Genomic DNA, 1,125,000 nt, shown 5'->3' on the forward strand with positions numbered 1-1,125,000 from the left:
AGACGCCTCGCCGCGCCTCGCTGTGTGAACCGGCCCTTATAGACAAAGTAAATGCCATTAAATTAGAGTTTACTTTTTATGGTGGCGCAATCAATCACATGTGCAGATGGTGAAGCCTGGAAGCAGGATTGGTGGTGCTTCAAGTAAGTCACAGAATAAATGACGCAAGCCTATCTCCATGTTATTTTTATTTCTCTAAGATACCAACTCACCCAGACAGCATCCAGTGATGAGAAATCACTTTTGAGTATTTCATTACCGTGATCGCACAAACCCGCTGAAAAGAATCATCAGGTGCTGTGGGTGACTACAAACCTTATACTTTTTGTATGCTCAGGAAATGATACAACAATCTGTATCACTGTACATGATGAGTTGTCCAATTCCACCAAGAATTCTGTGTCTGTCTATCTCAGATGACGATATGACAGCTGAAAATAGTTGGCATCATTTTGGTTCCGGAAGCCATCCCGTCTGTCTATATGGTGTCAGCAGAAGATAATGGATTAGAAAACAAGCACAATTTGTGGGGAGTGTAAAATGAAATGATTCTTTTTTATCTAAAAATGCTGCAGTAAAAAGCTTACTCAACCCATCAGTTAGCAGCAGAGTGCAACATGCTTCCCACTGAATATGTTTGTAGCACCCTCTACTTTAGGTAAGTACTAGAAGTAGGATTTTTGTGAGTGCAGGTAAATCTAATCAGGTCTAGCTGTAAGCCAGGCCTGTTTGTTTTGATCTGTGTGGGTTGGGAGTGGCTTAGTGTAGGCTGATGACTCACAGATAGTATCATCTTTCGATTACCTCCCTCTGGCTTCTAGAGGATTCTAGAAGGGAGAAGGGGAAGAGAGGTGGAGCTGTCTGAAGGTGTCTCAGGGAGCCCTTGCCAATCCCCAACTAGGATTGACAGGGGGGCAGGCCTCCTTGATATACCCAGGGTCAGCCCAGCTGGGGGGGGGGAGTTATCGGGTGGAAGAAGCTGGAGATGGAGCACTAGGTTGTCGGGGCCTTGGAGGCACTACCCAGTCTGGGGGGGGATGACCTTGGGCCTGAGGGGTTCAAGTGCAAGTCGGACCCTTGCTGAGAAACAAAGAAGGATCTAGACAGGAGGCACAGAGTGGCTAGTGTTGCCCGGCAAGTGTCCAGGAGGAATCCAGGAGTCCAAGAGGAATCAACCGGAGTGCAGCCAGGAGGGCTGGTGAGTGACAGGTACAGTTCGGAGAGCTAGAGCAGACTGGGAGTGTGCAGTCTAGGATGGATGTAGAGCCAGCAGGAGAGACTGTGATGTAATCGGAAGTGAAGTCGAGCAGCTGCAGTCAGGAGAGCTGGCAGGGCTTAAAAAGGACTGACTGAGAGCAATAGTCCACTATAGGACAGCTAGAATTAAAGGACTTTTCTTTCACTATTTGTTGCTAAAGGGGTCCACAGTCCCTGCCTGCAAATTGCAGTTGCTAAGGCCTGATAGAGACCATGTGCTAAGCTGTGCCTGGAACCAATTTGTTACTAAAGGGGCCCACGGTCCCTGCCTGCAAATGGCAGTTGCTAAGGCCTGGTAGAGACCATGTGCTAAGCTGTGCCTGGAACCAAGTATTGTACAGGAGAGAGAGGATCAATCTAGAAAATAAGCATTGGGCTGGAGGAGACTGGAACTCTAGAAGTGTAAATAGAGGTTCCAACTGATTATTAATTCCATTATTGATTCTGGGCATCCCATAATTTTCCTTATCCTATCCAAGTTCAAAATCCCTCAATAAAATACAAAACAAACAAAAGGACTGTTCATCGTCTCAAGAGTGACTAGGAAGTGAATGCCAAGAGCAGGGTAGTAGGTTGACCACAATATCCAGAAGCCTACCGCTACATGTTCAATTAACAAATGAATCACTAATACCTCTCTATACACCACAAGATATGGTGGTGGAAGCACCTCAGTTTTGGACCTCTGGCTACCAGTCACTTAAGCCTGCAGCATCCGGTGTTTCCAGTCAGACAGACATTCTCTGATACAGTTAGGCAGCACACAGATTAATGCCAACCAACCAACCAACCAACCAACGGGTTGAATAAAAAAAAAAGACTCGATTCTCCCATCCACATACTTAAGATGGATGAGGCAAACCTGCCCATTGAGCTATTGTATTCTGACAGTGGGGAAACCTTCAGCTATAGCCAGCAGTGCTAATCGAGCAGAAATTTTTCAACAGGGCTGTTGTACAGGAGTTGATTAGTAAATCGACTTCTGTACAACCACCCTGCCCATACATGAATTTTTTTTAATTCAGTCAGCAGAATCCCCCCTGCTTGAAATATTGTATTCTATAGTGGGCAGAATTTCCTGCTACCGGAGTACAGTGATCAGCATTGCAGGCTATAGGGCGGTTGTATAGAAGTCAATCAGTAGATTGACTTTTGTACAACCTCCCTGCCCATACATGGATCCAAATTCGAAACTGCTGAATTTCAATCCATGTAAAAAGAAGAATAGCAAAGGCACAAAGGAAGCAGATAAATGGGCACGTGTCTGCCACTAGGGATGGGAGAACGGTTCCGCCTGAGCATGCGTTTGGGCCAAACATGGGCTGTTCGCCTGTTCGACGAACACCCAAATTAAATTTATGTAATTTTACCATTGAGTTTGAAAGGGCCTATTGCAATCCAAGCACCTCTAGGTCAAAACCAGGACTTTATGTCTGGTTGTCTTCAGGTTGACGACATTTTTTTTAGATTGTTCTATCACATTTTCACATGTATGGCCAGTTTTAGACATAGACAGAGCAGATACCTCCCAATATTGATAGTTGTATACCCTTAGATGAGCTGCACAAGTGCTGGAAAAGTGCTGAGAAACAATAGAGGTTGGACAATCAGTCCCCATTCCAAGACAGGATTTGACAATTTTCCAACACAGCCATTCTCAAACAGGACTCTGTGAAACTCTAGGGTTCCTCCAGAGGTTTAAGGTAGTCCTTGAGCAAGGAGCAATTTCTGCCTCTTAGATAAGTTATCACTGACACCAATGATCTTTTCAGTTACCTGTGTGGAGGGCATTCTGCCCAGTGACCACTAATGTAAGGAGCATTCTTCCCACTCACCACTAGTGTAATGGGGCCCTTCTCTAGTTCACTGACCACCAATATTACTAGCTTTATTGTCATTGACCACCAGTATAATGGGGCCTTTCTTTAGTCCACTGACCACCAATGTAAGTGTGGCCTTCCTCCACAGACCCCCAATCTAAGGTAATCCTACCATACTGACCACCAATGTCATTGAGCAGTTTACTGACCATTGTAAGGGGGGACTACACAGACCACCAGTGTAAATGGGCACTTTTCCACTGACCAGTGATGTGCAGGAACACTATTGTTTACATCAGCTTTTTTCAACCAGGGTGCTCAGGTACCCTGGGGTGCTTTCAGGTTTCCTCAGAGGTGCCTTTTCAAATTGCCTAAAAGATGCTTCAAAAATGTATACAAGTTCAGTTACACAAAGGCAAAGGTTTTCATTGTACAATATTACATCCTTCCAGCTACAGCACCCTTATGTAAAACTATTTGTTTAGTTTTTTTTACATTTTAGAAAGGGGTGCCTCAAGATGGTGCCTATTTTCAAAGGGTGCCCTGACTGAAAAAAGGTTGAGAAACATCAGTTTACACATCTTTTCTAGATATTCCTATAATTTCTTCAATTTCATTATTATTAACCCCTTAACGCTAGCGCGTCCCGGCCCTTTAAGAGGTTTCTGATGCTGGGAGGCAGGGCAGGGTTCTGATCATGTGACCGACGTGATTGACTATCACAATGTTCACATAATTGTAAAGCTCCCAATCGCAAGTAGAGATAGGGGGACTTTCTGTTAGTCACCGGTAACTGTGTCGGTAGTGCGCAGGGCATGCGCTCTCGGCACAGCTCTGTTTACATTCTGTTAAGCATATTTGCAGCCGCTCGGCATGAAGGCTCACCCACCGAGAGGCCACATATATGTGTACCGCTGGTGTAAATGGGGTTAATGAAAACAATTTTGTTATATAGAGCAGGCCTGGGTGTTAAATATACTGTACACCACATTTTATTTATTCTTATATCTACAGTTACTGTTCATGAGATGTTCATGGTGGTAGGTTTAAAAGGCAAGGATTCCTTGACATCTAAAAGATATATTTTGTGGGTTCCTCCATGTTGAAATGGTTTAGAAAGCAGTGGCGGCTACTGCTCAATATTTTGGGGGGGGGGGGGGCGGCAAACACTCGCACTTGGGGGGGGATTGCCCCCTCACTCGCACATACCACCACCACCACCAATACCCTCCCTTCCCCCGTGAACAGGTCTGCCTCAGTAGGTACTCACACCGGCTCCCCACTCTGCGCACCGGCTCCTGCTCGTCCACTCCGTCTTTTCCCTCCCGGCCTGCCCTCCAGTTACAAGCATTGCTTCTCATCCCGGTGGGTCCTGAGACCTGATGGGCCGGGGGTCTTAAGACTCCCTGGCCCATCGGGTCTCAGGACCCACTTCCTGATTGGCCAAGGGGAATCAGGAAGACAATAGCGAATATTAATTCACATAACTGGGTGGGCTCAAGGCGCAATGCTCTGGTCCCCTAGCCCGCCATTTTTTAAGCCAATTAGAGCCTCAGGTTCGGATTATGTGCTTAAAAAAAAACCCTACTGAAATCTATGCGTCCGGCACCCTGCATGTAGATTAGGGGTCGGGCGCATGGATTAGGGGGGAGGCTCCCCTGCGCCCCATATGGATGGGCCGCCACTGTTAGAAAGGCTGATCTAACATCTGCGTGTCTCAATTCAGATACGCAACTAATCATAAACAATTGAATGCATAGGATTAAAACAGAACTTTACCCAAAAGGATAATTTACGCGTTTCTGCCTCCTCAACACAGCCCCCCCCTCTTTAACTTTTGGGCACTTTTTTTCTTCTTTTGGGAGCAAGTACCTAGTTTTAATAAGGTACCCACTCCAACTTTTCCTCATGCACATGCAGTGGGAAATTGGCTGTGAAGCCGCGATAAGCATAGCTCCCAACTGTCCCTGATTTGAAGGGACTGTCCCTGATTTGGAGCAATGTCCCTCTGTCCCTCATTCCTCCTCATTTGTCCCTCATTTTGGTCTGATCTATATAGATATATATAAAATGCACTTTTTATCTATCAAAAAGTGTTTTCAGAGCTAATCCTCTCATCCAATTTCTAAATGGCTGCATTTGTAAATTCTAAAAGCCAGTATAAAGGAATAGTAATGGTAAAAAAAGCACTTGAACAATTCTCCTTTAAGGGGACGTGGCAGGGGGTGTATCCTCTGCTGCATACTTTTGCTGATAGGTGTCCCTCATTCCCATCTCAAAAAGTTGGGAGGTATGGATAAGTCCCACACTAGACATCCCGATAAGACAGTCGGGACCCAAAGACTGACAAAGAACCGGCCCAGATGAAGACAACGCTGGATTCCTGGACAGGTACAGTAAGTGTCCCTGTATTAAAAGTCAGCAGCTACAGTATTTGTAGCTGCTGACTGTTAATTTTCTTATCTCAAACAGACGTTCGACCCCCACCACAGCCAGCCCATTGAGAAAGTGCAGCACAATTCACACATGTGCAGTAGGAAACTGGCTGTGAAGTCGCAAGGCTTCACTGCCGGTTTCCCTTACCCGAGATGGCAGCACCAACACCCGAGACCCAATTCAAGAGACCCAATTCAAGAATTGGCTTGGATAAGTACAGTGCGGGATCCCTGGACAGATAAGTAACCTAATAATAAAAGTCAGAAGTTACAGTATTTGTAGCTACTGACTTTTAATTTTTTGGTGGTGGGGGGCTGGAGCTATGCTTTAAAGCGGGGTTCCACTCTAAAGTGGAACTTCCGCTCATCGGAACCCCCCGCCCCTCCGTTGTCACATTTGGCACCTTTCAGGGGGGAGGGGGGTGCAGATACCTGTCTAAGACAGGCATTTGCACCCACTTCCAGGCATAGACTCCCACGGGAGTCTATGCTGTTTCCTGTCCCGCCTAGTTGTCTGCTGGGACACACACGGGTCCCAGAGACAGCGCGGACAATTCCTAGTGCGCTGCGCAACTCGCGTATGCGCAGTAGGGAACCGGGAAGTGAAGCCGCAACGCTTCACTTCCTGATTCCCTCACCTAGAATGGCGGCGGCAGCAGCCGAGACCCGAGCGATCGATCGGCCTCGGCTGCCGACATCGCTGGACCCTGGGACAGGTGAGTGTCCATTTACTAAAAGTCAGCAGCTGTAGTATTTATAGCTGCTGGCTTTTAATATTTTTTTGTAGGTGGAATCCCTCTTTAAGTACATGAATAATTATTAAAAATTTCTACATTCAGTTACATAATGTAACTTTTGTAGCAGCAGATAACAAATAATCTGCTGTAACTGGTTTCTTTGTAGCTATTTGAACACTAGAAATAGAGAGCCCTGGTAAAATAACTGGGACACACTCAGAACATTTCATTTTAGAAGGTAAAAATATATAGAAATCTGACCAAAATCCCTGAAGTGTCACTTTCCCACTACGGTGACCAGAGAGCAAAGGAGATGAAAGCGATGGACGGAGCAAAAGTTCAATTTCAGAATGTACCTAGAATCTAGGAAGAATATGGATGGGAGGAAGAAGGAAATTACATAAGATAGACTATCTGATATAATAGGATGTAAGTTTTGAAAAGTTGTAAAAACTGACCCATTTATTATACTTGGCATGCTATCGGCTCTTGTGGCTAACATTGGAAGAAAATCCTAATTGAACTGACCATTCTCAATATCCACTCTTAATTAAAATCATCAAATGTAACAAATGAATATTAATTGAAATTAGTATTCTGATAGCTTTCCACATCATCATAATGTCTGTCTATCCTCGAGTCACACATAGGAAACTTGCATTCAGACTGACTTAGAGGTCATTGATATAACACAAAGTTGTTATAGCTGTCAATTTGTAGGTCTTATATTTATCTCTAAATCCAAGGCTAAGAAACCAAAACCATTGTGTTCTCTGGTTCCAGCATTACCCTCTATTTGAGCATCAGATGGAGGCTACATACCACAGAATCATGTGAGAAGAGGTTCCAGCCCCATTCAAAGAATGTGTGGAAAGTTTTCTGAATATAGCCACAGAGAAGTACACTATATTGCCAAAAGTATTGGGACACCTGCCTTTACACACACATGAACTTTAATGGCATACCAGTCTTAGGCCATAGGGTTCAATATTTAGTTGGCCCCCCTTTGCATCTATAACCACTTCAAATCTTCTGATCAAGATGTTCACAAGGTTTAGGATGTGTCTATGGGAATGTTTGACCATTTTTCCAGAAGTGCATTTGTGAGGTCAGGCACTGATGTTGGACGAGATGGCCTGGCTCGCAGTCTCTGCTTTAACCTCCCTGGCGGTATGATTATTTCAGATTTTTGATGCTTAAAGCAGTACAATTATTTGTCATTTTTTATTGAAGGCCTGTAATTCTTAGGAATAACTCACTTAAATCTGTCCAAATCAGAGTCTAGTAGACATCCCGGGTATGATAAAATTTGAAAAACAAAAAATTAATTAAAATATAATAAATAACTATAAATACTTATATCAAATAATAATATAATAATAATAATAAAATAATTCAATAATGTAATCAAATCAAAAACACGGAAATTTGCTCAGATGCAGAATTTTCACTGTCATTACTTTTCAGTATTTGATGACGGATCTCCCCACAAATCACTATTGCTCAATTCTGCGAGTGATTCTAATTTATTATCGCTGTTTTCTAGCTGGTTTAAAACCACTTTTGATGTAAAGGGACAGTTTTGGTTGCTATGGACAATCTCCAGTTTCCAAGCAGAAAGAACAGTTTTTATAATATAAAACTACACACAGGGCACTGGACAGACCATTAGGGACAAAAAAGATGTGAAATCATTTCATACAGCCATGTAATCTGTAATATTACATTATACTGTATGTAATGTGTGCGTTTTACTTTTTGAATTTGGCGCCGTTCTCTGTCCCCGTGCGTCGCAACGCTCGCAGGGAACGGAGCTCGGCTCCGTGATAGATCAAGTGGAGGACGAGCCACTCACACAGCGGGAGGACATCGCTGGATCCAGGGGATAAGGTAAGCACACTCTTCCTGGATCCTGCAATGCAATCCCGAGTCTGGCTTGAGGTTACTGCTTTTGGTTCTGAAATACCACCCCGAGCCAGGCTTGGGAATACCGCCAGGGAGATTAATTCTTCCCAAAAGTGTTCTATCAGGATGAGGTTGGGACTCTGTGCCAGACAGTCAAGTTCCTCCACCCCAAACGCGCGCATTCATGTCTTTATGGACCTTGCTTTGTGCACTGGAGCGTAGTCATGTTGGAACAGGAAGGGGCCATCCCCAAACTGTTCCCACAAAGTTGGGACCATGAAATTGTCCAAAATGTCTTGGTATGACGCCTTAAGTGTTCCTTTCATTGGAACTAAGCACCAAACCCAACCCCTGATAAACAGCCCCACATCATAATCCCCCCTCCACCAAATTATTTGGACCAGTGCACAAAGCAAGGTCCATAAAAGACATGGATGAGCGAGTTTAGAGTGGAGGAACTTGATTGGCCTGACCTCAACCTAATAGAACACCTCTGGGATGAATTAGAGCGGAGACTGCAAACCAGGCCTACTCGTCTATATCAGTGTCTGACCTCACAAATGTGCTTCTGGAAGAATGGTCAAACATTCCCATAGACACACTCTTAAACCTTGTGGACAGCCTTCCCAAAAGAGTTGAAGCTGTTATAGCTGCAAAGAGTGGACCAACTCTATATTGAACCCTACGGACTAAGCCCTTGTACACACGGTCGGAAATTCCGATGGAAAATGTCTGATCGTGTTGTCAGATAATCCGACCGTGTGTGGGCTCCATCTGACTTTTTCCATCGGAATGTTCGACCAACAAAGTTTGAGAGCTGGATATAAAATTTTCCGACAAGATGATCGGATTTTCCGACACCTTTGTCCAACCGTGTGTATGCAACACCAGTTTTGGACAAGATCCGTCGGAAAAAATCAGACGGATTTTGTGGTTGGAATTTCCGACCGTGTGTACAAGGGCTAAGACACAAGGGCTAAGACTGGGATTAAAGGTGATGTGCGTGTAAAGACAGGCATCCCAATATTTTTGGCAATATAGTGTATATGAAAGACCACACTGGATAGTACAGTCCATAACATATTTATTCCACATAAAGAAAAGCCTGCCTAAGTGAAGAATTCTTCTCCCAAGTGAAAGAATATTTTCCTAAGGGGACATAGACAGTAAAGCCCCATACACACTCATATTTTCAGATTTTCTGATGAGTTTTTCCTTCAGATTTACCAAAACCATATTATGTGAGGTCAAACCAGGAGTTTCAATGTGTATGCAATCAGGCAGGCCCTTGCACTACATGGTTTTGGTAAATTGGAAGAAAAAAAACAGCAGAAAATCTGATAGTATGTATGGGGCTTTACAAAGAAACGTATGGGTGATTTAACCCTTGCTACTTTTTAAAAAACAAAGAAAAAAGTTTGGGCTATATATATATCTATATATATAAATTTGTTCCGGTCAGAGGCTGAGATAAAGTTGAAGCCATTGATTAAGCATAGCAGTCAGGCAATTAGCAATTTCAATAGAAGTTGTCAGCAAGGACAACCTATGTTGTTCTTTGAATAGCAGTGTATAACAATGTCAAAAAAGCCATTCTTCTTCACACTCCTTTTTGCCACTTCTTTCATAGTCACACTGAGAGACTATTTTAGGTTTCATGGTAAATACGGCTAAATAAAATAGCAAGACACACTGCTCAATTACTCTGAAAAAGCAGCGACAAGCCAAGACATGACACATAATTGTTGAAGGAGGAAGAATGGCCACTAGACTTTATAGAAAGTCATTATTCACACAAAACATGGATGCATGAAGTGCCTAGAGTGCTTACATTAGTGCAAATATTAGTAATTTTTCTATTTTAAGAGTGTGAAGTGTTTTTATCAAACGCCCTCGAAAGTATTATAAAAGTGCCGCTATTACAGAAGATGAATATGTGTTCGGCAATTACCGTCCTTACTGAGCATATCGTTTTATACGTTGGCAGGAAGTAAAAATTTATATTAATGAAAAGTAACGTGCAGCTGATATCTTATAGCTAGCCTGTACTGACATTAAAGGTAGTAAACCAACAGCAGTAGTTTAAGTGGACCTAACATCAGATACACTATATTACTAAAAGTATTGTGACGCCTGTCCTTACATGCACATAAAGTTTAATGGCATCCCAGTCTTAGTCCGTAGGGTTCAATATTGAGTTGGCTCACCCTTTGCAGATGTAAAAGCTTCAACTCCTCTGGGAAGGCTGTCCACAAGGTTTAGGAGTGTGTCTATGGGAATGGTTGACCATTGTTAGGTCATGTACTGATATGAATGAATGAATGAATAATTTGTATAGCGCACAATACGAACTGAATCGCCTCAAGGCGCTGTGCGGAGCTTTGTTGTCCAGCTTCTAGAAGAGGAAGGTCTTGAGTTTTTTCCTGAAGACCTGGAGGTTTTCTTCCAAACGGATGTTGGTTGGTAGAGTGTTACATAGCCGTGGTCCTTGGACAGCGAATCTCCGTTCCCCCTTTGATTTTTACTGAGATTTGGGAACAAGGAGGAGGTTTTGGTTAGAGGAAATGGAGGAGAAGGTCTGGCTCGCAGTCTCCGCTCTAATTCACCCAAAGGTGTTCTGGTCAGAAATGAAAAAGTGCAGAGCTGAAACTAAGTGAAAGGAATATAAACCCAATCTAAATAGTGAGGAACTATCCAATCAATAACTAATAAAAAAAAAAAATCCTCATAATGTGACACGTGACAAAAAATATATAAATAATGTACAAAGGAACCCATGTACACACATGAGGAATATTAATGCTGAATAAAAGTCATGAGTAATAACATGCAAAAAAAAGGTAATAAACTAATCTCAAGATGATAGTGTGGTTATATAAAGAAATCCACTATTCACTATTTAAAGAAACAGACCCATATATATACAAGTGTATGCAAAGTCCAATTGTGATAGCAAAAAGGAAAAAATCCTGAAAAAATCTATGATTCCAAAGGTACTTGAGGTGCAAAATAAACAGTCTCTGAAGAAGCTGCATTGTGGACACCCGGGAGAACTTTTACTTTCCAAGATGGGGGGGGGGGGGAGGGAGGAAAAGGTACCCTTACCAGAAAAGATGAACCCAACTCACCATACAGCGGAGGGTCATGCAGGCATGAAACTGGAGCTGTGAAGTCAGGCTTCCATACAGTACACTCTTCCACAGATGAGGACGCCAATCCTTCGCTGGGTGAATGGAACTCTCCACAGTCAAGTAACTCATCGGAAATGTAGTCTCCAGATAGGGGATATTAAATCCCAAACATGTGAGGAAAAAAGTACCTCCACATAGTATAAGTCAGTTTGAGGGAGTTTATTTCATAAAAACGAACAGATATCCAAAGTACTCTGAATATCAATAAAAGCAGTTCAATTGAACAATGATAACAAAATAGCGCAGTATGAGATGGCTGGGGCCGGCGTGTAAACTCTACGTGTTTCGTCTTATGAGACTTCAACTGGGGTGCACAGTCAGGACCCTATTCAGGCCAGTCAAGTTCCTCCACCCCAAACTCACTCATCCATGTTTTTTTTAACCTTGCTATATTTTTTACAGGGGAGGGGTTCAGTCCTACCAGAGGAAAATATTGTAATTAGGCGGTACACTGTGCGCATTGATGCCTGATTGCACAAAGAGTGAGAGAGTTCTAAATTTCGAGCCTACTAATTGGGTACACAGTAGGATAGGGCACAGTCCTTGTACCCAAAATATCCTTTAATTACTATGCCATAAACAATAGGGATCAGGAGCGCAATTGTCAGGAGTACATAATGCATAGGTGAGTAGACAGATATACAGATCTCCCCCCCCCTCAACCACAGATCCCCCTCTACAGTACACTTTCCCCAGCACAGATATCCCCACCCAGTGCAGATTTTAACCCAGTACAAATCTCCTCCAGCAGAGATCATTTTGGTTTAACCAAGGATATGAGGTCTCATTTACTTGCACCACCTCCCCATAATGTAGAAACATTGAAGGGAAAGGTAGAAAATGTGAGTTTAACCACTTCAGCCCCAGAAGAGTTTCCCCCTTCCTGACCAGGCCATTTTTTGCGATACGGCACTGCGTCGCTTTAACTGACAATTGCGTGGTTGTGCGACGTTGTAACCAAACAAAATTGATGTCCTTTTTTTCCCGACAAATAGAGCTTTATTTTGGTGGTATTTGTTCACCTCTGCACTCTTTAGCACTATAAACAAAAAATTTGTGGCATTTTTGAAAAAAAACACAATATTTTGTACTTTTTGCTATAATAAATACCCCAAATAATAAAAAAAATGATGATAGGCTCAGCAATGGCATGCAATGCCAAGCTGCTGCTAACAAAGCAAACAGAATATTGGCATGCATTAAAAAGGGGATTAAATACAGAGATAAAACGATAATTCTCCCACTCTACAAGACTCTGGTCCGGCCGCACCTGGAGTATGCTGTCCAGTTCTGGGCACCAGTCCTCAGGAAGGATGTACTGGAAATGGAGCGAGTACAAAGAAGGGCAACAAGGGTAATAAAGGGACTGGAGGATATTAGTGATGAAGAAAGTTTGCGAGCATTGAACTTATTCTCTCTGGAGAAGAGACACTTGAGAGGGGATATGATTTAAATTTGCAAATACCGTACTGGTGACCTCACAATAGGGATACAACTTTTTCGCAGAAGGGAGTTTAATAAGACACATGGCCTCTCATTAAAATTAGAAGAAAATAGGTTTAACCTTAAACTACGTAGAGGGTTCTTTACTGTAAGAGCGGCAAGGATGTGGTATTCCCTTCCACAGGTGGTGGTTTCAGTGGGGGGCATTGATAGTTTCAAAAAACTATTAGATAAGCTTCTGAATGACCACAACATACAGGGACATTACATAGTTACATAGTTAGTAAGGTTGAATAAAGACACCAGTCCAACCTGAGTGAGTGTCTACAATTGTCCCTATCCATTGTACACTCACATTGGTCCCTACCCTCAAGGAGCCCACATCATTACCCTCATACTGCACATACAGGAAGATTTATCATAATAAGGGCAAAAACACAACCATGAAGGTATTGTCCATTAATGGAATTATTTAGGTATTTGTTTAGCTAGCTACAACATTTGTTCTGTATGGTCTATTTAACCCTTCTGCTGCCAGAGCTGTTTTTGCACTTCTTTTTTTTGCACATACGTTAAAAAATAGTTTTTGACCTGAAAATTACACAAAACCCCCAAACATTATATATTTTCTGAAAGCAGAAACCCTAGAGAATAAAATTGTGGTAGCTACAATTTTTTATGTCTCACATTATTACTGTAAAGGTCTAAATTTCTGTAAAAAACACAGTAAAGTGAATTTTAGGGCAAACAAATGTTATAAACAACCCTGATTTTTGGTAAAATATAAAAGATGAGGTTGCGCCAAGTGCATAGATATCCAACATGTCCAACCTTAAATTTGCATGCGCCCATGAAATGGGGACATACTTCAGTACACTATATTTTCTATATGTGATGCTTCAAAGGTCCCCTATAGGTATCGGTTTAGTATTACGGAGGAGATCTTATGTGTAGAATTATTGCTCTCCCTCTGGCGTGCACAGCGAAATGCAACGTGTATTGTAACCAATTTTTTTTCACTCGTAGGCGCCCCCGTGTATGCGTTTACGTTCTTATGTGTGTATGTGTGGGGGTGGGGGGGGCCTCAACATTTTTTTGGAAGGGATTTTATGTGCTTGGGTGTATGTGATGATTTTTAGGTGACAGGTTCTCTTTACTGAGAAATCCGGGGTCTAAAAGACCCCGCACATCTCCCCTGTGCTCTCTCCTGTGCTCCATGGAATGTTTTGCAGTACAGATCACATTGCAAAACATCCTTTCCCAGCTAAGCGAGCCAGGGACACCAAGAGCTTGACCCGGAAGTGACGTCAAAGACGTCTCTTTCCGGGTCACGTGAAGAAGGGGAGGAGAGCGGACATGGGGAAAGCATGGGGGGTGCGGGGGTGGGGGGCTGGTACCAGGAGTGTGCGCTAATGGAGCCGTCCTGATGCTTACACCTGACCGGCAGGAGTTTGCCTGTCAATTTCACACACAATACCGGTGGTTGCAGTCACTGAATTGTGTGTAATACCCCCCACTGTCAGGTCCTTACGGCATACAATACCAATTATAAAAGTGATGAACAACAACAATTATAATGCAAACACATTTGGCATAAAACATCATCTGACCAATGACCTTTCTGCTGAGAACTGCGACACCTATTGTGGCTGCTGATAGACTAAATGTTTTTGTAGATTGTAAAAATCCTGGGTAAAAAACGAGTTAGGTCTCTGTCATCCAGCTATGTATAATGGACAACATAGCATATACAATGGTCAGAAGTATAACATACAGCATAGCGTATACAGTGCATGGTGCATAAATAACATTTACAACATATTCAATGCAGCGTTGGGGTCAGGAGTATAATGCACAATATACTGTTGCATATAGAAAAACATAGAGAATGCAGTGCAGGGGAGAGGAGTACAAAGTAAAACATAGTTAAAGCTGATGTCAAGGTTTACTATCACTTTAAATAGTTTATTTGGGCCAAGTTGGCCCAAATTAACTATTTCCTTCACTAACATGTGCCCTTACTAGGAGTACTGCACATACAGTGCCTTGAAAAATTATTCATACCCCTTGAAATTTTCCAGATTTTGTCATGTTACAACCAAAAACATAAATGTATTTTATTGGGATTTTATGTGATAAACCAACACAAAGAGGCACATAATTGTGAATTGGAAGGAAAAATATAAATGGTTTTCCACATTTTTTACAAATTCTGTGAAAAGTGTGGTGTGCATTTGTATTCAGCCCCCCTGAGTTAAAATATTGTAGAACCACGTTTTACTGCAATTACAGCTGCAAGTATTTTTGGGGGACGTCTCTCTACCAGTTTTGCACACCTAGAGAGTGACATTTTGTTGCCCATTCTCCTTTGCAAAATAGCTCAAGCTCTGTCAGATTGGATGGAGAACAGCTGTGAACAGCAATTTGCAAGTCTTGCCACATATTCTCAATTGGATTTAGGTCTGAACACTGACTGTGAAATTCTAATTCCGCGTACACACAATCAGAATTCCGGCGAAAAAAAGACAGATGAGAGCTTTTCATCGGAAAATGCGACCATGTGTATGCTCCATCGGAATTTCGCTGTCCAAATTTCCGCCAGCCAAAAATTGATAGCATGTTCTCAATTTTCCCAATGGAAAAACGTTCTATCGGTAATTCTGATCGTGTGTATGCAATTCCAACACGCCAAAAATCACGCATGCTCAGATTCAACTACGAGACAGAAGCTATTGGCTACTGGCTATTGAACTTTCTTTTTCTAGTCACATCGTACGTGTTGTACCTCACCGTGTTATAAACAATTGGAATTTGATGTGACCGTGTGTAGGCAACACAGCTTGAGCCAAATTCCATCGGAATTCCGTCGGGAAAACCATCAGAGCTTTTTCCGACGAGATTTCCGATCGTGTGTACGCGGCATTACACATTAATATGCTTTGATCCTAAACCATTCAATTGAAGCTCTGGCTGTATGTATAGGGTTGTTGTCCTGTTGGAAGATGAACCTCTATCCCAGTCTCATATCTTTTGCAGACTCCAACAGGTTTTCTTCTAAGATTGCCCTGTATTTGGCTCCATCCATCTTCCCATCTACTCTGACCAGCTTCCCTGTCCCTGCTGAAGAAAAGCATCTCCACAACATTATGCTGCCACCACCATGTTTTACGGTGGGGATGGTGTGTTCAAGGTGATACGCAGTGTTAGTTTTCTGCCATGCATAGCATTTTGCTTCCAGGCCAAAAGTTCAATTTTAATCTCATCTGACCAGAGCACCTTTTTTCCACATGGCTTCTCGCAAACTGCAAACAGGACTTCTTATGGCTTTCTTTCAACAATGGCTTTCGTCTCGCCACTCTTCCATAAAGGCCAGATTTGTGGAGTGCAGGACTAATAGTTGTCCTGTGGACAGATTCTCCCGCCTGAGCTGTGGATCTCTGCAGCTCCTCTAGAGTTACCATGGGCCTCTTGGCTGCTTCTCTGATTAATGCTCTCCATTTAGGTGGACGGCCATGTCTTGGTAGGTTTGCAGTTGTTCCATATTCTTTCCATTTTTGGATGATGGATTAAACAGTGCTTCGTGAGATGTTCAAAGCTTGGGATATTTTTTTATAACCTAATCCTGCTTTAAACTTCTCCACAACTTTATTCCTGACCTGTCTGGTGTAAGGTTATCTAACAAATCTCTGAGGACTTCACAGGACAGCTGTATTTATTACTGAGATTAAATTACACACAGGAGGACACTATTTACAAATTAGGTGACTTCTGAAGTCAATTGGTTCCACTAGATTTTAGTTAGGGGTATCAGAGTAAAGGGGGCTAAATACAAATACAAGGCACACTTTTGAGATATTTATTTGTAAAACATGTTGAAAACCATTTATCATTTTCCTTCCACTTCACAATTATGTACTACTTTGTGTTGGTCCATCACATAAAATCCCAATAAAATACATTTACATTTTTGGTTGTAACATTACAAAATTTGGAAAATTTCAAGGGGTATGAATACTTTTTCAAGGCACTGTACAGTATACAGCACTGTGTTATGGATGTGAGACCAGACCTTCCTGTCTCACACTCAAAACAAAATAGCATCGTGCTGAGAGGCGCTCAACCATTCATAGGCAGCTTGGTATTGTGTCAATGAATACAAATCTGCCTCTGATTGGCGTCGGATAGGTGAGCTGATGATGCCGCAATGACAATTAGAGGAATCTTTTCATTAATTGATAGAATACAAAGCTGCCTTTGAATGACTGAGTGCTACTTGCCTGATGCTAGCGAAGGAAATAGTTCGCCCAAATTAACTATTTAAATTTACAGTAAACCTGGACATAAGCTTAAAGTGCTGCTGACTTTTAATCAGACACTCACCTGTCCCACGGTCCAGCGATGCAGGTGCAGGAAGCCTCGCTCCTCTCCCCCCTCCTCTCCATGGTGCCGGCATTCAAACTGTGGGAGCCCGGCTGTGGCTTCCTGCACTGCACACTGCACGCTGTGAATAGCCTGGCAATCTTCTAGGGCCTGTGACGTGTCCCAGAAGATTGCAGGGAGGGAGGGGGGAGAGGTGAACTTCCTTTCAGCGCTGCAGAGCCAGAGGAGGAAGTGAGGGCTTGGTGCCCTTAAAAACAGGGTACCCTCTCCCCCCCAAAAAAATGACATGCCAAATGTGGCAAGTCAGGAATCACCATCACTTAAAGCGGAAGTTCCATTTTTGGGTGGAACTCCACTTTAATGCAGTACAGAGATTAAGAGTATAACATACAACAGTTCATGGGTCAGTAGTAAAACAAACAACATACAGTAGTATAATGTACTACATAAAGCATAGAATAATGTTCAACAGTGTATATAGTGCACCGAAGTAAAATGTACAACATAGCATCTATACAGTGCATGGCTCAGAAGTTCAACCTAGTGAATGAAAGGTCAGTGGTAAAATATATAACACTGCATTTGCAGTGGAAGGTTTAGAAGTATGATGTGCAACATAGTGAATGCAGTGTAGGGCCAAGGAGTATAACACACAACATAGCGTATATAGTGCAGGGGTCAGAAGCATAATGTACAACATAATAGATGCGGTGTAGGGGCCAGGAGTATACCATACAACATATCCTATATAGTGCAAGGGTCAGAAGCATAATGTACAACATAGTGGATGCAGTGTAGGGGCCATGAGTATAACATACAACATAGTGTATACAGTGCAGGAGTCAGAAGCATAATGTACAATATAGTGGATGCAGTTTATGGGCCAGGAGTATAACACACAACATTGTCTATATAGTGCATGGGTCAGAAGCATAATGCACAACATAGTGGATGCAGTGTAGGGACCCACACACGGTCGAATTGTCCGACGGATTCGCTCTGTCAGACCTTTGCTGTCAAAGTCTGGTCGCGTGTACACAGCATAAGAAAGCAGCGTGGATAGTGTGGGTGCTCAGTTTAGGTGAGCTCTCTCCTTCACATCAGCTCTTTTGTGGCTCCAACTTCTCCAGGACCCTGCTTCTCCCCCCTTCCCACTGCTATACCCAAGTTAAGACTAAGCCACTGGTGGCATGGGCCATGCACACAGCCTGGGACACAACCTTTGACGACTGACTGTGTGTCCTGGTAAATCAGTTAATAAGTATGCCGTTTAGGTCTTCTTTAATGCTACATTCACACTGGAGAGTAGCGTATTTAGGTATTTTTAAAAGCAGGGTGTTTTTGGAACAATGTGCCATTCAGAAGATTAATCGGGGCAGGATCAGACATTTTTTCGCCTCATAGTCTTTATTATAGGAGTGCCTGGAAATCATCTAACACGTGTTTTTATGCATTTATCAGGTGCTCCCTTTGAAGTCTATGTGGCCATAAAACCCAAATCTGCCTGAAGGGAATCTCTTGTACTTTTTTGAGCAACAGTAAGGTGCCTGAGCAATCCGGTTCAGACATCATTTAAAACAATGGGAGCTTCAAGCTGCAAAACCCTCAGGTGTGAATGGGTCCTAAATCAAAAACATAGCTCCCTAAACTCAAACATGAAACTCTCCATTCAGTACTCACTTTACCCTATGCCAGTTTCTTTTCAAATGTTTTTATTGAGATTTTTAGCAGAGTTAGTTACAACAAGGGTTACAAAACAAAAAAAATAAATAATATTTAGTAATAAAAGTAACATAACACAGTATAATGTAGTGACAGGGTTTTCTCAGCATAATATAGCATAGAAACAAATAATCCACAATAAAGAATAAAGTAGTATTCCTAAGTATCTAATATTCATAGTCATAAAGGGACTCGAACAAGAGTAAGTCTCTTAAAATTTGTATAATAAAGTCTGTAATATAATTATTGTAAGATTTATAAGTAGCGATATGGATAATGGCCACTTCTGGACCCCAAGACACCCCTCACAGGGATCTATCTGTGTCTTGGAGTACCTAGGCCAACATCCTAAAGGAAATTCAAACACAGTAGTTATCTTTTATGAAGGAAAATAAAGATCTATTCTTACTCCGCAGCACAATTCAGATAAACAAATATGTGATATATTTGTCACTTTGCTATGAAATTATTTTTAAAGCCATCCAAAAAAAAAAATATTAAAACGCACAGGAGTTCTTTCTTCTATATGATTAAAGAATCAGCATTATCTAAATTGTGGAAGTATAATTTTTGTACCATGTACTCCAAGGTTCCCATAGTTGTTGTTCCTTAATATATAGGGATTTGTCATTAGGAAATAACAATTCATAGGAGTGGTGGAGTTGGGTTAATTCTATAACTTCTGTCATAGTAGGAAGAGAGTCAGTTTTCCATTTTCTAGTTATGGATAGTCTCGCAGCTAAAAGTATATGTGTTACTACTTTACGATATTGTTTGGGAATCGTATGTAAATTCATATTCAGAATGGCTAGTTCTGGTGAAAGTTGAAGGACAATACCTGTTACGGAAGTGAGTAAATGGGAGATTGCCTGCCAGTAGTTATGTAAGCTTGGGCAGTCCCACATAATATGAAATAGGGTCCCCAATTGGGTACAATTTCTCCAGCAATTAGGTGACGAGTTCCCCTTGAATTTTGCTAGGATATGTGGAGTCAGGTATTGTCTTTGAACAATTTTTTGTGCCAGTTCCCATAGTGTAATACATGCAGTGGCCCTATATATGCTTCGTAGGGAAGCCATCCATTGTTTAATTGAAAAGTCTTGCCCCAAATCTTGTTCCCATTTAAGGAAGGAAGGTAGTTTGCTGGGTATGTTTTTTTCCCCTAGAATTGGGTATATTGTAGCTACTCCTTTCTGTGAGGTGGCATGGTTATTGAGGAAAGACCATATTTTAACCGGGATTGAAGCTCTGAGTTGTGGATTGTGTAGCAGACACTTTTCTATTTGAATATATGTAGATCGCTCAGAATTCGGAAGCTGTAATTCATTACTTAACTGAGAAAAAGACTTTAATGAGCCCTGTTGGAAGAAGGAACCAAGTTTGATATCCCCACCCAAATTCCAGTCGTGTATTTGTACGCCAGGAATTAATGTTGGTATAATTGTTAGAGGAGGGTTTAACACCGTGATTGGAGTTTTATCCCATTTGTATGTGATGATTCTCTGCCAAGAGTGTAGCGTCGCTTTCACCGTTGGTGGGTATTGAGCTGTAATTGTGGACTTAATTTTCCTACTAAGTAACCAGAATTGCATATTAGGCTGTCGTGTGATGTCTTTCTCAATTTGTCCCCATAAAGTTTTAGGAGTAGGCAAGAACCATTCTTGCAATTGGGTCAAAAGAGTTGCGTCATAATAATCCTGTAGATCAGGTACGGTCGCACCACCTATATTTCTATGTTTAATTAGTATATGGTATGCGCAACGGGATTTTTTGCCATTCCATAGATATTTTCCCAAACTGCTTTGTAAGGATTTAAAGTAGTATTTAGGGATACAGTGGTGTGAAAAAGTGTTTGCCCCCTTCCTCATTTCCTGTTCCTTTGCATGTGTGTCACACTTAAGTGTTTCGGAACATCAAACCAATTTAAACAATAGTCAAGGACAACACAAGTAAACACAAAATGCAATTTGTAAATGAAGGTGTTTATTATTAAAGGTGAAAAAAAATCCAAACCATCATGGCCCTGTGTGAAAAAGTGATTGCCCCCTAAACCTAATAACTGGTTGGGCCACCCTTAGCAGCAACAACTGCAACCAAGCGTTTGCGATAACGTGCAATGAGGCTTTTACAGCGTCCTGGAGGAATTTTGGCCCACTCATCTTTGCAGAATTGTCCTAATTCAGTTACATTAGAGGGTTTTCGAGCATGAACGGCCTTTTAAGGTCATACCACAACATCTCAATAGGATTCAGGTCAGGACTTTGGCTAGGCCACTCCAAAGTCTTCATTTTGTTTTTCTTCAGCCATTCGGTGGTGGACTTGCTGGTGTGTTTAGGATCATTGTCCTGCTGCAGAACCCAAGTTCGTTTCAGCTTGAGTACACGAACAGATGGTCGGACATTCTCCTTCAGGATCTCTTGGTAGACAGCAGAATTCATAGTTCCTTTTATCACGGCAAGTCTTCCAGGTCCTGAAGCAGCAAAACAGCCCCAGACCATCACACTACCACCACCATATTTTACTGTTGGTATAATGTTCTTTTTATGAAATGCAGTGTTCCTTCTACGCCAGATATACTTGGACACACACCTTCCAAAGAGTTCCACTTTTGTCTCATCGGTCCACAGAATGTTGTCCCAAAAGTCTTGGGGATCATCAAGATGTGTTGTGGAGAAATTGAGACGAGCTTTGATGTTCTTTTTGCTCAGCAGTGGTTTTCTCCTTGGAACTCTGCCATGCAGGCCATTTTTGCCCAGTCTTTTCCTGATGGTGGAGGCATGAACGCTGACCTTAACTGAGGCAAGTGAGGTCTGCAGTTCCTTGGACGTTGTTGTGGGGTCTTTTGTGACCTCTTGGATGAGTCGTCGCTGCGCTCTTGGGGTAATTTTGGGCGGCCGGCCACTCCTGGGAAGGTTCACCACTGTTCCATGTCTTCGCCATTTGTGGATAATGGCTCTCACTGTGGTTCGCTGGATTCCCAAAGCTTTGGAAATTGCTTTATAACCCTTTCCAGACTGATAGATCTCAATTACTTTCTTTCTCAATTGTTCCTGAATTTCTTTGGGTCTCGGCATGATGTGTAGCTTTTAAGGATCTTCTGGTGGACCTTACTGTGTCAAGCAGCTCCTATTTAAGTTATGCCTTGATTGTGAACAGGTGTGGCAATAATCAGGCCTGGGTGTGGCTAGAGAAATTGAACTCAGGTGTGGACAACCACAGTTATAGTATGTTTTAACAATGGGGGCAATCACTTTTTCACACAGGGCCATGATGGTTTGGATTTTTTTTCACCTTTAATAATAAACACCTTCATTTACAAATTGCATTTTGTGTTTACTTGTGTTGTCCTTGACTATTGTTTAAATTGGTTTGATGTTCCAAAACACTTAAGTGTGACAAACATGCAAAGGAACAGGAAATGAGGAAGGGGGCAAACACTTTTTCACACCACTGTACATATTGGAAGGGACCTGAGTTGATATAATAATTTTGGTAAGGTCATCATTTTGAAAGCTGCCAGGCGACCAGCCCATGTAAATTCGAATTTACTAAGTGTTGTCAGATCTGTTTCAAAATGTTTCTTAAATGGTAAAAAGTTTGTTTTAAATAACTGTTTTGTTTTGTTAGTGAGAGTGATTCCTAAGTAAGAAATCCCCTCGTCTTTCCAGTGGTAGGGGTATTTATTAGACAATAACTGCCTGGTTGTGTTATCTAATCCTAGGTCTAAAATATTGGACTTAGTTTCATTGATTTTATAATATGATGCTGCTCCAAATGTCGTTAGTATATTTTGGAGATTCGGGAGAGATGAAATAGGATCAGACACTATAAGCACTATGTCATCTGCGAACAGACTTATTTTATTATCTATTTGCCCAATTTTTATACCAGATAGTTTTGTGTCAGATCGTATACGTTCTGCTAGAGGTTCGATGGCTAAATTAAATATTAAAGGAGATAAGGGGCAACCTTGTCGTGTTCCATTCGAGATGCCAAAGGGCCTAGACATCATATCATTTGTGTATACTCTCGCTGAGGGGCCCTTATACAGTGCAAAAATTGCCGATAAAATATTTCCACGAAAGCCAAATTTTAAAAGCACTGACTGTAAATAGCCCCAATGGACCCTATCAAACGCCTTCTCTGCATCCAAAGAAAGGAGCAGAGAAGGCGTTTGATGTCTCTCAGTGAAGTGTATAATATCAATCACACGTCTTGTTGCATCTGAAGATTGTCGACCTTTAGTAAAGCCAGATTGATCTTTGTGAATGAGGTCTGGTATGTAGTTCATCAGTCGATTCGCTATTGCTTTGGCGTATATTTTGATGTCAGTGTTCAATAATGAAATCGGTCTGAAATTTTGGGGAGCATTGGGATCTTTGCCTGGTTTCGGCAGTGTTATGATCAAGGCCTGAAGCATCTCAGCCGGAAATTCTGATTTGGATGCCGCTTCGTTAAAAAGTGAGCATAAGTGGGGAGCCAGTATATCTCGAAGTAATTTATAGTATTCTCCTATCATTCCATCTGGGCCCGGAGATTTATTGTTGGGCAGGGAGTCTATAGTTCTAGCAATTTCTTCCACTGAAAATGGGACGTTAAGATCAGAGATTTGATCAGTAGTTAATGATGGGAGACTAATAGTATCTAAGAAATCACTTTGTTAGGACCTGGGCTTGAACCTGGGACCTCTGGTGTGTCTGGCGGTGGCTCTGCTTGCTGAGCCACCTGGAATGCTGGACAGCTCCTTGGACAGCTCCTTGGACAGCTCCTTGGACAATTCCTTTAGTGATCATGTCTTGAATCTTGTTTGCCTTGAACCTTGAACCCTTTGCTCCTCCCATGAACTTCCTATATAAGCCATGTCTCTGCACTTCCTCCTTGCCAGAATATTGTGCCTTTACCAGCCAATATCTTGCTTCTATCTCTCCTGCTGCCGACCGTATCCTTGCTACCTTTCGTTACCGACATTTGGCTTGCTCCTGGACTACGCTTCTGCTGAATCCCAACCTGCAACTATTGGTTACCGACTTTTGGCTTGTTTCTCAACTACGCTCCTGCTTGATCTCTACCTGCTATATCTGCTACCAGACCCCCGGCTTGCTCACCTCCTGGTGGGGCTATCCTGAGGACCGCGACCTGGCACTAACACGCAGCCAAGCCCATCTCCACCTTTGGGAGCTCTGGTGAATACCGGTTAGTGCTTAGACCCCGCACCTCAGGTGAACCCCTGCCATCAGCCAGGGTGACCTGTGTGAATATCTGCTCTGCTGCTATAGCTATTGGTCTCTGAGCCTGACTCCAGATCGTGACAGAATATTCTGGCCAAAAACATGGAGGCCGTTGTAGCAGCTGCCGTGGCTCCTCTCAGGGTTCAAATCGCTGAGTTACAGGCATTTGGTGTTGACTACCAGGAAAAATTTTCTGAGTTACAAATTGAAATGAAAGGTCTACAAGAGGAAATCCTTGATCTACACAAACAATTGCGGGATTTTCATGCCCGAGATACTGCTGCCATAGAAATTAATGCACGAATGCCCCTACCACTCAAGTTTAGCGGAGACCGCCGCCATTATAGAGGATTCCTTAATCAATGTCGTATATACTTTCAGATGCAACCTGCTGCATTCACTTTTGACAGGAAAAAGGTGCTGTTTATTATCAACCTCCTGACTGAGGAAGCCTTAGCCTGGGCCTCCCCTCATGTGGAGAAAGATGATGTCATCCTGGATAATTTTGATTCTTTTGTGACTGCGATGAACCAAGTTTTCGATGATCCTAACCGCTGTGCTACTGCTGAGGCAAAATTGCACAATTTACGTCAGGGAAGACGCTCTGTTGCAGAGTACACAACTGAATTCCGACGTTGGATCTCAGATACCAATTGGAATCCAGCAGCACAGAAGAGTCAGTTCCGTCAAGGACTCTCGGAACAAGTAAAAGATGAGCTTGCCAGAGTAGAAAGTCCTGATGACCTTGAAGCTTTTATTAAATTATGTATTCGAATTGATCAGAGACTTACTGAAAGGAGAAAGGAGAGACTGGGAATCCTAGGCAGTAATGGTGGCATGCGTTTTTCTACTACTCAGTATCCTCCTAAGGTTCCAAGAGTTTTTCCTGATTCTGACACTCCTGAACCTATGCAGGTGGATGCTATTAAAAGATCTATTACTACTCAGGAGAAAGAAAGACGACGTTCAGAAAACGTATGTCTTTATTGTGGAGACTCTGGACATTACGCAGTTAATTGTCCCAATAAAATTAAAAGAACAATTGCAGCAATGGATGTTACAGTATCTGAACAAATAAACTCAATTTCTCAGTCCATCTCTCCTTTGATTCAGGAAGCAAATAAAGTTAATTCTTTATCAACTCATTTTGTCATCCCTATAAAGCTTATTGTTGAAAGCAATGAAATACCTTGCTCTGCTATGCTGGACTCAGGGGCTGGGGGAAACTTCATCGACATCGAATTTGCCCAAAGTAATAACATTCAAATAAGAAATAAACTTGCCCCAATTGATATGGAAACTGTGGATGGCTCACCTTTGACTTCAGGCCCTGTTACCCACGAGACAATCCCACTTACACTCCTAATTGAAACTGACCATCAGGAGACTATCAGCTTTGAGCTGATTACATCACCCAAGTTCCCTATTATCCTGGGCATTCCTTGGTTCTCTATCCATAATCCCTCCATCAACTGGGAGACACGTTCTTTAAGCTTTACATCTGACCATTGCAAGAAACATTGCAAAGAATCTTATCAAATAAGCCCTCCACCAACCCAAGATTTACAAGCAGTTTTGGCAACTATCCAGTCATATGACAAGCTACCTCCACAATATCTTGAGTTTCAGGACGTTTGTGATAAAAAGAACGCAGATCAGCTGCCTCCTCATCGCTCTTATGATTGTCCCATTGAATTGCTTCCAGGGGCAGAAATACCATTTGGTCGCCTTTATTCTTTATCAGAACCTGAACTGAGAGTGCTCAGGGAGTGGATTAATGAGAATCTTGAGAAGGGTTTTATCAGACACTCAACCTCTCCTGCTGGCGCAGCCTTATTCTTCGTGACGAAAAAGGACTCCACCCTGCGTCCGTGTATCGACTACAGAGATTTAAATAAGATCACAATTAAGAATCGCTATCCACTCCCACTGATTCCAGAAATGCTTGAGAGACTCCGCTCTGCCAAGCTCTTTACCAAATTAGATTTACGGGGGGCATACAACCTTGTCCGCATTCGTTCCAGTGATGAATGGAAAACTGCTTTCAGAACCAGATATGGACATTTTGAGTCTTTGGTCATGCCCTTTGGGCTTTGCAATGCTCCTGCAACTTTTCAACATTTTATTAATGATGTCTTTCGAGATTTGCTTGATCAGTTTGTAATAGCATATTTGGATGACATTCTCATTTTCTCTGATACCTTGGAAGAACACCGCAAGCATGTCTGTATTGTTTTCGAGAGATTAAGGCGAAATCAACTTTACATAAAATTAGAGAAATGCGAGTTTGAACAAACTCAGATTCAGTTCTTGGGATACATAATCTCTTCTGAAGGGGTAAGCATGGATCCCGATAAGATCAAAGCTGTGGTGGATTGGCCCGCCCCTAAGAATGTTAAAGAGATACAGCGATTTGTTGGTTTTGCCAACTTTTACAGAAGATTTATAAGGAATTTCTCTAGGGTAATTGCTCCAATCACACAGTTGACAAAGAAAGGGGTACCCTTTTTGTGGTCTCCTGAGGCACAGGCTGCCTTTAGTAAACTGAAAACTCTCTTCACTTCTGCACCAATCCTGGTACATCCAGATCCAGAACTACCTTTCATCGTAGAAGTTGATGCTTCTAATTCTGCTGTAGGAGCTATCCTTTCTCTGCGAATGGGAGAAAAAATGCAGCTTCATCCTTGTGCTTATTTCTCTCGACTGATGTCTTCAGCCGAGATGAATTATGACATTGGAAACAAGGAGCTGCTGGCAATTAAGGAAGCATTTTCTGAGTGGAGGCATCTGCTGGAAGGAGCTAAGCACCCTGTAACCGTTCTCACCGATCATAAAAATTTAGAATTTATTAGGTCTGCTAAAAGGTTGTCATCTAGACAAGCACGTTGGACCCTTTTCTTTTCCAGGTTTAATTTTGTTATTTCATACCGCCCTGGGTCAAGGAATGGTAAGGCTGATGCCCTATCACGGATGTTGTCTGGGCCTCTCCAGGAAAGCACCTCTGAATGTACAATCCTGCCTCAAAAGAACTTTCTAGGGGCCATGAGTTCAAAGACATTTCTTAATCTTCTCAAGGAGGGGTATGAGAATGACCCACTTCTTAATAATCCTCCTAAGGACATTAACCTCAAGTACAACAATGGTTTTTGGACTCAAGCGCATTGCCTCTATGTACCTGAATCAGTTTGGGTAGAAGCCCTCAGGTTGGTACATGACTCTAAGCTTGCTGGTCATTTTGGGGTTTCTAAAACAGAAGAACTCTTATCACGTTCCTTTTGGTGGCCTGGGTACAAGAAAGATGTTAAGAGTTATGTGGCTTCATGTCTAACCTGTGCTCGCAATAAGACACCTCGATCTTCTCCTCTGGGGTTACTTCTACCACTACCTGTTCCATCAAGACCATGGGGGTCAATTTCTATGGACTTTGTGGTTGACCTTCCTCTTTCAAAAGGGATGACCACCATTCTGGTAGTCGTTGACCGTCTCACTAAGATGGCTCATTTTATTCCAGTTAAAGGGGTACCCTCCGCCGAACATACTGCTGAGGTAATGGTTAGAGAAGTTTTTAAACTTCATGGAATTCCTGATGATGTGGTGTCTGACAGAGGGGTACAGTTTACCTCAAAATTTTGGAGAAGTTTTTGCTCAGCTTTGGGTGTAACAGTTAATCTGTCCTCGGCTTTTCATCCGCAGTCTAATGGTCAGACCGAGAGGACCAATCAAACTCTGGAGCAATACCTTCGATGCTTCGTGAGTTATCTTCAGGATGACTGGGTGGACTACCTTCCTACGGCAGAGTTTGCTTATAATAACTCTAAACATAGTTCCACATCCCAAAGCCCATTTTTCTTAAACACGGGGTATCATCCAGTTTTTATTCCTGATCTCCCCATCTCAACTTCAATTCCTGCTGTTACCAACAGACTAACTTCATTACATGAGATCCAGGAGAAATTGACTGATACATTGAAGGAGGCGCAGGAATATTACAAGAGGGCTGCTGACAGACATCGTAGGTCAATTCCCACTTTTCAAGTAGGTGAGAAAGTTTGGTTATCTACCAAAAATTTAAAAGTTCAAGTTCCATGTGCTAAGTTGGGTCAAAAGTTTATGGGACCTTTTGAGATTTCTGCTCAAATCAACCCGGTCACTTTTCGCCTAAAACTTCCTGACAATATGAAGATTCACCCTGTGTTTCATATATCACTACTCAAACCATTTCATGAAAATACTTTTTCTGGAAGAATTCATCCTCCTCCCCCACCTGTCGAGGTACAGGGTGAAGAAGAATTTGTGGTGGGAAAAATTCTTGACTCCAGGATCTCTAGGAACAAATTGCAATATTTGGTTCAATGGGAAGGATATGGGCCAGAAGAAAATTCTTGGGAGCCTGAGGAGAATGTTCATGCCCCTAGATTAACAAGGGAATTCCACCAGGGGTTTCCTCAGAAACCTGGCCCTAAGACGTCCAGGGGACGTCCTGGGAGGAGGGGAGTACTGTTAGGACCTGGGCTTGAACCTGGGACCTCTGGTGTGTCTGGCGGTGGCTCTGCTTGCTGAGCCACCTGGAATGCTGGACAGCTCCTTGGACAGCTCCTTGGACAGCTCCTTGGACAGCTCCTTGGACAATTCCTTTAGTGATCATGTCTTGAATCTTGTTTGCCTTGAACCTTGAACCCTTTGCTCCTCCCATGAACTTCCTATATAAGCCATGTCTCTGCACTTCCTCCTTGCCAGAATATTGTGCCTTTACCAGCCAATATCTTGCTTCTATCTCTCCTGCTGCCGACCGTATCCTTGCTACCTTTCGTTACCGACATTTGGCTTGCTCCTGGACTACGCTTCTGCTGAATCCCAACCTGCAACTATTGGTTACCGACTTTTGGCTTGTTTCTCAACTACGCTCCTGCTTGATCTCTACCTGCTATATCTGCTACCAGACCCCCGGCTTGCTCACCTCCTGGTGGGGCTATCCTGAGGACCGCGACCTGGCACTAACACGCAGCCAAGCCCATCTCCACCTTTGGGAGCTCTGGTGAATACCGGTTAGTGCTTAGACCCCGCACCTCAGGTGAACCCCTGCCATCAGCCAGGGTGACCTGTGTGAATATCTGCTCTGCTGCTATAGCTATTGGTCTCTGAGCCTGACTCCAGATCGTGACACACTTATTATCTTTGGGGTAGGTGTGGGAGTTTGAGAATCATCGTTAAGATTGTAAAGGGAGCTATAATAACAGCTAAATGCATTCGCTATGTCTTGGGGGTCTTGCAATTTTTCTCTAGTAATAGGGTGGTATAGATATGGAATCTTTGATTTGGAATATCTGCCTTTGATCCGAAGTGCCATGTTTTTTCCTGCTTTGTTGCTAGTATGGTAATATTTAGCTTTAAGTTTTCTAGTATGTTTTTCAAATGTATCCAATAAAGTCGTTCTGAGTTCCTGTCGTAATATTTGTAGTTTAGTTTTCAGTTGTTGTGATGGGTGAGATTGGTTTTGGGAATCTAATGTTTTAATGTCAGCAGTAAGTTTCTCAATGAGTTTCGTTTTATTTTTCCTGAATTGAGCATTCAGTTGCATTAGGATTCCCCTACTAAATGCTTTATGAGCACCCCATAGGGTGGCGGAGTCTGACACTGATCCCACATTATATTTAAAGAATTCAGTTATTTGGTTTTGTATAGCTGTAGCATAGGTAGGCATTTTGATAAGATATGCATTTGTTCTCCATAGAAAATGGGTCGTTTGAGAGTGTTTAGGTAGAATAGTCATACTAATTGGGGCATGATCAGTCCAAGTGATGGGTGCAATGTCAGACTCCCTCACCCGCTGCAATAACCACTTATCCGTAAAAATATAATCGATACGAGTATAGGTATTATGTACCAGGGAATGATATGTGTATTCACGATCTCCAGGATGATGGCATCTCCATACATCATAGAGATCGCTTTTATTCAAAAAAGTTTTAAGTGCACAGTTGGTTCTGGTTTTGGGATTAGAAGTGTCTAGTTCTTGTTCATGTATTGTGTTGAAGTCTCCACAAATTATTAAGGCACCTTTTCGGCATTTACCTATTTTTCTCATCAGGCCATTCAGAAAATGGGATTGCCTTTTATTAGGCGCATACACATTTACCAATGTAGTAAGTGTATTATCAATGGTACATATTAATATGAGGTATCGTCCATTGGTATCTACAATAGATTCATGCAATTGAAAATTAACTGAATGATGTATGGCAATAAGTACTCCTCTTTTTTTCTGTTGGCCTGATGCTGTAAATATGTGAGGAAAGTTCTTATGGGTGCAAGTGGGAGTAGCGCCTGTTTTGAAATGGGTTTCTTGTATACACAATATTTGACATCGCTGGGTGTTAGCCATTTGCCACATCGACGCTCTTTTTGCTGGATGGTTAAGACCATTAGTATTTAAAGATATTAACTTTATACTCATAAAAGGATATTATTAAGATGGAAAAAGTAAGTACATACTACCCTGATAATAGCTTTAAATTCTACTTCCATGTGAACAATCTGTAGTCTGAAATGACTATGAATGTCCAAAAATTTAGTGACTGAAAAGTTTTGATTCAAATTTTGTAGGTTCACAACATACCTGTCCCTTTGAATGCTATGAGTTGTGTATAGGATACTGTGAAGAAAAAAGTAAAAGCACAAACAAAAATATAACCAAACATTAAACTTAACTTGCAGTGGTAAACATTTCAATGTATACTGCAACATTAGAATGGGGAATTAGTTCAAAGGTCAGCTGTTCCAAAGATTTAGTATCGCACGGCACGGCGGGCAAGCTGATAGATCGGTTTCCTATAGATAGGATTGTATTTTGACCGGATCTAGTCAATGAAAGCTAATGCCATTGTGGCGTAAGTTTCTCCAGATTCTTCTTAGCTCCGATAGGTGGAGTTGGTTCGGGGATAATACCCCATGCGTGAAGTAACTTAATGCCTTGTTCCACAGAAGTGATTGTATGGTAGGTGTCGTTCTTCTGTATCAGTAGTTTAGATGGTTGTTTCCAACGGTATTCAATTTTATGATTACGCAGAGCTTTTGTAATCGTGGAAAGTTGTCTTCTCATATCTAGAGTATGTTTAGACAAGTCAGCATAAATCTGGATTGTATTATATGGTTGTGGAAGTTGTCCTAGATGTCGCACTTTATATAGGATTTGTTCTTTAACATGGTAGAAGTGTACTCTAAGTAGTACATCACGTGGTATCTGTGGAGGGAGAAATGACAGTTTCGGAATCCGATGGATACGATCAATTGTGAGCTCTAAGGCTGGTATAGCTGGCAGCAAGTTGGAGAATAAGTCAGTGGCATATTTTTTAAGATCAGACTGCTGTATATTTTCAGGGATACCCCTGATTTTGAGATTGTTCTTCCTTGAGCGGTCTTCTAAATCTGCGATTTTAAATTTAAGCCACTCTTTTTCAGCTTTATTTTCTTCATGAGCATCTATTAAATCATTAATAGTATTGGTCATGTCTCCCATAGAGTTCTCAATAGTGTGTACTCTTTCACCTAAGGAGTTCACTGCTTTGGAGAATTGATTTGCGAGTTGTAAAATATCCGTATGAAGCGAAGCATGTAAAGTTAATAGCATTTCTTTTAATTGGGTGTCCAGAATAGGCTGGTTATTAGTGGGGAATGCGGCTATAGGTGAAGCTATAGGAGTTATGACTGTGTTATCTTGACTAATATGAGGTATTTTATAGCTTACCTCCTGGCTTGTGAAATCCAGTTTGATACGAGTTTTAGCCGGGCTGCGACATGTAGGACTGAGGTAATCTTCCTCATGAGGAGATTCCAGATATGTTTTCTGAGGTGATTCCTCTAGAGCAGCATCAGGCCTGTCAGTGTATTGCGCTCTCCCTGAGGAGGCTGTTGCTGGTACAGCAGCTGTGAGAGGATCTGTGCCATCTTTTTTTCTCCCTCCCGCTGACTGAGAGGAGAATGTCGTTAGTTTTTTCATTTTCCGTTCGTCTTTCCGCTTTTTTGACATCACCTTCGGATTCAGGAACTCTTCCGTTGTCTGTTCGTATCTTTTTTACCGATATTCGCTGTGAATTGTCGCTAATATGCCCATTCGTGACACAGAGCTCTCTCACAGAGCTTCCATTCAGCTCATGCGCTGGCCACGCCCCCCCCCCCCCCCCCCCCCTATGCCAGTTTCTATAACGTCCTAAGACAAACTGTTTCCACACCAGAATTAGAGTGCTGAATACTCTTACTCTGCCGGTCTCCAAACTTTCTAAACAAGGGACCAATGTACTGTCCTTCAGACTTTGAAGGGCTGGACTGTGGCCAGTGTGAGTAGAAAATGCCCCGACATCAGTGGGAGTAAACAGAGCCCCATCATTGGTATCAGTGGAAAGAGTAGTGTCCCATTGTTGGTATTGATGGGAAGAACAGTGACCCATAATTGGTATCTGTGGTAAGAATAGATCCCCATTGTTGGTATTGATGGGAGGAATAATTCTCTATAGTTGGTATCAGTGGGACGAATAGTTCCCCATTGTTGGTATTGATGGGAAGAATAGTGCCCCATTGTTGGTATTGATGGGAAGAATAGTGCCCCATAGTTGGTAACATTGGTAAGAATAGTGCCCCATTGTTGGTATCAGTGGTAATAATAGTGCCCCATTGTTGGTATTGATGGGAGGAATAGTGCTCCATTGTTGGTATCAGTGGAAGGAATAGTGCCCCATCATTGGTATTAGTGGAAGGAATAGTGGCCCATTTTTGGTATTGATGGGAGGAATAGTGACCCATTGTTAGTATCAGGGGAAGAAATAGTGCCCAATCATTGGCATCAATGGGAGAAACAGTACCCTGTCATTGGTGTCAGTGGAAGAAATAGTGTCCCATTGTTGGTGTAAGTGGAAGTAATAATGACCCACCATTGGTGTCAGTGGGAGAAATAGTGCCCTGTTGTTTGTGTCAGTGGGTGGAATAGTGCAACATTGTTGGTATCAGCTGCAAGAATTATGCCCCACTGTTGGTGTCAGTGGTAGAAATAGTGCCTTGTATCTGTGGGAAGAATAGTGTCCCAAGAGCCGAATAAAGGCAAGCAACCACGGGCTGCAGTTTGGAAACCACTGCTTTATGCTACTAGGTTTTTGTCTGTTTCCACTGCCAGTTTGCTATGTTCCATGGGGGGAATAAATTTGCTTTTGAAAGAAAACGTCACAGTTTTTTTGCATCATTGAGATGTGTTTATTCTCCAATTTGACCTTTGTGTTCTACATAACTCTACAATAAAGTGCTTACATTTTACTTTATGATTTGGTTATTTTATTTTTCCTGCCTGTGGTTAAAGAGTTTAAAGTTTTTTTTCTAAGTGTTGTTAAGTCATACAGCATATTTGTTACACTGGTTATAAAAAATACATTAGTTATGAAGCCTGAAAGTTATTGATTTACACTGCCTGAATTTAATAGTTCCAAAACCCCCATTAGAACCATTTAACAATCATTCCAAACTTCAAAGTCAAAAGTGTTTCTTTTCAAAGGAGACCTGGGTTTGTATTATATTAACCGATACAATATACCCATCGGTTAAATCCACATTCCTCCGACCTTCTAATTATGAAAACCATAAAGCTTGTAAAATGTTTGATTGCTTTTTCTATGTTTGCTAATGGAACTCCACATCCACCCGTCTGCACGAGATCAACTATTTTCACATCCCATGTGATACATTAAGAGAAATTAATACCATACCTGCGTTTTAAGTGCTCTCCATTTAATCCCCAGTGGTGATATACAATAAAACATGACGCGTACATTACACTTGCATGAAGATAGGCCACAATTACAAAAAAAATAAAAAATAAAACATCTGAATAAATAGTTAAAATGTCATGAGACCTACAAGGCTAAAATCAATGTATTATTAAAGTATACTATCATTGTTATACAGTCATCAAAATAATACATATAAATCACCTCTTCAAGGTCAATGGAAAACAAAAACATATATTATAGTCTGTAACAGTAGGTATAATAGCATACTGTTTGTGTAAAATTACAGTTTATAAAAATTTACACAAACCTAGGGTGGTATGTTGGGTTCTACATGTTTTTTTTTCCTTGTATTGTTAACATGACATATGTCAATGCTAATTTCAACCCTTGGACTGCAATTTGAACCCCTGGAGCCTTCAGAATCCTAAATCAAATCTTTGATTCACTCGCAAGTCTCTCCTTTCTTTTTCTTTGGTCCCCAGTTCTCATGCAGAGCTTCTCTTGTGCTGCTTTCATTCTGTAGAAAACATTTTAGTTGCTATCAATTATTCTCCCTGCTTTTTATGTTGTCCAAAATAACAAAAATAACTTTGGTTAAAGTTTTTCTAAAGCCAACACTTTTTTCTTGTTTTGGGGAGAGTTGGGGAAAAGGGACCTATCTCATTTATATTGCTATGTGTATCCCCACTGGGGAGATTCACTATCTTCTTTTGTCCTGATTACCATTCTCAATGGGACTGAAAGTAAAAATAAATAAAAAATATATTCTGGGGACTCATTGAAACAGAAACAAAGTGGAAATTTTCCAATAAATAAAAATCATCCAGCGCATGACAGTGCTGAGTCCGGTATTATGTAGAAATAGTCATATCTCCCATACCATGTAAGCAAAAAGACAGACCGTAGAAACTATTTAATAAACTTTACATAAAATTGCACACTTACCAGACAGGACTTCATAAAAGCGTTGTATGAAAACAGCGATAGCCGTGAGTGACGTCACGTGATCTCCGTCCATACGTTACGTCCCTAGAGGCGGGACTTCATCAGATTTATTATTTTAATTAGTTTTATTTCATCATTATACATTTTGTTAGTATAGCGCTGCACTGTCCGATTGAGATATTTTGCTTTTGGGATTTTATTATTGACCCTTGGTGTTCAGCAGCTCTAATTTTAATTTTAGTTTTAATTGTTCACAAAAAAGGTTTTATGTCGCTGCGCTGATTTTTTTAAAGTTTGGCCCCCTGTATCACCTGAAACACTTGGCTGATCCTGACAGTTTCTACCCTCCCCTCTCTGATCTATCGGGCTCCAGAGCTCTGTCAGCGTATGTTTATCCGTCATACGCAGCCTGCTCTATGTCTCCCGTGTCTTGCTCCACCCTCCTCTCCTCCCTCCCCTCTTTTCCTGACAGCTCCCTGATCCTCAACTCCTGCTCTAAAAAAAACTATTTTTATTTTCTATAGTTCCCTCTGAGCTGGCTGCTCAGCTGTCGGCTAATTGCCAGCTCCAATCCCTCCACAGGTACTCAGCTGTTGATGACATCCTGCTCGTCTGTCCTGCCTACTTAAGCCCTCCAGTCCAGAGGATCTCGGCCTTCGCCTACTGTCAGAAACCATGAAATCAGACCGAGACAGAAGTACAGTTAAATCACACTTGTTTAATAATAAAAGTAAATAGAACAAACATAGCCAACATCACAGAGATGCTCTCCTACATTCCTGTTAAAAGACTTGCTTGACTGACATCCCTTCTGGCTCCAGATCCTGGTTGCTGTTTTACTACACTCATCTCCGGCTCCCTGACGTTTGGCTTGTCTGACTATCCATTCCGGTTCCTGAACTCTGGCTATGTTTTGACTACGTTTATATTTACTTTTATTATTAAATAAGTGTGATTTAACTGTACTTCTGTCTTGGTCTGATTTCATGGTTTCTGACAGCTCCTCAGTGCATGTTATTTCTAAAACTATGCGGTATAATAGCTTATTTTAGAGTACCGTTTGGCGCGCATGTGACTGCCTGCCGGTCTCCTCCCCTCCTCTCCTCGGCTGATATCAGCGGGGGTTTCCCAGCACCTCCCTATGCAGCTATCTGATCAGGACAGGAGACCAAAGGGAAGTCAGCTGAGTGTCAAACGGCACTCTGAAGTAAGCTATTATACAGCATATTTTTAGAAATGACAATGACTGTGTTATATAACAGGGGGAACTATATAAAAAAATAATTTCCTCCTTAACAAACACTTTAATCAAAAAATTATGTTGTAGGTATTGTTATCCATGACAACTGTAGTAAAAATGAAAGTTCAGAACCCCTTTGGACCAGTTAGATGGAATACGATATGTGTTTTGCCTGGGTGCCTGTACCTTCCTTACACTGTCTGTTTCTTTTAATTTTCCCTCTCTTCTTTATTTATTAACTTCTTTTATTTCTTTTCTCCCCTCAAAAGATATGATCACATGATCCCTGATAACTCCATATCTGGTCAAGATACAGGACATTTCACCTAGTAGAAGTGCCTAACCCGTTGGGTGGGGGGTTTCTTCCCATTCCTGGGACCTATCTTTTGACCCAAGTTCCATAAAAGTTTAATAAGCCTTTAAGTTGCAAATTTAGTTGAGGGTCATACTACCCGTTATGGGTATACATCATTTTCTTGGTTCTAATCTATTATTGGTTTGGATGTTGGACACTCTTGAGACTTTGTCTCATATGGTAAAACCAATTTTTTTACTCTCACCAGAAACACTGAAAAGAAAAAAGGTTGGTCATGTCACCTTCTGCCTTCCGACACAGTCTGATCCCATAAAGGGTGCCTAGAGGTGGTGGGTGATTCCCTTAATGTAACACTAGCATTGTTACTGCATCTGATGTTTAATTGCAATTGAGACTCTTGGATTACCATTGTTTATATACACAAACCTATGTAATATGTAACAATGTACAACAGAGTGTACCAAATGTATTTTTTTTTTCTGTTTGTCTCTTTATGAAAACTTAATAAAATATTATTGCAAGAAAAAAATAAAAATAAATTAAAGTTCAGGTGCCAGCCACCCCCAGAGCGTATCCAGAAACTCTGTAAGAAATTGCGAAGGAGAAAAGGAGGGAGGCACCCCTAAGTGTACTATTATAAAACACAATTTAATACACAAGGTATTGCACTTACAAGAGTGAAGAAATCATAGGCATATCTGTAATAAAACGTCCTCCTCAAGGGGTGCCTGCTCTCCGGTATCTCCTGATGTCCAGATGGTGTCAGAAGGCTGAGCAAATGCTGAACCAGAAACAGGAAGTGCATGGGGATCCAGGCTTCCTGGCGTGGACTGCATGGAGTGATGTGGCGGGCCTCAATGGAAGGAAGGAGGACTGAAAACTAGGCTATGGGCTAGGAGCACACAGCTCCTTCTACTGGCCAATATCATAAACCCCTATTTTATTCACAATAGAATCTAGAAAACATATCAAATGCTTAAACTGAGAAAATGTACCATTTTAAGAAAAAAAAATTAGGCAACTTTAAAATTGATGGCAGTAACACATCTCAAAAAAGTTGGGACATGGCAACAGAAAGCTGGTAAAGTTGGTGGTACTAACAAGGAAGGGCATCTTAACCCTTGTACACACGGTCGGAGAATCCGTCGGAATGTGTCCTATCGGACCGTGTCGTCGGATAATCCGACTGTGTGTGGTATGCATCGGACTGATTCCGTCGGACCCAATTTTCTAACATGTTGGAAATATTTCCTGACCAACTGGGCCGATCGGACATACTCCGATCATGTGTAGAGAATTTTGATCGGACCAAGTGCCATGCATGCTCACATCAAATTCCTACATCAAAGCTATTGGCTACTAGCCTGAATGTAGTCCCATCGTAACGAAATAACGTCATCACGTTCTGAAAGATCGGATTTTTCGCCAACTTTGTCCGACCGTGTGTATGCAACAGTTTCGGACAAGATCCGACGGACAAAATCCGACGGGCAAAATACGACGGATTTGGTTGTGGAAATCTCCGACCGTGTGTACAGGGGCTAAGAGTCAGAATGTCTCAGAAGTAAAGATGAGCAGAGTCTGTGAAAAACTACATCTAAAAATAGTCAATTTTAGATTAATGTTCCTCAATGTAAAATTGCAAAGACATTAAATATATCATCATCCACAGTACAACAATATCATCAAAGGATTCTGAGAATCTGGAGAAATCTCTGTGTGCAAGGGACAAGGCTGAAACACAATATTGGATGTCCCTGATCCTTGGGTCCTCAGATGGCACTACATTAAAAACAGGCATGATTCTGTGATGGACATCACTGCATGGACACAGGAATACTTCAAAAAATCACTGTCTGTGAACAGAGTTTGCTGTGCCTTCCAAAAACGCAAGTTAAGGCTGACTTCACACATGCTGTGGCCGCGGTTCACAGCAGAGAGTTCGGTGCCTCCCTGTTCACTGATCCAGGTGCGAATCAGGGCCAAATTTCTGCCTGAATTGGCAACTAAATCGTAGCCAAAGATGCACAGGACCCTTTCCAAATGTGGACCGCAGCCTCCCCGGAGCTGTGTGAACCGGTTCCATTGATAGCCGGTAGGGATGAGCCGAACACCCCCCTGTTCAGTTCGCACCAGAACCTGCGAACAGACCTAAACTTCGTGTGAACTTTAGAACCCTATTAAAGTCTATGGGACTCGAACGTTCACAATCTAAAGTGCTCATTTTAAAGGGTAATATGCAAGTTACTGTCCTAAAAAGTGTTTGGGGACCTGGGTCCTGCCCCAGGGGACATGGATCAATGCAAAAAAAAGTTTTAAAAACGGACGTTTTTTCAGGAGCAGTGATTTTAATAATGATTAAAGTGAAACAATAAAAGTGTAATATTCCTTTAAATTTCGTAGCTGGGGGGTATCTATAGTATGCCTGTGAAGGGGCGCATGTTTCTGGTGCTTAGAACTGTCCCTGCACAAAGTGTCATTTGTGCAGGAAAAAAAATCTTTTAAAATCACTTGCGGCTCATTGATAAAAAAAAAAAAAAAAAAAAAAGGGTGGGGGTTCCCTTAAATTCAATTACCAGGCCCTTCAGGTCTGACATGGATATTAAGGGGAACCCCGTGTCAAATTTAAAAAAAAAATTGATGTGGGGGTCCCCCTAAATATCCATACCAGACCCTTTATCCGAGCACGCAACCTGGCAGGCCGCAGGAAAAGAGGGGGGACGAGAGCGCCCCCCCTCCCTCCTGAACCGTACCAGGCCACATACCCTCAACATTGGGAGGATGCTTTGGGGGTCTGTGACCCCTCAAAGCACCTTGTCCCCATGTTGATGAGGACAAGGGCCTCATCCTCACAACCCTGGCAGGTGGTTGTGAGGGTCTGCGGGCGGGGGGCTTATCAGAATCTGGAAGCCCCCTTTAACAAGGGGACCCCCAGATCCCGCCCCCCCGTTTGAAATGGTAAGGGGGTACTTTTGTACCCCTACCATTTCACAAAGAAAGTGTAAAAATGGTTAAATAAGACCAACACACTTTTGAAAAATTCCTTTATTAAAAATAAAAAAAATTAAAAAAAGATTCCAGCGGTGCAAATCCACTCTTGCTATCCAGCGACGAATCTCTGGTGTCCAGCGATGGATGATCATATCCAGCGACGGGGGATCTCTCAGTCCAGCGCTGTCCATACATCCTTCTTCTGTCTCCACTCCGGAGACACTGCAGAGAGCCCAGCGCTGACGTTTCTTATATTAGGAGGGCGGGGCCACCCGTCACCTGACCCCGCCCCCTCTGACGCTGGTGAAGGGAGCCAGGGGTTCCCCAGTGACGTATGGGTGACCCGCCCCCTCTGATGTAACGGAAACCCATCGCTGGAACCTGAATGAATGAATTGTCGGCTAATACAGAGAACACTCATTGAGTGTTCTCTGTATTATGGGGAGCCGACAATTTAGCCGCAAGTGATTTTAAAAGACTTTTTTTCCTGCACAAATGACACTTTGTGCAGGGACAGTTCTAAGCACCAGAAACATGCGCCCCTTCACAGGCATACTATAGATACCCCCCAGCTATCTACATGGATCAATGCAAAAAAAAGTTTTAAAAACGGACGTTTTTTCAGGAGCAGTGATTTTAATAATGATTAAAGTGAAACAATAAAAGTGTAATATTCCTTTATATTTCGTAGCTGGGGGGTATCTATAGTATGCCTGTGAAGGGGCGCATGTTTCTGGTGCTTAGAACTGTCCCTGCACAAAGTGTCATTTGTGCAGGAAAAAAAATCTTTTAAAATCACTTGCGGCTCATTGATAAAAAAAAAAAAAAAAAGGGTGGGGGTGCCCCTAAATTCCGATAAGACTCATTCCGACAGATTCTCCGACCGTGTGTACAAGGGCCTAGAAGGGCACAATGAAGTTTATTTGAAGCACTTTAAATGTTTTTATGCACTTTATGTATTTTATGCTCTTTATTTAGGAGTATAATGTTTTTGTATGTTTTAATTTCATTTGTTGAACATCACAGGTAAAATTGTACTATTAAAAAAGTAAACATTTATTAAGACATACAGGGGTTAAAAAAGACCCCATACAGGGGGAAGAACAGTATATATAATGGCAATTGAATAACTCTTCTTTATTTTATTTTTGACAGCTATTTTTATTTTGTATACCTTGACCTGGTTCCCGTGCTCATCCAGGAAACTGCCCCTCGGGGCCTTTGAGGTGCCTGGTTGGTCTGTGTCAGTGCTTTTCGTAAGTTTCATGTACCCACTCCTTGTTTGGTGACACATTGCTAATGGCAAACATTACATAGAAGTTCTATAGTTATGGGTTGCACTGTATATGGGATGTCTCACCTCTTTGGCACTCAATGGGTGGCTCATTTTTCCCAAATTTTGCAATCCCAACATGTTTATTTGGTTCTTTTGTATTAAAGATTGTTTATGCATATGTCTGTTTTTTATAGAGACAAAAACTCTGATTTAAACTCCTAAAGAAGCGGTTCTACCACAAAACTTGTAGAGGTTGAACTGGCAAGGGACGAATATCTAATCCCCTTCACGGATGGATACATGTATTTCTTTCCAGTTCCTTTCAGAGTTATTCAATTGCCATTATATGTACTGTTCTTCCCCCTGTAGGGGTCTTTTTAACACTGTTATGTCTTAATAAATGTATACTTGTTTAATATATCTTTTGTGAGTCCTTAACAAACCATAAAAGTCCAAAGTTGCTTCAAATTGCTTACCCATTGTTTCTTAAACTGATAGACTTCACTACTTTATATATATTTGATTAGTAGTGATAATTAATATTGTACCATTTCCTTGAATATAGTGCCCCCTCACTTTATTTTTAATTTTATTTCGTTTGAACATTTGCACAGCCTCCAAACAAGCAAAAATTAGAACTGAAATGGCAGCTGATCTCTAATTACCATGTGGGCAGGGATACTTTCCCTGCATGTGGGGATACCTTTTGCCATGCATATGCTCAACAGTGCCTGGGACTATGCAGGGTTCATGTAAAGGACTAAAGCAGTTCCCCAGCTTTAGATGAGCCGTGTCACCATTTGCAGTAATAGAAGTATAGAGTTTCTCCTAAAAGCGCTGTCCCATGTCACTACACACCTTGCGTAATATATGTTGCAATTTGGCGGGACACCACTGAGCCTGTGCCATCTCCACCAGTCCAGTGTACCTCTGCCACCTCACGCTCAGTGACAGAATGGGGTCCTGCCATGCACGTAGTGCAGACCTCATGCTCAGTGCAGACTCCTTCCTTCCTGTACCATGTGGCCAGGCTATGAGTCTCCATAACAGGGGTTCTGTCCCAGTTGCCCTAGGATACCGAGCCAGGACTAAGACCCCTCCCCCCGCTACTGGAGGACCCATCACTGACATCAGATACCATGCTTACGACCGGCTGCAATGTACCTTGCACTAGTTTATGGTTACCCATAGCAACTGCATTCCTCCTACAACTTCTCCTGACGAGTTAAACTTGTAGCAGCGGCTTTGCTTTATACACCATGTGTGTGTTACTAGCTCTAGTTCTTTCATACATGGGGAACCATCATGCACCCCTTTAAATGACTTCAGACCGGTCTTAGAATAGTTGATGCAACTTTTACTTAAACATCTTGGTGATATAGTTCAACATGAACATTAAAAATAGAACATCCCTAACTATCTCCATTAGGCTGTCCAGGTATACTGTACCTCAACAAGGCAGTAGTGGATGCTTGGTGATTTCCAGGAATTAGTAGCTCTCCGCTCACCCAGTGCCTTCCAACGCACTGCAAAGTGCAGAAATCCTCCTCTGGTCTCTCCAGCAATCACTGTATTTCTTCTAGAGATGGACTCTGATTCCAAAGTAGCTGGAGATTACATCTTTAGGCTTGTCCTGTCTGCCTCCTATGCAGGCAGCGGCTCTCTGTGCAGAGCCTTTACCCCTTTTTGTTTACAGCACAGGGTAGAGGGCAGAGCCCAGAAAAAAACGGGTTTAACCCCTGCCCAGCCTGGGCCGGCCAACTGCCTACCAAACATACACTAGGCATCCTGCCTATAACCATAACATTAATGCCCCGTACACACGGTTGGATTTTCCGACAGAAAAAGTTCAATGGGAGCTTGTTGTCAGAAATCCCGACCGTATGTAGGCTCCGTCTGACATTTTCCATCGTAATTTCCAACACTCAAAATTTTAGATCTGGATCTCAAATTTTTTGACAACAAAATCCGTTGTCGGAAATTCGGATCGTGTGTACACAATTCTGACACACAAAGTTCCACGCATGCTCGGAATCAAGCAGAAGAGCCGCACTGGCTATTGAACTTCAATTTTCTCGTTTCATTATACGTCATGGCGTTCTTGACTTTCGGAATTTCCGACAAAATTGTGTGACCGTGTGTAGAAAAAAATCCCATGGATTTTGTTGTCGGAATGTGCGATCGTGTGTACATGGCATAACTGATTGTTCTCTTCTCTCCATGCTTTCCAAGCTCTCGTTGGAGGATAAAAGTTATGGCATGTGCATATTTTTATTTACAAATTACTTTAAATGTCCTAAGTAGTTAGAGCTACATCGTCAAATTCCCTGAGGAAGAACACGAGTCACTTTCAGATGACAGTGAAGCTGTAAGTATCACTCGTTTCCTCATGAATATTCAGAAAAGTAAACTTCACTAACTAGTGGAGCTTGTAGTTGCAGAGGAATTAAAGCAGAAAGTAACATAGAATGTTAATGAGCATAAGTGAAAGATAACACACGAAGAGCATATAGGTGCGATAAAGTCATTGTGATGGCGTGATACTGGAGGTGTGACTTCAGCTTAAACTTGTTTCTGGAAAGTAAATAAGAACTAAAATTTAAACAGAGCTATGCAGCATTTAAAGTTAAGCATTAAAGGTGCATCCCAGTCAAAACGCAAATTCAAACTAAATCTAAAAGCATTTTTTTTCTTTATTTAGATAGAAAGTGTATGGGCTAGAACTAGTAATAAACCATCTAGCGGGAAGGGGCGGGAAGATGGGGGGGGGGGGGGTTGCTTGACATTTGCCAGCCCCAGACTAAAATTAAGTCCAGAGGGGCTGGATCTAGTAATATTTTGATCTTGCCATTTTTCAAAGCCAGTACAAAAATTGGAGAATACTGCAGATACACAAACAAAGTAAAAAATTGGATAAGAAGGAGCCTCACTAAATAAATAAATAAAACAAAACAGTGATAAACAATATTCAGTCCATAAAGCACAAATGAATGTGAATAATCTTGGTGATCTTAAAACAGCTTTCAACACCGCTACAGACTCGTGAACCTCAACCACATAAAGTGCGTGCTTACCGGAAGGCAAGCTATCATAAGCCTGCGGCTATCAACCCAGCCAGGGCCTTTATCCAGGAGGTATTGGGATGGCAGCTCAAAGACAGATACTTGATATGATAGGGCAGCAACACTCCCCAATCGACCAGGAAGACTCAATTACTCAGCAGTCATGGACATAGACCAGGCAGTTTACCAAAAAAAAGAAAGGAGCTCATCATAGTGTAAATCGTATCACAGGTTTATTAAAAATAGAAAAAAGTAAAACATCAAGGTAAAAATCTAGCCAGCTAGCGAACACCTGTCCACTCGGGATCAAAACGCGATGACGTCAGCACACCACTCCCACCACGCTTTTCGTCTCAATCTGACATCATCCTGGGACACGGGCAACGTACTGACTCATCACGTTTTGTAGTATACAGAGGAAAACCATGCCTCTATCTGAGTCTCAGGTTGTGAATCCTAAACCTTCATGTAGGAGACTGGCAAGATGGCTGTTACACCATGATCGCCAGTATGTAATGTTTTTAAGAGGAGGAGAACAATAAAAATAATAAAAAAATGTATCTGAACCTATGGTAATAAGGTAATAACCAAAAACAACTTCTCGCCACCTCAGAGAAATAGCAGGTAGCAAGTAGCCCTATCTTAACCTCCTTTAGTTCTCAGTTGATACCATATCTGAGTTTCTATTATTAAACTCACAAACGGTCAACGGGCATACCATCCGAGCTAATCAATACCTAGTAGTAAACACAAACGATCAAAAAAGTTAAATACCCACATATCTCGTTTAGTCCTGCCTACATATTATAGCCCACAAGGGCACTGGAGCAGGTAAACAACCCCCTCTATTGAGCATGTAATAAAAGGCTTTATTTCAAATTCTATAGAAGTACTTGTTGAAGTAAACCTTTGAGTTCTCCTATGTGTGCATCCACTCAAAGAGCACACACGACATCTATACTGGTAAAAACCTGTGAGGTTTTGAAAAAAGCCTCTTCTTATTGTTGGAGGGTTAAAGATGTTAAGGGCCACTCTATCACTAAGTGAAGGGGCCCTCTATAGATAACCTGAGGCCCACTAGGCAAAACACTACTTAACACCTGGTCATTATCCAAAATATGCCATTGTTTCTTTATCAGCTTTTTTACATTCATATGTTGCACAGAATAGGTGGTAATAAAAGGAACTATCGTAGAGGGCACTCTACCCCTGTGGAGGCTTTTCCCTCAGTAGGTCCTCCCTCTCCATAAATTTGACCTCCTCAAGGGTATTTTTCAAAGAGTCACTGAGATAACCTTTCTCTTCAAACTTCCTTGTTAGAATCACTGCCTACGCCAAAAATTCCTCAATATTTGTGGAAATACGTTTGAGCATAGACTGCATAGAGCAGGTAAGTAAAAGTAGCTCCTGAACTACTTTTGCCAACTTTGGGTGTGACTTCGGACGTCGGATCCAAAGTCGTACTGAAGTGCGGCTTTGAAATCGTGCAATTTCAGATGAAGTTGCATGATTTCAAAGTCATGCTTAATGTGAACCAAGTCTGGTCCCAGTTTTCTGGGTGTAGCTATGCAGATTTGGCCATCCCTGCTGATGATACCTGACAGCGGGATAATTTATGGATTTAAGGTGAATATTGCAGCAAAGCTGACTTTGTCGTATCTTTTCATGGACGTGTTGTGTTTTTTTGACTCACGTTCTGCTTTAAAATATAAAAGTTGCACAGCTCCTCATGCTGTCAGCTTTCCTACTATCTCTCATTGTAACTAAGCTCTATGTAGTGTATATCTTTTCCTGCATGTCAGGGGAAAGGTAGCACACCCAATTATGCTTTTATTCTCTCGTGGATCGTGTTTGTCTTTTCTGACACATTAGCAATATTTCGATCCGGTGTAACATTTGAGCTTTTAAACTGATTATTCTGAGAAAGGATAATAGACAGATTCCATACTGCAGACAACAACATCAAACGGGTCCCTGGTGTGTAATTCACTTTATATCATCCTTCAGCTTAATTTGCTTGACAGCATATAAACAGAACATTGGTTGATAGTTCAGCATAGTACGCTATGGTAAGAATCTCACTTTGATAAAATAGTGGTACTTTTTTTCTAAAGGTCACCCCCATCTTTTAATAACGTTTCTGAACTGTAAATATGCAGGGACTTTGAGTAATTTATGAACACACTTAACAACCTATTAGGAAAGAAAATGAATGCAGCAATCAGACCAAACCTTCATGCAGCCTTGTTACATTAGCTTAAAACATAATTTTTGTCATTAATTTGTTGAATTATACAGGAACTCCAGCGACACCATAATAGAAATGTGCATATTCAACATTACCTAAATTCTTCTGGAGAGATTACCCTGGAAATAAATTGCGAAAGCAATCTTCTCTATAAATGAGTGAAGTTCACAAATTGATTGATCTGGGGTGTCATTATCTCCGCAGTTGCAGTCTCCAACCTCCACAATGTATAGTCTGGGGAATATGTTGTTTTTAATCCATGTTTTGGTATTGATACAACAAGAAAAATATTTAAAACTGAACATCAGGCAGAGATAAAGGACACAAATTAATTCAGCTCCGTAACCATTAATATATCATGACATTTATTTTTTTAAATGTAAGCAGTATAAATACATGGACATGACCTGAAATGGACCCCTTGGTAGTTCCTGAGAGGAAGAAGCAACACAAAGAGCCAATCAGTCCCCATCTCAAAAGTGTCCCAAGGGCAATATAAGGGCAAGCAAAGGGCCGTATCTGGCCCCCTGGTCCACAGTTTGGGTACCACTGCTATAGAGTGTCATTTGTGTGACAGCTTAGAGTGTCATGTGGCTGCTGACATCACATCTAAGATGTTGCACCCCAGCAGTAGTCTCAGAGCTTTTGAATGCCTACACAAGGGAGGCTTTTACAGATAAATAACATGCACGAAATACATAAAATGCTCACATAATTTAACAAGAAGATGTTTGTTGAAGTGAATCATCTGGTGACAGGGTCTCTTTATAGAGGAACTTCAATAGGATATGACTACTTAGCAGCGGCGGCTGGTTCTCAAAATTTTTGGGGGTTGCAAACAAACTGAAAAATACCGAACCCCCCATCAATTGCAGCCTCACTGTGCCCATCAAATGCAGCCATTGTGCCCATAAAACGTAGCCACGTGTGCCCATCATATGCTGCCACTTTTGCCCATCATATGCAACCATTGTGCCCATAAAATGCAGCCACTTGTGCCCATCAAACGCAGCCATTGTGTCCATCAAACGCATCCATTGTGCCCATCAAACGCAGCCACTTGTGCCCATCAAACGCAGCCACCTGTGCCCATCAAATGCAGCCACTTGTGCGCACCAAATGCTGCCACTTGTGCCCATGATATGCAGCCGCTTGTGCCCATCATATGCAGCGACCTGTGCCCATCAAATGCAGCCACCTATGCCCATCAAACGCATCCATTGTGCCCATCAAATGCACCCATTTCTACCCATCAAATGCAGCCACTTGTGCCCATCACATGCAGCCACTTGTGCCCATCAAATGCAGCCACTTGTGCCCATCAAATATAGCCACCTGTGCCCATCAAATGCTGTCACCTGTGGTCATTAAACACAGCCACTTATGCCCATCATATGCAGCCACTTGCGATGGCGTAGTGCATTGTGGGCCATTCGTGCCACACAAATTTGGTTCTGAATTCACCGAGCAGACAAGCGGCCGATGTTCGAGTCGAACATGGGTTCGAATCGAACACCGAGCTCATCCCTAGCAGTCACCTGTGCCCACTGACCACTTCTGGATCATGGCTCTGGTACCCCCCCTCCATGATTTACAGTCCCGGCACCCTCCGCCCATGGATCGCGGCTCCAGCACCCCCTCACGGCTCTGACAGAGCCAAGGGGACTTACCGCAACACTGTCCTCTCAGAGTGGCAGCTCCAGTATGTGTCCCCTCACTCCTGCCTCTTGATTTGCAGGGAGGAATGTTAGTGTGAAAATAGCAAAATTTTATTTGCTAAGGTCCCATAATTGGGTGGGATCAGGGTGCACTCTCTGCGCCCGGAGCCCACCCTATTTTGAAGCCTATTAGAGCCTATGGCTCTAATCAGGTGCTTCAAAATGTCCCACCCCCTCCCACCCCCTCCCATCCCGCCATAGGAATCCATGCGTCCGGTGTCCTGAAAGGAGCCTGGCTCATGGATGGGGGGGTAGCGCCCGTCCGCCCACAGTGCATGGGCCGCCACTGTTTGGTTAGAAGTATGTAATATACAATACAGTATATATGATGCCAAGGTCAGGTGTTTGTAACAAACAGAGTGCAAGGGTCAGTAGTATGCAATTTAATGGTGACAGAATTATGTAATGCACTGTAATCTGAAGTATGTAATGTGAAGCCCAGTACACAGTGCACAGCAATCAATGTAACACACAGATTGCAGGAGTCAAAAGTATGTAACACACAGAGGGCAAGGGTCAGGAGTATGTAATGCACAGTGAAGAGTCAGAAGTATATAATGTATAGATTGCAGAGATCAGAAATATGAGGGCAGGGATCTGAAGTATGTAACATAGAGTCCAGTGTTCAGTGTGCAGTGATCAGGAGAACGTACAGTAACACACAGAGTGCAGGGTCAGAGGTATGTAACACTTAAGGTCCATACACACGATCTGACTTTCTGACAACAGTCCGACGGACCTGTTTTATCAGACAATCCGACCATGTGTATGCTTCATCAGACAATTGTTTTCTGTTTTTCAATGGAAAAATGTTCACTGTGCATGCTCCCAAACTTTCCGGCAACAAATGTCCGATGGAGGATAATCTGGTCGTGTGTACACTAGACATGTGCAGAGTAAATTATTTTGTTTCGGAATTTCGTCTTCGTCCAAAAAATACATTTATTTAGTTACTCCCAAAATTTGTTTTTATTTATTTTGTTTTTCGTTCAAAAATTTGTCGTTGAAGGCTTATGGTGTCTGTGGAATGTATAAAGAAGATTCGACGGAGCTAGTATATAGCATACTTCGTGTGAACTTTAGAACCCTATTAAAGTCTATTGGACTCCAATGTTCAAAAAATATTCGACAGAGAGAAAATATTTGACAGAGAGAAAAGATTCTAAAGTGCTAATTTTAAAGGCTAATATGCTAGTTACTGTCCTAAAAAGCACCATGTCCCCATGTTGATGGGGACAAGGGCCTCATCCCCACAACCCTGGCCGGTGGTTGTGGGGGTCTGCGGGCGGAGGGCTTATCAGAATCTGGAAGCCCCCTTTAACAATGGGACCCCCAGATCCCGCCCCCCCGTTTGAAATGGTAAGGGGGTACAAAAGTACCCCTACCATTTCACAAAGAAAGTGTAAAAAATAGTTAAATAAGACAAACACACTTTTGAAAAATTCCTTTATTAAAAAAAATAAAATAAAAAAAGATTCCAGCGGGGGTAATGCACTCGTGCTATCCAGCGACGGATGATCATCTCTCCAGCGATGGCTGATTTGATCCAGCGCAGCGAATCCATCCATCTTCTGTCTCCACGGAGGAGACACTGCGGGTTCCCGGTGGCATGACGTTTCTTATATGCAGAGGGCGGGGCCACCCGTCACCTGGCCCCGCCCCCTCTGACGCGATGGGGAAACCTGGGCTTCCCCAGTGACGTATGGGTGATCCCACCCCCCTCTGATGTAACGCAGGTTTCCGTTACATCAGAGGGGGCGGGGTCAACCGCTCGTCACTGGGGAAGCCCGGGTTTCCCCTTGCGTCAGAGGGGGCGGGGTCAGGTGGGCGGGGTCAAGCACCCTCCCAATGTTGAGGGTATGTGGCCTGGTACGGTTCAGGAGGGGGGACGCTCTCTCGTCCCCCCCTCTTTTCCTGTGGCCTGCCAGGTTGCGTGCTCGGATAAAGTGTCTGGTATGGATATTTAGGGGGAACCCCACATCAATTTTTTTTAAATTTGATGCAGGGTTCCCCTTAATATCCATACCAGACCTGAAGGGCCTGGTAATTGAATTTGGGGGAACCCCACGCTTTTTTATTTATTTATTTTTATCAATGACTTTCAATGATTGTTCTCTGTATTACATTCATATTCATATCTCTGTATTTCATTCATATTCATTATAGCCGCAAGTGATTTTAAAGGACTTTTTTTCCTGCAGAAATGACACTTTGTGCAGGGAGAGTTCTAAGCACCAGAAACATGCGCTCCTTCACAGGCATACTATAGACACCCCCCAGGTACGAAATTTAAAGGAATATTACACTTTTATTGTTTCACTTTAATCATTATTAAAATCACTGCTCCCGAAAAAACTGCAGTTTTTAAAACTTTTTTTGAATTGATACATGTCCCCTGGGGCAAAACCCAGGTCCCCAAATACTTTTTAGGACAGTAACTTGCATATTAGCCTTTAAAATTAGCACTTTAGAATCTTTTTTCTCTGTCAAATATTTTCTCTCTGTCAAATATTTTCTCTATATAATCTTGGACTAATAGAGGTAAGGTTAGGCACATTCGACCACAGGTTCTATAGACACAGATTGTTATTGTCAGAGTCACGTCGAATCTCCTATTCTATATCGAACTGTTGTAGCAACGAAAACAAAAATAAAGCATTTATTTATGTCGGATCTTTCGTTTTTCGGATTCTGCACTTTCATTATTGTTTGTCAAAACAGATAAGTCCGGCGGCCGTACCCCATACTCATTCACATAGGGTAGGGGGCCAGAATCTGGGGGCCCCCTTATTAAAGGGGGCTCCTGGATTCCGATAAGCCCCCCACCCGCAGACCCCGACAACCAACAGCCAGGGTTGTCGGGAAGAGGCCCTTGTCCTCATCAGCATGGGGACAATGTGCTTTGGGGTGTTGAGGGCATGTTGCCTGGTACGGTTCAGGAAGGGGGGCACTCGCACGTCCCCACCCCCTTTACTGACCGGCCAGGCTGCGTGTTCAGATAAGGGTCTGCTATGGACTTTGGGAGGACCCCCATGCCATTTTTTCGGCGTAGGGGTTCCCCTTTAAATCCATACGAGGCGACAGGGCTCATGGGGTGCCAATCTCGCCGATGGAGGCGGCGACATTGACTTCCTTCGCTAGTCCCGTCTATAGAATATTAAAAAAAAGTCACAGTTAGTTTGCTGAGTAACTAATTACTTTTCCAATGTAGTATCCGAGTTACTAACGCAATTACTTTTTGGGTAAAGTAATTTGTAACTTAACTAATTACTTTTTTAAAGTAAGATGACCAACACTGATGGGTGATAACTGTATATCATAAAGTTTATGAAGAGTCACTTGTTGTCACTGTGTATCTGCAGGAGACATTCATATAAAGTATAGATTGATGTATTTACTGCCACGCCGAGCAGAAGATAAATTACTGAACTGAGACTGAACCTCATTTAAATTAATTCTGGCCTACTTATCTATCGCTGAAGATTATGTATCATATAAAACTGGCATTTCAAACGTTTAGAGAAAAGTATGTTCCAGGAGCGGTGACGTTGCCTCTGTTTCCCTGATGAATAATGACAAGGGAAAAGTAGTAAATTATCTATAGAGACACAGCTCTGATCCTATTCCAGATAGATGGAGCATGCTGGTGATCGAAGGGGCCTGCAATTAAATCAGTACAAAAAAAACAGGGAGACAACAAGATAACAACAGTGTTCAACAGCCATAATGGGAGAGACTTATGGTCTTATTCAGTGAAGGGTTCTTGAAGTGTTACTAAACCCACAACAGTAAAATCAATTTGTATATGCAGTAAAGCATGCTTGATGTACTCACTGTGGAACTCAAGGGGTTAATCATCTGTATTATGTAAAAAGGCTGTTTGATCCTGTCTCCTCTGATTTTCCCCTTGTATCCCCTAATAGTACAGAGCCTTGAGGGGCATCTGCACATGTTCAGTTTGGTGTGTATTGCTAGAGAGTTTTTTTTTTTGGGATGGTGCATCTGATTGGTACAGGGCCAATGAGCACTGTCCAGACAGAGAGTCAGGGGTCATGCAGCCTCATAGGACAGTCAGAGGAGAATGGAAACTCCTCCTATAAGCTTTAAACAGTGCTCGGCCAGACACTGATGGAAGTCATAAGACTGATAAATACTGCTGATGACAAAAGGTATTTAGCAGTTTATATTTAATTAGAAAAATTGTGTTTCTGTGTTCTGTGTACTGTTGGAGAGTGAATATAGTGAATGCAGGGTCCTGGGCTTGGTAACACTTTAAAGGATGTCTAAAGAAACAAAACAAATTTAACATATTGTAGCTTACCAGTTCTTGGCTATACCAGATGCATTCATTTTTTTTCAAAACTTGCCTACCAAGGTACATTTATAAATGGCATGGTAAATAAGGGGTTAAAACACTGCCGCAGTTGTGAGCTTGGTACCTAATTTTCCAGCTGCTAAAGGGCTTTCCAATAAAAATGATCTGATTCAATCACTTTTATGGATCTTTGAAAGTTTCCCCCCCTTTCCCTTTGGTGGTTCTCTGGTCTCCTGTTCCTCCAGAGAGCACAGGACAATGGGAAACTGCTATGACAGTTACAGCAGGAGGTGATTAAGGAGCACCTCTTCCCTGAATTCCCTAGGATTTGAGGCTTGTTTACACGTGTTTTAAAACATGGCTTCCAACAGGCTTTGTTAAAACTCTCTGAAGGCTCGTCAAAGCCCCGTCACTAAAAAAATTGTTAGCTTACAGTCCTGTTTAAATCTTGCACTTACTTTGCTTTGCTTCAGCTTTCCTTCAAAGATTATACCCCATGTCACTTTATTTATTGGTGCTTCAAAGTGTCTTCAAAGCCTCCATAGAAGTCTATGGCAAAGCTCGCTTGAGGCACCTGCAGCTTTTGAGAGGCTTTTTTTCAGCTTTAGCTTTGCTTTGTTTTGGAGAAATTGCAGGTATGAGATATGAACACACTGGGCATCTGCCAAGCTTCAGTATAGCTTCCAAAAAAAGCACCATCAAAACATCATGGAAGCATCGTCGAAGCACCACCAAAACATCACAGAAGCATCAAAAACACATTTAAAAAAGCATGCTGAAGCTGTAGGCACTTAAATGTGTGTTAAAGTCAAAGCAAGTGTAAAAAAACCTTTAAAAAAAAAAAAGAAGGCATTCAGGAGGCAGCAGGATTGGAGACGATATAGGGAACAAGTCCATGACCCTTAGGAATCACTAGGTCTGTAGCCTAATTGAAGCCATCTTCACCCAGCAGTTGTGGGATGAACGTAAAACAACGTAGCAGACCTAAGGGGAAAAAATATATGAACCCAAGCTTGAACATTCCATGAGCAGATGATTGACTTTTTTGCACATGACCGATGCACCACTGCATGCAGATATCCTTTAATAAATCAGTTCAGGTGTTTCATGTATTGTAACAAATGTAACAAAACAAAAATGAAAGAAAAAAGAGATGCAACAGTAAAAATGTATGAATATGTCATACATTTTGCAGTTAACATATCCTAATCGTATACAATATTAGCATATATATATATATCACAGAGCAACAAAATGTACAAAAATAACAAAATGAAGAAGAGTAATTGTTCTGGAAATGTTCGGACTATTGTTACGACGTGTCAGTAATTCGGGAGATGATTAAGGAAGTTAATCTATTATTAAAAGCAATGATTTATCAGAGAACTTAGCAGTTTGTTATCGCTTTTGATATCCAATTTATTGAATGAAAGAAAAACAAAAGCCCAAGAAACAATAAAATCACAATCTGTAATTACTTTTTTTTTATTCACTTTTATCTAGAAAATGCAATTCTATGGAGCATTTTTCAAGTAACATTGCCTACAGCATGGACGCCTCATTTTACACAGTAATACGCTTCAATTTTACATCTGTGTTTATTGCGATTTTCAAAGATTCACACTAAAACTATTTTTTTTTAAAAGCTAGCAAAACAAACCGTCCCTTTATAACCATTAATCAGATAAGGTAGGTATATTATAGAAGGAAGAAATCTGGTTGATTGCTCTGAACAATTTCATTTTGCTGAATACATTTTGCTTTATTAAAGAATTCTTTAAGCAGAACTTAAAGTGGTAGTAAATCCAAAACCAAAAATTTATTATATTGCAGCTTACCAATCATTAGATGTGGTGGCTGTATCAGTTTGCTTTTTTAAGCTTTTTTCTGTCTGTTGTCACCTGGTGATCTGGCCAGTAACACACCTACTGTATTAGAGCGCCCCCATTCTGCATGAAGGAGCAGCATTGTTAATCTGGATGGGGGAGTGTTAGATGCACTAGTAGATTTAGAACCGCTAACAAATTGAAGCCAAACTCCAGCCAACACTTTATAAGCAGTTACAGTATATATTTTTTTTCTTTTAGAATAAATGTTTTGCACGCATAAATAAAAGCTTGTTGACAGGTGCAATCTACTTTATTCACTGCAGGTGACTGTCCTCCGCAGTGGCCCTGTAGCTGGAGAGGCAACCAAGAGGCACAGAGTTCCTCTATGGTTTCCTAGGTCACTAGGGAAGCAATCAGGTTGGCTACTGCCAACCCATGTGACTCTGGCAGCCATCTTGGGACAGGCATAGCCTATTTAAGGCCCTGGCTCCCATGTGTGGCTCAATTTTGCGAGTTGGTAGAGTATGGAGAGGTACCCTGTCTGTTATGCCGCGTACACACGATCAGACTATCCGGCAGCGGAGGTCCGCTGGACTTTCTGAAGGAGCGGACTTGCCCATACACGCCCACACACGACCAAACTTTTCTGGCGGACCTAGACTTTCCCACACACGGAGTAAAGTCAGTTCATTTTGAACGTGACTCCAGGTAGATGGGACTAGCAAAGGAAGTCAATATCGCCACCTTCATCAGCGAGGTTGACACCTTGCTTGCCCCGTCACCTGGTATGGATTTTAAGGGGAACCCCTACGCTGAAAAAACGTTGTGGGGGTCCATACCAGACCCTTATTCGGGCACGCAAGCCTGGCCATTCAGGAAAGGGGGTGGGGACAAGTGAGCGCCCACCCGAACCGTACCAGGCCGAGTGCCCTCAACATGGGGGGGTGGGTGCGGCCCCCCCACCCCAAAGCACCTTGTCCCCCTGTTGATGAGGACAAGGGCCTCTTCCCACCAACCCTGGCCGTTGGTTATCTGGGTCTGCTGGCGGGGGGCTTATCGGATTCTGGGAGCCCCCTTTAATAAGGGGGCCCCCAGATTCTGGCCCCCCACCCTATGTGAATGAGTATGTGGTACAATGTACCCCTACCCATTCACCTGGGGGAAAAAGTAAATAAAAAACTCACAACACAAGTTCTTCACTTCAGGGGGTCTTCACGCCAGGCTCCTCCGCTATCTTCTGCTCTTTTACCACTCTTTTACTAGCGGAGGAGCCCGGCTTTCTCCTTCGATGTCGCCGCCATTCGGGGGTCTTCTTCCGACTTCGGCGGTCTTGTCCCGCTCTTCGGTTCTTCTGCTGGGCCTCCGCTATCTTCTTCCAACTCTGGCGTTGGCCTGGTCTTGTCGCTGTCGTCGCCTTCTTCTTCTTCTTCCCTTCTTCTCTTCTTCCGATGTTGACACAACGCTCTCTCCGGCTGAAATGCTAAGGGCGCATTGCACGGCGACTGATTTCACATGGTGACCCCGCCCCTTATGATGTCACAGTCCAGGCGACGGGGCTAGCAAGGTGTCAATCTCGCCGATGGAGGTGGCGACATTGACTTCCTTCGCTAGTCCCATCTAGCTGGAGTCACGTTCAAAATGAATGGACTTTACTCCGTGTGTGGGCAAGTCCGTTCATTTGAAAAGTCCGGCGGACTAGCACACAGACGGGTGGATTGTCCGCCGGACTGCCGAGTCCGGCAGACAATTTTGAGTCAAGACATCTTTCTAAGTCAAGGCACCATACCATCCATAGTTAAATGGGAAAAAGATTTGGGCTTCAAAGTAGATGAGACCCAGATGATTAATTCTGTGCATAGTTATGTATCAGACACAAGATCAATAGAGGCTAATTATAAATGCCTGATGAGATGGCATTTAACACCAGATAAATTACATAGAATAGATCCCTCCAAACCTTTGCAATGTTGGAGAGATTGCAAATTACCCAGACCAATATTCAATTTTTGGTGGGAATGCCCGGAGATAAAACAATACTGGCGAAATATAATAGATTATATAGAAATAATAACAGGGGAAAGAATACCTCTAGGGGAGTGTCTGTTCCAAGGGGCAGAAGAAAAAAACAGTAAGCAATTTAAAAAAAGAATAAAAAATACGCTAGTTCCTGTTTTGCTCAACGCGGCAAAAGCCATAATACCTAAAAACTGGCTACAGGTAAAAAAAAACCCCATTAGAGAATGGATACAAAGAATGGAATACATCAATAATATGGAATATCTAAGTAAAATGGAGGAAAACAAAATGAAAAGATATTGGGTAATGTGGGAAAAGTGGAGATGGAGAATATTTAAAAAGACGAAACATTATATACAAGCATTAACATAATAAGAGGTAATGGATTCAGGGAGGGCCAACAGATACAGGGAGAAGAGGGACGGGGGGGGGGGGAGGGATAAAATAAACAAATAAAAATAGCCTAGTAAATAAGACAAGGTATCTCAAATATAAATGTAAAAGTACTTAATGAGATGTTATTTTTATCTCTTCCTTTTGTTTTATCTTTTTGATATGTAATAAAATTTGGATAATTAACGAAAGAATAAAAGAAAAGAAGGGAAAGAAAAAGAAAGATTGCCACGATGATGTTAAGTAGAATTAGAGGGATTCTGAGAGTCAAGCTGATTAGAATCCGTCAGTACAAAGTAACTTACTGAGATGGAAAAAAAAAGACATCTTTCTAAGTCCGTCTGACTTTTGGGAAGAAAAAGTCAGATGGAGCCCACACACAGGCGGATTGTCCGGCGGACCAGAGTTCGATAGTGTGTACGTGGCACTAGGGTCAGTAATGGCAGTAGGGAAAGGTTCCTGATGAGGAGGGAAAGTGTATGGTTGCAACTCCTTTGGATATCTTCCCATCTGGGCACGATACGGCCAGGCCATACTTTTCTCTCTTTATAGATGCTGTTTTTGGCCTATGCTGGACTCACTGGCTTCTAGGATTGCTATGTCACAGCTCTCCCAGGAGGCGGTTTACTGTGTGTCTGGTCATGCCCTGAGCTTTTGATGTAAGCACACAAATGCCACCGGCAAATAGGTTGCCCATACAGTACACTGGAAAGGGTGGTGTTTGTGTGCATGTGCAGAAAAGTCCACACACGCGTAGATGCACCACGGTTCTCATCCAGGCCCAAATAACTGGCATAAGCCGGTGTTGCATCTGTGCACATGCTGGACCTTGCAAGATGGTCGAAGATAGATGGAGAAGAGAACAAATGCAGCGGTGAAGTTCTTCTTTAAAGTATCACATTTAAAAGGTTGCTCAAGTTTAATTAGTATAATATTTTAAAAGAGGTTTAAACGAAATTACTAAAACTTCATATCAGCTTTAATATGTTAACGCCTTGTTCAGGCGCTTCCTGTTATGGGATGACAAACAATTCCCAATGGTACTCCTAAATTTTAACCATTTTACAAATGTACCTGGTGGAGACTCCAAGCAGCCATGCTGACACATATTTCATAAAAATGGTCCACTGTTGTCACTATTTTAACCACTTGCTTACTGGGCACTTAAACCCCCCTCCTGCCCAGGCCAATTTTCAGCTTTCAGAGCTGACGCACTTTGAATGACAATTACACAGTCATACAACACTGTACACTGTACTGAAAAAAAAAAACAAATAGCCCATTGCCGGCTGTGTTGACATCACGTGATCAGCTGTCATTGGCTGAAAGCTGATCACGTCGTAAGGGGTCGGGATCGATCCCTTACTCCGATTGGGATCCAGCGAGTCTCAGAGCACATTTGGCTATATTGTGGATCCCTAGAGGTTAAAGAGCCAGACAGGAGCAATGATGTACATCTGAAGCTGGAGTGAGCTCATGTAGACATGAAAGGATTGAAAGAGGTTGGAGGAGATCAGGATCACTGAAATGCAAAACAAAATAAAAAAAGTTTAAACAGTATTTATTGGTTTATAACAGTGCTTTGCTAAATAAATGTCATTGCATAACTACATGCTAAATAATACCATTGTAAAAATGTCTGCTGTTTAGAAAGACCCCACGAGATAAAACCCACCCAAACACTTCATACTCACTCAAGCATTTTCCTGGTGCTCCTTCTTCTGTGGCTGTCAGTACCAAATACTAGACATGTGCATTCATTTTCATCCTAATGCATTTTTGTCCGAATTTTGAGTATTTTCGTTATCGTTTTAATAAATGATAACGAACGTGCAGAATCTGAAAACCGGGGGGCGTGGCTAGCAGGTGGAGCGGATGGACGCTCACTGAAAGAGCTCCTCTCTGCCACGGGCCATCGGGGGCTAGACTGCCACTTACAAGCCTCGTTTTTCGGCACAGATAGTGTCTGAGCAGGTGGAGAATCCGAGCAAACTACCAGATTACTTCATGCTGCAGCATTGCGGCACAGCCCAAGATATATGCAGACATACAAGCGCTGACCAGCTACTTCAAATCTGAACTATCCACAGTGAATAAAAGACACATGTAGAGACAAAAATGTGGGAATTTGCAGCCACATTCAATGACCTAGTGGACGCTCACAATGATAGAGAAGATGACATTCTACAGATGAAACTTAAACTGGCAAATTTGGAGGACAGATCTAGGAGCAATAATGTTAAAATAAGGGGTATCCCAGAAACAATTAAAACTCCTGATCTGAAGGATTACTTCACTCAGCTTATCAAAACAGTCCTCCCAGACGCACCTCAGGAAGAACTCATAGTGGACCGTATACATCGGCTCCCAAAACCTAAGCATGTAGCAGCGCACCTTCCCAGGGACACTATCGCCAGAGTCCACTTTTATCACATTAAGGACCAAATCATGGCAGCAACCAGACGATGGGACTCGCTGCTCCTAGAACTACTGGACCTTTCGTTCTTCGCGGATCTGTCAGTATTCACTATGCAGCAGTGTAGGCAATTGGCCACTATTACTTAGCCTTTAAACAACCACCACATTATTTATCACTGGATTTATCCGGCGAGACTACTGATCACAAAGGATGACACCTATCATCTAATCTCTACCCTGAAGGAAGGCCTCCGCCTACTATGGGAATGAAAAATCATTATTCCTGAGATTGGAGATGAATCTGACCAAGGATGACCATTCCTGCACTACACCAAGCATGCCACCAAACCGAGCAAGTTTACTCTATATGAGTCATGTGTTTCTAAAAAAACACTGATGGCCCAGGAGTCTGATGTTCAGTCTAAGCCCTTGTACACACGGTCGGAGATTCCGACGGAATGTGTCCGATCGGACCGTTTTGTCGGATATTCCGACTGTGTGTGGTCTACTTCGGACTGTTTCCATCGGAGTATCCGACGGACCAAGTTTTCCAACTTGTTGGTAAAATTTTCCGACAAAATGCTCTGATCGGACATACTCCGATTATGTGTAGAGAATTCCGATCGGACAAAGTGCCACGCATGCTCAGATCAAATTCCAACACCAAAGCTATTGGCTACTAGCATGAACGTAGTCCCGTCATAACGAAATAACGTCATCACGTCGGATTTTCCGACAACTTTGTCCGATCGTGTGTATGCAACAGTTTCGGACAAAATCCGACGGACAAAATCCGACGGACAAAATCCGACGGATTTGGTTTTCGGAATCTCCGACCGTGTGTACAAGGGCTAATAGTTATACCTTTGTGTTTAACTCCTATTATCCCCATAAGGAGAGCGGTAATTGCTACCGCACAGATTCAATTAGAAATCACAAATTGGCAGATGGCCACCTAGTTGTGTTCTTTTTTTTGTGTTTCTTTTTCTTGTTCTTTTTTACAAGTTCTATCAGATTTAAAGAGCTAAAGGACCTCTGAGTGATCTTGTTGCGGTTGAATATTTCCGGTAAATTAGGGAACAATTTGCCTCTCTACATTTCACACCGCACGGTGATCAGCACACAACCAAAGAGCCAAAATGCCAATTAACATTGCATCCCTAAACGTTAAAGGCCTAACGGTTCTTATAAGAGACAAATGGCGTGGAAGGAAGCCAGAAACCTATGTAGTGACATAATTTGTTTTCAGGAGACCCATTTCTCCTCCCGCTAACCACCTATTTTTCAAAACCACCACTACCCTCACGCATTTCAAGCGAACTATACCTCTAAAAAGAGAGGAGTGGCCATAGCCATTAGGAACACCATACAATTTAAAAGCCTGGACATACATCTAGATGAATCAGGGAGATATATAATCTTGATATGTGAACTTAATGACGTTAAGTATACCCTGATCAATGTGTACTTAACCAATTCTATGCAATTGTCTTTTCTGAGAAGGGTGTGGAAGAAAGCTTCCATGATTAAACAGGGTCATGTCATAATTTGTGAAGATTTTAACATGATCCCAGATGGGGAAATGGACCTATCCAGCCAAGCCAAAAACCAGCGAAAGAGAGCAACTCTGGGTGTCCTTGTCCTTGTCGGGCTTATTTGATATATGGAGATGTCAGCATGCATCAGAAAAAGATTTTACATTCTACTCTAATGTACACCCTACCTACTCGTGCATTGACCTGTTTCTAGTTGATAAATTTCTCCTACAGCAGATAGCTAAGTCTGAAATTCACTGTATTACATGGTCTGACCATGCCTCAATTTCCATTGGGGTGGGGGATCATCACGCGGAGACCAGGGCCAACAGATGGAGAAACGAGATTTACATGATATCGCAACTGCACAATACACAACAACTTGAAAAAGCACTTAAGGAGTACTTTACCATCAATGCCCCCTCGGTGGATGATCCATTTGCAGTATGGAATACACATAAGGCCTATATTAGAGGCATACTCATACAAATGAGTGCCAAAATCAAGAAGCAAAAATTGGAAAAACTGAACAAACTATTAGTGTCAATACAAAATCTAGAAAGCAGGAATAAGCAGCTATCCATGCAATCTGTTAGGGAGTCTCTGTATACAGACAGACAGGAACTGCAAACCCACCTGATTGTCACATACGAGCACTAAAAGCTCAATCATACAGATATGGAAATAGAGCCGGTAAACTCTTAGCTACCCAAATTAAGGAAAAGATGCTCAAACAAAAACTTCCTTATATTATAAATCCCAAAACCAAATTGAAGGTGTCTAACCCTAAAGAAATTGCAGATATATTTAGTGAGTACTACGAGTCATTGTACAACTTAAAGACGAGAATACTCTACAGCCCAATGATGAGTTAATATCTGAATTTTTATACTCAGTGAATCTACCCAAAATATTCCATACTGACCTATCGCAACTGAATCAACCCTTCACGATAAGCGAAATAGAACAGAGCATTACATTTCTCTTACGTAACAAAGCCCCAGGCCCAGATGGGTATTCATCTGAGTACTATCAAATATTTAGCTCCATACTGATGCCATACCTGGCACGGGTTTTTGAAAAAGCTACATCCACAGCGAAATTTCCCCCAGAAATGCTCACTGCAACAATAATCACCCTCCCCAAACCAGGTAAAGATCCTAACGTGCCACAAAACTTTAGGCCGTTCGCCTTATTAAATGTTGACGTGAAGTTGCATGCAAAGTTAATATCAAATATATTAACAAACTTATTACCCAAATTAATAAACTATGACCAAGTGGGATTTGTGTTGGGCCGACAGACCACGGATGCCACCAGAAGAATGCTAAACCTTATGCACCTGATTGGGAGGAGAAAAGAGCCTTCTCTGCTTCTGTCTCTGGACGCAGAGAAGGCCTTTGGTAGAATCCATCTTGACAAAGTGCTGGTGAAATTTGGACTGTACGGCCCAATACGGAATGCTATACTAGCCCTTTATTCCTCGCCATCGGCACATGTTTATACAGAGGGCCTGTTTTCCAAACCTTTCCAAATCACAAATGGGACCAGGCAGGGCTGCCCCCTGTCACTTATAATATTTGCAATGCTAATGGAACCACTAGCATAAAAAATCAGGGCAGACCCAAACGTACAAGGAATCCAAACCCAGGGAACTCAACATAAAGTTTTGTTGTTTGAAGATGACGTTATATTGTCTCTGTCTAACCCAACTATCTCTCTGCCAGCAGTACATGAAGTGCTTAACTTGCTTAGCGTGATATCGTATTACAACGTTAACTCCACTAAATCTATCATATTAGGAATGTACATAGACAAAATCACAGTAGTATCTCTCCAAAAAGACCTTCCATATCCCTGGACCCAACAACACATCATATACCTAGGAATAAAACTAACCTTCCCCATAGCAAATCTGTACAATAGTAATTTTGCCCCTCTAACGAATATATTCCAACAAGAAATAACTAGACTTCAGAATCCGAAAACTGAAAGATCTGACATAAACAAATGCTTTATTTTTGTTTTCGTTGCGACAACAGTTCGATATAGATAGGAGATTTGACATGACACTGACAATAGCAATCTGTGTACATCAAACTTGTTGTCGAATGTGCCTAACCTTAGCTCATTCTTATTAACCTATTAGTCCAAGATTATTCTACATAGAGAGAAAAGGTTTCGACATAGAGAGAAAAGATTCGACATTATAGAGACAATAGCAAATGAGTCGAATGTGCCTAACCTAACTTTATTAGTCCCAGATTATTCGACATAGAGAGAAAAGATTAGACATGAAGATTTCATAGTTTCATAGGTTCATAGTTAGTAAGGTTGAATAAAGACACCAGTCCAAACTGAGTGAGTGTCTACAATTGTCCCTATCCCTGTACATTACACACTCACATTGGTCCCTACCCTCAAGGAGCCCACAATCCAAGATCCCCATTCATATACTAGGGCCAATTTTGGACAGAAGCCAATTAACCTACCTGCATGTCTTTGGTTTGTGGGAGGAAACCGGAGTACCCGGAGGAAACCCACGCAGCCACAGGGAGAACATGCAAACTCCAGGCAGGTAGTGTCGTGGTGGTGATTTGAACCAGCGACCCTTCTTACTGCTAGGTGAGAGTGCTAACCACTACACCACTGTGCCGCAATAAATTTGATGAAGCAGTCGCCGCGAGTGGACATTTATGGTCAAATGCTCCGCCCATAGGCTATAGAAGAATTCTAATGTTGGCTGACTAGTAATAATAATTAATAAATATAATTATTACTAGTGTCATACAACATTAGAATTCTACTATAGCTTGTAGGCGGAACATTCGACCAGAAATGTACGATTGTGGCGTTGTACAGTTTAGCTGCTCCGTCAAATCTTGTTCGAACATTCGACAGACACCATAAGCCTTCAACGTTCAACATTAATTATTTTGGATTTTCGGACGAATGCATTTTTTAACGAAACAAAATAAATAAAAACGAATTTCGGGAGTAACTAAATAAATTTAGTTTTCAGACAAAAACTAAATTCCGAAACAAAATATTTCAGTGTGCACATGTCTACCAAGTACTAGCTGCTTTTAAGTAGGGGTGAGCATGTAATCTCCTCCCAAACACTATGCCTGGAAACTTTCACATGATGAGGTAACCAAAAAGCAGCAAGACGTCCTCCCAATCTCAAAGCCTGGACATTGTCCCACGATGGTGGGGGTGATATCAATCAAGCACCATCTATTTTTTGGAGTAAGGAGCAGTTGGGGAGTGCTGGAGAGGTGACTATGAAGTGTTTGGGGCTTGGGCTTTACACTGATTACATTATTTTTACCTGAAAGAGCAAGGTGACACAGTCACTCTAAATCTGGCTATAGACCACAGAGGTGATACACAGGCACAAATTCACTCCCACCCTGTTCGAATAGATCTTCTGGCCAGATGCAGGCATAAATATGAAATCAAGTTGCCATAGCACTCATGTTTATACTTTTGAAAGACGAGTGGGGAGAAGATGTCCTCAATTATCTTTACTTTTGTTTAGAATGGAAGTAAAATTGTGTCACGCTTACTCCTTATGCAGGTGGTCAGGCACAACAGTATAGCTCCTGTGTTCACCTATAGTAGCCCCCTTTCCAATAAGGCAAGCAGGCCTAACGCTACTCGATTGGAGTCAATAAGGAAGGCAAAAGTAAAATGTTTTTTGATCATTTTTATGGAAGTAACAGGTTTTATAGACTCCTGATGGTCAAGCTGACCATTAGAAGGATCAAAATTCAACCGGTTTAGCAGGGACTGGACAAATATCGATACATACATGGCCATTTCTGCTCGAGAGAAGACGGTGTAATGATCGGGAATGTTGGAGAAAAATGATTCATGTATAGTCCAGCTTTACTTAATTTGTCAAAATGCATTGGAGCCAATAAGGTAGGCGAAATAAAAAAAAAAGGTTTAGGTGTGTGTCTATGGGAAAGTTTGACCATTATTCCAGAAGCACATTTGTGAGGTCAAGCACTGATGTTGGATGATAAGGCCTGGCTTGCAGTATCCATTCCAAAGGTGTTCTATTGGGTTGAGCAGTGGCAGCCCGTCTATAGGAGGTGCTGGTTGCTGCCACCCTAATCCATGTGCCCGGCCCCTAATCTACATGCAAGGCGCTGGACGCGTGGACTCTAATTTTTTTTTTATTAAGCACACGATTAGAGCACGAGGCTCTAATTGGCTTGAAAAAAGGGTGGGCCACCCTGCACCTCAAGCCCACCCACTTGTGTGACAATAGCTAATTAACATTCACTATTGTCTTCCTGATTCTAGCCTATCAGGAAGCAGGTACTGAGACCCGATTGGCCAGTGTGTCCCAATCGTGTCTCAGGACACACTTCCTGTTCAGCCCGGAGGAGAAGCAATGGCCTGGCTCTTCATTCTCCCTGTGTATGGTGTTGGTTTACAGCTCCCTCGCCCCCGGAAATATTTAGCACCAGCCACCACTGGGGTTAAGATCAGGACTCTGTGCAGGCCAGTCAAGTTCCTCCACCCTAAACTCGCTCATTCATGTCTTTATTGACCTTGCTTTGTGCACCAGTCCAAATCATTTGGTGGAAGAGGGATTAGGTGTGGGGGAACTTTTAAGGCGTCAGCATACCGAGACATTTTGGACAATTTCATGCTCCCAACTTTGTTGGAACAGTTTGAGGATGGCCCCTTCCTGTTCCAACATGATTGCGTACCAGTGCACAAAGCAAGGTCCATAAAGACATGGATGAGCGAGTTTGGGGTGGAGGAGCTTGACTGGCCAGCACAGAGTCCTGACCTTAACCAGATGAATTAGAGCGGGGGACTGCGATCCAGGCCTTTTTGTCCAACATCAGTGCCTGACCTCACAAATGCGCTTCTGGAAGAATGGTAAAACATTCCCATAGGCACACTCCTAAACCATGTGGACGGCCTTCCCAGAAGAGTTGAAGCTGTTAAAGCTGCAAAGGGTGGGCCAACTTAGTACTGAACCCTACGGACTAAGACTGGGATGCCATTAAAGTTCATGTGCATGTAAAGGCAGGTTTCCCGATACTTTTGACAATATACTGTATTTAGTATAGTTGAGAAAAACACAATATTTGATTTGCTGTTATGAAAAAAAACAACTAAGTTCAATCTTGAAAGACCAAGCTTCATATGTTTTTCACATTAAGTCTTGTTACTTTGTGTGCACTGTTCTCAGTGGCCAGGCTACCTTGCCGTTGCAAGAAATATAGTTATGTTATACAAGTTTATGTAACACAAGTTAATTAAGCCGCAGCAAGATGAAGTTTTGGGTTTCATGACAAACTCCGCTCTGACGGATCAGGTTGCCTTTGTAAAAGTCTAATCTTGGAAGCCAAATTCTTTCTTTCTTTTGTTGCTTGAGACCGAGTTTTTCCCTCACTGGGGACTTAGATCAAAGAGATTCTAACTTATGATCACTTTAAAGAGATCTCTGCTAAAATATTTAAAATAAAAATATTTATTACTAACTGATAAAACAGACACTCTGACTTAAATCAGAATACCGTTGAAAGGTAAATGGAGATTGTTTCTCTTTGAAAAAGCAGACGTCGGCTTCAGTTGTAAGACTAATGGAGAATTTGACCACAGAAGATTTCAAGGATTTTATTTAAAACAGATGACAATATTATGTTTCCCTTAATACATTTTACTCCTTTAATTGCAAAAATGTCAAGTTAGTTGCCCACCTCTTATGACAATTTTCACTTTGCTTGTGTATTTTACCCATTGCCCCTTTGTTTCCTTTATAGTGTCCCTATTGCTCATGTGCTGCCTGTTTAATGTCGTCACAATTGCTTGCTTGTTGTCCATGCACCATCACAGTTGACTATTATCCCTATTGTGCATGTGTTGCCCATCAGTACTGTGCTTCTTTTTTCCTCACATATTTTGTCATTGCTCATTTGTTGCCCTGGTCTCATCACAATTGTCCCATTTTTGCTGAAATGTTTTGATCTTTTGTTGCCTGTGTAATGTCCCCATTGCCCAGTTTCTGTCCACATATTGTCAGAATCAATTGTGTTGCTTAAGTATCATCACAATTTCTAATTTATTGCCCACGTGTGGCCATTAGGGATGAGCCAGATGTTCGAGTCAAATGTAAGTTCGACTTGAACATCAGGTGTTCACCCGTTCATCGAATACTGAACATGATGGGGCATTTGCAGCAAATTCTAGCGCTGCGGAGCACCCCATAATGCACTGCTAGATCACATGATGATTGGCCAAAGTATGCACCTGACCTGCATGCTTTGGCCAATAACAGCGTGCTCTGCTGTGAGAGCCATGATTCCCCAATCGTGGCTCAGGGGGCTAAGTCCACACCCCACACTATATAAGGCTGCTTACACGGGGGGCTGTATATAGTGTTATCATTGAGAAAACATTAGCTAGAGGCAGGTTAGTTATATATACTCCCTGCAGAGGTGGTTCTGGCCAGCTCAGTGGATTGCTTTAAGGAAGGCCTAGATTATTTCATAAGTGTACATAATATAACTGGGTACTAACATTTATAGGTAAAGTTGATCCGGGGAAAATCCGATTGCCTCTTGGGGGATCAGGAAGAATTTTTTTCCCCTGCTTTAGCAAATTGGATCATGCTCTGCTGGGGTTTTTTGCCTTCCTCTGGATCAACTGTGGGTATAGAATTGGGTATATGAGATTGTATGATATTATTATATTATATTATTTATTTATTTATTTTTTGTGGTTGAACAGGATGGACTTGTATCTTTTTTCAACTTGACTAACTATGTAACTATATATAGATATATATCTGTATATAGATAGATAGATAGATAAATCTACAGTGCAGGCAGTCTAATTAATATATATATACAGTGCAGTCAGTGAGCCTGTGCAAATTGTAGCCTCAGTTTCCGGTTCTTAGCTGACAGGAGCTGCACCCGGTGTGATCTTCTGCTGCTGTATCTGCTTCAAGGTTTAATGTGTTGTACATTCAGGGACTGTATTATGCATACCTTGGTTATAACCAGTGGTTATTTGAGTTATTGTTGCCTTTCTATCATCTCGAACCAGTTTGCCCATTGTCCTCTGACCTCTGACATCAACAAGGCATTTGCGTCCACACTCAGTGGATATTTTCTCTTTTTCGGACCATTCTCTGTAAACCCTAGAGATGTTTGTGCGTGAAAATCCCAGTAGATCAGCAGTTTTTGAAATACTTAGACCAGCCCATCTGGCACCAACACCCATGCCTCAGTTCGAAGTCACTTAAATCCCATTTCTTCCCCATTCTGATGCTCAGTTTGAACTTCAGTAACTTGTCTTCACCACCTCTAGATGCCTAAATGCATTGCGTTGCTGACATGTGATTGGCCGATTAGCAGTTTGCATTACCAAGCATTTGAACAGGTGTACCCAATAAAGTAGTCGGTGAGTGTACATGAACTAAGAAGGAGTCCACAGGACCACTTTCCCATAGCAGATTGTTTTTCTCAGTTGAGCAAATATTGGAATTAAGGCAAACAGCTAAATACATGTCTGCCTCCAGCCTGCTCAGTGTATAATAATTTTGCATCATCACATTTCTTGTTCATTGTCCCTATAACAAGCGAGCAGCAGAGAAAAAAAGCTCAGGCTAAACTAGAAAAAAGTGATCTCATCTTCCTGACAATGGAGTGGGTTAGAGGTGTGTGAATCGGAAGATTGGCTATAGAGAATTCATGTAAACCAGTTGATATATATTTATTTTAACTGTGTTTAGCCGTTTGAAGGATTTCTGCTTTGAAATTAAAAATAAATATATAAATAAATAAATTAAACAAAATGCATTTATTTGTTTTCCTTTGCATGCGTACATTTTAATGTTCTTGGTAATAAAACGAATTCTGGTTGAAACCGTTTTTACTGGCCAATCTGGCCAAGAACATTTGCAACTATTAACCTTTATGATGATGATGTTTATAAATCTCCCCAGACCCAAAACCTCGACTTCTGAGCCTTATTTTGGCACTGATCACTTATTAGGCAGAAAGCACATCCACAATACATCTATAAAATTAATCTTGTAATCTTTTTAATGTGGACAGATGTTCAGCGCAAAGAAAAAAAAATCCAATTTATCCCCCAGCCATTAACAGACTGAAAATATTAGCCTTCTGATCGCTTACATAGGATCTCTTTTTTTCACTTCTTGTTCGGTTGCAGTTTGCTCTTCCACTCGATACTTTAATTTCCTATTTGAAAGAGGTTAGGTGACCTATTGGCGTGAAAGCACTTGTGTGTGCCAGTTTTTACTCACTGACTCCGTCAGGTCCTGTTTACAGCTGGACAGGTTTCAGTACAGTAAGCAAAATGAAGTCATTGGAGAGTTTGCTTGTGGATAATGCTAACTTTCAAACATAGCTTGTAGGTCAAAGCTGATGTCCAGGCAGATATAAAAGAACACAAATGAATGCCGCTCTGTGTTCATTAAGACACCCGCTCTAAGTATCTGAATTTGACTTGGTATCAAGGTCTTGCACATACCTGGGACCTTTTGAAAACCAGAATTCCTGAGAATGGGTGAAGAGTTGGGGTGGAGCAGCGCTAATAGTCATGCACAGCGTGTACTGCGGCGAAAGGTGGGTGTGGCAAAAATTGCACTGACAGTAGGAGACTGCAGAAGTCAGAAGTAACATAGAAACACAGAAAAGTGACGGCAGAAAAAGATTGTCGAGTCTGCCCATTTTATTTTTTTATTTGTTTTTTGTTTTTTTTCATTAAAGTGCATCCTAGCATACAATCACTTTTTAAATTATATAATTATCATACTTGTGTAGCACTGACCCCTGAAGGAACTTACCATTACCTTCTTGACCTTGTATGCGTCTAGGGGTTTCCCGGGGTAGATGGCCCAAAGAACTGCAGAAACTGACAATGGATCCACTTTTAGTATATTTATTTAGCAACAAGTAGACAAAAAAGTCTCTCAATGAAGGGTAGAGGGTTAGGTAGGAAGTTCAGGTACTCCTGCAAAAGATAGGAAATCTCTCACTATGGAAATCCAGAGAATTGCCACTCACAACTGGATTCTCACAGCTACCGGATAGACCTCCTCTCACTAGACCTAGCAGCTGATAGAGTGCTTGAATAAAGCGAAGCCCCTGCCACAGACTTGCGTGTAGAACACTTGAACAAAGTCTCTGCCACAGACTTGATGTAGAACACTTGTGAATAAAGTCTCTGCCACAGACTTAGATGTAACTGAAGGATGTAGATAAATTTAGAGAGCTATCATACGGTACCAGTATCTCGCAGCCGGTCCGGCGATACTGTATGAGTGTAGATTCGCTTGGTGTCTTTCAACTGAGCCTGCAGGCTCTTTCTGAGAAGTCAGCCTTCAGTGCAGCCTTCTCCCAAAGAGTCCTCCCCTGGTTGCTTGTCCAGTTGCTGGGCCGCTCCACAAATGAGACGGCACTGGACCACCTTTGAACCCTCCTTCCAGTTACTTTGCCTCAGACTAGCCAGCCCCGAGGACTTGGAATTGGATTGGATCAGCACCCCAGGCCATGAGGGCCATGGGGGCTGGTCAGGAGGACCAGGACCAAAAAAACAGAAAGATCTTCTGGACCAGAACCCAGAAGCACGTGATTTCAGTACCTTAAGTACCCTCTCCCAGAATGCACAGCAAGATGACACTCCCACTGGGCTGTTTCCGAGAAAGAATGGCACTCGATGCGCCTAGCTAAACTGCATTCTCATACTTTCCAGTGGTTACAGCGCCACCTGTGGCCAAGCAGAACTCAGTGCAATCCAGCTAAACTGGTACTGAAACCATAATTTGGAATAATTAACCCTAAAACCCAACTGTGGTTTTAGGAACTTTAAATAGAAAAAAACACATAGCACGTGCTCTTCAGGAGCCGGCGTTACATACCCCCCCCCCACCCCCCCCCTCCCATTTAGACAATGTCCTCATCGTCTGGGAAAGAAAGGAAAAAAACTTCTGATCCTAGAAAAATTGAGTACCTGAACTTTAAGGGTGGAATGGGGAAGGGAAAGGAAAACAAAAAAACATTCAACAATATAAAATGTTTAACAATTTACACAGGCAGGTTGCATGTTATACAACCCAATTCTTGACTATCTATACCACCCACTCTCCGGCAGCTTGATAGGTGCTCTTGATGATTCCTGAAAATAAAACACACACAAACACAACAAAACACCCTCTGGTTCTATGTCTTTAGAAGGCAGGGTCTAACTCACAAACAGTAAGACTCTCTCTCCTAAATTTAAAAGATCTAACACTAGCGAGCAAGAATACTAAAATGTTTTGTGCAAACCCACACCACCTAGTTGCGAGAGTTATTAAGTGCCAGTCCTTCCCTGAGATAAGTACTGTGGTGCGTAGAAGATCTTGACGCGGAAATTCCTTTAGAACCCTAAGCTCTAAATAACTACCCCACAGACCTTGAATTCAAGAAAGAAGAGAGAAAAAACTCTTTTGAGGGGGAAAGAAAAAAAACAGTTCCAATAATTCTTTCTACCAGTAAAACCTTGGGTCTGGCAGATCAATGCTTTCCCCTGCGCATCTACTGTGGTTATGAAGTAGAACACATTGTCTCTTCCTGGCCGGCAGATTACAACTTTGTCCGCATAGATGTGCCTTCCATAACTCCAGTGTTGTAGGCAACCAGTAAACTTCTCGTACATGTCCAGAGCAAACACTTTTTTCCTGAAAGTCTTTGGAACCTTAAGGTAGTTCCAGACATCATCAGCATACCATTCTTCCCGATTTTTCTAAATCACATCCATAATTTCCTTGGGCACATACGGAAACTCTAGTCCATACTCCGTTGCCACCCGCTTGTCAAGCAGCCACTGGAACCTTGCGAGCCTGGGCAGAGCTCTAGCACTTCCATCCCCGGGAGGTACACAAGAGTTTGAGGACTTGCACACCAGGGCAAAAGAGGTTTTCCTTGGTACAGGCAAATTTACATGCTTAGGCAAAGTCAAGTCTAGGGTGGTTGGGGTTTCCGCCCATGGCGATACACTCCCCGAATTTAGGGTCAACCAGCCGGATATACTACAGGTTGCGGCAACATCATCCGTGTTGGCCCAAAGCATCTCCACGGACATTGTCTCAAAGATGTCATCATCTCCAGTATCAGAAAGAGAGTCTAGCTCCAAATCTCTGAACTCCTCCACTGGCAAATAATTTGTCACAGTCCCGCCCGACTTAATAGCCCCAGTTTTCTCACCGGTAGTGTTGGCAGACTTCTCCGGTATGATCTCCCTCCTCCGATCTGGTTCAGGCGAACTCAGTGATGGTCCTCGACTGCGGCCGCAGGAGGACTTGACATGGCCCACTTTCTCCAAAGCAGGCATGGTGGTTGTGGTGATGGTGGACAAAGCACTGTCCATGACATCCAGAGTATTTCCTCCAGCAGTAGCAGTAGTAGTAATAATAGTGGTGGCAGACATCGTAGCTGTGGTAGCCCTCATTAAAGGAGTATAGACAGCAGACTCCTCAGTGGCCATGCCCGTGGCCCAGACCATGCGGTAAGCCTTCGGCGGCACTATGGGCTGTTCAACTTTGAAAAGGTACTCTCCACATCCAAGACAGTGAACGAATGGTCGACTGCTTGTGTGATCTTCTGGACCGGAACCCAGAAGCAAGTGATGTCAGTACCTTAAGTACCCTCTCCCAGAATGCACAGCAAGATGACACTCCCACTGGGCTGGTTCTGAGAAAGAATGTCACTCAATGTGCCTAGCTAAACTGCATTCTCATACTCTTTAGTGGTGACAGCGCCACCTGTGGCCAAGCAGAACACAGTGCAATCCAGCTAAACTGGTACTGAGACCATAATTTGGTATAATTAACCCTAAAACCCAACCGTGGTTTTAGGAATTTTAAATAGAAAAAAAACACATAGCGCGTGCTCTTCAGGAGCCGGCGCTATACTTGTATCTTTTATGCCACTGTTTGTGGCCATTTCCATCCTTAATGTGGGCATTTGAAGCCCAATCTAGATTGCTTCCTGGAATACCTTGGGAGAGGTGCATGCTGGGTAACCAGTTTGCACCTCTTTATCTCACGCATGCGGTGGTGGCCGTAGAACCGAGCACAGTACTGCCCACAGACTCCTGGGAAAACACCCTTTCCCATTAGCAGGCGAGGGAGGAAGTCTCGAGGTGCTCCACGGACCAGGAAGTGGCAGATTACCAGGACTACATAGCAACAGGCCCTTTCTGGTATATATAAAAAACTGTTTTCCTCCAAATGATTTTTTTCTAGGTTAAAAGGAGTCTTTTAATGTGACATTTTTTTTTAGGGTGGAACTCCGCTTTAACCTTGTTGTCTGACTATAGATTTATGTTTATCCCAAGCGTGTTTGAAGCCATTTACTGTTGACTGTCTCACTAACTCTGTTGGTAGTTTATTCCAATCATCAACTACCCTTTCAGTAAAATAATACTTTCTAAGATTAGTTTTGAACTTTCCTCCAGTTACTTTGAGGTCATGTCCCCGTGGTCTTGATTTTGGTTTCATATTGAAAGAAATTGCCCTCTTGAATCTTATTCACCCCCCTGATGTATTTAAAGGATTCAGTCATGTCTCCCCTTTCCCTTCTTACCTCCAAAGTGTACATAAAAAAATCCTGAAGTTGTTCTCGATATGTTTTATCCCCCACACCTTTCACCATTTTTGTTACCCGTCTCTGGATTTGTTATGTCTTATCTATAGCTTTGTGTAAGTGAGGTCTCCAGAACTGGACACAGTATTCTAAATAAGGTCTCACTAAAGATCTAGATCAGCCTTTCTCAACCTTTTCAACATGGAGGAACCCTTGAAATAGTTCTCCGGTCTCAGGGAACCTCTGCTAAAAATTAGAAATCTACAACTCATGATACATTCGTGTGATGGTCAGTGGGAAAAATGGTCCTTATACTTGTGGTCATTGAAAAGCATTATCTCCTTACAGATAGCTAAAAAGATCAATGGTGTGAGTGGGAACTTAGCTGAGAGGCAGAAATTGCCAATGCTGAAGGAACCCCTAGCAACCTCTGGAGGAACCCTGGTTGAGAATCACTGATCTAGATAGAGGAATCAGAACCTCCTTCCTCCTGCTGGTGATCCCTCTAGTGATGCATCCTAGAATTATATTTACTTTTCCCATTGCCTGGTCACATGGTTTGCTCAGTTTGCAATCATCTGAAAGAATTACCCCCAAATCTTTTTTCTTCTGTAGTGCTGGCTAACACTGTACCCCCCAATGTTGTACTCTCAGGGGATTTTTTTTCCCCAGGTGATTTTTTTTACGTTTAGAAACATTGAACTGCAGTCTCCACTGCTTTGACCAATCTTCCAGCAATGCTCATGCTCATGTTCCATATTACAGACACCTCTGGGGATATCGACCCTATTACACAATTTTGTGTCATCAGCAAAAAGACATACCTTGCCCAACAAACAAAGTATGTAATGTACATAGTGCAGGGGTCAGGTGTGTTGTTTACAGAGTGTAGAGGTCAAGAGTAAGTAATACCAAGGGTCAAGTGTATGTAATGTACAACCAACATACATACACACTGCATACACATACATACACACACTTACACAATGCATACACATATAACATGCATACAACATACATACACACACTTACACAATGCATACACATATAACATGCATACAACATCCATACACACACTTACATGATGCATACACATAGAACATACATACACACTGCATAAACAAACACTTAGGCCGGGTTCACATATCTGCGGCCGCGGGTTCATGCCTGAAGTCTGGTGTGTGTCTGTTGAGTGGTTCAGCTGTGACTCAGGTCAAAATTTTAGCCTCAATTCACACCTGAACTAAACAATCCACACCTGAAGTAAACAGACAGATCCCCATTCTGACAGGGGAGTAGAGAGAGATTGTCTGTTCCTATTGATCAGCGATCTCTCTCTACTCCCAGTCAGTCCCCTCCCCCCACAGTTAGAAACAGCTCCCTAGGGAACACTTAACCCCTTGATCGCCCCCTAGTGTTAACCCCTTCCCTACTAGTGTCATTTACACAGTAATCAGTGGCTATTTATAGCTCTGATCTCTGTATAAATGTCAACGGTCCCAAAAAAGTGTCAAATGTGTCCGATCTTTCCACGCAATGTCACAATCCTGGTAAAAATCGCTGATCACCGCCATTACTAGTAAAAAAATAAAAAATAATAAAAATGCCATAAATCTATTTTTCTATTATATAGACGCTAAAAATTGTGTGGAAACCAATCAGTATACGCTTATTGCGATTTTTTTTTTTTACCAAAAATATGTAGACGAATACATATTGGCCTAAACTGATGAAGAAATTTGTTGTTTTACTTTTTTTTTTAGGGTATTTATTATAGCAAAAAGTAAAAAATATAGTTTTTTTTTCAATATTGACGACTTTTTTTGTTTATAGCGCAAAAAATAAAAAACGCAGAGGTGATCAAATACCACCAAAAGAAAGCTCTATTTGTGGGGAAAAAAGGACAAAATTTGTTTGGGTAAAACGTTGTAAGTCTGCGCAATTTTCATTTAAAGTGACGCAGTGCCGTATCGCAAAAAAAGGCCTGGTCATTAAAGGGGAAAATCCTTCCAGTCCTTTAGTGGTTAACTGCTTACTGACCAGCTGCCGCAGTTAAACTGCGGCATGTTGGCTCCCCTGCGCGAGCCATCGGAGCTGTAGGTCGGCCGCTTAAAGACCACTAAGGGGCCGGGCACCCGCGATCGCTCCACACAGAGACAGAACGGAGATCTGTCAATGTAAATAGATAGATCTCTGTCATGTCAGGGGTGAGGAGACAGATCAGTTGTTCCTAATGCTTGGGAACAACAATCAGTCTACTCCCCCAGGCAGTCCCATCCGACAAAGTGCTGTATTGCAAAAAATGGCCTGATCATTAAGGGGCCAGATCTTTTGGGGCTTAAGTGGTTAAAGTAGAACTAAAGTCAAAACACTGGCCATAATGAAAACGGTTGTCATTCATCTTTGAACATGACCAGCACTAGACCCTAAAGCTTTGAAATCCAAGAAAACTTTTAGAAAAAAAAAAAGAGCTTAGCTATGTCTTGAATAAATTCCAGTATTTGCTGATCTTTCTTTGAAAATGGTGGCTGACTAGCTGTTATCCTATCAGTGGCATAACTACAGTGCATCCAGAAAGTATTCACAGCAGTTAACTTTTTCCACATCTTGTTATGTTACATCCTTATTCCAAAATGGATTAAATTCATTATTTTCCTCCAAATTCTACAAACAATACCCCATAATGACAATATGAAAGAAGTTTGTTTGAAATCATCGCAAATTTATTAAAAATAAAAAATGAAGAAAATCACATAAGTATTCACATCCATTGCCAAGACACTCAAAATTGAGCTCAGGTGCATCCTATTTCCATTGATCATCCTTGAGATATTTCTACAACTTGATTGGAGTCCACCTGTGGTAAATTCAGTTGATTGCACATGATTTGAAAGGGCAGACTGTCCTGGCCTGTCTAGATAAGGTCCCACAGATAACAGTGCATGTCAGAGCACAAACCAAGCCATGACGTCCAAGGAATTTTCTGTAGACCTCTGAAACAGGATTGTATTGAGGCACAGATCTTGGGAACGGTACAGAAAATTTTCTGCAGCATTGAAGGTCCCAATGAGCACAGTGGCCTCCATCATCCATAAATGGAAGAAGTTTGGAACCAGCAGGACTCTTCCTAGAGTGGGTCGTCTGGCCAAACTGAGCGTTTGATGAAGAAGGGCCTTAGTCAGGGAGGTGACCAAGAACCTGATGGTCACTCTGACAGAGCTCCCGCTTTTCTCTGTGGAGAGAGGAAAACCTTCCATAAGAACAACCATCTCTGCAGCACTCCACCAATCAAGTCTGTATGGTGGAGTGGCAAGACAGAAGCCGCTCTTCAGTAAAAGGCACATGAAATCCCGCCTGAAGTTTGCCAAAAGGCACCTGAAGGATTCTTATACCATGAGAAACAAAATTCTCTGGTATGACGATTGAACTCTTTGGCCTGAAGGGCAAACATCATGTCTGGAGGAAACCAGGCACCGCTCATCACCTGGCCAATACCATCCCTACAGTAAAGCATGGTGGTGGTAGCATCATGCTGTGGGGATTTTTTTCAGCAGCAGGCACTGGAAGACTAGTCAGGATTGAGGGAAAGATGAATGCAGCAATGTACAGAGACATCCTTAAAGAAAACCTCCTCCAGAGCACTCTGGACCTCCGACTGGGACAAAGGTTCATCTTCCAATAGAGCAACAACCCTAAGCACACAGCCAAGGTAACAGGAGTGTCTACGGGACAACTCTGTGAATGTCCTTCAGTGGCCCAGTCAGAGCTCAGCTTAGAACCTGACTGAACATCTCTGGGGAGAGCTGAAAATGGCTGCGCACTGATACTCTCCATCCCACCTGATGGAACTTGAGAGGTGCTGCAAAGAAGAATGGGAGAAACTGCCCATGAAGAGGTGTGCCAAACTTGTAGCATCATACACAAAAAGATTTGAGGCTGTAATTGGTGCCAAAGGTGCTTCAACAAAGTATCGAGCAATAGTTGTGAATATTTATGTACATGGGATTTTTTTATTTTTTTTCATTTGTTTTTTTTTAATAAATTTCATGTTTTCCGATTTTCAATCTTTCATGTTGTCATTATGGGGTATTGTTTGTAGAATTTTGAGGAAAATAATGAATTTAATGAATTTAATTTAATTTATATAAGGCAGTAACACAGGGATGTGCAATTAGCGGACCTCCAGCTGTTGCAAAACTACAAGTCACATCATGCCTCTGCCTCTGGGTGTCATGCTTGTGGCTGTCAGGGTCTTGCTATGCCTCATGGGACTTGTAGTTCTGCAACAGCTGGAGGTCCGCTAATTGCATATCCCTGCAGTAACATAACAAAATGTGGAAAAGGTGAAGCGCTGTGAATGCCTTCCAGATGCACTGTAAAGCCTTGGACGTCCACACAGTGGGGCCTCATTAGGGAGACTGTTGCAGCAAATTAAACTGTGAAGTCTCCAGTCTGGAAGATCTGACGTCAGTATCAATGTATCAGTGGATACCTAATGCAGTCAAAAATCCAAGAGAGTCCAACAGATAGAAGCTGACAAGACAGCTGAGGTCTGTAGTTTTGGATAAAAGCTACAGTATAAAGAGGTTTGTATTAGGGCTGTAGAGTAATTGAGTGCTTGAGCTTGCTTATAAACTCTAGAAATGGCCTAAGTTTAATTACAACATTTGAACCCCCCCCCTGCGTCAATCAATAGGGTTTAGTACAAAGGTCTTGAACTTTAAACTTCAGGCAGATTTACAAAACTATATGAAAATGGAATCCAGGCAGATTCACTCATCCCTATTAACCATCATGCCAATTAGATCCCCAAAAAATTCTAAGCACTCTTGAGGGAAGATGCTGCAGCACAGTGCAGGATTGTCTTCTTAAGCCTCGTACACACGATCAGATTTTCCGACAGGAATTGTGTGACGACAGGCTGTTGGTGGAAAATATCACCGTTTGTACACTCCATAGGACAATTATCAGATTTTCCGCAGACAAATGTTGGATGGCAGGCTTTAAAATTTTCAGCGGACAAATGTCTGTTGTCAAATTTTCCGAGCGTGTGTACACAAGTCCGTCGGACAAAAGTCCAAAGTACAAACACGTATGCTCGTAAGCAAGGACGAGCCAGAAGCTGTTAACTTGTAAACTAGCGTTCGTAATGAAGAATTAACATTCGTGACGTGGCAAATTATGAAATCTCAAAATGCAGCGCACAATTCTCTTCTTCTTTAATGAGATAATAATGAAGATGCTTTGCTGGTGATACTGATGGAGTTATTGCAAACAAATTTTCAACATTTTTTTTTCTAGTGATATCAAGAATAATAATATTATGCTTGTTATTTATTTTTTATTTATTTTTGGGCAAGTTACCACAACACCATTATTCCGTAGTTTTTTAAGATTAAAGATACAACTATGTTGGTGTCCCTTGTCAATTTTACATTGTATTTTTTTAAATGTAATTGCCTACTCCCAAACACATAGCCAAATATTATTCTACACAATTTTTTATTGTGCATTAAAAAAAAGAAAACAAATAAAATTAGACACGCTATCTGCCAATAGAACTTAACCAAAAAGTGCATTCTATGCATCCAAATTAAATTAAAAATATATACAAATCAAATCATTATTCAACCAAAAAATAAAATAAAAGCCGCTGCAACGGCATATGACACAAGTGGTCACGATTAATAAAGCAACCAATTTTTGGTCCAAAAAGTCCTCCTCCTCCTGTTCCTGGACTGGACTTGGATCAATAACTCCAAGGCCAATAATAAATAACACGTTATCTCCTCTGATTCCGCAACATGTCTGGTTGATGAAAGGCTGTTCAGAAGCAAACTGAAAAGCGTGAAATGGAAAGCGTGAAATGAAAAGCACGAATCAACACTCACCAAACTTCTACTAATGCAAAATTAGCAGAAGGTGCCCAAAGGGTGGCGCTAAAGAGCTGAAAAACCACGTAGTGCGTCACTACATTCATGTTTGTTGGCCGACAATTCCTTGCCATTTGTATGCAAGACAAAATCTAGGCACACACCTTCGGACAAAAGTTTGAGGTTTTTGTTTGCGGAAAATGCGATCGTGTGTACGAGGCTTAAGTGAGATTTTGGCTACTCAGCATTACCCAGGGAGCGGCTGTCTGGACCCTGCGAGTTGGAAGAGGGATTCATGCATCCATGGGACACCACTGAAGGCTGTGAACAGAAGGTGAGGTAGAATTTGTTTCCCACATCCACGTACATTGCTGGACAAGCTTAGTGCCGGCTGGGGCACTGGTCCATGTGAGTGCACATCTGATTGATTTTAAATATTATTTTAAATAAATTTGCATTTACTTGCTACACTATAATGGTCCTTTGCATGTCTTTTTGAGCCATATCAGTACAAGAAGTTTTTACTTTCCTTGGGGAGAAATCATTGATGTGACCAGTGAAGGAATGGTTATCCTTTAATGAACCAAAGGTGATAACACAGACTAGGTCTGGTGAGTGGCCAATCTTTCCGATGGTGGTGAAGCACTTGGACTTTGTCCCTGGTTGACACTTTGGGTGGAGATAGAAGCATTATCAAGAAAATCTTAAGCACTGAAGAGACTTTTTAGATTTATGTACTATATGCACGTAGCACTTTTTCTTACAGGAAATATTTAAACACTTGTAATATTAATGGTACATTGGAGCCTATTGTGGTATATACTGTTTGTGTTATATAGTAAGCAGCAAGCTGTTTTTTCACACATTGTTCACACTGTTAAAATTATTTATTGTGGAAGTTTTTTTCACAGGTTTTTCATATAATTTTTAATATAACTATTGGGGTTGGAGCACTTTAGTTGTTTGTAGTCTGAGCAACATATGTTGTGTTTGGTGACACCAGTGCAGGAGTTAGGGTCCATTCACACAGGGGCGACCCGTCAGGCGACTTAGCCGCCTGACAAGTCGCGTCCCGCTCTATGCAATGGAACCGTTCTAATCGGAGCGACTCAAGTCGCTCCGACTTAGAGAAAGGTTCCTGTACGACTTTTGGGGCGACTTGCATTGACTTCTATACAGAAGTAATTTTACAAGCCGCCGCTAAAGTCGGATCCCGGTCGCCTGAGGCAGTCGAGTTGCAAGTCGTGCTGCCTCAGTGTGAACGGGCTCTTAGGGGTCTGGTCAACAGACACAAACTGCAGTGGTGCCACCACATACATATTTATATACATTTTTTTCTTCTTTTTTGGTTTTATCATCTGCAAAAGTGGTGGTTTAGCTGGTAGTGATATCTGTGAATTTTATGGAATTTTCCCCTTGGAAATAAGACACCATCATAGTAAATAAAGTTAGCGCAACCCCCATTACACACATATATTAATTAGATTGATTCACATAGTGATATTTCTATATTAGGTTGCAGCAAACAGACATATTTTATATTTTCTTGTCCCTAGTGCGCCGGTATTTTTTCTATTTTTTGTTGCATTACCCAGGGAGGGTGCCTTCCTCACCGAGGGCACCATGGGCAAAAACCAAGGGAAAGGTAAGTGTTTTGTTTTTAAAAGTGTTTTCCATTAGTTTAATCCAGAGTTTCAGCAAGGCACACAAATCAATCAGACCATGATATTTAGCTGCAAGGCCTGCTTTAGAATCTGTTACACATTTTGTCACAGTTAATACTGCCAGGTGCCACAGAGAGAGATCGCTGGGGGGTTCATCAAAATTTTGCTATGAGGTTTCATGATCCATAGTTACCACATAAGGTTGGACTTTCATAGCTTCTGAGTCACTGAGGTAGAACAAGTGTGCAGTTCCAGAAGTTCAGAGTCAAAGTAATGAAAACAACCCTCATGTTTTGTCCCAGTGCCACATACAGCAGGCGAGAGAAAATCTCCGATTGGGTCAGAGAAACAATACAAACCTGACAGAAATGATAAAATGTCCCCAATCGAATCTGTTAGGCTATAAATATATACAGTATGTTCCCTCTACTGCTTGGCAGCCCCCAATAAAGAAAACGAGAATGTTTTGTGTGAAAAGTTGCTGACATTAGTGACTAAAAGCACTCTCTGGAAAAAGAACAGATGTCTGCTAGTGTGGGCTCCAGGAGGCATAGATAATGTCTAGATTATGTCCTGGCTACCACGTACAACAGCCAGGCATGGCATAGATGAGGACTTGCATCATAGAAACAAAGAGAAAGCAAGGAAAGATGTACAGAGATTTAAGTAACAGTACTAGCAGTTGTTAGATCATAACTGTCTTATATGTCAGAGGATTTGTAATTCTGTCCACCAATTCTATAGTTGGTCATATGACATCACTGGTCTTCTTCCACCCACAATTGGCGAGTCTTGAATGCTGTAGTTATTGGGATCAAATAACGATATGGTCTTGTTTTCAAGCATTGCTTTCTCTCGTGCTGCTCTGGGCACCTGAATAAACCCCCTTCCTGGGATGGGTTCTTGATGCCATGAGCTCACAGTAAGTGGGTTAAATGAATAGGGTAGGAGGGTACAATGAATCTGCAGGAGAGAGCGTCACAGAGGAGGTCTGCCTCTGCAAGTTTATAGGTTGGCTTCCTCTGGCTCCCTGTACACAAACTTAGGGGATTCCATATCCAAAAAAGCTAGGCATAGCATTTGAGTGTAACCTTCAGCACTTATATTTAATTTAGATAATACAGTGGTCTCACATGTTTTCCCACAGCCTGATTGTGAGTGGGGTATAGGATAGGCAGAAGGGAGGAAAGGCACACAAGATCTGAGTTTGCAACAAAGTTTATTGCATTAAAGTTCCAACAACATAGTACAGAGTCTAGGTGGAAGCATTGAAATGGTAACAACACTCACAGTGAGCTATGCAGCCCTTCAGCACCTGGTTGGGAAGTCGGCTTGCAGACAGTGATGCAGCAAAGAGTTGTAGCGGACAGGTTTCACACTGATGAACTAGCAGCAAGTCCATATTCTGTCCCTCCTCCACTAGAACCTCTCCCTACGCTAGGCAAACTCTCCCTGACCAGTTCGTTCCTGTCCCTGTCCTACCACCACGCAAAAATGTGCCCCAGCTGTGCTTTCATAAATATCGCCCTCACTAAAAATGGCCAAGGGGTTATCTGAGCATTCTCTGATGACCCCTACAGAGGTCCAAGAAGAACATGAGTTCCTTCTGACCTCCACTCTCCCAGCATGGTGTGCTGTCAGCGCCACCTGCGGCCAAATTAAGCCTGACTACATGCTGTCTGGGTGATGAAAGAGCAGCAAAACCCTGGTCCATGATTTCTGCTCACTCTTATCTCTCCTGTGAGAACATGTGCATGTAGCAAAGCCAGATTGACTTATGCCGCATACACACGACCGGACTTTTCGAGGGACTAGGTCCGACGGTCTTTCCGACGGACTTTCGGCAGAGTTCCGACGGACCTTCTGAATGAACTGACTTGGCCACACACAATCACACCAAAGTCCAACATATTCGAACATGATGACGTACGATCGGACTAGAATAAGGAAGTTCATAGCCAGTAGCCAATAGCTGCCCTAGCGTCCGTTTTTGTCCGTCAGACTAGCATGCACACAAATGGATTTCTCGGTCCGGCGGAGTTCCGGTGGGAAAATGTAAAACATGTTCTATTTCTAAAGTCTGCCGGATTTTTGGCAAGCAAAGGTCCGATGGAGCCCACACACAATCAAATTGTCCTACAGACTCGTTCCGCCGGACCTTTGCTGTCAAAAAGTGTGTACGTGGCATTAGTATGCTGTTCTCTTTCCTGGCTTTCTCCTGTGTAGGGGATGACAGAGGATAGTTCTAAGCCCTTGTACACACGGTTGGAAATTCCGATGGTAAATGTCCGATCGAACCGCGTTGTCAGATAATCCGACCGTGTGTGGGCTCCATCAGACTTTTTCCGTCGGAATGTCCGACCAACAAAGTTTGAGAGCTTGATTTAAAATTTTCCGACAACATGATCCGATTGGACTTTGTCCATTCGTTTGTAGAGAATTCCGATCGGACAAAGTGCCACGCATGCTCAGATCAAATTACAAGACCAAAGCTATTGGCTACTAGCCTGAATGTAGTCCCGTTGTAACAAAAATTCATTTTTATAGTCTTAATGCAAAATGAAATATTGTTCTATGTGTTTCATTGCTTTTCCATAAGATATTCCAGCTGCCGTGCAGGCATATCAGTAGGACCTTGTATTCTTTGTGATTCTATGCAGGTTGCACAGCCCAGAGGTCATAGGCTTTCCCTCCTATTCAATTATTATTTTGTACAAAATTAGCATAAAGACAGAAACCTTCATGGCACAGAACAATGTGACTTCTTCCAGTCCTGTCCTCTATTCTGTCTTCTCATTTAAATGAGAGTGGCATTTAAAATAAGTAACCAGTGACTGATAAAAAAGCAAGTGACAGAGAAAGTAAGGCTGAGAATAGAACTGTGTAATTACACACCAGGTTCCTGGCAAAAGAATGAAAATAGTTCCTACATAGAACTTTCTTTAAGGAGATAAATATATTACTTTCTCAGACAGTAGTAGTAATGTTACCAAGTGAAAGTCTGCTCCTCCTTGTGTGTCATAGGAAACACCATGATACACAAGGTTCTGTCCAGTTGTTAACTGACCAAATGTCTACTGTTACAAATCCAAAATGCCCTTTAACACAGACACAATCACGGCAGGTGAATTTATTTGCCCCAGGACACAATCCACAGTTTAAAGGTTGACTTCTTCTGGCCCCTCCTTCACAGACTTATGCCGCGTACACACGATCAAACAATCCGGTGGAAAAGTCCGGCAAACTCAAGTCCGCCAAACAATCCCCCCGTGTGTAGCCTCCGGCATACTTTTTTGACCCGAAAGTACGGCGGACTTAGAATGCCGTGTTGCGCTCCAATCTTCCCGCCAGACTCGCATTTCGGCGGACAATCCGGCCGTGTGTATGCCAGTCCGCCGTACTTTTGAAATGAACTGACTTTTCCCGCCCGGAGAAAAGTCAGCTCATTTTGAGCGGGTCTCCAGGTAGGCGGGGCCCGCGAAGGAGACGTCGCTGGCCCCGCTGCCTGGTATGGACTTAAAGGGGAACCCCAACACCGAAAAAAATCGGCGTGGGGGTCCCCCCCAAGTCCACAACAGACCCTTGTCCGAGCATGCTACCCAGCCGGCCAGGAAAAGGGGGCGAGCGAGCGCCCCCCCCCCTCCTGAGCCGTACCAGGCCACGTGCCCTCAACATGGGGGGTGCCTTGGGAAAGGGGAGGGCTGCGCGGCCCCCCCCACCCCAAAGCACCTTGTCCCCATGTTGATAAGGACAACATACCAGGCGGCGGGGCCAGCGACGTCTCCTTCGCGGGCCCCGCCTACCTGGAGACGCGCTCGAAATGAGCGGACTTTCCTCTGCGCGTGTGGGCGAGTCTGTTCATTTCAAAAGTAGGGCGGATAGTACGGCGGACTTAGTACGCTGTATTAGTCCGCTCAAAAAGTGCCATGTGTGGGCAAGTAGCCCGTTCGGAAAGTCCGACAGACAGTCCGGCGGGAAGTCCGGCGGGAAGTCCGCCAGACTAAGTACGTCGGACATACCGCTACGTGTGTACGCGGCTTTAGGGATCAATTCACAGTTAAATAACGGCTATGGCTATGCGGTAAAATACTGCATGCAATGCAAAACAATTGTGCAAGTGTTACATTTACTAAGAATTTGTAGTTAACCATTTGCAGACCGCTTTCCACATATATACTGCAGCCAGTCGACTCGGCTGTGCAAACCAACGTACCTGTACGGCTGGGGTGCCAATGCTCATGGCCGACGGTGGCGATGACCACTGGCCACAAGCGATCGCAGGCACGAGAGGAGAGACAGATTGTGAGTTCCTAATAGCTAGGATCCACAATCTGTCATGCCATCTAGTCAGTTCCCTCCCCCTACAGTTTGATCGCCCCCTAGTGTTAACCCCTTCCAAAGTGGCAGATCTGTATCATGTCTAGAATCTTCTGCAGTAATAATTGCATTTATAAAGCCAAAAAAAAACAATTTTCCCTGCAAGCTGCCTTTATTTTGCTCAGCAACTGCTGGGGAGCCAGTGTGTATGATGAGGCCACAATGTAGTACACTGGGAACAAGATTAGAGAATTTTTGGAAACATTCTTGTGTCACTTTGACTTTGGATAGAAGTAACGGGTGCGTATAAATTGGTCTTTGGGTGTCGGTGGTGCCTTCCGACTGTAAGCTTATAGAGGTACTCTTGATGACAGAAAGAATTGGCCTTGCTGTAAAAAATTGCAATGATATGCAACTGTCAAACAGGTGCTGAAAAATTGGTCTTTGGGTGTTAATTGTTCCCATGAAACCTATACCAAAACATTCTTCCAGATGAAATGATTGAACACCCTCAAAGCTGGGCACCCTCGAAGTCCTGCAGAGATTCCACATCCCAAAAAGGCTTAATCAGTGACATCGGCATCAGGGACTTCACAGCTGGTAATCCAGGACTGATTCATTTTTATAAAAGTCAAACAGTCCACGAAGTCTGTGGACAGACACATTCTATGATCATTAATGAAACCTCCTGCAGCACTGAATGCCCATTCTGAAAGCACGCTGGATGCAGGGCAGCCCAAAAACTCAATAGCATACTGGGAAAGTTTTGGCCAGTGGTCTATTCTCATAACCCAGTAAGTCAGTGGATCATCAGCTTAAAAGCTCTCCATCTCTGTTTTGGCCCCGAGGTAATCGTCCACCATGTGATGCAGATGCTGCCGATGGGATGGGGAGGTTGACAGCCCTGGGCGGTGAGGACTAAAAAAATTCCAAAATGCCTAACTTAGGCAGACGCCTTCTCCAAGGCTCCTCTCTTAACCAACAGAAAACTCAAAACAACGTTTTCTACCACTCTGTAACCTACTGAAGTCAGGAAAAACATTCAATAAAATCCTCTTTAATGTGTTCTCAAGTGATTTTATCTTCTGCACTCTCTGTGGGGACAGGATGAGTTCTAACGGTGGTTAAGGATGGTTGCCAACCAGTAATCATCCTTCTCCTTTATGCTGTGTATTCTTGGATCCTTTCGCAGGCTTTGAAGCATGAGGTTGCTCATGCGCCTCAAATTTGCTGAGGTTTGAGAAGCAGACTCCTCGGGTCACTAAGGATGACAGCATCTGGAACTTCCTCCTCCCAGTCACGTACTACTCCCAAGGGTCCTGGAGTTGGAAAGCCATCCCTTACAGATTGAAGTATGTCTTCTTATTCTTCCAAAGCCTATGAAAGTGCCAGAATCCTCCTCCTCATCCTCCTCCCCTCTCTCCTCCTGTGTGTTCTGTGACATACATTAGGAATGATGGTGTCTGGATAAAGTGGGCCTTGAGAAGAAAGGAATTCTACTCTTCCTCATGTACACGTTGACTGCCCTCTGCTGCATGTATAGCAGCATTCCCAAAGTTGAGTTCCACTTGGTGGGTATGTCACAAATCAGGTGGTTTACAGGCAGGTGGAATTCCTGCTGAATTTCAGCCAACCAATCACTGGCTGGCGATGCAGGCCTGAAATGGCTACAGACTCTTCTGGCCTGTTTTAATACATCTTGCAACCCTGGCTACGTATTTAGAAAACGCTGCACCACCAAATCGAGGACATGTGCCAGGCATGGCACATGTGTCAACTTTCCCTGTCTAAGGATGGACAGAAGGTTTGAGCCATTATCTGACACCACCATTCCTGGCTCCAGCTGGCATGGTGTGAACCACCTCTGGGCCTGTCCCTGCAGAGCTGTGGTTCCTGTCCACTAAAAACACCAGCTGAAGCCCTGCATGGCACCTTTTAGCCTAACTCTGGGAATAGCCCTTTGAATGCTAGGAGAAAGGGGTACCTGATGTTCATAGGACAATTCTGCAGAGGAGGGCATGGAGGTGGCAGAGGAGGAGGAGGGAGTAGAGCTCACAGGTCTGGCATCATCGCCACCAGCTGTATGGAGACTTGGGGGCACAACAAGCTTCAGCACCGAGCCTAGTCCTGCATCCTTCCGAGTTGCAAGCAGCATTACCCAGTGTGCTGTGAATGAAATATATCATCCCTGCCCATGCTTGCTGGACCACGTGTCAGCAGTAAGGTGGATTTTACGGCTGACTGCCTTGCCCAACGATGCTAGAACTTTCCTTTCCAAGTGATGGTCGAGAGATGGAACGGACTTACATGAAAAGAAGTAGCGACTGGGAACCTGCCATTATGGTACAGCACATTGTGCGAATTCATGGAAGGGGGCAGAATCCACCAGGCTGAAAGGCAGAAGTTGGAGAGCCATCAGCTTTGACAAGCTTGCATTCAGACGCAGGGCATGTGGGTGGCAGGGACTGTATTTTTTCCCGCTGCAGCAGATGGGGCAGAGAAATTTGCTGGCTACAGTCTACATCTGGTGGTGTGCTGCTGGCAGATGTTCTGCTAGGACCTGGGACACCCTGTGTTATACCATAATTCCTGTCAATGGAGGCTGCTGAAAGATAATGACTCTGTATTGCAGGGGCAGACTGAAGTGGGTAAGGAGGAGGAGGAGGGACAGATTTGTGCCCCTTTTGTCTGGCTTTTAAGTGCTCTTGCCAATGGGCTGAGTGGTTGGATGTTAAATGCTATGTTAGGCATGTGGTACCCAAATGGTTGTTGTTTTTTGCCACGTTTGAGGTGCCTGAGACACAGTTTGCAGATAGCAGCAGTGCGATTTGCTGCAGATGTGCTGAAAAAGGCCCAGACAGCTGAGCTTTGGTGAGTGGGCCAGGAGATAATAGCTACAGAATGTGATGGAATAGGGTGCCGCCTGCTCTCTACTCTTTCTTGATGTCGGCCTCCTTGGGGTTGTGCTGCCTCACCTTCAGTTTCCTCCTCTGCTCTATCTGGCACCCAAGTTGCCTCAGTGACCTCATCATCACCATCTCCATCTCCTCCATCTTTATCATTACCACTGGAAACAACTTGGCAATACTCTGCGGCTTGGGGAACATGAATGTCAATTTGTCTACCAGTGTTACTCCCTCTCTCTAGGTTGATGTTCCTGTCACCCTCAACTTTAGAACCAACATTTGATTCCAGTAATGGCTGGGCATCATCAAGGAGCAAGTGGCTGACGCTGTGGTCAAATACTGTAGCTCAGTCGACTCCTCAGTGGCTGATGTTGAGACTATGGCAAGAAATAGATGTGGACAAGGAGGCAGGTTTATCCACTCTGGCAACAGCAGGGGACTGCACACTTGTCTTTGCTTGCATGACAGAGGAATGAGGAGGATGAGGAAAGTTTAGTAAGCCAATCAACCACCTCCTCTGCATGCTGTGGCTGGATAGCACAAGCAAACTCACTAAACAGAGCAAATGATGCCCTGCCTGAGGACTGACCACCACGTCCACCTTTGCCTTGTTGCTGGCCCCCTTGCAGTGCCAAGGGAATGTCTGCCTCTCCTTGTTGTCCTCCCAGACATTATTGGGAGGGAGGGGGTGGTGCTTATAAGCAAATGTAAAGAAGAAATTGAAATCTGTACATAGATGCACTTTAATTAATATAAAGATTTGTTTGGTGCACTTTAATTTTAGTACTAAAACAACACAGACATACTCCATGGATACACTGTAATATACTGCAATATAATGTGCCAAACGTACAGTCACGCACAGAACTATATGGCGTTAAACTGGCAGTAATACACAGAACTATATGGCATTAACTGGCAGTAACGCACGCAAGACAATATGGCGTTAAACTGGCAGTAACTCACACAAAACTATATGGCATTAAACTGGCAGTAATGCACACAGAACTATATGGCGTTAAATTTGCAGTAGTGTACACAGAAGTAAATGGCGTTAAACTGGCAGTAACACACGCAGAAAGATATGGCACTAGACTGACAGTAACGCACACAAAACGATATGGCGCTAAACTGGCAGTAACGCACGCAAAACTATACAGCGTTAAACTGGCAGTAATGCACGCAAAACTATATGGCGTAAAAATGTCAGTAACGCACACAGAAGTAAATGGCGTTAAACTGCCAGCAACGCACACAGAAGTAAATGGCATTAAACTGGCATCAACACAATCAAATAGACGGTCACTACACTGACGCTATCTGAACTTTCCCTACTCTAGCAATACATTAACCTCCCTGGCAGTATGATTAGTTCTGGTTTTAGGTGCTGAAAGCGGTACAATTATTTTGCATGGAAATTTGGCGTTTTATATTGTAGTCCTATAATTCTTAGGAATAACTCTTAAATCTGTTCAAACCAGAGTCTAGCAGACATCTCGGGTATGATAACGTTTATAATATAATAAATAATAATAGAAATTATTCAATAATGTAATCAAAAAACACTGAAATTTGCTAATTTGCAGAATTGTCGCTGTCATTAGATTTAGTGTTTGATGACGAATTTCCCCACAAATCGCTATCACTCAATTCTGCAAGTGATTATAATTTTTAGTTTTCTAGTTGGTCTAAAATCACTTTTGACATAAAGGGACAGTTTTTGGTTGATATGGACAATCTCCAAATTCCAGGCAGAAAAAACAGTATTTATAATATAAAAGTGCATGCAGGGCACTGGACAGACCACTAGGGACAGAGGGGGGTGTGTAATTTTTTTATACAGTACTGTAATCTTTAAGATTACAGTACTGTGTGTTTTGTGTTTTTACTTTTTTGAATTTGGCACCGATCTCCGCTCCTGTGCGCCGTAACGTCGCAGGGAACGGAGCTCTGCGGCACTCGGGCACTGTGTGAATCGAGCGGAGGACAGCTCGATCACACAGCGCGGAGGACATCGCTGGATCCAGGGGACAAGGTAAGTAACTTCTCCCTGTGTCCTCCCTGTATCCAGCGATGTGATCCAGAGTCTGGCTCGGGGTTACCGCTCGTGGTACTAAAATCCCAACCCGGGCCAGACTCGGGATTACCGCTAGGGAGGTTACAGTCAAGATTTATGATACGTCTCACTACACTGCACTGAACCTGTATGAGCTGTCCCTACTCCACACTAATATATGTATGAATGACACGTCTCACTACACTTCAGTGAAACTATCTGAGCTGTCCCCAATCTAGTTGCACACTATGCAAAGCTGAATGATGGTCCTCCTTACTACACTCACACTATCCCTAGATTGACACTAAACTAATATTCTACACTGGCAATTGAAGCAAAATAGCACAGTATAGCACACTAACTAACTGATAGCACTGAACAGAGCCTTGTTCTATCCCTCTCCATGCCAAAATTACACTGAAAATGGCTGTCATTGAAAGAATACTTTTTTACTGTGGGGTGGGAATGAGCCATGATTGGATAAAGTCATGATAACAGTGTCCAATCATAACTCTGACAGTACTCTGTGCCCTCATTGGCTGAAGCTTTAACTGCTTCAGCCAATCAGGGCTTGGAATGCACTGTTCAGCGCCGCAATGCATTGTGGTCGGTTCGGGGGGGGGGGGGGGGCGAACAAACTGTCGATCCACCCGTTTTTTTGGCTGTTGGCCGAACAACTGAACAACAAAAGTTCGGCCCGAACTTATGCTCAGGCTGAACCGTTCGCCCTTCCCTAGCAATCTACAGCAGGGATAAGCTCAGGCATGTTCAGATACAGGTCAGAACCCGCCTGAGCTATCCGACCAGGAAGCTGTCATTGCAGACAGACAATCTTAAGTAGTGAAGGTCAGTGCTGTGTCTTAGCCTAGGCCAACAAGGCCCAGGTATAGGGCGGCACTTTGCAGGGGGTGGAAAAAAAGCTGCCCCCCCACATTAAAACATTCCCCCACACAAAAACACCCCAACCCGTCCTCCCGAGTCCTGGCTCCCACGGCCTCCTCCCACTCAGATACAGCCTCCCATGTGCACACATGCGGCTTCGGCAGCCGCATCCGCCACCCACAGCCACTGAGGTGCCTGACCAGTGGCGGAGGGATCTGCAGCTTTGTGTGCTTGGAGCTGAGACTTGTCTTCAGACATTGCGAAATCCCACTCACTGCCCTATCATGCAGCGTAACATGCCACCCAAACTCAGGTAGGACACCATTGTAAAGGGAGAGTAGAGAGGAGTGTATGGCAGCCAAAGAGTGAGTGTCAGATGGTGGAAGGTTGTGCAGTCTCCTCATGCTGTGTTTGGGGGACTGGTGGCAGCCCGCTCTGCTGGGACTTGTAGTACCCTCTGTGAGGGGCTGAGTTATGGCAGCCTCCTATGCTGGGACTTGTAGTGCCTTAGACTGTGGAGGGACTGAGGAATCCACAGTCCCCATAGAGGGTACTACAAGTCCCAGCAGAGTGGGCTGCCATTTTTCAGTCCCCTGTAGTCTAGGGCACTACAAAACCCAGCAGAGCAGGCTGCGCTTACAAAACAGGAGAAAGAGTGGGGGGGGGGGGGTTCTGGGAGGGGAACGAGATATGTAAATCACCTGTCAATCACAGCAAGGAGGAAGAAGAACGGACAAAGTTTTCTGTTTGTCCATTTTATTTCACTAAAAAAAGATATGAGGATTGCTCAGAGTTGGATTAACTCTTTGTGGCAAGACTGGGCACAGCTGATCTGAAGTACCATACTCTATATTGTGCCAGACAAAAAAAATAAAAAATTCGGGTTTACATCCACTTTAAATAGGAAGTGGTGTGGCCTTGACAGGAAGGGTTGGTTGTATTTAAATTAGGGGGTGCATGAATTTAGTTAGGCCTAGGGCAGCACACAACTTAAATACAGGATAGCTCAGGCGGGTTTGGAATCGGGTCTGAACACATCTGAGCTCCTTCCCTGCTCTTCAGCAGTCACTTTACCTCTTCTTAGAACAGTGTGGATACCAGGAGACTGGCTGCATGAATAGAGCCCACTCAGATGCTAAGCTTTTCTTTTCATCACCCCAAGGACATTAAAAAATATCCAGTCAGGTTCAGTTAAAATAAAACTCCGCTCTCCCTTCTTTTTTTTTTTTTTCTTTTTTGCGTTTTTGAAAAGTAAAATAACAAACATGTCATACTTACCACTGCGAAGCTTGTTTTGCACAGAGTGGCCCTGAACCTGCTCTTCTGGGGTCCCCCGGTGGCTCTCACAGCTCCTTCCCACATCAGATAACCCCCTGGGAGAAGAACTCTCCCGGGGGGTTACCTTGTGGGTGCTCTCCCATATCCAACATTTGGTATCCATAGAGGCCCCGCCCCTGACGTCCGCGTCATTGCATTTGGCTGCAGCGGGAGCCAATGGCTGTGCTGCTATCAATCTATCCAATCGAGAGCAGAGAACCCCGGGCAGAGAGACAGTGGGTCAAGTTCCAGGGCTCAGGTAAGTAAAACGGGTGGGGGGCCGGTCACTGGCAGGTGTTTTTTCACCTTAATGCATAGGATGCGTAGGTTTACAACCCCTGTAAGGGACCTAATAACTTGTAACCCTCCATCCTGTATGGACGAGCCCCTACTGCTGATAAATCTATGTTCTCAGTAGCTTTCAGCTTGGGGAGTGGGCCTGTCAGGTAGTCTGTATAGGGCCACGTGATTTCTAACAGCAGCTGTGGTCAGGTTGAAAAAAGACATTCCATCTAGTTCAACCTACAGAAAAATAAATAGAAAATCTCCATATACAGAACCCTATAATTGCAGTTGATCCAGTCAAAAAACCTTATAACGCATGGTCCAATTTGCTCCAGCGGGAGAAAAGAATTCCACATCCTGCCATGAGCTGATAGTATAAACACAGAGCAAACGTTCCTCTTTGAATTGGGGCAGAGGGACTGCAGAGGAAACGCAGACATGACAAAAGTCATGATAATAGTACATAACAACTGACGCTTGGAAAAAATAAGGTAAGTGATACAATGCCTTTACCCAGCCTTATTAGGAATAAAGAAACAGAACACTCTATGCAAGAAAAGAACCAAATGGTCAATTTCTTCTGCCAGTTTTCCCATCCCGCTGGAAAGCCCAGCTTTATTAAATCCTCCATATTACAAAGCGATAAAACAATACAAGTTCTCTTGAACTGTAGTACAATAAAAGCTTTACAAGCCCAAGAAACAATTGTCCAATAAACCAAATGTTTGCAAATGCTGTAAAAATTGTATCATGTTATTGTTCCAGATAATAAAAATCTAAATTGCAGTGGAGTTATAATCAGCCATCAGTAAAAAAAAAAAAAAAAAGAAAGAAAAAAGCTGCTTGGATATCGCTGTGTATTCCACGGTCTTTGAGATTTATATTTATAAGCATTTGAGCATATGATTCTAGGGTTTCTTCTACATGCTGGGGAATATGAATGTTGCAGAAATCCTCGGGCTGTTCACAATATATTAGACATAAGCTTTGTCACCGGCTAACCAAGAATATTGTGTAAAGATAAAAAAAAAAAAAAAAAAATCAGACCAGAGCCTTACTTGTTTTGGGAGAAAGGGTAAGCTCTACGTGTATTAAAAAAGTTTCAGTGATTACGGCACCCCAAAAGCAAGCTTAGCTTTTACAAGATATAGATTCTATAACAGATTACAAAGTATAAGAAAACTAATAGAAAGTTTGTGATACACTTGAGCTGTCATCCAGACTGACAAAAATCAGTTTAAAGTTAAAGCTAAAATCCAAAAATAATTTAAAAAAATAATATAATATAATATAATATATATAAAAAATATATAATAATAATAGTAATAAAAACTTTAATGTATTAAAAAAATAAAAATAATAAAAAAATCTATACTCCCCTGACAAAAAAAAAACAGTAAAACTAAAAATAACAAAAGCAGTTCCCCCCTGTCTGTGTACACACAGACACTACATACACTGTATATATTTGTATATATTGGTAGCATTGGTAGGATACAATATATTACATTTTTGGTTATGGGTTTTATACCGCTTGACATTTAGGTGTAGATTTTTTTGCAAATTGGACGTAAGTATGTATGTGATATAAGTAGCTGATCGCACAGCTATTACAGTGATTTCCATTAGCTCCTAGGTCCTGTGCTAAGCGGCTGCCCTGCTGTATTCTGAACACAAGAGGTTGCTTGTTCATCACGGGCACCACTCAGGAAGCACTTTTCATTTTCTTAATCAATGCAAAACATTGTTTGATTGGACAAGGTGGAGAAGTAGGGCAAGCGTAGGCAGGTGCGGTTTACCCTCACCTCTGTGGAGCTGTGTTGCAGACCATTGTGCAGAGGAATTGGAGGATAAGAGGCACTTTGTTCCTCTGAATCATCCATAGGTGCCACCATGGAAGCAGTGGTCTGATTGGATGCTGCAGTACTGGTAGACCTCAATGGCCATCTTTGATGAGGGCAATCCTAATAAATTGCACTGTCTAGCTGCAGTTGGTGTGCACTAGCAAAGTGTATATAGTAGGGACAGGATCCGTGCTGGCTAGGGACATCACATCTAGTCCTAAGGAAAGTGGGATGGCATAGGAACACCTTTGCTGACTGCACCATCTCTGGACTTTAGAACTGTGATGATCTGCCAATTGCCGCTTACACCGCCAGTCCACCTAATAGCCCCCCCCCCCCCTCCCTAACCAGATGCTACTCCTGTAAAGTAAGCCCTATTGAGGTGGAACTTTGGGGTTTATTTACTAAACCCAAATAGACTGTGCACTTTGCAAAGTTGCAGTTGCTCCAGAGCTTTGTAAATGAGGTAAAGCTTTACTTTACAAAGATTATCCAATCACCTGCAAGGAAAATGAAAAAAAAAAAAAAAAACAGCATTTTGCTTGCACACGATTGGATGATGGAAGTTTGCAGAGTTTCTGAACCTGTGATGCCTGTGTCAATGAGACCGTTAAGAAAATACTTTGCCACTGTTCATTTTTTTTTCTTGCTTTCACTTTACCAAATAATAACTTTGCCCTTCTCTTTGGTCTCGGGTGTTTCTTTATTCCATCTTAGGTACCATCCAACTGGCCCCGCCCACACAATGACATATCCATACCTAATGTTCAGCCTTAACAAGTGGTGTTAAAAATGGAGAATTAAGTTGCACAATATTTGTAGATAAATATGGGAATTGAACTGTCCTGTCAATGCTCCCCTGTGTAGTGCAGTCTTTATCTCTTGTAGCTATGCCCCCCCGTGGAGGTTGCTGAATATTGTGGTACACCTGTCACCCTGCCCAGACCGGCATCCATCTCTCAGACACTCAGAAACAGAGAAAAGTCCATAAGCTTTGTTTTTTTGTGAGGTGATTTAACTTGGATGGGAAAGGAAATGTATGGGATTCCCAGAAAGATTGAGTATACCTTGCTTAGGACTACTATATGCACTCCTGTATATAGACTCCGGTATTCTCTCCAGCACGACTTTAAAGCATTTGTTAACCCCCCCCCCAAAAAAAAAACACAGATTCTGTTCCTTTAAAGCATGTTACACAGCACAGTGCTTGTGTTGTGTAATTTGGCACCTTGTAACACCTGAAATACCTGGCCGATCCTGCCTAGCTATGCCCTCCCCTCTGCAAACAGACCATGCCTGCTGAGCCCCTGACATTGTGGTCTGTTTATGTGTCTCTGTCATCCGCAGCCTGCTCTTCTGTTTCCGTGTCTCCTCTGTCCTCCTGTCCCCTTCCCCTCCCTGCATGTCAGCGCCCGCCCTTGAGGCTTCACAGCCTGGTTCCCTACTGCACATGAACGTGTCACACTACGTGTCCTCACTGGTCCCTGCTGACTTCTGGGACCTGTGTGTCTCCCAGAAGACAGCAGGGGGCACGGATGAGGGGCCAGGTATGGCGTCGATCACAGCGGAATCTGCGGCCACCTGTCACCGGAAGTGGGAGCAAATACCTGTATTAGACAGGCATCTTCTCACCCAACCCCCCTGAAAGGTGCCAAATGTGACACCGGAGGGGGGGGGGGGGGGCTGGAAAAGCGCAAGTTTCATTTTTGGGTGGAATTCCACTTTAACAATTTGACAGGAGCATCTTCTGATGAGAAGGGTTGAAGAAAATCCCCATGCAAGGTCACTACAATTAGCTAAAGAAGTAGAAAGCCAAACTGGGGTGATTGTTTCCGGTGACACAATACGGTGTATACTGCAGAGGAATGGCATAGATAGGTGTCGTTCACAAAGGAAGCCTTTCCTAAAGCCCATGCACAAAAAAGCCCACCTAGAATTTGCCAGGGCCCATGCTTAAAGAGAAGAAGACTACTAGGACTCTGGAGTGATTGGACCAAGATAAATGTTTTTGGAACTGATGGCTTCAAAACTGTATGGCATCACAAAGGTGAGGAGTACAAAGAAAAATGCATGGTGCCTACAGTGAAACATGGCGGTGGCAGTGTCCTAATGTGGGGCTGCATGAGTGCTGCTGGTGTCGGGGAGCTGCATTTCATTGATGGCATCATGAATTCACAGATGCACTGCTCTATATTGAAAGAGAAGATACTACCATCACTTCGTGCCCTTGGTCGCCATGCACGTTTCCAACATGACAATGATCCAAAACACACATCTAAGGCCACTGTTGCATTTCTGAAGAACAGGGTGAAAAGGATTCAGTGGCCAAATATGTCTCCTAACCTCAACACAATCAAACACGTATGGGGGATTCTGAAGAGACAAGTTGAGCATCACTCTCCACCCAGCATCCAGGCTCTAAAAGAGGTCGTTCTTGAAGAATGGAAAAAGATAGATGTTGCAATATTGTCACCAACTTGTTCATTACATTCATAGAAGACTTGTGCTGTCCTTACAAATCATGGAGGTCATAGAAAATACGATGTTGTAGTTTTTGTTGTGGGGGTGTATTCATTTTTTCATCAACAAATTTGAGTAAAACTGAAGATTTTGTAATCAATGTTATATTATTAACCTGACTTTCATGAGCTAAAAGGGGTGTTGCTGAGCAGTGTATATATATATATATATATATATATATATATATATATGACCTAGGAGCTAGTAGAGATCCCTCTAATAGCTGTACAATCGGCTACGTATGGAACATACATACTTACATTGGTCCATATTAACCACTTAAGGACCGCCTCACGCTGATATACGTCAGCAGAATGGCATGGCTGGGCACAAGCACGGACAGGTACGTTGCCCTTTAAGAGCCCAGCCGTGGGTCGTGCGCCACCGGTGGCGGACTCGCGACCCGGTCCTGAGATCCGTGACCGTGGCCGCGGGACCCGAGGACCCGATCGCCACCGGTGTCCCGCGATCGGGTCACAGAGCTGAAGAAGGGGGAGAGGTAAGTGTAAACAAATCTCTCCCCGTGCTTCCTAGTGAGCCCATCACTGATCGTCTGTTCCCTGTCATAGGGAACGACGATCAGTGATGTCACATGCCAAGCCACGCCCCCTACAGTAAAAAAGTACACATTAGGTCACACTTAACCCCTACACTGCCATCTAGTGTTAACCCCTTCACTGCCAGTGACATTTTTACAGTAATCAATGCATTTTTAGTCGCACTGATCGCTGTATTAATGCCAATGGTCTCAAAAATTTGTCAAAATTGTCTGTGTCCGCCATAATGTCGTAGTCACAATAAAAATCGCTGATCGCTGCCATTTGATTACATTATTGAATAAATTTTATTATTATTTATTATCATTATTTATTATATTATAAACTTTATCATACCCAGGATGTCTACTAGACTCTTGTTTGAACAGATTTAAGAGAGTTATTACTAAGAATTGCAGGCCTACAATATAAAATGCCAAATTTCCATGCAAAATAATTGTACTGCTTTCAGCACCTAAAATCAGAAATAATCATACCACCAGGGAGGTTAAGGAGGAATAGGATTAACATGTACACATGTATAAGGGGTCCATATAGTGAACTTGGTGTTGAGTTATTAATTTTACGGTCAACACAAAGGACAAGGGGGCACTCTTTACGTCTAGAGGAAAAGAGATTTCATTAAGAAATACGGAAAGGTTTCTTTACAGTAAGAGCTGTGAAAATGTGGAATAGTCTTCCTGCAGAGGTGGGTCTGGCCAGCTCAGTAGATTGCTTTAAGAAAGGCCTGTATTCTTTCATAAATGTGCATAATATAACTGGGTACTAGCATTTATAGGTAAAGTTGATCCAGGGAAAATCCGATTGCCTCTCGGGGATCAGGAAGGAATTTTTTCCCCTGCTGCAGCAAATTGGATTATGCTTTGCTTGGGTTTTTTAGTCTTCCTCTGGAGCAACTGTGAGCATAGAATTGGGTATATGGGATTGCATGATAATATATATATATATATATATATATATATTGTGAGGGGTTAGCTCGGCAGCGGGTGTGTGTGACCCCCTGGATGGGTTCACAACACAAAGTCAGGCACAGCAGACAGCGGTGTAGGTTCAAAAAACAAAAGATCCGGTTTATTTAGGCTACATGCAGTGATACATATAACAGCCAAACAAAATAAAACAAGAAAATAAATCCTGGTCAGCTTGACCTCTAACTACACACGTAGACTCCCTGTCTAACAACTGAGAACAGCCTTGTGCTGCCCCAGTCCCTGTCCCTGTCCCTGTTGTAGAGATTTGCCACACAGGCGTTAACTCACCGCACAGAACAGGTGTCACACTCCCCAGTCTATACAACACAAAAACTGGTTCCAGGATGGAGCATCTCCCTATGCATGCTGGGGTTTTTTGTAGAGGTCTTAATGAGCCCACCTACTTCAGCTGGGCTCATTAACTCTTCCCCTCTAATTGTAAAAGTCTGCATAAAGCCTGAATCTAGGACACACATATTTACCATCCTGGATACAACCAGGTGACTTTACCTGCCTGCTGCCACATACCCCCCCCTCTTGTTTCAACCTTGGGGTTGTAACACCAGCAGTCAGACACGCATGTATCCGAGACAAAGCATCCACATTCCCCATTTTAACACCAGGGCGATGCTTAACTGTAAAGTTAAATTCCTGTAGGGCTAGGAACCACCTATTTACCCTTCTATTGGTCTCCTTGTTCTGAGCCATCCACTTTAAAGGAGCGTGATCAGTCACCAGGTCAAAGTGCCTACCTAGCAGATAGTACCGAAGGGAATCTAGAGCCCACTTCACTGCTAAACATTCCTTCTCAATCGTGGAGTAATTTACCTCATGGGACTTCAACTTCCTGCTGAGGTAAATGACTGGGTGCTCTTCCCCGTTCCAGACCTGGGATTAGTGATGGACGAACTTCCGACGGGACGTTTCGCGAACGCGAAATGCGAACGGACCCAAACGTTCGCGAAACCGACCGTTCGCCGCGGGCCCCATTGACTTCAATGGGAGGCGAACTTTGCAAACCTTCATGTCGAATTTGCGGCCACGTGGTAATTATTAGGGGGTAAAACGTAGTCCCACCATCTGGACAATGACATAATACATGTATGAGGTGAATTTGGGATCGATAACTACAAGCATTTTTATTTTATTTGGGAAATTGTTCTAACAATTCAGGACTATGGAGCTAATGAAGGCAATGGAGGAGAGGGAAGGTCAGGGACCAGGGTAGGCAAAGAAGAGGGTGCAGGAGATGATCACCAGCAGCGTGACATACCGGAATGACACATGCACCGTAATACAGAGCACTGACAGCAGCACCGTGACATACAGAGCACTGACAGCAGCACCGTGACATACAGCGCTGACAGCAGCACCGTGACATACAGCGCTGACAGCAGCACCGTGACATACAGCGCTGACAGCAGCACCGTGACATACAGCGCTGACAGCAGCACCGTGACATACAGCGCTGACAGCAGCACCGTGACATACAGCGCTGACAGCAGCACCGTGACATACAGCGCTGACAGCAGCACCGTGACATACAGCGCTGACAGCAGCACCGTGACATACAGCGCTGACAGCAGCACCGTGACATACAGCGCTGACAGCAGCACCGTGACATACAGCGCTGACAGCAGCACCGTGACATACAGCGCTGACAGCAGCACCGTGACATACAGCACTGACAGCAGCACCGTAAGCAGCCCCAGGAGGAAGTCAGCACAGCACAGGGATGGTGTGATCCCCTCATAATAAGAACCCCCAGGAGGAAGTCAGCACAGCACAGGGATAGTGTGATCCCTTCATAATAAGAACCCCCAGGAGGAAGTCAGCACAGCACAGGGATATCATAAGCAGCCCCAGTAGAAATATGACACCGCTCAACCTCTTCAAAGAGGAGGGTAGGGGCATATAGTACGGTGTGCTTTTTTGGGTCAAGGAAGTGAGCCAAATGAATTAAGAAGGTCTGTGTGCTTGATTAAAAAAATAGTTTATAGACATATACATGGTCTACTGGTCACATGTGTTGAATTCCTCCGAGATCCATGCCTCATTCATTTTTAGAAATGTGAGGTAGTTAACACTGTGGTGAGCTAGGCGAGTACGCTTATCGGTCACAATCCCCCCTGCTGCGCTGAACGTCCTTTCGGACAGGACACTGGATGAGGGGCAAGCCAACAGTTCGATTGCAAATTGGGCAAGCTCTGGCCAGAGGTCAAGCCTGCCCACCCAGTAGTCTAGGGGTTCATCACTCCTCAGAGCGTCCACATCGGCCGTTAACCCAATGTAGTCGGACACCTGACGGTCTAGGCGTTCCCTGATGCTGGATCCGGATGACACCTGTCGATGGGTCGGCTGAAAGAATGACCTCATATCCGAAGTCACCAACACATCTTCAAACCGGCCTCTTCTTGCAGGCGCTGTTGGATTGGTACCCGCAAATCCTTCTCTGGGAGTGGGAATTGCTCCTCTGCCAGCGCACGCAAAAGCAGAATGCAGCATTTCTCGAAGCAAGGCCTGGAAGTGCTGCATTCTGACAGCCCTCTGCGACGGCGGTAACATTTCCGCCATTTTGTGTTTGTACCGGGGGTCTAAGTACGTTGCCACCCAGTACTGGTCCTTGACCCTCATGCTTTTTATACGGGGGTCCCTATTAAAACACTGGAGCATGAAGGCCCCCATTTGCACTAAAGTGGAAGCGGTGTGGTGGCCTGGCTCCTGCTCATCATCCAGGATAATGTCGTCCTCTTCATTCTCCTCTCCCCATCCTCGCACAACAGGGATCCCAGAAAGGTTTAAAGCATGCTCTTCTTGCTCCTGCTCATCCGCCCCGGCACCATCCTCCTCTGACTCCTCATCAGACTCCTGTTGTTGACTTGTCTCAGATAGAGTAGCCCCCCCTGGGAATTCATCCAGCATTGCGACTTCCTCATCTTCCCGCTCCTGCTCCTCCACAGCCTGATCAATGACACGACGCAATGCACGCTCCAGAAAGAAGGCATAAGGTACCATGTCACTGATGGCGCCATGGCTGCGACTGACCAGTTTGGTGATCTCCTCAAATGGCCGCAGAAGTCTGCATGTGTCGCGCATGAGCAGCCACTGGCGCGGTGAAAAAAAACCCAGCTCCCCAGAACCGTTTCTTTCGCAGAGTTCATACAGGTAGACGTTAACTGCACGTTTCTGCTGGAGCAGCCTATCAAGCATATAGAAGGTTGAGTTCCATCGCGTCGGGCAATCGCAAATAAGACGTCTGACCGGCAGATGGTGTCGCCGCTGAATGTCAGCAAGGCGAGCCATGGCCGTGTAAGATCTTCTGAAATGGGCCGAGATTTTCCTTGCCTGCCGCAAGATGTCCTGGACCCCAGGGTATTTGACAAGGAATCGCTGCACGACCAAGTTTAAGACGTGTGCCATGCACGGCACGTGCGTGATTTTGCCCTGTTTCAATGCGCTAAGCAGATTGGCACCGTTGTCACACACCACTTTACCAACTGTCAAATTGAGCGGTGTTAGCCACTCATCTGCCTGTGAACGCAAAGCTGAAAGGAGTGCCGGGCCAGTGTGGCTCTTTGCTTCCAGGCACAACAGACGCAGCACGGCATGGCAACGTCTCACCTGGCATGTGGAATAGGTTCTGGGGAGCTTGGGCGGTGCAGTGGAAGAGACGCTAGCAGCGGAAAAGGAGGAGGCAGCTGAGGAGGAGAGGGAGGAGGATGGAGTAGGAGGAGGAGAAGAAGAGTCAGGCCTGCATGCAATCCGTGGCGGTAAAACCAAATCTACACGGGTGCCACGGGTTACATGCTTGACGGCCGTCAGAAGGTTCACCCAGTGGGCAGTAAAACTGATATACCTTCCCTGCCCGTGTTTGCTAGACCACGTGTCTGTGGTCAGATGTATCTTGGCACCGACACTGTGTGCCAGAGATACATTCACTTGCCGCTGAACATGGCCATATAGCTCTGGGATGCCCTTCTCTGAGAAATACTTCCTTCCTGGGACCTTCCATTGTGGTGTTCCAATGGCCACAAATTTGCGAAAGGCCTCCGAGTCCACCAGTTTATATGGCAGTAGTTGGCGGGCTATGAGTTCTGACAAGCCAGCCGCCAACCGTTGGGCAAGAGGGTTATCCGGCATCATCATTTTTTTACGCTCAAACATTAGGCCCACGGAAGCCTGCCTTTTTGCAGAAAAATGTGAGCTTGGCGTGATGGAAGGTGGAGTGGAGGACAATTGTGAGGAGAGAGGAGAAGGAGAAGTAGAAGACGAGGCTGGACGGTGAGAGCCTGCAGTGTGGCTTTGTGTGTTCCGTTGCTCCCACTGGGCTCGGTGATGGCTGCTCATGTGCCTTCTTAAGGCGGTCGTCCCTAGGTGAGTGTTGGGCTTACCGCGACTAACGCGTTGACTGCAAAGATTGCAGATGGCAACGCTATTGTCAGCAGCGGACACGTTAAAAAAAGCCCACACTGCGGAGCCATGTGCCGGTGTCCTGGGAGCGCCAGATGTGACCGTACATGGTCGATGACTCGCTCCTGATACATTTGCAGTCTGCTTTGTCCCTGCTGTGCAATGTAAGTCATTGCTGCTTCTCCTCCCTATCTGCTGGTCCATATCTCCCTCTGAACTCCCCTCCTCTTCCTCTCTTGTGGGCACCCACGTGACATCACTAGACACGTCATCATCAACGTCACCTTCCCCACCGCTATAAGTAGAGATCTCGGAGTAGGCAGCAACACCGGGGACCAACCTCCTCCTTGGGCTGATCTGGGTACTGGCGTCAGACTGCTGAGTAGCGCTTGTTGCTACCTCCTCTTCCTGATCCAATACAAAGAGTGGCTGCGCATCAGAAATGTCCTCTTGATATGGATCGGAAAATAATTCCAGTGACTCAAGCGGAAGGTATGTGGTGGTGGTGGTGGTGGTCGTGTTGTTGGTGGTAGTGTCTTTGGGGGTGCACATAGCAGAGAGTGAAGAAGAGGGTGCAGATCGAGAGGATGAGGAGGGTGCAGAAGAGTAAGGCTGAGCGAGCCACTCAACCAAGTCTGGTGCATCCTTTAAAGTAATTGAACGCACCTTCTGCAACTTCCCACTTTGGCTCAAGCCTGTTGCTCCTGCCCTACCCCTACCACCCCTGCGGAAGGGCCTGCCTCTTCCTCTGCATGTCATTTTTTAAATGACCCTGTGACAAAACTCTTAGTCCCTATACCGCTGAAGGACTGCTGCAGTATAGGTGAGCGGTCAGCAGTGGTGCACGTCAACCCTATCTATTGTGGACCTATAGCGGTCCTTACAGAACAGCAGACTGTACCGCACTCAAGCCTATGTACCGTAGCACCCTATACCAAGTTACCAGTCCTTATAAGAACTTTTGTGGAACAAGCAGGTTGTGTGTTAGTGATTAGCAGACTGTACGTCAGTCCCTATACCGCTGAAGGACTGCTGCAGTATAGGTGAGCGGTCAGCAGTGGTGCACGTCAACCCTATCTATTGTGGACCGATAGCGGTCCTTACAGAACAGCAGACTGTACCGCACTCAAGCCTATGTACCGTAGCACCCTATACCAAGTTACCAGTCCTTATAAGAACTTTTGTGGACCAAGCAGGTTGTGTATTAGTGTTTAGCAGACTGTACGTCAGTCCCTATACCGCTGAAGGACTGCTGCAGTATAGGGCAGCGGTCAGCAGTGGTGCACGTCAACCCTATCTATTGTGGACCGATAGCGGTCCTTACAGAACAGCAGACTGTACCGCACTCAAGCCTATGTACCGTAGCACCCTATACCAAGTTACCAGTCCTTATAAGAACTTTTGTGGACCAAGCAGGTTGTGTATTAGTGTTTAGCAGACTGTACGTCAGTCCCTATACCGCTGAAGGACTGCTGCAGTATAGGGCAGCGGTCAGCAGTGGTGCACGTCAACCCTATCTATTGTGGACCGATAGCGGTCCTTACAGAACAGCAGACTGTACCGCACTCAAGCCTATGTACCGTAGCACCCTATACCAAGTTACCAGTCCTTATAAGAACTTTTGTGGACCAAGCAGGTTGTGTATTAGTGTTTAGCAGACTGTACGTCAGTCCCTATACCGCTGAAGGACTGCTGCAGTATAGGGCAGCGGTCAGCAGTGGTGCACGTCAACCCTATCTATTGTGGACCGATAGCGGTCCTTACAGAACAGCAGACTGTACCGCACTCAAGCCTATGTACCGTAGCACCCTATACCAAGTTACCAGTCCTTATAAGAACTTTTGTGGACCAAGCAGGTTGTGTATTAGTGTTTAGCAGACTGTACGTCAGTCCCTATACCGCTGAAGGACTGCTGCAGTATAGGGCAGCGGTCAGCAGTGGTGCACGTCAACCCTATCTATTGTGGACCGATAGCGGTCCTTACAGAACAGCAGACTGTACCGCACTCAAGCCTATGTACCGTAGCACCCTATACCAAGTTACCAGTCCTTATAAGAACTTTTGTGGAACAAGCAGGTTGTGTGTTAGTGATTAGCAGACTGTACGTCAGTCCCTATACCGCTGAAGGACTGCTGCAGTATAGGTGAGCGGTCAGCAGTGGTGCACGTCAACCCTATCTATTGTGGACCGATAGCGGTCCTTACAGAACAGCAGACTGTACCGCACTCAAGCCTATGTACCGTAGCACCCTATACCAAGTTACCAGTCCTTATAAGAACTTTTGTGGACCAAGCAGGTTGTGTATTAGTGTTTAGCAGACTGTACGTCAGTCCCTATACCGCTGAAGGACTGCTGCAGTATAGGGCAGCGGTCAGCAGTGGTGCACGTCAACCCTATCTATTGTGGACCGATAGCGGTCCTTACAGAACAGCAGACTGTACCGCACTCAAGCCTATGTACCGTAGCACCCTATACCAAGTTACCAGTCCTTATAAGAACTTTTGTGGACCAAGCAGGTTGTGTATTAGTGTTTAGCAGACTGTACGTCAGTCCCTATACCGCTGAAGGACTGCTGCAGTATAGGGCAGCGGTCAGCAGTGGTGCACGTCAACCCTATCTATTGTGGACCGATAGCGGTCCTTACAGAACAGCAGACTGTACCGCACTCAAGCCTATGTACCGTAGCACCCTATACCAAGTTACCAGTCCTTATAAGAACTTTTGTGGACCAAGCAGGTTGTGTATTAGTGTTTAGCAGACTGTACGTCAGTCCCTATACCGCTGAAGGACTGCTGCAGTATAGGGCAGCGGTCAGCAGTGGTGCACGTCAACCCTATCTATTGTGGACCGATAGCGGTCCTTACAGAACAGCAGACTGTATCGCACTCAAGCCTATGTACCGTAGCACCCTATACCAAGTTACCAGTCCTTATAAGAACTTTTGTGGACCAAGCAGGTTGTGTATTAGTGTTTAGCAGACTGTACGTCAGTCCCTATACCGCTGAAGGACTGCTGCAGTATAGGGCAGCGGTCAGCAGTGGTGCACGTCAACCCTATCTATTGTGGACCGATAGCGGTCCTTACAGAACAGCAGACTGTACCGCACTCAAGCCTATGTACCGTAGCACCCTATACCAAGTTACCAGTCCTTATAAGAACTTTTGTGGAACAAGCAGGTTGTGTGTTAGTGATTAGCAGACTGTACGTCAGTCCCTATACCGCTGAAGGACTGCTGCAGTATAGGTGAGCGGTCAGCAGTGGTGCACGTCAACCCTATCTATTGTGGACCGATAGCGGTCCTTACAGAACAGCAGACTGTACCGCACTCAAGCCTATGTACCGTAGCACCCTATACCAAGTTACCAGTCCTTATAAGAACTTTTGTGGACCAAGCAGGTTGTGTATTAGTGTTTAGCAGACTGTACGTCAGTCCCTATACCGCTGAAGGACTGCTGCAGTATAGGGCAGCGGTCAGCAGTGGTGCACGTCAACCCTATCTATTGTGGACCGATAGCGGTCCTTACAGAACAGCAGACTGTACCGCACTCAAGCCTATGTACCGTAGCACCCTATACCAAGTTACCAGTCCTTATAAGAACTTTTGTGGACCAAGCAGGTTGTGTATTAGTGTTTAGCAGACTGTACGTCAGTCCCTATACCGCTGAAGGACTGCTGCAGTATAGGGCAGCGGTCAGCAGTGGTGCACGTCAACCCTATCTATTGTGGACCGATAGCGGTCCTTACAGAACAGCAGACTGTACCGCACTCAAGCCTATGTACCGTAGCACCCTATACCAAGTTACCAGTCCTTATAAGAACTTTTGTGGACCAAGCAGGTTGTGTATTAGTGTTTAGCAGACTGTACGTCAGTCCCTATACCGCTGAAGGACTGCTGCAGTATAGGGCAGCGGTCAGCAGTGGTGCACGTCAACCCTATCTATTGTGGACCGATAGCGGTCCTTACAGAACAGCAGACTGTACCGCACTCAAGCCTATGTACCGTAGCACCCTATACCAAGTTACCAGTCCTTATAAGAACTTTTGTGGAACAAGCAGGTTGTGTGTTAGTGATTAGCAGACTGTACGTCAGTCCCTATACCGCTGAAGGACTGCTGCAGTATAGGTGAGCGGTCAGCAGTGGTGCACGTCAACCCTATCTATTGTGGACCGATAGCGGTCCTTACAGAACAGCAGACTGTACCGCACTCAAGCCTATGTACCGTAGCACCCTATACCAAGTTACCAGTCCTTATAAGAACTTTTGTGGAACAAGTGAGTTGTGAATGTTTAGCAGACTGCAGCAGAAGGGCAGCAGTCAAGTATAATATCCTTTCTATATTTGGAAGAAAGAATATTATACATGTACAAGCCTATTACTGTACCACTGATACCAGTCCTGAAAAGAACCTTTGTGGAACTAATAATAACAGCAAGTCTTTAAAATTACCCTCACTGCCTGACAACACTGCTTCCTTCCTGTCCCTATACAAATTGGCAAAAAAAGAGAACGATTAGTGGTTACTGGAACAGCTCTTTTGTGGACCTTGATAGTAACAGCTAATGATGATGATGATGATGATGATGATGAAAGACTAATCTGGCTGTCCCTGTAGCATACACCGTCCTTTCCCTTTCTCTAAACTAACAAAAGACACTCAGGCTGCTGCAAGAATCAGCAGCACAGCAAACCTATCAACACCTAACACCTATACCAGTCCTGAAAAGAACTTTTGTGTACCAAATAGCTAGTGGTTTATCTCTCCCTACTCCACACAGGAACCTGTCCCTATCTTAACAGAAGAAAGAATGTAAAATGGCCACCGGATCGGGTGTATTTATAGGTTAGGGGGAATGTACAAGTGTCCATGTGCTGTCATGTCTCAATTGGCTGTCCTGTATCACATGATAAACGTGTCACCAAAGGTTAAAGTTCTTGTATACATTAAACACGTAAGTCCGCCGCGGCGAACGACGGAAAAAGGCGTTCGAACGTGCGGACCGCGAATGTCGGAAATTCGCCGCGAAACGACCGCCGGGCGAACCGTTCGGCCATCACTACCTGGGATAACACTGCTCCTAACCCAACGTCTGATGCATCAGTTTGTACAACAAAGTCCTTAGAGAAGTCTGGTGAGTACAACACTGGCTGGCTACATAAGGCTGTTTTTAAGGACTGAAATGCTTCCTCAGCCTCTGGGGACCATTTAACCATAACCGACTCTTTCCCTTTTGTCAGGTTGGTGAGGGGCACAGCCTGAGAAGCAAAATGGGGAATGAATCGTCGATAATAGCCAGCGATTCCCAGAAAGGCTCGTACCTGTTTCTTGCTGTTGGGACGTGGCCAACTCTGTATGGCCTCGACTTTATTGACTTGGGGTTTTATCACCCCCCTCCCAATAGTGTACCCAAGATATTTGGCCTCCTCCTGTCCAATGGTACACTTCTTTGGATTGGCCGTAAACCCAGCTTCCCGGATAGAGTCTAGGACTGCTTGTACTTTTGGCAAATGTGAGACCCAGTCTGTGCTATGGATAATCACATCATCCAGGTAAGCTGCAGCATATTTCTGATGGGGCCTCAGAATCTTATCCATTTTCCGCTGGAATGTTGCCGGTGCATTCTGTAACCCAAACGGCATTCTCTTATATTGGAATGCCCCATCTGGGGTTACAAACGCAGTTTTCTCCTTGGCCGACTCGGCCAGGGGAATTTGCCAATACCCTTTGGTGAGATCAAGAGTTGTCATATATCGGGCTGTTCCCAGCCGGTCAATCAACTCATCTATACGCGGCATGGGGTAGGTGTCAAATTTTGTAACTTTATTTAATTGTCGAAAATCGTTACAAAACCGCCAGCTCCCATCAGGTTTGGGCACTAGTACGATAGGACTGGACCAGTCACTCTGGGACTCCTCTATCACACCCAATTCCAGCATCCTTTGAACCTCCCCACGTATTGCCTCCCGTTGGGCCTCTGGTATTCTATAAGGTTTTAGTTTTACCCTTTCTCCTGGCGGGGTGATAATGTCATGCTCTACGCCGGATGTTTGTCCCGGAAGCTCAGAGAAAATCTCTTTGTTACGAAGTACAAACTCTTTAACCTCCTGTTGTTGGGCTTTCGATAAGGTGTCTGCTATTCCAACCTCAGGAACTAAGCAATCAGGCTGTACTTGTGACAAAGTCTCTGCGACTAGGGATTCCCTATCCCTCCAGGCTTTCAGCAGATTGACGTGATAGATCTGCTCCGGCTTTCGCCTTCCTGGCTGTCTAACCCTGTAGTTCACCTCACTAATTTTTTCAATTACTTCATATGGACCTTGCCATTTGGCCAGAAATTTGCTTTCAACCGTAGGGACTAGCACCAAGACCCTATCCCCCGGGGAAAAAGTATGTGTCTTGGCCCCACGGTTGTACACTCTCTGCTGTGCTAACTGCGCTTGGGTTAAATGTTCCTTTACAATTGGCATTACCTGTGCAATTCTATCTTGCATCAGGGCAACATGCTCAATCACACTCCTGTGAGGAGAACTCTCATTTTCCCAAGTTTCCTTGGCGATATCCAGCAGCCCTCTTGGGTGTCTCCCATAGAGCAACTCGAAGGGTGAGAAACCCGTAGAGGATTGGGGTACCTCCCTAATGGCAAACATCAGATAGGGTATTAGACAATCCCAATTCTTTCCATCTCTATCCACCACCTTCTTTAACATTTGTTTTAGGGTTTTGTTGAATCTTTCAACCAACCCATCTGTTTGGGGGTGATACACAGATGTACGCAATTGCTTCACTTTGTACAACTTGCATAATTCTTTCATAACCCGGGACATAAAGGGGGTACCTTGGTCCGTAAGCAGTTCCTTACAAATACCCACGCGGCTAAAAACAAGAGATAGCTCTTTGGCTATGGTTTTGGCCGAGGTATTTCGAAGAGGAATTGCTTCCGGATAACGGGTAGCATAGTCCAATATAACCAAAATGTACTGATGCCCCCTAGCAGACTTCATTATCGGACCTACCAAATCCATTGCGATCCTTTCAAAGGGGACCTCAATGATAGGAAGAGGTACCAGCGGGTTACGGAAATGTGGCATAGGTGCCGACTTCTGACACACAGGGCAGGAGGAACAATAATTTTCTGTTTCCTTCATGACCCCAGGCCAATAGAATCTCTACAGTACCCTCTCTCTGTTTTTTTCGGTCCCCAGATGACCTCCCAGAATGTGCCCATGGGCCAATTCTAACACCAACTTCCTGTAAGGTTTGGGCACCACAAGTTGCTCAATGGTTTCTTCTGCCCTTTGAGCCACTCGATACAGCAGGTCCCTTTCCACAGTGAAATACGGGTAAGTGCAAGTCTTATCTGGGTTCACTAACTCGCCATCTATTTTCACCACATTTTCCCGTGCCTTTATTAGGGTGGGGTCTTTTAACTGTTCTGTGGCAAAATTTTCCCTGTGAACCTCAAGGTCCGAAAACTCCACAGACGGCATGTTTTCAGCTGAGGATGTTGGCTCCTCCCCAGTTTCTCGAGTTTCCCCCGCCAATACCGACAAGGGAAATTCAGGAGAGTCCTCACCACTCCCAGAGGAATTCTGGTCATCTTCCTGGTCTATAGGGGCACCAGTGGGGGGCTCAGGACAATCCCAGAGTTCCCAGAATTTTGGAAAATCCCTTCCCACAATAGCATCATGTGGTAAGTGAGACACTAACCCCACCTGATGAGAGAGGTTACCTTTGGGGGTCTCAAAAAACACTGAAGTTACAGGATACTCTCGGGTGTCCCCATGCACACAAATAACAGCCACCCTGTTCTTCCCAGAGACCTCTGTAGTAACTAATTCAGCTTTTATCAATGTTACCAGGCTACCTGAATCTAGCAACACATCAACATGCCTACCATTAATACACATTTTACATAAATGTCTCTCAGGTCCCCGAATGGCAGTGCATGCAACTGTCGCAAACAGCGACTGACGTCTCTCCCTTATAAAGTCACATTGCATAGGCTCATCCACAACTGGGCAATTGGCTGCAATATGTCCCTCTTGCCGGCAGCGGTAGCAAATAATCTTTTTCGCTGCCTCTTGCAGCATGGGCTTCCTGGGCTGCTCCCGCCAGACCTTAGGTAGAACTCCCACCCTCTCACTCTCTCCACCCTCACCCCTTGGAGTCATCTTAACTGTCACTGGGGATGATCTGGTCTTAGGGGGGAAAGTCCGTGAGTCCCTGGAAGAGGTGGTCAGGTTCTCTGTAGCCAAGTACCTCTCAACCAGATCCACAAGTTTATTTGCATTTTCTGGGTCTCCATGGCTTACCCATTTTTGGATGGCAGTAGGAAGAGCTCTCAGGAAACGATCCATAACCACACGTTCCACAATGTTTGGTGCAGTCAAAGTCTCTGGCTGCAGCCACTTCCTGCTCAGGTGAATGAGATCATACATTTGAGACCTGGGAGGTTTTCCAACCTGAAAAGTCCAGTTATGCACACGCTGAGCCCGGACGGCCAGGGTGACACCCAGCCGTGCCAATATTTCTGCTTTTAGCACCACATAGTCTTTTGCTTAGTCAGGCTCTAGGTCATAATAAGCTTTCTGCGATTCCCCAGTTAACAGAGGGGCCACCAGTCCAGCCCATTGCTCCTTAGGCCACTTTTCCCTTTCAGCAGTCCTTTCAAATGTGGTCAAAAACACCTCCGGATCATCCTCTCCAGTCATTTTTGTCAGTAAACGGCTCACACCAAACTCTGCTGGTGAGCCTTCTGCTGATTTTCCAAACTCTGCTGCAAAGTGGCATTTATCTGCTGCTGGGCTGCAAGGCTCTTTTGTAAACCTGCATTTGTTTGCTGCTGATTTGCATTTGCTTGTTGCTGGTTTGCATTTGCTAGAGCCAGCTGTCTCAGTATCTCCTCCATGCTGGCCTTAACAAAAAAAAAAGTGCCCGCATTCTCCACCAACTGTGAGGGGTTAGCTCGGCAGCGGGTGTGTGTGACCCCCTGGATGGGTTCACAACACAAAGTCAGGCACAGCAGACAGCGGTGTAGGTTCAAAAAACAAAAGATCCGGTTTATTTAGGCTACATGCAGTGATACATATAACAGCCAAACAAAATAAAACAAGAAAATAAATCCTGGTCAGCTTGACCTCTAACTACACACGTAGACTCCCTGTCTAACAACTGAGAACAGCCTTGTGCTGCCCCAGTCCCTGTCCCTGTCCCTGTTGTAGAGATTTGCCACACAGGCGTTAACTCACCGCACAGAACAGGTGTCACACTCCCCAGTCTATACAACACAAAAACTGGTTCCAGGATGGAGCATCTCCCTATGCATGCTGGGGTTTTTTGTAGAGGTCTTAATGAGCCCACCTACTTCAGCTGGGCTCATTAACTCTTCCCCTCTAATTGTAAAAGTCTGCATAAAGCCTGAATCTAGGACACACATATTTACCATCCTGGATACAACCAGGTGACTTTACCTGCCTGCTGCCACAATATATATATATATATATATATATATATATATATATTTATGGTTGAACTGGATAGACTTTTTCAACCTGACTAACTATGTAACTAACTACGTGTGCACCCCTTCTGCCTCTGCAGCTAAAGTGGGAGCAGCTGAGGGCAGTTAAGCTGTGGCTCAACTGTGGCGTTTTCCACCCCCACCCCCCCCCCCCCCTCCACCACCGCCACCACCACCTCACGTGTCAAAGAGCCCTACATCCGGATTTCATATATCCGTATAATAATTAAAAAATGACAGTGTAATTATTTGTCTGCAAAAATATATTGGCTGTTTTGAATATTTTTTCTAATCCCTTATTACAGCTCCACCAAGTGCAGAGAACACAATAAATAATACCAATGCTTGATTATATAAAACCATGACTGAAAGACACAGACTAATAAATCTGGCTATTTCCTAAGCACTGTGGATAGACTGTGCCAGCCAGTAAATAAAATGTACATAATGGTGTGTGCCCCGATTAACTTCACCACTCAATCATGTTTACTGATGACTTGATTGTTAGATGTTGCGACCTCCAATTTTATCTTCCCATTTCATCAATGACAGATCACAATGGAGTTAATACAACTTATTTATACGACTCACGTGACAAAACCCATATTTCTGCTGCCACTTTACCGGCCCGTTAAAGAAAGTCAATTAGTCCAGATATGTAAACATTATCACATCAGTTGGATAGCAGAACTGAAGAATGGTGCTCTTAAAGAATTTTTGGAGTCTTAGGTTAACAAATTCAATTTATTGTCCAGTCTGTCGCTTTTATTTAATTTTATGTTGAGAAACCGCATAGCCTGTGCTCTCTTTCAACTGACTGATGTCTATAAACGAGGATGAGATGGTGCCTCCTCAATAAAATTAAACTGACTCCAGAAACCATTTTAAATATTGAATTGTGGCTTAAGGTGCTAAAACTGCAAATGTCTTTTCATATTAAAAAGCAATGTCAATAGCTACGTTTATTTTACTGTGAGATGCAGCATCTAATAAATGTCTTCATATCAAATTCAAGAACTTAATTTAATTTGAACTCCAGGAAAAAAAGCTGAGCTAAATGCATATACATACTGTATATAATATGAGCTGTTCACCTGCAAAGGATTAATAGAGTATATCTATCAATTCAGTCGAGAGATTAGCAAAGTGTTCCCAGGTAGGGAAGGAGACCTGGACTTGACTGAGGTGCAGTATTTGCAGATATTATGGCTGCTTATTGTCATGGTTATGCAGTGATCTTCCTGTGTTTTTTTTTTTGTTTGCTTACCTCCCCTCATGTGTTCAGACTAAGAGGCCAGCCACTTCCACCTGGTGGTTTTTATAACCTCTCCTCTAAGCATGGCTCCACCCCAGGCCCTATCAGGGAGCCCTATATTAACCTGTGCACTGCAGGCCATCAGGGCTGATCAACCATTGTGTATTCCTTTGTGTGTTTAGCTTCCTGTTACCTGCCGTGTGCTCTTCTGTTGTTCCGTTACCGACTTTGGCGTGTCTTTGACTATCCCTGTTTGCCTGTGATCCTGACCTTTTGGCGTGTCTCCGACTATTCCTGTCTGTTTGTGGCCCCGACCTTGGCTTTGTCCCTCCCCATCCCTATCCTCCCGTTGCCTACTGTGGGTGTGAGCTGGGGGACCCTGGGGATCGCGACCTGGAGCCAGTTGCAGCCAAGTCCATCCTCACCACTCGAGGCTCTGGTGAACACCTGCTGGCTCTTAGACATCCGCGCCCCAGGGAATCTTACGCGCTAACCCCGGTGGGACCTGTCTCCCATCCGCAGCAGTCAGCCGTAGGGTTCACAACCTTGCGGTGCACTCCTGATCCCTACGGTGTGCATCTGTCACCTCGCCTCTAGGTGACCTGATATGATGTTTTCCTTGACCTTGCCTAATTCACGATTGCACACCATTAGTTCGCTGATCAAACTGTCAGGTCACCTAGAGGCGAGGTGACAGATGCACGCCGTAGGGTTCACAACCTTGCGGGGCACTCCTGATCCCTACGGTGTGCATCAAAAATATAGTCTTTTCTTAATTTATATAACTGAAACATTAATAGCCCAACCTCAGCACACAAACTAAGTTTGTTAAAGCCTAGGATCCTGGAAGGCAACTTATATTCCACGGACTGGCTGTATCACCATCCAAATAGACTTCCAGGCCCTCAGCCACAACTACACCAGTCTGAGGACTACCACTATTAAAACACCCACGATACAGCCAAATAATTCATTCAAACCATTACTGGCTCAATTTACCAGGGTAGGAATACCCATACCTGAGATGGGCGACACCCCTTCTTTTCCAAACTTTAAGCCATCACTGCCTTCAAAGACCCTGAGACCTCTGCCAGATGCTAGGACATCTGCCAAATAAACCAAACCATCCCGCAAAACAGAATAGCCCCAAAGCAATCCCCGTTCATATGCCATCCCAGACATAAGATTGACTAAACACTCTTACGGAAGGAAAAGACATCTGAAAGCAAACCAACAAATTTATTAAGGGAGAGAGGGTGGGAGGCGTTGCTTCCTCACTCTGTCCTGGCCCCAACTGACTCTAGGAATCAGAACCACCTCCTTACTCTTATACCAGCCACACCCTGCCCCACCATTGTATACACCAATCAGGAGGGGACATAGCTTGACCACCACAAGCTTTTAACCCCTACTTTAATTCATCTATACTGCTAACCCAAGAAGTTGAGGTAGCAGCAGAATAGGAGCGCATGTATAAATCAGTGAGAACTGACCACACGGAGTCACCAACGCATCTGTTCTTGACACAAAGTTGGCAACTTTGTTGTTGAACCTGGACGTAAACAGATCTACATCTGGGATCCCCCATCATTGGCATATAGTCAGGAAGATGTTAGGGTGAAGGGACCATTCCCCCGGGAACAACTGCTGGCAACTTAGGTAGCCTGCCTGTCAGTTCTCTACCCCTGGAATGAAGAGTGCCGAAATGCACAGCAAATGTTTTTCTGCCCAGGTTAGCATATGGTTTACCTCTAGCTGGGCTGCCTGACTTCTGGTGCCCCCTAGGTCATTGATATAAGCCACTGTTGTGACATTGTTGGATTGAATCCTGACAGGAGAATTCTGCAACCTGAATGTCCAGGCCTTAAGGGCTAGATGTGCTGCCCGAATCTCTAGACTGTTGATGGGCATGGTCTTTTTGGTTCTGGACCATTTCCCTTGGACAGACACTTCTTGCAGGACAGGAAGTAGGCTCTTCAACCGACTCCATTACAGGTAGCCTAAATGTGGAGCAGACCATTTCAGTAAGAAAATGTACCGGCAACTTCTCAGCATGTGAAGCTGAAGAAGATCCTTCCCCACTTGACTCCTCGAAGGAGGAATCATCAGCCTGTTGGCAGTCCCCTGAGGGGGATTCATCTTCCCCCTCCCACAGTTCCTCTGTTTGGAGATCCTGGGTGGTAGAAGGGGACCTAATGCATTTTCTTCCACTCTGTGAAGACATGATTAAAGCCAATAAACTTTCCTCTAAGCCACTCATAGCTGAGGAGAAAACCTGCTCAGTTATATAGCCAGGTGCTGAAGTGTCAGAAGCAATTGAAGCCCCCGATGACCCTGATTGCTCACTCTGACCAGCCTCATTAGTATGGGATGGTGTTGCAAAGTCAGGGTCAACCCCTTTGTGTCCTTGGTCTTTGCGGCATTTGAACCACCTCCTTGGGTCATGGTGCTGAGCACAACACAGAGGTATCACCAAAAAAATGCACCCACTGCTGAGCAATAGTCCAACAACTGCTGCTGCTACTGGGGAGGGGGGGGGGGGGAGATGAGGAAGCTGCCTAAGGAGGACCTATCCATGTGTGTGGACATTCCTGGAGAAGAAAACCCCCCTTTCTTCGGAGAAGCTTGCAGTCTGAGACACAGAGGTGAGACTGACAAGCATGGAACAGGTACGTGCTCTTGACAGCCCCGGGCGGTGTCTATTGGCATAGCAAACATATACTTTAAAGGAGAAAGCCCACAAGAATTAGAAAAATTCCTCAGGAATCTCCCTTACCTTATCCAGCTGCAGGGTTCTGTGGCAACAGACTCAATCTTCATCTCTCAAGGTGGGCTCCATTTAGAAAAGGAAAAAAAGGGGAAAAGGAAATCTGCGCTACAGTGTATTACCAAAAGAATATTGTTGATGCAGCAATTCTAGTACATACCAAAAGTAATATACGTGTAGAAAAAAGAAAGAAAGGAGAGAACTGCGCAATCCCTAATATTTCTATTAGGATATAAGCCACCCCAAAAAAATGTTTTATATGGCTTTAAAATCTAAAAACTACAAGTGACAAAAAAATATATATATAATGCCTACAACTTATAAAGTAAACATATACAGTGACCCTCATTCACCATAAACCCTAAAATTAAATAAGTAATGCTGGGTCTGTGATACCAAGCATTCAAAAAATAAAACATGTGAAATTGAATCCAATGTGACTATACATTGTGAAAAAATCAAATGACATAAATGTGACAATATTAGAAAGTCCTTGTGTGAGTCCAAATATAAACACCACGTGTTGAATGAAGAAAGTCCAATCCAAAGCCCTATGGATTGGCGTAAGACCAGACCAGGTGTACCTCCACCAAACAGATAGCCCTAGCCCCTTACCAGATGCCCCAGTAAGGAGCGCTTATCACAGATCAGGTCAGAAGATAGGTCAATCTTGAATGCAGGACTCATATGTATTTCATTGGAGAATCAAAAAGGTCCGCCATAGAAAGAGAAAATACTCCAAATAGTGTAAAATCGTTTAATAAAACCACAAAAGTAAAAGGAAATACACTTACAGACGTAAGGAAACACAGGGCATATCATCAAAATTGGGCAGGCGTCGGCCGATCGCGAGCTCAAACGATATCCCTTCCGGTACCAGTTCAATTGAGGCAAAAAAGCGTGTCACGCCACCCAACGCGTTTCGTGAAAGAGTCACGTCGTCTGGGGTATGGGTGACACGCCACATTGCCTCCATTATATAATGAATGACTAGCACAAGCCACCTCCTCCCTTGTACAGGTATAATTCACTTCCGGGGTAAAACCGGAAGTGTGGCATATGGATTGGGAACCAATACATCGAATAAACGCACTAAATGATATGGACCACATACACATAAAAAGGGGGAGAACGCTCACCAATGTGTGTCCTTGTAAATGAAAACACAGTAAGGCAATAACGCCAACGGCCATCGGGCCGCCTCCCTCCGTACTCACGGTGAGGAACCAAGCCTCACTATCACGTCCAATGGCGTGCGGGGTCAGAGGACCAGAGCGGCGGAAATGACGCATGTCATGCAGTCACTCGCCCCTTTCTGGTAAGCAGCCAGATAGCACCGCCCCCTACAACGGCATGACGACACGCCATGCGTGCCAGGCAGATGGACAGCGCGCGCTACCCCCAACCCGGAAGTGCGCGCGCTCCATCTGATACCAGGCCTCGCTTCCATTACAATTATGGAGCGGCAATGGATCAACACGGAAGTGGTTGCGCTCCATCTGAAACCAAACATCACCTGCATTACAGGGATAAGATGGCAAAAGACATCTATGCCTAATAGATCACAAACAGGGAAAATAAAATCAAAAACGGCACAGGATAAATGATAAAAACCGAAAAGAGGAGGGGGCTTGTCCACACAGTCATACTATACAAAAAATTACAATAACAAATAACAACTTAAAAATACACATCAAAACTCGATTCGGCTCACTAAATAATAGAGCCCCTCAAGTATATATAACTGTATTTTAATAACGAATGTAAAATAAAATAAAAGTATAAAAAATCATGAATAAAATAAAAAACGCCCATAGCTATAGAATAGGGAGGACGTCAACCGCTATGATGAGAATCCCAATCTCCATCATACTCCCTAAATACTCCAAAACCAGAGTTCTAGTGGAGGCTAACTCTATACTAAGAGAACCCCAATATTCATCACACTACCCAAATCTCCAGAACCCGAAGTCAATTTGGGGGCTGACACTTTTAGTTTGTGAAACACTCTTCTAAGGGTTATGAGAGAAAAGTAATTTAAACAAAAAACACAGTATTGCAAAAGGGGGGAAATGCATCAAAAATTACACAGAAAGGGTGGGATCCACAAAATGCCAATCGCAATAATTCCCAATTGGAAAATAATGAGTACCTTCTGATATATGCCATAAAAATGGACAGAAGCATCCCATTAGGCATTATTAATAAATGCATTGACATCTGTATCGGTGTTCATACCGAAAGGGGTATAGGTTTTAAGCCTATGGATCCAAGACATTTCCAACCGTGAAATCTCTCTGACCAAAGCGCCACCCCTCCAGTGGGGTTTGTACTTGTCGATCCCCATGTATAAAGTATTGGACGGATCTCTACCATGTTTTTCGTCATAGTGCCTGGAAAGGGGATGTTTATCAAAGCCTCGTTTAATGTTGGCAATATGTTCATTCAATCGAACCTTGAGGGCCCTCTTAGTTCTCCCCACATACTGAAGCCCACAGGGACATTGGATGAGGTAAACCACTGCCTCTGAGGAGCATGTAATGAACGGCTCTACTGTGTATCTCCTCTGGGTGCTAGTAGAGACAAATTCAAGGATCTTAGAACTTTTATTTATATTGCAGGAGCACACTTGGCAATTCCTACATCTATAGAACCCTTTAAGGTTCTGAAAAAAGCACCTATCTTTTTCAGGGGGGTTTTGCACACTAGGGGCAACCTTGCTGCCCAATGAGGAAGCTCCTTTAAAGATCACCCTAGGGACTTCCGGTAGAATAGTCCCTACAGTCTGGTCAGTGGTCAAAACATGCCAATGCCTGCGGATAAGCTGTTTGACCTTCTGATGTTGCATCGAAAAGGTGGTAACAAAAGGTAATGAAAACTGATTCCCATCATCATTTTTTTCTTTATCAACCAATAGGCTAGGCCTGTCCCTATTCCGTGCATTGGAACAGGCCTCAGACAACACTTCTACCGCATACCCCTTTTCCAAAAAACGCTGAGATAATATTTCAGCTTGCTCATCAAATTTAGTAATGTCGGTACAATTTCTCCTTAGGCGCAAATATTGCCCCAGAGGGACCGATCTTAGCCAGGAGTCTAAATGGCAGCTGCCCAAAGGAATATAAGAATTCCTATCAGTAGATTTAAAGAAAGTGGAGGTGATAAAGCTGTCACCATTAACCCTGAAGTTTAGGTCTAAAAAATTTACCCCTTCCTTACTGGCTTCATAACTAAATTTGATGCCTCTCGTGTTGTTATTTAACCCTTCCATAAAATCGTGAAGCTCCCGTTCATCGCCCTCCCAAAGGAGGAGGACGTCATCAATATATCGTGCCCACAGCACTATCTCCGATCGTCTGGGGGAATCGATGACGTCCTCCTCCCACTTGGCCATAAATAGATTGGCCAAGCTGGGGGCATATTTGGCTCCCATGGCAACCCCTTTGTCCTGACGATAAAACTGGTTATCGAACCAGAAATAATTGTGCTTAGCTGCAAAATCTAAGAGGGTCAGAATAAAATCAATCTCGATCTGAGTCAAACTGGAGTCTCGCTCCAAATAAAATCTAGCAGCTTCAAAACCCAGTTCATGGGGAATGAACTGGGTTTTGAAGCTGCTAGATTTTATTTGGAGCGAGACTCCAGTTTGACTCAGATCCAGATTGATTTTATTCTGACCCTCTTAGATTTTGCAGCTAAGCACAATTATTTCTGGTTCGATAACCAGTTTTATCGTCAGGACAAAGGGGTTGCCATGGGAGCCAAATATGCCCCCAGCTTGGCCAATCTATTTATGGCCAAGTGGGAGGAGGACGTCATCGATTCCCCCAGACGATCGGAGATAGTGCTGTGGGCACGATATATTGATGACGTCCTCCTCCTTTGGGAGGGCGATGAACGGGAGCTTCACGATTTTATGGAAGGGTTAAATAACAACACGAGAGGCATCAAATTTAGTTATGAAGCCAGTAAGGAAGGGGTAAATTTTTTAGACCTAAACATCAGGGTTAATGGTGACAGCTTTATCACCTCCACTTTCTTTAAATCTACTGATAGGAATTCTTATATTCCTTTGGGCAGCTGCCATTTAGACTCCTGGCTAAGATCGGTCCCTCTGGGGCAATATTTGCGCCTAAGGAGAAATTGTACCGACATTACTAAATTTGATGAGCAAGCTGAAATATTATCTCAGCGTTTTTTGGAAAAGGGGTATGCGGTAGAAGTGTTGTCTGAGGCCTGTTCCAATGCACGGAATAGAGACAGGCCTAGCCTATTGGTTGATAAAGAAAAAAATGATGATGGGAATCAGTTTTCATTACCTTTTGTTACCACCTTTTCGATGCAACATCAGAAGGTCAAACAGCTTATCCGCAGGCATTGGCATGTTTTGACCACTGACCAGACTCTAGGGACTATTCTACCGGAAGTCCCTAGGGTGATCTTTAAAGGAGCTTCCTCATTGGGCAGCAAGGTTGCCCCTAGTGTGCAAAACCCCCCTGAAAAAGATAGGTGCTTTTTTCAGAACCTTAAAGGGTTCTATAGATGAAGGAATTGCCAAGTGTGCTCCTGCAATATAAATAAAAGTTCTAAGATCCTTGAATTTGTCTCTACTAGCACCCAGAGGAGATACACAGTAGAGCCGTTCATTACATGATCCTCAGAGGCAGTGGTTTACCTCATCCAATGTCCCTGTGGGCTTCAGTATGTGGGGAGAACTAAGAGGGCCCTCAAGGTTCGATTGAATGAACATACTGCCAACATTAAACGAGGCTTTGATAAACATCCCCTTTCCAGGCACTATGACGAAAAACATGGTAGAGATCCGTCCAATACTTTATACATGGGGATCGACAAGTACAAACCCCACTGGAGGGGTGGCGCTTTGGTCAGAGAGATTTCACGGTTGGAAATGTCTTGGATCCATAGGCTTAAAACCTATACCCCTTTCGGTATGAACACCGATACAGATGTCAATGCATTTATTAATAATGCCTAATGGGATGCTTCTGTCCATTTTTATGGCATATATCAGAAGGTACTCATTATTTTCCAATTGGGCATTATTGCGATTGGCATTTTGTGGATCCCACCCTTTCTGTGTAATTTTTGATGCATTTCCCCCCTTTTGCAATACTGTGTTTTTTGTTTAAATTACTTTTCTCTCATAACCCTTAGAAGAGTGTTTCACAAACTAAAAGTGTCAGCCCCCAAATTGACTTCGGGTTCTGGAGATTTGGGTAGTGTGATGAATATTGGGGTTCTCTTAGTATAGAGTTAGCCTCCACTAGAACTCTGGTTTTGGAGTATTTAGGGAGTATGATGGAGATTGGGATTCTCATCATAGCGGTTGACGTCCTCCCTATTCTATAGCTATGGGCGTTTTTTATTTTATTCATGATTTTTTATACTTTTATTTTATTTTACATTCGTTATTAAAATACAGTTATATATACTTGAGGGGCTCTATTATTTAGTGAGCCGAATCGAGTTTTGATGTGTATTTTTAAGTTGTTATTTGTTATTGTAATTTTTTGTATAGTATGACTGTGTGGACAAGCCCCCTCCTCTTTTCGGTTTTTATCATTTATCCTGTGCCGTTTTTGATTTTATTTTCCCTGTTTGTGATCTATTAGGCATAGATGTCTTTTGCCATCTTATCCCTGTAATGCAGGTGATGTTTGGTTTCAGATGGAGCGCAACCACTTCCGTGTTGATCCATTGCCGCTCCATAATTGTAATGGAAGCGAGGCCTGGTATCAGATGGAGCGCGCGCACTTCCGGGTTGGGGGTAGCGCGCGCTGTCCATCTGCCTGGCACGCATGGCGTGTCGTCATGCCGTTGTAGGGGGCGGTGCTATCTGGCTGCTTACCAGAAAGGGGCGAGTGACTGCATGACATGCATCATTTCCGCCGCTCTGGTCCTCTGACCCCGCACGCCATTGGACGTGATAGTGAGGCTTGGTTCCTCACCGTGAGTACGGAGGGAGGCGGCCCGATGGCCGTTGGCGTTATTGCCTTACTGTGTTTTCATTTACAAGGACACACATTGGTGAGCGTTCTCCCCCTTTTTATGTGTATGTGGTCCATATCATTTAGTGCGTTTATTCGATGTATTGGTTCCCAATCCATATGCCACACTTCCGGTTTTACCCCGGAAGTGAATTATACCTGTACAAGGGAGGAGGTGGCTTGTGCTAGTCATTCATTATATAATGGAGGCAATGTGGCGTGTCACCCATACCCCAGACGACGTGACTCTTTCACGAAACGCGTTGGGTGGCGTGACACGCTTTTTTGCCTCAATTGAACTGGTACCAGAAGGGATATCGTTTGAGCTCGCGATCGGCCGACGCCTGCCCAATTTTGATGATATGCCCTGTGTTTCCTTACGTCTGTAAGTGTATTTCCTTTTACTTTTGTGGTTTTATTAAACGATTTTACACTATTTGGAGTATTTTCTCTTTCTATGGCGGACCTTTTTGATTCTCCAATGAAATACATATGAGTCCTGCTCCATAAAGTGCTTTCCCCTGGTTTGGATGGTTCAAGGCTGGCGTATCCCCTAATCTGGTTTACGGTAGAAAGTTCCATTGGGATCATTCAAGATTGACCTATCTTCTGACCTGATCTGTGATAAGCGCTCCTTACTGGGGCATCTGGTAAGGGGCTAGGGCTATCTGTTTGGTGGAGGTACACCTGGTCTGGTCTTACGCCAATCCATAGGGCTTTGGATTGGACTTTCTTCATTCAACACGTGGTGTTTATATTTGGACTCACACAAGGACTTTCTAATATTGTCACATTTATGTCATTTGATTTTTTCACAATGTATAGTCACATTGGATTCAATTTCACATGTTTTATTTTTTGAATGCTTGGTATCACAGACCCAGCATTACTTATTTAATTTTAGGGTTTATGGTGAATGAGGGTCACTGTATATGTTTACTTTATAAGTTGTAGGCATTATATATATATATTTTTTGTCACTTGTAGTTTTTAGATTTTAAAGCCATATAAAACATTTTTTTGGGGTGGCTTATATCCTAATAGAAATATTAGGGATTGCGCAGTTCTCTCCTTTCTTTCTTTTCTCCATTTAGAAAACCTTCAGGGACTGGGGCCCCCTTTTTTTATTGGGGAATCCACAGCCCTGGGCCTGTAAACAGCACCCCGTCAGGAATATGGCTGAAAAAACTAAATACTGGATCCTGGGGTCCAGCTCTCTAAAAAGAGAAGCGCTACAGGCAGAACCTAGTTTCTTCAGTCCAGCATTTCTGTCACAGCGTTCAGTCCAGCATTTCTTTTTTTTTTTTTCAAAAAATTTTTATTCAAATTTTATCAAACAGTTACAAACAATGGTTACATATTTTGAGATAAGACACTTTTGTAGTATAGAAATACAATTGGCTGTCAAAGTGATAGTGAAAATGACAAACTGTTGGAATACTTCGTTAAGAAATCGAAGAGAATGAAGCGAGACACAATATACTAAGGTCAGATAAACTAAAGTCAAATAAAGAAAAATGAAATAAAATAAAATAAAATAAAATAAAATAGATTCTATTGCAAAAGTACATAAGCCGAGAAAGAAACAGACGGTTATTCCCTCCTAATGTGAGGGTAGATATCACTGGGTCAGGTAGCATAGATAAATTTCAGAAGAAGTCAGTACCTTAAAATGCATCAGTATTTAAGGAATGAGCATGACATTAAGATTATAGTCTATACATCATTGAGTCTAATATGCATAAGATCATCTCCGGACACCCCTACTGGGATCTGACTGTGACCGGCGACGGAATCGGTTAGGAATTCCTATAAGAGTGATTAACAACACCCACCTGTCAATGACAGCATTATATGATTAAGTCAATAAATTATACAGGACAGTTGTCCTCTGGAAGGGAGGAAAGAGAATATAGGGGGAAGGGGGAAGGAGATTCGAAAGAACCAAGGAGTTACGGGAGAGGCGAAGTGTGGTGTACATGAGGGGGAATGTGAGTTAGAGTAGGTTGGGTTAGTCCTGCTAGCCCAGAAGATCTAAAGTGTTTCCAAACAGCCCAAGTTTGCCCATAAATGTTCGGGGTATCTTTGGCCTGATGGATGAGTTCTTCCATTTCCGAAATTTTGTCTACCCTTTTTGGCCAATCAGCTATGGTAGGGGGAATAGTAGATCTCCAAAGCACCGGGATGCATAAGTTAGCTGCATTAATGAGGTGGATGGTCAGGGATTTAGTGTATTTCCGGGTTATATTAGGGCCATAATGTATGTGGCAGCACGCAGGTAAAATCACCTGGTTGTATTCAGGATGGGAAATATGTGTGTCCTAGATTCAGGCTTTATGCAGACTTTTACAATTAGAGGGGAATAGTTAATGAGCCCAGCTGAAGTAAGTGGGCTCATTAAGACCTCTACAAAAAACCCCAGCATGCAAAGGGAGATGCTCCATCCTGGAACCAGTTTTGTGTGTATAGACTGGGGAGTCTGAGATCTGTTCTGTGCGGTGAGTTAACGCCTGTGTGGCAAACCCCTACAATAGAGACAGGGACTGGGGCAGCACAAGGCTGCACCCAGTTGTTAGACAGGGAGTCTACGTGTGTAGTTAGAGGTCAAGCTGACCAGGATTTATTTTCTTGTTTTATTTTGTTTGGCTGTTATATGTATCACTGCATGTAGCCTAAATAAACCGGACCTTTTGTTTTTTGCACCTACACCGCTTTCTGCTGTGCCTGACTTTGTGTTGTGAACCCATCCAGGGGGTCACACACACCCGCTACCGAGCGAACCCCCTCACAGTTGGTGGAGAATTTTGGCAGTTTTTTTTTTTTTTTTTGTTAAGGCCAGCATGGAGGAGATACTGAGACAGCTGGCTCTAGCAAATGCAAACCAGCAGCAAGCAAATGCAAATCAGCAGCAAACAAATGCAGCTTTACAAAAGAGCCTTGCAGCTCAACAACAAGCCCAGCAGCAGGCAAATGCAAATCAGCAGCAGACAAATGCAACTTTGCAGCAGAGTTTGGAAGCCCAGCAGCAGGCAAATGCAAATCAGCAGCAGACAAATGCAACTTTGCAGCAGAGTTTGGAAGCTCAGCAACAAGCCCAGCAGCGATCTGAAGCCCGCTTCATAGACCTGTTGCAGAAGCAAGAGCAGAATTTTCAACAGCAAATAGAGACATTGATACAGCAACGTCCGCAGACCAATGAAGCAAGTGGGTACAATAATACCGCAACCTTTGGTGTGAGCCGTTTACTGACAAAAATGACTGGAGAGGATGATCCGGAGGTGTTTTTGACCACATTTGAAAGGACTGCTGAAAGGGAAAAGTGGCCTAAGGAGCAATGGGCTGGACTGGTGCCCCCTCTGTTAACTGGGGAATCGCAGAAAGCTTATTATGACCTAGAGCCTGACCAAGCAAAAGACTATGTGGTGCTAAAAGCAGAAATATTGGCACGGCTGGGTGTCACCCTGGCAGTCCGGGCTCAGCGTGTGCATAACTGGACTTTTCAGGTTGGAAAACCTCCCAGGTCTCAAATGTATGATCTCATTCACCTGAGCAGGAAGTGGCTGCAGCCAGAGATTTTGACCGCACCAAACATTGTGGAACATGTGGTTATGGATCGTTTCCTGAGAGCTCTTCCTACTGCCATCCAAAAATGGGTAAGCCATGGAGACCCAGAAAATGCAGATAAACTTGTGGATCTGGTTGAGAGGTACTTGGCTACAGAGAACTTGACCACCTCTTCCAGGGACTCACGGACTTTCCCCCCTAAGACCAGATCATCCCCAGTGGCGGGTAAGATGACTCCAAGGGGTGAGGGTGGAGAGAGTGAGAGGGTGGGAGTTCTACCTAAGGTCTGGCGGGAGCAGCCCAGGAAGCCCATGCTGCAAGAGGCAGCGAAAAAAATTATTTGCTACCGCTGCCGGCAAGAGGGACATATTGCAGCCAATTGCCCAGTTGTGGATGAGCCTATGCAATGTGACTTTATAAGGGAGAGACGTCAGTCGCTGTTTGCGACAGTTGCATGCACTGCCATTCGGGGACCTGAGAAACATTTATGTAAAATGTGTATTAATGGTAGACATGTTGATGTGTTGCTAGATTCAGGTAGCCTGGTAACATTGATAAAAGCTGAATTAGTTACTACAGAGGTCTCTGGGAAGAACAGGGTGGCTGTTATTTGTGTGCATGGGGACACCCGAGAGTATCCTGTAACTTCAGTGTTTTTTGAGACCCCCAAAGGTAACCTCTCTCATCAGGTGGGGTTAGTGTCTCAGTTACCACATGATGCTATTGTGGGAAGGGATTTTCCAAAATTCTGGGAACTCTGGGATTGTCCTGAGGCCCCCATTGGTGCCCCTATAAACCAGGAAGATGACCAGAATTCCTCTGGGAGTGGTGAGGACTCTCCTGAATTTCCCTTGTCGGTATTGGCGGGGGAAACTCGAGAAACTGGGGAGGAGCCAACATCCTCAGATGAAAACATGCCGTCTGTGGAGTTTTCGGATCTTGAGGTTCACAGGGAAAATTTTGCCACAGAACAGTTAAAAGACCCCACCCTAATAAAGGCACGGGAAAATGTGGTGAAAATAGATGGTGAGTTAGTGAACCCAGATAAGACTTGCCCTTATCCTTACTTCACTATGGAAAGGGACCTGCTATATCGAGTGGCTCAAAGGGCAGAAGAAACCATTGAGCAACTTGTAGTGCCCAAACCTTACAGGAAGTTGGTGTTAGAATTGGCTCATGGACACATTCTGGGAGGTCATCTGGGGACAGAGAAAACCAGAGAGAGGGTATTGCAGAGATTCTATTGGCCTGGGGTCATGAAGGAAATAGAAAATTATTGTTCCTCCTGCCCTGTGTGTCAGAAGTCGGCACCTATGCCACATTTCCGTAACCCACTGGTACCTCTTCCTATCATTGAGGTCCCCTTTGAGAGGATCGCAATGGATTTGGTAGGACCGATAATGAAGTCTGCTAGGGGGCATCAGTACATTTTGGTTATATTGGACTATGCCACCCGTTATCCGGAAGCAATTCCTCTCCGAAATACCTCGGCCAAAACCATAGCCAAAGAGCTATCCCTTGTTTTTAGCCGCGTGGGTATTTGTAAGGAACTGCTTACGGACCAAGGTACACCCTTTATGTCCCGGGTTATGAAAGAATTATGCAAGTTGTACAAAGTGAAGCAATTGCGTACATCTGTGTATCACCCCCAAACAGATGGGTTGGTTGAAAGATTCAACAAAACCCTAAAACAAATGTTAAAGAAGGTGGTGGATAGAGATGGAAAGAATTGGGATTGTCTAATACCCTATCTGATGTTTGCCATTAGGGAGGTACCCCAATCCTCTACGGGTTTCTCACCCTTCGAGTTGCTCTATGGGAGACACCCAAGAGGGCTGCTGGATATCGCCAAGGAAACTTGGGAAAATGGGAGTTCTCCTCACAGGAGTGTGATTGAGCATGTCGCCCTGATGCAAGATAGAATTGCACAGGTAATGCCAATTGTAAAGGAACATTTAACCCAAGCGCAGTTAGCACAGCAGAGAGTGTACAACCGTAGGGCCAAGACACGCACTTTTTCCCCGGGGGATAGGGTCTTGGTGCTAGTCCCTACGGTTGAAAGCAAATTTCTGGCCAAATGGCAAGGTCCATATGAAGTAATTGAAAAAATTAGTGAGGTGAACTACAGGGTTAGACAGCCAGGAAGGCGAAAGCCGGAGCAGATCTATCACGTCAATCTGCTGAAAGCCTGGAGGGATAGGGAATCCCTAGTCGCAGAGACTTTGTCACAAGTACAGCCTGATTGCTTAGTTCCTGAGGTTGGAATAGCAGACACCTTATCGAAACCCCAACAACAGGAGGTTAAAGAGTTTGTACTTCGTAACAAAGAGATTTTCTCTGAGCTTCCGGGACAAACATCTGGCGTAGAGCATGACATTATCACCCCGCCAGGAGAAAGGGTAAAACTAAAACCTTATAGAATACCAGAGGCCCGACGGGAGGCAATACGTGGGGAGGTTCAAAGGATGCTGGAATTGGGTGTGATAGAGGAGTCTCAGAGTGACTGGTCCAGTCCTATTGTACTAGTGCCCAAACCTGATGGGAGCTGGCGGTTTTGTAACGATTTTAGACAATTACAGTGGTGTGAAAAAGTGTTTGCCCCCTTCCTCATTTCCTGTTCATTTGCATGTTTGTCACACTTAAGTGTTTCGGAACATCAAACCAATTTAAACAATAGTCAAGGACAACACAAGTAAACACAAAATGCAATTTGTAAATGAAGGTGTTTATTATTAAAGGTGAAAAAAAATCCAAACCATCATGGCCCTGTGTGAAAAAGTGATTGCCCCCCTTGTTAAAACATACTATAACTGTGGTTGTCCACACCTGAGTTCAATTTCTATAGCCACACCCAGGCCTGATTATTGCCACACCTGTTCACAATCAAGGCATCACTTAAATAGGAGCTGCTTGACACAGTAAGATCCTTTAAGAAGAAGATCCTTAAAAGCTACACATCATGCCGAGACCCAAAGAAATTCAGGAACAATTGAGAAAGAAAGTAATTGAGATCTATCAGTCTGGAAAGGGTTATAAAGCCATTTCCAAAGCTTTGGGAATCCAGCGAACCACAGTGAGAGCCATTATCCACAAATGGCGAAGACATGGAACAGTGGTGAACCTTCCCAGGAGTGGCCGGCCGCCCAAAATTACCCCAAGAGCGCAGCGACGACTCATCCAAGAGGTCACAAAAGACCCCACAACAACGTCCAAGGAACTGCAGGCCTCACTTGCCTCAGTTAAGGTCAGCGTTCATGCCTCCACCATCAGGAAAAGACTGGGCAAAAATGGCCTGCATGGCAGAGTTCCAAGGAGAAAACCACTGCTGAGCAAAAAGAACATCAAAGCTCGTCTCAATTTCTCCACAACACATCTTGATGATCCCCAAGACTTTTGGGACAACATTCTGTGGACCGATGAGACAAAAGTGGAACTCTTTGGAAGGTGTGTGTCCAAGTATATCTGGCGTAGAAGGAACACTGCATTTCATAAAAAGAACATTATACCAACAGTAAAATATGGTGGTGGTAGTGTGATGGTCTGGGGCTGTTTTGCTGCTTCAGGACCTGGAAGACTTGCCGTGATAAAAGGAACTATGAATTCTGCTGTCTACCAGGAGATCCTGAAGGAGAATGTCCGACCATCTGTTCGTGTACTCAAGCTGAAACGAACTTGGGTTCTGCAGCAGGACAATGATCCTAAACACACCAGCAAGTCCACCACCGAATGGCTGAAGAAAAACAAAATTAAGACTTTGGAGTGGCCTAGCCAAAGTCCTGACCTGAATCCTATTGAGATGTTGTGGTATGACCTTAAAAAGGCCGTTCATGCTCGAAAACCCTCTAATGTAACTGAATTAGGACAATTCTGCAAAGATGAGTGGGCCAAAATTCCTCCAGGACGCTGTAAAAGCCTCATTGCACATTATCGCAAACGCTTGGTTGCAGTTGTTGCTGCTAAGGGTGGCCCAACCAGTTATTAGGTTTAGGGGGCAATCACTTTTTCACACAGGGCCATGATGGTTTGGATTTTTTTTCACTTTTAATAATAAACACCTTCATTTACAAATTGCATTTTGTGTTTACTTGTGTTGTCCTTGACTATTGTTTAAATTGGTTTGATGTTCCGAAACACTTAAGTGTGACAAACATGCAAAGGAACAGGAAATGAGGAAGGGGGCAAACACTTTTTCACACCACTGTAAATAAAGTTACAAAATTTGACACCTACCCCATGCCACGTATAGATGAGTTGGTTGCCCGGCTGGGAACAGCCCGATATATGACAACTCTTGATCTCACCAAAGGGTATTGGCAAATTCCCCTGGCCGAGTCGGCCAAGGAGAAAACTGCGTTTGTAACCCCAGATGGGGCATTCCAATATAAGAGAATGCCGTTTGGGTTACAGAATGCACCGGCAACATTCCAGCGGAAAATGGATAAGATTCTGAGGCCCCATCATAAATATGCTGCAGCTTACCTGGATGATGTGATTATCCATAGCACAGACTGGGTCCCACATTTGCCAAAAGTACAAGCAGTCCTAGACTCTATCCGGGAAGCTGGGTTTACGGCCAATCCAAAGAAGTGTACCATTGGACAGGAGGAGGCCAAATATCTTGGGTACACTATTGGGAGGGGGGTGATAAAACCCCAAGTCAATAAAGTCGAGGCCATACAGAGTTGGCCACGTCCCAACAGCAAGAAACAGGTACGAGCCTTTCTGGGAATCGCTGGCTATTATCGACGATTCATTCCCCATTTTGCTTCTCAGGCTGTGCCCCTCACCAACCTGACAAAAGGGAAAGAGTCGGTTATGGTTAAATGGTCCCCAGAGGCTGAGGAAGCATTTCAGTCCTTAAAAACAGCCTTATGTAGCCAGCCAGTGTTGTACTCACCAGACTTCTCTAAGGACTTTGTTGTACAAACTGATGCATCAGACGTTGGGTTAGGAGCAGTGTTATCCCAGGTCTGGAACGGGGAAGAGCACCCAGTCATTTACCTCAGCAGGAAGTTGAAGTCCCATGAGGTAAATTACTCCACGATTGAGAAGGAATGTTTAGCAGTGAAGTGGGCTCTAGATTCCCTTCGGTACTATCTGCTAGGTAGGCACTTTGACCTGGTGACTGATCACGCTCCTTTAAAGTGGATGGCTCAAAACAAGGAGACCAATAGAAGGGTAAATAGGTGGTTCCTGGCCCTACAGGAATTTAACTTTACAGTTAAGCATCGCCCTGGTGTTAAAATGGGGAATGTGGATGCTTTGTCTCGGATACATGCGTGTCTGGCTGCTTGTGTTACAACCCCAAGGTTGAAACAAGAGGGGGGGGGTATGTGGCAGCACGCAGGTAAAATCACCTGGTTGTATTCAGGATGGGAAATATGTGTGTCCTAGATTCAGGCTTTATGCAGACTTTTACAATTAGAGGGGAAGAGTTAATGAGCCCAGCTGAAGTAAGTGGGCTCATTAAGACCTCTACAAAAAACCCCAGCATGCAAAGGGAGATGCTCCATCCTGGAACCAGTTTTGTGTGTATAGACTGGGGAGTCTGAGATCTGTTCTGTGCGGTGAGTTAACGCCTGTGTGGCAAACCCCTACAATAGAGACAGGGACTGGGGCAGCACAAGGCTGCACCCAGTTGTTAGACAGGGAGTCTACGTGTGTAGTTAGAGGTCAAGCTGACCAGGATTTATTTTCTTGTTTTATTTTGTTTGGCTGTTATATGTATCACTGCATGTAGCCTAAATAAACCGGACCTTTTGTTTTTTGCACCTACACGGCTGTCTGCTGTGCCTGACTTTGTGTTGTGAACCCATCCAGGGGGTCACACACACCCGCTACCGAGCGAACCAATCGGGCGGGGGTAAAATCAGGGGAATAGGTGGTAATTTGAGAGATCAATCTGTGTATTTCCTTCCAAAACACTTGCAGTAAGGGGCATTCCCACCATATATGCAGCAGAGTGCCCAACGCGTTATTACATCTCCAGCATGTCGGGGGAACCGCTGTGGCGAATTTGTGGATCTTGTCAGGGGTTCTATACCATTTAGCATAAATTTTGTATCTATTTTCCTGAGTTGAGACGTTTACAGACCCCTTGTGTATATTATGATAAATCAGTTCCCAATCCGCCGGTGAGATATCTAGGTGCAAATCCGATTCCCATTGTTGCACCATTTTGTCCGATTTAATCTCGTATGAGGAGAAAAGGAGCGAGTAGACCGTGGAGATAACATGTCTTTGAGGTTCAGTACTAGCACAAAGAGATTCAAAGGGTGTAAGATCTCTATGCCATTGAGCACCAGGCTTCGAATTTTGGAAGAAGTGTCTCAACTGCAAGTATTTGAAGAATAGGATGTTGTACTCTGGGAAGGTGGAGACCATACTTTGATGTGAAAGGAGTACGCCCTTATGGAAAAAGTTAGAAGCTCTAGGTTTAGGGCTAGATGTATTAATGTGTGGTGAACGAAGAGGAATATCCGGTAGAAATTCAGGGTTTTGAGTCAGTGGGGTTAGTGGACCATACGTAGGAGCCAGCTTCAGAGGTGAGCAAGCTTGGTGAAACCGCAGAAGGGAGGCTTGTATACAGGGGTGATTGGAAAGCTCGCGTGGAATGTGGGATTTATGTATCCATGGTAGATTGTCTAAAGGGAGGCAGGAGAAGGCTTGCTCCAGTCCAACCCAGTCTTTGTGGGATACGTGGGAGTGCCAATCTAGAATTCTATTTAAGTGACATGCTAGATAATATTTATGTAGATCTGGGACTCCTAGACCTCCAATGTTTTTGGGGAGCGTAAGTTTTTGCCAGCCAATTCTAGGGTGTACAGACTTCCAAATAAAAAGTCTACACAAGTTATTGTAGGAGCGAAAAAAGGAAGATGGCAAAGTAATAGGTATAGCTTGAAGCATGTAAAGAATCCTTGGTAAAATGTTCATTTTTAGAATGGCCATTCTTCCAAACCATGAGAAGGGACCAAGTTTCAATTTTTGTAGGTCAGCTTGAATAGAGAGAAGTAGTGGTTGAAAATTTTTAGCGTAAAGGGATTGCAAGTTAGCTGGGATTTGTATGCCCAGGTAAGTAATGGAATCCCTTTCCCATTCAAAGGGAAAATTGCGAGTACATTGAGCCACCAAGGAGGGTGGTAGAGAAATGTTGAGAGCTTTGGATTTATTGAAATTAATTTTTAAGTTAGAAAGGGATTGGAAATATTTAAAGTCACTTAATAAGTTGGGAATAGAGGTAATGGGGTCTGACAAGAAAAGCAGGATGTCATCAGCATAAGCTGCTATTTTGTACGTTTTGTGTTTAATTGGTATCCCTTTAATGTCCGGATTGTCTCTGAGTTTACGGAGTAAAGGTTCCATCGTGAGAATGAAGATTAGGGGTGAGAGGGGGCATCCCTGGCGTGTACCGTTGAGGATGGAGAAGGCGTTCGACAGGCGGCCATTGATTTTAATTTTAGCTGTGGGGGATGAGTAGAGTACCATTATCATCCGCAATAAATGTTGTGGGATTCCTAATGTTCTAAGGGATTCCTCCATGTAGTCCCAGGCCACCCTGTCAAACGCCTTCTCCGCGTCAAGGGATAGCATAAAGCCAGGAGTGGTCGTGGTGGTGAGCCAGTGGTGGATATTAATCGCTTTCGTGGTGTTGTCCCTCGCCTCTCTACCAGGGACAAAACCAACTTGATCCATATCGATTAGTTGAGGGATGTGGGGCAAAATACGATTGGCTAAAATTTTGGCGTAGATTTTGAGATCCACGTTAAGTAAGGAGATGGGGCGATAATTATTAACTAATAATGGGTCTTTGTTGGGTTTAGGTATGAGGGTGATATGAGCTTCTAAAAATTCTTTTGGTAAATCTTCGGTAATTGGGAGATGATTGAAGGTATTGGTCATATGAGAGAGTAAGTGTTCTTGAAAAGTTTTATAGTAGCCTAGAGGGAAACCATCGGGTCCTGGACTCTTTCCGGGCTTCATTTGTGTCATGGCATTTAGAGTTTCAGCGACAGAGATTGGGGCATTTAAAGCTTCAGATTCCTCACTAGTGAGGGGGGTGGGGGCATATTGTTGCAAGAATGTGCGAATAGTAGTCTCTCGATCTGTCAAAGAACTAGGTTGATGAGGGAGGGGGAGGTGGTATAGCTCAGAAAAATACTGGACAAATTTGTCCATAATATCTTCCGTCTTTGAAATTTTATCACCTCTATTAGTTCTGAGTTCGTGTATAGTGTGAGTTGCCTTTTTAGCCTGAAGGGCTCTAGCTAACAGCTTGCCTGATTTATTACTGTGTTCGTAGAAGAACTTCTGGGAGAGGGCAACATTTTTTTTCATTTTCTTGTGAAGTACCGTCAGAAGTTCTTCTCGTGTGTTGGTCAGTTCCGTTAAAACGTCCGCGGCCAGGGAAGCTTTGTGGTTTTTTTCCAGAGTGTGTATGCGTTTAGTTAGAGCTTCAATGTGAGCTTTTCTAAGTTTATTTCGTGAAGCGGACAAGGACATAAAGTCCCCCCTAATAACGCATTTATGAGCAGCCCATATTGTAGTTGGGGTAGAGTCTCCTCCGGAGTTCTCAAAGAAGTAATTTGACAGGTTGTTGGAGATTGATTGGACAATTTCGGGATCTGTTAGTAGTGAGTTATCTAGGCGCCAAATGCGAGTGTGTGCTTTGATATTTGGGAAATTCAGTGTCATGGATATTGGGTTGTGATCCGAAATGATTTTGGGTTCAATGGTTGCTTTAGTCAAAAAAGACAATTCATTTTGGGATAGAAAGAAATAGTCCAATCTGGAATATTTGTTGTGAGGAGGTGAAAAAAAGGTGAAATCTTTCACATTGGGATGTAGCGTTCGCCATGTATCATGGAGTAAAAGATCATGGAATTGCAGTTTTATTGCACGTAACGTTTTATAAGCTACTGTGGTGGTGCCAGAAGAGGAGTCAAGGGAGGGGTTGAGGGCAACATTGAGGTCTCCGCCTACAATGAGAGTACCGGATTTAAATAGGGAAAGGTGTTGGAAGGTGTCTCGAACGAAAGAAACTTGATGAGTATTTGGAGCATAGACATTAGCCAGGGTAATGGGTTCGTTGTGAAGCGAACCTTTTAGAAATAGAAACCTACCCTTTTCATCTTTCAAGACGTCATCAACCTTGAATGGACAGTGTCTGGAGATTAGAATAGAGACACCTTTGGATTTGGCATCTAGATTAGGAGCGTGAAAGGCTGTGGGAAAATGTTTGCTGAATAATTTGGGAATGTTATCTGCTCTAAAGTGAGTTTCCTGGACAAAAACAATCTGCGCTTTGGAGTGATGTATTGCTGAAAGGAATTTTGTACGCTTTTCAGGCGTATTGAGACCTTGTATGTTAATGGAATAGAGTGTGAGCTGTAGGTGGGGAGGGGCGTCTGGATGCAATGAGGAAGACGATGTGGGGTTTATGTTAGCCATCAGTTGGGTTGTGGGGGGGAGTAGTGTGGTAAGGCTGCTTTAAAAATATTTAAAAAAAAAAAAAAAAAAAGGGGGGGAAGGAAGGGGGAGGAAAGAAGGTACCAAACCGATGAGACACTAAGGTTAGGGGCAACCCCTGTCTCTAATAAATGAGGATCGGTATATGTACAATGTGGCAACCGCAGATCCTACCTAAAACCAGTAGGACCTACAGTAGACACACACTGAGTGGGGGTTAGCACCAGTTTAACCAGAGAGATGGACAGGAGGACAAAGTAAAGAGAAGATATGAAACCAAATAGGGATATACGACACTGCTATGCTACCTCACAGTAATATTAGAGAATTATGGAAGAAAACCTTGCAAAACAATAAGAGGGGGTACATAAATATTAGTCGAGAGTACCCAGTTGGCTATCTATATCATAAGAAACTTCAAGGTATCACGGCGTTTCAATGTGAAATCCTCTGGGATGAAACCTCCAGCGAAAAACCATTGAAACCCACCGACCAATATATGGGCTATGCTAATCCCGCTTAAGCGGGATGAGGAACAAGCCCCACTGAACAACAACTTGTGATAGAAAGATATCTCTGACGGATATCCCTAAGGTTATGTAATGTTTATACACTAGCAGAATTGATCAGTATAACATATTGAGTACAAAAACCGTCTGTAACCCCGGAAAGGTATATGTTGATTAAACCTATAACAGTTAAACCAGGATTGAAAACCAGGAGGACAAAATAGGAAGTAGTTATAGCCATTTCTAAATAGCTGAAAGCTAAACCTGCTGAATAAATTGAACATAAGTGTGAGGAAACAGATTTCAACACAGAACCGTCAAACATATATAACTTCCCGGAGGGTACATAATGCCTGAGAGTCCACAAGCATTATCTGTGTGATTGACAAGAACCGTAGATTACCCTATGTAAGTATAGGAAAGACACTAGTACTTGCAAATCGATGCAGTGGGAGCGACTTTGCACATCAGGTACAGAGCGTGAAGCAGTTAGGATGTGAACCCGGTGAACAAACGAGAGACTGGGCAGGCTCGATGCTCAGCTATGAAGGATGGAAGAAAACAGGACGCATTGGTGTTTACGTCATTTGATATGAGTCAGTCATCCCGGTGCGTGGAATTATGGGGATTGTAGTATCCGTCATATCATGAACATTGCCAAGCGTAATGATACAAACTTACATGGGTATAGTTAGACTGCAGAGGGATATAGTAATATCTTGGGTAATTGAACAGTTATCATACCTCCGTAGGGAAAGTCTTACCGATTGTAGAGGTGTATGGTTTAAACGCTAAATAGCCTGCATCAGGAGGTAGAATAAAACAGAAAACGTGCCAGAAGTGAGGTGAGCAACAGACGAAATAAACTGCAAGAATAGACCAAGTCCTGCGAGGAATAATTCATGCTAGCAGGGAAATGACGGGCATCTGTTATCGCGATCAACGATCCCTTCTAGCTCTCCGAGCATTTGGGGTGGAAGTCGGGCTATGGGCACGGTGAGATCCTCGAGGTGAGTTGCGAGTATCCGTGGCTGATGGAGATCTGCGCCGCTGAGAGGAGCTGGATTGCGCATCCATTGGTTCAATAGATGGAGAGTATTTTTGTACCGCCGAACGCCTGAAGTCTGCAAACCAATTCGGTACTTCCACCAAAGGGATGTTTAGGCTGTTGCAGAAGTGAGGTAAATCTTCGGGGACTCTCAGATTTGCAGAGCGGCCCTGTGCTGAGGCCGAAAGGCAAAATGGGAATTTCCATTTGTAGAGGATGTTATGTGCTCTAAGCACGTCCAGTAGAGGTCTCAGGTCCCTCCGATGTTGCAGCGTAATGCTGGAAAGGTCCTGATATATTTGAATAGAAGAACCCTCATGAGTAATTTGCGGAGTCTCCCTGGCATTTTTGAGGATATCTTCTTTCAGTTTGAAATCTTGTAGACAACAGATAATATCCCTTGGAGGATCTGTGGGTCTACCTTTAGGTTTTAATGCATGATGGATTCTATCCATAGCAATGGGGGTAAGTGGCGGTCTGTTCAGTAAATTATTAAAGATGCTGGTAACAGCCGTTACCGTGTGATCACCTTCGAACGTTTCGGGGAGACCCCGCACCCTTAAATTATGGCGTCTTCCCCTGTTGTCGAGGTCTTCCATATGGATATGAACCGATCGGAGTTGTAAAGTATGTGTATCCCCATGTCGTGTCGTTTTCCTAATTTGGGTTGCTTGTTTAGAGAGATCGTCTTCCACGATTAGTACCCTCTCAGTCAGGGAGCGAATATCCAGGCGGAGTTCCGAAATGGCTGCCGATAGTGTGTCCTTGATGTCCGCAGCGATGGCTTTCAGATCATTTATGTTAAGTTGCGGTTGCGAGGATATTCCGGAAGGTTGAGAGAAATCGGGATCTCCTCCTGGCGTAGAGAGGGGAGATCTTGGCGCGCTGCGGTGAGGAGACGGTTGCTCTCACCTGAGGCCTTGGTGAGACGTCGCCATGTTCCCCCTGTTCGCTTGGAACAAATCCGGAATAGTGTTCGTGGAAATGCGTGAATTCCCTCGGGGAGAACGGGAACGTGAGGTCGAAGAGTTTCTCGAGGCAGTCCCCATTAGATAAGGCGTGAAAAGAGACGGCAACCTCCGGTAAACAGATAGCTTTGTCGTGAGGTAGCGGGAGCGCAGGGATTAAGCGTCCATCTTCCAGTCAGACCAGGCCACGCCCCCCCAGTCCAGCATTTCTGTCACAGCGTTCTGTCCAGCATTTCTGTCACAGTGTGCAGTCCAGCATTTCTGTCACAGCGTTCAGTCCAGCATTTCTGTCACAGCGTTCAGTCCAGCATTTCTGTCACAGCATTCAGTCCAGCATTTCTGTCACAGCGTTCAGTCCAGCATTTTTGTCATAGCATTCTGTCCAGCATTTCTGTCATAGCGTTCTGTCCAGTATTTCTTTCATAGCGTTCTGTCCAGCATTTCTGTCATAGCGTTGCTGTCCAGCATTTCTGTCATAGCATTAGGTCCAGCATTTCTGTCATAGCGTTCTGTCCAGCTTTTCCAGTCTGGCCAACCTTTTTATGGCCCTGTGGGAGGAGGATGCCATCTATGTTGACCAGAGGCCCCAGCTTAAGCTGTGGGTTCGGTACATTGATGACATCCTCCTCCTGTGGGAGGGGCGACGTGAGGATTTGGATGCCTTTATGGAGTCATTAAATCTGAACCATAGAGGGATTAGGTTGAGTTTTGAAGCGAGTCAGGTTAGCATTAATTTCCTAGACCTAACTATTTATAAGTCTGGAGACCAATTTTTCACTTCTACTTATTTTAAAAGCACTGACAGAAACTCATATATTCCAATAGATAGCTGTCACCATCAAGTATGGCTGAACTCTATACCAAAAGGGTCAGTTTTTGAGAATCAAAAGAAATTGTACGGATTCGGATATTTTTGAGAAACAAGCTGGGATTTTATCAGAGCGGTTTAGTGATAAGGGCTATGAAAATAGGATGCTTGAAATGGCATTACAAGTCGCTAGGGCTACCGAAAGAAGCTCATTATTGAGAGAAAGGACAAAGACTGACTTAGATGACAAAACGGGTAAGGTCCCCTTCATTACTACGTTTTCCGTTCAACACCAGGCAATAAAAAAGATTATTAATAAGCATTGGCATATTTTAGCCAATGACTTGACTTTAAATGAAGTGCTACCCACCAGACCACGAGTGATATATAAGGGCGCCCCCTCTTTGAGGAATAAGGTGGCACCCAATGTCCTCAATCCCCCTAGTGTGAAACCCTGTTTCTTTGAGCAACTAATGGGATATTACCAATGTCGGAGATGTCGGGTTTGCTCTATGAGTGGTTGCACACATAGACGCACTCAGTCATTTATATCATCCAGTACATTACGGGTACATAAGATTAAACCATTTATCACATGTACCACCAAAAGGGTAGTTTATTTGTTGCAATGCCCATGTGGGCTACAGTACATTGGGAGGACTAAAAGGGCACTCAACGTGCGTTTAAATGAACATATCACTAACATCCTCAATGGCTTCCCAAAGCATTCGGTATCTAGGCATTATCTAGAGCATCATGATAAAAATCCAGCTAAGACCATTTTCTTGGGCATAGACAAATTTGATTTGCCTTGGAGAGGAGGTTCTGTGGTCAGGGGCATATCAAGATTGGAGATGGCCTGGATCCATAAAATTAAATGCTATACCCCGTTCGGGCTTAACGTAGATGTTGATATTAACGCATTTATAGACAACTCATAATTTTTTTTTGTTTTTTTTGGCAGTTATATATGTCTGCGGGGTCCATATTTGTAATGGTTGGGAGTTCAGATTATGTGAACTTGATTTGAGCTGATGGGAGGATGAAGGATCTTCCCTTCCCTAAAGTTACGTGGCCATTAGACAATTAGTCATTATAGTTGTCTTTGTCTTTTTGTTTTTTGGTATGAAATCAATGGCACCCGGTGGCTCCCATGCCGGGGTGTTAATGATATTGTTTTTGTGGCCGTTACGATATTTTAGTATTTTTTTAATTATCATATTTACTTTTATTTTTACGTTTTACCTTAGACAATGTGGGGCTTTTGGTGTTTCGTGGCCGCCATGTTGATGTGGTGCACTTCCGGGTCTGTGTGACCTTTGACGTGCAGCTGTGAAGTCGGCATGGTTTACTACCAGGTTGATATGATGCACTTCCCATTTTTTTTTGTCCCCCTTTTTTAACGGTTACCCCAGTTTTCGTTTGACATGGAGCCTGCGGTGACATGTGGCAGCCATGTTGGTGGGACTCAATTTTGAGTTTTGCCGCTTTTTGATTTTGAATCTTTCATATTGGATGAATTTTGCCTTCATCTAATATGGAACCTGCGGCGTCACGTGGCGGCCATGTTGGCGTGACGCACTTCCGGTTTTTATCACTTCCGGTTTTTATCACTTCCGGTTTCCGGGAGGTTGGTGTGACGCACTTCCGGTTTTTATCACTTCCGGTTTCCGGGAGGTTGACATGATGTACTTCCGGTTTTGCCACCCTCTTTTTAATAGTTGTCTTTGCCTATATCTAGCTGGGAGCCCGTGGTAGCATGTGGCAGCCTTGCTAGTAGGATTTACTTTTAAGTTTTGCTGTTTCTGTTTTTAAAGTTTATATAAAGTTTTTTTTTTTTTTTTGCCCTCACCCAATATGGAGCCTGTGGTGTCACGTGGCGGCCATGTTGGTGTGATGTACTTCCTGTTTTTCATCATTTCCGGTTTCCTCCCCTCGGCTCAGAACGAGGCTTGGTTCTAGTTTGTGTAGTTTTTATCACTTCCGGTTTCCGGGAGGTTGACAGGATGTACTTCCGGTTTTGCCGCCCTCTTTCTAATAGTTGCTTTTGCCTATATCTAGCTGGGAGCCCATGGTAGCATGTGGCAGCCATGCTAGTAGGATTTATGTTTAAGTTTTGCTGTTTCTGTTTTTAAAGTTTATAGAAAAAAAAAATTTGTATTAGTTAATTTTTGCCCTCACCCAATATGGAGCCTGTGGTGTCACGTAGCGGCCATGTTGGTGTGATGTACTTCCTGTTTTCCATCATTTACGGTTTCCTCCCCTCAGCTCAGAACGAGGCTTGGTTCTAGTTTGTGTATATAAAACGTGATGCGTCAGCGCGTTGTCCATGCCCCAGACGATGCCACATATGGCGAAACGTACGTAGGGTGGTCTTGATGTGCTTGACGCAAATCACGTGACATTTGGGCGTTCGCTTTGCCGGCCGGCTTTTCTTAACGCTGATTTGACCTTTATGTTTGTGAGTATGTTTTTTATTATGGAATAAAAGATTTTGGCTTACGGTTTTACGCTATGGGAGTCTTTGCTTGCCTTTTATGAATGGTCCAACCACGTGAAAACGAGGTGATGTCCCTGTGTTATGACCCCTAAGATTTCTGATATCAAATGCCTTTCTGATTCTGGGATTTGGTAAGCGCACATTTTTACCATTTATCAGCACGGTGTTGGTGAAGGAAATTCTCTCTCTTGCACCCGCATAGGATTTCTTGAGAAGAAACACTTATGATTATTGGACTGTTATGCCCACGATTACATCTTGATGAAGAACTGTTTTCTTATATATAATTTTTGAGCACTCTATTCATAATATTTCTGATTGTTCACAAAAATTCTGTGCACTTTACCACTGTATGCTCATGACTACATCTTTATGAGGAACTGTTGCTTATATATAATTTTTGAGCACTTTATATATATATTTTTTTGTACACTTGATTATTGTATGAGTTATAGAGTATATTTTTATTATTCACTTAGTTGGGTTTTTTGTATTATAATTTTTGACTAGTTATAGTGTATACACATTATTCTGTTATAGGTTTTAGATATATTTTTTTAGATTTTTGTAATTGTGAGCGCAGTTGAAATTCCTGACTTTTCGTCATAGCATTCTGCCCCTGGATTCCTGTCATAGCGTTCTGCCCCGGCATGTTTGTCATAGCGTTTCTGCCCCGGCATGTCTGTCATAGAATTTCTGCCTCTGGATTTCTGTCATAGCGTTCTGCCCCAGGACTTCTGTCATAGCGTTCTGCCCCAGGACTTCTGTCATAGCGTTTTCTGCCAGGGTTGCTGTCATAGTGTTCTGCCCCAGGATTTCTGTCACAGGGGTCCGCCCCAGCATGCTGCCCAGCATTTCTGTCATAGCGTTCTGCCCAAGCATTTCTGTCATAGTGTTCTGCCCCAGCATTTCTGTCATTGCGTGTATTTCTGTCATAGTGTTCTACCCCAGCTTTTTCTGGCTCGGTATTCAGTCTCAGTAATTCTGGCTCGGCGTTCAGTCTCAGTGTTCTGGCTCGGCATTCAGTCTTAGCATTTCGGTCATAGTGGTTCTGCCCCAGGATTTCTGTCTTTGCATTTCTGTCTCAGCGTTCAGTCTCAGCGTGTTTTCGGTCATTGCACTTCTGGCCAGGATTCTGCTGTTGCGTCGCTGTCTCAGCTTGTCTGTTATAGCGTTTCTGCCCCAGGATTTCTGGCATTGCATTTATGCCTCAGCGTTTCAGTCTTGGTTTTGCTGTCATTGCGTTTCTGCCCTTGGTTTTCTGTCACTACGTTTCTACATCAGCATTAAGTTTCAGCGTTTTCTGTCATGCCGTTTTTCTGTCATGGCATTTTTTGTTTTCCTGTCATAACGTTTTGTTTTCTGTCGTATCGTTTCTGTTGTAGCATTGATGTCTTTGTGTTGCTGCCCAGCATGTCTGTCATAGTATTTCAGCCTTGGTGTTCAGTCTCAGAGTTTCTCAGAGGGGCGTTGTTCACCCATCATGTCTGTGTCATGTTTGGACTTGGGTCAGGTAGCTAGGGCTCACACGTCAGGATCTGTCACATCTACAGATCCATACGGGCTGAGGTTTCGTTTGTTAATTGATTGTTGTCCACAATCTTCTCGCCCATATACCATATGTCATACAATGCATGCTCATTCACCACATTTATATGACTACCCACCACAGCCTGTGGGTACACTAGCCCTCAGTTTTCAGTTAATTACCTGTCTCTGCGCTGCAGGTTACTCGGGCTCACTTACCACTTACATGTGGGTGGAGGGGGGTCCGTCGTCAGGTTCATTTACGAGCAGTGGTCTTGACATTCCTGCTCATGTTTCATTCTTAGGTAGGCAGGGGGGCATTGTTGTTCTCATGTCATGTTTCGCCACTGGTTTCACCCTTGGGTCGGAAGCAGTCGTCAATTTTTTCTTCAGTTGATGTCCTGTTGCGATGAGGCCCTGGTTACCGCACAGGGATGTATAGTCTCTCTCAGGATGTGTGCTAAGCCACGTCCCCGTGACAGTCCTTGGGTGATAGGTTGGGCTAACGTCATTATGATTCTGGATTCCACTCTTGGCTCTGATCTTGGCTAGCATTTTGTTTGGAGTTCTACTTAGGGACGTCAGTCCAGTCATCTTTTTTCCAATCCCCAGCCTGTTCCAACTAGGGGGGCTTCAGTCACTTTGGGTATGTCTGTATCATGCCAGGGGACTATTTCCCCAGGATGGAGTCTGGCCCTCCTTCCTCAGTTCAGGATTCTGACTCAGCTGTTAGGTCTCAGGCTGAAGCATGACCCGATCGTATCCGGTGGTACCAGTGGCCATGGTTTCTCCACGTTTGATGATGTTATTGCCATGGTGCATGTGCCTTATTCGCTTACTCCATCACATCCTTCAGGTATCCAGCTCCTGCTAGTGGTCTTTTTGACACTCACCCACTCTCTTCTCCAGATCAAGTATTGGTAGGCCAGGGATTGGGGGGGGGGGGATGTCTCTGAACTATTTCAGGTGTTCGTTGAAGTATTATGATTTTCTCGGCCATCATTTGCAGGGGTTCCTCGGGCCAGGCCTTGTTCCTTTCCCCCCATGTATCCTCTCATTTCACAAGCAGTTCATTTTCGGGTCTGGGTGACTCGGGCATCAGGCTCAATCCAATCTTTCACGGGATGTTCAGGTTCGGGGTAGTTTCGCAGGTTCTATAGGGGGTTCCTTCTCATCATCAAGTCAGGAGTCAGTGTGTTCTCTTGTCACAGTAGATACTTTCCGGATACTTGCTGGATACTTACTGTTGCCATCCGGGTGCACGTCATTATCCATGATCGTTCATTACCTTCCCTTCTTCACCTAAATTTGGGTCTTTTTGCCCTCTTTTCGGGCATACTGACCAGCTAGGCCAAGGCACACCTCAGACCTAGGTTCTTAGGGGTATCGCATTTCCCACTTGAAGACTCTGACTACAAGTGGAAAGGCTGGCCGAAGGCCAGCCTGTATTTGTAGGAGGAGCCTGAGAGGGCTATTTAATCCTCCTCCTCAAGGCCAGTGTTGTCGGCATTTCTGGGTTCCCACCCACCCGTTCCCCCAGCTTTTCTTACATACTCATAGTATTTTTCTTATTCTTACATTCTCACTCAAACCTCACTGGGCCGCTTCAGTACACCAATTCTAAAGGAATGAGACTCACCCGCTTGGAATCCAGCTGATGACAAACACCTCTGAAAAACTGCCGTAAATTGATAACTAGATAATGCAGATCGATCCGCATGTACTAGGAAAGGCCCAGGGCCAATAGGCTGGGCTTGCAACCACTCCCGCACAGTACCAACAGGACAAGCAGCAGCTTGAGGAACCTCATCCAATTCGACATGTGCTCCGCATCCCAGATGATCAGTTTTGGACTTTCTGATTCACAAGTGAACCCTGTACCCCCGAACCAGCACATCTCCCAAAGCCCAACCGCCTGCCCCACTCTTGGAGGCACTTACCAACTCACCTATGCATAAAGCCCCAAAGAAGGCCAAAGCAAATGCTGTTTTAAAAAGCACCACTTTATAAGCAGAGGAGCAGAAAATAGGCAACTGTTCCAAAACCAGCCCTGACATCACAAAAGAGACAGCACGCCTGGTATCAGTGGCCCTTCTACAATTTATGTAACCCCTGATGGCCTTCTTAACCAAAAAGTGCTTGGCAACATCAGAAAACCTAGCCATCTGGAACAAAAATGCCAAGCCGGCCAACTTGCGGTTCATGGAGAACACTGACACCCCTTCTTCAAAGTTAAGTCCAATCAAGTAAAGCAAAATATATAGCCTGTCCTTGTCTTGGAAACAGCTCCCAACAAAACATACCAAATCATGCCAAGCAGGCCAAACTTTCTCGTATGCAGTCCACGTAGAATCACCTACTGAATTGCATATCAAACCAGCTACTGTGGAAGGGCAATGGTCCACAAATGCTTAGGGCAGGGGATTCCATGCCGCTCTGCTTCCGGTGCCAACTGACGAAACTCGTCCCCACTGGAATCAAGATCATCAAAATCGAGAGCATCAGCCACAGTGTTAGTAACCCCTGGTACGTGAACAGCATAGAAAAAAGGATTCAGTTGCAAACATTTCAACACCAAATGTCTAAGCAAGCGAATAACTGGCAGCAAAGAAGAATTAATACTCTTGATGGCCTGAACTACCCCCAAAGTGTCACAATTACATTTAACTCTCTTATTCTGAAAGTCCAAACCCCATAACTCCATTGCCAACACAATAGGGAACAGCTCCAATAACACAAAAAAATGTACACAATCGGACCCTCTCCATTAATCTGGCCAAACCCCAGCACTCCACCGACCCCGAAAGTATGCTGTAAAGCCAGCCGAGCCTGGCGCATCAGTGTACAATTCCAAATCAAAGCTAGACACTGGCGCATCCAACCACAATGACTGACCATTAAATGTTGCCAAAAAACTCTCCCACACCTTCAGATCATTACGATGATCTCTGGGCAACCTGATGTAATGATGAGAGGACTTGACACCGGCCGTGGCAGTCACTAATTGTCAACAAAACACCTGCCCCATGGGCATTATGGGGCATGCAAAGTTCAATTTACCAAGCAAAGACTGTAGAGCATGAAGCTGGATCTTTTTACAACCCAAAGCCAACCCAAAGCCAACCCAAAGGTCCCCTTCAAATCAGCTAGCTTATCGAGAGGCGGCATTCCATCGCCATCGTATCAATAACTATGCCCAGAAAACTAAATTCCATGCTAGGACCTTCCGTTTTGTCTGGGGTCAGGGGCACCCCAAAAAAAGACAGCATGTGTTGTATCGTAACCAGCAATGTCACACAAGTAAAATCCCCAAGAGAACCAATCACAAAAAATCATCCAGATAATGGAGAATAGAAGACAAACCGGAAACATCCCTAAAAACCCATTCCAATCGAGCTAAACTTCTCAAACAGTATGCAAGAAATTGCGCAACCCATGGGCAAACAACGATCCAAGAAATACTCACCTTGCCAGAAACAGCCCAGCAAATGAAAACTCATCGGGTGCATCGGTAACAGGAGAAAGGCAGCCTCAAATTCTGTCTTGGACATAAGTGAACCCCTCCCAAACCTGCGTACTCATGACACATATGACACTGCACAGAACGCTGGGTCAATGGCATCAAAAATAAAAAATAATTATTAAAAAAATAACAATAATACTAAATAGAAATAAAAAATAGAAAATACAGAGAGCACCTTTAAGAAAGTATCTTTAGAAAGCAGTGAATGTGACATTTAGTGCAGGTGAATCTTGTATTGCACGTAGTTTACATTACAGTGATTGATTCACCTGCAGTAAATGTTTTTTTTATTTTTTACTTTTTATTTATCTTGGGACAGAGGTCCACATGGATTGCAATTTAACAGTACAGTGGAAGGCAGCAGGTGAACAAATACAAAAACATAAACATTAACAAGAGCTGTATGACTTTGTCTTTCCTGGTGTAACAGTTTATCACGTATCATACTGATGTAGGCAGGGAGAATACATGTGGTATAATAGTGTTGTTGATTAGAGCTTCTTTTTCTGCAGTGAATGTTTGGTTAATATCATATTCATTATTTAACCGCTAGCCGACAAGCCACCGCAGTTATACTGCGGCAGGTTGGCACGGCTGCGCAAATTGCTGTAGCTTTAGGTTGTTTCTTTTAGACGTCACAGCAGGCAAGCATGCACATGCCCACCGCATGTCCCCTGAGCCGATGCGTGTTCCCTGGCGGGCACAATGACCTCCGGACACCCGTAATCGCTCGTAACAGAGTGAGAACCGGGGTCTGTCTGTGTAAACACACAAATCCCGGTTCTGTCAGGGGAGAGGAGAGAGATTGTATGTTCATACTAAATATGAACACCGACCTCTCTCCTCCCCTAGCCAGTCCCATCCCACCTACAGTTAGAACGCACCTAGGGAACACAGTTAACCCCTTGATCACCCCCTAGTGTTAACCCTTTCCCTGCCAGTGACATTTATAGTGCCTTGCAAAAGTATTCATCCCCCTTAGCATTTTTCATGTTTTGTTGCCTCACAACCTGGAATTAGCATGGATTGTTTGAGGATCATTTAATTTACAGAACATGCCCACAACTTAGAAGATGTTTTTTTTTAATTGCGAAGCAAACAAATGGGACAAAATAACAGAAAAAGTCAATGTGCATAACTATTCACCCCCCCCCCAAAGTCAATACTTTGTAGAGCCACCTTTTGTGGCTATCACAGCTCCAAGTCACTTTGGATAAGTCTCTATGAGCTTGCCACATCTTACCACTGGGATTTTTGCTCTTGCAAAACTGCTCTAGCTCCTTCAATTTGGATGGTTTGCGCTAGTGAACAGCAGTATTTAAGTCTGACCACAGATGTTCTATTAGCTTGAAGTCTGGGTTTTGACTAGGCCAGTGATGGCAAACCTTGACACCCCAGATGTTTTGGAACTACATTTCCCATGATGCTCAACTACACTGCAGAGTGCATGAGCATCATGGGAAATGTAATTCAAAAACATCTGGGGTGCCAAGGTTCGCCAACACTGGACTAGGCCATTCCAACACATTTACATGTTTCCCCTTAAACCACTCAGGCGTTGCTTTAGCAGTGTGTTTGGGGTCATCACTGGAAGGCGAATCTCCGTCCTAGCCTCGCATCACAAAATCACATACAGGTTTTGCTCAAGAATATCTCTGTATTTATCTCTGATTTTGCGAAAAGGCAAGTGGGAGACTCCCAAATAGTATGGAGGAATATGCTCTGGTCTGATGAGATTAAATTTGAACTTTTTGGCCATCAAAGAAAATGCTATGTCTGGCGCAAACCCAACATATCGCATCACCCAAAGAACACCATATCCACAGTGAAACATGGTGGTGTCAGCATCATGCTGTGGGGATGTTTTTCAGCAGTTGGGACTGGGAAACCAGTCAGAGTTGAGGGAATGATGGCTGGTGCTAAATACAGAGATATTCTTGAGCAAAACCTGTATGTGATTTTGTGATGCGAGGCTAGGACGGAGATTCGCCTTCCAGCGATGACCCCAAACACACTGCTAAAGCAACGCCTGAGTGGTTTAAGGGGAAACATGTAAATGTGTTGGAATGGCCTAGTCCAGTGTTGGCGAACCTTGGCACCCCAGATGTTTTTGAATTACATTTCCCATGATGCTCATGCACTCTGCAGTGTAGTTGTGCATCATGGGAAATGTAGTTCCAAAACATCTGGGGTGTCAAGGTTTGCCATCACTGGCCTAGTAAAAACCCAGACTTCAAGCTAATAGAACATCTGTGGTCAGACTTAAATACTGCTGTTCACTAGCGCAAACCATCCAAATTGAAGGAGCTAGAGCAGTTTTGCAAGAGCAAAAATCCCAGTGGTAAGATGTGGCAAGCTCATAGAGACTTATCCAAAGTGACTTGGAGCTGTGATAGCCACAAAAGGTGGCTCTACAAAGTATTGACTTTGGGGGGGGGGGGGGGGGGGGGTGAATAGTTATGCACATTGACTTTTTCTGTTATTTTGTCCTATTTGTTTGTGACAATACAGTTCCCTGTCCTAGTAATTGTCGCCCAGGGTTCTCAAATAGGCAGGTTGAGGGGCTCCAGGGGTATTTAATGTGGAGGAATCTGTTTTATCAGTTTCCTCTAAAGTTTGTAAAATCCAGTTGTGGACCTGGAGCCCGGAGATTCCATAGCGGTATGGGTGGGATGGAATTTCAAATCCTGGGACCGGCTTTTGGGAACAGCCAGGAGCTGGCTGGTTGATTGAGCAGGTGGGTCCTGGGCTTATAGCAGAGTCAGGATTAGGGTTCTGGGCTCCACCCAGAGAGACAGGAGGTCTCCAGGAGTCCAGCAGGTGTGCACTAGTGAAAGCCAGAGACCCAAGTCCGAGGATCAGAGCAGTGAGGGGCTGCTTTCTAGATAGACAATGTGTGTGTTGAAGCTGTGTGCATCTAAGGAGACAGATAAGTAGGGATGAGCTTCGTGTTCGAGTCGAGCATACGTTCGACTCGAACATTGGCTGTTTGTCCGTTCGGCGAAATCCGAACTCTTGGTCCATTCGCGTCAAAATTCGTGTGGCGCTCACGGCCCACAATGCACTGCGATGGCGCAGTGCATTGCTGGCTCATGATTGGCCAAGCATGCACTGTGACCCCGCATGCTTGGCCAGTCACAGCGCCAGCAGCGAGGAGAGCCTTTGAGGCGGCCTCGTGTAGTGTGTTGGCATCTGAAGCAGTGGGTGTTCTGTGTACCTTCAACACAGTTACACACCAATCGTTTTTGGCTGATTTCCTATCTTGCTCTTGTGTAGTGGTTATTGTCTGTGCCCTGACCGCAGTATACACCACTATATTCACCTCACCTATATAGCTAGTGATCTAGCTTTAATAATAGAGCTTGCAGTCAGTAGTGTTAGGAGATAGTGCGTGCTGTCTGCGTGCTCTGTACCCAGTACATACCGCTATAATCCACCTACATAGCTGTTCTCTATTTGAGCCCAATTTCCATCTGCAGGAGTTATTTGAAGTTGTGTGTGCTTCCAGCACAGCACAGTATACATCTGTATATACCCCTTTATCTCTGCTGTTTTCTGGTTATTGTCTGCGTGCCCTGACCGCAGTATACACCGTGATATTCACCTCACCTATATAGCTAGTGGTCCATCTTTAATAATAGAGCTTGCAGTTAGTAGTGTCAGGAGATAGTGCGTGCTGTCTGCGTGCTCTGTACCCAGTACATACCGCTATAATCCACCTACATAGCTGTTCTCTATTTGAGCCCAATTGCCATCTGCAGGAGTTATTTGAAGTTGTGTGTGCTTCCAGCACAGCACAGTATACATCTGTATATACCCCTTTATCTCTGCTGTTTTCTGGTTATTGTCTGCGTGCCCTGACCGCAGTATACACCGTGATATTCACCTCACCTATATAGCTAGTGGTCCATCTTTAATAATAGAGCTTGCAGTTAGTAGTGTCAGGAGATAGTGCGTGCTGTCTGCGTGCTCTGTACCCAGTACATACCGCTATAATCCACCTACATAGCTGTTCTCTATTTGAGCCCAATTGCCATCTGCAGGAGTTATTGGAAGTTGTGTGTGCCTCCAGCACAGCACAGTATACATCTGTATATACCCCTTTATCTCTGCTGTTCTATAAAAAAGGCATCTGCAGGAGTTTTTTGGTTCTGGGTGATGCCAGCAGCCCAATTTTTCTGCCCCTGTTTAACAGGGGCGTTTAATTAAAATTTTTGATGCAATGCTTTGCAGCAGGGCTAATTCCAGCAAAAAAACTAGAGTATATGGAAGAGGTTGCAGTGTGGTGGCACCAGCAGCAGTGCCTAAGGCCAAATTTTTCTGCCCCTGTTTAACAGGGACATGTAATTACAATTCTTGATATAATATTTCACAGGAGGGCCCGTTCCTGTGCCCACCCAGAGTAACGGTGAGGACTTATAGTGTTGTGGCACCAGCACCACAACCACCAAAGGTCAATTTTTCTACCACTGTTCAACAATGGCATGTAATTACAATTCTTGATATAATCGTTCACAGCAGGGCGCTCCAGCGCCCACCAAGAGTCACTTTGAGGGCTTACAATGTTGTGGCAAAACCAACACCTTGTTCCGCCATTTCTGCAGAGCATATAGGGCAGGCCCCTACTTTCAAACATCCAACTTACAAACATCAGACAGCAGCAAGTGAGATGAAAAAAGATGGACGACAAAACAAATTATACAGGGGTGATAACCCTTCCCTATGTTTTCCAAAAAGCTTAAAAATAGTTTTTTTGACTGGAGCTACACTTTAAAAATGTACCAGTTGAAAATTACAAACAGATTCAACTTAACACAACAAACCTGCACAGTCCCTGTCTTGTTTGCACCGCCTGTATACTGCTGTTCTGAGTATATAGGGCCTGGGGGCCACACGCATTTCCTTTTTTTAATATGGGTACAGGGTTCCCCTTAATATGCGTACAAGACCCAAATAGGCTGGTAATGGGCAGGGAGGGCTACCCATGCCATTTTTCTGAATGATTTTCAACCATATTGCAGGAACCAGATATAACATTAAAACCGCAAGCAGTTTTAAATGGTGTTATTTCCGTTTAATGTCATTTTGTGCAGGGACTGTTCTAAACACGGGAAACACGTGGCACTTCACAGGCATACTACAGACACCCCCCAGGCACCATATTTAAAGGAATATTTCACTTTTTTTTTCACTTTAATCGTCATTAAAATCAGTGCTCCCGCCAAAACGGACGTTTTTAAAACTTTTTTTTGCATTGACCCATGTCCCCTGAGGCAGGAGTCAGGTCCCCAAACCCTTTTTAGGACAGTATCTTGCATATTAGCCGTTAAAATTAGCACTTTCCATTTCGAACGTTCGAGTCCCATAGACTTCAATGGGGTTCTAACGTTCGTAACGAACGCGGGGTCCGGCTCATCCCTACAGATAAGAGCCTGAAGTGGAAGACCTGAGCAGCAAGGAAGCTGAAAAGAGGTACAGTAGTTGTACGGGAACCCTGTTATATGGCCAAGAGGGCTGAAGTGTAAAGTCTAAGTGGCAGTACTGCTGAAGAGAGCCAGGTGGCTTGGTATTTTTCATTTGTCATTGTTTTTGGGAGAAGAACCCCTGTGTGCGCATCCAAGTGCATGTATGAACTTTATTTTGTTGCTCTCAATAAAAGTGGGCTACCATTCCCTTAACTCAAAGTTCCTGTTCGCTGTGAACTTACTGAAAAGGCATCTACCACTGAGCTAGACATCCCCCATTGTCACAACAGGTAGACCTGCATAAGATTGGCATATCAGCTGTCCCTTTGATATGTTACAATTGAGTTGGCTTGGACAACTCAATCATTGTGAACTGAATTCTGGCCTGGTCAATATGTAAATATTGTATGTATACATATTCATTCTGTACAGCACGCCAATCAGCAAGGCTCCAGCTCCTGCACATTACTCCAATCAACATGGCGCATGCTTCTGTACAGTACTCCAATTAACATGGCTCATGTTTCTGTACAGTACTCCAATTAACACAGTGTATGCTTCTGCACAGAACTCCAATCAATAAGGCTTCTGTTTCTGCCGAGTATTCAAATTATCAAATCCCTTTCTTCTGCTCAGTACTCCAATCAACAAAGCTTATTCACAGTACTCAAACGCCAAACAACAAGGCTCATGCTCCCACACAGTACTCCAATCAACAAAGCTCATGCACCTGCACAGCACTCCAATTAACAATATGCATGCTCCTATAATGTACCCCAAGTAACAATACTCATGCTCGTTTATAGTACTCAAACTAACATGGCTAATTCTCCTGTACAGTACTTCAGTCAACACTTGTTCCCCTGTACAATACTCCAATCAACATGGCTCATGCTCCTGCACAGTACTCAAATGAAAAACAATCCTGCTCCTGTAGGGACCCGGGTTCACCAGTCAACAACACTTATACTCCTGGATTGTACTCCATTTAACAATATCCACGCTCCCTATAAAAAACAAGACTTCAACTGAGCTTTAACACCCTGTAAATAATGCAAATAATAATAAACAGCTGCACCACTTATAGTTAGTGCTTACTAAACTTGCCATCTGTACTGTACATTCTTTCAGTAAACACTTGGTACATGGTTTGCTAAGATATCTAAAGAAAATGCTGCTAAATATCAGAGACATCATGCCTAAAGAAAGGTGGCATTGGATGTTATAATAATAGCTTTTGATTGTCCTTGCCACCCAAAGTAAAGCTGGAAAAAGGAAGGAGCGTGGTGAACACCAGCTCTGGAACTCAGTGTTCCAACCCTGGGAGCAGCAAGAGTCAGAGCCAGGCCTGTTCTTAATTATCTCTCTCCTCAGCAGCAGGGCCATTAATCCAAGCCAAGCCGAGCATATTGTCAGATGCTTAGCTCTTGTGCGTTTCCAGTTGCAGCAGGGAAATCAAGGTCAGGAATTGCAGAATGGATGATGTTGCCTTTGAGTCATCATACCGGTAAATCCTCCTTCTCGCCTGTCTATGCTGGCCCTCGCCTCCATAGCCCAGGTGGTGGTCAGTGGCCACTAATGCTCAGTCACAGTGGTTCTCCTGATAGGGACATTTCTTCTACGCACCGTTAAGGTATAACATATGGCTCCCATGATGTCCAACAAGTCTTTCTGTGCTGTCATTGTTGACAAGGTCTCCAGCAAGAATCAAAGCTGCAAATCCCAATGCATGCTGGGCAGTGAGCAGAACAAATAAACATCCTCCAAACTTTCTAAAATTATGGATTAAAAAAAAAAAAGTAAACCAAAGAAAAAAAGTCTAGAAAAATGTGAAAAATATAAACTCTTAAAGCCAAAGTTTAGGTAAAAATGTTTACTTTATAAAGAGTTCCTCTCACTTTCAGGTATGGATACGGGAGAAAAAAGTTAAAATTAATAGGGAGTGTAACCCTTCCACACTGTAAACAAAATGTAAAAAAAAATATGTTTTGGCTATACATATACACGTTGAATCTGCTTATGATTTCTTTTATTTTCTATTTTTTTTATTGTTATTTCATTGTTCAACTTTAGCTTAATGTTTTAAAGTCTAAGTTTAGGTAACAATTTATTTTAAAAAAAACAGCACTAGTTGAAATCCAAAGTCCTCTGCGCCCCCACACTTTCATTCATCCACCCATACTCCATTAATAGATTGCTTTTCATTAACCACTTCAGCCCCGGTCCATTTTGCTGGTCAAAGACCAGACCACTTTTTGCGATTCGCTCTGCGTCGCTTTAAGTGACAATTGCGCGGTCATGCCACGTGGCTCCCAAACAAAATTGACGTCCTTTTTTTCCCACAAATAGAGCTTTCTTTTGGTGGTATTTGATCACCCCTGCGGTTTTTTTTTTTGCGCTATAAACAAACATAGAGCGACAATTTTGAAAAAAATGCATTATTTTTTACTTTTTGTTATAACAAATATCCCCCAAAAAATATATAAAAAAACATGTTTTTCCCTCAGTTTAGGCCGATACGTATTCTTCTACATATTTTTGGTAAAAAAAATCGCAATAAGCGATTATTGATTGGTTTGCGCAAAAGTTATAGTTTACAAAATAGGGGATAGTTTTATGGCATTTTTATAAATATTTTTTTTTTTACTAGTAATGGCGGCGATCAGTGATTTTTATTGTGACTGCGACATTATGGCGGACACATCGGACATTTTTGACAAATTTTTGGGACCATTGTCATTTATACAGCAATCACTGCTATATAAATGCAGTGATTCCTGTGTAAATGACACTGGCAGGTAAGGGGTTAACCAGTGGGTGGCAGTGTAGGGGTTAAGTGTTCCTAGGGTTGTGTTACTAACTGTTGGGGGCTGGGCTTTCATTTAGTGAACACTGATCTCTGCTCCAATCACATGGAGCATACAGTAGATCAGCGTCACTAGTTGCTAGGCAGAACGGGGAGATGCTGTTTACAATGACATCTCTCCGTCGTTCAGCCACCCCGTGAGACGATCATGGGTATGCCCGCAGCGATCGAGTCCGCGGGACCCGCGACCGGACTCACGGGGGTCCCGACCAGCACGCACAGTTCAGGTGGGAGAATCTGTCCACAGGACAACTATTAGTTGTGCATTCAACAAATCTGGTCTTTATGGAGGAGTATCAAGAAGAAAAATAATGTTGAAAGAAAACCATTTGCAGGGCACTGGGCAAGCTAGTCTTGGTCGGCCGCAATGGATGATACCATCGCTGTCAAATATCACTTTATACTTGATGCTGTGAGCCCTCTGGTGGGTGTTACCTGGGTGTGGTCCACACCCACCCCCATAGTGATGCCACTGTGTTAAAAGGAAGGCAAGAAGATGTATTCCATGTAATAGGGGCTTCAGAGGCCAGCTACTACATAGGGGGGGGGCTTACAAAGGCAAAGCAAGATCTTAATCAAAACACCAAATGCTGGTAACTATCACACCATGACAGCAGTGGTGGATAGGAACTATATATTCCAGGGCCACCCTATTCCATTAATGTGCACCACTCAGAATGCTCCCTCAACCAACAGGCAGGACCTCATCAGGCTTCTTATCAACAATCCACTATTACCTCTTAAGGTCAGGCAGCAGGAAGTAGGGGGAATCACAATGCTTACCCAAAAACGCCATCAGATCTAGCCGACTGCATCCCCACTGGAATCAGGCTCTGGTTGGGCGTGGAGAAAATGCTGTAGGTGCCGGCAATCATAGCGGGCAACCGGGGGGAAGGCGACTGGATGGATGCCTGCCCCCGGGGACCCCGGCACTGGCCCTCCTCCCCACATCACACCAGCTCAGCTGCAGGGAGGGGAAGCCAGGCTTCTGTATTAGAGGTGACTGCAGCAGTACGAGCAAAACACTGGGCTAATGCCAGAGGTGGCAGAATTCTGTCCTGTCATGTTCCAGCTCAAAAAAAGCCCTGCCTCTGGGACCCAGGACCATCGCTGCCCTTGGGATGAAGTCACCCCTCTGGCGGGTGTCACTCGGGTGCAGTCTGCACCTCTCCCACACCCCCATAGTAACACCACTGTTATTAGGCAACTCTGGGTCACAGAAGAGCAAAAGTAAGAGCATGTCCGTAACTCAGAGGAAGTATAGCCAAAAAAATCATTTGGACATATATCACTTTTAAGCTAAACAATCTTGAAGTCTGTAAACGTACTTTGTGAAGATCCCCACACATTTACTTCCTTGAATTCTGTGACTTATAGTCGCTATGCCCTGTAGGAGGCACTAGTGTGTCACACATTTCACAGAGCCTGCCTTCTGAGCTACAGAGGTGCAGAGAGGAGGAGTTTCAGGAGGCAGAGTCGTACAGGAATCGCTGCCAGCAGGCAGCAAGATACCATGGGATAGGTAATCCTTAGAAAATGAGGATAATCTGCAAAGCATGGACATTGTGGAAAAAGATGGCCAGCAGACAGGCAGAACTAACAACGTGGAATGGAGGTTTTTAAGTAAACTTATATTGGATTTTCATTGTTGTTTGTATTGTTATTACAATGCTGAAGTTATAAAGTGAAAGCGTGATCTCTTTTAGGTAAATATAATGTGCCTAATAAATGTAATTTGTGTCAGCTTTTGTTAATTTCTAGATTTCTGTAGTGGTCAAGAAAAGCCTGGAGGAAAGTAAAAAAAAAGAGAAAATGGACGGAGGGCTGGCATGACAGGGTTAAAAGGGTAACCCTGGGGAGCAGGTGGTGTTTAGAAAGTTTTGGGATTGGTGACAGGAGAGAAGGGAGGAGCGGAAGGTAACTGAGCAGAGCGCGAGGCCCGCCCCAGCTCAGTGTAGCAAACAGGAGCAAGCTTCCCACCCTCCCTAACTGAATTTGTAAGTAAAGGTTGGGGGTTACTGTTAATCATGTGATTTTATTCTACACGATATCGGACGTCGTGGCAGAGGAGGGGTGTTGGTCTTTGCAGGTGAAAGAAGAAACCCCAGATGTGGAAGAGTTCGGGGACCCATTGGTGGTATGGGTCCCGTTGGTGGTATTCCAGCTAATGGTTTTGAGTTGGAATTGGTTAATGGGGGGCACGGCGGTAAAGGTTTTTGTTGTCTCTGAGCTAGCATATCAGCTGGGGTCCTGTTTTCAGTTTATGGTACCGCAGTGTCAGAATGGAGTGTGGCAAGGGTTTTTTTTTTTTCCTGCAAAGACCAACGTGAGTATCTAACTGAGTGGGTGGTTTATAATAGGTATTTTTATACAGTTAATGTGAAATTTGTTGAGTGTTAATAAAAAAAATGGCTGCTTTGGCCGATATTTACTCCAGCTTGGTGTGGTCTCAGCTATTGGGCAAGAAGGTTGGGTAGTGGGAGGCTGGAGGGGCAGGTCGAAGCAAGGTAATAGGCAGGGTACATCTTTTATACAGTAGTCATGTAGATGTTTTGCAGTAGTTTGTGGCACTATAAACCGTAATTCCCACTGTACACTACTATACTATACCATATTATATTACATTCGAATTTGCTGTACTATATTATGCTACACTATACTTTTCTACAATATGCTGTACTATACTAAACTACAATAGATATTATTTAGGGCTATTAATATGAATAAAATACAATTTGTTACAAATCAGATGTGTTTCGCTTTAAGAAAGGCATAGCTGACAGTATGATTGAATAAAACAGTTAGTGCGAGTCTGTCAATGTATAAGGGAGGTCGCATTGTATTAAAGCTCACTCAAGTAGACTTAATAACTGCAATGAGAGGGTCCTCAGGGCACATGATGTACAGGCATCTGTTCACTTATGAAGGCTCATCATGAACTTTATATAGACGAGTTTAGAAAAAAAATTAAAAATCAAAACACCCTAAGGTAGCAGTGCGCACACCGCTCATTGCATACTAATCACTCTTTATTTCCAAAGCGCTGCACAATTTTGATAGTGTTTTCCTTTTATTTAAAAGAATCGTGTGCGCAATCCAATTGTCATGGGAATTCTCGGCATCACAGGTGATTTCATTAGAAATACATCCCACAAAATTACATTTTTGTTGCTATTCCTGTGTGAACCCCCAGGGCTAGGAGAGAGTCTGGATGCAATTTTCAATTTCGAAGAAATGCAGACGCTCTGGGCTACGGAGATGGGATTTTCCTTCTCTTGGAAAGGAAATTATTGAATAAAAATTTTACACACCTTAAATAGAATCCCACTCATTCTTAACATACTCTTTTTTGCCGTTCTGTAGTAGTTGCATACAGTGTATGCCAGCTGTCAGTGAATGATGTACTGAAGTCAGGAAAAAATCATGTTCAAAGCTGATCTCCAGGGATGAAAAAATATGCTTTCCCACTTAACCTCCTTGAATCTCTCTCTCTCTCTCTCTCTCTCTCTCTCTCTCTCTCTCTCTCTCTCATTTATATATATTAGTTATATTAGTTATATATAAGTTAATACACCTTTCACATTTTTGTAAATATTTTATTCTATCTTTTCATGTGACAACACTGAAGAAATGACACTTTGCTACAATGTAAAGTAGTGAGTGTACAGCTTGAATAACAGTGTAAATTTGATGTCCCCTCAAAATAACTCAACACACAGCCATTAATGTCTAAACCGCTGGCAACAAATGTGAATACACCCCTAAGTGAAAATGTCCAAATTGGGCCCAAAGTGTCAATATTTTGTGTGGTCCCCATTATTTTCCAGCACTGCCTTAAAGGGGTTGTAAAGCTTTGTTTTTTTATTTTCTAAATAGGTTCCTTTAAGCTAGTACATTGTTGATTCACTTACCTTTTCCTTCGATTTCCCTTCTAAATGTTTTTTTTCTTTGTCTGAATTTCTCACTTCCTGTTTCTCCTCAGTAAATTTCACACCATTATCCGAGCAGTGTTTAGTCAGCCAGAACAGCTTACTGAGGAGGAACAGGAAGTGAGAAATTCAGACAAAGAAAACAAAGAAATAAAACATTTAGAAGGGAAATCGAAGGAAAAGGTAAGTGAACCAACAATGCACTAGCTTAAAGGAACCTATTTAGAAAATAAAAAAATAACCTCTACAACCCCTTTAACCCTCTTGGACATGGAGTTCACCAGAACTTCACAGGTTGTCACTGGAGTCCTCTTCCACTCCTCCATGACGACATCACGAAGCTGGTGGATGTTAGAGACCTTGCACTCCTCCAACTTCAATTTGAGGATACCCCACAGATGCTCAATAAGGTTTAGGTCTAGAGGCATGCTTGGTCAGTCCATCATCTTTACCTTTAGCTTCTTTAGCAAGGCATTGGTCATCTTGGAGGTGTGTTTGGGGTTGTTATCATGTTGGAATACTGCCCTGCGGCCCAGTCTCCAAAGGGAGGGGATAATGCTCTGCTTCAGTATTTTGCAGTACATGTTGGTATTCATGGTTCCCCCAATGAACTGTAGCTCCCCAGTGCTGGCAGCGCTCATGCAACCCCAGACCATGACACTCCCATCACTATGCTTGACTGTAGGCAAGAAACACTTGTCTTTGTACTTCTCATATGATTGCCGCCACACATGCTTGACACCATCTGAACCAAATACGTTTATCTTGGTCTCATCAGATCACAGAACATGGTTCCAGTAATCCATGTCCTTAGTCTGCTTGTCTTCAGCAAACAGTTTTCAGGCTTTTTTGTGCATCATCTTTAGAAGAGGCTTCCTTCTGGGACAACAGCCACGCAGACCAATTTGGTGCAATGTACGGTGTATGGTCTGAGCACTGACCCCACCACTTCAACCTCTGCAGCAATGCTGGCAGCATTCATACATCTATTTTCAAAAGACAACCTCTGGATATGATGCTAAGCATGTGCACTCAACTTCTTTGATCGACCACGGCGAGGCCTGTTCTGAGTGGAATCTGTCCTGTTAAACTGCTGTATGGTCTTCACGAGGTACCATGTTGAACTTCCAGTGACCAGTATGAGAGAGTGAGAGCGATAACACCAAATTTAACACACTTGCTCCCCCCATTCACACCTGAGACCTTGTAACACTAATGAGTCACATGACACCGGGAGGACAAATAGCTAATTGGGCCAAATGGGACATTTTTACTTAGGGGTGTACTCACTTTTTTTGCCAGTGGTTTGGACATTAATGGCTGTATATATATATAGATAGATAGATAGATAGACATATAAAACCAAAAGTATTGGGAGGCCTGCTTTTACACGCACATGAACTTTAATGGCATCCCAGTCTTTTTCCGTAGGGTTCAATATTGAGTTGGCCCACACTTTGCTTCCAGCTTTTGGAGAGCTTTAGCATAGCTAGGACCTCAATGAGCTCCTGGTAAATAACAGCTGAGCTGCCTGAGAGGATAGCAGCCCTCCAGGCTGGGAACTTCTCCTGGACAAGAACAGGGCAGCTCCAAGCTTCAATCAATTTATGCTCACTCCCAGCCACCATTTGGGCACCCGCCCCCAGCGATTGGCTGAAATAACATAAATATTCAGCTGTTGATTTCCTTCATTCAGCCCACTACTTTCCAGTATTATCCAGAAGGCAGAGGGAAGTAGTCAAATCCACAGCCACTGAAATTCAGAGCAGACCAGAGCAATCACACACTGTTCCACTGATTAAAGAGCAGTCAAACGAACAGACTTTACCTAACAAACCTAGTAACCTATTTTGGAGGGTCCTACACAAACTTGGCTGAGAGCAGCAGGAGCAATTGGCTCCTGCTTCTGTCATTTAAATACTGTGAGGGGGGAACAGGGGGGTGGAGCCAAGATGTGCTGTGTGTGTCTATGGACGCACACAGCTTGGCTTGAAGGATAGCCCACACATGTGATTCCATAGGAAGCAGCTTGCTATGGGGCAGATACAGAAAAAGAGGAGCCGAGAGTGCATGTGGGGAACCCCAGAAGTAGGTAAGTATAACATGTTTGTTATTTTAAGAAAATAAACGAGCCTTTACTGCTTTAATGCTCCATAATGTGATACAATAAAGCACATGCATCAATGTAATGCATAGCCAGTGGTCCCTCAAGGTGTACAGTCACTGATGTGCAAAAACATTTGTATGGTAGAGCACTTAGCACACCTTAATTTTTCCATTTACTTGCTGTTCGACTGAACATGTTTGCCTTCCATAACAGCAATTGTAAAGCAAGTTCCAGAAATCCACACTGAGCTGTTTTTACTTGCCAGCCATTTGATAGAACATTGGTCGAGTGACCGGCATTAAGCAGCTCTGAATGCAGACGCATACGAAAGACAATGAAACACAAATATAAATACACTGAATATAGAACATCATATTATAACCCTTTCCTTGTGAAATGAGCACAAAGCAGAATGGGAAGCCTGGGGGTTAAGTGACTTTTGTCTTTACTTCCTTGCTCATTATAATGTCGCCATCAGCGTTATCCACAGCTCCAGAAATTAACTTGCTGGAATGCAAAATAGGGATATTTGCAGTAGATGGAGATTGTTAGTGTTAGTAGCCTTTAAAGCTGAACTCTGGGGGGAAAAAACAATTTTGGGCCATTTGCTGTGTAAAAATGAATTGTCCCATATTTGGCTGCTGCCAAAGCTACTTTCATTCTGCCCCCATAGTACTGTAAATGTTGAATGTCCAGTGCTAAGGCTTTTAGTTCAAATGGTAGTGCGTTGTACACAGTTTGCTTGCTGTCCTCTTCAGAAACAGTCTCTTTTGTTTTTTACTGAAGGCTTTCTTTGACTGCAGGAGAGGGAAATCATGGCTTTCATCTGCATCTACTTTTTAACAGAAACTCTTGCATTTAGTGAAAAGAATGTGTAGCCAGGTGCTGGGCTACAGGAATATGGAGAATTTCCTTTAATTCTTCTGTCCCTCTACTGAGATTCTAGAGTTATGCAATACCATCACCAGCAGGGGGAGAACGAAAGTGTCAGGGCTGGGCTTAGCCCTTTCTTCTCTGAGCTAGCCGCTCATCTGTCAGCTAATTGCCAGCTCCTATCTCTCCACAGTGACTCAGCTGTTGATGATACTCCTGTGTTCCTGTTAAAGACTTCCTTGGCTGATATTCCTTCTGACTCCAGATCCTGCTTGCTGTTCCACTATGCTGATTACTGGCTTCCTGACCCTCTCGCTGGTCTGACTATCCGTTCTGGTTACTGAACTTTGACTATGTTTTGACTATGTTTTTTCTATTTACTTTTATTATTAAACAGGTTTGATTTAACTGTACTTGGTCTGATTCATGGTTTCTGACAGCCAAGCAAGCCCAAATGCAGAGCGCTGAAAATCCTGGGAGTTGTAGCTTGAGATGGGAGCCATATAATGGGACAAATAGACTACTTACACTAAGTCCGCCGTATTTTGAATGGGTAGGGGTACATTGTACCCCATGTGAATGAGTATAGGGTACAATGTACCCCTACCCATTCACTTGTGAAAAAAATGTAAAAAAAAAAACACAACACACTAGGGTTAAAATAGTTTATTGCACAGCTCCGGGGCTCTTCTTCCGTCTTCGGGGTCTTCTCGCCGGACTCCTCCACTATCTTCTGCTAGCTCTTTTACTAGCAGAGGAGCCCGGCTTTCTTCTTCGCCGCCGCCCTCTTCTTCCGACTTCGGGGGTCTTGTCCCCCTCTTCGGTTCTTCTTGCCAGGCCTTCTGGTCTTCTGTCGCCGCTGCCGCTGTCGCCGTCTTCTGTTCTTCTCTTCTGGAGATGTTGCCTCGTCACTGTCTCCGGTCACTATGACAGGACACGCGGCGTGCAGCGACTTATATAGGGACATCACCGGATGATGTTCCTGCCCATTATGATGTCACAGTCCCAGAGGGTTCCTATAAGCCCCCCGCCCACAGACCCCGACAACCAACGGCCAGGGTTGTCGGGAAGAGGCCCTTGTCCTCATCAACATAGGGGCAAGGTGCTTTGGGGTGGGGGGGCCGCACGCCCCCCTTCCTCAAGGCACCCCCATGTTGAGGGCACGCGGCCTGGTACAGCTCAGGAGGGGGGCGCTCGCTCGTCCACCCCCCCTTTCCTGGCAGGCCGGGTAGCGTGTTTGGATAAGGGTCTGATATGGACCTAGGGGGGACCCCCACACCCTTTTTTCGGTGTAGGGATTCCCCTTTAACTCCATACCAGGTGACGGGGCCAGCGACACCTCCTTCGCTGGTCCCGGCTACCTGGAGACGCGCTCAAAATGAGTGGACTTTTCTCCGAGCGGGAAAAGTCTGTTCATTTCAAAAGTACGGCGGACTGGCACACACACGGCCGTACTGTCCGCCGAAATGCGAGTCCGGCGGACAGATTGGTGTGCAAAACTCCAATCTTAGTCCGCCGGACTTTTGGGTAAAAAAAAGTCCACCGGAGCCTACACACGGGCGGATTGTCCGGCGGACTTGAGTCGGCCGGACTTTTCCACCCGATTGTTTGATCGTGTGTACGCGGCATTACTCTCTCATACTGGTCACTGGAAGTTCAGTATTGCAAATAACTCTGAGTATCTGAAAAAAGAATTGTTGCTTTAAATGAAGATGGCCTAAGCTATAAGAAGATTGTCGAGCCTGAAACCAAGCTGTAGCATGGTGGCCAAGACCATACAGCGGTTTAATAGGATAGGTTCCACTCAGAATAGGCCTCGCCATGGTCGACCAAAGAAGTTGAGTGCATGTGCTCAGCATCATATCCAGAGGTTGTCTTTTGGAAATACAGTGGTGTGAAAAAGTGTTTGCCCCTTTCCTCATTTCCTGTTCCTTTGCATGTTTGTCACACTTAAGTGTTTCGGAACATCAAACCAATTTAAACAATAGTCAAGGACAACACAAGTAAACACAAAATGCAACTTGTAAATGAAGGTGTTTATTATTAAAGGTGAAAAAAAATCCAAACCATCATGGCCCTGTGTGAAAAAGTGATTGCCCCCTAAACCTAATAACTGGATGGGCCACCCTTAGCAGCAACAACTGCAACCAAGCATTTGCGATAACGTGCAATGAGGCTTTTACAGCGTCCTGGAGGAATTTTGACCCACTCATCTTTGCAGAATTGTCCTAATTCAGTTACATTAGAGGGTTTTCGAGCATGAACGGCCTTTTTAAGGTCATACCACAACATCTCAATAGGATTCAGGTCAGGACTTTGGCTAGGCCACTCCAAAGTCTTCATTTTGTTTTTCTTCAGCCATTCGGTGGTGGACTTGCTGGTGTGTTTAGGATCATTGTCCTGCTGCAGAACCCAAGTTCGTTTCAGCTTGAGTACACGAACAGATGGTCGGACATTCTCCTTCAGGATCTCTTGGTAGACAGCAGAATTCATAGTTCCTTTTATCACGGCAAGTCTTCCAGTTCCTGAAGCAGCAAAACAGCCCCAGACCATCACACTACCACCACCATATTTTACTGTTGGTATAATGTTCTTTTTATGAAATGCAGTGTTCCTTCTACGCCAGATATACTTGGACACACACCTTCCAAAGAGTTCCACTTTTGTCTCATCGGTCCACAGAATGTTGTCCCAAAAGTCTTGGGGATCATCAAGATGTGTTGTGGAGAAATTGAGACGAGCTTTGATGTTCTTTTTGCTCAGCAGTGGTTTTCTCCTTGGAACTCTGCCATGCAGGCCATTTTTGCCCAGTCTTTTCCTGATGGTGGAGGCATGAACGCTGACCTTAACTGAGGCAAGTGAGGCCTGCAGTTCCTTGGACGTTGTTGTGGGGTCTTTTGTGACCTCTTGGATGAGTCGTCGCTGCGCTTTTGGGGTAATTTTGGGCGGGCGGCCACTCCTGGGAAGGTTCACCACTGTTCCATGTCTTCGCCATTTGTGGATAATGGCTCTCACTGTGGTTCGCTGGATTCCCAAAGCTTTGGAAATGGCTTTATAACCCTTTCCAGACTGATAGATCTCAATTACTTTCTTTCTCAATTGTTCCTGAATTTCTTTGGGTCTCGGCATGATGTGTAGCTTTTAAGGATCTTCTGGTGGACCTTACTGTGTCAAGCAGCTCCTATTTAAGTGATGCCTTGATTGTGAACAGGTGTGGCAATAATCAGGCCTGGGTGTGGCTAGAGAAATTGAACTCAGGTGTGGACAACCACAGTTATAGTATGTTTTAACAAGGGGGGCAATCACTTTTTTCACACAGGGCCATGATGGTTTGGATTTTTTTTCACCTTTAATAATAAACACTTTAATTTACAAATTGCATTTTGTGTTTACTTGTGTTGTCCTTGACTATTGTTTAAATTGGTTTGATGTTCCGAAACACTTAAGTGTGACAAACATGCAAAGGAACAGGAAATGAGGAAGGGGGCAAACACTTTTTCACACCACTGTAGACTTATAAGTGCTGCCAGCATTGCCGCAGAGTTTGAAGGGGTGGAGGGTCAGCCTTTCAGTGTTTAGACCATATGCCACACACTGCATCAATTGGTCTGCATGGCTGTCATCCCAGAAGGAAGCTTCTTCTAAAGATGATGTACAAGAAAGCCCGCAAACAGTACTGCCAGCACTGGGGAGCTTCAGTTCATTGAGGGAACCATGAATGCTGACATGTGAAACTGAAGCAGAGCATGATCCCTTCCCTTCAGAGACTGGGCTGCAGGGCAGTATTCCAACCCCAAACACACCTCCAAGACGACCACTGCCTTGCTAAAGATGATGGACCGGCCAAGCATGTCTCTAGACCTAAACCCTATTGAGCATCTGTGGCACATCCACAAATGGAAGGTGAAGGAGTGCAAGGTCACTAACATCCACCAGCTCCGTGAGGTTATCATGGAGGAGTAGAAGAGGACTCCAGTGGCAACCTGTGAAGCTCTGGTCAACCCCAGGCACAAGCGGGTTAAGGCAGTGCTGGAAAATAATGGTGGCCACACAATATTGACACTTTGGGCCCATTTGGGCATTTTCACTTAGGGGGTGTACTCACTTTTGTTGCCAGTGGTTTAGACATTAATGGCTGTGTGTTGAGTTATTTTGAGGGACAGCAAAACACTGTTTAACACTGTTATACAAGCTGTACATTCACTACTTTACATTGTAGCAAAGTGTAATTTCTTCCGTGTTGTCACATAAAAAGATATAATGTGAGGGATGTACTTGCTTTTGTGAGATATTTTAATATTTTCTGCTGGCCCCAACGCCAGACACCAACAGTTAGCAGTGGACAGAGGCAGGGCAATAAGAAGGGGACTGTGAGTTATAGACCCTGTGGGGTTGATTTACTAAAATTGGAGAGTGCAAAATCTGGTGCAGCTCTGCATAGAAACCAGTCAGCTGTTTAGAAGCTGATTGGCTACCATGCACAGCTGCACTAGACTTTTCACTTTCCAGTTTTAGTAAATCAACCCTTGTGTTTAGGGTACCCCTTAAGTCAGGGCCTAGAAGGTATAGACTTTGCTGCCTGTGAACCAGGTTTTCCGTAACCTTTAGAAATTATGTTAATTTGTAAACTGTGTAATCTTTGTGATTTGCCTCTGTTTGCCATTGTTTGTTATTATTGTTGCTGTTATTTGTTCCCCTGGGTATGTTGCCCTATTAAACAATCTTTATTTTAGCCCTAGTTTGTCAGAGGGTGTGGTACTGCCTAAATGGTCGTTATTACTAGGAACAAGGGAACCCAAACATCGGCAGCTTCTTCAGGGGTAAGTGTTACACTGGAAAAAGTGTGCCCATTGGTGAAAACTGAGATGGGGCTTATTAGGAAGAGAGACATGGGTGAGGGACAGGCACAGTCCTGTGTTGGGGGTTTAAAATAGTGTAGTGGAGGGGGGGGGGAGTGGTGAGGGCAGGGTGGGTGGGCATGTGTTATAGTTGTGTGTGCCTGGGATAAAAGTGGTGAGGCCAGGGAAGGGTGGAAGGAAGAGTGCAGTGGAGAAGTAAAGAGAGTGGGGCATATGAGGGTTTGGTTAAGACATTATTGGTGAGGGTAGGGATGGTTGGGGGAAACAATAGTGAGGGCAGTGGAGAAGTGTTGAGAGCAAGGGAGGCATAAGAGATTAGTAGTGAGAGTAGGGATGGGTGGGTGAAGAGTGTTGAGAGCAGTGGAAAAGTGGTGAGGGATTAGTAGTGAGGGTAGGGGGAGAGGGCAGTGGAAAAGTGGAGAGGGTAGAGGTGAGTGGGCATGTGTTAGAGTTGTGTGATGGAAGAGTTTGGAAGAGAGATGCTGAGGCTAGGGATAGGTGGGGGGAAGAGTGGTGAGGGCAGTGGACAAAGTAGAGAGACCAGGGGTGGGTTAAGGTATGACTGGTGAGGGAAAAGATGGGTGGGGGGAAGTGTTGTAAGGGCATGAGATGAGTAGTGAGGGCAAGGGTGGGTAGGGGTAATAGGAGTGGTAAAGACACTAGAAGATTGAGGAAGACAGGGTGAGTGGACAGGGGAAAAATATGAAGGGCAAGGGGGTGTAAACAGCAAGGGAGGGCAAGGGAGAAAGTAGAAGGAAAATGTGTAGAGTGGGGCTTGTACAGCTAAGCATGCAGAATATCGCCAGTATATTGCTGGCAACCTTTAAGGAACATGTGAGTGAAACTTCATCCCACGCTCCCAACTTTTAATGTGCATGCGTTGGCAGATATAACATTTGTGAGGAATTCAAAATACAGAATAGTAATAAATAGGGCACAAGTAGGGGATGCACAGGACAAAGACTACTGAGAATGTAAATGTCAATTTATGAGAAAAAAAAAAGCTGCCATTTTGATAGATGGAACACGGGGAAAAGTCCGAGTGGATGGGGGGACTTATTCTTTTAAGATTGCCCTTTTGAGTACATTTTTATTTAAACATTTAAATGAATAAATTACATTTTAATATTTATTATCATCTAACCTTGTGATTACCCTTTATGAACATGAATTTTGATTTCTAAACTGAAACAAGGGGGTAGGAAAATTACTTTTTTACTTTGTGTATAGTATACTTGTCTTCATGACATGAAAGATGTGGCTTTACATCACCCTTAAAAATAGCCTAAAACCTTTACAAATATAACGCTCGAGCAAACCTTCCCTACCCATTGCCTAGATATTTTTTTTTTTAAATGAATGTGCTTCACTTTAATGTGAAATAGCCTAAAATCACACAGCTTTACAGAGAAGTAAAATAATCTAAAATAATTAAACGTTCATTGTTAGCAGAGCTGAAGATAAAGGTCAGGGAAGGAGGGAATATTAAAAAATCTGAATAACAAAGAAGCAAAGGTTTCAGCCTGTGTGGGTTTTACGTTCACTGATAATAGTTATCCTATTTGAATAGCCGGCTTTAATCTTTCAGATTTTTAATCACAAAGTATCGTTTTTCCATACCAAGCCGATACATCATGGCAGCAAATTATGTTGTCGATGTGCCTAGTGTGCGCAGTGGGTGTTTCGCAGAGCATGAACCTAAAACCATTTTCCTAATTGAACACCATGAATCCCTGAGATGCTGACAGAGCGGATATCATCTTTCATTTCCTCTCGCCCTCATCCCCAGATATTAAAGAGAAACCGAAGCTTATTTCACAACCCCTTTGACATCAGTCTTGTAATTGTCACAGGGTATTTTGTCAGATAAAGCCATGAAACTCTTTTATCCCATTCAGGCTCCGTCATCCGCACAGACCCCTGCAATCAGAAATATATGGACTAGCTTAGACTTTAAGGATTATAATTGCCTGTGGAGATCAAACTTTTAATATTTAGTTCAAACTTTCTGAAATTTGAAGGAAGTAAAGAAGAACTGTGGTTTGTTAAGGCTTTGCTTTCTCAATAAACAGAGATCAGCTTTAGGGACTGTGTGGATGGGCTTTGGGCTTGCATCAATGGGCCTATGTAGATGGGTTTTAAGCTTGCGTCAATGGGTAAAGGATGCTTGATTGCATCCTGCCTGCATTTGACATCAGTTTGAGATTTTTCTGAGATCAATCACAGTTCACTGACAGGTATATTTGACCTGCAATTCACCTAATTCTGATCTGAATTTTCTTGCATGGAGAGTGATGCAAGCTCTCTTGTTGGCACAGGTCCAAAAGCTAAACTCCAAGCTAACAGTCTGCCCAGACCATGCACACTGAATTTATATAAAAATGTAAAACTCAGTAAAATGCTTTCAAACAAGCCCTCATTTACCTCTGTAACTGTAGGCATCCTGGACAAGTTCATCTTCAAGTTTTATAACAAAGACCTTGAAATCGTTGCTTTTTTCCTAATACTTTTTATTGCCCCAGCTTCTTTTCGGCCTGATAGCTTTGTAATGTTTAACGAAATGAAACGAAAAAAAAAAAACTAGTAGTGTGTACCAGGCTTAAGAATATATTACTTCACAGTACATGGAGCTAGAAAGATCAGGGATGACTTGTTTAATGCTTGTCTACTGCTTGTTAAGAATATGTAAATACTTTAAAGTCCATAGTCTGGGCACAGGTGCACTTTAAAGAGTTCAGCTATTTGGACTTACTATGTACAGTATGTCCAAAGTGTGGACCGTTAAGCACAAGCTAAAGGATAATGGCTAGCTTGTAAGTGAGAGTGATGTGGCACCTGTACAGATGCCAATGACTTTCACAGTGTGGGTGGTGTGGTGTTTCCACCCCCCTCTTCCCAGGCTCTTCTGCTACACAACCACCGCAACTGCCAACTTAGGATGGAGAGCTTGGGGAGACCATGGCACCGTGGGGGGGTATGAAAATGTCACTTTTAGTTTCAGATCCTCCATTTCCTGGCAGGTACAGCCAGGGGAACATCTAAACACTTAGATGTTTATAAACCTCTTGTGATAGTAAAAAAAAAAAAAAACAATAAAATTATAATAAAGTGTATTAATTTTTTTTTTTTTGCTGTAACTTCTGTTGCCCTGCACACAACCGCAAATGTAAATGTAAATGCACAACCAGGGTGCGCATTTGTGTGTAAACATTGGTCACACCACACAAGTGAGGTGTCAGGGAAATGGCTGTGGAACTGGCAATATTACCAGCACTCATTATGGTTCTGTGTGCAACGGCGAACACAAAGTGAAAGGGCGCACATAGATATGCGATGATTCGAACCAGCATTCATGCATGTGCATTGGCGTGATGAACCCCAGGTTTGGGCCCACAGCCTGTTGGAGCAGAAAAGTTCCATCATCAACTCGGTGAACTCTTTTCTTTAAAGTCATAGCACAACTGTACGATGACCTGCAGCACGTCTATTAGGTGGAACTCAATCCAAATTCCAAAAGGTCAAATATATGAACCCAAAAATTTGGACATTAACAAGTCAATATTCAAACTGCTTATACCAGAATGATGCCTGCAGGTTTAGGTATAATCTTGGTGTCATCTATAAGAATAGAAGTGGGAATGGATGCTAGATCAGATGTCTCGGGAGCGGAAAATGGGAGGTGAAACTCGCGATTCAAGCCTCGTTATGGCAAATGAACTGGCGTAACATCACACCCACCCTTACACCGCATCATTCAGATTGCACTCCTAGCCTCATTTTCAGATAGCGGGATGCTGAATGGGTGGAATAGGACACATGGGGAATCACATATCAGGCCAAGCCAAGAATTGGACACCAACATGACATCACCTCCGCAAAAACGGCATCAACATGAGTGCGGGTCAAGCCTCGCTGACAATCAGCGGGTGAACCCGGACATCGTCACAAAGAGCGTCTATTAGGTGGAATGCAATCCAAATTCCAAAAGGTCAAATATATGAACCCAAAAATTTGGACATTAACAAGTCAATATTCAAACTCTAAATTGGGATCACATATACACGAAGTATATTAACCACTTGACCACTAGGCACTTAAACCCCCCTTCCTAACCAGACCAATTTTCAACTTTCGGTGCTCTCACACTTTGAATGACAATTACTCAGTCATCCAACACTGTACCGTTATGAAATGTTTGTCCCTTTTTTTTTACACAAATAGAGCTTTATTTTGGTGGTATTTAATCACCACTAGTTTTTTAAATTTTTTGTACTATAAATCAAAAATTTCTGAAAATTCTGTAAAAAAAAAAAAAAAAATTCTTTGTTTCTATTAAAATGGACGCCCTCCCAGAAAAACACGTCTTTCGGCTATGGCCCGGTCGGCAAGTGGTTAAACTATCATATAATACTTCCATAAAACATACCAATACCCATGTAAAAAATGCACCGTGTGTTATTATAACTCCTGTGGTAGACATACAACCAAGCAGTTTGAGTCCTCTATAAAAAAACGCAAGTACCATATTAAACGATTCTGTGCATGCTCCACTACCAATGTGGTTTATCTAATCACATATCCATGTTCTAAACAATATGTGGGCCGAACTATACGTTCATTTACTACCAGGGTCACGGAACACATTAGTAAAATAAAAAGTGGGAGTATCAAGCATACAGTCCCCAGACACTATCATGAATTTCATAACCGTGACCCCAAGGGGACACAATTTTTGATTATAGATCAGTTTGTTGCCCCCTGGAGAGGTGGGGCCAATACAAGAGGGGTTTCCAGACTCAAAACATTCTGGATATATGAGTTGCAATCCCACTTCCCACAAGGGATGAATGGGGAGTGGGATATCAACTCTTTTATAAATAAAGCATGACTTATTACCATATATAAAATTTTAATAGGTCTACATGAGACAAATGATCATCATTTTTTTACTTTTTAATATGTATTACCATTTTTAGTTTGAGATTTCAATTTTAGAACTAATTCTAAAAATGCCCCCTTTTCAAACACTATTTTATTATATTTTTCATTTCGAATTTAATAAATTGGGTGTGTTGGATGTACCGGTTATGTATGTATATGTTTTTACACATAATTTTTATTGGTATGTTTTATGGAAGTATTAGGCCACGTACACACGCGGGGACCAACTTTGTTCGTCAAACAGTTTGAGCGGACAGTCCGCTCAAAATTAGCATGGACGGACTTGGCCACACACGACGAACGAACAGTCCGCTGAAACTTGCGCGATGACGTGAACGGCACGTACGACGGGACTAGAAATACGACGTCCTATACACTGCAATGCAACCTTCGCCGTGTAAATCCTTTCTGAGCATGCGCGGAACTTAGTTTGACGAACAAGCCTACACACGGGCGGACTGTCCGCTCAAACCAAGTTTCAGCGGACAGTTTTACGGAATTTCCGAAAAACTTTGTTCGTCAGACTGTCCGCTGAAACTGTCCGCTGAAGCCCACACACGAGCGGACTGTCCGCCGAAACACTGTTCAGCGGACAAAGTTGAGCGAACAGTCCCCGCGTGTGTACGCGGCCTTACAGTATATTATAATTTAATATACTTCGTGTATATGTGACCCCAATTTAGAGTTTGAATATTGGCTGCTTGTTAATGTCCAAATTTTTGGGTTCATACATTTGACCTTTTGGAATTTCAGTTGCATTCCACCTAATAGACGCTCTTTGTGACGATGTCCGGGTTCACCCGCTGATTGTCAGCGAGGCTTGACCCGCACTCATGTTGATGCCGTTTTTGCGGAGGTGATGTCATGTTGGTGTCCAATTCTTGGCTTGGCCTGATATGTGATTCCCCATGTGTCCTATTCTACCCATTCAGCATCCCGCTATCTGAAAATGAGGCTAGGAGCGCAATCTGAATGATGCGGTGTAAGGGTGGGTGTGATGTTACGCCAGTTCATTTGCCATAACGAGGCTTGAATCGCGAGTTTCACCTCCCATTTTCCGCTCCCGAGACATCTGACCTAGCATCCATTCCCACTTCTATTCTTATAGATAGTGGGATCTACCAACATCCAAATTATTATTGGTTTTATGATTTAACATATAGGTATATTCAAATTTAATAGAGTATAATATATTTTACACGCCGGAAGTGCCCCTTCCTAAGTGGTGTTAACTTCCGGTTGACTCGTAATTCAGTATGGGGTCACATTTTCTATATAAGTGTGATGTTGTGAGGGTGTATCCATATCCCAGATGACGTCTATGAGGACGAAACGCATTGGGTGGACTACACCAACAACATTACGCTACTTTTAATAATCTTGACAAGCCTTTCCAAACCACACAAATGTGTTTTTAATTTATGTTTATGATTAAATAAATATCCCTTGACGTTATTACACTATGCTGTGTTCTTTTTTTATATGATTTTCAACGTATGAACACGTGGTTATTTGATGACCTCCCCTTTCCCTTCTAACCTCGCTATACATCTGAGACTCTATTGATGTCATATTGTATGAAGCATTGGTGACATTTTGGACCAGCTGTATCCTTGTGGATATTAATTACAAGCCTATCATGACTTGAGAGGTATAATCCTCTTCAGGTCTGTGAGTTCCGGTAAGCCTTATTGCTAAGGGTGATGGCGGTGCCAGCATTTTGAATTTTTTAGCACTTTTGGATATACTGGAACTTTTATTTTTGTATGGACTGTCTTCTTTTTGGAGCTTTATGTCCTAAATAGATATAGCCCACATAAGACCCATACTTTGGATATTATTACAACACATATTGTTTATAAGTATTGTCCACTTTGTTATCTGCAATTATTTCTTTATTGTTCACTTCACGTGATTTTTTGTTATGATCACTTTTTTAAGTGAATTCTTGATATATATTTCACTTATTCATATATAGGTTTAGCGCAACATCTTTTATATCTATTTAGTATTACTAACACATGTCAAGTTTTTAAATTGTGCTTAGACATTTAGATTTGTTTTACCTTTAGATGTAAAGGGGTTAGTTTTCAGAAATTTTTATTTTTTCTAAATACTTCCCAGGAGGGGAAATGTTACTATATCAGGTTTCCCAAGCCTGCTGATCTCTTCTGCAAGGGTACAAATAGGCTGACTGCAGCCCATAGTTTTATAGAGAGTTTAAAAAATATATACATAAGAGAAAGCCATGGAGTGGCCTTCAATAGGTGGTTCTGCCCTGATTGTTAGATTTTTTCCTAATGCAGTTGTGTCATTGAACTGAATAGAGAGTGCCTATGAAGAAACTATTTTCTTGTACTGCTTATGGAAATTTTTATTATTTTTATTGCTATAACAATTTTGTGATTCTTGATTTGCCCCAGTGGATATGGTGAAAACTGAAGACGACAGGATAGATCATCTATCTGTCTCCTCATAGGAAGCCTTAGGAAAGCAGTGGAGGCAGTATACTCTGAGGTCCTGGACTTGGGGCATCCTATTAGGTGTGCTGTGGTACTGGAGGAGGAATTGGTGGACATATTTGAGAGGAGTTGAGAGGAGTTCATGAAGCAGAGTGACTGGAGAAGACTGGAGAAGACTGAGGATAAGAAAGGGCTGTTCTCCCATTTCATCAGAAGTAGCAGTCTATGCTTCTTGTGGGATGACACAAGTGACTAGGGTGACTAACACTTACTTTCCTCCAGGAAAGGATAAAATTCAAAGTTGACCAAGTACTCTCTTCAGCAGGAGAGATATTTGAACCATCAAATCTTATCTCACGTTTGGATGGAAGTTCCCATTTGTCCCCAAGGAACACCTTGACCAGATTAATAGAAAATAGCAAGATATTTATTGACAAGCAGTATGGGAGAACCTTGGGGTCCCAGAGATGCTTCAGGGAGTTCAGTTGTTCGGGCCACATCCATCAAGACTAAAAATACTTTTAATGTGTCCGAACGCAGAGAATGCAATCCCCTGACCTGACCCTCGCTTCTACATTTAAATTATGCACCTATCTTTGTTTTTTATGATAGTTTTGTTTTGTTAATTTTGACCAAAGTAAAAAAATAATAATAATGGACTTTACTGGTACATTGAGTGACAAATTGAAATATCAAATATTTATTGATTCCTACAATAAAAGAAAAACACATTTTTGTATTGTGGTTCAATGTAATTATCTCAAATTGTACAATAAAGAGTTTGCATTACATAAACTTGTGTTGCCTTTTTATTGATCCACAAGGTCAACGAGTTTCTCATGTCTAGCTTCCTCAGGACCTTGTGAATCCAAAACAGCAAAACGTGTTAATGTTGCAAAACTTGCAGTGTTAATATTGTTAAATATTTCTTGCGGTTTTATTATGTGTTTTTCTGTTCAACTGTGAATAATAAATAGAGAACTAAAAATGTTTACACAGTGGGTGTAGGCATGGGATGCAGTTTATAAAACAAGGTAGGAAAGCATAGGTCTCTTTAACAGGTGGTTCTTCCTAAGTTGTTGTTGGGCCATATCCCTGTCAATTTTCTAGGTGAGCGGTATATAAGGACTTGTGGGTGGAGTCACAACTAGGAAAAAGGTTGAGGAGCAACACCACTTCCACACTGGATGCACACAGAAAAACAAGAGTACTAGGTGTAGTTGCTCCCCTTAGGGGGAGAATTTGTGACTGCTTCCCAGTGGAGATGAAAGATGATGATAGAATGAGCCCTTTCACTGGAAGAAGAATGTTGTGTCATGTCTTCCTAAAACTGTGTCAGCACTGGACTTCTCCCTATGGAGCTGCTTTATTAAACGAAAGAGAAAGAAGTTGTCTGTGAAGAAACAGCTTCCTTGTTCTGCTTTTGGAACTTTGTATTTTTTGTTATAATACAATTAAAGCATTACCTACCTATAATAGGAATTGGAGTCTCATTTGAACATGTGTTTCCTTGCCTAAGGAGTACTCTTGATAGAAGAACCCATACATGGAAGGAAGGGATTGAAAACCGGTGAAGATTCAGAGCTTTGGTAGTGGTGGGAATTAATCTAGTTTAGCCAGGCTGATAGCTATCTTGTTGTGATGTTGTGATGGTTTTCACACTCACTGGTTGCATACCAGGTGACATGGGTCTTCGGGTTCCTGTGTCGGGTACCTTGGGAGCACTATCAAAGACTAGGTCTGCAGTGAGATCTTGGGTTGAAGCTCCCTGTGTGATCTTTGAGGTTCAGTAAGACCTGTGTTTTTAAATATAGTTATATTAATTGGCAGAGATCTATTTTTATGATGTATTTGCATAATTTTCCACACAGAAATAACTCAAAGTCAAAATTCGTTACTTCCTCCTTGTCATACATATACATAGTTACATAGTTAGTCTGGTTGAAAAAAGACACAAGTCCATCCAGTTCAACCAATAAAAGGGTAAAAAAAATATGCAATCCCATATACACAATCTTATACCCACAGTTGATCCAGATGAAGGCAAAAAAAACACAGCAAAGCATGATCCAATTTGCTTCAGCATGGGAAAAACATCCTTCCTGATCCCTGGAGAGGCAATCAGATCTTTCCTGGATAAACTTTACCTATAAATGTTAGTATCCAGTTATATTAGGTATATTTAGGAAATAATCCAGGCCTTTTTTAAAACAATCTACTGAGCTGACAAAACCAGCTCTTGAGGGAATCTATTCCACATTTTCACAGCTCTTACTGTGAAGAAACCTTTCTGTATTTGGAGATTCAATTTATTTTCCTCTAGAAGTAAAGAGTGACCCCCTTGTCCTCTGTAATGACCTTAATGTTAATAAGTCACCACCAAGTTCACTATATGGACCACTTATGTATGTGTACATGTTGATCATATCCCCCCTTAACCTCCTCTTCTCAAGAAGAATAAATTCAGTTCCCCTAATCTTTCCTCATAGCTGAGCTCCCTGAGCTCCCTAATGCCTCTTATCAGTTTGGTTACCCTTCTCTGCACTTTTTCCAGTTCCCCGATATCCTTTTTGTGAATTGGTGCCCAAAACTGAACTGCATCTTTCAGAAGAGGTCTTACTAATGATTTATACATGGGTACAAATCATTAGTAATTTTCTGTTTTTTTCTTTTCTTTTTTAAAATTATTAAAATCTATTTATGTATTTTTACTTTACCTATTTTAACATGTTATTATTTAGCCATTGAACCATTTACGTTTTTCTTTAGATCTCTGCAATATTTAGAGATATCTGTAGTTTCCATGCAGGTCTTGTTTTGTGAAAGCCCCTAGTTTGTGTTGTAGGAAGACTTTGATGAAGTCAAACTCGACAGGTCCCCCTTTATCCTTTTTTCTATTGGAGGATTTTGCTGTTCTGATATCGAAAAAAAATTGCAGAGAAATGCATAATAGATTGTAATTCAAAGCTAAGAAAAGTGATTGATGAATCTTTTCAGAACTATGGAAAGGTGCCTTTGAATGGCTGAAGCGCCTATGAGTGTATTTGCATTAATGATGCAGGTTTTGAAAAAGCAATCAATGTAAGCACAAAAGAAATGCATGAAATAAATCATACAAAAGTATCAGGACTTCAACACTTATAAATAATTAATTCAGGATCTGAGATGGTTAGGAACCAGTGTGTAATCATTATTCACTGCTCTACATGCTTTAAATTAGCTGCAATTCGGAAATGTTTTTGAGATGCGGTGAATTGCTCAATGATTTTCAGGCTCACAATCAAGGCTCTTTTTTGGTACACGTAGGATATAGCAACGTGAGATGAGCTTAGCTAGTTGATGAAAAACCTAGTTGTCTCAGAAAAGAAACAATAATATTAATGATTATAATAATAATGATTATCGGAATGTATAAAGTGTTCCATGGTTACGAGCAAGAGCAAGAAGGGCGATTGATTTTAGTTTCTAGGATGGGATCTCCAATGCATTTCTAATATGTTCTGTGGCCTGGTGGCAAGTAGAGATGGGCAAACGGTTCAGCCCGAGCATAAGTTTGTGCCAAACTTTCGCTGTTCAAGCGTTCGGCGAACAGCCAAACAAACGGGTCGTTCGACAGTTTGTTCGCGCCCCCCCGAACCGACCACAATGTACTGCGGCGCTGAACAGTGCATTGCAAGCCCTAATTGGCTGCAGCAGTGAACGCTTCAGCCAATCAGGGCACAGAGCACTGTCAGAGTCATGATTGGACACTGTCATCATGACTTTATCCAATCATGGATCATTCCCGCCCCACTGTATAAAAGTTTTCTTTCAATGGCAGACATTTTCAGTGTGATTTTGGCATGGAGAGAGATAGAATAGGGCTTTGTTCAGTGCTATTAGGGTGCTATACTGTACTATTTTGCTTCAATTGCCAGTATAGAATATTAGTTTAGTGTTAGTCTAGGGATAGTGTGAGTGTAGTGAGGAGGACCATCATTTAGCTGTGCATAGTGTGCAGCTAGAGTAGGGACAGCTCAGATAGTTTCCTTGTATTGTAGTGAGACCATGTCATTCATACATACATTAGTGTAGAGTAGGGACAGCTCAGATAGTTACAGTGTAGTGTAGTGAGACTGTATCAGTAATCTTGACATTAGTGTATAGCTAGAGTAAAGACAGTTCATTGTATTGATGGTTGAACAAAAATATTACAGCGCACACATGCAAAACTAACATTTACCTCCAGCAAGGCTTTTTAACCACTTCAATACAGGGCACTTAAACACCTTTCTGCCCAGACCAATTTTGAGCTTTCAGCGCTGTCGCACTTTGAATGACAATTGCGCGGTCATGCTACACTGTACCCAAATGAAATTTTTATCATTTTTTTCCCACAAATAGAGCTTTCTTTTGGTGGTATTTGATCACCTCTACGGTTTTTATTTTTTGCGCTACAAATAAAAAATACCGAAAATTTTGAAAAAAAAAAATGTGTTTTTTTGTTTCAGTTTCAAAACTTTGTAAATAAGTACGTTTTCTCCTTCACTGATGGGCACTGATGGGGCTACACTGATGGACACTGATAAGGCGGCACTGATGGGCACCAATGTGGCACCAATGAAGTGGCACTGATAGGCGGCACGGATGGGCGACACGGACGGACACTGATAGGTGGCACAAATTGGCACTGATAGCTGGCACGGATGGGCGGCACGGATGGGTGGCACAGATGGGCATGGATAGGCGGCACAGATGGGCATGGATGGTCATGGATAGGCGGCACAGGTGGGCACTGATAGGCGGCACAGGTGGGCACTGATAGGCGGCACAGGTGGGCACTCATAGGCGGCACAGGTGGGCACTCATAGGCGGCATTGGTGTTATACTATAGTAATGGATGCCAATCAGTGCCAAACAATAATGCATGCCAATCAGTGATGCCCATTGTGGGCACTGATTGGCATCCATTATGGGCACTGATTGGCACCCATTGTGCTGACTGGCATCCCTGGTGGTCTAGGGAGGATTACCTTTTCCCTGGTGGTCTGGTGGCGTCCCTGGTGGTCCAGTGTGGGCATCCTCGGGGGGGCTGTGCTGATAATCGATCAGCACAGACCCCCCCTGTCAGAGGAGCAGCCGATCGGCTCTCCTCTACTCGCGTCTGACAGACGCGAGTGAGGGAAAGCCGATCACCGGCTCTTCCCATTTACACTGTGATCAGCCGTGATTGGACACGGCTGATCACGTGGTAAAGAGTCTCCGTCGGAGACTCTTTACCGAGATCGTAGTTGCCGGGTGTCAGACTGACACCCCGCAACAACGATCGCCGCGATGCGCACCCCCGGGGGCGCGCAGCGGCTCATAATCCTGATCACGTCATATGACGTCCGGTCAGGATTATGAAACCACTTTGCAGCCATCAATTGCCTATAGGGCGGGCGGCAAGTGGTTAAAAACACCTAGACATTTTCAAAAAACATTATCAAAAATATGGGGATTTGGTCACACCATATTGCTATATGGTGCTTAAGCCCACTTACTGCGACAAAGTACCCCATGATTAGTGGGTCCTACACTATCCATAGATTAGGAGATCCTGCTTCTCTGAACCATGGGAGCTATACTCCTCTATATATATATATTTTTTTGTATTGACGGTTGAACACCGTCTATTTGATTGTGTTACTGCCAGTTTTATCGCTATTTACTTCTGTGTGCGTTACTGCAAGTTTAACACCATATATGTCTGTGTGCGTTACTGCCAGTTTGACGCCATATAGTTCTGTGCGTTACTGCCAGTTTAACTCCATTTACTTCTGTGTGCGTTACTGCCAGTATAACACCATATAGTTACATATTTACATAGTTACATAGTTAGTCAGGTTGAAAAAAGACACAAGTCAATCCAGTGCAACCATAAAAAAAAATTATATTAGTATCATACAATCCCATATACCTAATTCTATACCCACAGTTGATCCAGAGGAAGGTGAAAAACCCCAGCAGAGTATGATCCAATTTGCTAAAGCAGGGGAAAAAAATCCTTCCTGATCCCCCGAGAGGCAATCGGATTTTCCCCAGATCAACTTTACCTATAAATGTTAGTACCCAGTAATATTATGTACTGTACACTTAGGAAATAATCCAGGCCTTTCTTAATGCAATCTACTGAGCTGGCCAGAACCACCTTTGCAGGGAGTCTATTCCACATTCTCACAGTTCTTACTGTGAAGAAACCTTTCCGTATTTGGAGATTACATTTTTTTTTCCTCTAGACGTTTTCCCTTGTCCTCTTTGGTGACTGTAAAGTGAATAACTCCACACCAAGTTCACTATATGGACCTCTTATATATTTGTACATGTGGATCATATCCCCCTTAATCTCCTCCTATCAAGAGTGAATACATTTAGTTCCTCTAATCTTTCCTCATAGCTGAGCCCCTCCATGCCTCTTATCAGTTTGGTTGCCCTTCTCTGTACTTTCTCCAGTTCCCCAATATTCTTTTTAAGAACTGGTGCCCAAAACTGAACTGCATATTCCAGTTGAGGTCTACCGTCTTACTAATGATTTGAACAGGGGCAAAATTATATCTCTCTCTCTGGAAGCCATACCTCTCCTAATACAAGAAAGCACTTTGCTCGCTTTTGAAATCGCAGCTTGGCATTGCATGCTATTATTGAGCTTATGAACTACCAAAACCCCAGATGCTTCTCCACTACGGATTTCCCCACTGTGTGCGTTACTGCCAGTTTAACGCCATATAGCTTTGTGTGCATTACTGACAGTTTTTTCATGATCAACAGTCAAGCTGATGGTAGCTGTTACAGATCAATACAGGTTTCTGTATACAGGGTATGTACAGTTAAGCAAATATGATGATCACAGTTTATAAGCCTTATTTGTTATGAAGGCAGCAAAGATTTGGATAAGCAGAGCCAACAATTATTTGTTCAATGTCAGCGATATTGAGCCACCTGGAAAGGGTTAATGGTGAGGGGGAGGGAAGGAAGGGTATGGGGACAGGGAGGAGGGGAAGGGGTAGAGAGAAAGTGGGGGGTGGGGGCAACCCAAATTAATATATTGTGGTTATCAGGCCACTCACGCCGTCCATGGTAACCACATGCCATCAATCTTTTGGGACATTTCCTGTTTAGGTAAGTCATTTTATATAGCGGTAAGGCACTATTAATGGAGTTCTCCCAAAAAGTCACTGTTGGAGGAGAGGCAGAGTTCCACTTAAGTAGAATGGCTTTCTTAGCATAATACATAAGATAAGAAATCAGGAGTTTTGTGTAGCGTGGCCTCTGATCATCCTCCTATATACCGAGCAGAGCCAGCTCTGGAGACAGTGCCAAGGACAACTGGAGGCACTCAGTAGTAGTTTCAAAAAATGTGCCACCTTGGAACAGCTCCAGAACATGTGGCAATACATGCCAATTTCCAGCTGGCATCTGCTACATAACAGATCCCTCTGGGGGTACAGTCTGGGCAATCTCTGTGGAGTGTAATACACCCCATTTAGGAACTTATTTTGTATCAGTTTATCCCTAGAGGAAATAACCAGTCCAAAACTATCCTCAAAACACTCATTCCAGTCCTCTCTCTAACGTATGTATATCCATTTTCCAAGCCTCCCAGAGCCTCTCCAGCTTGGGGGAATCCAAGCTAAGTAGCGACATATAGAGGGAAGAGAGGGATTTGGTCAAGGACTGCTGGGCTAAGAGCTCCTTTATGGGATCCATGGTCACAGCGATAGGCTCCAGAAATTGGGCCCCAGCGGCGTGACGCAGCTGACAATAATGGAAGTACATCCATCTAGGTAAATTAAACTTGGTCGAGAGGTCCTTGTATCCAAGTAATGTCCCAGCCAGCATAATGTCTCTGAGGGCCTTAACACCATGTTTCGCCCAAACTTGTGGGTCCAAGATGGACTGGAAGTGTGGGAGATTAGGATTACCCCAATAGCGGTTGAAAGGGTGACCAGGAATTCTGTCTATGAAACCTCTTGCTAGCGACCACCCATACTCTGAGAGTCATCCTGGTCGAATGCGGTAGGTCATCGTAGGCCTCAGGACCCTGGTACACCAGGTTCCTCAAATCGTTGGGAGAGCCCATTACGGCTGCCTCCAGGCACACAGCTGCATTGGCCCTTGAATAGACAAACCACCAGCAGACCAAGATCAATATGGCCACCCAATAGTATACCTGGAAACTAGGCAACGCCAACCCCCCACACAGCACAGGAAGACACAGGGTGAATCTTGCCAAACGTTGGGTGGAACCCCCCCCGATAGAAGCCCCAATCCATCTGTCCAGGTCCCGGAAGAAAGAACCTGGTATCCATACCAGGGAATTTTTAAATAAGTAATTGAACTTAGGGAGAAATACCATCTTTAAAAGGTTAATGTGCCCCAACAGGTTCAGCTTTAAAGTCCCCCAGGAAGTGCACCTAGCCCTCAGTTGCACCAGCATGGGATGTATATTGAGATCATAAAATGTATTTGGGTCACGCTGTATTTGGACACCTAGATATTTAAAGCTATCGACACACTATAAAGGAGTATGGGCCGTGGTAGCTTGCATCAAGGGGTCTAAGGAAAAGAGAACAGATGTGATCCAGTTAATTCGGACCCCCGAGAAGCGTCCAAATTCATCAAAGAGGACCAGGGAGGCCCGCAAGAAGGAATCCGCTTCATGCAAATATAGCAAGGTGTCATCCACGTACAGTGACACTTTATCTTCCATGGGGCCGAACGGCATTCCCTCCACCTGCTGGGAGGCCCTGAGCAAGATGGCCAGTGGTTCCAAGGCTAGAGCAAAAAGGAAAGGGGATAGGGGGCACCCCTGGCACGTGCCACGCTGGAGTGGAAAGCTCTCTGAGATCCTGCCATTGGTATGTATGCAAGCTGTGGGGGATTGGTAGAGTAATTTTAGCCAGTGCAAGAATTTCGTGCTAAAACCGTATCTGCCCAGTATCTCCCACAGGTAGCCCCACTCCACCGAATCAAGTGCCTTTTTGGCATCCAAAGAGGCAATGACTCTGGTTCCCCCATTATTGTGGGCAATGGACATGTTGAGAAAGAGCCATCTTAAATTAATATCAGTGCCCTTACCTGACATGAACCCCGTCTGGTCCACATGGTTGAGCTCAATCTGGACCTGTGATAAATGACTGGCAAGGATTTTGGACAATAACTTTGCATCAACATTAATTAATGAAATTGGACGATACAGTGCACAGTCCTTGGGGTCCTTACCCGGCTTGGGCAGAATCATTGCATCTGACATAGACTCTGGAAGGTAACCTACTTGGGAGAACTGGGCAAACAATTTTGTGAGCCTAGGGGCAAGGAGTTCCTGGAAGGTAGAATAAAATTCAACTGGGATTCCCTCCACCTCTGGAGTTTTACCAGGTTACAGTTGGGCCATGGCAGCCTGGACCTCCTTCAATGTTATCTCCTCATCCAACTGGTCACTAGTTTCCTGAGAAAGGGTAGGGAGGTCCACTCCATCAAGATAGTTCCCGAGGTCTGTTGCCTCGTAATCTACCCTAATGGAATATAAGGCACTATAGTATTGCATGAATCTATTATTAATTACATCAGGACTCGTAAGGGGGGCCCCTCTCATCCCGTATTCTCCCAATATGGCTACTTGAAAATTGCCCTCAGGACATATTTAAAGACCTGTTGGGCAGTTCTGAGCATTGATTTCTTAGTCATATTTATTCTATGTAGTTCCACAGCCCTGGAAGAATATCGCCATGACCCATAGTTGAGGGAAGTTGAAACAGTAACATAACTAGCCTCCTTTTCTCATAGTTCTCTCTCTAGTTCTGCCAGTGATCGCACAGACTGCTTCTGGCTGTTAGCAATGAGGGAGAAGTATTCCCCTCTCAGCCACCTTTTAAAAGCATGCCAAACCACCAGAGATTCAGTTGTATCTGCACATTCCAACCAATTGCAACATAATGCCTCTGGCATGTCCTCCTGAACTAGGGATGAGCCGAACACCCCCGGTTCGGTTCGCACCAAAACTTTCGAACGGACCCCAAATTCGAACGAACTTTAGAACCCCATTGAAGTCTATGGGACTCGAACGTTCGAAATTAAAAGTGCTAATTTTAACGGCTAATATGCAAGATACTGTCCTAAAAAGGGTTTGGGGACCTGGCTCCTGCCCCAGGGGACATGGGTCAATGCCTAAAATGTTTTTAAAAATGGCCGTTTTGGCGGGAGCACTGATTTTAATGACGATTAAAGTGAAAAAAAGTGAAATATTCCTTTAAATATGGTGCCTGGGGGGTGTCTGTAGTATGCCTGTGAAGTGCCACGTGTTTCCCGTGTTTAGAACAGTCCCTGCACAAAATGACATTAAACGGAAATAACACCATTTAAAACTGCTTGCGGTTTTAATGTTATATCTGGTTCCTGCAATATGGTTGAAAATCATTGAGAAAAATGGCATGGGTAGCCCTCCCTGCCCATTACCAGCCTATTTGGGTCTTGTACGCATATTAAGGGGAACCCTGTACCCATATTAAAAAAAGGAAATGTGTGTGGCCCCCAGGCCCTATATACTCAGAACAGCAGTATACAGGCGGTGCAAACAAGACAGGGACTGTGTAGGTTTGTTGTGTTAAGTTGAATCTGTTTGTAATTTTCAACTGGTACGTTTTTAAAGTGTAGCTCCAGTCAAAAAAACTATTTTTAAGCTTTTTGGAAAACATAGGGAAGGGTTATCACACCTGTATAATTTGTTTTGTCGTCCATCTTTTTTCATCTCACTTGCTGTTGTCTCCTTCCGTTTGCAAGTAGGAGATGTTTGTAAGTTGGATGTTTGAAAGTAGGGGCCTGCCCTATATGCTCTGCAGAACTGGCGGAACAAGGTGTTGGTTTTGCCACAACATTGTAAGCCCTGAAAGTGACTCTTGGTGGGCGCTGGAGCGCCCTGCTGTGAACGTTTATATCAAGAATTGTAATTACATGCCATTGTTGAACAGTGGTAGAAAAATTGGTGCTGGTGCCACAACACTATAAGTCCTCACAGTTACTCTGGGTGGACACAGGAACGGGCCCTCCTGTGAAATATTATATCAAGAATTGTAATTACTAGTCCCTGTTCAACAGGGGCAGAAAAATTGGGCCTTAGGCACTGGTGCTGGTGCCACCACACTGCAACCTCTCCCATATACTCTAGTTTTATTGCAGGAATTAGCCCTGCTGCAAAGCATTGCATCAAAAATTGTAAATTAAACGCCCCGACACGTGCTGATGACAATGCACCGTGTCCACGACCAGCACTGTTGTCTCTAGACACAGAGCCTGCTTGCCCTCTTTTATCGGCTCGCGCCTGTCTGCCTCTCCTTGCTGGCCTTCCAGACATGGTAATGGCCTGAAGGGAGTTGGGTAAAACAGCAGTGTAATGGAGTCACACAACACCCACTAAGCCCTGCAGATGGCTCTATTAGAGAACAGCAATAAACGGTAGATACAGGTGTATATTGTGCTGGAGTCACACAACACCCACTAACTCCTGCAGATGCCTTTATTATGGAACACCAGAGATAAAGGGGTATACTGTAATTGAGTCACACAACACCCACTAAGCCCTGCAGATGCCTCTATTAGAGAACAGCAATAAAGGGTAGATACAGGTGTATATTGTGCTGGAGGCACAAAAAACCCACTAACTCCTGCAGATGCCTTTTTTATAGAACACCAGAGATAAAGGGGTATATACAGATGTATACTGTGCTGTGCTGGAGGCACACACAACTTCCAATAACTCCTGCAGATGGCAAGTGGGCTCAAATAGAGAAGAGCTATGTAGGTGGATATAGCGGTGTGTACTGGGTACAGAGCACGCAGACAGCACGCACAAGCTCCTAACACTACTGACTGCAAGCTCTATTATAAAAGATAGATCACTAGCTATATAGGTGAGGTGAATATAGCGGTGTATACTGCGGTCAGGGCAAGCAGACAACAACCACTACAGAAGAGCAAGATCGAAAATCGGCCGATAACGATTGGTATGTACTGTGTTGAAGGTACACAGAACACCCACTAACTGCTTCAGACGCCAACACATTACACTAGGCCGCCGCGCTGGCGGCCTTATATAGTGTGGGGCGTGTACTACACAGCCTGAGCTATGATTGGCCACAGGCATCCTGCCTGTGGCCAATCATGGCTCTCCTCGCTGCTGGCGCTGTGATTGGCCAAGCATGCGGGGTCACAGTGAATGCTTGGTTAATCATGAGCCAGCAATGCACTGCGGTGACGCAGTGCATTGCTGGCTCATGATAGGACAAGCATGCACTGTTAAGGAGTTATTGGAAGTTGTGTGTGCCTCCAGCACAGCATGACGCAGTGCATTGTGGGCCGTGAGCGCCACACGAATTTGGCGCGAACGGCCTATAACGTTCGGAATTCGCCGAACGGGCGAACAGCCGATGTTCGAGTCGAACGTATGTTTGGCTCGAACACGAAGCTCATCCCTATCCTGAACGTTCGGATCTGCTAACCAGTGCCAAGACAGTCTTCATAGTTTCCGTCCAATGAGAGGCCCCAGTATGATAGTTATCAGGAGGGGAAAATGATCTTAAATGCCCCTGGAAAGGATCTGTACCCCCGATACCCGCTGCAGCAAGGCACTATTGATGAACACCAGGTCTATGCGGGAGAGGGTCCAAAATGTAGACAAATGGCAGATGTACACTCTCAGGGATTATAGTGGCGCCAGGCATCTATTAACTCAAAGGTAGTAGCCCACTGTAAGAGATCTGGTGACCTTCTGACCATCGGTCGGACATGGAGCCAAATTGAAGTCCCCCAGCAAGAGGAAATTCTGCGTGCCATATTGTATGGCATGTTGTATAATATCATACAGAAGGGAAATATCAGCAGGTGCCAGTAGGTACAGTCCCACCAAAACATATTCTGTGGTGGCGATATTGGCATGCATAATTATGTATCTTCCGCCCGGATCTATCCTGACATGTTGGAGTTGGAAAGGGAGGGATCTGTGGACCAGTATGCTTACCCCCCCCCAGAATAGCTAGAGTAGGTAGCATGATAGTAACTGCTCACCCAGGCCTCTTTAAGACCAAGGATTCGGGATCCCACAAGATCAGTCTCCTGGAAAACACAAATTTGTGGAGTATGTTTTTTAAGGTATGTGAATACAATGGAGCGCTTAACTGCCAAGTTCAGTTCTCGGATATTCCAGGAGAATACTGAAAAACTAGCCATAGAAGGTGAGCATACAGCATGAGCCTCCGACAGCAATACATGATCACAAGGAACTTAGCATCAATCCGGGCGGAAGACCACATTCCAGTGTAGGCAGAACCATAGTGGCGAAAGATTTCTGAGGCATATAAGTTGACAACCATACTAATAAGCATGGGAAAATAGTGTAACGAAGAACCGTGAAAACTAAAACTAAAGCCAAACAAAAAAAGATCAGCAACGGCTGACCACCCCACCTCCTCCCCACCCCGCATATCCCCCAAACTGGAATCATGCATATTTTCCCCCGACCCCCATCTCTTCAAGGTAACTAAATCCAGGAGGCGTGTGCCAATCAGTTGGGGACAGTCTGTCACCCCTCCTTGGCAGACTCACAGAGGGGTGACGATTGACCCGGTTGAAAAAGATCACACAGCAATATTCCCAGCAGGAGATGCTAGAGTTCTAGTAGTAGGAAAAAATAAAAACATAAAACCAGTCAAACGTGGTACATAAGTGAAGTTCACCTTGGCTAACCAGGGGCAAAAACATGAAAAGTCTGTTGCATAAAGGCCTGGAACATTTCAGGAAAACAGCCATGGTGAGGCATGTCACCGAGGCAAACATGGGGCCAGTCACTTACCGCAGCAGGAATATAACGTCAGCGTAACATAGCATATACCCCTGGAAAACAAATAGGAATATGGAGCCAACTGTGCCTCAGGGAACAGTGCCAATCCCCCAGGGCTAACATGGCACTCTGAGCTGGCAAGTAACTCAGCCTAAGGCTCCTAGAGTCACAACCAACAGGTGAATGGAATTCGCTGTCAGTTAATCAGGGAGAAGGTGAAACGTTCTCATCTCACAAATGGCAGTGACTCCAGCGATGAGACGGTGTCCCGAGGACTGGTGAAAAAATGGACCGCTTCTCCATCGATCATCCATAGTTTCAACGGAAAGAGGATGCTGTATTTGATACCTTTCGACCTCATGGCTGCCTTGACCGCAACAAGTGACCTGCGTTGCTTCTGCGTTTCAATGGTGTAAAACAGGAGTAGGTTGTTATTTTGATAGGAGATCTCCTTCACTGCTTGTGCAGCCCTCAGAAGCTTATCACGGTCTCTGAAGTTCAGAAGCCACAGGATCAGCGTACAAGGAAGGGAACCGGCCAGGCCCCACTGCGGTGGTACTCTGTGCGCCCTCTCCACAGCAAAGCATAGAGAGAGCTGGGCTGCAGGTAGCATGGAGTGCAGCAGATCTTCCACGAAGGTAGAAGGATTTGGCCCTCCACCCCCTCAGCCAGCCCCACACAGATTATTTTGCTGGCTCCTGTTCTTGGCATCCTCCGCACAGTATTCCCCGTTAGTGACATCTGGCAGGACATTATTGCCACCATGACCTCAGGTATACCAGTGAGAGAAGGAGAGGCATCCTCCACAGGTGTCGTCTGGGTGGCCAAGTTGGATCTCCTTCCCAGGCTTGACTTCCTGCCCTGCACAGTGTAGGGCTGTCTGGCTTGGGTATACACTTGGGAAATCAGAGTCTCTTACCTCCCTTCGATTTGCTAGACAATTTGGAAGGCATAGAGGGACAATCCACCTCGTTCATGGTTAAGTGGTCCAGGCAGGAGAATAGTTACGTATGATAAACTCGCAGGGCTCCGGAAGTATGTTTGCTCACGCCGCCATCTTGGACACTCCCCCATTACTGCCAGTTTAACGGCATATAGTTTTGTGCATTACTGCCAGTTTAACTCCATTTACTTCTGTGTGTGTTACTGCCAGTTTAACAGCATATAGTTCTGTTGGGGTTACTGCCAGTTTAACGCCATATAGTTTTGTGTGTGTTTCTACCAGTTTAACGCGATATAGTTCTGTGCGTCACTGTACATTTGCACATTATATTGCAGTATATTATAGTGTATGCGTGGAGTGTGTCTGTGTAGTGTGAGTTCTCAAATTAAAGTACACTAAACACCTCTTTACAGTGATTAAAGTGCATCTACGTACAGATTTCAAGTTCTTCTTTACATTTGCTTATAAGCACCGCCCCCTCCCTCCCAATAATGTCTGGGAGGACAACAAGGAGAGGCAGACATTCCCTTGGCACTGTAAGGGGGTCAGCAACAAATGTGATTACAGGCAAAGGTAGACGTGACGGTCAGTCCTCAGGCAGAGCATCATTTCCTCTGTTTAGTGAGTTTGTATTTGTTCTGGGTGGTAAAACCTTAGTTGGGAACAGATAGAATTAATATGATATTATTGTTTTCTTTATATTATATTTATGCTTTTGATGTCACGATGTCTGATTTTTTTTGGGGGTACTGCACAAGAGTGTTTAATCAATAAACTCCTGCAGTATTGTTTTGGTAATTAAACAAGAGTAACATTTCATTACTATTCTAATGTTCAGTTTAAAGAAGCTACTAGAGAAGAAATCATCCTTCTTTAGCATTTCCTTTTTTTTAGATAAATCCAAGCGAATGATATTGAAACACAAATTATTCCACTTGGCCTACTCATTTAAATTTTTCCTAAGATTTAAATGAACTCAAGCAGAACTGGAAATACAATTTTAATAAATGTTCTTTGGGTATACGAACAATACTAAGAGAACATTATGAACAGGAAATTGGAAAACTAGTTACTGAAATTCAAGTTTTTCCGTCACGATTTCTACTTTTTCAAACTCTTCTACATATAGAAAAAGGAAGATGAGATATGGCAACATCTGGAGCAATATAATAAGGACATTATCTGAAAAAAATAAAACTAAAAAAAATGTGAGATATCATCTGGCATTCCAGAGTGGGAGGCATATAGATAAATGAAACATACATATGTTATGAAATCTTTTAAATCTGCTGCAAATGTAAAACATGTCAAAATGTAAAGATGATGATAACTATTCCAATGCATCTTTCCTATTGTCTAAGATTTCCTGTCACTTGAATTTCTGGCAAGTATAACCAGGCGATAACTTGGTAATCTCATGACAACTATAGGTGGTGGTAATGATAACTATACCAAAATGAATAGTTATGGCAATTCTACTAATTTTCTGAGCACACACAACGAGAAAATAAAAAATATTTCACTTAATCTGGAGCATAAATTAGAGAAAACAATTGATGAGTATGTATTAAATGTTAGAAAATTAGGTGAACCTATAGGAATTACACATTCTAAAGACCAATCACATCTTATGGCTTCAGGGGTGAAAATTTGTATCAAGATGACAAAAGAGCAAAATAATTGTGAATCTTGCCAAACAGACAGTCAATATGGACCAATTTGCAATTAACAAGACATACATAGATACTGAAAATGCCTTTGGAATGAAAACTTTTCATCTTATCAACTATCTGCAATTAAAAATAGGTTACATGCAGGTCTTAATTTTTGCCTATTTAGAAATTTTGATAGATTTCAACTGGTCGAGGATATTTAATTAGTTGCTTGAAAATGTAATTTAAAAATGATTCACAAATAATCTGTAAATAATAGTGATTAACTACCCCTACAGGGGTTAATTTTACATTGGAACTAATTTACTCCATAGGACTAAAATTTGGTTGAATTGCGTGAGGAAGGAATTAACAAATGAGATAAGCAATGTGATAAAGAGGGTATAGGGACATCTTCTTTACCCAAGTGAAAAAAAAAAATGCACCTACACATACCAATGCAAATGCTATTAATTGTCAATCTCTTCTTAAAGATATGGAAACAACCCTTTGGCCATCCCTTGAATAATTTAAATTTTCAAAAATGGCAAGCCTTTACTTATTTGGAGAGTTCCTTGGTCTTCATGGAAGTGTTTGGTTAGTGGTGCCTCTTGCTTAGGTGTTGCAGCCTCTGGGGCCTTTCAAAAAGTTGTGTATATGTAATGACAGATCAAGTGACACTTAGATTGCACACAGGTGGACATCATTTCACTAATTATGTGACTTCTGAAGGTAATTGGTTGCACCAGAGATTTTTATGGGGTTCATAACAAAGGGGGTGAATCCATACACACATGCCAATTATCAGTTTTTGAATGAGAAACTTACTATAAAACTGTCCAATAAAGGAGGTAACATTCTAAATATGGATATGGAACAATATATAGTTACGCATCATAACATTTTTGACAAAAAAAATAAATTGGTATATAAGAATAGCAATGTCCAAATTAGAAGATTCAAACATGGCTATAATAAAACAATGTTTTTTTAATGACATATTAATATCAAAAAACAACCCAAGAGAGTTGTGTCTTTATCAAGGAAATGTTCAATCTCAGCAAAATAAGATTGGGTTGATCATTCAGTATACAGTGTCTTGCAAAAGTATTCACCCCCCTTGGCTTTTTTTTTTAACCAAGATGAGGTTTATTGAGCATATGCAAAAAAAAAATTACATAAGAGTATTCAAACCAAGAGCGGTGCAACAGGCACCAAACATCAGGAAAATAAGGATACATTCCATATCTGACACAGCACAACAAAAGTGCAAAATACACAGTACCATGTCTATCAGCAGTATACACATAGAGACAATAAATAAATCGCCCAGGTATGCCCAGTAAAAAAGGTAGCGGCCTCATCACATAGAATAATCCCAGAGGCCTAGTCCTCGCAGCTGTCAGTGCTTTCCAGCCACCTATCCCATATTTTATGGAATTTCAACGGGTACACTCTATTGGAATATATAATTTTTTTGAAAGGTAAGGTGCGGTTGATAGCCCCCTTCCACTGCTGGATCGTAGGAGGGTCAGGCCTAAGCCACACCTGTGCTATCTGCATCCTAGCAGTGAAAAGGGTCTCCTGTAAGAAGGTACGTAAGTATTTACTTTCCTCCTGAAGGGGGAGGAGACCAAGGACACACTGGTGTGGGCAGAGCGTGAGGGGAGAGCCCATATGATCATGTAGGAATTGTATAATCTGTGCCCAATACCTGTGAATGGGAGGACAGGTCCATATAAGGTGGAAGAACGTACTGTTTCTGTCGCCACATCTGGGGCATGTAGGATCAAAGTCAGGCTTGTATTTGGCAAGTCGGTTGGGAGTCAGATAGGAGCGATGTAATATATAAAGGTGGGTCAGTCTGTCAGATAATTTAGGGGATACCTCGGTCGACACTGCCAGCATCTCCTCCCAGTGATCGTCCTCCACCCGCCCAATGTCAGCCTCCCACCTAGCTTTAAGACTATACACATGAGTTGTAGCCCGGGGAGTGAGTAGGTATGTGTACAAGGTGGAAATAAGTTTTCGGGGATCCTCACCAAAAAGCAGTTTCGCCAGTGGGTTGTCCGCAAGACCAGGGGGTGCACTTCCAAACTTCGTCTGCAGGGCATGACGGACTTGCAGGTATCGAAAAAATACATGATTAGGGAGGCCAAATTCCTCCTTAAGTGCCTGGAACGTCTTGACGCCCTGGTTAGTAAAGAGTTGAGATAGATATATAATACCCCTGCAAATCCACACCTTATAATCTGGTACTCTCAGTAGCTCAGGCAGCTCAAGGTTATCCCAAATGGGCGTGTGTGCATGTAAGGAAGGAGCCTCAGATCTGGACAGCGCCAGCTGCCAAACCCGACTGTGGTGTGTGAGCATGCCACGTCTAGGACCCGAGCGATGGACACCTCTGTGTTTGCAAAAAACAATTTGGAAGGGGTGTGCGATCACGTCTGTTGCCGAGGTACACACCAGATATGAGTACCGCATTTTATCGTACGTGTTAAAATAATAGAAGTGGGAGAGCTGGGAGGCCAGGTAATACGTTTCCAAATCAGGAAGCGCAACACCCCCGAGACGGACTGGACATTTGAGGGTCTGCCAGGCCAGCTTGTGCCTGGAAGAGCCCCAAACAAACGAATTAAGGATTGATTCCATATCGCGGAACAGGTGGGATGGCACCTGAAGCGGGGCATGCCAAAACAGGTACAATAGTTTAGGGAGAAGAATCATTTTAACAAGACCCAGGCGGCCCATGACCCCAAGGGGGAGCCTGGACCTTACCTGGGTCTTTTGTTTTAACAGAGAGAAGATAGGTGCAAGGTTAAGGCTAACATAGTCCGCTGGGGAGCGAGAACAGTATATTCCTAGGTATTTAATCCTATCCGTGCACATAAGAGGTAGTAGGGCCTGCGCCTCCGTGGGGACGGAGACATCGATGGGGAGAATTTGGGATTTGGACCAATTTATGCGTAATCCAGAGAATACCCCAAAGCGTCGAATCACCTCCAACACCGCCGTCAGGGAGGGGCCAGCATCCTCCAGGTATAGCAACATATCGTCCGCGTAGAGACTTATAACCTCGGACACTTGACCTAGACGAAGGCCGCGAATGTCCGGGTGTGCTCTAAGGGCTATAGCCAGGGGCTCCACCGCCAACGCATACAGCATAGGCGATATGGGGCACCCCTGACGCGTGCCCCGCGATAGGGAGAAAGGGCTGGATATCCGGCCGTTAACCAGGATACGGGCAGTGGGGGCCTGATAGAGAAGCTGAACCCACCGTATAAATCTAGGGCCGAATCCAAACTTATGGAGGCATTCCCACAGGTAACCCCACTCCACCGAATCAAATGCTTTAGCAGCATCCAAACTGACCACCACCCTGGACCCGGCATTGTCATGGGGGGCCTGTAGGTTCATGAACAGTCTCCTAAGGTTGAAAGCCGTGTTCTTTCTGGGCATAAAACCTGTCTGGTCTGTATGTATGAGGTGAAGAATGACCTTATTGAGTCTAAGGGCAAGGATCTTAGCCAGGATTTTGATATCCAATTGCAGAAGTGATATGGGACGATAGGACTCGGGACAGAGGGGGTCTTTACCTGGTTTAGGGATTAACACTAACAAAGCTTCATTCATGGACCTGGGAAGCACACCGGTGTCAAATATGTGCATGTAGAGTAGGTGAAGTTTAGGGAGAAGGACCTCTTGGAACTGAGTATAGAACTCCCGTGGAAGACCGTCTGAGCCGGGGGCCTTGGACGGTGGTAGGCATGCAATGGCTTCTGCGATGCAGTCTTCAGTTATGGGGGCCTCCAGGAGCTCCACTTGGGAGTCCGTGAGGACCGGGAAATTCACAGTCTGGAGTAGAGCACGCAGTCCAACCAAGGAGTCAGCAGCCCCCGAGGTGTAGTGATCCGCGTAAAACCGCCTGAATTCATGGGCTACCTCCGTTGGATCCAACAGCGTGACTCCAGTCACAGACCTGAGTTGGACCGCTACCGGAGGACTATGGTCCAGGTGAGCCATGTAGGCAAGCAGCTTTCCAGCCCTCTCCCCATATTCATAACCCTTTTGCTTGCAATAAAAAACCTGCTTCTCTGCTCTATCAAGATGCAGGTGGTCAGTAAGTCTGGACTGCATTTTCACCCTAGCAAAGTTAGAGGGAGTGGGATGCGCTAAAAATTCCCTTTCCATCTCATCTAGCACCCTCTCAGCCTGCTGTATAGCGAGCTGCGAGGAGCGTTTGTATCGATTAATGTGAGTTGATAGCAGTACGCGTGCGTGCAATTTGAAAGCTTCCCACACCAGGCCAAACGGAGCAGTGCCCGCATTAGTCTGGAAAAAATAGTCCCATTCACGCCGGATCGCCTCCAAGACAGGGAGGATCGTCAACCAGAAAGGATTCAACCTCCACATCCGAGATATCAGGGCGGAGGGCAAGTTGAACTTGGCCCAGCAGGGCGAGTGATCAGACAAGACCCTGATCCCAATCCCCGCGTCCCGCAAACATGGGAGCAGAGTAGAGGAGACCAGGATCATATCAATCCGGGACATGGCATCGCGAGCCGGCATGAAACAGGAGTACGCGCGCAGAGTAGGGTGCCTAAACCTCCAGGTGTCTGTAAGGGCGAACTCAGCGAGGAACTTACCAAATCTGGTCTGGGAGGGGGGGGGGGGCATAGAGGGGCGGTGCAGTCTATCCATGGCGGGAGATACCACTGAGTTAAAATCACCCAACCACATAGTTGGAAGGGTGGGGTGTTGCAACATGAACTCAATCCCTGCCTGGAGGGCCTCAAATTGAAAGGGCGGGGGTATATAAAAGGCCAATAAAAGGAGTTCCATGCCACCCACAGTAACATGTAAGAATACAAAGCGTCCCCGCCTGTCCGTCTGTAATTTATGTAAGTGAAATTGGGCAGTTTTAGCTACCAGGACAGCAACCCCACTGGAATTGTTGGTATAAGGGGCATGATACATCCACCCAATCCACGGCTTCTTAAGGGACATCTGCAACTGACCCGTAATATGTGTCTCAACCAACACCATGATATCCGCGTGCATTTGCCTGAGCCCCCCTTGGCTTTTTACCTATTTTGTTACATTACAGCCTTTAGTTCTATGTTTTTTTTATTCTGAATTATATGTGATGGATCAGAACACAATAGTCTAAGTTGGTGAAGTAAAATTAGAAAAATATATACCTAAAATTATTTTTCAGAAATAAAAAATGGATAATTGGCATGTGTGTACAGTGGTGTGAAAAAGTGTTTGCCCCCTTCCTCATTTCCTGTTCCTTTGCATGTTTGTCACACTTAAGTGTTTCGGAACATCAAACCAATTTAAACAATAGTCGAGGACAACACAAGTAAACACAAAATGCAATTTGTAAATGAAGGTGTTTATTATTAAAGGTGAAAAAAAATCCAAACCATCATGGCCCTGTGTGAAAAAGTGATTGCCCCCCTTGTTAAAACATACTATAACTGTGGTTGTCCACACCTGAGTTCAATTTCTCTAGCCACACCCAGGCCTGATTATTGCCACGGGAATAGGGGGAAAACACTGCGCTATAGCCAAATGTAAACAAAAAACAGCAGCTGACACTAAAACAAACAAAGTTCAACAAACGAAAGACAAAAATGGTGTAGCGCTTCTGTGGTGGTAAATGTATTCAACATGTACTCAAAAAGGGTGGTCATATAGCAAAAATCATATAAATGAAATAAAGTTCATTTGAAATGGGTGTAGGCTTCCGTAGTATAGCTAGTATGTGGATGGTTAGACTCTCATCGATCCACTCCTTGGTCCTAGATTGAGACCTCAAGCCTTACTGACTCAACCGTCATACGACTGTGTGAGTCCAACAGAGTTGGTAAGAAGTATTTATCCACATTTCTTAAAGTTTACAGACAAGCTGATTTACATGGACATATTCGTTTAGTAAGATTCCTCTCTTACTTCGAAACGGTCTAACCATCCACGTACCAGCTATACTACGGAAGCCTACACCCATTTCAAATGAACTTTATTTCATTTATATGATTTTTGCTATATGACCACCCTTTTTGAGTACATGTTGAATACATTTACCACCACAGAAGCGCTACACCATTTTTGTCTTTCTGATTATTGCCACACCTGTTCACAATCAAGGCATCACTTAAATAGGAGCTGCTTGACACAGTAAGGTCCACCAGAAGATCCTTAAAAGCTACACATCATGCCGAGACCCAAAGAAATTCAGGAACAATTGAGAAAGAAAGTAATTGAGATCTATCAGTCTGGAAAGGGTTATAAAGCCATTTCCAAAGCTTTGGGAATCCAGCGAACCACAGTGAGAGCCATTATCCACAAATGGCGAAGACATGGGACAGTGGTGAACCTTCCCAGGAGTGGCCGGCCACCCAAAATGACCCCAAGAGCGCAGCGACGACTCATCCAAGAGGTCACAAAAGACCCCACAACAACGTCCAAGGAACTGCAGGCCTCACTTGCCTCAGTTAAGGTCAGCGTTCATGCCTCCACCATCAGGAAAAGACTGGGCAAAAATGGCCTGCATGGCAGAGTTCCAAGGAGAAAACCACTGCTGAGCAAAAAGAACATCAAAGCTCGTCTCAATTTCTCCACAACACATCTTGATGATCCCCAAGACTTTTGGGACAACATTCTGTGGACCGATGAGACAAAAGTGGAACTCTTTGGAAGGTGTGTGTCCAAGTATATCTGGCGTAGAAGGAACACTGCATTTCATAAAAAGAACATTATACCAACAGTAAAATATGGTGGTGGTAGTGTGATGGTCTGGGGCTGTTTTGCTGCTTCAGGACCTGGAAGACTTGCTGTGATAAAAGGAACTATGAATTCTGCTGTCTACCAAGAGATCCTGAAGGAGAATGTCCGACCATCTGTTCGTGTACTCAAGCTGAAACGAACTTGGGTTCTGCAGCAGGACAATGATCCTAAACACACCAGCAAGTCCACCACCGAATGGCTGAAGAAAAACAAAATGAAGACTTTGGAGTGGCCTAGCCAAAGTCCTGACCTGAATCCTATTGAGATGTTGTGGTATGACCTTAAAAAGGCCGTTCATGCTCGAAAACCCTCTAATGTAACTGAATTAGGACAATTCTGCAAAGATGAGTGGGCCAAAATTCCTCCAGGACGCTGTAAAAGCCTCATTGCACGTTATCGCAAACGCTTGGTTGCAGTTGTTGCTGCTAAGGGTGGCCCAACCAGTTATTAGGTTTAGGGGGCAATCACTTTTTCACACAGGGCCATGATGGTTTGGATTTTTTTTCACCTTTAATAATAAACACCTTCATTTACACATTGCATTTTGTGTTTACTTGTGTTGTCCTTGACTATTGTTTAAATTGGTTTGATGTTCCGAAACACTTAAGTGTGACAAACATGCAAAGGAACAGGAAATGAGGAAGGGGGCAAACACTTTTTCACACCACTGTATGCATTCACCCCCTTTGTTATGAAGCCCATAAAAAGCTCTGGTGTAACCAATTACCTTCAGAAGTCACATAATTAGTGAAATGATGTCCACCTGTGGGCAATCTAAGTGTCACTTGATCTGTCATTACATATACACAACTTTTTGAAAGGCCCCAGAGGCTGAAAGACCTAAGCAAGAGGCACCACTAACCAAACACTTCCATGAAGACCAAGGAACTCTCCAAACAAGTAAGGGACAATGTTGTTGAGTACAAGTCAGCCTTAGGTTATAAAAATATGTTCAAATATAAATATTTAAAAAACTAATAGCTCTTATAAAATACAAGAGTCTTTAGACTTGATGCATAGTCCAATCCAGTAATATCTGGTAAGTGAGCTTTCTTTGGGGGATTGTCATATAAGTGTCGCGGAGATGGTTAATCGTCTGGATCAATGAATTATAACTTACCTTTAATTCTTTTCTTCTGGAGCGGATCACCTTTAATCTCTTTTTTACATGTTTGCTTCCTATTTTATCAAAAGTGGACTGTACATCACGTCTAAAGACTTTCTTGGATTTTATCAGCCCTATTAGTGTTTAAAAAAATTATATTTGGACACATTTTTTTATATATTGTTTTCCTATTATAGTAGCAGCTTTTGTAGATATTGTATCTTTACCGTGAGCACTGAGGGAGAGATATCTACCATTGTTTGATAATTTCTCATTTGTTTTTCAGGTTATAAAACTAATATCCAAATATTTGATGATCCCTAGGAGCACCATCAAATCTATCATAACCAAATGGAAATAACATGGCACAACAGCAAACCTGCCAAGAGATGGCCGCACACACCAAAACTCATGGACTGGGGAAGGAGGACATTAATCGAGGAGCCAGCACAGAGACCTAAGGTAACCCTGGAGGAGCTGTAGAGTTCCACAGCAGAGACTGGAGTACCTGTACATAGGAGGACAATAAGCCGTATGCTCCATAGAGTTGGACTTTATGGCAGCGTGGCCAGAAGAAAGCCATTACTTTCAGCAAAAAACAAAACGGGAACGTTTTGAGTTTTTGCGAAAAGGCATGTGGGAGACTCTGAAAATGTATGGAGGAATATGCTCTGGTCTGATGAGACTAAAATTGAACTTTTTGGCCATCAAAGAAAATGCTATGTCTGGCGCAAACCCAACATATCGCATCACCCAAAGAACACCATATCCACAGTGAAACATGGTGGTGGCAGCATCATGTTGTGGGGATGTTTTTCAGCAGTCGGGACTGGGAAACTGGTCAGAGTTGAGGGAAACATGGATGGTGATAAATACAGGGATATTCTTGAGCACCACTCTGTACCACTCTGTGTGTGTTATGAAGCTAGGACGGAGGTTCACCTTCCAGCAGGACAATGACCCAAACACATTGCTAAAGCAACATTTGAGTAGTTTAAGGGGAAACATGTAAATGTGTTGGAATGACCTAGCAAAGCCCAGACCTCAATCCAAAAGAAAATGTGTGGTCAGACTTAAAGATTGCTCTTCACAAGCGCAAACCATCCAACTTTAAGGAGCTGGAGCAGTTTTGCAAGAATGGACAAAAATCCCAGCGTAAGATGTGGCAAGCTCATAGAGACTTATCCAAAGTGACAAAGCGCAAAAGGTCTCTCTACATAATATTGAATTTAGGGTGATGAATAGTTATGCACATTGACTTTTTCTGTTATTTTGTCCTATTTGTTGTTTGCTTCACAATAAAATAAAAAATCTTGAAAGTTGTGGACATGTTCTGTAAATTAAATGATGCAAATACTCAAAAAAATCCATGTTAATTCCGGGTTGTGAGGCAAAAAAACATGAAAAATGCCAAGGGGGGTGAATACTTTTACAAGACACTGTAATATACCAAGCTAACTTTATTAAAAAATTGTTTCAAAATACTGGTACAGTATATTCTAAAGAAGCACAAGATACTTTGTGAGGCCTTATCCTAGTATTACTTTTAAATAAGATGTGCTTTTTTACATGATTTGTTGGTCCTAAGGCTTTTCTGCGTAACTTTGAAGTTTACCACCTGTACCATTACCATAACCGATGGGCACCTTCAATTACCGGTGGCGTGCATATTGCAAGTACATAAATACACCCTTTAATTTTTACCCAATAGTCACATACATAGAAATAACCCCTTTGTGAAATGCCAAGGAAGCAGGGTGATCTATTTCTTAAATTGGGAAAACCAAAAGGAAATTAATTTATGATCATATCTATACCATATAAATATAGATATCAAACAAAGGGCTTCATGTTTGGGGCTTGAGATAAATCAACTATGACAAAAAAAATACTATAGGTAGAAGCAAAATGAATTTATCAACTAAGGACCACTTTTACATCCAGCTTAAAGGAGAAGTACAGCTGAAGGATATGCTGTGATTGGCCACAGGTAATCAGGTGACCAATCACAGAGATCAACACAATAATACACAATGAATGGCATGTATGGAAGCCATCCATTGTGCAAAATCATGTCATGTGATCTGCTGTGAGTGGTTACAGCGATCACATGGTACCAGCAGCAGGCTGGTACATTGATTTGTCATCTAGACACAGCGGGAGACAGATTGCGTCACAGCTCTGGCCATCATTTGAAAAATAGGCTGGGCGAGAAGTGGTTAATCACTTACTGCCCACAGTTAAGGCATTAGAGACAGGCCCTTACCCAACAGCCCATTAGACATGTTTTGTAAACAGCATTTAGGAGAAAGCTACATGTGCACCACCTTTTAAAAGGGCCCGATGACAGGTGGCTAACCTTCACAATTAGGCGCCAGGTACTTTGGACACCACCAGGGTACCCCTTTGCCAGTAAAGCAAGCACCCACCTGCTATTGGTGCGGTGTGCATAGTGCACCAAGAACGTTTTTATTGCTAAGAGTAGCTATTGCTATAAATTTTATTTCTTTTGTCATTCATGCATTCACAGCTGATGCTATTCCTACTGATACTGTGTGGACTAGTGTAATAGGGCTTAGTTTTATTGCAGCGCAAGTTAATGGTTGTAGGAGAGGCTAACATGCTTGTCAGTCAATCTACCACATTCTGTTGTCCTGTTTATTTGTTTTTTGCATTGCATTTGCTTACCCTTCAATAATACAATTTTCTGATTAATTCTCAAGTTGCTCTTGGTCTATGTTCTGTGTACTATCATAGAGCGGTAGAATATTAATGCTTAAGCTATACAGGTGTGAGTAACCTATATCCTGGTGTGTTTGTGAGGATCGAGCAGTTTAAAGAGTTGTGGCAAAAAAGAGGACCCATCATATCAAGTGGCTCCTTTGAGGGTAGTGCTACATATACAATATGTTATGGTCTCCCATTTAAACAACTTTGAAGTAATGCCTATATGTTATATTTTTGTATGAACTTGTATCTGAGTATTGGAGTGGTGGCTTGTATGTATTATACATTCCAAGCAAAGCAGAAGGATATGTCAGTATTATTTTGCAACACTACACTACAGTACACTACAGTACTTTTTCATTGCCAATTTGCTGCTTGTTCCATATCATCAGTTGTCTTGTTCATATTTTCTATTCTTTGCAGAGTGTCTGCATGTAGATTGATGGTGCTTTGACTTTTCTGCCAATGGGTCCTTTCTGTGTATCATCTCCCTACTGCCCTCCTGGGCTTGAATGGCAAATAGAGAGGACAATGCCAGTGATGCTTGATATGCTGTAGCGTCGGTAAAGCTATTTATGTCATCATGCACGCATTGTGTTTTTGACTGTTTTTGCCCACTCAATGTGATGTACTAATGGGTGGGTGGGAGATGGCAGTGGTTAAAAAGAAGGTAGGCGCTTCTGGGAGCTTCTCCTCCACCTTTGGTCCTGTATTCCCTCAACCAACCCATTTTCCATTCTGGATGCTCTGCATGTCTAAAACAATAGTAGAATATTCATTTTTTCCTCCATGCATATCCAAGAGGAATTTAATTTATGTATCTTTCTAACCAGAATAATGTAAGTTATTAACGCTACTGTGATATACTTTTGTACTGAAATTAATAAATATATGTTTGCCATAATGTTTTGTTTTATTATGTTAGCGTATTATTATTGTCATTATCTACCCTAGATAAGTGTATAGACCATTAAACACTACATTTAAACAGATGACATTTGTACTAGTCTTGAAGACGCAAATTTATTCCAAGAAATACATCAACTTATATCTGTGGAATGGCGTGAAAAAAATGCATTTATGGTTGTAAACTAGATGGCTGAATTGTAATATACTGTACATTGTGTATACTGGTATTGATTTTAATGTACATATTTGGCTAAGCTTTTATTGAACTAATAAAAACATTTCCGATTTTATACTGTAAAGTTTTGATATATTTAGTGCTGTAATATTATTATTATACAGTGTTTATATAGCTCCAACTGGTTACACAGCACTTTACAAAATAAAAGGAAGACAGTACAGTTACAATACAATAAAACACAAGAGGGTTAAGAGGGCCCTGCTCATAAGAGCTTACAATCTAATAAGGTAGGGCAAGTGGTAAAAAAAGGTTGTAACTGCGGGTGATGAGATGATGGAAGTGATAACAGATTAGTTGGAGACGTTATAGGCTTCCATGAAGAGATGAGTTTTCAGGGATCAGCTAAAGGCAGCCAAAGTAGGAGGTAGGCCGACAGATTGAGGTAAAGGGTTTGAGGGGAAAGGCTCTGGAGAAGTTCTGGAGATGAGCCTCGGAGGTGAAGACAAGGTAGCTAAAGAGCAGGAGGTCTTGAGAGGAGCGGAGAGGACGGTTTGGGAGATATTTGGAGACCAGATTGGAGATGTAGCAAGGGGCTGAGTTGTGAACGGTTTTGTATGTTGTTGTTAGTATTTTCAATGTAATTCACTGGGCGATGGGAAACTAGTATACAGATTGGCAGAGAGGGGTGGCAGACACTAAGCAGTTGGTAAGATGGATGAGTCTGGCAGCAGAATTCATGATAGACTGAAGAGGGGATAGCCTATGAAGAGGTAGGCCTATGAGAAGGGAGGTTCTGTAGTCAAGGTGAGCAATAACAAGGGAGTGAATGAATAGCTTGGTTACTGGCAGGGAAGGGGCTTACACTAGGGGGCGATCAAGGGGTTAAATGTGTGTCCTAGCGAGTGTTTCTAACTGTGGGGGGATGGGACTGCCTGGGTGAGGAGATCGATTACTCCTAAGCAGTAGGAACAATAGATCGCTCTCCTCACCCCTGATAGAACAGAGATCTGTCTATTTACATTGATCTCCATTCTTTCCTTCTCAGGAGCAATTGAGTGTATCCAACGGCCATTACGACCGCCGGTCACTCGCATCGGGCTCCTACGTTACACTCCTTAAAGCGCCCACCGTAAAGCTACGGCGATTCGCAGGAGTGCCATTCTGCCCCCGTCAATCGACGGCGGGAGGCCGGCAAGCGGTTAATGTTGAAAGATAGTTGCCGCAAAGTATGCTCTTATATAAACATTTTTTACTACATTATATAACTTGTTGTTCATCCTACTAAATTTGGCAAATCATTGAGACATACACATCTATGTTTACAGCTGATATCTATCAAGTTACATACTGAGACAATTAGGACCATGCACCTTCACCCATGCCATGTCTGCCGCTTGGCATCCCCCTTGGGGGTACCTGTGTTCGTCTTCTCCCCCTCAGCTCCCGTGCCATACTCTGGCTGCTATAAAAGTGGTCAGCCTTCGCGCCGCTAAGTGGTAATAAGTGACTAAAGTGGAACAAAATCCAAAATCAGATATAATGAAACACAGATGCTGTGAAAAAGAGCCTGAGTGATATAAAGTGCAAATGCTAACTAAAAAATGCAGCAGGACAAAATAGTGAGCACAAACTATCAAATAATGAATATAAAGGGGTGGGTCCTGCGCAAATCGTGCCACTCAAATAAAATACACAAATTCAAAATAATATAAATATGTGCATACATACAATGCCGTGAAAAAAAATATAATATAGTCCAAAAAACAGCACGCATAAAAATATATAAAAAATATATAAAAAAATGGAAAAAAGGTTTAATGATAGAACAATGAAGAAGTCACATGACGTAACGCGTAGGGATTGGCCAGAGGACGAACCGGAAGTAGAGTAAGGCGGGAGGAAGTTGTCATTATACCCTCTTCCTGATTGTGCTTGTTTTTGCAATTAAAATGTGAGAGTCTTTACTGCTTTTTAATAAATTTACCTGCCGTTTTTTAAACTACTACACTATGGAAGTCTCCTGTTTCTCTCTCTCCCCCTCCTCTCTCTTATTTTGAGCCATACACTGTGAAATAGAAGTGAAGATCCATTTCAGCTATTCTGGAAGCTGGGACTGGCCCTCTAGTGGCGGAATTGTATCATTGCATCCCTCCTTTGGATTGCTTGATGGCTATTATTTATTATTTATGAATGAAATAAGAGAATCCTGGAGTTTGTTTGATTTGCTTATTCACTTCGTTTAAAGGTGAGAGTTCTGGGAGCCTTGAGTAGCGGACATTTTATTATTGTTCTATCATTAAACCTTTTTTCCATTTTTTTATATATTTTTTATATATTTTTATGCGTGCTGTTTTTTGGACTATATTATATTTTTTTTCACGGCATTGTATGTATGCACATATTTATATTATTTTGAATTTGTGTATTTTATTTGAGTGGCACGATTTGCGCAGGACCCACCCCTTTATATTCATACTCTGGCTGCTGCCGTCCATTTGGGGGAAACCCTGGTTTCGTTCATTGGTAAGTATTGGGCCGTTTTGCTCTGGCCCATTCCGCCATTGTCCTTACATTTACCACTGTGACATATCTTTTTGTCTATTTAGATATACTAGATCCGCATCCACCCCTGATGAGCGAGCAATGATCTCGCGAAACGCACGTCGGGTTATCTGATGAGTGCATTGGTATATACTGCATCGTATAATGTTTGTATCAAATTGATTTATTCTTTTTACTTTGTGCAAATCCATTGGCTGAGCCAGCATGCTATATAATCCATGTATGTACAATTATTTTAATAAACATTTATACTACTATTACTCGTGTGTTCAGTGGCTAACTGTGACCACCTCATTTAAAGTCCCAGGGCGAGTCTTCTATTTTTGTATATGTATATAGGGATGGAGGTGTATCACTGGTGACTGCAGACCTTTCATTTTGTTTCTATTGAATCCGGGTGGAAGACACCCATTTAGCCCAAAAACTGGCCTGCTTTCACCACCAGCCACTGTTTCACAAATATATTCCATATACATGTTTTAGCCTTTTGATTTTGCCTCCAATAGTGGTGATGTTCGGTGGCCTTCGTTTCCTTTGCTGTCTCCTCCGGTGGTTGGCATATTTACGATCATGTTTAACGGATGGAAGTCTCAACGCCTGCATGAAGCTTAACCTCACCACGTATCAACCAGACTACAAAGCCATCAGCAAAACCATGCAGCACCAGAAGTCGCATTAACGGTAAGAAGTACCTTATTCATCATTGGTTAGCAACAGCATAACAAAGTAATTAAAAAGAATTCAGAGGTCATGTCATGTTTGGAAACTTTGCCGTATTTCTTTGTTCTGTGATTTATCTCTTAATAAAGAACACCTGATTGTTTAATTCAGAGACTTATTGTACTTTGAAAGTGTTGGTCTTACATAAAATACACACATTTACTTGTATTTAGTCTTAAACATATTGTATGGCTCTCAAGAAATTACATTTTAAAATATGTGGCGTTCATGGCTCTCAGCCAAAAAGGTTCCCTACCCCTGCTGTAGTGTGTATAGAATACACTATAAAGGAGGACCATTTATATACAGTATGCAAAGGGTAGGCTTGGTGGCAAGTGACTAGTGGCTAGATGGGACCTGGACAAGGAGATAATGGGGTTGATTTTACGAATGGAAAATAGTCTGTTTACTTTGTGAGGGAATTGATCTGTAGCTATATGAATGTCGCAAAATTCACTTTGCAAAGAGTACCCAATCGCATGCCAGGATTAAAAGATAAAAATAAAAACAGTATTTTTGCTTGCACATGATTGGATGATGGAAGTCAGCATTGCTTCCCCTCATTTTCTCCTCGTGCAACATGCCAATTTCCTTGCAAAGTGAACAGCCTATTTGCCTTTAGTAAATTTACCCCACTATTTGGAGGAGGTAACATCATATTTTTCTCCTTTATGACCCTTGTGAATATTCCATGAGGATTTAATTCATTAGGATTTGAATCAGTCATGAGGAAATTCCATGAGTCAATGGAATCAGTCATAAGAAATTTCCATATGAAATTAGTATGATGGCATACAGTGCCTTGAAAAAGTACTCATTGAAATTTTCCACATTTTGTCCTGTTACAACCAAAAAAGTAATTGTATTTTATTGGGATTTTGTGTGATAGACTAACACAAAGTGTCACATAATTGTGAAGTAGAAGGAAAATGATAAATGGTTTTCAATTTTTTTTTACAAATAAATATGTAAAAATTGTGGCGTGCATTTGTATTCAGCCCCCCGAGTCAATACTTTGCAGAACCACCTTTCACTGCAACTACAGCTGCAAGTCTTTTTGGATATGTCTGTACCAACTTTGCACATCTGGAGAGTGAAATGTTTGCCCATCTTTTTTTGCAAAATAGCTCAAGCTCTGTCAGATTAGATGGAGTGCGTCTGTGACCAGCTTCTTGGAAACTGAAAACTTCTATGGCTTTCTTTCAACAATGGCTTTCTTCTTGTCACTCTTCCATAAAGGCCAGATTTGTGGAGTGCAGGACTTAGCCCTTGTACACACGGTCGGACATTCCGACAACAAAATCCATTGGATTTTGTCCGACGGATTTTGTCTGAAACTTGTGTTGCATACACACAGTCAGACAAAGTTGTCAGAAAATCCGATCGTACGTAACGTAATGACGTTATTTCGTTACGACGGGACTACGTTCAGGCTAGTAGCCAATAGCTTTGGTCTAGGAATTTGGTCTGAGCATGCGTGGCACTTTGTCCGATCGGAATTCTCTACACATGATTGGACAAAGTCCAATCGGATCATGTTGTCGGAAAGTTTTATAGCCCAGCTCTAAAACTTTGTCCATCGGATATTCCGACGGAAACAGTCCGATGGAGCACACACACACAGTCGGATTATCCGACAACACGGTCCGATCGGACATTTTCCGTCGGAATGTCCGACCATGTGTACAAGGGCTAATAGTGCACAGATTCTCCCACCTGAGCTGTGGATCTCTGCAGCTCCTCCAGAGTTCCCATGGGCCTCTTGGCTGCTTCTCTGATTAATGCTCTCCTTGCCGGCCTGTCAGTTTAGGTGGACAGCCATGTCTTGGTAGGTTTTCAGTTGTGCCATACTCTTTCCATTTTCAGATGATGGATTGAACAGTGCTCCGTGAGATGTTCAAAGCTTGGGATATTTTTTTATAACCTTACCCAGCTTTAAACTTCTCCACAACTTTATCCCTGACCTGTCTGGTGTGTTCCTTGGCCTTCGTGATGCCGTTTGTTCACTAAGGTTTTCTAACAAACCTCTGAGTGCATCACAGAATAGCTGTATTCCTACTGAGATTAAATCACACACAGGGGGACTCTGTTTGCTAATTAGGTGACTTTTGAAGGCAATTGGTTCCACTATATTTTAGTTAGGGATATTAGAGTAAAGGGGGCTGAATACAAATGCACACCACACTTTTCACATATTTATTTGTAGATATTTTTGAAAACCAGTTATCCTTTTCCTTCCACTTGACAATTATGTGTTGGTCTATCACATAAAATCCCAATAAAATATATTTACATTTATGGTTATAACATGCCAACATGTGGAAAATATCAAGGGGTGTGAATACCTTTTCAAGGCAATGTATATTTGAATTCTGCAGTAACAGTTGTGAATATTTATGACTTTGCTATCTATGCTGATGTGAGACATGGGACACTACTACAACACTATGGACAATTTGTATACATGTGAGGCATACAGTAGGTTTATGTCTGTTTGGAGCAAAGAAGCTTTTCTCCCATATAGTGTCACTATTTTCCCAATTTATATGTATGGCTATGATAAAGTATAGGCCAGTGGATTACAAACAGATACAACTGTAATTTATTTACAACCAAACATTGCTGCAATTTGTGGTCATGTAGATTCTTCATACGTGTTTGATATCCTTGGAACAATCGGATGTCCGGTGGATTACAAATAAGTGAATATTTTATATAAATGATGGCCTGGATTGGTCTTCAGTGAATTTGTTATTACTACAAAAAGGTAATTATGACCAAGAAACTCCAGTTTGTATAAGATGTTGGTGCATATGCAATCAAATTCAATACAACAAACAATGGTGGTTATGTGGTTAAATTATGTAAATTGTGATTCTGGCATCAGTTTGGCTGGGCTGTATTGTGTTCTGCCTGGTCATAGGTGTATGTATTATCTCTGACAGGCATTGGAACGCAGTCTGGTTGTATGCATTGGGTACCAATCTCTCTCTCGGAGCCAATCAGTGGGTGCGTTGTCTCGCTGTGTATTCCGGGAGAGGGTACCTAAGGTGCTGAGGTCAGGTGGTTCTGGGTTCTGGTCCAGAAGTATGTTCTGACTCCAGGGTCCTGGTCCTCCTGACCAGCCCCCAGAGGCCCTCATGGCCTGGGGTGCGGATCCATCCGTTTCTGAGTCTCGGGTCTGGCTAGTCCGAGGCACGGTAACTGGAAGGAGTTGCCGTCTCAGGTTTGGAGAGACCCAGCAACTCAAAATGCAACCAGGGGAGGACTCTTCAGAAGAGGGCCACGCACGAGGCTGGCTGCTCGGTAAGAGCCTGGAAGCCGAGCTGAAAGGACATCAAGTGAATCCGCATTCTTACGGTATCGTCGGACTGGCTGCAAGATACTGGTACTGTAAGAAAGTTCCTAATTTTATCCTTCGGTTACATCTAAGTTTCTGTGCTAACTTAAAGTTCTACAATCAAGTCTGTGGCAGAGACTTTGTTAAGCTTAAATCACGTGTCGGCTGCTAAATCCACAAACAGGGATTTATCCGGTAGTTGAAATGTCCAGTTGCGAATGGCTATTCCCTGGATCATCTAGAGAGCGACATTTCAAGAGTCAGCAGTTTCCAAACAAGTACCTGAGCTTTACTACTGATACCCTCTATTCCCAACTGTAGAGACTGTGTTCTCTTCAACGTTTTATGCAAATACAAATTCCTCAAAAGGGATTCAAGTGTCGGTCTCTGCAGTTATTGGCCCATCAACCTCGGGAACCACTAGACATGAACGAGGTGCAGAAGGTAAACAGTAAGCCCAGCAAAACCAGCCGCTCCTTCGGGGGTAAGTGCTACATAAAATATTATTATTTTTAACTTGTAGACTCGAGCACCTTTAAAATCGCATCCTAACCAGTTATTTTCTCTTAAGCCCCATACACACTATCAGTTTTTCTGCTGAGTTTTTCCTTCAGGTTTACCAAAACCATGTAGTTCAAGGGCCTGCCTGATTGCATACTCATTGAAACTCCTAAGGTTTGACCTCATATTATATGGTTTTGGTAAATCTGAAGGAAAAACCCAGAAGAAAAACTGATAGTGTGTATGGGGCATTATTGTTGTTGTAGGATGTTGTGCAAATAACATTACAATTTCTAGCCATACAGTTCTTCCCTTTTCTTAATTCTACAAAAAATGCTTTTACTCCTTCAGCTGCACCTGTACAAAACCTGATTGTATTGCACCCCTGCTTGGCTGTACTGGCACACTTCAGGCTGCACTTTCTTAGCAAAAGTCCCACAGAATCCTTATGCTGCTGATCTGACTTCATTCCCAAAGACTAAAGCACTTCAGACTCACTCTTGCAGCAATGAGGTATTGTACTCACTCAGCCACAGGATCATCATCAGTTGCCTCCTTCTGATATCCACCAGACCCTTTCTCTGTGAGGGAAATGAAGACTCCTGACCCCTGGATTCCTGGGATGTTCCTTGTTCAGGTCCCCCAGCTAAGCCTAGCTGGGACCCTCGATGCCTTCTGCTGGTATGTTCCCTGGCTTATACCCAGGAGGGCACGGCCCCTTAACAGGGGTCTCTTCCTGGCTGGACCCTGGAATGCTGCCTGTGACAGACCCAACCAGTACAGAGGCTTTTTGAGGGGACTGCAGGCTAGCCTATTGTCTACTGTCTACAGGCCCTGGCATTTGAGGGAGCCACAAGCATTTAGGAAGATGTCCTGTTCTATATGCAAGAGGACATTATTACATTTAACAGTCAAGGAAGCCACCATGGTCTCTGCCAACTTGAAACTCAGTAAGCAGATGTAAGTGAAAAGAAAGCTGGTTAATGGGATTTGGACAGCCCTGGGTCATCTTGAATACTGTTGTTGAACAGTCTGAGATTCCTGAGTAGGTGTGAATTCTCATTCACCTATTGTTTCTGTCTGTCTGATCATCTCTTGCATAGGTGATTGATATTGTGACCACTGTGCCTTGTTATCGAACCATTGTGTGATGTTTATGCTTATGATAATGTGAAATGTACTTTGTATCCAGGTTGGGGGGGGGGGGGCGGCTTGGTGCCCGATAGTCTGGGTGGGGACTGAATCACCCAGGTGAATAGTTGTTTAATTAACTTAATGTTTATGGTATATGTTGGCCGTTGTTTAGCTGTGTTAATTATATTCCTGTTTACAGTTTGTATTGTTAGGGTAATATGATCAACCAGAGACTCCCTCACCTGGAGCAGCTTTTTTTGTTTAATGATCAGAAGGGGAATATCCTCCTGTTGAGTATAAAGTCATACCTTTGGAGTTTACTTCCACACCTTGTCTATGTACGATGTTTGGGGTAAAGGCTGGTATTATCTCTTGGTCTGCTCAGTTTGAAGGGCAGGAGGCACTGTTTGGTGGAAGCATAGGAGAACAGAAAAGCAGCGCTAATCTCAGTGTAGCAATTTTGAAAACAAATGTATTCTAAAAGTAATGCACTCACTTAAAGGTGGTTAAAAACAGGCACATCGTATAAGAACAACAGGTGAGTTCCAGGGGTCCAGAGCAGCATCCATGAAGCGGAATGTCATCGTATCCAGCAGCGCTAGTGGTTTCAGGTGTCCCGGGCTAGATGAAGAGGGTGCAGGAGGAAGCCATCCTACAGGAAGTCCCTGGTCTCTAGGGGAGGGAGGCTGATACATGCACACGTTCGGAGCATGCATGCTTCTTCGTCAGGCCGGGTACGATGACACTGTGCTTCATGGATGCTGCTCTGGACCCCTGGAACTCATCTGCTATTCTTATATGATGTGCCTTTTAACCACCTCTAAGTGAGTGTATTATATTTAGAATAAATTTGTTTTCAAAATTGCTACATTCAGATTGGCGCTGCTTTTCTGTTCTCCTATGCTTTCATCCCAGTCTCTTTTGCTCTTCAGCATGCTGCCTCTCCAGTGTAAGATCAAGACCCTCATCCCATTCCCTGTGGCCACCAGTCAGGACATATGCACTTTGTTTGGACTATTTTATTTTAATTATTATTATCTCCCTACTGCTTCTTTACCTGGAACCTGGACCAATAGTGTTCCTCATTGTACCTCCGAGTTCACCGTTCATTGCCCCTTTTTTCATGCACATTCACTACTTTTGAATATATTTCTCCTGTCATGGTTATGCAGTAATCTTTCTCTGTCAGCTTACCTTTCCTCATGTGTTCAGACTAAGAGGCCAGCCACTCTCACCTGGCTGTTTTTATAATCTCTCCTCTAACCATGGCTTCACCCCAGGACCTATCAGGGAACCCTATATTAACACGTGCACTGCAAGCCAGCAGTGCTGATCAACCATTGTGTATTCATTGAGTGTTTGGCTTCCTGTTTCCTGCTTGCCGCATGCTCTTTGTTTGTGTTCTCGACTATTGCTGTCTGTGACCCTGACCTTTTAGCGTGTCCCCGACTATCCCTATTTGCCTGTGACCCTGAACATTTGGCTTGTACTCTGTTGTTCCTGTCTACTAGTTGCCCTGTCCTCTGCCTTATCCCTTTACTATCCTTGTTGTTCCAGCCTGTTGCTTCCTTCTCCTGTAGTCTACCGTGAGCGTGAGCTGTGAGACCCTAGGGGCCGTGACCTGAAGTTAGACTGCAGCGCAGTCCATCCTCACCACTAGAGGCTCTGGTGAACACCTGCTGGCTCTTAGACTCCATGACCTGGGGAATCTATGCTCTAGCTCCCACTGGGATCTGTGTTAGTGATCCAATAGACCTGTGTCCTGAACCTCCCTGGGTACAATCCGCAGCACCCAGTCCTAGGGCCCACTATCTTAGCAGTGCATTTCCGACTCCTACAGAGTGCATCTGTCACCTGGTCTCAGGTGACCTGACATTTCCACTGCAATCTCCCCTGTCTTCTCAGGCTTAAACTATTTATGGGCTCTCCCCCAACTTATTGGCACACCTCCCCCCCAGGGATTGGTGGAAATCCCATAAATATTCAGACTGCAGCCTCTGCCCTCCCACCTACTATGTTCTGGAAACCGCCAGAGAGTTCCAGAATACGGGGGAAGTAGCAGAGCCTGTAAAACCTGAGCAGCAATAGCCAATCATCCCCTGTTCCACTGACTATAATGGAGGCAAACAAATTTACCTAACAAGCTTACCTAAACCCAGAAAGGTGCTACATGTACATGTACACCTAGGTAGTCAGCCGGACAGGGCAGATTTTTTATGTTTTTTAAATGGTTTTGAGTATAATAAAGATATCTTGGACAACTAGATAAACAGTTGCATAAGTGTTTCTTTTTGACAGCAATATGTATTTATTTGTACAAAACGTTCAGATATATGTCAGTCCCCATTATGAGAGGGTAGTTGGAAATTAATATGTGATATGCGGATTTAGTAAGTTACCCGGGAAGACTCTGGATCGCAGTGAATCATGTACTTTAGTACCATTTTTTTGGGTTTCTACATCTTGGGACTATTATGCATCTTAGAATCGCAGCCCTATACACTGTTATGAACAAGAACTTTCTGCAGTCGAGTACCAAGTTTTTTAGCGTGAATACACAGCTATCTACACTCGTCAATCACCCAACTAATATATCTGCTTTGCTATGCTGCCAACAGGTACAATATGCTACAAAGTCTCAAAGAAGGGACGCTATAGAAGGATACTAAAGTCTGTGAAGAGAAGCAATTGACACAGGAACCTGCCAACAATATGATGGAGATAAGATTACATGCAGCGTATTTACTCTGTGTTTGGTTCTCAATAAAAGCCAAGAAATTGAAAAAAGCAGGAAAAAAATCAGGCTACAACCACCATAGCATATCAGAGCAGAGTTTCTTCACCATCTCCTGTAATTTAATTTATTTTATTGCATAGTGAGAGTAAAGAAAAAACTTTGCAGCTGTAGTTGGAAACGTGAGATTTAATACTAAACTTCAAGCAGATATGAAATAAAATATGCAGTTTAAGTGAGGGGGTAAAAAACTAAAAGTATTTGTTTTGCAATAGAAGTGCCTGATTTTGTATTGATATCTGCCTCCTGCACTCCCCTGTGCAACTGTATTCAGGCTGAAAGAAGAAAGTTACTAAGAAACAGTCAGGGTTTTTCACAGTGCAAATATGCAGACAGAAGAGAGAAGAATGAACAGAGGAATAACCTTATGAGTGTGCCGCTATTCCTTTGTTTTTCAGTTTCAGACTGGGGCTGTATTCTGCTTCTTCCATGGAGATTGAAGACTATACTGTTTGGAAGGCCTAAAGATATCAGGCCTTTGTGCCATTCCTCACTGTGCCACTGCAGAAGGCTTCAGGCAGTGGCGGCTGGTGACGTTTTAGGACAGGGGGCGCCAGACATGCTTTCAGAAAAATAGTGGGCGTGGCTCTAAGGTGGTGTGGTTAGCATCTGAGATAAACGAGGGATGAAGGGAGAGGGAGAGAGAGATGGAGGGACAGAAGGCCCAGATCCTACACAACAATAGAAATATGTGTATTCTAGAAAGTTTAACAATCAGCAGATAAAGATATTCCAAACACCTGGTGTTAGCACTTCAATCATCCCTGCACCATGGTTGTTATGGTGTCAGGATGAATGAAGCGCATTATTTCTATTATTACATTGTAATATAAAAGGAAATCATTCAACTCACCATAATGCAGAACCAGTGGGATCCCTGAGTGTGTCACTAGCCATGTCGCCTTCCACCAGATGGCATCAGGTGTCCCCAGCGGAGTCCATCCTTACATCAGGTGCCCCCCGTGGAGTCCGTCCTTACATAAAGTGCCCCCAGCGGAGTCCGTCCTTACATCAGATGCCCCCAGCGGAGTCAATCAGTACATGCAGCCTGTGTCCCACAAAATGCAGCCTGTGTCCCATCAAATGCAGCCTGCCTGTGTCACATCAAACCCCCCTTCCTCCGTTCTCCGTGGGAGCACATCGGTACTTACCTTGCTGTGTGTTGTCCTCTCCTGCGGTGTCTCCTTCCACAGCGGCGATGGATGGGTCTGCTCCTCTCATACTTCCTGTTTTCTCTTTCCCAGATGCAATGGGGGAGGGAAAACAGGAAGTAACAGCAAACTTAGATGTCAACCAAACCGCTTAGCTGTAGTAATAGATACTACGAGCGCCGGCAGACGCTACTTGGCGCTTCAGAAAGTGCTGCAAAGCGGGATAAAAGCCTGCAAATGAAGTGCAGCTGTGGTGCTTCCCATAAGTGTCCAGTGTGCAAACACAGTGCACTTAAGGACCTTTTTTTTAAAGGGCCAGTTTAAAAAAAAAAGTATTTAATTATTTATTAATTTTTTGTGACTGCCTGGAGGGGGGCGGCGCCCATGCGCCCCCTATGGATGGGCCGCCACTGACTTCAGGACTTGGTGAGAATACTGCAGATGTATGGTCAATCGTGTGTTTTTGTGGCCTCCCAAAAAAGAATTGGGTGGGGGGGTGGAAGTAGTGTTTAGTAGTGGGGGGTCTCTTGTTCATGAACAGGAAAGAAGTCAAGAACTTTGGCAGCAGGTTTGGTTGGACATATACATTATGCAATTATCTACAAAACTGTATTAGAATATTAGAAACATATTTTTTTATATTAAATAAATGTTTAGCTAGCCAGTTGTGTTATACAATTAATGTTCACTTGGCCAAAATGCTTCAAATGATTATATATTCCCACATACAGACAGAATATTACTATAGTTCAAAGTAAAATTCATCAATTTTTTTTTTTTTGTTTTGACTTTACAGGAGAAGTTTTAGAACATCTGCCAGTTTATTTCTGCTTCCAGTGAGTTTCATTTTTCTAAAAAAAGACGTTCTAAAGTGTTTTACTTTACTGAAAAAAGATACCCATATACTAGAAATCTACTTTACTATGCCCAGATTACAATACTAGAATTTAGCAGTCTCCAAACCGTGGGGCAGATGTGGCCCTTTGCTTACTTTTATCTGGCCCTTGGGGCATAATTCAATATTAGGTACTGTTTCTCTTACTAACATCAACAATGAGGCACCATTCCTTCTACTGACACCAACAGTGGAGCATAATTCCTCCCAATCTCACTGTTCAATGGTGGGGCACTATTCCCTCCAATGGCACTGGCAATGGGGCGTCATTTTTCTCATTGACGCCAATGATAAGGCACTATTCCTTTCAAATTGCACCAATAATGGGGCACTGGTCCACTCGATACGTTGGGAATATTGTGATGCAAATATTTTATTCCTATTGACCACCAAGCTTGAGGCCACTGGGGCTTTCTGCTTACACAGGCCACAGCCGCCCCTCCTCTCAAAGTCTGAAGGACAATAAACTGGCCATTTGTTTAGAAAGTTTGGAGGCCCCTGCTATAATGCACCATACCTGTGGGGTGGTCCCACTAACAGCACTAAATTCTAAGGTTCGGATCATAGATATTCACCACAACATCCAACGTAAAGCTCGGTGTCATATTAGACTCGTGGGTTCTGATATTCAATGATGCTTTGATCTCCTCTAATGGTGCGTTGGCTGTGTATAGAGGGTTCTGTTATATTCAACTAAACAGAGGCCTGCTTATTTCACTCTATTCTACATGTGGGGGGGGAGTACAATGGGGGGGATCCATAGTGGAGAAGGATCTGGGGGTTTTGGTAGATCATAAGCTCAATAATAGTATTCAATGCCAAGCTGCGGTTTCCAAAGCGAGCAAAGTCCTTTCTTGTATAAGAGAGGTATGGAATCCAGAGAGAGAGATATCATTTTGCCCCTGTACAAATCATTAGTAAGACCTCATCTGGAATATCAGCTCAGTTTTGGGCACCAGTTTGAAAAAAAGGATATGGGGAACTGGAGAAAGTGCAGAGAAGGGGAACCACATTGGTAAGAGGCATGGAGGAGCTCAGCTATGAGGAAGGATTAGAGGAACTGAATTTATTCTCTCTTGAGAAGAGGAGATTAAGGGGGGATATGATCAACATATACACATATATAAGGGGTCCATATAGTGAATTTGGTGTTGAGTTATTCACATTCCGGTCAACACAGAGGACAGGGGGGCACTCTTTATGCCTAGAGGAAAAGAAATTTCATCTCCAAATACAGAAAGGTTTCTTCAAATTAATGTCTGTGAAATAGCGGGATAGACTCCCTCCAGGGTTCTTCTGGCCAGCTCAGTAGATTGCTTTAAGAAAGGCCTGGATTAATTCCTAAATGTACATAATATAATTGAGTACTGACATTTATAGGTAGAATTGATCAAAGGAAAATCAGATTTCCTCTCGGGGGATCAGGAAAGAATTTTCTCCCCTGCTGTAGCAAATTGGATCATGCTTTGCTGTGGTTTTTTGCCTTCCTCTGGATCAACTGTGGTTATAGGATTTGATATATGGGATTGTATGATTTTTTTTATTTATTTTTTTATGGTTGAACTGTATCTTTTTTCAACCTGACTAACTATGTAACTGTGTAATGGTGCCCAGGAGCAACTTCTTACCTTCTCTATTACACTGTGATCTTTCTGATGGGACCCTTTCCTGGCTATATCCAGAAAGTGTACAGGGCACATCTGAGATTTATATTTTTGTGGCAGGAAATTGTTAACAAAAAATAACATATGCCCCCACCCCAATATTCAGGGTAGAATGCTTCTTTAGGGGCACATACCAGTGAGTAATACCCATTTCCCAGTTCTGCAGTCACTAATGCTCCAGTCTTCTTTGCTCCCTGTATACTATCCTGGTGGCCACTAGTCCTGCTCTATATGAGATGTTAGGAAAAGGAGAGGAGGCACATTTAGAGCTCCATGTTACTCTCACCTCCTCCCCCGCCTGACAGACCTGTGTAGCACACAGCCGAGTGAAGTATTCTGGCTGTGCGCTACGAGTCAGATAGGCGGAGACTGTGTTGTACCGCCGTGTCATCAGGTGAGAAAGGGGAAGGGGATTCAAATGTGCTGAGAATTTGCGGTACAGAGGTGTGGTGGAGGGGGGGTACAGAGGTGAACGTGGATAGGGGGATACAGAGATGGTGGAGGAGGGGGTTACAGAAGTGAAAGTGGATAGGGGGTACAGAGGTGGACGGAAGGATACAGAGGTGAACATGGTTGGGGGGTACAGAAGTGAAAGTAGATGGGGGGATACAGAGGTGGACATGGGGGGGTACAGAGGTGGATGGAGATACAGAGGTGAATGTGGATGGGGGTACAGAGGTGGATTGAAGGATACAGAGGTGAAAGTGAATGGGGGGTACAGAGGTGGACAGGGGATAGAGAAGGGAGCTGTGGATAGAGGGGTACAGAGGTGAACATGGATGGGGAAACAGAGGTGAACTGCGGATGCGGGGTGGTACAGAGGTAGACAGGGGATAAAGAAGTGAGCTGTGGATGGAGGAGTACAGAGGTGAGCTGTGGATGGAGGGGTACAGAAGTGAGCTGTGGATGGAGGGGGTACAGAGGTGAGCTGTGGATGGCGGGGGTACAGAGGTGAGCTATGGATGGAGGGGGGTACAGAGGGAACTGTGGATGAGGGTGTAGAGGTAAGCAAAGTGGTGTGCAGAGGTGACCAATAGATAGTTACTTTGGGGGAGGGGGGGGAATATGCAAGTACTGCCCCATTGGAGTCCACACAACCTGTCAGAAAAGACCCATACAGATAACAGAGGGAGTCAGCAAACATAAGTGAGCTTTGGGTTTAGGCAAGTGCATGCCACAGAAACATACGCTTTCTTCATTTTTCATATCAGAGTTTTAGAACCACTTTAATGATTCATTAATGATTACAGCGTTGCATTAATTTGTGTCTTTTATGTCTGTTCGGAGTTCAGCCTTACCTTTACCATGCCCCTACATACTGTAAATAAATATATAGCTTTATGTTTACATTGCGTTATCTCTAGAACACCAGTCCACTTAGATACCGGACTGCTCAGTGCTTTGCAGATCTTCTACTTACACTTGGATTTTTACTAAGCTCATAATCTCAGCCTGGAAAAAAAAAAACACGAAAACAAGTGTTTGGATCTCAATACCGAAAGCAACCAATTTCAATTAGTGCCAAATCTGCAGAACTGCACCAAGGTTAAGTGAAAAATATGATTACATTTTCATTTGCTCTACAATACTGCAATATTGATGTTGGAGCTCAAAGAAGATTATGGTGTGGATTTTGCAGCAACACAGTAAACAAGCAACTAAGCTTATTAAAAGCAGAACAGAAAATTTGAGTTATTACGGGAAGCTGATTAGGAGAGTTGAGTCAGTTTTTGAAAATACTAACTAAAAAAAAACTTACAATGAACTTTGAGAATTTGTATGTGTGTATAGTAGGGGTACAAGGACTGTGTATATTATTTAAAGGAGTTCTGTGGTTACAACATACGTTTTCATTTTTTAAAGCATTGTGATACCAATACAAATAATGTTATTTTTGACAGTATGTGCTGCCTGTCTGCTGGCCATTTCTTTCCACAACATTCTGGATATCCTGCATGCTTAGTAATGTCTTCACCATTTCTAAGGACTACATATCCCATGGTACATTGCTCCATGCAAACAGTGATTCCTGTACTGACTCTGCCTCCTGAAACTCCTCCTCTTAGCGCCTTTTTAGTTCAGAAGGCAGGCTCTGTGAAATGGGTGACACAGCATTACTCACCAGGCATAATAAATAAGTGGACCCTGTATTCGCTATATCTGGTCTCCTACACTACACAGAACGTGGAAATTCAATTACTTTAGTGTCTGGTTAAAGCTTGTAGGAGGAATTTTGATTCTACTCTGTATTATGAGGCTGCAGGACCGCGGCTATCTGTCTAAACAGTGCTGATTGGCCCTGTGCTGATCGGCCCTGTGCTGATCACATACACCCTCCCAAGAAAAGAAAAACAGCCTTTTTAAACAAAGCATTATCCCCTTAGGTTCCACAGTAAGTATAACAAGCATGCTTTTACTGCATTTACAGAGTGATTTTACTGTTGTGGGTTTAGCATCACTTTAAAGGAGTTGTAAAGGCAGAAGGTTTTCGGCATTAAGATAAAAAAACCTTCTGTGTGTAGCAGCCTCCCCAACACCCCCCATCTCTCTCCAGCGATGTCCATGAGTGTCTTTGCCACCCAGGACTCTCCCCTGGATTGGCTGAGACACAGCAGTGGAGCCATTGGCTCCCGCAGCTGTCAATCAGAAGAGGGGGGGGGCATGTCTGAATGGGCACACAGAGCTGTGACTCAGCTCGGGTGCCCCCATAGAAAGCTGCTAGCTGTGGGGGCACTGAACAGGAGGGAGGGGCCAGGAGCAGTGTACAGGGACCTGAGAAGAGGAGGTTTGGGGTCACTCTGTGCAAAACCATCTGCACAGAGGCGGTACGTATAAAATGTTTGTTATTGTTATTTTTTTTTTTTTTTAAATGAGACTGTAACAAAATGCCCCACACTCCGCTTGAGTGCTTTCGTCATATACCATTTCCTCCTAGTCTGAATAGAAATATCAGATATTCCAACCGCTGCTAACAACAAACAAGGCAATACTCGTTTGGTTGCTGAACATGAACTGATTTATTTGAGATGACACACAAATATATACAGCAGGATGACAATACAAACTTTAAACAGAAACCTAATTTACATGAGCTAGTTTACTAATCATTTACCCAGACTAGGTGACTCAGAGATATGACCTTTCAGGGCAGCCTTGCCATCTCCTAACTCACAACTTACAAGACACATAAGTAGAAACACATCCCCCAATAGTTTGCTAGGACACAAAGGTGTGTTAATGAGCACAATAAACTATTGAGTGAAAGACCCGGTCTCATTAATCAGCATTCCTTTCACATACATATGTCCACTGAGTCCCTGTAGGGTGAGAAAGAGTTAACATGACTAAAACTTAAAAAATTGCTGACAGAGGAATATCTTTATTTTAAGTTCTTGTTTGCCACAAAGACCACAGGATAGATAAGGTATGGTAAGAACTGGTTTTGAAATTATGTTTTCAAACAAAGTCAAAACATAATTATTAAATAGTTGAAATTATGTCTGAGTATGTTTATATAGTATATAGGAATTATGCCTCATGTGATGAACTCTGTCCTTCCCTCCCTCCCTCCCTCCCCCTTTTCTTTGTGCAATATTCTTTGTCCATATCCTGTATAAAACGTCACTCACCTGCCATTTCATTTGAGCATTCATTGAAACAACCCAACTGTGTGTGTGTGTGTGTTGATTTGAGTGCCCTGAGAAGTTTCACTGATCGTCCAAACATCTAAGCAGAATTGATCCTTACAAACACTGGTGGCAGTGTGTGGAATACAGTGTTCACCTGAGGTAAGTAGAATGTGTCTGCTTTGTTGACACTGTTCTTCTTGCCTTGGCTCTGACAATACTGCATCCTTGTATAGTGCAAAATTGTAGGGAGGTTAATTGTAAGCTGCCATGCTTTTGGGAAGCACATGTGCTTTTGGGAAGCACATTAAAGTAATAGTCTTTGGGAAACTGATATGAAAATAGTAAAATAGAGGCTCTTAAGGAAGGATGATCAGGGGAATTCTACCAAACCTTTTTGCTTTTCCTTTCTATCGCTGTATAGAGTATAAGAATATTGTTTAGAGCTTTGTCACGTACCTGGTATGAGAGCCCAGAATGCAGGGAGCGGCTTCTCGTAAGCCTCTGGCTCGAGAACCCCTGAAGATGGGAACAGGAATTCAAGAGTTCAGAGGGCACAAGTGCCTGGCTGGTGTAAGGCAGATCCAGACCGGCAGCAGCAAGGGTTCCAAAGAGGTACTGGATGGAGGTCACCCGGCAGGCAGGTAGGAACGTGGACAACAGCAGGCACAGGAAGATGACTGGAACAGCTGGGGGCAGTCAGCAGATGGCAGCAGGCACTGGCTATCAGACCGGAACAGCAGGTGGCAGTAAGCAGGTGTCAGCAGGCACTGGCTATCGGACCGGAACAGCAGGTGGCAGTCAGCAGGTGTCAGCAGGCACTGGCTATCAGACCGGAACAACAGGTGGCAGTCAGCTGGTATCAGCAGGCAATCAGCAGAATCGGGTACAAGCCGGGTCGGTAACAGGCGGGCGACAGCGGTACACAGGGAGAGACGGAGACGTAGTCAGACAGGCAGGAGGTCGGTGGCAGGCAGCAAGCAAACGTAGTCAGGAACAGGCCGGGTAACAAGAATCAGAGGCAACAGATAGCAGATAGCAGAATCACCGGACACGCTGTAGACTGGACAGCAAGGAGGAACAGAGGCAGATTCCTTAAGTAGCCCTTTGGGCGCCAAAAACGGTCGTACGGCGAGTCTGCGTGCCCCCGCGGGTAACCACGCGCCCGTTCGTGACCCCGCACACACGCGTGCGCCCGTTCGTACCGTCGCGCACCCGCGTGCGCCCATTCGTACCAACGCGCACCCGCGTGTGTCCGTTCGCGCTAACGTGCACCCAAGGATACCGACAAGTTCTCAGCAAAGGAATCCTGCGGGCAGGTCCCCCATGTGCGATTGGATCACCAGGACGGCCATGACAAGCTTATATTATTGTTGTACATTGTAAAAGGGTCTTCTAAGGTAAGACAACAACCCTTGGTAAGTTTGTATAAGTTGTTTGTAACCAAATTAAGAATGGGTAAGGGAGGAAGTAAAGAATACCCCCCACCTAATCCTGGAGAGATATGTAAAGACTATGTGGCCAAAGTATGCAGAACGGATTATTTTTTGATAAATCCTTTCATATTCAATCTAGCTGGATGGACTGAAAATATGTACAGTAGCTCACCCTTCCCGAACACAGGTGCAAGTAAACAATTCCATATGGATATGGTCAGGGGACTCTGTTTGGTGGATAAGAAAGATTTCCCTTGGTACACAGGCGACCCTGAGTAGGACATGAAGTACATGAAGGAAGCATGGGAAAACTGGCTAATTGTAGCTGTTCACTTGTATGGCATGGAACCTGAGGATAGGAAGGGGAATGGTAGGAAGAGAATTAAATATATCAGGTTGTCACATACCTGGTGGAGATTGAGCTGTAGAGAGCGCTTCTCTTGCACCTCCTGTCCAGCACCCCTGGTAGAGATGACAGGGAATGAAGGAAACAGAGTGGCACAAGGGCCGATGTAGCAGATGGCTGCAGATCACCGGATAGGCACCAAGAGCAGGAACTCCGTGTTGCTGAATCAGCAGGTAGAAGCGTGGTCAGAACATAAGCCAGGGGGTCATCAAAAGCCGAGCAGAGCAGGAGCCGGGAACGCGAGGCAGAAGCAAAGACAGGATGCAGGCTGGGTTTGGTACACAGTCAGGCAGCAAGATACAGAAGCATGAAGCAGGAGCAGAGTCAATCACAAGCCAGGGTCACAGGAAGGCAGGCTGAAGTCCAAGTGAAGGTTCAGGTGCAAGCCGGGTCAAACACAGGAAAACTGGAACAGATCAAACACAGGGTAAAAAACAGGAAAAAGCTGAAAGGCTACTCAGCAATGTGTGTGCATCATTGCTCTGTTTAAATAGACAGACTGGCATCAGTACGTGCACGCGTGTGGTTGCTTGTGCCCGTGCGCACCTGCGCAAGCTCCAGTACATACTATTCATGGCACACACACTAGTGTGCCCGCGCCTGTGCGCCAATGCGCGTCTATCAACCGGACTTCACTTACAAAGGTAAAGTGAGAATAAAAAACCCTTTTCCTTGCCTTTTACTACAGAACAATCACACCTGTTAGAGGTTAAGGTAAAACGAGCCCCCATACAATCTAAGATTAACGTTTATGACCTCTCACCTACCAACCCGTTCCTCCCAATAATAGTTAGTGTACCTCTACTTCCTCTATGACCTGCTTACACACCCCTGTATCCTGTTTGCAAGGTTTCAGGGGATGATGAGGAAATAATCCAAATAGCCACCCTTGTTATAGGTAACCCCACACACCCGCCCGCAGAACTGCCACCACCACTCTTGCCTCAAGAACAGGTACTTTTACAAGCACATGCATATGGTGGCTCAGGCTCCAGAGACTCTGATGTACAAAGCCAGGCAGGCTCAGAAATAATTTTTAAAAAGAAAATGTTAGAAACCCTCATGCAAAGAGTAGAAAATATCTCAGATCAAGTCACTGAATTACAACAGAAACAGAGTGGCCCAGGGAGTAATCTAACCGCAAAGAGAAAGGGTGAGCTTAGACAGAGAGTGGCAAAGATTGCAGCAAAGCAAAAACTAACTAAAAGGAAACAGGGCCCTGCCAACATACCAAGAAGGAAGTGTTAACCGTCTCAGGTATAATTTGTTACTGCCCCCAATGAATACCTGATTGCTCCTACTATGATAACTCGCTGAGACAAGCTGCTTTACCTGACAGTCCTAACCTTGTGAAATGAATAATGAAATGGTTAATGCTTTTATGTATCTTAAAACTGCTATGGTAATGGCTCCTGGTCTGGGATTACCTGAATATTGTAAAGTGTTTCATTTGTTTGCAAGGGACAACTGTAAAACCATGGCTGGGTCCTTGCACAAGAGCATGGAGGAAAGCTGAGACCTGTAGCCTTTTTTTCTAGAGTAGTCCCAGTTCCTATACAAGGCATACCGAAGTGTCTAAGGGCTTTGGCCTCTTGTGCCATGGCTGTAGAAATGGCGACATCATTTACATTAGGCCACTCTAAGGAACTACACACCACACACCAGATTGTGTATCTGCTAAAAAAATCTTAATACCCAACACATGTCTGCACAACGACTAAGTGGGTATGAAGTCATCCTCAAGAGAAACCCCTCCCTGCAGATCAGGTACAGTGCTCCCACGGCATTCTTTTCCCACACCGTGGATTAAGAAATCCTTTGTAATAGAGCAGGGAGATCTGAATTTGATACAGGAAGAATATTGTAGAAACTTGATTATGAAAATGAATGGCAAAGTATTCTCTTCTTTTCCATTACCCTCACAGGAACCAACACATGAGTTCCAACCCGAAGATGTGGTTATAATTCACCAGCTGAACTGGACCAAGAAGCAAGATTACCCTTTTGGCCCGCCCACTTGTGTATTTGCAGTGACCAGAACCACTGTCCTCATGGAACAATCTGGAGGCTGGATCCACACCAAGAGGATAAAGAAAGTACCTCAAAGGACCCTGAAGCAAGACACAGATAAAGGAGCTCAAGCAGGTAATGGAAATCCTCGAAGATTGAGTGAAACAAGGGATGAAGACTCTGAAAAAGATGACCTCATTTCTCTTACCACAGACTTCTGGAAAAGCCTTGTGCCTACTCTGTATGCTGGCACTGCTGGTGTTTCTGCCCACATGGATCATCACTAATTGTATCTATCATCCTGAGGACTTTCAGCCCTAAAGGCCATATGCAGCCCCACTTCTAATGGAACAGTAACTAGACAAAAGATGGAATCCAACGTGGAGGGCCCAAAGGACTCATACCCCCTTACTGATAAAATGTTGTTACTTCAGTATAAGTATTCTTATGCTCAGAAGTCAGGTTATGACAAATGTTGGGTAGGTAGTAAATTGCACATGAGTACACTTCAAATTCCTCTCTTATTGTCCCTGTGAACATAACTCAGTTTCTGAATGTTACTGCTCCTGTAACTATAACCAATATATTGGCCATATATGCAAATAACACAATTTCCTTCCCGATAATTGGTAGAAGCCACTCTCCAGATTGTTGTTTTAACTTAGGAAATTCCTTAAATAAAGGTCAAAAGATATGTTGAAGCTCACAGTTTAATATTTTTTTTCACAGAGATTTGTCCTCCATGTTTCACTCCAATAACCTAGAACTTAAAAAAAAAATGTAATAGTGTCTTGAATGGGGGGGCTGGTAACAAAAACCCTGTGAGTTTAGTTTTGAACCAGTTGACCATGGCCACCGTTTTTGAAAGTTTTCAGTTTACTATAAGCCAACAATCATTTTCCCTAGGGGATAGTGTATATGTATGTTGCGGCAAGGAATGCTAACCATGGATACGGTTGGTACCCATGGGTGGTGTTATTTGGCCTCATTGATTCCAGTGACGGGAATCCTAGGGGATGAAAAAGGAAAGCACCAACATCTTTTGAAAGCTAACGCATACCCCAGGTACCCCCTTAAACACATACAGAAAAGAAAGTTGTTTTCTGATAAAGACCAAGCCTGGGCATGGTTTTCCTCATGGACCGGATGGGGAATAGAAATGATGAAAAAATTGAATAACTACTCCAAAATTATGTAAAAGAATTATGTAGACATCAAATTGTTAAGTATCGAACAAAGGGCTATTCGTAAAGAACTAGATATGCATGAAGTAGCTATCAAATCCATAAGTGCTGCTCTTACTGGACTCTGTGAAGTAAAGGAGGACTATGAGTGCTGCACGTGGATTCATAATACCAGTATTGAAGGTCCGGATTATTATGATATAATTGATAAACAGCAAAAGGAAGTGTCAAACCTCCAAGCTGAAGCCAGAGATATTGCCAAAGATGGGTGGAACCCCCTTTAAGGCACTAGGAAGTTTAGATGATTTTTTTGGTTCCATTTTCTCTTGGTTTGTGACAGGCAGGAATGTTAATTTCAATGTGCCTGTATTTAATCCTTGTTATATATATATATATATATATATATATATATATATATATATAATTGTTCAAGCTTATTCAATGTATCTGTAATTATACAACAAAATTACCCCACACAGAGAACGTTAAGTGATCATGGTGTAATCTCTTTGTGATCTAAGAGGGGATTGAAGGGTGAGAGACTTAACATGACTAAAACTTTAAAATAGTTGACAGAGCAATATCTTTATTTTAGGGTCTTGTTTCTCACGATGACCACATGATAGATAAGGTCTGGTAAGAACTGGTTTTGAAGTGATGTCTACAGAAAAAGTCAAAACGTCAGCATTAAATATTTAAATAAAAAATTTAAAATAAATGTCCTTACTTTTCCTTGTGCAATATTCTTTGTCCAGAACCCGTATAAAACTTTTTTCAACTGCCATTACATTTGAGCATTCATTGAAACAACCCAATTGTGTGTGTGCGTTGACTTGAATGCCTCCCGGGGGCCCCCGAGAAGTTTCAGTGATCGTCCAAACATCTAAGCAGAATTGATCTTTACAGTCTCAAGCTGGCAGAGACCATCATGGCCTCCTTAATAATGTCCTTTTGCATTACATAACATAATATCTTCCTAAATGCTTGTAACTCCCTCAAATGCCAGGGCCCATAGTTGGTAGGCAGGAGGCTAGTATTCAGTCCCCTCCAAAAGCCTCTGCCCCAGGTGAGTCTATCACAGAGATTTTACAATCACTTTAAGAAAGTATATGTATGGGGACCGTCAAAAAAGAAAGTTCACAAAACTTCAAAATCATTCAATTTAAAAAAGAAGTTTGTTTATTAAAAAAAAAATACTTACCTAAGTGGATGCAGCATTGGTCCGATGCTGCATCTGTCCCCCGCTGTCTCTAACACTGAGAACTGAGCGATGAAAGACCGCCGATCACTTGGTTCTCAGAGCACCGTGAGCACAGAGCTGGTGACTGCCAGTCACTGCTGTCTGCTCTTCCCCATCCCCATGCTTAATGGAGCTGTTAAGGGGGGAGGGAGCGGCTAGCTCCGGCTCTCAGCAGCTCGCTGAGAGGCTGAGCCAGGTGCTGGTCCGGGGTGGTGAGCGCATCCTGACTTTATTTTGAGATCTGGCCTCAGCCTGGACTATCTCTTTGATGTCAGCTGACAACAGGCTTCAGCCCACTGTCTGCTGAAACCAGGTCACAGGAGTAGAGAATGAACTGTACACCTGTGATACATAGGAGAAGTACAGCCAAATTAGCTTTGGTTGTACTGTACTTCTCCTTTAATAGGAGTTGACCAGAAATTATTGAAATACAATGTTGAAATTCATATATGATTTTACATTTTTAACGTAGCTACACATTAAGCATAAAATAGCTCCATGCCCTAAATTGCAAGGAGTAGCATAAGGAGTCTCTGAGGGATATTGACAGAACTCATACAAAAATGATATGTGTAAATATTAAATATTAAAAAATTGTGTTAAAGCGTAGCCAAAACTTTTATTTTTTGATAGCATAGATAGGAGGGGCAGTTGTCTCGGCATAACAGTTTCATTTGGGGGGGGGGGGGGGCAGTACATGACCATCACTCACTACTACCAAACGGCTAAATTTTGCCTAAAATGTTGCTGGGACAGGGCACTTGCGGAGTGGCAGTGGATGACCTTGTCCTGGCACTGCAATAAGCAGGCAAGCCATATTGAGTGAAAATTCAGAAAGTTTCATAGCTGACTTAGTTGAACCTTTAATTTTATTAAAAAATAAATAAAAAGAGCATTTTCTCGGCTTGAAATGCTATCCTTGCTTCCTTAGAAATACATCTGTATAAACCTGAGAAATATGATTTGCGAAGCCTTTCAAAGGACGCATTTGGGCTGACGTGGTTACTGCTGATGAATAGAGCTGCATCTGAGCCCCCATATTCTTCTATCTCTGCAGATACATTTCATGTACAGGAGATGGTAACTCACCGCTTACTTATTGGAATTAATGATGCGTTCTGGAAAAGGAAAAAAGTGCATGTTTGATCTCTGGGTTGTAATAAAGATAGATTGTAGCTCAAATTAAATCTGTGGCCATGTCTTGCATTTGTTTTACATATCTTAAATGGAAACTTCAGCTATCAAATACTTAACGTGATAAATTGCTCTATGCATTATCATAAATCAGTAAACAACACTGAGGAAGACAAATGATTGCACAGTCTGGCGTGTATCACTAAACCTGCATTAGGATTGGAAAATCATTTATTCGCTGTAAGAAATTTTAGTTTTGTAAACATTTCTTCCCATAAATATTGTTTTTGCTTCAAAGAAAAACTTTCAACACAGTATCGGATTATGAGTATGTAGAATTTCTTCTTCTTACAACTAGTGATGGACGAACTTCCGACGGGACGTTTCGCAAACACGGACCGCGAACGCGGCCGATGGTTCGCGAACCGGAACGTTCACGGCGGGCCCCATTGACTTCAATGGGAGGCAAACTTCGCAAACCTACAGGTAAAATTTGCAGCCACAAAATAATTAATAGCTGTGCAAACATAGTCCCACCACATGGCCAATGACATAACACATGTATGAGGTGAATCTGGGATCGACAACTACAAGCATTCTTTTTTTATATGGGAAATTGTTGTGACAATTCAGGACTGTGGAGCGCATGAAGGCAATGGAGGAGAGGGAAGGTCAGGGTAGGCAAAGAAGGGGGTGCAGGAGATGATCACCAGCAGCGTGACATACAGCAATGACACCTGCACCGTGATAGAGTCATCTGACACCAGCACCATGATAGAGAGCACTGACATCAGCAGCGTGACATACAGCAATGACACCTGCACCGTGATAGAGTTTTACAAGGCCACGCAGAGTTCCTTAGTGTCGCCTTGAGGAAGGGACCATGTGCTGGCCTGAAAAAAAATTATTTGACTAATATGATATTGCACTAATAAATGAGTGTATATGTTTGCAACAGGGCGCTGGTGATGTCCCATCATTTTACAGTCTAAATTAAAGGAGAAGTTTGGGTTTAAAAAAAAGCCAGCAAACGAATCGTTTACATGACTGCTAATTGCTCAGCTCTCAGTCAGCTCTAAGCAGAGAGTGGTGAATGTCAGTCACCGCTCTCTGCTCTGCCACTCCAGCACTAACTGGAATACAAGGCTGGAGAGGGGGCACAGCTGGCTCCGGTTCTCAACTGAACACTGAAAGTTGGCAGTGTTGGTCCATCCACCTGTCAATCAGGCAGCTGGATGGACCCCAACAATATGCTTAGGATCCTATCAGAGCCTGGAGTGATGTCTAAAGCCCACTGTCAGCTGATTCTGGTTCACAGTAGAGTAGAAGTAAGTGCAATAATGTGACCCACAAGAGACGCCCGACCAAAAAAACTTTGACCTTTGACACTACCTCTCTTTTAAGTGCCAGCAGCAGCACAAATGGAGACCTTTATTGTATCTGGTTGTACTTCATTCTAAGCTCATAGTTTGATATGAAAATTACTTAGTGCTACAATGACATTAAAACACCAATAGGAAGGCTTTCAAGGTGTTACAGGAGTAATTACATTTTACTGTTAGAAGGGTAAGGATGTGGAACTCCCTTCCACAATCTGTGATCTCAGCAAGAAGTATCAACAATTTAAAAAACTTTTTGCTAAGTATCTTAGCGTACTTAATAAACAGGGATATGGGGAGTTGTAGAGACATAAATGCATACACATAACTACACAGGTTGAACTGGATGGACTGGAGCCTATATTCAACCTTAAGAACTATGTAAAGCCTCATACACACGATAGGACTTTGTACAAACTTTCCCTTGGATTTTTGTACAAAGGACGTCGGCCCTGAACTTGTATTGCATACACACAGCAGGACTTTTTCAGCCAACTTTCACCAAATCATGTGGTTTTTCTGCTCTTTACCGCCACCTTTGGTCAACTTCTGTATTGTTGTCTGATCTTTTGCATTGGTTCTGAGCATGCCTATTTGTACTTTGCACAAAAGTCCTATGGTTTTCTGTACACACGATCAGACTTTGCTCCATCGGACTTTTGTTGCCAGAAAGTTTGTCCGTTCGCACAGCCAACAAAAGTCCGATGAAAACCAAAAAAGTTTGTCCGATGGAGCGTACACACGGTCGGATGTTGCTCCAAAACAGCTAATTTGCATGTATGTTATCAAAAAGTCTGATCGTGTGTATGGGCCTTAAGAAAAGTTGAGATTTGCTCAAAATTTCTACAGGCTACAGGGTTTTTCTTGACCTATTGGTTGTTTTTGCATAGCTGGGGTAAGTTAGTACTCTTACTCCCTGTAGAATTTTTGAATCAATTTTATCCAACAAAGAGATGAAAAGACACTCTCCCATGAAGGGTAGTCATAACAAGCTCTTCTTACACTGTTGCTTTTCCAATGTATTCTGCAAAGCTGAACCAAAGAATTGGATGTTTAAGACAGAAGACAGCTAGCATCTAGTACTGCTGTGCAGATACAATTTAACGCAACAGTCATTTGGTCAACACAATCAAAAAAGGTCAACAGCAGCACCCTCCTGATCCTAATTAATAATTTGGATCCATTAGCTAAAGTTTGTGAAATAAGAATGGTGATAAGTAAAGGTCAAAGAGCCTACCCACTAAGGAGCAGATGGATCCAGAGAGTGCTTCCAACTTTTTGTCAGCAAAGGATAGAGCATCTTCAATGGGGATGGTCAGAATCTTGTTAAAGGCAAGACATTGGTGAGTCAACTTAATTTCGTGGCAAGATCCCTCAGAATAGGATAGATGTTAGGATAGCATTTTAATACATTTTTACATAATTGCATTTTTTATTCATGTTTAGTGCTAAAATCCTAAATTATACATTGGTATTGCTTTCAAATCAGGTAACTATTAAATCTTGCTCATAAATGTTTGAGATTTACCACTTGCAGCCATCAAGATCTAAATGTGTTTGAAGAACGACACATAACCCTTTACTCTTTGTTAGCAAGGCTGAGAGTGTCTTATGTAAAGACCAGGGATGTCCAACCTTTTGACCTTCCTGGGCCACATTGGAAGAAAAGGAATTGTCTTGGGCCACACATAAAATACACTAACAATAAAGCCCAGTACACATGATCGTCCAGTTTTCCTTGATGTTTTACAGCAGGTTGAAACCAAGGATGGTAATAATTATATGAAAATTCTTCAACGACAAAGGCTTTTTTTGTTTTTTCTTGATCAGGTGCAGTGTTTCATATCTCATATTTTTCTCATATGAAAACTGTACGAAAATAGTACATATTATGCAAAAATCATTTGTTCTGTTCATGTATGGGAAACATTTTGGAGATTTTTTATTATAAAAGTAAAAGAGGGCAACACCTAGTGCGATATTTGACACTGTTTTTGATAAACGAACGCATCACTCTCTGGTTGGTTGGATGTTGTAGGAATTCTCAATTAATTCTCAAGGTGTTCATCAGATATTTTGGTTCTGATTTTGATCTTCATGTGCTACATCCTTGAAACGAGTTGCTCACAGATATAGGTGGTGCAGAAAACAGATGACATGAATAAGGCGTGATTGGGAAAAGTGGAATCTTTTTCTTTGGTAAAATAACATTTATATTGTAAAAGTCCAGTAAAGAGACACTTAATTTTTTATTTTTTTTGGTTGCATGTTTTCTCTAAGTGTAAAAGAAAAGCCAGGAGTAAGAAAAAAAAAGAGAATCAAGGTAGGGCTTGCATGACTGGGTGGACAGGAGACAGGAACAGGGATATTACAAAGTCCCTGAATGGTGGAGAGAGAGGAAGGGGAGGAGCGAACAGGGGAAAAGTTAGATACGTCCCTCCCCTGCCTCAGTGTTAGCTGGAGGAGAGATCTTCCCACCCACCCTCCCTTTGTATATAAGTGTTTAGGTGTACATTAACCTGTTTTGTTTTTCAGAGTTCTTCTATATTTGGATGTTGTGGCAGTTGGCGGGTGTTTGATCTTTGCAGATGAAGGAAGAAACCCCAGATAAGGTGAATACGGGACCCATCGGTGGTATGGGCCCATTTGGTGGTATTCCAGCTAACATTGGTTTAGCTGGAATTTGGTTAAAGGGTGCACTGCTGTCAGTGATTTGGTTGTCTCTGAACTAGCTTGTCAGCTGGAGGCCTATTTCAGTTAAAAGGTACCGCAGTGCATTGTTAGTATTGTTATGGTAATTCTGGGGGAGGTCCTGCAAAGACCAACGTCATGATTTGAGATTATTAGACAGATGTTGTTTATAGTTATTGTATAAAATTATTTGAGTTATTAATAAAGGGGCTACTACGGCCAATAATTACTCGATAAAAGGTGTGGTCTCCATTTAATGGGAAATGGGTAAGGTAATGGAGTGGGGGTTGGCTTGGTAGTCCAAGGGGTGTATGGATCATCTGGTCTACAATAGTCATGCATTTTTACAAAAAATTATCCAAATTTTTATCACGCTTTTGTGTTGGCCTTTATTCATAGCTGTCTTGGGCTGCATGTGGCCCGTGGGCCACAGGTTGGACACCCCTATAGCAGATGAACACAATTTTCCAGCAAACATGAAGATAGTACTGGACTCCTTAGAAGAGCCAGCATGCATTTCAATAACAATATTATTGATGTGCCCTGTAATTAATGCATATTTAGTTTATAATATTGTAAATGTTAAAAAACAAAATCCCTAAAAAAGTGATGTTTGATTTTCTGCTACAGATAATATATCATATGTGGAAAATACACACTTGCATTGTTTCATTCTTCCAGTTAGAGATTTTTCTTTGTCAGCAGCGACTCTGAGAATAAATTGTTCATAATAATTTAAACAACATTTCCTGACATCTGAATTTCAAGTAACAATGTACACCACTCCATGCAGTTCGGATAGCAATGCTTCCATTTTTCCAGAAACCCGAGTGCTCTTCAATGCACATACAAAGTAGAATGTAATATATTTTATTTAAGTTGTACCTGCTAAATAAATAAATGTATTGGTTGATTTGTTTTGACAAAAAGTTAACAAATAGAAAAAACATTTTTTTTTTGCATAATTGATAGGTGTCATAAATCATTTAGTGCATGCATTATTGATCATTATTGACTATCTATCAGTGACGACTCTGATGAGTTACGCAGCAGAAATCCCACGAATAATACTCTCTTGTACATCCTGCCAAAGGTAAAAGCAAAGTTTGGTGCTTGATGAATCATTAGATCATATTCTTTGGCACAATGGCTGCTACAACTTGTCTGAAATGGAAAGTTCACTTTAAAAGATTATCAATCCTATTCTGTGTTTTAATTATTGGGGTTGTTTGTAAATGAATACATTACCATAAAATAGAATTTGCACTGTGCTTTCTCTCAATATAGGATCATTGCCTAACCGCTTCAGCCCCAGAAGATTTTACCCCCTTCTTGACCAGAGCACTTTTTGCGATTCGGCACTGCGTCGCTTTAACTGACAATTGCGCCGCCATGCGACATTACACCAAAACAAAATTGACATCCTTTTTTTCCCACAATTCTTTTGGTGGTGTTTGATCACCTCTGCAGTTTTTATTTGTTGCGCTATAAACAAAAAAAGAGCAACAATTTTTTTAAAAAAAGCTATATTTTTTATAGGGCTTTTACTGATTAACATTTTCGCGCTCGATTAATTAATTATTTTTAATCGACTAATTTTGATTAATTATAACGCACATACAGATCCAACTACTTGCTGATCTCATTGCATTGCAACTCTGCATTAGTCAGTGGGAAATGTGGTATACACTATATACAATCACCCGACACTAGTTAGTTTCCACAATCCATGACTTAACTTCACCGTTCACACAAATACGTTTTAAATTCAAACTGTAGCACTGACATAAGTGATTTTTTTTTCCCACAGTAGCATGACAATCCCTCCACCTCCGGTCTAACTAATCACTCTCACCTTATGGCATGGACCCCTGTGCAAACAGGTGGTCATGCAAGCGGGTATTAAAAGGGTTAACACGAACCATAAACTTCTCTTACATCTCCTTAGATCTCAGCAAGGACGCCAGGTCCTGGGTAGAAAGAAATGATCTAAGTGCTCACCGCTTAAGTATAAGATTTAGTTTTTGTGTTCAAACACAAACTACTCACATAAAGATGATAAAAACACAGCATGTAAAGCCGACAATCGTGTTAGTTCCGTAGGGCAGCAGTGGGTAACGTCATGCGTAGCTCCTCCTCCATACACGTTGAGTTCAGAACTTCAACATCACTGGACTCCTCCCCCCCTCCCTTTGTTAGCAGACGGAGGCACTTGGGGAAGGGAGGGGGAGTCCAGTGACGTTGATGTCTGTGACGTTACCAGATCTCCAACGGAACTCCCAGGAAGACCTGGAAGCCCGGTGGAGAGGTGAGTACCGATCAAAAGAATTTTGATCGATCAAAAAATGTATTGATTAATCGAGGAATTAATCTTTAATTTCCACAGTACTCATTTTTTACTTTTTGCTATAATAAATATCCCCCAAAAATATATAAAAAGACTAATTGTTTCCTCAGTTTAGACCGAAATGTATTCTTCTGCATATTTTTGGTAAAAAAAAAAAAAGGTTTGTGCAAAAGTTGTAGCGTCTACAAAATAGGGGATAGATTTTTGGCATTTTTATTACATTTTTTTTGTAATGGCGGCAATCTGCGATTTTTATCTTGACTGCGGCATTATGGTGGACACATTGGACACTTTTGACACTATTTTGGGACCATTGTCATTTATACAGTGATCAGTGCTATAAAAATTCAATGATTACTGTGTAAATGACACTGGCAGGGAAAGGGTTAAACACTAGGGGGCGCTCAAGGGATTAAGTGTGTCCTAGGGAGTGATTCTAACTATGGGGGGGTGGGCTTCCACTGACATGACAGCGATCACTGCTACCGATGACAGGGATCGGTGATCTCTGTCATGTCACAAGGCAGAACAGGGAAATGCCTTGTTTACATCTCCTTGTTTGCACCCCCCCCCCCTTTCTGTGGCTCAGTGACAAGATCTCAGGACAGACATTGCGTCCGCGGAACTCGTGGCCACGGTCACGCTGTACGCAGCGCGCCCTCTAGCCCCACCAATTAAAGGTGACGTACGCCCATTTGCCCACTGCTGCCATTGTACCGACGTATATCGGCATGCAGCAGTCGGAAAGTGGTTAATTAAATAAATGAAATCACAAAATCTCTGTGTCCTTTATATACAGTGCTCAATACTATACGTGTAAATGTACATTACAGTCTTTCAATGCCAAACTTAAACTACACCGTGCTAAAAAAATGCAAGTCTGCCACTTCCTCTTTTCAACATCTGATGTGCTGTGCCCCCATTAAAGTGTTATTAAACCCACAACTTTAAAATCAGCCTGTATATGCAGAAAAGCATGCTTGTTGTACTCACTGTGGAACCTAATTGGGTTATTCATGCGCATTGGGTAAAAGGGCTGTTTGATCCTGACAGTACAGAGCCTTGAAGTCACTCTGCATATGCTCAGTTTGGTGTCTAGAGTATTTTTTTTTTTATCTTGGACGGGTGCATGTGATCAGTACAGGGACAATCAGCACTGTCCAGACAGAGGGTTAGGGGTCCTGCAGCCACATAGGACAATCAGGGCAGAATGAAAACTCCTCCTATAAGCTTTACCCAGCTTAAGGACGGCCCACGTACATATACTGCGGCAGGGTGGCCCTTAAGCACAAAATCACGTACATGTACATGATGTTTTGCAAAGGCTCTGGGCCATGCGCCGCCGGAGCCCTGCTCCTGCTGTGATTGGACACAGCGGGAGCCAATCAGTGTTCCGGCGAACCCAATGTCTGCTGAAAACCTTGTAAACAAGGCAGATCGCCATTCTGCTAGTAAAGAAGACAGAGATCTTGTGTTTCTACTAAGCAGAAACACTGATCTCTGTCTTCCTACAGTTAAACCATACCCCACACAATAAGAAAGCACTCCCAGTGAACACATTTATCCCTTGGATCGCCCCTAATGTTAACCCCTTCCCTGCCAGTGTCATTAGTACAGTGACCATGCATATTTTTTACCACTAAATACTGTATTGATGTCACTGGTCCCTAAAAAGTGTCAAAAGTGTCAGTTATGTGTCCGATTTGTCCGCCGCAATGTTGCTGTCCCACAAAATAATTGCTGATCACTGCTATTACTACAAAAAAAATAAAAAAAATAAAAAGTCTATATAGATCTAACCCATAGTGCGCAAACCAATCAATATACGCTTATTGGGATTATTTTTTACCAAAAACATGTAGTATAATACGCATTGGCCTAAATTGATGAAGGCATTTTTATTTTTTTACATTTTTTTTGATTGGATATGCTATAGCAGAAAGTAAAAAATATTGTTTTTTTTTTTTCAAAATTATCAGTCTTGTTTCTAGCGCAAAAAAAACAAAAAAAACAAAAAAAAATGCATAGGTGATCATATACTATCAAAAGAAAGCTCTATTTGTGGGGAAAAAAAGGACATCAATTTTATGTGGGTACAGCATCGCACGACCATGCAACCGTTAATTTTAGCAACGCAGTGCCGTATCGCAAAAAATTGACTTGTCAGGAAGTGGGTAAAACCTGCCGAAGCTGAAGTGGTTAACCAGACACTGATAGAAGTCACAAAACTGCTATATACTGCTGATGAGAAAAGGTATTTAGCAGTTTAAATGTAATAAAAATAATTGAATTTCCATGTTCTGTGTACTGTGGGAGACCAGATATAGCGAATGCCGGGTCCTGGGTTTAGTAACACTGTAACTGCTTCCCGACCACCCACTGCAGCTATACTGGGGAAAGGTGGCTGGATAGCGTGAATCCGCGTCATTGTACGTCAGTCCGTGCATGTGATCTAGCAGTGACTCAATGTCAGCTGGCGTCCCGCGTTCGCTGTATGCAGAGGCAGAACGGGGATCTGCCTTTGTAAACAAGGCGGATCCCCTTTCTGACAGAAGACATGTCAGAGATCTTCTGTTCCTAGTGATCGGGAACAGTGATCTCTGTCATGTCCCTAGTAGCCCATCCCCCCTACAGTCAGAACACACTGAGGGAACATAGTTATCCCCTTGATCGCCCCCTAGTGTTAACCCCTTCCTTTCCATTGTCATTTTTACATTGATCAGTGCATTTTTATCGCACTGGTCAATGTAATAATGTCACTGGTCCCCAAAAAGTGTAATGTGGGGTCATACCCTGTTTCCCCGAAAATAACACCTAGCTTGATTGTCGGTGATGGCTGCAATATAAGCCCTACCTCCCAAATAAGTCCTGCCCTGTTTCCCCGAAAATAAGCCCTACCTTGAAAAGAAGACTTACAAGGACTTTAACTAGGGCTTATTTGGGGGGGTAGGGCTTATATTGCAGCCATCAACGACAATCACGCTAGGTCTTATTTTCGGGTAAACAGGATATTTGTCCGCCACAATGTCACAGTCCCGCTAAAAATCTCAGCTCGCCACCATTACCAGTAAAAACAAAAACAAATAAATAAAAGTCCCTAAATCTATCCCATTGTTTGTAGCCGTGATAACTTTTGTGCAAAACCAATCAATATATGCCTATTGCATTTTTTTTCACCAAAAATATGTAGAAGAATATGCAGTATCTCACAAAAGTGAAGAAATTACACTTTGCTACAATGTAAAGTAGTTAGTGTACAGCTTGTATAACAGTGTAAATTTGCTGTCCCCTCAAAATAACTCAACACACAGCCATTAATGTCTAAACCGCTGGCAACAAAAGTCAGTACACCCCTAAGTGAAAATGTCAAAATTGAAACCAAAGTGTCAATATTTTGTGTGGCCACCATTATTTTCCAGCACTGCCTTAACCCTCTTGGCATGGAGTTCACCAGAACTTCACAGGTTGCCATTGGAGTCCTCTTCCACTCCTCCATGACAACATCACAGAGCTAATGGATGTTAGAGACCTTGCGCTCATCCACCTTCCGTTTGAGGATGTCCCATAGATGCTTAATAGGGTTTAGGTCTGTTAGGTCTGGAGACATGCTTGGCCAGTCCACCACTTTTATCTTCAGCTTCTTTAGCAAGGCAGTGATCATCTTTGAGGTGTGTTTGGGGTCATTATCATGTTGGAATACTGTCATTCGGCTCAGTCTCCAAAGGGAGGGAGATCATGCTCTGCTTCAGTATGTCACAGTACATGTTACCATTCATGGTTCCCTCAATGAACTGTAGCTCCCCAGTGCTGGCAGCACTCATGCAGCCCCAGACCATGACACTCCCACCACCATACTTGACTTTAGGCAAGACACACTTGTCTTTGTACTTCTCACCTGGTTGCCACCACACACACTTGACACCATCTGAAACAAATAAGTTTATTTTGATCTCATCAGACCACAGGACATGGTTCCAGTAATCCATGTCCTTAGTCTGCTTGTCTTCAGCAAACTGTTTGTGGGCTTTCTTGTGCATCATCTTTAGAAGAGGCTTCCTTCTGGGACAACAGCCATGCAGACCAATTTCCCCCATCCCTTCAACCTCTGCAGCAATGTTAGAAGCACTCATACATCTATTTCACAAAGACAACTTCTGGATATGATGCTGAGTGTGTACACTCAACTTCTATGGTCGACCATGGCGGGGCCTGTTCTGAGTGGAAACTGTCCTGTTAAACCGATGTTCCACTGTGCTGCAGCTCAGTTTCAGGGTCTTGGCAATCTTCTTATAGCCTAGGTCATCTTTATGTAGAGCAATAATTGTTTTTTCAGATCCTCAGAGAGATCTTTGCCAAGAGGTGCCATGTTGAACTTCCAGTGATCAGTATGAGAGAGTGAAAGCAATAACACCAAATTTAACACACCTGCTCCCCATTCACACCTGAGACCTTGTTATACTAACAAGTCACATGACACCGGGGAGGGAAAATGGCTAATTGGGCCCAATTTGGAGATTTTCACTTAGGGGTATAATCACTTTTATTGCCAGGTTTAGACATTAATGGCTGTATGTTGAGTTATTTTGCGGGGACAGCAAATTTACACTGTTATACAAGCTGTACACTCACTACTTTACATTGTAGTAAAGTGTCATTTCTTGTTCTTTATATATATATATATAGATACATATATATATATATATATATATATATATATATATATATATATATATATATAAAATGTTTGGAGGTTCTGGGTAATTTTCCAGCAAAAAATGATGATTTTTACATGTAGAAGAGGAATGCCAGAATTAGCCTGGTATGGAAACAGTTAACCTATGATGATATAGAGAGAGATAGTGCTGTCACAATTACGGTATATTGTATGGTTCTGTAAGGGAAGCACAGGCGCCTTTTCTAGCAGCATCTGTGTTAAAAGGATGCACATTATTTTTACACATTGTGGATAATCATAACACTGGAATACTGGATCGTAAATAAATATCATACGTTAATCACGTTGTTTTCACTTCAGTCATCCAATCACATATATATATATATATATATATATATATATATATATATATATATATATTCCTGTTGTTGGATTTTTTAAACCTTTTTTTAGCGCTCTGGTTCCAAAAGTGGTGGGAATCTAACATGCAGTAACAAGAGGTGGGACAAATTCTTCAATGGGTAAGCCTGTTCTCGGGAAAAATATCCTAAAAGGGGTTATCCCCTTGAATCGAGAGATATCCTCTTACTTCCTGCTCTGTTTCTGGGCTGTACATACACTCTAATAAAGACTCCATTTGGGGTCCCAAAACCACCCCTTGGGAGCACTTGTGTAATGAATTTGATTCTTAAAGTAGAAATATAGGCAAAGCTTATTTTCCCCATTTTTGATAAAGCAAAGGAAGCTTGTAACCCCTGTAATTTTTTAGCCATCTACGTCCCATTGGGGGAGATTTCCCTTCACTTCCTGTCCCATAGCCAAAACAGAAAGTGAGAGGAAATACCTCTAAAGTGGGAGAATTCTTGGTTTTCAGCATGATCATCAGCACTAGTGTCCCCATTGGATGATTTCCCCTTTATTATTGTTCTGGGGACAACCCGCAATTTGAGAATTTCTTTCACTTTCGTTGATAAAGATAAACATAGATACGGTGAATCTCCCTAAAGGGGCACAGACGGCAATACAAACCTGGCAAGGTTTTTAATACTTCTCTGCTCTATCCAAAACTTAAAACTTGCCTTTAATTAAACTTTAAATAACGTCTAATTTGAATGCTTAAATAAAACTATGGTTCAGTTGACTGCTGTACCCCACATCCAATTCCCAATAGCAGGATATAGCAATTAGTGGTGCATCCGCTGTGCTCATTTGGTCCATTTCTGGTATGAATTCAGCCCAAAATTTGGGCTGAAATCGGACCTTAAACTGTGAACCAGGACGCACCGGACCCCTGCTGTGAGACGGATGCGGTGATGGTGTGAACCCAGCCTTGGACACATGCCCCCCTTCTATGACACTGCAGTGAAAGGATAACCTCCACTGCAGAATTTTTAGTGGATAGCTTGGGCCAATGGTACTTTACCATTGGTCCAAGGCTCCAAGCTGTCCATTAAGCTCAGTGCTTCTCTCCACAGCCAAACAAGACACGAAAGAAATATCATTCGTTTACAACATAATCTGAGACAAATTAAAGTTCTCAAAAACTGTAGCAATGCAAAAATGGGAGGCAGACCTGGGTACCACTTGCTTGGAGGAACAAAGGCAATATACCTTTAAAGTGGTTGTATAGCCAAATTGGGGACTTTTACCTACAGGAAAGCCTATAATAAGGCTTACCTGTAGGTAAAAAAAATATCTGTACGGTTTAGGAGATATTCCCCTCGCAATGCGCCGCTGCCTGCAGTGGCGCATGCGCACAGGGGATTCCCGGCTGGAAGCCCGGCAGACGCCGGACCCTGCTGGAGAGAAATCTCCTGCGCACATGCGTGGGAGTAACGATATCGTGGCTCCGGTCACTCACATCGCTGGAGCCGCTATACCGGGAGGAAACGCAGAGGGAACATGTCAGCTCCCTTGGCGTGGATCGGGACAGATGTCGGGGCCTCGTTCTAAGGTAAGTATTTCATAATGAGCTAGTATGCGGTGCATACTAGCTCATTATGCCTTTTACTTTGCAGGTGAGGAAAAAAAATAAAAAATTCAGCGGGTTTACAACTGCTTTAAAGAAACATGTAAAGCATCTCATTTTGTCAAACATTGGGAATTACTAATTAAAATGGCCAATAGATGGCACAACACCCCATATAGAATAGACACCTACTTCCCAGGCGCGTCACCAAAATGCTGGAGAGAATGTGGTCACATAGGGAACCTACTACATATGTTCTGGCATTGTCCAAGGGTAACAAGCCTAAGGAAACAGGTTTTCCAAATGATCTCCTCTCTAACAGGAATAATTACAACCCCTGACTCGGCTCTAGCACTTCTACACTTAAACATAGACAAATTTCAGAACACCTTCAGACCAGTAATAACCCACATACTACTAGAAACACGCTTACTGATATCGCGTAACTAGAAAACCAACAAAGCCATAAATATATCTGACATCATTAGAGCGGTGCATAAAAACTACACGTTTGAACGTCTCATAGCTATTAACTTTATGAACTGTAGAAAATTTGACAACTGTTGGTCTATTTGGCCCAAATGATTTTGACAGATTGATAAACTGTTTCAATGTTATGACTTCCTCTGTTTATGAAGTTTTATGCAAATGAACAATGAAAATGTATAGATGTATATCGGATAATGTGTATATCAATGTACCCTTAATACTTTGTTAAATTTTGAAAATAAACATTATTTGAAAAAGAAAAAAAAAGCTCAGTGCTTCTGACAAGAAATCAGAGGCACTGCGAGCTCAACCTCTCAAACAGAGTGTGCCAGCTTGTAATTAAACTGGCTGCTCTGTATGTAGCATCTGACAAGGTGCACAAGAAGCCCCGTATCTCTGGAACCTTAACTGACAGGAGCCTAAAATTTTGACCAGTGGTAGGATTTCAGCTCCCTATCTCCAATTTGGGGTCTCTGTGACCCAGGTCACTGGGCTATGACCCTCAAAGATCATTTGTTTTCTTTTTTGTATTTATTTTTTTTTTTTTTTATGTTTATGGCTCCTCTGCCTCACCTGACTGCATGTCCCTGCTGCAGGATGACTTCTACTGGAGAGGTGGTGACATGCTAGGTACCTGGCTCACACTAGCCCCCCAAAATGGGTCTTTGAAAGGTGCTACAGCACCAGTGACCCTTATGCCATCCTTCCCAGCAACGAGCCTTTCCTTGTGCTGTCCCTAACCAGTAGGTTCCTCTCCCTGACCTGCCACTTTGTCAAAACTGCTCTATTTAAAGGCTCCCTCGCTAAGATGGCTGCCTTAACTCCCATGGGGCTTTGGCATCAAATCAGATACCAGCCTCCCCAGAGAAAACTAAATTCCACATACACACGACCAGACTTTGACAGCAAAGGTCAGACGGAACGAATCCTTTGGACAATTCGATCGTATGTGGGCTCCATCGGACCTTTGCCGCCAAAAATCTGCCGGACTTTAGAAATAGAACATGTTTAAATTTTTGGGCCGGAACTCCACCGGACCTAGTTCCTATTGAGAAATCCGTTCATGTGTGTGCTAGTCCAGCGGACAAATACGGACGCTAGGGCAGCTATTGGCTACAGGCTATGAACTTCCTTATTCTAGTCTGGTCATACGTCATCACGTTCGGATCCGTCAGACTTTGGTGTGATTGGGTGTGGCCAAGTCTGTTCATTTGGAAAGTCCGTCGGAACTCCGCCTAAAGTCAGTCGGGATGACCGTCGGACCTAGTTCGCCAAAAAGTCCGGTCGTGTGTATGCGGCATAACAGTATTTTATGGGACAATATTCCCTTAGACCCCCTATACCCTGTGGCATCAACACAGTGCCACCCAAAGGAAGGAAAAAATACATTCACCTGCCTACAACAGGCTTAACAAGTTTTAGTTGAAAAAGGAGCCAAGTAGAAAATTCACAGAGCACATGGAAATTTGTAGTTCTACTAATATTTTTCTCCCTACTTTCAGCTGTGTGATGTCAAGCATCAAGCCAACTCCATGGGGGAGATTTACTAAAACTGGCGTGCGTGCAAAATCTGGTGCAGCTCTGCATAGAAACCAATCAGCATCCAGGTTTTAATGTCAAAGCTTAATTGAACAAGCTGAAGTTAGAAGCCGATTGGTTATTATGCAGAGCTGCACCAGATTTTGAGTGCACCAGTTTTAGTAAATCTTCTCCCTTGTGTCTTTCATCGACATACCCCCTTAGTTATTCCCAGGACTATAGGTGTAGTGGCATAGTGCTAATGGTACTAGCATGGGTCATTGAGTCACCATTCATTATTATTATACAGTCTATGTGCCAAAGCGCTGTACACACCAACCTTTTGCAGGTCCGTCTTTAATATTGATTGGACCCGGGGCAAAATTTTTTCTTGGGTCTCCCCATGCACTATCGCTTTCCAACTGCTCTAAGACATACAATAAATAGCATCTAGACTTAAAATCAGTTTACTGTATCCAATCAGGCAGCGATTGTGATTGGTTACCAGAGGTTACAGAATATCATTAACGCTTCCTGACTAGTTGCTAAAGGTTACAGCACACATTAAGGCTCACTGATTAATTGCTAGAGGTTACATCACATGATTTCTGCTTGTTGATTGGTTGCTAGAGATTACTGTACAGTGATTGATGGTTATTTACATGTAAAACAAAGGGTCTACAGGTGAGTCATCTGTACATAACAATAGGGCAGAGCTGGGCAGCGTTAATAGCAGCACTTTACACTGAGATATCAGGACACAGCACGGGACTAAAACTTGAAGGGAGAAGGGAATTTAAATTGGGATAGTTGACAAGTATGAGGCAGCTGCTTTGGGCCCCACAGCAATGGTAGGGCCCAGGGAAGCTGCCCCTTTTGCCCTGCCTTAAAGATGGCCCTGACCATTTGGGTGTTGTCCAAACCTTTTGCAGCCAACAGTACTAATTGAGTCTTATCGGTGAGAAATATTATTTGGGATTTTATGACTTATGTGAGCCATCTTTTTGTTTATTAAAGTGGAACATTCTTAGTACTACCAAGGGTCCAATGTGCATCTGTTGCTTATACGAACATCACTTTTGCCCTGTGGGAGACTGTGATTTTTAGTTCCAGAACACCTCTCTATACATTCATATACCTTCATGCTCTACATTGTCTGGTATTATGTTCATGATTTTAATGTTCTGTTTTTGTAAACATTTCTTTTTACTCAGAATTTATACATCATCTACTTATACAGCCCTATGTTATGTAGACTGCATTTGGTCTAAAGCCTATGAATACCTTTAAAAATCATAACAGCCAGATGTTTAGAAGACCAACCGCTATTCTCTTCAAATGACTTTACCAAATACCATTGTTTTCAACATCTGTGTGTTATCATTAAGATACATCTCCACATCACACCTAATCAAAGGATTAAGACATTTTCTGCACCGTATAAGCTGCATCGAATGCTGCCTTCCCGCCAGCCCACCCTTGTCATATCATCATCTGATTAGAAGTTTCCCAATTGCTTGCAGATGTGTTGGGCCTGTCAAACCATAGATGCCTAATCCCGCACAGGGCCAGGTAGGCTGACCTTTAAATCTTTAAAGGATATGTGATGCAGGGGATTATATCACCAGATGGAGGTGAATTATGAGTGGCAGACATATGGAGAGATCTTGTTTTCCTGCTCTGTGTCAATAAATCACCCCGGGGAACATCCAGATAGTCAAATATGATATATATTTAAACTAACAACTACAAGGGAATGACAGTCAGTCCTGGCTACCTTAATGAGGAACACGTTCCAATAGCTCTGTGAGTTTATTTTCTGTAAAATTTGATTTCACACAGGGCTGCACAGTTGGGAAATGGAACAAGGTGGTATAATAGTACAATAATGACAGCCAGGGACAGACAGATACCAGACCTTGTGAATAATATATCACAGGGTGCAAGCAGAGAGGAATATATCTGCATTGGGTGTCTTATTTAACTAGATATCTGGATTACTTGGTTTTGCATCCATTCATCTATTAATAAGTGAAATAAATTCAATACATTTTGGATAAACTTTTTTTTACTTCTCTGACATACATTTTCCTGCAAAGTTTACCATTGGGTTGACAGCTTAAGTAGGGCCGCATCTTTTCTACCTTACTGTTAAGAGTGAAGAAATAAATAAAACTGCTGATCAAGATGTTATCTCTTATGCCATATACACACGACCGGACTTTCGGTCAGACTAGGTCCGAAGGTCTTCCCGACTTACTTTTCAACTGAGTTCCGACTGACTTTTCGAAATGAAAGGACTTGGCCACACACAATCACACCAAAGTCCAACGGATTCGACTGTGATGATGTACGACCGGACTAGAATAAGGAAGTTCATAGCCAGTAGCCAATAACTGCCCTAGTGTCGGTTTTCGTCCATCGGACTTGCATAAACACGAATGGATTTTTCGACCGGAAAGATTTGAAATATGTTCTAAATCTAAAGTCCGTCTGATTTTTTAGCAGCAAAGGTCCGATGAAGCCCACACACAGTCAAATTGTCCAACTGATTTTTTCCGTCGGACCTTTGCTGTTGAAAAGTCTGGCCGTGTGTACACGGCATTTCTGATACATGAACAGAGATCAGAGAGTGACATAATCAAAATTAGTTTTACTGTAGAATTTGTCAATGGTGACAGTTTACTGAAGATGATTCTCTTTAATCTGCTCACTGGGAATGTTAGGGGAAATTTACTAGGGAAAAAAAATCAAATTTCCTATTTACTTCATTGTTAGGGTCATTTTATTTATTTAATTGACCATTTTTTTATATTTGTGTTTTTTGTGTGTTTATATATGATTAGTTTATGTGTAATTTTTAAGTATATTTTTCCCCCCATTTTTTTTTCTGTGGAAAATATTATTGCTAACAATGGGCAGTGTTTTGGCACATAAATGCCCTGTACACACGATAGGATTTTCCGACAACAAAATCCATGTTCAATAGCCAGTGCTTCTCTTCTGCTTGATTCCGAGCATGCATGGCACTTTGCGGGTATGAATTGTGTACACACTATCGGAATTTCTGGCAACAGATTTTGTTGTCGGAAAATTTGAGAACCAGCTCTCAAATTTTGTGTGACAGAAATTCCAATGGAAAATGTCTGATGGAGCCTACACACGGTTGGAATTTCTTACAACAACCTCCTATCAAACATTTTCCATTGGAAACAGATGAAAGGATCTACCTTAAACTCAAGAGCCCTTAAAACTCCTTTTTCCCCCTGAAAAACAATAAAACCCACCCTTAATATCACTGTTCCGTTTAACTCCAAAATACAGGTGCATCTCATAAAATTTGAATATCATCAAAAAGGTAATTTATTTCAGTAATTCAATTCAAAAAGTGAAACTCATATATTTTATATAGATGCGTTACACACAGTGATATATTTCAAGCATTTCTTTTTAAAAATTGTGATGATTATGGCTTACAGCCAGTGGAAACTCTCAGAAAATTAGAATATTACATAAATATATTACATACATAAAAAAAAAGGATTTTTAATATAGAAATGTTGGCTTACTGAAAAGTATATCCATGTACAACAGGGGTCATCAGCCTTTTCCACTTAAGAGCTGGATTCAATTTATGTGATTGCACGGAGGGCCGCATTCACCTGCTAACAAATTAAGATAATAATCTGGACTAGTGATGGACGAACTTCCGACGGGACGTTTCGCGAACGCGAAACGCGAACGGACACAAACGTTCGCGAAAACGACCGTTCGCCGCGGGCTCCATTGACTTCAATGGGAGGCGAATTTCGCAAACCTTTAGGTCGAATTTGCGGCCACGGGGTAATTATTAGGGGGTAGCACGTAGTCCCACCACCTGGACAATAGCATAATACATGTATGAGGTGAATTTGGGATCGATAACTACAAGCATTTTTTTTTTATTTGGGAAATTGTTCTGACAATTCAGGACTATGGAGCTAATGAAGGCAATGGAGGAGAGGGAAGGTCAGGGACCAGGGTAGGCAAACAAGAGGGTGCAGGAGATACAGAGCACTGACAGCAGCACCGTAATACAGAGCACTGACATCAGCACCGTGACATACAGCGCTGACAGCAGCTCCGTGACATACAGCGCTGACAGCAGCTCCGTGACATACAGCGCTGACAGCAGCTCCGTGACATACAGCGCTGACAGCAGCTCCGTGACATACAGCGCTGACAGCAGCTCCGTGACATACAGCGCTGACAGCAGCACCGTGACATACAGCGCTGACAGCAGCTCCGTGACATACAGCGCTGACAGCAGCTCCGTGACATACAGCGCTGACAGCAGCTCCGTGACATACAGCACTGACAGCAGCTCCGTGACATACAGCGCTGACAGCAGCTCCGTGACATACAGCGCTGACAGCAGCACCGTGACATACAGCGCTGACAGCAGCTCCGTGACATACAGCGCTGACAGCAGCTCCGTGACATACAGCGCTGACAGCAGCTCCGTGACATACAGCGCTGACAGCAGCTCCGTGACATACAGCGCTGACAGCAGCTCCGTGACATACAGCGCTGACAGCAGCTCCGTGACATACAGCGCTGACAGCAGCTCCGTGACATACAGCGCTGACAGCAGCTCCGTGACATACAGCGCTGACAGCAGCTCCGTGACATACAGCGCTGACAGCAGCACCGTAAGCAGCCCCAGGAGGAAGTCAGCACAGCACAGGGATGGTGTGATCCCCTCATAATAAGAACCCCCAGGAGGAAGTCAGCACAGCACAGGGATGGTGGGAGCCCCTCATAATAAGAACACCCAGGAGGAAGTCAGCACAGCACAGGGATGGTGGGAACCCCTCATAATAAGCAGCCCCAGTAGAAATATGACACCGCTCAACCTCTTCAAAGAGGAGGGTAGGGGCATATAGTACGGTGTGCTTTTTTGGGTCAGGGAAGTGAGCCAAATGAATTAAGAAGGTCTGTGTGCTTGATTCCAAAAATTGTTTATAGACATATACATGGTCTACTGATCACATGTGTTGAATTCCTCCGAGATCCATGCCTCATTCATTTTTAGAAATGTGAGGTAGTTAACACTGTGGTGAGCTAGGCGAGTACGCTTATCGGTCACAATCCCCCCTGCTGCGCTGAACGTCCTTTCGGACAGGACACTGGATGAGGGGCAAGCCAACAGTTCGATTGCAAATTGGGCAAGCTCTGGCCAGAGGTCAAGCCTGCCCACCCAGTAGTCTAGGGGTTCATCACTCCTCAGAGCGTCCACATCGGCCGTTAACCCAATGTAGTCGGACACCTGACGGTCTAGGCGTTCCCTGATGCTGGATCCGGATGACACCTGTCGATGGGTCGGCTGAAAGAATGACCTCATATCCGAAGTCACCAACACATCTTCAAACCGGCCTCTTCTTGCAGGCGCTGTTGGATTGGTACCCGCAAATCCTTCTCTGGGAGTGGGAATTGCTCCTCTGCCAGCGCACGCAAAAGCAGAATGCAGCATTTCTCGAAGCAAGGCCTGGAAGTGCTGCATTCTGACAGCCCTCTGCGACGGCGGTAACATTTCCGCCATTTTGTGTTTGTACCGGGGGTCTAAGTACGTTGCCACCCAGTACTGGTCCTTGACCCTCATGCTTTTTATACGGGGGTCCCTATTAAAACACTGGAGCATGAAGGCCCCCATTTGCACTAAAGTGGAAGCGGTGTGGTGGCCTGGCTCCTGCTCATCATCCAGGATAATGTCGTCCTCTTCATTCTCCTCTCCCCATCCTCGCACAACAGGGATCCCAGAAAGGTTTAAAGCATGCTCTTCTTGCTCCTGCTCATCCGCCCCGGCACCATCCTCCTCTGACTCCTCATCAGACTCCTGTTGTTGACTTGTCTCAGATAGAGTAGCCCCCCCTGGGAATTCATCCAGCATTGCGACTTCCTCATCTTCCCGCTCCTGCTCCTCCACAGCCTGATCAATGACACGACGCAATGCACGCTCCAGAAAGAAGGCATAAGGTACCATGTCACTGATGGCGCCATGGTTGCGACTGACCAGTTTGGTGATCTCCTCAAATGGCCGCAGAAGTCTGCATGTGTCGCGCATGAGCAGCCACTGGCGCGGTGAAAAAAAACCCAGCTCCCCAGAACCGTTTCTTTCGCAGAGTTCATACAGGTAGACGTTAACTGCACGTTTCTGCTGGAGCAGCCTATCAAGCATATAGAAGGTTGAGTTCCATCGCGTCGGGCAATCGCAAATAAGACGTCTGACCGGCAGATGGTGTCGCCGCTGAATGTCAGCAAGGCGAGCCATGGCCGTGTAAGATCTTCTGAAATGGGCCGAGATTTTCCTTGCCTGCCGCAAGATGTCCTGGACCCCAGGGTATTTGACAAGGAATCGCTGCACGACCAAGTTTAAGACGTGTGCCATGCACGGCACGTGCGTGATTTTGCCCTGTTTCAATGCGCTAAGCAGATTGGCACCGTTGTCACACACCACTTTACCAACTGTCAAATTGAGCGGTGTTAGCCACTCATCTGCCTGTGAACGCAAAGCTGAAAGGAGTGCCGGGCCAGTGTGGCTCTTTGCTTCCAGGCACAACAGACGCAGCACGGCATGGCAACGTCTCACCTGGCATGTGGAATAGGTTCTGGGGAGCTTGGGCGGTGCAGTGGAAGAGACGCTAGCAGCGGAAAAGGAGGAGGCAGCTGAGGAGGAGAGGGAGGAGGATGGAGTAGGAGGAGGAGAAGAAGAGTCAGGCCTGCATGCAATCCGTGGCGGTAAAACCAAATCTACACGGGTGCCACGGGTTACATGCTTGACGGCCGTCAGAAGGTTCACCCAGTGGGCAGTAAAACTGATATACCTTCCCTGCCCGTGTTTGCTAGACCACGTGTCTGTGGTCAGATGTATCTTGGCACCGACACTGTGTGCCAGAGATACATTCACTTGCCGCTGAACATGGCCATATAGCTCTGGGATGCCCTTCTCTGAGAAATACTTCCTTCCTGGGACCTTCCATTGTGGTGTTCCAATGGCCACAAATTTGCGAAAGGCCTCCGAGTCCACCAGTTTATATGGCAGTAGTTGGCGGGCTATGAGTTCTGACAAGCCAGCCGCCAACCGTTGGGCAAGAGGGTTATCCGGCGTCATCATTTTTTTACGCTCAAACATTAGGCCCACGGAAGCCTGCCTTTTTGCAGAAAAATGTGAGCTTGGCGTGATGGAAGGTGGAGTGGAGGACAATTGTGAGGAGAGAGGAGAAGGAGAAGTAGAAGACGAGGCTGGACGGTGAGAGCCTGCAGTGTGGCTTTGTGTGTTCCGTTGCTCCCACTGGGCTCGGTGATGGCTGCTCATGTGCCTTCTTAAGGCGGTCGTCCCTAGGTGAGTATTGGGCTTACCGCGACTAACGCGTTGACTGCAAAGATTGCAGATGGCAACGCTATTGTCAGCAGCGGACACGTTAAAAAAAGCCCACACTGCGGAGCCATGTGCCGGTGTCCTGGGAGCGCCAGATGTGACCGTACATGGTCGATGACTCGCTCCTGATACATTTGCAGTCTGCTTTGTCCCTGCTGTGCAATGTAAGTCATTGCTGCTTCTCCTCCCTATCTGCTGGTCCATATCTCCCTCTGAACTCCCCTCCTCTTCCTCTCTTGTGGGCACCCACGTGACATCACTAGACACGTCATCATCAACGTCACCTTCCCCACCGCTATAAGTAGAGTAGGCAGCAACACCGGGGACCAACCTCCTCCTTGGGCTGATCTGGGTACTGGCGTCAGACTGCTGAGTAGCGCTTGTTGCTACCTCCTCTTCCTGATCCAATACCAAGAGTGGCTGCGCATCAGAAATGTCCTCTTGATATGGATCGGAAAATAATTCCAGTGACTCAAGCGGAAGGTATGTGGTGGTGGTGGTGGTGGTCGTGTTGTTGGTGGTAGTGTCTTTGGGGGTGCACATAGCAGAGAGTGAAGAAGAGGGTGCAGATCGAGAGGATGAGGAGGGTGCAGAAGAGTAAGGCTGAGCGAGCCACTCAACCAAGTCTGGTGCATCCTTTAAAGTAATTGAACGCACCTTCTGCAACTTCCCACTTTGGCTCAAGCCTGTTGCTCCTGCCCTACCCCTACCACCCCTGCGGAAGGGCCTGCCTCTTCCTCTGCATGTCATTTTTTAAATGACCCTGTGACAAAACTCTTAGTCCCTATACCGCTGAAGGACTGCTGCAGTATAGGTGAGCGGTCAGCAGTGGTGCACGTCAACCCTATCTATTGTGGACCTATAGCGGTCCTTACAGAACAGCAGACTGTACCGCACTCAAGCCTATGTACCGTAGCACCCTATACCAAGTTACCAGTCCTTATAAGAACTTTTGTGGAACAAGCAGGTTGTGTGTTAGTGATTAGCAGACTGTACGTCAGTCCCTATACCGCTGAAGGACTGCTGCAGTATAGGTGAGCGGTCAGCAGTGGTGCACGTCAACCCTATCTATTGTGGACCGATAGCGGTCCTTACAGAACAGCAGACTGTACCGCACTCAAGCCTATGTACCGTAGCACCCTATACCAAGTTACCAGTCCTTATAAGAACTTTTGTGGACCAAGCAGGTTGTGTATTAGTGTTTAGCAGACTGTACGTCAGTCCCTATACCGCTGAAGGACTGCTGCAGTATAGGGCAGCGGTCAGCAGTGGTGCACGTCAACCCTATCTATTGTGGACCGATAGCGGTCCTTACAGAACAGCAGACTGTACCGCACTCAAGCCTATGTACCGTAGCACCCTATACCAAGTTACCAGTCCTTATAAGAACTTTTGTGGAACAAGCAGGTTGTGTGTTAGTGTTTAGCAGACTGTACGTCAGTCCCTATACCGCTGAAGGACTGCTGCAGTATAGGTGAGCGGTCAGCAGTGGTGCACGTCAACCCTATCTATTGTGGACCGATAGCGGTCCTTACAGAACAGCAGACTGTACCGCACTCAAGCCTATGTACCGTAGCACCCTATACCAAGTTACCAGTCCTTATAAGAACTTTTGTGGACCAAGCAGGTTGTGTATTAGTGTTTAGCAGACTGTACGTCAGTCCCTATACCGCTGAAGGACTGCTGCAGTATAGGGCAGCGGTCAGCAGTGGTGCACGTCAACCCTATCTATTGTGGACCGATAGCGGTCCTTACAGAACAGCAGACTGTACCGCACTCAAGCCTATGTACCGTAGCACCCTATACCAAGTTACCAGTCCTTATAAGAACTTTTGTGGACCAAGCAGGTTGTGTATTAGTGTTTAGCAGACTGTACGTCAGTCCCTATACCGCTGAAGGACTGCTGCAGTATAGGGCAGCGGTCAGCAGTGGTGCACGTCAACCCTATCTATTGTGGACCGATAGCGGTCCTTACAGAACAGCAGACTGTACCGCACTCAAGCCTATGTACCGTAGCACCCTATACCAAGTTACCAGTCCTTATAAGAACTTTTGTGGAACAAGCAGGTTGTGTGTTAGTGATTAGCAGACTGTACGTCAGTCCCTATACCGCTGAAGGACTGCTGCAGTATAGGGCAGCGGTCAGCAGTGGTGCACGTCAACCCTATCTATTGTGGACCGATAGCGGTCCTTACAGAACAGCAGACTGTACCGCACTCAAGCCTATGTACCGTAGCACCCTATACCAAGTTACCAGTCCTTATAAGAACTTTTGTGGAACAAGCAGGTTGTGTGTTAGTGATTAGCAGACTGTACGTCAGTCCCTATACCGCTGAAGGACTGCTGCAGTATAGGTGAGCGGTCAGCAGTGGTGCACGTCAACCCTATCTATTGTGGACCGATAGCGGTCCTTACAGAACAGCAGACTGTACCGCACTCAAGCCTATGTACCGTAGCACCCTATACCAAGTTACCAGTCCTTATAAGAACTTTTGTGGACCAAGCAGGTTGTGTATTAGTGTTTAGCAGACTGTACGTCAGTCCCTATACCGCTGAAGGACTGCTGCAGTATAGGGCAGCGGTCAGCAGTGGTGCACGTCAACCCTATCTATTGTGGACCGATAGCGGTCCTTACAGAACAGCAGACTGTACCGCACTCAAGCCTATGTACCGTAGCACCCTATACCAAGTTACCAGTCCTTATAAGAACTTTTGTGGACCAAGCAGGTTGTGTATTAGTGTTTAGCAGACTGTACGTCAGTCCCTATACCGCTGAAGGACTGCTGCAGTATAGGGCAGCGGTCAGCAGTGGTGCACGTCAACCCTATCTATTGTGGACCGATAGCGGTCCTTACAGAACAGCAGACTGTACCGCACTCAAGCCTATGTACCGTAGCACCCTATACCAAGTTACCAGTCCTTATAAGAACTTTTGTGGAACAAGCAGGTTGTGTGTTAGTGATTAGCAGACTGTACGTCAGTCCCTATACCGCTGAAGGACTGCTGCAGTATAGGGCAGCGGTCAGCAGTGGTGCACGTCAACCCTATCTATTGTGGACCGATAGCGGTCCTTACAGAACAGCAGACTGTACCGCACTCAAGCCTATGTACCGTAGCACCCTATACCAAGTTACCAGTCCTTATAAGAACTTTTGTGGAACAAGCAGGTTGTGTGTTAGTGATTAGCAGACTGTACGTCAGTCCCTATACCGCTGAAGGACTGCTGCAGTATAGGTGAGCGGTCAGCAGTGGTGCACGTCAACCCTATCTATTGTGGACCGATAGCGGTCCTTACAGAACAGCAGACTGTACCGCACTCAAGCCTATGTACCGTAGCACCCTATACCAAGTTACCAGTCCTTATAAGAACTTTTGTGGACCAAGCAGGTTGTGTATTAGTGTTTAGCAGACTGTACGTCAGTCCCTATACCGCTGAAGGACTGCTGCAGTATAGGGCAGCGGTCAGCAGTGGTGCACGTCAACCCTATCTATTGTGGACCGATAGCGGTCCTTACAGAACAGCAGACTGTACCGCACTCAAGCCTATGTACCGTAGCACCCTATACCAAGTTACCAGTCCTTATAAGAACTTTTGTGGACCAAGCAGGTTGTGTATTAGTGTTTAGCAGACTGTACGTCAGTCCCTATACCGCTGAAGGACTGCTGCAGTATAGGGCAGCGGTCAGCAGTGGTGCACGTCAACCCTATCTATTGTGGACCGATAGCGGTCCTTACAGAACAGCAGACTGTACCGCACTCAAGCCTATGTACCGTAGCACCCTATACCAAGTTACCAGTCCTTATAAGAACTTTTGTGGAACAAGCAGGTTGTGTGTTAGTGATTAGCAGACTGTACGTCAGTCCCTATACCGCTGAAGGACTGCTGCAGTATAGGGCAGCGGTCAGCAGTGGTGCACGTCAACCCTATCTATTGTGGACCGATAGCGGTCCTTACAGAACAGCAGACTGTACCGCACTCAAGCCTATGTACCGTAGCACCCTATACCAAGTTACCAGTCCTTATAAGAACTTTTGTGGAACAAGCAGGTTGTGTGTTAGTGATTAGCAGACTGTACGTCAGTCCCTATACCGCTGAAGGACTGCTGCAGTATAGGTGAGCGGTCAGCAGTGGTGCACGTCAACCCTATCTATTGTGGACCGATAGCGGTCCTTACAGAACAGCAGACTGTACCGCACTCAAGCCTATGTACCGTAGCACCCTATACCAAGTTACCAGTCCTTATAAGAACTTTTGTGGAACAAGCAGGTTGTGTGTTAGTGATTAGCAGACTGTACGTCAGTCCCTATACCGCTGAAGGACTGCTGCAGTATAGGTGAGCGGTCAGCAGTGGTGCACGTCAACCCTATCTATTGTGGACCGATAGCGGTCCTTACAGAACAGCAGACTGTACCGCACTCAAGCCTATGTACCGTAGCACCCTATACCAAGTTACCAGTCCTTATAAGAACTTTTGTGGACCAAGCAGGTTGTGTATTAGTGTTTAGCAGACTGTACGTCAGTCCCTATACCGCTGAAGGACTGCTGCAGTATAGGGCAGCGGTCAGCAGTGGTGCACGTCAACCCTATCTATTGTGGACCGATAGCGGTCCTTACAGAACAGCAGACTGTACCGCACTCAAGCCTATGTACCGTAGCACCCTATACCAAGTTACCAGTCCTTATAAGAACTTTTGTGGACCAAGCAGGTTGTGTATTAGTGTTTAGCAGACTGTACGTCAGTCCCTATACCGCTGAAGGACTGCTGCAGTATAGGGCAGCGGTCAGCAGTGGTGCACGTCAACCCTATCTATTGTGGACCGATAGCGGTCCTTACAGAACAGCAGACTGTACCGCACTCAAGCCTATGTACCGTAGCACCCTATACCAAGTTACCAGTCCTTATAAGAACTTTTGTGGAACAAGCAGGTTGTGTGTTAGTGATTAGCAGACTGTACGTCAGTCCCTATACCGCTGAAGGACTGCTGCAGTATAGGGCAGCGGTCAGCAGTGGTGCACGTCAACCCTATCTATTGTGGACCGATAGCGGTCCTTACAGAACAGCAGACTGTACCGCACTCAAGCCTATGTACCGTAGCACCCTATACCAAGTTACCAGTCCTTATAAGAACTTTTGTGGAACAAGTGAGTTGTGAATGTTTAGCAGACTGCAGCAGAAGGGCAGCAGTCAAGTATAATATCCTTTCTATATTTGGAAGAAAGAATATTATACATGTACAAGCCTATTACTGTACCACTGATACCAGTCCTGAAAAGAACCTTTGTGGAACTAATAATAACAGCAAGTCTTTAAAATTACCCTCACTGCCTGACAACACTGCTTCCTTCCTGTCCCTATACAAATTGGCAAAAAAAGAGAACGATTAGTGGTTACTGGAACAGCTCTTTTGTGGACCTTGATAGTAACAGCTAATGATGATGATGATGATGATGATGATGAAAGACTAATCTGGCTGTCCCTGTAGCATACACCGTCCTTTCCCTTTCTCTAAACTAACAAAAGACACTCAGGCTGCTGCAAGAATCAGCAGCACAGCAAACCTATCAACACCTAACACCTATACCAGTCCTGAAAAGAACTTTTGTGTACCAAATAGCTAGTGGTTTATCTCTCCCTACTCCACACAGGAACCTGTCCCTATCTTAACAGAAGAAAGAATGTAAAATGGCCACCGGATCGGGTGTATTTATAGGTTAGGGGGAATGTACAAGTGTCCATGTGCTGTCATGTCTCAATTGGCTGTCCTGTATCACATGATAAACGTGTCACCAAAGGTTAAAGTTCTTGTATACATTAAACACGTAAGTCCGCCGCGGCGAACGACGGAAAAAGGCGTTCGAACGTGCGGACCGCGAATGTCGGAAATTCGCCGCGAAACGACCGCCGGGCGAACCGTTCGGCCATCACTAATCTGGACCCCTTTACATTACACAGCCCCCACACCTCTGGACCCCTTTACATTACACAGCCCCCTATACCTCTGGACTCCTTTACATTACACAGCCCCCTGCATTTTACACAGTCCCCTGCACATCACACTGCCCCCTCTACCCAGCCCCACCTTGCATATTACACAGCCTACCCTTGTTATGCTTTAAAATTGCGCACATTCGTGGAATAGCAACAAACTACGGTACTTAAAAATCTTCATAGGAAATGCTTTAAAAATTTCTACAGGTTACCAGTTTAGAGTTACAGAGGAGGTCTTGTGCTAGAATGATTGCTTTTGCTTTAACAATTGCAAATCTCATATGTGTGGTTTAAACACGGTTTACATTTTCGGTCGCGACTTATGTATGCGTTAGCTTCTGTGCTCGAGCTTGGAGGGATGGGGCGATTGAAATGTTTTTTCATTATTATTTATTTAATTGATTTTCTTTTTCTTCTTACACTGTCCCTTTAAAAAAAAAAATCTGATCACTTGTATTGCTGTCAGAACTCAAGTGACAGTAATAGGCAGTGACAGCTACTCTTTATGGAGGGATATGGGGTCTATAAGAAGCTTAAAAGCATTCAAAATGCCAAGTTTGGCTGTTTTGAATACTGTCATTTTTTTAAACATTTGAAGCCTTTACAATTTTTGTAAATCCGAAGAGATGTCATGACATCCCTTTCGGGTTACTAGTTCCGAGACCCGATCAAAGCTGATTCTGGCTTTGTTCGTGCCTCTAGCCAGGCAGTGGATGTGTTTTCTGGTCGCTCAGGCCTCCCGATGGGATGGGAGAGCTCGGGCGAGCCATGGAAGGTGGCGGGAGGGGGGATGTCCCCTCCCACTGCTTGGGATAACAGCCAAGCGGCTTCTTAGCCATATCAGTTATTATCCCAAGAAAGCCGACCAGGGTTAAAATGTTCGAGGGCCAATGGGCACGTGAACTCATCACATGCACTGACGGGCTGGACATTTAGCGGCGGCGGGCTGGGTACCAACACCAGCAGATGACATGACTCCTCAAATCATCACTGACTGTGGAAACTTCACACTGGACCTCATGCAACTTGGATTCTGTGCCTCTCCACCAGACTCTGGGACCTTGATTTCCAAATTAAGTGCAACATTTTGCACAGTCACTGTGTTTAATCAAGTTCAAAATCAGCGCAGAACTCTACCAGGAAATTCTAGAGCACTTCATGTTTCCCTCTGCTGACCAGATTTATGGAGATGTTGATTTCATTTTCCAGCAAGACTTGCCACCTGTCCACACTGCCAAAAGTACCAATACCTGGTTTAATGATCATGGTATCACTATGCTTGATTAGCCAGCAAACTCGCCTGAATCACCTAAATCCCATAGAGAATCTGTGGGGTATTGTCAAGAGGAAGATGAGAGACGCCAGACCCAGCAAGGCAGATGAGATGAGCTGATGGCAAAGCAAACTGGGCTTCCAAACCAATTCAGCAGTGCCGCAGGCTCATCAACTCCATAGCCACGCCGCATTGATGCAGTAATTCATGCAAAAGGAGCCCAAAGTATTGAGTACATACTATACTGTATATGGACATAGTTTTCAGTAAACAAACATTTCTGTATTAAAAATCCTATATATTTTTTTTTGGTCGGTCTTTTGTAATATTCAAATTTTCTGAGATCCTGAATTTTGGGTTTAACTAGCTGTAAGCCATAATCATCCAAATTAAAAAAAAAAAAGAAATGCTTGAAATATATCACTCTGTGTGTAACGCATATATATAAATTATATCTGTTTTACATTTTGAATTTAATTACTGAAATAAATGAACTTTTTAATGATATTCTCATTTTTTGAGATGCATCCGTATGTCACCAAAATAGCAATAGTTGGCCACATTGAGAGAAATTTCAATTTTGCTCATTCTTACTTATGACTTTTATCAGAGTTTATGCAAATGCTGTAGCGAATAGGCAAACTTGCATTTTTTATCCAATATTTCAATAGTTAAAGTATATCTAAAGTTAAAATTGTATAAAATTGTACATGGATAGCTGAACTCGTGTCAGGATTTTATTGTTGTCTCTGTCACCACTTGAGAGATATGACCTCTCTATTTGTCATGGCAATCCTTGTCAATTTGACTATTCAAGTTGAAATTCAACATTTTAGGGAAATCGTCCAATAAGGATACCTGTTCCAGTTACAACTATCTAAGATGGGATTTCTCGTTACTTTGTGAGACTCTCTCTCACTTCTTGTGACTTCAGAAAAGAAAGAGAAGAGAAACCTTCCTAACAAGTAGGGATGAGCCCAATGTTCGAGTCGAACGTGAGTTTGAATTGAACATTGGGTGTTGGCCTGTTCGACGAACAGCGAACATCATGCGGTAAATTCAAAAGCCATGGAACAATGTTAAAGTCTATGGGACCTGAAGGGACTGGTATGGATTTTGGGGGGACCCCCATGCATTTTCTTTACATTTTGGTGCGGGGTTCCCCTTATTATTCATACCAGACCCTAAGGGACTGGGGGGGGGGGGGCATGCCATTTTTTTCAATGATTTTTTATCAATATTTTGACGGGATCTGCCAATTTATTACAGCCGCAAGCAGTTTTAGATGACTTTTTTCCCCTTTACAAATGTCATTTTGCTGTGGTATTGTTCTAAACATGGGAAAAATGCATTACTCTACAGGCATACTAAGGAGACCCCCCGAGGCACGATATTTAAAGGGATATTTAATTTTTATTGTTTCACTTTAAGCATGATTAAAATCACTGCTCCTGATAAAATGGCCATTTTTAAAACTTTATTTTGCATTGATACATGTCCCTTGGGGTAGGACCCAGGTCCCCATACACTTTTTATGGCAATAACTTGCATATAAGCCTTTAAAATGAGCACTTTTAATTTTTCATGTTCGTGTCCCATAGACATAGCAGTGTTCAATTGTTCGTACACATTTTTTGCCTGTTCGTATGTTCTGGTGCGAACCGAACCAGAGGGTGTTCGGCTCATACTTACTAACAAGTCACAGAAAGGAAAAAATAAACCTGAGGTGAGATTTAAACATTGTCTACTCTATCCAAAAAGAAAGTTTGAGTTTTAGATATACTTTAAAGTATATCTAAACCCAAAAAACTAAAATGTAAGATATTGCAGCTGAAAAGTTCCTAGATGTGGTAACTGCATTAATTCAGGACGGAGGAAGGAAGCCCATATTCCACGATTAATCGAAGGCTCCCCTTTACTAGTTCACTTTTCACTGGACAATATTACGATCCTCCAGGTGAGTTTTACTGTCAGCTCTGCTGATTTGACAATAGCAGAGTTGCTGGGATTTACTCCTCATGCTGCTGATCTATAATAGAATGGGGTCTGGTTTCCTCTTTTCATTAAGCCTAGTGCAGGGTCAACTAGCAGATAGCTGATGAAGCAAAGAATGTAATGGAAGAAGAATTTTGCTTTATTCTGTATATATTGAATGTAAAATGTGAACAGAATTGCATAAATAGATTTTTTTTTTACTCATTCAGGGAAAAGTCATAGATTCTCTTGTAAGACTCAATGCTCCTCTGATCTGTAAGGGCCCTTATTAACTACCCATTGGTTCTTAAGTATAGGACAACATGTGACCTCATCCCAGCATGCAGATTTTGGACCAAAGTACCCAATCACCAAGCCATAAAACTCTCAATCAGGGCCGGTGCTCCCACTAGGCAAACTAGGCAGCCGCCTAGGGCGCACTGCTGCCTAGGGCGCCTGGCAACTGGTGTTCCTACTCTCTTCTCTCTGCAGCAAGCAACTAAGTCTCAGCATCAGCAGGCAGCCGCTGCTCCGTTCACACATGGGGGTTATTTACTAAAGGAAAATCCACTTTGCACTGCAGTGCACTTGGCAGTAAAGTCGCTGTAGATCCGAGGGGGACATGCAAGGAAAATAAAAAACAGCATTTTAGCTTGCACATGATTGGATGATAAAATCAGCAGAGCTTCCATTCATTTCAGATCTACCCCTTAGATTTAGAGCGACTGCACTTCCAAGTGCACTTCCAGTGTAATTTCAAGTGCACTTGCAGTGCAAAGTGGATTTGCCTTTCATAAATAACCCCCATAGTGTCAGAGGCACAGTGGTGGTGGAGGACTGTGTCTGTGTCCCGACTCCTGAATGAATGAAAGCAAGCAAACATTCATTGATGGGCACTGGTAGGCTGCATTAATGGGCGCTGGTGAAGTCTGCATCTGCACCAACCCTGCTCTCAATTGATGAGGTGGAGGAAAACGTTTTTCATAAAACTTCAGCACTGTCGGCCAGTTTTGCTTTTATCTTTTAGGTTACTTTTGTGTTAAAGCAAGGAAGGATAAACCCTTGTAGTATAATAATGTGCTTTACTAAACAAAAAATGCCATACTTTTCAATCTACTTACAATTGTAGGAAAATGCACACGCTACCTAACCTTCCTAGCAACTGAGCATTGACAATGGTCTGTTTGTGATTGGGATATACTAAAAAAAAGTTATTCAGTTTGGGTTATCGTTAATGATTTCCATAAAAAACAGGACTGCAGGCTCTGCTTAAGTGACTGCAGGAAACGGGTCTCCCTCGTAGTGTAGTTTCATCCCCAGCTGAAGTTCAATTTTTTCCTGGGTGTTCTTCTTCTTATGGAGTTTCTTCCTTCTACCCAGGTCTTCTTTCAGACCTCCCACCTTGTGTACAGCACATGGCAGTGTTTTATTCTTTCTTGACACCCACATTTTCCGGGCCAACATAATTCCCTGTTTAACCACTTCCCACCCGCCATATAGCAGAATGACAGCCGGAAAGTGTCTGTATTATCCTGACTGGGCATCATATGATGTCCAGGAGGATAAGCTGTTAGCACGCGCCCGTGGGGCCGCACAGCACGGCGATTGGTGCTGTGGTGTAATGCTCTGCCTCTGACACACTACATCTCCAATTTAGGTAAAGAGCCTATGATGAAGGCCCTTTACCATGTGATGAGCTGTGTCCAATCACAGCTCATCACATGGTGTTGTGGAAATTTTAGATGTATTTATTATATATATTGTCACAAGAGTCCTCCTTTGTTCATTCTCCCCCAGCCCGCACTAAAAGAGCTGACTGGGGCAGACTGACGCTGGTTGAGATCCGTTAGGTAGTGGATAATATCTTGGGCTTGGAAAAAAAGGTGTTTGCGGAGTGGGGGTATGTCCGCCAGCAAAAGGGCCCCTGTACATTGTACAGACGATCGTCTGGGGACATATGCTTGCTCTGCGGGCATTGGTTGTGTGCGGATGTGTGCACATTGTCTCTGCTGTGTCTGATCAGCACATGGAGATAGGCAGTGCACATCTGTAGATAGCTTTCCATTCACAAGAGATGTGGAATTATCCAAGTATACATTGTTCTCTGGAACAATGTATATATTAAGGATTTCTATCAACGGAATTATAGTCATCGTTCATTGGTTTTGTATGGTTTCCATCATTGAAAGCATTTAGTCAATCTGTGTCACAGACTATTTGAATGTATACATGAATGTGATTGGTACCTTCTATTGTATTGTATTGTATTGTCCTTATATGGGCATTCACATCCTGTTACTGCTGTGAGGTCACACCCTTTGTGGGAGGTGTTCAGCTGTTGGAGGCAAACCCTCCAGGGCGTGGCTTCCAGTGGGAAAAGTAAATAAAAAGCTGTGGTCAAGGGGAGCTCAGGCTCTTGCTTGCTGACGATGAAGCAGAAGGAAACACTGCTGTTGATGTCTCTTTAATGGGTAACCAGAGGGGCCTGGCTGAGGAGCAGCCAGGCTGAGATGAGGATGTAGGTTGCATTGGGGATGTCTGGTCATTGGGATGAATGTGTTGGAAGGTAACCTAAAGCATTATATCGTTAAGACGGAAATGGGTGCTTATTGGAAGCACAAAGTAGGTAGTGGGGCTGTGTGCATAGCATAGCAGCCAAATTTCTACGACAATGGTAACCAGGAAGTGTCATTTATTAGTATTTCCTCTACAATCGCTGACAAGGCGTGGGCAGAGGAGAGTGATCGACGGCTCTCCTGACGGGGGGGGGGGGGGTCTGCACTGATAATCAGCGCATTTATTATTAATGCAGACCCATCGAGGATGCCCACAAGAGCCCACTAGGGATGCCCACTAGAGCTCACCAGGAATGCCAATGAGTGCCCATTAGGGATACCAATCAGTGCCAATAAGTGCCTATTAGTGATGCCAATCTGTGCCCCTCAGTGATGCCTGTCAGTGCCTCCTAATCAGTGCTGCCTATCAGTGCCATCTATCAGTGTCCATTAGTGCTGCCTATCAGTGCCCATCAGTTTCGCATATAAGTGCCCACCAGTGCCACCTATCAATCCCAGCTATGAGTACCCATCAGTGCTGCTTATGAGTGCCAATCAGTGCCACCTATCAGTGCCCATCAATGCCAACTATAAGTGCCCACCAGTGCCACCTATCAATGTCACCTATGAGTGTCCATCACTGCTGCATATCAGTGCCCATCAGTGCTGCATATTAGTGCCGATCAGTGCTGTTTACCAGTGCCCCCTATCAGTGCTGCATTTAAGTGCCTCATCAGCAGTGCCCATCAGTGCCAATCACTAAAGGAGAAAACATACTTATTTACAAAGTTTTATAACAGAAATGAAGAAAAACTTTATTTTTATTTTTTTTAATTGTCCCTATTTTTTTATTTGTAGCACAAAATAAAAAAATCTCAGTGGTTTATACATACCACCAAAAGAAAGCTCTATTTGTGGGAAAAATGATAAAAATGCTGTTTGGGTACAGTGTTGCATGACCGCGCAATTGTCATTCAAGAAGCGACAGTGCTGAAATCTGAAAATTGACCTGGGGAGGAAGGGGGTGAGAGTTCATTGGATTGAAGTAGTTAACTAGCCTTTATGAACTAGTTAAAAAAGTTAATTAGCATTTGAATAGAGGAAGCCCAACTTCTGAATTCTAGATAGTAGCCAATATGTATTATTCCATTTATTTATTCCATTAAAAAAAGTCACTAAAATAGCCATGGCAACAACATGGAAACAAAGCTTACACAGGGTTAGGACTGTTGGTGATCCAACAGGAGAACAGAATAGGCAAAATGACTGAGTCCCATAAAATAAAGGAAGGGGAAGTTATGGCTACCCTTTCTCTCCCAAGAAACTCAGCACCACCAAGCTGTCACAAAGCATCGGTTCAAATAGCCCTAATCTTACTGGGACAACTCCAGAAAGGAAAGAAGATTTTGGGATAGAGTTATCAAATGTGAATGACGCCTTTCTAAGTAAGGTTAAACGGAGGGTGGAAAATCTCATGTGTCCTGTTTGTAAATTCTGAAAGGATTAACCGTCACTGTAGGGTATTCTAGGCTGCTGATAGAGTCAGTGATGCTTTCTGATAAGCTGCGATTTATAATCTTGCCATCTCATGTAATCGTGCATTTTCTGCTGCAGTATTTCTTTGGTAGGGTATGGCTGAATCTGTAGAAGAAAACAAAAAAGTCAGTTAATCAGCTGCTTCATTCAGCAGAATATTGTACATTTAATTTGGACAAATAACTGTCAATGAATAACATGGTAGTTTCCAATTTCTACAGAATGACAGTTGAAAAGGTAAGGACAACCAACTGATGGCAGTTACATTCAATCATTTTCTAAAAGTTCAACTCTAGGCAAAACTCTTTTTTTTATATATATAGTATTGGATAGAGTGGGGAAGGTTTAGAACTTTAACTGGGCTTTAATTGATGTCTGAGCACTCAGCGTTGAGATTTACCATTCAGCACACCAGGCCCTCTGGGTCTGTTATGAATATTAAGGGGAACCCCACAACATATTTTTTTAAATGGCGTAGGGGTCCCCCCAAAAGTCATACCAGGCCTTTCAGGTCATTGATTGATTTTTTTTAATGCTTAAAGGGAAAAAATAATATCCCCCCCCCCCCCAGTCCAATACCAGGCCCTTTGGGTCTGGTATGAATGTTAAGGGAACCCATTTTTTTTTAAAAATGGCGTAGTGGTCCCCCTAAAAACCCATAGCAGGCCTGGTATGGATATCAAGGGGAACCCTGCTCCAAAATAAAAAAATGGCGTAGGCGTCCCCCCAAAATCCATAGCAGATCCTTATCCAAGCATGCAACCAGGCAGGCCACAGAAAAAGGGGGGGTCCCCTCCTGGACCATACCAGGCCACATGCCCTCAACGTGGGGAGGGTGCTTTGGGGTCCCCCCCAAAGAACCTTGTCCCCATGTTGATGCGGACAAGGGCCTCATCCCCACAACCCTTGCCCTGTGGTTGTGGGGGTATGAGGGCGAAGAGCTTATTGGAATATGGAAGCCCCCTTTAACAAGGGGACCCCCAGATCCTGCCCCCCCTATGTGAATGGGTTTGGGGACACAACTATAGTCTTTATTTGAATGTAATTAGATATACTTAGATATAGCAGTGGAGAGTTGTACCATGTTAGGTAGGTTGCTTGAAGAAGAAGCCAGCATTCCTCAAAAGTTGAACTAGTCTTTCTAGTTAACAAATAAATAGTATCATTCTAAATCCAAACTTCTAGTGATAGACGTGAAAAATATCAGCTTAAAACTCAACACCAGCAAAGATTTTTGCAAGGAAGGGTTAGAGGTTCTGCCAGGTTTTAAATGCCGGCTTTATTGAGCCCTTCACACCATTGTTATTGAATTGTTCTGGCTTATAAATATGTATTTTGGATGTGTTTATATGGGAATATTTGAATGGGAGACTGACTAACCTTAATAAAAGGTAATTTTTATTTGAAGTAACCCTAAATATTCAGAGTTCTGGTGAATTTTCAAATGTTTGTCTGGTACTTGACATTTACAAAGCAATTTCTATACCTAGTGTAAGCTATGATTAATGGATTAGAGGAATCCTTGTTGATATATTTATATCTGCCTTAAGTGGTGACATGATGCCTGGCTGAAGACATGGATTTAGATAACTGCTATATCATATGCAACTAATTCCACTCGATTATGGATTGTCTATATGAGAGATACATTTTTTTTTGGATGATAACATATATTAAAATAATAGGTCATATGCATATATAATCTGGAGTGGAATTCTCAAGCATATCTGAACTATCCAATTGGAAATAATTGCCAATACATACACTATATTACCAAAAGTATTGGGACACCTGCCTTTACACGCACATTAACTGAACATGAAATGATCTAACAGTCTTAGTCCGTAGGGTTCAATATTGAGTTAGCCCACCCTTTGCAGCTATACCCGCTTTAACTATCTTGGGAAGGCTGTCCGCAAGGTTTAGGAATGTGTCTACGGGAATGTTTGACCATTCTTCCTAAAGCGCATTTGTGAGGTCAGGCACTGATGTGGACAAGAAGGCCTGGCTCGCAGTCTCCATTTTAATTCATCCCAAAGGTGTTCTATCCGGTTGAGGTCAGGGCTCAAGTTCCTTCACCCAAAACTCACTCGTCCATGTCTTTATGGACTTTGCTTTATCCAAATCATTTGGTGGACTATGGTGTGGGATTGTTTTTCAGGGGTTGGGCTTGGCCCCTTAGCTCCAATAAAGGGCACTCTTATGCCCCATACACACAGTCGGAAATTCAGATGGAAAAAGTCAGATCGGATTATGTTGTCAGAAAATCCGTTCGTGTGTGGACTCTATCTGACTTTTTCTGTTGGAATTTCCGACGGAAAAAGATTGAGAGCTGGATCTAAAATTTTCCGACAACAAAATACAATTTGACTTTTTCCGATCGTGTGTAAAGAATTCCAACGCACAAAGTGCCACACATGCTCAGAAAAAATTTGGAGATGAAAGCTATTGGCTACTGGCCTCTACGTAGTCCCTTCGTACTTTGTGCGACTGTGTGTATGCAAAATCCGTCGGAAAAAATCTTACGGATTTTGTTGTCAGAATGTCCGACCGTGTGTGTGGGGCATTAAAGCATCAGTATACCAAGACATTTCGGATAATTTCATGCTCCCAACTTTGTGGGGAACAGTTTGGGGATGGCCCCTTTCTGTTCCAACATGACTGTGCACCATCAGATAACCACTAAATATTCACATCTCACTAATAGGGATGTGCTGAACCCCCGGTTCGGTTCGCCCCAGAACCTGCGAACGGACCGAAAATTTGATCAAACTTTAGAACTCTGTTAAAGTCTATGGGACTCGAACGTTCAAAATCAAAAGTGCTAATTTTAAAGGCTAATATGCAAGTTATTGTCCTAAAAAGGGTTTGGGGACCCGGGTCCTGCCCCAGGGGACATGTATCAATGCAAAAAAAAGTTTTAAAAACTGATGTTTTTTTCGGGAGCACTGATTTTAATGATGCTTAAAGTGAACAAAAAAAAGTGAAATATTCCTTTAAATATTGTACCTTGGGGTGTCTATGTATGTATGCCTGTAAATTGGCGCGTGTTTCCCGTGCTTAGAACAGTCCCTGCACAAAATGACATTTTTAAAACAATAAAAGTAATTTAAAACTGCTTGCGGGTTTAATGTAATGTCTGGTCCCGACAATATGGATGAAAATCAGTGAGACAAACAGCATGGGTAGCCACCCCCCCCTCCCCCCCGTCCATTACCAGGCCTTTTGGGTCTTGTATGGATATTAAGGGGAACACCGCGCCCAAATTAAAAAAAGGAAAGGCGTGGGGCCCCCAGGCCCTATATACTCTGAACATCAGTATACAGGCAGTGCAAATAAGACAGGGACTGTGTAGGTTTGTTGTTAAGTAGAATCTGTTTGTAATTTTGAATTGGTAGATTTTTAAAGTGTAGCTCCAGTCCAAAAATCTATTTTTAAGCTTTTTGGAAAACATAGGGAAGGGTTATCACCCCTGTAACATTTTTTTGCTGTCTGTGCACCTCTTCTGAAGATTTTACCTCACTTTCTGTCCCAATGACAAATGTTTTTTGAAAATATGGGGGTTTTAGTGAAACGAGGATTGGTGATAAAGCATCAGTGGAGAGGAGACTAGGGATGGCCGAACGGTTCGCCCGGCGGTCGTTTTGCGGCGAATTTCGGCTGTTCACGGTCCGCCCGATCGGCGGACTATTGCCACTGTTCGCCCGGTGGACTTCCGTGTTTACTGTGTAAAAGAACTTTGACCTATGATGACACATCCATCATGTGGTACAGGACAGCCAATTGAGACATTACAGCACATGGACACTTGGACATTCCCCCTAACTTATAAATAGACCCGATCCGGCGGCCATTTTACATTCTTTCGTATGTCAGTATAGGGAGAGGTTGCTGTGTGGAGCAGGTAGAAACTGCAGTGACCCAAATCGCTAGCTATTAGGTCCACAAAAGTTCTTTTAAGGACTGGTATGGTATAAGGCAGTGATGGTGAACCTTGGCACCCCAGATGTTTTGGAACTACATTTCCCATGATGCTCATGCACTCTGCATTGTTATTTAGCATCATGGGAATTGTAGTTCCAAAACATCTGGGGTGCCAAGGTTCACCATCACTGGTATAGGTGTTAGGTGTAGTTCAGGATATAGGTTTGAGGCACTGCTATTCAAGTCATTGTTGCAGCAGCCTGTTTTTTGTCAGTGTAGAGAGAGGGACAGGACGCTGTGTGCAGCAGGGACAGTCAGTTTAATCATTAGCTGTTATTATTAGGTCCACAAAAGTCCTTTTCAGGACTGGTATGGTAAAGTAGTACAGGATATAGTTTTGAGTGCTATTCAAGTTATTGTTGCAGCAGCCTGTGTTTTGTCAGTTTAAATAGGGACAGACAGGAAGCTGTGTGTGGCAGTGAGGGACAGTCAGTTTAATCAGTAGCTGTTACTATTAGGTCCACAAAGGTTCTTTTCAGGAGTGGTATGGTAATAGGCTTGTACACGTATAATATTCTTTCTTCCAAATATAGAAATAATATTATACTTGACTGCTGCCCTTCTGCTGCAGTAGTCCATTATGAGTATAGGGACTGAGATACAGTCTGCTAATCACAACCTACTAGTTCCACAAAGGTCCTTATAAGGACTGGTAAGGTATAGCGTACTACAGTACATAGGGTTGAGTGAGGTACAGTCTGCTATTCCTTAAGGACTGGTATAGGTCCACAATATATAGGGTTGAGGTGCACTACTGCTGACTGCTGCCCTATTCTGCAGCAGTCCTTTATCAATATAGGGACTGAGGTACAGTCTGCTAATCACAACCTACTAGTTCCACAAAGGTCCTTATAAGGACTGGTAAGGTATAGTGTACTACAGTATATAGGGTTGAGTGAGGTACAGTCTGCTATTCCTGAAGGACTGGTATAGGTCCACAATATATAGGGTTGAGGTGCACTACTGCTGACTGCTGCCCTATTCTGCAGCAGTCCTTTATCAGTATAGGGACTGAGAGTTTTGTCACAGGGTCATTTAAAAAATGACAGGCAGAGGAAGAGGCAGGCCCTTCCGCAGGGGTGGTAGGGTAGGGCAGGAGCAACAGGCTTGAGCCAAAGTGGGATGTTGCAGAAGGTGCGTTCAATTACTTTAAAGGACGCACCAGACTTGGTTGAGTGGCTCACTCAGCCTTACTGTTCTGCACCCTCCTCATCCTCTCGATCTGCACCCTCTTCTTCACTCTCTGCTATGTGCACCCCCAAAGACACTACCACCAACAACACCACCACCACCATATACCTTGTGCTTGAGTCACAGGAATTATTTTCCGATCAATATCAAGACATTTCTGATGCGCAGCCACTCTTGGCATTGGATCAGGAAGAGGAGGTAGCAACAACCGCCACTCAGCAGTCTGACGACAGTACCCAGATCAGCCCAAGGAGGAGGTTGGTCCCCGGTGTTGCTGCCTACTCCGAGATCTCTACTTATATCGGTGGGGAAGGTGACGTCAATGATGACGTGTCTAGTGATGTCACGTGGGTGCCCACAAGAGAGGAAGAGGAGGGAAGTTCAGAGGGAGATATGGACCAGCAGATAGGGAGGAGAAGCAGGAATAACTTACATTGCACAGGAGGGACAAAGTAGACTGCTAATGTATCAGAAGCGAGTCATCGACCATGTACGGTCACATCTAGCGCTCCCAGGATGCCGGCACATGGCTACGCAGTGTGGGCTTTTTTTAACGTGTCCGCTGCTGACAATAGTGTTGCCATCTGCAATCTTTGCAGTCAACGTATTAGTCGCGGTAAGCCCAACACTCACCTAGGGACGACCTCCTTAAGAAGGCACATGAGCAGCCATCACCGAGCCCAGGGGGAGCAACGGAACACACAAAGCCACACTCCAGGCTCTCACCGTCCAGCCTCATCTTCTACTTCTCCTTCTCCTCTCTCCTCACAATTGTCCTCCACTCCACCTTCCATCACGCCAAGCTCACGTTTTTCTGCAAAAAGGCAGGCTTCCGTGGGCCTAATGTTCAAGCGTAAAAAAATGATGACGCAGGATAACCCTCTTGCCCAACGGTTGACGGCTGGCTTGTCAGAACTGATAGCCCGCCAACTACTGCCATATAAACTGGTGGACTCGGAGGCCTTTCGAAAATTTGTGGCCATTGGAACACCACAATGGAAGGTCCCAGGAAGGAAGTATTTCTCAGAGAAGGGCATCCCAGAGCTATATGGCCATGTTCAGCAGCAAGTGAATGTATCTCTGGCACGCAGTGTCGGTGCCAAGATACATCTGACCACAAACACGTGGTCTAGCAAACACGGGCAGGGAAGGTATATCACTTTTACTGCCCACTGGGTGAACTTTCTGACGGCCGTCAAGCATGTAACCCGTGGCACCCGTGTAGATTTGGTTTTACCGCCACGGATTGCATGCAGGCCTGGCTCTTCTTCTCCTCCTCCTACTCCATCCTCCTCCCTCTCCTCCTCGGCTGACTCCTCCTTTTCCGCTGCTAGCCTCTCTTCCACTGCGCCGCCCAAGCTCCCCAGAACCTATTCAACATGCCAGGTGAGACGTCGCCATGCCGTGCTGCGTCTGTTGTGCCTGGAAGCCAAGAGCCACACTGACCCGGCACTCCTTTCAGCTTTGTGTTCACAGGCAGATCAGTGGCTAACACCGCTCAATTTGACAGTTGGTAAAGTGGTGTGGGACAACGGTGCCAATCTGCTTAGCGCATTGAAACAGGGCGAAATTACGCACGTGCCATGCATGGCACACGTCTTAAACTTGGTCGTGCAGCGATTCGTTGTCAAATACCCTGGGGTCCAGGACATCTTGTGGCAGGCAAGGAAAATCTCAGCCCATTTCAGAATATCTGACACGGCCATGGCTCGCCTTGCTGACATTCAGCGGCGACACAATCTGCCGGTCAGACGTCTAATTTGCGATTGCCCGACGCGATGGAACTCAACCTTCTATATGTTTGATAGGCTGCTCCAGCAGAAACGTGCAGTTAACGTCTACCTGTATGAACTCTGCGGCACAACAGGTTCTGGGGAGCTGGGTTTTTTTTCACTGCGCCAGTGGCTGCTCATGCGCGACGCATGCAGACTTCTGCGGCCATTTGAGGAGATCACAAACCAGTCAGTCGCAGCCATGGCGCCATCAGTGACATGGTACCTTATGCCTTCTTTATGGAGCGTGCATTGCGTCGTGTCATTGATCAAGCTGTGGAGGAGCAGGAGCGGGAAGATGAGGAAGTCGCAATGCTGGATGAATTCCCAGGGGGGGCTACTCTATCTGAGACAAGTGAACAACAGGAGTCTGAAGAGGAATCAGAGGAGGATGGTGCCGGGGCGGATGAGGAGGAGCAAGAAGAGCATGCTTTAAACCTTTCTGGGATGCCTGTTGTTGTGCGTGGATGGGGAGAGGAGAATGAAGAGGACGACATTATCCTGGATGATGAGCAGGAGCCAGGCCACCACACCGCTTCCAGTTTAGTGCAAATGCGGGTCAAGGACCAGTACTGGGTGGCAACGTACTTAGACCCCCGGTACAAACACAAAATGGCGGAAATGTTACCGCCGTCACAGAGGGCTGTCAGAATGGAGCACTTCCAGGCCTTGCTTCGAGAAATGCTGCATTCTGCTTTTGCGTGCGCTGGCAGAGGAGCAATTCCCACTCCCAGAGAAGGAGTTGCGGGTACCAATCCAACAGCGCCTGCAAGAAGAGGCCGGTTTGAAGATGTGTTGGTGACTTCTGATATGAGGTCATTCTTTCAGCAGACCCATCGACAGGTGTCTTCCGGATGCAGCATCAGGGAACGCCTAGACCGTCAGGTGTCCGACTACATCGGGTTAACGGCCGATGTGGACGCTCTGAGGACGCTCTGAGGAGTGATGAACCCCTGGACTACTGGGTGGGCAGGCTTGACCTCTGGCCAGAGCTTGCCCAATTTGCAATCGAACTATTGGATTGCCCCTAGTCCAGTGTCCTGTCCGAAAGGACGTTCAGCGCAGCAGGGGGGATCGTGACTGATAAGCATACTCGCCTAGCTCACGACAGTGATAACTACCTCACATTTCTAAAAATGAATGAGGCATGGATCTCGGAGGAATTCAACACATGTGACCAGTAGACCATGTATATGTCTATAAACAATTTTTTTAATCGAGCACACAGACCTTCTTTCTTCATTTGGCTCACTTCCTTGTCCAAAAAAAGCACACCGTACTATATGCCCGTACCCTCCTGTTTGAAGAGGTTGAGCGGTGTCATATTTCTACTGGGGCTGCTTATTATGAAGGGCTCCCACCATCCCTGTGCTGTGCTGACTTCCTCCTGGGGCTGCTTATTATGAGGGGCTCCCACCATCCCTGTGCTGTGCTGACTTCCTCCTGGGGCTGTACCTCTGCTGTGCATATTATGAGAGGCTCCCACCATCCCTGTGCTATGCTCATTATGAGGGGCTCCCACCATCCCTGTGCTGTGCTGACTTCCTCCTGGGGCTGCTTATTATGAGGGGCTCCCACCATCCCTGTGCTGTGCTGACTTCCTCCTGGGGCTGTACCTCTGCTGTGCATATTATGAGAGGCTCCCACCATCCCTGTGCTATGCTCATTATGAGGGGCTCCCACCATCCCTGTGCTGTGCTGACTTCCTCCTGGGGCTGCTTATTATGAGGGGCTCCCACCATCCCTGTGCTATGCTCATTATGAGGGGCTCCCACCATCCCTGTGCTGTGCTGACTTCCTCCTGGGGCTGCTTATTATGAGGGGCTCCCACCATCCCTGTGCTATGCTGACATCCTCCTGGAGCTGCTTATTATGAGGGGCTCCCGCCATCCCTGTGCTGTGCTAACTTCCTCCTGGGGCTGTACCTCCGCTGTGCATATTATGAGGGGCTCCCAACATCCCTGTGCTATGCTCATTATGGGGGGCTCCCACCATCCCTGTGCTATGCTCATTATGAGGGGCTCCCACCATCCCTGTGCTGTGCTGACTTCCTCCTGGGGCTGCTTATTATGAGGGGCTCCCACCATCCCTGTTCTATGCTGACACCCTCCTGGGGGTGCTTATTATGAGGGGCTCCCACCATCCCTGTGCTGTTCTAACTTCCTCCTGGGGCTGTACCTCTGCTGTGCATATTATGAGGGGCTCCCACCATCCCTGTGCTATGCTCATTATGAGGGGCTCCCACCATCCCTGTGCTATGCTGACTTCCTCCTGGGGCTGCTTACGGTGCAGGTGTCAGTGCTGTATATCACGGTGCTGGTGTCAGTGCTTTATGTCACACTGCTAATGTCAGTGCTCTCTATCACGGTGCTGGTGTCAGATCACTCTATCACGGTGCAGGTGTCATTGCTGTATGTCACGCTGCTGATGTCAGTGCTCTCTATCACGGTGCTGGTGTCAGATGACTCTATCACGGTGCAGGTGTCAGTGCTTTATGTCACGCTGCTGATGTCAGTGCTCTCTATCACAGTGCTGGTGTCAGATCACTCTATCACGGTGCAGGTGTCATTGCTGTATGTCACGCTGCTGATGTCAGTGCTCTCTATCACGGTGCTGGTGTCAGATCACTCTATCACGGTGCAGGTGTCATTGCTGTATGTCACGCTGCTGGTGATCTTCTCCTGCACCCTCTTCTTTGCTTACCCTGACCTTCCCTCTCCTCCATTGCCTTCATGCACTCCACAGTCCTGAAGTGTCACAATTTCACATATAAAAAAAGAATGCTTGTAGTTGTCGATCCCAGATTCACCTCATACATGTGTTATGTCATTGGCCATGTGGTGGGACTATGTTTGCACAGCTAGTAATTATTTTGTGGCTGCAAATTTGACCTGTAGGTTTGCAAAGTTCACCTCCCATTGAAGTCAATGGGGCCCGCCGCGAACGCTACGGTTCGCGAACTATCGGCCGCGTTTGCGGTCCGCGTTCGCGAAACGTCCCGTCGGAAGTTCGTCCATCACTAGAGGAGACACATTTTTCCCATATCAACTTTTGCAGGAGAGAATTTCCCTTCCTAGGGGTAGATTTCATCTCACTTCCTGTTGTCTCCTTCCGTTTGCAAGTAGGAGACGTTTGTAAGTTGGATGTTTGAAAGTAGGGGCCTGCCTTATATGCTCTGCAGAAATTTGGGTCTAAGGTGTTGGTGTTGTGAAATATTATATCAAGAATTGTAATTACATGCACCTGTTGAACAGGGGCAGAAAAATTGGGCATTTGGTGGTGGTGTTGTCACAACACTGTAAGCCCTCACAGTTACTCTTGGTGGGCGCAGGAATGGGCCCTGCTGTGAAATATTAGATCAAGAATTGTAATTATTTGTCCTTGTTGAACAGGGGCAGAAAAATTGGGCCTTATGCACTGGTGCCACAACACTGCAAAACCTCACAGAAACTCTAGTTGGAGCGCAAGAATGAGCCCTGCTGCAAAGTATTGCATCAAAAATTGTAATTACACGCCCCTGTTAAACAGGGGCTGAAAAATTGGGCCTTAGGCACTGGTGCTGTTGCCACAACACTGCAACCACTCACAGATATTGTAGTTGAGCGCAGCAATGAACCCTCCTGCAAAATACTGCATCAAAAATTGTAATTACACGCCCCTGTTAAACAGGGGCTGAAAAATTGGGCCTTAGCCACTGGTGGCGACGCTGAGAACTAAAAATGTTCTTACAAGCTACAGTAGGTGATCACAATATTGTGTCAATCTTGGCGCTTTTACCAGCGAGATTGACACCCCGAGAGCCCCGTCACTGAAGCCAGTGCCGAGCCGGCTCGCATCGGCAAAAGAAAATGTGTTTTTTCCTTTCCCAATGAGTGACAAGCATTACTGACATTGAGGCCGGGTTCACACTGGTGCGGGGATCCGAAATGGATCCCCGTCAATACCAGGCACTGTGTTTGGTATGAATCATGAGGGGGAACTCCACACCAAATTTTAAATAAAAAAAGTCATGGGTTCCCCTCCAGGAGCATACCAGGCCCTTAAAGATTAAGTAAACCCTGATGGGTTTACTTCCTCTTTCATTCCCTGCAAAGGCAAAGCATAATGGACTACTATGCATCGCATAGTAGCCCATTATGTGTCACTTACCTGACACAGGAGCCAGCGAAGTCACCGCTGTCCCCTGTAGTTCGGTGCATCCATCTTCTCGGTGGGTCTCACTGCTCCGCCAGTGTCATTCGGCGAAGCCGTGATGACATCACTCCCGCGCATGCGCATGGGAGCCGCCACTCGCGGCATATTCCCGTTGACAGCGGCGCGCTCAGTGCGCCTGCACGCCGCTGTCTATGGCGCATGCGCCATAGACAGTGGTGCCTGTCTTTCGGCAAATATCTCCTAAACCTTCATTCTCTATGTTGTGTGGTATGTTACTTACTTTGGACTTTTTTTGTTCTATATGTCATACTGTACACTACCCATTCTAGATTGTTTTAGGGCTCAGTTAGACAGGTGGTTAGTTATAGCTCCTGGCAGATGTTTGTGCATCCACCTTGGAACTATATTCAGGCAGCCCATAGAAATGGATGCACAGGCAGCGGTTGCACAGAAAAATGTCAAAGAAGCGGGTGCATGGGTCCAAATGCGGACACTTTTTTCATGGCTGGTGGTATTTTCACCTAGTGGTAACGCACTTCCTGTCTTGGGGTGTCTCCACTCTGGAAGGAGGAGCAACAGGCACATCCTTGCATATGTTATACCGTTATATAAAATGTTATACTGTCAGTACAGTTTAACAAACAATATGACTGCTCTCAGAAGAGGCTCACCGTGGGCTAGTCCCCAATTGAACAGTCTTAACCACTACAATACAGGGCACTTTCACCCCCTTCCTTCCCAGCCCAATTTTCAGCTTTCAGCGCTCTAGCGCTTTCAGTGACAATTGCGCGGTCATGCTACACTGTACCCAAATGAAATTGTTATCATTTTGTTCGCACAAATAGAGCTTTATTTTGGTGGTATTTATTCACGACTCCGTTATTTTTTTTTTTGCGATATAAGCGCAAAAAAAGCGGAAATTTGGAAAAAAAACAATATTTTCTTTTTTCTATTTGAAAAGAAATCCAATAAAATCAAATTTTGTCATAAATTTAAGCCAAGATGTATTCTGCTACATGTTTTTGGTAAAAAAAATTCCGTTAAGTGTATAATAATTGGTTTGTGTGATCACGGACATATGTACGCAAATGATCATGTACATATGTGTGCAGGTGATCACGTACATATGTGTGCAGATAATCAGTGGGACATGTGATTTTAGTGGGACATATGTGGGGGACATGTTTTTATTATTAGGGACATGTGTTTTTATTATTTGGGGACATGTATGTTTTGGGGACATGTGTGTTTTGGGGACATATGTGGGGACTGTGTTTGTACTGTGTGGTGTGTTGTGTGTTTACACTACACTGATGATCAGTGAGTAAAAAGCTGTAAAAAGCAGCCCATACTCACTGATCATCAGCCGGCTGCAGCGTTCTGCTCTCCTCTCCTCAGCGGTGACTTCCGTGTGAGGAGAGGAGAGCCGATTGCCTAGCAACCGGCTGTTTGTTTACATCACATGACGGCCGTGATTGGACACGGCCGTCATGTGATCAGGAGGGCCAATCACAGAGCCCTCCTGCCGATCTGAGATGTGCCGTGTCCAGGTGACACAAGCACATCGGGATCGCGCCGCTGCGCGGGCACGCGCGCGCGCGATCCCGCTACTCCTGAATGACGTTCCTGAACGTCCTATCAGGAGTAGACGGCTCCCACCCGGCCGTATATATGCATTGGCCGGGTGGGAAGTGGTTAAAGAGGAAGTAAACCCTGATGGGTTTACTTCCTCTTTCATTCCCTGCAAAGGCAAAGCATAATAGACTACTATGCATCGCATAGTAGCCCATTATGTGTCACTTACCTGACACAGGAGCCAGCAAAGTCGCCGCTGTCCCCTGTAATCCGCCGCATCCATCTTGCTGGTGGCGTCTCGCAGCTCCGCCGCTGTCATTCGGCGAAGCCGCGATGACGTCACTCCCACGCATGCGCACGGGAGTCGACACGCGCGGCAGCTCCATTCTTGGAAATTCTGCGCTCAGTGCGCCTGCGCGCCCCTGTCTACGGCGCATGCGCCGTAGACAGCGGTGCCCGTTTTTGGCCAAATATCTCCTAAACCATATAGGTTTAGGAGATATTGCTTGGACCTACAGGTAAGCCTTAATCTAGGCTTACCTGTAGGTCAAAGTGGTTTGTAAGGGTTTACAACCACTTTAAGTCTGGTATGGATTTTAAGGGGAACCCCTTACGCCGAAAAAACGGCATGGGGTCCCCCCAAAATCCATACCAGAACCCTATCAGAGCTGGTCAGGAAAGGGGGTGGGGCGAGTGAGCGCCCCTCCTCTTGAACCTTACCTGGCCAAGTGCCCTCAACATGGGGGGGTGCTTTGGGGAAGGGGGCTCCCTGTGGCCCCCCACCTCAAAGCACCTTATCTCCATGTTAATGAGGACAAGGGTCTCTTCCCGACAACCCTGGCCGTTGGATGTCAGGGTCTGCGGGTGGGGGGGCATATCAAAATTCGAGTGCCCCCTTTAATAAGGGGGATCCCAGATCCCAGCCCCCACTGTACGTGAATGAGTATGGGGTACATTGTACCCCTACCCATTCACCTGGGGAAAAAAGTGTCAATAAAAAAACACAATAGACAGGTTTTCAGAGTCATTTATTAGGCAGCTTCGGGGGTCTTCTTCCGACTTTGGGGGTCTTCTTTTGACTCCTTTGTGCTCTCCAGTTTTTCTCCGCTCTCTCCGGGTTCTTCTCTGCGCTCTCCAGCCTCTTCTCGCGCTCTCTGGCCTCTTTTCCCACTCTCTGGTTCTTCTGCACATCACTAGGACACGGCCGTCATGTGATCAGGAGGGCCAATCACAGAGCCCTCCTGCCGATCTGAGATGTGCCGTGTCCAGGTGACACGAGCACATCGGGATCGCGCCGCTGCGCGGGCACGCGCGCGCGCGATCCCGCTACTCCTGAATGACGTTCCTGAACGTCCTATCAGGAGTAGATGGCTCCCACCCGGCCGTATATATGCATTGGCCGGGTGGGAAGTGGTTAAAGAGGAAGTAAACCCTGATGGGTTTACTTCCTCTTTCATTCCCTGCAAAGGCAAAGCATAATAGACTACTATGCATCGCATAGTAGCCCATTATGTGTCACTTACCTGACACAGGAGCCAGCAAAGTCGCCGCTGTCCCCTGTAATCCGCCGCATCCATCTTGCTGGTGGCGTCTCGCAGCTCCGCCGCTGTCATTCGGCGAAGCCGCGATGACGTCACTCCCACGCATGCGCACGGGAGTCGACACGCGCGGCAGCTCCATTCTTGGAAATTCTGCGCTCAGTGCGCCTGCGCGCCCCTGTCTACGGCGCATGCGCCGTAGACAGCGGTGCCCGTTTTTGGCCAAATATCTCCTAAACCATATAGGTTTAGGAGATATTGCTTGGACCTACAGGTAAGCCTTAATCTAGGCTTACCTGTAGGTCAAAGTGGTTTGTAAGGGTTTACAACCACTTTAAGTCTGGTATGGATTTTAAGGGGAACCCCTTACGCCGAAAAAACGGCATGGGGTCCCCCCAAAATCCATACCAGAACCCTATCAGAGCTGGTCAGGAAAGGGGGTGGGGCGAGTGAGCGCCCCTCCTCTTGAACCTTACCTGGCCAAGTGCCCTCAACATGGGGGGGTGCTTTGGGGAAGGGGGCTCCCTGTGGCCCCCCACCTCAAAGCACCTTATCTCCATGTTAATGAGGACAAGGGTCTCTTCCCGACAACCCTGGCCGTTGGATGTCAGGGTCTGCGGGTGGGGGGGCATATCAAAATTCGAGTGCCCCCTTTAATAAGGGGGATCCCAGATCCCAGCCCCCACTGTACGTGAATGAGTATGGGGTACATTGTACCCCTACCCATTCACCTGGGGAAAAAAGTGTCAATAAAAAAACACAATAGACAGGTTTTCAGAGTCATTTATTAGGCAGCTTCGGGGGTCTTCTTCCGACTTTGGGGGTCTTCTTTTGACTCCTTTGTGCTCTCCAGTTTTTCTCTGCTCTCTCCGGGTTCTTCTCTGCGCTCTCCAGCCTCTTCTCGCGCTCTCTGGCCTCTTTTCCCACTCTCTGGTTCTTCTGCCGGCTCCTCCGCTATCTTCTTCCAGCTCTTTTTCTAGGGGTTGGTCCCGCCCCTTATGAGGTCACAGTCCCACCATGCCCCAGGACTTGATGTCACACGCCCCCCATGCCTATATGAGTGGTCGTGCACCTCGCACAACCACAGCAGGAGAGAGTGTCAAATTCGGAAAAAGAGAAGAGGGAAGAAGGACGCAGAAAACAGGCCACCGCTAGCAAAAGAGCTGGAAGAAGATAGCAGAGGAGTCAGCAGAAGAACCAGAAAGCAGAAGACGAAGCCGGAAAGCGCGGAGAAGAACCGGAGAGTCGGAAGAAGGCCCCTGGAGCGCTCGATCGTCCCCATCCCTTTTCCTTACCGACTGAGCTGCATGCTTGGATAGGGGTCTGGTGTGGATTTTGGGGGGAACCCCACGCCGGTTTTTTGTTTGCCCCCGGAGAGGAACCCTTGCCGGCTCAATTAGAGAAGCAACATTGCTGATTCTTTCACGCTTTTGCTGCAATAGGAAAATATGACATTTTCCTATTGCAACCAGCGTAAGATGTACAGTGCCCTGTTGCCAAGAACCAACGCAATGAGATCGCACTGGAACAATCTCGTGGTCAGGTACTGTATCAGCATGATCATTGAGGAGGAAGAGGATCCCCACTAATATACCAGAATAAATAACTAGACTAAAAACTTTGCCAAGGTTATTAACTAGTTGCCGCTCTGCCCACTGTCAAATAACGGCAGGGCTGTGCGTCTCTCGTTCTGGGGCGATGTCATACATTTCTAGGACACAGCGCGACCCCCGATTTCTGTAAAAAGCAGCGTTCACAGCTCTTTAACCATGTGATCGGCTGTGTCCAATTACAGCCGGTCACATGTAAACATAGAGATGCTGGTAATCGGCGCTCCTCGCCTCCCACTGACAGAGTGTGTGGCGAGGAGAGCCGATCAGCGGCATCTCCTTACAGAAGATATCTACACATGTAATCAGGGCACTGATCATCAGTGCCCTGATTAAAATAGCAACACCAGTGCCACAAATCAGTGCCAGTGGTGAGTGTCCACCACTACCAGCAATCAGTGCCCACCACTGCCCACAAGTGCCACCAATCAGTGCCCAATAGTGATGCCAGTCCGTGCTGGCTATCAGTCCCACCCATCAGTGCTGCCTATCGCTGCTGTTCATCAATGCCCATCAGTGCCACCCACCAATGCCCATTTGTGCCCATCAGTACCGCCTATCCGTGCTGCCTATCAGTGCCCACCAGTGCTGTCTATCAGTGGCAATCAGTGCCACCTATTAGTGCCACCTAACAGTGCCCATCAGTGTCACCTATAAGTGCTCATCAGTGCCACCTATCAGTGCCCATAAGTGCGGCATATTAGTGCCTCCTCATCAGTGCCACCTAATCAGTGCCCATAAGTGCGGCATATTAATGCCTCCTCATCAGTGCCCATAAGTGCCACCTCATCAGTGCCCATAAGTGTCAATTCATCAATGCCCACTAGTTCAGCCTATCAGTGCCCATCAGTGCCGCTTCATCAGCACACATCAGTGAAGGAGAAAAATTACTTAATTACAATATCTACTGACAGAAACAAAGTTAAAAAAATATATATCCAAATCTTTTGGTCTTTTTTTTGTAAAAAAATGAAAAACCCAGCAGTTATTAAATAACACCAATAGAAAGCTCTATTTGTGTGAAGAAAATGATAAAAATGTAATCTGGGTGCAGTGTAGCATGACCGCGCAATTGTCATTCAAAGTGCGACACCACTGGGGGGCGTGGCTACCGCGCGCTAGTGAATGGACGCCTGAATAGTGTGCTCCGCTCCAGCGACGGTCCCTCATCAACAACGAAGCGACGGATCGTAAATCCGCATACATACCCGGTAACCGGAACATCTGTGGATCCCGGAGATATGTCTCGTAGGAGGAAAGAAGCGGCCAAGCCGAAGAAATTGGTCGATTTCTTCAGGCCGGCGGAGCGCGGCCTAAAGCAAGATGGCGCCGGCGGAGCTGATTCACCTCCACCTCCCTCATGCAGTTCCCGGTCGGATGATTCGAGCCCCGATATGAACAGAGCGCAGCACGGAAGGTCTCCGGAGGCATCCACCCCGAACTCCTGCAGCCCAGTAAAATCCAAGCCAAGGCTGGAAGAAGACTGCCGACAGGTGAGCACAGACCAGGACTCCCTGGAAGACACGAGAGAGTTAACAGACCCCTTTAACGCTTTCCCTACTGCTGACAAACCTGTCTCAGACACTATGCTAAAGGAGATGCTGCTCTCCCTCCGCACATCTATGCATGCTGACATGCTGAAGTGTGTCAGCTCCTTTAAAAAAGAAGTTGGAGAGATGAGTGGCAGGGTGGAACATATAGAGGCCAAAATGGGGGACTTTGCTACTTCCCATAACACTTTGATTGATGCGTTTCACGAGCAAGCGGATGAAATCGCATGGCTTAAAAGCAAAATCGCAGACCTTGAAGATAGGTCGAGAAGGAACAATATAAAGATAAGGGGAGTCCCCGAATCCGTCCTTCCTGCGCATTTACAGCAATATGCCAAGGAACTTCTGTGCGCATTCCTTCCCTCCACTGACGAAGCGGAGATGCAGGTGGACCGCATCCACAGATTACCCAAACCATCTCATTTGCCAGATAATATCCCTAGAGATGTGTTAATGAGAGTGCATTTCTTCCAAACCAAAGAGAAGCTCATGATGGCGTTCCGCAAACAGCAAGTTCCTCCTGAAAAATTTACTCACATTCAACTGTTTGCGGACCTTTCGCAGTATACAATGCAAAAACGGAAGTCGTTGGTGTCGGTGACCAAAGCTTTGAGAAACCACAACATCCCGTATAGATGGGGCTACCCGGTGAAACTGACGGTTACACACGAGGACAACACCACCGTGGTGACCAACATTGCAGAGGGCTTGGCCCTGTTAAGATCCCTGGCCATACTACCCGCGACAGCAGCAGATGAACCCTCATTGTCAAGAGTGGCACACTCCTCTGAAGGCTGGCACACAGTGTCGCATAAGAAGAAGAAAAACCCCAGGAAAAGTTAGCCTTAACGGGTTCCCTTCCTGCGCTGAGTAGTACGCGGATACATATGGGGGCCGGTAGCACTATGGAGCATTAGTGCGTTTCTTCCCCCCCTCGTTATAATGGACGGTATTTCCGCCCTCTGGTTCTTGAATCTTGATTTTTTAATAATGCTTTGTTTCCTTTTTTTTGGATATGACTTTCCCCCTATTTTTCTCCCCCTCCTTTGTGCATCTCCCATGGTCTGGTCGGCTTCTTCATCTGTCGAGAACAACGTACAGAAATTATGGACTCCCGCTACTGGTACCATATTCTCCGGGTCTCGTGAGTACCCTCCACTAACTGATAGATATGTCTTTTAATGTTGTTTCATTTAATGCAAACGGGCTAAACCATCCAGCAAAGCGCTCCACAGCATGGAAAGAGGCCCTCAAACTCAAGGCTGATGTCCTTCTTATACAGGAAACACACTTTGAAGCTGGTAATATACCAAAATTCCAACACAAAAACTTCCCAACTATCTTTATGTCCTGTGCACCGAAAAAACACAGGGGGGTCCTTATTGCTTTTAGGGACTCTGTCTCCTTTGTGCTAAAAGAGCTTCACACGGACCCTGCAGGTAGATATTTAATCGTACAAGGAGAGCTCAACAGCAAGCAGTATACCCTGGTCAATCTATATGCCCCTAACACCCACCAAATTCGGTTCCTGCAAAGATTGTATAGAAGAGTTGAGGATCTTCGGTGGGGGTCCCTGATTATTTGTGGAGATCATAATGTCACCCCTGACCCTACTTTGGACTCTACTACGGTTGCCAAAAGGTCTCCTCCTAAGCTTCAGTCTCTCTTACATGCCGCTGATGTATATGACGTGTGGAGATGTCAGCATGGCGACGAGCGGGACTACACATGTTTCTCACCCAGGCACAACTCGTATTCCCGCATTGACCTAATGCTTGTTGACAAACAGTTGCTGCAGTTAATCTCTAAATCCTCCATCCATGACATCACGTGGTCTGACCACGCCCCAGTATCTATGGTGGTGATGGAGGGTCACGCTCCTGGTCCAGCTTACATCTGGAGAGCCAATTCCCGTATATTTCAAATGCCAGAACATGCTACCAGCATCAGAGCGCATCTGAAGGACTATTTTGCTTGTAATACCGGTTCGGTGGATGACCCGATGGTTTTATGGTGTGCCCATAAGGCATATATTAGAGGTGTAATGATTAAGATTTGTGCAGGAGAGAAGAGGCGGAGGACACATAGGGTAGACCAACTGCTCACCACTATAAAAACTCTTGAATCCCTTAATAAATCTAAGACTGATCCAAATTTAGCTCAACAGTTATCTAGGGCTCGTTCTGATCTCAGACTTATGCTGATTGAACAAAATGAAAAATATGTGCGCTCATTGCGTATGTCCTTCTACTCCTCCGGGAATAGAGCGGGCAAATTCTTGGCACAGAGGCTTAGAGGAATGAGAACTAAATCTAGAATACCGTATTTATTAGGGCCTCAAGGCAAGGGGAAAATTGTTAACCCGCAGGAGATAGCAGAATCTTTTGCCGAATACTACGCAACACTTTATAATCTGAGCAAAGATCCCCACACCATTCAGCCCACTGACGACGCCATACAAGCATTCTTAGCTAAGATTAGGCTGCCGAAACTTACGAAGGACCAGCTAGATTCCCTTAACTCCCCGGTCACTAAGTCTGAGATCGAAAAGGTCATAAGCACTCTTCCGCTGGGAAAATCCCCTGGCCCAGATGGGCTATCTAATGACTATTATAAAGCCTTTGGTGAGCAGTTGTCCCCAACGCTGCAACAGGTATATGCAGCTGCAGTGTCCTCGGCCTCTTTCCCTAAAGAGATGCTTAAGGCATTTGTTGTAACGATTCCAAAGCCTGGGAAGGACCCTACTACCCCGGCGAATTTTAGGCCGATATCTCTACTTAATACCGATGTCAAGGTATACGCGAAGATATTAGCGCTAAGACTGCTCCCGATACTCCCTTCTATTATTAACCCCGATCAATCGGGCTTTACTGCAGGTAGACAGGCATCGGATGCCACGAGAAGGGTCATCAACATTGTCCAACATGCAAAGGCCTGTCGGACGCCTTCTCTGCTCCTATCTTTGGATGCGGAGAAGGCGTTCGACAGGATCCACTGGGGCTACATGAGACAGGTGCTGATGGAGTTTGGCTTCTCGGGCCCGATTCTGTCGGCCGTGTTGGCTTTGTACTCCTCGCCTTGCGCACAGGTTTATACATCCAACATGCTGTCCTCTGTTTTTGCAATAACAAACGGTACGAGACAGGGATGCCCCTTGTCCCCCTCCATTTTTAATCTTCTAATCGAGCCATTGGCGGAAAGGGTGAGATCTGACCCCTCCATCACTGGCTTTAAGGTGGGAGAAAAGGAGCATGTGTTGAATTTATTCGCAGATGACATTATCCTATTTTTAACTTCCCCGGACATCGCTCTTAGGCGAGCCACTCAGACCTTGGAGGAATTTGGGAACATCTCCTTCTATAAAGTTAATTCGACTAAATCCTTAATCTTAGGACTGGGAGTGCCCCCCCCCCTTAGAGGCCGTACTGAAAAAGGAGTTTCCCTATAGCTGGAGCCCAGAACACATTACCTATCTGGGCATCAAAGTTACTAAAGACTTGAAGCAACTGGCCCCTTCCAACTTTTCCCCCTTATTGTCAAAACTCAAAACTGACATTGTTCAACTGAACAAAACAGAATTGACTTGGACGGGAAGGTTAGCCACTTTTAAAATGATTATATTGCCGCAGATTCTGTACGTGTTCCGTACCCTCCCAATCCCTCTGGGAGAGGTTCATTTTGGACCCTTTAATGCGATACTCAGACAGTTCCTATGGAGAGGTAAGAAACCTAGATGTGCTAAATCACTACTGGTGAAACATAGGAGGGCGGGAGGTATGGGGCTAGTGGACATTCGAGACTACTACAGGGCCTCATTACTTACTCAAGTCAAACATTGGCTCAATCCCTCATGGGCGACCCCTTGGGTCGAGCTGGAAAGAGCCCTGTGCCCGACAGATGACTTGACAATCTTGCTCCTATCAGATTCTCTGAAGCCGTACTCTGTGCGCATATTTCCCCCCACCATCCAGGCCTCTTTGTTGGCCTGGAGGACTCTCACCAATGCAGCCTCAGAGGCGCAGGAGACCATGGAGCTCCCTGTACCCTTAAAAGTTCTCTCCTATATAGTCCCCGACCTTCCTACGGGTGCATGGCATGACAAGGGAATCAAATTTATCGCTGACTTATACACTGAGGCCAGGCCCATTCCCTTCGACATACTTCAGGAACGATATGGACTTTCATCCACGGATAGGTTTACCTACTACCGTATATTACATTGCTTGAGGGCAGCAAAGACGCATCATGTGCGTTTGCCTACAGCTGCTTGGAAGTTCTACAACTCCAAATTTCTAACTCGGGGTGGGATTTCCCTCTTTTATAACATCTACCAAAGCAAATTGGAATTTGCTAAGTCTCGCCCATACGAATTATGGGAAAGAGATATGAATACATCCTTCACACCCCAACAATGGAAAGCAGCTTTTCAAGCTGTATATGCTTCCTCCAAATCCGTCAATCATTGGGAACTATCACAAAAAATCGCCCTACGATGGTACCTCACCCCATACAAAATATCCAAATTTGTCTGTGGGGGGTCCCCGCTTTGCTGGAGAATGTGCGGAGACATTGGAAATCTGTACCACGTGTTCTGGAGTTGCAGGAGCCTGACTAGCTTCTGGAACTCCCTGTTCCGTATAGTGTCCGGTGTGTCGGGGATCCTAACTAGACCTAACCCCGCTCTTGCTATATTGAACATAGGAATAGACATCTTTCCTCCTGAGTCTAGAGTGGTGGTAACACACATCTTATTGGTGGCTCGTTCGTTGATAGCGAAACACTGGAAATCAAACTACGCCCCCAAAATATCTGAGGTTTTAGCTATCACCCAAATTCACTGTGTATATGAAACATTAATTGCTAGCAGACAAGGCAATAGAATGAAGGTGTTGAATAAATGGCGAATATGGAAAGATTGGTACAAGCCTACTTGATCTTAATGAGTGTTACATAAATGTAGATTGGAGATGACCGCCAGACCTTGGTCAGTGGACCTACTATTCCTATCCCTACCCTTCCCTTTCTTCCCTTTTCCTTTACCCCCGTTTCTTTCTTTTCCCCCACCTTCCTTGTTACTCTAAGCAGAATACCCATAAGTATTTATCTTCGTAGTGAGGATAGCTCCCACTAATTTGTAAGGTATGTCAGTTAGTTAAATATCTTATCTCAGCTCCCTTAGATGAAAATGAATCTAGGCTCTTATATTTACGGTTGTTATATGTATACTTTTTTTTTTTTTTTTTTTTTCTTTTTTCTTTTTTCATTTCGGAGAACTGGCATTTTCATGTATTCTGTCTTACGGGTTTTTCTCAACATGGCCTTTTCTTATTATAGATGTTTGTATATCTGTTTATTGGATATGTCATTTTCTACTTGTATATGCCATGCAAAATTTTCAATAAAAACGAATTGTTAAAAAAAAAAAAAAAGTGCGACACCACTGAAAGCTGAAAAATGGTCTGGGCAGGAAAGGGGTGTAAGTGCCCTGTAGGTTATTCTGAGGGGACAGCAACTTTACACTGTTATACAAGCTGTACACTCACTACTTTACATTGTAGAAAAGTGTAATTTCTTCAGTGTTGTCACATGAAAAGATATAATAAAATATTTACACAACTGTGAAGGGTGTACTCACTTTTGTGAGATACTGTATGTCAATGGACTGTATGTGAAAGGTACTTGCACAAGACCACATCAGTGTGTCAGAGGCACAGATCTGCGGCTTTTTGTCCTCCACAGATCTGCTCTGTTAACAGATTCTTATGGATCTTCTGGACTCTGATAAGTATTAAAGTGGTTGTAAACCCTTACAAACCACTTTGACCTACAGGTAAGCCTAGATTAAGGCTTACCTGTAGGTCCAAGCAATATCTCCTAAACCTATATGGTTTAGGAGATATTTGCCCGAAAACGGGCACCGCTGTCTACGGCGCATGCGCCGTAGACAGGGGCGCGCAGGCGCACTGAGCGCAGCATTTCCAAGAATGGAGCTGCCGCGCGTGTCGACTCCCGTGCGCATGCGTGGGAGTGACGTCATCGCGGCTTCGCCGAATGACAGCGGCGGAGCTGCGAGACGCCACCAGCAAGATGGATGCGGCGGACTACAGGGGACAGCGGCAACTTCGCTGGCTCCTGTGTCAGGTAAGTGAAACATAATGGGCTACTATGCGATGCATAGTAGTCCATTATGCTTTGCCTTTGCAGGGAATGAAAGAGGAAGTAAACCCATCAGGGTTTACTTCTTCTTTAAGACTGTTCAATTGGGGACTAGCCCACGGTGAGCCTCTTCTGAGAGCAGTCATATTGTTTGTTGAACTGTACTGACAGTATAACATTTTATATAACGGTATAACATATGCAAGGATGTGCCTGTTGCTCCTCCTTCCAGAGTGGAGACACCCCAAGACAGGAAGTGCGTTACCACTAGGTGAAAATACCACCAGCCATGAAAAAAGTGTCCGCATTTGGACCCATGCACCCGCTTCTTTGACATTTTTCTGTGCAACCGCTGCCTGTGCATCCATTTCTATGGGTTGCCTGAATATAGTTCCAAGGTGGATGCACAAACATCTGCCAGGAGCTATAACTAACCACCTGTCTAACTGAGCCCTAAAACAATCTAGAATGGGTAGTGTACAGTATGACATATAGAACAAAAAAAGTCCAAAGTAAGTAACATACCACACAACATAGAGAATAGAACAGCTCAGGAGAGGTAATATACAGCACAACATAGATAATAAAACAGATCATAGTAAGTAATGTACAGCACTACATAGAGAATAAAACAGTCCTGAGTAAGTAACTTACCGCACAATATAGTTAATAAAACAGTTCAGTGTAAATAACATACAGCATGACACAGATAATAAAGCAGTCCAGAATAGGTAAGCGTAAAGCACAACATAAATAATAAAACAGTAAATAACAAACAGTACAACATAGAGAATAAAACATTTCAGAGTAAGTAACTTACAGCACGACAGAGAGAAAAAAAAAACAGTCTAGAGTGAATACTGTACAGCACAACATATAGAAAGAAATAGTCCGAAATAAGTCGTGTACAGCACAGCATAGAGACTCAAACAATCCTGCGTAGAGAATTTACGGCACAACATAGAGAATTAAACAGTCCAGAGTAAGTAATGTACCATAGCTCCCAATTGTCCCTGATTTCAAGGAACTGTCCCTGATTTGGAACAATGTCCCTCTGTCCCTTGTTCCTCCTCAATTGTCCCTCATTTTGGTCTGATCTATATAGATGTATATAAAATGCACTTTTTATGTATCAAAAAGTGTTTCCCAGCACTAAACCTTTCATCTGATTTCTAAATTGCTGCATTTGTAAATTCCAAAAGCCAATATAAAGGAATAGTTATGGTAAAAAAAAAGCACTTGTGGGTTTAACCAAACCTTGTTTATTTGTACAATTCTCCTTTAAGGGGGTGTGGCCAGAGATGTGTCCTATGCCTGCATATTTTTGCTGATAGGTGTCCCTCATTCCCATCTCAAAAAGTTGGGAGATATGATGTACAGTGCGGTTTGTTATCATGTTAGCTTGTGGGTGGGTTAGCATCCCCTTCTGACCAGAGGTTATTTTCACTAATCTGGGCCCCACATCAGAAGGGAAATGTCATCCTTACTCTTCCTACTGGTTGACCACCATGTTCCAGCACAGAAATGAAGACAGTTCAATGCAGAACATGAGTCTACCTACCCAGGGCTGGCCCAAGACATTGTGCTGCCTGGGCCCAAGAAATAAAGCGGTAGTAAACCCGCAAATTATTATTTTTTTTTTAAACCTGCAAAGCAAAAGGCATAATGAGCTAGTATGCACCGCATACTAGCTCATTATGAAATACTTACCTTAGAACGAGGCCCCGACATCTGGCCCGATCCACGCCGAGGGAGCTGACATGCTCCCTCGGCGTCTCTTCCGGGTATCGCGGCTCCGGCGCTGTGAGTGGCCGGAGCCGCGATATCGTCACTCGGGAGATTTCATGCGCGCGGGAGATTTCAGTCCGGCCGGACGAGCGCTGCCAGATTTTCACGGCGAGAACCCCCTTGTGCGCATGCGCCGCTGCAGTCAGCGGCGCATACCGAGGGGAATATCTCCTAAACCGTACAGGTTTATGAGATATTTTTTTTACCTACAGGTAAGCCTTATTATAGGCTTTCCTGTAGGTAAAAGTAAAAAAATTGACCATACAACCACTTTAAATGCTGCCACCCCAAAAAAAAAAAAAAATCACACCCATCAAAAGGTCCCCACATGCATTATTTTATATCATAACAATTAAAACTAAAATTAAATGTCAGGATTAGGGATGAGCTTGGAGTTCGAGTCGAACTCATGCCGAACAGCAAACAATTTGGGGTGTTCGCGGCAAATTCGAAAATCCACGGAACACCCTGTACAAGTCCATGGGAGAAATCTAAAGTGCTAATTTTAAAGGCTTATATTCAAGTTATTGCCATAAAAAGTGTTTGGAGACCTGGGTCCTGCCCCAGGGGACATGTATCAATGCAAAAAAAGTTTTAAAAACGTCAGTTTTTTCGGGAGCAGTGATTTTAATAATGTTTAAAGTGAAACAATAAAAGTGTAATATTCCTTTAAATTTTGTACCTGGGGGGTGTGTATAGTATGCCTGTGAAGGGGCACATGTTTCCAATGCTTAGAACTGTCCCTGCACAAAGTGTCATTTCTGTGGGAAAAAAAGTCATTTAAAATCACTCTGTAATGAATTGTCGGCTCCCCATAATACAGATAAGAGGCATTAAAAGTCATTGATAAAAAAAAAAAAAAGCGTGGTGTTCCCCCAAATCCACTTACCAGGCCCTTCAGGTCTGGTTTGGATATTAAGGGGAACCCCGTGTCAATTTAAAAAAAAAAATTACATGGGGTTCCCCCCAAATATTCATTTTTCACTTTTTTTCCTGCAGAAATGACACTTTGTGCATGGACAGTTCTAAGCACGGGAAACATGCGCCCCTTCACAGGCATACTATAGACACCCCCCAGGTAATAAAGGAATATTACACTTTTATTGTTTCACTTTAAGCATTATTAAAATCACTGCTCCCGAAAAACTTTTTTTTGCATTGATACATGTCCCCTGGGGCAGGGCCCGTGTCCCCAAACACTTTTTAGGACAATAACTTGCATATTAGCCTTTAAAATTAGCACTTTTGATTTTGAACGTTCGAGTCCCATTGACTTTAATAGGGTTCTAAAGTTCACACGTAGTTTAGGTCTGTTCGCAGGTTCTGGTGCGAACCGAACTGGGGGGTGTTCGGCTCACCCTTGCTAGTTGCCACAAGTTGCGTATTGTCACTTGCCACAATGTAACCTGCTACAATTTGCTGATTGTCACTTGCCACATTGTCAATTGCCACACATTGAGAATTGCCCCTTGCCTGCTACAAGTTGCGGATTGTCATTTGGCACATCACCTGTCACACATTGCGGATTAACAAAAAGCAACAAAATCCTGCAAGCCTTAAATGCCTCCCACTGCCAATGTACCACTGTAAAGCTGCATACATTGAACACGTCTCATACATCCGTGTACAATGTAAAATAGAATGAATATACGCTGCACTAGAATGGTGCTACACATTGCGGATTGTCACTTGCCACAACGTCACCTGCCACACTTTGTGGATTGAAACTTGCCTGTTACAAGTTGTGGATTGTCACTTGCCATATCACCTGCCACACATTGCGGATTGTCACTTGCCACAACGTCATCTGCCACACGTTGCAGATTGTCACTTGCCACAACGTCATCTGACACGCGTTGCGGATTGTCACTTGCCATGATGTCACCTGCCACATGTTGTGGATTGTCGCTTGCCTGCTACAAGTTGCGGATTGTAACTTGCCATGTCACCTGCCCCACGTTGTGGATTGTCACTTGCCACAGCGTCAACTGCCACATGTTGTGGATTGTTACTTGTCACGTGTTGTGGATTGTCACTTGTCACGTCACCTGCCACAAGTTGTGGATTGTCACTTGTCACAACGTCACCTCCCAAACGTTGCAGATTGTCACTTGCCACGTCACCTGCCACATGTTGCAGATTGTCACTTGCCTGCTACAAGTTGTAGATTGTCACTTGCTGTGTCAGTTGCCTGCTACAAGTTGCGGATTGTAACTTGCCATGTCACCTGCCCCACGTTGTGGATTGTCACTTGCCACAGCGTCAACTGCCACATGTTGTGGATTGTTACTTGTCACGTGTTGTGGATTGTCACTTGTCACGTCACCTGCCACAAGTTGTGGATTGTCACTTGTCACAACGTCACCTCCCAAACGTTGCAGATTGTCACTTGCCACGTCACCTGCCACATGTTGCAGATTGTCACTTGCCTGCTACAAGTTGTAGATTGTCACTTGCTGTGTCAGTTGCCTGCTAAAGGTGCGGATTGTCATTTGCTGTGTCCCAGAGTGAAGGCAGCAGAGAGATGAAGTAATCATAGGGAGGGTGGAACTGCAGTGATGGGCGGTGAGAGACGATGTCATCTCTCTGCTCCCCCGCCCATGTATTGTGGGAGACCAGATATAGTGAATGCAGGCTCCTGGGTTTAGGTTTTAGTAACACTTTAAGAAAAATGATGAGCCACTTTAAATACATTTGCAAGGTGTTGCTACTCCATGGTTACAGCCTAGGTTCCTGGGACTAGCCTCATGCCGGGGCTGAGGATCACATAACAGGAATCTAGCCTCCCAGGCAACTCAAACCATATGGACCCCATCATAGGGACTCTTTGTCACTAGGCCACCACCGCTTACATCCTGAGCTGAATGCTCCACTTACCTTCTTCCTGCATCTTCATATTACTCTTAAACAGGAGTATTGTTTAACATAGTCCATACACATCACTTTGCAGAAGACACTGAACAGGCAACCCAGCACCTTTCCCAATGTTTTACTTAAAGTGATACTAAACCTAAAAACATTTTTTACCTGAATGCATCAGGTAAAAAAACATTTTTAGCTTACCTGTGCCCCCCCTTCCCTGTATAAAGAGTAAGAGGGGGAGAAGAGGTCAGCGCTGTGCAGGGCTCTACCTCTTAACACAGCCATTGGCTCTTGTTGCTGTCAATCAGAGGAAGTAGGGGGCAGGCATAAGTCCTGCTGTTTAAGTCTTTGGAGCGTGGCTCTGTAGACATACAGCTCGGGAGTGAGGGGACTACCTCTCCCCATAGCCAGCGGCTGGCTATGGTAAGTTTGCAGAAGAAAATGGGGGAGCCAAGTTGGCCACCGGGGACCCCAAAAGAGGAGGATCAGGGCCACTCTGTGCAATACCACTGCACAGAGCAGGTAAGTATTTATTTTAATTTAAAAATAAATTGAGTTTAGTAAGGCCCCTTTCACTCTGAGGCTCTTCTAAACTGCCAGTAAAACGCTGAGCGATTTTGAAGAGCTTGTTAGGCGCTTTTGAATCGCTTTTGAAGAGGTTTCTTATTAATTTTAATGGAGAGGGGTGTTTTTTTCACCGCCCCGCCAACCTACTGCCCCCGTGTGAAATCATTCATTGATTTTAATGTAAATAGGTTTTCGTGAGCTTTTCAGGTGCTTTTTTTAACGTGAAAGCGCCTGAAAAGCGCCTCAGTGTGAAAGGGGCCTAACACTACAATTTTTCTGACAGGGGAAAGCTAAGGTGCTATTGCCCCTTGTACTTATAAGACAATAAGGGACCCCTTTCACATTGGGGCAGTGAGTGCGTCGGAGCTAAAGGGCTGCTATTTCTAAAGTCGCTTTACAGTCAATTTTTCGGCGCTATTCAGCCGGAGCACTTTTACCCCCCCTGCTAGCGGCCGAGAAAGGCTTAAAACCACCCGCAAAGCACTGCTGCAGCAGCACTTTGCCGGCGGTATAGCCGTGCTGCCCATTGATTTCAATGGCCAGGAGTAGTGGAGGAGCGGTATACCGTTCCTTCACCGCTCCAAAGATGATGCTAGCAGGACTTTTTTTTAGTGTCTTGCCAGGGTACCGCTCCAGTGTGAAAGCCCTTGGGCTTTCACATTGGAGACACAGGAGAGACTCTTTCAGGGCGCTTTGCAGGCTCTATTTTTAGCAGTGTAGCACCTGCAAAGTGCCCCAGTGTGAAAGGGGTCTTGAAGTTAAGTGAATCTCCCCAGCAAGGACTCAAAAAAGTTTTGCCTTTCTAATCCTGTTTTGCATTTATCAGCCGTCACAGGTAACCAATTTGAAACTGTAGGTAGTGTCGGGTTTAAAAAAAAAAAAAAACGATAATAGGAAAATGCACAGAACACATCTGATCATCACTAGTCCTTTTGGGTAACTACCTAATCTTTCATTCTAAAGGCAACAATATTTTCACTCTCCATTTCCTGTATGTGCATTAATCCTAGCAATCGCCGGCTTGTGTATATAAGCACAAACCCTTTGTGTTTTGCCAATCCTGCTAAAAAAGAAAGCCATGTGTGCAATTTATGAACCCTCCCCTACTTATAAACTTAGTCAAACCTGGTGGGTAAAATAAAAGCAGATTTATGGAAGAAAGTTAAGTTTGTCTTTCCATTGAATTATTATGTTTGATACAGCTGAGTGTATCTGCTGTGTACATTAGTTGTATATCAGGCAGGTGGGTCTAGTAAATGAAAAAAAAAAAGTTCTCTGGGAACCAAAAGGTCCAATATTTTTATGTCAGGAGAAAAGAAACATATGAAATAAATCATGAAGAACATAATCAGGGAAGCTAATGGATCTCTTTATAGGATGTTAATGTGCATTGCAGGAAAAAACAAAGTCAATTTATATCCTGTTGTTATGTTTCTTGGTCTATATCATCTCATGCTAAAAGTCAAGAGACATCTGAGTCATCAGGTTCAATTTTTAGGTACATTAAGGCTCCTTCTTTCCTATAAATGTAACTTAAAGAGACAATGCCACTTTCCACAGAATAGGCAAGGTGAAAGAGTCAAGTGGTGCCAAGTCAACCAGGTAACTCAGGATTCAACTAATATTAAGGGGCACTCTCATAAGATGTGTACAAAATCTCTTCTGTGATGATCTGCATCATCCAAGGAAGCCGTCAAGCTACAGAGTAATCTCATGCCACGTATACACAACCTTTTTTTTTCTGTCAAAATATACTCTGCTGGTCGTTCCGACGGATTTCCGCTGAAATGGTCTTGCCTACACACGATCACACCAAAGTCCATTTGTTTAGAATGCGATGACGTATGATGGGACTAGAAAAAGGAAGTTCAATAGCCAGTAGCCAATAGCTGCCCTTCGTCCGTCAGAATAGCATACAGACGAGTGGTTTTCCCGATAGGAATTGATTCCGTCGGAAAGATTTAGGCTGGATTCACACCTATGCATTTCTGGTGCTTTTTGCATTTTGCAGATTTGCACTACAGAAAGTGTTCCATAGGAAACCATGTTAAATGGACTGCAGTGCAAATCTGCAAAATGCAAAAAGCACTAAAAATGCATAGGTGTGAATCCAGCCTAAAAACATGTTCTATTTCTAGGTCCGTCATAATTTTAGAAAAAAAAAAAAAAAAGTCTGATGAAGCCCACACACAATCGGAATATACAATGAAAAGATTCTGACCTTTTCTGCCCTAAAGTCCGGTCGTGTGTACGCAGCATGAGTCCATAAGTCTGGTGATAGGATATAACCAGTGCTTGAAGGAAGTGCTTTCCTCCTCTGCCCACCTCTTTCTTTGCCATGGGCTTGTGTGTTCAAAAGTGTAATTGATGCTTTGTGACAGGCAGGCAGGTTTAGTGACATGGGGGTGCAGTGGTGGTAGGGAGGTTGGATTGGCAGGGGTGCATGTGAAATGGGGATGCAATGGAGGTGGTGCTGGGTGACAGGGGGAGAGGTGCAGTGGCAGAGTGATTGGTTACAGGGAAATCCAGAAAGAGGGATGCTTAGTGATAGGGGATGCAGGGTAAAATCGGTGATAGGTGACATATGTGTAAAATGTAGTGGGTGATGATGGGCGTCAGGTGTGTGAGCAAGGTGAAACGCAGTGTGGCAGGCAACAAACCGAGTCCAAGTTAGATAATAAAAATATATTGTAGAAAGGTGCAACATAATACAGCTAGGCTACGTGGGTACACATGACCGTCCAGAGCCACTTATGAATTGTAACAGTGAACTAAAACAGCGGTCTGAAGATATAAAAGATGCCGATCTGCATCTGCAACGAGGTGCGAAATTTAGCTTGGCCAGTGGTGGCTTTTGGTAACATTTTTTGAGGGGGCAGTAAACAGTGCACCCACAGCCAGCCTACCCTCCCCGGTTTGGTCGGTCGGGTCATCCGGAGCACTTACCCCATCTATGGCGAGCAGCACTTCACCCAGGCGTCAGGGATCATGGGTGGCTTCCCCTTTCCTTGCTCTCCTCCGCAGGCATTACCATGGCTTCCGTCTCCTCCCTCCTCCTCGGCAGCCAATCGGATCGCTTCTCCTTTCGGCTAATTGGTACACGGGTCTCAAACCCGCTTCCCGATTGGCTGAAAGGAGAATCAGTATGAAAATAGTGAATATTAATTCGCTATCATTACAGAACTGGGTGATTTCGGTTCGCAGTGCTCTGCGCCCCAAGTCCACCCTATTTTGAAGCTCTTAAGAGCCTCTGGCTCTAATCACGTGCTTCAAAAAAACACCCCCCATTGGAATCCATTCACCTGGCGTCCTGCATGAGGGCCGGGCACATGGATCGGGGGGGCGGTGCCCATGCACCCCTAATGAAGGGGCCACCCCTGAGCCTGGTTAGTCCACACCCAAAGGGGATACTTCCCAAAGTAAGGTAGACGTAGTCCCTGCACTGTCTGTGAACTTTTTGCTCCCACTAAGCACTGTCCCTGCCAGTGGAGGAACCTGTCCCTACATTAGCCACTCACATAAGGTGCGCAAAACCTGGGAACTTGAGTCCTAAATAGACTCTGTCTGACCCAAGATGGCCACTGAAGTCACATGAGGCACCAGCATCCAATCAGACAGTTCCTCCCAATTACTTCCCTTTCTGCATTGCCACTTCAGTTAAGTGACACCTACAGTGGGGAGCACAGACTGCACCTGCCTACAGGGGGGTTAGGTTGTAGGGATGCTGGATGACAAAGGAGTACTGTTAGGGCAGCTGAGATACAGATTGGGAACATTACAGGGTTTGGGGGGGTGACAGGGGACTGCAGTTTCAAGGGTACTGGCTGGCAGAGGTGCTGGGTGAAAAGGGGGGTGCAGCTGCAGGGGTTCTAGGTAACAGGGGATTACAGTGGCTATACTGCTGAGTTTTTCACTTGCCTTAATGGCAAAGCCATACTTTTAAGCCAACAAGGGTGATCTCTTTGACTGAGAAGAGCACCTCGCAACATGCTATAGGCTCCTAGACTGCATCACCCACTGAACTAAGGTAAGTAGAAAGGGCTTTAGTCACCATTTATAAAGTAAATTTTCAAGAAGCAAGGCCCCTATTCGAAGGAGTGTTTCACCACGTCCCTTATCACCAGGGCTCGACTTACTATTGGGCTTGACTGGGCTCAAGCCCATGGGCCCCGCCCAATAGGGGGCCCCACGGGCCCGCCAAGATACATAGCCGAGTGTAAACGGCTCGGCTCTGCTCACAGTCACGCCCAGTCCCACCCAATGGTAAGTCCAGCCCTGCTGGATGGACATTACACAGGAACTGGGCATGACTGTGAGCCGAGCTGAGTACACTCGGCTTCTCTCGGCTCCGCTCGGGACTGCGAGAGGACCCAAAAGCTGCGAGATACACAGGACTCTGTATCTCGGCGGTGCCATTTTTAAACTTCAAGACTGCAATGACAAGGCTGCAAATGACACTTGGGCAAGGCTGCAAATGACAAGGCTACACTGACAAGGCTGCAAATGACACTGACAAGGCTGCAGATGGACACTGATAAGGCTGCATTGATGGACATTTAAATGAAAGTTTTTTCTTAAACTTCCCTCCTAAAAGTTATTTTCTTTAAAATTCCATCCTAAACTTGGGGTGTGTGTTATACGCTGATAAATATGATAATGTATAGAAGGTAGGGCCCGAAAGTGACTCAAGCCCAGGGGCTCCCACCACCCTAAGTCCTGCCCTGCTTATCACCCTATAAATATTGTATCTAGCATGGCATCTCTGCAAAGTCTTTGAAAGAAGAACCCATATCAGTCTGTGTCATATCTAACACATGGTTAATATCTTCTTCTTTTCTCATATATAGCCATGTTTGAGCCTCGCAACTGCCAATCATTCTCAATGGCACCCCAACACAACTTTCCAGCACATCGTGCTTGTGGCATGCTCCCAAAATATGAAGCATATGCTATTTTATGTCCATTGAGGTGCATCTTGTAAAACGCTAGTTTTACAAGACCGAGTGCTTCCAGCTCGTACTTGATTCCGAGCATGTGTCGACTTGTGTACACACGATCGGAAAGTCCGACAACAAACATGTGCTGGCAAAAAATTTGAGAACCTGCTAGTCAACATTTGTTTTCGGAAAGTCTGACAACAAATGTTCGATGGAGCATACACACGGTCGGACTTTCCGCCAACAAGCTCACATCCAACATTTGTTGTCGGAAAATTAAATCGTGTGTATGCGGCATTAGAAGATTTTTTTCTTGGGTAAGAACCTGTCAGGTTTTGTCAGCTGGGGGACCCATAGCAAGACTTCCCCATACTTCCTGTGTTGTCACAGGGAATGGAAGTGAGGTTATATCTCTCCTACAAGAACACAGTGACGTAAGTACTCTCTTTTTTTTTCGATGAAAGTGGGAAAACATTAGAACTTATGTTGGGTTTTTATTGATGCTTGGGTCCACATTGGAGGGATTTCTCTCCAGTTCCTATGTGGTCATCAAGAGAGAATGTAAGGGGACATCTCCATAATGGGGAAAAGATTAAAACCTGACAGAAGCTCTAATTCTTCCCCACTTCACCACCCACACTTTGTGAAAATTGTATAATTATTGCCGCGTACACACGAGCGGAATGTCCGACAGAAAAAGTCAGATGGAGCTTTTCATCAAATATTCCAATCCTGTGTATGCCTCATCGACTTTTTTTTTCCAAAATTCAGAGGGACCTAGAAATAGAACATGTTCTTCTTTTCCCCTCTCATCAACATGCCAATGGCATTTTTAACTAGTTCAGCATTTTAGACATACGTGAAATGTTATTCACAAGCTGATGGCTAGCCACTAGCCTGTGTCCGTTTTGTTTTGCCAACTCCAGGCTCCAAAGTGAAATTAATGTGGTGGCTAAGGATGAGCCGAACACCCCCCTGTTCGGTTCGCACCAGAACCTGCGAACAGATCTAAACTTCGTGTGAACTTTAGAACCCTATTAAAGTCTATGGGACTCAAACGTTCAAAATCTAAAGTGCTAATTTTAAAAGCTAATATGCAAGTTACTTTCCTAAAAAGTGTTTGGGGACCTGGGAGTGTTTTTAAAATACTTTTTTTCCTGCAGAAATGACACTTTGTGCAGGGACAGTTCTAAGCACGGGAAACATGCGCCCCTTCACAGGCATACTATAGACACTCCCCGGGTAGGAAATTTAAAGGAATATTACACTTTTATTGTTTCACTTTAATCATTATTAAAATCACTGCTCTGGAAAAAACATCAGTTTTTAAAACTTTTTTTTGCATTGATCCATGTCCCCTGGGGCAGGACCCAGGTCCCCAAATACTTTTTAGGACAATAACGTGCATATTAGCCTTTAAAATTAGCAATTTATATTTCTCCCATAGACTTGTACAGGGTGTTCCCGGCTTTTCGAATTTTCTGCGAAAAAAAACCAAATTGTTCACTGTTCGCCGAACAAGCGAACAGGCAACTTGAACTTGAAGCTCATCCCTAGTGGTGGCTATATAGCCGCTGATCACTTTCACAGAGCGGGAGGCACAGTGCCCCCTCCTCCGATGGTTCCCAGACTATCCTGCTATTAACGGAAGCCCGGGTACTGATGTGGGACAAGAAGGCCTTGCTCGCAGTCTCCGCTCTGATTCATTCTAAAGGTGTTTTATCGGGTTGAGGTCAAGACTCTGTGCAGGCCAGTCAAGTTCCTCCACCCCAAACTCGCTCATCCATGTCTTTATTGACCTTGTTTTGTGCACTGGTCCAAATCACTTGATGGAGGAGGGATTATGGTGTAGGGTTGTTTTTCATGGGTTTGTCTTGTCCCCTTAGTTCCAGTGACAGCATCAGCATAACAAGACATTTTGGACAATTTCATGCTCCCAACTTTGGACACCAAGGAGCATAAAATTCCACCATCCAGTGTCCCTCATATATATAATCACACACATGGGTTGGACTTGATGGACTTGTGTCTTTTTTCGATCTCACCTACTATGTAACTATGTATGTAACTTATAGAATGATTTTGATATGGGACATCCATCCTTACCCAGAAGTTGGGTAGAACCAAAGTTTCTGGTGGTGGCCACTTCCTGTGTGGCTCCTTGAAAGATAAATGTTTCAATTGTTCAACAACCGCAGTTGGCATTAGAAACAACATCTTGTTTTTAATTAGATCTGAGTTCTTCGTAGAAATAAATAGCTATAAAAATATGGCTTCTTACATTTACCAGAATTTACTTTCAGTTGCTACAAACGTGTTCAGACTTAATAAATATGCACTTATTATTCATATGTTTATTCTGCAAACTTCGCGAACGTTAATGATATTTCACTTACACTGTAAATCTTGTTTAGCCGTGATGTTTTCATAAACATTTCAAAAACTTTCAGACGGCGGACGTATCAATGGCTCAGTGCCGGTATCAAGCTCAATGTCTAAAACAGCTCGACAGGTGTCAACCTTAATGGAATCACCATGTCAAACTCACCCCTTTCCCACCTCCTTGGGAATTAAACAGACTACTGAGACAAACCACTAAGAGTGCATTACCATGAAAACCACATTACACAGTAAATGACTTCAATTGGGTTTGGTTGTTTAATCAAATCAAAAATGAAAAGTGAGATTGCCAAAGTTACTAGTTTGCCTTAACAGAGCTGAGAAGTCATTGGAAGTTAAATGTTATGCTATGAATTTTAATGATATTTATCTAGCGCAGGCAATCAGAGGGGAAATATACCTAGAACTTAAAAGAAATTATAATCTTATGAAGAGTAATTTTAATTAATCCTAGCAGATCTAGGAAATGAAAAAAAAAGAAAAAAAAAAAAAAAACAGTCTCTTAATTCAAGATTGTGTCTTTTTCAAGCAGGTAAGACTTTGTGTATCTAAAGTTACTGGAGAGTACAGTAAGTAAGGCCTGGAAAAAAAAGACGGAGGAATTAAAGGGCTAAATGACCAGCTTGTAGGGGGACAAGGAGAGCACAAGGGGTTACAGCTCAACTATAAGCAAACCACCAAAGACACAGTTCAAACACATGTATGGGAGCTGTTTTCAGGAAAGACTCATGCATGTGCACAGACGCATGGTTCCTGTTAGCCCTGTTTGTGGTCGTTTAGCGGGTGCGGGCACAGGTGAATGTGCATTGGCGCCAGGCAGGCTATTTAACAGATTCAGCCCCGGAACATTTTATCCCCTTCCTGACCAGAGCACTTTTTGCGATTCGGCACTGCGTCACTTTAACTGACAATTGCGCGGACGTGCGACACTGTACCCAACAAATAGATCTTTCTTTTGGTGGTATTTGATCACCTCTGCGGTTTTTATTTTTTGCGCTGTAAACAAAAAAAGTGTGACAATTTTGAAAAAAAACACAATATTTTTTACTTTTTGCTATAATAAATATCCCACAATAATATATAAAAATTATATTTTTTTCCTCAGCTTAGGCCAATATGTATTCTTCTACATATTTTTGGTAAAAAAAAAAAAAAAATCGCAATAAGCGTATATTGATTGGTTTGCGCAAAAGTTATAGCGTCTACACAATAGTGGATATTTTTATGGCATTTTTATTATTATTATTTTTTTTTACTAGTAATGGCGGCTATCTACGACATTATGGCGGACACACCGGACATTTTTGACACATTTTTGGGACCATTGGCATTTATACATCGATCAGTGCTATAAAAATGCACTGATTACTGTAAAAATGTCACTGGCATGGAAAGGGTTAACCCTAGGAGGCGATCAAGGGGTTAATTGTGTTCCCTAGTTTGTGTTCTAACTGAAGGGGGTAGGGGACTGTGTAAAGGGAGATGGCAGATCGCTGTTCATACTCTGTATGAACAGACGATCAGTCTCTTCTCCCATCAGAGAACCAGAAACTGTGTGTTTACACACACAGATGCTGGTTCTCTGTGTGTCAGCGGTGATTGCGGGAGCCCGGCGGTGATCATGACCGCCGGGCACTTTGAATCGGCTCCGGAGGCATGCACATCCCTAGTGGCCACAGGGCGAAACAACGTAACATAACGTTGTTTCGCCCAGCCGAGCCATTCTACCACAGTGAAACTGCGACGGCTGGTCGGCAAGTGGTTAAACTGCACTAGTGTCTGGTATCAGTCCCTTGTGGTCTATTACTTTTCTGAAGCATCTGTGCATCTGTTCCTGTACCGTTCATCCATTGCTGACCCAATCTGCTCCTGACTTTGCCTGAACACTGCCTGCACTGACCCCTGGCTCGCCCCTGAACTACTCTTTTGCCTTGTCCTTCTGCTTATCTGCCTTGTTGTTACTGACCCTGGCCTGACTTCTGACCTCTCCTCTGCCTCCCGTCTGTGTCTGATCTGCCTGCTAGTTTCCAACCTGGACTGGCCGACCTTGCCTTAGCTTTTCTTCCTGCAGGTGATCCAGCCATAGCTGTGCCTGTGATCAGTTCCTGCTCTTCTGCCTGCAAGCTTCCAGTCAGCTGCTCCTGCACATCCAGACACACACTCTCCAGTGGAAGTCTTATCAGGCACTCATGCCCCTCTGTTCTCCAGCGTTCCCTATTACTATACCATGACTTTGAGCCAGACCCGTAAGAGAGGCCTTCCTCTTCACTTCGGGTTCCATCACCAAGTACAGCTCTGTTGTGTATTTCTGTCCATCCAGTCCTGAGATTTACAAAACTCTGCTACACGGCAACCCAGGTGGATGGCACTCCTTACAGTTAAGGCCCATGCAAAGGCTGATATTTACACCGCATTGGGGTACCCAGGCAGTCCCACTAATGTCTATTGTGGCAAAGCAGCTGAATTGACACAGACATTGCTCCCAATTTGATATTCATGCAGGTGTGGGTGCATGGCCCCAATCGCAGACAGTGTGCATTCGGGGCCATACATCCACACCCACAGGAATTTCAGATTAGAAACAGTGTCATTGTCCGTACAGCTGCTGCGTCCCAATACTATAGATGTCAGTGGTACTGCCTGCACAGGTGTACGTAAGCAACATTTTCCTGTGATTCCTAGGCATGAGGTGGGCCCTTGACAACCTGGGCTCACAAGAAGTGGGCTGAATGATGCTGGGTGTCATTCAACCCAGATGAAATCCAGTGCTGATTTGGGGAGTGGGTGAGTTTGCAGGGGACAGCACCAGTGATAGGTAAATATAGTAGCAGGAGCTGCCTTTTTATACCTGAGTTTCCTTGAGGGCCGGTTTACACCAGGGGCTGCGTTCAAACACAGCCACTGGTGTTCGGTAGGATGACAACAGTGCTGATGCTCCGATCGCAGTACCTTCACACTTCCAAAAATTTTGAGCACCAGCCACCACTGCTCCAAAACATTTATCACCTCCCCAGCCACCTTCTGAATGTCTTCTTCCAGGGAGTGGCTGGGACATGATAAATATTTATACTGGACATTTGACTCACCCTGCCCTATATTCTAAAATGGAGAAATCAAACACCCAGCTACGAAAACCCTGACCAGAAAAAAAAACAATAGATTACTGTTCCACTGATCGCAGTGAAGCCTAAGCAGGGCGCTAAAAGTGGTACAACAAACAGCTACTTCTTCAGAAAGGAAGGAAAATTAAAAAACTCTACTGAAAGAAATATGTAGGCTGCCCCTTTGAACATGCTTGGCGGTCTCTGGCTTCCATACATTCTGAACACTGACCTGGAACAAACATGCTGAAAGTTGGGTTGGAGTGAGCCAAAAACTCCAGATCTGCACACTAGTTCCAGCTTGTTTAATTGGAAGGCAAAGAATCCAGAGGATCAACGTAACAGCTTAGTACCTATTATTTTTAGAAGGTCAGCAATGTTAGATTACATATGTCATCTGTGACGGGTTTGCTTTAATTGCTACACCTTTCATATAACTCACACCCTAATTTATCTATATATATTTTTTTTCATTCTTCATGGTGGTTTATTTTAATGTTTCAATGCCTTTCACTTGCAGATCTGTCTTTCATCTTGCCTTCTATGCCATGTCATTTCAGAGTAATACCTTCAGTATCATTTACTGGAGTGCAGATGGAAATTTCCCCTGGCTCTGGTGGTCTCCAAGATGCTCAGCAAATATAATGAAGGCTTGTTTCTGACTAGTAGGGATGAGCTTCGTGTTCGAGTCGAACGTACGTTCGACTCGAACATTGGCTGTTCGGGCGTTCGGCGAATTCCGAACGTTTTGGCCGTTTGCGTCAAAATTCGAGTGGCGCGCGCGCGGACCACAATGCACTGCGGTGGCACAGTGCATTGCTGCCTCATGATTGGCCAAGCATGCACTGTGACCCCGCATGCTTGGCCAATCGCAGCGCCAGCAGCGAGGAGAGCCATGATTGGTCACAGGCATCCTGCCTGTGGCCAATCATAGCTCAGGCTGTGTAGTGCACGCCCCACACTATATAAGGCCGCCTTTGAGGCGGCCTCGTGTAGTGTGTTAGCATCTGAAGCAGTGGGTGTTCTGTGTACCTTCAACACAGTTACACACCAATCGTTTTTGGCTGATTTCCTATCTTGCTGCTGTGTAGTGGTTGTTGTCTGTGCCCTGACTGCAGTATACACCACTATATTCACCTCACCTATATAGCTAGTGATCTAGCTTTAACCACTTAACAACTGCCCATTGCCGATTAACGGCTTCAGGGCGGTTGTTTAACTCTGAGAGGCCGTTAATTAACGGCCTCCCAGAATTCTGCTCTCGCGCGCCCCCTGGGGCGCGCACTCGAGAGCATCCGTGACCGCCGGGTCCACAGGACCCGGCGCATCACGGATCACGGTAAACGGCCACTCATAGCGGCCGTTTACCACGTGATCGCTCCGTCAAATGACGAAGTGATCACTTGTAAACAAACCGGCGTCATGTTATGACGCCGGTTCCTCCCTCCCCTCTCTGTACCGATCGGTACAGCGGAGGGGAAAGAGATCGGTGTCAGCAGCGATGTGGGCTGCATCTGCAGTGCCCACATCGCTGCTCACCGAATTTAACCCCTCAATTCCCTGCCAATACTCTGCAATACCAGTGCATACTCTGCAGTACCCTGCCATTACTCTGCAGTACCCCGCCATTACTCTGCAGTACCCTGCCATTACTCTGCAGTACCCGCCATTACTCTGCAGTACCCCGCCATTACTCTGCAGTACCCCGCCATTACTCTGCAGTACCCCGCCATTACTCTGCAGTGCAGTACCCTGCCATTACTCTGCAGTACCCGCCATTACTCTGCAGTACCCCGCCATTACTCTGCAGTGCAGTACCCTGCCATTACTCTGCAGTACCCTGCCATTACTCTGCAGTACCCCCCATTACTCTGCAGTAACCCCCATTACTCTGCAGTACCATGCCATTACTCTGGAGTACCCCCCATTACTCTGCAGTACCCTGCTATTACTCTGTAGTACCCCGCCAATACCCCGCCAATACTCTGCAATACCCTGCCATAAATTGCCATACCCAGCCATACTCGGAGATACCCAGCCATACTCGGTGATACCCTGAAATACCCAGCCATAGACGCCCCCCACCCCTCACCGCCCTCCGGTGCTTCTACCAACTCGCCAGTACGATCAAAGCCAGAATCTTTTTTTTATTTTTTATTTCAGGCTTCCCAGCCTAGAGGTGAGATGTGGGGTCATATTGACTCCCAGATTTCACTGTAAAGAGGACCTGTCACCCCATATTCCTATTACAAGGGATGTTTACATTCCTTGTAATAGGAATAAAAGTGATCAAAAATATATTTTTGGGGAAAAAAATGTCAAACTAAAATAAATAAAGTAAAATGAACAATAAAAAAAAAAAAAAAAAATTAAAGCGCCCATGTCCCCATGTGCTCACATGCAGAAGCGAACGCATGCGTAAGCCCCGCCCACATATGAAAACGGTGTTCAAACCACACATGTGAGGTATCGCCGAGAACGTTAGAGCGAGAGCAATAATTCTAGTCCTAGACCTCCTCTGCAACTCAAAACATGTAATCAGTAAAAAAAAAATTAAAGCGTCGCCTATGGGGATTTTTTAAGTAGCGACGTTTGGCGCCATTCCACGGGCATGTGCAATTTTGAAGAGTGACATGTTTGATATCTATTTACTCAGCATAACTTCATCTTTCACTTTATGCAAACATTGGGCTAACTTTACTGTTTTTTTTGTTTGTTTTTTAAGCACAAAACTGTTTTTTCCCCCAAAAAAACGCGTTTGAAAAATTGCTGTGCAAATACCGTGTGAGATAAAAATTTGCAACGACCACCATTGTATTCTCCAGGGTCTTTGCTAAAAAAAATATATATATAATGTTTTGGGGTTCTCTGTAATTTTCTAGCAAATAAATGATGATTTTTACATGTAGGAGAGAAATGTCAGAATTGGCCTGGGTGCTCCAGAACGCCTGATGGCGCTCCCTGCATGTTGGGCCTCTGTATGTGGCCACGCTGTGTAAAAGTCTCACACATGTGGTATCGCCGTACTCGGGAGTAATAGCAGAATGTGTTTTGGGGTGTAATTTGTGGTATGCATATGCTGTGTGTGTGAAATAACCTGATAATATGACAATTTTGTGGAAAAAAAAAAAAAAGGAAATAGGCCGTCAGTACTTCAGGTGTGATCAATTTTCAGATATTGGCACCATAGCTTGTGGACTCTATAACTTTCACAAAGACCAAATAATATCCACCAATTTGTACTTATTTTTACCAAAGATATGTAGTAGTATGAATTTTGGCCAAAATTTATGAAGAAAAAATGACTAATCTGCTAAATTTTATAACAGAAACAAATAAAAATTCATTTTTTCGCAGAATTTTCGGTCTTTTTTCTTTTATAGCACAAAAAATAAAAAACTGAGAGGTGATTAAATACCACCAAAAGAAAGCTCTATTTGTGTGAAAAAAAGGACAAACATTTCCTATAGGTCCAGTGTTGCATGACTGAGTAATTGTCATTCAAAATGTGAGGGCACCGAAAGCTGAAAATTGGTCTGGTTATTAAGGGTGTTTAAGTGCCTAGTGGTCAAGTGGTTAATAATAGAGCTTGCAGTCAGTAGTGTTAGGAGATAGTGCGTGCTGTCTGCGTGCTCTGTACCCAGTACATACCGCTATAATATAGGGCAGGCCCCTACTTTCAAACATCCAACTTACAAACATCTCCTACTTGCAAACGCAAGGAGACAGCAGCAAGTGAGATGAAAAAAGATGGACGACAAAACAAATTATACAGGGGTGATAACCCTTCCCTATGTTTTCCAAAAAGCTTTAAAATAGTTTTTTTGAATGGAGCTACACTTTAAAAATGTACCGGTTGAAAATTACAAACAGATTCAACTTAACACAACAAACCTACACAGTCCCTATCTTGTTTGCACCGCCTGTATACTGCTGTTCTGAGTATATAGGGCCTGGGGGCCACACGCATTTCCTTTTTTTAATATGGGTACGGGGTTCCCCTTAATATGCGTACAAGACCTAAAGGGGCTGGTAATGGGCAGGGAGGGCTACCCATGCCATTTTTCTCAATGATTTTCAACCATATTGCAGGAACCAGATATAACATTAAAACCGCAAGCAGTTTTAAATGGTGTTATTTCCGTTTAATGTCATTTGGTGCAGGGACTGTTCTAAACACGGGAAACACGTGGCACTTCACAGGCATACTACAGACACCCCCCAGGCACCATATTTAAAGGAATATTTCACTTTTTTTTTTCACTTTAATCGTCATTAAAATCAGTGCTCCCGCCAAAACGGACGTTTTTAAAACTTTTTTTTGCAGTGACCCATGTCCCCTGAGGCAGGAGGCAGGTCCCCAAACTCTTTTTAGGACACTACCTTCCATATTAGCCGTTAAAATTAGCACTTTCCATTTCGAACGTTCGAGTCCCATAGACTTCAATGGGGTTCTAACGTTCGTACCGAACGCGGGGGTCGTTCGCAAGTTCTGGTGTGAACCGAACCGGGGGGTGTTCGGCTCATCCCTACTGACTAGTAATGGCTTTGTACACACGGTCGGATATTCCGACGGAAAATGTCCGATCGGACCGTGTTGTCGGATAATCCAACAGTGTGTGGGCTCCATCGGACTGTTTCTGACGGAATATCCGACGGACCAAGTTTGAGAGCTTGGCTATAAAATTTTCCAACAACATGATCCGATCGGACTTTGCCCGATCGTTTGTAGAGAATTCCGATCGGATTAAGTGCCACACATGCTCAGATCAAATTCCTAGACCAAAGCTATTGGCTACTAGCCTGAACGTAGTCCCGTCGTAATGAAATAACGTCATCAAGTTCTGAACGATTGGATTTTCCGACAACTTTGTCCGACCGTGTGTATGCAACACAAGTTTTGGACAAAATCCGTCGGACAAAATCTGACGGATTTTGTTGTCGGAATGTTTGACCGTGTGTACAAGGGCTTAGGCCAGGCATGAGACAAAGAAGGCTGGGTGCGACATTTATAGAACAGAAAACCTTAACTTGAACCTGTATGGAAAATATGGAAGCTGCCACTGACTTGATTTTAAAGATGAACTCCAGAAATTCAGCCATTTTGTACAATGTGCTGGATTACTAGGGGTTAAGTCCAATGAGGCACATGCCACCTCCTGGCCTTATCTCTTAAATGTACAACTTTTATTTTCACTGAGTGCCAGGACCATAGTTATTGCTACACTTCCTGCTCTCCGATGCTGGACCCTCCAGTCTTAGCACATGCAGTCACCTTTCCTGCCCCTCCCCTCCTCCTGCCCAACCACAGAGCATTTTGTATTAAGTGAACTCATTCACAAAATATAAAGGCTACTGTGAATGAACAGCAGAGAGGAGGTTGAGTGGAGCTGCTGCTATATGAGACAGCAGCATCTCTACTATTGGGGCTCTGACGGTATAGCCATAGCATTAGATCTGGAGCTATGAAAAACTGTCAGATGTAAATTTAAAAAAAAAATTCATGAGGTGGCATGCACCTCGATGGACTTAACTCATAGCATGCCAGCACAATTTACAAATTGGCTGAATTCCCGGAGTTCAGCATTAAAGAAGCAGGCTCCAGGGCAGTAATTGCAGACCTGGCTTCACTCTCCCTAGCACAGCTGTTCTCATTCAGGGTTTCTCCAGATCTTGCTGGGGTTTTTTTTTTTTTTGGCAGTGAGCATCTCCTATTCAGCATCTGCCTAGTTTTGGGGCTAATGCCACTCGACAGAGCCAGCGATGCAGAACCGCTCTTCTCATCTCCAAGGTATGTAGTCAATGATACAAAGTTGTTGTTTTTTTAAGTTGTCTGCAAGGATGGAATTTTTCCTTCTGACCCCCAATGCAAGGCACATTTTTCTTCCTACTGACCAGTAAGGTGAATGAACATTTTTAATGCTGAAATCTAATGTAACAGGCCTTCTTACCACTGCATCCCAATTTAAGAGGACATTCTTTGCACTGATCACCAGTGTAACAGGGCATTCTTATTCCTACTGCCCCTAATGTAAAGCAGAATTCCTCCCACTGACCCCAATGTGACGAGGCATCCTTTCATCAAGTGGTGTTCAGATATTTCATGGTGCATTTTTCCCACTGACCACCAATGTAAATGGGCCCTTCTCCCTCTAGCCACTAATGTAAAGGGCTCACCTTCTACTCACCATAAATGTACAGGGACCCATTCCTATTGACCACCAATGTAAGTGGACCCTTCTCCCACTGGCCAATAATGTAAGGGCGCACTACACTCATCACAAATGTATGGGGGTTATCTCTCCACGGACCACCAATGCAAGAGGGCTCATGTGCTACTTACCAACAATGCACAGGATCTATCTATTACAGACCAACAATGTTAGCAGAGATCTCTCTCACTGACCACCAATGTAAGGGGGCACTATACTCACCACAAATATATGGGAATCATTTATCGATTGCCCACCAATGCAAAAGGTCACCTTTCTTGCTTACCACCAATAAAAAAGAGCACTGTTCCCACTGACCACCAACATACAGTAAGAGGCACCTCAACCAATATCGGGAGAGCATTTTTTCACTGAACACTGGCCAACATATTTACATACCGCATTTATCGGCGTATAACATGGGCCGGCGTATAACACGCACCCCAAGTTTAGGAGGGAATTTTAAGGAAAAAAACTTTTTAAAGAAAAAAACACACATTTAAATGCCCATCAATGCAGCCTTATCAGTGTCCACCTGCAGCCTTGCACAGCGTCCATCTGCAGCTTTCTCAGTGTCATTTGCAGCCTTGCCCAGGCTGCAATTAAACTGCAGTGATATGTCAGTGTCACTGCAGTTTGAAAATGGCGCCACCGAGATACACAGAGCCGGTCCTGTGTATCTCGGCTCTTCTTGGCTCTTCTCAGCTCCTCTCGTAGTCCCGTCCAGTCCCACCCTATGATGGACATAACATACATAGCCGAGTGTACTCAACTAGGCTTGGATAGTTGTATTATGTCCATCATAGGGCAGGACTGGGCGGGACTGTGAGCGGAACTAGCCAAGGATAGCCAAGTACGCTCGGCTATGTATAGATATTGGCGACACTCGCTCCTCCGCTCACAATCAGCGGGGGATCAACGTATAACATGCACCCACAATTTTGCCCTGATTTTAAGGGGAAAAAAGTGCATGTTATACGCCGATAAATACGGTAGTTATATAGTAGGTTAAGTCAAAAAAAGTCCCAAGTCCATCAAGGCCAACCTATGTGTGTGATTATATGTCAGTATTACCTTGTATATCCCTGTATGTTGCGATCGTTCAGGTGCTTATCTAATAGTTTCTTGAAACTATTGATGTCCCCCACTGAGACCACTGCCTGTGGAAGGGAATTTCACATCCTTCCGGCTCTTACAGTAAAGAACCCTCTATGTAGTTTAAGACAACAGTGAAAGCAAGGCGCATCAGACACAAAGCCTAAATACCAAAAAAAAAAAAAACAATAACATCCCTGAAAATTCAAACATGGAAAAAGAATGGGTGCCCTGAAAAACTGATCAAAAATAAATATCCAAAGTAAACCCCAAAAGATCCTAGAGTGGTCCAATTTCCATATAGTGCAATCAGCAATATCCCACTGACCTCCCTGTTACCATGACACCATGCTCCCACCAGTGGCTAATAACTTAGGGTCAATGGCCCCAAAAAGGCCACAGTGATATGTATGTTACGCAATAATTGTACCTGTACATACCCATACATGGGCTGGCCAATTAATGCTTCCTAAACAAAGCACCTATCAATTACTACCAATACAGCATAGTTACCACCTCCGCAACCCATAGTAGTGGTCCAACAAGATATCTAGGCTAGCATAATCAAAAAAATTACAAATGAAGGTTTTACAAATTACTCTTTGGGGAGCCATCTGTGTAAAGGCCCTTTTTTCAGGGGCAGGTGAAGGACAGTAAAATTAGGTGGTTGAGACTTTTTATTGCCCCTCCCCAACTGTCCAGCTGCAAGTTGTGGAGTGGTGAAAATATACCATCCCTCACTTCTGACATATATGTGAAAAAACGTGATCCCCAGATGATGCTTTTTCAAGCGAAATGTGTTGGGGCCGTATTCTGATCCGCTCTCTACCGCTGAATTGTTTTTTAAAGGGCTTGTTCTTATTTTGAGTAAGCAAGTGCAATTCTTATATAATTTTCTATTAAAACATTCCATATGGAATTACACTATGTGCCCCTCTTTTCTTCTTCCTTATCTTCCTGGTGGGGTTTATTCCTCCATACATCTATAATTTGCCGCATTCTATGCTTATGAGAGCAATCGTCTGGAGGTTTCATCTCTATAGAGAACTTGGACTCATAGGATCATCTTATAAAGCCTGCTAGACTCACCAGGTATATACCTGTGTGCAGGGGCGGATTGACCATGCATGGGGCCCCCGGGCAATAGGAGATTATGGGGCCCCCAGGCAATCAGAGATTATGGGACCACACAGTATACACAAACACACAGTATACAATTACATAGTATACACATACATGTACACACAGTATACACACACACAGTATACAATTAAATAGTATACACATACATGTACACACAGTATACACAGACATGTTTCTATTGGCTGAGAAGGTACTGGAGAGGTGGGGCAGGATTTTTAGACCAAAGGGATGTCGGTAAGAGACATTTCAGAGACAGATGTAAAAAAAAAAAAAAAAACACAGATTTTTACATAGTGTCCCTGGTTTTACTGAAGCTGGCAACCCTGATGGGGCCCCTTAGTGGACCGGGGCCCTCGGGCAGTGCCCGAGGGACCAAATGGTCAGTCCGCCTGTGTGGGTCCACGTCCTCTGGTAAGCAACTAGTGCTTTTGGTGGTGGATTCCTCTCGTCACTTATCCATTTGGACACTCACTGAAATATTTGTTTTCGATAATCACTCACCACTCTTGGATGTCACTATTTTGACTTTTTGTCACTATTATAGAAATTATTTCAGATTTTTTTTCATTCCTCTTTAGGGTTTAAATTCAGACTGTTTAATTAATATCATCATATGTAACTATATATGTATATTTAATTTGAATTATTAGGTCACTTTATATTTTGAAGTTGATTCTTCAGCGCTGCACTTTCTTTCACATATACCGTATATACTCGAGTATAGGCCGACCCGAGTATAAGCCGAGGCCCCCAATTTACCCCCAAAAAACTGGGAAACCTATTGACTCGTGTATAAGCCGAGGGTGAGATATGCCTGTCCATCCCTGTGTGTGTCCGTCCATCCCTCTGTGTCCGTCCATCCCTGTGTGTGTGTCCATCCATCCATCCCTGTGTGTGTGTCCATCCATCCATCCCTGTGTGTGTGTGCGTCCATCCATCCATCCATCCCTGTGTGTGTGTGTGTGTGTGTGTGTGTGTCCATCCATCCATCCATCCCTGTGTGTGTGTGTGTGTCCATCCATCCATCCATCCCTGTGTGTGTGTGTGTGTCCATCCATCCATCCCTGTGTGTGTGTGTGTGTGTGTGTGTGTGTGTGTGTGTGTGTGTGTGTGTGTCCGTGCAGCCTTGTGTGTCCAGCCTACCTGTCCCGAGCCTCCGTCCGGTCCCGTCCCGAGCCTCCGTGTCGTCCCGTCCCGAGCCTCCGTGTCGTCCCGTCCCGAGCCTCCGTGTCGTCCCGTCCCGAGCCTCCGTGTCGTCCCGTCCCGAGCCTCCGTGTCGTCCCATGCCAGGATCGCCGCTCTTCGTCGGCGCCCTGGCGGCCATTCCCCTGTTCAAAAGCCGCGCCTCCGCCTCCGCCTGTGATAGGCGGAACACTCAATTTCCCAGCAGTCAGTGTTCCGCCTATCACGGACATCGGCTCATCCGAGAATGAGCCGATGTCCGTGATAGGCGGAACACTGACTGCTGGGAAATTGAGTGTTCCGCCTATCACAGGCGGAGGCGGAGGCGGAGGCGCGGCTTTTGAAAGGTAGAATGGCCGCTGTCTGTCTGCTCGACACGCTGTTCGGGCAGTCAGACAGCGGTGACTCGAGTATAAGCCGAGGGGGGCACTTTCAGCCTCAAAAAAGAGGCTGAAAATCTCGGCTTATACTCGAGTATATACGGTATGTTTATTTATCTACACCTTCTGTGCTGGCTGCTAATTTTGGGATAGCGCGGCATATATATATATATATATATATATATATATATATATATATATATATATTGTTTCTCACTTCTGACAGGCTGTGCCACCACCAAAAGTGGCCCAAGCAAGTTCTGCACCGGTTGAGGTGTAGCGTTCCCATTACAAATGCCCCCTTTAGAAGAAATTGTACATTTAGGAAGTGGCAGTATTGTTTTCTGAATGCTTAACAGCAGCTACTTTCGAAAGGCTAATGGCCCGTACACACGACCCGAAAAATTGGAAGACAGATTGTCCGTTTTTTTGGGGGGGGTTTTTTGGATGCTAGTCTAGTATATCGAAAACGGAGAGGTTACTCAAGTCATGATAATTCTTGTATGACAGAATAAAAAACGGAAGTGATGTCATGTGTTGTAGTGAATTTCTATTGTATTTTCGGATGACAACTGTACCGATTAACCGCTTCAACCCCGGATGATTTTACCCCCTTCCTGACCAGAGCACTTTTGTGATTTGGCACTGCGTCAGTTTAAATGACATTTGCACAGTCGTGCAACATTACACCAAAGTAAAATTGACGTCCTTTTTTTCCACACAAATAGAGCTTTCTTTTGGTGGTATTTGATCACCTCTGTGGTTTTTATTTTTTGCTCTATAAACAAAAAAAGACTGACAATTTTGAAAAAAAAAAGCAATATTTTTTACTTTTTGCTATAATAAATATCCCCCAAAAATATCTAAAAAAAACAAATGTTTTCCTCAGTTTAGGCCAATATGTATTCTTCTACATATTTTTGGTAAAAAAATTCACAATAAGCGTATATTGATTGGTTTGCACAAAAGTTATAGCGTCTACAAAATAGGAGATAGATTTATGTCATTTTTATTAATTAATTTTTTGTATTATATACGATCTGCGTTTTTTTTTTTGGGACTATTGTCATTTATATAGCGATCAGTGCTATAAAAATTCACTGATTACTGTGTAAATGACACTGGCAGGGAAGGAATTAAACGCTAGGGGGCGATCAAGGGGTTAAGTGTGTCCTAGGGAGTGATTCTAACTGTGGGGGGGGGGGGCTACCACTGACATGACAGTGATCACTACTCCCAATGACAGGGAGCAGTAGATTCCTGTCCTGTCACTAGGCAGAACAGGGATATGCCTTGTTTACATAGGCATCTCCCCATTCTGCCACTACATGACACGATCGAGGCACACCTGCAGACATCAAGTCCGTGGGACCCCCGGGCACGGTCATGCTGCACACCCACTAAAGGGGACGTACAGGTATGCCCATTTGCCCACCGCTGCCATTGTGCCGATGTATATCGGCGTTCAGCAGTTGGCAAGTGGTTAAACTAAAAAAATCGTACAATCTGGTATCATACATGAACATTTTTTGTGTTTGTCCGATCGGATAATATCATCCAATATAATATCGGATGAATTGCGTGATTGGCTCTCGAAAGCTCTGTACTAACGATCCAATTATCGTACGATCGATTCGAAGGGAGAATTTTCAGAACGTGTGTAAGGGCCATTAGGTGTACATGAGTTGTAGTTAACTGACCTCCCATGTGGTGCTGCCTTCCAGATCCAACACCAATCGGCAGAGCCAGATGCATGGCTGTAAACAAGGCATTCTGACCACAACTGTAAGGGGAGAATTCTCCCTGATTGACCATGTATGTGGCAATATCCCAATGACTACCAATGGTCCTATCATAGTAGGGGTTTCCTGAAAGCAGAATGCAGAGGTTACTTCAGGATGAGAATAGGGCCAATCTAAGGACTACCACATATACCTTTTTTTTTTTAGGGGAGGGTTATGTTTTAAACTGAGTTCTCCAGTAATTCAGAGTTCTCCTTAAATTTTATTCAGCCATAAGCATAAGCTTATATAAATAACTCATCGGATCTCCTCTGCAAGGCTTTACATATTTTTCTCTCTCATATTGTTATTTTTACATACTTTGAATTACTGTAGCTGCCCGGTCTCCACACAGAGATATACATATATTGATTTGCTCTCCGCCTGTAATTTTGACTGCTGTGGGAATGTAGTTTGTAGGAAATGTGTGGGCAGAAATCATATATATTTTATTTACTTTATGCTTTGCTCAGTAAATTAAATATTGCTCTATATATTTTCTTTTTTTTAAGCCAACTGGACTCTCTGCAACTGCTGTATTTTAAGTATAAAGCTATATTTTTTGCTGCAGGTGGATTATATTACACAACACCAAGCAGAAGCGCACTTCATATCTGAAGATCTAAATTCGAGACATGTAGGCCCCTCAAAAATCTGTTCAAATCAGCGCTAAATGATACTTCTTTTTAATATCCTACTTCTTTTTAATGCTCCTGCTCTTAGGTCTAAAAAGTCAACTAGTGCAGTTAGCATATGTAGACATATTAACATATTGCTTTTTTATACTTTATATAAAAATAGTCTGTGCATATTAACATACAAAAAAATGTTCAGTTTTTCTGCCCTTTATTTAGCAGCATAGAAACATGAATTACTTTAAATATCGAGTGACCACATGAACCAAGAAAACAGACCGCCATGCAGGGGCGGACTGACAACTCATGGGGCCCCCGGGCAGTAGGGGATCATGGGGCCCCCTTTGTCCCCACTCAAACACAAGCCACACCCTCACAAAGCACCATGTATATATTGCACTGGTGCATCATATGCATTGGTGACAGAATTTCTCTACTGTATGTTCAAAATAAAGGTTTAAAGAGTTAGGAAAATAAAGAAAAATAAACTCACATTAACCATGTACATTTACTGCAGGGCTGCGTCTTCTGTGAGCAGAATCACATACAGGTACTTGATTCTGCACTTGCGGGTCTGCGCGCTGTTTGATTGGACACACCGAGAGCTAATCAGCGGGTCCGGCTAGCCCCGACGATTGTTTCCAACAAAGGCAGAACGGGGGTCTTCCGATGTAAACAAGTCCCCAGAGAGCCTCCCTCACTTACATCAGGGTCCCCAGAGAGCCCCCCATACATCAGGGTACCCAGGGATCGCCCCCCCATACATCAGGGTCCCCGGAGATCGCCCCCTCCATACATCAGGGTCCCCGGAGATCGCCCCCTCCATACATCACGGTCCCCGGAGATTGCCCCCTCCATACATCGGGGTCCCCAGAGATCGCCCCCTCCATACATCAGGGTCCCCAGAGATCGCCCCCTCCATACATCAGGGTCCCCAGAGATCGCCCCCTCCATACATCAGGGTCCCTGGAGATCGCTCCCCTTACATCAGGGTCCCCAGAGAGATCCCCCCTTACATCAGGGTCCCCAGAGAGATCCCCCCTTACATCAGGGTCCACAAAGAGCCCCCCTTATATCAGGGTCCACAGAGAGCCCCCCATAGATGTGGGTCCCTAGAGAGCTCCCCATACATCAGGGTCCCCAGAGGGCCCCCCCATACATCAGGGTTCCCAGAGAGCCCCCTCCATACGTCAGGGTTCCCAGAGAGCTCCCTCCATACATCAATGTCCCCAGAGAACCCCCCATACATCAGGGTCCCCAGAGAGCCCCTCCCCCATACATCAGGGTCCCCAGAGAGCCCCTCCCTCCATACAGCAGGGTCCCCAGAGAGCCCCCCTCCATACAGCAGGGTCGCCAGAGAGCCCCCCTCCATACAGCAGGGTCCCCAGAGAGCCCCCTCCATACAGCAGGGTCCCCAGAGAGCCCCCTCCATACATCAGGGTCCCCAGAGAGCCCCCTCCATACATCAGGGTCCCCAGAGAGCCCCCTCCATACATAAGGGTCCCCAGAGAGCCCCCTCCATACATAAGGGTCCCCAGAGAGCCCCCTCCATACTTCAGGGTCCCCAGAGAGCCCCCTCCATACTTCAGGGTCCCCAGAGAGCCCCCTCCATACTTCAGGGTCCTCAGAGAGCCCCCTCCATACTTCAGGGTCCCCAGAGAGCCTCCCCCTTACATCAGGGTCCCCAGAGAGCCCCCTCCATACAGCAGGGTCCCCAGAGAGCCCCCTCCTTACTTTAGGGTCCCCAGAGTGCCTCCCCCTTACATCAGGGTCCCCAGAGAGCCCCCTCCATACAGCAGGGTCCCCAGAGAGCCCCCTCCTTACTACAGGGTCCCCAGAGAGCCCCCTCCATACATCAGGGTCCCCAGAGAGCCTCCTCCATACATCAGGGTCCCCAGAGAGCCTCCTCCATACATCAGGGTCCCCAGAGAGCCCCCCATACATCAGGGTCCCCAGAGAGCCTCCTCCATACATCAGGGTTCCCAGAGAGCCTCCTCCATACATCAGGGTCCCCAGAGAGCCCCCTCCATAAATCAGGGTCCCCAGAGAGCCCCCTCCATACAGCAGGGTCCCCAGAGAGCCCCCCATACATCAGGGTCCCCAGAGAGCCCCCCCATACATCAGGGTCCCCAGAGAGCCCCCCATACATCAGGGTCCCCAGAGAGCCCCCCCATACATCAGGGTCCCCAGAGAGCCCCCTTCATCAGGGTCCCCAGAGAGCCCCCCTCCATCAGGGTCCCCAGAGAGCCCCCTCCATACTTCAGGGTCCCCAGAGAGCCCCCTCCATACATCAGGGTCCCCAGAGAGCCCCCCTCCATCAGGGTCCCCAGAGAGCCCTCCATACATCAGGGTCCCCAGAGAGCCCCCCCATACATCAGGGTCCCCAGAGAGCCTCCTCCATACATCAGGGTCCCCAGAGAGCCTCCTCCATACATCAGGGTCCCCAGAGAGCCCCCTCCATACATCAGGGTCCCCAGAGAGCCCCCTCCATACAGCAGGGTCCCCAGAGAGCCCCCCCCATACATCAGGGTCCCCAGAGAGCCCCCCCATACATCAGGGTCCCCAGAGAGCCCCCCATACAGCAGGGTCCCCAGAGAGCCCCCTCCATACAGCAGGATCCCCAGAGAGCCCCCCCATACATCAGGGTCCCCAGAGAGCCCCCCATACATCAGGATCCCCAGAGAGCCCCCCATACATCAGGGTCCCCAGAGAGCCCCCCTTCATCAGGGTCCCCAGAGAGCCCCCCTCCATCAGGGTCCCCAGAGAGCCCCCTCCATACTTCAGGGTCCCCAGAGAGCCCCCCTCCATCAGGGTCCCCAGAGAGCCCCCCTCCATCAGGGTCCCCAGAGAGCCCCCTCCATACTTCAGGGTCCCCAGAGAGCCCCCCTCCATCAGGGTCCCCAGAGAGCTCTCCATACATCAGGGTCCTCAGAGAGCCCCCCTCCATATTGCAGGGTCCCCAGAGAGCCCCCTCCATACTTCAGAGTCCCCAGAGAGCCCCCCTCCATCAGGGTCCCCAGAGAGCCCCCCATACATCAGGGTCCTCAGAGAGCCCCCTCCATATTTCAGGGTCCCCAGAGAGCCCCCTCCATATGTCAGGGTCCCCAGACTTAACCCCCCCCCCCCAGGTTCCCCTGTACCTGGCTGTGCACATCCAACCCCCAGCACGGGGAGGTGGGAGGGGCGATCGGCAGCTCTATGGTGCCTGTGGACCGCGGGATCTCCCTGGGGCTTGTAGTTCTCCTTCACAGTGTATAGAGTGGAGAGGGGAGGAGCCTCTGACCCGGGCAGCAGTCGGCAACAGTGTACAAGCCGAGCAACTCACTGAAGAGTGAAACTTATAGCTGCCCGGGTCAGAGGCCCCTCCCCTCTCCACTCTATACACTGTGAAGGAGAAATACAAGCCAAAGGGAGATGCCGCTGTAACGACATATTCGATCGCCGCCTCCCATCTCCGGGGCCCCTACTGAACTGAAAGCTAGAGGTGCAGGGGAGATGCTGTGTCTTGCCCCCCCCCCCCGCCCACAGCGGCAGAACGGCTCCACCGCAGCACTGCCAGCAGCATAGGAGCTTCTCACGGGTCCCCTACTGGCCGCGGGCCCTCGGACGGCGTCCAAATGCCCGAATGGTCAGTCCGCCCCTGCCGCCATGACATTGATGCAGATAGTGACAGGAGAAGAGCCTGTTTCAGCTGTGAGAGGTTAACTGAATGGCCGTTAGAATGACTGGAGACAGGTGGGTGTTGCCCACTAAAGACAGTATTCACCAATCAGTCTGTGCTCCCTCCTGTGGAGGCAGATTTCCTGCTGGTGCAGCGTGTGTGCCAGGGACATGCGGTCAGGGGAGGCAGGTGAGGCAGAGCCTCACCTGCCATGAACATAAAAAAATAATAATCAATCTTCAAGGGTCGTATGTCAGCGACCTGGGGTTACAGAGAGCCCAAATTTGGGGGGTAGGTATCTGAAGTCCTACCCCAGCCTATGGTTCCGGAGATACGGGACTCCTTGCGCAGCCTGTCAGAAGCTACATACAGAGCGGCCAGTTTAAATAAAAGCGTTCACACTCTGTTTGCAGCAGACTGAGAGGATGAGCTCACAGTGCCTCGCCTCACAGAAGCACTGAGCTCAATGGACAGCTTGGAGCCTTGGACCGATGGTAAAGTACCATTGGCCCAAGCTGTCCAGTAAAAATCCTGCGGGGAGACATGCCTCTCACTGCAGTGTCATAGAAGGGGGCATGTTTCTAAAAGACACATGCTCCCTTCCAGCCCAGTCCTATTATCTACAAGGAAAAAACATGTGTTTATGGGTATAAGGTTTACCCACAAGCCCATGTTTTATCTCACACAGTTAAGAGGGAGATTGAGAATCTGCTGCTGCTAAACAGGTACAAGCTAAATCATATATTGATGGGAAAAAAAGGAGAGAGAAACCACGCAATCCCTAATAATAAATATTAGGATGTGAGCACTTCACCCAAAATTAAGTGTGAACTTTAAAGTGCAAAATATTATACAAACAATCATATCATTGTAAATATCAAAACCTATTGTATGACATATACAGAACACATTTGATAATGCATATGCAACAGTGTCACTAATTACATGAACAGTGAATCTCAATAGTATTGTGCCCTAAAATAACACAGAAAAATATGTAAATGAATAAATCACATAAGTTAAGAAAATGTCCTCGTTGTGATAGTTCTCTGTGAAAAAACAGATTTTGAATATAAATGCACTGTAAACAGAAACACCACGTGTCCCAAATGGCTCCAAGTCTCTGAATCGTGTGCCAGCGTAGAACAAATTGAAGTGCACCACCACCAAACAAATAAGATTGGCTCCTTACCAGATGTCCTAGTAAGGTGCGCTTTTAAAAGGATCAGGTCAGAATATACGTGAACTTGAATCGTCAAACCCTGGCTCCACTTTAGGACACGACTCGAATATATTCCAGCAGGAAAGCGAATGGTCCACCATAAGAAGGAAAAAGCACTCCAAATAGTGTAAAACCATTTATTAAAATAAAAGTAAAAAAAGAAATGCACTTACAGAGTTATTGTAAAGAAAGGCATATCATGATGGGAAGCGTCGGCCGATCGCAAATCTCCAAAATCATATCCTTGTTCTGACTGCTACTTTAGTGAGGCAAAACGTAGCGTGTCACACCGCCCTACGCGTTTCGTGATAAATCACGTCGTCTTGGGGTACGGGTGACACGCCATAATGCCTCCATTTTATAGTAAACTGTAATCCATGTCACCTCCTCCACTGGGCAACCAAGCCTCGTTTCTGAGTGCATACCGGAAGTGACGTGCATACGTCATTTACGTTCAGCAATGACTGCATCTTAAAAACTTGAAAAAAAAGGAAAAAGCCCATATTAAATAATATAGCATCCAACCGAGTCTGTAAAACACTGATATTAGGCTACTAAAATGGACTATTCGGCCCCATGTTGAGAAACTAAACCAAACCTCGGAATCGACAGCCAATCAGAGGCGAGGTCAATCCGGTCGGAGCGACGGAAGTGACGCGCATCGGCGTGATCACCCATCCATCTGAGGTAAAGGCGCCGTGACCACGCCCCGTCCCCGCGCGCAACTAAGGGTCACGTTCCAGAGCCGAAAACACTACGTCACCTCCCACACAGGAAGTGTCTGCGCTCCACATAAGCCGAGCCTCGCTTCCAATGTGTGAATAAACCAACATTGGACATTCAAACTCCTCCCCTATGTGTACATAGAAAGCGATACACCACCTCCCATTCCTCCCTACAGCGGAAGGAAATATAGCCACGGGTAAAAAACTTTTACATCATATATCTATGAGTGCCAGGTAAAACCAATGGAGGAGGAGACCTGTCACAGCACTGTATACAAATGAACACAATTTCCAAATAAAAAACTATGGATATTACAATATAGATACAGAAGTCATCATAACTCTACAGTATCATATTAAATAATGGGATACAAATCAGATACATATCCCATAAACCATATAAAAATAAATCAAGCACTAAACAGATAAATAATAAAAAATAAAAATGAAAAATATATAGAACATTTTAAAAATTAAATTGCACAACAAGCTCCAACATAGATATTGCGCTGATGGGACTTATTAAAGTTCCAAAATTCTGAGTATACAAATTCACTTATTTGGAACTCTTAATGGTACTCAGTCTCTCTAAATATAATTATATATTCAAAAATTAAAAATTATATATAAACTCGAATAGACCAGAGCAAAGAGAGAACCAAAATCCATTAGAAACTAATGACCGCCCACTCGCTTCTACACTGAATTAAGCATTATTTATAAAAGCATTCACATCAGTATCTGTATTCATACCAAAGGGGGCGTACGTTTTCAACCTATGAATCCACGACATTTCTAAACGTGAGATTTCTCTCACTAATGCCCCACCTCTCCAATGCGGTTTATACTTATCTATCCCCATGTACAGCGTATTGGAGGAATCTGTATCGTGTACTTCATCGTAGTGTCTTGATAGGGGATGCTTGTCAAAGCCCCGTTTAATATTGCCGATATGCTCGTTCAACCTGACTTTTAGGGCCCTCTTAGTCCTCCCTACGTATTGGAGTCCGCAAGGACACTGTATAAGGTATACAACTGCTTCCGAAGAGCAGGTGATGAAAGGCTCAACTGTATATCTTTTTTGGGTACTTGTGGAAACAAAATCAACGATCTTGGAATTCTTATTCACATTACATGAACAAACCTGACAGTTTCTGCATCTGTAAAACCCTTTAAGATTTTGAAAGAAGCACCTATTCCTTTCAGGGGGGTTTTGCACACTTGGGGCAACCTTACTTCCCAACGTGGAAGCCCCCTTGAAAATGACCCTAGGAGTCTCAGGTAAAATAGTACCTAAAATCTGGTCGCTGGTCAAGACATGCCAGTGTTTACGGATCAGTTGTTTGACCTTCCGGTGCTGCATTGAGAAAGTGGTGACAAAAGGCAAAATCATCTGGTTCTCATTTCTGTTATCCCCCCTTTCCGTCAACAAACATGACCTATCTCTATTCCGTGCATTATTAAACGCCTCGGTTAGTAAATCTACTGCATATCCCTTTTCCCTGAACCGCTGGGACAATATCATAGCTTGTTCATCGAACATGGTAATGTCAGTACAGTTCCTCCTTAGGCGCAAATATTGCCCCAGAGGAACAGACTTCAGCCAAGAGTCTTGATGACAGCTCCCCAAGGGGATATAGGAATTTCTATCTGTGGATTTGAAAAATGTAGAGGTAATAAAGGTGTTATTGCTCACTTTAATGTTCAAATCCATATATTTCCATATATCCACGGAGCTCATGCTCCTCCCCATCCCATAGGAGGAGGACGTCGTCGATGTAGCGTGCCCAAAGCACTATCTCAGGTCTTCTAGGAGAGTCGACCACGTCCTCCTCCCATTTGGCCATAAACAAGTTGGCCAGGCTGGGGGCATATTTAGCCCCCATGGCCACCCCTTTATCTTGACGGAAAAATTGGTTATCGAACCAGAAATAATTGTGCCCTGCAGAAAATTCCAAGAGCTCTAAAATAAAATCTATCTGAATCTGAGTCAAATCTGAGCTGACGTCACATCATTATACACTATCATCCCCCATAATTTGGGGTTTGAAGCTGTTAGATTTTATTTAGAACGAGGCTCAGATTTGACTCAGATTCAGATAGATTTTATTTTAGAGCTCTTGGAATTTGCTGCAGGGCACAATTATTTCTGGTTCGATAACCAATTTTTCCGTCAAGATAAAGGGGTGGCCATGGGGGCTAAATATGCCCCCAGCCTGGCCAACTTGTTTATGGCCAAATGGGAGGAGGACGTGGTCGACTCTCCTAGAAGACCTGAGATAGTGCTTTGGGCACGCTACATCGACGACGTCCTCCTCCTATGGGATGGGGAGGAGCATGAGCTCCGTGGATATATGGATATGTTGAATAACAACAATAGAGGCATCAAATTCAGTTATGAAGCCAGTAGGGAGGGGGCAAGTTTTTTGGATTTGAACATTAAGGTGAGCAATAACACCTTTATTACCTCTACATTTTTCAAATCCACAGATAGAAATTCCTATATCCCCTTGGGGAGCTGTCATCAAGACTCTTGGCTGAAGTCTGTTCCTCTGGGGCAATATTTGCGCCTAAGGAGGAACTGTACTGACATTACCATGTTCGATGAACAAGCTATGATATTGTCCCAGCGGTTCAGGGAAAAGGGATATGCAGTAGATTTACTAACCGAGGCGTTTAATAATGCACGGAATAGAGATAGGTCATGTTTGTTGACGGAAAGGGGGGATAACAGAAATGAGAACCAGATGATTTTGCCTTTTGTCACCACTTTCTCAATGCAGCACCGGAAGGTCAAACAACTGATCCGTAAACACTGGCATGTCTTGACCAGCGACCAGATTTTAGGTACTATTTTACCTGAGACTCCTAGGGTCATTTTCAAGGGGGCTTCCACGTTGGGAAGTAAGGTTGCCCCAAGTGTGCAAACCCCCCCTGAAAGGAATAGGTGCTTCTTTCAAAATCTTAAAGGGTTTTACAGATGCAGAAACTGTCAGGTTTGTTCATGTAATGTGAATAAGAATTCCAAGATCGTTGATTTTGTTTCCACAAGTACCCAAAAAAGATATACGGTTGAGCCTTTCATCACCTGCTCTTCGGAAGCAGTTGTATACCTTATACAGTGTCCTTGTGGACTCCAATACGTAGGGAGGACTAAGAGGGCCCTAAAAGTCAGGTTGAACGAGCATATCGGCAATATTAAACGGGGCTTTGACAAGCATCCCCTATTAAGACACTACGATGAAGTACACGATAGAGATCCCTCCAATACGCTGTACATGGGGATAGATAAGTATAAACCGCATTGGAGAGGTGGGGCATTAGTGAGAGAAATCTCACGTTTAGAAATGTCGTGGATTCATAGGTTGAAAACGTACGCCCCCTTTGGTATGAATACAGATACTGATGTGAATGCTTTTATAAATAATGCTTAATTCAGTGTAGAAGCGAGTGGGCGGTCATTAGTTTCTAATGGATTTTGGTTCTCTCTTTGCTCTGGTCTATTCGAGTGTATATATAATTTTTAATTTTTGAATATATAATTATATTTAGAGAGACTGAGTACCATTAAGAGTTCCAAATAAGTGAATTTGTATACTCAGAATTTTGGAACTTTAATAAGTCCCATCAGCGCAACATCTATGTTGGAGCTTGTTGTGCAATTTAATTTTTAAAATGTTCTATATATTTTTCATTTTTATTTTTTATTATTTATCTGTTTAGTGCTTGATTTATTTTTATATGGTTTATGGCATATGTATCTGATTTGTATCCAATTATTTAATATGATACTGTAGAGTTATGATGACTTCTGTATCTATATTGTAATATCCATAGTTTTTTATTTGGAAATTGTGTTCATTTGTATACAGTGCTGTGACAGGTCTCCTCCTCCATTGGTTTTACCTGGCACTCATAGATATATGATGTAAAAGTTTTTTACCCGTGGCTATATTTCCTTCCGCTGTAGGGAGGAATGGGAGGTGGTGTATCGCTTTCTATGTACACATAGGGGAGGAGTTTGAATGTCCAATGTTGGTTTATTCACACATTGGAAGCGAGGCTCGGCTTATGTGGAGCGCAGACACTTCCTGTGTGGGAGGTGACATAGTGTTTTCGGCTCTGGAATGTGACCCTTAGTTGCGCGCGGGGACGGGGCGTGGTCACGGCGCCTTTACCTCAGATGGATGGGTGATCACGCCGATGCGCGTCACTTCCGTCGCTCCGACCGGATTGATCTCGCCTCTGATTGGCTGTCGATTCCGAGGTTTGGTTTAGTTTCTCAACATGGGGCCGAATAGTCCATTTTAGTAGCCTAATATCAGTGTTTTACAGACTCGGTTGGATGCTATATTATTTAATATGGGCTTTTTCCTTTTTTTTCAAGTTGCTGAACGTAAATGACGTATGCACGTCACTTCCGGTATGCACTCAGAAACGAGGCTTGGTTGCCCAGTGGAGGAGGTGACATGGATTACAGTTTACTATCAAATGGAGGCATTATGGCGTGTCACCCGTACCCCAAGATGACGTGATTTATCACGAAACGCGTAGGGCGGTGTGACACACTACGTTTTGCCTCACTAAAGTAGCAGTCAGAACAAGGATATGATTTTGGAGATTTGCGATCGGCCGACGCTTCCCATCATGATATGCCTTTCTTTACAATAACTCTGTAAGTGCATTTCTTTTTTTACTTTTATTTTAATAAATGGTTTTACACTATTTGGAGTGCTTTTTCCTTCTTATGGTGGACCATTCGCTTTCCTGCTGGAATATATTCGAGTCGTGTCCTAAAGTGGAGCCAGGGTTTGACGATTCAAGTTCACGTATATTCTGACCTGATCCTTTTAAAAGCGCACCTTACTAGGACATCTGGTAAGGAGCCAATCTTATTTGTTTGGTGGTGGTGCACTTCAATTTGTTCTACGCTGGCACACGATTCAGAGACTTGGAGCCATTTGGGACACGTGGTGTTTCTGTTTACAGTGCATTTATATTCAAAATCTGTTTTTTCACAGAGAACTATCACAACGAGGACATTTTCTTAACTTATGTGATTTATTCATTTACATATTTTTCTGTGTTATTTTAGGGCACAATACTATTGAGATTCACTGTTCATGTAATTAGTGACACTGTTGCATATGCATTATCAAATGTGTTCTGTATATGTCATACAATAGGTTTTGATATTTACAATGATATGATTGTTTGTATAATATTTTGCACTTTAAAATTCACACTTAATTTTGGGTGAAGTGCTCACATCCTAATATTTATTATTAGGGATTGCGCGGTTTCTCTCTCCTTTTTTTCCCATCCACATATGTATATAACTTTTTGGTATATATTTGAACTGCAGCATCACATATCTTTCTTTATTCTGTAGCGCAAATTTTCTTCTGTTTTTCTTGTTAAATCATATATTATTCTGCTATATGTTACAACATAATAATTTATTATTTATCTATTTACTGTGAAATTACTGGTTTGAAGTTATAACTTCAAACGTCAGTAATTTGTCCATTAATCACAGTTTTTGAAAATATAGTAAATTACCTTAAAAATAATATATAATAATTGTTTGTATATTACTTACTTATGCTAATTAACCTTGCCACCCAGGCCAATTCTGACACTTCTCTCCTACATGTAAAAATCATAATTTTTTTGCTAGAAAATTACTCAGAACCCCCAATCATTATATATATATTGTTTTAGCAGACACCCTATGGAATATAATGGTGGTCATTGCAACTTTTTATGTTCACGCAGCAATTTTTCAAATGCATTTTTTTTTAAAAGAAACTGTTAGGCCGCGTACACACGGGCGGACTGTTCGCCCAACTTAGTTTGTCAAACAATCCGACAAACAGTCCGCTCAAAATTTGCATGAGCGGACTTGACCACACACGATGAACGAACAGTCCGCTGAAACCGTGCGCGATGACGTGAACGGCACGTACGACGGGATGAAAAATTCGACGTCCAATACACTGCAATGCAACCTTCGCCGTGTAAATCCTTTCTGAGCATGCGCGAAACTTAGTTTGTCGAACAAGCCTACACACGAGCGGACTGTCCGCTCAAACCAAGTTTCAGCGGACTGTCTTACGGGAATTCCGAAAAACTTTGTTCGTCAGACTGTCCGCTGAAACTGTCCGCTGAAGCCCACACACGAGCGGACTGTCCGCTGAAGCCCACACACGAGCGGACTGTCCGCTGAAACACTGTTCAGCGGACAAAGTTGGGCGAACAGTTCGCCCGTGTGTACGCGGCCTTACATGAATAAAAAATAAATAAAACATTAAAGTTAACCTGATTTTTTGTATGCTATGAAAGACATTGTTTAGCCGAGTAAACGGATACCTAACATGTCACGCTTTATAATTGCGCTTGTGTAATGGCGCCAAACTTCAGTGCTTAAAAATCTCCATAGGCGACGCTGGATTTTTTTTTTACAGGTTACATGTTTAGAGTTACAGAGGAGGTCTAGTGCTAGAATTATTGCTCTCTCTCTAACATTTGCAGCATATGTAACCTGTGTGTATCTGGCTCTGATACTAGACAGTGCCTCACCAGCCACTGACCTCACCGCATCTCCCTGGTGTGTTCAGATAGGCAAGAAGTACAAGCCTGTCTGGCCCTATAGGCATGAGCTTTGACCAGACATTCCAACCTGCAGAAACTCATTTCAGGGAGGTGGCAAACTCATTTCAGGAAGGTGGCGCTTCACGCCCGCAAACGCCCCCACCCCCCCCCCCCCCCGCATTTTTTTCACAGTGCTTCTGGGGAAGGGGGCGGGGGGTGGGTGGTATGTGGATGATGTTAGTAGTTTTTTTTAAAGAATTGTTTGTTTCACAATTTAATTTGTTTTTAATTTTTTTTCACAATGCTTGTTTTTTTAAATATTATTTGGAGGGCTTTGATGAGATGTACAGTCAGGGGTCTGTTTAGACAGACAAAGGGACTGAGCGCACACATTCCCCAGTCCCTTTCTGAGCACTAAAGATGAATGAACAGGAGACAGAGGCTCCTGTTCATTCATAAACTGAGCAGTTTACTCTGCTCAGTAATCACAGGACACAAGAGAGATCTCAGTCACTGTGTCCAATTACTAGTTTACCTCGCAGCCGGCGGAAGAGGAGAGGGGTGAGCCGACTGCAGGGGATGAGGGAGGCCGCGGAGGAGAACGGGGGGGGGAAGGACATGGAGGGGGCCGGAGGAGAACAGGGGGAGAGGAGAAGGACATGGAGGGGGCCAGAGGAGAACAGGGGGAGAGGAGAAGGACATGGAGGGGGCCGGAGGAGAACAGGGGGAGAGGAGAAGGACCTGGAGGGGGCCGGAGGAGAACGAGGGTGGAGAAGGACATGGGGGGGGGCAGGGGAGGAGCACACAGAGAAGCTGGGGATGATCGGTGCGGCTGGAGGGACAGCTGTGATCACCGATCTCCCTGTGTAGCTTTTTAGCTGACAACAGCCGGAGGGAGAGAAGGAGAAGCGGCTGTCAGCTGAAAATCGATACAAAGGAGATCGGTGATCACAGCTGTTCCCCACCACACCGATCATTCCCGGGAGATCGGGAGGCGCTTGTGGGTGTGTAGGAGCCGCCACAGAAATTCGGGAGTCTCCCGCACCTCATGGTTGGCTTGAGATGTCTGGCTTTGATTAGACTGGCATCTAATGGAAAGAGACTAGATTTCTGGCAACTAGGCAAAAAGCCTCAGTCTAGGTTCACACCTATGCATTTTTAGTGTGTTTTGCAGTTTGCAGAAATGCACTACAGTCCATTTAACATGGTTTCCTTTGGTACAAGTTCACATCTATGCGTTTTTTAAAAATGTAAGGGACTTTTTTTCCCACTGCAGACTGCGCTGTGTGTGTAATAGACTTCAATGGACCCACACCAAACAGGTAAGTGTTACATTTTTGATGCGTTTTTACATGCATTTTGCATTTTCTCCATAACACCCTGTAGTTGATTTACTAAAACCAAATTCACTGTGCACTTGGAAGTGCAGTCACTGTAGATCTGAGGGGAAGATCTGAAATGAGGTGGAGTTCTGCTAAATTCTATAATCCAATCATGTGCAAGCAAAAATGTTGTTTATTATTTTCCTTGCATGTCCCCCTCAGATCCACTGTGAGTGCACTTGCAGTGTACAGTGAATTTGCCGTTACTGAATAAACCCCACTGTATATAGCTGTTTTTTAAGGAGGAGGTCGGGAAGCGAGCCGCCGTGTCCTTAAAGTGGTTGTAAACCCTTACAACCAACTTTGACCTACAGGTAAGCTTAGATTACGCAGGAGTGATGTCATCGCTGCTCCGGCGAATCTCAGCGCCGGAGCCGCTAGACCCGGAAGTCGCTCCGAGATCCATGGCAGCAGTGAAGAGGAAGACGGAGGACTGCTTCGGGGGCTTCGTTCTCAGGTAAGTTATTCATAATGAGCTAGTATGCTATGGATACTAGCTCATTATGCCTTTGCCTTACAGGGTGTGCTTTAAAAAAAACTGCCTTTACTTCCTCTTTAACAACCAATAAGTCATCAGCTGTCAGCGGGCTTCTCCAATAACAGCTGAATGTAAAAACAAGAATTGGCAGAAATAAAAAAATCGTCAAAAAAAACGGCTTGACCCCCCAATCCATAACAGGTCCTTTGAGTCTCGTATGGATTTTGAGGGGAACCCCACTCCAAATTTTTTTTTTTAAATAGCGTGGGGTCCCCCCAAAATTCATACCAGACCCTTATCTGAGCATGCAGCCTGGCAGGTCAGGAATAGGAGGGGACGAGTGAGCACCCCCCTCCTGAATCATACCAGACCATATGCCCTCAACATAGGAGGGGGTGCTTTGGGGCAGGGGGGGGGGCTATACCCAAAGCACCTTGTCCCCATGTTGATGGTGACAAGGGCCTCTTCCCCACAATCCTGGCTGATTGTGGGGAATATGCGGGTGGGTGGCTTATTCAGAATCTGGAGGCCCCCAAATCCTAGTCCCCCCAATGTGAATGAGTATGGAGTACAGTACATCAACAGGGGCATGCTGGGCCACTGATGTTACAGGGGGGTGGTGCCACCAGGTAACATCTCCAGGTGGTCCTGCCCCTTAGTTATTCTAGTTATTTAAGAGCTGTCAGATGGCGGAGCAGGCAGACAGCAGGAGACTTAACCTGAGCAGAGCTTTTTTTTCCCGGGTCCAACGGTTGCGGTGGGCATCATGATTGATGATGGCTCTACACTGGGGAACATTGTTTTGTTATTTTTTATTTTTTGATAAAAGACTTTTCAAAAACATATGTAGTGTCTTTACTCACTTTTTACAATTTTTTAGTGAATGGGTAGGGGTACTATGTACCCCATACTCATTCACATTGATGGGGTGGGATGTGGGATCTTCTTAAAGGGGGCTTCCAGATTCCGCATAAGCCCAACAAGGACAAGGTGCTTTGGGGGGAGGGAAGGTGGGGGGGCAGAACCAGCCCTTAACCCAGAGATCCTCAAACTAAGGCCCTCCAGCTGTTGTGAAACTACACATCCCATGAGGCATTGTAAAACTCTGACATTCACAGACATGACTAGGCATGATAGGAATTGTAGTTCCTGAACAACTGGAGGGCCATAGTTTGAAGACCCATGCCTTAACCACTTAAAGTGGTTGTAAACCCTTACAAACCACTTTGACCTACAGGTAAGCCTAGATTAAGGCTTACCTGTAGGTCCAATAAATATCTCCTAAACTTACACGGTTTAGGAGATATTTACTAAAAGACAGTCACCGCGCTATAGACAGCAGCGCACAGGCGCACTATCGCCATTAGCAGCATGCCTCTGCTAACGGCGATATGCCGTTAGTGGTGGCTCCCGTGCACATGCATGGAGAGTGACGTCATCGCTGCTCCGGCGCTGTGAGTGGACGGAGCAGCGATACCTCGAAGAAGATGGATGCTCCGGACTACAGGGGACAGCGGTGACATTGCTGGCTCCTGTGACACATAATGGGCTACTATGCGATGCATAGTAGCCCATTATGCTTTACCTTTGCAGGGAAACAAAGAGGAAGTAAACCCATCAGGGTTTACTTCCTCTTTAAGGACCAAGCCTCTTTTTGAGAGAGACAGGTTCGTTTGCTAGAAAATTACTTAGAACCCCCAAACATTACAATTTTTTTTTCTAACACCCTAGAGAATAAAATGGCGGTCGTTGCAATAATTTCTGTCACACCGTATTTGCGCAGCAGTCTTCCAAGCACACTTTTTTGGGAAAAAATTAACTTTTTTGAATAAAAAAATAAGACAACAGTAAAGTTAGCCCAATTTTTTTGTTTGTTTATATGGTGAAAGATAATGTTACACCGAGTAAATTGATACCCGACATATCACACTTCAAAATGCTCGTGGAATGGCGACAAACTTTTACCCTTAAAAATCTCCATAGGCGACATTTAAAAAATTGTACAGGTTGCATGTTTTGACTTAGGCTGGGTTCACACTGCTGCGGTTACGAGAACCGGATGTGATTCGCACCGCACTGCAGTGCAAATCACATCCGATCTCTGTGAGATGCGAGTTCAGCCATACAGATAGTATGGCTGAATTCACATCGCACCCGCTCCAAACTCGCACAGGACCCTTTTTTTGGTCCGCAGCAGAATCGGATCGCATGGGTGTTCACACCATGCGATCCGATTCCTGTCCGAGGTGGCAGATCGCACTGCGATATGCGAACTGATCTGGGGGTGTCATTAAGGTTTCACTGACACTCCCAGCAGTCCACATAGGGCAGTGTGAACTGCCGGCGGGAGGCATGCAATGCGGGAACCCGCCGCGGATTCGCGGCGTTCCCACATCGCTTCAGTGTGAACCCAGCCTTACAGAGGAGGTCTAGGGCTAGAATTATTGCTCTCACCCCACCAATCACGGCGACATCTCATCATGTGTGGTTTAAACACCGTTTTCATATGTGAGCGCTACTAACGTATGCGTTCGCTTCTGCACGTGAGCTTGTTGGAACAGGGCGCGTTGAAAACATTTTTTTTTCTTATTTATTTTAGCTTTTATTTTTACACAGTTAAAAAAAAAAAGCACTTTTATTCCTATTACAAGCAATGTAAACATCCCTTGTAATAGAAAAAAGCATGACAGGACCTCTTAAATATGAGATCTGGGGTTAAAAAGACCTCAGATCTCATATTTACACTAAGATGCAATTATAAAAAAAAATTGTCATTTAAAATTATTATTTTTTTTAAATGGCCTTTTAAGAGCTGTGTGCGGAAGTGACGTTTTGACGTCACTTCCGCCCTGCAGTGTCATGGAGACAGGTGGGGGCCATCTTGCCCTCAATTGTCTCCATGAACAGCAAGTAACAAGACGTGATCGCCTTCGCCGCTCCCGACAGCTCCGGTAAGCAGCGGAGGGCACTGGATCACGGCGGGCTACAGAGACCACTTTTCTCTTGTAGCGGACCACCCACTGAAAAAGAGCATACCGGGGTTAGTGCAGCTAGCTGCTGCCATATCCACGATATCTTCCTTCAAACGGTCAAAGTAAACCTGCGGTGGGCAGTCCATAAGTGGTTAATGCAGAGAATGCATTAAGGTAAAAAATCTCTAGCCTTTTCAACCACTTTTAGGCTCCTTTCACATGGGCTTTCTGATAAGGTCCGCCTGTCAGTTTTTCAGGGGGACTTGATCAGACCCTCCAGTCTCCCCTATGAATCGGTGGATGACACCTGCCGCTATCCAATTTGATCCTGTCCCCCAAATCCAGATGGATGGTGGTCTTATTTTCCATATGTCTGGTGGATCGGATCGCATATGATCGGATGTAAACCGTTTTCCCCATAAAGGAGAGGGGGACTGAGTCCCTCTCCAAACTTCACAGTGAGCGGAGGCTGACCTGTCATCTGCTTGCTTAGCGGGGATTCGCCGTCCAAGCAGAATCCATATAACAGAGGCACCTTGGTAAAAGGGGCTTTAGGCTGGGTTCACACTGATGTTGATTGGATGCGGATTTACATTGTTACATAGTTAGTAAGGTTGAATAAAGACACCAGTCCATCCAGTTCAACCTGAGTGAGTGTGGGTGCATGTCCACAACCCCTATACATTGTGTCCCATCAAGATGCCCATCTATTATTATTATTTATTTAAGGTACCCATATAGCACTGTCAATTGTTACACAGTGCTCCACACATACATCGGTCCCCACCCCAAGGAGCCCACAATCCAAGGTCCCCAACCCACACCCATGCACTAGGGCCAATTTATTTTGGACAGAAGCCAATTAAACAATTAACCTACCAGCATGTCTTTGGAGTGTGGGAGGAAACTGGAGTACCCACGCAGGCACATAGAGAGCATGCAAACTCCAGGCAGGTTGTGTCGTGGTTGGGATTCAAACCTGCTTTACTGCTAGGCGAGAGTGCTACCCACTACACCACTGTGCCCACATCCAATTTGCATGACAGGAGAGTGTGACCGGGTCTCAATGTATCTGGTTCACACATCTCCGGGGCGGCTGCAGAGCGCATTGTACAGGAGTCCTGTGCGCCTTTGGTTCCGTTTCAGGTCCCAATTTGGGCAGAAATTTGGGCCTGATTCGTTCCTGAAATGAAGAAAAGGGACGCACCGGACCCCTGCTGCATCCACACGCAATGTGAACCCAGCCTTAAGGAAGAAAAGGTTGCCTCCAGGTAAACCTGCTCTCAATTTGAGTATTGCTATACAGTATATGTCCCATAGTTGGGAGATGAGCTTTGAGTTAGGGACCACAGAGGTGCCTAGATGCAACATATATTTTTTAATTTATGCAACAAAAACATTACCATCACGTCAATAAGAATATTCACATTGTGCTGATCACTTTCACATGGCATGCCAAAGTTTCCCTTTAAATCAATTTGAAAAAAAATCTTCATTTGTGTAAAAATAAGAAATTCTGAGATACTCATCGACGTTTTAACTTTTTTTTTGTCACCTTGAAAAAAATATATATATTACAGCATATTTCATTTCATGTGAAATGTCTTCATTAAGTGTCCAAGAAAATGTAATTCGGCCTAAAGAAATGCAAAACTGGCTTTTCTGACTGGAATGCTTAAATTCACAAAGAAGATAATTGAGGATAAAATGAAAAGATGTGAAGGTTATAAGGGTGGCAGTCATTTGTTTTAGCTATTCGTGGTGAATACTTATAAAACAGATTATGTATTGTGAGACACTTACAACGAGGCAACTGTCCAGGCCTTGTGGCACATTATCTAAAGTCTGCCTAAGTAGTAATTAAAATAGATTTACCAAATTTAAGCCACTTTAGGAAAAAGAATGAATACAAAACAGATAATTATGCCACAAGTGAATTCGTAAAAAGCCTTTAAGGTGTAAAGGTTAAAATAAGCGTGATTAACGAAAGCATTAAAAAAATCCCATCAAGAAATAACAGTGTCGGGACCAACAAGGAAGACAGGAAATCTAGATGTGTTGGAATTGATTGTGTTTTGGCCAGGAAATGTTAATTTTTAAATGGAATATTTTCTTTCTTCAAAGGCAAGTTTATTTCAGGTTAATGTATGCATTGTGTTTATGTTCCATCACCAGTGTGTCTGTTAATACAGAAATCTGAAATTGGTATAATTAGGAGGTCTATAATGTTTCCAACGTGCCCATGGTGAAAGAGGGCAGCTGAGGGACCAAGAGGGAGTGTCCATCCTGGGGGGTGTCATAGAATGGTGTGTCACAATTATAGGTGGGCACCCAATCATAGGGGGGTAACCCAAGACAAAATTTCTCACAGCCAGAATAAGCTGTGATAGGTAGGGTTGAGCCAAACACCCCCGGTTCGGTTTGCACCAAAACATGCGAACAGGCAAAAAGTTTGAGCGAATATTATTAAAGTCTATGGTACCCGAACGTGAAAAATCAAAAGTGCTAATTTTAAAGGCTTATATGCAATATTTTATTGCCATAAAAATTGTATGGGGAACCGGCTACTGCCCCAGGGGACATGTATCAATGCAAAAAAAGTGTTTAAAAAGGACTATTTTTTTCAGGAGCAGGGATTTTAATAATGCTTAATGTGAAACAATAAAAATGAAATATTCCTTTAAATATTGTGTCTGGGGATCCCCTTAGTCTGCCTGTAAAGTGACGCATCTGTCTAATGTGTTGAACAGTGCCACAGCACAACGACATTTCTAAATGGAAAAAATGTAATTTAAACTTGCTTTTAAGGGGAACTGCACCTCAATTTTTTTTTTTAACCACTTCAATACAGGGCACTTTCACCCCCTTCCTTCCCAGCCTAATTTTCAGCTTTCAGCGCTCTAGCGCTTTCAGTGACAATTGCGCGGTCATGCTACACTGTACCCAAATGAAATTGTTATCATTTTGTTCGCACAAATAGAGCTTTATTTTGGCGTTATTTATTCACGACTCCGTTTTTTTTTTTTGCGATATAAGCGCAAAAAAAGCGGAAATTTGGGAAAAAAACAATATTTTCTTTTTTCTATTTGAAAAGAAATCCAATAAAATCAAATGTTGTCATAAATTTAAGCCAAAATGTATTCTGCTACATGTTTTTGGTAAAAAAAATTCCGTTAAGTGTATAATAATTGGTTTGTGTGATCACGGACATATGTACGCAAATGATCATGTACATATGTGTGCAGGTGATCACGTACATATGTGTGCAGATAATCATTGGGACATGTGATTTTAGTGGGACATATGTGGGGGACATGTTTTTATTATTAGGGACATGTGTTTTTATTATTTGGGGACATGTATGTTTTGGGGACATGTGTGTTTTGGGGACATATGTGGGGACTGTGTTTTCACTGTGTGGTGTGTTGTGTGTTTACACTACACTGATGATCAGTGAGTAAAAAGCTGTGAAAAGCAGCCCATACTCACTGATCATCAGCCGGCTGCAGCGTTCTGCTCTCCTCTTCTCAGCGGTGACTTCCGTGTGAGGAGAGGAGAGCCGATTGCCTAGCAACCGGCTGTTTGTTTACATCACATGACGGCCGTGATTGGACACGGCCGTCATGTGATCAGGAGGGCCAATCACAGAGCCCTCCTGCCGATCTGAGATGTGCCGTGTCCGGGTGACACGAGCACATCGGGATCGCGCCGCTGCGCGGGCGCGCGCGCGCGCGATCCCGCTGCTCCTGAATGACGTTCCTGAACGTCCTATCAGGAGCAGGCGGCTCCCACCCGGCCGTATATATACATTGGCCGGGTGGGAAGTGGTTAAAAACAGACCTTTGGGTCTGGCATAGATTTTAAGGGGGACTCCACGCAAAAATCCATACCAGACCCTTAGTCGAACAAGCAGCCTAGCAGGCCAGGAAAGAGGGGGGCGAGCAAGTGCCCCCCTCCTGAACCATACCAGGCCACTTGCCCTCAACATAGGGAGGGTGCTTTGGAGTCCCCACCAAAGCACCTTGTCCCCATGTTGATGGTGACAAGGGCCTCATCCATACAACCCTCTCCCGGTGGCTGTGGGGGTCTGCGGGTGGGGGGCTTATCGGAATCTGAATGCCCCCTTTAACAAGGCAGCCCCCAGATCCTTCCCCCCCCCCCACATTCACCAAAAAAAAAAAGAGTCAAAAAGTAAAAACCACAATTGACAGTTTTTGACAATTCCTTTATTATTATTATTTATTATTTTCATTTATTATTTTTCAGGTCCGCCCGACGGAACTGAAAAAAAGGAAAAAAAATGGAAAAACTCTGCCTCCATGGGAGGCCTCCTGGCGACTGCTGTCTTTTGGCTGTGACAGCTGTTATTTAGGCAATGCCGGGGCCACACACTTTTGGCAACATTCATAAATCTTCTGGAAACTGTCAGCAATGCATCTTTAGGCGCTATCAGGTGGGGAAACAGAAAGAAGTTCACAGGCACCATATAAGGGAGTACGGTGGATGATTGAGAACAGGCACGCCGAATGCTGGGACTGTGACATCATAAGGGGGCGGGTCACCATGTGACATCAACCGGTGACCCCGCCCCTTGTCCCTATATAAGTCGCCGCACACCGCGTCCCTGGCATTGCAGCCGGAGAGAGAGTCGAGTCAACATCTCCAGAAGAAGAAGAACGGAAGGCGATGGCGACGGCGACAGAAGACCGGGCCACCGCTAGTAAAAGAGCTAGAAGAAGAAGCGGTGGCCCGGCAAGAAGAACCGAAGAGGGGGACAAGACCCCCCGAAGTCGGAAGAAGAGGGCGGCGGCGAAGAAGAAAGCCAGGCTCCTCCGCTAGTAAAAGAGCTAGCAGAAGATAGCGGAGGAGTCCGGCGACAAGACCCCCAAAGACGGAAGAAGACCCCCGGAGCTGTGCAATAAACTATTTTAACCCTTGTGTGTTGTGTATTTTTTTTACATTTTTTCACAGGTGAATGGGTAGGGGTACATTGTACCCCATACTCATTCACATAGGGTGGGGGCCGCTATCCTGTGGGCCCCCTTATTAAAGGGGGCTCCCGGATTCCGATAAGCCCCCCACCCACAGACCCTGACAACCAACGGCCAGGGTTGTCGGGAAGAGGCCCTTGTCCTCATCAACATGGGGACAAGGTGCTTTGGGGTGGGGAGGCCGCGCGGCCCCCCCTTCCCCAAGGCACCCCCCATGTTGAGCGCACGCTCAGTGGGGGGGGGGCTCGCTCGTCCCCACCCCCTTTCCTGACCGGCCGGGCTGCATGCTCGGATAGGGGTCTGGTATGGATTTTGGGGGGACCCCACGCCGTTTTTTTCAGCGTAGGGGATTCCCCTTAAAATCCCTACCGGCCCTAAGGGCCTGGTATTCCTCCCAAGGGGGAACCCATGCCGTTTTTTTTTAATTTGGCGTGGAGTTCTCCCTTAGGATTCATACCAAACACAGTGCCTGGTATTGGCGGGAATCCAATTCGGATCCCCGCACCAGTGTGAACCCGGCCAGCGATGCTCGTCGCTTATCGGGAAAGGAAAAGGCATGGCACAGACATACCCAAGGTTACTAAATCCCCCCCTACTTGGAACAGGCTGGGGAATCGGAAAAGACGACTGGACTGACGTCCCTAAGTAGAACTCCAGGCAATATGTTAGACAAGAACAGAGCCAAGAGTGGAATCCAGAATCATGCAAGATGTCTGCCCAACCCACCACCCACGGACCGTCACGGGGATGTGGCTTAGCACACACCCTGAGAAAGACTATACATCCCTGGGCGGTAACCAGGGACTCAACACAACAGGACATCAACTGAAGAAAACATAGCCGACTGCTTCTGACCCAAGGGTGAGCCCAATGGCGAAAACTACATCAGCAGCAATCAACTAGCCCCCCAACAATGGCTGGGCTGAAGGAAGTGAGTGCAAGCATGGTTGATACCGGTATGGATGCCAAGATGGCCCAACCTGAAACACAAACTAGAGAAAAGACAGACAACCAGATAGGTGAACAACAATGCCCCCCCCCCCCCCCCCCTCTGCATACCTAAGAATGAAACATGAGCAGAAATGTCAATACCACTGTGCATGAATGAACCTGACGACGAACCCCCCAGCCCCCATGTGAGTGGTAAGTGAGCCTGAGTAACCTGCAGCACAGAGACAGGTAATTAACTGAAAAACTCAGGGCTAGTATACCCACAGGCCATGATGGGTAGTCGTATGAATGTGGTGAATGAACATGCATCGTATGACGTATGGTATACAGGCGAGAAGATTGAGGACAACAATAAATTAACAAACAAAAACCTCAGCCCGTATGGATCTGTAGACGTGACAGATCTTGACATGTGAGCCCTAGCTACCTGACCCAGGTACAAACATGACACAGACACGATGGGACATGACAAACGACGAAGACAAAGGACTACCAGAGTATGCCATCAAGGCTGAAAATACTATGACAGACATGCTGGGCAGCCACACAAAGACATCAATGCTATGACAGTAAACGCTACGACAGAGACACTGCTACGACAGAGACACCGCTACGACAGAGACACCACTACGACAGAAAAAGCTGAAACTGAATGCTGATGCAGAAATGTAGAGACAGAAATCCAGGGGCAGAACGCAATGACAGCAAAACCAAGACTGAAACACTGAGGCATAAATGCAACGCCAGAAATCCTGGGGCAGAAAACGCTACAACAGAAAAACTGAGACAGCAGAATCCTGGCCAGAAATGCAGTGACGAAAACCCGCTGAGACTGAGCGCTGAGACAGTAATGCAAAGACAGTAATCCTGGGGCAGAAACGTTATGACCAAAATGCTAAGACTGAATGCCACAAGAATTACTGAGACTGAACGCCGAGCCGAACACTATGATAGAAAAGCACGCAATGACAGAAATGCTGGGGCAGAACACTATGACAGAAATACAGGGGTAGAGACGTAAAGACAGAAAATGCTTGGCAGAAAGCTATGACAGAAATGCTGGGCAGCATGCTGGGGCAGACCCCTGTGATAGAAAAGCTGGGGCGGACCACTGCAACAGAAACCTGGTGTGAAACACTGACAGAAATCCTGGGACAGAACACTATAACCGTCACACTGGGGCAGAAAACGCCATGACCGAAATCCAGGGCCAAAAAATGCTATGACAGAAAACCAGGGGTAGAAACGCTATGACAGAAGTCCTGGGGCAGAAAAATGCTAAGACAGAAATCCTGGGGCAGAATGCTAAGACAGACATGCCGGGCAGAATGCTATGACAGGAATCCAGGGGCAGGACGCTATGACAGGAATCCAGGGGCAGGACGCTATGACAGGAATCCAGGGGCAGGATGCTATGACCGGAATCCAGTGGCAGGACGCTATGACGGGAATCCAGGGGCAGGACGCTATGACGGGAATCCAGGGGCAGGACGCTATGACGGGAATCCAGGGGTAGAACGACAGAAATGCTGGACAGAAACATTATGACAGAAATGCTGGACAGAAACGCTACAACAGAAATGCTGGACAGAAACGCTACGACAGAAATGCTGGACAGAAACGTTACAACAGAAATGCTGGACAGAACGCTATGACAGAAATGCTGGACAGAAACGCTATGACAGAAATGCTGGACAGAACGCTATGACAGAAATGCTGGACAGAAACGCTATGACAGAAATGCTGGACAGAACGTTATGACAGAAATGCTGGACAGAAATGCTACGACAGAAATGCAGGACAGCACGCTGTGACAGAAATGCTGGACAGAAAGCTACGACGGAAATGCTGGACAGAACGCTATGCCGGAAAAGCTGGACAGAACGCTATGCCAGAAAATGCTGGACAGAACGCTATGACAGAAATGCTGGACAGAACAATATGACAGAAATGCTGGACAGAACGCTATGACAGAAATGCTGGACAGAACGCTATGACAGAAATGCTGGACAGAAATGCTACGACAGAAATGCAGGACAGCACGCTGTGACAGAAATGCTGGACAGAAAGCTACGACGGAAATGCTGGACAGAAAGCTATGCAGGAAAAGCTGGACAGAACGCTATGCCGGAAAATGCTGGACAGAACGCTATGACAGAAATGCTGGACAGAACGATATGACAGAAATGCTGGACAGAACACTATGACAGAAATGCTGGACAGAACGCTATGACAGAAATGCTGGACAGAACGCTATGACAGAAATGCTGGACAGAACGCTATGACAGAAATGCTGGACAGAACGCTATGACAGAAATGCTGGACAGAAACGCTAAGCCGGAAATGCTGGACAGAACGCTATGCCAGAAAAAGCTGGACCGAACGCTATGACAGAAACTGGACCAACGATATGACGGTAACCCCTGGACAGAACGTGGTGACAGAAGAACGTAGAGACAGAAACCTGGGCCGAATGCCATGATAAAACCGCTGTGACTGAAATGGGTGCCCGGATGTGTGGGGATCCCCACCCCCGAGAGTACCGGGAGGTGAACAGGTGGGTGAGAGCCCCCTCCATGAAAACCGGGAAACGTGTGGGCATCCCCTCCATGGAGCATAGCGTGAGTTCCCGGGAGGTGAACTGGGTGGCAAGCGGAGGGTGTAGGGTGACGCTACGACTGAAACCTGGACAGAAACGCTATGATAGAACACGCTGTGACAGAAAATTCTGGACAGAAAATGTTATGACAGAAAATGCTGGACAGAAAAACGCTGTGACAGAACATGCTGGACAGAAAACGCTTATGACCGAAACCTGGACAGAAACGCAGGCTGCGATCGACACATTGACCAAAGAAGCAAATTCACAAGAGACTGCAGCACCCTGGCAGACCTGCCGTAGTCATGATTGCTGTGGGTGGTCTGACATCCTCTGTCACAGAAGCAGAGATGTCAGTGACCGCACACCCCCAGAGCACCGTCACCCCCCCCCCCCCCCGTGGAGCCAGAGGAGCTGTCAGGTGGCCAATCCCCCCCCCCCACACTGGGAGAAATGGCGGGCGCTCTGCACATGTGAGGGGAGAGGGGGAGCTGGCGGTGGCCGATCACCTACCCCTCCCCCCCACCAGGAGAATCGGCTGGTGCTCTGCACATGTGCAGAGCATGCGCTGATTCTCCTGGCGGGGGGGAGGGGGAGCCGGCGGTGGCCGATCACCTCCCCCTCCCCCCCGCCAGGAGAATCGGCGCGTGCTCTGCATAAGTGAGGGGAGAGGGGGAGCCGGCGGTGGCATATCACCTCCCCCTCCCCCGCCAGGAGAATCGGCGGGTGCTCTGCATATGTGAGGGGAGAGGGGGAGCCGGCGGTAGCTGATCACCTCCACCTCCCCCCTGCCAGGAGAATCGGCGGGTGCTCTGCATATGTGAGGGGAGAGGGGGAGCCGGCAGCGGCCAATCACCTCCCCCTCCCCCATCAGGAGAAACGGCGGGCGCTCCGCACCTACGAGGGGAGAAGGGGAGCCGGCGGTGGCCGACTACCTCCCCCTCCCCCCCACCAGGAGAATCGGCGGGTGGAGCAAAAAAGCACATGGGGAGAGAGAGGAGTCAGAGTCGGCCGACCTCCTTCCCCCCACAATGGGAGAAAAGCCACGTGGAGACGTACATGGGGAGAGGGCGGGTGAGGAGAGAAAGAGGAGCCATGACAAGAGAACGTGGGTGGACAGCGCAATGCACACGGGGGAGAGAGGAGCTGGGGGATGGATGGATTCTATCTTGTACACTTGCACCAACATTTCATGTTTTCCCCAATTTGCAGCGGAAACTGATGTTCACTTGTTGGTCCAGTGCACTGTGACCCTACCTCTCACTACGTTTGACTGCCCAGAGCATGTACTCCACGCAAGGTGGCGCTTCTCTACCTGTTTCTGGATAGCCATGTGCATGTGCTTGTTTCCGCTTGATATCGGACCATTCACCAAACATTTTAGACATACCTCGTGGATCCAACAGCAACACAAACAGAGAAATGCATTTTTAAGTAGAGTAGGGGAAGGCTAGACCCTCTGTCAGATTTTATTTTCTATTGATGTCTGTTTTGCATATAACCCTTAACTTTCTGTGTGGTAAAAAAAAGTAACTACAGAATGTCATAAAAGGCTGCTATACATGACTTGATTTTTTGGATGATTTATAGCCTGCTGGCACCACCTAGCTTGGCAAAAGTCAGTTGAACCAGGTGAACCAGGTGCTATCCCAAGTGCAAATCCTCGGCTGAGCAGTACCTGCATCCAATCAGATGGTCACAGAGGAAGGTTCGTCCATCTATGTGGTTTTAGCGGGGATGGAGAAAGCAGATTTCTTTATTTTAGCCCACCAGTAGAACAAAAAAAATTCTAAATTATTTTTTTTTTTTTGTATTTACTCAGTTGAGCTTGAAGAAGTCAATGCTCTATCTTTCCCCACGCAAATTAATTATATATGGCAGAAAATGCAAATGTATATTAACTTAGTACTATTATAACAAATCTTGCTTTATATTTTTCCTGACATTTATTATTATGTTTCTGTGTGTGGTTTTTTTCCTTTCCATATGGGTTCAATAATTTCCATTTGGAAGTGCAGCAAGTTTTCGATTATCCTTCCAAACCATCTAGCGTGGCGGCCAGTATCGGATGCGGTACAGACCTGCCAATGCCTCGCTTTTCCATATGTTGTGCCATGTACGTCCCCAGGCTCACTATAAATAACCAGCAGAAATCACAGGGACTTACGTGTCTGGACAATTTATGGAGGTACGCGTCATCCATCTGTTTTTTGAAAAACTCTTTGGATATTACAATGCACTCGGCTCCATCAGAAACCAGAGCCATGCCCAGGGTGTCTTCATAAATGGTGTACACCAGGCCCTAGAGGAAAACAATGATATTACAAGAAAATAATCAAATTTATGTTTATTCAGTCATTGTACCCATTAAAGAGTAGCTTCAGGCAACAAGTATAATCAATCTGTTAACCGCTGTGAAATATAGAGGAACAGCAGCATACATTTTTATTGTATTGGTGTTTTATCTGTAAGACAATGATGATTAATAATAAAGAAAGAGTCCCTTTGCCATCTATCTCTTCCATACTTTCTTACACGCTGTGTATATCCAAATTGAAGGACATTCATTTTCAAAAGCACGGTGCATAATAAATAACTGCCTTTTTTTCCTAATAAAATACTTGCTTTGTCCTTTTTTCAACCTCTGTTGCATTTCGATGCTGCTAATCCCCTACAGCCACTTGCAGTCTACAAGAACCTAATGGCGCGTACACACGACCAGACTTTGACGGACTAGGTCCGACGGTCTTCCCGTCAGACTTTCGGCAGAGGTCCGACGGACTTTCTGAATGAGCGGACTTGGCCACACACGACCGGACTAAGCCCTTGTACACGCGGTCGGAGATTCTGTCGGAATGTGTCCGATCGGAGCGTGTTGTCGGATATTCCGACTGTGTGTGGTATGCATCGGACTGTTTCCGTCGGAATATCCGTCGGACCAAATTTTCCAACTTATGCTCCGATCGGACATACTCCGATCATGTGTAGCCTACTCCAACGGACAAAGTGCCACACATGCTCAGATCAAATTCCTAGACCAAAGCTATTGGCTACTAGCCCAAATGTAGTCCTGTCGTAACAAAATAATGTCATCACGTTATGTACAATCGGATTTTCCAACAACTTTGTCTGACCGTGTGTATGCAACAGTTTCGGACAAAATCCGTCGGACAAAATCCAATGGATTTGGTTGTCAGAATGTCCGACCGTGTGTACAAGGGCAGCTCGAAAGTCCATTTGTTTTGAATGTGAGGACGTAAACAGGACTAAACAAGGAAGTTCAATAGCCAGTAGCCAATAGCTGCCCTTGCGTCGTATTTGGTCCATCGGACTAGCACACAGACGAACAGTTTTCCAGATTTTTAGTCCGTCGGACTTGAGTCCGTTGAATAGATTTGAAACATGTTTTGTTTCTAGGTCCATCTGACTTTTGGGGAAAAAAAGTCAGCTGGAGCCCACACACGATCGAATTGTTCAACAGATTCCAGTCCGCAGGACCAAGTCTGTCGGAAAGTCCGATCGTGTGTACACGGCATAAGTGTCCTTTGCAGGACGTTTCTCAGGGCTGTTTTTCAGGGGGACAATGGCTGCGTAATATGGGTTGAAAAAGCCACTTGTAGTCTCCAATTGAAAGCCTGTGTGATAGGGTGTCACCTTTGGGAGATAGAGACAAAGCGTTGTCACCAGGGCTTTTCTTTCTTAGAGAATAAGTGCAGGAACTCATTCCTTCCAAGTCACCCCTTGACTTGGCCTCAAGCACCGTTCCTTGGTTCCACCCCATACCCACCTCCTAGTACCATCCCTTTTAGAGAATGCAGAACCAAGTATCATTTTGTGGTGCTAAATATTTTGTACGGAATGTTTTAAAGATCGCAAAAAAAAATAATAATAAAACAGATCTAGCAGCAATGGGCACTTCAGTGACAATAGATCCACCCCAGCAACAGTGGACTCCCAACAGCCAGCATCAATAGACCCTCCAGAAGCCAGCAACAACAGACCCCTCCCTAAACAGTAGATCCCTCCCAGAAATAATTTACCCACAGCAACAATAGATTCCCCACCAGCAAGAATAGACCTGCCCAGCAACATTAGACCCCCCCCTTGCAAAAATAGATCATCTCCAGCAACAAAAGATTCCCCAGCAGCCAGCATCAATGGACCCTCCAGCAGCCAACAACAAAGGCCTCTTTCTGAACAGTAGAGCCCTCCCAGCAATGAAAGATCCCCCACCAACAACAGAAGACCTCTCCAGCAACAATAGACCAACTTCCTTCACAAAAATAGATCCCCTCTAGCAACAATAGATTCCCCAGTAGGGATGAGCTTCGTGTTCGAGTCGAACGTACGTTCGACTCGAACATTGGCTGTTCGTCCGTTCGTCGAAATCCGAACTCTTGGTCCGTTCGCGTCAAAATTTGTGTGGCGCGCACGGCCCACAATGCACTGCGATGGCGCAGTGCATTGCTGGCTCATGATTGGCCAAGCATGCACTGTGACCCCGCATGCTTGGCCAATCGCAGCGCCAGCAGCGAGGAGAGCCATGATTGGCCACAGGCATCCTGCCTGTGGCCAATCATAGCTCAGGCTGTGTAGTGCACGCCCCACACTATATAAGGCCGCCTTTGAGGCGGCCTCGTGTAGTGTGTTGGCATCTGAAGCAGTGGGTGTTCTGTGTACCTTCAACACAGTACACACCGATCGTGTTTGGCTGATTTCCTATCTTGCTGTTGTGTAGTGGTTATTGTCTGTGCCCTGACCGCAGTATACACCGTGATATTCACCTCACCTATATAGCTAGTGGTCCATCTTTAATAATAGAGCTTGCAGTCAGTAGTGTTAGGAGATAGTGCGTGCTGTCTGCGTGCTCTGTACCCAGTACATACCGCTATAATCCACCTACATAGCTGTTCTCTATTTAAGCCCAATTGCCATCTGCAGGAGTTATTGGAAGTTGTGTGTGCCTCCAGCACAGCACAGTATACATCTGTATATACCCCTTTATTTCTGCTGTTTTCTGGTTATTGTCTGCGTGCCCTGACCGCAGTATACACCGCGATATTCACCTCACCTATATAGCTAGTGGTCCATCTTTAATAATAGAGCTTGCAGTCAGTAGTGTTAGGAGATAGTGCGTGCTGTCTGCGTGCTCTGTACCCAGTACATACCGCTATATTCACCTACATAGCTGTTCTCTATTTGAGCCCAATTGCCATCTGCAGGAGTTATTGGAAGTTGTGTGTGCCTCCAGCACAGCACAGTATACATCTGTATATACCCCTTTATCTCTGCTGTTCTATAAAAAAGGCATCTGCAGGAGTTAGTGGGTGTTGTGTGCCTCCAGCACAATATAAACTACCCAACTACTGTTTTACCCAACTCCCTTCAGGCCATTACCATGTCTGGAAGGCCAGCAAGGAGAGGCAGACAGGCGCGAGCCGATAAAAGAGGGCAAGCAGGCTCTGTGTCTAGAGACAACAGTGCTGGTCGTGGACACGGTGCATTGTCATCAGCACGTGGCCATGGGACATGCTTGTCCTTCTTTTCTGCAGCTGGACATGTTGAACCGCAACATGCCAACGACTTGGTAGAGTGGATGACCAAGCCCTCTTCATCCTCCTCATCCTCTCTCACCCAGTCTCAGGGTAGTAGCAAAGCAGCTGCCAACGCATCGTCTTCCCTCCTCTCAATGTCATCATCAGTGACTCCTTCCCTAGACCCACCACGTCCTCCTGAGGAGTCTCCTGAACTCTTTGAGCACAGTGTTGGGTACAGGAGGATGCCCAGTGTTTGGTGGGCTCTGATGATGACACTCAGCTAGAGGAAGGCAGTAGCGTGAGCACAGAGAGAGGGGATGCTCAAGAAGGACAGCAATCTGGCAGTCATGTTCCACAAGCTGCAGCATACTGCCAGGTTTGCTACAGCGATGAAGAGGGAGGGGATGATGAGGGCACTGACTCCACGTGGGTGCCTGGAAGGAGGGAGGAGGAGGAGGAGGAGGCACATGTCCAACGAGGCAGGATGCCCTCCGGGGGCCAGCTTAGGGGCAGCACACCGACTGAATCACACCGCAGAGCTCCGCCTGCGCAGAGCGCTTCCTCTGCGCGTTATTCTAAAAGTTCTTTGGTGTGGGCCTTTTTTGAGACGAGTGCATCAGATCGCACCGCTGCTATTTGCAACATATGTCTCAAGCGTATCTCACGTGGCCAAAACATCAGCCGCTTGGGCACCACATGCTTGACCAGACATATGTTGACCTGCCATGCAGCTCGTTGGCAAGCGTACCTCAAAGACCCACACCAAAGAACAAAGCGGACCTCTCCTTGCTCCTCATCAGCTGGCATCTCCAACCCCACTAGACCTTCAGTCCTCTCTGAAACCTGCTCTGAGAGGAATGAAGGTGTAGAATTAGGTGTGTCACAGCCAAGTGCTTCCGGGAACTCTGCTAGTGGTACACCCACGTCCGATTATAGCAGGCAAATGTCCCTGCCCCAGCTGCTGGACCGGCGGAAGAAGTTTACTCCCAGCCATCCACATGCCCAGCGGTTGAATGCTAGCTTGGCTAAATTGCTAGCACTTCAACTGCTGCCTTTTCAGTTGGTAGACTCGGCCCCCTTCTGTGAGTTTGTACAATGTGCGGTTCCTCAGTGGCAGGTCCCCAAACGCCACTTTTTCTCACGGCGATTCCGGCTCTCTACCGGCATGTGGAAGGCAATGTCCTTGCCTTGCTGGACAGGGCGGTCAGCGGTAAGGTGCATATTACCGCTGACTCATGGTCCAGTAGGCATGGACAGGGACGTTACCTGTCTTTCACGGCCCATTGGGTCACTCTTCTGGCTGCTGGGAAGGATGCAGGACAAGGTGCAGTAGTGTTGGAGGTTGTTCCGCCACCACGCCTCCAAAATGCTACTATTGGTTGTGACACACCTCTCTCCTCCACCCCCTCCTCTTCTTCTTCCTCCATGGCCTCTTCCAGTGCTCTGTCCTCAGAACCAGCGGTGCTCCGTAGGCGTTCCAGGGGCTACGCAAGTACGCAGGCAAAACGATGCCATGCCGTGCTTGCGCTGGTTTGTTTGGGGGACAGGAGCCACAATGGGGCGGATGTTTTGTCAGCTCTGCAGGGGCAGGCCGAGAGGTGGTTGACGCCACACCAGCTTAAGCCAGGAATGGTGGTTTGCGACAATGGCACCAACCTCCTCTCCGCCCTCCGACAGGGACAACTGACCCATGTGCCCTGTGTAGCTCACGTCCTTAACCTGGTGGTGCAGCGGTTCTTGGGCAGGTACCCCGGCTTAAATGATGTCCTGAAGCAGGCCAGGAAAGTCTGTGTGCATTTCCGCCGATCATTTAATGCCTGTGCTCGGCTGGCTGAGCTCCAAAAGGAGTTGAACCTGCCCAAGAACCGCCTTATATGTGACATGCCCACCAGATGGAACTCAACATTGGCCATGCTGCAGTGGCTGCACACGCAGCAGAGGGCCATCAATGAGTACCTGTGCGACTACGGCACCAGGACAGGGTCAGGGGAGCTTGGTTTTTTCTCACCACGCCAGTGGGGCATGATCAGGGATGCATGCACTGTCCTGTCACCGTTTGAGGAGGCCACAAGGATGGTGAGCAGTGACAGTGCATGCATCAGTGACATGATTGTGTCAGCATGGAGGTGGAGGCTGGCACTCAGCATCAGCATCATCAGCAGCAGTCTTATAGGGATGATTTACAGTCCCAAGAAACACGTGGACTTGTACGTGGCTGGGAGGAGGTAGCTGTGGATCATGTTGTCCTTAGTGACCCAGAGGACTCCGGACCGAATGCCTCAGCTAACCTACGCTGCATGGCCTCCCTGATCCTGCAAAGCCTGCGGAAGGATCCTCGTATTCTTCGGATCAAAGAGAGGGACCATTACTGGCTGGCCACTCTCCTTGATCCACGGTACAAGGGTAAGGTTGCCGACCTTATCTTGCCATCGCAGAGGGAGCAGAGGATGAGACATCTCCGGGAGGCCTTGCAGAAAGCTCTGTGCAACGCGTTCCCAGAGACTGGGAGGTTACAAACTCCTGGTCCTGGACAACGTGTTGCTGAGGCATCGGTCAGAAGGAGCGATGGATAAGGTGGCCGTCTGACTGATGCTTTCAGACAATTTTTTAGTCCGCAGCCCCAAGGTATGATTGGTTCCAGCACCCATCGCCAGCGTCTACTTTACATGGTGCAGGAATACCTAGGGGCAAGGTCAGACTTGGACACCTTTCCCACCGAAAATCCTCTGGCTTACTGGGTCTTGAGAATGGATCACTGGCCAGAGCTTGCACAGTATGCAATTGAGCTACTGGCCTGTCCTGCATCCAGCGTTCTTTCGGAACGCACCTTCAGTGCTGCTGGTGGCTTTGTTACCGATCACAGGGTGCGCCTGTCCACCGAATCAGTTGATCGACTGACCTTCATCAAGATGAATCAGTCTTGGATCACCCACAGCTACCAAGCACCTGAAGCTGATGTAACCGAATATTTTTTTTTGAAATACCACATCCCTTCAAGACTGCCTATGCTGATGCTGAGTGACTGTCCTGTTATGTTGATTGTCTATCCTCTTCCTCCTCCGCTGATATGTTGGAAGAACATTTTTGGTTCTGGGTGATGCCAGCAGCCCAATTTTTCTGCCCCTGTTTAACAGGGTGTTTAATTACAATTTTTGATGCAATGCTTTGCAGCAGGGCTAATTCCTGCAATCAAACAAGAGTATATGGGAGAGGTTGCAGTGTGGTGGCACCAGCACCAGTGCCTAAGGCCCAATTTTTCTGCCCCTGTTTAACAGGGGCGTTTAATTACAATTTTTGATGCAATGCTTTGCAGCAGGGCTAATTCCAGCAAAAAAACTAGAGTATATGGAAGAGGTTGCAGTGTGGTGGCACCAGCAGCAGTGCCTAAGGCCAAATTTTTCTGCCCCTGTTTAACAGGGACATGTAATTACAATTCTTGATATAATATTTCACAGGAGGGCCCCTTCCTGTGCCCACCCAGAGTAACGGTGAGGACTTATAGTGTTGTGGCACCAGCACCACAACCACCAAAGGTCAATTTTTCTACCACTGTTCAACAATGGCATGTAATTACAATTCTTGATATAATCATTCACAGCAGGGTGCTCCAGCGCCCACCAAGAGTCACTTTGAGGGCTTACAATGTTGTGGCAAAACCAACATCTTGTTCCGCCATTTCTGCAGAGCATATAGGGCAGGCCCCTACTTTCAAACATCCAACTTACAAACATCTCCTACTTGCAAACGCAAGGAGACAGCAGCAAGTGAGATGAAAAAAGATGGACGACAAAACAAATTATACAGGGGTGATAACCCTTCCCTATGTTTTCCAAAAAGCTTAAAAATAGTTTTTTTGACTGGAGCTACACTTTAAAAATGTACCAGTTGAAAATTACAAACAGATTCAACTTAACACAACAAACCTACACAGTCCCTGTCTTGTTTGCACCGCCTGTATACTGCTGTTCTGAGTATATAGGGCCTGGGGGCCACACGCATTTCCTTTTTTTAATATGGGTACAGGGTTCCCCTTAATATGCGTACAAGACCCAAATAGGCTGGTAATGGGCACGGAGGGCTACCCATGCCATTTTTCTCAATGATTTTCAACCATATTGCAGGAACCAGATATAACATTAAAACCGCAAGCAGTTTTAAATGGTGTTATTTCCGTTTAATGTCATTTTGTGCAGGGACTGTTCTAAACACGGGAAACACGTGGCACTTCACAGGCATACTACAGACACTCCCCAGGCACCATATTTAAAGGAATATTTCACTTTTTTTTTCACTTTAATCGTCATTAAAATCAGTGCTCCCGCCAAAACGGCCATTTTTAAAACTTTTTTTTGCATTGACCCATGCCCCCTGAGGCAGGAGTCAGGTCCCCAAACCCTTTTTAGGACATATCTTGCATATTAGCCGTTAAAATTAGCACTTTCCATTTCGAACGTTCGAGTCCCATAGACTTCAATGGGGTTCTAACGTTCGTAACGAACGTGGGGTCCGTTCGAAAGTTCTGGTGCGAACCGAACCGGGGGGTGTTCGGCTCATCCCTATTCCCCAGCAGCCAGCATCAATAGACCCTCCAGCACACCCCAGCACCCCTTGTGATTACATACATTCAATCCTGGAGGTGCCGGAACTGTGTCCCCCCCGCATTCCTGCTGAAAAAAAGCCCTGGTTGTCATATAGGTTGATTTCTGTTATGGGTTTCCTGTAACAGAAATAGCCTAAACAAGGACGATCTTGGCAGGATCACCAGGGATTATTTAAATAAAAGCTGCATATTTAAAATATAGACTTGCTTTTGAAACTTCTGTACATAGGAACATTGAAGCAGAACTAAAGTCTGCAGTACTCACCTCTGCATCAGTGATGCAACAGCTGCAAGTTGCCACTGCCAACATCTTTGCCCGTTTTGTTTTCTGGTTCAGCATCCTTGACCATCTTGACTGGCCAACCAGGGATGCGCATGCGAGTTAATTTATCCCTGCATCAAGCTATACCGAAAATGTGCATTGTGCTGCTCATATGCAGCTCAAAGTACTTTGGAAACAAGTTTGGGGGAACAGGCAGGTAAGGTGGATTTATTGCAGAAGGGGCATAGCACATCTCTTCTGCAAGCTTTGAGCTTTCATGTTTGCAATTTTTTTTTTTTTGCTGAGCAAAGTTCCACTTTAAAGCTTACATGCGCTTTTAGTGAAACAAGGGAGACAAGCTGTACTTGGGGCAACTCATCCATAAATATCATAGACAAATAGAAAAAAGCTATCAGACTTTAATGGTACCAGAAAGAGACTGTCAGATATTATTATAAAAAAGTAAGTATTACAATATATTTTAAATATATAAAAAAAAAACATGAAAAGAGTACTCTCCTTGGATGATGCAAGTCATACAATCAGGCTACATTAGTAGATCTTTGCTATAGGCTCCAAGAGGTCAACGCGTTTCACATCTAACCACTTCCTCAGGACCTCATTATCTTGATAGCAAAGAATTTTGACCTATCCAAAAGGAAAGAGAGAACAATGATCACTATTCAATACATAGCAGGAAGTCATCATTTATGCAAACATACTGTCACCTCGAGAACAAACACAAGGATGGCGGTACATGGTTTGGTGCAAAGCGAGTGCCCATAAAGAGTGTGGATAAAATAACATCCAACAATAGCCCTATACAAAAAGAGCAAGGATAGACAAATGGACATTTTAAAAAATGTTTGCATAAATGATGACTTCCTGCTATGTATTGAATATTGATCATTGTGCTCTCTTTCCTTTTGGATAGGTCAAAATTCTTTGCTACCAAGACAATGAGGTCCTGGGGAAGTGGTTAGATGCGAAACGTGTTGACCTCTTGGAGCATTTACTGTATCAAAGATATACTAATGTAAACATATTGTATGGCTTGTATCATCTAAGGAGAGCACTCTTTTCATGTTTTTATTATGTGTTTTAACTATATTTTGTAAGGCCCCTTTCACAATGAAGCGGGTCCTTTCACTCCAGTGTGAAAGCTGGAGGGCTTTCACACTGGAGCAGTGTGCTAACAGGATGGTAAAAAAAGTCCTGCTACCAGCATCTTTGGAGTGGTGAAGGAGCAGCGCGGCTATACCGCCGGCAAAGCACTGCTGCAGCGGCGCTTTGCGGGCAGTTTTAACCCTTTTTCGGCTGCTAGCGGGGGTTAAAACCACCCCGCTAGCGGCCGAATACCGCCGCTAAAACGATGGTAAAGCGGCGCTAAAAATAGCACCGCTTTACTCCCCATGCCCATAACACCCCAGTGTGAAAGGGGCCGGGCCTAATAAATACTTACTTTTTTATAATAATATCTGACCGTCTCTTTATGCTACCAGTAAAGTCTGCTAGCCTTTTTCTGTTTGTCTTTGTGATTTTAGTGGTTTGTATTTGCATATTTTCTAGGAAGAAGTGTTTATATCAAATTTAATTTATATCTGCAGTTTAAAAAAATTGTGAGATTTATTCATAACCACTTGGCCTCCGGCCTTTTTTTGCTTTATGGCACTGCGTTACTTTAACTGACAATTGCACAGTCTTGCAATGCTGCTAATGTTGATAATCAGCACATTGATTTTCAGTGTAGCCCACATCAGATGTGCCCATCAGCTGTCAATCAGTGCCCAACAGCTGCCAGTCAGTGCCCCTCAAAGTCTCTCAGTGCCCACCACAGTACCAATCAGTGCCCACCACAGTGCTAATCAGTGCCCATCACAGTGCAATCAGTGCCCAGCAGTAACACATGTCAGTACCTCATTAGTGCTGCCCATCAGTGGCATTGATTAGTTTCCATCAGTGTCATCTGTCAGTGCCAATCAGTGCTGCCTGTAAATGCCACCTATCAGTGCCGCCAGTCAGTGCACATCAGTCAGTGCCCATCAGTGCCACCTATCAGTACCCATCAGTGTCATCTATCAGTGCCCATCAGTGCTGCATATCAGCGCTGCCTATTGGTGCCCATCAGTGCTGCATATCAATGCCACCTATCAGTGCCCATGAAGTCTACATATTAGTGCCTTATCAGTGTCCATTAGTGCCACCTTATCAGTGCCAACTCATCAGTGCCGCCTCATCAGTGCTGCCTCACCAGTGCCCGTCAGCGAAGGAGAAAACAAAATTTTATGACAGAAACAAAGAAAACCTTTTTTTTTCAAAAATTTCGGTCTTTTTTAGCTTGTTTAGCAAAAAATAAAAACCCCAGTGGTGATCAAATACCACCAAAAGAAAGCTCTATTTGTGGGAAGAAAATTGTAAAAATTGTGTTGCATGACCGCACAATTGTCATTCAAAGTGTGACAGTGCTGAAAGCTGAAAAATGTCCTGGGCAGGAAGGGGCAAAAGTGCCTGGTATTGAAGTGGTTAAAAAATCGAAATTTCTTGATAAATTTAGGCCAATATGTATTCTGCTACATGTTTTTGGTAAAACATTCCAATAAGCATATAATGATTGGTTTGAGCAAAAGTTATAGCTTCTACAAACTATAGGATATATATTGGAATTTTTTTTATATATACTAGTAAAAGCGGTGATCAGTGACTTATAGCAGGACTGCAACATTACGGTATACAATCTGACACTAACTGACACTTTTGACACTTTGTGGGAACCAGTGACACTAATACAGTGATCAGTGTTAAAAATATGCACTGTCACTGTACTAATGACACTGGCAGGGAAAGGGTTAAACATCTAGGGCAATCAAAGGGTTAAATGCCAGTGTTTTTGTGTGGTGCTTTTAGCTAAGGGATGTGCTGGATTTTGTTCCCAGTTTTGCAGAGAAAACAAAATCCACCACATCCCTGCTGACAGGAAAGAACTCTTCCTTGTTTACATAGGCAGAGCTCTGTTCTGTTGTTCTCACTAATCAGTGGGTGCCGGTGGATATCCATTGGCTTAATCACAGCAGAAGCGGTGCACCACCACTGACCCCCTGCTTGGAAATGCCGGATCATGTACTAGGTATGTGATCCGGCACAGGAGAGCCACTTTATAACGTTGTTATGTGGTCGGCAAGCGGCTATTGTGTTTACAGAACAGGAGGTGAAGGAAATTCTCCCCAGTGGGACACCACTGATGAAAAAAATAAATAAAATGGCTTTAGATTTACTTAAATTACATTTTTAATGAAAGGTTTTAAAGGTTAAGTTTAGCTTTATGCCCCGTACAAGCTCAAGCTTGCCTTGCGTACACACGGTCACGCAAAAGTTCTCTGAATTTTTGACCGTCAAGAACGTGGTGATGTACAACACTATGACGAGTCGAGAAAATTAAGTTCAGTGCTTCCGAGCATGGGTCAAATTGTTTCCGAGCATGCGTAGGAATTTTGCGCGTCGGAATTTATACAGACGATCGGACTTTCCGATCGCAACTTTTTCTGACCGAAAAATAGAGACCCTCCTCTCAATCTTTTGCTGGCTGGAATTCTGGCAGCAAAAGTCCAATGGAGCATACACACGGTCGGAATTTCTGACCAAAAGCTCACATCTGACTTCTGCTGGCAGAATTTTTGATCGTGTGTATGGGGCTTTAGACTACATTCATACAGGCGATTTAGACAGTATGAATTGCCACAGAAGATTCCTGCTGCTGCTGCTTTGTAAGTATAGCCACTTGCCCCGTTTACTATAATGACAGGTTGTCGGTGGCCACAGCTATTCGTGGCTCTCTGTACAGCCAGAGATGACCTGCTCCCACTCCATTCTTAGCCCAATACTAACTACCCTGTAGAGAAAAGATGCTTATATATACACCTATTCTAAAGCCAGGCCAGTCTCATGACCAGCTCCCAGCGCCGGCTTTAGTGTAGAGGAGGGACAGCCGATAACAGATGTAACACATAGTAAGTCTATGGTCGATGTCACCGCATAGGCTTTGCAGTCATTGTCGGCAATCTCCTCTTAAACCACTTTCAGACCCTGAAGGGTTTACCCCCTTAATGACCAGGCCATTTTTTGCGAAACAGCGTCATTTTAACTGACAATTGCGTGTTCGTGCAATGTTGTACACAAACAAAATGTATGTCTTTTTTTTCCCCACAAATAGAGCTTTCTTTTGGTGGCATTTGATCACCCATGCGATTTTTTTTTTTTGCACTATAAACACAAAAAACAGCGACAGTTTTGAAAAAAATACAACAATATTTTTTACTTTTTGCTATAATAAATATCCCTAAAAAAAATTATAATAATTTCCTCATCAGTTTAGGCCAATGTGTATTCGTCTACACATTTTTGGTAAAAAAAATAAATAAATCGCAATAAGTGTATATTGTTTGGTTTACGCAAAATTTATAGCGGACAGATATTTTTGACAGATTTTTGGGAACAGTGACATTTATACAGCGATCAGAACTAAAAATAGCCACTGATTACTGTATAAATGTTACTGGCAGGGAAGGGGTTAACACTAGGGTGCGATCAAGGGGTTAAGTGTTCCCTAGGGAGGTGTTTCTAACTATGGGAGGAGTGGACTGACTGGGAGTACACCGAGATTGCTGTTCCTGATCACTAGGAACAGCAGATCTCTCTCTACTTCCCTGACAGAAGGGGGATCTGTCTGTTTACATTGACAAATCCCTGTTCTTGCTCTCCAAGGAGCGATCGTGGGTCCCTGACCGACACTGCGGCCTCCGGCCACCCGCATTGGCTCCGGCATCACGCCTGCCCCCTATAGCTCTTAAAGTGGCCGCCGTACACCTATGCAGCCGTGCCAACCTGCCGCTCCATAATGACGGAACCTGGTCGGCAAGCAGTTAATGAAGCCGGCTGCTGTGGAGATTCTGTGACCAGACCGGAATGCTATGAGAATAGGGAAGCATAAGCAACTTCCTTTTACAGGGTAGTTAGTATAGGGTTTAGAATGGGGGTGGCAGCAAGTTTGTGGTTCTAAAGCAAGAATTTGCTATGGGGCAGACACTGAAGAGAAGGAACCAAGAGCACCAAAAGAGGAGGTTCAAGGCCTATGCAATACCATTGCGCAGAGCAGGAAAGCATAACATGTTTATTAGTTTAGGAGTAAAAAATCTTTTACAAACGCTTTAAGTTTAGAGTTTTGACTGGCCTTCTACTTTAAAGGGGAGTTACACCCAAAAGTGGAACTTCCACTTTAAGCATTCCTTGCCCCCTTACATGCCACATTTTTTTTTTGGGGGGGGGTGCCTAATATTGAGTGGGACTTCCTGTCCCACCTTCTGCTTCTGACTACGGGCCGCCTAGGTGGCCCCTCCCTCTTGGCAATCTTCTGGGACACGTCACAGGTCCCAGAAGATTGTCTGTCCACTCGGAGAGTGCAGTGTGACTCGCGCATGCACAGTGCATGCCCTCCTGTGAAGCCACAAGCTGTCATGCCCGGGTTCCCACAGTTTCAATGGAGTTGTCGTAGAGAGGAGGGGGAGAGGCGCGAGGCTCCATGTGGCCGCATCACTGGACCGCAGGATGGGGGAGTGTCTGTTTATTATTAGTCAGCAGCTACACTTTTTGTAGCTACTGACTTTTCATAAACAAAAAAAATCCTGGAACTCTGCTTTAAGTGTTTAACGTAAAAAAAAAAAACAGGGCAAATCTTTTTTTCATTTTTGATAGGGAGGATTATGACAGTTTTTTTTCTTTTCTTTGCCAACTGTGTGCCGTTAGGGAGATTTCCCTTAATTTCCTGTCCCCTGTGACAGTGCAAGGCCCTGCCATTTTGCTGAAGCCCAGAGCCCCTGAGCAGCAATAAATGTTTATGCTGTCAGCAGATCAGCCTCTACGTTTTCATACATAGGTGTGCAGGGATGTTACATACGCAAGCCTTATGCCGCGCACACACGGGCGGACTGTATGGCGTACTTAGTCCGTCGAAACACATTTCAGCGGACAATCCGCTCGTGTGTGGGCTTCAGCTGACTTTTTCAGCGTGCAGTCCGGCGTACTAAGTATTTCGGATTTTCCGTAATTCTGTCCGTCATACTTTGGTTTCAGCGGACAATACGGTCGTCAGTGTGCTAGTTGGACGGACTAAGAATGGCGCATGCCCAGAAAGGATTTACACAGCGGAAAGGTGCTTTGCTGTGTATTGGACTTCCTGTTTCTAGTCCCGTCGTACGTGCTGTACACGTCATCGCGCAAGCTTTCGTCGGACTGTTTGGGTATCCGTGTGTGGTCAAGTCCGTTCAGTGGAAAGTATGACAGACTGTCCGTCGGATTGTATGACGGACTAAGTACGCCATACAATCCGCTCGTGTGTACGCGGCATTAGAATAGCCTTAGGATAGCTCAGGGATTCCATTATAGAGACAGATATCATACTGGAAACAGGAGGTCTCCCCCAGGGGTAAAATGAGCCCTAACCAGGAGTCAAGAGACAGGAAGTCTCACCAAGAGGTCAGAGGAGCCCCAGCCAGGAGTTAGGAGACAGGAAGTCTCACCCAGGCATTAGTGGAGCCCGAGCCGTGAAATAGGAGGTTTCAACCCAGTGTCAGAGGTGCCCCAGCCAGTAGCCAAGAGACAGGAGGGTTGGTCCCAGGAGTCAGGTAGGCTCCTATCGGGTATCAGGAGAACCCCTATCCAGAGGCCAGGAGTGGGCCGTGAATTAGGGCAATGTAATTAGGAGAGCAGGGCAACGCAGTCAGAGGAACTGCTAAGCAGAAAAGCAGAGTTGCTGACAAATGAGCCATGTAGCTCAGTATTTTCAGTTGACTATTCATGTTGATGTGGAAGAACCCTTGTGTGGGCAAATGATATTATGTAAACCTATCTTTTTGTTCAGCAAAAGTGGGTTGCCATGCCCCAAAATACAGTTTGGACTGGTGCAGCTCATTGGGAAAAAGCATCTGTCACATGAGTATAATCACCCCAATACCACACCCTCCAAAGTGAAGGAACCCCAAGGTATCATCAGAACTAGTGTCCCCCATTGGAAAATGTCCCCTAAATTCCTGTTCTGGTGACAACACAAAATTTGTGATTTTCTTTTTTTTTCACTTTTGGTGATAACAGTAACCAGGGAAAAAAGAGGGTGAATCTCCCAAATGGGGACACAGATAGCAATAAAAACCTAGCAGGTGTTCCAATCCATCTCCACTTAATCCACACCAAAAAACATTTTGCCTTTAGTTATACTTTAAATCATATATGTACCCTAATAATGCCTATAGGTATCCTTATATCCATGGCTCACTTTTTTCCCATTACCCTTTACAAAAAAGGGAATAAAGAAACGTGATTGCATACAGTACCTCCTCCTGTACAGACTTACATGACCCTTATTCTTATTAAAAAAAAAACCTGTGTGAATCTTAACTCATTTAAAAGCCTCCATTCTATAGATGTTAATCTTATCAGCCTTTCCTAGTGGTGTGATCTTTGTTCCTTTGTTCGTTATCCAATAACTCAAACCAACTTTCCCAATTCGGCTAAGAGAAAACGTTGCTTACTTTTAATAAGGTTAACACTGTGATATTTATCTGCAAGGCGCCAGAGTAACCCATAAGCCACACGTATGACCTTATTGAAGTAATGAGGTCAACAAGTCCTCTTCCTTCTTAACAAAACCTGGTCTTTAATTAGAGCGGTCCGAACACTGGAAACATAAAAACAACTTTCACCAGATGCTATCTTTATTTCTCTTTCTTGTTCAGTGGATGTTATTGAAGAATTTTTGATTACAAATGAAAGACAAATGTAAGAATATACACACATAGAACATGTCATTAAGTATAGTCCAGAAAGGATGGGGGAAAGTAAAGTGTCCTTTTGGTTACATAGTCAAGTTGGAAAAAAGTCCATCAACTTAAGCCAACAGAGAAAAAAAACATATTAAAAAAACATTATTCCTTTAAAGTGGATAAATATATTGAATAAACTCTGGAGACCATTTTTGATCTTTTGGCTTTAAAGTGGTTGTAAACCCTTACAAACCACTTTGACCTACAGGTAAGCCTAGATTAAGGCTTACCTGTAGGTCCAAGAAATATCTCCTAAACCTACACGGTTTAGGAGATATTTACAAAAAGACAGGCACCGCTGTCTATGGCGCATGCGCCGTAGACAGTGGCGAGCAGGCGCACTGAGCAGGCCGCAGATCACGGCGATATGCCGCTCGTGTCGGCTCCCGTGCGCATGCGCGGGAGTGACGTCATCAAGGCTCTGGCGAATCACAGCTCCGGAGCAGCGAGACCCGGAAGTCACTCCGGGATACATGTCAGCGGTGAAGATGAAGACGGAGGACCGATTCAGGGGCTTTGTTCTCAGGTAAGTTATTCATAATGAGCTAGTATGCTATGCATACCAGCTCATTATGCCTTTGCCTTGCAAGTTGCATTTAAAAAATATATATATAAAGTGCCTTTATTTCCTCTTTAAATTAGTATTTCCTAACATATATATAATGATATCCATGGGGCTTTTGCTTCAGGTGCGGGACTTTTCACCCCTCTGCTCCCTCAGTGGGTATTCGTCAGTGTGACTCCTTGTAAGATATATTAGGTGATGCCATATGCCCCCTTGGAATGCGAGTGGCCAAAAAACACTTGGGATCATCCAACCAATTTTAGATGAACTCTGGTTAGAAAACTTTCCATTTATACCCTTTATTGATAATTATATCCATGTAATTTTCTCATATATACATTTGTTTAATATATTGATAATTGAAATTCTAAAAATATAATTTTTTAACAGCAAACCAATCCCCTGAGGAAGACCTTCGCTATTCAGGTTGAAACGTGTTTTAAATCCTATATAACAGACATTTGATACATAATGATGTGTATAATTTTATGTTTGCATTCTTTGTGTACTTTATGTTACGATGACCAGACCAGAGCTCATGTTACGATGACAACTTTTCAATAAAGAACCTTTTTTTAACAATGAATTTCTTTAATCCACTAACCCTGCTGCGAAAAAATCCCCATTGGGGGAACCTTCCCATGTTGTATCTCAACCAGGGTGGCAGCACCAATATCACTCACAACATGTGTCTTTCCCATGCTAAACCATATTAAATGAACTGAAAACCTGCATATGGGCACTGCAACAGAACCAATTGGTTCCCCACACTGCTCCTCTGTCCCCCAGCCCAAGTCCTGCTGACACCAAGTCATACCCAGATACCCCCCGCCCACATTCAAAAAAATATCTACTCATACAACAATAACTACAGAGTTGCAGTAAAGAAGAATGCCAGATATAAAGTAGATACATTGATCCAGATTGGACCAATGTAACTATGTACAGTATATGCCATACCTGGGCAATGCTTCTGGAAGCTGGAAATCACTACTCCAGTGATCTCCACTAGCTGTCAAGTCCGATTCTGAGTGGCTTCCATGATCCAATCTGATTCTATGATTGTATGAAGTTGAAATTGAGGTATGAAAGTGTAATGTTATCACTCTACCTCTCCAATCAGAGAGTACTTTGCATTCATTGAGAAAATGCAAAGCTTTCTATGAATGGTGTCCATGCTAAGCAGTCAACACCCTGTGAGATCCCACAGGTATGGTATAGACATAGTTACATTGGTCCCACCTAGAGACTAGCTCTAAAACTACTAGAAATGTCCTTTTAAAGCTCTTTTTTATGAGCAGTATTGCAATTTTGTTGACTCGTGAGTTCAGCTGTCCGTCACACTGCTCTTCACCCATCACATCCTCCCTGCCAGCATATGAGCACTGTGGGCCTTCTGGCAAAATGAAATGTAGGATAACATATCTCCAGGCCTATAGGCATTCATAGCCCTTGTACACACGGTCGGAGATTCCGTTGGAATGTTTCCTATCGGAGCGTTTTGTCGGATATTCCGACTGTGTGTGGTCTGCATCGGACTGTTTCCATCGGATATTCCGACGGACCAACTTTTCCAACTTGCCGGAAATATTTTCCGACAAAATGCTCCGATCGGACATACTCCGATCATGTGTAGCCTACTCCGACGGACAAGGTGCCACGCATGCTCACAATCAAATTGGGACATGGAAGCGCTCGCTCAGGTAAAACTACTGCTCGTAATCGATATAGCACATTCGTCACGCTGCAATGTTAAAAATTCTTTCATGAAGCGCATTCTCTTGTTCTTTACAATGCTACAAGAAGAAACTTCTTTTGATGCTCATAGTCACACACACTTCTCCTGAACGTATTTCCTGACTCTTTTTTACTAATTTCAGCAATACAATTTTTGAATTCGTCACATCTACACAATTTTATTTTTTGTTTATTGTTTTTTGGGTGAATTTTGTGTTTGTTTTTTTTCATAAACATCTCCTTTTTTTACATTTTGCTCATCTTTCCTTTTTTGGGGTGTGTTTTTTGTGTAAACTTACTACAACAACATTATTATATTTTTTATATTTTCTTTTTCTTTTTTACAGGAGCTTGTTTAGTGTGGGTGTCCCTTGTTATTCATTTCACTTTGTATTTTTGAAATGTACCTGCCTGCTCACAAATAAACTGGCCTTTTTGAAGTAAAACACATACACAAGTTTTTGTTCAACCAAAAAAACCCTTTATTTAGGTGTCAGTAACAAATAAAGAGGGAGGCAGCGATGGAGAAACTGGGGAGATTAGCGAAGCCTTTGGCCCCCAGGGCACACATCAATTATTTAAACGCAAAACTTGGTGGCCCGAGGAGTACATGTCCGAGGGAGAGAAGTCTGGTCCTGAAGTCCAAGAAACCCGGAACAGCAGCAGATGACATCTATGTTCCCAGGCTGTGGTATTACAACAGGCTGCATCTTCTGTCAGACCAGACTGAACCCAGGTCCTCACTCTCTGGTCTTCCACGCTTCCTTCCAGGCTGTGGCTGTGGTGCTGGAGGTGTGGCAGAAGGAGAAGGAGGAGGAGGGGCATGGGCCAAATCACACAAGTGTGTTGTTTGTGTCATTTGGCCCAACAGACCCTTGTTGAGGGTGTGTATAATTACCTCCTCACATTTTCTCAAGCTTGCATGCAGCCAAAGCGGCAAAGGCCTCTTGATAGGTGGGTATGGCTTGGAGGGCCGCTGATGCCTCCCCAATCAGCCTCAGGGCCGACTCCTCCACATTCCCCCCCTTTTTCGCCCTTTTGCGTTGCAGGCGGAGGGGAGGGACCTGGCATTCTGTCTGGCTCCTTTGCCCGCCCACCGTCTGGCTGCCGCTTACCCCCGCCTCCTCCTGGCTGCCACTTTCCACAGCCACCTCCTGGCTGCTGCATTCCACACCCTCCTCCAGGCTGATGTCTTCCTGTGAATGAAAAAGGGACATAGTTTTAGTTTTTGGTTCATCAAACACACACAATTTTCACATCAAGACTGTTGCAAATTGTTAACCAATAGAAAATACTATCATTCTGAGCCCAGCATTTTTCTTTCTTGTCCCCAAGGTTTTGGCCACTACTTTCTATTGATATGTGGAACACTTTCTATACTCAGCAATTAGAGAGCAAAAATCAAGTTAACATCATTCATTTATACTCCCAAAATATGTACAACAATACTATACCTGGCTCAAGCTGGGCTCCCCCAGTTCTTCCTGAGTGGAAGGCCCAGGTTGGGCATCGGAAGACTCAGTGGGTGTGGAATGTAGCATAGGACGCATGGAAGGAAGAGTAGAGAGTGATTCTCTGGCCTCAGCCTGGTCTGACAGAAACTGCATCCTGTTATAATACCACAGCCTGGGGACATAAACGTCATCTACTGAAGCACCAGATTGCATGGAGTCCAGCACCTTCTTCCTCTCCTTCAGATATGTACTCCTCAGACCACCGATTTTCTTTTTTAAATAGTTGACATCTACCTTGGGGACCACCGGCTTCACAAACTCAACCAGTTTGTCCATTGCTGCCTGCAGCTTTAGTTTGTTACTATACTGAGGGTGTGTCGCTTGCCACAGGCAGGGCATCTCTCTGTATTTATCGATGAACAGAGGGAGGAAGCTATGATCATTGAACCCGTCCATAATGTCTGCAAGACACAACACAAGACCAACCCTAATGTCAGGCTAAACTCCACTAATGCAGGCCTCAATCTAGAAGCAGTATAGCCTAGTGATGTACCAAGTTCCAAATTTTACCTTCGTTTGCACATTCGTCGCCTCAACTTCTCCTTCTGTTCACAGATCGTACGGACGACACACGTGTGTTGCGTTTTATATACAGTGCGCATGTGTGAAACTCCACCCGCCCCTGACGTTCTTTCTAGACTATTCCCCGCCCCTTCGCTTGCGGCGCAGTGGAGAGAGCACATGGCGGAGAGAACGCAGGTGCGCAATCAGAGTTCCACTAACGAGGAGGAGGGTGAGGAAAGCCCGGAGCCTGAAACGTCCCAATCCAGGAAGAGAAGATTTAAGGCCTCAAATATGTCTTTTGTAGAGATGTTGGAGATGGTGGACATATTGAACAGGACCGACTATGATGGGAAGTATGGACCTTACCCAAACCCAAATATCAGAAAGGCCAAGATCATGAATAAAGTTGTGAAGAGTCTTCAGAAGAATTTTGGGGTACGCCGATCCATGGAACAACTGAGAAAACGCTGGTCAGACCTGAAACTGAGGGAGCACTAGCAGTACATAAGGATCAAGTGTGTTCTTAAAAAAAGTAAGTAGTTGTCGTGTGTTCATATGATTATTCTTGCTTGCATACATGCTCCATGTGATTTGATATCATGTTGTGCATTTTAAAATGGCCACTTTCAAGTTCATGGTTTCATTTGTTCGTAAGAAACATCGTTCTGCAGGTAAGTATTCCAGCTTAACAATAATGTTCTCACCTTGGAACTCGGCGAAAAAACACAATTGTACAACACTTCCAAGCAATGTTTCATATTCCTATTTCTGCCCTCTGTGTGCTAATTATTATTTTTTTACATTCTCATAGGGGAGAGAAGACTCGGCAAGTATGAGGACACCAGGGACCCCACCCCTCCCAAAGAAGGCAAAATTCCAAAACCAGAAGCAGAGGAGCAGGAAGGAGAGATCGTTGAAGTTGGACAAATTGTCACCAGGTGAGTGTCGGAGAACACAGCTTCCGGTAAGCTCATCAATGTATGTCACCATATTTATAGTACATGGTGTGTTTTTTTGCTTTGTTTTGTAGGTGATGTGGAAGAAGAATCCCATTTTACCAGTGAAAGTGCCCAGATCCTGATTGGGGAGATAATGGGGTGCAATCGGGATTTAGAAAATATACAGCAAAACATCAATGATATTAAAAATAAAATGAAGAACATCATTGATGTTTTGGGGAGAGTGTGAAACAGCCCAAACTAGCTAGGGTTTTATTTTTTGGCTTTTAAACCACAACTTTTGTATTTTTTGAAAATCCAAATTTGGAAGATGCACACAGTGTGTCAACATGCGCTATCTGCCATCATGGGGGTTCAATGTACGTGTTTTGTGGAAAGTGGCTGAGATGAAAGGGTTGCAGCCCCAAAACATGTACATTGATCCCCCATGATGGGAGATAGCACATGTTGACACACTGTGTGCATCTTCCAAATTTGGATTTTCCAGGGTGACGCCCCATGTGATGAAGGCAATATCAGCCCAGTTTGTACATACTCATGTCTGATATTGTCTTCACTTTTCAAAGTTGAACTTTGTAAGTTCCTGTGTTCTGTATGTTACGCTTTGATACATGCCTGTTTACACAAAAACACAAAGTGAAAAAAAAAATTACCTGAAAGACTGTTTTTGATACACCCAATTTGTTGGTTTGTTGTAAAACCCTTTTCTAAACGCACATGTGAATGTGCTTGGATTAAAAAGTTAAATTATCAACAATGTGTGGCTTCCTTTTTCATTGCACAAAAGATGTATTTGGAGTAAAATTGTTGTTTTCGGTGAGAATGGGTGTTATTTACTAAAGGTATCTCCACTTTGCACTTGCACTCCAAGTGCAGTTTCAGGTGCACTTTTGCAGTGCACTTGTAGTGCATAGTGGATGTGCCTTTAGTAAATAACACCCACAGTGATTTGTTAATTTTGTCAATCATGCCATTTTCCTGCCATGGTGCTGAAAATGAGCACGATTTTGGTCAGTAATGTACTACATACATTAGTTACCAAAAACAAGGTGTGTGTGTATCAGACCCACAACATAATAACATTATCTGAAGAAGCGACTGTCCCCTCATCTCGCTCAGAACTTGGGTTTGCACTGTTGGTGAAAAAGGCACAACAAAAAAAAAACATAAATTTACCTAGGAGACACCTAAAACCAAGCCAAGCAGTAAATGTAAACAAATATTGGAGTTTCAAAGAATAATTTATTCATAAAATGCCGCTCAGACATTGTCTGGCATATCAATGGCCCACCTACCCACAAAGTAGTCCATGTTTTGGGTTCTAACCTCACAGGCGCTTTGGGGGGGCAAGCCAGGATGAGCAGCTTCAAGGCCCGTGAGGTTATCATTTTCCAGCAAGTCTGCTTCTTGGACAACTGAGGCCGCATAGTTTGCAGAATGTCTTTTGAGGAAATTGTGAAGAACACAGCACACCAGCACAATGTGATTTAGTATGTATTCCGCCATGTGGATAGACGTTAAAGAAAGGCGGAACCGGCTGGCCAGTATTCCAAAGGTGTTCTCCACCACTCTTCGGGCTCTGGACAGGCGGAAATTAAAAATCCTCTGGTCCAGGGTGAGGGTCCTCATCAGGAAAGGCCACATCAGATGGTTCACCAGGGCAAACGCCTCATCCGCGACGAAGACGAACGGGAGTCCTTCCTGATTCTCCTCTGGGGGTGGCAAGCCCAGACTGCCACTCTGGAGACGCCAGTAGAACTTCGTCCGTGAGAACATTCCACCATCCGACATCCGCCCATTTTGCCCCACGTCCACATACAAGAAGTCATAGGTCGCAGACACCACCGTCAACATCACAAAACTATTAAACACCTTGTAGTTAAAATATTATGACCCCGAGTTGGGTGGTGGGACGATGCGGACGTGCTTCCCATCAATTGCACCCCCACAATTGGGAAAGTCCCAACGACTGGCAAAGTGGGAGGCCACAGTCTACCATTCCTGTGGCATTGAAGGACACTGTGGAGTGAAACAAGACCAAAAATTATTAATTTTACAAATCAACATTGCAAGCAGATTAGACACAAACATTTTTGGACAAGATTAGTATAACATTTTGGGAACTGAGTATTTAAAGCCTAAAGTATAAGGTCCCCTTATCAGAGTCACCACCCCCCCCATCCCTCCCCCACCCTCCATCCCCCCATCTGATGGGCCCTTGCTAAAAAATGAGGGGGGATGTTTTGGACAGGTAACCCTCTCCACTTGATTGAGAGCTGAATGCCTAAATAATGTGTGATACTTTGGGAAGCCCCTCCTTACTTACACTATTGGCAGCCCTTTAAGGGTTTGCTATGTCAAGAGGCAGGGCGGGGTTATGGCCATGTAAACGCTGTGATTGGCTGTCACGACAGTTACGTGATTGGAAAAGTCTTGATCGCGAACGGCGATTGGGAACGTTCCATGAGCGTCGGCGCACGCTCTCGGCACAGCACTGTCGGTGCTATTGCACGCAAATATGCAGCCATTTATACCAAAAAGCTGCATAATTGCGCGCGCTCGCTGCTGAGTGGTAAATCATAAAAACGACCCTCCAAAATCCTCAGCACCAGGCCCATGATGGCAGTTAATCCGGTCCTGGGTTTCAGGGCAGTCTATGCGCAACCCGATTAAGTAGCGATCGGTGGTAGTACAGCCCACCAAATTTTTGACCCCAAATTTGATGGGGTTTAATTTGTGCTGGGGTCATAGCATGTGTACAGTCCTGAGTGGCTGCATGTTTTTGTTCAGGTGGACAGTTGGGAGGCAGTAAAACTGGACCTCGTCTGATTGCTTTTACCACCCCCCAGGTGCACATTTTAATGAGTCCTTATGGATAATGAGGATATCATGTAATGAGGAAAACATTCTTTTACAGAAAATATATTCTGTGCAAATATTGTGCAACAGACAAAACAGGGTCTGCCATCCTCCCAAAAGCACACGCACGGTGGCATTCCTTTCCTTTGAAGAGCTTTTTCATGGCCACTATCATCAGTCTGCTTTGATGGTGCATTACAAAGCCTAAATGGTTTAAATCAGTGCAATTGGAAGCAATGATCCATGTGCGTGGCTTTCATTTTAATATTTTTAATAAAGTCTGTTTGTTTTACACTATGTGGAGTTTTGTTATCTATTTGGTATGGCTTGCAAGTGGTGATTATTGAAGAGGAAATGCTTGAAGTTCAATTTGGAGTATTAAGCGCTGTGAGATTCTCCTATCATTAAGTGGTGGTTGCTGCTTTGGAAAACATGTGTAGCAAGGTCTCCAGCCTTGTCCAGTCTAATGAGGACCTCCAAGGTCAAAGATAGCTGACATCCTTCAATATGTAGTGGGTTGTTAGACATAGTGGGTGCAAAGGTGGTCAAAGTCATTGGGCGCCAGACATTTCTTGGATATAAAAGAGGTTTTATTTCTTTTGACAGTCCTTTTTGTAATTTTAGGGGAAAGAGGGTTAGGGCCAGGACACCCTTAAGTGGTTATAGATTCAATTGGCAGACTCCAAGACTTCAATAGGAGGATGGCCGTGCAGGCTATGGCAACAGTCTTTAACAGTTCCTAACGCAATGCAACAGTTCCTTCAGCTTCATTACAACTGCTTCTTGTAGTTCTTCAACACTGAGCTCCCGGTCTCTCACTAGACCCTCTGATTCACTGGCTCTGAATCCCCTGTTCTCCTCCAATCTTTGCAGTGGTATCTTTCTGAAGCGTCACCCCCACGCTTCCCTGCTAGATCCTCGGCTTGGCACTCCAGATACTCCTCAAACTTCACCCCATTAACCGGCAAACGTCTCCTCCACTGGTTGGGTCCCTGACTTGATCACTGCCTGAAGTTTCCAGATTCTCCACCGTGCCCGTTTGGTGAGAATATGATTCCGGTACTTGCTTCAGTTACTTACTGTGATCCCTGGTAAAGGTAACTGGGCCCTTTGTGACGACAGCTTCCCTTCTACCTCCGGCCACTGACAGGTTCTCTGGCTGGCAGAACTGTCCCTTTCGGTCGGACTGCAAGCCGCAGTCCCAACTCTGTGCTGCCCTCTTACTTCTGGATAGGCCCTCACACAGCCTGGCAGCCAGATGCCTCCGGGAAAGGCCCAATTTCTGGCCTAACAACATGTGGCGTACGACACACGTCCACCGAGACAGCCGCCCAGGTGGCACAGAACACAGATCACCTGACTTTACCCAAATATATAGGTTCTCCCAGCAGGCCAAGGGTTTCACAAGAGTTTCACGTAGGCTGAGATACCCCATATACCCCTAACCTGACCTTGGGTTGCCCTTCTCGTATCTAGTACCACCAAGTTCCCGGCCACCTGGTGGTAGAAGAGAAAAGTGCAACAAAGCCAAACTTAGAGAGAAATCAATAGATCTCTATCAATCGAAACAAGATGACTACTCTTGGCAAGTAAATTTGTGAGGAGCTCCCTGACTAAACCTCAGGGTACTACACATGTAAGGAAGAAAAAATCAGGGAGGGCAGGACAGTTTGATTGATGGCCAGTTCACGTCAGAACACAATGCGGGAAACCCACGTTTCGTCCACATTTCAAAACGCACTGAACTTGCAGTTTGCAGCAGGTGTTAGTATCAGAGCCCATTCACACCAAAAATTACACATCTACTGTGTGTTTTTGCATACACAGTTGCATGCATGTGATGCAAATATTTATGTATATTTACATGCATTTACATAAAAGCCTAAAGAGAGAAGAGACTTCAAAGGACAAACACGGAGGGGAAAAATACATGCACTGCCATGCGATGTGGTGTGTTTATGCACATTTTTGCATGTGTGCAGTGTGGAAAATTTTGTCTGCTGTCGTTTTTTTCACCACAGTGCACTGTAATGTTGTGAATTATGCCCAGAATAACCTACTTTTTTTGACTGTCTATGCAGAGGGTATACAGTCAACAATGCCTCCAATTGCTTCTGGTGTGAATGGACCCTTAAAGAAGAACTCAATTTTTCTACAGACGTTAGTGGGGAACTATATCCCTCTCTAACCTGTGAGGCCGCGTACACACGCGGGGACTGTTCGCCCAACTTTGTCCGCTGAACAGTGTTTCGGCGGACAGTCCACTCGTGTGTGGGCTTCAGCGGACAGTTTCAGCGGACAGTCTGACGAACAAAGTTTTTCGGAAATTCCGTAAAACTGTCCGATGAAACTTGGTTTGTGCGGACAGTCCGCCCGTGTGTAGGCTTGTTCGTCAAACTAAGTTCCGCGCATGCTCAGAAAGGATTTACACGTCGAAGGTTGCATTGCAGTGTATAGGACGTCGTATTTCTAGTCCCGTCGTACGTGCCGTTCACGTCATCGCGCAAGTTTCAGCGGACTGTTCGTTCGTCGTGTGTGGCCAAGTCCGTCCATGCTAATTTTGAGCGGACTGTCCGCTCAAACTGTTTGACGAACAAAGTTGGGCGAACAGTCCCCGCGTGTGTACGCGGCCTGAGACCACTGGATGTGTGGTATACACTTTATGTACTGTGGCTGCATAAAGCATACCACACTGTGTTCCGGGTGTAAGCCAACACTTCCTGTCTCAAAACCAGAACACAGAATAGTCTACAGCAGCAGCACTCAGCTTCACAGAGCATGCAATGTATTCTATCAATGAATGCAAAGCTTCCTCTGATTGGCTGAGTCAGAGGTTGTGACATCATCAGCCCACCTCTCTGACTTAGCCAATCAGTATACAAAAATTTCCCTTTGTCGGGTGGGCCTTTATAGGCATAATATGAGACTCCGTAACGCGTAGGATTTATCAAATGCATATCTGTTATTGTAATGTAATATCCTTTTGAATGTATATGTTTTTTTGTGAGCGCCTCTAATGCACTTAAAAACATTGTATAGTTATTTTTTTATATAGGTGATCTAATTCTTGTGTGAGGTTTAATATCTTTTGCCTTTTCCGTTGAAGTAATGCCAATAAGTGCGCCCCTCAAGACCGCCTTATGGGCCATCCAGAGAGCTAAATCTGACAGGGTTGCTTCATTAAGCCTCCAGGAGTGAGGAGTTGGGGCAAGCTTAATAAATTTAGTGGTAAAGGAGGTTACCTAGTGGTCCAACCATACACAAGGGTGAATGTTGGCATGTGTGGAATTAGCCAGTATTATGGGAGAGACATAAATGTAATCCAACCTCGCATAACTATTGTGGGGGTGGGAGAAAAAGGTAAAATCCTTGACTCCTACATTATGTGCTCTCCAGGTATCAACCAATTGATATTCTAATAAGCCGTTGGAGAGAGACCTGGGAAAGGCTTTAGTGGTGGCTGTTAAAGAGGATGCATTGGCGACCATGTTGAAATCTCCTCCAATAATCAGGTGAGGAGACTGATAATTGGACAATTTATCAAAGAATAATTAAAAAAAGAAAGCAGGACCATCATTTGTAGCATAAACACTCGCAATAGTTAAGTCTCTATTGTGTATGACTCCTTTTATAATGATGTACCTGCTTTCTCTGTCCTAATAGATATGTTTCACCTCCATTGGGAAAGAAGAATGCAGGAATATGGCGGCACCCCTACTTTTAGCTGAATGAAGGGAGTAAAAAGCCTGGGTGTGATGATTGGGAGAAATGAGTTTCCTGAATCAAAAGAATTTGTATAGTTATTTTTTATGATGTTTTGTAGATATTCTATATCATTTTTGGATATTAGTTTAATAAAAATACTTTATACTTTTTCATAAAATTATTTGTGTCACATATTATGCCTATTAAGTCCCACTCGACAAGGGGAAATTTTTGTATATTTAAGATCGGAATGTTGGCTGTCAATTAGCAGAATTTGGTACAAACCTCCATATTTTTTTTTTTTTTTTTTAGACTTAGCCAATCAGAGAAAGCTTTGTATTCATTGATAGAATGCATTGCTTGCTTTGAGTGACTGAACGCTGCTGCGGTAGACTCTTCTGTGTTGTGGTATGAGACAGGAAGTCTCAGCTTGCCCCCAGAACACAGTGCGGTATGCTGTATGTAGCTGCAGCTATATACAGTTTATACCGCACATCCAGTAGCCTTACATGTTAGTGAGGGACTTACTGTAGTTAGTTTGGGCCAAACAAACTATGTTAAGTGTGTGGAAAAATTTGGTTATTTTGTAAGGGTCCATTCACACCAGAAGCATTTGGATGCATTTTTGACTGTATGCCATGTGCCCAAATTACATTTTTATCATGTTTTTCACAAAAATAGAGATTTCTTTTGGTGGTATTTGATCACCTCTGGGTTTTTTATTTTTGTTAAAAAAATTAAAGACCAAAATAAAAAAAAAATAATGTGCAGCACTGAAGGGCATTGATAGGTGCCACTGAAGAGCATTGATAGATGGCACTGAAGGGCACTAATAGGTGGCACTGATAGCTGGCACTGATGGGTGGCAGTAATCGCAACTGGTAGGTGACACTGATAGGCATCACTGCTAGCTGGCACTGATGAGGCAATGATTTGCCCCACTGTTGAGCATTGATAGGTGGCACTCATGGGCATTGTTAGGTGGCACTGATTGCTTGCACTTATGCACTGGTGGGCACTTATTCGTGGCCCTGTTTGGGCACTGGCAGGCGGTACTGGTGGGCACGGATGAGTCGGCTTCACCTCTTCCTCTTTGGAACTGATGTCCCTTGCACAGAAGCTGCTGACAGCGTCAGGAGAAAAAAAAATGATTGCCGATCTTCTGTTTACATCACAAGATCAGCTGGCATTGACTGACAGTTGATCATGTAGTAAGTTGCCGGGATTGGCCCCTTACTCCGATCTGTGATCACCTGAGTCTCATTTACTCTGTGATCACAGTGCGTGCCGGCGCGCCCTGCAGGGGGTGTGTGGGGAGCGTGCAAAGGGGAGGAAGTCTATTGATGGCCTCCCGGCAAAGTAGATCCACACTGTAGCTGACATTCGGCTATAGCGCAAATCTGAAGGGGTTAAACATTCACTGTAGATCAGGGGTCACCAAACTTTCTAAACAAAGGGCCAGTTTACTGTCCTTCAAACTTTAGGAGGTTCAGTGGGAGTAGAAAACTTTCCAGCCTCAATCAGAGTAAAAATGCCCCAAGTTGCACTTTTTTGTTGTCAGCAGAAGGAATAGTTCCCCATCTTAGGTTTCAGTGGAAGGAATAATGTCCCGTCATTGGTGCCAGTGGGGGGGAGAGGGGGGGGATAGCGTTCCATCGTTTATATCAGTTGGAGGAATTATGCCCCATTATTGGTGTTAGCGGAAGTAATGATGCCTCATCTTTGGTGTTTATGGCAGGAGTAGTGCCCCGTCGATGGCGTCAGTGGGAGGAATGATGTCACATTGTTGGTGTCAGTGGGAGGAGTAGTGCCCTGTGTGAGATGATTGTGACCCAAAGGCAGGAAAAAGGCAAGCAAAAGGCCGTAATTTGGAGACGACTGCTGTAGATGAATAATTGTAATTAAAAACATGCACTATGAAGATACTACACTTGCAGTGAATGTAGTGTAGTTCATAAATATGCCCCTAGGTCCTCAAAATGTATAGATGAAAGGCAACCACAGACAGAAAATTGGAGTTCTTCTGCTTTGCTGAGACTTGCTGGACCCAGGAGCTTGTTTTAATTCCAAGACTCTCTTTTAATATGTGAAAGATCAATTGAACAGACCGCCAGATAAGCATCTGAAAGTCGGGCTGAGTATTTCCAAACATTGATTTCCGCTTACATCCCAAATATTAACACAGGGCACAAACAGAACACATACAAATTTTAACACCCTCACTTTTTTGCCTTCCAATCTGCCTCAACTTTGCCCGGCAGCTTTTTATACTACGATAAGGTCTCTGAACTGCGGTGCTATCCAATTCCTTCTCTAACATCTATTTTATTACACATAGAAAGCACTGATGACTATCTACTTATCTAGTGTAACAAGACACTATTATTGTACCGACTGGCTGGAATGATTATTTCAGTACAGTTAGAGAATAGAAATGACCCAGAAATGCTATACTTTTACTTTAGTCTCCTATTTGCAATTATTCTACTCAAAAATATATTAGTAGGATAGCATTGTTATGTTTTTTAATCAATTGGAGGTTATTATGAAGCCAAACTGTGTTTCTTTCATCTTGCAGTGACCCTTTCTTTTAATCCTTTCTGATCAGAGTTCATTAATGCCTTAATGCCCAAGCCAAATTTGGCATGCAATGATTAACTTAATGTTAATTTGGCATGCATTGGTTAACTTATAGCCACGCCCACGAGGAGACCCAGCGTTCCCTGATGGCAGCAGAGAGGAGCAAGATGGCAGACGGAGCACAGGTGTACCCAGCTCTGACCTGGCTGCCAGTCATGCAGGAGGTGACACTGGTGGACACCGGTGTCCAATTGGAACATCGAGGGAGATTTGCCCTCGGGATGATTGAGGGTGTGGAGAGGCGGTGTCTACTGCGTCCTGGATGCAGAAGACTGACCACGGTGGTCAGTGCCTGAATCCAGTTCCAGCATTTTGACGAGTCACACACCCAGCTAACACTGAGTGAGCAAGAGCTGCTCATCTACAGTGTGGATCTGCGGTCAGGTCTCTGCATGGAACAGCCGCAAAAGTCCCAGAAGGCCAGAGCGGGCATTGAAGTGACTGCTAAAGACGGGGTTGTGTCTGATGCTGGTGACTCCCTTGCGAAGAAAAGTAACATCGGGGAAGAAAGCTAGACATCTGCCTCGGCCTGCAGCGAGGGGAGCTGGTACCTGTAAGTACTGCCCAGCAGGAACAAGACAGTATCCCTGTAATGCTGGCTGTGCCCGTACACTCTGCCGACCCCATCTGGAAGGAGCCAGTGCAGGAGGACAATGCGTCCTCAGGTGAGCTTGAGGGGAGTGCAGTGTTAGGGCTATAGACTGGGGTTCACCCAGACTGCAGGCAGAATTTGGGCCCTTCAAAGCAGAGAAGAAGGCGCTTCTAAGTGCAATAATAAAACACTTTAATGACAAGGACCACAAGATAGAAGTGAAAAACAGGCATATCAATAAATCCATAAGGTCCAGTGGCATGACTCCTGGGAGTAAAGACATCTGCAGGTGGAAGTTTTAGTCAACCAGCGGTGGGAAACACTGTGTCTCTGATCGAAGATGGAGAGCCATGCTGTCAGGACCAGCATGGAATACAGGCAACCAGAAATGACGTCAGTGTGGATGTGACATGTTTTGGAGCATGCCCACTCTCTCCTTCTTCAACCCAATCAATTTGGGCCCTTGGATGAGGAATTGGAGGAGTGGTCATCCCATAGCAGCTCAGAAGAGGAGTGGGAGTGAGATCAATCTCAGGAAAAGGTGGTAGTACTGTCCGAGGTGATAGAATGCGCCAGGTTCATCTGAAGGGACCAAAGGATCTGTGCAGGTCCCAGTCAGTGTGAGGCAGAAATTCTACAACAGATCCTCTATCACCCAGACCAGAGCAGATGAGTACAGGCAGTGGATAGTGAGTTCACCCAAAGCTTGTGTTCTTCTTGGGAAAGGCAAGCCTCGGGCCAAGGTTTTCAAGATTCCTACAGGAGGTACAGTGAAGAACAGCTCTGGAGTGGGGTATGTCCCTCCAAACATCAGGGACATAATTGAGGACTCCGGGGAAGAGTGAGAGACTGACATGGTATGGGAGTACATGCATGTCCCCAAACCCTTGTGCATTGTCAACAAGCTTGGACCCGGTTTCAAGACATTCGGCAGGAATAGCGCCTGGGGAGAGCTATCTACAAAGACAGTGTGGTGTTTGCTAAAGATGGACAGCCCACCAAAAGTCACTCTGTTGCTCTCAGAGGAGCTGACGGCAACCTCAGGAGATTGCCTAACCCTCAGTACTACCTGTGAAGGGACTAATGTGAATGGTCCAGCTCACAGGTAATATACATTAACAGCAAGGAGAAGATTGCTGCCTTTGTTGTTCTCTGCTCACGGACTTAGCCGGCTTAACACCCTGACCTGTTCCAGATGGATGTTCTGTTCCTGATGAAGAACTTTGGGTGAGGCCTAGTATCTACTAACTACTAACCTGGAGGTGCTCCTCCTACCAGAGACTCTTTTGAAAAGTACTGTTGCTATTGTCTGTTTCTGCCAGCAGACTCATAACCCCCTGCAGAATATGTACAGATAGTGGGACGCCATTAAAGTTCATGTACGTGTAAAGGCAAGCATAGCAAAACTTTTATATGTGTGTGATGTATACATGTTTTTTTGAATAAAATGTCTATTTTTGATACTACTATTATTTATTTGTGAATAGCTCCTTCCAAGTTTTTTCCCTTTTCCCTTCCTTTATTTGTTATTGATTGCCCTGTTTGTAGCACCCTCTCGTGTGCTAGTTGTAAATAAGTTAGTTGTGAGAGTAGGCAAATTGGCATGGCTGAGAGTCGGGCTTAGTGACTCAGAGGGCTGGATGACTCATCTGGAAGCTCTCTAGCACCTCCCTCTGGTCTGCAAGTTGGTAGAAACTTCCAGAACTGGAGGGTGGGAGTAAGGAGGGGCTGCCATGCATATTTTTGAGATCCTCGACCAATCCCCAGCAGAAAGAGGCTGGAAGGGGGAAGGCCAACTCAAAAATAGACATGAGCCATGCCAGCAGGGCAGTCGGGTGGAAGATGGAGTGCTGAGGAGGCTGTCAGTGGCCCTTGAGAGTGCCCCCTAGTCGGGGGGGGGGGGGGGGTGACCTCGGTAGCAGATATATTTTCGTTGATACGAAATGATTCGTAATTCCGTTTAATTTGATTTGAAATTCGTAATTTTATTAGATAATAGTTTTAGTTTATTCGGTACACTACTCATAATTTAGTAATTGTTACTTTTGTGAGATTGCCTTTTTCGTTGATTCGAACTTTCATAGGAAATAAAGATTAATAATCCTATGCTTGCTTTTCAAATAAATCCTTTACTTACTCCAGTCCACTCCCTCAGTCACGAGACCTGACTCAGTCTCCTCCTCAACTAAATTTAAAACGATTCATTAATGCAGTGTGACACAAAAGGGATAAGCTGATTGGCTAAAGATATTAACCCCTTGCCGCCCACCATATAGCAGAATGACGGGAGCAAAGTGGTTTCAATATCCTGACCGCACGTCATATGACGTGATCAGGATGTTAAGCCGTTGCATGCCCCAGGGGGGCGCTCATCACGGCGATCGTTGTTGCGGTGTGTCAGTCTACACACAGCAACTATGATCTCTGTAAAGAGTCTTTGACGGAGACTCTTTACCACGTGATCAGCCGTGTCCAATCACGACTGATCACAGTGTAAACCGGAAGAGCCGTTGATCGGCTTTTCCTCACTCGCGTCTGTCAGGCATGAGTAGATGAGAGCCGATCGGCTGCTCCTCTGACAGGGGGGGTCTGTGCTGATCGATTATCAGCGCAGCCCCCCCCGAGGATGCCCACACTGGACCACCAGGGATGCCACCAGACCACCAGGGATGCCCAGCACCAGGTATGCCACCCTAGACCACCCTAGGATGCCAGTCAGTGCCCACAATGGATGCCAATCAGTGCCCACAATGGATGCCAATCAGTGCCCACAATGGGCATCACTGATTGGCATGCATTATTGTCTGGCACTGATTGGCATTCATCCGTACAATACTTTGCACTACAATGCCACCTATCATTGCCCATCCATGTCGCCTATCAGTGCCCATCCATGCCAACTATCAGTGCCCATCCATGCTCATCCATGCCGCCTATCCATGCCAATCTGTGCCACCTATAAGTGCCTATTTGTGCCACCTATTAGTGCCTAACTGTGTCGCATATCAGTGCCACCTATCAGTGCCTATCAGTGCCGCCTATCAGTGCCACCTATCAGTGCCACTTAATTGGTGCCACATCATCAGTGCCCATCAGTGTCCCCTTATGAGTGCCCGCCACTGCAGCCCCGTCAGTGCCCATCAGCGAAGGAGAAAACATACTTATTTACAAAGTTTTGTAACTGAAACAAAAAAAATAATTTTTTTTTTCAAAATTGTCAGTCTTTTTTTATTTGTTTAGCAGAAAATAAAAATCCCAGAGGCGATCAAATAACACCCAATACCACCAAAAGAAAGCTATATTTGTGGGAACAAAATGAAAAAAATTTAGTTTGGGTGCATTGTAGCATGACCGCGCAATTGTCATTCAAAGTGCAACAGTGCTGAAAGCTAAAAATTCGTCTAGGCAGGAAGGTGTATCAGTGCTCTGTATTGAAGTGGTTAAGTAAGATACATCACTCACTAATACACTGCCCATTCTAAAGAACGATTCGAGAACACAAAATTCCGAACATACATATTAAGATACACTCAAAAGAACGTATTAAGAACATGAACAAATGAAATTACAAACAGACGAATAAACGAAATTACAAACACACTAATAAAAATATGAAATTAAAAAATTACGAACAGACAAAGGGTTGAAAATATGAAATGTAAATCATTCCTAATAGATGTAATTTTCTTTATTTTACTGTTTCGGAGTTTCATATTTTTGGAAGTTTGTCCATTCGTAAGTTCGTATTTTCGTTCGTTATTTTGCTTATTCGTCATTCCGTAAGTTTGGTTCTTTCAGCTATTTGGATGTTCGAATTGATCCGAATGTACAAATACTAACACATGTGTGCGAAAATCTATTTGTTACGAACCGAATCGCACATGCAGTGGCGGCTGGTGAAGTTTTAGAATGGGGGGCGCAAGACCCGCCCCTCCAGATTTGGCCCATCCTACTTCCCATAAGCCCCACCGCTTAAAGAATACACATCATATACCAGGCTTCACATTATACACGGGGCTCTGCACATCATATACCAGGCTTCACATTATACACGGGGCTCTGCATATCATATACCAGGCTGCACATTATACACAGGGCTCTACTAAAGCAACCTGTAACTCGCACATATTTGCATTTTGCAACCTGTAACTCGCACATATCTGCATTCTGCAACCTGTAAATCATACATATCTGCATTCTGCAACTTGTAAATTGCACATATCTGCAAACTGCAAACTGTATATAGCACATAACTGCATTCAGCAACCTGTAAATTGCACATATCTGCAAACTGTAAATTGCACATAACTGGATTCTGCAAACTGTAAATCGCACATAACTGCATTCTGTAAATCGCACATATCTGCATTCTGCAACCTTTAAAGAGGAAGTAAACCCTGATGGCTTTATTTCCTCTTTGATTCCCTGCAAAGGTAAAGCATAATGGACTACTATGCATTGCATAGTAGTCCATTATGTGTCACTTACCTGACACAGGACCCAGCGAAGTCACCGCTGTCCCCTTGTGTACGGAGCCTCCATCTTCTTGGTGGGTCTCGCTGCTCCGGCGCTGTCATTTGACTGAGCCGTGATGACGTCACTCCCGCGCATGCGCACGGGAACCGCCACTCGCAACATATCGCCATTAACAGCGGCGCGCCATAGGCAAAGTTCTGCCGCTGACCACTGAATAAGAAATTAAAAAGATTTAAAAACTGCAGTTTTTTGGGAGCAGTGATTTTAATAATGCTTAAAGTGAAACAATAAAAGTGTAATATTCCTTTCAATTTCGTACCTGGGGGGTGTCTATAGTATGCCTGTGAAGGGGTGCATGTTTCCCATGCTTAGAACTGTCCCTGCACAAAGTGTCATTTCTGCAGGAAAAAAAGTCATTTAAAATCACTCACGGCTATAATGAATTGTCGGCTCCCTGTAATACAGCACGGGAAACATGCGCCCCTTCACAGGCATACTATACACACCCCCCAGGTATGAGATTTAAAGGAATATTACACTTTTATTGTTTCACTTTAAACCTTATTAAAATCATTGCTCCCAAAAAACTTTTTTTAAACTTTTTTTTGCATTGATACATGTCCCCTGGGGCAGGACCCAGGTCCCCAAACACTGTTTAGGAAAATAACTTGCATATTAGCCTTTAAAATGAGCACTTTCGATTTTGAACGTTCGAGTCCTATAGACTTTAATAGGGTTCAAAAGTTCACACGAAATTTAGGTCTGTTCGCAGGTTCTGGTGCGAACCGAACGGGGAGGGGGGGTGGTCAGCTCATCCTTATTCGGGAGATGTCCTCTCATTTCCTGTAGCATAGTCACAACATGAAGTGATAGGAAATACCCCAAAGTGAGGGAATTCACGGTTGTCACCAGAACTAGTGTTCCCATTGGAATATTTCCCCTCTATTCCTTTTCTGGTGACAACCCAAAATTTGTGATTCACTTCCACTTTTGGTGAAATTTGCTGTTCTGGTGACAATTCAAAAATCAGTATTTTATTTAAATTTTACTCTCCTTGATAATTGTCACAAGGACAAATAGAGAAAGTAAATCTCCCTGATGGGGACACAGACAGCAATAAAAACCTGACCGGTGTTCTAATCCCTCTCCATTATATGCAAAACTCAAACAAAAAGTTTCCCCATGAGTTATACTTTAAGACAATTTTTTTTTTTTTAAATATATTTAGATACACATTAAAGTAAGTAACACAGTTCTAATGCCAAACCATTGTAAAGGCAATTAGTTCTTCCTTGGTTGGGTAGAAAGTTCTATTTCCAGTGATTGCAAATTTTCCCCAAACTACATCACGAGGGCACGGTAAGGTAAAGACAATTTCCAAAACATCCGTATCTGGCTCATCCTTTAATCATGCTCCGTCTTGTGATAAAAGTATCTCGAAGTCGAACATGCAGACTCATGGAATTTAATGGACACACACAATTATAATTATCTAGTCATAGCAAAGTTAAAGATCAGGGATAAAATATTCCAAAAACCCGCAATGAAGGCGCAATAACTGCCTTTAATTGGAATCTGCACATCAGACGGCACTCACGCCGAGCCGGCTAATTTATATCCAACTTACTAATCTTTATTTGGCTGCATTATATTATACAAGTGTCTGCCCTGAAGAAAATGGAACAGAAAGATGTCTTAACTACATTTCAATTCTATATTGTAGACATCATTTTAAATAGATGTAATCTCATTGTGTCCAAGGAGGTTCAAGAGGATCTGTCATATTAAAAATAGCAACAGGGGCGGCGCAGGAAGTAAGCCGGCAGGCCTGATGGAAACCTTGAAAGGATTACATCTTGAGAACATACAAGTTGCATAAAGCGCTGTGGGGCCAATTTAAAACTTAGTTTTTAAATTTAAAATTCAGGCCACGGTAGGAAGTTTGTGACATCCTATGGAGTTTTCTCAACGTAACGCTGCAACAGAGCTCTATGATTGGAGGAGAAGGCAGTCACATGACTTTGATGGGTCATGGGACCAGGCTTATTCATTGCATCTTTTTTTTCCTCTCATTTATTTAACTGAAGTCAGTGAAGTACAATGCATATTTGTAAAGCATACCATTGTGCTTTGTAAATATGTGCTTTTTTGATTTTTTATTGAAGCAACAACATTGCTTTATAAATGAATAATAATATTACATTTGAAGGCCTTCTCTTTGGCAGACAGTTTAAAAACGAATACAAAATAATAAAGTGATGTATAGGTAAAATGAAATCTGAATCAACAATGAAGAAAACATATGACAACCCCAAAGAACTTGTGCAATAATACAAATATCCGTGCAACATATGTGATAGTACTTAAAATTTCAAATACGATGTAGAGCAAAAAGATTAAACAAAACAAAAAAGACCAAAATAGTCCATGTGTCAGGCCGCGTACACACGGGCGGACTGTTCGCCCAACTTTGTCCGCTGAACAGTGTTTGGGCGGACAGTCCACTCGTGTGTGGGCTTTCAGCGGACAGTTTCAGCGGACAGTTTGACGAACAAGGTTTTTCGGAATTTCCGAAAAACTGTCCGCTGAAACCTTGTTTCAGCGAACAGTCCGCTCGTGTGTAGGCTTGTTTGTCAAACTAAGTTCCGCGCATGCTCAGAAAGGATTTACACGCCGAAAGTTATAATGCAGTGTATAGGACGTCGTATTTTTCGTCCCGTCGTACGTGCCGTTCACGTCATCGCGCACGGTTTCAGCAAACTGTTCGTCCGTCGTGTGTGGCCATGTCCGTCCATGCTAAGTTTGAGCGGACTGTTTGCCGAAACTGTTTGACGGACAAAGTTGGGCGAACAGTCCCCGCGTGTGTACGCGGCCTCACTGATATCAAAATTGTGTAAAATCTTCTAAAATCTTTCAGTGCTTCTTATACTCTAAGCCAGTGTTGGTGAACCTTGACACCCCAGATGTTTTGGAACTACATTTCCCATGATGCTCATACACTCTGCAGTGTAGTTGAGCATCATGGTAAATGTAGTTCCAAAACATCTGGGGTGCCAAGGTTCACCATCGCTGCTCTAAGCCAATCATCTCCAAACTGATGTGGTCTTTTGCTTGCCTTTATCTGGCCCTTGGGGCACTATTCCTCCCACTGACATTAACAATGGGGTATAATTTCTGCCACTGACATCAACAACTGAGCGTAATTTTTGCCATTGACACCAACAATGGGGCACTAATTCCCCAACTGACACCAATGATGAGGCACTAATCCCACCACTGACAACAATGATGGAGCATTCTCCCTCCCAATGACACCAATGATGAGGCACTATTCCTCCCACTGATGCCAATAATGGGGTACTGTCCCTCTCACGGACACCAATAATGGGGCATTGTTATCAACGCCAGGGCATTTTCTACTACCACTGGCCACAGTCTAGCCCCTCTAAAGTCCGGCCCTTTGTTTAGAAAGTTTGAAGACCCCTCCATTAAGGTCATAAGCGCATGTAGGAACTGAGGAAGCCCATTGGGCACAATGCCCAATTTATTAAACACTATATTATTACATTTAAGCAGCTCAAATCTCTTATCAATATACTGGTTCTGTGTATCCTAGCTGCTCACTTCCTTAAGTGGACCCCAATAAATATATCAATGTCATACATACTTTTGGGGTTCAATCCGTGTCCTCTGCATTCATTTGGTATACCTTGCAGCGGGGCAAGGTATACCAAGTTCCTTATCCCCAAGTTCCTCCACCCCAAACCAAACTCACTCATCCATGTCTTTATGTTTAGCAGCAATTGAATTTAGGGAGTTTGGTTCTGTACAAATATGCATTAGGAGTTTGACACAGAGCTGGTTGTATATATTTAGATATGTGTGCTAATGTGCAAATATCAGCACCAATCGCAGCAACAACTATTATTCTGCAAAGTTATTGTGCAAATAAGCAATAAAGTGCAGAAACATCAACGTGTAAAATAATCAGTGTGCAAAAAATGCACAGCTCATAATTCAATGTACTGTAGCAGAGTCCACATGAAAAGCTCAGCATCTGCTGGTAAACAGTTAACATGTCACAGATGGAAAAAATGGATGGCGCCATTGTGAATCCCAATGAAAGCTAGTCAAACTTAAAACTCCACATATGACACACCACCCACGTTGTGCTTTTGGGGTGAGCGATAAGGTAAGTAATACACCTTATTCCTCATCAATCTTGTGACTTGCTGCAAAGTTACAATTTGGCAGTCTGATCACTGAGGGAGAGAAGACTGAGGAAATGCTGCCAGAAGCAGACTGATGACATCATCTCAGCCTAGGCAAGGTCATCTGACTGGAGCTCAAAAATGAATTTTTAATTTAGCACAAATGACACTCTTTCTATATTGTGGCATATCTAGATTAATTGCTTGCAGATTGTAAAGTTACTAAAAGATCAAATTTCAAGAACTGTCCATAAAGTGGTTCTAAAGACCCAAGTTTTTTTACTCTCATGTATTATATGCAAGTGAAAAAATCTTCTGGGTGCAGCCCCCCCCCCCCCCATACTTACCTGAGCCACATCTCGATTCAGTGATGTGCATGGGAGTAGCAGCTCTCACAGGTCTCTCTCTCCTCATTGAGTCACACAGCAGTGGCAGCCATTGGCTCCTGCTGCTGTCAATTACAGCTAGTGAGATAATGAGGAAAGAGTGGCAGGGCAGGGCTGAGCCACGCTCCGGAGCAAGCCTTGCTATGAAAGCATTCAGCAGGTGGGAGGAACTAGGACTGCCGATGGGAGACCCAAAAAGAAGAGGACCAGAGCAGGTAGGTATAACATGTGTAGCGGCCATAACCCGCTGCAGGGCGGCCTTGACTTAATGGGCTTACCGGTTACCTTCTCCTGGCCTGCTCTTCTGCGTCCAGGGGTTCCCAGGGTTGATACCCAATGACTTGTACACTGACACAGATGAATTCCTTTTAAAAAGATTTATTTTGCAGTACAACTTTCACAAACACAGTCTCTTAGGGAACAGATGGCACGGGTGAAGAACTCAGGCACCTTGAACTGCAGGTTTAGCAAAGTCTCTATTTCCTTTCCACCCAGAGAGTAGCCTCTTGCAGCTGGGTACTACAAGTAGGGATGAGCCGAACACCCCCCGGTTCGGTTCGCACCAGAACTTGCGAACGACCCCCGCGTTCGGTACGAACGTTAGAACCCCATTGAAGTCTATGGGACTCGAACGTTCGAATTGGAAAGTGCTAATTTTAACGGCTAATATGCAAGATAGTGTCCTAAAAAGGGTTTGGGGACCTGCCTCCTGCCTCAGGGGACATGGGTCACTGCAAAAAAAAGTTTTAAAAACTGCCTTTTGGCGGGAACACTGATTTTAATGACGATTAAAGTGAAAAAAAAAAAGTGAAATATTCCTTTAACTATGGTGCCTGGGGGGTGTCTGTAGTATGCCTGTGAAGTGCCACGTGTTTCCCGTGTTTAGAACAGTCCCTGCACAAAATGACATTAAACGGAAATAACACCATTTAAAACTGCTTGCGGTTTTAATGTTATATCTGGTTCCTGCAATATGGTTGAAAATCATTGAGAAACATGGCATGGGTAGCCCTCCCTGCCCATTACCAGCCTATTTGGGTCTTGTACGCATATTAAGGGGAACCCCGTACCCATATTAAAAAAAGGAAATGCGTGTGGCCCCCAGGCCCTATATACTCAGAACAGCAGTATACAGGCGGTGCAAACAAGACAGGGACTGTGTAGGTTTGTTGTGTTAAGTTGAATCTGTTTGTCATTTTCAACCGGTACATTTTTAAAGTGTAGCTCCAGTCAAAAAAACTATCTTTAAGCTTTTTGGAAAACATAGGGAAGGGTTATCAGCCCTGTATAATTTGTTTTGTCGTCCATCTTTTTTCATCTCACTTGCTGCTGTCTCCTTGCGTTTGCAAGTAGGAGATGTTTGTAAGTTGGATGTTTGAAAGTAGGGGCCTGCCCTATATTATAGCGGTATGTACTGGGTACAGAGCACGCAGACAGCACGCACTATCTCCTAACACTACTGACTGCAAGCTCTATTATTAACCACTTGTTAGCCCAATGTTTGCATAAAGTGAAAGATGAAGTTATGCTGAGTAAATAGATATCAAACATGTCACTCTTCAAAATTGCACATGCCCGTGGAATGGCGCCAAACGTCGCTACTTAAAAAATCCCCATAGGCTACGCTTTAATTTTTTTTTTACTGGTTACATGTTTTGAGTTGCAGAGGAGGTCTAGGACTAGAATTATTGCTCTCGCTCTAACATTCTCGGCGATACCTCACATGTGTGGCACATGCGAGCACATGGGGACATGGGCGCTTTAATTTTTATTTTATTTTTTTATTGTTCATTTTACTTTATTTATTTTAGTTTGACATTTTTTTCCCATAAAATATATTTTTGATCACTTTTATTCCTATTACAAGAAATGTAAACATCCCTTGTAATAGGAATATGGGGTGACAGGTCCTCTTTACAGTGAAATCTGGGGGGTCAATATGACCCCACATCTCACCTCTAGGCTGGGAAGCCTGAAATAAAAAATAAAAAAAAGATTCTGGCTTTGATCGTACTGGCGAGTTGGTAGAAGCACCGGAGGGCGGTGAGGGTGGGGGGCGTCTATGGCTGGGTATTTCAGGGTATCACCGAGTATGGCTGGGTATCTCTGAGTATGGCTGGGTATGGCAATTTATGGCAGGGTATTACAGAGTATTGGTGGGGTATTGGCGGGGTACTACAGAGTAATAGCAGGGTACTGCAGAGTATTGGGGGGTACTACAGAGTAATGGCAGGGTACTGCAGAGTATTGGGGGTACTGCAGAGTATTGGGGGGTACTGCAGAGTAATGGGGGTTACTGCAGAGTAATGGGGGTTACTGCAGAGTAATGGCAGGGTACTGCAGAGTATTGGGGGTACTGCAGAGTAATGGGGGTTACTGCAGAGTAATGGGGGGTACTGCAGAGTAATGGCAGGGTACTGCACTGCAGAGTAATGGCGGGGTACTGCAGAGTAATGGCGGGGTACTGCAGAGTAATGGCAGGGTACTGCAGAGTATGCACTGGTATTGCAGAGTATTGGCAGGGAATTGAGGGGTTAAATTCGGTGAGCAGCGATGTGGGCACTGCAGATGCAGCCCACATCGCTGCTGACACCGATCTCTTTCCCCTCCGCTGTACCGATCGGTACAGAGAGGGGAGGGAGGAACCGGCGTCATAACATGACGCCGGTTTGTTTCCAAGTGATCACTCCGTCATTTGACGGAGCAATCACGTGGTAAACGGCCGCTATGAGCGGCCGTTTACCGTGATCCGTGATGCGCCGGGTCCTGTGGACCCGGCGGTCACGGATGCTCTCGAGTGCGCACACCTCGGGGCACGCGAGAGCAGAATTCTGGGAGCCCGTTAATTAACGGCCTCTCAGAGTTAAACAACCGCCCTGAAGCCGTTAATCGGCAATGGGCAGTTGTTAAGTGGTTAAAGCTAGATCACTAGCTATATAGGTGAGGTGAATATAGTGGTGTATACTGCAGTCAGGGCACAGACAACAACCACTACACAGCAGCAAGATAGGAAATCAGCCAAAAACGATTGGTGTGTACTGTGTTGAAGGTACACAGAACACCCACTGCTTCAGATGCTAAGTAACACACTACACGAAGCCGCCTCAAAGGCGGCCTTATATAGTGTGGGGCGTGCACTACACAGCCTGAGCTATGATTGGCCACAGGCAGGATGCCTGTGGCCAATCATGGCTCTCCTCGCTGCCGGCGCTGCGATTGGCCAAGCATGCGGGGTCACAGTGCATGCTTGGCCAATCATCGGGCAGCAATGCACTGCGCCAACGCAGTGCATTATGGTCCGCGCGCGCGTCACTCGAATTTTGACGCGAACGGCCAAAACGTTCGGAATTCGCCGAACGCACGAACAGCCAATGTTCGAGTCGAATGTACGTTCGACTCGAACACGAAGCTCATCCCTAACTACAAGGCTGAACAGATCTCTAGCCAGAGATCATGGCAGTCAGCATGTTGATTCAAAACTTGAACAATCAACTGAGGGTGTACAGGAACCTTTTTCCCACCGTACCTGGAATTTCTGCTTCCTCAATGGTACTGGAAAAGTTTGAATTCGTCAATGTCCTTCCCAACTCAGTAACCAAGCACATCTCAGGATGCCACTTGCCGGCCCTCCTCCGAAGAGTCCTCCCCCGGTCACTTCCACGAGCTGTGGTGTACCTCCAAGCCGAGAGCACACCCGGACACCTTGAATCCTCCCTCAGTTACTGCGCCTCGGTCCAGCAGGTTCCGAGACTCGGGAACAGACGGATCCCTACCACAGACCAGGCAGGTCTATCAGGGGCCACTGACAGGAACATGTTGCGGGGTGTCGAACACCCCATGACTGGGACCCCTCATGAGGCTACCCCGGTCCTGGAACCAGAACAGACCACACAGGTCTCACAAACAACTCTGGAACCCCGAACACGTGACCCACACCCATTTAAGTATCCCCTCCCAGACTCCTCAGTGGGCCCTGGCACTCCCACTGATTGGCTCCGAGAGGGCCAATACCCAAACATCCAACCAGACTAGGTTCTGGCCTGTCATGTGCACCTCACCGCTCACATGACCAGGCAGAACTTTCAGACATAGCCTGGCCAGACTGGTGTTAAGGCCTACCTACATAATTAACCCTCAGAACCTTTATTGTCCTGAGACCAAAAACGACATTTACAATGTGTGTGATATTTGATCCCAAATGTCATCCACTACACATGTTTGTTTCTGTTCTTTTTGGGGTTTTTTATTTTTTTCCTTCACCAGGGCTTTTTTTTTAGCGGGAATGCTGGATAATGGAGTTATGGCACCTCCGGCACTAAGGCCGCGTACACACGCGGGGACTGTTCGCCCAACTTTGTCCGCTGAACAGTGTTTCAGCGGACAGTCCGCCCGTGTGTGGGCTTTCAGCGGACAGTTTCAGCGAACAGTCTGCTGAACAAAGTTTTTCGGAAATTCCGAAAAACTGTCCGCTGAAACTTGGTTTCAGCGAACAGTCCCCTCGTGTGTAGGCTTGTTCGTCAAACTAAGTTCCGCGCATGCTCAGAGAGGATTTACACGCCGAAAGTTGTAATGCAGTGTATAGGACGTCGTATTTTCCGTCCCGTCGTACGTGCCGTTCACGTCATCGCGCACGGTTTCAGCAAACTGTTCGTTCGTCGTATGTGGGCAAGTCTGTCCATGCTAATTTTGAGCGGACTGTTCGCTGAAACTGTTTGACGGACAAAGTTGAGCGAACAGTCCCCGCGTGTGTACGCGGCCTAAATGTATTTTATGGCAAGGTGTGCTGGAGGGTCTATTGATGCTGGTTGCTGGGGGATATATTGCCGCTGGTGAGAATCTATTTGTTTGTGGGGGTCTATTGTTGCTGGATAGGTATATTGTTGTTGGCTGGGGGGTCTTTTGTTGCTGGGGAGTCAATTGTTGCTAGGAGGAATTTACTGTTGAAGGAGGGGTCTATTGTTTCTGGCTGCTGGAGTGTCTATTGATGCTAGGCTGGTATTTTGTTGTGGGGGTCCATTGTTCTATTGTTGCTTTGGTGGGGTCTATCAAATTCCATACAAATCACCTTGTAGCACCAAATGATACTTGGTTCTGTATTTGCTAAAGGGCTGGTACTGGGAGGTAGGTAGGGAGTGGAGCCAAGAGACAGTGCCCAGAGGTGGGTAGGGGGCAGAGATGAAGAGTGACTCAGAAGGGCGTTATTCGTGCACCTATTCTTTGAGAGAGAAAAAAGTTCTGAGAGTCACAATATGTTTCCAGACACTTGGAGACTTTCCTGTCAAGCAGAAGGAATAACAACCCTTAAAACTTTGCACGTTGCACTACATGCTGTATACATAAGTCCCTTTTTATATTGACAGATCCTCGCCCAGGCGTATTTATTTGGAGACATTCTCTTCTTTTCTACATTAGATCACAAGCTGTAAATACTGATGAGAGAATGACTGTTTGCAGAATTCCTGGAGTGAGAAATCATTTTTATTAGAAGGATGTGTCATTGAGATGGATGGATGGAATCAATCATTTGCCTCTCTCCATATTGGTTACCAACGTTAGGATTCCATTGTCAGCTGTAGACAGATAATATTACTAAATCAATGCAACAAATGCCGACAGGATCCCCAAATGACCCCTGCCATCCCTTATCACTTTGATAAAGCCATGTAATAGAACACAGGAATCAAAAAGTAAAAGGCTCAAATCAATAGATTCCACCATCCACACCAACACATCTCAACTGCTGACTATATTCTTGGGAAAGTGAAAAGACAACACTGAACCTAAAAGGTTGTCCAATTGGTGTTCCTATACAATAGTACTGTAATGATGTTGGTGTAAGTGAACAGAGTTTCTACACCCTAGTGCAGTGATGGCGAACCTTTGCACCCCAGATGTTTTGGAACTACATTTCCCATGATGCTCATGCACTCTGCAGTGTAGTGGAGTATCATGGGAAATGTAGTTCCAAAACATCTGGGGTGGCAAGGTTCGCCATCACTGCCCTAGTGGATCTCCACAGTTTCCTTCATTTGTGGTGCAAAATTATTTTTGTTCAGTAGTATGCTGGCATCAAAGGTGGTTTTGGGCTCTCTGTCCCCCTCCTTCTGCTTAGTGTTAGTTAGTTCAGTCCTAGCTAGACCATCCCCATTGTTTCCATGTTCTCCCAATCAGTGTTAGTAGTTTGCAGAAGCAGGGCTTAAGAAAACCTTTATCATCACTTATGATCAGCCATGGTTTCCAGTCTTTGATCCGATGTTTTTCTGTTCACCCGTTCAGGTGCAATTCAAGTCCAAATTTTTGCCTGAATTCGCACCTGCACCGGACCTAAAAATGCAAAGGACACCATTGGAATCTGCACTGTGGCCACCCCAGACATGTGTAAACCGACTCCATTGGGAGCCGGTTACATTCACATATTATGCTAATTGGATGCAGTGAAAACCACATCCAATTTGCACATATGTGAACCCAGCCTCAATGCAATGGTTGCTGAGGCAATTAAGGACCCCTGCACACAGGGGCATCTAGTAGCTGTGAGCCCCTCCTGATGTTTTAGTGTGCCTGGAAGGCATGGGTGCGGTGTCCAACTCCTATGCCTGCAGCCTGTCAAAGTCTATAGTAGGCTTGGGGCTAAACGCTGTACCAAGTGTTTAGAGCCCTATGCATCTAGGGGCAAAGGCCTAAAACGCAGATGACCAGTGTTCCAGGCATTCGCCCCTGAAAACACAGAGCCTTAAACATGAGAGACACATGGTACAGCTTTCAGCCCCATCCAGCCACAGCCTGCTATAGACTTTGAAAGGCTGCAGGCGACGGGGATGGACGCTGCACCTGTGCCTGCTTGGAGTATTAAAATGCCAGAAAGTACACGCAGCAGCTAGATGCTCCTGCAAGGGGCCTTATACCCATTCCCCACTGTCTGGGTCTGTTTATTAGGGAAGCTCAGGTTAAAGAAAGAGGGGCCCAGTAATTTATGAATCTGGCAGTCATGACTATGGATCAGTATATCCATTGGCAATGTAAAGATTTTGCTGATGAACTTTGTGGTACAAACAACAACTGAATATCAGTTACATTTGGTTCCTGCTTTACAATATCAAAGAGATATGGAGAGTTCAGTAAAGGCCAATTCATACAATAACATGTGTTAAGGTAATGCACAGTGATTCATTGTTTACAGTGCCTTAAAAAAGTATTCATACCCCTTGAAATTTTCTACATTTTGTCATGTTACAATCAAAAACGTAAATATATATTATTGGGATTTTATGTGATAGACCAACAAAAAGTGTCACATAATTGTGAAGTGGATGGAAAATGATAAATGGTTTTTAAACTTTTTTTACAAATAAATATCTGAAAAGTGTGGCATGTATTTGTATTCAGCCACTATTACTCTGATACCCCTAACTAAAATCTGGTGGAACCTATTGCCTTCAGAGGTCACCTAATTAGTATATAGAGTCCACCTGTGTGTAATTTAATCTCAGCATAAATAAAGCTGTTCTGTGAAGCCTTCAGAGGTTTGTTAGATAACCTTAGTGAACAAACAGCATCATGAAGGCCAAGGAACACACCAGACAGGTCAGAGACAAAGTTGTGGAGAAGTTTAAAGTGGGGTTATGTTATAAAAAATATCCCAAGCTTTGAACATCTCACGGAGCGCTATTCAATCCATCATCCGAAAATGCAGAGTATGGTACAACTGCAAACCTACCAAGACATGGCCGTCCACCTAAACTGCCAGGCCGGGCAAGGAGAGCATTCATCAGAGAAGCAGCCAAGAGGCCCATGGTAACTCTGGAGGAGCTGCAGAGATCCACAGCTCAGGTGGGAGAAGCTGTCCACAGGACAACTTTTATGCCCCATACACATGGTCGGACATTCCGGCAACAAAATCTGTCAGATTTTTTCTAATGGATTTTGGCCAAAACTTGTCTTGCATACACACGGTTGCACAAAGTTGTTGGAAAATCCAATCGTTCTGAACGAGGTGACGTAACACGCGTACAACGGGACTATAAACGGGCCAGTAGCCAATAGCTTTCGTCTCTTAGTTTATTCTGAGCATGCGTGGCACTTTGTCTACACACGATCGGAATTTAAACAATCTGATTTTTTTGTTGGAAAAATTTAGATCCAGCTCTCAAACTTTGTGCGTCGGAAATTCCGACGGAAAAAGTCAGATGGAGCCCCCACACGATCTGATTTTCCGACAACATGATCTGATTGGACTTTTTCCGTCCAGTCATGCACTCCACAAATCTGGCCTTTATGGAAGAGTGGCAAGAAGAAAGTCATTGTCGAAATCATAAGCAGTCCCGTTTGCAGTTTGTGAGAAGCCATGTGGGGGACACGGAAATCATGTGGAAGAGGGTGCTCTGGTCATATGAGACCAAAATTGAAATTTTTTGCCTAAAAGCAAAATGCTACAGTATGTGTGGCAGAAAACTAACACTGCACATCACCCTGAACACACCATCCCAACGTATAACATGGCGGTGGCGGCATCATGTTGTGGGGATGTTTTTCTTCAGCAGGGACAGGGAAGCTGGTCAGAGTTGATGGGAGGATGGATGGAGCCAAATACAGGGAAATCTTAGAAGAAAACATGTTAGCTTTGCAAAAGATGATGCTGTGATTGAATAAGGCTCATCGCTGAAACGCATCTGCCGCTTTCTGTACTCACTGTGAAGGCTTTACAATAAATACTTTTGCTGGTTTGGTGCTGCCAGCTGCTTCTCTTTTTTTTTGATGACTACGGAGTCTGCCAAAGACTTGAGACTGGGGCAGAGGTTCACCTTCCAGCAGGACAACAACCCTAAATATACAGCCAGAGCTACAATGGAATGGTTTAGATCAAAGCATATTCATGTTTTAGAATGGCCCAGTCAAAGTTCAGACCTAAATCCAATTGAGAATTTGTGGCCAGACCTGAAAATTGCTGTTCACAGATGTTCTCTATCCAATCTTACAGAACTTTGGCTATTTTGCAAAGAAGAATGGGCAAAAATGTCTCGCTCCAGATGTGCAAAGCTGGTGGAGACATCCCCAAAAAGACTTGCAGATGTAATTGCAGTGAAAGGAGGTTCTACAAAGTATTGACTCCGGGAGGCTGAATACAAATGCACGCCACACTCTTCATATATTTATTTGTAAAAAATGTTGAAAACCATTTATCATTTACCTTCCACTTCACAAGTACGTGACACTTTGGTGGTTATTTACGAAAGGCAAATCCACTTTGCACTGCAAGTGCACTTGAAAGTGCAGTCGCTCTAAATCTAAGGGGTATATCTGAAATGAGTGCTGATTTTATCATCCAATCATGTGCAAGCTAAAATGCTGTTTTTTATTTTCCTTGCTTGTCCCCTGCGGCTCTACAGCGACTTTACTTCCAAGTGTGCTTGCAGTACCAAGTGGATTTTCCTTTAGCAAATAACCCCCTTTGTGTTGGTCTATCACATAAAATCCATTTACGTTTTTGTTTGTAACATGACAAAATGTGGAAAATTTCAAGGGGTATGAATACTTTTTCAAGGCACTGTATGTGTGTTACTTTAAATAATTGTCAATTGTACCCCAACAAAAATATACTGTACAGGGCTGTGGGAGGGGCCTAGCAACCCCATCCAGTGTAGGCTGTCTGTAGAAAACTACAGGAAGGGGTGGAGACAAGACCAGTCACCTGCACAAGGAGAGAGAGCAGCAGTGACCGGTCTTAATTACAGCAAGTTTCTGCACAGAAGTAAGGGTTCCCATTGGATTACTGCACAGATCTGGAAGAAATACACAAAGCACACCAATATTCAAGGAACAATTCACATGACTCTTCCTGACTAATGACACCACAAAGCAACTTATTCACTCCTTGATTATTTCCCACCTTGACTACTGCAACTCTCTCCTTAATGGCCTACTCTCTTCAGTCTATTATGAATTCTGCTGCTAGACTAATACACGTCACTAACTGATCTGTGACTGCTGCTCCTCTCTGCCAATCCCTTCACTGGCTTCCCCTACCCCACCGTGTCAAATTCAAAATTCTAACCACAACATACAAGGCCATTCACAACATCGCCCCCATCTACATCACCAACCTCATCTGCAGATATTGCCCAAATTGTCCCCTCCGCTCCTCCCAGGACCTCCTGCTCTCTAGCTCCTTTGTTACCTCCTCCCACCCTCACCTCCAGGACTTCTCCAGAGCCTCTCCCATCCTCTGGAACTCCCTGCCCCAGTATATCTGATCAGCCCCTACCCTGTCCACCTTTAGGAGATCCCTGAAAACTCATTTATTCAGGGAAGCCTATCCCTCACCCACCTAACAACTGTCCCAAGCCACCTGCCATCAAATCATTCTCTGCAGCTATTACCTTTTGTACCACCATCCCCTCCCTTTAGAATGTAAGCTCTACAAGCAGCGCCCTCCTGTACCTTCTGTATTGAACTGTACTGTAATTGTGCTGTCCCACCTATACATTGTAAAGTGCTGCGTAAACTGTTGGTGCTATATAAATCATGTATGATAATAATAATAATAAAGACTCTTGTATATAGACAGTATTTGCGTATCCCGGAATTCGGTTGTAATGCACACTGCATTGTGGTGTGAATGAGGCCTAAACTCCTATCTATTCATAGGGGAAAAAAATCGTTATACTTACAAAAACTTCTCCAGCCCTGAGAGTTTGAATATGGATAAATAATTGTGGAATTCTTTCATCTTCCGCTGTGTTAGATAATAGCGGGAATCTTTTGGCCATTACACCCTTGTTAATCTGTGCGCTGGTTCTGGCTGTCTCATTCAATTTTCTTTCTTTCTGTAACAGAGGCAGGAGATGTTCCTCTTCAGTAAAATTATATGGCGGGTCCTCATATTCATCTCTGTTCTAGGAGAAAGAAGGGCACTGTATTTATTGGAAGATATCCCAAGGCTGATAAAAGCATTGCAATACACTGAATACATAGATTTAACCTGTGGTTTTATCTGACAAAGTGGAGACACATCAGTGTATTATCAAGCGAGAATAGGAAGAATACGTTTATTGCTATTGCGGTGTCCCCTTTATCAGTTAACCCTGAAAGGGCATTTCAAATAAAGAACAGAAATGTAGTATATTGCAGCTTACTAGTCCATAGATGATGTGGCTGCATTTGTTTTCTTTTTTTTTTTCAGCTTCCTTGATGGCAGCATGGGGGAAATGCATTCTGTTAGCTTAGTGAAAGGAGGAGTAGGAGAGTGCCTTGCTATACTAGACTATAGGTCTGTGTGTTTCTACTGATGCACACGGTGTAGGGAGACACAACTCTAATCTCTTCATGAAAGGGTGGCTCTATAGGATGCCACAAGGGAAAGAAGCCACCCTGAGACAGAAAACCCGAGTCAGTGCCCATGGCATCAGATTAAACTGGACCTTTAATAACATTGAACTGAAAGTGCCTAAGAAAAGTGACGGTTTAACCACTTGCCGACCGCCTCACGCCGATCTACGTCATCAGAATGGCACGGGCAGGCATAAGCACATATATGTACGTCCTTTGCCTCCCGCGGGTCGGGGGCCCGATCGGGCCCCCGCCCGGTGCCTGCGGCGGTCGGTTTTCGTTCGGGAGCGATCCCGGACGAGGGGACGGCCATTCATTCATGGCCACCCCCTCGCGATCGCTCCCGACGAATGGAAATCCCCGGTGACATCACTTCCTCTCCTGTAATGTAAACACAGGAGAGGAAGTGATGTATTCTCTCCTCCGTGTCGGTATTTTTCGTTCCGACACGGAGGAGAGCGGATCAGTGAGTTGCACCAACACATCCCACACACAGTAGAACATGCCAGGCACACTCACACCCCCCCTTTACCCCCCGATCACCCCCCCAATTACCCCTGCCCCCCAGTCACAGTGACACCAATGTCATTTTTTTTTTTTTTTTTTTTTTTTTTGCATTGGTGTCATTTGTGACTGTAATAACTGTTAGGGCAGTTAGGGTTAGCCCCCTTTAGTTCTAATGTACCCCCCTAACCCCCCCAATAAAGGTTTAACCCCGTGATCACCCCCCGTCGCCAGTGTCACTAAGGCTGGGTTCACATTGCAGCGGTTTATGAGAACGAATGTGATTCGCACCGCACTGCAGTGCAAATCACATCCGATCTCTGTGCGATTCGAGTTCAGCCATTCGCCGCACCCGCCGCACCCGCCACACCCGCCGCACCCGCCGCAAATTCGCACGGGACCCTTTTTTTGGCCCGCAGCAGAATCGGATCGCATGGGTGTTCACACCATGCGATCCGAGTTTGCAGATCGCACTGCGATATGCGAACTGATCTGGGGGTGTCAGTAACATTTCACTGACACTCCCAGCAGTTCGCATAGGGCAGTGTGAACTGCCGCCGGGAGGCATGCGATGCGGGAACCCGCCGCGGATTCGCGGCGTTTCCGCATCGCTCCAGTGTGAACCCAGCCTAATAAGCGATCATTTTTCTGATCGCCGTATTAGTGTCACAGGTGACGCTAGTTAGGCAGGTAGGTATTTAGGTTCGCCGCAGCTTTTTATAGCGCTAGGGACCCCCATATACTACCGCATAAAGCCCCCTGATTGCCCCCTAGTTAACCCTTTCACCAGTGATCACCATATAACTGTTACAGGTGACGCTGGTTGGTTAGTTATTTTTTTATAGTTTCAGGGCACCCGCCATTTATTACCTAATAAAGGTTTAACCCCCTGATCACCCGGCAGGTGTCATTTGTGACTAATAACTGTTAGGGCAGTTAGGGTTAGCCCCCTTTAGTTCTAAGGTACCCCCCTAACCCCCCCAATAAAGGTTTAACCCCGTGATCACCCCCCGTCGCCAGTGTCACTAAGGCTGGGTTCACATTGCAGCGGTTTATGAGAACGGATGTGATTCGCACCGCACTGCAGTGCAAATCACATCCGATCTCTGTGCGATTCGAGTTCAGCTATACAGATAGTATGGCTGAATTCGTGTCGCACCCGCCGCAAACTCGCACGGGACCCTTTTTTTGGTCCGCAGCAGAATCGGATCGCATGGGTGTTCACACCATGCGATCCAAGTTTGCAGATCGCACTGCGATATGCGAACTGATCTGGGGGTGTCATTAACATTTCACTGACACTCCCAGCAGTTCGCATAGGGCAGTGTGAACTGCCGCCGGGAGGCATGCGATGCGGGAACCCGCCGCGCATTCGTGGCGTTCCCGCATCGCTCCAGTGTGAACCCAGCCTAATAAGCGATCGTTTTTCTGATCGCTGTATTAGTGTCACAGGTGACGCTAGTTAGGCAGGTAGGTATTTAGGTTCGCCGCAGCTTTTTATAGCGCCAGGGACCCCCATATACTACCGCATAAAGCCCCCTGATTGCCCCCTAGTTAACCCTTTCACCAGTGATCACCATATAACTGTTACAGGTGACGCTGGTTGGTTAGTTATTTTTTTATAGTTTCAGGGCACCCGCCATTTATTACCTAGTCTCACTAGTGTACCCCTAAATTTAGGGGTGTCTACTTTCTAAAATGGGGTCATTTGGGGGGGGGGGGGTTTGTGCCATCTTGGCATTTTATGGCCTTCAAAACTGTAACGCCCTTAGAAAGCCTGAAGGCGGTGCTTGGTTTTTGGGGCCCCGTACGCGGCTAGGCTCCCAAAAAGTCCCACATATGTGGTATCCCCGTACTCAGGAGAAGCAGCAGAATTTATTTTGGGGTGTCATTTCACATATGCCCATGGCATGCGTGAGCAATATATCATTTAGTGACAACTTTGTGAAAAAAAAAAAAAGTTTGTAATTTTCCCGCAACTTGTGGCAAAATATAAAATATTCCATGGACTCAACATGCCTCTCAGCAAATAGCTTGGGGTGTCTACTTTCTAAAATGGGGTCATTTGTGGGGGTTTTGTGCCATCTTGGCATTTTATGGCCTTCAAAACTGTAATAGGTAGTGAGAAGTGAACTCAAAAAATTACGCCCTTAGAAAGCCTGAAGGCGGTGCTTGGTTTTCGGGGCCCCGTACGCGGCTAGGCTCCCAAAAAGTCCCACATATGTGGTATCCCCGTACTCAGGAGAAGCAGCAGAATTTATTTTGGGGTGTCATTTCACATATGCCCATGGCATGCATGAGCAATATATCATTTAGTGACAACTTTGTGAAAAAAAAAAAAAAAAAAAAAAAGTTTGTAATTTTCCCGCAACTTGTGGCAAAATATAAAATATTCCATGGACTCAACATGCCTCTCAGCAAATAGCTTGGGGTGTCTACTTTCTAAAATGGGGTCATTTGTGGGGGTTTTGTGCCATCTTGGCATTTTATGGCCTTCAAAACTGTAATAGGTAGTGAGGCGTGAAATCAAAAATTGACGCCCTTAGAAAGCCTGAAGGCGGTGCTTGGTTTTCGGGGCCCTGTACGCGGCTAGGCTCCCAAAAAGTCCCACATATGTGGTATCCCCGTACTCAGGAGAAGCAGCAGAATTTATTTTGGGGTGTCATTTCACATACGCCCATAGCATGTGTGAGCAATATATCATTTAGTGACAACTTTGTGTAAAAAAAAAAAAAAAATTTTTTTTTTGTCATTATTCAATCGCTTGAGGCAAAAAAATAAAATATTCAATGGGCTCAACATGCCTCTTATCAATTTCCTTAGGGGGTCTACTTTCCAAAATGGGGTCATTTGGGGGGGTTTTGTACTGCCCTGTCATTTTAGCACCTCAAGAAATGAGATAGGCAGTCGTAAACTAAAAGCTGCGTAAATTCCAGAAAACGTACCTTAGTTTGTAGATGTGACAACTTTTGCGCAAACCAATAAATATACAATTATTGACTTTTTTTTTACCAAAGACATGTGGCTGAATACATTTTGTCCTAAATGTATGACTAAAATTGAGTTTATTGGATTTTTCTAATAACAAAAAGTAGAAAATATCATTTTTTTTCAAAATTTGCGGTCTTTTTACGTTTATATCGCAAAAAATAAAAATCGCAGAGGCAATCAAATACCATCAAAAGAAAGCTCTATTTGTGGGAAGAAAAGGACGCAAATTTTGTTTGGGTACAACATTGCATGACCGCGCAATTACCAGTTAAAGCAGCGCAGTGCCAAAGTGTAAAAAGACCTCTGGTCATTTACCAGCAAAATGGTCCGGTCTGAAAGTGGTTAATATAGCTTTCAGGCTGGGTTCACACTGTTGCTAACACAGAAATTGCATGTGATTTGCACTGCAGTGCTTTGCAGATTACACATGCAATGTCTGTATGGCTGAAATCGCATGCGCACCAAAATGGTGTCGGACCCTTTTATTGGTCTGCACTGCAATCGAATCACATAGGTGTTCACACCCATGCAATCCAATTCCTGTAACATTTGACAGTTCGCACTGCGATCTGTGTACCAATATGGAGGTGTCGTTAACTTTCATTCGATACCCAGAGTGTGAACTGCCTGCAAGTGACATGTTGGATTTCAGCACACTGTCTTCTTCCCGCCACCAGAGGGAGCTGGCGAGCCAAAAGGAGTGCCATAGACTTATAATATACTAGCTGCATTGGAAGATGGGAGTTGAAGTTCGGGGGAGGGGTGGGACCCAGGTTGTAGATTTCTATGAACCATTAGACTACAACTCCCAGAGACATACAGCGATAAGAGGGAGAGAGAGAGGCTGTTTACCCTTGCTGTGGACTAGCTTTCTCTTAGCCCCAAGGGAACCAGAGAGAGAACATCTACCTGTTTGGAGGTTTACCTGTCCATACGAGTAAGTGGACTGAGCTCATAGAGTGCAGAGACCAAAGACTGAGTCAGAGATATGTTCTCTTGCTGTACAGGTACTGGAGCGCTGCAGTCTGGTGGACAGAGGGCTGGAATCACAACAAGCCAAAGCAGAGAGCACTTGAACAGCAGGACTTTCTTGGCTGCATTGCTGGGTTAGTGAGAGGGCCTTGCAGCCATAACCTGTTTTGCTGCTAGCACAGACTGAGCACTTAGGAACTGGGCATTTGACTAGCAGCATTCATCACTGCATGCAGGCTTTACTGGGACTCTACTTATGTGCACCACCATAAAGACTGGACCCCAATGCTAGCTGGCTGAAGAACAAGGGCAAAATACTGTTTCCTTTTGCGGCCTAGGAAACTCAGTGAGACTATTAACACAGTCATTTTTAGAGTGCACTCTGGTAGTATAGCAATATGTTGGCAGGAAAGCTGTCAAAGCATCTTTTACTATTGTGGTTAACTAAATCCTTTATTTGATCTTTTATGAACATATTGCCATTTTCCATAACCTACAACAATATACCCAATTATAGTTGTGTGCAGACTGTTTACCTTTGTACTCTTAACAGCATTAAAGGTTCTATATGCTTAACCTGGCATGCCAGAGAGGTTGAGATTGTCCACAGTGTCAAGGGACAGAACAGAGAACCCAAACTACCAATCGGCTTCTACAGTGTAGAGCTACAATGTATTATAACTCAGTCATATTATCAGTAAGCACACCTTGAAAGTCAAAAGTTCTGTTTTATTGAGGTTCCATTTTAACCCTTTAACGTTCTATTCCACCGTTTGGTAGCACACATTTTGAGTCACGCTAACGCATTGAAAATGTGGACTTTAAAGGGTTAAAGTGGATCAATATAAAGTGCAAAAGGTGCAACAGTGTAAGACATATCAGGGGCCACGCAATACCACTTTCTCAAGTTGACAAATATAACACGCCTGGTCACACACCAAAGAGCTCATGGCATTGATCTCTTCTCCTATAGGCTTGTTACCTTTACCCAGGGCTTTTTTTTCTCAGAGAATAAGTGCAGGGACTCCCCCTTTCTGAGTTACCCCTTTTCTCCACCCTACCCACCTCCGACCACCGTTTCTTGGTTCCACCCCCTACCCACCTTCCATTACTGCCCTTTTAGAGAATACAGAAGCAAGTATCATTTTGCAGTAATAAGTAATTTGTATTGAATTTGTTAATGATAACAGGAAAAGCAGTAAAAGCGAATGAGTCAAATGAGACCAAAATCGAGCTCTTTGGCATCAAACCAACTTGCCATGTTTAGAAGAGGAGGAATGCTGTCTATGACCCCAAGAACACCATCTGCACTGTCAAACATGGAGATGGAAACATTATGCTATGGGGTTTTTTTCTGCTAAGGGGACAGGACAACTTCATTGCATCAAACGAATGATGGACGAGGCCATGTACTGTCAAATCTTGGGTGAGAACCTGCTTCCCTCAGGGCACTGAAAATGAGTCGTGGATGGATATTCCTGCATGATAATGACCCAAAACACATGGCCAAGGCAACAAAGGAGTGGCTCAAGAAGAAGTACATTAAAGTCCTTGAGTGGCCTAGCCAGACTCAAGACCATAATCCCATAGAAAATATGTGGAGAGAGCTGAAGGTTCGAGTTACCAAACGTCATCCTCGAAACCTTAATGACTTAGGCCGCGTACACACGGGCGGATTGTCTGCCCAACTAAGTTCGTCAGACAATCCGACAGACAGTCCGTCCAACTTTTGAATGAACGGACTTGACCACACACGATGAACAGACAGTCCGCTGAAAGCTTGCGCGATGACGTGTACAGCACGTACGACGGGACTAGAAATACGACGTCCAATACACTGCAATGCAACCTTCGGCGTGTAAATCCTTTCTGAGCATGTGCCATACTTAGTCTGTCCAACTTGCCTACACACGAGTGGACTGTCCGCTGAAACCAAGTTTGGACGGACAAAATTACGGAAATTACGAAAGACTTAGTCCGTCAGACTGTCCGCTGAAAAAGTCCGCTGAAGCCCACACACGAGCGGATTGTCCGCTGAAACATGTTTCAGCGGACTAAGTTGGGCAGACAATACGCCCGTGTGTACGCGGCCTCAGAGAGGATCTGCAAAGAGGAGTGTGGCAAAATCCCTCCTAAGATGTGTGTGTTGCCTTATGAGTTTATGTGAAATCTCCATTAATAACTGTCAAATATTGTAATTATGAATATATTTCATTTAGCTTTTATCTATGTAGGGGGTGTAACATATTATCTTCACAGAAATCTGTTAGACAGAAAAATCGGTGTCTAGGCATGTGTATCTAAACACTGGGACTCAAACCTCTTTGTTCTACAAATATTCCCTTCAAAGGATCCCATGTTTGGATATGCAATGAAGGCCAATCCGTAATCAATACTTAACTTCCCGGAAAAAGGTCAAGTTAATCTCCTGCTCAAAATAGTCACAAGGCTTTGCATTAAAGAGGTCTGACTTATGCAAAGTATAGGGATTGGAGATGTAGCCAGTCCTTAACCGGGAATAGGGAAGCCCACTATTTAGAGCCACGCCATGCCAACCAATGAGGCAGAACACTGCAATGATATACACAGACTAGATGGGAGGGAAACACACACTCTATGGTAGAGCGGCCACCAGAATTGAACCTTTGTGGTAACTATAGGAAAGGTCTGCGTTGTACTTGTAACTAAATACGTTTGTCTTATGTCTTTTATGTCCTACTGTTTGTAGATTAACATTTTAAGGAATATACATATATATATATATATATATATATATATATATACACACAGTATCTCACAAAAGTGAGTACACCCCTCACATTTTTGTAAATATTTTATTATATATTTTTATGTGACAACACTGAAGAAATGACACTTTGCTACAATGTAAAGTAGTGAGTGTACACCTTGTATAACAGTGTAAATTTGCCGTCCCCTCAAAATAACTCAACACACAGCCATTAATGTCCAAACTGGTGGCAACAAAAGTGAGTACACCCCGTAGTGAAAATGTCTAAATTGGGCCCAATTAGACATTTTCCCTCCCCAGTGTCATGTGACTTGTTAGTGTTACAAGGTCTCAGGTGTGAATGGGGGAGCAGGTGTGTTAAACTTGGTGTTATCCCTCTCACTTTTTCATACTGGTCACTGGAAGTTCAACATGGCACCTCGTGGCTAAGAACTTTGAGGATCTGAAAAGAAAGAAATGTTGCTATACATAAAGATGGCCTAGGCTATAAGAAGATTGCCAAGGCCCTAAAACTGACCTGCAGCATGATGACCAAGATGATACAGCAGTTTAACAGCACAAGTTCCACTCAGAACAGGCCTCACCATGGTCAACCAAAGAAGTTGAGTGCATGTGCTCAGCATCATATCCAGAAGTTGTCTTTGGGAAATAGATGTATGAGTGCTGCCAGCATTGCTGCAGAGGTTGAAGGGGTGGGGGGTCAGCCTGTCAGTGCTCAGACCATATGCCACACACTGCATCAAATTCTAAAGATGATGCACAAGAAAGCCTGCAAACAGTTTGCTGAAGACAAGCAGACTAAGGGCATGGATTATTGGAACCATGTCCTGTGGTCTGATAAGACCAAGATAAGCTTATTTGGTTCAGATGGTGTCAAGCGTGTGTGGCGGCAACCAGGTGTGGAGTACAAAGACAAGTGTGTCTTGCCTACAGTCAAGCATGGTGGTGGGAGTCTCATTGTCTGGGGCTGCATGAGTGCTGCCGGCACTGGGGAGCTACAGTTCATTGAGTGAACCATGAATGCCAACATGTATTGTGGCATACTGAAGCAGAGCATGATCCCTCCCTTCAGAGATTGAGCTGCAAGGCAGTATTCCAACATAATAACGACCCCAAACATACCTCTAAGATGACCACTGCCTTGCTAAAGAAGCTGAGGGACTGGCCAAGCATGCCTCCAGACCTAAATTCTATTGAGCATCTGTGGGGCATCCTCAAATGGAAGGTGGAGGAGTGGAAGAGGACTCCAGTGGCAACCTGTGAAGCTCTGGTGAACTCCATGCCCAAGAGGGTTAAGGCAGTGTTGAAAAATAATATTGGCCACGCAAAATATTGACACTTTGGGGCTAAATTGGACATTTTCACTTAGAGCCGGTTCACACAGCGGGTGATGCGAGGCGACACAACTCGCCTCGCCTCGCTCTCGCAAGTCGCCCCCGTTCTGTACAATGGAACCGTTCTGAGAGGAGCGACTCGAGTCGCTCCGACTCAGAAAAAAGGTTCCTGTACTACTTTTGGGCGACCTCGGGGCGACTTGCATTGACTTCTATACAGAAGTCATCTGCAAGTTGCCGCTGAGGTCGCAGCAGGTCGCGGCGAGGCAAGTCGGAGTCGCCTCGCCTCGCCTCGCCTCGCCTGCAGTGTGAACCGGCCCTTAGGGTGTACTCACGTTTGTTGCCAATGGTTGGGAAATTAATGGATGTGTGTAAATTAGCTGTACACTCACTACTTTACATTGTAGCAAAGTGTCATTTCTTCAGTGCTGTCACATGAAAAGATATTATAAAATATTTACAAAAATGTGAGGGTTATATTCCCTTGTGTGAGATACTGTATATGTGTGTATGTATATGTACAGTTGTGCTCATAAGTTTACATACCCTGGCAGAATTTATGATTTCTTGGCCATTTTTCAGAGTATATGAATGATAACACAAAAACTTTTATTTCACACATGGTTAGTGTTTGGCTGAAGCCATTTATTATCAATCAACCGTGTTTACTCTTTTTAAATCAGAATGACAACAGAAACTACCCAAATGACCCTGATCAAAAGTTTACATACCCCACTTCTTAATACCGTGCATTGCCCCCTTTAACATCAATGACAACTTGAAGTCTTTTGTGGTATTTGTGGATGAGTTTCTTTATCTTCTCAGATGGTAAAGCTGGCCATTCCTCTTGGCAAAAAGCCTTTAGTTCCTGTAAATTCTTGGGCTTTCTTGCATGAACTGCACCTTTGAGATTTCCCCAGAGTGGCTCAATGATATTGAGGTCAGGAGACTGAGATGGCCACTCCAGAACCTTCACTTTATTCTGCTGTAGCCAATGACAAGTCGACTTGGCCTTGTGTTTTGGATCATTGTAATGATGGAATGTCCAAGTACGTCCCATGCGCAGCTTCCTGGCTGATGAATGCAAATGTTCCTCCAGTATTTTTTTATAACATACTGCATTCATCTTACCATCAATTTTGACCAAATTTCCTGTGCCTTTGTAGCTCACACATCCCCAAAACATCAACGATTCACCTCCGTACCTTTCATCATAGGCCTTGATGACTCCTCTCCAAATGTAGCGTTTATGGTTGTGGCCAAAAAGCTCAATTTTGGTCTCATCACTCCAAATGACTTTGTTTCAGAAGTTTTGAAGCTGTCTCTGTGTTGTTTGGCATATTGTAAGCAGGATACTTTGTGGCATTTGCATAGTAATGGCTTTCTTCTGGTGACCTGACCATGCAGCCCATGTTTCTTCAAGTGCCTCTTTATTGTGCATCTTGAAACAGCCACACCACATGTTTTCAGAGAGTCCCGTATTTCACCTGAAGTTATTTGTGGGGTTTTATTTGCATCCTGAACAATTTTCCTGGCAGTTGTGGCTGAAATTTTAGTTGGTCTACCTGACCGTGGTTTGGTTTCAACAGAACCCCTAATTTTCCACTTCTTGATTAGAGTTTGAACACTGCTGATTGGCATTCTCAATTACTTGGATATCTTTTTATATACCTTTCTTGTTTTATACAGTTCAACTACTTTCTCCTGCAGATCCTTTGACAATTCTTTTGCTTTTCCCATAACTCAGAATCCATGAAACATCAGTGCAGCACTGGATGAAAGATGCAAGGGTCTGTCAGGAGTCCAGAAACGCACTGACCTTTTATACACACACACTAATTACAAGCAAACAGATCACAGATGAGGATGGCTACCTTTAATAACCATTCAAACCACTTTGTGTCAACTTGTGTGCATGTTATCAGGCCAAAATCACCAAGGTATGTAAACTTTTGATCAGGGGCATTTGGGTAGTTTCTTTTGCCATTATGATTTAAAAAATTAAACACAGTTGATTGATAATACATGGCTTCTGCCAAACACTAACCATGAGTGAAAGAAAAGTTTTTGTGTTATCATTCATATTCTCTGAAAGATGGCCAAGAAATCATAAATTCTGCCAGGGTATGTAAACTTATGAGCACCACTGTGTGTATATAAAGATTACCTTTTCAATCTAAGCGATATAGATATACCCTTTAATTGAAATGAATCAGTCTGGAACCAGGCAACAGTCATGCCTCTGTGTTTTCCTTTGGGAGGTTGCAGTGCGGTGTATTTTAGGTGCATTTGCATACCTTCCCTTTGGAAGGTACTGTTTGTTGGAGACTTACCAAACATGCAGCGATCAGGATTTTTTATTAATTTTTTTAGTGCAATGCCCTAAAACGCAAAGATGCTAATGTAACTAAATACTTAAATGTTCATATAATAAAAAAATATCATCTGGATTGCAAACCTACAGCTAGTTCTCATTATATAAAGGAATATCTCTTAATTACACTTATAATTTACTATGCCACATAACAGATTTAGCATAGCTCGCAGCTGGTAACCAGGCCATATATATCTCTCATTTATCTTTATCATTTCTATATCCAGGGCATTAGTCATGATAATTAATATATGGAAGATGCCTTAACATATGTGCTCCCTAATGACACAGTTGTGTATATCTACAATCTTTCCTAACACAGCCCGGGCATTCAGTGCTCTTCTGTATCTTCCATCTGTCATCCCAGCGGGGTGCTGAGAGACCTGGAATTCCAAGATCACTTTTCATTCTTATAAGAAATGCCAAGATCTCCCTGGAATTTAGACCAACTTAAAAAAAAAAAGAAAAAAAAAAAAAGAACTCCCTGTAGTCAATATTTTTAGGTGTACTGCAGTTCATAAATGATCCATTTACACACGCGTTTCAGTGCACCACCACATACAGTAAGGCACTTCTGTGCACTGTGCTGTGCAACTTGGTTAAAAATAATGCAAGTCCTTATTTTGTTCCTTCTGGTATGTTGGCAGCATTTATATGAACAAGCTTCCTTAAAGTAACACATATTAACATGCATGCAGTATAATGCATTGCACTAGAACATAAAGGTGTGTATAGGCCCCTCAACTTTTCGCTGCCTGAGCCGATTTTGCGTTTTTTTGCATACATGTTTAAAAAATTATTTTAGCCCTAAAGAAAAACCCCCAAACATTATATATTTTCTGAAAGCAGACACCATAGAGAATAAAATAGAGGTAGTTCCAATGTTTTATGTCACATGATATTATCTACGCGATTGTGAAAATTTCATTAAAAAACACACTAAAGTAAATTTTAGGACAAACAAATGCAATAAATTAACCAAATGTTTGCTGAAATATAAAAGACGAGGTTGTGTTGAGTAAATAGATACCCAACATGCCAAACTTTAAATTTGTGTGCACCCGTGAAATGGCGACAAACGTCAGTACCCTTTTTTTTCTATAGGTGACGCTTCAAAGTATGTAATTTATCAGATTAGTGTTACGGAGGAGATCTTGTGTTAGAATTATTACTCTCACTCCAGTGTGCACGGCAATATGTAACGTGTATCGCAACCAACATTTTCATGTGGAGGCGCCTCCGATGCATGCTTTTACGTCCATGCATGCGTATACGTGGAGGTGGGGGCGGGAGACTCAAAAATGTTTTCAGGAAGGGGACTTTATGTGTTTGGGTGTAACTTAATTTCTTTGCAAAGAAAAATAAATAAATAAATATATATATATATATATATTTTTTTTTTTTTTTTTTTTAACACATAGGGGACAAAAAGTCCCCATGTGATCATTTTTAGGTGACAGGTTCTTTTTGTCTCCTTTGGACTCCACTGAATATTTTGCAATGCAGATCACATTGCAAAACATTACTTCCCGGCTATGCTAGCTTTTCTCCTTCCCCTACAGCCATGCCATATCAGTCCCAGGCCCGCAGATGGGCAAGTGGAGCCCGGTAAGCATGGCAGGGAGCACGCCTGTGGGGGTGCTGGTACCCGAGGTGCATGGATTGCGTGTTAAATCCCCTGCTGTCAGGTCCGTATGATGTACAGACCTGGCAGCGAATGGGTTAAAGGTATAGTCTGTCTTCACTTGGCTTAACCACTTCAATACTGGTGAAAAAAAGGGTGAGTTAACATGGACTACTCTACAAAAATTGCCATGTAACGTCAATGGTAATTGATGAACTATCTTGATACCCAGTAGTTGAACACAATTCGGAATGATTAAAATTCAATATATTTATTACAAAAGTGTATAAAAAAATTCTCTAATAACAAAACAAACAAAAGCTTGCTAAGACATGATTGCATACAGAAAAAACATTACACAAAACTACCCCCCGTCTAGTAAGCGGGGGGGGGGGATTGGTGCAGATACTGTACAAACGATATCCTCAACTAGTTTCGCAACCAAGTCGCTTCTTCAGGAGGTGTCATAGCATCTAAAAATAATAATAAATACAATCTCATAGTTCCAAACACAATAAGCAAAATTTCCATACACATAAATTAGTGGAGTTTGCTTATACAAGAGACAGCGCAACTCCCCAATGCAAAACCAAAGAGGAAGCTGGCAGAGGCACAAGAGACATCCTAAGTGGATGTCTCTCCTGGGGAGGACACGGGAGGCAATAAGCTTGGAGATGGACTGAAGGGTGATAAGAAATCAAATAATAAAAAAAAAAAGATAAAATAATGGCAATTGCGCGGTCGTGTGACGTGGCTCCCAAACAAAATTTATGTCCTTTTTTTCCCAAAAAAAGAGCTTTCTTTTGGTGGTATTTGATCACCTCTGCGTTTTTAATTTTTTGCGATATAAACAAAAAAAGAGCGTCAATTTTGAAAAAAACGCATTATTTTTTACATTTTGCTATAATAAATATCCCCCAAAAATATATAAAAAAAAGTTTTTTCCTCAGTTTAGGCCAATACGTATTCTACATATTTTTGGTAAAAAAAATCGCAATAAGCGATTATTGATTGGTTTGCGCAAAAGTTATAGCGTGTACAAAATAGGGGATAGTTTTATGGCATTTTTACTAATAATTTTTTTTTTTACTAGAAATGGCGGTGATCATCGATTTTTATCGTGACTGCGACATTATGGCGGACACATCAGACATTTTTTGACACATTTTTGGTCCAATTGTCCTTTATACAGCATTAACTGCTATACAAATGCACTGATTCCTGTGTAAATGACACTGGCAGTGAAGGGGTTAACCACTAGGTGGAAGTGTAGGGGTTACGTGAGCTCTGGGGAGTGTTTCTAACTGTGAGGGGGCATGGCTGTGTGGTACATGTCACTGATCTCTGCTCTGATCAAAGTGAGCAGAGATCAGTGACACTGTCACTAGGCAGAACGGGGAGATGCTTTTACATTAGCATCTCCACGTACTCCCTCCCCGTGAGACGAACACGGATATCCGTGGGACCACCGATCGGACTGACGGCGGCGAGCACACGATGGCAGGGCGGCAAATTTAAAGGGACGTACAGGTACGCCCATTTGCCTGTCCATGCCATTCTGCCGATGTACAACGGCGTGTGCCGGTCGACATGTGGTTAAAGGGCTTGCGAAGGCAGAAGGTTTTTTTCTTAATGCATTCTATGCATTAGGATAAAAAATCTTTTGTGTGTAGCAGCCTCCCCAGCACCCCCTAATACTTACCTGAGCCCCATCTCTCTCTCCAGCGATGTCCACAAATGTCTAAGCCATCCGGGACACTCCTCCTGATTGGCTAAGGTACAGCAGCGGCATCAATGGCTCCCATGCTGTCAATCAAAGTCAGTCAACCAATCAGGGGAGAGAGGGAGAGAGGGGGTGGGGCCAAGGTCGGGGCTCCATGTCTGAATGGACACACGGAGCTCTGACTCGACTCCAGTGGCCCCATAGGAAGCTGCTGACTATGGGAGCACTCAATAGTAGGGAGGGGCCAGGAGCAGCAAAGAGGGACCTGAGAAGAGAAGGATCCGGGCTGCACTGTGCAAAACCAACTGCACAGAGGAGGTAAGTATAACATGTGTGTTATATATACATATATTTTTTTTAAACAAGACTTTACAATCACTTTAAAGGGGTTGTAAACCTTTGTGTTTTTTCACCTTAATGCAGCCTATGCATTAAAGCGGAGTTCCCCCACCCAAAAGTGTAACTTCCGCTCATAGGATTCCTCCCCCCTCCGGTGCCACAATTGGGACCTTTTGGGGGGGAGGGGGGTGCAGATACAGTTCCCAGAACATAACGGGGACCAGCGAAGATGCGCAACACGCTCGCGCATGCGCAGTAGGGAGCCGGGCAGTGAAGCCACAATGCTTCACTTCCTGATTCCCTGACAGAGGATGGCAGCGGGGGCAGCCCAGAGACGAGCGATTGCTCGTCATCTGCTGCCGATATTGTGGGCACCCTGGACAGGTAAGTGTCCATAATTTAATAATTTTTTTTTAATTGGCACTCCTCTTTAAGGTGAAAAAACACCTGGCAGTGACCGGCCCCCCAGCCCCCCATTTTACTTACCTGAGCCCTGGAACTTCATCCGGCGGGGACATGCTCTTCCTCTGCCCGGGGTCCCGGCTCTTGATTGGATAGATTGATAGCAGCGCAGACATTGGCTCCCTCTGCTGTCAATCAAATCCAATGACGCGGGCGCAGGGGGGGCGGAGCCGAGTCATATATTCGGTGGCTATGGATGAAGAATTATGGACACTGGAGCATGCCTGCAAGGTAACCCCTGACGTGAAGAGAAGCCGCGAGAGCCGCGGAGGGAACCCAGAAGTCAAGGATCGGGGACACTCTGTGCAAAACAAACTGCACAGTGGAGGTAAGTATGATATATTTTTTTTTTTTTTTAATAATCAAAGCTTTACAATCACTTTAAGCTCTGTGCCACTTTGTGTAAAAGAGCCACATGAACAGTAGGATAGGAATTTGGGAATGTTTGTACACAATACTGTCACCGTGGTTTATAGGAAATAACTGGCTACAGATTAAATCACACAGGCAATTTTTAATAACTATTTATAACAAAATGTCTTGCATAACAGTATATATTTAGGGATTTAACTTTTTACAAATCGAGTTGTTTTTTAATCCAACCCATGAATCAGCAGGAAGTCAGACATGTACAAACAATAGTATTGCTGAAATATATCCCTCCAAAAAAAGCATTCATGGGCACTCCAGCATAGATGGTAATGGCTAAAGGGGGTATTTACTAAAGGAAAATCCACTTTTTAGTGGAAGTGAAAGTAAAGTCACTCTACATTCGGGGGGGGGGGGGGGGGGACATGCGAGGAAAATAAAAAACAGCATTTTAGCATTTTAGCTTGCACATGATTGGATGGTAAAATCAGCAGAGCTTCCACTCATTTCAGATCTACACCTTAGTGGATTTGCCTTTCGTAAATAACCCCCAATGTTTTTAGGGGTTGGGTTGTGGATATGCCTCTGTGGCTCTGTCTATTGGTATTTTTAGATATATACCCTTTTATTTTTTGGCACGAAGTCAGGCCAGAAGGCACAAATAACACAGTGACCATCCTTGTGTTGCCCCCAAAACAGATGTTCCCAGTAGGAGATTTACCCTTACATCTTGTTCCGGGGTCAACTCTTCCCCTCACCTTCTTTCTCAATGACAATTGACACAAGTATAAATAAGGGGTTGAACCACCCCAGAGGGGAGGCATACAGCAAATCAAAACTTAAAAATCAGAAAAGCCACCTTAAATAGTCCCAATTGAAGTATGCAAAAATCCTTGATTATTCAGCATAAAAATTTTAATTCCGTATATGAAGATTATATATGAAGATTCTTCTCACAATGAAACCACAGTGATTCACAGCATATAAGTGCACCGCCACCTTAAGGAAAACTTGCTTACCAGAAAGCAAGTAAAAAAGGCATGTGGCTATAGCCCAGCCAAGGCCTTGTACTTGCACAGATGCTAGCAAGGAGAATTGGTCACAGGATGGATCGCTGCACTGAGTCTTACACACCTATCAACCACTGTGGAGTCCGGTCTTGTCACATTCAATAAAGGACCCATAAAGAAAAACTGGCCATAGTGTAATATTGTCTGCACTTTATTAAGTAGAAAAAGTAATGCACTTACATAAATTCATTTAAAACTCGCATTGATAGAAAAGCCGGCTGGCTAACAACAATCGCCCGTCCTCAGCGCGGTGACGTCAACATGCCCGATGCGTTTCGTCCTATGGTAACGTAGTTTTGGGGAACAGGCAGCATGTTGACTCACCACCTTATATCACACCTCGTTCTGAGTGTCGAGTGGCTGGCCACAAAGCGGCATTTTAGGTATGGGCATCCCTCACCTATTAGAGATCACGGCAGCCCGACCCTTTCTTAAAAGTACAAAAATAAATTAGCTTTATTAATGATATCAAATATTTTTTTATATAAAAAAAACTATAAATAAAAAAAAATTGAAAATTAACCATACCCCCAGATCTGAGCCTCATATTTGGGGGAATTACAACATCCATAAGTAATTCAAAACTTAACCCTTTCCCACTCCATACAAAAACAAAAAAAAAACTTTATTTTTCCTAGCGATACCCTTTAAATTTCCAAAAATTGTTCTTTTAGGACAGTAACTTGCATATTAGCCTTTACAATTAGCACTTTAGATTTCTCCTATAGACTTGTACAGGGTGTTCCGGCTTTTCGAATTTGCCACGAACAGCCCAAATTGTTCACTGTTCACTGAACAGGCGAACAGGCAATGTTCGAGTCGAACATGAGTTCAACTCGAACTCAAAGCTCATCCCTAGTTGTATGTCAAAAGCCCCTGTGACAGGAGGCAACAACCCAGGCCTCACCCATCTGTGTATTACACTTATCTAGAAGAACATTTAATCACTCATGCATATTTCACTTTCTATAAAGTTGGATGGTGAAGTTAGAATTTTGGCAAGGCCAAACACTTTTCTTCCTTGTTTTGTGTTACATTTCATTATGATGAACATTTTGGCTAGCTTCCGGAAAAAAAAAAAAATCAACAGCTTTTAAGACTATTCCAATTAGTCAAACTGGCAACTTGCCTCTAGGGGAGGCCTCCAGTAATGACAACTGTCATGCTCTTGGTAACATATTTCCTGTTGTCACCATAATAGCAAAAGAGGAACCTGTTTTATTACAAGCAAAGCAGTCCAGTGAAACTGATCCTACATTGATTCAATCCATGTCTACAAGGGCAGAAGGAAGTAAGGTGAGTTCCTTGTACGAATTAGGAACATCTGACCATTATACCTATATTGGACATCCCATTTTAAAACCATGAGCATTTATACAGAGTTGACAAACAAAGACTTGGGGAGGGCGCACCCTAAAAAAATGCATTAGAATAAAGATGGGGCCGCTATAAGACCAACAAACAGAACAAAAGATTACAGCGCACACATACAAAAATTACATTTAAATTCTGCAAAGCTATTTGAAGCACCTGAACTTATTAATTAGGCAAAAATATGGGAATTTGGTCACACCATATGGCCATATGGTGCTTAAGCCCACTACTGGGTCAAAGTACCCCATTATCAGTGGGTCCTACACTAATCATAGAATGAAAGATCCTGCTTCTCAACCATGGGAAAAATACACTCCTCTTTATGGGAGAACTAAAAGGATTCCTCCTATAACTCAGGTGGACATTAATTAGAGGTAATGGTGGGGGGAATCAGGTGCTCCAGCCCAAGGGATCTGTGCAGGACCCATATAACAGACAAACAAATACTTTTTTGAATGTGTGAGCTGTAATTTTTTTGTTCTGTATGGTCTTATAGCAGCCCCATCTTTAATGTGTTAATGTGTTTAAGGTGTTCAAGGTATTGATGCACTGAAACTTATCAGACGAAAATAGGGATAGTGAAAAAGGTGCCAATAATGGCACCAAAAACGCAAGCGATTTTGCCATGCATATGGTGTGTGTTTCATAGGTCTTGTGACTCAAAAACTGCATCAAAAACATAATACGGGTGCGTTATTGATACGCTCTTGCTGCGTTTTCAATGTATTTCAATGGGCAGGTGCATGTTTTTTAACTGACCAAAAATGCAGCAAGCAAGATTTTTAACACCACAACGCACCATTGTAAAGACATCCATAGATTTTAAAGGGATTACATTTTTTCTTGAGCTTTTCTTGCACTAATATTGCTGGTATGTTTCAACCCTTATGGGCTTTAGTCATAACCCATAATCATGGGCTATGACTAAAGCCCATAAGGACTGAAATGCGTAGGTTTCTCTTTGTGTTTGACCTTTTCTTCTCTTAATAGGCATATAATAAAGACATTTTTTGCGCCTTGAACACTGGATTGCTGACCTTTCTCAAACTGGATGTCTGATTGAACAGCTTGTGCGGCTGTGGTCTTAGCACAGGTGGGAATACACTATATATGTTTAAATCCAACCATACATGGGTTGAAGTCCAAAAGAATTTTCTCATGAAAATTGTAACTAAGAATTTTCATTCACATTTTTCACCATTAATGAGCCGCAGCAACAGGCGATTTTCGTGCGACAATTGAATTTGGGTGATCGGGCATGTTGGAAATTTTTTGAAAAACAAACCGGTTTCTAATTAATGATGGGAAAATCATGCGAGTAATGTAATTGAAAAAGAAATGCACATGAGCACAAGAAAAGAAAATTTCCAGAAAGGAAAGAAGATTCTTCGGCCACGAAAATTCTTTTATGTACCAACATGAGGTGAAATTGAAAGCTTGGTTTGTCAAATTTCGAAAATTAGTGGTGGCACCAACGGATCATAAAATGCACAAAATTTCTGATTTACTAAAGAAAATTTATTTGGAATTCGACGCATGATTGGCCTGCATTAAGGTAGCAGCACCATACATATGTCCCTCTGACCCTCATTTCTCCTCATTTGTCACTCATTTTGGCTTAATGCATGCTCCCAACTGTCCCTGATTTCGAGGGACTGTCCCTGCTTTTAAGCAATGTCCCTCTGACCCTCATTTCTCCTTATTTGTCCCTTGTTTTGGTCTGATCTATATAGATGTATATAAAATGCAATTTTTATCTATCAAAAAGTGTTTTCTAGCACTAAACCTTTCATCTAATTCATCTAAATTGCTGCATTTGTAAATTCCAAAAGCCAATATAAAGGAATAGTAGTGGTAAAAAAAAGCACTTGTGGGTTTGAGCAATCTTGTTTTTTTGTACAATTCTCCTTTAAGGGCCAGGTGTGTGTCCTATGCCTGCATACTTTTACTGATAGATTCCCATCTCAAAAAGTTGGGAGGTACGTTAATGGTAACAGTACCCATCATTGAAAACACCTGTGGGGTGTCCACATATGTTTAGGCACATGTGTACAAAGAAACAAAGTTTGTGTATCCATCTTCTGACAAAACTTCAAGTTGAGCATAACTTCCAAACTTTCTTTCATTCCTCTGCTCTCTAGTTTCAAGGACTGCATTTGCCTGCAGTCAACTGTTATCTCCTGCTGCCTTTCAGTTCACAGTGAAGGGACAAATGATTTCTTTTAATTAGCTTTCATTACATTTAATTGCCTGAAGACGCTTGCTAGTTAGGGAAAAAAAAAGTTGTCAAAACACTTTGAACAAATCAATCACTTATTTTTACTAGAAGATTACTTTGCCATTTTCCTGTCTTCATTATTGAGTTCTATCCCGAAAATGAAGATAGTTTTTAAAGGTTAACAACAGTTGCACTGAAACACGTATTTATCATGATTAATGAGTTGATGGAGACTAATAACTTTAGTTATTTAGTTATTAGTTATAGAGTAGTTCTAGGCAGGTCATGAACAATCCAGTCCTACTCTTGACTTAGTACTACCCTAGAGGGTCAGTAATGAACAGTTCATGGCCCGACCAAAAGACAGATAGGAGGCAATAACTGTCACTCCATTCCATCAGGCAAGATGCAAGAAAAGTCAGGTTCCAGCAATGGCCAAGGTGGCTGTGGAAATTGCCAACACTAATAAAAATGACAAGAAGGGCAGCTGATAATTGCGCATAAACAATGCAGATTTCTTCAGGAGAGGTAGTCAATGTACAGTAAATGTACATTCTGGAGATTACAGAGGCTGGCTCACCAAGCACTGTGGTGACTGAGTCTTTTCAATGCCAAAGGGGCATTAACCACTTAAGGACTGGAAGGATTTGCCCCCTTAATGACCGGGCCATCTTTTGCAATATGGCACTGCACCGCTTTAACTGAAAATTGTGCGGTTGTGTGACGCTGTACCCACACAAAAATTTTTCCCACAAATAGAGATTTCTTTTGGTGGTATTTGATGACCTCTGTGGATTTTTGTTTTTTGTTTTTTTTGCGCTATTATAAAAAAAATAGACTGTCAATTTTGAAAAAAAAACATTATTTTTAAATTTTTGCTATAAAAAATATCCCAAAAGAAGAATGTAAAAAAATAATTCTTCATCAGTTTAGGTCGATATTTATTCTTCTACATATTTTTGGTAAAAAAAATCGCAATAAGCGTATATTGATTGGTTTGCGCAAAAGTTATAGCGTCTACAAAATGGGTAATAGATTTATGGCATTTTTATTATAATTTCTTTTTTTTTTACTAGTAATGGCGGTGATATGCAATTTTTACAAGGACTGCTACATTGTGGAGGACAGATATGAGACTTTTGATACTTTTCCTTTGGACCATTGACATTTATAGACCAATCAGTGCTAAAAATAGGAAGTGATTACTGTCACAGAAGGGGTTAACACTAGGGGGCAATCAAGGGGTTCCCTAGTGAGGTGTTTCTAACTGTGGGATCAGTATAGTGACTGGAGGAGGAGACAGATCACTGTTCATAATCACTAGGAACAGCAGATCTGTATATCCTCCCCTGGCAGAACGGGGATCTGTCTGTTTACATTGACAGATCCCCATTCTATCACTTTCAGGAGCTATTTTGCGTGGCTGGCGGACATTGTGGCCGCCGGCCACATGCATTGGCGTCTCGTGCCCTCTAGTGGTCTTAAAGCAGCCAACTTACATTGATGGCGAGTCGCCCAGTGGAACCAACCTGCCACAGTGCAACTGCGGCGGCTGGTCCTTAACTGGTTAATGCCAAACTATACCTACTGCAGGCCTAATTTGAAAGTCACGCTACTCATATCAACCAATCAGAAGCAAGTAGTCATACTTAGGAAAATACAGGCTCTGATTAGCTAACGCCTGTACCTTTCTTTCCCAACACTTTAAATATGCAAGGCCAGGCTACTAAAGCCAATCCAAACTATTGTAAGTCATGAATGTAGCAAACCAATGCCAAACCCATAACCATAAACTACTGCTTCTAGCTCATAAAATATGGAGCGTGCCCAGTCAACCCAATTCAATTAGATGTGTTTGATGTGATTTGTCTGCCATAAATCCATAATAACATTTAGCAGTTAATATCAGCACCCTCTAACTTCCAGTGTGGATGCCAGGAGAGTATTATTGTACTTCCTCCTTGGCTTGGTTTAACAAATTGTGCATTCAGTGCAAGGATCATTATATCTCTATAAAACTTGAATACCCCATCATCACCATATATAAATTTTATGCGCCTCATGCACTGGATTTCATTCAGTAGAGTGTACGTGGTTTTTATTAATGCACTAAAGAAATGTTCTGCTTCATAGAATATTCATGTGCTGTAATATAAGGGGTCCATGGAACTTCTAATAAATGGGATATTGTTCTAAAACAAGGAGTCATTGATAAGAAAACTAAATACAAGCAATTATCAATTTGACTTTTTCCCATTCTAATGAAGAGAAGGTGAGATCATCAGCAGTTTAAATTACAAAATGTCAACCCAAAGTCCTGAAACCCTGAAAGATGTTGTGACAGGGCCTGCTGCCTCCACTACATCATGACGATTAGCGGTACAATACCTACTACATCATGGGAGCTGACAGTTTCTAATAATGAAAGCCCTCTAAGTTTCCTGGTTAGTGTAGCAATATCTGCACTACCACAGAAGACAGCATGTTACAGACAGCCATTTCTTCATAGGTAATAAAATATCCAAACATAAATCCTGGTATTGAAGGTCAACTCCAGCCAAAACATTTATTTTTGCTGTTTTTGATAAGAGTGGGTAAAGGTCCAAACTTCTGTCAAGATTTCCTCATTGGGAGGTCTCTACTCTTCTGTCCTGGTGACACCAATAAAAGGGTGAGGGTATCAGGAAGACATTGACAACAATAAAATCCTAACCAAAGTTCCAACCCTGCCCAATTGTATTTGGTAAATATGCTTTTACTGTCTTTGTAACACCTCTGACCAGAAGCAACCACTTCTCTGAATGGGTATCACTTCCCCATAGGGATGGGCTTGTGAAAATTTCACTGCACCCAGAAGCCATTTATTTAGTAGTGGTAGTTTGCATGTTTTACAACTTTTTTTGGTGTGGGGAGCCCCTTTTAAATCCATATCAGACCCTCATCAAAGCTAAGGGTCTGGAATAGATTTTTAGGGAGAACCCTAGGCCATCTCTTAACTTTTTTTGTACAATTTCCATTACAATCCATAGAAGACAATTGCATTGGTACATGTGCCCCCTGGCAGTCCCCACATCTCAATGCCCCTTGGTTAACAATCCCTTGCCTGTTAGTTTTAAAAAACGGAGAGAACTGATTTTTACGATTGGTTTTCTATTGACTTCAAATTAAAGTTGTTGTAAAGGCTACTGGCTTTTTTAAATCTTTTTAATGCATTCTTTGTATTAAGGTAAAACATCTTCTGCTTGCAGCCCCAGCCTCCCCGCTATCCTTATACTTACCCGAGCTCAATCTCAATCCAGGGCAGAGGTTCTCTCCGCTATTGGCTCAGAGACAGCAGCGGGAGTCATTGGCCAGTGAAGAGAGAGTGAGGGGCAGGGCAGAGCAGAGTTCAGGAGCGAGGGCACTCAGTGTAGGTGAGGAGCCAGGATTGCCAGCATGTGACCCAAGAAGAAGAGGACTGGGAAAGCTTTGTGCAAGGCCATTGCACGGAGTAGGTAAGTATAATAAGTTTGTTATTTAAAAAAAGAATGTTATTCTTTACAACCACTTTAACGTGGTTCTACGGGCAGAAGTTTTTTGTTTTTTTTACTTAATGCATTCAATGCATTACAATGAAAGACCTTCTGTGTGCAGCAGCCTCCCTCAGTCCCCCTAATACTTCATCCAGCGATGTTGCACGAGAGCCATTTGCCCAACTTGCACTCAAATAAAACCCAAGCAGATTTGCATAGAAATACCCAAATCAAACCCAAGCAGAAATGCATAGAAAACTGCACCATCTGCTTTGCTAGTAAGAGAATAGCCACACAGTGATGGAGCACTTCCATAGGGGATGGTAAGCTATCCGTTAGGAAACATAATGGTTGCTGAACTGACATGGAGCTAAGGCTTCCCCTCATTCTCAGAGGGTTGCTGTTACTCTTCGAGTAATTCAAGTTCAGCGAAGGATGCAGCTCTTACTGATCAAGACTCAAATGCCTGTCCAGTATATAGTCAACAAGATCATCTAATGCTAAATGGGTACAGCCCCTGTACCAGATACTAGATGACCTTAAAAAAACCTTTAAAGCTATGTTCCATTTCACTCAAGTACCCTTTGTTGCTCATATTTCAGTAAAATCATTCATGATAAATCACTTAATTTTTGTAGCTTAAATCTGAGACTTCTGACTGTCACAACATGTTTTTGTCTTGAAGCTGTCAACAATGCTCACATATGGTTTCAACCTTTTTGGAATATTTCGAGAGACCAGACTGATTCTTCTGTCTGGATGGAAGCAAGCTGTCAAAGAAAACCTGTTCTCTATTCAAAGCAAAAAACACAAAATGGCTGCTACTACCTTTATTATCCAAAAAATCTATAATCTGTGCCAAACTCAGATTAATAGTCGTTTGACTTTAAGGATTGTTTGTATATTGTATATATAACTATTAGATTGTAATAGATTTATCTTAATTTAAAGCTACCCTGCAACCTGGTTACCACCTGAAGTCCTAAATGCCCCTTTTAGTCACCTAAATGTATGATCACATGACAATCCAGTATTGCATCTTCTCTCTCTTCTTCCTGAAGAGGGGGCCCTTCTTCGGATGTGCATCTACCTGAAGAAGGGCTATAATGATGCTGTAGGTATGAATGCAAGCATTGGGCGGGGTACACAGTGGTCACACTCACAAGGGCTCCCCTACACAGTCACACTCACAAGGACTCCTGTACACAGTGGTCACACTCATAGGGACTCTGGAACACAGTGGATACATTTACAAAGGCTCCTGTACACAACGCCACCCTCACAAGGGCTCCTGTACACAGTGGTCACACTCACAAGGACTCCTGTACACAGTGGTCACACTCACAAGAGCTCCAGTACATAGTGGCAAGACTCACAAGGACTTCTGTGCACAGTGGTCACACTCACAAGGACTCCCATACACAGTGGTCACACTCGTAAGGGCTCCAGTACACAGTGGCTACACTCGCAAGGACTTCCATACATGGTGGTCACGCTCACAAGGGCTCCCGTACACAGTGGTCACATTCACAAGGGCTCCAGTACACAGTGGTCACATTCACAAGGGCTCCCGTACACAGTGGTCACATTCACAAGGGCTCCCGTACACAGTGGTCACACTCACAAGGGCTTCCGTACACAATGATCACACTCACAAGGGCTCCCGTACACAGTGGTCACACTCACAAGGGCTCTTGTACATAGTGGTCACACAGAAGGGCTCTTGCACATAGTAGTCAAATACAAAGCGGTTTCAAATACAAAGCCTGAAAAATTATATACCTGAAGTTGTCCACTGTGTGTGACCACACACTGGTCAAACTCATAAGGGATCTGGCACACAGTGGTCACTAGTGATGGACGAACTTCCGACGGGACGTTTCGCGAACGCGAAATGCGAACGGACCCAAACGTTCGCGAAACCGAACGTTCGCCGCGGGCCCCATTGACTTCAATGGGAGGCGAACTTTGCAAACCTTCATGTCGAATTTGCGGCCACGTGGTAATTATTAGGGGGTAAAACGTAGTCCCACCATCTGGACAATGACATAATACATGTATGAGGTGAATTTGGGATCGATAACTACAAGCATTTTTATTTTATTTGGGAAATTGTTCTAACAATTCAGGACTATGGAGCTAATGAAGGCAATGGAGGAGAGGGAAGGTCAGGGACCAGGGTAGGCAAAGAAGAGGGTGCAGGAGATGATCACCAGCAGCGTGACATACCGGAATGACACATGCACCGTGATAGAGGCATCTGACAGCAGCACCGTAATACAGAGCACTGACAGCAGCACCGTGACATACAGCGCTGACAGCAGCACCGTGACATACAGCGCTGACAGCAGCACCGTGACATACAGCGCTGACAGCAGCACCGTGACATACAGCGCTGACAGCAGCACCGTGACATACAGCGCTGACAGCAGCACCGTGACATACAGCGCTGACAGCAGCACCGTGACATACAGCGCTGACAGCAGCACCGTGACATACAGCGCTGACAGCAGCACCGTGACATACAGCGCTGACAGCAGCACCGTGACATACAGCGCTGACAGCAGCACCGTGACATACAGCGCTGACAGCAGCACCGTGACATACAGCACTGACAGCAGCACCGTAAGCAGCCCCAGGAGGAAGTCAGCACAGCACAGGGATGGTGTGATCCCCTCATAATAAGAACCCCCAGGAGGAAGTCAGCACAGCACAGGGATAGTGTGATCCCTTCATAATAAGAACCCCCAGGAGGAAGTCAGCACAGCACAGGGATATCATAAGCAGCCCCAGTAGAAATATGACACCGCTCAACCTCTTCAAAGAGGAGGGTAGGGGCATATAGTACGGTGTGCTTTTTTGGGTCAAGGAAGTGAGCCAAATGAATTAAGAAGGTCTGTGTGCTTGATTAAAAAAATAGTTTATAGACATATACATGGTCTACTGGTCACATGTGTTGAATTCCTCCGAGATCCATGCCTCATTCATTTTTAGAAATGTGAGGTAGTTAACACTGTGGTGAGCTAGGCGAGTACGCTTATCGGTCACAATCCCCCCTGCTGCGCTGAACGTCCTTTCGGACAGGACACTGGATGAGGGGCAAGCCAACAGTTCGATTGCAAATTGGGCAAGCTCTGGCCAGAGGTCAAGCCTGCCCACCCAGTAGTCTAGGGGTTCATCACTCCTCAGAGCGTCCACATCGGCCGTTAACCCAATGTAGTCGGACACCTGACGGTCTAGGCGTTCCCTGATGCTGGATCCGGATGACACCTGTCGATGGGTCGGCTGAAAGAATGACCTCATATCCGAAGTCACCAACACATCTTCAAACCGGCCTCTTCTTGCAGGCGCTGTTGGATTGGTACCCGCAAATCCTTCTCTGGGAGTGGGAATTGCTCCTCTGCCAGCGCACGCAAAAGCAGAATGCAGCATTTCTCGAAGCAAGGCCTGGAAGTGCTGCATTCTGACAGCCCTCTGCGACGGCGGTAACATTTCCGCCATTTTGTGTTTGTACCGGGGGTCTAAGTACGTTGCCACCCAGTACTGGTCCTTGATCCTCATGCTTTTTATACGGGGGTCCCTATTAAAACACTGGAGCATGAAGGCCCCCATTTGCACTAAAGTGGAAGCGGTGTGGTGGCCTGGCTCCTGCTCATCATCCAGGATAATGTCGTCCTCTTCATTCTCCTCTCCCCATCCTCGCACAACAGGGATCCCAGAAAGGTTTAAAGCATGCTCTTCTTGCTCCTGCTCATCCGCCCCGGCACCATCCTCCTCTGACTCCTCATCAGACTCCTGTTGTTGACTTGTCTCAGATAGAGTAGCCCCCCCTGGGAATTCATCCAGCATTGCGACTTCCTCATCTTCCCGCTCCTGCTCCTCCACAGCCTGATCAATGACACGACGCAATGCACGCTCCAGAAAGAAGGCATAAGGTACCATGTCACTGATGGCGCCATGGCTGCGACTGACCAGTTTGGTGATCTCCTCAAATGGCCGCAGAAGTCTGCATGTGTCGCGCATGAGCAGCCACTGGCGCGGTGAAAAAAAACCCAGCTCCCCAGAACCGTTTCTTTCGCAGAGTTCATACAGGTAGACGTTAACTGCACGTTTCTGCTGGAGCAGCCTATCAAGCATATAGAAGGTTGAGTTCCATCGCGTCGGGCAATCGCAAATAAGACGTCTGACCGGCAGATGGTGTCGCCGCTGAATGTCAGCAAGGCGAGCCATGGCCGTGTAAGATCTTCTGAAATGGGCCGAGATTTTCCTTGCCTGCCGCAAGATGTCCTGGACCCCAGGGTATTTGACAAGGAATCGCTGCACGACCAAGTTTAAGACGTGTGCCATGCACGGCACGTGCGTGATTTTGCCCTGTTTCAATGCGCTAAGCAGATTGGCACCGTTGTCACACACCACTTTACCAACTGTCAAATTGAGCGGTGTTAGCCACTCATCTGCCTGTGAACGCAAAGCTGAAAGGAGTGCCGGGCCAGTGTGGCTCTTTGCTTCCAGGCACAACAGACGCAGCACGGCATGGCAACGTCTCACCTGGCATGTGGAATAGGTTCTGGGGAGCTTGGGCGGTGCAGTGGAAGAGACGCTAGCAGCGGAAAAGGAGGAGGCAGCTGAGGAGGAGAGGGAGGAGGATGGAGTAGGAGGAGGAGAAGAAGAGTCAGGCCTGCATGCAATCCGTGGCGGTAAAACCAAATCTACACGGGTGCCACGGGTTACATGCTTGACGGCCGTCAGAAGGTTCACCCAGTGGGCAGTAAAACTGATATACCTTCCCTGCCCGTGTTTGCTAGACCACGTGTCTGTGGTCAGATGTATCTTGGCACCGACACTGTGTGCCAGAGATACATTCACTTGCCGCTGAACATGGCCATATAGCTCTGGGATGCCCTTCTCTGAGAAATACTTCCTTCCTGGGACCTTCCATTGTGGTGTTCCAATGGCCACAAATTTGCGAAAGGCCTCCGAGTCCACCAGTTTATATGGCAGTAGTTGGCGGGCTATGAGTTCTGACAAGCCAGCCGCCAACCGTTGGGCAAGAGGGTTATCCGGCATCATCATTTTTTTACGCTCAAACATTAGGCCCACGGAAGCCTGCCTTTTTGCAGAAAAATGTGAGCTTGGCGTGATGGAAGGTGGAGTGGAGGACAATTGTGAGGAGAGAGGAGAAGGAGAAGTAGAAGACGAGGCTGGACGGTGAGAGCCTGCAGTGTGGCTTTGTGTGTTCCGTTGCTCCCACTGGGCTCGGTGATGGCTGCTCATGTGCCTTCTTAAGGCGGTCGTCCCTAGGTGAGTATTGGGCTTACCGCGACTAACGCGTTGACTGCAAAGATTGCAGATGGCAACGCTATTGTCAGCAGCGGACACGTTAAAAAAAGCCCACACTGCGGAGCCATGTGCCGGTGTCCTGGGAGCGCCAGATGTGACCGTACATGGTCGATGACTCGCTCCTGATACATTTGCAGTCTGCTTTGTCCCTGCTGTGCAATGTAAGTCATTGCTGCTTCTCCTCCCTATCTGCTGGTCCATATCTCCCTCTGAACTCCCCTCCTCTTCCTCTCTTGTGGGCACCCACGTGACATCACTAGACACGTCATCATCAACGTCACCTTCCCCACCGCTATAAGTAGAGATCTCGGAGTAGGCAGCAACACCGGGGACCAACCTCCTCCTTGGGCTGATCTGGGTACTGGCGTCAGACTGCTGAGTAGCGCTTGTTGCTACCTCCTCTTCCTGATCCAATACCAAGAGTGGCTGCGCATCAGAAATGTCCTCTTGATATGGATCGGAAAATAATTCCAGTGACTCAAGCGGAAGGTATGTGGTGGTGGTGGTGGTGGTCGTGTTGTTGGTGGTAGTGTCTTTGGGGGTGCACATAGCAGAGAGTGAAGAAGAGGGTGCAGATCGAGAGGATGAGGAGGGTGCAGAAGAGTAAGGCTGAGCGAGCCACTCAACCAAGTCTGGTGCATCCTTTAAAGTAATTGAACGCACCTTCTGCAACTTCCCACTTTGGCTCAAGCCTGTTGCTCCTGCCCTACCCCTACCACCCCTGCGGAAGGGCCTGCCTCTTCCTCTGCATGTCATTTTTTAAATGACCCTGTGACAAAACTCTTAGTCCCTATACCGCTGAAGGACTGCTGCAGTATAGGTGAGCGGTCAGCAGTGGTGCACGTCAACCCTATCTATTGTGGACCTATAGCGGTCCTTACAGAACAGCAGACTGTACCGCACTCAAGCCTATGTACCGTAGCACCCTATACCAAGTTACCAGTCCTTATAAGAACTTTTGTGGACCAAGCAGGTTGTGTATTAGTGTTTAGCAGACTGTACGTCAGTCCCTATACCGCTGAAGGACTGCTGCAGTATAGGGCAGCGGTCAGCAGTGGTGCACGTCAACCCTATCTATTGTGGACCGATAGCGGTCCTTACAGAACAGCAGACTGTACCGCACTCAAGCCTATGTACCGTAGCACCCTATACCAAGTTACCAGTCCTTATAAGAACTTTTGTGGAACAAGCAGGTTGTGTGTTAGTGATTAGCAGACTGTACGTCAGTCCCTATACCGCTGAAGGACTGCTGCAGTATAGGTGAGCGGTCAGCAGTGGTGCACGTCAACCCTATCTATTGTGGACCGATAGCGGTCCTTACAGAACAGCAGACTGTACCGCACTCAAGCCTATGTACCGTAGCACCCTATACCAAGTTACCAGTCCTTATAAGAACTTTTGTGGAACAAGCAGGTTGTGTATTAGTGTTTAGCAGACTGTACGTCAGTCCCTATACCGCTGAAGGACTGCTGCAGTATAGGGCAGCGGTCAGCAGTGGTGCACGTCAACCCTATCTATTGTGGACCGATAGCGGTCCTTACAGAACAGCAGACTGTACCGCACTCAAGCCTATGTACCGTAGCACCCTATACCAAGTTACCAGTCCTTATAAGAACTTTTGTGGAACAAGCAGGTTGTGTGTTAGTGATTAGCAGACTGTACGTCAGTCCCTATACCGCTGAAGGACTGCTGCAGTATAGGTGAGCGGTCAGCAGTGGTGCACGTCAACCCTATCTATTGTGGACCGATAGCGGTCCTTACAGAACAGCAGACTGTACCGCACTCAAGCCTATGTACCGTAGCACCCTATACCAAGTTACCAGTCCTTATAAGAACTTTTGTGGAACAAGCAGGTTGTGTATTAGTGTTTAGCAGACTGTACGTCAGTCCCTATACCGCTGAAGGACTGCTGCAGTATAGGGCAGCGGTCAGCAGTGGTGCACGTCAACCCTATCTATTGTGGACCGATAGCGGTCCTTACAGAACAGCAGACTGTACCGCACTCAAGCCTATGTACCGTAGCACCCTATACCAAGTTACCAGTCCTTATAAGAACTTTTGTGGAACAAGCAGGTTGTGTGTTAGTGATTAGCAGACTGTACGTCAGTCCCTATACCGCTGAAGGACTGCTGCAGTATAGGTGAGCGGTCAGCAGTGGTGCACGTCAACCCTATCTATTGTGGACCTATAGCGGTCCTTACAGAACAGCAGACTGTACCGCACTCAAGCCTATGTACCGTAGCACCCTATACCAAGTTACCAGTCCTTATAAGAACTTTTGTGGACCAAGCAGGTTGTGTATTAGTGTTTAGCAGACTGTACGTCAGTCCCTATACCGCTGAAGGACTGCTGCAGTATAGGGCAGCGGTCAGCAGTGGTGCACGTCAACCCTATCTATTGTGGACCGATAGCGGTCCTTACAGAACAGCAGACTGTACCGCACTCAAGCCTATGTACCGTAGCACCCTATACCAAGTTACCAGTCCTTATAAGAACTTTTGTGGAACAAGCAGGTTGTGTGTTAGTGATTAGCAGACTGTACGTCAGTCCCTATACCGCTGAAGGACTGCTGCAGTATAGGGCAGCGGTCAGCAGTGGTGCACGTCAACCCTATCTATTGTGGACCGATAGCGGTCCTTACAGAACAGCAGACTGTACCGCACTCAAGCCTATGTACCGTAGCACCCTATACCAAGTTACCAGTCCTTATAAGAACTTTTGTGGAACAAGCAGGTTGTGTGTTAGTGATTAGCAGACTGTACGTCAGTCCCTATACCGCTGAAGGACTGCTGCAGTATAGGTGAGCGGTCAGCAGTGGTGCACGTCAACCCTATCTATTGTGGACCGATAGCGGTCCTTACAGAACAGCAGACTGTACCGCACTCAAGCCTATGTACCGTAGCACCCTATACCAAGTTACCAGTCCTTATAAGAACTTTTGTGGACCAAGCAGGTTGTGTATTAGTGTTTAGCAGACTGTACGTCAGTCCCTATACCGCTGAAGGACTGCTGCAGTATAGGGCAGCGGTCAGCAGTGGTGCACGTCAACCCTATCTATTGTGGACCGATAGCGGTCCTTACAGAACAGCAGACTGTACCGCACTCAAGCCTATGTACCGTAGCACCCTATACCAAGTTACCAGTCCTTATAAGAACTTTTGTGGACCAAGCAGGTTGTGTATTAGTGTTTAGCAGACTGTACGTCAGTCCCTATACCGCTGAAGGACTGCTGCAGTATAGGGCAGCGGTCAGCAGTGGTGCACGTCAACCCTATCTATTGTGGACCGATAGCGGTCCTTACAGAACAGCAGACTGTACCGCACTCAAGCCTATGTACCGTAGCACCCTATACCAAGTTACCAGTCCTTATAAGAACTTTTGTGGAACAAGCAGGTTGTGTGTTAGTGATTAGCAGACTGTACGTCAGTCCCTATACCGCTGAAGGACTGCTGCAGTATAGGGCAGCGGTCAGCAGTGGTGCACGTCAACCCTATCTATTGTGGACCGATAGCGGTCCTTACAGAACAGCAGACTGTACCGCACTCAAGCCTATGTACCGTAGCACCCTATACCAAGTTACCAGTCCTTATAAGAACTTTTGTGGAACAAGTGAGTTGTGAATGTTTAGCAGACTGCAGCAGAAGGGCAGCAGTCAAGTATAATATCCTTTCTATATTTGGAAGAAAGAATATTATACATGTACAAGCCTATTACTGTACCACTGATACCAGTCCTGAAAAGAACCTTTGTGGAACTAATAATAACAGCAAGTCTTTAAAATTACCCTCACTGCCTGACAACACTGCTTCCTTCCTGTCCCTATACAAATTGGCAAAAAAAGAGAACGATTAGTGGTTACTGGAACAGCTCTTTTGTGGACCTTGATAGTAACAGCTAATGATGATGATGATGATGATGATGATGAAAGACTAATCTGGCTGTCCCTGTAGCATACACCGTCCTTTCCCTTTCTCTAAACTAACAAAAGACACTCAGGCTGCTGCAAGAATCAGCAGCACAGCAAACCTATCAACACCTAACACCTATACCAGTCCTGAAAAGAACTTTTGTGTACCAAATAGCTAGTGGTTTATCTCTCCCTACTCCACACAGGAACCTGTCCCTATCGTAACAGAAGAAAGAATGTAAAATGGCCACCGGATCGGGTGTATTTATAGGTTAGGGGGAATGTACAAGTGTCCATGTGCTGTCATGTCTCAATTGGCTGTCCTGTATCACATGATAAACGTGTCACCAAAGGTTAAAGTTCTTGTATACATTAAACACGTAAGTCCGCCGCGGCGAACGACGGAAAAAGGCGTTCGAACGTGCGGACCGCGAATGTCGGAAATTCGCCGCGAAACGACCGCCGGGCGAACCGTTCGGCCATCACTAGTGGTCACACTCACAAGGGCTCCCGAAGACAGTGGCCACACTCACAAAGGCTCCTGTACACAGTGTTAGAGGAGCATGACGGAATGTGAGGCAATTATGACCCTACAAAGGTAAAATCCCATATAAAACAATTACAGAATGAGAACAAAAATGGGATGGGACTGTACATGTATCTTGCAGGATCTAATAAATACACATACCAAATAGGCTTAAAAAATAAACAAATCTTTAATTTGCATATACAAATGGTTAGCTTTAAAAAGGTTGAATACAACTGGTTAAAACCACAGTTACTGAATAAAAAACAAAAAAAAAACAAAAAAAAACACAGTTACTGTAATGCCGCATACACACGATCGGACTATCCAGCGGACTTAGTCCGGCGGACAATCCGCCGGACTTTGCAGCGGAGGTCCGTCGGACTTTCCAAACAAGCAGACTTGCACACACACGACTACACATGAAAGGACTTTCCGGCGGACGATGGAAGAAAAAGAAGACGACGGCGACGACGAAGGAGAAAGCCAGGATCTTTCGCTAGCAAAAGAGTGGCAAAAGAGCAGAAGATAGCGGAGGAGCCCGGCGAGAAGAACTAGAAAGCGTGGAGGATTCGGAAGAAGACCCCCAATGTTGGAAGAAGACCACCCGAGCTGCCTAATAAACGACTTTAAAAACCTGTGTAGTGTGTTTTTTTTATTGACACGATGTACCCCATACTCATTCACATAGGGTGGGGGGCTGGGATCTGGGGGCCCCCTTATTAAAGGGGGCTCCCAGATTCGGATAAGCTCCCCACCCACAGACCCTGACAACCAACGGCCAGGGTTGTCAGAAAGAGGCTCTTGTCCTCATCAACATAGGGACAAGGTTCTTTGGGGTAGGGGGGGTCGCAGGGCGCCCCCTTCCCCAAAGCACCCACCCCCCCATGTTAAGGGAATTAGGCCTGGTACAGTTCAGGAGGGGGGGCTCGCTCGTTCCCACCCCCTTTCCTGACTGGCCAGGCTGCGTGCTCGGATAAGGGTCTGGTATGGACTTTGGAACAATTAAATGACCTTATGATCCCATGACGCAAATGTGTGTAGTTACAAACAACTTTTTTCATAAAGCTACAAAGCACAGTTTGTCAACATGTGCTAGCTCCCATCACTGGGCATCAATGGACGTGTTTTGGGGGTGCAACCCCTTCCCCTGACCTTCTTTAGTTATGAGAAAGGGGTTGCACCCCCAAACCACGTCCATTGATACCCAGTGATGGTAGATAGCACATGTTGGCACACTGTATGTTTTGTGGCTTTTGGTAAACTAGATGCATGGAAATACACACATTTTAGGCATAGGATCATGAAGGAAATAAGAATGTTAAGGCACAATTTGGGAGCACCTTCAAATTTTGTGTTTTATATTCTTCAAAACACAGAAAAATTACAATCCACATTAGTTAGGCCAGTGTTTCTCAACTCTCCTCCTCAAGATGAAAACCCAGGTCATGTTTTCTATACTTTTCTATTTGGCACAGGTGATGTTTTCATTTTTAGTGTTAGTAATTCACATAGTCATCTTTAGACTGAGGAAAATACAGAAAAAAGGACCTGGTGGTGCACCTAGAGGAGTGGAGTGGAGAAACACTGAGTTCAGACACTAAACTTTCCCATTTAAAAGTCAGAAAAATATGGTAAATATTCAAAGTGCAAACAGGAGCCAACAAGTGGAACAAGAAACTTCCAAAAAGGCAAGAGGAAATTAGAATTTGGCAAGCATGTCTACAAAATCTCTGATTCTTTGCTGTAAAGCAGTGGCAGCCTCCTTTATTTTCTCCGGATTCTTCAAACAATGCACCATATCTGCACTCATTCGGCCAATTGTGCATCTTGGAAGATCATGACCTAGGAAGAAGACAAAGAAGGATTAAGGTAACGATGGTCAAGTGGCTACATAGTGAGTTATGGTCAAGTTACTATTCAAATTCAATACTTACCTACCCAGTCTATTGTTGCTTGCAACCTTCTTGCCCTTCAGACACCTACACTGCTAGGAATGCACACACTGCAACTACTCAGTAATCTTGGACCTGGTACCTGGGTCTCCAAAACACAGTTACCTAGAAAAAATGTCAGCTCCTTCCACCTCTTCCTTCTCCATGCTAATGTTAAGACACTACATACTTTGCTAATGTGTGGAGTGGGTGTTTTGTTTGTTCTGCTAAACACTCGACATGTAGACACATTTGAAGCCAGATTCCAAGAATACTTACTTGCACAAAAAAGAGGCTCCTGAATACTTTCTTTCTCTTCGGGTCACTTTGGCCTGAAGTGCTACTTGCATCAGGGGATTTGACGTCCACAACAGACAGGTCTGTGCTGGGTCCAGGAGTCAGATCCCATGCCTCCAAACCGACATCCTGGGTGAGATGACCACACTCACTTTCCTCTAAAAAGAAACAGTACACCATTCATTAAGCCACCCCTAGTCCAATCTGTTTCTAGCATCCATTTTGCCAAATTTTTTGACCAACCTTGTACTTGGTCTGATGACAGTGTTTGCTCCTGATTAGTGGACTGCACTATGTTTTTTTTTTACAGTGAAAAATGCAAAGAAAACGGAAGGTGTTATTTTACAGAGGGCAAACACTGGACAAGTGCCAACATTGATAAAGCCCTGTAGTTGCCCCCCACCCCTCTTGTCTCCTATGGGATAGGGGATATATGATGATCATTCTAGCAAGCGTGACTCTGTGTGACTGTGATCCCCGGAACCTCCATCTAGCCATGTCTACACTGGCAAGGCTGCATTAATGGGCACTGGTGAGCCAGGCAGCAACCAGAAAGTGTTCTTTACCACTTAAAGGGGTTGTAAACCTTCATGTTTTTTCACCTAAATGCACAGGATGCATTAAGGTGAAAAAACACGAATCACCTGGCAGTGACCGGCCCCCCAGCCCCCCGCTTTACTTACCTGAGCACTGGAACTTGACCCGGCGGGGACGAGCGATCTCTCTGCCCGGGGTTCTCAGCTCTTGATTGGATAGATTGATAGCAGCGCAGACTTTGGCTCCCGCTGCTGTCAATCAAATCCAATGATGTGGGTGCCGGGGCCGTGTCCAAGTCATACATTCGGCAGCTAAGGATGTTGAATGCTGGACTTGGGAGCGCACCCGCAAGGTAACCCCCACGGGAGAGTGCTTCTCCTAGGGGGTTATCTGATGTGGGGAAGAGCAGCGAGAGCCACCAGGGGACCCCAGAAGACGAGGTTCGGGGCCACGCTAAGCGAAACGAGCTGCACAGTGGAGGTAGGTGTGATATGTTTCTTATTTAAAAAAAAAAAAAAAAACACAAATTCTTACAATCACTTTAAGTTCTGCCCTAAGCCCATGGCCTTTGGGCCACCTAGAATCACCCCTGTCTGTGGCTTAATGAGTGTGTTTGAAGTTGTCACTTATGTTTTTGGTGGGAAGATGGCCTTGTTGCCTCCCCTGTTTAGGCCCAAGCGAGGGTAGCCCCCCTTGCCGATTTGGTGGCTTGGCTGTTGCCTCATTTTTTGGTGCCTCCTTGTTGAAAGAAGAGAAAAAAATTAGGTCCAAAAATAAAGAAAAGTTCAAAAACAGAACTAAATAAAAATGTTCATATCTGCTTTCTATTTTACTTCATCTTTAAAATAACAATTCAGACAAAGATTATAGAAAACATTATATATAATTCTCTCAAGCTACTTGGAGAAAGTGCATATACAGACTGCTAATTTATACATATCCTTATTGGTTAGATGCAAATCTTGCTTACTTTTTTTGATGATCTTATGTATGGACTCCATCTGATCTTGCTCATGATGTTTGAGATCAGACCATCGTTTTCTGCTTTGGTCCTTTGGTCGTGTCACCGAAAAATAGCCCTGCAAAATGGTGATGACCTTATCCAAAATGCCATCCTTTTGGCTGTTGGGCCTTTCGTAATTGTGCAGCTTGCAGTCGTAGTCGTGCTTCTGGAGCGGAGTTTCATGCATGTGCATTGTATATAAAGCCATAATGGATGGTCGATGTAATGGCCTTAGGAATGATCTTGGAGTGGAGGACGAATGATCGACATCACAAACACATGAAAGGAGCCAGAAAACAAAGGGACAATTGGAAATTTGGACATAGGTGGTCAGTGGCCTACAGTGATTATATTTTTGGCCTAGATTGGGAGCAGCTTATGAGTTAAGCCAGACATGATGTTTTGTCTTGTGTTCTGTCTTGCAGGCATCATTTATCATGATGGATACATTTACCTCCCCAGTTTTTTTGCCCCAGTTCATTGATCTGTACCGGGAGCTGCCCTGTCTTCTGGAAGGTCAAGAGTTGAGACTACTTGAATACAATCTTGAGGAAAACAGCAATGGAGAAAATGCTTGAGTTGGTGACATAGTTGATGTCTGCAGGGCAGACATCAACTATGTCAAGACAAAAATCTCAAACCTGAGGAGTACATTTAAAAGGGAGCACAACAAGGTGATGGACTCACAGAGATCTGGAGTATCAGCAGATGACATATATGTCCCCAGGCTGTGGTATTAAAACAGTCTATGGTTTTTGTCTGACCAGACAGAACCCAGGACATTGCTGCCTACACTCCCTTCCACACCTGCCACAGCTCCAGAAGTACACACAGGTCCTCAAGGCACAGGATGAAGATGTGGAGGAGCTCAGCTTGACCCAGGTATAGCATTGTTGAACATATTTGTTTCCAAAAATACAATGATGATAACTAGATGTTATTGTTAAAATATCTCAACAAAGTGGTTTCCATATCAATAGACAGTAGTGACCAAAAATGATTTGTACAAGATAACAAAGATATCAAAGATAACAAAGATAAAAAATGGCGGGCAGAATGATAGTCTTTTCTATTTCCCCACATTCAATTTGCAACATTCAGGAGATAAAAATTGTGTGGGATTGATGGAGTCCCAGATCCCTCCACTCCATCCTGCTAAAAGGGCCAGGAAGAGCAGGAATCTGGACGAGGCCACAGCTGCCTTCCTCAGCCAGGCCACTGCTGCCTTCAGGACAGACTCAGATGAGACTGAGGGATTTGCTGTGCTGACTGCCAATAAATTAAGGCAGATGGATGGTGAGCAAAGGAGCAGGTGTGAGGAACTAATCCTGCAGCTCCTCAACAAGGCGGTGAGGGGCCAAATTACCTGTGTGATTTTGTGACCCCACATCCACCACCTCCACAACCCCCCATCACAGCAGCATGGCAGTCAGCAGTGGCAATACCAGCCACAAGACCCCCAACAAGGCCGCTAGTCTGAGGATTTGCACCCCTCCCCCTTTACTAATTATTTCATGGTTTTGTTTAATAATGATTTTCTTTGTTATATTTTATTTATTTTTGTATGTATAGAATGTACTTTTTGTTCAAGCTCTTTATATTTGGATGTCAGATAGCATCTCTAATTTAGTTTTGTTATTTATTTTAATGCACAGTAAAAAAAAAAAATGTGTAGAATAATACTTTGCTACGTGTTTTACTTCAAATTAAAGTTTGGGACTAGGCAGTTACATTTAAAAAAAAATAGCTAAAATTAACAAAAGACATCAACATAGTTGTATCTTTGCTCTTAAAAATTGCAAGATAATGGTGTTATGGTAACTTGCCCCAAAAAAATTAAAATAAACAATCATAATAATATTATTTTTGATATCACTAGAAAATAAGAGCCTTTTAAAATGGGTTTGGCAGAACTCCATCAGTATCACCAGCAAAGCAGCTTCATTATTATCCCATTAAAGAAGAAGAGAATTGTGCGCTGCATTTTGAGATTTCATAATTTGCCACGTCATGAATGTTAATTCATTACGAACACTAGTTTACCAAACCAACCGCTTCCGGCACATCCTTGCTTCCAAGCATGTGTGTTTCTACTTTGAACTTTTGTGTGATGGACTTCTGTACACACGATAGGAAAATCTGACAACAGACCGTTGTCTGCCAAAAATTTACTAGCCTGCCATTCTACATTTACTGGCAGAAAGTTGGCCAACAATTGTGGTCGTTGTCGGTCGGATTTTAGGCAGTCTGTCATCACACAATTCCCGGACTAATTAGTCCCGGAATTGTGTGTCATCACACAATACCCGGACTAAAATCTGATTGTGTGTACGAGGCTTTAGCGTGTGCTCTGCCTTGTGTGGTGTAGTACTACAAGTAAAAGTTAGCTTTTAAACAGCTTTTTATCTGTGTTTTGTCTGTGCATTGTCTAAGCAGCTGCTCTGTATAGACTGGTCGAGCAACCTCAGTGTAGACTAATTAGCATATCAATGGAGGTCATTGAAGATTTTCTTAAAAAATATGCCTGTGTTAAATTTAACAATATGCCAGAAAACGCTTTAACATATCAATTTAATGATCTTTTGAAACACTGTAATATTCATAATGATGAGACAAAACATAAAACGTTTTTGAAAAAAGGCAGGAAAGCGAAGATGGCCAATGTTGTATGCATGTTATTGAAAATGAAAGACTTTGCTATTGCGAAAGATGGGCAATGGTGTACTGAGAGAAAGCAATTATTGGAACAGGTACAAAGTGTAAATAAAAATATATTAACAATGGTTAATATGCAAATGTTTGTGATCACATTGAACAATTAGTGATTGAATGTGTATTTGAACAGAAAATTAATGAATTAGAGGAAACGTGTAAACGAAGAGAAGACTTCTGAGTCCATTGCTAGTGACTCCTCAGACAATAAAATGGTAAAGTCTGTTGATTCCGATCATAGTAATGTTATCCAGTAATGTAAGTCTCCATTGCCATATGCTCAGAGAAGGGCCTATGCAGGGAGACTGGCTCTCAAATGCTTTGTTTCTAAAAAGGGGGGGGGTCAGATAGCTAGGTATTGTTTGGTGGAGAATTATGATATACAAAGGAAATCACACTACCCAAAAACTACACCAAGGCGTTATGAAGTTTATTCTGCAAGATGGAGTAGCAATCCAAGGCACAGAGGCCATAGTTATCAAACCCATTTTCACTTTTCAGACCTAAATGCTGAGACTACAAACAGAAAACAATCAATTAAGACAGGAATCATAGGCATCACTATGTAGAAGAGTTGCATAAACTCAAAGTGAAGGTAGCTGCATGTTCATTCAAATATAGCTCTGGGGGAAACAATGTTAGCAGCAGTTAGTGAGTTGCATGGATGGTAAGAATTTTCTGGTTAAAGTTTCTTTGCTATGAATAAGGTTTAGATGGGAGTTTCAGAGATTCGCCCTTCATGTTTAGAATATTATAGAGGACCTTGATATATTTTTAGTATTTTCAAGGATAAGCCTCTGGACTGTTCATTTTTTTTTATTTTATTTTTCTGTTATGATTATTATTATTTTGTTGTCCTCTAATTTTTTTTTTTTTTAACCATTAACCATTTTTTAAATGTTTTTGTAATTTTTTTTTGTTATTTGTTTATTCATTTATTTCGTTTTGTTCAGGTGGAAAAATTGTTAGGTTTAGTCCACCTGAAAGGGGGGGGGGGGGGCATTGGCTATGCCCTTAATTAGCAGCTGAATACATTTTGTTTAAGACAAGAGTTGGTAGGAAGATATTCTAGCCGCTGGAGTTATTGTAGTTTTTTTCTTTGTTTTTATTTTCATTCAGGTGGAAAAAGTTCCAAAAGGTTTAGGCTTCATCCACCTGGAAGGGGAGTTAGTGCATAGGTCTTAAGGTATAGATAAATGCATTGTTTTTTTTTTTTGCATTTAAATTGAGAATTTTTGAGAAGCAACATTCACGTTCAGTTTTTTATTTTTTTGCTCTTACCATGGGGATCTATTTTAGAGTGGGTTCCGCCTAAAGAAATCATGGTTGTTTTGATAATTTGTTTAGAGTTGCAGAAGCCAGGAATACTAAGTTCCTGGGTTCCAAGGAGGGAACTATAAGTAAACATAGCAAGCGAGCAGATATTGTGGATAAGAATTTGATTCTGCTCTTGTTTTTCACTTCCAGAGTCCTGGTGGAGCGAGGTTGGAGAGCTTTCTGGAACAGAGATGAAAGATGTTCATCTGGTTGGCAGTTTGTCTGTACCACACCACAAATTTGTTCTGATAAACATTCAAGAAAGAAGGGACAAACAAAAAAGTTCAGATTAATACTTGCAATATAAGGCTTCTTTTTCTTATGGACAATTAAGCGCTAATGCTGAATCTGAAAGACTTTGCCCAGCAGCGAGACTTGTGAAACATTTTGCCGGAGTCTCTCTTGTCATTTATGAATGCAAATGTACTGTGAATACAAGTGCAATGGTTTGAAGGTTGGAAAAGTAATATAACCTGTATAATCCTTCAGAACAAGAAATGTAAAATATGGGTTTTTTTTTTATGGAGGGAAGAATTGAAAAAAGGAAAGGTTTTTAATGTGGGACATGTATTGGCATAACCAAATTGATACGATGCATATGCCCAGGAGACTGACACTTAGGCATAGTAAGGTGTCTGTTGGCCAAACTAGGGAGCTCCAAATGACACATTATTGGGGTGAATATTTCCTTGTGGGGGCGGTATATAAGTCTTATCACTCCTATAGAGAGGCTCTTAGTTACTGCACATGTGGGACACCAGAACTGGACATGGGGGAGATACGCCTGGTTGATGTCTCACCTGAGAGGTTGGAACCTTGCACAGGTAATGCCAGTGACTACACACGGGAGTATGATCCGTTAGATAAAGGGAACAAACGCTGGCTACCAGGATACAGTATGCCTTCACCACATGATGCATTGATGTCTCGCAATGGTTGATAGAAACCTATTAACCTATATGTGCTGAGTATACACTGAATCAAGTGCGGTCATTATACCAGTGGCTTACTCCCAGAGATGTGCGGACACAGAAGGCATTCAGGATGCTTATTTCTGAGGAGTAACCGAAAGAGGGGGGATGTATTCAGCACTATATTTGGGGGAATAGAAGCTGGGATGGGTGTTGTTAATGCAGTGGACATTGGTATCCTGAGGAACAAACTCTCAGCCATAGCTTTAGACAGGAAGCAGGGCTTTGTTACCCAGAGAGATTGGTGGCATTCTTAATAACATTTAACAAAGTCACATAAACAGGTTAAAGTGGCTCAAGATTTTTTCCACCATGTTGAGAGGTTGGTATAGAGTGTGATGGTACAGGACAGAAATCTGTCATGGGCTCTGGCGCGCATGCAGGGGCAGGCGGCGGTATTAACCAACTTCAAGCTGATAGTACAGTTTCTGTATGAGGGGCAGTGGCCTTATGAGCTATCATCACAGCTCAGTAAGATTTTGCCAAAACATATTTCCTACACTAATCCAAGGTGATGGTCGAATGCCTGGATAGGCTGTGCTAGTTTGGATTATGAGAGATGTTATGCTTCCTCATTGATCCCATATATAGAAGTGCAGACTCAGTCTGTGTATTCGGTATTATCAAGGGGCTTGCTTACTGGGGATTCTACCTTGTTGCATTTGAGGCTAAATTGCCCGCATGTGATCAGAGTGGATGGAAGCTGGTTGGCAGGTTGATATTTCCTTCTGTCGGAGGCATGACCATGATATCCTTTGTGTGCCAGGTCAATACACGGTGGTGAACGAGAAATGTTGGGAAGATTTCACTCTGTGTTCTGGATGGAGAGATCATTGCTGGGAAGGAAGCACCTGGGTATTATTTGGGACAAGTTTGTTTCTTTGTCCTAAAGGAAACCGATGTAACGTTAGTCATGGAACTAGGGTGTTCCTTGAACCTAACAATAGGTAGAGGTGCATGGTATACCCTGGGCATGGTCTCTGAAATCCAGGCACAGGGATGGAACTTTGTGGCTTGTCATTGCTTCAGGTTTACATGTGTTAGACTCAAAATTTATATAGGAATAATATTTATTTTAGCATTTATTTCACCTGGTAAGCTAAGTCACAAGAGCCAACAGTTAAACGAAATGGATAACCATAACCTCTTTCTATAACAGCATGGGCTTACAGCTGCTATAGTGTTTTGGAGAAGTTGTAGGCCGAAATATCGGATTATTTTTTGTTTTGTTTTAAAATTTTAATGTTGGTGTTGTTACATGTTCCCCATGGCAATGCCTGGCCTCACGTTTTTTTTTCTTATTTACATGTAGACAGGACTCAGGAGCTGACTAATATGGATTGCCTTACCAGGAGACACTCTGCAGTACTACTGTATAGTGAGACTGGTTCTTTTTAGTGCTCAGCTTAGACTCTGTGTCATCACATCCTGCCAGCAGGATGAATAATATCAGAGAGTGAAACATAACATCTTGGGACCTTTAGTCCAAGGAACCCAGGTTTGCATTCAAGTCGGACTGTAATGGACTACAAGTACCAGCCAACTGAGGGAGAGGAGAATGCTGGGATTGCTCTCTTGGGACCCCCCAGCCTGGATCTGCATGTAATACAGGAATAGAGTCATCACGCATGTGTACAGGAGCATCCACTGCCAGCGACTTCTGGTTAGTTAGGGGCAGCCTGGAGGCTTCATCACATCCACGCCAGATCCCGCAGCACAACATGAGATCAAGCGCCATCCCTAGAGTCAGGACTGTTGTGGCGTGTTTGCATCACTTCCCACCAAAGAAGATCATCAGAACTGGTTAGCGGGCACTTGTCCACCCTCTTACCACAAAGAGACACTGCATGTAGACAACCTTGCCTTTCTCTTGCTCAAGCTTGTATAACTCTGTGCTATAGTTACTTCATCCTGCTTCAGGACACCACATGCACTTGATATCACCCTGCTTGCTGGGACACATCAGCCTAATTTATGTCACTGTTTATCAGGATATCTCCAGCATACCACCTAAGAGCTATTTAAAGACATAAGGCCTTCTTTTCTTCCAAGGAACTACAACATATCCCTCCCCCACAAGGCATTAACGCTTTTGGTGCCCTGAAGGCCCTACTTTCACCCAGGAATCTACTTATTAAGTGAGTGAGTTTAAGACTAAAAAGTAAATTGTTTTCCATGAATTAATTATATTTTTCCTGGACCTGTGGTGTTGAGGTACAGAAGGGAGTGGTCTGGTATAAAAGAGAGTCATTCCCCTGCCCTTCTTCTGTCTATACCCATAGATTTTAACCTAAGCAGAGCTTTGATCTTATGTAAGTGTTCATTATACACTGATCAGACAAAACATTATGACCACCCTCCTAATATTGAGTATGGTCCCTTTTGCTAAAACAGCCCTGACTCATTGAGACATGGACACCAAAGTAACATCCACATGAATGGCAAGACCCAAGGTTTTCCCAGCAGAACATTGCCCAAAGCATCGCACTGCATCTGCCTACTTGCCTTCTTATATTGCATCCTGTCTTGCCCAGGTAAGTGACGCACACGCACCCGGCCATCCACATGATGTAAAAGAAAACGTGATTCATCAGACCAGGCCACCATCTTCCATTGCTCCGTAGTCCAGGTCTGCTGTTCATGTGACCATTTGTAGAAGCTTTTGGCTGTCGACATGGGTCACCATGGGCTTAACAGCCCCATATACAACAAACTGCGGTGCCCATTTTTTTCTACTTTCACATCAACTTCATGGACAAAAGGTTCACTTGCTTCCTAATATACCAAACAAATTTTCAGATGCCATTATAAGGAGATATGTTATGTGAGATATGGGGTGTGTTTTTTGAAGCACTGATTACAGCCAGAGGTTCTAATAGACTTCAAAACAGGGTGGGTTTGGGTGAAGAGCACTGACCGGAGCCCACCCGAGTGTGTTGCAACAGTGAATGAATATTGCCTGAAAGGACAGGCGATCCTATTGGAAGGAGACGCATGGCGGAAGTGGGGAGGAGGGAGGAGAAGAAGACACAGGAGCCACTACCCCGATGCCCACCGCAGCCTGATGTCTGCCGATGCCCTGATCCCCGCTGCAGCCTGATGTCCACCTATGCCCCGATCCCCACCACAGCCTGATGTCCGCAGATGCCTAGATCCCTGCCGCTCCTTGATGTCCGCTGCTGCCCGATGCCCGCCACCTAGATGGGGTAGGTGGACCGACCAGCAGACAGCGAGCGGGGGGCTTTGAGGTTCCCCGGAGGGGTGGTTGTTTGGCGCCCCCCACAAACAAAAAACCATGAGCAGCCACTGCACTGGAGCTGCTCTGCTCGTCCCCATCGCTGGAACGATCAAGGTCAGGTAATTAAAGGGGGCTCTGGGGGCTGCTGCACTACAAACATTTTTTCCCTTTAATGCATAAAATGCATTAAGTGGAAAAACCTTGAGGGTTTACAACCCATTTAATGCTCTTAATACCTCAGTAAACAAGATTCTGTTTCACTTAGTGGTGTGTGTGTCTCTAATTGTCTTTGGTTCCCACAAGAATGTTTGAACCCAGGGTGTCAACGGTGTTGGAAAACCTACAAGGCCAGGGCAACCAGTGGTGTACCAATTCTTTAAGTGGCCCTCAAGGGGGTAGCGCTGCACAGGGCCGCTGATAAGCCAGTAAAACTGGCCCTGTTGTACCGGGCCCAACCAGCAGGGGGGGCCCGGGCAAGATAAACAGTGAATGAAAGAATGCAAAGTAATAAAAAAAAAGTGTTTTCCTCCCCTTCTTCAGTCGCTCACATTTGACTGTAAACAGTGCTGGAGTGGGGCTGAATGGGGTAGCAAGGAGGGAGACACATGGAGGTATGACTACAGCAGCAATACTAGTTCTGCAGGACATACAACTCTGGCTGAATGGAAACAACAGGATCATCGGGAGCACAGTAACATGTTGCTGGTAGACTGCAGTGTCTTCCAAATATCTATGTGATCAGGCAGTGTACAGGTTACCGATCAGCCTCTCCTCCCTCTTGTCTTGCTGGTTACTTTTTATTTTTTTATCTGCCTAACCTGACCTGCACAATGCCTGATCACACTCATACGATCACTTGAAGACTTCAGCAGCTGTTAACCATTTCAGCTTATAATCAGCTATTTAGCCAGAGCTCTGTATGTGCTGCACAGATTGTTTGATGTTTTTTATTTTTTGTTTTGTTTGTCTGCAGTCTCTGACCATCTTCTTTACTATGTCTGCAGTCTCTGATCATCTTCTGTGCTATGTCTGCAGTCCCTTATCATCTCCTGTACTATGTCTGCAGTCTCTGATCATCTCCTGTAGTATGTCTGCAGTCTCTGACCATCTCCTGTATCATGTATGCAGTTTCTGACCATCTCCTGTAGTATGTCTACAGTCTCTGACCATCTCCTGTAGTATGTCTGCAGTCTCTGACCATCTCCTGTACTATGTCTGCAGTCTCTGACCGTCTCCTGTTCTGTGTCTGCAGTCTCCGACCATCTCCTAAATCAATTATGTCTGAGATCCCTAACTGTCTTCTGTACCATGTCTGCAGTCTCTGACCGTCTTCTGTACCATGTCTGCAGTCTCTGATCATCTCCTGTACTATGTCTGCAGTCTCTGACCATCTCCTGTACTATGTCTGCAGTCTCTGATAATCTCCTGTACTATGTCTGCAGTCTCTGATAATCTCCTGTACTATGTCTGCAGTCTCTGACCATCTCCTGTACTATGTCTGCAGTCTCTGATCATCTCCTGTACTATGTCTGCAGTCTCTGACCATCTCCTGTACTATGTCTGCAGTCTCTGACCATCTCCTGTTCTGTGTCTGCAGTCTCCGACCATCTCCTGAATCAATTATGTCTGTGATCCCTAACCGTCTTCTGTACCATGTCTGCAGTCTCTGATCATCTCCTGTACTATGTCTGCAGTCTCTGACCATCTCTTGTTCTGTGTCTGCAGTCTCTGACCGTCTCTTGTTCTGTGTCTGCAGTCTCTGACCGTCTCCTGTACAATGTCTGCAGCATCTGACCTTCTGGGGAGGGGCCAGTGGTGAGGTGTAAGGAGGGACCATGGGCACAATCAGGGGTGGTGCCAAGGGCAGGACCAGGGTGGGGCTGAAGGGGACCCCGTCGGGTAGGCTGTACTGGGCCCCATGATTTCAATCAGCGGCCCTGGCGCTACATACCATAGCTTGATTATTAGCCCTACAAATGGATAGATTTGCTCCTCATAGACTTTGAAGAGGTTCGCCGCAAAGTTTGCAAACTTCAGACTTTAATCCAGATTCACCAAAATGTTTTCAAACCAAGCCCAGGCAGATTCACTCATTACTATGGGTGAGATAAAAAGGACATCACTACAACTCCACAAGGCAAGGGTTCCAATTCATGAGAGAAATAGCTCAGGATTTACAGAACAAGTAGATTATTAGAGAAACTTTCTTTTGAGAGATGGGAAGATTGTTAATTATTTAAAAAAAAAATAAGTAGTGTAGTTGAAGATTTATGTTGTCTATTAGATAATGAACAAACAAACCAAGTGCAGGATCTGTTTGGTTTCATGGATATTAAAGGAAGAAAAAAAAAGTCTTCTTTGGCACTCAGCAGCTTCATTTATCTTTGGCATTACACAAACATTCAATACCTGGACTAAGAGGCACGAGGCCAAAATACAGAATGTTCTTGAGGGAAAAACCAGGGGATTTGTGCTCTTGCAAAGGGGAGCAATAAAACAAGTGGAGCTCCAGCGGACCGGGCCAACTAGTGAAATATGACAAAACTATTACAATGTCAACTTTGTTAAGAATTGTTGAGAGGCCGGCGAGCAACGGGCTGGTAGATTTAGAACAGATTCAGACATAGGCAGGCACAAGGAGTATTTTATGCTTTAGGAAAAAAGAGCAAAACATTTTTGTGGCTTGGTTATATATGACAACATTTTCTGTATTTATAAATGAAATATTTTAAATGATGGACTAAAGAAAGTCTAAACAGTGAATTATTCGTAGTTTTTTTTTTTTTTTCTCTTGCTGAAAGTACACAACAGAGCCAGATAATATTGGAATCACGCTTTCAGGTATAGAATGCATTGCTAAAGACTCAATCAATGCATCCCAAACTGATAGATACACCTGAAAATTATCTTACGGCTTCCTCTGGGGTAATAAGGTTGAGAAAGGCTGCTCTAGGCAGATGGAAAAGACACAAAATAATGAAGCTCAGTAATCATCAATACATCTTTAACAGCTTCCCGACCGCTGCACAACGATATACGTCGGCAGAATGGCACGGGTGAGCAAAAGGGCGTACAGGTACGTCCTCTTTAAGAAGCGGAAATGCGCCTAACTGCTTTCTCCATGATCATGACCTTAGGTCCCGCGTAGGGTGCCCACATGTCCCGGATTGCCCGGGACAATCTCGCAATTAGCAGGTCTGTCACCTTCACAATACAGTGTCCCGGAATGAGATTGACAGTGCAAGCGAACACCGCCATAGCGCCGGCGCTCACTCCACCTCCAGCTCCCCTTGACACTCTGGCTATTGGTTGCTATAGCTGCCTGGCTGCTAGCAACCATCGACCTCACATCCGCGACTCACTCTGCCCATCACAGCCACGACTCACTCTGCCCAGCATGCAAAGTGGAGGTGAAGTTAACTTTCTCCTCCTCCGTGCCGAACGCTCTCCACGTGACCTAACCTCAGGTTGACGCACAGCTGTCACGGGCGTCCATAGTTAACCCCACAGTAAGCAAACATTAATCAAGGCAGTACAGAACTGTAAGCCCTGCCTACATGCTGAAAGGAGGAGAGTGATCAGAGCCAGTTGCTTATCAGTGCATGTCTCTTCCTTTATTGTCCAATCGGCAGTCTGGGAGCAATGAGATGACTCCATTGTATTCCTTAACTGGAACAGAGAAGGCGGTGTCACCCACATGGCTGAATTATTTGACCGAGGTGTATGAAGGTAAGGGGACAGAATTTCAAAATCCTTTCATAAGCAAGGCAGTAACTGTATGTGTATTTCAGCTGTGTGTGTAGCTGTTAGCTGGGGTTTAGCTTTAAGGGCGTTGTCCACCTTTGTCCACCCTGAGACTCCCTTGCACAAGTGGGAGGGTGTCAGTAGTGGGGGGGTCTGTACTGAGGGGGGGGGGGTCAGTGCTGTGGGCCTGCCTGTACATAGTGGGAGGGTCCATACTGAGGAAAGCGGGTCAGTACTGTGGGGGGTCTGTAAATAGTGGGGGGATCCATACTGAGGGAGGGGGGTCTGTACTGAGTGGGGGGTCCATACTGAGGGAGGGGGGTGTGTACTTAGTAGGGGTGTCCATACTGAGGAAGGGGGGTCTGTACTTAGTGGGGGGGCTTTACTGAGGGAGAGGGTATATTCTTAGTCAGGGGGGTCTAAACTGATGGAGGAGGGGTCTGTATTTAGTGGGGGTCTATACTGAGTGAGGGGTCTATACTTAGTGGAGGGGGTCCGTACTGAGGGAGGGGGATGTATACTTAGTGGAGAGGGGGGTCCATACTGAGGGAGGGGGTCTATAGTTAGTGGAGAGGGGGATCTGTACTAAGGGAGGGGGGTCTATTATTATAATTAAATAATAGAAATACATTTCAAGCATGGTATTGGGATGATATAAGTACTAAAAGCAGCCATTCCCCTGACAAATCACTCGCCAACGAAATCCCGTCAACCCCGAGACTACATTCAACACAACCCCCCCGCGTCCATGGCAAAATTATCCCTGAATGGCAGTTTGGAATTGTGGTCACCCTAGTCCCGTGGACTCAATGTCCATCGGGTGCCGTGATCATATCACGGAGAGGTAGAACGGGGAGATGCCTTTGTAAACAAAGCATTTCCCCGTTCTGGCTTGTGTCATGACAGAGATCACAGCTCTCTGTCATCGAGAGCAGTGATCCCTGTCATGTGTGTAGAAGGCCACCCCCCCCACAGTTAGAAACACTCCCTAGGACACACTTAACCCCTTCATCGCCCCCTAGTGGTTAACCCCTTCACTGCCAGCATCATTTACACAGTAATCAGTGCATTTGTATAGCACTGATGGCTGTATAAATGACAATGGTTCCAAAATAGTGTCAAAAGTGTCCGATGTGTCCGCCATAATGTCGCAATCACGATAAAAATTGCAGATCGCCACCATTACTAATAATAAAAAAAAATTATAAAATGCCATAAAACTATCCCCTATTTTGTAGACGCTATAAATTTTGCGGAAACCAATCAATATACGCTTATTGTGTTTTTTTTTTTACCAACAATATGTAGAAGAATATATATCAGCCTAAACTGAGGAAAAAATATGTTTTTTTATATATTTTTGGGGGATATTTATTATAATAAAAAATATTATTTTTTTCAAAATTGACGCTCTTTTTTTGTGTATAGCCCAAAAAATAAAAACCACAGAGGCGATCAAATACCACCAAAAGAAAGCTCTATTTGTGGGAAAAAAAGGATGTAAATTTTGTTTGGGTACTATCACACGTATGTGCAATTATCAGTTAAATCGGTGTAGTGCCGAATCGCAAAAGGTGCTCTGGTAAGGAAGGGGGCAAATCCTTCCGGGGCTGAAGTGGTTAAATGTTTTTTAATGTAATTAGTGTATGGGATTTTGACCTGGTATCAGCCTCTTGTAGTGTTTGTACAGCAGAGCTGGAGTGTGAGAGGAAGCAGCAGCAAAAGAAGCCAATTCATTCATGTGCTGGCAAGAAGCATGCTGATAGGAGGAGAGAGATGTGCATCAGAGAGATGAGGTCATCACTGTGCTGATTCTCCTTTCACTTTTCCAGTCACAGGCTGGGGAAGGAGGTAGAGGATAACCTGGGCTCACAGGTAGTGGGTTATTATTATTATTATTATTATTATTATTTTTTTATATGAACCATTGGAATTTACTAGAATTTCTAGGATTTACACCTTCATTCAGGTTTAAGGACTATTTGTATTCTTTGCACTGTTCCAAATATTAACAATTAATGTGTCTATTTTTTTATTTTTTAATGATTAGTGAGTTGAATAATGCTCCAGTGGAAGAAAAGAAAGTTCTTGGGGAAATCTTTGGCCTAAGGTCAATTATTTTTATCCTTCAACCCCTTTCCGACCCGCCACAGTACTTATACTGCAACTGACACCAGACACAGCCCATTGAATATAAAAGAAAAGTTAAAAAAATGTAATGAAAATTTAATTTTTGTTTTGTTTTGTTTTTTAACCACTTCAATACCTGGCACTTTTACCCCCTTCCTGCCCAGACCAATTGTGAGCTTTCAGGGCTGTCACACTTTGAATGACAATTGCGCGGTCATGCTACACTGTACCCATATTACATTTTTATCATTTTTTTTTCCCTCAAATTGAGCTTTCTTTTGGTGGCATTTGAGCACCACTGGGTTTTTATTTTTTTGCTAAACAAATTAAAAAAGACCAAAAAAAATAATTCTCTCTTTCTGCTATTAAATTTTCTAAATAAGTATGTTTTCTCCTTCGCCGACAGGCACTGATGAGGCTGCACTGATGGCCACTGATGAGGAGGCACTAATATGCAGCACTGATGGGCACTGACAGGCAGCACTGATATGCAGCACTAATGGGCACTGATAGGCGGCACTGATGAGCACTAATAGGTGACACTGATGGGCACTGATAGGCAGCACTGATGAGCAGCACTGATAGGCAGCACTGATCAGGAGGCACTGGCAGGCATTACTGATGGGCACTGATTGGCATTTGTGATGGGCACTGATTGGTGTCTGTGGTGGGCACCTCTAAAGGGGGCTGCGCTTATAATCAATGCTCTGATTATCAGCGCAGGCCCTCCTCTGATCGCACCTTATCAGTGCAAACTGACTAAAGCCGATTACCGGATCTTCCTGGTTACTGCTGTGATCAGCTGTGATTGGTTACAGCTGATCACATGGTAAAGAGCCTATGATGTAGATCGGCGATATGGTGTATCAGAGCAACACACCACACCACCAATCGCCATTCTGCATGCCCCCAGTGGTGCGCACAAGCGACTTATCCTGCTGGAGATCATATGACACCCAGTCAGGATAACTGATCCCCCGCTCAGCTGTCATTCTGCCATAGGCCGGATGGGATGTGGTTAAATATTCTCTCACCAGCCAGTGTTCCTGATCATCGCCACATCATATAATGATGCCTCCTCTCTCCACAGTATACACTGATATCCCACGGACATCACAGGGAATCAGTTTGTAAAGGGCTGCTGCTACTTACATCTAGGCTTCTCCTGTAGGGTAAGCCCAGCACCTCATCATGCTGTGTCTTAATATAACAATGCCCACCTGTCACACTGAAGGTTCTAGTTACGCTTCTAGGTCAAACATTCCCATAGACAGACTCCTAAACCTTGTGGACAGCCTTCCCAGAAGAGTTGAAGCTGTTATAGCTGCAAAGGGTGTTCCAACTCAATATTGAACCCTACGGACTAAGACTACGATGCCGTTAAAATCCATGTGTGTGCAAAGCCAGGCGTCCCAATACTTTTGGTAATATAGTGCATATTAAAAGTTTAATTTCTAATGTTACATTACAGCCAAACATGTACTGTATATTGACAAATGTATAGATGAGCTGGATATTCTGTGTCTTTGCACATTCACTTTACATACACTTTGGTCTGCAACAAAATAAATGTCTCATTTTGTATTCTGCGTGTTGCGCTGGTGACATTTCGCTGTTTGTTGGACTCTTTTGACGACACCATCCGTCAGTGGTTCACCATAGCACGAGCTATTGTAAAGGTTTATGCCTGTAAGGAGTGCACTGAATTTTAGGGATTTCTACACATCTGTAGATACAGACTGTAATAATAATGTGGCATGAGGATCTGGGAAATCTCAGCAGAACTGACAGTGCAACCAAGGTCAGGAACATAATGAAAGCAGAATGGTAAAATCCAAACCAGGAAACAATTTGCAGTCTTGATGAACCCAGTTTTAACCTCTTCCCACTTGTCATTGATATGAAAATGTTCCATAGCATAGTGACCCATGTTATAGATAAGTTTTAAAGCATTCTATTGCAAAACAATGCTGAATCTGACAGCCCATGCCATGCTGTCATGTACAGGAAGCAATTGGGTAGTGGCTCCAATTCATACGATCAATGGTGAAGAGGCTTGGACACCCCCGGACCCACCAGGAAAGGGGGACAGAGTGACCCTGGCCTGTGTCATGGGCTTCATCCACAAGCCAATGTCTTTATGATCCCATCGTAATGACGGTCTCACAGCCTTCCGCTGCAGGAAATGCTTGTCATTGTGCAGTCACACCTCCATACACCGAGCAGCATCTGCTAGCCGTACCCCGTCTGTTGACGACACCCCCAGGGTGGCAACTGTAACCGTACTCACCTGTTATGACCCCAAAGCCCCGGGGAGGACTGTGACTGACCCTGTTGACGTGGCTGACAGCTGTGGAGCCGCCAGCACCACTGACGGCAGCAAAGGTGGTGACGCAGTGGGTGACTGCCCCATTCCTCCCCGCCACCCAGGCCATGACCAGTGAAACTGCAGGAGCAAGGGGTCCAAGTGTTGCAGCAAAGCATCCCCAGAGCCCGCCATGCCCTAGCCACCGGACCCACCCTCAGCTCCAGGAGAGCCCAAGTTAGCCCCGCCAACCAGAGCCCCCCACCCATCCCCAGACGCCATGACAGGTGCCAGGACAGGCTGGCACCCACCGCTTGTAGCCCAGGAGACATGCCAACCGGGGCCCCAGGCGCAAACACAGATACCAACAACACACTCACAGGGACAGACAATGGTAAAGGTAAAGATAAAGACTTACCAGGCTGCCCAGAGGAAACTGACAGACCAGCTGGACCTCCAGATCCCTAAAGAGGTCCCAGCTAGACCACACGGACCCCTCCCAATCTGAGCCAGATACCTCACCTTCCAATCGCTGGTCCCCATGCAAAGCAGTGGACACTGACGAGGTAGAGGGGACAGTGTGCCCGGGAGTAACGTCATCAGCCGGTACCTGGTGGACCATGCGGCTCCCCGTGTCCTGACTTCCTTGCCGAGCCCTCTGCCGGCCTGCAGATGCTGCTCCAGGATCGCCGCCGTCACCTGAGTTACCTCCTCTTCTCCTGGCAGTGGTCACCGCTGTCCTGGGGGAGTGGCCCTCGCCAGTACTCGCTGATCTTCCACGCCGCGGGCAAATCATGATCCATTTATGCCTCCAAAAGCCTCTAAAGTTTATGTGTGCATGGACATATAGGTCCTCAGTCATGTGGGTCCTACACCTAGGTTCCCTTTGCTCCAAGCCTATTCTCTAGGTTTATTGTCACCCCGTGCGGAAAAAATTGGTGTCACCCCTCTCCACCAACTATAGTCCCCCCTCAGTACAGACCTCCCCTCCCTCAGTACAGATACCCCTCTACTAACCACAGACCCCCCCCCCCACTAAGTACAGGCCCCCTCCTGCAGAGTAGATCCTCCTCCCTCGGTACAGATCCCCCTCCCTCAGTACAGACACTCCCTCGGTGCAGACTCCCCTTTATCAGTATAGACACCCCCTCAGGGCAGCCCCTCCTCCATCAGTATAAACCCCCCTCAGTGCAGACCCCCTTCTAACAGTATAGACACCTTCTCAATGCAGACCCCCCTTCATCAGTATAGACACCCCCTCAGTGCAGACCCCCTCCATCAGTATAGACCCCCTCAGTGCAGACCACCCTCAATAAGTATAGACCCCTCTCAGCGCAGACCCCCCTCCATCAGTATAGACCCCCTCTCAGTGCAGACCCCCCCTCCATCAGTATAGAACCCCCTCAATCAGTATAGACCCCTCAGCGGAGACTCCCCCTCTCCACCTGTGCTAGGAGACCCCCCTCTCCCCTCCCATAGCGCTCCCCCCCAGAACATGGCCATCTACATTACAATAATCTGTACAGACCTCAAAACCGTGCGGGATATGCACAGCAGTGTGTTCTCTCTCCTCCTGTGTACAGCATTTAGCAGTGTTTAGACGCATTTACCTCAACAGCCTCTGCTCCTGGACGCACAGGCTGTCGTTTTTTTCTACTGCCCTAAACACTTATGCCTCCAAACGCCTCTAAAGTTTATGTGTGCATGGACCAACATGGAGGGGCGTTTAGAGGCAGTAAAAAAAAAAACGCCAGATGCCCCTAACAGCAGCTGTAAAAAGGTCCTATGTGCATGAGCCCTAATGGGATCAAAAGTAACATTTCCAGCTTTGCAGATGACACCAAGCTTTGCAGTGGAATAACATCCTTACAGGATGTCTCCAATGTACAAGCCGTCCTCAATGCTCTGTCTAATTGGTTGACTATGTGGCAGATGAGGTTTAATGTTGATAAATCTAAGGTTATGCACTTGGGGGCTAAGAATATGCATGCATCATACATACTAGGGGGAGTACAACTGGGGGAATTTATAGTGGAGAAGGATCTGGGGGTTTTGGTAGATCATAAGCTCAATAATAGCATGCAATGCTAAGCTGCGGTTTCCAAAGCGAGCAAAGTCCTTTCTTGTATTAAGAGAGGTATGGACTCCAGAGAAAGAAAGAGATATCCTTTTGCCCCTGTTTAAATAGTTAGTAAGACCTCATCTGGAATATGCAGTTCAGTTTTGGGCACCAGTTCTCAAAAAGTATATATGGGAACTGGAGAAAGTGCAGAGAAGGGTAACAAAACTGATAAGAGGCATGGACGAGCTCAGCTGTGAGGAAAGATTAGAGGAACTGAAATTATTCACTATTTATAAGAGGAGATTAAGGGGGGATATGATCAACATGTACAAATATATAAGGGGTCCATATAGTGAACTTGGTGTTGAGTTATTCACTTTACAGTCAACAAAGAGGACAAGGGGGCACTCTTTACGTGTAGAGGAAAAGAGATTTCAAATATGGAAAGGTTTCTTTACAGTAAGCCCTTGTACACACGGTCGGACATTCCGACCACAAAATCCGTTGGATAAATTCTGACGGATTTAGTCCGGAAGTGATGTTGCATACACACAGTCGGACAAAGTTGTCAGAATTTCCGGTCGACAAGAGCGCAGTGACGTAACCTGCGTACGACGGGACTAGAAAAGGGAAGTTCAGCACCACGTGCGGCACCCTTTGGGCTCCTTCTGCTGATCTCGTGTTTATCGAATGTTAGTAGAAGTTTGGTAAGAGACGATTCGCGCTTTTCAGTTTTGTGCTTCAGATCGTTACTGCTCTTCAGTTTGTGCTTGTTGGTGCATATCTGATTATCAGTGCGTGTAGTCAGTTCGCATTTGTTGGTCATTGCGGACTGTATCTTGGTATATAGTACGCTTTGATCTACAGTGCTTATTGTCCGCTCGTTTCTGGTTTTCAGTTCGTTCTTTCAGGCCTTGCTGTTTATCGATGCTTTCTGTTGTCCGTTCTGACCAGCTGACCGTTTTAAGCCATGTCTCGTGTACGTACTCATCGTAGAGTTCGTGCTGTGCAGGGGCTTGGTGTTGGGCTTTTAGCTTTGACACAAGCCCAGTCCATGAACAGGGCGAGGAGGAGTTCGTGGACCAAGAATTGGTTGCTCCAGCATGACCAGTTCTCGCACATGCCTTTGCTTCGTGAGATCTGGGAGATGATTTCAGGAATTATCTCTGGATGACGGACCCCCTTTTTCACCGTCTGCTGGCTTTGCTGTCCCCTTATATCAGCAGGCAGGATACCTGCATGCGGCAAGCCATCCCTCCGGAGCAGAGGCTCATCGCCACCTTGCGCTAGTTGGCGACAGGGAGAAGTCTTCAGGACCTCGACAGGAATCTCCGCCCAGGCTCTTGGAATCATTATTCCAGAGACCTGTTCTGACATAATACAGGTCCTGCAGAAGGACTATATTAAGGTAAGTTTTCTCCTTTAACATCACATTCTATGTATTTAATGTTTGCTAATGTAGTATATTTCTTTCCTCCTTCCCTAATTACCATGATTGCAATATGCTGTAATTGATATGCTATGCCCCTTTGTCCTCATGCATGCTGGAAGCTCCTTTTTTGTCCTTCATGCATATTTGCCTTCAATAACTTCCCCAGCATGCTCTTCTGGGCCCATAAACCTATAGCCTAGTCACTTAGCAATGTATTTTGTCAGCTCCATAGTATTGCTTTCCCCTAAACACCCCCTAAAATGTGTACAGATATGTGTGTGCTTAAATTCATGCAGAGTGCCAGAGGGTTTTTTTGGCGGGCCAAACACATTAGGAACCCCCCCCCCCACCCCAACTGCTAGGTCAGCTTATAGCAATCCTCTATCTGCTGACTTTGCCAAAGCCAATACACACTATACCTACCTCTTTTTTTGTCAGATTTATGGATGCATTCACCAAAGCATGTAGTGCAAGGGCCTGCCTTAATACTTTCAAATGCTACAGTTTAAAGGTTTTTTTTTCTCTTATTATTATCTTGATAGGTAATAGCATAATGTAAAAATGCTTCCATTTGTTCCTTTTTTTTGTATTATGACACTTCTTACCTGTCCAGTGGGCTGCCAATAGTCTAAGTAAGGAGGGGCTGGCCAAAGTATCACACATTATTTATGCATTCAGCTCTCAATGAAGTGGAGAGGGGGAGGTGAGGAATATGATAAGGGGACCTTATACTTTTGGCTTTAAATACTCATTTCCAAAAATGTTATAGTGATCTTGGCCAAAAATGTTTGTGTCTAATCTGCTTGCAATGTTGACTCCACAGTTTCCTTCAACGCTACAGGAATGGCAGATTGTGGCCTCCCACTTTGCCAGCCATTGGGACTTTCCCAATTGTTGAGGTGCAATTGATGGGAAACACGTCCGCATCGTCCCACCTCCCAACTCGGGGTCCTACTATTATAATTACAAGGGGTATAATAGTATTGTGATGTTGGCGGTGGTGTCAGCGACATATGACTTCCTGTATGTGGACGTGGGGAAAAATGGCTGCATATCGGATGGTGGAGTGTTCGCGCAGACGGAGTTCTACTGGCATCTCCAGAGTGGCAGTCTGGGCTTGCCACCTCCAGAGGAGAATGTCGAAGGACTCCCCTTTGTTTTTGTCGCAGATGAGGCGTTTGCTCTGGCAAACCATCTGATGCGGCCTTTCCCGATGAGGACCCTCACCCCGGATCAGAGGATCTTTAATTTGCGGCTGGCCAGAGCCAGAAGAGTAGTGGAGAACACTTTCAGGATAATGGCCAGCCGGTTCCGCCTATTTTTGACTCCAATCCACATGGCGGAATATAAACTCAATCATATTGTGCTTTCGTGCTGCATTCTGCACAATTTTTTGAAAAAACTGATTTGCTGGAAAATGCCAACCTGATGGCCCTTGAAGCTGGTCTTCCTGGCTTGCCCCCCCTCCAAAGCGCCCATGAGGTCAGATCAAGATATGTGGAGTACTTTGTGGGTAGGGGGGCCATTGATATGCCAGACAATGTCTGAGAGGCATTGTTTTAACCCTCCTGACGGTATTCCCGAGTCTGGCTCGGGGTGGAATTTTCATACCAAAAGCGGTATCCCCGAGCCAGACTCGGGACTGCATCGCTGGATCCAGGAGGAGGTTTACTTACCTTCTCCCTCGGATCCAGCGTTGTCTCCCCGCTGTACGAGCGAGCCGTGTCTCGCTCGATGCATCACATCGCCGATCTCCGTGCCCTGCAAGCGTTGCGACGCACGGGGACGGAGATCGGCGCCAAATTCAAAAAGTGAAACAAACAGTAAACATACAGTATAATGTAATCTTACAGATTACATTGCTGTATGTAAATATTTCACATCCTCGTTGTCCCTAGTGGTCTGCCCAGTGTCCTGCATGCAGTTTTATGTAATAAAAACTGTTCTTTATGCCTGGAAACTGGAGATTGTCCATAGCAACCAAAACTGTCCTTTTTCATCAAAAATGGTTTTAGACCAGCTAGAAAACAGTGATAATAAATTGGAATCACTTGCAGAATTGAGCGATAGCGATTTGTGGGGAGATCCGTCATCAAATAATGAAAAGTAATGACAGTGACAATTCTGCAACTGAGCAAATTTCAGTGTTTTTGATTTGATTACATTATTGAATAATTTTTATTATTGTTATATTATTATTTGGTACAATTATTTATAATTATTTATTATATTATAATTTATGATTTCATTTTTCAAACTTTATTATACCCGGGATGTCTGCTAGACTCTGGTTTGGACAGATTTAAGTGAGTTATTCCTAAGAATTGCAGGACTACAATATAAAACGCCAAATTTTCATACAAAATAATGGTACCGCTTTTAGCACCTAAAATCCGAAATAATCGTACCGCCAGGGAGGTTAATACATTTTTCTTTCAAACTCCAATAATCTTTGTTTTCATTTACTGCTTGGCTTTGTTTTAGGTGTCTGCTAGGTTTTATTTGGTTTTTTTTTGGCCCTTTTTCTACAACAGTGCAAACCCAATTTCAGAGCGAGATGGGGTGACAGTCTCTTCTTCAGATAATCTTATTAAGTTGTGGGTCTGCTACACACAGCTTGTTTTTGTTGTTAATGTATGTAGTTGTTTACTGACAAAAATATTGCTCATTTTCAGCACCATGGCAGAAATATGTGGGGTCATGAAAATGGCGTGATTGGGGAAACTTAAACATCACTGTGGGTGTTATTTACTAAAGGCAAATCCAATATGCACTACAAGTGCACTGTAAGAGTGGACCTGAAACTGCACTTGGAGTGCAAAGTGGATTTGCCTTTAGTAAATACCACCCATTGCCACAGAAAACAACAACTTTACTACAAATACTGCGTTTGCGCATTTAAAAAGGAAGCCACACATTGTTGATAATTTAACTTTTCACTCAAAGCACAATCACATGTGCGTTTAGAAAAGGGTTTTACAACAAACCAACATTATTTTTGGTAACATTTTTCTAACTTGCCGTTTTTTTGTAAACAGAAATGTATCAAAGCATAACATACAGAACACAGGAACTTACAAAGTTCAAATTTGAAAAGTGAAGACAATATCAGACATGAGTATATACAAACTGTGCTGATATTGCCTTCATCAGATGGGGTGTCACCCCTGGAAAAGCCAAATTTTGAAGATGCACGCAAATTGTGAATCAAAAAGTGGCCAGTTTCCTCCTGATCCCATGCCTAATGTCAACATGTGCTATCTCCTATCATGGGGTATCAATGTACGTGTTTTTGGGGTGCAACCCCTTCACCTCAGCCACTCTAGTAGCAAGGAAGGGGTTGCACCCACAAAACGTGTACATTGATCCGCCATGATGAGCATCTTCCAAATTTGGCTTTTCTAAAAATATAAAAGTGTTTTGGAAAAATGAAAATGGATGCTAGCTAGTTTTGGGAGTTTCAGACTCTCCCTAAAACATCAATGATGTTCTTCATTTTTTGCTGAACATCATTGATGTTTTTCTGGATATTCTCTAAATCGTGATTGTACCCCATTATCTCCCTAATGAGGATCTGGGCACTGTCACTGGTAAAATGCGATTCTTCTTCCACAACATCCACATCACCTAAAAAGAAACCAAAAAAACACACCATGTATCATAAATATGCAGGCATACATTGATTAGCTTACCAGAAGCTGTCGTCTCTGACACTCCCCTGTTGTGGTGCCAATTTCGCCAATTTCGACAATCTCTCCTTCCTCCTCCTCCTCTGCTTCTGGTGTTGGTATTTCCCCTTCTTTGGGAGGTGTGAGGTCCCTGGTGTCCTCAGACGTCCTGAGTCTTCTCTCCCCTATGAGAATGTAAAAAAGGAATACTTAGCACACAAATATTTGAGGGCAGAAATAGAAATATGAAACATTGCTTGGAAGTGTCCTACATTTGTGTTTTTTGGCAGAGTTCAAAGGTGAAAACATTATTTTTGACACTTTCTAAAGCTGCAATACTTACCTGTTGTGTGAACAAATGTAGTCAAGTGCAACTTGGCAAAACATCATTTTTGGAGTGGGCTAACGAAGGATGTTTATTACGAATGATTGAACCCATGAACATGAAAGTGACCATTTTAAACTGTAAAACATTAAATCAAAGTACATGGAGCAGTAGGTAAGCAATAATAATAATATGAACACACGACAACTACTTACTTTTTTGAAGAACTCGCTTGATCCTTCTGTACTGATCGTGCTTCCTCAGTTTCAGGTCTGACCAGCGTTTCCTTAGCCGATCCTTGGATTGTCGTACCCCAAAATTCTTCTGAACACTCTTCACAACTTTAGTCATGATCTTGGCCTTTCTGACATTTGGGTTTGGGTAAGGTCCATACTTCCCATCATAGTCGTTCCTCTTCAATATGTCCACCATTTCCAACATCTCTCCAAAAGACATATTTAAAGCCTTAAATCTTCTCCTCTGGGATCGGGACGTTTCAGGCTCCGGGCTTTCCTCGTCCTCCTCCTGCTGTGTCTCTGCCATGTGCTCTCCCCACTGCGTCGAAAGAGAAGGGGTGGAGAATAGACTAGAAAGAACATCAGGGGCGGGCGGAGTTTCACACATGCGCACTGTATATAAAACGCAACACGCGTGTGTCGTATGTACGATCTCTGAGCAGAGTGAGGAGCTGACGCGCCGATCGTTTAAACGAAGGTACAATTTTAACTTGGTACATCACTAGCCCATACTGCTTCTAGATTGAGGCCTATATTGGGACAAGATTAGGAGCGTTTAGCCTGACATTATTAGGGTTTATCTTGTGTTGTGTCTTTCAGAGAAGATGGATCCCCTCAAGGAACCACATTTTCTGGAACTAATTATTGATATGCTCAGGGAGCTGCCCTGCCTGTGGCAGATGAACAACCCCCTTTAATACGAAACAGGAAGTCAGTGCTGGAGAAACTGCTTGGTTTAGTGAAGATCATGCTCCCCACGTCAGACATGACCTATGTGATGTTGGTGCCCTGAGGAGTACATATCTGGGGGAGCGCAAGAAGTTCCAGGATTCCCTGAGATCAGGAGATCCAGATGACATTTATGTCACCAGGATGTTGTACTACGAGAGGCTGCATTTTATGGCAGACCAGAGGGAACCCAGGCCACCACTCTACAGTCTTCCTTCAAGGCTTCCTTCACCCCCAGCTGAGGCTTCCAATGTCCAACCTGGGCCTTCCAGGCAGCAACATGTGCAGGGGCCCAGCTTGAGACAGATATAGTATTGTTGAACATATTTCTTGTTGTACATTTAATGATGTTAACTAGATGTTATTATTGATCAGTAAATTGTGATTTAACAAAGTGATTTACATATCAATAGACAGTGGAAACCAAACATGATTGGGACAAGAATGAAAAATGCTGGGCTCAGAATGATAGTCTGTTCTATTTGGTAACATTCAATTTGCAACAGTCATGAGCACAAAATTGTGTGATTGATGACCAAAAAACTAAAACTATGTCCCATTTTCACATACAGGAAGACCTCAGCAAGGAGGACGCTGTGGCAAGTGGCAGCCGGGAGGTCGACCATCGCCCTCCTTCTTCTCCTGCCACAACTACAAAAGCAGAGCCACAGCCTGAAGGAAGCCTGGAGGGAAGTGCCTAAGGAAGACCAGAGAGTGATGGCCTGGGTTCAGTCTGGTCTGACAGAAGATGCAGGCTCTTGTATGACCACAGCCTGGGGACATAGATGTCATCTGCTCTTCCTGATCTCTTGGACTTCTGGACCAGACTGTTCTCCCTCAGATATATACTCCTCGGGCCACCAATTTTGCATTTAAAAAATATTGAATGTCTGCCCTGGGAGCCAAAGGCTTTGCCAAATTGACCAGTTTCTCCAGCATTGCCTTCCTGTTTATTTGTTTGACACCTAAATAAAGTTTTTTTTTGGTTCAAGAAATACTTGCCTATGTGTTTTATTTCAAAAGGGACAGTTTATTTGTGAGTAGGCAGGTACATTTCAAAAATACTAAGTCAAATTAATAACAAGGGGCACCAACACCAAACAACCTCCTAGAGATTAAAAAAGAAAACAATAAAATAAAAATGTAATAATGGTGTTGTGGTAAATTGAAACACAAAACACACCAAAAAAATTACGAAGATGAGCAAACTGTCAAAAAAGGAGATCTTGATTAAAAAAACCAACCACAAAATTTAAAACAAAAAAAAAAATTGGGGAGATGTGATGAATTAAAATATTGTATTCATGAAATGAGGAAAAACAATAATAAAATACGTTTTGGAGAAGTGTGTGTGAATATGAGCAGCAAAACAACTTCATGCTTGTAGCATTCTAAAGAAAAAGAGAATGAGCTGCATTAAATAATTTTTATTATTGCACCGTGACGAATGTGCTATATCGATTATGAACGGTAGTTTTACCTGACCGAGCGCTTCCGTCTCAGAATTTATTCTGAGCATGCATGACACCTTGTCCGTCAGACTAGGCTACTCACGATCGGAATTGACGCGCATCGGATCATGTTGTCGGAAAATTTTATAGCCAAGCTCTCAAACTTTGTCGGTCGGATATTCAGACGGAAACAGTTTGATGAAGCCCACACACGGTCGGATTATCCAACAACACGGTCCGATCGGACATTTTCCGTTGGAATATCCGACCGTGTGTACAAGGGCTAAGAGCTGTGAAAATGTGGAATAGACTCCCTGCAGAGGTGGTTCTGGCCAGCTCAGTAGATTGCTTTAAGAAAGGCCTGGATTATTTCCTAAATGTACATAATATAATTGGGTACTAACATTTATAGGTAAAGTTGATCCGAGGAAAATCTGATTACCTCTCGGGGGATCAGGAAGGAATTTTTTTCCCCTGCTTTAGCAAATTGGCTCATGCTCTGTTGGGGTTTTTTGCCTTCCTCTGGATCAACTGTCGGTATAAAATTAGGTATATTGGATTGTATGATATTATTTATTTATTTTTTTGTGGTTGAACTGGATGGACTTGTGTCTTTTTTCAACCTGACTAACTATGTAACTATGTAATGTAATGTAATGTTTCTTGTAAAGGGGCAAGGTTTTTCTTTTTTATTATTTTAATAGTAATTTTTTCCTAGGCCTATGCACCTAAGCACTAAGCAGTCATGTATGTAGCAGTGCAAACATGTCCATGGACGCATTATCCAAAGTGCCCTTATTCGTATTACACTGAGGATAAAAAGTGCTGAAAGTCATAAGTGTTTTTTGACGTACGACTTCTTTGCCAGCAATAAAAGATGACATGGATTGTAGAGTTGTGCGCTGTTTTTTCCAGTACCGGCTCTCTCCAAGTTAACATCATATGACAATTCACAAACTGACTGCAGAAAACCATTGTTTGTGCTCGCTAATGTAGCTACATGATACAGTTGTAAAATTGATTGCCTCCAGCTCGGTTTCTCTTTTTCCACGGCACATTTCTCCAAACACAAAGCTCCTGCCATCATCATTCAAGTAATAAATTATTTCACATCAGAGCAAGAGGTGCAAAGCAAGCAGAGTCGCTGTGTTCCGGCTCCAGCGTCTATAATGATCAGATTTATAGATGGATGTGATCACGGGGAAATGAGGATACTGGATGTTTTTGTGTTTGTATGGAAAGAGTAAATGTCATGGCAGGAAAACCAGTAATGTGAGACAGAGAGGTAGTATTTGGACACTACTGACATAAAGAGCCATGCTAGGCAAAGGTCAGAGGGTATATAACATAAATACATCTATAGAGAAATACCAGGGTGCCAGGGAACTACTATAGTGTCTTGAAAAATTATTCATACCCCTTGAAATTTTCCAAATTTTGTCATGTTACAACCAAAAACGTAAATATATTTTATTGGGATGTTATGCGATAGACCAACACAAAGTGGTACATAATTGTGAAGTAGAAGGAAAATGATAAATGGTTTTCAAATTTTTTACAAATAAATATCTGAAAAGTGTGGCTTGTATTTGTATTCAGCCCCCTTTACTCTGATACCTCTAACTAAAATCTAGTGGAGCCAATTGCCTTCAGAAGTCACCTAATTAGAAAACAGTATAAAAACAGATGCTCTGCAAAGCCCTCAGAGGTTTGTTAGAGAAGCTCAGTGAACAAACAGCATTGTGAAGGCCAAGAAACACACCAGGCAGGTCAGGGATAAAGTTGTGGAGAAGTTTAAAGCAGGGTTAGGTTATAAAAAAATATCCCACACTTTGAACATCTAATGGAGCACTGTTCAATCCATCATCTGAAAAGCGTACGGCACATCGGCAAACCTACAAAGGCCTTCCACCTAAACTGACAGGCTGGGCAAGGAGAGCATTGATCAGAGAAGCCGCCAAGAGGCCCATGGTAACTCTGGAGGAGCTGCAGAGATCCACAGCATAGGTGGGAGAATCTGTCTTTAGGACAACTATTAGTCCTACACTCCACAAATCTGGCCTTTATGGAAGAATGGCAAGAAGAAAGCCATTGTTGAAAGAAAGCCATGAAAAGTCCTGTTTGCAGTTTGCGAGAAGCCATGTGGGGGACACAGCAAACATGTGGAAGAAGGTGCTCTGGTCAGATGAGACCAAAATTAAACTTCTTGGCCTAGAAGCAAAACGCTATGTGTGACAGAAAACACTACACATCACCCTGAATACACCACCCCCACCATGAAACATGGTGGTGGCAGCATCATGTTGTGGGGATGCTTTTCTTCAGCAGGAACAGGGAAGCTGGTCAGAGTTGATGGGAAGATGGATGGAGCCAAATACAGGGCAATCTTGGAAGAAAACCTGTTAGAATCTGCAAAAGACTTGAAACTGGGGTGGAGGTTTAACTTCCAGCTGGACAACGACCCTAAACATACTGCCAGAGCTGCAATGGCATGGTTTAGATCAAAGCATATTCACGAGTTAGAATGACCCAGTCAAAGTCCAGACCTGAATCCAAAATTCAATTGAGAATCTGTGGCAAATTGCTGTTCACAGACACTCTCCCTCCAGAGGGACAGAGATTGCACTATTTTGAAAAGAACAGGGAGCATACTAAAAAAGACTTGCAGGTGTAATTGCAGTAAATGTTGGTTCTGCAAAGAATTGTCTCAGGGGGGCTGAATACAAATGCCCGCCACACTTTTCACATATTTGTGAATCCCACTTTTCCCACTTTGAATCCCACTTTGTGTTGGTCTATCACATAAAATCCCAATAAAATACATTTACGTTTTTGGTTATAACATTTCAAGGGGTCTGAATTTTTTCACAAGTCACTGTAACTCCAAACTGTGCTAAAGGCAGAAAGTCAATCTCTGTTTGCTCCATGCTTTTGCATTAAAGTGTGTGGTACTGGGTGCGATACATGGCAAATTACAATCAGTGCACTGGTTCAAAAAGGTGCCATTCATTCTCAAAGACACCACAATGCACTTTCAGGTGGCCATGCACTGTTGTGCAGCACAATGCACAGGCACACATTAATGTGCAGTCAGGACCAGATCTACATTAGAGCCTATAGGCAAAGAATTCTGAAGCGCAACCCCCCCACAAAAAAAAAAAAAAGGCCATAAGAACAACTTTTTTTTCTTGTTAAATTACCACGAAAGTCTAGGAAATGCAACATTTCTGTAAAAAACATAATAAAGTGAGTTTTAGGCCAAGCAGGCAGCTGCTTTACATGTTGAGCGCTCCACCCACCATCTCTTGATTGACAACTAGCTGACTGATCTGCTCCCAAAGTATCATGGTTGCATGCAATATATCATGGGACATGTAGTCCGGATATCACAGGGTAAGTCATAGGCATTATACTGTAAAGCCAGATTTGAGTACTTACAGTAGCTACATTTTTAAATATATTTATAGATGTATTAATGAATTAATCTACTCACAGATAAATACACAGTTAGAATACACAGTGCAAACCATTCTAACAACCATTCTAACATTTGAATTTATGTCCATCAGGTCCTAAGATTTATAATCCTACCAGACATCACAGCAATGCTGGTGATCTGACTATTCTCAATATGTTTATTTGGTTTTCAAATAACATGCAAGGTGGCTGATTTACGAACGGTTTGCTCCATGAGTTGAGGCACATGCCGATGCGCAACGGGCGTTTTCGTATTCATAAAACATTTGCGCCTGTAACACAGCACAATTCCCCATTTACTATTATATTGCCAGCCCACGGGAGGCGCCAATTGGTGCGCTGCTATAGACATGGCGCGCGCATTCTTCAACTCAGAATTAAAAGAAGGTGGAAGTGCCAATATTATGGGGGTGATGTGTGTGATGTGAGGAAGTATAGTTATAACTGTCCAAGTAACAAATATGCCCAAAATAGAATGACAAAGTAACTTTCTGTGAACAAGACTGCTGCGCCTGCAAATACACTTAGAACTGCGCAAGGTCAATTTATGCACTGCGCATGCGTAAGCGGCATTTGCGCACGTTCAAATGCTTTGGTTCACCACACCGGCAAAATCTTAGTAAATGTCAAGCAACGTAAATGCATTTGCATAAGTTGAACAGGCGCACCTCTCAACTTGAGTTATTTTTTTTTTTTTTACGCTGGTTCACTTTTATGTTTTTTTAAGGCTATTTGCACACAGGTCATGTTATCATTAAGAAAAAAAATAAAAATTAAGAAAGAAAATGCGTGGGGGTCTTTCGAAATTCCATACTAGGCCCTTCAGGTCTGGTATGGATATTAAAGGGAGCCCCGCGCTGAAAAAAAATGGTGTGGGGTCCCCATCAAAATCCATACCAGGCCCTTATCCGAGCACGCAACCTGGCAGGCCACAGTAAAAGAGGGGGGGACGAGAGACCGCCCCCCCCTCCTGAACCGTACCAGGCCACATGCCCTCAACATTGGGAGGGTGCTTTGGGGGTAGCCCCCCAAAGCACCTTGTCCCCATGTTGATGAGGACAAGGGCCTCATCCCCACAACCCTGGCCGGTGGTTGTGGGGGTCTGTGGGCAGGGGGGGTTATCAGAATCTGGAAGCCCCCTTTAACAAGGGGACCCCCAGATCCCGGCCCCCCCCCCCTGTGAAATGGTAAGAGACCCCTACCATTTCACCAAAAAAGTGACAAAAATGTTAAAAATGACAAGAGACAGTTTTTGACAGATCCTTTATTAAAGTCTTCTACTTTCCATCTTCTTCGGGTCTTCTTCCTTCTGCCTTTCTTCATCCTTCAGTTTCTTCCTCGCTTCGTTCTCGGGCCGCTCCGCGCAATGGGAGGCTCCCGCTATGTGACACTTCTCTTCTTCTGACACTTCTTATATAACAGAGAGCTGGGCCACCCGGTGACCCCGCCCCCTCTGATGCACGGTTCCATTATATAAGTGTCATTTATTTATTTTTTTGGCACGGGGTTCCCCTTAAAATCAATACCAGACCTGAAGGGCCTGGTATGGATTTTGAGGGGGACCCCCACACCATTTATTTTTTTGGCGCAGGGTTGCCCTTAATATGCATACCAGACTTGAAGGGCCTGGTATGGATTTTGAGGGGGACCCCCACGCCATTTTTTTTTTTTTTTTGCCGTGGGGTTCCCCTTACTATCCATACCAGACCTGAAGGGCCTGGTATGCTCTTGGAGTGGAACCCATGCCGTTTTTTTCTTTAAAATTAAAGTCGCCTGGCCTGGGGCGACTTAAAGTCGTGTTGTAGGTCGCCCCAAGTCGTGTTGAAGTCCCAAGTCGCGCTGTGATTCATACTCAAGTCGTGTCCAAGTTGCCTCCCAAAGTTGTGCTGGAAGTAGTGTTGCCCCTGTGTGAATGGACTGTTAATGATACGGCGTGCGCTATTATCAATGGCATATTATTATCGTGTGCACCGTCATATTATCATCTTCTGCGCTTATGCGTGCGCCGGTTCACATGCTCAAATAATAATTTATCTGGCGCATTAACCTCCCTGGTGGTATGATTCTTTCAGATTTTAGATGCTGAAAGCGGTACCATTATTTTGCATGGAAATTTGGCGTTTTATATTGTAGTCCTGTAATTCTTAGGAATAACTCCAGAGTCTAGTAGACCAGAGTCTAGTAGACATCCCAGGTATGATAAAGTTTGAAAAAGTTTGAAAAATGGAATCATAAATTATAATATAATAAATATAAATAATTATACCAAATAATAATATAATAATGATAAAAATGATTCAATAATGTAATCAAATCAAAAACACAGAAATTTGCTCAGTTTCAGAATTGTCACTGTCATTACTTTTCAGTATTTGATGACGGATCTCCCCACAAATCACTATCGCTCAATTCTGCGAGTGATTCTAATTTATTATCGCTGTTTTCTAGCTGGTCTAAAATCATTTTTGATGTAAAGGGACAGTTTTGGTTGCTATGGACAATCTCCAGTTTCCAGGCAGAAAGAACAGTTTTTATAATATAAAACTGCATGCAGGACACTGGACAGACCACTAGGGACAAACGGGATGTGAAATAATTACATACAGCAATGTAATCTGTAAGGCCGCGTACACACGCGCGGACTGTTCGCCCAACTTTGTCCGTCCAACAGTTTCGGCAAACAGTCCGCTCAAACTTAGCATGGACGGACATGGCCACACACGACGGACGAACAGTTTGCTGAAACCGTGCGCGATGACGTGAACGGCACGTACGACGGGACGAAAAATACGACGTCCTATAGCTTTCGGCGTGAAAATCCTTTCTGAGCATGCGCGCAACTTTGTTTGACGAACAAGCCTACACACGAGCGGACTGTTCGCTGAAACAAGGTTTCAGCGGACAGTTTTACGGAATTTCCGAAAAACCTTGTCCGTCCAACTGTCCGCTGAAACTGTCCGCTGAAAGCCCACACACGAGCGGACTGTCCGCCCAAACACTGTTCAGCTGTACGCGGCCTAAGATTACATTATACTGTATGTAATGTGTGTGTTTTACTTTTTAAATTTGGCGCCGTTCTCCGTCCCCGTGCGTCGCAGCGCTCGCAGGGAACGGAGCCCGGCGATGTGATGAATCGACCGGAGGACGAACTGCTCACAGTGCGGGGGGACATCACTGGATCCAGGGGACAAGGTAAGTAAACTCATCCTGGATCCAGCGATGCGATCCCGTGTTTGGCTCGGGGTTACCGCTTTTGGTTCTGAATTTTCACCCCGAGCCAGACTCGGGAATACCGCCAGGGGGGTTAATTAAGGTATGAACCGGCGCAGCACATTCATCTTAGTAAATGATCCCGATGTTTGTAACTTTGTAGATGCAGCCGCCTTGATAAAATGTTAAACAAGGTTTAACAATACAAATGAAGACATAATAACTGCGGTTGTAATAGTCTCTTACAGATAATACAGAAATTGCAGAAATATAGAAAGTACTTGGCACTAACAACACTTACATCAGTACAAGGCAAAAAGTTGGTGCTATGAGAAAGTGTAAGGCAAGCTTGAAGCCTTGGTAAGCTATGGTGGATGCCAAAGGGACCATGGTTTCCTTACAAGGAAGGAGCAGAAGGAATTTTGTTGAAGAGCTATAGATTTTTCCCATAGAAAATGTTGGTAGGTAGTATTAAAGGAGAAATCCATGCAACGCTTGTTTGGCTGGGCTTCTCCTGTATATCACAGGAGTGCAATTTGTTTTGCACTCCTGTGACTCATTTTCAGCAGAGAGTGGTCTGAAGTCCAGGCACCACTTCATCCCAACAATTGGAGTCTGGATCTGCCAGGTGCATGAGCTGACACCTGTCTCAGCCTCTCAGCGAGCCGCAGAGAGCCTGAGATGAGAGCTCCCCATGATGAACACTCCAGTGAGTGTGGAGGAGCAGAGTGGAGAGCTGCTGATTGACAGTCAACAGCTTTCTGCTGGGTAGGGGGGGGAGGGGTTGTGAGAACCGAGCCATCAGCGATGTTCCATCACACGGTTCTCAGTGTAAAGGCACCAGGGGACAGATACAGCACCGGAGTGATGCTGCATCCATAGTTGCATAGTTACATAGTTAGCAAGGTTGAATAAAGACATCAGTCCATCCAGTTCAACCTGAGTGAGTGTGGGTGCGTGTCTACAACTATCCCTATTAATTTAAATTACCCATATAGCTCTGTCAATTTACGCAGCGCTCCACACATACATCGTACACTCACATCGGTCCCTACTCTCAAGGAGCCCACAATCCAAGGTCCCCAACTCACATTCATATACTAGGGCCAATTTTGGACAGAAGCCAATTAACCTACCAGCATGTCTTTGGATCCATCGAGGTAAGTATGAATATGGAAAAAACCCCAAACCTTTACTTCTCTTTTTAATTATTTTGGCCGGGTTGGGGATCAGGTCTTGTTATTATTATTATTATTATTATTATTCAGGATTTATATAGCACCAACAGTTTGCGCAGCGCTTTACAATATGAGGGCAGACAGTACACTTACAATACAAATCAATACAGGAGGGATCAGAGGGCCCTGCTCGTTAGAGCTTACAATCTAGAAGGGAGGGTCAAGTTGAAACAAAAGGTATTAACTGTGGGGGGGATGGGCTGATGGAGAAAATGAAAATACAGTTAGGTGTGGGTGGGGTAGGCTTCTCTGAAGAGAAATGTTTTCAGGGATCGTCTAAAAGCTAATAAAGTAGGAGATAAGCGGACAGATTGGGGTAGGGCATTCCATAGGATTGGACAGTGTCTGGTAATGGTTAGTTGGGCGGATAGAAGAATATTAGCCACTATATATGCCACGATAAATAACAGGAAATTTGTCGATACCTAGATTAAGCAGGGCCAGTGCAGGATTGGCAGGGATTAGGATGCCAGTTATTTCTGATATTATTTGAGATGTTTTCCGCCAAAAGTTATGAATGTTTTTGGAATACCATAGGATATGCATGCGATTACCTGAGGCGCCACATCCAGGCCAACATAGTGAAGAAGATGTGGTGAACATTTTGGCCAATCTATATGGGGTGAGATACCACCTGAGGGAGACTTTTAAGGTTAAATCCCAATGCTTCACACAGTGTGTGAGTGAGTGTGAGTATCAAATAGCCTGGGTCCATTGGTAATCAGAGAAGGAAGTTTGGTGATCTGATTTCTATTGGAGCATTGGCTTTGTTTTACTAATTTTAGTTTTCTCTTGTAAAATGTTACAAAAGAGGGATGTTCCTTTGGTAGATTTAGCAGGGTTTGAAAAGTATTGCCATATTTTGGGATGTATGTTAATAGTAGGTGGTAGAAAGGCAAATAATAAATGGTAAATATGGTATAGTGTGAAGAAGGTGGTGCGTGGGATGATTCTATTTCTATTAATATTCTATTTAGCGAGTCTACAGGGAGCCTGGTTACCTGACTTTTTATTACTGCAGATAAGCACTACAGCTACGTCACCTCCCTCCCCCAAGCATGTGACTGTAATGTGAAGGAGCAACAGCAGACTAATAGAACTCTTCCTCTACTCTCTCTACCCCTGTCTGTTCCGTGATTGTACATGACCCTAAGGCCATCCTGAATCATGCAACAGATTTTCTAAATGAAGGTCAGGGGTGGCAAGATTCCTCTATATTCTCCAGAGGGTGTCCAAACGAATCCTCCTGCTCTTATTCGTACTCTTACTGAGAAGTTGATTATTGCATTCCTTACAAATTGTCATCTTATAACTTGTGCTATTTACTTTCTGGCCACATGGCATCAGGATTTGAGGGAAGTGACTTGATATAGAAAGGTCATTCTTTTCCCCTTTATATCTGGGGTCATAGGTTCTTTCAGGACTCTTTGCATTGCATATCCTTTGTATACTTTCTACATAAGACTACAGTTTAATATCGGAAGATATCTGCATTAACCTCCCTGGCGGTACGATTATTTCGGATTTTAGGTGCTAAAAGCGGTACCATTATTTTGCATGAAAATTTGGCGTTTTATATTGTAGTCCTGCAATTCTTAGGAATAACTCTCTTAAATCTGTCCAAACCAGAGTCTAGCAGACATCCCGGGTATAATAAAGTTTGAAAAATGAAATCATAAATTATAATATAATAAATAATTATAAATAATTGTACCAAATAATAATATAACAATAATAAAAATTATTCAATAATGTAATCAAATCAAAAGCACTGAAATTTGCTCAGCTGTCACTGTCATTACTTTTCAGTATTTGATGACGGATCTCCCCAAAAATCGCTATCGCTCAATTCTGCGAGTGATTCCAATTTATTATCGCTGTTTTCTAGCTGGTCTAAAACCATTTTTGATGTAAAGGGACAGTTTTGGTTGCTATGGACAATCTCCAGTTTCCAGGCATAAAGAACAGTTTTTATTACATAAAACTGCATGCAGGACACTGGGCAGACCACTAGGGACAAAGGGGAGGTGAAATGATTACATACAGCAATGTAATCTGTAAGATTACATTATACTGTATGTTTACTGTTTGTTTCACTTTTTGAATTTGGCGCCGATCTCTGTCCCCGTGCGTCGCAACGCTCGCAGGGCACGGAGATCGGCGGTGTGATGCATCGAGCGAGACACGGCTCGCTCGTACAGCGGGGAGACAACGCTGGATCCGAGGGAGAAGGTGAGTAAACATCCTCCTGGATCCAGCGATGCAGTCCCGAGTCTGGCTCAGGGATACCGCTTTTGGTATGAAAATTCCACCCCGAGCCAGACTCGGGAATACCGTCAGGGGGGTTAATAATCCTTGCTCTTCTCTGACCAAAGAAACTAGTAAAATACTAATTTACTTTGCTACAGTCTGGTGTCAGAGATTGCATTCCTTTTTTGAATTACACTGAGCAAAATTATAAACGCAACACTTTTGTGTTTGCCCCTATTTATCATGATCTGAACGCAAAGATCTACGACTTTTTCTATGGATACAAAAGGCCTATTTCTCTCAAATATTGTTCGCAAATCTGTCTAAGGCTGAATTCACACCTATGCAGTTTAGTGCTTTTTGCATTTTGCAGATTTGTACTACAGAACGTGTTCCATAGGAAACCATATTGAATGGACTGTAGTGCAAATCTGCAAAATGCAAAAAGCACTAAAACTGCATAGGTGTGATTCCAGCCTAAATCTGTTAGTGAGCACTTCTCCTGTGCCAAGATAATCCATCCACCTCACAGGTGTGTCATATCAAGAAGCTAATTAGACAGCATGATTATTGCACAGGTGTGCCTTAGGCTGGCCACAATAAAAGGCCACTCTAAAATGTACAGTTTTACTGTATTGGAGGGGTTGGGGGGGTCCATAAACCAGTCAGTATCTGTTGTGACCACCATTTTTCTCATGCAGTGCAGCACATCTCCTTCACATAGAGTTGATCAGGTTGTTGATTGTGACCTTTGGAATGTTGGTCCATTCCTCTTCAGTGGCTGTGTGAAGATGCTGGATATTGGCAGGAACTGGAATACGCTGTCGTACACGTCGATCCAGAGCATCCCAAACATGCTCAATGGGTGACATGTCTGGTGAGTATGCTGGCCATGCAAGAACTGGGATGTTTTCAGCTTCCAGGAATTGTGTACAGATCCTTGCAACATGGGGCCGTGCATTATCATGCTGCAACATGAGGTGATGATCGTGGATGAATGGCACAACAATGGGCATAAGGATCTCGTCACGGTATCTCTGTACATGCAAAATTACATCAATAAAATTCACCTGTGTTCATTGTCCATAGCATATGTCTGCCCATACCATAACCCCACCGCCACCATGGGCCACTTGATCCACAATGTTGACATCAGAAAACTGCTCACCCACATGACACCATACACACTGTCTGCCATCTACCCTGTACAGTGAAAACCGGGAATCATCCGTGAAGAGAACACCTCTCCAAAGTGCCAGACACCATCGAATTTGAGTATTTTCCCATTCAAGTCAGTTACGACGATGTACTGCTGTTAGGTTGAGATCCGGATGAGGATGATGAGCATGCAGATGAACTTCCCTGAGACGGTTTCTGACAGTTTGTGCAGAAATTCTTTGGTTACGCAAACCAATTGTTGCAGCAGCTGTTCAGGTGGCTGGTCTCCAGGGCCGGACTGGGATTAAAATCCAGCCCTGGAAAAAATTTCATACCAGCCCCACAGCATTATTATACCAGCGCAACAGCATAACATTATGATTTTCTTGTTCATGAAAGGGAAAACCATACATTAGAAAGCACATTTGAAGAGTGTATTATAAATAGATAAGACAGATATGAAATCTCATAGGGCAAATTCAAGTTAAAAGTGGTCAATCATCAAGGGGGACCCCAGGAACTCAGAACTTGGGGAGTGGGGCACCTTCCGCAGAAAGAATACACTAAGGTAAGGGGGTGGGTTACTGATATAAGGGGGAAATGCTTTATATCAGTGCCCCCTAACATTATCGTATTCACTCCCCCTTTACATCAGTGACCCCCCCTTCACACTGACCTAGCGGTGCTGTCACTGACTTCCTCTCAGGTGCACCGTGCAGGGCTCAGTCAGTCAGCTACAGCTTGGTGGCTCTGGTTTTATCCTATAGTTTTCTCTCCACAGTCCACACATGTCTGACTTCTCCCATGACCCCCATCCTGGCAGCTCTCCCACTCTTGACTCCTCTCCAGACTCCCTCAGAGACTGCAGACATGATACAGGAGATCAATGCAGCCTCACCAGTGCCCATCAAATGCAGCCTTCCTTTGCCCATCAAATGCAGCCTCACTGTGCCCATCAATGCAGCCTCACTGTGCTCATCAAATGCAGCTTTACTCTGCCCATAAATGCAGTCTCACTATGCCCATGAATAAGGCCACACTGTACCCACCATTGCAGCCTCACTGTGCCCATCATTGCAGCCTCACTGTGCCCATCATTGCAGCCTCACTGTGCCCATCTATGCAGCCTCACTGTGCCCATGAATTGAGCCTAACTGTGCCCATCATTGCAGCCCCTCCTGTGCCCCATGTCCCAGTCTGCAGTCCCTGTCTGTGGGAAGGTGTGTTGTTGATGCTCGGTACGGTATCTTGCATGTCAGCAGGATATCCATGTAGGCCAGCAGCAGGCAGGGTCTGTTCTCGTTTTGGATGGGGACGGTGCTCCTTCCAGAGGATCTGTTTGCTGTGATATGGAGTGGTCCCTGGCCACCGGCACCTTCAGCCGTCCTCATTTTCCAGCCCCAGTCAGCTTGTCCTCTGGTCCTGGGGAAGTGGAGAGCACTGGGTGGGAGCAGAGAGTACTGGAAGAGTTGGAGAGCACATAGGTGGGGGGCAAAGAGAAGGGGGAGATCACAGTGGTGGGGAGTAAAGAGCGCTGGGGGACAACTTGAGAGCACGGGGGGGGGGACAGGGGTGGAGAGCATGGGAGGCTTAGTGCACTGGGGAAGTAAGAGTGTGGGGTGGCAAAGAGCACTGGGGAGAGCTTGAGATCACTGGGGGAGGGGGGCAGAAAAACAGGGATGGAGAGCACTGGGGGGTAAAAAGAGCAGGGGGAGTGGAGAAAAAAGGGGGGAGCTTGAGAGCACCAGTGGGGGCCAGAAAGAACCGGGGTGGAAAGCATGGGGGACTGGAGAGCACTATGGGGGGGCGGAGAGCACTGGCGGGGTTGGAGAGCACACGGGTGGGGTAAAATACAGGGGGAAGGGGAGAGTACAGGGGTGGGGAGCACAGAGAGCTGGGGGGGGAGCTTGAGAAAGCACTGGAGGGGGAGCCAAAAAGAACAGGGGTGGAGAGAACAGGGGCAGAGAGAACTGGGGGGGGCTGAAGAGCGATGGGTGGAGCTTGAGAACACTGGGGGGCAGAAAGAACAGGGGTGGGGAGCATGGGGGCTGTAGAGCACTAGGGTGGGGGCAGGAGACTGATGGGGAGAGCTGGAGAGCACTGTGGGGGAGAAAGAACAGGGGTGGAGAGCACTGGGGGAAGTGGAGAGCACTGGGATGGTGGCTAGAGAAGGATGGGGAGAGCTGGAGAGCGGGGGGGGGGGGGGCAGAAAGAACAGGGGTTGAGAAAACTGGGGGGGGGGGGCTGGAGAGTGTGGTGGGGGAGGAGAGCATGGGGGGGGAGCCAGGGAGCACAAGGAGAACTGGCAGTAAAAGAAGTTGGATAGGAGGATCAGCAGTGGATCGGCATATAGAGGAAATGAGCTTTCTATATTCCTCCATGCAGCTGCTGAATGCTTGATTCTCCTCCCCTCCTCCTGCAAGCATTCAGTGGCTGCATGGAGGAATATAGAAAGCTAATTTCCTCTATATGCTGCCCCCCTGTTGATCCTCCTATCCAGGCACACAGGGCGGGCTGTACGGGTGGGCAACTCCTCCTGTGAATCACGGAGGTGGCTGGGTCTGTGTTTGGCGCCAGAGCTGTAACATGGTCCCACCCCCCTAGTGTGATAGGCGGAACAATGATTCTATCTACTATCACATGGGCCGGTCTAGGGGGTGGGACCTTGTTACACAGACCGAACACAGACCCAGCCAGCTCTGTGACACACAGGAGCAGGAGAGAGGGAAGCACTGCACCCACAAAGTGGCCCCAGGGCAGACGGCCTACCAAGGAATCTCCCCGTATCCCGGTAGGCCAGTCCGGCCCTGCTGGTCTCAGATGATCTTGGAGGTAAAGATGTTGGATGTGGAGGTCCTGGGCTGGAGTGATTACACGTGGTCTGCATTTGTGAGGCCGGTTGAATGTACTTCCAAATTCTCTGAAACGCCTTTGAAGACGGCTTATGGTAGAGAAATGAACATTCAATTCATGGGCAACTGCTTTGGTGGACATTCCTGCAGTCAGCATGCCAACTGCACGCTCCCTCAAAACCTGTGACATCTGTGGCATTGTGCTGTGCAGTAAAACTGCACATTTTAGCGTGGCCTTTTATTGTGGCCATCCTAAGGCACACCGGTTCAATAATCATGCTGTCTAATAAGAATCTTGATATGACACACCTGTGAGGTGGATGGATTATCTCAGCAGAGAAGTGCTCACTAACACAGTTTTAGACAGATTTGTGAATATTTGAGAGAAATAGGCCTTTTGTGAACATAGAATATGTAATAGATCTTTGCGTTCAGCTCATGATAAATAGGGGCAAACAAAAAAGTGTTGCGTTTATAATTCTTCTCAGTGTAAGTCCGATCCTAGGGTGGTAGAGGTGTTGGGAGGCTTGCAAGGAGCAACCTTTGGGCACAGTCATCTTCCAGAGGCCCTTGCGGGGGTGGCACTACAGGTCCATGGTCAGTTCTGATGTTCACATGCCCATTTTAGGTGCTTTTGACTGTGGGCATGGGTCGACATGGGCACCCTGACCAGTTTTTGCTACGCAGCCCCATACACAACAAACTGAACAAATTGCGATGCCCATTTTTTTCTGCTTTCAACACATCAACTTCAGGGAAAACATGTTTACTAGCTGCCTAAAATATCCCAATGACTTTCAGATGCTATTATAATGAAATAATCAATTTTTTTCACTTAAACTGTCAGTGGTCATAAACTGTGGTATGGTTGGTCGATGTAAATCCACATCTACTAGTGGTTTTGACATGTGTATTTCACAAAAAAAGACTTCTAGATTTGATTGCCCAGGTTTGTGACGGCTCAGCTTACTTTAAGTTTATTTTCACCAAAACTTTAAAAAATTGTTTACTCTAGCAGAGCGTAAAATGCTAAAGAAGATCGATGCGAAGAACTCACAGAACATTAGGCTGCAAGAATACTTTGATGATGTTTGTATATATTACAAGCAGACAAGAGATAAGGGGATCCTTTAAATTCCTTTATTGAATAAGTGTCAGCAAAACTACGCTGTCTTGTTTATCGAATTAAACACAAAAGAGCTAATCAATAAACATTGCTTGAAATGTAATTGTCTAGTCATAAAACAAACTGCGCAAACTTTCTTTTTTCATTTGTTTATTATATCCTGGACAAATATTCCATTTTTACTACACATCAGGAAAGCATATTGAGCCACATTAGATTAAATAGATAGATAATTGCACTGGTATTTTAGTGCTTAATATTATCATTAATAATACAGTGATTCTGGATAGCTTTATAGAATATTGCTACTTAAAGTGAAAGTTTACCGCTTCACTTAAAAAAAAAAAAAAGACCAACTCTAGCCAAAATATTTTTTTGCTTTAGTTTATATGGGAAAAAAGTTAAAAAGGAAACTTTGACAATTTTACTACTACTTTATTATTATTAATATTATTCTGCAGGATTTATGTAGCGCCGACAGTTTATGCAGCACTTTATAACTTCAGGGTAGACAGTATAAATACAATACACTTTAATACAGTAGGAAACAGAGGGCCCTGCTCGTTAGAGCTTACAATCTAAGCCTTTGTACACACGGTCGGACATTCCGAATTTCCGACAACAAAATTTTGTCCGAAACTGGTGTTGCATACACACGGTCGGACAAAGTTGTCGGAAAAAATCCGATCGTTCGTAACGTATGACGTTATTTCGTTACGACGGGACTACGTTCAGGCTAGTAGCCAATAGCTTTGGTCTAGGAATTTGATCTGAGCATGCGTGGCACTTTGTCTGATTATACTGAGGATAAAACATCCTCATGGCCAATAATGGTGTATAGAGAGCTTACATAAGCCGTAATCAGAAAACTAGAGGAGGAGACTGTTAACGTTTTGAGAATTTGAATAATGTGCTTTTAAAAACGCTTTGGTTTTAATAACCATAGGCTGAAAAAAGGTGTCTAAATTATAGGTGTTCGACAAAACAAAGGGTCTAAATATATTCAGATCTCCTACACGTTTCCCTCTCTCGATCAGAAAGTGTAGCTCTTCCTTGAACAGTAACATGGGGTCCTTGGTCAACAAGCTATATGTATTGACTTTAGACTTGTGCACAACAGAAAATTTCGTTTAGTTTCGGGTCGTTGTCATTCGTAAAATACATAATTTTGTTCTGTTATATTCATTATGTTACCTTAATACATTTTCAGATCATTCGTTATTATTCGTAGAGTGCCGAATTTGTTCGTATTCGTTGAAATTCGCTATTTATGTATGTATAGACATTCGTGATAATGATTTGTCGTTTGTTTATTGAATCTTTTAACACACACAATGACAATGTCTCTTCTCCTCGCCTCAAATACAATACAACACTCTTCTAACTCAGTACTCAGGAATGCACTTTGCCAGTAATCCATCCTCCGGCACAAAATTAATTAGCTGATTGGACTATAAGATTTACTTTGAGCTGACCTCTAACACCCAGATTTCATCTTCATTTAACCACTTTCTTACTCTGCACTTAAACCCCCCTCATGCCCAGACCAATTTTCAGCTTTCAGCGCTGATGCACTTTGAATGACAATTGCGCGGGCATACAACACTGTACCCAAATGACATTTTTATCATTTTTTTCCCACAAATAGAGCTTTCTTTTGGTGGTATTTAATTACAGCTGGGAGTTTTATTTTTTGCTAAACAAACAAAAAAAGATGCAAAAATAAATAAATCATGTTTAATAGTTTGTTATAAAATTTTGCAAACAGGTCATTTTTCTCCTTCATTGAAGTGCGCTGATGAGGCGGCACTGATAGGCTGCACTGGTGGGCACTGATAGGCTGCATTGGTGGGCACTGATAGGCTGCACTGGTGGGCACTGATAGGCATAGTTAAGGCGGCACTAATAGGCACAGATAAGGCGGCACCGATGGGCACAGATAAGGCGGCACTGATGGGCAAAGATGGGCACAGATAAGATGGCACGGATGGGTGGCACAGATGGGTGGCACGGATGGGTGGCACTAAGGGGCACTGATAGGTACCACTGATAGATGGGACTGATGGGCACTGATAGGTGGCTCTGATAGGTGGCACTGCTGGGCACTGATGGGCGGCACTGCTGGGCACTGCTGGGCACTGGTAGATGACACTGATGGGCACAGATATGGGGCACTGGGGTGCAGCACCTTTGTTGAGGCAGATTGTGGGCACTGCTGGGTGGCACTGTGCGCACTGCTGGGTGGCACTGCTGGGTGGCACTGTGGGCACTGCTGGGTGGCACTGACAGGGGGGAACACATTTTTTATTGATGTGGCAAAGCAGGGGGCAGGTGGGCCCTGGCAGGGGGCAGGTGGGCACTGGCAGGGCTGGCCGTGATCGGGACTGATGTCCCGATCATGGCCGCCGGTGATCGGCTCTTTTTTTTTCTCCTCGCGCTGTCAGCGTGAGGAGGAATAATAGGCGATTACTGGCTCCGTTGTATTACATGATCAGCTGTCATTGGCTGACAGCTGATCACGTGATAAGGGGTCGGGATCGACCCCTTGCTCGGATCGGTGATCAGGCGAGTCTCATAGACTCGCCGATCACAGAGCAGGGGGCGCGCAGGCAGCTCGTGCACGGGACGACGTCAATAGACGTCGTCCCGGCAAAGGAGATCCGCGCTGTAGCCGTCATTCGGCTATAGCGTGGGTCTCAAGTGGTTAAGGGTGTGCCACTGAGATTATAAATCCCAGTCTCTATTGGGGTTTCACTCTTATTCATTCTCCCGCCTCCTCTCCTTCCTCTCTTGTTTTTCTTTTCCTTAATTGTCCGTTGTCTTGGGTGGTGTATCGAGCTGTACCCTGACACCCCCCCCCCCGGATATGGGTTTAGTCAGCGTAAACCCGAAAAACAATCCTAACATAAGCATGGTCCTTCCTATGCAACTCTTTACTAGGGTTACCTGAGTGTTTTTTCACTGCATTGTTTATTCTCTCTATTTCAAGGTAAGCCACTATGGAGTTGCAGTAGTCGAGACAAGAGATGACCAGGGAGTGGATTAGAAGCTTTGTGAAAGGATAAGTGTCTATGAGATCTCTGATACCCTTGATGCAACCTGTGATGTTGTGGCTTGTATACTTGGTATCTAGGGGTTGATTTACTAAAACTGGAGTGTGCAAACTCTGGTGCAGCTGTGCATGGTAGCCACTCAGCTTCTAACTTCAGCTTGTTCAATGAAGCATTGACAATTAACCTCCCTGGTGGTATGATTATTTCAGATTTTTGGTGCTGAAAGCGGTACCATTATTTTACATGGAAATTTGGTGTTTTATATTGTAAGCCTGTAATTCTCTTAGGAATAACTCACTTAAATCTGTCCAAACCAGAGTCTAGTAAACATCCCAGGTATGACAAAGTTTGAAAAATTAAATCATAAATTATAATATAATACATAACTATAAATAACTATACCAAATAATAATAATAAAAATTATTCAATAATGTAATCAAATCAAAAACAGTGAAATTTGCTCAGTTGCAGAATTGTCACTGTCATTACTTTTCATTATTTGATGACGGATCTCCCCACAAATTACTATCGCTCAATTCTGCAAGTGATTCTAATTTATTATCACTGTTTTCTAGCTCGTCTAAAACCCCTTTTGATATAAAGGGACAGTTTTGGTTGCTATGGACAATCTCCAGTTTCCAGGCAGAAAGAACAGTATTTATAATACAAAACTACATGCAGGACACTGGACAAACCACTAGGGACAAAAGAGATATGAAATAATTTCATACAGCAATGTAATCTGTAAGATTACAATGTATTGTATGTATTGTGTGTATTTCACTTTTTGAATTTGGCACCATTCTCCGTCCCCGTGCGTTGCAACGCTCGCAGGGAACGGAGCCCGACTCTGTGATGAATCGAGCGGAGGACAAGGTGCTCACACTGTGGGGAGACATTGCAGGATCCAGGGGGCAAGGTAAGTAAGCTCTTCCTGGATCCTGCAATGCGATCCTGAGTCTGGCTCGGGGTTACCGCTTTTGGTTCTGAAATTCCACCCTGAGCCAGACTCGGGAATACTGCCAGGGAGGTTAAACCTGGAAACGGATTGGTTTCTGTGCAGAGATGCTCTAGATTTTGCACTCTCCAGTTTTAATAAATCAACCCCCTAATATTATCTTGTATTTATATAGTTACATAGTTACATAGTTAGTCAGGTTGAAAAAAGACACAAGTCCATCCAGTTCAACCACAAAAAATAAAACATAAAAAATAATAATATCATACAATCCCATATATCCAATTCTATACCCCCAGTTGATCCAGAGGCAGGCAAAAAACCCCAGCAGAGTATGATCCAATTTGCTAAAGCAGGGGAAAAAATTCCTTCCTGATCCCCCGAGAGGCAATCAGATTTTCCCCAAATCAACTTTACTTATAAATGTTAGTACCTAGTTATATTATGTACATTTAGGAAATAATCCAGGCTTTTCTTAAAGCAGTCTACTGAGCTGGCCAGAACCATCTCTGCACCTCTTACTGTGAAGAAACCTTTGGAGATTAAATCTCTTTTCCTCTAGACGTAAAGAGTGCCCCTTGTCCACTTTGTTGACTGTAAAGTGAATAACTCAACACCAAGTTCACTATATGGACCCCTTATATATTTGTACATGTTGATCATATCCCCCCTTAATCTCCTCTTACCAAGAGTGAATAAATCTAGTTCCTCTAATCTTTCCTCATAGCGGAGCTCCTCCATGCCTCTTATCAGTTTGGTTGCCCTTCTCTGCACTTTCTCCAGTTCCCCAATATCCTTTTTGAGAACTGGTGCCCAAAACTGAACTGCATATTCCAGATGAGGTCTTACTAATGATTTGAATGGGGCAAAATCATATCTCTCTCTCTGGAGTCCATACCTCTCTTAATACAAGAAAGGACTTTGCTCGCTTTGGAAAGCGCAGCTTGGCATTGCATGCTATTATTGAGCTTATGATCTACCAAAACCCCCAGATCCTTCTCCACTATGGATCCCCCAGTTGTACTCCCCCTAGTATGTATGATGCATGCATATTCTTAGCCTCCAAGTGCATAACTTTACATTTATCAACATTAAACCTCATCTGCCACATAGTCGCTCAATTAGACAGAGCATTGAGGTCGGCTTTTAAATTGGAGACATCCTGTAAGGACGTTATTCCACTGTATAGCTTGGTGTCATCTGCAAAGATGGAAATGTTACTTTTGATCCCATTACCGCTAATGCACATAGGACCTTTTAACAGCTGCTGTTAGGGGCATCTGGCGTTTTTTTTTTTACTGCCTCTAAATGCCCCTCCATGTTGGTCCATGCACACATAAACTTTAGAGGCGTTTGGAGGCATAAGTGTTTAGGGCAGTAGAAAAAAACAACAGCCTGTGAGTCCAGGGGCAGAGGCTGTTGAGGTAAATGCGTCTAAACGCTGCTAAATGCTCAGGGGGAGGGAGTCCGAGGAGCACACTGCTGTGCATATCCCGCATGGTTCTGAGGTCTGTACAGATTATTGTAATGTAGATGGACATGTGCTGTGGGGACGCTATGGGAGGGGAGGGGGGTCTACTAGCACAAGTGGAGAGGGGGAGTCTGCGCTGAGGGGGTCTATACTGATTGAGGGGGGTCTATACTGATGGAGGGGGGTCTGCACTGAGGAGGTTCTATACTGATGGAGGGGGGTCTGCACTGAGTGGGGTTTATATTGATTGAGGGGGGTCTATATTGATTGATCTATACTGATAGAGGGGGTTCTGCGCTGAGAGGGGTCTATACTGATTGAGGGGGGTCTGAACCTTGGGGTACACCACTGATAACCTTCAAATCAAAAATTGATCACTGGAGTGTGCTGAGCTGGGCTATGTGATTCACTGAGCAAAAACAGATGTAACAGACATACTGGTACTATTCCAGAAGCTCTATACACTCTGAATGAACTGTGTTTGGTTATCCAGTCAAGTATAAGGTGCTGCCACACCCCATTAAGGGGTGCTCCCCAGTGGTTGTGGGGAGGTCTCACTAAACCTGTCACCCCCTGTAATTCTTTGGGCCCTAGAATTGGCTTCCCACCCTTGGGAGGGGCAGTGTGCGGCGAGCTCTAGGACCACGTCCAGGAAGAAAGACGTGGGTTTCTTTTAAAGGAAAGTCTCTGGTCAGTGTGGAAAGAGTCCTTGGTGGATAGGAAATGTGGAAATTATTTTTCCCTCTTCCCCCCTGAAGAAGACCGCAATATTTCCAAGGTCGAAATGCATTGGGGTATCTTGTATATCAGATGGTGATTAAAATTATATGTTATGGGAATTTATTTGTATTTAATATATTCGTTTTCTGAACGGCGAGATTGTATATGTATTTCCCTCTACCAATATGAATTTTTCATACTGTGTATACCAGAGCTCATGTTTTAATAAATACCTTTTGTACCTCATGTTAACTAATCAGTGTTTTGGATAATAAAACCAAGACATTTATTTATAACTCCTTTGTTTCTCATTTGATGCTAAAAAAAAAACATGGGGAAACCTCTTTTTTGTTTGTATTTTCCATGCGACACGGGTGATCCATCTATGTGCCCTTTTCGAACCACCACTGATAACCTTAGACTATTCAGAGTAAGAATCATTAACCACTACTCTCTGAATTCTGTCTTTTAGCCAGTTTTCTATTCATTTAAAAACTGATATTTCCAAACCTGTAGACTTTACCTTACACATGAGTTATGTGTGCGGAAGGAACTGTATTGAACGCTTTTGCAAAATCCAAGTATACCACGTCCACCGCCACCCCTCTGTCCAAGGTTTTACTTACCTCTTCATAAAAAGAAATCAGGTTTGTCTGACAACTTCTGTCTTTCATGAATCCATGCTGTCTGTTGCTTAAAATATTTTTTTCCTGCAAGAACTCGTCTATTTGGTCTTTTATTAATCTCTCCAGTATCTTCCCAACTATAAAAGTTAAACTAACAGGTCTATAGTTACTTGGTAAAGACTTTGTTCCCTTTTTAAATATAGGCACCACATTGGCCCTGCGCCAAGCCAGTGGTACTATTCCTGTCATTAATGAGTCCCTAAAAATTACATACAATGGCTTTGAAATTACAGAGCTCAATTCTTTTAGGATCCATGGGTGGATGTCATCAGGTCCAGGTGCTTTATCCACCTTTATTCTGTCCAAATATTTCTGGACCATATCACTTTTGAGCCATTGTGGATTAGGGGCTGTGTCACTACCACCCCCATTATGGTCATGAGCTCCCCCATGTTCCTTTGTATACACAGAGCTGAAGAAAGTATTTAATAAATTAGCCTTCTCTTTGTCCCCAGTCACCCACTCTAGATTATTTTGTAAAGGGCCTACATGCTCACACTTGACCTTTTTACTATTAATATATTTGAAGAATTTTTGGGGGTTTGTCCTATCTTTTGCAATCTGTCTTTCATTTTGAATTTTTGCATCCTTGATTTCCTTTTTACATATTCTGTAATATTCTTAGTAACATTTAAATGACACTAGTGTTCCTTCATTTTTATATTTTTTAAAAGCTCGTTTCTTATAGTATTTAACGTACAAAAATATTAAAAAGTCAGTTATCAAAACAAAAAAAAGATTTTGATTTCTTTTATTGACCCTGTCCAAGACATTCTACGTCTTTTTCTGCCCATACATAAAATGAGGAGTGCGGCCATTACTGAGACAGGAAGACATGGACAGTAATAAAATTATTGTGAGAACTTCTAATTCTATCCTGCGTTACTAAAATACACACATTAATTCGAATTTCTATCACTTCCTGTCCAGTATCTTCCTAATAAGGACACAAATGGCAACAGCCCTTTCCCTGTTCTTTGCAAAACTGAAAAAAAATGTTTTGGTTGGTGTTGGGGTTTTAGGTCCCCTTCACATCTGTCCATTCCATGGTGCATGTTAATGTATATCTTTCACTGTTACATGAGAGAGGCTGATGCCAAGTCAAATTTAGGTACTTGCACTACCTACATTAAAAAGTAAATGTAATTATGTATTCATAAATATATATTACATTTATATATGTATTACAGTTCTTAGATGTGGTGGCTGCATTTGTTTTATAGTGCTTACCCCTGGTTGAGCCTCTTGATATGACAGGTTCTCTGTTCTGCCAACTCTGTGAACTGTGCTGTCCCCCCTGACACACCTAGTTAGATAGTGAGATGCTGCAGACACCTGTATGAGCTTAACCACTGGTACACTACCACAACTATATTAGCACATAGTAAACATGCATCAGACTACAGGATTGTAAATAAAGTGAGTATATTATTGTAAGACCAAATAAAATGTCAATACTCACATGCAATAAACAGGTAAAGGAGTTTGTTTGAATGCAATAAACTAACTGACATGAATGCCAGGTTTTAAGCTCCCTAGCGGTATTCCCGAGTGTGGCTCAGGGTGAATTTTCATTACCAAAAGTGGTAACCCCGAGCCACACTCGGAATTGCATTGCAGGATACAGGCAACGTTACTTACCTTGTCCCCAGGATCCTGCGATGTCTCCCCATGTCCTCCGCTCGATCTATCACTGTGTCAGGCTCCGTTCCATGTGTGCGTCGCAACGCACGGAGACGGAGCCGGAGCCAAATTCAAAAAGTGCAAAAAGCATAATAAATACAGTACACTGTAATCTTAAATTACATTACTGTATCAAATACTTTTACTTTTTATATATAAGATTCCTTATTCCCTTTAATAAAGTAACAAAGTATTTACTGATCTGAGATATAAATAAAAGTGTTAAATCTGCAATCTCTCGTCTATAGCATTTTGATATGTGACAGGGTTACTTTAAATAGACCCGCTCACCATTTTCAAAGTTCTAAAAAAAAACATACATTGGGCCAAAAAAGCTACTTAGAGTAACACTCTTTTTTGCCACAAAATCTTTATTCTAACCAGAGTTATCCTCTCCATTAAACTTGCAGAAAATCAACACTCCCTGAAGTGGCTAATCCTCTGATTTCTTGGCTGCTCACAACAGTTCTTTCCCCATGCCCCTATGCCATATCACTGTTACTCCTGTAAGTAGAAAAATTACAAAATCTTGGAAGTCACTGCATAGTAAACACTACTTCGATGTTAATTCTCTGCAAGTCTGATGGAGCGGATAACTGGTTAGAATAAATCTATTCTTCTTTATATATAAAGATATTATTTATATATTTCCACATGTGTGGACCTTCCATGAAGTGGCAACAGGGTTAACATTTGATGTGCCAGCGCTTATTAATGAATCATCATAAACTGTACCTGCACTGGTGAGCTCATCTTGGATTCCTCAATGGCGGTGCTTCTACTCTGACTTCGACCTAAAATGTAGAAATATAATGTTGAAGCCATTCAATGGATGTAGTCAGATAGAAAATATAATGCATTAGTCAACCTTATTAATCAAGCTTATCTAAAATTAGGAGTGTGTATTAATCACTTGCCGACCAGCCGACGCAGTTGTACTGTGGCAGAATGGCATGGCAGGGCGAAATGACGTTATGTAATGTCACTTCACTCTGTAGCCACTAGGGGCGCACGTGAGCCCCCTGCTGCCCTCAGAGCAGGTCTCCTAATGTCTTATGGACAATAAACTGGCCCTTTGTTTATAAAGTTTGGAGACCCCTTGTCTATTGTATTAAAGACAAGCAACTAAAAAGAGGCCCATGTCACTGACATGTGGATGTGTGCAATACAACACTGAGACTGAATAAAAACTTAGCAGGACAATGTTCCCTGCATATATGTTTTCCTTCTTCCTGTTTAGGAGACACAACAGGGAATCTCGCCGACGTACCCCCATTTGAAGATTTCCCTTTTATTCCTGTTCCAGTGACAACCTAAAATGTTGGATCTTCCCTCACTTTCAGTGCAAATGTTAATGAATTCAAGGACTTATGCTGGCCATTTATGGATCAAAATTCTAGGCTAGTATAGCCTTTCAGCTGTGGGAGACGCTCGTTGGACTAGCTTGTCTCCTCCACACTGCTGATAGCAGGGCAGCCCGGCAGGAAGGCTGTACATAAACGTTTCCACCCTCCAGGCCTTTTTCCTGACGCTTTTTTTTTATATGGAAAAATCATTTTTTTTTTTGCTAGAAAATTAGTTAGAACCCCAAAATATTATACATTTTTTAAAGCAGAGGCCCCAGAGAATAAAATGGTGAGTTTTACAATTTTTCATATTACACTGTATTTTTATTAGTTTTTTAAATGCAATTTTTTGGGGACATAACAATACGTACAGTATGTTATAACATTAAACACTGTAACCCAATTCTTTTTGTATAATGTAAAGGATGATGTTACGCGGAGTAAGTACATACCAAAAATGTTACACTTTTAAATTGCGCGTGCTTGTGGTGACAAAAGACCTACATTTTTCTATCCATAGGTGATGCTTTAAAAGCCTTTACAAGTTACCACCTTAGATTAACAGAGGAGGTCTAATGCTAGAATTTCTGTCCATAAACTGGCGATCGCAGTGATATGTCTTATGTGCGTCCATAGCAGGGAGTTGATAAAAGCCGATCCCATCTTTATTCGGCTGTCTGAACACTTGGATCTCCTGGAGGAACGAGAGAGCTTGTGCAACCCGTGGAAGGTGGCGGAGGGGAGACGTCCCCTCCCGCTGCTTGTAAAAGCAATCCAATGGCTAGTTAGCTACTAGGATTGCTTTTACAAGAGCTGCTCTAAAAAACGGTACTGGGGTGATGCCTGCAGCCGCAGGCATGATCCCGGTATAACCACTAGACATGGGCGCTGTCAAAAAAATAGTTTTTTTTTTCGTTATTTTGTACCTGAAGGGTCTGGTATGGATATTTAGGGGGAACCCCACGTCAATTTTTTTTTAGATTTGATGCAGGGTTCCCCTTAATATCCATACCAGACCTGAAGGGCCTGGTAATTGAATTTGGGGGACCCTCACGCTTTTTTTTTTTTTTTTATATCAATGACTTTCAATGAGTGTTCTCTGTATTACGGAGCCGACAATTCATAATAGCTGCGAGTGATTTTAAAGGACTTTTTTTCCTGCATAAATGACACTTTGTGCAGAGACAGTTCTAAGCACCAGAAACATGCACCCCTTCACAGGCATACTATAGACACCACCCCCCCCTACGAAATTTAAAGGAATATTACACTTTTATTGTTTCACTTTAATCATTATTAAAATCACTGCTCCCTAAAAAACTGCAGTTTTTAAAACTTTGTTTTGCATTGATACATGTCCCCTGGGGCAGGACCCGGGTCCCCAAACACTTTTTAGGACAGTAACTTGCAAATTAGCCTTTAAAATTAGCACTTTAGATTTTGAACGTTGGAGTCCCATGGACTTTAATAGGGTTCTAAAGTTCACACGAAGTTTGCTATATACTAGCTCCGCCTAATCTTCTTTATACATTCGACAGACACCATAAGCCTTCAAAGACAGATTTGACTGTAATTCATGTGGATTTTCAGACGAATGCAATTTTTGAACGAAAAACTAAATAAATAAAAACTAATTTTGGGAGTAACTAAATAAATAAATTTTTCGGACAAAAACAAAATTCCGAAACAAAATATTTTACTCTGCACATGTCTAAAATGAATGTTATTAGGCTCTACAGATGCACAAAATGCACACCGCATTCCTGTGCAATTCACATGTGATCCATTCATAGATTCAATTAATTCATGGGTTCAATGGGTTCAAATTAAAATTAAAATTAATGGAGGTCCGGTTGGTAAAATTGTCTTTCTCTAGAGGTACAAATTTTTTCTTCTACGACTCAGGTCTTTCGTACCACAGCCCCCTTTACATTAGTGTCCTCAGCCCCCCCTTTCCTATCACAGCCTCCCATCCTCCCATATATCACAACCCACTTTCAAAATCAGAGTCCCCACCATTACAGCCCCGCTTACATCACAGCCCCCTTGCAATCACAGACTCCCCCTCCCCAAATCACAGTGCCCCTAGCCATCACAACCCTCACAACCTCCCACATCACAGCTAAACCCTTCCTGTCACAGCCCACTTTTTATTACAGCCCTCCTCCTCACATCAGACTCTTCATATCACAGCGCCCCTCTGAAATCACAGCCCCCCATATTACAGTTTCCCTCTCAAATCTCAACCCCCCCATATCACAGCCCCCACCATTCTCATATCACAGCCCCCTATATCACAGCTACCCCCACCTCTTATCAGAGCCCCCTCCCTATATCACATCACAGTTCCCCTTTCTCACATCACAGCCCTCATATCACAGCTCCCCCTCTTGCATCACAGAATGGCTTGCTGGACTCTTCTTCTGAATGTACTTGCCTGCCAACGCCGCCGCTGAACTCACTGCAGTGAAGAGGGCAGGAGGCACAAAAGGTCTGCACTGAGGGCGGGATCTGCCCAACTCTTGTTAAAAAGTTTGTAAATATGAAAGTTTGGACAGCTTCTGCACCCTCTGTAGACCGTGCCTCCCGCTCTCCTCCCTGCTGTAAGTTTAGCGGCGGCAGGTAAATACATTCAGAAGAAGAGCCCACCCTGCCATTCCTCCCACCCTCTACAATGTTGTGATTTTTAACAGCTGCAGCGGTGGGAAGAGAGTCTACTCAGGCTGCTAAATGCCACGGTCCAGACAGGACTGTCACTCAGTGTCAGCCATTTAGTGACGCCTTGTGTACAGAATGGGGTAGATTTACTAAAGACTAATGGACTGTGCAGATTGCAAGTGCAGTTGCTCCAGAGTTTAGTAAATTAGAAAAGGCTTCACTTTACAAAGAATATCCAATCACATGCAAATAAAAAACAGCATTTTTGCTTGCACATAATTGGATGATGAAAGTCAGCAGAGCTTTCCCTAATTTATTAAGCTCTGGAGCAACTACAGTTGCAAACTCTATTTGCCTTTAGTAAATCAACCCCAATGAGTAGGGTCAAGTTTAAAGCCCTTCCCACTGTAAGCGCAATTTTGCCACACCCACAATTTTGCCACAATGTGGCAGGCATGTAGTCCAATTATTGTTCCGTGGGTTTCGCAAGACTTAACTCCCCACATTAAAAAAAAAAGATCTACGGCCCTGCTCATCCCATCCCAGCAAAAAATGATCTATGGCCCTGCTCATCCCATCCCAGCCTTTCTACTGGGGCAGGTCACAGTGAATTACTTACAGCCATGCCACCTTCTCCTAAGAGACATCTAAATCGTAAAAAATATATATATATATTTTTAAACATGCTTAGGTATACTGTGTGAGTGGGAACACGTAACAATCATATAGTGGGGTGTTTTCAAACTTTATTGCAAATGCAGTAGAAATACACTTTAAATATACCAGTGGATTAATTTACATTAGCAAAATTATTAGATCAATTAACGTAAAAATTCAGGAACACAAAAACGATTTTAAGCGTCGTCCCTGGGACATGACATAATGCATCTGTGTCACGGTGCTTTGTCTAAGCAAGTCACAACGTGGTAAAACTCAGATGGCAAGTGTTGAATCGGGCGTCAGTGTCCCCGCGGGGTGATGATTGCACTAAAGTGCTGCTGCAGAGAGGCTTTATGGATTAGGCATTTGAACACCATATCCCTGCAGAGCTTGAATGAATCAGTTCATCTGAGATGCTTCCTGTAAACTCACACTGTGATATCTTGCCAACGATGACAATTTGTGTTATTTCTTCAAGCAATTGTTACACTTCTTAAAGCAATCTGTACAGCTGGGAAGCTGCTGCCAAATATGTTGCTTTATAGAAATGACAGGGTTGCTTATATCTGCTTTGGCATGTGTGCGGGTTGGTGGCACATTGTTATTTCTTGATTCATTTCAGTATGTTTCCTAGGTTTACTGTTAGAATGACTGCTTATACGACTCGAGGGATGTACCAAAAGCAATGCAACAGTGGGCCTTGTTTTTTAATACATAGGTCGTTCAAATTTCACATGTTGGTAGAGTAACTCTTCTTCTATAGTAACTCTTCTTCTTTTTCATTGTAGGTACAGTATATAATGGCTTCCAAGCAGAAGCAACAGTCCATGATTGAGGGGTGCAGGATGTCTGACATCCACAGAAGGCTACAGAATTTTTACAGAGATGACACCATTGACAAGAGTCAAATGTACACACAGGGTAGCACTGCTCTGATGCCTCGTACACACGATCGGACTTTCCTACAACAAAACCGTGAAATTTTGTGCGAAGGGTGTTGGCTGCAACTTGTCTTGCATACACATGGTCACACAAATGTTGGCCAACCATTTTCGAAAGTAGTGACGTACAAGACGTACGTGATATCTCCATTACGAATGCTAGTTTTACAAGACCGAGCGCTTCCGGATCGTACTTGATTCCAAGCATGCGTGTTTGTACTTTGGACTTTTGTTCCGATGGACTTGTGTACGCACGATCGTAAAGTCCGACAATACATATTTGTTGGCAGAAAATATGATAGCATGCTAGCCAACATTTGTTGGCGGAAAGTCAGATAACAATTGTCCGATGGAGCGTACACACTGTCGGACTTACCGTCAACAAGCTCACATCCAACATTTCCTGTCGGAAAATCCAAACGTGTGTATGGGCCTTAAGTGTGAAAACCTCCAAATATGCGTGTTGGTTACTGGTACCTTCTCTCCAGGTGCCAGGTTCAGACTACCGCCCTCTTGTCACAAACTCGGAATATGGATATATGGAAAGAACCCACACTGTGGAATCCGTCCAAATTCTTAAGACCACTTTCACACTGAGGCGCTTTTCAGGCGCTTTCACGCTCATGAAAACTTATTTCCATTAAAATCAATGAACGCTTTCACACTGAGGCAGTGTGCTGGCAGGGCTGTGAAAAACTCCCCTCTCCATTGAAATGAATGGAAAGCGCTTCAAAAGTGCCTGAAAAGCTCTTCAAAAGCGCTCAGTGTTTTTAATGGCAGTTTAGAAGCGCCTCAGTGTGAAAGTGCCCTTTATGCGATAATCATCAAGTACAAAGTAACTGCTAACATGTTTCAGCAAAGAGCCTTGTTCACAAACCTGTTAGCAGTTACTTTGTATTTGGTGATTATCGAATAAAGAATTTGGACGGATAGAAGAGTGCGGGATCTTTCCATATATCCATTGAAGTGACCAATGATAAGACATTGCTCTTGTCAATGGTTTCATCCCTGTTAAAATTCTATAGCCTCCTGTGGATGTTGGATGTTGGCCTGCACCCTTCCAGTGTTAAATTTGTCAACGAAAGCATGTTCTTCAAAGTTTTTGTCAGCTGCATGTTTTTAGTGACGAAAGCTCAGTTGCAAAAACTATGATGAAAATCAATTCCAAATGCATCAACGTATGCAAATGTGAGGGAGAGACATTTACACACCTGAACTTATGCTTTCCTCAGAGCTCCCCCTGTCTGTTAAAGCACCCTGACCATCGGCAAGATGTATCGGCTGAGAGATCCAGGGTCCCATCAATCATTTCCCTTTCCTATGCAGTTCCACACATTACACACTATCTCTTTGGCGCCCTCTGCTGGCCTTTCCTAAACTGTCAACACAATTCCATCTCCAGCCTATAATAATAAGACATTACCCACTTCGGGTCCAGAAGGTTTACCCCCACCCCCCACCCACCCTTCATGACCAGGCCATTTTTTGAGACACGGCACTGCGTTACTTTAACTGACAATTGCATGGTCGTGCGACATTGTTCCCAAATAAAATGAAGTATTTTTTTTCCACAAATAGAGCTTTCTTTTGGTGGTATTTGATCACCTCTGTAGTTTTTATTCTTTGTGCTATAACCAAACAAAGCCTGCCCATTTTGAAAAAAAAAATCAATATTTTTTGCTATCTGCTATAAAACATACCCAATAAAAAATGTCAAACCTCTAATTTATTCGTAAATGTAGGGCAATATGTATTCTGCTACATATGTTTGGTAAAAAAAAAATCCCAATAGATTTGGATTTTACAGTCCAAATTACTTGTATGGGGTACAAAGTCCATCTGGCGTGAACAAAGTCTGTGGACAGAGAACATTATGCTAGCCAGTCCATTGGGGAAGAAAGGGGCAGCGCAGGACAGTTGGTCTAAAGCAGCCTTTTTCAACCAGGGTGCCCAGACTCCCTAGGGTATCTTAACCATTGTTCACCTTTTTATTTTTTATTTTTTTTGTAAATAGTTTTTATTAAGAGAATTTCACAATATAATCAGAGTACAATCACAATGTAATCACAATATAATCTTCACATCTCCCCAACAGTTGTATCATATCAGAAATAAGGAAGGGAACCAGGAGCAAAGGGGACACAAATAGCCCATACCGAAGAGCAAACTTATGCATTATATATGTCATTGTCGTCAATCAGGCTATATAACAATATACAGATAAGCATATACTCCCAGTCCCTCCCCTCAGCCTCCGAATCCCGCCCACCCACCACACCGAAGAAGGATCATCGCGTGTGGGGGGGCAGGAGGGCGATCGAGCCTCCCTCCCACCACTCGAGTACTCCAATACTCGGTATTAGGATAATAAGCAGTCGGGGGGGAGGAACGTGCAAATGATAGGGAGATGGATAACGTTTTTGGTGAACAAATTAAACTGAAACATAACAGGTAGCAAAAGAAAAAAGAAATTAAAAAAAAAGAAGAAAGAAACTGTCAAAGACTGGTCTGTCTCATGTCCAAGGGTGAGAATTAGTAAGAGTGGGAGCAGTCCTGTGCAGTCTCCACATTCTATTAGGGGTAGTTAGCTCTCAGGTCATGGATTTACGTAACTTGGATTCTTTTATGCCACGTTTCCCATATTTGTCAATTGTTATCAAACTTTATTTTTTTCCCAAGCCTAAGGGCTAGGATTGATTCATACGTGTAGTGTAGATGGGTGGTCGACCATACTTCTGAGGCATTGGGTGCTTGATTATTTTTCCAGAACCTAGCTATCAGTGTTCTAGCTACCAGAAGAATATGGGATACTACAATTTTAAAATTAGGTGGGTATTTTTCAAATGCCGAGGTTGCCAGCCCCGGTTCAGGGGCAGAGAGGAAACCAGTGATACTGGAAATGACACGAAATATGGTGTTCCAGAAGCTTGTAAGATGCTTGCAAGACCAAAACATGTGGAAGAGGTTACCTACCTCCCCACAGCTTCTCCAGCACAGGGGGGAGGACTCAGCGAGGCCAAACTTCGAAAATCTGTATGGTGTAAGGTACCACCGTAAAGCTATTTTTTGGGCTATCTCCCAGTGCCCTACGCATTTTGAGGCTTTATAGTTAGCTTTGAATGCATGGCCCCATTGTGCCTCTGAGAAGGTCTTCCCCAAGTCCTCCTCCCAGCGCAGGTAGGGACGGGATTTAATGAAGGTAAGCTTTTGCTGGAAGAAGTTGTAGAATAAAGATATTCCTTTGGGTAGGGTAGGATTGGCGGTATAGAAACGCCAAAGGGAATCTGCTAACGAGACATGAGTAACCTTACCATCCTTCAGTAGGTGGGAAATTTGATAGTATTTGTATATGTCGGTAGGCTTTAGATGAAAGCGTGACCGTAGGGAATGGAATGGCATCATTGAGGGTCCCTGGAAAAGATCCTGCAGCCACCGTATTCCTTTCTCAGTCCACTCCTTTACCGTGAAATTAGGAATTATGAAGTCTAAGGCCTGTAAAGGAATAGGGAGTTCCGCCAATTTAATGGTCTGAGGAGTGGATCTAAGAAGTTCTCTTCAGGCCTTCAGGGAGGCTCGAAGAGTATCAGGAAGCTGATGAAGGGGCCATGGTCTAATTGAGTCTATGAGAAGAAGGAGCTTTAAGTTCCGTGTAGGGCAAAGGGCTTTTTCAATACAGCACCATTTAGGTTCTTGGGCAGAATTAAACCAATGTTTTAGTTGGACAAGCCTGGATGCTAGATAGTAGTCTTTAAGGTCTACCATGCCCATTCCGCCCGCCAATCTGTGTTTTATCAACAATATTTTGGAACACCTAGGTCTTCTGGAACACCAAATGAATTTATGCATTAGAGAGTTAAGTCCGGAAAAGTGTTTCCTGGAAGGGGTGGTAGGCAATGCTCTAAACACGTACAGAATTTGGGGGAGCATCAACATCTTAAAAGATGCAAGGCGTCCTAACCACGAAAGCTCGGATCTTGCCAGTCTGCCCGCCTCCTTAGTTAATTTATCTATAAGTGGGGGGAAGTTAGCATCCGCCAGATTCGGAGCTGACCTGGTAAGTTGAAGTCCCAGATAGGGGATAGTGGATTTGTTCCAAGTATATGGAAGTGTGGTCGTCAAGTCAGTACGGAGGGAGGGTTCAATGTCTAGGTCTAGGATAACCGATTTTGAGAAGTTCACCTTGTAGTAGGAGATCAGGCTAAACTCCTGAAATACCTTATGGGCCTGTGGTAAGGATGAAGCTGGGAGGGTTAGAAAGAGGATAATATCATCTGCAAATAAGTTGATTTTGTGGGGGCCATCTTGCATTGGGATGCCTATGATCTGAGGATGAGATCAAATTTTTTCTGCTAGTGGTTCAATTAAAAGGTTAAAAATTGTAGGGGAGAGAGAGCACCCTTGCCTGGTACCGTTATAGAAAAGGGGGATGACAACATATTAGCAGTGAAGACTTGTGCTGAAGGGGTTGAATAAAGGGCGAGAATAGCCGAAAGGATCGGTCCACCGAAGCCAAACTTCCGTAGGACCCGATCCATATATCCCCAGTGGATCCTGTTGAACGCCTTCTCCGTGTCCAAAGAGAGGAGCAGAGAAGGTGTCCGACAGGTCCCTGCGTATTGGATAACACCAATAACCCTCCTGGTGGCGCCCGAAGCTTGCCGACCAGGTGTGAAACCTGTCTGATCCGGATGGATCAACGTAGGGATAAAGGGAAGAAGTCTTTGGGCAAGAATTTTGGCGTATATCTTAACGTCTGTATTTAATAAGGAAATTGGTCTAAAATTGGAGGGGGTAGTAGGTTCCTTTCACGGCTTGGGAATCGTGACCACATAAGCCCTAAGCATCTCCGGGGGGAAGGAAGCTGAGGCGAATGCCTCAGCATATATCTCCGAAAGCCTTGGGGAAAGTAGGTCAGAGAAGGTGCGGTAAAAGTCATTAGTTAGGCCATCAGGTCCTGGAGACTTGCCCAGGGGGAGAGATTTAATGCATTTCCCTATTTCTACCGATGAGATAGGTTGGTTAAGAGATTCCAATTGATCCTTAGTGAGAGAGGGGAGATTAATACTGGATAGAAAGGATTGTATGCTATCATCTGTGGGCTGGGGAGTGTCTGCGTCCAATTTTAAGTTGTACAAGGAGGAATAATAATCAGCAAAGGCGTCCGCTATTTCTTGCGGGTTAATTTTTTTTCGGTTATTCACGGGGTGGTAAATGAAAGGAATTTTGGCCTTAATCCTGGCTGCCCGTACCCTGTTGGCTAGATATTTGCCAGCACGATTGCTGGAGGAATAGTGCGACAACTTGAGAGAATACACATATTTATCGTACTTTGCAAGCAGTAAGCGTCGAAGGTCAACACGAAGCTGAGTGAGCTTATGGGCCGTGTTGAGATCCGGCTTAAGCTTGTTAGAGGATTCTAAGGTCCGAATGTCCGCCAAGATGCGGTCCAGTTGCTGGGTCTTGGTTCTCTTCACTCTAGAGCAAATGTGGAGCATAATTCCCCTTATGAAAGCCTTATGGGCACACCAAAGGGTAGTAGGACTTCGTACCGAGCGGGCATTCAGCTCAAAGAATTCAGTCAGGTTCCTAGAGATAGCAGCAACATGCGAGGAGTTCTGGAATAGCTGGGAGTTTGCTCTCCAAACATAGGCTGAGCACGGAGTGTGCCCCTCCACCACCTTAATAGATACGGGTGCGTGATCCGACCATGAGATGTCGTCGATGGTGGGGGAGGACACTGCCTGTAGCAACAACCTATCTACCAGAATCAAATCAATCCTGGAGTAGGTGTTGTGTCTAGCGGAGTGGAACGTGTAGTCTTTCTTGCTCGCATGTTGGCATCTCCAGGCGTCATATAAATCCTCAGCAGCCAAAAGGGGATGGAGTCTCGGCAAGGATCGACTAGACCTGGATGTAGTATCCAGTGTGTAGTCGACCGTCATGTTGTAATCTCCACAGACAACCAATGAACCCTTACGACATTTATTGACCTTACAGAAAAGTCTATTCAGAAACCGTAGCTGGTGCACATTGGGAGCATAAAGATTCATAATAGTATATGCCTTATTGTTCAGTTCAGCTAACAGAATTAAATACCTCCCTTCGGGATCAATCAGTACCTCGGAAAGGTAAAAGGCCACTGTGTCTTTTATAGCAATAGCCACTCCCCTCTTTTTTTCTGAGGCTGAGGCCTGAAATATGTGAGGAAAGCTCTTGTGCTGGAACCTAGGAGCGGCTGAGTTTAAAAAATTAGTCTCCTGAATACATAACACATCCGCCCCTAAATTTAAGGCCTCCTTCCACACAGAGTTCCGCTTAACCGGATGGTTTAGGCCATGTACATTAAAGGAGACAAAATTAAGCGTCATTGAAAATGGCAGTCAAATGCAAATTAAGTAGGATGGAATTCCATTCAAGGTAAGTTCCGGAGCGTCCTAAGGATTCGGGTTTCCCAGGTTGCATGTAAGAGAAGGACCAAAATAGATTTGAGCAGTTCGGACACAGACAGACCAGAATAGTACTGTAACACAGCTGTAAAAAAAAAAAAAAATAATACAAAACAAAAGTCCAGAACAAAGAGTAATAAAAAAGATTATCTCCAATGAGATCTGAAGGCACTATGAATGCCCATTGATGTGGGGGGAATCAAGGGCAAGCACTAAAGTGCATCCAGCGACTGAGAAACAGCAATCGATAAAGGTGTTGCAGCAGTCTACATCAAGGAACCCTATTTTTCTTCCTTTTTCTCCGCTGTACTGTCTGCCAGTCCCCCTGAGTATCCAACTTTGTAGGTGGGGACGGAGCCAGAGGTGCAGTATGTTCCTCGGGGAGAATGTCTAGATTGTGTAGCAAATCCAGCCCTTCTTGGAGGGTAGCAACCACAGAGGATTTGCCCTCGTAGGTAATCAGCAGTTTCACGGGGTAGCTCCACCGATATGGGACTCCATGATTCCGGAGGGCTTTAGTAACAGGCAGGAGTGCTTTGCGTCTCTGCATGGTGAATTGAGAGAGATCCGCATACATTTGTATGTGAGAGAATCTATCCGGGAGCTGGGCCTCCCTTCTGAATGCTGACAGTAGTTGCTCCTTGGCATGAAAAAAATGAATCCGCATCAGAACATCGCGCGGGATATTGTCCGGCAAGTGCGGAGGTTTAGGGAGCCGATGGATGCGATCAATAATCAGCTCTTGATCTGATAAAGAGGGCAGCAAGGTTTTCATGAGATTTTGGACATGTTGAGCAAGCTGTGCAGGTAAGACGGACTCAGAGATTTCTCTCACTTTGACGTTATTGCGTCTGGACCTGTCTTCCAGGTCCGCCATTTTGGATTTGAGCCACTCAATGTCCTCAGATTGATCATTGTGTGCATCCACTAATGTGTTATGGGCTACAGCAAAATCTCCCATTTTCTGTTCCACATGATCCACTCTCCCAGTTAGTACTCCTACCTCAGTTTTAAAATTGCTAATACACTGCATAAAGTCTGTGTGTAGGGAGGCACGCAGGGAGACAAGCATGTCCTTAAGAGTGGATTCAGAGACAGGCTGGTTGGTGGCAGGGAATTCAGAGATGCACTCAGTGAGTTCTCTGGTATCAGCAGAGGAGTTTTGTGCAGCACTCACCTGCAATACTGCTTCTGATAGCCTCGGCCTAGATTTTGCAGGGCTGCTGCTCAGCGGTGTGGATGTCCCTGGTGACCGTCTCCCCTGTCCGACGCTGGGTGCTGGGCTCCCGGAGGAGGCCGTAGAGGATCCAGGGGAGGAATGCATGACGCCGCCGGCTCCATCTTGGCTCGATTCGCGGGCCGCCGGTGAAAAGAAATCCGGCAGTTGTTTGGGCTGCGCGGGACCTCTCGCTTTGGCGACATCTCCGGAGGGTGGGGAGACTCTCCGGTTTGTTTCACCGTCGTTTCGCCGGCTCGAGGGACTCCTAGGGCAGTAAGATTCCCGTCGCTGGAGCGGAGCTCTGTCCTTATGCGGCCATCCACCAGCGCGTGGTAGCTACGCCCCCTTTTTATTTTATTTTTAAATTCCATCTCCCCTATGTACCAATATAGCATTAATGTACTTTTTTTGAAGAAATAAAACAGCTTTCCATTTATTTTACACATTCATCTCACTGTCTTCATGGATATTTAAAAACACTTCTCCATTACTTCTGCCTTACTTCCTGAACAGGCTTTAGATCATGACACAGGAAGGATTTGACCAGCTGACCTCATTAGCAAACAACCTGCATCACCTATCCTCAGCTGATCAACTCCTTCCTGTGTCATGACCTAAAGCCTGTTCAGGAAGTAAGGCAGAAGTAATGGAGCAGTGTTTTTAAAAGTCCATGAAGACCGTGAGGTGAGTGTGCAGAATACATGGAAAGCTCTTTTATTTTTGCAAAAGAAGTATATTGATGCTGTATTGGTACATAGGGGAGCTGGAATTTGGGGGGAAAAAAAGGTGAACTTAGCCTTTAAGATTTCTTCAGGGATGCCTTGGCAAAATGCCTAAAAATTGATCAGAAATTGTATACAAGCCAGCAGGTGGCTCGAGCCTGCCTTTTAGTTACACAAAGCCACAGGTTTTCATTATGCACAATTACGACTTTCTAGACACTAGCATCCTAACAACTAATGATGTCATCAGTTAAAGTGGAAGAAAACTCCCCTATCGTTTTCAGCCAAGGAAGCTGCCATCTTTGCCTCTGTTTAATCTTTAACTGCTATGGTGCTGTACATGTGATTCGTTATGACACCAGCCATTGGATGGTTTGATAGTTTGGCTGAGAGCACAGCCAATGTGCAGTTAGCATTCCCGGCATGCCTTTTTTTTTTAACAGTTTAAATCAATGGGTTTACTTCCACTTTAAGAAGAAGGATGTCTGTTGCCTGCACAGCATCCTTGTCTGACCCTCCTGTGCCTCTCTCCCTCAGCACTGGGGTGACAATAGCTGGCTGATGGAGAGAAATTATGGGAGAAGAGAAACATTGGAATACTAGTCAGTACCAGTGTTAAAAAGCGTATTTGCTTTGGAAGAATCAATCACCTCTAACGTCGAGTGTCCTACATGTGGATGTTGCTGCCAAATGTAAAGCTATTCAAATAGTTCTTTACATTTTAGAATGGGGTGCCTCGAGACTGTCCATAATTTTAAAGCGTGCCTTGAGATTGTAATTTTAAAGGCTGCCTTGACTGAAGAAAGGTTGAGAAATACTGGTCTAGAGCATGGTGTCCAACCTGCTGCCTGAGGGTCAAACATGGACCTTTGGTGTATGAAGTGCAGTCCCTGAGCCCAAGCAGACATTAGTAGTAGTGACTTGTTCAGAGCCTTTAATACCAGTGATCTCTAGTAGTTTCATGTAACACATCCCTGGATATGGGGATGTACAGGAAAAAATGATGCTATATGCTGATGATACTATGCTCCTACTGGGGGATATCACAGATTCACTTTGGGAAGCCATGTTGGTCATAACCAGCTTTGGGGTCTACTCCAGCCTCCACATTAACTGTTCCAAATCACCCATTATGCCCCTAATCCTCCAGGCTCAGTTTTATGTAATGTATCGGTTTCACCTAAATTGAAATACTTAGTTATAAATATCACTTCAAGACCGGTAGACTGTGTTTGTTTGAATCTGTCACCATTGTTTGCCCGTATACGCAATAAAGTTAAAGTTTGGTCCAGGCTTAAGTTATTGGTAGTAGGAAAAATAAATCCTATAAAAATGATCTTCATTGGAAGTCGACCGAAGCTCTCTTGTGGAAGGAGTGGGTAACACAAATGGACACGATATTACATCTGGAGAAGTTGATTGTCCAACATAGAGGGCGCAAATACCAAGTAGTATGGTCACCCTGGCTGGATACACCAGTGCTATCTCCGGTTGATTTAATTCTGGGTAGAATTTTGTATTAAACAGGTACATTAAGTACTATATTAAAGAAGGTGTGTGTGGATTTGGTATTTAAAATAGTAAATTACTCAATTGTTTAGTTGCCTATGTCGACCTAAAAGCCTTGTATTGATATACAGAAGTGGAAATTTAAATGTGCCTTAAGAATATATTTGTTGTAATTTCTATGGCCCAAACAAATGTACTTTTTGTTCTAAATAAAACTTATTTTGAGATAAAAAAAACATTTCCCTAGTCTGCATCGTACATCACAACTTCAGTCTCCAACCGCTCCTGGAGAATCATCGATGACCGTTTATTCTAGTAGTTAAGTCTCCAGTCTATGACAGTCTTCCATAGCATTACATATAATATATATTATACAAAGCCCCTTGGAGATATCTGGGGCCACCTTTGAGGCCCCCTATACCTTGTACATTGACAAACACTGGTCTAGGGGGTAGGAAGAATAAATCCAGAATATACCAGTTAGAGTTTGTAAAGCAAACTAGTTTTATCACACCTAAAGAATAAACAATTATGCACTTTGCCTTTGAGTTTGCTTTGCTTTTCTTTATTTGATTATTTGAAGCCTTTGCTGGAAGGGGATCCACCTGACCGAGCACCCCAGCTGTTTACCTGACAGAGATGTCTGACCGCGGGTGCTTTGGTTGGTTGTTAATGGGGTAATACAGACAACCCACTGGCCTTATTTAGGGCTTGTTTACATCGGAATCAGACTGAGAAGCAAATGCCGGGAAGAGAATTCAAGGCTTTTAGGTGCTTTCAGGAAACAATAGATTTGTTTCTGAAATAAGTTTTTTATACATTTACTGTGCAATTGCTGTGCTTTTACCATCTGTGCACACGGCATTCCTATTGATTTGTAGGAAAGAGTAAAAGCAGCTAAAATTCAGCAGAAAAAGACATGCTGGGTTTATAAAAACACAACACAAAGTGATGGATGAGAAAGTCAACAATAAACACAAGTAACATGCCATTCAATTCAAAACTTGAACACTGCGTTCCAAATCCTCAAGAAATGATTGACGTGGATCTAAACCAAATCAATAAAGTTTCACAAGAGCTTTAATATGCTAACGTAATGTAAAAAAGTACAATTTCAATTTTTTTTTAAGTCCAGCCCCAGGAAACTTAAAGGGGTTGTAAAACTTTGTGTTTTTTTCACCTTAATGCATCCTATGCATTAAGGTGAAAAAGACCTGCCAGTGACCGGCCCCCCAGCCCCCCATTTTACTTAACTGAGCCCTGTAATTCTGTTGGCGGTGATGCACTCTCCCTCTCTTCATGAGGTCCCGGCTCTTGATTGGATAGATTGATAGCAGAGCAGCCATTGGTTCCCACTTCTGTCAATCAAATCCAATGACGGGGGCGTTGCCGAGTCCAGCATTCGGCAGCTATGGTCGCAAATGCTGGACTCGGGAGCACTCCCGCAAGGTAATCCTCCGGGAGAGAACTTCTCCTAGGGGGTTATGTGGGGAGGACCCACCGGAGAAGCTGGGGAACCCCAGAAAAACAGGTTTGAGGCCACTCTGTGCAAAACGAGCTGCACAGTGGAGGCAAGTATGATATGTTTGTTATTTAAAAAAAAAACAACCTTACAATCACTTTAAAAAATGAGCCCTTGCAGTGGGACTGTGGCGCCACTGCAAGGGATATCTGCTTGCTTAGGTCAGGGGACAGAAAAGAAGATTGGAGGGATTGGATCCTGGCTTCTTCTGCCTCACACATCTTTCCCAGTCCCCCTGCCTAGACAAGAGCTGGATGCTCATTCTGACACACCGGAGCACAGTATGGAATGAATGGGAAAGTGGAGCTCGCTAAGTTTGCCTTTGAATGCAACTGCTGTCCTTCAGCCCCCTAAAATGTAGGACTCCCCCACCCCTCCTTCCCCAAGACAGAGTACCGAAAAAGACTTGGACTACAGCAATAGCAATTGGATGCTAACTTTATTTCTGATAGCTGGACTCCAGCTTTCCTTGCTATTCTGGCTGTTACTCCATCCTTGAGCCAGTTTGAAGTTGTGTCCAGGCTTCCTCCATTTCTGGTGGTATGATCCAACTCCACAATATATATATGGTGGGGTAATTGCAGGCTCATCTTAGATTGCCTCTGGTAAGTGCAATATATATTTGTGGTGGTGCGCTGTTGACATAAGGCGGTTCTCGTCAGCACTGGTATACATGATAATTTGGATTGTTGGTCCTTCATCCTTCAATAATCTTCACTTCACTGTTGGACTTTTTTTGATTGGATTGTGCTATATTTCATTTATATTTTATATTCTTCAATTATTATATCACTTTTGTAATTTTTTTATCTTATATCAATATACACCCTATTGAATATTTTCATATTTGTGGTAGCGCTGCTGATTTTATTGTATGTTATTTTGATCTATGCTTATTTCATAGTTACAGTAGCAGCTTTTATAATCACTTTTGCACTTTAGCGCGGTATTTTTCTTATTGTTAAAAAAGATCTACTTACCTGATCCTCTGCTCCTCCCAGGGATGGATTTCCCAATGGGAACTGTAGGCATGTGTCTACAGGAGCTCTTCCTAAAGGGGTGTCCAGTTGTTGTTTCTTGTTTTTTTAACCCTTTCGCTGCCAGGCTTGCATATCACATGGACCTGACAGCGAGCTGCAGCCACCGGGATTGTGTGTAAAATTGACAGGCAGACTCCTGCTTATCAGGTGGAAGCATGCGGCCAGCTGATTGCTTCCACACAACCATGGTACCAGCACTGACCCCCTCCCCCCCCCACGCATGTACCCTTGCCATGTATTCCAGACTCTGCTTGCCCATCTCTGGGCCCAGGACTGGCATGGCAGGTACCAGCTGGTGGACGGAAGGGGAGATCAGCGGACACAGAGATCAGCTCTCCTCCCCTTCTTGCTGTGACCCGGGAAGTGTGACGTTACTTCCGGGTCACCCTGTCACTTTCCCTGGCTAGCATAGACGAGAAGGGATGTATTGCAATGTGATCTGCAATGCAATACATTCAGTGGAGCCCGGGGGAGACATACGGCTCTAAAAGACACAGAGAACCTGTCACCTAAAAATCATCACATAGGGGACTTTTTGTCCCCTATGTGATGAAAAAAAAAAGAAAAAGCTAAGCAAAAAAAATAATGTTTTATTTTGCAAAAAAAGTTACACCCAAGCACATAAAATCTTCTCTTCCCCAAAAATCTTTTCAGACCCCCCCCCCCACCTCCACATATTCACATCTATGAATGTAAACGCACACATTGGGGGCACCCTCACGTAAAAAGCTTGATTGCGATACACGTTACACATCACCACACACGCCAGAGTGAGAGCCATAATTCTAGCACAAGACATCCACTGTAATACTAAACTGATGCCCTATAGGGGACTTTTAAAAAGTCGGCTATAGAAAATATAGGGTACTGAAGTACATTGCCATTTCACGGGCCCACACAAATTTAAGGTTTGACATGCTGGGTATCTATTTACTCAGTGCATCGTTACCTTTTATATTTTACCAAAATTTGGGCAGTTTATTGTGTTTGTTTGACCTTAAAATTCACTTTAGTGTGTTTTTTACTGAAATTTTACCTTTGTGGTAATTTATCAGAAAAAAAAAGTCTGATGTCACGTACACACGACGAGACTTTCTAGCAGACTCGGTCTGACGGAATCAGTCCGTCGGACAATCCAATCGTGTGTGGGCTAATCCAATCGTTTTTCATTAAAAAAAAATCAGACAGACCTAGAAATAGAACATGTTTCAAACCTATCTGATGGACTCAATTCCTATCGGGAAAAATGTTTGTCTGTATGCTGGTCCGACTGACCAAATACAATGCAAGGGAAGCTGTTGGCTACTGGCTATTGAACTTCCTTTTTTTAGTCCCATCTTACGTCATCACATTCAAAACGAACAAACTTTCTAACGAACTTAGTCCGTTCAAGTGTGGCCAAGCCGTTTGTTTGGAAAGTCCGTTGGAACTCCGCCGTAAGTCCGTCAGACCTAGTCTGCTGGAAAGTCCGGTCGTGTGTACGCGGCATTACTGTCTTTTTTTTGGGGGGGGGGGGCGCGCTTCCGAATTCTCTGCCTACAGGCTCTTGAGATGTAAATCCAGCCCTGGCTCCATGGCCGGTAGGCTGCCTTCGCTGTGGCTGTGGTTGCAGTGCTGTCTTCCCTCCCAGAACACTGTGTCTATTTCCTGTCATTAAATTAGTGTTCTTCCTATCACACGCGCTGTATGGATGGCACAGTGAGGCTTATTGATAGGCTCAGTGAGGCTTATTAATAGGCACAGTGAGGCTTATTGATGAGCACAGTGATGCTGCATTGATGAGCACAGTGAGGCTTATTGATGGGCACAGCAAAGCTGCATGGATGGGCACAGTAAGGCTGCATTGATGGGCACAGGGAGGCTTATTGATGAGCACAGTGACGCTGCATTGATGAGCACAGTGAGGCTTATTGATGGGCACAGTAAAGCTACATTGATGGGCACAGTAAGGCTGCATTGATGGGCACAGGGAGGCTTATTGATGAGCACAGTGACGCTGCATTGATGAGCACAGTGAGGCTTATTGATGGGCACAGCAAAGCTGCATGGATGGGCACAGTAAAGCTACATTGATGGGCACAGGGAGGCTTATTGATGGGCACAGTGAGGCTGCATTGATGAGCACAGTGAGGCTGCATTGATGAGCACAGTGAGGTTGCATTGATGGGCACAGTGAGGCTGCATTGATGGGCACAGTGAGGCTACATGAATGGGCACAGTAAAGCTGCATGGGCGGGCATAGTAAGGCTGCTTGGACAGGCAGAGTGAGGCTGCATGGATGGGCACAGTGAGGCTGCATGGATGGGCACAGTGAGGCTGCATGAACAAGCACAGTTAAGATGCACTGATGGGCACAGTGAGGCTGCATGAACAAGCACAGTGAAGCTGCATGGATGGGCACAATGAGGCTGCATGAATGGCCACAGTGAGGCTGCATGGATGGACACAGTAAAGCTGCATGGATGGGCACAGTAAGGCTTATTGATGGGCACAGTGAGGCTGCATTTATGGGCACAGTGAGGCTGCATTTATGGGCACAGTGAGGCTGCATTGATGAGCACAGTGAGCTGCATTGATGGGCACAGTAAGGCTGCATGAACGGGCACAGTGAGGCTGCATGGACGGACACAGTGAGGCTGCATGGACGGACACAGTGAGGCTGCATGGACGGGCACAGTGAGGCTGCATGGATGGGCACAGTGAGGCTGCATGGACAGGCACAGTAAAGCTGCATGGATGGGCACAGTGAGGCTGCATGGACATGCACAGTAAAGATGCATTGACGGGCACAGTGAGGCTACATGAACTAGCACAGTGAAGCTGCATGGCCTGGCACAATGAGGCTGCATGAATGGGCACAGTGAGGCTGCATGGACGGGCACAGTAAGACTGCCTGGATGGGAAAAGTGGGGCTGCATGGATGGGCACCGTGGGGATGCATGGATGGGCACAGTGAGGCCGCATGGATGGGTACATTGAGGCTTATTAATGGGCACAGTGAGGCTGCATTGATGGGCACATTGAGGGTTATTGATGGGCACAGTGAGGCTTCATTGATGGGCACAGTGAGGCAGCATTTGATGAGCACTGATTAGGCTGCATTTGATGGGCACTGTTGAGGCTGCATTTATCTCTTGTATCATGCCCACAGCCTCTGACACCTCCTATATCATGTCCGCAGCCTCTAATCATCACTTGTCTTATATCATGTCTGCAGTCTCTGAGGGGGGAGTCTGGAGAGGAGTCAAGAGTGGCAGCCCATGATGGGGGTCATGGGAGAAGTCAGACATGTGTAGACTGTGGAGAGGAGACTATAGAATGAAACCAGAGCCACCAAGCTGGAGCTGAATGACTGAGCCCTGCACTGTACACCTGAGAGAAAGTCAGTGCCAGGCCAGTCTGAGGGGGGTCATTGATGGAGTGAATACAGTAATGTAAGGGGCACCTCATATAAGTAACCCATCCCCTTACCATAGTGTATTCTTTCTGTGGAAGGTTGTCTCTGGTCACCAGAGTCCCCTACCCTACATTCCCAGAGTCACTGGTGCCCCCCTTGATGATTGCTCCACTTTAAACTGGCATGTTCTGTTATATATATATAAAGCCCTATGTGCTTTCATATCTGTCTTATCTATATATAATACACTCTTAAAATGTGCTTTAAAATGCATGGTTTTTCCTTTTATGAACAAGAAAATTACATAATGATGTTGGGTTGGTATAATAATGCTATGGGGCTGGTATGAATTTTCTCCAGCCCTGCCTGGCTTCCCCTGGTTGCTAGACTGATCTCCGCTGTGTCTTCTCACCCATGCTCCAGCAGTCTAAGGTCCTGACATTATCAAGACCAAACTAAGGTCCATAGCTCTGCAATGAACATGGGGATACCAAGGAACAGTTCAGTCCTAAGTGTCGTCTGCCAGGGAGCGGAGAATAAGGTAGGTAAAAGTGTTTTTCTTCTCCCTTAGACTAAGGCTAGGTTCACACCATAGCGATGCGGGAACGCCGCGAATCCGCAGCGTTTTCCCGCATCGCATGCCTCCCGCCGGTAGTTCACACTGCCCTATGCGGACTGCTGGGAGTGTCAATTAAATCTTAATGACACCCCCAGACCAGTCCGCATATCGCAGTGCGATCTGCAAACTCAGACAGGAATCGGATCGCATGGTGTGAACACCCATGCGATCCGATTCTGCTGCGGACCAAAAAAAGGGTCCTGTGCGAGTTTGCGGCGGGTGCGATGCGAATTCAGCCATACTATCTGTATGGCTGAACTCGCATCGCACAGACAGATCGGATGTGATTTGCACTGCAGTGCGGTGCGAATCACATCCGGATCTCTCACCCGCAGCGGTGTGAACCCAGCCTAAATGAGCAGTTGGCCCTTACAGTGCAAGGATTTTCAGAAGTATGCTTTAAGCCTCATGCACACGAGACGCAGTTAAACGCGCGTTCAGATGCAGTTGGACAGTTTTTTCAACTGCACCTGAACTCATTCAATGTTATCCTATGTGTCCATGCACACAGTCTCGTTTTTTTCTGTTTATATGCAGTTGCGTTTAATCTCGTTTTTCCAGAAGCAAAAAAATGCGTTCAGAAACAAAAATTTCTGCGTTTCAGACGCAAAACGCGGCAAAACGCGGTAAAACGCGGCAAAACGCCGCTACCGCGTTTAGCCGCGTTTGCGTTTATATGCGTTTTTAAAGGTGACCTTTTTTTTTACATTAAAAATCTCAAAAATGATTGCAAATGATGAAAAACCATTAGAAAAATATTTTAAACAATTGCAATTGCAAGTGGACAATCCACAACTTGTGGCAAGTGACGTGGCAAGTGGACAATCCACAACTTGTGGCAAGTGACATGGCAGGTGGCAAGTGATGTGGCAAGTGGACAATCCACAACTTGTGGCAAGTGACGTGGCAGGTGAAGTGGCAAGTGACGTGGAAAGTGGACAATAGACAACTTGTGGCAGGTGACGTGGCAAGTGACCTGGCAGGTGACGCGGCAAGTGACTTGGCAGGTGACGTGGCAAGTGGAAAATCAACAACTTGTGGCAGGTGACTGGCATGTGACGTGGCAAGTGGACAATAGACAACTTGTGGCAGGTGACGTGGCAAGTGACCTGGCAGGTGACGCGGCAAGTGACTTGGCAGGTGACGTGGCAAGTGGAAAATCAACAACTTGTGGCAGGTGACTGGCATGTGACGTGGCAAGTGGACAATCCATAACTTGTGGCAGGTGACGTGGCAAGTGACGTGGCAAGTGGACAATCCACTTGTGGCAGGGGACGTGGCAAGTGACGTGGCAAGTGGACAATCCACTTGTGGAAGGTGATGTGGCAAGTGACGTGGCGAGTGGACAATCCACAACTTGTGTCAGGTGACGTGGCAAGTGGACAATCCACAACTTGTGGCAGGTGATGGGGCAAGTGATGTGGCAAGTGGACAATCCACTTGTGGCAGGGGATGTGGCAAGTGACGTGGCGAGTGGACAATCCACAACTTGTGTCAGGTGACGTGGCAAGTGGACAATCCACAACTTGTGGCAGGTGATGTGGCAAGTGATGTGGCAAGTGGACAATCCACTTGTGGCAGGTGACGTGGCAGGGGACGTGGCAAGGGACGTGGCAAGTGGACAATCCACAACTTGTGGCAGGTGATGTGGCTGGTGACGTGGCAAGTGGACAATCCACATCTTGTGGCAGGTGACGTGGCAGGTGACGTGGAAAGTGGTGTGGCAAGTGGACAATCCACAACTTGTGGCAGGTGATGTGGCTGGTGACGTGGTAAGTGGACAATCCACAACTTGTGGCAGATGGCATGGCAGGTGACGTGGAAAGTGGACAATCCACATCTTGTGGCAAGTGACGTGGCAGGTGATGTGGCAAGTGACGTGGCAAGTGGACAATCCACAACTTGTGGCAGGTGATGTGGCAAGTGATGTGGCAGGTGATGTGACAAGTGGACAATCCACATCTTGTGGCAAGTGACGTGGCAGCTGACGTGGCAAGTGACGTGGCAGGTGACGTGGCAAGTGACATGGCAAGTGGACAATCCACATCTCGTGGCAAGTGACGTGGCAGGTGATGTGGCAAGTGACGTGGCAAGTGGACAATCCACAACTTGTGGCAGGTGACGTGGCAGGTGATGTGGCAAGTGACGTGGCAGCTGACGTGGCAAGTGGACAATCCAAAACTTGTGGCAGGTGACGTGGCAAGTGACGTGGCAGGTGACGTGGCAAGTGATGTGGCAAGTGGACAATCCACAGCTTGTGGCAAGTGACGTGGCAAGTGGACAATCCACAACTTGTGGCAGGTGACGTGGCAGGTGACGTGGCAGGTGAAGTGGCAAGTGACGCGGCAAGTAGACAATCCACAACTTGTGGCAGGTGATGTGGCAAGTGACGTGGCAGGTGATGTGGCAAGTCACGTGGCAAGTGGACAATCCACAACTTGTGGCAGGTGATGTGGCTGGTGACGTGTCAAGTGGACAATCCACAGCTTGTGGCAGGTGGCATGGCAGATGGCGTGGAAAGTGGACAATCCACATCTCGTGGCAAGTGACGTGGCAAGTGGACAATCCAAAACTTGTGGCAGGTGACGTGGCAGGTGACGTGGCAAGTGACGTGGCAGGTGATGTGGCAAGTGATGTGGCAAGTGGACAATCCACAGCTTGTGGCAAGTGACGTGGCAAGTGGACAATCCACAACTTGTGGCAGGTGACGTGGCAGGTGACGTGGCAAGTGAACAATCCACAACTTGTGGCAGGTGACGTGGCAAGTGACGTGGCAGGTGATGTGGCAAGTGACGCGGCAAGTAGACAATCCACAACTTGTGGCAGGTGACGTGGCAGGTGACGTGGCAAGTGAACAATCCACAACTTGTGGCAGGTGACGTGGCAAGTGACGTGGCAGGTGATGTGGCAAGTGACGCGGCAAGTAGACAATCCACAACTTGTGGCAGGTGATGTGGCTGGTGACGTGGCAAGTGGACAATCCACAGCTTGTGGCAGGTGGCACGGCAGATGACGTGGAAAGTGGACAATCCACATCTCGTGGCAGGTGATGTGGCAAGTGACGTGGCAAGTGGACAATCCACAATTTGTGGCAGGTGACGTGGCAGGTGATGTGGCAAGTGGACAATCCACAACTTGTGGCAGGTGATGTGGCAAGTGATGTGGCAGGTGATGTGACAAGTGGACAATCCACATCTTGTGGCAAGTGACGTGGCAGCTGACGTGGCAAGTGACGTGGCAGGTGACGTGGCAAGTGACATGGCAAGTGGACAATCCACATCTCGTGGCAAGTGACGTGGCAGGTGATGTGGCAAGTGACGTGGCAAGTGGACAATCCACAACTTGTGGCAGGTGACGTGGCAGGTGATGTGGCAAGTGACGTGGCAGCTGACGTGGCAAGTGGACAATCCAAAACTTGTGGCAGGTGACGTGGCAAGTGACGTGGCAGGTGACGTGGCAAGTGATGTGGCAAGTGGACAATCCACAGCATGTGGCAAGTGACGTGGCAAGTGGACAATCCACAACTTGTGGCAGGTGGCGTGGCAGGTGACGTGGCAAGTGAACAATCCACAACTTGTGGCAGGTGACGTGGCAAGTGACGTGGCAGGTGATGTGGCAAGTCACGTGGCAAGTGGACAATCCACAACTTGTGGCAGGTGATGTGGCTGGTGACGTGTCAAGTGGACAATCCACAGCTTGTGGCAGGTGGCATGGCAGATGACGTGGAAAGTGGACAATCCACATCTCGTGGCAAGTGACGTGGCAGCTGACGTGGCAAGTGACGTGGCAAGTGGACAATCCAAAACTTGTGGCAGGTGACGTGGCAAGTGATGTGGCAGGTGACGTGGCAAGTGATGTGGCAAGTGGACAATCCACAGCTTGTGGCAAGTGACGTGGCAAGTGGACAATCCACAACTTGTGGCAGGTGACGTGGCAAGTGAACAATCCACAACTTGTGGCAGGTGACGTGGCAAGTGACGTGGCAGGTGATGTGGCAAGTGACGCGGCAAGTAGACAATCCACAACTTGTGGCAGGTGATGTGGCTGGTGACGTGGCAAGTGGACAATCCACAGCTTGTGGCAGGTGGCATGGCAGATGACGTGGAAAGTGGACAATCCACATCTCGTGGCAAGTGACGTGGCAGGTGATGTGGCAAGTGACGTGGCAAGTGGACAATCCACAATTTGTGGCAGGTGACGTGGCAGGTGATGTGGCAAGTGGACAATCCCCAACTTGTGGCAAGTGACGTGGCAAGTGGACAATCCACAACTTGTGGCAGGTGCCGTGGCAAGTGACACGGCAAATGCAAGTGTACAACTGCTCTCTATGCTGCTGCTGCTCACTCTGATCAAAATAGCAGAAATAGTTAAAAAAAATGCTTTGAGAGCTTGGGGAGGGTCTACATGATGTTATCTTTATAAACGCGTCTAAACGCAAACGCGTCTAAACGCGTCTAAACGCGACATGCAAATGCGGCAAAACGCGCGTTTCTAAACGCGCGTTTCAGCTTTTTTTTAACAGAGGTTTCATCTGCGTCTCGTGTGCATGAGGCCTTAATCTGCAGTTTAATTTGAAAGAAAACCTGGTGATCCTGCCAAGACTTTGCTTATGCACTTACGGGTATGGAGTGACAACTGTCTCCTAGTTGTGCTTGAGTTGTCACCCACTTACATGTGCCTATTGTCTGAAAACACAAGCAGCCTTGCTAACAAACATTGCTCAGGCATGATCCACTGTTGTCACTATCAGAAAACCAGTCTAATGATGAGCAGCCGATGGTGGAGCAAGTGCATGTAGACAGGAAATGGCTGAAATGGGTTGGCTCAGATCAGCAGCATTGAGATGTAAAAAAAGGATAAAAAAAAATTCTCCACAATACCATAATGCCGTGTACACGCGACCGGACTTTTCTACGGACTAGGTCCGACAGTCTTCCCGACGGACTTTCAGCGGAGTTCCGGCTGACTTTCTGAATGAACGGACTTGGACACACACAATCACACCAAAGTCCGACGGATTCGAACGTGATGACGTATGACCGGACTAGAATAAGGAAGTTCGCAGCCAATAGCTGCCCTACCATCGGTTTTTGTCCGTCGGATTAGCATACAGACGAACGGATTTAAAACATGTTCCATTTCTAAAGTCTGCCGGATTTTTGGCAAGCAAAGGTCCGATGGAGCCTACACACGATCGAATTGTCCGATGGACTCGTTCCGTCTGACCTTTGCTGTCAAAAGGTCCGGTCGTGTGTACGCGGCATTAGAGCGATGCAGTATCTGAGGTTGCGGTTTACAGTGGAACACCATGGAAGAAAGTATTTATTCTGTGTTGAATCTGCTGCAGGCACTTTAATAGTAATATCTTAAAAATGTGATAGCGCTGCTGCAATCTCACAAATAATACATAAATCAATAATAAGCAATAAACGTATGTGCTGCATAAATATGCAATCCAATAGTAAATGTATTAAAAAGTTCATTAAAACAAAAAAATCATCTTATATAGAATGTGTTTTAAATTACACTGTGAGAAAAAAAAAGTGCTTCTCAAGTAAAAACTATAAATAAATCCAATATTAATGTGCAAATAAACGCATGTGCTGAAAAAAAATGAAAAGTCCAATATCAAATGTATATGAAAGTTAATTGGAACACAAAATCTTCTTATATAGAGTGTGCTTCAAATTCCACTATGAGAAAAAAGTGCTTCTCAGATAAATCAACAATCTGTGACTAGTGAAATGGGTGCTCATCTCCTTTTTTAGACCCTGAAAGGGTCAAACTCACTCACAACTAATGATAATCCCTGGGAATTATCATTAGTTGTGAGTGAGTTTGACCCTTTCAGGGTCTAAAAAAGGAGATGAGCAGCCATTTCACCTGGTGAAGGGAGAACTAGTCACAGATTGTTGGTTTATCTGAGAAGCACTTTTTTGATTGTTGGTTTATCTGAGAAGCCAGCAAAAGACTGATGAGAGCTTTTCATCAGAAAATGCGACAGTGTGTATGCTCCATCGGAATTTAGCTGGCCGAATTCCCATAAGCAAAAATTTGAGAGCATGTTCTCAATTTTTCCGACAGAAATTCCGATTGTGTGTATGCAATTCCGACGTGCAAAAACTCACGCATGCTCAGATTCAACTACGAGATGGAAGCTATTGGCTACTGGGTATTGAACTTCCTTTTTTTAGTCCTGTCGTACATGTTGTATGTCACCGTGTTCTTGGCGGTCAGAGTTTGGTTTGACCGTATGTATGCAAGACAGCTTGAGCATAATCCCGTCGGAATTCCGTCAGGAGAACCATCAGAGCTTTTTCCGCCCAAAATTCCGATTGTGTGTAAGCAGCATAATAGTAAGCAATCGTCTCAAAATCAGAACTTCATGGAAATTTGGTGCCATAATTCAAGCACAAACCCCTTCAACCCCTAGTAATCCTAACTGTGACGCTCAAAGAAACCCTGATTATGGCACCCACAGGTCATAAACCTAACCTTCTAGCATCAGGCTAGTGCTTGTGCTCCTTCTATAGTCTAATCTTAGCTCTGCAGTCAACACTCATCAAACGTATTGACTGCTAACACCAGCCCTAATACCAACCTGTGACCACGACATGTTTTTGTGAAGGATCTTGGCTTCAATTTGTTGTTAAGGACTTGACATCCTCCACTATGTGACAAAAAATGATTCATTGGCTTCAAGCCCTGTCCATATGCACTCACTGTGTCCAATTAGATCACCTCATTGGCCAAGAAGGATGTATTCATTGGACAGAGGGAGAATAGATGTTTGCTCCAAAGGTTTGGTTCAGTCTCAAAGTCAAGGTGGATCAAGCCCTTAGTAACAAAGTAAAACATGTTCAGAAGATAACACGGGGGATGCTTTTTTCTGGCTGACAACAGGATTAGCGGGTATCTTGTAATGCCTACTCTAAGACCCCTTTCACACGTGCACCATCTGTTCCATCTCAGCACAGCAATAGTTCCCAGACTGGTCCCTTGCTGAGTCAGGTCAGAACAGAGACAGATGTCATATCAAAAGATTGACCCATGTAATCCATGGAATGTGGGGGGACTTAATTCTACCTATACCTGCCCACATCTGGACAGGTCAGTAAAAACAAACATGGGGGCAAACTTTTTTGTTCCGTTTAGCAAGCCTGAATCAACCTGGACGTGGGCGGATATAGGTGGACTCAAGTCCGCTTACATCTGGCCAACCAGAGGGATGCATTTCAGTCCATTTTTCATGTATTCACCACGCCGTTTTGTTTCAGATTTTTCTATTTCCGGCAATACAATGGTATTGTATTGCCGGAAAATTTAAATGTCATTTTTTTTGTCAGTTTTGTTACATCGGGTTCTATACATGGTACACACAAGCAGACTAAGGCCCCTTTCACACTGGGGCAGGAGCGGCATCGGCGGTAAAATGGCACTATTTTTAGCGCTGCTTTACCGTTGTTTTAGCGGCACTGTTCGGTCGCTAACGGGATGGTTTTAACCCCCGCTAGCAGCCAAAAAAGGTTAAAACTGCCTGCAAAGCATCACTTTGCAGGCGGTGTAGCCGCGCTACCCCATTGATTTCAATGGGCAGGAGCGGTGATGGAGCGGCGTATACACTGCTCCTTCACCTCTCCAAGATGCTGCCTGCAGGAGTTTTTTTAACGTCATGCAAGCGCACCGCTCCAGTGTGAAAGACCTCAGGCTTTCATGCTGGAGACACAGCAGCGGCTGTTTCATGGCGCTTTTCAGGCACTATTTTTAGCGCTGTATCGCCTGCAAAGTGGCCTCAGTGTGAAAGGGGCCTAAGGGGACCCCCCAGGCATTATCTTTTTCTTTTTTATTGTTTCACTTTAAACATAATTATAATCACTTCTCCTGTAAAAATTATCTTTTTTAAAAGTTTGTTTTTCAATAATACATGTCCTTTAGGGCAGTACCCAGGCCCTCATACCTTTTTTATGGCCAATAACTTGTCTTTAGATTGTAAGCTCCACGAGCAGGGCCCTCTTGTCCCTTCTGTATTGTAATTGTACCACCCCCCCCCCCCCCCCTCTACATTGTAAAGCTCTGCACAAACTGTTGGTGCTATATAAATCCTGTATAATAAAAATATAAGTCTTCAAAATGGGGGCTTTTGAGTCCTACACTAATAAAAAATGATTCTGCTGGCTTGTAATTGAAACATAAAACTTTTATAGTTTTCAACTTAAAAATAAATGATAATTACTTTGATATTTTAAGTACCTTACTTAATTTTCATCAGTTAAACACACTTTTTACATTTACAAAAATAATCTAGAGTAATCTAGACAAAACTTTTAAAGCGGAGGTCCACCCTAAAATGGACCTCTGCTCATCGGAATCCCCCCCCCCTCCGGCGCCACAATCGGCACCTTTCAGGGGGGAGGGGGGTGCAGTTACCTGGATAATCCAGGTAACTGCACCCACTTCCGGGCTAGCTCTCTGCGGAACGAGCGTAGGTTACGCCCCCGTTCCGCAAGCGCCCGCCCCCTTCAGCAAGTGCCCCGCTGCCTGCTGGGAAACACACAGCTCCCAGAGGCAGCGGGGACCGTCCGGATTGCGCCGCGCGGCTCGCGCATGCGCAGTAGGGAACCGGGAAATGAAGCCGAAAGGCTCCATTTCCTGATTCCCATACCCAAGATGGCGGCGGGACCCGGCAGCCGAGCGAGCGATCGGCTTCGGGTGCCGACATCGCGGGCGCGCTGGACAGGTAAGTGTCACTATTTAAAAGTCAGCAGCTGCAGTATTTGTAGCTGCTGGCTTTTAAAAAAAAAAAAAAAAAACGCGGAGTCCCGGTGGACTCCCGCTTTAAGGTATGTGAATTTCCATATTCTAAAATGAGTTACATATACTTAAAAAAAATTATCTTTTCATTTGACTGAAATTGTGGGACGCATATGTTTGCCAAACGTGCAACGAGTTTTAATTCTGTATATTTTAAAGAGTTTGACATCTTTTGGAACTTTGAAAGCCTGCACAAGGCAGTTCCCAAACGTTTGAGGCCCATCAGGACAAAAGAGCGCCAGTGACAAGAATTTTTCTAAGTCACTACAAAGCCAAGATGCAGGGTGAGGGACCGCCGGCTGTTAATCTTAACCAGTTCCCAACCGGCACACGACGATGTACGTCGGCAGAATGTCACGGGCAGGCAAACTGGCGTACTGGTAAGTCCAGTTGAAATTGGCGCTCTGCCATCAAGCATGTGTCGCTGGCGGCACGTGCGCATGCCGGTCGGGACCCCCATGAGTCTGGTCGCGGGTCCCACGGACTCGATCGCTGTGGGGATACCCGCGATCGTCTCACGGGGAGGCTGAACAGGAAGATGCCGATGTAAAGAGCATCTCCCCGTTCTGCTAGCAACAAGTGACACTGATCTCTGCTCCCTGTGATTGGAGCAGAAATCAGTGTTCACTAAAACACAGCCCAGCCCCCCACAGTTAGTAACACGCCCCTAGGACACACTTAACCCCTACACTGCCACCCCCTGGTTAACTCCTTCACTGTCAGTGTCATTTACAAAGGAATCAGTGCATTTGTATAGCACTGATTGCTGTATAAATGACAATGGTCCTAAAAATGTGTCAAAATTGTCCGATGTGTCCGCCATAATGTCGCAGTCACAATAAAAACCGCTGATTGCCGCCATTACTAGTAAAAAAAAAATATTTTAAAAAAATGCCATAAAACTATCCCCTATTTTGTAAACACTATAAATTTTGCGCAAACCAATCAATAATCGCTTATTGCAATTTTTTTTTACCAAAAATATGTAGAAGAATACGTATCGGCCTAAACTGAGGAAAAAAACATTTTTTTATATATTTTTGGGGGATATTTATTATAGCAAAAAGTAAAAAATAATGCGTTTTTTTCAAAATTGTCACTCTTTTTTTGCTTATAGTGCAAAAAATAAAAACCGCAGGGGTGATCAAATACCACCAAAAGAAAGCTCAATATAAAAAAAGGACGTCAAGTTTGTTTGGGAGCCACATGGCACGACAGCTCAATTGTCAGTTAAAGCGATGCAGTGCCGAATCGCAAAAAGTGGTCTGGTCTTAAGCCAGCAAAATGGTCCGGTCTGAAAGTGGTTAAAAACTATTTTGTGCCACAAAAATGAATGTTTCAGCTGGTTCAGTTTTATGAGATATTGGAATTCAAATTCAGATTATGTAACATCAAGCTCCGTCCACTTTTCACACAATGTTATTCAAATTAAAAAACAAAGATAGCATTCGTTTGCACTACATCTGTGCCCATTTGTGCTGCAAAAACGAACATATGTGCTGGTTTGGTTTCAGAGATATTGCGCAATATAGTTGCACCACATGTTATTTCATTTTATTTCATGTTAGTGCTGCATCTGTGCTGATTTGTACCACAAAAACAAACTTTGTTTGTTTTTTGAGATATTGGACATTCAACGTTAGATTGTGTAACCTAAAGCACCTCCCATTTTGTACTATGTTAGTACATTTCAAAATCAAATATTCCATATTTATGCTGTATTGGCAGGAAAAACAAACACATTGGTATAGTGTATTTTTTTTCATATAACTATCTCATTTTGTATCAGAAAGAATGTTTATGGGACTCATTTATGCTTTTAGCCTCAGCTACCGAGAAAACCTAAAATATACCTTTGAAGTTTTTCAGAAGATCTTTTTAGAGCTAGATGTGGGGAATCTATCTTCAAAAGTACACACTTTAACCACTTGCTGACCAGCCACCGCCATTATACTGCGGCAGGTCAGATCTCCTGCGCAAACCACTGTAGGTGTATGTTGGTCTTTGCACAAGAGATAGCGGGCGTGTGCCCACCTGCCACGTGCCACTGGAGCATGCCCGTGGGTCTAGCGGACTCAATGTCCACTGGCACTCGTGATTGTGGTGTACAGAGGCAGAACAGGGATCTGCCAGTGTAAACAAGGCGATTCCCCATTTTGACAGATGACATGTCAGAGATCTACTCTTCCCAGTGATCGGGAGCAACTTTCTCTGTCATGTCCCTGGTAGCCCATCCCCTAATGTTAACCTCTTCTCTGCCAGTGTGATTTATACATTGGTCAGTGCATTTTTATAGCACTGATCAATGTAGTAATGTCACTGGTCCCAAAAAAGTGTCATTTAGGGTCAGATTTGTCTGCCGCAATGTCGCAGTCCCGCTAAAAATAGCAGATCGCCGCCATTACCAGTAAAAACAATAATAAATAAATAAATAAAAGTCCCCAAATCTATCCCATCGTTTGTAGAGGAGATAACTTTTGCGCAAATCAATCAATATATATGCCTATGTAGAAGAATATCTGCCTAAATTGATGAATACATTTGAATACATTTGTTTTTATTTAAATATTTTGGGTATGTATTATAGCAGAAAGTAAAAAAACATTTATTTTTTAAAAATTGTCTATGTTTTTTTGTTTATAGCGCAAAAAATAATAACACCAAAAGAAAGCTCTATTTGTGGGAAAAAAGGTAACCATTTTTCTTTGGGTACAGCGCCACAGGACCGCGCAATTGTCAGTTAACCACTTCAGGACCGCCGTATTGCCATTGTACGTCAGCACAATGGCACAGGCAGGCAGAATCACGTACATCTACGTGATTGCCTTCCAGCGGGTGGGGGGTCCCATCGGACCCCCTCCCGCTGGTTACGGCGGTCCGATTCGGTGCAGGAGCGCTCCGTGATGAGGGGATGGCCGTTCGTTTTCGGCCACCCCCTCTGGATCGCTCCTGGCCAATGAGAAGCTTCCTCCCCTGTGTATTGTTTACACAGGAAGGAGGAAGTGATGTCATTCTCCTCGGGGCGGTCTTTTTGACCGGACTACGAGGAGAAGAGTAAAAGTAAGTCTGCACGAACACTACACTGACATGTAGGTACACACAGGCACACAAACCCCCCCCGATCCCCCCCCCGATCGCCCCCCGATCCCCCCCCCGCCCCCCCTCCCCCCCCCAGTCACAGTGTCACTGATTGCATTGATCATTTCTTTACTGATCAATGCATTCAGTGTCAGTTGTGACAGTAAAAACTGTCAGGACAGTTAGTGTTAGGTCCAGGGTAGCCCCCTATCACCCCCCAATAAAGATTTAACCCCCTGATTGCCCCTAGAGTTAACCCTTTCACCCCCTTTTGCCAGTGTCACTAAGCGATCATTTTTCTGATCGCTGCATGTGTCGCTAGTGTCGCTAGGTAGCTAGTTATTTTTTTAGGTTCACCGCCAGGTTTTTATATCGCTAGGTACCCCGATATACTACCCAATAATGTTTTTAACCCCCTGATTGCCGCTAGTTAACCCTTTCACCCCCTTTTGCCAGTGTCACTAAGCGATCGTTTTTCTGATCGCTGCATTAGTGTCGCTACAGTCGCTAGGTAGCTAGTTATTTTTTTAGGTTCACCGCCAGGTTTTTATAGCGCTAGGTACCCCGATATACTACCCAATAATGTTTTTAACCCCCTGATTGCCGCTAGTTAACCCTTTCACCCCCTTTTGCCAGTGTCACTAAGCGATCATTTTTCTGATCGCTGCATGTGTCGCTAGGTAGCTAGTTATTTTTTTAGGTTCACCGCCAGGTTTTTATATCGCTAGGTACCCCGATATACTACCCAATAATGTTTTTAACCCCCTGATTGCCGCTAGTTAACCCTTTCACCCCCTTTTGCCAGTGTCACTAAGCGATCGTTTTTCTGATCGCTGCATTAGTGTCGCTACAGTCGCTAGGTAGCTAGTTATTTTTTTAGGTTCACCGCCAGGTTTTTATAGCGCTAGGTACCCCGATATACTACCCAATAATGGTTTTAACCCCCTGATTTCCGCTAGTTAACCCTTTCACCCCCTTTTGCCAGTGTCACTAAGCGATAATTTTTCTGAACGCTGCATCAGTGTCGCTAGTGTCGCTAGGTAGCTAGTTAACTAGGCTCCCAAAAAGTCCCCCACATGTGGTATCCCCGTACTCGGGAGAAGCAGCAGAATTTATTTTGGGGTGTAATTTGACTTCTGCCCATAGCATGTGTGAGCAATATATCATTTAGTGACAACTTTGTGCAAAAAAAAAAAAGTTTGTAATATTCCCGCAACTTTTGGCAAAATATAAAATATTCCATGGACTCAACATGCCTCTCAGTAAATAGCTTGGGGTGTCTACTTTCCAAAATGGGGTCATTTGGGGGGGTTTTGTGCTATTTTGGCATTTTATGGCCTTCGAAACTGTGATAGGTAGTGAGGAGTTAAATCAAAAATTTGCACCCTTAGAAATCCTGAAGGTGGTGATTGGTTTTCGGGGTGCCGTGCGCGACTAGACTCCCAAAAAGTCCCACACATGTGGTATCCCCGTACTCGGGAGAAGCAGCAGAATGTATTTTGGGGTGTCATTTCACATATAACCATGGCATGTGTGAGCAATATATCATTTAGTGACAACTTTTTGTAAAAAAAATTTTTTTTTTTTTTTTTGTCATTATTCAATCCCTTAGGACAAAAAAAATAAATATTCAATGGGCTCAACATACCCATCAGCAATTTCCTTGGGGTGTCTACTTTCCAAAATGGGGTCATTTGGGGGGGATTTGTACTGCCCTGCCATTTTAGCACCTCAAGAAATGAGATCGGCAGTCATAAATTAAAAGCTGTGTAAATTCCAGAAAATGTACTCTAGTTTGTAGACGCTATAACTTTTGCGCAAACCAAAAAATATACGCTTATTGACATTTTTTTTACTAAAGACATGTGGCTGAATAAATTTTGCCCTCAATGTATGACTAAAATTTAGTTTATTCGATTTTTCTTATAACAAAAAGAAGAAAATATCTTTTTTTTTCAAAATTTTCGCTCTTTTTTCATTTATATCGCAAAAAAAAAAAATCGCAGAGGCAATCAAATACCATCAAAAGAAAGCTCTATTTGTGGGAAGAAAAGGACGCAAATTTCGTTTGGGTGCAATATTGCATGACCGCGCAATTACCAGTTAAAGCAGCGCAGTGCGAAATTGCAAAAAGACCTCTGGTCCTTAAGGTGTTTATTGGTCCGGAACTGAAGTGGTTAAAGTGATGCAGTGCCATATCAAAAATGGCCTGGTCGTTAAGGTGGGAAATCTTTCCAGGGCTAAAGTAGGAAAAGTGCAAATTGCTTTCCTAAAAGGCTTAAAAAAAAGTCAATGCATTCTGTATTCTATGTTTTTTACAGATAGACTGAATATATACATGTGTGTATTTTAGATTTGTTAGCTGAGTAAGAGGCTTTTTTTTTTTTTTAATGTTTACATTTACATTTGATGCTGCTTTATTTAATATTACATTTGTAACATGATAAATGTAATTTTTGTTTTGAAAGCCTGTTTCATGATACTATTCCTTTAAAAAAAAATACATATTATTGTATTATTTTTATATAAAAACCTTCAAACATATATCAAATACATTTGGAAAATAAGTTTTATCAACTTTAAAAAAATTTGCAAGGTAATATCACTTAAAACTAAGTAACTAAGTGACTAAGTAATAGAGCAGCACAGTGGTGTAAGCAAAGACAGTAGGGTAATTGGCTCCTGTGCAAATTGGCCCTAGTATGTGTATGTATGAATGTGAGTTTAGGGATCTTAGACTGAAAGCTCCTCGAGGGCTGGGACTGATGTGAATGAACAATGTATATGTAAAGCGCTCTGTAAATTGATAGTGCTATATGAGTACTTGAAATAAATAAGTTAATGTATGTGTACCTAACTTAAACTTTTCTAGAAACTGGAAAAATTTAGTTGGCTTTACTTGAACCTATAGTCTATAAACTGGAAAAATTGGCTTTACTTTTTTTCCAGTGGTCTATAAACTGGAAAATGTAGTTGACTTTACTTAAACCTATAGTTCCACAAAAGTTAAGGTATGTATTCCTAATGTAAAACAGTATAAAGTTGAAAACATGAAAAGTCGAATGAGTCAGACAAAAATAAGTTTAGTTGACAGTACTTAAAAAGCTGATGCAAATAGTTGCCTCAATTTTTTTTCTGGGTAGGCCCAGTACAATATTTTTTACAGTATATAGACTTCAATGGGGTTCGAAGTTCAGGATTGAACTTTTGCTATGTTCAGGAGTTCTGGTGCAAACTGAACCAAGGGGTGTTCAGACCATCTCTGTACACAAACCAATACCCACAGCTGATCCAGAGGAAGGCAAGGAAACTAAAAAACATTATCCAATTTGCTCCAGTGCAGGAAAAAAAATACTCCTTCCTGATTCCCCCAAAAGGGTATTCCCTGGATCAACTATCCCCGGAGTTAATACTTATAAATGTTAGTTTCAGTGGCGTCGCTAGGGGGTGGCTTTTGGGGCTATAGCCCCGAATCTGGGGCCCATAGCCCAGAGTCTCTGCAGGGGTCCCCAAGGGGAGGGGAGGTTCTCTGGGACCCTGATACAAGTGGGGGCTCTCTGGGGACCCTGATGTAAAGGGGGGCTCTCTGGGGACCCTGATTTAAGGGGGAGGCTCTCTAGGGACCCTGGAGTAAGGAGGGGCTCTCTGGGGACCCAGATGTAAGGGGGGTCTCTCTGGAGACCCTGTTGTAAGTGGGGGGCTCTCTGGGGATATATACACACACACACAAACACATACATATTACTGTATATACATGGGTATGCCCGCCCCAGCATATGACTTTTTTACTACGCAGCTATGGGCTCTAACCCCAAATCTTTTGTAGACCTAGCAACGCCCCTGGTTAGTATCCAGTTATATTTTATGCATTTAAAAATGCATCAAGCTATATTTTAAAACAATCTACTGAGCTGGCCCAACCTCTTCTTGAGGGAGTCTATTCCACACTTCCACAGCTCTTACACTGAAGAAACCTTCCAGTATGTGGAGGTTAAATCTCTTTTTCTCCAAAGGTAAAGTGTGCCCTCTTGTCTTTTCTGATGAACCTTAAGCCATTCATTTTAATTGCAACTACTATTACCTGCATATGTCTTGTATCAGCTTGAATTCAGCTTCTTGTAAATCCAAGTACAGCATGGCAAGGGGAGGGGCAGCACTAAATGCTGATCAGGCTCTGCTACATGAGCATGTGCTGAGAAGGAGGAGAGAGCAGAGGAGTAGCTCATCAGTCTACTGATGCTCCTTCAGGATCTAGCCACAGGCCATGGGTGGGGAGAAGACCTAGTTGTGCTGCTTAACTGCAGCAGAGAAAAGTCAGGCCACCATTGTTTTATGTGGCAGGGCTGTGTAAATCTCAGGACTAGGAGGACAGAATAACAGGTTCTCTTGGAAATTAAAAACAGTTCCCATATATTTATTTCAACTGAGTAATTGCCTGGGGTCTGACCAAAATTGCTGACCGGTTCACTTTAATTAAAATTGTACACCTGGAGTAGCTCTTCAATTTTGAAAAACAAACTGGCAAAAATCTGCTCACCTATACAATATCTTTCTTTTCTGTCTGTCCTCTAATATTTATTGATTTTCTTAATGTGTCTGTTTAAATCAATTAGAATATAGGAGAAAAACACATCCCGGCACTCAAAGTAAGATGCATCCTGCTAATAAACCGCAAGAAAATCATTTAAAATGTAATGAGGTTTCAATCTAACCGTCTCTGTATGATGATGATTCACGCTGTGATAGAATTATAATGTCATCCTAGTGTTTCCATTAGGAATGCTGGCCCAATTGTTTATACTTACTGGCACTTAGAAAAGGCGGTGTTTTCTGCATTGGCACAGCTTTCAATACGCGCACTGATCCCTTAAAAGAAAATACATGTCATTTCAAAGGAAAAATCAGCTTTCAATTAACAATTGGATGTAATGTATGCAATTAAGGCACATGACATTTTGTAAAACACCACTAACACTCACCTTTCCATTTCAATGTGCAGGCCTATATGATTTTTAATGACCTATTATAAGAAAGCTGGCCGTACAGCAGTAGAATTTTGTTAATTTTTTTTTGTTTGAAGAACATTTGTTTGGTTTTCTATGGATTAGTGGGGTCAAATCGATGGTTGTTTTTAAAGAGGAGCTGCACCTAAAAAAAAAATATTAAAAGCCAGCAGCTACTAATATTGCAGCTGCTGACTTTTAATAAAATCACACTTACCTGTCCCAGGTGCCAGCGATGTCGGCGGCAGATGACGAGCGATCGCTCGTCTCGCTGCTGCCCCCGCCACCATCCTCTGTCAGTTGGAAGTGAAGCATGACGGCTTCACTGCCCGGTTCCCTACTGCGCATGCGCGAGTCGCGCTGCGCGTCTCTTATGGTCCCCCGCTGTGTCTCTGGGAACTGTGTGTTTCCCAGAACACAACGGGGGGGGGGGGGCGGGGCGTCTGTGGGGGTCTGCGGCGGTCTGGCCGGAAGTGTGTGCAGTTACCTGGATTATCCAGGTAACTGCACCCCCCTCCCCCCTGAAAGGTGCCGATTGTGGCACCGGAGGGGGGGAGGGATCAGAATAGCCGAACTTCCCCTTTAGGGTGAAGAACCGCTTTAACCACAGTTATGAGAAAATTCAAAAGAGGAGAATGGAAAAATGTTTCTTGAATGGACAAAATTCTAACAGTGTATGAGGTTTTTGTTTGAAAAATAATATTCACTCCAAAATCAAATGTTGAAAGCAAACAGTATTTTTAAGGGCTTCTGATCAACATTCTTTAAGTAGTCAAATGTATTGGGAAGTTTTGTATGAATGTTTATTTGAAAATCTACTTGTGTATAGCCAGCCCTTATATATACGTGTGTGTGTGTGTGTGTGTGTGTGTGTGTGTGTGTATATATAAATCAATTATTTATTTATTCATTAGACATTCTATGGATGCAAATGCTTGACTCGGGAGTGCACCCGCAAGGTAAACCTCCCAGGGCAGCGCTTCTCCTAGCGGGTTATCTGATGCAGGGGGGGGCCGCAAGAGCCGCCAGGGCACTCCAGAAGAGGAGGTTTGGGGCCACTCTGTGCTGCCCAGTGGACGTAAGTATGATATGTTTGTTATTCTTAAAAAAAATTTAAAAAGAGGGTTTACAATCACTTTAACATCTGCTATGAGTCTCACAGTGTGAAGCAGTCATTATTGGTAACAGGGCAGCTAGGCTCTAAACACGGAACCTGGCCTAGAGCCCCAGATAATGTGTGTCTTGGGGACACCATACTACTTGCCAACAGTCCCTATTTTCCAAGGACAATGACGATTTTGGGACCCTCGTCCCGATCGAAGGCTGTCCAGATTAAAATCCCGGACTTTGCTTTTGTTCCGGGAAATCAGGACTGTTTTTGGCACCAAAGCTGCTTCTGGCTCCAAAAATATGTACAGGGATAGGGACAATTGTAGACACTCACTCAGGATGGACTGGTGTCTTTATTCAACCTTACTAACTATGTAACTATGTAATATGGCCGCCGCCACGAAACGCCGTACGAAATACGAATTTTGGTTAGGTTTGTTAACTTTTTGTAACAATTACGAATATTCGTTATGATGAATTTATCATTATGAGGGGCTCGCACCATCCCTGTGCTGTGCTGACTTCCTGTTTTTTTTAACTTCATCATAACGAATAATCGTAAATAACGAACAGTCTTATTTTGTCCGATTCTGAATCTCCCATCGACTACCAGTACCAGTCTCCCACTCCCATATTAAAAAAGGTAATTTGTCCAACCCTCACTCACCAGCAGAAGGAAACCTCTGATTGGTTAACAAAACACCAGTCACATTTCCGTTGTAACGGAAGTTGGATCCGTAAACGAAATTTCGTATTTCATACAAAATTCGGAAGCATAGAAATTTGTATTTCAGATCCTCCCGAATGTATGAATTTACAAAAATTCATAAGAAACGAATCGCACATGTCTACTGTTTTCATGGTGTTGTACTGAGACAGTTTCCCCCCATGAAAACCGGGGGCATGCACGGGGGCGGTAGATGGCTGAATAACATTTCAAGGGAGAGTGGGAGGAGCTGCAGTGCAGAGGGCTGAGGGGCAGAGATGAGGAGGAGCTGGGCTGCAGTAGGCTGGAGGGGTGGAGTTCCAATCTCAGCCAAGTGTCAGGGTAAACAGGTTTTCTGGGGGAAACATGGCAGAGCCAAGGGATCGTACTGCACTAGGCAAACCTGATCTAAGGAGGCACTCCACTGGGGACACCTGATCTAAGGAGAGACTCTGCTGGGGGCACCTGATGTAAGGAGGCACTCCACTGGGGACACCTAATCTAAGGAGGGACTCTGCTGGGAACACCTGATGTAAGGGGGACCCTGCTGGGGACACTTGATGTAAGGAGGGACTTCGCTGGGGACATGGGGACAGCTGATGTAAGGAGTGACTCCGTTGGGATACCTGATGTAAGGAGGGACTCTGTTTGGGACACCTGATGTAAGGAGAGACTCCGCTGGGGACACCTGATCTAAGGAGGGACTCTGCTGGGGACACTTGATGTAAGGGGGGACTCTGCTGGGGAGGCCTGATGTAAGGAGGGACTCTGCTGGGGAGGCCTGATGTAAGGAGAGACTCTGCTGGGGAGGCCTGATGTAAGGACGGACTCTATTGGGGAGGCCTGATGTAAGGACGGACTCTGCTGGGGGCACCTGATGTAAGGAGAGACTCTGCTGGGGACACCTGATGGCATCTGGTGGCAGGCGATGTGACATGTCACATACTCGGGGCTCCCACTGATTCTGTATTATGGTGAGTTTAATTATTTCATTTTATATTACAATGTAATAATAGAAAAAATGTGCTTCAATCATCCCGACACCATAACAACCATGGTGCCAGGATGATTGAAGCGCTAACACCAGGTGTTTGGAGTATCTTTATCTGCTGATTGTTAAACTTTCTGGAATACACATATTTCTATTGTGGTGTAGGATCTGGGCCTGCTGTCCCTCCACCCCCCCCTCCTTTCCTTCCTTCTCTCTCCTTCCCTCCCTATTTCTTTCTTTCTCCATCCCTCGTTCATCTTACACTTGGACTACACCCCATTTGAGCCATGCCCCTTCAAGCCACACCCACTATTAGGTTTAAATCACACCCATTTTTGCCGTGGCACACTAAGTGCAATGGATTTTAATCTTTCCTCTACACCCGCCTTAAAACGAATGCCCCGCCCCATAATTATAATAAGACAAAAGAAGTGTCCCTATACATTTTTTTACAATGTTGGAAATTATGGGACACATGGACTTGAATCCAATGTAACATTACTCCAAGGATTCCCCAGGCATACACGTCACAAAAAGTAGTGTTCCCTTAAAAGCAAGAGCCTATAGTCAGTGGGTAAGAGGCCTGCTCCTAGTCTTCTGCAAAAGCCCCTGTCCTGGTTAGGTCTGTCACATGTACAATAAAAAATCTATCCGAAATGAAACGAAACAAATGTTTCCATTCTGCACATGTCTAATATTTATAAATATCTTTCTTTTTTCCTTTTTTCAAGTGATCACATAGCCTTTGTTTTCAGCTGCATAAAGAGTTTAGAGAGCTGGGGGAGGAGACTGCAGGATGGAGAGTGTCAGCAGGAGGCAGAGAAACAGCAGTAAACTGATTTCCTCAGTGATTAGCTCTGCAGAGGTTGTGTCAGCATAAGTTTCACCACTGGAGTACAGGCAGGCTGTGCTCTCAAATACAATGCAAAGAAGAAAACTGACCACGCTAAGATGGATGTGCTTCCATACCCTGGTGTGGTCAGTTTGAAATAGGAAAGCACAGGAATTGACAGTGTTCAAGTCTCGTCATAATTAATGTGAATGGGAAAATTGTATATGTTATCCCATTTGGGTGCAAACGTTTAAGTGTTACTAAACCAAGTAATATGAAAACAGTTAATCTTATACCCCCCCTTAAATAACTGCCACTATATACCTTTTTGGCTGATCTGTATACCACGGTCACGTGATAAACTGCATTGTCTGTCCAGTGCTGAGAGTTCAGGTAGGAGGACATTTCCACTAGTCTGTGTCCATGTGCTGTTATGGGAGGCGGATCTTCCATGAATTAAGATGTAAAATCCCACCCATTGTGTTCTTTTTTAGTTACTGGGCATGGAGGAGGAGGAAGGGACTGGGCTGTGATTTAGGATCTGTATAAATGCCCACATGTGTGATATCAATACCATGTGACCTGAAAAGCTCAGCTCAAGACAGGAAATGTTCTCTCCAGCAATAGAGATCAAACTGAGCAGGGGGACCACTCTGACCGTGTATTATCTGGCCTTGCCAAGAGAGACACAGCAGGAGGGGGAGGATGTGTGCATATAAGATTAAAGAGCCTTTTTACACAATGCAGAGGATTAACCCCTTAAGTTCCACAGTGAGTATAACAAGCATGTTATTCTGCATATACAGACACATTTTACTGTTGTGGGTTTAGTAACACTTTAAAAATACCCCAGATGGTGTCCTTGGGGATGAAATGCGTCAGCTCGTAGTGAGCTAGCCCCATGTTATTGCACTTCCTGGATTTAATTGTGATTACATTTTCTCTGTGCCTGAAGTTATCATCATTGATGTAAGTGTTCTACCTTTTATAATAAACCCTCAGTTTATGGCTTTGCAAAGTGTGGCGGCTTCTTTCTTTTATGAACGCTGGAGTTCAAGACTTTACCTGTTGATGAGATGGTGTTGAAGTCGATCCTCTACACCAGGGGTCTCAAACTGGTGTCCCTCCAGCTGTTACAGAACTACAATTCCCATGAGGCATTGCAAGCCTGACAGTTACAAGCATCACTCCCATAGGCAGAGGGACGATGGGACTTGAAGTTTCACAACAGCTGGAGGGCTGCCAGTATGAGACTCCTGCTCTACGCTGTCCCCTACGAGTGACTACGTTCTTAGTTCTCATGCTTGTTTGACTCTTTGCTCTTGGCATGGGATCCACTTACTCCGGTAAGAGTATTTATTCTCTCTGCTTGGTGGTGAATGCACAGTGTACAGTGAATTATATTGGCTGGTGGTCTACCTAGATGCCGAATAGTCTAGACATGTGCGCCATCAATAAATTTGTTTTGTTTCGTGCGAAAATGAATTTGTATTTCGTAATTTGTGTCCGAAATGAAATTCGGATTCGTAGGAAATACGAATTTTCGTTAGATTCATAAACTTTTCTTAAAATAACGAAAGTTCGTTATGATGAATTTATCATTATGAGGGGCTCCCACCATCCCTGTGCTGTGCTGACTTCTTGGGTTTTTAAACTTTAGGTTCGTTAACTTTTCGTAAAAATAACAAATGTTCGTTATGATGAATTTATCATTATGAGGGGTTCCCACCATCCCTGTGCTTTTCTGACTTCCTCTGATTGGTGAACAAAACACCAGTCACGTTTCTGTTGTAACGGAATTTGGATCTGAAATTCTGAAATTCGTTAACGAAATTTCCTATTTTGTATAAAATTAGTAAGCATAAAAATTCCCATAGGGTTCCCATCATCCCTGTGCTGAGTTCCCTGGTCTGTACACCCGCTGTGCCCATTATGAGGGGTTCCCACCATCCCTGTGCTGAGTTCCCAGGTCTGAGTGTACACCTGCTGTGCCCATTATGAGGGGTTCCCACCATCCCTGTGCTGTGCTGACTTCCTCTGATTGGTGAACAAAACACCAGTCAGGTTTCTGCTAATTTGGATCTGAAATTCCGAAATTCGTTAACGAATCTTCGTATTTCGTATAAAATTTGTAAGCATAGACAATTCCCATAGGGTTTCCACCATCCCTGTGCTGAGTTCCCGGGTCTGAGTGTACACCCGTTGTTCCTATTATGAGGGGTTCCCACCATCCCTGTGCTGACTTCCTGGGGTTTTAACTTTTAGGTTTGTTAACTTTTCAATTTAGAATTTTCGTTATGAATTTGGATCCAAAATTCGTAAACGAAATTTCGTATTTCGTACAGAATTCGTATGCATAAAAATTTGTATTTCGGATTTTTATACGAATGGACGAATTTTCAATTCGTACTAAACTAATCGCACATGTCTACCGAATACATCTCCAATTTACCTTGAACTGTTTTCAGCCCTCAGAGATTAATTCTACTCACCCTTTTGGACTGATTTCTGCTCTACACCATCAAGGGCTAAAAGAAATGTTTACACTCACAATTTTATGTTTGATGTTTCAAATGTGGACTCATTTATTATTGGTAATTTATGACATTTATATGCATGATTTATTTACACAGTCATATGTTCACGATTTGTATTTTTTTTTACATTATATTTATATATGCAGTATTTGCTCAGACATATGTTTATTGATTGCATATTTACAAATTTGTGCTTGGTTACACATGCAATATTGAATAGCACTGCCGTTTATTTTGATTAGTAACACTTTAGTTGGAGTGGGCCTAGCTAAATTTAATGTCTGTAGCTAGGCTGTAGTCAGCCTGAGCTTTGTTTATGTTTTCTGTAGGTTTTCTCCTAAGGTCAGCACATTGATTTCTTTTGTTGGCTAGAAAATCAACAAACATGTATATGGGACTTTATCATTGATTAAGAATTGGAAAATAATTGAAAGTCAAAACCTAACTAACACTAAACCTACTCTCAGACACATTCTAAGCCTAATCAATCTAGCCCTGTAAAGCAGAAATCGCTATACTTACCTGTTCTGCAGCCGCTCTGGTCCGGTTCCAGCATCAGCTGTCAGCAGCAGCTTCAGTGTGTGGGAGTGTGCAGGAGAGACAGCCGACAACTGATGGCCCATAGTAACTCTATGGGTGACATCATTTCCCAGGGCATATCACAGCCGTTGTTGGCTGCACATAGTAGCTGCTGGAGACTGGACTGAAATGGCTTCAAAATAGGTATGTATAGTGATTTTTGCTTTACATGGCTAGATAGATTAGGCTTAGAATGTGGCTGAGAGGTTTAGAGTTAGTTAGGTGTTGACTTTACTTACACTGTAATTTTGTATGTTTAAAATGATGGCAGTTATTGTAAAAACATGTTAGAACATGAAAAAGTTCATATGAATTATTAGAATTTCATCAGTTGTGGTAAACAATAATAGGTACAGTATTTTTATGTGACATCTTAAATACCTCTATCTTCCTGATGAAGAAGAGTGTGAAAAGTGCTGAAGTTAGCAATCTCTACCCCACATATTGACCTGTCTACAATACAAGATATTTTAAGAATGATCACTGTATAATCTGTACTTCTGAAAACATGCATACAGTATGTTCATTTTGCCCAGGTTTTAAATGAGGCAGTGATCAGAGGTACTAGAATTATTTAAACAGTTATCTAGTTATGGGTATTTACAGTAACTGATGACATTTAAACAATTCATATAAACGTTAATTTCTTAATCTATGTTTTTCAATAAAGTGGCATGTACAAAAAATTTTTGTTTTTCTGTATGGGCAAGGGCTATGGTGCCTTGAGTCTAATGCAATATGTTTATCTTGTTGCTTCGACTGGCTGCTTTTGATTGTTCTCCAATAGTTAGAAGTTACAGTGGATTATGAATATTTATCCTGCCTTAGTCAATCTCTGAGGGGGTATATTCCAGTGATGCAGGCTGATGAAGAGGATACCTTTTTTGAAGTGACCTTCTAGAAAGGTTCTTGCCTCCCAGGCTGCTGCCTTGTGGGGATGTCTGTTTAGGTGTTTAGTCTTTGCCTTCCAGAATTTTGCCTGGGGGAGGAAGTCAGAGTAATAATGGGTTTGTTCTCGTAGGCCACTAAATCTTGGTCTAAAGAAGAAGGGTCTTGCTCCATTAAGGGCCTTAAATTTAGGCTAAGGAATCCAAAGCTGGGAAATGCTAAAGAAACTAGAAAATTGCTGCCCATCTGGGTCTAAAGGCATAGAAGCTGGCCTAAGGCAGAGGCCTTAGAAAATAGAAGAAGATAGCAGCCAGTCTGGGTCTAAAGGGATATATGCTGGCCTAAGGCAGAAGCCTTAGAAGCTGGAAAATAGCTGCCAGTCTTGGCTCAAAGAGATCTATGCTGACCTGAGTCAGAGGCCTCAGAAACTAGAAGATAGCTTCAAGTCTGGGCCCAAAGGAATCTATGCGTGCATGAGATAGAGGCCTTAGAAACTAGTATATAGCTGCCAGTTTGGGCCCAAAAGGATCTATGCTGGCCCTAGGCAGAGGGCTTATAAACTAGAAGATAACAACTAGTCTGGGCGTAAAGTGATCTTATTTTGCCTGAGGCAGAGGCCTTCGAAACTAGAAAAAGCAGCCATTTGGGTCTAAAGGGAGCTCTGTTGGCCTATGAAAGAAGTCTAAGAATCTAGAAGACAGCTTCCTGCCTGGGCCTAAATAATCTTGGAATGATGTCTACTGCACAGAGGAAATTCCTTCTACCCAGCTGCTGTTTTCGGGTATCCTGTACCAATGTCCGTGAGATAAAAGCCCCAAAAAATCTAAAAAGGATTGAAGAGACTAAAGTTTGTTGCCATAGGGAAGTCATTTTTTAGAGTACAGCTGCAGGATGGGTCACCATTAGGAAGGCAGGGAAGCCTATAAAAATCTAGCAGCTCCTTTGGGGGTGAGTTCAACAAACATAATCTGACAAAATAGCCATATACCTTTTTATTAGCAAATCTCAGATTATCAAAACATTGGGCCTTTTTTAGAAAGAATAAAAAAAAGTTGATCTTCTGTGCATTAGCAGATTTTTTGGGCTATGGACAAAGGCCACTTTTTCAAAGATGAACTGCATTTTATCCTTTAAGACAGTTGTTACCATGAGCACTAATTGTTATAGTTGCAAATGAGTTGGATCCTAGCAAGACTGGTCATCGATCCACCGTCCCCCAAGCACAGCAGCTTTCAAAGATAGCACAAAACTTCTGGGATATGCCCTTGGCTGCCTTCCATATGTGATAATACTGATTTAAGACAATGCTCTGTAAAGCTCTAAAATGTATTTCCTGCAAATCAGCAATTTTCACTTCACTTTCCATCGTGTTTCTTGTAAACGCGCGACCGATAATTACATATTGAACAATAAATCAAAAACAAGCGATAGAGTTGTATTGCGGATGCACCATGGCTAGTGATAAATATATTTGGTTCACTTACGCTTTTGATTACATAGATTTTCGAAGAGGCCTTGGAGTCTTTCGTAATAACCGTTCCTGGCCTATTAAAAAAAGATAAAAATAGAGTCGAGCAAAGTTTATATCTGTTATGATAGATTTCAGCAGGGTTTATGTCCTGCAAAGACAAAATAGAAGCTAAAGTTTATTCAAAGTTCTAGAGACACAAACATTTTATCTCTGCTGGCTTCCTTCTAGTGAAACAGGAAAATATAAAGCCTTAACTACTGCTATAAGGAAAGTCTATTGCCAATATAATGCCCTACAACATAATGTGTATAGACTTTAATTCATCACTTGCAGTTCTGGCTGCTAACGAGTTATCAACGTTTATTGGAGTCATTACTTAGCTTTATTTTCACTTTATACACTGACAGAGGAAATATGGAAGCAGTAAGAAGTGCATTAGAGCCAGGACTGAAATTCCTGGTAGCTCCATACATGGAATTTTGAGCTGCCATAGTCAAATGTCTCAAAGAACGAGAGCAGAAAGATAATAGCGCGTACTTCTATTTTGTCAGGTCATCTGAGACCAGGTGACAGATGCACTCCGTAAGAGTCGGAAGTGCACCACTAGGTAGTGGACCTTAGGACTGACTGCTGCGGATTATACCCAAGGAGATTCAGGCCACAGGTCTACAGGATCACTAACACAGATCTCAATGGGAGCTGGAGCATAGATTCCCCAGGGCACGGAGTCTAAGAGCCAGCGGGTGTTCGCCAGAGCCTCCAGTGGTGAGGATGGACTTCGCTTCAGTCTGGCTCCAGGTCGCGGCCCCTAGGGTCTCACAGCTCATGCTCACAGTAGACTACAGGAGAAGGAAGCAGCATGCTGGAAGGACAAGGATAGTAAGGGGATATGGCAGAGGTCAGGGCAACTAGCAGACAGGAACAACAGAGTACACGCCAAAGGTTCAGGGACACAGGCAGACAGGGATGGTTGGGAACATGGAAAAGGTCAAGGTCACAAGCAGGCAGGAATCATTGAGAACACGCCAAGGTCGGTAACAGAGTCAAACGTGGAGCACACGGCAAACAGGAAGCCAAACACACAATGATACATAATGGTTGATCAGCACTGTTGGCTTGCAGTGCACAGGTTAATATAGGGTTCCCTGATAGGGCCTGGTGTGAAGCCATGCTTAGAGGAGAGATTATAAAAACCACCAGGTGGAAGTGGCTGGCCTCTTAGTCTGAACACATGAGGAGAGATCAGCAAACAGAGGAAGATCACTGCATAACCATGACATATTTACTGTGAATTGTCCTGATCCTAGCAGGATTTGGCTGTCATGGTACACTATACTGTTTTTTGGAGAGTGGCAGAAAAATTGTTAATAAAAATATTGAAGTGGAGTTCAACCCTAATTTACACCAATGGCTGCTATTATTCCCGATCGCATCCTCATTAAAGTGGTTGTATACCCACTTTTTTAACTTTTACCTACAGGAAAGCCTATAATAAGGCTTACCTGTAGGTAAAAAAATATCTCCTAAACCTGTACGGTTTAGGAGATATTCCCCTCGGTATGCGCCGCTGACTGCAGCGGCGCATGCGCACAAGGGGGTTCTCTCCGTGAAAATCCGGCAGCGCTCGTCCGGCCGGATTTAAATCTCCCGCGCGCATGCGCGGGAGTGACGATATCGCGGCTCCGGCCACTCACAGCGCCGGAGCCGCGATACCCGGAAGAGACGCCGAGGGAGCATGTCGGCTCCCTCGGCGTGGATCGGGCGAGATGTCGGGGCCTCGTTCTAAGGTAAGTATTTCATAATGAGCTAGTATGCGGTGCATACTAGCTCATTATGCCTTTTGCTTTGCAGGTTTTAAAAAAAAAAAAAAAAAAATGCGGGTTTACTACCGCTTTAAGTTTTAGATATTTTTTTTTCATCTTCTACCTTTTGTTGAAGGAAAACACTGCACTTCTGTCCATCCTTTTGGCACGAAGTACGTCATTTCCCTTTTCCCACTGGCTCCTGGGATAGCAGTATTATTAATCCCAGAAGTCAGAGGGCATTCCTCGCTGCTAGCATTATGTTATTCCCAAAGCCATGCTTTGTACGCAATGCACATGCGTGAGATCGGGAGGTGCATGCTGGGTAGCCAGCTGCACCTAAACCTGGAAGAGCGTCCCACAATCAGGATGGCTGCTTGCTGGATCAGGAGGTCAAAATAACTAATAAGACGTGCACAAAGACCGGAAACGATATAATATACAACACATGTCAATTGTTTAATGTATAAGCAGCGACTGTGACAGAGGTTACATAGTTACGTAGTAGGTGAGGTTGAAAAAAGACACAAGTCCATCAAGTCCAACCTATGTGTGTGATTATATTTCAGTATTACATTGTATACTCCTGTATGTTGTGGTTGTTCAGGTGCTTATCTAATAGTTTTTTTGAAACTATCAATGCCCCCCCCCCCCCGCTAAAACCACTGACTATGGAAGGGAAATCCACATCCTTGCCACTCTTACAGTAAAGACCCGTCTACGCAGTTTAAGGTTAAACCTCTTTTCTTCTAATTTTAAAGAGTGGCCACGTGTCTTATTGAACTCCCTCTTTGACCATTGGCGTGGCACTCTCACTGCTTCTTACTGGTTTTTATTGCTTTCTGTGTCCACCTTTATGGAGAATAGGGAAACTCAGAAATACTGAGTCACCAGAAAGTCAATTGAAAATCTTCCAGAGGGGACACAGATGGAAAAACTAGGGTTTTAGCCCTTCCATACTTTATCCAAAATGAAAAAAAGTTTGGGATTTAAATATTATTTAAAGACTCTGTTGCAGCCACACGAGTCACAGGCAAGCATGAGGGAAGTGGGTATCAACAGGTATGGGCTTCTTACAAGAGAACCCATCACAACGTGAGTCCCATTCCACAAAGTATCCATTTAAAGTGTTACTAAACCTACAACAGTAAAATCCGTCTGTATATGAAGAATAGCATGCTTGTTATACTCACTGTGGAACTTAAAGCGGAGTTCTGAAAAGAGGGTCCCAGCTCCCCACCCCCCCAAAAATAATGGCATGCCAAAATGTGGCATGTCAGGGGGTCAACTCCCTTAAAGCGGAAGTTCCAATTTTGGGTGGAACTCCGCTTTAAGGGATAAATCCTCTGCATTGTGTAAAAAGGCTCTTTGATCCTGTATGCACACATCCTCCCCCTCCTGCAGGGTCTCCCTTGGCAAAGCCAGAAAAGACACAGTGAGATTGGTATTTCTGCACATGGCCTCTATTGCTGGAGAGAACATTTCCTGTCCTGAGCTGTGCTAGTCAGGTCACATGGTTTGACATCACACATGTGGACATATATACATATCCTAAATGACAGCCCAGTCCCTTCCTCCTCCTCCAAGCTCAGTAACTAAAAAAGAACACAGTGGGTTGGGATGTCACATCTCGGTTCATGGAAGATCCACCTCCCATAACAGCATGAGGACTCAGGCTATAGTGGAAATCTCCTCCTACCTGAACACTGAGCACTTAGGCAGACCCTGCAGTCTATCACATGGCTGTGGTATACAGATCAGCCAAAAAGGTATATAGTGGCACGGTTTTCAATGTAAAATGAAGATTTATAAGCTGTGGGCACTGGGGGGGGGGGGGGGGCAGAGTAACTGTTTTCATATTACTTGGCTTAGTAACACTTTAAGGAATTTGGTGCTCAGAGTATCTAAGAGTGTAAATGTGACAGTTACCTGTAGAAGGTGTGGACACAGATTCTGGGGTTGTTGTAAGGAAGTTTATCAATGGGCCATCCACTAAGCAAATCAATGCTCTGCAACAGTTGCAAATGGTCCGGACCTTCTTGGGATTCGCTATTCAGGAATATGTTTAAAAAGTCCTGGAAAAAAAAAAGGATTAGTGAATAAATTTCATGACATTTGAAACTTTGAAATCTGTAGATGAGATAAACAAATGAGGAATTACATTTACTAAATAGGCATTTATATTCTCAAATAGCAAGCAATGGAGCTGCAAATTTGAAAATGACTTGCTGAGAGATTGCTAGACTTGCCAGACTTCACATGTTTGTTGCACAAATGCAGCAAGTTCACATTGCATAATTCCAGATCAACTTTATTTGAAAACATTCTGCAAGTCTTTTGCAAGTTCTGGATAAGTTATGTTGTGCAATAGTCCTCCCACCACAGGGGTCACTGTGGCTGAATGTTCATGCTGTAGACTTGCAGAGCTCTTGCTGTAGACCACCACTGCAACTTTGCTCTTGCTAGAGACACACAAATTTGCTACAAATTGGAAAAGTGCAAACTAGAACTTGTGGTTCTAGTGCTCTGCAAGTGTACAACTTACCAGCAAAAATGTGCAGCACGTTAACAGACTCAACAGTGCCACAAATTTGTGGCAAGTTATCCTTGTTATCTGGGTATTGTCAGAAACACAAATGCTTTCTTCTTTGAAGATTTTAATCCAGAATTCTAAGGCTGCTGACTTGTTTTTGAAAGTGAAAGTTCCCCTGCTGTCATAATGAGCGCTTTCTATACTATATAATGGGGGTCTGCAACCTAGGGCCCACATGCAGCCCACTACAAGATTTTAGTCAGCCCAGAGCTGATGTGAACAGTCTCTGCTCTGGTGAAGACCCTGATGTAAAAGGGGGACTCTGATGTGGACTCTGACATAAGGAACATGCTACTGTAAAAGGGGACCTCGGATGCAAGGGGTATTCTGATGGGGACCCTCATGTATAGACGGACTTTGATGGGGACCTTTGTGTAAAGGAGACTCTGATGAGGACTCAAATGTAAGGAGGGATCCTGATGTAAGGGGGGATCTGATGGGGACCCTGATGTGAGGGAGGCTCTGACGAGGACCCTGTAGAAAAGGGGGACTCTAATGTAAGAGAGACTCTGATAGGGACCTTGAATAAAAATGGACTCTGATGAGAAAGGTTCAGTTTGAATGCATTTTTGTCCTACCTTTTTTAATGACTCAGGTTTATTTGGATGGTCTTTCCTTTGTTGTACTGAATCTATTTCTATGTTTTTCTGAATGATATCATGTAGATTACAAAAAGCTCCAAGTAAAACATATTTATTCAGTTAAATTGTATTTACTCATTTATAAAAAAAAAATTTTTGGCTCAAAAATCCTTAAAGTGGAGCTTTAAGTATTTGAGCCAGCTCACTGCTTGCATCGGCGCTGAGGGCTCTTGAGAGGAGTACTGAGGCAGAGTTCTGCGATATTTTCAGGAAGCTATGGACTAGGGTTGCACCGATACCAGTATCGGTATCGGCGCTGATACCAGGCATTTGAGCGAGTAAATGCTTCCAATACCGCAGCCGATACTTTGTGGTGCTGAGGACTGGTGCCTCTCTGGCACGCTGCCATCTCTCTGCATGGGCTTGTGGTCTGTTTGCAACACACACACACTTCTTTGCAGTGCAATTTGCACCAATTTTTTATTTTTTTTGTATTGGTGCAAAATGCTCTACAAATTGGTGCAAATGCTTGCCGAGTACTTGATTGAAAGCATCGGTACTCGTACTCGCCGATAAAAAAAATGTATCGATGCAACCCTACTATGTACAGCACCCTGCTGGTCCCTCCTATAAGCCGTAATCTGTCTATATTGTACAGAGAATGACAAAGACCTAATGATGACATCACTGAATCTAATATAAACTATGTAACTAAAATGTAAAGGTTTTATTTTAACATTTCATTAGCATGTTTTTGAAGAGAGGAAAGAAGGAAAATATACGAAGACTAATTTTAGATTTATCAACTTTTACCCAAAATTTGATCCAGTGTTGTGTTTGTAAGATTATTGCTGGGACATGACATTCTATCTTCTTGTTTTGTGAACAGGCTATCTAATTTGTAAAGAAGTATAAAGTTTGTAGATGCAATATAAATAAATTCCTTTTTGTAGAAAAGTAATAAAATAATTTAGTGTATGTATGAGTACACTTTTAGCTTCTACTGGAAAAATAATGAGGCCTTCTCTGCAAGACTTAGACCATCTATTTAATGATTATATACCACTATAAAATGAACAGATTTAGAAAAAACAGGCTCAGCTCTTATGAAGGACAAGGGTTCCTGGAACTGAAGTTTTTTTTCCCAAAAAACTCCTCTTTTTTTTTGCTAGAAGAAAATAAAATGATGAGCTAAGTCAATTGTATAACATTATGGTTCTAATCAATCTCTCATATTCTACAACATTTGCAGAAATGATTCCTTCGTTCTGAATAAATTTTACCATTAATCACTTGGCAGGACTGAAATTGGTACTATAATGTATAATCAGAACATCATATTAAAATTATGCTGTGAATTACCGGGCTCGTATATTACTCAATGTAAACGAAGGAGGGTTTCATTACACGCTGTGTGATTTATTTCTGTGCAGTCAGAAAATTGGAAAACCTACATTCTGAAGCACGTGCCGCTGATATCTGCAGACAGGCTCGAGTGACATTTATTTACTGGTGACTTTCCACATGCTAATTCTGAGAAGTAACTAATAGCAGTGAAGTTCATCTTGTGCTTGAAGACAATTATTTTGCTGTTAGTTTAATACTGCAGTCAGTGGCATGGATACATATTCAATTCCTTTATTGTTTTTCTACAAATAGGCCAATAATGTTGCATTATCATCGTGATTTTAAATATTGTAATCCTAGGGATGGTCATTGCGGCAGGAGAATGAGCAGCTTAGCCCAGTTTTCTCTTTTGTTGATCATTAGCTAAATTTTCTGCTGGAGAGTTCCAAATTCGATTGATGTCAACACAGGGATATAGTCACTTCCATGCCACACTTGGTAGTCCACTTAACCCTGCAATGGATTATGCCATTTGCTCAGCTCCAATAGTGGATACATTTGTAGCACTGACCCCCAAAGGCTGCCCCAAAGGCTGCTGGAAATAGACTGGGCCCCCCTTACCTGTTTCAAGGCTGCCCACCCTGGTATCATTCTCAATAGCACACTGACAAACTCAGTATAGCACCCTCCTAGATAGGTACTAGGTTAGGTAAATTTAGTTCTGCAATTGGTGTAGCTGTATGTGATTGTTTTGGTTTGTGCTGTGTTTCTCTGGCTGCAGGGCTGACTGTTCCCCCTGTCTGTCTAGAAATATTCTGGAAGATAGTGGGCATGGAAAGTCAAATCAGCAGCTGCATATCTGAGCAACCCTGTCAAATCCTTGGGGAGAGGTGCACAGATGGTGGTTGGGAGTCTGTATAAACACTCTGAAACTTAGAACAGAAGGGTCTTGTCCCTGAGGAGAACACAGCCTGGGGGAGGTTGTTTGCCCCCTGGGCAAACCTGCCATGTGTCTGCAGTTCATCGAGGTCCCAGCTAAGCATTCTATTCTATTCTACTGAAAGTTTGCTAAAGTTGACTGAGAGACTCTTGGTCTGGGGATCTAGCCTGTTAAAAAGTGTCTTTAAGATATTGGCAGAAGAGGTTAACGCCTGAATTTAGAGATACACTACCCTGTATATCTGTACAATATCACTAGGAGGGTGCTGTTGGGAGATTTGGGGCATCACCCTTTAGTCCTTGAATGAAGTAAGTGGTGGGTCAAGCTTTGATTGATCTGGAAATCTAATGGGAATGTGGAGAGGGAACTGAGCAAAAGGGGTGCGGGGGTGGGGGGTGTCAAGTTATCTTGTTCTACCTGGTAGGTAGTGCTAATATTAGATAGATGGGACATGTTATTGCCTGTACATGTTATGGGGCCCACGTTGGCCTAATACCGACTTGGTGTTGTGCTGAGTCGGCGGTTGTTGGTTTATTGTATAAGTGTAAAAACTTAATAAAAAGAGATAAAAAAAAAAAGATATTGGCAGGAGACAGGCAACCAATTATCCAAGGACTTTAGTGAGTATAGGCTGGTGTAAGAGATCCTTGAGAGTGTGTGCTACTTGTGCTGGAGTCAGTTTTATTCAAAGGGGACATTGTGTGTGGTATCCTGAAGAGCCCAGTCCATTAACTGCGTGTACAAGGACTGTTCACTCACATTACTACTGCTGCTGCATCTCTTGCAATCGAGTTAGTTCTACCTAAAGATAATTCACTACTGAATTGTTCTTAGAAAGCTCTGTCCAACATTTGTTTCAAGCAGTTGAAGGTTTATTGCTGCTCTTGAAGAAAATGCAAGAAGGAGGGATGAGGGTACATGATACTTAAAAGCACATAAAAATCTATGAAGACAGATTACTGAAAAGTCTCTGTTCCATCAGTAATGGGCCTTATAGTAGCAACCTTTATTTATCAAAAAGCAAGGCAAAAGTGGGCATAACTTTGTAACCTACATAGGCATTTGAACTTTACATGTTGGTAGAGTAACTCTTGTGCTATATTAACTCTTCATCTTTTTAATTGTAGGTAAATAATGGATTCCAAACAGAAGCAGTGTGCCATCATTGAGTTCCTCACATAGGCCAAAAGTGATGGTCTTTCACTGCGTGGTATGTCTTCAAATCTGGTTTCCCCTTCTCTGAACGTCTTCATCAATCAGTGTAGATGGGTTTTGTCAATGGTGTCATATCCATAAACATTCTGTAGCTTTCTGTGGATGCTGGACAGCCTGCACCCCGCCTTCCTTAAGAACTCATTGATTGCACATTGCTTCTGCTCAGAATCCATTATTTACCTGCAATAAAAAAGAAGAGGAGAAAGAGTTACTCTACCAACATGTGAAAATTGAACGACCTATGAAAGCTTTTAAAAAACATATGCCAACTTTTGCATTGCTTTGAATACAGCCCCCGTGAATTTAAGATTTTATTCAAATTCAATGTCCCGCAGTCCCCCACTCCATATACCTGGTCTTATATTTCTCTTATTTGGTGCTCTGGTTTCCTACACTCACAAACCTACTTGTGTTCTTGATTGGGAACATGACCTAGGAAAATATCACAGAATAGCAAACAATTTGGCTGGCAATAGGTAACTGCTCCATTATTATTTTGGCACAAGAAAATGCACATAAAATTTGATTCCATTGGTAAATGACCCCTGTGAGACTTTCACATTTTTCTCCTTCAATTTCCCCCTGTACTTTAGAGGGTGCAACGCCAAAAGTATCTTATTCCATATTTGGTGGGAATGCCCAATAATCCAACATGTATGCATAAAAGTTTATAATATAATTTATAAGGTTCTTCACAAACCTTTTGATATAGATCCTTGGGAGGCGTTACTTCATAAACCAATTTTGAAATTTAGAATATCAGAAGGAAGATTGATTTCCTTCTTTCTGACCGCAAAACAAACTGTTACTATGGCTTGAAGGCAATCATCCCTGAACTTTAGAGAGATAAAACAAAGAATTATGGGAACCATGGTCCATGAAAAATTTACCTCCATTCTTTTTGATAAACATCGCTTTTTGAATATATTGTCTCCATGGTTAGACTCTACAACCAAATTTAATATTGATTATTCTTTGCTTTCGCTCTACTTTTTCTCCACATTACCACTCGCTCTGCCCCTTTTTTTAAAAATAGCTAAACCTGGTAAGGTTTACTTCCCCCGTTTCCCTTCTTCCCTTTTCAATCTGCTCTCTTATCTCCCTATTATCCTTTTATGAAATTACATAGAAACATAGAAAAGTGACGGTAGAAAAAAAAGACTGAGTAGTCCATCAAGTCTGCCTGTTTTTCTTTTTGTTTTGACAAGACCCCCAAAGTCAGAAGAAGAGGCGGTGGCGACAGAAGACCGGGCCACTGCTAGTAAAAGAGCTAAAGGAAGAAAGCGGAGGCCCAGCAAGAAGAACCGAAGAGGGGGACAAGACCCCCGAAGTCGGAAGAAGACCCCCGGGTGGCAACGAAGAAGAAAGCCGGGCTCCTCCGCTAGTAAAAGAGCTAGCAGAAGATAGCAGAGGAGTCCGGCGAGAAGACCCCCCCAAGACGGAAGAAGACCCCCGGGGCTGTGCAATAAATTATTTTAAACCCTTGTGGTGTCTTTTTTTTTACATTTTTTTTCACCAGGTGAATAGGTAGGGGTACATTGTACCCCATACTCATTCACATAGGGAGGGGGGCCGGGATCCAGATGCCCCCTTATTAAAGGGGGCTCCCGGATTCCAATAAGCCCCCCGCCCGCAGACCCCGACAACCAATGGCCAGGGTTGTCGGTAGGAGGCACTTGTCCTCATCAACATGGGGACAAGGTGCTAAGGGGTGGGGGGCCGCAGGCCCCCCTTCCCCAAAGCACCCCCCCATGATGAGGGCACACGGCCTGGTGCGTCTCAGGAGGGGGGGCACTCGCTCGTCCACACCCCCTTTCCTGACCGGCTGGGTTGCATGCTGGGATAAGGGTCTTATATGGACCTTGGGGGGGGACCCCTACGCCGTTTTTTCGGCGCAGGACTTCCCCTTTAAGTCCATACCAGGTGAGGGGGCCAGCGACGTGTCAATCTCGCTGCCGAGGGCAGCAACATTGACTTCCTTCGCTAGTCCGGACTACCTGGAGCCGCTTTCAAAATGAACGGACTTTCCTCAGTGTGCAGGAAAGTCCGTTCATTTCAAAAGTCTGGCAGACTAGCACACACACGGCCGGATTGTCCACCAGACTCGCAGTGTGGCGGACAATCTTTGAGTCAAAACTACTTTCTAAGTCCGTCAGACTTTTGGGGGAAAAAAGTCAGCCGGAGCCCACACACGGGTGGACCAAGTCCGCTGGACAGTCTGATCGTGTGTACGCAGCATTAGATCTCTTTTACACATGCTGCAGGGCTTACCACCCTCTTAAAGCAATTAGTGGTGGATCGCTTTACTGACAGCTGGCATGTTGTTGAGGAGGTGATCCAGTACAAAGCTTAAATATCTGATTTCTACTTAAAATGTTTTATTTTTATTTTTCTATTCTATATTTAGCTCCTTTATTCTGTGTGGCAGTTGGCCTCTAAGTTATTTTGTACCTGTAAAGAAGAAAGTCTTTAAATTAAATTTGATAAAAAAACATCTTTTTTTTGCAATCCCAAGGGAATTTCATATTAAAAAGTGTCACACGACAACTACTAGCCACAAGTTTTGTTTGAGGTTGCAGTCTACTGCCACTGACCTCAAAGGGCAAGTTGAGAGGTGGTGCCTCCTGTAGAACTGTGCAAGTTAAAATTGCCACGGCGTGTGAACAGCTACTTCCAGTTGTAATATTAAAATTTAGTTGGGCTGCTGAGGGAAGGAAAGGTATAACCAGGGGTCAAACTCCTGTTTTTAACCACCCCCCCCATCTGCTCTTATATTGTTGTAAATCAAACATGTATATAGAAAGTTTATTTATGCATGTTGGAGTCAGTAAATGATAGGAGAAAATAATATACTTTTCTTAAAGCGGGAGTCCACCGGGACTCCGCGTTTTTTTTTTTTTTTTAAAAGCCAGCAGCTACAAATACTGCAGCTGCTGACTTTTAAATAGTGACACTTACCTGTCCAGCGCGCCCGCGATGTCGGCACCCGAAGCCGATCGCTCGCTCGTGCCGCCGCCATCTTGGGTATGGGAATCAGGAAATGGAGCCTTTCGACTTCATTTCCCGGTTCCCTACTGCGCATGCGCGAGCCGCGCGGCGCAATCCGGACGGTCCCCGCTGCCTCTGGGAGCTGTGTGTTTCCCAGCAGGCAGCGGGGCACTTGCTGAAGGGGGCGGGCGCTTGCGGAAAGGGGCGTAACGTACGCCCCTTTCCGCAGAGAGCTAGCCCGGAAGTGGGTGCAGTTACCTGGATTATCCAGGTAACTGCACCCCCCTCCCCCCTGAAAGGTGCCGATTGTGGCGCCGGAGGGGGGGGGGATTCCGATGAGCGGAGGTCCATTTTAGGGTGGACCTCCGCTTTAACTACTGATTACGTATTAATAGTCAAAGCAAGGCCGTAAAGTCTAAACAGATTACTTAAAATATTTAATAACACTTTATATGGATAAATGAAATAGATGTAGGTACAATTATATTGTACTGTATATATGGCAGGTGCTAGAATTGAAGTCCATGGTCCAAACATATGAAAATATAAAGCTCTGGTGCTGAAACTGTGGCCTTTAGGGAATTGATGTCCAGCCCTCGGAACTCATCAGTACTTAGTGAAACGGGAACATTGAACTGTAAAGGAGGAGTGATGGCAGTGACCTCTACCAGTCTTGTGTAAAGCCCCCCCCCCCATCCACACCTGGTCCACTGTCTCTTACTATCTCTTGTAGTATGTCTGCAGTCCCTGACAGTCTTCTGTAACAGAGATGGCAGTTGAGGCCCCCTATATTTTGTAAACTGGTCACCACTACTGGAACAGAGCTATCACTTGTTTGGCAATAGAATAAGTGCCCTAATACTATTTTCATAGCTCTAATATTTATTGCGAACACTTACCTGTCTAGATATGGCCAACAATGAGACGGTGTCATGGCACACCACTGTGGCATTCCTCCTGGTGTTGGTCAATATAGCAACATCCTGAAACAAAGTAATATAAAACAAAGCTATATTCCTGATACATATTTTGGGACTAAACCTTTTTAGTGTAAGCATAGGTGGATATAAGAGTTATATATCAATGTTTTATTTCAATGTTTATCAATGTTTTCAGACAAGATTTAACCAACTATTGGATGCATATTTTTTTCTTTGATATCTGTTTGATAAGTATATAAATCTGTTGACCATGTCAGATGTTAGGTGTCAGTCCTATGCACACTTCCTGTGTTATCCCAAGAAGGTTTATTAGTCTTTCTAGTTATCTTGAAATACAGATCAGTGACTCTTTGGGATTGATTCAGGCCGGTTTCACATGGGATTTGTCCGTAGTCTGCATTTTCCTGTTCAGCAGGGGAGCGGCTCGCTGAGCAGGTGGATAACAGGTCCGTGTCCACTCCGCTATGCAGAGCGGATATGGACATAGCCCTGCTGTTCTCTATGGGGCTGTCAGATGGAAACAAACCACCTGTCTGATTCCATCCGATTGTCATCCAATCCGCTGTTTTTTGGCGGACAGGATCGGGTTGGATGGCAGCGGTTGTGTCAGCGGACACATATCTGCTCACATCCCCCGCTCCATAGAGAACTATGAGTGGTCCGATCGGGTCCTCCTGAAAAATTGACAGGTGGACCTGATCAGACAGCCTAACTAAAAACTGGAGAGTGCAAAATCTGGTGTAGCTGTGCATGGTGCGCAATCAGTTTATAACTTCAGCTTGTTCAACAAAGCTTTGACAAAAAAACAAAAAACCTGGAAGCTGATTGGTTTCTATGCAAAGATGCTTCAGATTTCACAGTCTCTAGTTTTAGAAAATGTTTTCAAGATGAAATGGGGAAAGGGAACGAGGGGTATTCAGTGATTTAGCAAAATAGAATTGTGCAGGGCTGACACCACTCAAAAATGCTGTGTGTGATTAGGCTACAACCCTATTTAGGAGCCAACCTGCAGGGCCTGTAACGGGATAAAACATGGGAAATATGCATGTATTCCAAATATGTACTACTACTATATAGGTTTTCTGCCCTGAGATACACTAACTGCTTAAGCATCAGCTTGTAATACCCCATCATTATATAGAGCTTTCTTTTGGTGGCAATTAATAACCACTGGGCTTTTTATTTTTTTTATTATATAAAGGAGGAATTCAATTATATCCCCACCCTGAGCTTTTGGTGCTCTCCTTTAACTCAAAATAAAGCTATATCCACTAGTGATAAATAACGTTAAACAATATAAGAAGCCGTATTTAAGAAACCTTGTGTCAAATCCCAAACTGTTATCCATAGTAACAGATTGAAACATAAATAAACATCAACTCCACTCAATTCCTCAGTGAAACAAAATAAAAACAGCATCTCTCATAAACAATGTATCCATAAAGAAACATGAAATCTTCTTGATTAGCTCCAAACAGGACATCTCAGTGATGTTTATTGCCAATAGAGATGTACACAATGGAAAAATGTGTTTCATTTCGGGTTTATTCCTTAAGTAAATCATTTTGTTTCGTCATATTCATTATGTTAGAATTATTCGTTTTTGGAATTCGTTTTCTATATTTGGATTCATTTTGTATATATATTGTTCTCAACTGATTCATATTTATTATTATTATTATTATTATTATTATGATCGGAGATGCTGATGGTTCCACCTCTATCCAACCCAAACACCATACAGTAACACCTCAGATTGCACGTAACGAGGTTAATGAGCGTTTCACAATACAAGCTATTATTTAAAAAAAATCCTGACTCGGTTTCCGAGTGTTGTCTGGCAAAATGAGCAGGATTTAAGCCTCTGCGGTGTGCAGTACCGCATTTGGCCAGAGGTGGGGGGGGGAGGCGCCGTGACACTCGTAACCGTTCGGATGCACTTGGGTTCACTTGGAAATACTCAGTTCCTGAGTGTTTCCGAACCTCTCTAACGGTTTTCTGTGTCAATCTGATCCGCTGTGATCAATCTCCGAGTATTTCAGAGTCTCCCCAGTTCCCCCCCACCCCGCCTCTGGCCGAAAGTGGTACTGCATTCAAAAAAGTTAATGTGGAACGAATTATGTTAGTTTCCATTGACTTCTATGGGGAAACCCACTTTGATATGCGAGTACTTTGGATTACAAGCATTCTCCTGGTATGGATTATGCTCGTAATCCAAGGTTCCACTGTAAATTAGAGTCCTTATCTTGTTTCACTTTTATACCTAGTGTAGAGTATAGTATATTTACTGCAATATGTTTTTATTCCATATGTAGTGTGTTTTTTGATGTAAAAATGATAATGCAAAGAGAATCACCTGATTATCCAAGAGTCAAAGACTACCACACCTCTCATCCGAATAAAATAAAAGGATCAGATATAATTTGGATAATTTGTTGTGTCGTTATGTTATTTCGGATGCTTCAAACATTAAAGGAGTTGTAAAGGCAGAAGGTTTTTCTATGCATTAAGATAAAAAAAACTTGTGTGTAGCAGCGCCCCCATCACCCCCCAAATTACCTACCTGAGCCCCTTCTCTCACCAGAGATGTCCACGATCCCCTCAGCCATCCAGGACACTCCTCCTGATTGGCAGAGACAGAGCAGTGGTGCCATTGGCTCCCAAGGCTGTCAATCAAAGTCAGTCAGGCAATCAGGGGATAGAGAGGGTGGGGCCAGGTCGGGTCTCCGTGTCTGAATGGATACAGCTCTGACTTGGCTTGGGTGATCCCAGTAGCAAGCTGCTGGTTGAGGGCTACTCAAAGTAGGGATGGGCCAGGAGCAGCAAAGATGGACCCGAGAAGAGGAGGTAAGTATAAGATGTTTGTTATTTAAAAAAACAAAAAAAAAACAAGCCTTTACAATCACTTTAACAAAAGGCCCAAACTATTGCATCATGTCTTCCAAATTATAACAAATTGAATCGCACATGTCTAATTACCAACCAGTCGTGTATAATCACCAAGTGCAGCCCACCACCTTTTAATGGACATACACTCACTGATTTTTATTGCCCAGCTCTCTCAAGTAGAGCAAACAAGCACTATACACCTCTAAAGGCCCATACACAGGATACGAAAATCCGAAGTAGAATTTCCTCCGAACGATCTTCAGATTTTCAGATCGTTATTATGATGTTTTCAACAGCTGATTCGATTTTTCGTGAGAAAAAAGATGGATAAGCTGACTATAAAATTTTTGTTGGATGCAAACTCAACATCCGATTTTCATTTAATTAGTACGGTTTTCGTACGAAGAAAATCTCAAGAGCAAGACTACGCATGCTCAGAAACTAAAGAATATATACAAAACTGATTAACACATTACGTTACTTCTGAAGTTGTATTATGTCATACTAAAATATTCAAATGGTGATTAACCTCTTTAGTGCCAGTGCAACCACTTTCGACATGAGATTAGCATGCAACAAAAACAGACAGACGGTCGTCCAAAAATCTGATCATGTGTACGAGGCTTTAGGATGACTTCAACTCTGACACTGCTGAAAAAATGTTGACTGGTCTGATGAGTCTCGATTTCACATTCAGATAGTAGAGTCAGAATTTGACATAAACAACATAAAAGCATGGATCCATACTGCCTTGTATCAACAGTTCAGGCTGGTGGTGGTGTAACGGTGTGGGGGGATATTTTCTTGGCACACTTTGGGCCCCTACGCATCAATTGAACATCATTTAAATGCCACGGCCTACCTGAGTATTGTTGCTGACCATGTCCATCCCTTTATGACTACAGTGTACTCAACTACTAATTGGCTCCTTCTAGCAGGATAATGCACCATGTCAGAAAGCTTCAATCATCTCACCACTGGTTTCTTGAACATGACAATGAGGTCACTGTACTCCAATGGCCTCCACAGTCATCAGCTCTCAATCCAATAGAGCACCTTTGGTGGAATGGGAGATTTGCATCACAGACCTGCAGCCGACAAATCGGCAGCAACTGCATGATGCTATCATGTCAATATGGACCAAAATCTCTGAGGAATATTTCCAACACCTTGTTGAATTTATGCCCCGAAGAATAAGGGCGGTTCTGAAGGCAAAAGGGGTCCAACCCGGTACTAGCAAGGTATACCTAAAAGTTAGCGTATGTCCAAAGTGATTGACTGTGTACATTATTTACTGTAGTAGTATGTGTTCTAGACTTAAGTACCTATGCCTGTATTTTTTGTCAATTTTTTTTATTCATAGCTCAGGAGGAGCAAAAGAACTTTTATAAATAAAGAATTACAGAGAACATAGATCAAACAGGTCAAATATCATCACAGTAAGCAAAAAGAAGAAAGAGTTAGACTAATCTGGATGGTACAGAAGTGGCTGACATTAAATAAGTAATACCAACAGAGAGAGATCATATATAATTTTTCACAAACCCTCTAGTACTTATATAAATGAGTAAGGGTAATATCAAAAACTACGTCATGTCGCTCAGAGGCCTTGAACAAGCTGTAAAATATTTAGAATAGTTTTGCATACAGATGTACTTTTGAAGTTTTGCCAAGTTTGCTATCAATAATTCAGTTTTACAGACCTTAATTTTCCATATACACTCTTCCAAACTGCATTGGTGTCTTTTTTTCCCCCAAAAAAATCCTTTTATCACCATATAACAAATTAATCACATTGGGGGCCTAAATCTGGCATGTGATGAATGCGCTTGGGCAGACTAAAGTTAGGTCCACTTTAAAGCTGAAAAAATATATAGTATATGGGATATATTTTAGCTGCTAAACGATTTGTATTTCTGTCCATCCAGTTATCCAGTTATATATATATATATATATATATATATATATATATATATATATATATATATATTGTAACATTGGGGTGTTTAGCTCAATTGGTAGATGCATTTTTTAGTTCACATCAGGCAGGCGTTTATGGTTAAGGGCCTGGTAGCCCATGTTTATTATAAGAAAAACAAAATATTAGTCCATCCAGAAATCCCACGCAGGGGTCCAAGCTTACATTAAATACACAAAAAAATCCAAATGAAAATGCTAGCCCACCTGGCTACTCTTCAGCAGTAGTGCTGCTATAGGTACTTGCTCCGTCCACCAAGCTGCTTGGACGCACACAGTCTTAGGCTCCTTGGACGCACACAGCTTCAAGCCCTTTAACACACAGCTTTGGACTCCTTGGACGCACACAGCTTCAACCCTTCAACGCACGCAGCTTTGGGCTCTTTGGATGCACACAGCTTCAACCCTTCAACGCACACAGCTTTGGGCTCTTTGGACATGCACAGCAGCAAGCTACTCCACTCCACCATCCCTCACACTCCATTCCCAACAGCCCCTTCGTTATATGGGCTGTGTGCAGCTGGGCACACACCCTGCTCGTTATCACCAAGACCTGGACACAGGGTTGGGGATCCCTCTTTCCTCCAATTTCACAGGGACAGAGCCTCGCTCTGTCACTATATATATATATATATATATATATATATATATATATATATATATATATATATATATATATATATATATATATATATATTTATTTATTTTTTATTTTTTTTGAGTATTTCAAAGTAGAATAAAGTATGTCATAAAGTATGTCATGAATTTCTCACAAAGTTAAAGAAACAGGGGGCCTCAGGCACTTGAATATTATCAAAAACAAAGTAACTGTCGGCATGTTGTTACAAATATAAGAACAAAAATTATAGGAGGTAGAAGAATGTATAGAATAGCAAATAGAGAAGGAAGAGGAGAAAGAATATTTTGGGCCAAAAGCCTGCAGGGTTTACCGGATGGGCAGAAGTCCAAGTAATGGTCAGTACATTTAATTTTATACCGATATATAAATGGGTGACCAGATCACCTAATAGATACAAAAACTTTGTGATTGATTGATTCATTTATTATGGGGAATTAGCTGTATGAGCCATAACACCACTAGGTGCAAATATGTATGGAGATCGTAGTGATGATTCCTCAGATGTCATTAAAGGAATTGTAAAGTCAGAAGGTTTTTTATCTTAATGCATTCTATGCAATAAGCTAAAAAACCTTCTATGTGTAGAAGCCCCCCCAGCACCCCTCAATTACCTACTGGAGCTCTGACTCGGCTTGAGTGACCCCTGTAGCAAGCTGCTGGCTGAGGGGAACTCAAAGGAAGTTGGGACTAGGAGCAGCAAAGAGGGACCCAAGAAGAGGATCAGGGCTGCTCTGTGCAAAACCAACTGCACAGAGGAGGTAAGTATAACATGTTTGTTATTTTTTATTTTCTAAAAATGCCTTTACAATCACTTTAAAGGGGTTGTAAAGGTAAACATTTTTTCACCTAAGGTGAAAAAACATCCGACAATGCCGCCCCCCCCCCAGCCCCCCGTTTTAATTACCTGACCCCTCGAAAGTCCCGTGCTCGCCCCCGACATCCTCTTCGCTGCTCAGCCTGGCCATTGATTGGTTACAGTGGATGGATTGAAAGCATCGCAGCCATTGGCTCGCACTGCTGTCAATCACATCCAAAGACGCGGCACGCCTGGGGCGGGGATGAGTGATACAGTGAGCAGCTATGGCTGCCGGCTGTATCACGGGAGCGTACCCGCAAGCACTTCTCACCATGCAAGGGAGCTCCAAACAGAAGAAGCAACAGAAGAAGCAAGGGGTCCTTAGGTGGTTGGTAGTTGGTTACTCCAAAGATAAAAGTTAAGACTCAATCCCAGTAGTGTGAGATGGCTCATCCAGTTTTGAGATTAAAGCTGCCCATAGATAGATCCAGATTCAGCTAGTTCAGCAGGGAATGGCCGAATTTCTATCAATCTATGGCTGTTTCCACTCAACAGAAGTCAATCCAACAAACAAATTATGTTGAACACGACTATTGGAATAGTTTTGCCAATCAGCGACTGCAGCCAATAGGCTGCAGCCCTTGATCATTGTATACTGATAACAGTATAGTCCCGCTATTACAATACAATGGCACAGGGGAGAGGATTCCTCCATCCACCTTGCATGTGTGGATTAGGAAATCCAGTTGTTTTTCTTTTTTTCAATCAACCCTCTGGCTGAAGTATCTCTGGCCAGCCATGCTACACCGCACTGGCAGGATAGAAGACCTGATTTTTCTCTGCTGCAGTTAAAGCGGTTCTAAAGGCTGAAGGTTTTTTATCTTTGTAGATTCCATGCATGAAGGTTAAAAAATGTTCTGTGTCCAGCAGCCCCCTAATGCTTCCCTCCTGATCCAGCGATGTGCCCAAGAGCATCGGTTTTCCAGGGACTCTCCCTCCTCACTGGCTGAGACAGCAGGGGGAGCCATTGGCTCCTGCTGCTGTCAATCACAGCCAGTGAGCCAATGAAGAGAGAGAGGGATGGGGCCGTGCCGCAGATGTGTCTGAATGGACATGCAAAGCAGCGGCTTGGGAGTGAGCCTGCATGGGTGACCCCCACTGCTAGCTGCTTGCTCTGGAGGCCTTTAACAGAAGGGAGGGGCTAGGAGCACCAGCGGCGGAAAAGCAGGATCAGGGCTGCTCTGTGCAAAACCACTGCACAGAGCAGGTAAGTATGACATGTAACATTTACAAGTCTTGACCTTCACCCTCCCTGTAGAGTTGTGCGATTAATCGTTAAAAAAATTGTGATCTCGATTCACCCCCCCCCCCCCCCCCATCGATTCACAATCCTAACCCAGCATTTTCTTGGTTCATACAGTGCAAAGCCATTCTCTACTCTGGCCTTTCTCAACCTTTTCAAAACAGAGGAAGCCCTGGAAATAATGTTCTGGTCTTGGGGAACCCCTGCTAAAAATTAAAAATCTACAACTCATCATACATTAGTGTGATGGTCAATGAAAAGAATGCTTCTTACACTTGTTATTGGGAAGAATTACCCCTTTACAGATAGTTTAAACGATCAATGGTGTCCTTGAGAACTTACCTGAGAGGCAGAAATTGACCATTGTTCAGGAAACCCCTAGCAACCGCTAAAGGAACTCAAGGGTTCCACGGAACCCTGGTTGAGAAACTCTGCTCTATTCACTCACTCACAGCTATCAAAAAATAAAAAAGCCAAATGTTTATCAACATTGTCAGCACTGGGAGATAACTATAAACAAAAGTATCTTTTAGTTCTTTTAGATCAAACAGATAAACTTTGGTCTGTAAATGAGGTCAGTTTAACCACTTAAAGACCAAACCGTTTTCTGACACTTGTTGCTTACAAGTTAAAATCAGTATTTTTTGCTAGGAAATAACTTAGAACCCCCAAACAAATATATATATATATATATATATATATATATATATATATATATATATATACAGTGGTGTGAAAAAGTGTTTGCCCCCTTCCTCATTTCCTGTTCCTTTGCATGTTTGTCACACTTAAGTGTTTCGGAACATCAAACCAATTTAAACAATAGTCAAGGACAACACAAGTAAACACAAAATGCAATTTGTAAATGAAGGTGTTTATTATTAAAGGTGAAAAAAAATCCAAACCATCATGGCCCTGTGTGAAAAAGTGATTGCCCCCTAAACCTAATAACTGGTTGGGCCACCCTTAGCAGCAACAACTGCAACCAAGCGTTTGCGATAACGTGCAATGAGGCTTTTACAGCGTCCTGGAGGAATTTTGGCCCACTCATCTTTGCAGAATTGTCCTAATTCAGTTACATTAGAGGGTTTTCGAGCATGAACGGCCTTTTTAAGGTCATACCACAACATCTCAATAGGATTCAGGTCAGGACTTTGGCTAGGCCACTCCAAAGTCTTCATTTTGTTTTTCTTCAGCCATTCGGTGGTGGACTTGCTGGTGTGTTTAGGATCATTGTCCTGCTGCAGAACCCAAGTTCGTTTCAGCTTGAGTACACGAACAGATGGTCGGACATTCTCCTTCAGGATCTCTTGGTTGACAGCAGAATTCATAGTTCCTTTTATCACGGCAAGTCTTCAAGGTCCTGAAGCAGCAAAACAGCCCCAGACCATCACACTACCACCACCATATTTTACTGTTGGTATAATGTTCTTTTTATGAAATGCAGTGTTCCTTCTACGCCAGATATACTTGGACACACACCTTCCAAAGAGTTCCACTTTTGTCTCATCGGTCCACAGAATGTTGTCCCAAAAGTCTTGGGGATCATCAAGATGTGTTGTGGAGAAATTGAGACGAGCTTTGATGTTCTTTTTGCTCAGCAGTGGTTTTCTCCTTGGAACTCTGCCATGCAGGCCATTTTTGCCCAGTCTTTTCCTGATAGTGGAGGCATGAACACTGACCTTAACTGAGGCAAGTGAGGCCTGCAGTTCCTTGGACGTTGTTGTGGGGTCTTTTGTGACCTCTTGGATGAGTCGTCGCTGCGCTCTTGGGGTAATTTTGGGCGGCCGGCCACTCCTGGGAAGGTTCACCACTGTTCCATGTCTTCGCCATTTGTGGATAATGGCTCTCACTGTGGTTCGCTGGATTCCCAAAGCTTTGGAAATGGCTTTATAACCCTTTCCAGACTGATAGATCTCAATTACTTTCTTTCTCAATTGTTCCTGAATTTCTTTGGGTCTCGGCATGATGTGTAGCTTTTAAGGATCTTCTGGTGGACCTTACTGTGTCAAGCAGCTCCTATTTAAGTGATGCCTTGATTGTGAACAGGTGTGGCAATAATCAGGCCTGGGTGTGGCTAGAGAAATTGAACTCAGGTGTGGACAACCACAGTTATAGTATGTTTTAACAAGGGGGGCAATCACTTTTTCACACAGGGCCATGATGGTTTGGATTTTTTTTCACCTTTAATAATAAACACCTTCGTTTACAAATTGCATTTTGTGTTTACTTGTGTTGTCCTTGACTATTGTTTAAATTGGTTTGATGTTCCGAAACACTTAAGTGTGACAAACATGCAAAGGAACAGGAAATGAGGAAAGGGGCAAACACTTTTTCACACCACTGTATATATACAGGTTTAGCAGAGACCCTAGAGAATAAAATGGTGGCCGTTGCAATATTTTATGTATTTCACTGTATTTGTGCAGCGGTCTTTCAAAAGCAATTTTTGGGAAAATAAAAAACAGTAAAGTTAGCCCATTTTTTTTGTATAATGTATAAGATTATGTTAAGTCACAAGAATCGTGATCTTTATTCTAATCTAAAAAATTGTGATTCTCATTTTTAGCCAGAATTGTGCAGCTCTACCTCTCTGTGACTGGACAGTGAATGGAGAAGCAGCACACTGATAAGCTCATCTTTCTATTACTCTGCTCTCTTCTCCTATCAGCATGTTCTATAATGGCATATACTGCAAACACTGCCACACAACTGAACGGCTTCTTGTACTTCTTCTTTACCCAGTGTGGCATCTGCTGTAAAGTAGACTGCAATAGGCAGATACCAAGTCACATGCATTTATTGCATCTATTAGACTACTTTTAATGATGAATTGATACTGAGGTGCATTCATTTGTCTCCTTTATATCTGCCTGAAGTTCATCTTTAAAGTTAAACTCTAGTCAAAACCTTTCATTTGATTCTGGTTAAAGAGAAGGTTTAGAGCTTTTTTTACACACAGAGTCACAGCGGAAACTGCCCAGTGACTGGGAAGCATGAAACCGATAAACAGAGAAGGTGGCATATTAGCCACGAAAAGCGTATTTTATGGTGTAATAAAATTATCCTAACTATGACCACTGAAACCACTCTCTAGTTATAAGTACAGATAGGGCTTTTTTTTCTTAGGGAATGGGTGCAGGAACTCCCCCCTTCTGGGTCACCTTTTGTCTCTGCCCCTACCCACCTCGGATGTGCTGGATTGAACAGCGATGTCTGTGCTCTCTCCCTGGGTTCTCCCGGTCTTCCGGAAACCTGCCTCTCCCCCTCAACAGACCAAACCTCGTTCTGAGACTACATCCTCTGCGACCACTGAGCCGGCTTCTCTGAAACATCCTACCAGTGGTAACGCCATGAGAGTGTAATGGGACACATGCGGGCCAGACTTTTATTGACGGATTGAATCAGATGACCCTTCTTGTCCTTAACGCTTGTTTTAACTATGGAACATGTGAGTGCAAAATCTTCTTGCTTTTAAGAAATTATGAATTAAAAAAAAAAAAATCTGCACCCAGAGGCGCCCCCTCCTTTCTTTCCTTTGTATCTTCTAGCAATTTAGGAGCCTGGTTTCAGCTCCCTGTGGAGGCAGCCCTGTGTGTGGAATTCCCATTTTTAAAGAACTGAGACTTTTCCTTTGGACTTGATCATTGAGATACTAAAATATTTCATATGTACCATTGCTTTTTTTTATAGACAGCCTCCCCTCTTTTGTTTGGGCATATTATTATATGATGTTTGCGCCTTAACTTGTCTTGAACCAGCAACATAAGACCTCTCCTTCATAAATAGATCAATCCCAGAAACATAAGACCCCCCACCAGCAACAATAGACCTACCCAGCAACAAAAGACCCCCACACAAATATATACCCCAGCAGCCAGCATCAATAGACTTTCCAGCACACCCCAGAACTCCTTGCCATTAAATACAGTGGTGTGAAAAAGTGTTTGCCCCCTTCCTCATTTCCTGTTCCTTTGCATGTTTGTCACACTTAAGTGTTTCGGAACGTCAAACCAATTTAAACAATAGTCAAGGACAACACAAGTAAACACAAAATGCAATTTGTAAATGAAGGTGTTTATTATTAAAGGTGAAAAAAAATCCAAACCATCATGGCCCTGTGTGAAAAAGTGATTGCCCCCTAAACCTAATATTTGGTTGGGCCACCCTTAGCAGCAACAACTGCAACCAAGCGTTTGCGATAACGTGCAATGAGGCTTTTACAGCGTCCTGGAGGAATTTTGGCCCACTCATCTTTGCAGAATTGTCCTAATTCAGTTACATTAGAGGGTTTTCGAGCATGAACAGCCTTTTTAAGGTCATACCACAACATCTCAATAGGATTCAGGTCAGGACTTTGGCTAGGCCACTCCAAAGTCTTCATTTTGTTTTTCTTCAGCCATTCGGTGGTGGACTTGCTGGTGTGTTTAGGATCATTGTCCTGCTGCAGAACCCAAGTTCGTTTCAGCTTGAGTACAAGAACAGATGGTCGGACATTCTCCTTCAGGATCTCTTGGTAGACAGCAGAATTCATAGTTCCTTTTATCACGGCAAGTCTTCAAGGTCCTGAAGCAGCAAAACAGCCCCAGACCATCACACTACCACCACCATATTTTACTGTTGGTATAATGTTCTTTTTATGAAATGCAGTGTTCCTTCTACGCCAGATATACTTGGACACACACCTTCCAAAGAGTTCCACTTTTGTCTCATCGGTCCACAGAATGTTGTCCCAAAAGTCTTGGGGATCATCAAGATGTGTTGTGGAGAAATTGAGATGAGCTTTGATGTTCTTTTTGCTCAGCAGTGGTTTTCTCCTTGGAACTCTGCCATGCAGGCCATTTTTGCCCAGTCTTTTCCTGATGGTGGAGGCATGAACGCTGACCTTAACTGAGGCAAGTGAGGCCTGCAGTTCCTTGGACGTTGTTGTGGGGTCTTTTGTGACCTCTTGGATGAGTCGTCGCTGCGCTCTTGGGGTAATTTTGGGCGGCCGGCCACTCCTGGGAAGGTTCACCACTGTTCTATGTCTTCGCCATTTGTGGATAATGGCTCTCACTGTGGTTCGCTGGATTCCCAAAGCTTTGGAAATGGCTTTATAACCCTTTCCAGACTGATAGATCTCAATTACTTTCTTTCTCAATTGTTCCTGAATTTCTTTGGGTCTCGGCATGATGTGTAGCTTTTAAGGATCTTCTGGTGGACCTTACTGTGTCAAGCAGCTCCTATTTAAGTGATGCCTTGATTGTGAACAGGTGTGGCAATAATCAGGCCTGGGTGTGGCTAGAGAAATTGAACTCAGGTGTGGACAACCACAATTATAGTATGTTTTAACAAGGGGGGCAATCACTTTTTCACACAGGGCCATGATGGTTTGGATTTTTTTTCACCTTTAATAATAAACACCTTCATTTACAAATTGCATTTTGTGTTTACTTGTGTTGTCCTTGACTATTGTTTAAATTGGTTTGATGTTCCGAAACACTTAAGTGTGACAAACATGCAAAGGAACAGGAAATGAGGAAGGGGGCAAACACTTTTTCACACCACTGTACATTCAGTGCTGGAGGTGCCAGAACTGTGTTCCCCCATGTTCCTGCTGAAAAAAAAAAATCTGGACATAACCACGGGTGCCTCCCAGTATTGGGCCAGTATTTTGCTCTACAATTAACAAGTTCAATCACATCATCCTGAGGTCCCTTATGAGGACCATAATTGGGTTTCCAGAGGCATCAAGAATGACCTTCTACATCCTAAATGTCAGCTCCTATCTCTCTACAGTTATTCAGCTGTTGATGATCCTGCTGGTCAGCCCTGCCTACTTAAGCCATCCAGTCCAGAGGAGCTCTGCCTTCGCCTTGGTCACATCACTAAAAACTATCTCCTGCGATCCTGTTTAAAGACTGGCTTTGCTGATATCACTTCTGGTTCCAGATCCTGCTTGCTGTTCCACTACTTTGATCCCTGAATTCTGGCTTGGTTAACTATCCATTCCAGTTACTGAACTTTGGCTATGTTTTGACTATGTTTTTTTTTTTTATTTTTATGATTAAACAAGCCTGATTTAACTGTACAGAACAGAATGCACAGTGCTATACAACATGAAGACAGACAGTACAGATACAATACAATTTAATACAAGAAGAATCAGAGGGCCCTGCCCGTTAGAGCTTACAATCCATGAAACGTGTCAGTGGCTGTGGCCTGATGGAGCTGGGCTGAGACCACTTTCATCTAAATGACTTTTGGGTCTTGCTGGAGTGTGGCAATCTGGGTTTATCTCCTTCTTACAAGATGTCAAGGCACCACATTATGATAGATATTTTTATCCCCTTGCCGCTGAGCATACGCAGATGTACGTACTCAGCTTTTGGGGGTTATACCAGGATGATGCCCACAGCTGCAGTATTCAGAATCGCCGAAAATGGCGATCTGAATACTTTGAAGTGAAAAGGAGGGATTTGGGGTCTTTTAGACTGTCTTATCTGTCACTGTCATCTGTTTACATTCCTTGTGACAGCAATAAAAGTGATACTTTTTTTTTTTTTTTTTAAAAGCAATTTATTAATTTTAAAATAATTAAGAATTTTTTTTTATAACTTTCCCCCCCGTTGCCGCGAGCTCGCGCAGCAAAGAAAACGCATACGGAAGTCACGTTGTATGTAAACGGTGTATGTCGCGTTGTATGTAAACGGTGTTCAAATCACACATGTGAGGTATCGCCACGATCATCAGACCGAGAGCAATAATTCTAACTCTAGATCTCCTCTGTAACTCTAACCTGGTAACCGTAAAAAAATGTAAAGCGGCGCCTATGGAGATTTTTAGGTACCGTAGTTTGTTGTCATTCCATGAGTGCGTGCAATTATAAAGCGTGATATGTTTGGTATCTATTTACTGTTTCGTTTTTTTTAAATTCATGAAAGTGTCCCTTTTCCCAAAAAGTTTAGTTTAAAACACCACTGCACAAATACCGTGTGACATAAAATATTGCAACAATCGCCATTTTATTCTCTAGATTCTCTGCTAAAAATATATATAATGTTTGGGGGATCTAAGTAATTTTCTAGCAAAAAATATGTATTTTAACTTATAAACACCAAATGTAAAAAATAGGCTTAGTCATGAAAGGGTTATTATTAGAACAGTAAATGTTAACAGTGGCGGCTGGTGGTAATTTTCTTTGGGGGGGTGGCAAACAGTACCCCCCCAGGTCGGTCCGATGGGAGGTGGGTCTCGTGCACTTACCCCATCAGCGCTTCTCCCAGGCTCTAGGCAGCGGCATGGCTCTCCCTTCCCCAGTCTCCACAAGTGATTGCTCTGGCTTCCATTTCCTCCTTCTCTGCAGCCAATCAGAAGTCTTCTCTTTTCGGCCAATCAGAAAATGGGTCTCAGTCCTGCTTTTGATTGGCCGGATTGAGCATCAGTATTTCAACGGCGAATATTATTTTGATGTTGTAACATCTGGGTGGGCTCGTAGCGCAATGCTCTGCGCCACGAGCCCACATATTTTGAAGCCTATTAGAGCCTCTGGCTCTAATCAGGTGCTTCAAAAATATCCCCCCCCCATGCCGCTGTCATTCAGGTGCCCGGCGTCCTAAAAAGGCCCGGACGCCTGAATAGGGGGTGGCAGCGGCGGCCATGGATAGATTCATGCTATGCATGAATTTATCCATTAGTCATATAGGGGGAGGCATGGGGAGAGGGGGCAGTGCACGGGCGCCCCTACTGGACGGGCCGCAACTGAATAAGGGTAATGTGTCTGACTTTACCGCTAAAAATTCTGAACACTGTGACAAAATGTATGACTTTGATAATGAAAGACCGGGAGAACCCAGGGAGAGAGCACAGACATCACTGTTCAATCCAGCGGCAGGGAGGAGAGGGAGGGAGAAGGAAGGGATATCCAGCATCTTACAAATATACTGAACTGAGCATCGTCTGAACTTTAAATTAGAACTTAACCACTGTCAGGATCTCCGCCCCCACCAATTGCACGCTGACATATTTCAAAATCAGATACACTGCTGGTCTTTGCTTTTTATTTGGGGTCTGTGCACGAGCGACAGGGTTCTTTGCATGTGCAGATGTCCACCATGTGTGTGCAGCTGCACAAGACCACCACTTCTTTTCTGCGCATGTGCTGCATCTTGCTGCGTGCATGTGCATTTGCTAACTATATCCTATTTCACACCTATCCCAGGAGGCAGTGGGTAGACATGTGCAAGACGAAAAAATGTGTTCTGTTTTGATTCGTTATTTACATAAATGTATTTAGTTAAATTCGTTTGATTCGTTTTTGGAATTTATTTTGTTTAATCAAGTTCAAGTCCATTCGAAAATCGAATGTATTCCATTTGATGTTTGGAAGATGGTTATATTCTTTATATTCCATTTTATTCTATTGTTTTCTATTATATTCTTTTCTATTCTCTTCCATTATTAATCTACTCTTTTCTACTCTATTCCAATTTATTCCATTTGAAATTTCAGGAGATGGTTCTGTTATGTTCTATTCTAGTCTATTGTTTTTTCTATTCTTTTCTATCATTTCATTTTCTATTCAATTTTTTCTATTCTATTAGAATTCAAATTTATTCTATTAGAAATTTGAATTCCAGAAGATGGTTATGTAGCACTGACCCCCGAAAGAGCTGCTGATTTAAATTGGGCCTGCACTCTACTGAGAAACCACCCCTTCTGAATGACTCTGTCCCCTTGGCACAGCTGTGGTGCAATAATAATACAATACAGTGTAAACAATATAATGTACCTGTGTCTATCCCTCAGGATCCTCTGGCTCCACCTGGTGGGGAAAGACAGTAAACCACACACTTGCACTGAAAATATAGCAAATAGGTGGTTACAGAGTTTGCACTGTCGTTCCAACGTAGAACGTCAGCACAGCATAAATCAACAGTCAAATACAGGTATGTTACTATCTACACCTGGGGGCTCCCCTTATTTAAAGTCTAACGTGAGGCCTCACTTAATGTATTTCCTCCTTTATCTTCTTTCTTCGCTAGCTTAAATAGTTTCTCAAATAATTGTAATCCAAAGTGGTAAGTAGAAAAAGTTAACTTGGAACACTCCAGGTGTAACTCCAGAAACTTGTAATCACACTTAGAAACACCAAAGTGTAACGGACTTTAGGCCTAATAAGGGTCAGTTGCTCAGTTGCACTTCCGTGGAACAACAGGTTCCAGCAAGGCCTATTATTAAGTCTAAGTACGTGTAATAGATTAAACGGTGGGCCGCAGCCCGCTCACCAATCGGATCAGAGTTCTGAGTGATGGCTTGAGTCCAACAGCTGCAGCTTGCTTCCACTGACTAGGCCAGATGCTCTGTGTCACTCCACCGACTGGATACGGCTTTCTGCTGCTCCAGCAAGCGTCTCCGATCCCCGTTGGTCTGATCGCCAGCTCTTGGCCCCATCCAGTCACCCAGCAAACAGTCCTGTTTGCACTCCGCGGTGACTATCTACCAATACGTCCGAGAACCCCACACACAGTTCCACACAGGCCGGCAACGTGGTTCCAAGAGACCTAAAATGGCCACTGCAGTCCCTTTTATACCCTACCCAGCATGCACTGCATATCAAAGTGTTCATAGGTAGGTCACACAGGCTCCTGGGCAAATGAAGTCAGATGACCAAAGTAAACACAGTCACTTCCTGTTATCTTTCCACACCATAGAAAAGGAAAATAGCTAAAGTTTTGGTCACTAGATGGCATCCAATACTAGTGAATAACATTGTCCATAGATTTACATTCTATTTCACATTAATTGCATTAATACACAATTATATCCCTGCTACTATCCCTGCTACAGTTACATCTATTCTATTGCATGCTTTTATTTTCTATTCTAAACTATTCTTTTCTATTCTATTCAAATTCAAATTTATTCTATTCTAAATTTGAATTTCAGAAGAAGGTTATATTCTTTCTATCTTATTCTATTTCATTCTATTGTTGAAACTTGTTGATCATGTCATAAAAGTCTTTGTTCAGGAACTTCCTGTTATAGGATGGCAACACTCTCTTCCTACTCCCAGTTGTTCTCCTGCGTTGTAACCTTGTCCCACAGGCTTCCAACTACAGTGCAACTGGAAAGTATTCTCAGCGCTACACTTTTTCCACATTTTGTTATGTTACAGCCTTATTCCACAATGGATTCAATTCATTATTTTCCTCAAAATTTTACAAACAATACCCCATAATGAAAACATGAAAGAAGTTTGTTTGAAAGCTTTGCAAATTTATTACATTAATCAGATGTTCATAAATATTCACAGTCTTTGCTCAATACTTTGTTGAAGAACCTTTGGCACTAATTGCAACCTCAAGTCTTTTTGAGTATGATGCTACAAGCTTCGTACACCTATTTTTGGGCAGTTGCTCCCATGCTTCTTTGCAAGACCTCTCAAGCTCCATCAGGTTGGATGAGAAGTGTCAGCTCACAGCCATTTTTAGATCTCTCCAGAAATTTTCAGGTCTGGGCTCTGGCTGGGCCACTCAAGGACTTTCACAGAATTGTCTCGTAGCTACTCCTTTGTTATCTTGGCTATATGCTTAGGGTCGTAGTCCTGTTGGAAGATGAACCTTCGCCCCAGTCTGAGGTCCAGAGTGCTCTGGAGCATATTTTCATCAAGGATGTGTCTGTATATTGCTGAATTCATCTTTCCCTCGATCCTGACAAGTCTCCAAGTTCCTGCTGCTAAAAAACATCCCCACAGCATGATGCTGCCACCACCATGCTTCACTGTAGGAATGGATTTGGCCAGGTGATGAATGGTGTCTGGTTTCCTCCAGACATGACGCTTGCTAACCAGTCCGAAGAGTTCAATCTTTGTTTCATCAGACCAGAGAAGTTTGTTTCTCATGGTCTGAAAGTCCTTCAGGTGCCTTTTGGCAAACTCCTGGTGGGCTGTCATGTGCCTTTTACTGAGGAGTGGCTTCCGTCTGGCCACTCTACCATATAGGCCTGATTGGTGGAGTGCTGCAGAGATGGTTGTTCTTCTAGAAGGTTGTCCTCTCTTCACAGAGAAAAGCTGGAGCTCTGTCAAAGTGCCCATCAGTTCTTGGTCACCTCCCTGACTAAGGTCCTTCTCCCCCGATCGCTCAGTTTGGCAAGGTGGCCCGCTCTAGGAAGAGTCCTGATGGTTCCAATCTTTTTCCATTTACGGATGATGGAGGCCACTGTGTTCATTGGGACCTTCAATGATGCATAGCTTATTCTGTACCCTTCCCCAGATCTGTGTCTCGATACAATCCTGTCTTGGTGGTCTACAGACAATTCCTTGGACTTTATGGCTTGGTTTTTCTCTGACATACACTGTTAACTGTGGGACTGTATATAAACAGGTGTGTGCCTTTTTCCAAATCATGTCCAATCAACTGAATTTACCACAGACAGACTCCAATATAGTTGTAGAAACATTTCAAGGATGATCAGTTAAAACAAAATCCACCTGAGCTAAATTTGTGTCATGGCAAAGGCTATTCATAGTTGGAGTGCCAACTCACCCAAACTTTGGGTGGAGATCACCTATGGAGGACCAAAAGTACTCAGGAACTAAGGGAAAGGGGAGTAGGGAGAGAAATCCTCAAAGAGGTACGTACCTCAAAAGAGGAATAGGAACAGACTGCTTTAATAACTCCTTTAATAAGCTTTATTCAATAATAATATATATGAAAAATACAAAACACAGGACGTTTAAAATAGGTTCGATCAAATGCTAAAAAAGACAACGTTGTCCCTTGAAAGACGCACTCCCGGGGTCACAGCCATGCTCATTCATCCACAGGTCACAGTGTGTGTATCACACATATCATAGAACATTAATTGGGTCTGAGGGGGTCCTAAGAAACCCGTAGGGCGCACGCAAATAGAATGCTGTGTGCCTTGCTTTGGGAAATCCAGGCCCAGTATTTGCCCTATTTGACAGATTGCAAAGCACAGAAGTGGAACAGGTATACAATATTAGAGATTAGAGAAGCAGAAGATTTATGAAGCAGAATATCTAATCTCTGAAATCTTCACCGGCACTTGGTTCAGTTACCTATATAGAACCACAGGGTGATGGAGCTGTATAAGCTGGAGCAGACATAAATCATCACCAACCAGTGTGAATGGTGGAACAGGTGATGCAGGCTGTAAAAGTTAATCTAGGGGTAATCATCCAGGGACAGTAGACAGATCTGAACTATGTGTATACACCTGTTGCATGCACAGTAGTCACTCACTGTTCCCACAGATGGCTGGGCAGCCTAGGGAGGCACAGTGTCAGAAACCATGAAATCAGGCCGAGACAGAAGTATAGTTAAATCACACCCGTTTAACCGCTTCCCACCCGTCAAATGACTGCTGGGCGGCGCAGCTCTCGTTCTCTGTGGACATCATATGATGGCCTCCCAGAATGACCGCTCTCGCACGCATCGCGGTGGGGGTGCGCTTTTGCGGCGATTGGTGGTGCGGTGTGTCAGTCAGACAGACCGCTACACCAGTCTCGTTAAAGAGCTGACGGAGGCTCTTTACCACGTGACCAGCCATGTCCAATCACGGCTGATCACGATGTAAACGCGACCGGCTGCTCTCCTGACAGAGGGGGTCTGTGCTGATTGTTTATCAGCGCAGCCACCCCTCGGATGCCCACCCTGGACCACCAGGTATGCTACCCTAGACCACCAGGGAAATGCCAATCAGTACCCAGGCAGCTGCCAATCTGTGCCCACCCCCAATGCCTGCCAGTGCCATCAGTGATGCCTATCAATGCCATCTATCAATGCCCATCAGTGCCATGTATCAGTGCCCAGCAGTGCTGCCTATCAGTGCCACCCATAAGTACCCATCAGTGCAGCCTTTCAGTGCCCATCAGTGCCACCTATCATGGCCCACCAGTGCCACCCATGAGTGCCCATCAGTGGCACCTATCAATGCCCATCAGTGCTGCATATCAGTGCCACCCATCAGTGCTGCCTATCAGTGCCCATCATCAGTGACCACCAGTGCCCATCAGTGCCACCTCATCTGTGCCGCTTTATCAGTGCTTGTCAGTGCCGTCTTATCAGTGCCCATCAGTAAAGGAGAAAACATACTTATTTACAAAATTTTATAACAGAAACAAGAGAAAACATTTTTTTTTCAAAATTGTAGGTCTTTTTTTTTTGTTTAGCAAAAAATAAAAAACACAGAGGTGATCAAATACCACCAAAAGAAAGCTATATTTGTGGGAACAAAATGATAAAAATTAATTTAAACAGCAACGGTTCTGAAAGCTGAAAATTGGCTTGAGCAGGAGGGGGTGTAAGTGCCTGGTATTGAGGTGGTTAATAATACAAGTAAAAAGAACAAATGTAGTCAAAACATAGCCAAAGTTCAGTAACCAGAATAGATAGTCAGCCAAGCCAGAAGTCAGGGATCAATGTAGTGGAACAGCAAGCAGGATCTGGAGCTAGAAGGGATGTCAGCAAAGCAAGACATGAATCGCAGGAGATATTTTCTGTGATGTTGACCAAGGCGAAGGCAGAGCTCCTCTGGACTGGATGGCTTAAGTATGCAGGACTAACGAGCAGGTTATCATCAAGAGCTGAGTAACTGTGGAGAGAGATAGGAGCTGGCAATTAGGCGACAGCTGAGCAGCCAGCTCAGAGAAGGAAGGGCTGAGCCCAGCCCTGCCATACAGATGGCTCTGAAGCACAGTCCACTTTGCGGGGAATTTTCATCCCCAGCAGGGGGGCAGGACTCCCGTTTTGCTGGCCAGCCAGTCTTCCATGTAATAGAGGATCATTCCTTCGGTGTCCACTCATGGATGTTTTCCGTGGTGTCACCACTGCATCTAACTATGACTCCTTTGCTGATGACAGGTACACACAGAGTGCCAGCCGTATGCCCACTTCTGGTTTCTGTTTTTTCCTATGATTGTGGAGGTGGGTGGCTAGATGGTAGGTCACTCGAGCTTGGTCGGATTAGCAGGTGTGCATGGACACTACGCTACACTGACGCGTTTCACCCACTTATTATGTGGCTTTCATCAGACCCAATTAATGTTCTATGATATGTGTGATACATACATTGTAAACTGTAGATGAATGAGCATAGCTGTGACCCCGGGAGTGCGTTTTTAAATGGACAACGTTGTATTTTTCTAGCATTTGATGGCACCTATTGTAAACGTTGTGTGTTTTGTATTTTGCATATATAATTATTGAATAAAGCTTATTAAAAGGAGTAGTCCGCAGTCTGTTCCCATTCCTCTTTTGAGGTACGGACCTCTTTGGGGATTTCTCTACCTGCTCCTCTTTCCCTTAGTTCCAAAAGGCTGCGACTACTTATGTACATGTGATTTTTTTTTTCCATTTTTTAAAATAAATTTACAAAAATTTCAAACAAACTTCTTTCACGTTGTCATTATGGGGTATTGTTTGTAGAATTTTGGGGAAAATAATTAATTTAATCCATTTTGGAATAAGGCTGTAACATAACAAAATGTGGAAAATGTGAAGCACTGTGAATACCTTCCGATTGCACTGTACAAGTGGCCATTTCAACACACATTAAGCAGTCGTAGTCGACTATTGTCAGCATTAGGAACCCATCCAAAGAAGTGCCATACAAACATATTTGGATTGCATATAGACAAGAAGTGTCTGCGTAGAGACAGAAGAGATTTCACCATTGATGAAAAAATGGCAAAAAAAAAAACTATAAAAAAAAATAAAAAATAAAATGACAAATGTTTAGGTAACGCAATGTTTCAGCAAGCCAAATATCGCTCAACTACATCAGGCTTACATCTACTTAACATATACAAACCATTTATTAGAATTTATGTAGAATTATTGTTTTTCTATCTTGACATTAATTAATGGCCTCACACATTTTTAATTGGTTTAAGCAAATTAAGGAGTTTGAGAACATTAGTAGCTATGACAAAGAAATATTAATTAGCCTTCAGACTTAAATTAATGGAAAAGGTACTCTGTTTTGGCTAATAGGGTAGATAAATCACACAGGTGATAATGTGCAGAAGGAGACATATTTGTATTATTCAGTATTCCATTCAATTGCAAATATGCATGAAAAATATCATTAGCACACATGGTCAAAGCTCAGGGTAATGTCATTCCTTTTGTCCTAGCAAAGGTTATTCATTACGTATAAAATGACTCCGACCAGGACCTTTTGAAGAAAATCACACAGTTGCTTGGTGTGTAATGATGCCTTAAAACTTGTTGGTCCAGTTTTCAGCAGGGCACCATCTTCATGGAGTTGATCTTTTTTTTATTTTTATTTTTTATGGGGCTCAGTCTGGTATTAAAGCTTGTAAGCTGTAAACAATTACATTTGTGAAGCAAGGCAACACAGTGGGGGTTATTTACTAAAAGAAAACCCACTTTGCACTGCAAGTCTACTTGGAAGTAAAGACGCTGTAGATCCGAGGAGGACATGCAAGGAAAATAAAAAACAGCATTTTAGCTTGCACATGATTGGATGATAAAATCAGCAGAGCTACCACTTATTTCAGATCTACCCTTAGATTTAGAGTGACTGCACATCCAAGAGCACTTGCAATGCAAAGTGGATTTGCCTTTTGTAAATAAGTGGTTAAGGGGAACCCAGTGACAAAGTTTAAAAAAAATCCATACCAAGCTCTTACCCGAGCAGGCAACCTGGCAGGTCAGGATAGGGAGGGGCGAGCGAGTGCCCCCCCCCCCCCGAACCTTACCAGGCCACATGGCCTCAACATGGGGAGGGTGCTTTGGGGTCCCCCCCAAAGCACCTTGTCACCATGTTGATGGGGACAAGGGCCTTATACCCACAACCCTTGCCCGGTGGTTGTGGGGGTCTGCGAGCAGGGAGCTTATCAGAATCTGGAAGCCCCCTTTAACAAGGGGGACCCCAGATCCCTCCCCCCATGCGAATGGGTATGGGGTACATTGTACCCCTACCCATTCCCCAAAAAAGTGTCAAAAAAATAAAAATTACAGGAGACAGTTTTTGACAATTCTTTTATTTAAAAAAAAAAAAAAAGTGTCCTGCAAGTGTCCATATAAAAAAAAAAGAAAGAAGCTTTCCTCGATGGGAGGCGTCCCACTGACTGCTGTCTCTTGGCTGTGACAGCTGTTATATAGGCAAGAGCAGGGCCACCAGGTGAGCTTTTTTTTTTTGTATTTTTCAGGTCCATCTGCGCCGTGATTTAAGATGGATGGACATCTCAGGGCACTTTTTTATTTATTTTTTTATGTGACATCACGTGACGTCAGAGGGAGGCGAGTTCACCCTTTTACGCCACCCGGTGGCCCCGCCCTTGCTTATATAACAGCTGTCACAGCCAAGAGACAGCATTGGGCTGGAAGCCTCCCATTGAGGTGGAGCTTTTTTTATTTTTTTTTCGATTTTTTGGGTCCATCTGCGCCGTGATTGAAGATGAATGGACATTGTGGGACACTTTTTTCCTTATTTTTTAATAAAGGATTCGTCAAAAACTGTCCCCTGTCATTTTTACTTTTTTACACTTTTTTGGTGAATGGGTAGGGGTACAACGTAGGAGAGGCTTCCAGATTCCCCCCGCCCGCAGACCCCCACAACCACTCAACCACTGAGCAAGGGTTGTGGGGATGAGGCCCTTGTCCCCATCAACAGGAGGACAAGGTGCATTGGGGGGACTCCAAAATACCCTCCCTATGTTAAGGGCATGTGGACTAGTATGGTTTAGGAGGGGGAGTGCTCGCTTGCCCTCTTTTTTGTGAATAAGGGTCTGGTATGGATTTTGGGGGGACCCCCATGCTGCCCCCATTTTTGCTGCGGGGTTGCCCTTAAAATCCATGCCAGACCCAAAGGGCCTAGTATGGACTGGGGGGAGGAGGGTGCACACAGTTTTTTTCCCAGATTTTTCATCTATATTGCCGAGAGCCAACAATACATTACAGCCCTGAGCAATTTTTGATTCAATTTTCTTCTTTAGAAATGTAATTTTGCTGTGGAACTGTAATAAACTTTGACAATATGCGCTACTTTAAAGGCAGACTATGGGGACCCTTAGTTGTTTCACTTTAAGCATTATTAAAATCACTTCTCCTAAAAAAAACTCCTAAAAAAATTGTTTGCCTGTTCGCATGTTCTGGTGCTAACCGAACTGGAAGTATAGTATTTGCTTTTTTTTACTAACCTAGCTGGATGCTGCATCGGTGAGAACTAAGCGATCAAACGCCACCAATCGCTCAGTTCTCACAGCTCAGTGAGCAGAGAGCCGGTAGCTGCCAGTCACAGGATCTCTGCTCTGCCCCCCACGCTCTCTAAAGCGCTGGGCTGTGGAGTAGGTGGGATTGGCTGACTCAGGCTCTCAGCAGCTCACTAACAGGCTGAGCCAGAGTGCCAGTCTAGGCATGTAGGCGGATCCTATTGGCTCTTTGATGTCAGCCAACAGTGGGCATCAGCACGATGTCTGCTGCACACAGGTCACAGGAGTGCAGGACTAAATGCACTCTTGTGATCCACAGGAGATGTACAGCCAAAACGAGCTTTGGCTGTATTTCTCCTTTAACCACTTGCCGACCAGTGCACGCCGATATACATCAGCATAATGGCACAGCGTATAGGCACTTCCCCTTTAAGATACGGTATTGTGGCCGTGCTCTCGCTGCGTACTCCGTGACCGTGCCTGCGGGTCCCGTGGACTCGATGTCGGCTGGGGGCCAGCGATTGTGTCACGGAGAGGCAGAACGGGGAGATGCCTATGTAAACAAGTCATTTCCCGGTTCTGCCTAGTGACATGACAGAGATCTACTGCTCCCTGACATCAGGAGCAGTGATCACTGTCATGTCAGTGGTAGCCCATCCCCCCACAGTTAGCATCACTCCTTAGGACACACTTAACCCCGAGATCGCCCCCTAGTGTTTAACCCCTTCCCTGCCAGTGTCATTTACACAGTAATCAGTGCATTTTTATGGTCCCAAAATAGTGTCAAAAATGTCCGATATGTCCACCATAATGTCACAATCACGATAAAAATTGCAGATTGCTGCCATTACTAATAAAAAAGAAATTTGTTTTTTTTATATATTTTTGGGGATATGTATTATAGCAAAAAGTTAAAAATATTGCTTTTTTTTTCAAAATTGTTTCTCTTTTTTTGTTTATAGCGTATATATGGGAACAAAAGGACGCCAATTTAGTTTGGATGCAACGTCGCACGACCGCGCAATTGTCAGTTAAAGCAATGCAGTGACGAATTGCAAAAAGCGCTCTGGTCAGGAAGACCTCATAGTGTTTGTGCTCAAAGAAACTCTCATGTAATCCAACCTCCATTCCCCACTAGGGTGGTGCAGCAAGTGAGTGTTAGAAAAAAAAAATGATAGCACAACAGCTGCATTGGCTTGAATGTTGTATAAATGGTGCCTAACGTAAACGGTTCAAAGAGACAATAGAAAAAAAAAAACCTTAACAAGACATAATGACTCCCTGGGATATTTTCTCTTTTTTGCAGACAGTTGAGCTGCTTTTGCCTGAGGCTCATATTCATTAAACTTACAATAATGCCTCCAGGTGTGTCATTTTATAAACGTCCTCCTGATCTATGTCTCTGGGGTAATGCTATCTACACTGTACAACTGGCCTTCCCAATGAAATAACTTTATGTAACGCAGCTTTAGATAAAAAAATTTCAACAGAGTATTTTGTCCCCCCGAGTTTGCCCCATCTATATTTTCCCAAGCCACTGTCATGCCCTGTACACACGGTCGGAATTGACGCGATCGGATTTTGTTGTCGGAAAATTTGAGATCCAGCTCTCAAACTTTGTGCGCTGGAAATTCTGACGGAATAAGTCAGATGGAGCCGACACACGGTTGGATTTTCCGACAACATAATCCGATCGCACATTTTCCTTTGGAAATTCCGACCGTGTGTACAGGGCATCAGCCTTATGCCTCATACACACGATCGGAATTCTCAAAGGAAAAGGTTCTGATTATTTTCCCGACGGAATTCCGATGGAATTCGGCTCAAGCTGTCTTGCCTACACACGGTCACACCAAATTCTGATCGTTTATAACGCGGTGACGTACAACACGTACGACGTGACTAGAAAAAGGAAGTTCAATAGCCAGTAGTCAATAGCTTCTGTCTCGTAGTTGAATCTGAGCATGCATGATTTTTGGCGTGTCGGAATTGCAAACACACGATCGGAATTACCGATAGAAAGTTTTTCTGTCTGGAAAATTGAGAACATGCTATCAATTTTGGGCTGGCGGGAATTCGGACAGCTAAATTCCGATGGAGCATACACACGGTCGCATTTTCTGATGAAAAGCTCTCATTTGTCTTTTTCTGGCCGAAATTCCGATCGTGTGTACGTGGCATCACTTTTAAATTCAGTTTATGTGCAAGGGATGGACAGAACTGAATAAAACAAAGGAATACAGGCAATTACACAAAACAAAAACAAAAAAACTATTTAAAAATAATAAAGTGTTTGTAAACCCTTACATATACCAACTAGCCTCAGATGATACACAGAGATGAAATAAATCCTCCTAGATATGTTGTACCTGTTTATCTGCAGCTGTCTCTTCTCTACTGCCATTCAAAGTCCTTAATTTGCACGGCATTTCTGAGGCCGCGTACACACGCGCGGACTGTTGGCCCAACTTTGTCCGTCCAACAGTTTGAGCGAACAGTCCGCTCAAACTTAGCATGGACGGACATGGCCACACACGACGGACGAACAGTTTGCTGAAACCGTGCGCGATGACGTGAACGGCACGTACGACGGGACGAAAAATACGACGTCCTATACACTGCAATGCAACCTTCCGACGTGAAATCCTTTCTGAGCATGCGCGAGACTTAGTTGGCCGAACAAGCCTACACACGAGCGAACAGTCCGCTGAAACCTTGTTTCAGCGGACAGTTTTTCGGAATTTCCGTAAGACCTTGTTCGGCCAACTGTCCGCTGAAACTGTCCGCTGAAGCCCCACACACGAGCGGACTGTCCGCCCAAACACTGTTCAGCGGACAAGGTTGGGCGAACAGTCCGCGCGTGTGTACGCGGCCTGAGCTTCTGAATGCAGAGGCCGGAATCCAATGGCACACACTGCACAGGTTAGAGCAGGGTGTAATCTGAGATCTGAGTGGAGGGAATGGAAACCCATCCCTCTATACAGTCTCATAGGGACAAATGTACTGCTGAGGCTGCCAAACAACTGCTGTGTGCTGCAGGGGGATGGAGCTGTCTAATGGGGACTGTTTGGTGTCATCAAAGACCAGACCAGGGCAAATTGTGGCCCCAGGGCCACATCTGGCCCTTTGGCTGTCCCTATCCAGCCCTCAGTGCCTCCAATGTCAGTATGCCTTTCTGAACCAATCAGCTTCCCTCACAGAGGAAGCTGACAGGCTCAGAGAGTCATGCTGACAGATATCCATGTGAGGAACTGCAAGAACTAGAAGACGAATGCCTGAGTTGCTGTTTAGAACAGAAGGAAGGCTCAGTTCTGGTGGGGAGAGTATTGTCTAGGAGGCATCCACATAGCTCCCAACTTTTTGAGATGGGAATAAGGGACACCTATCAGCAAAAGTATACAGGCATAGGACACACCCCTTGCCACACCCCCTTAAAGGAGAATTGTACAAAAAAAAACAAGATTGGTTAAACCCACAAGTGCTTTTTTATCATTATTATTCCTTTATATTGGCTTTTGGAATTTACAAATGCAGCAATTTAGAAATCATTTGAAAGGTTTAGCACTGGAAAACACTTTTTGATAGATAAAAAGTGCATTTTATATACATCTATATAGATCAGACCAAAATGAGGGACAAATGAGGAGGAATGAGGGACAGAGGGACTATGCTCCAAATCAGGGACAGTTCCTTGAAATCAGGGACAGTTGGGAGCTATGCGTTCCGACGCTTGCCCACCTATTCCGAGCACCAGTTGTTTGTTTTCTATCTGTTTACGTACCTTCCCAGGTCCAAAATTTATATTGATAAGAATTAAGTTCAGCTCTCTGCAACAGTCCCAGTTTCTCATGTGACCCTTTTGGAAAATGAATTGCCCTCTCCCGACATAGACTGTAAGAAGTGACTCCTGCAAATAGCAGAGGAATGAGGGTGGAGACAGAAATCATGCTAGGTGCTTTGGATTGAGGCTAGTACACACTATAGTAGGATATGCTTTGTTAATTTTTAATTTCAAAGGTTTATAACCACTTTAACCACTTGCCAACCAGCCATCATCATTATACTGTGGCAAGGTGGCACAAGCCCGCGAATCGCCGTAGGTGTACGTCGGCACGGGATCTCACTTTTTTGGGCATGAGCTCCCTTCGGCCAGTGGGGGAGACAGTCAGCAGGTCTAGTGGACTCGATATCCGCCAGCCACCCACAATTGTTCCCCGCAGTGACAGAACGGTGATCTGCCTGTGTAAATAGGCAGGTCTCTGTTCTGACAGGGGAGATCACAGATCATGTCTTTCTGCTAAGCAGGAAGACGGATCTGTGTGTTTCCCCAGTCACACAGTCCCCCATACAGTTAGAGCACACCTGCAGGGAACACATTTAACCTGAACACATTACAACACGAGCCGAGAAAAATTAAGTTCAATAGCCAGTGCGGCTCTTCTCGATTCTGAGCATGCGTGGAACTTTGTGCGTCCAAATTCTGCACACACAATCAGGATTTACGACAACCAATTTTGTTCTCAGAAAGTTTGAGATCTAGATCTCAAGTTTTGTGTGTCGATGGAAATGCCGATGGAAAATGTCCAATGGAGCCCACACACGGTCAGAATTTCTGACAACAAGCTCCCATCCACTTGCTCGTTCCTTCCTGAGACAATAAACTATGGACTGAGGGATTTGTAATGTGCATAGAGCAGTGCACATGACCCAACTAACGAGCACTGGTTATTCACAACAAACTGATGTAAGCAGGCAAAGGAGAGGCTTGGGAGCTTATATGCCCCTTACACACGATCGGACTATCTGGAGGACTTAGTCCGGAGGACAATCTACCGGACTTTGCAGTGGAGGTCCGCCCGACTTTTCGAATGAGCAGACTTGCGCACACACGACTACACAGGAACGGACTTTCCTGTGGACTAGGTCTGGCGGACAATCCGCCGGACTTTTGGCGGAGGTCCGCCGGACTTTCCAAATTAACAGACTTGCCCACACATGGACTAAAGTCCATTCATTTTGAACGTGACTTCAGGTACGATGGGACTAGAGAAGGAAGTCAATCTCGCCGCATCCATCGGCGAGATTGACACCTTGCTAGCCCCGTCGCCTGGTATGGGTTTTAAGGGTAATCCCCTATGCCAAAAAACGGCATGGGGGTCCCCCCAAAGTCCATACCAGACCCTTATCCGAGCATGCAGCCTGGCCAGTCAGGAAAGGGGTTGGGGACGAGCGAGCAACCCCCTCCTGAACCGTACCAGGCCACATGCCCTCAACACGGGGGGGTGGGTGCTTTGGGGAAGGGGGGGCTCCCTGCGGCCCTCCCACCCCAAAGCACCTTGTTCCCATGTTAATGAGGACAAGAGCCTCTTCCTGACAACCCTGGCCATTGGTTGTCTGGGTCTGCGGGCAGGGGGCTTATCGGAATCCGGGTGCCCCCTTTAATAAGGGGGCCCCCAGACCCCACCCCCCCACCCTATGTGACTGAGTATGGGGTACATCGTACCCCCACCCATTCACCTGGGGGAAAAGGTGTCAATAAAAAAAACACACTATACAGGTTTTTAAAATAGTTTATTAGGGGTCTTCTCCGCGCTTTCTGGTTCTTCTCGCCGGGCTCCTCCGCTATCTTCTGCTAGCAGAGGAGCCCGGTCTTCTTCTTCTTCTTTTCTTCTTCTTCTCTAATGCCGTGGACACGGTACGCGGCGACTTATATAGGCATACGAGGCGGGGTCACTGGGTGATGTCACATGGTGACCCCGCCCATTATCATGTCATAGACCCAGCATCCCCGGGATCTAAAATTTTCCAACAGCAAAATCCGATCGTTTAAATTCTGATCGTGTGTACACAATTCCAACGGACAAAGTGCTGCACATGCTCAGAATAAATTATGAGATGAAAGCTATTGGCTACTGACCCGTCTATAGTCCCATGGTACGTGGTTTATGTCAACTCGTTCAGAACGATCAAATTTTCCGACAACTTTATGCGACCGTGTGTATGCAAAACAAGTTTCTCCCAAAATCCGTCTGAAAAAATCAGACGGATTTTGTCATCGGAAAGTCCGACCGCGTGTACAGGGCATTACACTATACTACACAATATTACACAGCCGCATTGACAAATCATTCCAGCTGAAGGCCGCATCATGTGGCTTGAATCACATCTACGGCTATCTAAAAGCTATTAATAAAAGATAAAAAAAAAAAAAATAACATATGTACAAAAATATGGTAATGGAGGGAGGATTCCTGCAAAGCATGTAGAGTAGACTGTCTTTCCAGATGTAACAGGGAGGATGACACAGTACGCTTAACTATTCCCCCTGCCATCACATTCTGCAGAAAGTGGCGTGGAATTGGCAGCTCCCGTTAATTAGGAAGCCTACAGGTAGATGAGTTAGGTGCCACTAATTAGCGAGACTGTACTCTAGCAGGATGTAACGTCTCTTTCCCCCGGTGTCTGGGCTCCTGGAAGTTGCTCGGAGCTCTCCTTCGTGGTGGGGTCTCTAAGGTCTCCGCTACCAGCTGGGATTTCACGCTATTGAACTATCTCTCTCCCTGAAAGTTTCTCTTAATGATTTGAATTAATTAACTTTGAAGTTTGTAATTTCCAGCACCAAAGTTTTGTATCTTTTCTTTTCTTAAAATGAGATGGCTGCGCCGTCGAAGCTGTGCCTGTTATTTTTGCAATTGCTATAAAGCTGGCTTGTTCCTGGCCTAAAAAGCTTAATTGGAAATCAATTCAATACAGGACTCTTTCTCCTCCATCCTGCCCAGGCCAATCTTCAGCTTTCAGCGATGTCGCGATTTGAATGACAATTACACGGTCAAGCAACACTGTACCCAAATTACGTTTTAATCATTTTCTTCACACAAATAGATCTTTCTTTTGGTGGTATTTAATCACTGCCTGATTTTTTCTTTTTTTTTTTTTTTAAAGAAAAAAGACCAAAACATTTTGAAAAATAAAAAAAGTTTGTCTTAGTTTCTGTTAGTAAGTTTTGCAAATAAATCATATTCTCCTTCACTGATGTGCACTGATGAGGCTGCACTGATAGGCTGCACTGATGAGGCAGCACTTTTGGGCACTAAAATGCTGCACTGATGGGCATATATATATGCGGAATTGATGAGCACTGATAGGCGGCACTAATGGGCACTGATAGGTGGCACTGATAGGTGGCACAGATAGGCAGTACTGATGGGCATGGATGGACAGTATTGCTGAGCAGGCACTGATGGGCACTAAAAGGCAACACTGACTGGCATCACTAATGGGCACTGATTGGTATCACTGAAGGATACTGCTGGGGCTTTACTGTAATCAGGGTACTGATGATCTGTGGCCTGATTACCTGCTCTGGTCTTCCCTGCAAGGAAATGCCACTGATCGGCTCTTCTCGCCACACACACTGTCAGTGTGAGGCGAGGAGAGCCTATTACTGGCACTTCCACATTTACATGTGACCAGCTGTAATTGGACACAGCCGATCACATGGTTAAAGAGCTGTGTCATTGTCTCTTTACAGAGATCAGGGTCGCGACGATTCTAGGAACATGGCACGGCAGTACTGTGCGCCCCCCGGGAGCGCGGCTGTTCTGGTGCGCCGTCATATGATGTCCTCCCAGAACGAGAGCCGCACCATTCCTCTGTCATTCGACGGTGGCCGGCTGGTAAGTGGTTAAAGTATAACTAAAGGCAAAACTTTTTTTTTCCCGATTTGAATAGCATGGTGAGGGGTTAGAACCACTCTCAGGTTTTTATTACCATCTGATTCCCTCTAATTGCCCTGATGACCAGTGTCACCGGTAATGAAAGTTATGTGGAAATACCAAATTTTGGGTTGTCACCAGAACAGGAATAGAAAATGTTTCAGGGGGATCTTCTGTCTAAGAATGGATATCCCTCATATTAGAAAGATATCCTCTCATTCCTATTGATTCCACAGAACAGGAAGTAGAAGGAAATCTCCCTAATGAGACACAGAGGAAGAGTTTGCATATTCACCCTAGGACTGGAAGTGTGTTATTCACAGGATCACCAGGGGAATAGGAAGCGTGTGGATAGTATGACTGTGGGCAATATGTGCAACAGAGGAGTACAGAGGATGTGACAGTGAAGGCTTACACATTATATTATATAGGACAGGATACTGGATTGGTGAGATGATTGTAGCCGTGTTAGTGCACTTGCAACAAAAACAGTTGAGTATTTTCCATAATACATTTTTTATTTGTAACCTTAGGGGTAGGGAACCTAGGCTCTCCAGCTGTTTTGAAAATACAAGTCCCATGAGACATTGCAAGACCCTAACAATCACAGGCATGACTCCTAGAGGCAGAGGCATGATGGGATTTGTAGTTTCAAAACAGCTGGAGAGCCGAGGTTCCCTACCCAAGCGCCACATCATATAAAAAACTATCAATAAATGGTATATTACATGCTGTTCAAACTCACTCATTCACCATGGGATTTATTTTCTGTATTCCGCAAAAAAAAAAAACAGGCTTATCCTGCTGTTCTCTATCTCTACCTTTTGTCCATTTCCCCGATGCAATTATGGATTTTGCAGAGCAGTGTTGGCAGCTCTGCGCATGCTCAGTTTTCAGTGAGGTTCTATGCTGAACATTTCCTCCCTATCACATCTGAGCAGCTCATGTGACTATAGAGTCACACATGTGGGCGTATACACAAAAAACTACAGCCCACTCCCTCGCTCCTCCTCCATGCCCACTAACCAGCTAAACACAATGAGGGCGGAATATTACATCCTGATTGATGGAGGTTTCATCTCCCTTTTATTCTAAGACACAGGCTGGAGAGTCACAGCTTGTGACAGGCAGAAAAGGCAGAATTTTGATAAAACTTTGTGTATCAGTACTGCTTGGACCTTAGAAGAAGGGGTACACCCCGAAAATGTGTCCTGAAAATGTCAGTGTTAGTGCAAAGAGAAAAAGCATCTCGGACAGTTGTTCTTTTTATCAGTGTCTATCAGTGCCACCACTCACTGCCGCCTATCAGTACCACCTCTCAGTGCCCATCAGTGCCACCTATAACTACAGCCTCATCAGTGCCTCCTGATCAGTGCCCACCAGTGCCGTCTATCATTGCCCATCAGTGCAGCCTCATCAGCGCACATCAATGTAGGAGAAAAATTACCTGTTTGCAAATTTTGAAAACTGCTTTGTTTTTGTTTTTTGTATTTTTTCGGTCTTTTTTTGTTAGGCAAAAAATAAAAACCCCCAGTGTTGATTAAATAACAGCAGTGCCTATCAGTGCCACCTATCAGTGCCACCTATCAGTGCCACTTCTCAGTGCCCTTTAGTGCCGCCTATCAGTGCCATTCAGTGTCCCCTATCAGTGCAGCCTCATCAGTGCCTCCTGATCAGCTCCCACCAGTGCCGCCTCATCAGTGCCCATTAGTGCCGCCTATCAGTGTCCATCAGTGCAGCCTATCAGTGCCCATCAGTGCAGCCTATCGGTGCCCATCAGTGCAGCCTATCGGTGCCCATCAGTTCAGCCTCAATGGGTTTTTTTTTTCAAAATGTTCTGTCTTTTTTTGTTTGCTTAGCAAAAAATAAAAACCCCAGTGGTGATTAGATACCATCAACAGAAAGCTCTATTTGTGTGAAATAAATGATAAAAATGTCATATGGGTACAGTGTAGCATAATCACACATTTGTCATTGAAAGTGTAACAGTGCTGAAAGCTGAAAATTGACCTGGGCAGGAAGGGGGTATAAGTGCCCAGTAAGCAAGTGGGTAATGTCATTGTTGATGTCAGTGGCAGTTAGTCAGCACCCTTAGCGTCAGTCAGCTTGTCCACCGCACTACCGGACTCCCATTATAAGTTACTGATTGCTGCCATTAGTAGTATAAAAAAAATGTAATTCCAGTATATGTACCATAGTTTATAGATGGCCTAACTTTCATGCAAACCAATCAATATACACTTGGTTATTTTTTTAATCAAAAACATATAGCAGAATACATTTTGCCTAAAATTTATGAAGAAATTTCGATTTTTTATTATTGGATATGTTTAATAGCAGAAAGTACAATTAGTTTTGTTTAGGTACCTCATTGCGTGACTGTGCAATTACCAGTTAAAGTAGCGCAGTGCTGAATAGAAAAAAATGGCTTGATCACGAAAGGGGTAAAGTCTTCCAAAGCTCAAGTGGGTAAGAACACCCAAAGACCCCCTCCTGGTTACATTGTCATGTGTTATGTAAATGTTGTGTTATGTATTTCATTTTATAAATTAAATAGCTGTTGGGGCCCTTTAAACCCATGTCACGCATGACTAGGGTAGATCAGAGGTCACCAATTACCAATAACCTCTGGCCTGCCTTTAAAGCTATACCTCCCACTGCCTAATAAAAACACTTGACTCAAAACGGGATTAAACGTCTGTAAGGCTTCTTATTATAAGCAACATACTAATAAAGAACAAAACATAACATTACAGGTCAACTTGGGTTTGAAGTCCTTCAAGGCTACCATATTACTAAAACATAGTGTCTGTGGCACCCACTAGCTAAGATATGCCCCCAGCCGCAAGACACAGCCTCGGGGGCAATCCCAGTTGACCTCAGACACATTACTGGTCTACCATGACCTGGTCACTATTGGACTACCAACTAGAGGGCACCATACCAAAGATGGTCCCCCATCTTTTTCCCAATACACCAGATTTTTCACCCTCTCAAGGACCCCAAACCGCCACAGCACCACAAGTGTGAAGCCTTACACTTGTGCGCCCCTCCAAACCCAAAAGACACGTTAGATCATATCTTACAAACACAGAAACCACAGAGCAGTAACCACCACATTGCGATAAACCCCATTAATCCACAGGTACTTCCATTTTTAAAAACACATCTCCAAGCACCTAATGATTTTAACATCTCGGAGAAGTTAGCGCATCAATCGGATGGAAAATTCACAACCCCCCTGGAAAGCTGCCTATCTAACCTAGAAAAATTGGGGACACCCGTGTTACTAGCCTCCTAGCCATGCAAAGCCTGTCATGCACCCCAAACCACGGAGCTAAACCCATATCCCTGAGGGGACTCAATTACCTCCCAAAGGGGCTGACATCCAATCTCCCAGCTCACCAAGAACATAAGAAGGCCCCAATGTACACACGAAGTACTATATGACACCTTCGTCAATTCATGAGTGATCTAAAGGTCAATCAACGTAACATACAGTTAATGTACAGCTTTGACCAAAAAACCTTGTCCTTTCTTGACCTGCGTGTCTCCTTTGAAAAGGGCCTACTCAGCAACTGTACATTTAGAAAAGATACTGCAGCGAATACATTTTTGTATGCAACTAGTCATCACCCACATTGGCTAAAAAATGGGATACCAGTGGGTAAATTTCTGCGTATCAAGAGAAATTGTACAGATCCTGACGACTACAGATGTGAAAGCAAGGAGTTGTATGCAAGATTCCGCGAACGTGGATATTCTCATAGGCAAATCAAAAAAGCTAAGAAAAAGGTAGCGATGAGAGAACGTGAGAGCCAATTGCATAACAGACCGGCATCTGAAATACCCCCGCAGAAATCTAATGACCCAGTAAGGATCATAACTACCTTTGGTTCACAGTGGGATAAGGTCCGTTCAATACTGGAAAAACACTGGGGCATTTTGACTAATTCACCTGATCTGTCCAAAATAGTTGGTGTCTCCCCCAAGCTTGTGGCCAGAAGCCTGGGTGACATGCTAATTCGCTCAGAATTTGTTATAGAACCTGACATGATGTGGCTATCTGGCTACCCACATGCGAAAGGTATGTTCCCTTATACAAAGTGTCAGATTTGCCCTTATTTCCATAGAACATCTCATTTTATGGATGCTTTGGACAAGGAAACATTTGAAATTCGAGATCTGATTAATTGTTCTACCTCACGGGTTATTTATTTAATAACCTGCCCTTGTCCTAAAATATATGTAGGAAAAAAAAAAGATCTTTAAAGATAAGGATTGGTGAACATTTGCGTGAGATCAATGATAAAGGAAATATACCAGAGAAAAGATTGGCTAAACATTTTGCTTTATGCCATGGAGGAATCTCTAGTGGCATGACAGTTAAAAGAATCGATGCCTTGAAACTACCCACAAGGCAGGGTGACTTTGACCGTATACTACTACAAAAAGAGAAGTGGTGGGTAAATAGGTTGAAGTCACTCGTCCCAGTAGGGTCAAACACAGAATTAAATGTACAGGTATTTTTGGAAACATAATTAAAGTCATAGTCCTATGCCTGTGAATACATACAATTGTAAATAGCTCTGCTGAGTTTCCCCACATTGACTGTTTTGATTGATGAAATTTGGGGCTATATACTTGCCCCATTTGTCATTTATTACATCTTTCCACTTCTTGGAGTACGTGAGTGTTGTTCTCTCTAGGTAATATGGGGAATCTAATACTTTCTGGAGAAAATTCCTCCCTCTTTGTTTTGAGTGATTCTTTTTGAATGTTTATTGTAGTAAGTGTGTTTTTTTACGTTTTGTCTGTGTATGTTTTTCTGTTTGTTACTGTTTTTATGTTTGTTGACTTGTCCTTGTGCTTGTATGCCTAATCCCACATAACCATACTAAGTCACCATTGAGTGCTGCTATATATTTAAAATTGACCTACTCTCAGACTTAGCTATAGTTGCCTTTTGCAAGCGATAAATTGTGGTGGCAGCTTGACAGATGAGTTGCTTTGAAAACGGGATAATACTCTTCTGAATACATTTACATAGATTGCAATTACCGGCAAATTTGTAATAAAAGGACATGTGTCTGTAAACGAATGATCATCCGAGAAGAAGCTACGCTATCTGTGCCAGCGAAACGCGTTGACGTCACACCATCACACAGGTCGTGCACATTGCACAGTGATGAGTGTGTGGTGATTGAGATGTAGCAAGACTGCGAGGAACTCATAATATAGTAGCGGAGGATGTTTAGCTACTATAAGGAGTTTGTTGTGGCTCTGCTTTAAGCACACACCAGCTGGTCTACAGCCTCTTTCCTGACAGCATTGCAGAAGCGAGGCCCCCGGCAGTCCATAGCTGGGTTATGGCCGCGCAGAATACAGGCTGACTTTAAGGACATATCGGAGCATCCCGGTCAAACACTGGATGGGGCGGTAATGTATGGCCTGACACCTGAATCTTTACTGAGAACTGTTTGATTCATCTCGCTGCAGCGTGTGATAGCTCTAAGTCACTTGTATCAACTAAGCCCTTGTACACACGGTCGAACATTCCGACAACAAAACCTGTCAGATTTTTTCCGACGTATTTTGTCCGAAACTGGTGTTGCATACATACTGTCGGACAAAGTTGTCGGAAAATCCGATCGTTTGTAACGTGATGATGTTATTTCGTAACGTCAGGACTATGTTCAGGCTAGTATCCAATAGCTTTGGTCTAGGAATTTGATCTGAGCATGCGTGGCACTTTGTCCGATCGGAATTCTCTACAAACGATCGCACAAAGTCAGATTGGATTGTGTTGTCGGAAAATGTTTATATCCAGCTCTCAAACTTTGTTGGTCGGACATTCCGACGGAAAAAGTCAGATGAAGCCCACACACGGTCGGTTTATCCAACAACACGGTCCGATCGGACATTTTCCGTCGGAATGTTCGACCGTGTGTACAAGGGCTAAAAGTGAATATGAGTCATTGCCTGGTTTGCCCAACTGATTAACATGGAAAGTAAGCGTAATCTTTCTGCTATAAATTGAACCAGCTGCTATTATTTAAAGGTGCCGCTGATTTCTGGGTTAATCCCTTGCTTTGAAATAGACTGATTTGAAGCTTGCAAGATTGCTAGACAGTGCCTAGACGGGATAATTTTGCTGAATAAGAACTGCATTTATCAACTGGGTCCTGAAGTGGACTACCTAAATCTACTTACATTGATACAAACTGCCATCATTTGAGATTATGAAAATGGCAAATAAGAACTTGCTTAATATTTAATATCTACCTCCTCCTTGTTCCCCACTCTCTCTGCTTGACTTAATCCATTGATTAAGCACTTAATGATTGCTCAGATTACAGAACAATTTGTTCTCCTAATATATAAATTGTATTTGCGCATTAATAATATTGTGGTTTCAATCGATTAAAGCAACCTGTCCGGACCTGTGTTGTGTTTTGTGTCTTTGTTTTATGTATGTCCTGTGTGTTCAAATTGTCTGTAGCAATTTAAGCAATGTCTGATCATGTAGGCTCGTTTTTATGAATTGCACTTTTTGTAAATAATATTAATTTTGAATTTAATAAAAATGATTGATTAAAATAATTATATTAATCAATTTAATCTATCTATTGTTGCTAATAGTAACTCCTTAGTAGCCCGCTTCTATTGGGCTATTCCCTCCCTCTTTTTTCTCCATATGCCTATAGGTCACGGCAACAACACCCTAAACGGTAAATGATCTATTTTTGGTCATTATATATGACCAGCGGTTAACTTGCTTTCCCATTTCCCCTTTTCCCGTATTTTTGCTTGTACTATATGTCACCTGTAATAAACAAACAAACAACCATGCACCACATTGAACAAAACAACGATATCATACAAGACAAACAAAAGGACAGAAAGATCTGCCTATCAGCTACAAATTGCACAAACGGGTGAACACATCATTGCACTCCCACTTACAAATATGTTTCAAACCCCAGCATATAACCCCAGCATATAACATAGCAAAGGTGACTGCACCTAGCGAAAAGAACGTGAAAAACACTCCCTGGTGTCCGGTAGAAACGTGAGAAGACATTTTGGAAATACAATAACAAAGTGCAGTTTTGACAGCACGGAACATACAGTGTGTCCCAACTATGGGCTGTGCACTCTGACGGACTCAGACAACTTCTCTACAGAGAGAACAGGGAAACCCAGTGAACAATTATCCCAGAACAAGAAATCTGAATACCCCTATTTGCATACCGACTATAAAGGGGGAGGGTAGGAAGGGCATTCTGTATTCTACCTACACAAAACTTCACCCACCATTTGAAGGGACTAACCAATTCCTTGATACATAGAACCTCAAAAAAGGCCAACAAGGACCAAGTGGAACTATATCCTCCCAGAAGGAGCAGAGCAGACTGTTACACGTGTTTCAGAAAGGTACTCTGTACAAAAAAGGACACCAATCACCAAAAGTCATAGCACCATAGGCCCCTGTGGTAGACATTCAGTGCCAATAGACCATAAAGGCTTTTGCAAAATCTGACATCTACAATATGTGAATAAAAAAAAAGAAAGACCAGCTCATTTTGCAACCCACAGCCGAAGCTGAAACACCCAGGACAAAGAAAGGAGACAAGAAAGGTAAATGTCCACTCTCTAAAACCCGCCTCATTCATAAGAGAAGAAACCAACCCCCTCACCCAGAATAGGCCTACCATTTTACCTCATAAATGAATAGAAATAAATCCAGTGGTGGCTACAACGCAATCCTCCACAGCCACGAGGAGAAAATGTCAATCATGATGCTACACTTAGTGCTGACCCACAAAATTCGTCCCAGTGAAAATGAGTTCAGACAGCAACTAGTGAGTTTGATGCACCAGAAACTAAGACAACATAAACAAATGTGTGAAGTTGCAACAAAGTAAAATAAAATAAAAATAAAACTAAATAAGGGCAGTAGTCAAACAACAGATGGAGAAGCCGCCAACATAGCAATAATCGTCAATGCAACGCCCACATTTTGGTAGTTAAAAAAATAAACTCTCCCCTTTATAATAGCTTGACCCCAAATCCAAACAGCAAGCACAATGTGAATTAAAGCCAACAGCAACAAATTTTTAAAATATAGGTGGAGTGCCACTCCTCACACGACATGACTCAAATTTAAAGTAAGTTCCATAACCAGAAAACAGCCCCATTAGTGTACCGTTCTAGGTCTGCCTAGCTAACGCACTGTCCATCCAGAAAAAACACCCGTAAAAAGATTACCAAAGAGCTCCCCTATACGAAGGTGATATAAACCCCCATGCTTAAGACTCGTAACACCTGAAGTTGCAGCTGATAAACGCAGCCATAAAATCCTGCCAATCAGAATGATGCTACAGGCAAAACATTTAAGTTGCCCAGCCACAAGTACCGTTTGCGAAGCTAAATTGTTAGATTACTAAATGTAATAAAACCACCATCTACATAGATGCCCCTTGTTGAATAGGCAGCCTGTCCTCCAAATCAATCAGGTGGCCCAGTACACAAAATCACCTAAGTGGTGGATAACAGAGTATATACCCACCCAGGGCTCAAGTCCTGCGGGAACACATGGGAACAGAGTTCCTGTACTTTTTCCACAACAGGAACTCAGTTCCCATTAGCAGCCACGTCCTGCAAGACTTTGAAGTATGTGAGCTGTGTGGCAGGTGCTACACCAGCAGCTGCCTACACAGCTTGCAATAGTAAGTGCCGCACACCAGGGGTGGACTAACCATTCAGGCATTGCCAGTAGGGGGCCGCATGACAGCTTCCGCTTCGATCTACCTGTCAATCACAGCTAGCTGATGGGTATATCAGGTCCCTGCTGCTAAGAGATTTAATTAGTCAGACCTCTTGTGATGCGCTCCTCTCCGCCGGCCCCTCCTGATTTTCTGTCTCCTCACCCCCCCCCCCCCCCCAGTCTCCTGCATACTTGCTCTGTGTGTCCCGCTGAATCCCCCCCTCCTCTATCTTCAGTGCCATATGATGAGAGAACCCAGGGGAGGAGCACAGCCATTCTGCTCACAGGACATGCAGGGAGAGAGGTGAGCTGAGGGAGGAACATCAGTTTGGGTTGGTAAGCTGAGCACAATACCTGGCAAAGTTTAATGCCAGGAGGGAAGTTTATGTGGAAATATGTGAAGGGTTGGAATAGCAGCGAGTGTGTGTTGGAGCCCTGCAGAGTTTTCAGCCCCCCAAGCTAACATACATCTCCTAAGAGGGAACACATCACTATCTCCCCAAGCATTCTGTCCAGATAATGTGCAGTTCATTTATGAGCTTTCCGTTTAACCCTGTGTTATCCAAACTTTGTTCAATGAAAAGTGTAAACTCACCACATAAACACTCTATATTCAAAATAACATTCCCCAATAAAGATCAGAACATGATGCACAATTGAATGAATGCTGATTATTCAGAGAATTACTGTATTTATGTTTATTGAGGATCTTTTTTTTATGTACTAACAGTTAAGCTTCATACACACAATACGAAAAATGGATGAAAAATACCACTTTTGAAGTGTTCGTGCATATGAGCGTATCATTTTTTTTGGGTGGGGGAGTGGATCTTGGGTGGGAGTTCCCACACTTTTTTTCCCCAGGACTTGACCCCTGTCTCGAACCAACCCATCTAGCAAGAACTGAACATTTCAAAATCCCATGTGAAGGCAATGATCCCTAAAGAATGAACCCGGTTAATGGCAACCTAAACAAGAGAACGCTGTGGGTGGACCTATAGCAGTAATAACAAAATGTTCCCATACTGTTTGGCTAGCAACCACCCTTACAATACCTTGCCCCCAGGAAACTGCCAGTTCAAATGAGGTATAAGTGACCGCAAGCCAGTAGGTCCAGGGCATCATTCACGGAGCTGCATATAGGGCACGAAAGTCGGTGACGAAGAAAAATTGTTTCGGTGCAATTGTTGGGACAACCCCCTATGGAGACCCGAACAACTCTGCCAGGTGGAAGCTGAAAAGGTCCCTACAAGTGCCCCAATCGAACCCACAAAAAACTTTGTCGCCTCCTCCTGGACCTCCTTTTTCCAGAATACCATCTCCCAGCTGGCACTGGCGGTGAAATCTCCTGGCTACAGCTCTCCCCACAGGAAGCTTCTAGACCTGTCAGTCCCGGCTCCTGTGTGCGCAGAGCAGCCGCAGCTACTCTCTGCCCCTGGTAACATAATCAGCTGGCGCCTGGCTCCTCTCTGCTGCCACCATAGGCCGCTCTCACAGGCCCTCAGCAGACCACGCTGACCCCAGACCAAAGAAGGCATGTGCTCCACACGACTCTACTCTGTCCCCACTGCAGGGATGAAGGGCTGTTGGCTGCAACAAGAGACAGGCCGGCGCCCGCTGCTGGAACACTCCCACTCTGTGCTGACACCCCCCCAGGGACCTTGCTCACAGAGTCAGCCGCCTGCTCCATCATTCTACCATTGGCTGAGGGGCCGGTGGCAAAGGGAACTTGGGTTGTTAAACTATAAGAGTCACCCACCTGCGGGCTCTGCTAGTGATGGAGCTTCATTCCTTGTCCACCACTCACAGCAGGAGATGGACGCTAAGTTGGCGGCCCAGTGGGGTCCTAGCTGTGGCTCTCCAGGTGTCGGTGCGCCCAAGGGGCAGTCTCCTGTGGTGCTTCAGAGGCCTGAACCTCAGAGCCCGTACTGGTGGGGCACCTGAATACAAATCCACGTTGATCCCTGTAGCTCGGCCGAAAGAAGAACAGACGAATGTTCACATTCATCTTCTGTCTCCACTTCTCCAACTGATTGTGACACACCAGTGCCTGTAAAACTATGCTCCTACACTCTTCCCATAACCCTGTCTCTTCAGCCAATCAGGTAAACACCATAACTTATATATGTGATTCCAATTGAATGAAATAGTAGCGCTTATATTCAAACAATTAAATGAATACACCTAAAAATATATATATAACAAACAATCACCAAGTGACAGAAGTGATCAATGTGATATAAATATTAATGTCCATAACGTTCAGATCCAAACTCAAGTCCATGAATAATTAAATGAATCCAAGTGATTACATTTTACACCATAACTTGACCACTAATTACACGATTAACCCCACGCTGTAAGGTTCCCCTTCCACCCTGTCATGTATGCCCTGCGCTTATCTATTTCATTCCTAGCTCTGGGCCTGCCTGACTGAGTTATTATTTTAAGGGTTTTTAGTGGACCGAGGTTGACAAATCCTTTAGTCGTGGGATTTCTTTAATACTGTACAAGGACCAATTAACATTTTCAATAGCTGCATATACTGTATGAATAAAGTAAAATTCACATGTTCGTTCAATAGTTTTTGGTGTTTTCTTCCCAGGCTATAACTCTTCAAACTCAAGTCAATTATAAGAGTTTAGCAGTATAATGGAAAAAAGTGTAACTTCTTCTCAAACATTTCGACAAAGTTTGTTAGCAACAGTCTGAAGTCAATCAAAGCTCCGGGTAGATTTGTGGCACCGAGCCCTGATTTGTGATGTTTGTCTGTACGTTTTCATTAATGCTTGATTGATTGATTTTAAATCAGCACAGAGGCACTGGATGCCTCCCAAGAACACTCAGCACAAACAGGAATGTATTAGTCATTATAATTATCAAACGTTTCTTTTATCTGTAGCATAGCCGCCTCTGCCTGCTTCATGCAAATGGGAATAGGATGAACAAGTGGCTACTTACCCCAAAGTACTTTCCTTTTTTCAGGAGGGCCACCGTCTTGGAGAAAAGCTCCCCCGTCTTCTTACTGTGTGACACTTTGGTGACAACGGCAGTGCCAGAGAGGATCAGGTAGAAGTTCTGAGCGACGTGACCCTGACGTATGATTACTCTTCCGGGCCCAAAACTAAGGAGAAAAAAAATAAAACAGATAACTGAAGATTGTTGCCATGCACAGCACATAGCGCTGGCGAAGTCAAGGTTTTTTTATTTTAATAGCTGCGCATTTCATAAATATTCAGATCAGCCAAGCAAGTTAAGAGATATCACGCTCCATTTTAACAACTGTCTGGCACTTGTACAATAAATAAAGATTAGAAGGAAATAAAAACTTTCTCTTTTTATAGGAAGTTTCGAAGAGATATGTTGGTTTGCCGATAATGCCTTAGAGTGTTAACATTGACATTTTCAAAGAGCAAGCTGGTGTGTAGAAGTGAATGATGCGTTTTACTTAAGGTGAGATTGAAATAGAAATCCGGGGGCTGCCATAGTTGTTTTTTAAAGGAGTAAGTTCATCTTGCAGCTCATCAAGGATGAGGCCAGTGTTTGTCAGCCACGGTTCCATGGAGTCCTAGGGTTCCTCCTGAGGTTTCTAGGGGTTTCTTCAAGAGTGAGTAATCAATTAATTTCCCATCTACATTGACCAACCATGCATTTTCCACTAGCCTCCAGCTGCCTACGTTGACCACCAATATTAAAGGGCGCCACAGTATATGCTGTCTACCTTTCTTTTTTGCAGTTAATACTTATTTCGAAAAAAAAATCTAAAAGACGCTAAAAAAGGCTATTGCTAAAACTTAGAAAAATGTTGAAAAACTCACTGCTACTGGCAATTTTATAACGTTAACATAAAGTCCAGGCTTTAATCCTCATCCACTAGGGAGACAAGAAAACGCATAGCATGGTAGTCTTGCCAAAATTAGGGCATTAGGTCGACATGTTTCATGGAGGCATCTGCTTCCTCGGGACCACCTACCTATCTTGTATACAGGTACAGATGAACATTAAAATGACTTCTAAGAGCAAGAATACAGTCATGTATCATCAACATGTATAATGACAGATATTATCCATAATCAATATCTGAAAAATAAAGCATCCCAAAAGGGGAAGGGGAGAAGGAGGGGGAAAGTGAAGGGAAAAGGGGAAATAAAGAGTTTATATCATACTATTTACAGAACATGTACTCTTAAAGAGGAAGTAAACCCTGATGAGTTTACTTCCTCTTTCATTCCCTGCAAAGGCAAAGCATAATGGACTACTATGCATCGCATAGTAGTCCATTATGTGTCACTTACCTGACACAGGAGCCAACGAAGTCGCCGCTGTCCCCTGTAGTCCGCCGCATCCATCTTGTTGGTGGGGTCTCGCAGCTCCGCCGCTGTCATTCGGCGAAGCCGCGATGATGTCACTAGCGCGCATGCGCACGGGAGCCGACACGAGCGGCAGCTCCGTCGCTGAGAATGCCACACTCAGTGCGCCTGCACGCCGCTGTCTACGGCGCATGCGCCATAGACAGCGGTGCCCATTTTCGGGCAAATATCTCCTAAACCATATAGGTTTAGGAGATATTGCTTGGACCTACAGGTAAGCCTTAATCTAGGCTTACCTGTAGGTCAAAGTGGTTTGTAAGGGTTTACAACCACTTTAAAGGATATCCATCAGGACTGGGCTCTCAGCCCTCCCAGTGCTCAAGTTGTCGGTTAATTTCCAGCAATCATCGTTCCACAGTGGCTCGCCTGGTGATCATTTCCTGCTTGTTAGTCCAGCCTACAGCCAGCCCTTTCTGGCTATTTAAACTGCTTGGTTCGTTCCTTCCGTGCCTTTGCCTTGGTCAAACATATCTGGAGACTCTCTGCTGAGTTCCTATTGAAGACTTACCTGGCTGATGTCCCTTCTGGTTCCTGATCCTGTCTGCTGCCTTTGACTACACTGATCTCTGGCTTCCTGATTTACTGGCTTGTTCTGACTACCCGCTTTGGCTATCGAACCCCAGCTATGTTTTGGCTATGTTTACTATTTGTACCATTTTTACCATTTTATTAAAAGGTGTGATTTTTACAGCATTTTTTGTCTCTGTCTGATTCATGGTTTCTGACAACATCATCCTGATGGTGTATGGCGAAACTATCCAATATAGATAAAATGAAGTAGAGATAAGGACTGGTGTAGAAAAAGTCTTGCCTATTATCTGGTTGAACCATTCCCACACACATAAAATATCTACAGTTTCTCCACTGCAGGTGGTGGTCTTCTGCAGCAGCACTGTTGTTGGAGAGGAACTCAAGAGGAACAAGGTTCCTCTATGATTTCCTGGGTCACTGGGGAAGCTATGCCATTGGATGCTGCTGCTCCATCTGACTCTAGCAGCCTGTTATGGACAGTACTAGTGTTAGGGAAAGGTTCCTGATGAGGAGCAAAAGCATAGGGTCACAACTCTTCTTGGCACCTTCCCAATTGGGCACTAAATGGCCAGGCTGCGTTCTGTCCCTCTCGACAGATGCTGTCAGTCCAGATGGAATCCACTCTTTCCATGTTACTGCAATCCGTGAATGCGCCCACCCCTATATTGTAACTGTTGCTGAATTATTCCAATACTAGATTTGCCCTGCACCTGTCTGTGTTAATTATTTCCACCACTGCATCCCACCTACAACAAACATTACTGAAAATAATTTTTTCGTGGTTTTATAAAAAAAAAAAAAAAAAAATACTTTCCTTAGGTGCCAAATACACTAGGTGTGACACATTGCTTATTCTTTTTTTTTTTTACTTTCTTAAACTTGTTGATTGTGCTAATGTACAATGAGCTGTAGGTATAATCTATTTTTACAGGGGTTCCCTGAGAATCAGAAAATTAACTTAAGGGTTCTTCAAGGAAAAAATACCCTTCTCTTACTACCTACTAGTCAGTGACCTAGAACAAGTATCCAAGAGGGAAGTACAATATTTTCAATGTTCCCTGGCTGTATGCTATGTCCAAGTCAGTGATGAGTTTGATAGCAAAATCAATGGCTGAATAACACGGAACCTAGATGTTTAAAAAAGTCAGAAGGTCCCATATTTTTTTTCTAAATGTTCTGCATTTGGATTGGTTTCATTAATACATTTCATCCAGACATTATACTCCAAAACAGCTGTGTGCATTGAAGCCCAACCCTAAAGAAAAAAATATTTATTTAATTTTGGACAGAAGGGGGAAGGGTTGAAACCTGTGTCGGGTTTTTATTGCTGCCTGTGTCCCTATTTGGAATATTTTCCCTCACTTCTCAACAGGACAGGAAACAATTCACATTTTATACTTAGCAGGGGACTAAAGCAGGGGACTAAAAATTCTGGCATTGTTTTTTATTGCCTGTATGTTCTATTTTTGGTAATGACCACCCCCTTATTTCTTGTGACAGAAATTGTAACCGTTTCCTGTAGTCCTCCTATGCATGTTGGCATGTAGAAATGGGCCGAACAACCCCCCCCCCGGATTTAGTTTGCAACAGAACTCTTGAAGATCAGACCTGAACCCTATCGAAGTCTGTGGTCCCCATTTTGAACGTTTTTATGCAAGTTTTTGACCATAAAAATGGTAAAGGGGCCATTGATTTTAATGATGCTTAAAGTGAAACAATAAAAAATTAAAATTCCTTTAAGGCCTGATTCACACCTATGAATTTTTAGTGCTTTTTGCATTTTTCAGATTTGCACTACAGAACGTGTTCCATAGGAAAACATGTTAAATGGACTGTAGTGCAAATCTGCAAAATGCAAAAAGCACTAAAAATGCATAGGTGCGAATCCAGCCTAAATGTAGTCCCTGGGAGGTCCCCTTAGTCTTCCTGCAAAGTGGCACTGTGTATAGAACCTGCTGCAGCAAAACTGACGTGTAAAGAAAAAAAAGACATTTAAATTTCCGGCAATACATTACTGTTGCCGGAAAAACAAAATTATTAAACCCATGCATACATGCATACCAGGCCCTTTGGGTCTGTTATAGATTTTAAGAAGAACCTCATGCCAAATTTTTAGATATTACATTTTTATTTGGTACATATGGGACTCTTATATTCAAATTGTCTAAACTATTGATCTAAATGTCTGGGTCTATCTATCCATTTTTTTGAATAGCTTCTATACAAGACCACCTCTAGTCAGATAGCAATTAGCCAGCTTGGCCCAAGTGAACTATTTAAAGTGCAATAAATCCTGGAATTCTAAGTTAGGGTGCAATGGGCTTCAAATGGCTCCTGATGGTTCCTAAAACGCCTTAGAAATACTCTGAACCCTTTTCTTGTGCCAAAAATACAGCCCCCCCATAGCATCACTATTTTACTGTTTTTCACATAAAGAAAACATTGGCAATGAAAAAATAAAAACACAAATAACAATTAAATTCACACATACAATAAAAGGAAAAGCACACATAAACCCCCATATAAACAACATAGAAAACTAAAACTACCCCAAATACATCCCCTCTCCCAAAAAACACAGCCTCTAAATGAAAAAAAAAAGCAGACCATGTTTTCTACTGTGAAATTTCACCTTCAAACTCATCTAATTTTGCAGTGAAATCACTTTAGTTGAAAACGCTCTGTTGCTGGGTATAGACACACTTTTACAAGTACTAGACATGTCTACCTAATTAAAGTGGCCACTGAGCATACATTTTCTGTAATATGAAAGCCCAGGTGTGCTAAAATATAGGGTATAGGGTTAAATACCCTCTGGAGACATTAATGTGATTGAGGCAAACGGACACACTCCCCATCAAAGAATGGAAGATATAACACTTCTTCATGACTGGCCTGCTCTAGAATATTTTGCATTCATCTGGAAACCACAAGGAATTATTAAGAGGAACAAATATTATTTTCACCCAAGAAACTGTCAAGCTGAAAGAGACATTCAGCCTGATAAGGGCACAGAGTGCGAAGAAGTACTAATCCTCAATTTCAAATGTTGGCAATGAATCTAGGTCAGTGTTTCCATACAAGCCAGATACGGTATGTTTTATTTGATCACGACGTCAAGTTGATTTGGGAGCTTCTGTTTGACATTATCAGTCTCACCAACTCTGTGAACTGAGCATTAGGCACTCTTTGATAATGTTACATAACAGACGCCATGTAGCAAAGCTCTGACCTTTTCTGGAACAGAAGAAAGACCTACATGCATTTAATTATCTCGGCAAGGTGTATTCCTACCTGACCATAATGTGTGTGCTCAGCCTTAGTGAATTATGCTTGCATAAATGTTGTTCTCATCTTATTGGCAGGAGTTGAATTGTTTCATTAAACCAGTGATGATGGCAGGAGCTGTATCATGATGCCCTATGACCGAATGCCCTATGCCAGATATGAGGGTGTATGTGACCTCCTTCCATTCTCCCCAGGACGCAGTGCTATGCTCTAAGAGCCCAACTGGCAGACCAGGAAACTGTCAGATAAAAGAGGGAAGAAAGTCATTAACAAAGATGTCAACCTCCGAGACCAATGTATAGGGTGGTAAGTATGGAACGCTCACAAAAACTGTCTCCAAATTACTCCATAAAAAGGGACTTATCAATGCACACAGTAAAAAAAGACATTGAGTAAACGTTTAAAGATGGAGAGTACATCTAGCGAATAAGAACAGATGCTGGAAATCAGTTTCAGAATGCCAGTGTGCAGTGTCTATGCTTAATACAGCCATTCTTAAACAGGGTTCCTTTAGAGCAGTGGTTATTGAGACCAGGGCCTGACAAACGCTTTCTAAAAAATCTATGCCTCAACAGTAAAAAAGTGTATACTCGCACAATAAAAGTATAAGAATGCAAAATATGTATTGAAATTGTGGAAGGCTCCAGATGGGGCTGGGTGCCACTGGGGGGTAGGGGGGGGGGGGGGTTCTAGAGGTGATCAGGGAACTCTGCAGCAGACTTGGTGGCCCTGTAAGGAATGTGGTCTCTGTAGGGGGCTAGAGAAAAAATATGTTGGAGGTTGAGGGCTCTATGGGATGCTGGGGGCTCTCCAGTGGTCTGGGAGGCACTGTGGTGGGTTAGAGGATCGGCAGCTGGCTGGAGGCCTAGGATGAAGGAGTTGTGCCACAGTAACTACTATATAGAGGTTGTTAGGGGTTCTTTGAACTGTGGCTAATTGACAGTCCATCTGATGGTGCCTGGATAGTTCTGGGTCCAATGTTACTTGGCAGAACCAGCAGCATGACACCAATGACCTGTTTAGCTGTCTGTAAAGGTGACAGTCTGACCACTTTAAGAAAGGTATTCTTGCCACTGCAAGGAACTCTTTTCCCACTGACCACCAATGTAAGGGGGGAATTATTCACATTCACTGCCAATTTAAGGGGCATTATTCTCATAGACTCAAATGAATTCATTTTAGCAGGGGCTCTCTGAGACCAGAAAATTATTTCATGGGTTCCGTTTGGGTAAACAGATGAAAGTCTGTTGAAGAAAAAAGGCTTAGGCCGCGTACACACGCGGGGACTGTTCGCTCAACTTTGTCCGCTGAACAGTGTTTCAGCGGACAGTCCGCTCGTGTGTGGGCTTCAGCGGACAGTTTCAGCGGACAGTCTGACGAACAAAGTTTTTCGGAAATTCCGTAAAACTGTCCGCTGAAACTTAGTTTGAGCGGACAGTCCGCCCGTGTGTAGGCTTGTTCGTCAAACTAAGTTCCGCGCATGCTCAGAAAGGATTTACACGGCGAAGGTTGCATTGCAGTGTATAGGACGTCGTATTTCTAGTCCCGTCGTACGTGCCGTTCACGTCATCGCGCAAGTTTCAGCGGACTGTTCGTTCGTCGTGTGTGGCCAAGTCCGTCCATGCTAATTTTGAGCGGACTGTCCGCTCAAACTGTTTGACGAACAAAGTTGGGCGAACAGTCCCCGCGTGTGTACGCGGCCTTAGAGTTATATTCAGCATGCAAGACAAAAAATATAGTTCTGTGCAGGGTTCATACATACAGAATTTTGGGAATTAGACCTACAGTAGCATACAAAACGTGAAGTGGTACTGTGCCATATGTATATCCAAATAACAAAATAGAAAATAATAGCAAGTGTATATAGCTATACACAACTATGTAATGTCCATATGTACTGTATATGTTGACACTTTTTTAGAAACTGTACCCAAGAGAGGGAAATGCAAACATACTGAATTTTACACAAATGAATATGTCACGACTGCATTGCAAAATTCCAAGATATCTGGTAACAGTGCAGAGATGAGGGACAAGTCAGGTGTCTGGTGAATGAGAGGAATCCAAGGAGATTTGAAATTTTTTTTCATGGTGACAAGGGTAAGAAAAAAAGAATGACTCCTTTGATTTAAAGTGAGTTAACAAGGCTATATTAACCCTGTGTAAGCTTCAACATAACCCAAAATGGAGCTTACAGAGGGTTTGAACCACACCAGATGAATTGAGCATCAAGGAGTGCAGTGAAGTTGATGAAGTGGGGGTGGGTTTGTTCTTTCAAATGTACAAAGTGACAGTGTCTCTTTAAAGTGACCCCGTGACTATAGAAAAACTTTAAAAGCAAGCCACAGCTATAAAAGAAGACAGGACATACCTTTCCTCCTGCCTTGGGAGTGTCAATCTTATATGATCCCCACAACCTTTGCTAGTTCCTCTGTTTGTTCACCACCCATTGCATGATACAGTAGTGATGTGGATGTGTCATGTACCTGCATGGAAAGAGCAAGATATCAAGAACAACCTGTCTTACTGCTCCAGTCAAAACACCCTTGTGTCAGAGGACAAGATATGTAGGGACAAAGGTGTGAGATGAATGCCAGTGGATCATGTAGGTGACAATTAAACTTGATGTAGTCGTCAAGTGGTTTGGAGTGACCGCAAGATGAAGGCCAGTGGTCAGGGACAACTTGGGTCAGCAATGTGCAAACACTGGACAGGGGTCAGTACAGGAGCAGATGAGCAGGTAAGAGAGAATTGCAGATGGGTCAGCAGAGGCTCACAACCTAGCACAACTATGTTCAAAACTGTGTATACACATGCTCAGGTGTCCATGCTGGAACCAGGCAATGCAGCTTAACATGATCCTCCTAAGAACAGAAGGAAGAAATAGTGAGAGCTGTAGGTGACTCACAAGATCAGCACCCATAAATTGACAGTTTCCCTTTAGACTTCAGCAGAAGTGAAGACTGGAGCGGGATTAGACTGCAGGGGAGAGATAGCAGAGGTCTGGGCATGACAATGTGCCCAGTGACACACTGTTAGGAGGATTAGGTAGGCGGAGCTATGGGCGGGAGAGGGGGAGCGGCCAGTTAAATAGGGGGCGGAGCCGAGCGGGAGCAAGTCGGCTGAAGAGAACCACGCGAGGAGGCAGTTTTTCCCACTTACCTTCCCTTATGTTTGTTTTAATGGTTATGTTGCATGTTGTCATTGCAGGTTCATGAGAAAATGGTCATCATGACAGCTGGGGGGTTGGTGGTGTTTGGTTTGTTGGTCAGTGACGGTAGCAGTAACAGATATGGTAAAAGGGGTGGGAGGCTCATCGCTAGTATGGCCCCTCCAGTGTATTTCATCAAAAGGTTGATGAATACTGGTTTGGTTGCACTGCGGGAAAAGTGGTTGTCTCCGAGCGGTACAGCTGGAGGCCTATGATGATGGTAAAGGTCCCGTAGTGTACTGGTGATATATATTTGGTGGAAAAGGAGGTAGCTCGATCACTGACCAATAAATTGAGGTTGAAACATGTTGTTTCTCTGTGGTTATATTTATATTGTTATATATTAAATTTAATTTGGAGTTTTACTTTAGTTTGTTTAATAAAGGCTGTTATGGCCATTATACTCCATAAGAACAGTGTGGTCTCTTATTCAAGGTAAAGGAGGGAAGGGAGTATGAAGGGGCTGTAACAGATTAAGGGTGTTATATCTAGGTTACACTGGTCAAGATTTCTCAGCATCAGAGCAGCATTCAGCGGTGCAGACGAAGTATGTTTGCCCTGTTTTCTTTTACAGGTATGGCTTGCTTTTAAGGTTGTTTTCAAGCAACAAGGTTGCTTTACAGCCCCCCAACTCCAACACTCACCCTTGCAGTGCTGCCCTCCTACACTTCAAAAGTTAAATGCTCATTATGCTTAGGGGTATGCTTAGGGGTATGCTTAGGGATAGAGGACTAAGCCCTTGTACACACGGTCGGAGATTCCGTCTAAATGTTTCCTATCGGACCGTTTTGTCGGATATTCCGACTGTGGGTGGTCTGCATCGGACTGTGTCCGTCGGAATATCCGACGGACCAACTTTTCCAACTTGCCGGTAAAAGTTTCCGACAAAATGCTCCTATCGGACATACTCCGATCATGTGTAGCCTACTCCGACGGACAAAGTGCCAAGCATGCTCAGATCAAATTCCTAGGCCAAAGCTATTGGCTACTAGCCTGAACATAACGAAATAACGTCATCACGTTATGTACAATCGGATTTTCCGACAACTTAGTCCGACCGTGTGTATGCAACATCACTTCCGGACCTCTTCCGGAATGAATCCGTCGGAATTACTCCGACGGATTTGGTTGTCGGAATCTCCGACCGTGTGTACAAGGGCTAAGAAGAAATACAGTCACAACAGGAAGTGAAGAGAAACCCCTTCGAAGTCAGGGAAATCCCTGGTAGTCCCCAGAACTACTGTCTCCATCAGTGTTCTAACCCCTCTCCACTCTATCCAAAACTAAAGAAAGTTTTGTCTTCAGTTACAGTTTAGTGAAATGCTAGATTTTATTCTTAAAGACCTTATAAAGTAAAATGATAAAGTTGTTCCAAACTTTTATGATCCGTTCAGCGAGCTGCCGAGCATATTCAGTGAAGCTGACCTGAGTGACTATGACACCCACACGTCGACCAAATCTTTGTTTCGTCACCTCCAGAAAAAAAAACGACAAAGTCATCAGCATTTGGTTGTGACAAAAGTAGAAGCTGCCATGCACTCCTGACACCAACACATTTTCACATGGTTTGAAAGCTTCTGGAGGAACTGGAGGGCAACATGTTTAAGGTCAAGATGAAGGGCGACATAAAAAATACATTTTTATTTGATATTCGTACTTTGTGAAGAACAGCGCAAAGACTGATGGGAAGAATAGGAACAATAGTCGATGGGAAAGGGAAGCGCGGAGATACAATCTTATTCTGTGCACTACATAGACATTAAATTAGTACCACTCATTGGAGATAGAGTGAAAGCACACAATTACAGGAGTGTTATCATTTTAACTCCTGTGATGGGAATTTTTTTTAATATAATCAGGAGCACAGGAAAAAAGGGAAAGTGAAGAAATACAGTACATAAACATAAATTAGAAGTTAAAAATGCTGCATTTAAAGTGATACACAACCTTTAGCAGGCAGCTTTTTATTGCAGAAGAGACGTGCCTAAAGGTTTCAATCATGTCTGCCTTTTCCCTTCTTTCCTCCAGACTGTAGATATTAAATTTTGCGCCCAGCCTATAGTAGATTAATGACCGGGTGGGCCTTTCATCCTCCTGACTGGACATCATATGACATCCTGTCAGAATGGGCCGTGCGTTGCAGGGCAGCAGCCCGATCTGTCACCGGCTGTGTCCTCCAGACTCCAGCTGATGACTAATCAGTGTACCAGCTCGCTGCCTGTACCATGTCACTGCTGTGACCAATCACAGCAGATCACATGACAGTTGGATGGCTCCCTTTCACGCCATCCATTGTGTACAATTGTGTTGCTAGCTGAGATTATTCAATGCAATCACATGGTACAGACAGGGCCAATCACAGCCCATCTATACCAAGCAATTAGCTCTGGCCATTTAGAGCTAATCACAACAAAACAAACTGAACGAATCGGTTTAATCCAGTAAAATGCTTGCTTATAGCAACGAGATTCACTGCTATAAGCAATCATAATGTGTTAAAAAAAAAAAAAAAATCTGATTACTTCTCCAGAATAGTACAATGTTGCTTTATATTGCTGTGGTCGCAGTGTGTTAAAAAAAAAAAAAAAAAAAAAAAAAATATATATATATATATATATATATATATATATATATATATATATATATATATGTATATATATATATGTATATATATATATATATATATATATATATATATATATATATATATATATATATATATATATGTATATATATATATATATATATATATATATATATATATATATATATATATATATATATATATATGTATATATATATATATATATATATATATATATATATGTATATATGTATATATATATATATATATGTATATATATATATATATATATATATATATATATATATATATAAAATAAAAAAAATTAAGATTTTTTTTTTGTACTTTCACCAGTAATTATCCCTGATCACCACCACACCAGTTATGTGATGATGCTGTTCTGCACTGGAGACAGTATGTAAAAAAAAAAATTAATTAAAAATTCTCTTAAATTTCCAAACAGATATAACAAAAAAACTTCACAAAACTCGCCATGCCTCTTACTAAATACATTAGACTGTTTACTTTCTAAAAATGGGTAATTGGGGGGACATTTGTACTGTCCTGTAATTTTTTGGCCTCAAGAAATGAGATAGGCCGTCAGTACATCAGCATTGATCAATCTTCAGATGCATGCCATAGTATGTGGACTCCAACTTTCCTACAGACTAAATAATATACACTGATTTTGGTTATTTTCACCAAAGAAGTGTAATAGAATTTATTTTGGCCTAAATTTATGAAGAACAATTATTTATTTGCAAAATTTTATAACAGAAACTAAAAAAAAAAAAAAGAAGTTTATTTTATTGTTTTCATTTTTAGCCTTATTTTGTTTAGTTAGCAAAAAAAAAAAACCCAGTGGTGGTAAATAATATAAAAAAAAATAAATAAAACTCTAATTGTGTGAACAAAATGATAAAAATGTCATATGGGTACAGTGTTGCATGTCATTCAAAGTGCGATAGTGCTAAAGGCTGAAAATTGGCCTGGGCAAGAAGGGGTAAAAGTGCCTGGTATTGAAGTGGTTAAAGGGGAACTTTAGTCAGAAAATGAATTCCTGCTAGATCACGTCAGGCTAGCCACTCTTGCAGGTATAGCTAGGTAAAACATTAAAAATAAGTGCCTATACTGTTTAAAATCCAGTAATACACTGTCTCACCCTGCTCTGCACATGCTCGGTTGCTCTCTATTATTAGGCAGTGTGCCGAATTTGTAGAGGCCAGTCTGCTGACTGACAGCCTAAAGATTTACCACTGTTCAGGGGCTCTGGACTTCAGCAAAATGGCATTCTCTAGAAAGAAAAAAACAGGAGCAATTCTGGAGGCAATTTACAGCACATACTCATTTTGGTAGCATAATCATTAATGTGGAATATTCAGGGCCTGTAGCTTACGCGTGTATTTGCAGATGTGTGCAGACTAAACCCCTGTTTTTAACACATACGGTTAGACAGGTCAACTCAGTTGGTTGCAGGCTGGTTGGTAAGTAGGGTAAACACAATGCATCCCAAACAGAAAGGGACAAGAAAAAGTTGGGGCTTATCTAATGATGGTAGGTAAGACTCAGACACATAGACGGGACTTCACGGACCCGACATTGACTTGTCCATCTCCAGAGGTAAAGTAGCTATTGAAAATCACAACCTAGGTCTCCAAGAAAGACTGTAAATTTTGTTTATTGTTGAGGCCCATAGGTATTAGGGAACCTAGTAGAAAAATTCACCATTTTTCTTTTTGTTGTAGGAACTGATCGAAGTCCCCTCTTCTAGGTGGAAGGTTAAGGGAATATATACCCTTAACTCTCATGCCCGACAAGTTGCCTTTGTGAAATTGTGCAAAACTTTGAAGAGGGATATCGTTGTTATGGCAGCAGCTAGCTGCCATAACCCCGGTATTCTCTTCTTCAGCGGGCGGTCCGCTTTCAGAAAAAAGGTCTCTGCGATGGATTCGCCGGGAGACCACTTTTATCGGCGGCAGGAGAGGGCCCCCGCCACGCTCCGGTGCTCTAAGCCGCTTACAGGAGCCATTGGTCGATGGGTAGAGAAGGGAAACTGAAAATTTATAGCATGGAGCTGCAGCTTACATTTTCAGGCGCTTAGATGGAAGTAGATTGGAGAACTACTACTGTATGAGAATAGGATAGAATCATGAGCACCCCTCCTGTGATACCCGTCAATGGAATGAAATATACACAAGGTTAAATATACATTCAATTTTTTGCCATTTATTTGAAAAGAAATATAGATGACATTGCCATGCCTCTGTGATGTGTTTGGTGAAGGCTAGTAGAATGGGTAAGCCAGGTTTGGCTTGGCAGCAATTCAGATGCAACAGTAAGGTTGTAGGCAGAGTGACGATACATTTCACCTCACATTTGTTCCATTGTAAGGGACTAAACCAGAATCTGGCCCAGTTTTTCCAGCCTCTGTGGCAGGCTGGGTTCTGGTCCAGATGTTTGGGTCCACTGGTGTCCACAGTCAGCTGTACTTTAAATATCCAGGAAGAGAGCACAGGAGGGCTCTGGTTTTGAGACTCAGGAAGGAACCTGAGTGAGAGGAGCTCTGGCCGTTGGACTAAAAAAGGTTTGCTTTTCCGTATGTTTTGTGGGTGACGGGGACCAGCCCCGCACTGTATAGAGAGTAGACTATTTGTTTAGTTAGTCCCGGATGGCAAGGATTCAATCTTCTGTTTGTTTTTACTTTGCAAACCTCCTGCAAATAAACCTGCCATCCGCCAGATTTTTAAGAAAGTGCCTGTTTGCTGACTGTCATTCAGAAAAGGAGATCCCCACAAGCTAATCTCCCCACAGCAGGTGCAGGTTTCCCATCCATCAATTGTAGGTGGCACTTTGCCATTATACAAATGGAGTGGAGTCTGTTAGGGGAATTGTCCCCTCATAGCCCTAATTCGTCTACGCGTTTCATTGTACACTTTCTCAGGACCCATTTGGGGTTCAGAAATTGCAAAGAAGAGAAGGATCTCACTATCTTGCAGGAGGATCACGTAAATACGTGTTAGTCAATCAGTGATTGGACAGAAAAAGGTTTCCAATAAAGAAAAACATATGACAAAACTCAGCTGAATACCACTGAAACCTATAGAGGCCACCTGTGAGCTGATCATCAAATAATAATCTTCAAAGAGTGGTTCCCTCTCTCCCAGGGGATTTTTCTGATACCACCATATACCTATTTGGGATAATGCTAGCTGAGATCTGGATACACCATATTGGATAAATAGTTCACAATAATCCACCATATTGGATAAATAGTTAGGCTTCTACCTATGGTCTTTTTTGTGACTTAAGGATCTTTTTTGACCTATTCATCATGTTCCACGGCATACAACATCTCCCATCTAATATCTCCTGTTTAATAAGATTTTGATGATCAGCTCACTGGTGACCTCTATAGGTTTCGGCAGTATTCAGCTGCGTTGCCCCTAAGTTTTTTCATTTTTTTTTTTTTTTTTTGGATGAAACTCCACTTTAAGAAAGAAATGTCAGAAAAAGATTTAGACTTTAAGTGGTTAAACTTCCTGCATTTACATGTTGTTGAAAACTTGGCAGTCTGCCCAGATTATTTATTTACACAGAAGTTCTATCCCTTTGATCTAAGAAGGAAGCTTAGTTACAATGTTGCAAGTTAAAAAAAACTTGGCAAACTGGATGTTTTCTTTTGACAGCTGAGTGAGCAGATAGTTTCTCCACTTGTTTATATGAAAGAATCAGCAACCTCTGCAGGAGAGATCGTCAGAGGGGGTGAATTGAGATCACGATTTTTTAATGATTAATTGTGCAGCTCTAGGTACAGCGTTGCATTACCGCGCAATTACCAATTAAAGTAAAGCAGTCCCGAATTTTAAAAAATGGCCTGGTCGTGAAGCATGTAAAATCTTTCAGAGCTCAAGTGGTTAAATTTACAGCATTAGGATTTACTGACACACAAGGGGCTGGCAATCATTTATTTCCTTAAAAAAAAAGAATTGTTGTGGATAAGGAAGGAGATATGGTATCAACTTATACATTTTCTGGGTATGGTGTTCTGGGTTTTTGATCATACATCTTATCGGCCTACATGCCTGAATGCAGGCAACCAAGAGTTATGAAGCACATTCTGTTGACATATCTTTATTCCACATGGAAGTCTCTGATGATCACCCCACCTAAGATCCTCACTCTTAGCCCTTGTACACACGGTCGGACATTCTGACAACCAAATCCGTTGGATTTTGTCTGACGGATTTTGTCTGACGGATTTTGTCCGAAAGTGTTGCATACACACGGTCGGACAAGTTGTCGGAAAATCCGATTGTACATAACGTGATGACGTCATTTCGTTACGACGGGACTACGTTCAGGCTAGTAGCCAATAGCTTTGGTCTAGGAATTTGATCTGAGCATGCGTGGCACTTTGTCCATCGGAGTAGGCTACACATGATCAGAGTATGTCCGATCGGAGCATGTTGTCGGAAAATTTTATAGACAAGTTGGAAAACTTGGTCCGTCTGATATTCCGACGGAAACAGTCCGATGGAGACCACACAGGGCCATCTTTAAGGCAGGGCAAAAGGGGCAGCTGCCCTGGGCCCTGTCATTGTTTTGGGGCCCAAAGCAACTGCCTCATACTTGCCAATTATCCCAGTTTAAATTCCCTTTTCCCTTGAAGTTTTAGTCCCTTGCTATGTCCTGATATCTCAGTGTGAAGTGCTGCTACTAATGCTGCCCAGCTCTGCCCTATTGTTGTGTACAGGTGACCTCTAGCAACCAGTCAGTAAGGGGTAATGATACACAGTAACCCCTGGCAATCAATTGCAATCGCTGCCTGATCAGATACAGTAAACGGATTTTAAGTCTAGCTGCTATTTATTGTATGTCTCAGAGCAGGTGGAGAGCAAAATTCTATTGGGGGGGGGGGGCAAGAAAACGTTTGCCCAGGGTCCAATGATTAATAAAGGCGTCCCTGAGACCACACACAGTCAGATTATCCGACAATACGGTCCGATCGGACACATTCCGTCGGAATCTCCGACCGTGTGTACCGTGTGTACAAGGGCTTACACATTTTACCCAACAGGAGCTCAATCGTAGGACGATAACCCAACCTAGGATCCTTACTGGCTGATGCATTTTACCCAACAAGGGCTTAATTATACTATGATCGCCCCATCTAGCTGGTGCATTAGCATTAGGGTCTTGCTGGGCAAAACAATAGTGAGGATCTGAGGTGATGTGATTTTTCATGTGGAATAAAGATGTTTTAACTTAAATTGGTGTGTGACGTTTGCTCGATATTGTTTGGTGGACCGTGATGAGAGATGGGCCTGCACCCAAAGAGGAAAGCTGATAGCCAAGTGTGGACTTGGAGTGTTGGATTGTTTGTTAGCTGAATATAGGCTAGTTAGGATGTTGGCACTATGAAGACATTGAGGCATATTGCTTATTTTTACCGCATCACCTGGCATGTAAGGAAATAGCCATCCACTACCCTTCTGAACTTTTTATAGATAAGTTACTGTAGGAGTCAGGTTTCCATGTTATCGTTCAGCCTAAGCAAACTTGCTCTGCAGCTCAAAATGTATTTTTGCTTGTAGTGGTAAGGTTTCTTGAGCATGGAAAGTCAACTGATCAGTCAGACATTATTCCAATATATTCAGGAAAAAGTAAAGGGAATGTATAGTGGCTTAGTGTATATTTTCTTTATTTGTTATGGTCAAGACTGAAGAAATAAAAAAAGTCTTCTTTTTAAGTCAGGTAAATGTAAAATATTGCATATGAATATTATTAAATCTTCTATCCACCCAGTTGGCAAAGCTTTTGGGTCCTTCTCATGTTTCCTCTCTTTGGTCTTCTGAATTGAATACAAAGTTTAATAGCTTAAAGTGTATTTCCACTTTTGCCGTGAAATTTGAGAAAACCCGACTATATGTTAAGTGTGCCCATTCATATAACATACCTATAAAAATCTAAAAACTTTATATTTCTTACCTTTTAAATGTTTCCTTGCAGACGTCATGCAAGCATTTCTGAAGACGTTCACAGTGAGTTTGCCCCAATATAAAGGCTTTGGACAGACTGAGCTTCCTCTCATTAACATACAATGAAGAAGCCCAGCTTTCAAATTTCTAACCCTTTGGCTGGCCATACATTAGTCCGTTTTTTTCGTTCAACCCCAGCGGGTTGAATCCAAAAACTGACCCACTTCCCTCATCCACATATTTGAGGTGGATTAGAGAATCCTCCCCATTGTGTCTTTGTACTCTGACAGAGACTTCCCCACTGTCAGAATACACAGATCAGCACTGTGTAGATAGAGTTCTGTTAAAACACAATGCCCACACATAGATCCTAATTCGGCTGGGCCCAAATCTAAGTCCATAAGGCTGGTTTCACACAGTGGTTTGGCCGCAGCGCAGGTGCACCCGTGGTTTTTGTGCAATTAGCCTGCAGTTTCTTAAAGACTTTCTATTAGGTGTTGCATTTTTGCTGCATTTTCTAAAAGCGTACCAAAGATGAGTAGCATGGAGGACTTTTAGTGCTCTTTCAGAAAATGCATCAAAATGCATGAACTAATAGAAATACTATAGGAAGCCATGGGATAGCTGAACAAAAAATGTGGGTAAACCTGCAGCCTAAGGAAAATAAACCCAAAAGCATGAAATAACCAGAAAGTAGCAAGATGCACCTTTGATCAATCACAAAACAAAAGTTGATCTAAAAGGGAAGTATGGGATTTTTTTTTAAACCATACTCACTTGGATACAGTATCGGTCTGATGCTGCATCTGTCCCCCACTGGCTCTAACACTGAGAACTGAGCAATCAAACACTGCTGATCACTCAGTTCTCACAGCTCCCTAAGCAGAGAGTTGGTGACTCTAATGCCACGTACACATGATCAGATTATCCGACGGACTTGGTCCGGCGGATCAGAGTCCGCCGGACAATCCGCCCGTGTGTGGGCTCCGGCGGACTTTTTCTTCCCAAAAGTCCCGGGGACTTAGAAAGAAGTTTTGACTCAAAATTGTCCGCCGGACTACCGAGTCCAATCCGCCTGTGTGCTAGTCCCCCCCATGTTGAGGGCACGCAGCCTGGTACAGCTCAGAAGGGGGAGGTGCTCGCTCATCCCCACCCCCTTTCCTGACTGGCCAGGCTGCGTGCTCGCATAAGGGTCTGCTATGGACTTTCTGGGGACCCCCATGCCGTTTTTTGATGTAGGGCTTCCCCTTTAAATCCATACCAGGTGACGGGGCTAGCGAGGTGTTAATCTCGCCGATGGAGGCAGCGTCATTCACTTCCTTCACTAATTCTGTCTACCTGGAGCCACATTCAAAATGAACGGACTTTACTCGGTGTGTGGGCAAGTCCGTTCATTTCAAAAGTCCGGCGGACTCCCACCATAGTCTGGCAGATTGTCCGCCGGATAGTCTGATCGTGTGTATGCGTCATAAGACCGCATACACATTATTTGATTTTCTGCAGTTTTTTTGTCTTCATATTTACCAAAACAATGTAGTGCAAGGGCCTGCCTGATTGCATACAAATTGAAACTCTTAAGGTTTGACCTCATATTATATGGTTTTGGTAAATCTGAAGACATAAATCTGCAGAAAATCTTATAGTGTGTATGTGGTCTTAGTCATTAGCTTTCCCCTCTGCCCCCCCCCCCCCCACGCGCACTCACTGGATCGTTGGACTGTGGAGGGGGTTGTTACATCACTAGAACCTGGTCATGTGATACAATGAGCACAAGGACTCTCTGTTGCTAATATCTGCCACTACACATGAACAACAGTAATATAATCTTTAAGATTTTAGACTTTATCCATTGCTTCAAATCTTTTAACCGGCCTGTTACAGCTGTGATGAGTTCAATAATTTTTTTTCCTATTAACGCTGTTTTAAGAAAGAATTACACTTAAGGAAGATGCCTCTGAGGTCTCACAAGGATGATTTACTTGGATTTCATCTTTGAAGAATCCTCATGACGATCCATTAAAAGTTGCATAAAAAGAAGAAAAGAGGATTAGCTGAAACGACTGATCTCAATATGAAAAGTAATATTTCCTATATGCAACGCAACAAATACGTTTTTATTTTTTACATTTACCAGCCTAGCCTTAAAGCGACACTGAACAATATCCTTAGTCTGCAAAAGTAATCCACACACATATACTCAGGGTTTTTTTCTCAGAAAATAGGTATGGGGCATTGAAAAAGTATCCATACCCCTTGAAATGTTCAACATTTTGTCATGTTACAACCGAAAACATAAATGTATTTTATTGGTATTTTATGTGGTAGACCAACACAAAGTAGCACATAATTGTGAAGTGGAAGGAAAATGATAAATGTTTTTAAATTTTTTTTTAGAAATAAATATGCGAAAACTGTGGCATGCATTTGTATTCAGCCCATTCCATTGTAGCTCTGGCTGTATGTTTAGGGTCATTGTCCTGCTGGATGGTGAACCTCCACACCAGTCTCAAGTCTTTTGCAGACTCTAATGCCGCGTACCAACCGAACGGGCTTCCCTACACACAAACGGACCAAAGTCCGTTCATTTTGAATGTGATGACGTACGATGGGACTAGAAACGGAAGTTCAATAGCCAGTAGCCAATAGCTGCCCTTGCGTCATATTTTGTCCCTACAGGCGAACGGTTTTCCCGATAGAAATTGGTTCCCTCGGACAGATTTCAAACATGTTCTATTTCTACATCCGTCTGAATTTTTGAAGAAAAAGGGAGGGTTTAGCTGCATGTCCAGCTGCTACACACAGAGAAACGTGGGGGCAGAACAGATATGGAGTGTGAGTAGAGTAGAGGGGTTTTTTTTGGGACTTTACATGAAGCATGGATATGTGCCTCCATCCCGTAATTAAATTCAAGTAAACAGGGAGTTTTGGGACTTTAAATGAAGCACCTGGATAGTGGAGGTGAGTTTTAACCATATTTAGATGTTTATTAATTGTTTGTTCAGTGGAAGACCATAAATTTTAGAAATAGAACATATTCATAATATATATCAACATAAATGTAATAAAAACACAATGTATAGTATCCACATAACAATATTTCACAATAATAAATGCAAAAAATAAATAAGTGAAGTGGCATGGTATTGCCCAAGACTGCCAGCCCGGCATTGACAAGTAGGCCCACATGGTAGATAAGCATCCACTAAAAACAGTTATTATTTGATTAAGTATACAATCTATAATAAAATGAATATAATTCCGTAAAAAATGTAGCTGGAACATCAAAATCAAAAGCTCGACGCGTTTCGTGGGTAACTTCCCACTCATCAGGAGCTGATGCTACCACAGAATTCCTATGAGATAAAAAATGTATAAATAATATAATACTTGTATTAATGGAAATTTCATAATTGTATATATATATATGGTTTAAGCCAAGCAAGCTCACCGGTCAGGACGGCAAGTGCAGTGCATGGCGGTGGATGCTGAGCGGACCAGGGACAAGTTCCCTCCATGGGAACTGAGGCGACATAAAGATGGATGCGATGTCAGGCAAACCTGAAAAATGCACCAGTGTGGGAAAGTGTACCATAAAGTGGGAAGTGTAATGGTTGTTGAGATAAGAATATCAGAGGACAGAATGTGAAATGTAGGTGTGCTGTAAGAGATTGTGTAGTGACAAAAAGATTGAGAGTTGAGCCCCAAAGAATCCATAAAAATAAGTGAGCAAAAAGTAAAAAGTACTACGTGGTGAGTGTGGAAAAATAAATATAACCTAGTGTGGTATGCAGTTGAGGAGAGAAAGTAATGATCATGACTATGTCTATGAAAGTATGAGTGCATCGGTTAAGGTAGGTGAAAGAGATTGAGAAAGTGCTGTGTGTGTGTGTGTGATAGTGAAAGCTAGAGGAAGTGGTGAGGTTACTAAAGGAACAGTGAGATGAATCAAAGAAGAGAAGGAGAGAGTATGTTTACCTCCATATCGCCTAAGGGACAGCACCAGCAGACCAGAGGGCTGGTGTGTATAGACCCCATGCAGAGACCAGCCGTGACTTACCGCTGGCTCCGAATGGGGTTTAAGTATGCCGCCAACGCCACGCACGTGAGACGCAAGGGGAGGGACCACACCTGGCCTGGTTTAACAACCAGAGACAGGCGTGCCGTGCCCTCCCTATGGAGACACGGAGAAGGAAAATACCTAGTCGTCGGCGCGATGACGCCAGTGTGACGTCATGCGCACGACGCAGGAGGCGTGGCGCCGATGCACCAAGGGGAATCCTCCCAAACCTCCCAGTAACAGGTGAAGGGGGAGGAGGGGAGGGACCACTAGCGCATCGCAGTTCCCTGGGGGAAACAGAAGAGCCCAGCAGTGCCCAAACACCCAGTCGACCACCACAGAACAACACCGGCCGGCCAGTGAGCAAACAATGGGCCTAGGTAGCAGAGCATCCATGTGGGGCACCCGTACAGTGTCGGAGAAATGCTGGCAGTCTACAAAATTAAATAAAAACTTTTGAAAACATAAAAAACATAAAGATAGAAAAATAGAACTACAGGAAATATAAGCAGTAAATGTTAAGATAAACCTCACACTGGGGAGGTAGGGGAACACTACCAGCCCAAATATCCAAATGCTTCCATCCCGATATATATGCCAGTAGAGTAGAGGGTTTTTTTTGGGACTTTACATGAAGCATGGATATGTGCCTCCATCCCGTAATTAAATTCAAGTAAACAGGGAGTTTTGGGACTTTAAATGAAGCACCTGGATAGTGGAGGTGAGTTTTAACCATATTTAGATGTTTATTAATTGTTTGTTCAGTGGAAGACCATAAATTTTAGAAATAGAACATATTCATAATATATATCAACATAAATGTAATAAAAACACAATGTATAGTATCCACATAACAATATTTCACAATAATAAATGCAAAAAATAAATAAGTGAAGTGGCATGGTATTGCCCAAGACTGCCAGCCCGGCATTGACAAGTAGGCCCACATGGTAGATAAGCATCCACTAAAAACAGTTATTATTTGATTAAGTATACAATCTATAATAAAATGAATATAATTCCGTAAAAAATGTAGCTGGAACATCAAAATCAAAAGCTCGACGCGTTTCGTGGGTAACTTCCCACTCATGAGGAGCTGATGCTACCACAGAATTCCTATGAGATAAAAAATGTATAAATAATATAATACTTGTATTAATGGAAATTTCATAATTGTATATATATATGGTTTAAGCCAAGCAAGCTCACCGGTCAGGACGGCAAGTGCAGTGCATGGCGGTGGATGCTGAGCGGACCAGGGACAAGTTCCCTCCATGGGAACTGAGGCGACATAAAGATGGATGCGATGTCAGGCAAACCTGAAAAATGCACCAGCGTGGGAAAGTGTACCATAAAGTGGGAAGTGTAATGGTTGTTGAGATAAGAATATCAGAGGACAGAATGTGAAATGTAGGTGTGCTGTAAGAGATTGTGTAGTGACAAAAAGATTGAGAGTTGAGCCCCAAAGAATCCATAAAAATAAGTGAGCAAAAAGTAAAAAGTACTACGTGGTGAGTGTGGAAAAATAAATATAACCTAGTGTGGTATGCATTTGAGGAGAGAAAGTAATGATCATGACTATGTCTATGAAAGTATGAGTGCATCGGTTAAGGTAGGTGAAAGAGATTGAGAAAGATATGGAGTGTGATTTCCTATGGTGGATGATCTAGTCAAGTTGTAAAGCTTTTCTGTGGCAACATTACCATCCTTGGCTGTGGTTAAAGCCCAATATGCAGTGTGGCCCCCTATTAGAGATGGCCTTGCGGTTCGCCCGGCGGACTTCTGGCACTGTTCGCCCGGCGGACATATGCGTTTACATTGTGAAAGAACTTCGACCCATGATGACACATCCATCATGGGGTACAGGAGAGTCAATTGAGACATTTCAGCACATGGACAATTGGACATTCCCCCTACCTTATAAATAGACCTGATCTGGCGGGCCATTTTACATTCTGTCTTTTGTCAGTGTAGGGAAAGGTTGCTGTGTGGAGCAGGGAGAGACTGTAGTGACACAAATCACTAGCTATTAGGTCCACAAAAGTCCTTTTAAGGACTGGTATAGGTGTACAGTATATAGGGTTCGGTGCACTGCTATGCTGGTGATTGCTGAGTGCACTGCTGACTGATTCTGCAGCTGTCTTTTGTCAGTGTAGGGACAGGACGCTGTGTGGAGCAGGGACAGTCAGTTTAATCACTAGCTATTACTATTAGGTCCACAAAGGTCCTTTTAAGGACTGATATAGGTGTACAGTATATAGGGTTGTACACGTATAATATACTTTCTTTCAAATATACAAAGTATATTATACTTGACTGCTGACCGATTCTGCAGCTGTCTTTTATCAGTGTAGGGACTGAGGGACAGTTTGGTGTTCAGAGCAGGGACAGTCTGCAAATCACGTGCTACTAGGTCCACAAAGGTCCTTTTATATGTGTACAGTATATAGGGCTGTACACGTATAATATACTTTCTTTCAAATATCCAAAGTATATTATGGTGCACTGCTGTGCTGTTGAGTGCTACCCGATTCTGCAGCTGTCTTTTATCAGTGTAGGGACTGAGGGACAGTTTGGTGTTCTGAGCAGGGACAGTCTGCAAATCACTAGCTACTATGTCCACAAAGGTCCTTTTAAGGACTGGTATAGGTGTACAGTATATAGGGTTGTACACGTATAATATACTTTCTTTCAAATATACAAAGTATATTATACTTGACTGCTGCCCGATTCTGCAGCTGTCTTTTATCAGTGTAGGGACTGAGGGACAGTCTGCAAATCACTAGCTACTAGGTCCACAAAGGTCCTTTTAAGGACTGGTATAGGTGTACAGTATATAGGGTTGTACACGTATAATATACTTTCTTTCAAAGATGCAAAGTATATTCTGTATACTCTCTATCACGGTGCTGGTGTCAGTGCTCTCTATCACGGTTCTGGTGTCAGTGCTCTCCATCTCGGTGCTGGTATCAGTGCTCTCTATCTCGGTGCTGGTGTCAGTGCTCAGTCTCTATCGCGGTGCTGGTGTCAGTGAGGGAGACAGCATCGGAGAAGCCAATCAGCAGGCAGTACCAGCACCATGGCTGAGGATCAGCACTGGACTGGCACCTCCGGACCACCGCAGTGGAGCTCTGCATAGGTGGGGGTAAGGGCCGGGCAGAGGGAGGGGCTCAAGCACAGGTTGGCACACTGGGACACTGGCACAGGACTGCGCTGCCCTGATTGTGGCACTGATCATCTCCTGCACCCCCTTCATAGCCTGCCCTGACCTTGCCTCTCCACCATGGCCTTCAGGCGCTCCTGAATTGTCAAAATGTCAGATAAAAAAGAATGCTTGTCGTTGTCGATCCCAGATTCACTTAATACTTTTGTTATGTCAGTGTCCATGTGGTGGGACTATGTGTGTATTTTGTGGCTGAAAATATGACCTGGAGGTTTTTAAGGTTCGCCTGCCATTAAAGTCAATGGAGTCCGCCACAAACTTTGCGGTTCGCGAACTTTTGGGCGCGTTTGCGGTTCGCGTTCGCGAAACGTCCCGTCAGAAGTTCGTCCATCACTACCCCCTATAATAAGGGAACACCTAGTTCCGGTATGCGGCAGTGTGTCTATAAGTGGTGGAGGTGGCTCACAAGCGTCCTTTGGTGTGGAAATTTGATTGTTGCACTGGTGCTAAGGGCTCACAGGATATTTATGGACTAATATATAATTATTACTTCTGAATTATATATATGTGAATATCATATATGGTTATTGTTTTCACTTTATCGATTATTGATTTATTAATTTTAATTAGGTATTTATATCTAATATAATTTGTTTTAGTATCATTTATATTCATTTGATTTTGTATACACTTACGTAATTGAATTAATTTTATCACTTGATTATTTTTTATCCACTTATTTATTTATTTAATGATTTGTGAGCACCTTATCTCCTCTTTGCACTTTATAGAACCTTTTGAGTGTTGTTATTGATTTTTCTCATTTATATATTTGGCACTTTAACATCACTGTTCACACTACATTGAATTGTTGAGTGCTGTCATTGGTTAGCACAGCTCCTTTTTGCTTTATATTTCTTCTAAGATTGCCCTGTATTTGGCTCCGTCCATCTTCCCATCAACTCTGGCCAGCTTTCTTGTCCCTGTTAAAGAAAATCATACCCACAACATGATGCTGCCACCACCATATTTCACGGTGGGGATGGTGTGTTCAGGGTGATGCGCAGTGTTAGTTTTCCACCACACATAGCGTTTTGCTTTTTGACTAAAAAGTTCATTATTGGTCCTAGCTGACGAGAGCACCTTCTTCCACATGTTTGCTGTATTCCCCATATGGCTTCTCGCAAACTGCAAATGGGATTTCTTATTGATTTCTTTCATCAATGGCTTTCTTCTTGCCACTTTTCCATAAAGGGCAATTTTGTGGAGGACATGACTAATGGTTGTCCTGTAGACAGATTCTCCCACCTGAGCTGTGGATCTCTGCAGCTCCTCCAGCGTTACCATGGGCCTCTTGGCTGCTTCTCTGATTAATGCTCTCCTTGCCTGCCAGTTTAGGTGGAAGGCCATGTCTTGGTATTTCAGATGATGGATTGAACAGTGCTCTGTGAGATGTTCAAAGTTTGGGATATTTTTTTTTATAACCTAACCCTGCTTTAAACATCTCCACAACTGTATCCCTGACCTGTCTGGTGTGTTCCTTGGCCTTTATGATGCTGTTTGTTCACTAAGGTTCTCTGACAAACCTCTGATGGCTTCAAAGAACAGCTATATTTATACTGAGATTAAATTACACACAGGTGGATCCTATTTACTAATTAGGCGACTTCTGAAGGCAATTTGTTCCATTAAATTTTAGTTAGGGATATCAGAGTAAAGGGGACTGAATACAAATGGACGCCACACTAATATATTTATTTGTAAAAAAAACATTTAAAAACTATTTATTTTCCTTCCACTTCACAATTATGTGCCACTTTGCGTTGGTCTATCACATACAATCACATACAATCCCAATAAAATTAATTTACATTTTTGGTTGTAACATGACAAAATGTGGAAAATGTCAAGGGGTGTGAATACTTTTTCAAGGCAGGAACTCAACCACAACCCCACTCCCTCCTCACACACACACACACCCTCCAAATCACATCAAATAGTCAGTGTGCTCAAATTTCACTAACGATGGGAGGGTCTTAAAGGGCCAGGAGTGCATTAAGTGTAGAGTGCAGAGTTTGGGGGGATACACACAGAGTGCAGAGTTAGAGGGTGCACTACATACATAGTGCAGAGTTCAGCCTTCTTCCACAGATGCATTTCCAGCTTAAAAAAAGGCCTGTATACACTACTATAAGTTCCTGTAATATACTTTTCAGCGAACAAGAGAAGGTGGCTACATTCCTACCTACAGTGGGGCATGGAGAACAAAAGTAGCCAGACAATTGCGCGGTCATGCAACGTTGTACTCAAACAAAATTGACGTCCATTTTTCCCCACAAATAGATCTTTCTTTTGGTGGTATTTGATCACCTCTGTGGTTTTTGTTTTTTGCGCTATAAACAAAAAAAAGCGTCAATTTTGAAGAAAAAAAAATTTATTTTGACTTTTTTTCAGTTTTCGGCGCTGTCATACTTTGAATGACAATTACTCAGTCATGTACCCAAATTAAATTTTTATCATTTTTTTGAGACAGATAGAACTTTCTTTTGGTAGTATTTAAACATCACTGTTTTTTTTTTATATTTCACTACCGTATATAAACAAAAAATAACAAATATTTTGAAACAAAAATGTTTCTGTTATAAAATTTAGCAAATAAATAATCTTAAATAATTATCATACAGTTAACCCAACCTGTATTCTACTATTCTACTATAGTTTGGTTTTTTGAATATTGCATTTCATGTAATGATTTTTATCCTTCCCTTTAGTGTTCTGTTCATCTAGATATAAGAAATGATTAACACTATTACTTAAAGACATTTTACACTTTCAAATGCTTAGTTCCCTGTGCTTGTTCGCCTTACAGTTTGTAGTGTCATGGCTGACACTATGGCTCTACTATAGTAGAATAGTAGCCTGGTTTCCCGGAAGTTCAGCCCACTCCTTCTTCCTCCGCCCCACCAAATACAAAGCTCAGCACACTTCGCACATGCACAGTAGGGACCCAGTTGTGAAGTCGAACGGCTTCACTGCCAGGTTCCCTTACCAGGAATGGCAGTGGCTGCACCTGACAGCCAATCCTTAGATTGGCTGAGGTACCAACATCGCAGGCTCCCTGTACAGGTAAGCGTCCTAATATTAAAAGTCGGCAGCTGTAGTTTTTGTAGCTGCTGACTTCCTTAAGTAAAATCTTACATTCCGGTGTAGGAAATGTTAGTGAGGCATGTAGCATGGTACTACACAGGTTAATGGATGTCCTCTGTCTATAGTCTGAGAACTGATACTTCCTGTAAAAGAAACTACATATCTCACAATCCCTGGGTTTCTCAGTCTAGTGCTCTGCAGGTGAAAACTATACAGTAATTACATCTTACACAGACACAAACAGGCAGAGCAATTAGCAAACAGATCACCGTGCAGTGTTTTTCAACACATTAACACTCCCACATTTGTGATTCAACACAGAGGACTTGGCGAGCCATGGATTAAATGCTGTGTGATCCGGAACAAGAAGTTGCCTGTCCCTCTGGAAAATAGGGACAAGCTAGGTGAATGATACATGGACATTGGGAGAGTGATCAGCCATGACACTACAAACTGTAAGGCGAACAAGCACAGGGAACTAAGCATTTGAAAGTGTAAAATGTCTTTAAGTAATAGTGTTAATCATTTCTTATATCTAGATGAACAGAACACTAAAGGGAAGGATAAAAATCATTACATGAAATGCAATATTCAAAAAACCAAACAGCAAGCAAATAAGAATTGAAAGTCACATAAAACACGCCAAGATAATAACACAGTATGTGCAATTACTAAAAATACATTTCAGATTCCTTTTTTTTTTTAAAAGCCTATCTGTCTTCACATGAAACAAAATGTTTGCAAAGTATTAGAGGAGAATTATAGAATGGATCATGGATCCTGCATCAAAGCTAAAGCAAACAGAAGTGTAATTGTTTTCTCAAAGGAAACATCTTAATCTTGCATATGTCTCTTTGAACATTATAGCTGTTTTCCCGTCTAAATAGTATATGTATGCAAATAAAGAGTTAGTGAAACTTGGTAACTGTAAGATGATTGATCTCATAGAGTAAGAATTAGATATACTACTAAGCACTTTACAAAAGCCATTTATACTCAGTTGGATAAGGAAGATTATGCAGTATGCTATATAACAAATAGCAGAAATTACATTTCTCAAAGGCGATAGTGTAGCTGCCACCTGCTGGTGAAGTCTGGTACTGCAAACCGTACTAGAATACTTTTGTAAATTGAAGTGGGTTTCTAACCACTTCAAGATCAAGCCTATTTCTGACGCATGTTGGTTATAAGTTAAAATCAGTATTTTTTGCTAGCAAATTACTTAGAACCCCCAAACATTATATATAATTTTTTAGAAAAGACACTAGAGAATAACAAGTGGCGGCCGTTCCATAAGGGAAGCAGTGGCGTCACCAACCTATCAATGCGTCCGACCCCCTAATTTACATGCAGGGCGCCAGACGCATTGGATTCCCATGATTAAAGCCTGAGGATTTAATAGGCTTCAACTAAGGGTGGGCTTGGGGCATAGAGCACTGCACCCCGAGCACACCCACTTGTGTGACAATAGCAAATTAATATTCACAATTGTCCCTCTGGCCATTGGCGGCTCTTCTTCCTACTTCCTCCATAAGGTAAAGCACATTCACAGCCAGTGATTGCCACCGTTCATCTCCAGCAGGGGGGGTCACCACAGTTTGTCTGGGGGGCACCAGCTGCCACTGATTTTATGTCACACGGTATTTGCACAGTGGTCTTTCAAACCCAATATTTTATTTTTTTGAATAATAAAAAAAAAGAAAACAGTAAAGTTAGCCCAATTTTATTGCATATTGTGAAAGATTATGTTATGCTGAGAATATAGATAACTAACAAACTACCGTTCTTAAAAATCTCCCTAGGTGACAATTTTTAATGGTTACCAGTTTAGAGTTAGAGAGGAAGTCTTTTGCTAAAATCATTGCTCTCACTCTAACGATCGTGGCAATACCTTACATGTGCGATTTGAACACTGTTTACATTTGCGCAAATTACGTATGCTGTCCCCTCAAAATAACTCAACACACAGCCATTAATGTCTAAACCTCTGGCAATAAAAGTGAGTACACCCCTAAGTGAAAATGTCTAAATTGGGCCCAAAGTTTCAATATTTTGTGTGGCCACCATTATTTTCCAGCACTGCCTTAACCCTCTTGGGCATGGCGTTCACCAGAGCTTCACAGGTTGCCACGAGTCCTCTTCCACTCCTCCATGATGACATCACGGAGCTGGTGGATGTTAGAGACCTTGCTCTACTCCACCTTTTGTTTGAGGATGCCCCATAGATGCTCAATAGGTTTTAGGTCTAGAGACATGCTTTAGCAAGGCAGTGGTCATCTTGGAAGTGTGTTTAGGGTCATTATATTGGAATATTGCCCTGCGGCCCAGTCTAGGAATGGAGGGGATCATGCTCTGCTTCAGTATGTCACAGTACACATTGGCATTCATGGTTCCCTCAATGAACTGCTGCTCCCCAGTGATGACAGCACTCATGCAGCCCCAGACCATGACACTCCCACCACCACGCTTGACTGTAGGCAATACACACTTGTCTTTGTACTTCTCCTCATCTGGCTGCCACACACGCTTGACACCATCTTAACCAAATATGTTTATCTTGGTCTCATCAGACCACAGGACATGGTTCCAGTAATCCATGTCCTTAGTCTGCTTGTCTTCAGCAAACTGTTTGTGGGCTTTCTTATGCATCATCTTTAGAAGAGGCTTCCTTCTGGGGCAACAGCCACTCAGACCAATTTGATGCAATGTGCAGCTTATGGTCTGAGCACTGAAAGGCTGACCCCCCACCCCTTCAACCTCTGCAGCAATGTTGGCAGCACTCATACATCTATTTCCCAAAGACAACCTCTGTATATGATGCTGAGCACGTGCACTCAACTTATTTGGTCGACCATGGCGAGGCCTGTTCTGAGTGGAACCTGTCCTGTATGGTCTTGGCCACCATGCTGCAGCTCAGTTTCAGGGTCTTGCCAATCTTCTTATAGCCTAGGCCATCTTTATGTAGAGCAACAATTATTTTTTTCAGATCCTCAGAGAGTTCATTGCCATGAGCTACCATGTTGACCTTCCTTAACACACCTGTGCCCGCTTCACACCTTGTAACACTAACAAGTCACATGACACCGGGAGGGAAAATGGCTAATTGGGCCCAATTTGTACATTTTCACTTAGGGGTGTACTCACTTTTGTTTTAGACATTAATGGCTGTGTGCTGAGTTATTTTGAGGGGACAGCAAATTTACACTGTTATACAAGCTGTACACTCACTACTTTACATTGTAGCAAAGTGTCATTTCTTCAGTGTTGTCACATGAAAAGATATAATAAAATATTTTCAAAAATGATGGGGGCAGTACTCACTTTTGTGCAATACTGTACACACACATAGATATATACACTTAGGCAAATATATATTGCAGCTTATCAATATGTGGTGGCTGCATTAATTTTCTGTTTTAGACTTTTTTTCCTTTATTTTAACCAAGTGATTTGGCCAGTAAGTCTGTTGTTTTTCAACAGTACAAGTTGTCCTGCAGATGTAGCATTTAGAAGTTTGAGACAAACCATTTAACACTGACTTTTTTAAGTAAAAGCTGTATGCCTAAAAGAAAAAAAACTCTGCTGTTACTGCTTAAAAGGTGTTAGTTGGAATCTGGCTTCAATTTGTGTATCAAAATCTGCTAGAATACTCCGCTACCCCCAGAATGACAATGCTGCTGTCTAAAGTTGCCCTCTGTGCCTCCTCATCCAGAGTGGGGGGGGGGGGGGAACTCTAATACAGGAGGTGCATTACTGGCCAGATCACCAGGTGAAAACAGAGGGGGGGAGCCTAAAAATATGAAAACAAATGCAGCCAACACATCTAATGATTGGTAAGCTGCAATATATTGCCTTTTTAATTTGGAATTATTACATACACATTAACGTTAATAAATGCCTGACATGTAAGAAAATATTTTTAAAAAGCAGTACCAAGGACATCAAAGAATTATTCTCTTAACCAACAGTTGTTATTTGGTAGGTATTAGTTTTGGTTGCTGTAAATTGAAACTGTTCATTTTTTTCATGGTTCAATCTTTTAGACCCCTGATGGCTTGCCTGCTCTCCAGCTAATGGAGCCAAGATTGGACTTCATTAGCTTCTTCCCCAACCACAGCAGCTAGGAAAAGTGAAAAAAAGCTGAACCCAGAAGCAGGGCCATCTTTAAGGCAAGAAGCAGGGCCATCTTTAAGGCAGGGCAAAAGGGGCAGCTGCCCTGGGCCCTGTCATTGTTGTGGGGCCCAAAGCAGCTGCCTCATACTTGCCAACTATCCCAATTTAAAGTCCCTTGTCCCTTGAAGTTTTAGCCCTGTGCTATGTCCTGATATCTCAGTGTGAAGTGCTGCTACTAATGCTGCCCAGCTCTGCCCTATTGTTGTGTACAGATGACTCACCTGCAGACCCTTTGTTTACATGTAAATAACCGGCATTCATATGTAAATAGCGTCAGCATTACTAAGTAAATAGCTGCGGCCGTCTGCATTCATATGTAAATAAAGGCAGAATTTATATGTATATCATGCTCCCCTGCAGTGAGGAGATGATGTGCTGTAACCTCTATCAACCAATCAGTGAGCAGTATTACTGTACAGGCAACTAATCAGTGAGCCATAATGTGTGCTGTAACCTCTAGCAACCAGTCAGTAATGGTAGCTGTAACCGCTGGCAACCAATAGCAATTGCTGCATAATCTGATCTGATACAGTAACTGATTTTAAGTCTCACTGCTATTTATTGTATGTCTCAGAGCAGGTGGAGAGCAAAATTGCATGGAGGGGGCCACGGAAAATTTTTGCACAGGGTCCAAACAATATTAAAGACGGCCCTGCCCAGAAGTGATGTAATGCACATCACTTACAGGTTTTTTGTACAGTAGGTAATGGAGATCAGCGAACATATGTTCTCTGGTTTCCCTCTTCTCAGTCTGGCAGCACCCAGCAGTCCCAGCTCCACAGGTTGGAGCGCATAGCCTGGGAAATGCGCAGGAGGGGGAATGTAAGGGGTGCGTGGAAGCATTCTATTAAAGTAAACTGGCCTGTACTACAATGGTACCAAAAAGGCTGTGGAACTACACTACTGATATCTTCTGGAGACCCGTGGGTGCCATGATTGCTATGGTGTCCTAATATGCAAATGTATGACTTTGCCTGCCCAAATTTGCAACATTTTCTGGTAGTGTTCCGAGCTTGATTGCCCTTTTCCACCTATCTTCCAGTCAGACCACCCATTATAGGGATGAGACTATAGAAGTTGTGGTAGATGGTGGACCAGCTCTTACGACTACCATAAAGTGTTGATGTTTTCTGCAGGATATAGGGACCTGACACACTCCAGAAGACATCTGAGGTATGTCTAGGCACTACTGAAGCAGTCTCCAAACTGCAGGTACTATTCCTTTCACTGGCACCAATGATAGGGCACTATTTCTCTCACTGACACCATTGATTGGGCAATATTACTCCCACTAACACCAATGACAGGGCACTGTTTACTCCCACTGATACCAGGACATTTTCTTCTCCCACTGGCCATAGTCCACCCCGCTAAAGTCTGAAGGACAGTAAACTGGCACCTGCTTAGAAATTTTGGAGACCCCTACGCTACTGGGTGGCTGGTAACAGTGTGATCTGGTCCACCAGCTATTACATCTTCTATAGTGCCATCATTAAATTAGATGACCTTACTGGCAGTTAAGTAAATGCAAGTGGTGAAAGGGAGCAAGCTAGCTCATAACACTACCAGGGTGTATTAGATTTGCATGTTAGAGTGCCCCAAGAATGATGGAATCCGCAGCTCCCCAGAAGACATCTGAGTGCAGTAGTGTTGTAGATCTTCAATCTCTTTGGTACCATTATGGTCCAGGCAGGTTTGCGTTTATGTAACAGAATTGGCAGGTTATAGGATCTTTTGGATTTGACTACAGGTCCAATAAAAATGTCATAATTTAGACACAGGAAGTAATTGCTGACCCTGGATAGTGCCTGCACAAAGATGGCTCCATCATTCCAGAAAGAAAAGCAGGTAAAGACATTGTGAGTGGAGTACTTTGATCTCTGCTACACTATATTTTGCTTTACCTGGTTCATTCTTTTCCCCTCGCATCAACATGCTAATGAAAGTTTGAAACAAAACCCTTCTATTTCCATTAAATACCATATTTTAAGTCTTTCTGCTTCTTTATGCAACGCAGGCAGATCATGGCTGGTGAAAAGGGCTGGTAGGATGCTGTACAAAGCTTACCAAAAACAGAAAGTTGTGGTAATGCTCACTTATGATGCTGAGCCTTCATAATTGAAACAACTAAAATGCAACCAATGAAAGGGGTGGGCCAGAGATACTAAGGCTGGGGAGGAAAAGGTTAGATTAGTGGTGGAACTACCGCCATAGCGACCCACGCAGGTGCTATGGGGCCTGCAGCCGAGTGGGACCCGGTGAGGAGAGGCAGCTCCATGGGTGAGAGCGGGCAGATCTGCGGGTGAGAGCGCAGGTGGCCGGCGGCTCAGTTGGTGAGACAACTGGTCGGCTTGTGAGTGAGCAGGCTGGCCAATCAGGGAGCTGGCGGGCAGAGGAGCATAGAGATGACATCATCTCTCACCGTCCAGCGCCTGCCCTGCATCCCTCCAGTGCAGTTCCCCCCTCACTGTGCAGGCAGCCACAGGAAGCAGAGAGATGACATTATCTCTTTGCTGTCAAAGTGATAATCTGCTGCCTGACTTTGGGACACAGCAGGAAAGTGACACAGCAAGTGACAATCCGTAATGTGTGTGAGGTAACGTGGCAAGTGACAATCCGTGTCGTGGCATGTGACAATCCGCAACATGTGGCAGGTGATGTGGCAAGTGACAATCCGTGATGTGTGGCAGGTGATGTGGCAAGTGACAATCTGAAATGTGTGGCAGGTGACGTGGCAAGTGAGGATCCGTGATGTGGTAAGTGACAATACACAACATGTGACAGGTGACTTGGCAAGTGACAATCTGCATCTGGCGAGGTGGCAAGTAGACAATCCGCAACATGTGGCAGGTGACATGGCAAATTACATTTTGCAATGTCTGACTGTCAGGGCTGGCTTAGCCCTTCCTTCTCTGGGCTGGCTGTTCAGCTGTCAGCTAATTGGCAGCTTCCATCTCTCTCCACAGTTACCAGCTGTTCCTTATCCAGCTCGTCTCACCTGCCTACTTAAAGCTATCCAGCTCACTTCATATCTGCCTTCACCTTGGTCACATCACAAGAAACCATCTCCTGTGGTTCTGTTCAAAGACTGGCTTGCTGACATCCCTTCTGGCTCCTTATCCTGCTTGCTGTTACTCTACTTGGATCCCTGAATTCTGGCCTGGCTGATTACCCAATCTGGTTATTGAACTCTGGACTGGCTGACTACTCAATCCGGTTACTGGACTCTGGCTATGCTTTGACTACGCGTTCTCTATTTACAGTACCTTTGTATTTATTTATTTTTTTTAATTGTGTATTTATTAAAAAATTTATAAAAAAAAGTGATTTAATTGTACTTCTGTCTCCGTCTGATTCATGGTTTCTGACAGTGACAAGCTGCGTCTGGTGGCAGGCAACGGTGGCAAGTGACATGCTCAGGGCTCCCACTGATTCTGCATTATGGTGAGTTGAACTATTTAATGTTATATAACAGTGATGGTGAACCTTGGCGCCCCAGATGTTTTGGAGCTACATTTCCCATGATGCTTAACTACACTGCAGAGTGCATGAGCATCATCGGAAATGTAGTTCCAAAACATCTGGGGTGCCAAGGTTCACCATCACTGTTATATAACAATTTAATAATTGAAATAATGTGTTTCAATCATCCTGACATCATAACGACCATGGTGCCGTGATGATTGAAGCGCCAACATCAGCCATTGCCCTGATAAATTGCCTTCAAAAAAACATATTTTCTGGCAGTGCCCCACCAGAGACTAGACTCTGGATCCGCCCCTGGGGTGAGGATGAGGAATGTAAGTTAACTGTTAAGCCTCCCGGGCCCCACGAGTCCAGCCGTGTCACGACACACACAGCCGCATACAGCAGGAGGCAGGAGCAGAGAGCAGAGTGGGCGGGGCAGAACGCTTGAGCGCAAATGTGAAGGGACATGGTTTTCGGCACATGGGGAGGCTCTGGAGTCTGGACAGGAGGTAGGAAGGGAGGGGGAGACTGTCATCTGTTTTGCTATTTTTGTGAAGAAAATATTTGCTATATTTTTTCATTAGGATCCTTTCGGCACAAACAGAGGGGGAGCAATGCCAGGTTCAAGGGTGCAGAATGTTCCTAAGAAAGACCTTAAGAATACATTTGATCAAACTACCAATAGGGCCACTGTTCATCATTGCTGTCTTATTTTTCCCTATTTGTCTTGTATTTACACAGAAGTTTAATCAGAACAGAAATTGGTTGGAAGGCATGGAGGTCTGCAATGTGTGTCCTTCAGGATACTTTGTTGTTCCAAATTAATATAAGCTGTTGCCTGGGTACTGTGCTACATGGGTGTGGTAATATGTTGTTCAACGGTATTAGTTCATTTTTTTGGGGGGGGGGCTGTTTACAGGGGGGGGAGGCATACAGCATTTTGCTATGGGGCCCTGTGATTTCTAGTTACGCCCCTGGGTTAGATGATGCTGAATCTCCTCCAGCCTGGAGGTACGGCCGGATCTAACTGACTTGCTGCAACAACTGATGCACACCGTGGGAAGACTACAGTATGCAGTGAAATCAGAGAAAGCAATTTCAGTACAGGAGAGAATCCGGTACAATTGTTCAAGAAGGAAAGGTTGGAGTTCACCTTTAACATGCAATATGTATATCTTATAACAGGTCCACTTTAACCTCCTCCTGCCCGCCGTACAGTAAAATGAGGGCGGGTGGGATCCCCTCTCATTCTGGGATGACGTCATATGACGCTGTCCTAGTCACACCGCTCTCAAACCTATATATGTGTCAGCAACCCACCCACACACCTGTATATATGTCAGCCCTCCCATCTTTATATATGTCAGTCCCCCCACCTATATATATGCCACCCTCCCCCACACCTGTATATATGTCAGGACCCCTCACAACGGTATATATGTCAGCCCCCCCACCTGTATATATGTCAGCAACCCACCCCCACACCTGTGTATATGTCAGCCCCCCCCACACACCTGTATATATGTCAGCCCCCCTCACACCTGTGTATATGTCAGCCCCCCCACACACCTGTATATATGTCAGCCCCCCCCCCCCCCCACACCTGTATATATGTCAGCCCCCCCACCTGTATATATGTCAGCAATCCACCCCCACACCTGTGTATATGTCAGCCCCCCCCACCTGTATATATGTCAGCCCCCCCACCTGTATATATGTCAGCAATCCACCCCCACACCTGTGTATATGTCAGCCCCCTCACACCTGTATATATGTGTAGCGGCGACACTTTTGACAAGGTGTCCGCTATATACAACTTTAGTTTTTCCTCAGAACAGTAAAGGGGTTCTGAGGGTTGATTGTGTAGGTTTAACTTCGGCATCAGTTTGGCTGGGCTGTGTTAGCCCTTGTGCACACGGTCGGAGAATCTGTCGGAATGAGTCTTATCGGACCGTGTCGTCGGATAATCTGACTGTGTGTGGTATGCATCGGACTGATTCCGTCCGAATCTCCGTCCGACCCAATTTTCCAACATGTTGGAAATATTTCCCGACCAACTGGGCCGGACGGACCTAATCCGAACATGTGTAGAGCATTTTCATCGGACCAAGTGCCACGCATGCTCAGATCAAATTCCTACATCAAAGCTATTGGCTACTAGCCTGAATGTAGTCCCATCGTAACGAAATTACGTCATCACGTTCTGAAAGATCGGATTTTTCGCCAACTTGGCCCGACCGTGTGTATGCAACAGTTTCGGACACAATCCGTCGGACTAAATCCGACGGGCAAAATCCGACGGATTTGGTTGGCAAAATCTCCGACCGTGTGTACGTGGGCTTAGGGTTCTGCCTGGTCATATGTACAGTTAGGTGCACATGACAGGTCCAGAACCAGGCCTGGTTGGACACTTTGAGCATCAGCATTCCCCGGAGCCAATCAGTGGGTGCGTCTGGCCCCGCTGAGGAGTCTGGGGAAGGGTACCTAAGATGCTAAAGTCACGTGTTGGTTCATTCGTGAGGCCGGAGCTGCCTGAATCTGGACCGGGGTAGCCCCGCGAGGGGTCCCGGTCACGGGAGCGTGTGCCACCCCGCAACATGGTCAGTTTGACTAGCCCCATTAGACCCGCGTGGTCTGGGGTAGGGATCCATCTGTTCCCGAGTCTCGGAACCGGCTGGTCCGAGGCGCAGTAACTGAGGGAGGATACAAGGCGTCTGCTCTCAACTTGGAGGGGCACCGTAGCTCGTGTAAGTGACCGGGGGAGGACTCTTCAGAGGATAGCCAGCAAGCTGGCATCCCAAGAAGTGCCTGGTTGCTGGGTTGTCAAGGACACTAACGAATCCACGCTTTTCCAGTACTGCCAAGGAGACAGAGAACGTTCTAGGTACTGAGGAAGAAGGTTCCTGTTCACTTTCGGTTGCAAATTTATTCAAGATCAGAGACTTTGCAAGTTCCAGAGTAAAGTGCTGACTGCTATAATCTCTGGCTAGAGATTTGTTCAGCTTTGAAGAGCCCAGCTGCGAGTGGCTACTCTCTGGGTTGCATTAGATACTTTCTAATGATTAGCAGTTCAAGGTGCCTGAGTTTCTTCACCCTTGTCCTCTGTTCCCATATGAGACTGTGTTGTTGGATGTTACCCCTGCAAATAAAAACCTTTCTAAGGACTTTTTATGGTGTCAGCGTCCAAAGTCGTTGGCTACTAACCCTGGGAACCCCTAGACGTGGAAGAACAAGCCAATCGGAGGTAACCGGTAAGCCCAAAAGTCAAGGCCGCCCCATTGAGGGTTGTGGCCGCTACATATGTCAGCCCCCCTCACACCTGTATATATGTCAGCCCCCTTACACCTGTATATATGTCAGCCCGCCTCACACCTATATATATGTCAGCCCCCTTCACACCTGTATATATGTTAACCCCCCTCACACCTGTATATATGTCAGCCCCCCTCACACCTGTATATATGTCAGCCCCCCTCACACCTGTATATATGTCAGCCCCCCTCACACCTGTATATATGTCAGTCCCCCTCCCACACCTGTATATATGTCAGCGCCCCCCCACACACTTGTATATATGTCAGTGCCGCTCACAACTATATATAGCCCCACACATACACAAATCTGTAACACACAAGCCTCTATCCCCTCACTGTACACAAACAGCCCCCCTCCCTTTCCTTCACAGCCCCTACGGTAAAGGAATTCTCCCTACCTAGTTCCAACTTGTTTTTACAAAGCTGCCATATTGCTGACACAGAGGAGCACAGTACAGTACAGGCAGCTCACACGAGGGGTGCACATGCACATAGTAGCCAGAGGTGCAGTAAAGAGCTCAATGTCTGAGCTCCATGACACAGAGAGCAGCAGAAGCTGTGAGATCGTTTTTATAGTGCACAACACGGCTCCCTTTCACCGATCCTGACTTCTTCTTGCCTGGGCTGGCCCCTTGCACCCCGGGGGCCCCTTACAGTTGTATCGGCTGTATCCCCTGGTGGCCGCCCTGAATGCATGCAAAAGTAATCGTACAGAATGGAACCTGTAACTAAATATGAAGTGTTGTCATTTCAAACAGGAGGTTAGCAGCACACTTGGATTTTTAAAGAGAAGTGAAAATATGAATGTATTGCAGAGATGTACTGCAAATTTGTTTTTAGTTTGTTTTGTTTGTTTATCTTTGTTGTTTTTTTTTTTTTTTTTGCACACCAGCTTAATTATGTTTTTTTTTATTTGTTTTATTTGTTTTTATTTATTGCTGTCTAGGTGGAATTGAAAAGAATATATTTCTTTCTACAGCAGATTTACATTCATATAATTAATCCTTTTGTTGCGTTATTTTAACTGCTGCAGGACTCGCTATTATTTATACCGTATATACTCGAGTATAAGCCGAGATTTTCAGCCTCTTTTTTGAGGCTGAAAGTGCCCCCCTCGGCTTATACTCGAGTCATCGCTGTCTGCCCGCTCGAACAGCGTGTCGAGCAGACAGACAGCGGCCATTCTATTCAAAAGCCGCGCCTCCGGCTCCGCCTTCGCCTGTGATAGGCGGAACACTGAATTTCCCAGCAGCCTGTGTTCCGCCTATCACGGACGTCGTATCATCCTCGTACTACGGACGAGGATGATACGACGTCTGTGATAGGCGGAACACAGGCTGCTGGGAAATTCAGTGTTCCGCCTATCACAGGCGAAGGCGGCGGCGCAGCTTTTGAATTTTACAATGGCCGCCGACGAAGAGGGCACGGGACGGGACGGGACGGGGGCAAGGCAAGGCAAGGCACGACACGGCACGGGACGGAGGCAAGGAGGCAAGGTAAATCCCCCCTTCCTTGTGTGCTGTGTGTTTTTCAGTCCTTTGCTCACAAAGAAATGATCTTTTCAGAACAAGCCAGAGAGTTTCAGAGGAACATTAATAATTCATATGCCTACAGAATGCGGCTGCTTGCTCTTATCAGCAGATAATTCTGGCCAGAACAATCCCTGATTACATGTGTTTATTGTGCCCTCGAATGCCTTCCATAACCCTGTGTACATAAAGATTCATTATTCTTCACCGGCACTATGGCTCACCCTATAGGGCATCATAACACCATAAAGAAAGTAGGATCATCCCAAATAGGGATCTGTAGTCCCTTTAAAGCCCAACTCCATGAAACAAATTGCTGGTTATTAGGAGGCTCGGGACAAAGGTAGGCTGGACACACACACACACACACACACACACACATACACACACACACATACACACACACACACACATACACACACACACACACACACACACACACACACACACACACACACACACACGGATGGATGGAGACACACACAGGGATGGATGGATGGATGGAGACACACACACACAGGGATGGATGGATGGATGGATGGAGACACACACACACAGGGATGGATGGATGGATGGATGGAGACACACACACACAGGGATGGATGGATGGATGGACACACACACACACAGGGATGGATGGACGGACACACAGGGATGGACGGACACACAGGGATGGACGGACACACAGGGATGGACGGACACACAGGGATGGACGGACACACACACAGGGATGGACAGGCATGTCTCACCCTCGGCTTATACACGAGTCAATAAGTTTGCCAGTTTTTTTGGGGGTAAATTGGGGGCCTCGGCTTATATTCGGGTCGGCCTATACTCGAGTATATACGGTACTTTGTGGGCCAGAGCCAGCTTAACGTTTCAGCTATGGTCCTGCCGATTCAGCAATAATTATATCATTACTAATGATACACATATTTTTTTTTTGTATTTAGATAAATGAGGCACTCTTTTTGCAGGCATTGGCTTACATGAATTATTTCATTTTTTTTAAATTTTAATAATACAAATAGGTAAATAAAATAGAAGAAGCAATACACTTTTTTCAAGTTTTAAAACAGTTACTAATGATGCAACAGTACAAATTTCATTATGCAGCTTAACCCCTTTATCTCAAACGCTCCTAGTGCTAGTACAGTAAGATAAAGAGTTTAATAGAAGTTGCACATGGACGTAATCATTTACTGATGTTTATACATGGATCTTTTCTTCATTGCCTGTGTTGCAATGTATAAATGCATACGCACGTGAGCATACGTATAGGCACGTAAACGCGCATATGCGCATAAATTGCTGCATTGAAACTTAACATTTTCTACTTTTGTTTTACAGCTCTGTACTCATTGCTGTATTACTTACAGTGCCTTGAAAAAGTATTCATACCCCTTGAAATTTTCCACATTTTGTCATGTTGCAACCAAAAACGTAAATGTATTTTATTGGGATTTTATGTGATAGACCAACACAAAGTGGCCATAACTGTGAAGTGGAAGGAAAATGATAAACGGTTTTCAAAATGTTTTACAAATAAATATCTGAAAGGAGTGACGTGCATTTGTCTTCAGCCCCCTTTATTATGATACCCCTAACTAAAATCTAGTGGAACCAATTGCCTTCAGAAGTCACCTAATTAGTAAATAGAGTCCACCTGTGTGTAATTTAATCTCAGTATAAATACAACTGTTCTGTAAAGCCTTCAGGGGTTTGTTATGCCGCGTACACATGAGCGGACTGTATGGCGTACTTAGTCCGTCATACAATCCGACGGACAGTCCGTCATACTTTCCACTGAACGGACTTGACCACACACGGATACACGAACAGTCCCTCGAAAGCTTGTGCGATGACGTGTACAGCACGTACGACGGGACTAGAAATAGGAAGTCCAATACACAGCAAAGCACCCTTCCGCCGTGTAAATCCTTTCTGGGCATGCGCCATTCTTAGTCCGTCCAACTAGCACACTGACGACCGTATTGTCCGCTGAAACCAAAGTATGACGGACAGAATTACGGAAATTCCGAAATACTTAGTACGCCAGACTGCACGCTGAAAAAGTCAGCTGAAGCCCACACACGAGCGGACTGTCCGCTGAAATGTGTTTCGACGGACTAAGTACGCCATACAGTCCGCCCGTGTGTACGCGGCATTAGAGTTACCTTCGTGAACTAACAGCATTATGAAGGCCAAGGAACACACCAGTCAGGTCAGAGATAATGTTGTGGAGAAGTTTATCGCAGGGTTAGGTTATAAAAAAAATATCCAAAGCTTTGAACATCTCACAGAGCACTGTTCAATCCATTATCTGAAAATGGAAAAAGAGTATGGCACAACTGCAAACCTACCAAAACATGGCCGTTCACCTAAACTGACAGCCTAGGCAAAGAGAGCATTAATCAGAGAAGAAGCCAAGAGGCCCATGGTAACACTGGAGGAGTTGCAGAGATCCACAGCTCAGGTAGGAGAATCTGTCCACAGGACAACTTTTATGCCTTGTACACACAATTGGACTTTCCGACAACAAAACCGTGGAATTTTGTCCGAAGGGTGTTTGCTCAAACTTGTCTTGCATACACACGGTCACACAAATGTTGGCCAACAATTACAAACGTAGTGACGTACTAGACGTACTACATGGTTTTTCGGCTCTTTAGCGCCACCCTTTGGGCTCCTTCTGCTAATTTCGTGTTAGTAGAAGTTTGGTGAGTGTTGACTTGCGCTTTTCTTTTCACGTTATTCATTTAGCACTTTTCAGTTCATTTCTGAATGCCCGTTCGTCAACCAGACATGTTGCGGAATCGGAGGAGATAACGTGTTATTTATTATTAGCTTTTGAGTTATTGCTTTGACATTATTTTTTTGGTTGAATAATGATGATTTGATTTGGTATATTTTCAATATTTTTGGATACATAAAATGCACAAGTTCTATTGGCAGATAGCATGTCTAATTTTTTTTTTTAATGCACAATAAAAAATAGTGGAGAATAATACTTGGCTTTGTGTTTTACTTCAAATGACAGTTTGGGAGTAGGCAGTTACATTTTAAAAAATACAATGTCAAATTAACAAGGGACACCAACATGTATCTTTGTTCTTAAAACGGGATAATGGTGTTGTGGTAACTTGCACAAATAAAAAAAATAAAAAAAACATAATAATATTATTCTTGATATCACTAGCAAAAAAAAGCCTTTGAAAATGTGCTTGCAATAACTCCATCAGTATCACCAGCAAAGCAGCTTCATTATTATCCCATTAACCTCCCTGGCGGTAATCCCGAGTCTGGCTCGGGCTGGGATTTCAGTACCATAAACGGTATCCCCCGAGCCAGACTCGGGATCGCATCGCTGGATGCAGGGAGGACACATGGAGAGTTACTTACCTTGTCCACTGGATCCAGCAATGTCCTCCGCGCTGTGTGATCGAGCTGTCCTCCGCTCGATTCACAGTGGCGAATGCCGCCGAGCTCCGTTCCCTGCGACGTTACGGCACACGGGAGCGGAGATCAGCTCCAAATTCAAAAAAGTAAAAACACACAAAACACACACAGTACTGTAATCATACAGATTACAGTACTGGATAAAAAAATACACACACCCTTTGCCTCTAGTGGTCTGTGCAGTGCCCTGCATGCACTTTTATATTATAAATATAGTTTTTTCTGCCTGGAATTTGGAGATTGCCCATAGCAACCAAAAAGTGTCCCTTTATGTCAAAAGTGATTTTAGACCAACTAGAAAACAGCGATAATAAATTATAATCACTTGCAGAATTGAGTGATAGCGATTTGTGGGGAAATTTGTCATCAAACACTAAATCTAATGACAGCGACAATTCTGCAAATGAGCAAATTTCAGTGTTTTTGGATTTGATTACATTATTGAATAATTTTTATTATTATTTATTATATTATAAACTTTATCATACCCGGGATGTCTGCTAGACTCTGGTTTGAACAGATTTAAGAGAGTTATTCCTACGAATTACAGGACTACAATATAAAACGCCAAATTTCCATGCAAAATAATTGTACTGCTTTCAGCACCTAAAACCAGAACTAATCATACCGCCAGGGAGGTTAAAGAAGAAGAGAATTGTGCGCTGCATTTCGAGATTTCATAATTTGCCACGTCACAAATGTTAATTCTCCATTACAAACACTAGTTTACAAGACCGACCGCTTCCGAGCATGCATGTTTGTACTTTGGACTTTTGTTCGACGGACTTGTGTACACACGATCGGAAAATCCAATAACACACATTTGTTGGTGGAAAATTTTAAGACATGCTAGCCAACATTTGTTGGCGGAAAGTCCGACGACAATTATCTGATGGAGCGTAAACACGGTCAGATTTTCCACCAACAGCCTGACATCCAACATTTCCCTTAAGAAAATCAGATTGTGTGTACGGGGCTAAGTCCTGCACTCCACAAATCTGGCCTTTATGGAAAAGTGGCAAGAAGAAAGCCATTGTTGAAAGAAAGCCATAACAAGTCCCATTTGTAGTGTACAAGAAGCCACGTAGGGAACATAGCAAACGTGGAAAAAAGTGATCTGGTCCGAGATCACAATTTTACTTTTTGGACAAACAGCACAGTGTGGTGCAAAACCAACACTGCACATCACCCTGTACACACCATCCCCACCGTGAAACATGGAATAGTATTGTGTTGCACCTAAAAGTCCCATATAATTCCTACCATACTTTAAAATCAAAGGATGAGGTGCTGTAACTATAGTGATTTATCCACAATTATCCACAATAAATCATATTCCATGGGCACAAGGTGGTACGCCCATTCTATGGCATGCATTAGCAGTGGAGGAGGGGGGTGCAGCTCTGCATGCTTGCTCTGGGGATTGTACAAACCTGTCCCGGGACCGCAGACACACATAAATTACACTCATACAACATACACATGTGCACAACAAACATAGCTGTAATACACTTTATGTGTGTTGGTGAACGCTAGTGCCCATTTACATCAGTGGGCACACGTTTGGCTTGTGCGCAAGCACTGCAATGCATCGTTACAATTTGCTTTTTCTTTTCATTTACATTCAATGTATTGCATTCTATGCATTGTTTCTATGCATTTTAATATCCTGCGTGGCAATAAAGTATATGTCAGCCTTATTTTATTACAATGCACAGCAATGCACACACACAAGGGACTGCAATTGGGCCTCAGCACAAACGTTTGAATTTTACCATTTGCAAAAAAACACAATTTAAAACTTACAAATATTTGTTATTTTCTAACCTAATACAGTTTTAGCTTTTATATTAGTAGGAATTTAGTAAGTTGTGTTGGTGAGCGTTAATGATGGTTTGTTGTATTTTTAGCGTACATTTTTTTATGATGAACATCTTGCAATTATTGGGCCTTGCAAAATCTTTTCTTTCTTCTTGTCCTATGCTTTCACAAAATGTACGGTATTTTTATTTTTTAGTTTTTTGGGGGGGGGGGGGTCGTTTTCAAACTGTAAAAGCTGAAAGATAAAAGGAAAAATGGAAAATTGCAAAAAGGCTCAGGCCACCTGAGGTGTACAGTGAAGTGTGGGGCCTGGCATCGAAAGGGTTAACGCAGTCTTCACATGTCAGCTCAGCAAAACTTATTTGCACCTTAGCGGTAATAATGAACACTATCAGTCTGTAAAAATTACAGTTGCCATTAACCAAACCTGAAGCTTCCAATATCATTTCCAATCATGCAAAACTCGGAGCTTCTCTCTTCTTTTCACATCTAAAGTGTTTAGAAATTGCCCTAGTTAAAATTTTATGGGAATATTTTTTTCTTTATTGGACTGCAGAACGAAGCAATTTCCTGGTAAGGCATGTCACTTTCAAAATGAGGGATGTGAAATGTAAAAATAGAATCTCAAAATATGAAGGAGGAGTGAACGATAACCGTTTAGGTACACCACAGAGTGTGCTGCTGCACAGAGGATCAGCTTATTCATAAATGGTTGATGAGCACAGACTGTCTCAGTAAGCCCCAGGCTTTTTAGTATGGGCCGACTTATGCAGATAGATCCTTTAAAGAGAAATGAGGTTGAGAAGTTTTGCTAAAGAAAGCCAAACAATAGCTAAAGGTAGCTTGGTAGCTGCACACTTGTGGCATTAAACCAGCTGATCCACAGTGGCTTAGAGTAGAAGGACCCCAACCAATCAACAGCATTAAACATAAAACTGGATTTTGACTTACCTGTAAGGCCTCATGCACACTTGTGCCAATTGCGACTAGTTGCGGGAGACTCAATGGGATTCCCTATGATTAGCTGCAGGCATGAAATTGTTTTTACGTGTGGATGATTGGCCCTGGACGCAGACCGGAACGATTATTGGCAGGTAATCATTGCATAAGTGATTACATGCAATTGTCTGGCAAATAGCTGCAGGAGCTATCGGGATTCCATTGCTTTCAATGGGGTTTCCTGTCCTCAGCTAATTGCAGGGAACGCCTACTAGGCCTCCAGCAGCTAATCGCAAATGGCCCCATTCGCAAGTTTGAATGGAGCCTAAAATACAATTTTTGGAGTACAATACAGGACTTAATTCTAAAGCTGGCCATAGAGGGATTGAAATTATTATTATTATTATTATTATTATACACACTTTATAAAGTGCCAACAGTTTACGCAGTAGCGTACAATGTAGAGGGGGGGCAGCACAATTACAGTACAGTTCAATACAGAAGGGACAGGAGGGCCCTGCTCGTACAGCTTACATTTTAAAGGGAGGGGATGGTGGTATAAAAGGTAATAGATGCAGGGAATGATTTGATGGGGGTGGCCCGAAGACAGTTGTTAGGTGGGTGTGGGATAGGCTTCCCTGAATAAGTGAGTTTTCAGGGATCTCTTAAAGGTGGACAGGTTAGGGACTGGTCCTATATACCGGGGCAGGGAATTCCAGAGGATGGGAGAGGCTCTGGAGAAGTCCTGAAGGCGAGCATGGGAGGAGGTAACAAGGGAGCTATAGAGCAGGAGGTCCTGGGAGGAGCGGAGGGGACGATTTGGGTGATATCTGCAGATGAGGTTGGTGATATAGCTGGGAGCAAGGTTGTGGATGGCCTTGTATGTTGTGGTTAGCATTTTGAATTTTTTACGGTAGGGTAGGGGAAGCCAGTGAAGAGATTGGCAGAGAGGGGCAGCAGTCACGGATCGATTAGGCCAGTTCAGCGTGAATCAGTTGAATATCGATCCATCTATGGGCAGGCTGGTTCTACCAAAGTCAATCTATTGAATAACTTCAGCAGGGCCATCTTTAAGGCAGGGCAAAAGGGACAGCTGCCCTGGGCCCTGTCATTGTTGTGGGGCCCAAAGCAGCTGCCTCATACTTGCCAACTATCCCAGTTTAAATTCCCTTGTCCTTTGAAGTTTTAGTCCTGTGCTGTATCCCAATATCTCGGTGTGAAGTGCTGGTAGTTCAACAATAAGCTCTTCCTTATTGTTGTGTACAGATGACTTACCTGCAGACCCTGTGTTTACATGTAAATTACCGACATTCATATGTAAATAGTGGCAGCATTCATAAGCAAATAGCTGTGGCCAGCGGTATTGATATGTAAATAAAAGGGGCATTCATATGTAGATCATGCCCCTCTGCAGTGAGGAGATGATTTGCGGTAACCTCTAGCAACCAATTAGCGAGCAGTAATACTGTACAGTAATCTCTAGCAACCAATTAACAAGTAGAAATCATTTGCTGTAACCTCTAGCAACTAATCAGTGAGCCATAATGTGTGCTGTAACCTCTAGCAACCAGTCAGTAAGCAGTAATGATATGCTGTAACCGCTGGCAACCAATCACAATTGCTGCCTGATCTGATTCAGTAAACTGATTTTAAGTCTAGCTGCTATTTATTGTATGTCTAGCTGCTATTTATTGTATGTCTAGCTGCTATTTATTGTATGTCTCAGAGCATGTGGAGAGCGAAATTGCATGGGGGGGCCTCCCCAAGAAATTTTTTGCCCGGGATCCAATCAATATTAAAGATGGTCCTGAACTTCAGTACAACCAACCTGTAGGTTTTTTTTACATTTGATCACTGTGTTCTGATGGCTGGGAAACTCCCGCAGTCAGAATACAACAGCACAGCAGGAGGAGGAATTCCCTCATCAATACTGACTGTTGCAGCTTTACATAATGTATGGCCTGCCTTAGACTATTGGGTTATGCTCCACCTTCAAGTGATAGGAAACTGGCAAAATAGTAGCGCATGACACTGTCCAGCATTACCCCTAGTGCTTTCAGCATTGCCACAATTTGCAATATCGGAGTGAAACCAGAGGGGAGGGACCCGTGCCCTTTGATGCGCTCCAAGAAAGGCATTTTATAGGTAAATCAAAAATTCTGTTTTACTAATTGTACATTACAGGACACTGGAGAGATAATTCTTAGCCCTTGTACACACGGTCGGACATTCCGACGGAAAATGTCCGATCGGACCGTGTTGTTGGATAATCTGACTGTGTGTGGGCTCCATCGGACTGTTTCCGTCAGAATATAGGACGGACAAAGTTTTAGAGCTGGGCTACAAAACTTTCCGACAACATGATCCGATCGGACTTTGTCCGATTGTGTGTAGAGAATTCCGATCGGACAAAGTGCCACGCATGCTCAGATCAAATTCCTAGACCAAAGCTATTGGCTACTAGCCTGAACGTAGTCCCATCGTAAAGAAAAATAACGTCATCACGTTACCTACGATCGGATTTTCCAACAACTTTGTCCGACCGTGTGTATGCAACACGAGTTTCGGACAAAATCCGTCGGAAAAAAATCTGACGGATTTTGTTGTCGGAATGTCCGACCGTGTGTACAAGAGCTTAGACTATTGAGATGTCCAAAAGAAAGCAATCCCATGCGGGGCAGGCAAAACAAAAAACAATGGCTAACAGGCCTTACAGTAACAATTCTCTTGATATAATAAGAAGAATGACTGACCCAAGGACCTTACAGGGCAACCTGTAGGGCTGTTAGACCTCGGTCAGCGTCCACTGAGGCCTTAACTTCCACCTGGTAAAACTTGGCCAAGGTATGAGCAGAAGAATAGGTGGCTGCTTCCCAGACCTGGGAAACCGAAGCTTGATGTTAAAAAGCCCACAAAGCACCAACATTTATGGTAAAGTGGAGGGAACCCTGTATTTCAGGTCATATGCCTTAAGTAATGATTTCCCTAATCCACCTAGCAATTGTGGATCTAGAGGCAGTTTGTCTCTTCTAGGAGCCTCCATGCAACACAAACAGGGCGTCAGATTGATTACTCAAGGCTGTGGCTGGGAGGTAAACTCGCACAGCCCTAACCACATCTAAGCAGTAGACACCAAGCTCCTTAGGATGTTTTGTAGCCAGACAATAGAATCCAATACTATGTCCTGGTTTAAATGAAACTCCAAAAGCACCTTAGTCAGGAAGGAACTACCTGGTCTAAACACAATTTTTTCCTTGTGAAACCAAAAAAAAAAAGGCTCTTCACACGACAAAGCCACTAACTCAGACACCCTCCTAATCAAAAGGCAACCTTGTAGGAGAGAGAGAGAAATATCCCTAATGGGTTCAACAGTGGCCTATGAAGGACTAACAGCAGACTGAGGTCCCACAAAGTTAGTGGGAGACATACCAATGGAACGGTGTGAGCCACCTCTTGTACAAAGACTCTGACCAAGGGAGGGCACCATGCCACACATCGAAGACAGGCACAGGCATCTGCCCTAGAGTCACGGGTTGTGCAGGTGTCTGCCCCACAGGGTCAAGTTGTGATTAATGGCATCTCTTTTTAACGTAGGAGCTCTGAGTTGACTCTGCCCAGGTTAGTTCACATTGGTGCAGCTTTTGAAATCACATTACTTCAGCACAATTGCAAAGCCACACATCAGTGCTATTTTCACTGCCGATTTCATTGCGGCTTGCGACCTTATTTAATAGAAGTCTATACAAGTCGCAATGAAATTGGTAAAAAGTAGTGCAATAAACTGTCATAATCGCTGCAACATTTGTCGTAGCAATATGAATGGTTCCATTGCCAGCAATGGGGTGCGACTTGTCATGTCTGAGTTTACTGATCTGCATGCTTGTTCCAGGTCAACAGCTCATAAAAGGGCTGGAACCAGAGGCAGCCAGGTTTCTAGCATTTCCAGGAGCAGTTCAGTACAAGTTTCATTACAACATCTATGTCTTCAAATGAAGCAGCTCCGATCAGATGGTGCACCCTCTGCTCATATTCTAACTGATTTCAGCACTCATCAAGCATCTTGCATCATGGAAAGCCATACCTGTGATTCAGATTGCAGAAGCTATAACTAGAATATTGCAGATTCCAGAGTTAGCCTTTGTAACGCAATACCTCCAGCCCCATTCATTGTGTTTACAACCCCCATCTCGGCCATTTTAGGTTTCATTTCACATTGTTTTGTGTTTCACTCGCCTTTTATTTATTCCTACCAAGCAGCCCATTGTTCATTTAAAAAGTGATTTTCTATCATCGCTCATCTCTGGCCCGGCTTTAATTTCCTTGCCGGCTCTTCTTACATTAGTTAAAGCTGTTCTATTTCCCCTCTTCCATTTCTGTAGGTGCTTCTAGGCCTGGATCATAATGAAATGTCAATGGAAAGTGTCCCCAGGTACAGATTTGTATATACCTATACGGGCTGCTGGTTACACTTTATTAGCCTTAAATTGAATTATCCATTATTTGTGAACGGAGGCTGTGAGAGACAGGTAAGAAAAAGAAATATCGCCAAAAAAAACTAAATAGTTTTATATGTTGCATTTTAATAGAAAATACATAGGTTTTTCGGATCCATATTCCACTGAAAATATAATAAAAGAGCATGATGAAACATAATAAAAAGGTTGCCCTAAAGCTGGCCATTCGCACAGAGATTAGGCCATCCAACTGGAATGGAGCTATCCTTGGGAGGTATACATTTCTATGAATGGTTGATTACCACCCTGCTAAGCCTCTAGCTCAATAGATCAGTATTTGCACCTATATTAATATTATTATTATGTTTAGTCATGTGCTTAGCTTTCCAAAGAAGAGGCAACCACAGACACATTGGGCTGCAGTTACCACATATGTTCATACAGTACTCCTATGCTTTCACTTTCACCTACTAGAAGGAACCAGTGTGACACAAAGGACTAGAAAGAGTGATGCAAACCGCACTGGACTATGGGAGATGTCGTTCGCTGAAACGACTCTGTTGTGGAAGTGGATGAGATGACAGACTACAGCTCCCAGGGGAGGCCTATAAGGAATGGAGAGGGAGAGCAGTTTTTACCATGCTGTGGGGAAAAGGACGTCCTCATTTCTGCGGGAGGGACAGAGGACATGCAGCCACAGAAAGATTTGTACTGAGGACTAGTGATGGACGAACTTCCGACGGGACGTTTCGCGAACGCGAAACGCGAACGGGCACAAACGTTCGCGAAAACGACCGTTCGCCGCGGGCTCCATTGACTTCAATGGGAGGCGAATTTCGCAAACCTTTAGGTCGAATTTGCGGCCACGGGGTAATTATTAGGGGGTAGCACGTAGTCCCACCACCTGGACAATAGCATAATACATGTATGAGGTGAATTTGGGATCGATAACTACAAGCATTTTTTTTTTATTTGGGAAATTGTTCTGACAATTCAGGACTATGGAGCTAATGAAGGCAATGGAGGAGAGGGAAGGTCAGGGACCAGGGTAGGCAAACAAGAGGGTGCAGGAGATACAGAGCACTGACAGCAGCACCGTAATACAGAGCACTGACATCAGCACCGTGACATACAGCGCTGACAGCAGCTCCGTGACATACAGCGCTGACAGCAGCTCCGTGACATACAGCGCTGACAGCAGCTCCGTGACATACAGCGCTGACAGCAGCTCCGTGACATACAGCGCTGACAGCAGCTCCGTGACATACAGCGCTGACAGCAGCACCGTGACATACAGCGCTGACAGCAGCTCCGTGACATACAGCGCTGACAGCAGCTCCGTGACATACAGCGCTGACAGCAGCTCCGTGACATACAGCACTGACAGCAGCTCCGTGACATACAGCGCTGACAGCAGCTCCGTGACATACAGCGCTGACAGCAGCACCGTGACATACAGCGCTGACAGCAGCTCCGTGACATACAGCGCTGACAGCAGCTCCGTGACATACAGCGCTGACAGCAGCTCCGTGACATACAGCACTGACAGCAGCTCCGTGACATACAGCGCTGACAGCAGCTCCGTGACATACAGCGCTGACAGCAGCACCGTGACATACAGCGCTGACAGCAGCTCCGTGACATACAGCGCTGACAGCAGCTCCGTGACATACAGCGCTGACAGCAGCTCCGTGACATACAGCGCTGACAGCAGCTCCGTGACATACAGCGCTGACAGCAGCTCCGTGACATACAGCGCTGACAGCAGCTCCGTGACATACAGCGCTGACAGCAGCTCCGTGACATACAGCGCTGACAGCAGCACCGTGACATACAGCGCTGACAGCAGCTCCGTGACATACAGCGCTGACAGCAGCTCCGTGACATACAGCGCTGACAGCAGCTCCGTGACATACAGCACTGACAGCAGCTCCGTGACATACAGCGCTGACAGCAGCTCCGTGACATACAGCGCTGACAGCAGCACCGTGACATACAGCGCTGACAGCAGCTCCGTGACATACAGCGCTGACAGCAGCTCCGTGACATACAGCGCTGACAGCAGCTCCGTGACATACAGCGCTGACAGCAGCTCCGTGACATACAGCGCTGACAGCAGCTCCGTGACATACAGCGCTGACAGCAGCTCCGTGACATACAGCGCTGACAGCAGCTCCGTGACATACAGCGCTGACAGCAGCTCCGTGACATACAGCGCTGACAGCAGCACCGTAAGCAGCCCCAGGAGGAAGTCAGCACAGCACAGGGATGGTGTGATCCCCTCATAATAAGAACCCCCAGGAGGAAGTCAGCACAGCACAGGGATGGTGGGAGCCCCTCATAATAAGAACCCCCAGGAGGAAGTCAGCACAGCACAGGGATGGTGGGAGCCCCTCATAATAAGAACACCCAGGAGGAAGTCAGCACAGCACAGGGATGGTGGGAACCCCTCATAATAAGCAGCCCCAGTAGAAATATGACACCGCTCAACCTCTTCAAAGAGGAGGGTAGGGGCATATAGTACGGTGTGCTTTTTTGGGTCAGGGAAGTGAGCCAAATGAATTAAGAAGGTCTGTGTGCTTGATTCCAAAAATTGTTTATAGACATATACATGGTCTACTGATCACATGTGTTGAATTCCTCCGAGATCCATGCCTCATTCATTTTTAGAAATGTGAGGTAGTTAACACTGTCGTGAGCTAGGCGAGTACGCTTATCGGTCACAATCCCCCCTGCTGCGCTGAACGTCCTTTCGGACAGGACACTGGATGAGGGGCAAGCCAACAGTTCGATTGCAAATTGGGCAAGCTCTGGCCAGAGGTCAAGCCTGCCCACCCAGTAGTCTAGGGGTTCATCACTCCTCAGAGCGTCCACATCGGCCGTTAACCCAATGTAGTCGGACACCTGACGGTCTAGGCGTTCCCTGATGCTGGATCCGGATGACACCTGTCGATGGGTCGGCTGAAAGAATGACCTCATATCCGAAGTCACCAACACATCTTCAAACCGGCCTCTTCTTGCAGGCGCTGTTGGATTGGTACCCGCAAATCCTTCTCTGGGAGTGGGAATTGCTCCTCTGCCAGCGCACGCAAAAGCAGAATGCAGCATTTCTCGAAGCAAGGCCTGGAAGTGCTGCATTCTGACAGCCCTCTGCGACGGCGGTAACATTTCCGCCATTTTGTGTTTGTACCGGGGATCTAAGTACGTTGCCACCCAGTACTGGTCCTTGACCCTCATGCTTTTTATACGGGGGTCCCTATTAAAACACTGGAGCATGAAGGCCCCCATTTGCACTCAAGCGGAAGGTATGTGGTGGTGGTGGTGTTGTTGGTGGTAGTGTCTTTGGGGGTGCACATAGCAGAGAGTGAAGAAGAGGGTGCAGATCGAGAGGATGAGGAGGGTGCAGAAGAATAAGGCTGAGTGAGCCACTCAACCAAGTCTGGTGCGTCCTTTAAAGTAATTGAACGCACCTTCTGCAACTTCCCACTTTGGCTCAAGGCTGTTGCTCCTGCCCTACCCCTACCACCCCTGCGGAAGGGCCTGCCTCTTCCTCTGCCTGTCATTTTTTAAATCACCCTGTGACAAAACTCTTAGTCCCTATACCGCTGAAGGACTGCTGCAGTATAGGGCAGCGGTCAGCAGTAGTGCACGTCAACCCTATGTATTGTGGACCGATAGCGGTCCTTACAGAACAGCAGACTGTACTGCACTCAGGCCTATGTACCGTAGCACCCTATACCAAGTTACCAGTCCTTATAAGAACTTTTGTGGACCAAGCAGGTTGTGTGTTAGTGATTAGCAGACTGTACGTCAGTCCCTATACCAATGAAGGACTGCTGCAGTATAGGGCAGCGGTCAGCAGTAGTGCACGTCAACCCTATGTATTGTGGACCGATAGCGGTCCTTACAGAACAGCAGACTGTACTGCACTCAGGCCTATGTACCGTAGCACCCTATACCAAGTTACCAGTCCTTATAAGAACTTTTGTGGACCAAGCAGGTTGTGTGTTAGTGATTAGCAGACTGTACGTCAGTCCCTATACCAATGAAGGACTGCTGCAGTATAGGGCAGCGGTCAGCAGTAGTGCACGTCAACCCTATGTATTGTGGACCGATAGCGGTCCTTACAGAACAGCAGACTGTACTGCACTCAGGCCTATGTACCGTAGCACCCTATACCAAGTTACCAGTCCTTATAAGAACTTTTGTGGACCAAGCAGGTTGTGTGTTAGTGATTAGCAGACTGTACGTCAGTCCCTATACCAATGAAGGACTGCTGCAGTATAGGGCAGCGGTCAGCAGTAGTGCACGTCAACCCTATGTATTGTGGACCGATAGCGGTCCTTACAGAACAGCAGACTGTACTGCACTCAGGCCTATGTACCGTAGCACCCTATACCAAGTTACCAGTCCTTATAAAAACTTTTGTGGACCAAGCAGGTTGTGTGTTAGTGATTAGCAGACTGTACGTCAGTCCCTATACCAATGAAGGACTGCTGCAGTATAGGGCAGCGGTCAGCAGTAGTGCACGGCAACCCTATGTATTGTGGACCGATAGCGGTCCTTACAGAACAGCAGACTGTACTGCACTCAGGCCTATGTACCGTAGCACCCTATACCAAGTTACCAGTCCTTATAAGAACTTTTGTGGACCAAGCAGGTTGTGTGTTAGTGTTTAGCAGACTGTGCGTCAGTCCCTATACCGCTGAAGGACTGCTGCAGTATAGGGCAGCGGTCAGCAGTAGTGCACGGCAACCCTATGTATTGTGGACCGATAGCGGTCCTTACAGAACAGCAGACTGTAACGCACTCAGGCCTATGTACCGTAGCACCCTATACCAAGTTACCAGTCCTTATAAGAACTTTTGTGGACCAAGCAGGTTGTGTGTTAGTGATTAGCAGACTGTACGTCAGTCCCTATACCGCTGAAGGACTGCTGCAGTATAGGGCAGCGGTCAGCAGTAGTGCACGGCAACCCTATGTATTGTGGACCGATAGCGGTCCTTACAGAACAGCAGACTGTACTGCACTCAGGCCTATGTACCGTAGCACCCTATACCAAGTTACCAGTCCTTATAAGAACTTTTGTGGACCAAGCAGGTTGTGTGTTAGTGTTTAGCAGACTGTGCGTCAGTCCCTATACCGCTGAAGGACTGCTGCAGTATAGGGCAGCGGTCAGCAGTAGTGCACGTCAACCCTATGTATTGTGGACCGATAGCGGTCCTTACAGAACAGCAGACTGTAACGCACTCAGGCCTATGTACCGTAGCACCCTATACCAAGTTACCAGTCCTTATAAGAACTTTTGTGGACCAAGCAGGTTGTGTGTTAGTGTTTAGCAGACTGTGCGTCAGTCCCTATACCGCTGAAGGACTGCTGCAGTATAGGGCAGCGGTCAGCAGTAGTGCACGGCAACCCTATGTATTGTGGACCGATAGCGGTCCTTACAGAACAGCAGACTGTACTGCACTCAGGCCTATGTACCGTAGCACCCTATACCAAGTTACCAGTCCTTATAAGAACTTTTGTGGACCAAGCAGGTTGTGTGTTAGTGTTTAGCAGACTGTGCGTCAGTCCCTATACCGCTGAAGGACTGCTGCAGTATAGGGCAGCGGTCAGCAGTAGTGCACGGCAACCCTATGTATTGTGGACCGATAGCGGTCCTTACAGAACAGCAGACTGTAACGCACTCAGGCCTATGTACCGTAGCACCCTATACCAAGTTACCAGTCCTTATAAGAACTTTTGTGGACCAAGCAGGTTGTGTGTTAGTGATTAGCAGACTGTACGTCAGTCCCTATACCAATGAAGGACTGCTGCAGTATAGGGCAGCGGTCAGCAGTAGTGCACGGCAACCCTATGTATTGTGGACCGATAGCGGTCCTTACAGAACAGCAGACTGTAACGCACTCAGGCCTATGTACCGTAGCACCCTATACCAAGTTACCAGTCCTTATAAGAACTTTTGTGGACCAAGCAGGTTGTGTGTTAGTGATTAGCAGACTGTACGTCAGTCCCTATACCAATGAAGGACTGCTGCAGTATAGGGCAGCGGTCAGCAGTAGTGCACGGCAACCCTATGTATTGTGGACCGATAGCGGTCCTTACAGAACAGCAGACTGTAACGCACTCAGGCCTATGTACCGTAGCACCCTATACCAAGTTACCAGTCCTTATAAGAACTTTTGTGGACCAAGCAGGTTGTGTGTTAGTGTTTAGCAGACTGTGCGTCAGTCCCTATACCGCTGAAGGACTGCTGCAGTATAGGGCAGCGGTCAGCAGTAGTGCACGTCAACCCTATGTATTGTGGACCGATAGCGGTCCTTACAGAACAGCAGACTGTAACGCACTCAGGCCTATGTACCGTAGCACCCTATACCAAGTTACCAGTCCTTATAAGAACTTTTGTGGACCAAGCAGGTTGTGTGTTAGTGTTTAGCAGACTGTGCGTCAGTCCCTATACCGCTGAAGGACTGCTGCAGTATAGGGCAGCGGTCAGCAGTAGTGCACGGCAACCCTATGTATTGTGGACCGATAGCGGTCCTTACAGAACAGCAGACTGTACTGAACTCAGGCCTATGTACCGTAGCACCCTATACCAAGTTACCAGTCCTTATAAGAACTTTTGTGGACCAAGCAGGTTGTGTGTTAGTGTTTAGCAGACTGTGCGTCAGTCCCTATACCGCTGAAGGACTGCTGCAGTATAGGGCAGCGGTCAGCAGTAGTGCACGGCAACCCTATGTATTGTGGACCGATAGCGGTCCTTACAGAACAGCAGACTGTAACGCACTCAGGCCTATGTACCGTAGCACCCTATACCAAGTTACCAGTCCTTATAAGAACTTTTGTGGACCAAGCAGGTTGTGTATTAGTGTTTAGCAGACTGTGCGTCAGTCCCTATGCCGCTGAAGGACTGCTGCAGTATAGGGCAGCGGTCAGCAGTAGTGCACGGCAACCCTATCTATTGTGGACCGATAGCGGTCCTTACAGAACAGCAGACTGTACCGCACCCAAGCCTATGTACCGTAGCACCCTAGACAGACCAAGTTACCAGTCCTTATAAGAACTTTTGTGGAACAAGTGAGTTGTGAATGATTAGCAGACTGCAGCAGAAGGGCAGCAGTCAAGTATAATATTCTTTCTATATTTGGAAGAAAGAATATTATACGTGTACAAGCCTATTACCGTACCACTGATACCAGTCCTGAAAAGAACCTTTGTGGAACTAATAGTAACAGCAAGTCTTTAAAATTATCCTCACTGCCTGACAACACTGCTTCCTGCCTGTCCCTATACAAATTGGCAAAAAAGAGTAGGCTGGAACGATTAGCTGGAACAGCTCTTTTGTGGACCTGATAGTAACAGCTAATGATGATGATGATGATGATGATGAAGAAAGACTAATCTGGCTGAGCTGTCCCTAAAATAGCAGCATACAGCGCTCTGTCCCTTTATCTAAACTGACAAAAGAAACTCAGGCTGCTGACCTAACACCTATACCAGTCCTGAAAAGAACTTTTGTGTACCAAATAGCTAGCGTTTTCTCTGTCCCTACTCCACACAGGATCCTTTCCCTACAGTGACAGAAGAAAGAATGTAAAATGGCCACCGGATCGGGTGTATTTATAGGTTAGGGGGAATGTCCAAGTGTCCATGAGCTGTCATGTCTCAATTGGTTGTCCTGTAACACATGATAAACGTGTCACGAAAGGTTAAAGTTCTTGTATACATTAAACACGTAAGTCCGCCGGGGCGAACGACGGAAAAAGGCGTTCGAACCCGCGGACGGCGAAAGTCGGAAATTCGCCGCGAAACGACCGCCGGGCGAACCGTTCGGCCATCACTACTGAGGACAATGCCAGAGGAGTTCTTGGTTACTGAGTGTCTAAGCTGGAGTCTTCCAAGTGTACAAGTCTGATAAACGGACACTTATTAGGTTCACATTACCATTGCTAGCATACAGGGACTGATCTTTACTAAGAAGTATTAATCCCTGCATGCAGTCTCTTAAAGGGATGGTAATGAAGTGCACCACCTTACAGACTGGGCCCCACCAAATAGCCATCAAAATAATAAGAGCAGAAAGAAAAAACAATTTAGTTTTGACTGAGTCATGGTCATTACGCTCTAAGTTTGCTCTTAGCTCAAGACACTTTCTACGAGCTGCATACCAAGGGCCCTTTGGGATGTTCATTTGCTACTGTCTGACGTAAAACACGGTTCTGCTATAGGTTGCTATACTAGGTACTGCTATTGCAAATGTTGATCTCTTCTTGATGTATCCCTGTAGTATAAGTGGTAAGTGAGGGTCTCCATAGCTTAAAGCGGAACTTCACCCAAAAGGGGAAGTTCCACTCGTTTGCATCCTCCACTGCCACATTTGGCACTTCAGATCAGATGCGCCACGGTGATCTGAGCCAGAAGTTTGCCCCCCCCTTCCACTCCAGTCTTCTTGGACACATCACAGGTTCCAGAAGACTACGAGACCATTCACAAGGTGCAGTGCACCTCACGTCTGTGCAATAGGAAGCCGGCTGAGAAGCCACAAAGCTTCAATGCCTGTTTCCCTTATTTAAGACGCCAGCACCTGCAGCCGAAGCATTGAAGATTGAAGAATCGGCTCGGGTGAGGACATCGCTGCATCACTGGACAGGTAAGTGTCCTCATATTAAAAGCCAGCAGCTACAGTATTTGTACCTGTTGGCCTTTATTTTTTTAGGGAGGTTGAAGCTCCTCTTTAATGCTAATGCTAACAGCTGACAAGTTTAGAGTGATAACTCTTTTTGTCACCAACTGAATTGACATATTCTAGCACCTCTGCCTACTTCTAATGCCCCATACGCATGGTGGGAAATTCCGATGAAAATAGTCCAATCAGATTATGTTGTTGGAAAATCCGATTGTGTGTGGGCTCTATCAGACTTTTTCTGTCGGAATTTACGACAGAAAAAGTTTGAGAGCTGGATCTAAAATTTTCCGATAACAAAATCCGATCTGACTTTTTCCGATCGTATGTAGAGAATTCTGACGCACAAAGTGGCACGTATGCTCAAAAAAAATTTGGAGATGAAAACTATTGGCTACTGGCCTCTACATAGTCCGGTCGTACGTTTTGTACGTCACCTCGTTCTGAATGATCGGGTTTTCCGACAACTTTGTGCGACTGTGTGTATGCAAGACAAGTTTCGGCTAAAATCCGTCGGAAAAAAATCAGACGGATGTTGTGGTCGGAATGTCTGACCGTGTGTATGGGGCATAATTTGTGACAATATATTCTACTTGCAGTAAACCAGTCCGTTGTCCTTTTTCCAGTGCTTTATTCTAGCTGTGTGCAGGATATTTAGGATATTTATATTTGTGCCCGTACTGAGGTTTACAGCAATCCTGTACATAGCCGGGTGTGTCAGGACTCGGAGAGACAAAACTGATTACAGTGTCATGACACCAGAACAGAGAGCCCCATACATCAAGCAGCTCCACTGGGTGTAAGTGCTGCATATACAGTGTATGATTTCAGAACCAGGATTTTGGAGCCAGCATCTTTTGATATCAAAAGATTTGTAAAAGAGGATGATGATACAGGAGAGATTTTTTTTTAAACAAGAGGTTTAGTTTACATAATAGGGATTGGTGTATGGGTTACCGGGTTAGTTAGTGTGGGTTACAGTGATGGGGGGGGGCATTAGTGCCAGGAGTAGTTTTTAAGGGAGATTAGAGAGGGTTAGGATATGGTTACAGAGAGGGTTCGTTTTAGAGTTACAGAGAGGATGTGTAGGGGTAACAGGGAGGGATGGGGGTATAAGAAAGTTTAAGGCTACAGGGAAGGTTAGTGTTAGAGTCATAGGCATGCACAGGGTATGCCTAGGCGTACCCTAATAACCCTGTGTGGCGCAGATTCCCCTGTTTAAACCCCTGATATTTCAGCAAAGCCCCCTAATGGGGCTCTTATAAAGTTTGTAAAAAAATTAATAAAATAAAAAGTAATTGAAAAAAAAAAAATTGGAAAAAAATATAAAAAAATAAAAAAATATAAAAACTGACACCATCCACTGCCCTACTGACACTGTCAGTATATATACACACACGCATGTGTTTAAGCTTTTAGGAGCATACACTAATGCAATAGGCTGTGTACACTTACAGTATCTTGCTAAAGTGAGTACACCCCTCAGATTTTTGTAAAGAAATAACACTTTGCTACAATGTGAGTGTACATTTTGTATAACAGTGTAAATTTGCTGTCCCCTCAAAATAACTCAACACATAGCCATTAGTGTCTAAACCACTGGCAACAAAATTGAGTACACCCCTAAGTGAAAATGTCCAAATTGGGCCCAATTAACCATTTACCCTCCCAAGTGTCGTGTGACTCGTAATGCCCCGTACACACAATTGGAGACACCGCTCTCCACCGAAGGGGGTGAACAGCCATTGGTTATGGCTGTTTACCACGTGATCGGCCGTGATGAAGTCACAGCCGATCACAGATGGTCACACCCCTACTGTGCACGGAGCATGCGCGCGATCGCGAGCGCGCTGCGCTTGCACGTTGGTGGCGGCGCGTTCCCCGGGAACACTACTCGTCACCGATGCTGGTAAACAGCCATTGGCCGGCTGTTTACCCACGTGATCGGCTGTGATCCTTTCACAGCCGATCACTAAAATGTAAACACACCGCGGTAATGAGATGTTACCGGGTTCTCCTCCTCACACACGATCGGTGTGTGAGGACACACCGATCGTGTGTGAGGAGGAGATTGTGGTAACATCTTGTTACCGCCTACAGTGTACACCAATCACACTGATTGCCCCCTTCAATAAAGAGGACCTGTCAGTGTCACCACCCCTCATAGTACCTGTCAATCACAGTCCATCAGAGTATTTGAGTACCTGTCACAGTCCATCAGAGTACCCGAGTATCTGTCACAGCCCATCAGAGTACCCGAGTACCTGTCACGGCACATCTGAGTACCCGAGTACCTGTCACAGCCCATCTGAGTACCCAAGTACCTGTCACAGTCCATCAGAAGACCCGAGTACCTGTCACAGTCCATCAGAGTACCCGAGTACCTGTCACGGCACATCTGAGTACCCGAGTACCTGTCACAGCCCATCTGAGTACCCGAGTACCTGTCACAGTCCATCAGAGTACCCGAGTACTTGTCACGGTCCATCTGAGTACCTGAGTACCTGTCACAGTCCATCCGAGTACCTGTCACGGTCCATCAGAGTACCCGAGTACCTGTCACAGTCCATCAGGGTACCCAAGTACCTGTCATGGCCCATCAGGGTACACGAGTACCTGTCACGGTCCATTATGGTACCCGAGTATCTGTCACGGTCCATCAGAGTACCCGAGTACCTGTCACGGTTCATCCGAGTACCCGAGTAGCTGTCACAGCCCATCAAAGTACCCGAGTACCTGTCACGGTTCATCCGAGTACCCGGGTACCTGTCACAGCCCATCAGAGTACCCGAGTACCTGTCCCAGTCCATCTGAGTACCCGAGTACCTGTCACAGTTGATCTGAGTACCTGAGTACCTGTCCCAGTCCCTCTGAGTACCCGTCACAGTTCATCTGAGTACCTGAGTACCTGTCACAGTTCATCTGAGTACCTGAATACCTGTCACAGTTCATCAGAGTACCTGAATACCTGTCACAGTTCATCTTAGTACCCGAGTACCTGCCACAGTCCATATGAGTACCTGAGTACCTGCCACAGTCCATATGAGTACCTGAGTACCTGTCACCGCCCTTCAGAGTACCCAAATACCAGTCACCAAGCCATCAGAGTACCTGTCACCAGGCCATCAGAGTACCCGAGTACCTATCACCAGGCTATCAGAGTACCCGAGTACCTGTCACCAGGCCATCAGAGTACTCAAGTACCTGTCACCAGCCCATCAGAGTACCCGAGTACCTGTCACCAGGCCATCAGAGTACCAGAGTACCTATCTCCAGTCCATCAGAGTACCCGAGTACCTATTTGCAGCCCATGTCTCATAGAATATACGTTGGGGTGTTTGCTTTCCAAAATGGGGTCATTTTGTGGGTAATTTCACTGTCCTGGTGCTCCAGGACCTTCAGAAATGTGATGGGTAGGAATGAAATGAGATGTGTCATTTATGCTCCTAGAACGCCTGAATGTACTACTTCAATTTTCAGCCTCTCTATGTGGCCAGGCTGTGTAAAAGTCCTACACATGTGGTATCGCCATACTCGGGAGGAGTAGCAGAATGTGTTTTGGGGTGTAATTTTTGCTATATACATGCTATGTGTTAGAAATATCTTATAAATTGACAACTTTGTGTAAAAAAAAAAATGCGTTTTCATTTTTTTCCACATATTGCAAAAACTTCTGGGAAAAAAATGAACCGTTCAAAAGACTCATTATGCCTCACAGATTATACGTTGGGGTGTTTGCTTTCCAAAATGGGGTCATTTTATGGGAAATTCCATTGTCCTGGTACTCCAGGGCCTTCAAAAGTGTAATAGGTGGTTGAGAAATGAGATGCGTCATTTTTGCTCGTAGAACGTCTGAAGGTACTACATCAATGTTGGTGCTCTGTATGTGGCCAGGCTGTGTAAAAGTCTCACACATGTGGTATCGCCATACTCGGGAAGAGTAGAAGAATGTATTTTGGGGTGTAATTTGTTGTATGCATATGCTGTCTGTGAGAAATAACCTGATAATATGACAATTTTGTAAAAAAAAAAAAAAAATTAATAAAAAAAAATCTTCATTTTGCAAAGAATTGTGGGAAAAAATTACAACTTAAAAAAACTCACCATGCTACTTAATTAATACCTTGGAATGTCTACTTTGTAAAAAGGGGTCATTTGGGGGGTATTTGTACTTTCCTGACTTGTTAGTGTCCCAAAAAATGAGATACACCTGATGTACTAAAGGACTGATCAGATGTGATCAATTTTCAGCGATTGGCACCATAGTTTGTAGACTCTATAACTTTCACAAAGACCAAATAATATACACTAATGTGGGTTATTTTTTACCAAAGATATGTAGCAGTATAAATTTTGGCCAAAATGTATGAAGAAAAATGACTAATTAGCAAAAATTTATGACAAAAACAAAGAAAAAGGCATTTTTTTTACAATATTTACGTATTATTTTATTTATAGCACAAAAAATAAAAAACCCACTAGTGATTAAATACCACTAAAAGAAAGCTCTATTTGTGTGGAAAAAAGGACGCAAGTATGGGTACAGTGTTGCATGACTGAGTAATTGTCATTCAAACTGTGAGAGCGCTGAAAGCTGAAAATTGGTCTGGTCAGGAAGGGGGTGTAAGTGCACTGTATTGAGGTGGTTAAACTGAGAGTGTCTGTTACACTCTCTTTCATGCTGCCCAAAGCCAGCACCAACAATCCCCCCCCCCAAAACACACACACAGACAGGAGAGGAGAGAGGTCGCGATCTGCACCTCTTCCTCCTGCCCCTACCCCTCTGTCTGTCTGCCCACACTCCAATCCCCGGGGCTGTGCTTCAGAAAAGGAAAGGAAAGTGGGGGCCGGAAATTTGTAATCCAGCAGACTCAGATACATCTGGATGAGAGGTGCTGACTGCCAAGGGGTGATCACCATCCATCCCTATCTGTGACTGAAGTCCCCCCCTTCTCTCTCCTGCCTCTGAGTGAGTACACTAAGGTAAATCAGGGTTCTCAGAGCACCCCTTACATCAGAATTCCCCTTTACACCAGAGGCCACAGTGTACCCCCTTACATCAGAGTCCTCTCTGTACATCAGAGTTGTCAGTTTCCCCCCTTAAATCCGGGTTCCCAGAGCATCCCCTTAGTTAGAGGCCCCAGAGTTCTCCCTTACATCAGAGTCTGCAGAGTCATCCCTAACAGTGAAAGGGAACTCTGCAAGTTCAGATGTAAAAGGTGAACTCTGTGAACTCTGATGTAAAGGGGGACTCTTATTATTAACTTCATATGATTAGACCGATTATTTATTAGCAAAATAGATGTATAAAAAAAAGTTGCTGTGCGCTGCTAAAGTGTTCAGGTTTGACTTGAAGAAAAAGTGGCAACCCTAGTGTAGACAGCCTCGGGGAATTGCACTGCTCTCCTCTTTTAATGTCTGAGTCGAATCATAAGAGAAATATGGGAGACAGCCACTGCTGACCTGATTTTGAAACTGCTAGTTTCATAGTTTCATAATTAGTTAGGTTGAATAAAGACACCAGTCCATCCAGTCCCTACCCTCAAGGAGTTGTCTGACTGTTATGGTCATCTACTGGCTTCACTACTCAGAGTCACTGATTTGAAGCAAGGGTGCAGCTCAGGGAAGTCAGAACAAGAAAATCAAATGTCCTCAACTGCATACTCATTTTGGGTCAGTCTCCAAGCAAGAAGTTTAGAATAAAAATCAGGTGTGGCGCCGGTACTCCTGATGAGTACGCGCTATGTCTGTAAATTTAGTTTTTGCCCTAAACTATAGTTAAGTTTTGGGGTTAATTGTTCTAAATTATGCTTTGGCATCAGTTTGGCTGGGCTGTATTGAGGTTCTGCCTGGTCATAGATCTCTTTCTCGGAGCCAATCAGTGGGCGCTTTTGTTCCGCTATGTATTCCGGGAGGGGGTACTTAAGGTGCCAAAGTCATGTGATTCTGGGTTCTGGTCCAGAAGTTGTTGCTGACTCCATGGTCCTGGTCCTCCTGACCAACCCCCAGAGGCCCTCATGGTCTGGGGTGAGGATCCATCCATTTCCGAGCCTCGGAACTGGCTAGTTTGAGGCACAGTAACTGGAAGGAGGATTCTAAGGTGTTTTGGTGCCGTCTCGGGTTTGGAGAGGCCCAGCAACTCTACATGCAACCAAAGTAGGACTCTTCAGTAAGAGAGCCAAGCACGAGGCTGGCGGCTCGGTAAGAGCCTGGAAGCTGAGCTGTCATGGACATTGATTGAATCCACATTTCTTGCGGTATCGCCGGACTGGCTGCAAGATTCTGGTATAGTAAGAAAAGTTCCTACCTCTATCCTTCCGTTTGCAACTAAGTTTTCAACCAAGTCTGTGTGAGAGACTTTGCAAGGCTAGAATTACTTGTTGGCTGCTAGATCCAAAGTCAAGTATTTTCCAACAGTTCCAAGTTCCAAGAATCCAGTTGCGAGTGTCTATTCCCTGGATTGTATACAGAGAGACTTTTATTGAAGTTAGCAGTTCCAAGCACCTGAGCTAAACTTTACCCTGTTGCCCTCTATTCCCAACAAAGAGACTGAGTTTGTTCAACTGTTTTATGCAAAATAAAAATCCTAAAAAGGAACTCAAGTGTCGGTCTCTACAGTTACTGGGTCATCAACCCCCGAGAACCCCTAGACAAGAACAACGAGTGACGAGCTGGTGGAGGTAATCGGTAAGCCCAGAAAAAATTCAGCCGCTCCTTCAGAAGGAGAAGGCAGCCTTGTTTCCTTTGTTTTCTTTGTGACAAGTTTTCTTTAATTACATCTTAATTTCACCCCCAGCAGTCATCTAAATATGGAATCCCTACTTACTGTCTTGGGATAGGGAGAAATTTGGGGTATTTGTTGTAAATAAAAATATATATATATATATATACAGTGGGGACGGAAAGTATTCAGACCCCCTTAAAATTTCCCCTCTTTGTTATATTGCAGCCATTTGCTAAAATCATTTAAGTTCCTTTTGTTCCTCATTAATGTACACACAGCACCCCATATTGACAGAAAACACAGAATTGTTGACATTTTTGCAGATTTATTAAAAAAGAAAAACTGAAATATCACATGTTCCTAAGTATTCAGACCCTTTGCTGTGACACTCATATATTTAACTCAGGTGCTGTCCATTTCTTCTGATCATCCTTGAGATGGTTCTACACCTTCATTTCAGTCCAGCTGTGTTTTATTATCCTGATTGGACTTGATTAGGAAAGCCACACACCTGCCTATATAAGACCTTACAGCTCACAGTGCAAGTCAGGGCAATCATGAGGTCAAAAGAACTATCTGAAGAGCTCAGAGACAGAATTGTGGCAATGCACACATCTGGATAAGGTTACAAAAAACATTCTGCTGCACTTAAGGTTCCTAAGATCACAGTGGCCTCCATAATCCTTAAATGGAAGATGTTTGGGATGACCAGAACCCTTCCTAGAGCTGACCATCCGGCCAAACTGAGCTATCGGGGGAGACGAGCCTTGGTGAGAGAGGTAAAAAAGAACCCAAAGATCACTGTGGCTGAGCTCCAGAGATGCAGTCGGAAGATGGGAGAACGTTGTAGAGAGTCAACCATCACTGCATCCCTCCGCCAGTCGGGGCTTTATGGCAGAGCGGCCCGACGGAAGCCTCTCCTCAGTGCAAGACACATGAAAGCCTGCATGGAGTTTGCTAAAAAACACCTGAAGGACGCCAAGATGGTGAGAAATAAGATTCTCCGGTCTGATGAGACCAGGATAGAACTTTTTGGCCTTAATTCTAAGCAGTATGTGTGGAGAAAACCAGGCACTGCTCATCACCTGTCCAATTCAGTCCCAACAGTGAAGCATGATGGTGGCAGCATCATGCTGTGGGGGTGTTTTTCAGCTGCAGGGACAGGACGACTGTTTGCAATCGAGGGAAAGATGAATGCAGCCAAGTACATGGATATCCTGTACAAAAACCTTCTCCAGAGTTCTCAGGACCTCAGACTGGGCCGAAGGTTTACCTTCCAACAAGACAATGACCCTAAGCACACAGCTAAAATAACAAAGAAGTGGCTTCACAACAACTCCGTGATTGTTCTTGAATGGCCCAGCCAGAGCCCTAACTTAAACCCAATTGAGCATCTCTGGAGAGACCTAAAAATGGCCGTCCACCAACATTTACAATCCAACCTGACAGAACTGGAGAGGTTCTGCAAGGAGGAACGGCAGAGGATCCCCAAATCCAGGTGTTTTTCTGTCAATATGGGGTGCTGTGTGAACATCCTGCTAGTTCTGTGTATGTGTCAGCTCACAACTTCCACCTTTAATTGCAACTAGGAACATCCTGCTAGTTCTGTGTATGTGTCAGCTCACAACTTCCACCTTTAATTGCAACTAGGAACATCCTGCTAGTTCTGTGTATGTGTCAGCTCACAACTTCCACCTTTAATTGCAACTAGGAACATCCTGCTAGTTCTGTGTATGTGTCAGCTCACAACTTCCACCTTTAATTGCAACTAGGAACATCCTGCTAGTTCTGTGTATGTGTCAGCTCACAACTTCCACCTTTAATTGCAACTAGGAACATCCTGCTAGTTCTGTGTAATGTGCTTTTGGTGATCTATGCTGCTGTCAAATTCTTTACCTCTGTCCATATCAGAATGATGTTTATTTAACTTTCTTATTGTCTCACTATACCTAAAATTTAGGAGATGTTCTTATCTTTATGGCACTGACCTTTTCTGCTCTCTTGCTGTGTCTTGTAGTGAGTCTTGGTGTGAGAAGTTCATTCTGTTAGCCATGTGTTCCTCCTATGCAATCCTGACTAATTAATTGGCAAAACCCCCACCCAAATTCAGTATAAAATCAGGCATACCATAGGGGATGCCCAGGCAAGGGGTTTGCACAGGCATGGGGTTGCATTGGCTACTAACATCTTGGATAAAGTATTTCATATTGGATTAAGTATTGCACTTCTGCTCAGCACTTCAGCGAATGCACAAAGCGAAAATACACAGCAGACTACAGGTGACCTGATTCTCCAAACTTTTTCTTCTCTTATTCATGCTTCCTCCCAATCTCACCACTCTGTATCATGCACTCTCTATTCTTCCTTCTCACAGTTGCATCGTCTCTGCTTAAATTCTCACTCCTTCACCCACCTTCTCCACCCCACAGCTTATATATATCTCCCTCACTCCTGTCTTCACCTTATTACTGCACTCATCAGCTCCTGCTAACGCTAAATCCTTATACCAATAAAGCCTGCAGGCCATTGGGACGTGTCCCCCCACATAAGTCACACTCCCATATCACCTCTCTCACCCTTCTGCTTCTCCTAACTTCTGGAGATATTTCCCCAAATCCTGGACCACAATCATTTACCTTCGGCCAACATACCCAGCACAGCCCATCCTCTGCTAGCAGCCGCAATCCACACAATCTCATTTCTATTCCTCTTCAGCCTAGAGCCAGCCTCCCCTTCTCCTGTGCCCTTTGGAATGCCCGCTCTGTTTGTAACAAACTCACCACTGTCCATGACCTATTTATCACTAACTCTCTGAACCTACTTGCAATTACTGAGACCTGGATTCAAGAATCTGACCTTCCTTCTCCTGCGTCTCTCTCCTATGGTGGCCTCCTGTGGACTCACTCTCCCAGGCCTAGTGGACGGAAAGGAGGTGGTGTTGGAATTCTCCTATCCCCTCAAAGCACTTTCCAGGTTCTTCATCCACCCCCCTCTCTGTCCCTCTCTTCATTTGAAGCTCACTGTATTCGCCTATTTTCTCCGGTTTCATTGAGAATTGCTGTGATCTATCGCCCCCCTGGACCGGTATCAAACTTCCTTGATGACTTCTCTGCCTGGCTACCCTACTTTCTCTCCTCTGAAATTCCAACACTCATTCTTGGTGACTTTAACATCCCTGTTAATCTTAACACTCCTGCCACTTCTAAGCTGCTGAGCCTAACCTCCTCTTTTGATCTAAAACAATGGACAAGTGCTTCCACTCACTCTGTTGGCAACTGCCTTGACCTTATCTTCTCCTACCTATGCACTCCGCACACCCTTTCCAATATTCCTTTTCCTCTATCTGATCACCACCTTATTAGTTTCAATCTCTCCTTGTCTGCCTCCTCCTTGCCTTCCAACTACCAAACTATTACCCGTAGAAACCTTCGCCATCTTAACCCTTCTCTTCTTTTCTCTGCTACAGACTGTCTCTACGACAAAATCTCCTCCTTGTCCTGCCCCAACTTGGCTACTTCTGTCTACAACAGTTCGCTGTCATCCACCCTGGATACCTTGGCCCCCTTTACTACGCACAGAATCAAGCCCCGGCCGCTGCAACCCTGGCAGACAGACAATACCAGAAGCCTCAAAAAACGTAGCCGTGCTCTTGAGCGTTTGTGGCGTAAAACGAAGTCACAGCAAGATTTCAGCCAATATAAATCTGCCCTCCAAAAATACCATTCCTGCCTGCACGCTGCCAAACAGACCTACTTTATCACTCTCATTAACACCCTCTCACGCAGTCCCCGTCAACTCTTTTCTACCTTTACCACTCTACTTCGTCCTCCATTACCCCCACCCACTAACTTACTCACTGCCCAGGAGATTGCTTATCACTTCAAAAATAAGATTGAGACGATTCGTCTCGAGATCTCCGCTCTACAGACATCTCCCTCACCTTACACTCCCTGTCCTCCTGCACAATCAATACTTTCCTCTTTTGACCCAGCTACTATAGAGGAAGTCACTAAACTTTTTTCTAATGCCCGCCTAACCTCCTGCCCCCTGGACCCTGTTCCTTCTCAAATACTACGGTCACCATCTGACTCAATCCTACACTCCTTAACTCATATCTTCAACCTCTCACTCTCTACTGGCATCTTCCCCAACCCTCTAAAACATGCACTAGTCACTCCCATACCAAAAAAGGCCTCAGACCCCACCAATCTTAACAACTTAAGACCCATCTCTTTACTCCCTTTTGCCTCCAAACTCCTCGAACGTTTAGTCTATAACCGACTGAGCAACCACCTCACTGAAAATAACCTTCTTGATCCTTTTCAGTCTGGATTTCGCCCACAGCACTCCACAGAAACTGCCCTTCTAAAACTCACCAACGACTTACTAACAGCCAAAACCAACGGTCATTATTCCATACTCTTACTCTTGGACCTTTCTGCTGCCTTTGATACAGTTGACCACCCCCTCCTCCTCAAAAAACTCAATTTGCTTGGTCTCCATGACTGCACTCTCCGTTGGTTTGAATCTTACCTATCTCATCGCACCTTCAGTGTCACTTACAACTCCACTTCCTCTTCTCCAACTCCTCTTACCGTTGGGGTCCCCCAAGGTTCTGTCCTTGGACCTCTACTATTCTCGATCTACACATCCTCCTTGGGTCAGCTGATAGCCTCCCATGGCTTTCGCTACCATTTATATGCTGATGACACCCAAATCTATCTCTCTACCCCTCAGCTCACCCCATCAGTCTCCTCACGCATCGCTGATCTACTAACAGACATATCAGCCTGGATGTCACACCACTTCCTCAAACTTAATCTATCTAAAACCGAGCTCTTAATATTTCCTCCCCCACGTACCCCTTCACCTGACTTCTCTGTCAAGATCAATGGCACATCTATCAGTCCATCCCCACATGCCAAGGTGCTAGGGGTAACCTTAGACTCCGAACTGTCCTTTCAGGCCCACATACAAGCCCTGTCCAAATCATGCCGCCTTAGCCTCCGCAACATTTCCAGAATACGCCCCTTTTTAACTAATGACACCACCAAGCTTCTAATTCACTCCCTGGTCATCTCTCGCCTCGACTACTGCAACTCCCTCCTCGTTGGATTACCTTTACATAGGCTATCCCCCCTCCAGTCCATAATGAATGCCGCTGCCAGACTCATCCACCTTACCAGCCATTCAGTGTCCTCCACCCCTCTCTGCCAATCCCTGCACTGGCTTCCACTCACCCAACGAATAAAATTCAAAGTACTAACAATAATTTACAAAGCCATCCATAACTCTGCCCCCAGCTACATCACTGACCTGGTCCCAAAATACCAACCAAACCGCCCTCTTCGGTCATCTCAAGACCTCCTGCTCTCTAGCTCCCTTGTCCCCTCCTCCCATGCTCGCCTCCAGGATTTCTCCAGAGCTTCTCCTATCCTCTGGAACTCCCTACCCCAATCTGTCCGACTGTCCCCTAATCTATCCATCTTTAGACGATCCCTGAAAACCCTTCTCTTCAAAGAAGCCTATCCTGCTTCTAACTAACACTGTTTTACTTCCCCCATCAGCTCATCCCCCACAGTAATTACCTCCTGTATCAATTGACCCTTCCTTTTTAGATTGTAAGCTCTAACGAGCAGGGCCCTCTTATTCCTCTTGTGCCAAATTGTAATGTAAATGTAATGTCTGCCCTTATGTTGTAAAGCGCTGAGCAAACTGTTGGCGCTATATAAAACCTGTATAATAATAATAATAATAAAATACATTAATGAAGAAGAAAAATGAACTTAAAGCGGTTTTGTACCTAAATTTTTTTCTTCTTATTATTTAAAACACATGCTAACATACTTACAGTAATGAACACTTAAATAAAATATTATTCAGTACTTACCTTATATTTCTGATGTTTGTGCTGACTTCCGGGCTGTCCTCCCGTGGGAGTAGGCGTGGTTATCGGCCTCGCAATGGTCCCTGGGAAATTTCTAAGCTATTTCCCAAGAATCCATGGGGGACATAGTAATGCCGAAATCTCGTGAGATTTCGGAAGGTGGACGCCGGTCACGTGACGAGTTCGTGTCCGAAATTGCCATTTTCAAAGTGGGCAGGCAGCTGTATCTGCCATTACCACTATAGCTATCAGTGAGCATGCGCGAGATGGAGCGGTGGATGCTGGGAGCCCAGCGTCATCGCATACAGGAAGTAAATGCCTGTGGGCTTCTGACGGACTGCTTTTTTAAAAGTTATCCAAAGCAAAAAAATCATCATGCCGGGGGTCAAAAACACGCCGATCGTGAATGCTAAGAGACGGTAGGAATCGCCCACCAGTGACACAGGTAAGAAAAAAACAAAACCGCAGCGGAATCCCGCTTTAAATGATTTGGCTGCAATATAACAAAGAGTGAAAAATTTAAGGGGGTCTGAATACTTTCCGTGCCCACTGTACATATTACACAACTCACTTTTTTGTGAATATCTAACCCTGCATAATGTATAGTAAATATGCCAAGGTTTTAATAAATATACATATCTACAGTGCCTTGCAATTTATTTTACAGAAAATGCCTACAACTTTGAAGATGTTTTTTATTTTTTAATTGTGAAGCAAACAAAAAAATAGGATAAAATAACAGAAAAAGTCAATGTGCATAACTATTCACCCCCCTAAAGTCAATACTTTGTAGAGACACTTTTTGCGGCTATCACAGCTCCAAGTCGCTTTGGATAAGTCTCTATGAGCTTGCCACATCTTACCACTGGGATTTTTGCCCATTCCTCCTTGCAAAACTGCTTCAGCTCCTTCAAGTTGGATGGTTTGCGCTTGTGAACAGCAATATTTAAGTCTGACCACAGATTTTCTATTGGATTGAGGTCTGGGCTTTGACTAGGCCATTCCAACACATTTACATGTTTCCCCTTAAACCACTCAAGTGTTGCTTTAGCAGTGTGTTTGGGTCATTGCCCTGCTGGAAGGTGAACCTCCGTCCTAGCCTCAAATCATACAAAGAGTGGTGCAGGTTTTGCTCAAGAATATCACTGTATTTAGCACCATCCATCTTTCCCTCAACTCTGACCAGTTTCCTAGTCATGACTGACGAAAAACATCCCCACAGCATGATGCTGCCACTACCATGTTTCACAGTGGGGATGGTGTACTTTGGGTGATGTGATGTGTTGGGTTTGCACCAGACATAGCATTTTCTTTGATGGCCAAAAAGTAAAATTTTAGTCTCATCAGACCAGAGCACCTTCCTCCATACTATTTGGGAGTCTCCCGCATTCCTTTTCACAAACTCAGAACATGCCATTTTGTTTTTTGCTGAAAGTAATGGCTTTCTTCTGGCCACTCTGCCATAATTCCCAACTCTATGGAGCATACGGCTTATTGTCGTCCTATGTACAGATACTCCAGTCTCTGCTGTAGAACTCTGCAGCTCCTCCGGGGTCACCTTAGGTCTCTCTGTGCTTCCTCTCTGATGCCCTCCTTGCCCGATCCGTGAGTTTTGGTGTGTGGCCGTCTCTTGGCAGGTTTGCTGTTGTGCCATGTTCTTTCCATTTGGTTATGATAAATTTGATGGTGCTCTTAGAGATCATGAAAGATATAGATATTTTTTTAACCTAACCCTGACTTGTACTTCTCAACAACATTTTCCCTTACTTGTTTGGAGAGTTCCTTGGTCTTCATGGCAGTGTTTGGTTAGTGGTGCCGCTTACGTAGGTGTTGCAGCCTCTGGGGCCTTTCAAAAAGGTGTGTCTATGTAATGACAGATCATGTGACACTTAGATTGCACACAGGTGGACATCATTTCACTAATTATGTGACTTCTGAAGGTAATTGGATGCACCAGAGCTTTTTATGGGCTTCATAACCATCAAAATTGTTGTCATACGTGAACTCAACTTCCGATTTTTGGTTAATTAGTACGGTTTTCATCCGAAAAAAATTGTAAGAGCAAGACTACGCATGCTCAGAAACAAAAGAACAATTACAAATCTAGTCAACACATGACGTCACTTCTGAAGTTGTATTATGTCATATGAGAATTTTTGTATGGTGAGTAACCTCTTCCCTTTTGACATGAGACTACCATGCAACAAAAAAACAGACGAACGGTTGTCCGAAAATCTGATCGTGTTTACGAGGCTTTATAGACTCCAATAGCAGGATTCCTGAACTTCCATCCATCTGCCATGGATAATGCACCAACGATGGTGTTAAGTCAACAAAAATCCTCACAATTGGTATCGGCCTGTTGCAATGCTCTTTGCAGCAGCACATTTTCATTGGTAGAGGGAGGGGTAGGACTGTAAGCAAATGTGATGACAAGTAATATGCTGATATGAGGACAACGCAGAGTGAAGTGAGCAGAGAGATGACCACATCACTCCCCTGCTGCTCTTTCTCTGTCCAGTTAGCTAGCTGGGGGTGGAGAAAAGGCACTTCTGTATTTCTTTGACAGTCTATAGCTGTAAGAGAGAAAGTGGTTTAACCACTTAAGGACCTGAAGATTTCCCCCCTTAATGACCAGGCCTTTTTTTTGCGATACAGCACTGCGTCGCTTTAACTGATAATTCCACGTTCGTGCGATGCTGTACCCAAACAAAATTCCTTTTTTTTCCCCACAAATAGAGCTTTATTTTGGTGGTATTTGAATGATCACCTCTGCGTTTTTTTTTTTTTTTGCACTATAAACAAAAAATACATTTCGAAAAAAATATATATATTTTTTACTTTACTTTTAGCTATAACATATATCCAATAAAAAAATTTAAAATCAAATTTCTTCATACATTTTTGCAACAATTTTGAAGAAAAAAAAGCAACATTTTTTACTTTTTGCTATAATAAATATCTCCCAAAAAAATGGAAAAAAAATAATTTCTTCATCTTTTTTGGGAACCAGTGACCTTATTACAGTAATGAGTGCTAAAAGTATGCACTGTTATTGTACTAATGGCACTGGCAGGGAAGGGGTTAACATCAGGGGCGATTAAGGGGTTAAATGTGTTTCTGGGGTTTGTTTACTAACTGTCTGGGGATACTGTGACTGGGAAAACACACAGATCCGTCTTCCTGCACAGCAGAAAGGCGGGATTCTGTGTGATCTCCCCTGTCAGAATGGAGATTTGCCTTGTTTACACAGGCAGATCCCCGTTCTGTCACTGCGCTGGCCAGTGGGCGAGTGCACACCTCCGGCGGTGTGCGAGCATGCCCACAGATCGCCGACATACAATGACGGCGATTGGCGGGATCGAGCCACATTGCCACAGTACAACCGCTGGTCCTTAAGCAGTTAATATACCTGGCTGTTCTGTGTGTGGGCTGTGTCCTTTTTAGAGCTGTGTGAACAGAAATACAAATGCTTTGTTAAGTAAAACTGCTCCTTGGAGTTCAGTTTGAAACTGTCTGCATTCAGCAGGTTACCATGCCCTTAAGCCAAGTCTGGGCTAGATAATCCTTGATGTCCTCCAGCCAAGAAATGAGGTTGGCTTTATCTGACTTGCTGTAGCATCTAGCGCTCACTGTGAGAAGCTCACAGTGTGCAGCAAAATCAGAGTAAGCCATTTCAGTACACGAGACAAGCCCGTAAAACTGTGGAAGACTGAAGGTAAGGCTGAAGAGCAATTAAAATTGGATGGAAGCGGCTGGCCAGAGTTCAACTTGCTGAAATTAAAGTACAGTGGTACCCAGGGCTATCTTTAACCACTTGCTTACTGGGCACTTAAACCCCCCTCAGTCCCAGACCAATTTTCAGCTTTCAGCGCTGATGCACTTTGAGTGACAATTGCGCGGGCATACAACACTGTACCCAAATGAAATTTTTATCATTTTTTTCCCACAAATAGAGCTTTCTTTTGGTGGTATTTAGTTACAGCTGGGAGTTTTATTTTTTGCTAAACAAACAAAAAAAGATGCAAAAAAATAAAAAAAATAAATCATGTTTTAATAGTTTGTTATAAAATTTTGCAAACGGGTCATTTTTCTCCTTCATTGAAGTGCGCTGATTAGGCGGCACTGATAGGCTGCATTGGTGGGCACTGATGGGCTGCATTGGTGGGCACTGATGGGCTGCATTGGTGGGCACTGATGGGCTGCACTGGTGGGCACTGATAGGCATAGTTAAGGCGGCACTAATAGGCACAGATAAGGCGGCACCGATGGGCACAGATAAGGCGGCACTGATGGGCAAAGATGGGCACAGATAAGATGGCACGGATGGGTGGCACGGATAAGTGGCACGGATGGGTGGCACGGATGGGCACTGATAGGTACCACAGATAGATGGGACTGATGGGCACTGATAGGTGGCACTGATAGGTGGCTCTGATAGGTGGCACTGCTGGGCACTGATGGGCGGCACTGCTGGGCACTGATGGGCGGCACTGCTGGGCACTGATGGGCGGCACTGGGGTGCAGCACCTTTGAGGCAGATTGGGTGGCACTGTGGGTGGCACTGTGGGGTGGCACTGTGGGTGGCACTGTGGGTGGCACTGTGGGCACTATGGGCACTGACAGGGGGCACTGACGGGGGGCACTTACTTTTTCTTTTATTTTACTTCAGGATGGCACTGCGGGAGGCAGGTGGGCACAGGCAGGTGGCAGGTGGTCCCTTGTATTGATGGCCGTGATCGGGACTGATGTCCCGATCACGGCCGCCGGTGATCGGCTTTTTTTTTCTCTCCTCGCGCTGTCAGCGCGAGGAGGAATAATAGCCGATTACCGGCTCCGTTCTATCACATGATCAGCTGTCATTGGCTGACAGCTGATCACGTGATAAGGGGTCGGGATCGACCCCTTACACGGATCGGTGATCAGGCGAGTCTCACGGACTCGCCGATCACAGAGCGCGCCGCGCGCGCCCCTCAGGGGGCACGCAGGCCGCTCGTAACCAGGACGACGTCAATAGACGTAGTCCTGGAAATGTAGGTCCGCGCTAATGCCGTCATTTGGCAATAGCGCGGATCTGAAGTGGTTAAGGCAGGGCAAAAGGGGCAGCTGCCATGGGCCCTGTTATTGTTGTGGGGTCCAAAGCAGCTGTCTCATACTTGCCAACTATCCAGGTTTAAATTCCCTTGTCTCTTGAACTTTTAGTCCTGTGCTGTGTCCAGATATCTCAGTGTGAAGTGCTGGTACTAATGCTGCCCAGCTCTGCCCTACTGTGGCATACAGATGACTCAACTGCAGACCCTGTATTTACATGTAAATAACCGGCATTCATATGTATGTAGCGCCGGCTCCTGATGAGCATGCGCTATATGTTTTGAAAATTAATATTCCTAAAACCACAGTTGAGTTTTAGAGCTAATTTTGCTAAATTATGGTTTCAGTACCAGTCTACCGTAGCTTGAGAGTTATCCTTGGCTGCAGGTGTCGCTGTCACCGCCAGCAAGTAGTAGAACGCAGTCTAGTTGGGTGTATTGAGTGCCATCCTTTTCTCGGAACCAGCCCAGTGGGAGTGTTCTCCTGCTGTGCATTCTGGGAGATGGTATTTAAAGGTACTGGGATCACATGCTTCGGAGTTCCAGTCCAGAAGATATTTTCTGTATGTTTGGTCCTGGTCCTCCTAACCAGCCCCCATGGACCACCTGGCATCGGGTGCGGATCCATGCAATTCTGAGCCTCGGGGCTGGATAGCCCGAGGCGAAGCAACTCCAAGGACAGGCCTGAATGGATTTGAGGCCCTAATGATCCAGGGGTGGTCCAGTGCCATCTCATCTGAGGAGAGGCCCAGCAACTGGAGAAGCATCCAGGGGAGGACTCTTCGGGAGAAGGCCATGTGCAAGGCTGGCTTCTCTGAAGGAGCCTGGAGGCTCAGTTGAAGGACACTTTGTGGATCTATATTCCTACGGTATCACCGGACCGGCCAAGAGATACTGGTACCATATGATAGTTCTCTAAATTTATCTATGTCCCTCAGTTACATCCAAGTCTGTGGCAGAGACTTTGTTTCTCAAGTGTTCTACATCTAAGGCCGCGTACACACGGGCGGATTGTCTGCTCAACTAAGTTCGTCAGACAATCCGACAGACAGTCCGTCCAAACTTTTGAATGAACGGACTTGCCCACACACGGCACTTTTTGAGCGGACTAATACAGCGGACTAAGTCCGCCATACAATCCGCTCAACTTTTGAAATGAACGGACTCGCCAACACACGCGGAGAAAAGTCCGCTCATTTTGAGCGCGTCTCCAGGTAGGCGGGGCCCGCGAAGGAGACGTCGCTGGCCCCGCCGCCTGGAATGGACTTAAAGGGGAACCCCAACGCCGAAAAAAAACGGCGTGGGGGTGCCCCCCAAGTCCACAACAGACCCTTGTTCGAGCACGCTACCCGGCCGGCCAGGAAAGGGGGGCGAGCGAGCGCCCCCCCCCCTCCTGAGCCGTACCAGGCCGCGTGCCCTCAACATGGGGGGGTGCCTTGGGGAAGGGGGGGCCGCGCGGCCCCCCCACCCCAAAGCACCTTGTCCCCATGTTGATGAGGACAAGGGCCTCTTCCCGACAACCCTGGCCGTTGGTTGTCGGGTCTGCGGGCGGGGGGCTTATCGGAATCCGGGAGCCCCCTTTAATAAGGGGGCCCCCGGATACCGGCCCCCCACCCTATGTGAATGAGTATGGGGTACAATGTACCCCTACCCATTCACCTGTAAAATAAAAGTACCAAAAAAAAACACAACACACGAGATAAAATATTTTATTGCACAGCTCCGGGGGTCTTCCGTCTTCGGGGGTCTTCTCGCCGGACTCCTCCGCTATCTTCTTGTAGCTCTTTTGCTAGTGGAGGAGTCCGGCTTTCTTCCTCCCCGCCGCCGGCCTCTTCTCCCGACTTCGGGGGTCTTGTCCCCCTCTTCGGTTCTTCTGCCGGGCCACCGCGCCTTCTTATAGCTCTTTTACAGGCGGTGGCCCGGTCTTCTGTCGCCGCTGTCGCCGCCGCCCGCCGCCGCCTTCCGTTCTTTTTCTTCTTCTTCTTCTCCAGGAGATGTTGCCTCGACGATCTCTCCGGCCGGAATGCCAGGGCCGCGCTGCGCGGCCACTTATATAGTGACAATGGGGCGGTGTCACATGGTATATGTCACATGGGTTGGCGGCGGGCGGCGGCGGGCGACAGCGGCGGCAGAAGACCGGGCCACCGCCTGTAAAAGAGCTATAAGAAGGCGCGGTGGCCCGGCAGAAGAACCGAAGAGAGGGACAAGACCCCCGAAGTCGGGAGAAGAGGCCGGCGGCGGGGAGGAAGAAAGCCGGACTCCTCCGCTAGCAAAAGAGCTACAAGAAGATAGCGGAGGAGTCCGGCGAGAAGACCCCCGAAGACGGAAGACCCCCGGAGCTGTGCAATAAAATATTTTATCTCGTGTGTTGTGTTTTTTTTGGTACTTTTATTTTACAGGTGAATGGGTAGGGGTACATTGTACCCCATACTCATTCACATAGGGTGGGGGGGCGGTATCCGGGGGCCCCCTTATTAAAGGGGGCTCCCGGATTCCGATAAGCCCCCCGCCCGCAGACCCCGACAACCAACGGCCAGGGTTGTCGGGAAGAGGCCCTTGTCCTCATCAACATGGGGACAAGGTGCTTTGGGGTGGGGGGGCCGCGCGGCCCCCCTTCCCCAAGGCACCCCCCATGTTGAGGGCACGCGGCCTGGTACGGCTCAGGAGGGGGGGGCGCTCGCTCGCCCCCCTTTCCTGGCCGGCCGGGTAGCGTGCTCGGACAAGGGTCTGTTGTGGACTTGGGGGGCACCCCCACGCCGATTTTTTTCGGCGTTGGGGTTCCCCTTTAAGTCCATACCAGGCGGCGGGGCCCGCGACGTCTCCGTTGCGTGCTCCGCCTACCTGGATACCCGCTCGAAATGAGCAGACTTTTCTCCGGGCGGGAAAAGTCCGCTCATTTCGAAAGTACAGCGGACTGGCACACACACGGGCGGACTGTCTGCTCAAACCAAGTTTGGACGGACAATCTTACGGAAATTCCGTAAGACTTTGTTCGTCAGACTGTCCGCTGAAAAAGTCCGCTGAAGCCCACACACGAGCGGACTGTCCGCTCAAATGTGTTTCGGCGGACTAAGTTGGGCAGACAGTCCGCCCGTGTGTACGCGACCTAAGTCTGTGGCAGAGACTTTGCTTTACACCCTACCGGCTGCTAGGCCTAGTGAGAGGAGGTCTATCCGGAGGTTGTGAGAATCCAGCTGTGAAACGTTTATTCTCTGGATTTCCTCTATAAGAGACTTTCTATTTTTGCAGTTCCAAAAGTACCTGAACTTTCTTCCTAACCCTCTACCCTTCATTAAGAGACTGTGTTATCTTCTAAATAAATAACCCAAAAGAAGATTCAGTGTCAGTTTCTGCATTTCTTTGGGCCATCTACCATGGGAACCCCTAGACGGAGGCGAGGTCAAGAAGGTAACGGTAAGCCCAGTAAAACCAGCAGCTCCTGCGGGGTCAGTGCTACATGTAAATAGCGGTGCCATTACTAAGTAAATAGCTGCGGCCGGCAGCATTGATATGTAAATAAAGGTGGCATTCATATGTATGCTCCCCTGCAGTGAGGAGATGATGTGCTATAACCTCTAGCAACCAATCCGTGAGCAGTGTAACTGTACAGTAATCTCTAGCAACCAATTGACAAGCAGAAATCATTTGCTGTAACCTCTAACAACTAATCAGTGAGCCGTAATGTGTGCTGTAACCTCTAGCAACCAGTCATTAAGTAGTAATGATATGCTGTAACTGCTGGCAACCAATCGCAATTGCTGCCTGATCTGATACAGTGAACTGATTTTAAGTCTAGCTGCTATTTATTGTATGTCTCAGAGCAGGTGGAGAGTGAAACTGCATGGGGGAGAGGCCCAAGAAAAATTTTGCCCAGGGTCCAATCAATATGAAAGATGGCCCTGGTGGTACTTACCATTCATACCATCCAACCTGGGCTAAGTTCTCCTGCACATGAACAGGATATGCAGCAAAGGAGCTCACGGTCGTCCTCAGGGAGAGCATTGCCTGCAATTAAAGGGATAGTCTCATTCATATGTAAACTTTAGATTGCATTGTCACAATTCATTGACTTTGGAATCAATCCTGATATCATAAAGACTTCAGAGCTCCTCGCTACTTTTCGGCCTGCTCTCATATAACTCCTACTGACAAATAAATTGTTTATGAATGTTAAACTATGTTAGGCTACTGAAATATCATTCAGATGATCGATACAGAACAAAATCATTGTAAATTTAATTTCAGTACAAGCGACTGACAGCTTCGGCACCTGCTTACCAAACATTAATAGCCATTTTTGAAGAGATTTGAGGATTTGTTATGTGGAATGTGGCTTGAAATATTCTGAAATACACAATACACGCCGATGAAAATTCCCCAAACATAATTAGATATTGGTTTGTCTTTTAATGAATTGTCTTACTTTAGAAATTATAGTGAAAAGTTACTTTGAAAAATATCTTAAAAGGTATACACTTTTCTGAAAAATAGAAAGTATATGTAAAATCAATGGCTAAGCTCTTACATAAGCTTTAATGGGTTAATGTGGTCTTTGAATTATTATTTTTTTTTTTTTTTTATTATTATTATGCAACTTTCCTTAAAAATTTTGGGGTAATTTTGCCACAAAAGACCTTGTTCAGGCACTTCTTGTACAGGGTGACAACGCTCTGGTCATGTCTCACAATTGTGCTCTTGCGTTGTCACCCAGCCGCACAGGCTTCCTCTGGACACTACAAGTCATGGTTACCATTCCATAGCTCCCAACTGTCCCTGATTTGGAGGGACTGTCCCTGATTTGGAGCAATGTCCCCCTGTCCTTCTTTCCTCCTCATCTGTCCCTCATTTTGGTCTGATCTATATAGATGTATATAAAATGCACTTTTTATCTTTCAAAAAGTGTTTTCCAGTGCTAAACCTTTCATCTGATTTCAAAATTGCTGCATTTGTAAATTCTAAAAGCCAATATAAAGGAATAGTAGTCATAAAAAAAAGCACTTGTGGGTTTCACCATTCTAGTTTTTTTGTACAATTCTCCTTTAAGAGGGTATGTCCTATGATGCCTGCATACTTTTGCTGATGGTTGTCCCTCATTCCTCATCTCAAAAAGTTGGGAGTTATGCCATTTGCCCCAATTTCCTAGAGATAGTCTTTGTTTTGAGGGATCGGTTTCTGGGTAAAAAGCATCCTTGGAGTTGGAGTACACTGCATCCTTTGTGATGCAGTGTAGAAGTCTGTATTGGAAGGGGGGAGGGGTTGTATGGGGGGGGGGCTGTGAACTGTAACTGTATGGGGGGGGATCTGTAATGAGGGGGATCTGGGGAGAAGAGGTCTGTGCTAAAGGAGTTTTATACTTGGAATACGGGTAAAATGTTGGTTCTATTGGCCTGTGCATTATATATTCCTGACCCCTACATGCTGCGCTATGCACTTTTGACCCCTGTTCTCCATGTGTTACAAACTTCCGACTCCTACACTTCATGCATTATGCACTCCTAAATTCTGCACTCTGTATATTACACACTCCTGCACGCCATGCATTACACACGCCTGCTCCCTGCACTCCATGCATTACACCTTCCTGCTCCCTGCACTCCATGCATTGCACACTACTGCTCCCTGCACTCCATGCATTGCACACTACTGCTCCCTGCACGCCATGCATTACACACTCCTGCCCCCTGCATGCCATGCATTACATACTTGTAGTGCCGGCTTCTGAAGAGCACACGCTATGTGTTTTTTCATTTAACATTCCTGGAACTGCAGCTTGGTTTTGGGTTCAATTACACCAAATTATGGTCTCAGTACCAGTCTAGCTGGATTGCACCGTGTTCTGCTTGGCTACAGGTGGCGCTGTCATCTCTGGCGGGTGTAAGAACGCAGTTCAGCTGGGTGCATTGAGTGCCATTTTCTTGGAACCAGCCCTGTGGGAGTGTCATCTTGCTGTGCATTCTGGGAGAGGGTACTTAAGGTTCTGACATTACGTGCTTCGGGGGGTTCCGGTCCAGAAGTGCTTTCTGTCTGTTTGGTCCTGGTCCTCCTGACCAGCCCCCAGGGCTCTCATGGCCTGGGGTGCAGATCCATCCAATCCCAAGTCTCGGGGCTGGCTAGCCCGAGGCAAAGTAACTGGAAGGAGGATTCGGAGATGGTCCGGTGCCGTCTCATCTGTGGAGAGGCCCAGCAACTGGATAAGCAACCAGGGAAGGACTCTTCGGGAGAAGGCCATGCTGAAGGCTGGCTTCTCAGAAAGAGCCTGGAGGCTTGGTTGAAAGACTCCAAGTGAATCTACACTCGTACGGTATCGCCGGGCCGGCTACAAGATTCTGGTACCGTATGAGAGCTCTCTAAATTGGTTTAAATCCTCCGGTTACTACAAGTGTTCTACAACAAGTCTGTGGCAGAGACTTTACTACAAGTGTTCTACAACAAGTCTGTGGCAGAGACTTTGCTTTATCTGATCACTCTGTCGGCTGCTAGGCTTAGTGAGAGGAGATCTATCCGATAAGAGTGAAGATCCAGTTGTGAATGGCTATTCTCTGGATTGTTAATAGTGAAAGACTACCTGTTTGACTAAGTTCCAAGAGTACTTGAACTTTCTACCTGAAACTCTCTATCCCTCATCGAGAGACTGTGTTGTTTATTTCATTTTTTGCAAATAAAAATCCATTAAGCGGATCTGGTGTCAGTCTCTGCAATTCTTGGGCCATCAATCTCGGGAAACCCCTAGACATACACGAGGTGCAAGAAGGTAACGGTAAGCCCATTAAAATCAGCAGCTCCTTCGGGGGTTAGCACTACATACTCCTGCTGCCAGCACTCCATACATTACACATTCCTGCTCCCTGTACTCTGTGCATTACACACAGGGCTGGTGCAAGGTTTTTTGACACTCTAGGCAAAACCTCATTTTGCAGCTCCCCCTGGCTCCACCTCTGTCTCCACCCCCTTTTCCCTGCCCATGTATACCTCACCTTTTAAATGAAGAGCCCATCAAATGCAGCCCACCAACGCCCATCAAATGCAGCCGCACCAGCGCCTATTAAAACAGCCTCACCAGTGCCCATCAATGCATCCTCACCAGCGCCAAGCAATGCAGCTTCAGCAGCGCCCATCAAATGCAGCCTACCAGTGCCCATCGATGAATGTTTGCTTTCTTCCATTCATTCAAGAGTCAGGACACTGCGCCACCGCTGCACCTCTGACACTATGTGCGAACAGAGCGGTGGCTGTCTGCTGATGCTGAGACTTCGTTGCTTGCTACAGAGAGAAGACAGTAGAAACACCAGTGGCCAGGCATCCTAGGCAGCAGTGTGCCCTAGGCATTTGCCTAGTGGTAGCACCAGCCCTGATTACACACTTCTGCTCCCTGCACTCCATGCATTACACATTCCTGCTCCCTGTCCTCCGTGCATTACACACTCCTGCTCCCTGCACTCCATACATTACACATGAATGAATGAATGAATGATTTGTATAGCGTTACAACTGCAAACTGAATCGCCTCAAGGCACTTGATCCATGCCGTGTTTCCTGTTCCTTAGAAGAGGTGGGTCTTGAGTTTTTTTCTGAAGGCCCGATGGTTTTCTTCCATGCGGATGTTAGTGGGTAGAGCGTTCCATAGCCTTGTAGCGGGATTTGCGGATGAGGAGGAGGTTTCGGTTAGTTGATCGGAGGTTGGTATTTGGTGTGTAGTGTTTTATTTTATCGCATAGGTATTGAGGAGCGTTTCCTTGTGTGCATTTGTGGGTGAGGCAGAAGGTCTTGAAAGTGATCCGATCCTTTACGGTTAGCCAGTGTTATTCCTGATCCCTGTACTCCATACATTACACATTCCTACTCCCTGTACTCCATACATTACACACTCCTGCTCCCTGCACTCTGTGCATTACACATCCTGCTCCCTGCACTCCATACATTACACACTCCTGCTCCCTGCACTCTGTGCATTACATGCTCTGTTACACGCTGTTCTCTGCACCCCATGTCTTACATACTCCTGATCCCTGTACTTTCTGCAGCATTGCAAAACAGCAAAAATAAGTAATGAGCAAATATGTCTGCACATACTACTAATATAACATTTAGGCTACTTTCATACTGAGGCGCTGGGCGCGCTGGTGGTGAAGCGGCGCTATATTTAGCGACGCTTTACCGTCATTTTAGCGGCGCTTTTCTGCCAATAGCGGGGCAGTTTTAACCCCTGCTAGAGGCCGAAAAAGGGTTAAAACCGCCCGCAAAGCGCTACTACAGCAGCGCTTTGCAGGCGGGTTTGGAGCGCTGCCCCATTGTTTTCAATGGGAAGGGGCGCTTTAGGAGCAGTAAATATACCGCTCCAAAGTTGCGGCTTGCAGGACATTTTTCAGCATCCTGCAAGCGCACCGCTCCAGTGTTATAGCCCTCGGGCTTTCACACTGGAGAGACAGCAGCGGCTGTTTGAGGGCACTTTGCAGGCGCTATTTTTAGCACGCTAGCGCCTGCAAAGCACCTCAGTGTGAAAGGGGCCTTAGGATAATTGAATATTTGTATACAAAATGCATACGAATTTCCTGGCCCTATAAGCATTGTTTCCCTATTATCTGTGCGAACAGTCCTAGGTCTACCCTATTTTCTGACACAAGACACCAGGTTCTGTTGATCAACTCTGTCACTTTTGATCTTGTAATAGGCACATATTTTCATAGTTTTATTTGCAGTCTTTAAGTGAGATTTTTTTTTTCCACAGGTACAGTATAATGGAGTGAAACAATTGGCAGAAGCTAAGCAGTCTATGGTAAAGTGTTTTAATCTATGTGATGAATGTAGCAGTTAGGACAGGTCAAGGGGCCTATATATTTTGCAGGCCAAACTTTTAGTATGTCAGTTTTATATAAATTCTTCTTTTCAAAAAAAAAATCCCTTTTAATATGTAATTTTAAATGAAAAGTGGGCCCAGTAGACAGAGCTTGGTTGAGAGCGGTGGGGTGATGTTATACGTGTCTAGATATTTTCATGTGCCATAGAAAAAGACTCTTCTAGAAATGAATGCTCGTGATACCTGTTGCTAATTTAATTTCTGGAACGTACCAACTTTGCTTCTTCTATTGTTCTCTTCTTTGGTGGACTTGAAAGAACTTGTTTGGCTTCAGAACTGAGAATCATCTTCAAACCCCAAAACAATGGAAACACAGTAATGAATGCAATATCATAAAATATTGAACATTATTTTATATTGTCAAAACAGTTAGCAGTAATCAGTTATGCCTTAGGCCAGCCATTAGCAACCGGGGTTCCTCCAAAGGTTGTGGTGGAATAATTTCCTGGCTGCATAGTTCTGGGGCTGGCAGAGCCAGTGTTATAGCATAGTTCTGTCACTCAGCAAAACCAGTGGTGTGGAACCTTTCTATTTATCCCTCATGGAAGTAACACTGACCCAATAAACATTTTTAGCTTTCCATAAGGTGGGGACCTCTTTCCACTTACCACCAATGTAACAGGGCATTTTTCCCACTGACCACCGATGTAAAGGGTGAGGGGTCCTTCTCCTATTGACCACCAGTCTGACCACTAATGTAAAGGGTCCCTTTCCCTCTGGCCACTAATGTAAAGGGGCCCTTCTCTTCTGACAACTAACGTAAAGGGTCCCTTTCCCTCTGACCATCAATGTAAAGGGGCCCTTCTCCTCTGACAACTAATGTGAGGGGCTCTTCTGCACTGACCAACAAAGTAAAGAGTATTCTTTCCACTGGCCACCAATGTAAAGAGCATTCTTTCCACTGGCCACCAATGTAAAGAGCATTCTTTCCACTGGCCACCAATGTAAAGGGCATTCTTTCCACTGGCCACCAATGTAAAGGGCATTCTTTCCACTGGCCACCAATGTAAAGGGCATTCTTTCCACTGGCCACCAATGTAAAGGGCATTCTTTCCACTGGCCACCAATGTAAAGGGCATTCTTTCCACTGGCCACCAATGTAAAGGGCATTCTTTCCACTGGCCACCAATGTAAAGGGCATTCTTTCCACTGGCCACCAATGTAAAGGGCATTATATCCACTACTAACTGATGTAAAGAGCATTCTTTCCATTGACCACCTATGTAAAGGGCATTTTTTCCACTAACCACTGATATGAAGGGCATTTTTTTCTGACCACCAATGAAAAGGGCATTTTTTTCCACTGAGCTCCAATGTAAGCCGGCACTTTGTCTAATGACTGTCAATGTAGAGGTGCCCTCCTCCCCCTTCTTCCCTTGAGTTTGTCTTAAAATGGGTATTTACAACAAGCAAAGTCTAGCCAATGAACAGCATGATGAATTATGACAACTCCACTTCTAGAAATATAAAGCATACCTCCATTTTCGCTTTGAACAAAGATCGATCAAATAGAAGGTTTTCAGTTTCCGTGTCAATGCCGACATATTCACTGAAGGAAATGGGCTCCGTCCTGGAGGCAGCATAGTCTCTTTGTAGAAGAAAGAAGACCCATCAGTCATGGTTATTGAATAAACTGTACAAGTATGTTGGTGAATGAGCAGCACAATCCATGCATCAAACCAGTCATCTCTAGCTGTTGTTCACCAAATCTTCAGATCACTTTGCTTTTCTGTAAATGGATGCTGAGTTTAATCTATCTCATATACTATATATACAGTATATATATCTCATATCTATTAGTATGAATAAAGCATTTGCCGAAATAAGTCTTGGAATGTGTCTTTCTTTAGTCAAGAATGATGGCCATTAGATTTCAGGCTGGAAAGTTAAAAGAGAAGTAAGACCCCTTTCATACTGCTGAGCCCATAGCGTCGGCGGTAAAACGCTTCTATTTTTAGCTGCGTTTTACCGTCAGATTTGCAGCGCATTTTGGGCGCTAGCGGGCCACTTTTACCCCCTGCTAGTGGCCGAGAAAGGGTTAAAACCGCCCGCAATATGCCGCAATAGCGGTGTTTTGGCGGCGGTAATGCAGCGCTGCCCCATTGATTTCAATGGGGATCAGCGGTGGAGGAGCGGTAAACACACCGCTCCTTCACCACTCCAAAGAAGCTACTGGCAGGACTTTTCCTGATGTCCTGCCAGCGCACCGCTCCGGTATGAAAGCCCTCTGGAGTGAATGGTGCAGCGGTTTGAGGGCGGATTGCAGGCGCTATTTCTAAAGCTATAGCCCCTGCAAAACGCCCTCGGTGTGAAAGGGCTCTAAAGGAATTTTCTTTCCCCCAATTATACTTACCTCGGTAGATGCAGCATGGGTTGATGCTGCATCTGTCCCCTGGCAACTCTACACTGAGAACCGAGCGGTCGAACACCTCCGATCACTCGGTTTTCAGAGCTGTGACTGACAGCTCTCTGCTCTGCCCCCTTCCTTGCTCATTGGAACGCTGGAATGTGGAGGGGCAGAGCGGCCGTCTCAGGCTCTCAGCAGCTGGTTAGAGCCAGAGATTTGTGTGCAAAAATAAAAAAACGGTCGGGGGTAGTGGGTAGTTGTTTGCCGCCACCTCCCCCCCCCCCAAAAAAAAAAAAACAATAGCCGCCACTGGCCGTAGACATAGAACTTATTTAACATTTGCTTTTTGCACACAAATCTCTGATCTACAAAAGAAAAAGAATAAAAAACAATTTAAAAACCTACAGAATAGATGAGCTGATGGTGTATCCAATAACAGATGTAGTTGGATATTTTAGGAGATGTAACACTTGTATGGAGCGGATGTGATGCCCACAGACGTGTTAGGATTGAGTGTGGATATTGACTTTGAAACTTTGCAGAGCCAAGGGAGAAATTCTGCAGGCCCAGACAACAAATTATCGGCTTCTTTCCGTTTGTGTCTTACTAAACGTTATCTTGACGTTTTAGGCATTTCTAGCAATTCAACTCGCTAACTTAATCTACACATGTGAAAATATTCCACTGGGACATTAAAAAAAAAAAAAAACCCTATAAATCATTCAATTTCTCTCCCAGCCCCAACCGCGTCTTTAGTTTAAATCCGAATCCTGTCATAAATCCTAAAATGACTCTCATTTACGATGAGCGTGGTAGTTTTGTTTAACTTCAGAAGCACGTTATAATTTTAGATTTTGCCGGTTTTACAGACATTTCATAGAAGAGGGGGAGGAAAAGTGCACCGTTTGGTAAATCCATATGTTTTCACTTTCTAGAATTTAAAGGGTTAGTCCGCCCAAAACTCATATTTTACTTTGTCGGGTGCCAGGGAGTTAAACCGCAGACGGGTTTGTTGTATCTCCCAGGGACTCTGATGGTGGGGCCTCTGCTCTTCAGGGTTAATTCACAAAAGCATGAGGTGTTGCTGATACTATAGATACATTTTGCTTTTTTATTATTAAAAATAGAATTTTTAATTTACAAAAACAAATAATTACAATCAAAACCTTTATTTTTTTTTTGAAATTTTGGATATTAACAGCTTCAGCCCTTCCTGACCAGAGCACTTTTTGCGATTCGGCACTGCGTCGCTTAAACTGATAATTGCGCGGTCGTGCGACGTGGCTCCCAAACAAAATTGACATCCTTTTTTTCTCACAAATAGATCTTTCTTTTGGTGGTATTTGATCACCTCTGCAATTTTTATTTTTTGCACTATAAACAAATAAATAGCGAAAATTTTGAAAAAAAAGCAATATTTTTTGCTATAATAAATAGCCCCAAAAAATCTATATATAAACATTTTTTTCCTCAGTTTAGGCCGATATGTATTATTCTACATATTTCTGGGGGAAAAAAATGCAATAAGCGTATATTAATTGGTTTGTGCAAAATGTATAGCGTCTACAAAATAGGGGATAGTTTTATGGCATTTTTATTATTATTTTTTTATTAGTAATGGCGGCGATCTGCGATTTTTATCGTGACTGCGACATTACGGCAGATACATCAGACACTTTTGACACTATTTTGTGACCATTGTCATTTATACAGCGATCAGTGCTATAAAAACGCACTGATAACTGTGTAAATAACACTGGCAGGGAAGGGGTTAAACACTAGGGAGTGATGAAGGGGTTAAGTGTGTCCTAGGGACAGGGCAGGACTTGGGTTGGTGGGGGCCCCTGGGCTTGAGTCACTTTTAGGCCCTACCTTCTATACATTACCGTATTTATCGGAGTATAACACACGCCGGCGTATAACACGCACCCCAAGTTTAGGAGGGAATTTTAAGGAAAAAAACTTTAAGGAGGGAAGTTTAAGGAAAAAACAATTACATTTAAATGCCCATCAATGCAGCCTCATCAGTGTCCATCTGCAGCCTTGCCCATCCATCTGCAGCCTTGTCCAGTGTCATTGCAGCCTTGTCAGTGTAGCCTTGTCATTTGCAGCCTTGTAATTGCAATCTTGAAGTTTACAAATCTCGGGTCCTCTCGCCGTCCCGAGCGGAGCCGAGAGTAGCCGAGTGTACTTGGCTTGGCTCACAGTCACGCCCGGTCCCTGTGTTATGTCCATCATAGGGCGGGGCTGGGCGTGACTGTGAGCGGAGCAGAGTACACTCGGCTATGTATCTCGGCAGGGCCCCCTATTGGGCGGGGCCCATGGGCTTGAGCCCAGTCAAGCCCAATGGTAAGTCCAGCCCTGCCTAGGGAGGGATTCTAACTGTGGGGGGATGGGCTACCACTGACATGACAGCGATCACTGCTCCCAATGACAGGGAGCAGTGAGCTCTGTCATATCACTAGGCAGAACGGGGAAATGCCTTGTTTACATCTCCCCATTCTTCCGCTCTGTGACGCAATTGCGGACACCCGCGGTCATGGATCACGACGTGGGTGCCCACAATGCCGCATCTTAAAGGGGACGTACCTGTACGCCCTTTTGCCCACCCGTGGCATTCTGCTGATGTATATCGGCGTGCGGCGGTTGGGAAGGGGTTAAGGAAGGGGATTAGAACACCTATCAGGTTTTCATTTCTGTTTGTATTTTTCCTGTTTCTCGCAATACTGTTACCATTATTACCAAAAGGAAAAACATTTTTTTTTGTGGGGGGGGGGGGCTTCCTATGCAGGGCTTTTTTTCTCAGAGAATAGGTACAGGAACTCCTCCCTTCTGAGTCACCCCTTAACTCCGCCCCCTATCCACCTCCAAGCACCGTTCCTTTTAGGGAATACAGAACCAAGTAACATTTTCTGGTGCTAAGTATTTTGTATGGTGGAATTGGTAATGATAACAAGAAAGGCAGTAAGATAGATCTAGCAACAATGGACACCCCAGTGAAAATAGATCCACCCCAGGAACAGTGGACTCCCAACAGCCACCATCAATAGACCCTCCAGCAGCCAGAAACCTTAGACCCCTCTCTCAACAGTACACCCCCCCCCCCCCACAGTAACGATTGGCACCCTGCATAAGATCCATCTCCAGCAGCAATAGATTCCTGCTGAGCAACAAAAGACCTCCCTTGAAACAATAGACCCCCCCTCTGAAAAAATAGATCCCCTTTAGCAACAATAGATTTCCCAGCAGCCAACATCAATAGGCCTTCCAGCAGCCAGCAACAAAAAAAAAACTCCCTCCACAGTAGATCCTTCCCAGCAACAATAGATCTCCCACAAGCAACAGAAGACCTCCACAGCAACAATAGATCCCCTTCCTTAGCAAAAATAGATTCCCTCCAGCAAGATCTCCAAGTAGCCAGCATCAATAGACCCTATAGCACAGCCCAGCACCCCTTGCCGTTACATACAATCAGGTCTGGAGGTGCCAGAACTGCTTTCACCCCGTGTCCCTGCTGAAAAAAAGCTCTGCTCCTATGGGCACACTAACTATGGTGACCAGGAATTCCCTCACTTTGAAAGGATTTTCTCTCACTACCTATTTTTGTCAATGGGAACCGAATATGAAGGGGAATCCCCCCAATTTGCAACTACCTTTTTTACATCCAAGAAGTGTCTAATGCCCAATGACTTTCACCACCTTTGCACCCTCTATGCCTCACAACCCACCACATATTGAAGGATGTCAGCTATCTTTGGCCTTGGAGGTCCTCATTAGACTGGACAAGGCCGGACACCTTGCTACATAGAGTTGTCCTTTAAGGGTCGTAGCAGGAGGTATGTCCTATGCCTACATACTTTTGCTAATAGGTGTCCCTCGTTCCCATCTCAAAAAGTTGGGAGGTATGAGATGCTTGTTATTAAAAAAATAAAAATAAATACCTTTACAATCACTTTAAGATTTCAGTCATTATAATGGCACAGGAAACTGGGCAAGTAGCATACTTACCAAAGAAGATAGACCTGTTTCAGGTTTAACTGCACCACCAATGCCAGTTTCTATTTCAGAGTGAAACAGAAACTGGCACCAGTTCTACTCCTAATTAACAAAGGGATCATGGCAGTTTTTGTATAGAAAACTGCAGCAGACCCCCGCCAGATTGGACCAGGCATATGGGATGTGAATGGTCTGCCAGTAACCTGGACTGAATACATTACATGTGCAGAACCTGCATACTGTATAGGCAGAGAAGGCTCCTTTCTCTGCTTATATGCCTAGCTGTGACAATTGCAAGATTAACAGCTTTTTTCCCCTCTGGCTCTCAGCTGAGCAAGGGGGAGGACAGGGTGGCCAGAGTTAGCCAGAGTAAGCAGCTCTTGCTCTCTATGTCGTGTCTTGCACTCTCTTCATTCATTTCTTAGTTCTCGTTGTTAATTCACAATTTTTGTAAAAAATAGGATGTATGGGAATAATAAGTCTTTCAGGAGCTAAAGAGAATCTTTACATTCCCCAAACATGAAAATATAGTGGTACCTTCATAATCTTCTCCATCAGTTGTTTCAAACACTCTTCTTCTATAAAAGTGTTCATAATACTCCCAGATACCCAACTTGGGTCCCTAGCCCTGTTGCCAAGTGCAAACCTACCAGATTGAAATTTACTGACACGACACCCAAAATTGACTGGCAAAGCCATGTTTTTACTGGCATTTCTAAAAGTTACAAAATGACAGTTGAAAGTGCAAATTTCAGTATGCGCTGGGGAGCCGCCACTAACGGCATGATCGCTGTTAGCAGCGGCACGCTCAGTGCTCCTGCGCGCCGCTGTCTACGGCTCATGCACCATAGACAGCAGTGCCTGTCTTTTGCAAATATGTAAAATATATGTTTATATAAAATGTATTGAACCTACAAGTAAGCCTTAATCTAGGCTTACCTGTAGGTAAAAGTGGTCTGTAAGGGTTTACAGCCACTTTAATGAAGCGCCCATCAAATGCAGCCTCTCCAGTGCCCATCAAACGCAGCCTCTCCATCGCCCATCAAATGCAACCTTACCAGCACCCATCAAATGCAGCCTCACCAGCACCCATCAAATGCAGCCTCTCCAGCACCCATCAAATGCAGCCTCACCAGCACCCATGAAATGCAGCCTCTCCAGCACCCATCCAGTGCAGCCTCTCCAGCGCCCATCAAATGCCACCTCTCCAGTGCCCATCAAACGCAGCCTCTCCATCGCCCATCAAATGCAACCTTACCAGCACCCATCAAATGCAGCCTCACCAGCATCCATCAAATGCAGCCTCTCCAGCACCCATCAAATGCAGCCTCTCCAGCACCCATCAAATGCAGCCTCACCAGCACCCATGAAATGCAGCCTCTCCAGCACCCATCCAGTGCAGCCTCTCCAGCGCCCATCAAATGCCACCTCTCCAGTGCCCATCAAATGCAGCCTACCAGCGCCCATCAATGAATGTATGCTTGCTTCCTATCATTTGGGAGTTGGGACACAGACACAGTCCTCTGCCGCCGCTGCACCTCTGACACTATGCGCGAATGGAGCAGCAACTGCCTGCTGATGCTGAGACTTAGTTGCTTGCTGCAGAGAGCAGCAGAGAGTAGGACCACCAGTGGCCGGGCACCCTAGGCAGCAGTGTGCCCTAGGTGGCTGCCTAGTTTGCCTAGCGGTAGCACCAGCACACTTCCCACAGGTTTGTTCTTGTATGCAGAGAGACTACACATGACTGTAACAAGAAAGGCAGCAGTGCCTAAAAGCGTATACAAAGGAGTTCAGGAGAGGAAAAACAAACGTCAAGTGTGCATGAGGCCTTAATGGTTTACCGTTTTTTATTTTTACTGAAGGCAGAAAATCCCTTTAACACTGTTATAGAAAGACATGACCTTAAAACTCTTATTCTTCATTCCTGGCTGTTAAGGGAATGAAAAATGATGAATTGCATATTAAAAGTAGAAAGATAAAAAATATATTTGACATGCACTGTCTTATTCTTCCAAATATAGGCTCACATGTGTTATACATCTGTGTGTGTGAAGTGCTATGGAAAGGAAGAAATAGGGAAATGTGTACATCAGAAGAGAGACTTGGGATCCAACCTGAGGTCAGCTGAGCCGTTATAAATCGGTGTCTGTTACACTGATTTTCTATAAGCCAGGAACCCTAGGAAAGCAGCGAAATATATTGTTGAACTATATACTGTACATGGTAACTGACTGTTTTACCTGGCAATGAAATAGTAATAATTAAGTTCAGCAAGTCTAGCAATTCAGACAACTCTTGCAGACAGCATGGGCAAATCTTGGACCTTCATTACAGTAAAAGCAAAGTTATATCAGGAACATTACCGCCAGTCTTTTTATTGGAAAATAAAGTACCAAAAGCACAGAGATGCTGTCATCCCTCTGCTAATTCTGCCATCAGCAGGTGCATTGCAATGATTATTAAGCTACAAGCACAGGCTCTTCCTATCCCGTCCCGAGGTATATTGAAATCTGATGTTCCTGTTAAGGCCAATGGTTTAATGCCTAGAATGCAAGAAGACTGCGTTCCCAGCATTCATCTCGGGGCACATACTGCCTTAAACCTTAGTACCGTGCACCATCCATCCCCATCCAGCCGCAGCAAGTGTTAGCCTTTTATAGACTTTTACAGGATGCCAGCAGCAGGGCTGGATGTAAGACTGCCACCCCATAAAAACCTGAACACATAATTAGACAGGTTCTGTGGCTGATTAAGGTGGTAATGAACTTCCTTCCTGCCCAGGCCATTTTTCAGCTTTCAGTGCTGTCTCACTTTGAATGACAATTGCGCGGTCGTGCTGCACTGTACCCAAACAAATGTTTTTATAATTTTCTTTATACAAATAGAGCTTTCTTTTGGTGGTATTTAATCACTTTTTCCCCAAAAAAAGACCAAAAGTTTTGAAAAAAAATGTTTTTTACTTTTTTTCTGTCAGTAAATTTTGTAACTAAGTAATTTTTTGCCTTCACTGATGTGCGCTGATGAGGCGGCACTGATAGGCTGAACTGGTGAGCATTGATGAGGTGCCACTTATGGGCACTTATTAGGTGGCACTGATGAGGAGGTACTAATATGCTGCACTTAAGGGCACTGATAGGTGGCACTGTAATGTGGCACTGATGAGCACTGATAGGTGTCACTGATGAGCACTGTTAGGTGGCACTGATAGGCACTAATAGGCGGCACTGGTGGGCACTGATCGGCGACATGGATAATAGACGGTACTTATGGGCACTGATGAGCATTGATGGGTGACACTGATGGGCGACACTGATGGGCATTACTGATGGGCATTGATTGATAGCAGTGATAGGCATTGATGGGCAGCACTGATAGGCGGCACTGATTGCCAGCACTGACTGGCATTGCTAATGGACACTGATTGGTGTCACTTGTGGGCAGTGGTGGGCACTGATTGCTGCCACTGGTGGGTACTGATAGCTGGCATTGGTGGGCACTGATTTGTGACAATATATTGCAATATTGTGATTACATTCCTAGATGTCCCCCTGCGTGGAGATGCCGCTGATCAGCTCTCCTCACCATACACTCTGTCAGTGTGAGGCGAGGACAGCCGATTACCGGCACTTCCTTATTTACATATGACTGGCTGTGATTGGACACAGCCGATCACATGGTTAAAGAGCTGCGGACGCGGCTCTTTACAGAGATTGGGGTCGTGCCATGTTCTAGCAAAATTGGGGTCCTGACGGCATCCCAGAATGTGAGCCGCACCGCCCTGCCGTCAAATGACGGCAAACAGTTAAACTCACTTGGTGCTTTATCTACATTAAATTAGCCTCAGAACCTGTGTAATTACTATGTGTTCAGGTTTAAAGGTATTAAGTGGCAACCCTAGCTGGATGGGGCACCTTCTGCTAGTACCTAATTGCCAGAACCTCATGCACAGGATCTAAATGTGTTCAGAAGGCATTACAAACACATATAATGGTTTTCCTATGGTGCCATTCACACTAATTGCTCATCTGCTGTGAATGGGTGTCTGGGCAGCCTTTTTCAACCAGGGTGCCCAGGCACCCTGGCGTGCCTTGTGGTTTCTTCAGGGGTGCCTTGACAAAATCCCTAAAAATTGCCCAGACATTTTATACAAGTCGACGTGTGGATAAATCCAACCTTCTAGCTGTCGGCATCCTAACAACCAATGACATCATCAGCTGATAAGGATGTCAGTTGCCTGCACAGCATCCTTTTTTCCCCTCTCCTGCCTTTCTCTATCAGCATTGGGGTCACATTAGCTGATTTATGAAGAAAAACTGAGGGAGAAAAGAAACATCAATCTGTACCAGACAGTAATCAGTACCAGTTTTTAAAAGTGTATTTGCTTTGGAAGAATAACCTCTAACGTTGAGTATGGGTGTCTTACGTGTGGATGTTCCTGCATGTTGTATAACTATTGGAATAGATTTTACATTTTAATATGGGGTTCCTGAAGACTGTCCATAATTTTTAAAAGGTTCCTGACGGAAAAAAGTCAATAGAAACCCTGCTCTATGGCTTTATGTACACTACAGCCCCTAAACTTGAGTTTAGGAGCTTTTGATGTTTTTTTGCCAAAGCTCCTAAACTCAACTCCATAAAAGCCTATGGGGGGATTTACTAGAACTGGAGAGTGCAAAATTTGTCGTAGCTCTGCATAGAAACCAATCAGCTTCCAGGTTTTATTATGAAAGCTTAATTGAACAAGCTGATGTTAGAAGCTCATTGGTTACCATGCACAGCTGCACCAGATTCTGAATGCTCCAGTTTTAGTAAATCTCCCCCAATGTGTAAATGTACACATAGGCTTTTAGGATTGTTTAGAAGCTGCTGCAGTTAGGTTCAACCTCCCTCAACCTACCTCTCCTGAATGCGATTTTGCTGCATTTTGCGTTTTCCCATGGCCAGTGGTCAAACTAGGCTATGTAGTCCAAAAGACACTTTAGCGCTAAATCCAAGGGGAATCTTTAATCCTGCTTCTTTCCACAATGCCTATCAAGGGTGCAGCCCTCTACAGAACCAGGAAGTCTTCCAAACCAACTGCAAAAAACATACAGGAGGGACCAACCACCTTGTGAATTACCTTGATCAATTTTATTAAATCCACATAGACAAATGGTATCCATTTGTCTATGTGGATTTAATAAAATTGATCAAGGTAATTCACAAGGTGGTTGGTCCCTCCTGTATGTTTTTTGCAGTTGGTTTGGAAGACTTCCTGGTTCTGTAGAGGGCTGCACCCTTGATAGGCATTGTGGAAAGAAGCAGGATTAAAGATTCCCCTTGGATTTAGCGCTAAAGTGTCTTTTGGACTACATAGCCTAGTTTGACCACTGGCCATGGGAAAACGCAAAATGCGGCAAAATCGCATTCAGGAGAGGTAGGTTGAGGGAGGTTGCCAATAAAAAACATCAAGCAAACATGATCTGCTCCAGCTTGAACGCAATGTGATTCGTCCTAGGAACAGATGGTTGGCCAGCTGATGCATTTCGGGGGTCATGCCCCTTTCCTCAGATCTCAAACTAGGCTATGTGCATGTAGTACCCTCTAGTGCTAGGTTGCTACAGTAGTCAGGTTTTCTGTAGTGTCTGTAAATTTCAGGTTTGGCTGGCAGCCAAGCCTGTTTGTTTTGATCTGGGTTAGGAGTGACTCAGGCAGAGCTGGGTGACTCACAGGCAGCATCATTGAGACCTCACACTTTATTCCAGAACATGCTGGAATCTTCTGGAAAGGAAGGAGGAGAGGAGAGGTGGAGCTGCCTGGAGTATTCTAAGGAGCCTTAACCAATGCCCAACTTGGATTGGCTGGGAGCAGGCCTCCTTAAATACTCAAGGTCAGCCCAGCTGGTGAGGAGTTGTTTGAGTGGAAGCCAGTGGTGTGGACTGTGGTGTCATGGGCAGTGGAGAGAGAGAGCTACAGCCAAGAGGGCTGACAGGGCCTGAAGATGTGGATCTGGGATCAGTAGCCACGTGAGATAGCAACAACCAGCTGCCCATACGGGGGTACCACTACATGTACATGAAACCTAAGCATGGGTAAATGCATGTAAACATATATAAACCTTGCACACAGGGCACTGGAAGGTGGTAACAACAGATGCCAGCCTTTCGGGTTGGGGAGCAGTCCTGGACAAAGTGACTGTCCAAGGGAAATGGTTCAGAGTTGAAAAGGCCTTGCCCATCAACATCCTAGAGATTCGGGCAGTACGTTTGGCTCTGAGGGCCTGGACGTTCAGGTTACGGGGTTGTCCTGTCAGGATCTAATCCGACAATTCCACAGCAGTGGCCTATATCAATCACCAAGGAGGCACCAGGAGTCACACTGCCCAGAGGGTGGTAAACCATATCTTAGCTTGGGCATAGAAGCATGTACCTTGCCTATCGGCAATCAATCTTCATTCCAGGAATCTTCCTGGCTATATGCTAAAGATGGGGGACCCCAGACATAGATCTATTGGCATCCAGGTTCAATAAAAACCTTGACAACTTTGTGTCAAGGACAAGGGATCCACTCGCTTATGGGACAGATGCATTGGTGACCCCGTGGGATCAGTTTTCACCGATTTATGCATCCCCGGTATTCAGATGCTACCACGGCAACTACTACGGCAGGATCAAGCAGGAAAGGAAGCCGGTGGTTCTTTCAGCCCGTTCGTTGCCCAGAAGATCTTGGTATGCATAGATCGTAAAAATGGTGGTAGGGGACCTATGGACCCTTCCACCAAGTCCAGACCTGCTCTCGCAGGGACCAGTATTCCATCCTACCTTACAAACTCTAAATTTAACGGTTTGTCTATTGAAACCCACATTCTAAAGAATCACAGGCTTTTCGGGTCAGTGGATCTATGTTGGTTAATGTGAGGAAACCGGCTTCCAGAGCCATATATTATAGAGTCTAGAGGGCATATGTTTCCTAGTGTGAATCCAAGGGTTGGCATCCTCAGAAGCATGTCATAGGTAAAATTCTTGCCTTTCTGCAATTAGGGTTTGAGATGAAGCTGGCCTTGAGTACTATCAAGGGTCAGGTCTCGGCCTTATTGGTATTATTTCAAAGACCACTTGCTTTGCATTCCTTGGTCTGGGTTTTTATGCAGGGGGCAACATGGCTTAATCCACCAGTTAGGTCACTCTTAAACCCTTGGGACTTGCACTTAGTCTTGTCAATATTACAAAAACAACCTTTTGAGCTGATACGGCATATTTCCTTCATCCTTTTGACAAGGAAGTTAGTTTTTCTGGTTGCTATATCCTCTGTAAGATGGGTATCAGAGTTGGCCGCTCTTTCTTGTAAAGGGCCATATTTAGTTATTCATAAGGACAAGGTGGTGTTGTGTCCTCATTCAAGCTTTCTGCCTAAAATGGTGTCAGGTTTTCATCTGAACCAACATAGTATTCTAGCTTCATTTTTCCAGATCCCTGTTCTATGGAAGAGAAGTCACTACATTCCTTTGATGTATTGAGAGCAATCAAGGTCTATTTAAAGGCGAATGCTCAGTTTAAAAAAACTGATGTTATATTTGTATTGCCAGAAGGTCCTAGGAAAGGACAGGCAGCGTTGAAATCCAGTATTTCTAGATGGATTTGGGAAGTTATTATTCAGGCTTATGCTTTAAGGGGGGGGGGGGGGGGAATCCCACCTTTTCAAATCAAAGCGCACTCTACCAGGGCAGTTAGTGCTTCATGGGTAGTGCATCACCATGCCTCCATGGCTCAGATCTGCAAGGCCGCAACTTGGTCTTCAGTCTATACATTCACTAGATTCTATTAGGTGGATGTAAAAAGGCATGAGGATATCGCTTTTGGGCACAGTGTGCTGCAGGCGGCAGTATAGGTCCTCAAGTCTAGTGGCGCCCTGTTTTGTTTGTGTCACCCTCCCCTCAGATAGCATTGCTTTGGGACATCCCACATAGTAATTACTATCCCGTGACGTACAATAAAGAAAATAGGATTTTTATAACAGCCGACCTGTAAAAATCCTTTTCTTGGAGTACATCATGGGACACAGAGGTCCCACCCCTCTTTTGGGATATATGTATATTGCTTTGATGCAAACACTGAGATACTCCGAGTATGGGAGGGGTTTGATAGGGATTGAACTTCCTGTCTTGGGTGTGCCAGAGTCCATCACTGTCATGGTTATGCAGTGATCTTCCTGTGTTTGCTTACCTTCCCTCATGTCTTTAGACTAAGAAGCCAGCCACTTCCACATGGTGGTTTTTATAACCTCTCCTCTAAGCATGGCTCCACCCCAGGCCCTATCAGGGAGCCCTATATTAACCTGTGCACTGCAGGCCTCAGTGCTGATCAACCATTGTGTATTCTTTGTGTGTTAGCTTCCGCTTTCCTGCCGTGTGCTCAGCTACTGGTTTCCATTACAGACTTTGGCTTGTCTTGACTATCCTTGTTTGCCTGTGATCCTGACCTTTTGGCGTGTACCCGACTATTCTTGTCTGCTTGTGGCCCCGACCTTGGCTTTGTCCCTCATCCCTATCCTCCTGTTGCCTACTGTGGGTGTGAGCTGGGGGACCCTGGGGGTCGTGACCTGGAGCCAGTTGCAGCCAAGTCCATCCTCACCACTGGAGGCTCTGGTGAACACCTGCTGGCTCTTAGACTCCGCGCCCCAGGGAATCTCACGCTCTATCCCCAGTGGGATCTGTCCTCCTTCTGCAGCAGTCAGCCGTAGGGTCCACAACCTTGCGGTGCACTCTGGATCCCTACGGTGTGCACCTGTCACCTCGCCTTAAGGTGACCTGACAGTTTGATCAGCCATGGACCCGGCTGATGTGCCGCTTCCTACAGATGATCCATTGCAGAGCTTAGTTCGGCGACTTGAGACCCAAGAATCGCATCAGACCCAGGTGATGCGATTCCTTCAGGATTTGGCATCCCATTTTGAACAGGTTCAGGCCTCATTAGGACCCCCAGTTCAACAACCTCAACCGCTATCTGCTGCTGCACCTATCGCATCAGTCACAGCCACACATTCATTACTACTACCAGCTCTGGTCCGTTTCTCTGGGGACTCCAAGGCTTGCAGGGGGTTCCTTAGCCAGTGCACTATTCATTTTGAACTTCAGCCCCAAAACTTCCTGTCCGATCGGGCAAAAGTCGCATATATCATATCCCTCCTGTCTGGCGAGGAGTTAGCTTGGGCCGCCCCTCTGTGGGAACTGAATGATCCAGTGGTTTCTAGCCTGTCTGATTTCTTGAAACTTTTTCGGAATATCTTCGAGGAACCGAGTCGTGTCTCCTCAGCGGCTAGCGCTCTTTTACGTCTTCATCAAGAGTCCGCGTCTGTGGGACAGTATGCTCTTCAGTTCCGTATCCTCACAGCTGAATTGAGCTGGAATAATGAGGCCCTAGTTGCAACCTTTTTACATGGCTTCTCTGATAGAGTGAAGGATGAATTAGCAGGAAGATCCCTTCCTGCTGATCTGGACAGTGTCATCGCCTTGTGTAACCAGATCGATATTCGCTTTCAGGAGAGGGCTCTGGAAAAAAGACGCCAACACTCCCCGTTCTTTAGGCAACCTGAGCCCCCAGTCCCTTCTCTTCGTTCCGAGGAGGACCCCCTGCCTACCGAGGAACCTATGCAATTGGGCTGGACTAAGTTATCTCCCGAAGAACGTGCTAGGCGCAGAACTCTGGGCCTATGCCTCTATTGTGGGGCCAAAGGTCATTTCCGTGACACTTGTTCTCTTCGTCCGGAAAAACGCTCAGGGCTAATACATCTGGAAGGTGGAGTATTAGACCCTGAAATGTCACCTTCACCTTCTCGTCTTCTCCTTTCTGTGTTGCTTCATGTTGGTGCTTCCTCTCGTTCGGTCTCAGCACATCTGGATTCCGGAGCCGCTGCTAATTTCTCGGATTGGGAAACTGCATTCTCCATGAGACTTACCCTTTTGCCCCTTACAACACCATTGGTGGTCTTGGCGATTGATGGCATGGTTCTCCCAGGGGGCCCTATCCGCTTCCAGACTATTCCTGTTAAGATGTCAGTAGGGAAACTCCACCAGGACTGGATATCCTTCCTTGTCTTACCTAAGGCTTCATCTCCTATCATATTAGGTCTTCCTTGGTTACGGCTCCATTCTCCACACGTTGACTGGTCTGCTGGACAGATCCTGGCTTGGGGTTCCTCCTGTTCCTCTTCCTGCTTACTCAAGGGTACCCCAAAGGAGAGACTTTCTGTTTCCACCATCCCAGTATCTTCTGCTTTTCCTGCTGTATATAGCGATCCCTGCGATACGTCCTGCAATAGTCGGACTGGTGCACTCTCTGGGTTATGTGGTACTCTGGATGAGGAGCCCACCTATGAACCTGAGTCGATCATTCACTCCAGTTCGCATAACCATTTACCTTTGCCTGTCCCTAATCTCCCTTGGACGCACAGCCAGGCTAACTTGTCTGCAAGTTCCAGAGTCGCTATGCCTTGTGATGCGATTGAGATGGTCGCTACATCTGACAATACTATTCAGTCGGCCTCTGCACCACTTATGCCAGTCCAGCCCATGCCCAATGAGCTTCCTGCTTCTTGTTCAGGACCTTCTGTGACCCAGCCTCACCCTACTGCTACTATGTCCGTTCAAACCCATTTAAGAGGCTCAATCCATCCTTTGAATAGAATACCTCATTCGGCCAGGAGGGGTTTTCAATCTTTTTCTCAGGGTACTCTGCATTCTGTTTCTGTTTCAGCTACGCAGCTTGACTCTTGTGACATGTCACTTTCTATCCAACCTGACCTCAGGGATCCACTGACCTCTGCCCAGTCTGGTGGTCCGGTTATGGATGCCCAACTCATCTTTAAGGGTCTGGGGGACCCTGCTCAGACTCCTGATCTTCTCATGCCCTTACCCATTCCTAAAAAGCCTTTAGTCCTCAAGTCCCCTCGTCCTCTCCCTACCTCTGTTTCGGTCTCTGAGGATAATCTAAAATACAAGGTTAGTCAAGTTTTGGATTCCCGGCTCCGTAAAGGCATTCTTCAGTACCTCGTACTTTGGAAAGGGTTGGGTCCTGAGGAGAGGTCTTGGATCACTGCATCTGTCTGTTAAGGAGGTTCCATCTGGAGTTTCCCTTTAAGCCTGGACCCAGGCAGGGAAGGGGGAGGCCTCGTAAGAGGGAGGGTACTGTCATGGTTATGCAGTGATCTTCCTGTGTTTGCTTACCTTCCCTCATGTCTTTAGACTAAGAAGCCAGCCACTTCCACATGGTGGTTTTTATAACCTCTCCTCTAAGCATGGCTCCACCCCAGGCCCTATCAGGGAGCCCTATATTAACCTGTGCACTGCAGGCCTCAGTGCTGATCAACCATTGTGTATTCTTTGTGTGTTAGCTTCCGCTTTCCTGCCGTGTGCTCTGCTACTGGTTTCCGTTACCGACTTTGGCTTGTCTTGACTATCCTTGTTTGCCTGTGATCCTGACCTTTTGGCGTGTACCCGACTATTCTTGTCTGCTTGTGACCCCGACCTTGGCTTTGTCCCTCATCCCTATCCTCCTGTTGCCTACTGTGGGTGTGAGCTGGGGGACCCTGGGGGTCGTGACCTGGAGCCAGTTGCAGCCAAGTCCATCCTCACCACTGGAGGCTCTGGTGAACACCTGCTGGCTCTTAGACTCCGCGCCCCAGGGAATCTCACGCTCTATCCCCAGTGGGATCTGTCCCCCGTCTGCAGCAGTCACCCGTAGGGTCCACAACCTTGCGGTGCACTCCGGATCCCTATGGTGTGCACCTGTCACCTCGCCTCAAGGTGACCTGACAATCACCTGAAGGTGGCCTATAACCCACATAGTAATTACTATGGTGCGCTGTGTCCCGTGATTTTACAGTTAAGCTGTTTTATAAAAATAACAAACATGCCTATAATAGTTTTGCACAGAGCAGCCACGATTCTCCTCTTCTGGGGTTCCTCACCTGCTCTCCAGGCCCATCCTCTTCATTGGGTACCCCCAAGGAAAGCCATCTTAACTGAGGGCACCCATGTGGGCATGCTCCCAAGTCCTGCTGCTGCATGCATTGGTAAGCCCCCCCCTTCCTGTGTCATTGGATTTGATTGACAAGCAGTGGGAGCCTATGGCTCCTGCTGCTATCAATCTGCCCAATCAGGAGAGAGACAGTGGCTGGAGCCACTGCACTCGTGCACATCACTGGATTGGGCTTAGGTAATAAAAAGGAGGGGGGGGGGGGTAAGCTGCAGCTACAGAGTGGCTTTACAACCACTTTAAACAGGACTGGGTTATTGCTTATATTCTTACTTAAACTACACACTAAGCATCTATAAATAAAATGCTATATGTGTTTTATGTTTGAGAGCCTAGAACATTATTCTCATCTTCCTAGATGCCCAATACATTACTGGCTCATATTTATTCTTTCCATAAAATATGATCTGTATAATCTCTGTCATTTACAACAATAATTTTATTGCTAGAATTAATAATTAATACAGCCAGTAAAGCTCCAGGGATGATGAAATTCTTACCTATAAATTTTTATGAGGTTGCGAATAACTTGAACTACAAGAACAGCTGTGCGGAACTTCTGGATGTACTGCAAGAGAGGATGAGAGATTATTACACCTTCAGGAGACCATTTTTATATTAGGTTAATTTGATGTACAATGGTTATTAAAGGCCACCTCTTCCTAAATATGATTCCAGCGATTTGTGGGTGCCGTCACATGCTGGCTTCTTAAAGTAAACCTGTGTATAGACTAGGGTTGCCACCTTTTCTTCAAGCCAAACCTGAACACTTTAACTGCAGCATTTATTTGGGGGGGTATACGCTATAAGATTGTAAAAGACCTGGGACACTTTTGGTGGCCTGAAAGTGAGTAGTAATGTGGCGCATAGCTCGCCGCAGCAAACAGTGCATGTGGCTGAATTGTGAGTGTTCTGCATGGAATGCAGGGGTCAGATATGTCCTGGGGAGAGGGCTAGTGCTAGCAGGGGGGTGGGGAGAGTTAGATATGTGCTGGGGGGCAGTAGCAGCTGGTGCTCAAATTTTTTTTGGGGGGCGCAAACAAACTGAAAAATTCTGAAAAAACCCCCCCCCCCGTCAATTGCAGTCTCACTGTGCCCTATCAAATGCAGCCATTCTGCCCCATCAAATGCAGCCATTGTGCCCCATCAAATGCAGCCATTGTGCCCCATCAAATGCAGCCATTGTGCCCCATCAAATGCAGCCATTGTACCCATCAAATGTAGCCACTGTGCCCATCATATGCAGCCACTGTGCCCATCATATGCAGCCTGTGCCCATCATATGCAGCCTGTGCCCATCATACAGCCTCTGTGCCAATGATACAGCCTCTGTGCCAATCATACTGTGAAGGAATGTAATGTACATACTGATAATCAGAAAATGCCTATTTGCTTATGTGTATACATGTTTCTATGCAAGTCCTTACTTATTATATAGTATACAGGTTCCCGGTTCTGTTTGGAACTAAAGATGGCGGGTACCCCCTGTCTCCCACACATTAGAAGAAGGGGGACGTGACGACAGAACCAGCTTCAAACAAATTTCAAGCATCAAATCTCTCCATTTCTCTTGTATTTCAACCAATGAAATGTACCTATAATGCCGCGTACACACGACCAGACTTTTCGAGGGAATAAGTCTGACAGACTTTCAACGGAGTTCTGACGGAGTTCTGACAGAGTTCTGACGGACTTTTCGAATGAATGGACTTGGCCACACACAATCACACCAAAGTCCGACGGATTCGAACGTGATGACGTATGACTGGACTAGAATAAGGAAGTTCATAGCCAGTAGCCAATAGCTGCCCTAGCGTCGGTTTTAGTCTGTCAGACTAGCACACACACAAGCGGATTTCTCAGTAGGAACTGGGTCCGGCAGAGTTCTGTCAGAAAAATTTGAAACATGTTCCATTTCTAAAGTCTGTCAGACTTTTGCAAATCAAAAGTCCGCTGCAGCCCACACACGTTCGAATAGTCTGTCGGAATCATTCCGTCAGACTTTTGATGTTGAAAAGTCTGGTCGTGTGTACGGGGCATTAGACTGACATAGCAATGACGTATCTTTGTGTATAAAACATTAACACCGCCCAGGAATAAAGTAGAAGTGTAAGAAGTAACCGATCTGAATGCTGTGTCAGAGAGTTTTGCTTCTAGAATGCATGCATGTACACACTTTTTAATTAGAAACAGCAGCAGATAACCTTGAACTAGATTGTAGTTCTTATCTATTACAATACGGCCACTGTGCCCATCATATGCAGCTTCTATGCCCGTCATACAGCTTCTGTGCCCATCATATACAGCCTCTGTGCCCATCATATGCAGCCTGTGCCCAGACAGGTTGTTATAGACATTGTGGAGAAATTCAGCTTAAAAATGTACAACAGAGGCACTAAAATCTCAGCTATTTCCCTATTAATTTCTATTTCTTCAGGATTTTGGCAGCATACCTGTCCTCTTTTGTAAACACAGCAAGTGTGTCTAAGCACCTGGTGCACAACATGCACCCTAGGAGACGCATGAGGCCATTGGTGCACCTGCAGACAGTGGTCTTTGCTTTCCTTACTTACTTAGGCTAGTGAAGGAAACAATTACATTGGCTTCTAGTAGTCTAGTGGCTAGGTTTATTTCTTTAACACTGTCCTACCTTATCTGTGCTGTCCATCTCTTTTATCTTTTTAAGCTTTTTTTCTCTGATATTCTATAGTGGAGCTTGCTAAGAGAAATGTCAAATGTTGCACAAATTATTGTCAAAGGTGCTGTAGGGAGAACAAAAGAGGAATCTGTCATTTGTAAAATAATTCTAATAGCTGTGATCACAAGCGATCTTATATGATGTGTGTCCAATCTCTAACAGTCTCCTGAAGCATGGTCACTAGTCTCCATCAACTCATGTCTACTGTCTTTGACCATCTCCTGTTGCATGCGTGCATTCTCTGACAGCTTTCTGTAGCATTATGCTCAACAAATATTTATATGCGGTCCTTTCGCAATGTCAGGGGCTTCACTTCGAGCCTCCTACATCAAGAAAGTTAATTACCACTAGAAACCTGGCTTTGCAGTGTTTGCTGTGACCTTTGAGACTGAATTACTGCACACTACATGCAGTGATATAGTGATCAGTGGGGGCTTGTTTTAAAATTCTGTTACTGCTTGTTTAGAATATATTGCCCATAATCTGGACACAGGTGCACATTAAGACTAATGTCACACAGGAGATTCTGCTGATGGCAACACAGGATCAGCAAAAGGATGGAAAAAATGGAAATCTCTACCCTTCCTAGACTATAAGGCAGGCCATAGAGCTATTGTGTTATGCCGGCGGGAAAGACGTCCCTGCCAGGGGGACACAGTGATTATTGCTATCAGCTATAGCCACTGGCAATAATTGGATGTAAAAATCTGGCATGCTGGTTTTACCCAATTCTATTGATGGATTGGATGAATGAGGTTTGAATCTCAACCGATCCCTTCTGAACTGGTGAGATTCTAACCATCTATGGTCGGCTTAACATTGCCGAATTTCCAGAGAGGAACAAGAGATAACAGATAAGTGGCTCTATAGCAATCCTCTGATTTATGATATGTCATCAGCATCAGGATTGCTCATCTGACACCACCTTATATCATTTAGGTATGTTGGTGGTGAGATACACTATATGGCCAAGTATTTGTGGACATCTGACCTATGTGAGCTTGTTGGACATCTTACTCCAAAGCCATCTGCATTAATATGGAGTTAACTCTAACAGCCTGAGCCTGTTGCAATGTTAGTATAGCGATCTCTCCGCTGATCTATTGTGTTTTGACAGGGAGACTAGCCCCCTCCGCCAGATCACAACGGTTAGCGCTCGCAACCATTGGCTGCGAACACTGATCAGATGCCAGTTGGCTGTTAGTTTCCCAGCATGCCCACTGGGCAGAAGTAAAATGTTAGGCCGGCTTCTTTCAGACAGGCTGCTGTACACACTGGTCAAATGTTGGCCGGTCTCTGTTGAACCGGCTGATTCCAGCCAGTATTTGGCTCATGTGTACTAGCCTTAAGGGTCAATAGGACCTGAACCAGGGAAGCTGTACCCAAAAAAGGCAGGCAGAGCATAACAGATTAGTCAGTAGTATTGCTTGGGTTCTCTCTGCAGCGGATCTTTTCCAAACTAGCCTGAATTGTTAATTCCTTTGTGGAGGCTGTCATCATGGTAGAGTTAGGGCTTTGTTTCCTCATATGAAATCTGCTTTGATGACTAGTGATCTGATGACTGGTCGGAGAATATTTAGGAAGCAGCAGGTAACATAGAAGAAGCACAGATCCACAGAATGAATGAAGTATGGAAAGTTATGCTCTGCAGGTCCTCAGATACAACTGCGTAGTGACATCACCAAAACTTAACCCAAATCTCTTGGGACTAGCATTGACAGACACCAGTGCCTTAGATGATCTTACACTGCAGATATACTGTACAGCTATGAGGCTACAGGTACATATATCAGGAAGTGTATTATTATTTCTTAGCATGAATTAAAGTGTTTTTTAAAGGCAAGATGCTTTTTACCTTAATGTATTCCCTGCATTAAAGTAAAAAAATGTCTCAGTGGCTGTATCGTCCCCCTCACCACCCTATATACTTACTCGAGTCCTATCTCAATACAGCACTGTGTCTATCTGCAGCCAGTGCTGCTCTCTCCCTCTTCACACAGACACAGAGGCAGCAGCAGGAGCCACTGACTCCTGCTGTTTTCAATCAAATCCTGTGAGGAGGGAGCAGGGGTTGGGGGGTGGGACCAAGCCACACTGTGTGTCTATAGATGTACACAGCCTGGCTTGGGAGAAAAGCCGCACATGGACCATAGGAAGCGCCTTGCTACTTACACTGTCCACTACCCTACTGACACTGTTCACTGCTCTACTGACTGACACTGTCCACTTTTAAAGGTAGGCTATAAAAAATAAAAAATAAATTGGCCCTATTATATGAATGTCAGTTGGGGACCTTGGATTGTTGGCTCCTTGAGGGTAGGGATCAATGTATAAGGTGCAATGTATGTGTGGAGCGCTGCATAAATTGATAGCGCTATATTTGTACCTTAAATAAATAATAATAATAGGTGAGCATCTTAATGAGACACAATGTATAGGGAAAGGGACAATTGTAGACACGCACCCACACTCACTCAGGTTGAACTGGATGGACTGGTGGACTGGACTGCAAATATTAGAGGGCCCCTCGCGGGCTCGCCTCGCTCGGCACGCTTCGGGCACGGCCTCGCTTCGCTCGGCACTTTTTATTCCAACTCTATATCCACTTGGATGGTGGGGCTAGAACCTGGACTCACGGCGCAGTACACAGTGGACACTATCCGACGGGGGACACTATCCGGCAGGACAGCGGCACCCAGCAGCAGTCTCAGGCTTTTTGGATATCCACAAAGGTGAGGTTTTTGCAAGTAAATAACATGCTTAAAATGAATTACATGCACATACTGTATAATCTAATAGTTAAAATGAATAGTCTGCCAGCGGGGTCTCTTTAGATGGGTTACAAACAACTGGCCAGGAAAGGGAGTTTGAAAAGAAAAAAAAAACAGCCCTTCTCAAATTTTGGGCAATTTCCACCCAGCAGCATTCAGTCCTCGCCTGGTCTTACATTTTCTGATAAAACATCACTTTTTATTGTAGATCAGCATAATTTTGACTGTGTTAAAATTACACAGAAACTGTCACCTGAAATCTCAATGACAAAAACAAGACTGAAACAGTATTGGATTTTAGACTAGCTGTCTGCCAAGTGGCACTTTTATAAATCTCTGAAACGACATATAAAAATTTCTTTCCACATTACAATATTTACTGAATAAACCCATTTTCTATTTCTTATTTGACTTGGCTTCTGTACTCTGTTCTTTCAGTTTCAACAGATGTAATAAAGTTTATTTTTCTCAAGGACTCGGCCTTTCTGTCAGGCGGAATCATCTCACACCGTTTCTCTCTGAGGATCCGTCACAAATTACTGAGCCCAATATTTCATCTTTCAAAGACCTCGTCTTCATTGTCCTTTGTCTGCTGTTCCTCACTCCAATAAATATTTCTTTTCATTCTGCTAGTCTAGTAGGAAAATACAGGTATTATATCATTTATATCACCTTATCTCATAAGGAGTTCAAATGTGGAACAGGGCAGTGAGGCAGCCAATCTGTTTGTTGGGTCACTACGTGCGTTTAAAATACTAGACATGTGGAAAAGGCATTTATAAGGATTGAAATATTATCCTTCACACATGAAAGTGCCAGATCTGAGAGAGGATTGCTGCACTGCATCACATTAGGAGAAAGACAACATTGTCTTTTGTAGTCATTGAAAGGCACAGGCCAAGGTCAGATTGTAGCGCCCCATCAGCCTAAAATCAGATTGTAGCACCCCATAGCGGTGGTTGATAAACAAGGTCCTGTGCCAGGGGTTTTACTGTTAAACATGAACAAATTAGGTCTGGGTTACCTCCTTCTGGCAGCTGGGTTATTCATTGTTATTATGCAACATCTGGTGCCTGTCAGATTGTAAGTGGCCACAAGGCCCAAGAAAGCAACCAACCTCACAGTCCATGGGTGGTTTACCTGGTTCTCCCATCTATATACAGAGACTTAATTTGGGCAAAGCTTTTACAGGACAGTCTTTCTCTTGCACTCCAGAACAACAGTGGAATCCTCAACGCAGTGTCTAATTGTCACAATGCTACAGGTGTTAGCCCACAGGTGAGCAGGTGACACAGGATCCCCAGGGCGTGAAATCTAAGGGCCAGACGGTATTCTGCCAGGGACCCACTCACGGGAATTTGGACTTTCACTCTGCTTGTGAGTAGAGTACCTGAAGAGACAGTGCAGGCCCAGATGGATGGAGCAAAAGGAGAGCTGGATAATGGTCAGGGTGGAGTGCGGACAAATGTAATATGGAGAACTAGCTGAGTCGGTACACAAGAGATCAGTCCTCAAAGTCAGGTAAGGAATGATTGCATGGAAGGGGCTCAGGAACAAGTGTTGCTTAAGCAACCAGAAACTGGTCTGAGTGGAATTTAAATAGGGAGACACATGGGAGGCTGGAAATAGGGAGGTTTATTAACCATCAGGTGAAGCTGGCAAAACTCATAGCTGCTAAGTCAGTACCTCAAGAGCAGAGCACAAGCTGGTGGAACCACAGCAGCCATCAGGCCTACAGCAGAAAAAAAAGGTAAAAAATATATGCTACCAGTGAGACACAGATCAGCGTGGAGCTGAGACACCCGCAGCAGGAATCCAAGACCTCTCCTTCAGGCTATAGCCCTTCCAATCAATCCGATAGAATAACTTCCCCCAGGAGTATTTGGAGTCCAATATTTCTTTACTCTTATACTGATCCGTGGTATCTGCAAAGGAAAGGGGTGAGAAGAAGGGCAAGAGAAGCGATTGTGGATCAGTGGCCTGAGCAGGGTGACATGGAAGGCAATGGGGATCCTGAGATGAAAAGGCAAGTGGAGCTTAAAAGCCACTGGATTGATCTGACAGAGAATTGGAAAGGGACCAAGAAAGCAAGTGGCTAATTTAATCAAGGGCACCCAGGGTCATCATGTGCTTGGTAAAGAGCCAAACTCTATCACCAGGTAGGAACAGGACGACGATGACGATCTGTTGCCATTTTATGTCTGGAAGCAGCCAGATGAAGATCCTTAGAAACTTCTTCCCAAATTGAGTTGAGGGTCCTTGGGTTTCAGTTGCTTCTGGTATCAGAGAAGAGATTGTAACAGGAAAGGAAATGGATGGATGCTGCCCGTAAACAGTGAAGAAGGGAGATTTTCCAGTACTGGCATTGGAGTGGTGGCTTAAAGCAAACTCTGCCCAAGGCAAAAGGTCCATCCAGTCATCTTGGTGGGCTGAGATAAAGAAACGGTGATACCATTCTACGTTTTGATTGACACGTTCTGTTTGTCCATTGGTCTGGGGATGAAAGGCAGATGAAAAATAAAATTTAATCCCGAAGGAGCTGGCCAAGGCTCTCCAAAACTGAGCTGTAAATTGATCAACCCTGTTGGAGACAATGTGTGAAGGCATCCCATGGAGACAAAAGATCTCCTTGATGAAAGTCATGGCAAGACTGGTAGCTGCAGGTAGACCTGGGAGAGGAATCAAGTGACACATTTTTGGAGAAGTGATCCACCACTATCCAGATGACCTTAGCACCTGCTGAGGGAGTAGGGATGGGCCGAACACCCCCCGGTTCGGTTCAGACCAGAATATACCGAACAGGCAAAATATTTGGCAGAACACCATTAACGTCTATGGGACACGAACATGAATAATCAAAAGTGCTCATATTAAATGCTTATATGCAAATTATTGTCATAAAAAGTGTTTGGGGACCCAGGTCCTGACTCCTGCCCCAGGGGACATGTATCAATGCATTTTTTTTTTTAAGCTGCCGTTTTTCGGGAGCAGTGATTTTTTTAATGCTTAAAGTGAAACAATGAAAATGATAAACAAAAAATTGTAATTTAAAACTGATCGTGGCTGTAATGAATTGTTGGGTATAATATAGAAAATAATCATTGAAAAAAAGAGCATGGGACCCCCCCCCCAGTCCATTACCAAGTCTGGTATGAATATTAAATAGAACCCCAAACTAAAATTTAAAAACGAAATTGCGTGGTAGTTCCCCTAAAATCCATACCAGGCCCTTCAGATCTGGTATGGATTTAAAAAAGAACCCTGTGCCAAAATTAAAAAGAAATGGCGTAGGATCCAAAATCCATAACCAGACCCTTGTCCAAGCACGCAACCTGGCAGGCTGCAGGAAAAGAGGGGAGGACGAGAGAGCGCCCCCCTCCTGAACCATACTAGGCCACATGCCCTCAACATGGGGAGGGTGCTTTGGGGTAGCCCCCAAAGCACCTTGTCCTCATGTAGATGGGGACAAGGGCCTCATCCCCACAACCCTTCCTTGGTGGTTGTGGGGGCATTCGGGCAGGGGGCTTATCGGAATCTGGAAGTCCCTTTAACAAGAGAACCCCCAAAATGTAGCCCAAGAATGGAACTTGTGTTTGTTCAAATAGGCACTTCTCCAACTTAGCATAGAGACAATTGTCCCGCAGTCGTGCAGCACAGCTTTCACATGGAGACGATGGGTGTGCAAGCCTGGAGAGAAGATGAGATACAATAACACAGACATACAAAAGGTCATGGAAGATCTCAACCAAGTTTTGGAAGACAGCTGGGGCATTACATAGGCCAAAGGGCATCACAAGATATTCATAATGGCCGTCCCTGGTGTTAAAAGCGAAGAGTATCGGTTCTTTGCGGTGATGGCATTAAGACCCCTGTAGTCGATGCATGGACGGAGTGAACCATCTTTTTTTCCTACACAGAAAAACCTGGCTCTGGCAGGTGAGTTGTACTCCCTGATGAAACCCCTTTGCAGGTTTTACTGAATGTATTCAGACAGGGCTTGTGTTTCTGGGATAGATAGAGGGTAGACTCCGGTTTGGGCAGGAGAGGTTTCTGGTAACAGATCAATGGAGCAGTCATAGTCTCTGTGAGGAGGAAGGCGATCCGCTGACAGTTTGCAAAAAAAACATGGAAAGACTGATATTGGGAAGGCAATATGGGAGTTGAGGTTTCAGCCAGAGGGATGGAAAGAGGTGCCAATCCCCAATCCAATACTTGTCCAGAGTTCCAATCTAGATGCAGTGAATGTCTCTGCAACCATGGGAGGCCCAGAATGAGAGAACTGCAGGATTTAGGCAGAATTACAAAAGAAGTTTCCTCACCATGCAAAACCCCAACGTGTAACGCAATAGGAGGGGTTTGAAACCAGATGGGGCCAATTGTCAATAGGGAGCCATCTACTGTGGTCACAGAGAGGGGTATAAAGGAAATGCCCAGCTCGAAGGCCAGAGATTTCTCAATGAAATTCCCGGCTGCTCCAGAGTCTATGTATGCAGAGAGTTGATAAGCATTTTGAGCCCAATTGATAGACACGGGTAGGGTGAAATCCAGATGCCCCCCTGCTCCACCTGGCTTTTATTTAAAGAGTCAGGAGGTGAAAGGGTTAAAGAAATGCTGTTAATTTGTCTATTAAGTGAAAAGCTCCATACACACTATCAGTTTTTCCTTCAGATTTACCAAAACCATATAATATGGGGTCAAACCTTAGGAGTTTCAATTTGTATGCAATCAGGCAGACCCTTGCACTACATGGTTTTAGTAAACCTGAAGGAAAAAATCAGCAGAAAATCTGATAGTGTGTATGGGGCAAAAGTGTTTGTGTAAACTCTATCACTGAATTAGCATAGTTTTGGCGCTTCCATTTTAGAACTTGAACCCACCTAATTGTGCCCCTAGTTTTGCAACAGTGCTGTCCCTGCCAGCTTTAACATTTCTATAGATAAATAGAATTTTAGGCAATTCTTGCTGAACCGGTCAAGATTTGTTCCATGGGTGGCCCTGTGAGCAGCACCTGGCTCAACAAATGTAAATTTTTTCAAAAACTTTTGCCAAAAGAGACAGGTGGAAAATTTTCTGTCAAACAGCCCCTCCATTCAATCAGGTGATCAGGCATTTTCCTCCCGCAGGTGCTTCTCACGTTCATGCGAGCTCCCTCGCATGGTGAGAAGCATCTGCGGGCACGCTCCCGTGATACAGCCGGCGGATATAGCCGCTCGCTGTATCACATGGCCCCGCTCCCCGGCGCGCTGCGTCATTGGATGTGATTGACAGCAGCGCAAGCCAATGGCTGCGCTGCTTTCCATCCATCCACTCCAGCCAATCAGCGGCCAGGCTGAACGGTGGAAAGGACGTCGGGGGACGAGCGCGGGACTTTCGAGGGGTGAGGTAAGTAAAACGGGGGGGCTGGGGGCACAGGCACTGTCAGTTGTTTTTTCACCTTAATGCATAGAATGCATTAAGGTGAAAAAACATTTACCTTTACAACCCCTTTAAGATGGCTCCATTCACTTACATTGATTTTATCATGTTGCGCAACTTCAGGCAACTTGGGACGACTTCAAGTCAGATCCAAAGTTGTCCCTCTGTGAATGGACTCTAATGCCGCTTACACAAGATCAAATTGTCCGGCGGTCCGGACCATTTGATCATGTGTGGGCTCCAGCAGACTTTTTCATCATAAAGTCCGGCGGACTTAGAAAGTACTTTTCACTCAAAATTTGTCCGCCGGACTTGGCTTTCAGCAGACAATCTGTTCGTCAGTGTGCTAGCCCAGCGGACTAAGAATGATGCATGCTTTGAAGCAAGTACGAGAAGGAAGCTATTGGCTACTGGCTATTGAACTTCCTTTTTCTAGTCCCGTTGTACGTGCTGTACGTCATCGCGTTAGAAAACGCCGGACTTTCGGAGCGTCTGTGTGTGGCCAATTTTTGTTTGCCAGACCAATTCCGCTGGACAATTCGATTGTGTGTACGCGGCATTAGTGTCCAAAGGGCAAAGACTGTTCACTAATCTTTTACTGCACAAAAACATTTGGTGGCTGAACATAGACAGACAATAATACATCTCCTTGGGGCTCAACAGCAGGAAGTGATTTGCAGGATTGAAGGTGCCAATTATATATTAGCATGGAAATCTAGAAGAGGAGGACCTTGCTGTTTATTATTTCACCAGTTCTGTGGAGGAAGGAAGGAAGTAAAGGCTTCTTTGTCTGATTCTGGCACTGGCTATATAAATTTTGACCTATAGAAGGCATGCAGCATCAGCAAAAGGTCCACCTGGCATCCTGTAATGCAGGGTTGTGGCAGAAGGACATGCCAGGACTAAGCTGTGTACATCAATATAGAGATTATCTGGCATTATGAGTATTTTAAATCCTTTGAAATTTAGTAAACTGTCACAGTGACTGTGTTTACTGGCTCAGAAAACTGTTTAGTCTAGAGTCTGCGCCTGCTTAGCTAAGAGATAGGGGTGAGTTTACTAGAGCATAACATAGTCAGCGCTTTATTTGCATTTTTTACCATTGAGAATTACATTTTAAATTCACTAAAGGTCAATACGTAGATTTGCATACATTTTTAATCTGCATTTATTATATTTGTTGGGATAATATCAAAACACTAAATTCAAATACCATATTTTTTCCATAGGTAGGTGTCTAGTCATTTTTTTAAAGAGGAAGTAAACCCTGGTGGGTTTTACTTCCTCTTTATTTCCCTGCAAAGGTAAAGCATAATGGGCTACCATGCATCTCATAGTAGCCCATTATGTGTCACTTTCCTGATACCGAAGCCTGCGATGTCACCACTGTCCCCACTAGCAGCGAGCGTCCATCTTCACCCCTCTTCCTTCCAGGGGGCGCAAATTTCGGCTCTGTGATTGGCCGGAGTCACGTGACGTCACTCCTGCGCATGCACGTGGGAGCCGCCAGTCACAGCATGACCCCCATTAGAAACTACACGATCTTCCCTTTATAAAGTGCGCATGCACCGTAGACATCGGCGCGTGGCTTTTTTGTAAATATCTCCTAAACAGTGGAGATTTAGGAGATATTTCCAGCACCTACAGGTAAGCCTTAACCCCCCTAGCGGTAATCCCGAGTCTGGCTCAGGTTGGGATTTTACTAACAGGAGCGGTAACCCCGAGCCAGACCCGGGATCGCATCGCTGGATGCAGGGGAGGACACAGGGAGAGTTACTTACCTTGTCCCCTGGATCCAGCGATGTCCTCCGCGCTGTGTGATCGAGCTGTCCTCCGCTTGATTCACAGTACCGAATGCCGCCGAGCTCCGTTCCCTCTTTTCTTGTTTATAGCGCAAAAAATTAAAACTGCAGAGGTGATCAAATACCACCAAAGGAAAGCTCTATTTATGGGGGAAAAAAAAGAACATCACTTTTGTTTGAGTACAGCTTTGCACGACCACGCAATTGTCAGTTAAAGCGACGCAGTGCCGAATCGCAAAAAATGGCCTGGTCATTGGGCAACCAAATCTTCAAATCTTCAAAGGCTGAAGTGGTTAATCCCTTTGCTTTTTTTTAAAGGTTTTTTTAAAGGTTTTTAATGATGGGTGCTTTTATTTGTCCTTAACTTTATTTTGTGATTCATTTGAGGTTGGAGGTCATTTTTAGCTGATGTTCAGAGAAAAAGGTTTTCTTTTTGCTGCTGCAAGGCCTCCCTTTAAAAATAGTCCTCAGTTTCTTGTGGTGGGGGGTGAATAGTGGTATTTTTTTGTTTATTATTCTGTGTTGATAAGGTCTTTATTTTATATTAAACAGTTTTTGTTTTGTTTTTTTGCAGTAAGGCTTCCTATTAAAAAAATTTACTTTTGTTTCAGGGGTGTTATTTTAGGGGATATATATATATATATATATATATATATATATATATATATATAAAATTTAGTTTTATTTTTTTGGGTGGTATACTCTTTTATATTGTATGATCATTCTTTAAGTTAAATCTTTTTTTTTTTTTGTGTGTGTGTTTTTTGTGTTTTTTTCTAGGCTTTTATGTTTAAATGTTGGGAGCTCAAAGCAAATCATTACTTTGTATCTATTTTAATAGCTTTTGTTTTGCAGTATACTGTTGCATTGTTTTGCAAAAACAGTGTGCATCTAAACCTAAAATAAGGCTTTAAGCCCCGTACACACGATCAGAAAATCGTAAGAAAAATATGGCTTTCGGAGCGATTGTACTATAATCAGATCGTTAGTACACAGCTTTCGAGAGCCGATCATGACAGTTCATCTGATATTATCCAATCGGACATGCACGAAAAAAAAATTGTACGATATCAGATCGTACGATTTTCATTTAATCAGTACAGTTTTTGTTCAAAAATGCAATTCAAATACGCCACGACACACGACATCACTTCCACATTTTTATTCTGTCTACGAGAATTTTTGTGACTTTAGTAAACTTTTCATGTTCGATATGAGATTAGCAGACGAAAAAAAAGGACAATCATTCGTCCAATAATCTAACCATGTGTACCAGGCATTAGACTCACTCCAATGATGATGGCCATACACGATGCAAATTTCGAACAATCTGTCAACCGATAAACGAAATCGGCGCTCACATACTGCATGCGAGTGTACCAACAATTAGGTACGAAAATTGTACTCCCAAACACAGTTTTCATACCAATAGAGGAAGTGATGTAATGTTTAACCACTACTGGACACACCCCTACTGTACAAAATCGGGTCACGCCATTTACGAAAGGAGCATTCGTTCCTCACAGCGCACATTCATTCATTCGAAAAAAAATGCCTTTCAAGAGGTACAATAGAAAGCATAGTGGCCTATAGTTTAGGAAACTAAATAAGGAGTTGGGACTTTAATTGAAGCATGCACTTTAAAAATAAATAATTATTCGTAAAAAAATGTATTCCATATATTAATGAATAATAAAAACAAGACACACACCACTGTGAGTTTGAAAATTAATTTTATATATATATATACATATAGAGTCAATATATATATGGGCACACACATAAATGCAAGGCACAATAACACAAGTATAATGTAAGTAGCTAAAAAGCAGATAATAATAACATGATAAAAGATAAATATCCAGTCTGGCCTAAGATAGGCACATTATTGTTATTATTTCCATGCTCTAGTCTGTCCGATCAGCCCCTAATGCCGCGTACACACGATCAAACAATCCGGTGGAAAAGTCCGGCAAACTCAAGTCCGCCAAACAATCCCCCCGTGTGTAGCCTCCGGCATACTTTTTTGACCCGAAAGTACGGCGGACTTAGAATGCCGTGTTGCACACCAATCTGCCCACCGTACTCGCATTTCGGCGGACAATCCGGCCGTGTGTGTGCCAGTCCGCCGTACTTTTGAAATGAGCGGACTTTTCCCGCCCGGAGAAAAGTCCGCTCATTTCGAGCGGGTCTCCAGGTAGGCGGGGCCCGCTAAGGAGACGTCGCTGGCCCCGCCGCCTGGTATGGACTTAAAGAGGAACCCCAACGCCGAAAAAAATCGGCGTGGGGGTCCCCCAAAGTCCACAACAGACCCTTGTCCGAGCACGCTACCCGGCCGGCCAGGAAAGGGGGGCGAGCGAGCCCCCCCCTCCTGAGCCGTACCAGGCCGCGTGCCCTCAACATGGAGGGTGCCTTGGGGAAGGGGGGGCCGCGCGGCCCCCCCCACCCCAAAGCACCTTGTCCCCATGTTGATGAGGACAAGGGCCTCTTCCCGACAACCCTGGCCGTTGGTTGTCGGGGTCTGCGGGCGGGGGGCTTATCGGAATCCGGGAGCGCCCTTTAATAAGGGGGCCCCCGGATACCGGCCCCCCACCCTATGTGAATGAGTATGGGGTACAATGTACCCCTACCCATTCACCTGTAAAATAAAGTACAAAAAAAACACAACACACGAGATAAAATACTTTATTGCACAGCTCCGGGGGTCTTCCGTCTTTGGGGGTCTTCTCGCCGGACTCCTCCGCTATCTTCTTGTAGCTCTTTTGCTAGCGGAGGAGTCCGGCTTTCTTCCTCGCCGCCGGCCTCTTCTCCCGACTTCGGGGTCTTGTCCCTCTCTTCGGTTCTTCTGCCGGGCCACCGCGCCTTCTTATAGCTCTTTTACAGGCGGTGGCCCTGTCTTCTGTCGCCGCCCCGGGGCCAGCGTCGTCTCCTTCGCGGGCCCCGCCTACCTGGAGACGCGCTCGAAATGAGCGGACTTTCCTCCGCGTGTGTGGGCGAGTCCGTTCATTTCGAAAGTACGGCGGATAGTACGGCGGACTTAGTACGCCGTATTAGTCCGCTGAAAAAGTGCCGTGTGTGGGCAAGTAGCCTGTTCGGAAATTCCGACAGACAGTCTGGCGGACGTCCGCCAGACTAAGTACGTCGGACAGACGGCTACGTGTGTACGCGGCTTAACCTGTCCACCTTTAGGAGATCCCTGAATACTCATTTATTCAGGGAAGCCTATCCTACACCCACCTAACAACTGTCCCCGAGCCACCCCCATCAAATCATTCTCTGCAGCTATTACCTTTTGTACCACCACCCCCTCCCTTTAGAATGTAAGCTCTACAAGCAGGGCCCTCCTGTACCTTTTGTATTGTACTGTAATTGTGTTGTCCCCCCTTATACATTGTAAAGTATATTGTGTAATAATAATAATATTGCACATATCTGGATGTTTACTCTAAGTAGAAGATGCATAGGTGTAGCATCCATAGCTCAAGCAGAGTTGTTTGGATGTTGAATCCCATCTGCCCTCTTTGATATATTTGTTTCTCTGGACATTGTTATACCATTTTTAAAGTGTCACTAAACCCACATCATAAAAAATCTATCAATAAATGTTGTATTACAAGCTGTTCATACTCACTCCAAAGCCAGAGGGTTAGACTATGTCTATCAGTCCATCTTATCGAATGACATCCTGCTAATGCTATTTAGTAGGTTGTCCAAAGTTGCCCTCCACCCCATGCTTTGCTACTATTGTTTTAAACTTGCTCTTTTTTTGTCCTCTGTGACTACACAGGGACCTTTCCCTAGGGAAATTTCATCTGTTGCGGTATTAGGCAGTGGTTGATTCTGGGTGGATTTTGTCGCAGGTTTTTCTCAACACCCTTGTCTCAGTTTGCACATCCCTTGAAGAAGCATTACAGCGAAACATGTCGGGCTAATGTGCAACCTTTCTTCACAACCCAACCTGTTTGTTATGGCCACCATTTATATGAATTACTGCCTATTTTTGTCTATTTGTTTTTTAACTTTGAACTTATTAAAATGATAAAAAAATAAATTTTTATATTATGATTACAATTTTCTGTCATCATTATTTATTCCTACTGCACCGTAATATCCTATCCCTTTCTCTCTCCCATTTAACTTTTTCATTGGGATGTGGTGCCAATCACACTGGGTGTTTCACAATTAATCGGACACAGCCTATATGACAGGCAAATTAATATTTTATGATTCTGATAAAGTTAAATAGAGATAACTCCAAAATGTGATTGTATGTTTTGGCAATGAATCACTGTACCTGGGAATAAAGAGCAGGGCTTGCTAGTTTAGGTATGTAAGGGGTGCTTACAGTAACTCCTCACACTGTACTATAGCAGTAAAATGTCCCGGTTAGGAATTAAAAGGTGTCTTCTTCCAGTTGCAAAAGGGGGACATCAGCTGCTGGGTGGTGGAAGTGCCGCAGTTCTGCAAAAATGAACACCTTTCTTTTTCTATTGCAGACAGCTAAGCCTGCCATGTGATCCTTCAAAGAAGGTCACCCTCCTGGAAAGAACAAAGGGTCAGGACCATGTTCTTTGGATATACTATGCCAGACTTCCACAAGAAAGGACAGGTTGATAATACCAGATTCAACAACCAGAGCTGACTACAGGATTGAAGTAGCATGCTGTTCAAGTTTGTACCTGATCTGCTAATTAAGATGCTCTCTTCTATGTTGAAGAGTTGTTAGTAAAGGCCCACAGCAATAAACAGGGATCTATCTGTGTGCCCTTCTGATGCCTAGGAACTCAAACAGAAACGTTAGGCAGAAGGCCTCCAGATTGATGTTGAGACCAATAGGTAAAAGTTGGATGTTGTTTGTTGGGACCAGGACCTTATCTCCAACATCTTGATCAAACATCCTATTGTGCACCGCAGAGACAGTTGAGACCCTTGCTAGATGCACACCTGTTGTGGTCTCTAAAAGTGTTTGTTAACCTAAAAAAAAAAAAGATCCTGTTACTTTAAAGCATGTTATACAGCACAGTGCTTGTGCTGTGTCATTTGGCCACCTGTAACACCTGGCTGATACCTGGCTGATCCTGCCTGGCTCTGTCCTCTCCTTTGTAAACGGACCACGTTGTATCACGGCTGCTGAGCCCTGACACCGTGGTCAGGTTACATGCCTCCATCATCCGCTCTCTCCTCTGTCCTCCTCTGTGCTCTCCTCCATCCTCTCCCCTCCCTGCCTGTCAGTTCCATGTCTGTGCCTGCCCCCTCCCTTCCTGCTGCTGAAATGAGGGTTACATTTACATGAATAAACTGAGAGGATAGTGTAATGTACCCCATGTGTCTTATAAAAAAAATGCAGCTATATACCTGTTTCAGAGCTTCAATTGGTGATCACGTGACCCACTGTCTCTCTTCTCCTACCCTCACGACTGACGTTAGCAGGGGATCCTCGGCCCTGCCCGATGCAGCTGTCAGTCACGTAAGCGCCGATCGGCGCTTTTTAGAGGTGTTCCTGTTTATACCGGTGATTATTATATTTCTTTTCTTCACTTATAAAATAAAAAAAGATTTATAGTTGAGATGTATAGTGCTGCTAGGGTTTTATTTTATTAATGGGTTGTGTTGCACCAGATGAATACGCAATCTTCCTGAAAAGGTTTTGTATTCACAGTCCTTATTTTATAGTGTCTATTTGCCGATTAGGGAAACAATGCCCATGCTCAATATGGCGTTGAGAGCCAGACTTGAGCATCTCAGAACAAGGTCTGGTGTATAAATGGTGGTGCGTCGCTGCATCGCCCGTTCCCTATTGACAACGTCATCTATGACGAAACGCGTCTGGTAAGGCACGCAGTGACGCAACCACGCTACATGAGGGGAGGACGGCCTCCCGAAACTGCCGTCCGGCTTTGCTGTTATTTTATGTGATGCGATCAATACAAGTATTTTTGTAAGTGTGCTACTTTCTTTTATTATTAAAATGTTTAAAGCAGTCTCACACTATGGGCAGTCTTTTTTCTCTTTGAGCAACTAATGGAGCTTTTGCCCTGTGGAGTATTTGAGCACCGATTCCATTGCAAGGTCCAGACCCAGTGTGCAGTATAATCTATGAATACATACTTCAGGCTACCGATGGTTCTGTTTATATGCTTACTACGTTTCGCCATCTGCTAATCGCATTACTATTCTGGTGGTCGGGCATGCTTTTTCACCTTGCAAAGTATATATGAAGGCACCGTGGTGTTTCAGTCTGGACTATTTGTTTCTTCACTCTGCAAAGTATATGTGAAGTCACTGAGGTGCTTAAACCAGGACTTTTACTTTGGATTTTTCCTTGTTTTTTTACAAACACCATTTTTCCAGCTATGCGAATGTTTCCATGATATTATTATTATCTGCAAACTATGAACAGTAGATGTGGACCTATAGATGGGGTTTGAACTTGTTGAATATTTTAGCCATTTCTTATATGATGATTAATGGTTATTTTATTTCTATTTTTAATTTTATATTTTTTTAATTGATTGGTGCAGCTCTTTAAATTGTATTTTCTATTGCCTGTGTGTGTATCCCACCAGAGCTGCTGCCTATAAAGGGTTTTAGTGATTTTTCGGCTAATTAATTGATCTAGTAATTAATCAGTTAACCAATTAATTAGAATTTTGTCTAGCACGGTTTATTTTTTCCATATATATATATATATATATATTGTGAGGGGTTAGCTCGGCAGCGGGTGTGTGTGACCCCCTGGATGGGTTCACAACACAAAGTCAGGCACAGCAGACAGCGGTGTAGGTTCAAAAAACAAAAGATCCGGTTTATTTAGGCTACATGCAGTGATACATATAACAGCCAAACAAAATAAAACAAGAAAATAAATCCTGGTCAGCTTGACCTCTAACTACACACGTAGACTCCCTGTCTAACAACTGGGTGCAGCCTTGTGCTGCCCCAGTCCCTGTCTCTATTGTAGGGGTTTGCCACACAGGCGTTAACTCACCGCACAGAACAGATCTCAGACTCCCCAGTCTATACACACAAAACTGGTTCCAGGATGGAGCATCTCCCTAAGCATGCTGGGGTTTTTTGTAGAGGTCTTAATGAGCCCACTTACTTCAGCTGGGCTCATTAACTCTTCCCCTCTAATTGTAAAAGTCTGCATAAAGCCTGAATCTAGGACACACATATTTACCATCCTGGATACAACCAGGTGACTTTACCTGCCTGCTGCCACATACCCCCCCCCCCTCTTGTTTCAACCTTGGGGTTGTAACACCAGCAGTCAGACACGCATGTATCCGAGACAAAGCATCCACATTCCCCATTTTAACACCAGGGCGATGCTTAACTGTAAAGTTAAATTCCTGTAGGGCCAGGAACCACCTATTTACCCTTCTATTGGTCTCCTTGTTCTGAGCCATCCACTTTAAAGGAGCGTGATCAGTCACCAGGTCAAAGTGCCTACCTAGCAGATAGTACCGAAGGGAATCTAGAGCCCACTTCACTGCTAAACATTCCTTCTCAATCGTGGAGTAATTTACCTCATGGGACTTTAACTTCCTGCTGAGGTAAATGACTGGGTGCTCTTCCCCGTTCCAGACCTGGGATAACACTGCTCCTAACCCAACGTCTGATGCATCAGTTTGTACAACAAAGTCCTTAGAGAAGTCTGGTGAGTACAACACTGGCTGGCTACATAAGGCTGTTTTTAAGGACTGAAATGCTTCCTCAGCCTCTGGGGACCATTTAACCATAACCGACTCTTTCCCTTTTGTCAGGTTGGTGAGGGGCACAGCCTGAGAAGCAAAATGGGGAATGAATCGTCGATAATAGCCAGCGATTCCCAGAAAGGCTCGTACCTGTTTCTTGCTGTTGGGACGTGGCCAACTCTGTATGGCCTCGACTTTATTGACTTGGGGTTTTATCACCCCCCTCCCAATAGTGTACCCAAGATATTTGGCCTCCTCCTGTCCAATGGTACACTTCTTTGGATTGGCCGTAAACCCAGCTTCCCGGATAGAGTCTAGGACTGCTTGTACTTTTGGCAAATGTGAGACCCAGTCTGTGCTATGGATAATCACATCATCCAGGTAAGCTGCAGCATATTTCTGATGGGGCCTCAGAATCTTATCCATATTCCGCTGGAATGTTGCCGGTGCATTCTGTAACCCAAACGGCATTCTCTTATATTGGAATGCCCCATCTGGGGTTACAAACGCAGTTTTCTCCTTGGCCGACTCGGCCAGGGGAATTTGCCAATACCCTTTGGTGAGATCAAGAGTTGTCATATATCGGGCTGTTCCCAGCCGGTCAATCAACTCATCTATACGCGGCATGGGGTAGGTGTCAAATTTTGTAACTTTATTTAATTGTCGAAAATCGTTACAAAACCGCCAGCTCCCATCAGGTTTGGGCACTAGTACGATAGGACTGGACCAGTCACTCTGGGACTCCTCTATCACACCCAAATCCAACATCCTTTGAACCTCCCCACGTATTGCCTCCCGTCGGGCCTCTGGTATTCTATAAGGTTTTAGTTTTACCCTTTCTCCTGGCGGGGTGATAATGTCATGCTCTACGCCAGATGTTTGTCCCGGAAGCTCAGAGAAAATCTCTTTGTTACGAAGTACAAACTCTTTAACCTCCTGTTGTTGGGCTTTCGATAAGGTGTCTGCTATTCCAACCTCAGGAACTAAGCAATCAGGCTGTACTTGTGACAAAGTCTCTGCGACTAGGGATTCCCTATCCCTCCAGGCTTTCAGCAGATTGACGTGATAGATCTGCTCCGGCTTTCGCCTTCCTGGCTGTCTAACCCTGTAGTTCACCTCACTAATTTTTTCAATTACTTCATATGGACCTTGCCATTTGGCCAGAAATTAGCTTTCAACCGTAGGGACGAGCACCAAGACCCTATCCCCCGGGGAAAAAGTACGTGTCTTGGCCCCATGGTTGTACACTCTCTGCTGTGCTAACTGCGCTTGGGTTAAATGTTCCTTTACAATTGGCATTACCTGTGCAATTCTATCTTGCATCAGGGCAACATGCTCAATCACACTCCTGTGAGGAGAACTCTCATTTTCCCAAGTTTCCTTGGCGATATCCAGCAGCCCTCTTGGGTGTCTCCCATAGAGCAACTCGAAGGGTGAGAAACCCGTAGAGGATTGGGGTACCTCCCTAATGGCAAACATCAGATAGGGTATTAGACAGTCCCAATTCTTTCCATCTCTATCCACCACCTTCTTTAACATTTGTTTTAGGGTTTTGTTGAATCTTTCAACCAACCCATCTGTTTGGGGGTGATACACAGATGTACGCAATTGCTTCACTTTGTACAACTTGCATAATTCTTTCATAACCCGGGACATAAAGGGTGTACCTTGGTCCGTAAGCAGTTCCTTACAAATACCCACGCGGCTAAAAACAAGAGATAGCTCTTTGGCTATGGTTTTGGCCGAGGTATTTCGAAGAGGAATTGCTTCCGGATAACGGGTGGCATAGTCCAATATAACCAAAATGTACTGATGCCCCCTAGCGGACTTCATTATCGGACCTACCAAATCCATTGCGATCCTTTCAAAGGGGACCTCAATGATAGGAAGAGGTACCAGCGGGTTACGGAAATGTGGCATAGGTGCCGACTTCTGACACACAGGGCAGGAGGAACAATAATTTTCTGTTTCCTTCATGACCCCAGGCCAATAGAATCTCTGCAGTACCCTCTCTCTGTTTTTTTCGGTCCCCAGATGACCTCCCAGAATGTGCCCATGGGCCAATTCTAACACCAACTTCCTGTAAGGTTTGGGCACCACAAGTTGCTCAATGGTTTCTTCTGCCCTTTGAGCCACTCGATACAGCAGGTCCCTTTCCACAGTGAAGTACGGGTAAGTGCAAGTCTTATCTGGGTTCACTAACTCGCCATCTATTTTCACCACATTTTCCCGTGCCTTTATTAGGGTGGGGTCTTTTAACTGTTCTGTGGCAAAATTTTCCCTGTGAACCTCAAGGTCCGAAAACTCCACAGACGGCATGTTTTCAACTGAGGATGTTGGCTCCTCCCCAGTTTCTCGAGTTTCCCCCGCCAATACCGACAAGGGAAATTCAGGAGAGTCCTCACCACTCCCAGAGGAATTCTGGTCATCTTCCTGGTCTATAGGGGCACCAGTGGGGGGCTCAGGACAATCCCAGAGTTCCCAGAATTTTGGAAAATCCCTTCCCACAATAGCATCATGTGGTAAGTGAGACACTAACCCCACCTGATGAGAGAGGTTACCTTTGGGGGTCTTAAAAAACACTGAAGTTACAGGATACTCTCGGGTGTCCCCATGCACACAAATAACAGCCACCCTGTTCTTCCCAGAGACCTCTGTAGTAACTAATTCAGCTTTTATCAATGTTACCAGGCTACCTGAATCTAGCAACACATCAACATGCCTACCATTAATACACATTTTACATAAATGTCTCTCAGGTCCCCGAATGGCAGTGCATGCAACTGTCGCAAACAGCGACTGGCGTCTCTCCCTTATAAAGTCACATTGCATAGGCTCATCCACAACTGGGCAATTGGCTGCAATATGTCCCTCTTGCCGGCAGCGGTAGCAAATAATCTTTTCCGCTGCCTCTTGCAGCATGGGCTTCCTGGGCTGCTCCCGCCAGACCTTAGGTAGAACTCCCACCCTCTCACTCTCTCCACCCTCACCCCTTGGAGTCATCTTACCCGTCACTGGGGATGATCTGGTCTTAGGGGTGAAAGTCCGTGAGTCCCTGGAAGAGGTGGTCAGGTTCTCTGTAGCCAAGTACCTCTCAACCAGATCCACAAGTTTATCTGCATTTTCTGGGTCTCCATGGCTTACCCATTTTTGGATGGCAGTAGGAAGAGCTCTCAGGAAACGATCCATAACCACACGTTCCACAATGTTTGGTGCAGTCAAAGTCTCTGGCTGCAGCCACTTCCTGCTCAGGTGAATGAGATCATACACTTGAGACCTGGGAGGTTTTCCAACCTGAAAAGTCCAGTTATGCACACGCTGAGCCCGGACGGCCAGGGTGACACCCAGCCGTGCCAATATTTCTGCTTTTAGCACCACATAGTCTTTTGCTTGGTCAGGCTCTAGGTCATAATAAGCTTTCTGCGATTCCCCAGTTAACAGAGGGGCCACCAGTCCAGCCCATTGCTCCTTAGGCCACTTTTCCCTTTCAGCAGTCCTTTCAAATGTGGTCAAAAACACCTCCGGATCATCCTCTCCAGTCATTTTTGTCAGTAAACGGCTCACACCAAAGGATGCGGTATTATTGTAACCACTTGCTTCATTGGTCTGCGGACGTTGCTGTATTAATGTCTCTATTTTCTGTTGAAAATTCTGCTCTTGCTTCTGCAACAGGTCTAAGAAGCGGGCTTCAGATCGCTGCTGGGCTTGTTGCTGAGCTTCCAAACTCTGCTGGTGAGCCTTCTGCTGATTTTCCAAACTCTGCTGCAAAGTTGCATTTATCTGCTGCTGGGCTGCAAGGCTCTTTTGTAAACCTGCATTTGTTTGCTGCTGATTTGCATTTGCTTGTTGCTGGTTTGCATTTGCTAGAGCCAGCTGTCTCAGTATCTCCTCCATGCTGGCCTTAACAAAAAAAAAAGGTGCCAAAATTCTCCACCAACTGTGAGGGGTTAGCTCGGCAGCGGGTGTGTGTGACCCCCTGGATGGGTTCACAACACAAAGTCAGGCACAGCAGACAGCGGTGTAGGTTCAAAAAACAAAAGATCCGGTTTATTTAGGCTACATGCAGTGATACATATAACAGCCAAACAAAATAAAACAAGAAAATAAATCCTGGTCAGCTTGACCTCTAACTACACACGTAGACTCCCTGTCTAACAACTGGGTGCAGCCTTGTGCTGCCCCAGTCCCTGTCTCTATTGTAGGGGTTTGCCACACAGGCGTTAACTCACCGCACAGAACAGATCTCAGACTCCCCAGTCTATACACACAAAACTGGTTCCAGGATGGAGCATCTCCCTAAGCATGCTGGGGTTTTTTGTAGAGGTCTTAATGAGCCCACTTACTTCAGCTGGGCTCATTAACTCTTCCCCTCTAATTGTAAAAGTCTGCATAAAGCCTGAATCTAGGACACACATATTTACCATCCTGGATACAACCAGGTGACTTTACCTGCCTGCTGCCACAATATATATATATGTGTGTATATATATGTATATGTGTATATATATGTATATACTATATATATATATTTATGGTCCAGAGCCCTCTGACCGATACGGATAAGGATGACAAACAAGGTTAACATAAACTCGCTTACTTGAAATGGACCTGAAAGTGTGCCCTGGTCTAACGTACGGTATACCAAAATAAGGGGGCATACCTTAGATAGAGAAGTGGGTGATAAATGAAATGAATATGAATGGAGTGAAATGAGTACTCTCATGAGGAGTATAATGCTTGAGAAATGCCCTGAAAAAGGGGATGGGTGGGTGGGTATCGCGCACCGGAACCGACGAGGAAGATAGGCGAACGGGCTGGTTATATACTCCACCGGGCTCCTCCCATAATTCCAGGCCACCATACTGGCCTTTCTATTTATGGTCCAGAGCCCTCTGACCGATACGGATAAGGATGACAAACAAGGTTAACATAAACTCGCTTACTTGAAATGGACCTGAAAGTGTGCCCTGGTCTAACGTACGGTATACCAAAATAAGGGGGCAAAAACATTCAGGTAGGGGTTGCATTTTATTGATTCAAGTTTGTTACTGGGTGAGCTCGACAAAGGCCTGGGCCATCTCCAGTTGCGGATTGGGTATGTAGCGGGCGAAACAGGTGGACCTCCATCTGCCCAACTTCTTGATAATGTGGTCCGGGACCCCTTGGCGGGATGCTGTTGAAGCTGCTCCGATACAGAATGAAAGTCCGGAGTAGTGAGTAGGATAGAGGTGAAGGATACCCAGGAGTATCCTGACATGTTCCATAAAGCGGGCAACGTTTCAGAGGTTTAGTGTGAAATGGCAGAAGCGGACTAGTTCCTGGTTGATCAGCCAAAAGGGTCAACAAGCGGGTGAGAATGGCGACCGGGTACCAGCGGTTGTTGGACTTATAGAAGTGTATGTCCATACCCGAGCCAAGCTGCTGCGTCTTGGAGACTGCTAAGTGTAAGACGAAATGGTCTTCGTATCGGACCAGGTGGTGCTTGCACAGCATGCGTGCTGTGAGGCTACTACAAGTAAACTCGCTTGGCCGTAAGAAGCCGTAGAAGGCCAGGTGTATGGCTGCTTGAAAATGACACTAATGTGGAGACCGAAAGGTGAAGTGGCCAGGATATCTGACATATTTCTAAAACGTCTCCTGTGATAGGCAGTCGTTTGGTGCCGGCCATTGGCTGGCGCTTCTGGATACCGCGCATAACAGCCCGAACGGCGTGGTAAGAAAATAAGGAGGGTACGGTAGGGTCCTGGAGGGACGTGAAATGTTGTACACCGGTCAGGTATAACCGGATCGTATTAAAGGATAACGCCAACTGCGAGTGGCAGTAGGAAATGAAGGCTATGACTTGCTTGACACGGGACGTCTCTGTGCTGTGATACGTGATGAAGCGGTTAAAGGCCCTCCAGGCTGATTGATAGGCCTTGAGGGTATTGCGGGAAAGGGAGTGATCGATGCGTTGGGTAGCCGCTAGGAGGTGAGGGGCTAATCCAGGGTCAGTTGAGACCAGTCCGGGATAGCTGCTGATGTTGGTCCGGCTCCGGGTACCTGATCGAAAAACGAGACAATGTTAAAGCGGGAGAGGGCGTCTGCTGCCTGATTGAATTTACCGGGGATAAAGGAACAATGGATGTTGAACTGAAACAACAACAAGAGCTGGACCAGTCGACGTAGGAAGGACATAATCAACAGAGAGGACGCCTTGGCGCAGCCAGGACTTGCCAGTAACTGGGGAGGCCAGGGAGCTGCGAGCCAGAGGTGGCCAAAAACAGCCGCAAGCCCGTGGAGGCCGCTGCGTCGGTCATCACCTGGGGAGAAAGGGAAGACACGGAGGGAATGAACAGGGAGACGCCATTCCCAGACGCTAGGAATTCCTCCCGCATAGCAAGGACTGCTATTGCCGCGGGATCCAGGCTGAGGACTTGCTCTGGATCCTGTGAGAGGGACAGTAAGACCAATAGGCGTGACACAAAGGCGCGACCCTGAGGGATGATGCGCATAGCGAAACTCGACATGCCGTGTAGGGACTGTAGGTGTCTTTTGGATGACTAGACTGGGGAATATGCGAGGATATTATATGCCCCTAAAGATGGCAGTTGTGATGGGCGAGCGTTTGCCGTTGGCTATGGGCTGATGCCTCTGGATGCCTCGTAGTGGGGATCTTGCTGTATAGGCCGTAACGACAGATGGCTCTCCGTGCACTGTAAGGATAAGAAATGCTGAACGCTGGCTAGAAATAGCCTGGGCGTGCTACAGGAAGAAGCCAGTTGCGTGTGTCAACATGATCCTAGTGCGGGACGGAAGTTTGACCTCAACTGTCCTAAGGAAGAGACGGGTAGGCAGACAACAGTGAGTGGTTTGTAAGAAAAGCCACAGGAGACGAGTGGCCAATTAAGTGCTGCTGAAAATGACGTGTAGCCAGTTTGTGTGCCACTGAGAACGTGCTTGCCAACGAATGATTGCAAGAAGTTATGCTAAGTCACGAGCCTTGGCATGACTAAAAGTTGTGTTAAACGTGTGCTTGCGACAATTGCCCGGGAGTTTGTCCCTGGAGACGTGTACGTAGTAACTGTGAGCAATTCGTGTTACCGCATGTGCACTGCGAAGACTGCAGGAGTTGTGCTTGAATGTATGTTTGGACGCGTGCTTGCGATGATTGCAAGATGTTACCCCGGATGCGTGCTTGCTATGATTGCAAGATGTTATGCTAGGATGCGTGCCTGCAACTAATGCAAGGAGTTATGCCAGGACTCGTGCCTGCAACGATTGCAAGAAATTATGGTAGGTTACATGGGTAGCCAGGCCGGAAAAGACAGAAGTCCATCCGGTCCCACCATAAATCAAAATCAATAAGGTATCACACAACCCGACACACCCAATTCTACGCCCGCAGCTGATCCAGAGGAAGGCAAAAACCCCCAACAGAGCATAGCCCAATTTGCTACAGCAGGGGAAAAAATTCCTTCCTGACCCCTCGAGAGGCAATCGGATTTTTTCCCTGGATCAACTATACCTATAAATATAAGTAGCCCGTAATACAACGTACCTTTAGGAAGGTATCCAGGCTTTTCCCCAAAGCAATCTATTGAGCAGCCAGAAGTGCCTGCCAGCAATGATTGCCATAAGTTGTGCCTGGACACCTGCTTGCAACGATTGCAAGAGGTCTATGCTCGAATGCGTGCTTGCAATGATCGCAAGAGGTCTATGCTCGAATGCGTGCTTGCAATGATTGCAAGAGGTCTATACTCGAGTGCGTGCTTGAAATTAGTGCAAGAGGTCTATGTTCGAATGCGTGCTTGCAATGATTGCAAGAGGTCTATGCTCGAATGCGTTCTTGCAACGATTGCAAGAGGTCTATGCTCGAATGCGTGCTTGCAACGATTGCAAGAGGTCTATGCTCGCATGCGTGCTTGCAATGAGTGCAAGAGGTCTATGCTCGAATGTGTGCTTGCAATGATTGCGAGAAGTCTATGTCTGGATGCGTGCTTGCAATGATTGCGAGCAGTCTACGCTTGGATGTGTGTTTGCAACGATTGCAAGAAGTCTACGTTTGTATGTGGAGAAAACAGCGAGACACGCCTAAACGAAGCTGTGTTTTTTCCCTTTCGAGGCAATTTATAATGAAATGAGGCCGAGGAGCGAGGCCCCCGGTAGGCATCCAAACATTGAAGAATCAACTGGACCCAAACCGGGAAGCGGTATGTGACAGTGAAATGAGAGAACCTGCCATGACAGAGATCCAGATCGCCATGCCACAACTTGCGACCGAGCACGAAACGGATTCTGGAGCATGTACTGAAATGAGGCCATTCCTGGGGCACGCCGAGACGAATTTGGTACACAGATGTGACTATTCGTACCGGAACGTGATAGGTGAAATGAAATGAAAACCCATGACAAAGACAAGAATCAGAGGACGAGCCCATGAACCAAACAGATGAATCCTGTCTTTGGAGCATGTACTGAAATGAGGCGTAGCAGCTGGGCACACCAGAACGAATCAGTGCATAAAGAATGCGACAGGATTCGAATTGGAGCGTAATAAGTGACAGAAATGATATGCCATGACAGAGACAAGATTCAACGACTGGACTGATAGTTACAACAAAGAATCCGTCTCTGGAGCATGTACTGAAATGAGGCGTAGCAGCTGGGCACACCAGAACGAATCAGTGCATAAAGGAATGCGACAGGATTCGAATTGGAGCGTAATAAGTGACAGAAATGATATGCCATGACAGAGACAACATTCAACGACTGGACTGATGGTTACAACAAAGAATCCGTCTCTGGAGCATGTACTGAAATAAGGCGTAGCAGCTGGTCACACCAGAACGAATCGGTGCATAAAAGAATGCGACAGGATTCGAATTGGAGCGTAATAAGTGACAGAAATGATATGCCATGACAGAGACAAGATTCAACGCCTGGACTGATGGTTACAACAAAGAATCCGTCTCTGGAGCATGTACTGAAATGAGGCGTAACAGCTGGGCACACCAGAACGAATCGGTGCATAAAAGAATGCGACAGGATTCGAATTGGAGCGTAATAAGTGACAGAAATGGTATGCCATGACAAAGACTAGAATCAGGGACCGTGCCTGAACCTGCGAGTGACTCAGTCTCTGGAGCATGTACAGAAATGAGGCCGAACCCTGGGGCACTTCGAAGCGAATCGGTGCATCGGAGATGCGACAGGATTCGCACCGGAGCGCGGTAAGTGACAGAAATGATGAAATGATTTAGAAATGGTAGAAATGAATCGATCTGACATAACAGACTGAAATGATTTGAAATGAGATGAAATGACAGGCATAAATCAAACGGCATGAAATGACTGAAATGGCATGAATTTATTCGAATTGGAACGGTCCGACCGGTTTACGGCTTGAAAACAACGTGAAATTGCCATTGTCCGGACTGCTTGATTTAACGAACGAGCAGTCGGCTATGATTTCGAAACGATTCGATCGATTCGAATATAGAGAAATGATCGGGGAGTCGTTCGGCTTAGAAATGACGTGCCTACGAAACGAAGTGCCTGATGTGGCACGATCGACATGTCCCGAAAAGGTGACAACGACTTCTTCCGAAAGAAAGGGGGTAGTGGCATGAGGTAACGAGTACGAGTGCCACAGTAAAAACATTCGTGAAATGAAAGTGAGAGGTTCGTGAGTTCAGGGAATCTCGTTTACGTGACATTGTAACACATGAACTGAAAAGGGTGCCGAAGCCCTACCTGCGACAGCCGGCCCAGACGTGTTGTACGATAACAGAAAATTTCATTGAGTATAGCGACACTCGGACGGCAAACACACGGACGCTGACAAATGACAAGACGACTTGCAAATGCGAAGGCGAATGGACAACGCGGGAACTCACGAACACGGCTCACTACGTTTTGGTCTCGAGGATAGTCGGCCCTTGATTTCTGACGTATCAGATATCGCGCACCGGAACCGACGAGGAAGATAGGCGAACGGGCTGGTTATATACTCCACCGGGCTCCTCCCATAATTCCAGGCCACCATACTGGCCTTTCTATATATATATATATATATATATATATATATATATATATATATATATATATATATATATATATATATATATATATATATATATAATTAGGGTAAGCAAATTGATCAGAGAGTTATGCCGCGTACACGCGGTCAGACTTTCCAACGGCAAATGTGCGCTGTGTTTGCTGTCGGAAATTCCTACTGTGTGTAGGCTCCATTGGACAGTTTCCATCAGAATTTCCGTCACACAATATCTGAGATCTGGTTCTCAAAGTTTCCGAAAACAAAATCCGTTTGTGTAAATTCCGACGCACAAAGTGCCATGCATGCTGGGAATCAAGAAGAAGAGCAGCACTGGCTATTGAACTTCATTTTTCTCGGCTCGTCGTACGTGTTGTACATGACCACATTCTTGACGTACGGAATTTCCAACCAACTTATTGGGACCATGTGTATGCAAGACAAGTTTGAGCCAACATCCGTCTGAAAAAATCCATGGGATTTTGTTGTCGGAATTTCTGATTGTTTGCACGCGGCATTAACGTTGAGTTAAATTTGGCCTGGACATGAATGCTTCAATAACCTGTGCACAAAAAATTGTTAATGAACACAAAGTTGAATTAATCACTGCTTTTACCTCTAGCTCAGCTTTAAGTAACGAGAGAGATTAGGAAGCAAAATAAGTTAATAACAAAGAGACAAATACATTTTAAAAATTGAGAAGTGCGAATTTGGTACACATTTTAATTCCAGCGATGAGAAAGGCGGCAGTGAAGATACACTGTTCAGTTTTGCTGTGTCAGTCTAGAACAAGAGTTTTTTGCACATCTGAACTTGTTGGTATAATTGAAGCAGGGTGAATTATAGACCGTGATGGATTCATGCAAAACTGTGCTTTTCCGCTCCAGTTATTCTGCTGTGTTCATATTTTTCTCTATAATGTTGGAGGGGGACGCTCTGGCTGCTGAGAATTCCATTTCCTCTGGATGGGATGTCTATTGAACTCCCTGTTTGTTTTATGCTGCACAGTGATACTTGTGAAGCGTAATTCATAGTTTTAGAATAAGAAACCTAACCTGAACTGCTGGAATAATATAAGTTGCAGTTGGGTAAGCAAAATCAGCTTCACCTTTCATTAAGCATGTGTCCTGCAGATAAATTGTAACAGACAGCATGAGTGGTGGCAAAACATGGCCACGTTTTGTCTAGGAAAGTGTTTTAACAACTTGAGCTGGTCAAGTGCCAACATCTCAAGTTTCTCCTCATTTCAGTATCATATACTGTATAATTATGTTCTCAACAGTTTAGGATGGAATTTGTGACCTACATACATTGTGGAAACTAGACCCTTTCTCCTGATAATATTGCCACCAGGGTCTCTGTACAGCAGTGATCCCCAAAACATGGCCCTGGGGCCAGATGTGACCCTTAGCTTGCCTAAACTCTGTTACACCACTCGTACCTACAGGTAAGCCTATAATAAGGCTTACCTGTAGGTACTGTGAATATCTCCTAAACCTGCACAGGTTAGGAGATATTCAGAGTGCATGTAGCCGATAACATTATCGGCACATGCGCTTTGAAGGTCTGGCTTTCAGTGCCGGACCTTCAGAGCCCGTGCTGGAAAAGACAGCTCATGCGTGGGAGTGACGTCACCGTGGCTCTGGCCACTCACATCGCCAGAGCCTGCAAACCCAGAAGAAACACTGCGGGGAAGATGTGCCCTTTGGGCACTATTCCTCCCACTGATGTGAGACACTATTCTGTCAACTGACACCAACAATGGGGCACCATTTCTCCCAGTGACACCAATGATAGGGCACTGCTCCTCCCCCTAATACAAATGTGGCGATGTTTACTCCCACTGAGGAAAATTTACACTCCCGCTAGTTATAGTCTGCCCCCCTAAAGTCTGAAGAACAATAAACTGGCCCTTTGTTTAAAAAGTTTTGTGACCCCTGCTGTATCGTTTTTTTTCTTTTGTACCCTTTGCATACTTCTGAGATGAGAAAGAGAGAAACCTTTGAGCATAAATGTGTAGGCAAAGGCAGTCATTTAGAGGATGTATGAAGGTTTTCATGAGTATTAGCCCTTGTACACACGGTCGGAGATTCCGACAACCAAATCCGTCGGAGTAATTCCGACGGATTAATTCCGGAAGAGGTCCGGAAGTGATGTTGCATACACACGGTCGGACTAAGTTGTCGGAAAATCCGATTGTACATAACGTGATGGCGTTATTTCGTTACGACGGGACTACGTTTAGGCTAGTAGCCAATAGCTTTGGTCTAGGAATTTGATCTGAGCATGCGTGGCACTTTGTCCATTGGAGTTGGCTACACATGATCGGAGTATGTCCGATCGGAGCATTTTGTCGGAAAATTTTACCGGCAAGTTGGAAAAATTGGTCCGTCGGATATTCCGACGGAAAAAGTCCAATGCAGACCACACACAGTCGGAATATCCGACAAAACGGTCCGATAGGAAACATTCCGACGGAATCTCCAACCGTGTGTACAAGGGCTAACATTTTTGGTTGTTGAAGAGTACATTTTTTATAGAGGTCTATGCATCAGACCAACAAAAAGGGACAACTAAAGCTGGCCATGCATGTTCAATTTTCTTGTACAATGTTCCTTTAGTTTTACATCGTATACTAGCCCATTATGAAATACTTACTTTAGAAAATAGCCCTTCCAATGGCACCCGCTCACTGCTGAGACAGCTGACATCTTCCCCACAGTGTTTCTTCTGGGTTCGCAGGCTCTGGGGATGTGAGTGGCCAGAGCCACGGTGACGTCACTCCCGTGCATGAGCTGTATTTTCCAGCACGGGCTCTGAAGGTCCGGCACTGTAAGCCAGACCTTCAAAGCCCATGTGCCGATAATGTTATCCTGTGCAGGTTTAGTAGATATACACAGTACCTACAGGTAAGCTTTATTATAGGTTTACCTGTAGGCACAAGTGGTGTAACAGAGTTTACAACCATTTTAATTACACTATATTACCAAAAGTATTGGGACACCTGCCTTTAAACGCACATGAACTTTAATGGCATCCCAGTCTTGGTCTGTAGGGTTTAATATTGAGTTGGCCCAACCTTTTCCACTATAACAGCTTCAACAAGTTTTGAGAAGGCTGTCCACAAGGTTAAGGAGTGTGTCTATGGGAATGTTTGACCATTCTTCCAGAAGCACATTTGTGAGGTTGGACAAGAAGGTCTGGCTCGCAGTCCCCCCTAAAATTCATCCCAAAGGTGTTCTATCGGGTTGAGGTCAGGACTCATGTATCCATGTCTTTATGGACCTTGCTTTGTGCACTGGTCCAAACTATTTGGTAGAGGGGGGATTATGGTGTGGGGTTGTTTTTTCTCAGGGGTTTGGCTCAGCCCCTTAGTTCCAGTGAAGGGAACTCTTACGGCATCAGCATACCATGATATTTTTGAAAATGTCATGCTCCCAACTTTGTGGGAACATTTTGGGATGGCCCCTTCCTGTTCCAACATGACTGCTCACCAGTGCACAAAGCAAGGTCCATAAAGACATGGATGAGCAGGTTTGGGGTGGAGGAACTTGACTGGCCTGCACAGAGCCCTGACCTCAACTCGATAGAACACCTTTGGGATGAATTAGAGCAAAGACTGCGATCCGGGCCTTATCTTCCACATCACTGCATGACCTCACAAATGCGCTTCTTGAAAAATGATCAAACATTCCCATAGACACACTCCTAAACCTTGTGGACAGCCTTCTCAGAAGAGTTGAAGTTGTTAAAAGCAGCAAAGGGTGGGCCAACTCAATATTGAACCCTACATGCTAAGACTGGGATGCCATTAAAATTCATGTGCCAATATAGTGTATGCACTCCAGCTTGGGAGACTCTCAAAATTATAGAATTAGGAAGTACCCTGAGGTGCTGTGATGTGGTCGTTGCAGCTTACGCAAATATTTGCACATGTGTGCAAACAAGACCACTTGTTTTTAACATGAAAGGTTAGACAGGGTAAATTCGGTTTGTTGCAGGGTGGCTGGTAAGTGAGCTGGTCATTTTTGCTTGTTTTCCTGTAAATATTGCAGATTTTAGTTGCTCTTTACATTTCTTGTGATGCTCTTCACATACACCTGGATTAGCTTGACATTTTCTGAAAGGTAGAGGGTAGGCAGCAACAGCAGCCTCCAAGTATCTTTCATGCCAGGTTGCCTTTAACTAATATTACAAGTTGAGTCTTGATTGATTGGGACTTTTTAGCATGAAGTTATGATCTATGGGCTTTTAAAAAAAACACAGCTTCTCAGTTACAACCAAGGCAGCTGGTAATGTTTGCTGGACACTGAAATGCAGCATAAGACAAATGACAGTAGAGGCGTAATACAAAACACATGTCCTGGAACCGACGGTATACGGAACCTCTCAGCTGCAGAAATAGGTTTATGCAGCTGCTGTGAAAGGGATGAATTACGCTGTATTTGTGTGATGGAAAGCTTATGGAGAACAACATGACACATATCCAAAGTAATGGCAAATTTACTCTGGCTGGGCTATCACCTTGCCGTCACCAGTCACCTTAATGTGTTATAAAAGACCTGCTTAGTGCAAATAACACAACAGAGGAACTGCAGCTTAGATTAATGAAAGTTAATATGTGAACGATGGATCGGGATGATGGTACATAATGTTAGCTTTTAAGGTTCTGTTCAGTCTCTGTATTATTTTATATTCCTAATATAATTGGAGATGTTTTATGTGCTGAAATAAAGTGCTGCCTTAAACAGCAGATCATTTTTCTTTATTTTTTTGTGGCTTTCTTGGCTCATCCACTGAGATGCTAGTCTTCAATTCCTGGACGACATAGCGGTTCAGGTAATGTCAATGCAAACCCATAAAGATTATACATTGTGATATGAGGACTGCCATTGCCTAAAGCCCAGCTCTAGGATAAAAGGAAACTCCTTCCTATCCCTCTCTCTAAATCTCAAATGCCTGCATTTGTTGGTTAGGTGCAGCGTGGTGTGGTGGCCAGTAAACATTCAGAGTTGTGAGTTGCAAGAAAGTTGTATTGAAACAAAAGTCAACAACACAAACAGGCCCAGCAGGAAGCTTAACCATCTGGGGCTACTTACAACAAAGTAGCTAATAGACAACAATCAGAAGCAGGGGCATTGCTAGGTCTGCAAAAGATCTGGGGCTAGAGCCCATAGTAGCGAAGTAATACTCTTGGGTGGGCATAAACGTGTATATAATATATATGTGTGTGTGTGTGTGTGTGTGTGTGTGTGTGTGTGTGTGTGTGTGTGTGTGTGTGTGTATATATATATATATATATATATATATATAGTTACAAATATAAGAGTGGATCCCCCCTTACATCAGAGTCCCCAGAGAGCTTCCCCCTTCCTTACATCAGGGTCCAAAGACAGCCCCCCTCCTTACATCAGGGTCCCCAGAGAGCCTCTCCTTACATCAGGGTCCCCAGAGAGCCTCCCCTTACATCAGGGTCCCCAGAGAGCCTCCCCTTACATCAGGGTCCCCAGAGAGCCTCCCCTTACATCAGGGTCCACAGAGAGACCTCCCTTACATCAGGGTCCCCAGAGAGCATCCCCTTACAACGGGGTCCCTAGAGAGCCACCCTCCTTAGATCAGGGTCTCCAGAGAGCCTCCCCTTACATCAGGGCCCCCAGAGAGTCCCTTCCTTACATCAGGGTTCCCAGAGAGCCTCCCCTTACATTAGAGCCCGCTCCTTATATCAAGGTCCCCAGAGAGCCTTTTCCTCACATTGGGGTCTCCAGAGAGCCCCCACCCTCACATCAGGGTCCCCAGTGAGCCCCCCTCCTTACATCAAGGTCCCCAAAGAGCCTCCCCTTACATTAGAGCCCCGCTCCTTACATCAAGGTCCCCAGAGATCCTCTTCCTACATTGGGGTCTTCAGAGAGCACCCCCTTACATCAGGGTCCCCAGAGAGCCCCCCTCCTTACATCAGGGTCTCCAGAGAGCCTCCCTCCTTACATCAGGGTCTCCAGAGAGCCTCCCCTTACATCAGGATCCCCAGAGAGCCCCTTCCTTACATCAGGGTCCCCAGAAAGCCTCCCCTTACATTAGAGCCCTGCTCCTTACGTCAGGGTCCCCAGAGAGCCTCTTCCTCACATCGGGGTCCCCAGAGAGCCCCTCTCTTTACATCAGGGTCCCCAGAGAACCCCCCTCCTTACATCAGGGTCCCCAGAGAGCCTTCCTCCTTACAGCAGGGTCCCAAGAGAGCCCCCCTTGTCTGCAACAATTATAAAAAAAACTTCTGCTCAGCTGGGGGCCGGGGAAGCAACAGGACTGTTTAACCCCTCAGCTCAAGTGCTTACCTCTTGTGGTGATCCAGATCAGACTGGGCTCTGGGCTCCATCTGCCCAGCTGGTGGCCGGGTGAGGAACATGACTAGTTACCAGGCACAAATTCTAATTCTATATTCAGCAGTTTCAACAATTTAATCAAATTAAACAAATTCAACAATTTAATCATTGTTCCAACAACCACTTCTATACCAATCTGCCGAGCAATGTAATTGTCGGGAACCGCAGCACAAGGATTACTCAGCCTGAGCCCGAAAAATCATCAAATAGTCCCGGCGGAGTAATCCTTGTGCTGCGCTTCCCGACAATTACATTGCCTGGCAGATTGGTATAGAAGTGGTCATTGGAACAATGATTAAATTGTCTTGGATCTGCTGGTTATAGATAAAAACTTGCCTGATAACATTAACTAGTCATGTTCCTCCCCCGGCCACCAGCTGAGCAGATGAAGCCCAGAGCCAAACCTAGGTAAGAAACTCGGGGCTATGGGCCCCAGATTCAGGGCTATAGCCCCAGTAGCCACCCCCTAGCGACACAACTAATCAGAAGACTCAGGGATGTCGACAGTGTCTGCTACAAGGAGCAAAGTGCTGCCTGGCCGGTCTGACCTATAAGAGAATTGTCCTGAAGAGGTAGACGTAGTCCGTGCTCTCTCCCTACTTCACTGGAAACTTTCTCTACAGCGATTACTGTCCATGCTAGACGGAGAGCCTGTCTCTAACCTGTCCACTCACTTAAAGAGTGCGACAATTAGGGGTCTTAAAATAGGTTCTGCCTGACCTAAGATGGTCATCAGGGCCAAATGGGCATGTGAATTCAACCGGATCACCGCGAGTGACCAAGAAACATAGTTTCTCTTAACTTGCTCTACCATCTGCATTGGTGCTGCGGACAAGTGCAACCTGCACTGGAGAATACAGACTGCATCTTGTCTATATTCCCCTCGCACACGCTCCTGGGAACCAGCTGGTTACTGGAAAATTACAGCTAAATGCATGTAGCGCCCTGGGGATTAGTCAGGGAGCCCCTCACAAATTTACTTGCCAGGAGTAGTCACCCATGTCAATTGCTAGAGAGCTATTGATTTCTCCCTAAGTTTTGCCTTGTTGCACTTTTCTCTACCATTAGGCGCCTGGGTGCTTGGTGGTACTAGATACAAGGGCAACTCAATCTCAGGTTAGGGGGTATATGTGGTATCCCAGCCAATAGGCAGGGGTTTTCTTGAATCATAGTTACAAAGTTACATAGTAGGTGAGGTTGAAAAAAGACACAAGTCCAACCTATGTGGGGGATTATATGTCAGTATTACATTGTATATCCCTGTATGTTGCGGTCGTTCAGGTGCCTATCTAATAATTTTTTTTTAATTATTGATGCTCCCCGTGGAGACCACCGCCTGTGGAAGGGAATTTCACATCCTTGCCACTCTCAGTAAAGAACCCTCTACGTAGTTTAAGGTTAAACCTCTTTTCTTCTCATTTTAATGAGTGGCCATGTGTCTTGTTAACCACTTTCAGACCGGACCATTTTGCTGGTAAATGACCAGAGGTCTTTTTACAATTTGGCACTGCGCTGCTTTAACTGGTAATTGCGCGGTCATGCAATGTTGTACCCAAACAAAATTTGCGTCCTTTTCTTCCCACAAATAGAGCTTTCTTTTGATGGTATTTGATTGCCTCTGCGATTTTTATTTTTTGCGATATAAATGGAAAAAGGCCGCAAATTTTGAAAAAAATTATATTTTCTACTTTTTGTTATTAGAAAAATCCAATAAACTAAATTTTAGTCATACATTTAGGCCAAAATGTATTCAGCCACATGTCTTTGGTAAAAAAAAAAGTCAATAATTGTATATTTATTGGTTTGCGCAAAAGTTGTCACATCTACAAACTAAGGTACGTTTTCTGGAATTTACGCAGCTTTTAGTTTACGACTGCCTATCTCATTTCTTGAGGTGCTAAAATGACAGGGCAGTACAAAACCCCCCCAAATGACCCCATTTTGGAAAGTAGACCCCCTAAGGAAATTGATAAGTGGCATGTTGAGCCCATTGATTATTTTATTTTTTTGCCTCAAGCGATTGAATAATGACAAAAAAAAATTATTATTTTTTTTTTTTACACAAAGTTGTCACTAAATGATATATTGCTCACACATGCTATGGGAATATGTGAAATGACACCCCAAAATAAATTCTGCTGCTTCTCCTGAGTACGGAGATACCACACGTGTGGGATTTTTTGGGAGCCTAGCCGCGTACGGGGCCCCGAAAGCCAAGAACCGCCTTCAGGTTTTCTAAGGGCGTAAATATTTGACTTCACTCCTCACTACCTATTACAGTTTTGAAGACCATAAAATGCCAAGATGGCACAAAACCCCCACAAATGACCCCATTTTAGAAAGTAGACACCCCAAGCTATTTGCTGAGAGGCATGTTGAGTCCATGGAATATTTTATATTTTGACACAAGTTGCGGGAAAATTACAAACTTTAATTTTTTTTAATTTTTTTTTCACAAAGTTGTCACTAAATGATATATTGCTCACACATGCCATGGGCATATGTGAAATGACACCCCAAAATAAATTCTGCTGCTTCTCCTGAGTACGGGGATACCACATGTGTGGGATTTTTTGGGAGCCTAGCCGCGTACGGGGCCCCGAAAGCCAAGAACCGCCTTCAGGTTTTCTAAGGGCGTAAATATTTGACTTCACTCCTCACTACCTATTACAGTTTTGAAGGCCATAAAATGCCAAGATGGCACAAAACCCCCACAAATGACCCCATTTTAGAAAGTAGACACCCCAAGCTATTTGCTGAGAGGCATGTTGAGTCCATGGAATATTTTATATTTTGCCCCAAGTTGCGGGAAAATTACAAACTTTTTTTTATTTATTTTTTTTACAAAGTTGTCACTAAATGATATATTGCTCACGCATGCCATGGGCATATGTGAAATGACACCCCAAAATAAATTCTGCTGCTTCTCCTGAGTACGGGGATACCACATATGTGGGACTTTTTGGGAGCCTAGCCGCATACGGGGCCCCGAAAACCAAGCACTGCCTTCAGGCTTTCTAAGGGCGTTACAGTTTTGAAGGCCATAAAATGCCAAGATGGCACAAACCCCCCCCCCCAAATGACCCCATTTTGGAAAGTAGACACCCCTAAATTTAGGGGTACACTAGTGGGACTAGGTAATAAATGGCGGGTGCCCTGAAACTATAAAAAAAATAACTAACCAACCAGCGTCACCTGTAACCGTTATATGGTGATCACTGGTGAAAGGGTTAACTAGGGGGAAATCAGGGGGCTTTATGCGGTAGTATATGGGGGTCCCTGGCGCTATAAAAAGCTGCGGCGAACCTAAATACCTACCTGCCTAACTAGCGTCACCTGTGACACTAATACAGCGATCAGAAAAACTATCGCTTATTAGGCTGGGTTCACACTGGAGCGATGCGGGAACGCCATGAATCCGCGGCGGGTTCCCGCATCGCATGCCTCCCGGCGGCAGTTCACACTGCCCTATGCGAACTGCTGGGAGTGTCAGTGAAATGTTAATGACACCCCCAGATCAGTTCGCATATCGCAGTGCGATCTGCAAACTCAGATCGCATGGTGTGAACACCCATGCGATCCGATTCTGCTGCGGGCCAAAAAAAGGGTCCCGTGCGAATTTGCGGCGGGTGCGGCGGGTGCGACACGAATTCAGCCATACTATCTGTATGGCTGAACTCGAATCGCACAGAGATCGGATGTGATTTGCACTGCAGTGCGGTGCGAATCACATCCGTTCTCATAAACCGCTGCAATGTGAACCCAGCCTTAGTGACACTGGCGACGGGGGGTGATCACGGGGTTAAACCTTTATTGGGGGGGTAATAAATGGCGGGTGCCCTGAAACTATAAAAAAAATAACTAACCAACCAGCGTCACCTGTAACAGTTATATGGTGATCACTGGTGAAAGGGTTAACTAGGGGGCAATCAGGGGGCTTTATGCGGTAGTATATGGGGGTCCCTGGCGCTATAAAAAGCTGCGGCGAACCTAAATACCTACCTGCCTAACTAGCGTCACCTGTGACACTAATACAGCGATCAGAAAAATTATCGCTTATTAGGCTGGGTTCACACTGGAGCGATGCAGGAACGCCACGAATCCGCGGCGGGTTCCCGCATCGCATGCCTCCCGGCGGCAGTTCACACTGCCCTATGCGAACTGCTGGGAGTGTCAGTGAAATGTTAATGACACCCCCAGATCAGTTCGCATATCGCAGTGCGATCTGCAAACTCGGATCACATGGTGTGAACACCCATGCGATCCGATTCTGCTGCGGACCAAAAAAAGGGTCCCGTACGAGTTTGCGGCGGGTGCGACATGAATTCAGCCATACTATCTGTATGGCTGAACTCGAATCGCACAGAGATCGGATGTGATTTGCACTGCAGTGCGGTGCGAATCACATCCGTTCTCAAACCGCTGCAATGTGAACCCAGCCTTAGTGACACTGGCGACGGGGGGTGATCACGGGGTTAAACCTTTATTGGGGGGGTTAGGGGGGTACCTTAGAACTAAAGGGGGCTAACCCTAACTGCCCTAACAGTTATTACAGTCACAAATGACATCCGCCGGGTGATCAAGGGGTTAAACCTTTATTAGGTAATAAATGGCGGGTGCCCTGAAACTATAAAAAAATAACTAACCAACCAGCGTCACCTGTAACAGTTATATGGTGATCACTGGTGAAAGGGTTAACTAGGGGGCAATCAGGGGTAGTAGTATATGGGGGTCCCTGGCGCTATAAAAAGTTGCGGCGAACCTAAATACCTACCTGCCTAACTAGCGTCACCTGTGACACTAATACAGCGATCAGAAAAATGACCGCTTATTAGGCTGGGTTCACACTGGAGCGATGCGGGAACGCCACGAATCCGCGGCGGGTTCCCGCATCGCATGCCTCCCGGCGGCAGTTCACACTGCCCTATGCGAACTGCTGGGAGTGTCAGTGAAATGTTAATGACACCCCCAGATCAGTTCGCATATCGCAGTGCGATCTGCAAACTCGGATCACATGGTGTGAACACCCATGCGATCCGATTCTGCTGCGGACCAAAAAAAGGGTCCCGTACGAGTTTGCGGCGGGTGCGACATGAATTCAGCCATACTATCTGTATGGCTGAACTCGAATCGCACAGAGATCGGATGTGATTTGCACTGCAGTGCGGTGCGAATCACATCCGTTCTCAAACCGCTGCAATGTGAACCCAGCCTTAGTGACACTGGCGACGGGGGGTGATCACGGGGTTAAACCTTTATTGGGGGGGTTAGGGGGGTACCTTAGAACTAAAGGGGGCTAACCCTAACTGCCCTAACAGTTATTACAGTCACAAATGACATCCGCCGGGTGATCAAGGGGTTAAACCTTTATTAGGTAATAAATGGCGGGTGCCCTGAAACTATAAAAAAATAACTAACCAACCAGCGTCACCTGTAACAGTTATATGGTGATCACTGGTGAAAGGGTTAACTAGGGGGCAATCAGGGGTAGTAGTATATGGGGGTCCCTGGCGCTATAAAAAGTTGCGGCAACCTAAATACCTACCTGCCTAACTAGCGTCACCTGTGACACTAATACAGCGATCAGAAAAATGACCGCTTATTAGGCTGGGTTCACACTGGAGCGATGCGGGAACGCCACGAATCCGCGGCGGGTTCCCGCATCGCATGCCTCCCGGCGGCAGTTCACACTGCCCTATGCGAACTGCTGGGAGTGTCAGTGAAATGTTAATGACACCCCCAGATCAGTTCGCATATCGCAGTGCAATCTGCAAACTCGGATCGCATGGTGTGAACACCCATGCGATCCGATTCTGCTGCGGACCAAAAAAAGGGTCCCGTGCGAATTTGCGGCGGGTGCGGCGGGTGCGACACGAATTCAGCCATACTATCTGTATGGCTGAACTCGAATCGCACAGAGATCGGATGTGATTTGCACTGCAGTGCGGTGCGAATCACATCCGTTCTCATAAACCGCTGCAATGTGAACCCAGCCTTAGTGACACTGGCGACGGGGGGTGATCACGGGGTTAAACCTTTATTGGGGGGTTAGGGGGGTACATTAGAACTAAAGGGGGCTAACCCTAACTGCCCTAACAGTTATTACAGTCACAAATGACACCAATGCAAAAAAAAAACAAAAAAAAAAAAATGCAATTGGTGTCACTGTGACTGGGGGGCAGGGGTAATTGGGGGGGGTAATCGGGGGGTAAAGGGGGGGTGTGAGTGTGCCTGGCATGTTCTACTGTATGTGCGGTGTGTTGGTGCAACTCACCGATGCTCTCTCCTCGGTGCCGGAACGAAAAATACCGACACGGAGGAGAGAATACATCACTTCCTCTCCTGTGTTTACATTACAGGAGAGGAAGTGATGTCACGGAGGATTTTCATTCGTCGGGAGCGATCGCGAGGGGGTGGCCATGAATGAATGGCCGTCCCCTCGTCCGGGATCGCTCCCGAACGAATGCCGACCGCCGCAGGCACCGGGGGGGGCCCGATTGGGCCCCCCACCTGCGGGAAGGCAGGGACTTACATATACGCCCTTATGCCTGCCCGTGCCATTCTGCCGACGTATATCGTCGTGCGGCGGTCGGCAAGTGGTTAAACTCCCTTCCGCGAAAAAGTTTTATCCCTATTGTGGGGTCACTAGTACTGTATTTTTAAATTGAAATCATATCCCCTCTCAAGCGTCTCTTCTCCAGAGAGAATAAGTTCAGTGTTCGCAACCTTTCTTCATAACTAATGTCCTCCAGACCCTTTATTAGCTTTGTTGCCCTTCTTTGTACTCACTCCATTTATAGTATATCTATCCTGAACTGGACAGCATACTCTAGATGCGGCCAAAGGAGAGTCTTGCAGAGCGGGAGAATTATCGTTTTATCTCTGGAGTTGGAGTCCCTTTTTTTTTTAATGCATGCCAATATTCTGTTTGCTTTGTTAGCAGCAGCTTGGCATTGCATGCCATTGCTGAGCCTATCATCTACTAGGACCCCCAGGTCCTTTTCCATCCTAGATTCCTCCAGAGGTTCTCCCTCTAGTGTATAAATTGCATTCATATTTTTGCTGCCCAAATGCATTATTTTACATTAAACCTCATTTGCCATGTAGTTTCCCACCCCAGTAATCTGTTCAGATCTTTTTGTAAGGTTTCAGCATCCTGCGGAGAAGTTATTGCCCTGCTTAGCTTAGTATCATCCGCAAATACAGAGATTGAACTGTTAACTCCATCCTCCAGGTCGTTTATGAACAAATTAAATGGATCGGTCCCAGCACAGAACCCTGTGAGACCCCACTACCCAACCCTGACCCTTCTGAGTATTCCCCATTTATCACCACCCTCTGAACTCGCCCTTGTAGCCAGTTTTTAATCCATGTACTCACCCTATGGTCCATGCCAACGGACCTTATTTTGTACAGTTAACGTTTATGGGGAACTGCGTCAAATGCTTTTGCAAAATCCAGATACACCGTGTCTACGGGCCTTCCTTTATCTAGATACACCACGTCTACGGGCCTTCCTTTATCTAACTGGAAACTTCCCTCCTCATAGAAGGTTAATAGATTGGTTTTACAAGAATGATTCTTTATGAATCCATGCCGATTACTGCTAATAAAATCCCTTGACCTGCTGGGAGAACCTATATATTTGGGTGGGGTCAGGTGATCTACTGTTTTGTGCCACCTGGACAGCCGTCTGGATGGATGTGTGTCATACTCCCCAGGCTGCTAGGCCGGGGATTGGGCCTATCCCGGGGGCATCTGACTGCCAAGCTGTGTAAGGGCCTATCCAGAAGTAAGAGGGCAGCGCAGGGTTGGGATTTCGGCTTGCAGTCCAACCATAAGTGTCTGTTCTGTCAGCCGGAGAACCTGTAGTGGTCAGAGGTAGAAGCTGACGCTACTAAGGGGCCAACCACCTTTACCAGGGACCACAGTGAGTAACTAAAGCAAGTCCCAGAGCAGCATTCTCACTGAACAGGCACCCTAGAGAATTGGGAAACGTCAGGCGGTGATCAAGTCAGGGACCCAGCCAGCGGAGCTGACGCTTGCAGAGCAGCCTTGTGAGTCAAGTCAGGGACCGAGCCGGTTAGCAGGGATGAAGCTTGAGAAGTATCTGGAGTGTCAAGCTAGGCACCCAGCAGGGAAGCGTAAGTGACGCTTGAGGGAGATACCACCACAAAGCTTTGAGGAGCTCCAGGGATTCAGAGTCAGTGAATCATAGGGTCCAGTGAGAAATCAGGGGCTCAAGGGGCTGAAGAACTGCAAGTAGAAGTGAAGCAAAGAGGACTGTAACAATTTGTATTAAGAACTGTTAAAGGAATTGTAAACCCTTACAAACCACTTTGACCTACAAGTAAGCCTAGATTAAGGCTTACCTGTAGGTCCAAGAAATATCTCCTAAACCTACACGATTTAGGAGATATTTGCCGAAACACAGGCACCGCTGTCTACGGCGCATGCGCCGTAGACAGCGGCGCGCAGGCACACTGAGTGCACCGCAGTTAACAGCGATATGCCACGAGTGACACCTCCCGTGCGCATGCGCGGGAGTGACGTCATCGCGGCTCCGACGAATGACAGCGTCGGAGCAGCGAGACCCACCAAGAAGATGGAGGCTCCAGACTACAGGGGACAGCGGTGACTTCGCTGGCTCTTGTGTCAGGTAAGTGACACATAATGGACTACTATGCGATGCATAGTAGACCATTATGCTTTACCTTTGCAGGGAATCAAAGAGGAAGAAAACCCATCACGGTTTACTTCCTATTTAAGTACTGTTGCCATAGGAGAGAGAAATCCTGCACGTGCAGATGTGGTGCCTTGCTGGGGGCCTTTCCCTGGAGTCTCTGAGTCTGCCAATTGAAATTGCAACTGCTTAAGGGTGTCCTGGCCCTAATCTTCTTTCCCCCTCAAAATATAAAAAGAACTGTTAAGAGAAATAAAACCTCTTTTACATCCAAGAAGTGTCTGGCGCCCAATAACTTTATCCACCTCGCACCCAATATGCCTCGCAACCCACCACATACAGAAGGAATGTCAGCTATCTTTGGCCCTGAAGGCTCTCATTAGACTGGAGGAGGCTTGAGAATTTGCTACATGCACATATTTGCCAGCACACCAAGGATCCTCAAATGTTGTCCAAAGGTTTTTATTGCAGAAAGATCACAAGACAAGAAAAAGTGCAATGTTTCAGAGCCTCGCAGGACCCCTTTGTCAAGCATGTGACCGTCAGGTCTGCTTCACTACCCTCAGTCTGACTTTGTTCCACTTCTGTATCCCGAGAGCACCCTCTGCTGGGTAGCCAATGTGTAGGCAGATGCAGTTTCTAAATGCACATATTCGCCAGCACACCAACGATCCTGAAATGTCATCCAAAGGTTTTTATTGCGTAAATATCACATCACAAGAGAGAGTGCAATGTTTTGGTGCTTCGCCTGGGGGTCTGTGCCTGACGGTCACATGCCTGACAAAGGGGTCCTGCGAGGCTCTGAAAATTTGCACTCTCTCTTATGATGTGATATTTCCGCAATAAAAACCTTTGGATGACATTTGAGGATCCTTGGTGTGCTGGCGAATATGTGCATTTAGAAACTGCATCTGCCTACACATTGGCTACCCAACAGAGGGTGCTCTCGGGATACAGAAGTGGAATAAAGTCAGACTGAGGGTGGTGAAGCAGACCAGCCAGCATGGGTTTGTGTGCCACACTAGACTAGTAGTTCCTGCTGGCATCAGTGAGGGACCTAGATAGTTACCAAGTAAGGGAAATTAAACACCTGGAAGGATAGGTAGGTGGAAGGAATAGAAAAATAAATTGCTGGCCAAAGTTGGGCATTAATAATTTTTAATGTACAAGCTCCAGGGCTGTAACTGTGAACCTGGCTTCACTACCTTCTGAGTCACTGACATAGAATAAGCATGAAGGTTGATAATGCAGACTTCCCATACTTTACTAACTGCATCATTGTTCCAGGTTAGTGAAACCAGGATTTCAATGACAGCCCCGGAATCTGAATCCTAAAAATAAATTATTCTGATTGCTGCTAGGAGCAGCTAACTTGTGTCTGGAGTCAGTGGCCCCAGTTGCCACGTATCTGACTCTCAAGTGATGTTGTGCCAGTGGACCCAGTTGTCTTACATCTGACTCTCAGCTACCATTGCATCAAGTCATGTTACCAAAGCTGGCCACACACATATATAATTCTCTCATTGTGCCCCCCCCCCCCCCCACCTCCTTTTCCTGGGCTGAATGAGATAAATTGATTCCTCCGTTCATGCTAAAGAGCATTGATAGAGAAATCCCTGCTGCCCATTATTATATTCAGTAGCACATGCTCCTGCGGTTGCTGAATACCCAGATTGCTCGGTCAAAAATGTTCTGATCTGCCCCTTCAACAAACTTTGATCGAAAGATTGACCTTTATTGAGAGTGCCACCAGGGCCACCTACAGGTCCAATATCAACCAATTCAACAGAGCCTCTGCCGTGCTAATGCAATTGTTAGGGGAGCAGATAGACAATGATGTTGAAATGGGACGTGAGCAAAGGGAGCTAGAGCAAAGCGTTATTTCAGGCACAGTGACATGATGGCTATGAGAGAGAAAATAAACCATCTTTTCACAAAATAAAATCATCCTGCAGTGACAAGACCTTTTTTACAGCAAAGCTTCGCACTCTCAGTCAACATGGACTATGTGTAATCCTTATGCTGCTAGATTTAGGAAATGGATAAAAAAAATATATATACTATATATATATATATATATATATATATATATATATATATATAGTAATATTTGGGGGTTATTTTAGCTTAAAGGTAGAGCTTACCAGTGAGCTGAGTCCACGCCAGATATGCCGTTTTAAGGGCTTGTAGGCCCACTTTTATTAAAGAAAGAAAAGTCCGATAACAAAATAGTTGCCCACACAGGGATTTCAGCTTTCCACAGCAATAATGTATGTAGAACCAAAAATACCAAGCCACCTGGCTCTCTTTAGCAGCACTGCTGCTCAGACTTAGGCTGCAGCCCTCTTGGCTCTTTAACAGAGTTCCTGTACACCCAGTACCTCAGCACTAGTGATGGACGAACTTCCGACGGGACGTTTCGCGAACGCGAAACGCGAACGGACACAAACGTTCGCGAAAACGACCGTTCGCCGCGGGCTCCATTGACTTCAATGGGAGGCGAATTTCGCAAACCTTTAGGTCGAATTTGCGGCCACGGGGTAATTATTAGGGGGTAGCACGTAGTCCCACCACCTGGACAATAGCATAATACATGTATGAGGTGAATTTGGGATCGATAACTACAAGCATTTTTTTTTTATTTGGGAAATTGTTCTGACAATTCAGGACTATGGAGCTAATGAAGGCAATGGAGGAGAGGGAAGGTCAGGGACCAGGGTAGGCAAACAAGAGGGTGCAGGAGATACAGAGCACTGACAGCAGCACCGTAATACAGAGCACTGACATCAGCACCGTGACATACAGCGCTGACAGCAGCTCCGTGACATACAGCGCTGACAGCAGCTCCGTGACATACAGCGCTGACAGCAGCTCCGTGACATACAGCGCTGACAGCAGCTCCGTGACATACAGCGCTGACAGCAGCTCCGTGACATACAGCGCTGACAGCAGCTCCGTGACATACAGCGCTGACAGCAGCTCCGTGACATACAGCGCTGACAGCAGCTCCGTGACATACAGCGCTGACAGCAGCACCGTGACATACAGCGCTGACAGCAGCTCCGTGACATACAGCGCTGACAGCAGCTCCGTGACATACAGCGCTGACAGCAGCTCCGTGACATACAGCGCTGACAGCAGCTCCGTGACATACAGCGCTGACAGCAGCTCCGTGACATACAGCGCTGACAGCAGCACCGTGACATACAGCGCTGACAGCAGCTCCGTGACATACAGCGCTGACAGCAGCTCCGTGACATACAGCGCTGACAGCAGCTCCGTGACATACAGCGCTGACAGCAGCTCCGTGACATACAGCGCTGACAGCAGCTCCGTGACATACAGCGCTGACAGCAGCTCCGTGACATACAGCGCTGACAGCAGCTCCGTGACATACAGCGCTGACAGCAGCTCCGTGACATACAGCGCTGACAGCAGCTCCGTGACATACAGCGCTGACAGCAGCTCCGTGACATACAGCGCTGACAGCAGCTCCGTGACATACAGCGCTGACAGCAGCACCGTAAGCAGCCCCAGGAGGAAGTCAGCACAGCACAGGGATGGTGTGATCCCCTCATAATAAGAACCCCCAGGAGGAAGTCAGCACAGCACAGGGATGGTGGGAGCCCCTCATAATAAGAACACCCAGGAGGAAGTCAGCACAGCACAGGGATGGTGGGAACCCCTCATAATAAGCAGCCCCAGTAGAAATATGACACCGCTCAACCTCTTCAAAGAGGAGGGTAGGGGCATATAGTACGGTGTGCTTTTTTGGGTCAGGGAAGTGAGCCAAATGAATTAAGAAGGTCTGTGTGCTTGATTCCAAAAATTGTTTATAGACATATACATGGTCTACTGATCACATGTGTTGAATTCCTCCGAGATCCATGCCTCATTCATTTTTAGAAATGTGAGGTAGTTAACACTGTGGTGAGCTAGGCGAGTACGCTTATCGGTCACAATCCCCCCTGCTGCGCTGAACGTCCTTTCGGACAGGACACTGGATGAGGGGCAAGCCAACAGTTCGATTGCAAATTGGGCAAGCTCTGGCCAGAGGTCAAGCCTGCCCACCCAGTAGTCTAGGGGTTCATCACTCCTCAGAGCGTCCACATCGGCCGTTAACCCAATGTAGTCGGACACCTGACGGTCTAGGCGTTCCCTGATGCTGGATCCGGATGACACCTGTCGATGGGTCGGCTGAAAGAATGACCTCATATCCGAAGTCACCAACACATCTTCAAACCGGCCTCTTCTTGCAGGCGCTGTTGGATTGGTACCCGCAAATCCTTCTCTGGGAGTAGGAATTGCTCCTCTGCCAGCGCACGCAAAAGCAGAATGCAGCATTTCTCGAAGCAAGGCCTGGAAGTGCTGCATTCTGACAGCCCTCTGCGACGGCGGTAACATTTCCGCCATTTTGTGTTTGTACCGGGGGTCTAAGTACGTTGCCACCCAGTACTGGTCCTTGACCCTCATGCTTTTTATACGGGGGTCCCTATTAAAACACTGGAGCATGAAGGCCCCCATTTGCACTAAAGTGGAAGCGGTGTGGTGGCCTGGCTCCTGCTCATCATCCAGGATAATGTCGTCCTCTTCATTCTCCTCTCCCCATCCTCGCACAACAGGGATCCCAGAAAGGTTTAAAGCATGCTCTTCTTGCTCCTGCTCATCCGCCCCGGCACCATCCTCCTCTGACTCCTCATCAGACTCCTGTTGTTGACTTGTCTCAGATAGAGTAGCCCCCCCTGGGAATTCATCCAGCATTGCGACTTCCTCATCTTCCCGCTCCTGCTCCTCCACAGCCTGATCAATGACACGACGCAATGCACGCTCCAGAAAGAAGGCATAAGGTACCATGTCACTGATGGCGCCATGGCTGCGACTGACCAGTTTGGTGATCTCCTCAAATGGCCGCAGAAGTCTGCATGTGTCGCGCATGAGCAGCCACTGGCGCGGTGAAAAAAAACCCAGCTCCCCAGAACCGTTTCTTTCGCAGAGTTCATACAGGTAGACGTTAACTGCACGTTTCTGCTGGAGCAGCCTATCAAGCATATAGAAGGTTGAGTTCCATCGCGTCGGGCAATCGCAAATAAGACGTCTGACCGGCAGATGGTGTCGCCGCTGAATGTCAGCAAGGCGAGCCATGGCCGTGTAAGATCTTCTGAAATGGGCCGAGATTTTCCTTGCCTGCCGCAAGATGTCCTGGACCCCAGGGTATTTGACAAGGAATCGCTGCACGACCAAGTTTAAGACGTGTGCCATGCACGGCACGTGCGTGATTTTGCCCTGTTTCAATGCGCTAAGCAGATTGGCACCGTTGTCACACACCACTTTACCAACTGTCAAATTGAGCGGTGTTAGCCACTCATCTGCCTGTGAACGCAAAGCTGAAAGGAGTGCCGGGCCAGTGTGGCTCTTTGCTTCCAGGCACAACAGACGCAGCACGGCATGGCAACGTCTCACCTGGCATGTGGAATAGGTTCTGGGGAGCTTGGGCGGTGCAGTGGAAGAGACGCTAGCAGCGGAAAAGGAGGAGGCAGCTGAGGAGGAGAGGGAGGAGGATGGAGTAGGAGGAGGAGAAGAAGAGTCAGGCCTGCATGCAATCCGTGGCGGTAAAACCAAATCTACACGGGTGCCACGGGTTACATGCTTGACGGCCGTCAGAAGGTTCACCCAGTGGGCAGTAAAACTGATATACCTTCCCTGCCCGTGTTTGCTAGACCACGTGTCTGTGGTCAGATGTATCTTGGCACCGACACTGTGTGCCAGAGATACATTCACTTGCCGCTGAACATGGCCATATAGCTCTGGGATGCCCTTCTCTGAGAAATACTTCCTTCCTGGGACCTTCCATTGTGGTGTTCCAATGGCCACAAATTTGCGAAAGGCCTCCGAGTCCACCAGTTTATATGGCAGTAGTTGGCGGGCTATGAGTTCTGACAAGCCAGCCGCCAACCGTTGGGCAAGAGGGTTATCCGGCGTCATCATTTTTTTACGCTCAAACATTAGGCCCACGGAAGCCTGCCTTTTTGCAGAAAAATGTGAGCTTGGCGTGATGGAAGGTGGAGTGGAGGACAATTGTGAGGAGAGAGGAGAAGGAGAAGTAGAAGACGAGGCTGGACGGTGAGAGCCTGCAGTGTGGCTTTGTGTGTTCCGTTGCTCCCACTGGGCTCGGTGATGGCTGCTCATGTGCCTTCTTAAGGCGGTCGTCCCTAGGTGAGTATTGGGCTTACCGCGACTAACGCGTTGACTGCAAAGATTGCAGATGGCAACGCTATTGTCAGCAGCGGACACGTTAAAAAAAGCCCACACTGCGGAGCCATGTGCCGGTGTCCTGGGAGCGCCAGATGTGACCGTACATGGTCGATGACTCGCTCCTGATACATTTGCAGTCTGCTTTGTCCCTGCTGTGCAATGTAAGTCATTGCTGCTTCTCCTCCCTATCTGCTGGTCCATATCTCCCTCTGAACTCCCCTCCTCTTCCTCTCTTGTGGGCACCCACGTGACATCACTAGACACGTCATCATCAACGTCACCTTCCCCACCGCTATAAGTAGAGTAGGCAGCAACACCGGGGACCAACCTCCTCCTTGGGCTGATCTGGGTACTGGCGTCAGACTGCTGAGTAGCGCTTGTTGCTACCTCCTCTTCCTGATCCAATACCAAGAGTGGCTGCGCATCAGAAATGTCCTCTTGATATGGATCGGAAAATAATTCCAGTGACTCAAGCGGAAGGTATGTGGTGGTGGTGGTGGTGGTCGTGTTGTTGGTGGTAGTGTCTTTGGGGGTGCACATAGCAGAGAGTGAAGAAGAGGGTGCAGATCGAGAGGATGAGGAGGGTGCAGAAGAGTAAGGCTGAGCGAGCCACTCAACCAAGTCTGGTGCATCCTTTAAAGTAATTGAACGCACCTTCTGCAACTTCCCACTTTGGCTCAAGCCTGTTGCTCCTGCCCTACCCCTACCACCCCTGCGGAAGGGCCTGCCTCTTCCTCTGCATGTCATTTTTTAAATGACCCTGTGACAAAACTCTTAGTCCCTATACCGCTGAAGGACTGCTGCAGTATAGGTGAGCGGTCAGCAGTGGTGCACGTCAACCCTATCTATTGTGGACCTATAGCGGTCCTTACAGAACAGCAGACTGTACCGCACTCAAGCCTATGTACCGTAGCACCCTATACCAAGTTACCAGTCCTTATAAGAACTTTTGTGGACCAAGCAGGTTGTGTATTAGTGTTTAGCAGACTGTACGTCAGTCCCTATACCGCTGAAGGACTGCTGCAGTATAGGGCAGCGGTCAGCAGTGGTGCACGTCAACCCTATCTATTGTGGACCGATAGCGGTCCTTACAGAACAGCAGACTGTACCGCACTCAAGCCTATGTACCGTAGCACCCTATACCCAGTTACCAGTCCTTATAAGAACTTTTGTGGACCAAGCAGGTTGTGTATTAGTGTTTAGCAGACTGTACGTCAGTCCCTATACCGCTGAAGGACTGCTGCAGTATAGGGCAGCGGTCAGCAGTGGTGCACGTCAACCCTATCTATTGTGGACCGATAGCGGTCCTTACAGAACAGCAGACTGTACCGCACTCAAGCCTATGTACCGTAGCACCCTATACCAAGTTACCAGTCCTTATAAGAACTTTTGTGGAACAAGCAGGTTGTGTGTTAGTGATTAGCAGACTGTACGTCAGTCCCTATACCGCTGAAGGACTGCTGCAGTATAGGGCAGCGGTCAGCAGTGGTGCACGTCAACCCTATCTATTGTGGACCGATAGCGGTCCTTACAGAACAGCAGACTGTACCGCACTCAAGCCTATGTACCGTAGCACCCTATACCAAGTTACCAGTCCTTATAAGAACTTTTGTGGACCAAGCAGGTTGTGTATTAGTGTTTAGCAGACTGTACGTCAGTCCCTATACCGCTGAAGGACTGCTGCAGTATAGGGCAGCGGTCAGCAGTAGTGCACGGCAACCCTATGTATTGTGGACCGATAGCGGTCCTTACAGAACAGCAGACTGTAACGCACTCAGGCCTATGTACCGTAGCACCCTATACCAAGTTACCAGTCCTTATAAGAACTTTTGTGGAACAAGCAGGTTGTGTGTTAGTGATTAGCAGACTGTACGTCAGTCCCTATACCGCTGAAGGACTGCTGCAGTATAGGTGAGCGGTCAGCAGTGGTGCACGTCAACCCTATCTATTGTGGACCGATAGCGGTCCTTACAGAACAGCAGACTGTACCGCACTCAAGCCTATGTACCGTAGCACCCTATACCAAGTTACCAGTCCTTATAAGAACTTTTGTGGACCAAGCAGGTTGTGTATTAGTGTTTAGCAGACTGTACGTCAGTCCCTATACCGCTGAAGGACTGCTGCAGTATAGGGCAGCGGTCAGCAGTAGTGCACGGCAACCCTATGTATTGTGGACCGATAGCGGTCCTTACAGAACAGCAGACTGTAACGCACTCAGGCCTATGTACCGTAGCACCCTATACCAAGTTACCAGTCCTTATAAGAACTTTTGTGGACCAAGCAGGTTGTGTGTTAGTGATTAGCAGACTGTACGTCAGTCCCTATACCAATGAAGGACTGCTGCAGTATAGGGCAGCGGTCAGCAGTAGTGCACGGCAACCCTATGTATTGTGGACCGATAGCGGTCCTTACAGAACAGCAGACTGTACTGCACTCAGGCCTATGTACCGTAGCACCCTATACCAAGTTACCAGTCCTTATAAAAACTTTTGTGGACCAAGCAGGTTGTGTGTTAGTGTTTAGCAGACTGTGCGTCAGTCCCTATACCGCTGAAGGACTGCTGCAGTATAGGGCAGCGGTCAGCAGTAGTGCACGGCAACCCTATGTATTGTGGACCGATAGCGGTCCTTACAGAACAGCAGACTGTAACGCACTCAGGCCTATGTACCGTAGCACCCTATACCAAGTTACCAGTCCTTATAAGAACTTTTGTGGACCAAGCAGGTTGTGTGTTAGTGATTAGCAGACTGTACGTCAGTCCCTATACCAATGAAGGACTGCTGCAGTATAGGGCAGCGGTCAGCAGTAGTGCACGGCAACCCTATGTATTGTGGACCGATAGCGGTCCTTACAGAACAGCAGACTGTAACGCACTCAGGCCTATGTACCGTAGCACCCTATACCAAGTTACCAGTCCTTATAAGAACTTTTGTGGACCAAGCAGGTTGTGTGTTAGTGATTAGCAGACTGTACGTCAGTCCCTATACCAATGAAGGACTGCTGCAGTATAGGGCAGCGGTCAGCAGTAGTGCACGGCAACCCTATGTATTGTGGACCGATAGCGGTCCTTACAGAACAGCAGACTGTACTGCACTCAGGCCTATGTACCGTAGCACCCTATACCAAGTTACCAGTCCTTATAAAAACTTTTGTGGACCAAGCAGGTTGTGTGTTAGTGTTTAGCAGACTGTGCGTCAGTCCCTATACCGCTGAAGGACTGCTGCAGTATAGGGCAGCGGTCAGCAGTGGTGCACGTCAACCCTATCTATTGTGGACCGATAGCGGTCCTTACAGAACAGCAGACTGTACCGCACTCAAGCCTATGTACCGTAGCACCCTATACCAAGTTACCAGTCCTTATAAGAACTTTTGTGGACCAAGCAGGTTGTGTATTAGTGTTTAGCAGACTGTACGTCAGTCCCTATACCGCTGAAGGACTGCTGCAGTATAGGGCAGCGGTCAGCAGTAGTGCACGGCAACCCTATGTATTGTGGACCGATAGCGGTCCTTACAGAACAGCAGACTGTAACGCACTCAGGCCTATGTACCGTAGCACCCTATACCAAGTTACCAGTCCTTATAAGAACTTTTGTGGACCAAGCAGGTTGTGTGTTAGTGATTAGCAGACTGTACGTCAGTCCCTATACCAATGAAGGACTGCTGCAGTATAGGGCAGCGGTCAGCAGTAGTGCACGGCAACCCTATGTATTGTGGACCGATAGCGGTCCTTACAGAACAGCAGACTGTACTGCACTCAGGCCTATGTACCGTAGCACCCTATACCAAGTTACCAGTCCTTATAAAAACTTTTGTGGACCAAGCAGGTTGTGTGTTAGTGTTTAGCAGACTGTGCGTCAGTCCCTATACCGCTGAAGGACTGCTGCAGTATAGGGCAGCGGTCAGCAGTAGTGCACGGCAACCCTATGTATTGTGGACCGATAGCGGTCCTTACAGAACAGCAGACTGTAACGCACTCAGGCCTATGTACCGTAGCACCCTATACCAAGTTACCAGTCCTTATAAGAACTTTTGTGGACCAAGCAGGTTGTGTGTTAGTGATTAGCAGACTGTACGTCAGTCCCTATACCAATGAAGGACTGCTGCAGTATAGGGCAGCGGTCAGCAGTAGTGCACGGCAACCCTATGTATTGTGGACCGATAGCGGTCCTTACAGAACAGCAGACTGTAACGCACTCAGGCCTATGTACCGTAGCACCCTATACCAAGTTACCAGTCCTTATAAGAACTTTTGTGGACCAAGCAGGTTGTGTGTTAGTGATTAGCAGACTGTACGTCAGTCCCTATACCAATGAAGGACTGCTGCAGTATAGGGCAGCGGTCAGCAGTAGTGCACGGCAACCCTATGTATTGTGGACCGATAGCGGTCCTTACAGAACAGCAGACTGTACTGCACTCAGGCCTATGTACCGTAGCACCCTATACCAAGTTACCAGTCCTTATAAAAACTTTTGTGGACCAAGCAGGTTGTGTGTTAGTGTTTAGCAGACTGTGCGTCAGTCCCTATACCGCTGAAGGACTGCTGCAGTATAGGGCAGCGGTCAGCAGTAGTGCACGGCAACCCTATGTATTGTGGACCGATAGCGGTCCTTACAGAACAGCAGACTGTAACGCACTCAGGCCTATGTACCGTAGCACCCTATACCAAGTTACCAGTCCTTATAAGAACTTTTGTGGACCAAGCAGGTTGTGTGTTAGTGATTAGCAGACTGTACGTCAGTCCCTATACCAATGAAGGACTGCTGCAGTATAGGGCAGCGGTCAGCAGTAGTGCACGGCAACCCTATGTATTGTGGACCGATAGCGGTCCTTACAGAACAGCAGACTGTACTGCACTCAGGCCTATGTACCGTAGCACCCTATACCAAGTTACCAGTCCTTATAAGAACTTTTGTGGACCAAGCAGGTTGTGTGTTAGTGATTAGCAGACTGTACGTCAGTCCCTATACCAATGAAGGACTGCTGCAGTATAGGGCAGCGGTCAGCAGTAGTGCACGGCAACCCTATGTATTGTGGACCGATAGCGGTCCTTACAGAACAGCAGACTGTACTGCACTCAGGCCTATGTACCGTAGCACCCTATACCAAGTTACCAGTCCTTATAAGAACTTTTGTGGACCAAGCAGGTTGTGTATTAGTGTTTAGCAGACTGTGCGTCAGTCCCTATACCGCTGAAGGACTGCTGCAGTATAGGGCAGCGGTCAGCAGTAGTGCACGGCAACCCTATGTATTGTGGACCGATAGCGGTCCTTACAGAACAGCAGACTGTACCGCACCCAAGCCTATGTACCGTAGCACCCTAGACAGACCAAGTTACCAGTCCTGATAAAGAGCTTTGTGGAACAAGTGAGTTGTGAATGATTAGCAGACTGCAGCAGAAGGGCAGCAGTCAAGTATAATATTCTTTCTATATTTGGAAGAAAGAATATTATACGTGTACAAGCCTATTACCGTACCACTGATACCAGTCCTGAAAAGAACCTTTGTGGAACTAATAGTAACAGCAAGTCTTTAAAATTATCCTCACTGCCTGACACACTGCTTCCTGCCTGTCCCTATACAAATTGGCAAAAAAGAGTAGGCTGGAACGATTAGCTGGAACAGCTCTTTTGTGGACCTGATAGTAACAGCTAATGATGATGATGATGATGATGATGAAGAAAGACTAATCTGGCTGAGCTGTCCCTAAAATAGCAGCATACAGCGCTCTGTCCCTTTATCTAAACTGACAAAAGAAACTCAGGCTGCTGACCTAACACCTATACCAGTCCTGAAAAGAACTTTTGTGTACCAAATAGCTAGCGTTTTCTCTGTCCCTACTCCACACAGGATCCTTTCCCTACAGTGACAGAAGAAAGAATGTAAAATGGCCACCGGATCGGGTGTATTTATAGGTTAGGGGGAATGTCCAAGTGTCCATGAGCTGTCATGTCTCAATTGGTTGTCCTGTAACACATGATAAACGTGTCACGAAAGGTTAAAGTTCTTGTATACATTAAACACGTAAGTCCGCCGGGGCGAACGACGGAAAAAGGCGTTCGAACCCGCGGACGGCGAAAGTCGGAAATTCGCCGCGAAACGACCGCCGGGCGAACCGTTCGGCCATCACTACTCAGCACTCTTTACTAGCTTCTTTTTTTCAGCCCACAAGCTTGGACCCTCTGTCTACTCTGACAGACCGACCTGTGCAGACATGCACACTTCTTCTCCCTTACTCGCCTGGACTCCTCGGGAGGGTGGAGCCCAGAACCATGGTGTTGGCTTTGTTTTAAGCCCAAGACCCACCTGTGCAATCATCCAGCCAGACTGCTGGCTGGTCCCAAAACCCGGTCCCAGGATTGGAGATTCCGTACTACCACATATCCCCCCCCCCCTTTGTTTCGACCCAGAGGGTGGAACACCCAAGTTACTTTTGGCACCTCTGTGCCAGATACCATTTACAGAAGTACACTCCTGTCCAACCTCGCTTCTCCTAACGGGGAACTCCACCCAATGCCTCCTTTGGTGTCTCCCTCTAAGCCTTACTGTCACTCTATGAGCTTTGATGCGACCTTCCCAACTTTTCTTCTGAGTGAATTTCCATAAGCACTTCCTCTCCTGAAATCTTAATGGGTTCCCGTTGGTCTTCCTACCAACCCTTCTGCCTCCACGCTTCAGGTTCCCAGGTTTCCCCAAAACTCTCTCAGCAGTACTGTTCTGAGACTGTAGGGGGCCTATTTCTATAGTGTTTAGAACGGAAACCCACCTCTTATTTCTGGTACCTGACTCAGCAGTCACTAATTGATTACCAGGTTTACCTGTACCTTTGGACACCACATTATCATGTACCATTAACACATTATTTGGTTCATCATTGACAGACATATTCAAACCAACATTAGACCTCTCAATGTTGCACATGTCACCAATGCCTTTTTTTCCAAAATTTGCTAGGGCAGAGTCTGCAGAGGGCACACATACCAGAGGGCCACCATCACCCACAGGAACCTCACAGGACGCCACCTCCCCTGGGTTCACCCACTCTGCAGGCAGCTGTCCTACCACTTGACCCGTTCTGATGCCATCTGTATTTTTATCCACGCTCCTTGCCCATTCCCCTGTCCCGGGGACCTTATTAGGTTTGTCACCTAGACCAAGCACTGGACTGGGGACCCCAGTCTCTTTAACCACCTTTGTTTGAGCCCTGGTCAGGATCTCTGCTGCTTTTAGGTCCACACATGGCCCTTCCACCTCATGTGGTTTTTCTACTGGTGCAGTATACACGCCCTTCACCAACTGACCAGCACCACACTGGACCATAGCAGCAGAAATGCTTCCCATCTGGCTGTTAGGAGGTGTAACCACAGGCAATTTAGGCTTATTTTCAACTTCTCCAACGTCTGTCTCAAATATTTCTTCTGGATCTAATCTAGCAGCATACGTAGCGGCAACTTTTAACAAAAGTAGCAAATTTAGGAATAAACCATTCCTGTCCCGTTTTACTTTGCTCTGTACAGGCTGCCATACAGTGCTCCACCTAGTGGTACTCCGCAATACCAGACCATCAGACTGTGGAGGAGACACACTAGTATAGATTGGCTGTACATCCCAAAGTTCAAGCATCTCTTTTAATGCTTTGGTTAATAACCAGGCCCTTGACTCCAGACCCAAGTTCTTCCTGGGGATTTTCATGACACTGGGGATGCAGAGAGACTCACTTGCTGAGGCTTGAAAAGTTGCAACGGTTAACGGAACCTCCTCCCGGCTGGAGGTAAACACAGCCTGGTGCTCCACCAGAGCGCTGCCAATTGCTGGACTCATACCCAACTTCTCAGGCTCAGCATCAGTGAACTGCTCCAGAACATTACCAGTGATGTCACGTTGACACTCCATGCCAACCTCAGTTTTGTGGGTCATGGACAATGTCTCTGCTGTGCCCTTATTTGGTTCATCCTGCTCACCAGGGTTAACTCCTGCAGCAGCCACCGGGCCCTCAGGTACAAGCTGTTCTGCAGCCCCTCCTGCTGGCCCAGCAGAAACCGTGTCCACCTTATCTTTGTGCATAAAAGCCTCATCTATCAGGGAGATACGTTTTTTGCTCCAACCATCCCAATCTGTTGTATGTGCGCTCCCTTCTGCGGTACTCCTCAGCACCGATCCATCTGCCCAAGGAGACACATAACAGACTGGCTTAGTTGCAGACTCGTAACACCAGTCATTGTAAATTATGTCAGACTGTGGTAGCACAGGTTGCAATACACCATATTCACCACCTTTCTCTGCTTGCATTTCATAAGCCTCATACACCTTTGCATTTTTCACAGGTTGTGTTAATCCACCATTTACCTGCACATTTTTAGTACTAGCAGCTTGCACTAACACATTACCATTACACGGTACAGTTCCATTCTGTCTCACCAGAGTGACATCGCAGTTGTCCAGGGCAACCTCTGACTCCAACACATGAAGTTCCCTGGAGATTCCTGTGGACAACTGTGCTGTCTTACCACCAGTTGCTACAGGCAACGGCCCATTTTTGATAACCCCAGGTTCTTTCAGAGCAAAAGTTTTCCCAACAGCATTAAACTTTTCATTAACAGTAACACTTATAGCATTTTTAGCATTTGTAGGCTGTCCTAGCCCATGGTCAACTTGAGCCTGATAGTCATTAGACACAACACTTTTAGTCATCAACACAGGTTCTATTTGGATTTTACCCTTGCATTCCCACTATATAGGGAAAAGTCATTCTCAAGTGCACATTCAGTGGCCCCACTAACTGGGGTCACTCTCACATCATCATGGACAGTCTCGTAACCAGTCCTTTTATACATGAAATCAGCAGTTCCAGACATCATTTCATTAAAGACAGTCTTACCCACCGCAGTAGTTGGGGTCACCATCTTCATTTGAGTACGTCGTCTTATGCACCAGTCCTCTGCTGCACTTTTACTGGCCAACTCCTCCTGGTGGCCATGGGATGAAACTACAGCAGGCATCTCCCACCGTTTAGCACCCCCTGCAGGCACCACAGGAAACTTCTTTTTGCTAGGGGTGACTGCAAACATATTTTCACCGGAATCTGGGCCTACAGACAACACTTTTTCCTCAGCAACATTATCTCCAGCCGTATTCCACAACCTAGGGCAAGAAAACGTGTCATGCCCCAGCTGGCCACATTCCAGGCATGGTACTGGACGATTTTTTTCCAAAGCGATTCTCTCCTGGTGATTCCCAGCTGGCCGGAATGCACAGGCCTCTTTGTGGGGACGCTGAACCAAACCTCTACTGCAGCTCCTTTCAGGCATAAATTTCACTCCGGTTGCCATGGGAGACCACACTCTCGCAGAACTTTGCTGGCTCTCTCCAACATGATAAATTGGCTCCTCCTTAAGCCACTTTCCACGATCCTTATTAGACATAGCCCATGGTACAGAGACAGCCCGACTGGCTTCCTTTGAGTTGCTATGGGCAACCACTCTCATCCTCAGCCTTTGATCAGCCTCTCTCCTTGCATATAGCATGGGCTCCTCTCTGCTGGATCCCGTCTCATGCTGTGACACATTCACATCTTTCACAATAGCGGTTTTAACTGCATCAGCTTTGCCAGGGGCAACAACAACCCTCTTCCAGTTATGGACATCCAGCGGCTTTCCCCTTGCACTGAGGGTTGGCTTCCTTTCCTCTGTAGCTTGGTTCAGTGCTGCTAAATGCCGTTTGCACCAATCCACTGCAGATTCAAATGCTGGTGGACTCTCCATAACAGCAGTCACCTGTGCACTCATTGCACCAGTGTTGCTAGGGACAACCCCAGCCATTTTTCTCCTTGATAAACTCTGATCAGGTATGTATGGGGCTCGTTCAGGCGGTAACAACCCCTCCAACCACAGAGCTCTGTCTCTCATTTCAGCAAACCTTGCTTCTTTTAGGAGCTTTGACCGCCCCATACTTAGAGACTCCAGAACAACTTTAAACAGTCCAGGAAAATGAAAGTGTCTCTTTTAAAGAAAGTTGCTTTTCTCTTCATGCAAGCTTTCCTCACCTGCACATTGCACACACTGATTGTGCTGTCTCATGCACACAAACACAGTTCATAGCAAGAAAAAAAAAATTTGACTTTTCATTCACAGGTACACCACCTGCAACACGCAATGCCTTTTGCCTGGCTGCACTTCCACACACAGCCAATAGTTCCTGACTTGAACTTACTGTAGAGCAAGGACCCGGATTCCACCGTCTTCTGCCCGCATTCGAACACCACTTGTAATATTTGGGGGTTATTTTAGCTTAAAGGTAGAGCTTACCAGTGAGCTGAGTCCACGCCAGATATGCCGTTTTAAGGGCTTGTAGGCCCACTTTTATTAAAGAAAGAAAAGTCCGATAACAAAATAGTTGCCCACACAGGGGTTTCAGCTTTCCACAGCAATAATGTACGTAGAACCAAAAATACCAAGCCACCTGGCTCTCTTTAGCAGCACTGCTGCTCAGACTTCGGCTGCAGCCCCCTTGGCTCTTTAACAGAGTTCCTGTACACCCAGTACCTCAGCACTCTTTACTAGCTTCTTTTTTTCAGCCCACAAGCTTGGACCCTCTGTCTACTCTGACAGACCGACCTGTGCAGACATGCACACTTCTTCTCCCTTACACGCCTGGACTCCTCGGGAGGGTGGAGCCCAGAACCATGGTGTTGGCTTTGTTTTAAGCCCAAGACCCACCTGTGCAATCATCCAGCCAGACTGCTGGCTGGTCCCAAAACCCGGTCCCAGGATTGGAGATTCCATACTACCACAATATATATATATATATATATATATATATATATATATATATATCATATTTGCTTGATTGAAAACTTTTTTTTACATTTCTTCTATTACTTCCTGGTTTCCATGCCTTGGCAATGATGTCTTACATCCCAGGAGTCTTCAGTAGGGGAGGAGGAGTTTTCTCGTCTAAGCACACCGTCTGCTGCTTGCATGCCTGAGTCAAAGCGGAGTTCCACCCATTTTTTAGTTTATTAAAAGTCAGCAGCTACAAAAAGCATAGCTGCTGACCTTTAATAAACCGACACTTACCTGCCCCTTGGTCCAGCGATGTGGCCACCCGGAGGCTATCTCCTCTCCCCCTCCTCTCCTCTGTGCCATCATGGTAACTGTGGGCACAGCTTTACGGACGGGTGCGCACTACACTGAGACCCAGAAGATTGCTGACAGCGAGGGGCCACCTAGGGCGAAAGGAGGAGTTGCCTAGGCGGCTGAAGATAGGAAGCAGGAAGATGGACAGGAAGTCCCACGAAAAAAAGGGTACACATGTCCTATTCCCCAAAAAAATTACATGCCAAAAGTGGCATGTCAGGGGGCGAAGAGTGCTTAAAGCGGAAGTTCCACTTTTGGGTGGAACTCCGCTTTAAAGGCGGTGGATTTCAGGAAGTGAATGCTATATGAATCATTTGTCCTTACTCAAGATGGCCATGGCCAGAAATCTCTGAGCAAGACATGACTGATCCAAATCATGTATTGAGCTTAGTATCTCTAGTATGGCTGCTGACATTCAAGTTCAATGTTACTTTTTTTAACCCTTTCATAACCACAGGTCATTAACGCCTAGTGGGTAGAATATGTTACAGGAGGTTGGCTTTGATAGCTGGAGGACAAAAGCCACACCATCATATCCATATTAGCAAAAAGGTAAAGAATTATTTGCAAGTGTGGATTTATGTCTAGCTATAACTGTACTGAAATGGTTTGCATTTGCTTGTTAAAACTCTGTGGCCTTTACCTTTTCATGGTTAACCTGTATTAATTCAACTTCTTTAGTGTAACCTAACCTGCTCAGCTGTGTCTGAGTCAAGCCCAAGCAATATACCTTGAATATGAGCCCTAGATAATTCACTGCAGCCAAGCACAGCTAGCATTTTACGGTGATCTTGGTAGGAAGGAATGCAGCCTCTTGTCACATGATTCTGTTGCATGCCAAGTACAGTAAATCTAGGGAGAAGTTAAGATCTGGAAATACCTGGCTTGCATATTCAATTCAGGGTCATTCAGAATACAAGGAAACCATCAGCTAGAGGCATTTAGATAGTAAGTAAGCAAGAGTTAGTGCCCGTTTTAGTGAGGTCCCTCCCCTGGGTGAAATTGGTAGGAGGTGCTAGCCTGTCATATATAAACTAGAGCCTGAATAGCCTAGGATAGAGAGTGGTGGGAATAGACTACCCCTGGTATACTGATATGTAAGCCTGTAGCCTCAGGAAGTGAACCCTTCAGGGTAGGCCATAGCAGACTTAGTTTGAGAACCCACCTATGGGGACCTGCAATGAAGACAGTAAAAGAGTTGGGCAGTTATCTTAAGTTTGTGTTGGACATACACTGACTAGAACATGAATGTCAGGTCTGGAAAAGTGGAGCTGAAGGTCATAATATAAAGAACTATACACTATTCTTCTGTCACAGTGAAATTGTTAAAAGGCTGAACCTCTGGCCAGAACAATATGAGTGACCTAGGATGGCAGAGTTTCTGCTTGTTACAGGTGTGTGCATACCTTAGGCTATACATTCTACAATTTTCTTGCACTGTTTTCCTTTAGATTTGCCAAAACCAGATGTGGCACCCTCTACCAATAGGTAGGTTTTTACTAGGAACTCTTAGCACAGGAAAATTTAGGCAGGCCTATGCTGCAAGCTAGGCCTGTCTGTTTTGATCTGGGGGCTGGGAGTGGTCAGAGTAGCAGTGTGTGTGACCACCTGTGCTGCAGTTCTGGGGTGCCTCCTCTGCTTCCAGGGAGAATGGTCTGGAAGAGGGTCTGAGCCTGGAACTGGAGTGACAGTCAGCTCATGTGGGAGCCCTTACCAATCCCCAATTGATATTGGCAGGGGCGGCACAGTGATTGAAAAATAACTCCTGGAGCAGAAGGGTAGGTGAAGCTGTCGGAACGTAAGGTCTGGCCAATTTCTCCATCAAGGGCAGTGGAAGGTCGGTGAGTGATACCACAGTGGAGGGCCGCATGTGCCAGGAAGTCTGTGAGGGAACTTTGCTTCTACACGGTCATTAGCAAAGTCTTCATCATTTACACAGTGAATGATGAGGAGTCCTGGATCAGAGGAGAGACTGTGGGGATCTGTGTCAAATCGATGTGGCTTAAGGGCACAGGATTTGCAAATTGGGCTGGCTGGGAACAGTAGTCCACCATCCATAAGAATGCTTTTAAACTACTAGGCCTCAGGCTCAGTAGCAGCGAGCAATCCGAGCCAGCTTAAAGAGGGATTCCACCAAAAAAAAATTATTAAAAGCCAGCAGCTATAAATACTACAGCTGCTGACTTTTAATAAATGGACACTCACCTGTCCCAGGTTCCAGCGATGCCGGCAGCCGAGGCCGATCGATCGCTCGGCTCTCGGCTGCTGCCGCCACCATTCTAGGTGAGGGAATCAGGAAGTGAAGCGAATCGGCTTCACTTCCCGGTTCCCTACTGCGCATGTGCGAGCCGCACAATAGGAAATCTCCCCGCTGTCACTGGGACCCGTGTGTGTCCCAGCAGACAGCGCGGCAGGGCAGGAAATGGCGTAGACTCCCACGGGAGTCTATGCCCGGAAGTGGGTGAAAATACCTGTCTTTGACAGGTATCTCCACCCCCCCTCCCCCCTGAAAGGTGTCAATTGTGACACCGGAGGGGGGGAGGGATCCGATCAGCGGAGGTTCCACTTTAGGGTGGAATCCTGCTTTAAGGACTCATTCAGAGTGGGTCCTTCTAGCCCTTAGAAGAAGATGTGACATTATTTTACCTCTATAAGTCGCCACGCAAAAGAGCTAGCAGAAGATAGCGGAGGAGTCAGTAGCCGCGTGGCCCCCCTTCCCCAAGGCACTCCCCATGTTGAGGGCACGCGGCCTGGTACGGCTCAGGAGGGGGGGGCATGGTACGGCTCGTCCCCACCCCCTTTCCTGGCCAGCCGGGCTGCGTGCTCGGATAGGGGTCTGGTATGGATTTTGGGGGGGACCCCACGCCGTTTTTTGTCGCTTATCGGGAAAGGAAAATAAAAAATTTTCCTTTCCCGATGCGAGCCAGCTCGGCGCTGGCTCCCGCAACGGAGCTCGTAGGGTGTCAATCTCGCCGCTAGAAGTTGCGAGATTGACACAATATCGTGGTCACCTACTGTAGGACAGCACTTTTGCTAACGTGATCATTACTGGTGACCAGTGCCAGGACAAGGTTATCTAGAGCCCAGGGCGAACATGCCAAATTCTGTTTCCCTTTAACCCAAAATCCCCTTCCCCAATCCACCATCCAAGCACAAATCCCTCCCACAAATTTTCCCTTCTAGCACAAACAATAATCCCCACTAGCATAAATGCCCCCCCCCCCCCCCCCAAAAAAAAGACTCTCTGCCTGGGGTCTCAGCTCTTGATTGGATAGATTGATAAACTCCCATGGTTTCCAATACCACCTCTATGCCGATGACACCCAGATCTATCTCTCCACTCCTCAACTCACCCCCTCGATCTCCTCACAGATCTCCAACTTACTGAATGACATATCAGTATGGATGTCACACCACTTCCTCAAACTCAATCTTTCTAAAACTGAGCTTGCTATATTTCCTCCTTCACTATCCCCCCCTGTGACTTCACCATTAATATCAACAACACAACCATTGGTCCCTCCACACATGCCAGGGTCCTGGGTGTAATCCTTGACTCTAACCTCTCCTTCAGCTTCCATATCCAATCACTGGATAAATCCTGCCGCCTTCACCTCCGCAACATCTCCAGAATTCGACCCTTCCTGACTAATGACACCACAAAGCAACTCGTTCACTCCTTGATTATTTCCCGCCTTCACTACTGCAACTCTCTCCTTAATGGCCTACCCTTAAGCAGGCTATCCCCCCTTCAGTCTATTATGAATTCTGCTGCTAGACTAATACACCTCACTAACCGATCTGTGACTGCTGCCCCTCTTTGCCAATCCCTTCACTGGCTTCCCCTACCCCACCGTGTAAAATTCGAAATGCTAACCATAACATACAAGGCCACCCACAACATCACCCCCATCTACATCACCAACCTCATCTGCAGATATCGCCCAAATTGTCCCCTCCGCTCCTCCCAGGACCTCCTGCTTTCTAGCTCCCTTGTTACCTCCACTCATGCTCGCCTTCAAGACTTCTCCAGAGCCTCTCCCATCCTCTGGAACTCCCTGCCCCAGTCTGTCCGCTCAGCCCCTACCCTGTCCACCTTTAGGAGTTCCCTGAAAACTCATTTATTCAGGGAAGCCTATCCCACACCCACCTAACTGTCCCCGAGCCACCCCCATCAAATCATTCTCTGCAGCTATTACCTTTTGTACCACCACCCCCTCCCTTTAGAATGTAAGCTCTACGAGCAGGGCCCTCCTGTACCTTTTGTATTGTACTGTAATTGTGTTGCCCCCCCTATACATTGTAAAGCGCTGCGTAAACTGTTGGCACTATATAAATCGATAATAATAATAATAATTGATAGCATGGCAACCATTGGCTCCCGCTGCTGTCAATCAAATCCAATGACACGAGTGGGGCTGAGTTCTACATTCTGCATCTATGGACGCAAATGCTGCACTTGGGATCATGCCCGCAAGCTAACCCCCTGGAAGAGCGATTCTCCTATGGGGTTATATGATCCCAGAAGAGGTAGGTCAGGGCCACTCTGTGCAAAACAAACTGCACAGTGGAGGTAAGTATAAAAACAAAGCTTTACAATCACTTTAAAGCTTATGTTTCCCTTCAAGAAATGACATTCTTGGTGTATCCAAAATATATATTTCCATGGAGATCAATTTAAAGGCATTCGAAGGTCAGAATTTATTTTAAGAACATTATTATGTACGGGAATGCTTATGGAATAATAGTACTTTATCTGCTTAAATAGGAGAAGCATGGTGTATTTTTTGCCTTTAGGTGCAATACTGAACAGAGCTCATTATGCAGATCATCAAGCTGAAGATAACAAGCTAAGGGATATTCCAGGTTAAAAAGAAAAAATACCCGTGTTCTGGCAATTACAATAATAGCTCTAATTAAGGTGTGTGTATGGGGAGGGGCGGGGGTAGTATTGGGAGTTTTCTCTTTCTGAAAGTGGAAAAACTTCTCTAATATAAAAAAAGTATAAAGCTAGACCTCCAGCCAAACCTTTTTTTATTTTTTAATAGGATGAGCAAGGGTTAAAACTGTAGTCAGGATTTTTGTTGTTGTCTATGTTCCCCTCACTTCCTGTTCTGGAGATCACATGTCACAAAAGCGAAATTGGAAAGAAATCTCCCAAAAGCCGGCCATACATGGGTCAAATTAAAAAAAAAATTGAAATACCATAACTAAGAATTTTTTGCTCGAATTTTGCATCAACCGATTTTTGTGCGGCCATCGAACTTGAGTAATTGGGCAAGTTTGAAATTTTTGGAAAAACAATAACTAATTTCTAATCCATGATGGGAGAATCATGCAAGAAATATAATTGAAAAAGAAATGCACATGAGCTGTGACCTGAAAAGAAAAGAAGATACCCGGCCACAAAATTTCTTTTTTGAGGCAACATGAGGAAAAATTGAAGGCTTCGTTGATCAAATTTTGAAATGAATGGTGGCACCATCGGACCAAAAAACGTACCAAATTTTTGCGTTTCGAAAGAAAATTTGTTCGGAATGCGACCCACGTATGGCCTGCATTAGGCCCCATTCACACCTGAGCATTTTGCGGCTTGATGCTCAAAGCTCCAAAATTCTCAACATACAAAATCCAGTGTAATTAACTAGCTCAGCTCTTTAAATACAAAGAATTACTGCTCTAAGGTAATGACTTCTCCCAAAACAGCTGTCTCCAAAGTCCCACAGGGTGCTGGCTCTGTTTGCAACAGGAACTGAAGTAGAAAAGATGTAGCTGGATAGCCGCACTCCGAATTATTCAACTTTATTTCAAAAATGTAATTAAAATCATAGCATCTAGGCTGGTAAACAGACTAACTGCACAGCGGCCTAAGGCAAAAGGAGGAGTCGCCTTGGTGGTCCCTGGGTGGAAGGAGGAGCTCACCCTCTTTTCCAGTGTAGAGATTTTCTCCCTCCCCAAATCCTCTCCCAGCATCTAGAAAACCTCAGGGAGCAGCTAGCTACAGATGAGCAACTAAACTTACAGGATGTGTTCATGCAGGCTGCTGGCTTGATGAGGAGCTTCTGCCTGTGTGCATCCCCCCCCCCCACTCCTCACCCTCGCTCCTCTGCTCTCCTATAGAGATGTGTAGAGCAGGGAGGGATCTGCACGGCCGCTGACAGAGGAGCGCTGTCGCTTGTAAATACAGAAGCAGCACTCCTGTATTTACAACTGAGTAGCCAAGCCAACAATTGGCAGCTGCTTTGGGCCCCACAACAATGATTGCAGCTGCCCTATTTGCCCTGCGCTAAAGATAGCAACAATTCTAGTGCCAGAGCTCACAGTTAATGCTAAACTTTTAAAGCGTTTTTTTGGGTACGGTAGGTTTTCTTTTTTGCAATATCATAGGCTTATCCAATTTTAAGACCTGACATGTTTGGTATCTATTTTTTCAATGCAAGCACATCTTTTATTATAATACCTAATATTTTGGTAAAATATATGTGTGTTTGCACTAAAATTCAATCAGGAGTCTGTGATAGTGGGCCCTTGTAGTTTGCCAACTCGGGGGTTCCTCAGGGCATGGAGTCTAATGCCGCGTACACATGACCGGACTTTCCGGCAGACTAGGTCCGATGGTCTTCCCGACGGACTTTCGGCGGAGTTCCGATGGACTTTCTGAATGAACGGACTTGGCCACACACGAACGGATTAAGTCCGTTCGAAAGTCCGTGATGATGTACACAGGACTAAACAAGGAAGTTCAATAGTCAGTAGCCAATAGCTTCCCTTGCATCATATTTGGTCCATCTGACCAGCATACAGACGAACAGTTTTCCCGATTTTAGTCCATCGAATTGAGTCCGTCGGATAGATTTGAAACATGTTCTATTTCTAGATCCGTCAGATTTATTTTACGAAAAATGATCGGACTAGCCTACACACGATCGGATTGTCCAACGGACTAATCCCTTCAGACCTAGGCCAGGAAGTCCTGTCGTGTGTACGCGGCATAAGTCCCGGCCTGCTTCTTCAACAGGGCCCCTGATGGTGGGGATAGGCTTGCAGCAAGCTGGAATCAGGTTGCAGCCCCCAGCTACACCCAGCTAAAAATGTTGCGCTCTCTCCCACAGTTCTGTTCAAGAGAAAATAAATCTCTTTGCATTCAAGAAGTGTCTGGCACCTATGAATATACCTTGCATTACACCCACTACACCTTGCAACCCACTCTATACAGAAGGATGTCAGCTGTCCCTGGCTCTGGAGGTTCTCATTATATTAAAGGGGACCCGGGACCTTGCTAAATTAACATTTTAGAAGTGGCCACTTCACACCTGTGAAATAGCCTGAAACAGATTATATGCGAGGACCCCAGCAGGGATGCCTGGTGATTAGCTGTGGTAGGCAGTCCCATTTAAAGCAATGAGAGGCTGCCAGCTCCCACAAATTTTCGCAGGCCTTCTGATGTAATTGTTCATGCAGTGATGCGAGTGATCATTCCTGGACACAGACAGTCGTAGATGATTAGCGAGAATAGCAATTCTAGAATAGCGATTACATGCGAGCAGGAGCCCACAGCCTCCCAATGCTTAAAATGGGGCTGCGACGCACCCCCTGCCATGCCCCCTTCATACATGTGAATGTGGCCTATTGGTCCACCATAGTGCACAGAGCACTTTATCGTGCCATCTTAACGAAAAGAATATCAATTGATGGACTGTCTATGTACTTACTACATTGACTTTTCAACTGATACCTTATGAGTTATGACTGCCGTCCCACATTCAGTCCTCTCTGTGTTTTCGAAAGTTTCTGGGGGCAGAATATAATCTGTGGAGACCACTGCTTCTGTTTCGGAATCACCATCCAAACTTCCATCCATGAAAGGAGTGTTGGAGACAGGTTCGACCACTGAGGAGCTGCAGGATCACCAAAGAAGAGAGTTAGATTAGGTCTCAATTAGCTGATTAATGGATACATAATATTTTCAGGAAAAATTTATTACAGGGCCATTAAGTAGTGAATGTGTGTGGATTATTTTTGGAGAATAAGGATAATGTTTAGTGCAGGACGGTGCTGAATTTAGCTACCAATATCCAGAGGTGACCAGAAGAGGTACACAAAATAAGGTAAGTTATCACAAACTGTACATTTTGAAGCTTGGTCCTGCTCAGGAGAGAGCTGGGATGCGGGCATTTTACCACCTGGGCCAATATTAATAAGATATGTTGGGCAGTTGGCCCAGATGGGAGGTATTTCACCATTTAGACATCATGCAGGGCTCATTCCAGTTACCTTCTCTACATTCAGAGCATGTGGAAAGCTGTGTAGCTGGGTACCCGGCAGGAGGGGTTCTTGTGTGTGCGGCTGTGGACTTTTTTCTCCCCCAGCCCCTGCATAGTGACAAAGCAGCTGTGCTCTGATCGGCTGTAGATATACAATCAAAAGAAATCCGGAATTCACTGCAACACTTTACATTTATTGATCCTTAATGCAAAAGACAGCAGACCATGCAAGTTGACGCGTTTCACATAACCTCAGCTGTGGATGAATGGCTAATGTGCTCACCAGGAGCAGCTTTCTCCTCAGTGTGTTGGGATTGGGGAGAGGTGGAGCTGCATGTAATTCTCTACCCATGTGTCGTTCCCCTCCCCCCTCTCCAGTGCGGTATGTAAATAGGAGGAGCAGAACAGTTGACAATGCAGTGACTGAGGACACCGGGATAGGCAGACTCTGGAGGCCTGGAGGAGCTTTGCACATGGGAGCAGTGGCGGCTGGTGCTCAATTTTCTTGGGGGAGCGGCCCATAGCCCCCAGCCAGCCAACCACCCCCGACACTCGATTGATTGATTGCAGTTTCCCCCTACCCCGATCACTGCTTAAAGTGGAGTGCCCCCTAATAAAATAAAAAATTAAAAGTCAGCAGCTACAAATACTTCAGCTGCTGACTTTTAATAATCGGACACTTACCTGTCCCAGGGTCCAGCGATGCGGGGGAATGAAGCCCCCCCTCATTCCCCGCTCTGTTCGCAGTACTGTGGGCACCCGGCTGTGGCTTCACACCCGGGCACCCACTGTTCATGCGCAAGCGGCGCCGGGCACCGTGATATGCCGCACAGTCATCTGGGACAGGTCCCAGATGACTGTGTGGCGCGAGGGGAAGTGATGTCACCAGCCTGGGCATTGAAGAAGGCAGACTACGAGGGACCCCCTAGCAACAGGCATTTAGAGGTGAGTAAAAAAATGTTTTATCCAATTATTTTTTTTATGAATTTTGAACTACTTTTTTTTTTTTTTTGGTGACAACACTACTTTAACTCGCAAGCCGCCCCCCGCCAGCACCGTATTTACCCCATCCAGGTCGCGACTTCCCCCCTTCGGCATCTCCTACTGAGTTCCTGTGGTCGCTTCTCCTCCTGGCCAATCAGGACTTAGGCCTCGTGGCCAATCAGGTCTTAGGACTGGAGGAGGATAAACAGGAAGACATTAGTGAATATTAATTTGCTAATGTCACACAACTGAGTGGGCTCGGGGCACAGTTCTCTGTTCCCCCCCAGCACACCATTTTTGAAGCCAATTAGAGCCTCAGGCTCTAATCGTGTTTCAGAAAAAAAAAATCCCCATTGAAATCCATGCGTCCGGCATCCTGCATGTAGATTAGGGGTCGGTGCATGGATTAGGGGGGCCCCTGCGCCCCACTACATGGGAGGCTATTGAGGCTATAAACTACAACATGGACAATACAAATTGGGAAGGAACCCACTATTGTTTTTATATAGGGGACAAACTATGGTCTCTCCTCCAAATATTTTTTATTAACAATCAATATGCAAAAGGTTAGTGACACAACAGGAATTAAAACTGACACCGTTGTCATTAAAATGCCCCCCCCCCCCCCGTGTCTCATCCACGCCATCACTCAGACCACCAATAGCTTAGTAGACAAACTACAAAAACATAATGAATCATGGGGGCCAAGAGTGAGAACCTGGGAAAAGGTGAGTGGTATCTATTGAGCAACAACGTAACTTAATATCTATTTGAAGTTCACTTACCGGGGAGATCCGACAAGCCTTTGACCTAGGCATCAAGCTGAATTTGTGATCATGAGTACTCCCTATGTGGGTAGACTTCTCAACTAGAGGGTCTCCCATAGCCTATGTGGATTTATTGCACGTGGCTACTAGTCACAACTATAAGACTTAGGGCCGGTTCACACTGCAGGCGAGGCGAGGCGACTCCGACTTGCCTCGCCGCGACCTGCCGCGGCCTCGGCGGCGACTTGCAAATGACTTCTGTATAGAAGTCAATGCAAGTCGCCCCGAGGTCGCCCAAAAGTAGTACAGGAACCTTTTTTCTGAGTCGGAGCGACTCGAGTCGCTCCTCTCAGAACGGTTCCATTGTACAGAACGGGGGCGACTTGCGAGAGCGAGGCGAGGCGAGTCGTGTCGCCTCGCATCGCCCGCTGTGTGAACCGGCTCTTAATGTACGTTTTTACAACCTCTCCTGAAAGATTTAACTTGACAGATAGTAACACACGTTTAAAACGTCTGTTTTGCCACGTTTACATGCCGCGTTTGGCTGCAATTTGCCACGTTTGCGTTTAGAGCAGTAGAAATTTTTTTTTTTTTAAATAGCCCAAAATGAGAAATGCCTGTAACTGAGTTACCGCGTTTAGAAGCATTTGGCACTTGAAATGCCTCTAAACTCAGCGTCTGAATGAATTTTTTTGCTTTCCAAAAAAGGCCTCCAAACTCAACTGCTTAGAAACGACTATAAACAACCCTGTGTACATGTACACATAAGATGATATAGAGGAGAGTTCCGGTGCAGTTAAAAAAAAAAGCCCAACTGCTCCTAAACGTCCGTTTAGCAGCAGCAGCATACATGAGGCCTTAACTGCATAGTGCCTGTAATTGGCATGGTGGCTGACATGGTTATGTCACTTTCTGCCGACACTTGCCTTTGAAAGTTAAACTGGGACTTTAGTCCTACTAGAGCACTTCAGGCTGGCCCCTTTCGGAGATATCGCTATGTAAAACATTAAAATAATACTGTTTAAAATCCAGTAATACACTGTCCACCCTGCTCTGCACTTGCTCAGTTGCTCTCCATTTTTAGGCATTTTTATTCCCATTGCTGAGATTGTAGAGGCCGATCTGCTGACAGCCTTAAAGCGGAATTAAACCTCCTACCCTTTACAGCCCAGGAAGCTACTTCTGTTTGAACTGCAACTTCCATGGTGCTGCACATGTGATCAGTTAGGACAACAGACATTTGATGGTTTGACAGTTTGGTTCAGCTACACAATCAAATCAAACTGTTTTTTAAAACCAGGAAATTGATGGATTTAGTTCTGCTTTATGATTTAGAGCTAAGGCTTTGGGCTTCAGCAAAATGGCAGCCTCCAGCAAGAAGAAATATGAGCACTGCTGGAGGCAATTTACAGTACACACTCATTTTGGCAGAATAATTATTAATGTATGTTCTTTGCTAAAGAACATTATTTTTCATCAAGTTGTTTTGGGTGAAATTTCAGTTTAAGGCACCATCAAGGCTGTAGACACTTTTTCACTATTGAATTGCGTTTAGATCATATGCTGCCATTTCCTTTGGCCATTATTAGTCTGCTGCACAGATTGATAATGTTGGCTATAATATACTTGGTTTCACTTATTACACCATCAGACCATTCGAACTGTCAGCTGTGGGTTACCCAATTAGCTTCCTGCAATTCGTGGACTTACCACGACCTGCACATTAAGACCTCTTTCACACCGGGGCGGTTTTCAGGCATTTTAGCGCTAGAAATAGCCTCTGCTAAGACCCCTTTCACACTCCGGTGAAGCGCTACTCATTTTAGCGATGCTTTACTGCTGTTTAAGTGGCGCTTTTGAGCCACTTTTCGGCCGCTAGTGGGGTGCATTTAACACCAAAAAAGGGGTTAAAACTCCAGTTTTGCGGCACTTTCACTCCATATTTTTTCTTTGTTTATATCCATATCAACAATCCATTAGATACATTTTCAACTTAAATGTTCCATAACATAGGTATCTATATCCTCAGTTCATATCCCAATGTCATTATATAATGAATCCCTACGTCCTGGCCCACTTGACCAATTCCTACGTTCCCCTTTTTCACCCTTTCCCAAAAAAAAGAAAAAAAAAGGGATACCCTCCCACCCCCCTTTCTCCTTCCCACCCTCTTCTCCTTCCTCCCGTACCCCCCAGCCCCCCCCCCCCACCCGCACGGGAGCGCTTTCAAGGCGATTTAAAAGCGCTGCTCATTCATTCCAATGGGCAGGGGCATTTTTGGGAGCACTGTATAAGTACATGTATATGCAAGTGCACCACCCCAGTGTAAAAAGTCACATGGAATGAATGGGAGGTGGTTTTCAGGCACTTAGCAGATGCTATTTCTAGCGCTAAAGCGCTTGAAAACTGCCCCAGTGTGAGAGGGGTCTAACCGCCTCGTATTCATTATGGTGTGCTTTTTCACACTGGGGCGGTGCTCTTACGGGATGGGAAAAAAAGTCCTGCAAGCAGTGTCTTTGGGGCGGGTTGGGAGTGCTGTAAATGAATGGAATGAATTGGAATGAATTAAATGAAATTAATTAAAAGCGCTTTGTAAGCCCCTCAAATGGGAGTTTTTAACCCTTTTTTGGGGTTACAAGTAACCCGCTAGTGACCGAAAAGCAGCACAAAAACGCTGCTTAAACAGCAGTAAAGCGCCGCTAAAATGTTCACTCTGCTTCCATTCTGACATGTTCAGAGGACAAGTGGAGGGAACATACTTGATCAATATCCAAACTGTATAATTTAGTGCTTGATTTATCATTACAGGTGAAATAGTGAGCCTGGATGTTAACCGTTGTCTTGTATGGCCTTATACAGGCTAACGCAACAATAGGATATTTTTCCAGGTTCTCACTCTTGGCCCTCATGATTCATTATGTTTTTGTACAGTTGTCTACTAAGCGATTGGTCTGAGTGATGGTATGGATGAGACCCTGGGGGTGTTTTAATGACAATTTTGTAATTTTTTATTCCTGTTGTGTCACTAACTTTTTGCACATACAGTGTGTCCCCTATATAGAACAATAGTGGGTTCCTTCTCACTTTTTATTGTAGCTTATTTTCTAGAGGGCACTACCTTTTTACTTTATATATATATTGGACCTGCCTGGATCCAACTGCAATTTTTATTATTTTGTTTAGCCTATAAACTACAACGACACAAAATACCATGCAGCAAGAGGAGGAGAGCAGAGCTGGAGGTCTGGGTCTTTTGTGGGAGAAAGTGGAGCTGGACAGATTGGTGCCACAGCTGTGTCTTGTTGTGTGTAGGGACCTGAAGCAGGGCAGACCCACACCTGTGCTGGTTAAGGATGAGACGAACACCCCCCCGGTTCGGTTCGCACCAGAACTTACGAACAGGCAAAAAATTTGGCAGAACACGCGAACACCGTTAAAGTCTATTAGACACAAGCATATAAGCACATTTTAAAGGCTTATATGCAAGTTATTGTCATAAAAAGGGTTTGGGGGCCCGAGGCCTGCCCCAGGGGACATGTATCAATGCAAAACATTGCCTGGGGGGTGTCTATAGTAGGCCTGCAAAGTGGCACATTTTTCCCATGTTTAGAACAGTACCACAGCAAAATGAAATTTCTAAAGGAAAAATTGTCATTTAAAACTGATCACGGCTGTATTGTCGGGTCTCAGCAATATAGATAAAACTCAATCCATATCAGGCCCTTCAGGTCTGATATGGAAATTAAGGGGAACCCTGCGCCATTTTTTTTTAAATGGCGTAGGGGTCCCCCTCAAAATCCATATCAGACCCTTACCCGAGCACGCAACCTGGCAGGCCGCAGGAAAAGAGAGGGGGACGAGAGAGAATACTGCACCAGGCCATGTGCCCTCCACATGGAGAGGGTGCTTTGGGGTCTGACCCCAAAGCACCTTGTTCTCATGTTGATGAGGACAAGGGCCTCATCCCCTCAATCCTTGCCCGGTGGTTGTGAGGGTATGCATGAGGGGGGCTTATCGGGGGCTTAACAAGGGGACCCCCAGATCCCAGCCTCCCCCATGTGAAATGATGCCACGTGGCTTCCCCGTGGCATCAGAGGGGTGGGGTCACCATTTATGTCACCAAGTGGCCCTGCCCTCACCTATATAAGAACTGTCACAGAGAAGAAGCGTCAGTCGACAGGTGCCTCCCATGGAGGCGGAATCGTCGCAGCTTTTTTTTTCGGTCCATCGGTCCATCAATATACCCCATTACCATTTCACATAGGGGAGGAGGCCAGGATCTGGGGGTCCCCTTGTTAAAGGGGGCTTACAGATTCTGATAAGCCCCCCGCCCGCATACTTCCACAACCACCGGGCAAGGGTTGTGGGGATGAGGCCCTTGTCCCCATCAACATGCGGACAAGGTGCTTTGGGGTCAGAACTAAAATCTAGTGAAACCATTTGCCTTTATAAGTCACCTAATTAGTAAACAGAGTCCACTTGTTTGCAATTTCTTCTCAGTATAAATACAGCTGTGCTTTGAAGCCCTCAGAGGTTTGTTAGAGAACCTTAGTGAACAAAGAGCATCATGAAGGCCAAGGAACACACCAGGCAGGCCAGGAATAAAGTTGTGAAGGAGTTTAAAGCAGGGTTAGGTTATACAAAAAAATATCCCAACCTTTGAACAATTAATGGAGCACTGTTCAATCCATCATCCGAAAATGGAAAGAGTATGGTACAACTGCAAACCTACCAAGACATGTCCGTCCACCTAAACTGACAGGCAAGGAGAGCATTAATCAGAGAAGCAGCCAAGACGCCCATGGTAACTCTGGAGGAGCTGCAGAGATCCCCAGCTCAGGTGGGAAAACCTGTCCACTGCACATCGCCTTGAACACACCATCCTAACTGTGAAACATGGTGGCAGCAGCATCATGTTGTGGGGATGCTTTTCTTCAGCAGGGACAGGGAAGCTGGTCAGAGTTGATGGGAAGATGGATGGAGCCAAATGCAGGTCAATCTTAGAAGAAAACCTGTTAGTCTGAAAAAGACTTGAGACTGAGGTGGAGGTTCACCTTCCAGCAGGGCAACGACCCTAAACATACAGCCAGAGCTACCGTACAGTGGAATGGTTTAGATCAAAGCATATTCATGTGTTAGAATGGCCCAGTCAAAGTCCAGACCTAAATGCAATTGAGAATCTGTGGCAAGACTTGAAAATTGCTGATCACAGACGCTCTCCATCCAATCCAAAATTGTCACTCTCTAGATGTGCAAAGCTGGTAGAGACATCCACAAAATTACTTGCAGCTGTAATTGCAGTGAAAGGCGGTTTTACAAAGTATTGACTCAGGGGGGCTGATTACAAATGCACGCCACACTTTTCAAATATTTATTTGTAAAAAACTTTGAAAACCATTTATAATTTTCCTTCCACTTCATAATTATGTTCCACTATTTATTGGCCTATCACATAAAATACATTTATGTTTTTGGTTGTAACATAATGTGGAACATTTGAAGGGGTATGAATACTTTTTCAAGGCACTGTATATCACCTTCCAGGGGAACACCACCCAGGAAACACATACATGTATCCACATCCAGGGGTATAATCACAGTGTGCACTCTGGGACACTTTTTGATTAATTAATACAGAGGGTCACTGTGGGACTTTGTTTTATTGCCATTCACGTTTCTCACTCTTTTAATAAAGCAGTAATAAAACTTGCTTTATGACTTGTATCACTCTACAGGTAATCCTGTAATAAGGCTTACAGGTAGGTACAGTGAATATATCCTAACTGTGTATTGTTTAGGAGATGTTCACATTTGTAGAGGCCACAGGCCATGCACACTGCACTCTGGATGGACAGGATACTGAATGAAAGGCCATCAAATGGCCAGAGCCCTCGAACCCGGAAGGAAGGCTGGTTGAAGATGGAAGTGCCAACAGTAGTGCCAGCGTGCTTCTGGAGGACTTTGTTTTAACCAGTGCATACTAGCATGTTATTACTTAAACCGCCCAGGGGCCCCCCCAGAAAAAAATACTGACTGGGATTATAACCCCCCCTTATTGTATCCGAAATTGGAAAAAAGCTTTTCCTTTAGTTCTACTGTAAGGTATTTAAAGCCCTTTGTGAAGGTTTTTTTTATGTAGGGTCTACTCTTGAAGCAATAAGATAAAAGCAAGACCTGGACAGGTTTGTCTGGTATGTTTCCATTCTGATTTTTTTTAAAGTTTGATTTTACTGTACATTTAATTCCCAAGAGTGCCATTTATTTTTCATCTTTTGCACTGCTGACGCTCTGTTTCCCTTGACCCTACACTCAATGATAACCTGTAGCGAGATGACAGCTTTTACGTGTTGATATACAGCAGATTACTGCTTCAGCTACCAAAGACGCTCAAGTTCTCTACAACTACATAAATACAGAGTGGACACAAAATGACTTAAATTGAAATCAGAATCCAATTTTCCACTATAAGTGTCTGAGTCGTATATCTTTTTCTGCTGGTGTGCCGGGTCATATCCGCAGACTTTGAACTTAGTAAAGAGACATGGAGACCAATTTACTAAACCATGTTCGCATGAGTGAGTGGATTTGTCGTGTTGGCCAAAAAACATCTTCATTGCATAACTGTATTTATTATGCACCTATAATACGTGAGACTATCACACAGCACTTACGGCAAATTAACAAACATGGCTTACTAAGGACCAGGGCTTTTTTTCATTGGGAATGTGAGGGAACGCAGTTCCGGCACCTCTAGCACTGAATATATATAATGGCAATGGGGTATGCTGGCAGGAATCTATTTTTGTGTAGGGGTCTATTGTTGCTGGTTGGGCAATTGTTGAGGGAGAGGTCTATTGTTGCTGGCTGCTGGAGGGTCTATCGATGCTGGCTGCTGGGAAATCTGTTGTTGTTTGTGGGGGTCTATTGTTGCAGGGGTGGACCTATTGTTGCTGGGGTGGTATTTTGTAACAGGTGGTCCATTGTTGCTGGGGGGGATATAATGATGCATTAGGGCTCTATTGTTACTGGGAAGTCTATTGTTGCTGTGGTGGGTCTAGTATTGCTGGGGGTATCTATTATTGCTGGGGGGAATTATTGTCTGCGGTGGGTCTAGTGTTGCTGGGGGTGTCTATTATTGCTTGGGGGATTTATTTTTGCTGGGGGATCTATTGTTTCTGGGGATCTATTGTTTCTGGGGAATCTATTTTTGCTGTGGTGGGTCTAGTGTTGCTGGGGGTATCTATTATTGCTGGGGGAACTATTGTTGCTGGAGTGGGACTAGTGTTGCTGGGGGTATCTATTATTGCTGGGGGGAATTATTGTTGCTGGGGGAGCTATTGTTGCTGGGGTGGGTGTAATGTTGCTGGGGTGGGTCTAATGCTGCTGGGGGTATATATTATTGCTGGGGGGTTTTCTTTTTGCTGAGAGGATCTATTGTTGCTGGGAAGGGGTCTATTTTTGCTAACTGCAGAGGATCTTTAACGAATACCATACAAAAGCACCACAAAATAATACTTGGTTCTGCATTCTCTAAAAGGGCCGGTACTGGGAGGGGGGTAGGGGTGGAACCAAGAGATGGTGCTCGGGGGTGGGTAGGGGGCGGAGGCAAGTAGTGACTCAAAAGGGGGGAGTTCCTGCATCTATTCTCTGAGAAAAAAAGCCCTGCTAAGGACTGTATGTTCCAGCTTCTGAATGTGTCCCAACTTGGTGCTAATGATCCTGCAAGAATAAGGGGATTTATTTTTCTAATGGTTTTGAGGCTATTTGACATTTGTTAGTTTATCTTACATGTGCAAATAACACAGGAACAAGACCACAGAGTACCCTCCTCTAGTTAGACTGCCTGGTTAAAGCGGTAGTAAACTGCGGAAGAAAAAAAAAAATCTACTCCCTGCAAATTAATGTCATAACGTAGCGTCGCATACTAGCACATTATAAAAGACTTACCGAAAAATGAAGCCCTTACTGCTGACAGGGCTCCCATCTTCACCTGGTCTTGTTTCGGGGTCCGCAGGGAGCCAGCATTTAATTGGCAGAGCCGCAATGATGTCACTCCCACGCATGCATGCAGGAGTTATGGCAGCATCACAGCTCGCCTTGTGGACAACACGCCACCCATTGAGAGCACAGTGTGCATGCATAGGTGGCGTCACCGGCGCTGCAAAATGATATGTCTCCTAAACAGTGCACCTTTGGGAGATATTTACTGTACCTACAGGTACGTCTTATTGAGAGTTTAATTCCTTCCACCTGTCTCTGAAAGAAGTTTCCAGAGTATAGGGCAGGGAGATTCAAATGATTATATTTATCATGGTCCTACCTATCCTTGGAAGGAGGCATCCATAAGAAGGTGGTAAATATTTGGGAAGCCTTGTCAGAGTGTTCAATTCCCTCCAGGGAGGGTTCTGGTTCTCTTGGGGCCCCTGGAGGCAGCTTCACTGAGACAAGAAATTGCAGCCTGGGCCTCGGCAGCTGCTGAGCTGAGGGACAGGCAAAGATTGCTGATGGATTTTGGTGGAAGGCACTGCACTGGAGTCCTGGTCTGGAGAAGGATCTTGTTATCTTCTTTAGTTGTGCCAGAAGAGAAGTATTGTAACCATGTTGCCAAAAGTGGCTATATGAACCGCTGCTCTAGGGTCCCAGATATACTAGCCATTCCCTGTCACCTCCAGAAAGAGCTGCAATTAAGATTAATGAGAAGTTTGTCCTCCCATTATTGCTATTGATTGTTTTGGAGTATCCTGTGACCCTAAATCCCTCTCCTGTTAAAGTTCTTCCACAAATAACCCCCACTATCATCCAGCGACAGGCAGATGAGGGATGCGAGAAGCAGCTGCGGGATGCTGGGATTGACCCTTCACTTGCAGCACAGTGCTTACCACGCTGTATTTGGGGATACTGGTGGGTCCCATTTGCATCTCCTTTTTGAAAATAGCAAGGACAGTGATGGTGAACCTTGGCACCCCAGATGTTTTGGAACTACATTTCCCATGATTCTATACTACACTGCAGAGTACATGAGCATTATGGGAAATGTAGTTCCTTGGGGTGCCAAGGTTCACCAACACTGCCCTAGACTGAGCCTGAATTGTCTGTATGCGGGGGACTGTGCATGTGTGACTGGCAGGCTCTGTACTGCTGCGGGAGAACTTGTCTATTTCCAGCAGTCCTTCTAAAGGTAAGTGCCACAATTGTATCTACTGTATACTGGCACTAATAATGGCTAGGGATGAGCTGATTGTATGTGGGTTCAGTTCGCAGGAAGTTCTGAACATTAAACTGAACCCTGATAAAGTCAATGGAAGCCAAATTAATAAAATCAGTTCTGCCCAACTTTAATGTTAATAGGCAAGGGATTGTCAAACAAATGGCATAGTGAATTGGGCATGGGGAACATGCACCACTGCAAAATATTTTTTTTAAATACCATTTGGCGTACCTCTCAACATCGTACCAGCGCTCCTCCTCTTCTTCTTTTTCTCTCTCCCCATTTATCCCCTTTCCAACTCTCCCCCTCTTAATTCCCCAGTTACTCATCTACTACATATAATTTTCTTCAGACTATGTGACTTGAATTGTTGCTTGTTTACTTGACAAACTAATAAAGAAATATTGAAACAAAATACCGTTTGGCTGGCAGCAGTGATTTAAATAACGCTTAACTGCTGAATGACGGCTACAGCATGGTCGTCCGAATCCGGGAAGCCATCATATGACGACCTCCCATGATCGCACCCGCCACATGCCCACTGCTGGGCATGGGCGGCACGCACTGTGTTTGCAGTGTCCTCCTGAACACAGATTAAGGTAAAGAGCCAATCATCGGATTTTTACCATGTGACCATTTGTGTACAATCACAGATTACACAATGTCAACAGAAGCCAGTTACCGGCTCTCTTCACAGAGTGTGGTGGAGAGGAGAAAAGAGCTGATAATCGGCTTCTGCAAAATCGCTACCAGTTAGTGCCCACTGCTGCCAATGAGTGCCCGCCACTGCCGCCAATCATTTACCACCAGTGTCTACTCATCATTGTCGCCTACCAGTGCCGGATATCAGTGTCACTTATCAGTGCAGCCTCATCAGTGCCTCTTCATCAGTGCCCACCAAAGACGCCTCATCAGTGCCCATCAGTGCAGCCTATCAGTGCCCATCAATGCTACCTCATCAGTGCTCCCTCATCAGTGCTCCCTCATCAATGCAGCCTCATCAGTACTGCCTCATCAGTGCTACCTCATCAGTGCTACCTCATCAGTGCAGCCACATTAGTGAAGGAGAAAAATTACCTGTTTGCAAAATGTTATAACAAAATGTGAAAGTTTTTTTTTCTACATTTCTGGGGTTTATTTGTTTATTTAGCAAAGAATAAAAAAAAAACAGCATAGATTAAATACCACCAAAAGAAAGCTCTATTTGTGTGCATGGCCACGCAATTGTCATTCAAAGTGCGACAGCGCTGAAAGCTGAATATTGGCCTGGGCAGGAAGGGGATAAAAGTGCCCAGTGGGCAAGTGGTTAAAGTGAAACATTTAATGTACAATTCCTATAAATAACATCCCTGGGGAAAGCTCTAAACCTGTACATGGAGTGGCGTATCTGTATAATGTGTACAATGCACTACAAAAAAAAATGATATTTACAAGGAATAAAAATGCTGTTTAAATTGCTATTAAATAACATTTACCTGGCAGTGTGATTTTCTTTGTAAAAAGAGGGCATGGGGACTTCCCACCTTCCAAAACACATACCGTACCTTGAGGGGCTGGTATATATTATGGGGGGCCGTTGGGGGAGATCCCATGCTGCTTTTTACAAAAAAAAAAGGAAATGTATATTACTGGTAAATGTGTTTTTTTTTTTTTTCTTGTCACTTTTAATGCGGCCTTACAGCAAGAATGACAAGTAAAATTGTGGTGATCTCTCTAAAATTCATGCCAGAACCCTTATCCTTAACAAGTATATTTTTGTAGACAGGGTTTTTTTTCAGGGGGAAGGCAGTTCAGAATGTATGTAATGGTACGGGGTACTAGAGTGCGTTAGAGGGTCTACTGATTCTGGCTGCTGGTGGATCTATGGTCGCTGGTGGATCTATTGCTGTGGGGGTCTAGTGTTGCTGAGAAGGTTTATTATTGCTGGTGGAGGAACTATTGTTGCTGGAGGGGGGGGGGGGTTAATTTTGTTACTGGGAGGGATCTACAGTTGAGGGAGGGGTCTATTGTCGCTGGCTCTAGGGAGATATATTGTTAGTGGGGGTCTATTGTTGCTGGGGAAGGGGGTATTTTGTGGCAGATCTATTGTTGCTGGGTGGATATATTGTTGCAAGGGGTCTATTATTGATGAGGGGTGTCTATTGTCGGCTGCAGGAGATCTATTTTATTGCTTTTCTTGTTATCGGTATCAAATTGTATATCAATTACTTGGTTATGTATTCTCTAAAAGGGATGGTACTGGAAGGTGGGAAGGATATGGAACCAAGCGACGATGCTCAGAGGTGGGTAGGGGGCAGAGACAAGGGGTAATTTGGAAGGAGGGAGTACCTGTACCTATCCTCTGAGAAAATAATCTATTGGTGGGGGCTTTTTGAAATCTGAAAGCGTATGTGAATTAGCAGGAGGTACACAGTACCCCTACCCAACAACATGTCCCTTTAAGTGGCTTCATCGTCAATCACTTTATCCTGGGATGCAGATCCTGTTAATCATGAACAATAAATCCTCAGCTTACATCTGAATGGGCCGGGTGGGGGGCTGTTTTTATTTTTTTTGTACACTTTTTTGGTGAATGGGTAAAAGTACTATGTACCTGATACTCGTTCACATAGGGGGAGGGCAGGGATCTGGGGCCCCCCTTGTTCTTTTAGCCTGGGGCTAAAAGAATACCACCTGACTCATCCCCCTTAAATAGGCGATTCCAGCATTCAAAGTAGCTACTCTGATTGGCTGAGAAATTATGTCTATTCACAACCTGAACTCACTGTGGTCTTGTCATTATAATGCCAGAGGCAGCAGTTCCACTTTTTGACAGAGAGAGAGGCTTAGGGCAAAAAGTCAGAGGATACAACCACCAATTAGCCAGGCTAGTTACCACCTAGCATACTAAATTTGTTAGCAACACTGCCTAATACCAGGGTGCTATAGAAATAAAATAAAAAAACACAGTGCCATTGTCATTAGAGAAATTAAAAGAGGCAATCAGAGTGGCTCTTTACCATGTGATCTCATGGAACCAATTACAGCGATCACAAGTATAAACACTGGCTGAATTTGCAAACAGCCAGTCCTCCCCTCCCTTTCACAACAGAGAGAGTGAGGAAGGAGGATAGAGATGCTCTGTTTGAAACCCCCAGAGGTAAACACCACAGTCAGTAATGTTGTTGTCTGACATTGATATACATATGAACAGTTGGCTGTAATGGTACACTGTCCTCAAAAGCTTAAAGGCACACTATCCTCAAATATCTTCTTTTGTTTATGCTTTGGGAAATGAAAAAAATATATAGTATTTATATAAATATATGCATATAATTTGTTCTCCCACTGTACAGATCAGGCATACTATCTACTGTTCACCTTAAAGTGGTAGTAAAGTATTGTGGGAAAAAAAAAAGTTTTTTTTTCCCTGTAAGTCAATATCATAATGTGCTAGTACGCACTGCATACTTGCACATTATGAGAAACTTACCTTTAAATTAAGCCCTCCAGCGGCGCAATGTCACCGCTGCAGGTATTTCCATCTTCATCCGGTCTTCCTTCCGGGATCTGGGACTCCAGCCACCTGACATGATGAGCCGGAATGACGTCTTCCGGCGCATGAATGTGGAAGACTCTGTGATATCACCAGCTGCTGCTTGCCTGAATATCTCCTAAACGGTGCACGTTTAGGAGATATTCATTTTATTTACAGGCAAGCTTTATTATAAGCTTACCTGTAGGTAAGAATCACAAATGAGAGTTTACTACAGCTTTAAGACCTCAGCTCTGTAGGCCATGCGCATAATGACATCATAGTCCACCCTCAGTGATGTCATGTCAGGCAGCAAGTACAAATTTATCCAAAGTTCCAAATTATCTGAAATAACAAATGTCGTATCTAAACGAATGGAACGTAACAATCTAATAATAAGTAACAATAATAATAAAACATTTTTATTATTATTTATTATTAATTTGTTCCATTCCATTTGTTTAGATGCAGAATTCGTTATTTCGGAAAATTCGTAACTTCAGATAAATTTGTATTCATTACGTTTACAAACAGCCAAGTTTGAAAGGAAATTCCAATACCTATAATTTAATAGTTAATTAGTAGTTATTAGTTATTATTTCAAATTTTACTGATTTTCTTTCTTTTTTTCAGATTTTCAAATTTTTGGATTTTGGATTTTTTTTCATTTCTGAATTTTCGAATTCAGAAAACTCGGAAATTTTAAAATAGCAAAAGAACGAATTAAATTAAAACAAACAAATTTTTTGTCAGTGCCCATGTCTAGCAACTACTTAACCACTTCAGTCCCAGAAGGATTTACCACCTTCCTGACCAGAGCACTTTTTGCGATTTGGCACTGCGTCACTTTAACTGATAATTGCGCGGTCGTGTGACGTTGTACCCAAACAAAATTGACGTCCTTTTTTTCCCACAAATAGAGCTTTCTTTTGGTGCGTTTTTTATTTTTTGCTCTATAAATAAAAAAAGAGCCACAATTTTGAAAAAAAACACATTATTTTGTACTTTTTGCTATAATAAATATCCCCCAAAAATATATAAAAAAACATATTTTTTTCCTCAGTTTAGGATGATACGTATTCTACATATTTTTGGTAAAAATAAAAAACTGCAATAAGCTTTCATTGATTGGTTTGAGCAAAAGTTATAGCGTCTACAAAATAGGGGATCGTTTTATGGCACTTTTATTAATAATTTTTTTTTTTACTAGTAATGGCGGCGATCAGCGATTTTTATCATGACTGCGACATTATGGCAGACACATCGGACAATTTTGACACTTTTCTGGGGCCATTGGCATTAATACAGCGATCAATGCTTTAAAATTGCTGATTACAGTAAAAATGTCACTTGTAGTGAAGGGGTTAACCACTAGGGGACGGGGAGGTGTTAAGTGTGTCCTGTGGTAGTGTTTCTAACTGTCTGGGGGATGGGCCAGGAGTGACACGACACCGATCACTGCTCCCGATGACAGGGAGCAGACGATCAGTGTCTTGTCACTAGGCAGAACAGGGAGATGTTGTTTATGTCGGCATCTCCCCATTCCTCAGCTCCGTGACACGATCGCGGGTATCCCAGCGGCAATCGAGTGCACGGGTCCCATGGTCACGGAGTCTACGGCAGGTGCACGTAGGGCGGGAAATTCAAAGTAACGTCCAGCCGTGCCATTCTGCCGACATATATATGCTGACATCGGACGGCAAGTGGTAAATATAGAACTAATTAGTTAATTTAGAGTAAGAAAGGGTTATAACTCCTGTCAGGTTTTTTGCCATCTGTGTCCTATAGGGGAGATTTATCTTTACTACCTGGTCCATAGCCAAACAGGTAGTGAGAGGAAATCCCTGCAAATTAAGGGAATATATTGGGCCCCCCAGGTCACAAGAACTAGTGTCCTCACTGGAAGATTTCCCTTCTATTACTGTTCTGGGACAACCCAAAATTATGTATTTTCTTTTACTTTAAAGAAAAAGTAAACTCTGATGATTCTTTTCATTTAGTCCATTATAATAAGTAATTATCAAACTATAGCCACTGTAATCCAGCCCAAATCGCATATTACTTACTGTTTAAAGAAACTTTAAAAAACGTGTCAGCGCCATCTTAAGTTTTGTTTTCTGAGTCCACAGTGGAGTGTATTTCCGCCCTTACATTGAGCACTTCCTGTACTGTTAACCAAGCCTCCTTCTCAATCCAATGTTTCTATGGCAACCCTGCTTCCCTGTTCATAGCTGACTTGTTTTATTTCATAGTATTTACTTGGACTGATTATCTAGTGTTTGCCTGTATGAGTCCTATCAGCAATAATGCTGTCCCATGCCCTGCTTTACACTACATGTGATGTCACATGGTCACATGGTGTGTAGGGGAAGCACTGAGTGATTATGCAGCCTCCTGGGAGTTCAGTGTTGTGTGCAGTAGGAAGTCCTGATAACAGATAGATAAGCACATAGAGAGTGTGCCGTAAATCAGGGGAGATCTGGGCATGTCCAGTGACGTAATTCTAAACAAAAAGGATTAAAACAATACTAAGCAAGTAAGGCTATATCTACAAGCAGTGTTCATTAGGGTTTTTTATGCTGATTTACATGGGACAAAGTTGTGAGGGAGGGTTTACAGCCACTTTAACTTTCAATGATAAAGGTAAGAAGGACAAATAGAGAGGGTGAATCTACCTAATAGCGGCAGAAGTAAAAACAAAACCTGACAGGGGTTCTAATTCATCTCCACATTTTGCCTTTAGTTACAGTGCCTTAAAAAATTATTCAGACCCCTTGAAATTTTCCACATTTTGTCATGTTACAAGAAAAAACATAAATATATTTTATTGGGATTTTATGTGATAGTTCAAAACAAAGTAGAACGGAAAATGGTAAATGGTTTTCAAAATGTTTAACAAATAAATATGTGAAAAAGTGCAGTGCGTGTGCATTTGTATTCAGCCCCCTTTACTCCTGATACCCCTAACTAAAATCTAGTGGAACCAATTGCCTTCAGAAGTCACCTAATTAGTAAATAGAGTCCCCCTGTGTGTAATTTAATCTCAGTATAAATATAGCTGTTCTGCGGAGCCTTCTGAGGTTTGTTAGAGAACCTTAGTGAACAAACAGCATCATGAAGGCCAAAGAACACACCAGACAGGTCAGGGATAAAGTTGTGGAGAAGTTTAAAGCAGGGTTATATTATAAAAAAATACCCCAAGCTTTGAACATCTTGCAGAGCACTATTCAATCCATCATCCGAAAATGGAAAGAGTATTGCACAACTTTAGAGACATAGGCATCCACCTAAACTGACCAGCCGGGTAAAGAGAGTATTCATCAAAGAAGCAGCAAAGAGGTCCATGGTAACTCTGGAGGAGCTGCAGAGATCCACAGCTCAGGTGGGAGAATCTGTCCACAGGACAACTATTAGTCATGCACTCCACAAATCTGGCCTTTATGGAAGAGTAGCAAGAAGAAAGCCATTGTTAAAAGAAAACCATGAGAAGTCCCATTTGCAGTTTACGAGAAGCCATGTGGGATACACAACAAACATGTGGCAGAAGGTACTCTGGTCAGATGAGACAAAAATTTAACTTTTTGGCCTAAAAGCAAAACACTATGTGTGGTGGAAAACTAACACTGCACAAAACCCTGAACATACCATCCCCATCGTGAAACATGGTGGTGGCAGCATCATGATGTGGGGATGCTTTTATTCAGCAGGGACAGGGAAACTGTTGATGGGAAGATGGATGGAGCCAAACACAGGGTAATCTTAGAAAAAAACCTGCTAGAGTCTGCAAAACTGGGGTGCGGTGAAGGTTCACCTTGCAGCAGGACAACAACCTCAAACATACAGCCAGAGCTACAATGGAACAGTTTAGATCAAAGCAAATTAATGTGTTAGAATGACCCAGTCAAAGTCCAGACCTAAATCCAATTGAGTCAAAGTCCAGACCTAAATCCAATTGAGAATCTGTGGCAAGACTTGAAAATTGCTGTTCACAGACGCTCTCCATCCAATTTGACAGAGCTTTAGCTATTTTGCAAAGAAGAATGGGCAAAAATATCACTCTCCAGATGTGCAAAGCTGGTAGAGACATCCCCAAAAAGATTTTCTGCTGTAATTGCAGCGAAAGGTGGTTCTACAAAGGGTGGCTGAATACAAATGTACGCCACACTCTTCACATATTTATTTGTAAAAAAAAATGGAAAACCACTTATCATTTTCCCTTCACTTCACAAGTATGTGCCGCTTTGTGTTGGTCTATAACATAAAATTCCTATAAAATACAGTTACATTTTTGGTTGTAACATAACAAAATGTGGAAAATGTCAAAGGGTATGAATACTTTTTCAAGGCACTTTATACTTGCAGTTCTAATGATAATAAGGAACTTACGCCAACATTTACTGTATTTCCACACAAGTAGCACAGTCTCCATGATCTAATCACCATATAAAGGCAGATATTGCTTGTTCAACCAAGAACAGTATGGGAGGTGTGAAAATAGTGAAACCACACTGTTCTAAATACATAATCCCACCACTGTTGTTAGGAACTCCACATAGGTATTAAACTTTCGATTTACATTTGCTAAAGGTGTGAATTGCCAGGGTAGAGATGGTTAAATGGCATTATATGTGGAAGACAGATGGTGTTGGCCCCCACCCATGTTTAGGGATAGTTTTTCTAGTTTGACCTACATGGCCATTTTCATGTTCCTTGTAAACCAGTCATCTCCAATGTCCAAATGTGTACTTCACTGTTCTCAACTGAATGTCCCTTGACCTTAAAGTGTAGGAAAACTGTTGGGTTGGCCTGTTGAATTTGCACTCCTGCTTGACCAATGTTTTTTGACATATTGACTTGTCTCCCCAATGTACTGGTCCAATACTACATTGCACTGCATATATCAAGTTACTTTGCTTGGGTTTGAGACCCCATTCACACCTTAGCGTTTTGTAGCTTGACGCCTGAAGCTACAAAACGCTGGAGGGGAAAAAAATCCATTATTCTCAATGGAGATGGTTCACATCTCCACTCCAAGTCGCCTGAAGCCCTACGCCTGAAGCTCAAACAAGTTTTTTGTCGTGCGAATCGGGCTGATTTGGGCGTTTTTTTTCTTTTAACATTGGTGACCTTTTGCCCTGCACAAATTCGCGGCAAATCGCGGTAAAAAATGCAGCGAATCGCGGTTAAACGCCGCAAATCGCGGTAAAAAACGCTTGAAAAGCTACGCTCAGGTGTGAATGCAGCCTGAGTGTTGGGTTAATGGATGTACAAGCTTCTGTCTCAGTGTATTGCTGGCCTTGAAAGGCACACAGTTACATCGTTACATAGTAGGTGAGGTTGAAAAAAGACACAAGTCCAAGTCCACCTTATGTGTGTGATTGTTCAAGAGTTTTCAAAGTGTAATGTTTGTTCAAGAGTTTTTCCAACACTCCAGCTACATTAGGTATGACTACATTATACTTTGTTCTGTTGTTCTCCTCTGTTAGATGGTCATGTGTTTTTGCTTGACCTTGTGAATGTTTTAACAAAAGCCCAGTCTGGCCAGTGACACTTTTAAACCACTGTTGAGATTTCTGTTCTTTGGCCTTAGACTGTGTAGGATGGGGCCTTTAACACCATCCAGACAATCAAAATCTGCCTTTCCTTGGTGATTGGATAAAGATGTCTGTGCTACCTGTGTAAGGGGCAGGGGCATTGCTAGGTCTACAACAAATCTGTGTGTAATATATATATATATATATATATATATATATATATATATATATATATATATATATATATAATATCATTACATCAGCGTCCCCAGAGATCCTCCCCCTTACACCAGGGTCCCCAGAGAGCCTCCCCCTTACATCAGGGTTCCCAGAGAGCCCCCCTTACATCAGAGTCCCCAAAGAGCCTCCCCCTTGCATCAGGGTCCCTAGAGAGCCCCCCTCTTACACCACGGTCCCCAGATAGCCTCCCCCTTATATCAGGGTCCCCAGAGAGCCTCCCCCTTATATCAGGGTCCCCAGAGAGCCTCCTCCTTACATCAGAGCCCCAGGAGAGCCCCCCACTTGCATCAGGGTCCCCAGAGAGCCTCCCTTACATCAGGGTTACCAGAAAGGCCTCCCCCTTACATCAGGGTCCCAGAGACACCCCTCTTACATAAGGGTATCCAGAGAGCCCCCCCCTTACATTAGGGTCCCCAGAGAGCATCCACCTTATGTCAGGGTGCCCAGAGAGCCTCCCCCTTGCATCAGGGTCCCCAGAGAGCCCCGTTACATCAGTGTCCCAGAGAGACCCCCCTTACATCAGTTGCCCAGAGAGCCTCCCCCTTACATCAGGGTCCCCGGAGATCCTCCCCCTTACATCAGGGTCCCCAGAGAGCCTCCCCCTTACATCAGGGTCCCCAGAGAGCCTCCTCCTTACATCAGGGTTCCCAGAGAGCCTCCCCCTTACGTCAGGGTACCCAGAGAGCCTCCCCCTTATGTCAGGGTCCCCAGAGAGCCTCCCCCTTACGTCAGGGTCCCCAGAGAGCCTCCCCCTTACATCAGGGTTCCCAGAGAGCCTCCTCCTTACATCAGAGTCCCAGGAGAGCCCCCCACTTGCATCAGGGTCCCCAGAGAGCCCCCCTTACATCAGGGTTCCCAGAGAGCCTCCCTCTTACATCAGGGTCCCCAGAAAGTCCTCCCCCTTACATCAGGGTCCCCAGAGAGCCCCTCTTACATCAAGGTCCCCAGAGAGCCCCTCTTTACATCAGGGTCTTCAGAGAGCCCTCTTACACCAGGGTCCCCAGAGAGCCTCTCCCTTGCATAAAGGTCCCCAGAGAGCCCCCCACTTACATCAGGGTGCCCAGAGAGCCCCTCCTTACTTCAGGGTCACCAGAGAGAGGGCAGGCAGTGAGAAATTATGTAATCCCTCTGCTGCCCATGGCTGCACAGTGAGGGCAGAACAGTGTTGGTGCAGGGCAGGCAGTGAGAGATGATGTTTCTCGGCTCTTCCATGCTGCCTGCCCGCTCTCTGACTCTCCCATACTTCCCGCCGCAAAGCATGGCCTGGCTGCAGAGAGGCCACTGCCCAGTAGTGGGCCGCAGCCCTATGGTTGGGGACCCCTGCAGAGACTCTGGGCTATAGCCCACAGATTCGGGGCTATAGCCCCAAAAGCCACCCCCTAGTGACGCCACAGGTCAGGGGTATACATACAAGGGTCTCAGGGGTCGTGACCCGACCCCATGCTGCATATAGAGGAACTGATTTCACCATTTTCCTCCCCTGATACTGAAGGCCTCCCCCCCCCCCCCCGCAGGCATTCAGCGGCTGCAGGAGGAAAATTGAGAGATCGGTTCCTATATTTGCTGTCTCCCCCCACTGCTCCTCCTATCCAGCTTTTTTCTGATACCCCCTGTGTGCTCTCCAGTCCCTCCTGTGCTCTCCCCTGGACCCCCTCCCCCCTCCATCAGGATGGAGATCGGGGAAGGAGCTGGTAAATGTGTCATTTATCGGGCCCTTCCTTGTCAGAATGAATATAGTCAGTGATTCATACCGATCATTGCCTCTGTCCGTTCATGTCACTGACCTGTGTGGATATAAATGATGTATTATCTTCCTAACACTCATCAGAACTGAAGAAGTAGCTTGGATAAACCAATAAATGTCTTTAACATTACAGAACAAGAGATTTGTTTTTATTGGAGAACTCATATGTTTTTACCAATTCTAACCCCACCCTGACCACCATTACCCTCGCTAATGCTTCCTTAATTGTAATTGTTTAAAACATGGCTAAACCTTAGGTTACTTTTTAATGACATTTTGTACAAAGAAATCTGAAAATTCTAGTTGTTTGGCAATTTATTTCTGGAGCAAGCATGCAGCCAGTGAACCCAGATGCCTTTGTCAATGTCCAGGTTCACTTGTGGGAAATCTAAGCCCTTGTACACACGGTCGGACATTCCGACAACAAAATCCGTCTGATTTTTTCAGACGGATTTTGTCCGAAACTGGTGTTACACACGGTCAGACAAAGTTGTCGGAAAATCTGATCGTTCAGAACGTGATGACGTTCGTTCGTTACCACAGGACTACGTTGTGGCTAGTAGCCAATAGCTTTGGTCTCGTAATTTGATCTGAGCACTTTGTCCGATCGGAATTCTCTACAAACAATCGGACAAAGTCCGATCGGGTCATGTTGTCGGAATTTTTTTTATCCAGCTCTCAAACTTTGTTGGTTGGACATTCCGACAGAAAAAGTCCGATGGAGCCCACACAAGGTCGGATTATCCGACAACATGGTCCGATTGGACCTTTTCCGTCAGAATTTCCAATCGTGTGTACAGGGGCTAACAAGTTAAATGTTTCTTCATGCAGACTATTGATCCTTTAACGACCGCCTCAGGCCGATATACATCAGCAGAAGGGCTCGTACAGGCAGAATCACGTACCTGTACGTTGCCCTTTAAGAGGTGTCGGGGGGCGCGCGCGCGCGAGCCCACGGGAAGCTCCCTGAGTCCGGTCGCGGGTTCCGCGGTCTCGATCGTCGTGGGGATACCCGCGATCGTCTCACGGGGAGAAAGAATGGAGAGATGCTAATGTAAACAGCATCTCCCCATTCTGCCTAGCAACAGTCATGCTGATCTCTGCTCCCTGTGAATGGAGCAGAGATCAGTGATCTGCAAAACACAGCCACGCCCCCCAGTTAGCAACACACCCCTAGGACACACTTAACCCCTACACTGCCACCTGGTGGTTAACCCCTTCACTGCCAGTGTCATTTACACAGGAATCACTGCATTTGTATAGAATTGATCGCTGTATAAATGACAATGGTCCCAAAAATGTGTCAAAAATGTCCAATGAGTCCGCCATAATGTCGCAGTCATGATAAAAATCGCTGATCACCACCATTTAAAAAAAAAAATATTAATAAAAATGCCATAAAACTATCCCCTATTTTGTAAACGCTATAACTTTTGCGCAAACAAATCAATAATCACTTATTGCGATTTTTTTACCAAATATATGTAGAAGAATACGTATCGGCCTAAACTGAAGAAAAAATATGTTTTTTTATATATTTTTTGGGGATATTTATTATAACAAAAAGTAAAAAATAATGAGTTTTTTTTTCAAAATTGTGTCTCTTTTTTTGTTTATAGTGCAAAAAATAAAAACCACAGGGGTGATCAAATACCACCAAAAGAAAGCTCTATTTGTGGTAAAAAAAAGGACGCCAATTTTGTTTGGGAGCCACGTTGCACGACCGCGCAATTGTCACTTAAAGCGAAGCAGTGCCGAATCGCAAAAAGGTGCTCTGGTCACGAAGTGGGTAAATTCCTCCAGGGCTGAAGAGGTTAAACTAGCCTGAACAAAGAGCTTAGGCATTGCTTCAATATTTGCAAGTAGTATAGTCACCGAACAAGCATTTTTGCAACCTTGCCAAAAGGTATGCAAGCTTTCTCAGTAGAGCTGCGCATGGATACGTGCACAGCAGAGAGCCATGACATTGCATATCTACGTGCTAGGCTCTAAAAAAAAACTGATTGTTCAGTGATTGGCTCATTTGCAATAATAAGAACACTTTTTGAGGTCTGTGTTCAGCTTCGCTTGAAGGACAGCTCCAGCCAAACAACTAAATATGCAGCTGAAACATATACACTATATAGCAATTATTTTATCTGTCAAAATATTTTAAAATGTTTTATATACTGTACAACACTGTTAAGATTGTACATCCCTACAAATGTTATTATTCCCCTTCCTCCAGCCAGCTCTGTAGACCATGGGATCTATTTATTAAAAAAAAAAAAAATGCATAGCAATTTGTCCAATGAATTTGCATGTACATTGTTTTGTGAAAATTGGGCAAAAATAAAGGCTTTTTTTTCCTCTTTTGAATGAATAATCCTTTTTATGGGCAGTATTAAAAAGCCTCCTATACACACGCCAGGACAGCCATGCTGTAGGTTCTGGGATCATTTGTTTCTTTGTGGCAACCCCCATTGTAAGACAATCTGATGCCACAATTTTGTGTATTTACCAGTACTATTTATTCCCTTCCGGTTCAAATTAATTGGCATCTAGCCACTTTAAAATTGTGGTTATCCATATTCAAATAGCCATCTCTATCCCATATACCCTCTACAGCATCCTTTGTGTGTCTCTTTCCTTGGCTGTGTTGTATCAACCGGCACTTCAAGGAGGTGTATGTCAGTGCAATGACCAACGAATCAAATGTGCTATGATAGTTGCACCTTATCCTGAACGCCCCTGATGAAAGGGCTTCACAGTTGTCCTAAAACGCGTCGGGCTGAATATCTACAATTACCTTGCACTAATGATTCCTCATTGTTTTTTATGAATTTTTATTCTTGGTGATTTTTTGCACCTGCATAATTTTATATATTTTCTACAAACAAATAAATATTTTTCATAAAATATCTTTTTCAAAGTCCCTAAATACTTACTTGGGGGGGGTATCTTTGTCTTTTTATATAAAAATTGGGATTGGCAACCTACTCAGACCCCTTGGGTGGAATTATATATATAATGTTGGCAAGAGTAGGAAATGCATATACTGTATCTTTATAACAAGAGATACAATGTAACAATGTTAGAGAACACTTGAGAAATTAGCAAACAAATAAACAAACTGGAATTGTTACATTGTATTGTTACAAAGTGTATTTTCTTTGCTCGTCAGCTCCATCCACTGGCCATAATGTGGTCATTTACTACTGCCCAAAATAAAAGAACCTTCATTCAGAATGTGACTTTCCTTTTATAAGTACAGTAATACCTTGGATTATGAGCATAATTAGTTCCAGAAGCATGCTTGTAATCCAAAGCAATCGTATATCAAAGTGAGTTTCACCAAAAGAAATAATGAAAACGGATTAGTTCCACAACCATTACTGTATGTGGCCAGAGGTGCGGGGGCGCTGGTGTATGCAGTACTGTATGTGGCCAGAGGTGCGGGGGCCAGTGGAGGCCTGTCCATAGGGGGCGCCCGGGCGCCGCCCCCCTCCCATGTAGTAAAAAAAAAATACAAAAAAATAAAAAGTAAAAAAATTTAAAAAATATATATTTTTTTAAACATGTCCCTTTAAGAATTTTTTTTTAAATTTCCCTCCCTATGTGTACTGGCGCCGGGTGCCGGGCGCAGTGCAATATAGGAAGCGCCACGTCTATGCAATCACAAGATTGCAGACGAGGCGCTTCATTTGCCCAAAAAAAGAGCGCTCTGTGGCGCATCCGATCATGCCACAGCTTCCGGCGCGATCGACTGGCCGAGCAAGTGCATAGACTTGCACTTGAGTGAGCGGTGGGCGGTGCTTCCGACGTCACTCAAGGAAGTGACCTTGGCACAGCACTTCTCTCTTCTGCCCGCCTGAGAGGATAAGGTAAGGGGCTGCCGCATGGCAGCTTACTGAATCTTGATCATTTATTCCGCCCAGCCGCCGGTACCCCCTCCGCATCGATGTAACTTATGGTGGTCACACTCGGCAGCATACCCCAACCCCCCCCCCACCCCCTGCTATACAAGATTTAAAGAAAAAGTGTTATCAGTGACCAGCAGCATACCCACCCCCAAAGAAGATTTAAAAAAAAAGGGTTATTAATAATGACCCTTTTTTTTTAAATCTTGTCTGGGCGGGGGTGGGGTATGCTGCCGACCACCAATAATAACCCTTATTTTTAAAATCTTGTTTAGCGGGGGCGGGGTGGGGGGTTAATGCTGCCGACCACCGATATTAACCCTTTTTTAATATCTTGTTTGGGGGGGGCAGGTATGGGGTTTAATGCTGCCGACCACCGATAATAACCCTTTTTTTTTAAATCTTGTTTGGGGGGTATGCTGCCGACCACCGATAATAACTTATTATCGGTGGTCGGCAGCATACCCACCCAGACAAGATTTTAAAAAAAGGGTTATTATCGGTGGTCGGCAGCATTAACCCCCATACCTGCCCCCTCAAACAAGATTTTAAAAAAGGGTTAATATCTTGTTTGGGGGGGTATGCTGCCAGTTAAGTTATTATCAGTGTTTGACAGCATACCCCCACAGACAAGATTTAAAGAAAAAAGGGTTATTATCGGTGGTCGGCAGCATTAATGCCCATAGCTATAGATATGTGTGATTTGCATGTTGTAGATATGTGCAATTTACTGGTTGTAGATATGTGCGATTTACAAAATGCGATTTACAGAATGCAGATATGTGCTATTCACAGGCTGTAGATATGTGCGATTTACAGGTTGCAGATATGTGCAATTTACAGGTTGTAGATATGTGCAATTTACAGGTTGCAGATATGTGCAATTTACAGGTTGTAGCTATGTGCGATTTACAGGTTGTAGCTATGTGCGATTTACAGGTTGTAGATATGTGCAATTTGCATGTTGTAGATATGTGCAATTTACAGGTTGTAGATATGTGATTTACAGAATGCAGATATGTGCGATTTACAGGTTGTAGATGTGTGCAATTTGCATGTTGTAGATATGTGCCTTTTGCATGTTGTAGATATGTGCAATTTACAGGTTGTAGATATGTGCGATTTGCATGTTGTAGATATGTGCGATTTACAGGTTGTAGATATGTGCAATTTACAGGTTGTAGATATGTGCAATTTACAGGTTGTAGATATGTGCGATTTACAGGTTGTAGATATGTGCAATTTGCATGTTGTAGATAAGTGTGATTTACAGGTTGTAGATATGTGCAATTTGCATGTTGTAAATATGTGCAATTTACAGGTTGTAGATATGTGCAATTTACAGGTTGTAGATATATGCAATTTGCAGGTTGTAGATATGTGCGATTTACAGAATGCGATTTACAGAATGCAGATATGTGCTATTTACAGGTTGTAGATATGTGCGATTTGCATGTTGTAGATATGTGCAATTTACAGGTTGTAGCTATGTGCGATTTACAGGTTGTAGATATGTGCGATTTGCAAGTTGTAGAAATGTGCAATTTACAGGTTGCAGATATGTGATTTACAGAATGCAGATATGTGCGATTTACAGGTTGTAGATGTGTGCCATTTGCATGTTGTAGATATGTGCAATTTACAGGTTGTAGATATGTGCGATTTACAGGTTTTAGATATGTGCGATTTACAGGTTGTAGATATATGCAATTTGCAGGTTGTAGATATGTGCGATTTACAGAATGCGATTTATAGAATGCAGATATGTGCTATTTACAGGTTGTAGATATATGCGATTTGCATGTTGTAGATATGTTCAATTTACAAGTTGTAGATATGTGCAATTTACAGGTTGTAGATGCGTGCGATTTGCATGTTGTAGATATGTGCAATTTACAGAATGCAGATGTGTGATTTACAGAATGCAGATATGTGCGATTTACAGAATGCGATTTACAGAATGTAGACATGTGCGATTTACATGTTGCAGAAAGTAGATATGGGCAATTTACAGGTTGCAGAATGCAGATATATGCGATTTACAGGTTGTAGATATGTGCTATTTACAGGTTGCAGATATGTGCGATTTACAGAATGCAGAAATGTGCGATTTACAGAATGTACATATGTGCGATTTACAGAATGCGATTTACAGAATTCAGATATGTGCTATTTACAGGTTGTAGATATGTGCAATTTACAGGTTGTAGATATGTGCGATCTGCATGTTGTAGATATGTGCAATTTACAGAATGCAGATGTGTGATTTACAGAATGCAGATATGTGCAATTTACAGAATGTGATTTACATAACACAGATATGTGCGATTTACATGTTGCAGAATGCAGATATGGGCAATTTACAGGTTTCAGAATGCAGATATGTGCTATTTACAGGTTGCAGATATGTGCGAATATGTGCGATTTACAGAATGAAATTTACAGAATGCAGATATGTGCGATTTACAGAATGCATATGTGCGATTTACAGAATGCGATTTACAGAATGCAGATATGGGCAATTTACAGGTTGCAGAATGCAGATATGTGCAATTTAAAGGTTGCAGAATGCAGTTATGTGCAATTTACAGAATGCAGTTATGTCTGATTTACAAGTTGCAGAAAAGGTGCCTGATGTGGTTATACACAAGATAGGCATGATTCATCTGCTTTAGTAGAGCCCTGTGTATAATGTGCAGCCTGGTATATGATGTGCAGAGCCCAGTGTATAATGTGCAGCCTGGTATATGATGTTGATTCGATAAGGGGTGTGGCTTGTGAGAAGCGGGAGGGGCCAAATATGAGGCCACACCCCCATCCAAAAACTTCACCAGCCACCACTGGCGGGGCGCTGGTGTATGCAGTACTGTATGTGGCCAGAGGTGCGGGGGCGCTGGTGTATGCAGTACTGTATATGGCCAGGGATGCGGGGGCACTGGTGTATGCAGCACTGTATGTGGCCAGAGATGCGGGGGCACTGGTGTGTGCAGTACTGTATGTGGCCAGAGGTGCAGGGGCGCTGGTGTATACAGTATTATATTTGGCCAGAGATGCGGTGGAGCTGGTGTATGCAGTACTGTATGTGGCCAGAGGCACGGAGACAATGGTGTATGCAGTACTGTATGTGGCCAGAGGTGCGGGGACACTGGTGATGCTCGAAGACACTCAAGGCACTGTTGCACTTCCAGGTGCTCCGACGCATGTTACGCCCTCCCCACCCAGCTGGGAGTGTCTCCGAACGACTCCAAACGAGTTCTCCAAGAAGCGCTGGGAGCCACCAGTGCCTCTGGACCTCTGGGCACATATGGTAATATATACACCAGCGACTTGAGTCCTGCTCATCTTGTGAGACAGTGCTCGCAAATCAAGTCAGGATTTAAAAAAAATATATAGCTCATCTTGCGAAAAGCTCATATACCACGTTACTCTCAAACCCGAGGTATCGCTGTATTCTTATCCTGGTGACACCAACCCTACTCACTCCTTACCAACCCTAGCCGCTCACCCCTATATTAGGCTTTCTCATTGCAGGCTTTCTTATTTCAGTTTTCAGAAAGTATAGCAATTCTATAGATTCAGATTTCAAGTTGTGACTTTGGTTTTGATTTTTTAGCAAATACAATACAAGCCTGAAGCAGGCCATAAACACATCGAAAATCGAATGAAAACTCTCGCTGATCATCAGGCCGTTTTCACATCATTAGTGTGCCAACTGCGACATGTGCTTTTCGTGCCACAATCGAAAGTGCCTGATCCAACATGCTGGAATTTTTTAGAAAAAAATGAATCAAATGATATATATATACGCCATTTTCTTTTTTAATAAACAGAACGTTTGGTTTTTGACTCGTCTATGGCTGGCCTAAATCTATGTGGGTGTGTTGGAAGAATGGTCAAACATTCCCATAGACACACTCCTAAACCTTGTGGACAGCATTCCCGGAAGAGCTGAAGCTGTTATAGCTGCAAAAGGGTGGGCTAACTCAATATTGAACCCTACTGACTAATGCCCTGTACACACGGTCGGACTTTCCGATGGAAAATGTGCGATCGGATCTTGTTGTCGGCAAAATCCAATCGTGCGTGGTCTCCATCTGACTTTTTCCGTAGCAATTTCCGACACACAAAGTTTGAGAGCAGGATTTAAAATTTTCCGACAACAAAATCCGATCATTTAAATTCCGATCGTGTGTAGACAATTCTGACAAAGTGCCACGCATGCTCACAATAAATTACGAGACAAAAGCTATTGGCTACGCCCCCTTTTATAGTCCCATTGTACGTGTTGTACGTCACCGCGTTCTGAACGTTCCGATTTTTTGACAACTTTGTGTGACCGTGCGTATGCAAGACAAGTTTGGGGCAAAATCCGTCTGAAAAAATCTGACGGATTTTGTCATCAGAATGTCCGACCGTGTGTATGGGGCATAAGACTGGGATACCAGACCCGATCGGCGCTGGTGTCCCGCAATCAGGTCACAGAGCTGAAGAACAAGGAGAGGTCTGTGTAAACAAACCTCTCCCTGTGCTTCCTAGTGCGGCTGTCACCGATCGTCTGTTCCCTTTTATAGGGAAGGACGATCAGTGATATCACATGTAAGGCCACGCCCCCCTACAATTAAAAAAACACATAACGTCACACATAACCCCTACACTGCCTCCTAGTGGTTAACTCCTTCACTGCCAGTGTCATTTACACAGGAATCGGTGTATTTAAATAGCACTGATTGCTGTATAAATGACAATGGTCCAAAAAATGTGTCAAAAATGTCCGATGTGTCTGGCATAATGTCGCAGTCACAATAAAAATCGCCGATCACCACCATTACTAGTAAAAAAAATATATATATAAATAAAAATGCTATAAAACTATCCCCTATTTTGTAAACGCTATAACTTTTGCGCAAACCAATCAATAATCGCTAATTGCGATTTTTTTAACCAAAAATATGTAGAAGAATACGCATCGGCCTAAACTGAGGGAAAAAAATGTTTTTTTATATATTTTTGGAGGATATTTATTATAGCAAAAAGTAAAAAATTTTGAATTTTTTTCAAAATTTTTGCTATATTTTTGTTTATAGCGCAAAAAATAAAAACTGCAGAGGTATTCAAATACCACCAAAAGAAAGCTCCATTTGTGGGAAAAAAAGGAAGCCAATTTTGTTTGGGAGCCACGTCACACGACCACGCAATTGTCAGTTAAAGCGACTCAGTGCCGAATCGCAAAAAGGGGCCTGGTCCTTTGGCTGCAAATTGGTCCAGGGCTTAAGTGGCTAAAGTGGCTGTGCGTGTAAAGGCAGCTGTCCCAATACTTTTGGTTATATAGTGTATATATTTGTATGCTTGTCCCTCATAAGAGACACAAAATATAAAAAGGTAGCAAGTAAAGATGGCAGCCAGGAAACTAGCAATTTCAGAACGAGAAATAGCAATGGCAGCCCCCATATCTCTTGCTGAACTTTAGGCAGACGTAAAAAAATAAAAAAAAAACACAATTTAACGCAGCTCTGTAGTCACTATTATATAAATAAATGTTTAATGCAAACGGTGTAAATCGCTGGATTTGACATATTAGTCCCCATACAGCAGAGCTGGAGTGTGAGAGTAGGAAGCAACACAAAGAGCCAATCAGTTGGTTCTGTTAGGAAGAGAGAACAGAGTGATGGAGATTTGAGCTCATCACTGTGCTGCTTCTTTTTTCTCTGTCCAGTCACAGACAGGGGGCGAGTCCTTGAAAACCTGGGCTCAGAGGAAATATGTTGAATTATGCTGGCCATCAGACTGAGGACATCTAGTGGCAGGAAAAAATATCTGCTGAAAAAAACGCTGTGTTGTTACAGTATTTGTCCCCTGTAAAAACTTTGTTCAGCCCACTAGCTGCATCCCCATTTCCAGATTGAATGACACCCAGCCTTGCTCAACCAAGAGGTCATGGCCCATGGACTACAGAAGGTGCAGCCATCAGCTGGTATGCCAGCACTGGCAGTGCATACATGTTACTGTTGTGTAATGTGTGTGCTCTGCTCTACCTCATCCACAAGGTGCTGCTAGATCAATGTCTGAAGTCATATGAGCGCCCCCTGCAGGACAATTTGTAGGTAAGTATGTAAACAGGTGCTTACAAGAGTTGGGTTAATGGAGCTTGGGATTTGCAGGCTACGAGGGAAGGGAAGGGGTTAAGCTTACTCTGTGTTTTCTCAGGCATTGTCTGGGTTCGGCACTCCTTGTGCTGTAAATAAATAGGAGAATGGCTCTTGCTCAGGGGAGGCCGGAGACCTGCATGGGAAGAACGGAGAAAAAAAAGGCAGCTGAATGACAGTCTCATTCTTGGTGATGCGGTTTAGGTAATTAACCCCAAAGCTCAGCTTCAATACATGTGTTTCCTAATATAAAGGTTTACCAGGAAAATGAAGAAACACATGTATTGAAGCTGAGCTTTGGGGTTTATTACCTAAACGGCATCACCAAGAATGAGACCGTTATGGCATTTGTGAAGATCCTGGTTCCAGCTGATTTGTTTTAGCATTAACTAGCGCCAGATTGCCGCCTGCTAATGGGTGTATGCTAATCTCTCAATCTTTCAATTAAGCCCATGTTGTATGTATTGATATATGAATATATAAGTGATTATTACGAGTATAAGATTCAGCTATGAGTAAGCACCAGTAGTTATGAAATGCGTTAGCGATCTTTCTTATCCTTTTCTGCTGTATGGATTGTTATTAACTGCTTAAGGACCGCCTCCTGCACATATACGTTGGCAGAATGGCACGGCTGGGCACAAGCACGTACCTGTACGTGGCTCTTTAAGTGCCCAGCCACGGGTCGCGAGCGTGCGGCCGGCGGCACACTCCCGACTCGGTCCTGAGCTCCCTGACCGTGGCTGCGGGACCAGCCGCTGGTGTCCAGCGTTCGGGTCACAGAGCTGAAGAACGAGGAGAGGTCTGTGTAAACAAACCTCTCCTTGTGCTTCCTACTGTGGCTGTCACCGATCGTCTGTTCCCTGTTATAGGGAAAGACGATCAGTGATGTCACATGCCAGGCCACGCCCCCTACAATAAAAAAAAAACACATAACGTCACACACAACCACTCCTTGCCCCCTAGTGGTTAACTCCTTCACTGCCAATGCCATTTACACAGGAATCAGTGCATTTAAATAGCACTGATTGCTGTATGAATGACAATGGTCCCAAAAATGTGTCAAACATGTCCGATGTGTCCGCCATAATGTCGCAGTCACAATAAAAATTGCTGATCGCTGCCATTACTAGTAAAAAAAAAAAATGAATAAAAATGCTATAAAACTATCCCCTATTTTGTAAACGCTATAACTTTCGCGCAAACCAATCAATAATCACTAATTGCGATTTTTTTAGCCAAAAATATGTAGAAGAATATGTATCGGCCTAAACTGAGGAAAAAAAGTTTTTTTTATATTTTTTGGGGGGATATTTATTATAGCAAAAAGTAAAAAATATTGCATTTTTTTCAAAATTGTCGCTCTATTTTTGTTTTATAGCGCAAAAAATAAAGACCGCAGAGGTGATTAAATACCACCAAAAGAAAGCTCTATTTGTGGGAAAAAAGGACGCCAAATCTGTTTGGGAGCCACGTCGCATGACTGCGCAATTGTCAGTTAAAGCGACACAGAGCCGAATCGCAAAAAGGGGCTTGGTCCTTTGGCTGCAAATTGATCTGGGGCTTAAGTGGTTAATAAAGAGAATTTTGTTGGAGTGCGGCCATCTGGATCATTTTTCCTGCCATATTTGAAGGCAGTGCAGGGCTCAATAGGCAGCTGTTTTGGGCCCCACAACAATGACTGGGCCCGAGACAGCTGCCCCTTTTGCCCCGTTTTAAAGTCGGCCCTGATTACAGACACCAGTCCTCATCTGCCTCCCCCTGCAGCACTGGCAGCTTCTTCTCCCCCCCCCCCCCCCCCAGCTGAATTGATTCTTGCACACACGCCCCTTCTAGCTGCTGTCCGAGGCCCCCTGTGTGCCCCTTTCGCTTGTAGTGCTGCCAGATTCCCTCTTCTACTCTCCTGCCAGCAACTGCTGTGAGCGCACAGGGAGATGTTTCAGAAAGGAGAGTCGGGGGAGCGGGCTAGTAATATGTAATTTACTGGCCTCTTCCTTTCCTGAATGAACACAGTGAGTGATCGATATCAATCATTCCTGCGTCTATTCATAACTGAAGCTTTGTTTACTATGCTTCAATTTGTGAATGAATAGGAGGCCTCAGAGTATTTCTTATTCATCTGTGCAGCTGTGGCTACAGATTTAAGGACTGAGAAATCTATGTCCTCAGTCACTTTCAGCCTGGGGAGGGGGGGGGCTGTCAGGTGGGCTGTATGGGCATTTTGAACAGCAGCCTGCATTTTGACTGATTTCCCAACACAGTAATGCCCTGTACACAGGGTTGGACTTTCCGACAAAAAATGTGCGGGCTCCATCGGACTTTTTCCATCGGAATTTCCGATACACACAAAGTTTGAGATCCGGATCTAAAATTTTCCGACAACAAAATCCGATTGTATAAATTCCAATCATGTGTAGACAATTCCGACGGACAAAGCGCCACGCATGCTCAGAATAAATAACGAGACAAAAGCTATTGGCTACTGGCCTCTTTATAGTCCCGTCGTACGTGTTTTACATCACCGGGCTCAGAGTGATCGGATTTTCCTGACAGCTTTGTGCGACCGTGTGTATGCAAGACAAGTTTGGGCCAAAATCCGTCTGAAAAAATCTGATGGATTTTGTCGTTGGAATGTCTGACCGTGTGTACAGGGCAATAGATATGTTATAGCCAGGGGCGAACTGACAACTCATGGGGCCCCCGGGCAATAGGAGCTTATGGGGCCTCCAGGCAATCAGACATTATGGGGCCACACAGTATACACACACACATATATAAAAAGTTATGTAGCGCTAACTTTTAAACAAAAATTAAAATATATAAACCACCTAATCAGTGACACAAATCAATATACTGTACATAAATAAATAAATGTGCAAATATATATACTGTACATAAATAAATAAATGAATGTGCAAACACAATAGTGCAAAAATATTGCAATGACTAAAGTGCAAAATCGCATATACCATGCGTTATTAGTCCAACATCATAAAATGTGCAAATACCACAAAGAGGGTGACACAATCACAGTGCAAAATAGCAAAAAAGAAAGTCCATGTGCAACTCGAGTTCAAAATAATCCAGTGCTGTTCAATAACTTGATATCCAATAGTGACAGTTCATAAATATTAATGCAGTGTTCTCAAAGATGCAAGTATATAGATTTGCACATTTATTTATTTATGTACAGTATATTGATTTGTGTCACTGATTAGGTGGTTTATATATTAAAATTTTTGTTTAAAAGGTAGCGCTACATAACTTTTTATATTTTGCTAGATAGTGTGGAGATCATTATTTATGTTAGCAGCTCCCTGTAAGTTTTATTTATACTAGTTAGATCAGTTTAGGGTTGTTGATTTGGGGTTGTGCGCACTAGTACCTTATTTATAATACACACACATACAGTATACAATCACACAGTATACACAGACATGTTTCTATTGGCTGAGAAGGTACTGGAGAGGTGGGGCAGCTATAATCTCGGGATTTTTAGACCAAAATGATGTCGGTAAGGGACATTTCTAGGGTTGCCACCTGTCCAGGATTCACCCGGACAGTTCGGGTTTGGAATCATGCGTCCGGGTTTCAGACTGCCTGAAACCCGGACACATTATTTAGACTGGACTATGGCTTCCCAGCAGGGTTGCTGGCTGCAGTTGTCTAAGCTGAAAGTGTCTGTTACACTCTTTCACACTGCCCAAAGCCAACACTAACCCCCCCCCCCCCAAAACACACACACAGACGGGAGAGGAGAGAGGGCTCGATCAGCACCTCTTTCCCCCACCCCTACCCCTCTGGATCTGCCCACACTCCAATCCCAGGCGCTGTGCTTCAGAAAAGGAAAGTTGGGGCCGGAAAAATTTGAATTCAGCAGCCTCAGATACATCTGGATGAGAGGTTTTGACTGCCAAGGGGTGAGTGAGCTCACCATCCATCCCTGTCAGTGACTGAAGTCTCCCCCCTTCTATCTCCTGCCTCTGAGTGAGTACACTAATGTAAATCAGGGTTCTCAGAGCACCCCTTACATCAGATTTCCCCTTTAAACCAGAAGCCACAGTGTTCCCCCTTACATTAAAGTCCTCTCCGTACATCAGAGTTCTCAGTGCTCCAACTTACATCAGGGTTCCCAGAGCATCCCTTATGTTAGAGTCCCCAGAGTTCTCCCTTACATCAGAGTCTGCAGAGTCCCCCCCTTACAGTGAAAGGTGACTCTGCGAGTTCAGATGTAAAAAGGGGAACTCTGTGGGCTTTGATGTAAAGGGGGACTCTTGTTATTAACTTCATATGATTAGAAATGTTATTTAATAGCAAAATATATGTATAGTTTATACTATAAAAAAAAAATTGGCGTGCTCCGCTAAAGTGTTCGGGTTTTACTTGAACAAAAGGTGGCAACCCTAGACATTTCAGAGACAGATGTAAAAAAAAACACAGATCTTTACATACTCTCCCTGATTTTACTGAGGCTGGAAACCCTGATGGGGCCTCCTAGTGGCCTGGGGCCCTCGGGCAGTGCCCGAGTGGCTGAATGGTCAGTCCTCCCCTGGTTATAGCGTATATTGTGCATTCGGGTGTACTGTTGCACATTGGAGAATCGTTGGGGTGCCATTTAAAATGAATGGCACTGCAGCACATTGAACCCTTGGTAGGTTGCTCGGTGCGCTATTGTGGTTATGCCCGTGTTCCTGCAATGCAATGTTGTGAACAAGCTTTAACAGTACACATAATAATTAACTATATTAAAATATGTGCTTACTCTTAATTCACTATAGTTTCCCTTTAATTACACCCTTGCCCTAGCAGCTCGTTGATCCATAACAGGTGTATAAATATACATATATAATTAGAACAATGATCATAGAATATACACAAATGCCCTGATGTGACCATATTTTCACTATTCGCAATATACTTTGACAATGAAACACCAGACTGCTTTATCTGTTTTTATTCCCATTCCAATGAGCTATCTCATACTGCATCAGCATTTTCCAGATGATCTGAAAGAGAAGCAGCACAATTTTTTTTATACCCAGATAGGAATAATAATAATAATAATAAAAAACTCAAAAAAAGGGTTCAGCAAAATCAAGTCATTTTCAACTGTCTGATTTTGCTACAAATTCTGCTAGCGTTGAGGTCTTAACAACTCAGACACCCCAGAAAATAGCCATACACCCCCAATCTTATCTTATACACATTTCCTATTTGTTTGTTTATGGTAAAACAATAGGAATTTAGAGGGTGGAAATCTACTGCCATCTACTGGAAGAAAAGGTAATGGATGGATAGGCAGATGAAGGTAGATGGATCAGGTATGTCAAGGAAAAGATAAACCAGCATTGTGCTGGTAGAATGATATTCAGATTTTTTTTATTGATGTACTAAAATAACAGTTCACCCAGGATGTATAAAAGAAAGTAACTTCCATTGTATTCCATTTGAAGATGGTTCTATTTATTTAGGGAGAATAGAACACCAATTCAGAGACCAGGTCTACTATTGTAGTACTGCAAGTAGATTTGATCATAAATATATTTGTTATTTTTTAATAATGGCATCAAAGAGAACCTGTGCATTAAAGTGGTTGTAAAGTTTTTTTTTTATGTCATACTTACCTCCACTGTGCAGCTCGTTTTGCACAGAGTGGCCCCGAACCTGCTCTTCTGGGGTCCCTCGGCGGCTGTCTCGACTTCCCCCCACAAGTGCTTCTCACCTTCATGTGAGCTCCCTCGCATGGTGAGAAGCACTTGCAGGTGCGCTCCCGTGATACAGCCGACGGCTACAGCCGCTCACTATATCACTCGGCCCCGCCCCCGGCGTTCCGCGTCATTGGATGTGATTGACAGCAGCGCGAGTCAATGGCTGCGCTGCTTTCACTCCATCCACTCTAGCCAATCAGCGGCCAGGCTGAGTGGCGAAGAGGATGTCCGAGGCGAGCGCGGGACTTTCGAGGGGTGAGGTAAGTAAAACTGGAGGGCTGGGGGGGCCGGCACTGTCAAATATTTACCTTTACAACCCTTTTAACCATTCGAGGTTTGCTTATTCTGGGTTCACATATGTGCAAGTTGGATGCGTTTTTTACCACATAGAATCTATACCAGACGTTATAACTTTCATGTGAACCAATTAACTGTTTGCCGACCAGTGCGCAACGATATACGTCGGCACAATGGCACGGCTGCGCAAATGGGAGTACAGGTATGTCTGTGACCGTGTCCTGCGGACTCGATGTCTGCCGAGGGCCCGCGATCATGTCACAGAACGGCAGAACAGGCAGATGCCTATGTAACACAAAGCATTTCCCCGTTCTGCCTTGTGACATGACAGGGATCTACTGCTCTCTGTCATCGGGAGCAGTGATCGCTGTCATGACAGTGGTAGCTCACCCCCCCAGTTAGAATCACTCCCTAGGACACATTTAACCCCTTGATCGCCCCTAGTGTTTAACCCCTTCCCTGCCAGTGTCATTTATACAGTAATCAGTGCATTTTTATAGCACTGATCGCTGTATATATGACAAAGGTCCCAAAATAGTGTCAAAGGTGTCCGATTTATCTGCCATAATGTAGCAGTCCCGATAAAAATCGCAGATCGCCGCTATTACTAATAAAAAAAAAATAATAATAAAAAAATGGCATAAATCTATCCCCTATTTTGTAGACGCTATAACTGTTGTGCAAACCAATCAATATACGCTTATTGTGTGTTTTTTTTTTACCAAAAATATGTAGAAAAATACATATTAGCCTAAACTAAGAAAGAAATTTGTTTTTTATATTATTTTGTTGGGGGATATTTATTATAGAAAAAAGTAAAAAATATTGCTTTTTTTTCAAAATTGTTGCTCTTTTTTTTGTTTATAGTGCAAAAAATAAAAACCGCAGGTATGAACAAGCATGTGACTTACTTCATGTGACTGTGCTGAGCCAATCAGCGCTGTAATGAGGAGAGTCCTTAGCTCTGTGTGATCTATGACTCCAGTGACTCATATCTTACACAGAGCTCGAAAGCGGGCCTCACCCCGGTGGCAAGGCCTGCTTATTCAAGTTTCCTGCCCCCTTTCTAAACTGTTGCATAAAATACCCGTTGCAGAAAGAATAGTTCATTAATAAACTCATCCTTCCTCCTCTTCCTCCTGCGACCCCAGATTCGCACCTAAATTGGACCCCCTGCTGCGAGCCAATGTCATCATGTGAGGTGATGTCATCCTCTGTCATCCTGTGATGTCATCCTGTGAGGTGATGTCATCTTCATCTCAACCAGATCTTGGAGAATGTTGGGTAGGCCAAATCTCTGAACAAGAGGATCCTGCACAGTGCTAGTGTCTTCTTACAAGATTTGGTCTTCTCAGCATGCCCCAGGATCTTGTCAGCAGGAGGATGTTGCTGCCCCCTGCAGTACATAGAACATAAGTTAAGAAAAGGTATATATATATATATATATATATATATATATATATATATATATATATATATATATATATATATATATATGTGTATATATATATATATATATATATATATATATATGTATATGTATATATATATATATATATATATATATATATATATATATATATATGTATATATATATATATATATATATGTATATATGTGTATATATATATATATATATGTGTATATATATATATATATATATATATATATATATATATATATATATATATATATATATGTATATGTAGGCACTTCAGGAATGATCTGTATTGTACACTCACATTGGCACAGTGTATACAGGGCTGTGGATAAAGGAGTACCAGTGATCCTCCTGTATGGAGCCCAGACCAGGGGGGGCCCAGGCTACTGGGTGAATCAGATGTAGGATCAGTTCCAGAAATTGCCTCCTCCCCACCACACCAACCACCCTCCCTGTGCACCATATGCCCCCCCCCCCCCCTGCTGCCCAGGCCCCCCTACCCCCACAGTGGTGTTAGCTTCCCTCCTCTCCTTCCCACTAGAAGCTGCAAGCACACAATAGGATTCTTCAGGATGGACAGTGTGGAAAGGGTCAAAAATATGTCACATTTTCCAGCCCCTTCCTTTCCTGAATGAATACAATGAATGATCTGCACCTATCACTCATTGAGTTCATTCACAGCTGAAGCATAGTAAACTGTGTATATTTGGGGGGGGGGGGCATTCTGGTTGGCTGTATGGAACACCATGGTTTTCAACAGCAGCCATTGCTGGTGGACTACTGCTCCCAGTCAGTCCTCTACAGGCACTGCCGGCCCTCTTGGCTGCAGCTGCCCGATATCACTGCCCATGACTTTGCAATGCTTTCTACTGGCTCCACACCAAGCTCTAACTGTTTCCTCTCTGTCCTCTCTGGCATGCCTCTCCAGTCCTCCCAACTGCCCATGTAACTCACCAGCCCTCCTTCCCTCCAGAGGACTTGCCCTGCAGTATTAGCTCCTGCTGACCTCTCTGACTCCTCCTGTACCTCCTGTTTGGATCCTTCATGAGTTGTTGAAGGACTCTGTCCTGCACCGAGTCCCAGGCCCAAGGACCCCCCCCCCCCCCCAGAGTGATGAGCTCCCTCAAAGGTCCCAATGGCCTAGTACTCCATCCTCAGTTCTTTCACCCGACAACTCCTCCCCACCTCTCTTCCCCTCCTCCCGTTCTAGAATCCTCCAGAAGCAAGATGGAGGTAACAGCATAGCTTCCTGTCCCTGATTTGGAGCAATGTCCCTCTGTCCCTCTTTCCCCCTCATTTTTTCCCTCATTTTGGTCTGATCCATATAGGTGTATACAAAATGCACTTTTTATCTTTCAAAAAGTTTCCCAGTGCTAAACCTTTCATCCAAATTCTAAATTGTTGCACTTGTAAATTTTTGCCATGTACACACGACCAGACTTTCCGGCAGACTAGGTCCGACGGTCTTCCCGATGGATTTTTGGCAGACTTCCGACAGACTTTCCGAACGAATGGACTTGGCCACACACAATCACACCAAAGTCCGACGGATTCGACCGTGATGACGTACGACTGGACTAAAATGAGGAAGTTCATAGCCAGTAGCCAATAGCTGCCCTAGAGTCGGTTTTCGTCCGTCGGACTAGCATACAGAGGAATGGATTTTTCGACCGAATTTGAAACATGTTCTAAATCTAAAGTCCGTCTGATTTTTCGACAGCAAAGGTCCGATGAAGCCCACACACAGTCGAATTGTCTGACGGATTTGTTCCGTAGGACCTTTACTGTCAAAGTCTGGCCGTGTGTACACAGCCTTAAAAGCCAATATACAGGAATAGCAGTGGTAAAAAAAAAGTCCTTTTGGATTTAATTAACCTTTCTTTTTGGTTAATTCTTCTTTAAGGGGGTGTGGCAGGGGGTGTGTCCTATGCCTGCATACGTTTGTGAGTCATAGCTGCTACTTTGGGCCACTCTCAGCCCACAGAAACCAAAACAAACAGGCCTAGCCTGTAGGGTATGTATTACTGTGTCAGTAGATGTAATCACCGAGCTGAGCTGACAGGAAGGATGCCTCTTTCTGCGCTCTAGACTCTTCTAAGTAAGTCGGACCAGATCTCCGGTACCACAAATTGGATGTAATAAATATAGTGCTCTCTGCAAGGATTGCTATTTATTGTATTAAAGAATAAAACTTACAAACACAGTGTTCTGTCAAAAACTGACTGGCCATCGGATACGGGGTAGAAGGAGACTCCGAAAGTCTCCAAAGAAGAACGGCGCCTGCGCACTGAGTCCAGGTGCAAGCCCCACCATCCAAGTGGACATACGGTAGCACATAGTAACAGGGCCCCTCGCGGGCTCGCTTCGCTCGCCACGCTTCGGATGCGCCCTCGCTTTGCTTGGCTATTTTTTATTCTAACTCTATGTCCATTGGATGGTGGGGCTTGAACCTGAACTCCAGCACATCTTCAGAGACCTTCGGGGTCTCCTTGTCCTCCGTACTGTGCAAGCGCAGTACAGGACAGACACTATCCAGCTGGCGGACAGTATTCGACACATCACGGCACTGCAACCCAGTGCCTAGTATACAAAGGTGTACAAACAATTCCACAAGGATCAGCGATGACCACGGGGGATCATCACGTGATTCCCCTTTCCGTACGCATTACGTCCTGGCGGCGGGACTTCGTCAGCGGGTATTGTGAAATCACAGCCACCCCCTCAATTTCGTAAAATTAGATAATGCCTTGTATTGATTTAAAAAAAAATACAAGGAAATGGCGGTGGGACCGAATGAGCAACTCCCTGTGGTCAGTCCGCAGAGTCATACAGAACCTGAGCAGGATGTGGAAGATCGTAGCTATCACTGTAGAAGTGCTGACTACTACACTGACTTCCAGCACCCCATCAGGTAAGAGATAGGAAAACTTACAATGTAGCAAGCTGGACCAAAGTAAGTATACAATACTTTATAACCCATGGAGTTCAGCTTGAACAATTTTTTTCCCTCATAGGTTATTTTTTGTAGCATTTTAGTAAGGGAGAAAGAGGGGGGCACCTGGAAAGCAGACCTTGCCACAGAGGTGGACAGTCCACTTTAAGATATGTATAAGGGTGTAAGTTCCAGGGGAGGGGGGTGGTTTTAAACTAGAAAACTAGAGTTATGCTTTAGGTCAGGTTCACACTTATCCAGTGCATCAATCCACGTTGTAGCATGCTATTGTGGTGGCAAGGAATATTGTGGCGGCTTATCCTTATAGTAAGGACAAACACTTTAATTTGTATTTTGAATCATGCTATATAAAAATCAGAAAACCTCTAGAAATAATAGATTTATATTATAGGGCTATAGATGTCTTGACAAGGGATAAATAGTTGCAAGATAAAAGACAGAACACAAATACATTTTTCTTTATCTCTTGAAGAGTTTATTGCCGTACATTTTGTCCTCCACCAAAAGTCCACAAAAGAGGGGTCAATATACTCCAAGTCATGGAAAATGCACTGATGGAGCGCGATAGCATCAGTTAGCTCTGTAATATCTGCAACATTTCAGTAGAACTAGGAAGTCTTGCAGTTATATCTCTGAAGTTTCCAAAAGAATAAGAATCCAACTTGCCAACATCTACAAAGAATATAAATGTAGGTTTTGGCTGGTATTACGTTTTAGCCCTTGTACACACGGTCGGACATTCCGACAACAAAATCCGGCGGATTTTGTCCGAAACTTGTGTTGCATACACACGGTCGGACAAAGTTGTCGGAAAATCCGATCGTACGTAACGTGATGACGTTATTTTTGTTACGACGGGACTATGTTCAGGCTAGTAGCCAATAGCTTTGGTATAGGAATTTGATCTGAGCATGCATGGCACTTTGTCCGATCGGAATTCTCTACACACAATCGGACAAAGTCTGATCGGCTCATGTTGTCGGAAAGTTTTATAGCCCAGCTCTAAAACTTTGTCCGTCGGATATTCCGACGGAAACAGTCCAATGGAGCCCACACACAGTCGGATTATCCGACAACACGGTCCGATCGAACATTTTCCGTCGGAATGTCCGACCGTGTGTACAAGGGCTTAGAGCTGACCACACACAAGAATTTCTGAACGCAACTGTAGCAAGGTCTTTAACCTCTTCCAGCCTAATGAGGACCTTCAAGGCCAAAGACAGCTGACATCCTCCCATATGTAGAGGGTTGTGAGGCATAGTGGGTGCAAAGATGGTGAAAGTCATTGGGCGCCAGATACCTCTTGGATGCAAAAGAGGTTTTATTTCTTTTAACAGTCCTTTTAGATTTTGAAGGGAAAGAGGGTTATGGCAGGGACACCCTTAAGAGATTGCAATTTCAATTAGCAGACTCCAAGACTTCAATAGGAGGACAGCCGTACAGCCAAAAGCCCCAGCAAGGCGCCACTTCTGCACGTGCAGGATTGCTGTCTCCTATGGCAACAGTACTTACCAGTTCCTAACAAAAAGTTCAACAGTTCATTCAGCTTCACTACAACTTCTACTTGTAGTTCTTCAGCCCCTTGAGCTCCTAGTCTCTCACTGGACTCTCTAATTCACTGACTCTGAATCCCTTGAGTCCTCCAAATCTTTACGGTGGTATCTCCGTCAAGCTTCAACGCTTCCTTGCTGGGTCCCTAGCTTGGCACTTCAGATACATCTCAAGCTTCACCCCTGCTGACCGGCTCAGTCCCTGGCCTGAAACACAAGGCTGCTCTGCAAACGTCACCTCCGCTGGTTGAGTCCCTGACTTGATCACCACCTGAAGTTTCCAGATTCTCCATCGTGCCCATTCGGTGAGAATACTGCTCTGGTACTTGCTTCAGTTACTTACTGTGGTCCCTGGTAAAGGTGGTTGATCCCTTAGTGGCGACACCTGCGACCACAACAGGTTCTCCAGCCGGCAGAACCCGTCACTTTTGGTTGGACTGCAAGCTGCAATCCCAACCCTGTGCTGCTCTCTTACTTCTTGATCAAGCCCTCACACAGCCTAGAAGCCAGATGCCCACTGGATAGGCTCAATCTTTGGCCTAGCAGCCCCATGCGTATGACACAGAACATAGATCACCTGCTCTTACCCGGATATATAGGTTCTCCCAGCAGGCCAAGGGATTCAATAAAATCCCTTCCCATTGGCTGAGATACCCCATATACCCATAACCTGACCTTGGGTTTGCCCTTCTCATATCTAGTACAACCAAGTTCCCGGCCACCTAGTGGTAGAAGAGAAAAGTGCAACAAGGCCAAACTTAGGGAGAAATCAATAGATCTCTATCAATTAACTGCAGTAGCTACTCCTGACAAGGAATTTGGAGAGGATGCTACACAACGTTAGGGGTTCTAAATGGGGCAACGTCTTCCCAGTTCCACCAGTAGAAAAATAAATAATGACTCCATACTCCTTGATGACCCTTCCTTATTAAAGTGATTAAAATCCTTATACATAAAATATGAACAAAGCATATCCCTCTATATCAAGGGTTTGAAAACTTTCTAAACAAGGGGCCCCTTTGCTGTCTCTTTGCTTTGGGGGGGGGGGGGCAGACTGTGGCCATTTGGGAGTAAAAAAAAGGTCCTGACGTCAGTGGGGAAAAAACAATGCCATATCTTTGGTGTCAGTGGGAGTAATCATTCCCTAGCAACGGTGTCATTGGGAGGAATTGTGCCCCATCATTGGTGTCACTGGGAGGAATTGTGCCCCATCATTGGTGGCATTGGGAGGGATTGTGCCCTTTTACTGGGGTCATTGCTGGTTGGAGTGAATGAAATAGTGCCCCATGGGCCAAATAAAAGCAAGCAGAGGGCCACATCTGGCCCCCGGGTCACAGTTTGGGGACCACTGCTCTATACCGAAGAGAAAGCAGCTCCAGGTGAGCACATTGGCCATCCATCCACAGCATAGCCAGGATTAGGTGAAGGTGCTAGCACAGCTGATCTGCAGATATATAATCAAAAGCTATCCTGAATTTGCTTCGATGCTCCTTTGTGTTTGATCCTTCATGTAAAAGACATCACAGACAGTGCGGGGTGCGGTAAAAGTTGATGCGTTTCATGCTGTCAGACCTAGAAATGTTTTAAATCTTTACGAAGGAATCAATTCCTATCAGGAAAACCGTTCGTCTGTATGCTGTTCCGACATTTGTTTGGGCCAAGCTGGCCCAAACAAACAATTTCCTTTACTAATTGATGCACCCAGAGGCAGCGTTGTATCATACTGTAGTAGCATCAGCTACATACAGTAAGCAGTGATGTTTTCTGGCACTGGTAAGGGGACTTCCCATCTGTTGCAGAGACAATATTGAATGAATTGGGCTTCTCTGTCATTCATAGAAAGGCTCGTATTTGTATCAGCCAATGCAAGACTTCCTCTCATTGGCCAAGATGGAGAGGTGAGTGGATGAGATCAGTCTCCACCTCAGCCAATCAGAGGAAGCCTTGTATTCATTAATAAAAACACAAGACATGCCCAAAAGCCCCGTACCAGTTGACCCCCTCCATGCGCACTACACTTCGTGCTTGGAGGGTGGGACTTCAACTTGAGAAGTATCCTAAAAATGCAATTTCCCCGGCTGCCCCCTTGTGGTTAAACCCCACCTTAGAGCATTTTTACAATTTGCCTGAGCCACACGCTTGGACCAAATTCAACATTAAAAGGGTGGTCCAGGTGATCTCCAATCAATCTCTGGCCCCATTTCCTAAACTGATCTCTGATTTCAACACCCCTCAGAGTTATTTTTTTAGATACCTTCAACTTTCCCACGCCTTCAGTCACCAATTCTCCAACCCCCCGATCCAGATCATCCAATCCACCCTGGAGGACCTCCCCAGGTCTGGATGCGCACAAAAGCCCACCTCTCGCCTCTACTCTCATTTGGTGCTGACCTCCCTCCCCACTCTGGAAAAACTTAGGAACAAGTGGCTACACGACATACCTGACTTTGATAATGATGATTGGGACGACGTATGGGACTTCCCTTTTAGATCCCTGGTCTCCCTGAGAGACCGCCTGATACAATTTAAAATGGTCCACCGTGCATATTTCACCCCGCATAGGCTGCACAAAATGAACCCCGCCTCCCCCCCCGGCTGCTGGCGATGTGGAGCGATACCAGGTGACTTCACCCACATTTTTTGGACCTGCCCACCCATTGTTGACTACTGGAAAGAGATACTAAAGGTCATCTCACAGGTCACCACCATATCGCTCCAACCCTCCATGGCAATATGTATACTGGGCCTGGTGGAGGAACTAGTTCCCACTGTAGCTAGCCGCACTCTGGTCGGACTGCTCCTCTTTTATGCCCGCAAAGCCATAGCCCTTAGCTGGCGTAAGCCCACTCCTCCTCCTCTATCTTTGTGGAAACAACTAGTTAACAGTAGCCTGCCCCTATACAAGGATTGTTACTCTAATAGGGGTTGCCCCCGCAAATATGTTAAGGTTTGGTCCAAATGGCTGGCTGATCCCTCTGACTTGCACCCTTCTTAACCTGATATTTTCCTCCAAAAATAGGAACATGCTAGTGTGAATGTAATTGTATTTTGGTGGCGGATGCTCTGGGCCCACTGATGTCATCCTGCCCACAAATGCCACCTGCGGGAACCATTATGAGGTCTCTGGCCCACTGTTATGATGCACGCAACTGTTTGCCTCTTCTCATGTCTCTGTAGATACCGAAGTCCACTCTAGTCGTGACCAATGTTTGTTGTTTGTTTTTTGTTCAATGGTTTAAAACTCAATAAACAGATTTTCAAAAAAAAAAACACAAGACATCCTGTGAATGGCAGAGAAGCTCTTAATCTGATTTGGCAATCCCCGCACCTCTGCCAGAATACAGTGTTGTATACTGTATGTTGCTGATGCCACCACTGCATGATACAGGAAGATTACAAGTAATTAGGCCAGAAAACAAGCCCACACCATAATCCCCCCTCTACCAAATGATTTGGACCAGTACACATAGCAAGGTCAATAAAGACATGGATAAGTGAGTTTGGGTTGGAGGAACTTGATTGACCTGCACAGAGTCCTGACCTCAACCTGACAGAACATCTTTGGGATGAATTAGTCCCCACAAGCCAGGCCTTCTCATCCAACATCAGTGTCTGACCTCACAAATGCGCTTCTGGAAGAATGGTCAAACATTCCCATAGACACACTCCTTGTGGACAGCCTTCCCAAAAGAGTTGAAGCTGTTATAGCTACAAAGGGTGAGCCAACTCCATATTGAACCCTACGGACTAAGACTAGGATGCCATTAAAGTTCATGTGCGTGTAAAGGCAGGCGTCCCAATACTTTTGGTAATATATTTCATCGCTTAACCACTTTAGCCCCAGAAGATTTAACCCCCTTCCTGACCAGGCCATTTTTTGCAACACAGCACTGCGGTACTTTAACTGACAATTGCGCGGTCGTGTGATGCTGTACCCAAATAAAAAAGGATGTTATTTTTTTCCTACAAATAGAGCTTTCTTTTGGTGGTAAACTGATCACCTCTGCGGGTTTTTATTTTTTGCGCTATAAACAAAAAAAGACCGACAATTTTGAAAAAAACCTACAGTATATTTTTTACTTTATGCTATAAAACACATCCAATAAAAAAAAAATGTCACTTCCGGTTCCGGCGCCGCATGGAGTGACTGCTCTCCTCCTCAGCTCCCGCATCACGACCCCGAAATCGGCTTTTAAATCCCGCTGAGCGGCCGGGCTCCCAACGAAATACCCCCCGGAAACACCCCCCATAGCCATGGATCGGTTCATGGAAAAAACCGTCTCGCGAGCGCATACGGCGCCGCCCGCGACCACGGCGCGGCCGCAAATCGAGGCCCCGGCTTCGGCCTACTCGGCTCCCTTCTCCTCACAGCTCGCAGCGGACATGGAGGTGAGCTGTGATACTGCTTCTCCCCCCTCTCCACAATCACTGCCAGCCTCTCCAGCCCCTCCACTCCAGGGCAGTCTCTCCACACAGCCTGCAGGGGACTCCACTACAGAGCGCATTGCCCAGGCCGTGGCCGCTCTATTATCCCCCATGATAACGGCATCTGTGGAAAAGGCTGTAAATGCAGGCATGCAACAGCTCAAGGCCCAAATAAGCGAACACCACACCAGATTAAATGACCTGGAACACCGTCTGTCAGATATAGAAGAGGAACTTTATCAGGCCCAAGCCACGGAGCGCTCCCAGGACAGAACGAATCAATATATTCTACAGAAACTTGATGACCTGGAAAATAGGGCCAGACGGAGCAATCTGCGATTCGTAGGCATCCCGGAGTCGCTACAGTCATCCGAGCTATCTGACTTTTGCGCAGTGCGCATCCCAGAAGCTCTGGGCCTTCCGGGCCCTTGCACGGTTGAACGCGCCCATCGTATGGGTCCCCCTGCGCCAGAACGCAAATCCCCTAGACCCATAATCGCAAAGTACCTCAACTACTCTGACAAGGCCCTGATCCTGCAGAAGTTCAGGCAAACGCGCTCTTTCCAATTGGATGGGATCAAGGTCCTAATCTTTGCCGATTACTCGATGGAGGTCTCCAAGATAAGGAAAGCATTCCAGCAGGTGTGCTCGGAACTCTTCAAAATGCAACTCAAATTTTCCCTGGCCTTCCCGGCTATCCTTCGTCTGAAGGCTCCGAACGGTGACCAACTATCTTTCCAAGACCCCTCCGAAGCTGAGGCATTTCTACGCTCTCTTCACCAGGGTACACACCCCCACACCCCGTCCAAGTCCTCATCGCTCAATCGCTCCCTGGACCAAAGGAGCCCCTGGAAGGACTCGCCCAAACGCTTCAGGCCTTCTGCCCCGGATCACCAACATCGGGGTACCCCTCGTTGATGACATATCGGTCCCCTTGGATCATCCTCTCTTCACCTCACCAGTGACCCTCTCGCCAGGACCACCAGCCTGACTTGTCTCTGTAAGTTACTTTATTGTTTTCTGTTTTCGTTCAGGCTTGGTCACTGTTATGCCTGTTGATCCTAGTTTTCCATCGGCCCTAAGCTCTGCTTCCATTTAGCAGACGCACCGACGGTGTGATTGGCCACCTCTGTCTCGTTTGGCATCCTGGCTTCGGTTTCAGGAGTCCCCGCTGCTCTTGCTTTTGCGGCCACTTTATATTTTTATATTTTTTGTATCTTGTTTTTTTGTATTTTATACACTATATTTTATACTTTCTAGTTTATATTTTTATATGCTATACCTGTGGATTATTCCACTCCCTTGGGTCCTTATACTGAAATGTTTCACGCTACACGTGGGTTTGATTCTCTTTGTTCCCATGTCTATTGACTGTATTGTACTCCCCCTGGACTCACTGTGCATGACTACTGCCGCACCATGACGCGTGCCCTCTTTGGCTCTTGATCTATGGCCGCACCCTTGTTCATATTCATGCTCACCGCCCGGACGCTCTTGCCCTATACCTCTGGGTCGTGCACTGGGGGCTGGCCTACACAGTGACTCCATGCGGAAAAAAGCGAAGTTCGCTCCAGTGTTTATGTTTTTGTATGTGTTTAAGTTTGCTCCCCACCTCACCTGCCCCCTCCCCCTACCTTCCATCGGAGACAGCGTCTCCTTTCTGACCATCATGCTTAACGTGTCCCACAGCCCCACCGGGTCCCTCCCATTTAGTCAAAAGCTTCTCCTGCCCTGCCCACCGGCTGGCGACAAATTTCTAAATTTGTCCCATTTCCTCTTCTCGACCCCGCTGACATGAGAATAGTCTCATGGAACGTGAAAGGCCTCAGATCTCCTAATAAGAGAATGAAAGTCCTCCGCCACCTAAAAAGATTGAAAATGGATATCGCCCTATTGCAGGAAACCCATTTATCCGCTCCAGATTTTCATCGCATGAAGAAACTCTGGGTCGGCAAAGTCCTAGGCTCCGATGCCGTTAGTCGTAAAGCGGGTGTTCTCCTGCTGATCCACAAAAACCTCCCGTGCGAGGTACTGTCCACGCACTCAGACTCTCAGGGAAGGCTCCTCTCACTGCACGCCCACCTGGGAACCAAAGAACTAGTGATCACTAACGTTTATGTTCCCAATAACCCTAGCAAGTCTTTTTATAGTGACCTGACCTCATGGCTACTCCGCACCACCCAGATCCCCCATTTAGTTGGCGGTGACTTTAATGACATCTTGCACCATACGGACGACAGATCCCCTCCCCCACACCGCAGGGTGACAAGTGCTTCCTCTACTCCCTGCCACTTTGCATCCACCATGGAATCTCTCCATCTTCGTGATCTGTGGCGCCTAACCCACCCAGCGGACAGGGAATATACCTTTTACTCACACCCCCATAATATGTTCCCGAGAATCGACTATTTTTTTGGCTCTGACGATCTCATCCCCAATTTGTCTGAAGCTGAAGTGCTTGACATAGCTATTTCTGACCATGCCCCAATCTCAGTTAGTTTTGACAACCTAGATCTCCCACCTCACCCAAGACTGTGGCGCTTCCCCTCGTATCTCCATAACAACCCTGACTTTCAACATTTTATGGCGAACTCCTGGCGTGAATACTCAGAGGCAAACTTCCCCCACTCGGACTCTCCGAACCTCTTCTGGGACGCCGGTAAGGCGTTCCTCAGGGGCCAGATCATTTCTTATGCATCCTCCTTTAAGAGAAACGCCCTGTCTCATTACAAACGGGCCAGTGCGCGACTACATCTAGCCCAAAGGTCCCTCTCCACTAACGATTCCCTCGACAATAGAGCCAAAGGGCAGGCGGCCAAGAAAAGTTTTGACACTTGGGCGGATACACTCGAACAAACTAAAAGATCCCAACTCGACGCAACGCTCCACAAGTTTGGTAACAAGGCGGGCAAGCTCCTAGCGAGGCTGTGCAAGGGCCCATTCCACCCGACGCACATCACCTCCCTTAAAGACGCGAAGGGTGTTGTACAATATACCCCACAAGCAATTAACAAGGCGATGCTAAACTACTATATGGCCCTCTACGCCCCAGACCCCATAGATAGTACTGCTGCTCGTTCCTTCCTAGATAGCGTGCTCCTAACTAAAGTTACCCCTGAACAACTAGAAGCTCTTAATGCCCCCATCTCCCTTGATGAAGTCTCCTCCACGATCCGCAAACTAACCCCGTCCAAAGCACCAGGCCCCGACGGGTTCACCAGTGAATTCTACAAAACCCTCTCCTCCATCACGGAATCCACTCTCCTTAAGGTGTACAATGGCATCTGGTCAGGTGGTTCATATCTCCCTTCTGGAAACCAGGCCGTTATAAAACTCCTTTCCAAGAAAGGGAAAGACCCCTTTGACCCAGGCTCATATAGGCCGATTTCCCTCCTCAATCTGGATGTCAAAATCCTGTCCAAAATCATAGCCACAAGACTAGCTGCCATTATACCCTCCCTTATCCATCCTGCCCAATCAGGCTTTGTGAAAGGCAGAACTGCCACCTTGAATATACGTAAGGTTATGCTCGCTCTGGAACATGCTAAAAATAATCCGGATGGGGATTTTGCCTTTAATAACTTTAGACGCGGAGAAGGCCTTCGACAATGTCAGCTTTGATTGGCTCTTTATGACTTTATCCGAAATGGGCTTCTCGGGGCACTTCTGCCATCTCATCAAAGCCATGTACTCTTCCCCAGCAGCTAAATTAGTCGCGGCTGGAGTCCTCTCAGATGAATTCCGCTTGCATAAAGGCACTCGCCAGGGCTGCCCACTTTCCCCGCTCCTCTTTAATATCGCCCTAGAACCCCTATCCAGATATCTGTCCCAAACAGCCCCTCTCCACGGTATCCGCATTGGCCACCATGACCTACGCACCTCCCTTTTTGCTGATGATGTGCTCATCTTCTCTTAGGACCCCGTTTCCGACATGCCCGTTATCAAAGAGGTCTTTGACATCTTTAGATCATGCTCAGGGCTTCGTATAAATTATGGTAAAAGCGAAATTCTCCCGATAGGGTCTTCTCGCAAACCCCCTGGACACAACATTCTATCTTTTCAACCGCCAACTCATATATCACCTACCTAGGTATTAAAATTGGAAAGTTGCCTTCCTCCCTTTACCACCTCAACTACCCCCCTCTGATCACGAAAATCTCAAGAAATGGTGAACTGGATGGATCTGCCTCTCTCGCTTCTGGGAAGATGCCACCTACTAAAAATGGTTAGCTTTGCCAGGCTACTGTACCCGCTTCAAACCATTCCTCTGCTCCTTCTTCACAAGGACATTAAGATTCTGGAATCAGCTTTTTCTTCCTTTATATGGAAGGGCAAACGCCCACGTATAGCCTTAAAAAAGTTGCATCTTCCCAGACACAAGGGGGGTATCAGCCTGCCTAATGTAAGACTGTATAATCTGTCATGTTTGTTACGAACTGGTCTGGACTGAATCTCTCAATCCTCCAGATACTCCAACTACTCCTTGGAAGCCGCCATGGTCTCCCCACTCTCATTGACAGCTCTCCTCCACTGCAGGTGGAAGTCAGTACCATCTCTGCTTCAACATAACCTCCTACTCAGGGACACTGCCATAGCTTGGAGGGAAACCAGGAAATGCCTCAAGCTCCCCCCTTTTGTCTCCAGACACCTTCCGATACAGGGGAACCCCACTTTTTCCCCTGGCCTACTCCACAAGCCATTCCACATCTGGAAAGAGAAGGGCATCACCAGTTTTGCTGCACTCTGCGATCTGGACTCTGGCCGCCCCTCTGCCCTTTTCACTCCTAGCTGAAAGGTTCTCCCTTCCGCCAGCTCACGCTTTCCACTACAGGCAATGTGTCAGTTACTTAAAGGATATCTGCAGCGATGAACGTAAACGTTTCCCCCTAACCTTTTTGGATCGACTGCTCAAGGACGATACTTATAAAATTTCTGACATCTACAAACCATTACTCCAGCAGATTTCTCCTCCACTGACATCCTCATCAGTCGCCAACTGGGAGAAAGACTTCCCTGACCCGGATATAGTAGAAAAAATCTTGCAAGGACTTAACAGAGTTTACCGCCTAACCCCCAACGAGCTCTGGAGAGAAACGCAACTACCGTATATACTCGAGTATAGGCCGACCCGAATATAAGCCGAGGCCCCCAATTTACCCCCCAAAAACTGGAAAAAATTATTGACTCGTGTATAAGCCGAGGGTGAGACATGCCTGTCCATCCCTGTGTGTCCGTCCATCCCTGTGGGTCCATCCATCCCTGTGTGTGTGTCCATGCATCCGTGTGTGTGTGTGTGTGTGTCCATGCATCCGTGTGTGTGTGTGTGTGTCCATGCATCCGTGTGTGTGTGTGTGTGTGTGTGTGTGTGTGTGTGTGTGTGTCCGTGCAGCCTACCTGTGTCCAGCCTGCCTGTGTCCGTCCAGCCTGCGTCCCGTCCAGCCTGCGTCCCGTCCAGCCTGCGTCCCGTCCAGCCTGCGTCCCGTCCCGTCCCGGCCCGTCCCGTCCCGGCCCGGCCCGTCCCGGCCCGGCCCGTCCCGTCCCGGCCCGTCCCGTCCCGAGCCGAGCCTCCGTCCTTCAGCTCTTCGTCGGCGGCCATTCTAGGATTCAAAAGCCGCGCCTCCGTCGGTGATAGGCGGAACACTCAATTTCCCACTGACTGCTGTTCCGCCTATCGGATGTCCGTGATAGGCGGAACACTCAATTTCCCAGCAGCCTGTGTTCCGCCTATCACGGGCATCGTCTCATCCTCGTCCGTAGTACGAGGATGAGACGATGCCCGTGATAGGCGGAACACAGGCTGCTGGGAAATTCAGTGTTCCGCCTATCACAGGCGAAGGCGGAGCCGGAGGCGCGGCTTTTGAATTATAGAATGGCCGCTGTCTGTCTGCTCGACACGCTGATCGAGCGGGCAGACAGCGATGACTCGAGTATAAGCCGAGGGGGGCACTTTCAGCCTCAAAAAAGAGGCTGAAAATCTCGGCTTATACTCGAGTATATACGGTAAAAATTGCCCACAGGGCATACCTTCCCTTCCTTCCATCCAACTCCGACCAGGACAACACCAAGTGTCCCCACTGTCTCCAGAACAGGCCCTCCCTGGCACACCGTTTCTGGTCCTGTTCCTACATTTCATCCTTCTGGGACCGGATCCTCTCCTACATCTTCAAAATAACCCTGCTGAAACTGCCAAAGGACCCCCTTCTTCTCATCTTTGGATACTGGGACCCTCTCCTGCTTCCATGGTCTTCCATCAGCAGCCGTGTGCCCTTAAGCGGCACGCCGTACAAACCCTCCCATGTGGACTGGTCTATGCTGTGTCTACTACTTGCCAGGAAATCCATTATAAAGAGCTGGACTTCATCTCTTCCTCCCTCCGTCGCTCAGACGCAGAAAGAACTCCTTTCACTCCTATACAAAGATCGCTATAACGCAAACTTCCAGGACGAAAAAGCGAAGTCTCGTTTCTATGCGCGGTGGCTTCCCTTCATATCTGCCACTCTCCCTCCGGTGGACATCATTAACTTGGACCACTTCACCTTCTCCTACTACGGCACTCGACAACCAAACTCGGGGTCAGATTCCCCCCCAATCTAATATCTAAGTTACGCCCAGCAACCTACTGACCTCCGGGACTACCCTTTGGAACCTCTTACCTCAGGGACTTTACATGAAAACCTCGTATCCCCCTTCCCCCCCTTTTTCACCCCTTTTATTTTCCTTTTTGTAAGTGTCCCCCTCTTCCCCTCCCCTCCCTTTTTTTTTTATTTCTTTTCTACATTCAGTTAATACTCCTGATCCTATGATCTGTTACTTTTCTTAATCTTGGGAAATGCCATTATCCTGTTATATATATATATTACTTTTGCAACTATCTCTTATGCCGCGTACACACGGGCGGACTGTATGGCCTACTTAGTCCGCCGAAACACATTTCAGCGGACAGTCCGCTCGTGTGTGGGCTTCAGCGGACTTTTTCAGCGTGCAGTCCGGCGTACTAAGTATTTCGGATTTTTCAAAATACTGTCCGTCGTACTCGCATTTCGGCGGACAATCCGCCCGTGTGTATGCCAGTCCGCCATACTTTTGAAATGAGTGGACTTTTCCCGCCCGGAGAAAAGTCCGCTCATTTCGAGCAGGTATCCAGGTAGGCGGGGCCCGCGAAGGAGACGTCGCTGGCCCCGCTGCCTGGTATGGACTTAAAGGGGAACCCCAACGCCGAAAAAAATCGGCGTGGGGGTCCCCCCCAAGTCCACAACAGACCCTTGTCCGAGCACGCTACCCGGCCGGCCAGGAAAGGGGGGCGAGCGAGCGCCCCCCTCCTAAACCGTACCAGGCCGCGTACGAAGAGGGGGACAAGACCCCCGAAGTCGGGAGAAGAGGCCGGCGGCGAGGAAGAAAGCCGGACTCCTCCGCTAGCAAAAGAGCTACAAGAAGATAGCGGAGGAGTCCGGCGAGAAGACCCCCGAAGACAGAAGACCCCCGGAGCTGTGCAATAAAGTATTTTATCTCGTGTGTTGTGTTTTTTTTTGTACTTTTATTTTACAGGTGAATGGGTAGGGGTACATTGTACCCCATACTCATTCACATAGGGTGGGGGGCCGGTATCCGGGGGCCCCCTTATTAAAGGGGGCTCCCGGATTCCGATAAGCCCCCCGCCCGCAGACCCCGACAACCAACGGCCAGGGTTGTCGGGAAGAGGCCCTTGTCCTCATCAACATGGGGACAAGGTGCTTTGGGGTGGGTGGCCTGGTACGGTTCAAGAGGGGGGGCGCTCGCTCGCCCCCCTTTCCTGGCCGGCCGGGTAGCGTGCTCGGACAAGGGTCTGTTGTGGACTTGGGGGGTACCCCCACGCCGATTTTAAGTCCATACCAGGCGGCGGGGTCAGCGATGTCTCCTTCGCGGGCCCCGCCTACCTGGAGACGCGCTCGAAATGAGCGGACTTTCCTCCACGTGTGTGGGCGAGTCCGTTCATTTCAAAAGTAGGGCGGATAGTATGGCGGACTTAGTACGCCGTATTAGTCCGCTCAAAAAGTGGTGTGTGTGGTCAAGTCCGTTCATTCGAAAGTATGACGGACTGTCCGTCGGATTGTATGACGGACTAAGTAGGCCATACAGTCCGCCCGTGTGTACGCGGCTTTACTCAGGATCCATCCAGTCACTGTCAGATTGCTGCTTTGTTCTACTAGTTTCACTGCCTTCCTCTGGTCTTAGTTCAATATGATAAAGTTACAATCTGCTCTCATTCTTATGTGCCTCATCTGCGATGATGGTTCCACAATATCGTACTTGTCATTGTTGCATCTGTACTGTTGTCTTTATTTATTTCTCAATAAATACTCTTTAAAAAAAAAAAAAATGTAAAAAATCAAATGTATTCATCAATTTAGGTCAATATGTATTTTGATACATATTTTTGGTAAAAAAAATCCCAATAAGGGTACAGTGGTGTGAAAAAGTGTTTGCCCCCTTCCTTATTTCCTGTTCCTTTGCATGTTTGTCACACTTAAGTGTTTCGGAACATCAAACCAATTTAAACAATAGTCAAGGACAACACAAGTAAACACAAAATGCAATTTGTAAATGAAGGTGTTTATTATTAAAGGTGAAAAAAAATCCAAACCATCATGGTCCTGTGTGAAAAAGTGATTGCCCCCTAAACCTAATAACTGGTTGGGCCACCCTTAGCAGCAACAACTGCAACCAAGCGTTTGCGATAACGTGCAATGAGGCTTTTACAGCGTCCTGGAGGAATTTTGGCCCACTCATCTTTGCAGAATTGTCCTAATTCAGTTACATTAGAGGGTTTTCCAGCATGAACGGCCTTTTTAAGGTCATACCACAACATCTCAATAGGAATCAGGTCAGGACTTTGGCTAGGCCACTCCAAAGTCTTCATTTTGTTTTTCTTCAGCCATTCGGTGGTGGACTTGCTGGTGTGTTTAGGATCATTGTCCTGCTGCAGAACCCAAGTTGGTTTCAGCTTGAGTACACGAACAGATGGTCGGACATTCTCCTTCAGGATCTCTTGGTAGACAGCAGAATTCATAGTTCCTTTTATCACGGCAAGTCTTCCAGGTCCTGAAGCAGCAAAACAGCCCCAGACCATCACACTACCACCACCATATTTTACTGTTGGTATAATGTTCTTTTTATGAAATGCAGTGTTCCTTCTACGCCAGATATACTTGGACACACACCTTCCAAAGAGTTCCACTTTTGTCTCATCGGTCCACAGAATGTTGTCCCAAAAGTCTTGGGGATCATCAAGATGTGTTGTGGAGAAATTGAGACGAGCTTTGATGTTCTTTTTGCTCAGCAGTGGTTTTCTCCTTGGAACTCTGCCATGCAGGCCATTTTTGCCCAGTCTTTTCCTGATGGTGGAGGCATGAACGCTGACCTTAACTGAGGCAAGTGAGGCCTGCAGTTCCTTGGACGTTGTTGTGGGGTCTTTTGTGACCTCTTGGATGAGTCGTCGCTGCGCTCTTGGGGTAATTTTGGGCGGCCGGCCACTCCTGGGAAGGTTCACCACTGTTCCATGTCTTCGCCATTTGTGGATAATGGCTCTCACTGTGGTTCGCTGGATTCCCAAAGCTTTGGAAATGGCTTTATAACCCTTTCCAGACTGATAGATCTCAATTACTTTCTTTCTCAATTGTTCCTGAATTTCTTTGGGTCTCGGCATGATGTGTAGCTTTTAAGGATCTTCTGGTGGACCTTACTGTGTCAAGCAGCTCCTATTTAAGTGATGCCTTGATTGTGAACAGGTGTGGCAATAATTAGGCCTGGGTGTGGCTAGAGAAATTGAACTCAGGTGTGGACAACCACAGTTATAGTATGTTTTAACAAGGGGGGCAATCACTTTTTCACACAGGGCCATGATGGTTTGGATTTTTTTTCACCTTTAATAATAAACACCTTCATTTACAAATTGCATTTTGTGTTTACTTGTGTTGTCCTTGACTATTGTTTAAATTGGTTTGATGTTCCGAAACACTTAAGTGTGACAAACATGCAAAGGAATAGGAAATGAGGAAGGGGCAAACACTTTTTCACACCACTGTATATTGATTGGTTTGTGCAAAAGTTATAGTGTCTACAAACAACGGGATATGTTTCTGGAATTTTTATTTATTTATTTTTTACTAGTAATGGTGGCGTTCAGCAAATTTTTTATTTTTGTTTGTTTTAATTTTTTAATTTTTTTTATTTCTATTTTTTTAGCGGGACTGCGATATTGTGGTGGACAAATCGGACACCTAACTGACACTTTTGACACTTTTTGGGGACCAGTGACACTAAGACCCCTTTCACACTGGGGGGGTTTCAGGTGCTTTAGCGTGGCAGGGGGTGTGTCCTATGCCTACATACTTTCCTATCTCAAAAAGTTGGGGGCTATGCACACTGCCATATGCGAACCGCTGGGAGTGTCAATACAAAGTTAATGACACCCCTAAATCGGTTCACATATCACAGTGCGAACTGTCAGTTCTGACATGAATTGGATTGCATGGATGTGAACACCCATGCAATACGATTCTAGTGCGGACCAAGTGCGACTAGTGCGACTTTCGTCTGAATGCGATGCAAATTCGAATTTGCATCGCACAGACATCGCATGTGATTTGCATGTGGGGGGAATAATAGTAATAATTATTTTTCATTGTCTCTACAAGTGATATATGGGAGTCTGGCAGCGGGGTGATATGGTGGATGTTTGTTACTAGTGGCAACTACACCGCTACATTAACAAGGTGATAATTATATGCTGCTAAGAAATTCAAATCTTAAAGTACATCGAAACCCCAAACTTTTTTGTTCAGTTTGAATAACTTAGACAAGGATAAGATCCCCTGCCAGGTTTCTATTGACGTTTTGTGCTTCCAATGGGTATATACTGTCTTTATTTGTCCTGGTGATTATTATCACTGGAAATGAAAGTGAAGGAAAATTTGTAGTTGCCACCAGATCAGGAATAAAGGGGAAATCATTCAATGGGGATACTTACTAATACACATGTAGCGCCGGGCTCCCAATGGGCACACGCTATTTGTTTTGTAAATGTAAATGTTCCTAAAACCACAGTTGAGTTTTGGGGTTAATTGTTCTAAATTATGGTCTCGGTGCAAGGTTGGCTGGATTGCACTGTGTTCTGCTTGACCATAGGTGTCGGTGTCACCTCTGGCAAGCATAAGAGCATAAGAACGATGTCCGGTTGGACGCATTGGGTGCCAATCTCTCTCGGAACCAACCAGTGAGTGTGTCATCTTGCTGGGCATTCTGGGAGGGGGTACTTAAGGTGCTGAGATCACGTGTTGGGGGTTACGGTCCAGAGGATTGTTCTGTCTTCTTGGTCCTGGTCCCCCTGACCATCCCTCAGGGGCCCTCATAGCCTGGGGTGCAGATCCAATCCGTTTCCGAGTCTCGGGGCTGGCTAGCCTGAGCCGCAGTAACTGGAAGGAGGATTCCAAGGTGGTCCAAGGATTTCCTCAGGGGCCCTCATGGCCTGGGGTGCGGATCCATCCATTTCCGAGTCTTGTGGCTGGCTAGCCCAAGCCTCAGTAACTGGAAGGAGGATTCCAAGGTGGTCCGGTGCCGTCTCATCTTTGGAGAGGCCCAGCAACTGACAATGCAACCAGGGGAGAACTCTTCAGAAGAGGGCCATGCAAGAGGCTGGCTGCTCGGTAAGAGCCTGGAAGCTAAGTTGACAGACACCAGGTGAATCCACACTTGTATGATATCGCCGGACCGGCTGCAAGATACTGGTACTGTACAAGGTTTCTCTAACTTCAAATATCCTTCAGTTATAACCAAGTCTGTGGCAGAGACTTTTAATTTACAAGTTCTACAACCAAGTCTATGGCAGGGACTTTTCTCTATCTGAACCATCTATCAGTTGCTAAATCTTGCAAATGGCTATTCTCTGGATGCTATGGTGAGAGATTTATGCAGTTCCAAGAGTACCTGAGCTTCCAACCTATACCCACTATCCTTTATTGAGGATAAATAAAAATAAAAATCCCTAAAGTTGATCTAGTGTCAGTCTCTACAGTTCTTTGGGCCATCTACCTCGGGAAACCCCTAGACCAGTGATGGCGAACCTTGGCACCCCAGATGTTTTGGAACTACATTTCCCATGATGCTCAACTACAATGCAGAGTGCAGGAGCATCATGGGAAATGTAGTTTCAAAACATCTGGGGTGCCAAGGTTCGCCATCACTGCCCTAGACGCATACGAGGTCAAGAAGGTAATGGTAATCCCAAATTTAAGCAGCTCCTTCGGGGGTCAGTGCTACACACATTTGATTAATTTCATTACAAATCGAAATTCAGACAAAATTTTCGTTATCCGGAGATTCGGATATATCTGAATATTCACACTGAGATATCTGGACACAGCACGGGACTAAAACTTCAAGGGCCAAGGGAATTTAAACTGGGATAGTTGGCAAGTATGAGGCATCTGCTTTGGGTCCCAAAACAATGTCAGGGCCAAGGGCAGCTGCCCCTTTTGCCCTGCCTTAAAGATGGCCCTGTATAGTACATATGAAATGGAAACATATTGCAAAAAATACAGTAAGGTATAAAAGTTCAATAAGATGATTCCTACTTATTGAGTTTGGGTGGGATGGAGGTGGATCCATCAGAATCTACAAAACCTAATATAACAAATGAACCCAAAATTGATTTCGTCCGATTCATTATGTTATGATTCAGAGATTCTGATGGATCAAACTCCAATCAACCCAAACAGAGTGCAAAAGTAATGTCCCTAATCTCCCAAAATAACAATTAAATGTTAAACGTTAAATGAATATAGCTAATCAGAATTACGAATTCCAAATGTAAAAAACGAATTCCAAAAACAATTTTTAACGTAATGAATATGAGGAAATTAAATAATTAACGAATTAATCCGACACTAAACAAAATTTTTAATCGTGCACATCTCTACTTGCTAAAGTACCAGCTGAAAGGGGATTGTCCTCACTTTAGAGAAAGTTACATAGTTACCGTATTTTTCGGACGATAAGGCGCACCGGATTATAAGGCGCACTAGCAACGACCGGCTAATATAATGGATATTTCCATATATAAGGCGCATCGGACTATAAGGCGCACTGGATTATAAGGCGCATTTAATGAAACACAACTCGGATGCGGTACTGTAAGTCAAATTTTATTCAACTCTTTAGCAATAACCATAAAATGGTCTATAACAATAACTCTTAACACTGTTCAATTAAATACAAAACCAGACAATTATTTTTTCACTTTATTCTTCAATAACTATTAACACTGTTCAGTTACCGGTGAATACCGTACAAAACCAGACACTCACTTTTTCACTTTATTCTTCTCCCGCAAATCCATCAAATTCTTCATCTTCAGTGTCTGAGTTTAACAATTGGGCGATTTCGGCATCAAGCACGCCCGTATCCCTCTCATCATTCTCATCAGTATCCGAGTCAGGCTCGTTGCTGTCATCGGTACCGGTACTTAGCTGTTCAGTGATAATTCCGGACTTCTTGAAAGCTCGGATTACACTGGTGACTGATACCTTCGCCCAGGCATCCACGATCCACTGGCAGATAGTGGCGTAACTCGCCCGGCGTTGCCTCCCTGTGTTGGTGAATGTGTGTTCGCCTTCTGTCATCCAATGCTCCCACGCAGCTCGCAGTTTAACTTTAAACGACCTGTTGACACCTATATCTAGTGGCTGCAGTTCTTTGGTTAATCCACCTGGAATGATGGCAAGCACCGAATTAGTTTTCTTCACTTGGGCTTTGACAGTATCTGTCAGATGGGCGCGCATGGAGTCACAGACCAATAGGGATGGAGATTCGTGGAAAAAGCCGCCCGGTCTCTTGACGTAAACCTCTCTCAGCCACTCACTCATCTTCTCCTCGTCCATCCAGCCCTTCGGGTTAGCCTTGATGATGATGCCAACCGGAAACTTTTCTTTTGGCAGAGTCTTCCTCTTGAAAATTACCATGGGTGGTAGTTTCTGGCCATTAGCCTGGCAACCGAGAACTACAGTGAAGGATGACTTTTCGTTTCCTGTAGTGCGTATAGATACCGTACTGGTCCCTGTTCTCTCGACAGTACGGTTTACAGGGATATCAAAGGTAAGGGGGACCTCGTCCATGTTGGTGATGTGCTCTGGTCGGATTTTCTGTTCATTGATCTTGTTCTTGCAGTAGGTATGGAAAATGGCCATCTTTTCTTCGTAATCCTTTGGCAGTTGCTGTGACATAGTGGTTCTTGTGCGGATAGAGAGATTCCGCCTTTTCATGAAACGGAAGCACCAAGAGGGACCTCCTCGAAAGTCGTTGATCTCCATGTCGCGTGCGATCGCTGTTGCTTTGAGTCGAATAGAGACAGTAGAGACGCTTCTACCTGCGGTTCTCTGTTCAATAACCCACTGTTCAATTTTGTCCTCCAACCGTGGCCATCTTGCTTTGTTTCCTCGGAAACTCAGTTTGGTCTTCTTTACCTGGCGCAGGGCATCTTCTTGCTTCCTCCACTTTCGTACCATTGATTCATTAATGTTGAATTCTCTCGCAGCTACTCTATTTCCATGCTCTACTGCATGACTGATAGCCTTCAGTTTGAAATCCGCTTCGTAAGCATGTCTCTTAACAGGAGCCATTTTTGGGGCAGCGGGTATACCGTAGAAAATGAACGAATGAATGCGCACACCTCCTGACTAAGATGGCCGTAATGCTCACGAAGCTGCACTGCTTGGATTGGGCATTACGGCCATCTTAGTCAGGAGGTGTGCGCATTCATTCGTTCATTTTCTACAGTATACCCGCTGCCCCAAAAATGGCTCCTGTTAAGAGACATGCTTACGAAGCGGATTTCAAACTCATCGCTATCAGTCACGCAGTAGAACAACCTAAGAGAGGTTTACGGTACGTCAGTTTACGGTAAGAGACCGGGTGGCTTTTTCCACGAAGGTCATATATAAGGCGCACCGGATTATAAGGCGCACGGTCGATTTTATGAGAAAATTTAGGCTTTTACGTGCGCCTTATAGTCCGAAAAATACGGTACATAGTAGGTGCGGTTGAAAAAAGACAAGTCCATCAAATCCAACCTATGTGTGTGATTATATGTCAGTATTACATTGTATATCCCTGTATGTTGGGGTCGTTCAGGTGCTTATCTAATAGTTTCTTGCTCCCCGCTGAGACCACCGCCTGTGGAAGGGAATTCCACATCCTTGCCGCTTTTACAGTAAAGAACCCTCTACATAATTTAAGGTTAAACATCTTTTCTAAGTTCCTCTTACTTCCTCTTGTGGCTACAGGACAGGAAATGAAGGAAAATGTTCCCAATTAAAGCGGGAGTCCGCCGGGACTCTGCGTTTTTTTTTTTTTTTAAAAGCCAGCAGCTACAAATACTGCAGCTGCTGACTTTTAAAATAGTGACATTTACCTGTCCAGCACGCCCGCGATGTCAGCACCCGAAGCCGATCTCTAGATCGTCTCTCGGGTCCTGCCGCCGCCATCTTGGGTATGGGAATCAGGAAATGGAGCCTTTCGGCTTCATTTCCCGGTTCCCTACTGCGCATGCGCGAGTCGCGCTGCGCAATAAGGACGGTCTCCGCTGCCTCTGGGATCTGTGTGTTTCCCAGCAGGCAGCGGGGCACTTGCGGAAAGGGGCGGGCACTTGCGGAAAGGGGCGTAATCGCCGCCCCTTTCCGCAGAGAGCTATCCCGGAAGTGGGTGCAGATACCTGTACTGTACAGGTATTTGCACCCCCCTCCCCCCTGAAAGGTGCCAATTGTGGCGCCGGAGGGGGGGAGGGTTCCGATGAGCAGAAGGTCCACTTTAGGGTGGACCTCCGCTTTAAGCAGAGATGGCAAATTCCTTCTTGCAGCGAGGCTGCACCCACACTGCAGGAGTTATTGCTCGTTTAGATCTAGAAGAGAAAAAGCACTTTTACTTACATGATCCTCTGCTTCTCCCCCACACTCTGGCAGTGGACTGTTCAATGCCGCCCTCACATCCAGTGCAGGGCTTTTGGTCTTAATGACGTCAGGGCCTTAGAACCCAGGAGCATGGGGGAGAAGACGCTGTGGGGACCAGTCTAACTGCATGAAGGATCAGATAAGTAAAGGTATTTTTACAAGCCTCCTACACCTAAATGTATGCAATGTATGTGTAGCTTCATTGCAAGGGATAATTATCAATTTATCTGGAGTTGGGATTGAAATATCGCCTGTTCTATCCAAAATGAAAAATGTTGACTTTACATATGCTTTAGATCAGCCTTTCTCAACCTTTTTAACATGGAGGAACCCTTAAACTAACTTTACAGTATCAGGGAACACCTGCGAATAAATACTTTTTGTTTCCAATCATTTTTATTGAAAAGTATTTTACAAGAGAAAGTTATAAATCACATCATATGCATTGGGGTACATTGGGGTAATGCAAAGTTATACATCTCCACAAACTTACAAAAAATTAATAAAATAGAATCACATATGGTAATGGAAATCTGGACCTACTGAAGTCCATGGTTGCGGTAAGCCTAACTGCATGCACAAAGATCACGAAATCTTACCACCACAGTACATTACCAATTAAACAAGCCTATGGTCACGATAACTACTTTGTCTAACAGTAAACCGCCAAGGCAAAATGCGACCTTCAAAGCTGAGTCTCAAAAGAAGACATCTATACTATTGGCCAAATACACATTCCACAGTCTTGTGCACTGGCATAATGTATGGTACCAATTGGAGAGAATGACTTCGCAACCCGTAAATATAGGATTCGACATGCCACACAATCAGTGTGGGAATGTCGTTCCCCAGAAAATAGAAAGACAGAAAAGGACTGAAAGGAAAGAAAAGAAAAGAGAAGGTGTGCCAACTCTTAATAACTACTTTTATCAACAGTTTATAATACATTAGCATGATAGTCAGTGGGAAGAATGCTCGCTACATTCGTGGTCAGTTGTCCGGTAGCAATCATAATTTGGGGAAAAAAACCTATAATATTCAATCCATGTACGGCCAGCTTTACAGACAAAAAGATCATTGATGTCTGTGGTTGGGTATCGAAAAAAAGTCAAAAATTTGATTATTGCTCAAGGAACCCCCAGTAAACTCTGGATTAACCCTAGAGTTCCATGGAACCCTGGTTTGGAAAAGCTGCTTTAGATAAAAGAACAGCCCTAGCAATCTGCCTTTGCCTGGAACAAATCTTTGACTAAATAGCCTTGTTGTAACTCATGTTTCTGTGTTTGCTAAGCACTTGATTTATACTACCAAGTATCTTCCCTTTCCCAGAGCAAAGCCGCAGCACCTACTTGTCTATATCAAGTGGGTCCTCCATGGTTGGGAGCTCATTGTTCCTCTCTTGGGTCATACTTCTGTCTCTCTCTGCACGCTTAGCATCAACAATACCCAGGAAGCTCCAAGTGGCACTTGTTCAGCATGGTAGAGGTATATACAAAGCTGTCCTCTTGACCTGATTTTATCCAAGCAGTAATAAGCTCTTCAGCTCAGCGGTAAACATTGTTATCATACATGATATACAGGTAGTTTCACATTTCAGGGCTGACTGATCCAATGAATAATGTCCTGTTTGCCAGACCAGTACAAAGCTTCCAGTTGCCATGTTTGTGTTTGTTTAGAAATAGTACACTGATTTAAAAAGGAGTTACTGAATAAACATCCAACCAATGCCAAGTGGAAGGTAAATAATGTCATAAAGTGAAGGAATGAAGAGAGGGCGAGGTTGGAGGCTCACGTGTCTCGATAACAGGCCATAGAAGAATGGAGGCTGTGTCAGGATAAGCTTAAGACAAACTGTACATAGTCATATACTGTATGGAGGACATGTCACCTATTGTACTGCATGCTGATTATGTAACGGATGACAGATGCTTGGGAAGGGATTAGCATATACTAGAAGGAAAACTAGTTTTAGGAGTACATGTCCTGAAGACAGCTAAACTGAACTGTTAGGTCCCAGTCCTAGGCCTAGGCCACATGTGTCAAACACAAGGCCCATGGGCCAAATCCAGCTGCCAGGCCATTTCATGTTCCTAATTATTACTGATAGTCTACTGACTGGAATGGTACCAGCTGATTGGAGAAAAGCCAATGTAGCATCAGTATTTAAAAAGGACCCAAAATACAACCCTGGGAATTATAGACAAGTTAGCCTAACATCAATAGTATTTAAACTCTTGGAGGGGATGATAAGGGACTATATACAAGATTTTAGTAATGAGAAGAACGGTATCATTAGCAGTAATCAGCATGGCTTCATGATTAAACATTCTTGGCAAACAAATCTATTAACCTTCTATGAGGAGGTGAGTTGCCATCTAGATAAAGAAAGGCCCGTAGACATGGTTTATCTGGATTTTGTGAAAAAACTTTGCGCAAACTACATATGTGAGATAAATGACACAAAATGCCACCAAGGGATTATTTCCATAATCCATGCATCACAATATTCAGAAAAACTTTTTAAATATCATGTGAAAAAATGTGAAACTAATAATACATATAATACATAGGTTCACCAGAGAAACAATTCAATAGGTTCAAATACATTAGAATGACACCATATAAAATTCACTAAATAATCAATTAATCAATTAATAAATTCAAACGCATGTCCAGGTTAAACCCCAATGTCCATGACCATGAGCCTAATGTAGCAAATGGTTCAAATAGTGTATCCAAAACAGTCCTTTCCAATGTTACAAAGATGGTTTAGATCAGGGATATTCAATTAGCAGACCTTCAGCTGTTGCAGAACTATAAGTCCCATGAGGCATAGCAAGAATCTGACAGCCACAAGCATGACACCCAGAGGCAGAGGCATGATGGAACTTGTAGTTTTGCAACAGCTGGAGGTCCACTAAATGCATATCCTTGTATAGATGATACAAATTGTGCTGGGTAACCGATACAAGTTATAGCAGAAATTCCTTTCACTCTTTTCCTTCACACGAAAGCACCATATACTGAAGTCATCCCGCAATATATCAATGAAGTGAGATCTGACCAGGTGGCCGCTTACCGGATCTGTATGACCTCAAATCACAGAGATCGTATAGGCATGAATGGAAAGAGGATCCTCCTCACCTAGTGATCTATTCAAGGAATATAACCATCCAATCTCTGGATACAAATCATCCACGTCCTTAGTATGAGCAAACAGCATAGTTCCTTCACACAGCACTCATCTGTCTGCAGTGCTGTTCGTGTTCCCTGGAATCCTGAACACGATGAGATCCTTCACACGTGATCACATAAGGTAAAAAAAGGAAAAACCTTATGGTGCAATACTAGATTTAAAAGGCTTCTTTATTCCAATATAAAAATAGATTTGGTACAGAGTTAACATCAAAAAATATTTTTACAAATATAAAAAAATGGTGTATCGATATAAAATCAACAGCTGCGGCACAAGCCAGCTAACTGTAACATACGTCTGGTCCTATAGCTCCACCCAACGCGTTTCTCTGTAAGAGGCTTCCACTGGGAAGAGGAGGATCCTCTTTCCATTCATGCCTATACGACCTCTGTGATTTGAGGTCCTACAGATCCTGAAAGCGGCCACCTGGTCAGATCTCACTTGATTGATATATTGCCGGATGAGTTCAGTATATGGTGCTTTCGTGTGAAGGACTGAAAGGAATTTCTGCTATAATTTGTATTGGTTAACCAGCACAATTTGTATCATCTAAACCATCTTTGTAACATTGGAAAGGACTGTTTAGGATACACTATTTGAACCATTTGCTACATTAGGCTCATGGACATTGGGGTTTAACCTGGACATGCGTTTGAACTTATTGATTCATTGATTATTTAGTGAATTTTATATGGTGTCATTCTCATGTGTTTGAACCTATTGAATTGTTTCTCTGGTAAACCTATTTTCATGTATTATATGTATTATTAGTTTCACATTTTTTCACATGATATTTAAAAAGCTTTTCTGAATATTGTGATGCACGGATTATGGAAATAATCCTTTGGTGGCATTTTTTGTCATTTATCTCACATATGTAGGTTGCGCAATCAAAGTTTTTTCACATATATGCACAAGCCGAGTATTTAGGTTTTTTTTATTGCAGCACCTCACCTCCCCCTTTTTTGTTTTTTAATAACAATGATATCACCCATTTTTGTTTTTTCAGTGGGTATATGCACATCTTCGTAGGGTAGCGTGGATTTTCCCCCTTTTTTTCCATTTTATCTGGATTTTGCAAAAGCATTTGACACAGTTCCCCATAAATGTCTACTGTACAAAATAAGGTCCGTTGGCATGGACAATAGGGTGAGTACATGAATTGAAAACTGGCTACAAGGGCGAGTTAAGAGGGTGGTGAGTACTCAGAAGGGTCAGGGGTGGGTAGTGGGGTCCCCCAGGGTTCAGTGCTGGGACCAATCCTGTTTAATTTGTTCATAAACGACCTGGAGGATGGGGTAAACCGGTCATTCTCTTGCGGACGATACTAAGCTAAGCGGGGCAATAACCTCTCTGCAGGATGTGGAAACCTTGCAAAAAGATCAGAAAAAAATAATGGGGTGGGCAACTACATGGCAAATGAGGTTCAATGTAGAAAAATGTAAAATGATGCATTTGGTTGGCAAAAATATGAATGTAATCTATACACTGGGGGGAGAACCTCTGGGGGAATTTAGGATGGAAAAGGACCTGGGGGTCCTAGTAGATGATAGGCTCAGCAATGACATGCAATGCCAAGCTGCTGCTAACAAAGCAAACAGAATATTGGTATGTATTAAAAAGGGGATCAACACCAGAGATAAAATGATAATTCTCCCGCTCTGCAAGACTCTGGTCTGGCCGTTCCTGGAGTATGCTGTCCAGTTCTGGGCACCAGTCCTCAGGAAGGATGTAAGAAGGGCAACAAAGCTAATAAATGGTCTGGAGGATATTAGTTATGAGAAAAGGTTGCAAACACTGAACTTATTCTCTCTGGAGAAGAGACGTTTGAGAGGGGATATGATTTTAATTTACAAATACGGTACTGGTGACCCCACAATAGGGATAAAACTTTTTCGCAGAAGGGAGTTTAACAAGACTCGTGGCCACTCATTAAAATTAGAAGAAAAGAGGTTTAACTTTAAACTACGTAGAGGGTTCTTTACTGTAAGAGTACAACAAAGGAAAGACACATCCCAAAGGGTTAGAGAGCGCTGCTCACTCCAGACAAAGAGTAAATGGAAGAGACTCCCCAAAATTGGGGTTTTTAGGCAGCAAAAACAAGAAAAAAATATAAAACGAAATAATGAGGTATGAAAAATTATATTTATTCAAATAGAGCAAAAAGCCCCCTTAGCATGATAATAAAAACATGAGCTCCAGTGGAAAAATTGTTAAACAAGAAAGAAACGGATACATATCATCAGGCAGTAATTTCATATCAACATTGTATAATACAAGTCAAAGAGTATGAAACATAGGTAGCCCCGAGCGTTTCAACCCACACTGGGGTCTTCTTCAGAGGGACTTGCTGCTAGGAAGATATGTAACAATTATTTTTTACACATAATATTCGGCATATCATCATCACATAGATAGGTATAGTTACCTCATTAGTGTATCCGAACAGGGAAGAAATTTATTCCCACATGTAGAGCCTCTAAACTTAAAAAAGGGGGGTAAAAAGGGGAAACTAAAAAGGTTCCCCAGCCGGGGCTCCAAATTGCTCCGCAGATGCCGCAATCAAGAAATGGGCCGAGGCCACAAAATGCCTTGCGAGAAGTCACACTTAAGGTCCACACCCCCCTCTCTGGTTGGGGAAAAGGGGGCACAGTCACCCGATGGTGCGGGTATGGATAGACAATACCTGCAGCAGAAAAATTAAAATAAGATTGTATTTAATATATAATATATGCTAATTAATACAGACCATATAAGATATATGGCTCTGACATAGTGTGCCGGGGAAAGAAAACACAAATATATAGGTATGTCGGGCTCGTACCTGGCCGTCTTTTCCGGTGTCAATTTGCCTCTCGGTATCCAAAAGAATATTGGACACCGGAAAAGACGGCCAGGTACGAGCCCGACGCTCGTTTTTACATTGCTTAAGCTACTCATGGAAATGTGAGTTTTTATGGTCTTACTTAATAAACTTCAGCTTTTTTTACCAAAACATACTGCACCGTGGTAGGCCTCTTTATCCTCTTTTATACCCTGACATATTGAGCATTTAAGCGATTACAAACATTCGATCAGTGGAAGGAAAGGAAAGGATCCCCCCTGGTTTGACTCCATACACAGTGGGAACGCACAGGAACAGATCGATCTGAAGGGATCCACCTCTCCCCCTAACTTCTCTACATGCTGTTTACCTTACAGCAGTAAGGTAATCATTTAGTACAGTCACGGGTGTCAGCGACACTGAAGACACATTTTGCACTTAAAGGCACAGTGACACTGGATGTCAGTATATCAGCACATAGTGTTCCTGTGAAACACTTGCACTATTTTTGCACACCGGACCCTGAAGAGCGTCCAATATTGCACTATAGACTTTATATATTTATCCTTTTAATTGATTTTGTTTATTTTGCATTTTTTGCTTATGTTGCATATTTACGTTTTAAATTATTCACACATTTTGCGGACTTTGCACATTTATAGATTACACTTAGTAGTACTGTTTATTATGTTTGCGTGATATTGCACAATTTTTACTCTTATTATTACATCTCTCTGCACATCAGCACTTTATTATGAGAGTTTAATCTGCGAATACTTAAACCCCTTTAATATGAATGTTAATTAATTTATAATATGAATTTTAATTAATATTTGCATATTCTGCATATTAGTATATATTCTTCTGCACGTTAGCACTTTACTGAATACCTATTGTTTATGAACAAATCCCTTTAATATAAATGCTCATTGTGTATATTGATTAAAAAAAAAAACACTGTAAGGAACGCAACACCACTTACTATTTTGAATATTTATACATTTGGGCACGAGTTTGGCCCTTACGGTGTATGCAGCACCTCTATATCATATTGCACTTACAGATTCCCTTTAGCGCAGGAGTACCTATTTTACAGTCTCACACATGTGATATCGCCATACTCAGGACGAGTAGCAGAATATATTTTGGGGTGTAATTGGAAGTATGCATATGCTGTGTGTGAGAAATAACTCATTATGACAATTTTGTGTAAAAATGTTACCAAGAATTGTGGGGAAAAAATACAACTTCAAAAAGCTCACCATGCCTCTTACTAAATACCTATGGATATCTACTTTCCAAAAAAGGGGGTCATTTGGGGGGTATTTCCTGACATTTCAGGGCCTCAAGAAATGAGATAGGTCATCAGTACATCAGGTGTGATCATTTTTTAGATCTTTATCTTTATAACTTTCACAAAGACTAAATAATATAGACTAATTTGGCTTACTTTTACCAAAGATATGTTGCAGTATGAATTTTGGCCCAAATTTATGAACAAATATTACTTATTTGGAAAATTTTATAATAGAAACTAAAAAAAAATTTTTTTTTCCAAATTTTCGCATTTTTTTTATTATCACAAAAAAAAACAGTGGTGATTAAATACCACCAAAAGAAAGCCATATTTGTCTGAAAAAAATGATAAAAACTTTGTTTGGGTACAGTGTTGCTTGACTGAGGAATTGTCCTTCAAAGTGTGAGAGCACTGAAATCTAAAAATTGGTCTGGGCAGGAAGGGGGTATAAGTGCCCTGTATTGAAGTAGTTAAGCAGGGCAACCCACACACTGATCAAAATTCACGCCCTTGGGGCAGAAACCTCTGCTACCCACACCGACGCATTTGTGCAATGTGTGAATATTAAAGCTCATCCTCTTTGCCATACACATTACACGGGCCACAAGAGGTTAAAGTGACTTTGTAGTTAAAATAAACCTGATAATAAATGTGGTCCCTTCCTGCATAGAATACAGTAAATACTTCTGAAAGTGTCAATCTCTGCCACTGCAGCTCCTCCTACCGATTCACCCCTCAGTATACAGGATACACTAGTGTCAGGACCCTCTGAGCACAGAGGGATACCAGCAATCTGACATGCCTGGAATCGTTCAATTCCAAAGAGAGATTTTTCTTCACTATACCGGTATTGGGGGGGGGGGGGGGGGTACGGGCAGCAGGAGAGGCGAGTATTCACTTTTTGCTTTGCAGGGGCCACACTTAGGTAGCTCCCCCCTACGTTTTCCAAAGGCAACCTCCAGAGACAGGGAGCGAGCTAGCATTTACCCTCCAGGACTAAGCCCATGGCTATAATGGGGAGTTTTAAACAGAAACTGAACACCAGTCACTTTTGATATTTTCAAAGCTTTAATGTGGAACTTGAAAGAAGGTAGTAGGAGTAGGGTTGCCATCTGTCCAGGATTCACCTGGACAGTCCGGGTTTTGAATCATGTGCTCATGTTTCAGTTCACCTGATTCAGACAGGAATGTGGCTCAGAACAGGGAATGACAAGAGGGGGGGGGGGCACTATGTTCACCACATTACTATTCTCTTTGGAGTGCCCAAAGGTGTCCCAGGTCTGTTAGAATCCTATAGTGTATACAAAAAAAATTACTGTCTGTAATTGTTTGGGTTTGGTTGGTAGAAAAAGTGGCAACCCTATGTAGGAGATGTGGTTAGGGCTTTCCGATACCAGCAGCAGATCACTTGCAGACTCCTTGGATCCAGAAGAATTACAGCTTCACAGTGCCAGGACCTTTAAGCCAACCCAGCAACACTGCAAACATGTTTTCAGATGTAGAACAAGATCCAGCGTCACAGTGTCAGAACCTTTAAAGAGGAAGTAAACCATCGCTAAAAAAAACAAAAACATTCTGCAGGACAAAGGCATAATGAGCTAATATGCATAGCATACTAGCTCATTATAAAGTACTTACCTGAGATCAAAGCCCCAGAAGTGACCCTCGTTCTCCTTCTCCGTCGCCGCCATGCTACCCGAGTGACTTCCGGGTATGAGTCATCAGGCCCTTCTGAGAGACTAGCCTTCATTCTGGCTCTCTCCATCAAGGGTCCTCCTCTGGGTCTTCTCACCCTGGCTTGGCTTCTTCCACACTAAGGACCACCTCAGGATTAGTAGGCCCCAGACAGGTTTATGGGCCTACAAGCAGAGTTTACTTCAGCAGTACCTCCCCAGGCCAGAGGCCTGAGACAAGAGAGCCAGAGAGCCAGTACATGGCCGACCCCACCCCATAGATCCTCTCCCAGAATGCACCAGTGGCCAAGAACCTCCTACTGGACTGGCTAGAAGAAATATAAATATTCATAATTCAACCTAGATGTACTATCTCATACTGGCCTGTGGAACCAATTACACCTACTGGCAAGAGTGAGAAATGCACAACCTTGAGTTTAGGGAAAGACCAGATAAACTACAATCAATCTGAGCTGCCTACAGCCCAGCAAAAAACTAAATGTGCATAGGACCAGGGGGCTACACTTATCTGCAGTTTTATTTTAGAAACGACATGTCATTCGGAGTTACACTGCGTTTTTTTTTTTTTTTGCTTTTTGGTTTTTATATACCATCATGTCTCATCTTAACATCTGATGTGGTCCTTCCGCACATCCTGCAGCACGGTTTCTGAAGTTGGAACCTTTCCTTTCAACATTGGATGGGACTTACTCTTCAATATCGGCCTTGCTGTGCCAGATTTAGTTGAGGTGATTCCTCGCTACTGCCCGTTTGACTCTTAGCCCTTGTACACACGGTCGGAGATTCCGACAACCAAATCCATCTGAGTAATTCTGACGGATTAATTCCGGAATTAATTCCGGAAGAGGCCCAGAAGTGATGTTGCATACACACGGTCAGACTAAGTTGTTGGAAAATCCGATTGTACATAACGTGATGACGTTATTTCGTTACGACGGGACTACGTTCAGGCTAGTAGCCAATAGCTTTGGTCTAGGAATTTGATCTGAGCATGCGTGGCACTTTGCCCGTCGGAGTAGGCTACACATGATCGGAGTATGTCCGTTCGGAGCATTTTGTCAGAAAATATTTCCGGCAAGTTGGAAAAGTTGGTCCGACGGATATTCCGACGGAAACAGTCCGATGCAGACCACACACAGTCGGAATATCCGACAAAACGCTCCGATCGGACACATTCCGTCGGCATCTCCGACCGTGTGTACAAGGGCTTAGTCTGTACAGTATATGAGTCCACCATCTCTGGTAAGCGTGCCAACCTTATAATTTGTTTGATTGCACTGTGATGTCAAGTTTCACCCTTTTGAACGGTACAGGAAGTTTCCTCTACGTTTTATAGGATTAACTGCTTAAAAGAGACTAACGTATTATGTTTACCCACAAACTTTGATTAACTCTCATTTATTCATATTTTATGCATTTTTTTTCACATTTTGTCAGTATTTTCATTCACTTTTTATTTTATGAGATGAATTATCCACTATTGTATAAACCTTGGGTCATCCAGGTTTTACACGTTTGTTTTCAATTTACTTTATTTGTTTCACCATTTTTGAGCGCTACACTAATTATTTTTTATATATTTTTGCACTATGTGTCTAGTGGTGTGTTTGCAGCTTGCTAGTCTCTAAGGGCAGTTTTTTTCCCATTTTTTCCGCTTTAAACCACAGACAGGCGAAGTCATGGAGAAACATCTGCAAAACCAGAACTATTCATTGTAAGACGATAACAAAGTCATCCATCTAATCAGAAGAGTTTGTGCCTTTTCCCTTTGTGTGCATTTACTGGTGTCTGTACATAATGAAGTTCAGCATGGATCTAAATTACTCTTCAGTAACAGAAACAGTCAACATCACACAAGCCTTTCATTTCCTCAAGTGCAGCTCAATGGCAAACAAGCCGATTTACCTTTCTGCTGGGAAACCTCAGCTCGGAAAGATTTCCATTCAATCAAGTCAATGAAGTTGACCATATCCACACACATACAGCAGATGGTCATCTGGAAAAGTTAAAGGCAGCCACCGATGTGAATTTACAGTTGCCCCACCCAGACAGGTTTTGACCGATGCCTCTGCTGCTGTGAAGCTTAAAACATTTCCTACTTTTGAAGTCAAATTTGAGAAAACCCCACTATATATTGGGGTGGTCCCTCCACACATGCCACGGTGCTGTGTGTAATCCTAGACCCTGACCTTTCCTTCAGCCCCCACATCCATTCACTGGTTAAATCTTAAAGTGGTTGTACCCCACTTGGTAATTTTCAGGCACTCACCTGTCTCCCTTAATGCTAAGTGCCCTGTGTATGTGTTTTAGTTTAAAAAAATGTTGTTCTATACATTATATCCTAGTGCCCCTCGGCGCTCCCGTGACTGCCCGTCGCACTCCTCTCCAGGTCTGACAGGTACAACGGACGGGGCTGAAAATCCCCCTGCTGACATCAGTTGGGAGGAGCGGAGGAGAGGAGGAAAGCAGCGGGTGATCACGTGAGTGCTGAGTAGCGCTCTAAAATATACTAAAGAACGGTATTTTATAAAATAAAACACATACACAGGACACTTAAGGAAGACAAGTGAGTGCCTGAAATTTACCAAGTTATTTCTGCAGAAGGGGAGGAGCAGGACCTGATGCAGCTGACAGGCAGAGAGGAAGGTGGAGAGAGGACAGAGGAGAGCTTTGGGCCGTTTCTGCCATTCTCCTTTGCAGGACCGCTCAAGCTTCATCAGGTTGGATGGGGAGCGTCGGTGCACAGCCATTTTTAAATCTCAAGTCTGGGTTCTGGCTGGACCACTCAAGGTCATTCACAGAGTTGTCCCTTGGTCACTCCTTTGTTATCTTGGCTGTGTGATTAGGGTCGTTGTCCTGTTGGAACATGAACCTTCGCCCCAGTCTGAGATCCAGGGCGCTCTGGAGCAGGTTTATCATCAGGGATGTCTCCGCATTCATCTTTCCCTGAATCCTGAATAGTCTCCCAGTTCCTGTCCCTGAAAAACATCCCCAAAGCATGATGCTGCCACCACTGTGCTTCACTGTAGGGATGGTATAGACCAGGTTTCCTCCAGACATGACATTTGCCATTCAGGCCAAAGAGTTCAATCTTTGTTAAATCAGACCAGAGAATTTTGTTTCTCATGGTCTGAGAGTCCATCAGGTGCCTTTTGGTAAACTTTAGGCGGGCTGTCTTTTACTGAAGAGTGGCTTCCGTCTGGCCACTCTACCATGCAGGCCTGATTGATTCCTCTCCACAGAGAAATGCTGAAGCTCTGTCAGAGTGACCATCAGGTTCTTGGTCACCTCCCTTCTCTGCCAATCATTCAGTTTGGCTGAGCAGCATGCTTTAGAAAGAGTCCTAGTGGTTTCCAAACTTTTTCCGATTACGGATAATGGAGGCCACTGTGCTCATTGGGACCTTCAATGCTGCAGAAATTGTTCTGTAAACTTCCCCAGATCTGTGCCTCAACACAATCCTGTCTCAGAGGTCTACAGACAATTCCTTGGACTTTATGGCTTGGTTTGTGCTCTGACATGCACTGTTACTGTAGGATCTTATATAGACAGATGAGTGCCTTTCCAAATCCTGTCAAATCAACTGAATTTACCACAGGTGGACTCCAATCAGGTTGTAGAAACATGTCTAGAATGATCAGTAGAAACAGGATGTACCTGAGCTCAATTTTGAGTGTCAAGGCAAAGGCTGTGAATACTTATGTACATGATTTTTTTCGCTTTTTATTTTTAATATATTTGCAAAGATTTCAAACAAACTTCTTTTTACATTGTCATTATGGAGTATTGTTTATAGAATTTTGAGGAAAATATTCGATTTAATACATTTTGAAATAAGGCTGTAACATAACAAAATGTGGAAAAAGTGAAGTGCTGTGAATACTGTCCGGATGTACTGTATTAAGCAGCAAGTGAGCAGGTTGTCCTTGAATTTGATGTTTTCAAAGCAGCAAAAATGGGAAATTTAAGGATCAGAGACAAGGGCCAAATTCTAATGGCTAGATGACTGGGTCAGAGCAACTCCAAAACTGAAGCTCTTGTGGGAAGTTTCTGGTCTGTGATGGCCAGGATCTACCAACAGTGGTCCAAGGAAGGAAAACCAGCAAACCAGAATAAGGGACAAGGACAGCCAAGGCTCACTGATGCATGTGGGCAGTGAAGGCTGGCCTGACAAGTCTGATCCAATAGAGGAGCTACTGCAGCTCAAATTGCTGAAAAAGTTAATGGTGGTTCTGATAGAATGGTGTCAGAACACACAGTGCATTGCAGTATGTTTTGTAGAAGGCTGCGTAGCCCATGCTGAACTGTGTCCCCAGCCAAAAGTGTGAATCATTGGAGGAAATGCTGGCACTTGGGATAACATCAAATAGCAGCCTTATTTTATTGAAATAACATGAATACCGACTGTAAAACAGCCAATGCGTTTCGGCCATTAGGCCTTAATTATGGCTCAGCCATGATTAAAGTGGTTCTAAAGGCAGAAGGTTTTTTTTACCTTAAAGGATTCTTTGCATTAATGTAAAAAAGCCTTCTGGGTGCAGCCTCCCCCACCCCAGCCCATCATTATACTTACCTGAGCCCCATCTTGATCTAGCAATGTGCATGAGAGCAGTGGCTCTCCTGGGTCCCTTTCTACTCATTGGCTCACACAGTAGCATGAGCCACTGTCAATCACAGCTAGTGAGCCAATGAGGAGAGAGAGCGGGGGGCCAGGCCTGAACCACGCTCTGTGTTTGAATGAACAATGTCCATTGACAGGAGCATGGCACAGGAGCGAGCCTGCTTGCGTGCCTCTATAGCAAGAGGGGGAAGAGCCAGGACCCAAAAAGAAGAGGATCAGGGCTGCTCTGTGAAAACAGATGTATAACAACTATAACATGTTTGTTATTTAAAACAAATACAACCTTAAGAATCACTTAAAGTGATATTAACACCTTCCTGCCCGGCCTATAGTAAAATTCCTATTTTACTATAGGCCCGGAAGGGGTTTTCTGGGTGAACATCATGTGACGTCATCCACTCGCTCTACTCAGCAGTCTGTTCCCCTGCGGAGCAAACGGATTCCACTGTGTGTGAAAGCAGCCTTATAGGGGGCTCAGGACAGTAAGGACTCGTGTACATTTGCAGTTTGGGGGGGTGTGGTAAAACCTCATAGTATATATACAATGCATGTATAATCTTTCCCCTGGTGAAGTCACGTGGTGTGTAACGTAATGTGTAGGGCAGAGCCTGAGGGATCATGGACCGGAAGTGATGTCAAACCAGGAAGAGTTATTCCCCATTGAATGCTTTGAGTATTTTTTTTTTCGATGTAAGTGCAATTTAAATTTATAATTAAGTGTTACCATACAACATTACACTATTGGGAGCTTCCACTTTATCCCAACATGATACAGGAGTAAATTTACACCACGTGGGTTGGGCACTCTTAAATGGACCAGTACCCTGATTTCCAACATGGAATACCTGGCGTGATACGAGGACCCTAGTCAGTAGGAGGCCACACTACAAGCAGGGCCATCTTTAAAGAAAAAATAATAATTAAAAGTCAGCAGCTACAAATACTGCAGCTGCTGACTTTTAAAATAAGAACACTCACCTGTCCCAGGGTCCAGCAATGTCGGCACCCAAGGCTGAACCATCCCTCGGTCCTTGGATGCTGCCGCCGCCATCTTCAATATGGGTATCAGGAAATAAAGTCTTGCGGCTTCACTTCCCGGCTCCTTACTGCGCATGCGTGAGTCACGCAGCGCAATCAGAAAGGTCCCTGCTGTCTCTGGGACCCGTGTGTGTCCCAGCAGACAGTGAGGCGGGACGGGAAGAAGCATAGACTCCTGTGGGAGTCTATGCCCAGAAGTGGGTGCAAATACCTGTCTTAGACAGATATCTGCACCCCCTCCCCCCTGAAAGGTGCCAAATGTGACACCAAAGGGGGGGGGGGGTTCAATTTTTGTGTCAACCTCCGCTTTAAGGAAGGGCAAAAGGGGCATCTGCCCTGGGCCCCATCATTGTTGTGGGGCCCAAAACAGTTGCCTCATACTTGACCAACTATCCCAGTTCAAATTCCCTTGTTCCTTGAAGTTTTAGTCCCATACTGTGTCCCAATACCTCAGCGTGAATTTGTTACTAATGCTGCTCAGCTCTGCCTATTGTATACAGATGACTCTCCTGCAGACCCTGTGTTTACATGTAAATAACCTGCATTGATATGTAAATAGTGGCGGCATTAATGTGTAAATAGCCTCGGAATGGCTGCATTGATATGTAAATAGAGACTGCATTCATATGTATATCATGCCCCCCCAGGTCATATCCACCATCACTTCTGCTGAATGCTGTCCACTGGGGAGGTAAAGGGGCATGCTTGAAAGTCCTGCCTACAACTGTGATCATTAAGCCGAACATCAGCCTGTTCTGCAAAGGTAAGCAAATTGGAGGTGGAACCCTTTTTCAAAATATGGTGCCACAGCACCTTGAATTTTGGTGAATAGACACATCTCAGCAGATGCGTGAGGGTGTCATAAACGATTAATGGCACTGCTGTGTATCTGCTAAAGGGCAGCACGTTTCTGTGGTGTCAGAAAAACGATTTTGCATGTGTTCCCGACACACACAAATGTGAATGCAGACTCAATGTCTCAGTTACATTAGTGGTCAGTGTAAATCTATTCATTACATTGAGACTTTGTGTACACTGTTTTCCTTCACACTAGTGGCCAGTGTGAATGTCCCCTTTACATTGGTGGTCAGTGTAAATCCCTCCTTACATTAGTGGTTCCTGTGAATGCTCCTATTACATTAGTGGTCAGTGTAAATCCCCATTACATTAGTGGCCAGTGTAAATCCCTGTTACATTAGTGGTGAATGTGAATCCCAGTTACATTGGAGTTTTCTGTCTATTGATGGGTCCTCTCACCTCCCCAGTCCATGGTGTGCAGGCAGTTGAGGAGATGATGTGCTGTAACCTTTAGCAACCAATCAGTGAGCAGTAATGATGTGCACTAACCTCTTGCAACCAATCATTGAGAAGTAAAGGATTTTCAGTAATCTCTAGCAACCAATTAGTAAGCAGTAATAATGTACAGTAACCTCTAGCAACTAATTGGTGAGTGGTAAGGATGTCCAGTAACCTCTAGCAACCAATCAGTGAGCAGTATTGATGTACAGTAATATTTAGCAACCAATCAACAAGCAGAAGTCATGTGCTGAGCCATAATGTGTGCTGTAACCTCTAGCAGCCAGTCAGTGAGTGGTAATGATTGCATAGGGGGGGGGGGGGGGGCAAGAAAATGTTTGCCCAGGGTCAAATCAATATTAAAGACAGCCCTGACTACAAGTGAAATGAAGATGAAGAGATGAGAGAATATCAGATATTACGTGATATGTTGGAATGGGTTCATTTTCAAAATGAATAATATCAGATTCTGATTTATAGATGCCATTGCACCATTATATATCTAAAACTAAAATAATACACATGAAAACAAACAATTCAATGTAATAATAAAAAATAAAAAAATACTGTATATATATATATATATATATATATATATATATATATATATATATATATATATATATATATATATATATATATATATACAGTATCTCACAAAAGTGAATAGATCCTTCAAATTTTTGTAAATATTTTATACTATCTTTTCATGTGACAACACTGAAGAAATTACACTTTGCTACAGTGTAAACTAGTGAGTGAGATACAGCAGCAGTAGTTGGAACAATCATCAATTCCCTTCGGAGACTGAGCCGCAGGGCAGTATTCCAACATGATAACGACCCCAAACACACCTCCAAGAGGAACACTGCTTTTCTAAAGAAGCTGAGGGTAATGGACTGGCCAAGCATGTCTCCAGACCTAAACCCTATTGAGCATCTGTAGGGCATCCTCAAAGGGAAGGTAGAGGAGTGCAAGGTCTCTAACATCCATCAGCTCTGTGATGTCGTCATGGAGGAGTGGAAGAGGACTCGTGGCAACCTGTGAAGCTCTGGTGAACTCCATGCACAAGAGGGTTAAGGCAGGGCTGGAAAATAATGGTGGCCACACAAAATATTTACACTTTGGGCCCAATTTGGACATTTTCACTTAGGGGTGTACTCACTTTTGTTGCCAGTGGTTTAGACGTTAATGGCTGTGTGTAGAGGGGACAGCAAATTTACACTGTTATACAAGCTGTACACTCACTACTTCACACTGTAGCAAAGTGTCATTTCTTCAGTGTTGTCACATGAAAAGATAGAATAAAATATTTACAAAAATGTGAGGGGTGTGCTTACTTTTGTGAGATACTGTATATGTGCATGTACTAACCATAGAATGCACGAAAGTAAAATAACTTTCCTCCTTTACAACCATTATTAATATCATTAATATTTCTAGCCAAACACTAATAATCCATTTTACCTGCTGCCTGGAACTGCTATATAATAGATCCTCTAGAAGCCATTTTATGCCAACCTACTGTACCGTGTACACATCAGTCTTCCAGAACTCAATGTGAGGAATAAAACTTGCAGCCCTAAAATATCTTTAAGAAAAATGTGAATATCACAGCAAGGCGACGGGGGAAATGTGGCTCGTCATTGCAAAATTGCACTACACGCTGTCATTAACTCTTCCTACAGATGTTCATTAACATAAATCATTCTAGATAGAAGCTTTATGGAGGTCTGGGGGATTCAAAGGCCATTGGAACTGCTGGCAGACAAGCTGATCTAATGGAGAGTGTTGAAGTAGGGAGGTTTTTATTTTTCAGTTAAACTTTTCTTTTTGGTCTGTTTCTGCTAAAGAAGAACTTGCAACTAATTTTGCAGCATAATGTAAATACAATGTCATTTTGGTAAACCAACAGCCCTTCTTTGATGGGAAATAAAATTTAGGTGCCCATTTATAAAAAGGAATAAAGCTGCGTGAATGTCTAAAGCAGCCTTTCTCAACCTTTTCAACACAGAGGAACCCTTGAAATAGTTCTCCGGTCTCAAGGAAGCCCTGCTAAAAATTGGAAATCTACAACTCTTGATGCATTAGTGTGATGGTCAGTGGGAAGAAGGGTCCTTGCACTTGTGGTCATTGGGAAAAATTACCCCCTTACAGAGAGCTAAAAAGATCAATGGTGTCGGTGGGAACTTATCTGAGAGGCAGAAATTGCCCAATGCTGAAGGAACCCCTACAACCTCTGGAGGAACCCTGGTTGAGAATCTCTGGTCTAAAGCATTCGCACGGCTGTCACTAATAGATGCCATAACTCCTATGATTGTCAGCTCCATCTAGTGATCATAATGCGGTCTTTTACTGAAATATTTGGAAATGACCTGAGGCTGGGGATTTTTTTTAGGAGGGCCAACATGTTGCACCCATGACACACACTGATTGCGGGTGCAATGCTCTGCATGCTTCATTGCAAACAACTAGGAAATGCACATTGATCATTAGATCAGTGTCGCTGCATTTGTAACTTTTTGCAAAAAGTGAATACTTTAAAATATGCAATATCTAAATGTAGGGTCTCTGCCATTAGCAATAGTGTCCCTATACTATATTTACTGCTGCTGAGCTATATTTAGTTTCAGCCTTATTACTTCTGCACCGCTCAGGTTTTTCAGTGTGTTCAAATTTATTGTTAACCACTTGCTTACTGGGCACTTAAACACCCTTCCTGCCTAGACCAATTTTCAGCTTTCGGTGCTCTCACAGTTTTAATGACAATTACTCAGTCATGCAACACTGTACCCAAATGCATTTTTTGTCTTTTTTTTCCCACAAATAGAGCTTTCTTTTGGTGGTATTTGATCACCTCTGGGGTTTTTATTTTTTGAACTATAAATGAAAAAAGACCGAAAATTTTGAAAAAAAAACGCATATTTCTTTGTTTCTGTGACAGAATTATGCAAATTATTAATTTTACTTCATAAATTTTGGCCACAATTTATACTGCTACATGTCTTTGGTAAAAATAACCCAAATTAGTGGATATTATTTGGTCTTTGTGAAAGTTAGAGAGTTCACAAGCTGTGGTGCGAATCGCACAAAATTGATCACATCTGATGTACTGGTGGCCTATCTCGCTTCTTGTGACCCGAACAAGTCAGGAAAGTACAAATACCCCCCAAATGACCCCTTTTTGGAAAGTAGACATCCCAAGGTATTTAGTAAGAGGCATAGTGAGCTTTTTGATGTTGTTATTTTCTTTCCCACAATTCTTTGCAAAATTAAGATTTTTAATTTTTTTTTCCTCCACAAAATTGTCATTGTAATAGGTTATTTCTCTCACGTGGCATGTGTATACCACAAATGACACCCCCCAAAAAATTCTGCTACTCCTCCTGAGTATTACAATACCACATGTGTGGGACTTTTTCACAGCCTGGCCACATAGAGAGGCCCAACATGCAGGTAGCGCCATCATGTGTTCTAGGAACATAAATTACACATCTAACTTGTTGACTATTTATTACACTTTTGAAGCACCAGGACAATGACACGTGACACTGATGACAGATGGCACTGATACGTGGCAATGATGACACTTATACGTGGCACTGATGACACGTGGCACTGATGACAGATGGCACTAATACGTGGCACTAATGCGTGCCACCGATGACAGATGGCACTAATACATGGCACCGATGACGCGTGACACTGATGACAGATGGCACTGATAAGTGGCATTGATGACACGTGACACTGACAACAGATGGCACGTGACACTGACAGGTGGCACTGATGACAAATGGCACTGATACGTGGCACTGATCATAGATGGCACTAATACGTGGCACTGATGACAGATGGCACTATGTGGCACTGATGACACGTGGCACTGATGACAGATGGCACTTATACGTGGCACTGGGGGCAGGTGGCACTGGGGGCAGGTGGCACTGGGGGCAGGTGGCACTGGGGTGGATGGCACTGGGGGCAGGTAGCACTGGGGTGGATGGCACTGGGGCGAATGGCACTGGGGCAGGATGGCACTGGGGCAGGATGGCACTGCTGGGGGGAATGGATGGCACTGCTGGGGGAGGATGGATGGCACTGCTGGGGGAGGATGGCACTTTTTTTTTTTTCATCAAAGCAAAGCTGAACGGCTGCCGCTGCAGCCGTTCATCTCTCCCCTCTCAAACACTCTGTGTGAGGAGGGAGAGCAGCGCTGAGAGATGATCTCATATGTTTACATATGAGATCATCTCCCATTGGATACGCCGATCGCGCTGTAAACGGCCGCTGTGATTGGCCGTTTACAGCGATCTGTGTTTGCATGTCCCCGGGGGACGTGGCGAACACAGAACTTCCGCGATGCGCGCCCGCGGCGGCGCGCATTGCGGAAGTAAACATTAGGACGTCCAGGGACGGCCTCCCGGACGAACGCGCCTGCTCTACGGCCGTCATTCGGCTATAGGGCGGGCGCAAGGTGGTTAAAGTGGTTGTAAAGGCTGACTTTTTTTTAGCTTAAAGGGGTTGTAAAGCTTTGTTTTTTATTTTCTAAATAGGTTCCTTTAAGCTAATACATTGTTGGTTCGCTTACCTTTCCCTTTGATTTCCCTTCTAAATGTTTTTTTTTCTTTGTCTGAATTTCTCACTTCCTGTTTTTCCTCAGTAAACTTCACACCATCATCCAAGCGGTGTTTAGTCAGCCAGAACAGCTTACTGGACAGCTTATTGAGGAGGAACAGGAAGTGAGAAATTCAGACAAAGAAAACAAAGAATAAAAACATTTAGAAGGGAAATCGAAGGAAAAGGTAAGTGAACCAACAATGCACTAGCTTAAAGGAACCTATTTAGAAAATAAAAAACAAACCTTTACAACCCCTTTAATGCATTCTCTGCATTAAGGTTAAAAACCTTCTAATGTCAGATGTTGGAGCCAAACTGTATAAGTCCTGCCCATCTTCCCCATGGATAGAGCACTCATGTACCTGTTTTTGTAGCAATCATCTTGGACACATCTCTCCCATCCAGAGGCCCACTCACACATTCCATGACCTGAGTTCTAACACTTGAAATAAAGGAATGTCCACACTCTTGGATATGACATATCATATTTGACATACATCCTGCAGCAGTCTTTTCAGTACAAAGCACCTATTTTTGCCATCTTCTCTTCATTCTTCTCCTAGAGAGCACCACAGAGTTGGGACAAATTCCCAAGGTCTACTAAGTCTGTAGACTTAGCCAATCCACCACCAAGTCACAGGACCCGCAGCTGAGGGTCAGGGGTAACAAGGTCCTTCTTTAGTATACTGTTATTCACTTCCAAATGTCCCATCTATAGCTTTGCCCCAGCCATGACATACTCCCTGATGGCACCACTCAGATATGAGGATAATATCACAGTCCCCCAAGGCCATATGCACCACTCTACAGACCCTACAGCATACCTCCCAACATTTTGAGATGGGAATTAGGGACACCTACTAGCAAACATATGTAGGCATAGGATATGCCCCCTGCCACACACCCTTAAAGGAGAATTAAGCCAAAAAAGGTTAATTAAATCCACAAGTGTTTTTTGTTACCACTACTGCTCCTTTATATTGGCTTTTAAAATGTACAAATGCAGCAATTTAGAAATTAGCACAAGGAAACACTTTTTGAAAGATAAAAACTGCATTTTATATACAACAATATAGATCAGACCAAAATCAGGGACAGATGAAGAGGAATGAGAGACAGAGGGACATTGCTCCAAATCAGGGATAGTCCCTCAAAATCAGGGACAGTTGGGAGGTATGCCTACAGTAGAAGGTCAGAGGTAGTTAAGGTGACTCCAGGTAGCTCACATATGTTCTGTGCCACTTCTGGGGATTCCGCCCTGTACATTGTTTTGCTTTGCCTCTTTCAAGATTCTTGCAATAGACCCAAGTAAGGAATTAAAGCTCTGTAGTATATTAATTTTCTTTACTATACAGAAATGCCACACATACAACTGCAGGAAAAAACAATTCACTGCATGCAAAGTATCACAAAATATTCATACAATATACACAAGCTATCTATCTTTCCCTGAAAATTTGCATTGATAATGTATGCAAGAGGGGCTCACTAAAAATGACCTAACTTGGGTTGTAGATTTGGTCTTATTAGCAGGTTATTGAATCATGCTATGGAAGCTTGATGTATGCAGAGTATACCTTTACTTTCATGGAGGATATCAAAGCATGTCTTTATCATGGAACAAGAAACAGGAGGACAACAAACAAGTGCACAGAGAGGAAAGCAAAACTTCGTATTACATTAACATAAAATACACATTATAACACTGCAGTGCCACCTGCTGGATAGAAAGGTATAATACATATATACAGTATCTAACAAAAGTGAGTACACCCCTCACATTTTTGTAAATATTTTATTATATCTTTTCATGGGACAACATTGAAGAAATTACATTTTGCTACAATATAAAGTAGTGAGTGTACAGCTTGTATAACAGTGTAAATTTGCTGTCCCCTCAAAATAACTCAACACACAGCCATAAATGTCTAAGTAAAAAAAAAGTAAAAATGTCCAAATTGGGCCCAATTAGCCATTTTCCCTCATTGGTGTCATGGGACTTTTTAGTGTTACAAGGTCTCAGGTGTAAATGGGGAGCAGGTGTGTTAAATTTGGTGTTATAGCTTTCACTCTCTCATACTGGTCACTGGAAGTTCAACATGGCACCTCATGGCAAAGAACTCTCTGAGGATCTGAAAAAAAGAATTGTTGCTCTACATAAAGATGGCCCAGGCTATAAGAAGATTGCCAAGACCCTAAAACTGAGTTCCAGCATGATGGCCAAGACCATACAGTGGTTTAACAGGACAGGTTGCATTTAGAACAGGTCTCGCCATGGTCAACCAAAGAAGTTGAGTGCACATGCTCAGCGTCATATCCAGAGGTTGTCTTTGGGAAATAGACATATGAGTGCTGCCAGCATTGCTGCAGAGATTGAAGGGGTGGGGGGGTGGGTCAGCCTATCAGTGCTCAGACCATATGCCGCACACTGCATCAAATTGGTCTGCATGGCAGTCATCCCAGAAGGAAGCCTCTTATAAAGATGATGCACAAGAAAGCCCGCAAGCAGTTTGCTGAAGAAAAGCAGACTAAGGACGTGGATTGATAGAACCATGTCCTGTGGTCTGATGAGACCAAGTTAAACTTATTTGGTTCAGAAGGTGTCAAGCATGTGTTGCGGCAACTAGGTGAGGAGTACAAAGACAAGTGTATCTTGCCCATTGTCAAGCATGATGGTGGGACTGTCATGGTCTAGGGCTGCATGAGTGCTGCTGGCACTGGGTAGCTACAGTTCATTAAGGGAACCATGAATGCCAACATGTACTGTGACATACTGAAGCAGAGCATGATCCCCTCCCTTTGGAGACTGGGCCACAGGCCAGTATTCCAACATGATAACAACCCCAAACACACCCCCAAGATGACCGCTGCCTTATTAAAGAAGCTGAGGGTAAAGGTGATGGAATGGCCAAGCATGTCTCCAGACCTAAACACTATTGAGCATCTGTGGGGCATCCTCAAATGGAAGGTGGAGGAGGGCAAGATCTCTAACATCCACCAGCTCTGTGATGTCATCATGGAGGAGGGGAAGAGGACTCCAGTGGAAACCTGAGAAGCTCTGGTGAACTCCATGCCCAAGAGGGTTAAGGCAGTGCTGCAAAATAATGGTGAGCACACAAAATATTGACACTTTGACCCCAATGTGGACATTTTCACTTAGGGGTGTTCTCACATTTGTTGCCACTAATGTAGACATTAATGGCTGTGTGTTGAGTTATTTTGAGGGGACACCACATTTACACTGTTATACAAGCTGTACACTCACTACTTTACATTGTAGCAAAGTGACATTTCTTCAGTGTTGTCACATGAAAAGATATAATAAAATATTTACAAAACTGTGAGGGGTGTACTCACTTTTGTGAGATACTGTATATATTTCACAATATAAAAAGCTAGTCGCTGTTGTTTTTAAGCAGGTGTCATCCCCAGCTAAAGTTTCTATATTCAGTCTTTTTATCATTATTTATAATGGAGTCATCTTCCAGGATCCAGGATCTTCTAGACTGCTTTTTGCTTCTCCAAAATCCTGAAAACAACAGTTTGTTTATCTTTCGTTCCTTCCCCATGCCCCCACTTCCTCATTTCCTGTAGCAAAATTTCCTGTCCTGAGTTTATGGACCTGTCCAAAAAGTTTATTTGCATATAAATAGGGGAGGCCTAGCTTCCAACAACAAAACAACACATGTAACTTAAATCTAACAATTCACATATCTATGTTGTAAAAATCACCAAAATAGCAATAGCAACACAACAGGACCCTTTAAATCAATGCAGTGTAGGACTAAATCTTTGCAACTCTGGGGTGTTCTACTCCCATACCCCGACTGATCAGACCCCAACAAACAGTTGGCATTTATATGGGCACTAACCTCATGTAGCACCCTCTAGTGTGATAGAAGGATAGTGTACATTTTTGTCAGAGTAGTTACATTTGCAGGCTTGGCTGGCAGTCAAGCCTGGGTGTGTTTTGATCTGGGTTGGGAGCGACTCAGAGTAGAGCTGGGTGACTCACAGACGGCATCATCAAGACCTCCCACTTCTTTCCAGAATGTTGTAGTGTTTTCTGTAAAGGAAGGAGGAGGGGAGTGGAGCTGTCTGTAGTGTTCTAGGGAGTTCTGACCAATCCCCAACCTAGATTGTCAGGGGGCAGGCTTCCTTAACTGCTTCCTGCCCACCCACCATCAAATGACGGTGGGACGGTACAGCTCTCCTGTCATATGACGGCGGCCGCTCTCTCGTGGCCACTGGGGCACGCAGCGGTCACGGTCATGCCATGTTGCTAGGACACGGCACGACCCTGATCTTTGTAAAGAGCTGCGTCCACGGCTCTTTAACCATGTGATCGGCTGTGTCCAATCACAGCCGGTCACATGTAAACAAGGAAGTGCCGGTAATTGGCTCTTCTCGCCTCACACTGACAGTGCCCTGTTTACAATAGTGCAATACAGTGTCACCAATCAGTGCCCACTACTGCCCACCAATGGCAGCTATCAGTGCACACCAGTGGCAGCAATCAGTGCCCACAAGTGCCACCAATCAGTGCCCATTAGCGATGTCAGTCAATGCTGGCAATAAGTGCCACCTATCAGTGCTGCCCATCAATGCCCATCATACTGTCAATCAATGCCCATCAGTGCCACCCATCAATGCCCATCAGTACCATCAGTGCTGCCTAACAGTGCCCACTAGTACTGCCTATTAGTGCCCACCAGTGTCACCTATTAATTCCCACCAGTGCCACCTAATAGTGCCCATCAGTGCCACCTATCAGTGCTCATCAGTGCCCATAAGTGTGGCATATTAGTGCCTCCTCATCAGTGCCACCTAATCAGTGCCGCCTCATCAGTGCCCATAAGTGGCAACTCATCAATGCCCACCAGTTCAGCCTATAAGTGCCGCCTCATCGGCACATATCAGTGAAGGAGAAAAATTACTTAGTTACAAAATTTACTGACAGAAAAAAAAGTAAAAAACATTTTTCAAAATTTTTGGTCTTTTTTTGTAAAACATAAAAAACCCAGCAGTGATTAAATACCACCAAAAGAAAGCTCTATTTGTGTGAAGAAAATGATAAAAAAAATTGTTTGGGTACAGTGTAGCACGTTCACGCAATTGTCATTCAAAGTTCTACAGCGCTGAAAGCTGAAAAATGGCCTGGGCAGGAAAAGGGTGTAAGTGCCTGGTAGGCAAGTGGGTAAATACCCAGCTGGGGAGGAGTTGTTTGGGTGGAAGCTGGAGATGGAGTGTTAGACTGTCGGGGTCTTTGAGGGAGCTCCGCAGTCATGGACAGTAAGTACTGGGTAGACTTGTGCACAACGGAAAATTTTGTTTAGTTTCGTTTCGTTTTCATTTGTAAAATACATAATATCGTTCTGTTATACAGTATTCATTATGTTACATTAATTCCTTTTTGGATAATTCGTTATTATTCGTAGAGTGTCCATATTCGTTATACTGAATCTCGAATCATGTCGAATTAACTCGTTATATCCGCTATAATTTATTTCGAATTAGTTGAAATTTATATATATATTTATGTATGTATATTGATTCGTGATAATGATTTGTAGTTTGGAAAGTCGTTTGTTTATTGAATCTATTAACACACACAATGACAACGTCTCTTCTCCTCGGCTCAAATACAATACAGCACCCTTCTCACTCAGTTCTCAGGAATACCCAGTAATCCAACCTCCAGCACAAAATGAATCAGCTGATTGGACTGTAATGCCGCGTACACACGAGCGGACTTTTCAATATCCAAAGTCCGACAGAATGATTCCGTCAGACTATTCGATCGTGTGTGGGCTGCAACGGACTTTTGATTCGCAAAAGTCTGACGGACTTTAGAAAATGGAACATGCTTCAAATTTTTCCGACGGAACTCCGCCGGACCCGGTCCCTCTGAAAAATTCGCTCGTGTGTATGCTATTCCAACGGACTAAAACCGACGCTAGGGCAGCTATTGGCTACTGGCTATGAACTTCCTTATTCGAGTCCAGTCGTACGTCATCACGTTCGAATCCGTCGGAGTTTGGTGTGATTGTGTGTGGCCAAGTCCGCTCAGTCGAAAAGTCCGTCAGAACTCTGTCGGAACTCCGGCAGAACTTGTTTCATTCAATCTTTAACAAATTACCGAATCGTGTCAAATTCATTCGTTATATCCGCTATAATTTCTTCCGTATTTGTTGAAATTCGTTATTTTTTAAATTTCGTCCAAATTTTGATTCATTACGAAATTAATTACACATGTCTAGTACTGGGACTACCTACCATTTTTCTACACTAAAGGGGCCCGCGGTCCCTGCCTGCAAAGGGCATTCAAACTAGGCATTGCTGAGCCAGTGTCAGGTCCACAAATCAGTGCTAGCTGGTCCGGGAAGTGCAAGTAAGTGATGTGTTGGAGGTGTTGAGGAGAGATAGTCTGCAAGAAAGTGATGTGCGGGAGTTGAAGATTGGAGTTGTATATACCGGAGGTGTATATAGTCGGTCCCATATTTTTTTTCTGCAATAAGTTTGGGCATCTCATGAGTATCCCATCCCCATCCAAGTTTATTTTCCCCAATAAAAATAAAATTCAAGGACTGGTTTTCTGCCTGAGGATGAATGAAAACTGTGTGCCTGGCTGGGCAGGGTGACAGAGAGACCAAAATGCTCATCAGCCCTCAAGAGGGTACAGCTATTTTTGGGGGCTCGATCCAGGATGTCTGTTCACAAGTAACCTGCCAGTCGTTGCCCCTAGCAACCAAAGTTGACTGAGCTGGGGAAACAGTACTTTGTTTCACCAATTGAGGGATTGAACTCAGGGGAAGGATTTCTGTGCTCTGCCTGCTACTCAGTAGTACAGTAACAAGTGCCATTGTCCATAGCAACTAGCAGGAGCTGCCTGTCAAACTATGCTGCCTGCATACCCAATCACCCAATCATGGCTGGGACGGACACTTGTGCTCTAAATCTGCAATTCAGTGACTTTCTACCATGTGCTGTCACCTGTGGCAAATACAGCGGGTGATAGGCGCCCATGGATTACAAATATGTCCAGTGATTTGCTATTGCTGGACATCCTGAACTTTTTCTTCAAGCTCCTGCTTTATACAGTAAAGTGTGCCTGGAGATGTCTGCTGCAGGCGGGACTGTGCTAAAAAAGAGTTCCCTTCAGTGAGGCATGGGCCACAAACTTTATTGTTGCTATCGGCAAGTCGGCAACCACCGGGAAAGTCAGCAGTCATCTGCCTTCAGTTGCTCGGGCATAGTTGGTGCCAAGCGACATGCGTGGACAAGTCCTGCTAGTTCCAGTATGCCTGCAACTTTCAGTTTGTCTAACAAGGGGTTACAGCAGCATGCCGAAGGAGGGGCTTGCCTATCAGTTTCACAGACGCCAGCCCATCTGTAAGTGAGTAGATGTTGCCACGCCCTAGAGGAGACCCAGCATTGCCTGCTAGCAGACACCACGGGGTAGAGGAACAAGATGGTGGAGTGTGCTTGCGTGTTTCCAGCGCTGACCTGGTTGCCTGATCTGCAGGAGTGGACACTGGTGGACACCGGTGTCCGGTTGGAGCTTCGCAGGGGTTTTGCCCTCAGGATTATTGAGGGGACGGAGCGACTCTGCCTGCTGTGTCCAGAATGCCAGATATTGACCGCGTCGGTCAGTGCACGGATCCAATGCAGTCATTGTGGCGAACCGCTCACCCGGCTTGCTTCCAGCCAGCATCCAGCAGCAGGAGCCAATACAATGTGGACCTGCAGTCTGGACTGTGTCGTGTGCAGCCACGGAAGTCCCAGAAGGCCAGAGCAGGCCTGGAATCATCATCTAAAGGTGGCGTGGAGTCTGAGCCTGGTGACTCCCCTGCAAACATCAGTGACATAAGAGAAGAGGAGTCTGTTGTGACCTGCAGCCTGGTCAGGGACCTGGTAACTGTAAGTACTGCCCAGCAAAAACAGAAGTTGTCCCTGAAATGCCGGCCGACCCTGTGTCCCTTGCTAGATCCATCTGGAAGGAGCCAGTGTTGGAGCGGGGTGAGCCCTCAGGTGAGCTAGAAAGGGGATACCGTGACAGGGCCATAGATTGGGGTTCTCCCAGGCGGGTCCCTGGAAGAGATTGTAGGTCATTTCACAGCAGCTTGGAGGAGGAATGGGAGATAGGAGTCTCCGAGGTCCAGGAGATCCAGTACGGAGTGGTAGATGTGTAAGATCCAGCTATGGGAACTGAAGAAGCTGCAGGAATCCCCATCAGCAGTATATAACTCTTCTCCAACAGATCCCCACCATCCAGACCAGAGCAGCTGAATACAGGCAGTGGGTCAGGAGGGCCTCCAATGCTTGTGTCCTGCCCGAAAAAGGAAAGCCCAGAGAACTTCCCAGGTTTTCCAGGTTCCAGCGGGAAGTTTAGTGTAAAATTGCTCTGGAGTGGAGTGTCGATTACCCTTATGTCCCTCCCAAGACGATGGAAATTGTTGAGAAATCCCAGGGGAGAGTGGGAGGATGACCTGGTTTTGGAGTATCTGCACATCCCTAAGCTTCAGCAGGTGCCAGAATGTGAGGAGACCTGGGCCCACTTTGAGGACATTTGGAGGGAATGGGGGCTGGGGAGAGCAGTTTACAGAGACAGAGTAGTGATCGTGAAAGCAGGACAACCTACAAGGAGCCACTCTGTCTCCAGCAGAGAAGAAGGGGGCGGTAGGAAGACATTGCCTGACCCAAATTTTTATGCGTAAGAGACTGCTGGAGCATGCAGCTCACCATGGAAATCTTGCAACATGGACTGCGGTGAGGGATGCAGACTGTGTTCCTTCTTTTTCTGACTTTTTTTGCAGGACTAAGGCCTGCCCACTGATTGGAGCCAGTTTTATTTATGTTCTTACTGAGGGACTCTAGGTGAGGTCAAAGTTCTGCCTTTAACTCTTAAAGGAGCCTGATAGTCCCCCACCAGGAACTCCAAAGAGAACTGTCCACTTTTGTGCTGTCTTTTTTCCCCTTCTGTTTGTGTTTGTCACAACCCCCAACTGACAGAACAAAAGAAAGAAAACTGTGCTTAAAGTGGAGTTCCACTCAAAAATTGAACTTCTGCTTTTCGGATTCCTCCCCGCCTCCGGTGTCACATTTGGTACCTTTCAGGGGGGAGGGGGGAGCAGATACCTGTCTAATCCAGGTTTTTGCTCCCACTTCCAGGCATAGACCACTGCAGGCTCTGGGGCTATCTACGCCATGTCTGGCCCCTCCTCCACCCCCCCCCCCCCTGCTGTCTTCTGGGAGACACAACGGTCCCAGAAGACAACAGGGACCAGTGAGGATGTGTAGCGCAACTCGTGCATGTGCAGTAGGGAACCATGCTGTGAAGCCACAAGGCTTCAATTCCTGATTTCCTTACCACAGATGGTGGTGCCTCCACCCGAGAGATAAGGGACAGATCTGCTTTGGGGGAGGACATTGCCCTGGACAGGTAAGTGTCCATATTTTAAAAGTCAGCAGCTGCAGTATTTGTAGCTGCTGACTTAAAAAAAAAAAATTCAGCGTAACTCTAAACGCTTTAAAGTGATACCTGTGGATTTGGTGTTTGTGTTTCTGCCAGCAAGCTGATAACCCCCTACTGACAGAAAGCTATGTAAATGTGTGGATAGCTATGAGAGATAGGATGTTGTGTGTTCCTATCTCTTATCACTGCAGGGTTCCAGTATGGATGGCTGTCTATTCGGTTTCCGGATGGAATAAAGAAATACTGCAAGCAGAGTATTTCCCTTAAGGGGGAAGTGCTCTGGCTCAAATGTGATGTTGTGTTATGTTGCTGTTAGCTACAGTGACCAGTAGTTAGGTGTATAGTGTTATATACAGTATATGCTGTAAATACTGAAAAAAATACAGTAGAACCTTGGATTGAGAGTAAATTGGTTTTGCAAGACAACAAATCTTGACTTGATAAACAAGCGATGTCTTGATATAAGAGTAGCACCATGTCACAATCGAGAATAAAAGAGAGGTGCCTCAATATGGTTACATTTAATGAAGGTACAACAATTAGCAACTCATAGGTTGATGATTAAAACAGGCACATCTAAGTATGCAGGCAGTCGGGGTAAAGTTGTCCACATAGACCATCCTCCACACCGTCATCGACATCATCCCTTCCACGATGCGTTCCACAAGCGCTTCAAGTCTCGCTTTCAGATCGCCCTACTGCAGATTAGTCTTCCCGATCAAGAGTCGGTGGTGCGGAGGATGGTCTATGTGGACAGCTTTGCCCCAGATGCCTGCATAATTAGATGTGCCTCTTTTAATCATCAACCATCTAAGTTGCTAAATGTTGTACCTTCATTAAATGTAACCATATTGCCAGACTTATGCCGCGTACACACCACCGTTTTTTCCGCCAGAATAATTGAAACGGACTTGCCTACACGCGATCACACCAAAGTCCGATCATTTAGAATGCGGTGACGTGCAACACTTACGACGGGACTAGAAAAAGGAAGTTCAATAGCCAGTAGCCAATAGCTGCCCTTGCATCGTTTTTAGTCCATAGGAACAGCATACAGACGAACGCTTTTCCCGATAGAAATTGATTCCGTCTGAAAGATTTAAAACATGTTCTATTTCTAGGTCCCTCAGAATTTTTGGGAAAAAAAGTCCACTGAAGCCCACACACGATTGGAATATCAATGAAATGATTCCGTCTGACTTTTTCTGCCGGAAAGTCCGACCGTGTGTACACGGCATTAGAGATGCCTCTCTTCTCTTTTATACTCTGTAACTCTTGCTGGATTTTACTTCTAATCCCCTTCTGGAGGCTTCTATTTGTGGATGGACATTTTATGGTTACACAACCTATCACCTTGTTATCATCTTTTTATATGGACTATAAACTAAAGGACTTATGAATAAATGGTTGTGGAACAAATTATCGGAGTTTCCGTTATTTCTTATGGGGAAAATTGCTTCGTTATAAGAGTGCTTTGGATTACAAGCATGTTTCCGGAAAAAATTATGCTCGCAATCCAAGGTTTTACTGTATATATATTACTTTATTTTTGTACGTATTTATTTGTGCATAGCCCCATCCCATTTTGTTCCCTTTTCCCCTTTCGAAACTGTATTTTCCATGAGATGCCCTTGCTCCTGGGCCCTGAAGCCTATTTTTGTAAGTTCCCAGCTAGAAGCAGAAGTAGAAGGCGGCGGCGGCAGCGACAGAAGACCGGGCCAACGCTAATTAAAGAGCTGAAAGAAGAAAGCGGAGGCCCGGAAAGAAAAACCGAAGAGCGGGACAAGACCCCCCGAAGAGCGGGACAAGACAGCCGAAGTCGGAAGAAGACTCCCGGATAGCAGCGGCAGCAAAGGAGAAAGCCGGGCTCCTCCGCAGGGCCCCCCCCCTTCCCAAAAGCACCCCCCCATGTTGAGGGCATGTGGCCTGATATGGCTCAGGAGGGGGGCGCTCGCTCGTCCCCACCCCCTTTCCTGACCGACCGGGCTGTGTGCTCTGATAAGGGTCTGCTATGGACTTTGGGGGGACTCCCACTGCATTTTTTCAGCGTAGGGGTTCCCCTTTAAATCCATTAGCCTAACTCTCCCCTCCAGTGTGTACCTTTCTCTATCTTTATACTTCCCATACTGCAGGGTGCACTGAAATGAGCCAGCAAGGACTATATATAGCCTCTGTGGTTCCAATATGACTTGTCTTGTCCAATCAAAAATTGGCTCCTCCAAGATGACTTCTGAGAGCTGAGTACAGAGGATGAGTCAGTCCACTGCAAGGTCTTCCTTGAGCCAGAGTTAGGCAGCAATCATGTGATTGGTGTGTTTCGTTCTGGCAGCTAACCAAAAAGTGGGTGGGCAATTTGTGGGTGGTCACCTCATTCTCTGTGCTGGCTCTCACATGCCTTTAAACCTGAACACATATGAATTATACAGGTTCTGAGGCTAAATAAATGCAGATAAGGCACTAAGTAAGTTTATGTAGCGCCCATAACCCTTGGTAGGGCGGCCTTAACTTTTGGGCTTACCGGTTACTTCCACTTGGCTTGTTCTTTCATGTCTAGGGGTTCCCAGGGTTAGTACTCAACAACTTTGGACACTGATACCATAAAAGTCCTTTAGAAAGGTTTTTATTTGCAGGGGTAACATCCAACAAACACAGTCTCATATGGGAACAGAGGGCAGGGGTGAAGAAACTCAGGCACCTTAAACTGCTAATATCAGAAAGTCTCTAATACCACCCAAAGAGTAGCCACTTGCAGCTGGGCGGTTCAAGGCTGAACAAATCTCTAGCCAGAGATTATGGGAGTCAGCACTTTGATCCGGAACTTGTGAAATCTCTGACCTTGAATAATTGGTAATAGAAAGTAAACAGGAACCTTCTCCTCAGTACCTGGAACGTTCTCTGTCTCCTTGGCAGTACTGGAAAAGCGTGGATTCATTAGTGTCCTTCACAACCCAGCAACCAGGCACTTCTTGGGTTGCCAGCTTGTTGGCCCTCCTCCAAAGAGTCCTCCCCCGGTCGCTTACACGAGCTGCGGTGCCCCTCCAAGCCGAGAGCACACGGGCGCCTTGAAACCTCCCTCAGTTACTGTGCCTCGGAGCAGCCGGTTCCGAGTCTCGGGAACAGACGGATCCCTACCCCAGACCAGGCAAGTCTATTGGGGTTAGTCACCTGGACCATGTTGCGGAGCGACACACGCTTCTGTGACTGGGTCCCCTAGCGGGGCTACCCCGGTCCAGAATCAGGAACAGGCAGCTATGGCCTCACAAACGAACCACCGGAACATGTGACTTCAACATCTTAAGTACGCTTCCCCAGACTCCTCAGCGGGGCCAGGCGCCCCCACTGATTGGCTCCGGGGAATGCTGATACCCAAAGCGTCCAACCAGGCCTGGTTCTGAGCCTGTCATGTGCACTTAACTGTACACATGACCAGGCAGAACTCTAACACAGCCCAGCCAAACTGATGTCAAAGTCAAACCTACATAATTAACCTTCAGAACCCCTTTACTGTTCTGAGGCAAAAAAATAAATTTGTACATGACACCTTGTCCAAAGTGTCGTCGCTACATTTAATTACCACCTTAATCATCCACAGAACCTGTGTAATTAACATGTGTTTGGTTTTAAAGGGATGAGGTGGAAACCCTAGGTGCATCATGGCTTAGCAGGGCAGTGGCAGTTGCCCTCACTACCAGTAGTGTATTTAGGTTTTGTGCTGCCCTACGTCTGATTAAACTCGGGCACTCCCTAATTTAAATATGACCCACCTCTTCCTGTCAAGGCCACAAGCCTTGCTGTTTAAGACAAATTTTGAAATTTTGAAGTGGAGACACTAGTTCTGGGGGCGTGGGAGGTGGGCAATGTATTGCCTTCATTTCCATAGATTTCCTCTCACTTCCTGTTTGGCTATGGAGCAGGAAGTGAAGGGAAATCACTGCAATGGGACAGGGATGGTAAAAAATAAACTGACAGGGGTTATAACCCTCCATTAAGCAGGGCCGTCTTTAAGGCAGGGCAAAAGGGGCAGCTGCCCTGGGCCCAGTCATTGTTGTGGGGCCCAAAGCAGCTGTCTCATACTTGCCAACTTTCCTGGTTTAAACTCCCTCCTCCCTCAAGGTTTTAGTCCCGTGCTGTGTCCCAATATCTCAGTGTGAATTGCTACTGCTAATGCTGCCCAGCTCTGCCCTATTGTTGTGTACAGATGACTCACCTGCAGACTCTGTTTACATGTAAATTACTGGCATTCATATGTAAATAGCAGCGGCTATCCAGCAACCAATCAACAAGCAGAAATCATGTGCTGTAACTTCTAGGAACTAATCAGTGAGCCATAATGTGTGCTGTAACCTCTAGCAACCTGTCAGTGAGTGGTAATGATACACTGTAACCTCTGGCAACCAATTGCAATAGCTGTCTGATCTGATTCCATAATCTGATTTTGAGTCTAGCTGCTATTGTATGTCTCAGAGCAGGTGGAGAGTGAAACTGCATGGGGGGGGGGGGGGGGGGGGCAAGAAAAGTTTTGCCCAGGGCCCAATCAATATTAAAGACGGCCCTGCCCTTACGCTATCCAAAATGAAAAAAAAAAGTGTTGCCTATACTTTTACATTAAGCACACATTTCGGATGATTTTATTTCGCGAGGACTAAGAAGATATAACCATGCCAATGGTGCAGCATAAAACAGTGAGCACAGTGAGGAAGAGGTTTGTGGTCCAGGATGATAGGACAGTCAAAATTAGAAGCAGCGCCCCCAACCCCCCCCCCCCCCCCCCCCAGTTGCGGAATGCCAGCTGCCCACATGCCAGAAGCTGTGAGGCTGCCTAAGGGGGTGCTAGACTAATTTGCCTCCCAGCCCAGTCCACCCCATAAGACTGGTGCTACACTAACAGTGTAGCGCAAGTTGGCAGGGACTCTTTCCGTGCTGCCCCCCTGCAAAGTGCTGCCCTAGACCTGGGCCTTGTTGGCCTAGGCCAGGATACAGCATTGCTCACAACACCTTCCAACATGCTTCAGGTGTGCATGCACCAGAAATAAAGACTTTGGCACATATAAGATTTTAAATGCCTATTTTCATGATGCGGATCTAAGTGCCAGATCTGTTTATTTAAGTTCTTTTACTTTGTTGCAATGTACTTTGCCTGAACCGCTCCCCCCAATGCCATTACAAGCCACCCCTGTTCATGGAAAAATATTCTTCTTGTTACTTTTTGCCAGAATCAGACGCAGATGATTCCATTTGGAGACAGCTAGCTATCGGGTACATTGGGTCAAACATTTAAAGCTCTTTAAACCTCTTTGAAGCATCATTACCCTAGCTATTACATCGTTGTACTCATCGCTACAGGCTACGCTCTGATAAAGGGGACGAAGCTGGAAATCACATCAGCGTCTTGTTAGTGCAATTATGGAAACGTTGAATTGTGGACAGCTTGTGCCTACAATAAACACAATGTTCAAAATCAGAAATGATTCAAAAAAGCAAGTTTGAGAGCAGAGGACGAGAAACATGAATCTCAAAAGGAGAAAATTAGGCATTAACCAACGAGGCGGCCGGGTGAACTCCAGAGAGTAGCGCTGAGTGCCTCTATTCAAACAAATGTGTGTACGTTAAATGCTCTTCCCGCTGCTCCTGCTGGAAAGTGGCTTTTCTAAACGGGAACAAAACAAACTATAATCTGTGACACCGAAAGGAAGCATAAAAGTAACTTTCTGCTCTACAGATACTGTCTGATTATTACAAAATAACATTACTGCTGCGTGTTAAAGAGAATTCTTCAGCCATTTTTCAATCAACTTTTTGCCAATGTTCACAGGAACAGCCGCCAGATATGAATCATTCAGAATATAAACAAGTCTCGAGATGTTTTTGGGATTTTTTTTTCACACATTTAACCACTTGCTTACTGGTCACTTAAACCCCCCTCCTATCCAGACCAATTTTCAGCTTTCGGCGCTGATGTGCTTTGAATGACAATTGCGCAGTCATACAACACTGTACCCAAATGAAATTTTTTCCCCCCAAATAGAGCTTTCTTTTGGTGGTATTTGATCACCCGGGGCGATTTTTTTTAAAATAATTTTTATTGAGTTTCAACATACCGTATTTGCCAGCGTATAAGGCGACTGGGCGTATAAGGCGACCCCCTAACTGTCCAGCTAAAACGTTGGTTTTGACATATGCTCGCCCTATAAGACGACCCCCTTTCGACTAGTCTGTCTAGTAGCTTAGGTAACATACTGAAACAGCAATAAGTCTGTGCAATTTAATCACAAGCTTTGTGAAGCAGTGCTGTGGTGGTAAATACCTCATGTGCCTGGCAAAATCCACTGATGGAGGGTCGGGTGCCAGATGGAGGGTCAGGTGCCAGATGGAGGGTCGGGTGCTTCAAACCAAATCTCCGGTGTTGAATGGCGAGGTGGCCATGGAGGGAAGAGGAGCCGAGGGGTAGCCGCATTTCGTAACATACTGTATACAGTATTACAGTGTACCGCGCTGAGCCAATCACGGCAAGCGATGTATTCTATTAATGAATACAAAGCCTGCACGGATTGGCTTTGAGATTCAGAGAGGCACGGGCTGATGATATTACAGCCTCTGCCAATCCGAGCAGGCTTTGTATTCATTAATAGAATACATCGCTCGCCGTGATTGGCACAGGTTGGAACATCATCAGCCCATGCCTCTCTGAATCTCAAAGCCAATCCGTGCAGGCTATGTATTCATTTATAGAATACATCGCTTGCCGTGATTGGCTCGGCGCGGACATTAATGCTGACATCCATATACCGGCGTATAAGACGACCCCCGATATTTGGGGGATTTTTTAAAGTATAAAAGGTCGTCTTATACGCCGGAAAATACGGTATATCATAGTACACAGTAAGATTTAACAATACAATAAAGTTTTCAATGATTAGTATTATTATTATTAATGGAGCCTCCAAATGATATATTGTCTCGAAACAAGGAGATAATCCTATAATGGCAATGAATCACGTATAGTTCTTATCACTTCTCGGGGAAGGTAGATGGGTGGCACTTGTGAGCATTGATAGGTGGCACTTGCGGGCATTGATAGGTGGCACTTGTGGGCATTGATAGGTGGCAATTATGAGGCATAATTGCCTCTTGCGTTTCGGGACCAATGTCCCTTTAAGGTAGCCGGTGATCAGCTTTTTGTTCCTCCTCCGCTGTCAGCTTGATCACATAGTAAGGGAAGGCCTCCTGGGAATTCAGATCCACGCTGTGGCTGTCATTCGGCCATACCACGGATGTCAAGTGGTTAACCACTTGACATCAGGAAGATTTACCCCCCTCCCACTTCCCGATCAGGCCATTTTTTGCCATAGTCACTGCTTTACTTTTGCTGACAATTGCATGGTACCCAAATAAAATTGATGTCCTCTTTCCCACAAATACAGCTTTCTTTTGATGGTGTTTAATCACCTCTACGTTTTTAATTTTTACGCTATAAACAAAAAAGATCTGACCATTTTGAAAAAAAAAACAACAGTTTTTATTTCCTGCTCTAAAACATATGCAATAAAAATGTAAAAAAAAAAAATCCAAAAATATATCCGATAGTTTGTAGACACTATAACTTGCACAAACCAATCAATATACGCTTACTCTGATTTTTTTTTTTTGCCAAAAAACAGGTAGCAGAATACATATTGGCCTAAATTGATGAAGAAATTTGATTTAAAAAAATAAAATAATTATTGGGTATATTTTATGGCCGAAAGTAAAAAATATTGTTTTTTTTTTCAAAATTGTTGTTTTTTTATAGCACAAATAATAAAAACCGCAGAGGTGATCAAATACCACCAAAAGAAAGCTCTATTTGTGGGGAAAAAAGGAAATCTATTTTATTTGGGTACAGCATCGTACGACCATGTAATTGTCAGTTAAAAAAGGCCTGGTCATGAAGGGGGGGGGGTAAACCTTCTGGAGCTGAAGTGGTTAAAACACCTGTCAGTGCCCCCATTAGGGAGATCGCCCTCTCTGTTTGTCCTGTTTATCACTAAAAGTGAAAGTAAAGAAAATCCCAAATTTTGGGTTGTCCACAGAAAAGTAAAAGAGGGGAAATCTTCAGATTGGGATACTAATTCTAATGACCTGGGGGGCCCTCAAGAGATTCCTATAAATTGCAGGCATTTCCTTTCATTTCCTGTTTGGCTATGGGACAGGAAGTGAAGGAAAATCCCTATAATGGGACATTTATGTTTTTTACAGGTGTTTTTTTTCTGCCGTTTTTGCAGCGTTTTGCAGACATTTTGAGTTGACAAGTGACCAATGAAGAGTAGTAAAATGCATTTAATCTGCCAAAAAAAGAAGCCTATGTACTTTTTTTGAGTGACAGGCATGTTGCTTAAGGCAACAGAACGCTCAGATTTAAACAGGAGCCATTGAAATGAATGGGATTTGTCATGTTGGGCTTTTTAGAGCTGAGGCTTATGCCCCATACACAGGATCAGAAATTCCATCAGAAAAAACTTGGATAGTTTTTCCAATGGAATTCCCCTCAAGCTTGCCTTGCATACACACGATCACACAAAAGTTATCTGAACTTTCAACCGCCAAGAACGCGGTGATGTACAACACTACAATGAGCCGAGAAAATTAAGTTCAATGCTTCCGAGCATGCGTCAAATTGTTTCCAAGCATGTGTAGAAATTTTACGCGATGGAATTTGTACAGACGGTCGGAATTTCCAATTGGAACTTTTTCCGACCGAAAAATAGAGAACCCGCTCTCAGTCTTTTGCTGGCGGGAATTCGGCCAGCAAAAGTCAGATGGAGCATACACACGGTTGCATTTTCTGACTAAAAGCTCTCATCAGTCTTTTTCTGGCCGAATTTCCGATTGTGTGTATGGGGCATTAGAGCAGAAAATTGCCCAAAAACGTGTAAATGTGAACTGAGCATATGTAAACAAGCTTGGGTCTTCAAACAAAATCCAGCTGAATCTAAACATGTTTTCTTTTTGGTGCTGAATTGGGTTTGGCGTGCTGCTGTCCCAAAGCAGTACTACCCTACTGCACTCCACATCCTCCTCTGGCCCTGGCCTCTGTCCCCTGGTCTTCTTTCAGGTTGAATGATGGTAGGCGTAATTCAGCTGCCATTCTGTGCTAGCTCTTGGAAGTGGGTCATCCATAGGGTTGCTACCTTTTCTTCAAGTCAAACTCGAACACTTTAGCGGCGCACAGCCATATTTTTTTTTTATAGTATAAACGATACATATATTTGCTATTAAATAACATTTCTAATCATATAAAGTTAATAGCAGTCAATAACAGAGTCCCCCTTTACATCAGAGTCCACAGAGTTCCCCTTTTACATCTGAACTCACAGAGTTCCCTTTCACTGTAAGGGGGGACTCTGCAGACTCTGATGTAGAGACTCCAGGGAGTCTAACATAAGGGATACTCTGGGAACCCCGATTAAGGGGGAACACTGAGAACTCAGATGAACGGAGAGGACTCTGATGTAAGGGGAAACACTGTGGCCTCTGGTGTAAAGGGAAACTCTGATGTAAATGGTACTCTGAGAACCCTGATTTACCTTAGGAGAGAGAGAGAATGGTTAATGATGGATGGTGAGCTCACTCACCCCTTGGCAGTCAGCACCTCTCATCCAGATGTATCTGAGGCTGCTGGAATTTAAATTTCCGGCCCTAACTTTCTTTTTCTGAGGAACAGCGCAGAGGATTAAAGTGTGGGCAGACACAGAGGGTTAGGGGCGGGAGGAAGAGGAGCAGATCAAGCCCTCTCTACTGTCTCGTCTGTGTGTGTTTGGGGGGGGGGGGGGTTGTTAGGGCTTGCTTTGGGCAGTGTGAGAGAGAGTGTAACAGACAACTGCAGCCTGTAACCCTGCTGGGAAGCCATAGTCAGGTCTAAATAATGTGCCCAGGTTTCAGGCAGTCTGAAACCCAGATGCATGATTCCAAACCCGAACCGTCCGGGTGAATCCCGGACAGGTGACAACCCTAGTCTTCAAGCTTCCCTGGGCTCACAGGTGAATAATGCAGAGAATGGCATTCCCATCCCTACATGAATGTTTTTTACACCACCCATAGGCATCGCAGAAAGAGAAGCACTTCAGGACATCCTGACCATCCATCTAACCAGTCTGATCTGGGAGTGCAGTAAAAAAAAAAGTCATGGGGTCTGCTTCCCAAAAAACAATACATAACAAACAGCTGAATTAATGTGACAAAGACAATGAACTGGGCAATGTTAGCAGTGAAGCACTTGGGCTGTGCTGCACAGGCTCTGCTGCTCTCCACACCACACCACAGATTCATCTTTAGAGGTCGCAGTGGGTTGCTCTGCTGTACAGTGACATGCTGTGCCATCCACTGCCATGCCTAAAAATGCAGACATGCTAAATTTTTTCCTCACTGTACGACACCACACATCACACCATTACTGGAATGTGAATAGGGCACATAGAAAACAATTTGAATTCTATGTGCCCTAGAGGTGACCTGCATTTATTCAGTGCTGAAAACCGCAGGTCACCACACATAGGTGTCCGTTTATCAAGCAGCGGGCATTCTCACAGGAGATCGCTCTCCTCTGAGTGCCTGTATATGAAGCGGTGTAGATTGCTTCTCCTTTTGAGGAGTGAAGCGAACTACAAATGCTTTGAACTGTGGAGAATGCCTCCTGTTACTGTAATCTCACGAGACATAGCAAGATTACAGTAAAAGAAAATCAGTGAAACACAGAGGTGTGCATTTATTAAAGCGGAACTTTACCCATAACAACTGGTACAATAAATATTATTCGAGGTGGTTACGGATTTCCTCTATTTATTGCATATATGTATTAACTTGTCTATTCCCATCGTTATCTAGTCTATTGAAACTCTGATAAGCACATTGATATAATGTTAGCTATGAAAACAAATACACTGCTTAGTAAAACAATGTCTTATTTATTTCCCTAGAAAATAGGAATATGCTGGCATGGAAACACTATAGAGAATTATAGAGAGTATATGACAAAAGAACATCAAAGATACTCATCACAATGCTTTCCTTGAGATATTGTTTAGTTGGCTGGGCTCAGGATAGCAAAAGGGGGAGCCACGTGTCTCAGAGAGTCACCAGGTTTGAGCCAAGAGTGAAAAGGGTAGAGAGAGGAAACTCTCTGACTCGTTCAGTCCTTTTATACTTTCATCATACACCATCCAGACCCAACCCCATTGCCACCCCATCTAGACTTTTGATGGATCACAGTACTTACAGGACAGTCCTCCTCAATATATAATATTACTGTCTGTCCTGCTGCATTGGCCTCTAGGGGCAGCATTGTCCATGCTAATCTCCAATGCCTTTGATCTTTTGATCTTCTGTAGCAGGACATTCATCGATCATCTTGTCAGCTATGGTCACTTTCAAGTTTTCTTGCATAGCGTTATAACAACAGATGGCCCGGAGCCAGGTGTTGTTCAGCCTTGATGGAGGCCTGATCTCTTCTTTCAGATATGCTACAAAGACATTCCAGACCGCCCCCAAGAAAGCAAAGGCATGGTTGTATCAACCAGAAAGAAACTCCAGAAATATCTTATTAAATCATGCTGCCTTCCAATACATATTATGAATTATCCTACCAAAATTAGTGTGTGCTGTAAATTGCCTCTAGCATTGCTCCCGTTTCTTCTTGCTGGGAGGGCTGCCATTTTGCTGAAGCCCAGAGCTCCAGCAAACAGAGAGATTACATTATCTCTCTGATGCCTGACTGGTAATCTGCTGCCTTACTGGGACACAGCAAGAGACCACCTTAGAGAGACACAGCAAGAGACCACCTTAGCAGGAAAATGACAGGAGCCAGGGACAATTTTGTAGCAGGCAAGTGACAATCTGCATCTGGTGACAAACAACATGGCAAGTGACAATCCGAAAAGTGTGACAGGTGACGTAGCAGGTAACGTGGCAAGTGACAATCTGCATCTGGTGGCAGGCGACAGTGGCAAGTGACACACTTGGAGCTCCCACTGATTCTGCATTATGGTGAGTTGAACGATTTCATTTTATATAACAATGTAATAATAGAAATAATGCACTTAAATCATCCTGACACCATAACAACCATGGTGCCGTGATGATTCAAGTGCCAACACTAGCCATTTCACCGATAAATTGCCCCCAAAAAAACACATTTTCTGGCAGTGCCTCTCCTGAGACTAGACTCTGGATCCACCCCTGATATGTACCAAGGTGGTCGGGTACAAGACAGACAAGGGTCTGGAATGTACGGCCAGAGCAGCAGTGCTACATGTGATCTGAAGGCAATGGTAAGCCAGCAGTCGATCGATCTCCTCCGATCATCACAGCACACAACGGATTTCTAGTGGGGCACTTCAAACTCAGCAGATGAGGTAAAGGCATGTGAAGAAGAAAAGCATCCCCATTGTGCAGTAGTTTAAAACAAATTTAATAGGTAAAAAAATATATAAGCTTACATCAAAAGTATAGGTAAAACAGCACTGAACACAGTACTTCCTGGTCTCGGCCGTGACAGGAAGTGATGACACCTGACTCCTCCCTGACGAGTTGCGTCACTGCTCATGTGACTTTATCAAAGGGTGCTGCAAGTGAGAGCCAACTAGGCTGAATGCCATTTCGTTGATGGAAAAAGGAATGCTGAAAACCCCTGCGAGGGAAACCTATCTTTGTTTGCTGAACTTGCTTTTAATAAAAAATGGGCAAACAAAGCATTTATAAAGAAGAACCAGCGAGTTGCGGTGTCCTTAAAGCAATATATATGATGTTAGTTTCATTCTCATTTCAATCCCAGATTGTCCACCTCTGGGCTGGAGAATCCGGGAGGCAATACTCTCACAGAGATCGCTGGTGAGCTTCTGAGATTACTTTGTCCATTTCTGTTTCTGTCAATGAAATTGCTTTTAAATGTTCTCAAAAAAAAAATCAACGGAGGCAGTGGAACCCCGCTTTAAGATAGATAAAAAGTGCATGTTATATACAACTATATAGATCAGACCAAAATGAGGGACAAATGAGGAGGAAAGAGGGACAGAGGGACATTGCTCCAAATCAGGGACAGTTAGGAGGTCAGGTACTGTACTGGCTGTTATGTCCCCAGCCACTCAACCACTTCCTCCCGAGTTCTCTCCTGTTCTGCACATACAGTGCACAGGACTCAGGGCTGCTGCAGCTGTTTTGATGGCTGTCATTTTTACCATACTATGCAAAAGTATGCAGCCATAGGACACACCCCCTGCCACACCCCCTTAAAGGAGAATTGTACAAAAAAACAAAAACACAAGATTGGTTGAACCAACAAGTCCTTTTTATACCACTACTATTCTTTTATATTGGTGTAGCGATGACACTTTGGATAAAGTGTCTGTCATGTACAAATTTAGTTTTTTCCTCAGAGCAGTAGTAGAGTTCTGAGGGTTAATTGTGTAGGTTAACTTTGACATCAGTTTGGCTGGGCTGTGTTAGAGTTCTGCCTGGTCATGTGTGCTGTTATGTGCACATGACAGGCTTAGAACCAGGCCTGGTTGGACGCTTTGGGTATCAGCATTCCTCGGAACCAATCAGTGGGAGTGCCGGGCCCCGCTAAGGAGTCTGGGGAAGGGTACTTAAGATGTTGAAGTCACGTGAGGCCATATTGGCCTGTTCCTGGTTCTGGACCGGGGTAGCCCCACGAGGGGTCCCGGTCACGGGAGCGTGTGTTGCTCCGCAACATGCTTCGGTTGATTAGCCCCAAAAGACCCGTCTGGTCTAGGGTGAGGATCCGTCTGTTCCCGAGTCTCGGAACCGGCTGGACTGAGGTGCAGTAACTGAGGGAGGAATCAAGGCGTCCGGGTGTGCTCTCCGGGGGAGGACTCTTCGGAGGAGGGCCAACAAGCTGGCATCCTAAGAAGTGCCTGGTTGCTGGGTTGTGAAGGACACTGACAAATTCATGCTTTTTCCTGTACTGTCAAGGAGACAGAGAACGTTCCAGGTACTGAGGAAAAGGTTCCTGTTCACTTTCAGTTACAACTTGTTCAAGGTCAGAGATTTCACAATCTCTGTCCCTCGAAATCAGGGACAGTTGGGAGCTATGCTTTTATTGGAAGAATGTGCTGTGTGTATTGTGCAGGAATCTCTGTGTGCATAGCTCCCAATTGTCCCTGATTTGGAAAAAAAAAGTGCCTCTGTCCCTCTTTCCCCCTCATTTGTCTCTCATTTTGGTCTGATCTATATAGTTGTACATAAAATGCCCTTTTCATCTTTCAAAAAGTGTTTCCCCAGTGCCAAACCCGTGGGGAGGTAGATGTGTGCAATGTGGGAATCCTGATCAGGAGTAGACATACCTAGCCCCACACAGGTTCCAGAGCAGCCTGGGCTGGTCCCACTGAAATCAAGGGGGGGGGCAGCCCACCCCAGCACCCCCTTGACCCCACCTTGTAGAAAGAATGCCTTTAACCACTTAAGGACTGGAACGTTTTGCCCCCTCATTGACCAGGCCATTTTTTTTTTGGCGATACAGCACTGCGTCGCTTTAAAGAGGAAGTAAACGCTGATGAGTTTACTTCCTCTTTCATTCCCTGCAAAGGTAAAGCATAATGGACTACTATGCATTGCACTTCTTCTCGGTGGGTCTCGCCGCTCCGCCGCTGTCATTCGGCGAAGCCGCGATGACGTCACTCCCGTGCATGCGCACGGGAGCTGGCACTCGCTGCATATCGCCGTTGACCGCGCGCTCAGTGCACCTGCGCGCCGCTGTGTACGGCGCATACACCGTAGACAGCGGTGCCTGTCTTTCGGCAAATATCTCCTAAACCGTGTAGGTTTAGGAGATATTTCTTGGACCTACAGGTAAGCCTTAATCTATTTTTAGTTGGACTGCGACGTTGCAGCGGACAGATCGGACACTTTTGACAAATTTTTGGGACCATTGATATTTATACAGTGATTAGTGCTAAACAAATGCACTGATTACTGTGTTAATGTCACTGGCAGGGAAGGGGTTGACACTAGGGGGTGATCAAAGGGTTAAATCACCCCGGCCAATCCCCAGATGACGTTCTATTGCTGACAAAACACGTAGGATGGAGCCTTGATGGTCACATTATCACGTTCGTTTTCTCGAGACGGTGGATGGGCATGTGATATAGGAAGTAGATTAAGACTAATGGCGATACCGCAATTGTGGCTTACCTACCTCGCTATCTGTTCCGCTGATAGATGACTACAAATCTGTAAGTGCAATCTTATCTTTTAATAAATTTAATTTATCAACGTACTACACCATGGAAGCCTTTTTTGTTTTATGCTTTTGAGTACCCCTACTAAACAACGGCAGTTCCAGACTGGCCATAAGGGTTGAGGGAAACCTTACTTCCCTAGGCTGGGCGAGATTGCTGTTGCGGTCATCGCCTTCTGGTAAGCAGGCAATTCATACACCTTGGGTGACAATATGGATGCCCTTCATTTATTTTGAGGATTTTCTCACGATTGTCACGAATATCTTTCTACAATTGATTCTTGTGGATATTACTTTCCAAACAATTTTGCACTTTTTCACTTTTTCCTTTTCAGTGGGACCTTGCTTTAATTTTTCTGTTTGTCACTTTTTTCTTTTCTCATTTTGATATTTACTTTTTTTGTATATTTATATTTATAACTATGAGTTTTTTAATTAGCGCTGCATGTCTTTGACATTGCATTTTATTTGGAAGGTTCTGTACTGGACTTTTTGTTGCTAGCTGTTTAGATATATAAAAAAAGGCTTTCTATTTTGTTATAGTGCAGCATTTGGCTTAGGACTTTACACTTTTTCTAAAGGGTTAAATGTGTTGCCTGGGAGGTAATTCTAACGGTGGGGGGATGGGACTGACTGGAGGAGGAGAGAGATCGCTGTTCCTGATCACTAGGGACAGCAGATCTATCTCTCCTCCCCTATCAGAAAGGGGATCTGTCTGTTTACATTTACAGATCCCCATTCTGGCTCTCTGTGGAGTGATCGTGGGTGGCTGGCAGACATCGCGGCCGCCAGCCATGCACATCAGCTTTGGCGCCTCGCTGCAGGAGGGCACGTGCCCCCTAGACCTCTGTACAATGTACAATTACAGCTATTCACCAAGGAGAGCCAACAACTGCGGCGGCTGGTCTTAAAGTGGTTAAAGCAATAGTAAACTTTCTTTTCTTTTTTTAATTGGGCCCCCTGCGTGTTTAATGCGTAATGTGCTAGTATGCACCATGTACTAGCACAATATGCAAGAATTGCCTCTCACCACACCTAGTGCTTCCATCTTCACCCGGTTTTCCTTCCAGGTTCACAATCTCTAGCCATTTGAATGGCCAGGAAGCAATGATGTCACTCCTATGCATGCACACTGGACTCACCATCGTGGCATGGCGCTCTCTGCAAATAAAGCACACTAAGTGTGCCATGAATGCAGAGCTGATGATATCACTGGCTGAAGCCAATTTGAATACCTTCTAAACGACACACGTTTAGAAGATATTCATGGTACATATAGGTAAGACTTATTATATTGGCTTACCTGTAGTATGGCGCTAACCTTGAAAGCGCTGCTGGTTTTTGGGGCTTTCCTTCACACAGCCAGGCAACAGGAATGTTCACACTTCCCAAAGGCTCAATAATCAGTCCAAGGGATGTGGTTTTGTTTATTTAATGGATAAACTTGGATAGGGAATAGGGATGCCCAAAACTGAAGAACTTGGATAAACACTTACTAATGGCTGCTAAGAACTGACTTCAACAATGCTGTCAATATGTGCAAGTGAGGGTGCAGCTGCAACAACAACAAAAAGTTCTAAAACTGAAGAGGTACAGTTGGTGCTGCTCCTAGCAGGAACACCAAAGCACCTGGCTACTACTGTTCCAAGCTAGAAATATGAGGGTGCTTCTGGCTGCTTTGTGCTGGCTGATTCCTGGTCCCAGGCATGTAAAGTGTGCCTTTTTGTCTTCTCTGTACAGCCTTGGGGTAAGTCGAAATGGAAGTTACTCACTCAGTTCCTTTAAGTGGTTTCTGGAATCCAAGAGGCTGCTGACTGTATGGGCACACTGCTATACAGGCCGCGTCTAGATTTCAGGATGTCTTTAGCAAAGCCTAGCTGAGACTGATAAAGGGTGTGAGGCTCTCCCTCTAGCTCCCTGTATTCTGGCTCTCCTTCTGCCCAGAGGCACAGCACAGGGGTCTCCTGCAGATGACTGGAATCTACTCTGAGACTGCCAGGCTCCTGAGTATTTTTTAGGCTGTTCCCCCGCCTTCTGGGCTTCGCCTCCACAGGGATTGGTGGGAACTGCATACATTTTCAGGCTGTAGTTTCTGCTCCTCCACCCCCTAGATTCTAGAACTATCCACAACGTTCCAGAAAACAGGGAGGAAACAGAGCCACAGCTCTTGAAACACTGCACAGTCAAAACACAAATTAACCCTTGATCCTCTGCCTACAGAGTAGCCAACTATATTTACCTCACTCTTTCTTTTCTGGCCTTCCTTCTGTACAGGGGTAGAGGCCCCCAGTACAGCCCCCACCCCCCCCCCCCCCAAGCAACTGGACCCTGGACTCTGCTGTCAGACTATCAGGCTTCTGCGTATTTATGGGATGTTCCCCCTCCTTCTAGGCCTCACCTCCCCAGGGATTGTTGGGCACCGCACAGTCAACACAACAACTTGCCCCCACTCATCTGCCTACAGCTAAATTTACAGGGCCTTGCAAAAGTATTGGCCCTCTTTGGCATTTTTCATGTTTTGTTGCCTCATAACCTGGAATTAACATGGATTGTTTGAGGATTTGCATCATTTAATTTACAGAACATGCCCACAACTTTGAAGATTTTTTTTATTGTGAAGCAAACAACAAATAGGACAAAATAACATAAAAAGTAAATGTGCATAACTATTCACCCCCCTAAAATCAATACTTTGTAGAACCACCTTTTGCAGCTATCACAGCTCCAGGTTGCTTTGGATAAGCCTCTATGAGCTTGCTACATCTTACCACTTGTTTTTTTGCCCATTCCTCCTTATGAAATTGCTCCACCTCCTTCTACTTGGATGGTTTGTGTTGTGAACAGCAATTTATAAGTCTGACCACAGAATTTCTACTGGATTGAGGTCTGGGCTTTGACTAGGCCATTCCAACACATTTACATGTTTCCCCAAAGTGTGTTTGGGGTCATTGTCCTGCTGGAAGGTGAACCTCCATTCTAGCCTCAAATCACACACAGAGTGGTACAGGTTTTGCTCAAGAATATCCCTGTATTTAGGACCACACATCTTTCCCTCAACTCTGACCAGTTTCCCAGTCCTGACTGCCGCAAAACATCCCCACAGCATGATGCTGCCACTACCATGTTTCACAGTGGGGATGGTGTTCTTTGGGTGATGTGATGCGTTGGGTTTGCGCCAGGCATAGCGTTTTCTTGATGGCCAAAAAATTTTTGTCTCATCAGACCACATGCCTTTTCACAAACGCAAAACGTGCCATTTTGTTTTTTTGCTGAAAGTAATGGCTTTCGTCTGGCCACTCTGCCATAAAGCCCAACTCTATGGAGCGTACGGCTTATTGTCGTCCGATGTACAGATAATCCAGTCTCTGCTGTGGAACTCTGCAGCTCCCCCAGGGTTACCTTAAGTCTCTGTGCTGCCACTTGGATAAATGCCCTCCTTGCCCGGTCCGTGAGTTTTGGTGTGTGGCTGTCTCTTGGCAAGTTTTCTGTTATGCCACGTTCTTTCCATTTGGTTATGATAGATTTTATGGTGCTCCTAGGGATCATTAAAGATTTGGATATTTTTTTAGAACCTAACCCTGACTTGTACTTCTCAACAACATTGTCCCTTACTTGTTTGGAGAATTCCTTGGTCTTCATGGCAGTGTTTGGTTAGTGGTGCCTCTTGCTTAGGTGTTGCAGCCTCTGGGGCCTTTCAAAAAGGTGTGTATATGTAATGACAGATCATGTGACACTTAGATTGCACACAGATGGACATCATTTCACTAATTATGTGACTTCTGAAGGTAATTGGTTGCACCAAAGCTTTTTATGGGCTTCATAACAAAGGGGGTGAATACATACGCACATGCCAATTTACTATCGCTTTAACAGATCTATACTTTGTGATGTGCTGATCATTTGTCTGAGAACTGCTACTGATGATTTGCTTTACATTTTGTAGGACCTATTTTCAAATTAGGAAGTATTCATAGAAGCCATTTTCCCTTGTTCCCTCGCACCGTAAGATATGACTCTTGACTACTCACTACTACTACTGCTCGAGCCTCAACTGAACCTGGCAAAAAAGCCTGAAAATGATTAATCAGTTTAACAAAGCAGAAATATCATTGTGCTTTGTGATTATTAACAATGGCACAAATGTAACCCAAATTTCATTCCCGAGATTCAGAAGTACATCGTGAGCTGGTTCAAACAAGCAAGCTCATTACTGCATATTGTCTGGTGTTACAACTAAAAAAATATAAAGGATTGACTCTAGATAAAGCCCACATTATATTATTTAGAAGTAATAGGCATGTAGCGGTGTCAGGAGGTGGTATGACAATTTTTTTCCTGTTGCGGAACCTACATTATAAGGAGAAATAGAAATGAGTTTTCATTAAAGAAATTGTCCTGATTATAGCATTGGGAATTGCGGTGCACTCATTTTCAGAAATTGTCCTGTTTTGATGAATTATGGATACAGTGTTCATGAATTATTCCAACATTTTAGTATTCTTTGTTGTGCTTCTATTTACATATGATTAGGCTGTAAGATTTGAAATGACTTTAGAACTCAAATTTAAATGCAGAATTTTGTGTCTACTTTCCGTATACCAATTTCTTTGTCACCTGAGACGTTAAACAAATATTCAGCAAACAGAAACTGTAATTTAACACCAGGTTTTGTGGCGAGGGTTCACCAAGCATTAAAGTGGACCTGTCACTTTACCCTTCCATGCGCTCCCCCGCCGTCCTGTTTACTCACTGCAGCATTGACTAAAAAGCTCTCTGTTAGCTTCTGTCACATTCCTGATGGTAGAGCCTGATGTACAGAGAAAGGCCTCTCTTACAGCTCCAGCTCAGGGACAAATGGTAGTGAGAATAGCAGGGGAATGGTCAGAGTACAGGCAGAGGTCAGCAACACTGGAGCAGGCAGATAAGCAAGAGGCAAGCAGAATTCAAAGCAAGGCTGGGGTTAGAGTAGGTAGCATTCAAGCTCAATTAGAGCGAGCCGGGTCAATCACAGGAATGAAGAACAGGAACACAGGAAGAGCTGCAGATCAGACAACAACCAACTAGCACAGATGCTGCACTTATATAGGCCATTTAGCACCAGTATCGGTGGTGAATGAGTGCACGCCTGCGCATGTGCATATGGGCGCACCTGTGCACCGCAAGACAAGCACCCGCAGGCCTGCTCCTGTGGCTGTGCATCTGCATGTGCATTGGAGCTTCACTTACACTATAGCTTCATGATGTGCCTGTGTTGGAGCCAGTGGTCACTGGTGTTTTTTTTGGGGGAGGGCAAACGATCCAGCCGGTCAAGTCATGGAGGTCACAGTTGGCACCCCCCCGGGTCGGTCAGTCAGTAGGGGCCCTGCATTTACCCCATCTCGCAGGCAGCGCTCCGGGCGGCAGACAGCATTGGCTTCTCTCCGGGCTGTTCTTCTCGGCTGCTTCCTCGTTTCCCCTGTGTATCCTCCCTCCTCCTCCTGGCGGCCAATCCGATCGGATCTCCTTTTGGCCAATTGAGTGACGGGTCTCACGACCCACTTCTTGATTGGCTGGGAGGAGAATCAGTCTTACTGTAGCGAATATTAATTTGCTATTGTCACACAACTGGCAGTGCTCTGTGCACCGAGCCCATCCTTTTTTGAAGCCTATCAGAGCCTCTAGCTCTAATCACGTGCTTCAAACCCCCCCCCCCCCCCATTGAAATCCATGTGTCCAGTACCCTGCATGTATCATCAGGGGGCCAGAGGTTTGGATGAGGGGTGGCGCCTGTGCTCCCCTAATGAACGGGCCGCCAATAGATAGTCTACTTACATAGCAATAAGGACTTTACCTTCTGCCTCATTTAAAAGTTACTTTGCCCATAATAGGTAAAGTGACAGTTTTTTTATTTTATTTACTGTGGTTTATGTAAAGCCGCGTACACACGGGCGGACTGTATGGCCTACTTAGTCCGTCATACAATCCGACGGACAGTTGGTCATACTTTCGAATGAACGGACTTGACCACACACACCACTTTTTGAGCGGACTAATACGGCGTACTAAGTCCGCCATACTATCCGCCCTACTTTTGAAATGAACGGACTCGCCCACACACGCAGAGGAAAGTCCGCTCATTTCGAGCGCGTCTCCAGGTAGGCGGGGCCCGCGAAGGAGACGTCGCTGACCCCGCCGCCTGGAATGGACTTAAAGGGGAACCCCAACGCCGAAAAAAATCGACGTGGGGGTCCCCCCCAAGTCCACAACAGACCCTTGTCCGAGCACGCTACCCGGCCGGCCAGGAAAGGGGGGCGAGCGAGTGCCCCCCTCCTGAGCCGTACCAGGCCGCGTGCCCTCAACATGGGGGGGTGCCTTGGGGAAGGGGGGCCCCGCGGCCCCCCACCCCAAAGCACCTTGTCCCCATGTTGATGAGGACAGGGGCCTCTTCCCGACAACCCTGGCCGTTGGTTGTCGGGGTCTGCGGGCGGGGGGCTTATCGGAAACCGGGAGCCCCCTTTAATAAGGGGGCCCCCGGATACCGGCCCCCCACCCTATGTGAATGAGTATGGGGTACAATGTACCCCTACCCATTCGCCTGTAAAATAAAAGTACAAAAAAAACCACAACACACGAGATAAAATACTTTATTGCACAGCTCCGGGGGTCTTCTGTCTTCGGGGGTCTTCTCGCCGGACTCCTCCGCTATCTTCTTGTAGCTCTTTTGCTAGCGGAGGAGTCCGGCTTTCTTCCTCGCCGCCGGCCTCTTCTCCCGACTTCGGGGGTCTTGTCCCCCTCTTCGGTTCTTCTGCTGGGCCATCGCGCCTTCTTATAGCTCTTTTACAGGCGGTGGCCCGGTATTCTGTCGCTGCCGTCGCCGCCGCCTTCCGTTCTTCTTCTTCTTCTTCTTCTCCAGGAGATGTTGCCTCGACGATCTCTCCGGCCGGAATGCCAGGGACGCACTGCGCGGCCACTTATATAGGGACAAGGGGCGGTGTCACATGGCTTTATGTCACATGGGTTGGTGTCACATGGTGACCCCGCCCCCTTACGATGTCATAGTCCCCATGTGACATCAACCCATGTGACCAACCCATGTGACATAAAGCCATGTGACACCGCCCCTTGTCCCTATATAAGTGCGTCCCTGGCATTCCAGCCGGAGAGATCGTCGAGGCAACATCTCCTGGAGAAGAAGAAGAAGAAGAAGAAGAACGGAAGGCGGCGGCGATGGTGGCGACGGCGGTGACAGAAGACCGGGCCACCGCCTGTAAAAGAGCTATAAGAAGGCGCGGTGGCCCGGCAGAAGAACCGAAGAGGGGGACAAGACCCCCGAAGTCGGGAGAAGAGGAAGAAAGCCGGACTCCTCCGCTAGCAAAAGAGCTACAAGAAGATAGCGGAGGAGTCCGGCGAGAAGACCCCCGAAGACGGAAGACCCTCGGAGCTGTGCAATAAAGTATTTTATCTCGTGTGTTGTGTTTTTTTTGTACTTTTATTTTACAGGTGAATGGGTAGGGGTACATTGTACCCCATACTCATTCACATAGGGTGGGGGGCCGGTATCCGGGGGCCCCCTTATTAAAGGGGGCTCCCGGATTCCGATAAGCCCCCCGCCCGCAGACCCCGACAACCAGCGGCCAGGGTTGTCGGGAAGAGGCCCTTGTCCTCATCAACATGGGGACAAGGCACCCCCCCATGTTGAGGGCACGCGGCCTGGTACGGCTCAGGAGGGGGAGCGCTCGCTCGCCCCCCTTTCCTGGCCGGCCGGGTAGCGTGCTCGGACAAGGGTCTGTTGTGGACTTGGGGGGGACCCCCACGCCGATTTTTTTCGGCGTTGGGGTTCCCCTTTAAGTCCATTCCAGGCGGCGGGGTCAGCGACGTCTCCTTCGCGGGCCCCGCCTACCTGGAGACGCGCTCGAAATGAGCGGACTTTCCTCCGCGTGTGTGGGCGAGTCCGTTCATTTCAAAAGTAGGGCGGATAGTATGGCGGACTTAGTACGCCGTATTAGTCCGCTCAAAAAGTGGTGTGTGTGGTCAAGTCCGTTCATTCGAAAGTATGACGGACTGTCCGTCGGATTGTATGACGGACTAAGTAGGCCATACAGTCTGTCCGTGTGTACGCAGCTTTAGTCCGCCAGACTGCACGCTGAAAAAGTCCGCTGAAGCCCACACACGAGCGGACTGTCCGCTGAAATGTGTTTCGGCGGACTAAGTAGGCCATACAATCCGCCCGTGTGTACGCGGCTTAAGAGTATTTAAAGGAAAACTGACGTTTTCTTTTTTTTATGCAAACACTCTATAAATATTATGGCAAAAACAGTACATGCATGCATGCATTCTTGCAAATCGGTGTTGTTCTCAATAGGTTTCCCACATACTATGCAGGCATAGCTGCAGAACCTGGGATTCTCTATGACCTCTTGGATTTAGCTATTTAAGCTACACAGCTTATGTCAGCCTTTCTCAACATGTTTACTCCAGAAGAACCCTTGAAATAACTTTCAAGTTTTAGAGAACCCCTGCTAAAATTAATTCTTCAGAGGTCAGTGTGTAAGCGGGTTGAACATAGTCACGCGAGGGTATGAGCTTTCCCAGTTCTTTGGTCTTTTGGCAGGTTTTTGCTTTTGGTTCAACCCACTGATCCTTTGATATAAAAGAGGGACAGTGATCTCATAAGAGTTCCCCTGGTAGAGAACCTCAGGAGTTGAGGGGTTAGAGAGAGAGAAACCTGGTGCCTGTAAGTGAGAGAGATGGAGAACGGTACCTGTGAGGAGCAGGAGAATGTACTTCATTACTACATGGAGGTAAAGTCATTAGAACTTGGGGTTCACCCTGAAGACAACAGCTGCTGTTGAATGTTGGACTTTGTAACACCTTTTGTACTTTTCCAAGTAAAGTTTTGAAACCTTAATCCTGCAGGGTCTTAAGTTACTAAAAGAGGTGTACTCACCATCCCATGGTTCAGGTCACTAGGGTACTTGTGGTGTGAAGACATCAGTATAGAAATGAGGCAGTGTGGAGACACAAGTGGTTACCTAGGTTAACGGAAGTTTCACAAGCAGCCTGCTGGTAGCATGTGCCTGCCAAAGTTGGAATCGTCTCTAGCAGCAAGGGAGACATTGTCAGCACTTCCTCCAACAGCAGTCCATCGTCCAGAACAATGGGAGCAGATTTTCTTCAGAGGTTCCCATCCTGTACAGAGGTACAGAAGTTCAAAAGTTAAGTACACATGTGGAGCCCGCACAGGGTGCATATTAAGGTGCACTCTGCTACTGAGGAATGGTAGTGGAAAACGCTGGAGCATAGCCCAGAACAACCCAATCCGGGGTAGGCCTGTTATGTGACCCTTTCTGGGTGCTCAACCAGGAGGGAATCATGGAAGATGTGACTACCACCACAGGACCCCCCCCCCCCTTTACAAGTGCAAGAATGCCCCTTACATTGGTAGTCAATGGAAATGTTCCCTCTAAGTGATGGTACCGGCCTTAAAAAATCATTGGGTTCATGCTGCTGGCTCTGCCATGTGGTGTTGAATCCAGAACTATGCAGGCACCATCAGATAAGAGGTAATTTTCCCACAGCTCAAAGAACCCCTAGCAACCTCTGGAGGGACCCTGGTTAAGAATTGCTGACTTATATCATCATGCTCCTAAGAAGTGAAGGCCATCACTGCACAGAACAATGTGTCTTATAATGCCCTGCATTCCTTCTTCTCATTTGATTAACAGAGAAGGGCAAAGGGAGAATAAGGTGGCTATACAACTGTTACTTGGCCAGTTACTGCCAAATTATGAAATTGGCTCAAACAGATAACTTCCTGTGAGTGAATGATTAGAGCACTTCCCTCAGTTATCTTTCCTAGCAGAGAAAGGATAACCAGTTAAGTTGCCCAAACATGTTAGAAGAGGGCCTTAACCAGATCATCGAATCACTCAGATGGATGAATCTGCAGTGCCAGCCTATTTTATTTTGAAAGCGGGCTTTGAGAATACCCGAACAATGTCTGCATCTGGTTGGAAAGGTGGGAATTCTTTCCATTGGCCACAATTATAGGGAACATTCTTCCCAGTTACAATCACTCCAATGTACTGTAAGCTGTGGATATTGTAGGGTTTCCCTGAAGATAATTCAAGTTTTCAAAAGGCTGAGAAAAGCTGTTATAGGTAAACAAGATTTAACTGCCTCCATATGTGATTCTTCTTCTCATCTTAAGACCTTACAAAGCTGTGTCTAGGGTAGTTGAGCTACAAATCTGCAGGCACAAGTTAGGCTGAACAAGTGGTTTAGCAATACAGGCTACAACCCCAATGACTTTTGAGTAAGGCCCCCATATGCTTTTTCTTAAGCCTGCAGTATATACTGTGTAACAAAACACAGTATATACTCATGCTGGAAAAAGTAACTGGAGTGCAAGACTCTTCTCCATGAGTCTGCTACAGTTGGTCATGGTATGGGATTTCACACATCCAAGCACTTCACTCCATGTACTTGTTCTAGCACCATTCAGCTCATACCCTCTGCCCATTGGTAAATGTGGTTCACTATGGGGGAAGAGAGGGCAGAACCCCAGTGCAAACATCCATTTGCAGTAGCAGGGCTCTGACAAGGGGTGGGCAGGGGGGATGGCTGCTCTAGGCACTGTGGTATCCTGTGAGATGGTGGGGGGCACTGCAAAGAGATAGAGGGGAGCAGATTTGTGTTGGCAGGGGAGATTTTGGGGGCGACAGGCGATAAATTTTGTTCTAGGAGGGAACATTGGGGGGTATGTTAAAATGGTGATTGAGTGCCATTTGTGTTGGGAGAGGGGATGAGGGAAGAAGATTTGTACTAGGAAGGTGGATTGGAGAGAATTTGTGTTGTGAGGGGGGGATTTGGAGTGGGGGGAGAAGATGTGTACTTGGAGGGGAAATTTCAGGGGTAGGTTTGTGCTAGGAGGAATGATTTTATCTGGGAGGGAGCATTTGTGCAAGAGGGGGGCAGATATGTGGTGGGATTTTTGCTGACACATAATGCTCATACATCTTGGGGAGCGCAGTTTGGCATTTTCACCCTGGGCTGTAGATGACCTTGTCTTGCCACTGTGCAGCAGTCCCTGTTCCACTATGTTAAACTTCAAATCACAATTCAAGATAAGATTATATGCATTTTAGGCTCATTATCCTACAAATATGCAGGAAAATCCAAATGGGGTATAGCACTCACCCACACAATGCCGACTGATTGTGTCCCAGGTTCTTTTCCCTCCCCCTAGCAGCAGCCAGGCAAACAACAACATTCACTCTTTTGGGTCAAATAAGCTGTCTAGGGGTTCCCTTTTTCAAGTTTATTGCAAAATAACTTATTTGGGCTTTAGGATGCTGTGAGATACTCCAGAACACTGAACAGTAAATAAAGGACACTCTTCCCAAGATAGCTACTTTTCAGAATTATTGAGCAGCAGGACATGATTTAGACAGCACTGTGACACCATAATTAATCTTCCAGGCCAGGCAAGCCTTAATGCTAGTGCACCATGGGTTGACAGTAGCCACAGTCACTAGGATCCCCCTCTCAGGTCTCTACTCACAGTGTCCCTGGGATTTGAACCTCCAGGCTGGATCATTTTTGAAATACCTCTTTTAATTCTATAGGAACTTGCAACAGAATAGCCCCCCCACCCCACCTCAGCTATGCACATTTGAACCTTGATGAGACTAGCAGAATCTTCAGCTGGACTGCCCATGGGGAAGAGCGCTGCTTTCTCAGGCTCCAGAATATTTATACACACTTCCAGCCACCATCTGGGCACCTTGCTCCAGAGATTGACTGGAGTTGCGTAAATATTTAAACTGCTCATCTGATTCCCCCACCCACTTGAGTCTTGTAGACTGCCGAAGGCAGGGAGAAACAATCAAACTTGCATCCTGCAGAGCCCAGAGCAGACCAAAGCAATGTGCTGCTCTACTGAGTACAGCGAAGCACAAAAACAAAATTTTACTAATACCTACTAGCTGCCTATCCAGGGGAGTGCTACAGAAGTGAGATTTTTTTTTCTCACCTATTTATGCTGGGTTCTTTCAATATTTTGTTTGTAAATCAGATGCTAGAGTAGGAAAAGTGTGCATACAGGGAATATGGAATGTACAGTGGAAATTAATAAAGAGAGAGAATTTGTTTTATCAACATTGCTTTTCACAACCTCACTTTCCACAGAGGGGCTCCAGCCTACCCTTCAGTCTCGCACAGTTGAACAGCATCATCTCCTGTATTGAAATGTCTTTATTTGATTTGATTGCACACTTTGAGCTTCTCACATTATGCATTAGAACCTGCAGTAAAACAGATAGAGCTTGCCTCATCATCTAGCCCTTTCCACCCGGTCTGAATGCCCCTTTCATTCATTGGATTTCAGTTTTTTTTTTTTTATTATGGAGGCTCAGCATCACATCTGTTACCCAGCACAGTGGCATTGGTTGCTGTTAGAACACAATAGCTATGGTGGGAGATTCGCCCATCCATGCTGTATAGTGTCCAGGGAGGAATCTATTAGATTAGGCCCAGAAAGTATAATTAAATGGTGTTTTTCTCTATCTGTTGAATTCATGGTGCCAATGGTAGACCAGGGCCTTAGTAAAAATACCTCTTTCTGTACCGTACTTGCACATTTTCATTTCCTGCCCATGTAGAGTTAGCACAAAGTTATTTGACCTTTTATTAGCAAGTTATTGACTTCACTGTGTAATAGGACTTGGTGCACTTTCATAAAATGGCACTGTTTACACCAGTCTCCTGGATGATGATCCCATTATACTGCAAATATAATTATATGAGTTTGATTTAATTATGTATAAAAATCATTCAGGGTTACTAGGGTCAGGACACAAATACAGAGTTACTAAGCAGTTTCAATACTGAAAAAGCAAGAAGACAAATTTAAAGCAAACCCGTTATTTTTCTACACTGTCTGTATTAGAAGCACTGTTTATAACAATGGTGAAGATGAAATGCAAATACTCAGAGGGGCCTGCATATTAAGCAGCCAATCACCAGGCCCGAACACTGTCACATGTGTGGGGGCACAGTGACATCATCTATTTGGACACTAGAGCTTACCCAGGGTGGATGCTTCCAGCAGGGAGGTTGTGAAGGATCACAAATGTCTGTGTATGTCTTTGGGGGGGGGGGGGTAAGCTAGCAGACACTGTTATGTCCCATACACACGATTAGAAAATCCGTCAGAAAAAACTTGGATGTTTTTTCCGACGGAATTCCGCTCAAGCTTGGCTTGCATACACACGGTCACACAAATGTTCTCGGAACTTTCGACTGCTAAGAACGCGGTGACGTACAACACTAGAAAATTAAGTTCAATGCTTCCGAGCATGCGTCAAATTGTTTCCGCGCATGCGTGATTTTTTTTGTGCATCCAAATTGCATACAGATGAACGCAATTTTGGATAGTAACTTTTTCCGACCAAAATTTAGAGAACCTGCTCTCAATCTTTTTCTGGCTGGAATTCCGCCAGCAAAAGTCCAATGGAGCATACACATGGCTCATACAAAATAAGCATATAATTTCTGACCAAAAAGCTCACATCCGACTTTTGCTGGCAGAATTTCTGTTCGTGTGTATGGGGCATAACTTTGCCACATGAATGAGCACAGTGAGCAGGGTTTTTTTTAAATTAATAAAGGCATGTATCTTCTGATTGGTATGTGAGGTTACCTCTTGAGGTCTGGTCAGTGTTGACCGGGGCCAATACCAGTTTCAATTGCATGGCCAATACTCTTAATGAATGAGAACTGTGAAAGTGTTTTTTATTAAGTGCTTCTATCCTCTGATTGGTGTGTGAGGTGGCATATAACATTGATGGACCAGTGGAGATGAGGAAGGGGGATCAGCATGGGCTGAGCCAGAGTTAGACTTTTCTGGTTCAAGCTGAGCTTAGTTTTAATGTATCTGTGTTGCTCTTGCAGAAACCCTCAGCTAGATGCTTGCTTTTCATTTATGCAATTGAACTTATTCTGTCAAGTCCAGTGGTCTCCAAACTGCTGCCCTTTGCTGGCCTTTATCCAACCCTTGGGGCACTATTCCTGTCAATGATATGAGGCACCATTCTCCCTACTGACACCAACAGCGGGGCATAATTCCTACCACTGACTCTAATGATGGGACACTATCCCTCCCACTAATATCACTGATAGGGCATTATTCATCTAACTGATACCAATGATGGGGCACTATTCCTCCCACTAATACCAATGATGGGACACTATTCCTCCCACTAATACCAATGATGGGGCACTATTCCTCCCACTGATATCAATGATGTGGCACTATTCCTCCCACTAATATCACTGATAGGGCATTATTCATCTCACTGATACCAATGATGGGGCACTATTCCTCCCACTAATACCAATGATGGGGCACTATTCCTCCCACTGATACCAATGATGGGGCACTATTCCTAAAAACATTAAAAATGACATAAAGGCATACAGTAACTTACAAAAGTGAGTAGACCCCTCACATTTTTGGAAATATTTTATTACAGCTTTTCATGTGACAACACTGAAGAAATGACATTTTGCTACTATGTAAAGTAGTGAGTGTACTGTTTGTATAACAGTGTAAATTTTCTGTCCCCTCAAAATAACGCAACACACAGCCATTATTATCTAAACTGCTGGCAACAAAATTGAATATACCCCTAAGTGAAAATGTCCAAATTGGGCCCAATTAGCCATTTTACCTCCCTGGTGTCATGTGACGCGTTAGTGTTACAAGGTCTCAGGTGTGAATGGGGAGCAGATGTGTTAAATTTGGTGTTATTGCTCTCACTCTCTCATACTGGTCACTGGAAGTTCAACATGGCACCTCATGGCAAAGAACTCTCTGAGGATCTTAAAAAAATAATTGTTTCTCTAGATAAAGATGGCCTAGGCTATAAGAAGATTGCCAAGACCCTGAAACTGAGCTGCAGCATGGTGGTCAAGACCATACAGCTGTTTAACAGAAAAGGTTCCAGTCAGAACAGGCCTTGCCGTGGTCAACCAAAGAAGTTGAGTACACGTGTTAAGCGTCATATATCCAGAGGTTGTCTTTGAGAAATAGACAAATGAGTGCTGGCAGCAGTGCTGCAGAGGTTGAAGAGGTGGGGGGTTAGCCTGTCAGTGCTCAGACCATACACCTCACACTGCATCAAATTGGTCTGCATGGTTGTCGTCCCAGAAGGAAGCCTCTTCTAAAAATGATGCACAAGAAAGCTCACAGACATTTTGCTGAAGACAAGCAGACTAAGGACACGGATTACTGGAACCATGTCCTGTGGTCTGATGAGACCAAGGTAAACTTATTTGGTTCAGATGGTGTCAAGCGTGTGTGGTGGCAACCAGGTGAGGAGTACAAAGACAAGTATCTTGCCTACAGTCAAGCATGGTGGTGGGAGTGTCATGGTCTGGGGCTGTATGAGTCTTGCCGACACTGGGGAGTTCATTGAAGGAACCATGAATGCCAACATGTACTGTGACATACTGAAGCAGAGAGTAATCCCCTCCCTTCAGAGACTGGGCCACAGGGCAGTATTCCAACATGATAACGACACCAAACACACCTCCAAGATGACTATTGCCTTGCTAAAGAAGCTGAGAGTAAAGGTAATGGACTGGTCAAGCATGTCTCCAGACCTAAACCCTATTGAGCATCTGTGGGGTATCCTCAATCCGAAGGTGGAGGACAACAAGGTCTCTAACATCCACCAGCTCTGTGATGTCGTAGTGGAGAAGTGGAAGAGGACGCCAGTGGCAACCTGTGAAGCTCTGGTGAGCTCCATGCCCAAAAGGGTTAAGGCAGTGCTGGAAAATAATGGTGGCAACACAAAATATTGACACTTTGGGCCCAATTTGGACATTTTCACTTAGGGGTATACTCACTTTTGTTGCTAGCGGTTTAGACATTAATGGCTGTGTGTTGAGTTGTTTTGAGGGGACAGCAAATTTACACTGTTATACAAGTTGTACACTCACTACTTTACATTGTAGCAAAGTGTAATTTCTTCACTGTTGTCACATGAAAAGATATAATAAAATATTTAGAAAAATGTGAGGGGTGTACTCACTTTTGTGAGATACTGTATACATATGGTCTGCAGTAGTGTATCTAGTATTTAGCCAGAAAGACGACTCATACTCCCAACATTTTGAGATGGCAATGAGGGACGTCTACTATCAAATGTATGTAGGCATAAGACACGTTCCCTGCCAGGAAAATTAACCCCAAAGAAAGATTAATCCACAAGTGCTTTTTTTTTACCACTACTATTCCTTTATATTGGCTTTTAAAATGTACAAATGCAGCAATTTAGAAATTGGATGCAAGGTTTAGTACTGGAAAACACTTTTTGAAAGCTAAAAAGTGCATTTTATATACAGCTATATAGATCAGACCAAAATGAGGGATAAATGAGGAGGAAAAAGGGACAGGGAGACATGGCTCCAAATTAGAGAAGTCCCTCGAAATCAGGAACAGTCCCTCCAAATCAGGGACATTTGGAAGGTATGCAATCTGTAAGTGAATACTTACAGATACAGTATCAAAGAAACACATGAAAAGAAAAGCATGAATAAAAGGGCCCTGCTCAAGGGGTTTATGATCTAAGAGGAGGAGGGTGGTACTAAAATAATAGCTGCTGGGAATTACCTGATATGGAGCTGGCTGAAGTAACATTTTAGGTGTAGGCTTCCCGGAATAGAAGAGTTTTTGGGGATCACCTAGTGGTGGACAGGGTAGGAGCTGGCTGGACATATTTGGGTGGGAAGTTCTAGAGGTTCTGGAGCGGTCCTGATGTTGAGCGTAGGAGGAGGTAACAAGGGAGCTGGAAATCAGGATGTCTTAGAAGGAGCGGAGTTGACAATTTAAGTGATATCTCAAAATCGAAAGGCTAATCCAAGTATCTCAAACTAAGGTTTCTAAATGGGAAAAGTTTATTCAGGTACAGTCTTAGGGCCACAGCTTTAGTAAACTCCACCCTGTTGCTGTCCTGAGGTGGGTATCTATTAAGAGACAGATGTAGAGTATTGTGGGCATTTAAAAGATGAACCTAGATCTATATTTTTCTTTTCTTTTTTTGGGGGGGAAAAAGCCTCTAAAAAAAAATTGACCAATAACGTGCAGCCAAGTTTGACTAGATTCTAAAGTTTTTGGCAACCATTGTTTTATTCTCTCCTTTTTAACCACTTCCCGACCAGCGCACGACGATGTACGTCGACAGAATGGCACGGGCAGGCATATTGGCGTACAGGTACGTCCAATATTCAATGCCGCCCTGCCATCGGGAGCGCGCCGCCGGCGGAGCGCTCCCGCGCTGGTCGGGACCCCCGTGAGTCCGGTCGCGGGACCCGTGGACTCGATCGCCGCGGGCATCCCTGCGATTGTCTCACGGAGCGACCGAATGGAGGAAATGCTGTGTAAATAACATTTCTCCATTCTGCCTAGCAACTAGTGATGCTGATCTCTGCTCCATGTGATTGGAGCAGAGATCAGTGTTCACTAAATGAAAGCCCAACCCCCCCACAGTTAGTAACACACCCCTAGGAACACTTAACCCCTACACTGCCACCCACTGGTTAACCCTTTCACTGCCAGTGTCATTTACACAGGAATCACTGCATTTATATAGCAGTGATTACTGTATAAATGACAATGGTCCCAAAAATGTGTCAAAAATGTCAGATGGGTCCCCCACAATGTCGCAGTCACAATAAAAATCGCTGATCGCCGCCATTACTAGTAAAAAAAAAATAATAATAAAAAATTATTAATAAAAATGCTATAAAACTATCCCTATTTTGTAAACGCTATAACTTTTGCGCAAACCAATCAATAATAGCTTATTGCGATTTTTTTTACCAAAAATATGTAAAAGAATACGTATCGGCCTAAACTGAGGGAAAAAAATGTTTTTTATATATTTTTGGGGGATATTTATTATAACAAAAAGTAAAAAATAATGCGTTTTTTTCAAAATTGTCGCTCTATTTTTGGTTATAGCGCAAAAAATAAAAACCGCAGGGGTGATCAAATACCACCAAAAGAAAGCTCTATTTGTGCGAAAAAAAGGACGTCAATTTTGTTTGGGAGCCACGTCGCACGACCGCGCAATTGTCAGTTAAAGCGACGCAGTGCCGAATCGCAAAAAGGGGTCTGGTCTTTGACCAGCAAATTGGTCCGGTCTGCAAGTGGTTAATATTTTTTTTGTACCCGACTTTTACATTTTTAATGACAGTGATCCTGTTCACCTGTTGATCGCTAAAAATGTTTTGCTTATTTAATTAAATTTTTAGATCTTCTTTCCCTTTTGTACTTTGTTTGTTTCATATTCTTATCTTTATTTACTTTAAGTGATGGTACCAGTCCACTAGCTGATAATGTTCTTGTACATCTTTAAAAGTAAATGTATTCATCTTCTGGAACTGTTGTTTGAATACTTGAGATGAGCTGTGAATTGTAAGGCTTTAAAGTGGTTGTAAACTCTTACAAACCACTTTAACCTACAGGTAAGCCTAGATTAAGGCTTACCTGTAGGTCCAAGAAATATCTCCTAAACCTACACGGTTTAGGAGATATCTGCTGAAAGACAGGCACCACTGTCTACGTAGACAGCGGCGTGCAGGCGCACTGAGCACACCGCAGTTAACGGCGATATGCCGCAAATGGCGGCTCCCGTGCGCATGCGCGGGAGTGACATCATCACGGCTTCAACGAATGACAGCGCCGGAGCAGCGAGACCCACCAAGAAGATGGAGGCTCTGGACTACAGGGGACAGCGGTGACTTCATGTGATGCATAGTAGTCCCTTATGCTTTACCTTTGCAGGGAATCAAAGAGGAAGTAAACCCATCAGGGTTTACTTCCTCTTTAACGTTTCTGCCTGACTCCATTTTTAAGAGTCCAGTGGGTCCTATAGAATGGTTTCCTGAAACATACAAGTACCCAGGGCTAGTGCTAGGCTATTTTGCACCCTAGGTAAGACCAGCTACGTGCGCCCCCTCCAAGAAATAAGGTCACTGCACTATGGGTGCGCAGGGACTTATGAAATGCACCTGCATCCTTGGTGTCACTTAAAGAAAAAACGTCCATGCCTATTGATGGTGTCTGGAAGAAAAAAATTGTTCCTGCGTCCTTTATGTGACATGCACAAGAAAATTTAAGGGGGTGGTGTGGTAAGAAGCTGGCAGTGGGGTACCGGGGGGGTGAAGATGACAGGGGGCATGTTGTTAGGAAGATAACAGTGGGGTACAGGGGGATATAGATGACAGGGGGTAGTAGGAAGCTGACAGTGGGGTACAGGGGGGATAAAGATGACAGGGGGTTGGGTGGTAGGAAGCTGGCAGTGGGGTACAAGGGGGATATAGATGACAGGGGGTGGGGTGGTAGAAAGTTGACAGTGGGGTACAGGGGGGATGAAAATGAAAGGGGGGGTGGTAGGAAGCTGACAGTAGAGTAAAGGGGGATGAAGATGACAGGGGGTGGGGTGGTAGGAAGCTGACAGTAGAGTACGGAGGGTGACGATGACGGGGAGTGGGGTGGTAGGAAGCTGACAGTGGGGTACAGGGGGATGAAGATGACAGGGGGTATGTTGGTAGGAAGCTGACAGTAGGGTATGGGGGATGGAGATGCCAGTGAGTGGGGTGGTAGGAAGCTGACAGTGAGGTACAGGAGGGATGAAGATGACAGGGGGTGGGGTGATAGGAAGCTGACAGTGGAGTACAGAGAGGATGATGATGACAGGGGGATGCATATGATGATGATGACATGGGGTATAGGGGATGCATATGGCAGGGGGTATAGGGGGATCATGATGACAGGGGGTGCGTATGGCAGGGGGGATGATGATGACAGGGGGATGCATATGTCAGAGGGTACAGGGGGATGCATATGGCAGGGGGAAGATAAAGACAGGGGGATGCATGTGGCGGGGGGATGATGATGACAGGGGGATGCATATGGCAGGGGATACAGGGGGATGATGACCACGGGGATGCATATGGAAGGGAGGTACAGGGGGGGTGAGGATGACAGGGGGTGCATAAGCTATATCAAATAAAACTATATTAATATCAAATAACAGTGTTCATAGATTTAGACAAAAATGAAAATAAAACTTAAAAAACAAATGGGACTTTATATGAGCCGTGACCATCCAGTACACAAGACTCCATCCCCAATATTGGATAGGAAAAAGGGAAAGGGGAAAAAAATGGACAGCGGGACTTTGCATGAAACAGATTGCTTGGGGTGAATTACTTCAATCAATCTAATATAATCAATTACTATTTTATTGGAAACACATCGGGAGGTAGTACAATAGGTATATTAATAGTAATCAAGTATATGATGTACAAAATTAAATAATATAATTAATATAATGGTCGCATAGTTCAATAAAATTCATGATACAATAATAATAATGAACATGACACAGTAAACAGTAAACCAGCAGTACATTCCAAAGTGTATATATAATAGCCAATAAAATGGATTAATGATTGGAGTATATTCAAACCCATAGTGAAATCATGGCCGCCAGGGCATGGCGTTCATTGGTAAAGAGCTCGACGCGTTTCGTGGATCGTCTCCACTCATCAGGAGCAGCTGTATATTGGAACACCTATGATAAATCATATATTAGAACAATAATCAATGGTAATTGATTATATACATAGGCAAAGAGGGGGAGCATACCAATGGTCCTAGCCACTCTTACCTATGGATGACAGATAAAATATATGGTGAATAATGATGATAGTTTACATCAGAAAGCATTGGAAGGGGTATAGTAGCCTCCCCGGGAGCTGGGGTGACAACCTTGATTTAGCAACCGGACCATAAAGATTATTTGAAAGGTCCTTGTGAGTAGGGTTCATTCGGCCAAGTGGCACTCATAAAAATGAATCCAGAAACACTAGTGAAAGACAAAAAAATATATAGAACTAATATTAGTCAAGTGTGAAGTCAGGAAAGTAGAATAGACAATAAGAAAGGAAAGGAATAGGTGGGGAGTGCCAGCAAGATCCGTGATGGTCACCAAAAAGGAAACAGAACAAATTGTGCAAACTAGTACATTAGGGTAAAAATAACCAACAGAGAAGTGGCACACACACCATAAAGAGCCCCCAGGGACCCCAACCCAGAAGTTAGGTTTACCTGGGATTACACAAAGCAGTGTCCAGTAAAGGAGTGAAAAATAAGTGTAAGGGCAATTAAAGCCGAAATTGAACCCTTATAAAGACAAAGCAGTGTAGAAAAAAGAGGGTCCGTAGCACCACCAAGGATGTACACCGACGTCACGCAAAAGATATGTCCAATTTGAAGGAGTAGAAGCATCCACGTCTGAGCGACTGGCGCTCATATAGGGGAGCTCAGCGTTCCTCGTGTTTGGACGTGATTGGAAAGACAGCGTCCGCCGTGCGGCGTCATGCCATGACGCCGCACGTACGGTGTGTGGGCGTGGCGTCGACGCGCAGCGATGGCAGGCCACCATCCCCATAGCAACCTAGCCAGGGGGGTGGAGGATAGCCGCGGTGCACGTCGCAGCTCCCGGGATTGGGCAAAGAAAAACCTCCCCCCAGAGAGTGATGGATGACCTAAAATATAAACACAGGGAAGTTACCAAAGCAGCCTATATAATTACTAGCTATAATGACTGTCATGCCCATGGCTGGCCAATAGGTAAACAAAAATAGAAAAGCAAAATGTTTCCATCCCTAATTCGTTTAGACAAAAATGAAAATAAAACTTAAAAAACAAATGGGACTTTATATGAGCCGTGACCATAATTATATTATTTAATTTTGTACATCATATACTTGATTACTATTAATATACCTATTGTACTACCTCCCGATGTGTTTCCAATAAAATAGTAATTGATTATATTAGATTGATTGAAGTAATTCACCCCAAGCAATCTGTTTCATGCAAAGTCCCGCTGTCCATTTTTTTCCCCTTTCCCTTTTTCCTATCTAGTGTTCATAGATTACATAAAAAGTATAATTTCTCTGACACAGGGGGGATGATGATGACAGGGGGATGCATATGGCAGGGGGTACAGAGGGGGGGTAATGACAGGGGAATGCAAATGGCAGGGGGAGTTCAGGGGGGATGATGATGACAGGGGGATGATGATGACGGGATATTATTATTATTATTATTATTCAGGATTTATATAGAGCCAACAGTTTGCGCAGCGCTTGATGATGATGACAGGGGAATGCATATGGCGGGGGGTACAGGAGGGATGCATATGGTGGGGGGTTATGATGACAAGGGGATGCATATGGCAGGGGGGTACATGGGGGGATAATGATGACAGGGAGAGCCATATGGCAAGGGGGATGCATATGGCAGGGGGGTACGGGGGGATGATGATGATGGGGATGCATATGGCAGGGAGGTACAGAGGGGGATGATGACAGGGGGGTGCATATGCCGGGGGGGATGATGATAGCAGGGGAATGCATATGGCGGGGGGGTACAGGGGGGATGATGACAGAGGGAAGCATATGACAGGGGGGTACAGGTGGATGATGATAAAAAGTATAATGACAGCAGGTAGGGTGGTGGAATGCCAGGAACAAGGAAATGAGGAGGAGCATGATAATGATAATGACAGGGAACAGTAGATGGCATCATAATATCAGGGCTGTGTGTGTGAGGTCACAGGCGGCTGATATCAGGGATGTTCGGGTTGCCCTCGGTCAGGGAATGATGTCACAGGATGTGTCAGTGTCGGGCAGCAGGACCAAAATGCTGTATGTACCTTGAGACTCCGGCAGACTGGCTCCCCATGCTGATCACGATGCCAGCTCCTGCAGGTTCTCCACTATGGCCGTCCATCCCAGAGATGAGGTCAGGGAGTTGCTCAGCCATGGCGGCCTTTATCCGCGCTCTGCAGATGTTAGTAGATCCGCAGAGTGCGGGAGAAGAGGAGGAGCCGGGGGTGGGGAGCACAGGAATCCACTCACTGACCCAACAACTGTTGGATCAAGGTTTATTATTAATGTGACTTACATGGATCTTTCAATTTGTTAGATAGCTGTCTGGAGTAGCTATCTGACGAAAGCCTCTTCTCTGACCATTTGGTAGCATAATAATGTCACTTCAAAGGAGGTGGAAGGTGGGAAGGGAACAGGAAGAACTTGGTCCTAAAATGGTAGCTGGTGTCCTAGCTTAAGAGAGCCCCCCACCTCCATTGGCTCAATGTAGCAGTTTTAGCATATGGAAGGGGGGTGAGGAGGGGGGAGGTAAAAGTGTGTATATATCAGAATACACACCCCTGCTCAGTCTCTTAGCCTCATGGAAGACAAAGCATGGTCATGTAAGGGCTGTCTGTGTAATTTATTCGTATTATCTTATTTCTCTTTTATTTTCTCTAACCTTTTCGATCCTAGAATTTGCCTTAAAGTGGTTGTAAACTCTCCCCCACAACTTTGTCCCATGTAAATCAGCATAAAACACCCTAATGAACACTGCTTGTAGATATCTCCTTACTTGCTTAGTATTGTGTAATCCCTGTTGTTCTGTAGAATGAAGTCACTGAGCATGCCCAGATCTCCCCTGAGTTAAGGCACACTCTCTATGTCTTATCTATCTGTTATCAGAACTTCCTCGGCACAGCTATGAACTCTGCTAATCACTCAGAGCTTCCTCCTACACACCATGTGACCATGTGACCTCACATACAGTCTAAACTGCAGCCATTACTGCAGTCTTATCAGCTGAAGCTGACAAGTCTGACAAAGGGAAACATTAGACATCTGAACAAGTAAGCTATGCGCAGGGAAACAGGGTTGCCATAGAAACATTGGATTGAGAAGGAGGCTTGGTTAACAGTACAGGAAGTGCTCAATGTAAGGGCGGAAATACACTCCACTGTGGACTCAGAAAACAATACTTAAGATGGCGCTGCCTAACCCCTGGAAACAAGTTTTTTAAAGTTTCTTTAAACAGTAAGTAATATGCGATTTGGGCTGGATTACAGTGGCTATAGTCTGATAATGACTTATTATAATGGACTAAATGAAAAGAAGCATCAGAGTGGGAGAGTTTACTTCCTCTTTAATGCATTGATAGCATCTGTATGTCCATTATAACCATATATCATTTTTGCATTAATTATCTTTGTAGACTGGCAACACTGTATTTGTAACAGCACTATATTATATTTGGTAATGTCTGATTATTCTAGCATTTATTTTCTGTATAAATAAATTAGATTGTTATCCTTTTTGCAAGTTATCATTCGTTACTGAATTAGTTTTTTTTGGTTACAGCTGCAACCGCATTCGTTGATTCTTATATAGACAAGGTTGTACTCACTTATTTGATGTATCATTAAGTGTATAAGTGAGGTAGGAAGAAAACGCCATGACAAAGGGTCTGCATATTTGTGGACAATTGTCAGGGGTGTTCAATTACTTGGGGTAAGCTTCAACACCATCCAACACCGAAACGTACCCACAATGGACTTCTGTAGGAGGGAGGTGACCAGGGATGGCAAATTTGTGTGTTGCTGGGGGGGGGGGATTATAGGCTTATAGGCTATTAACAAGCACTGACCATGTGCCCTGAGGTGCTTGTATCTTCTGATTGATGTGTGGGGTTGCCTACAAGAAGTCTGGTCAGACCAGGACCAAGGCCAAGACCACTTTGAAAGGCAAGACCAAGACTCTCCATGAATGAGCACAGCAACAAAGTCTCTTTTTTAACCACTTCTGACTGGTTTAGGAGACTACATGTAACATTTATTCACTACTGGAAGAGGGTTCCACACGGGCTGGGCCAGAATTAGAACTTCCCAGTTCAAGCTGAGATTTGTTTTAGGTTTCCTTAATGCTCAGACATAAAATCTCAGCAATATACTTTTTTTTTTTCATTTATACTATTGAGTTTAGTCAGTCTCTAGACGAACACTGTTTTCTTTTCCAAAAAAAAGTTATTTCTCTGTCCTAGCAGTAGCACTTAAGTGCACAATGGGTGATGTAAATTCTGGACTACTGGCTACAACCCTGACAGATTTATGCCAGTCTTCCACAGAAGCAATGCCTTTACTGCCCTAATGGCAACCTTGCTCCTAAAATACACCAACGCTTCCATTATTGGAAGAACCCAATATATAGTATTTACCTTCTCTATCATTTTCCTTACAGAAATATGATTAATAAAAGCAAATAAAAATATTAGAAAAATATAACAACCAATAGTCTTATGTTATCCTTTTCTTTAACAATATTTTGCCATTTATAACTTGGATTCTGCAAGTGTTTTCCTTCCACTTTCAAAGCCCTGCCATTTATTTGTAGCCTCGTTCTTCAGCTCAAGTAGTTTTAATCGTTATTATTTAGTGTTTCTACACCACCAACGCAGTGAAACATTTTTAAAGTCCTTCTTCCCTGCATTTGTCAGACTCGGTGGAGAAACACTGTTAATTTAAGTTTTATGATGTACCATTAAAGAACAGACGCCTGAAGGAATATAACTGGATGGCAAAGGATATTGCAAGCTCTTGTGGCTGGGAGGCGAGAAAAAAAAAGCGCGACAAGGAGTCAGAGGGGGGAAATTGGCATCAGCGGCTGAGCTGATCCTGGGCGAGAACTAAGGTTAGGCAGGGCCAAGGAAAGCCAAAGCAAGCCTAGAAACATTTCAATAAAGCCCAATCATTTTTGTTTGGAAAAATCTATTTAAACGCCTTTTCATTTGTCAAAAGTGACATTTAAAAGAGAACGCTATAAACCTCCAACGGCCAGTGGGGCTCCACGATGAATGAGATTTTTATCTTCAAAAAAACTGGAGCTGGATAGGGCAAGGATGTTTTATTTAGCAGGATATTAAACTCAGCATGGAGTTTCAACAAAAAAAATAAAAAAAAATAACAGCTGTAGCTGGAAAATCTGGACTTTAGTGAGGAGAAAAAAAAAAAGTTTACAGAGCCCTGGAGAAAAATGAACAATAAAGAGCAAATTTATTCTAAAGCCTTTTGCAAAAAATGTTATTACATTTGGGGATTTATACATTCTAGAAAGTGCAATTTATTCATATGTTTATGACAAATAGATATTGATGTCTTTAGCTGTCAATATGTGAACAACATTTGTATAGGCTCTACGGGAGTTTTTATGAGTTGCCAGCAAGCTGGATTTACTAAACCAAGGTTTACATATATCCAACCTATAACATATAGGCTGTCAATTTTTCATTTTATCAGTTGTATTTTAATAAGAGCTGCAGATTTGCAAATGAAACTGATATAGAAGCCACTTTGTAATTTAAAGTATATTAAATTCAAATACTAAAATATATTTTAAATTAAAATATTTATATTTTTTAAATAAGCAGTTTTTTATTTATTTATTGGGGGAACAATGCTGTCGTCATAGGGGCTTCCAATGGAGACTAAAAGTGTCTGTTTCAGTGCAAAGGCATGGTCCACTGTTGTCAACATCGGGAAACCCTTCCTGAGAGGCCATGCAGCCATTGCGAAATGCATATAGACCAATGGCAGCCAGTCCATTAGGGGGGCACGGGCACCACCCCACAGTCCACGTGTCCGCCCCCCTGATCTCCATGCAGGGCGCCGGACGCATGGATTCCAAAGGGAGGGGGGGTTTAAGCATGTGATTAGAGCCAGGGGCTCTAATAGGCTTCAAAAAAGTGTGGGTTCAGTGCACAGAGCACTGCGCCTGAAACCTATCCAGTTGTGTGACATTAGTGAATGAATATTCGCTATCGTAATACTGATCCTGTGGACAAATCAGGAAGGGAGTCATGAGACCCATCACCCGATTGGCTGAAAGGAGATTCTATCGGATTGGCCGCCAGAAGGAGGAGGGAGGAGACGAAGGGAAATCGAGACAGCAGCCGCCCGCAGTTCCGAGAGAAACCGCCGCCGCGGTAAGTGCAGGGCCCTGGCTGACTGATGGGATGGGGGGATCAGTGCCGCCCGTGACCCCCGCAACCCGGCTGGCCGTCCAGGGCGGGGGACTTTTGTGCCATTGGGTGGATTTTTTGCTGCCCTCCCCCAAAAGAAAAGACACCAGCTGCCACTGATTTAGATGCAACCAAGTCTGAAATAAATTAAACTACAGTATCTTACAAAAGTGAGTACACCCCTCACATTTTTATAAATATTTCATTATATCTTTCATGTGACACAGTATCGGTAATCATGAATCAGACCGAGACAGAAGTATAGTTAAATCACACTTGTTTAATAATAATAAAAAAGTAAACAGAGTAAGCATAGTCAAAACAAGCCAGAGTTCAGTAACTGGTTTGGGGAGTCAGCCAAGCCAATGTAAGAGAGCCAGAGATAAACGTAGTAGTGCAGCAAGCAGGATCAGGAGCCAGAAGGGATTTTAGCTGAGCAAGTCTTCAAACAAGACTGCCGGAGAAAGTCTCTGTGATGTTGACAAAGGCGAAGCCAGAGATCAAGTGAGCTGAAAGGATTTAACCACTTTCAGACCGGACCATTTTTCTGGCTTAAGACCAGACCACTTTTTGCGATTCGGCACTGCGTCACATTGACTGACAATTGCTCGGTCATGCGACGTGGCTCCCAAACAAAATCTACGTCCTTTTTTTCCTGCAAACAGAGCTTTCTTTTGGTAGTATTTGATAACCCCTGCGGTTTTTATTTTTTGCGCTATAAACAAAAATAGAGTGACAATTTTGAAAAAAACGCATAATTTTTAACTTTTTGTTATAATAAATATCCCCCAAAAATATATAAAAAAACATTTTTTTCCCTCAGTTTAGGATTCTTCTACATATTTTTGGTAACAAAATCGCAATAAACGATTATTGATTGGTTTGTGCAAAAGTTATAGCGTTTACAAAATAGGGGATAGTTTTATGGCATTTTTATGAATCATTTTTTTTTTTACTAGTAATGGCGGCAATCAGCGATTTTTATTGTGACTGCGACATTGTGGCGGACACATCGGACATTCTATGCATTAAGGTGAAAAACCTTTTGTGCTGCAGCACCTTCCAGACCCCCCCTTTTTTTCTTACCTGAGCCCGATCGTTCCAGCGATGGGGGCGAGCATAGGAGTTCCACCCACTGTCTTGGGTCCTCATTGGATAGATTGGTAGCAGCGGGAGCCATTTAAACCACTTTAAGAACTTGGGGAAGGCATAGACAACTGGTTAAAACAGAGGAATATGGGCATAAGGTGGAGTTCCAGACAAAAATTTAACTCCGTTTGAAACCAACATACACCCCCTCCCCCCACCCTTGTTTTTGGATATTTTATTTTTTATTTCTTCATACCCTTTTGGTATGTTTTCTTTGAGACTTCCATCCCACAGTGCCATGGCAAGGTACATCAATTCCGCAGTTTTTTTATACCCTCCTCCTTCCCCTGTCGCCTTCTGGGACCTGTGTGTGTCCCAGATGACAGGACCATTCAGAAAGCGCCACGTGACTCACGCATGCACAGCAGGAAACAGTCTGTGAAGCCGCAAGGCTTCACTTCCTGTTTCCCATACTAAGGAACTAACAGCACCTGCACCTGGAGCTGATGGATGGGACGGCTTCAGGTAGCGATATTGCGGCCTCCCTGGACAGGTAAGTGTCCTTATAATAAAAATCAGCAGCTACAGTATCTGTAGCTGCTGACTTTTTTTTGTCATTTGTTTATTTTCCAAAGAAATCTGCGTTTAACAGTCAAGGTATGCACTAATGACAGATAACAGAATCAAGTAGAAAAAAAGGGTCACAGAGTCATCGTTATATAACAACAAGCCTAGCTCTGCACATTACAGGTGGTCATGAAAGAACATTACAGTTTCGGAGATGATTATCTGTGTGCAGAGTTAGGGAGACAGACTGGTAACTACAGGGAAGACCCAAGACATATAATCGACATAGAATAGACATAGACATAGAATAGACAAGAAAACAGTATACTAAGTAGCTGCTAAATTTATTTTTATTTTTTTCACCCAGGCTGGAACTCCGCTTTAACCCAATTTACTCAAAATCCCGACTAAGAACCAAACTTACCAAAACTGACAGTAATGCAGGAAGGGACCTTCCAAAATGTGCCAAGAATACAAAAGGTGTCATCCGCATAAAGGGGAACCTCTCCTCCAGATTCGCTATCTTGAAACTTTTTGTATTGGGAAAAATATGAAGGAGTTGAATCGCAACCACATAAAAGAACAAGCTGACTAGGCTCCGGGGGGGGTGGAGTGAAAGGTGTTGGGGGCATGGCCTGGAGTTCAGGCTGAGGTTGCCACTCCATTCATTACAGCAGGACACCATAGATGTGCGACTTCCAGGAGTAACCCCTCCTTCCTTTAACCACATAAAAGAACAATGAGATGGCAGCCCTGGCTACCTCCCCTTTCTGACTGTTCCTCCACATCCTTCTTCTGTCTCCACTGCGGAGACTGCGGAGATCCCAGCGCTGACGTTTCTTATATTAGGAGGGTGGGGCCATCCGTCACCTGACCCCGCCCCTCTGACGCTGGAGAGGGAAGCCAGGGGTTCCTCAGTGACGTGTGGGTGACCCCGCCCCCTCTGATGTAACGCAGGTTTCCGTTACATCAGAGGGGGCGGGGTCACCCATACGTCACTGGGGAACCCTGGCTCCCTTCACCAGCGTCAGAGGGGGCAGGGTCAGGTGACGAGTGGCCCCGCCCTCCTAATATAAGAAACGTCAGCGCTGGGATCTCCGCAGTGTCTCCGCAATGGAGACAGAAGAAGGATGTATGGACAGCGCTGGACTGAGAGATCCCCCGTCGCTGGATATGATCATCCATCGCTGGACCCCGGAGATTCGTCGCTGGATAGCAAGAGTGGATTAGCACCGCTGGAATCTTTTTTTAATTTTTTTATTTTTAATAAAGGAATTTTTCAAAAGTGTGTTTGTCTTATTTAACCATTTTGACACTTTCTTTGTGAAATGGTAGGGGTACTTTTGTACCCCCTTACCATTTCAAACAGGGGGGGCGGGATCTGGGGGTCCCCTTGTTAAAGGGGGCTTCCAGATTCTGATAAGCAGACCCTCACAACCACCGGCCAGGGTTGTGAGGATGAGGCCCTTGTCCTCATCAACATGGGGACAAGGTGCTTTGAGGGGTCACAGACCCCCAAAGCATCCTCCCAATGTTGAGGGTATGTGGCCTGGTACGGTTCAGGAGGAAGGGGGGCCGCTCTCTCATCCCCCCTCTTTTCCTGCGGCCTGCCAGGTTGCGTGCTCGGATAAAGGGTCTGGTATGGATTTTTAGGGGGACCCCCACATCTATTTTTTTTTAATTTGATGCGGGGTTCCCCTTAATATCCATATCAGACCTGAAGGGTCTGGTATGGATATTTAGGGGGACCCCCACGTCAATTTTTTTTAAAATTTGACACGGGTTCCCCTTAATATCCATGTCAGACCTGAAGGGCCTGGTAATTGAATTTAGGGGAACCCCCACGCTTTTTTTTTTTTTTTTTATCAATGAATGAATGAATTGTCGGCTAATACAGAGAACACTCATTGAGTGTTCTCTGTATTACGGGGAGCCGACAATTTAGCCGCAAGTGATTTTAAAAGACTTTTTTTCCTGCACAAATGACACTTTGTGCAGAGCCAGTTCTAAGCACCAGAAACATGCGCCCCTTCACAGGCATACTATAGATACCCCCCAGCTACGAAATTTAAAGGAATATTACACTTTTATTGTTTCACTTTAATCATTATTAAAATCACTGCTCCTGAAAAAACGGCCGTTTTTAAAACTTTTTTTTGCATTGATCCATGTCCCCTGGGGCAGGACCCAGGTCCCCAAACACTTTTTAGGACAGTAACTTGCATATTACCCTTTAAAATGAGCACTTTAGATTGTAAACGTTCGAGTCCCATAGACTTTAATAGGGTTCTAAAGTTCACACGAAGTTTAGGTCTGTTCGCAGGTTCTGGTGCGAACCGAACAGGGGGGTGTTCGGCTCATCCCTAATGACCAGTGTAGACTAAATGTTCCCTTACTCTCAACCCTGTTATCCATTATGCTCCAAACCCCCAGATCTCCCCCGAAATGAAGAGACCACACCTTTCTTTGGAGTAGAATGGCCATAACAGCCTTTATTAACACAAACTCAATAAATTACTCCAATCAAAAAAAAAATAATTATATATATATATATATATATATATATATATATTATATATATATATATATATATATATATATATATATATATATATATATATATATATATATATATATATATATATATATATATATATATATATAAAAATATATACAACCAGTAACATATAACAATAATAACATGCCCAGTCTGGTGATCTCTGACAGTGACCCATAATATTCCCCAAACAACCAACTCACTGTGGTACCCATTTAACATAACCAGGCCTCCAGCTGTGACCGCTCAGAGACAACTTCCGTCAGTGAAACCATACCAGTATTCCATCCACCGTTCTGGAATACACCGGAGGGGAACATACTATCGATGAGCCCCCCACCCCTTTCAGATCACCACTGATTTACCGCCAACCGTCAAAGACCACCAGAAACACTGCCTCCACCATGATGGGTCCACTTTGCTGTCATGACAACCATCTTCCGATATCTGAAAGAGAAGAAGAAAGAAAAGACACCACAACCAACACATATACCCCTTTATCAATAGGGAGGGAAAGTGGGAAAACTGCCTCCTCCTTCAGTTTCTTTTCCGGACTGAACCCACTGGCTCCACCCTGTCCCTTATATGGCTCCACCCCTTCCTCAGAACAAATCAACACTATTGCCTTCCCCTTTCGGCCGGCCCACCTCCCCATTACTTAACCCTTTCAAAGCCCTCCTTAGCCACCCTGTCATGTCCGGCCCCTACTCTACATCCCTTCGTCCTGTCATTCCGGGGCCTCTTTTGGGTGTTGCTGCATTATGTAAAACTATTCATTTAGAATGGGGTGCCTTGAGACTGTGCGGAATTGTAAAGTGTGCCTTGACTAAAAGAGGTTACTAAACACTGACCTAGCTAACCAATTTGCTTGTTTCAATCCCTCTTTGTTTGTGATTACCAACTTCTGTTAGCCCTGACCTTCTGTCTGTCCCTCTCTCTGCATCTATCTGGAGATATGCCATTGCCAGCAGGGTGAGTCTGGGTTTTGCTTCCTTTGGAGGATTCCACTGAACAAGTCCAACAACGCCCATCTACTTTCTTTGATTCTTGAGTCCCCAGGTAAGGCCATACTATCTTCAGGAGACAAAGAGGGTACACCTTCAAGCCTGGTACGCGACACACATATACTCAGGAGTGAGCCTATGGGTGTGTAAAAACGTAACCCACCTTATGTGCGTACCAAAGCCAAATTTAGTTAATACTTTCATTTTCAATAGCTATTTTACCAAATCAAATGTTTTGCAGGTAACTGATATGTCTAGTTCTCCTAATGCTGCGTACACACGACCGGATTTTTCAGCTGACTAGGTCCGACGGAATTAATCCGTTGTATATTACGATCGTGTATGCGCTGCAGCGGACTTTTTTTACCCAAACGTCAGACGGACCTAGAAATTAAACATGTTTCAAATCTTTCCGACGGACTTGAGTCCGGTTGAAAAAATCAGTCCGTCTGCTTGCTAGTCCGGACGAAAACCAATGCTAGGGCAGCTATTGGCTACTGGCTATGAACTTCCTTATTCTAGTCTGGTCATACGTCATCACGGTCTAATCCATCGGACTTTGGTGTGCTTGTGTGTGGCCAAGTCCGTTCGTTCGGAAAGTCCCTTGGAACTCTGCCAAAAGTCCGTCAGGAAGGACGTCGGACCTAGTCTGACGAAAAGTCCGATCGAGTGTATGTGCCATTATAGTAATACTGGTTATCCTCCCAAGTGTGAAGGCTGTTTGAATAATGATTTTAATGATCTTGCTCAGTCATAATCCTGCATTTCAGCTAAGAATTGAACCTTTAAATTTATTAGGGAGATAGGCCTATATGATTCGCAATCCTTTCCTGACTTTAGCAAAGGAATTACCAAATTACTAGCCATGTACACTGCCGAAAAATTTGATCGTTTTCCTTTTCGTTTTATTTATTTTTTGCCTTATTAAAATTCCTTATTTCGAATAAATTTGTAACTTCTAAAAAATTTGAATTTGTTACGTTCCATTAGTTTAGATGCGGTATTTGTTATTTTGATGATTCATAAGAATCCAAAATTCAAAAATCCAAAACTTGGAAGATCCAAAAATAAGAACGAAAATCTGAAATAATAACTAATAATAACTATTACATTATAGGTATTGCAATTTCCTTCTAACTTTGGTTGTTAGTGAACGTAACGAATACATACTAATCCAAAGTTTCAAATTATCCAAAATAACGCATGCCACGTCTAAACAAATGGAACGTAACAAATTATTAATAAAAAATAATAATTAGAAGAATAATAATAAAAAAGCCCCAGCCCTAAAAAGGGGATGATAGAAGGTTAAGGAAGAAGTTCTCCAGATCAGGGGGGTATTCCTTCTTTGGCTTTTTTATTTTTAAATGCCACAGAGAGGTGAGTGGGCTAGGCAGGGGTGGTTGTTTGGTCAGGCTGGAGGTGGAGGACTGCATTGAAGAAGGTGGATCTCTGGGAATTATGCCCAGTTTCTACAGAAGGTTCTCTCCTTCCGGAAATGTAGAAAATCTGAAGGACTTGCTATTAAACTCGAACTTCAGGCTGAAGGGGGAAAGCCACCAATATTTGATGTTCTTCTGCATCAGCACTGTCAGAAGGTGTTTGAATGGTGAAAGGGGAAATATAAACAAAATTTTAGATTAGATGTCCCATAATCTGGATATTATTAACTTCCTCTTTACCGTTGTAGTGTGGCTTGACCACAATGTCATGAGGCAGTCCTTCAGGTCGGGGGGGGGGGGGGGTCCCAAGGCCCTGTGGGCCTGATCAAACTCCAGTTTGTGGGCTCGGATGTCTGGAATGAGGCTTTTAATAAGGGAGTGTACTGCTTCTGGTATATCCGTAATGGTCTCAGGCGGTCCTCTGATTCTAAAGTTAAGCCTTCTTGACCTATTTTCAGGGTCGTCAATTTTGGCCATGGCCCCCTCTAATTGGTTATGCAAATCTTGGAAGCGATCATGGTTCTGGATAACCCAGTCTATTTTGGTGTCCATTCTATTTTCAATGGTCTCAATGCGAGAGCCAAAAGTTGGAGATCCGATTTAATGTCAGAAGTAATTCTGGCTGCAGTTTGAGCTAGGCCCCTTTCCAGAATTTCTGCTAATCTAATAAACATGAGGGAGATGTCATGGGGCTGTCCCATCTCCTGATAAGTCACACTGGGCCTCGGTAAGGCTGCAACTGAGGGGGACAAGTCGTGATGTCGGGCCCCCAATTGATGTGAGCATAGGGGGCCCCTCTACATACCTCCTCTTACAATGAGTCCCGCCAGGGAGATGAGACAGGGATCCCTGTGTGAGCTGCCTTGTGTGGCGGCCGTTCCGCCGCCATCTTAGATTCCATGGCCGCCTCTGTAAGTGCTGCAAATTGAGCCTGTAAGCTGCATTTACCTGACCCCACCGGCATAAAACATTACCCGTGGACTTCCTGGGTGCTCCGGTTCCAAGCTGGCTTCTCTGGGGTGATGTCACCTACTGCTGGGAACACCGGATGAACGAATCACGACTGAGCTCTGTGATCAGGCATCCATTTCATCCAGTGCCATGCATGCACATTCGGGAAAGCATCTTATCACACCAGTCTTGGTGTGGTCCAATGCTTTAAGGGCTGAGGAGAGATCTATGGTCTAAAAGACCCCACATTTTTCAAAAGAGTACCTGTCACTACCTATTGCTATTATAGGGGATATTAACATTCCCTGTGATAACAATAAAAAATTATTAAAAACATTTCAAAGGGACAGTGTAAAAATAAAATAAAAAAGCAAAATAAATAATATATACCGTATATACTCGAGTATAGGCCGACCCGAATATAAGCCGAGGCCCCCAATTTACCCCCAAAAAAACTGGCAAACTTATTGACTCGTGTATAAGCCGAGGGTGAGACATGCCTGTCCATCCCTGTGTGTGTGTCCGTCCCTGTGTGTCCGTCCATCCCTGTGTGTCCGTCCATCCCTGTGTGTGTGTGTGTCCATCCATCCATCCATCCCTGTGTGTGTGTGTGTCCATCCATCCATCCATCCCTGTGTGTGTGTGTCTCCATCCATCCATCCATCCCTGTGTGTGTGTGTCTCCATCCATCCATCCATCCCTGTGTGTGTGTGTCTCCATCCATCCATCCATCCCTGTGTGTGTGTGTCTCCATCCATCCATCCATCCCTGTGTGTGTGTGTCTCCATCCATCCATCCCTGTGTGTGTGTGTCCATGTGTGTGTGTGTGTGTGTGTGTGTGTGTGTGTGTGTGTGTGTGTGTGTGTGTGTGTGTGTGTGTGTGTCCAGCCTACCTGTGTCCCGAGCCTGTGTCCCGAGCCTCCGTCCCGTGCCTTGCCTCCTTGCCTCCGTCCCGTGCCGTGCCTTGCCTCCTTGCCTCCGTCCCGTGCCGTGCCTTGCCTCCGTCCCGTGTCGTGCCTTGCCTCCGTCCCGTCCCGTGCCGTGCCTTGCCTTGCCTCCGTCCCGTGCCTTGCCAGGATTGCCGCTCTTCGTCGGCGCCTCGGCGGCCATTCTAAAATTCAAAAGCCCCGCCTCCGCCTCCGCCTGTGATAGGCGGAACACTGAATTTCCCAGCAGCCTGTGTTCCGCCTATCACGGACATCGTCTCATCCTCGTACTACGGACGAGAATGAGACGATGTCCGTGATAGGCGGAACACAGGCTGCTGGGAAATTCAGTGTTCCGCCTATCACAGGCGGAGGCGGAGGCGGAGGCGCGGCTTTCAAATTGTAGTATGTCCGCCGTCTGTCTGCTCGATACGCTGATCGAGCAGTCAGACGGCGATGACTCGAGTATAAGCCGAGGGGGGCACTTTCAGCCTCAAAAAAGAGGCTGAAAATCTCGGCTTATACTCGAGTATATACGGTATATAAAAATTAAAAATTAAAGGACGCATTGCCCCCTTATGCAGATTGCACTACAGCGCATACATATAGAGATCCCTCCCTTTCCACATTCAGCCAGTGGAGCTCATATCGTCAACCCATGCTAGATGTGAGTATGAAAAGCCCCTTTTCTTCCAACAAACTTAAGTTGAATATTATTTCATTTTTTAAGTTGTCACTTAAATGATATATTGCTCAAAAATGCCTAATGTGAAATTACACCCAAAAATACATTCTGCTGCTTCTCCTGAGTATGGGGAGACCACCTCGAAAACCAATCACCGCCTTCAGGATTTCTAAGGGGGTAAATTGTTGATTTCACTCCTCGCAACCTATCACAGTTTCAGAAGCCATGAAATGCCAGGATAGCACAACCCCCTCCCCCCCAAGTATTTTATAAGAGGTATGGTGAGTCCATAGAATATTTTATATTTTGCAAAAAGTTTTGGGGAAAATGTTTCTTTTATTATTCTTTTCACACAAAGTTACCACTAACTGATAACTGATATATTGCTCAAGCATGCCATGGGTATATTTGAAATTACACCCATACAGTATACCCATAGCATGTGTGAGCAATATATAATTTCAATGACAACTTTGTGTAAAAAATATTTTTTTTTTTATTGTCAATTTCAATAATTTTGAATCATGTGACAAAAAAAAATATTCAATGAGCTCAACATGCCTTTTTTTTATAACAAAAAGCAGAAAATATTATTTTTTTCAGAATTTTCATTTATATCGCAAAAAATGAAAATCCCAGAGGTGTTCAAATACCACCAAAAGAAATTTATATTCTATTTGTGGAAAAAAGGGACGCAAATTTCGTTTGGGTACAGCATTGCATGACCGTGCAATTACCAGTTTAAAGCAGCGCAGTGCCAAATTGAAAAAAGTGCTCTGGTCATTAAGGGGTTAAAACCTTCCGGGGCTTAAAGTGGAGGTCCAACCTGGGTGAAAAAAAATCAGCAGCTACAAATACTGTCCAGGGAGCCCGTGATGCCGGCACCCCAGCCGATCTTCGGGTTGACTCCCGGGTGCTGCCGCCGCCATTCCTGGTAAGGGAACCTGGCAGTGAAGACTTTCAGCTTCACTCCTGGTTACCTACTGCACATGCGCCAAGCACGCTGCGCTTTCTAATTGGCCCGGTGGGGGGGGTAGGAGGAGGGGGGCCGAACTTACGTGGCCCATCTCCAGAAGTGTCAAAAACAGGTTCCCCATTCCCCCCTCCCACCTGAAAGGTGCCAAATATGGGAGGAAGGGTAGAAGCGATATAACTTTTGGGTGGAACTCCGCTTTATTTGGTTAAGGCTGGTTTGCTTCATGGCTAAAAATGTTCACAGAACCCATAAGATACAAAACTATCAAAATGAAGGTCAGTTGTGATTTTATATAAAGAATATAATTCAAATTAAACCTTGGAACTGCAAATGATGATTAGAGTATTAAAGGATTACATGAAGTCTTGGATACATATTTGCTAATGTAATTGTTATTTTAGCCTTGTGTACAGACCAAGGGACATAGTATACAAGATCTGGATGGCGTGTATAGCTTTTTTCTTCTCAGATGTGGCAAGGATTTATAAAGGCAGATCCTTTCTGTAAGGCCTTGTTCACATGGGCGTACTTGAGTGTACACCCATGCAAGGGCTGTGTTTGCCCTCACGGGATACAGAGGTGCTATGTGCATCTCTCTGCAGGCAGTCCCATTCATGACAATAGGGACTCAACAGCTGGCACACAGCCACCGTTCCCAACTTAAAGTGATTGTAAAGGTAGGCACTTTTTTTTTTTAAAATAGCAAACATATCATGCTTACCTCCACTGTGCAGCTCATTTTGCACAGAGTGGCCCCCAACCTGCTCTTCTGGGGTCCCCCAACAGCTTTTGCGGCTCTTCCCCACATCTGATAACCCCCTGAGGGGGTTAGCTTGCAGGCGCACTCCCGAGTCCAGCATTCAGCGTACATAGAGGCCGAATGTATGACTCGGCCTCACCCCCCCCAGCACTCACATCATTGGATTTGATTGACAGCAGGGGGAGCCAATGGCTGCACTGCTATCAATCTATCCAATCAAGAGCCGAGAACCCCGGGCAGAGAGAGAGCACGTCCCCGCCGGGTCAAGTTCGAGGGTTCAGGCAAGTAAAACAGGGGGGCTGGGGGGAAGGTCACTGACAGGGGTTTTTTCACCTTAATGCATAGGATGCATTAAGGTGAAAAAACATGAGGGTTTACAACCCCTTTAAAAGATGCACAGGTGTGGGTGTGCACCCCTGAATGGAACACCTCCCTATCTGCATGGGGGCAAGCATGAACCTTGCTTTGGCGTATGCTTAACGAGATCGTAAACCCTTGTGTTTTTTCACCTTAATGAATCCTATGCATTAAAGTGAAAAAACTTCTGTCGGTCAGCAGCCCCCAGTCGCCCCACCCCCCCCCCCCCCCCATTTTACTTACCTGAGCCCTGCCATTTCCAATGGTGAGGACAAGCTGTTCATCTCTCCGGGGTTCTCAGCACTTATCCTAAAAGAATTGAGCTCTGTAATTTCAAAGCCAAATTTTTAGGGACTCATTAATGACTGGAATATTACCACTGGATTGGCGCAGGGCCAATGTGGTGCCTATATTTAAAAAAGGGAACAAAGTCTTTACCAAGTAACTATAGACCTGTTAGTTTAACTTCTATAGACGAGTTCTTGCAGGGAAAAAAATATTTTGAGCAACAGACAGCATGGATTCATGAAAGACAGAAGTTGTCAGACAAACCTGATTTCTTTTTATGAGGAGGTAAGTAAAACCTTGGACAGAGGGGTGGCGGTGGACGTGGTATACTTGGATTTTGCAAAAGCGTTCGATACAGTTCCGCACACACGGCTCATGTGTAAGGTAAAGTCTACAGGCTTGGAAATATCAGTTTGTAAATGGATAGAAAACTGGCTAAAAGACAGAATTCAGAGTAGTGGTTAATGATTCTTACTCTGAATGGTCTAAGGTTATCAGTGGTGTACCCCAAGGTTCAGTGCTGGGACCCCTACTTTTTAATATCTTTATAAATGAAATTGGGTCTGGGATCAAAAGTAACATTTCCGTCTTTGCAGATGACACCAAGCTATGCAGTGGAATAACGTCCTTACAGGATGTCTAATTGGGCGACTATGTGGCAGATGAGGTTTAATGTTGATAAATGTAAAGTTATGCACTTGGGGGCTAAGAATATGCATGCATCATACATACTAGGGGGAGTACAACTGGGGGGGATCCATAGTGGAGAAGAATCTGGGGGTTTTGGTAGATCATAAGCTCAATAATAACATGCAATGCCAAGCTACGGTTTCCAAAGCGAGCAAAGTCCTTTCTTGTATTAAGAGAGGTATGGACTCCAGAGAGCGAGATATAATTTTCCCCCCTGTTCAAATCATTATCTCATCTGAAATATGTAGTTCAGTTTTGGGCACCAGTTCTCAAAAAGGATATTAAGGAACTGTAGAAAGTGCAGAGAAGGGCAACCAAACTGATAAGAGGCATGGAGGAACTCAGCTATGAGGAAAGATTAGAGGAACTGAATTTATTCACTCTTGATAAGAGAAGATTAAGTGGGGATATGATCATCATGTACAAATATATAAGGGGTCCATATAGGGAACTTGGTGTTGAGTTATTCACTTTACAGTCAACAAAGAGGACAAGGGGGCACTCTTTACATCTAGAGGAAAAGAGATTTCATCTCCAAATACGGAAAAGTTTCTTCACAGTAAGAGCTGTGAAAATGTGTAATAGACTTCCTGCAGAGGTGGTTCTGGTTAGCTCAGTAGATTGCTTTAAAAAGGCCTGGATTATTTCCTAAATGTACATAAAATAACTGGGTATTAGCATTTATAGGTAAAGTTGATCCGGGGAAAATCCAATTGCCTTTCGGGGGATCAGGAAGGATTTTTTTCCCCTGCTGCAGCAAATTGGATCATGCTCTGCTGTTTTTTTTTTTGCCTTCCTCTGGATCAACTGTGGGTATAGAATTGGGTGTATGGGATTGTATGATATTATTATTATTTTTTTTTTGTGGTTGAACTAGATAGACTTGTGTCTTTTTTCAACCTGACTAACTATTTAACTATGTAACTTGATTGGATAGATTGATAGCAGTGCAGCCATTGGCTCCCACTGCTGTCAATCAAATTAAATGACGCGGGCGCTGGGGGGGGGGCGGGTCCATTCATGACTATGGATGCCGAATGCTGGACTTGGGAGCATGCCCACAAGGTAACCCCCCCCCCCGAGAGAGTGCTTCTCCTATGGGGTTATCTGATGTTTGAAGGAGCCGCGAGAGCCGCCGAGGGACCCCAGAAATCGAGGTTCCGGGCCACCCTGTGCAAAGCGAGCTGCACAGTGGAGGTAAGTATGATATGTTTGTTATTAAAAAAACAAAACAAAAAAAACAAGCTTTACAATCACTTTAAGTGCATACATGTGAATGTGGTCTTAAAAGGACAAGCACTACTAAACAAAAAACAAAATTGGATTCAACAGAGACAGAGCTTGTAAAAAATATTCAAGAAATAAAGCAACTGATTATAACATTTTTGGAAGTGTTTTGGCGGTTTGGAGACAGGTCTTTAACCCCCCCTTCAAGACCAGGCCATTTTTTGCTATACGGCACTGCGTTATTTTATTTGACAATTGCACGGTGGTGTGACACTGTATCCAAATAAAATTGACGTCCTTTTTCTCACAAATAGAGCTTTATTTTGGTGGTATTTGATCACCTCTGCGGGTTTTTTTTTTGTTTGTTTTTTTGCGCTATAAACAAAAAATGAAATTTTTTTTAAAAATCTGCTATAAAACATACCCAAAAAAATGTAAAAATATTTATACATATTTTTGGTAAAAAAAATCCCAATAAGTGTATATTGTGTGACAGTACAGTTCCCTGTCCTAGTAATTGTCACCCAGGTTTCTCAAATAGGCAGGTTGAGGGGCTCCAAGGGTATTTAATGTGGAGGAATCTGTTTTATCAGTTTCCAAACTTTGTAAAATCCATTTGGGGACCTGGAGCCTGGAGATTCCATAGCGTTATGGATGGGACGGAATCTCAAATCCTGGGATCGGGTTTTGGGAATAGCCAGGAGTCTGGCTGGTTGATTGAGCAGGTGGGTCCTGGGCTTATAGCAGAGTCAGGATTAGGGTTCTGGGCTCCACCCAGAGAGACAGGAGACCTCCAGGAGTCCAGAGAGTCCAGAGAGTCCAGATGTGCAGATGTGCAGATGTGCAGGTGTGCAGGTGTGCAGGTGTGCGGGTGTGCGGGTGTGCGCTATTGAAAGCCAGAGATCCAAGTCTGAGGATCAGAGCAGTGAGGGGCTGCTTCCTAGATAGACGCTGTGTGTGTTGAAGCTGTGTGCATCTAAGGAGACAGATAAGAGCCTGAAGTGGAAGGCCTGAGCAGCAAGGAAGCTGAAAAGAGGTCCAGTAGTTGTACAGGAACCTTGTTATAGGGCCAAGAGGGCTGAAGCGTAAAGCCTAAGTGGCAGTACTGCTGAAGAGAGCCAGGTGGCTTGGCATTTTTCATTTGTTATTGTTTTTGGGAGAAGAACCCCTGTGTGGGTATCCAAGTGCATGTATGAACTTTCGTTTATTTTGTTCCATTTAATAAAAGTGGGCTACCATGCCCTTAAACTAAAGTTCCTGTTTGCTGTGAACTTACTGAAAAGGCATCTACTACTGAGCTACACATTCCCCATTGTCACAATTGGTTTGCGTAAAAGTTATACCATCTACAAACTATGGGATAGATTTATGGAATTTTTTTGTTACTAGTATTCGCGGCAATTTTTAGTGGGGCTGCGACATTGCAGTGGACAAATCTGGCAATAATTGACACTTTTTGAGGAACAGTGAAAATAATATAGTGATTATTGCTAAAAAATACTCCATTCCTGAGGCTTTCCAAGTTTAACCAAGCTGTCCCTGAATATTTCCGAAGGCTCTCCGATGCCCCCCCCCCCCCCACCCCTGACCAGATGCGGCATTGCATGCAATAGAAGTTAATGCGGACCGAATTATCTTCGTTTTCATTGACTTCTATGTGGAAACTCACGTTGATATGCGATTGCTTTGGATTACAAGCATTCGCCTGGAACGGATTATGCTCATAATCCAAGGTTCCACTGTACAGTATATGCTTCATCTGTCGCTAGCATGAGTCCCCTCATAGCATAGTTTTATTGATCCTGGCAAGAGATCCATTTTTTTTTTTCCATTTCCTGTAATAAGACTGACCACGTTGTTTGTTCTGCAGTGAAATTGCACAGCCCTGTTGTCACTCTGGGGACAGGGTAGTCTTGATGGACATGTATGTAACGTATACACTCTCAGCCTCAACCTGCACAGAGATTCTGCAGAAAAGAAAAACGGTGCAAGAAAAGTTTGCAGAAAAACATAATACCAAAGAGTCATAAGTAATAGTAAAACAAAATAGTTTTATACAGAATATACGGAGGAGACCACCTGGTCTTTATATTTGGGATCACTTGCAGTTTCAGTCCAATCTGATGTTGCAAGAGTTACTGGCCCTCAAAAATGACGCTTAGTATTTCAGAAAGCCCATCTCTGAAAGGAAAAATGCTTCCTCGCAGTATGGCTGCCCCCACACTGCAAGGGTTAAATGCTCATTTAGGTTTAGTGGGCTGCAAAAAGCAGTTTTACTTACCTGATCCTCTGTTCTCCCAGCTGTCTCGTTCCTCTACTCCCCTACTCTTCCACAATGGAATGTTTCCCGGCGTTCTAACATGCAGTTAGGGCTTTTCAATGGTCTTGATGACGTCAGAGGACCTTGGACATGGAGCATAGGGAAGAAGAGGCTGCAGGGAGCGGTCCTACAGCCTTAAAGGAGCAGGTGGGAGTGGCAGATTGAGTAAAACTGCTTTTCACGACCCCCTAGAAATCAACAAACATTTATCCCTTGTAGTATGGGGCAGCCCCACTGTCAGGGAGCATTTTTCCTTTTCCTGGAGTTCAGCTTTAAAGTGTTACTAAACCCACAGCAGTGAAATCAGTCTGTATATGCAGGAAAGCTTGCTTGTTATACTCACTGTGGAACCTAAGGGGTTAATCTTGTGCATTGGGTAAAAAGGCTATTTCACCTGGTCTTCTCTGATCCTCCCCTTCTTCCACAGTCTTCAATCCATCTCCTGATAGAACAGAATCAGTGCTGGAACTAGGTCATCCAGGGCAAAAATGCTAAACTGCACCCACCCTCAAGCTGTATCAGCATTATATGTCAGCAAAAATCCCCCCACAAAGGCTCTGAGCATTAATCTGCATGCTTACCCCCTAAGCAGAAATTTCCCCTCCTCCCAGTACAAATCTGTCTCCCTGCTGAAATCTACCTTTCAGCACAAATCTTTGCCATCTCCCAAATCCCCTCAGCTTGAATGCCCCCCCCCCCCCCCCCAAAAGAAAATGTACCACTCATAGCCCACACCTTCTACCCTAACATTTCCCCTCCTAGCACACATCTTCTCCCACTTTAAATCCCCACTCCAAGAACAAAGTCTCCCCTAATCCCCCCTTCTAGCAGAAGTATTCCCCCCCCCATCTCCCCTCCCAACAAATATCCCCCTAAAACCACTCTTAGCAACCTCCTCCCCAAAATGTCCCCTCCTGAAACAATACTTACCCCTGCCCCCCAAATGCCCCCTTACAACACAAATCCTCCCCCCCACCAATCTCCTTGTGGTGCTCCCCCCCCCCAACCTCACATGATACCACAGTGCCAATGGCAACCGTTCCTCCCGCCCACACCTTGTCCTTGCCCTGCTTGGGGGCACCCTACACATGCTCAGTTTGGTGTGTATTACTAGAGACTTTTTTCTTCTTGGGAGGATGCATGTGATCAGCACAGGGCCAATCAGCACTGTCCAGACAGAGAGTCAGGGGTCATGCAGTCTCATAGGACAGTCAGAGTAGAATGAAAACGTCTCCTACAAGCTTTATCCAGACACTGATAGAAGTCACAAGACTGCTATATACTTCTGATGAGAAAGGGTATTTAGCAGTTTATATTTACTTAAATAATTGCATTTCCATGTTCTGTGTACTGTGGGAGACCAGATATCGTGAATGCAGAGTCTTGGGTTTAGTAACACTTTAATAGTTCCGTAAAAGGAGAGCTGCCAGCTTCTGGAGAATATATCTTTTATTGTGCCAGCAGAACTAGCAGAAGGGGTTGCAAAGCTAATCGCACTCAATCTAAGGGTCAGAGTGGTGTGTCGTAGGTCTGCTGGAGTATTTTATAATGGCCAGAAGACACACCCTTATGCCCAGTATCCATATTTCCTATTGATGGAAGATTTCAGAATACAAAAACCAGCATATGCTCAATCAGTATGAAATTATGAGTTGGTTGAGACCAAACTTGATATATGTGTAACAGAAACCACTGTCACGTTTTTTTTTTCTTTGTCCTTTGTTGCATATCAGCAATGCTGGTCTCCTGCAGCCTCTTTCCACCATTTTCTGTTTACATTCACTTCAGTGATGCCTGCATGTCATTTCTCAAGGCAGGTTTCCTGATAGTGACAACAGTGGACCAAGACAGCCCCCAGTGGACCACAGCTGTTTATAGGCTCCATCAGCAAAGGGTGACAATGCAAGGTGAGAAATTGGGAGATAATGACTCCCTGTAACAGTATGTGCCTAAACAAAGACATCCATAGTAGGATCACCCCTTCAGGCATCCCTGCCCTAAGTTTTCTACAGCTATATATGCTCCAACTTGGAGACTCTCAAACATAGAACTAGTAATGCACTGTAATACAGAGGAGCCAGGGCAAGGCAGTGCGGCTTCCACATACAGTTGTGTGAAAAAATATTTGCCCCTTCCTGATTTTTTTTATTTTTTTGCATATTTCTCACACTTAAATGATTCAGATCATCAAACAAATTTTAATATTACACAAAGATAAGCTGAGTAAATCCAAGATGCTTTTAAATTTATTATTACATTTATTAAAGGAAAAAAGCTGTTCAAACCTGCCTGGCCCTGTGTGAAAAAGTAATTGCCCCCTCCCATTTCCAATCATGAATGAACTGATTAGCCACAATTTTTGGAAAGCTGAGTTAAATTACACTTGTCACACCCAGGCCTGATTACTGCCAGATCTATTGAATCAAGAAATCACATAAATTGAAGCTGTCTGACAAAGTGAAGCCTGCTAACAAATCACAAAAAGCCACACATCATGCCACAAATCTAAACAAAATCAAGAACATATTAGAAATAAAGTAATGTACATGTATCGGTCTAGGAAGGGTTTCAAAGCCATTTCTAAGGCTTTGGAACTCCAGTGAAGCACCGGAGGGTTGAGGGGCTCCAGGGGTATTTAATGTGGAGGAATCTGTTTTATCAGTTTCCAAAGTTTGTAAAATCCATTTGGGGACCTGGAGCACAGAGATTCCATAGCGTTATGGATGGGACGGAATCTCCAATCCTGGGACCGGGTTTTGGGAACAGCCAGGAGTCTGGCTGGTTGATTGAGCAGGTGGGTCCTGGGCTTATAGCAGAGTCAGGATTAGGGTTCTGGGCTCCACCCAGAGAGACAGGAGGTCTCCAGAGAGTCCAGAGAGTCCAGAGAGTCCAGAGAGTCCAGAGAGTCCAGAGAGTCCAGAGAGTCCACAGAGTCCACAGAGTCCAGAGAGTCCAGATGTCCAGGTGTGCGGGTGTGCGCTATTGAAAGCCAGAGACCCAAGTCTAAGGATCAGAGCAGTGAGGGGCTGCTTCCTAGATAGACGCTGTGTGTGTTGAAGCTGTGTGCATCTAAGGAGACAGATAAGAGCCTGAAGTGGAAGGCCTGAGCAGCAAGGAAGCTGAAAAGAGGTCCAGTAGTTGTACAGGAACCTTGTTATATGGCCAAGAGGGCTGAAGCGTAAAGCCTAAGTGGCAGTACTGCTGAAGAGAGCCAGGTGGCTTGGCATTTTTCATTTGTTATTGTTTTTGGGAGAAGAACCCCTGTGTGGGTATCCAAGTGCATGTATGAACTTTCGTTTATTTTGTTCCATTTAATAAAAGTGGGCTACCATGCCCTTAAACTAAAGTTCCTGTTTGCTGTGAACTTACTGAAAAGGCATCTACCACTGAGCTACACATTCCCCATTGTCACAATTGGTTTGCGTAAAAGTTATACCATCTACAAACTATGGGATAGATTTATGGAATTTTTTTGTTACTAGTATTCGCGGCAATTTTTAGTGGGGCTGCGACATTGCAGTGGACAAATCTGGCACTAATTGACACTTTTTGAGGAACAGTGAAAATAATATAGTGATTATCGCTAAAAAATACTCCGTTCCCGAGGCTTTCCAAGTTTAACCAAGCTGTCCCTGAATATTTCCGAAGGCTCTCCGATGCCCCCCCCCCCCCCCCCCACCCCTGACCAGATGTGGCATTGCATGCAATAGAAGTCAATGCGGACCAAATTATCTTCGTTTTCATTGACTTCTATGTGGAAACTCACGTTGATATGCGATTGCTTTGGATTACAATCATTCGCCTGGAACGGATTATGCTCGTAATCCAAGGTTCCACTGTACAGTATATGCTTCATCTGTCACTAGCATGAGTCCCCTCATAGCATAGTTTTATTGATCCTGGCAAGAGATCCATTTTTTTTTTTTTTTTTTTTCCATTTCCTGTAATAAGACTGACCACGTTGTTTGTTCTGCAGTGAAATTGCACAGCAGTGTTGTCACTCTGGGGACAGTGTAGTCTTGATGGACATGTATGTAACGTATACACTCTCAGCCTCAACCTGCACAGAGATTCTGCAGAAAAGAAAAACGGTGCAAGAAAAGTTTACAGAAAAACATAATACCAAAGAGTCATAAGTAATAGTAAAACAAAATAGTTTTATACAGAATATACGGAGGAGACCACCTGGTCTTTATATTTGGGATCACTTGCAGTTTCAGTCCAATCTGATGTTGCAAGAGTTACTGGCCCTCAAAAATGACGCTTAGTATTTCAGAAAGCCCATCTCTGGGTAAAGGAAAAATGCTTCCTCGCAGTATGGCTGCCCCCACACTGCAAGGGTTAAATGCTCATTTAGGTTTAGTGGGCTGCAAAAAGCAGTTTTACTTACCTGATCCTCTGTTCTCCCAGCTGTCTCGTTCCTCTACTGTTTCCCGGCGTTCTAACATACAGTTAGGGCTTTTCAATGGTCTTGATGACGTCAGAGGACCTTGGACATGGAGCATAGGGAAGAAGAGGCTGCAGGGAGCGGTCCTACAGCCTTAAAGGAGCAGGTGGGAGTGGCAGATTGAGTAAAACTGCTTTTCACGACCCCCTAGAAATCAACAAACATTTATCCCTTGTAGTATGGGGCAGCCCCACTGTCAGGGAGCATTTTTCCTTTTCCTGGAGTTCAGCTTTAAAGTGTTACTAAACCCACAGCAGTGAAATCAGTCTGTATATGCAGGAAAGCTTGCTGGGTATACTCACTGTGGAACCTAAGGGGTTAATCTTGTGCATTGGGTAAAAAGGCTATTTCATCTGGTCTTCTTTGATCCTCCCCTTCTTCCACAGTCTTCAATCCATCTCCTGATAGAACGGAATCAGTGCTGGAACTAGGTCATCCAGGGCAAAAATGCCAAACTGCACCCACCCTCAAGCTGTATGAGCATTATATGTCAGCAAAAATCCCCCCACAAAGGCTCTGAGCATTAATCTGCATGCTTACCCCCTAAGCAGAAATTTCCCCTCCTCCCAGTACAAATCTGTCTCCCTGCTGAAATCTACCTTTCAGCACAAATCTTTGCCATCTCCCAAATCCCCTCAGCTTGAATGCCCCCCCCCCCCCCCAAAAGAAAATGTACCACTCATAGCCCACACCTTCTACCCTAACATTTCCCCTCCTAGCACACATCTTCTCCCACTTTAAATCCCCACTCCAAGAACAAAGTCTCCCCTAATCCCCCCTTCTAGCAGAAATATCCCCCCCCCCATCTCCCCTCCCAACAAATATCCCCCTAAAACCACTCTTAGCAACCTCCTCCCCAAAATGTCCCCTCCTGAAACAATACTTACCCCTGCCCCCCAAATGCCCCCTTACAACACAAATCCTCCCCCCCACCAATCTCCTTGTGGTGCTCCCCCCCCCCAACCTCACATGATACCACAGTGCCAATGGCAACCGTCCCTCCCGCCCACACCTTGTCCTTGCCCTGCTTGGGGGCACCCTACACATGCTCAGTTTGGTGTGTATTACTAGAGACTTTTTTCTTCTTGGGAGGATGCATGTGATCAGCACAGGGCCAATCAGCACTGTCCAGACAGAGAGTCAGGGGTCATGCAGTCTCATAGGACAGTCAGAGTAGAATGAAAACTTCTCCTACAAGCTTTATCCAGACACTGATAGAAGTCACAAGACTGCTATATACTTCTGATGAGAAAGGGTATTTAGCAGTTTATATTTACTTAAATAATTGCATTTCCATGTTCTGTGTACTGTGGGAGACCAGATATCGTGAATGCAGAGTCTTGGGTTTAGTAACACTTTAATAGTTCCGTAAAAGGAGAGCTGCCAGCTTCTGGAGAATATATCTTTTATTGTGCCAGCAGAACTAGCAGAAGGGGTTGCAAAGCTAATCGCACTCAATCTAAGGGTCAGAGTGGTGTGTCGTAGGTCTGCTGGAGTATTTTATAATGGCCAGAAGACACACCCTTATGCCCAGTATCCATATTTCCTATTGATGGAAGATTTCAGAATACAAAAACCAGCATATGCTCAATCAGTATGAAATTATGAGTTGGTTGAGACCAAACTTGATATATGTGTAACAGAAACCACTGTCACGTTTTTTTTTTTCTTTGTCCTTTGTTGCATATCAGCAATGCTGGTCTCCTGCAGCCTCTTTCCACCATTTTCTGTTTACATTCACTTCAGTGATGCCTGCATGTCATTTCTCAAGGCAGGTTTCCTGATAGTGACAACAGTGGACCAAGACAGCCCCCAGTGGACCACAGCTGTTTATAGGCTCCATCAGCAAAGGGTGACAATGCAAGGTGAGAAATTGGGAGATAATGACTCCCTGTAACAGTATGTGCCTAAACAAAGACATCCATAGTAGGATCACCCCTTCAGGCATCCCTGCCCTAAGTTTTCTACAGCTATATATGCTCCAACTTGGAGACTCTCAAACATAGAACTAGTAATGCACTGTAATACAGAGGAGCCAGGGCAAGGCAGTGCGGCTTCCACATACAGTTGTGTGAAAAAATATTTGCCCCTTCCTGATTTTTTTTATTTTTTTGCATATTTCTCACACTTAAATGATTCAGATCATCAAACAAATTTTAATATTACACAAAGATAAGCTGAGTAAATCCAAGATGCTTTTAAATTTATTATTACATTTATTAAAGGAAAAAAGCTGTTCAAACCTGCCTGGCCCTGTGTGAAAAAGTAATTGCCCCTCCCATTTCCAATCATGAATGAACTGATTAGCCCAAATTTTTGGAAAGCTGAGTTAAATTACACTTGTCACACCCAGGCCTGATTACTGCCAGATCTATTGAATCAAGAAATCACATAAATTGAAGCTGTCTGACAAAGTGAAGCCTGCTAACAAATCACAAAAAGCCACACATCATGCCACAAATCTAAACAAAATAAAGAACATATTAGAAATAAAGTAATGTACATGTATCGGTCTAGGAAGGGTTTCAAAGCCATTTCTAAGGCTTTGGAACTCCAGTGAAGCACCGGAAGAGCCATTTTCCACAAATGGAGATAACTTGGAACAGTGGTGAACCTTCCCAGGAGTGGCCGGCCTACAAAAATTCCTCCAAGAGCATGACGATGACTCATCTAGGAGGTCATAAAAGAACCCAGAACAACAGCTAAAGACCTGCAGGCCTCACTGGCCTCAGGTAAGATCAGTGTACATGACTCAACAATAAGAAAGAGACTGGGCAAAAATGGCATCCATGGGAGAGCTCCAAGGCCAAAGCCACTGCTGACCAAAAAGAACACAAAGGCTCATCTCACATTTACCAAAAAACATCTTGATTATCCCCAAGACTTTTAGGCAAATATTCAGTGGACTGATGAGACAAAAATGTAACTTTGTGAAAGGTGTGCGTCCCGTTACATCTGGCATAAAACGAATACAGCATATCATAACAAGAACCAACAGTTAGACATGGTGGTGGTAGTGTGATGGTCTGGGGCTGCTTTGTAGCTTCAGGACCTGGACGTCTTACCATAATTGGTGAGGTCAGTTGGTGACCTCAAGCTCAAGTGCACATGGGTTATGCAACAGGACAATGATCCGAAACACAACAGCAAGTCCACCTCCAATTGGTTCAAACAAAACAAAATGCAGGTTTTGGAGTGGCCTTGTCAAAGCCAGGACTTAAATCCAATTGAGATGCTGTATTATGACCTTACACAGGCCGTTAATGCCAGAAAACCCTCCAATATGGCTGAATTAAAACAATTCAGCAAAAGAGAGTGGGTCAAAATTGCTCCACAGCAATGTGAAAGACTCATTGCCAGTTATCGCAAACGCTTGATTGCAGTTGTTGCCGCCAAGGGTGACACAATCAGTTATTAGGATTTGGGGGCAATTACTTTTCGCATAAAGCCATGCATGTTTGGACAGCTTTTTTGCCTTAACCACTTTAATACAGGGCATTTATATACCCTTCCTGCCCAGACCAATTTTTAGCTTTCAGCGCTCTCACACTTTGAATGCCAATTACTCAGTCATGCAACACTGTACCCAAAAAAAATGTATATTTTTTTTCATACAAACAGAGCTTTCTTTTGGTGGTAATTAATCACCACTGGGGTTTTTATTTTTTTGCGAAATCGGTTAAAAACGAGTGAAAATTTTGAGAAAAAAAACACTTTTTTTTTTTAGTTTCTATGATAACATTTTGCAAATAAGTCATTTTTTTTTCATAAATTTGGGCCAAAATTTATACTGCTAAATCTCTTTGGTAAAAATAACCCAAATTAGGGGATATTATTTAGTCTCTGTGAAAGTTATAGAGTCTACAAGCTATGGTGCAAATCATCGAAAATTGATCACACCTGAAGTACTGACGGCCTATCTCAATTCTTCAGGCCCTGAAATTTCGGAAAGTGCAAATACCCCCCAAAGACCCCTTTTTGAAAAGTAGACAGTCAAAGGTATTTAGTAAGAGGCCGGGTGAGTTTTTTGAAGTTGTAATTTTTTCCCACAATTCTTGGGACAGGTGATTTCTCACACACAGCATATGCATACTTCCAATTACACCCCAAAATACATTCTGCTACTTCTCCCGAGTATGGCTAGATCACATATGTGTGACTTTTATACAGCCTGGTCACACAGAGAGGTCCAACATGCAGGGAGCACCATCAGGGGTTCTAGGAGCATAAATTACACCTCTAATTTCCTAAAGACTTATTACATTTGTGAAGGCCCTGGAGCACCAGGACAGTAGAATTGCCCACAAAATGACCCAATTTTGGAAAACAAACACCCCAACGTCAATTCTATGAGGCATAATGAGTCTTTTGAATGGTTTATTTTTTTCCACAAGTCTTCAGAAAACGTGGAAAGAAAATTAAAACGTTTTTTTTTTTTACACAAAGTGGTCAGCTTATAAAATACTCAAAGCATGTATATAGAAACAATAACACCCCAAAAAACATTCTGCTACTCCTCCTGAGTATGACGATACCACATGTGTGAGACTTTTACACAGCCTGGCCACATACAGAGGCCCAACATGCAGGGAGCACCGTCAGGCGTTCTTGGAGCATATATGTCACCTCTAATTTCCTAACTACCTATTACACTTTTGAAGGCCCTGGAGCACCAGGCCAATGGAATTACCCACACAATGACCCAATTTTGGGAAAGAAACACCCCAACATATATTCTATGAGGCATTATGAGTCTTTTGAAAGGTTGTTTTTTTTACACAAGTCTTCAGAAAACGTGGAAAGAAAATGAAAATCTTTTTTTTTTTTTTTACGCAAAGTTGTCAATTTATAAGCTATTTCTAACACATAGCATGTATATAGCAAAAATTACACCCAAAAACATATTCTGCTACTCATCCTGGGTATGGCGATATCACATGTGTGAGACTTTTACAAAGCCAGTCCACATACAGAGGCCCAACATTGAAGTAGTACCTTCAGGCATGCTAGGAGCGTAAATTACACATCTCATTTCATTCCTACCTATCACATTATTGAAGGTCCTTGAGCACCAGGACAGTGGAATTACACACAAAATTACCCCATTTTGGAAAGCAAACAACCCGATGTATATTCTATGAGGCATGGGCTGGAGACAGGTACTTGGGTACTCTGTTGGGCTGGAGACAGGTGCTCAGGTACTCTGAGGGGCTGGAGACAGGTACTCGGTTACTCTTACGGGCTGGTGACAGGTATTCGGTTACTCTTACGGGCTGGTGACGGGTACTCGGTTACTCTGGGATGGTGACAGGTACTCGGTTACTCTGATGAGCTGGAGACAGGTACTCGGATACGCTGATGGGCTGGAGACAGGTACTCGGATACGCTGATGGGCTGGAGACAGGTACTCATTTACTCTGATGGCCTGGTGACAGGTACTCGGGTACTCTAATGGCCTGGTGACAGGTACTTAAGCACTCTGCTGAGCTACAGATTGGTACTCAGATGGGCAGTGACAGGTACTCACATGGGCAGTGGCAGATACTCAGTTGGTTTGATTGCTGCCTAGCTGATAAGTGTGATGGGAAATCGTTTTGTGTTTGTGCTGTGCAATGCCCTTCCACATGCACCTGAATTCAAAAGCTAGTTATAAATTGGGATTGCTGGCATTCTTGTTTAGCTTGCAAGTTTAAAAATATTGAAAATAACTTTTGAAATTAATTTTAACATTTTAACACTTTTAGAAATTGGGTTAACATATACTTTAATACAGCCAAAGTGAGCTAAAAGTCCTCTATTATGAATACATATCTTGGTTTTTAAAAAGTACATCAATTTTTCCGGGACTGAAAAGACTTCCTTTTCTGACAGGAGGAGCACCAATGAGCACAGATTAAAGGAAACGTTTCTTATGAAAGGATGTAACTGATCATAATCAGGCTGGAGGCAAAATTGCAGTAGCCTATAGCAAGCAATTCGTTTTCATGTTACAAATGTCATATCACTCAGTAATTGTGACTGGTGCATTTGCAGATATGAGCAAGCCTGCTTCTCTTGAATCTTTCTAGCAGATTTATCCTACAGGGATGTATTTATAAAAAAAAATAAAAAAAATAATACTTTTAAATAGCATTTCACCCTGAGAACGTGCATGTCCATTCATTCTGTGTAAATAGGGCAAAAATAATGTTAGTCTTTTTCCTGTTTCATTGATTTAAACCAGAAAATACCTAATTTGGCCACTAGATGGCGCTAAGCGCCATAAAATTTTCTAACCTACCTAGCATCATCCAGTAGTCAAATGCAGTATTTTTCGCTTTTGATGCCAGCCCGCATTGAATGTACATTGCTGGCTCCTTCCGGGTACAGGGCGTGCATGCGCGCTCCCACCTGTCAACTTCTGCTGTGTTTAGACACAGCAAGATTTTGTCAGCAGGTCCCGGCCAATGATTCATGGCCCGGACCTGCTGATCAGCTGCATCCAAACACAGCCAAGAGCCCTGTGTTGACAAACAACACAGGGCTCTGTGCAGAGGGAAAAATCTCTTTGTTTTTTCTCCCTGAACAAAGATTTTTAGTAAAAAGCAGCACACATTACACACTTTACACATGTTAGGCACACACTTAACCCCTTAATAACCCCAAGATGTTATCTCCTTCCCAGCCAGTGTCATTAGTACTGTGTATAGCAGGGTTAGGGAACCTGGGGCCCTCCAGCTGTTGTGGAACTACATTTCCCATGAGGTATTGCAAGGTTGGCAGTTACAATTACTCCCAGAGGCATGATGGGACTTGTAGTTCTGCAACAGCTAGAGCACCCCAGGTTACCTAGTGTCACTGGTGATGTCAGTGTCAGTTACTCAGTTCCCACCTAGTGTCAGTTATGCCGCGTACACACGATCGGACTATCCGGTGGACTTTGAAGCGGAGGTCAGCCGGTCTTTCCGAACGAGCGGACCTGCCCACACATGACCGGACTTTTCCAGCGGACCAGGTGCGGTGGACCCCCCGAAGTCGGAAAAAAAGACCCCCGGGCGGCTCCGCTGGTAAAAGAGCTAGCAGAAGATAGCGGAGTAGTCCGGTGAGAAGGCCCCCCAAGATGTAAGAAGACCCCGGAGCTGTGCAATAAATTATTTTAAAACCTTGTGTTGTGTTTTATTTACATTTTTTTATTTTTTCACCAGGTGAATGGGTAGGGGGCTCCCGGATTGCGATAACCCCCCCCCCCCCGCCTGCAGACCCCAACAACCAACGGCCAGGGTTGTCGGGAAGAGGCCCTTGTCCTCATCAACATGGGGACAAGGTGCTTTGGGGTGGGGGGCCACCCCCCATGTTGAGGGCACGCGGCCTGGTACGGCTCGGGGGAGGGGCGCTTGCTCGTCCCCACCCCCTTTCCTGACCGGCCGGGCTGCGTGCTTGGATAAGGGTCTGATATGGACCTTGGGGGGGACCCCCACACCGTTTTTTTGGCGTATGGCTTCCCCTTTAAGTCCATACCAGGTGACGGGCCAGCAACGTGTCAATCTCGCCGCCGAAGGCGGCAACATTGACTTCCTGCGCTAGTCCCGTCTACCTGGAGCCGCGTTCAAAATTAACGGACTTTTCTCCGTGTGCGGGCAAGTCCGTTTATTTCAAACGTCTGGCGGACTAGCACACAGACGGCCGGATTGTCCACCGGACTCGAAGTCCGGCGGACAATTTTTGAGTCAAAACTTCTTTCTAAGTCCGCGGGACTTTTGGGAAGAAAAAGTCTGCCGGAGCCCACACACAGGCGGATTGTCCGGCGGACTCTGGTCCGCTGCACCAAGTCCGACAGATAGTCCGATCGTGTGTACAGAGCATTAGTGTCAGATTTCACAGTCTCACTTTAAGTCCCTGATCACCACCATTACTGGTATGAAAAAAAAACTGTATATATCCCATAGTTTACAGACGCTATAACTTTCATGCAAATCAATCAAGACATGTAGCAGAATTCATTTTGGTCTAAATTTATTAAGAATTTTTATTGGATATGTTTTACAGCAGAAGGTAAAAAATATTTTTTTTTTTCATTTATCTACCATAAAAAACCTAGTGTTGATGAAATACTACCAAAAGAATACTCTTGTACCATCAGATTGCTTGTAATAGCTTATTTGTAATTGTATTATATTTTATTTTATTTTCTAACTGCTTATATTACTTTGTAGATTCTTGGAAAATAATAAAAATTACATTAAAAAAAATGCTCTATTTGTGTGGGAAAAAAATATTTTATTAAATCATATTATATTGTAATTAAATTTTGCCTGCATATGGAGTTGCATGACCGTGCAAATACCAGGTAAAGTAGCGCAGTGCTAAATAACAAGGAGGTAATATCTTCCCGAGCTGAAGTGGTTAAAATCAATGAAAAACATTCGTCCAGCACGTGCAATAGCCTAATAATGTTAATAGCCCCCCCCCCCCCATTTGCACAGAACTAATGTACATATACTTTCACTGATTGAATAGCTTTTTTTTTTTTTTTTTTTTTTTATAAATTTGAGTTGGGTTTTCCCATATATTATCCCCATTAAGACAAGGCCTATTTATGACATTTGGTGTTTACAAGTTAAAATCTGTATTTTTTTGCTAGAAAATTACTTAGAACTACCAAATATTATATATATATATATATATATTTTTTTTAGCAGAGACCCTATAGAATAAAATAGCGATCGTTGCAATATTTTATGTCATACTGTATTTGCTCAGCAGTCTTTCAAGCTAAAAATTTTGGGGGAAAAAATTACACTTCAATGAATGAAAAAAAAAAAAAATGAAACAGTGAGGTTAGCCCCAATGTTTAGTATAATGTGAAAGATGATGTTACGCCAAGTGAATAGATACCTAACATGTCACACTTTAAAAATGCGCACACTCGTGGAATGGCGACAAACTACAGTACTTAAAAATCTCTGACGCCGCATTACCAGTTAACGGTTACCAGTTTACAGAGGAGGTCTTGCGTTACAATTATTGCTCTTGCCCTAAAGATCACGGCGATACCTCACATATGTGATTTGAACACTGTTTACATTTGCTGGAGCAACGTACGTATGCATTTTCTTTGGTGAGCGAGCACGGAGGGATGGGGCACTTTAAAAAAAAAAAATTTTTCTTATTTATTTATTTTATTATTTTTACACTGTACCTTTAAAAAAAAAAAAAAACATCCCTTGTGACAGTAATAGGCAGTGACAGGTACTCTTTATGGAGGGATCCAAACCCTTCCTCTGCACTTGAAAATATTCAAAATGCCAAGATTGGCCTTTTTTTGAATACTGATTTATTTTTATTTTTTTAAAGTGGCATCGCTGGCTGGTGAGTAAATGGAAGTAAGGTTGTGACGTTGCTTCTGGGTTTCTACATCGAAGACTCCAGCCAGCCGGCGGACGTGCCAGCTGGTGGCTAGGGTCTCTCAGTGAAACGGGAGGCTCAGGCGGTGGGAGGGGGAGGACATCCCCTCCCGCTCCTTGTAACAGCCAGGTGGCTGCTTAGCTTATTGCTTATTATAAGAAAGCCAACCAAAAAAAATGGTAAAACTACTTCAGCAAACTCACGTAGAGTGTCAGGGCTGGGCTCAGCCCTTCCTTCTCTGAGCTGGCCGCTCAGCTGTCAGCTAATTGCCAGCTCCTATCTCTCCACAGTCACTCAGCTGTTGATGATCCTGCTCGTCAGTCCTGCCTACTTAAGCTGTCCAGTCCAGAGGAGCTCTGCATTCACCTTAGTCAACATCACAGAGAGGCTCTCCTGCAGTCCTGTTAAAAGACTTGCTTGGCTGACATCCCTTCTGGCTCCAGATCCTGCTTGCTGTTTTACTACGCTCATCTCCGGCTCCCTGACATTTGGCTTGTCTGACTATCCATTCCTGTTCTTGAACTCTGGCTATGTTTTGACTACGTTTGTTCTATTTATTTTTATTATTAACCACCTCAATACAGTGCAGTTACACCCCCTTCCTGACCAGACCAATTTTCAGCTTTCAGCGCTCTCACAGTTTGAATGACAATTACTCAGTCATCCAACACTGTATCCATATGAAACTTGCGTCCTTTTTTCCACACAAATAGAGCTTTCTTTTAGTGGTATTTAATAACTAGTGGGTTTTTTATTTTTTGTGCTATAAATAAAATAAAACGTAAATTTTGTGAAAAAAATGCCTTTTTCTTTGTTTCTGTCATACATTTTTGCTAATTAGTAATTTTTCTTCATAAATTTTGGCCAAAATTTATACTGCGACATATCTTTGGTAAAAATAACCCACATTAGTATATATTATTTGGTCTTTGTGAAAGTTATAGAGTCTACAAACTATGGTGCCAATCACTGAAAATTGATCACTTCTTATCAGGCCTTCAGTACATCAGGTGTACCTCATTTCTTGAGACACTAACAAGTCAGGAAAGTACAAATACCCCCCAAATTACCCCTTTTTACAAAGTAGACATTCCAAGGTATTAAGTAAGTAGCATGGTGAGTTTTTTTAAGTTGTCATCTTTTCCCACAATTCTTTGCAAAATGAAGCTTTTTTTTTTTTTTTTTTTTTTTTACTAAATTGTCATATTATCAGGTTATTTCTCACACACAGCATATGCATACAACAAATTACACCCCAAAATACATTCTGCTACTCTTCCGGAGTACGGCGATACCACATGTGTGAGACTTTTATACAGCCTGGCCATATACAGAACACCAACATTGATGTAGTGCCTTCAGACGTTCTACGAGCAAAAATGACGCATCTCATTTCTCAACCACCTATTACAATTTTGAAGGCCCTGGAGTACCAGGACAATGGAATTTCCCATAAAATGACCCCATTTTGGAAAGCAAACACCCCAACATATAATCTGTGAGGCATAATGAGTCTTTTGAATGGTTAATTTTTTTCCAAATGTTTTTGGAATATGTGGAAAAAAATTAAAACGCATTATTTTTTACACAAAATTGTCAATTTATAAGATATTTCTAACACATAGCATGTATATAGCAAAAATTACACCCCAAAATACATTCTGCTACTCCTCCCGAGTATGGCGATACCACATGTGTAGGACTTTTACACAGCCTGGCCACATAGAGAGACCGAACATTGAAGTAGTACGTTCAGGCGTTCTAGGAGCATAAATGACACATCTCATTTCATTCCTACCCATCACACTTTTGAAGGTCCTGGAGCACCAGGACAGTGAAATTACCCACAAAATGACCCCATTTTGGAAAGCAAACACCCCAACGTATATTCTATGAGACATGGGCTGCAAATAGGTACTCGGGTACTCTGATGGGCTGGAGATAGGTACTCGGGTACTCTGATAGCCTGGTGACAGGTACTCGGGTACTCAGATGGACTGTGACAGGTACTCGGTACTCTAATGGACTGTGACAGGTACTCGGTACTCTAATGGACTGTGACAGGTACTTGGTACTCTGATGGACTGTGACAGGTACTCGGGTACCCTGATGGACTGTGACAGGTACTTGGGTATTCAGATGGGCTGTGACAGATACTCGGGTACCCTGATGGACTGTGACAGGTACTCGGTACTCTAATGGACTGTGACAGGTACTCGGTACTCTAATGGACTGTGACAGTTACTCGGTACCCTTGATGGACTGTGACAGGTACTCAGGTACCCTGATGGACCGTGACAGGTACTCGGGTACCCTGATGGACCGTGACAGGTACTCAGGTACCCTGATGGGCCGTGACAGGTATTCGGGTACCCTGATGGGCCGTGACAGGTACTCAGGTACCCTGATGGGCCGTGACAGGTACTCGGGTACCCTGATGGGCCGTGACAGGTACTCGGGTGTGCCGTGACAGGTACTCGGGTACTCTGATGTGCCATGACAGGTACTCGGGTACTCTGATGTGCCGTGACAGGTACTCGGGTACTCTGATGTGCCGTGATAGGTACTCGGGTACTCTGATGGGCTGGGACAGGTACTCGGGTACTCAGATGAACTGTGACAGATACTCGGGTACTCTGATGGGCTGGGACAGGTACTCGGGTACTCTGATGGGCTATGACAGGTACTCGGGTACTCTGATGGGCTGTGACAGGTACTCGGGTACTCTGATGGGCTGGGACAGGTACTCGGGTACTCTGATGGGCTGGGACAGGTACTCGGGTACTCTGATGGGCTGGGACAGGTACTCAGGTACTCTGATGGGCTGGGACAGGTACTCGGGTACTCTGATGGGCTGTGACAGGTACTCAAATACTCTGATGGACTGTGACAGGTACTCTGATGGACTGTGATTGACAGGTACTATGAGGGGTGGTGACAGGTCCTCTTTATTTGGGGGGGGGGCAGGCAGGCATTCAGTGTGATTGGTGTACACTAGGCGGTAACGAGATGTTACCGCAAGCTCCTCCTCTCACACGATCGGTGTGTGAGGAGGAGAACAACCCGGTAACATCTCGTTACCGTGGTTTGTTTACATTTTAGTGATCGGCTGTGAAAGGATCACAGCCGATCACGTGGGTAAACAACCGGCTGTTTACCAGCGTCGGTGACAGGCAGTGTTCCCGGGGAACACGCCGCCACCGACGTGCACGCGCAGCGCGCTCACGATCGCGCGCATGCGCCGTGCACAGTCGGGGTGTTACCATCTGTGATCGGCCGTGACTTCATCACGGCCGATCACGTGGTAAACAGCCATAACTAATGGCTGTTCACCCCCTTCGGTGGCGAGCGGTGTCTCCGTGACACGCCGCCACCGAAGAAACAGGGATGTGTGCGCACGATTGCGCGCATTCCCTATTTAAATGACGGCCTCCCGCCACAATAGGTGCGCCGCCTGGCCGTCATTTGACGGCCGGCGGTCGGCATCTAGTTAAACAAGTGTGATTTAACTGTACTTCTGTCTCGGCCTGATTTCATGGTTTCTGACATAGAGGTACCTGATGTTTTGCAAGAAGTGGTTATTTTACAGCTTCAGTCCAGATGACCATCTGGAAAACTTTCTAGGTGTTTTGTACATACATTGACAGAATATAGCTGTTACTAGCCTTCAGCTTTAGGCTACAGGACCTTCGACCAGCCTTGCATTGATGACGGGCACAAACAAGGTGAAACTCAACATTATACCCGATGGCGTATGAGTTTTAGGTAAACCGACGAGCTGTAGATTGCCGTTTCTGTCTATCTGACCTCTTCACATTCTAGCTTGGAATCGAACATTATGTTTGTAATAGAAAAACAATCTGGAGTAAATTGAAAAGAAGGTTCTGATCCGGCTCCGCTGGTTTCTGAAACATTAATGCGAGACATTAAGAAGCAATGTCGTGTACAACTGCTACAACAAAGTAATCGCCCTATCTAGTACCGTACAGGTTTAGAGAATGTCATTAGTGTCTGCTAATAGAATCGGCTGCCTAAGCATCGGCCCTTAAAATTGCTCCTGGTACAAGCATAATTACGGAACTGTCACAATGCAAAGCTTATTCCGAAATCTGAAGAGGAATGATGTACAAATAATTATTTATATGTATATCTTTTATTCTAGCCTCAATCTGGTACTCAACCAGAACATTATGAGCAAGTGATAGCCTCATTCGATAAATTCCAAGTGAAAACTTAAATAAAGTATGACATTTTAAAAGAACGTTTACTGCTATAAACAGTGCCTGCTGTTTGCAAGACTGAGTGGGAATACAATAAAAACAAAAAGGAAAAGCAAAAAAAAAAAAAAAAAGCTTAAAAATATCAATCTTTTTTTTTTTTTTTGCGTAAACAACTAATCCTGTCAATCAATTTTGTGAATGATGATCAAATGCAGACATGTTTGCCCACTACAGCTGCTCCCACATTTACGATAGAGAATGAATGTCGCCACAAAGGTACAAGAAGTGTGTTATTTGGAACATTACCAAGTAAAAATTAAAAGGAAAAAAGCTTGAAAAAAGAAAATATGCACCCATGTATCTAGGGCTAGTAAATTGCAATATATTCGATTATTTCTGTGTATTTGTTCCTATTATAAATAATTGAAACACATGGCGTTAAACCAAGTGACTGTTACACCACTAAATATTATACTACAAAGTGCATCAGATACAGCTCAAAAAAAAATTGTATACATAAATAAAAAATAATTTAAAAAATTTATAGTAAATAAACATTAAATAAAAATAAATAACCCAATGAATAAGTGATAGTTCACACTATACATTTAAACACTCCTCAGGGAGTATTGCAGTGCATATGCAGTGTTCATACAATGTTGCAAAAGTCCGTGAGTCTCCAAAACTTATTTCACTTTAACAAGCAATATTGATCAGTTTTTTTTTTCTCTCTCAAACCGCCTTTCCTTCATCACACCGCTGTGAAATGTGATTCCTCTCCCCCTTATGTGAATTAACACACCGACTAAAACAGATATATTCGAATACCTTCATCTATATACACTCCAGTGAAACTTTATTAGGTACACTTTGCTAGTACTGGGTTGGACTGCTTTTTGCCTTCAGAACTGCCTTAACTGATTCAGCCTCAGAAGATTTGGCTGCTGAATGACCAGGCCATTTTTTACGATTCAGCGATGCGGCGCGTTAACAGACAATTGTGCAGTCATGCGATGCTGCACCCAAACCAAATTGACGTCCTTTTTTCCAACAAATAGAGCTTTCTTTTGGTGGTATTTGATCATCTCTGCGGTTTTAATTTTTTGCACTATAAACAAAAAAAAAAGGAGTGACAATTTTGAAAAAAAAAACACAATATTTTGTACTTTTTGCTATGATAAATGTCCCCATTTTTTTTAAAAAAAGCTATTTTTTTCTCAGTCATATTTTTGGTAATAAAAATTGCAATAAGCGTATATTGATTTGGTTTTCACTAGTAATGGCGGTGGTCTGCGATTTTTATCAGGACTGCGACATTATGGCGGACGCTATTAAAATGCACTCATTACTGTAAAAATGTCACTGGTAGGGAAGGGGTTAACACTAGGGGGCGATCAAGGGGTTAACTGTGTTCCCTGGTGTGTGTTATAACTGAAGGGGGGCTGGGACTGTCTAGGGGAGATGACAGATCACTGCTCATACTCTGTCTCTTCTCCCCTCAGAGAACCGGGATCTGTGTGTCATGAGCAATCACAGGAGCCCGGCAGTCATCACGCCCCCGGGCACTCGCATCGGATCCGGGGGCGAGCAGCGGGCGCACACATGCCCCTAGTGATCACAGGGCGAAGCGACGCAACATAACGTCGTTTCGCCCAGCCATCCCATTTTGCCGCAGTAAAACTTCGGCGGCTGTTCGGCAAGTGGAACAGGAACAAGGAGGATACAAGTGCATGCTTAGATACAGAAGGTACATCCTGTGATTACATTACCACAGAGAATACACACTATAATACTGCAGTGCCACCTGCTGGATAGAAAGGTATAGTGCATATATATAGTTCACAATATAGAAATCTACTTGGTGTTGCTTATTTTCCCACACCCCTTCTCAACAGCATGAGCTTTGTCAAATTATATTCCGCTTCTTCAGGAAATAACTATGACGTTCATTCAACAAAAGCTTGATGAGTGCATCAGCAGTCATCTCTTTTGATGGGCAGTATTGAATGTCAATAACACCTTGCTCTTGATGATCCCTCAGTAGGTGGTACTTGACATTGATGTGTTTGGTTCTAGGATTGACCCTTTCTGATTGTGTAAGCTTTATACAACCCTGGTTGTCTTCAAAAGTGGGAATTGGTTTTGATATGTCTATTCCAATGTCCACAAAAAGTTGACAAATCCATATTGCTTCTTGACATGCGTGTGCTGCTGTTGCGACAGTTGCTTGCTTTCGACTAGACCAACTTATGTTTCCTTCCCCATACTGAAAGATGAATCCACTTGTGGATTTGCGATCTGTGCAGTCCCCGGCCCAATCAGCATCCACATATCCAACCAGTTTTGGATTAGATGTTGCTAATAACTGTAACTTCAGATGAATTATTCCTTTAACGTATTGCATCACTCTTTTTATTGCATTCTAATCACGTTGACAGGGAGTTGAAACTTTCCTGCATAGTATACCCATTGCTGTGGCTATGTCTGCTCTTGCCACAGTGGCAACATATAGCAGTTTACCGATTGCTCTGCGATACATGTCATTGTTGGTTAGCAAGCTTTCTGCTTCATTTCTCTTTAGATAGCCCGGTTCCATAAGAGTTTTCACTTCCTTTGCATCTTGCATATGGAATTGTTGCAAGATTTCTGAGATTGGCTAAGAAGATAACTGCCACCTTCTTCTCTCTCTATTTGGATTCCCAGATAGTAGCTAATGTTCCCAAGTGCTCTTTCAGCCTGTGAACTATCTGATTGTAATCCCCTTCTTGTTCAAAACAGGCTACAATGTCATTGACATAGATAAGGATGTATAGCCGTCTTCTTGATTCTTGGGGTAGAGACAGGGGTCTGTTTTACTTCCTGAGAATCCCTCTCTAGTAAGTACTTCCGTAGATGCTCTCCTGAAGTTTACACACAAGGTTGTCTCCTTGCTCAAACCCTGGTGGTTTCTCCATGTAGAGGTCTTCCCTAATGTGTCCATATTGAAAAGCCGTTTTAACGTCTAGGCGTTTGACCTTCGGCGGTGACATTGACACCTCGCTGGCCCCGTCACCTGGTATGGACATAAAGGGGAAGTCCTACGGCAATAAAATGGCGTGGGAGTCCCCCCAAAGTCCATATCAGACCCTTATCCGAGCACGCAGCCTGGTCAGGAAAGGGGGTGGGGACGAGCGCGCCCCCCCCGAGCCGTACCAGTCGGCGTGCCCTCAACATGGGGGGGTGCTTTGGGGAAGGGGGGCCCTGCGGCCCCCCACCCCAAAGCACCTTGTCCCCATGTTGATGAGGACAAGGGCCTCGTCCAGACAACCCTGGCCGTTGGTTGTCGGGGTCTGCAGGCGGGGGGCTTATTGGAATCCGGAGGCTCCCTTTAATAAGGGGCCCCCAGATACCAGCCCACCCATCCTATGTGAATGAGTATTGGGGTACCATGTGCCCCTACCCATTCACCTGGGGAAAAAAAAGTGTAAAGAAAAAAACACAACACATGTTTTTAAAATAATTTATTGCACAGCTCCGGTGGTCTTCCATCTTGAGAGGTCTTCTCGCCGGACTCCTCCGCTATCTTCTGCTCTTTTGCTAGCTCTTTTACTAGCGGTGGAGCCCGGCTTTCTTCTTCGTCGCCGTCCAGGGGTCTTCTTCCGACTTCGGGGGTCTTGTCCCTCCCTTTGGTTCTTTTTGCCGGGCCTCCGCTTTCTTCCTATAGCTCTTTTACTGCTCTTTTACTAGCTCTTTTACTAGTGGAGGAGCCCGGCTTTCTTCTTCGTCGCCGCCGCCATCCGGGGGTCTTCTAACAACTTCGGGGGTCTTGTCCCCCTCTTCGTTTCTTCTTGCCGGGCCTCCGCTTTCTTCTTCCAGCTCTTTTACTAGCGGTGGCCCGGTCTTCTGTTGCCGTTGCTGCCATCACTGCCTTCTCTTCTTCTTCCTTGAGATGTTGACTCGACGCTCTCTCTGGCCGCAATGACAGGGATGCGTTGTGCGGTGACTTATATAGGGACAAGGGGCGGGGTCACGGGATGATTTCACATGGTGACCCCGCCCCCTTATGATGTCACAGTCCCGGAGCATGCTGGGACTGTTCAGGGGGCACTGTCTCTTCTGGCAGGCATGGAACTATGGTCTGGTTAGGTGCTTAAGTTACTCTCTCTCAGAGCACACCCAGTGGGAGTGGCACTCTCGCTGTGCTTTCTGGGAGAGGGTACTTAAGATGCGGACGGCATGTGGTTCAGGGTTCCGGTCCAGAATGATGTACTGACTTCATGGTCCTGGTCCTCCTGACCAGCCTCCAGGAAGGCTATGGCCTGGGGCGCGGATCCACCTGACTTTGATGTCGCGGGGCTGGCTAGCCCGGGGAAAGGAAACTAGAAGAAGGATTCTGAGGTGGTTGGGTGCCGTCTCTGGTTTGGAAGAGACCCAGTGACTTCAAGCATTCCAGGGGAGGACTCTTCAGAAGAGGACCACGTACGGGTTGGTTTTCTTAGTAAGAGCCTGAAAGGGCTGAAGTAACCGAGAGAATCTGGTCTTGTGGATATCGCCAAGCTGGCTGAAAGATCCAGGTATCCTACGAGTGTTTTCAAGTTTAGTTTCCCTACGTGTTCTACAACAACATCTGTGGCAGACACATTATCTTGTACGTTCTACAACAACATCTGTGACAGAGACTTGTTCCGGAGTAAGCACCTTGTTGGCTGCTAGGCCTTGTGAGAGAAGGACTGTCCAACCTGAGTGATCATCCAGTTGGGAATGGCTATTCTCTGGATGCAGTCAAAGTAAGCAAGCTCTTTAACATTTTTTTACTTTGACACTAATGCCGCGTACACACAATCAGACTATCCGGAAGACTTAGGCTGGCGGACAAACCGCCGGAAAGTCCGCCGGACTTTCTGAACCAGCGGACCTGCCCACACACAACCAGACTTTTCCGGCAGACTAGGTCCGCCGGACTTTTGACGGGAGTCCACCTTACTTTTGAAATGAACGGACTTGCCCACACATGGAGGAAAGTCCGCTCATTTTGAACGCTGCTCCAGGCGGGACTAGTGAAGGAAGTCAATGTCGCCACCTGCGGTGGCGAGATTGACACCTCGCTGGCCCCATCACCTGGTATGGACTTAAAGGGGTAGCCCTACGCTGAAAAAACAGCGTGGGGGTCCCCCCCAGGTCCATATAAGGCCCTTATCCGAGCACGCAACCCGGCCGGTCAGGAAAGGGGTGGGGACGAGCGGGCGCCCCCTCCTGAGCTGTACCAGGCCGCATGCCCTCAACATGGGGGGTGCTTTGGGGAAGGGGGGGCCCTGCGGCCCCCCACCCCAAAGTACCTTGTCCCCATGTTGATGAGGACAAGGGCCTCTTCCCGACAATCCTGACCGTTGGTTGTCGGGGTCTGCGGGTTGGGACTGTGACATCATAATGGGCGGGGACATCACCCGGTGACTCCGCCCATTGTCCCTATATATGTCGCTGCTCAACACGTCCCTGTCATTGCGGCCAGAGACAGCATGGAGTCAACATCTCAAGGAAGAAGAAGAGGAGAAGAAGAGAAGGAGGCGACAGCGGCGATAGAAGACTGGGCCACCGCTAGTAAAAGAGCTGGAAGAAGAAAGCGGAGGCCCGGCAAGAAGAACTGAAGACGGGGACAAGACCCCCGAAGTCAGAAGAAGAGGCAGCAACAGAAGACCGAGCCACCGCTAGTAAAAGAGCTATAGGAAGAAAGCGGAGGCCCGGCAAAAAGAACCAAAGGGGGGGACAAGACCCCCGAAGTCGGAAGAAGACCCCTGGACGGCGACGAAGAAGAAAGCCGGGCTCCACCGCTAGTAAAAGAGCTAGCAAAAGAGCAGAAGATAGCGGAGGAGTCCGGCAAGAAGGCCCCCCAAGATGGAAGAAGACCCTCGGAGCTGTGCAATAAATTATTTTAAAACCTTGTGTTGTGTTTTATTTACTTTTTTTCACCAGGTGAATGAGTAGGGGTACATTGTACCCCTACTCATTCCCATAGAGTGGGGGGCCGGTATCTGGGGGCCCCCTTATTAAAGGGGGCTCCCAGATTCCGATAAGCCCCCTGCCCGCAGACTCTGACAACCAATGGCCAGGGTTGTCAGGAAAAGGCCCTTGTCCTCATCAACATGGGGACAAGGTGCTTTGGGGTGGGGGGGCTGCAGGGCTCCCCTTTCCAAAAGCACCCCCCATGTTGAGGGCACGCGGCCTGGTACGGCTCGGGGGGGCACTCGCTCACCCCCACCCCCTTTCCTGACTGGCCGGGTTGCGTGCTCGGATAAGGGTCTTATATGGACCTTGGGGGGGACCCCCACGCCATTTTTTCGGCGTAGGTCTTGCCCTTTAAGTCCATACCAGGTGACGGGGCCAGCGACGTGTCAATCTCGCCGCGGAAGGTGGCGATATTGAACTCCTGCGCTAGTCCCGTCTACCTGGAGCCATGGGCAGGAAAGTCCATTCATTTTAAAAGTCCGGACTAGCACAAAACTACTTTCTAAGTCTGCTGGACTTTTGGGAAATAAAAGTCTGCCGGAGCCCACACACGGGCGGATTGTTCGGGCAGACTCTGGCCCGCCGGATAGTCTGATCGTGTGTATGTGGCATAAGAGTACCTGAATTAATTTTCCAACCCTCTGATCCCAATTTAAGAGACTGTTCATTATCTACGTTTTGCAAATAAAATCCATTCAAGTGGATCTGTTGTCGGTCTCTCAAGTTACTGGGCCATTACCACGGGACACCCCTAGACGTACAACGAGGAGAACAGAACGTAACGTAAGCCCAAATCTAACCAGCAGCTCCTTCGGGGGTTAGTGCTACATTTGCTTATGTATTCTCCCCCATTGTCGGTGCATATATTTTTCCTGGTTTGTGTTGGAATTTGTTGCTAGACATTAGAGACTACATGGGCTTGCTGGTCTGTGGTGATGAGCCTGTATAGGTGATCATCAAGCTTTCCTTTTGCAAGGAATTGTTTGTTATTGTGAATTGTGCATTCATCACCCTGGAACTTAACTGTAAGACTGTTTGCAAGACTTTTCACTGGTAGAATTCTGCCTTTTACTTCTGGAACATACAGCACTTTCTTTACAAGGATACTGTGGTGACCTCCTTGTGGTGTAATGCAGTTCAGGAAGCCATGGCCTTTACCTTCTGACATGATGCTGTTCCCATTCGCTGGGAAAACATTTTATTTTAAACTGTAATCAATGTTTTTGAAGAAGTTCTCATCACTAGTCATGTGGCTTGTCGCTCCTGAGTCTATGCACCAGCCATGTGGCTTGTCACTCTGTGTCACTTTAAAGGCACCACTCCATCCTTTGTGGCTGCTTTGACTCTTTCTTTTGCGGATAGCTTTAGCTTTCGCTGCATCGGCTTTCCATATAGAACTGTCCTTTTTTAAGTGACCAGTCTTCTTACAGCGAAAACAGACTTTGCTTTCTTTGTTGTGCTTTATGCCTTTGTACATCTTAAGAGCTTTGTCATCATGGTGCGTATTTTCTTTCCTTCTGTTATATTCATCAATTAATTTGCCTTTGACATAATCTAGTGTGAGCTTCTGCTAAGGTCTGATTTCTAAAGCGTTAATAAGAGCAGTATATGTCTCTGGAAGGCTGCAGAGGAGCAGGGCAACAATATGGTTATCTTTGATGTCCTCTTCAATGGCACACAGCTGCTCTATGATCTCTAGCATAGCTTTCACGTGGTCATACATTTGCTGGCCTTCTTGTAGTCTCATCTTGTACAACTTTCTTAGCAAAACAGTTTGCTGTTTAGACTTGAACGCTCATGCAGCTTTTGTAATGAAGTCCACATGCCTTTGTCCTTTTCTCTGTTCTTATGTGGATAAGCTGGTCATCTTCCACTAGCAAGTTTTTAATTGCTTTTGCTTGCCTATCCTTTTTGTCCCATTCCTCCATCTCTCCACCTGTGGGTCTGTCTGTATTTAGCACTTGCCACAAGTCATCCTTGTTGAAGAGCACTTCTAATGCCGCGTACACACGACCGGACTTAGGTCCGACAGACTTTCAACGGAGTTCTGACATAGTTCTGATGGACTTTCCGAATGAACGGACTTGGCCACACACAATCACACCAAAGTCCGACGGATTTGAACGTGATGACGTACGACCGGACTAGAATAAGGAAGTTTATAGCCAGTAGCCAATAGCTGCCCTAGCGTCAGTTTTTGTCCGTCGGACTAGCATACACACGTGTGGATTTCTCGGTAGGAACTAGGTCCGGCGGAGTTCTGGCGGAAAAATTTGAAACATGTTCCATTTCTAAAGTCTGTCAGACTTTTGCAAATCAAAAGTCCGCTGCAGCCCACACACGATTGAATAGTCTGCCGGAATTGTTCCGTCGGACCTTTGATGTTGAAAAGTCCAGTCGTGTGTACGCGGCATTACTTGAACTTTCACAGCTGGTATTTGGCATTGTTCAGCTTTGCAATTGCAAACTTCACATCTGAACTGCTTGCCATCTTTCAGTAGCTTGCATACAGTATACACTGTCTTGCAGACTTCTCTTTTTTTTCAGTGTCTGAGTGCTGCTGGGTTTGCTGCTGGTTGTGGTATCCTCTCCAATGCCTGGAGAATGTGCCTGGGCCCATAATCTATTAGCAGTTTAATGAATCATGCCCTTGGAAGCTTGTTGTATGCAGAGAATACTTTAATTTAATGGAGAATTAGCAATGCATATCTTACAGCATGGAACAGGAACAAGGAGGATACAAGTGCATGCTTAGATTCAGAAGGTACATCCTGTGATTACATTATCACAGAGAATACACACACTAAAATACTACAGTGCCACCTGCTGGATAGAAAATTATAATGCATATATATATATATATATATATATATATATATATATATATATATATAAAGTTCACAATATATAAAGTTACTTGCTGTTGCTTCTTTTCCAGCAAGCATCACACAGTTGCTGCAGATTTGCCGGCTGCACATCCATGATGCAAATCACCCGTTCCACCGCATTCCCGAAGGTGCTCTATTGGAATGAGATCTGGTGAGTGTGGAGTATAGTGACCTCATTGTCATGTTCAGGAAACCAGTGGTGAGATGATTTGAGCTCTGTGAAATGGTGCATTATCCTGCTGGTTGTAGCCATCAGAAGATGGGTACACTGTAGTCATAAAGGGATGGACATGGTCAGCAACAATACTCAGGTAGGACGTGGCGTTTAAAGTGTGCCAAGAAAATATCCCCCACACCATTACACCACTAGCCTGAACTGTTTATACAAGGCAGGATGGATCCATGCTTTCATGTTGTTTATGCCAAACTTTAACCCTACCAGATGAATGTTACAGCTGAAATCGAGACTCATAAGACCAGGCTATGTTTTTGCAATCTTCTATTGTCCAACTTTGGTGACCCTGGGAAAATTGTAGCCTCAGTTTCCCGGTCTTAGCTGACAGGAGTGACACCCAGTGTGGTCTTCTGCTGCTGTAGCCCATCTGCTTCAAGGTTTCATGTGTTGTGCGTTCAGAGGTGGTATTCTGCATATCTTGTGTAACAAGTGGTTATTTGAGTTTCTGTTGCCTTTCTATCATCTCAAACCAGTCTGCCCATTCTCCTCTGACCTCTGACATCAACAAAGCATTTTCCTCCACACAACTGCTGCTTACTGGCTATTTTCTCTTTTTCGGACCATTTTCTGTAAGCCCAAGAGATAGTGACGTAACTAGAACCTTCGGGGCCCTGATGCAAGAAACTATGAAGGGCCCCCCTGACCCCTTTCCTCCAATCCCAGTGGTAGAACAACTGGGCCCAATTACAAGTGGGTGGCTGCATATAAAGGAACCGATTTCTCCATTTCCCCCTGCTTCTCCTCCTCTCCCCTCCGCAGGCATTCAGCGGCTGTAGGAGCATAATAGAGAGATGGGTTCCTCTATTCTAGTGTGTCTTAATCTTTTTCCAGTCAGGGCACCCTTGAAGTATACCTGTAGGTGAATGGGGCTGCCCTTCAACCACTCTGCAACTATGTGCATTGCATGCAGTTGCAGCATAGTGATGATGCATTTAAGGGGTTAAAACAGGCGGTCAGGAGGTAACATACTGCCTGTTTACCGTCTGTCAAATACCTCTAAAAAGCAATCTGAGCATGGATCGCTTTTCAGAGGAACAGCATTTTTTTGCTGGTACTTTGAACAAGCAAGGGAAAAAAAATCAGTTCTGATTGTACACATATAGGTGGTCAGGATTAAATGTGCATACATACATATAAACACACACACACACATAATACACACACATATACTGTATATATATATATATATATATATATATATATATATATATATATATATATATATATATATATATATATATATTAGAGGTCGACCGATATATCGGCCGGCCGATATATCGGCCGATATTTGCCGTTTTTTAAATAATCGGCATCGGCCGATTTGTGCTGATAAAAAGCCGATTTAGAACTACAGCGGGACTTTGAAATGACTTCTGTATAGAATGGTCTAAGTTGACTGAGTCGTCATAGCAACATCTTTCCTCCACTCTGGGCAGGCTGCCAAGAAAAGAACAGAAAGATACAATGTTTACACTTGAATGAATGAAGTCATCTCTGTGTGTAGAAGTTCTCAGTTTAACCATTTAAAGACTAAATCTTTTCTGACACTTGTTGCTTACAAGTAAAAAATCCTGTATTTTCTGCCAGAAAATCACTTAGACCCCCCCAAAAAGGATATATATTTTTTTAGCAGAGATCCTAGGGAATAAAATAGCGGTTGTTGCAATATTTTATGTCACACGGCATTTGCACAGAGGTCTTTCAAATGCATTTTTTTGGGAAAAAAATACACCATTTAAAAAATAAAAATAAAATAAAAACAGTAAAGTTAGCCCTTTTTTTTTTTTTTGTCCAAAAGTTTTGACTACCTGTTTTTATTTAATATATATATATATATATATATATATATATATATATATATTTTTTTTTTTATCTAAATCATACATACAAGTAAACTGATTGGAGGTTTGTTTTGTTTAATAAATGTTTAAGTGTAAGAAATTTTCTGTATCACGTATGAAGGCCGCTTTCACACTGGAGCGGACAGGCGTTGATGGTAAAACGCAAGTTTTAGCGGCTCTTTACCATCATTTTAGCGGTGCTATTTGGCTGCTAGTGGGGCACATATAACCCAGCTAGCGGCCAAGGAAGAGGTTAAATGCGCCCATGAAGCACTGCTGCCAAATCGCATTGCATGCGCTTCGGCAGTGGTGCCCATTCATATCAATGGGCAGGAGTGGTGGAGGAGCGGTATACACCACTCCAAACGTGCTGCTTGCAGGACTTTTTTTTAAGATCCTGCCAGCGCATCGCCTCAGTGTGAAAGCACTCTGTCTTTCACACAGACTGCAGGGGAGCCATTTTACAGGCACTTTACAGGCACTATTTTTAGCCCAAAAGCGCCTTAAAACGCCCCAGTGGGAAAGGTGTGTTAGATCAAGGGGGATTAAAAATAAATAAATAAATAAAATAAAATCGGCCTAACATATCGGCCCAAAAAAATCGGCATCATATATCGGCTATCGGCCGCCATGATTTCTAAATATCGGCATCGGCATCGGCCAGAGAAAAACCCATGTCGGTCGACCTCTAATATATATATATATATATATATATATATATATATATATATATATATATATATATATATATATATATACATACATACACACACACATATATATATATATATACACATGCGCACACACACATACATGCACATACACGCACACATACATACAGATAGCCTTTTAAAAATCGTCAGTGCTTTACCTTACTTCTTCCTGCCGGGAACTGCACTGTAGGGGGAAAACACTGAAGAAATGGCTGCACTCCAAGATTCATCAAAATTCCTTTTTAATAAATAAACATCCCAAGTGTTACAGACACTTCAAATGAGAGACGCGTTTCACACACTAGCAGGTGTGCTTATTCATTACTAGCACTGTAGGGGGAGACAAAGAGCACAGCACACACTGTGCTTTTACTTTAGGTCTATCATTGTGACGAGCTCCCCGCACAGTGCCGATTGCAGTTCAGCTGAAGATCAGAGAGCTCGGTCTCAGTCGTCTTTGCTGCTCCTCCTATCGAGGTATACAGGGGGGCCCTCAAGCATGTGGCCCGGTCCATGGTGACCTCAGCGACCCCTATACTTCCTCCACTGCCTAGAGATGGTTGTGCATGAAAATCCGAGTAGATCAGCAGTATTTGAAATACTCAGACCAGCCCATCTGGCGCCAACAACCAGGCCACGATAGAAGTCATTTAAAGCAGAACCTCAGTAATTTTTTCATCTTTCCATCTAATAAATCTTCCACCCTTGATATTTTAACTTTGGATAGTAAAACATCTTTTTTTTCCCAGTAAATACCTTATACAGCCCACTTCCTGGTTCTTGCCTGGTAAAAAGCCTAGGCTAATGACAGCATGCACAGCTCTCTCTCTCACTCAAGAGAGAGTTTGCCAGGAAGGGGGGGAGGCAAGTCATAAGAGGGCCAATGAGAGCAGCAGAGCTGGAGGTGTGCCTCTGTGTGTCTCTGCAAATCCAGGAAGTGAACAGGCAGCAGCTTCAGCTGCCAACAGTTAAAATGGATGCAGCCAGACTCAGTGGAGGGAGATTTCTGCAGCATGTTTGGCAAGTACAGAATCACAGTATATATAAAATAATATGCAAAGTGGTTGGAGGGAAGCTTCAGAATGGCAAAGATGTTTTATTACAAATTATGTGAGTTGGCTGCAGTTCCTCTTTAAAGAAGTCAAGCCTAAGCTTGTTTGTCTGGGCTTCTCTTATGGGTCACAGGAGTGCAATTAGTTTTGCGCTCCCGTGACCCGTTTTCAGCAGAGAGCGGACTGAAGTCTGCCCTCTGCTGACGTCAGAGGAATCGATCCAGGCATTGCATCATCACAACAATAAAGTCTGGATTCGCCAGGTGCCTGGACTGATACCCGTCTCAGGCTCTCAGCAAGCCACGGAGAGCCTGAGACGGCTGCTCCCCACCCCTCCTCAGCTCATCGCTCCAGTGAGTGCGAGGCAGGGTTGCCAACCGCCAGTAAATTTACTGGCAGTTTGTAAAAAACAGTTATTTTTTTTTACAACTGCCAGTAAATATCAGGGGCTGATAATGTCATGCTGTGTTGACTTTTTAAGTGTAAATCAAGAAAATAACTTTGTTATAGGTATTGTCATTGTTTCCATATCATGTTTATACTGTTAAAATATTCACTGCATTCATTTTCAATAGGAGTTCTGTAGATTCTCAGGTCGCCAGTAAAAAATGTGCTCCGCCAGTACATTTTCCATGTTTTGTCAGTAAAAAATGCTGCGGGAGGTTGGCAATTCTGGTTCGGGGGTGCAGAGCGGAGAGATGCTGACTGACAGGCAGCAGCTCTCTGCTCGGGGAGCTGTGAGAACAGAGCCATCGGCGGTGTTCGATCACTCGGTTCTCAGCGCAGAGGCGTCAGGGGATAGATGCAGCCTCGGACCGATCCCCTTTCTTCCCCATTCTGATAGTTGGTTTGAACTTCAGCAAGTTGACTTCACCACTTCTAGATGCCTAAATGCATTGAGTTGCTGCCATGTGATTGGCTGGTTAGCAATTTGTGTTACCGAGCAATTAAAAAGGTGTACCTAACAAAGTTGGTGGTGAGGGTAAGTATCGCACCATAGCTACCCACATCCTACTGGCAGATAAAATTACTAAAGTAAGACCATGGAAAACATAGATATGACCTATTCCGTCTGAAAATGTGGCCCTAATTAAGATGTACTATGATTATGAGAAGTCTTTTGCCCTGTACACGCGGTCGGACTATCCAATGGAAAATGTGCGATCGGATCGTGTTGTCCGAAAATCCGATCGTGTGTGAGCTCAATCTGACTTTTTCCGTCGTAATTTCCGACGCACAAAGTTTGAGAGCAGGATCTAAAATTTTTCCGACAGCAAAATCCGATCGTTTTAATTCTGATTGAGTGTAGACAATTCCGATGGACAAAGTGCCACGCATACTCAATAAACTAAGAGACGAAAGCTATTGGCTACTGGCCCGTTTATAGTCCAGACGTACGCATGTGACGTCACCTCTTTCAGAATGATCGGAAATTCCGACAACTTTGTGCGACCGTGTGTATGCAACACAAGTTTGGGCCAAAATCCGTCTGAAAAAATCAGACGGATTTTGTTGTCGGAATGCCCGACCGTGTGTATGGGGCATAAGTCTTTTCGTTTGAATACGCTTACAGCTTTCGACTGATCTTGGAAACCCTGCATTGCTTGTATGAAACCAGTTTCTCTTTTATTTCTGTTTATAGCCCTAGGCAAACTCTTCATTTACCGTTATCTGTACATTTATTTCTGTGTAGCGATTATTTCCATGGGAGCCACTGGAAATTTGCCCAGGTTCTTTCCCAGGGGATTGCGCCACAGCCAGGCACACAATCGACCAGTCTAGGGGTGTAGTTTTTGTAATTTTATTTTTGGAGAACTTGGATAGGATTGAGGGAAACGAGTGGGATACTCCAAAAACAGAACTATGTACAGATTTGAGGACCATAATCTCCTTTCTGAAAAGTTGAAGCAGAAGTCCTTGCAAACTGTGAACTTTGTAGTGGAAACAGGTAAATGCAGACTTCGTTAGAGCACTAAAGCCCCCCAAGGGTGGATTGACAACTCATGGGGCCCCTGAGCAATAGGAGATTATGGGGCCCCCAGGCAATCTGAGATTATGGGGCCACACAGTATACACACACACAGTATACAATTACACAGTATACACATACATGTACACACAGTATTCACACACACAGTATACAATTACACAGTATACACATACATGTACACACAGTATACACAGACATGTTTCTATTGGCTGAGAAGGTACTGGAGAGGTGGGGCAGCTATAATCTTGGGATTTTGTAGACCAAAAGGATGTCGGTAAGGGACATATCAGAGACAGATGTAAAAATGGTTTTACTGAGGCTGGCAACCCTGATGGGGCCCCCTAGTGGCTCGGAGTCCCTCGGGTAGTGCCCGAGTGGCCCAATGGTCAGTCCGTCCCTGAAGCCCCCATACACAATATCAGATTTTCTGCTGATTTTTTTCCTTCAGATTTACCAAAACCATATAATATGAGGTCAAACCTTAGGAGTTTCAATGTGCATGCAATCAGGTAGGCCCTTCACTACATGGTTTTGGTAAATCTGAAAACAAAAATCAGCAGAAAATCTGATAGTGTGTACGGGGCTTATGAGCTGAGTCTCTTCACATACAATCAGATAGACTAAGCTCTTCAGGACATCAGCCGATCTCCCCTTTAACCACTTAAAGCGGGAGTCCGCCGTTTTTTTTTTTTTTTAAAAGCCAGCAGCTACAAATACTGCAGCTGCTGACTTTTAAAATAGGGACACTTACCCGCCCAGCGCGCCCCCGCGATGTCGGCACCCGAAGCCGATCTCTCGATCGTCTCTCGGGTGCTGCCGCCGCCATCTTGGGTATGAGAATCAGGAAGTGGAGCCTTTGGGCTTCATTTCCCGGTTCCCTACTGTGCATGCGCGAGTCGCGCTGCGCAATAAGGATGGTCCCCGCCGTCTCTGGGATCCCTGTGTTTCCCAGCAGGCAGCGGGGGGACCTTCGGAAAGGGGCGTAGATTCTGCGGAAAGGGGCGTACCTTCTGCAGAATTTACGCCGGAAGTGGGTGCAGATACCTGTACTGTACAGGTACCTGCACCCCCCTCCCCCCTGAAAGGTGCCAATTGTGGCGCCACAGGGGGGGAGGGTTCCAATGAGTGGAAGGTCCACTTTAGGGTGGACCTCCACTTTAAGGACCGGGCCTCTTTTTCAGATGTAATGTTTAAAAACTTTTTTTGTTGCTAGAAAATTACTTAGAACCCCCAAACATTATACATTTTTTTCGAACACCCTAGAGAATAAAATGGCGGTCGTTGCAATACTTTCTGTTACACCGTATTTGCGCAGCGGTCTTACAAGCGCACTTTTTTTTTGGAAAAAAATACACTTTTTTTTTGGAAAAAAATACACTTTTTTTTTATTAAAAAATAAAACAACAGTAAAGTTAGCCCAATTTTTTTTTTTTTTTATATTGTGAAAGATAATGTTAAGCCGAGAAAATGGATACACAACATGTCACACTTCAAAATTGCGCCCGCTCGTGGAATGGCGACAAACTTTTACCCTTAAAAATCTCCATAGGCCATGTTTAAAAAATTCTACAGGTTGCATGTTTTAGGTTACAGAGGATGTCTACCGATCGTGGTGATACCTCACATGTGTGGTTTGAACATGTGCAGGCTTTACTCGCGTGTGCGCGAGCTCGGCGGGACAGGCGCATTTAAACATTTTTTTTCTTTTCTTATTTATTTTACCTTTTATTTTTTATTTTTACACTGTTTTAAAAAAAATTGTCAATTTTATTCCTATTACAAGGAATGTAACCATCCCTTGTAATAGAAAAAAAGCATGACAGGACCTCTTAAATATGAGATCTGGCGTCAAAAAGACCTCAGATCTCATATTTACACTAAAATGCAATAAAAATAAAAACGAGCTATGGGTGGAAGTGATGTTATGACTTCGCTTCCGCCCTGTATTGTTATGGAGACGAGTGGGGGCCATCTTCCCCTCACTCATCTCCATGCCCAGCAAGGGTGAAGATCCGTTCGCCTCCGTCGCTGCCGACAGCTACGGTAAGCGACGGAGGGCACCAGAGTGCAGCAGGAGGGGGGGCCCCCTCTCCCGTCACTGATAAAAGTGATCTTGTGGCGAATCCGCCGCAAAGACCACTATTATCAGAAAACGGACCTCCGGCTGAATAAGAGGATACCACTAGCTGCTGCCATAACAACGATATCCCCCTTCAAAGTAAGGACGTATATCGGCACGCGGCGGTCCGGAAGCGGTTAAACAAACCGAGCTGACTCGTAGGCACAAGAGGGGTGGCAGAAGCCCAACAGTCTCTAAGATCTTTCACAGCAGTCTGTACAATATGTCCAGGGACAGTTGGTTGCCGCCTTCCAACTGCCCGAGTGCCTGAATGGTCAGTCCGCCCCTGCCCTGCACAACTAAATGTACCTAACACAACAATTACAAGGTAAATTTAGCTTGCCTCACTGTAACAAAACACACCCAGCTCCACAGAATATAGTGAGCCAGCAATAAATCGAACTAATCCTGGCACCTACTGTATTTATGAGGGTGCTACATCTGTAAAACTCAAATAAGCATTTATTGCTATAAATTTGCATGCGTTCAGTTCCAGATTGGATCTGGGGTGCATAAAGAATCATGGGTACCCCATTTACTCAGGGCCATCTTTAATATTGATTGGACCTTGGACCCCCCCCCCCCCTACACACACACACACACACACGATTTCCCTCTCCATCTGCTCTGAGACATGCAATAAATAACAGCTGGACTTAAAATCAGTTTACTGTATCAGATCAGGCAGCGATTGCCATTGGTTGCCAGAGGTTACAGTGTACCATTACCGCTCGCTGACTAGTTGCTAGAGGTTACAGCACACATTACAGCTCACTGATTAGTTGCTAGATGTTACAGCACATGATTAATGCTTGTTGATTGGTTGATTGAGATTACTGTACATTAATACTGCTCACTGATTGGTTGCTAGAGGTTACAGCACATCATCTCACTGCAGGGGGCAAGATAGAAATATGAATGCCGCCTTTATTTACATATCTGTGCTGTCGGATGAAGCTATTTACATATGATCGCCGGTTAATAACATGTAAATACAGAGTCTGCAGGTGAGTCACTTGTACACAACAATAGGGCAGAGCTCGGCAGCATTAGTAGCAGCACTTCACACTGATATATCAGGACACATCAAGGGACTACAACTTCAAGGGACAAGGGGATGTAAACTGGGATAGTTGGCAAATATGAGGCAGCTGCTTTGGGCCCCACAACAATGACAGGGCCTATGGCAACTGCCCCTAATACAAAGAATTACCGTTCTAAGGTAATGACTTCTCCCAAAACAGCTGTCTCCACAATCCCACAGGGTGCTGGCTCTGTTTGCAACAGGAACTGAAGTAGAAAAATGTAGCTGGATAGCCGCACTTCAAATTATTCAACTTTATTTCAAAAATGTAATTAAAATCATAGCATCTAGGCTGGTAAACAGACTAACTGCACAGCCGCTGACATGTTTCACACCGAACACGGTGCTTAGTCATAGCTTTACCTTTTGCCCTGCCTTAAAGACGGCCCTGCATTTACTTATGACTTTACATTTCACAGCAACTCAATTTCGCAGGGTTCTGTACCTGCTACAGAATGAATAAACGGGCACTTTTATTAAGGATGAAGAAAAAATGCACAAACGAAGTGGCTAAACCAGCAGACTGTGCCATCTCTTTCAGGAGTGCTCTGTAAATATTAATTATGGAGAACATGTCAGAGGATGAGCCTGGATGTGTCTCTGCGCATCTCGTAAAGGTCTGGAACGGACGTCCCTTAGACACGGCAATGATCCAATATAACACAATCTTTTAGTGCTGGTAATTTCGGCTGTTAAATGTGAATCAATTCTAGTAAGGTTAACAAGTAAAACCTACAAAATACCAAAATGTTTCAGTAAGCTGTAATGACCTGTCGGGAAGCATGGTTCATCAATGCTGTGTTATTATGGTTATGTAATGTTTAGCAATGGAGTTGTGTTTCCGTGGAGGAAAACTCCAAGCAGGCATAAACATTTTATAATTAAAGGGAATCTATCACCTGCCATTCAAGGAAAGGGTTTTTTGAAAGCTCACCTGCTGATCCTTACCTTTTCCATGCCAGCCCCACCTCTCGCCAATGACTCCAGTTGTTGGAGCCCAGGGACATATCCTTGTGTATGCTGTGTTGGTCATTGTCAAAGCTTACACAGGGTTAAAGACCTTCTTATGACAGTGCTTGGGTTTGGCCATTGGTACTGCATCCTGAAAAGGGGAGAAGATCACATGATCCTCCAGAAGCAGTGGGTATTTCCGAGGATTCCAACAAATGGAATGGTTGGGAGAGCGGCAAAGTTAGTATCAGTGGGGGTAAAGTGGAGTGTAAAGATTCTTTTGAAACCAGACTAAGGGCCTAATGGAGTGCTGTTACTTTCTCCTTCACAGTTGTCCCAATGCCATCACAATACCCGGCAGAACCAGATATGAAGGAGCATGTAACCTCCTACCTTGTGATAGTTCTCCAGTCCTGCAGAAAATCGCTAGGCACTGTAACATGATTGGGGGGGGGGGGGCACTTCCTCCCCCAGGTTGCCACCACTGTTCATTCTAATTTAGGGTATAGATTGCCAGGCAAATTTAGTTTGGCACCTCTGTAGCCAGTGGAGCAGTGGTTAATTACCTTAGCCCGTTCAATGTTTTGCAAGCTGCTTGTCTGGTTATTCTCCCCTGCACTCTAGGGGGTTCTAGGATCACAATGAGAGGAAGGACCGAGAGGCAGCACTATTTTTGGGGGTCTAGCCAATTCCTGGGGAGGTGTATTCAGTAGATGGCTGGAGGATGCATTAAGATGAAAAAACATGAGGGTTTACAACCCCTTTAATGTACATAAAAGGGTTGTAAACCATTGTGTTTTTTCAGCTTAGAATTTGCTAGACCCCCCAAAAATAGTGCTGATTCTCGGTCCTTCCTCTCACTGTGATCCTAGAACCCCCTAGTGTGCAGGGGAGAATAATTTATAGGTAAAATTGATCCAGGGAAAATCCAATTGCCTCTCAAGGGATCAAAGGATTTTTTTCCCCTGCTTTAACAAATTGGACCATGCTTTGCTGTTTTTTTTGCCTTCCTCTGGATCAACTGTAGGTGAAGGATTGTGTATATGGGATGGTATTTATTTTATTTTTTGGGATGAACAAGATGGACTTGTGTCTTTTTTTTTACGTAACTATGTAACAATAGAATGCAGCTAAGCAGCTGCTCGATTGTTATCATAAGCAGTGGGAGAGGGACCCCCCCCCCCACGCTGCCTTCCACCGCTCCACCCAGGCTCTCCCGTCCCACCGGGAGGCCCAAGCAATCGGTCGACACATCTGTGGGCTGGCCGGAGACCCGAACAAAGCCAGAATCGGCTTTGATTGGGTCTCGGCTGTAGAAACCTGTAAGCAACGTCACAATGTCACTTCCGGTTTACTGGATCCTTAAAGGCGCCAGATTTTAAAAAATTTCAGTATTCAAAACAGTCAAACTTGCCACTTTGAAGGCTTTTAAGTGCAAAGGAGAGGTTTGGGGTTTTATAGACCCCAGATCCCTCCAAAAAAATACCTGACCCGTAAATATTACTGTCACAAGGGATTTTTATATTCCTTGCAACAGCAATAAAAGGGATCAAAAAATAAAAATAAAGCTGTGGTGTAAAACAAAAAAAATGAATTTAATTAAATAAATACGATTTTTTTTCTTTAAAGCGCCCTATCCCTCCATGCTCGTGCACAGGAGCGAATGCATACATAAGTCGTGCCTGTAAATGTAAACAGTGTTCAAACCACACATGTGAGGTATCACCACGATCGTTAGAGTAAGAGCAATAATTGTAGCACTGGACCTTTTCTGTAACTCTAAACTGGTAACCATTAAAAAAATGTAAAGCGTTGTCTATGGAGATTTTTAATTAACGTAGTAACTCGCTGTTCCACGAGCGTGCACAGTTTTAAAGAATGACATGTTAGGTATTTATTTACTTGGTGTATCATCTTCTTTCACATTATATAAAAAATTGGGCTAGCTTTACTGCTTTTTTTTTTTTATTCCTGAAAGTGTACTTTTCCCCAAAAATACAGTGTGACATAAAATATTGCAACGACCGACATTTTATTCTCCAGGGTCTCTGCAAAAAAAAAATATATATATATATACAGTGGTGTGAAAAAGTGTTTGCCCCCTTCCTCATTTCCTGTTCCTTTGCATGTTTGTCACACTTAAGTGTTTCGGAACATCAAACCAATTTAAACAATAGTCAAGGACAACACAAGTAAACACAAAATGCAATTTGTAAATGAAGGTGTTTATTATTAAAGGTGAAAAAAAATCCAAACCATCATGGCCCTGTGTGAAAAAGTGATTGCCCCCCTTGTTAAAACATACTATAACTGTGGTTGTCCACACCTGAGTTCAATTTCTCTAGCCACACCCAGGCCTGATTATTGCCACACCTGTTCACAATCAAGGCATCACTTAAATAGGAGCTGCTTGACACAGTAAGGTCCACCAGAAGATCCTTAAAAGCTACACATCATGCCGAGACCCAAAGAAATTCAGGAACAATTGAGAAAGAAAGTAATTGAGATCTATCAGTCTGGAAAGGGTTATAAAGCCATTTCCAAAGCTTTGGGAATCCAGCGAACCACAGTGAGAGCCATTATCCACAAATGGCGAAGACATGGAACAGTGGTGAACCTTCCCAGGAGTGGCCGGCCGCCCAAAATTACCCCAAGAGCGCAGCGACGACTCATCCAAGAGGTCACAAAAGACCCCACAACAACGTCCAAGGAACTGCAGGCCTCACTTGCCTCAGTTAAGGTCAGCGTTCATGCCTCCACCATCAGGAAAAGACTGGGCAAAAATGGCCTGCATGGCAGAGTTCCAAGGAGAAAACCACTGCTGAGCAAAAAGAACATCAAAGCTCGTCTCAATTTCTCCACAACACATCGTGATGATCCCCAAGACTTTTGGGACAACATTCTGTGGACCGATGAGACAAAAGTGGAACTCTTTGGAAGGTGTGTGTCCAAGTATATCTGGCGTAGAAGGAACACTGCATTTCATAAAAAGAACATTATACCAACAGTAAAATATGGTGGTGGTAGTGTGATTGTCTGGGGCTGTTTTGCTGCTTCAGGACCTGGAAGACTTGCCGTGATAAAAGGAATTATGATTTCTGCTGTCTACCAAGAGATCCTGAAGGAGAATGTCCGACCATCTGTTCGTGTACTCAAGCTGAAACGAACTTGGGTTCTGCAGCAGGACAATGATCCTAAACACACCAGCAAGTCCACCACCGAATGGCTGAAGAAAAACAAAATGAAGACTTTGGAGTGGCCTAGCCAAAGTCCTGACCTGAATCCTATTCAGATGTTGTGGTATGACCTTAAAAAGGCCGTTCATGCTCGAAAACCCTCTAATGTAACTGAATTAGGACAATTCTGCAAAGATGAGTGGGCCAAAATTCCTCCAGGACGCTGTAAAAGCCTCATTGCACGTTATCGCAAACGCTTGGTTGCAGTTGTTGCTGCTAAGGGTGGCCCAACCAGTTATTAGGTTTAGGGGGCAATCACTTTTTCACACAGAGCCATGATGGTTTGGATTTTTTTTCACCTTTAATAATAAACACCTTAATTTACAAATTGCATTTTGTGTTTACTTGTGTTGTCCTTGACTATTGTTTAAATTGGTTTGATGTTCCGAAACACTTAAGTGTGACAAACATGCAAAGGAACAGGAAATGAGGAAGGGGGCAAACACTTTTTCACACCACTGTATATATATATATATATATATATATATATATATATATACATATATATATACTGGAAAATTGTATACTTACCTTTCCATAATTTTCCTTTCCTGTCACATCTTCATGGCAGCATACACTCTGGGTTGTGACTCCACATAACTATAAGATGACGATACGGCCCCCGCCCCAGCATTCTCCGTATATATAAATCACCTCAAACGGGTGGGACATTGCATGCTGCCATGAAGATGCGATAGGAAAGGAAAATTACGAAAAGGTAAGTATACAATTTTCCAGTTTCCTGTCGCATCATGGCAGCATACACTCTAAGCCCTTGTACACACGGTCGGAGAATCCGTCGGAATGTGTCCTATCGGACGGTGTCGTCGGATAATCCGACTGTGTGTAGTATGCATCGGACTGATTCCGTCGGAATATCTGTCCGACCCAATTTTCCAACATGTTGGAAATATTTCCCGACCAACTGGGCCGGTCGGACATACTCCGATCATGTGTAGCGAATTTTGATCGGACCAAGTGCCACGCATGCTCAGATCAAATTCCTACATCAAAGCTATTGGCTACTAGCCTGAATCTAGTCCCATCGTAATGAAATTACGTCATCACGTTCTGAATGATCGGATTTTTCAACAACTTAGTCCGACCGTGTGTATGCAACAGTTTCGGACAAGATCTGACGGACAAAATCCGACTGAGAAAATCCGACGGATTTGGTTGTCGAAATCTCCGACCGTGTGTACAGGGGCTAAGGAGTAACTCGCAGACTGGGTGGGAGTGCAAGATAATAAATTTATTAACAAGGAACAGAAGAGTTGGTCTGAATAACGGCCCTTCCAAAATCTACTGTTGAAAGCCATGCAGAATCCACCCTATAATGTGATATAAAGGTGTTTCTGGAAGACCAGGTGGCTGCTTTACAGATAGTCTCCGCCGAGACCCTACAATAGACTGCCCAAGAAGTTGCCACTGCCATGGTGGAATGTGCCATTAAGCCCTCCGGAATCTGTCATTTACTCAGTAAATAAGCCTTCTTGATTGCTTTAACCAGCCATGAAGCGATGGTACGAGCTGATGCCGCTTGACCTTTCCTAGGGCCATATGGAAGTTACTGAGAGATACTTCAGAATGTTGCCCCTGACACCCAGAGGATGAGGATCTGTGATAAGGGCTGGAAGGCTAATCTCCTGATTAAAATGAAATGATGAGGATACCTTCGCTACAAAACGATCTGATGGTTTTAGCACTATCCTGTCCAGGGTAGACGACCAGGTAAGGCTCCTTGGCCATCAAGGCTTGCACCCCCGAGACTGTTTTTGCTGAAGTAATAGCGATCAGGAAAGAAACTTTTAATGTCAAGTCCCAAAGGTAGATGATGTCGAGCGGGAAAAAAGGATCTTTAAACAGGATTTCCAGGACAACTGAAAGATCCCATTCCGGGAATGAAGGTTTTCTAGGTGGCCTTAGCTTAAGGAAAGCTTTCTGAAACTGGATAACCAGGGGGTCGTGTGCCCATTTTACCCAAGTCATAGCGGATATGGCTGATACCTGGACCTTCAGGGTACTGGATCGAAGCCCTTTCTCTAGGCCTGACTGCAGGAAATCCAGGATTTTTGGGGCTGACAGAGAAGATATGTCCCAACCTTGTTGTTGGAAAAAGGTGGTAAACCTCTCCCAGATCCTTCGGTATGTGTTGTTGGTAGTCAGCTTCCTAGCCTGAAGTAATGTCTCCACTACCTTCTGAGAACAGCCCTGTTCTAGGTACCTAGTCCTCTCAGCCTCCAGGCCATCAGATGTAACCTCTCCAGGTTCAGAAGTAGAAGCTGGCCCTGGGAGAGCAGGTCTGCTGACAGTGGGAGAGGAAGCGGATCTGCTGTGTTCAGCTGAAGGAGAGTAGTGAACCAGGCCTCCTCAGCCAAAAGGGGATCATTGCCACTACTAATGCTGTCGACCTCTTGAGCCTCAGAAGAAACCTCGCTATGAGGGGAGTCGGAGGGAAGATGTAGCCGAGGTTGAAGTACGAGGGATGTTGAAGGCAGACTATTCCCTCCTCTGAAGGGAAGGGGGTTCTTGATAGGAACCTCTGACATTTTGCGTTTGCTGGAGTAGCTGCTAGATCTATGTCTGGTGAGCCCCAGGTCTGAGTTATGAGCGTAAATGCTTGGGGACTCAGAGTGCACTCGTTGTTGGAAACAAAACTTCTGCTGAGTGAATCTGCTAGGAGATTCTCAGTCCCTAGAATATAGGCGGCTCTCAGATCCAGTAAGTTCAATTGAGCCCACTCCTTCACAGGGCGAACTTCCCACATCAGGGAGGAGCTTCTGGTACCCCCCTGCCTGTTGATATAGGGGACGGCCACTTTGTTATCCATCTTCAGAAGGACTTGTTTCCCCCTCAGGTAGGTACTGAAGGCCAGGAGGGCCTGAAAGGCTGCTTTCATCTCCAGCACATTTGAAATTGCATCCCGGATCCTGAATGGCCAGCGGCCCTGAGCTGCATGGTGTTGGTAGTGAGCCCCCCATCCTTCCATGCTTGCATCCGAGGTCACGGATTCCTGAGGAAGGGGAACTATATGCTTGCATCTTGTCAGATTGCAGGTACAAGTCCACCACTGCAAGGATTGTTTGACCTCCTCCGAGATTTAGATTGGTTGGGTCATGGATGAGCCGTCCCTTTGACGCAAAAAGGAAGTCTGAAGGGCTCTCGTGTTCCATTGGGCCCACTGGACCATAGGAATGGTCGCAGACAGAGTGCCTAGAAGACTGAGCCACGCTCTGGCCCAGCAGGGATGTTGCTGAGATTGCTCTTTTCACCTTCTGAATCAGTAGGGAAATCTTGTCCACCGGTAGTTCCACCATGTTTGCCCGAGTATCCAACTCTGCACCCAGGAAGATCATCCTTTGGGTAGGATGAGCATTGCTTTTTTTCCAGTTTATCAACCAGCCCAGGCCTTGTAAAGTGGCCACTAGAACTTCCCGATGTTGGATAAGGGACTCCTGGCCGCTTGAGAGGAGAAGAATGCTGGGGCGGGGGCCGTATCGTCATCTTATAGTTATGTGGTCCTATCAGGTTGTGGAGGCGGAGTCACAACCCAGAGTGTATGCTGCCATGATGCGACAGGAAACTGATTTTAACTTGTAAGCAACAAGTGTCAGAAAAAGGCCTCGTCTTCAAGCTTCAGCAGAGATCATGTGATGAATGCTTGTCCCAGGTCTGTTACTCAGAAGTCCCGAAGCCAGCCAGACCCCACCATGCAACTAGCATTTCTTCTGTAACAGGTACACTTTAATATTTATGGGAAGCCCCCTATCCATGCAATTGTCAGCATTTGCCTCATTTACACAAAACAAGAGGCAGGTTTGTCCTCCTCCGAGGCACGTCCTTTGTCAGCAAATGCTTTTCGACTCATTATAATGCAAAAACAAAGTGCTGCTCTTGAAGAAAATGCATGTTTTTTGCACAGAAAGGCAGGATTTAGTATTCATTTTCAGCAGTGGCTGAATTACCAAGCAGCGTGAAATGGAATTGAGGTCATAGTTTCATTCTATCTGCATAAATCCTGCATGTGTTTAAATTATGCAGCCAAAGAATTTCAAAGAGGAACTCAAGGCAAATATACATTTTTTTTTTTTTTTTAGTTCATTAGAATTTATCATTTTGATTTTCAAAATCTTCCTCAATTGCTGTTGGAGCATCCCTGTGATAAGTGATCTCACTAACCAGCAATGAGACACAACATGAGGACGGAGCTTGTCAGAGCTGGCTAGCACAGAAGGTGGCTGATATAAGTAGATCAGGTTTGGAGATTTAAAGCGCGTCTAAACTCAGGAAAAAAAATTCAATGTACTGCCGCTCACCTTCCCTCAGATGTAGTGGCTAAAATCGTTTTTGTTTTTTTTGTCACACTATTTTTCTTCTTTAGTTTAACCAAGGTTTGTGTTTTTTCACCTTAATGCATCCCACAGACTGCATTAAGCTGCAGTGTTTGAATTAAGCTGCGTGGATGGGCCGTCAAGTCAGAGAACAAATGGGGATACAAGGCTCTCCACCTCATCTAATCAGAAAATGCTTTACATTCCTTCACAAAATGCAAATCATTCTCTGAATGGCACCCATGCAGAACTGCCAAACTCCTGGTTAAAAATCAGACAGGGAGGGAATTGAAAGCAAGTGTAGATCACTGGAGAAACTGTGTCTACTTCAGTGATTTCCAGCTTCTAGGAGCATTGGCCCAAGTATGGTTTATGCATAGTTGGTCCAATGGTATATTGGGAGATTTATTTATTAATGCAAAGCATTCCCTGAATAGCACCTGTGCCGAACGCCCAACCACCTTTGTTAAAAATGCACCAGGCTAGCCACTCAGCACAGGACTCGGAAAGCAAGTGGCAATCATTGGAGTAGCAATGCCTATACATTTTGATCCAAGTACAGTAAAGCCTTGGTGTGAGAGTAACTTGGTTTGAGAGCGTTTTGTAAGACAAGCAACAATTTTTAATACATTTTGACTTGATATACAAGCGATGTCTTGATATACAAGTAGCGTCATGTCACAATATGAGAAGAAAGGCGCCTCTAATGCCGCATACACACGACTGTTTTTTCCGTCAGAATAAACTCTAAGCCCTTGTACACACGGTCGGAGATTCCGACAACCAAATCCGTCGGAGTAATTCCGACGGATTAATTCCGGAAGAGGTCCGGAAGTGATGTTGCATACACACGGTCGGACTAAGTTGTCGGAAAATCCGATTGTACGTAACATGATGACGTTATTTCATTATGACAGGACTACGTTCAGGCTAGTAGCCAATAGCTTTGGTCTAGAAATTTGATCTGAGCATGCGTGGCACCTTGTCTGTCGGAGTAGGCTACACATGATCGGAGTATGTCTGATCGGAGCATTTTGTCGGAAAATATTTCCAGGAAGTTGGAAAAGTTGGCCCGACGGATATTCCGACGGAAACAGTCCGATGCAGACCACACACAGTCCGCTGAAACGGACTTGCTACACACGATCACACCAATATCCGTTCATTTAGAACGCAGTGACATACGACGGGACTAGAAAAAGGAAGTTCAATAGCCAGTAGCCAATAGCTGCCCTTGCATCGTTTTTGGTCCATCGGAATAGCATACAGACAAACAGTTTTCCCAATAGGAATTGATTCAGTCGGAAAGATTTAAAACGTGTTCTATTTCCAGGTCCGTCCGAATTAAAAAAAGAAAAAGTCAGATGAAGCCCACACATGATCATGAATATCTGAAATGATTCTGTCTGACGTTTTCTGACGGAAAGTCCGGCCGTGTGTACACAGCATAAGTGTAGCAATAATGAAGGTACATTATTGCTACATATTGAAGGTACAACATTTAGCAACATATTGCTACACCTAGAGGCGTCTCTCTTCTCTTTTATACTCTGTAGCTTCTGTTGGATTTAGCTTCTAATCCCCTTGTGGAGGCTTCCATTTGTGGATGGACATTTTATGGTTACACAACCTATCACATTGCTATAATCTTTTTATAGGGACTATGAACTGAGGGACTTATGAATAAATGGTTGGGGAACGAATCATCTGAGTTTCCATTATTTATTATGGGGAAATTTGCTTTGATATACAAGTGCTTTGGATTACAAGCAGGTTTCTGGAACGAATCAGAGATGAAATGGTTAGAGTAGATCCAAAATAAATAAATATTATAAGGTCAGTAATATATATGAATCCCAGCAGAAAAACAGTGAAGGCATAGGAATAAGGAAAGAAATGTAGTAGGTATTTACCTCAAGATTAAGGCAGAGCAGAGCACCTCGCACGTCCATTCGGCATCCCACAGCTGACAGCTGCAGAATGCCGGCGGACAATACAAGTGGGGCTTAAGACTAAGAGTCTCTCCAATCAGCTGCCGCACAGCTGATGGAGGGAGGAGAAGAGACGGGTTAGCTGCCAACACGCCCCCTGAGCGGTGAGAGCGGGGTCCCGTCCACGGCGCGCATGCGAGCCCACATGCGCCGGAGCGGGGCCCCGCCCACTCCACCCACCGACACACCAAGCTTCCCCAGCGGACAGCGCATGTCCGCTGGTGTCGCAAGATGGAGTGCGGCCGACGTTTTTCCATCCTTGGAGGAGGAGTAGGGTATACCCCACAGGGCCTTCCAATTACGTGGATATCTTCTTAATCATGGTATTCAGCCACTGAGTCATATCCATGAGATCCAATACACTGGAGAGTCACACCTTCTGACTGTTTGAGCTATTTGCTTTTAAATCCATAAGATACCACTTGCCTATATCTGCAGACTTGGTTACCGTATATACTCGAGTATAGGCCGACCCGAGTATAAGCCGAGGCCCCCAATTTACCCCCAAAAAACTGGGAAACCTATTGACTCGTGTATAAGCCGAGGGTGAGATATGCCTGTCCATCCCTGTGTGTGTCCGTCCATCCCTGTGTGTCCGTCCATCCCTGTGTGTGTGTCCATCCATCCATCCCTGTGTGTGTGTGTGTGCGTCCATCCATCCATCTATCCCTGTGTGTGTGTGTGTGTGTGTGTGTGTGTGTGTCCATCCATCCATCCATCCCTGTGTGTGTGTGTCCATCCATCCATCCCTGTGTGTGTGTGTGTGTGTCCATCCATCCATCCATCCCTGTGTGTGTGTGTGTGTCCATCCATCTGTGTGTGTGTGTGTGTGTGTGTGTGTGTGTGTCCATCCATCCATCCATCCCTGTGTGTGTGTGTCCATCCATCCATCCCTGTGTGTGTGTGTGTGTGTGTCCATCCATCCATCCATCCCTGTGTGTGTGTGTGTGTCCATCCATCTGTGTGTGTGTGTGTGTGTGTGTGTGTGTGTGTGTGTGTGTGTGTGTGTGTGTGTGTGTGTGTGTGTGTGTGTACATATATATATCTATACATATATATATATACAATATAATATCTTTGGAAAAAGAATGTGTTCCTTGTGTCTAAAACATATATGGCATCTCAACAGATTATCTTCTTAATAAAACAATAGAATTTCTCATTCAGAGCTATTCATATTTTTACAAGATTCATAAATGTGGGTTTATGAGAGCTATCATGGTAAACCTGCTGGTTAGATCATGTGTCATCCTCTGAAGTCAGTGACACACTTCCATTTATCTTACCAGAGACACAGAATCATGCTGATCATCAATGAGCTCAAGCTTTCAAGGCTTAGCCATCTAGGTTCCCTGCTATATGCAAATATTTAAATTACTACCCTTTCTAGCTTTGGAAACACTGAATTCATCACTTTTACCAGACTCTGCAGCTCCGATGTAGTTAAACACATAATTCTAGACACTCAATAACAATCTTAGCTCTTTATAACAGTGCACCAGTATATTAAACGTGCCAGAGGATTCATTAGCTCTAGTGTTGCCAAGAACGCCATCTGTCCATGCAGCCTTGTGTGTCCAGCCTACCTGTGTCCCAAGCCTCCGTCCGGTCCCGTCCCGAGCCTCCGTGTCGTCCCGTCCCGAGCCTCCGTGTCGTCCCGTCCCGAGCCTCCGTGTCGTCCCGTCCCGAGCCTCCGTGTCGTCCCGTCCCGAGCCTCCGTGTCGTCCCATGCCAGGATCGCCGCTCTTCGTCGGCGCCCTGGCGGCCATTCCCCTGTTCAAAAGCCGCGCCTCCCGCCTCCGCCTGTGATAGGCGGAACACTGAATTTCCCAGCAGCCTGTGTTCCGCCTATCACGGACATCGTATCATCCTCGTCCGTAGTACGAGGATGAGACGATGTCCGTGATAGGCGGAACACAGGCTGCTGGGAAATTCAGTGTTCCGCCTATCACAGGCGGAGGCGGAGCCGGAGGCGCGGCTTTTGAAAGGTAGAATGGCCGCTGTCTGTCTGCTCGACACGCTGTTCGGGCATTCAGACAGCGGTGACTCGAGTATAAGCCGAGGGGGGCACTTTCAGCCTCAAAAAAGAGGCTGAAAATCTCGGCTTATACTCGAGTATATACGGTATACTGATTTTGCTATGTAAGTAATGAAAATCACACTGCTATTGTAGCTCTGTCTTTTTATTTTGCACTACTTGTGTTTTTGTTTCCCCTAATAGCCTGTCATTTATGTCTTTCACTAGAATCCCGCTCTACAAAACCTTTATTTTTCCCTGATGAAGGAGTGTACTTTTTCTCCGAAACACGTAGGGTAATAAATATCGGGGTGCACCTTGTTGTGTATCAGTGCCCAACTCTGCAATATCAACATTGTTATCTTATTTTTTAATCATTTTGTATTACATTGTGTTTCTTTTTTTGGAATTTTGTATACTTAGATTTTGTATTAATAAAAATATAGTTTTATACTTCATTGTATAAGTGGTACGTGCCTTTAAAGTCCACCCATAGGGAATTCTTTTTTCTGTGGTCCTAAACACGAGTACCACCGTTGCTGCCAGTGGGCTGTAAATTGCCCCGTGCCTCCTTTGCATCCAGATATGCCCATCCTTTTTTTTTTTTTTTTTACACTGTATGGGGCAAATCACCGTTGTGCATGAATCCTAATAGAAGTAGCACCAAAGAAAAAAAAAGTACATTAGAAAGTAGTCAGCTGCCAATCTAGCTTCTTGTAAATAGTTTCTCCTTCCTGATTAGAGTTGCACTTTAAATGTTTTTTAATAGATTAAACAGACCCAGTCATGAATAGTTATGTGTTTATAAAAAGCCTTTGAAAACATCTCACATCCATTACAATCAGGTATTTGAGATGCATAATGAGAGGTTATTACAATAATGGAATGTCGCATCTTCATTTGGTTGTGGGGGAGGTGGATTAAAGGACAAACCGTATCACGTATTCTGCATGAAATCTGAATACAAATGACGCCGTTTCTATCGCCTTTTTACTGCATGGATCACTTTTAATTGGCTCATCATTTTTTATTTTTTTTTTGCAAGATATTTGATAGCCTAATTAGACTTAAAAAGGTAGTTTGATCATTGGACGAGGCAGATGTTTCCAAACTTTTTATTAATACGAAAGTTAAATCTCAATGTTCTTTTGTTTTTTTCTGACAGAAACCAGTAATGAGTTATTAAAGTTGAACTCCTTGCAGATGTAAATGACACAAATTAATGCATCTCTGTATTCATTAATACATCATTCAGTGTACTTTTTAATACAACCAGTGTAAGTACTTGAATGTAACTTGCTAATAGCTGCTTGCAGTCTCTGTACAGAAAAGCTGAGATTTGGAGGGGGGGGGGGGGGGGGGCAGCACAAGGAGCCAATCAATTGTGCAGCAATGCTCATGTGCAAGCAAGGGACATACTGACAGAAACAGAAAATAGAGTGACAGAGATGTGCTCTTTTCTCTTTTACTATCCAGTTATAAGTGATCACATTCCCTTTGTTCTCAGCTGCATAAGAGCTGGGACGTGGAGAAGCAACAGTACACTGATATTCCCAGTGAATTGATGTGCAGGATGGGCCTGTGTCAGGGCTGGGCTCAGCCCTTCCTTCTCGGAGCTGGCCGCTCAGCTGTTAGCTAATTGCCAGCTCCTATCTCTCCACAGTTACTCAGGTGTTGATGATATCCTGCTCGTCAGTCCTGCCTACTTAGGTCGCCCAGTCCAGAGGAGCTCTACCTTCGCCTTAGTCAACATCACGGAGACACTCTCTTGCATTCCTGTTAAAAGACTTGCTTGGCTGACATCCCTTCTGGCTCCAGATCCTGCTTGCTGTTTTACTACGCTCATCTCCGGCTCCCTTGCGTTTGGCATCTTTGACTATCCATTCCGGTTCCTGAACTCTGGCTATGTTTTGACTATATTATATTCTGTTTACTTTTATTATTAAACAAGTGTGATTTAACTGTTCTTCTGTCTGGGTCTGATTTCATGGTTTCTGACAGTAAGCGAAAGCCATGACTTCAGAAGATGCAGTCAATCCACTGTTGGTAATATTTTTTCCAGACTGGATGAGCAAGATCACTGCATGGATCAGTTTGCCATGGCGTTACAAACGCTCCTGAGTCTCGCGGCTCACCTGAAATCTCCCACTGTAGCTGCTCCGGTACAACCTGAGTTGTCAAGCTGGGAGTTTGCCTTCACAACAGCCGTATGCTTGCGCAATTGACCTTCAACCTGGTGCCATACCCCCTCGTGGCGGGGTTTACCCTTTGTCAGTCTTGGAGGATAAGGCCATGGAGGAGTAGGTTGCAGACACACTTTCTTTGGGTTTCATCTGAAAATCCTTATCCCCTTCTGGTGCTGGTTTCTTCTTCGTGAATAAGAAGAGTGATGAACTGAGACCTTGTATTGATTATAGGGGTCTCAATCATTTTACGATTAAGAATGCCTATCCGAATTCTGTTGATTACAGAGTTTTTTTAACCGCTTCAAGGGAGCAGCGGCTTTCACAAAGCTTGATTTGAAAGGGACATACAATCTCGTGAGGATTAAGGAGGGCAACGAGTGGAAAACTGCGTTTAATATCAGAACAGGCCATTATGAGTACCTGGTAATGCCTTTTGGCCTTTGTAATGCCCTGGCAGTTTTCAAGGAATTCATTATTACCAATGTCCTCCGAGATTTGTTGCAGTTATGTGTGGTGGCTTATCTTGATGATATCCTCATATTTTCCAAGTCCCTCTAGAGCCACCACACAGATGTCTATCGTGTTCTTTCAGAAACTAAGAGAACAATCTCTATTGTAAATTGGAGAAGTGCGAGTTCCATCGTGAACAGGTTAAATTCCTGGGTTATGTCATTTCCACTGCTGGTTTTTCGATAGACCCAGAGAAACTTTCAGAAGTCCTACAGTGACCCTGACCTGTGGGTTTACGTCCTCTGCAGCGCTTACTGGGCTTTGCCAACTATTATTGGAAGATTATTCGTAACTTCTCATCTCTGGTCAAGCCCCTGACTCATATGACCAGAAAGGACGGTAACCCACAGAGTTGGTCTCCAGAGTCCATTAAGGCCTTTGAGAGTCTCAAAGCTGCCTTTGTTCTGCTCCTGTGTTGGCACATCCTGATCCTATGTTACCTTTTATCCTTGAGGTTGATGCTTCTGAGACTGGAGTTGGCGCCCTCCTGTCTCAACGTCCTACCTCTGAGAGCGCTTTTCCAAGAAATTGTCACCTGCTGTGCAATTATGAGATTGGTGACAGAGAGCTGTTGGTGATCATTTTAGCCCTGAAAAAATTGAGCCATCTCCTCGAAAGGTACCACTGTGACGGTTCTCATTCTTACTGACCATAAGAATCTCACATTCTTGTCTGAGGCTAAATGCCTCTCTCCCAGAAGGGCACAATGGGCTTTTTTCTTGTCAAGTTTCAATTACATTGTCTCATTCTTACCCATACTAAGAATGTAAGGGCTGACGCCTTGTCACCACAATTTTCCTCCACTTCCAAGTTGGAGTCGGTTCCAGTTCCTGTGATTCCCCCTGATCGTATTCTGGTTACGGTTCGCACTAGTCTCACTTCTCCTTTGGGTGACAAAATTCTTGCTGCTCAGGTCCATGCTCCTTTTGAGAAACCTTGTGACCATTGCTTTGTCCCAGAGAGTCTCCATGCTGCCGTGCTCCAGACATACCATTCTCCCAAGGCTGCTGGCCACCCTGGGAAGAATCAACTTTTTGGGCCATTTCCCAACAATTCTGGTGGCCTAGTCTATGTGCTAATGTAACTGCCTTCATAGCTGCCTGTTCCGTGTGTGCTTGGAATAAGACTCCACGACATCTTCCAGTGGCCCTCCTACAACCCATACCCAAAGGAGAGAGTCCCTGGACCCATCTGTCTATGGATTTCATTGTGGAGTTACCCAAATTCCAGGGCAACACCGTTATCCTTATGGCAGTTGACCGGTTCCCAAAAATGTCTCGTATTCCATTTAAGAAATTGCCCATTTCTAAGGAACTGGCTTCCATTTTTGCTCAAGAGATCTTTCGCTTACATGGGCTACCCAAGGTGATTGTCTCGGACAAGGGCAGTCAGTTTGTGTCCCGTTCTGGCGAGCCTTTTGTGCACAGTTGGGAATTCAGATTGCTTTTTTCTTCTGCGTATAACCCGCAGTCTAATGGGGCCACAGAACGAGCCAATCAGTCCTTGGAGCAATTCTTACATTGCTATATTTCTGACCATCATAACAACTGGTCAGACCCATTACTGTGCCTTGAATTCTGCTGCCTGGTTGTCCTTGTTTATGACAAACTATGGTTTTCAACCTTCCATGTTGCCTGACTCATTTCTTCCGCAGAGTATTCCTGCCTTAGAGGAGAATCTCCGTAGTCTTCATTCCACTTGGGCACAAGTCCAGGAGGCTTTGCAACATGCTAATGATAGGTACAGACTCCATGCTGACAGCAGATGCCTGCCCATGTCTTCCTACCAGGTTGGGGACAGGGTCTGGCTGTCATCTCGCAACCTCCAACTTTGTGTTCCCTCACTGAATTTCGCACCTCGGTTTATTGGGCCTTTCCGTCTTCTTCTCAGGATTAACGCAGTGGCTTACGCATTAGACCTTCCTTCTAACATGCATATTTCAAATGTATTTCATGTCTTCTTATTAAAACCTTTGGTCTGCAACCGCTTTACCACCTCGTTGACACGTCCTCACCGTGTACAGGTTGAGAACCATGAGGAGTATGAAGTACAGTCCATTGTTGACTCCCATAGGCTCGGGGGGCATATACAATACCTGGTTCATTGGAAGGGATACAGTCTGGGGGAATGCTCTTGGGTCTCATCCTCGGATGTACATTCCCCTGTCCTCCTCTGTGATTTTCATAGATGTTTTCCCTTCAAGCCTGGTAAACCTCCGAGGGGGAGGGGTCATTGAGGAGGGGGTACTGTCAGGGCTGGGCTCAGCCCTTTCTTCTCTGAGCTGGCCACTCAGCTGTTGGCTAATTGCCAGCTCCTATCTCTCCACAGTTACTCAGCCGTTGATGATATCCTGTTCATCAGTCCTGCCTACTTAAGCCGTCCAGCCCAGAAGATCTCTGCCTTCGCCTTAGTCAACATCAGAAAGATGCTCTCCTTCAATCCTGTTAAAAGACTTGCTTGGCTGACATCCCTTCTGGCTCCAGATCCTGCTTGCTGTTTTACTACGCTCATCTCCGGCTCTCTGACGTTTGGCTTGTCTGACAATCTGTTCCGGTTCCTGAACTAAGCTATGTTTTGACTATGTTTTGTTCTATTAACTTTTATTATTAAACGAGTGTGATTTAACTGTACTTCTGTGTCGGTCTGATTTCATGGTTTCTGACAGAGTGTAAGGACAAGTCTGATTATTGGAGGAGACTACACTGAGTTCCCAGCACAGATAGAGAAGTGACCATGCTATGCTCTCTTGCATACTGTGGCCATTTTTTAATAGGAAAGCAAAGTGACTTTCATGGCGCGTACACATGACCGGACTTTCCGGCAGACTAGGTCCAAAGGGATTAGTCCGTCGGACAATCCGATTGTGTGTGGGCTAGTCCGATCGTTTTTCGAAAAATAAATCCGATGGACCTAGAAATAGAACATGTTTCAAATCTATCCGACGGACTCAATTCGGACGGACTAAAAATCGGGAAAACCATTCGTCTGTGCGCTGGTCCGACAGACCAAATACGACGCAAGGGAAGCTATTGGCTACTGGCTATTGAACTTCCTTGTTTAGTCCCATTTACATAATCACGTTCAAAACAAACAGACTTTCGAACTGACTTAGTCTGTTTGTGTGTGGGCAAGTCCGTACGATCGGACTAGCCCACACACAATCGGATTGTCCGACGGACTAATCCCTTCGGACCTAGTCTGCCAGAAAGTCCGGTCATGTGTACGCAGCATCAGGAACACCAGGGATTTCACACCACGGAAGCAATACAAAGAGAGCAGGATACTTTTTCACACAAATACATGGTACAGCAGGCACATATCAGGAATATGAAATGTTGAGTTTACATATTCTTTAATTGCAGAATAGAAAAATCCAGTCACCTTCCTTGCTAGACAGGACTGTGCTGTGTGGCAGAGCTGTGTAAATCTCAGCACTTCATGGACAGGCAGGTAAAATAGCTCTCATATATTATTATTATTATTATTATTATTATTATACAGAATTTATATAGAGCAGACAGTTTTCACTTTACAAAATGGAGGGAGATATTACAGTTACAATACAATTCATTACAAAAGGGATAAGAGGGCCCTGCTCGTTACAGCTTACAATCAAAACAAGAGGGTCAAATGATACAAAAGGTAATAAATGTAGGGGATGAGTTCATGGGGAAAGTAAAAGTTCAGTTTATTAGTTAAAGGCAGGATGGTCCTCGCTGAAGAGATGGGTTTTCAGCGTTCACCCAAAGGTAGATAAAGTAGGAGATAGCCGGGCAGATTGGAGTAAAGAGTTCCAGCCAGAGGATAGGAGAGGCTTTGAAGTCCTGAAAGCGAGCATGGGAGGAGGGGACAAGGATGATGGAAATGAGGAATTCCTTGGAAAGAATGAAGAGGACAGTTAGGCTGCTATTTTGAGACACAGTTGGTGATGTAGCTGGGCGCAGAGTTGTGGAAGGCCTTGTAAGTTGTTAGGATTTTTAATTTTAGTAGTTGGGTGAGCAGAAGCTAAAAGAGGGATTCAAAAAGAGGTGTAGCAGACACCGAACCAGTTGGTAAGGTGGAAGAGTCGAGCAATAACATTCATGGTGGACTTATAGCTTATGTAAAGGTAGGTCAACAAGGAGGAAATTACAATAGTTGAGGTGAGAGATAACCAGGGAGTGAATTAGTAGTTTTGTGTGTCACAAGTTAGCCTGCAGTTTCCTGCTTGTGTACTCTTCCTTCTGCAGTGTTTCTCCACCATATTCCTTCACATGTGTGTGGTTTGGCTGTGCTCACCTATGGGCTTCGTCTGCTATTCTGTGGACCATTTATTGCCTTTCCTTCCATCACTTCCTGGCTGCTTCCTAGTTTTCTTGTCTATATTAGACATGCTCAGTGTAACCTGCTTTGCCTGAGCAACTTCATAGTTCTCTGAACTTCCGTTTGCATAACAGGCTTCATTTTCCGTCTGTGCTTGTTCGCTGCCCGTCCTGATCTTGGCTTGTCTTCTGGATTCCCTTTGGCCTAATGCTTGTACTCTGCACACACAAGTGGTCTCCGCACCCTTGGCTAGGCATACATGGAGGCCACAACCTGGTTCCAGCTTGCTGCAAGTCAATCCCGACCATCAGGGGCCCTGGTGAAGAAGCAAGCTGGGGCTTAGACTCCGCACCCTGGGAACCCTCAGTTGGCAATCTACAATGATCTTCAACCTTGGGGGACCTCAAAGGGGAGAGGAGGAAGAAGGAGAAGGTAGCATTGGAAGTGACACTGAAGATGTGGTAAAATAGACAATAGGAGAACCAACAAAGAACTATGGCTTGGAAGCCAAGTGCATGAAGTATTTTGGGGTGGAGGGGTGTATGGGGTCTTAGCCCTTGTACACACGGTTGGAGAATCCGTCGGAATGTGTCCTATCGGACCGTGTCGTCGAATAATCCGACTGTGTGTGGTATGCATCGGACTGATTCCGTCAGAATATCCGTCGGACCCAATTTTCCAACATGTTGGAAATATTTCCCGACCAAATGGTTTGATCGGACATACTCCGATCATGTGTAGAGAATTTTGATCGGACCAAGTGCCACGCATGCTCAGATCAAATTCCTACATCAAAGCTATTGGCTACTAGCCTGAACGTAGTCCCATCGTAACGAAATTACGTCATCACGTTCTGAATGATCAGATTTTTCGACAACTTAGTCAGACCGTGTGTATGCAACAGTTTCGGACAAGATCCGACGGACAAAATCCGACGGATTTGGTTGTCGAAATCTCCGACCGTGTGTACAGGGGCTAAGAGTATAAAGGAGTGACCATTGGCTTTAGCAATTAGTAAGTTGTTAGTGAGTTTTACAAGAGCAGATTCTGTAGAGTGTTGCAGGCGAAATCCAGACTGGAAAGATTCAATAAAGGCATTATCAGTGAGGTAATAGCTATATGTATTTCACCTGTGTATTTAGCTATCTGCCTGTAGTTTTTTAGCTTAAGGGCCGGTTCACACTGGTGCGAAGTCCACGATCAGATGTGAGTCGCTGCAGTGCAAATCACATGCGATCTATGGGCAATCAAATAGTATGGCTGAATTTGCATCGCATTCAGACCAAACTCGCACAGGATCCTTTTTTTTGGTCTACAGCAGAATCGGATCGCATGGGTGTTCACACCCATGTGATTCAATTCCTGTACAAGGCTGCAGATCGCACTGCAATATGCAAACTGATTTGTGGGTGTCATTAACTTTTAATTGACACTCCCTGCAGTTCGCATAGGGCAGTGAGAACTGCCGCCAGGAGACATGCGATGCGGGAACCCGCCATGGATTCGCCGGGTTCCCACATTGCACCAGTGTGAACCGGCCCTAACAAGAAAACAGAAAAGCCCAGCTCCAGGGGAAAAAAAGATCCATTCTGCATGTGTGTGCAGACATAGAGCCATTCAAGGGCTTGGGTGGTTACAGTACATAGAAGATGGCCCAGGATAGCCCCATATTCCAGTAGGGCACTAGCTCGGAGGTTCAGCGATGAGGATTAGCCAGCGGCCGTCTACTGATTGGTCACTACCAGAAGGACCCTCCTGACTACAGACTAGAGCAGGGATCTCCAAACTTTCTAAATAAAGGGCCAGTTTATTGTCCTTCAGACTTTAGGAGGGCCGGACTATGGCCAGCGGGAGTGGAAATTTTCCTGGCATCAGTGGGAGTAAACATCACTACATTTGCAATCATTGGGAGGAATAGTGCTCCATCTTTGGTATCATTGGGAAGAATAGCGCACCATCTTTGGTATCATTGGGAAGAATAGCGCACCATCGTTGGTATCATTGGGAGGAATAGCGCACCATCGTTGGTATCATTGGGAGGAATAGCGTACCAGCATTGGTATCATTGGGAGGAATAGCGTCCAAACATTGGTATCATTGGGAGGAATAGCATCCCAATATTGGTAACGTTGGGAGGAATAGCGCTCCATCTTTGGTATCATTGGGAAGAATAGCACCCCATTGTTGGTATCATTGGGAGGAATAGTGCCCCATCGTTGGTATCATTGGGAGGAATAGCATCCCAACGTTGGTATCTTTGGGAGGAATAGCGTCCCAACATTGGTATCATTGGGAGGAATAGCGATCCCAACATTCACATCATTGGGAGGAATAGCTCCCCATCGTTGGTATCATTGGGAGGAATAGTGCCCCATTGTTGGTATCATTGGCAGGAATAGCGTCCCAACATTGGTATCATTGGTAGGAATAGCGTCCCAACATTGACATCATTGGGAGGAATAGCTCCCCATCATTGGTATCATTGGGAGGAATAGTGCCCCATTGTTGGTATCATTGGTTTGAATAGTGCCCCATTGTTGGTATCATTGGTTTGAATAGTGCCCCATTGTTAGTATCATTGGGAGGAAAAGAGCCCAATCATTGGTATCAATGAGGGGAGAGGAGTGCCCCATCGTTGGTATCCTTGGGAGGAATAGTGCCCCTTTGTTGTTGTTAATGGGAGAAATGGTGCCCCATTGTTGATGTAAGTTGGCAGAATAGTGTATCAGTGGGAGAAGCGACCCAAGAGCCAGAAAAGGCAAGCAAAGGGCCACCTCCAGCCCCCGGGCCGCAGTTTTGAGACCACTGGACTAGAGGGAAGAACAATTGGGACCAGTCTATTCTGTGATCATGGTATTAGGTAAGTATTTGGGGCTTCTGGTGTACATTTAAAAAAAATGAAACTAGTAATTAGCTAGGGGTGGGTGGAGTAAGTAGGGAAAGTTTTTTTGTTTTAACTAGAGATGAGCAAACCTAGTGTAGGGAGAGCGAAGGAAAGGAGAGAATGTGCACATGGGGAGGTGAAGGTGTAAAGCAAACCTGTGGCTTTGCCAGTATTGGCAAAGCACAGGTTCACCTTTAGCAGCAAAACCACCAAGAACTAAAGGTGCCCATGGGTACAGAGTCTCTTGCCATATCCGATCTCTCACAGACACCTGTGTTGGCTGGCGCATCCATAAACACCAGTGTGCTGCTCATGTGCAGAGGGAAGAATACAGAAAATAAGTGGCACAAGCTTATTAAAAAAAACAAAAAGGACAATTTTTTTTTTTAAACGTATCCAATTAAGATTTACTGTAGCTCAGTAGTTGATGGCTGTATTAAAGCTGTGCAATCGGTACTTATCACATCCATAAATGGTTGACTGTCATTCCACATCTTTACGTGTCTGAATATTCCACCCTTTGTTTTGTTGCTAGCGACATAAATGATATGGATGAACTCATATATCTTGTGTGGCGCTCAGTGATCTACATGAGAACTCCCATTTCCACTTGACTACAACAGGCACTACAACCCCTAATGATGGTGTCGCTCTCACCAGTTGATGTTGTGTGTTGCTGACAGGTTGAAGTGCTCATCCCTTTTTTTATTGCTCAGGGAATTACAATCGTGAGCTCTCCAATCGACCTCCCATCCCCACCCAACTGCAGCTGCAAAGTCAAAAGTCAGAATCGCATTTCCAAGATTCCTTATAATGTACAAATAGCAAGAGATGCAGCTGCAAGAGAGTGGCATTTTAAATACAAGTTTGTTGAAGGTGACAGAGAAAAGGATATTGTGGGAGATCTCACACTTGGTAAGAAAACTGAAATATAAAGGGCAGAAAAAAAATGAATACAAACCTTGGATTGAGAGTACCTTGGTCTGAGAGTGTTTAGCAAGACAAGCAAATTTTATTAAATAAATGATGACTTGATATACAAGTAGCGTCATGTCACAACTGAGTATAAAAGAGAAGAGAGGTGCCTCTAAGTGTAGCAATATGGTTACATCTAGGAACAGCTCACACCACATGCAGTCCAGTGCATTTTTTTTAGTGCATCAAAAACGCACGGGAAGTAGGTTATATGGTTTTCAGTGGCATAGTTCACACCAGTGCAGTCAGTTCCAGGGCGTTCCAGTTCCAGAAAAAAAAGTAGAACATGCTGCATTTTTCCTGTACTGTAAAATGCATCAAAAACACACCGAGATGCACCTAAACTCACCAAAAACGCACTGGAACACACATGTTTAACCAATTCAGATCCGCGCTATTGCCAAATGACGGCATTAGCGCGGACCTACATTTTCAGGACTACGTCTATTGACGTCGTCCTGGTTACGAGCGGCCTGCGCGCCCCCTGAGGGGCGCGCGCGGCGCGCTCTGTGATCGGCGAGTCCGTGAGACTCGCCTGATCACCGATCCGTGTAAGGGGTCGATCCCGACCCCTTATCACGTGATCAGCTGTCAGCCAATGACAGCTGATCATGTGATAGAACGGAGCCGGTAATCGGCTATTATTCCTCCTCGCGCTGACAGCGCGAGGAGAGAAAAAAAAAGCCGATCACCGGCGGCCGTGATCGGGACATCAGTCCCGATCACGGCCATCAATACAAGGGACCACCTGCCACCTGCCTGTGCCCACCTGCCTCCCGCAGTGCCATCCTGAAGTAAAATAAAAGAAAAAGTAAGTGCCCCCCGTCAGTGCCCCCTGTCAGTGCCCATAGTGCCCACAGTGCCACCCACAGTGCCACCCACAGTGCCACCCACAGTGCCACCCACAGTGCCACCCCACAGTGCCACCCACAGTGCCACCCAATCTGCCTCAAAGGTGCTGCACCCCAGTGCCGCCCATCAGTGCCCAGCAGTGCCGCCCATCAGTGCCCAGCAGTGCCGCCCATCAGTGCCCAGCAGTGCCACCTATCAGAGCCACCTATCAGTGCCACCTATCAGTGCCCATCAGTCCCATCTATCTGTGGTACCTATCAGTGCCCATCCGTGCCACCCATCCGTGCCACTTATCCGTGCCACCCATCCGTGCCATCTTATCTGTGCCCATCTTTGCCCATCAGTGCCGCCTTATCTGTGCCCATCGGTGCCGCCTTATCTGTGCCTATTAGTGCCGCCTTAACTATGCCTATCAGTGCCCACCAGTGCAGCCCATCAGTGCCCACCAATGCAGCCCATCAGTGCCCACCAATGCAGCCCATCAGTGCCCACCAATGCAGCCTATCAGTGCCGCCTAATCAGCGCACTTCAATGAAGGAGAAAAATGACCCGTTTGCAAAATTTTATAACAAACTATTAAAACATGATTTTTTTTTTTTTTTTTTTTGCATCTTTTTTTGTTTGTTTAGCAAAAAATAAAACTCCGAGCTGTAACTAAATACCACCAAAAGAAAGCTCTATTTGTGGGAAAAAAATGATAAAAATTTCATTTGGGTACAGTGTTGTATGCCCGCGCAATTGTCACTCAAAGTGCATCAGCGCTGAAAGCTGAAAATTGGTCTGGGACTGAGGGGGGTTTAAGTGCCCAGTAAGCAAGTGGTTAAGGTTAAGAAAAAAGAGGGGGAAAACTTGCTGGAAGTCATCACAAATATGTAAAAAACTTGCATGCCAGACAGCGTTTCTATGGTGTGAACTGGCCCTTAAAACGGAGTTCCGCTTAAAAAAAAGAACAAAATTAAAAGTCAGCAGCTACAAATACTGCAGCTGCTGACTTTTAATAATTAGACAATTACCTGTCCAGGGTCCAGTGATGGGGGGGTAATGAAGCCCCTCTCGTCTCCCCCTCCTCTCTGTAGTGCCGGCACTGTTACTGTGGGTGCCCGGCTGTGTCTTCACGGCCAGGCATGCACTGCGCGTGCACAAGCCGCACGGCACGCTGTGACTGGCCGGGCAATCATCTGAGACCTGTGACGTGTCCCAGATGACTGCCGAGAGGGAGGGGGGGGGAGAAGATCTCCCGTATAGTGCCACGGTGCGCCTGGAGGAAGTGGGAGCTGGAACCCTCTAAAAAGAGGGCATCCGCTCCCCCCACCCCAAAAAATGACATGCCAAATGTGGCATATCAGGGGGGTCACCCTTCCTTAAAGTGGAAGTTCCATTCTTGGGTGGAACTCCGCTTTAATGAAGGTACAACATTTAGCAACTCACATGGTTGATGAATAAAACAAGCACATATAAGTATGCAAACATCTGGGGTAAAGCCGTCCACATAGACCATCCTCCACACCGTCATCGATGTCATCCCTTCCACTCTGCGCTCCACATGCGGTTCAAGCCCCATTTTCAGATCGCTCTACTGCAGGGTAGTCTTCCTGGTCACGATTGCAGACAGACAGCGGTGAGAGCCGGCAGTGCGGAGGATGGTCTATGTGGACAGCTTTACCCCAGATCCTTGCATGTGCCTCTTTTATTCATCAACCATGTGAGTTGTTAAATTTTGTACCTTCATTAAATGTAACCATATTGCTACACTTAGAGGCGCCCCCCTTCTCTTTTATACTCTGTAGCTCCTGATGGATTTTGTTTCTAATCCCCTTGTGGAGGCTTCCATTTGTGGATGGACATTTCATAGTTACACAACCTATCACATTGCTATTATCTTTTTATATGGACTATACACTGAAGGACTTATGAATAAATGGTTGTGGAACAAATCACCTGAGTTTCCATGATTTGTTATGGGGAAATTCACTTTGATATACAAGTGTTTTGGATTACAAGCATGTTTCCTGAACAAATTATGCTCGCAATCCAAGATTTTACTGTAATATTGCAATTTACCAATCTTTTGATGTGGTGACTGCATTAGGTTTTCTTTTTCAGTCTTTTTTTTTTTTTTTATTCTCGCCTGGTGATCCAGCCAGTAACACACCGTCTATCTTGGGGTGGCTACACTCCACTGTATCTATAGTATGAGAGAGCAGTGCAGCCAGCATTGCACGGCGTTATTGTCAACCTGTGAAGGAGATGGACTAGTGGATCGCTATGGACTAGAAATAAGTAAGAAATGAAAGCCTGACTCCATCTAACACTAACAGATGTGCCTCCTGGAATTAAGGTGTTAACCATAAAAATAAAAGCTGACCATTGTAAGCACCCCTAAGTTAAAATTTTAACCCTCTATCAGCCACTTGTTGTAACCCTAAAAAAACAAAACACAGTGCTTGTGAGGTGGTCTTGGTCTCTTTGCATGCTTTAAAAACCCTGGTTGATGCAGCCAGTTTCTGTGTCCCCCTCTTTAAACTAATCATGGCTGCTGATCCATGTTACCCTGGTCAGGCTACGTGCCTCCATCATCCCGCTGCTCTCCCTCTCCCCTCTCCCCCTCTCTCCCTGCCTGTCAGCTCCTGACCGTACATTAGCAATGTGATAAAAGGTGTGTAGCTGCCAGGTTTTCTAAAAACACTGACACTGTGAAGTATAACTTAGGCCGCGTACACACGGGCGGACTGTCTGCCCAACTTAGTCCGCCGAAACACATTTCAGCGGACAATCCGCTCGTGTGTGGGCTTCAGCGGACTTTTTCAGCGGACAGTCTGGCGGACTAAGTCTTTCGGAATTTCCGTAAGATTGTCCGTCCAAACTTGGTTTGAGCGGACAATCCGCTCGTGTGTGTGCCAGTCCGCTGTACTTTCGAAATGAGCGGACTTTTCCCGCCCGGAGAAAAGTCTGCTCATTTCGAGCGGGTATCCAGGTAGGCGGGGCACGCGACGGAGACGTCGCGGGCCCCGCCGCCTGGTATGGACTTAAAGGGGATCCCCAACGCCGAAAAAAATCGGCGTGGGGGTGCCCCCCAAGTCCACAACAGACCCTTGTCCGAGCACGCTACCCGGCCGGCCAGGAAAGGGGGGCGAGCGAGCGCGCCCCCTCCTGAGCCGTACCAGGCCGCGTGCCCTCAACATGGGGGGTGCCTTGGGGAAGGGGGGGCCGCGCGGCCCCCCCACCCCAAAGCACCTTGTCCCCATGTTGATGAGGACAAGGGCCTCTTCCCGACAACCCTGGCCGTTGGTTGTCGGGGTCTGCGGGCGGGGGGCTTATCGGAATCCGGGAGCCCCCTTTAATAAGGGGGCCCCGGATACCGGCCCCCCACCCTATGTGAATGAGTATGGGGTACAATGTACCCCTACCCATTCACCTGTGAAAAAAAAGTACGAAAAAAACCACAACACAGGGTTAAAATATTTTATTGCACAGCTCCGGGGGTCTTCCGTCTTCGGGGGTCTTCTCGCCGGAATCCTCCGCTATCTTCTTGTAGCTCTTTTGCTAGCGGAGGAGTCCGGCTTTCTTCCTCCACGCCGCCGGCCTCTTCTCCCGACTTCGGGGTCTTGTCCCCCTCTTCGGTTCTTCTGCCGGGCCACCGCGCCTTCTTATAGCTCTTTTACAGGCGGTGGCCCGGTCTTCTGTCGCCGCCGCCTTCCGTTCTTCTTCTTCTTCTTCTCCTTCTTCTCCAGGAGATGTTGCCTCGACGATCTCTCCGACCGGAATGCCAGAGCCGCGCTGCGCGGCCACTTATATAGTGACAATGGGGCGGTGTCACATGGGTTGATGTCACATGGGGACTATGACATCGTAAGGGGGTGGGGTCACCATGTGACACCAACCCATGTGACATATACCATGTGACACCGCCCCATTGTCACTATATAAGTGGCAGCGCGGCTCTGGCATTTCGGCCGGAGAGATCGTCGAGGCAACATCTCCTGGAAAAGAAGAAGAAGAAGAAGAAGAAGAAGAAGAAGAATGGAAGGCGGCGGCGACAGCGGCGACAGAAGACCGGGCCACCGCCTGTAAAAGAGCTATAAGAAGGCGCGGTGGCCCGGCAGAAGAACCGAAGAGGGGGACAAGACCCCCGAAGTCGGGAGAAGAGGCCGGCGGCGGGGAGGAAGAAAGCTGGACTCCTCCGCTAGCAAAAGAGCTACAAGAAGATAGCAGAGGAGTCCGGTGAGAAGACCCCCGAAGACGGAAGACCCCCGAAGCTGTGCAATAAAATATTTTAACCCTGTGTTGTGGTTTTTTTTGTACTTTTTTTTCACAGGTGAATGGGTAGGGGTACATTGTACCCCATACTCATTCACATAGGGTGGGGGGCCGGTATCCGGGGCCCCCTTATTAAAGGGGGCTCCCGGGTTCCGATAAGCCCCCCGCCCGCAGACCCCGACAACCAACGGCCAGGGTTGTCGGGAAGAGGCCCTTGTCCTCATCAACATGGGGACAGGGTGCTCTGGGGTGGGGGGGCCGCTCGGCCCCCCCTTCCCCAAGGCACCCCCCATGTTGAGGGCACGCGGCCTGGTACGGCTCAGGAGGGGGGGCGCTCGCTCGCCCCCCTTTCCTGGCCGGCCGGGTAGCGTGCTCGGACAAGGGTCTGTTGTGGACTTGGGGGGCACCCCCACGCCGATTTTTTTCGGCGTTGGGGTTCCCCTTTAAGTCCATTCCAGGCGGCGGGGCCCGCGACGTCTCCTTCGCGGGCCCCGCCTACCTGGAGACGCGCTCGAAATGAGCAGACTTTCCTCCGCGTGTGTGGGCGAGTCCATTCATTTCAAAAGTAGAGCGGATTGTATGGCGGACTTAGTCCGCCGTATTAGTCCGCTCAAAAAGTGCCGTGTGTGGGCAAGTCCGTTCATTCAAAAGTTTGGACGGACTGTCTGTCGGATTGTCTGATGAACTTAGTTGGGCAGACAATCCGCCCGTGTGTACGCGGCCTTATGCCCCGTACACACGAGCGGACTTAAATCCGAAGGAGTTCCCAACGGAGTTCCGCCGGAGTTCCGACAGAGTTCCGACGCAACGGACTTGCCTACACACGATCCCACTAAAGTCCGCCCGTCTGGTCCGCGGTGACGTACACCAGGTCCGACGAGACTATAAAACGGAAGTTCAATACCAAGTGCGCCACCCTTTGGGCTCCTTCTGCTAATTTCGTGTTTATCTCGTGTTAGTAGAAGTTTGGTGAGAGACGATTCGCGGTTTTCAGACTCGTATTTTTCAGAACGTTTTTCACTGCTTTTCAGTTTGTGCTTGTGAGGTTTGTATCTGTTTTTTAGTGCGTGTAGTCAGTTCGTGTCTGTATTTTGCAGTGCGATCTAACTGCGCTCGCTGACTTTCAGCTCGCTCTTCACAGGCCTTGCTGTTCTTCAGTGACGTCTGTTAAGTTCGCTCTGACAATCCGACCGTTTTGAAGCCATGTTGCGTGTACGTACTCGTCGTCGAGTTCGTGCTTTGCTTGCGCTTGGTGTTGTAGTTCATTCTGCAACCCAAGAACAGTCCTTGGACGGGGTGTTGAGGAGTTCATGGACGAAGAATTGGTTGCTCCAGCGTGACCAGTTCTCGCACATGCCTTTGCTTCGTGAGATCCGGGAGAATAATCCTGATGATTTCAGGAATTATCTCCGGATGACGGACCCCGTTTTTCACCGTCTGCTGGCTTTGCTGACCCCTTATATCAGCAGGCAGGATACCTGCATGCGGCAAGCCATCACTCCGGAGCAGAGGCTCGTCGCCACGTTGCGCTACTTGGCGACAGGGAGAAGCCTTCAGGACTTGAAGTTCTCGACAGGCATCTCCCCCCAGGCTCTGGGGATCATTATCCCAGAGACCTGTTCTGCCATTATACAGGTCCTGCAGGAGGACTATATTAAGGTAAGATTTAGCATTTAACATCACATTTTATTGTCTTTAATGTTTGCTAATGCCTTGTATTTCTTTCCTCAATCTCTAATTACCATGATTGCAATATGCTGTGAATGTCCCCTTTGTCCTCATGCATGCTGCAATCTTTTAATGCTCCTTTTTTGTTTTTCATGCATATTTGCCTTCATTAAACCTCACCAACATGCTATGGTAGGCCCATATCCACCTAGTCTAGTCACTTAAAATGTCTTTTGTCAGCTCCATTCTATTGCTTTATCCTAAAACCAAACATTTTAAAGATTATTCCAAATGGTCTGTGTCCCCTTAACTGAATCCCCCCCCCCCTTAATAGTATCCCAAATGGTCTGTGTGTCCTTTAACTGGATCCCCCCCCCCCACACACACTTAATATAATTCCAACGAGTCTGTGTGTCCTTAAATTAATGTTGAATTATATATTGTATTTTTAACACACTTCAACCCTGGAATGATTTTCCCCCCTTCCTGACCTTCATCACTTTTTTGGGTGATTTGGCAGTGCGTTGTTTGAATTAACAATTGTGCGTCCTTGTAACATGGCTCCTCCTAGTAAATTATCTTCATTTTATTAGCACAAAGCGATTTTGTATTTGGTTGTCTTTGATCACCTCTGCTTTTTTAGTTTTGGTGATTAACCACCAACAAACCCAAAATGCATTTTTCTAAATATGCTTTTTTTTCTCTCTTTTCGCTCTAAAGAAAGATAGGCACAAAAATATATCACCATGATTTTTTGGGACATCATTTGATGCTGATACGTAGTCTTTTAGTAAACAAAAATGTGTTAAAATGAATCACAATTTAAGCGTTTCTTGATTGTTTTGGTTAAAAGTTCAATCGTTTCGTAAATATGGTCTATTTTGCTGGCATTTGTAAAATCTTGCCATTTTTGAAAATAGTAATGGCGTTGCTAACCGTTTGTTTTGTTTTTTTTTGTTTTTTTTGTTTTTCTGGTGACTGCCACATTATGGCGGACACATTGGCCAATTTCCATACATTTTTGTGACCATTGTCATTAATACAGTGATCAATGCTGTCAAAAATTGTCTTGATTACTGTAAAAATGTCACATGCAGTGAAGGTGTTTTATTAAGCACAAGGGGGCCAAGGAATGGTTTAAAGTGTGTTCTGGGTGAGTGTTTTTCTTAACTGTCTGGGGGATGGGCTAGCAGTGACATGACCCTGATCACTGCTCCCAATGACAGGGAGCAGACGATCGGTGTCATGTGACTAGGCAGAAGCGTGAAAGAAAGTTTGTGTTGTAATGTACAATGTTTAATGTGCAAAAGTACTTATTTTTTTTTTTTTCTGCTTTTTGCCTCCCCAGTTTCCTTCATCGCCACAGGAATGGCAGACTGTGGCATCCCATTTTGCCACCCGGTGGGACTTTCCTAACTGCGGTGGTGCCATAGATGGGAAGCACGTCCACATTGTGCCACCACCCCATTCGGGGTCATACTTTTTAATTACAAGGGGTTTCACAGTATTGTGTTAATGGCGGTGGTGTCGGCACAGTATGAATTTCTCTATGTGGACGTGGGGAAGAATGGCCGCATGTCGGATGGAGGAGTCTTCGCCCAGACGGAGTTCTACCGCCGTCTACAGACAGGTGGCCTGGGCTTGCCACCTGATTCGGAGAATGTGGAGGAACTACCCTTCGTATTCATCGCGGATGAGGCTTTTGCTCTTGACAACCACATAATGCGGCCATTCCCCCAAAGAGCCCTCACCCCGGAGAGGAGGGTTTTCAACTACCGGCTGGCCAGAGCGAGAAGAGTGGTGGAAAATGCTTTTGGAATAATGGCCAGCCGGTTCCGTGTATTTCTGACGGCTCTAAACCTAGCGGAATACAAACTGAACTATGTCATACTTACGTGCTGCATTTTGCATAATTTTTTACACAAATACTCCAATACTTACTTATCAGGAATAATGCCGGAGGCTGGAGTTGGTCCAGAATCCATGACAGGCCTGGATACTGGCCGTACTGGCTTGGCCCCCCAAAGTGCACGTGAAGTGCGCGAAAGATATGTGACTTATTTTAACGGTAGGGGGGCCATTGCAATGCCACCCAATATTTAATTTTTAAAAAGAGGAAAATAATAAAATAACCTCAAATCTGAAATGTGTTTTCTTGCTTGCTTTTGGTTTGTGCTGTCTCCTATGTTATCCTAGTGCACTTGTAGTGCCAAGTGTATTTTCATTAAATTCAATAAGGCCCATTGTCACTGGATACACAAAATCCCTTTTCCCAAACTGGTATTAAGCATTGAAAGAATACGCCACACATTCTTGATTATTCAAAATTTTAATTTGGCCACATTCACATGTGCCATTGAATATTTAGTGATCTAAATTTTTTTTTGGGTTTATTTAACTTTCTTTGCCAAACATTTTTTTGTTTCCTTTTTTTTCCATTTTTTAAAAACTTTTTTTTTTTTTGGTGGTTTTTATTTTTCTAGAAAAAATATGAAAAATGTATAAAACAACAATCAGCCACAATCGTAAAAATTGGTGAAGTAACAATTTTTGAACTAAAACAAGGGAAATGAAGAACATGATCGATATTATGGAGAAACGGATTATATTCTCCCCAAAATATCGATCATGTTCTTCATTTCCAGCTGCATATTGTCAATCTGAGTCTTCATGAGATCCAGGCTAGTTCGCATGTCATCTAGTTCCCCATTCCAGCCCATTATCTGGCCAATCAGCCTTTGTGCGCTGTCACTGGAAAATGGGGCCCTTTCCACAAACAGAACATCACCTACAATAGATGGGAAAAATTGGGTCAAAAATTATGCAGTCATACATGGATTTCAACAAGCTGGGGTGTCAGACACTCACCTGGTGGGGTGCCCAGCTCCCCTACTTCCTCCACCTCTCCTTCCTCAACCTCTCCTTCCTCGACATCCTCGGGGGGGGGCACTGGTGCTTGGAAATGTGTCGCTTTCCACAACCACAACATCACCTAAAATAGATGTAAAAACATGTGTTTGGAAATATGCAGGTATACATCGATTACCTGAAGCTGTGGTGTCAGACACTCACCTGGTGGGGTGCCCATCTCCTCTCCTTCTTCCACCTCTCCTTCCTCCACATGCACATCCACGGGGGGGATGGGGCTAACCTCACATTCCTGCTGGCAAGGGTGGCGGTCCCTGGGATCCTTCTTTGTGAGGCTTTTCTCCCCTATGAGAAATTAACAAACAAAAAGGTATACTTTAGCACACAGATATTTAAGGCCAGAACTAGGAAGATGAAACCTTGATTAGAAGTGTTGTACAATTGTCGGTTTATGAAGAGATGCAAAATGTGAAGACATGAGAAATCAATTCACTTTGCCAAAAAAGCAAATAATTTGCTTTTTGTGCCAAGGTTCACACATGCCCAACCCCCCCCCCCCCCCCCAAGTATACCAGGGAACCCCGTGTGGCGTGTGGTTTACCCTAATAAATGTTCTCTGGTGTCCCACACCTTTGCTCATGAGTGCAGATGTGTTTTTACCCAGCTGCCAAGTGTCCTCTCCTTCAATTACACTGAATGTTCTTTTCTAGTCATTGTATTTTGAAACACATCTAAACCACAATGTCCTAATCATTTGTTGTGTCCTAAAAATTACACAGCCAAAAAATGCTGTTCAAACCCTGTATCATAAACGAGGTTTGCCACGAACAATTTACGAGGGTTTGTTAAAACGATACGATTCTTTTACTGTATACAACATGAAAGCAGCAATTTTTTACATTGTACAAAGGTAAAGCATATGGATCTGTATGCAATAATCATAAAATAGGAACACACGACAAGTACTTACTTTTTTTCAGAACTTTCTTGATCCTTCTGTATTGATCCGGCTCCCTCAATTTCAGGTCGGACCACCGTTTCCTCAATTGGTCTTTTGACCGTCGTACCCCAAAACGATTATGCAGGGTCTTAACTACTTTGGCCATGATTCTGGCCTTGCGCAAGTTCGGATGGGTGTATGGTCCATGCTTGCCATCATAATCCCTACTTCGCAAGATTCCCACCATCTCCACCATCTCTTGAAATGCCATATTTGAGGCCTTAAATCTCCTCTTTCCGGATCGGGACGTTTGTGGCTCCGGGGATTCCTGACTACTGGAGTCGTTCATATCAAGCACCTGTTGTGTTTCCGCCATGTTTCTCCTACTGCGCACCGTAGAGAAAAGGGGGCGGGAAATATTCTTGTAAAAGAACGTCAGGGGCGGGCAACGCAGGCGTAGTTCTACGCGTACGCACTGGATCTTACGACAAAATCACACGTCGTACGTACGTTAAGTGCGCAGAAAGGGCGGGAAACCATGAACTTGACTAAAAGAACGTCAGGGGCGGGCAACGCAGGCGTAGTTCTACGCGTACGCACTGGATCTTACGACAAAATCACACGTCGTACGTACGTTAAGTGCGCAGAAAGGGCGGGAAACCATGAACTTGACTAAAAGAACGTCAGGGGCGGGCAACGCAGGCGTAGTTCTACGCGTACGCACTGGATCTTACGACAAAATCACACGTCGTACGTACGTTAAGTGCGCAGAAAGGGCGGGAAACCATGAACTTGACTAAAAGAACGTCAGGGGCGGGCAACGCAGGCGTAGTTCTACGCGTACGCACTGGATCTTACAACAAAATCACACGTCGTACGTACGTTAAGTGCGCAGAAAGGGCGGGAAACCATGAACTTGACTAAAAGAACGTCAGGGGCGGGCAACGCAGGCGTAGTTCTACGCGTACGCACTGGATCTTACGACAAAATCACACGTCGTACGTACGTTAAGTGCGCAGAAAGGGGCGGGAAAACATGAACTTGACTAAAAGAACGTCAGGGGCGGGCAACGCAGGCGTAGTTCTACGCGTACGCACTGTATATAACGACAAAAATCACATGTCGTATGTTCGTTTGCGAAAATAGGAACAGAAGTTGGGAGCAAGAAAAACGAAGGTAAGTTTAAACCATTTCCCCAAATAAGTGGCAGATCCTGGAGTCTATCTTGGGCTAAGATTAGGAGAGTCTGAGCTAACATTATGTTTTTTGGCTTGTGTATTGTCTTGCAGAAAAATGAATCAAAAATTCAGGGATCCAGAATTTTTAAGTCTGTTTATCGACAAGTATAAAGAGATGTCAAATCTGTGGCATACCAAGCACAAGGATTATTTTAATAAACCAGTAAGGAGGGCAACACTGGAGAGATTTGTGACATTTGTGCAGACTTGGATCCCAGAGGCAGACGTGGACTTTGTGGATAAGAAAATTCAAATATTGCAAAATATGTACCGAAAGGAAAAGAGGAAAATCGAACAATCCAAAACATCAGGAGCAGCACCAGGTGATGTGTATGTACCCAGGCTGTGGTACTTTGAAAAGCTACGGTTCCTGGACGACCGGTGTAGACCCAGGGAGTCGCTTTCTACTCTTCCCTCCACCCTTCCCTCCACCCTTCCCTGCAGCATTCCCTCCACCTCAGCAGAGGCTGATGAGCCTTCCATCCTGGAAGAAGCGGATGCACCCAGCTGGAGCCAGGTATTTTTTTACCAAAAATAGTGATATTCATAATATTAATGATGTTAACTAGATGTTATTCGAATTTGTACGCTATTATTGATGTTAAAAAATAGTTAAAATTTGGACATATCAATTTACAGTAGTGGCCACAAATGTTTGTCACCAGCAGAAACAAGAAATAGTGGTGTCATAATGATACTCTTTTATATGTATTAACAGAATTTTGAAGTCAGGAGCTGAAAAATGTTTAGGATTGATGAACAAAAAACTAAAACAATGTCCCTTTTTTATACACAGGATGAGCTCAGCCAGGAGGAAGGTGGTGAAAGTGGCAGGCAGGAGGAGGCTATGCCCACTCTCAGCCAGGAGGAGTCCATGCCCTCTGTCAGGCAGGAGGTGGCCGGGCCTAGTAGAAGCATGACAACATCTCAAGTGCCTCCCCTCCGTCTTCCATCCAAAAGGGCCAAAAAAAATACGCTGGCACAGGAGGAATCCCTGCGACTAATTAGAGAGGCTACTAATGTTTTAAACAGCCCCCCTGACGCAGAAGAGGCCTATGGCTGCTACATCGCCAGCCGGCTCCAGCAACTAGAGATGGGCCAACGTCTCCACTGTGAAAGGCTCATTTTCCTGGCGTTACAGAAGGGGTTCAGTGGAGAATTATCTGCCAACAGTAATATTGTGGAGCAAGTTCCTCCTGTTCCTCCTCCTCCTCCTCCTCCTCCTCCTCCTGCCACGAGTCCACCACCGGAGACACAGCCTCCCAGGAAGGCTACAGGGAAGTCTGCAGGGAAGGGTGCAGTGAAGGGTGGAGCGAAGAGAAGAAGGTGATGACCTGGCTTCACTCTGGTCCGACCAAAAAGACGCAGCCTGTTGTACCACAGCCTGGGGACATATATACCATCTGATGCTGCTCTTGATGTCTGGGATTCTGGGACCATATTGGATTTTGTAATATTTGAATTTTCTTGTCCACAGAGTTTCACGTTTGCCCTGGGGCCAAAAGGCTACAGAAATGTCACAATTTTCTCCAGTGTTGCCTTCATTTTTTTGTTTGTTGAACCAGAATAAATGGATATTTTTGTTTGAAAATATAATTGCCTATGTGTTTTTTGGTCAAATACCTTTCTATAAAAGACAATGTGAAATTAACAAGGGACACTAACCTCCTTGAGGTTATAAACAAAATAAAAATGTTATTGTGGTAACTTGTCACCAGAATTAAAATAAAAAGGTTATTGTGGTAATGAAAAAAAAAAATAAATAAATAAAGTTTTTGGTTTTAACTTGACGGAACAATTAAATATGGAGATCACAATAAAAAAAAATGGTAAAGAATTGTACCAAAAATATGTAGGCCAAAAATTAGTCACCAACATTTTTTCTTGTTTTTTTTTATTTTTTTGGAGTAATTTTTTCATCAATATTTTTGGGTGAAATCATGAACATTTTTATTCTTGTGATCTCCATATTTAATTATTCGGTCAAGTTAACAACTTTTTTTTTTTTTTTGGTTTTAATTGACAGAATAATTAAATATGGAGATCACAATAAAAAAAAAATGGTAAAGAATTGTACCAAAAATATGTAGGCCAAAAATTAGTCACCAACATTTTTTCTTGTTTTTTTTTATTTTTTTGGAGTAATTTTTTCATCAATATTTTTGGGTGAAATCATGAACATTTTTTTTCTTGTGATCTCCATATTTAATTATTCGGTCAAGTTAACAACTTTTTTTTTTTTTTTTGGTTTTAATTGACAGAATAATTAAATATGGAGATCACAAGAAAAACATGGTAAAGAATTGTACCAAAAATATGGAGTAAAAAAAATTATAAAAAAAAAAAAAAAAAAAAATATTGAGATGGGGCTTTAAAATAAAAACAAGATCATTCATGAGATGAGGAGAAATAAAACAGAAATGTGTTTGGTGAGAACTCTGTGAGTGAATATGAGCAGCAAAGCAACTTCGTTCTTCTAGCATTATAAATAAAAAGGCTTCGTTCTTCTAGCATTATAAATAAAAAGGCTTCGTTCTTCTAGCATTATAAAGAAGATGCGCTATACATTTAAACGAGCACAGAATTTGCAGCATGACGAATGTGCTACTTCCAATACGAACTGGAGTTTTACAAGACCGAGCACTTCCGTCTCGTACTTGCTTCAGAGCATGCGTCGTTTTAGGACTGTCGGAACAGCATACAGACGAGCGGACTTCTACATCGGACCTGGGTCCGGCGGAGTTCCGTCGGGAAAATTTGAAGCATGCTTCATTTCTAAAGTCCGTCAGACTTTTGCGAAGCTAAAGTCCGTTGCAGCCCACACACGATCGGATAGTCTGACGGACTCGGTCTGACGGACTTTGGATGTTGAAAAGTCCGCTCGTGTGTACGGGGCATTAGTATTACAGAGGGGCTGGCAGGAATTCTAAAAAGTGCCTTTACAACCATTTTAACATTAAAAGCCAATCTGAAGTGCTTCACAGGAGGCTGGGAGGCAATATGTCACCTCCTCACTGCCTGCTGTAACCCTAAAAATGCTGCAGCACCATTGCAACAACCATATGCATTGCATACAGATGCAATGTTCTTGTGACGTGGCCCCATGCCAGATAGCAAGGATAACTTGCCCCACATTTGTGGCAGTGTTAGGCCGCGTACACACGCGCGGACTGTTCGCCCAACTTTGTCCGTCCAACAGTTTCGGCAAACAGTCCGCTCAAAATTAGCATGGACGGACATGCCCACACACGACGAACGAACAGTTTGCTGAAACCGTGCGCGATGACGTGAACGGCACGTACGACGGGACGAAAAATACGACGTCCTATACACTGCATTATAACTTTCGGCGTGTAAATCCTTTCTGAGCATGCGCGGAACTTAGTTTGACGAACAAGCCTACACACGGGCGGACTGTTCGCTCAAACAAGGTTTCAGCGGACAGTTTTACGGAATTTCCGAAAAACCTTGTTCATCAAACTGTCCGCTGAAACTGTCCGCTGAAAGCCCACACACGAGCGGACTGTCCGCCCAAACACTGTTCAGCGGACAAAGTTGGGCGAACAGTCCGCCCGTGTGTACGCGGCCTTATAGTGACGTGGCCAGGGCCGCTGATAGGCCAGTACATCTGGCCCTGCTGTACCTGGCCTGACCAGCAGGGGGGCCCGGGCAACCTGAACTGCAAAAAATTCTATGAATAAGAAAAAAAAAAAAAAAGTTCCTCCTCCACCGATCAGTGATCGCCCCATAAATAAAGCTATCAGCAGATAACATCCAGCCGAACAACATTTTTTTTTTTCAGATGTGCTCGACGCTGTGTATGCGGCTGTAGTGGGGAGGACTCTTTCTTCTATTTCGGGCGCGGAGGAATACATATTCTGCACCCGCTCCACACACCGCACAGCTTTAGCATAGAAAGGTTACGTGACTACACGTGACTAACAAGGAGCAGAGAGAGCAGGGGCCGGGCGATCTTGAAGTTGGGGACAAGGTGAGGGGTGTATTCATGAGGCATAAAAGATGACACAAACTGGACTGACCTGCTTTTGTGTCATACTTATAGTGATTAGAATCCTGTATTTTAAAAATCTTAAGCAATTTTGTACTTTAAGGCTGGGTTCACACTGCTGCGGCTAGGAGACCCGGATGTGATTCGCACCGCACTGCAGTGCAAATCACATGCGATCTCTGTGCGATGCGAGTTCAGCCATACAGATAGTATGGCTGAATTCGCATCGCACCCGGCCCAGACTCGCACAGGACCCTTTTTTTGGTCCGCAGCAGAATCGGATCGCATGGGTGTTCACACCATGCGATCCGATTCCTGTCCGAGTTTGCAGATCAGACTGCGATATGCGAACTGATCTGGGGGTGTCATTAACATTTCACTGACACTCCCAGCAGTTCGCATAGGGCCGTGTGAACTGCCGCCGGGAGGTATGCGATGCGGGAACCCGCCGCGGATTCGTGGCGTTCCCGCATCGCTGCAGTGTGGACCCAGCCTTTTGAAACATAATTTTAATAATTGCACTTTAGGCTTGGTTCACACTGCAGCGATGCGGGAACGCTGCGAATCCGCGGCGGGTTCCTGCATCGCATACCTCCCGGCGGCAGTTCACACTGCCCTATGCGAACTGCTGGGAGTGTCAGTGAAATGTTAATGACACCCCCAGATTAGTTCGCATATCGCGGTGTGATCTGCAAACTCGGACAGGAATCGGATCGCATGATGTGAACACCCATGTGATCCGATTCTGCTACGGACCAAAAAAAGGGTCCTGTGCGAGTTTGGGCCGGGTGTGATGCGAATTCAGCCATACTATCTGTATGGCTGAACTCGCATCGCACAGAGATCGCATGTGATTTGCACTGCAGTGCGGTGCGAATCACATCCGGTTCTCGTAGCCGCAGCAGTGTGAACCCAGCCTTAATGAATTCTAGCACATGTAAACACAAAAGAATACCCATTTTTTTTTTGTTAAATATAAAAGATGTTGCACCGAGTAAATAGATACCAAACATAGCATGCTTTAAAACGATGCCCACCTGTGGAATGGCAGCACACTACGGTAAATTTATATTATCCATAGACGGCGCTTTAAAAGCCTTTAGGCTGGGTTCACACTGCAGCGATGCGGGAACGCCGGGGTCTGGGGAGGGGCAATGGGTGGGGCTGGAGGAGGGACTAGGGGCGGGGCCAGGGTGGAGCTGAAGGGGGCCCCGTCAGGTAGGCTGTACGGGGCCCCATGATTTCTATCAGCGGCCCTGGACGTGGCCCAATGCAAGATAGCAAGGATAACTTGCCCCACATTTGTGACAGTGTTGAGTTGTAAGCCCGTTGAATGTGGTCATAAACCCACAATAAAAAAATAAAAACCTGCAAGACAAAGGCATAATGATATAGTACGTATAGCATACTAGCTCATTATGAAATACTCACCCAAGATCGAAGCTCCCTCATAGCGGTCCCCATATACCGATCCGGCTGCGACATCGCTCCCGAAGTTTCTTCTGGGTATCGCAGGCTCCAGCGCTCCGGTAATGGCACACTAGCTGAAGCAACGGCACAAATTTGTGCCGTTGCTTCAGTGCACATGTTCTCATGATGTCGGCACATGCTGGTACAGGGGATATCTCCTAAACTGTGCAGTTTTAGGAGATATCCGGGGTAGCTGCAGGTAATCCGTATTATGGTATAGGCTTAAAGGGTTTACAACCACTTTAACTTGCTGCACATTTTCACTGGCAAGATGTGCACTTGCAGAGCACTTGAAACACAAGTTATAGACTGTTGACACTTTTCCAATTTGTAGCAAATGTGTGTGGATAGTCTCTAGCAAGAGCAAAGTTGAAGTGGTGAGTCTACAACAAGAGCTCTGCAAGCCACAGTGACCCCTGTGGTGGGATGACTATTGCACAATATAACAGAACCAGAAAGATGCACCGTTTTGCACTGAAAACTGTAATTTTATGCACTTCTTTGAAGTATCTGTAAAAAAAATTGGCTCGATCAGTAAATATCATGAGTTTTGTCAGTAAAAAATAGGTGCTGTCAGTACATGTTTAGCATCCTGTCAGTAAATTTTACTTGGATAGGTTGGCAGCACTGGTTCCTCAGGATAGAGATGTCCTCCACTAGCAACCTATTGAGTTTTGGAGTACCTAGCCTGTCTCACAGATCTCCCCCCCAAATTTTTACCAGTAATATATTTACAAAAAAAGACACCCTGATACTGTTTACTGAGCCTGAATGAATGGATGACAGCTATTTGCCTGGCTGCCCTGCACAGATTATAGTAAGGACCTGTGTACATCTACATACTGGGGAGGTAGCGCTTGTCAGGGCTGGGCTCAGCCCTTCCTCCACAGAGCTGGCCGCTCAGCTGTCAGCTAATTTCCAGCTTCTATCGCTCAACGGTTACTCAGCTGTTGATGATATCCTGCTCGTCAGTCCTGCCTACTTAAGCCATTCAGTCCAGAGGATCTCTGCCTTCACCTTGGTCAACATCACAGAAACTGCTGCGATCCTGTTCAAGACTTGCATTGCTGACATCCCTTCTGGTTCCAGATCCTGCTTGCTGTTCCACTACTTTGATCCCTGACTTCTGGCTTCTGACTATCCATTCCAGTTACTGAACTTTGGCTATGTTATGACTACATTTGTTCTTTTTACTTTTATTATTAAACAAGTGTGATTTAACTTTACTTCTGTCTCGGCCTGATTTCATGGATTCTGACAGCACTACAGTTGGTATTCAGTAAAATGGGTCAAGCATCTTGTTTTCTTTCCATACCGGAGCTTTTGAGAAATATAACTCACACATACGGCACTGACTCTTGTGGTTGGGCACCCTGGCCTCATGGCCATCCTTTTTATCCTCCACCATTTCACCCTAACCCACTACTCAAATGTTTACAGTGAATGTTTCCTATTAAATGTTCTTCAAGTATATCATGTAGTAAACTTTTAAAACGATAATGTATATATCAAACAGTAGTATACTTCATCACTGCGAGCTTTGAATTATGAGATAACACCTGTGGTGGCAGGAGAGGTAAAATCTCCAAGTTTTCATTGCCAATAAAGTTGTTTAAACTGAGCGAAAAAGTTAAATCTTTCTTGAGGTTCTTTCTTGAGAACTGGAAGAACTTTGCTGACATCTTCAGGACTCAGAGAGAATTGCTTCCCTGGACTTCTGTATCGTGATCTCGGTTTAATTAATGAATGGAAACTCTTTGTTTTTCTGACTGCATTTCCTTCTCACAAAAAACACATAATAATAATAATGGTAAAAATAAAATAAAGTAAAAATAAATCATGTTTTTTTAAAGCAGGATATGAGCTCATACCACAATCATTTTAATCAATTTCAAAAGCACGAGATCTAGGGTTGCCACCTCATCCCTTTAAAACCAAACACATTTTAATTACACAGGTTCTGTGACTGATTAAGGTAGTAATTAAACTCTCTTGGTTTAAATCAGCTTTAAATTTGTCTCAGAACCTGTGTAATTACTATGTGTTCGGGTTTAAAGAGATGAGGTGGCAACCCTAACAAGATCTACCATATTGTAATGTTTGTTGTTAACTCAATGACCCTCTACTGAGGCCATTGATGACGCCTAGGGTTTCCACCTTTTCTTCGAGCCAAACCTGAACACTTTAGGGTTGCACGGCAATTTTAATTGTTTTTTCAGATCAAAGTCCCCTTATATCAGTGAACCCCCCTTAGAGACCAACGTTGGTGGCTGAAATAAGGAGACTCTGATCTAATGGGAGGTCTCTAAAGGGGTGCTAACATAAAGGGTAGACATGTGCACTCCCGAAAAAAAAAATTTTGTTTTCATTTCATTCTTTTTCTGTTTTTTTTTTTTTTGGTTTTTCGGGTCATTCGTTATGATTGCAATTTGTACATTCATCAATTCGTAAATTCGAAAATCCAAAAATAAGAAAGAAAATTTGAAAGAATAACTAACTAATTGATAATAACTAACTATTAAATTATAGGTATTGGAAATTCCTTTAAAATTTGCCTGAACGTAACGAATACGAATTTATCCAAAGTTACGAATTTTCCAAAATAACGAATGCCACATCTAAACAAATGGAATGGAACAAATTATTGTTAACTACTTGCCTACTGGGCACTTAACCACTTCAATACAGGGCACTTTCACCCCCTTCCTTCCCAGCCCAATTTTCAGCTTTCATCGCTCTAGCGCTTTCAGTGACAATTGCGCGGTCATGCTACACTGTACCCAAATGACATTTTTATCATTTTGTTCGCACAAATAGAGCTTTATTTTGGTGGTATTTATTCACGACTCCATTTTTTATTTTTTGCGATATAAGCGCAAAAAAAGCGGAAATTTGGAAATAAAAACAATATTTTCTTTTTTCTATTTTAAAAGAAATCCAATAAAATCTAATTTTGTCATAAATTTAAGCCAAAATGTATTCTGCTACATGTTTTTTGTAAAAAAAAATTCTGTTAAGTGTATAATAATTGGTTTGTGTGATCACGGACATATGTACGCAAATGATGATGCACATATGTGTGCAGGTGAACACGTACATATGTGTGCAGATAATCATTGGGACATGTGATTTTAGTGGGACATATGTGGGGGACATGTTTTTATTATTAGGGACATGTGTATTTATTATTTGGGGACATGTATGTTTTGGGGACATGTGTGGGGACATTGTGTTTATACTGTGTGGTGTGTTTACACTGTGTGGTGATTTGTGTTTACACTAGACTGGTGATCAGCGAGTAAAAAGCTGTAAAAAAACAGCTCATACTCACTGATCATCAGCCGGCTGCAGCGATCTGCTCTCCTCTCCTCAGCGATGACTTCCGTGTGAGGAGAGGAGGAGCCGATTGCCTAGCAACCGGCTGTTTGTTTACATCACATGACGGCCGTGATTGGACACGGCCGTCATGTGATCAGGAGGGCCAATCACAGAGCCCTCCTGCCGATCTGAGATGCGCCGTGTCTGGGTGACACGGGCGCATCGGGATCGCGCCGCTGCGCGGGCACGCGCGGGCGCGATCCCGCTCCTTCTGATGGACGTTCCTGAACGTCCTATCAGAAGTAGACGGCTCCCACCCGGCCGTATATATGTGCATTGGCCGGGTGGGAAGTGGTTAAACACCCTTCCTGCCCAGACCAATTTTCAGCTTTCGGTGCTCACACACTTTGAATGACAATTACTCAGTCATGCAACACTGTACCCAAATGAATTTTTTGTCCTTTTTTTCCCCACAAATAGAGCTTTCTTTTGGTGGTATTTGATCACCTCTGGGGTTTTTATTTTTTGCGCTATAAATGAAAAAAGACTGAAAATTAAAAAAAAATGCATATTTCTTTGTTTCTGTGACAAAATTATGCAAATTATTATTTTTGCTTCATAAATTTTGGCCACAATTTATACTGCTACATATCTTTGGTAAAAATAACCCAAATTAGTGGATATTATTTGGTCTTTGAGAAAGTTAGAGAGTCTACAAGCTGTGGTGTGAATCGCACAAAATTGATCACATCTGATGTACTGGTGACTTGTGACCCGAACAAGTCAGGAAAGTACAAATACCCCCCAAATGACCCCTTTTTGGAAAGTAGACATTCCAAGGGATTTAGTAAGAGGCATGGTGAGCTTTTTGATGTTGTCATTTTTTTTTCCCACAAAATTGTCATTGTAGTAGGTTATTTCTCTCACGTGGCATGTCTATACCACAAATGAGACCCAAAAAAAATTCTGCTACTCTTCCTGAGTATTACAATACCACATGTGTGAGACTTTTTCACAGCCTGGCCACATAGAGAGGCCCAACATGCAGGGAGCGCCGTCACATGTTCTAGGAGCATAAATTACACATCTAACTTGTTGACTACCTATTACACTTTTGAAGGCCCTGGAGCACCAGGACAATGACACGTGGCACTGATGACAGATAGCACTGATACGTGGCACTGATAACACTTATACATGGCACTGATGACACGTGGCACTGATGACAGATGGCACTAATATGTGGCACTGATGACAGATGGCACTTATACGTGGCACTTATGACAGATGCACTTATACGTGGCACTGATGACACATGGCACTAATACATGGCACTGATGACATATGGCACTAATACGTAGCACTGGTGACAGATGGCACCAATGACAGATGGCACTAATACGTGGCACCGATGACGCATGACACTGATAAGTGGCATTGATGACACGTGACACTTACAACAGATGGCACGTGACACTGACAGATGGCACTGATGACAAATGGCACTGATACGTGGCACTGATGACAGATGGCACTAATATGTGGCACTGATGACAGATGGCACTATGTGGCACTGATGACACGTGGCACTGATGACAGATGGCACTGGGGACAAATGGCACTGACAACAGGTGGCACTGGGGACAGATAGCACTAACAGGTGGCACTGGGAACAGATAGCACTAACAGGTGGCACTGGGAACAGATAGCACTAACAGGTGGCACTGGGGGCAGGTGGCTCTGGGGAGGATGGCACTGGGCGAAGGATGGCACTGGGCGAGGATGGCACTGGGGAGGATGGCACTGGGGAGGATGGCACTGGGGGAGGATGGCACTGGGGGAGGTTGGCACTGGGGGAGGTTGGCACTGGGGCGGATGGCACTTTTTTTTCCTTTTTTTTTTTGAACTTACAGCCGCTGCAGCCGTTGATCTCTCCCTTCTCACACGCTGTCTGTGTGAGGAGGGAGAGCGGCGCTGAGAGACGATCTCATATGTTTACATATGAGATCATCTCTCATTGGACACGCCGATCGCGCTGTAAACGGCTGCTGTGATTGGCCGTTTACAGCGATCTGTGACTGGCTGTGTCCGAGGGACACGGCCAGCACAGAACTTCCCCGATGCGCACTCGCGGGAGCGCGCATTGCGGAAGTAAACAGGGACGGCCTCCCAGCAGTTAGCGTCCACTCTGTAGCCGTCTTTCGGCTATAGGGCGTGCGCGAAGCGGTTAATAATAACAATAATAATAACATTGTTTTATTATTATTATTGTTATTTATTATTATTAATTTGTATACATTCCATTTGTTTAGATACGGCATTTCTTTATTTCAGATAATTTGTGACTTCAGATAAATTTGTATTCGTTACGTTCACTAACAGCCAAATTTGAAAGGAAATTCCAATACCTATAATTTAATAGTTAGTAGTAGTTAAGTTATTATTAGTTAGTTATAATTTCATATTTTTGAATTCCTAAATTTCCAAATTCACAAATATTTGTGTAGCACTACCCCCCGAAGGAGCTGCTGGTTAGGTTTGGGCTTACCGTTACCTTCTTTTCTCCACACTTCACGTCTAGGGGTATCCCGTGGTAGATGGCCCAGTAACTCGAGAGACTGACAACAGATCCACTTGAATGGATTTTATTTGCAAAACGTAGACAATGAAACAGTCTCTTAAAATGGGATCAGAGGGTTGGAAAGGAAGTTCAGGTACTCTTGGTGTCAAAGTCAAATGTTGAAGAACTTGCTCACTTTGACTGCATCCAGAGAATAGCCATTCGCAACTGGATGTTCACTTAAGTTGGACAGTCCCTCTCTCACAAGACCTAACAGCCAACAAGGTGCTTTACTCAGGAACATGTCTCTGCCACAGACGTTGTTGTAGAACATACAAGATAATGTCTCTGCCACAGACGTTGTTGTAGAACACGTAGGAAAACAAAACTTGTAGAACACTCATGGGATACTTGGATCTTTCAGCCAGCTTGGCGATATCCACAAGACTGGATTCTCTTGGGTACTCCAGCTCCTCCAGGCTCTTACTAAGAAACCAACCCATACGTGGCCTTCTTCTGAAGAGTCCTCCCCTGGATAGCATGAAGTCACTGGGTCTCTCTCAAACCGGAGACGGCACCCAACCACCTCAGAATCCTCCTTTAGATTCCTTGCCTCAGGCTAGCCAGCCCCGAGACATCAAGATCGGGTGGATCCGCACCCCAGGCCACAGCCTTCCTGGGGGCTGGTCAGGAGGACCAGGACCATGAATTTAGTTCATCCTTCTGGACCGGAACACCGAAAAAAAGCGTGACGTCTGCATCTTAAATACCCTCTCCCAGAAAGTACAGCAAGAGCGCCACTCCCACTGGGCGGGCTCCGAGAGAGAGTAACTTAAGCACCTAACCAGACCACATTTCCATACCTGCCAGAAGAGACAGTGCCCCCTGTGGCCAGGCTGAACATCTCATAGTCCAGTCAGACTGATGCTGAAGTCCAAATTTAAACAATTGTACCCAAATCAAACTGCAGTTTAGGCATAACCTTAACTTTGAAAAATGCATAGCGTGTGCTCTTCAGGAGCCGCCGCTACATTTGGAAAAATTCCTTAAACAGGTTTTCGTTAATTCAGATATTTATGAATTAACGAACTTGTCGAAATTCGTTAAATAAATTTGAAACAAATTGCACATGTGTAATAAAGGGAATCTGATCTAATGGGAGTCTGTGAGGCACGGGGGGTGGGGGGGTGGGATGTAAATATAAGGTGACTCTGATATATTAGGGGTCTCTAATGGGAGGTGCTGACTGCTGATCTAATGGTTGGTCAGCATTAGATCAGTAGTCTACACAGTAGTGTCCTTATATCAGTGAAATCTCCTTCTTTATAGACCTCCATTAGAGAGAGACCATCCAATTATAACAGCACTTTAGGGATTCAGCCGGACATTTCGGGTTTGGACTCCTATGTCCGGATTTCAGATTGCCTGAAACCTGGACACATTATTCAGACTGGACTATGGCTTCTCAGCGGGGTTGCTGGCTGCAGTTGTCTAAGCTGAGAGTGGCTGTTACCCTTTCTTTCACACTGCCCAAAGCCAACACAAACAATTCCCCCCCCCCCCCCCAAACACACAGACGGGAGAGGAGAGAGGGCTTGATCTGCATCTCTTCCTCCTGCCCCTACCCCTCTGTGTCTGCCCACACTCCAATTCCCAGTGCTGTGCCTCAGATTAGGAATGTGGGGGCAGGAAATGTGAAGTTCAGCAGCCTCAGATACATTTGAATGAGAGGTGCTGACTGCCAAGGGGTGAGTGAGCTCACCATCCATTCCTCTCTGTGACTAAAGTCCCCCCCCCCTTCTCTCTCCTGCCTCTGAGTGAGTACACTAAGGTAGATCAGGGTTCTCAGAGCACCCCTTACATCAGAGTTACACTTTACACCAGAGGCCACAGTGTTCCCCCTTACATGAGAGTGCTCTCTGTACATCAGAGTTCTCAGTGTCCAAACTTAAATCAGGGTTACCAGAGCATCCCTTATGTCAGAGTCCCGAAAGTTCTCCCTTACATCAGAGTCTGCAGAGTCCCGCCTTACAGTGAAAGGGAACTCTACGAATTTAGATGTAAAAGGGGAACTCTGTGGACTCTGATGTAAAGGGGAACTCTTGTTATTAACTTCATATGATTAGAAATGTTATTTAATAGCAAAACATATGTATAATTTATACCATAAAACAAAATTGCTGTGCTCTGCGAAAGTGTTCGGGTTTGACTTGAAGAAAAGGTGGCAACCCTACAGCACTTCCTGCCCTCTTCTATAACATTCCCTCTGGTAAGGCATTAGACAATCTGTAGCTGCTGCGACTGCAAACAAATGAGTGTGCGGAAGGCTGGGAGCCGGGCAGAGTTAGGGGCTGGAGCTAGGAGGAGGAGCGGAAAATACCATGTGTGCTTTGCATAAGCGTCATCAGTTGCTAGGACACCAGTGGTCCTAGCAACCAATGACTGCAAAGCAGATCATTCAGTCGGGCGGGGGGGTCATCAGGCGCTGGCGGGAGAGAAGGCAGAGCAGAGAGCACACATAACAGTAAGAGCAAGAAGCAGCCGACAGGAATTCCTGAGGATACCCCACTGAGTTCTCTCACTGCACTGGGACAGATTTACCTGACCGGACTGCAGGTATGTTGTACCTGGGTTTCAGTTGAACAGAAAGATCCGGACTGTCCGGATCAAACCTGTACAGGTGCCCCTTTATTATTGTTGTTTGTCACCATGTGACAGCTATCATGCAGATAGCTAGTAGTAGTTAGTCACATACACCCGGACGGTAATCAGTGGTGGCTGGTGCTCGATAATTCAGGGGGGCATCAAACGAATGCCACTCCCCCCTCATGGGAGACCAGGCCGTTAAAACAACCCCCCCACCCCACGAGGCAGATGGTCTCCTTACCTGCCTGGGATGACTCCTATCGCCTCCTCCTCCCTCCCCTGTCCAAGCCAGGGAGTGCTGGATGGCTGAGCCGCTGTGGGTGAGCCATCCCTGGTCACAGTGGCAGCTGGTGGGTTTGTCTTCTCCTCCGGCCTGTGCGTCTCCTCTCTCCTCCTCCTCCTAGGCATCCAGTAATATTGCCTGGCATTTGGGCAATCAGGAAACGGGTCTCATGACCCGCTTCCTGATTGGCGGAGGTGGAGATTCAGTGTGAAATTAGTGAATATTCATTCGCTATTGTCACACAACTGGGTGGGCTCGTAGCTCAGTGCTCTGCGCCCCTGCTGGCCAACCCTATTTTGAAGCCTATTAGAGCCTCTGGCTCTAATCACATGCTTCAAAATAAAAAAAACAGCCCCCAATTGGAATCCATTCTCTGGTATCCCTGCATGTAGATCAGGGGGCCGGATGCATGGATGGGGGGGGGGGGGGGGTGGCGCCTGTGCACCCTTAAAGGAATGGCCACCACTGCTTGCAATGTTGAAGACTTTTTGTAGCTTCTCTAAGCCACATTTCCAATGAGTGTCTGGAACATACCCTGATACTTAATTCACACAGGTAGGAAAGATACGTTAATCCAATCCACCAATCCACCAGAGATGTTCAAAGCTTGGGATATTTATTTATTTTTTTATAACCTAACCGTGCTTTAAACTTCTCCACCTGACCTGTCTGCTGTGTTCCTTCTTGATGCTGTTTGTTCACTAAGGTTCTCTAACAAATCTCTGAGGGCTTCACAGAACAACTATATGTATACTGAGATTAAATTACACACTCTATTTACTAGTTAGGTGACTTCTGAAGGCAATTGGTTCCACTAGATTTTAGTTAAGGGTATCAGATTAAAGGGGCTGAATACAAATGCACACCACACTTTTCAGATATTTATTTATAAAAAAAATTGAAAACCATTTATTATTTTCCTTCCACTTCACAAATACAGTGGTGTGAAAAAGTGTTTGCCCCCTTCCTCATTTCCTGTTCCTTTGCATGTTTGTCACACTTAAGTGTTTCGGAACATCAAACCAATTTAAACAATAGTCAAGGACAACACAAGTAAACACAAAATGCAATTTGTAAATGAAGGTGTTTATTATTAAAGGTGAAAAAAAATCCAAACCATCATGGCCCTGTGTGAAAAAGTGATTGCCCCCTAAACCTAATAACTGGTTGGGCCACCCTTAGCAGCAACAACTGCAACCAAGCGTTTGCGATAACGTGCAATGAGGCTTTTACAGCGTCCTGGAGGAATTTTGGCCCACTCATCTTTGCAGAATTGTCCTAATTCAGTTACATTAGAGGGTTTTCGAGCATGAACGGCCTTTTTAACCACTTGCTTACTGGGCACTTAAACCCCCCTCAGTCCCAGACCAATTTTCAGCTTTCAGCGCTGATGCACTTTGAATGACAATTGCGCGGTCATACAACACTGTACCCAAATGAAATTTTTATCATTTTTTTCCCACAAATAGAGCTTTCTTTTGGTGGTATTTAGTTACAGCTCGGAGTTTTATTTTTTGCTAAACAAACAAAAAAAGATGCAAAAAAATAAAAATAAAAAATCATGTTTTAATAGTTTGTTATACAATTTTGCAAACGGGTCATTTTTCTCCTTCATTGAAGTGCGCTGATTAGGCGGCACTGATGGCTGCATTGGTGGGCACTGATGGGCTGCATTGGTGGGCACTGATGGGCTGCATTGGTGGGCACTGATAGGCTGCATTGGTGGGCACTGATAGGCTGCACTGGTGGGCACTGATAGGCATAGTTAAGGCGGCACTAATAGGCACAGATAAGGCGGCACCGATCGGCACAGATAAGGCGGCACTGATGGGCAAAGATGGGCACAGATAAGATGGCATGGATGGGTGGCACGGATAAGTGGCACGGATGGGCACTGATAGGTACCACTGATAGATGGGACTGATGGGCACTGATAGGTGGCACTGATAGGTGGCTCTGATAGGTGGCACTGCTGGGCACTGATGGGCGGCACTGCTGGGCACTGATGGGCGGCACTGCTGGGCACTGATGGGCGGCACTGGGGTGCAGCACCTTTGCGGCAGACTGTGGGCACTGTGGGTGGCACTGTTGGTGGCACTGCTGGATGGCACTGTGGGTGGCATTGTGGGTGGCACTGTGGGTGGCGCTGGGGGCACTATGGGCACTGCTGGGTGGCACTGATGGGGGGCACTTACTTTCATTCAGGATGGCACTGCGGTGGGCAGGTGGGCACTGGCAGGGGGCAGGTGGTCAGCTGTATTGCTGGCCGTGATCGGGACTGATGTCCCGATCACGGCCGCCGGTGATCGGCTTTTTTTTTCTCTCCTCGCGCTGTCAGCGCGAGGAGGAATAATAGCCGATTACCGGCTCCGTTCTGTCACATGATCAGCTGTCATTGGCTGACAGCTGATCACGTGATAAGGGGTCGGGATCGACCCCTTACACGGATCGGTGATCAGGCGAGTCTCATGGACTCGCCGATCACAGAGCGCGCCGCGCGCGCCCCTCAGGGGGCGCGCAGGCCGCTCGTAACCAGGACGACGTCAATAGACGTAGTCCTGGAAATGTAGGTCCGCGCTAATGCCGTCATTTGGCAATAGCGCGGATCTCAAGTGGTTAAGGTCATACCACAACATCTCAATAGGATTCAGGTCAGGACTTTGGCTAGGCCACTACAAAGTCTTCATTTTGTTTTTCTTCAGCCATTCGGTGGTGGACTTGCTGGTGTGTTTAGGATCATTGTCCTGCTGCAGAACCCAAGTTCGTTTCAGCTTGAGTACACGAACAGATGGTTGGACATTCTCCTTCAGGATCTCTTGGTAGACAGCAGAATTCATAGTTCCTTTTATCACGGCAAGTCTTCCAGGTCCTGAAGCAGCAAAACAGCCCCAGACCATCACACTACCACCACCATATTTTACTGTTGGTATAATGTTCTTTTTATGAAATGCAGTGTTCCTTCTACGCCAGATATACTTGGACACACACCTTCCAAAGAGTTCCACTTTTGTCTCATCGGTCCACAGAATGTTGTCCCAGAAATTGAGACGAGCTTTGATGTTCTTTTTGCTCAGCAGTGGTTTTCTCCTTGGAACTCTGCCATGCAGGCCATTTTTGCCCAGTCTTTTCCTGATGGTGGAGGCATGAACGCTGACCTTAACTGAGGCAAGTGAGGCCTGCAGTTCCTTGGACGTTGTTGTGGGGTCTTTTGTGACCTCTTGGATGAGTCGTCGCTGCGCTCTTGGGGTAATTTTGGGCGGCCGGCCACTCCTGGGAAGGTTCACCACTGTTCCATGTCTTCGCCATTTGTGGATAATGGCTCTCACTGTGGTTCGCTGGATTCCCAAAGCTTTGGAAATGGCTTTATAACCCTTTCCAGACTGATAGATCTCAATTACTTTCTTTCTCAATTGTTCCTGAATTTCTTTGGGTCTCGGCATGATGTGTAGCTTTTAAGGATCTTCTGGTGGACCTTACTGTGTCAAGCAGCTCCTATTTAACCTCCTCGCGCCCGCCCTATGGCCGAATTACGGCCGTAGAGCAGGCGCATTCGTCCGGGCGGTCGTCCCTGGACGGCCCGATGTTTACTTCCGCAATGCGCGCCCCCGCGGGCGCGCATCGCGGAAGCTCTGTGTTCGAGTGTCCCCCGGGGACAGGCAAACACAGATCGCTGTAAACGGCCAATCACAGCGGCCGTTTACAGCGTGATCGGCGTGTCCAATGGGAGATGATCTCATATGTAAACATATGAGATCATCTCTCGGCGCGCACTGTCTGTGCGAGGAGGGGAGAGGGGAGAGATGAACGGCTGCAGCGGCAGCCGTTCTGCCTGTGGGGGGAAAAAAAAAAGTAAAAAAAATAAAATAAAGTGCCATCCGCCCCCAGCAGTGCCATCCGCCCCAATGCCATCTGCCCCAATGCCATCTGCCCCAATGCCATCTGCCCCAATGCCATCTGCCCCAGTGCCATCCGCCCCAGTGCCATCCGCCCCAGTGCCATCCACCCCAGTGCTACCTGCCCCCAGTGCCATCCACCCCAGTGCTACCTGCCCCCAGTGCCATCCACCCCAGTGCTACCTGCCCCCAGTGCCATCCACCCCAGTGCTACCTGCCCCCAGTGCCCCCTGCCCCCAGTGCCACCTGCCCCCAGTGCCACCTGCCCCCAGTGCCACGTGTCGTCAGTGCCACGTGTCGTCAGTGCCACATAGTGCCATCCGTCATCAGTGCCACGTATCAGTGCCATTTGTCATCAGTGCCACGTATCAGTGCCATTTGTCATCAGTGCCACCTGTCAGTGTCACGTGCCATCTGTTGTCAGTGTCACGTGTCATCAATGCCACTTATCAGTGCCATCTGTCATCAGTGTCACGCGTCATCGGTGCCATGTATTAGTGCCATCTGTCATCGGTGGCACATATTAGTGCCACGTATTAGTGCCATCTGTCATCAGTGCCACGTTTCAGTGCCACGTATTAGTGCCACGTGTCATAAGTGCCACCCGTCATCAGTGCCACATATTAGTGCCATCTGTCATCAGTGCCACATATTAGTGCCATCTGTCAGTGCCACCTGTCATCAGTGCCACGTATAAGTGCCATCATTGCCACGTATCAGTGCCATCTGTCATCAGTGCCACGTGTCATTGTCCTGGTGCTTCAAAAGTGTAATAAATAGTCAACAAGTTAGATGTGTAATTTATGTTCCTAGAACACATGATGGCGCTACCTGCATGTTGGGCCTCTCTATGTGGCCAGGCTGTGAAAAAGTCACACACATGTGGTATTGTAATACTCAGGAGGAGTAGCAGGATTTTTTGGGGGGTGTCATTTGTGGTATACACATGCCACGTGAGAGAAATAACCTATTACAATGACAATTTTGTGGAGAAAAAAAAAAAAAATGAAAAATCTTAATTTTGCAAAGAATTGTGGGAAAAAAATGACAACATCAAAAAGCTCACTATGCCTCTTACTAAATACCTTGGAATGTCTACTTTCCAAAAAGGGGTCATTTGGGGGGTATTTGCACTTTCCTGACTTGTTCGGGTCACAAGAAGCGAGATAGGCCACCAGTACATCAGATGTGATCAATTTTGTGCGATTCGCACCACAGCTTGTAGACTCTCTAACTTTCACAAAGACCAAATAATATCCACTAATTTGGGTTATTTTTACCAAAGACATGTAGCAGTATAAATTGTGACCAAAATTTATGAAGAAAAATTAATAATTTGCATAATTCTGTCACAGAAACAAAGAAATATGCGTTTTTTTTCCAAATTTTCGGTCTTTTTTCATTTATAGCGCAAAAAATAAAAACCCCAGAGGTGATAAAATACCACCAAAAGAAAGCTCTATTTGTGGGAAAAAAAGGACAAAAAATTCATTTGGGTACAGTGTTGCATGACTGAGTAATTGTCATTCAAAGTGTGAGAGCACCGAAAGCTGAAAATTGGTCTGGGCAGGAAGGTGTTTAAGTGCCCTGTAAGCAAGTGGTTAAGTGATGCCTTGATTGTGAACAGGTGTGGCAATAATCAGGCCTGGGTGTGGCTAGAGAAATTGAACTCAGGTGTGGACAACCACAGTTATAGTATGTTTTAACAAGGGGGGGCAATCACTTTTTCACACAGGGCCATGATGGTTTGGATTTTTTTTCACCTTTAATAATAAACACCTTCATTTACAAATTGCATTTTGTGTTTACTTGTGTTGTCCTTGACTATTGTTTAAATTGGTTTGATGTTCCGAAACACTTAAGTGTGACAAACATGCAAAGGAACAGGAAATGAGGAAGGGGGCAAACACTTTTTCACACCACTGTATGTGTCTCTTTGTGTTGGTCTATCACAGAAAATCTCAATAAAATACATTTACGTTTTTGGTTGTAACATGACAAAATGTGGAAAATGTCAAGGGGCGAGGGGTATGAATACTTTTTCAAGGCACTGTATGTAATGAAAGCTTTAAAAAAATAAAAATAAAAGTGCATGCACTATTTTTTTGCGATCTTGTCCGATTTTAGCCTATTCAAATGAATAGTCTGAAAATTGCACTGCAGGGGAATGCACAGGAATGTCATTTTTTAGTATATTTAAATCAGCAGCTTTAACTAAATCGCTGGTTTCATGAAGGTCCTTGTGCAGATACTTCTGATTACAGGAATGCTGTGATAAAGGGCACTCCCAATGCAATCATTAACCACTTCAATACAGGGCATTTTCACCCCCTTCCTGCCCAGACCAATTTTTAGTTTTCAGCGCTTTCGCACTTTGAATGACAATTGCACGGTCATGCAACACTGTACCCAAATTAATGTTTTTAGTTTTTTTTCCCCACAAATAGAGCTTTCTTTTGGTGGTATTTGATCACCTCTGTGTTTTTAATTTTTTGCGCTATAAACAAAAGAAGAGCGACCATTTTGAAAAAAAACACAATTTTTTTTACTTTTTGCTATAATAAATATCACAATTTAAAAAAACAAAACTTTTTGTTTCCTCATTTTAGGCCGATATGTATTCTTCTACATATTTTTGGTAAAAAAAAAAATCACAATATGCGTATTTTGATTGGTTTGCGCAAAAGTTATAGCATCTACAAAACACAGGATTGATTTATGGCATTTTTCTTTTTTTAATTTATTTTTTACTAGAAATGGCGTCAATCTGCGATTTTTTTTTCATGACTGAGACGTTGCGACGGACATATTGGACACTTTTGACACGTTTTTGGAACCATTCACATTTATACAGCGATCGGTGCTATAAAATTGCACTGATTACTGTATAAATGTGACTGGCGGGGAAGGGGTTAACACTAGGGGGTGATTGAGAGGTTAATTGTGTTACCTAGGGAGTGATTCTAATTGTAGGGGGAAGGGAGGAGACCGATCGGTGTTCCTCTGTACCAAGAACATACGATCGGTCTCCTCTCACCGGACATGACGTGCTGTGTTCGTGGGGCCCGGAGGACATGGTGGCCACCGGGCGCGACCACGGGTCCCAACAAAGCAGCGGGCATGGGCACGCCCCCCCCCCCCAGACGGCCGAGAAGCCGAGGACATCATATGACGCCCGCCCAGGATGGGAGATCCCTCCTGCGGACGTCATATGACTATGGGCGGGTAATGAAGTGGTTAAAATGCAAAAAAGTGATTTATACAAATAGTATGTATACATTGAAAACGGTATATAAATGTGTATTAGTGAATGACTTCACTTTATATATGTGCACACATGTCTCAGAAAATATAATTAATGTATTTATGATTGCTTAAAGCAGGAGTCCGCCGGGAGTGCGCGTTTTTTTTTTTTTAAAAGCCAGCAGCTACAAATACTGCAGCTGCTGACTTTTAAAATAGTGACACTTACCTGTCCAGCGCGCCCGCGATGTCGGCACCCGAAGCCGATCTCTCGATCGTCTCTCAGGTGCTGCCGCCGCCATCTTGGGTATGGGAATCAGGAAGTGGAGCCTTTCGGCTTCATTTCCCGGTTCCCTACTGCGCATGCGCGAGTCGCGCTGCGCAATGAGGATGGACCCGCTGCCTCTGGGATCTGTGTGTTTCCCAGCAGGCAGCGGGGGACTTTCGGAAAGGGGCGTAATCTACGCCCCTTTCCGCAGAGAGCTATCCAGGAAGTGGGTGCAGATACTTGTACTGTACAGGTACCTGCACCCCCCTCCCCCCTGAAAGGTGCCAATTGTGGTGCCGGAGGGGGGGAGGATTCCAATGAGCGGAAGGTCCACTTTAGGGTGGACCTCCGCTTTAAACAAATATATCATGAAAAGTTCAAAACAGCTCCAAAATTCTTTCTAGAGGATTCCACTCCACCATGTGAGAAATAAAGTCCGTGTTCCAAATAATATTTGTGACTTTTCACCCAAAGTGACAACAAATTGCACTCACCAGATGGCCCTGGCCAGCAAGTGATCATAACACATGAAGTACCTCCTCGAATCCTGGAAACGATTCAACAATCTTTTTCCAATCAATCGTTCACATGTATGGTGAACTTGGTCGAATGAGCCCGGGAACAGCCAGATCAGATTATCTCTCCTCCACTCCCACATCTGAAAATCAAGCACCACCAAAAAGTGCCAGGGAAGGCGAATATAGTGTAGTATCGTTTGTTTATTGTTCAAAAAAAGTCACTTACAATATTTCCAGCAGGGGAGTGCATCAGTATATCGGAAACACCTAGCGCGATGGAAGTCCGTTCAGACAGCACTATCTGACCAGCGGTGTATGCTATGCATTAGGCAACCCTCAAAGCGGAAGTGCGTGTCAAACCTAGGATTTCGCGTTCCAGCACCATAGTTGCCAACATTGTAAAAAAAATGGGTGTGGTTTACACGGAATAGTGGGCATGGCTTAAATGGGCATACCTCAAAGGGGGTGTGGTTAGAGTCTGGGATGAATGAGGGATGGAGAGGGAAAGGGGGGAGAGGGAGGGGGATGAAGAGGAAAAGGGGGAGAGGGAGAGGGATGGAGGGACAGCAGCCCCAGATCCTACACCACAAAAGAAATATGTTTAACAATCAGCAGATAAAGATACTCCAAACACCTGGTGTTAGCGCTTTAATCATCCCGGCACCATGGTTGTTATGGTGTCAGGTGCCCCCAGCAGAGTCCGTCCTTGCATCAGGTGCCCCCAGCAGAGTCCCTCCTTGCATCAGGTGCCCCCAGCAGAGTCCCTCCTTGCATCAGGTGCCCCCAGCAGAGTCCCTCCTTACATCAGGTGCCCCCAGCAGGGTCAGTCCTTACACCATGTCCTCAGCCTCAGTCCTTACATCAGTGTCCCAGGCAGAACCATAGTTACCCCCCTGTACATAGTTACCCCCCTCCCCCTGTACATAGTTATCCCTCTTCTGCTAGTTCCCCCCTTGTACATAGGTGTCCCCGCTGTACATAGTTACCCCCCTGTGCATAGTAACCCCCGTGCATAGTTACCTCTCCGTGCAAATTTACCCCCTGTACATAGTAACGCCCCCATACATAGTAGCCCCCCCGTATATAGTTAATTCCCCCCCCCCCCGTACATTACAGTTACATCACTGCTGGCCTGCCTTGGGCTTTGGGACAAGAGTAGAGCAAACTCCACGAGCGGCGTGGTGTGTTCAGTGGAGAGGGGAGGGGCCGATCTGTGCAGCTAACCCCAGCTTCAGAATTGTGAAGAGAGAAACCAATTCATTGGCTGCACGGATTGAGCCCCCTCCCCTGAACACAAGGGGAACAATCTAGAGGCAGCGCCAGTGGCCATTTTGTTGGAGCCAGCTGCTGCAGAGCCAAACATTCCTGATTTCCACTCGCAAACACACTCAACAGGAGTTAAAAGGACTGCACCCACAAATGGATAACTATTAAAAAGCACAAAAAAAGCAAAGTCCCTGAGCATGCCCAGACCAACCCAAATGCATTTCACACACCATAAGGCACAGGAAAAAAGCAAAGTCCCTGAGCATGCCCAGAACAACCCAAATGCAGCTAGCACAAAATAAGCCCCCCCCCGTCCAAAATCATGCACATCATCCAACATGTCCTTATTTAAGGTTACAAAAAGAAGGTGGGGAAAAAAGTACTGAACTGCATCAAAAAGGCAACAAAAATGTATCATAAACGCACTAGAATGCATCAAAAAAGCACATGTATAAAAGCATCTGTAACGCATCAGGACTGCGTTTCTATGGAGTGAACTAGTAACTAGTAAAGCTAGTAACTTGGGGGGGGGGGGGGTTACGCTGCCTGTAAAGTGGTGTATCTGTAGAATGTATCCAAAATGCTGCTTCAAAGACGTACGGCTTTAGAGAAAACGTACAAATCTACATTGCAGCTGCAAGATTTCAACCCAAAACAAAAAATAGCCTGCCCCCTAATACATACAAGGCCATTGGGGGCTGTAAAGGCTTAAAATGAGAATCATCATGTGAAAAATACCACCCCAAACTAAAAAAAATATTGTGCCCCTCCCATGCACTAACAAACCCCTAGCCAAACACACAGCAAGCCAGCTAATGAAAAGGGGGTGGATGCTTGGGGTCAGGAGGGGCTCCCAAAAAGTCAACCACCTTGTTCCCACATTCCCTGTTGTGGGGGGCTGCAGACAGGGGGCTTTACAGAATGTGGAAAGCCCCTTTAAACTAGTGGGTACAAGGTGGTATGTGGATGGTATTGAGCTAAACCCAACATGCCCCAAATGTTGAGTGCATGTGGCCTTGTATGGTTCAGGAGGGGATTGGGCGATTGCTCTTCTCGCCCCTTTCCTAGCTGGAACTGTTGTATGCTCTGAAAAAAGATGTGGTTTGGATTGGTGAAGGCAGCTCACAGCCTTTTGAGAATGGAGTGGAGTGTGGAGTTCCCTTTTAAAAGCAAAAGCTAGCCCAAGGAAATCATATGCATTAGAGAGGGAAGGCTAAATGCCCTTTTAGGAGGAGCTAGAGGGGCGAGAGACTTTTTACATAATTTTAACAAGCTGCATGTCACATGTTGGCAACGCAACATGCTAACATGACCTGTGTGCAAATCTCCTTAAAAAAAATACATAAAGGTGAACCAGCGTAAAAAATTGTTGCGCCTGTTCAACCCACGCAATTGCATATTCTTTGCTTGACATTTACTAAGATTTTGGCCGCGCGGTGAACCAGCGCATTTGAACGACCGCAAGAGCCACTTGTGCATGCGCAGTGCTTAAATTGATCTCACGCAGTTCTAAACGTACTTGCAGGCACAAAAAGTTACTTTCTCATTCTATTTTGGGCATATTTGTTACTTGGGCAGTTGTTACTAAACTTCCTCACATCACCCCATAATATTGGCACCTCCATCTTCTGTTACTATTGAATTGAAAATGCCGTGCGCTGTGTCCATAGTGGCGCACAGATTTCATTCTCCAGTCCGCCGAGATCGCTATAGTAAATGGGGATTAGCGCTCTGTTACCGGTGCAAACGTTTTGTAAATATTAAAAATTGTACTTTGCGCCTTGGCGTGTGCCTCTACTGATGGCACAAACGTTTTGTAAATCAGCCCCAAGGTATACTCCACCTGGATGTACAAACTAGTTGTACTGATATGTACGGTTTTACTAACACATGTCAAAGTTGCAAAATTGTGCTTAGGCATTAAGACTTGTGCACTTGTTTAATGTAATACTATGAAAATAAGCAAAACATACAAAAAACAATAGGTTTATATAAAAATGATAAAAGAGGCAAAAAGATAGCAAGGCGAAGGAGGAGTTAATAAGAGGTTAAATAAATAAAAAATATAGAATTTAACAGGATAAAGCACTAAACTGTTGACACTATGCAAATCCTGTATAATAATAATAAAAAGATAATATTATCGAAAAAATATATTAATAATAACAGAAACATAGAAAAGTGAATGCAGAAAAAAGACTGAGTAGTCCATTGAGTCTGCCCGTTTTTGTTTTTTTAATCCATGTTTCTTTTTTTGTGGGGGCTTTTTTTTATGTTTTTCATTACCTTTTTCATCTGGGTATAAATCTATGTTTGTCCCTAGCCAGGGGAGGACTGACCATTCGGGCACTCGGGCACTGCCCGAGGGCCCCATGCCACTAAGGGGCCCCATCAGGGTTGCCAGCCTCATAAAACCAGGGACAGTATGTAAAAATCTGTGTTTTTTTAAAAATTCCAAGATTATAGCTGCCCCACCTCTCCAGTACCTTTTCAGTGTGTGTGTATGTGTATTCTGTGTGTGTGTATACTGTGGGTGTATATTGTGTGTCTGTGTGTATACTGCGTGGCCTCATAATCTATTCCATGGGGGGCCCCTTAATCTCCTATTGCCTGGGGGCTCCATAATCTTCTATTGCCCAGGGGACCCATGATTTGCCAGTCCACCCCTGTCCCTAGCTTGTTGAGAAGACTGATCATTCTGGAGAAACCCTCTCCATGCAATCTCCAGGAGATGACATCAACTTAAGCCTAGTACACACGATCGGATTTTCCGATGGGAAATGTGTGATGACAGGCTGTTGGCGGAAAATCCTACCATTTGTATGCTCCATCGGACAATTGTTGTTGGATTTTCCGCAGACAAATGTTGGATGGCAAGTTTTTTTGGGCAAGTTACCACAACACCATTATCCCGTAGTTTTAAAGATAAAAGATACAACTATGTTGGTGTCCCTTGTTAATTTTACATTGTATTTTTTTAATTGTAACTGCCTACTCCCAAGCTGTTATTTGAAGTAAAACACATAGCCATAGTATTATTCTACACAATTTTTTTATTGTGCATTAAAAAAAAGAAAACAAATAAAATTAGACATGCTATCTACCAATAGAACTTAACCAAAAAGTGCATTATATGCATCCAAAAATATAGAAAATATAACAAATCAAATCATTATTATTCATCCAAAAAAAATAAAAGCCCCATGCATGTGTCCTGCTTCTTAATATAGGGGGTCAACAATGCCAAGAGTTGGTGAAAGCAGGGGTCCATCATCCGGAGATAATTCCAAAAAACATCTGGATTATTCTCCTGGAGCTCCCGCAGCAAAGGCATATGGCATAATTGGTCACGATTAATAAAGCAACCAATTTTTGGTCCAAGAAATCCTCCTCTTCTTGTTCCTGGCCTGGACTTGGGTCAGAGCTGAAAAACCATGTAGTACGTCACTGCGTTCGTGTTTGTTGGTCGACAATTGCTTTCCATTTGTATGCAAGACAAAATCCAGGCACACGCCTTATTATAGGCTTACCTGTAGCAAAAAGTGGATATCAAAGCACAATAATAGAAAGTTATGTGGAAGAAAAAGGTGCAAAAACATTGTTTCGCCCAGCCGTGCCATTCTACTGCAGTAAAACTGCAGCGGCTGGTCGGCAAGTTGTTAAACTGAGAGTCTGCCTGGCCTGAGTGCTGGATTGTTATCAGCTCTGGTTCCTGTGTTCCTGATTCTAATCCAATTCTGCTAACTTTGTTCCTGACCCAGCTACGTCTGACACCTCTCTTGGATCATCTCTACCCTTTATATCTGCTGCTCACTAATGTTATTGCTCTCGGCTTGGATTTCTGACTACGTCTCTGCTTCCTGATTTGGTGCCCTACCGCCACAATGTTACCGACTTCTGCCTTTTCCCGACCATGAACCTGATCCTGACCCTGCACCTCTCTGCCGCTGAACAAGGCTTGTGACCAGACCCCACACCACCACTGGAAGGACTGCTGTGTCTCCAAGCTACAACTCACTATTACAGCTGCCAGGCACCTGCAACCTTCCACTGCCCTAGCAGTCCCTGTCTCCACTATCAGGATAGCTCCCAACTGTCCCTGATTTGGAGCAATGTCCCTCTGTCCCTCATTCCTCCTAATTTGTCCCTCCTTTTGATCTGATCTATATAGATGTGTATAAAATGCACTTTTTATCTATCAAAAAGTGTTTTCCAGTGCTAAACCTTTCATGTGATTTCTAAATTGCTGCATTTGTAAATTCCAAAAGCCAATATAAAGGAATAGTAGTGGTAAAAAAAAAGCACTTGTGGGTTTAACCAATCTTGTTTTTTTTTTGCACAATTCTCCTTTAAGGGGGCGTGGCAAGGGATGTGTCCTATGCCTGAATACTTTTGTTGATAGGTGTCCCTCATTCCCATCTCAAAAAGTTGTGAGGTATGCTATCAGGGGTGCTTGGATGGGAATTTCGCTAGAGGCCACCCGCGTCATCTCGGACTTCACCGTCAGGTATGTGACGTCCTAACAGTTGCTGCCCTGGGGCCTTGTTTGTTTTTTGTTTGTTTTTTGTTTTAAAGCTGTACCTCTTAAAGTACAACTAAAGGCAAAACTTTGTTTTAAAGCGGAATTCCACCCAAAAGTGGAACTTCCGCTTTAAGTACCCCTCGCCCCCTGACATGTCACAATTGGCACGATTTTTTTTTGGGGGGGGGGGTACACACCCAGCACCCACCTCCTGGTCTGGTCGCCTGGCTGTCTAGGCTCCCCCTCCCTCCCTGCAATCTACTAGGACACGTCACAGGTCCTAGAAGATTGCCTGGCCACTGACAGAGTGCAGCACAACTCGTGCCCTGCTGTGAAGCCGCAAGCTGTCACAGCCAGGCGTCCACACTTACAATAGTAAGTACTGTACTTTTAGACCCCGTTCACACTGTGGTGCTTTTCAGGCATTTTAGGCATTCAGCACTAAAAATAATGCCTGAAAAGTGCCTCTCATGCCACCCCAGTGTGAAAGCCCAAGTTCTTTCACACTGGGGCGGTGCACTTGCAGGATGGGAAAAAGAGTCCTGCAAGCAGCATCTTATGCACCGCTCCCGCACTGCCTCTGCCCATTAAAATGAATGGGCAGTGCTGCCGAAGCCTTGCAAAGCACTTCAGCAGCGGAGCTACACGAGCACTATTAACCCTTTCTTCAACCGCCAGCAGGGGTTAAAAGCTTCCCACTAGCGGCAGAAAAGTGCTGCTATAACAGCGGTAAAGCACCGCACTGCCCCAGCGCGAACGAGGTCTAATGCTGGCCATGCACTATACGAAAAATCAGCTGAAATTCGGTCATTAGACAGTTGATTTGTTTTTTCGGCCAGTTAAGGGGCACAAAAATCGATGAAATCGTTTGGACGTTTTTGAGCTGAAAAAAACAAAGGACAAGTTTGTAAATTTTCTGCGGAATGAACGATAAATTGAAAGGTTAATGTGTTTCTCGTCTGACCTGTCTGCACTAGGTATATGTAAAAAAACGAACATAAAATGTATTTATTTAGGTCCACTGAACGATTTATCGGTCATTACATGATGGCACCATTGTTTGCGCTCGCAGCCGAACGTTCATTTTTTCTAAATTGCGTTCGCCCGATTTTTCGTATCGTGTATGACCAGCATTAGAGATGTTGTATCCCAGTCAATTTTTTTATGGGTTGAACTGGATGGACTTGTCTTCTTAAGACGGCTTTCACACTGCCGTGCCCATAGTGTCGGCGGTAAAACGCAGCTATGTTTAGCAGCGTTTTACCGTCGGATTTGCAGCGCATTTCGGCCACTAACGGGGTGCTTTTACCCCCCACGAGCTGTCGAGAAAGGGTTAAAACCGCCCACAATATGCCGCAATAGCAGCGTTTTGCCGGCGGTATTGCAGCGATGCCCCATTGATTTTAATGGGGAGCAGCGGTGGAGGAGCAGTAAACACACCGCTCCTTCACCACTCCAAAGAAGCTGCTGGCAGGACTTTTCCTGATGTCCTGCCAGCGCACCGCTCCCTCTGGGCTTTCACCCTGGAGACAATGGTTCAGCAGTTTGATGACGGATTGCAGGCGCTATTTCTAACGCTATAACGCCTGCAAAACGCCCTCGGTGTGAAAGGGGTCTTAACCCGAAGTTACTATGATTGTAGAGAAGCATGGGATTAAATCAGGTGGTGAAGAAGCGCCACGATGCGTTCTCCCCGCCTGGTAGGAGCCTCTGAAGTGCGATCGAGATGCGGATCAAGCTTCTGGAGAAAAGACATGTAGAGGCACGTCTTTGCTTCCACAGGAACACCCACATGTATGGAATATTGGGAATTTGTCAAAGATAATTTCAAGGTATTTCTTGCATCCTTAAATTCTAGTTTGGCTACTTTTCACACTGAGGCGGACGGGCGCCGGTGGTAAAGCGGCGCTATATTTAGTGCCGCTTTACTGTAATTTTAGTGGCGTTAGCGGGCGGTTTTAACCCACTAGTGGCCAAAAAGGGGTTAAAACCGCTGCAGCCGGCGAGTTTGTGGCACCGCCCCATTGTTTTCAAGGAGCGGTAAATACCTTGGTCCTATAGCGCTGCAAAGCTGCGGCTTGCAGGACTTTTTTGACCGTCCTGCCAGCGCACCGCTCCAGTGTGAAAGACCTCGGGGGTTTTACATTGGAGACACAGGAGAGGCGCTTTACAGGCGCTATTTTTAGTGCTCTAGCGCCTGTAAAGCGCCTCAGTGTGAAAGCAGCCTTACAGATTTTTTATTTTGTATAATTACTTTGTTCTAATGTGGACTAATGTAAGTATGCATTTGCAGTTCATAGTGACCACACCCACTTATTCAGACACGCCCTCAAACCCATGTCTGTGAAGCGTCCCTCTATTGGACAAATGGTTTCCTCTACAGTTTCTGGCTGTCCTAGCAACTATCTACAAGCCTGTGCTCGCGTTACCATGCATTGGGAAGCGATACGCATGCGCACTGATCTTTCAACTGCGGCTCCGGCGATCCCGTAGTACGCACGCGCGAGGTTAGATTCTCGCCCAAGTCGAAGTCGTGGGGGGCGGGGCCGGACACACGCATGCGCAAAGAAAGCCAAGTTGTGCTCGCCGGGACGTACGCATGCGCGGAAGGTTCGGGAAAGTTCCCGAGTAGTAGTCGGCGGTTTCCGGAAGGAAACGAAGCGGCTTCTCCTTGCCGGGTATTCTTCCTCAGCACAGCGTGTGTCACCATGTCCGTATTGTGCTACAATCGGGGCTGCGGGCAGCGTTATGACTCCGAGACCAATACCGAGGGTGAGAGACCGGTGACTGGATACCGAGGGCGGACACTCCGGGGAGGGAGGAGGCTGGAGTCATACAGGACATTATGTGTGTGTGTCAGAGTCAGGCGTTCTAATACCCGGACAGGGGCCTCATCTATATGGGATCTGTCTGTACAGTTCTCTGTGTGTGACACTTCCTGTCCTACACACCATACAGGACACTGACCCCTCCCCCCTTCTATACGGGACACTGACCCCTCCCCCCTTCTATACGGGACACTGACCCCTCCCCCCTCCTATACGGGCCCCCTCCCATACGGGACACTGACCCTCCCCCCTCCCATACAGGACACTGACCCCTCCCCCTCCTATACTCCCTCCTCTACAGGATGCTGAGCCCTCCCCTCCTATATAGGACGCTGACCCCTCCCATCCTATATGGGACGCTGACCCCTCCCCATACGGGACACTGTCTCCTCCCCTCCCCCTGTACAGTACAGGACATTCTCCTCCTCTCCCCCGTACAGGACACTGACCCCTCCCCCTGTACCGTACAGGACACTGACCCCCTCCCCCTGTACTGTACAGGACACTGACCCCCTCCCCCTGTACTGTACAGGACACTGACCCCTCCCCCTGTACTGTACAGGACACTGACCCCTCCCCCCCATTACCTCTTTAGTACCATAGGGGTTTGCTAACCCCCCTCATTACCTTTTGTACTATAAGAGTCTACTGACACCCCCCCCCCCCCCCCCTGCCTAGGCGACTTGAGCAGAAGTTCTCCTTTCCCCCTCCCTGCAATCTTCTGGGACATGTCACGGGTCCCAGGAGATTGCCCGGCCATTGAGAAGGTGCATCACTAGTGTGTACCTGGCTGTGATGCCGCAAGCTGTCACAGCTGACTGCCCACACTTGTGATGCCGGAAAGAATCAACGGTTCGGAGGTCCACATCGCTGGACTGTGGGACAGCCGAGTTTGTGTGTTTTTTAAAAGTCAGCAGCTACACTTTTCGTAGCTGCTGACTTTTAATAAACAAAAACCGAGTGGAACTCCACATTAAAGCGGGAGTCCGCCGGGAGTTCAGCGTTTTTTTTATTTTATTTTATTTTTTTTTTAAAAGCCAGCAGCTACAAATACTGCCGCTGCTGCTTCCCCCTGAAAGGTGCCAATTGTGGCGCCGGAGGGGGGGAAGATTCCAATGAGCGGAAGCTCCACTTTAGGGTGGACCTCCGCTTTAAAGCCGCGTTCCAGCCTGTATTATAAAAAAAAAATTAAGTCAGCAGCTTCAGATACTGCAGCTGCTGACTTTTACTATAAGGACACTTACCTGTCCAGGGAGCATGCAATGTTGTAACCTGAAGCTGACCCGTCCATTGGCTCCAAGTGCAGGCGCCGGCATCCTTACAAAGGGAAACGAGAAGTAAAGCCTTGTGGCTTCACAGCCTGTTTCCTACTGAGCATGTGCGAGTCCTGCTGTCCTTTCTGAATGGTCTCGCTGTCTTCTGGACTTGTGTGTGTGTCTCCCAGAAGGCAGTGGGAGGAAGGAGGAGGAGCCATAAATGACGTAGGTCACTGTGGTGTCCTTACTTGGAAGTGGGAGCGCAAGGCTCCACTGCCTGTTTCCCTTAGTTGGAATGGCGGCGCCGGGACCCCGAGAGCCGTGGGATGGTCAGCCTTGGGTGGTCAATATCACGGGCGCCCAGGACAGGTAAGTGTCCTTATTAAAAGTCAGCAGCTACAGTGTTTGTAGCTGCTGACTTTTTACATTTTTTTCGTTTTTGTTTTTCCTGGCGGGCTCTCCCCTTTAAACATTAAACCTTTTCTGACATTTGGTGGTTTTAAGTTAAAATCATTTTTTTGCTAGAAAATTACTTAGAACTCCCGCTGCTGTCAATCAAATCCAATGACGCAAGCGCCGGGGGGGGGGGGGGGGTCTGAGTCCGGCATTCATGTCTATGGTTGCAAATGCTGGACTTAGGAGTGTGCCCGCAAAGTAACCCCTCCGGGAGAGCACCTCTCCTAGGGCGTTATCTGATGTGGGGAAGCGCCACAAGAGCCACTGGAGGACCCCAGAAGACAAGGTTCAGAGCCACTCCATGCAAAACGAGCTGCACAGTGGAGGTAAGTATGATCTGTTATTATAAAATAACAAAAAGACCCAAACCTTACAATCACTTAAAGGCTCGCTTCACACTTGTGCGATGCAGGAACCAGCACAATGCCAGTGTGGGTTCCCGTATTGCACCTGAATCGCTGACAGTTCACACTGCCCTCTGTGAACCGCTGCGGGTGTCAATACAAAGTTAATGACACCCCCCAGATCGGTTTGCAGATCGCAGTGCGAATGGTACATGCGACCTGATTCCAGCGAGGACCAAAAAAAGGTGCTGCACCATTTTGTTCTGAATGCGTTGTGAATTCAACCATACAAACTGTATAGTGTTTTTTGCTAGAAAATTACTTCTAACTCCCAAACTTTTTATTTTTTTACTTAGTAGAGACCCTGAGGAATAAAGTGGCAATCAACAAAACACATCTACTCCCATTTTTTTTTTTTCTTGCAAAATATGAAAGATATTACACCAGATAAATACCCAACATGTCACTCTTTTAAAATTGCACACGCTCGTGGAATGGTGACAAACTACAGTACTTAAAAATCTCCATAGGTGGGGCGTGGCCTGCTGCGGACCGGGATGGCTGCCTGAGATCCGAGCTCCGCTCCACGGCCTGGATATCGGCAACACGCAGCGACTTTCCTCTCCCCAGCCCACACCACCGGAGCGGGGAAGGAGCAGGGACGAACGGGGCATGTCGAAATCGCGGTATAATCCGCCCAAACCCCGCCGCTTAACGGATTTTTATCCGTCAGCCGCCGCTATGCAGAAGGCCCAAGATGGCGCCGACCCTCTCAACCCGCCGCACGCTGCCTCCGCAGCCTCGCTGGGCCATCACACCGCACTGCACAGGAGGACGCTCCAGAGGCCTGCAGGGACATCATGGACACTCTTCCTCCTCCGGTGGAGTCCCCAGGAGACCTCATGGCTGACAGAGGTAAGAGACTGGCTACCTCCCCAGCACATTCCCCAAACAAAGCTCCACATGCCAAAAAGCAGCTTTGGTCTGCAGTTGTGGCCGGGACTCATACTTCTCATTCTACCCCCTCATTGGCGGCCATGCCTGCCTCAGACAGTACAGTGTCTGAATCCACATTGAAAAACATGCTACTTACCTTGCAGCAAGACCTGCACAGGGAGCTACAGATCTCCATTTCCCAGATGCATGACCGCATTGATTGCATTGAGGAACGCACTGACGCTCTTGAAGAAAATCTTCAAGATTACTCTAAAGCACACAACGAAATGCTAGATGTGCAAGACCACCATACGGAAGAACTCCGACACATAAAAATCAAACTGGCCGATTTGGAAGACCGCTCCAGACGAAATAATATCAAATTTAGAGGCATTCCCGAATCGGTCATGCTAAGCGACCTGACCCCATACTTGCAACAACTCATCTCGTCCTTACTTCCTCGCCTGACCGCACGAGACATGCTCATAGATCGTGCCCATAGAATTGCAAAACCATCACGTCTCCCAGATGACGTCCCCAGAGATGTTCTGGCTCGTATACATTTCTTCCAGGTCAAGGAACAAATACTCTCTTCCGCAAGGAACCTGAAGTCCCTACCGGCCCCCTACGCTTCCATTAAGCTCTTCACTGACCTGTCACCGGCCACAATGGAGATGCGCAGGGCCTTCTCCCCGGTAACCTCCATCCTCCAACAGAAAAACATAACATACAAATGGGGCTTCCCTACCAAGCTGCTGGTCACCCACCAGCAGAAAATCGTTCCAATTCTTAACCCGAAAGTTGGATATAAAAAATTGACCAATTGGGGCTTCCTCCCTCTGCCCCCGGTGGACACAAACCAATCTAACCCCTCCGGCCCACCTTCTGGACCCACCAGACGCGCCGCGACCAAAATGGCGGAAAAAACCTGACTATGCTACTACCCCAGTTCCCCTAGAGCTCTTATATCCAGCCTGGGCACTATACCTTCTGTTTCTTCCCTCCAACCCCCAGGTTATTAGTGTGCTGTGCACGCATTTTTTGTGATATTTCTCACTGTTATACGTTGTTATATCTTGTTATATACCAGTTCATTAACATCTTTATTTTTTATTTTTATTTTTTGTTTTTTCGTTTGTGATTGTTTCTTGCCTACTCAACCTTTCTGTTCTTCTGGCTTGGTATTCATTGGTAGGGGTGGTCTCTCTCTGCTTGCTTGCATCTCCCTGGCCTAACTCTTGTCATGTCTCTCACGATCACCTCACTAAATGTTAAAGGCCTAAATTCTCCTTTTAAGCGTAATCTACTATGGAAGGAAGCACTGGGTCATCATGCAGATGTCCTTTGCGTCCAAGAGACACATTTCTCTAACTCCAAGCCGCCACAGTGTAGCAACAAAAAATACCCCCACTGCTTTTTCGCTAACGCCCCGAAAAAAAAAAGGGGGAGTTATGATCGCTGTGAGCGCTAGCGTTAACTTCACACTACACCACTGTGAGTGCGATGAGGATGGCAGGTTCATCATCCTCTCAGCCACCTTTGACGGTCGCCCTCTTACTCTGGTCAATATCTATGCCCCTAATGGTGCCCAGAAGAAGTTTTACTCCACCCTCCTCTCTAAAATAGCACCCTAAAGATCTTCCCCTCTGCTCCTCTGCGGAGACTTTAATGAAATTGTTGACCATACACTGGACACAACCAGTCTCACAAGATGCAGGCCCTCAGCTTTGGCCTCTCTCCTCCAACGTGAGGACTTATATGACGCTTGGAGATGCATGCATGATTTAGAGAGAGATTACACCTTCTTTTCCCCTCCCCACCAGTCTTACTCTCGTATCGATTTATTTATCGCAGACAAACATTTGCTCCAGTCTATTGAATCCTCCCACATAGGCACGATATCGTGGTCTGACCACGCTCCGGTCACGGTTAAATTGGCTTCCCCTTCTCAAACGCCCAAACACACGGTATGGAGGCTCAACACCTCCCTCCTTAACGATCCTAACTTTGAAACTGCGATACGATCCGAGATTGAGACTTATTTCCAACAAAATGTCAACTCAGTTTCTGATCACTCCATAGTATGGCATGCACATAAGGCTTGCCTACGAGGTCTCTTTATTAAACTTGGCTCCCAGGCAAAGAAAAAACACTCACGTATGACGGAATCCCTCCTGACTAAAATCAGGTCCCTAGAATTCACCAACAAGAAATCCCCATCGAAGGCCGTCTCCTCGGAACTTAAAAACCTCTGACTCCAGCTCAGTGACCACCTTCGTAAAAACTTTGATTACTACATTAAAAGACTGCGCCTGCTGACCTACTCAGCAGCCAATAAACCAGGGGCCTATATGGCTAGACAATTTAAGAAGCAACTAGCTAACAAAAAAATCACGCACCTCACTAACTCCCAGGGCAGACGCATGACTAACCCGCTAGATATTGCAAATGAATTTGGACATTTTTATACGAAATTGTACAATCTGTCAGGCTCAGATCCACTTCCACCCCCCTCCCAACACGACATTACCAAATTCTTATCCTCTATCTCCCTCCCTTCTCTATCCCCGACACAACTCAAACAACTGGAAGTTCCTTTTACGCACTCCGAGATCCACAAATTGATCCAAAACCTCCCTCTACATAAAGCTCCAGGCCCCGACGGGCTTCCTAGTGAATACTACAAGCGGTTTTCCCAACTATTAGTCCCCTATTTATGTGACATGTACAATCAGTTCGCCACCACAGGAGTACTGCCGAAAGAATCCCTTGATGCCTTGATAGTCACCATCCCCAAACCAGGTAAACCCCCGGACAATCCAGGCAACTACCGCCCTATCTCCCTTCTCAACACGGACACAAAACTGTATGCTAAATTACTCGCACAACGACTGTCTTCTGTTATTCCCCAACTCATACACCCTGACCAGGTCGGATTTGTACCTGGCAGGCAGACATCCGACGGCACTAGAAGGTTCATCGACTTGATACAGTGGACGGAGCATACTGGAACGCCTTCTCTGCTTCTGGCATTGGACGCAGAGAAGGCGTTCGACAGGGTGTACGGGCCCTATATGGAGGCAGTCCTCCACAAATTTGGGGTGTCTGGCACGTTTCATAAAGCGATAATGGGCTTATACTCCCACCCCTCGGCACGCATCTGGACATCAGGAGTAGTCTCCCAACCTTTCCAAATCACCAACGGCACCAGACAAGGGTGTCCGCTATCCCCACTGATTTTCGCCCTAGTGATGGAGCCGTTAGCACAGATGATAAGATCAGACCCAAAAATATCTGGAATAAAAATCGGAGATACTGATCACAAAATTGGCCTCTACGCCGATGATGTGATCATAGCCCTGACTGACCCTCTTTCCTCGCTTCCTGCAGTACACGCAGTTTTGGAACAGTTCAGCAGAATATCCATGTATAAACTGAATCATAGCAAATCCCTCATGCTGAACCTTGGTTTGGACCCGCAAACGTCAAAATCAATCTCCTCCACCTTCCCCTTTGCCTGGGCCCCGAACTCCTTTCTTCCCTACTTGGGAATTCATTTGACATCTCCTAGCCAACTATTACTTAGAACCAATCTCGAAGACCTCGTGGGCAAGCTTACTAACCTCATTAAAGACCTGAGCCGATTTCCAGCCTCTTGGGCTGGAAGGATAGCTCAGGCTAAAATGTATCTGCTGCCGCATATCCTATATTTTCTTCGAACCATACCCCTCCCAATGACGCAACACCAACTCAAAAAACTTCAGGGGATTCTTAACGTTTTCATCTGGCAGCAGAAACGTCCTAGAGTGAAGAAGTCTATAGTACTGACCCCAGCTCACTCTGGAGGGCTGGGGGCACCTAATGTCCAGGCCTATTACCGAGCCTCCATCCTAGACCAACTGAAAACTTGGTGGTCGGATAACCGTCATTCAAACTGGAAACAGATCGAATCCACTGTACTGGACACAAACACTAAACTTCTGCTTGCAGCCACCTGGCTTAAGCTACCTCCCCAGCGCTACCCACTTGACACCATCACGGCCTCCAAGAAAACATGGTCAGCGTTAATACAATCAACGGATGGGATCTCGGTGGAGACCTTGACTAAACTACCCCTTGATGCACTTCAACTTATCTCCCCGGATCTACCCCTCTCAGAATGGACAAACCGAGGCCTTACCTTGGATCGCTTTTTGAAGGCTCCACCTTGAAAACCTTTACACGTCTCGTGGAGCAATACGAACTGCCCAAACACACCTTCTTCCTCTACCTAAGGATCAGATCTATACTCTCCAAAATGCGATACTCATCCTTGGACTGTCTGACGCTCCCCTTACTTACACATTATACTCTTGAAACTCCCAAATACAAAGGGATCTCTGTGATATACAAACTCCTCACCGAACCTCACTCGGATCTTCTCTCCTCCAGCATGCAATACTGGTCTCCCCTTACAGACCAGCCACCGACGCAGCTACAATGGCAGAAAGCCCTCCTACTACCACTACGTTTATCCCGCTGTATCACTCACTGGGAATCCACACAGAAGCTATTTCATAAATGGTATTTTACCCCAGAAAGACTGGCTAAAATATACTCAAACACCTCGCCCAAGTGTTGGAGGAATTGCGACAAAACCGGTTCCCTGCTACATATTTGGTGGGAATGCCCCCTATTGAGAAGCTACTGGGACAAAGTTAAGAGCCTAATTCTCTCACTCTCTGGAGTAACCCTTCCTCTGTCCCCATTGGATCTCCTACTGGGACTTCACATCCCTGCCTGGCCTAACCACCTCCGCACTCCGGTTACCCACATACTTATTGCAGCCAGACTCGCAGTTGCGAGAAGATGGAAAACAGCCCTTCCCCCAACATTGGAAGAAGTCATCCAAATCCTTAACCAGAACTTTCAGATGGAACATTATTTTGCTAAAGCTAACCATTCCACAAGTCGTTTTCGCAGATCCTGGGAGCTCTGGATTACTAACCCGAGGAGTGCTCCTCTATTGTGATCATACCCATCGTCTATATCTTATTAAGGACTTAATTGCTCTTTATGTTTGGTGATTACTGGCTATCTCTAGTTACGTATGTAACTATGCCCCTCTACCTCCCCCCCCCCCCCCCCCTATCTTTACTTTTCTTTCCTCATCCTTTTATGAATGTTTGAATACCTTGCCTTTATTATCATCTCTGTTTATACTCACACCGGGATATGCCCATTTGGTGATGTCTATGTACTTCTTTTTTTTTTTCTCAATAATTTCAATAAACATTAAGTTTAAAAAAAAAAATCTCCATAGGTGACACCTTCTCTAACTTTGGCAACCATCCTTCTTCTTTTTTTTTTTTTCCCACTTTTATTCCTATTAGAAGGAAAGTAAACATCCCTTGGAATAGAAATAAGAATGACAGGTCTTCTTTATGGAGAGATCTGAGGTGTAAAAAAAGACACCCTAGAGAATAAAATGGTGGTCGTTGCAATATTTTATGTCGCACTGTATTTGCGCAGCGGTCTTTCAAATGCAATTTTTTGGAAAAAATTACTTTTAATGAATTTAAAAATAAAAACATAACCAGTAAAGTTAGCCCATTTTTTTTTTTTTCTATAATGTGAACGATTTTACGTTGCGATAATAGTGATCTTTTTATTCTAAGTAAAAAAAATTGCGATTCTCATTTTGGCCAGAATCCTTCAGCTCTACTCTGTGCTGATGACATGTCTTTATTGTTGTGTGTTGCAGACTCCTGTACATACCACCCTGGTGTGCCGGTGTTTCATGATGCTCTGAAGGTAGGTGTATTAGAACGTGTTCCATCCATAGTGATAATGGGACTAGGGCTGCAACTAACGATTATTTTCATAATCTATTAGTTGGACGATTTATTGTTTTGATTAATCGGTTAATAACCTTTAAAAAAAAAAAAAAAAAGTGGGTCAAATCGACGTTAATTTTCAACCACAGTGATGGGAAAATTTAGAACTAGAGAACTCCTTGGTCAAAGGAATTTTCAGACAGTGTTTGTGGTTTTCGTTCAGAAATGACATTCATTTTAAAAACAGAATGTTAAAAACAAGTGAAAATTTCAAACAAAATTCTTTCATTCAGCGAATGTACAAAAAATTTTCGTCTGAAAATTGATCTGTGTGGCCAGCATAAGGCACGGTGCACACTTATGCAATTTGCTTTTGATCTGTTTCTGCAGTGCTTTTTGCTGTGCGTTTTGATTTTTGCGCATGTGATTTTGCTGCAATTTGTATTTTTTTGAGCAGATTAAAAAACACAAATTGATGCAAAAAACCAATTACATGCTTTTCTGCAGCTTCTCCATTGAAGTATATTGAACCAATAAAGAACCATTTTGCGTTAAAAGTCCCTGACCCTTTCAGATGTGAACGCGCCACATAGGAAACCATGGAAATGAACTGTAGTGCATTTCTGCAAACAGCACCAATAAATACATAGACGTGAACCAGACCTAAGAAGTTTAGTAGCATAATGGGGTTAAAAAAACGAAAATTATCCCTTTATAGTAGAAAAAAGCAGATAATCACTACTGTAAGGGGTTCATTTTTTTTTTTTTTTTTTTTTTTTTTACTGTAAAACAGTGAGTAATATTTACAGTAGCGATTATTTGCTCTTTTTGTACTATAAAGGGCTTTCTTTTTTTTTCAACCCCATTGTTACTGGCCGATTAATCGATTTATGAAATCGATTACTATTTTCATAATCGATTAGTTGTTTCAGCCCTAGATGGGATTGTTGTGTAACTTGTTTCTGTCTTCCTGTACACAGGGCTGGTCTTGCTGTAAGAGGAGAACAACAGATTTCTCAGATTTCCTCAGTATCGTGGTAAGTGCACAGTGGTTTTTGCTGTCTTTTGAAAATATCCCACGTTTTCTTGTATGCACATGTTTGTCCCACTCATGTAGGATCTTTAAGGCCACTTACACACTGAAGCGCTATAGTGCTAAAAATAGCGCCTGTAAAGCGCTTCTCCTGTCAGTGTAAAAGCCAGAGGGCTTTCAAACTGGAGTGGTGCGCTGGCAGGATGCTAAAAAAAAAGTCCTGCAAGTAGCATCCTTTAGGCGCTGTAGGAGCGGTGTATACACCGATCCTAAAGCACCCCATGCCTTTTGAAATCAATGGGCAGCGCTGCTGCAGCGGGCACTTTTAACCCCTTTTTCAGCCGCTAGCAGAGGTTAAAAGCGCCACTAAAACAAAGCTAAAAATAGCAGCTCAGTGTGAAAGTTCCTCTATTGTAGCATTCATTCTTGGCTGTCTGTTCTAGCAAGTGGATATTTATAGCTGCCCATCCCCAAAACTGAAAAAAAAAAAGTAAATCTGTATGGAGCTCGGTCTACAGAACAGTAATCACTTTTGTTGTCATATTTATTTTATTTATTTCAGGTACTTGTATAGCGCTGTCAATTTGCGCAGCACTTTACATATACACTGTACGTTCACATCAGTCCCTGCCTTCAAGGAGCTTACAATCTAAGGTTCCTTACTCACACTCATACACACACATACTAGGGCCAGTTTAGACAGGAGCCAAATAACCGCTTCCCGACCGCCTCAAGCAGATATACTGCAGCAGAAACGCACTTACAGGCAGATTAACCTACCTGTACGTGGCCCTTTAAGAGGCAGCTTGCAGGCGCGCGCACGCCGCCGGGAGCTTTGTGATCATGATGGCGGGTCCCGCAGACTTGATGTCCACGGGGATACCCGCGATTGTCTCACGGAGAGGAAGAATGGGGAGATGCTGATGTAAACAAGCATCTCCCATTCTGCCTAATCACGCTGTCATCTGTGATCGGGAGCAGAGATCAGTGACGTGTCACACACAGCCCCCCCCCCCCCCCCACAGTTATAATCACTCCCTAGGACACACTTACACAGTAATCAATGCACTTTTAACTGCACTGATCACTGTATAAATGTGGCCACCATTACTAGTAAAAAAAAACAAACAAACAAATGAATAAAAATGCCATAAAACTATCCCCTATTTTGTAGACGCTACAACTTTTTTTTTTTTTTTTTTGATCAATCGATTTTTATTGATTTTAAAAATAAAGCATATAGAAAGTATATTGTACAATAAATTTCAAATACGCGTAAACAAAAGAACAATAATGAAAAAAAAAGAAAAAAAAGCTAAATAAATATATTTTTTCTGATACTCTTAAAGACGTTTAGTTCACGCAATAAGATATTAATAATAGAATACATACATAAAATCATAAAATTAATTGATACAAATATTTTAATTGTATAAATAAAAATATTAGCCTCCCTTAAACACCTCTATGGGTACTCAGCTGTGTCCTAGGGGAGGGAAATGTTGCCAATATTAAGCATTGTAGACATATAGAGCTAAAAATTAACCAAAAAGAATGAAACCAGTAATTGAAAACTTAGTAAAGTATGTCTAAATATTGTTTAAGATTTTTTCAGAAAATCAGCGGATTTTGACCATCCCTCCCAAGGTGACCACCTACATTTTTCTTTTGGTAAATTGCCTGCAATGGAGGCCATCATTAATTCATAGTTGTAGTGTAAGGATACAGTATCTAAAAGTTGATAGACAGTTGGAGGTGTTGTAGATTTCCATAATCTGGTTATGGACAGTCTGGCTGCCAGGAAGACGTGTGTCATTACATGACGAAAAGGGTATGGTATGTTTTCTATAGTCAGGTTTAATATCGCTAACTCAGGTAGAAGTGGAATCTGCAGTTGAGTTATGTCTGTTAATATAAGAAAGAGACACTTTTCCAGAACTCCTGGAGTTTATCGCAACTCCAAAAAATATGAAACATGTCGCCTTTAGCGGAATTACATCTCCAACATAAATCCGACAAAGATGAATTAAAGGATGTTAGTCTTGATGGCGTCAAATACCATCTAAGTGAAATTTTTTGAGTAAGTTCCCATAGTGTTGAGGTTTTAGTAGTTTTATATATACTTTTAAGTGCTTGTTCCCATTGTTGATCCGTAAAGGATTTTTGTAAATCATTTTCCCAATGTGAATGAGAGGTGGATTTCGTAAATATACTTTTGAGGTGTAAAATATTGTAAATTAAGGAGATTCCTTTTTTATGAGTTAAGGAGGAATTAAGAAATTTCCATATTGTTGGCGAAATATTGTATAAAGGAAGTTTGATTTTGTTGAGGCAATTTTGTAGTAGGGTATATGTAGATATATCTGGATGAAGTAAATTAAATTGTTTTTGTAGCTCAGAGAAGGATTGTATTTGTGTACCTGTAATAAGTTGGTTTATATGATTAATGCCTTTTTGAGTCCAATGATGGAGAGATAGATCATGTGATAAATGATGTAAGGATTCGATAGGAATCGTCATTTGGGGTATACTGGATTCACAATGTATTTCTTGGTTTAACAGTTTCCAAGCTTTGGTCGTGGCAATCATGGTAGGAGGTAAATCTTTGGGTATTTTAGTCCCTAGTGGAGTGCTTAGAAGCCAGTTCTTTAGTCCGGGACTTAATAGAAAGGTATGTTCGATATTACTCAAGAGTTTACTTGGAGGGTTTTGGAACCATTCTTTAGATTGATCAATTATTGCTGCTATATAGTAATCTTCGAAGTCAATAGAGCCTGACCCACCCGCCATTTTGTGATTTCTTAATTTGGAATGAGCACATCTAGGTTTTGTTCCATACCAAATACATTGATTGAGTAGCCTTTGTAGGGATGTAAAGAAATATTTAGGAATGGGGATTGTTAGAGTTCTGAATAGGTAAAGTATTTGAGGTAAGTGCATCATTTTGAACGCTGCTAGTCTACCAGTCCATGAAAGTTCCAATTTAGTAATCTTCAGGGATTCTGTACGTAATTTATTCAGCAATGGTTTATAGTTTGATTTAAAAAGATGTTTTGTGGATCTAGTGAGTTGTATACCCAAATAATAAATATTATCTTCAGACCAAGTAAATGGATATTGAGCTTGTAAAAGGTTTCTGGTGGTAGCATTAAGTTTTATGTCTAATATATGAGATTTTGTTGTATTAATTTTGTAAAAGGATATTCGGCTGAACCAATCTAATTTTTCGCATACTGCGGCTAGTGATGAGGTAGGATTTGTTAATATAAGTATTATATCATCCGCAAAAAGACTAATTTTATGAGAGGTGGAACCCAAGTTTATTCCCGTAATCTTAGAATCTTTGCGGATATGTTCGGCTAAGGGTTCTATTGCTAAATTAAAGATTAGAGGTGATAATGGGCAGCCTTGGCGTGTGCCATTTGATATTTGAAAAGGTTGAGAAAGCATGTTGGCGGAAAATACTTGAGCTGATGGTTGTGTATATAATGCCATAATAGCACCATATATATAGTCTTTAAATCCAAATTTTGATAGAACTTTTTGTAGATATGTCCACTGTACCCGATCAAACGCCTTCTCTGCATCTAAAGAAAGAAGCAGAGAAGGCGTTCCAGTTGATTCTGCATTGTGAATTAAATCTATCATTCTTCGTGTTGCATCAGGGGCCTGTCTTCCTTTAATGAAGCCAGATTGATCTTTGTGTATTAGGTCAGGCACAATGGATACTAGACGTCTAGCTATAGTTTTAGCATAAATTTTTATGTCTAGGTTAAGTAGGGAGATTGGTCTGAAATTTTGGGGTGAGGTTGGTTCTTTTCCAGGTTTCGGAATTGTAACAATAATTGCTGATAATGGTAAGCAGGGCATTTACTTCCTAGTCTGGGTACCCCCTTTGTTTGTATGCATCACTCTTGGATCTCTCCATGTCCCTTCTCTTCCCGCTCCCCTCCATCTCCCCTGTTTTGTTGTTGGTTGTTTTTTCTTTTTTTTTTTTCTCTTTCGTCTTTGTTTTAGTTTTTCTGCTGTGTAGCTATATGTGTATTCTCGGGTAGCAATCACAGGGGGGTCGCTAGGGGTCCGTGACCGCACCCCCACACCTCTCCCGGCATAGTAATACGGCATAATTGCTACCAATTAAATCCCCAAGCTCCTGGGTATTAAAGTTTCCAGTCACCTTTATGCTTGACTCATGATGACCCATTGTTAAGTTTGTTACGCATGCCTTAGCACGTACTTTTCCTGTTTTGTTTTGTTCTATCAACACGTATTGTTCAAATTTTCCTTGTGTCGGTTCTTGATCTAGAGGAGATTTTAGGTATACGGGGCAGTTTGTTCATGACCCCTGTCTCCTCTAAAGGTATTTGCCTTAACTTGTAGACATGTGTTTTGTTTCCTTCAATGTTCCTTGATAATTAATCGACTGTGACATCACTGTGATATACTGCTCTGATGTGCTGAACTGTAAGTTTTATGCAACTTTTACAATAAAACTTTTCTTGGAAAAAAAAAATAAAATTGCTGATAATGATTCTTTAGGGAAAGTAGAAGATAATGCAGCTTTGTTGAGGAATTTCGTTAAGTGGGGAGTCAGATATGTGGAGAATTGTTTAAAATATTCCCCCGAAAGACCATCTGGACCTGGAGCTTTGTTGTTTGGTAATGATGCAATAGTTGCAAGGATTTCTGTGGTAGAAAATGGTGTATTTAAGTAGCTTAATTGGGATTCGGTTAGGGTAGGTAGGTTAACCTGATTAAGAAACTTATCAATTTCTTCTGGAGACGGTTGGTGGGTGGAAGTATCTGTACGAAGATTATAGAGATCACTATAATAATCACTAAAAGCATTCGCTATATCTTGTGGATTAGATAGTTTGTCTTTTGAGTGTGGATGGAAGAGATAGTGAATTTTAGATTTAGTTTGTATACCTTTAAGACGTTGAGCCAATTTTTTACCAGCTTTATTAGCTGTGGAATATGATGTGGCTTTAAATTTACGTTGCATATACTCATATTTGTGTAAAAGGAGAGATCTAAGTTCCTGTCTGAGCTGCATTAGTTGAGCTAGGGTATTGGATTGTGAGGAAGATTTGTGTTCAGATTCTAATTTGGCGATTTGGGAGGTAAGGTAGTCAATTTTGTTGAGTTCTTTTCTTTTTGTAAACCGAACAAAGTTTTATAATAATACCTCTAATAACTGCTTTATGTGCATTCCACACCATGGCATCGTCTGATACTGAGCCAACATTTAGTTCAAAATATTCTTTCAGGTGGTTAGCGATTTCTTTAGAATATACTGGATGTTGTAGTATGTAATTATTGGCTCTCCATAGAAAGGAGTTACGTTTGGGGGAGGTGTCATCAATAGTAATAGATATTGGATTATGATCAGACCATGTCATGGCGTGGATAGTAGATGAGCTAACATTTTGTAACAAGTATTTATCAGCAAGAAACATATCAAGTCTGGAATAGGATTTATGATGGGGGGGAAAAATATGTATAGTCCTTCTCTGTTCCATGGTAACATCTCCACACATCATACAAATCAAATGAGGTTAATAGTTGATTCAAAGGAGATGGATTCCTTTTGGCCGCTGAGGTAGTATCCATATAAATGTCTGCAACCAGATTGAAATCTCCACAAACAAGAAGAAGACCTTGTTTTATCTTGTTGACTTTGGTGAAGATTTTCTTAAGGAAAGTTGCTTGATGTGAGTTAGGAGCATAGAGATTGAGAATTGTATATATAGTCCCATTAATTTTGCATATTAGAATAATGAAGCGACCATTAGGATCATATATTTCCTGTAATGAAGTAAAGTCAATGTCTTTGCTTATTGCTATTAGCACTCCTCTTTTTTTAGTAGTGAAGGTAGAATGAAAAATATGGGGGAATTTGTTATTTCGGCATAGGGAAGATGATGTAGGAGTTAAATGTGTCTCTTGAATACAAAGAATATCGCTGTCAAATTTTTTTGCTGAATGCCAAAGGGATTGTCTTTTGACCGGATGATTAAGTCCTCTAACGTTTAGGGATAATATTTTAATTGGCATGGTACTTGCAATAAATGAGAATAATAAATGGAAAAGGGTATCACTTTACAGTTAGTAGGCAGTAGGTGGATCGTGGAAGAATGATCAAGATACGGCGTTGTAGTAAGTTGATTTGACCAATATACAAATATGTATTAGTAAATAATGAACCTGGAATGAAAACTTTACTAGAACAGTCAATAGTAAAAAAAAAAAAGACACACAAAATAGCAACAATAAGTTGTAAACTTATCAATCACAGATATAACAAAAATTCGGCGGTGTGTGATAAACACAAATGAGCTGGTACAGCTAAAACCGCTGTTGGGGGAAACAGTTAATGCCGGTGAAACGGAAGAAAGAGATTTTTTCCATGAGGGGGCATTTATAAACGATGTAAGTGGATCATTTAAAGAGGAAGTAAACCCTTCCAAACAACTTGGACCTATAGGTAAGCCTAGATTAAGGCTTACCTGTAGGTCCAAGCAATATCTCCTAAACCTATATGGTTTAGGAGATATTTGCCCGAAAATGGGCACCGCTGTCTACACGCATGCGCCGTAGACAGCGGCGCGCAGGCGCACTAAATGCGGCAAATCCAAGAATGGATTTGCCTAATTTGTCGACTCCCGTGCGCATGCGCGGGAGTGACGTCATCGCGGCTTCGCCGTATGACAGCGGCGGAGCTGCGAGACGCGACTCCCGTGCGCATGCGCGGGAGTGACGTCATCGCGGTTGCGCCGCTGTGATTCGTCGGAGCTGCGAGACGCCACAAGCAACATGGATGAGGCGGACTACAGGGGACAGCGGCGACTTCGCTGGCTCCTGTGTCAGGTAAGTGACACATAATGAGCTACTATGCGATGCATAGTAGTCCATTATGCTTTACCTTTGCAGGGAAAAAAAGAGGAAGTAAACCCATTAGGGTTTACTTCCTCTTTAAGAGCTGGATATTTCCATTGGTTGATGTTTTCGGGCATCCGGATTGCGTTGATGTAGCAGAGGTATACGTTTTGATGAAGAAGGATCGGTTGTCTTGGGAAGATCTAGAATTATCCCCCAATCTCTCAGAAGCTTGATGCCTTTTTGAAGATCATTAATAGCATGTAAATACAGAAAAAATCAGCGCAGTACAACCCCTTTACGAAAAGCTGCTGGACACCAAGGATCAATTACCAAATCCCAAAATACAATATATCAAACAGATGGTACAGCGCTCTAACTAAAATAAAATGATTACTAACATATTAAAATTAATAAAAAGTCCAAAGATAGCTTTTGAGTCAAAAAGTCCACGTGAGGAATCTTCAGTGGTATACAGTCAGTTCATGCATAAAGTGACTTAGTGCCAAGGGGGGGACCACCACCAATTGGCTGCTCACCTCATCGTATGGACCCTTTAAATTACAGAGGGTCGTATGCACTTAAATATCAACTTATCCAATCGCTGTACTCCTCTCCGACAATATCCGACCAATTCACAAACGAAAACACAGCTTTCTCCTATTCAGAGTCAAATGAACTGACACGTTCGTGGAATACCCACACTGGATCGGTATATAGCAGTATTCACAATTCCTCAGACCATGTGGATAGAAAGACAGGCCATAGTGCTCTCCATAGAAAAACGTTTTAATGATGAATATACATAAAAAACACACTTACAATAACGAAGCTTCATACGATCTTTAAAATGATCAATGACCGCGGGTGACGTCACGTGATCTCCGTCCGTACGTTACGTCCCTATGGGCAGGACTTCATCAGCGGACACGGAAACTACGTGACACCCGATATATGAATAGACATTACGGGGTTCCTATAGTGCGCTTACGGTGAGCACGACGTGACGGACAGCCTCTCCATGTTTACGAAAGTTACCAAGGTAACAACACATCCTGTCGTGTAGTACGAATCTACACGATAACAGGCAAAGACCTCAGGGAAGCCCTTGTGAATTTAAACAAACGTTACCAAGTTAACGGCTCATCACATCATGCCTATCCGCACTATGCAAATGAGCACAGCAACGAGTGGAATATAAAAAAGGAATCATATAAATATTTGCAAACATTTCCGTTGCCACAATGAATCCCTTCCCCTTATGTATATAATGTAATCAAATAAAGAAAAACTGCTTAATGGGTACCAATACAAAAGAACCCCATTATTAAACACATTTTTAAATTGCAAAGCATGAACTTTTTTCTCCAAACTTGAGTTTACAAAGTCCACCTCCTACAAAATGCAAATAAAGATGTGTTTCGAACTTAATATTCAAAAACAATTAAGAATATTAAAATGTGTATAATACACACATATCAACGTGACATCACCTGCAGCCAATAAATTAAATAGTACTAAAAATACAATAAAAAGTAAACAATAAAATCATCGATCAGTAATAAAACAGTTAATATCAAAATCGACATTCAATCCACCAGGCATTAATACATTGGTCTCATGTATCCAGTAAGATTCCCTACGACTTAACTGGCGTATGAAATTACCCCCCCTCCAATGTTTTGTGACCCTCTCAATCCCCCAAAACTTTAGGCCTTTAGGGTTTTGCTGATGGAATTGTTTAAAGTGTCGGGACACATTGTGGGTTTTCAGACCTTTTTTAATATTATCTACATGTTCTGCTAAACGCACATGTAAAGGTCTAGAAGTGCGTCCTATATATTGTAACCCACATTCGCACTCTAACATGTAAACCACTCCGATCGTGTCACATGTAATCAATTGCCGAATATCGTATTCCCTATTAGTTGCAGAGGCCAGAAACTTCTTCCGTTTCTTAATGTTGACTTTAGAATGCTTACACGGCTTGCACCGCCCACAAGCATAAAACCCCCCCAAAAAGGAGAACAATCGGTTCTCTGATGGAATAGGGGGGTTAAGAACGCTGGGAGCAAGACGGTCCCTCAGAGAGGGAGCTTTTTTATAAATAAACTGTGGACGAGTAGGTAGTACGGGTCCCAAAATTTTGTCCTGCTTTAAAATGGACCAATGTTTAGACACTATCTTTTCAAATTTTTTGTGTTGAACATTGTAATCTAAAATCATTCTAAAATTTTGCTCACTATTATTAGTCTCCCTAGGTTGACTGGAGACTAAAATAGTCCTATCAATCTGTTTGACCTTTTCAAATTCTGCCTTCAAGACCGACCGATCATATCCCTTTTGTTCAAATCTGGAGATCAACACATCGGATTGAGATATGTAATCCTCACTCCTCGTACAATTACGATGTAACCTAATGAATTGTCCCCTGGGGATGTTGCACAACCAAGATTGGTGATGACAACTCCCCAGGGGAATATAAGCGTTACGATCAGTAGGTTTAAAATGGTTAACCAACCTGAAGTTACCCAAATCTTTGTTGATCTCCAGATCCAAAAAGACTATATGATCTTGACTCACATTCCATGTGAGCGAAATATTCCTATCATTGGAATCCAATGATTGAATAAAAATATCGAGTGACGATCTAGTACCATCCCAAATCAAGATAAGATCATCTATAAATCTACGGTAGCACACCAGTTCTGGGGGGCGATGTTTAAAAACTGCTTCTTCCTCCCAGTGGGCCATAAATAAGTTGGCCACACTGGGAGCAAAACGAGCTCCCATCGCAACCCCTCTGGTCTGTAAATAAAACTCCTTGCCATACCAAAAATAATTTCGGCTCAGGCAAAAGTTTAAACAAGTCAGCAAAAATTCCTGATGTCTACCCGACAATGCTGATGATGACAAGGCCCACTCAACTGAGGTCATAGCGTCATCATGACCTATGATGGTGTATAGGGCATTAATAGCATGTGTCGATCCATTTTTAGTAATGATCAATGTGGCAGGATATCTCCATTTATATAGGATTTTATGAATATGCATACTTTTGGTTATAGGGTTCAGGTCTCTTCTTAATTGTAGTGTGTGCTTGGAGAGATCAGGGAATATTTGTATTCCCTCAAATGGGCGTGGGAGTGGACCTTTAGATCTAGCTTCATACATCATTTTTTCTTTTATATGAAAAAAATGAATCCTCATAAGTATATCTCTTGGTACTGAGGCTGCCAAGTGTTGTGGCTTTGCAATTCTGTGAATCCTGTCAATTATTAAGTCTCTTGGGGTGATATCCGGTAAAATCATGCGAATTAAGTCTTTTGCATATTTGGGCAGATCTGGTGTAGAAATACTTTCAGGGACACCTCTTAATTTGATATTGTTACGTCTTGAACGGTCTTCCAAATCTGCCAATTTATTACGGATCCATTCCTGTTCTTCTTTTACCTCATCATAAGCATCAATAAGATCATTTACTGTATGTGAACATTCTGTCATTCCCCTTTCCACAGTAAAGATTCTATTGTCTAATGAGCTCACTTCGGTACTCAATTTATGGAAAAGGTTTGACAAATCTGAGACTAATGAGGAATGTAGCGAAATTAGCATTTCCTTCAATGTAGTGTCTATAACTGGTTGTCCAGATGTGGGAAATGATTCCATAGGAGATTGTAAGGCCTGGGTGATTTGTGGAGAATTAGAAGCCTGGGGCTGCAGTATTTGTGAGTTTGGCTGTGGTATTAATGTGTCTATCCTCATTTTTGCTCTGGCTGGACTATTTAACATAGAGTCAGTATTAGTATTTTGAGTAGGGGATTTAGGTAATTCCCCTTTAATTGTAGTCTCCTGTTGTTCTGAGGAGAGAGCTGTGTAATGTTTCTGAGGCGCTGAGATGCCGTCGGCGCCATTTTGGGTTTCACTGACCTGCTCTTCGGGAGCGTACATTAGTGTTGTAAGTTTTTTCGGTCGGTATTCACCCATTCTTTTTCGTGACATCGTTACGCGGGATGTCCGTTCGCTATTTGGTAGTGTTTTTTGGACGGAATTACGGTTTCGTTCGGATCCTAAACGTTCCGTTATTTCCCCTCACGACGGAGCTCAGTTCTTAAGCGTCCATCTTCCGCGCTGGCCGGCCACGCCCCCGACGCTACAACTTTTGCGCAAACCAATCAAACACTTAATGCTTTTATTTTTATTTTTTTTACCAAAAATATGTAGAATACATAGGAAAAACATGTTTTTTTAAATATATTTTTCGGGGATATTATAGCAAAAAAGTTAAAAATCGTTTTTTTAAATTTTTTTTTTTTATTTATTTTTTTTTCAAAATTGTCGCAAATTTTTTTTGTTTATAGCGCAAAAAATAAAAACTGCAGAGGTGAACAAAATGCCAAAAGAGAGCTCTATTTGTGAGAAATAAAGAACGTCAATTTTGATTGGGAGCCACGCCACATGATTGCGCAATTGTCAGTTAAAGTGACGCAGTGCCGAATCACAAAAAGTGCTCTGGTCTTTCGCCAGCCAAATGGTCCGGGGCTTAAAGTGGAGGGCCACCCTGAAAAATGAAAAAAAAATATTAAAAATTACAAAAAAATCTAAAAAAAGAAAAATGAAGAAAATTATTATTTTTTTTTTTTTTTTTATATACTTACCAGAAATGCCTGTTGCTAGGCACATAATCCTAATCTGCCTCTTCCTCCTCGTCACGTTGTCTTCTGAGTAATGGGTCGCGCTGTGTTCTGGGAACTGTGTCTCCCAGAACACAGCGTGTCCCATTCACAAAAGCGCTTCGCGACTCGCGCATGCGCAGTAGGAAACAGGCAGTGAAGCCGCAAGGCTCCACTGCCTGTTTCCCTTAGAAAGAATGGCGGCGCCGGGACCCGAGAGCCAAGGGACAGGTTGGCCGTCATCGCGGGCGCCCTGGACAGGTAAGTCGGCTTAAGTCAGCAGCTGCAGTGTGTCTTTGGTGGGTGGGAGGAAACCGGAGTAAACCCACGCAGACACATAGAGAACATGCGAACTCCAGACAGGTAGGGCTGCGGTTGGGATTCGAACCGGCGACCCTTTTGCTGCTAGACAAAAATGCTAACACTGTGCTACTGTTATTTCTAATAACTGGTGCCCACTGGGAAGTTCATTCCCCAAGGTCCTTCAGTATTTGGGAATACAAGTGTTGTTTGTTGTGTTTTTTTTATTATTTTTTTTTTTTTTTTTTTTCTTCAAACCCTAAAGATTATATAGCTTTAAATGTACTGCCCCTCTATATAAATAAGGGTAGGTTAATGAGTGTTTTTCTCCCTATACTAACCTGAGCACTGCTATACAGGGACTGCAAGAGGCTGATAGCAAGTCTAATTTAGGTGCTTACACTGCTTGTTTTGAGGTATTTAGGTGCTTATACTGCCTTATTTTGAGGTATTGGTCTACGTTTGCACTAGTGCGACCCCACAAAGTGCAACTTTGAGTGCAACTTTGTTCTGACTTTACACTCTTTGAGACAGTCAAAATAGTGTGGGCACCTTTTTCAAAGTTGCTGCACCTTTAAGTCACATAGATTGGAACAGGTGTCATTGCCATCAGTCGCATTACAAGTCGCACCTTAACGATTACAGAACTACATTATTTTGTCTTTATATCTGCTTGGGCTTTATATTTTTTTAAAATTGTATTATATACTACTAATGGCAGCAATCATGGACTTATAACGGGACTGTGATAGTGCGATGGGGAACTACCTGACTTAACTGCCACGACCTCACCAGTGACATTAATACAGTGATGGTGCTATACACTGTTATTGTACTAATGACACTGGCTGGGAAGTAGGGGCGCAACGGCTCAAAAAACTCACGGATCGGATTGTTCCTCAGATCAGAGTCATGGATCGGATCATTTTTCGGATCAGAAAATAATTGAATTTGCAAAAACCTGTGAAAATTCCACCGCCATATAGTCCCCACTGTAATACCCACTGTAATATCCACTATCTCCCCACTGTAATATTGGCTGAGCATGGCTGGGTATTGCAGAGTATGGCTGAAAAAGATCCCCCCTCCACTGTGCAGATCAGTACAGAGAGGGGAGAGAGGAACCGGCATCATGACATGACGCCGGTTTGTTTACAAGTGATCGCTCCGTCATTCGACGGAGTGATCATTTTGTAAATGGCCTGGGTGTAGAAAGATGGCCGCCACTTCGGAGCTGGCCGAAGCCGCTGCCTTTCCTAAGGCCATGACCGTGGAGCGATCCGCGGAGTGTGCCGATCCGAGCGGGGTGACGGATCATGGATCGGTGACGTTCCGTTGCACCCCTACTGGGAAGGGGTTAACTTCTAGGGCGATCAAGGGGTTAAATATTTGCCTTACTTTGTGTAAAGTGTGCTGCTTTTTACAAGTTGGTTTCCAAGCTTCACACCCCTGCTTTGCAAGGATGAGAAACACAGAGATCATTCCCTGTGTACAGAGCTCTGTGTCGAATGTCAACACAGAGCTCTGGGCTGTGATTGTACACAGCCGATTAGTAGGTCCGGGCTGTGGATCGTTGGCTGGGATTTGCTGACAGGCTCCCTCTGTGTACAATCGCAGCGGGAGCCAGGTGGGGTGTGCGTATGTGCCCTGCCTAAACCCCGAAGTAGGCAGTGATGTATGGGTACGTCGATTTGTCTATAGCGGCCGCTCGTTCACAGTACATTGCGGGCAGTTGCTACATTTTTAAGTTTAAGCAGAACTTTACGCTTAATAAACAATGGTTTTTAATCCCTTTGCTGCTAGCTTTAGTAAATGCGTAAAAAGGTATATTCTATTTACTTGTGTTTTAAACTTTTTTTTACATTTTCTTCTGTTGCTCTGTTTTTTTTTTTTTTTTTTTCATCGGAATGAGTGAGGGGGGAGGAGCTTTCTTAGCTAAGCAACACCCTCCTGTCTGCATGCCTGAGCTAAGGGCAGATGGCGTATAGATGGCATAAATCCTGAATAATAATAATACATCTACATGAATCATCTGCCCTTATTCAGGAGGATTGATACTAGAATTGCTAGGGAGAGGTTTTTCAAATAGTTTGCTCAAAAAAAAAGGCATGGAGACATTGATGGCTAGTTTGCTATGAATTAAAGTGATTTTAAAGGTTAGTGTTTTTTTAATATAAAAAACATGTCAGTTACCTGCTATGTGCAATGGTTTTGCACAGAGCAGCCCCGATCCTCTTCTGGGGTTCCCTGGTGCGCTCCTCTTCATCGTTTTTTTTTCTCCCTACGGAGACCCGCTTTCCCTGGGGGCACCCATGCGGGCGCGTTCACAAGTCCAGCTGCTGCATCCATTGATACAGACAGCAGGATTTGGCCCCACCCCCTGCTCCCATGTCACTGGATACGATTGACAGCAGTGGGAGCCAATGGCTCCTGTTGCTATCAATCGATCCAATGTGGACAGAGTCAGCGTCTGGAGTCGCTGGGCTTGTGCACATCGCTGGAACGTGCAACGGACGGTTCAGGTAAGAAGGGGGGGGGGGGGGAGGACAGTCTGGGGCAGCTGCAGCACAGAAGGTTTCTCACCTTTTTTAATACAATGCATTGTAAAAAACTTGGAGACTTAATAACCCCTTTTTTAAGGTGCAAAAAACCACCTGCCTTTACAACCACTTTAAATAGCAATTTTAGTTTATGGTGCTCAGATATAGTTAAGTTCTGCCATGATGATTTTAATGAAGCGTTTGTGGATAATTGCAGGGCTGTACTAAGGGGCTCCACAGTAATGAGAAACCCCCAGAACCTGTAAAACCAGAGGTGAAGATATCAGAGAAGAAAGACTTGACAGACCTGAAGCCAAAGTTCAATGAACGCATCATACAAGCACCAAAGCCTATAGAATCCATTAAGAGGCCCAGGTAAGTGGAAACATTTGCCTTAAAAATTGAAGTGTATGTAGTTCATCTTGGATAGAGAAGATGGGGAAGGGTTAAAACCAATCTCTGGTTGTTTTTGCTTTTGCTGGGGACATTTCCCTTTAAAACCTGTCCTGTAGACGCAATAGGAAATTAGGGGAAGCTTCCTTAAATGAGGGAATTTCCCATCTGGCAGTTCCACTAGAACATGTGTCCCCATTGGTAAGCTTACACATAACCTTTGGTCTGGTGACTACTTAAAGTGGAGCGTCGCCCAAAAAAAAACAATTTGTCAAACCGCTTTGGGTGCAGGTGTTGGCATTGTAAGTAAGGGAAACTGGCAGTGAAGCCTCCAGGCTTGGCAAATGGTTTCCTGCTGCGCATGTGCGAGTCACGCTGTGCTTTTTGAATGGTCCCATCGTCTTCTGGGACCTGTGAGTGTCCCAGAAGGCAGCAGGGGCTGCAAAATGCTCAGAGATCGCCATGGCGATCTTACCCGGAAATGAGAGTGGGTACCTGTCAAAGCCAGGTACTCGCTCCCCACTCCCCTCCAAAATGTGGCAGTGGAGGGGGGGGAGGGTGTGTACAAGCAGTGATTACCCTCTTGGGTGGAGCTCCGCTTTAAGGAAAAACATTTTGACTAAACCCATTGTTTGGGAGCCACGTCGCACGACCACACAATTGTCAGTTAAAGCGACGCAGTGCCGAAACAGAAAAAGCGATCTGCTCTTTGGCCAGCGAAATGGTCCGAGGCTTACGTAGTTAATACAACTCTTCTCATTTTATCATATACCTTGACTATTACAGTTTCCAAGTTTCATAAACTTTCATCAGTCTCTGCTTGATTGATTTCAAGTGCAATAAACATTTTATTCTATTTATGGTTTTATAGATGCTTTCTGGAATTGACCCATAGAGCGCCATCTTCAAGGGGTGTGTGTGTGTGTGTGTGTGTGTGTGTTTTTTTTGGGGGGGGGGGGGGTGTTTGTTTCACCAAACCTTGTTGGAGTATGACATTTTACAAGCAACTTATAGCTATAGCGCTTAATGATTTTTGTTTTAGCCCTGGTGAAGATTAGAGATGCACCGAAATTTCGGTGTCCTAAACATATCGGCTGAAAATTGCGTTTTCAGCATTTTGCCAATGAAGATAATGGCACCTAAAACACACATAACTTTGACTCAATTTTACTGTGCTCATGGGTGTGTTTTTCATAGGTCATGTGACTCAAAAACCGCATCAAAAATGTAACACGGGTATGTTATTGATGCGTTCTTGCTGCATTTTTGATGCATTTCAATAGGGAGGTGCAATTTTGGTGCATTTTTATCTTTTCTGACCAAAAATGCAGCAAGCTGGATCTGTGTAAGTCGCTGACTGCTTCTGTCCAATGTTGAGCACGGTAATCCTGTTTTCTGTTTCTGGCTCCCTTAGTAAACTCCTTATTTTGTAATATCTTTACAGCCCAGACGAGCCTTTGACGCGGTTGGAGCTGAAAGTATCAGCGTCTTTGAAGCAAGCCCTGGATAAACTGAAACTTTGCTCCAACGACAGTAATACCCAAGCAGGTATGACGTTTCTAAAGACCACTGTACCTTGATAGTCTTAAAAGGCTGAAAATTGATTTTAAAGGAGCTTTTTATCTGGATAATCTTCTCCTTTTTTTTTTTTTCTTTTTTTTTTTTTTTTTGTATTGGGCTTAGATCAGATTCCTATCTAAATCAGTCCCTTCAATTGTATTGATATTGCTAGTTGCAATTGATTACTATTTTTAATGCCCCCTTCTGCTACAATCTGCTGGTTCAGTGCATGCATTTCAAAATGGCGTATTGTAAAAAGTATTTTCCATTGAAACAAAAGGGTATTGAGTTATATTTAAAGCAGAACTGTAACAAGCAGATAGCAGGCAGGCTTTTAATGCAGAAGAGAAATGTACTGTTTCTTCTGCAATAAAATGTCACTACCTACCTGCTCACTGTCCTATCTGGAGAAGCTGGTCAGCTTACAGTTTGGGGATTGACAACATCCTCCCCTGCTACCAATGAAGACACACAAAGACCACCACTCAGAAGCAGATGCCGGAGTTCTATCGATATGTGCCCTCTGTTGAAAATTGCCCACGCATGCGCAGGACGGAGCCGCACTTCAGCTGATTTCCTGATCAGCTGGCGTGACGTGACCATGGTGCATGTGCACTTCAGAGGAGGCATTTTTCAATGGGAGAGGGAATTTCACAGACACAAATGAAAGTTATGGGGGGACACCGTAGTTGTTATATTGTGCCTCACTGTTGTAGGGCGACTTGTGTCTGTTGAAGGACAGGTTTTGTCTGTGTTGCAACCCGCCCTTAGACACAGGCAACGGGTGCTGATCAAGACACTAAAGCTGATGTGCAACACCGACAAAAGGCAACCTTGAGCACACTGAAACTCTGCCCTGCAATAGCGAGACACAATATGAGAACTACGGTGTCTCTCCGCTCTGTGAATAGTTTTTAATAGTGTCCGTGACATTCTCTATGCTGTCGACAAATGCCTCCTCTGATATGTGCCATGGTCACGTCACTCCAGCTGATTGCAAAATCAACTGGAGTGCGGCTTCGTCCTGCACATGTGTGGGCACTTTTCGACGGAGGGCACCTTTCGATGGAACAACAGCAAGGGACTGTCACCTTTTCAGTACCACTTTATAGCAGACTTGACGTAAAAAAAGAATAAAAAAAGAAAACCTGCATGCTGTTAAAAAGTAATGGAGTACTCTGAGTTGGTCTGCTACAGAAAACTACAGAGCCATTGGAGAGGCAGGGTTGATGTAAAAAGAAAAATTCCATACTTGAAAATTTGAAGGTTTGCTGGTTCTCTATTTGGGGTCAAGGTTCTCCAGATTAGTAGCAGCAATGCAGGTAAAGTCAGTCATCAAAGTCTACAGTGAAAATGTTGTGCAGATGTTGGCATCCACAGTGCAGAGCTGCTGACGGGGGTCACAGGACATGGAGCGTTATAAAATCAGTTATAAACCACATATTTGTAATTTGGAATTGCTTCCCCCACCTATAGTGGGGAAAATTAATTATTTTGATCCCATGCAGATTTTGTAAGTTTGTCCACTTACAAAGAAATGAAGGGTCTATAATTTTTACCAGAATCAAAATGTGTAGAGCTGTCAAACCATGACTTCAATGATTAAAGTGCAAAAAAAAATCTATTATATTGCAATAAAGATGAAACGTGAAAAATGAAAAAAGGGGGGAAAAAGAAAAATGTAATAGTCATAGTAGGTGAGGTTGAAAAAAAAACACAAGTCCATCCAAATGTCCCAATTCCACAGCCATAAAGTGAACTTAAAACATGTGCTGACTCAATGTTCAATCTGTGAAGTATATCTGCTTACCAGATTTTAAGACCACCCAGAGTCTATATGCGCATTAGTGAGCTTTCAATGTCTTCACAGATTGAACATTCAATGAGCGCTCTTTTTTAGTTCACTTTAAGGATGTGGAATTGGGACATTTGGACTATTAAGAATTTTTTATTTTTTTTGCTTTTTCCCCTTTTTTTTTAATTTTTTTATTTTTTTTGCACTTTAATCATTAAGGTGATGGTTTGACAGCGCTACATGTTGTTTTTTATTTTTTGTTATGAAGTGTACTTTTGTTGTGAGAGCTAATCGGTGTCACTAATTTAATTTAAATGCACTTGGCAAAATATTGCTTTACTGTTTTTCTAACATTTTTATTAGCAGTGTATTTTAAATGATAGAGACATAATTTCGACCAGAAATCCAGAAAAAACAAGATACAAATGTTATAAATTGAGTTTCAGTTCAGTGAGTAAAATAAATATTTGTTCCCCAAGCAAAACGTGACTTAGTATGTGGTGGAGAAGCCCTTGTTGGATTTTTGTCCCCTTTCTTTACAGATCTTCTCTAAATCCATGAGGTTTCTTGGCTGTCGCATGGCAACCTGAAGCTTCAGCACCCTCTATACATTTTCTATAGGATTCAGGTCTGGAGACTGGCTAGGCCACTCCATGACCTTAATGTGCTTCTTCTTGAGCCACTTGGTGATATGTTTTGGGTCATTGTCATGCTGGAAGACCCATCTTCAATGTTCTGGCTGAAGAAAGAAGGTTCTCATCCAAGATTTTACAAGACATGGCCCTGTTCATTGGCCTCTCAACAGTATCGGCCCATCCATAGAGGCCACAAGGACACCACCCCCCACATCCATGCGTTCAGCCCCCTTATCCACATATCAGGGCGCTGGGGGCATGGATTGCAATGGGGGGGGTGTGGATTTTTGAAGCACGTGATTAGAGCCCGAGGCTCTACTAGGCTCTGAAAAAGGGTGGGCTTGCCGCTCCCACCTTATTGCACGAATATAGCGAATGAGTTTTCGCATTCACACTAAAGTTCTTCCCCGCCAATCAAGAGGCAGGTCGTGAGAACTGTTTCCCGATTGGCATAAGGCCCCATTCACACCATAGTGTTTTGTAGCTTGGAGCCTGAAGCTACCAAACGCTGGAGGGGGAAAACATTCTCAAACGCCCTGAAGCCAGACGCTCCACAACACCTGAAGCTCAAACAAGTTCTGGAATTTTTTCATATTTTTTTTTTTTTTTTTTTTTTAAGGCAGATTTGGGCGTTTTTCTGCTTTTTACATTGGTGATTTTTTGACCTGCACAAAATACACATCAAAATCGCGTGACTTTCTGCCTGAAAATGCTACAATTTTTCTCAATCCTTCTCTGAATCGCTTAGATGTTCCTTAGCAAATGTCGGAGTCCAAAATTGAACTCTTTGGCATTCGACTCGCTGTGTTTTGGAGGTAGAAAAATGCTGACCATGACCCTAAGAACACCATCCCTACAGTCAAGAATGAAGGTGGAAACATTGTGCTTTGGGGTTGTTTCTCTACTAAAAGGTACAGGCCGACTTTGCCTCATTGACGGTCCAATGGACGGGGCCATGTATTGCAAAATCTTGGATGAGAACCTTCCCTCAGCCAGAAACAGAAGTTGGGTCGTGGATGGGTCTTCCAGCATGACAATGACCCAACACAACACCAAGGCAACAAAGGCGTGGCTCAAAAAGAAGCCCATTAAAATCATGGAGTGGTCTAGCCAGACTTTAATCCTATAGAAAATATATGGAGGGAGCTGGAACTTTGAGTTGCCAAACGACGGCCAAGAAACTTTTATGAGTTTAGAGAAGATCTGTAAAGAAGAGTTGACCAAAATCCGTCCTGAGATGTGTGCAAACCTGGTCACCAACTTCAAGAAACGTCTGACCTCTGTGCTTGCCAACAAGGGCTTCTCCATCAAATACTAAGTCAAAGTTCAGCTTGGGGATCAAAACTTTATTTTACTCACTGAACTGCAACACGATTTTATAACGTTTTGTATCATGTTTTTTCTGGATTTTTGAGAGATTCTATCTATATCATTCAAAATACACCTATGATAAAAATTTATAGACCCTTCATTTCTTTGTAAGTGGACAAACTTACAAAATCCCCTTCAATTTAACCACTTCAACGGCCACTTTTACCCCCTTCTTGCCCAGGCCAGTTTTCAGCTTTTAGTGCTGTTGTATTTTGAATGACAATTGGGCGAGTCATGCAATGCTGTACCCATTAGATTTTTATCGTTTTATTTGCGATAGACAGAGCTTTCTTTTTGGTGGTATTTAACCACCACTGGGTTTTTTATCTTTTGCTAAACCAATGGGAAAAAAAGACTGAAAATTTTGAAAAAACAAAACCCTTTTCCTTTCTGTTATAAAATTTTAGCAAATGTTATTTTTTTTTCTCCTTTCCTGATGGGCGCTGGTGAGGCGGCACTGATGATCCGTTCCCTGGTTATCATTATAAGCCCTCGGTCACACTGGTACGACTTCAGGCAGGACATATGAATTACAAATTGTACCTGAAGAAGCATCTAATGTGTTTCTATAGCAGAGTCTTAATAGATTTCAAGTAGTATGACTTGAGAAGTAGTTCATGTATTACTTTTTCTGGACTTCAGCACAATTTCACTGCCATAGACTAGAATATAAATCGTGCTGAAAATCGTACCTGTGTCTATAGCAGCACTGCTGGAGCTCTGAAAGAAGTTAAATATTAACCCTTTGCTAGTTAAACTTTTGTTCATAACATCACTGTTCCTCAATGTGACATGAACGACGTAGTGTTGAAGTCGGAACTTATAATCACACTACTTTAAATTGTACCTGGTGTGACCACAGGCTGACTATCCCCTGTCACAGGAAAACTGGTTATTGGCTTTCCTTTCCTCAGACAGTGCCGAGAAGAGGAAATGCCGATAACTGGCAATTGTTTACATGTGATCAGCTGTGATTGGACACAGCTGATCACATGGTAAAAAGCCAACATTATTGGCTCTTTACCTGGATCAGCGATGTGCTGTTTCCAAGGGACACCGGTCGCCACGCAGTGCGCCAAGAATGGGAGGACGTTCTCCCAGAAAAAGCAGTCCTGCCCCAGCCATCATTCTACAATGGGCTGGGCGATAAACGGTTAACAATATTGTGTGTGTGTGTGTGTGTGTGTGTGTGTGTTTTATTTTTTTATTTTTTTTTATTATGCACACAGAAGATTGGTGGTTTACTATTATGCTGGAAATACAGGGGCAGAGTGCTGCCATGCACTCTTGATGTTTGAATTATGGGGGGGGTACCTCTTCTTTTTTTTTTTTTTTTTTTAGAAGCTTGGCTTATCATTGGTTCACCAAAGCTGGAGCTTGCCACCTGAACGTATTTCTACAACACTGTATTTTCTAGACAACTAGGTTTTGGTCTCAAAATTTCAGTTCATTATCTCCGCTATGGCCGACATATTTCTGTGTCCACTTCACTGCTTGGCTGGCCCAGTAGGACACCTTGTCCTTTGTTGCTGAACATGGTGTTGTTACGTCGACCTCGCTGCTTAGTGCCTATAAAAAGCAACAGGATATGATTACTGGTCCGAAAAAAGAGATGGAAAAATACATTCTTTCCAGATGCTCTTCAGCTTAATCTTTTGGTGCACTGGGCTGACAGTCACCAACACGGAGCAATGAACTGTTTTTTATCAATTTAAATAAGGCTGAATGACACGGTCTGGGTACAACCCAGCTTTTTATTTTCCATTACTGCTCCTTTTTGTGTTCTGAATGAACATTTTTCTTTAGTAGAACTCTGTTTTTTAAAATGAATTTGTTGCATAAGCAGGGTTCATTATTTATCGCTGTAAAAGAATAAAGTTCTTCCAGTTTTGCTGAATGCCAACCACCTGTAGAGCAATCCTCCACTGAAGTGACTTAGTAGACTGTCGGTTTTTTTTTTAAATTTTTTTTAGGTTTTTAATTTTAATGTAGAAATGACATTTTTATTACATATAAAAAATATATATACACACACATATGAGTGTAATATATATTTTGTGTGTGTGTATATATTTTTTTATATATAATAGAAATTTGTATGTGTGTTTTTTTGGGGGGCTTTGATGAGATATCAGGGGTCTGAATATCCTCCGATATCTTCCTTTTGAGACAGGGAAAGGGACTGAGGACACCAATTTCCCCAGTCCTTTTCTCTGTAGCCTCAGCTGCACTGAAGATGAATGGGCAGGAGAAGGAGACTCCTCTCCATTCATAAACTGATAAACATAGTTTATGATGTTTCAGCTATGAATGGACAGTCTTATCACTGATTCTATGCATTTGGAAAAGGAAGGAGCTGGTAAATTACAGATTTACTGGCTCTTTCCTCTGTTCTCCATCCTGAAAGATCTGGGAGGGGGGGACCAGAGGACACTGAGAGCTGGGGAGGATGCAGGGGAACCCAGAGGAGGACATGGGAAGCACGGGGGGGGGGGCAGCCAGTGGTGATTGCTGCAGTGGGGGGGGGTGGAGTTACAAGCTCCGCTCTCTCTGACAGCTAGGGGAGGGAGTGGAGGAGAAGCGGCTGCCAGAAAAACTATACAGGGAGATTGGTGCTTGTAACTCCCTGTGTCGGTTAGTTCCTACCCACTGTCAGATTGCCCACCGCAATTTCACAGTCCTACTAGAAGTCGCTGATCACCATTTTTACTAGTATAAAAAAAATCCAGTATATGTACCATAGTTTTGTAGATGCTATAACTTTCGCACAAAACAAAGTATTTGTTAAACTTAAAAAAAAGAGAAGAAAAAAGGATCCTGTTCCCATAAAGCATGAATAACGGCACCGTGCTTGTGTTGTGTAATTTGGTCCCCGTATCGCCCTAAAAAACCTGGCTGATCCTGCCTGGCTATACTCTCCCCTCTGTAAGCTGATCCGTCATCCACAGCTATCTGCATTTCTCCTGTGTCTCCCTCTGTCCTCCCCACCCCCCCACCCACCATGCACCTTAGCACTTTGGCACTTTTATTAATCCTTTTGTGGACTGCACTTTATTAATCCCTCTGTGGATTGCACTTAGTGTGTTTAAGTGATTATTCTTAATACCGCGCCAGATCACTTTATGTATTTCTATTTGCTTTTTTGTATACTGTGAACACTATTAGGTTTTGCTGCTGGTTTTATATATTTATCACTCTTTCTGTAATTGGGCACATTTTATTAATTACTCCAAGTAGCGCGAGGGACACTTTTACACAGAGATATCAGGATATATAGAGGCAAGCCTAGAGGGCGAGTAATACCAATTGTGGAGAATCTTTTGCACAGTTTCCCAATGGTTAATACATTTCGAGTAGGTAAGCAGGTTGCAGAGGGCACATTGCCATTGGGTAATATCTGGGGAAAAAGTAAGAATTTTTTATTTTATTTTCCCCAGTGTGCCATTAATGATCATTTCTGTGATTCTTGGGGTCGTGTAGTTTATAGAAGCAAGAGAGTCCTTTCGACATGCCTCTTGTAGCTTCAATAAGGTGTAAGTTTTCCAGTGTGAGGGCAGACTCTGACCAGGTAAAGGAAGCTACTATGACGAATGTGTAAATGTAAAAGTCCTTGTGTCCGACTTGGAAGGTTTGATGAAGATTTTGGAAAGAGGCTATGCAGGGGCCTTTGTACACGGTCCCAATAGTCTGTATTCCTGCCGAGGACCAGTCTGTGAGTGCTAGATCCTCACTCAGAAGTTCCAATGTGGATAGGGACATTGGCTTTAAAGTCCGTTTTGGAGATGCCCTTTGCCTGATGGGAGAGTGATCTCCAGGTTTAGCGTTGACTGAAGAAATGAGTGCAGGGGTTGGAAGTGAAGCCAGATCGCGCTTAGAAATTGTTGAAGTGGATGTACTTCCGCTGCCTGTTTAATTTCAGTCAATGAAGATTAGGATGAGGAGGGTCTAGAATTCCACCATTGTTTGGTTAAGAATGGTTGCCTTATAGTAAAGTTGTACATCTGGTGCCTCCATTCCAGCTAGGGGGGGTACAAGGCACAAGGTAGTGTTTCGTATACGGAGCTGTTTGCGGTCCCATATGAACGAGTCTGTTGGAGCTTGTGTAGTTGATTTGGGAGAATGACAAGTGGTATGCGGAAAGGTATAGAGAATGTGTGGCAAGAGGAACATTTTTGCAAGGGCAATTTTTCCTGCCCATGAAGCTCTGATTGAGCGTAGTTGAAAGGTTATATCTTGCACTTTTTTGATGAGTTTCTCCAAGTTTACTCATAGGAGAATAGAAGACGGGGACACTTACTGGATCCCTAGGTGCGTTAATCTAGAGACTGGTGCCCATGAGAAAAGAGACAGAGCGGAGATTGCGTGTTTGGTGTTGGGGTCAATTCAAATGCCGATCATAGAGGATTTCGAGAAATTGACATTGTATAAGGAAATCGCCCCAATGCGTTCCAATAAAGATTGGAGGACAGGCAAAGACTTGATTGGGTTAGGGCTTGCTACCATTACATCTGCGTAGAGCCCAATTTTGTGGGTAACGTTCCCAACCTTAAGACCAGAAATAAGCAATTGCGACCGACCTAGCTTCAGCCAAAGGCTCCATGATCAGTGCAAAAGTGAGTGGGGAGAGAGCACAGCCCTGTCGGGTACCATTGGTAATCCAAAAGGGTTCCGACCAACATTCCTGAAGTCCACACTGTAGTAGAAGATGTGGAATATAAACCCTTTATAGCCGATTAAAATAGTACCCATAGGCTGAGAACTGCTGTCGATACTCCCAATGCGCTCTGTCGAATGCCTTCTCCGCATCTAAGGATAGAAGCGATCTTGAGGTGTTTCTCTCTAACCCCCCCCCAATTTATAAGATTGAAGAATCTTCTGGCACCATCATAGGCCTGTCAGTTAGGTATGAAACGGACTTGATCTGGGTGTACCAGGTTGGAGCTGTATTGGGAGAGGCAAGTACTTAGAAGGGTCGCATAAAGCTTTATGTCCGTATTTATGAGGGATATAGGTCTGTAATTGGCGGCTTCATCTGGTGACTTGCCAGACTTGGGAAAGGTAATTATAAGGGCTTCTAAAGATTCCCTAGGAATCTTTCCCATAGATGCAATGTGGTTGAAAGGGTTACAACATAGATGCAGGGTAAGAAGTTTAGGGAAAAATATTCATTGCCAAAGCCATCTGGGCCTGGAGTTTTGTGGAGGGGGAGGCTAGACATGGCTCCAAGGATCTCCTCTTCTGCAAATGGATGGGATAGTTCTTTGAGTTCATCTGAAGTAATGGTGGGGAGGTGGGTAGAGTCTATAAATTGCTGAATTTCTTTGGCGCATGAGGCAGAGACTACAGGGAATGCATGTAGGTTATATAGCTTGGCATAGACTTTGCTAAAACAATTGACAATATCCTTGGAGGCTACTAGCTAGTTTTCTAGCTACTAGCTAGTGCAGTTTTGCATTTAATCTGTTTGGCCAGCACAGCCCCAGGTTTATTTCTGTAGGCATACCCATTGAGGCGGAGTCGTTTGATATGAAAATCAACATTTCTTTGAAGCTGGACCTGGAGTTCCTCTCTAAGCTGTCATAGTTTGGTTAGATCATGGCCATAGCAAAGTTGTTTTGTTGCTCTGTTCCGCTGCCCTTATTTTTATCAAGAAGTCTGGAAGTGGTCTCGGCTTGCACTCTTCATAATCTGTCTCATTTGTTCCTCTACATACTTTGCGTTCCTCTATGTAGTCTAGCCTGGTGGGAAGATGAGATAGAGGAGTGCATTTCTCTTTGTACCCCAAATTGCAAGGAAAGCAGCATGGCTTTTAAGGTGGATTCAGAGGCAGGAGCGTCTGAGGCAGGGAAAGCAGCCAGTGTCTCATGGTTGTCGGTGTCTCTTATCTGCCAGCGCTTCTAAAGCCGCGTACACACGGGCGGACTGTCTGGCCTACTTAGTCGGCCGAAACACATTTCAGCGGACAGTCCGCTCGTGTGTGGGCTTCAGCGGACTTTTTCAGCGTGCAGTCTGGCGTACTAAGTATTTTGGAATTTCCGTAATTCTGTCCGTCATACTTTGGTTTCAGCGGACAATCCGCTCGTCAGTAGGCTAGTTCGACGGACTAAGAATGGCGCATGCTCAGAAAGGATTTACACGGCGGAAGGTTGCATTGCTGTGTATTGGACGTCCTATTTCTAGTCCCGTCGTACGTGCTGTACACGTCACCGCGCAAACTTTCAACGGACTGTTTGTGCATCCGTGTGTGGTCAAGTCCGTTCATTCGAAAGTATGACGGACTGTCCGTCGGATTGTATGACGGACTAAGTAGGCCATACAATCCGCCCGTGTGTACGCGGCTTAAGATGGCAGTTCCGTGTAACTTTTGAGCTGAGGGAGACTGTATAGGGGACAGGGCAGCCTGCTTACCTCTGTCAGCAGCCTGTCCTTGTGCAGCTGAGGATTCGTGGGAGGACTCCTCCATATCTGAGAGCACTTCCTGTGCCTCCACTGCCTGAGGCTCCAGCTAGTTGTGTGGGCGGGAGTCCTCCCCGACGCCATGCTGAGCCGCTGTGCTGGTCGGCAGGCAGGAAGAACTCTGTTAAGTGGCTCTGTCCCTGTGACATCGACTTTCTCAGGGTCATTACCTCGCTCGGATACGCCATCTAACTACTTTGAAGTAACCCTATCACAAACCTGGGCAGTTCAAACTGACATTCTTAACCTACCAAACAGGTCAAAATAATCAATAAATCCAGAGACATGTATGCAGATCTCAATGCTTCCTAGAGCCCTAGTGCGCTTAGTGGAGCAGTGATTGTTCGAATTGAAACAAAATGGTTCTCTTTTATTTAAAAAAAAATTACTAATGTGTCCTCCTTTTTTTTTATTTTTATTTTTTTTTAGATGAGGACACAGGAGAGATCAAAATTGGAACTTCCTGTAAGAATGGGGGCTGCACAAAGGTACAAACATGCTTATTCATTTTGGCTTGTTTTATACTATTTTATATCCACGTATGTCTGTCATCTCCCTCCTTCCATCCAATGATTTCAACTTCCCTTGTACAGCTTCTATCCAGTCCTGTCCCTTTTTATGCTTCAGCTTGTCTGTTGGGAAAGCTGCACACAAGCACACCTTATGTCAGATGTCTCTACCAGCATTGTAATCTTATTTTCTCCCCTCAGACGTTTAATGGACCACAGAGTAATGAAGAAGTATGTCAGTATCACGCTGGAGTGCCCATCTTCCATGAAGGGTATGTGTAAATATTGTGTTTTATCATTTAAAGTGTAATTCACCTTTACAGAAAACCTGTAAGGTGAACTTACACTGGACCCCCTCCCCATTACCCACAGTCCCGCTATACTGGAGTCCCAAGATCACCTGCTCTGAGACACCCGGTCACTGCTTTCCTGGCCCAGCGATTTGAAGTCCCCACTGCTTAATCTTTTATCCGTAATTCTCAGCTTGTACAGATAGGAGGCATTCTAATTGGTCGGTGCTGTCACATGGACGGCACTGACCAATCAGAACCTGCCTAGCCCATCCTGTCGGCACTGGTGAAGAGGACAGTAAGCCAGGAGGATTTCAAATCACCGGACCGGTAAAGGGGATCCCGGTGTCTCACAGCGGGTGATTGCGGGACTCCTGTATAGTGGGACTAGGGGGGGATGGGGGTCCCCAGTGTAAGTTGAATTTACATATTTTCTGTAAAGGTGAACTTGCATTTTAAGCCTGTTGTAGCCAATCTGGCCCAAATGAACTAGTTCTCATTTTAACATTTCCACTATATGTGCTGTACTATACTTTAGTAGCATTAGTGGCACTGAGCTGGCCTGACTGCTTCACCATCGTTTAGAGGAAGCCTTGTAGTAGCATCAGTTACATACAGTAAGTGGCACTGAGCTGGCCTGACCATTCAGGAGAAGCTTTGTATTCTTTTATCAATGAATACAAGGCTTTCTCCGATTTGGCCAAGGTGGAGAGGTAGATGGAGGATGTCACGATTTCCACCTCCGCTAATTTAAAGGAAGTCTTGTATTTATTAAAAACAAGGCTATTCCTGCATGGAGAAGTATTTAGGTCCACTCCATTCAGTTGCAGCAGAAGCCAGAAAATGGTTCATGCGGCTGCTGGAACACAGTGCTGCTTTACTGTATGTAGCCGATGCTACGCAGCAGCTGCATCAGTTAGTGATGGAAACAATCCGTTGCTCCCCCTGTGAGATTGCAGCTACATAATGTTCTAACGCTATGGGGGTGCGCATGTTGGCAGTTTTGTTACAATGAGCTGCTGTAACAAACCGTGGGGAAAAAAAAATTAATTTTTAAATATTCCCAGATAAGGGAGCACTGAATAATTAAAATTACTGAAATTACATAATTTGGGATGTTGTCAACCTTTTTCTTATAGGTTTGTCATTTTTATAGTAGTAGTGTGGTACTTAGACTTTTTTTTTATGGTAAAGAGAGGCCCCACCTCAAGAGCTAGTAGGCCCTTTCCTTGCCATTTGGCCTTCTGGGGTGCTATTCATTCCTCCCATTGACACAATGGGCCCTATTCTTTTAACTGACACCAACAATGGGGCATAATTCCTTTCACTGACAACAGTGAATGGGGGGGGTATTCCTCCTCCTGCTGACCACAGGTGCGAAGTGTGTGTGGTGTGTTTTTCTTTTTTGGACCCTTGTGCAATAGAATGCACGCTAGTTTCTCCAAGGTAAGTGGCCCAGAAGGCTTGCCCTCCATTGATCCATGATGCTTTGTCCTGTAAGCCCTTTTGTATCAAGTGGGTGCTATGGAAGATGGAAGAAGGGGCAGGGAGGCAGCCTGGTCTTCTGCCATCACTGTTTCTGTTAACTTGCTCCTCTTTGCTGTGAATTTGTAAATGGGTCCTTTTGGGCCCCTAAAATTACATTTGCATGCTCTCGATTAGAAAAAAGGCATTCATTCCCTCCTTTCTCATGTGTTGGTAGATGCTAACAGTAAAACTACCAACATTTTTTTTATATCACTTAGAACTCGATTGGTGAGACCTCTGTGCCAAGTTCCTCAGTCGTCATACCTGTTGTAGCTGTTCTTGGCAGGTACTACCCTCACTAGTTTTATATTTATCTCTCATTTTCTGGCAGTTGTAACAGGGTGGGGGCAGTAACATGACATGCAGTTGCTTTTACCAGGTTCCACCTTTTTAACTGAACTGATTGTTGTTTTTAAGTGCATTGACTGTTTTTATATGTATTTTCTAGGTTCTGTGAGCGAAAGCAAGAAGGAAAATTTTATTTATTTTTTTTTGCTGATTTTAGTTAATTTTATTTTTTATTATTTATTTGTTAGGATGAAATATTGGAGCTGCTGCAAGAGGAAAACATCAGATTTTAATACGTTTTTATCGCTGGAAGGGTGCTCGAGTGGATCACATTTGTGGATTAAAAAGAATGATGTAAGTTTAAAGGTTGCAATTTAAAAAAAAAAAAATAAATAAATATATATATATATATATATATATATATATATATATATATATATATATATATATATGTATATATATATATGAGGGCTGTTAATGATTAAAAATTTTGTGTTCGATTAATCGTTTTTTTTTTTTTTTTTTTTTTTTAAATCGATTAATTGACTAATTTCGATTAATTATAATGCACATACAGATCCAACTACTTTTAGCTGATCTCCTTACATTGCAACTCTGCATAAGTCAGTGGTAAATGTGGTATACACTATATACAATCACCTGACACTAGTTAGTTTCCACAATCCATGACTTAATTTCACAGTTCACACAAAGGTTTTAAATTCAAACTGTAGCACTGACGTAAGTAATTTTTTTTTTCCACAGTAGCGTGACAATCCCTCCACCTCCGGTCTAACTAATCACTCTCACCTTATGGCATGGACCCCTGGGCAAACAGGTGGTCATGCATGTGGGTATCAAAAGGGTTAACACGGACCATAAACTTCTCTTACAATCTCAGGTCATGGGTAGAAAGAAAAGATCAAAGTGCTCACCGCTTAAGTATAAGATTACATTTTTGTGTTCAAACACAAACTACTCAGATAAAGATTATTAAAACACAGCATGTAAAGCCGACTTTCGTGTTAGTTACATAGGGCAGCAGCGGGTGGCGTCATGCGTAGCTCCTCCCCCGTACACGTTATGTTCAATCGGAAACTTCAACGTCACCGGACTCCTCCCCCTTCCCTTTGTTAGCAGACGGAGGCACTTGGGGAGGGGGGAGGAGTCCGGTGACATCACCGGATCTCGGTTGGAACTCCCTGAAGACCCGGGAAGAGGTGAGTACCGGTCAAAAGAATTTTGATCGATCAAAAAAATTAACGATTAATCGAGGAATTAATCTTTAATTTTCACAGCCCATCATCCTCCTCTTGGGTCCCACAGCAAACATCTGAGCCAAGTCCCTGTGCCCATTCAGACATGGAGCCATGACCCGGCCCCACCCCCTCTCTCATGATTGGCTGACTGATTTTGATTGACAGCAGTGGGAGCCAATCTTGCCACGCTGCTGTCTCAGCTCAAGAGGAGGGGAGCCCCTGGTAGCTGAGACACGCCTGCAACATCTCTGGATGAAGATGGGCTCAGGTAAGTATTAAAAGAGAAGTATGGGATTTTTTTTTTTTTTTTTAATCCCATAATCGTACTTACCTAGGTGAATGAAGCATTGGTCCGATGTTGCATCTTTTCCTTTGCCGCCTCTTCACTGAGAACCAAGCCACCCAACAGCTCAGTTTTCACTCCTCCCCGAGCAGAGAGCAGCTGCCTGTCAATCAGAAGCTCTCCTGCTCTGCTCCTCCATGCTCATTGGAGCGCTGAGCTGTGGAGGGGCTGTGAGCGGCTACCTCAGCGGCTCGCTGAGAGGCTGAGACGCCTATTGGTCCAGACACCTGGCGGATCCTGACTTCCAGAGTCAGGATGACGTGGTGTTTGGACTGATCTGTGTGACATCAGCAGAGAGTGGACTTCAGCCCATTCTCTGCTGAAAACGAGTCAGAGGTGTGCAAAACTAATTGCACTCCTGTGATCCATAGGAGAAGCCCAGCCGAATGAGCTCAGCTGGACTTCTCCTTTTTTTTTTTTTTTTTTTTTGAAACAACAAGTTTATTGGTGGACCAGAACAACAGGTCATACAGCAAATAATACAATAAAAACAGCACGGCAGTCAAATCACAGACACAGATATTATACAGTGTACAGATATATATTATAGCTACGTTGATCGAGCCTCAATATCCCACCCCCCAGAGCCTTCAGGCAGCCGCCGCTATGGCCCGGGGATCATAACCACCCAGGAGGCCGCACCCTGAATTAATGCAGGCCAGTTCTATACCACCAGTATCTCCACACCACCCTCCCATCCCCGCCACCCACCGGTCATCTCCCCCAGTGGACTGGGATTGCAGGTAATAGATAGTTATCGTACCTCGACCTCCTGCAGGTCACTCAACGTACGTCTTTAGGCAGACTCCACACAAGTGTCCGGGCTGGCAAGCCACCCGTCCCATATCTTGGTAAATTTGTTGGGGCAACCCCTATTTGCGTATATGACCCTCTTCAGGGGCAGCGACAGATTCACCTCGGTTATCCATGCTCTAATGGTGAGGGGTGCTGTGCGTAGCCACAGCCTAGCAATCAGTTTTCTAGCACTAAACAGGGTCTCGTGTAGAAAAGTGGTACGACAGCGAGTGTTCCGTGTGTCAGGCAGAAGGCCTAGTAGACAAACCTTGGGGTCAACCTGCAGAGGAGAGCCCATGTGGTCATGTAAAAATTGGATGACGCGCAGCCAATAGGCCTGAGTGTCCGGACAAGCCCAGATTAGGTGATAAAATGTACACGGGTGATCCCCACAGCGTGGGCATCTCGGGTCCTGTGCCGCGCGGAACTTGCTCAGTCTTAGCGGGGTGAGGTATGCCTTGTGTATAATGTAGAGTTGGGTCAGCCGGTCCGACAACCTAGGGGAAACCAGACCAACATTGGTGAGAATGTCCTCCCATTCTTCAGTGTCTAGTGGGCCTACTTCCTCCTCCCATCTATGCTTAGCTACCTCCGCAATCCCGGTCACCGTACGCGTTCTAAGGAGAGTGTATATAGTTGAGATAAGCTTGGCGGGATCCTCCCCCCACTATAACACCCACCAAGGGCATCTCTTGGGTACTGGGAAACCCGTCCCCAAATTGGGCCCGGAGGGCATGTGAGAGTTGTGCATAGCAAAAAGCCATGTGTGGGGGCAGTCCAAATTCCGCCTGTAATGCGTGGAAGCTGCGGACTCCCATCGGGGAGACAACCTGATGTAAATATATCACCCCCCTAGATGCCCATTGCCCCACTCCCGGTAACGATCTGAGCTCCCCCAATTGGGGATTGTGCCACAGTGGAGTGTGAGAGTGCACCCTCTCAGCCCCGACCATCCCCTGAGCAACATCCCATATACGCCTGTGTTGGTCCAGTAGGGGCGTGCCGCCTTTCTTACTCCTACCCCTCGTTCGTCCGCAAAACAAAACCTGGAGGGGAGCGTGTGTAGGGTCGTGAGATTTTCCACAAATCAGCGTGTGATACCGGGGGCCATCTGACTTATGCAGGTGATGAAAATGGGACAGCTGGGCCGCGATATAGTACGAGCGTATGTCAGGGAGTGCCGCCCCTCCCAGGTCCGTGGGGTTCTTGAGTGTATTCCATGCCAGTTTATGGCGGCCTGATCCCCAAACAAAGGTATTAAGTATAGAGTCTATAGTTTTAAAGATCTTAAGGGGTATAAAAGTGGGCGAATGCCACATTTTATATAAAATTTTGGGTAAAATAATCATTTTTATCAAATTGATTCTTCCCATTACTCCCAATGGGATTCTGGCCCACGTTTGAGTCTTGGCTTTAAGGTATGGGATCAGGGGTAGGATGTTATGTGACACATAATCTAGCGGCTCCCTGGTGATCTGGACTCCCAAGTATTGAATGGAAGACACTCGACGAAGCGGAAGGGAGGCTGCGTCGCAGGTGGGGGGGGACATGTCTATGGGCAATATCTGAGACTTCGACCAATTAACCCGAAGGCCCGAGTGAACCCCGAAATCCTCTATAATCTGTAGAGCAGCCCGCAGGGACGGCGTACAAGCTCACCTTCTCGGCGATGAGGCCTGACCGAAGTCCCTGGACATTAGCATTGGTTCGGAGGGAGGCCGCTAGTGGCTCCACCGCCAAGGCGTACAGGAGAGGGGACAGCGGGCAACCCTGCCGAGTCCCCCGTCTCAGGATCAGGGGTTCCGACAGCTGCCCGTTCACCGCCACCCTGGCCTCCGGGGAGGAGTACAGCACCCTAACCCATTGAATAAAATTAGGGCCAAACCCAAAACGTCTGAGGCATTCCCACAAATACTCCCATTCCACAGAATCGAATGCCTTGGCCGCATCCAACGCCACCACAGCCCGAGCACCCAGCCCCTCGTGACATGCCTGAAGATTCATGTGCAATCTGCGGATGTTCATGGCCGTGTTCTTGCCTGGCATAAACCCGGTTTGGTCTGGATGGATCAGGGAGAGAATATACAGGTTAAGTCGGGATGCCAAAATTTTTGCCATTATTTTAGTGTCCACCTGGAGTAGAGAAATCGGTCTGTACGAGTCAGGAAGGTGGGGGTCTTTTTCCCGGCTTCGGAATAACTACTATTGTCGCCTGTCTAAGGGTAGCGGGAAGGGATCCAAATTCAAACTAGAAATTGTACAGTCGGAGAAGCTCGGGGGCTAGCACCTCCAGATACGCCACGTAAAAGTCTAACGGTAGCCCATCCTGCCCAGGGGCCTTGGAGGCCGCCAAAGACAAAACCGCAGCCTCCACCTCCTCCTTGGTAAAGGGGAGCTCCAACTCCGCGGTCTGGGCCGCAGACAGTTGTGCAACTGGGATGGTCTGCAGAAACGCCCTAGTCTCCTGTGCTGTGGCCGACGCTCTGGACATGTACAGGTCTGCGTAGTACTGTCGAAACAGCTCTGCTACAGCCGTCGGGTCAGATGTCAGGGCAGCGTTCTGGTCTAGTAACGATACCACTACTGGCGGCCTTGCATCTTGATGAGCCAGGTATGCCAATAGCTTCCCAGCTCTTTCGCCCTGTTCGAAAATGCGCTGTTTCGAAAAAAAATGTTTACGTCGAGCCTGCTCGTATTGTTGTTGCTCCACCACTCGCGTTTGGAGTTTAAGTGCCGAGGCATTGGCAAGCGTGGGAGAGGACATGAACGCACTAGTCGTCGATTCCAGTTGTACCGTCGCCTGTCGCATAGCCGCCTGGGATGCCCGCTTCAATCTATTGATCCGGCTAATCAGAATAGCGCGGGCATGTAATTTGAACGCCTCCCAGACCGTCCCCGCCGCAGCCGTGCCCCTATTGACCTCAAAAAAATACTGCCATTCCCCCGCTAGGCCCCCACCCTCCTCCCCAAACACCGTCAGCCAAAAGGGGTTAAGGCGCCAAGATCGGGGCCCCACCGGAGGGGCCAGCCGAATAGCCGCCCAGCAGGGGGCATGGTCCGAGAGGGATCTAACATGGTACCCCGCGTCCTCCACCCTCGAAAGGAGGGCATCAGACACGAGGATATAATCAATCCGGGACATAGTGGTGTGTGAGGCTGAGAAACAGGAAAATGCAGTGGCATCGGGGTTCCTATGACGCCATACCTCCGTCAAGGAGAACTCACCGAGAGTGCGGGACAGCCTAGTTTCTGTCGGGGTGGCTGGGTCCACGTCTCCGCGCAGCCTATCCCTGCGGGGGTTCAGAGTCATGTTAAAGTCCCCAAGCCAGATGGCTGGGGTACCCGGGTATTGGGCCATGTACAACAGTCCCTCTGTGACCAGGCATGCAGAGTACGGGGGTGGTATATATAGGGCAATAATAAGATATTGTCTACCATGAATATTACAGTGCATAAAAACATAGCGGCCCAGTGGATCTGTCCGCAGGGAGAGCAGGCCAAAGTGTAACGTCTTTGCCACAAGGACCGAGACACCACGGGAGTAAGGGGAATGAGTTGCGTGATATGACCAGCCAACCCAGGGCCGCCGCAAGGCGAGCCGGAGCTGGCCGGTCACATGCGTCTCAGTCAGCACGACAATGTCAGCCCTGTACGCTTTTAAACAGCTAAAGACAGCAGTGCGCTTAATTTTGTCTCTGATCCCGCGGACATTCCACGTCAAAAATTTAACGGCCGACATGTACCAGCCGATAAACCAGGGCGTGCAGCTCGACCTCAAGGGTGGATCCTCCCTCCTCCCCCAAGTATGACACCGTAAGGAAAAGACACATGGGAAGTCCCACGTTACAGCAATATTCACATGTACCACCAAGAACACAACTTTGAACATAACTTTAAACAAATTCCCCCCCCCCACCCAGCCCTCAGCCTCCCCAACATAGCTGGAGCATTCATCCCCAACCTAGTAGGTCCCTGATCCCCCCGTCATGCTCATAAGGACAGCCGAGTGACCGCCGCCGGTCAACTGGCACCGTCCCCTGGGCATGCGGCCAACGTGGTACCTACCCTACCAGAGGACGACCACTCGCTGAAACGGCGACTGTGGCTATACCAGAAGCCCATAGGAGCAATAGAGCCAACCGCCCCCGCCCCCAACCCGGTATAAAAGCATGTGAAAAATAAAACCAAGAAAAGTCCAGAAACAGTGCACAATGTCCGTGAATTGTATATAGCAGCCATCTCGAGAACACGCCATATCGGATAGTAAAACCATAAAATAAAACAAGTTTAGAATAGAAAAAAGAAAAAAAAAAAAAAAAGGGGGAATAGAATTGAGGCATATATCTTATCTTATCCCCCCCCCCAAAAAGGTATCCCGCTTCTCGTGACAGTCCTGGCGCCCACTTAAAGAAAGAAGACCGCCAATAGTCTGCTAGGCAGCATAATACAGTCAGCATAGAGCGGTAAGTCCAAAGGCCCAAAAAGGAAAAAGAAAAAAGGTAAAAAATACAAAAACAGGAGAAGCATATAAGTAGAAGAAGTGGGCGCAGTAACATCCACGCAACGGCAGGTAAGGACAATACGGGGCAACAAAGGGGGATCCTGGAACAGAAGATCAGTCAAGGCAGAGGCTCACCTGCACGAGGCAGTCCGGGCATTCCTCCTCTGCTCAGGCCGGGCGGTTCCGGGCTGCCTCCCTTCTATCCAGCCATTCCGCAGCCTGTGCAGCATCATCAAAAAAATGTGCTCGGTCCTCTCCAATAATACGGAGCCTTGCTGGGTACATCATCGCGTACTTCAGGTGGTGGGTCCTCAGCCGTCGCTTCACCTCCACAAAACGAGCCCTCTGCCTCTGCACCTCCGCCGAGAAATCCGGAAAGACCATCAATCGGCCAGACTGGAAGGGGATATTACCCTTTTCCCTGCTTAGTCGCAGAATGGCGTCCCGATCTCGGAAGTTCAACAGCTTGGCGATAAATGTGCGGGGAGGCGCTCCCTCCGGTGGTCTCTTGGCCGGCATGCGATGCGCCCTCTCCACCACAAACGATGTGGAGAAGGCCTCCCTTCCGTAGGTTGTAATCAGCAGATTCTCGAGGAAGGTGGGGGGATCCTGTCCCTCAGCACCCTCCGGGAGGCCCACGAAGCGAAGGTTCGATCGGCGGGCCCTGTTCTCCAGGTCATCATGCTTCATGGCGAGGAGTTGCAATTGGCGTTGTACCTCCGCGTGGGAATGTTGAAGCGGATGCCGCGCATCCTCCGCAGTACTGATCCTGTCCTCCGCTTCCTTGACACGGTCCCTGAGCTTGGTCATGTCCTGCCTGATCAGGGAGATGTCAACACGAATTTCCTCAATTTTAGAGGTTAAGGATGTCTGGCATACGGAGATGGCCTCAAGCACCTTAGTAGTGTCGCTGGCCCCCTGTTGATCCACCCGCTGTGAGGAGGCGCCATCTTGGTCCCCCTCTCTGTCTGTTCTCCGGTATTTCTCGAGGGAGGACGCCGCAGCATTACTCTTCTTCGGCGGGGACATCGCGATATTGCCGTCCGGGGTGTCCACGGACCTCCCGGGTAGACACTGGCGGTTCTCGGTCGAGTGTAGGCTAGCAGGATATCTGGGCAGGATAGGTCGGGAGCGGAGCTCAGCTCACATGCGACCTACACCATCGCCGTCCAGGCCACGCCCCTGGACTTCTCCTTTTTAATGCATGCAATGGATTAAATACTGCTTTTTTAAATCTTTTAATGGGAACCTAATTGTTGGCAGCAGAAATTCATAGTGGTTATGAAAGCGGCACTGTATCTATTTTATGTAATCTTGCACTTGTTGGGGCCCCTTTTACACGGGGTGGAATCCACTTGCCCAGCAGTGGAATCTGTCTGCTGATCCCCCCCCACTGAGTGAGGATGATGGGTATGTGTCTGCTCCACTCTACTGTATGAGCTGTACGTTTTACATCTGACTACCAGTCGATCCTCCCAGACAGAGGGGAACGAATCCCCTTTCATTTGTTTTTTGTTGATCAGGTTGGTGGTAGACGGACACAAGTCTGTTTACATCCGCCGTTCCATAGAGGTGAATGGAGGGTTCAGTCAAGGTCCGCCTACAAAACGGAAAGGCTGACCTGATCGGATCGATCGTGTGAAAGGAACGTTCTACTACACAGAGAGGGTGTATAAATATCTGGGGGCTTGCATCATTTTTATGAACATTTTGCCTGTGGGGGCCTACATCCAAATCCATCCCAGCCTGATGTTTTCTCAGTTTCTGGTGTTGGTTGAAGAGGGTGAAGAATCCAGCTTGGGGGCGGGGAAATGTAAGAACTAGTAGTGCAACAAAATGAAAATTCCTGTGCCAAAACCACAAATTCACGATGCACTTGGCCGAAAACCACAACGGACAGATTTTTTAAATTTTAATCAATGTAATTGCCGTTTTTTTTCATTTGAAGTCAATGGAAAACTGCATGCCATTATCGGCACCCTTTAAAAAAAAAATTCTAAATGTTTCAAGATGCCCATAACGCCATTTACGGTGGCCAATATATCGCTGCATGCCTAGTAAGGACCATACTGGGCATATACTATAGAAGACCATAATGGGTCTGCAGAAGGGAGCTCTCCGTACTGCACTGGTACCCAAACAAAATTGATGTCCTTGTTTCCCACAAAATAGAGCTTTCTTTTGGTGGTATTTGATCACCTTTTGCATTTTATTTTTTGCGATATAAACAAAAAAAGCATACATTTTGAAAAAAAATAGAAATGTTACTTTCTACTATAAAACATACAAAAATAAAAAATGTAAAAAATCTCATTTCTTCATCAATTTAGGTCAATATGTATTCTGCTGCTTATTTTTGGTTAAAAAAAAAAAATCCCAATAAGCGTGTATTGATTGGCTTGCGCAAAAGGTCTAGCGTCTACCAACTATGGAATAGACTGAGACTTTTTTTTTTTTTTGCGGGACTGCGACATTGTGGCAATTGGACACAAAGTGACCCTTTTTGGGGACCAGTGACATTATTACCGTGCTAAAATCTATATATCAATATGGTGTCAAATAAGATGCTGATTCTATTAAAAAAAAAACATGTGCAACAAGATAAAGTGCAGAAATACTGTAATCCAAATAGTCCCATACAACATGCCTCATCTGTACAATCAATGGCCAATATCCAAAATCTTAAATCCATTTGATGTCTTCAAATGTGGAAACACACCGAAGTGCCCCTCGCCTGATACTGTGGACTATATATATATATATATATATATATATATATATATATATATATATATATAAATATAATATCTCTTATTTCCTTCATTTCACCATATGCTGAATATCAATGGCAATCAAAAGTTACTCCTTTTGAGGATCGGGGCACAACGCGTCAGGAGGACAGTGACGTCCTCACCCTGGGTGGGGTTGAGGCGCCATCTTTGAGAGCAGTGTTTACCAGTTTATATTATGCCTGTATTTATGGATTTTATGTAAGTGCCTTACCTAGTGTTATATATTTATTACGGTCTGCGCTATTGGATGTCTGTGCTTCCTTTTTGGTGCCCCTGCTCCTTTAGAGATTGAGCAGGAAGTGGCTGGAAGGCCCTCAGTCTACAGTCAGACTATACGGCATGTCACATGGCATAAAGCCACAACTAAACCCAGAATATCAGAGGATCTGCAGACAAACAAAGCGGCATAGTACAGTGGCAGGATCTATGCTGAGCCTGATAGTGAAAAGAAAGTTGGAGTTGAGCATTTAAAACTAAGATCCCTTTTCACACTGAGGCAATTTTCAGAATGTGAAAGCCTGAGTGCTTTCACACCGGGGCGGTGCACTTGTGGGATATTAGGAAAAGTCCTGTAAGCAGCATCTTTGGGGCAGTTTGGGAGCGAGTGGGCAGAAAAGCACTTCGGAAGCGCGGCGGTGCATTTAACCCCTTTGGTCGCTAGCGGGGGTTAAAGCGTCCCACTAGCAGTCATAAAGCGCTGCTAAAACAAGTGCCGCTCAGGCAACCCCAGTGTGAACGTGGCTTAAAAGTAGCTGTTTTAGCTTGTAACTGGTCTAGAATGCAGGTATTTTTTGTTCCTGGTCTTTGTCCTGATACATACAGGGCCCTAAGCATGGGTACTACTCAGTACAAGGTTCAGCCTCAACCTACCGTAGATCTTGACATGCTGCCAGTAGAGGGTCTGGACACTGTACCTGCACCCTGAAACGGCAGTTGGCCCTGCAGGTGCTTGTAAGTCCATCTGTGTTTTTTTTTTTTTTTTTTTTCCCTGCAAAGTCCCATCAATACCTTTTATGATCCTGCCTGTGAAGTTTCTTGTGATAGGGTGACAACACTACTGTACTGCTTCTTAATTCACTGTGCTCAGTTGGCTGTATGTTCTCGCAGTACAGTGGGATGAGAAGATGGTGCAGTGAATCACTACTACATTTACAAACCTGTACCTTGATGATCAGAGGCTCGTACACCTAGCCCTGTCCAGTGATCTTTACCTGTTAAAGCATGTTGTGTTTTATTTATTTATTTTTTTCCCTACACTTTGAGGCTTGTGCATCATTGGATTTGCAACCTGTTTTACAGGTCGCACAAATGTCTCTTTATATGTACTTTAAAGTGGGGATATTTCATGCTTTATTTTTGAATCTGACTTTTAATGAGAAAGTAATGTAGCACAAGCTCTGGGAGCTTCTGCCACGCTACAGTAGGTGTTCTCTGGAATCAGACTTCAGATGATTGCACAGAATTCAAATGCTGTGTTTTCTGAATAGTGATTGGTGTACATAGGTTCATGTATATCCACTTCAAGACCAAGTCTTTTCTGGCACTTTTTTTGTTTACACGTTTGAAAGTGTTTGCATCCTATGCATTAAGGTGAAAAAGCACTTGGCGTTGACCAGCCCCCACCGTTTTATTTACCTGAGCCCCGTATTTTTCGGCGGAGATGTGCTCTCCCTCTCTCCACGGGATCCCGGCTCTTGATTGGATAGATTGATAGCAGAGCAGCCATTGGCTCCTGCTGCTGTCAATCAAATCCAATGACGTGCATTTTCACAGCTCTTACTGTGAAGAAACCTTTCCGTATTTGGAGATGAAGTGTCTCTTCTTCTAGGCGTAGAGTACCCCCTTTGTCCTGTCTGAAGTGAAAAAAATCGAATGTGTTCAATCATATTTTTTTTTTTTTTTTTTCAGGGTACAAAAGTTGTTCCATGTCGGCACGACTGGCATCAGACAGGTGGAGGTGTCACCATCTCAATCTATGCAAAGAATTCCATTCCTGAGCTCAGCTACGTAGAGGCCAATAGTACTGTGGTAAGTTTCAGTATATGTGATCTCGCTGTGGTTGGGTGTAAACCCTCAGTAGCTATGTTAAAGAGGAGTTCGGCCCCTCCAGTTAAAAAATTAAGTCAACAGCTACACAGCTATAGCTGCTGACTTTTAATATTAGGACACTTATCTGTTCTGGAATTCAGCGATGTTGGCACCCCAGCCAATGTTTCCATACATTACATCTCTGAAAGGGAAACCGGAAGTAAAGCCTTGCAGTTTCACAGCTGGTTCTCTGCTGCGCATATGCAAAGCGCTTTCTGAACGGGGGAGGAGGAGGAGATGGCTGCAGTGAGTCCGATAAGCGGAGGTTCCACTTTTGGGTGGAACGTCGCTTTAACTACTTGATCAAATCGAGGAACATACTCTAAGAGGCAACCCAGATGTGTTTTCAGCTTGTCAACTGATGCAGTATACTTAAAGCGGAGTTCCACTCATTTGTCTCCCCCACCCCCGGGGACACATTTGCTATCTTTTGGGGGCAGGGCTGAGCGGAAACCTGATGGGTATCCTTTCTCCACTTCCAGGAGTCTCTGCCATGGCCATTGACGTCGGCTCTCTGCTCCTCCCTCTGCCGCCGAGCCAGTAGGAGAGTGCAGTGGGTGCCTTACACATGCACAGTAGGGACATGGCGTGAATCCAAAATGCTTCACTACCGGGTTCCCCTACTGACAATGGTGGCAGAGGCAGCACCAGACAGCTGATGTAAACATCAGCTGCAGTGTTGACATCACTGGACTCCAGGACAGGTAAGTGTCTGATTATTAAAAGTTAGCAGCTGCAGTATGTGTTGCTGCTGGCTTTTAATTTTTGCAGCAGTGGGCGGGCCTCCACTTTATCTTCCTTTTTTAAGATTTCCCAGAGCATGGGTTGTTCCTGCTCAGAAGAAAAGGGGATCCACGATTATGGAGTCTGGTGTGTGTGCCTGCCGACATCCCTCCGCAAATGATAGCGTTGCTGCGATATTGCGGCAGATAGCATGACACCTTGTGGGAACCAGTGACACCAATGATCAGTGCTAAAAATATGTACTGACATTGGCTGGGATGGGGGTTAAAGATCTAGGGCGATCAAAGGGTGTTTGTGTTTTTACTAAGGCCCCTTTCACACCGAGGCTGTTTCCTGTGTAGCGCCTGAAAAAAACGGCCCCTTTCACTCTAGTGTGAAAGCCAAAGGGCTTTCACGCTGGAGTGGTTTGCTGGCAAGACGGTGAAAAAAATCCTGCTAGCCGCATCTTTGGAGCGGTGAAAGTAGCAGTGTATTCACCGCTCCTAACCATTGAAATCAATGGGGCAGCGCAGGCTATACCGCCGGCAAAGCGCCGATGCAGCGGCGCTTTGCAGGTGGTTTTAACCCCCTTTTTGACCGCTAGCAGGGGTTAAAACCGCCCCGCTAGCGGCCGCTTACCGCCGCTAAAACGACGGTAAAGCGCCGCCAATGCCCGCACCACCCCAGTGTGAAAGGGGCCTATAGGATGTGATGGATTTTACACTGGGGCGGTGCACTTGCAGGACAGGAAGAAAAAAAAAAGTCCTGCAAGCAGCATCTTTGGGGCAGTGTGTGAGCGGTGTCCACGCCACTCCTAAAAAAACGAAAAAAGGGTTAAAAGCGCCCAGCACTCCTGCGACCCATAGGAGGAGTCCAGCCAAAAAAGCTCAGGCTGGACTTCTCCTTTTAATCTGTCCAACAACAAATTGCCCACAAAAAAAGGATAGAAATACTCACGTTGCGGTAAAAAAGGCTTTTTTTTTTGTTTTGTTTTGTTTCCTATAGTGAGTGACCTGTTAGTATTCAGATCCAGGGTTGGGATTTAGTGACAAGCAGCCTGGATAAGAGGACATATGATGGGATCCTGTGTATTAAAGTGTGTGGGGGTTTTTTTTTTTTTTTTTTGGTGTACACCACCCAACACAATGAGCACTTTATAACTCTTATATAAGCTCCCATGGACATCGTTGATCTTTTTTTCTGTAAGGGGGGTGGGGCGGATTCTTCTCAATGACTATCACACTAGCATATCATAAGTTGTCGATATAGTAATTTTTAGGAGGGGATCGCTGAGACCATCAGTAACATGTTAAAGGTTACACCCTGGATATGGGCGTGACATGTTAGGAAAGGTGAACTTCTCCTTTAATTCAATGGTTCCTTTTTTTTTTTTTTTTTTTTTTTTTTTTTAAAGGTTGAGAGGCTGTTCTAGAGGGGTCCTACAGGTATGGCATATGCATAGTTGTATTGGACCAGGCTGGACAGATGTAATTATGTAACAGTATCCATACCTGGACTATTTTTTTTTTTTTTTTTTAAATATATGAAAAATTTGCAGTGTTAGTGTCACGTTAACGGACTTGTGCTGGCACTGCTAAATTGGCCAGGTCATCAAGGCAATAATGAACCCTTGTTCTAGAAAGAGTTAATGTTAAACTGCTTGCATTGGTCCATTCTCTCGCCTTGTGTTGTAAAACCAAAGAACATCTCACTACGTTTGATCAGATCACATCAAAATTAGATTAGAAAAAAAATGATACTTTTAGGAAAGGATTGTAACCTTTTGTAAGCAGTTTTGGCCGGCGTGTAAAGCAAGTTTATAGCCTGTGCCTTTTTATTGTCTTCCAGGTCAACATTCACATAGTGTTTGATGGTGAGAAAGAATTCCAGCAGCATCTACAGTTATGGGGGGTAAGTATTGTTCTTCTTGCTTTGTTAATTACATAGTTAGTCAGGTTGAAAAAAGACACAAGTCCATCCAGTTCAACCACAAAAAAAAAAAAAATTATATATATATATATATATATATAAATTAAATATCATACCAGCCCATAAACCCAATTCTATACCCACAGTTGATCCAGAGGAAGGCAAAAAACCCCAGCAGAGCATGATCCAATTTGCTAAAGCAGGGGAAAAAATTCCTTCCTGATCCCCTGAGAGGCAATCAGATTTTCCTCGGATCAACTTTACCTATAAATGTTAGTACCCAGTTATATTATGTACATTTAGAAAATAATCCAGGCCTGCCTTAAAGCAATCCACTGAGCTGGCCAGAACCACCTCTGCAGGGAGTCTATTCCACATTTTCACAGCTCTTACTGTGAAGAAACCTTTCCGTATTGCTATGCATACTAGCTCATTATGCCTTTGCCTTGCAGGTTGCATTTTTTTATTTTTTTTAAAGTGCCTTTACTTCCTCTTTAAAGTAGAACTATGGGTAAAACTTTGTTATTCATTTTGGATAGCTCAAAGGAGGGTTCTAACCCCTGTAAGATTTATGTTCTGTGTTCTCTTGCGGAAGATTTCACTTCCTGTCCCCATAGCCAAACAGGAAGTGAGAGCGGAAATGAAGGGAATCTCTTGGGGACCCCCAGGTCACCAGAACTAGTGTCCCCATTGGAAGATTTCCCCTCTATTTTTTTTCTGGGGACAACCTAAAATTTAGGATTTTTTTTTACTTTTTTCACTTTCAATGGTAATGGTAAACAGGACAAATAGAGATGGTAAATCTGCCCAGCGGGCAGATGTAAAAATGTAAAAAAAACAAGTTTTGCCTTTAGTTAGGGCCGGTTCACACAGCGGGCGATGCGAGGCGTCACGACTCGCCTCGCCTCGCTCCCGCAAGTCGCCCCCGTTCTGTACAATGGAACCGTTCTGAGAGGAGCGACTCGAGTCGCTCCGACTCAGAAAAAAGGTTCCTGTACTACTTCTGGGCGACTTCGGGGGCGACTTGCATTGACTTCTATACAGAAGTCCTCTGCAAGTCGCCGCTGAGCTCGCCGCAGGTCGCGGCGAGGCAAGTCGGAGACGCCTCGCCGCGCCTGCAGTGTGAACCGGCCCTTATACTTTTTACTTCCAAAATCTCTTTTTATTAAAATATAGCACATACAAAAATAAAGAAATATCAAAACATTGACAAATGTGAAATGTGTGGTGCAGTTTTTCTTAATACAGTTATAGAGTGTATAGAGGGATTTCATTATATGACATTGCACCCCGCCATACCAGCAATTTGGCTGGGGGATTTTAATAATGTGCTAGACAGGTCACTTGATAGGATGACTGGACCCTCACAATCTCCAGTACACAGCCAACTGACGAGATTTGCAAGACTTCTTAAGGACTAGTGGATACATTGAGAACTAGGCATCCTACACAACAGGCCTACTCCTGCTTTTCCGCAACAATACTATTGTAGGATATTCGGGCCGGCGGAGCTCTGCTCACTCACGTCCTATCGCATGCCTCTCCAGGCCACGCCCCACAGTTATACTTTTAAGTGCCACAGTGAGATCTCCTCTCCACCACCAGCATCTGATTTACTATTCAATCAGCAGTAAATGATGAGATCATCTCATTAAAGTTGAACTTAAAAGTGATTGTAAAGTCTTGTGTTTTTTTTTTTTTCCCCCTGGCCCCTCCCTCCTCTTGGGTGCTCCCACAGTAAACAGCGTGCTATGGGGTTACCCAAGCCATAGCACCTGTGTCCATTCAGACACGGAGCTGCAGCCCAACCCTCCCCCATTTCTCTCCTCATTGGCTGACTGACTTTGACAGCAGCTGGAGCCAATGGTGCTACACTGCTGTTTCAGCCAATGAACCTGGGGAGCTCAGACACTGCTGCAACATTGTAGGATCTAGATGGGGCTCAGGTAAGTATGACCAGGGTTGCTGCATACAGAAGGCTTTTTTGTCTTAATGCATAGAATGCATTTTAAGTAAAAAAAAAAAAAAAAAAATATAGAGAACATGCACGTGTTATATATATATATATATATATATATAACACAGAAGCGACATACTGCCTGTCACTGTACACTAAGCTGCGCATGCACAGCTCAGTGCACAATTTCCACAATGCTGAGATGACAGTACTGCATGGCCGTGATTTCACCTCAGCCCTGCCAATTAAAATGGGTGGATATCGGTACCTGCAAGCCGCCCGGCCATAGATGCTAGTTGGAAGCTCCAGAACACCGCAGCACTGCAGTGAAGGGAAGTATAGTTCCACTTTAAGGCAACAGAGGGGATGATGGAGAATGTACTAAAAAAAATGCAGGAAACATGCGTATGCCTCAATGTATTACCTCCCATGGAATTTCCATACTGGTCGGTGGCAGTACATGTTGCAGTAGCCAATGCTGGCTGTGGCAAAAGATAAGTAGATGGATGTGTTTTGAGTTGTCAGGACTGTTAAAGCTTAAAGGATAAGTTCGCCTTGGTGACATGTTAAATGTTCCACCTATTTTTAGATTGTAACATGCAATATGTTCCCAATGCTGTAGCCGCTGCCTGGTTCCCAAATCCTGCCCCCCCCCCTTTGTGACAGCAGTACGGGGACAAGTGCCTCATACTAGCTGTCAGTTTTTTAAATCGGCATGGCCGTGCATAGCTCCTTCCATACGTGATGTACGGGGGCGCAGATACATTGACAGGTCTGCAGGAGACCGGTACCAACAATCTTCTGATCGCTGGTACAATGCTTTTACAGGTTAAAAAAAAAAAATAAAGGCACTTTTTTGCAGGTCAAAAAAAAAAAAGTGCATTTATTTTTTTATTTTTTTTAAGTAAACTTCTCCCTTAACTCCAGTTTTGGCTGGGATGAAGAATCTGAGAGCTATTAAAGTATTGTCCATAGTTCTAACCCATGATTGAATGACACAGGTTATTTGTCCAAATCCTTCATCAGAAACCAAATAAAAATGTTTTGGCTGAAGTTGGCCAATAAATGTATTTACAACCACCTGGTAGTGTACGGTTGTCAATTCACCTTATATAGATTATGTGCAACTTTTTATTTTTTATTGTAATCTTTATTTTTTTTAGGTCATTGATGTCCAAAAAAGTTATGTGAATTTAACAGCGACTAAGGTGGAGGTTTCCATGAAAAAGGCAGAGCCAATGATGTGGGCCCGACTAGAGCTACCTCAAAAAGTTGCCCCTCCGCCCCAACACAAGGACTCTGAAGACACCTCTGACCCTTGATCTGGGAACAGAATTAAATGCCAGCTAGTAGTAGGGATCCAAGCATTTTTTTTTTTTGTTTTTGTTTTTTTGTTTGTTTTTTCCCTCAAGCATCATGTTTCACTGACTGAGAATTTGTGTTAAAAAAATAAGGCTTTGGTATTATTACTCGGTGCACGTCTAATTACATCTCCTCTGTATCTGTTTTGACAGCAATACAAAAGCATTCCGTTCATCTGTCATCTTCAGCAAGAGTCCTCTTTCTGCACCTACTCCCAGATAGGGCTTTGGTTGGAGAGGGGCAGAGTTCAGTGCCATGGTGGGTTTTCTGCCTGGGACCCGAAAGGGGAAATCCTCCTCTCCCCTCCAGAACATCTTTGATAAGCATTTTAAAACCCATCCTCCAAAAAATCCACATACCTGGTTGTAAATGCTCTCTGTGCATTCCATCTCTGTCATCACTCTGTGAGCTTCAGAATTTGCCTTGGGGGTCTGTGCTGGGCCCAGTAGTTATTGGCGAGATTACCCTCTTGCATCACCCATTCATTTCCTCCTCAGCGGAGTGTCATGGGCCCACCTCATAGTTGAGTTAATAATTGCAGAATCCTAAATTTCACAGCCAGCTCTCTACAACCACCAGCCTTTGCCCACCAGCTAGCGATGTGCATTGCCTCATGGGACATGTACTTCAAGGAAGGAAGCATATTTCTAGCTTTATTGCATATGTAAATGCTGGTCTCCTATGGCGCTTTAAAAGTCATGTGACTGCAAATTAAAGTGGTTGTAAAGGCAGAAGGTCTTTTATCCTAATGCAGTCTATGCGTTAAGATAAATCACTTTGTGTGCAGCAGCCCCTTCAGCCACTCCAATACTTACCTGAGCCCCATCTAGATCCAACTATGTTCCAGGAGTGTCTTGGCTGCCAGAGACTCTGCTCCTCATTGGCTCAGACAGCGGAGCGTCACTATTGGCTCCTGCTGTTGTCAATCAGTCAGCCAATGAGGAGAGAAAGGGATGGGGCTGGGCTCCAGTTCCATGTCTGAATGGACATGGGGAGCTGTGGCTCGGCTAAGGTGCCCCCATAGCAAGCTGCTTCTTGCTGTGGGGGCACTCAACAGGAGGGAGGGGCCAGGAGTAACAAAGAGGGACCCAAGAAGAGGAGGATCCCTGCTGGTCTGTGCAAAACCACTTCAACAGAGGAGGTAAGTATAACATGTTTGTTGTTGTTAAATAAAAAAATAAAATAATTTACAATTACTTTAAGATATGTGGAGTTTGTTAAAAAATAAAATAAAATAAAAACTTGCAGAATAAACAGAGTACCAGGGACAGTAAAAAAAAATGATATATTGGTATCCTGGAAATAAGCTGAATTTGCTGTATATTCTGATGGACTCTACTAGTAAAGAAAGAAAATGCGGTCTCTCTCTAGTGGATCATCCATAGGAACATATGGAGGGCTGTGGCCAATGATGTATGTAGTTTGGCTGAAAAGCCAAGTTCAGTCTGTCACTGTTGTCTTCACTGCATCATATAACCAAACAAATACCGAGAGCTAGACTGAGCCCCGTCCTTATCCATCCAAAATCAAAAATGGGCTAAGTTTAATTTTTTTTTTTATTGATAAAGTATTGCAGAATTTATGTGATCACTTGATCGCCCTTTACGTCCCTTCTTCGTCATTTTACATTTAAAAAGGTGGAATTCCATCATCTGCAGCTTACCTCTATTAGCAAGGAGCTCACTTTCCCCAGTTTTGGGGGGTCTTATCAGATTCAAGAGCTGAAATGCTACTTTTCCATGCCGGGCTGTTGGTGAAATCTGGTTATGCAGCACCTACCAGTCCAGTAAAATAACATTCTAGAATGCAATTGTTGAGAACTAACTTTAAAGTGATTGTAAAGAATTATTTTTCTTTTAACATAACAAACATGTTATACTTACCTGCTCTGTGCAGTGGTTTTATACAGAGCAGCTCAGATCCTCCTCTTCTGGGGTACTCCTGGCTCCTCCCTCCAAATAGCTGCTTGCTATGAGGGCACTTGTGCAGGCTGATTCCTGATATGGCTCTTTGTGTCCATTGACACACAGAGCTCAGCTTTCCTCTTCCCTCACCAGTCAATGAAGAGGGAGGGCGACGAGAGCTTTTGCACAATGTTTTTTTGAGATCGGGCTCGGGTGCATATAAGAGGGGGCTGCTGCATGCAGACTTTTTTTATTTTTTTTACCTTTTACATGGTTGTAAACCCCATTCATGAAATCTGACCTATGCACATATACCTGTAGGTAGTGTTTACTTATCTCTCTCCAAAGCTCTGAGTCCCCTGTCTTTCTGCTGCTCCGTTCCTCTATTATCAGCATGATAACTTCTGACAAGTTCTATGACAGAGGAGATAAAAGCAGCTTGAAAGGGCAGAGACCTTAGAGATGTGCAGAGAGCCTGTCTATTCATGGACCAACTCTGCAAGTTCCTTCCTTCCTCTGCCTATGTGGAGAGGGGGTGTGTGCCTTTCCCCCAATCAGCTCTCCCACAGTGTATGCCAAGACTTCACTCCCAGTGCTGAATGAGGAAACCAGATTTGTAACACAATCTGCACTTTCTAAAGAATGTAGAAAGTGGAATAAATCAGATATACATGTAAAACTTATGTAGGAGGATTTGTTTAATCTCTGTTTATCATCTGAGGCCAATCACTTCAATAGGATGCAGGAGAGGTTTTACATCTACTTGAATGCATTAAGGTAAATAAAACTTTCTGCCATTAGAACCACTTTAAACTGAAAGTAAAGGGGGGAAGAGCTAGGGACCAGAAACCGATAAAGAATTTCCATTGAAACTAAAGATCTGTCCCACGTATGCAGAGGAGGCACCCATTATGTGGACTTGGGAATCGGTGATCTATGCCTTGAAATATTGACCCCCCCCCATAGAGGACCGGTGCACTAATGTTAACTGTCTCAATGCAATATTTAAACAAACTGTTAGACATTGGTGTAAATCTGTTATTCAAAGCCTTAGAGCAGGGATCTGCAATTTGCGGACCTCCAGCTGTTGCAGAACTACAATTCCCATAATGTATAGCAAGACTCTGACACCCACAAGCATGACACCCAGAGGCAGAGGCATGACTGGATATGTAGTTTTGCAACAGCTGGAGGTCTGCTAATTGCCTATCCCTGCCTTAGAGGATGTGTTAAATTTTATATTTTCACATTGTTGTCACATTCTATATTGTATATTTAATTCTTTTGTAAATATCCTTTTAGTTTGCCACGTCTGTCAAGCCAGTATGATGTTTTCTGATGGTTGTCTGCTTACTAGCAAAGTATGTTTAATGGTATAATGGAATAAATTCAGTAATTCTACAGTTCTCATTGTAGCAAACAGAAGTGGATCTGAGGTCTGTCCCGACCAATCAGTGCTACCTCCTGGATTTCTTGTGAGAATTATGAAATATAATGTGTAACTTGATTTGTTGCCATGGGCAGAGCTGCAATATTTCTCATTCTTCAAGGGTCGCTGTATCTCTTAGGCCTCTTTCACACTGACTGATTGATCGGGTCCGCCTGTCAGTTTTTCAGGTGGTCCTAATCGGACCCTCTATTGCTCTCTATAGAGCGGCTGATGGCAGCGGATACGAGTCCTCTGACACCCGCCGACAACCGATCCGCTAAAAAAAGGCATATGGGGATTCGTTCCCCAGCTGTCTGACAGGATTGGATGACAGTGGGATAGAAATGGACAGGCAGTCTGTCTCCATCCGACCGCCTGGTAGAGAACAGCGAGCTGTGTCTGTCTGCTCTGCATAGCTAAGCGGACACGGACCTGTCATGTGCCTGCACAGCGGGGATCCCTGTAGAGAGTCCACACTGAGCGGGCCGATCCACTTCAGAGTCTGTTCTGTCTGAAAGGGGCCATAAAGTTAAATGATATTGTTTTTAAAATGCTCCTGTGCTTGTACAGAAGTTTGAGATATTTGACATCTTGTGAAAGTTTGCTACATAGCTGCTTCTTCTATGTGAGCTGCTACATTAGACAACACATTGACAGTTGATGGTTTTCTACCATCGAATTACTGGACAGGAAGTGTGTGCTGGAAAATAATGTTTTAGACAATATTGTCTGTACTGTGCAGGAAATATTAGTCTGAGGTAATCGGGGGTTTTATTTTATAGCGGATATCTATGTGATGTTTGCATATGAGAATCTACAGGTGTCCATCTGTTAAGTCCAATCCTCCAGAACTTGTTGTTTTGGAGATGTTGCATATTGATTTTTGGTGCGTCAGCTTGGCCTTATTTCAAATGTGTATTGTTGCTATCTACTAGAGCCGCACGATTCTGGCCAAAATGAGAATCGCATTTGTTTTGCTTAGAATAAAAAGATCACAATTCTCTCACGATTCTTGCCGCGTGAAAGCTAAATTTACTGGTTAGTTTTAAAGTGTAATTCCCCCCCCCCCCCCCCCCCCCATAAAAAAAATTGCATTTGAATGACTGCTGCACAAATACAGTGTGACATAAAATATTGCAACAACCACTGTTTTATTCTCTAGGGTCTCTTAAAAAAAAAAATATATATATATATATATATATATATATATATATATATATATATATATATATATAATATTATTCGGCCAATCTGCCAAGAAACATAGCATTCTTTAGCAGTGGAAGCAGAATTATTGTAAGGATTTGTCCTTTAGATAAAAGGAATACAGGTTGGTGTGTAAATGAGGGAAGTTTAACCACTAAACATTTGTCAAGTTAAAAACAATTTTTTTTGCTGGAAAATTACTTAGAATCCCCATACATACACTAAAAAAAAAAAAAATATATATATATATATATATATTATAAATTTTTCTTTCATTTGATGTTGGCTTCAGCAGAGCAGAGAGGGTTCTCTGCATAGGAAGAATGTGGAAATACTTTGTCAAGATCGCAATGGGGGGGGGGGGGGGGGGGGAATTGTGCTAACGATTAATCGTGCAGCTCTACTATGTAGGCTATATGGCTAAAAGTATTGTGGCTACCTGGACATCACACCTATGTGAGCTTGTTTGATTATTCTGTTCCTAAACCACACATCGGCATTAAGGTGGACTTGCCTCCTCCTTGTGACTAGAACAGACCTTCACTCTTATGTAAAGGCTCTATACACATTTTTGGATTGCGTCTGTGATGAATTTGTGCCTTTTTTTTTGCCAAAAAGAGCATTTGTTGGGTCAGCTACTAGATTTTGGACCAGAAGGTCTGACTGACAATTTAGCATTTTTATTAGAGTATGTACGCCCAACATTTCTGCTGTACCATGTACTTGTATGAAAAAGGATTCCTGTTCTCTTTGTATTGCTTCCTTTGTGTGAAATCCCTGATGTTTCTGCCAGTCCCTCTGCTTTCCTTTAAAAACAGGCTACACAGGTCCTGTTTAGCGTGGTCATTCACTAGGAAGATCAGTGTACTACTGTTTCTCCTCCCGGTTCTTGTGTAGCTGAGAATAGAGGGAATATGATAACTTGCCAATCACTTTTCCAAAAAGGTGTTTATATTGTTTTTATACCTGTACACAAATGTAGGGTTGCATCGATACTAAGCATTTGCACCAGTATTGTTATTTCATGCAAATGCTCCGATACCTGAAACCTATACTTTCTGGCTTGGTTCTTTCAACTGTCGGCGGGAATCCCCCACTGACAGCTGAACGAGTCATCGGTTGTGAAGGACGCAACAGCCCCGCTCCTTAATAACTGAAAATTGATGACTTATTTTTCGGTTGTTAAGGGGCAAGGCTGTTGCGTCCTTAACAACCGCTGACTCGTTCAGCTGTCAGTGGGGTCCCCCTGTTGACAGCTGAGGTGTAAACTGAAGTCCCGCAATTGGAACTGTGAAAAAAGAAAAAAGCAGCCTGGCAATGTTTATCAACAATGTTGCTCAGCCTAAATATAAAAAGAAATGTTGTTTCTTTTTGTATTCTGTTTTTCATTATCTACAGCTCAAAGGGGTGACATTCATCTGTAGATGAAGTGAGTAATCTCTTATTAACTAATTATTTACTCTAATCAGCCTTAATTAACTCATTATTCTCCTCCCATTTAATTATTTTCCTGATAATTTTTTTTTCTTTCTATTTTTATAAACTATTAATAAAATAGTTCACGTTTGAAAAAAGCACACAATTTAAAAAAAAAAAAAATGTAAATAACTTTTAAATGGTTTGTACCATTGTTCTCAGCTGAAGTGTGAACAAAACAGTTGCGGTAGAGTACTAAAAAAAAAAAAAAAAAAAGTATTGTTGCATCCCTACACAAATGTTTTGCCTTTCATTTCCATTTTATCCTGAATGGTTGGTTTTTCAAGGTGATGGTTTACATACGCTTTAACCCCAAAGGTATTCTATCGGATTGAGGTCAGGGCTCTGTGTAGGCCACTCAAGTTCCTTCCCCCCAAACTCATCAAACCGTGTCTTTGTGTGCAGGGATACAGTCATGCTGGAAATGGAAAGGGCCTTCACCAAACTGTTACCACAAGGTTGGAAGTGCACAATTGTCTTTGTACCCTTCCCCCGGAAACATCTGAACGTCCTCAATTGGTGTGGAGTCCACATAATACCTGTGATGGTCAGGTGTCCACACTTTTGCCAATATTGTCTATGTTGAGTTCCACACTAGCAGCGGCTGTCCTTGTTATGGTCGAGCTCTAAAATGCCCTGATCACAGACGGGCAATATCCAAGTCGGATCTTTAGCTTTTCTGTCGCTATGTCTAAAAACCAAACTCTGCCGTGCTAAGTACCTATAATTATCGTGTTTCAGAATTTTGTTTTTATTTTGGGGCAGGGTGACTCGTTTTTTTGAGAATCTCCTGAACTTTTACACATTGTCCGGGACTGTTATTAAAACTTTTTATATGAACCATTTGACCAATCTGTGTAGTTTCTTGCTTATTTTACTTTCTGTCCAGTAAATCAGTTGGAGAATGCCGTAGTTAAGCTGGCTAATTCCTTGATGGGGAACCATAATGGGTTATGGTCTAATTTAGGATGTTTAAGTTTATTTTATTTTATTTTTTTCTCTGGCTTTCGTGTTAATCTGTATTTGACACCTTTTAATGTAGGTTGCTTTTGTGACATTGTTCAGGCAGCTTTCGGGGGTTATCAATAAGAACCTAGTAGTAGTAGCTGCTTATGGACTCTCTCTCTAATTGACTCTCCATCCAAAGCTTTATGAATTTGAGTATCCGCCCCCTAACTTTTTTTTTTTTTTTTTTTTTTTTTTTTTACTGAGCTAAACTGCCAAGATTCAAATTGCTGTCTGTAGAGCACTGAAAAACTGCAGAAAACTTGCTGTCACAAAACCTTATAGCTCCACCGGATTGGCTGCAAATCAGTATGGAATACTCGCATGCTGTGCTTTCTATTGACCGGTCTACAAGAAATAAAGCATTAGTCACTTTAAGATTACATATTATAAAGTTAATAAAATAGAAATAACAAATGTCATATTTACCTTCTGTGTGTGATGGTTACAGAGCAGCCCCGATCCTCCTTTTCTCAGGTCCCCCACTGATGCTCCAGGCTGCTCCTCTGCTTAGATGGCTGCTGTAGGAAGCTGCTTCCTATGGTTGCATTCGTGCAAGCTCGATCCCGAGCCAGGCTGTGTGTGTGTGTCTATAGACACACACAATGCAGCTTGGCCCCACAACCTGCTCCCTTGTCACTGGATTTCATTGCCAGTGGGTTACCACTGCTTTCACTGAGGAGGAGGAAGAGAGCAGCATTTTTTGTTTAACCGCTTGCCGACCGGCTCCTGCGCTTATACGTTAGCAGAATGGCACGGCTGGGCAAAGTAATGTAACCGTACTTTACATTGAATTTCTCGCCGTGAGCTCTATGGACTCCATGGGGATACCCGCAATCGTGTCACGGAGCTGAAGAACGGGGAGATGCCGATGTAAACACAGCATCTCCCCGATCCGCCTAGTGACAGGACACTGATCGTCTGCTCCTTGTCATCGGGAGCAGCGATCAGTGTCGTGTCACTGCTAGCCCATCCTCCAGACAGTTAGAATCACTCCCCAGAAGATACAACCTCTCCCCGCCCCCTAGTGGTGAACCTCTTCACTGCCATTGACATTTTTTTACAGCAATCAATGCAATTTTATAGCACTGATCGCTGTATGAATGCCAATGGTCCCCAAAATGTATCAAAATTGTCTGTCTGATGTGTCCGCCATAATGTTGCAGTCACGATAATATTTGCTAATCGCTGCCATTACTAGTAAAAAAAAAAAACATAAAAATGCCATAAATCTATCCCCCATTTTGTAGACACTATAACTTTTGCGCAAACCAATCAATAAACGCTTATTGCGAAAAAAAAAAATTATATATAATATACATTTTATTTTTTTTTCCCAAAAATATGTAGAAGAATACTGAGGGGAAAAAAATGTTTGGTTATATATTTTTTTGGGGGATATTTTTTATAGCAAAGAGTAAAAAATTATGTATTTTTCAAATTTGTCGCGCTTTTTTTTGGTTTTTTTTGTTTATAGTGCAAAAAATAAAAACCACAGAGGTGATCAAATACCACCGCAAGAAAGCTCTATTTGTGGGGAAAAAAAAGAACATCAACTTTTGTTTGGGAGCCACGTCGCACGACCACGCAATTCAGTTAAAGTGGCGCTGTGCCGAATCGCAAAATGTGCTCTGGTCTTTGGCCAGCAAAATGGCCCGGGGCTTAAGTGGTTAACCTTGATGCAGTGAATACATTAAGGTAAAAAAAAAACCTTCAGCGTTCAGGTTAGTAAGATCACTTCTGAGTTTGGCAGAGTCTGAAATAATATTGTCACCCAGCAGCCAAGCCTACCTTCCTGATTGCAAGGAAGACAAAGGAATCCCATCGACAAGAGGTACAGTTGTGTTTAAAGTTGAAATCCAGTTTGCGTTAAAGGAAAAAAAAAAAAGTACCTCCTTTCCCATATAGTAGGGCTCTAATGCTGGGTTAGCCTTGGAGCAAGTAACGGGCATAATGACTTAATTTACTCCCGCAGGCTTCCTAGATGACTGTTCTCATGAAACCACACCCCCCCCTGCTGATGTCATTATGTACAATGTAACACCAGCTGTTCTGCATTGTATGTGGGGATATTGAGGACCTGCCCACATTCTACAGCAGGAGTGGAGAACGATGGCTGCCGAGGGAGCAAAGAATAAGGTAAGCATTTTTGTCTGCAGACTAAATAAACATTACAGCCTTATGGCCGTACACACGATCAGAATATCGTACGACAGATCATACAACTTTTTTTTCGCTTAATAGCCACAAGTAGAAATTGAATAGGTAACTAAAGTCATGAAAATGCTCGTACGACAGAAGAAGAAAAAATTGGAAGTCATGTCATGTGTTGTATTTGTATTGTATTTTTGGGCGACAACTATACTGACTAAACAATCTGGTATCGTACAAGGAAAATAATCCAATAATATCGAACGAATTGTTGTGAACGGCTCTCGAAAGTAGTGTACGCACGATTCGAAAATCGTGCGATTCTAACTTGAATGACAGTTTTCGTACGATATTCGGATCGTGTGTATAGGCCGATATGAGGACGGGGTGCTTGAAAGGCCAGGTTCTCATTTATTTTCTACCCTGTTTCCCTGAAAATAAGACCTAGCATGATTGTCGGTGATGGCTGCAATATAAGCCCTACCCCCAAATAAGACCTAGTTAAAGTCCTTGTAGGGCTTATTTTTGGGGAAACAGGGTAGGGCTTATTTGGGGGGGGTAGGGCTTCTATTGCAGCTATCACCGTCAATCACGCTAGGTCTTATTTTCGGGGAAACAGGGTAGTAGCACTGAAAAGGTGAATGTGATTGGTTCATATGAGCAGTACACTCGATCTACACATAAATTTAAATAGTAAATGAAATGTAATACATTGTTAGTTTAAAAGAGTCGTTGAGTAAATGCAGAGTATCTGCAAGTGTCATTTTACATGGGTACGGCTGCATTTCAATAGACGCTCCTTCTGTTTAAGAGCAGTCAATCTGACAGCTGGTGATACCAGCAGGGGGAGAGAAGCTAGATGTAAGAGATGCTTCCTAAAAACTGCTCTTCCATTTTTTTTTTTTTTATTATTACCATTTTGTCCCCGGAAGGATTTACCCCCTTAATGCCCAGGCCATTCTTTGCAATACGGCACTGTGTTACTTTAATGAGCAGAAGAAAATGGCTGCACACCAAAGAATTAATCCAACATGTTTAATTCCAAAACATGAAAATTGACAGACACAGGGACAAGGCTACAGGACCCAGGAGGTGACGCGTTTCACACTGAACACAGTGCTTCTTCAGAAGTTTGAACTTTGTTCAGTGTGAAACGCGTCACCTCCTGGGTCCTGTACCTTCTCCCTGTGGCTGTCAATTGTCATGTTTAGGAAATAAACACGTTGGATTAAGTCTTTGGTGTGCAGCCGTTTTCTTCCATTCAATGATCTTCAGTGGCGAGCTGTGGTATTGCACCCAGCACTGTTTGGACTGCAGTGATTGCTCACCTGCAGCAGAGTTCCCTTCTTTGAAATGTCTGTGTTACTGTAACGCCGCGTACACACGGTCAAACTGTTTGACGTACTTAGTCCATCATACAATCCGACTGACAATCCGTCGTACTTTCCACTGAACGGACTTGACCACACACGGATGCACAAACAGTCCGTCGAAAGCTTGCGCGATGACGTGTACAGCACGTACGACGGGACTAGAAATAGGAAGTCCAAGACACAGCAAAGCACCCTTCCGCCGTGTAAATCCTTTCTGGGCATGCGCCATTCTTAGTCCGTCCAACTAGCATACTGACGACCGTACTGTCCGCTGAAACCAAAGTACGACGGACAGATTTTTGGAAAATCCGAAATTCTTAGTACTCCGGACTGCACGCTGAAAAAGTCCGCTGAAGCCCACACACGAGCGGATTGTCCGCTGAAATGTGTTTCGACGGACTAAGTACGTCAAACAGTTCGACCGCGTGTACGCGGCATTACTGACAATTGAGCGGACGTGCGATGCTGTACCCAAATAAAATTGATGTTCCCCCCCCCACACACACACACAAATGGAGCTTTAGCTTTCTATTGGTGGTATTTGATCACCACTGCAGTTTTTATTTTTTGTGCTATAAACAGACTATAAATATCCCAATTAAAAAAAGCCGGGTGGCTGGCGGACATTGGGTGCGGGTGGCTGGCGGACATTGGGTGCGGGTGGCTGGCGGACATTGGGTGCGGGTGGCTGGCGGACATCGGGTCCACTGGACACATGCATCAGCTCCTTTTCCATGCATTGTGCGCCCACACTATCTGTTGCATGAAGCAACATACAGGTATGAAGTTTCGCACAATAGAGCTGCCCTGCTGCAGTATACCGTATTTGCCGGCGTATAAGACGACCCGGCATATAAGACGACCCCCTAAAAACCTGCACAGTTAAAATGTTTTGCCCGTACTCACCGTTTAAGACGACCCCCGATTCCGAGGCTTCCGACGCTTCATATCCCTCTTCTTCTTCGTTCTTGCTGGAGCCATTTCCTTCTTCCTTCTGGTGCTGGAGCCAATCACGGCGAGCAATGTATTCTATTAATGAATACAAAGCCTGCTGGGATTGGCGGAGGCTGTTACATCATCAGCCCGCGCCTCACTCTCAAAGCCAATCTGAGCAGGCTACTGTGTGTAGCCTGCTCGGATTGGCAGAGATTGCTGCTCCAATCCGAGCAGGCTCTGTATTCATTTGAATACATCGCTCACTGGGATTGGTTCAGTGGTATATACTGTATGTAGCCGAAGCTACATACAGTATTACCGGACAGCCAGAAGGCATCCCAGCAGCTGACCCGGCGTATAAGACGACCCCTCCTTTTTGCTCAGTTTTTTTAAGTGTAAAAGGTCGTCTTATACGCCGGCAAATACGGTATATGCGGTGAGCGGTCCTTAAGTGATTATTTAGGATGTACCTCTTGCATTGAAAATCCATTTCATGGTTAATAAGTTCCCGGTCCTGCCTCCCAATGACTATAATCTTCACTCTCTTGCATAGCTACACCCAACCAGCACCTCTGTGGTTTCATCCACTGACTGCTACATCACATCGGTGCATCTGCAGGACTGGCAGGGTAGCAGTTGGCAGGTGGAACCACATCAATGCAGTGAGGAACCATGCATCGTACACAGGAAAGTGTGTCCATAACGGTTGTATTTCTAGAACAGAGATGGTAACCCCTGCAAGAGAATATTCTCACTTACAGTAGGTACTGCATGGTTTAGGACAGTGATGGAGAACCTTGGCACCCCAGATGTTTTGAAACTACATTTCCCATGATGCTCCACTACAATGCAAGGTACCAGAGCATCATGGGAAATGTAGTTCCAAAACATCTGGAGTGCCAAGGTTCGCCATCACTGGTTTAGGATATTGGAATGAACAGAACTGACCTAACGGTATGTCTGCCAAAACACATTTCAACTGGGGTGGGTGCTTGTTCTACAGGCCACAGCTAATTATGATGGGGTCTCACTCTTTCCTCTGCATATACAGTATAGTATGAGTTTAACTATATGTATGCGGAATCCATCAGAAAACGCACGCCCACACCTCCTAGGCTGACTGCACAATACTTGCGGAGGAGCTGCAGTTGGTGACTTGAGAACACTTGTGTTCCCCCAGAACTCAAATATCGGTTTTATTTTAGAAGGACTTCTCAGGGGAGTGGGTGGCATTGGCACCTGTTGTTTTTATAGTTCACAGCTGTCTTTTTTTTTTTTTTTTTCTGAATATATATGAATGCTATTTATACAGTATCTCACAAAAAATGAGTACACCCCTCACATTTTTTTGTAAATAGTTTATAAGTTTTCATGTGACTACCCTGAAGAAATTACACTTTGCTACAATAGTAGTGAGTGTACAGTTTGTATAGCAGTGTAAATTTGCTGTCCCCTCAAAATAACTCAACACTTAGCCAATACTGTCTAAACTGTTGGCAACAAACGTGTATACACCACTAAGTGAAAATGTCCAACTTGGTCCTAAAGTGTTGGCAACAAACGTGTATACACCACTAAGTGAAAATGTCCAACTTGGTCCTAAAGTGTCTATTTTGTGTGGTCACCATTATTTTCCAGCACTGCCTTAACCCTCTTGATCATGGAGTTCGCCAGAGCTTAACATGTTGCCACTGGAACCCTCTTTCACTTCTCTATGATAACATCACAGAGCTGGTAGATGTTAGAGACCTTGCACTCCTCCACCTTCCATTTGAGGATGCCCCATAGATGCTCAATAGGTTTAGGTCTGGAGATGTGCTTGACCAGTCCATCAGCTTTACCCTCAGCTTCTTTTGCAAGGCAGTGGTCGTCTTGGAGGTTTGGGGTCGTTATGTTGGCGAAGGGAGGGGATCATGCTCTGCTTCAGTATGTCACAGTACTTTTTGGAATTCATTGTTCCCTCAATGAACTGTAGCCCCCCAGTGCCAGCAGCACTCATGCAGCCCCAGACCATGACACTCCCCTCACCATGCTTGACTGTAGGCAAGACACATTTTATACTACTCACCTGGTTGCTGCCACACACGCTTGAAACCATCTGAACCAAATAAGTTTATCTTGGTCTCATCAGACCACAGGACATGGTTCCAGTAATCCATGTCCTTAGTCTGCTTGTCTTCAGCAAACTGGTTGCTGGCTTTCTTGTGCATCATCTTTAGAAGAGGCTTCCTTCTGGGACAACAGCAATGCAGACCAATTTGATGCAGTGTGCGGAGTATGGTCTGAGCACTGACAGGCTGACCCCTTCAACCTCTGCAGCAATGCTGGCAGCACTCATATGTCTATTTCCCAAAGACAACCTCTGGATATGAAGCTCAGCATGTGCACTCAACTTCTTTGGTCGACCATGGTGAGGCCTGTTCTGAGTGGAACCTGTCCTGTTAAACCACTGTATGGTCTTGGACACCATGCTGCAGCTCAGTTTCAGGGTCTTGGTAATCTTCTTATAGCCTAAGCCAGTGATGGCGAACTTTGGCACCCCAGATGTTTTGGAACTACATTTCCCATGATGTTCAACTACACTGCAGAGTGCATGAGCATCATGGGAAATGTAGTTCCAAAACATCTAGGGTGCCAAAGTTTGCCATCACTGGTCTAGGCCATCTTCATGTAGAGCAACAATTCTTTTTTTCAGATCCTTACAGAGTTATTTGCCATGAGGTGCCATGTTGAACTTCCAGTGACCAGTATGAGAGCGAGAGAGAGGGATAACACCAAATGTAACACACCTGCTCCCCATTCACACCTGAAACCTTGTAACACTAAACGAGTCACATGACACTGGGGAGGGAAAATTGCTAATTGGGCCCAATTTGGACATTTTCACTTAGGGGTGTGCTCACTTTTGTTGCCAGCAGTTTAGACATTAATGGCTGTGTGTTGAGTTATTTTGAGGGGACAGCAAATTGACACTGTTATACAAGCTGTACACTCACTACTTTACATTGTAGACAAGTGTCATTTCTTCAGTGTTGTCACATGAAAAGATAGAATAAAATATTTACAAAATGTGAGGGGTGTACTCAATTTTGTGAGATACTGTATGTTAAAATAAATAAATAAACCTTACAGATCTACTATAAGTTATTTGTGAAAGGACAAAAACAATATATCCAAAATGACCAGACTGTTGCCTTTACCTCTTCAACAGAACGCTGTCACTACACCAACGCACAGTTTGCGCTTTTTTTGTTTGTTTTTAAATTGTAGTTGCTTTTATTCCTGAATTCTTGCACGTGTAGTAGGATAGAAGCCTGCGAGGATGTTTAATCTTTTTGGCACATTGTTGGTTTTCCGTTCCTAGAACTTGCACTCTGTCAGTTATCTATGAAATGTATTGCTCTTTTCAGAATGTCATGACTGATGTTTAAATAAAAAAATCTGGTTTATATTTTCTTTTACCCGTGTTGATTTATTTAAATGGTTTTCTTTACATTGACATAGCACATAGCAGCATGCAACCTAAAATATTCTTTCTAATGAATACACTGATCAGCCATAACCTTATGATCACTCCCCAAATATTGAGTAGTCCACGTTTTGCCACCGAAACAGCTCTGACCCGTTGCAGCCTGCATGCCAGTAGATCGCTGTGATATCTGTCACCAAGTCATCAGATCCTTTAAGTGCTGTAAATTGCAAGGTGGGGCCTCCATGGATTGAACTTGTTTTTTTCCAGCACATCCTATAGATCAGGGATATGCAATTAGCGGACCTCCAGCTGTTGCAAAACAAGAAGTCCCATCATGCCTCGGCCTCTGGGCGCCATGCTTGTGGCTGTCAGTCTTGCTATGCCTCATGGGACTTGTAGTTCTGCAACAGCTGGAGGTCCGCTAATTGCATATCCCTGCCATAGATGCTCTATGGATTGAGAGCTGGAGAATTTGGAGGCCAAATCAACACTGTGAACTAGTCATGTTACTCCTACCATTCTTGAACCATTTTTGCCATGTGGCAGAGGGCATTACTCTGCTGAAAGAGGCCACTGTCTTCAGAGAATACAGTTCCTGTGAAGGGGTGTACTTGGTCAGCAACAATATTTAGGTAGGTGGCACGTAACAAAAGTGTCAAAGTAACATTCACGTGAATGCCAGGACCTAAGGTTTCCCAGCAGAACATTACCCAAAACACTACCTACCCCAGCTTTCGTCCCATATACTGCATCCAGGTGCCAGATCTTCCCTAGGTAAGCAACAAATACACATATCGCCATTCATATGTGGCTCATCAGACCAGGCCACCTTCTTCCATTGATCTTTTGTCCAGTTTTGATGCTTATGTGCCCACTTTTGGATGTGGACATGGGTCATCATGGGCACCCTGACCTGTCTGTGGCTACATACATAATACATAAACTGTGATGCCCATTTTTTTTCTGCTTTCAACACATCCGTTTTAGGGAGGATGTGTTTACTTGCTGCCTAATATATCCCACCAGCTTTCAGATTCCATTGTAACAAAGTAATCAATGTTCACTTAACCTGTCAGTGAACATAACGTTATGGTTGATTGGTGTATATACAGTGTGTTTTTCTCAAAGGGTTGGGTGTCCACATTGGTAAACCGATCATGGTTGCAATGCTTTGCAGATTCAAACTTTTTTTTTTTTTTTTCCTCAATATGGATGCAATTATTCATTTTCATCACCTCCATTTTCATCACCTGCCCCAGTGCACATGCCCGTAAACACTTTCCAACCAAAGACCAGCATATCAAAACCGTGGTCTTACACGTGGCTGGGTAACTGCAGCCAGCACACCTAAAAGTACTAGATATAAATACTTTGACTTAGAAGAAAAACGGTAAGACTCTTAAATCGGGCTGGACACATTTTTGAATCTAGGAGCTAGCTAAAAATAGGAGTACGTTGGCATAGGTAGTGTAGACTGTCAGCACCTGGGGCAATGCAAGTAATTTGGGCACCCTAACTTACAGCAGAGTGGTGAGCCAATAACCACCGACTACATCAAGGTTATTTAAAAAAAAAAAAAAAAAAAAAGGAAAATATATTGCGCTAACCCCAAAAGTAAAAATTAGTGCATAAACCAGCAGCTACATACGAACATAACCAAATTCATATAAAACTCCAACAATATAATGTAGCGCACAAAACAGGCTGTGAAAAGCACATGTGACAAATAGTGAAAAATAAAAATAAATATATGAATAAAAGTCCAAATATTCAGTAAGTACAAATAGTCTTTAGAGTCCCCGCAGAACAAGAATTGTGATAAATCACATGAAATAAACGCTAAAAGGTGATCATAAAGACATCTTGAAGCAGTGGATTCTCAGTGAAAATAAACAAGATGGGTACTCTTACCAGAACCATGAGGTCATATGTGCATATAAAGATAGGTGAATCTCTACAGGTCTACCAGCCGTTTAAATTTCTGGAGGTCCTCTGGTCGTAGGAGGAATGATCCGTATCGTCACCAAGATGCCTGTTTCTCCAGGGTCCCGATGGAATGGACGAAAAAGAAGCTCAACTCCAACAAAGACCAGGAATGGTGAGCGACTCCAAACTCGTGTAGAAGATCACATAAAGGACAAAAAAGAACAGCTTCCCATAGTGTAGATGAAAAATATCAAATGGCTGTTTATTGGCATAAACTCAGCAAATACAAAATGTATAAAATATTTAAAATAAAAATAAAAAGCGTGATCACTTAAAAGAAAGCAACACGGGGAACATGACTACCACGCCCTACGCGTTTCGTCCCATAGGACTTCAACAGGGGCATTAAATATTTTATACATTTTGTATTTGCTGAGTTTATGCCAATAAACAGCCATTCGATATTTTTCATCTACACTATGGGAAGCTGTTCTTTTTTGTCCTTTATGTGATCTTCTATACGAGTTTGGAGTCACTCACCATTCCTGGTTTTTGTTGGAGTTGAGCTTCTTTTCCGTCCATTCCATCAGGACCCTGGAGAAACAGGCATCTTGGGGACGATACGGATCATTCCTCCTACGACCAGAGGACCTCCAGAAATTTAAACGGCTGGTAGACCTGTAGAGATTCACCTATCTTTATATGCATATATGACCTCATGGTTCCGGTAAGAGTACCCATCTTGTTTATTTTCACCGAGAATCCACTGCTTCAAGATGTCTTTATGATCACCTTTTAGCGTTTATTTCACGTGATTTATCACCATTCTTGTCCTGCGGGGACCCTAAAGACTTTTTGTACTTGCTGAATATTTGGACTTTTATTCATATATTTATTTATGTTATTTTATTTTTCACTATTTGTCACATGTGCTTTTCACAGCCTGTTTTGAGCGCTACATTATATTGTTGGAGTACATCAAGGTTATAGGCTGGCTGGGAAGAATGACCGTAAAAACCTGTTATAGGGCGAAACTCCTCATTATGCCCTCCTAACTGCTGTGCACGTATCTGTCTTGTGTAACATTATCCGTCGCCGATGTGCATTGGCAGCAGATGTTGCACAGGGGATGGCCGCAGTCGGGAGGCTGAGTCTTAATGGTGCCTGATGCCCGCAGTGAATGAGCTGACAAAAGCCCAGGCACCAGGACACAATTTCTAGTTGCTATTACGACCTGATGTCTGGGATTTGTGGAGCCCCGTCTTAAATAATCCCATTATGAATTTTAGGTTGTTGCGTAACCTTTCGTCAATTTCCAATTGCATCTTAGTATTACTTCATTGTAGTTTAAAAAACAAAACAAAAAAACTGATATTCATAAGTGTTGGGTGGAGGGATGTGTGTTTGGGAACTGCATTAGTGTTGAGGGTTAATTTGATACATCGGGTTAGAGATTATAAGATCAATTTTTATGGGTTCTAAACTCCAGACCAATTACTTAATCATGGTTATGAACTAAATGTGATCTCTTACCTGCTAAAATATTTCTATTCTGTACAGTCACTCTTGTGATCTAAATATATCCATCATAGGTCCCGGTCTTATATTGTAGGGTAAGGGTGGTATGAACGTGGCAGCACTCTGATCCCTTCTGGGTTCAGAGCTGTGAAACCATTTTGGCTCTGGCTGTGGAAAATAGCAAATTTGTTCAAAGTGTAAGGGTGGCGAGGATCCATGATGTCCCCCGCCCTCCAACTTGCCATGTAAATTTCATTTTGTTCATTTGCTTCCACTTTGGTATTTGTTAACCGGTTCCCAGCTGTCGCACAGATATACTGCGGCAGAATGGCTCCCCTGGGCATAATCCCATACGAGTACGTCCTTCCCTTTTTCGGCCACCAGAGGAAATTTGATATGTCTCCTCTCATAGTCAGTCCTATCCCCATACAGTTATAACATGCTGAGGGAACACACAATTGACTACTTGATCGCCCCCTACTGTTAACCCCTTCCCTGCCAGCGAGATTCACACAGTAATATGTGCATTTTTATAACACTGATCGCTGTATAAATGCCAAAAAGTGTCAAGTCTCCGATCTGTCCATTGCAGTACCGCTAAAAATCGCAGATCACCACCATTACTAATAAAAAATAATAATAAAAATACCATAAATCTTTCCCATAGTTTGCAGATGCTATAACTTGCGCAAACCAATCAATATATGCTTATTGCAATACTTTTTTTTTTTTTAACCAAAAATATGTACAAGAATATATATTGGCCTGAACTGATGAAGAAATTTTGTTTTTGAAAACCTTTTTTGGGGATATTTATTATAGCAAAAAGTAAAAAATATATTTTTTTTTCAAAATTGTTCTTTTTTGTTTATAGCACAAAAAAAACAAAACGCAAAGGTGATCAAATATGACCAAAAGCAAGCTCTTGGGGGTGAGATGCAAATTTCGATTGGGTGCAACGTCTAATGACCGCTCAATTGTCGGTTAAAGCGACACACTGCCAAATTGTAAAAAGTGCTCTGGTCAGGAAGGGGGCAAAATCTTCCGGGGCTGAAGTGGTTAAATGTGTATCAATGATCTTTTTGCACAAGAGCACTTTTCTACCTTTTGATGGACTTTATTGGATCATATTTGAACTTTTTCTTAATTTTTGCACATACCGTATGTGTTTTTATTTATTCTTCACTTGACTGGATGTTTTATGACTTCACTTCATATAGATAGCGCAACACCTTTAGATCGAATAGTTTAACCACTTCAGCCCCGGAAGATTTTACCCCCTTCTGACCAGAGCACTTTTTAAAATTTGGCACTGCATCGTTTTAACTGACAATTGCTGTACCCAAACAAAATGGACATCCTCTTTTCCCTACACATAGAGCTTTCTTTTGGTGGTATTTGATAACCTCTGCATTTTTTTTTCTTTTTTTTGCGCTATAAACAAAGTGTGACCGTTTAAAAAAAAAAAAAAAAAAAAAAAAAAAAAAGAAACGTTCTCATCAGTTTAATATTCAATATATTCTTCTACGTATTTTTGGTAAAAAAAAAATCGCAATAGGCGTATATTGATTGGTTTTTGCGCAAAAGATTTATGGCTTTTTTACTAGTAATAGTGGTGATATGTGATTTTTTTTTTATTTCTTTTTTATTTCTTTTTTTTGCAGTATTGTAACATTGCGATGGACAGATCGGAGACTTTTGACACATTTTTTGGACCATTGACATTTTTATACAGCGATCAGTGCTATAAAAATGCACTGATTACTGTGTGAATGTCAGTGGCAGGGAAGAGTTTAACACTAGGGGGCAATCAAGGGGTTAACTGTGTTCTAACTGTGGGGATGGGTCTAACTAGGAGAGATGACAGATCGATTTTCCTACTTTGTAGGAACACACGATCCGTCTCCTCTGACGGCATAGGGATTTGTGTGTTTACAGACACACAAATCCCCGTGCTGGCTCTCGTGCACGTCGGCCATGTGCATCAGGTCCCCCGCTGTGCAGCGGCAGCATGAATGCCCTCTGGTGGTTTTTTCTGGGCAAAGCTGTATATATACAGGATTTCACCCAGGAGAGCCATTCTGCTGCAATATATCTGCGTGAGCCGGTTGGGAACCAGTTAAGCATAAGTTATACAGTGCCTTGAAAAAGTATTCATACCCCTTGAAATTTCCCACGTTTTGTCATGTTACAACCAAAAACGTATAGTTGTGAAGTGGAAGGAAAATGATAAATGGTGGGCTTTTGTATTCATTTATCCCTGACCTGTCTGGTGTGTTCCTTGGTCTTCATGATGCTGTTTGTTCACCAAGGTTCTCTAACAAACCTCCGAGGGGCTTCCCGGAACAGCTGTATTTATACTGATTTTAAACTACATAGTTAGTCAGGTTGAAAAAAGACACAAGTCCATCCAGTTCAACCACTAAAAAAAATATATATATAATAAATATCATACCAGCCCATATACCCAATTCTATACCCACAGTTGATCCAGAGGAAGGCAAAAAACCCCAGCAGAGCATGATCCGATTTGCTAAAGCAGGGGAAATAATTCCTTCCTGATCCCCCGAGAGGCAATCGGATTTTCCCCGGATCAACTTTACCTATAAATGTTAGTACCCAGTTATATTATGTACACTTAGGAAATAATCCAGGCCTTTCTTAAAGCAATCCACTGAGCTGGCCAGAACCACCTCTGCAGGGAGTCTAGTCAATATTTTCACAGCTCTTACTGTGAAGAAACCTTTCCGTTTCTACACACAGGCAGATTCTATTTACCAATTATGTGACTTCTGAAGGCAATTGGTTCCACTTGATTTTAGTTAGGGGTATCAGACTAAAGGGGGGCTGAATACAAATGCACGCCACACTTTGCAGATATTTATTTGTAAAATAAATTAGATTTTTATTTTGAAAATCATTTTCCTTCCACTCCACAATTATGTGTCGCTTTGTGTTGGTCTATCACAAAATCCCAATAAAATACATTTAAGTTTTTGGTTGCAGCATGACAATATGTGGAAAATGTCAAGCGGCATGAATACCTTTCCAAGGCACTGTAGGCTGGGACAGTGGCGCCATGCAAAATCACATTGGCACTGAAATCCAATAAACCACCTCTAGACGTCTGAAGTTATTTTCCCTCTCCGTTTATAACCCATTTACAATGAGTACACTTTAAATACAGTTAAAGCACATAAAAACAACTTTATATACCTTCTGCGTCATGAATATTTCATATTCGTCTCACTTCACCTAAAATACAATTTCCATTTCAACGGTTCCCAAGCAGTTCAATTTCTTCCCACCGAAAAGCTTTATTCCGAGCCTTAGATGCAATGAATAGATGTTTGCCCACTGTTTAAATAGAATATGGTCTCCAGGGTCCGGATTATAAATCTGCATAAAACCCATAACCATACAAAGCATGTTTCTCTCACATCTGTCTTCATAAAATGGCAATGAATTATTTTATTACAATCTGCTCCTCGCTTATTTATATGTATATTTGCTTTACACCAAGCCCTGGCTTATTATATCTTATGAAACAGAATGTTTTGCACTTGTCCATTTTTATATTGCTTGTTCATTATGTTTTTTTCTTTTTTTAGAAACAAGGATATTTTACAAACCTATATATACATATATATTTTTTTTTTAACAGGGTGACCGAAGATAGACTATGCACCACTGGTTTGACGTCAGTTGTTATAATAAGTTATATTGTTACACTGGAAAAGTTAACTCCATATAAAGCTATGGCGGGGAAGAGATAGAACCTCTATTGAGGGAATAGGGAGATAACCACTGACTCAGGGACGGCAAGTTTCAGGAAGACCCCTAAACAAAGATGGACAACTTAAAGAGGAACTAAACCCTGATGAGTTTACTTCCTCTTTCATTCCCTGCAAAGGTAAAACATAATGGACTACTATGCATCGCATAGTAGTCCATTATGTGTCACTTACCTGACACAGGAGCCAGCGAAGTCACCGCTGTCCCCTGTAGTCCGGCGCATCCATCTTCTCGGTGGGTCTCGCTGCTCCGCCGCTGTAATTCGGCGAAGCCGCGATGACGTCACTCCCACACATGTGCACGGGAGCCGCCACTCGCGGCATATCGCCGTTGACCGCGGCGTGCTCAGTGCGCCTCTGTCTACGGAGCATGCGCCACAGACAGCGGTGCCTGTCTTTCGGCAAATAATCTTCTAAACCGCGTAGGTTTAGGAGATATTGCTTGGACCTACAGGTAAGCCTTAATCTAGGCTTACCTGTAGGTCAAAGTTGGTTGTAAGGGTTTACAACCACTTTAAGGCTGGGTTCACACCGCAGCACGGAGCAGCTCACAGCAGGGGTCCAGTGCGTCCCTCTTCACTGTTTCAGCCCAAATTTTTGGCTGAATTCAGACCTGAAACTGACCAATTTACAGACAGGACTCCTGTGCAATTTGCTCCGGAGATTTGAGAGCCGGTCACAATCTCCTGATGTGCAAATTGGAATGTAATGAAATTCGCAATAGCGTGAACCCAGTACTATAGGCAACACTTTTTTTTCCCTCATTTTTGTGCCAGGGAGTGTTGGAACCATTCAGATTTTTTCATTTTATTTTTCTTTTGTCCCATTGCAGAGATTTGCCTTAATTTCCTGTCACATAACCAAACAGGAAGTGAGAGGAAATAGCTGCAAATTCAGAGAATTCCTTGGGGACCCCCAGTTCACCAGTACTAGTGTCCCTATTGGAAGATCTTCTCTCCATTACATTTCTGGGGAACAACCCAAAATTTGTGATTTTCTTTATATCAATGATAATGGTAAATATGACAAAGGATGAATCTCCCTAATGGGGGCACAGACAGCAATAAAAACTGGCAAATGTTCTAATCCCTCTCTGCGCTATCCAAAACTAAAAAAAAAAAAAAGTTTTGCCTTTAGCTGTACTTTAAAGCTGGCCATGTATGTGCAGATTTGTTAGCAAAAACAAAATTTCACTTTTTGCCAAAATTTGGAAACAATCGCAAGATATAAAATGGTGCTTTTCCATCGACAGCAAGGTAATGGGGTCAAATTTACCCTGACTGAGCCTGGTAGAAAAAGCTGGAGACTTGATTTTAAACTTATTTTTAACCTACTTTTTGGAATAAACTGTGATATACTTCACCATGGAAGCCCCTTTTCTCTTTATTAATCCTTGGATATCTGATTGGATTGATGCTGTTGTTACGCTAATGTTCACATCGAGTTCCACAAGCGTTTACAAGTACCTGTTACAGGTTTCTGGGATCTTGATCGATCACCCGCTTGGAACGGAGCTGTGGCTGTGAGGATTCTCCATTGGCATTATCCACAGGCGTATACGACTACCTGTAATGGGTGTCATGGGATTCTAGTGAGTAGGATGTGTGGCAGGTGATGGAAGATCAATTCCTTGTTGCACACCAAGAATCGGAAGACTCACATGAATTGAATGAAAATTTGTATATCATCAATTTTTTGATCATCCACTTTCAATATTTATATTTATTTTTTGATTACATACTTTGTGGACATTATACATAATTTTCAGACCACATGTTTGATTGTGCTTGTGATTTTGGTTTATGCTTTTTTTTTTGTTGAGTATTTGCACTTTTAAACTTTGAGAGAGCGCGGTTCTAATTAATTAATTTTCTTTTATTTCTATTTCTTACATACAACGAGCTGCTCTTATTATCACATTTGCTATTTGTGCAGGTTTGTTAGTGGTGGTTGTATATTTCAACATGCACATAATTTCTTAGAAACTGGCCGCCATTTAGATTTTTGCTCCATTTTAGACTTGATCTTTCAATAAAGGCCCCTACTAAAATTATAAAATCACGTGATACATAAAAAATAGCAATGTGGGGAGCAAACAAATGCTGGCCCTACGCGTTTCGACCTCAAAGTCTTCAACAGGGGCATAGCCTGTTGAAGACCTTGAGGTCGAAACGCATAGGGCCAGCAGTTGTTTGCTCCCCACATTGCTATTTTTTATGTATCACGTGATTTTATAATTTTAGTTCTGTTTATCAAAAACTTTTTTCAATAAACCATCATTGGTTGTATTTCACCATGCGAGGCGTTTTTTATGCTTTATTCCTTTTATGGTGAACTCTCACGAGACTTCTGGCACCAAGTCCTATAGCAGTTTATGGTACGGAAATCCTACTCACCTTTTTCATCTGGATACCGTAAGGAACCCTGAGAGGAAAACAACATCTGGTCGGTGTACCGGGGTGAGTGGCTGGAGCCCCCCCATAAGCTTGCAAGACACACTACTATAAGGTGGATGTGTCCAACTTATCCGGTAAGGGTACTTATTCTTTCTACTCGCTTATAATTCAATTTCAAGAGTTGCCGAGGTCTGAGAACGTAGCAGGATAATTCACCTTGAATGCCATCTGTGGACTTTTAACTAAGCTTTGGATGCACCAGAGTGATTAACTTTGGGACTGTTCTCAAACATTTCATGAACTTTTTTACTCACTTGCTTGTATTGTTAGTTATGCACATAATACACTTTTTTCACCTATTTAAATAGGTGCCTTTAAGCGCAGCACTAATTGTATATAAATAAATGACACTTAGCCGCCCAGCGCGCCCGCGATGTCAGCACCCGAAGCCGATCTCTCGATTGTCTCTCGGGTGCTGCTGCCGCCATCTTGGGTATGGGAATCAGGAAGTGGAGCCTTTCGGCTTAATTTCCCGGTTCCCTACTGCGCATGCGCGAGTCGCGCTGCGCAATAAGGATGGTCCCCACTGTCTCTGGGATCCATGTGTTTCCCAGCAGGCAGCGGGGGACTTTCGGAAAGGGGCGTAGATTCTGCAGAAAGGGGCGTACCTTCTGCAGAATCTACGCCGGAAGTGGGTGCAGATACCTGTACTGTACAGATACCTGCACCCCCCTCCCCCCTGAAAGGTGCCAATTGTGGCGCCGGAGGGGGGGAAAATTCCAATGAGCGGAAGCTCCACTTTAGGGTGGACCTCCGCTTTAACAGTGAGCTTCATGGTACTTTTTTTTTTTTTTTTGCATGGAGTATTCATTTTAGGCAACCCATTCATTTTGCATGGGCTGCCATTTTGAATGCATGAAAATAAGTCACAAATATGTTTGTGTGATAGTTTGTATGATTCTCTCTTCGCACAGCTTGAAAACCCCCCAAAAACACTTGTAGGTAAAAATCAAACTACATATAATTAAGTAATGACAGAATAGAGATAACAAGTGTGATAATACTGAGAAAGTATGACAAGAAACTTGGCTATAGATTACTTTTGCCAAGGAGTCCTGCCCGTTTTACAGCTTGGCAGATGATCAAACCAGATGTGTTTTTCTAAGAATTCTGGTGAGAGAGTAACTTATTCCAGTTTTCGCAGTGATATATACAGGTATAATATGGTAGTAAGGACCAATTGTAACCCTTGGAAAGCAGTGTTACCTTTTAAGAAGATGGTACAAATTCCTGAACGGGCTGGTCAGTTCATAACGATGTCCCTGTAGCATTTGGTCATCTAAAAAAAGGTAACTAGGCTTGGGTTGCATTCTTATGCATTAGTGAGCCACAGCAGCCCAATCCTTCTCAGGTTCCCGGCTGGCACTTCTGGCTCCTCCCCCTGCCAAGTGCCCCCTAAGCAAGATGCTTGCTCTGGGGGCCATGGTGCATGCTCGCTCCTGATCCTGTCAGCTTGGCCCCGCACCCTCCTCACTGGCTGCGATTAACAGAAGGAGCCAATGGCTCCCACTGCTATGTCTCAGCCAATGAGAAGAGGGAGAGCCCAGGCTCCAGTGCACAGCGCTGGATTGAGATAGGCCTCAGCTAAGTATTAGGGGGGCTGAGAGGGAAGCTGCACACTGAAGAATGCATGAAGGTAAAAACCTTCAGTCTTTGGAACCACTATAAGCCCTTGTACACACGGTCGGAGATTCCGACAACCAAATCTGTCGGAGTTATTCCGACGGATTAATTCCGGAAGAGGTGTTGCATACACACGGTCGGACTAAGTTGTCGGAAAATCTAACGTGATGACGTTATTTCGTTACGACAGGACTATGTTCAGGTTAGTAGCCAATAGCTTTGGTCTAGGAATTTGATCTGAGCATGCATGGCACTTTGTCCGTCAGAGTAGGCTACACATGATCGGAGTATTCTAAAAAATAGCTGCGCTAAAACTTATAAAACAAAGTTATAAAGTGACATAATCTTTCCAGTTTACAAAAACATGCAAAATAGTGCCAAAGTAATAATTTCCAGGCATATAAGCAGTCCAAAGAAGAGGGAAGATGAATAAGATACTGAATCTCAATCCGTTTTCGGTGACTCACCCAGAGGAGAAAGGAATTATCCACCACCAAATTAGAGGAGGCTTACCAGCTATCAAGATCTCTTTTTTAAGGAGATCATACGAGCTTGCAAAATGGTACGTTCCTGGTCCCCTCACTGGGCTCTGTTGATAACTCCAATCTATCTGCTCCCTTCTTATGGTATATCTCGTTCCACCACAATCATTTAGTAAGGCAAAAAAAGAAGAAAAGCTCCCATAGCATAACTTGTGTAATTGTAGGGCAGCACATGCATGGAGGCATAGAATGGGATGCTTATGAGATGACGTCCCAGAGCTCAACCGGTAAGCTGTTCTGAGCCACAGCCAGTGCATAAAGGTACAAAACTGCAGGGCAGCAAAAGCATCTTCAAACTTCTCTTCTGTTTGTCAGTTTTTTAAAATTGAAAACATTTCTTTATACTAAACTTGACATACCTCGCCTCCTGTATGTCCAATCGGAGCATTTTGTCGGAAAATATTTCCGGCAAGTTGGAAAAGTTGGTCCGACGGATATTCCGACGAAAACAGTCCGTTGCAAACCACACACAGTCGGAATATCCGACAAAACGCTCCGATAGGAAACATTCCGACTGAATCTCCGACCGTGTGTACAAGGGCTTAGTCTTCATCAGTGTGCAGTGCACTACAATACTGATGATGTGTGCTGGCGTAAAAGAAAGATTAAATGTCAATTCTATCAAAGCCAGTTATCCACGCTTACCGTTTACACTCTCTACCTAAAAGCTGGTGTGTAGGTCAAACAAAACTTAACCAATAAATAAAATAAAGTGCTCTACACTTACAAATGCCTATAAAAATCCTGTCATACATACACATTATTATAAAACAGTAAAAACCAGTTTGTGCAAACATTCCAAATTGCATCAATTGTCCAAATATATCAGTACATCAGGAATAGGAGTACCATAGAATAGAAAGAATAGAATAGAAAATACCACATTATGACCACTAGATGGTCATGGCAGAGCATACTTCTGTCCTATGATAGTCAGCACCATTTAGCAGCTATAATGCAATACTTTCCCCATGCATACAAGCAATCTGCAAAGAGTATAGCCTGAGAACATTTGATTTTGCGTAATTTTCATAAAGACATGGATGAGTGAGTTTGGGGTGGAAGAACTTGACTGGCCTGCACAGAGTTCTGACCTCAACCTGATAGAACACCTTTGATATAAATTAGAGCTGAGACTGCGAGCCAGGCCTTCTCGTCTAACATCAGTGACCATTCTTCCAGAAGCACATTGGTGAGGTCAGGCAAACATTCCCATAGACACACTCCTAAGACCCCTTTCAGGCACTTTAGCGCTGGAAATAGCCTCTGCTAAACACCTAAAAACCACCTCCCATTCATTCAAGTGTGACTTTTCACTTGGGCGGGTGCGTGTGCGGGACCTTCCAAAAAGTCCTGCAAGCAGCGTCTTTGGGGCAGGTTGGGAGTGCTGTATTCAGCTCCCCCAAATGCCCTGCCCATTGGAATGGGCAGCGCTTTGAAAGCAATGCAACATGGGAGCTTTTAACCCTTTCTTTCTTAAAAGCGCCCCCCCCCCCCCAGCACCTGAAAAGTGCTGCTAAAACGAGCGGAGCTTTAGCTCTAATAAGGCCGTGGCCCCAGTGTGAAAGGGGTCTAAACCTTGTGGACAGTCTTCCCAGAAGAGTTGAAGCTGTTATAGCTGCAAAGGGTGGGCCAACTCAATATTAACCCTACGGACTAAGACTGGGATGTCATTAAAGTTTATGTGCGTGTAAAAGGCAGGTGTCCCAATACATGTGTGTGTGTGTATATATATATATATATATATATATATATACACACACACACACACATACATATATACACACACACATATATACCCTATATTACCAACACACACATACATGCATATACACAAAACACTGTATACTGTATATTATATCTATATCTGTTTGCACCTTGTTGGATATTTTCCCTCATGTCCTGTTCTGCATACGACATTTGGAGGTAGAAGAAAGCAAGGAGCTCCACACCATTAGTTTTAGCTCAATAAGTTATTTATTTCATAATAAATCCAGTAAAAAAACAATGCATTTTGGGGGCCGAACTGCTCTACCTTCATTAGGGGTTCAGCCGAGTTCTTTTCTGACATAAGCGAGCATATTTGCTTTTGCGTGTTCTTCACCATACACACGTATGTTTGCAAGCGTTGGCTGGATGCCCCTCCTCAGTTGAATTTTTGCTGCACTGCAATCCTAAGGATTTACATATTACATTTTATTTAACTAGATTAAATATATTTAAACCTGAACCATGGGCAGGTATTAAAAAACAGCTTATAGACACAGACCAGTGTATAGGAGGAAAACTTTTAAACAGAAATATTGTGCTCTTAAAGGTCCAGTCACACTTTTGAGGTGCGGTAACAGGCATGTTACTTGTGTTGGTGCAATGTGGTGCAAATGTGGTGCAAATGTGTTAACACGGGTGCACTAATGCACTGCCATGATGGAAATGGGCCCCAAGTGTCTAGAAAGGCCCCCCAACTCCTGACAGTCAGATGGATGAGATTACTGCACTGCCAAAGACCAATGCCCATCAATTTTGGTCTATATACCGTTTGATCTGCTGGGACTGTACAGCACGCTTATTTTGGCCTTTTCTGATAGACACCAAAAAGTAACAAGAAGACGACACTTTTATTAAACGTCTTTTAAGGTTTCTCCAGCAGCTTGCACAGTAAACGTGGCAACGGCAATTTGTCTTTTCACTTCCTCCCAAGCCTTCTGCTGGTCCGCATTATTCTCAATGTCAAACAGAGCGTCGTAAATCCCGGGAAACGATTCCCCCGCATATTTATTGTGGCTGCTGGGTGCAAAGATGACATGTCTGCAAAAGAAGAGAATATTTGATGGAGGAGATTTTATATGTATTGTGATGAGCTTTAAGGAATAACTACAGCTCGCTATAAACAATTTGCTTTGCAACGGTCGGGATGTAAGATAACAGGAATGGTTGTCTTTGCTCGGAAATCTGCAAGGATCGCAAGAGGAGAAGAAATATCATGGTAGATGATAAAAATGAACTCTTAACAAGATGACAACTTCTGTTAGGAGTCAAGCGGTTCTGCTAGTACAGCCAAAACCAAACAACTGAGCTTAAAGCGGAGTTCCACCCAAAAATGGAACTTCAGCTTTAAGGGAGATGACCCCCTGACATGCCACATTTGGCACGCCATTTTTTTTTTAGGGGGTGGGGGGCGGTAAAAAAAAAAAAAAGAAGAGGGTCCCAGCTCACATTTCCTACTGGCGCACCACGGCACTGGAAGGGAGATCACCTCTTCCCCCTCCCTCTCGGCAATCATCTGGGACACGTCACAGATCCCAGATGATTGCTCTGCCAGTTGTGGCACAGCTCGTGCATGTGCAATGGGTGTAACTATGGGCGCCCGGTTGTGGCTTAGCCGCAGAAAGGAGGGGGAGACGAGCAGGGCTTTGTTCATCCGCATCACTGGACCCTAGGACAGGTAAAAGTCAGATTATTAAAAGTCAGCAGCTGCAGTATTTGTAGCTGCTGACTTTTATTTTTAATTTTTAGCAGAACTCCACTTAAAGTCAAGGATGGAGAAAAAAAAAAGTTACCATTGAACTGGATCCCCTCCAAGGGCTAACTGCTTGCTTTGTCTAGCGGAATTGGAATTTACCTTATTTCTCATTCCCATAGGCTTCCTCCATGCTGCACCACCACAGTGACTTCATATCACTGCCTGACCAGTCATAGCAAGGGCATTGCGTATTATGTGGGAGCAACTGTCCTGCATTGTACGCAAGAACACAGAGAGCTTGTCCACAACTGGGAGTGCCAAACAGAAGGGCTTATAACACATTTATATAAATGACAGGAGCCGGTGTCCCATCATATAAGGTCCCCCATCAGATAGTGTCCGCTGTGTACTGCGCATGCGCAGTACACAGCAACACAGATTCTGAAAATAGCCGAGGATGAACAGTGCCTGCGCCGTGAGTCCAGGTTCTATCCTCACCATCCAAGTGGACATAGAGTAGGAATATAAAAGAGCCGAGCGCAGCGAGGTCGAGCCCGAAGCGCGCCGTTCAGCTTCGGAGATTTTCTGAAGCGTCGTCTGCTCCGTACTGCCCATGCGCAGTACGGGGCGGATACTATATGATGCCAGGACACTATCTGCCAGAACACTGGCAGCATAAGGGTGAAACAAACTCACAGACAAGACACTGCAGCCATGAGCTAGTTTCAACTCTCCTTCAGACTTTATGTACCGGACAGCCAAAATGCTGATGTGATTAAAAGATAAGTGCGGTATTTAAAAAATAAAAACCCTACATACAGTAAAACCTTGGTTTGAGAGCGTTTTTGAAAGACAAGCAAAATGTTTACATAAATTTTGACTTGATATACAATCGATGTCTTGATTATGTCACAACTGAGTATAAAAGAGAAGAGAGGCGCCTCTAAAGTGTAGCAAAATGGTTACATTTAATGAACGTACAACATTTAGCAACTCACATCGTTGATGATTCAAACAGGCACATCTAAGTATGCGGGCATCCGGGGTAAAGCTGCCCACATAGACCATCCCCCGCACCGCCATCTACATCATTCCTTCAACGCTGCACTCCACGAGCGATTCAAGCCTCGCTTTCAGATCGTTCTACTGCAGGGCAGTCTTCCCAATCATGATTGCAGAAAGACAGAGGTGAGAGCTGGTGGTGCGGGGATAATCTATGTGGGCAGCTTTACCCCGGATGCCTGCATACTTTTAATCAACCATGTGAGTTACTAAATGTTGTACCTTTATTAAATGGAACCATATTACTACACTTAGAGGCGCCTCTCTTCTCTTTTATACTCTGTAGCTGGATTTTACTTCTAATCCCCTTGTGGAGGTTGCCATTTGTGGATGGACATTTTATGGTTACACAACCTATCACATTACTATCATCTTTTTATATGGCTATAAACTGAAGGACCTATGAATAAATAGTTGTGGAACGAATCATTTGAGTTTCCATAATTTCTTATACGTAAATTCGCTTTGGATTACAAGCATGTTTCTGGAATGAATTATGCTTGCAATTCCAAGGTTTTACTGTACTTACCTAGGGGGCTGCAACATCAGTCCCCTGCCACCCCTAAAGTGGGTTACACGCTAAGCGAAAATCAGAAGAAAAAATTCTGTACAAGGCACGATTGTTCGATTTTCATATAGTGCGTACACAACATTTGACATCCAATTCAGACATTTCTCGTACATGAACAGAACTAACGAATTTAGTTTAATGTGTACTGTTTTTGTTTGAGAAAAATCAGATGATACGAAAGACTGCACATGATCATAAAAAATAAAAGGAAAGAAAAGCTCAGTGGTACGAGAATTTTCGTACATTTCCATCCTTGGTTTTGACTGACTGTGAAAATGTTCTTATAATGTGTACTGGGCTTATAACAACAACTGAGAAATCAAAGACCGCTGATCGCTCAGGCTTTCGGTCTTCAGTGCGCAGAGGGCTGGTAACTATCACCAGCAAGTACCAATTCAAATTACTCAAAAAGAATGGTGGAGCTTGGTGGTTACATGAAACCAAGATAATCGAAAACATGGCAGTGGGTGGCATCTATTCTGTACCTGTAAAACGGTCGTCCTGGGAGGCCAAGGGGATCAGTGAAAGCTCTCTCTGCAAACATCAACTGGTCATTCAGTATACGAAGAGCAAGGGGACTGTAATTGAAAAACGGATTAGTAATGTTCATGCCAACCCTGTGCATTGGATTAGATTTAAAGTAAAACTAAAGGCTCCTATACATAAGTCCATACAAGTACCAAACCCAGTTACTATGTGATGCACATGTCTCAAAGTAAACAAAAAGCTATCCTTTACTTTCCCTAACTAATCCAAACCCTTTCTGTCACACACGCTTCCCCTCACAGACACTGCAGCTCACAGTGGGAAGGGTTCAGCAGCCGAGATACGTGTTTTCAGTCCAGAAAGCAGTGGGCAGGACTGGGTGTAGCCAGGTGCTGATTGACAACCTACAGGCTTGTAGATCAGCAGTGATCATGTTGATGGCCACATCCCTGCTGATCATCCCGCTGTTGTGCAATCAGGCACAGCCTACATGACCACAATAACTTTCAGGAGCAGTGCAGCATAGTTGCTACCCCATCACAGGAAGCTACATTAGGTGGACTTTACTGGTAGGATCAACAATTATTTATATGGAAAACATGGCATTTAATGGGAGGCCATAGTTTTACTTAAAGCTAATCTCTAGATGGATACAAAGGTGAGCAGCACAGTAGCCTAGTGATTAGCATTCCTGCTTTGCAGGATTGGGGTAAAAAATTCAAACCAGGACCCTACCTGCATAGCATTTACATGTTCTCACTGTGCTTGTGTGGGTTCTCTCAAGGTACTCCAGGCTCTTCCCACATTCCAAAGACAAGTTGGTTGGGTAACTGGCTCCTGTCTAAATTGGCCCTAGTATGTGTGCGTGTGAGGTATGTGATCCCTGGTCCTCAGGGCTTCCATCTTCGCTTTGTCTTCCTTCCTGGTTTCGTATCATTGGCCGCTTGAATGGGCAGGCCAAGGTGACATCATTCCCGCGCATGCACATGGGACTTACATGACCACAGCACACAGAGCGAGCCATAAATATGGTCTGAGCTGTGCATGTGCGGCTTAGATCACATTTCCTGCTGTCAGGCAGGACGTCCATTTGTGACAGAAGAGAAACCTGTAGGGTCTCTTGTTATAAAAACCCTGACTGTCCAAGTTTTTTTTTTTGCAATTCTTCAGTTTACTACCACTTTAAGTGTACCGTGACTGCACAAAATTCATTTTCAGCTAAACCATTTTATTTCAATTTGTATGCCTGACAAATCTTTTTTGAAGAACCCAAAACGCACCAAAAAATAGATTGGATAACATCGATGGCTAGGTCTACTGATATAAAAAAAGGGTCAACATATATAAAAACAAAACAAAAAAAAGGTTATAAAGAGACAGACTGCGCTGTACATGTCACCTTTTTTTTGTAGGAATAAATTAAGTATTATAATGTCAAACTTACTTTTTCAGATCAATGGTTTTAATGCGTTGGTGTAGGCCAGCCCCATAATCTGTAAAATTATTAATGGCAGAAAACAAAGGTTCTACAACAAAGAAAAGGTAAATTATTAGAAAAGAGCAAGACTCAAAATACTTGTTTCTAAGCAGAAAGGATTTTTTTTATGAAATATAATGTAAGATATGGTCTTATCTGCTCACAAATCCAGACAAATGCTTCCCACTTACATGCTGCACAGAGGAGGTTATAGGTTTCTGGTTCAGCAGGGAGATGGGTGGGTGGAATGGCAGAAGGGTAAAGTTGCCCATAGACACCGGAAGGAGGCTGGAAATGCAGGTACAATCTGACTTTCCTCTCCTGTCCCAGCAGCCCTACACCTACTAAGGTGCCCATAGACATTAGCTGCCTAAACCATCATCTGGAGAAGATACTTTTGCTGTATATTTTTGACCCTGATAAAGGGCAATCATTTAAACTCCTGAAAAGGAGTTCAGAAACCACTTTAAATCGCATTTAGTTAACTATACTGCACACCAGGCCATGCAAGGTACACACTGACACACCAGTGGGACTCTGAGGTAAGATCTGGTCAGTTTACCATCCTGGAAAATAGATTGTTCAATATTGTGACAAACCCAACCTGGACAAGGGCTTTTGGAGGGGACTAGGGTCTAACCTTCTATCCACTAATTATGGCCCATGGAGGAGACCAGGGATTTGGTCTTCTTCTCCTGGTTAGAGCATGGAAAAGAGCTCAGTTCAGCCTCTGATCCCATGGAGAGAGCAGACAAAATCCCCGGTCTCCTTCATGGGCCATAATCAGTGGGTAGAAGACTAGCCCCTAGTCCCATTCAAAAGCCTCTGACCCGGTTGGGTTTGTCACAAATATATACTGCATACTTAAAGCAATTGTAAAGCTAAGACATGAAATATGAGCAAAGCATATCCCTCTATAGTGTGTACTTGTATTAATCCAGAGAACTAAGTGTCATTTCTGTCTGCACCCTCATTCCTCTGCTATCTGCATAAGTAACTTCTGACAAATTGTTCAGACAGCAAGAGGTAAAAAGGTGATGGGGAGAGAGCTCCAGTACACAGCCTGTAATTGACAGCCTCAGCTCTGTCCTTGTTTGCAGTGTGTAGGGGGATGTGTCCCTTCCCTCCAATCAGCTCTCACTGAGCTCTACAGAGCGCAACTTTAGATTCCCGCCCCTGCTTTTCTGAAAGCTTAGACAAGCTGTATATATTCTGCACTTTGAATAGATGTAAAGAAGAGAAGACTGCAGATAAACAGGTATGACTTTTGAATGGATGCAGAGAAGAGAATACTGAGGATAAACTGGTACAATTTATGTAGGAGGATTTGTTTCATCTGTGTATCACCTGAGGCCACTCAATTCACTGGCTTTATGTAAGGATTTACAACCACTTTAAAGATGACTGCCGGGCTATCAATTTGCACATTTTGTCCTGATTTTGTACACTGAGGACACAACTCAACTATGCAAAACTTATACCAAGAAAAGAGGGAAAGGGGATGATGAAAAAATAAGAAGGAGGAGGAGGAGGGATCTGACTCCCAAATGAGGTGGAGGAGAGGCAACTTGATACACCTCTATTCACTAGAGATGTGCTCAGGTGAGTTTGGGATCCCACGTGCCCAATTCTACCAGGAAACATTTCCCAATCTGTGCAGCTGTGGATCGGGAAATGCCTCACTGCCTGTGATTAGAGGTGTGCAGTGTCGGCTTCCTGGCGGGATTGGGCAGGTCGGATTCCAAAACACGCCCAAGCCCCGTCCTACTCTTTACCAATGTGGGCCCTTCCACAGACTCTGGTGATCTCTACCTTTCTGCCTAGAAGTAGCTACCAAAAAAAGATCCCTATAGTACCAGCTGGGGTCAGCTTTGTATTACACCTGCACTGGGGATCCTTTGCCTATCTGTCGCAGGGACTTGCCCCCAACCAGCCAACATTGGCCCGACAAACTACCAACCGCTCTACCAGAATTTTAGAGTAAGTCTGCACATAACAATTTTTCCAGTACTAAACATGACTTGTTTGTACAGATTGGTAGCCTTAAAGTGAGTCCAGCACACCCAATAAAATTCTTCCACTTCTTGTGATCTATTTACTGTGAGATACCATTCTCACAAACGCGTCGGTTGCATGTCTAACCAGACAATGTAGACACTTCCTGGTAGCCTTGATCAAATGGGCTGCCAGGGACTTCTTCTAGGTACAGAGTGGATGATCACTCCCAAGCAAGAGATACTGGAGTGGGGTGAAGTCCAATGACTCTCCCGACACCTAGAGAACAGTCTCATGCACCTTTTGCCAGTAGTCAGATATACAGGGGCAGGTCCACCTGCCCCTGTATATATCCTCATTCCCAGGCCGAGCCTTGACCCGGACAGGTCTTTTAGGGGCTCGTCTGGAGCAGATAGCCTCAAACGGCAGTAAAGGTCTGCTATATGCTTGTTTCAGGGATGAAGACAAGAAAAGGTCTTACCCGTAAACATGACCAAAACAGGATCGTTGCCTCTTCGAACAGAGTCAATAAAACTGACTTGTACACAAAGGCACCTGTATGAAAAAAGTGGTGGGCCAACAGAGTAGGAGTAGACCATTGAGGTAAGGAACTTGTCATACCCAGGGTTAAAAAAACAGGGGGTTCCATCGCATTGGTGTTAAGGGTCACAGGACTGAAAAGATCTCACACATCTTAATAGCGGATTAGAAACATCAAAGGGTCACCGTTAGCAGCGAATGTGCATGTATCTTAGTCTTCCAGAGATATGACTATACCCATGGCAAATTCAGTTACTGTTCTGACCCAGTCTTTGCAGGCTGCATGTACTGACTAGTGTTGGGCGAGCGTTTCGGACCGAGCATAAGATTGGCTGTTTGGCGAACACCCGAATTTGCTGCACAGTGCATTCTAGGCTTTGCCCAATCAGAGCATTGTGAATAGTTGGTTAAGGAGTCAGTCATCCGCTGTCAACGGCTTCCCCGCTGAATGAAAAAAAAAAATAAACAACACATTGCAGCCAATAGAAAAATGTTGAAAAAAAAAAATGGCGTGGGGCCTCCCAATCCATACCAGGCCCAAAATGAAAGAAAGAAAAATGGCGTGGGGTAATTTTTAACATACCTCAGCTGCCATTCAAACCCCTGTTAACAGCTGCTGATGTCCCCATACACACTGTTGCAGTTGCAGAGCTACGCTTTGTAGCAAAGAAAAAAAAAGAAAAAAGAAGTAGGGTATGTTGCATCTACCAGGTGATCCTGCCTGCCAACGCACCCCATAGAAGTGAATTGGGCTGTACCACAACCAAGTCTAATGGGCCCAGTTTCATGATGAACAGCAACTTCAGTATAAAGTCCATCTTCAAAGAGGCGAGCGGGAAGTTGTGTGACTGGCAGCTAACCACGGGCCAGGTGCTGTTGCCATCACAATCCATAGTGGACTGTGAGTCAACAGAATTGCCCGTGTGCAAGGGGTCTTAAGACTGGGTTCACCCTGGTACGACAAACACTCCAACATCGGTAGCATGACATGTATAAATCAATGGTTCCCTATGAGAGCTGTTTTAACTGGTCTGACACAAGTCGGTCCAACTTTGAAAAAGGTTCCTGCACTACTTTGGTCCGACTTTGGTCCTACTTCAGCCCATCAATGGAACCGTTCTAATCAGAGTGGCACAAGATGCCGAACTCAACTACGTGGGGACAACTTCTATTACAGAAGTAGCTTGCAAGTCGTGCTGTACGGGATGACTTTGAAGCTGCCCCAGTGTGAACCGACCAGCACTGAATATCACTGAAGTCGGATCATCGTCTTAACTGATTTGTCTTTGGCATGCGACTTGTGCTCGGAGGATCTTGAAATGGAACCCCACGCCAAATTTGAAAAAAAAAATGAGGGGCATAGAGTCCCTCCTCCTAGACCATAAAGGTATGGATTTTAAGGGAAGCCCCCATGCCGTTTGTGGGCGTTCCCCCCCCCCCAAAAAAAAAAAATCCATACCAGACCCTTTTTCGAGCACGCAGCCCGGCAGGTCAGGAAAGGGGACAAGTAAGAGCAACATGGGGGAGGGGTCTGCGGGCGGGGGGCTTATTGGAATCTGGAAGCAGAGAGAGAGAGGAGACCCGGCAGAGGGAGAAGACAGCGGAAAGAGGCAAACCAGCAGCAGAAAAAAAAAAAAGACATCAGCGGAGGGAGAAGAAATCGTAAGGGGAAGAGACGCAGGAGCTGCTTTAATGAAATACTTTGTCAAAAACCTGTGTGCTGTTTTTATTTTTGACATTTTTTTTTAGGTGAATGGGTAGGGGTACATAGTACCCCATACTCACTCACATAGGGTGAGGGGCCCGGATCTGGAGGCCCCCTTGTTAACCACTTCAGCCCCGGAAGGATTTACCCCCTTCCTGACCGAGTAATTTTTTTGCAATACGGCACTGCGTCGCTTTAACTGACAATTGTGCAGTCGTACGACGTTACACCCAAACAAAATTGACATCCTTTTTTTCCCAAAGATAGAGCTTTTCTTTGGTGGTATTTGATAACCTCTGCAGTTTTTATTTTTTGCACTTTAAACAAAAAAGTGACAATTTTGAAAAAAACAAAGCTATATTTTTTACTTTTTGCTATAATAAATATCCCCAAAAAAATATATAAAAAACTTTTGACGCATTTTTGTGACCATTGACATTTATAAAGCGATCAGTGCTATAAAAATGCACTGATTACTGTGTAAAGGTCACTGGCAGGGAAGGGGTTAAACACTAGGGGAAGATTGAGTGTGTCCCCTCAGTGTGTTCTAACTTTAAGGGGGATGGGTTCACTACAACATGACAGAGATCACTACTCCCGATCACTGGGTGCAGTAGATCCCTGTCATGTTGCTAGGCAGAACAGGGAAATGCCTTGCCATCTCCCCGTTCTGCCTCTCCGTGCCACGATCGTGGGCCACCGGCGGACATAGAGTCCGTAGGACCCGCTCGTGCGCACCCGCTAGCCACCGATGATGGATGGAGTGACATACGGGTATGTGCTTTTGTGCACCTGTGCCATTCTGCCGACGTATATTGGCGTGAGCCGGTCAGCAAGTGGTTAAAGTGGTTGTAAACCCTTACAACACACTTTGACCTACAGGCAAGCCTAGATTAAGGCTTACCTGTAGGTCCAAGAAATATCTCCTAAACCTACACAGTTTAGGAGATATTTGCGAAAAGACAGCACCGCTGTCTACGGCGCATGCGCTGCACAGTCAACAATGAAGATGCCGTGCGTGTTGGCTCCTGTGCGCATGCGCGGGAGTGATGTCATCGCGGCTTCGCCGAAAGACAGCGGCGGAGCAGCGAGACCCCACCGAGAAGATGGATGCGCCAGACTACAGGGGACAGCGGTGACTTCGCTGGCTCCTGTGTCAGGTAAGTGACACATAATGGACTACTATGCAATGCATAGTAGTCCATTATGCTTTGCCTTTGCAGGGAGACAAAGAGGAAGTAAACTCATCAGGGTTTACTTCCTCTTTAAAGGGAGCTTCCAGATTCCGATAAGTTCCGCCCGCAGACCCCTACAACCACCGGCCAGGGTTGAGAAGAGGCCCTCGCCCACATCAACATGGGGACAAGGTGCTCTGGGGTGGGGGTGCACAGTTATAGGTGGGGCCAGGGGCCATTTGTTTGTTATGGGCGCAGGGTCCACCCTGCTCCAAAGCACCCACCCCCCACCCATGTTGAGGGCATGTGGCCTGGTATGGTTCAGGAGGGGAACTCGCTCTACCCCACCCCCTTTCCTGACCTGCCGGGCTATGTGCTTGGATAAGAGTCTGGTATGGATTTTAGGGGGACCCCACGCAGTTTTTTGGTGTGGGGGTTCCCCTTAAAATCCATACCTGGTATGGGATTTTTTTTTTTATTATTTGGTGTGGAGTTTCCCCTAAAGATTCTTACCAGACGCAAAGGGCCTGGTATTGTTCGGGATCAGTCGGATCCCGGTCCTTGAATTCAGACTTAAAGTCGCAGGGCAAAGTCGGATCCACAGTTATGACTGTTGTGTTGTACCAGTGTGAACCCGGCCTAAAAAGAGACTTCCAGTATGTTGCAACTTATTCTTTTGCCTTAATATTATCTTGCCACAATGTTATCCCTTTACATTTGTTTTAAGACAAGTGAAATTCCCTCTAAATGGCAAGTTACCCTCATTCTTTTTTGGGGAGGACAAAAGTAGTGTCCATCTACTAGATTATCTTTACTCACCGAAAGACACACCATAGGTCTCCATTTTCTCTTGTTGTTGCTTAGCCAAGTTGGAGATGCTGTCAGCATAATTTTTCAGCTCCTTGCCATAATCCAGGACATTAAACGGTAGGATGGCGGAGTCAGCGAGCTTGTACACCAGGCTTCCCCTTATCTGGGCTACTGCGAGTTGTTTCTTGAACGTTGGATCATAAAACCGGTTCACCAGCTCAAATGTCTCATATACGGTGTGGTAGACCGGATAATTGCTGTACTTGTCCGTTTTCTGTAACAGTTAAAAAAAAAAAAAAAAATCAATGATGGGTCCCATGAGATATTGCAAGACCCTGACAATCACAGGCATGAGCCGAGGTTCCCTACACCTGGTTTAACTGGTTGTAAACCCCTCCATATACCCTGTGAAGTGAGTGGCATCACTTGATACACAGATTAAACAAATCCTCCTACACAAGTTGTTCCTGTTTATCTGCAGCCTTTCTTCTCTACAGCTGTTTAAATTGCACTGTTTATACAGCAATTCTGAGCTATAGAAGGCAGGGGGTGGAGATCTGAGGTCATATACTGTACAGCAGGGAGCTGAGTGTAATCTGAGACCTAAATAGAGGAAATAGACACCCCTCCCCCTCTACACAGTCTCATAGGGAAACATGCACATCTGAGCCTGTCAATCACCTGCTTCGTGCTGTATGGGGGGAGGGGGGGGGGGTTGTAAGGCTGACTGCGTGTCCCATTGCAGTACTCCAGTACAGGGCCTCAGACATGATCCAGGGCCCCATTAAAGAATATGTAAACCCAACATTAAATATTCCCGATATGTGCCTGCTGTACCATGATCCCATATCCATAACCCCGTATCCTGTTCTTTGTATTGCTCCCTTTGTATGAAATCCCTGGTGTTCCTGCCAATCCCTTTTCTTTTCTATTAGAAACTGACCACCCTAGGCAGGAGAATATAGCGTGGTCAGTCCTCTAGCTGTGCTGGAAACTCAGCCTGTTGATCAGACATGTCCTGACCCCCCCCCCCTCTTCTCCCTACACAGCCTTTCAATGGGAAGTTATGTGTGCTGCAGTTTCTCCTCCCCCCCTCCCTGAACTTCTTATGCAGCTGAGAACAGAGAGCATGTGATCACTTAAAAAAAAGGGGGGGGGGGGAGAAGATGTCTATGTCCATTTTACATCTATACACAAATGTTTTGCCTTTCATTTCCATTTTAATCTGAATGGGTTGTTTCACAAGGTGAGGGTTTACATATACATAAGTTCTGGAAGCTCAGCAATAATTGCACCCTCTATGGTTGTCTGCACCATAAAACAGGACCCCTGCAAACGCATGCATCTCACCCGATTTTTTGTGTAGCGTGCTCTTGCAGATGCAATCCCTAAACGCTGGAAATATGCCTCAAAGTCACTGCCGGAGCCAAGCTTGTTTATCCTGCACAGAAAGAAACAAAAAATAAGGAGCGTAATATTAATGGAAAGAAGCAGAATGTGGCAGCTAGGACACAACAGCTCATAATATGCACTGCTTAGAGAACATTCTGTACAGAGTTTACTCTACTGAACTACAGCAGCAATTTAAAAGTCTGTCTGGGCAAACAAAATACACACATATGCAGTCAGTGCTGGGACAAAAGCATCCTGTGTCAGGGGTAAAGTTGCCAAATTGCCCCCCCCCTTTATTATGTGCGAGTCTTGGAGGAAAAGGGGGAGAGAGAGCACAGCCCACACCTCTTTCCAGCTCTCTCCTTGCCACTTCCACTGCAGGGCTGACAGAAGTAGTGATGCCGCTGTCACTACTCCTGTCAGCCTTATAGCAAAAGGAACTTGCTGCGCCCAGGGCAGCCATCCCTTCTGCCCACCCCTCATCTCGGCCATATATACAGTATATCTCTGCAAAACTTGCACATTTACCATTGTTTTTATTTTAGAAATTCTGCAAATACAGCACCTGTGAATCTGCCAAAAATCCAGCTCCTAATTTCCTGTACTGAGCTCACAACACAGGGCCTCTGCTATCGGTGTTCTCCCTGCTGGTCCCCTAGAGAACTTCATCTATCCTCAACCCTCTCTCCACAAGCATACTGTACAGTGGGTCCTTGGTTTACGAGTAACGTGGTTAACAAGCTTTTTGAAAGACGAGCAACTTTTTTTGTTTAAATTCTGACTCGGTTTGCGAGTGTTGTCTCGTAAAATGAGCAGAATTCAAGCTAATGGGCGGTGCAGTACCACATTTGGCGAGAGGTGTGGGGGCGCCGGGGACACTCGGCATAGTCCGGAGCTGTTTGGAAATACTCTGTTCCCAAGTGTTTCCGAGCCTTTACGAGTTCAACAGAGCTGTCCCCGAGTATTTCCAAAACTGTCCGGCGCCCTCCCCCCCCACCTCTGGCCACATGTGGTATTGCATGTAATAGAAGTCAATGCGGAACTAATTATCTTTGTTTCCGTTGACTTCTATGGGGAAACTCACTTTGATATGTGAGTGCTTTGGATTACAAGCATTCTCCTGGAACAGATTATGCTTGTAATCCAAGGTTCCACTGTGTGTGGATTTTTTCCTCAAACAAAACAATGATGCTGCCACTTTTATTTCCAGAGGTCTGTCGCTACACTGAGTAGTGAAAGGGCTTTTTGTAGATGTAGTCATGGGGACATGCCTAGGCAAATGGGCAGTGACATAGGGCACCCTATTGATCCCCCTTCCCCCTAGCAATTGCCCCTGCAATATTTCTACAACCCAGGTGATGACTTCACAGGGAGTAAAGCAATGCCCTGTGTTATAAATCACAGTAAGGCATCATGACTGGAGATGGATCCTTCGGGATAGTAGGTTAGCTTTAAATAGGGTTAATGAATGGCAAACAAGGTGGGGTGGTGTTATTTTTGGTGGCCGGTTATTGGCAGGAAAAGAAGAAAGGAAGGGGAATTCTGTGTCTCATCAAGTCCTATGACTTATGCCGTGTACAAACGTAGTGGACTATCCGGCGGACTTAGTCCAGCGGACTGTCTGCCGGACTTTCCGAACGGGCTACTTGCCCACACACCGCACTTTTTCAGCGGACTAATACAGCGTACTAAGTCCACCGGACTATCCGCCCTGCTTTTGAAATGAACGGACTCGCCCACACACGCGGAGGAAAGTCTGCTCATTTTGAGCCCGTCTCCAGGTAGACGGGGCCAGCGAAGAAGGCGTCGCTGGCCCCGTCACCTGGTATGGACTTAAAGGGGAACCCCAACGCCGAAAAATCAGTGTGGGGTCCCCCCCTAGGTCCACATCAGACCCTTGTCTGAGCACGCTACCCGGCCGGCCAGGAAAGGGGGGGGACGAGCAAGCGCCCCCCCCCCTCCTGAGCCGTACCAGGCCGCGTGCCCTCAACATGGGGGGTGCCCACCCCAAAGCACCTTGTCCCCATGTTGAGGACAAGGGCCTCTTCCCGACGACCCTGGCCGTTGGTTGTTGGGGTCTGCGGGCGGGGGGCTTATCGGAATCTGGGAGCCCCCTTTAATAAGGGGGCCCCCGGATACCGGCCCCCCACCCTATGTGAATGAGTATGGGGTACAATGTACCCCTACCCATTCACCTGTAAAAAAAAAAAGTAAAAAAAAACACAACACACAAGGGTTAAAATAGTTTATTGCACAGCTCCGGGGGTCTTCCGTTTTCGGGGGTCTTCTTGCCGGACTCCTCCACTATCTTCTGCTAGCTCTTTTGCTAGTGGAGGAGCCCGGCTTTCTTCTTCGCCACCGCCCACTTCTTCCGACTTCGGGGGTCTTGTCCCCCTCTTCGGTTCTTCTTGCCGGGCAACCGCGCCTTCTTCTAGCTCTTTTACAGGCAGTGGCCCGGTCTTCTGTTCTTCTCTTCAGATGTTGCCTCGTCGCATCCTCCGCTCACAATGCCACTGACGCGACGTGCGGCGACTTATATAGGGACATCACCGGATGATGTCCCCGCCTATTATGATGTCACAGTCCCAGAGGATGCTGGGACTGGCACACACATGGCCGGATTGTCCGCCGAAATGCGAGTCCGGCGGGAAGATTGGAGTGCAAAAATACTTTCTAAGTCCACCGTACTTTTGGGTAAAAAAAGTCCGCCGGAGGCTACACGCGGGCGGATTTTTGGGCGGACTTGAGTTTGCCGGACTTTTCCACCGGATTGTTTGATCGTGTGTATGCGGCATTACTGGTCACTCAGTCTGTACATTTCTCACAAAGGAACAAGTCCGCACCCTCCCATCCTTTTTTTTTTTTTTTTTTTTAAACAAAATCATGACAAACAAAGTCCAGCAACAGACAACTCAAAAGAAAAGCTCACATATCAAAATGCACAAAAAAATAAATAAATAAATATATATATATATTTATTTATTTATATATATATATATATATATATATATACACACACACACTCAATCTCAACAACCACCACCACCTAACGCAAGAATAAAAACTAAAAAGTCCGGATGGCCGCACTCCAATGAAAAACTATTTCTTTATTGTAATGAATCCATACAGAAAGGCTTAAACTACTAACGAGTTTCACACCGTTATGGCAGGTGCTTATTCATAGCTACTGTATGAATAAGCACCTGCCATAATGGTGTGAAACACGTTAGTGGTTTTATCCTTTATCCAGACTTTTTTTTATTTTTGTTCTTGCAAATAGTTGCATATTGACACCCACACCTGAAGATGGGAGAGATCATTGGAAGCAGACGCCTGGAGCAGGTTCTCTTTGCACCACCCCCTGACCCCTGAAAGATTTACAGTGCCTTGAAAAAAGTATTCATACCCCTTGAAATGTTTCACATTTTGTCACGTTACAACCAAAAACGTAAATGTATTTTATTGAGATTTTATGCGCTAGACCAACACAAAGTGGCACATAATTGTGAAGTGGAAAGAAATTGATAAGTGTTTTTCACATTCTTTTAAAAATAAATATCTACGAAGTGTGGCGTGCATTTGTATTCAGCCCCCTTTATTCTGATACCACTAAAATGTAGTGGAACCAATTGCCTTCAGAAGTCACCTAATTAGTAACTAGAGTCTACATGTGTGTAATTTAATCTCAGTATAAATACAGCTGTTCTGTGAACCCCTTAAAGGTTTGTCAGAGAACCTTAGTGAACAAACAACATCATGAAGGCCAAGGAACACACCAGACAGGTCTTGTATAAAGTTGGAGAAGTTTAAAGCAGGGTTAGGTTATAAAAAATATCTCAAGCTTTGAACATCTCACGGAGCACTGTTCAATCCATAATCCGAAAATGGAAAGAGTATGGCACAACTGCAAATTTACCAAGACATGGCCGTCCACCTAAACTGACAGGCCGGGCAAGGAGAGCATTAATAAGAGAAGCAGCAAAGAGGCCCATGGTAACTCTGGAGGAACTGCAGAGATCCACAGCTCAGGTGGGAGAATCTGTCCACAGGACAACTATTAGTCGTGCACTCTACAAATCTGGCCTTTATGGAAGAGTGGCAAGAAGAAAACCATTGTTGAAAGAAAGCCATAAGAAATCCTGTTTGCGAGAAGCCATGTGGGGGACACAACAAACATGCAGAAGTAGGTGCTCTGGTCAGATGAGACCAAAATTGAACTTTTTGGCCTAAAAGCAAAACGCTATGTGTGGTAGAAATCTAACACTGCACATCAACCTGAACACACCACCCCCACCATGAAGCATGGTGGTGGCAGCATATTGATGTGGGGATGCTTTTCTTCAGCAGGGACAGGGAGGCTGGTCAGAGTTGATGGGAAGATGGATGGAGCCAAATACAGGGTAATCTTGGAAGAAAACCTGTTAGAGTCTGCAAAAGGCTTAAGACTGGTGTGAAGGTTCACCTTCCAGCAGGAGAACAACCCTAAACATACAGCCAGAGCTACAAAAGGAATGGTTTACATCAAAAGCATATTCATGCTTTAGAATGGTCCAGTCAAAAATCCAATTGAGAATCTGTGGCAAGACCTGAAAATTGCTGTTCACAGATGCTCTCCATCCAATCTGACAGAGCTTGAGATATTCTGCAAAGAATGGGCAAAAATTTCACTCTAGATGTGCAAAGCTGGTAGAGACATCCCCAAAAAGACTTGCGGCTGTAATTGCAGCGAAAGGTGGTTCTACAAAGCACTGACTCAGGGGGGCGCCATACAAATGCACCCCACACTTTTACGATACTTGTAAAAAAAAATTTGAAAACCATTTATCATTTTCCTTCCACTTCACAATTATGGCCACTTTGTTTTGGACGGTCACATAAAATCCCAATACAATACATTTATGTTTTTGGTTGTAACATGACAAAATGTGGAAAATTTCAAGAGGTATGAATACTTTTTTAAAGGCACTGTATTATGCTAACCATGACACTTTACCTTGGCAGCTCTGCATTCTGTATGGAAGGATCTTTTTCGAGCCAGCTTTCATATAAGGATTTGCCCTCAAAACCTTCATCTGGACTAGATATCTGGAAAAGACAATGTGCAATGAAGACAACATTTACGTGGAACTCCAGCCAAGGCATTTTTCTTCTGGATGTAATGAGCAAGGGTTAGGACTTGTGTTGCTTTAATTATTGGTATTTCTACCCACCATGGCAAAGTCCAACCAATGAGTGGTCTCATCTGACCAGAGCACCTTCTTTGCTTTGCAGGGATACAATCCATCCCTTCCCCCCTGGCAGAATGGAGATCTGCCTTGTTTACATATGCAGACTTCGGTGCCGGTGGACATTCAGTGCCCGGCACCCGCAGATCAGCTTCTGCTGTAAGTTATCACAGCAGAGGCAGAACACACGCTCCCTAGGCGGAAGTTCAGGATCACATACATACATACACATTATATATTATATATATACACACACATACATACATATATATATGTGATTCTGCACAAGAGCAGATCTGCTATAGGGTGCTCCATAACTGCTTAATTTCCATTTCAACAAATAATAACTCACCATGCCTAGGTTTAGGATAGGACCAAGCCCAGAGAACCCAAAATTTCATTTTAGGATTTCAGAAAAAATTGATTCACTTTGGGGAAGATTTACGAAAACTGGAGCACACAGAATCTTGTGCCGTGCACAGTAAACAATCAGCTTCTAACTTCAGCTGGTTTAATTAGCCTCTGGCAATAAAACCTAGAAGCGATTTAGACATAAATGTGGTTTGTTGTGCTCGGAATTGAAATTCGGACAAATTTTTTACTATTCGGAAATTCGGATGTATCCGAATTTCCAAATTACAATAGTAACGAATTTAAATCCGAAATAACAGATCAAAAATTTCAGACGACATTCGAATAGTTTTCAATTCAAATTCAAATTTCCTAAGAGCATAAATTAGAATAGAAAATAAAAGAATAGATTAGAAGAGAATATAAGAGTAAAACAGAACACAAAATAAAAAAGGAAATAGAATAGAAAAAAAAGACAGAATAGAACATAAAAGAATAAAGTAGAACAGATTTTTTTTAAAATAGAACATAAAATAGAGTATAACAGAAAAAAAAATTGAATAGATCATAAAAGAATAGAGTATAATATAAAACAAATTGAATAGAGCATAAAAGAATAGAGTATAACAGAAAGAAAATTGAATAGAACATAAAATACAGTATAACAGAAAAAAAAATGAATAGAACATAAAAGACTACAGTATAAAAGAACATCATAAAAAACAAAGCAATATAATAAAAAATAGAATAGACTAAAATAGAAGGAATATAACCATCTTCTGAAATTCAAATTTCGAATAGAATACATTTATGTAGACTAGATAATAATAGAATAGAAGAATTTAATATAACCATTTTCCAAAATTCTAATTTGGAATAGAATACATTCAAATTTCTAATAGGATAGAAAAGAATAGAACATAATAAAAAAATAAAAAATAAAAATAAATAAAAAGAGGAGAAGTTTTCCCATCTTTCATGCTCTCGTACACTGAACACATCTGAATGGGCACCCATCCTCTTCCTGCGATTTCTTCCACCCAATCTGATTGGTGCGACTAGGCATGACAGGTCGGGAGTGTGGCTGGGAAGATAAAGGAAGAGCTTTCACTATACGGCACAATGGACAAGGCTCCTCTGCTCATTGGACGATAGGACAGGCGGCTCTGTGACTTTCCCTTCCATAAGAAGACGAATTGGAAGATAAAAAGGACCACGGTTCTCATTTCTGGCTACAAATAGGGACTACATCTGCTTCTGAAATCTGAAGCCCTTCACAGATGAACAAGTCTCAGAATGCTGGCTACACACCACTAGATTTTAGAACAAAAACTCCTATGAACATTCTCCATATATTCAATGGCTTGACGGTGGTCGTTCCAAAGTCCTTCAAAATTCCCTGTGATTTTATCATTTGTTTTAGGAACAAACAGACTTTACTGAATGAAAAGCAACATTTGCTGTTAGAAGTTTGAGAAACATTTTCCATCTTACTCCTTTAAAATGTTCATCAATGTGGTTGAAAAAACAAAAAACAAATGTCGATCTGAACCCACGAACAAATGTTCCAACCCCCCCCCCCATTTCACAGTTCCAAATCTCATGACAAGTCGCAGCCCATTGTCGGCAATGGAACCCTTTAACCGGATCCCGACCGGCGCACACGGATGTACAATCGGCAGAATGGCACAGACAAGCAAATGGGCGTACAGGTACGTCCCTTTAAATTTGCCACCATGCCAGCGCATGCGTGCCGCCTGGGGCCTCCTTGAGTTGGGTCGCCGCGGGGATACCCTCAATCGTCTCACAGGGAGGAAGAATGGGGAGAATGAAATGTAAACAAGCATCTCCCCATTCTGACTAGTGACAGTGTCACTGATCTCTGCTCCCTGTGATTGGGAGCAGAGATCAGTGATGTGTCACACACAGCCCCTCCCCCCACAGTTAGCAACACGCCCCAGGACACACTTAACCCTTAAGCCTTCACTGCCAGTGTCATTTACACAGGAATCAGTGCATTTGTATAGTGGTCCCAAAAATGTGTCAAAAATGTCTGATGTGTCCGACATAATGCCGCAGTCACGATAAAAATCGCAGATCGCCGCCATTACTAGAAAAAAAAAAGATTCATAAAAATGCCATAAAACTACCCCCTATTTTGTAGATGCTATAACTTTTGCGCAAACCAATCAAATGCTTATTGTGATTTTTTTTTTAACCAAAAATATGTAGAAGAATACGTATTGGCCTAAACTAAGGAAAATAAAAAAAATTATATATTTTTGGGGGATATATATTATAGCAAAATTTTAAAAATAATGTGTTTTTTTTTTCAAAATTGTCGCCAAGCTTGCGTGCAGAAGTGAGCGCAAACGCAAGTCGTGCCCGCATATGTATACGGTGTTAAAACCACAGATGTGAAGCATCGCCACGATCGTAAGAGCGAGAGCAATAATTCTAGCACTAGACCTCCTCTGTAACTAAAAACTGGTAACCTGTAGCCTTTTTATAAATGTCGCCAATGGAGATTTTTAGTGCCAAAGTTTGTCGCCATTCCACAAGCGGATGCAGTTTTGAAGCGTGACACGTTGGGTATCAGTTTACTCGGCGTATCATCATCTCTTTCACAATATAAAAAAAATTGGGCTAACTTTACTGTTGTCTTATTTCTATTTTCAAAACAGTGTGTTTTTTTCTCCAAACAAATTGTGCTTGTAAGACCGCTGCGCAAATATGGCATGCCAAAGTATTGCAACAACCACCATTTTTTTCCCAGACACTATAGGGTGTCTGGGAAAAAATATATATACAATGTTTAGGGGTTATAAGTAATTTTCTAGCAAAAAAAATAAAATAAATGATTTTAACTTGTAAACACCAAGTGTAAAAAAATAGGCATGGTCCCTAAGAGCCCTTTCAAATTGCAGTCGCGGGCGCGTTAGCGGCAAAGCACCACTAGTTTAGCAGCGCTATTCACCCCCCGTTAGCGGCCGAGAAAAGGGCCAATAATGCCTGTGTAGCACCGCTGCCAAAGAGCTTTGACAGCGGTGACCATTCATTTCAATGGGCAGGAGGGGTGTATACGCCGCTCCTCTGCTGCCCCAAAGAAGCTGCTTGCAGGACTTCTTTTCACGTCCTGCCAGCGCAGTGCCCCAGCGTGAAAGTAACTCGGGCGCTCACACCGGGACTGCAAATGAGACATTTTTTAGGCGCTATTTTTAGCGCTAAAGCTCCTGAAAAACGCCTCCAGTGTGAAAGGGGTCTAAGTGGTTAACCAGACGCTGATAGAAGACTGTTTTATACTGCTGATGAGAAAAGGTATTTAGGAGTTTATATTTACATGTTCTGTGTACTGTGGGAGACCAGATATAGTGAATGCAGGGTCCGGGGTTTATTAGCACTTGAATGTCCTGTCCTCTTTGAGCCAAGGCCGATTAAACACAAAAAAATGTTTTGCTCCTTCAACTGTTCTTGGTAAAATCTATTTTTTCCCTCTATTTTTCTGATAACAGATCCTCTAACCAGCCATAAACCTGAAGCTGTTGCACTCAGAAATAATTCAGTTCTTGAGAGCAGACACAATGTTGTTATAACATAAATTAACGGTAACGCTCTCTCTGCAGGGAAACCCTTATAAATGTCAGTTATTACTACAAAACTGGAGCAAGAGTGCCACCTGGTGGATAGATTTGATATTACACATCCATCCGTATCAAACAAGACTTCTATTTTAAATTACAGGTACTTATACAGCGCCGTCAATTTATGCAGCGCTTTACATAGACATTGTACTTTCACATCAGTCCCTGCCCTCAAGGAGCTTACAATCTAAGGTCCCTAACTTACATTCATGCATACACAGACCAGTTTAGACAGGAGGCAAATATTTATTTGGAGTGTGAGAGGAGACCGGAGTACCCGGAGGAAAACCACACAGGCACAGGGAGGACATGCAAACTCCATGCAGGTGGTGCCGTGGTTGGGATTCAGACTCCACTCTACTGTTGCTAGGCAGAAGTGCGAACCACTTAGCGACTGTGCTGTCCAATTAGCTATAAATAGATCTTCATTTGGTTAATAAAGTGACAGTAACGATATCCTAATGCCCCGTACACACGAGTGGAATTTCCACCTGACAAATGCCTTACTGGGGGGTGAGCTAGCAGACACTGTTATGCCCCGTACACACGAGTGGAATTTCCACCCGAAAAATCTTGGATGGTTTTTCAGACGGAATTCTGCTTAAGCTTGTCTTGCATACACACGGTCACACAAAAGTTCTCTGAAATTTTGACCATCAAGAACGCGGTGATGTACAACCCTACGACAAGCTGAGAAAATTAAGTTCAGTGCTTCTGAGCATGTGTTGAATTGTTTCCGAGCATGCGTAGGAATTTTGCGTGTTGGAATTGCATACAGACGAACGCATTTTCGGATAGGAACTTTTTCCAACCGAAAAATTAAGAACCTGCTCTCAATCTTTTTGCAGGCGGGGCTGGCTGATCTGAGCATGCGTGGCACTTTGTCCGATCAAAATTCTCTACACATGATCGGAGTATGTCCTATCGGACCAGTTTGTCGGAAAATATTTCCAACAAGTTGGAAAATTAGGTCCGACGGATATTCAGACGGAATCAGTCCTATGCATACCACACACAGTCGGATTATCCGACAACACGGTCCGATAGGACACATTCCGATGGATTCTCCGACCGAGCAGAATGCTGTGAGGTTTTGGAAACCTTTAAATATATCAAGGGGGTGAATACGGTTCAGGGGGGCAGTTTTTCTCAATATGAAACCAAAATCAAGACTACGGGGACATGACCTCTAACTGGAGGAAAGTTCAAAACAAATCTTCAAAAGTATTATCTTACTGAAAGGGTAGTTGATGCTTGGAATAAACCACCAACAGAGGTAGTGAGACAGTCAACAGTAAATGGCTTCAAACATGCTTGGGGCAAACTATAGCCGGGACAACAAAGTTAAAAAACAAAACAAAAAAAAAAAACACGGGCAGTCTCAATGCTACTCAGTCTTTCTGCCCTTGTTTTTGTTTTTTTATATAGATATGTACCCTACCCAGTAGTGTATTAGGTTTTGTGCTGCCCTAGGCCTGACTAAACTCGTGCACCCCCTAATTTAAATATGACCCACCCCTTCCTGTTAAGGCCACACCCCTTGCTGTCTAGGACACTAGTTCTGAGGGGGGGGGGGTGGGGGGCAACGGATTCTCTTAATTTGCATAGATTTCCTCTCACTTCCTGTTTGGCTATG

General features: G+C 44.4%; 3 protein-coding genes across 5 annotated transcripts in view; 1 reads left to right on the top strand and 2 right to left on the bottom strand.

Moving 5' to 3' along the window:
- Positions 1-262,734: 262,734 nt before the first annotated feature.
- Positions 262,735-827,342, bottom strand: LOC143986591 (cyclic nucleotide-binding domain-containing protein 2-like). Of its 2 annotated transcripts, XM_077484999.1 has the most exons (15): positions 827,149-827,342; positions 760,887-761,049; positions 690,789-690,856; positions 673,411-673,522; positions 672,147-672,221; positions 666,994-667,085; positions 586,169-586,331; positions 541,894-541,977; positions 533,260-533,405; positions 529,542-529,602; positions 520,217-520,277; positions 482,179-482,237; positions 393,424-393,648; positions 342,509-342,643; positions 262,735-263,257 (listed from the first exon to the last, which is right to left on the bottom strand). In XM_077484999.1, the coding sequence occupies exons 1-15, from the start codon at positions 827,205-827,207 to the stop codon at positions 263,159-263,161; spliced, it is 1,602 nt and encodes a 533-aa protein (XP_077341125.1). In that variant the 5' UTR covers positions 827,208-827,342; the 3' UTR covers positions 262,735-263,158. The 2 variants fall into 2 exon arrangements, with proteins under 2 accessions (XP_077341125.1, XP_077341126.1); XM_077485000.1 differs by lacking the exon at positions 541,894-541,977.
- A 188,271-nt stretch (positions 827,343-1,015,613) lies between these two features.
- CHORDC1 (cysteine and histidine rich domain containing 1) lies at positions 1,015,614-1,077,002 on the top strand. Its single transcript, XM_077485001.1, has 11 exons — positions 1,015,614-1,015,798; positions 1,024,590-1,024,639; positions 1,025,643-1,025,699; positions 1,040,305-1,040,462; positions 1,041,925-1,042,028; positions 1,052,727-1,052,785; positions 1,053,008-1,053,078; positions 1,055,160-1,055,265; positions 1,066,510-1,066,629; positions 1,069,261-1,069,323; positions 1,072,462-1,077,002. Exons 1-11 carry the CDS (start codon positions 1,015,735-1,015,737, stop codon positions 1,072,618-1,072,620), a joined length of 1,011 nt encoding a protein of 336 aa, XP_077341127.1. The 5' UTR covers positions 1,015,614-1,015,734; the 3' UTR covers positions 1,072,621-1,077,002.
- Positions 1,077,003-1,101,429: 24,427 nt separating this feature from the next.
- Positions 1,101,430-1,125,000, bottom strand: part of LOC143986593 (N-acetylated-alpha-linked acidic dipeptidase 2-like) — a 143,939-nt gene continuing 120,368 nt past the window's right edge. For both annotated transcript variants that reach the window (XM_077485002.1, XM_077485003.1), the window contains 6 exons: positions 1,119,141-1,119,232; positions 1,114,106-1,114,196; positions 1,112,765-1,113,029; positions 1,106,498-1,106,579; positions 1,105,053-1,105,145; positions 1,101,430-1,102,279 (listed from right to left, as the gene is read on the bottom strand). In XM_077485002.1, the coding sequence (XP_077341128.1) occupies positions 1,102,093-1,102,279; positions 1,105,053-1,105,145; positions 1,106,498-1,106,579; positions 1,112,765-1,113,029; positions 1,114,106-1,114,196; positions 1,119,141-1,119,232 (810 nt within the window). In that variant the 3' untranslated portion in view covers positions 1,101,430-1,102,092. The remainder of the gene's footprint in view (positions 1,102,280-1,105,052; positions 1,105,146-1,106,497; positions 1,106,580-1,112,764; positions 1,113,030-1,114,105; positions 1,114,197-1,119,140; positions 1,119,233-1,125,000) is intronic.

Source organism: Lithobates pipiens, unplaced genomic scaffold, assembly GCF_037356315.1.
Source record: "Lithobates pipiens isolate NorthernLeopardFrog02 unplaced genomic scaffold, aLitPip1_a1.2 Scaffold_17, whole genome shotgun sequence".
NCBI lineage: Eukaryota > Metazoa > Chordata > Amphibia > Anura > Ranidae > Lithobates > Lithobates pipiens.

Coding starts and splice junctions, on each gene's coding strand:
- CHORDC1 (XM_077485001.1), top strand. CDS start 1,015,735: ATGTCCGTATTGTGCTACAATCGGGGCTGCGGGCAGCGTTATGACTCC. Junction 1,025,700..1,040,304: donor CAGATTTCCTCAGTATCGTG/GTAAGTGCACAG, acceptor GGATAATTGCAG/GGCTGTACTAAGGGGCTCCA. Junction 1,055,266..1,066,509: donor TGTGGATTAAAAAGAATGAT/GTAAGTTTAAAG, acceptor TTTTTTTTTCAG/GGTACAAAAGTTGTTCCATG.
- LOC143986591 (XM_077484999.1), bottom strand. CDS start 827,207: ATGACCCAAGAGAGGAACAATGAGCTCCCAACCATGGAGGACCCACTT. Junction 690,857..760,886: donor CGGCAGTCATAACTCATAAG/GTATCAGTTGAA, acceptor CCTCTCTTGCAG/TACATCCAGAAGTTCCGCAC. Junction 263,258..342,508: donor TCCATAAATTGTCCAGACAC/GTAAGTCCCTGT, acceptor TTTCTTCTACAG/ATTCAGCCATACCCTACCAA.